The 1,034,952-nt window shown below is 42.1% G+C and overlaps 8 protein-coding genes, 3 long non-coding RNA genes and 1 pseudogene across 32 annotated transcripts; 7 read left to right on the forward strand and 5 right to left on the reverse strand.

Moving 5' to 3' along the window:
- Positions 1-489: 489 nt before the first annotated feature.
- Positions 490-30,634, reverse strand: LOC105260610 (annotated as a pseudogene).
- A 72,560-nt stretch (positions 30,635-103,194) lies between these two features.
- On the forward strand, positions 103,195-554,884 carry FAM189A1 (family with sequence similarity 189 member A1). 2 transcript variants are annotated; one of them, XM_023255006.2, is made up of 11 exons: positions 103,195-103,428; positions 295,093-295,149; positions 425,167-425,277; positions 479,291-479,425; positions 524,021-524,128; positions 533,519-533,679; positions 534,279-534,414; positions 542,819-542,894; positions 548,520-548,726; positions 550,317-550,391; positions 551,512-554,884. In XM_023255006.2, the coding sequence occupies exons 1-11, from the start codon at positions 103,210-103,212 to the stop codon at positions 551,832-551,834; spliced, it is 1,608 nt and encodes a 535-aa protein (XP_023110774.1). In that variant the 5' UTR covers positions 103,195-103,209; the 3' UTR covers positions 551,835-554,884. The 2 variants fall into 2 exon arrangements, with proteins under 2 accessions (XP_023110774.1, XP_044914850.1); XM_045058915.1 differs by lacking the exon at positions 479,291-479,425.
- On the reverse strand, positions 380,463-406,973 carry LOC102901160. 4 transcript variants are annotated; one of them, XR_002742826.2, is made up of 6 exons: positions 406,625-406,973; positions 403,476-403,559; positions 403,328-403,397; positions 401,987-402,118; positions 396,606-396,765; positions 394,644-396,258 (listed from the first exon to the last, which is right to left on the reverse strand). It is a non-coding gene; the product is annotated as an uncharacterized LOC102901160 (long non-coding RNA). The 4 variants fall into 4 exon arrangements; XR_006598955.1 differs by lacking the exons at positions 394,644-396,258; positions 403,328-403,397 and adding an exon at positions 380,463-380,648 and having other exon boundaries at positions 406,625-406,964; XR_006598956.1 differs by lacking the exon at positions 403,328-403,397 and having other exon boundaries at positions 403,476-403,526; positions 406,625-406,960.
- NSMCE3 (NSE3 homolog, SMC5-SMC6 complex component) lies at positions 407,002-408,626 on the forward strand. Its single transcript, XM_006932311.5, has one exon. It carries the CDS (start codon positions 407,115-407,117, stop codon positions 407,973-407,975), a length of 861 nt encoding a protein of 286 aa, XP_006932373.2. The 5' UTR covers positions 407,002-407,114; the 3' UTR covers positions 407,976-408,626.
- On the reverse strand, positions 541,180-824,265 carry APBA2 (amyloid beta precursor protein binding family A member 2). 7 transcript variants are annotated; one of them, XM_045058913.1, is made up of 14 exons: positions 777,014-777,115; positions 681,303-681,356; positions 622,851-623,856; positions 600,479-600,559; positions 599,319-599,355; positions 579,627-579,772; positions 578,611-578,646; positions 575,463-575,549; positions 572,283-572,468; positions 567,981-568,160; positions 566,721-566,933; positions 565,025-565,144; positions 559,602-559,742; positions 541,180-541,227 (listed from the first exon to the last, which is right to left on the reverse strand). In XM_045058913.1, exons 3-14 carry the CDS (start codon positions 623,814-623,816, stop codon positions 541,195-541,197), a joined length of 2,226 nt encoding a protein of 741 aa, XP_044914848.1. In that variant the 5' UTR covers positions 623,817-623,856; positions 681,303-681,356; positions 777,014-777,115; the 3' UTR covers positions 541,180-541,194. The 7 variants fall into 7 exon arrangements, with proteins under 7 accessions (XP_044914848.1, XP_044914849.1, XP_044914846.1 ...); XM_045058914.1 differs by lacking the exons at positions 541,180-541,227; positions 559,602-559,742 and adding exons at positions 556,533-557,207; positions 824,217-824,265 and having other exon boundaries at positions 777,014-777,120; XM_045058911.1 differs by lacking the exons at positions 541,180-541,227; positions 777,014-777,115 and adding exons at positions 556,533-557,207; positions 824,217-824,235.
- LOC109500547 lies at positions 566,819-567,708 on the forward strand. Its single transcript, XR_002158152.2, has 2 exons — positions 566,819-566,957; positions 567,640-567,708. It is a non-coding gene; the product is annotated as an uncharacterized LOC109500547 (long non-coding RNA).
- A 48,939-nt stretch (positions 824,266-873,204) lies between the features above and the next one.
- On the reverse strand, positions 873,205-902,172 carry MCEE (methylmalonyl-CoA epimerase). Its single transcript, XM_003986891.6, has 3 exons — positions 902,037-902,172; positions 892,548-892,885; positions 873,205-873,503 (listed from the first exon to the last, which is right to left on the reverse strand). Exons 1-3 carry the CDS (start codon positions 902,080-902,082, stop codon positions 873,351-873,353), a joined length of 537 nt encoding a protein of 178 aa, XP_003986940.1. The 5' UTR covers positions 902,083-902,172; the 3' UTR covers positions 873,205-873,350.
- Positions 902,173-902,384: 212 nt separating this feature from the next.
- On the forward strand, positions 902,385-922,036 carry MPHOSPH10 (M-phase phosphoprotein 10). 2 transcript variants are annotated; one of them, XM_003986892.6, is made up of 11 exons: positions 902,397-902,620; positions 904,245-904,917; positions 905,935-906,086; positions 906,584-906,755; positions 909,687-909,828; positions 910,685-910,752; positions 911,676-911,813; positions 914,107-914,217; positions 920,070-920,177; positions 921,169-921,399; positions 921,792-922,036. In XM_003986892.6, the coding sequence occupies exons 1-11, from the start codon at positions 902,532-902,534 to the stop codon at positions 921,939-921,941; spliced, it is 2,034 nt and encodes a 677-aa protein (XP_003986941.2). In that variant the 5' UTR covers positions 902,397-902,531; the 3' UTR covers positions 921,942-922,036. The 2 variants fall into 2 exon arrangements, with proteins under 2 accessions (XP_019687518.1, XP_003986941.2); XM_019831959.3 differs by lacking the exon at positions 921,792-922,036 and having other exon boundaries at positions 902,385-902,620; positions 920,070-920,178; positions 921,171-921,279.
- Positions 922,037-923,181: 1,145 nt separating this feature from the next.
- LOC109501142 (40S ribosomal protein S29-like) lies at positions 923,182-924,738 on the forward strand. The gene has a single exon (XM_045060723.1). The coding sequence runs from the start codon at positions 923,508-923,510 to the stop codon at positions 923,682-923,684; it is 177 nt and encodes a 58-aa protein (XP_044916658.1). The 5' UTR covers positions 923,182-923,507; the 3' UTR covers positions 923,685-924,738.
- Positions 924,739-933,454: 8,716 nt separating this feature from the next.
- FAN1 (FANCD2 and FANCI associated nuclease 1) lies at positions 933,455-967,409 on the forward strand. Of its 10 annotated transcripts, none has more exons than XM_019831973.2 (15): positions 933,455-933,644; positions 934,100-935,515; positions 937,456-937,596; positions 939,715-939,916; positions 945,365-945,598; positions 950,717-950,848; positions 953,745-953,853; positions 954,992-955,111; positions 958,118-958,282; positions 958,796-958,946; positions 962,510-962,613; positions 963,188-963,382; positions 964,008-964,136; positions 965,857-965,937; positions 967,151-967,334. In XM_019831973.2, exons 2-14 carry the CDS (start codon positions 934,252-934,254, stop codon positions 965,920-965,922), a joined length of 3,012 nt encoding a protein of 1,003 aa, XP_019687532.1. In that variant the 5' UTR covers positions 933,455-933,644; positions 934,100-934,251; the 3' UTR covers positions 965,923-965,937; positions 967,151-967,334. The 10 variants fall into 10 exon arrangements, 7 of the variants coding, with proteins under 7 accessions (XP_019687532.1, XP_019687533.1, XP_044914852.1 ...); XM_019831974.2 differs by having other exon boundaries at positions 965,857-965,929; XR_006598957.1 differs by lacking the exon at positions 962,510-962,613 and having other exon boundaries at positions 967,151-967,194.
- A 1,333-nt stretch (positions 967,410-968,742) lies between these two features.
- MTMR10 (myotubularin related protein 10) lies at positions 968,743-1,024,420 on the reverse strand. 2 transcript variants are annotated; one of them, XM_006932321.4, is made up of 16 exons: positions 1,024,287-1,024,420; positions 1,023,647-1,023,707; positions 1,003,241-1,003,377; positions 1,001,374-1,001,446; positions 1,000,557-1,000,699; positions 993,403-993,493; positions 987,089-987,260; positions 985,721-985,808; positions 985,551-985,639; positions 983,077-983,207; positions 981,762-981,831; positions 981,039-981,109; positions 978,611-978,780; positions 976,682-976,852; positions 972,507-972,689; positions 968,743-971,904 (listed from the first exon to the last, which is right to left on the reverse strand). In XM_006932321.4, exons 1-16 carry the CDS (start codon positions 1,024,344-1,024,346, stop codon positions 971,311-971,313), a joined length of 2,304 nt encoding a protein of 767 aa, XP_006932383.3. In that variant the 5' UTR covers positions 1,024,347-1,024,420; the 3' UTR covers positions 968,743-971,310. The 2 variants fall into 2 exon arrangements, with proteins under 2 accessions (XP_006932383.3, XP_023110775.1); XM_023255007.1 differs by lacking the exon at positions 1,024,287-1,024,420 and adding an exon at positions 1,003,902-1,003,944.
- Positions 1,014,555-1,025,784, forward strand: LOC111560790. Its single transcript, XR_006598959.1, has 2 exons — positions 1,014,555-1,014,666; positions 1,023,961-1,025,784. It is a non-coding gene; the product is annotated as an uncharacterized LOC111560790 (long non-coding RNA).
- Positions 1,025,785-1,034,952: the final 9,168 nt, after the last annotated feature.

The following is a 1,034,952-nucleotide window of genomic DNA, read 5'->3' on the forward strand; positions in this document are numbered from 1 at the left end:
TGGCCCACAGGGGAGTGAGGTAAGTGGCCATGCATGCTGGTTTTTCCAGATTCCATTAGAGCAAAACAGTCACAACCGAATTCTCTGAATATACACACAGCAACTGGACCTGGGTCCCCATGTCCCAGGAAATGGGACAAACTTGCAGGTCAACCTACCCCCAATTCTGCCTGTGAAAGCATGCACTTAATGATAAGCCTTCACAAAATGGCACCTGTGGGCCACGTGTGGTAACTTCTGATCAACCTCAGTGTTCCAGTGGCTAAAAATCTCCAGTCATCCTGGATAACTGGAATTTCCCAGATTTGATTTGATTTTTAAGAAGGGGAAACAAAAAGAAGCAGCAGTGTTTTTCTTAAATTTTCACCTGGAAACCTTTGAACTTTATGGGGTGGTTAAGGACCCTTTGAAAAGCTTATGACTGAGTTCTTCAGAAGAGCAAGACCTTAAAAGAAACACTTGAGGCCGCACGAATGCTGTGAGGTCTTCTCAGAACCTCACAAAGCCATGGTGGGTGCTGCATCCACTGCCAAAGCTGATGCCACTGTGGGTGGCATTCGAGGAAGATGGGGCTCCTCTGGGACACCAAGTGCTGCCTTTGAAGGGGGCCACAGCCTCATGGCCTCGGAAGCTGGGAGGCTCGTTGGGGTCACCTGTCCAAACAGAGAGCCCACAAGGACCCCAGGGTGCATGAGGGGACTCATATCTGGAGCCAGCTTTTATGTTAAAAGGAGTGTCTTTCTACCTGGTGAAAATTGAAATGTCGGAGCAGCGAATCAAACAAAAGCTGCCTTATTGACAAATGGAGAACAGCTTCCCATCTTAGTCTTCCATGGGTGTGAGGCCTTGGGCTGCTGAGTGTCCTCTGGGCCTGGGGGACAAAAGTCCTTGCCTTGCAGAACCCTTCCCTGGACCCCTGAGGAGGGCCCCAGTAATTTTGTGTCACCATTTTGTATTCTTTCAACTCTATTTATTTTGAGAGAGAGAGAGAGGGAGAGAGAGAATCCCAAGCAGGAGTTATGCTGTCAGTGCAGAGCCCTACGCAAGGCTTGAACCCATGAACTATGAGTACAAGACCTGAGCCCAAACCAAGAATTGAATGCTTAATGGACTGAGCCACCCAGGCGCCCCCTATATTCTTTTTCTTTAAGAGTACTCCCTAGTCTTATAAACTCTGAGCCCCATAAATCTTTTTCAGAGTGTCGTGATTCAGTGTGGCTTTTACTATCACAGAAGTTCCACAGAGCCTTGAATGAGTAAACCCAGTCCAGCAAGTTCGTAAAGTGGTGGTAGTGTGCGTCAGAGTATATGCCACCTCAAAGGGCTGGTCCTTGTCCACAAATACCTAGTCTCCCCAAAGACTTGACTCAGTAGGTCATCCCAAACAAACCGGTGGCTGAGAATGGATGCTGGAACCCCCGTTCTGTGCTCCCAACTAAAGTCTTCACTCGGCCTGCTCGAGGGTCACTGCACTTGTAGCAGAGCAAGTCTGGCCCTGGTGCCCTGTCCAGGGACTCAGCACTTTTTTCCTGTCACCCACATCGCCTCTCCCCTGCCTGCCGATCCCACTGCCATCCTCTCCCCCCAGCCTCAGGCCCCCAGTGTGGCTCTGTCTTGAAGGTGAATTCCACAGGCTGCATTTAGCCCAGATTAAAATTGCTGCAAAATGAGATATTCAAAATCTGCGTGTCGCTCAAGTTCATCACAAATGAGAGATGCAATCAAGTCCTTTATCTTGACAGCAGAGCTGACGTGGCTTTGCAGTCAGTGGCATCTGGAAGCTCTGCCTTGATGTGGCAAGAGCTTTCGGTGAACCCCGGGCTGGGCTGGAGTGACAGGCGCCCCAAGGACTCCGCTCCTTGCCTCTTCCAGGCAGCGATTTCCAGGCTAGCACCTTCTTACTCTTGGCAATGGGGGTGGGGATGAATGATGGGGAGCGCTGAAATCAGCACATCATTCAAAATGGGACGTACATGGGGAAGTGACTAGATCTCTGCTTCCCAAGGCCCTTCTGAGGAAGCTTCTAGAAGACCTGAAACGGGCTGCTCTGGGCCCTGCTTGAGCCGAGCAAGGCAGTGAGCAGCCTTCATCTCCTCCGTGAGGAGCCTGACAGGAACCAGACAGGCCTCTGGGTCAGCCTTGCACGCGATGAGCAAGTTCCTTAAGATCCAAGTTTTCCTGCTGAAGTAGTTCTAGTGAAAAGTGTCTCGAGCCTCAACGCCAGTTTGTTCGCAGGCAACTTAACTCTGCTTTGGGTGCCAGTGAGAAAGCAGCGGGTGCCCTCCTGTGGGGGTGGGACTGGAGGGTGGGGGTCTGAGTGGGGGTGAGGCTGGGGGGTGGGGGTGAGGAGTGGGGGTGAGGCTGGGGGGTGGGGGTGAGGAGTGGGGGTGAGGCTGGGGGGTGGGAGTGAGGAGTGGGGGTGAGGCTGGGGGGGTGGGGGTGAGGAGTGGGGGTGAGGCTGGGGGGTGGGGGTGAGGAGTGGGGGTGGGGGTGGATGAGCATGAGTGATTGCGCAGATGTTTGTATATAAATGTGAATGTGTGAGAATGTGTGTGAAAGTATGAGAGAATGTATGCATGTGTAAGAGAGTGGGTGAGAGGATATGTGCATGAGTGTGAGTGCAAAAGTGTGTTCCTGTGACAGAAAGGATAGGAGTTGTATGTACAAGAGAAAGCGTGCATGTGTGTGTGAGAATGTGTGTGATGGAGTGTATGAGTGTATATGTGTGTGTGTGTGTAAATGTGTGTAAGAATATGAGTGTGTGTGCGTGTGTGTGTGTAAAGCTGTTTCATTAACTGGAGAGCGAGGAGCCTGAGCCCTGGGGCCGGCTCACCCGAGGGAGGGAAGCGCCCGCACACTTGGGCACCAGGGTACCCGGGTGGTGCCTCCACTTCCTGCAGCCCTCCCTCTGCAGCCACCCTGCATACCAGGCTGGCTGGTACCTGGCGTCCTGATTCCAGCAAGTTCATCCTGAAATCCACCCAAGTATACTGGGCAATTTTTTTTGTCTCAAAAAAGCACTTATTTTTCTGACTTCAAAATATGACACTTTGAATAAAAACGTAAACAAAAAAAATTACAGTGTGTGAATCCACTTCCTTCAGATACCATGGTTAATATTTTAGTCTATTTACACTGAGTTTTTAAATGCCCATTTTTATGACATGGGATCATAATGACTATATTGCTTCTTAGCCCACATTTTCCCACTTTGTGACTTCAAGAATTTCCCCTGATACTAAATATGCTTCTATTTTTAAAAATGTTTATTTATTTGAGAGGGAGAGTGACCGAGCAGGGGAGGTGCATAGAGGGAAAGAGACAATCCCAAGCAGGCTCCACACTGTCAGTGCAGAGCCTGATGTGGGGCTCAAACCCATGAACCATGAGATCATGACCTGAGTTGAAACCAAGAGACGCTTAACCGCCTGAGTCCCCCAGGCGCCCCTGATATTAAATATGCTTCTAGACTCCAGTGTTCCTCATAAGATTCATTCATGTGGGCAGGTCATGATTCAACGAATTGAGTACATTTTTTTCTCAGTTTTATGAAAGTGTCTTCTATATATTCCTGAGGTAAATTCCTAGAAATTAAATTACTGGGGCAAATATATAACCATTTAAGATTTTGGTTCCTGGAAATGTAAAGGATGAAATGTGAAATAGGTACTTGACCTACCATATAAACTTTTACTATTACAGAAATTGCTACTTAATCCTTTTTTTTCCTGTACCTCATGTCTACAAATAGGGTCTCATCATAAAACAGTGTACATGAAGCAGGTTTGGAATGACCTCAAAACCGGCACAGCAGCTACATTTGTGTGGGTGGGTTTTTATCTGCCCCAGCTTTTTTTTAATTGATAATTTTTTTCGATGTTTCTTCTTATACATTATTTATTAAGATAAAATTCACATATCATAAAATTCACTTTTAGGGTATTCTCTTCAGTGGGTGTGAGTATATTCAGAGATTTGTGCAACTTTCACCACTATCTGATCCCAAACATTTTCTTCACCCTCAAAATTAACCTACACCCATTAGCACCTGCTACCCATTCCCCTTCTGGCCCAGCCCATGGCCACCACTAATCTACTTTTCGTCTCTGGAGTCGAAACATTTCGTATTAATGGCATCATAATATGTAGTCCTTTGTGACTGGCTTTTCTCACTTAGCATGGGGTTTTCAAGGTCCATCCATGTTCATGAATCAGCATTTCCTTCCTATTTACAGTCTTCTGTGTGTGGATATACCCCATTCTGTTTATCCACTCATCAGTTGATGAGCATCTAAGTTGCTTCCACTTTGGGGGTATTATAAAAATAATATTGCTATGAACATTCATGTACAAGTTTTTGTAGGGACACATTTTCATTTCTCTTGGGTCTATTCCTAGAAGCGGAATTTCTGGGTTACGTGGTAACTCCATGTTTAATTTTTTGAGGAACTGCCAAACTGCTTTCCGAAGTGGCCAAAAGTTTGGGTTCTCATTTTTGCTTTTATTTTTATCATTACTTTGCATGGCTGCTAGGTTCCTTTTTCCTGCACCAGCAATAGCAGATCACGGGGTATGCGCAGTCTACCTGGTTTTGCAGATCAATTGCTCCCTCTTCTGTTGCCAGAGTGAAGGGCACTTTCTTAAATAAATGACACCTTTTTCTTCTACCATATTTTGGGATGGTGCAATCTTGCTTCACGCTTGCGCTTAGTTTTTGCTATTTTCTTCTTCGCCTGCCCCTTAGGTGTGCCATAGACATGAGCGATGGGTGGTTTGGTTTTCTCTCCTTGCTCATTTGTACAATTTTTAGGAACATGGGTGGAGAGAGTCGAATTTCAACAGCTGCCATTGTCCTTTGGGACAGCCAAATGCATTATTTTTAGACAGTGGAAAATGCCATAGGGAAAAAAAAGCAGGCAGAGATGATAGAGCAAATCAGTATTCTACGTAGACAGGATGTAGTTACCAAGTTACCTTGTGTCCCTTAAAAAGATGTGTTGAAATCCTAACCCCTAGTACCTGTGAATCTGACTTTATTTGGAAATAGGGTCTTTGTAGATGTAGCTGAGGTCATACTGATTGGGGGAGGAGGTCCCCTAATCCAACATGACTGGTGTCCTTATAAGAAGAGGAGAAGGTACACCGATGTAAAGGGTAAACTCCAGGTGACAATGGAAGCAGAGATTCGGTGACTCATCTACAAGCCAGTATTCTGTTGGGGACCCCAGAAGCTAAGGGAAAATGTAGAACAGATTCTTGCCTTGAGCCTTGAGAGAGATCTTGGCCTGGTTTGACCCCTTGATTTTGGACTTCCGGCTCCAGAACCTTGAGGGAATCTAGTTCCCTCACAGTCACCCAGCTTTAAACCACCCAGTTTGTGTTTCCTGCAGCCCTAGCCAACTAATACTGACATCAAGCAAGGGCCACTCTACTGGCTTACTTCTCAGGGAAGAGCTTTTCCCTGTGGAGGACACAGCCAGTGCAAAAGTTCTGAGACAGGAGTTTGCCTGGCAGGCTCAAGAAGCAGCAAGGAACATAAGGTGATCACGACCAACCTTAGTGTGGCCACCATTCTCACTGTACACTTGAAACCATCGTGTTTTACACCTTCCATTCACACCATGTTATTATATTAACGATCGTGCAATAAAACTGGGGGGAGGGGAAGCAGCAAGGAGGCTGGGGACAGAGCTCGCAGGGCAGCAGACTGGGGGGAACACCTGGCTACCCGCTAGGCTCGGCACCCAGAGGACTTCAGATCTGATTCCAGAAGGGCTGGAGGGCCGTTTTCAGCAGGGAGAGTGCAGAGTTTCATGATGCAAACCGCCTAGCTTTCCTGTGGCGAGCAGAAGCGACGAGACAAGAGTGGAAACAAGATGGCCACCGGAGGAAAAATGGTGGCTCTTGGGGCCACAGTCGGGGCGGGAGGGGGCAGAACTAGTGCGGGCGGGCGTAGCTGGAAAGTCAAGCCAACAATATCGCGATGGGTGGGATGTTGGGTGAGCGAGAACCAGAGGCCAGTCAGGCTGAATTTTTGGCCTGCACCGCTGACACCCTGGGGTAGATGGAGCCGGCTGGAGAGAAAGGAGAAAGACAATTTCGGGTTCGACGCGTTACGTTCGAAATGCCTTTTAGACATCCAAGTGTATAAACAGCTTCTGTTTTCTCTCTAAAGAGGGTTGAAACACGTTCCCGGCGTTTCTTAAATGCACACGCCTAGGCTTTGCAAAATGCAGATGGGTCATCGCTCGAACATTTAGACGTTCGGAACAGATCCCGTGATACGCTTACCCATCCTGTTAGAGGAACGGAGGGCGCCTGTGCCAGGAATGGCTGCGGGTCGGGCCTGTGCTGCTCAGGGAGACAGACTATGCTCAGCCTGCGCTCCCGCGGCCTGTCAGTGCAGTTCCCCACAGACTCTACGCCTTTAATGGCAGCTTTTTATAGCGCAATCCAGTTTCCTCCCATGAGGAGGGAGTCGGAGGGGTGTAAGTGTTCCCTGGAGGGTCTCCATTACCCCCAGCAGGAAAGCAAGTGGTAGCAACCCATGTTGTGTGCCCCCCACAGAGAATGATCTGTGCCACCGCTTTTAGAGAGAACCTTTTCATCTAGGGGGAGCACAACAGTTAGTTAAGAGAGAGAGAGAAGGAGACCAGGATAGTTGAGCAATATTTGCATTTGGGCTAGATTGAAAGTACTCAGCAGCTGCTCTGTAAGCGGTGTTTGAGGCATTAAGGCCGCTGTGTGTGTGTTTACTATTGAACTAGGCTCTGCTTATAGAGAATTCATCATACCGAGCCCAGAGCACAAAAACAGGCTCTAAGAGAGTGGAAGACGCAGGAGAGAAAGGGCATGAGGTAAGGCAGTGTCCCTGTGGAGGTCAGAGGCTGGGATCCAGTGCCCTGGGAAGGGCTGGGGTGTGACTCACTGGCAGGACAAGGAGAAGATGGAAGGGTGGGCGCAGATGTGGGGTGGGGTGGGGGGGCTCAGAGCAAGTTCCCAAACCAATGGCTGAAACTTTTTCTTTGAAGTAGGAAGGGAGAATGAGAATCAAGGGCTTCAGGAAACCAAAGACTTGAAATAGTCACAGCAGAGGGTGGTAGAGGGAGCTGACTTGGGGGCACCTTAGGTTTGCGGGGCATGCGGCATCCCTGCTGAAGGTGAGATTTCTCTCTGGCAGTGCCCCACAGTGCTGATATATAAAGACAGGTAGATGCTGGTCCATTTAGCTCAGGTTTACCCAGGTAAGTATAAAAGGATAAAGGCACAAGGGAGTCCAAATGTTGGCAAGAAGACCCCAAGATTGGTTGAGCAATTTGTTAGTGTAGCCCAACTGTGATAACCATCAAAATGCCTGCGTTTTAGTGAGTTAACACTACAAACTAGATTTCACAGCCCAGTGTGGGGTCAGGTCAGTGGGACACTGACAGCACCCAGCCTGAGCATGGGGAAGGAACACCAAGTACTGTGGGTCAGACAGAAGTGGAGGCAGCATGGCCTCATCTAGCTGCAAGGGATGCTGGGAAATTGTTGGGAACAGTTGTCTGTGTATGTTGTATGTTGGGAAAAGGGGGAAAGGGGGTTTGCCAACAGCTTCAGTCTCAGCTGTTCTTGATGAGATAGACCATGGAATCCAATGGCACAAAGGAAGTGAGAAAGCCCCATGGGAGTTAGAAGAAAAAGAATCTCTTCCCACTAGAGAAAAGTATGGCAGGTTTGAAAAACAACCTGGAGTGCTGCCCAGACCTGCTGGGACAAAGCAACTGTGGGTTCTCCACTTTGGTGTGGGGAAGTTCAAAGAGACTGAGAAGCCATCAAGCAGGCTTTGGCAGATGAAAAAAGGAGGTAAAGTTTGGCATCACAGCTGCAGCCCCCAAACCAAGGAATACTCCCCACCTTTGAGATGCAGAATGACCACGTGTACATTAACACAGTTGTCCTTAGTTCTAGTCACAGACTGTCACCACAGCTTCAAGAAAATATGGCCCTTAACTTTTATAGTGTAAAAGAATTCACATGTAAGAATTCTTTAGATTTTAAAATACTTTTAAGTCAATAGGCGCTGATTGGCAAAATGTAAGGCTACCCCCTGTATCCAGTGCTGTTACTAAAAATGATTCTTAGAAATGACTCCCTCTCGTTCTCCCCGTATCCCTGTGAAGTACACTGAACATGTGTGTGACAGATGGAGAGGCTGAGGCTCAGAGTATTAGGACTCAGACCCAGTGCCCATGGGGGTTAAGAACTTCACTGAGCTGGGCAGGGGTCGAGGCAATTATGGATCTACGAGAGGGTCAATCTTGTGGATGGAGTGGGCAGCAGGGGCGGACAGAGAGACATGTGCTGCAAGGTCTGGGTGGAGTACCCACCCCCATGAAGGGAAGCAAAACTCCCCCCTTCCAGGCCAGGCAGCAGAGCCTAAGCCAGTAAAAGTGGCCCTGTCACAAGTGTCACAAAGCCCAGGCAATGCCATGAAGAGGATGGCCCATGAATGTCACTATGCTGGGACATGTGTTACCCTATTAAAAAAATTGTTTTTATTTCAGGATACATCCTCACAAATCTGATTTTTATTTAGTTTTTAATTTAGTTTTCCTTTTTATTTTAGGAGGAGGGAGGGGGAGAGAGAGAGGGAGGGGGGGAGGGAGAGAGAGAGAGAGAGAGAGAGAGAGAGAGGGAATCCTAAGTAGGCTCCACACTCAGCACGAAGTCCGATCTGGGGCTTGATCCCACAACCCTGGGATCATGACTTGAGGGAAAATCAAGAGTCCAACACTCAACCGAGCCACCCAGCTGCCTCACAAATTTGACTTTTTAAAAAATACACACAATAAGCAGGAAAACCAAAACTATGACTCAGTTGTCTTTTTGACCTATCTATTGGTTCTTCTCTCTGGAGGCTCCATATTCCCAAGTAACCAGAGTAGGGGATCTTTGTGAGCATTCAATCAGGCATCTATATTTTCTTTAGGTAAATAGTGTTCTGATCTCTTAAGTAGATGTGGACACAGAAAAAACATCCGTGTTTTAAAGGTTAATGAATGTGTCATTGCTCACATTTGTATTCAAATACTTTTTACACTAGTTTAACAATGGTGCTGAGAGTATCCATTAACAGTGAAATGGAGACTGTAAGCCATTAATGGTTTTATGACTTCTGTGTATTACAGCCATGGAGTCTTGTAAATTTGTGTACATGTGTATAGCTCATTAAAAGTTCTACTGAATTGTAATATTCAGCCTAATATTAGGTTGTTTATAGTCAGGTTTTAAAGTAAAATCTCAGAGACAAATTAGGTCAGCTAAATTAAAACACAGGGAGGGTGTCTGAATTCTATTATATAACCTTTCTTCTTCTCAAAGGATATAATTCTCTGCATTCTTCTGAATGGAATTTTAATTTCCTTTTTCAATTAAAACACTAAAGAACACTTTTGGCTTTGTTTGCAATTTACATTAAAAAAAGGAATTCTTTACAAATCAGTGAAAAAAGAAAATGCTGCCTTTACGACCTACCATACTCTCTTTTTTTTAATGTTTATTTGTTTATTTGAGAGAGAGAGATAGCATGTGAGCATAAGTGGGGGTGGGGCAGAAAGAGAGGAAGAGGGAGAGAATCCCAAACAGATTCCTCACTGTCAGTGCAGAGCCCAACACAGGGCTCTGTCTCGTGAACTGTGAGATCATGATCTGAGCCAATATCAAGAGTTGGATGTTTAACTGAGCCACCGAGTCCCCCCACCATGACCACATTCTTAATCCATCTAAATATTATTAATGTTTCAGAATAGGTTTATTTATTTATTTATTTATTTATTTATTTTAATGTTTATTTATTTTTTGAGAGAGACAGAGCATGAGTGGGGAAGGGGCAGAGAGAGGGTGAGATGCAGAATCCAAAGCAGGCTCCAGGCTCCACAGTGTCAGCACAGAGCCCGATGCGGGACTCAAACTCATGGACCTGACTGTCAGGAGATCATGACCTGAGCCGAAGTCAGATGCCTGACTGAGCCACCTACGCACACCCCAGAATAATTTTAATAACTGGATTCTAACTGCAAAAGACAGAAATAAACAAACATTAAAAACTTTTACATGCAAGTGTGTATTTGCACAATTTGTCAACAAGAAATCTGAAGAAATACTGATTGAATTTGTTCATTACTTCAAAATGTAATTTAATTTTAAATTAGGAATACATTCCATACTTCAAAAGGTATATATCTAAAAGGCATATAATAGAATGCTCCTTACAGCTTGGTTTATAATACCTCAAACCAGAAACAACCCAAATGTCCCACAGTAGCACATAGATAATTATAGTGTGATATATTCATGCAGTGGAATATCATATAGCAATACAAAATGAACAACTACTTACGCAGCAACGTGGATTCCTGCAGCCATAATGTGGAAGGAAAGAAACCAGTAATAAAATTATCCATATGATTCAGTATGATTCTATTTCTGTGAAGTTCCAAAAAAGGCAAAACTAATCCATGGTGTTAGACGTATGATAGTTGTTACTTTCAGGGAGGAGAAACAGGACAGTGTTTGGACAAAAGCATCCCTTCTGGGGTGCTAGTTATGTTCTATTTCCTGATTGGGGTAGCGGTTATCCAGCTATGCTATTAAAGAAAGAAAGGCTACTTTGTTATTAAAATGTGAGTGCTGCATTTATGGATTTCACTGACTGGTTCCCCAAGGGGAAAAGTCAAGGATTTTACATGCTAGAAAAGAGAGGTTCATTATGGTTTTGCCAATTATGGATTGCAGCTTGTACTGAGGATTGGCCGGGAGGAGTCCCTATGGATGTATATCTTTGTGTGAAGCCCATCTTGTTCTGTAGCCCAAGAATTAGGTTGGGTGACCCTAACAGAAGTCATTCAGACTCTTGGTTGTTTATCAGCTTTGCTAGTGCACTGCTCAAAGTTTACTTATTAGCTTATTTATCAAAGTCATTTATCAGCTTGGGCTGGTTAGAACAGCATTCAGATTTGATAAATGCCACGCAAATGTTGCAATGATTGTAAAGTTGTTCTTTCACAAGTACTTTCTAGTGGCCCTGCCTTACCCAGGGATAAAAAGTTGAACTCAAAGGATAAGAAAATTATCAAGCTTTCCTATCCATATTAGGTTCAGATCAGTTTTGAGTATTGTATCAAATAGATTTTTTTGTTTTATTTATTTGTTTTATATTTAATGACGTGTGATGTATACACAGGACAATTCTTTCTTATTAGTATACAGTTCTCTGAGATGTGACAATCACACATAGTTGTGTAACCACTGCTACCACCACGCACACAATCAAGATGCACAAAGATCCCCTCACCCATAAAAATTACCCCCTTTCCTAATTCTCAGTCATTGGAAACCCATGATTTATTTTATTTCCCTATAATTTTGCCTATTTTAGCATGTCATATGTCTTTAAAAAATTTTTTTTTAACATTTATTCATTTTTGAGAGACAGAGCATGAGTCGGGGAGGGGAAGAGAGAGAGAGGGAGACACAGAATCTGAAGCAGGCTCCGGGCTCCAACGAGCTGTCAGCACAGAGCCTGATGCGGGGCTCCAACCCACAAACCGTGAGATCATGACCTGAGCCGAAGTCGGCCGCTTAACCGACTGAGCCACCCAGGTGCCACAATGTCATATGTCTTTTGAATCTGACTTCTTGCATACAATATAAGCATCTAAGATTCATCCCTGTTGTTGTGTTTATCAGTAATTCAGTCCTTTTTTTTTTTTTAAAGTAGGTTCCATGCCCAGCACAGAGCCAAATGTGGGGCTTGAGCTCACGACCCTGAGATCAAAACCTGAGCTGAGATCAAGAGTCAGATATTTAACGGACTAAGCCAGCCAGGCACCCCAGTAGTTTGTCCCTTTTTATAGCTGGGTTGTGTTCCATTATACTGATGTACCACAATGTGGTTATGACCTTTCCCCAGTTGACCAGATTTCCAGTGTTTGGTGATTATGAATAAAACGGCTTTAATCACTTGTATACAAATAAAGGTAAGTTTTCATTTCATTTGGGTAATACCTAGGAGTAGAATTATTGGGTCATATAGTAAGTATATGTTTACCTTTATAGGAAACTGACAAGCTCTTTCCCAAAGTGGCTGCCCCGTTTTGCTTTCCCACCAACAATGTGTAAGAGTAAGTTGCACTGAATCCTCACCAGCAATTGTTATTGTCCGATTCTTAGAATTTCAGCCATTCTAATAGGTGTGCGGTGGTATCTCATTGTGGTTTTGTTTTGTTTTCTCTAATGGCAAATAATGTTGGGCATCTTTTCATTTTTTGTATTGATCCAAGTTTCTGTCTGCTATCAGAATTCTTCTACCTTAAAAACTTCCTTTAACATTTCTTATAATGTAGATCCGCTAGTAATGAATTCCCTCAATTTTTGTTTGTCTGAAAAAGCTTATATTTCTCCTTAATTTTGTAAGATATTTTCATTGGGTATATATAGCATTCAGACATGAGAGTTCTGTTCTTTCTGCACTTTAAAAATGTTCCATTGTCTCTTGGCCTGTATAGTTTCTGAGGAGAATCTACTGTAATTATTACCTATTTTCCCTTTATCTTGTGTATTTTTCCCCCTCTGGCCTCTAAGATATTCTCTCTCTCTCTCTCTCTCTTTCTTCTTGTATTTGACTCTTTGAATATGAGGTGTTTAGATGGATGGTTTTGAGGAAAGGCAGTATTTATCTTGCTTAGTATTCAACAAGCTTCTTGCATCTGTGGTTTATTTCTTTCATTATTTCTATAAAAATCTCAGCCATTCTCTCTTCAAATATTTTTTATGTCCCTTTCTCACTCTCGTCTCCTTCTGAGATTCATATTATATAGTGTTAGACTGTTTGATATTGTCTCACAGCTTTTGGATTGTCCTCTTTTTTTTTTTCCTGTTTGTGTTTTGATTTGGGTAATTTCTGTTAACCTCTTTTCCAGTTGATTGATCCTTTCTTCCATGGTGTCAAGTTTTTTTTTTTGAAAGTTTATTTGTTTATTTTGAGAGAGTGAGAAAGAGAGAGAGACAGTGCAAGCAGGGGGAGAGAGAATCCCAAGCAGACTCTGTGCTGATAGCAGACTATTCTGCTGATAACGCAGAGCCTGACATAGGGGTCAGTCTCACTAACTGTGAAATCATGACCTGAGCTGAAATTAAGAATTGGTCACTTAACCAACTAGCCACCCAGATGCCCCTGGTGTCAAGTCTTCATGAGCCTATTCAGGCATTCATCATTTGTTTTAACCATGTTTGCTTTATTCTCAATTCCTATTTGATTCTTCCTTACAGTTTTTACTTCTTTGCTGAAATTCCTCATCTTTTTTGCATATTGTCAACTTTTCCATAAATCTTTAACATATTAATTGTAGTCATTTAAAATTTCCTATCTGATACTTACAACATCCAGTCATATCTAAATCTGCCTTTGTTCATTGTGCTGTCTCTTGAAAAGAGTTTGCTCTTTCTTGACTTTTTGTCTTGTAACTTCTGGTTGAAATCCAGACATGGTGTATTGCTCAGTAAAGGCTGAAGTAAATGGTATTTGCACTGAAATAGGAATGGGGACATCTTCTTCTACTAGGCATTTAGGGTGGGAAGTTTAGTCAATATAAGCAGTAGCTTGGTTTGGTTTATCTTGTTTCTATGGTTACTCTCAGTACACCTCGGGCTTCAAAGTTCTCTGGTTTTACCTTATGCATAGATTGGGGCTGTGATGACAGAGTTTTTCTCTTGTTCCTGTTACATTCTCAGATTTATGTTTTTCCTATGGTCCCATGCTTCAAAGAGGACATATGGAAGAAGCTAAGGACACAGAGAAGCATGAAGAATTGGGGCCATCACACTCTATCATAGGTACCAATCTCTCAGAAGTTGTATTTATTAGAATTGCTTTAGAATCTTTTTGATTCAGGATCATGATGTTTGATGAGATGTAAGTATGCTACAGCATTTTAGAACCTGTTTATATATAATTTGACAACCCTACTGATTACAAACAGAGGTAGAAAATGCATAACTAATATTTACAAAGCACTCTTCCCTTTGCCAAATTCAGGCCATGTGAAAAGATCCTGTGGTACATTTTGTCAGATTTTGGATAACCAGTTGGCTTTTTCTTGAGTTTTATGTAAGGAACTCTCATTTATCCAGTTTTAACAGGAAGTTTAGCCAGCAAGCAAATATTGCCTTATCATCCTAGTGTATAATCTAAAGCATTTCTGTTATCTAGCATCACTTCATCAAGAAAGTTCAGGCTTCAAGTTTCTTGGATTGGCTTCTTCTGCCTTCTGTAATATATATATATATATATATATATATATATATATATATATAAAACTCATACATATAACATATGTTAATATATATTTTATATATGTATATATGTTATATATATATAATATATATATTATATATATATTATATATATAATATATATATAATATATATATAATTTCCCCAAGTGACCAATGTTGACCCAAAGGCAGGGACATCTCTATGCCCCTATTCAGTAGGAAGAAGTTACAGAAAAGAAGACCTTCCACCTTCAGCAACCTTAAAGATTTAAGGGTCAAAATTGTTCACAGGGGAATGATGAGGGAAACAAAGGTAGAAAGAAATGTAGATAAAATGAAATTTCCTTATTGTGCAACCCATTGACAAATACTTGAGGCAGGCAGAGTATGATATTCTTACAGGAACTCCCAGCTGTTTTAATGTTATCATCATGATGATGAGCATAAGATCTTTATGGGAACATGTCTTAAAGAGATTAAAAAGCATAAAATAATTCATAGTATATTAAGTATCAAAAGGTTAACTCACAAAAATAAATCAGTATCTATAAGGATTAGACACAGAAGTGGAAAGCATAAAGAAAAAGAGTTTAAAAAGAAGGAAGGAAGGGGAGAAAAATAGTGGTTTTGGGTATTTAGTCTTGTTATGGTGATCTTGGGTAGAAGCTGTCTACTTCAAGTATTCATCAGCTTGGTTCAAAGTACTTGGGTAGCTACTGTCAGCCATTAAGTAGTTTACTTCATCTGGATGTAAATTTAAGGCTCAGTTTGAGACAATATTCCCAGTTGTCCTCTACTATCAAATCAATTTCTATGACCTCCTTTTGCATAGGAGATAGACACATGGATCCAGAATAAACTGTAGTTTTATGACAGTATCTGTTGTTAAGACGCCTTCATAGGATCCTTTCCAGCATTGTACCAGAGAAGATTTCCAATTGGTGTCTTTTCCAGAATACTTAGTACCTAGGTTGAAGCAATGAAGAGGTTCTAAAGGTAAAATTTTTGAAAATCCAGCTTGCACCCATGGAAGATAAGAGTAACTATTGAATTTCATTTTGACAGCACTTAGCTAGATCTGTATGATGCAAGGTCAAATCAGCGATATGTGCTAAGACTTACAGGTGCATGGTCTTCTAGTTATTGTCCCAGAAGTTTATAGTTTATGAGTTTCAGAATGGGCTGACCTGATGGCCACTAGGGATAAAATTCTCAGCCAGGGATGTTCAAGAGTTTCAGAGAACTTTACCAATTTCAGTTTTTTCCCCTTAATTTAGAGCTTAGATTTGACTTATTTTTTATTTTTATTATTTGTATTACATTATATTTATTTATTACATCCTATTCATATTTTTGCATTGACTTGCATTATAAAATCAAATTTGTTTAAATAGGGGTACCTGAGTGGCTCAGTCAGGTAAGTGTCTGACTTTGGCTCAGGTCATGATCTCACAGTTTGTGGGCTCAAGCCCTGTGTCAGGCTCTGTGCTGACAGCTCAGAGCCTGAAGCCTGCTGTGGATTCTGTGTCTCTTTCCCTGCATCTCCCTGGCTCGTGCTCTCTCTCTCTCTCTCTCTCTCTCTGTCTCAAAAATAAATAAACAGTAAAAAAATTTTTAAATAAAATAAATTAAATCTGTTTAAATAAAATAATGTTCAGCTCTAATAAATCTATAAAAATGCAGTAAATGTTTAAAACAAACCATCAAAATCTTAGAGGAGAGCACAGGCAGCAACCTCTTTAACCTTGGAAGTAGCAACTTCTTACTAGACATGTCTCTGGAGGCAAGGGGAACAAAAGCAAAAATGAACTACTGGGACTTTATCAAGATAAAAATCTGCACAACAAAGGAAACAATCAACAAATTTAAAAGGCAGCCTATATAATGGGAGAAGATATTTGCAAATGACATATCTGATAAAGGGTTAGTATCCAAAATCTGTAAAGAACTTACCAAATTCAACACCCAAAACCAAATAATCCAGTGAAGAAATGGGCAGAAGACATAAAAAGACACTTTTTCCAAAGATGAAATCCAGATGGCCAACAGATACATGAAAAGATGCTCAACATCACTCATCATCAGGGAAATACAAATCAAAACTATGATACCACTTGATACCTGTCAAAATGGCTAAAATGAACAACTCAGGCAACAACAGATATTGGTGAGGACGTGGAGAAAGAGGAACTTTTTGCACTGCTGGTGGGAATGCAAACTGGTGCAGCCACTGTGGAAAATGGAATGGAGATTTCTCAAAAAGTGAAGAATAGAACTACCCTACAACTCAGCAATTGCACTACTAGGTATTTATCCAAAGGATATAAAATACTGATTCGAGGGGGCACATACACCCCAATGTTTATAGCAGCATTATCATCCACAGCCAAATTATGGAAAGAGCACAAATGTCCATCAATTGGTGAATGGATAAAGAAAGATGTGGTATGTATGTATATACAATGGAATATTAATCAGCCATAAAAAAGAATGAAATCTTGCCATTTGCAATGTTTTGATGGAGCTAGAGTGTATTATGTGACACAAAATAAGTCAGTCAAAGATAAATATCATGTGATTTCACTCATATATGGAATTTAAGAAACAAAGAAGATAAAATAGGGGAAAGGAACAAAAAGAGATGCTGGCAAACTATAAGAGATTCTTAACTATAGAGAACAAACTGAGGGTTGATGGAGGGGAGGTGCTGGGGGATGGGCTAGATGGGTGATGGATATTAAGGAGGGCACTTGTGTTGAGTATTGGATGTTACATGTAAGTGATGAATCACTAAATTCTACTCCTGAAACTAATATTACACTATATGTTAAGCAACTAGAATTTAAATAAAAATTTGAAAAAAACATTTAAAAATGATAAATAAGAAAAATCTTATTTTCCAATGACATTTATTTTTTTTTAACTTTTTTTTTAATGTTTATTTACTTTTGACAGAGAGAGAAAGAGAGAGAGAGACAGAGCATGATCAGGGGAGGGGCAGAGAGAGAGGGAGACACAGAATCCGAAGCAGGCTCCAGGCTCTGAGCCATCAGCACAGAGCCCAACGCGGGGCTCGAACCCACAAACTGTGAGATCATGACCTGAGCCGAAGTCGGTTGCTCAACCGACTGAGCCACCCAGGTGCCCCAACATTTAAATATCACACTATTCCCCACAAAAGAGTTCAATGCAAAGTAGGTGTTGCCTGACATTCAGTTTGTGTCTTTATCTTTATTCTCAGACAAATATTTTCTCTTAAGACTAATGCTTTAACTGTTCCTTGTAAAGATATTTAATTTATTCAATAATTCATTCATTATTTACATTATCATCTATGACTGATCATAAGCAATTAGCTATTATCTTTCTAAAATTTTAGGTTAGGAATCATTATTACATTTATTAATAAAAAATACCCTTAATTTTAAAAATGTCATTATTTCTTGTACTGTTTTTAAGTAGCTTGTTTTTCTGAGTGTTTTGTGGATTAAAAATAAATAAATATTTCTATTTCCTAAGTTGATGAGATCTATGCAGCTCTTTATTATACCAGATATTAAAACCTTAAAAGTTAATCCTCATCATCATTGAAAATTTTTATAGGGGTCAATTGTACCACACTTATATTTGTAGGACATTTTGCCCAGGTGCTCAATCCGGAGTAATGCAACTCAAAGAAACCAGACTGTAAATTAGTATCTGTGTCTAACTGATACTGATACTTTTTTTTTTAACCTGTATAATTGGTCTTCCAAGGCATACGGAAAAGGAATACAATATTTAACTTTAGCAGGATTGCTAAAGTATTGGCAACCAACCAATGCCCTGTAAACACTTTTATTTTGGCAATGGTCCACAAGTTAACTTCTTGAGAAGTTACAATGAACTTCCCGATACAATGAAACAACTCAAGACAACTAGACTATATAATTTTGAGAGAAAATATATAAATTAATACTTGTTTATAATTACTTACAAAATGTATGTATACTAAAATTGCTACAGACAATAAGGTACATACCCTTTAGAAAACACAATTGGTCACATATTGTTCTTTTTAGAAATAGTCATATAAAAATGGAAATAGACATTTGTAGCATCAACTCTTTGTTTTAAGTTTATTTATTTATTTTGAGAGAGAGAGAGAGAGCAGAGGAGGGGCAAAGAGAGAGGGAGAGAGAGAGAATCCCAAGCAGGCTCTGCACCATCAGCACAGAGCCTGATGCGGGGCTTGAACTCAAAAACTATGAGATCACAACCTGAGCTGAAGTCAGATGCTTAACTGACTGAGCCACCCAGGCACCCCCATTTTTGTTTTTTAAAGCATCAATAGGTTTGATTAGCAAATATCATCCATGTAGGTATGACTGCCAAATCACGAGCCAAACAAAGTATGCCTTTGATTCTAATCATTATTGTAACTTAATAAACTGTAAATTATATCATGACTTGTAATCCCTATCCACTACCAGAATTTGTAATATATGGCCATTCTAACTCACAACCCTGAGATCAAGAGTCAGATGCTCAACCAAGACAGCCAGGCGCCATATATGGGGATTCCAAACCCCCCCCCCCCCACACACACACACAAAACAAAAAACAAAACAAAACAAAAAACCCCACAACACCATGTGCACACCAGTAGGTTTTCCAAACCTCCCAACAGAGATATTTTTCTTTAAATGTTCAAGTACTTCATCATATCTGTGTGAACAAATCCTGGTGCAACAATACTCACTCTAATTTTCTTTCTTGTTACCTTTAGTAAGAATATGTGAAAATCCAACTAATCCTCCTTTACCAGTGCTATGCACAGACTGGCCAGAGTTGCCTTTTAAACCAAATATGTGCTATATTAACAAGAGGGCTTCTTGGTTGTTGAATCATAGTCTTCATGGCAGCTTTACAAGTCAGCATGGAACCCAAGAGATTAGTATGAGCTGAGATGTCATATCTTCAGGCTTTGTTCTTTCTAAAAGGCTATCCCTGTTCATTCTAGCTGCATTTACCAAGAAATAAACTCGATCTAAGTTTTTCTCCATCTCTTCAAGTGTATTTTGAACCTCATGTTTTTTGGCAGCATCATAGCTAAATACCAAAAGATCTCCACCAAGGTCACCAGGGCCAGTGGCTTTGGCCACTTCCAGATTCCTGGAAATGATGGCCAATCAGTAGCGTTTCTGGGCCATTAATTGGGCCACTGCCCTGCCAATGCTCTGGGAGCCTCCTGTGCATCTTGGGCCTGTCCATCTTGCACGCTGTCCATCTTGGACCTCAGAGTCACAAACTCAGAGGGAAGAGGTCTAGGAGTGGCAGCTCCCTTCCAGATTCCCTCGGTTCTAAAAAAGCCAAAGTGCCACAAAAAGCTACCATTGTACACCTCCTCCTACTGCCACCCCAATATAAAGTTTTTGATAGTTGCATTTTACCTCTACTTTTCTCGGAAACTGTGGTGAGTAGGAGCAATAAGATTTTTGATTAAGCGAGAACACCTTACCAAGTTCCTTTATGACTGTCCCAGTACCTAGGGAGTAGGGATGGTATCCCCCAGGTGGGAACATTACTGTCTAACAATTTGTGTAGTTATTTCAGTGCTTGGAGTAGCTTTTCTGCTAGAGAAGTCTTCACCATCCAGAGAATTTATAAATGATCCCAAGTACATATTCATAATCTTGTGACTTGGGTAACTGGATAAAGCCCATGTTTATGTGTTCGAAAGTCCTCTGGGATATGGCTCAGACCCATATGTATCCCACTTTTTAAGTTTTATTTTTTCCTGGGTTATGATGGTACAGATGAGGCCTAAGCCCTCCACATCTCTAGCTACCAGTGAGAAATTTCTTCACAAACTCTTATTCATGGTGGAAGCAGTATTTTTGCATTTTGGTCAAACTTTACCTCGTTTTTTGGGTGCAACCACATGGCCATCTTAGCTGCATTAGAAACTGTTGAAATGGACAGAACAACTTTATTTTAGCAAACGTTTCTTTTGTTTCTGAATCTGAGGCTGAATATCCTATGTCTGAAACAGACTTTATGCATAAATATATTCATTTTCTTACATTCGTCTCATCATAAATGAGTTCTCTCAGCAAGGCCAAAAGTGCCACTTATTCTGTTTAATGATCTGCCAGTGCATTCCCTTCACCTTCTTTTTTTTAAAAAAAAATGTTTATTTATTTATTTTGAGACAGAGAACAAGCATGAGTCAGGGAGGGGCAGAGGAGAGAGAGTCCCAAGCAGGCTCCATGCTGTCAGCACAGAGATTGACTTGGGGCTCAGTCTCATAAACTGTGAGATCATGACTTGAGCTGAAATCAAGATTTGGATGTGTAACAGACTGAGTCACCCCAGGTACCCCACCCTTTCCCCTTCTTTATAATTGCTCTTACTATGTGCCTTAATGGCTATTAATTCCACCACTTGGGCTGACCCAGCTTTGGTCAGTTTTATACAAACTCTTACACAGTTTTATGTAGTCTCTGTCTAACCTCGATGGTATTGACCTCAATCATTTAAAAAGAGCATTTGTTCTGGTTGCCTGTTTGGCTCAGTTGGTTAAGCATCTAACTTCAGCTCAGGTCATGGTCTCGTGGTTCATGGGTTTGAGCCCCGTGTTGGACTCTGTGCTGACAGCTCAGAGCCAGGAGTTTGCTTTAGATTCTGTGTCTGCCTCTCTCTCTGCCCCTCCCCCACTTGCTTTTTGTCTGTCTCTCAAAAATAAATAAACGTTCAAAAAAAGTTAAAAACAAAACAAAACAAGGAACATTTGTTCCCCATTCCATAGGGTAACATCAACTCAATCTTCCTCTTGGACATTCAATTTTACAGTTGCTGTTATATAGACATGAGGGTCTCCTTCATCAAGTAGTGGAAGCAACATGGCAGGATTAAGATTATAACAGTGACAAATGGTCACACAAGAGACAAACAATAGGGGTCAGTCCTAGTTAATCGGTTGACTGAGAAATGCTGGATGTTGCTTGTTAGTAATCAGGACTGAACAGTGTATAGAACCTATGAAGTTAGTGGTGTGGCAAGGATGTATCCACAGATGCATCTACCAGTTTTGCATCCGTGACCATGGCACGTAACAGGAAGGAAGACACTAGCCATTGAATCTAGAAAAATATGTAAACAGAAAGTGGTTCTTCCCATGTTGTTGAGCCAAAGCCTCTATAATTGATACCTTCCTGCCAACCCTTTTTTTGCTTCAGCACAAGGAAATGTACAGAAAGGACATAAGATGTGCTTTCTTTGTTTTTGTTTGTTTGTTTGTTTTTGTTTTTGTTTTTATTCCAGTAGACCTGGGGTTGCAGGCTCCTGTAATATAGATTTCAAAGTGACAAAGTCAGTTCCAGCTTTTCAACTAAATTCTGGTCACCTATTTTTGGTTAATTTCTTGAAGGAGTCAAGTTAGTCTGGAAAAGTTGGGAATCCATAGCCTAAACTTAATACCTCTTAAGTTTTGCAAATCTTACCAATTTCTATCTGGTTGTTGGGTTTAGATTTTGCTGGACCATCTAATCCAATTTTGGGGTAGAGTGCTCTCATTGGTGGAGAAGTCACCTCCTAACTAATGTACTACCTTGTGGCAAAATTGTAAATTTTCTTTAATGCTTAACCATATTCAGCCACTTGCTCTTTCAAGAGGTAGACTAAATCCTTGTTTTCCAGGAGAGGTAAGTATGAGGTAACGTCTTCAATATTGAATGAAATCTTAACTTTTTAGGAGTGTTACCTTTTTAAAATAATTACTTAAAGAATAAAAAAACAAAAAAACAAAAAAACCATAAAGGTGCCTGTGTGAATCCCCAAGGCATTACTGCCCAAATATATTGTTAGTCTGTTCCAAATAAAGGAAAACCTATCAACTGTCTTTATTTACAGACAAGCTAATGAAGATGAGCCAGGCCACTACTGTGAACTATTTTCCTGTTAAGTGGAACTGAAGAGAGAAGAACATTAGCATTAGGCACTCTGGAAACCTAAGAATGACTCACTGAATGGCTCTTAAGTCTTGCAGAAACTGATATCGCTTTCCACTAGGTTTGTAGGAAGGCCATACTTAGACTTGTACAAAGAATTTTATGTTGTTGCTGTTGTTGTTGTTGTTGTTCTGAGGATCTATGACTGGTTTATTCCTTGAATACCTCCTGATTTCAGAAGACATTAGAATGGCTTAGAAGGATACACCTGTATCTCTATAGGTTCTGTTCTCAGCATTTTCCTTCCATCAATAGAGCTTTTGTTCACAGATTGCAATGTACCAGTTGAAGTAAGGGCTCTAAAGTTCCAAAAGTCATTGTCTAGGACAGTTTAAGAAAGTTAAAGGCACAAACAGCATGCTGTGAAATTGTGTTTCTAGTGATTCTTTATTTTCTAAGAATAATCTTTCCAGTGAGCAGTTAATCTGACAGCTGCATTTATATAAAAGGCTTCTGCCAGGTAGTTGAAAGGTATGGGAGCACAAAGGAGTAATCAGTGTTGTTCTGTTGGTCTTAATATGGTAGCCAAAGGCTCAATATGTGTAGAAAAGGAAGTGGGTTTTAAATACCTACTGTAACACATCAATTTATCTGACTGGTTGTTGTAATGCAGTGGGGCTCAGGATAGAAAGGGTAGCACTTATGTCAACTAGGAATTGGCCTTTTTGTCCCTTTATGTTTACAGAGGTGTAGGCAGGGTTCTAACAATGCCCCCTTGCTCCAGGAGTCCTAGTGCTGGTTATAGAATCAAACATTAATGTAGGTGCTGCCAAGAAGGGATTTCATAGTTGTAATTAAAGTTCCAAGTCAGATGACATTAAGATTCAGAGGTTATCTGCATGTACCTCATCTAATCACAAGTCCTTAAAAACAGAGGACTTTTTCCAGCTGATGGGAGAGGAGTAAGGTAGAAGACGAAGGTAAAAAGGGAAGTCAGAGAAATTCCAAGAATGAGAAGGAATCCAGGTGCTAAGGCTGGTGCAAAGATGGAGAGGCCACATGTGAAGGAGTGTGGAAGGCCAGTCCCTGGTCCCTGACTGACAACCAGAAAGAGAACCAGGACCTCAGTTCCTACCACTGCATAGAACTGAATTCTAACAGCTTCCTGAATAAGCTCTGAAGTAGATTCTTCCTCTGAACCTTCATATAAAAACCCAGCCTGGCCATCACCTTGGTTTCAGCCTTGTGAGACCCTGAACAGAGAGCCCAGCTGAGCCAACTGCGTTCTGACCTACAGAGCTGTGGAATAATAAATGGGTATTGTTTTAAGTTGCTAGGTTTGTGATAATTTGTTAAGCATCAAAAGGAAATGAATACAATAATTTTTCTGAAAGAGGAAAACAGGAAGCATAGCTGAGCACTTTTACGGCCTTTGGAATTAAGTCTCTGGAGCTCTTTTGGTTTCAACTAGCATTTTGTTTTCAAGACAAGCCCGGTATGGAAGCAGAAACCTGATATTTTGCCCCACCTCCACAATGACATGTCATGGTCAGGAAGAATACCACATAATTCACTCTGAGATAAACCAAAAAAAGCAAGGTCTTAACCTTTTATTCTAGCCCCGCCAATAGATAAAATATCAAGCATGTCCCACAAAACTACTGTGATGTTTATGAATATGACAATCAATGAGAAACATGTGAGCAAGTTTCTGGTTTCTCACCAGAAACAGACAGGTGTTGTATATGGGGCGGCCTTGGCAATATTGCAAGAGTTTTGTATGTGTTGGGGGGATTTGTTTTTGTTCTTTTAAACTTTTGTGCTTTATATTTAATGAGTGAATGCTTCTGAAGTCTGACCCCCTTGTTCTTTCCCTATAAACTTGGCCTTTTCTTTCCCCAATACTTTTGCCTCTGAATCTTCCTTTGATACTGGACACATTTTCTTTTTCAAAGTTCCTGCTGTTGGCAGTATCTCCATCTATTTTTTTCACCATTTTAGACTTTATTCTGGATTAACTGAGAACAAGAATTCTCACATGTCTATTGTCCCTGGGGTTCAGGTTTGGTGTTAGCTCCCTAGATTGGAGGGCCACGGATTTCTTTCCTTTTCTATATTCTTCATCTCTAAGTGTTCTCTGATAATGTCCTACTCTCTTTGGCAGTTCCTCTAAGTTTGTGATCCACCCAATTTCTTCTTATTGATGTAGCAACTTGGGGACTCAATTCTATCATGACTTCCTCAGATTTCTGGTTTGCTTCCTTGACTATAGATGACTCATAATAAGTAGTTTTATTGAAATGTAATTCATATACCAGACAACTTATCTATTTAAAGGGCATGATTAAATTTGCATTCATATATTCATGGAGTTGTAGGTCTATCACCACAACCCATTTTAGAACATTTTCATTGTCTCGAAAAGAAACTGCATCCCTTAGCTATTACCCCTCTCCCAGCCCTTAGCAACCACTAACCTACTTTCTATCTATAAAGATTTGACAATTTTGGACATTTCATATAAATAAAATCATACAATGTGTGGTTCTTTGTGACTGGCTTCTTTCAGTTAGCAAACGTTAATCCATATTGTAGCATGTAACAGTGCTTGATTTAATCTGCCAAAAAAATTGCATTGTACAAATGTACCACATTTCATTTATCCACTCAACAACTGGTAGACATTTGTTTCTACTTTTTGGCTACTATAAATAATGCTGCTATGAACATCAGTGTACAAGTATTTGTGTAAATATATGTTTTTATTTCTCTTGGGTATACATGTAGGAGTGGAATTACTGGGTCATACGGTAACTATGTAAGGAACTGCCAGACTGTTCTCCAAAGCGGCTGCACTATTCTACATTCTTACCAGTAGTGTCTTAAGTTATGAAATTGGGAATTGGGAATCCTACAACTCTGTTCTTTTTTCAATATTTTTGGGTTATTTTGGGTCTCTTGAATTTCCTTAAGAATTTCAGAATCAGCTTGTCAGTTTCTGAAAATAAGCTTAGATTTATTATTTTCTGAAATCAGCTGAGATTTTCATAGGGATTACATTATTTCGACAGATCAATCTGGGGAATATTGCCATATTAACAATATTAAGTCTTTTAATCTATAAACATGGGAAGTCTTTCCATTTTTTTTAGGTCTCCTTTAATTATTTTCTTTCTTTTTAAAAAATGTTTATTTTTGAGGTGCCTGGGTGACTCGGTTGAGTGTCCAACTTCGGCTCAGGTCGTGATCTCACAGTTCCTGGGTTTCAGCCCCACTTCGGGCTCTGTGCTGACAGCTCAGAGCCTGGAGCCGGTTCAGATTGTGTCTCCCTTTCTCTCTGCCCCTCCCCCACTCACTCTCTGTCTCTCTCTTTTTTTTAATTAAAAAACTATTTTTTAACGTTTATTTGTTATTGAGAGACAGAGAGAGACAGAACGTGAGCAGGGGAGGGTCAGAGAAAGAGGGAGACACAGAATCCGAAGCAGCTCCAGGCTCTGAGCTGTCAGCACAGAGCCCGACAAGGGGCTCAAACTCACAAACTGCAAGATCATGACCTGAGCTGAAGCCTGTCGCTTAACTGACTGAGCCACTCAGGCGCCCCTGTCTCTCTTTCAAAGATAAGTAAACATTAAAAAAATAAATATTTATTTTTGAGAGAGAGGGAGAGAGAGCGAGAAAATGTGCACAAGAGAGCATGTGAGTGGGGGAGGGGCAGAGAGTGAAGGGGACAGAATATCTGAAGCAGGCTCTGTGCTGACAGCAGAAAGCCTGATGTGGGGCTTGAACACACGAACCACGAGATCATGACCTGAGCCAAAGTAGAATGCTTAACTGACACAGCCATCTAGGCAACCCTTCCTTAATTTCTTTCAGCAATGTTTTGTAGTTTCCAGAGTACAAATTATGTACTATTTGGTTAAATGTATTCCTAAGTATTTGTATTAATTTTGATGCTCTTAATAGATGGAATTATTTTCCTAATTTTATTTTTGGATCATTCACTGATGGTATATAGAAGTACAGGAGCACCTGGGTGGCTCAGTCTGTTAGGCAGAAGACTTTGGCTCAGGTCATGATCTTGTGGTTCACAAGTTCAAGCCCTACATCAGGCTCTGTGCTGACAGTTCAGAGCCTGGAGCCTGCTTCAGATTCTGTGTCTCACTTTCTGTCTGTTCCTCCCCTGTTCATTCTCTGTCTCTGTCTCTGTCTCTCAAAAATAAATAAACATTAAAAAAAATTTTTGAAAAGAAGTACAATTGATTTTTGCATATTGATTCTGTATCTTGAGACTTTGCTGCACTCATTTATTGGTTCTAATATTAATTTTTTTTTCATGAACTCTTTCAGAAATACAAGATCATACCATCTTCAGATAGTGATAGTTTCATTTCTTTCTTTTAATTTTGAAGCCTTTTATTTCATTTTCTTGCCTAGTTGCCTTGGCTAGAACCTCCAGTACAAGGTTGAATAAAAGTGGAAAGAACAAACATCTTACCTCATTCCTGATCTTAGGAGAAAGCATTCAGTCTTTTCCAACTTAGTATTGATATTAGCTATGAGATTTTCATAGATGCCCTTTATCAGGTTTAAGAAGTTCCCCTTTATTCCTAGTTTTTAGAGCATTCTCTTTTTTTAGATAAAGAAATAGTATTGAATTCTGCTGAATGATTTTTCTACATCTATTACAATTATCATTTGTTTCATCTTTTATTCTTTGATGTGGTATATTACAGTAATTGTTAGATTTTTTGAAAATATTTATTTATTTATTTTTGAGAGAGAAAGAGAGAAAGGGTGGGGGTGGGGAAGAGAGAGAGGGAGACAAAGAATCTGAAACAGGCTCTATGCTGTCAGTGCAGAGCCTGATGCAGGGCTTGAACTCACCAACCCTGAGATCATGACCTTAGTGAAAGTCAGATGCTTAACTGACTGAGCCACCCAGGTGCTCCAATAATTGTTGGATATTAAGCCAACATTACATTCCTGGGATAAATCCTGCTTGGTCATGGTGTATAATCCTTTCTATACGTTGCTTGATTCCTTTTACTAGTAATTTGTTCAGGATTTTTGCATGTGTACTCATAAAAGATATTGGTCTCTAGTTTTTGTTTGTTTTTTCCCTTGTAATATCTTTGGCTAATACTGACCTCATAGAATGAGTTGGGAAGTGTATCCTCCTCTTCTATTTTTTGGAAGCTGTATGAAAGATCAGACCCCATTAAATGGTAGAATTCACTAGTGAAACCATCTGATCCTGGTCTCTGTGGGAAGTACTTTTTTTTCCTCAGTTACTAATTCAATCTCTTTTCTTTATATACGTATATTTGGATTATATATATATTTTTTTCTTGAGTCAGTTTTGGTAGTCTGGGTCTTTCTAGGAATTTTTCCACTTCATCTAAGTTATCTAAGTTGTTGGCACACAAGTTTTTCATAGTATTCCCTCACAATTATTTTTTATTTATGTATAGTGGTAGTAATGTCTTCTCTTTTATTTCTGGTTTCAGTAATTCTATTCTCTTTTATTCTGGAGCAATCTAGTTAAAGGTTGGTCTATTGTGTTTGTTGAATGATCTAACTTTTGGTTGTATTGATTTTCTCTGTAGCTTTTCTGTTCTCTATTTTATCAAATTCTTCTCCAATTCTTATTCTTTCCTTCCTTCTTCTTGCTTTGGGTTATTTTGCTCTTCTTTTCCAGTGTCTCCAGATGGGAGGTTATGTTATTGATCTGAGATTTTTTTCTTTTCTAACATAGGTGTTTACAATTTTAAAGTTCCCTCTAAGCACTGATATAGTTGTACCTTATAAGTGTATGCCTGACTTTTTTTTTAAGTTCATGCAGCCTGAATTTTATTGTGTTATTGTAGTAAAATATATATAACATTTATCTTTTTAAAAAATTTATTTATTTAAATTCAATTCGTTAATACACATTATAGTACTGGTTTCAGGAGTAGAATTTAGTGATTCATCACTTACATATAACACCCAGTGCTCATCCAAACAAGTGCCCTCCTTAATGCCCATCACCATTTAGCCCATCCCTCCACCCACTTCCCCTTCAGCAACCCTGTTTGTTGTCTGTATTTGAGTCTCTTTGCCTCCCTCTCTGTTTTTATCTTATTTTTTCCTTCCCTTCCCTTATGTTCATCTGTTGTGTTTCTTAAATTCCACATATGAGTGAAATCATATGATATTTGTCTTTCTCTTCCTGACTTATTTCACTTAGCATAATATACTCTACTTCCATTCATGTTGTTGCAAATGGAAAGATTTCATTCTTTTATTTTTTTTAAGTTTATTTATCTATTTTGAGAGAAATAAAGAATGAGTGGATGAGGGACAGATAAAGAGAGGGACAGAGGATCCAAAGCAGGCTCTGTGCTGACAGCAGACAAACCAAGGCAGGGCTCAAACTCACCAACTGTGAGATCATGACCTGAGCTGAAGTGGGTCATTCAACTGACTGAGTCACCCAGGCTCCCCAAGATTTCATTCTTTTGATTGCTGAGTAATATTCCATTGTATGTATATACCACATCTCCTTTATTCATTCATCAGTTGATGGACATCTGGGCCCTTTCCATAATTTGGCTATTGTTGATAGTGCTGCTATAAGCTTTGGGGTGCATGTGCCACTTCAAATCAGTATTTTTGTATCCTTTGGATAAATACCTAGTAGTGCTATTGCTTGGTCGTAGGGTAGTTCTGTTCTTAATTTTTTAAGGAAACTCCATACTGTTTTCCAGAGTGGCTGCACCAGTTTGCATTCCCACCAGCAGGGAAAAGGTTGAGAAAGAGTTCCCCTTTCTCTATATCCTAACATCTGCTGTTTCCTGAGTTGTTCATTGTAGCCATTCTGACAGGTGTGAGGTGGTATCTCATTGTGGTTTTGATTTGTATTTCTTTGATGATGAGTGATGTTGAGCACCTTTTCATGTGGCTATTAGCCATCTGGATGTCTTCTTTGGAAAAATGTGTAGTCGTGTCTTCTTCTCATTTCTTCATTGCATTATTTGTTTTTTGGGTGTTCAGTTTGGTAAGTTCTTTACAGATTTTGGATACTAATCCTTTATCAGATATGTCATTTGCAAATCTTCTCCCATTCTGTAGGTTACCTTTTAGTTCACCATTCTTTTTGATGGCTGAGTAATATTCTATTGCATATCTATATATCACTTCTTCTTTATCCATTCATCAGTCAATGGACATTTGGGCTCTCTCCATAGTTCGGTTATTGCATGGTTCTATGGGCCCACTGGGCTCAGCTGGGCTCTGATGTGCTTTAAGGGTCTCTTATCTTCTTTTTTTCCTTTCCTTTCCTTTCCTTTCCTTTCCTTTCCTTTCCTTTCCTTTTTAAAATACATACAGAGAGGGAGCATGAGTGGGGGAGAGGGGCATGGGTGAGAGAGAGAGAATCCTAAGCAGGCTTGGGATTTGTGGAGCCCCACTTGAGGGGGATCAGGAACTGAGTTGAAAGCAAGAGTCAGACACTCAATGAACTGAGCTACCCAGGCTCCCCTAGGGTCTCTTATCTTGTGACCAGCAGTGACTGGGACATGTGCTTCTCATGGTGAATGGCCAGAGCCCACGCACTGAGCCAAACTGCACAAGCTCATTCAAAGCCTTTGCATTTGCTCATAATCTGAATAACCACAGATGACAAGATTGCTTTCACATCTGTTAAGAGCTATAGTTTTGGTGAGAGGTGTGGCAGCAGGGTTTGAATGTGTAGTGATTTTCAGCAAAGGGCCTGCCTTAACCCAAAGCAGTTTTTGGTCTTTTCTCTCCTTGAAGTAGGGATGAGCTCCACTTCTATGCCTGCATCTCTGGCCTCCTATATAGTAGGGTCTGGCTCACCATGGGAAGTAGATATTTGGTGTCAAATAGATTTATGTTCTGAGGCATTTTCCTTCCCAAATATCCTTACATCATCAGAATGCAGATGGGACCTGGCCCAAGAACTCCTGGTATCGATGACACCAGCCAATATTTTAGACAAACCTTTTTCTTGCATCAGCAATGGCAGCTTCATCTGACTTTATAGGGAATGAGTGGGGTTTCAATTAATGCCCATAAATCACACTGCCTGGATCAGACTTCTCTTTTTTGATTCCTCAATATATTGTGGACTCATCAAAAGGGCTCAGCTAAGACTTGGTAAGTGAGTCTCATGTGACCAGACTCAAAAGGGGGCAGCTCAGTGTGACCCTGAACACACAGTGACAGGCCCTTGCCCTACAGTGCTCGGCCATGTGGACCCCACCAGGTTGTGCTTTTGGCTTCACCTCCCAGGGTAGCCTCATGTCTTGTTATTCCCCAGTGGCAGCAGACTATGGGGACACAGTACAGCCCTGTGGCACTTCCAAGCTCCTTCATGTTATCCATGTTCTCATCCCATGCACATCCCTCCCTACAGCCTCTACAGCACAGGACTCCTAAACACATTTGGATGAGGCTGGGTGTGCCAGGCTCACAGACCCCTAAGGACATCTTCAAACAAAGGGAGGGCATTGGATGGAAAATGTGGCCAGAGCTGGCTGTGAGTTACAGGTTTAGGCCCCAGCAGCACTAGGCAGAGATCCTAGCCTACTCTGGGAGAAATAAAATGGATTTCTGGCCTTGTCCCAGACACAACAACCAGCCCTGAATTGTGGCAGTTATTACCCTTTAGCTTTCCAGGCAGCTCCCACCTGTCTGGAAAACTGGCCAAGCTTCATCTATGCTGTACCCGGGGGCCTCTCCCTCCCCTATGATAAGCATCTATATCTGTTGCACATGAAGGGGCATCTGGAGGCCACATCCTTGGAGCATCTCTACTCACAGCACCAGAGATTGCTGGGTGTGGCCAGTCTGGGGCGGCCAGGGGCAAGAAGTACCATCCATGCAACTGGGAAGGCCCAGGTTAGACACTGAGCACTGAGACCACAATAGAACTCTTACCCCATTTGACAACATGGCTGCCTTCTGAAATTTCTGCCTGCAAAATTTTGCATAAGCTTATTGAGGTTATGCTTTTCCTTCCCTACCTTTTTATCTTTGTGTCCTGCTTTCCTGGTTTGCCTGTTTTTTTTTAAACACTAATGACCATACCCCCAACCCTACCCCATCATATCAAACACATTAAAATGTTCCCATCTCCAACATCAAATGCAATTTTTATTTCACTATATATCAGTTGAATTACAATCGACTATTTGACATTAAAAATACATGTTATAGATATTTAACTAAAATTAATGTTGATCTTGTTGCTTTCTTTCAGAAGTTGGAATCAATACTCTCCCCTTCCACACCCTCCTCAGGCTGCAGGCCCTTGGAAAGCTGGTACTTGTGCTTAGTCAGCCTTCTGGGCCCTCCAGTGGGACTTGCAATGTGCTGTCATCCAGCCCTGGAGAAGGGCTGATGGTTGGTGGTTCCAGTCTCTGCACTGTCACAGAATCCTGGGCTACCCTGAAGGCAGATTTCCAGAGAACTTACTCCCATGGGAGTTTGCAGTTGCAATGTTCCTCCAACTGCAAGTTTACTTATTCAGCAATCAGAATTCATTCACATTGTGTGCGATCCTAATGCCAATGTCTGTTTTATTCCTGACCCTGTCCCTGAATTGGGAGCCTGGAGTAAAGTAGGCCAGGTATGTCAAGTCTCATCCCCATGTAGATGACCTCCTGACAGCCAGGTGGGCCAAGGGCAGAGTGGCTAGCCTTTCTGTGTCACATCCAGATCACCAGTGTCCCCTATAAGACTGGGATCCCCAGGGAATCTTCCACCTGAGTGCCATGGGTGCCAGGATGCCGATCCTGAAGGACAGGTGGAAAAAGCAGAAACCAGGCAGGAAAGCAGAAGTAGAAGTGACAGACCGAAGCACCACAGGGTGATCCAGACCAGGTGCCCCTGATGGGCTGCAGTGTATGCATTGCAAAGCTTGCTCTTGGGGCCTGCCCATAGCAGCCATGGCTGCAAGCGGCTCTGGACAGAAGTTGCTCACGTAAAAGGTGGTAGGTCCGTGTTCCACCTGCATGGGTAGGTCAGAGGGCTGCAGGTCTTCTGAAAACATAAGTCACATCTCAGGGAGCACATAGCTTTTATGCACAGGATAACCAATGAAATGGTTGGGCTGGACTCTTGGATTATTATTGACAAAGTGGCAAATGCATTGTATTTATGTTGGAGATGATTATGGAAAGACAGTGCATGATTTAAGCTGTGGGATTTTGTGTTTCTCTTGTCCAATTCCTTCCAGCCCCTGTTGTGGCACTGTTCTGGGACCTGTTCCTCTGTCATGGTGGTGCATGGGGAGGTAAACTGCTGCCAAGTGGTCTGTAATAGCAAACACTTGGGGGTGCTCTGCAGCAGTGTCATTTGTCATAGTTAAGGGAGAGTGAGACAGTTCTTGATTTGAGGTTATGGAGCTTACAGAGACACCTGTCCACAGGAGAGCCCAACCTCTCATTTCAATACTGCAGAAAGTTAAGAAACAAACCAAAGAAATCTTTCCTCCAATGACTCTATCATGTAATGCAGAAATGCATGTATTTCTCTGGCACAGAAATTACAATATACTTTCAGCTAAAATAAAATTTTCTCTGTTAATCTAATTCTTGATCACTTTTTTTAGACTCCAATTCATGATTATTTAGGCATAATAAAAGGAAACAAGTAGATGATATTAAAAAAGAGTGTGTAGTTCAAAGTTTGCTTTGTACAAAGTGCTTGTACAAAGTTGCTAAAAGAAAAAAATATATTTTTAAATACACTTTATGTTGACCAATACAAACTGGGTGTTTTTAACAATTTTAACTAAAATGTAGTTGACATACAATATTACATTAGTCTCAAGTTGTACAACATAGTGATTCAACATTTATATACATTATGAAATGCTTGCCATGATAAATATAGTTATCATCTGTTACCATGGAAAGCTATTACAGTATTATTGAATATATTCCTTATGCTGTACTTGATCACATTTTAATAAGCATATTATAAGACATGTATATGTTTGAAAAATACACTGATTTATTCTGATACTAAAAAAACAAATTCCAGGAATTTTAGCTACAAAAGGGGGGAAAACCCCTAGTATAAAAAGAAACAGTTCTAGAAAAGCTTATAGAGACTCACTTCTCTCAGCTCCTTTCTGCTAAGAAGAACTAAAAGCCCTGGATATAATTCTTTACCCATTCAACTATGGATAGACATTTACATGGCTTCCATATCTTGGCTATTGTAAATATGCTGCAGTAAACATAGGGGTGCAATTATCTTTTCAAATTAGTGTTCTCATTTTCTTTAGGGAACTACCCAGTAGTGGCATTACTGGATCGTATGGTATTTTCCTTTTATTTATTTATTTTTTGAGGAACTGCCTTACTGTTTTCCACAGTGCCTGCACCAATTTACATTCCCACCAACAGTGTGCAGTGGTTCCTTTTTCTTGACGTCCTCGCCAACACTTGCCATTTCTTGTCTTCTTGATTCCAGTCACTCTGACAGGTGTGAGGTTATATACCATTGTGTTTTTGATTTTTGCATTTCCCTGATGATCACTGATGTTGAGCATCTTTCCTTGTGTCTGTTGGCCATCTCTATGTCTTCTTGGGAAAATGTCTGAATAGGTTCTCTGCCAATTTTTTAATCAGATTGGTTTTTGGTGTGGAGTTTTATAAATTTGTCATATATTTTGGATATTAACCCCTTATCTGATATATCATATGCAAATATCTTCTCCCATTCAGTAGGTTGCCTTTTTGTTTTGTTGACCGTTTCTTTTGTTATACAGAGGTTTTTTATTTTGGTATAGTCCCAATAGTTTAATTTTGCTTTTGTTTCCCTTGCCTGAGGATATATACCCATAAATACGTAGCTAAGACTGATATACAAGAGATTATTACCTATGTTTTGTTTTAGGAGTTTTATGGTTTCATGTCTCACATTTAGGTCTTTAATCCAGTTTGAGTTTATTTTTGTGTATGGTATAAGAAAGTGGCCCAATTTCATTTTTTTGCATGTAGCTGTCCAGTTTTCCCAGAATCATATATTGAAAACGCTGTCTTCTCTTCATTGTATATTCTTGCTTCCTTTGTGGTAGATTAATTGACCATATAAGGATGGATATATTTCCGGCTCCATATTTTGTTCCATTGATTTATGTGTCTATTTTTGTGCCCCTACCATATTGTTTTGATTATTGTAGCTTTATAGTATATATTTAAATCTGGGATTGTGATACCTCCAGCTTTGTCCTTCTTACTCAAGAATGCTTTGATTATTGGAGATAATGATCTTTGATATAATCAAAGTTGATACAGTTATGGACAAGATTCAACATCATTTTATGAAAGAGCCTCAGCAAACTAGGAATAGAAGGAAACTTCCTAAACTTGATTAAGAGCATCTACAAACAACCTACAGCTAACAGAATACTCAATAGTGAAAGACAAATTTCTTTCCTCCAAGATCTAGCGCAAGATAAGTATGTCTGCTTTCCCCATGCTTACTCAGTATATACTGAAAGTCTTAGCTCCATAAGGCAAGAAAAAAAAACATACAGGACAAAAAAAAAGAAATAAAACTGTCCCTGTATACAGATGATATGATTCTCTATGTAGACAATCCAAACTATCTAGTAAAAAAACCTTAGATCTAATAAGTGAGCATAGTAAGGTTGTGGGATCCAAGACCAACACACAAAAATAAATTGTATTTTTATAAGCAACAACATGAAGAAATAAAAAATTTAGGAATACAATACTATTTGCAATTACTTGAAAAAAAGAGACAAATATTTAGGTATAAATCTAACAAAACATGTTCAGAATCTGTGTGCTGAAACTACAAAATACTGGTGAATGAAATCAAAGAAGATCTAAAGAAATGGAGACATACTGTGTTCATGGATTGGAAGACTCAACACAGTAAATGCATCAGTTCTCTCCCAAGTTATTAATTTCCAGCCTTTTTGACATAGACAAGCCTATTTTAAAGACACATCTTAAGAAAGAAGAATAAAGTGTGGGGAATCACTCTAGCAGATAGTAAGTCTTACTATAGAACAATTGTAATCAAGACAGGGTGAAGGGAGAGACATAGTTCACTGTAACTGAATAGAGAACCCAGAAATTGACTCACACAAATAAGCTCGACTGACAAATGCATAAAAGCAATTCTATGTAGGAAAGATAACCTTTTTGATAAAAGACTTTATAGCAATTGAACACCTTAGGGGGGAAAAAAAGAATCCCAACCTAAACCTCACATCTTATACAAAAATTAACTCAAAATGGATGATAGATTTAAATGTAGAATACAAAACTATAAAACTCTTAGAAGAAAACAGAGGAGGACATCTTTGGGATGTAGAGCTAAGCAGACTTAAGACTTTACCCTCCATACCACAATCCATAAATAAAAAAGCAATACATTGGACTTCATCAAAATGAAAACTTTTAGTTTGTCAAAGACAATGAAAAAACAAGCTATGGATGAGGAGAAGATATTTGTAAAACACATACCCAACAAAGGACTTGTATGTAGAATACATAAAGAACACTCAAAACTCAACACTAAAAGCAATAATGACAGCAACAAAAACAAAATCAAACAAAAAAGACCATTTAGACAAATGGGCAAAATATATGAATAAAAATTTCAACAAAAGGAAATGCAGAGGACATATAAGAACACGAAAATATATTCAACATTATTAGCTATTAGGGAAATGCAAATTTAAGCCACAATGAGATATTACCACACACCTATTAGAATGACTAAAATAAAAATAAGGGTAACACCTAATATTGGCAAGGATGTTTAAAAACTGGAACTCCCAGACCTCGCTGGTGGAAACATAAAAATGATATGGTTACTCCTGAGAATAGTTTGGCTGTTTCTTAAAATACTAAATGTGCACTAACCATATGATCTTATGGTGAAATGAAAAGTTATGTTTACATGAAAGTGTGTACATGAATGTTCATAGCAACTTTATTCATACTAGTCAAAAAATGGAAACGACCCAAATGTTCTTCAGAGGGTGAAAGGTTTAACAGACTCTGGTGCTTCTATAGAATGGAATAATACTCAGCAATAAAAGGAACAAACTATTGATTTATGCAATGGCTTGGATAGAACTTAAGGGCAGGATGCTTAGTGAAAAAAAGCCAATCTAAAATGGTTACATATAATGAATCTATAAGCACCTTCAAAAGACCATAGAGTTGGGACACCTGGGTGGCTCAGTTGGTTAAGCGTCAGACTTTGGATCAGGTCATGATCTCATGATTTGTGAGTTCAAGCCCCACATCAGTCTCCATGCTGACAGCTCAGAGCCTGGAACCTACTTTGGATTCTGTGTCTCCTTCTCTCTCTGCCCTCCCCCGTTCATGCTCTGTGTGTGTCTCTCTCAAACATAAATAATCATTAAAAAAAAAAGCTACAGAGTTGGAGAAAGGTTAGTGGTTGTCAGGAAACCAAGCCAAGAGTTGGGCAGATAGGTGAGATTATAAAGAGATGGTATGAGAAATTTCCTTACCGACGATGATGGAACAGTTCTGTGTCCTGAGGATGGTGTTACATGAATCTGTACACAGAAGAAAACTGCAAAAAACCACACACACACATACGCACACATGCATATGCATACATGCACACACACAAACATAGGTTAAAAAAAAGTGAAACTGAATAAGGTCTGTAGTCTAGTTAATAGCATATGCCAATGTTAATTTCTTGGTTTTTAGATTGTACTATGGCTACCTCTCCATTTGAGGTCTCAAGAAACTCTATTATTTTTACAACTTCTTGTGAGTCTACAATTATTTCCAAATAAACAGTTAAAAAAGAAGTCAGCACTGATGCTTGGGTTTTTTCCCCTTTAATGTAAATTTTCTTAGATTCTATAGTTAGATCTCACTCAGTTCTCCAAAATAACATCACTAAGTTACAGCAAAATCATGTGCTGTTCTGGTTGGAGACAGAATGGCGTTTACATAAATCTAACATTTTGTGGGAACACAACTCTGATCAGGTGGAGACATGTCGCCTTACACATAGCCCAAGGCCAAGAAAATGTATGGTTACACCACCCACACATTTGATTTATGGCCAGAAACTTGAGTTAGAGTGTTTTCTAGATACTACGTTGCCTATATGTGCGTGTGTATGTGCACCCTTTATTGGGGAATAGAAGAGAAGAGATAAATTCTTGCAACTTTTCTGCTATAGCAAAGCTAGAAATGTTTAAAATTGCATTTGATAATAAGAAATGAGAGAATGGGTACCATTGGAATTTTTGGAGAATTGCATGGTGGCATGTGGACGAAGAAGACACTGAAAACCCATCAAAAGGTGAATAACAAGTAAAAGTGCTGATGGGCAAAGGGAGTTCATATCCTGCATAGCTCATGGTTTATAATTGGTACAAAACTAATAATGATAACTACAGATGAAAAAAAGAAGGACAGAAGGACAGAAATATGGAAGGAAGGAAAGGAGGGAGGGAAGGACAGGGAGGGAAGGAAGGAGGGAAAGAGAGAAGAAAGGAAGGAAGGAAGGAAGGAAGGAAGGAAGGAAGGAAGGGGGAAGGAAAGCAAGCATAATTCTCAGGCCACAGGTCAAAAGACAAACAGGAAGAGGGATGAGGTAAGGTGAGGGAGCTAGGGCAGAGACCCTCCCCTACATACACACATACACATACACACATTCCAGCCTGTATTGACTTTCTTTCCTACCATCTGTGTTTTTCAACACCTAGATTTAAAACCCAAAGCAGTCATCTGTTCAGGTACCAAGGCATCTTTGACCTCCTCCTGGAATCTGGATTTCCAGAGTTCTGCACTGTCTTGTTGTGGCTTACACCTCAGTCTACCAAAATCCAGGCTGCATGGTGGAGAAGCCTGTGGGCCCTATGCCCCTTCCCACCTGGGTGCATGCCTCTTGTCTTCCAATCACTGGCTGTGACCCTGGAACAAACTTGATTTTGTGGTCTTGAAGGATTAGTTCTCCAGCTGGAAAATGGAGAGAATTTCAGTCTTGAAGTGTGTAAGGATGAAACTGGATCACAATTTGCTATTGTAACATCCTAAGCTTTGCCCTTAGCTTGAGTACCATGGCTTCAGGACCCTACACTGGAACCGATGAGGGCAACGGGTGCCAGGCCATTCCTTGCTCAGATGTTGGTACTGCAAGGATATGTGTGGTTTGGTGCTGAGTGCACCCTCAGGGTAAGATGGCCTCAGGGCTCCTGAGGAACGGCAGGTGCACCTGTTTTCACTATGTTTCAGAAATGACTCTTCCTTCCTCACCTTCTCTCATAACACTCTGTCCAAAGTTAATTTAACAAAGCATAAAACAGCAATACAGGTACTGAAGAAGATTCATATATTTTTAATAATTTTTAAATTTTTAAAGTTTATTTATTTTATAAGAGAGCACAAATGGGGTAGGGGCAGAGATAAAGGAGAGAGAGAGAGTATCCCAAGTGCTGACAGCACAGAGCCCGATGCAGGGCTTGAACCAATGAGCCGCAAGATCATGACCTGAGCCAAAACCAATAATCAGACATTTAACCAACTGAGCTACTCAGGCACCTCAGAGAGTTTATAAATTTCAACTGCTGCAGCAGAATTGCAAATGTGATCATAAACCCATGGAAAATGCTGTTTGGGGTGAAAGTGTTTATGAACAGTCATCCAGCCCCACAAGGGAAGTGCCTAACTTCAAGGTTCAGGGACATTCCTCATCACTGTGACCAGCTTCAGCCTCACACTGTTCTCTCCCATGCAGAAAGACTCATTTGCCCCCATGGCTACCATGACAGCTCTGGTGTTATCACAGCAGAGCCAATGAAGACAGTGGATGCCTGGTTACACACTTAGAGCAAAAGAAAACGGATGCCTGAGTGGCTCAGATGGTTGAGCATCAGACTCTTGGTTTCAGCTCAGGTCATGATCTCATGTTTGTGGGTTCAAGCCCCACATTGGTCTCTGCAGTGACGGTGTGGAGCCTGCTTGGGATTCTCTCACTCTCTCTCCTTTCTCTGCCCCTCCCCTGCGCACTCTCTCTCTCTCAAAATAAAGAAATAAATTTTAAAAAATAGAAAATACACATTGTGGTGTAAGTAAATTTCCATTTTAGTTTTCCCAGATGTGAACATTGAAGCAAGAAAAGGGAGACTGGAGGTCAGGGTACCCTCTCTCTGCTGCTCCAATTTATCAAAGAGGATAAACATGTTTTAGTTTGGCACATGCACCCCATGCTTATAGCAGTGCTAACAACAATAGCCGAAGTATGGAAAAAGCCTAAATGTCCATCAACTGAAGAATGTATAAAGAAGATGGGTATATGTATACAATGGAAAACTACTCAGCAATCAAAAAGAATAAAATCTTGCCATGTGCAACAGCATGGATGCAACTAGAGTGTATTATGCTAAGCGAAATAAGTCAGGCAAAGAAAGACAAGTATCATATGATTTCGCTCATATGTGGAATTTAAGAAACAAAACAGATGAGCATAAGGGAAAGGAAGGAAAAATAAGATAAAAACAGAGAGGGGCGCCTGGGTGGCTCAGTCGGTTGCGCGTCTGACTCGGGCTCAGGTCGAGATCTCGCAGTCCGTGAGTTCGAGCCCCACGTCGGGATTCCTACCCATGGCTTGGAGCCTGTTTTGGATTCTGTGTCTGCCGCTCTCTCTGACCCTCTCCCGTCTGTTCTCTGTGTCAAAAAAATAAATAAAGGTTAAGAAAATTTTTTTAAAAAAGATAAAAACAGAGAGGGAGGCAAACCATAGAAAACTCTTAAATACAGAGAACAGACTGAGGTTGCTGGAGGGGAGGTTGGTGGGGGATGGGCTAAATGGTGATGGGCATTAAGGAGGGCACTTGTTGGGATGAGCACTGGGTGTTATATGTAAGTGATGAATCACTGAGTTCTACTCTTGAAACCAAACTGCATATTAACTAACTTGAATTTAAATTAAAAAAAATTTTTTTAAATTACAAAAAAACATGTTTTGGTTGATGAAGACACGGAAATTAAATATTTTCAATAAAGACTTCCCTGTTTCAACATTCTTCCTCACATTAAAAAATTGTTGTAAAATATATACAACATAAAAGTTACTGTCTTAATCATTTTTAAGTGTACATTTTAGTAGTGTTAATTATATTCACATGTTGTGCAACCACTACCACCGGTCTTCCCCAGAATTTTCATTTTGCAAAACCAAAACTCAGCATCCATTAAATACTCACTCCCCATTCCTCCCTCCTCCCCATCCCCTGGAAACCCCCATTCTACTTTCTACCTCTATGAATTTGGCTACTGTAATGCCTGAAATAAGTGGAATCATACAGTATTTGTCTTTTTGTGCCTGGCTTATTTTATTTAGCATAATGTCCTCAGGTTTTGTCCATGTTGTAGCAAGTGTCAGAATATCTTTCCTTTTTAAGGTTGAATAATATTTCATTGCTTTTATAGACCGCATTTTGCTTATCCATTCATTTCTCAATGAACACGGGTTATTTCTACCTTTTGGCTGTTGTGAATAATACTGCTATGAACATGGGTGTAAATATCTCTTTGAGTCCTTACTTTCAATTATTTTGGATAAATACACATACATGGAATTTCTAGATCATATTATATTCCCATTTTTAATTTTGTGAGGAACTCTACACTGTTTTCTGCAGTGGTTGCATCAATTCACATTCCCACCAACAGTGCGTGAAGGTTCTTATTTCTCCACATCCTCGCCAGCACTGTCTTTTTCTGTGTTTTTGACAGTAGCCGTCCTAATGGTGGGAGATGCCTTCTTACATTTTAAGCAAGAGTAACTACTGCCATACCATTCCTCAAGTGTAGTAAGGGTGGGTCCTAAGGTAAGACTTGAGGTGGGAGAGCATGATGAGATACTTCCTACATGACCTGGGATCATCTGTTTACTCTTTGTGTTCCTGCTATACTGTCTATCTTCTGAGGGTAAGGCACATCTTTTGCATTTACTTTCAGCTTCTAACAAGAAACATCCAATCAATGGTGAACTGGTTGAATGGAAGGGATTCATTCATCAGTCCTCCCTTCCTTCCCGTCCTTTTCCTAGCCTCTCAGGAAGCCCCTATCTGCCCAAGGGAAGCCTCCATAACAGGCACAGTATCCAAGACAGAGCTGGGCAGGTTCCAAGGACTCCTCCAACCTAGGTCTTTGGGTCTTAGCAGCCACTGTGGACAAGAGCTGAGCAGTCCCCTTGTCAAGATTTCCAAGTAGAAGGGAAGAAGCAGCTGCATCATTTTTATGCTTGGAGCAGGAGCTCTACAGCCCAGGCACACTGTCCCAGATGCTCTATATCACCTCACTGGCACAGGACAGCAGCTGGGCCTGCAGGAGTTAGCTACCACCAGTTCCCCTGCTCCAGCCTGCATGACCATGGGGCCAGGACTTTGCTCATGTCCATAGTGAAGGTTTCTGCAGGTAGAGGTTTGGAGACAGGGAGAAGCCAGGAATGGTTCCAAGATCATCTTTGAGGGTTCCAGCTTGGATTCCTTGTTCTCCCCATTTCATGACCATCCATACTTCCTAATGGCCAGTCCAGGAGCAGACTTCAGCTCCAGCATCAGTCAGAAGCAGCAGCTGTACATTAACCTTTATCCAGTTCCCATAAATGTGTGAGGTTAAATCCCTACAGTAAATCCTACATTCCATATCATTCTTTGTGGTTCTGCTTCGCTGATTGAACCCTGGCTGATACAGACTCACCCACTAGGACTGAGGACACTGGGGAAGTCAAGATCAGTCTTCTAGCTAGAGTCTGAGGGTTTGAGTTTCCTGGGATCTTTGCATTGCAGAAGCAAACTTTGCATGACAGGAGAACAGAGAAAGCCTCAGGAGATGGTCCAAGATCAGAAAAGCCACCTGGAACAGAGACAGGAGGGCCTCCTAGCTCACAGCCAAGAGGAGAAGGACAAGCCTGGCAAGGAGATGAATGTGAAGTGGGAGGACGGCCAACAGGATTATTGGTATCAGGTAATCTTTGGTGTCTGTCCTGTGATGGTCAGTGGAAACTCAGAGAGCACCAATCGATTCTTTCCTGAGCAATCAGATCTCCACTTGACATTATTGCAGTGAGACAGTTGACACTTTGCCCTTTGCAGGCACTGTTCAATGTTGTTTCCTTGTCCCTCAGGGGGCAGTGTGCTTGATGGGGAAGTGAGTGGGTCCTAGAGTTGATAAGTCTAGGTTTGTGTGTGTCCCAGCTGTGCCATGACCAGAAGTGTGATCTTCAGAAGCTATTTAACCCTTGTGCCTCAGTTTCCCCACCTGTAGATAAGGATATCTACATCACGAGTTTGTTGTGAATGTTTAATGCATGTCAAACACTCAGCACATGCCTGACAATGTAGTAAGTGCTCAGAAGATGTGATTTGGCTTTAAAATTCAGATGGGCTCCTGCTTGGTGCCTCACCACTGGGAGTATGGTCCTTCTCCAGCACCAGCCATGAGAATCTTTCCCAATTCTCATCCATTCAGATTCTGTCTCCTATATGTAACTTTCTTTCCTTAGTGCCTACAGGGGCTGTCTTAGCTGATTCCCTGCTTTATCACCAAGAGTACTGTGGTTCTTTCTTGAGGACGGGGTTAAGCTACTCTCTTCTGTGTTTTTCCTAACATTGTGTAGACCCCTGAGCAGGACAAGTCTCTGTTAAGTCCATGGGGACTGCCACCCTGGTATGGGAGTGCCATGTGACCAGACTAGAAGAGAGAGTTCCTTTTTCCGGGGATCCTGCCTGCAGCCACCATCCATTAGGGTAGCCTCTAGGGACCTGAGGTTTTCCTACATTGTGTTTCAGAGAAGAATTGTACTAATTTTCATTAGGAGATAATGTAATTCCTTCTTTTTTTAATGTTTATTTTTGAAATTGAGAGTCAGAGTGTGAGTGGGAGAGTGGCAGAGAGAGAGGGAGACACAGAATCTGGAGCAGACTCCAGGTTCTGAGCTCTCAGCAAAGAGCCCGAAGCGGGGCTCAAACTCACAAACTGCGAGATCATGACCTGAACCGAAGTCGGCCACTCAACCGACTGAGCCACCCAGGTGCCCCAATGTAATCTTTTCTTTTACCTGGATCATGTCTGTAGTTTTTATTCAAAGAATATAGTAGCAAAGCTCTTCTCATGGGTTTCTCTATTTCTCTATTAAAACACAATGGAAAACAGATTTAGGGTTCCTTCATAGATGGTTTCCTGGGTCACCTGTAAAAAAAATAATTAAAAGCAAAAGCATACCACTATGGCCATAGCTACAGATACATGAACTGTTATTTCTAGAATGTGGAGGAAAAGGAACCCTTGTGGACTGTTGGTAGGAATACAAACTGGTATAGCCATTGTGGAAAACAGTATGGAGTTTACTCAAAAATTTAAAAAGTAGAACTACGCTATGATCCAGTAATCTCACTGGGTATTTAGCCAAAGAATGTAAAAACATTAATCTGAAAGGCTATAAGCACCCCTGTGTTTACTGCAGCATTATTTACAACAGCCAAATTATGGAAGCGGCCTAAGTGTTCACTGATAGATGAATGGATAAAAAAGATGTGGTATATAAATATAATGGAATATTATTCAGCCATAAAAAGAATGAAATCTTGCCATTTGCAGTGAAACAGATGGAGCAAGAGTATTATGCTAACAGAAATAAGTGAGAGAAAGATAAATACCATAATGATTTCACTCGTGTAGTTTAAGAAAAAAACAAATGAACAAAGTGATAAAAAGAGAGACAAGCCAAGAAACATATTCTTTTTAAAATTATTTTTAAATGTTTATTTTTGAGAGACAGAGAGAGAGAGGGAGGGCATGAGTGGCGGAGGGGCAGACAGAGAGGGAGACACAGAATCTGAACCAGGCTCCAGGCTCTGAGCTGCCAGCACAGAGCCCAATCGGATGGTGAGATCATGGCTTGAGCTAAAGTCAGACGCTTAACAGACTGAGCCACCCAGAAACAGACTCTTAACTATGAAGAACAAATTGATGATTACCAGAGGGGAGGTAGTTGGGGAGAATGGTGAAATAGGTGATGGGGATCAAAGAGCATCCTTATCATGATGAGCACTGACTAAAATGTAGAATTGTTGAATCACTATATTGTACACCTGAAACTAACATAACAGTGTATGTTATCTATAACTAGAGCTAAAATTAAAAACTTAATAACATTTTTCAAAAATAAAATAAAAATCTAGGAAATAGGGAGGTAGTTCACAAAAAATGGAAAACAGAAACAGGTAGAAGTGGAAAAAGTCCAATCCTAAACTGACAGGAAATAGCCGGTTGGTTAGAGAATGGAGACCCAGATGTGAGACCCCGGGAATTTGTGCAAAGAACTCTGGAAATGAAGATATCAGCTGCAGGTCCTTCATCTCCCACCTGATAGGCTGAACACCCAGATGTGTGTCAGACTGCCCCAGGGCCTCCAGCTTACCTGGCCCCCTCCCCACTGCCATGCAGCTCCCAGCTGACAAGCTGCTGCAGGCTTCTCTGAGGGATGCCACACCACAGTGTTCCCTACTGAGCGCCTACCCCACTGATCTGTATTCCTATGCTTAGTGACTGGGGGCTTGGTGGTTTCAGTATCTTTCCCCCAAAGCCTTTTCAACTAAAATGCACCTGTGTTGATGAATTGTGCTGAGGTGGTTTAACGGATTCAGTCAGAGTTATTAAGGCATTAGCTAAGAGTTGAGTCATAGAAAAGTATTTAGTTGTAAAGGGGAGATGAGATTCAAAATATTTTAGAAGTTTTCTTTCCCTCTTTGTTATAGTTCGCATAGCACAAAGTGAAAAACGAATATTCAGGATTAATGATGCCAGCAAGATGATGAAGTAGGAAGTCCCAGATCCTCCTTATCCCCACAAACACACTGATTCAGCAACAATTCATGGACTGATTTTCTTTGTGAGAAATAAACTAATTGAAAAGCTCCTGCATCCTGGGAGAACATGAAATCAGGTTCGTTGAATATGGCAGTGAGATTTGGGACATTTTGTCCCCAGAGACCCTGTCCTCAGCACAGCGCCAACAATCAAGAAGGGACCCCTTAACTCCCAGGTTCACTCAGTGGAGAGAAGGGTTTGCTTCAAGTGTCTAGTGCCCCAACTTTTGAGGGGAGCTGCCCAAAGAACTTGATTCTGTTTTGCAGGTCTTGGAGCTCTAATGGGTCCAGCACAATCCAGCCACCTGGGGAGAAGAGAGGTAGCTGCTTAGGCTGGTAGATTCCAATGATTCCCCCTCCTGCTTAGCACAGACTGAAGGATGAAAAATCCCAGCTCTTAGCTTCCCCTTGGCTTCCCAGGGAGGGAAAGAGTTGATCTTTGTATTCAGTACCCTAACTTCTCTGGAGCTGCCCCAAAACTATACCTGTCTCACCAGTCCACTTATAGGAATATATCAAAAAAATAATAATCAGAATCCTAAACATATATTAGCACTACAATGTTTATTACAGGATTATTCCCAATAGCTGAAATATGGAAACAACACAAGTATCCAACAGTAGATAAATGGATAAATAAAATGTGGTATATACATACAATAGAATACTATTTAGTCCTTAAAAAGAAACACTCCAATATGCAACAACATGGATGAAAATTGAGAACATTATGCAAAGTGAAACAAACCAATTACAGAAAGGCAGATGCCCCAGGATTCCACTCATATATAGTATCAATAATAGTCAAATTCATAGAATCAAAGAGTAGAACGGTGGTTACCAGGGGCTGGGGACAGGGGTAAATGGGAGCTAGTGATTAATGGGCATAAAGTTGCAGACAAGCAAAATAAATAAACTCCAGAGATATGCTGTACAACATTGTACCTATAACCAGCAATAATATATTGCACACTTAACAATTTCTTAGGAAGATATATCTTATGTTAAGTGTTCTTATTGCAATAAGTTTAGAAAATTAAAAAAGAAAGAAAAGTTCACGAATGAGCACAGTCACAGAGATCTAACTGGTATTATTACATAAATTATGTGGCAACACAAAAATATAGACAAAATGGACAATTATCTTATAAAATGGGTGCCATTTGTTGTTCCTAATGAGTTATACTCAAAGCTTGGTATGCTTTTTAAAAAAATGTTTATTTATTTTTGAGAGAGACAGAGACAGAATGGGAGTGGGTTAGGGGCAGAGAGAGAGGGAGACAGAATCTGAAGCAGGCTCCAGGCTCTGAGCTGTCAGCACAGAGCCTGAAGAGGGGCTCGAACTCATGAGCTTTGAGATCATGACCTGAGCTGAAGTCGGACGCTCAACTAAGTCAGACACTCAACTGACTAAGCCACCCAGGCGCCCCATAAACTTGGTATGCTTTTAGATATTACTATATCAATATACCCATTAGTATGGCATAATTACATTAGCTAAATTGAATCACTTGTGAATCTGAAACAATGCCTTTTGCTATTTCACAAACATACACACATAGGGAAGCAAATGTAAGAATCTACCTCAGGTCTCTCTTCTATATTTTCAAACTAATCCAAAAAATAGAAAAGGAAGGAAAGCTTCCAAATTCATCCTATGAAGCCAGCATTACCCTGATACCAAAACTAGATAAAGACACTACAAAAAAAAAAACAAAAAACAAACAAACAAACAAAAAACCCTAAAGGCCAATATCTCTTATGAACATAGATGCAAAAATGGTCAACAAAATATTAGCGAACTGAATCAAATGGCACATTAAAAAAATCATTCAGCACAATCAAGTGGGATTTATTCCAGGGATGGAAGGGTGGTTCAATATTTGCAAATCAATCGACATAATACATCACATTAACAAGAGAAAGGGTGAAAACCATCTCAATAGATGCAGAAAAAGCATTCCACAAAGTACAACATCCATTCATGTTAAAAACTCTCAACACAGTAGGTTTAGAGGGAACATACCTCAGCACAATAAAAGCTATTTACTAAAAACATATACTAACATCATACTCAATAGTGAAAAATTGAAAGCTTTCCCTCTAAGATCAGGAACAAGACAAGGATGTCCACTCTTAAAACTTTTGTTCAACATAGTACTGGAAATCCTAGCCACAGTAATCAGACAACAAAAGAAATACAAGGCATCCAAATTGGTAAGGGAGGAGTAAAACTTTCACTATTTGCAGGTGACATAATACTATATATATAAAACTCTAAAGACTTAACCAAAAATCTATTAGAACTAATAAATGAATTCAGTAAAGTCACAGGATACAAAATCAATGTACGGAAATCTGTTGCATTTCTATACACCAATAATGAGGTAGCAGAAAGAAAAATTAAGGAGATAATTCTATTTACAATTGCACCAAAAAATAATAAAATATCAAGCAATAAACTTAACCAAGGAGGTGAAAGACCCTTGCTCTGAAAATTATAAAACACTGTTAACAGAAATTGAAGATGACACAAGCAAATGGAAAGACATTCCATGCTCAAGGATTGGAAGAACCAATACTGTTAAGCTTTCCACATTACCTAAAGGAATCTAAAGATTTAATGCAATTCCTACCAAGATACCAACAACATTTTTCATAGAACTAGAAAAAAATGATTATAAAATTAGTATGAAGTAAAAAGACCCCAAATAGATCAATAGAACAGAACAGAAAATCCAGAAATAAACTCATCCTTGTATGGTCAATTAATCTACAACAAAGGAGGCAAGAATGAGGAAACAAATGAGGAAAAGACAGTCTTTTCAATAAATGTCACTAGGAAAACTGGACAGCTACATACAAAAGAATGAAACTGGACCATTTTCTTATGCCATACACAAAAATAAACACAAAATGGATTAAAGACCTAAATATGAGACCTGAAATCATAAAACTCCTAGAAAAATATACAGGCAGTAATTTCTCTGACATTGGCCATAGCGATATTTTTCGAGATATGTCTCCTGAGGCAAGGAAAACAAAACAAAAATTAAATTATTGGGACTACACCAAAATAAAAAAACTTTTGCACAGTGAAGGAAGCCATCAGAAAAACAAAAAAGCTACCTACTGAATGGGAGAAGATATTTGCAAATGATATATCTGAAAGCGTTAATATCCAAAATATAAAGAACTTATACATGTGGCACCAACCCCCCCCCACCATAATCAGATTTAAAATGTGCAGAGAACCTCAACTGAAATTTTTCCAAAGAAGATTATACAGATGGGAACAGACGCATTAAAAGATGCTCAACGTCACTAATCATCAGAAAAATGCAAATCACAACCACAATGAAATATCACCTTACACCTGTCAGAATGGCTAAAATAAAAAACACGAGAAATGACAAGTACTGATGAGGATGCAGAGTGAGAGGAACCCTCATACCCTGTTGGTGGGAATACAAACTGATGTGGCCACTGTGGGAAACAGAATGGAGATTCCTCAAAAAATTAAAATAGAATTATCATATGATCCAGTAATTCCACTGTTGAGTGTCTATACAAAGAAAAAAAACCTCTAATTTGGAAAGGTACTCACTCCATGTCTATTGAAGCACTATTTGCAACAGCCAAGACACGGAAGCAACCTGAGTGTCCATCCACAGATGCGTGGATAAAGAGGTGGTATACACACACACACAATGGAGTATTACCTAGCCACAATAGCCATGATCTTGCCATTTGCAACAACATGGATGGACCTAGATAGTATAATGCTAAGTGAAATAAGTCAGTCAGAGAAAGACAAATATAATTTCACTTATATGTGGGATTCAAGAGACAAAACAAATGAACAAACAAAAAGAGACAAACAGGAAAACAGACTCTTAACTACAGAGAATAAACTGGTGGTTGCTAGAAGGGGAGGCCGGTGGGGGAAATGGTGAAATAGATAAAGGGGATCAAGAGTTCACTCATCTTGATGAGCACCGACAAGGTATAGAATTGTTGAATTATTATATTGTACACCTGAAACTAATTCACACTGTATTAATTATATTTCAATAAAAATTAATTAATTAAAAAATTAAAATAAAAACATCAAAGGGTACAAACTTACAGTTAGAAGATGGATAAATTCTGGAGATCTAATGCACAGCATAGTGATTATAGTCAACTATACTGTATTATACACTTCAAAGTTGCTAAGAAAATAGATCTTAAATAGTCTAACCATAAAATACATGGTAATTATGTGATATGATAAAGGTGTTAGCTAATGCTATGTGGATAAGCCAATTGCAACATAGGAAAGCCTCAAATCAATGCTCTGTTCACCTCAAACTTATACAATACTATATGTCAATTATATCAAAATAAAAATGTAAAAAAAAGAGAATCCATCTTAGGCATGTCAGGAAAAATGAAGTCACGTGTTGTGATGGATTTATACTTTTGAACTTTGGCTCCCCCACCTTTTTTTTTTTAAGTCTTTAAAAAGAGTTAAACAAAAGGATCAGTTATAATTATGGAAATAATATACATTGCGATAAAGTTTAGGGGATCCCTGAAACTTTAGTGCTTTCTAGAGTAGCAGAAACCCTGGTATATTTTCATTATGTTAAAAAATGAATAGTTTCAATTACTTTTTACAGTTTGCCTAGACTACCACATTAACATTTGTTGCATTGCTCTGGACTAACGGCAACTTGGGGTGACAACATGGTCATCTCATGCTACTCAGAAACTCTTACTGAAAGATCTCTGATTCATTCCAAAGAACAAATAATAATGATAAAAATAAAGGCAATTTGAGGTCTAAAATCTTTCAAAATGTGGCATCTGTGAGGAGACTAACAAAAAAGACATATCTAGTGATGGAATATAGGACTCATTTGTTGAGTGGAATCTTAATCTGTGCATATCGTATGAGGAAATGGTGATCTGTGACTGGACCAGCCCTATTTAGCAGATGATACTGATACTTGCTCAAATAAAGTGTAAGTTTTATTCATTAATGATGAGCTTTTAAGCAGGCTAAAGCACATATGTGCTCATCTTTAGCTCATTCGTGAAGAAAAAATTCAAGATTTTATTTTAGTAAAATTTTCATGTTCCCTCGTCCCCAAACTATGGAGTAATACAACTCATAATATGAGTGAATCGGGGTGGTTGTGCTTGAAATATCACAGAAGGGAATTTCTGTCACCATAAAAGGGACCCCTCAAGCATTCTTTAAATAGAAAATTGATTCATGTTTTGGTTGTTCCCAAATGAATTTCTTTATTGAAAGATTAGTTACATTTAATCTATTCTTCCAGAATTTATGCTGTAAACTCTTACAGGCAAGCTCTGTGTCTTTTTTTGTAACATTATAATTTTCTTTGTGCCTGGTAGTTCTATGAGATTTATTTATGATTCCTCAAGTAGCCAATGTTACAAATGAACAGCCTGCATTTTTATCCACCATTTCCCTTTGGCAATGTCCACTCCATTCCACTCAATACAAATGCCCTTCTTTTCAGCCTCTGTACTTGATTTTAGGGATACAAGCATGAATGTCATGGTCTTTGCTCTCAAGAAGTTAATTGAATGTCAAAAAATGAACTATTAATTGTAGAGTTGCCGTAAAAAAAATGGATGTTCTACTTTTGGCTAAAGGGCATTCTCAATGTCCTATACATAATAGCACCATAAACAATGACCAGTGCTTCTACGTATGGCCACTCTGGTCCTAAGATATTTAGTACATTTATTAAACATGAATAACTATGTACCAAGACTTGTGTTGGCTTCTGTATGATATGATATTCCATATGACAGAAATTCTTTGATCACTGTTAGAATAATTCCAGGTGCATTGCAGGCTCTCCAGTAATATTTATTAAATAAACAAATAAAAGCACAAAAAGAGAAAAATTAATAATAATAAAATGCAACCAAATTAACATTTTGTGAAGCAAATGTGAAGCTTTGTAAAAGCTTCCATGACTTTCTTTCTCCTTTCCTTCCTTTCTTTCCCCCTTCCTTCCTTCCTCTCTCTCTTTCTTTTTTTTTTTAATTTTTTCTTTAACATTTGTTTATTATTGAGAGACAGAGCATGAGCATAAGCATGGGGAAGGGCAGAGAGAGAGAGAGGGAGACACAGAATCTGAAGCAGGCTCCAGGCTCTGAGCAGTCAGCAGAGCCCAATGCAGGGCTTGAATTCGCAAACTACGAGATCATGACCTGAGAAAAAGTCAGACACTTAACCAACTGAGCCACCAAGGTGCCCCTCTCTCTTTTTTTTCTTTTTCTTTTTTCTTCTTTTTTTTTTTCTTAACTTGACAGTGTGACTGCCTCACAGAGCAGGGGATTGAGAAAATAATCTTGTGTCTGAGTGCTGAGATGTTGGTCTATCACAGCCTCTTTATCTGGTATCAGAGGCTTCATCTTTTCACACGGCAGGCTAACTTCTGCCACATACTAGTAAAAGAAAGTTTGACCTAGGGGTGGTACTCTCTGTTAGATCGTTCACAGATATTCCTTAAAAAGGAGCTTTTTGGTGAATAACTGAGGGAATGCTCTGCGTTACCAAGGATTTATTCCAAACTGAGGGATAAGCGTTAAAAATGACTTGCCTGCTCTGGAGGTTGAAGAACTACTGTATCTTTCTGTTGTTCAAGGTACATTGTCTAGCAACAAAATATGTGTAACCCTCCAACAGATGCTGCAGTGTGTGTGTGTGTGTGTGTGTGTGTGTGTGTGTGTGTGTGGTGCGGGGGGCGGGGGGTGCGTTCCAAGGAAGCTTGTATGATGGTAGCTGCTCTCTGGGCTCTGGTGGGAGTTACATGTGAAGGGAGTTGCCTTCACATCCCTGTGCTCAGGTGACAGGGCACATGAAGGAGACCAGCTCTCTGGGCACCTGCTCTTCAGGCTTCTGGGCCATTAACAGAGGCAGCATTGACCTCTGCTTCTGTGTGTCATGCCATTAAGATAGGTAAGAAGGACAGTCTTTGCACACGGGAGTGTTTTTCCCCCTCTAGCTTTATTGAGATATAACTGAAAAAAATATTTAAAGTATACAATGTGATGATTTGTTAGAGCTATACTTTGTGATTACCCAAATCAAGTTAATACATGTATCCATCACCTTACACAGTTACCTTCTTTTTGTGTGGTGAAAATGCTAAGATCTACTCTCTTAGCAAATTTCATGTATGCAATACAGTATTACTAACTACAGTCTCCACTCTGTACCTTAGAGACCTAGAACTTATTCATTTTATAACTGAAGTCTTGTACCCCTTGGTCAGCATCTCCTCCACTCCCTAACCCTGGTAACCATCATTCTACTCTGTTTCTATGTATTCAACTATTTTTTGGTTAGATTTCACAATAAGTGAGGTCATAAAGTATTTGTCTTATTTCGCTTAGCATAATATCCTCCAGGTGCATTCATGTTGTTGCAAATGGCAGGATTTCCTTCTTTCTCCAAGCTGAATAATATTTAAGTGTGTGTGTGTGTGTGTGTACATACTAGGCATACATATATAGATGTTATATAGAGAGAGTGATGTTATATATAGAGATGTTTTATATGTCTATATATATATGTTATCTATCTATCTATCTATCTATTCCCATACATTTCCTGAATGCCAGGAAACGTATGGGAGTGCAGGTATCTCTGAGATACTGATTTCATTATACACACATGTACATACATACATACATACATACATACACACATACATACATATATCCATACATACCTAGAAGTGGGATTGCTGGATCATGTGGTAATTCTACTTTTAATTTTTGAGGAAATGCCACAATGTTTTCCATAGTGGCCATACCAATTTACATTCCCACCAACAGTATACTAGGGTTCCCTTTTGTCCACATCTTTGCCAATACTTGTTATCACTTGTCTTTTTGATAAAAGCCATCATAACATGTGTGGGGTAATATTGTGGTTTTGATTTGCATTTCCCTGATAAGTAGTAATGTTGAACACTCTTTTGCTTGTGGATATTCAGTCTTTCCAACACCATATATTGAAGAAACTACCATTTCCCCACTGTGTGTTCTTGGTGCCCTTATCAAAGTTTTGTTGACTGTATAAGCATGGGTTTGTTTCCCTATTCTGCTTCATTGATCTGTATGTCTGCCTTTATGCCAGTACCATGCTGTTTTTATTGCTACAGCTGTCTAATAGTATAGTATTTGTATAGTTTGAAATCAAGAAGTGATCATACTCCAGCTTCATTTTCTTTCTTAAGGTTGCTTTTGCTTCTTGGAGGTGGTTTATATGGAGGTGGTTCCATATGAAGTTTGGGGTTGATTTTTTCTATTTCTGTGAGAAATAACAACAGAATATTGATAGGAATTGCATTGAATCTGTAGATGACTTTGGGTAGCATGGACATTTTAACAATATTAATTCTTCCAGTCCTTGAACACACATTCTTTCCATTTGTTTGTGTCTTCCTCAATTTCTTTCATCAAGGTCTTGTAGTTTTCTGCACACTGGAATGTTGAAACAAGAAATGCAAACTCAGAACCAAACCCATGCTATCTCCTCTCTACCTGATCATAGACCCATCTGAGCAGTTTCTCCCTGGTGGTGAGCTCAAGAAAATGGCTCAGAATTTTATCAGAGCTGATAAACCCACAAAATATTCCTATGGAAGAGCCTCATATTATACAAATTGAGAGTACAAAGTATTATGAGTATGAACTACACATGAAGTGGATGGCAAAAAATGTCAAAAGTCAAGGACCATCATCAATGACATGAAGTAAAAGGCCATGCCAATTGCCTCTTAAGGAGAAGACAAATGACAGATGTGTAGAAAATCTGGCATCTGTTTAAAAATTCCACAGAGCAGCCACATTTGCAAAGTAAGAATGCAATCTTCTCTTTTACACATATTTTGGGAATTTAATTGTCCAAATAAAATTAGAGAACAGAGCTCATGAATACAAGCTTAAAAGGGTGGAGTTATGATGATGGAGACAGAAATGGCAACCTTGATTTAAAAGAAACAAAATAAGCTAAGGAAACCCTTGGTAGTTGCTCAAAGACGTTTCCTGAACAATGAGATTTTCATGCCAGAGAAGGACAAGGAAGGAGATAGTCAACTCTTCACCCATTCAACATTTATGAACAGTGTGAAATCTTGGGAAGGTTTGAAAGCAGCAAAGAATGCCAAGGCACTGGGACCAAGACACTGGAGCTGAACACAGAAGGAAAAACAGGAAATAGACAAGTGGAGAGGGACCAGCATGCTGGGATGTTTGTAACATGCTCAGAGACAGCAGAGTAAGTGGCTGGGAAGGGCAAAATGAAGATCAGAAGGCAGAAAATAAGGTTGAGATGTGGATCGAGGCCACACTTTCAATTGTCTTCTTCCATGCCCAAGGGTGTTGACTCTAGCCATTTGACACTGGGGAATTATGGGCAAATCTATGTCAAGGAGCAGAAAAAAAAACAAAGTGGTGTTCTTTTTTATAACATTTTTTATTTTATGAGCTCTAACCTACCTCCATCTGTCTGATAAAGACAGTCTCACCACTGTTTCTTCTTCCCCAGGTTCCAGGAGGGGTGGGTCATTTCTGTGCTGACTGTGAGCTTTTGTGATGCAAGGTTCAAAGAAAAGGAGGTGTGGAAGAGTCTCAGAGTCCAGAGCTGGGGGCTGGGAGAGTTTAGAAGTGAAAGAGCACAGGAAAAGCTGGAGGAAGTAACAAGAGAGGGGGATAGACAAGTAGGGATTTTGAGAAATGTTTCTGTGGGCACTGTGTCCCCTGTATGGTGTGAGGAAACACAAATAAAGAACCTGAGTGATTTTGAAAAATACAATGTCTGCTGAACTGCATATTTTTAAACATCCCATTGGTCTGAGAGCAGCCCATGTGAATTAGGCTTCAAAGGGGTGACAGGTTGATCTGGAAGCAGAACTTATAGAAGATAATCAGAAAGAGTAGAGAACATATAAAGATGATCATGGAATGGCAGCAATAGAATGGAGTTTGGGGATTGATTTGAATGGTGTGTTTTATGCAGTGTTGCTTGATTGTGAGTCTGAGGGATAGTTATCATTTAACTACCAAAGTTGTCCTGAAACAAGGAATGCATCTCCCTTCTGCACAGTGAGCTCTGCCACGGCAGAGACCTCTGTTATATCTCCACGCCCCATCACAATCAGATGCATATGCCGTCAATACATAATTGCTAACAGCCAGTATGTAATTGCTAACTGGAAGAATAAGTCAATGTCTTTTCTGTTTCCCTCTTCTACTCAAGGGGTCCCAGAATTGTACTTAGTAGAGTCTGTCTTAGTTACATTTCTCACAATAGGAATCTACCTGAGCTATAGACTAAAACAAATTTTTATTACTATTGTAAAATATATTGTGAAATATATTTCAATAAATGTTTTTAATCAAAACATTTTGAACACCTATTGTGGTTGTATCCTTTGACTTTACTGCTCCTCCTCTAGAAATTTATCCTACAGATATGCCTGTAATTGTGCATCAATTGTGTGCAAAAGGTATGTTGATTGTCATAGCCAAATTCACACTTTACGTGTCCATCAATAGGGGACTAGTTAAATAAACATAGTGCCCTGTTATATAGAATGAGGCAAGCAGATCCTATCCAAGGGGCATAATTTTTCATTATTCTCCAATCCCCACACAGACACAGAGAAACCACATAGCAAAACCTAAAACCCACAGACAATATTAACAACAAAACTAGATGACAAATGATTCCCACTAACCCCAACGTGTGTAAGCTACCAATAGCCTCAAGACCTGTATGGTATCCAATTATGAGGGGTTGAAAGAAGTTAGGAAGCAAGGGGTGTGTGTGCCTGATGATCTGAGAACAGAAGAACCCCCAAACAGACTAGGTATTCACTAGAAAGCACTGTGAGCCAATGTGAGAAGCAGAGGTGGCATCAGGACAGTGGACTCTCTAGCATAGGGTGGTATTAAGGGCTCACAGACCAGGCAGCAGCAGTTGGGCCCAAGGAACACTTAAGACTAACCAAGATGAAGCCTCACACTTGGGAAGAAGTGCTGGGAGAGGAGTCAAAATTGAACAGGATGAGAAAAAGGAAGGAAAAAAGAAGTTTCACCATGAATTGGGGGAAGGGAACAACCAGGGAGTCCAGGAAAGCAAGTGACCATATTCTTTGACACAGAAATAGTGCCTTGTGAAATTTGAAAAGCTCTCCTAAGCTTTGCTTCATTCTAAAAGTTCAGGAAAACAGATTTCACATGAACAAACAAGCCACAAAATAGTATCAAGGTCAGTCCTATACAAAGTTATCAAAAAAAAAAAAAAAAAAAAAAAGGAAGAGCAAAGCAACTGCAACTGACAATAAAGTTGCAATAGAGAGATGTAGTCATAAAACATCAAGCTTCAGTTTTGATCTATTTCAGAGGAAAAAAAAATAAGCAAATGATAGACATGAAAGAATAACATCAATCAGAACTAGAAAAATTCAGAAATAAAGTGACAAAACTTGGGAAAAAAATAGAACTAAAAGAAAAGGTCACCAAGGAAGGAAGCCTTAGCCTACAAGGAATATGAGAGCAAATAAACAACAGATATTACCTCAGGAGGAATACAAAGTGAAAAAAGAGAAAAAAAGTAAAAAATGAAATAAAGAGATAAAAAGGATTTAAGAGGAGGGGCGCCTGGCTGGCTCAGTCGGTTAAGCATCCGACTTCGGCTCAGGTCATGATCTCATGGTCTGTAAGTTCGAGCCCCATGTCAGGCTCTGTGCTGACAGCTCAGAGCCTGGAGCCTGTTTCAGATTCTGTGTCTCCCTCTCTCTCTGACCCTCCCCTGTTCATGCTCTGTCTCTGTCTCAAAAATAAATAAACATTAAAAATTAAAAAAAAAAGGATTTAAGAGGAAGTACTGAACACTGAAGTGTATTGAACATAGGATTAAGAGATGTTCCTCAAGAAGAAAACCAAAACAAGAGCCATAATTCAAGAAAACTTCTCTGAAATAAAAGACTTGAAAATATATATTTAATTCGTGCAATGCATAATTGACAATATTGGCCCAGAATGACCAAATCAAGACATAGCCTCATAAAATGACTACAGTTTAAAGAAAAAGAAAAAAAAAAATTAACATCTAGAAAAAGAGAGAATATGACTTATAAGGAAAAGAAAAATAGACTTTGTCCAAGATTTCTTGACAGTAACACTTTATGCCAAAAGAGAATGGATTAACATGTTTAAGATAGTAAAAAAAAAAAAAAAAAAAGGAAGCATAAGCCGAGGGTTTTATACCCCAAAAAAACTGACCTTCGACTATAAAGGACATAGCAAATTTTTACCAACATGAAAGAACTCGTGGACTATTATTCCCATTGGCCCTTCCTGAGGAATCTTCTACACAACAAGCCTCAGAAACCAAAAGGGTCAAAGACGCATTAGTATGAGGACTGGAGGTGAGCATTAAATATATAGAATGAGGCGCCTGGGTGGCTCAGTTGTTAAGCATCTGACTTTGACTCAGGTCACGATCTCACAGTTCGTGAGTTCAAGTCCCACATCAGATGAGCTCATGCCCTGCTTCAGGTGAGCTCATGCCCCACTTCAGGTGAGCATGAGCCCCACATCAGGTGACCATGAGCCCTGCTTTGGGTGAACACAAGCCCCACTTTGGGTGAGCCCCACTTCTCTCTCTGTCTCTGTCTCCCTCTGCCCCTCCTGGGATTCTCTCTCTCTGCCCCTCACTTGTGCTCTCTAGATAGATAGATAGATAGATAGGTAGATAGAACCTGTAGAACTAAGAGTAGATGAAGCCCAAGAGGAAAAGAACAGAAGGTAATAACCATGTGCTCTGACAATGAGGACATAATACAACCATTATAAAATGAAATGACAATGAGGAAAGCATATGAGCAAAATTCTTTAATATTTTCAGTTAATCATAGTATTGGTATTATTCTATTATTCTGAGCATGTTATGTTTGTGATATGAGATAAAACAAATGATTTCAGGATGCTTTAGTTCTACCATCACTTGTGTCCTTGAGAAACAGGGTTTTCTAGATGAAAGGAAAGACATACAGATGTAAGAGAGAGAGTTTTGTGAAAGCTTTGTGGTATCAAATTTAAATTGGAAATACTAATATTGTGACGGTTAATATTAACCATCAACTTGCATGGGTCATGGGATGACCAGATATTTGGTTAAACATTATTCTGGGTATGTCTATGAGGGTGTTCCTGGATAGGATTAACATATGAATTGGCAGACTGAGTAAAGTAGATTGTCCTCCCTAATGTGTGGGGGCCTCATGCAATCAGTTGAAGACCTGAGTAGAACAAACAGGAGCAGTAAGGGAGAATTTGCTCTCTCTGCCTGTCTCTGAGCTGGGACATCAATCTTCCCTGCTTTCAGACCTCAGCTGGAATTTACACCATCAGCTCTCCTGGGTTTCCAGCTTGCTTGCTAACTTCAGAGTTTGGAACTTCTCAGCCTCCATAATAATGTGAACCAATTCCTTATTATCTATCTATCTCTATTTATCTATCTACATACCCACAAATGTTTTATCTACATTCTAGCTATCATCTATCTATCTATCTATCTATCTATCTATCTATCTATCTATCATCTATCCATCTCTCTCTCTCTCTCTCTCTCTCTCTCTCTCTCTTATTGGAGCTATTTCTTTGGAGAACTCTAACTAAAACAAATACAAACTTAGGAGGTATTTTATTTATATATTTTGTGTGTTTGTTTTTCTAGCTTGGTCCACTAAAAAGGCATAGAAACAATGGTACACTCAATGGCACTGAAATATTACTTCTTCACACACACAGAAACAAGGGCTTCAAAATGATTGATTTGAGGCCTGGAGCAGGAAATGTACAAGATGAGCATAGAATATCTTGTCACACCAGATGGCAAAGAAGCTATCAAGGACCACTACAGTCAGATCAAAAGGACCCAAGAGCCAACTCGAAGAGGCTCCCATTGACCCAGATTGAACAATTTGAATTTCATTAGGATAATAACTGAAATGTGTTGAAACCCATCAGATAAGTCAAATCCATGAATTAATAACAACATTAAAACAAAAAAAATTAATCACTATCAGAAGATGTGTGGGCACCAACTTTTTACCTTGGAAACTGGGAAATAAAAGGAAAGATTTCAGAATTTTCATGTCCTTCCTACATGAGCCACATCACTGGGTAACCAGATAGTAGATGATAGAAAGTGAGTCTTTATAAAAAAGCCAAATTATTTGAAATTTTACTTATCAAACAGCCCAGATTCTTCAACAGATAAATTATAAAGAAATGTAAGGGAGAGAGAAGAAAAATATAAATTAAAAGAGATTAAAAGACATATCAAAATATTTTTTAAATACGTAGGGCTGAAGTATAGGGTTTATGGAAGCATATTTGGGTAAAAGATGAAAGGAAGGCATTAGTATAAAAGTCAGATTAACATTTCTTATGGTGGGAAGAAGGAGACAGTGGTCAGTATGGGGTCAGGGCAGGGCTTCTGGGGCAGTGGGCAAGGTTCTATTTCTTGCCCTAGTGTTTGCCTTATAATAATTCAGTAAGACAACATGCTTGATTTGTGTAGTATTCTGTACCTGTATTTGATTTAAAATAGTATGATTTAAAAAATGAGTGACATCTAACATAAAAGCCATGGGGGATTTATCCAATTAAAAAGAATGCTTTGTGAACTAAGTTATTATTCAGTGATGTAATATTTGCTGTCTTTGGCATGTGAAGATTTTTTATGTATTAAAAAAAAACTGAGTGAGATCCAGATATACTGAAATGGACCAATTTCCAAAAAAATATGGTCAAGTGAAATAAGCTAAAATAAAAGAGTGTGCATAATATGATCCATACATTTATGTGTCTGGGCAATATTTGTATGCGCATAGACTATTCCATGGAGGAGACTCAGGAACTGGGGAGCCAGGGACTGAAAAGCAGACTTACTTCCACTATATACCTTTGAAACTTTCACCATGTCCATGCTTATCATTCAAAACAGCACTTAACTATCTTTTTAAAAAGCTATTATTCCCAAAGAGTCTGAACAGCTCTTCCCTCTAATTTTATATCTGTCATCCACATCTTGGTCCCTGGTCATTGAGGAGGGTACACATGCTGACTGGTAGGTGGGCCAGTCAGGCTTTACATAAACTGCAGGGCTTTTCCTCAATTTAAACATTATCTCTTATCTGTATGTTTGTCAGCTGACAGTGTTTGAGTCTCACCTGTATTTGAATACCCTGTAAATACTGTGGTACATATCACCCTGTGTAGGGCACACAGAATAAGGACTGTTCTACCTCCTCTGCAGGACCACCCTCTACACACCCATGGCATCATTTCTTCTCTCTAATCAGCTTCTTTAAATGTTTTATTATTATTATTTATTTTTCAGAGAGAGAGAGAGTGAGTTGGGGAGGGGTAGAGAGAGTCAGACAAAGGATCCAAGGGGGCTCTGGGCTGACAGCAGAGAGCCCCAAGTGGGCTTGAACTCGCAAACCAGGAGATCATGACCTGAGCTGAAGTCCGTTTCTTAACCAACTGAGTCACCCAGAGTCCCCTCTAATCAGCTTCTTTAGAACAGACTGGATCTCACAGGGAATGAAAGCTTTTTTTTTCTTTTTCTTTTTCTTTTTCTTTTTTTTCTTTTTCTTTTTCTTTTTTCCTGGTGAAAGAGCTCTCTGTTGAGATGCTTGGCTGAGAGAAAGGAAAATATTCAGCTTAAATTCCACATGGAAATTCAGAATAAAATATTTGAAATGTTCTGAGTCAGTTATTCCTTTTGAATTTTTTTGTTATTGTTAGATATTATAATTCCTTGGGTGAGATGCATAATGACCTCAGGGATTTATAACATAATTACTCTGAAAGTAAACTGAGAATTACTTGACATAATACATTATGAATAAGAAGGTATCTACATAGAAACTAAACTGTCTTATAGTTTATTTCTTTCAAGAATTACTGTGGTATGTAACTCATGGGATTTTTTTTTCCTGGTTCACAGAGAATGTGCATTTTGAAGTTTTAAAAGATACTATCAAATTATCATAACCAAAGTTTGTACCAATTTATATTCTCACTAATAGTGTACACTGTGATCTATTTGCCCATTTCCTGAAACTCTAATACTGGATGTTACCTATCCTAAAAAATTCTTATGCCTTTTTCACAGGCAAAAAGACCTATCCCGTTGTCATTATCACACTTCTTTGATTACTAATATGACTGATTATCTTTTCATTCATTATTAGCCAGTGTTTCTTTGTTTTGTTTCTTCTTTTTTTCTTTCCACTCACACCTGTTAACCAGTTTCCTATTGAGTTCTTTGCATATTAGGGATACTGACCTTCCCCTCCCCCCTTATAAATGTTAAACATATCTTCTCTTCCTCTGTAGTCATCTTAATTTTGGATTAGAAATCTTACTACATAGAAATATTTAATTTTTAGGTTGCAATATGTGTCCTTCAATCAGAGTTTCAAATTAATTAGAACTTAGGACGGGCTTTTACTGTCTTTTTCCTTAGTGTTTGACAGGGTTTTTTTGTTCTTGTTTTCTTAAATCCAGCCCTGGCAGAGTGATAGCTACCACTGAGGCCCTGGGCAAGAACCTCTTTTACTCATATGCTTCTGTTACAATTTCTTCTCTCTGTTCTATTACCTAGTCCAATAGATTCACACTTAAATGAGAGTCAGAATCTCCCACAGGGCTTCTGAAAACCCCGATTGCTGGGGGCATGCCTCCAGAGTTTCCAGCTTAGCAGGTCTGGGATAGACCTATGAATTTGTATTTCTAACAAGTTCCCAGCTAGTGCTGATGTTGTTCCAGAACCAAACTTGGAGAACCACTACTCTGGAACATTGTTTTGATATGTCGATATCTCTGGAATCTATTCACTTGTCCCTATCTTCATTGGTTCCACCAGGAGCCAAGTCACATCATCTCTTTTCTGGGCATTTGCCAGAGCTTCTTCTCCCATAGCCATTATGACTCTCCTTCTATCCACAGTGCAGCCAGAGCAATTTCAAAATTGGATCATAGTATTCTCTTCCTTACGATTCTTTCCCTGTCGTCTCTGGACCATCTCGTGATACTCTCCACATCTTTCTGCACTTTCTGCTCTTTGGCACATTGGCCTTTGGTAGCTAGATAATACCATGCTCTTTCTTGTTCCAGAGACTTTGCACATGCTGTTATCTCTGCTTGGAATCCTCTTCTCTTACTCTTCACAGTGGCATTTGGTCATTTGGATGACCAAATGGAGATTCCAATTCCATTTTGAATTTATAATTTGAATTATCTTTATAGTTAGGCTGCTCTATAGATCATATCACATAGCTCTTAATGAACCCACATGACTGCCAACATTCATATGCCAAAATGACTTTGTGTTTTTGACTCATTAAGGACTCCTAGGAACACTGCAAGGAGCAATAAATCCTTTTCTCTAAGAAAAAATGGCCTTCAAAAAAGACATTTTCTAACAATGGTGATTAAAGTGTTGAGAATATGAAGTCTAAGAATCCATAGTTAGAATATGGAGTTTTAGATAACCATTTGTAAATTGAATGAGCTTGCCACATGCTTTATGTGTGTGTTGGGGCGGGGGGGAAGCATCATCAGCATTTTTACAACTTTATTTTGTTTTGCCATCAGGTAAATTAATGACTAATATTACTCAGCAGTGATATAGCATAGGGTTTGTTTTATTAGTAGAATATTTTAGTGGCTTTATAAAAATGTAAAAAGTTTCATGCCCACATTTAGAGACTTGCTAAGGGTCTGAAAGAGTCGTTTACAATTTCTAGTTGTAATTTTAACATTTTGGGAGTCAATTTTTTGCATGAGCATCATTTTTGGCACAAAACCAGAGATCTCTAAAGGTTTCAAGCTCTGTGCCTTGTGAACGTCAGAGGTCTAGACTGAACAGAACTCTTTTCCTTCTGTACTAGGGGAAATGGAGTGACATGTGATATAGTTAAAAGTGTGGGGAGCGAGAGACTAGGTGAGTGACACAGAATCAGTGGAGAATGGAAGGGGACCAAGTTATATCTTTTCCAAAGCTCAAGTTCACACTTATGAGCATGCAAAAAAGAAAGGGATTCCACCAGTTACCATGGCATAGTGACTGTTAATTCCTTAAGCACAAACTCTGGTGCCAGCTCTCAAGTCCACAAATTACTGTGTAAATAACATGTGCATCATGACCAGTGACCAATCACGGCGATTGGTCCCTATGCACCTCTTGCTCAGTTCATGCACTGACAGCAAAGTGTGCAGTCGCATTGCCTCCTTGTTTCTTGGTGATAAGGCCATGTGGCATTTTATAAAAATGGATAATCAAAAGGAAGAATTGGCCAATAGAAATGAAAGTGCATCAAAGAAATAAAAAGTGATAAAGATGGAAGTGAAATTTTAATTGGACATAAATGGCCTCATAGAAGAAAGAGCTGATTATGGAAATGTTAACACTGCCACCTTTGGAATGACTGCAGATGTGCAGCCAGATGAATTTACTGAAGGCAAAATTACAGACATAAATGAGGAAATAGTTGTGATAAAAATAAAAAATGAAGGTGTCCCAAAGGAAGTTAACACCAGCAAAAAACCACTTTGTGTTTTAAAAACTCTGAGATGTATTTTACAACATTTGAAAGAATAAGGAGAAAATGTTGGAAGTCACCCAACCTTAGAAAGGAGGAGACAATTCACCAAGGCATAGAAAAGTTAGTTGCTCCATATCATCAGTTCTAAATGAGAAAGAAATTACTGTTCAAAATATTCTTGATCAGTCTTAAAAAAACCCAGCACTTTAATTATCAATGTTTCTAGTGTTTTACATTATAGTGTACTAAGTGCTTAGTTTCACTACTTCTTTTCCTGTGTATTTGCAACTGACAGTAAGAGAATTTTAAATGTTTTGACAAATATTAGTAAATGTCATTGAAAAATCATATTTTTCCACTTATAATTAGAATTACTTTGCACTGTTTCAGGTTGTACAGTCATTTTTACTGTCCTACACTACCATGCAAAGTGAGGACTACGTGTACATGAATAATTAAATTTTAGATTATTCAATAACACCTCATGATACAACAGGAGTCAAAATAACACATGATTGTCATTAATTTTTACAGATGCTAATTTCTCTAAAAGGCCAAGAGAGAGAGAGAGAGAGAGAGAGAGAGAGAGAGAGAGAGATCTCCAGGCTGGGATGATAATGACAATGATGATGATGATGATGACGAAGATGATGGAAGTCCTGGGATGGGCTTTGGAATTTCCACTTTGGAAATTCCAGACAAGTGGAAAAGTGTGCAGAATAACATAGCAACCCATGCAATATTATTGTCATAGGAATAATATCAACAAGGTGAAGTGATTGGCTATGGAATTTGTTCTTCTTCAAGCAGCTTTCCTGACAAATCACTTGATGTCACTGTGTGTATCTGTAAAGACTAAAGGCGCAAAGAACAGAATAAGCAGAATATAGATATTCTAGTGGATAAAGTTGTTTCTTGGGAGTATGGGTTAACTAGTCTGAAGCCACTCTACATGTATACTGGAATTAAACAAGTAACTTAGGTAAATGGCAGAAGTTAGGTTTCTCACTGTAGGAGTAGGAGGTTACAGATAAGCAAGATAAGGAGGCTAGAAGGATCTATGTGGTAATGGATTGGAATTGGAGACCTCAGTATGAACTCATGTTTCTCTTAAATATAGTTATATATAGAAATATCTATAGATAGGAAATGTACTCAGGTTAGTGTACACACATGTATTTCCTTTCCCTGTCAGCTGAGAGGGACTCCCAGCAATGGCTCCCAGTGACAACAAGCACACCCACTCTTTAGATTTTGCTTTCTAATATTCTTCAGTAGAAGGAACCAGAGATCCTGGAGAATGGGTGAATCTAGGTCTCAAATTGGAAATATACCAATGAACCTGGAACATCTTGTAGTGCCATAAAGTAAGGAAGTGCTCAAAAAAAAATTCTCCAGTATAATGGAGATAAGTCAAAGGGACACAAGAGCCAACTGAAAGAATTCCCAAATGGCCAGAGCTGGAATTATTTGAGCAACAAAACCAAGTTATATATAATCCCAAACATAAATACCCACAAGTCCATATTTATATAAATGGTTGAATATATAAGTAAGTAAGTAGTGGAAAAGTTACAAATCTCTTAAGCAGAAGAATTCCAAGTAATTTATGTAGATAACTCTGCCTTTAAGGAAAGGGAGCACAACATTTACTCCCTATGTGTGGGCTGCATATAGTGATTTTCTTCCAAAGAGCATAGAATGGAAAGTGTGGGGAGTAATTTTACAGTATAAAAACATGACAAACATTCCCTGTGCCCAGATGATCAAGGTCAACATCAAGAGTGATAAGTCATGTTGATATAGGTATCCTTGATGTGATGTGCTGAGAATGTGTTTTACCTCTGTGGTCTATATTACCCCAGTCTAATCATGAGAGAAATATTTTTAAAAGTTCCAGTTGAGGAAAACTCTGCAAAATATCTGACCAATAATCTTCAGAATTTTCAAAGTCATTAAAAACAAAGAATGTCTGAGAAACTGTCACAACCAAGAGGAGTCTACAGAGACATGACAACTAATTGTTAATGTTGTGTACTGGAAAGAATCCTAGAACAGAAAAAGACATTAGGGAGAAAAACCAAGGAAATCTGAATGAAATAGTGACTCTAGTTAATGATAATGTATCAATATTGTCTCATTAATTGTGACAAATCTACCATAGTAACATAAGATGTTAATAATAAGGGAAACTGCATGTAGAGCATATCAAAACTCTTTACTACCTTTGTAATTATTCTGTAGTTCTATAGATACTCTAAAATATAAAAAATTCATTTTAACAAAGGTGATTCAGACAGTTTCCTTCTTGTACTTAAAGCTCTTCCAGTCATTTGCTTATTCAAAAAATTCAGACTGAGAGACTCTTAGGTTCCAGCCACTGTGTGTGGTACTGAGGATTTAATCATGAGTAGAAAAAAACATTGATTCCCATAATATGATAGGGAAGATTAGATATGTTTCACCTCTGAAGAAAAGGTTCAAGGTGGCAGGAAAGCCTGTAAAAGGGGGCTCGATGAGGTCTAGGACTCACGGGAGACTGCTCAGAGGTGGATGAGTAGGAGGGCATGTCACAGCGGAAGCCTATTGCATGCTAAGGCATCTGGGAAAGCCAGCATGGCTGGAGGGCAGCGAATGAAGGCGAAGGGTGGTAGGAGGTGAGGTTTTGGGGTTGACAGGGACCATCAGGGAGACTATAAGGCCTTGTTCAGAATTCTGGCTTGTTCTAAGAGTGATAGGAACCATGGTCAACTCCCAACTGCCCTTTCTCAATGATATGAGGTAGGATATATGGTCTGCTTTGCTCATGACTCTGTCTTCAACTTCTAACACAATGCCAGGAATGACAGCTTGATATCTTTTTTTTAAACTTTTTTTGGGTATATAATTATAGATTCACAAGAAGTTCCCCCCAAAAATGTACAAGAAAGTCCAGTGTACTCTTCACTCATTTTTCTTCAACATAACATGTTCCTTAACTATAGTACAATATTAAAATCAAGAAATTAACATTGATACAACCCAGAGAGCTTGTTCAGATATCCAGTTTTATATGTACTCATTTGTGTGTGTCCCCCCAGTTCTGTGCAATTTGATCACATGTGTAGACTCACTTGGCAACTACAATCAAGATACTGTCCCATTACCCCCAGGCTCTCTCAAACTACCCCTATATAGCCACACACTCTAACCCCCTTTCCTAACCTGGCAACCATTATTCTGTTCTCCATCTCTCTATATTTTATTTATGAATTACTTTTAGGAAGAAGGTTGACATGTTCAGAGTGACCTGAATTGTGAAAAGTGTTCCCTGCTGTTGTGTGGACTGGGTTGGAGGGGGGCAAGGACAAATATTAGTCCAGGGGAGAAATGATGGTGGAAGGGTAGTTACAGTTGAGCGATAAATCCAGATGCAGTGAAGCAGAACATGGAGGTGGACCTAAGAGGACCTAAGAAGCCAAGGCTGCTGGGTGGGTTGTCATAGGATACTGAAGTTACTCAGGATGATGGCATTGCTTGAATAGAGAAGCAAGCAGGAATGAACAGCAGGACACACAGAACAGAGATTACAAGGGGAGATTTGTGGCTGACACTAGCTTGTTAACCAGTATAGGGAGTAGGCAGGTGATAAAGGTGTGACAGTGTATTATAACCAAATGGTAGGAGCCTCTATGTTATAGCCAGAAAAACACAAGGAAAAAAATGGAGCAAAGTCTGGAGCAGCTCTAATAATGACAGATTTGGGTAGGAGAGAGGAGAGGGACCTCCCTCCCACAACCTAAATCTTTAGGACTTTTCATGACTCTGATTTGCCTGGTTTTGCCACAGGTGAGAGCTGTATATGAAAGATGAGACTTGGTCAGAACAGAGCTTCACCATCCCTGGGTTCAAGAGGCAGATGGAGGAGGAAGAGAGAGCAAGGGTGGCATACTGGCTTGCTGGGATCACTGAAACAAACTACCACAAACTGGTGGCTGAAAACAGACCTTTATTCTCTCATAGCTCTGGAGGCAAAATGTCCAAAACCAAAGTATCAGCAGGGCCATGCTTTCTCTGAAACTTGCAGGAGAGAATCCTTCCTTACCTCTCCTAGTTTCTGGTGTTTGCTAGGAATCCTTGGCATTGCTTGGCTTGTAGATGCATCTGTGTTTCTTCTCTTCCTATGAGAACATGAGTCATATTGGATTAGGGTCCACTCTAATGACTCCATCTTAACGCGACTACCTATGAAAATGCCCTATTTCAAAATAAGGCCACATTCACAGGTGTTGGGGGTTAGGACTTCAACTCATCTTTTTGGGAGACATGATTCAACCCATAACAGCTGAGATGGGGATCAGTGCTCTCCAAGTAATGTGGTCCAATTATGGATCAAGTAAGTCACTCCTCTTTTATAGGGAGGAGCAAGTGAACTGAACTGTGCATGCCACACTGCCCCTTGTGGGGCATGAAGATGAGGAATAAGTTTCCCTTAACAAAAGTCTTCAAAAATTGACTGAATTGAAAATTGACTTTAAAAGAAGATGGAGGGGTGCCTGGGTGGCGCAGTCGGTTAAGCGTCCGACTTCAGCCAGGTCACGATCTCACGGTCCGGGAGTTCGAGCCCCGCGTCGGGCTCTGGGCTGATGGCTCAGAGCCTGGAGCCTGTTTCCGATTCTGTGTCTCCCTCTCTCTCTGCCCCTCCCCCGTTCATGCTCTGTCTCTCTCTGTCTCAAAAATAAAATAAAACATTGAAAAAAAAATTTAAAAAAAAAAGAAGATGGAAAAACTAATTAGGCACTGATTTCAAGGAGTTAATTCTTTTAGAAGGATTGACTTGCCACAGCATCTTCTAGCAAAGACAGAATTTTCTGAAGTCTTTTGGTATGTTCCAGAATTTGTGAAAGGTTTAAAAAAAAAGGTATGTTTTCAGGAAGAAAGAGATGAGAAATTGTATTTAATAATGACTGAAGGGAGACTGGCAAAAGAGCTGACAGTAAGGTTTGAAGATTGAATTAATGTATAAGATTAATATAGAAAGTATTAATAGCTAATAATTTACAAAGCAGTTTGTTAAGCTTCTGAGGCAAAGCACATTATAGGTCCCCTGGGGCATTATTTGCATATTATCAAGAATTTATGTGAGAGCATTTATAAAGCACAGTCATTCTTACCATGTGTTTATGAATATTTGCATCCATTACAAACCTTTTGGTTGCATCTTTAAACATCCCATTATATCAATCATGCAATTTTTTTCTTCTTTCTTTCTTTCTTTCTTTCTTTCTTTCTTTCTTTCTTTCTTTCTTTCTTTCTTTCTTTCAAATTTATTTTTCCTGAAACTTGAAAGGCTCTGGAATGCTCTGAAAGCTTGTATCCATTCATGTGGAGCTATAGCTGTTCAAGAAATCTTTCCTTAAAAATGCAGGGAGGACCCTTTCACCTCCTAAGGACCCTTGGTCTTTCCCTTCTTCATGAATTATAATTAAACTAGACACTTCTTTCCCAACACAGAAGATTTCTCCCTTATCCAGGCTCATCTAGAAGGGGCATTAAAGATTTTAGGTCACTGGGATACCATTCACTAAGTTCTGTGCAGTAAATTATTCCAACCACCCTGAAACACTAATTTACTAAAGAGTAGCCTACTTTTTACTAAATTACAACTGTAATTTACTAAATTTTACCGAGGAAGTAATTTCCTTAATGGTACCCTAGTGGCCTGGACAAGCAATTACAGTTTCCTGTCTTATCTAACTTACTTTGAGGACACAGACTACTGGAAAAACTGTCAGGCGCCACAATTCTATGGATGTGCTTCATCAAAAACTCACTGGTCTGCACTGTACCCACCAGAGCTGAGATGAGGCTGAATTGGGAGGAGGACCTTGAAAGAGTCAGAGGAAAAAGCAAGAGAGCCTTGGCACACAGAGTTTGTCATACTGGTGGCTAGGGCTAAAGCCAGCCCACAGCATGGTATTTCCAAGTAGAAAATACCAAAAAGAAAAGCCCCAGGTCAGGGTACCTGGCCTTGATGGGGTGTCCTTGTGCAAGGCACAACCATACCCAGTTGCTCAGCTGCTAGTTCCATTTCTTATCCATAGGGCTAAGACAGAGCCTGGGGGCACCACAGAGAGAGATTTGGTGGAAAGGATGGTGGCATAGAATCCAGAAGAACTACATTCCTCATGGTTCTGCCTGTCACTAGTTCAAAGAGCCTTGATGAGAGAGGTTGGAAGACGGTGGTGGAGTAGGAGAACCCCAGGTTCATCTCATCCCACAAATACAACTAGATGACTATTAAATCATTCTATTATCCCAGAAATTGACCTGAAGACTGGCAGAACAAATGCCACAACTAAAGGGAGAGGAAAGACTATATCAAAGAAGATAGGAAGTGTGGAGACACAGTTTGGGAGAGAAATGGATCATAGTCTACACAGTGGGGAAAGAGCTGCGGTTGTGGAGAAGGGCAAGAAACAGAACAGCACACAGGAGAGCTCACAGGGAAAACAAATCTCCATAGCAATCGGCTTGGAAAGTGAGAGGGGCTGAATTTTGTGACTTCTAGTGACCAGAACAGCTTAAAGCCTTGAGTTTAAAGATCACCAGGGGGAATCCCAGCAAGATGGCGGCTTAGGAGGACGCTGGGCTCACCGCGCGTCCTGCTGATCACTTAGATTCCACCTATACCTGCCTAAATAACCCAGAAAACCGCCAGAGGATTAGCAGAACGGAGTCGCCGGAGCCAAACGCAGACGAGAGGCCCACGGAAGAGGGTAGGAAGGGCGGCGAGGCGGTGCGCGCTCCACGGACTGGCGGGAGGGAGCCGGGGCGGAGGGGCGGCTTGCCGGCCAAGCAGAGCCCCCGAGTCTGGCTTGCAAAAGCGGAGGGGCCTGAAGGACTGTGTTCCCACAACAAGCGCGACCTAGCGTCTGGGAGGTCATAAGTTAACAGCTCTGCTCGGAAAGCGGGAAGGCTGGAGGACAAAGGGAGGGAGAGCTGCTGAGCCCCCAGACAACAGAGCTCAGTTTGGTGGGGAAAAAAGGCGCTCGCCAGTGCCATCTCCCCCGCCCATCCCCCAGCCAAAATCCCAAAGAGAACCAGTTCCTGCCAGGGAACTTGCTCGCTCCGCGCAAACATCCAACTCTGTGCTTCTGCGGAGCCAAACCTCCGGCAGCGGATCTGACTCCCTCCCGCTGCCACAGGGCCCCTCCTGAAGTGGATCACCTAAGGAGAAGTGATCTAAGCCTGCCCCTCCTGCCCCCGTGCACCTTGCCTACCCACCCCAGCTAATACGCCAGATCCCCAGCATCACAAGCCTGGCAGTGTGCAAGTAGCCCAGACGGGCCACACCACCCCACAGTGAATCCCGCCCCTAGGAGAGGGGAAGAGAAGGCACACACCAGTCTGACTGTGGCCCCAGCGGTGGGCTGGGGGCAGACATCAGGTCTGACTGCGTCCCCGCCCACCAACTCCAGTTATACACCACAGCACAGGGGAAGTGCCCTGCAGGTCCTCACCACACCAGGGACTATCCAAAATGACCAAGCGGAAGAATTCCCCTCAGAAGAATCTCCAGGAAATAACAACAGCTAATGAGCTGATCAAAAAGGATTTAAATAATATAACAGAAAGTGAATTTAGAATAATAGTCATAAAATTAATCGCTGGGCTTGAAAACAGTATACAGGACAGCAGAGAATCTCTTGCTACAGAGATCAAGGGACTAAGGAACAGTCACGAGGAGCTGAAAAACGCTTTAAACGAAATGCATAACAAAATGGAAACCACCACAGCTCGGCTTGAAGAGGCAGAAGAGAGAATAGGTGAACTAGAAGATAAAGTTATGGAAAAAGAGGAAGCTGAGAAAAAGAGAGATAAAAAAATCCAGGAGTATGAGGGGAAAATGAGAGAACTAAGTGATACACTAAAAAGAAATAATATACGCATAATTGGTATCCCAGAGGAGGAAGAGAGAGGGAAAGGTGCTGAAGGGGTACTTGAAGAAATCATAGCTGAGAACTTCCCTGAACTGGGGAAGGAAAAAGGCATTGAAATCCAAGAGGCACAGAGAACTCCCTTCAGACGTAACTTGAATCGATCTTCTGCACGACATATCATAGTGAAACTGGCAAAATACAAGGATAAAGAGAAAATTCTGAAAGCAGCAAGGGGTAAACGTGCCCTCACATATAAAGGGAGATCTATAAGACTCGTGACTGATCTCTCTTTTGAAACTTGGTAGGCCAGAAAGAATTGGCACGAGATTTTCAGGGTGCTAGACAGAAAAAATATGCAGCCGAGAATCCTTTATCCAGCAAGTCTGTCATTTAGAATAGAAGGAGAGATAAAGGTCTTCCCAAACAAACAAAAACTGAAGGAATTTGTCACCACTAAACCAGCCCTACAAGAGATCCTAAGGGGGACCCTGTGAGACAAAGTCCCAGAGACATCACTACAAGCATAAAACATACAGACATCACAATGACTCTAAACGCGTATCTTTCTATAATAACACTGAATGTAAATGGATTAAATGCGCCAACCAAAAGACATAGGGTATCAGAATGGATAAAAAAACAAGACCCATCTATTTGCTGTCTACAAGAGACTCATTTTAGACCTGAGGACACCTTTAGATTGAGAGTGAGGGGATGGAGAACTATTTATCATGCGACTGGAAACTAAAGATCACCAGGGTTGGCTAGGATAGAGCCCAGAAGACATTGTGCTTCTCTTGCAGAGAAGGCAGGCAAACAACCTGTGCACATACAATGTGGAAATAACAACCTGAAGAGCACCTGGGGGACATAGTGGAGAGGTAATTTAGAGTGTCCCAGAGAAACAGCATTCACAGAAAGACCTCCAAGAACCAAGGAACTGGCTAGTGCCATTTCCCTCCCCTGCCTCTCAGCACAAGCACCAGGCCTCCTGTGGGAACCAATGTAGTGCTGACACTGGTTATCTAACTTGCTTACACCAAGCCCCACCCTACCATGCTCTGGAGGATCTGCCCCTCCCAGTCACACTTGCATCAGTCCCAGCATGGTGGGCCCCTCCTTAAGAAGACTGGCCCAAATCCCCATTCACACTGCATCTCCCTATTCAGAAGTTTTGCAGAACCTCCATTCTGGCAGCAGTGGCAACAGGTCTCATTTCACAAGTAGACCAGAGCATACCTAGTTAAAATGCACCACATTCAGCACAGGGAGGAAACATTGCCCACAACAGGCAAATAGAGCCTCTGAAGATGACTGGTCTGAAGGATAAAACGGCCAGAGCAAAACAGCAGCGAATATGCAGCACACATTGGAGACATTCATGGAAGTGTCAGGCCCTGGGGAACAGGGGACACCAAGTGGCAGGGCATTACAGGATCTATTCTTCATAAGGTCATTACCCTCAAGAACAGAGACAGAGTTGACTTCCCTAACACACAGCAACAGGTACAGAGACTTAGGCAGAATGAGAAGACAGAGAAATTTATCCTAAATGAAAGAAGAGGACAAGGCCACGGCCAGAGATCTAAGCAAAAAAAAAAATATAAGTAACATGCCTGATGGAGTATTTAAAGCAATGATCATAAAGATACTCACTGGACTAAAGAGTGGGAGACATGAGTGAGATCCTTAACACTGAGCTAAGGAATGACATAGCAAAGACAAAGGACTCAATAAAGGAAATGAGAAACATGCTGGATGAAATGAACAGCAGGCTGGAAGAAGCAAAGGAATGAATAAATGACCTAGAAGACAGAAGAATTAAGAGTAATGAAGCTGAACAAAAGAAAAAGAAGTATTATACAACATGAAAATAAAGTTAGGGAACTCAGTGATCCATCAAACATAGTAACATCCATATTATAGAGTCCCAGAAGAAGAAGAGAGAGAAAAGAGGGCAGAAAATTTATTTGAAGAAATAATAGCTGAAAATTTCCCTAATCCGAGGAAGTTAACAGATATCCAGATCCAGAAGGCACAGAGAACCCCCAATAAAATCAACAAAAGCAGATCCACACCAAGATGTATTGTAATTGAATTGGCAAAATACAATGATGAAGAAAAAAATTTTAAAGCAGCAAGACAAAAGAAGACAATAACATATAAAGGAACTCCCATAAGGTTAGCAGGGGATTTTTCAACAGAAACTTTGTAAGCCAGAAGGGAGTGCCATGATATATTCAAAGTGCTGAATGGGAAAAATCTGCAGCCAAGAATACCCTATCCAGGAAGGCTATCATTCATAACAGAAGGAGAGATAAATAGTTTCCCAGACAAACAAAAACTAAAGGAATTAATGACCACTAAACCATCCCTGCAAGAAATATTAAAGAGGACTCTTTGAGTAGAAAGGAGAAACCAAAAGTGACAGTATAAAGGTAGGAAACACTAGAAATGAATATTTCTATAAAAAAATCAGTCCGAGATCTCACAAAATAAAAAAGATGTAAAATATGTCAACATGTACCTAAAGTAAGGAAAAAGAGGAGTAAAGAATGGGTTCAAACTTAAACAACCATCAACTAAATATAGACTCCTATATGCAGAAGATGTTATACCCAAACTTAATGGTAACCAGAATCAAACAACATTAATAAATATGCAAAGAATAAAGAGAAAGAAATCCAAATACATCACTAAAGAAAATCAGCAAACCATGAAAGAGAGAAAAACAAGAAAGGATCAGAGAAAATCTTCAGAAACAACCACAAAATAATTAAACAGCAATAAGTACATATCTTTCAGTAATTACTTTGAATGTAAATGGACTGAATGCTCCAATCAAAAGACATAGGGTGACAGAAGGGGGAAAACACAAGATTCTTCTATATGCTGTCTACAAGAGATCTATTTTTAGACCAAAAACACCTGCAGATTGTAAGTGAGGGGATGGAGAGGTGCCTGGGTGGCTCAGTCGGTTAAGTATCTGACTCTTGGTTTCAGCTCAGGTCATGATCTCCTGGTTCATGAGTTCAAGCCCTGCATCAGTCTCTGCACTGACAGTGCAGAGCCTGCTTGGGATTCTCTCTCTCTCCCTCTCTTTGCCCTTCCCTTGCTCATGGTCTCTCTCTTTCTCTCACAATAAATAAATAAACTTAAAAATAAAAGAAAGTGAGGGGATGGAGAAACATCTGTCATGCAAATGGATGCCAAAAGAAAGTTGAAGTAACAATACTTATATCAGACTTCATTATTTTTTTTCAACATTTATTTATTTTTGGGACAGCGAGAGACAGAGCATGAACGGGGGAGGGGCAGAGAGAGAGGGAGACACAGAATCGGAAACAGGCTCCAGGCTCTGAGCCATCAGCCCAGAGCCTGACGCGGGGCTCGAACTCACGGACCGCGAGATCGTGACCTGGCTGAAGTCCGACGCTTAACCGACTGCGCCACCCAGGCGCCCCATGGACTTTAAAGCAAAGATCATAACAAGAGACAAAGAAGGACACTAGATAATAAAGAGGACAATTCAACAAGAAGATAAAATAATTGTGAATATTTATGCACCTAACACCCAAATACATAAAACATTTAATAACAAACATAAAAGAATTAATTGATAATAATACAATAATAGTCGGGGACTTTAATACATCACTTACATCAATGGACAGATCATCTAAACAGAAAATCAACAAGGAAACCATGGCTTTGAATGACACACTGGACCAGATGGATTTAACAGTTATATTTAGAACATTCCATCCTAAAACAGCAGAATACACATTTTTTTTCAAGTGCACATGGGACATTCTACAGAACAGATCACATCAAAACAAATTCAAGAAGATAGAAGTCATATTATGCATCTCTTCTGATCACAACACTATGAAACTAGATGTCAACCATAAGAAAAAACCTTGAAAGACCACAAATACATGGAGGATAAATAACATTCACCTAAACAATGAGTGGATAAACCAGGAAATAAAAGAAGAATAAAGGGGCGCCTGGGTGGCTCAGTAGGTTAAGCGTCTGACTTTGGCTTAGGTCATGATCTCATGGTTCGTGGGTTCCAGCCCCTCATGGGACTCTGTGCTGACAGCTCAGAGCCTGGAGCCTGCTTCAGATTCTGTGTCTCCCTCTCTCTCTGCCCCTGCCTCATATGCACTCTGTCTCTCTTTCTTTCTCAAAAATAAATAAATGTTAAAAAAAAAAGAATTAAAAAGTACATGGAAACTAATAAAAATGAAAATACCAATTGGATGCAGCAAAAATGGTCATAAGAGGGAAGTATACAGCAAAACTTGGCTGACATTAAGAAGCAAGATAACCTCAAGTAAACAATCTAACCTTACATCTAAAGGAGCTAGGAAAAGAACAACAAGGAAAACCTAAATCCAGCAGAAGGAAAGAAATAATAAAGATTAGAGCAGAAATAAATGATATAAAAACTAAAAATACAATAGAACAGTTCAATGAAACCAAGAGCTGGTTCTCTGACAAATCAATAAAATTGATAAACTTCTAGCCAGATTTATCAAGAAAATAAGAGAAAGGATTCAAAAATAAAACTACAAATGAGAGAGAAGAAATAACCACCAACACCACAGAAATACAATTATAAGAAAACATTATTAAAAACCATATCCCAATAAATTGGACAACTTAGAAGAAAGAGTTAAATTCCTAAAAACATATGTTACTAAAACTGAAACAGGAAGAAATAGAAAATTTGTATACACCAATAACCAGCAAATAAACTGAATCAGTAATAAAAAAAATCTCCCAATAAACAAAAGTCCAGGACCAGATGGCTTCACAGATGAATTCTATCAAACGTTTAAAGAAGAGTTAATAGCTATTCTTCTCAAACTACTCTAAAGAATAGAAGAAGGAAAACTTCCAAATTCATTCTATGAGGCCAGCATTACCCTGATACCAAAACCAGATAAAGACACCACTAAAAAAGAGAACTACAGGCCAATATCTCTGATGAATATAAATATAAAAACCCTCAAAAAATATTAGGAAACCAAATCCAACAATACATGAAAAAAAATCATTCACCATAATCAAGTGGGATTTATTCCTGTGTTGCTAGGGTCATTCAGTATTTATACATCAATCAATATGATGCACCACATGGAACCATATGATCCTTTCAATAGATGTTGAAAAAGCATTTGACAAAGTACAACATCCATTCATGATAAAAGCCCTCAACAAAGTAGGTTTAGAGGGAACATAACTCAATATAATAAAGGCCATATATGAAAAATCCACAGCTAACATCATTCTTAATGGGAAAAAACTGAAAGCTTTTCCTCTAAGGTCAGGAACAAGACAAAGATGTCCACTCTTACCACTTTTATTCAACAAAGTACTGGAAAAGTACTGGAAGTCTTAGCCACAGCAATCAGATAACAACAACAACAACAGCAAATAAAAGGTATCCAAATTGGTAAGGAAGAAGTCAAACTTTCACTATTTTCAGATGACATCATACTATAACCCAAAACTTCACCAAAACACTGCTAGAACTGATAAATGAATTCAGTAAAGTTTCAGGATACAAAATCAATGTACAGAAATGTGTTGCATTTCTATATACCAATAATGAAGCAGCAGAATGAGAAATTAAGAAAACAATTACATTTACATTTGTATCAAAAATAACGAGATACCTAGGAATAAACTTAACCAAAGAGGTAAAAGACCTGTACTCTGAAAACTATAAAACGCTGATGGGACAAATTGAACAAAGTAATGCAAAGACATTCCATGCTCATGGATTGGAAGAACTGTTAAAATGTCTACACTACCCACAGCATTCTATTGATTTGATGCAATCCCTATCAAAATACCACCAGCATTTTCCATTAAAATTTTTTTAATGCTTATTTATTTTTGAGAGAGAGAGAGAGAGAGAGAGAGAGAGAGAGAGAGAGAGAGAGAGGGCATGAATGGGGAGGGGCAGAGAGAGAGAGAGGGAGACACAGAATCTGAAGCAGGCTCTGAGCTGTCAGCACAGAGCTTGACTTGGGGCTCAAACTCATGAACCCTGAGATTATGACCTGAGCCAAACTTGGACGCTTAACTGACTGAGACACCCAGGTGCCCCAACACCAGCATTTTTCACAGAGCTAGAACAAACAATCTTAAAATTTGTATGGAACCACAAAAGGCCCTGAATAGACAAAGCAATCTTGAAAAAGAAAAGCAAAGCTGGAGTCATCACAATTCCAGACTCCAAATTATACTACAAAACTGTAGTAATCAAAACAGTATAGTACTGGCACAATAGACACATAGACACATAGATCAATAGAACAGAATATAAAGTCCAGAAATAATTCCAAAAATATATGGCCAATTTATCTTTGACAAAGCAGGAAGGAATATCCAATGGGGCAAAGACAGTGTGTTCAACAAAAGGTATTGGGAAAACTGGACAGCAACATGCAAAAGAATGAAACTGGACTATTTTCTTAAGAAAATATACAAAAATAAGTTAAAATTGATGAAAGCCCTAAATGTGATACCTGAAACCATAAAAATCCTAGAAGGAAACACAGGAAGTAACTTTTTTTACATCAGCCATAGCAACTTCTTCCAAGATGTCTCCAGAGCAAGGGAAACAAAAGCAAAAATAAACTATCGGGGCTACATCAAAATAAAAAGGCTTCTACACAGCAAAGGAAATAATAATAAAAAACTAAAAGGCAATCTACAGAATGGGAGAAGATGTTAGCAAATGACATATCTGATAAAGGCTTAGTATCCAAAATATATAAATAATTTATAAAACTCAACACCCAGGAAATAAATAATCCAATTAAAAATGGGCAGAAGACATGAACAGACATTTCTCCAAAGAAGACATACAGATGGCCAACAGAAACATGAAAAGATGTTTATTATCACTCACCATCAGGGAAATGCAAATCAAAACTACAATGAGAAATCACCTCATGCCTGTCAGAATGGCTAAAATCAACAACACAAGAAACAACAAGTGTTGTCAAGGATATGGAGAAAAAGGAATACTCGTGCACTTGTTGGGAATGTAAACTGGTGTAGTCACTCTAGAAAACAGTATGGACTTTCCTTAAAAAGTTAAAAATGGAACTATCCTATGATCCAGCAATTGCACATTGGGTATTTACCCAAAGAATACAAAACCACGAATTGACAGTGACACAAGCAACCCTATGTTTATAGCAGTATTATCTACAGTAGCCAAAATATGGAAGCATCCCAAGTGTCCATCAGTTGATGAATGGACTAAGAAGATGTGATATGTGTGTGTGTATATATATATATATATATATATATATATACACACACACATATATATATAAATATATATAATATATATGTATATTATATACATATGTATATTATATATACATGTATATATATGCATTATATACATGTATATATAATACACATATATATATTTTATATATATATATATATATATTCCCCACAACGGAATATTATTCAGCCATAAAAAGAAGGAAATCTTGTCATTTGCAATGATGTGCAATGATGTGCAGCTAGAGAGTATTATGCTAAGTGAAATAACTCAGAGAGAGACAAATATAGGATTTCACCCATATGTGGAACTTAAACAAAACAAATGAGCAAAGGTATCAGAGAGAGAGAGAAATCAATAAACAGTCTTGGGGCACTTGAGTGGCTCAGTCAGTTGAATGTCCGACTCTTTATTTTGCCTCAGGTCATGATCTCATGGTTTGTGAGATTGAGTCCCATGCCTGACTCTGTGCTGATAGCACAAAGGCTGCTTGGGATTCTCTCTCCCTCTCTCTCTGTCCCTCCCATCTCGTGCGTGTGTGTGTGTAGGCTCTTGCTCTCTCTCAATATAAATAAATGAACTTAAAAAAAAAAAAAGAAAGAGACTCTTAACTATAAAGAACAAACTGATGGTTACCAGAGGGGAGGTGGGTGGGGAAATGGGTGAAATAGTTGATGAGGATTAAGCAGAGCACTTGTGATGAGCATTGGGTGTTGTATGGAATTGTTGAATCACTATATTATACACCTGAAACTAATATAACACTATATGTTAACTAACTGGAATTAAAATAAAAACTTAAAAATGAGAATTAGGACAGATACATTTCTGTTGTTGTTTTGTTGTTTTTTTCAAAACCTGTAAGATGAACTCTTACACAGAGCACCAAGAAATAAATTGGATGATGTAGAACTGCTCAGAAGGAAATAGCAATTGGGGTCAGAGTCTTGTGCTTCTCTTCTTCCTGGCCCTGAGGCAGCTGTTGAAGTTGGGCATGGAACCCTGGAGCTCCTTAGAAGGGACACAACATGCCACTCAGGTCAGATGGCTCCAAGACCCCCCCCCCCCCTTGAGGCCTTCATGTTCCAAGACTACCTCTCTAATCCTTGGCTTACTAGTGGCTCTGCCACAAGGCCATCCACAGGGTACTTGAGCTCTTTTGGTCATTACTTTGCATTTGATGGGGCAGAGTCCTGATGCAACCCATTATAGGGTCTAGATGATGACAGAGAGAAAGAAATTCATTGCAAGTGAGCTGTATAGGAGTAATGAAGACACAATAGAGTTGTAGAGTCCACAAGTTGCTTTTCTATTTATCACCTCACCAAAGCCTTATAACACCTTGTGGATAACCCCCGCTTTCCAGATGAGGCAACAGATGCAGAAATATCAAGTGGCCGGCCCCTGATCACATAGCTAGGAAGAGTCGCTGGTTGAGCCAGGTGTTTTTATTCCAAGCCTGCTGTTTTTTCCATTCTCTGCATCACAGCTGCCTGTTTTGAGTAATCTGCTGCAGATTAGGTCTGGGAGGAATAAAGAGTTGTCATCCAAATAGCTATAAATCCACAATGGGGCAGACAGTCTACACTAGCATCTTAAAAGCTGCAGTGGTAGCAGAGAGAAAGCTGAATGAGGTGTTCATTGCCACAGTTTCCTTTCATTATATAAAGGGTTTGCTTGTCAAGCACCATCTGGAAGATGATATGCAGCCACTTACCCAAGATGAATGAAGATGCACAGAGGCATATTCCAGGAGAACAGGACATACATCTTTGTTCTGTGATGTCAGATGCAAAATTGAGTTGTTTAAAAACTTACTCTCAAATACAGGCACAGAAGTCATGGTATAGAAAAGGCATGATGAACTTGGACAAACCAAGAATGTGAGCTTTTCATCTGAAATTGTAAATAAACATGCTTTTGGGGTGAGATTATAAAAATCTTTTCACGGTGTGGTAAAACAGATATAGAAATCCACGCACATCAAGTGCAGAGCTAGATAAATTATTTTAAGGAGAGTCGTCTTGCAACCATTCCTCCAGGTTGAGAAATTAAACTGCCAGCTATCTCAGACTTCCCTCCATATACCCTATACCAGTGACAACCCCTTCCTTCTCCTCCAAGCAACCGTTATCTGGCTTACAGTAATCATTTTCTTTCATTTCTTTATAGTTTTATCACTCAAGTATCTAACCCTAGACACTATAGTTCATTCTTGCCCATTTTAAAAAATGTAATGTGTCTGTCTTTTAATCTTTAGGTTTCCTCTCCATCTTTTTCTTTTCCCTACAATTTATCTATTGACGAACCCAGGCTGTCCGAGAGTCCAGATTTCGCTGAGTGCGTTCTCACGGTGCAGTTCAACCATATTACCCTGTGTTCTGGGTTTCCTGCAAATTGGCAGTTGGATCCAGAGACTGGATTGGAGTCAGGCTCAACCCTTTCTCAGGATATAATTGATGTGTTCTTTCATCAGGAGGCACATTGTGTCTGTTTTTCACTGTTTGCGGGTCAGGAGCTGTTGGTGCTCACTGCCTATATCTAGTCATTATGAGTAGCAAAATGGTGATATTTTAATTCAATATTTCTTTTTCAGCTACTGGTTGTAATATTATTGTAAAATGACACATCTCATCTACTATCTGGTTGCCTAATAGGATACTTCATATAGGAAAGTCAGGACAAATGCTTAATTATTTTCTTGTTATTTTCTAGTTTTTAAGATAATGAGTTGTTTCCCTATCATTGTTAACAACCAATGAGTTATTTTAAAAATACCATTATGAACTTGTGAATTTAAAACATATTGGATAGTTTTAAAAGCATTTCAGTGAGTATCCTTATTGACACTCAAACTTCCCCATATTTAGCAAGTAGGAATATCTAAAATTGACTCCTCAATCCTTTTGACATCACCCTAGTAGTCTTTCATAGCATTTTTGCTATCTGATATGATCTCAAGCCTGGAATCAGCCATTTCTTGCATTGAAAAATGGGATTTCAAGACAATAATTAGGGCCCGAGGGATGTTTATTGTTCGGGGTTGATTGTTGTTTCTAGAATTTTTACTGGACAGAGTTAAGAAATGCACACACACACACACAACTATACAGATAAACAAGATATCTCATGAATTCATACTGCTCTTTCCCATTCAGATTCAGGACTATAGGAGTTTTATGTAACTTAGCCTATATTCTATCTCTGACTTCTTTCCTCTAGGAAAAGACACAAGGGATGGTATAATTAGAATAACTCATAATTCCTCATTTGCTTAATCCAGAATTATGCAGCAAGAAGTCTCATAATAATTATGTGAATACTATCACAACCAATTAATTACTGAGAGAAGTTAAAGTTTTTGCATTTGTTCCCCCCATTCAACCCCAACTTAAAAAAATAGCTGCATTATATCTACATTGTCATGGCATGTCTTAGTTTGTTTAGGTTGCTATAGCAATATCACAGACTAGGTGGCTTATAAACAACAGAAATTTATTTCTTCCAGTTCTGGAAATCCAAGATCAAGACACCAGGAGATTTAATGCCTGGTGAGGGCTTGCTACCTAGTTCATAGATGGCCATCTGCTTGCTGTGTCCTCACATGGCCAAGGGGCAAGGGAGCTCTCTGGGGTCTGTTTTATAGCAGGCCTATGAGGACAGAGGCCTCCCAAAGGCCTCATCTCTAGATATCATCACAGTAGGGATTAGGTTTCAGCAATATGACTTTTGGAGGGACACAAACATTCAGTCTATAACAGAGCACAAAACCAGTACATACTGTACTCTTTTAACACTCATTTGGTCTTTTGAAATATAACAGCTTGTTTGAATATAATTCATATAACCACAAAATTTACCCTGTTAAAGTATGCAATTCAGTAATTTTTAGTGTGTTTACAGAGGTGTGCAACCACCACTACCTAAGTTTAGTACCTTTTCTTCATCTGACAAAGAAATCTGTACCCATTAGCAGAAACTCCCATTTCTCCTTTCCCTAGCCCCTGGCAACCACTAAGCCATTTCCTGTCTGTATAGATTTGCCTCTTCTGGACATTTCATATCAATGGAATGATACAATATATGATAACTTTTATGATTGGCTTGTTTCACATAGCATGTTTTCAAAGTTCATCTCTACTCTATCACTTATCAGCACTATATTCCTTCTTATGCCTGAAAATGATTTCATTGTATGGATATACCATATTTTGCTTGTCCAGTCATCAGTTGGCGATTTTTAGGTTGTTACCATTTTTTGGTTACTGTGAATAACAACACCGTTATCAATGTTCATGTACAAGTTTTTATGTAAAAAATATGTTTTCAGTTTCTCTTGGGTATATACATATGAATGGAATTGCTGAGATATATGGTAACTTCAAGTTGAACATGTTGAACAACTGGCAAGTGTTTTTTCTAGAGTGGCTGTACCATTTAAATTTCCACCTGCATAGATGACATTTCCATTTTCTCCATATCCTTGCCAAGAGTTGTTATTGTCTGCCAGTTTGGTAAAACCTTTTTAGTGGCTATAAACTGGTTTCTCATTGTGGTTTTGATTTGCATTTCTCTAACTACTAATGATATTGAACATCTTTTTATACATTTATTGGCCATTTCTCTATGTTCTTTGGAGATATGTCAGTTCAGATCCTTTGCTCATTTTTTTAATTGGATTGTTTTGTTATTGTTGAGGTGCAGGAGTTTTAAAAACATACATGTGTTCTGGATTCTAGATTCTATCAGATACATGATTTATAAATACATTTCCTCTTTCTGTAGATTGTCTTTTCATTTTCTTGATCTGTCTTTGGAACAATTTGTAATTTTGATAAAGTCCAACATGTCTATTCTTTCTTTGGTGCTTGTGCTTTATTTTTATTTTTTTAACGTTTATTTTTGAGAGACAGGGAGAGACAGATCACCAACAGGGGAGGGGCAGAGAGAGGGAGACACAGAATCTGAAGCAGACTCCAGGTTCTGAGCTGTCAGCACAGGGCCCAATGCCAGGCTCAAACCCATGAACCCTGAGATCATGACTTGAGACGAAGCTGGATGCTCAACTGACTGAGCCACCTATTGCCTCATTCAAGGTCATGTAGATGTATAGCTATGTTTTCTTCAAAGTGTTTCAGTTTTAGTTCTTATATTTAGGCTTTTGATGTATTTTTTTCATAGCTAAAGAACTTTATTTTTCATTTTTACTTTTTAACATAGTGTTATATTAGTTTCAGGTGTACAATATAGTGATTCAACAATTCCATATATTACTTATTACTCAGTGCTCATCAAGATAAGTGCCCTCCTTAATACCCTTCACCTGTTTCACACACACCCCCCACCTCCCCTCTGGTAACCATCTGTTCTGTATAGTTAAGAGTCTGTTTCTTGGTTTGTCTCTTTTAAAAAAAATTTTTTTTAATGTTTTTATTTATTTCTGAGACAGAGGGAGACAGAGCATGAGCGGGGGAGGGGCATAGAGAGAGGGAGACACAGAATCAGAAGTAGGCTCCAGGCTCTGAGCTGTCAGCACAGAGCCCGACACGAGGCTCAAACTCACAGACTGCGAGATCATGACCTGAGCTGAAGTCGGTCACTCAACCAACTGAGCCACCCAGGTGCCCCAGGTTTGTCTCTTTTTTTCTCTTTGTTTTTTGTCTTAAGTCCCGTATAAGAGTGAGTGAAATCATATGGTATTTGTCTTTCTCTGACTGATTTTTCTTAGCATTATACTCTCTAGCTCCATCTGCTGTAAATGGTAAGATTTCATTCCTTTTTATGGCTGAGTAATATTCCATTATATAATATATATATATATATATATATATATATATATATATATATATATATATTATACCACTTCCCCTTTATCCATTTATCTATCGATGGACACTTGGGTTGCTTCCGTAATTTGGCTATTGTAAATAATGAAATAATGCTTCAATAGATATAGGAGTGCAGGTAATACCCATTAGTGTGATGACTGAGCCATAGGGTAGATCTATTTTTCATTTTTTGAGGAACTTCTATACTGTTTTCCACAAGTATTGGCAAAGTGTGGGGAAAAAAGGAACCCTCATGCACTGTTGGTGGGAACGCAAAGTGCCTCTTTAATGCATTTCTGAGTTAAGTTTTATATATGGTATGAGATAACGGTTCTCATTTAGTCTTAGTTCTAAAAGGAACTATGTATTTAATGTGTTCCACCTGTATTTATATTAATGTCTCTCCAGTTATTTTGGTTGTTTGAAGTTCACGAATTAATAAGATTCTTCAGAAGGGGTTCATGGAAATGCTATTCTCCAAGTTCTTGCAGTTCTTAAACTGATGACAGTTTATTTGTTACCTTTATACTTGAATTCAGTTTTACTAGATATGAAATCCTTGGGTGACATTTTCTTTTTTTTTTTGGTCATCTTAAAAATATTTCGGGAAGTGGAGCTGGGTGCCAGGAGTAGCGGGCATGGTGGGACCAGGACCGAGCAGGGCCAGATGGACCCCAGACGGCAACGGAATCACTCTAGATGCCTGGGAATCCTCATTGGATCACTGTGTTTCATATAGAGACCTGTGAGCAGTCTTTCACCTTCATCCAGGAGGAAGTCACCATTGTGTTCTCTCCTCTTGGGCCGCCAGGGTGAGCAAGGAAGGGGAGGGGATTCTCCCTTTGGGTCTGTGGAGATCAGGACAGTAATTTTCTGGGAAGATATTTTGTTGTTTAAAAAGTAAAGTCAGAAGGAGGAGCCAAGATGGCAGAACAGCATGGAAAATTTTTTTGGGTCTTGTGTCCATGAAATATGCCAGATCAACACTAAACTATCTTGCACACCTAGAAAACTAATTTGAGGATTAACACAACAATCTGCACAACCTGAACCACAGAACTCAGCAGGTACACAGCATGGAGAGGTGAACTAGGGGAGAGAGAAGCCACAGAGGGTGGGGAGCTGTTTTTCATGTGCTGAAAGAGGACGGAGATGGGGGAGGAACAATATGGGAAAAGGCCCCCCCCACACACACACACACAAAGCAGCTGGAGAGATAAAGTGGAAAAGTGGAAACAGCTGCAGGGACTGAACTAAAAAGGGAGATAGGAGAAAGGAGAGGGTTTAAATTCCATGAAGACTCTATAAACAGGGGGAGTGCAGAGTCTGAAACTCTGCAGATTGATACCTGGCAGTGCTCTGGTGAGAAGGGCAAATCCCCAGGAGCAGAGTGAAGTCCAGGGCTCTTCGGGTTACACAGGGAGAGGCGGTTCTCCTGCTGGGAGGACATCTGGTAGAGGCTGTGTGGCTCCCCCATCAGCAGAGGTCCCAGTGGCCTCTGGAAGACAACCACCGCTGATGCTGGGACAAGGTCGTGGGGACAAAGCCTGGTGCTGGATGCATGTTGTGATTTGTCATAATCCCTGAAGCGCTGCTGCTACACGATCTTGTGAACTTTTTCTGGGGTGGACTGGCACCCAGCCGCAATTTCTGGGCATTGGCAGCAGCACAGTCCTATGAACGTTCCTGCGTGGGGCTGGCACATGGCCATTGATCAGTGAGACCCTCCCACAGAGGGGCAGAATGGGTCAAAGCTGCAGTCCCTCAGAAATAAGGGGTTGGGAAAAACAGCCGCATCTGAGATAAAACTCAGGAGTGAGGTGCTGTCTGGGGCTTGGTCACAGACCATGTAAAAGCAGGGAGTGGACAGAAACTGAAGATAAAGGACAGGTGCACGATTGCTGATTGGGGAGAAAACAGAATTCCGATACTAAAGATGGGGTAGCTGGGTGACACCATTTTCACTGCTCCCGTGCATGCGCATACACACCTACAAGCGCCACAACAATCCACCCCAGTTAGCTAAGCAGCGCCATCTAGTGGATAAGGAGCAATTACACAAAGCCCTGCCCAATGGGGCCTACCTTCAGGAATGTGAGTCTCACTGACTGCTTAGTTTATAGACTATAAAGCACTTCATAGTGTGACTTTTAGAGGAAAATGAGGTAATTTCAATTGTACTTCAGTCTGTTCACTGGTCCATCTATTCAATTTTCTTTTTTTTTTCCTCTTTCATTTCTTTTCTTTTTCTTGAACACAGAAAGAGAAAAAATATTTTTCAAATTTTATTAAAAAATTTTTATTTAATTTTTTCTACTGTATTTTTTACTTTTGTGTAAACCTTTTCAAATTCTTTTCTACTTCCATCATTTCATTTTATTCTATTTCAGTGTATTCATTTTTTTCAAACTTTCAAACAATTTCCTTTTTATCTTTCCCCTTTTTTCTCTAATCTATCAAGCCCCTTTCAACACCCAGAACAAAACACACCTAGGATCTAGCATAATTTATTTGATTTCGTGTGTGTGTGTTGTTTTTCATTTTTTAATTTAAAATTTTTTAATTTAAAAATTTTTTAATTTTAATTTTTTTTACCTTTTAACTCCTTTTCTCCCTTCAAAAGATGAAATGAAGGAATTCACCCCAAAAGAAAGAGCAGGAAGAAACGACAGCCAGGGACTTAACCAACATATACAGATACATCAGATACAAGCAAGATGTCTGAACCAGAATTTAGAATCACGATAATAAGAATACAAGCTGGAGTTGAAAATAGATTAGAATCCCCTTCTGCAGAGATAGAAGAAGTAAAAGCTAGTCAGGGTGAAATACAAAATGCTATAACTGAGCTGCAATCTCAAATGAATGCCATGACGGCAAGGATGGATGAGGCAGAGCAGAGAATCAGCGATATAGAGGACAAACTTATGGAGAATAATGAAGCCGAAAAAAGAGAGAGACTAAGGCAAAAGAGCATGATTTAAGACTTAGAGAAATCAGTGACTCTTTAAAAAGGAACAACATCAGAATCATAGGGGTCCCAGAAGATGAAGAGAGAGAAAATGGGTAGAAGGGTTATGTGAGCAAATCATAGCAGAAAACTTTCCTAGCCTGGGGAAAGACACAGACATCAAAGTCCAGGAAGCACAGAGGACTCCCATTAGATTCAACAAAAACTGACCATCAACAAGGCATATCATAGTCAAACTCACAAAATACACAGGCAAGGAGAGAATCATGAAAGCAGCAAGGGAAAAAAAGTCCTTAACCTACAAGGGAAGACAGATCAGGTTTGCAGCAGACCTGTCCACAGAAACTTGGCAGGCTAGAAAGGAGTGGCAGGATATATTCAATGTGCTGAATCAGAAAAATATGCAGCCAAGAATTCTTTATCCAGTAAGGCTGTCATTCAAAATAGAAGGAGAGAGTAAAAGTTTCCCAGACAAACAAAAATTAAAGGAGCTTGTGACCAGTAAACCAGCCCTACAAGAAATTTTAAGGGGAACTCTCTGAGGGGAGAAAAGATGAAAATACATACATAATACACACATACATACAAACATACCAAAAGCAACAAAGACTAGAAAGGACCAGAGAACACCACCAGAAACTCCAACTCTACAAGCAACATAATGGCAATAAATTCATATCTTTCAGTACTCACTCCAAGTGTCAGTGGACTAAATGCTATAATCAAAAGACATAGGGTAACAAGAATGGATAAGAAGATAGGATCCATCTATATGCTCTTTACAAGAGACCCATTTTAGACCTAAAGACACCTGCAGATTGCAAGTAAGGGGATGGAGAACCATCTATCATGCTAATGGTCACCAAAAGAAAGCTGGAGTAGCCATAGTTATATCAGACAAACTAGATTTTAAAATAAAGACTGTAACAAGAGATGAAGAAGGGCATTATATCATAATTAAGTGGTCTATCCACCAAGAAGACCTAACAATTGTAAACATATATGCTCCAAATGTGGAGGAACCCAAATATATAAATCAATTAATCACAAACATAAAGAAACTCATTGATAATAATACCCCACTTACAACAATGGACAGATCATCTAATAAGAACTTCAACACCTCACTTATAGAAATGGACAGATCATCTAATCAGAAAATCAGCAAGAAACAATGGCTTGGAATGACACACTGGACCAGATGGACTTAACAGATATATTCAGAACATTTCATCCTAAAGCAGCAGAATATACATTCTTCTCCAGTACACATGGAACATTCTCCATAACAGACCACATACTGGGACACGAATCAGCCTCAACAAGTACAAGAAGAACGAGATCATACTGTGCATATTTTCAGACCACAATAGTATGAAACTCAAAATCAACCACAAGAAAAAATTTGGAAAGGTAACAAATACTTGGAGACTGAAGAACATCCTACTAAGAATGAATGGACTAACCAAGAAGTTAAAGAGAAAATTTAAAAAGTACATGGAAACCAATGAAAATGATAATACCACAACCAAAAACCTCTGTGATGCAGCAAAGGCGGTCATAAGAGGAAAGTATATAGCAATCCAGGCCTTCCTAAAGAAGGAAGAGAGATCTCAGATACACAACCTAACCTTACACCTTAAAGAGCTGGAAAAAGAATGGCAAATAAAACTCAAAACCAGCAGAAGACAGGAAATAATAAAGATTAGAGCAGAAATTAATGTATAGAAACCAAAAAAACAATAGAACAGATCAATGAAACCAGAAGCTGGTTCTTTGAAAGAATTAACAAAATTGATAAACCACTAGCCAGTTTGATCAAAAAGAAAAAGGAAAGGGACCAAATAAATAAAATCAAGAATGAAAGAGGAGAGATCACAACCAACACAGCAGAAATGAAAACAATAATAAGAGAATATTATGAGCAATTATACACCAATAAAATGGACAATGTGAAAGAAATGGACAAATTCCTAGAAACATATATGCTACCAAAACCGACACAGGAAGAAATAGAAAATTTGAACAGACCCATAACCAGTAAAGAAATTGAATTAGTAATCAAAAATCTCCCCCAAAACAAGAGTCCAGGGCCAGATGGCTTTCCAGGGGAATTCTACCATTTAAGGAAGAGTTAACACCTATTCTCTTGAAGCTGTTCCAAAAAAATAGAAATGGAAGGAAAACTTCCAAACTCTTTCTGTGAAGCCAGCATTACCTTTATTCCAAAACCAGACAAAAACCCCACTAAGAAAGAGAACTATAGACCAATTTCCCTGATGAACATGGATGCAAAAATTGTCAACAAGATATTAGCCAACTGGATCCAACAATACATTAAAAAAATTATTCACCATGATCAAGTGGATTTATATCTGGGATGCAGGGCTGGTTCAATATCTGGAAAACTATCAGTGTGATTCATCACATCAATAAAAGAAAGGACAAGAACCATATGATCCTCTCAATAGGTGCAGAGAAACCTTTGACAAAACAGCATCCTTTCTTGATAAAAATCCTCAAGAAAGTAGGGATAGAACAATCATACCCCAAGATCATAAAAGCCATATAGGAAAGACCCAACACTAACATCATCCTCAATGGGGAAAACTGAGAGCTTTCCCCCTAAGGTCAGGAACAAGACAGGGATTCCACTCTCGCCACTGTTATTCAACATAGTATTGGAAGTCTTAGCCTCTGCAATCAGACAACCCAAAGAAATAAAATGCATCCAAATCGGCCAGGAGGAGGTCAAACTTGCACTCTTTGCAGATGACATGATACTCTATATGGAAAACCCAAAATATTCCACCAAAAACTGCTAGAATTGATTCATGAATTCAGAAAGTTGCAGGATATAAAATCAATGCACAGAAATCGGTTGCATCCCTATACACCAGCAATGAAGCGACAGAAAGAGAAATCAAGGAATCAATCCCAATTACAGTTGCACCAACACCCATAAAATACCTAGGAATAAATCTAACCAAAGAGGTGAAAAATCTACAAGCTGAAAACTATAGACGCTCAACCGACCAAGCCACCCAGGCGCCCCACACTTTTGTACTTTTAGTTAGCCTCAATTTATGAAGTCCTTTCTTCTCTCTCTGTTTTACATTTAAGTCCATAATCAATTTTTACTCAGTTATTGCATAAAGTTGAAGTTCATTTTTTGTTGTTGTTGTTGCTTATAGATGTCCAATTGCTCCAATATCATGTATTGGAAAGGCTGTGCTTCCTTCTGCATTGAATTGCTTGTATGTCTTTCTCAAAAACCAGTTGCATATATTTCTGGGTTTTATTCTGAGTTCTCTATTTAGTTCCACTGATCTATGTATATATCTCTCTGCCAAAACTACAATATCTTGATTAGTATAGATGTATAATAAGTTTCAGTATTGAGCAGAGTGATCCCTTCCAGTTCAATCTTCTTTTTCAAGATTGGTTAGCTATTCCAGGGCCTGTGCCTTTTCACATAAATCTAAAAATAAGTTTGTTTATGTCTAAAAAAAGGTTCGCTGGGAGTTTGATAGGAATTTCATTAAAATGATAGAGAAATTTAGGAAGAATTGACATCTTTACTATGTTGAGTCATCCAGTCTGTGAACACAGTATGCCTCTCCATTTTTTCAGGTCTCTTTAAAAAAATTGTTTTTAATGTTTATTTTTGAGAGAGAGAGACAGACAGAGACAGACAGACAGACAGACAGAGCATTAGCAGGGGAGGGGCAGAGACATAGGGAGACACAGAATCCGAAGCAGGCTCCAGGCTCTGAGCTGTCAGCCCAGAGTCCGATGTGGGGCTTGAACCCACAAACCGTGAAATCATGACCCAAGCTGAAGTTGGATGCTCAACCGACTGAGTCACCCAGGCACCCCTGGTCAGGTCTCTTTTGACTTCATCACTGTGATAGTTAATTTGATGTGTCAACTTGGCTGGGTCATGGTGTCCAGATATTTGGTCAAAAAATATTTTGGATGTTTCTTTGAAGGTGTTGTTTTGAATAATATTAACATTTTTAAAACGCTGTACCTTTCATTCCTGTGACTCATTCATTCTATACCTAGAATGAGGTATCTCTCTCTCCCCTTCACTCAGTCTTCCCATCTCCTCACATCTCTTCCCTCTGGCAGCCATCAGTTTGTTCTCTGTATTTATGGGTCTGTTTCTGTTTTTTTTGTTTGCTTGCTTATTTATTTGTTTTGTTTTTTAGGTTCTACATATAAGAGCAATCATACAACATTTGTCTTTCTCTGACTTATTTCACTTAGCATAATACCTTCTAGATCCATCCACGTTGCTGCAGATGGCAAGGTCTCACGCTCTTTTATGGCTAAGTAATAGTCCGTAATGAAGTAGCAGAATGAGAAATTAAGAAAACAATCCCATTTAAAATTGCACCAAAAAGAATAAAAATTATCCAAATTATTAAATTAAATTTAACCAAGGAGGTGAAAGGCATGTACTCTGAAAAGTATAAAACACTGATGAAAGAAATTGAAGATGATACAAACAAGTGGAGAGATATTCCCTGCTCATGGATGGAAGAACTGATATTGTTAAAACATCTATTACCCAAAGCAATCTACAGATTCAATGCAATCCGTATCAAAATACCAACTACATTCTTCACAGAACTAGAACAAATATCCTAAAATGTGTATGGAATCACAAAAGGCCCTGAATAGCCAAAGCAATCTTGAAAAAGAACAAAGCTGGAGTTATCACAATTCTAGATTTCAAGATATACCACAAAGCTATAGTAGTCAAAACAGTATGGTACTGGTGCAAAAACAGACACATAGATCATTGGAATAGAACAGAGAGCCCAGAAATGAATGATATTAACATTTAAAGTAGTGGACTTTGAGTTAATCAGATTACCCTCCATAATGTGGGTGGGCTTCATTCAATCAGTTGAAAGTCTTGCTAGAACAAAGACTGAATTTCCAGAGCAAGAAGGAATTCTGCCAGCTGACAGGCTTTGGATTTGAATTACAATTTTTCCTCAGGTCTCCAGTCTGCTGGCCTATCCTACAGACGTTGGACTTACCAAGCCTCCACAATTGTGTGAGCCAATTTCTTAAAATTCTCTTTCTTGCGCTCTCTCTCTCACCATCTGTGTATACATCTTATTCTGTTTCTCTGGAGAACTCTAATTTATACAATCATCATTTTGTAATTTTCAGCATACAGATTTTTTACCTTTTTTTTAAGTATAATTAATATACAGTGTTGCATTAGTTTTAGATCCTTTACCTTTTTTTGTTAAATGTTTACCTAAGTACATAATTTTCTTTGGAGTGATTGTATATGGTATTGGGCAATCTGTTTTTAATTTCAGTTCCTATGTGTTCATTACTAGTTACAGAAATTCAGTTGAATTTTGTGTGTTGATATTGCATCCTGTGGACTTGCTGAAGTTGCTAAAAATTTTTTTTTAGTAGATTCTTTGGGATTTTCTACATTGGCAATCATTAATATCTGCAAATAGGAACACTTTTATTGATTCCTTTCCAATTTGTCTGTCTTTTATTTCTTTTTCTTGCCATATTGTAGTGGCCAGGACTTTCTTCAAACATGTTAAATAAAGTGAGAATGGATATCCTTGCTTTATAGTCCTGATCTTGGAGGGAAAGCACTCAGCCTTTCACCATTAAGTATGATATAAACCTTTAAGTTTTTTTGTAGATGGTCTTATCAAGTAGAGTTTTCTTTTTATTTCCATCTTTTCTGAGTTCTGTTCCTTCTTTTCTATATTTTGCAATTTTTATTTGTTTTTCTTGCATTGTTTTTAAATGTCTATTACCTTGTTTTCAAACAGTATGTCTATTACCTTGTTTTCAAACAGTATGTTACAATTTTGATCTATTTTGTAGTTACATATGTCTGGTATGTTTTTATTGTCTATAGGGATGTTACTGTGTTCCTTACTCTCTCTTTTTTTAGAATATCCTCCTTAAGAATTTAATTCTTCTTCATCCCTATGAGAAAAGAGTAGGAAAGGGACTTCCACATCCATGCCAGGTAAGAGAATTATGATAATCAAGTGTGGAACCCCCCTAGAAAGTGGTTTTGGACCAACCCTCATCTCCCTTCCTTCCTTCCTTCCTTCCTTCCTTCCTTCCTTCCTTCCTTCCTTCCTTCCTTCCTTCTTTCCTTCCTCCCTCCCTCCCTCCCTCCCTCTCTCTCTCTCTCTCTCTCTCTCTCTCTCTTTCTTTCTTTCTTTCTTTCATGTTTATTTATTTTGAGAAAGAGTGTGTGTGTGAGTGGGGGAAGTGGCACAGAGAGACGGAGAGAGAATCCCAAACAGGCTTTGCTCTGACAGCATGGGGCTCAGTCTCACAAACTGTGAGATCATGACCTGAGCCAAAATCAAGAGTTGGTTACCCAACCAACTGAACTACCCAGCTTCCCCCAAGCCCCATATTTATTTTTTTAATGTTTATTTATTTTTGAAAGAGGGAGCAAGCAGGGGAGGGACAGGGAGATACACACACACAGAATCTGAAGCAGGCTCCAGGCTCTGAGCTGTCAGCATGGAGCCCAACGTGATGTTAGAACTCACAAACCGCGAAGTCATGACCTGAGCCAAAGTCAGACGCTTAAGTCACTAGGTCACCCAGGTGCCCTACCCACAGGCCCCCAGGCCCCATATTTAAATCACTAAATGATTTCTGGTTTCATTTCTTGGCCCTTTTATTAAAAGCCTATTGAAATAATTATATAATTGGAAGACTAGAACTAATAAAGGAATTTCCATAATGCCTGTTGAATTATAGATGGGAATTAATCTATATGAGTTATGATGTCTGGCATAGCATCTTATTGCTCTTTACATGCTTAGGGCAATGCCTTGTACATAGTATCACTCAATAGATATTTACAGAATAGATAGATAAAGTTAGGAACAGAAGAAAAAAATAAAAAAAAATTCTTTAAGAAAGCCATATCAATATCAAACAAAAAATATTTACTATATCTTTTATTCTAAAAAGGCACTATTTTGAGTATTGTAGGAAATCCAAAGAAATATTCATTGTGGAGTCTCTCTTCAAAGTTATGCTACATTTGAGGAAATAGCTTAGTTTGCTTTTTCTTATGGTAGCCTGGAAGATGGTTTCCAGATACCAAGTCACCTTGGCTGGACATCTCTAATCTGCTCTTAGTCTACCAATGGTGTCAAAGTTCACCTGTCCTATTTTTGTTTGGTTTGGTTTGGCATTTGAGACCTAACCTGTCTTTACCCTCTGGTTGCAAAACCTGTGTATTTAACCTGCTTTTTGGTCTTTTCCGACCTGACTTGCTCTGCATGGGCCAGGAGAAGCAGAATCTAACAAGAGTGCCTTCATATAGCTGTGGTGTTAGAATAATAGAAAAATAATGAGCACTTAGCATTTGCTGTATGCTGGTGCTGTTCTAAGTACCCTAGAGAAATTAAATCATTTAATCCTCATGAGGAGCTTATAAGGCAGGGACTATTACTATCCTCAGTAGGAAGTGGTGAACTAGGGTCTGAACCTAGGCAGTATAACATCTGAATTTGCGCCCTACCTACCTGCTGGCCTGCCTCTGAGATGTGAGAAAAGACCTAGAAGAGAGACAAAGTTTGCATAGGTGATGAAGTAGGCTGTTCTCAGCAGGAATGGCTTACCAATGTCCAGAAGCTAAAAAAGGAAAGGCCCATGTCCTAGTGGAGTAGAAGGCTAGAGAAACATGCTGGAGAGGGCAGAGAGAGAAGCTGGGTTTGCTGGATGGTCTGGGCTGTGATGTATACTTACTTGCATATAGCATACAGCTTAGTTGCATGAAAAAGGCTAACGTATCCCTGAAGAATTACATCTTAGCAATGTACTGTTGCTGTGAAAAGTGGGCCCAATCATATAACTGACACTAAAGATTAGTGAGTCTTAATGTTTATTTTTCCAAAGACTTCCCATTTATCCATGAGCCAAGTGTTTCACTTTTGTTTCCTACTTAAAAAAAAAAAAGCTATTCAAGGAGTTCTAGTTGAAGGTGACTCTCATACTTCAAAACCAAATGATAAATTTTACTCCATTATTTTCTGTTTGGTTGATGGATGAGAATTCTTAAGTTTCATGTGGCTTGACTCATAATTTTTATACATTTTCCCTAAAGGTAAAACATTACTTTCATGTATAATTTTGTTTGAGTCAGTGTGTATGAATATGAATAACTGCTTATTCTAATGAAATCATTACAATATATGTTCTAATAACCCGATTTAATAGCGCTAGTTGAGTTAATTTAAGTGGAACTTACTTCTTAGCCTCATTATACTACCTGACTAATCCAGCATCATTCATTTCTCAGAGGCTTCTCACAAAATTCTAGTCAGTAGCTCAGAAGCATTAAAAACTTCAATTTCAACATAGAGTGTAGGATATAGAATTCAATTGAATAAATAGTAATCGAATACCGCTATCTGCTAAGGACTATGCCAGGTGCATTAGGGGATTGCAAGCATGAATGAAACTGTGCTTCTGTCTGTAAGGAACTCATTACTAATGAAATAATGTCACCTAGAATTCATAAAATGCTTTAATGTTTGCAAAATACTTTTATATATTCACGATCTAATTTAAATCTCATCACAGAACCTATGTGGTATCGTAAGTGTTTCAAGTCCTGTCAAAATTAGATCTCTTTCTTTCCTGCACTAAATTGTACTTTAATTAGTTTAAATGTAGAACACTTGGGGTATAGACATCTGAATGTTGTCTTCTTATCCACGAGCACTGCCTTTCCATTTATTTAGGTTTTCTCTGATTTCTTTCAGCAACGTTCTGTGCTGAAATGTTTGTAGAATTTTCAGTGTACCAGTCTTTCACCTCCTTGGTTAAATACTTAGATAGCAATGAGCCAGACATTTTATAACCCAACGAATAGAGACAAGTCAAAGTTTTCATACATGCATTATTCTCTATTAAAGTCCAGTGATGCACACACTGCTTCCATCCCTGCAGTTATAATTATCTAAACAAATATGCTCCAGAGCTGGTGGTGATGACTAGAGGATATGAGGAAACAAGTTCAAGTTACTGATTTTCAATTTTATACCTAGACTTGGAATTACTGGTCATGTGATAATTCTATGTTTACCTTTGAGAAACTGCCAGACTGTTTCCACCTGCACATTTTGCCTTCCCACTAGCAACAAACAAGTGTTCCAATTTCTCTACATCCTTTCCAACACTTGTTATTTGCAGGGGTTTTATTATTATTATAGTCATCCTAGTGGATGTGAAGTGGTATTTTACTGTGTTTTTTTCTTATTGTGGTAAAATACATATAATGTAAAATTTACTATTTTAACTATCTTTAAGTGTGTAATTTGGTGGCATTAAGTACATTCACATTGTTGTGCAACCATTGCCACCATCTGTCTCCAGAAGTTTTTCATCTTCTCTTTTTCATCTTGAAACTCTGTACCCATTAAACACTAATTCCCCATTCCCCTCTCCTCCCTGGTAACCACCATTCTACTTTCTGTCTCTATGAACATGACTACTCCAGGTACCTCATATAAGTGGAATCATACAGTGTTTGTGCTTTTGTGACTGGCTTATTTCACTCAACATAATGTCCCAAAGGATCTTCCATGTTGTAGCATGTGTCAGAATTTCCTTCCTTTTTAAGACTGAATAATATTCCATTGTGTGTGTGTGTGTGTGTGTGTGTATAAATGTGGCATATATATATACGTATATATATACATATATATATATGTATATATATACGTATATATATATTGCTTACCCATTCATTTGTTGATGTACACTTGAGTTATTTCTGCCTTTTGGGTATTGTGAATAATGCTGTTATAATCATTAAAGTGCATATTGCTCTTTAAATCCTTGCTTTCAATCTTTCTGTATACATACTCAGAAGTAGAATTGCTGGATTAAGTGGTAATTCTGTTTAATTTTTTGAGGCACTTCCATACTGTACCATAATGGCTGCACCATTTTACATTCTCACCAGTAGTGCACAAGAGTTCCAATCTCTCCATATTCTCTCCAACACTTGGCTATTTTCTGTTTTTTAATTAATTTTTAATTAATTAATTAATTTTTATAATAGGCATCCCAATGGATGTTAAGTAGTATCACATTGTGGTTTTCATTTGCATTTTCCTAATCAGCAATGTTGAGCATCTTTTCATGTGCTTCTAGGCAATTTATAGATTTTCTTTTATATACATATATATCTTCTTTGGAGAAATATCTACTCAAATCATTCGCTCATTTTAAGCTGGGTTGTTTGCCTCTCTGTTTTTCAGTTGTAGGAGTTCTTTATGTATTCTTGATAGTAAAACTTTATCAGATATATAATTTGCAAATATTTCTTTTCAATTCTATAGCTTGTCTTTTTACTTACATGATAGCATTATTTGATGCACAAAGTTTTTAATTTTGATGAAGTACAAATTGTCTATTCTTTCTTTTGTTGCTCATGGTTTTTGTGTCATATCTAAGACTCCACAGCCAAATCCAAAATCATGAAGATATATACCTATGTTTTTTTTCTAAAAGTTTTATGTTTTTTCCCTTATATTTAGCTCTTTGATCCATTTTGAGTTAATTTTTATACATAGTGTGAGGCTGGGGTCCAAGTTCTTTTTTTTGCATGTGAAAATCCAGTTGTCTCAGCCCTCTCTGTTGAAGAGACTATTCTTTCCCCATTGAACAGACTTGGCAACTTGTGAAAACTCAGTTGGCCTAAGATAGATGTATTTATTTCTGGAACCTCAATACTATTCTAATGGTCTATCTGTATATCTGTACCACACTGTATACTGATTACTATAGCTTTGTAGTAAGTTTTTATATCTGGAAGTATGAATCTTTTCAACGGTTTCCTCTTTTTCAAGACTGTTTGGCTATTTGGGGCCGTTGCAATTCCATATGAATTTGAGGATTGGTTTTCCCATTTCTGCAAAAAAAAAAAAGTCTATTGGAGTTTTGATACGGATTTCTTTGAATCTGTAGAACACTTTGGGTATTGACATCTTAATATAAAGTCTTCTTATAGAAGACCATGAACACAGTGTCTTTCCATTTGTTTAAGTCTTTAATTTCTTTCATTAATTTCTTGTGCTTTTCAGCATCCAAGTCTTTCATGTCCTTAAATTTCCCAGGTGTTTTATTCTCTTAGATGCTATTGTAAATGGAATTGCTTTATTCTCTTTTAGATTGTTCATTGCTGGTCCATAGAAACACAACTGATTTTAGTGTGTTGATCTTATACCCTACAACTTTGTTGAATTACTGCTAGTAGCTTTGTTGGGGATTCTTTGGGATTTTCTATAAATATAGGATCATATCATTCTGCAAACAGAGATGGTTTTAATTCTTCCTGTCCAGTTTGGATACCTTTTATTTCTTTTCTTATCTAATTTCTCTGGCTAGAATTTCTAGTATGATGTTAAGTAGCAATGTTGACTGTAGACATCCTTATCTCATTCCTGATCTTGGGGGAAAGCTTTCAGTCTTTCACCATGGAGTATGGTATTATCTGTGGGTTTTTCATAAATTCCCTTTATCATGTTGAGGGAGTTAAAATGAATTTTTAAGATGCTATTTGTAGAAATAATTTGAGGCCTGGGGTGAGATTGTCATTCTCCAGAGGTGATTTGCTATTGCTTTTGCCAGCTCCTCGTGGCCTAGGCAATGAAGGATTACTTTAAGTCAAATTCAGGTTTGGGATTTCTGGGCATCTGCAAATAGAGCAAAGGGTGGCTTATTCCTTTACTCCCTGGGTGCAGCCATCTAGGGTTCTATCACAAAACAGGGGACTGATGCACTGGGTCCTTATTTTTCAGGATCCTGGACTCAAAATTTGTCTTTCTAACACTGTTTGTCTGCCAAAGCCAGAAGTATAGGTGTCCAGGGCAGAAGATTCCCCGATGGTGCGCACACCTTTCTGGATTCCTTCTCTTTAACCTTTGCCTAGTTTTTCCTCATTGTCTCCATACTTTTTTTTGATACTTTAAAGGAGATATGGTCTCAGTCTGTTAGTCTCATCTGATCTAGTGAGAAAAAAAAGTTGCTATACTTGGTTTCAGGGATCTCCAAGAATCTTCCATAATACTAGGACATGTACTATTGTAGCCTTTTGTAAGAGAAAAACACTGAGGAGCAAAGAAGGCCAGTGAGTTGTTAGGATCAGAGCTAGGGCTAAGCCATCTCCCTCCCTTCCTCCTTCCTTCCATCCATCCTTCCTTTCTGATTCACTTCCATGAAAATGACTCTGTTTATATCTCCAAATTCCAATTGTTTATCAAGAGAACATTGGCTATTGCATTAATTACAACAGAATTTTAAAATTCTCTACAACTCAAAAATCATTTTTAAAATGGTGAAGTTATTTTAACTTCTGGATCAGTCTCTCCCTTTGCCCCCAAATCACATTTCACAGAGAAAGTAAATCCCTCCCCTAACCCACCAACACCAAAATCTTATGCTGTGCCGCCTGGAGCTCTCTTTCCATGTCATTTATAAATAGAAGGTATTGATTTCCATATATTTTGGAAGCACATCTAATACATAAATGGGAATTCACTGGAGGTTTCTAACATTCGGTACTCTCCCCATGATGTGCCAACTGGTACCACACTATATTTAATTCATCACTGATACCTCCCAAGTATCTCAAATCCATCCAGTTCTGGGTATCTCCACCATCCCTACCTTAATCCAAAATACTGTCATTTCCTGACAGCAATAACATATAAACTCTACATTCTCTTGGGCATCCCTCAATCCATTTTCTGTAGAGGTTGCTTTTAGGCAAACAGACTTGAGTAATGGAAAGGTCCCACAGTGACCACCTGGCTGGATACAGACAGGCCCATTAGGCAATTCACCTCAAAATATCCATAGGTCTTAACTGACCAATGGGCTACTTACAACTAGGCACAGTTACCAAGACAGAGAAAATTCCATTTGTAGCCCTACCTCCTTGCCTTCCCTCCTTAAAAGCAGCACCCTCCCACCACCTCTCCTCAGCTGTCCTGTCCACTGCTCCCTTCTATCTCTTTTGTTCTGCCTCAGGTGAGAGGCACCTCCCTTGCCAAGGGCTTCCACCTGACCATCACCCCATATTAGGGGACCCCCAACGGATAGGACAGATACCCTAGTTAGGCACCACATTTTCTATATTGTGGTCAGAAAGCTCTTTCCAAAGCTCCTTATTATCTGGTTTTTGGCACCATGTAGAATTCTCCGTCACACTGAACCCAGCTGCAGTAGGCCTTGGAACAATGATCTGTGTACTGTCAATCTAACCACTAGACTGAACATTCCTTACCTTGGTGGCTTTTGCTAATCCTTACATCCTCAGTGTCTGGCACATAGTGGGTGCTTAACATAATTTTGGAATATTACATAATTCAATAACTCTGTAATTTACTTATTCTGTTTACTGTCTGTTTCTCTCCTACCCAGAAGACATGGATTTTGTCTGTTTTGTTCACTTATGTATTTTAGGAGCCTAAGAGGGCCTGGTGCTAAGAATCCCTTGTAAACTATTGTGGAGAAATGGATGAAGGAGGGAGGTGACTCCAGTGAGAACCTAACATCCTGGCAGTCCAAGGATCTTGCTTTGGTATTGTGCCAAGACCTTAAAAAGTGCTGCCTGAGAATTTCTAGATAGAGAATGTCTCCAGGAAATTTGAATTTGTACTCCAGTGCTCTGACGCCAGCCTGAGGCTCAGCCATGTTATAGATAAAAACTGGAGGAAAAGGCAGAGTTTGGCCACAGTCCAGCTTTTTGAGGTCAGCCACTTTATCTGTGGAATTCCCCACCCCCAGTTCATCCCTTGGCCATCCCTTTAAATTGGAAAATAAATCCCATTCCTGCTAAGGTGTTGGCTGATAAAGGCTTGAGCTATTGCCCCTTCAAGAGGAATTTGCATTTTAATAGAGCCTCGTCAAGCCCCAAAGGAATCAATATCTCTAACGGTGAAATTTCAAGCACCAGCAACTGAGATGTTCCGGGCGAGACTCTCCAGTGTTTCGGGTCCAGCAGGCGACTCCTTCAGTTCCACAGTACAATTGTGAAAAAATGGCCTGGGGAATGACCTCCCATTGCCCTCTATTACTATGAACTTTGCCTTTTTAGCTTGATTCCTTCAGACTTCCTAACACTCCTGGGTCTCTTAATACGTGAACACATCCTTTTCAACACCAGCGGTCTTAAAGTTGTCACACCAACAGGGCCACAAAGCGAATTATGACAATCAGAACTTCCAAGTTTTCTTGGCACCTCAAAGAAGCTGACAATCAGTTTAAAACCTTATACTGGCTAAAGGGAGTAGGAACGATTTAATAGGCCCTTACTGACGTTGTTCATTTAAATTCGTTTTGTGCAAATTGTTTTAAGCCCAAACTTTTCATTTGCATCAGGAGCCCTGCAAACTAAAGGTGGGTAAGAGACGTCCGTTTGTGAACTGGGAATGTTTTAAATGCCGAGTCCTCCCGGGCCCAGTTCTCAGACGATGGCTTGGGAAATTGCGGAACTGCAGAAAAGCGGCATCTTGGATCTTGGAATTCCGCATTTGGTAGGCGCTGCTGCGCGCCACACCTGGGGCAGCGCGCTCGGAATTCACCTCCTCTCCTCTCCCCGACTGGCCGCGCGGTCTCCCCCTGCACCCCCCGCCCCCGCCGCCGCGGAAAGCCCGGGTCCCGGGCTCGGCCCGCGGCTCGGTCCCTGCGGCTCCGGCCGGCCCTCGGGGCCCGGCTCCCGCGGACTTAGGGTTCGGTCGCGGAGGCTGCTGCTCTCGACCTTGACGCGCCTGCGGTCCCCACTCCCGTCCCGCGCGGGAGGTGAGAGCGCCGAGGCCCGGCCGCGGGGACCGCACCTGCGCCCACCCGCTGCCGGCTCGCGCTCCGGCCCCCCGTCCCGGCCAGGCGCGCGGCGGCGGGGCTCGCGCCCGGGGACGGCGGAGGCTCGCCCCCGGCACGCGGCAGCGGCGGCGGCTCGCGCCCGCGCTCGGGCGAGAGAACGCGCGGGGCGGGCGGGAGAGGGCGCAGCGCGGCGCGGCCGGCGGGCGGGCGGCCCTGCGGAGCGGCGGCGGCGGCATGGGCGCGGGCACGGGCAGGGGCAGCGGGCGCCCGGCTCCCCGCCCGGCCCGGCCCGCTCCCGGAGCGCGGCCGCCGCAGCCCCCGCGGCCCGCGGGAAGGCCGTCCCCTCGCCCGGCGCAACTTGCCTCGGACCCTCTGTGAGGAGAGGCGGCGGCGGCGGCGGCGGCGCGCGCCGAGGCCGGGCGGGAGCGGGGCGAGGCGTGCGGGCGCCCGGCGCGATGCCTCGGGCCGGCGGTCCCCGCGCGCCGCGCCCCGCCGCGCTGCCCCGCAGCTTGTCCCGCCTGCGCGAGTGCCCGGGCCGCTCCCGCATCGTGCTGGCGCTCGGGGCCACGCAGATGGCGCTCGGATGCCTCATCGTAGCGGTGAGCTTCGCCGCGCTGGCGCTCACCACCTCGGCCCGCGTCCGCCACTCCTGTCCCTTCTGGGCTGGCTTCTCGGTGAGTGTCTTCGGCCGGGCAGGGGAGGTGTGCTCTGGGCCCCGAGGCTGTGGCCCGCCCGGGACGGCACCGAGGGCGCGAAGTTCGGGGCGCGAACACCCGGGGCCGAGCTGCTGCAGCGCGGGGTGCAGTTCAGAAAACTCCGGGCTGAATAACTCCGGGGACCTTACCGCTCTCGGAGCATCGCTTTCCCTTTCCTGGAGCGCTGATCCCCGAGTTACTTTTCTTGGAGGGAACCGAAGCCGGGCGCCCGCCCTCCTCCGGGTGAGGGTGGGCAGCGCGCGCGCGACCGGCCGCGGGGTCTCCACTGGGCCCTCGGGGACTCTGCGCTCTGGGGACCCGCGACTCGCGACGCGCCCCGGCCGGACTCGGTGCCGGACCCAGCAGCCAAGAGGCCCTGACAGAAGCGGGGAGGCGGGGTCCGAACCGGGTGCGGGGCTGCGACTCTGCGCGCGTCTCGCCTTCGCGGCGGCCGGAGCTGGGGCCTGGGGCGGGGCGGGGCGGGGGGGGGGTGCGGCGCGCTGGGCGCGTCCCGTCCGGTGCTGGTCAGTCCCGGCGCGGAGAACGGCTGGTTCCCCTGCGGCCATTCAGAGACTTGGCCTTGGGGATTTAGTGTTTCCCGCGTGCGTCTAGAACGCAGTGCTCTGGGGGCGGCGGGACTGTGCAGGCGACCCGAAGCCAGCGTCCGGGGGCGTGTTTTCTGAGCTTCAGACCTCCACGGTGCCCGATTTTCAGGCTGTTGACCCCTAAATTAGAGAAGCCAGTGACTAAGAATCCTCCACAGGAGAAAGCCACCAGGAGAGCTCTATTTTAAGGAAGTGATTGTCCGTCCCCAAGAGTTAATTGGGGGGGGGGGCATTTTATAGCCTTTTGATGAAAGTTGTGTTTTCCTTACATTAGTAAAGAATGGACTTACGGAAATGGAAGAAATACACGCAGGGCATTTGTGAAGAGAAGCACTTGTTCTGAGAACTCTTGACATCTGTAACTACATTTGGTTTATGGTGCTGGAGTACATTTTATAGGCTTAAGCTGCAAACTCAGTATGTTTTAATTCCATCTCCAGAAATCCAAACTAAGCCTTTGTAATGAACGTTTGCTGTTTGTTCTCGAATGTTGAAATTTAACAATTCTACCCAGCTTTGCTTTTTTCGTGTTGTTGCTCTTTTGTAATGGCCTCTGTTCTCCCAAGTTCACGCATGGTTTTTAAAATGGGATCTGAGTAAAACTGACTGTGAGATACCCTGATCGATACAGGTGTGGTCCTTCATCCTAATGGGGGTATTAATTTTCAAAGCTTATTTCAGACCACGGTTGAGTCTTGGAGAGCTGATTAGGAACAAAAGTATGTGTGGCCACAGCTCAGAGTGTTTAAATCAGAGAGAGGAGGTTGGAGGCAGGAACCGGGGAGCCATGATTCAAACGGACCACTATATATAGTTTTCACACATCTGTTGCTCAGTTTTTAGCATTATTTAATATGCATTATTTTCATGTCGTCTGTTTTGTGGGCACTGATGTTTATGTCTGCTGCAACCAGCCTACAGGTGGCAGACTGGTAAATTAGCTTCACTTCCTGGCTCCTCCCTGAGCCTCCCTTTCTCCCACTTAGCCTTAGCTATGATTTTGGTACTCCCAAAGGGCAATGAAAAACAGCTGCCTTTTAAGAATAAAGCCAAAAGGGAAAACATTACCTGGACACGGTGGTAAAACTATTCATGTGAAAAATTCATACTCCGGTTTAGTCTAAAGAGGCAAGTAAGTATGTAAAACAATAATTCACTGTGCATTTCCGGTGTTATTCCTTTCAACGACTACAACCTATTCGTTTTAACTTCCCACAATTCAGAGTGGTTCTGCAATTGTGTCTACGTGCAGGCATTTCTCTGGGTTCTGGGGACGACAATGAACACAACAAACTCTGCCTACATTTTTGAGATTTTAAAGTAACCTCCACCCTCCATCTGTCTCCTACCCTACCCCCTCACATCCACTTTCTCATTGCCTTGTTTTCTTTCTTCAAACTTAATCTGCTGCAAGCACCATTGAAATTCTTTTGATACAGTGTATTCCATTTTTCACATATTGCTTCTGTCCTTTGTAGAAGTGGTGGTTGATTCTAGTTATGCTAGGACAGGTTTGCATGTCAGCATGGCTGTGAGTGGTTAACATTGGCCCCTTACCTTATGTATGCCTATCCCCTGAGACCTGGAAACTTCCCTGAAAGGGTATTTTTCATTTAAGAACAGTGACTGGGGTATCTGACTTTATACTGAAATCAGATTGTGGGGTTAGGGCCACACTCTGGTTCCTCTGCATCTTCTGTAATGAAATATGAGGGCTCTAGAAATCTCTAGATTTCTAGGCCTTCTCTATGCTTTGCACGTAATGAAGACTCACTGTAAAAATGAGTTGCCTCTATTTAAGAAAAAGTAATGCATCAGAAAAAGAGCTCACATTTTTTGAGCCCATACTGCATGCCAGACGTTAAAGCTTAGTGTCTTATATGGTGTGATAGCACATTTCGTCTGTGGCCCTCGGTGCTCACGCTCTTGTGCAGTTCCCTCCACTTGAATTTGGACCCGGCTTCTGACTTGCTTAGCCAGTAGAATCCTGATAACAGAGGCAGTCTCAATGCTGGGCCTGAGCCCTAAGAAGTCTTGGCAGCCTCTGCTGAGCACACTGAGATGAAGGGCGATTAAATCACTTGCTGTATTTATTAGTCGAGGTTCTGCAGAGAAAGAACCAATAGCTTGCTCCTTCATTCACTTGAACTGGCTGACATGGAAGCCTAGAAAGCCCGTGATCTTGCCATCAGGAAAGCCGGTGGTATAATTCACTCTGGGTCCAAAGGGCCAACAACCAGAGGTCAGTGGTTTAATTCCTGGTGCAAGTCTGAACATCTGAGAACCAGGAGTGCTGGTATCTAAGGGCAGGAGAAGACAAATGTCCCAGCTGAGTCAGAGAATGTGAAATCACCCATCCTCTGTCTTTTTTGTTCTCTGCAGGCCCTCAAAGAATAGGATGATGCCTGCCCATCTTGGTGAGGGCCATTAGTCAGTCGACTGATGCAAATGCTAATCTCTCCCACACACTCACAGAAACCTTTTACCAGCTATCTGGGCATCCTCTAGCCCAGTCATGTGGACACATAAAATTAACCATCACACCTGCTTAAGGTTATCCAGCTAAGAAGTGGCCACTGTTGGGTTTGAACTTAGTTGCTTTGAAGTTAGAGGCCATACTTCCAACCCTTAGACTTAAACTGCGCACCTCACCACCACCACCACCCCCCCGCCCCAGGCAGAGGCAGAGGGGATGGAATAAAAAAGCACCGTAATAAAGCGTAATAAAGAGTCAAAGGTAAAGGCCTCAAGGAGGTCATACCTGTTTCTTAGGAAAAACACAAAACATGCATGGAAAGGTGAAGATTCAAGAAAAATTTGGCGAGGCATCACATTCGGGATGGATATGTAAGGTTTAGGGAGTACCTTGGCAAAGGTGGAGAAAGGCAGCAGGGCAGTTGGTATATCAGTCACCTGCAGACCACCTTCAAATGGCATTCCTGCCCTGGGTCCTTGCTACCCAGCGGGGAGTTGGGGGGTGGACTGACTCCCTCATAGATGAAGGTCCAGCCCATTTTGAGAGCTGGTGATCTATAAGAAGAGTTTCTAAGACTCACGGAGCTAGGTCTTGAGTAGTTACCCTTTAGCAGGGAAGCTTCATTATGTTTCTTTGAAAATTTCGTAAGGCCCAGGACATCAGAGACAAATTCACAATGTGAATTATCCACATTACCAGTTACATAGTTGATAAAGACATAGTCATTGGGAGCCGACTGTGTAACTGTGTATGTATGTGTGTATGTATATTTCTTTTTTTCTGTAAAAGCAACACTGTTGGATTTTTTCATAGCCCAAAGGCAGTATATACTTGTTGCAGTAACTGAAACAAAGAAAAAATGAGAGCAGTGCCTCCTTCTATCCCAATTCTATACCCAGAGGTAACCTGTATTACCAGTGTTGGGTAATGTTCCATGCTTTTCTTTACAATCACAAAAGTGTGAAAATTTATGTATATGTGTGGAATATGTTTCTTTTCTTTTAAAAAGATTTACAAAAGGATTGTACTGTACACCTTACTCTGTGACTTTTTAAGTCTAGTATATACTAAATATCCCCAGCCATAACACATTATTATCATTATCCCCATTATTTGTAATGACTGTATTAGAGTCCGTAGTATGAATTATCATAATTTATTCCATTCTCCTCCTGTTGGAGATATTCTGGTTGTAGCAGTTCTCCGTCTCTACAAACATTGCTGCTTATCTAACCTTAGGGGCCAATCCTTGTTTTTTTTTTTTTTTTTTTTTTTATTAAATTTTTTTTTCAACGTTTATTTATTTTTGGGACAGAGAGAGACAGAGCATGAACGGGGGAGGGGCAGAGAGAGAGGGAGACACAGAATCGGAAACAGGCTCCAGGCTCTGAGCCATCAGCCCAGAGCCCGACGCGGGGCTCGAACTCCCGGACTGCGAGATCGTGACCTGGCTGAAGTCGGACGCTTAACCGACTGCGCCACCCAGGCGCCCCCCAATCCTTGTTTTTGAATGCAAATTCCCCAAAGTGGATTTGCCACAGGGTATTCAAATTTGGAATTTTGTTGGACGTTGCCAGATTAACTTCCACAGAAGATTGTAGTCATTCCTAACCACAGGAGCATTTTATAAATGTGCCCTTTGCCACCCTCTCCCCAGCACAGGATGTTACAAATACAGGATTTGTATTTACCCTATGGGAGAAAAAAGACATTTCCTGTTTTCATTTGATCTGCATTTCCATGGTTCCTTTATTATATGCAAGTATTTTCTTGCAATATCTTCACTTCTCATTTGGCTTAATTTTTGGCATCTTTTGCCCTATAGAAAATTTAAGGACTTTTTATGTAGTCAGTTTCATTTGTTTTCTCTTTTACAGTTTCAGCGTTCTTTTCTCTGAGTTAAAGGGGTCGTCATTACAGAGGTCACACAGATACTTCTTTTCAACTTCCTTCTGATGTTTTCAGATTTTAACTCATCCAGAATTGCTTTTGCATATGGTATGAAAAAGGCATAACTTTATTTGCTTTCAGACAAATATCCTATGTGGTTCTGTTTTGGGGCTCTATTCAGTTTTACTTTTTAAATTGTCTATTACAAAGTCAATGCAGCATCATTATTTTGATTATAGTAACCACATGTTTCACTCTGGCAAAGCATGAGCCTCCACACTCTTTGCTTTTTCAAAAGTGCCTTAGCTGTTATTCCATATGAACTTTAAAATATCTGTGTCCACTTATTCTTTACTTTAGGATGCCTTTATTTCATCTCTGTTCCTGAAGGGCATTTTCACTAGGTATAGAATTCTGGGTTGGCAATTCTTTCCTTTTAGGGTTTAAAAACATCCTAATTCCAAAAATAATAATAATAAAAATATCCTAATCCCTTAAAAAAATCCCCGTTCCTGCTGTCCTCCATGTTTTCTGATAGAAATCCATGGTGATATAAATTGTCATTGCCAAGAAGGTGACAGACATTTTCTCCTGTCATTTGCATTCTTCCATTAAACTCATCCAGTGAGTTTTTATTTTACTTATTATCTTTTCACTTAAAAAATTTCCCTTTGGTTCTTCTTCATATCTCCTATTTTTTCCCCCTTACTTTTGTGAGTTTTCTTTCATTTCCAAAATAGTGACCCTTACTCATTGGAGCATTTTTATTATTGTTGCTTTAAAGTCTTTTTGTTTGAGAATTCCAAAATCTATCATTGTTTTCCCATGGAAGTTGACATTTTTCCTGAATCTGTGCATGCTGAATAATTTTGGATTGTGTCCCAGACATATTGAACATTATGTTGTGAGTCTCTGGATATTGTTTGAACCCTAAGGAGACTATTGATGGTTTTGTTTTTAGCAGGCTCTCTTTCCTCCTGAGTTTAGACCACAAGTTGTGACCAGCTTACTGTGGGTTGTGGTTCTAACGTCAGTTCATTTTTCAAAATCTCTGCAGTCCTATTCAGATCTGTCCTGCACATGTGCCACTCAGTGGCCAGTCTGGTGATTAGATGGTGATCTGTCCTGTAGATCTGTTCCCAAAGTTTGTGTTTTCCGTTTAAGGTAGTATGTACACATGCATACCTTGCAGATGAGCCCATGAGTTCATAAACAAACTTCAGGGATCTCTTTCTCTGGCTCCTTCCTCTCTGTGATATGGGTGTCTTCTATGTTCCTGGGGCTTTCCTTATCCAGTCCTCCAAGGAAGCTAGGGCTTTACCTCACTTTGCTGCATAATTCCTGTGCCTGCATTTGGCTAGGGGACATACAGTAGGAGGACAGATAGAGAATCAGCAACAAGGCTTTTCCCTGTCTTCTTGGGACCAAGCTCCCACACTCAGAGAGGAAGATTCTTCTGTGCCTTGCCTGTTCATGCTGCTGCTATGGTATTGTGTGGGGGCGGGGGTGTGAGAGTAAGAAGAAAGAGAAATCCAAAAGAGAAGACAATGGCTATTGCCTTACTCTTTTATGGCATCGGGAGGCATATTTCCAAATCCTTGAGCCAGAACTAGAGGGCTTCCAGGCTCTCTGGTTGCATGAGTGTTCAATTTTGGGTTTCAGGCTGTGCTGAGCTTTGGCTAGGGGGTACTGAAGAGGGAAAAATGATAAAGTACTGCCAATTTGGTGGTACTTTGAATTGTATTGTTCTTCCCTAGTCCACCTGGTACTTTATTTTTCAGAGTTTTCAAGCTGTTTATTCTATGCATTCTGTTAGGTCTTACAGGTGTAATCAGTGGGAGACACAGGGTAATGTGTGCTTGCTGACTCACCTGGAATGAGAATCTCAGTGTTTTTAATATACTTACTACTTGAACCAAACATCCTATATTCAGATAAGTGTCCTTTTTAAAAGTCCACAGACACACAGTTTTCCATTTGCAATAACTGGTAATATTGAACCCAGGAGGAGTTTACTAAATAATGAGCTTCAGAAAACGATATGATGATTGTCAACGATTTTCATAAATCATAGGGATGAACGTTGACTATATTTAACTGGAGAACTAAAACATGACAGGGCACCTGGGTGGCTTAGTCGGTTAAGTGTCTGACTCTCGGTTTCTGCTCAGGCCACGATCTCACAGTTTTATGAGTTCTAGCCCTGCTTCTGGCTCTGTGCTGACAGTGAAGAGCCTGCTTGGGATTCTCTCTCTCTCCCCCTCTCTCTGCCCCTCCCCTGCTCACACTGTCTTTGTCTCTCTCAAAAATTAATAAATAAATTTAAATTAAGAAAAACCCCTAAAACATGACAATAGGGGAGCAAATCAATGCTTAAGTGTTACGTGATTTGATTATATAGAATTGTGCAGTTAAAAAAATAAATGGTAGGAGATGAGGGGAAAGTAAAGAGAAAGTAGCATACACTCCTTGTCACATTAGCTAAATTAACTAGGAGTAGAAAATGTCTCTTGAGGCCAACGAAACAAGTAGGAGAAAGTTAAATTTATTTGACTATAAAGATTAGCACCAAATTAATACTAGAGACTCAAGCTGATGGTTTGAGAAGAGTGAGGGAGGAAGAAGCATCTCCTGGCTACTTGCATTATTGCTTGTAGCAGTGAGGTTATAATATCTAAAAGAAGAGGTTACCGAGGGGGTTATACAAAGTACTAATATAAAAGCAGTAACTAGAACCCACATCCTTCTTGCATACCTAAAGAAATGCAGAGAGAGATAGAGAAAGCAAGCAGAAACTGCAAGCCCACATGCCTAAAGACTTTGTGTATGCGTGTAGGTGTTTTAAATGTAAGGTTAAAAAAAATCTGCCAAAGCTGATGCCAAATATATAGACTGTATTAATATATGTAAATGGGCTTAATTAACCTAGTTAAAAAACCTTTTCAGGTGACTAACAAAGCAAGATCCAGAGATAGACCTAAAAAAAAAAAAAAAGCTGGAAAGGCTAAAAATAAAGCAAAAAACTGGAAAAGATACATCAGGCAATTTCAAATAAAGAGAGGGCAAGTGGACAGACAAGGTTCAGTTCATCTATTCTTGCTTGTTCATGATACAAGATAATGCCATTTTCATATTTTTATTCTCCTGATGAACATTTGACAGTACTTATTGCTCCTTTAGAGAGAAATGGTTTATTTCTTTTATTTAGAAATTTTCTTATTTTGTTTATTTTATTTACTTATTTTCTTAAACTCATTGTTTTTAAGTTTATTTATTTGGAGAGAGAGTGTGCACATACGTGTGCATGAGCACAAGTAGGGGAGGGGCAGAGAGGGAGAGGCAGAGAGAGAGAATCCCAAGCAGGGGTGTGAACCCATGAACTATGAGATCATGACTTGAGCTGAAATCAAGAGCTGGATGCTTAACCAACTGAACCCCCCAGATGCCCTTGTTTTTAAAGAGACAGAGCATGAGCAAGGAGAGGGGCAGAGGAAGAGGGAGAGAGAGAGAGAATCCCAAACAGTCTCCGTGCTCACTCAGCAAGGAGCCCAATGTGGGGCTTGATCCCACAACCGTAGAATAGGACCTGAGCTGAAATTAAGAGTTAGATGCTCAAGCAGCTGAGGTAGCCAGGCGCCCTTTACCTATTCTATTAAAAATTTTTTTTAATGTTTATTTTTGAGAGAGACAGAGTGTGAGCAGGAATGGGCAGAGAGAGAGGGAGACACAGAATCCTAGCAGGCTCCAGGCTCTTAGCTGTCAACACAGAACCCGCAGGGCTCAAACTCATGAACTGTGAGATCATGACCTGAGCTGAAGTCAGACTCTTAACCAACTGAGCCACCCAGGTGTCCCATTACTTATTCTATTTTTAAGTAACTTTGGGCTTTCTATACCTACATTCATGTCACCTATAAATAATTTTATTTTTTCATGTCCAGTATTTCTCATATTTCAATATTTGTTTTCTACTGCTTATTTCTTTTAGTTATTGCATTGATCGAAACCTCAATAATTTCAAAGGATAGTTTGAAAGGAAACACCGATGTCTTGTTTTTCATTTTAGCAGGAATGGCTTTCATTTCATTGCTTTAAGCCGATGTTTGATTTTATTTCTTAGTAACTAGGTAAGTTTGAATACTTAAATTTTGCTACAATTTCAAACTTGTGGAGAAGTTCTAAGAAAAGCCCTAAGACTCCTTAATCTAGGGTATGTTAATAATTCACCAATTATTAGCATTTTTTTTGCCTTATTAGCTTTATCATTTGCAGATGCCCAAACGTCTGATTGACCAACGGATCCATCAGTAATGCATCTATCTACATATTTTTTCTAAACCACTTGCAGGTACATTGCAGACCTCATGCCTCCTTTCCCCTAAATACTTCAGTCTTTCCTTGTAAGGGCATAATGTACACATGGGGCACTAATAAAAGTCAGGAAACGAACAGTGACACAACAGTCCATATTCAAGTTTTGCCAATGTCCCCAAAGTGTTCCTTATAAATATTTCTCCTGCCTGCTCTCTAGTTTAGCATTCACACTAGGAATTTAAAATTCATACGTAGGTAGTTAATTTTTCAGGTATTTTCAGTTGTGTATTTATATAATCCCTTGGTTTTTCTCCTTCAGTAATCGATAAACTGAAGTACGTTGATAGATTTCCTAACATTGAATTATCCTTGGACTTCTGAAATAATCCTTATCACTTATTCTCTTAACATAGTATTGGAATTCATGTGCTAATGTATTAAGATGTTTGCTTCTATGATTACATACAAAGGTGGGCTGGAGTTTGTGTGTCCATGTATGTTCACTGGCACACACTATCTTTATTAAGTTTTGTTAAGTTGTGCTGGCTTTGTAAAATAAATTGTTGAGTTTTCCATATTTGTCTGTGGATTAGCATGGGAAAGAGCTGTTCTTTGTAAAGTTAGCTCATCTGTAAAGCCTATTGCCTATTTTAAGTGCTAGATTAATAACCATTAATTGTCTTACATATTGGTCTATTCAAGTTGTCATCTCAGCAAATTTTGGCTTTTGGTTTTATTTATTTTTTTTCTACTTGAAAATTGTCACTTGCTGTCTATTATAATCATTTCTAGTTCATTAAGTTCCACTTTTTATCCTTATTACATTCCTCCTCTATTTTGTTTTATTTTCTTAGTTTTATATATTTTTAAGTTGCATATTTGACATTCATTCTTGTTTAAATAATAAAAGCAATTATTTACCATTTTATTCTGTGTATAGGTATATTTGTAGCACACAGATTTTTTTCATTTTTTTAATGTTTATTTATTTATTTTGAGAGAGACAGCACAAGTCGGGGAGGGGCAGAGAGAGAGACAGAGAGAGAGTGTGTGTGTGTGAGAATCCCAAGCAGGCTCTCCACTGTCAGTGCAGAACCCTGCATGGGGTTTGATCTCACGAACTGTGAGATCATGACCTGAGCCAAAATCAAGAGTCGGATGCTTAACTGACTGAGCCCCTGAGGTGGCTCACAGATTTCAGTAAAGTGTTCTTCCACTTATATTCATTTTTAGAAGTTTATAATTTTAGTCTTGATTTTTATTTTGATTCTGGGGTTCTGTAAAAGAACTTTTCTTAATTAGCAGATAGTCTTTTTTGAGAGGTGGAGGTTGGGTGTCATTGTTGTGTTACTGATTTCTTGTTTTACTTAATGATAGTCAATGCAGCTTGCCAAGTTTCTTTTTGTTATTTAGTAGTTTTTAAAATCATCAGTACATTGTTACTTTTTCAAAGTTAAATATTTTACTTTTTTTTTTTTGTCTGTGTGATTTGTCACATTGTTTGACAGGTATGTCAAAGTCATCCCCTGTTTTATGTTTTGAATTCTTGTATTTCTATGACTTTGCTTTATGTTATTTATTTATTTATTTAAAATGTTTATTTATTTTTGAGAGAGAGCATGTGTGCATGCCCACATGCACATGAGTAGGGGAGTGGAGGGGGGTGGGGAGAGAAAGAGGATCTTCACTGACAGCAGCAAGCCCAGTGTGGGGCTTGAACTCACAAACCACAAGATCATGACCTGAGCTGAAGTCAGATGCTCAACTGACTGAGCCACCCAGATGCCCGCATTGCTTTATTTATTTATTTTTACCTTGATGTTGTTTTGTGTGTATGTGTTTATGACTATGCCTTATTTATTTATTTATTTATTTATTTATTTAATGTTAAATTATTCTCAAATTGGTTTCCATACAACACCCAGTGCTCATCCCAAAAGGTGCCCTCCTCAATACCCATCACCCACCCTCCTCTCCCTCCCACCCCCCATCAACCCTCAGTTTGTTCTCGGTTTTTAAGAGTCTCTTATGCTTTGCCTCTCTCCCTCTCTAACCTTTTTTTTTTCTTCCCCTCCCCCATGGACTTCTGTTAAGTTTCTCAGGATTATGCCTTATTTATTGATGATACCTTCTGTCATAACATAGTATACATCTTTGTTGTGAGCTTTTGGTATTGGATTCCACTTTATCTGATATTAATATCACCACTCCTGCCTTAAAAAAATTACTACAACATTAGAGACTTTTATTGTCCCTGTAATTTTTGTAGTCAACACCTTTTTGTAGTCAACACATATTTTTTATCAGTTTCTTTGGCTTACCATTGCTTCTTATATTCTGTTACTTTCTTGGGGCTTTAATTTATTCTTTAGTCGAAGTCATCTTTAGCAATTCTTTCAGTGACAGTTTGTGAGTGTTAATTTGTCTGAAAAAATTCTCTATTTCACTCTATCTTTTGAAAGATTGTTTATCTGGCTGTAAAATTCTAGGTTGACAGTTATTTTTCCTCAGTATTTTGAGGATGTCTTCTAGCCTCTGGTTTTGTAGAAATTCTGTTCTTATAGTCGGCTTGTAAGAAATCTTCCTTTTCTTGGGTTGCTTTTTAAGTTATCTTCTTGACTTGATGGTCTGCACTTTCAGTGAATGTGGATTTACAGCATGAATCCTGTTCTCAAGTTCAGCCTTTTGAGGATTGATCATGTCTTTCCATATGTATCCTGGACTTCCTTCTACCTTGCTAGTCTGTTTTCCTCTTGTTCAGATTGTCTGACTCTGTCTTTCTGTGCTGCATTCTGAATACCTTCCTCATGTTTCTTCCATTTCATGAGCTCCTTTTAGCTGTTGATTATCAGCTTTTGAACCTGTCCTTTGAGTTTCTGAACTCAATGACTATGTTTTTTATTTCCAAACCTTCTATTTTTCTCTTTTCTAAGTCTGCCTTTTCTTCTGTCTTAGTACTTTGTTCTTAAGGTCCTGATCCTCTCTTTTATGTCTTTAATAAATTTAAGCAAAAATGGTTTTATATGCCTTGTCCTTTGGTATTTCCCTTACCAGAAGTCCTGTGGACTACTCCTGTGTGTTATCTGCTCATGGGCAGGGGATGTGGTTTCTTGTATATTTTGTAATAGGGTTTTGTAGGGGGCAGAGGGGTTGAGCACATCTTCAGTGGCCTTTTGCTGTGGAAACCTCACGTGATCTAAAATGAGCATTCGTTCCTTCAGAGAGGCTTTACAGAACTTCTGTTAGGCTCCAGATATCACCATCCTGGGACCAATTTCTGTTAATTTATTTGCTTGAGAGTTCCTTCCTCATGTGGTTGCCAGAAATGTATTGAGTATTTATTCTTTGAGCTTTATGCTTTGATTTTAGTTCTGGTTTTCCCTACCTCTTGTGGACCAGAGGTCCTGACTTTCCTTCCAGCTCAGGCATTAGCTAAGCCCCTGGCCATCACATCTGTGACTCCCCACCCAGTTGCACTCAGCATGAAATGTTTTGTTGCTTCCTGTTCAGTCCTTCTAGCTCTCAGAGGTGGGAAGGTCTCTGTCTCAATAGAGGCTGCCATCTTGCCTGGATTGGAAGCTGATCTCTTTTTAAAACTTGTTTTCTGTGTGCCTCTTGTGAATAGAACATAGCTGGACTTTGATTTTGAATCTAACCTGTAAATCCTTATGATCTGATAGAGGGAATTCAAGGCATTCCCATTTATTAAGATAAGTGGATTTAGTTTTATTCTTTTTGACTTAATTTATTATTACACATTGTCATTTTCTGTTTTTTTTTTTTTTTCTCTTCCTTTGGCTTGCCTGGGTAAGTTGGTTTTTTTAAAAACATATTTATTTTTTAAAATTGTAAAATGTACATAACAAAATTTAACATATTAGGCATTTTAAAGTGTATTTTTCTGTGGCGTTAAGAACATTCCCATTGTCTACAGTTGTCACCATCATGTCCAGAGCTTCTGCCCAGCTGAAGCTCTACATTCATGAATCACTAACTCCTCATTCTCTTCTCCCCCAGCCTCTGGCAACCACCATTCTGCTTTCTGTCTCTATGAATTTGGCTATTCCATGTGCCTCATGTAAGTGGGATAATATGATATTTGTCTTTTTGCTATTGGCTTATTCTACTCAACATCCACAAAGTTTATCCATGGGGTAGCATGTATCAGAATTTCCTTTCTTTTTAAGGCTGAACAATATTCTCTTGTGTGTACGTACCACATTCTACTTATCCATTCACCCTTCAGTGGACACTTGGGTTGTTTCCGTGTTTTGGCCACTGTGAATAATGCTCTGTGTGGCTGTGTAAATATCTGTTCTCAAGTTGATTTTTATTCCATTTTCCAACACTCCTCACCTCTGCCTCTCCATTCTTTGGGTGGTTCTTATTTTCATCTTGGACAATCTATTTCATTTCCTTTCTTTAAAGTTAAGTTTATTGATTTATTTTGAGAGAGAGAGAGCATGCAAGTGGGGAAGGGGCAGAGAGAGAGAGAGAGGGAGAGAACAGTGCACAGCGCAGAGCCTGATGCGGGGCTCAAACTCGGGAACCATGAGATCATGACTTGAGCCAAAGTCACATGCTTAACTGACTGAGCCACCCAGGCACCCCCTGGACAATCTATTTCAACCTGAATTTTCTTTTTTCTTGTTAAAAAAATTTTTTTTAACGTTTATTTATTTTTGAGATGAGAGAGACAGAGCATGAACAGGGGAGGGTCAGAGAGAGAGGGAGACACAGAATCTGAAACAGGCTCCAGGCTCTGAGCTGTCAGTACAGAGCCCGACGCGGGGCTCGAACTCATGGACCGCGAGATCATGACCTGAGCCGAAGTCGGACGCCCAACTGACTGAGCCACCCAGGCGCCCCTCAATCTGAATTTTCTTTTTTTTTTTTTTTAATTTTTTTTCAATGTTTTTATTTATTTTTGGGACAGAGAGAGACAGAGCATGAATGGGGGAGGGGCAGAGAGAGAGGGAGACACAGAATTGGAAACAGGCTCCAGGCTCCGAGCCATCAGCCCAGAGCCTGACGCGGGGCTCGAACTCACGGACCGCGAGATCGTGACCTGGCTGAAGTCGGACGCTTAACCGACTGCGCCACCCAGGCGCCCCACAATCTGAGTTTTCTAATAGCACACCAAATTAAGTGAGTGATATGATCACTATCCTTTTCATTCAAGCCAAACCGTTTCTTCACCCTTTCCCACCTCCCAGTTCCACCAACTCCTACCCCCTGACCGGCAGCCCCTCAAGAAGAAGTCTCTGGAACCTTTCTCTGTCCCTGATTCAGTTTTAAAGGCTAGTTCAAAAGGAAATGGATTTTGAACATTATACAGTATACATACTTTGAACATGTGAGGGAGAATATTTTTTGCTTCGTATGTCAGGCTTTTACTGGGGAATTTGGAATTTGAATCTTGAAAAGGTCAAAAAGTACCATATCCTATGGTTTTATTGAAGAGTAAAGAAAATGTAATAAAGCCCTTGATGGTTTCCTAGACTACTTGATATTGTTGCCATATTTGCTGATGAATTCAAACCATGTCTGAGGCACTTTGCCCTTCCAGAGCTGGTGTCAGGGTGACAGCAACAGGAGAGATGTTGATAGACACAGCAAAAGCTAGGATAGGGCTTCCTCTCAGCCCCCAGCACCCTACCCGTCTTTGTTCTCCACAGGCACCTGCTGCTGAGAACACTACCCGTTGAAGGGAAGACCTTCACAGTCCTTGGAGAAACCCCATGTGTCTTTCTCACTGGGGTAGTCTGTGTAATGGCTCCTGTTAGCTTTTCTGGAGGCTCTATAGGGGTTCCTACCCATGTGCCCACCTGGGGTAGCCCTGGGGCCTTTCTTTGAGAGACCAGGTGTGATTTCTTTCTTTTTTTTTTTTTTTTTGAATGTTTATTTATCTTTGAGACACACACACACACACACACACACACACACACACACAGTGTGGGTGGGGAAGGGGCAGAGACAGAGGGAGACAGAATCTGAAACAGGCTCCAGGCTCTGAGCTGTCAGCATGGAGTGGGATGCGGGGCTCGAACTCACGAACCATGAGATCACCACTTGAGCCGAAGTAGGACACTTAACCGACTGAGCCACCCAGGCGCCCCAGCCAGGAGTGATTTCTAGTAAAGGTCTGATTTCTAGGTCCACCATCCCTGCCATGCCTAGGTTCAGGGTACCTGAATTCTGTTTCTACATTTAGGCACTTAAACTTACCTGACCTAACATGAATAACATGTTTTGGAATTGTAGTTTCAATTTATTATCATGACCTGCTTTTATCTCCTCTACTGTTGACAAAAACATCATATTTTACTTAATGGGTATAGCATAGTGAAGTGGACGGTGATTTAAGGAGCCTACAGGATTTGGGGATACTGGCATTTTTGGGAGAGAGGGAAGTGTCAAGTCAAGTATTCAGGGCCTGGCAAATGTAAAAAAACGACTTCTTTTGTATCAGCAGCTACCAGAACCTATTACGTACTTATCTACCACATAGGCATGAGGTTGAATTGTTGTAAAATAAGTTCTTAAGATTCAAGCACATTCTTTTATGGAGAAAATGTAGAAAATTTGAAATTGATGAGAAAGTAAATTTTTAGTTGAAAAATGCTAAGGTTATCTAATTATAAGTGAAGTGTTGGCTTGTCATCCATGATGAGAAATTATAGATAATGGCTTTGATAGTGAACATGGATGGTGATTTTGAAATAGATATTTGGAACACTCAGCAAAATTTGAAAGGACTATGATAATGACACCTACTTAACATGTTAATAAGCAACTTAGCCACAATGAGCATATACTAATCAGAATCATCTGATTAAAAAAAAAAAAAACAGAAAGTTCTTTTCAGCTATTCACAAAGGGACACTACCTTTTTAGAAACTAATTTTTGACACAGTCTCTGAAAAAGGCAGGGGCTCCTGGGTGGCTCAGTCGGTTAAGTGTCAGACTTTGGCTCAGGTCATGATCTCGAGGTTAGTGAGTTCTAGCCCTGCCTCGGGCTCTGTGCTGACAGCCCAGAGCCTGGAGCCTGCCTCAGACTCTGTGTCTCCCTCTCTCTGTCTGCCCCTACCCTGCTCACACTCTGTCTGTCTCTCTCTCTCTCAAGAATAAAATAAAATAAACATTCACAATTTTTTTTAATTAAAAAAAGAAAAAGGCCAAGAAAACATGGCATCTTCTTTTCACCTGCCAGTTTATTGATTGAGCATTGGTGTTCTCCATATCCACTCTCCATGTCCTTGGTTGCCTTTTGGTGTCGCTAGAAGGGGGTGAGGCTCAGTACCCACTCTTTTCTCTTAAAAGGAAATAACACCTAAGAAGTGCTAGTGGATTAATAGAGCCTTAAAGGGCACCTGGGTGGCTTAGTTGCTTGGGTGTCTAACTCTTGGTTTCAGCTCGGGTCATGATCTTGGTGGTTTTGTGAGTTCAAGCCCTGCATTGAGCTCTGTGCTGCCAGCACAGAGCCTGCTTGGGATTCTGTCTCTTTTTCCTCTCTCTCTCTCTGCCCCTCCCCCATTCGCACTGTCTCTGTCTCTCTCAAAATAAATAAATAAACTTAAGAAAAAAATCGAGCCTTAAGTCTCTTGTAACTGGTGGTAAATAACTTCTCCCAAGATTGACTTTCTTTTTAAAAAAAGAGGGTGTGGGGACACCTGGGTGGCTCAGTCAGTTAAGTGTCTGACTTTGGCTCAGGTCCTGATCTTGCCCTCTGTGAGTTCAAGCCTTGCATTGGGCTCTGTGCTGACAGCTCAGAGCCTGGATCCCACAGTGGATCCTGTTTCTCTCTCTCTGCCCCTCGCCTGCTCGCTCGCTCTCTCTCTCTCTCTCTCACTCAAAAATAAATAAACATTAAAAAAAAAGAGGATGTGTAATATATATATGTATCATGGTATATATATTCCCTGATACTTTATTTTTTGCTATATAATAAATAACAACAACAACAACAAAAAAAACCACACACATACACACAAAAGAAGACAGAGAGCCAGGAACCCCTTGAGCAAGGCACTGCCCACTGACTTCAAGAGTTATGCCAGTGGCTGTTACCTGTAGTCCAGATGGCACGTCTCAGGTGAGGGGAATAGAATCAGAGTTTAGGAGAAAGAGAGAGAAAATGTTTCTGCATTGGAGAAACAGCCCTGGGAATGCATGTTCTCTAGAAAGCACATATTTGTCTCTGTATAGTTTATGATGGTGATGGTGATTATGATGATGGTGACAAAAAAACATTAGCTATTTAATTTTGTGGAAATTTAAATTGAAATAGTGTGGAATGATACAGACTGAAATGCAAAAGCCATCATCCCTCAGCCTCTGCCTTCCCCATTCCTCAAAAAGTTAAATATTTTCCACCTTTCTGTTGTTATTTCTTTGGTAGCAGGCACCCTGTTGTCTTCCTGTCTCATATGTCACTGAAGAAAGGTCCGATTCCTATCTGGCTCATTTTCTTTTGTTGGCAACCCAGCCAGTTTCTCCTTTGTGGGAGCTTCTAAGGTCTACTCTTTGTTCTTGGTGTTCTGATATTCTGTAGTGTTTAGTGAAGAGACTTAGCCATTCAATGTGCCCCTTCTTTAATGTTGGAAATCTTGTTCTTTGATTATCTCTGCATCTCATTTTTTTTTTTCCTGTTCTTCTTTTATGGAACTCCTGTTCACTGGATGTTTGACCTGGGTTGATCTCCTAGGCTCCTTAGCTTTTTCTTCCCCATTTTACATGCCTTTGTCTTTTGCTTTGTCGTCTGAAAGATTTCTTCAGCTTCGTCTTCTGGATCACCTATTGAAATTTAAAAAAATAATTACAGCCGTGACACAGGGATGGACAATTGAAAGGATTCTGGAGACTGCAGGGTGTACTTGGGTAAGGCTTTAATGAAGGGAGAGAATACAGTGCAGCAACAGAAAGAAACACAAGCAAATATCAGAGAGGTCCAGGCCACCCGGGGCCAACTCCCGGGATCCTTTCTCTGTCACACAGGATATGCTTGGACTAAATTGTGAACTGTCATGATATTTGAGAGCGACAGTCTTATCTGAAAGTGCATCTTTTCTACCCTTCCTGGTCATGTAGCCAAAGCCAGGCTACACAGCCAGGTTCAAAAAATAAAATAAAATAAAATAAATCTAGAGCAACCAAGTGCACACCATCAATCTAAACATTTTCTATAAACGATCTGGTGAGTTGGTGCTGGTTGCCCTGGTCTGTCTGGGACCCTAGCAGAGGTTGATGTTAATTGCTGGTTGGTGCATTTCATTCTGGTTTGGCTAACTGTCTGCCCTGGTGGTTCCAAGTCTCCCTGGAGACTAGCATAGGTTGCAACAGACCGGGTGAGATTAACTCTATACTTACCCAGCAATCATAATTAAAGTTGCAATGATCTCTTTCATATTTTCAGCTGATTTTTCTCAGCATTTGTCTTCCTTTCTGATTGCGTTTCTTTTTCATTTCCTACCTGAGAGTACTAATTAGAAATAAGTTAAATACGTTTTCTTCTTATTCTTGAGTTCTGTTTGCTCTAGGGTCAGTCTTTTTATTTTCCTAAATCTGCCTGTTTTGTGTGTCTGATTTTTCTTATTGGTCTGGAGGTTCTTGGTTGTCCTTTTATAATGTAAGGAATATGAAAGTCGATTAAAAGATGTGCTTGGCATGTTTTCCTCTACATTCCTCTCCTCCCATCAAATGAAGGCCCAACTTCACTCTGTCTGGACATGGGCACCTGTGGGCACTTGGGCTGTGACCCAGCTGGCTGCCTCTTCCCCTTATCTTGGGCTGCTCTGAAGAGTGTCTGCTGTGAGGGATGACTTCTCTCTGTGGAAGCAGACGAGGCAGAAAGCTCATTTCTTTGGTGCAGACAGCATTCTTTTGATTTTTTCCTGCAAACACATACCAGTGTTGTACATGTTGGGGTGAGTGCCTGGGGGCCTGGGTCCTGTGGTCCATCTGTAGTTCTGCAGTCAGCCTTTGGGCACCCGCTTTAGGTCTCATTTCTTCATTTTGCTCCTGTGACCTGTGGTCTGGGAGCTCATTGATACAGATTAGCTTATCTCTCTAAAGCCTTCTCTCCCGGATGCACGTATCTGAGACTCTTCCATCTGATTCCTCTTGTTAACTTGTTTTGCATTCCTTTAAATGGTTTTCTCTTTCTCTTCTTCCACCCAAAATATGTGCATTGGCGGGAGAATGCCAGCAGATCAGCTCACATAGTCTGAGACTGGATAACAGAGCCAATGTCCTGATGGCTCTCCCTTGTGTCCTGCCCCAGTTTCCCAAGCTGTGTTCCATACCCCTCTTTCTACTACTTGGTGCCAACTTTCTGGACCTCACTCTAGTTATTGCAAGAATAATGTTTTTGATAATTTAAATTGACCCATTTTTTTAACTTCCTGTAAATCATGTTACCCTGCAGCTCTTCCACCCATTAACTCAAGGAGTTGCTTTGGGGGAAGCGTAGGTGCTCCCTAGAACAAAGCACTCATTACTCAGCTTTGAGTCACAACACTTTCTTGAGTCTCTAGAGAGACTGTAGTCATGAAAACCATGCTTTGTTTCAAGTAAAAAGGAATCTCTGAATTCTAGGAGACTTCCTTTATACACAGAGAACAAAACTTAAAGGCCTGAAAATTCTTTTACCCTCATGTTCCATGTTGGTAGGACAGAGGATATGATGGGAGGGAAGTTCTCATCCAACAGGAATCAGGGAAGAAGGGGAAGCAGAAAGCCCACTGGGGCTGGAAGGAAGAGTTTTCAGGAGTTGGAGTTCCTGAGGAGAAGCTTCTTGGATCCCTGGGCATAGCATGATGGCACCCCATTACACATGGTAGAAGCCAGATGGGTGAGTAAGAACCTGACCACTTAAACTGGTGGTCACCTTACCCTTCATGCCCTCCAGCCTGGTGCAGGAGCATTAAGGTAGCACTTATGGAGAAGGGGAAGGAAATGTCTAGAGCGGGGGTTGGAAAACCTGTTCTCTACAGGGTAGTATTTTAGCCTTTGTGGACCAGATGGTTCATGTTGGAGCTACTCAACTCTGTCATTATATCATGAAAACAGCCCTAGTGAGTGGGTATAGCCATGTTCTGACAAAAATTTACTGACAGAAACACAGCAGGCCAGATTTGGCCCAAGGGTTATAGTTTTCTGATCTCTGGTGTAAACGATTAGGCTTGAGATTTCCCACAGTTTGTGTGTGGAATAAAGACTTCTGGAAGTTTCTGTGTGGATGTGAGACATGTTAAAGGGAGCCAGAAGAGAAGAGTCAGGTCTCCTCAATGGTGAGGAAAGATACTCCCCTAGATGAGTATCTAGGGTAGACTATCCATAGCTGGGGCCTGTGGAGACCATAGCCCAGTGTCAAGATCTTCAGGACCACCCAAAACTGAGATGAGGTAGGTCGGAGGCAGTGAAAGGCAATGTCATGCTCCAGTGATCCTGTCACGTTGCCCTATGAGCTGCATCTCTGCAGGGGACACACGAAGGGCTGGACTGACTCTACAGAGATGGAAGGGGCAGAATGAGCTACGTTTCACAGTGGGTCATTATGTGACTCAGACTACTCTCTCCCTGCACTAGTGGGCACTTGTGTGACTCACAGAGTTCTTCACACTTGAGACGGTTACCTCCCTCCTCCTCAAACACCCTACTGCCAGCTTCCCATCTGCACTTGGACATGTTACAGATACCTCAATTTCAGGATGTCCCAACCTGAAATTTCTCATCTTCCCCTGCATACACATTTCTTCTCTTCTGTTCTTACCCATTTCTCAAACCAGTTGACCCAGTATCTTGTTGGTCACAAAGTCCTGTTGATTCTTCCTCTAACATATCTACTTCTACCTACCATATGTATCTCTTACCCAGAATATTTCTGTAGCCCCCTAACTGACTTCTCCACTTCTACTTTGGATCCCCCCTCCCCCCACAACAGTCTGTCCTTCACACATTGGCCAGAGTTGTGTTTAAAAATGCAGATATGGGGGGGTGCCTGGGTGGCTCAGCTGGTTCAGCGTCCAACTTCAGCTCAGGTCATGGTCTCATGCTTCATGAGTTCGAGCCACGCATCGGGCTGTGTGCTGACAGCTCAAAGCCTGGAGCCTGCTTCGGATTCTGTGTCTCCCTCCCTCTCTGCCCTGCTCATGCTCTGTCTCTCTCTGTCTCTCAAAAAAGAAATTAAAAAAATGCAAATATGGGGGTGCCTGGGTGGCTCAGTCTGTTAAGCGCCGACTTCAGCTCAGGTCATGATCTCATAGTTTGTGGGTTCAAGCCCTGCATCGGGCTCTGTGCTGACAGCTCAGAGCCTGGAGCCTGCTTTGGATCCTGTGTCTCCCTCTATCTCTGCCCCTCCCTGCTCACACTCTGTCTCTCTCTCTCAAAAATAAAATAAACATTAAAATTTGTTTTAAAAATGCAAATATGTAATGTCATACTGCGTTCCAAAATGGTGGACTAGTCAATTTGGACCAACCCAACTTCTCAGAATGAGAAAAGCTGGATATGTCAAATGTGTTAGGCCAGTGTGGTTGGCTGAAAGATGGTCCCCAAAGATGTCCATGTCTTAATCCCTGGAACCTGTGAATGTGTGCCTTATGTGCTGAAAGGGGCTTTACAGGTGTGATTTAGTTAAGGGCCTTGAGATGAAGACCTTATCCTAGATCATTTGGGTGGGCCTGATGTAATCGCAGGGATCCTTATCAGAGGGAGAAGGAAGTCTGAGTCAGTATGAGGAGATGTGATGGAAGCAAGATATTGAGAGTGATGTGGGAAAGGACCACAAGGTGAGGAATGCTGTTGGCCTCTAGAAGCTGGAAGAGGCAAAGAAATGGATTCTCCTCTAGAGCCTCCAGAAGGAATGAGGCCAGCTGATGCCTTGACCCCCAGCTCAGAGAGGGTAATTTTACACTTCTGATCTCCAGGACTATAAGATAATACACTTGTGTTGGCTCTTAGTCACTCAGTTTCTGGTAGTTTGTGACAACAGCAACAGGAAATGAATACAGTGGAGAAGTCTGGTGGGCGTAGGGGTAGCAGGAGAAACAGAGGGATGAAGATTGTTTACATTCTGATATGGGCCAAGGATGATGAGCCACACATACAGCTGGGCTTTAGCCAGACAGAACACAGGCCTGTCCCAGGTAGAATGGAATGGGTGTTACTTTCCAGTTCCAAGGACCCCTTCTCAGGTGAGTGCCAATAGAATGGGCGTGGCTGCGTGTACGTGATGTTAACTGTAATCAGAACAATCTCAAGAGGTAACGTGTGTTGAGTGCTTGCTTTTTGGCCAGACACTATCCTAAGATTTTACACATTAATGCATTTACACCTGCAGCTCTCCCATGAGCAGGGAGAAGTATTTTTTCCCATTTTGTAGATTGAAAATTGTCTGAGAAGTCCTCCTGGGAGGAAGCATTTGAGAAGGTTGGGAGGGATGTGTGCAGAGGATAGAAAGGAGATGGTGGGAGAGGTTTGTCTTGTACTGTAGTGGAGAGGGCCTATAGTGAGCCAGGGCCCTGGGGACTGGCTCTGGTCCCATGGGCCTGTGTTATCTCCTGTGGCATGGTCATAGTTGGCATGGATTGAGTGTGTTTGGAGACCCATATTGCTTTCCCTGTTTGACCTGGTGGACCTGGATGCCTGGGGGTGTGGGGGAGGAGTATCAGACCCCAGGTGTGGGAAACAGTAGAACCATTCTCCTTGTGGGGTGGCTTCAGCAGGCTGCTGAGCAGTGAGAGCAGTAATCACACAGGTGGCAGCCTGCTGTTCTCTGAGTATCCCCCCCCCTTCTCCTCTGCTCCTCTTGCCGGAAACCTCCCCACCCACCTCCATCTTTCAGGGAATGGGTGAATTTATAAGGGCCCTTCATCACCTGGCACAGGTGGCTGTTCAAGAAAAGTTTGTGCAATGACCAGAAGAATGACTTCTCTGAGACTTACCTTTATCATTTGTGGAAAGTGGGGCTGGAACCTGAGTTCTTTCTCCAAACAAGACTATGCCATGGACAGGCAGAAATATAGAAAGTCGTCATTTTACCCATTCAGACTATCCAAGTATATAATAGTGTAACATTCTAAAATAAACAAAAGCGATTGGCACAGATTTCTAGGCATTGTGGCTGGGCTGTGATTCCTGGGTTCTCAGGTAAGGGGGAAACAGTAGGAACTTGGTTGTTTAGGTTGAGCTTGAGGAGGGAGTGGGCTCCTTTCTCATGGTCCAAGCCATGGAAAAGGTCACTGCAGGTGTACTTACATCACAGATCCTGTAAATGAATTGGTATTTATTCCCTTGTGGCCCCCAGTGCTTGCTATGTACTGCCTGTCGAGGTGAACATTAAGTGTGTATGGTTGAAAATAGTCCTGCCAGCCCCTCCTGTCCTGTGTGTCAGAAGGGGACGCTAGAGCCCAAGGACAGCTTTATTCCACCAGGAGTCTCTTGAATGGACTCCCTTAATTGCCTAGAGCAAGCCTGTGGGTGCCTTTGGGGGGCAGTGGGAGAGGGGCCCGTGATGGGAATTGTTTGTGTCTCAATTGCTGCTCTGTTCCTTGTGACCCTTGACCTCGAAGCTGGTTGCTGGGAATAGAGCAGATCAGTTTGTAACCTTGCTTTGGGCTTTTATTTTTTGTTTTCTAAAAAAAAAAATTTAAATGTTTATTTTTGAGCGACAGAGACAGCATGAGCAGGAGAGGGGCAGAGAGAGAGAGACATAGAATATGAAACCACGAGATCATGACCTGAGCCAAAGTCAGATGGCTAACCGACGGAGCCACCTAAGCACCCCTACCCCTGGCTTTGGGCTTTTAGAGAAAAAACCCAAACCCCAACCCTACCCCCTGAGAGTTAAAGTTAGGGTCACCTAGGGTGGTGTTGATCTAAGTCTGCTGGCCTTAGAGAGCTGTGGGAAGCCCAGTGGGAGCTCACTCTATAGGGAACCTGGGCCAGGGACCCCTCCTTCACAGGAAGACCCAAGGTGAGGGTGGGGGGTAGGCATGTGTGGGGCTGGTGCCTGCCAGGTGTGGTAATGAGGACCTATGACAGATTTCTGACATAATACAAGCCGTGTTGTAGAAAGACTAATCCTTTACATGTGTGTTCTTTATAAGTGAGGTTAGCTCTTGATGTACTGGCCTGCCCATGGTGAGGAACCGGTGGGTTATTTGCAGGGGGACAAACTTATAAGCCCAGAGGAAGGAATACGTTGTGTGCTCCCCACTGTCAGGTGTTCAGGAACAAGTGGCCAGCCCTTTGGCCGTGGGATGGAGGGCTTTGGGGCCTGATCCGGGTGTCCCAGTTTGTACCCTATGATGGCACGGCCTCTCCAGTCAGCCTGGGAGTGGCTGATGAGAGTTAACACTCACAGGCACTCTATGTAGGGAACTGACATCTAGGTGTGGGACTAGGGAGCCACCTGTGTAGGCCTGAAGCCAGGGGACAGAGAACTTCAGAGGACAGAGCCTTGAATGGAAGAAGACATTGTGACAGAGACAGGAACATTGGAAAAGGTAGGGGAGCCGGAAATGTGCAGGAGTCAGCCAGGTGGGTACCCTGAAAGATCTTGCAGGAAAGGCTCAGAGTAGATGTTTATTTTTATTACTCTTGGCAAAAGTATTTCCTGACATTTTCCAGTGATGAAAATACTGAATAAACCAACGACTTAGGAAATTTGCATTTTCTCTGTGCCTTAGGAACATTGATTCTTTCTTTGGGGTAAAGCTATCACATGCGTGCAAGAGATTTGGGGGGACTGTGGTAAGGAGTGTGGGAAGAGGCAATGGTGAAGAACGAATTGTTCTGTTTGTGACCTGGGGTGTGTCTGACTTACTCAGGGCCACCCAGGTCATACTGAGCTCTGGAAGGAGGAAATGTTGGAGAAGTATGCAGGCCTCAAGAGGGCTTAGTGCCCATCTTTTCTTCTCTGGTTCTGGGCTGATTTGGCATGTGCCAGCTTGGCTGGAGGGGGTGATCTGAGAATAGGTGAATAACCAGATGACCAGGGTGGTACCAGATAACCACAGTGGTGTTCCTTGGAATGGCGTGCTAGGTTCACATAAAGCATTACTGATCACGGTGGTGTTTGCAGTGGGATTCTGTAGGTTTCATACACTTACCAATAAATAGAATGTATTTTAAACCAGTTTCATATTTTCTTGTTAGAGCATTTCTTCTTAAAAAGTTTTTTTTAAATTTAAAACTTACCATTGAGTTAGTTTTAGAAAACACAAAGACTACCAAAAGAGAAATCAAACCTTCCTGGCAACCTTGATTCCTTCTTTGGAGAGAAGCTGTCACAGCCCAGAGAACCCCTGTGGGCGTTTATAAGACAAAAGTGAAACTTGTACAGCAGCTTGTTAGAAAAAGTGGTTCGGAGAAGTGCAAGATGAGAAGTCACAGTCTTCCTCCTCTCCCCAGAGGTGTCCCCAAGGAAAGAGGCTTTCTTTCAGACCAGGGGTGAGTCAGAAGGATAGATGCTGTTTGCACTGTTCTGACTCTTCGTATTGTCACTTAACCATGTGTCTTGCAGCTCTTTGCTGATACGGCTCATCTGCTTTTCCTGAAGTCGTCACGGTGCTCTATCGGATGTCTAAAACGTAATTTATTTAATAAGCTTCTATTGATCCCACACTGTGGTGATTTTCATTTCTGTTAAAACATTCTTGAGAGGAAATGCTAGCTTGTGTAAGAATCTTCATAGCGTGTTTCCTAGTCAACAAGTTTCTAGGTCGAGGGGTACCTACATTTTGGATTGAGGTAGATTTTGCAAATTGCCTCCAAAACAGGCTGTACAGTTCACAAACCCAACATCAGTGAGAAAGCTCCAAAGCCTTCAGTGTTCTCTGCTCCATCATTATCTCCTCAGAGAGCCTGTGCTGACCTCACTATTTTAAGAGCAATTACTACTCTGTTATCTTGATTTTTATTTTCCTTCAAAGCACCTAATATGACCTGAAATTAAATTGGCTTATTTGTCTAACTAAAATCTAAACCCCATAAAGGTAAGGGTTTTGTTTATATACCACTGTGTGGTATATATACCACTGTTTTGTTTATATACCACTGTTGAGCCTGGCCTGCAGTAGAGCTGTGGACATTCACTATATATTTGTTAAATGAATTAATGAATGGACTTTGAGTCATTATGTTTTCAAATGTGATAGGGCTCTTTTTTTTCCTTTTTCTTTTTCACGGAATTTCCCAGCAATTCCAGTTACTTTTACTACACAACAAATTATCCCCATAGTTAGCAGCTGAAAACAGGTATTTTATTTTGCTCATGAGTTTTTCAGTGAGGAAGTTGGACTGACTCTGTGGGGGACATTCTTATCTTATGTGATTGTGTCAGATGTCAGCTGGGGCTGGAATCATCTGAAGACTTGACTGGGCTGGATGTGGTTGCTCACATGCTGGCAGTTGTCTCTGGCTGGCTGCTAGAGGGGAACTGAGACATGTGCCTACTTGTGGCTTCTTCAGCCCTGTGGTCTCAGGGTGGTTGGACTTCCCAAATTATGGCTACTCCCTTCAGAGTATATGTCCCAAGAGCACTGGGTGGAAGCAGATGGCTTTTTCTAGCCTAGTCTCAGAAATCTCACCATGTGATTCCTTCTGCACACTCTTGGTTAAAGCAGCCACAAGCCTGCCTGCATTCAAGGGGAGGGACACAGCCCCCGAGTCTTGATGCAAGGTGAGGCCGGGTCACACTACAGAAAAGCATGTGGGATGGGTGATATTGTAGTGCCCATCATTAGAAAACATAAACTGTCACACCTGGTAATTATCACCTGTTTGTTTTTTTAGGTCTGCAATTGATTATCATTTTGTCAAGTTCCAAAACAAGTCCCAAATACTCCTGGTAGTTTGATAGGTTTGCAGTGAATTTATGGATTCATTTAAGGGGAATTAATTAATAACTTTACAGTATTGGATCTTCCTATACAAGGACATTTTTTTAATTTTTAAAAATTAATCAATTAATTAATTTTTTCAACGTTTTTTATTTTATTTTTGGGACAGAGAGAGACAGAGCATGAATGGGGGAGGGGCAGAGAGAGAGGGAGACACAGAATCGGAAACAGGCTCCAGGCTCCGAGCCATCAGCCCAGAGCCTGACGCGGGGCTTGAACTCACGGACTGCGAGATCGTGACCTGGCTGAAGTCAGACGCTTAACCGACTGCGCCACCCAGGCGCCCCATCAATTAATTAATTTTTAAATTTACATCCAATTTAGCATATAGTGCAACAGTGATTTCAGGAGCAGATTCCAGTGACTCATCTCTATACGTCACCTAGTGCTCATCCCAACAAGTGTCTTCCTTAGTGCCCCTTACCCATTTAACCCATCCCCCTGCCACAACCTCTCCAGCTACCCTCTGTTTGTTCTCTATATTTAAGAGCCTCTTATGTTTTGTCCCCCTCCCTGTTTTTATATTATTTTTGCTTCCCTTCCCTTATGTTCATCTGTTTTGTTTCTTAAAGTCCTCATATAAGTGAAATCATATGATACTTGTCTTTCTCTAATTTCGCTTACATTATACCCTCTAGTTCCACTTAGTAGTTGCGAATGGCAAGATTTCATTCTTTTTGATTGTTGAGTAATACTCCATTGTGTATATATGTGTATATATATGTATATGTATATATGTATATATATGTATATATGTATATATATGTATATATGTATATATATATGTGTATATATATATATATATACATATATACACACTACATCTTCTTTATACATTCATCTGTTGATGGACATTTGGGCTCTTTGCATACTTTGGCCATTGTCGATAGCGCTGCTATAAACATTGGGGTGCATGTGCCCCTTCAAAACAGCACACCTGTATCCCTTGGATAAATACCTAGTAGTGCAATTACTGAGTCATAAGGTAGTTCTATTTTTAATTTTTGAGGAACCTCCATATTGTTTTCCAGAGTGGCTGCCCCAGTTTGCATTCCCACCAGCAGTGCAAAAGAGATCCTCTTTCTCCGCATCCTCGCCAACATCTGTTGTTGCTTGAGTTGTTAATTTTAGCCAATCTGACTGATGTGAGGTGGTATCTCATTGTGGTTTTAATTTGTCCTGTACAAGGACATGTTATTCCTTTCCTTTAACTTTCTTTTTTGTGCCCCATGTGAGAGCTGTCTGCTTAAGTTTAGCCTGTATCTGCTTAAGTCAGTTCCCCACTGTTACTGTGAATGAGCTCTTTGCAAGCCTGTGTTTTCTGTTTTTGTTTGTTTATAGGAAGGGAAGATATTTAAAAATTTTGCAAGTTGTCAATTTGCTAAATACTCTGTTTCTAATAGTTCTTAAAGTTGGATTCCATGTGCTTTATGGGTATATCTTGTTATTTGCCAATAATACTAATTTTGTGTTATCTAAACTTGTTGATATCACAGATATATTTGGTCCTAATTTTATTACCCTGGCTGCTGCATAGTTTATCTTTGTAATGCATTTTTCCTTTTTTTGTTTTTAATTTGGGTGTGTCTATGTGGTATTCCTTTCTGGTGCATTGGATTGTTTAGAGTCTGCTTTTAGTTTTTCCAGTGATTACTCATCTAGTCCTATGTATTTGTGTGGGTTTTTTTCATTAAAAACATTTTTTTTTATTAGAAAGAGAGTGTGAACAGGGGAGAGGGGCAGAAAGAGAGAGAATCCTAAGCAGGCTGCACGCCAGGAAGGAGCCCAGAATCAGGGCTTGAATCCCAGCCCAGGACCTTGGGATCATGACATGATCCAAAATCAAGAGTTCAACTCTCAATAGACTGAGCTACCCAAGCACCCTTAAACCTATGTATTTGTTATATATAATGTTCTACTTCTTGATTTAGCAATTCTGTTTTTGGGGGGGAGGGGAGAGAAGAGAGAGAGAGAGAGAGAGAGAGAGAGAGAGAGAGACAGAGAGAGACAGCATGAACGGAGGAGGGACAGAGAGAAGCCAGACTCAGAATCTGAAGTAGGCTCCAGGCTCCAAGCTGTCAGCAGAGAGCCCTACATGGGGCTGGAACTCACGAACTATGAGATTATGACCTGAGCCAAAATCAGACGCTTAACCGACTGAGCCATCCAGGTACCCCTAGCAATTCTTAAATTATATCTACTGTTCACATATTATGAAAAATTAAAAAAAAAACCCACATTTTCCCTTTTATCTCCTGAGTTTTATTTCTTATATTCTTATTTTTAGGTGTTTTTTGTTGTTGTTATATTTCACCTTTACAGACCAACTGGAAATCTCTGTGTCTGGGTTTGCCAATGTGAGGCCCTATTTTAACGACTCCCCTCTAAGACAGATGAGGAAATGAATGCATTTCTACATCTTCCCCTTTCTCACTTCATACCATCCAATTCAGAAGACTGCTGCTTTTACATTGTCATGTTTAAACATTTCCCATCTGTAACCACAGGAAAGAGTTTCTTACTTTCCTCTCTGCAGGAGTCACAGCATTATTTTCATCTCTGGGGTGATGTGAGGTGTTGGGGAAAATTCTGACTAGTCTCTGGAAGTTACTTTCAGCTGCTTCCCTTCTGCTCCCCTTGAAGTTGGTGGCTGTTAGTGAGAACCTTCAGGACTGTTTTGACTTGCTTCTCCCTTGCTTTCTGCTTCCAAGAAGGGTGGGGCTGGGGGCTGCGAGGACCTGGGGTGCAGTGCAGAGGCTTGACAGCAGCTCTGTTCTGTTGTTAGATTTTAGGGGAAAAGATAATTTTATTATTACTTTTCACTGTGCCATCTTCCTAATGTTTTTTTCTGTAAAGAGGCATGTGACAATTCAGTACATATTGCCATAAGTGCAGTAGTCCCATCATTGTCTTTTTACTTATTTATTTGTTTTTATTTTTTAATGTTTACTTATTTTTGAGAGAGAGAGCAAGCAGGGGAAGGGCAGAGACAGAGTGGGACAGAAGATCTGAAGTGGGGTCCACGTTGACAGCAGCGAGCCCCATGTGGGGCTCAAACTAACGAACCATGACATCATCACCTGAACCAAAGTTGGACCCTCAGCCAACTCAGCCACCCATGCGCCCCGCCATCATTGTATTTTTATAGAAAAGAACCATCTAGATTTAAAAAAAAAATTAAGACTTAGATAGATAAGCACTAGTATCCTGTGGTTCATAGTGAAGTTTCACTTGATCTTAGCCAGAAGGCCGAGAAGTGATTCATAGTGAAGTTTCAGGCACAATCTCTCTTTACTTTGAATGTAGCCCCTAGGGACATCTCCTGAGAATGTGGATAATAAAGTTCCTAAGTGGGATATGAGTCAGGATTCTTGTTTGCAGAAACGAGAGTCCATTTTAGCCAGTTTCAGAGAATTCCATGTAGTGAGGACCAGTGCCAAGACCAAAGCACTGGGCTTGGACAAGTGAAGACAACTCTAACCACCACTCAGCAAAGATACCCCAGCTCCCTCAGGACTGAATGCCAGCAGTGCTGTCACTGCTGCCTCCTTCCCTCCTCCACTCCTGCGCACTGTCTCACGCTGCTCACCCATTAGCAAAGCCGAGGCACGAGCCTAAGCGCTCGCTGCCAGGAGGGCTGGATGGGGTCTTTCTTCTACCTTGGGGATGTTCTCCAGACATAGGAAGGGTGTTCAGAAAATGCTGGGTGGAAACAAATTTAACAAAACAACTAGTAGGGTAGTGCTCTCTGCTGGGGGGAGGACCATGTTGGAGGCATGGTGTAGTCCTAGGGAAGGGAGTGTGCCAGGAAGGAGAAGGCATCAGGCTGGAGTTGAGGAAACTTGATCGCTCACATGTTTTCTCATATTGATTAGCTCTGTCGCTATGGGCAGGTCACTTACTCTCTTTGACTTCAAGTTCCTCATCTGTAAAAAAGGGCTTAGGAATGGCACCTGGGTGGCTCATTCGGTTAAGCGTCTGACTCTTGTTTCCTGCTCAGGTTATGATCTCATGGTTTGTGAATTCACGCCCCCCCACCAGGCTCTGCACAACGGTACACCATCAGTGCAGAGTCTGCTTGGGATTCTCTTTCTCGCTCCTCTCCCACTCCTTTTCTATGTCTCTAAAATAAATAAACTTAGAACAAAAAAGGGCTTAGGAAGGGTGGTGTTTCACATCCCTTCCAGCATATGTAAGACACTTAGTAAATGTTTGCTGCATCATGCATGCATGAATCAATTTGTTATCGGATGGCCTTGGAGAAAGATAAATGAGCGCAAAGAGACATCATGGTTAAGTGGGTTAACTTTTGGTTACGAATTTTGTTTTAAATTAGAGTGGTTTTAAAGTTCTGGAAATTCTTCAGATTTTAGCTTTTTTTTAAAGTTAATTTATGGCAAGAACAAGGAAGCAAAAAAGTTATCAAGAAATCTTCAATGAAAATGAATTATTAATGATTATCTTAGCATTTAGAATGTTAGAATTTTTATTTGCTTTGGTAACTGTCAGACTTCAAGATGATAACATCCAGATAAAATAATAGGATAGATCTTTTCCTAAGCAAGTTAAATTATTTATAACACTTGCTTTTGCAGTACATGGAATAAATGGTATTTATCGAGTGAGTACCCAGAGGAACTTCTCAGCTCTTCATCATCTTTGGTAGGGTGTGTTCATTGAGTGTGAACTCTATTTTAATTATATGCCGGATCTTCCTTAATTTTGTTTTTCTTGGTTAAGATTAGGAGAAAGTGAGGGATGATTATTTCTAATTTGTTCTGTCTTCCTCTGATGAGTGTTATAAAAGTTGTCCCATCTCTAATGGACCGTGTGATTTTTACATAAAAGTTGTTAGGTATATATAGCAGGGCAAGGGTCTAGATATGTCCTCGTAGCAAATCTGGATGTGTCTGATGGTTTCATGCAGGTTAGCAGAGAGATAGTGTCTGTGAGGCTGAGAAGTGACTACAGGACTGTGTTCTCTGCTGTAGATGCCTCACAGAATCTGTTTCTCCTTTGTTGCTTCCATTTCCCTTTTCTGTTCTCTACCGCTAACTCCATGAGAGGGTCCTGCTCAGTTTGACCTAATCATTATATCCCACTATACCAGAAGTTAAAGGAATGTGCACCCAATTTCAGTCAGTGTGAAAGAGTGAATTCCAGGACCTGAATGGAAGTTTCTAGAAGAAATGCTCTTGCTTCCTTTAATATGAAGTTAGACTGGAAACTACCACAGACATTTAATCATCATAAGAGGGAAGTCTGAAGGTTTCTATGTGAACCCCCAGGATGAAGCTGATGCCACAGAGGCAGAGCAGAAGGTAGAAAAGAGTTAGGACTCTAGTGACATTGAGTTCCTGGTTCAAGCATGCCCTGAAGACACCACTCATCTTTAAATTTTTCAGTTGTGGGAGCCAGTAGTTTCTTTTTATTTTATGTGTGAATGTGTGATTAAATATTTCAAGTGTGCAGATGAGTGAAGAGGGTATTATAACAAATTCCCATCTTTTATAATGAAAAATCTAACTTTTTTCACTTGTATCAAAGTGCAGTTCTCCCCCCCTCTCCCCCAGAGAACTAAAGCATAACAAACAGTGTTGGAAGTACCTTCTGCTGCTTCTGTACAGACAGCCCCCAACTTATGATGTTTGAATTACCAGGTTTCAGCTTTATGATGGTGGAAAAGTGATCTGCATTTAATAGACAGCTTACTTTGAATTTTCATCTTTTCCTGGGCTAGCCATATGTGGTATGCTTCTCTGAGAGTGGCAGGGGCCACAGCTCCCGGTTAGCTAGGTGATCATGGGGGTACACAGCTGGAGCACTACCACCAATCTGCTCCATACAGCCATTCTGTTCTTCACTTTCAGTACAGTATTCAGTAATTACATGAGATATTTAACAGAAAATAGGCTTTGTGTTAGACAATTTTGCCCCACTGTAGGCTAATGAAAGGGTTCTGAGCACATTTAAAGTAGGCTAGACTATGTTATGATGTTTGGTAAGTTAGCTTTATTAAGTGCATTTTTGACTTAAAATATTTTCAAGTTACGATAAGTTTATTGGGACAAGCACCACTGTAAGTTGAGGGAGATACGTAGTCCTATTTATTATCCTTTCTCCTTTAATGATTTTGCTAGAATATATCTTGGTGTGGCTGCTGTAGTATTCCCCCCCTCCTTTTTTCCAGCAATATAGTGTGCCCTTTCAATATAGTAGTTAATTTAATTTATTTTTTTAAATTGTTGTTAGATACCCATAATATGAAGTTTACCATTTTAACCATTTTTGGTATACAACTCTATACAACTTCCTTCCTTCTTTACCCTCCTCTCAGTCTCTACCAACCACCATTCCATTTTTTGTCTCTGAATTTGACTACTCTAGGTGCCTCATATAAGCAGAATCATACATATTTGGCCTTTTGTGACTGACATATTTCCCTTAGTGTAGTGGCCTCAAAGTTCATCCATGTTGAGCATGTGTCAGAATTTCCTTCGTTTCTAAGCCTGAATAATATTCCATTCTATGGATGTACCACATTGTGTTTATCCATTCATCCATCGATGACACCTGGATTGTTTCCACCTTTTGGCTGTTGAGAATAATGCTGCTGTGAACATGAGTGTACAGGTATGTTTGAGTTCCTGCTTTTACTTCTATTGTATATTTACTCACAAGTGAAATTGCTGGGTCATATGGTAATTCTGTTTTTAATTTTTTGAGTAACAGCCTAGTGTTTTCCACAGTGGCTGCACCATTTTATATCCCCACCAGCAGGACACAGGGTTCCTGAGTCTCCATGTTCTTGCCAACACTTGTTATTGACTGATTGATTGGTGGCAGTCATTCTGAGGGGTATGAGGTGTTACCTCATAGTGGCTTCAGTTTGCATTTCTCTGATAGTTGGGGGTGTTGACCATCTTTTTGTGTGCTTGTTGGCAATTTGTATATCTTCATTGGAGAAATACCTATTCAAGTCCTTTTCTTATTTTAAAAGTGGAATCAATATGTAATTTTAAGTATTTTATTTTTCTTTCTTTCATTTTTAATCTTTGGGAATGTCTGCATGGATTATAATTTTTGGAAGTTTTTCTTTTCTTCCCCTCTACTCAGGACTCTTATTATACACACGTTGGACCCTCTTTGCCTATCTTCTCTGTGGCTTTATTTTCAATGTTCTTGATCTCTTTTTCATTTTCTTTTATTAAGTGTTTTCCTCTTTTCCATTTTCTAATTTTATTATTATCTGTGATTGTAGAAAGGATATGTTTCTAGTTGTAGTTCTGGCATTTTTTGTATTTTCACAAAGTGATGAACACTTTGGCCATGTATTTGGTGAGATTTGCCTCTTCTCCAATATGCAACTTGTATCTGGCCCTTCTCCTTCCTTTGCCCCTATTATTTCTACTTCCAATTTTGTTTCTACTCCCAGTGGTCTTGTATTGTAAATTGGAGCCTGAAGAACCCCTGCAGTGTTATTGTTGTTCTTATACTGACACTAGTACTTCCCAGGTATTATCTGTTGGTGATTTTGGAGTTCTCTGGCTTCCATTGTCCATAGATGTTTTATTGCTTTTCTCACACTGCCTTATACCTTACATTACTTTTATCTTAAGATGGTTCCTTTACTTTTTCAGTGTCATGGGCTAGGGCTTTCCCTTTGGTATTAGAGTTGTTAATTTTGGTACTATTTCAGGCTTTCTAGTTTGAATTTCCAACATCAAATGATCCCAAAGCTTGTCTTATCAGAAATGTCTAAAATTCCATTGTTGGCATAGATAACATGTGTCTGCAGTAAAGGCAGAAGTAACCTCATCAAGTTGTTGATTTTGTTTGTGAAACTTCAAGGTCTGGTGATGATATAGACTTATTACATATACTTTCATTGTTTTCCTAGGTTGAACATATTTTCTTCTTGGATGAGCATAGTCAATGACCCCAATTTTACACATGTTGAACAATGGTTGGGTATACTTAGGATTACCATTGGTAGCTATGTTCAGTTGTTTATTAGTAGGAGGTTTGAATTTACAGTACCCATATACAACTTAAAAAAAAATCTGTATTCTGTCTCCATCAGAAGAATTTGCAATGAGTTTATAGTAAAAAGTGAGAGACAAGGTGGCCTTCAGCAAGTACCTTCATTGTGGAAAAAAATGACTTGGTTCATCATGTAATAAGTTACTGTAGCATAAAACCTGTGCTGTTCCTTCTATTACAAAGACCATTCTTTATTAAACAGTATGTTTTTAGAAAAAAGAAATACTATATTAAATGTAGTTTCCATAAGGTACCTAACCTATGCCATCATACTAACTATGGTTACATAGTTGGTAGTTACATTTATCACAGTGTCATACTGTTTCATCTTCAATATCACAAAGTTTGAGTTTTAAGCTCTTTTCTCATTCATAGTATAATTTTTTCTTATCTCTTTGGCCATTGATGGTTGTATTGGCAACCTTCATCAAAAAGCTTTTCTTTTTCCATGCTCATGTTCTTGACCTGTTGTACCCCTTGGGATTGACAGCATAATGTCAAGACATATTGAAAATTACTGGATGCCTGCATTTCCTCTTTGGTTAAGCTCTGAATTTTTACTTTTTCCATAATTGCCTTATGTATCTGTGGAAATTAAACAGCTGTTCTGGAAAGTCAGCTGGAACTTTGGACAGAGAAATGTCACAGTGCATCAGTCACTCCCACCAACCTGTCCTGACTTTGGGTAGTTGATGACGTACCCAAAAGATTTCGCGGTTGTAGCTTATTTTAATTGTACAGCTTAGCCCTGTGAAAGGCAACCTTCTGCCCACACAATAATGCTTAGTTTTAGTCCTGTATCATTGTATAATCTTTTTGAAGACATTGTTGGGACAGTAGGTATTCAAATTTAAGTTCAAATTCAACCACCTGATACCACCAATGCAGATGTGTCACTAGGAACTGATACCTTTTATGCCTGGTTAAGTTTATACCTGCACAGGCAGTCATGGCTGTTTCTCAGCTTACACTTCTGCTTGGCAGGTAGCAGATTTCTTTTGAGAGGAATTGTGTGAGGCACCTCAACATCAGGACTGTTAACATGTGAAGAAATGTTGGGGTTAGACTTAGGGAAATTCATTGCTGTGCCTCTTCTGCTCCAAAGCAGACATAACACCTTGCTCCAAGAAAGGTTTCTTCTGCTAATTTTCCTGGGTAATTAATAGTAACTATAGTGAAGGTTTTCCTTAATCTGAGCCAACCCTGGAACAGTCTTCTCCTGCTGACCAGTGGCCAGTCCTGGCTAGCATTACTTATTCAAAACAAAATGTATATTTTTTAATTTGAAAAAATTAAAAGCAATTTAAAAATTATGGTAAAATATATATAACATAAAATTTACCATCTTAGCCATTTAAGTGTATAGTTTGTAGTGTTGAGTACATTCACACTGTTGTGAAACCAACCACCAGAACTCTTTTTATCTTGCAAAACTGAAACTCCATACCCATGAAACAACAACCCATTATTCCTCCCTCCCCCAGCCCCTGGCACCCACCATTCACTTACCATGAGTTATTTTGTTCCATGTGTCAATTAATACTTAATGTGCAAATGTCCTTTCTCTAATATCTGTTTATCTGGCTTGGAGAATGTTCTAATTCTTCCTTCTGCAGTATTACTGTATTTTACAAAATTAATAGGTTCCTTAAAGGGCCATGTACCAATTTTTAATATTTAATTGTACTGAACCAAATTATTTAGAATAAAACGTTTTAATAAGGCAAATACAAATTTATATAAAATATATGAAATATAAATATTTAAAAATTTTTTTTTATTTTGAGAGAGAGAGAGAGAGAGAGAGAGAGAGGGAGGGAGAGAGAGAATCCCAAGCAGGCTCCACACTGTTATCATGGAGCCCAACACAGGGCTCAATCCCATGAACTGCAAGACCATGACCTGAACCAAAATCAAGAGTCAGACACTTAACCAACTGAGCCATTCAGACACCCCTAAAAGTTATGTTTAATAGAAGGTGTCTTGTAAATACCTCTAATGAAGTTAACCCCCATTTATACAAAATCTGAGTAGTAATAAAAAATAAAGAACAAAGAGAGGGATGGAAATTTGAGACTATTTTGATACTGGAATCAAGACAGCCTTGTTGGTCACCTTCATTATGAAATTTAGACAGATTGCAGATTTGAAAAAAAAAATGGAGGAGGGAATTTTTGGTCTCTTTTGGTCTCTTTTCTGAGATGTGTAATAGGTTTCTAAAGCTAAATTTTAAATTCTTTGAAAAAGTCAAATGGCATTTTATTTTCTCCACTAGATAACTTGAAAGGAAACGAAAACTATCTCCTCATCAAGTTTCCAAGACCAGGTATGTCATGTATTGGAATCAAGGCCATGACCTATGTCATTAGCAGTGTGAGCCTATGGCAGTGTGCTCTGGGAGCAGGGGTCTACTTCTGGTTCAGAGGCATGGTGGGAGTCCTCTGGTTTATACAGCTTTAACGGACATGGTCATGATTTGCTCCAACTGCACTCAGATTTTATTGTAAAACACATATGACCAAGTGTAGAGAGTATCTTTAAAAGTAAGAATTTACTTTGGTGGGGGATGCCTGGGTGGCTCAGTCAGTTAAGCATCCGACTCCTGATTTTAGCTCGGGTTATGATCTAATGGTTCAAGAGTTTGAGCCCTACGCCAGGCTCCATGTTGACATTGCAGAGCATGCTTGGGATTCTCTCTCTCTCTCTCTCCTCTCTCTCTCTGCCCACCACCCCCCTCAAAATAAATAACCTTAAAAAAAAGAAGATATTTTTGGGTCTATAGCCCAAAGAACTAAAAGCAGGAACTTTAAGAAGAGGCGTTTGTACCTGCTGTTCATAGAAGCATTAGTTACAATAGCCAAAAGGTGGAAACATCCCAGCTGTCCACTGATGGAAGAATGGCTAACAAAATGTGATCTATACACACAATGGAATATTATTCAGTCTTAAAAAGGAAGGAAATCCTGACACCTGCCACAACATGGGTGAACCTGGAGGACATTATGCTGAGTGAAAGAAGCCAGTCACAAAAGGACAAATACTGTTATGATTCCACTTGAGGTTCCTAGAGTTGTCACATTCATAGAGACATCAAGTTGGGGATTGGGGTGTGAGGGGACTGGGGCATTAGTGTATGAGGGGTTCTAAGTTTCAGGTTTTCAAGATGAAAAAGGTTCTGTGCATGGATGGTGGTGATGGATACACAACATTGTCCATGTCTACTTAATGCCACAGAAGTGTACACTTACAATTTTTTTTTTAAATTAAATTTTAAACAATTTGAAGAATTAACCATTAAAAAAAAGCAAGAAGTTAGGAACATTATGTGAATGAAATAAAAATATAGTGCACCCTACCAATTGAAAGCAAAGAATAAAAGATGAATTTTGCTTTCAGTATGTGTGATCATTCTGATTGTGTCTGCCCCAGTCAACAAGGTAACACCTACTTTTCTCAGTTCCTGATGTTCCTGGATAAAGTACTTTCTCTTTAGCTGGTCTCCGAGGCCCCTCTGGTTGGGACCTGTGGCCCACCACTCAGACCATCCTGTGCAGCTCCTGTGTGGTTTCTGTGCCCAGCCACAGTAGCTTCCCAATGACTCCCCCCCTCCCCCAAACCTTGCCTGTTCCCTCCAGTTACAGGACACTTATGCCTCTTCTTTCCTCTGTCTAGAAAACATCCGATTTGTCATTTCTAAGACTGAGGTATGTAATTCTCTGCACCTGGACTCCCAAGTTCTCATAACTCCTCTTTATGCTTCATGTCTCACCTTTTGGTTGCTTTCAGAGAGGGCTCTCCTTGACCTCTGACCCCTCCTCTTGCTATTATAAGAACCCCAGCCCCCAGCCCTGGCCTACCCAGCCCTGTTCTCCTGCATCGTCCTCTCTTCTTGCTTGCTTTATCTTCTGTTTAAACTGTTTTCACTATCTGAAATTCAATTTCACTGATTCTTTGTCTTTCCCCGTGGAGCACAGACAGCCTGAGGCAGGGGTCTAGGTAGGTGTGTCTACCCTGCCTCTAGGACCATACCTGGCTCACAGCAGGTGCTCAGCAGGGATTTACAGAACAAGCCAGTGAACAGATGAAATGAGCCTCGATTCCTGAAGACATACAGCTCTGTGTCCACTGGTTTTCAGAAGTGGGTCTGGTGGGCCTTTGCCAATTTGTGATGCCTTTTATAGTCAATGTAGGTCTGTGAATACCTGGTGGTTTATGATCATCAGGCCAGGAGTCATGTTGATGTCCAAGAACTGCTCTGGCTATGTCATTTTGAGATGCCAGCTGGATTCTTTTTAATGGGCTTTGTTATTAAAAAAAATATTTTCCTTGTATCTTCAGATAGATGCTATGTCTAGTCCAGTGGTCTCTAGAATATCATTTAAGATAACTATTCAAGGTTGTAGGACTAATTTGCTGTCTACCTTTCACTTATTTTTCAAATGTTTTTTAACTTATTTTTTAGAGAGAGTGTGAGTGGGGGAGGGACAGAGAGAGACAGGGAGACACAGAATCTGAAGCAGGCTCCAGGCTCTGAGCTGTCAGCACAGAGCCCGAAACGGAGCTCGAACACTGGCACCGTGAGATCATAACTTGAGCTGAAGTCAGATGCTCAACCAGCTGAGCCACCCAGGCACCCCTACCTTTCATTTATTTTAAAGGTTGCTTTTTTTATGTTTCTGTTTAGAGAAGACTGCTAAAAATTCCAGTGGTATCATCTCTATGAGCCCTGGTTGGCCTTGGCACTTTCTTGATCACACTATTTAGGGGAGATCCCATGTGCAGTTTGTAGGGTTACATCACTTTATAAATGCATCTTAAATGCTTAAGAACAAGATGATGGAAGAGTTGGCAATTACTTTTATGATGTCAAGTAATTATAGGTAGCAAGCAAAGTCTTAGGCCTTTCTCTCCTGACATGTTGTAGGTCTCTTGATATATTATTTTAAGATGGCCATATTACCATAAAAGTAGAAACATATCTACCTATATTGGCTTGGTTCCCCCCTTTGAGCATGATGTTTCCCCTCTCTCTTGGCTGGTGCCTAGAAACAGTTTAATTCAGCCCTGGTGAGTGAAAACAGAGTTGACAGGCTTGCATTTTAATGCTCTCCAGTGGACTCTTTGAGGTCCCTCTCTCTTTTCATCTAAAGACTGTGGGTATGGCTCCCAGAAAAGCTAGGATGTCAGGAAGGGTGGGGTGCAGGTAGCCAATGGGCCATGGGCTTCAGCTGTCAGGTGTGGCTCAAACCAAGGAGTACCCTTGAGGCCCTGGTGTATTTGCCCACACTTGCCTAGACCTTTTCTTGGGAGTCTGTGCCTCAGGGAAAAGTAAGAACAGTGGTGGCGGCAAGCATCTGTGGCATGGTGGGCTTCCCGGGAAGTACTGCTGTGGCGTGAGGGCCTGTGTCCAGCTCTAGGAGTACCATCTATAGTCTGCTGCTCAGAGTCAGCATGGAGCCCCCTCCTGCTCTGGGCAGGACTGTGGGCATTGTTCTTGGTTTTCTAGTCCTCAGGATTTCCTTTTGCCTTCCTAGGGATTTTGTAAGCCATCCAATATTATTTAGGCAAATTACATTTTCCACTTTGCTCAGCCAACCTGTATTCTGTTGCTTGCAGACAAAAGCCCAGAATAATACCAGGTGGGAGTAAGAAGTGGACACGGGGAGTCCACAGTCTGGTCAATGGGGGCAGGGCATCTGCGTCTGGGAATTCACCCAGGTTAGGGCAGAAGCCTGGGAACTTCAGCCAAGACTGAGTGACGGGTTTCTGGCAGTCTGTGGCAGGTGGAGGGGTGGCAGGTATTCAGGTTGTTACTTCTGATCTTCCAAAGCAAGAGGTGAGCCTAAAGGTACTCACTGAAGGCAACCTTGGGGGGATGGAAGAGTAAGAGGTGCCTGAGGAAGTCAAGGACTGGGTCATTTTGGAGAACAAGGAGGGTGATCCCAGAGTCTTCAACTTTCCCTTTTCACCGTAGCCTGAGCATGAAAGATTTCCGATGATTGCACTGAGAGAAAGGGTGTGTGTATGTGCATGCTAAAACAGAGGAGTGGGGAGATTCAGAGTGTGACCCCTCTGGTTGCTGATCACATTAGCAGGTGTGTTCACAGCCTTGCCTGGCTCTTGGTTGTGGAAGACTGTGTTGGCATGTGGAGGAAGATTTGAAAGATGATCCCCACAGTCAATCCCCGCTCAGTTGTCTTCACCAACCCAGGCAGATCTCGGTGGCTCTCACTCAAACACCTCACCTGGGAAGCCAGTTTCCTCATGCCTATATCCCACCTCCCCTTATCATATCCAGACTTGAATCAGACCCCAGAAGGGCAGGTTAGTGTAGCCACTGTTACAGAGTCCACAAGGAGAGAGCTTACATACCAACTGAACTTGGATTTTGCTGATCTACATAGATGCAAGTTTGGCTAATGTATGCATGAGTGGATTCCAAGGGTGCTAAGCCAAGGAGAGACAGACATAATTTTAGATTACACCAAATTTATCAGTGTGGGTGTACTTCCTCCAAAAAGAGCTTAAATCCCACATTGATCTGTAATCCATTGATTCTTTATCTTTCCATGTCCTTTGTTCTCTCATGTCCTCATCTCCTTCCTTAGGCAACCTCATTTCTTCCCACTTGCTTGAAGAGTCAGTCATTATCATACTTCTGTTGTTTGCCTCTTTACCTTCCTTGCTCTTCTATTCATCAAACTCTTTTGGCAAAACCCCAACCATGTTGGGTCCAACTCTTTGCTTACTCCATGTGTGAATCTGCCCAGCCTATGTATGGCTGGTACAAAGCAGGAGACCATGTTTAGTGGTCTACATACCCACATTCATGACCACCTCTTCTTTCCCTCATTCACATATGTGAGAGACCCTCTCCTAGACACTTCTGTGGGATGTAGCAGTGTAGGCAAAAATCCCTGTCCTCATGGAACATACATGTTAGTGGAGGATACAGATAATAAACATGAAAAATAGGTAAAATGCGTAGTGATAAGTGTTAAGAAGAAGAAGAAATAAAGCCAGGAGAGAGGGGCTGAAGGGTCAGTGGGAGGGCCTCCTTGATGAGGTGATTTTTCAGTAGAGACCTGAAGAGGTGAAGGAATGAGCTAGGCAGATACCTGGAGAAGAGCATTTCAGACAGGGACAGAGCAAGTGCAAAGGCTCTGAGGCTAGAACCTCCTTGGTGTGTTCAAAGGACAGTATGACTACAGTGGAGTGAAGAAGAGGAAGAACAGTAGGAAATTATTGGTGGACTAGGAATCCTGGTCATCTGGGGCCCTAAAAGTCATTGAGAGGATTTTGGCTTTTTCTCTTGGAGAAATGGGAGCTACTGGAGGTTTCTGAGAAGAGGAGGAGAATGACCTGACCTAGGTTTTAACAGGATCATACTAGTGGTTCTATTATGAATACTTTGAAGGAGGGGGAGCAGGGAGACCAGTTAGGAGGCTATTGCCTTGACCCAAAGAGAGATGACTGTGTCTTGGGCTTGAGGAAAAGTAATTGGATTTTGTATATGTTTTATATAAGGTGCATTGCTGGTCCTCAGTTTATGAGTTAATCTCTAAATTAGTCTTAAAAGAGGAATCAGGAAGAAACTGAAGGAGAGATAGACATTATTCAAGACCCTGAACTTGGACTAGAGTTTATGTGGTGTGCTTTTGGTTGCAGAAGAATCATGGCATGCTCTGTGAGGCAGTAGTCTGTGTTTGTGTGTGGAAGTGTTACGTTAGGCACAAGGGCACAAGTGTTAGGTTGGGCACAAGGTGCTGATGCTGGGTGGTTGCATGGGTGGGTGTAGAGGACATTTGCTCCTTGTGGATGCTTTCTCTGTTTGGCGGCCCCCTCCTTTTTGGGACCAGTACCAATGCTAAGTACTCTTATTGGTCAAGTTGCTTTCAATTGCACATACAGGCGTCTTCAATTCCAAATGCCCGAAGCAGAAGGAAAATGTTGTTTCAGAGTAAGAAGTCTAGACAGAAGAAGGTCTATTCGTTTCCTGGGGCTGCCCTAACACAGTACCACCAACTGGGTGGCTTAACACAGATTTGTTCTCTCACAGTCCTGGGGGCTAGACGTCTGAAATCAGGGTGTCAGGAGGCCATGCTCTTTCTGAGACTCTGGGTTGAACCCTTCCTTGTGTCGTCTCCACTTCCAGTGGTGCCTGTCCTTAGTATTCCTGGATTTGCAGCTACATTGCTCCAATCTCGGCATCCATCCTCACATGGCCTTCTCCTTGTGTGTCTTCACATCATCTTCCCTTTGTGTGTGTCTGTGTCCAAATTTCCCCCTTTTAGAAGGACACCAGGCATCCTGGATTAGAGCCCAACCTAATTACCTCATTTTAACTTGGTTAAATCTGCTAAGGTTCTCTTTCCAAATGAGGTCACTTTCTGAGGTCCTGGAGGTTAGGACTTCAACATATCTTTTTTTTTTTTTTTTTTGGAGGACACAATCCAACCCATAACAGATTTCCCGTTTGTTAATGTAGTGCCTGAGTGACATCATCAGGGACCCAAGTGCTTCTCATCTTTCTGCTTTGCTGTTAAGAACAGCTTGGCTTGGGGCACCTGGGTGGCTCAGTCGGTTAACTGTCTGACTTCGGCTCAGGTCATGATCTCACGGTTGGTGGGTTCGAGCCCCACGTCGGGCTCTGTGCTGACAGCTTGGAGCCTGGAGCCTGCTTCGGATTCTGTGTCTCCCTCTCTCTCTGCCCCTCCCCAGCTCATGTTCACACTCTGTCTCTGTCAAAAATAAATAAACCTAAAAAAAAAATTTTTAAAAAGGAAAAAGAACAGCTTGGCTTGTCTTCAGGCTGGATGGCTGCTGTAGCTCTAGGTATTGCAATCAGAGATGACAGTGTCCAATAGAAGAGAAAGTGCTCATTTCTGTCTCTCTTCTTAATGGCAAAGAAATCTTTCCCAGGAGCCTTTTATCAGATTTCCCCTCATGTCTCAATGGTCAGACCTGAGTCACATGCTCATCCCTAAACCAATCACAGGCAAGGGGACTGGGCTAATTAGTAACCCTTCCCTGGATCTAGAGGTAGATTTACTTGACCCTGAGTCACATGGGAAAGGGATGGACAGCCCACACAAAGCTGAGGATCTGTCCATGAGGAAGAAGGAAACATGGTTGTTGGGCAGGTTGCCTACCAGGTCTGAAACCCTGTGTTTAGGGGCTGTTTTCTGGCCAGACTCTGTGTCTCTGATTCCAAATCCTCTTAGAAGTGTTATAACCGGTGCTCCAAAGCAGTGACTCCCACACTGTCAAATTTTGTTGTATAGTAAAAGTTCAAGAATATTTTGGTGTCCAACATAAATCTGCTAACTTTGTTTTTTCATAATGAAACTGTGATCTTCTATCATATCATTACATTAAAAAAGTTTATTTTAATAGGAAGTTATAAAGGACACTTAGGTTAAAGGTTAGCTTTATTTTTAAGGATCGTTCTTTACATGTACTAAGTTCATCTCCTGACTTTTGATAAGTAGACAGTGTACTTTCACTCATTCATTTGTTCCATCATTCCATCAGGCTACAGATAGTTACTGGTGCTTCCCCCCCCCCCCCCCCCCGCCACCGGGAATTTCTTTTATTTTTCTCATTTTGTCTGGGCCAGTGAAAACTTTGACTCTGGCCTTGGTGTGGTACCCATGCCTCAGAAAATTTAACTACCATTGAGGTACAGTTAAGGTTCCTTCTCCATGATGCCTTGCAACATGCTTACCATGTTTTTTTTTTTTTTTTTTTTTTTTTTGTATGGGAATCTCTGATGGACTAAGACTGCCAGAGATTTAACTCATCTCCTACTAAAAATAAATAAGCCCTCAGCCCTTAAAAGAATTTGGGGGATTTATTCTTACTGTCTTGGCATTTCATTGCTGAAAGAGATTAAATATCTTCCAAACTTGGACACCTAATCTGGGTCATTTATAGACATTTAAGAAGTATAATTCTTTATCCTTTACTTCTGTTGCTAAAGCATCCCTTTTATTCATGGTGAAATAAAACCCCTTAAATATTTTTAAGAGCAAGAAGGAATATAAATAAAATAGTGGAGTACAAACAAGTAATCATAATATCCTGGAAGCTCAGTTTTCCATTTTAGGTTTTGGAACTCATGAGCCACATTTATAAAGTCTAACATGTTATTGCCATGAAACCCGTTTTAGTCAGGTGAAAATCCATCCTCCTAAAGACTCTGATGCAGAAATCAGTTCCTGATATTTAGGATTATAACAAGAGGATTGGAGCCAGAGTTTAGTTGGCTCAAACATTCTCATGAAAGCACCTTTTTTTTTTTTTTTAACCCAGGGGCACCTGTGCTACTGTGGACTTGGGGTTAATGTACAAAGTTGACGTTTTTGCCGGTCACATATGGTCCAATTTGGGCATAGCATACAGTTCAGCCTAATGCATCTTAAGTGCCTGAGTTATGGAGAGTCCTAGGGTCCTGGCAGAGCACAACTGAGGAGATATAAAACAGGCCCAAATGCTGTCCTGTTTCTCATTGCTTGGGCCCACTGTGATCTGCTGGTGGCTCATTGCTGAGGTAGGAGTGATGTTTTCCTTCTTTTTCCTTTCAAAGAGAACACTGAGCCTCCGTCTGCCCAAGTGAGAGGTTCTCTTTCTGTAGGGGAGAAATGCCAGCCTCTTGTTTTTTTACTGGGTGTCAGACCAGCTCATTTGAGAAGGGTGGGTTCCATGGTGAGGATGACCATAGGTGTGTGAAGATGGAGTTTCTGCCACAGTCCCTTTGGAATGGACCATCTGGACCTGGAATACAAGAGACTCAGTGGTGACCATGATGGACATCTCCCCAGATTTTCTGGCTGCATAAACTGCTTAGGATTTTTGTACTATGTGGCAAAATTGATTTTTTTGCCAGGTGGACGGGGGAGGGTTGTACGTATTTCATTTAGGAAGGAATGAAGAGGTATTTCTTGTCCCTGAGTCTAGTCTGGCTGTGTCCCTGGTCACTTCTCTAGCTACTGCTTCCTTCCCCACTGGTTACCAGTACATCAGCAGTCTAGAGCATCTCTTTAATGGTCCTGATGTCTGATATGTTTAAGGTCACTCCTGCTTACTGCAACCAAAATGCATAATTTTTATGATACAAGAAAAACAGGTTGGTTCAAACATTTTTGGAGAATTGACGTTTGGTGTGCTGTGGATTCGGGAGCTGACAGACATGATACACCCAAAAAGAGTGGAGGCCTCTTTAGACCCGCTTAGCACTTCCTGCCTGCATAGCCTTGGGCGAGTTTCCGAGCCTCCATTTCTGCAACTGTGGAGTGGTGATAAGGAGCCTATCTGTGGGAAATCCACAGGCAGAGAGAATTAACTGAAATAGGCTGTAGGCAGTACATTGAACATGTACTCAGTGCATGTTAATCTCCGCTTGCTCCTACAGATGTCAGAGTAGTATGGAAGGGTCTGCTGTCTTTGGGTGGTAAATGTGTAACCGAGTTTCAATTGTATAGTTGAGAATCTTGGCTGTAATTTTGGTCCTTCTGCTTAATGCCTTTTATTCGTTTATTTTTCCTTTGGTGAAATGCTAGTGGAATTTATGTATTTTATAAGTATTTCAATCTGAGCATTGCTTTTAATTCTTGGGAAGACCTTAGATTCTGTAGGCTTTAAAATCTAGTAGGGTTAAATCCTATGGGCAGGCTCTCCAGTTTTGTTAAAACAACATAAATCCTTATTTGCTATTACAGCATATATGGAAAGCTTTCAAAATCAAAACTCAGGCTTAAGCATTGGTTTGGCTAACTTAATTGGTCAGCCCATTTGTCAAGGTGAGATTTTAGTTTTAGGTTAGAAGGTGATTCTGTTTGGCACATCAGTGACCAACAGGCAGTCCGTGATTGCAGCTTCTCTTAGAAGTTGCTAGAACAGCCGGTGTTGGAGCTACTAAAACAAGTGTGTGGGATGCATCAGTTTTGTGTGTCTGCCAGCAGGAAGGTATGACCATGTTTCCTGCCTACGATCCTGAATGGATGCCTAAATCATCAAGCAAATTTTTTTAGTAGCGTATCTGGGCTGTGAATACCGCAAGTTAGGAACCACTGTCTCTTTCTTGTATAACTACATTTTATCCTCGCAGAATATATTAAAGTGTACTTGAAAGTTTTCGTAAACGCGGATCACTTCTTTAGCTTTTTGTTCCGTGATGATTTCTGAATAAAATATTTTCTCTAGATTCCAGTGTAGTGAAATAAATTTAGGACTCCTCTCTGTAATATAGGATAAACATTAAAAATGGGACATTTCAGACAACCTTTTGATCCCATGGCCCTTCCTACTCCCATGTTTGGCTCTCCTCAGATTGGCCTTGCTTTTTTTCTTTCAAGTTCCAGACCCTTGATCTCCCAGTCTCTCCTCAATGTGGAAGATGCTGTTACCCCACAGTGGCCTACTTTCCATGTAGTAAATGCTTCTAATGTGAAATTCTGAATTTATTTAAGTTCCATGGTTAGTTTCAAAGTTTGGAATGTCTTTGAGGAGTACTGGTGAAAAAAGTAGGCTTTTCAAATATGTTTATTAAATGAATCATTGGTAGCTAAAATTGTTTCATTCCCCCTCTAACTCCCCATCTCAAGAAGAGCCATGCATAAAAAATTTGCAAAGGCAGGAGTGATAAAGAGCCACTGCAGGTAAGAAGAAAACTTACAGGAATGTAAGACACAAACAAACTGGGGCAGAGGATGTGCATAGGGGCATCCACTTCTCCACCTGTGGCTGAAGACACTAAAGGAAGAATAAAGAAATGCACTTGTCTCTTTTCTTCTTTGTTCTTTCTCTAGCATTGATACCAGGCCTGTTGGGGGAGAGCCATTTTGGAGATGGGTCTTCATTTGAACTCTGAAATACTGACAGGATCTAGGGTAGAGCCCAGAGGAAAGGCTGCAGGAGGCATTTGGCCAGAGACAGTTCTGGGCTTGTGGTCCAAATCCATCAGACAACACAGCACTTGATTATAACAATATTTTTATTGTATCCCAAAATGAAAGTCCTAGAAAATCCGACTACTTTCAGTTAGGATTTCAAATAGCTTTATAAAGCCCTAAGTATAGTGTAAAAAATAAATGAAAGTAATTTTCAATAAAATAATATGTATTTTGGTGCTAAGGCATGTCTCCCACTAGGACACATAATGACCAGATACTTGGACCTCTACCTACCATCACCATGGATGTGACAGTTGCCCCTTGAGGCCAGGATGGGATACTGTGTTGGAATGGCCTTGTCATTATGGCATGATTTTCTAAGATGATGACCAGCCCTGGATAAAGGTCTGGACACACTAAAGTTCCCTCAGTTGACCTGGTAACTGCGGTCCTGGGTAACTCAGTTGTATTAGAACAATGGAGAAACATCTTGAGTTTAAGCATGAAAGAGAGTCTTAGACTGAGATTATTATATAAACAGACATTTCACCACATTAACATTTAAAGGTTAGCACCTCTTATGTTGAAGATGGCTGCCATTCCTGGCCTGGCCATCATTCCCCAAATGCCAGGAACAACACAGTCATATGATAGCCCAGAGTGCCCACAGGTGCCTTGAGAATTGCCATAGAGCGAGGTTCAGGGAACTGTAAGGTTGTCTGGTCCTGTTTCTTGGTGTGAGGAGACCTCTCAAGACTGAATCTGAAGCCTTGTTCTGGAGCACCTCCTCCCCACTGAGCTATATTCAGCATATCTGGATGTGGGAGATGTGAGCAGGAAAGACAGCCAGACTGAACTCTTACAACAGAGAGGGACCTAATATACCCTGGGTCCTCATATATCATATGAGCTTTTCTGGTGGGGACTGAAGTCTACAGAGGCTGTGTGGTAAAGAGCTCAGGCAAAGGGCTGGAAGAGAAGGTCTGGCCTACTTTTACTCTGCCTCTATTTAGTCAGGTGACTTAAGGAAAGCTCCTTAGCCTCTCTGAGCTTCCATTTTCCTCAGATTCGGAATGGGCACAGAGCCGCCATGCTTCAGAGTTCCTCTAAGGTCTAAAATGAGGTGATGTATGTAAATGCTGTGTAAACTTTAAGGTAGGATTTCTATTAGCCCACCTGAACGTAGTCAAATCAGTGAATGTCTCTGGATGTCATTCTGTGTGAGACAGGGAATCAGTGTGTATTAATCGTGTCTTTTTATTTTATACATTCTGATGCTTTGACGTTTGGGGACTTGCTGACCCTGGTGGGATGCCCCTCCCAGTGCTAGCTAATTCCTAGAGTTAGCAAATGACTTGCCTGCAAGTGCCTATCAAGTACAAAGTAACCAATCCAGAGTGCAAATCCCCAACCACCCTGTGTATTGGGCTCTCATACTGTGGGCCACTATCTACCTATCCACCTGCTTTGTCTATCTGAGGGTCAGTTACCAGACAGCTAGGGATAGCCCCTTCACTTAGGGCCCACTGAAATCCTTCAAACTAGCTATTCCTGTCTGTTTACTCTGCCTCATCTGATCCTTCCTGTGGAAACCACAACAAAGGCTCATGCCCACACTTCCCTCTCTCCCACTGCCCCCTGCCTGACCCTGGTGCTTCATCATATGGCTCTGTGGTGTGCTCTGCCTTCTGTTTCCAGGCAACTCTGAGTCAAACTTCTTCCTTGACGGTAGGCACTTTGTGTCTGCATGTCTAACCACACCTGATCAAAACAAATCCTGGATGCTCTTAAAACACGGTGCCTGTTCATGCCTGTCCACAGGTTTTCAGTGAGGCATAAAGAGGAGAGTGCACAGGAGAGGGCCTGGAAGTCTGAAGACTAGTGTGATGATGGTCATGTGGCCTTTCTAAAACACGTTAGGAACAGAGCCAGGAGGAAAGGTTGGGAATCAATCTTGAGTTCATCTTGGGATTGTTAGAACAGAGGCACCAGAGACTCCTGAGGTGAACACGTGGGTCTTTCTTGGTATGTTCTCGGTAAAGATGTGGGAATCTTTGCCTCAGTGGTGATGGTTAAGGCTATGGAAGTAGACACAGTTACCCAAGAAATGCATGTATGGTGAGAGTAACTTGTGGCTGAGGACAGAACTCCAGACAACCATGGTGTTCTAAGGAAAACCGGAAGAGAAAACGGGAATAGATGGAGGAGTGGTCCAAGAAGTGGGAAGAGAACAAGAGGAAAGTGTCACAGGAGTCAGTGGAGTGCGTGGGCAGCAGTGTCTTTAGTTGTGCAGAGGTCAGAGCATTTGGGGACCAAAATGTGTCCACTAGGTTTGGCAAGGAAAGGATCAAGGGTAAATTGTCTAGAGCAGTGGGGACAGAAGCTGGATGGTGTGAGGAGGAATTAAGAGGTGGAGATGGGTGGGAAGGTGGAAGACAGGTAGGTGAGAGTGGAGGCTGACTTTAGGGAGAGGCAAGATGGGGTTTAATGGTGTTGAGTGGTTTTGTTCAGATAATTGAGAGAGAGAGAGAGAGAGAGAGAGAGAGAGAGAGAGAGAGATAATGAAACCAGTGGAGAACCAGGATCCAGAATACACATGGAGAGACTCGTCTCCAGCAGAAGGGAGCTCTGCTTTCTCTTCCCCTTGGGACTCTTAAGTTGGGAATGTCATAGTTGTAGGTATGTTTATGGTGATGGGAGAAACCAAATGAAGACCCACCCTGAAACTCTAGGGGGCAGGTTATCACAAGCCTTACAGCTGCCTATTTCAGGAAATAAAACCCCATCAGGGATTGTTTTGAGAAAGAAATGAGTTAATGTTTTTGGAAGACATACTGTCTGGCACCTAGGAAGGACTTTAAAAAAATGTAGTTTCCCAAAAGTAAATTATGGTTTAAATAGGCATTTATGGGTTTGGCTTGGAATCTAACCTCAGCTGTTTATAGCATGGTTTCTTTGGAAAAATATGTTCCTAGTTCCAAATAACTGACTCATAAGCAAAATTATGGAATGCAACTTGGGGTATTGTCAGTGATAAACTGTGGTACCCTTCCTTCAATTTGAAACATATTAAGGAGAAAGAAAAATATCACCAATAATCCTAAAACTTCCTTTGAATTTTATAAACTAGAATCTCCTCTTCCTTTGCCTTCTACCCTATTATAAACTATGTGAGCTATAGCCCTTGTGTGTCTATATTACTAGGTGTGTGCTCGTACGTGCACACACACACACACACACACACACACACACACACACACACACCCTACCTTTATGTGGAGTTTTGCTACTGGAAGCTCTTGGGAGCTCATGTGCTTACAGCCATTTAACTGGACATATGAGAGGCCTTTGCATTGCAGGTTGGAAAATCCTAGGGGAGACTCTAATAGATTTATTGCATGTTATGATTTCTATCCCTGGAAAAATCACAGTGGCTGGGGGTGGGGGAGCATGTAGAAAGAGTATGATTGGAAGTTTGAAGTAGGATCACCTGGGATGAAGGAGAATTTATAAGAAAAATGGAGTTTTAGGCAGATAAAACAACCACATATCACTTGAGTAACATAATATAGTGTTTTTAATGTTTATTTTTGAGAGAGGGAGAGAGACAGAGACAGAGGGAGAGAGAGATGGACAGAGTGTGAGTGGAGGAGGGGCAGAGAGAGAGGGAGACACAGAATGTGGAGCAGGCTCCAGGTTCTGAGCTGTCAGCACAGAGCCTGACCTGGGGCTGAAACTCATGAATTGCAAGTTCATGACCTGAGCTGAAGTTAGACGTTTAACCAACTGAGCCACCCAGGCACCCCATTAATATAATATAGTTTACCCAGTTATTTTTAATGGCTGCATATTACTCTATTTAATGAATATAATATATGTAACCATTTTCCTATTGGTAGAGCTTAGATCCTTAATTTTTTTTTTTTTTTTTTTTTTTTTTTTGCTATTTGAAACACAAAAATGTAATTTGCAAGTGTGGAGGTCTGTACTTAAGTGAATTACAAAACAGCTTTGGCATATAGCCTTTCATCGTGGAACTAATCCTCCTACTATCTAGCATTACAGTTCTTTGTAATGAGACTTTTGGACTTGATTTACCATCAGAGGATGGGTTTTCTGAGGAAGTATAATTTGGCTCATTTTTAGGGGCTCTGTTTTTATATCTTTATTTTTGGGTTTCTTTACCATTTGAAACTGGCTTGTTATCTTTTGAGTGGGCACAAGGCCATCATACCAGATGGCTGTGACTGTAGGCATGCTGGGCAGGAATGTGTGACTCTCACTTGGGTAATAGAGGCTAGATTTCTCCTGGGAGTGGTGAGCCAAGAGGATGAGCATCCCTTCATTCGTTTAGGAGGACATGTGGCTTCTCTTTCAAGTCCTCTTCTTCTTCTTCTTCTTCTTCTTCTTCTTCTTCTTCTTCTTCTTCTTTTGTTTTTTGTTTTTTGTTTTTTGTTTTTTGTTTTTTGTTTTTTGTTTTTTTTTTTTTTTTTTGGTCAGCCCTCACATTGAGACTGTAGCTTCTAGTTTCAAAGGGTGTAGAGGTGTTGTAAAAATCTTGATGTTTGGAATGGAGTCTCGAATGCTATAAAATGATACTGCTGATCACCCAATATCAAGGATATCCCTTCAGTAGGGTATCTACTTCCTGAGGGAAGCGATCATGGAGTTCTGTCTTCTTCAAGCAGAACAGCACTTGGAAGGTAGGACGAGCTCAGGAAATATTTGTCCAGTGAATGGATCTGTGGCTTCTTCAGGGCTGCTCTGTGGGCTGAGAGGTATCAGTTATGATGTGCACTTTTCATTATCATTGGGCCTAATTTGTTGTAATCCTAGTGGTGAATGTGGGAAACCGGAGAGGAAGGAGGTCTCGGTAAGTCAGGAGGACCCCCCAAGAATCCACAGTATGGGGTGTTTTGCTTGAGTCCATGGGCTCGGCAATGAGCTTGAGGGGTTGGACCTTGAAATTTTACACAGAAGCTTGGGTCTTGTGTATGTGTTCATTTTTCTGAGGAGGGGATTCCATTTTTCATCAGTGTCTCCACAGCCTGTGAAAAACTGAGGTTGCAAGACTAGTGAGTCTGCAGACCCTGTCTCTTCTTGCTTCTCTGATTCTGCAGCCTGGTAAGGAAATGAGGCAGGCATTCTTGGGAATTACCTACGAGTAAAGCAGTAAATTCTGTGTTTCATATCATCCAGAACTAAATTTCAGTAAGGGAGGAAGAACAGAAGGTGGTACAAGTCTTGTGAAATAACTGGTGAAAAAAGGGAAAAGAACTAGCTGACTGGCTTATTTTTCCTAAGAATGTTTCAGACATACTTGTTTTTCTGCTTAGAAGTTGAGGAGAGGGTCATGTTTCTCAAGCTGGTCTTCCCACAGAATGTTCTTTTTAATGCAGTGTTAACTCAGATCTCATGAACCAATTAGAACTAAGCGTCCTGAAGCCCAGAAGAGGTTGGGTTGGTGAAACAAGGTGAGCAGGTACGTACATATGGCGTTGGGAGCAGGAAGACTAATGGGCAACAAATGGGGACAGTGTGGAGAAATTAGGGACTTTGCCTGGACCCTGAGGAATTCTATTTAGAAGCCCAGAAGAGCAGGCAGAGCCAGTAAAGGAAACCAACAGCATGTGGCTGGATCAGGGGAAACCAGGAGAATGTAGTTAAGGAGTTTGAGAGTGGAAAATATGATGAGAAGGAACATGTGTCCTACTGGGTTGATGACATCTGAGAAGTTGAGCAAAAGAACAGAAATGCCTCCTTTGGATTCTACCACATGGAGATTGTCAGGGGCCATTGGAGGACAGGTTTTGTGGAAAATAGGTGACGAAGTCAGATGGGGTGATGGAGGAGAGAGTGGAAATGTGGGAGCACATGTGGTTCTCTGGAGGTGTTAGGCTGGCAAGGATAGAAAAATGGGGAGGCACTGGAAGGGTGTGGGTTTCACATGCTAGAACATCCAGGAGAGAGGGGGTACTTGCCAACTGGCTGTTCTCAAGTTTCTGCTCAGGAGTCAGTTAAGAAGTAGCAGACTGGGGGCTTCTGTCTTGAAACCAAAGTTTGTCAGTGGGGATTGGGGAGAATGATACGGAGGGGCTAAGATAGAAACACCATCTTCTAGAAGCTTGAGGGGAGCATTTGGATTTTGAAAAAGGGACACTTTCACTGTGATAGAATGGAATTGTGATCCTATTTTTTCCTCTTTTTATTTTTTCTTTTACCAGGTGATTGAAATGTTTGCAAGCATCTTTCAATTCAATCTACAGGAATGCTTTTTCCCTCCAAGCTTGACATTATATCATAAACATGGAATTTTAATTTTCCTTTCTGCATCCAAGCTTGAACAATTAATTCTTGTACTTCAGTATATAGCATGCACCTCTCTCCCTGACACAGCATATTAAATCTTCCCATTGGAAACATTTGGATTTAATAAATACAGGATTGATTAGCTCAGTTTTGAAATAAGTCTCAGTTAAATTGTTCTTTTTTGAGTTGCAAAAAGTTTTTCTAATCAATTACTAAAATAATGTGCACGTTAGGAGAAGAGGGATTTATTTTTGTTTCTTTACTTTCTGTTTGTGGTAAGGTTTTTGTTTCTGTTTTGTGGGTGTACATTCCTATGAATTTTAACATGTGCGTAGATTCCCGTAACCACCACCAAAATCAGATAGAGAACAGTTCCATTACCTTAAAAAAACTCCCTTATTTCACACTACTCTTTTATAGTCACTCCCCCCCAACCCCTGCCCAACTACTAATCTGTTTTCTATCACTGTAAGAGGTTTTGTTTTTTTTTAGAATGTCATGTAACTGGAATCATACAGTAGGTAACCTTTTGAGACTAGCTTCTTTTACTCAGCACGTTGCCTTTGAGATGAATCCATATTGTTGCATGTGTCTGTTGTTTATGTTTTAATTATTACCTAGTGGCATTCCACTGGGTGTATACACCAAAGTTTGTTATTTATTCACCTGTTAAAGGATATCTTAGTTTTGGACTTTTGTGTCTGGCCTCTTACCCTTAGCAAAAGGTTGTGGCATGTAACAATACTTCATTCCATTTCATAGCTGCATAACATTCCATTGTATAGATATGCCACCTTTGTGTATCCATTCATCACTTGGTGGACATTTGGATTGTTTCTACTTTGTGGCTACTGTGACTAATGTGAACAGTCATGTACAAGTTTTTGAATGAATGTATGTTTTCAGTTCTCTTGAGTATGAACCCAGGAGTGGAATTACTGGGCCATGTGCAATTCTGTTTAATATTTTGAGGAACTGTTAAACTGTTTTCCAAAGCCACTGCATTGTTTTGTATTCCTGCCAGCAGTGTTTTGGGCTCCAGTTTCTCCACATCCTCCTCAACACTCGTATTTTTCAGTTCTTTGTTTTTATTGTTGCTATCCTAGTGGTTGTGAAGTGATATCTCGTTGGGGTTTTGATTTACTTTTCCCTAACAACTAAAAGTTTTGAAAATGTTTTTGTGTGCTTATTGGTTTTGAATATCTTCTTTGGGGAAATGTCTATTCAAATACTTTACTCATTTTTCAGTTGGGTTATTTGTCTTTTTATTACTGAGTTATAAGAATTTGCTTTATATTCTGGATACTAGATCTCCATCAGATACATACTTCACAAATTTTTCTCTAATTCTGCTGTCTTTTCACTTTCTTTTTAAAAAATTTTATTTATTTTTAGAGAGAGAGAGAGCGAGCGAGCATGGGAGGGGTAGACAGAGTGGGGGGGGGAGAGAGAGAGAGAGAGAGAGAGAGAGAGAGAGAGAGAGAGAGAGAGAATCCCAAGCAGGCTCCATGCTGTCAGCGCAGAACCTGATGCGGGGCTTGAACCCATGACCCTCGAATCATTCGTGACCTGAGCCAAAACCGAGTTGGATGCTTAACTGACTGAGCCACCCAGGCGCCCCATCACTTTCTTGATAGTATCCATTGAAGAACAAAAGTTTTTAATTTTGATGAGATTCAATTTATCTGGTTTTTCTTTGCTTGTACTTTTGGTATCACACCTAAGAAACCATTGCTTTTAATCCAAGATCATGAAGATTTCCATCTCTGCTTTATTCTAAGAGTTTTCTATTCCAGCTCTTATATTTAGATCTTGGATCCATTTTGACTTAAGTTTTGCATATGATATCAGAGAGAGGTTCAGTTTTATTCTTTTGCATGTGACTGTCCAGTTGTATCAGCGCTGTTTGTTGAAAAGACTATTTTTCCACATTGAATTTTCTTGGTACTCCTGTTGGAAATCAATTGACCATAAATATATAGGTTTAGTTTTGGACTCTTAGTCGTTTTCCATTGATCTGTATATCTGCCTTTATGCCAGAACTACACTGTTGATTACTGTAGCTTTGTAGTAAGTTTTGAAATCAGAAAATGTAAATCTGCTATTCTGGTGCCTAACATTTCCATAAAGATTGTAGGCTCCATGTTGTCCACTTTTGCAGAAAATCTAGTTGAGATTTTATTGAATTTGTAGATCGGTTTGGGGAATATTGCCCTTTAAACAATATTAATTCCTCTAGTCCAGGAACTTGGGATATCTTTTTGCTTATTTCAGTGTTTCAATGATGTTTTATAGTTTTCAGCATACAAGTCTTATATCTCTTTTGTTAAATTTATTTCTATTTCATTTTTTATGCTGTTGTAAATGGAATTGTTTTTTGAACTTATTTTTGAATTGTTCATGCACATTTACAGAAATATTATCAATTTTTCATATTGATTTTGTATCTTGAAGCCTTGCTGAACTAATTAGCTCTAATAGTATTTTTGTGGATTCCTTAGGATTCTGTATCTAGAAGATCATGTCATCTGCAAGTAGAGTTTTAATTCTTCTTTTTCAATCTGGATGCCTTTTATTTCATTTTCATGCCTCATTTTCCTGGCCAGAACTGCCAATATAATGTTGACTAAAAAGAAGTAAGTGATGAGAGCAGATATCATTGTTTTGTTCTTGATGTTAAGGTGGAAAGCTTTCAGTAAGCTGTATGTTCTTGGTAGATGTTCTTTATCAGGTTGAAGATATTTCTTTTCTTTCTTTTCTTTTATGAGTGGTTTTTCTATCCCTTTCTATTTGAAGTTTGTTTTTTTTCCAGTCATGGAAGGGTATTGGAGTTTAAAGTTTTTTTAAATATTTATTTATTTTTGAGAGAGAGAGAGAGAAGGGGGGGGGGGCAGAGAGAGAGGTAGGCACAGAATCCAAAGCAGGCTCCAGGTTCTGAGCTGTCAGCACAGAGCCTGATGTGGGGCTTGAACTCACAAACCACAAGATCATGACCTGAGCTGAAGTCAGAAGATCAACTGACTGAGCCACCCAGGCACCTCTGGGTGTTGGAGTTTTTAAATGCTTTCACTGTGTCTATTGAGATGATCATATGATTTGCTCCCCCTCTTTTTAATTGATATTTTCTTTTCTAAGTTGTATTTGAGAGAGAGAGCAGGGGAGGGGGGAGAGAGAGAGAGAGAGAGAGAGAGAGAGAGAGAGAGAGAGAAAGAGAGAGAAAGAGAATGAATCTTAAGCAGGCTCCGTGCTCAGTGTGGAGCCTGATGTGGGATTTGATCCCACAATCCTGGGATCATGACCTGAGCTGAAATCAAGAGTTGGACGCTCAACTGACTGAGCCACCCAGGAACCCTTAATTGATATTTTCTATTATATTGGCTGATTTTTGTATGTGGAATCAACTTTTCATTCCTGGGATAAATTCCACTTGCTCATGCAGTGCAATCTTTTTCATATGTTGCTGGATTTGGTGTGCTGATATTTTGTTAAGTGTGTTTTCAGTCTTATTCATAAGGAGTGCTATTCTGTAGTCTTCTTGTGGTATCTTTGTGGATTTTGGTATCAGAGTAATACTACTTTTACAGAGTGAGTTGGAAACTATTCCTTTTCCTTTTTTTGGAGGCTTGTCAAGGATGGATGTTAATTCCTCTTTAATGTTTAGTTGAAGTCCCCAGTGAGACATCTGGTCCTGGGGCCTTTATCTCCCTTCTCTTCCCCTTCCCCTTCCCCTTCCCCTTCCCCTTCCCCTTCCCCTTCCCCTTCCCCTTCCCCTTCCCCTTCCCCTCCCTTCCCTTCCAAAATGTTTTAGTTATTTATTTTGAGAGGGGGAGATGGGCAGACAGAGAGGAAGAGAGAATACCAAGCAAGCTCCGTGCTGTCAGCACAGAGCCCAAAGTGGGGCCTGTGAGATCATGACTTGAGTCAAAACCAAGAGTCCTACGCTTAATCAACTGAGCTACCCAGGCACCCCTCTTCCTTCCCCCCTTCTCCCCTTCCTCCCTCCCTTCCTTCCTCCCTCCCTTCCTTTCTTCCTTCCTTCTTTCCTTCCTCCCGAAGCTTTTTGACTACTAATTCAACCTCTTGTCTATTCAAGGTTTCTATTTTTCTTGATAGGAATTTGTCTATTTCACCTATGTTGTTTAACTTGTTGGCATTCAGTTGTTTGTAGTAGTCCCTTGTAATTCTCTCATTTCTGTAATGTTGGTAGTAATATCCTCACTTTCATTCCTGATATTTGTGATTTGAGTCCTCTCTCTCCTTCCCTTTCTCTTTTTCTGTTTTTCCCTGCTCTTCTTCTCTCCCTCATCCTCTCTGTTAAGTCAGTGTAGCTAAAGGTTTGTCAACTTTAATTTTTTTAAACTTTTATTTATTTTTGAGAGAGAGAGAGACAGAGTGTGAGTGGGGGAGAGGCAGAGAGAGAGGGAGACAGAGAATCTGAAGCAGGCTTCTTGCTCTGAAGTGTCAGCACAGCGCCCGGCGCTGGGCTTGAATCCATGGATTGTGAGATCATGACCTGAGCCAAAGTCGGATGCTTAACTGACTGAGCCACCCAGGCACCCCAAGGGTTTGTCAACTTTAAAACTTGGTCTTTTTAAGGAACCAACTTCTAGTTTTATTGATTTTTTCTATTTTAAAAATTTCTTGATTTTTTTTAATGTTTATTTATTTTTGACAGAGAGAGACAGAGCAGGGGAGGGGCAGAAAGAGAGGGAGATACAGAATCCAAAGCAGGCTCCATGCTCTGAGCTGTCAGCACAGAGCCCGACGTGGGGCTTGAACTCACAAACTGTGAGATCATGACCTGAGCCAAAGTCAGTCTCTTAACCAGCTGAACCACCCAGGCTCGCCTCTATTGTGATTTCTTATGTGACACATTGGTTATTTAGTAGTGGGCTGTTTCATATCCATGTATTTGGAACCTTACAGTTTTCCTTCCATTATTGATTTCTAATTTCTTTTCATTGTGGTCAGAGAACATACTCTATATGGCTTCAGTCGTTTCAGATTTATTGTTTTATGGTCTTGCGTATGATCTACACTGGAGAATGTTCCATGTGCTCTTCAGAATAATACATATTCTGCCGCTGTTGAGTGGAGTGTTGTATAGATGTCTGTTAGGTTCAGTTGGTTTATAGTGTTGTTCAAGTTTTGAATTTCCTTATGGATCTTTTGTCTAGATAGTCCATTTTGGAAGTGGGTTATTGAACTCTGGAACAATTATTGTTGAGTTGCCTATTTCTGCATTAATTTCTTCCTGCTTTTGTTTCAAGTATTTTGGGGTTCTGTCGTTAGGTGTGCATGTATTTATAATTGTTATATTTTCTAATTAGAGTGATATTTTTATCATTATTAAATCTTTGTCTCCAGTAATATTTTTTGTCTCAAAGTCTATTTTGTCTGATATTAGCGTAGCCATCCAGCTCTCTTTTGGTTACTGTCTGTATGGTGTATCTTTTTCCATCCTTTTCCTTTCAATCTGTATGTGTTTGAGGGTAAAGCATTTGCCTTATAGACAGCATGTAGTCAGATCATGTTATTTTTAAAAAATCCATTATGTAAATATCTGCCTTTTAAAATTTGAGTAAACACTAAATGTCAATGTTTAATCCATTGATATTTAATATAATTATCAATGAGGTAGGATTTATGTCTGCCATTTTTCTGTTTGTTTTCTGTATGTTTTAATCTTCCTCTATTCATACATTACTGCCTTCTTTTGTGTTAAATACATATATTCCAGTATACCATTTTATTCCCTTGTCTTTTCTTTTACTACATTTTTGAGTTATTGAATAGTGGTTGCCCTGGAGATTAAAATTAATGTATTAATTTATAAGAAATACTTCAGATTAAAACTTAATTACAACAGTATACAAAAACTTTGTTTATATGTATCTCCATTCCTTACCCATCATACAAATTACATTTTTAAACATTATGTTCTTGATCAACACAGATATTTAATTATTTTTTTTAACATTTATTCATTTTTGAGAGACACAGAGAGACAGAGCATGAGTAGGGTAGGGGCAGAGAGAGAAGGAGACACAAAATCCAAAGCAGGCTCCAGGCTCTGGGCTGTCAGCACAGAGCCTGATGCAGGGCTCAAACTCACAGACTACAAGATCATGACCTGAGCTGAAGTCAGATGCTTACCTGACTGAGTCACCCAGGCACCCCTTATATAAATGTCTTTTAAATCAGATGTTAGAAGAAAAGAATTTCAAACAAAAAAATACATTTATCATCTTTTGTATTTACCTTCCTGGTGCTCTTTTTTCTTTCATGTGGATTTTAGTTATCTAGTGTTCTTTCATTTCAGCCCAATGGGTTCCTTTCAGTGTATCTTGCAGGGTAAGTTGGCTAGTGATGAATTATCTCAGTTTTAGTTTCCCTGGGAGTGTCTTAATTTCTCCTTCCTGAAGGATAATTTTTGTATATGAAATTCTCAGTTTAGAGTCTTTCTTTCAACACTTTGAATATTTCTTCCCACTGCCTTCTTTTCTTTATTTCTTTATTAAAATTTTTTTTAATGTTTATTTATTTTTGAGAGAGAGACAGAGTGTGATTAGGGGAGGGCAAAGAGAGAGGGAAACAGAATCCGCAGCAGGCCCCAGGCTCTGAGCTGTCAGCACAGAGCCTGACTCAGGGCTTGAACCCATGAAGTATGAGATCATGACCTGAACTGAAGTTGGACATTTAACCGACTAAGCCACCCAGGCACCCTCCCACTGCCTTCTGATGACAAATCAATTGTTAGTCTTATAGAGGATCCCTTGTACGTGTTGAGTTGCTTCTCTCTTGCTGCTTTCAAGAATCTTCTTGTCTTTCAATAATTTTTTTATGCTTTGTCTAGGTGTACATGTGTTTGAGTTCATCCTAATTGGGGTTTGTTGAACTTCTTTGATGCTACTTCTCATATTTAATGTTTTTCATGAAAGCTTTCACCATTAGTTATTCAAATATTCTTTCTGTTTCTTTCTGTCTTTTCCTTCTGAGGCTCCCATTATGTGTATCCTGGTATGATTGGTAGGGTCTTACAGATTGCTGAGGCTGAGGCTGTGTTGATTTTTTTTCATTCTCTTCTGTTCCTCACAGTGCATGATCCATTAATCTTTCTGTAAGTTTACTCATTCTTTCTTCTACCTGCTCAGATCTGTAATTGAACCCCTATGTAAGTGTTTTATTTTAGTATTATACTTTTTCTAACTACAGAATTTTCATTTCATTTTAGAAACGTAATTTCTATCTCTTTATTGGGTCCTCTATTTGGTGAGACAACATTCTTGGTCTATTTCAGATACTTTATTTGAAGTCTTTTTCTAGTACGTCCAACATCTAGGCTTCCTCAGGGAGTTTCTGTTAATAGCTTTCTTTCCCCTTTGTATATGGGCCATATTTTCTTGTTTCCTTGGATGTCTCATAATCTTTTGTTGAAAATTGGACACTTTAAATAATATAATGTGGCCACTCTGGAAATTTGATTATTCCCTTTCCAAGGGTTTATTATTATTGCTATTTGTTGTTGCTTATTTAATGACTCATAAACTAATTCTGTAAAGTTTGTATTTTTTGTTATGTGTGGCTACTTAATTCTCTTCACAGTTAGCTTAGAGATCAACTAATGATCAGACAGAAATTTCTTAAATGCCTAGCATCATTTAGACTTTTGGAAGTCTTTACAGAAGGGCTGTGTGTGCATATGGGGACATATGTTCAACACTTAGCCAGTTAGTTTATAATTCCACTTTAGCCTTTGCTTTCTGCTTGCACAGAGTCTCAAGGTCAGTCCAAGATGAGAGCTTAGGACTTTCTCAGGCCTTTACTGAGCATACGCACAATTCTTGGCATGTTCATAGCATTTTGCATGCTCATGGTCTTTTTTGGATATTCAGAAGTATGTTGGAGCTTTTCAAAGACCCTGTGTATATCTCATATTTCATGGCTTTTTCCATTAAGCTTTTTGGTCACCCTGTTTTTTGCCCTTTTGTTATCCATTGCTTCTAGTAGCTGTGATTGTTAATAATTGTTGTCAATTGTTTTCCACAAATATCCCCAGGAAAAAGACTTCATACTGAGCAAACTCTGAGTCACGTCAAGTAAAAAGAAGTCTTCTGAGTGAATTCTTTAAGACAACAACCAGACAGTTCAAATAATGGCAGTTCTCTGGGAATGGGACCTTGAAGGAACTTCAACTGTGTTTTGTCAGGTTGCTGGTATGCATCATGATTGTGGGCTGTTGGTTTTCAAGGCTGTAGCAGAAAATGGGAAGTGGCATGGGACTAGGGCAAACTCAAATGTCATAAGGCTCATTGTTCTTACTCAGATACAGCCATTTTTATTTAATAAACACTCATTAGATTGCTGCAAGCCTTTTGTTTATTTCTAGAGTTCTGAAAAAGTTGATTTTGACATTTTTTGGCCAATTTTCTCATTTCTTTTATGGCAGAGAGAATTTTCATTGGTCCTTAGTCTGCTTTTTTTTTCTTTTGCTGACATCCCTGTTTTTATTAAAGTTTGAGGGTTCTTTTTATATTCTAAGTACAAATCCTGTATGAAATATGTGCTTTCCAAATATCTTATCTCACTATGTTGCTTGTCTTTTCATTCTCTCAGCAATGTTTTAGTGTTTTTAAAAAGAGATGTAAAATTTTATGAATTCCAGTTTTTCAATTTTTTAATTTTATAGATAGAGATCATGCTTTTAGTGTTTTGTCTGAGAAATCTTTGTCAGATCCAAGGTCACAAAGCTTTCTCTCTTTGTTTTTTCCCTGCAAATTTTACAGTTTTCAGTTTTATATTTAGGTCTATGATTCATTTGAAATTAACTCTTGTGTGTAGTTTGAGATCTGGATTAAAAGTTATTTATTTTTGGGTGCTGGGTAGTTCCATCGGTTAAGCCTCCAACTTCAGCTCAGGTCATGATCTTGCAGTGTGTGGGTTCAAGCAGCGTGCCGGGCTCTATGCTAACAGTTCGGAGGAGCCTGCTTCAGATTCTGTCTCCCTCTCTCTCTGCCCCTCCCCCTCTCACACTCTGTCTCTCTGAAAAATAAATAAACATTAAAAAAATTTTTTTAAGTAATAATAATAAAAAAAGATCCATATGAATACCTAGTTTTTCCAGCCCCATTTGTTGAAAGGCTGTCCTTTCTTTGTGGAATTGCCTTTGTACATTTCTCAAAAGTTTTTTTTTTTTTTTTGTCTATATATGTAGGGCTATTTCTGCAATGCTCTGTTGGTCTATTTGTTTATCTTGATGCCAGCACCACACTGCTTGATTAATATGCTAAAAAGAATGTGTGTGTGAGTGTGTCTGTGTGTGTGTCTGTGTGTGTTTTCTGGTAGGAAATGAGGTATCTGTATCAGAGAAGAAACATTTTATTACTCATAGTGCATCAGTTTCCTTAGGAGAAACATAGCGCATGCCAGTTGTTCACCTGTGGGTACAGTGGCATTGCCCGATAGCGGAGGGACTGAATTCAAATAGGGTGGTTGGCATGTTTGCCCTTTTTCTCTTCTACAGAGAGAGAACAGACCCTTACTCTGCAATGTAAACAAATTCTTTCTAATAAAGGGCCATTTCCTAGGTTCATTACACTGGAATATAAGCAAATGGCTGTAGGGGAAGTAAGTCTCTTTATCTCTCCTGAGCAATACATTCTTGCTACCTTTCAAGGCATTCAAATCACTCTTTAACTGTGTATTCCAGTGCTGCTTGTCCAGCAAGTCCAGACTTTGGAGAAATTCATGGAGAATTCTCTCTCAACATACTGTAACTTTTATATTAAACCTTGAAATCAGGTTATGTTAGTTCTCCAACTTTGATCTTATTTTTCAAAGTTGTCATGGCCATTCTATGTCCTTTGAATTTTCATGTGAATGTTAGAATGAGTGTTTCAGTTTTACAATGAAGCATGCTGAGATTTTAATTGGAATTGCATTAAATTTATAGATCAGTATTTCTCAACCTTGACACTAGAACTCTTGACATTTTGGGCTCGATAATCCCATGTTATGGGGGCTATTTTCTGAACTGTAGGATGCTTAGCATCATCCTTGGCCTTTAGCCACTAGATAGCAGAATTATTCCTTGCTCACAAGTTACAACTAATAATGCTTTTAGACATTGCAAATATCACCTGGGGAACAAAGTCGTCCCTGATTAAAATATCACTAATATAGATCAATTTGGAAAGAATTGATGTTGTAACAATATTTAGTTTTATGTTCTGTGAACAAATTATACTTCTCTGTTTATTTAGGTCTTTAATTTTTTCAGCAGTGTTTTTTTAGTTTTTTAGTTTTCAGTGTAGAGGTCTTACACGTCTTTTGTCAGACATACCTTTCTCTATTTCATGTTTTTTTTCATGTTTAATGCTATTGTAAATGGTATTGTTTAAAATTCAAGTTTCTGATTACTTGTTATTAGTATCTAGAAATTCATTTGCATCTTGGGTATCAATCTTGTATTCTGCAACAGTGGTAAATTCTCTTGTTAGTTTTTGTAGGTTGTCACTAAGGCTTTTCAATTTTGTTTTTAATTTCAATGCTATTTCTTAGGTATAAGTTGTATGTGGATTACTCCTTTAGTTTTCCAATTGCTTTTTTTCATAGGAAACATGGGAGGTGTTCTGTATAATTGGTGATTACAACTTAATATAGGGTCAGGTTGCCAAATGTGGAATTCCATTTTTTTTTTTTTTTTGGTGAATGCTGTAGTATTTTTAAAATTGAAGTATAGTTAAAATACATTATTATATTGATTTCAGGAATATAACATAGTGATTTAATATTTATAAACTTTATAAAATAATCACAATAAGTCTAGTTACCATCTGTTACCATAACAAAGTTATTATAATATTAGTTTTTAAAAGTTTTAAAATTAATTGATTATGTAATTTATTTTGGGTGGAGGGGCAGAGAGAGAGGGAGAGAGAGAATCCCAAACAGACTCCATGCTGTCAGCACAGAGCCTGATGCAGGGCTTGATCTTATGACTGTGAGATCATGACCTGAGCCAAAATCAAGAGTTGGATGGATGCTCACCAACTGAACCACCCAGGCACCCTTAAATATTATTGAGTATATCCCTTATTCTGTACTTTATATCCCTGTGACTTACTTATTTTATAACTGGAAGCTTGTATTTCTTAATATTTTTCACCTGTTTTGCCCATACTGTCACCTCCCTCCTTACCCTCTGGCAGCCACCAGTTTGTTCTTTGTATTTATGAGTCTGTTTTTTGTTTCTGTTTTCTTTTGTTTGTTTGTTTTTAGATTCTAAATGTAAATGAAATATTATGGTATTTGTCTTTTTGTGACTTATGGCATTTAGAATAACACCCTCTAGGTCCATCCATGTTGTTGAAAATGGCAAGATTTCATACTTTTTATGGGCAAGTAATATTCCATTGTATGTGTATGTCCGTTCATCTATCAACGGACACTTATGTTATTTTCTTATCTTGCCTATTATAAATAATGCTGTATTATTTGTATTATGTGATAATTTGATATACCTATTCAATTGACTCTTGAACAACATGGGTAACTGTGAAGGTCCACTTCTATGTGGAATTTTTTACGGTACAGTACTGCAAATACCTTTTTTCTTCCTTATGACTTTCTTAACATTTTTTTCCCCTAGCTTACTTTATTGTAAGAATATAGGAAATTATACATATAACATGCAACATGTGCTAATCAACTGTTAGGCTATCTGTAAGGCTTCCTGTCAACAGCAGACTATTAGTAGTTAAGTTTTTGGGGACTCAGAGTTACAATGCGTGTCTTAACTGCATGGGGGTTGGTGTCCCGACTCTTGTATTGTTCAAGTGTCAACTGTATACTGTAAAATGATTATCACAATTAAATTAACACAACCTTTACCTTATGTGGTTACACTTTTTTTTGGTGGTGAGAATGCTCAAGATTTACTCAGCAAATTTCAAGTGTATATACAGTATTATTAACTACAGTTACCATGTTGTACATTAGATCTCCAGAACTTATTTATCTTATAACAGAAAGTTTGTACACTTTGACCAACATCTCATTTCTCCCACATTCTAGCCCCTCATAATTACCATTCTCTGTGTTTCTATGAGCAATTAAAAAAAAAACAACAGATTCCACATAATATGAGTGATAATGGTGCAATTTTCTTTCTCTGTTTGTCTTATTTCACTTAGATTTCACTTAGTATAATGTCCCACAGGTTTATCTATATTGTTGCCATGATAGTATTTTCTTCTTTTTTATGGTTGAATAATATTGCTCTGTGTGTGTGTGTGTGCACGCGCACGCATGTGCACGCACGCACATGCATGCACACACACATATTTTCTTTGTCAGTGGACACACAGGTTGTTTCCATATTATGTCTATTGTGATAATGCTGCAGTTAACATGGGAGGACAGATACCCCTTTTGAGATACTAATTTTGTTTCCTTTGGATAAGTACCCAGCAGTGGGATTTCTGCATTGTATGGTATGAGATGATAGCTCATTGTGGTTTTGGTTTGAATTTCCCTGATGGTTAGTGATATGCAGCATGTACTCCTTGGCCATTTGTATGTCTTCTTTAGGAAAATGTCTATTCAGCCACTTGCTAATTTTTTATTAGATTATTTGTGGTGGTTTTGTTTTGTTTTGTTTTTGTTTGTCTTGCTATTGAGTTAAGTATGAGTTCCTTCTATAGTTTAGACACTAATCCCTTACGTGATGTTTTGCAAATGTTTTCTCCCATTCCATGGTTTGCTTTTTCATTTTATTGTTTCTTTTTTTTTGTTTAGAAGCTTTTTAGTTTGATGTAGTTCCACTTATCTGTTTTTGCTTTTCCAGGGCTTTTAGTGTCATTACTAAAAAGTCATTGCCAAGGCGAGTGTCGAGGAGTTTTTTTTTTCCTATGTTTCCTTCTTGAAATTTTACAGTTTGTCTTATATTTACATCTTTAATCCATTTCAAGTTAATTTGTGTGAGCGTTTTAAGATAAGGTGCCAGTTTCATTATTTTGCTTGTGGATATTCAGTTTTCCTAGCACCATTTATTGAAGTGACTGCCCCTTCTCCCTTGTGTGTTCCTGGCACCTTGTCCAAGGTTAGTTGACCATACATATGGTTTGTTTTTGGGTTCTGAAGTTTGTTCTGTTTGTCTGTGTGTCTGTTTTTCTGCCTGTACCATACTGTTTTGATTACTGTAGCTTTATAACAGTTTGAAATCAGGAAGTGTTATGTCTCCAGCTTTGTTGTTTTTTGTCAGGATTATTTGGCTATTCAGGGTCTTTTGTGATTCTATACAAATTTTAGGATTGTTTTATCTGTTTTTGTGAATAACGCCATTGGGATTTTGATGTGGATTGCACTGAATTTGTAAATCACTTTGGGCAGTATGGACAATTTAACAATATTAATTCTTCTAATCCACAAACATGGGATATCCTTGAATTTATGTGTGCCTTCTTCAGTTGGCTTTCATCAATGTTAGTTTTCATTGTGCAAAATTTTCACCTCCTGGTTAAATTTATACCTAAGTATTATATTGTTTTTGATGCTATTAAAAATATGATTATCGCCTTAATTTCTTTTTCCCATCATTCATTGTTAGGGTATAGAAACACAACTGATTTTTGTATGCTGATTTTGTATTCTGCAACTTTACTGAATTTGGTTATTAGTTCCAACAGCTTGTTTTTGTGGAATCTTCAAAATTTTTATATGTAAGATCATATCATGTCCAAACAGATACTGTTACTTCTTCCTTTCTGATACGGATGCCTTTTTTGTCTTTTCATGCCTGATTGCTCTGGCTAGGACTTTCAGTACTATGTTGAATAAAAGTGGTGAGAGTGGGCACCTTTTTTTGGTTCCTGTATTTGAAGAAGCAGTCACCTCCTGTAGTCTTTACTGACTGACTTTGGACTTTAGTCAGTCCATGTAGTGATTCTGATGCTTTTTCCAACCCTCTATGGGTATGCCTGCTGCATAGTTTTCTGTTTTGCTCATGGAGGGGTAGTTCTTAAGATTGTATGCTTTTTCTCAAGCCCACAAAGCCAGGGCAGGTTCTGAGAGCTGTACAGATCCCCTCATTATTCCAGGTGGAACAAGAAAGAAGTAGGCCTCTTGGGTAGTGTCCTGTCCAGCAGGACACTGTAGCAGCAGGACAGGGAAGCTGGGCAAAGCTCTTCCATGTTTTCACTTTCCCCATGGGAGACATCACAGTTTGAGGGGTCTCTCTTGGCACCGAGCTGTGCTGCCTGTGGGAGGGCTGATGCAGGCAAAGTGAAACTGTTTCCCTTACTGGCTTCATTGTGTCTGTTTTTGGATTTTTTTGCTTCAACACTGTGTTGAAACTTCTCTGCTGGACTCCCACAGAGATACTTTCATCCATGGGTGGTGGTCAAAATTGATATTCTGTGGGAGATGACAGTAGAAAACTGTTTTACCATCTTGCTGGCGTCACTCCACCATTGCTTCTTTTAAAGATATTAATTTTTATTCACGTGACACAATTATATTTATTGATACTCTTCAAGTTATACTTTAGCTGTTTAAGTTACCTTAAAGAGAACTTTCTTATCTAATGAGTGTGAGAGTAGGTGTATGTGAGACAAAGAGACAGATAGACAGAAAGAGGGAAGTGTATATTAGAATACCAAAGAATTTGGTGCTCCAAATAAATATACAGGCTTGGTTCTCTGATATCGTAAGGCAAATTTGTCCCTTTACTATGCACAGCTCAGAAAGCATTTCAGGCAGTATCTGGAGTACTTACTGGTGGAGAGAGATTTTATTTGATAAAATAAATGTCTGCTTTTGTATCACAGTGGTGCACATATTTCTTTGGAACATAGTTAAGCAGTTCATCCCCAAACACCTTTTATCTATATATGTTGTCCTCCTATTCTGTGACCTCTCCTCTTTTTTCTCACTGTACTAGACTTTGTCAAGTGGTGTTCTTTTATGTTTTTGCATTCTGATAGAATTTCTGAAGCTTTCTCCTGTATCACTAGTTTGGTTTTCCAGGGTATAAGTTCTGATCTTTACTTCCTTCAGTATGAACTCTTCTTCTGTGCTTATATTTTTAGTCTCTGTGGCATTCCTTCTTGCTTCAAGCGCATTGCTTTTCATCCTGTCCCTTCCGAGCACAGTCTGCTCTCTCCTGGGCTCCGTGCCCTTGGCTCACGGAGGCTCTGTCTGCCTGCAGTCCACCCAGGATGCAATCTTCAAAAGACGTTTCTGATCCTACACATCATTTTTACAGATATGCTCTCCCTCTTAATGTCTACAGTCTCCCCCTTTTCCCTGTTTCTATGGGAGGCACTTTGATTGGCACTTTTTTACTTATCCTTTTCAAAATATTACATGGACATTTTATTTAGAATAATTTTGTTGTGAAAAATAACAAATACAATACAAACTTTCACACGATACACATTGGTGTAAAAAAAATAAAGGAGAAAGCCACACACAAAATGCCACCTCCAACAAATAGCCCATCAATGTGCCATCTGGCGAACAGCATTTCAGGCATCCCTCTGTTTATGGATATAAATAGAGAATATGTGTATAAAGAGTTTTATATACATTTTACTGTAAGGATGAGCACTGAAATTTAAATTTATTTTTGTTATAATTTAACAAGAAGTTGAATATAAATATGCTTCACAGTCCAGTGGAAAATGTTATGAAAAATTTTAAGTGGTTGGAGTCATTCTTTTCAAGAACTAGAAGTTCCAAGTTTATGGTGTCTCTTGACTGCCTGTTTAAGTGCAGAGGAAATTAGCAGACACATACTTAATTTCACAGAACAGTAGAGGATGGGGGTTAATACTTGGTACTCAGACAGCGTGGGTTCACATCCCAGCTCTGCCACTTGACCTTGGGCAAATCGTGGAGCCTCACTATGATTTAGTTTCCCTTGTTGGTATGATAGAACTAAGAACAGTATCATTCTCACAGGGTTGTCATGAACATTAAGTGAGTTATTATCATAATTTATAATTTATGGCACTTAGGGCACTGTCTGGCACATTAATATCATTATTTCCCCTCTCTGATTTTTCTTTAGTTAGAGTGGTAAGTTCCTAGGGCAGGGTTAGTAGCATTTGTATTCTCTCCTTCCCACGTCCTTCAATATTTCACCTTTGTCCCATACTCAGGTACATTTGGTGCACCCCAGCAGCCCGGCATCTTAGCCTCTATTCCTTCTAAGCTCCTTTCTTTACTGAGGGCAGGCCTCACTTCCTCATTTTGGCCAGCTCATGTGTGGCCAGATTTTGTTGTCCGCTAGTTTTTTTTTTAATGTTTTATTTATTTTTGAGAGAGCACAAACCAAGGAAGGGTAGAGAGAGGGGGACAGAGGAACTGAGGCAGGCTCTGTGCTGACAGCAGTGAGCCCAGTGTAGGGCTTGAACTCATGAACTCTGAGATCATGACCTGAGCCGAAGTTGGAAGTTCAACCAACTGAGCCACCCAGGCGCCCTTGTTTTTTGCTTTTATAGAATGGTTCATAATTACTTTGTCCGTTAAATTCTTTTTTTTTTTTTTTCCTAAAGTGATCTCTGCACCCAACATGGGGCTTGAATTCACAACCCTGAGATCAGGAGTTGCAGGCTGTACCGACTGGGCCAGCCTGGTGCCCCATCCCTTAAATTCTTGAAGATAATTGGTTCTTCACTTGAAGGAAAACCTACCTAGGAATAAGTTTCTTTCACTAAAGACAACATGGTCCAGCCAACCCCCCGAGAGACACCCTCCCTGGTGCTGCCCTCCGTGGGATCTACTTATTCTTCCTAGAGATTCATATGTTGGTCTCTTCTGTTATGATGTAAAAACAAAATTTTTAATGTTTATTTATTTATTTTGAGAGAAGGAGAGAGAGAGAGAGAGAGAGAGAGAGAGAGAGAGAGAGAGAGAGAGAATGAACAGGGGAGGGGCAGAGAGAGGGAGAGAGAGAGAATCCCAAGCAGGCTCTGCACTGTCAGCACAGAGCCCAATGTGGGACTTGATCCCACAAACCGTGAGATCATGACCTGACCCGAAATCAAGAGTTGGGCACTCAACCAACTGAGCCACCCAGATGCCGTTGTTAGGATGAAAAATTTAACGCACCCAGAAAAGTATAGAAAAAACACATATAATGTACACTTGTGTCATAACAGCTATGTATAACAAATAATTACATTTCGCCATAATTGCTTCATCACTTTTTAAATGAAATAAGTTGCTATGTACAATTGAAACTCTTGGTACCCATCCCCTAGCGCCCCACCCCCACGGCATCCTTTTCACTCCCTTTTTGGCAGTTCGCCACCGTCTTGCAGTTGGTGTGTGTTCTTCCCACCCACACTTTTATACTTTCTATTATACACGTGTCTATAATCAACACAGAACACTGTTTGGTGTATTTTAAAATTCACATAAATGGTATTGTGTTGTCACTTGTCAGTGCTGTCTTCTATTAGTCAGTGCTGTGTTTTCTATGCTTACCCATGTTGATATGTGTAGACCTTGGTGTTTACTTTAGTTGCATACGTAATGTTTCATTGCATGAATGGAAACCTCAGGAGTTTTCCACTTTTTAGTATTACAAGCGGGCAATTCAGCTACTATTCGTGTATCTGACTGTGTGTGCTTTTGTGTGACCATTTCCCTGGGAAACTGGGTTTCAAACTTGCCTGCACATTTGGAGTCCTTTGGAGAGTTCAAAAAAAATGCTCGTGTCTAGATCGCACCCCAGGTATTGTGATTTAATTGGTCTGAGAGGTAGCCTGGGCATTAGCATTTAAAAATCTCTCCAGGAAAATTCTCACAATGTAGCAGTGTTTGAGAACCTCTGCTTTAGACACTGCTGTCCAGTATGGGAGCCACAGATCATGTGTGACTATTCCAATTTAAGTTAGTTAAGATGAACTATATTGAAAATGCAGTTTATCACTTGCAGCTTTCAAGTGCCTAATAGCCCCAAGTGGCTAGCGCATTGGACAGCACAGATGTAGGGCATTCCCACTGTTGCACAGAGTTCTGTGGGAGCACTGCTCTAGGGTGCATACCTAGTCAGGCACTTTAAAGCAGACAGCTGCTTTAAAAAGCAGCACATCCAGGGGCGCCTGGGTGGCGCAGTCGGTTGAGCGTCCGACTTCAGCCAGGTCAGGATCTCGCGGTCCGTGAGTTCGAGCCCTGCGTCGGGCTCTGGGCTGATGGCTCGGAGACTGGAGCCTGTTTCAGATTCTGTGTCTCCCTCTCTCTCTGCCCCTCCCCCGTTCATGCTCTGTCTCTCTCTGTCCCAAAAATAAATAAACGTTGAAAAAAAAAATTTAAGTCAGGCACTTGGCGCCAGGGGACACCTGCGTGCTAGCTGTGGATGTGCTGCTTTTTTTTTTTTAAATTTTTTTTTCAACGTTTATTTATTTTTGGGACAGAGAGAGACAGAGCATGAACGGGGGAGGGGCAGAGAGAGAGGGAGACACAGAATCTGAAGAAGGCTCCAGGCTCCGAGCCATCAGCCCAGAGCCCGACGCGGGGCTCGAACTCACGGACCGCGAGATCGTGACCTGGTTGAAGTCGAACGCTCAACCGACTGCGCCACCCAGGCACCCCTGGATGTGCTGCTTTTTAAAGCAGCTGTCTTTGTTTTTTACTGCTGCTACCACACACCACTACATGTTTAGTTCTAGGAAACTGACCTACCTGCGATGTATCGCCTCCCTCTTCTCTGTGCTGTGTGGATACTTCTGTGCTTCCATTCTTTGCTGGTTCTTTTCTTTTGAATGGACCAGTTCCTTGCTGAGTGATCTGGGCCTGTGCTGGGAAGGTGAGAGGCAGAGCGCTGGGGTGGGCATGGCTGCCATTGAGTGTGGTGTCTGGATCTGCCTCGCCATCATGTGATCCCTGAGATCCCTGTCTCTGAGCTCCACTGTCTTGGGTTTTAGTCCTTCTCCACCTCCAACTCTGCACCCCCACCTGGGCCAGAGTCTTGGCTCAGGGCTGGGTTTCAAGTGATGGCTGACACCCTCTGACCTCCTCCTGCTCCCTGCTCTGCTGGACTGAACTGACATCCGGGTCTCTCCCACCCCCAGCCCTGTGCTGCCACCACTCCCCACCCCATCCCCCCAAGGGCCTGATGGCATTTCAAGAAGAGGGGATACGTGTGTCCCAGCATCTCCTCATGTTTGGCAGGGATACTGCCTCACGTGCTTTGGGCCTGATCATAGCTTCGTTTCCTGACCCTGCACTTCTCTGCATTTCACTCTTTTCTTTTGGGTGGAGTTTGGGACTGGGAGTTGGATACAAGTGACCCCACCATTACCATCTTTGTTGCTCGAGTGCTGTCTCTCTCTTTGGGCCAGGAGCAAGCTCAGGCTAGACTAGGGACTTCTCAGTCAGCAGGACTGGAAAGGGCTCACATGGGCCATGGCAGTGCCGTCTCAGCATTGGGTAGTGGAGGGGGGGTGGCTTGGTTTGGTGTGAATTCTCAGCTTCTGACAAGCTCTCTTCCAGAGTCCACACCCCTTGTGTGGTGGCCCAGAGGCCTGACTCTGACGGAGAATGAATACTCCACGGTCACCCCAGGTACTGATCAGGGTCCTGTTCCCACTTGCCCAGTTCACGGGGGAGCTGCACCTCCCAAAAGGTCGTCAGCTGCAGGGCTAGGGTCTCACTGTCTTTGGAGAGGGGCTGTGCTATCTTGGGCATAGGGAAATGGTAGGGGCGGGGAGGAAGGGGACAGTGCTGAGGCTGCTGGGGTCAGCATCTGGCTAGCATTTAGGAAAACCAGAAAAGAGGACACCTCCTTCCTGCCATTTTCCAGAGTTCAGCCTGGCCAGGTACTCATCAGCCAGGGTTTCCTGCCTCCTCAGTTACCTGCTGCCCTGAGTTGGACGCTTGAGTGCGGTGCTCTGGTTCTCCTCTTTGTCTCTGTCTTCTTCGCCGATATTTCAGAGGAATGTAGCTATTATCTTGCCCTGCTTTGTGAAATGGGACTCTTTCTAATTCTTTTTTTTTTTAACTTTCCAGTGGATGCCATGTTCTATAAGGTTTAAGTGATCTCTCCCAAATTCTGTGTCCAGCTCGGGTCCCTCACCTGAGCCTCTAGCCTTCTGCATCTGCCTGCCTCCCTGACCAATGTGATTGGCTGTCTAGTTGACATTTTACTTATTTATTTATTTTAATATAATTTGTTGTCAAATTGGCTTCCAGATAACACCCAGTGCTCATCCCAACAAGTGACCTCCTCAGTGCCCATCACCCATTTTCTCTTCTCCCCCGCCTGCCCTCAGTTTGATATTTTAAACTCAGCATCTGCAGAGTGAACTCCTAGGCTCCCCATACCTGCTCCTCCCAGTGTCCCCCACCCCCCTGAGCTCACCGCAGCCTTGTCCTTCCAGACCTTCACGCCAGAGATCTTGGAGGTATCCTTGACTTCCTTTTATCTCTCTGACCAACCCATTGGCAAATACTGTTGACTCTTTCAGGATGTATCCAGAAAGCAGCTCTTTCTCAACACTTGTCACCATGGTTCCAGCCACCACTGTTTCTTGAGGGGCTATCAGGGCAGCCTCACTGCGGGGCTCCCGCTTCCACCTTTGTCCCCCAACATGCTGCTCTCAGCATGGGATCCCCATCAAAGCATGAATAAGATCACATCCCTCCCTGCTTTGTACCTTCCAGGGGCTCCCCACTTTTCTCTGTGTCTAAGTGCCCCACAGTGGCTTCCGGGCCCTAGATGACCTACCCAGCCACCCCCTGCCCCTCTGCCTCACCTCCTTCTCACCTCCTTGCTTTCTACAGCCACACTGACCCTGGCTCTGTTCACTGGAGCCCACAAGGCACGATCCTGCCTCAGAGCCTTTGCAGGAGCTGCTCCTTCTGCTGGGAATGCTTTTCTCCCAGATATCGGCATTGCTCACTGCCTCCCCTTGTTCAGATCTTTTCTCAAGAGTCACCTTCTCCATGAAGACTACCTTGACCACTCCATTTGAATATCCTTCCCCACCCCTTATCCCCACAGCCTGCTCTGTTTCCCTGCCACTGCCCATCCCTGTCTAGCACACTGGAGTATTGATTTGTTTATTGTCTTTATTCATTGTTTGTTGCCCACCCCTCCTCTACAAAGGCAGGAATTCTTGTCTGCTTGTCTGCAGCACCTAGACCCATGGCTGGCACATGGTAGGTGCTCAGTAAATCGATAGCAAAGAAAGGAAGGCATATGCGAAAGAAGATTTTGTGCTGAAATAAAACCTTATGAGATTTAATCTGACACATTTAATGGGAAACATATTTAGTATTACAGTATAGGCTTATTAATCAAGAATGATCCTTTTTCTCTGATTAATATATCCAGAGTTAAACCAGGTATTTTGTGTTTCTCCTTCTCGATTGCTAGTACAATATATATAAAGATAGCTTGAATGACAGTCAGTAATAATACCGTCTGTAAGGCCAAGGGGTACTGGACCCGATAGCTTGGCACCCTGAGTTTTTTAGCAACTTTCTACCCCTCAACACGCTCACTTACCTGCCCCACCAAAACTCTGTTCTGTGGTCACAGCTGCAGCCCACACGGTGTGTCCCTTCCCTTCACAGGGAGATGGGAGGGGAAGGGAGATGAGGAAAGTCAGACTGTCTTTTGATGAACTCCTTCTTCAAGCAGGTTGCCTTCAAGGTAAACTTTAATATTAGAATCAAATAAAAAATATATAAAACTTTTGAAATGAGAGCCCTTAGGAAAGAGGTCTTCTGGAATTTGAAACCCTCGATGGGTTTATTGATTTCAGCTTTCACCCGGGCACACACGGCCACCTTCACAGATCAGACAGCTAACTCATCCCAATTGCTTCTCTCTGTGGACGCTGTCACGAACCAAATGAGGGGCTGGAGGAGCCACTGGATAGGCGTCAGTGCTAATCAGCGGTGGCATCAGGGTAATTCTTAGCATGCAAGTGTTTTATTTTCATATGCTGCCTAAGAAGCTGGCTTGGGCCTCTCTGCTTCCTATATTTTTCATTCGTAATAGATTTAGTAAGTCACCAGTTGGCAGACAGCCAGGACGGGTTTGCTTTTGGTGGAGTGAGGAACTCACATCGCTCTGTGATGTCTCCCTGTGCTCACCTGTGCACCCTTGTCCCGCAGGGCATGAGTCTTCTGTGAAATTGTGGGGTGTCCTTTCTCGGCTCTGCTGCCCTTCTTGGCACCATGGACACACACATCACATTCCTCATTCACATGACCTGAGCATCAGTCACAGGGATTCAGTTTCTTAGTTGCTGTGTGCTAATTACTCCCCTTGATTGACGTTGTCTCCTATATATTTGCTGATGAGTGTAGTACTGGACACGATTTTTTTTCTTCAATATATTTTTAAATGCTTATTTATTTTATTATTTTTGAGAGAGAGAGGGAGAGACAGAGTGTGAGCAGGGGAGGGGCAGAGAGAGAGGGAGACACAGAATCCAAAGCAGGCTCCAGGCTCTGAGGTGTCAGCACAGAGCCCGACACGGGGCTTGATCTCATGGACTGTGAGATCATGACCTGAACCAAAGTCAGATGTTTAACCAACTGAGCCACCCAGGTGCCCTAGTACTGGACATGATTTTAAATATTCATCATTAAAATTCATTATAAATGTACCCCATAGTGAGTCTTATTGTTTGTATACAGGATCTCTTGTCTACTGCCAGTAGGTGTGGGCTGGTGGTCAGCACTCAGGTATGACCCGTCCTGACCAAGTTCCCTGCACTGTGTGGCTGGCTGTCTTGCCACATGGTCAGGATTTGTAGGGTGGTTGAGTGGGTTGTGTCTGGATTATTCAAGACTTCAGGAAGTCCCTTCTCAATTATGAATTCTTAGGGTTCCTTAAATGTGTCAGAACGTTTCTTTCCAAAATTCTGAAGGAAGGGGCACTTGGGTGGCTCAGTGGTTTAGCGTCTGACTCTTGGTTTCAGCTCAGGTCATGATCTCATGGTTTGTGGGATTGAGCCCCACATCAGGTACTATGCTGACAGTGCAGAGCCTGCTTGGGATTCTCTCTCTCTATTCCTCCCCACTTGTGCTTTCTCTCTCTCTCTCTGTCTCAAAATAAATAAGTAAACTTTAAAAAAATTCTGAAGGAAGCCTTTAAGGTGGGTTTTCCTGCTGATCCTGCAGTTTTACTGGTCTTTCATAGGAAATAAGGACAGTGGGGCCCTGAGGTCATGGGCAACATTGTGCTGTCACTTTAGCCTTGTAGATGCAAATGGCGAGGGAATATCTTTTGGGCAAACTGACAGGTGCCTGTGAAGATGTTGTGCCACGTGCTTGCTTGTATCCATAATTTATTTTTAATTCTCCATTTTTACTCTTTTAATGCACTTTGGCCCAAATGGCCCCATGCTTTGACGAAATCTGTCTTCAGGAAATAGGTGATTGTGAAGTCTGTGTGTGTGTGTGGGGGGGTGGTTCTGACCATGCAGGTATGCATTGTGTAGGTACTGATAAAAGAGTGACAGGAAATAGATTAAAATTGGGGAGTTTCACCTGCATAGAAGATGGACAGAGAGCCACAGAGACCATGCAGAGGAGAGAAGTGTGGCTCCCATGGAGGCAGGAGGGAAGGAGGGTCTGTGAGGTGCATGGCAGTGGGAGAGAGAGAATCCCAAGCAGGCTTCATGCCCAGCGTGGAGCCTATTGTGGGGCTCTATCTCCCAAACCATGAGATCATGACCTGAGCTGAACTCAGGAGTCAGATGCTTAACTGACTGAGCCACCCTGGCACCCCTTGCCTCTTTCTTCCACTGCCAATGCACGCCCAAGCCACTGCCATCCTCTTTTGGTGACTGCAGTGCCTCCTTGTGGCTCCCCACTCAGCAACTTTAATATGGAGATCGGCATGTCACACACCCCCCCCCCCCCGCTCAAGATCCTGCCCCCTTTGTATGATCTGCCCCCTCTGACCTCAGCACTGTCTTCCCTGGCACTCTTGGGCTTGCTCCCCTGCTCAGCAGTCTCTCAGGCCTCTGGTGGTCTTCCTGCTACACGAGGATGCTCCCAGCACAGCACCTTGGCTCTGGCCTGTCCCACTCCTCCTGTCCCCAGATGTTCTCATGGCTCCTTCTCTCTCGCCACCTTCTATTTTCCTCAGATTCCAGCTTCTAATAGAGAACTACCTGGACCACTCTGTTTAAAACAAGGCTTTTCCTGATAGGATCTTGAAGAGATAACTGTACTCCCATGTTAATTGCATTATTCTCAAAAGCCAGGATATGGAAGCAACCTAAGTGTCCACTGACAGACAAAGACATGTGGTATACCCATACAGTGGAATACTATTCAGCCTTAAAGAGGAAGGAAATCTTGTTATATGCTACAATGTGGATGAACCTTGGGGATATTAAGTAAAAGAAACGGCCACAAAGGGACGAATGTTTATGATTACACTTACATTTATATGAGATCCTTAGTACTGAGGAGGGAGTGGGCGGTTGTTTTGTGGGTAGAGTGTCTGTTGCACAACAGTGCATAGAGCTAACACCACTGAACTGTACCCTTAAAAACGGTTAAGATGGTAAATTTTATATTATGTGTTCTTTACCACTGTAAAAAAAAGCAGAAATAAAGAAAAAACTAGGCCTTCTCTGTCACTCCCCATCCCCCCATTTAGTACCTTTTTTTTCCCACACTGGAGTACCTGCCACTCTCTTATGCACTTAACTTACTTACTTAGGATGTCTCCTCTGGAACATAAACCACACAAAGGTGAGATTGTTATTGATTTTATTCACTGATTGTCTAAAACAAAAACAGACACTTCATAAATATGTGTCAAGTACATGAATGTGCCCTAAATGTCAGCACAGCCAGACCTCAGGGACCAGGACATGGACGTGGGGGTGCTCCCAGTGATGAGTTGTGTGCCTGTTAACCTGAGGATTTGTGCAGGTAGGAATGCTCCTTGCAGAATAGGGATAGATGAGGCAGGGTCTTGAGGCGGGGAGGAGCAGAGAGAAGGAGAGAGAGAATCCCAAGTGGACATGGGGATCCATCTCACGACTGTGACATCATCATGACTTGAGCCGAAATCAAGAGTCGAATGTCTAACCAACTGAGCCATTCGGGCGCCCCAGAAGGTATGCTGCATGTTTTTAAGTTGGAGCTAATATTTACCATTTCTAGCATTTACCAATGCTGAAATGAGAATTTCCTGTTCGTCCCGCATGCCTCAAGCTGTGTGTCATGCAGTTTCCTTGTGGTATGGTGGGGTATATGCATCACAGCAGGTATAGGTCTCCCTCCTCTGTGGACAAGGTAGAGGAGACCTGGCTTTTGCAGAGGGAAGAATCCTGCATTCTGTTTGCTTCTCGCTTGATGGTAATGCAGAGCAATGGTTTTCAAACTAGGTTCCAAGGAACCTTAGGGGTTTGTCATTCCTTTTCATTTTTTTTAATTAAAAAAATTTCTTTTAATGTTTTTTTTTTTTTGAGACAGAGAGAGGCAGAATGCAAGTTAGGGAGGGGCAGAGAGAGAGGGACACACAGAATCTGAAACAGGCTCCAGGCTCTGAGGTGTCAGCACAGACCCCAATGTGGAGTTCGAACCCACGAACCACAAGATCATGACCTGAGCCAAAATCCAGTGCTCAACTGACTGAGCCACCCAAGCTCCCCTTGTCATTCCTTTTCAAAGACAGCACTTTAATTTTTAGTGGCTTTACGTGTTGGTGCTCAACCTAATGGCTTATTTGGCAGAGAGTTCTGTTGCATATGGCTTTAAGGTCCTTGGGGCTAGGTATTCTAACTGGGTTTGTCAGTTGGCCCCTCTACTGTTGGGTAGTTCAAAGCAGGTGGCACTGAGATTCTTTCTTTTGCCATTTTCAAAGGGCAGGGAGTGCATATCTAAAAGAAGGCAATGAATGGAAAACAACTTTTCTTTAAGGTTCAGTACTTAAGGCTAAGACATCATACAAAAGGGGATGTTTAAAGAGGGATTTAAAAAGAAAATCTCACTGCAGATGAAAAGAGGCTGACTTTCTAAAGAACCTGACAGATTCCAGAGAAAAGAGAATCCTTGGGTGCATATTTCTGTAGCATGTATAAAATGCTGGAGCTCACCATTTATGAAGGGCAGTGGTGTAAATTGATGAGTTCATCAGTGGGGTGGGTGCATGACCAGGTACGATCATTAGAGGGACAGCAGGTGTATTAGTTTGGATGGCCAAAACAAAATACCACACATTTCTGGAGGCTGAAAGTCCAAGATCAAGGTGCCAGCAGAGTCATTCCCTGGTGACACTTGCTTCCTGGCTTTCAGATGGCCACCATCTTGCTTTGTGCTCACTTGGTAGAGACCACTCTCTCTTCCTCTTCTTATAAAGGCTTGAATCGCATTGTAGGGGCTCTACCCTCATGACCTCATCTACCCTAGTCACCTCCCAAAGGCCCCACCTCCCAATACCATGACATCACAGGCTTAGGGCTTCAACATTTGAATTTTGTGGGCAGAGCAGCAGCATTGATAATTATGAAAAGGAGAGGGAGGATACTGATTTTATCACCTGGGTATGATGGTCTAGGCTTGGTTTTGTCCTCACCTAAGTGGAAAATGTTTCCATAGCTTTTTTAAAGCAGTAAGCACAGACTTATTAGATACTCCGTATGTGTTTATTCTAAAGCAGGTCATAGTCTTATTTATTTTTATTTTTTATTAAAAATATTTTTAATGTTCATTTATTTTGAGAGACAGCGAGAGAGAGAGAGCGAGAGCACTTCACACAAGTGAAGGGGAGAGGGGCAGAAAGAGAGAGACAGAATCCTAAGAAGGCTCTGTGTTGTCAGCACAGAGCCTGATGTGGGGCTCACGAAACCGTGAGATTGTGACCTGAGCCAAGATGAAGAGTTGGATGCTTAACCAACTGAACCACCCAGGTGCCCCAAAGGCAGATCATAGTTTTATGGGGCCTGAAGCATATACAGCTTGGAGGGCTCTTTATCACAAACAGTGCAAAACCCCAAATACAGACAAGCTGGGCCCTCTCCCAGCCTGGAGTGTAAGAGGCCCGGAAGCTTAAGCTTCTTTAGGTTCACAGTAAATCCAATTGTCTCATTTTTTTTCCTTTTAAAATATTGTTTATTTGTCATTTTTGCTAATCTTAGCCGTAATACTGTTCATTGTAGAAAATTTAGAAAATACAGATGGGCCCAAAAACCTGCCCTAATTTCATAACTCTCAAATAATCGCTGCTCATATTTTATTATGCATAAGGTATTTTGATTCCAGGATGTGCATATTTTCACTTTTCAACACTTCCAGAGCCTGGATGGGTCTGCACAAATACACGATGTGTCAGCACGTGCCGGTGCGTGCCTTTTCTCCTGCGGCATGACTGGTTGTTGTTGGCATCTTCGATGATGCTGGCATCACTAACCTCTGTGAGCATCCACCCAGGTTGGACGTGATGGAGGACCAGAATCAGCGGTGTGCATGACTGAGTGGGAACCATGCCCTGCTGCTTACTGTCGTGTGCCTGTGGATGGAGGTAAAGTCCTGTGATGTGGCAATGAGAGGGCTTACCCTCACAGGGTTATTAGGGGATCAAATGAAACTGTCAGGCATTAGACTGTGCTTGTGCTTGGTATTTTGCTTGCACAGGTCAGTTCACAGATCTTTTGGAAGAGGTCTGTGAGGTTCCAGGCTGCAGGCCATGGCTAGGTACTTGGGAGAAGTTTGGAAACTCTTGACGCTCTGGGGAGGCTGCCCTTAGAGTCCCTATGACAAAATAAGCCCATCTCCCCACTTCTTCAGAAAGCCCACCTGACACACCTGAAAAAAAATTGTTTTTAAATGCAAGCTGTAGCGTGTGTTGGTGTTATAGTGGTAAATGCAAGCTCTATGCCCAATGTCAGGCTTGAACTCACAACCCTGAGATCAAGAGTCGCATGCTTTACTGACTGAGCCAGCCAAAGTGCCCCGTGAAAGTGGTTTCTAAATACTGAAATATTCATCTACACATTACTTTGCGTGTCTGCATGCACATCTACCTTAGAGTCATGGTTTATTTAATAAATCCCCATTTACCCAAAGTTGTTGGGCATTTTTGTTGTTTCCTTTTTATCTACAAGGTGACTGGACACTGTACGTCTTTGTATCAAAGTGTTCGCACAACCTCAGGACAATCTAATTAGGATAAATTGCCAGATTAGAACTGCTCCCACCTAAGGAGATCTGTTTTTAAAGGGCAAAATGTGACTGTGCTGCTGTCCCCAAACCTTTGTCAGCCTGGGGTACCGCTGTGGGGGCAGGGTCGGCCAGGGGTGGGGCCAGATGCCAAAGCTTCCAATTCAGTAGCTGAAAGCTGTTAACACATTATTATTAGCATTTCCTGATTTGCTCATGACTGTTTTTACCCCCTTGTTGGCAAGTATTTTTTTTTTAGTATTCAAATATTTCTTCCACTCAGGTTCTTAGCCTCGCCTCAGAGAAGAAAGACCAGAGAGTGGTCCTAACTATAAGCATATATGCACAATGCAGCATTTAGATGCCTAAACTTTGAAATATTTGCATCTGTTCATCACAGTATTCTTAAAGAATGAAAACATTGCAGAGCCAGTTATAATCTTGTTTGTATCCTTCCCCAGCCTGTCTGTCCCTTTCAAAAACCAAAGAGAGCATTGCTTTTTTATTTCATTTTTATCTGCAGAACAAACATGCAGTGCCTATACATGTGCTTAAAAAAATCACACAAGTGGGATTAGCTGCATGCATCATTCTGAAACTTGCGAGCAGCATTTTGTGTTGTTTTCTTTGTCCATCCAGGTTTTCTGGCTTCCTTTACCACCTCTTTAGAATTCCTTTGTGAGAATATGTCCTTGGTCATCTGCATTGTGCTGTAGTGATCATTCAGCTTGTGTCTCGTGTTCTGCCTTTACGATATGGCTATGGAGAATGTCTTCTCCTGTGTCCCCTGTGCTGAGGTACAAACATATTGACAGAGCATATATTTAGAAGTGGAATTTCTGTGTCATGGGGAATGGGCACCTTAATGTTACTGAAATTGTCAAATTTCTCTTCCAGTTTTTCAGATCAATTTGTACTCCTGGTAGAGGCCAAGAAGCGTTACGTTTTCCCACTTCTTCTGTAGATGTTGTGGGACCCGACTTTTATAGTTCTTTTAATGGAAAGAAAATAGGGCACCTGAGCGGCTCAGTCGGTTGAGAAGCAACTCTTGATTTCAGCCCAAGTCATGACCTCACGGTTTGTAGGTTCAAACCCCACATCGGGCTCTGCGCTGACAGTGCACAGCCTGCTTGGGGTTCTCTCTCTCCTTCCTCTGTTCCTCCCCAACTTGCACATTTTTGTCTCTCTCAAAATAAATGAGTAAACATTTAAAAAAAACAGAAAGAAAACAATGTTATAAATACAAATTTAGTCACGAAAGTGGGTATTTACTTAGAATGAGACAATAAATCACAACAAGTTACAAGTTTAAAAAAATGGTTTGAAATGTACCAAATAAATCACACGATCCAGAAAAATAACATTTGAAACAATTTAGGAATTGCATGGCACAGCTCTGTAATAGTTTTCTGTATTATGAGACCACATATTCTTTGATTTGTCTATTCATATGACAGTGATTTTGTAATTTCCTTTTCTCCAGATTCTCAAAAGATATTTAGTTGTTTCTCTCTAGCATCACTGATTAAAATGATTCTGTTATTTTCACGTTTTATTACTGAAATAGTCACGTAACAAAATTCACCATTCTAAAGTGTACAATTTAGTGAGTTTCAGTATATTCCAGTGTTGTGCAGTCATTACCACTAGTTCCTGAACATTGCCATGAACTCCAGAAGAACTTCCATACCTGTTAGCAGTCACCTCCGTTTTTCACTTACTCCCAGCCACTGGTGACGACTAATCTACTTATGTTTCTATGGTTTTTCCTGTTTCTAGACATTTCATATAACAGGATTCATGCAATGTGAATCTTCCGTGTCTGGCTTCTGTTACTTTGCATAATGTTTTTGAGGTCCATTCCTGTTATAGCATGAAATAGAGTTCCTTCCTTACAATGGCAAATTATTTCTGTATATCTAGAAGTAGAATTGCTGAGTTCAATGGTAATTCTGTGTTCAGAATTTTGCAGACTTTTTTTTCAAAGCATCTGCACAATTTTGCATTCCCACCAAGAAGGTATGAGAGTTCCAGGTTCTCCGTAGCCTCACCAACACTTGTTATTTTCCTTTGTTTGCTTTCTGTTTGTGTGAATTGGTATCTTATAGTTTTGATTTGCATTTCTCTAATGATATTGAACATCATTGCATGTGCTTACTGTCCACCTGTCTATCTTCTTTGGAGAAATTTCTAGTCCAGTTATTTGCTCATTTTTAAATTGGGTTATTTATCTTATTGTTGAGTTGTAGCAGCTTTTTATATATTCTGGATATTAAACCCCTATCAGATATATGACTTTTAAATATTATAAATGTCTTTAATTCTGTGTGTTGTCTTTTTACTTTCTTTTTTTAAAGTCATTTTTAAGCAATCTCTACACCCAACATGGGGCTCAGACTTACAGTCCCAAGATCCAGAATCACATGCTCTACTGACTGAGCCAGCCAGGTGCCCCTGTCTTTTAACTTTCTAAATAGTATCCTTTGATGCACAGAACTTTTAAGTTTTGATGAGGTCCAGTTTATTTATTTTTTCTTCGCTTCTCTGTGCTTTTGGTGTCCTAAGAAACGTTGTTTAACTCAAAGTCATACAGATTTATACCTATGTTTTCTTCTAGGAGTTTTATAGTTGTAGCTCTTATATTTATGCTTTTGATCCATTTGGAGTTAATGTTGTGTTTTTTTAAGTTTATTTTTTTTAATAATCTCTACACCCAACTCATGAACCCAAGATCAAGAGTCACATACTCTTCCAACTGAGCCAGTCAGGCACCCCTGGAGTTAATTTTTATGTATGGTGTAAGATAAGGGTCCAACTTCATTCCTTTGCATGTGGATATCTAGTTGGAAAGATTTTATGAGAAGATTTTCCTTTCCCCATTGAATGGTCTTGGCCCCCTTGTTGAAAACCAATTAGCCATAGATCTATGGGTTTATTTCTGGATTCTCAGTTCTATTCCATTGATCTGTTCAGCTGTCCATCTGTCAGTACTACACTCTTTTGATTACTGTAGCATCACAGTAAATTTTGAAATCAGAAAGTGTGAGTCCTTCAAGTTTATAGTTCTTTTTCAGAATTGTTTTAGTTAGTTTGGGTCTCTAGCATTTCCATATCAATTGTAGGATTCATTTGTCAGTTTTTGGAAAATATCTAGCTAGTATTTAGATACAGGTTGCATTGAAGCCATTAGCAAACACAGGCTGTCTTCCCATTTGCTTAAGTCTTCTTTAACTTTATTTAACAATGTGTCATAGTTTTCAGCCTACAGGTCTTGTGAATCACTGGTTAAATTTGTTCTTGTTGCTGCTATTGTAATGGGATTGTTTTATTGATTTCATTTCAAGTTGTTCATTGTTAGTGCATGGAAATACAACTGACTTTTGTATATTGAACTTGTATTCTGTCACCTTGCTGAACTTGTTTACTAGCTTTAATAGGTTTTTTTTTTTGGTGTTTTTGTATATTCTTTAAGGTTCTCTAGATAAGATCATGTTACATGACAATGGAGATAGTTTTACTTCTTTCAAACTGCATACATTTTATATAGTTTTATTGCTTACAACTTCTTTGCCCTGGCTAGAATCCCCAGTATGATGTTGAATAGAAGTGGACATCTCTGTCTTCTTCGTAATTGTAGGGGAAAGGTTTCATTCTTTCCTCATTAAGTGTGATGTTAGTGAAGAGGACCTGAATAGACACTTTTCCAAAGACATATAGATGGTCAACAGACATAAAAAGATGCTCAGCATCACTAATCATCAGGGAAATACAAATTAAAACTGCAATGAGATATCATGTCACACCAGTTACAGTGACTAGTATCAAAAAGACAAGATGTAACAAGTGTTGACGGGGATGTGGAGAAAAGAGAAGCCTTGTGCACTGTTGGTGGGAATGTAAATTGATGTAGCCACTATGGAAAACAATATAGAGGGCCCTCAAAAAATTAAAAATAGAAATACCATACATTCCAGTAATTCCACTACTCAGTATTTATCCAAAGAAGATGAAAAACACTAATTCAAAAAGATACATGCACCACTATGTTTGTTGCAGCATTATTTACAGTAGCTGTGACATAGAAGCAACCTAAGTGCCCATCCATAGATGCATGACTGAAAAAAGATATGGTGTATATATACAATGGAATATTAGTCATAAAAAAAGAATGAAATTTTCTCATTTGTGACAACATGGATGGACCTAGAGGGTATCATGCTAAGTGAAATAAGTCAGACAGAGAAAGACAAATATCACGTGATCTCACTTGCATAGGGAATATAAAAAAGAAAACAAATGAACAAACAAAGAAACAGAAACAGACGTAGACTTATAAATACAGAGAATAAACTGGTGGTTGCTAGAGGGGAGCAGGTAGGGGGATGGACATGACAGGTGAAGGAGATTAATAGGTACAAATTTTCATTTATAAAATCACTAAGTCATGGAGATTAAAAGTATAGCATAGGGAATATAGTCAGTAATATTATAATAACATAGTATGGTGGCAGATGGTAACTATGCTTATGGTGAGCATTGCAGAATGTATAGAATTGTGAATTCAATATGTTGTACACCTGAAACTAATAAAATATAATGTTAATTATACTTCAGTAATGAAAGAGTATGATGTTAGCTGTGAGTTTTTCAAAGATGCCCTTTATCATATTGAGGAAGTCCTTTGTATTTCTAGTTTGTTAAGTGTTTTTATCATGAAACGATGTTGGAATTTAGCACTTTTTCTGCATCTATTGATAATGTAGGCTTTGTGCTTTATTCTGTTAATATGGTATTTTGATATGTTAGACTAACCTTATGTTTCTGGGACAAATCCCACTTGGTTATGGTGAATAACCTTTTCTATTGGATTCAATTTGCTAATATTTTGTTGAGGATTTTTGCATCTATATTCACAAGGGATATTGGTCTGAAGTTTTCTTCTGATGTCTTTGTCTGGCTTAGGTATCAGAGTTTTACTGGTTTCACAGGATGAATTAGGAAGTGTTCACTCTGCTATTTTTAGAAGAGTTTGAGAAAAATTATTGTTAGTACTTCTTTAAAGTTTCTGTAGAAGTTGCTAGTCAAGCCATCTATCTGGTCCTGGGCTTTTCTTGTTGGAAGTTTTTAAATTCCTGACTGTCTTAGTCAGTTTGGGCTGCTATAACAAATACTGTAGACTGGGTGGCTTAAACAATGAACATTTATTTGTCACAGTTCTGGAGGCTAGGAAGTCGAAAATCTAGGTGCTAGCTGATTTGGTTTCTGATAAGAGCTGTCTTGCAGATGGCTGTATTCTTACTATTAATCTCATATGGCTGAGAGAGAGATAATCTCTTTCATGTCCCTTTTAATAAAGGCACTAATGTCATTCATGTGGGCTCCCCTAAGGCCCCACCTCTTCATACCATCACATTGGGATTGGGGCTTCAATATATGAATTTGGAAGAGACACAAACATTCAGTTCATAGCACTGACTCATTCTCTTTATTTGTTACTAGTCTATTCATGGTTTCTATTTTTCTTGAGTCACTTTTGATAGCTTGTGTATTTCTGGGAATTAGTCTATTTCATCTGGGTTATCTGATTTTTATCAATTTTTTATACTTTTTGCTTAGAATCTTACTAATTTTTGTTTGGTATTAATTGTGTTTGCTATTATTCTTTTGGTCAGTCTAGCTGAAGTTTGTCAATTTTGTTGATCTTTTCAAAGAATCAACTTTTGGTTTTGTTGATTTTCTCTTTTGTTTTTTTTTTCCTCTCTTTCATTTTTTTCCATTATTCTCTTTTTCTTCTGTTTGATTTAGGTTTTTTTTTTCTCCCTAGTTTGTTATGGTAGAAGATTAGAAAAAGAAGATTATTGATTTGAGATATTTTTTCTTTTTTAGCATAGGATTTTCTAGGTATAATTTCATTCTGAACATTAATTTCATTTAGAGGGAGGAAACTCTTATGAATGATTAAATTTTGGTATGTTGCATTTATTTTTTTATTTATCTCAAAGTACTTTCTAATTTTCCCTGCAATTTCTTTGACACATTTGTTATGTAGGAGTGTGTTGTTTATTTTCACATATTTTGGATTTTTCCAAATTTCCTTCTATTATTTTTTAACTTATTGTGGTCAGAGAACATACTTTGCATGATTTGAATATTTAAAAATTTGTAGAGACTTGTTTTGTACCTTAACATATGTTCTATCATGGAGAATGTTCTATATGCATTTGAGAAGAATGTATATTCTGCTGTTTTGGGGTTGAATATTCTATAGATGATTGTTAAATCTAGTTGGTTTGTAGTGCTGTTCAAATATTCTCTTTCCTTGCTGATGCTCTGTCTAGTTGTTCTATAACTGAAACTGAGATATTGAAGTCTCTAAGTATTGCTGAGTTGTTTATTTCTTCCTTTTATTCTGTCATTTTTTTATATATCCTAAGATTATGTTGTTAGATATATGTATATTTATAGCTGTTATATTTTCATGATGGATTAACCTTTTTCTTATTATATCATGTTCTTCTTTGTCTCTAGTAGCAGATTTTGTCTTGAAGTCTATTTGGTCTCATACTTTAGCTGTTCTTTGGTTCCTGTTTGTATGGAATATCTACTTCTATCCTTTTGGTTTCAACATATTTCTGTCTTTTAATCCAAAGTGAGTCTTGTAGGCAGCATATAGTTTGATCATGTTTTTAAGTCCGTTCTGCCAATCCCTGCTTTTTGGGGGAGCAGTTAATCCATTTATATAGTGTGTAATTACCAATAAGGAAGAAATTACTTCTACCATTTTGCTGTTTATTTTCTGTACATTTTATGTCTTTTTTGTTTCGCATTTCCTCAGTTATTTTCTTTTGTGTTAAAATATTTTATAGGGTACCATTTTCATTCCTTTGTTGCATATTTTGCTGTATATTTTGACTTATTTACTTAGTGGTTGCTCTGGAGATTACAATTAACATTTTAAGTTGTAACAAAATAGTTATTATTCATACCTACTTAATTTCATTTGTGTACAAAAACTTTGCTCCATTCTCCTCTCTCTTACTGCTGTTATTGTCACAAATTGTATCTTTATACATTGTCCATCAGCATAGACTTATAATCATCACTTCATGCAGATGTGTATTAAGTAAGGTAGAAAGAAGTGAGTTACAAACAGAAATCCATTTATATTGTGTTTTATACTTAGCCATGTAGCACCCTTACTCGTGTTCTATATTTCTTCTCATGGATTCGGGTTACTATTTAGTGTCCCATCACTTCTGCCTGAAGAACTCCTTTTGGCATTTCTTGTAGGGCAGCTATGGACGCTCAGTTTTTGTTTGTCTGGAAATGGCTTAGTGTCTTCTTCATTTTTGAAGGACAGGTTTTGATGGATAGAGAATTACTCCTTGCAGCTGTTCTTGTCTTCTTAATTTCAGCACTCTGAATATGTCATCCCATTGCCTGATGGTCTCCATGGTTCCGATGAGATATTAGCCTTTAGTCCTACTGAGGATAACGTACACATGATGAGTTGCTTCTCATTTGCTGCTTTCAAGATTCTGTCTTTGGTTTTTGCTAGTTTGGTTATGGTATGTTTTTAGGTGAGTGAGTTTATCTACTTGAGTTCCTTGCTGAACTCTTACTAGGTTTGTATAATCTTTGAATGTTGTAAGTAGACAATCATTCTGTTAGTAAATAATAATAACATCTCTCTCTAATCCTTATTACTCTTTCTTATTGTTTCTCTCTCTTTTTTAATTCCTTGTCTTTACTAGGAATACTTCTAAATAATCAGCATTAAGTGTGCTGCTTGCATCAGGATTTGCAAAGTTCTCTTTATCAGTTGAAACAAGTTGTCTGAGAACATGGGAAACACTTGTTGTTGAATTGTTAGTAAGTTCATTAATTTTGACTTCAATTGAATTTGTTGTCATTTAAAATAACTTATTTCTACATAAACTAGAAATACTGTTTTAACAGTGGGTGGTATGCTTGATAACACATAGAAAATTATCATTGCCTTTTCTTTCCCAGCAGGAAGCTATACCCCTATATTAATATTTTCAACACTTGAAGTCATAATGCGGTCAGATTGTAGACTTTTAGCAGCCTTTCTCCGTGCCCCCCATGGCCTTCAAAGTACCTCTCCGTGTCCTTAGAGTTCCATAAAACACTTGGATAACCTGATCTAGAACATACTCCTCTCCTTTCTCATAGAGGGAGATTGGGACTCACCCATAACATATGGAAATTGTAGAGTCATAACTAGAACCAAAGTATGTTAGAACAAGGTGCTTCCCACTAACAGGTGTGAACTGAATACTGCATCTAATTACTAGCAGGTAGTAATCAGTGAATCCTTATCATACTTTTAGTCTTCACAACAACTTTACAGTCTGGGTATTATTTCTCCCATTTTGCAGGTGATTAAATGAAGAGTTTGAGGAATTAAGTAAGTTACATGTGGTGAATGTGGGTTTGGCGTAGGCTCTACTTGAGATTGTTTTCTCCTGCCTGAGAATTTTAGCTGCCCCTGCCCACCCAGAAACCCACAAACTAAACAAAATTCAAACCACCAGTAGAAATAAAAGTATTGTGCCAGATGGTTAGCACACTATAACAGGTTTGGCCTTGCTATTTGATTGTAAAAAAAATATAAGTTTGAAATCCTGAGTTTTTGATTCTTTGGTTAACTAGTGTAAGAAATGAACAGTCAGATAGCTAGTGTGGGAAACATTTTGAGTTTACTTTGTTATTCCTTTAAATCAGAGGCTACATGCATTTAAAGGGCTCTAGAAGAAAAAACCTGGGGAACTTAGGGTTCACAGGATTGGAAATTAAAGTTCCAGGGAGCAAATTAATTGAATTTTTTTCTAGAAAGTGTAGTCAGACTCAGCAGACCCAGACATGTTCACTGACAAGATGGACAGCACTCGACTATACTCATTTTCCTTTGTTAAACTTCTTTGGACTCCGTGGAATCTTTGAATTTTTTAGTACTGTAGAGCTATTTAGAGAAAGTGACATCATAATTTCAAGAGAATTAAAATATTTTGACGAGTATGACATGCGTTAACATTTTTTATGATGCTCTTTAGAGGAAAATCCTCAGGAAGTGTCTAAATCATCAGCTGTCTACTCTTTTGGCATGGTGTAGTTGGAAGAAATATGCCATCACAGGCTCTAATTGTGGAGCTGAGTGATGAGTCCCAGAATCTGCACATGTTTCTGGCTTCGTGGGCTGCATCAGGCAATGGCAGATCCACCTGGAGCGGTGATAGAAGTTCTCTCCCACAGAACTGCAGACACTGATGGAGGGTTACCCTTTAGGCTGCATACAGGATATCCAGACAGATGCAAGGTTCTCTGTGTGAAATACTAATGTTCTCGTTAACTGAATCAGAATTGATACCAATAATTGGCATGGGGGCTGCATTTATAGCATAAAATTGGTTAAACCAGTTTGTAACTGTTTTTTTTTTTTTAATTTCTGTGAAATATCCACACACAAAACCAAAGAAATGGTGAAATGTAGGACAGCCCTTGAATGTGAGATTCTATTGTGTTGCTGGATGCCAGTAAAAGTTGCCCTCTCTGTTGCCTGTTCATGCCCAAGGGTAAGGTCTTACTTGGAATAGCAACTCACTAATTATGCTAGATGGCTCTTAGCTCCATAAAGCATAATGTATATTGTGTTGCTTTTTGGTATTTCTAAAAAAGCTTGATTAGCATATTATCTTAAACCAAGGACTGCCTCTCAGATGCCCCGTGGGGCCAGTCCGGTAACTAAGGAGGAAAGTGAGCAGGGGGCAATCAATGCTGCTTCTGCTGATAATGCTGATTCAGCACTTCTGCCAGTTTGACAGAAGCCAGAATTTTGTGCAATTTTCAATTTTTAGTTTATTGAGGTGTAATTTACATAACATAAAATCAATCATTCTAAAGTGAGCAGTTCACTGGCATTTAGGACATTCACATTGCTGGGCAAGCACCACTTCTATTTAGGCCCAAAACATTGTCATCACTCTGAAAGGAAACTCCATATGTATTAACAGGTGTATCTTCTTTCCCTGTTCCCCAGCCCATGAAAACCACCTGTCTGCTTTCTGTTTCTGCGTACCTACTGTGGATACTTCAGATAATTGGAATCATATACTATGTGGTTCTTAATTTCTCCTTTATTGTTGAATGATAGCTTTATAGGATACACAATTCCTGGTTGACAGCTTTTCTCTCTCTCTGTCTCTCTCTGTCTCTCTCTCTCTCTCTCTCTCTCTCTCTCTCTCTCTCTCTCATAACAATTTGAAAATGTTATCCTGGGGCTCCTGGGTAGCTCAGTCGGTTAAGCATCTGACTCTTGATTTCAGCTGGGGTCGTGATCTCGTGGTTCATGAGTTGGAGCCCCACCTTGGGCTGTGCACTGACAGCACAGAGCCTGCTTTGGCTTTTCTCTCTCCTCCTTTCTCTGCCCCTTCCCTGCTCATGCTGTCTCTCTCAAAATGAATAAATAAACATTAAAAAATTGTTATCCCATTACCTTCTGGACTGCATGGTTTTTGATGATAAATTAGCTATTAATTTTTTTTTTGAGGATCATTAGTATGTAAGGAGTCACTTTTCCCTTGCTCTTTTTAAGATTCTTGCTGTCCTTGGCTTTTGACAGTTTGGTTATAATGTATTTCGGTGTAGATTCCCCTGTGTTTATTTTTTGTGGCGTTCACTGAGCTTCTTGAGTGAATAGATCTATACCCTCTATCAAATTGGGACGTTTTTGGCCATTTATTCCGATGTTCCTTATGCTGCTTTATTCCCTGCCTTTCCTTCTGAGATTCCTGTTACACAATTGATTTGGTCCTCCTGATGGTATCTCGCAGATTTCTTAGGCTCTGTTCATTTTTCTTAATTCTCTTTGCTTCTCAGAGTAGATATTTTCCATTGTCTTATCTTTATATTTACTGATTCTTTCTTCTGCCTACTCAAATTGAAGCCCTCTGGTGAGTTTTAAAAATTTCAGTTAGTGTACTTTTCAGCCTCCATTTACTTGGCTGCTTTTTTAAAATTTCTATTACTGTCTTCTAATTGTTAACACATCTTTCTCCTGGCTTCTTTGGCTCTTTGTCCATATTTTCTTTAAGCCTTTTAGCATATTTAGGACGGTTGATTCAAAGTTTTTATGTGGTAGGTCCAGTGTCTGTTTCCTCAGGGACAGTTTCTGTTAATTTCTGTGAGTGGGCTATGCTTTCTGTTTCTTTATGTGCTTCATAATTCTTTTTTGAAAGCTGGACATTTTGAATATTGCATAGTCGTGATTTGGGAGGTCCGGTGACTCCTTGGGGTTTGGTGCTTCTTGCTCTCAGCTCTGTTAGTTTAGTGAATATTAAAAATTTATTTTGTGAGGCCTGTTGTATATAATCTCTGCAGGTTCTGTTAAATATTTCTTTAGCTAGTGCTGCCACACAGATTTCCTTGAGTTCCAGGAGGAGAGAGGGAGAGAGGGAGAGACAGAGAGAGAACATCTCTCCTAGTCTTTGCAGAATGCTGTGTGTTGGGGCCCTCCTTAACTACCTAGCCAGGCTATTTCAAACTCTTCCCTAGCCTTCGCTTGCTGGGAAGACCATCCAGAGGTGAAAGATCAGTGTCTTCTCACGTCTTTTCTGAGCATGCGACCTGCTGTGAATATACACATGGCTGTCTAACCTTCCCAGTATACAAGGGTGGTTTTGAATGCCCAAATTACCCAAAGAAGCTCCCTCCCCAGCTTCTCCTTTTAGGCTTTTGGATCTCTGTTGTATGCTTCAGTGGTAATCACCTGTCCAGGATTGCTGCCAATAGTTTATTTGCCTTACCGTGTTTTTAAGGAGGGCTTGCGGATCTTCTACCCTCAGAGAGTTAGTTCCATGTTAGATGAGCCCCTTGTGCCAGTTTTTCAGACAACCTCCGGACAGGTTAGAACAGACACAGTTTTTTTGTGAATCATGTCTGCTCTGCTGCTTCTGGAACAAGGGACCCGAGTCCTGCACTGGGAACATGGGCTGTATCTTTAACCGTTTGCACCATTAAGCTGGAGAGGAGGGTGTCAAAATGCACAGAACTTTCCTTCCATTTTTATGTTACCTTTCTCTTGTTTCAGTGTTCCTTTGGTTGCTGTGAACCTTTTACTGCTTTCCAGAATTCTGACAGAGTTGATTCTATTTTTGCTTGAGTTTTCAATGTTTCTGTGGAGGGATGGGACCTTGGAGGTGCCTACTGTGCATTTTTGCTGATATCCCAGGCCGGAAGCCAGAAATATTTAGTTATTGGCAACAAAGCATGTTGTGGCCTTGCAGAGTGAGGTTTAGGATTATAGCTTTAAGGCCTTAAACAGGCTAAGTGCTCAATGAAACCCAACAAGAAATAGAACAATAGAAATTCTGACTCACAGCTTTATGGTTTCTCCCCCTGCTATGACCCTTAGCTTCTCTTGTAACTTTTGGTGTAAGGATGCATTCTTTTAAAAGGATTTTTCTTTCATATTGTAAGCAGTAGATACTTTGTTACATCATTTCATATTTCATTCAGTGAAGAATTTATTCACATGAGCCATATGTGTAAGCTGTGGCAGGCCCCTGGGAAGCAATACATTTATAAATCAATGGGGCAGCATATTAGGGGAGTCTTTCTTTTCTTAATCAATTAAAAAATTATTATTTAAGTATGGTTAAGATACAGTGTTATATTAGTTTCATCAGAGCGATTCAATAATTGTATATATCACTCTGTGCTCACCACAGTGATTCTAGTCATTGTGCAATGTCATTACAATATTATTGACTGTATTCCCTACGCTGGACTTTTCATCTCTCCATGACTTATTTATTCTATAACTGCAAGTTTGTACCTCTTAATCCCCTTTACCTATTTCACCCATCCCCTTAATCCACCTACTCTCTGGAAACCACCAGTTTATTCTCTGTATTTAAAAGTCTGTTTGTTTGTTCTTTTGTAGATTTTACATATAAGTGAAATCATACAGTATTTGTCTTTCTCTAAGTTAGTGGTGTTTCTTTTAGCATGACCACTTACAAACCTAGATTTGTTTGCATGTATGGTAAGCCTTTTTCTTAGCAAAAGATAAGCAAATAAACATTGTGGGTATGTGTGTCTGATAGAAAAATGATTATTTTCTGTTGGCTGTATCTGTATTTGTTACAGTATATGTTTATACTGTTAATAGCTTGTGGTTTGATACTTAAAACGCATAAAATTTTAACCTTCATGCAAGAATGCTCCCGGGCCTCCTGAGCCTGTACTGTTGGTGCTGTGATCAGAGATGTGTTCTGAAGCCAAAATAGACTCCCACAAATATAGTCAGCTAATCTTTGGAGCCCTGGGCTGCCTTCTGAACAATTTTGGTTGCTCACGTGACGATCTTGAAAGGGGTCCCCACCCCCACAGGTAATCCATGTACACAGGTAGATGTTGTGAACAGGGAGGGCCATGGGGTAGCTTTCCATTTTAACTAAACATTTGTATTACTAGGTGTGAACAACTCAAGTTGTTCTAGTTTGTGAAGGAGCATTCTTGCTGTCAGCCTGCACTGTAGCAAATTAATAGATTAAAAAAATCTTGAAAACATTTTACCTGTTTCTTCTGAGCATTGGCATCCTGGGAGAGCCCTGGCTGTTCCCCTCCAGTTTGTGTAGTGTGTGTACCTGTCTATGCCTGCGTGTCCTGCAAGAACTCTAGGACCATCAAGTACCTAATTAGCAGTGAAGTAATCATAGCATGAATGCTTTAAAGGAGGAATCACAGATTTTATAAAAGCTGAAACTTAGGATCTAGCCAGATCTAAAATCTCCAATGAATTCATAAAACCACTTGTTTTATAATTACTTGAAAAGTAGATAATGATCAGCAATCCCAGCACATTGTTTTGTGGATATTGATAAACTTACTCTAAAGCATAGATGGAGAGGCAAAAGACCTGGGGTAGCCAATGTAGTAACAAAGGAGAACAATCAAGTTGGAGGACCGATGCTGCCTGACTTCAGGACGTATATAAAGCCCTAGGAGTCAAGATGTTGCGGTAGAGGCAGAATAATATACAAATATATCGATGGAATAGAATAGAAGTCCAAGAAACAGACTCATGCAAATGTAGTGAGCTGATCTTTGACACTGGAACAAAGCCAGTGGAGAAAGGATAGTGTTTTCAACAAATGGGGCTGGAACAAGTGGATATCCACTTGCAAAAACTCTTTGTGAAAATAAACTAAAAATGGATTATGGACCTAAATGTAATGTAAGATGTAAAATTATAAAATTTGTAGTAGGTCACGTAGGAGAAATCCTAAATGACTTTGGGTTTGGCTATGACCCTAAGCACAACACCAAAGGCGTGATCCGTGAGAGAATTGACTTCATTAAAATAAAAAACTTCTGCTCTGCAGGAGACGCTGTCCAGAATATGAGAAGACAAGGGGCGTCTGGGTGGCTCAATTGGTTAAGTGTCCGACTTTGGCTCAGGTCACGATCTCATCATGGTTGGTGGGTTCGAGCCCTGAGTTGGGCTCTGTGCTGACAGCTCAGAGCCTGGAGCCTGCTTCAGATTCTGTGTCTCCCCTTCTCTCTGCCCCTCCCATGTTCATGCTCTGTCTCTCTCTGTCTCTCAAAAATAAATAAACATAGGGGCGCCAGGGTGGCTTAGTTGGTTAAGCATCCGACTTCAGCTCAGGTCATGATCTCTCAGTCCGTGAGTTGAAGGCCCATGTTGGGCTCTGTGTTGACAGCTCAGAGCCTGAAACCTGCTTCGGATTCTGTGTCTCCCTCTCTCTCTGCCCCTCCCCCACTCACACTCTGTCTCTCTCTGCCTCTCAAAAATAAAGAAATGTGATAAAAAAATTTTTTTAAAGAATATGAGAAGACAAGCCACAGATGGAAAAATATTTGCAAAAGTCATATCTGATAAAGGACTGTTATGCAAAATATTCAAAGAACTCTTAACACTAAGAAAATGAACAACCTGATTAAAAAATGGGCAAACTATCTGCACCGACACCTTGCCAAGGGAGACATACGGATGGCAAGTAAGAACATGAAAAATGTTCCCACATCATATGTTGTTAAGGAATTTTGCATGAAGACAACAGTGATGTGCTATTACACACCTATCAGAATGGCCCAAATCCAAAATACCAACACCATCAGAGGCTGACGAGGATGTGGAGTAGCAGGAACACTCATTCGTTGCTGGTGGGAATGCAAGATAGGAGAGCCTGTCTAGAAGACAGATTGGCAGTATCTTACAAAACCTAATGTTCTCTTACCACATGATCCAGCAGCCATGTGTCTTGGCATTACCCATATGAACCAGAAACTTTTGTCCACACAAAAACCTGTACACGAATGTTCTTGACAGCTTTAGTCATAATTACCAAAACCTGGAAGCAACCAGGATGCCCTCCAGTAGGTGAATGGGTAAACAACTTAGGCACCTCCAGGCAGTGGAATATTTTTCATCAGTAGAAAGAAATAAGCTATCAAGGCAAGAAAAGACTTAGAACTTTAAGTGTAGGGCGCCTGGGTGGCTCAGTCGGTGAAGCATCTGACTTTGGCTCAGGTCATGATCTTGCTGTTTGTGAGTTCGAACCCTGTGTCGGGCTCTGTGCTGACAGCTCAGAACCTGGAGCTTGCTTTGGGTTCTGTGTCTCCCTTCCCTGCTCACTCTCTGTGTCTCTGACTCTCAAAAATAAATGTTAAAAAAATTTTAAAAATAAAGAATTTTAAGTGTGTATTACTAAATGGTAGAAGGCAACCTGAAAAGTCACATACTGTATGATTCCAAAAAAAAGCAAAACTGTAGAGACAATAAAATCATTGGCAGTTGCCAGGGATTTGGAGGGAAGGAGGGATGAATAGGTGCAGTACAGGGGGCTTTTAGCACAGGGAAACTACTCTGTATGATACCATAATGGTGGATACATGTCAGTAATTTGTTGAAACCCATGGAATGTAGAACACCAAGAGAGAACCCAGATGTGGACTGTGGTCTTTGAGTGATCCTGATGTGTTGATGCAGGTTCATGCATTGTAGCAATGTTTTATTCTGGTGGGGGCATCAGTGATGGGGAAACCAAATGTGTGTGTGTCTGTGGGGAATATGTGGGAACTGTACTTTTTGCTTGATTTTTGTTGTGAACCCAAACTGCTGTAAATAACAAGAATCCACTAATGAAATAGAATTTAACTTAAAAAAATTTTTTAAACATTTTTATTTATTTTTGAGAGACAGAGACAGAGTGTGAGTGGAGGATGAGCAGAGAGAGAGAGGGAGACACACAATCTGAAACAGGCTCCAGGCTCTGAGCTATCAGCCCAGAGTCTGACACGGGGCTCCAACCCATCAACCATGAGATCATGACCTGAGCTGAAATCAGATGCTTAACCCACTGAGCCACCCACACGTCCCTGAAATAAAATTTTAAAATGCAACGTTTGGGGTGCCTCGTTGGCTCAGTCAGTTAAGTGACTGACTCTTGATGTTGGCTCAGGTCATGATCTCACGGTTCACAGGATGGAGCCTTGCCCCATGTTGGTCTCTGTGCTACTGGCATAGAGTCTGTTTGGGATTCTCTCTCATTCCTCTCTCTGCTCCTCCCCTGCTCGCTCGCTCTCTCTCTCTCTCTCTCTCTCAAAATAAATAAATAAACTTAAAAAAAATGCAGTGTTCAGCAGTATTTGGGGCCAGAGGTGGAACCTGCCCATTCATCAAGTCAGAGGAGCAGTGGAGCACTCCTAACAAGGAAAGTGTCTGGGCCCAACTCTGTGATTCATAAAGGAAGATTAAGGTGCTGCTTGTTTGTTTACGGGCTTCTCCTTGCCATCAGCCCTGTGTGTGCTGAACCAGGATATGTTAGGCCTGTAATTTAGTATTGTTAATCTTTATGCCCTGTAAGTGTTTACTTCGCAATTTTCATTAGATCCTAAGGAGGTATGGTGGAATTGCAGAATGGGTTCACACTAAGCTCAGATGTGGAGGGGACCTGTCAGTTCCTCATTTCTTTGTATAACTGGTTCTTTGTATAACTGGTCTGTTTTATGTATGAATCTCGCATCTACTTGAAAGTCAGAGTATATTAACCATGTGATTTAATATTTTTAATCTTTATGCCGTATCAGTGTTTTAAAATTAATTTCTGTTTAATTCAAACAGATTCTTTAGGCCCTTCCTTATCACTTGAAGTGTGGCCCATAGCTGGGAGTGTGTGCATTTCGTGGGAACCTGCCAGAAATGCAGGACCTCAGGTCCCACCCCAGATGAATCAGGACTTGCGTTTCAACCATGTCCCCAGGGGATTCCTATGCACTGTTCAGTTTTGAAAAGCACCCCAGAGGCACTGCTGGGCACCTCCCAGTTCTCAGCCTTCTGCCTCCCTACAGGCTCCTTTCTGGGGTGGCAGCAGGCTGTAGGGAGGCTGTGGCTCTATGACCTCCTGGAGGTGAGGAGCAGGGATCTGGGTGCAGAGTTCTTCAGTGCTCTGGGATCCCAAGGCAGCAACCCTTCTCCACCTGCTTGCTGCTGTCCTGCTGTCCATGGCTCAAGTTAGGCTGGAACAGAGTGTCCTCTGGTTCCTGTGACTGGGTATAGTCTGCCCTCCCGCTTCCCCACCTGACTCAGTTCCCCCCTGATTCCTCATGGAACCCCTGAGCATTTGACATGTTCCCATCATACCTTTAGGGTCACTTCATCTTGCCATTTTGGGCCCAGGCTCTTTGCTTCCCTTCTAAGCTCCCCAGCCACCACCTTAGCCACCCCCCCTTCCCTCTACCATGGCTGTGGGATTTTCTGGGTCCTACTTGCCCTTCTTGGGAAGTTAGAGTGGCCTGGGAAATGGAACATTTAGTGCCACCTCCTGCCTTGCAGGTTTGCTCTCACATGTCCAGTCCAGGTTGATGTAGCTCTGCCCTCAAGCCCCTTCCTTCCTGGACACTCATCCCCTCTGCTGGGATATGGGAGACTGGGAACCAATTCTTTTTTCTCTAAGTCTTCCCTAACTCTCTGCACACCCTCCTCCATCCGCCAAATCCCCTTCTGTGCCTCATGTCCTCCTCTGACTGTAAATCATCAAGCCTTGCAGTCTCCCTGCCCCAGCCAAGGAGCTGGCCACTCTGAGAGGAAAGAGCACTGTGAGTAGGGGTCTCAATGTTCCCCTTAGGGCTGGACACCCAGCTACTTCTTGGTGTGTTTATGTGTTTCCCTTTTTATTGTAGTGAATGTTTTTGTGTATACATTGTTGGATACTTGTCTGGTTATCTCCTTGGGATGAGTGCTTAAAAGTGAATTGTAGGTGGTGCAAATTGAGATATGTGCTGTATGTGTAAAACACCCGTCACATTTCACAGACATGGTATACATAAAAGAATGTATGCACAACATTCTCATTAATAATTTTTTATATTTTTAACATGTTGAAATTATAATAATCTTGATGCATTGGTTTGGAGAAATATGTTATTAAATTCCTTTTTATTTTTTTAATGTGGCTATTAGATTTTAAATTCTACCCAAGGCTCGGATTATGTTTCTATTGGGCAGTGCTGCCTGGAGGCAAGTGGAATGTGATCCACAGAGGAGTAATTGTCCAGGGGAGTAGAAGCAATGTTTAAAACAGGTCATACCTTTCAGCCACCTAAGGTCTACATGGTCCTTTCTTCTGGATATGTACCTTAAGAATGCCTGGAAGTAGAATTAGTGGATCATATGGTAATTCCATTTTTTATTTTTTAAGGAGCCTCCATACTGTTTTCCACAAATAAAATGAAAACACTAATTTGAAAGGATATATGCACCTGTATGTTTATTGCAGTGTTATTGGCAATAGCCAAAGTGTGGAAGAAACCCAAGTGTCTATTCATAGATGCATGGATAAAGACACACACACACACACACAGACACACACACACACACACACACACACACACACACAGGAATATTCCTCAGCCATAAAAAGAATGAGATCTTGCCATTTGTAATGGCATGGATAGATTTAGAGGATATGATGCTAAGTGAAGTGAGTCAGTCAGAGAAAGACAAATACCATATGATTTCACTCAGATGTGGAATTTAAGAAACAAATGAACAAAAAAAGAGGCTAACAAAAACAGACTCTTAAACACAGAGAATAACTGATGGTTGGCAGAGGGGAGGTAGGTGAGGGATGGGTGAAACAAAGGAGATTGAGTGCCCTTATCCTGATGCATACTGAGTAATGTACGGGAGTGTTGAATCACTATATTGTACAACTGAAATAAACACTATGTTGATTATGCTTAAATTAAAAAAAGGAAAAAAGGAAAATAAAAGAAAAAATAGAATGCTCTTAAGTGCATTCACCTCCTCCCCAAGAGGTTGGTACCTGGAGGCTTGCCCAGCTCAGGGTCTGGGCATGATTCGCAGGTACCTTGGTCCAGTGAGCCAAGAGATCTCCCTAGACCACTGTTCCCCACTATGTCTGAGATGGGGCTGCAGCTCTTTGACCCCCACATCCTGTGGTCCAGGGGCCAGAAATTGGCAGATGCTGGCCAGGCTTGGTGTTTCTCTGGTGCTAAAATTCTCTGAAGTATGTCATAGGCTTTAGCGTGTATCCATACTGTGAGTTCTAAGGGCTAATAGCCAAAGCCAGAATTCTGGTGTCTTTGTCTCCTAGCAACAGATTCTCTCCCAAGCCCCCCCCCCTTTTTTGAACTTTTTGTTGAAGTCTAACATACATGCAGAGAATTGTACAAATTGTTGAGTGCACAGCTCAATGTGTGTGTAGTGTGGTTTTTTAAATTTAATTTAATTAAAAAAATTATTTTACGAAACGAGCATCTCTGTGTAAGCAGCACCCAGATCAAGATGCAGAACCTCTCCTGTGCCCCAAGAACCCATTGGGCTCCCTTCCAATTGCTCGCCTCCCCAGGGTTACTCTAATTCTGATATTTAGCATTGCATGTCAATATTGCTTATTATTTGAACTTCATATAAGTGCAGTCATACTTTAAGTATTGTTTAGTGTCTGATTGCTGAGTGTAGTTGTGGTTCATTTGTATTCACTGCTGTGGCATGCTCTAGAGGAGGAATATGTCATGTTTATTTATCAGTTTGGCTGTTGATGTGCCTTTGGGTGGTTTCTCATTTGGGCTAGTGGGGTCAGGTCTGCCAGGTGCATTCTTGTACGTGGCCTTTGGTGAACACATGCTCCATTCGGATGGGTGTGGGTAAGCGAAGGGTTGCTGGGCACAGGGCAGGCATATGTTCAACTCTAGTAGTTACTCCAGCTTTCCAGGATGTTGTCCTGGTGCCCACTCCCTCCAGCAGTGTGTGAGACTTCTGCTTGCTCCTTGCTGGCATTTCTTGGCATTTCTTGGCCCTCATTTTGGTGACCCTTGCATGGCTTCTGCCCCAGAGAGGAATGAGACACTCACCCGTCCCTTGCCTCCCCTCCCCTCCCCCACCCCCGCCCCTACCCCCCCCCCCCCACCCCCAGGTGGCATTTCTGTTCCATCTTTGCCATAAATGTCTCCACTCAGGCAGGGGGCCAAGTAACAGGGTTTGCTTGGGAGGGGCTTCAGGCATCCTGTTCCTCCTTGTGGCCCAAACTCTGGGTCCCCTTCACTGCCACGGTTTGTGCTAATTTTAGATTGGTGTGAGAAGTCAGATTATCCACTTTTGGAAATTTAAGATTGCTAGATTCTGAAGCACATTGGATTTCAGGCTACAGGCTGAATGGGCTTTTCTCAGTGAAGCTCTTTTCTCTACTTTCTCTTCATTCTGATGGTGCAGTTTCATCCTGAAATGCTTTGAGGGTCACAGAATATAGCCCATGAAGGCCAGCATACAAAATTTACCCTACACGTGTCCAAATGTTGCAGCCTTCTTAGTTCATGGGTGAGCCCCAGAATAAAACAGGGGACCAAGCAATAGTGGTTGTGCCTCTGACTTCCCAGCTCTGAGGAGAGAGATTCTCTCTGCTCTCCACCCATCCTGACCACCCAGGCTAGAGACACAGGCGTGGAACCCGGACAGGACCCAGGCACTGCTCCACTGTGCAGAAGTGTTGCTGTTGGGATGCATGGATCCCTCCCACTCTTTCCATCCTCACATCACTTTGCTTGAGATTGGAAGTCCAGAGAAAGCCCCTGTGACCAGACTTGGGTCACAGGTCTGTGCCTTGACCATTGAGTGCTGTGGGGGGGATGATATACCAGCCCTCAGGACTACCAGACCCAGTATACACACAGACTGCAGCGAGCAGGGAGAGGTAAACACAGGAAGGGGCAGTAATGTGTTGCAAATGGCAAATCTAGGGAAATAAAAATAATCGAGGTGACAGAAGGAAGACAAATCCATATAGATGTCCCTACAGTTAATAGTTTAAAGTCCTCTATTAAAATAGATGTGGTCAGAGAGTAAAACTCAGCTGTGAGTTTCTAAAATGTCACATGGGTAAACCAAGAAAGGTTAAAAATAGTGGGCAAAGATACACAAGACAGGTACAGATGAAAGGAAGTGATATTAAATCAAAGCAAAAGGCATCAAAAAGAATGAGTAAGGTGGTTTTACAGTCACAAAAGGTAGATTGCACAGTGGAATTGAAATTGTTCTGATCCTTTACAAAAAAATATACCCTCAAAATACATAAAATAAAAATTATTAAAAATGCAGTGAGAAATTGGCAGAATTATAGTCTGTAAGTTGCTGATTTCTTTGACAGATAAGATAAAATGAGTAAAGATATGAAACGATTTAATAATATAAAGGAACAATTTAGTAGCTCTGCCCAATATTCTGTTCTTCTAGAAGAAACTACCCATTTATTTCAAATATTGATGAACCATTTAAAAAGTTGATTATATTCTGGATCTCAAGGAAAAACATCAGCTTATCCAAAACAGGAATTATATATCTATGACCACCAGGTTATAATTTAGAATTTAATAAAGAAGATAGATAAGATAGCTGGTTGTCATTTTTTAAAAGGCAAACAAATAAAAATGAATAGTAAACACAGCCACTAGGCCCATAACCTTTCAATCAAAGGGGAAATCAAAAATGAAATGTCAGACCCTTTTAAAAAAGCCCAAATAGTACACCATTTATATAAAGTTTTAAGATACACAAAACAATATCATTTTAGGGAGGCTTCATTTGCATTGTAAGTATAAAGTGCATAGAAATGACACCAAATACTGAATGAAAATTAAAAATAACAGCAATACTCTCAATCAAACTTCTGTACATGTTCTTACAGGAAAATTTATAGTTTCAGTGCTTTTATTGTTAAACAAGAAAAAAATTTTTAAATTGAACTGAACGCATAGGCACTTGTACCCCAATGTTTATAGCAGCACTTTGAACAATAGCCAAATTATGGGAAGAGCCTAAATGTCCATCAACTGATGAATGGATAAAGAAATTGTGGTTTATATACACAATGGAATACTACGTGGCAATGAGAAAGAATGAAATATGGCCCTTTGTAGCAACATGGATGGAACTGGAGAGTGTTATGCTAAGTGAAATAAGCCATACAGAGAAAGACAGATACTATATGTTTTCACTCTTATGTGGATCCTGAGAAACTTAACAGAAGACCATGGGGGAGGGGAAGGAAAAAAAAGTTAGAGAGGGAGGGAGCCAAACCATAAGAGACTCTTAAAAATTGAGAATAGGGGCGCCTAGGTGGCGCAGTCGGTTAAGCGTCCGACTTCAGCCAGGTCACAATTTCGCGGTCCGTGAGTTCCAGCCCCGCGTCAGGCTCTGGGCTGATGGCTCGGAGCCTGGAGCCTGTTTCCTATTCTGTGTCTCCCTCTCTCTCTGCCCCTCCCCCGTTCATGCTCTGTCTCTCTCTGTCCCCCCAAAAAAAATAAACGTTGAAAAAAAAATTAAAAAAAAATTGAGAATAAACTGAGGGTTGATGGGGGGTGGTTGGAGGGAGGGGAAGGTGGGTGATGGGCATTGAGGAGGGCACCTGTTGGGATGAGCACTGGTGTTGTATGGAAACCAATTTGATGATAAATTTCATATTTAAAAAAATTGAACTGAACACACCACTTGAATAGAGTAGAAAAAAAAACGCACAATAATCCACATCCAAGTAAAAATAGGAGGAGGGAATAAAGATAAAATTGGAGATGAAAAATTGGGAAACAGAAAAATAGTAGAATTGATGGATAAGCCTAAGAGTTCGTTCTTGGAAAAGCCCAATAAGATTTTTTTAAAAAATTGTGTGATAAGAATAATCTTCCAAAAGAAGAAAAACAAAGAAAATATATTGAACAAAATGAGCATGTAATGCAGAGATAAGCATTTAAATGTAATAAGTGTGTGTGTGACTCTGATATACTTGAAAACTTTATTGAAATAAATGTTCTTTGAGGAAAAGATACCATCACATTTTCTCAAGAAGAATCAAAACCCCAAATGGGCTAGTGTCCAAGGAAGAAATAGAAAAACAACATTCAAGGACATTTTTATAAAGAAACAGGAATGAAAGATGTTTCCAGCTAGCTATTAAAACGTTATTACTGGTTCAATAAAATTAAATGCAAACAGAAAGCTCAGAAAAAAGTTTGCCTGTGGTAGGAAATGTATTAAAATATTTGGACTTTATTTTTATTTTTATTTTTTAGAGAGAGAGCATGGGTGGAGAGGGGCAAGGGGGAGAGAGAATCTTAAGCAGGCTCCAACGTGGGGATTGATCCCACGACCCTAGGGCTGACCTGAGCTGAAATCAAGGGTCAGACACTCAACCCACTGAGCCACCCAGGTGCCCCAATTTATTAAAATATTTAACGTGTTGAATCTAACAAATCAATATGAGAAAAAAGTCCAGTAGAAAATCAGTAAAAAAATAATGAATGAAAAGCATATAAATGGCCAGTCAATATAAGATGCATTATTGGAGCCCTGATAAACCTCACTAGTAATTAAATCAGTAAGATTGATGATAACATGGTGCTTTTTGGTTTTGCAGGCATCCTGGACTTTGGAGTTTGGTACTCAGGCTCATGGCCTCCCTGGCAGTCTTTAGCATGTGATTTGGGGCATGATGCTTTAATTTCCCAAGCCTCAGTTTTCTTACCTATAAAGTGGGTATTAAAGAGCGTGTGACTCTTGATCTCGTGGTCCTGAGTTGTAGCCCCATGCATTGAGCGTAGAGATTATTTAAAACAAAAACAAAAAAACAAAAACCACAATAAAGTAGGCATAATAATTCCTGAGTCTTTGGATTGTTTAAAGGTTAATAAATAGGATAATTTATGCAAAACTTTTTACTATTACTATGTCTAGACCGTGATAAGCAGTTAATAAATATTTGTTGTTATTACTGGTATGTTATGTCAATAAATAAAAAAAAAAGATTTAAAGAATGGTAAAACCCATTGTTGGTGAAGATATGAAGAAACGGGCCCTTATACACCGCCCCCTTGCCCTGAACATGCTCTCAGAGATCAGGGCCAATGTCTGGCCTGTTTATTGTCACATCCCCAGCACCTGGCACAGCACCTGGCTTGTCACAGGTAGTGTTTTTTTCTGAATGAGTTGCACTGAATGCTGGCAAGTATTTGAGGGCTGTTGGCAGTATGATCCCAAAGCCTTAAAAACGTGCGTATTTGACTCAGCAGTTCCATTTTTTTTGAAATTTATCTCGAGAGAATGGCCCATCATTAATGCAAAAATATGCATATAACAGCAATATAAATGAGAACATAAATGTCCTCCTCAAGGGGATTAGCTAAGTCAGTGTTCTCACAGAGGATGCTGTTAGCATTTTGGGCAGCTGTGCACACAAGAGCCACACATGCCTGGGCCCATCCCCATCAGTACCAGTAACACTCCCCAGTCCTGTAACAACCCACTGACAACTGAAGGATTCTCTTTACCTATGCTGTGAAATCACATATGGTCATTACATATTATTTTGTAAAAGCATATTTGTTGATGTGAAAAATGTTTGTGACATATCAAAGAAGAATGAACAATTCATAAAAGTTCACAAAAGAGTATGTACAGAATGACCCCCTTTTTGGTTCATGCACATTTATGTAGATGCATGTCTCTAAGAATGTGTGTACATCAAGAAATTAATAGTGCAGTCTGGCACTCATGTGACGATGGATTGTTTTTCTTCCTGGTGTTTTCTGTATTTTCTACAGTGAACATGCCTTAAGGCTTGCTCCACAGCATACAGGAAGGGTACGAAGCGGCAAAGTGCCCCAGAAAGGAGCTGATATCACACAGCACTCTTGGCCTTGAAGACACAGAGGGAGGTGATAGGGCAGCAGGCTGAGATAGCTATGCTGAACCCCAGGTGGCTGGACCTGAGTGGGCTTCTGGGCTGGTTCCTGATAGAATGGGAGCTGCCTGACCTCTGGGGGAGGCTGCGAGCAGCCAAGTTCAGGGTGGGCCTGCAGAAGGACAGGCCTGAGGAAGGGCAAGAGGCAGACCATGTGAGAAGCATGCTCCCCGTGGCTTCTGGTGAAAACATCCAAGGCCTGGAATCTGGCTGGGGAATTGGAGAGTGGACAGGGGCAGAGGTAAGGGAATAGGGACACATGTCCGGCAGACCCGCCTGGATGGCTGTCGTGGCTAAGCCACGAGGACAGACATGTCTTTCCTCTTTGTAGACCCCGTGCTGACTTCCTTGGTGCCTGGGGACAGTAGGCACTCAGCTGTTTAGTGAATGAAGGTTCTAATGTCATTTTCTTCTTGTGTTTTACTTCAGAGAGCCTTCTGAAAATGAGGAAGGGTTATTTAACTGCTCCCCTGCAATTCCTAACAGATGTGAATATAGACTTTTTCCTTTTAGGGGATGTTGGGGTAGCAGGAGGTGAACTTTACAGTGGTTCCTGAAACTGTAAGCATATACTATCATACACAAAATGCTTTTCAAAATATTAACCCCTTATGTAAATAGCCAGTTTCATTTTACTTTTATTTTTTAAAACATGTATTTATTTATTTTGAGGAGAGAGAGACAGCATGAGCAGGGGAGGGGCAGAGAGAGAGGGAGAGAGAATCCCAAGCAGGCTCCATGCTGTCAGTGCAGAACCCGACACAAGGCTCTAACTCACAAACGGTGAGATTGTGACCTGAGCCGAAGTCAGGAGTCAGATGCTCAACCAACTGAGCCACCCAGGCATCCCCAGTTTCATTTTAAAACAACATTATTTTAGGATAAAAAGAATTGCAGATTTTAGCTGTAAAAATTACAGAGCCAGAGTTTTATCTGGAACAGTATAATTTGCTATCTAAAATTTTTATGTAAGTATTATGTCTCTAGATTTCAGACAGTCATCCCTTGACATTTTATAAGTTTGTTTTCATTTACAGGTCTGTCCCATTTTCCCTGAATAGGATTATTTTGTCTGCGAGTATTTCTTAATGGGCTATTATCTCATGGATGGATATTAATGTGAACAGGAGACAGATGCCCACTGTTGGTCAGGGACATCACTGAGAAGTGAAATAGAACACCTGTTACCATGGGTCAGTCCGGCTTTCTGTTGGATCTGGTTTTCCTGGAGCCTGGAAGACATGCCAGTAGAGGTTAAATGGTTGGCTAGGGTGGGTGGAAAGTAGAGGAAGGCATCCAGAGTGCTAATGAGTCTCTCAGGACTCCCATTCTGTTCTGTGATGGCTTCATTCCCCTCCTCTGGGGGACAGTGTGGACCCTTCAAAGAAGCCGCCTTCTCTTCATCTTCTCTCTGTTTGAACATCTAGGGCTGCATCTTGCTTTGGAGTCCCCTCTCTTTGCCCTGGCTGTGCCTTCTGTTGGCCTTAGTGAGAGTCAGCTTCAGACCTCCTTAAAGTTAATCGTGCTCTACAGAGCCTGGAGCGGATGGGCCCTCCACATCCTGGTCTGGGTTTGGGACTGCAGGTGGTTGCCAAGGGAGCCAGGTGGAGTGTGGCACGTTTTCCAGCAGCCCTGTGACCCCAGCCCTGCATGGGAGAGCCATTGTGGGGGGCACTTTACTGCTCAGCTCAGTGGTAATAACAGCAATATATAGAGCTTGCCTGCTGTGAGCCTGGTGCTGGCCTAACATTCTTATCAGTCCCCAGCACAGTCCTTGGAAGCAGCAATTATTATCAGCATCATGCATGTGAGCACTGGAACCACAGGCTGGCCCCCAGACCACACTTGTTGCTTTCACCCCCACCCTGCCTCTCTGTCAAATGCTGCATGTGTGTTGGCATATTTTGGCATGAATCTGTGCTCTTTATGGAGGGTCAGATTCTATTCTGGTTTGTATAATTTAGGACTTACAGGATTCTCTAGGATAATAACAGGGAGATGCTTCTATAATGGGAAAACGGGTTTCCTTCCAAAGTAAAATGAGGAAAAATCAGCATATAATGAATGGGACCAGGTGTCTACAGATATCATCCTCCTGAGAGATGACTTTGAACTCTGTGGTCAAGGAGGTTTAGGGACACCCAAGTCCACATTTGGTACCACGACGTGTAGATTGTCGGAGTGGGAATGGCCAAAAAGATTGGACCTAACTATGAAGCTGAAATGTAACCATTTGTGTTTTGTTTGATAAAAAGTTTGCACTTACTGAAAGACTCATCTCTGTGGACTGTTTCTGCTGCCCTGGCCCAGGAGGGTTGCCCCTGCCGGCTGGACGTAGCCTTTCTGGATGACAGAAGTGATGGCACTTGCCAGGCCAGAGCTGGCAGCATTAGGAAAGCCTGGTTTGTCGTGGTGCTCAGTCCTGTGCTTTCCAGGCAGCCTCCTGGCTACCTTTTAATGTGCCTTTTCCTGTAGGGTTGTGTTGAGTGGCCAGGCTGCTGGGAGGTTCTCCTCGTCTGGTAACCAGCTGGTTGGCTGGCATACTGGCTGATAGATTAGCCCCTTGTGGAATTTTGAAGGAAGACCCAGCAGGAAGTGGTGACTGGATGGGAAGGGACAGCTTGGGGACTAGGTGACATCCCGTCCCTTCCACAAGGGGGATGTCCTGGCTAGTGGGCAGAAGCCAGGTTACAAGGAAGGAGTGGATGAATTACAGGGAGATGGAGAATAATGATGGTGGCCATGGCCTGCTGACCACACTTGGGTGGTCAAGTTTGGTGCTGACTTGTTTTCGAGGGTGGTGCCCACCAAAGGTGGTGGTCTCAGGTGTGGTGGACCTAGACCTGTAGGCTGGGCCATCTGTTTCTGGTCATGGGCAACACTTGCAGTTAGGCATTTTCCCAAAGCCTCTGGCCACTAAGGTCACAACCATCTATGGGCTCCTGAGGGGTGGGAGCCCTGGAGGACAAGGACCATGGCTGGCTTTAGCACTGGTGGCCATGCACAGCCAGCCCTTTCCATCTGAGATATATTTCAGGGATGGGAGTGGGAGCCTCAACCACATACAACCCTGGTTTTGCTGCTTGAGAACTCTGATGACCATGACACAAGGATCCAACATCGAGGGAAACAGTTATAGATGGTTTTTCTTTGCCAGCTTCCTGGAATCTTTGGTAACTTCCTTCTCTACCCACCAGTTCTGAGCTTGTTGATTTGGACTTTCCCTGAAAGTTTCAGTGAAGTGAACACTGGTCTTTATATGATGTGGGCCTTTGCTGCGATTTCTTTAACAGCTGGAGTATGCCCCTAATTAGGGCGGATGGGAGAGAAGTGAGTTTTCATGGACTGCAGCATTTTTCTTTAAGGTCTTAATGATGCCCAGGCTCCAGGTGGGTGTTTAAAGGTTGTCAGTACTGTCCAGACGCCTGGCTGGCTCAGTTGGTTAAGGGTCTGACTCTTGATTTTGGCTCAGGTCATGATCTCATGGTTCACTAATTCAAGCCCCATGTCGAGCCCCACTGACAGTACAGAGCCTGCTTGGGATTCTCTGTCTCCCTATCTCTCTGCCACTCTCCCACTCATGATATCTCTCTCTTTCTCTGTCTCTGTCTCTGTCTCTGTGTGTGTCTCAAAAATAAATAAACATTAAAAAAAAAAGGTTGTCAGTACTGTCAACGAGGAGACCCAGCCTTGACATGTGAACCCTGTGTTTGGTCCTGACCATCCTATGTGCTGGGTGGTCTTGAGCCAGGTGTAGAAGCCCTTGGACCTCAGGTTTCTCATCCATTTGTTAGATGAGGGTGTTGATGAAGGCAGTAACACCCCTCTCGAGGTCTGGGGCCCCTTTCAGAAGCGGATGGAAGCTGTGAGCCCATCACAGATGGGCTCACAGTTCTTAGGGCTTCCGGGAGCCTGTCGGGCCCTCCTGGTCTTGAGATTGTCAGATTGTCATGAATGAATGCTGGAACACCAGCACGCACCCAGGGAGACGAGAGCTGGGGGCTCAGCTGACGCCCTGAGGTCAATCTGCTGTGAGCCTGAGGTGGGTACTTACATTTCCTGCTCTCAACTGAAGCCAACCTGTGCTTCCTTGCTGAATCAGACATAGCATCAATCAGTATAGTAGACTTTCTGACAATTATTATTATTATTTTTAACATGTATTTTCCTGTTCACCCTGAACACAGAAGGATAGCTTTTGGTTCATAAAACCAAACCCGCAGGTGTTCATCTGCCACTCCCAGATGTGTTTTATTAGCTCATGCAGTGTTTAAAAATGTTTAATTACTTCCTAATACTTAGAACTTGGGAGACTTCACAGTAAAATATGGATTTTGAGTTCTTTTGCAAAATTGGAAGATCTGGCCCCACTGGGTGTGAATTCTCTCAGGGCAGCTGCCTTCCCGTGAGGGAAGCTTTCTGGCAGCCACGGGCCCCCTTTGTGGCCTTGTCTTTGGCCTCGTCTTTGTCCCTCCTAGCGAGGGCTTGGGAACCTCGTGTCTGAGAGGGGATGCCTTCTGCAGTGCTGTGTACTTCTTGTCCGTGTGCCCTCTACTTTGTACACACAGCCATTGTTTCAGTGCCCTTCTCTAGCAGGTGGTGGGGAGCACGGAGTAGGACATGCTGAGCAGCACAGGATTACAGCGGCTTTAGCATTTCACCTAAAGGAATGCTTCCCAGTCTGATGATGCTGGCTTTTTTTAAAAAAAAAAATTTAAGTTCATTTATTTATTTTGAGAGAGACAGAACAAGCAGGGGAGGGGCCGAATGAGAGGGAGACAGAATCCTGATGTGGGCCTTGAACTCAGGAACCGTGAGATCATGACCTGAGCCAAAATCAAGAGTTGGATGCTTAACTGACTGAGCCACCCAGGCACCCCAGTGTTGGCTTTCTTAATTTGCTTGAAGTAGTACGGATTTTCCAGGGAAAGAGATGCTGACATTCAGCTGCAGAAGAGTGCAGACCGCCTTCAACAGATATTTGTAATGTGTTTTTAAAAATTTATATATTTTGAGAGAGAGAAAGAGAGCAAGTGGGGGAGGAGCAGAGAGCAAGGGAGACAGAATACCAAGCTGACAGCACAGAGCCTGGCGCGGGGCTTGAACTCATGTACTGTGAGATCATGACCTGAGCTGAAACAAAGAGTTGGACACTTAACTGACTGAGCCACCCAGGTGCCCCTATAATGCATTTTTATTTCCTTTCTAATAATCATGTGTAAGTGCTTGTAAGCTTAACCCTGGAACCTTTAAAAAATATAGAAAAGAGGATTCTTTTTTTTGTTCTGTTTCATTTTATTTTTGAGAGAGAGAGAGAGAGAGACAGAGTGTGAGCGGGGGAGGGGCAGAGAGGGAGACACACAATACGAAGCAGGCTCTAGGCTCAGAGCCATCAGCACAGAGCCCGACGTGGGGCTCGAACCCATAAACTGTGAGATCATGACTTGAGTCGTAGTCGGACACTTAACTGACTGAGCCACCCAGGTGTCCCAAGAAAAAAAGGGGATTCTTATGTGTGTATATGTGTATGAGTGTAGTGTGTACTTGTATGTGGATATATGGATGTATTTGTATATAACGTGTATACGTGTATATATGTGTGCCTGTGTATATGTGTATATACAGGTGTGTATTTATATGTGTATAAATGTATACATGTATATGTGTATATATGTATGTATTTATATATGTATATGTGTACATATGAATGCATGTATATGTGTGTGTATGTATATTTGTGTATATGTATGTATTTGCATGTATATATGGGTGTGTGTATACATATATATGTATGTATGTGTATATGTATATGTGTGTGTTTGGGCATGTGTATGTGTGTGTATATATTTATGCATGCATGTGTGCATGTATGCATGTGTATTTGTGTGTGTATTGGGGCACATATATATGTGTATATCTATGTGTGTGTGTACTCTGAAGCCAGAGATTCCTTGTTGAAAGCGGTCATCATTTGTGACATTTTCAAGGTGGGTTTGGATATTCAACAGCTGCCCTTCAGAGGCTGTTCTCCTCTTACATCCTCTGCTGAATTGTCACCGCTGACCCTGGAAGAATTAGATAACAGAGTATGGCTTTAGCCGTTGAGCTGTCTCCAGAGATGGAGACAAGGTAATGCAGCTGGTGCCATCAGAAGAGCGTTGTTCTATAAAATGTAAATACCAGGGTCACTTATGATCCCTGTTTTGCAGTTCTTGGGGAAAAGATAGAGCACAATTAAAGCGGCTGCTCCACTCGGCTCTGGCTGCTACCCCCCTTCTGAGGTTCTTCTTTTGTTATGGGGTGCTCCTTGGCCCTGTGCTTGCCTGTGCCCCATTTCTCCTGCTCACAGAGCATGCTCACCATCCCCACCCTGCAGGGCTCCCGTCTTGTGCTGCCCTTTGTGCTGTATCGACTCTATTCCTGCTTAGAAGTGGCCTCTCTAGGGCTTCTCAACCTCAGCAATCAATTGCTGGAATTGCCCCCAACCAGACAGAATACTGTGCCCATGGCCTGGGCCCTCTGGTTCCTACCTTGCTGCCTGGAGCAGTGCCTCTGAATCTCTGCATATACAAGTGTGTGTACAGCTGGGTAGTAGCTCTTTTCTCAGAAGAAGGCATTGGGTGGAAACACTGTGTGCAGTCCCTCTGGGACAGCCTGCCGTCTTGCCCTGTTGTATCTTTGCTGACCCTGGGGACCCTTGGCCACTTTTCTGCTATGCAGGTTATGCTGGGTGGGCAACCAGGCACTGACCAGCAGAGGTCTGGTCCTTCCTTTCTTACTAGTAAACCACCAGTCCTTCTAGCTGTTTCTTCGAAGCTCCTGCTTCTGTGCTCCCCGTGTCTCCAGGCTCTGTGCCCCTTGCCTTTCTGTCTGTGTTCCCCAGTGCTCACCCTCTCCCCAGCCTGTGCCTTCACTTCACTGTCTGCCTCTGCTCCCTCTGTCCTTCTTGTTTCCCTTGCAAGGTATATCATTCTGTCACTGCTGTTTTCCAAAGCCACTCTCATTCGTGGTTGGTGGTTTCCCTTCCTTTTGCAGAAGACTGGCTCCTCAGCAGTGCTGTCAAGAAGGCTCTGCCCCCAGAGCCTTTGCCTTCTTTGTTCAGCACAACCTTCTGGTCCCTTCCACTTGTTCCCAGCACGGCTCAGACCCTGGAATCCAAGTAGCACACACTTGATGCTTCTGGCTGCCCCTGTAGCTGCAGAGGCCCCTGGGCTGTCAGGAGAAATGCCTGGTGGAGATTTTCACATCAGTGTGTGCCCTCTGTGTACGATGCTCCACCCAATAGTTGGGAAATAATCTGTTGATGGCAGAGCCTTTTCTTCCCCTGAAAGGCTCAAAATAGTTTGCTTTCGTGAAATGTGAACATGGAGTTGATCTGGATGAGGGTGCGGGCCTGGGCTCATGCCCTCTCCCCTTGGCAACACCCCCACCTGGGAAGACCCTGATCCCCCTTCTAGATCCTTCTGGGCTCTGTGCAGCACCCGTTGAGATCCACTGCACTGGGCTGAGCTCTGCCAGGCGAATTCCGGAAAATGCAGAGTAATTCCACAATCCTCCCCTTGGCTTACTTTCAAGAGGCAGTCACTGGGGGCCAAAGAACAGCAGCCAGTATTTTATAACATTATAAGATCACACCCAACAGTGGTGGCTAATGTAAAACAAGATATGATGTTTGTCAAATAACTGTGTGAGCAAGAATGATTTTTAATGGTGACTTGGTACCAAGAAATGAACACTAACTAGCAATCAAGCAATGAATTAATCTAACAAGAGGGTCAAAGGAAGGGATTTTTCAGCATCAGTAACTTTGTCTGCTAATGCTCATCATTTGATTGTGGCTTCCAGCAGCTTCTGGAAGGATGGAGAAGGATTTTGAGGTGCATCCAGGCTTCCACGTGGCCTGTTAGCAGTGTCAACCATGGCTGAGGGGAGGGGCCTGTTGCCCTGGTAACAAGTATTTGATACCCCTGGATTGACCTGCAGGAGGAAGGAGGGAGTATGTGAGAGGGTGGCAGTGAGTTGACATGAAGTTTGCAAAGTTGCTGGTGGGCAGGTGTCCCGAGATGAAGCCTGAGAACACGCTTATCTGTTCACAGGTGACGTGCACCCTGGGAAAAGGGCATACAGACCCAGATGGGCAGTGCCCACGGTGAATTCAGTGCACCGGAAAGCAGCCAACATGACAATTGTGGTGGTCCCCTGGCAACCCTCAACCCCCACCCACTGGGCCTTGCCCTGTTCTTCCAGAGTTCATGGGCATGTTGTAATTTTCTGTGGTATGTTTGTGGAGGTTCATTTAATTCAGCATCCGTTCTTTGATCTTGTCTTAGGCTCTTTTTAGTGATTTAAAGAAATCCATTCTATGGTTTTTAAAGCTGTGTTGAACATACATAATATTAAATCCCTGCTGCTTGCAGGAAATCTGTGGTTTTAGCTCTTACTTGTGAGTACCTATGAGCATTGATTTTGGAAAAGGAGAGCAAAGTGCATCCATGGTGGTAAAGGGAGGTAGGTGTTGAAGGCAGCCATTGGGGCTGGGAGACCCCTTTTTCAATTTTTAAAACATTTTAATTGTGTGTGTTAAATACACATAACATAAAATTTACATCTTAACCATTTTTAGTATATAGTCCAGTACATTCATGCTGTTGTGCAACCAACCATCTCCACTCTCCATCTCCAGAATTCTTTTCATTTTTCCCAAACTGAAACTCTGTCCCCATTAAACATTAACTCTGCGTTCTCCCCACCCCCAGCCCCTGGCAACCACCATTCTGCTTTCTGTCTCTAAGAATCTGACGACTCTCAGAACCTTCTATAAGTGGAAGCATATAGTATTTGCCACTTTGTGACTGTCTGATTTCACTTAGCATGATGTCCTCAAGGTTTGTGCATGTTGTAGCAGGTGTCGGAATTTCTGGAAGGGAGACAGCTGCAATGGGGTGGGAGGTGGACATCTTGGACGCTCTTCCCTCACCCACCTCAAGGGCCAGCCTCATCCCTGAGAATGAGGGGGAAAACTATCTCCCAGTATTTGGCCATGAAGGATTTCTCAAATGGCCTTTGTGCTGGTTCTATGAAAGGTATTATATTAAACTAGAAGAACTTTAAAAAAAATGGTATTTATACTTTTTCTGCATAGCTTAACAGTTGCTGTAGCCACCCTCCCCCCAAACTAGGGTTATGTAAGAAGCTCTTTACACATTCAAGAGCTTCAAAAACATATTTACTCATCATAAAATTATTTTAAAAATGATGTATTTATGGGCTAATGATTAGGATTGTATTTTAACATAATATTCAGAAGCTTAATAAAAATGAGTCCAGGGGCGCCTGGGTGGCTCAATCGGTTAAGCATCTGACTCTTGAGTTCAGCTCAGATCATGATCTCATGGTTTGTAAGATTGAGCCCGCGTTGGGCTCTGTGCTGACAGCATGGATACTACTTGGGATTCTCTTTCTCCCTCTTTCTCTCTGCCCCTCTCCTGCTCATGCTTTCTCTCTCTTTCAAAATAAATAAATAAACTTTAAAAAATTAAAAAAAAAAGAATCCAAAAAATAATTGAGGAAAAAACTTCAGACATGATTGAGCTTTACTAATTAGTTTAGCCAAATCTTCAGATGTCCATTTGGGTTATTTATCCATGTTCCTTTTTATTAATTACTCACTTTTGAGTATGATTGGTGGTCCAGAACTGCAGATTAGATTAGATCCCACCTCAAGGACCACCTTGTAAAATGAATATTTGCTAGATTGGAATTTCTCAGTTAAGTTCAATATATACTTAGAAATATTTATGACTTCATAACTTTGTAAATCTCCACTAGTTAATCAGTATTGTGTGTATGTATCTGGGGGGCGGGGGAGAGCACAGGTGCTCTCTCTGCTAAGAAGCACTGTTTTGTGTTCTTTGGGGGCAATAAAAGCAATGCAGTGGTGGTCTCTGCTTTCATACAGCTTGCATTCCGTTCAGCACATGCCATCTGTACTCAAGAGAAGGAGCAGTGAATAGTCCGCTCTGATGCGGGATCTCTAGGCGGTGGTTCAGTCAGCATCTGGATGCAGGTGAATGTTTTGGAGGCAGGAACAGTCAGAAGAGGCTTCAGGGAGGAGGAGAGACAGACCTATGGATGGTAGATAGATGGGGTTTGTCTGATGGAGAGTGGAGAAGGGCAGTGGGATGTGGGTGGGCAGAAACAGACTTAGTGTATTTTTTTTAGAGAGAGAGAGTCAGAAATAGAGCAGGATGGAGGAACTGAGGGAGAGAGAGAGAGAGAGAATCCTAAGCAGGCTCCATCCATGGAGCCTGACATGGAGCCTGAGATGGAGCTTGGCATGGAGGAGGACATAGGGCTGGGTCCTATGACTGTGGGATCATGACCCGAGCCAAAATCAAGAAGTCAGATGCTCAACTGACTGAGCCACCCAGGCTCCTAGGCAGAGTGTATTTGAGGGCTGATGAGTCACACTGCAGAATGGGCAGTCTGGAAGTAGAGCAGGGCTGGACAGTTCCTTCTGTGCCCAGCTGTAGGTGGTCATAATCTGGGCTACCGATGTTCAACTTCAAACCTTAAGGGTAACGTGTGTGGTCCTATAAGGAGTGATGTCATGATACCAGGACACTGGTCATTTCACTGTGTTGTTCCCACATTTAATCACTCTGACACAACCTCAGGAAGTGCCTGTAACTGGGACAGACCAACCACAAAGGCATCACAGCCTTCAAAAGCATCCTTGTTAACCTGCATGTCACACTGTGCTCCCATTGAATGCTCAGGTGTTTTTTCTTTTTTCCTTAGCATTTTAGTGGAGGCGCTTCCCTGAAAATGGGATCATATTTTATTCTGGACATTTAGTCTCCATGGTGAGTGATGTTCTGCCTTTGTCCATCGTTGTTTAGTGGGAGATGAACAGACCACAGGTCTGGCAGTTACTGTTTTGGCAACTGCTGGGATTTGAACTTTGGCTGGGACACTGGTTGGGCACATCTCCAAAAAGTGGCTTCTCCACTTGTCTGTCATTCATGTCAGAAGCCTAAGAGGCATTCTTGATTCCTCTTTTTCCTTCATGCTTACTCCTCACCTCTGCTGTAGGACACAACCAAGTTTGCTTCCCTCTCCCCATCCTGGGGCGCCTTCTCTGGGCTGAGCCCATGCTTCTCACCTAGGGGCTCATCTGTGGCTCACTTGTGGGCCCTGCATCTGTGGCTCACCTGGGAGCTCTGCATGTGTGGCTCCCCTGGGGACCACTACATCTTCCTTGCTAGTCCCTTCACTGTCTTCCCTGCCTGTCCACTGACCACTTCTGTCCACCATCCAGAGTAATCACTACAAAAATATAAATCAGGCCTCATCATCCCCCCATATAGATTCTCTCAGTGCTTTCTCTCCCATCCTCACCACCCTTTTTCTTCCACCTGGGTGGATCTGGCCCTCCTATGTCTTTCCCCGATTCATGTTGTTTTTCCTGATCCTCAAACCAGATTTTTCCCTCCCCCAGGAGTCATTGTCCTCTCCACCTACAGCTCCAGAACCTCACATAGCTGGTGGGGTGCCCCCCGGCCCTGCCCTGTTCCTTCTCAAAGCTCCCCTTCCTGCACACTCAGTCTAAAGGAGCCCTCAGCATCTGCTCCCTGTGTTCCATTTGTCTGTTTCCTCCTGTATCCTGTAGTACCTGTTTCTCCTAGTTTCTTGGCGACCACATGGCATCTATCTTGTTTATGGCTGACTCTCCAGCACATAGAACAATGCCTGGCACTTAGTAAATGTATGTTGGATAAATGAATGAACTTAATTCATCAGTATTGGGAGGAGCAAGGCCTGGCCTAACCTAGCTTCAGTGATCCAAGATCCCATGGAACAAACAAAGGAAATGTCTACTTCCAGGGGAACCTACTGCCTCTGAAAATTGTTAGGTAGGTCACTGATGTCTCTAAAAGAAGAAGCTTGGTGGGTATTAATATTAATTAGGTGTCAGTATTAAGCAATTAGTTTCTCATTTAAATTGGTAAAATTTTTCTTTTAAATGTAAAGAATTTTGAAAATCATTTAGATATGACTGTCACCCTAAAGAATTCATGATTTACATCAAATATCTTTGTTTACTTATTTGTTTTGGTTTGCTGATTATAGGTATAATGGACCACAAAGTTCAGGAATCACGGAATTGCAGGGTAAAGATGCATTTACCCAGCATTGCCCAGCTCTGGTGAAAACTTAGTAAATTTCAGATGGTCTTTTCATTGCTGCTATAATTATGATGGCATATGGTATTAGAAGGTGTTTTGGTTCATTTTAAATCACCTCTCTGCAGAAGGCTTCCTTCAGTGGTATTCATGGGTTCTTGGTCTCCTGGAGCCAGAGATGGGGAGCTCACCACATCACACGCTCCATCAATAGGAAGAAACAAATAATTCTGCACACCAATTCTACTTCTCCAGTTCTTCCTGCAGAATTAGGAAACATCCTTATTCCCCTTCCCATAATGATGTCTTCCAAGTGGGAGACTACATCTGCACCCTGTTCCCTACAAAGCTTTTTGTTCTACTCATACATTCAAAGGCTTGTCACCCAGCTTTCATCTGGTGGTTGCTGGGCATTTTGTGCTTCTGGACCAGCTGGGGGGACAGGAGGTGGACCATTTCCACTGCAATCTGGGCAGCTCCTGACCACATAGCCCATTGCCTAAGGTCACAGTGATGGTCACCTAAGACCCCATGCTTTCTTCCTTTTTCCCCTGTGGTCTACTACTCATGGCATTTTATGAAGTGTGGCACCAAAATGCAAAACATTTGTAGCATCTGTTTACTTTGAAAGTTAGCATTCTAGCCTAGGGAGATAATCTGATCTTAGTTTGGTGTCCTACTACTTTTTTTTTAATGTTTATTTATTTATTTTGAGAGACAGAGGGAGACAAACAGTGAGCAGGGGAAGGTCAGAGAGAGACAGGGAGGCAGAGAATCCCAAGCAGACTCAGTGCTGTCAGTGCAGAGCCCAACCTGGGGCTTGAGCTCATGAACTGTGAGATCATGACCTGAGTCAAAATCAGGAGTCATACACTCAACCAACTGATGTCCTGTGTCCTCCTTCTGAAGACACAGGCTCAGTGTTGTAATCCTCGTGATGTTAAACAAGTACCCATCATTCATCCAGGTCTGGCTGGTGCTCTGTGCCCTGGACCCCCGCCTGTGTCTCTCAAGGCCATGCAGAGGGTGGCTGTGCCAGCCCCAGTGTGTTAACATCTTGCTGAAATAAAGGTCCTCATCTGCTTAGCATTCCTCTAATATGCCAATCTCGTAACCTTATTAAAAGAGAAAACGAGATGAATTTGCCAGGCACTTCCTTCCTGAGTACTCACGAGCCTGCTGCTCAGATAATCCACTCCCCCCACCTCCCGCCCGACGATCTGGCCCATGATTGACATTGGGCTTATTGGTGTGCAGCTTCCTCGATTTGCTTTTCTCTTCATCTCCGCTGCTTCCCATTATGTTTTAAAATTAATATTAAAAAATCCACCCAGTGCACAACAGAGTTAAAACCAAATAGTGTTGAGAAGCTGGTAATGAAAACAGCCGCCCCTGCTTCACCCTTGTGCACATGCACCCCCAGCCTCAGCCCCAGGACAGCCACTTCCAAGTGTCTTAGCTAGCCTTGTTTTGATTCTTTCCTTTCTTGGTGAAAAGATGTCATTATTGGGGTACCTGGGTGGCTCAGTCGGTTAAGCATCCAACTTCAGCTCAGGTCATGATCTCATGGTTCATGAGCTCGAGCCTCACATTGGGCTCTCTGCTGTCAGCACAGAGCCAGCTTTTGATCCTCTGTCCCCCCTCTCTCTACCCCTCCCTGGATCGAGCTCTCTCTCTCTCTCAAAAATAAGTAAATATTAAAAAAGGAGAAAAAATGACATTATTTATTAATTTTGTTTTACTTTGGTAAAAATACCCATCAGATAAAATTTACCATCTTAACCATTTCTATGAGTACAGTTCAGTGGTTTTAAGTACCTTCACACCGTTGGGCAGCTATCATCACGACCACTCATTTCCAGGACTTTCTCATCTTGCAGAACTGACACTCTGCACCCACTTAGCACTAACTCCTCATTCTCCCCCTGACCCACCCACAATCCAGCCCCTGGGAACCACCATTCTACTGTCCGTCTCTGTGAATTTTGCAATTATAGGAGCTTCATTTCAGTAGAAGCAGACAGTATTAATCCTTTGGTGACTTGCTCCTTTCACTCGGCATAAGGTCCCCGAGGTTCATCTGTGCTGTAGCAGGTGTCAGAATTTCCTTCCTTCTTAACGTGGAATAATATTCCGTTGTGTGGAGAGCCTACATGTTGGTTATCCATTCATCAGCTGATGGACACATGGGTTGTTCTACATTTCAGCTTTTTTGAACAATGCTGCTGTGACCTTGGGTGTACAAATATCTGTCCGAGTCCCTGCTTTCAATTCTCTTGGGTGTATTACACCCAGAAGTGGAATTGTTGGATCACCTATGGTAATCATTCCTTAAGTTTTATAACTGACTTTATCTTGTGCTCAGACTCATATTCTGCCAGGTCACAGGAGAAAAAAATGGAAAACTTGTCAGTTGATGATATCTTGGTATTTTGGTTACGTCTATCTGTCTGTCTATCTGTCTGTCTATCTATGTATGTTTTCTTGAGGTTTATTTACAAACCATACTATTCACTCATTGTAAGTATACAATTTTATGATTTTTAGTAAATTATATAGTTGTGGAACCAGCACCACAACCCACTTTTAGAACACTCCCATTCCCTAAGCAGCTCCCTCCAGCCTGGTGAAGGTCAGTCCCTGCACCCAGCTCTCCTCGAAGCCCTGGGTCTTTGGACCTTACGTGGGACTAGTCTTCAGGATCCTCCTGGGCTGTGTGTGTGTGTGTGTGTGGTTTTGTGGCTTCATGAGACAAGTGTAGGGATCTAGGGCCTGATGAAACATCCCTATTTTCTACACATGCCCTGGTATCATCCTGGTGCACCTGAAGCCTACCTTCCTGACATCTGGTAGCTTTGACCCCACATAGCCTTCCAAGTTCTGCAGGGGGATCCACCTGTACCTCCTCAGCTCCTCCTCCCTGCATCTGCCAGTTTGGTCACCCTTTTGTGTCCATGTCTAGGTTTCTAAAAATGCATTGGACCCTCTTACCCATGGTCACACCTCCCCATCCCCTTGTCCTTGTGGATCTGTACCTGTGAGCTTTCAAGGGAGAAGAGAGATGGAGAAGGTTATCACTTTTTTTTCACATTTTGAATATTTATTTATTCTGAGAGGGAGGAGGGGGGGAGAGAGAGAGTGAGTGAGAGAGAGAGAGAAAGAAAGAACAAGTTGGGGAGGAGCAGGGAGAGAAGAAGAGAGAATCCCAAGAAGGCTCCATGCTCAGCACAGAGCCTGATGCAGGGCTGGATCTCACAACCATGAGATCATGACCTGAGCCAAAATCAAGAGTTGGGAGCTTAACCCAACTGAGCCACCCAGGCGCACCTCCAGTTATCACTTTTAGCCAGAATTTCCTAGTTTTCATTGTTTTCCAAAACTATCAAGACGATCAGAAACTGTATATTAGAATTCTGTTACTGTTTTATTGTAAAGTGTTGTAGTTAATTGGAATTTCTTTTTTCCCAGGGTAAGCTGCAGGCACTATTTGCCCAAAGCTTGCCTGCAGTGGGGACACCAAGAGGTCATGCTCCAGAGAGAAGGATTGCTTTGCTAAAGAGATAGTGATAGAATTCTTTTCTTTTAAGTTTATTTATTTTGAGAGAGATAGAGACAGACAGACAGACAGACAGATGGGGAGGGACAGACAGAGAGGGAGAGAGAATCCCAAGCAGGCTCTGCACTAGCAGAGCCTGATGATGTGGGGCTCAAACCCACAAACCGTGAGATTTTGACCTGAACTGAAATCACAAGTCAGACACTTAACTGACTGAGCCACCTGGGTGCCCCGATAATGATGGAATTCTTAATGGTTCCAAGAACTTGCTACTGAGTTCACAATCACTTGCCCTCTCGAACTATCTAATTGTATTATTAAAAAACACCAAATGAAAAATGGCATGAGAATTTCTTAAAACATTAAGCAGAATTATCATATGATCTAGTAATTTCAATTCTGAGTATGCATCCACAAGAATTGAAAGCAGAGACTCATAGAGATCTTAATTTGCGTGCCCACATTCACAGCAGCCAAAAGGAAGAAGCAACCCAAGTGCCCATCAACAAATGAATGGATAAGCAAAATGTGGCATATACAAACAATGGAATGTTATTCAGCCTTGAAAAGGAAAGGAATTCTGACATGTTACAACAGGAGAACACTATGCTAACTGAAATCAGCAAAAGGAAAAATGCTATATGGTTCCACTTCTATGAGGTACCTAGGACAGTCAAGTTTATAGATATAGAGAGTAGAATGCTGGTTGCCAGGGTGGGTGCTTATGGAAGGAGGAGAGGGGAGTTGTCTGATGGGTATGGAGTTTCAGTTTTGCAAGATGAAAAAGGTTCTGGAGATTGTACAACAGTATGTATGTGCTTAATGTTATTGAACCATATACTAAAAAATGGTGAAGATGGTAAGTTTTATATTATATGTATTTTATCACAACTTAAAAAGTGTACCAAATGAATGATTAGCTCCTTTGGGGGTAAGATATTGGGATACTTTTGGATCATTAAACAATTTGAGAACTAACTTGTATTTTCTGACTTATTGAAATTGGCATACGCCTTGGTTTAGAACAGTCTTAACTATTATATTTGGCTGACAAACTTCCATGATAGTAGGAGTTAAATAAACTTGGCATTTATAAAATAAGGGGAAATAAAGGATAGTCAGCAGGGTGCTCTGTGACAATACATTTATCACAAAGATCACCGAGAACAAGGCAATAAATTTACAAAATAGGGTAGTGTCAGGCATGTCCAACACCCATGAAAATAGGTAAAAATAGATTTCTTGCAATCAGCCTAGTGTTGTCAGGATAGTTATTGTCTTGAGAAAATCCCATTTGTAGAAAATAAATGCTCTGTAGCGAGGCACATACAAAAGTTGTAACTTGACAAGTTTTCCATTAAATGAAAACTAGAAAGAGATCAGAAAATAACTGAAAAGCTGGCTGGCTTTTTTTTCATGTCAATTTAGAGCTCATAGAAGACTGACTTCTAAGTTTTATTCACCACCAACTGCGTATTAATTGGAAAAGAGGGACGGTGACCTGGATTGGTGGTGTCAGCCAGAATCTTTAGTTTTTCTGTATCTCAATTGTTAGCTTAGAAGAATCCTAATAATCTTTTTGTGATTGCTAAATTTCTCAAATATGTTATGACTTGAGCCTAGTTCAACATGAAATTTAAGAATTGCAACTGACCCATGGATTGTTTCATCTTTTTGGAATTAAACTTTTAGTCTGAAAATGTCTTTAGGTGTTTATACTTAAGATTAGAAAGTAGATCACTTTACAGCCTTTAATGAAGTATAGGCATATTAGCATAGCTGTAGGTAATGGCATTTATACTAACAGAGGGAACTGACTTACCCAGTCAAGTAATGAATTATGACTAATGCTGATGGAAGAGTCACTACATACAGGTCGAATTCCCCAGCACAGAGCATGAGCTGAGGGCTAGTGGGCTTCCTGGTCCAAGGGCTTTGATGCATGGGGGACTCATTGGAGAAAGCTGTCACCATGGAACACCTGGCTTTGCTACCTCCTGGCCTTGCCCAAGTCTGCATTCCAGTCTCTTAGGGGTTAGGAATGATAACTCCTTTCTCTTCATGATATTCCTCACATAACCTAGTGGATGATTTCTAGTTTGATTAAAATAGTGTACATAAAAAAAACTTCAAGATATGAGGCTCTCTTACAGTAACAGTGAAAGATAATCTATAAAGCTCATGGAATTGTCCCAACTCCCTTCACCTGCTAGATCAGAGTACCTGGCCTCAGGGAAAACGATGAGACCCACTGTCCTCCCCCAAAGAATGTCATACTAACAATTGTATAGGGATTCCACCCCACCAGAGCCCATGAACTGGGTTTCCTGTTCCTTTCCACCCCAACTTTCTAGTCTGTTCTGAGACTATATTCTTAGAAAATGACTGGGTTGACCAGAAGGATGAGGGCTGGTACTTTTGGATGGGAAAACATGGAGAGATTGACTGAGTTCCATGGTAGTGCAGGAGGGGAAATCATAGTTTCTTGAGAGCCCCGTTGATTGACAATATCAAAGAGAAAGGGAGTGGGTGTAGAATCATCCCAGCTATGGATGGCAGCTGGTTGGAGAGAACGCTGCCTCATTCTGGGCAGTTCCTGTAGTTTTGGGACTGGCCCCACTAGCTCTGTACCTGAGAAAATGTGAGAATAAGTATCAGACACCTTTGGAAATCCACATAGTTCATCTATTAGCAGACTCAGGGTCTGGATCAGTCTTCTTCATTTGAGGAAGAGCAACCTGAGGAAAAGCACTATTGGGTCTCCAAAAAAGAAAGTATTACTGCTTAAAAGAAAGGGGATGTTTTCCCGAACAATTGGAGGAGAGATATTCCTCTGAAAGTGAACAAGAGTGTGACCCAGAAAAAAAAATTGCATTAAACAGTTTGTTACTCTGAGTAGAGAATTTCCCCTTTTTATGTATAGGTAAAATGTATTTCTAGCTTTGGTTGTTTAAACATAATGGTACTGGGGGCACCTGGGTGGCTTGTCGGTTGAGCGTCCGACTTCGGCTCAGGTCATGATCTCACAGTCTGTAGGTTCGAACCCCGCATCGGGCTCTGTGCTGACAGCTCAGAGCCTGGAGCCTGCTTCTGATTCTGTGTCTCCCTCTCTCTCTGGCCCTCCCCTGCTCATGTTCTGTCTCTCTCTGTCGCAAAAATAAATAAAAACATTAAAAGAATTAAAAAAAAACCATAATGGTACTGGGGGAAGTTGGATAGACTCGGCATCCAGAGGAGGCATGACCATGACTTTGGCTCATCTCAAGTGCGCCACTCCTTGTAAGTGGGACACATATGAGGTTGGGAAGGGGAGATCAGGTGGGCTCCTGATTGCTTTCCTTCTCCACGGTGCCCAAGACTCCCCACTCCTGGCTCAGGCCTGGGCTTTGGGGCTGAGACCCAACACCCTCTTCTGCAGGTTACAGGTGACAGGTTATGACCTGGCTGCAATATCATTACCCAGAGTTTGGGGTTGTATATAGGAGTTTCTGCAGTGAGGCACATGGCAGTCAAACTGGGCCCTGACAGCAGGTGTCAGCACTAGCAGGATGGGTACAAGTCAAGGCTGTGGACTCACTCTGACCTCTGCTGAGCCTCTGCCTTGAGTACCCACTGCTTCCCACTGTGTGATGTCTGCCAGTGACCAGGGAATGGTTTGTGCCCTTGCTGACCTCAGGGCCATGAGCAGGTCCTATAGCTCAGGGCTCTGTTCATTCTTAGATTTTCATTTCTAAACTTTTAGGATTAAAACTGATATTCAGTATAATTTAAAAATAAAGAAATAATTTTCTTAGTGTACTCATGCCTGCTCTCTACCAATTAATGAGGGGGCAGGAACATCTTGATGGATGTGTGAGAGAGCTGGAGTCTGGTTGGCCACCTGGACATCCTCTGCTAGGAATTGTCCTGCTTTTGACATCGCCTTGTCCTTGGGAATCATGCTCCTCCTGCCATTTACTGAGTTCTTGGGATAGGCAGGTCTTGGAGCAGCTCCTGCATGCCAGGGATGTTACAAAACTGTTTCAAGAGCAGAGGGATTCGTCCTTGGTCTGTGGTCTCTTACTCTCCTTACCTAAGAAAATATTGTTTGCTCATTTTCTTTGATGACCTAGCACTGAGGGATTCTTCATCAGATCGATCCTTACTCCTTCATCAAACTTAGTTCTTAGTGTACCTATTTGGCCTTTCTATGTTTACCAAGTAAATCTGCTTACTGTACATGAGTTACTTATTCCTGTTTCCTGCCTTTACACACACCCTCTCTTTGCTAAATCTTATTCCTCAAATTCTGACTTCTTCCAGGAAGTCTTCTGTGATTGCCCACAGGAGCTTCTAAGCTCCTCTTCACCGTTATGTGTTCTGTATATTTTATCAGCTTGTAAACTGATGGATTACTGTGGATCCATACATAACAAATATGTGGATTTGTATATGTGATTTGCAGAGATTTTGTACATGAGATTGTCTCTCCACTGAGGCTGTGAACACTTAGAGAGCTGGCACCGAATAATCTCTGTTTATACTCTGCCCATCCCTTCTCAGTGCCTAGTACTGCACTCAGAAAGAGCTTGTGAAATTCTATCACTGACTGACTTCAAGACTTGGGACAGGTTTAGTTTCAATTACGGAGGAAAATTGGCCTTGGAACCATCCTTTTGGTAACAGTAACTCTCTCTGCCTCTTCTACCTGCTTGTCCTAGATTGCTATTGTCATTCTTCCCTCTTCTCTGGCACCTTTCTGAGAAACCTCACTGCTTCCTCCATGCAGTCAGATTAGTGCATATTTCTCTTGGCATGTCCCAGTAGAAGAACATATAAGGTCCTGGCCCAAATTAAAACAAAACAGCTATGGTCTTGGTTCAAGACTTGCTAATATACTAATAGAAGTGATCAGTGACACACATTAGATTCTAATGTACAAAAACAAGATATTACAGTTTTATGAAGAAGGGGAAATTGGCCATGTGGCAAAATGTTAAGTTAGATCTTCACCTAATATCATATACCAAAATAAGTTTTCAGTAGATTGGTTCAATGTAAAAAGTAAAAACATAAATGCAGTGTTAGGAAATATGTGTGACCATTTAACTGATCCCCAGATAATGATGACAGTAGTAATAAGAATGGCAGCTGTGTCTGTTATCACAGGCTGTGTGACAAAACACCCCAGAACTTCCCAACACCAACTTATTTTGCTGAGGAGTTGTGTTGGAAATTTAGGTTGGGTATGGCCGGTGGTTTTTTTAGCCAGGCTCATTTACGAGTCTGCAGCTGATGGCCTCACACATCCGTAGTGGCCAGCTATTATGCACAGAGTGCAACAAGGAAAGCAGGTACAGCAGGCTCCAGCAGACTGGGCTTCTTCAAATGGTGGCAGCACGGCTCCAAGAGTAAGTAGCAAGTAGGTGCCTTTCAGATTTCTGCATTGGGTTTGCCTCTGCTCTCTTGGTCAGATTAAGTCACACAATCAAGTACAGTCAGGACATGAAAAGGGATTCCATCCTTTCATAGGAAGAGTGGCAACATTTTCGACTATTTTTTGCAATCTGCCATAGGCACTATTTGAAGTACTTTACATAGGGGCGCCTGGGTGGCGCAGTCGGTTAAGCGTCCGACTTCAGCCAGGTCACGATCTCGCGGTCCGTGAGTTCGAGCCCCGCGTCAGGCTCTGGGCTGATGGCTCAGAGCCTGGAGCCTGTTTCCGATTCTGTGTCTCCCTCTCTCTCTGCCCCTCCCCCGTTCATGCTCTGTCTCTCTCTGTCCCAAAAATAAATAAACGTTGAAAAAAAAATTAAAAAAAATGAGGTACTTTACATATATCTTGCATTAGTTATCTCCTGCTGCATAACAAATCACCCTTAAACTTAGCAGCTTAAAATAGCAAAGGCTCTTACTTCACAGTTTCATGAGCTAGGAATCTGGGCATAGCCTGTGTGGGTCCCCTGGTCAGGGTCTTGCAAGGCTGAAGTAAAGGTGTCAGTAGGGGAGGACTGTATTCTAAGCTCACTCCATGGCTGTGGACAGGTCCCTAGTCCTTGCTGGCCCCCTGAGGGGGATACATGTGGACACCAGGAGATGGGGTTATTGGGGGCCAGCTGGGAGGCTGTCTGCCAATTACTAATCTTATGTAGTAAATACACTCAATTATCCTTCATTTTCAAATGAGGAAATCGAGGCAAAGAGAGGATCACCTGGTTAGCAAGTGGGGAAGCTGGGGTTGGATCCCAGGCTGAAGGACCTTGACACTCTATTTGCAGTGGAAGGTATAATAAGGGGAAAGAAAGACTGATACAATTGACCACAAATCCATTAGTGTCCCTTGTGTGTCAAACACCATCACCAGAATTGGCAAGTCAGGACATAACGCTGTCTGCCTGCCAATCCATCCCTATTATACTAAAAGCAGTCATAAATCAATAGGAAAACATTAACATCACATGGAAAAAGTCTGCCACAGACTCTCACTGGCAAGTCACTGAAGAAATATGAAAGGCAAATAAACAGAGTTGCTGAACCTCAGAACTAACCAGAGACATGCAAATTAAAATAATTTTCTCTCTCTCTCTTTTTCTCTCTCTCTCTTTTTTTGGTCCACCAAACTGGTCTTTTAAATATTAATTCTCAGTGTGGGTGATTATATATGAGGATAGTTAGACTCTCTCACTCCCCACTGGAGGAAATGTCAGTGGGTGTAACCTTGCAGAAAACAAATGTTTATGTCCTTTGACTCAATCATCTTATCATGAAGGGTTTATACTAAAATTAGAGATAAATTTATGTGTGAAGATATTCACTAGGGCTTTGCTTATCTCAGTTGGAAATTGGAAGCCTCCTGAATCTCAAGCGATAGCAGGATGGTTACATCATGCCATTCTTAGATTATATGATCATTAAAACCCTATTTTCAAAGAATATTCAGTGCCCTATTGAAATCCTCCTCTCATGTTAAACGCACACAGCAAGATCCTTGCTGTACAGTAGAATTCTAATTCTGTACAATATGTGTGCAGGGTAAAAAATCCCAAATGGAAACAGGTCATAATATGAATAGTGGTTATCACCAGGTGGTCATGTATATTATTTCTTTTATTCTTTTCTGTTTTCTTCACTTCCTTCCTCAGTCTTATATTAACTGTCATAACTGGACACAAAAGCAGCCTGAAGCATCCAGACCAACCTGAAGCATCCATGGGCCAGCAGGCGTGTCCCCCACCCTGTATTCCCTGGGGACAAAGCTGGCCAGTCCTGTCCCTGGGCATCCTCAGCAGTGGGCTGTGACGAGGGGTAGTCCATAGATCTCTACAAAGATTCTGCTCAGCAGTAATGATTTTCTGTATTTCCCTGTATTTTAAAATTAGGGCCAAAAGCCATGGGTAGCATTTCAGTTAGGTAAGTGTGTGTTTTTCATCCCTTCCCCCAAAAGATGAGGTTGGTAAATCAGCTTGTTGAACCATACCTTCTCCTGGCCTATGAGGACATGGTTATGAAATTGTGTTGAGACTCACCAGAATCTCTGCCTTTTGGGGAAGCTGTTCAGTTTTCTCTCCTTGTACCGGTGTGTCCAGTGATGGCTGGTGACTGTGGCTGTCTTCTCAGGGATAGCTTGCTATGTCATTTAAAAGTTGGTATCCTATTGTCATAAAAGGCCATTTGTGGTCAGTATCTCCATGTGAGTTTTAGAAGGGACAGGAAACAGGGAGGCATTTCCTTTTATGTTGTCTCATTATTTGTGTCTTACTCCTCTAGTTTAATTTCCTCTCGGCCCTTCTCTGCTTTTCCATTCATTTCTGCCCACCTTTCCTGCACCTCCTGCTACCCCTCCAGCCTGGCCAGACCTCTGGGTTCATTTCCTTCTCTACCCTTCCACCTGACCCTGCTTCCACTGGGCTATTACTGCCCTTTCCTTTCCATACATCCCCTGCCTCCAGTGCTTTAGGGGTTTGCTTTTGGGTATTGTTAGAGACACCAGTTAAATATATTCCTTTAAATCGAAGTATATAGTCTGTGTCTTAAAGATGTGAGGCAGAAAAATATTGAACAAAGTAAGACATGTGGAGATGGACAGCATTCTTTTGAGAATATCACTGAAGTGTGGAGGGATCCGGTAACACCATTCCCTGAGCAACAGTGGGGTTTCTTTCCTTTCCTCTTGGAAATCTCTCTGGAATCAGAGGCAGGTAGGAGTGCTAGATGGTGCAATGTAAGCATCTCTGATAAGCCCGATACTACCTACAAACATGAAACAGGTGACACGTAATGGCCACCTGTGTTTCGGGGCCATGGTCTCCTTATTAGTATAACAGTTACTTGAGCCCGACTCCTCAGAGTGTAGCAGGTAAACCTCTTTTTGGTATTTCTGAGGCTTCTGGTGGGTAAGGTCCTTGGGTTACCTTCTCTGATGACTTCTTGCTCAAAATCTCTCCTCCCTGGGATTCCCATTATCAGTCCTCTGTACTGCCTGTATGGAGATGGGAGCTGAGCAGGGTGGGTGGGTGTATGGATTCCTGAGCTTCTGATTTTGCTGCGAAAAGCAAACAACCCGGGTTGTGTGTGGGGGTGCCTGGGTGGCTCAGTCTGTTAAGCATCCAACTGGCTTAGGTCATGATCTCACGGTTCATGGGTTCAAGCCCTGTGTCAAGCTCAGGCTCAGAATCTGGAGCCTGCTTCGGATTCTGTATCTCCCTCCCTGGCGTGTGCTTGCGCTCTCTCTCAAAAATAAATAAATAAACTTAAAAAAAAAAAGCCAGCAACCAGGTAAACCACTCATTGTTTATGCCTTGGTGTGAATGAAGCATGCATTATACGTTTCTAGTTTGGGTTTGGGGAATTAATGGAGAGTTGTCCCTATAGGAAAATCTACAAGGTGAAGCTAGAAAATATGCATTTTATTTATTTATTTAAAAAATATTTTTTTAACATTTATTTATTTTTGAGACAGAGAGAGAGCATGAACAGGGGAGGGTCAGAGAAAGAGGGAGACACAGAATCTGAAACAGGCTCCAGGCTCTGAGCTGTCAGCACAGAGCCCGACGCGGGGCTCGAACCCACGGGCCGCGAGATCATGACCTGAGCCGAAGTTGGACGCTTAACCGACTGAGCCACCCAGGCGCCCCTAGAAAATATGCATTTTAAAGGAGCCAAGGTAACAATATAGAAAACAGGAATTTTATATTTGAACTCTTCCTTTCAGGAAGCATTTTTTGAAATTCTTAACGGAAGACTAAACTTCATGATTGTCTTTTTGAGCACTGCCTCTGAGCCATCCTTGCTGGTGAGCAGGACTCCTGGGGAGCAGGGCCTCATCTACACACTGGGATGGGCAGTGGGTGGCCCCTTCAGGGAACCCTGCAGAGTCTGGGTGGGGAGGGTTCTTTGCAAGTCAGCAGTCTCTGTTCTTCACAGATGGTAAGGACCCTCCCACCATGGGCAGGGGGACTGCTGGGTTGTTTCTAAACCTTCCTTTCTATTCATTCATGCTCTGAGTCATCCACAGCTGTCCTGGCCCCTTCTTTGCCTCTTTGTTTGGACATGCCTGGCTTTTTACCAGTCCCCCCCCCCTTCCCTTGGTCCTCTATGATCCCTGCATCAGCTTCCTGTGATTGAGGTCTCCTATTGACCCTCCCTGAGTCTGCGTGCTATGTTTGCAGGAGGCTCAGCTATGAATAAATAGACCCAGCTGCTGGCCTGGTGCTGTAGACTTTTGGAGGAAGGGGCACAAGGGGTCAGGGGGAATGTGGAGAAATCCCATGTCCCTAACAGGGCAAAGAGTTTGGAGGGGTATGGGGGGACCTGCGGCCTCCATATCATGTGCACTTCAGTCCGGCATCTGCGAGACCCTTGGGCTCTTTCCAGGTCCCGTGGAGATTGGGGCAGGGCCACTAGGGGCTCAATGGGAATGGCCTGGGGGAGTGGGCATTTGGGCATGTGCTGACAGTTTCTCTTATTTATTTGGAGCTGTTAATACTCCTTATTAGTACAAATGATTTCACCGTAATTGGAAGTATATTTAAAAGACAAAGAATCATCTTCCTTATTTGTAATACTCTAGAAAATGCATGGCTAATTAAAACCATAAAGTGATCTAGGGTCTTTGAGGATGGCAAAAATAATAAATAAAAGTCTTGAGTCTTAAGTCAGCATATTGTTTTGGTTAGTGGTTTGAAGTGTAACTGTTGATATTATAAGATCCATTTTCTTCTTTATTATTCAAATTTTTATCACCTGGGGCGCCTGGGTGGCGCAGTCGGTTAAGCATCCGACTTCAGCCAGGTCACGATCTCGCGGTCCGTGAGTTCGAGCCCCGCGTCAGGCTCTGGGCTGATGGCTCAGAGCCTGGAGCCTGTTTCCGATTCTGTGTCTCCCTCTCTCTCTGCCCCTCCCCTGTTCATGCTCTGTCTCTCTCTGTCCCAAAAATAAATAAACGTTGAAAAAAAAATTAAAATTTTTATCACCTGTTATCTTAACTGTGCATAGTCTTCTCTGCTTTCGGGTGGTACTTGAGCATGGCTGATGGCAGTGCTGATTTATTCTGCTGAATTTCTTTCCTACAGAAGACATAAAGGGTAATTATTCATATTCGGCACATTATGAATGTAGAGAATGATAGTTATTTGTGTTTACATTTCATCTGCCAAGCTCCTTCCTCTTTCTCTTCTCCCTTGTTCAGTTGGTAATGAAGTCCTTCATCTTCCTGATGAATGTTCCACCTTTCCTGGGCGTCCCCATCACAGCACCACTGCTGGATCCTGACTCTGGCTGCCCACCCCCTACCCCAGCCCTGACTCAGATGTCTGTGAACACTGCCCTCCCTCATTCCATCCCAGACTTCATGTCTTTCTCCTCTTCAGTCTGACCCCTCTGCTTCTCTCAGGTTGGTTTCCTAGATAAAGGGAAAAGCCAAGTTGGCGATTACAGTTTTAATGGCCGGTGCTCTTTTTCTTCTGGTTCATTCTGCAGCTGAACAGTTTCATCCATGAACAGTGTTCCCCTCCCCCCATGAAGGAGAGCTGTATTCTAGTTTCCATCAAGTCTTGTTCAATTTAGTGATTTTTTTTAAAGATTTAAAAAAGTGTTTTTTTGTTTTTGTTTTTTTCAGTGAGAGAGAGAATGAAGGGAAGGGGCAGAGGGAGAGACATCAAATCCAAAGCAGGCTTCAGGCTCTGAACTGTCAGCCTAGAACTAGAACTGTCAGCCTAGAACTCAAAAACCACAAGACCATGACCTGAGCTGAAGCCAGATACTTAACTGACTGAGCCACCCAGGTGCCCCTAATCTAGTAATGTTTAAAATTGAAGAATAACTGGACAAGATTAGGGGGCAGTGCAGGAAGGGGGGCAGCCTGTGTCCTTGCCAGCCTCTCCTTTAGTGGCCAGGATGGAGAATGTGGACTGCTGGGGGCCTTGAGGGCCACTGGGGTGGGGAAGAGCATCAAGAGAACTGTGCTCTTGGAGGTAAGTGTCCCTGGACCATCTTCTCTGGAAAACTCAGCTTGTATTTGTGTATTTTATATTTTCAAAGTTGTTTTCACATTACTTTTTCCAAAGCTGATTTCGAATAAGGCAAGATACCTGGAAAATAGGATGGAAAAAAGCTAGAATAAATTTGATTCACCTGGTTGAGCAGTCTCCTTTTCATCTTTACTGATGTCATGCAGCGTTTATCATGTGGGAGAGTTTACAAAAGATTGCATGTGAACTATTTCATTACTGATTAAAAAAACACTCTGCAATCTTTGTTCATCCTGATTTGTTCTTGAAACGAACATCATCATTGTTGATTGAGTATCACACGTACAATTACATAGGTTGATGTGAACACTCAGTGCCAGGATAATGGAGGATGGAGTCATTAAACGCATTTAGGATACAGTACAGAGTGGATTTTGTGACCTGGGCTAAATTGCACATAGCAGGCAGTCAGACCTGTCCAGCTTGGTGCCCGTGTACCCATCCTGAAGTTCCAGAAGTAGGAAAAATCCATCTTGGGAAGATGTCTACGAGGGCTGAATGATCAACAGGTGCCAGCCATAGGGAATCTTGAACAACCACTGTATGTCTTTGTTTCAATCCACAAAACCCCACTATCCAGAAGGATGTTGTTCCCTCCCTTTGTGCTGTTTCAGAGAGAGCTTATGTCTGGACAGAAAAGCAATCCACCTGCAGGCCAGTGTTTTTGTTTTTGGTTTTGTTTTTGTTTTAAGCACACCTGATAGCTTTAATTAGAAAGGAGAAGGATCTCATTAAGTTTATTACATTAAAAACCTAAGTAACTAGATGTTGCATAGGACTTATTTATTTTTAAGTAAACTAAAAAAAAGTATTTAAGAACCGGCATGCTTTTTGGATGGGATATGAAGCATTATCTCGGATAGACATACAGGGGGTAGGGAGCAAGGGGCCTCAGCTTGGTAAAGACTGTGAAGGGATGTGCTGTGTAAAACTCCCCCTTACTCTGCATTTGGTGAGTTTTAATCCAGGCAGGGAACCTGCTAGGTTACATGGCAGACGGGGTATGGAAGGAATTAAAGTTGCTATATATGCTGACCTGGAAAAGGGAGATTATCCTGGATCATCTGGATGAACCCATGGTCCTTACAAGTAGAAGAGAAATGCAGAAGGAGGAGGGTTAGAAAGAGGCATAGCTGTGGAAGAATGGCACATGAGTGGCCTCCAGAAGCTGGAAAAAGCAAGCAAATAGATTTACCCCTAGAGCCTCCAGAAAGGAACATAGCTCTACTGACACCTTGATTTTAGTCTAGTAAGACCTGTGCTGTACTTCTACAGAACTTTAAGATGACAGATTTGTGTTGTGTCAAGCTGCTAACTATGTGGTAATTTGTTACGACAGCCATAGAGAACAAATACAGAAGCAGAACAACATGAACTCTAAAGAAAAAGCCAATCCTACCCCATTCCCCACCCCATGGTGCTACTGGGGATCCAGGCTCCTTTTCCTCTCTGCTTGCCATCTTCAGCATGTTGACTCTGCCCCATGTTTCTTGTCTCAGGGTTAAAATGGGAATACTGCCTCTCCAGGTAACATGTTTATCTTCCAAGCAAGTATTGGAAACATAAAGTGGTAGCACCTGTCTCAGGAAAGACAAAGTTTTCCAAGAACCCCCAAGGAGACTTCCACATACATCTCATTAGGCAGAATTGCGTCACATGGCCGCTCCTCAGTGAAAGCAGTCTGGGAAAGCAGTGTTAGTTGGGTACATTGGCACCCCTGCAGATGGGTTCTTTTGTGAAGATGGAAGATATTGACATTGATCCACAATTCTGTCTTTAGTAGTCTTTGTCCAAAGTCTGATATATCCATGCTTCAACCTTACTGGTACCTACAATTTCTCCCTCTTCTAGAGTCAGGGTCTCAGAGTGGTCAGTGGACAACCACAACCACATGAGTTCCCATTTTAAAGACTGTTGGCTCTCCAGCTGTATTTACCTAAAGGGTGTGCCCATTATATCTTGTATTCAAGGCTGGTTATCCAGCCTTTATTGCAAGAAACACCCATCAGAATTTTGATCATCACATTATTTTCAACATAATCATTGCCCCAGTCTGTTTTGATGGGCTAACATATGCATAGTTAATCCTGCTACTTGATTATTCCTAACTCACTCATTCCCAAGGCATAGCCTTTTCCCTGGATTTCTGGTGTTTGCTTTTAAAGGGAGAGACGGAGTGGAAAAAAGGAAATTATTGGCAAAGAATCCATTGTTTTAGGCAAGGTGACTCTCCTAAGGCGAATGCAAGGGGGGTCTATCAATCAATTTTCTAGTGCTGACCAGAAAATTCCATGTTGACTGTTAAAACTTACCTTCCAGAGTGGCGGAAGGAGGGATTGAAACTGCAGTCAGGTTAGGTGTTAAATCTGGGTTTGTTGATGTGGAGCCCTTAACATAAGAGACTCTATTTTGGGCTTGTGTGTGTGTGTGTGTGTGTGTGTGTGTTTAAACAAGTCTCTCCTTTTGATTGGACTTTCAATTTAACTGAAAGATGTGATCAGAATTCAAGGCTTCAGTGCCACTTCCAGCTACCACTCTGTGGTCCTCACAGCCATTGTTGGTCCTCATGGTGGCGTTCATAGGTCATGATGTTTTTGCTTAATCTTTGTGATATTCATGGGTTATAACCTTCTGTTCACAGTTTTTATGTTGGCCATTTTCTTTGTTCCTTTTCTGATGTTCGAGTCTTAGGGAGATCATTTGTTTGGTGGTTAGCAGCTAAGAACACACATTCAAAGCTGTTGAGAGAATACAGTGCATCAGGGAGATTATTATGATTTTATAAGCAAGACAATTCCCCATGTTTGGAGTACATTTCAGAGCTATGGTTCCCAAGACCCAAACCAACCATAAAAGAAGTCAGAGAAAGACCCTGCTGAAGGAGTCACCTTTCTAAGCCAAGTGGCCTGCTCAGTGATTTTATATAATTGAGTTTCAACTTCCCCAGGTGCAGCAGCTGGTGTTGGTCACAGCACAGGCAACTCTGCTCAGCTAGAAGATAATCAGGGGTGTCCTATTATCAAGGACAACTTGGCCAGAGGATATAAAGATCTATGTTAGGCAGCTGTTGTCTAAGCAACAGATTCCACAGTATCTACAAGAGTTAAGGAGAGGTTTCTGATCACATTCTTATGTATACTTACTCCTAACTAGGAGAGAATAATCCTTGTCAAAGGAAGTGAATCTTGAGTTGTGAATGCCTCTTGGTAATTCCTTTCTAGCTCACTGACATAAATCCAGGGAGTCAACCAATGAGGTCCGACAGTTAGGGGCACAGCTAGGTAATCTAGGAATCATTTCCTGGTTATACACCAGCCATCTAGGTTTTCATGGGCCCAAGGAGAATAGTAAGAACTGTAGACAAAGATCAATTCTGTCAGGGCACAGGCCACTTTCATTAAGGTGGCACTGTTAACAGATAGGACTTTTTGATGACAAGTCCAGCTATCTGAAAGACAAAGCTTAACCCTAACTTTGCCCCTCACCTCCTGCCTACTGCCCCAGCAGTGGCCTGGGAGATAGGGATGTTGGCATTATTTTCACAGACCAGTGCCAGAGTAAAGGAAAGAAAGGGAAGAAGAGAGGGTCTCATGACAGGTCTTGATCTGGCATCTTGGGAGGAAGCAGTCCACCTCAATGTTGACTACTTCTCTTCCTTGACAATTTGATTTGGACTGCTTCCATCATCTGTATGGGATTAGATGTCAGGTGAAGCCTTCTTTAGTTATGAGATGCATATTCAACGTTCAAGTCCCTGACAGTTGGCTCCCATCTGGGTAGTAAGAAGGACCTGGTATAGTCCCTTCCAAGGAGATTCAAGGGAAGTCTGTTTTTACTGATACCAAATTTGAAGGGTAGGAGGAAACTGGAAATATTAGTTTGGAGGGTCATAGCCAGATTTTTGAGCAAACTAGAAGAATTCAGGATTCAGTCCAATTTATAGGTATATAAAAGAGATATAAAGACAATCAATAGGATTAGAATCTAATATACACAAAGCTCTAAATATAACTTTTTCTCTCTACAGTTATCCCAACTTTATATAGTACAATGCATTAAACTTTGCCTGATTATTTATATAAGTCTAGCAAGAAAAGTGATTGACCATATAAGCTCTTTTAAAGAATGCTTTGCTTTGTAAGCAAGTTACCAAGCCAATTTTTACATCTCTCTCAAACATGACAATCCAGTCAAAGCCTTTGTATTATGGCCTGTATTTCTAATTGTGTCCTGTTACCAGCAGAACAGATTCTCACTGAACTTATGTAAATAACTATTTTTCCATGAAAAGAATACTCAAGAGTTTCTGAATTTTGGAGGGATCAAGTAGGAAGAAAAAGTACACATTTCATCTTTGTTCACAAAGGTATATCGTACCAAATTTTTAATAGCTTAAGAGAAAAGAGAAAAAGATTTCTTAAAATTGAAAAAAAGCAAAACATTAGTGATGTTTTATTATTTTTTTAATTTTTTAATTAAAAAAATTTTTTTAATGTTTATTTTTTTGAGAGTGAGAGACACAGAGTGCAAGCAGAGGAGAGGCAGAATCTGAAACAGGCTCCAGGCTCTGAGCTGTCAGCACAGATCCTGACGTGGGGCTCAAACTCACAAACCGTGAGGTCATGACCTGAGCTGAAGTCAGATGCTTAACTGACTGAGCCACCCAGGCACCCCTAGTGATGTTTTAAATAAGAGTCATAAATATAATCATCCTTGCCAAAGTTCATGTATTACTGTTACTGATTCTTATTATGCTTGAGTCCAATTTTCCTTCTAGTTCCAGAAATTCTTACCCAGTTGAGTTGTATGATCTGAAAGTTATCAGAAACCTACATCCTAGAGTACTTGTCAGATTCTCTTCCATGAATTTCTCTGAAGATGAAACACATTGGCAGGAAGCTTTGTAATAGCATCTGAGTAAAGCAATAACTGTCTGTAAATGACAAGAGACGTGAAATGGCATTGTTAAAGGCCTGATTAGAGTTCATTACAGTGCAATTGACAATGAAATTTGGTTATTTCTGTGACATAACAAATTTTAAGATAATAACTGGAATTTTGACTGATAACATTAAACCAGGACATATTGGATTTCCAGGAATTTCACATAATTTTCTGGAACACTTATATAGCCACACAACATAAAGAAGGCTTAATATTACTTTTTACTTGATAATGCTTCCTATGTAATTTAACATAGCAAATAAGCCTATTAGTTTAGCATCTCCCTTTTTATAAGGAGAGACAACAAATCCTTTGAGATGTCCCAGGGTCCCTCTGAAACACCTCAAAGTCAATTCAAGGTCAAAAGACTGCATTTAGAATTTGATTTGGGGGAAGTTTGTCAAAAATATCAAAAGGTTTGGGGAGGAGCCAAGATGGCAGAACAGCATGAAAGTTTTTTGTGTGTCTCATGTCCATTAAATACAGCCAGACCAACACTAAACCAATCCTGCACACCTAGAAAACTGATCTGAGGATTAACACAACAATCTGCACAACCTGAACCACAGAATTCAGCAGGAATTCACCCCAAGAGAAAGAGCAGGAAGAAACGACAGCGAGGGACTTAACCAACACAGATACAAGCAAGATGTCTGAACCAGAATTTGGAATCACGATAATAAGAATACTAGCTAGAGTCGAAAATAGATTAGAATCCCTTTCTGCAGAGATAAAAGAAGTAAAAGCTAGTCAGGATGAAATAAAAAAAATGCTATAACTGAGCTGCAATCTTGAATGGATGCCGTGACGGCAAGGATGGATGAGGCAGAACAGAGAATCAGCAATATAGAGTACAAATTATGGAGAATAATGAAGCAGAAAAAAAGAGGGAGATTAAGGCAAAAGAGCATGATATAAGAATTAGAGAAATCAGTGACTCTTCAAAAAGGAACAACACCAGAATCATAGGGGTCCCAGAAGAGGAAGAGAGAGAAATATGGGTAGAAGTGTTATGTGAGCAAATCATAGCAGAGAACTTTCCTAACCTGGGGAAAGACACAGACATCAAAATCCAGGGAGCACAGAGGACCCCCATTAGATTTAACGAAAACCAACCACCGATAAGGCGTATCATAGTCAAATTCACGAATTACTTAAGCAAGGGGAGAATCATGAAAGCAGCAAGGGAAAAAAAGTCCTTAACCTACAAGGGAAGACAGATCAGGTTTGCAGCAGACCTGTCCACAGAAACTTGGCAGGCCAGAAAAGAGTGGCAGGATATATTCAATGTGCTGAATCAGAAAAATATGCAGCCAAGACTTCTTTATCCAGCAAGGCTGTCATTCAAAATAGAAGGAGAGGTAAAAAGCTTCCCAGACAAATAAAAATTAAAGGAGTTCGTGACCAGTAAACCAGCCCTACAAGAAATTTTAAGGGGGACTCTTTGAGGGGAGAAAAGATGAAAATACATACATACATACCAAAAGCAACAAAGGCTAGAAAGGACCAGAGAACACCACCAGAAACCAACTCTACAAGCAACATAATGGCAATAAATTCATATCTTTCAGTACTCACTCCAAGTGTCAGTGGACTAAATGCTCCAATCAAAAGACATAGGGTAACAGAATGGATAAGAAAACAAGATCCATCCATATGCTATTTACAAGAGACCCATTTTAGATCTAAAGACACCTGCAGGTTGCAAGGAAGGGGATGGAGACCCATCTATCATGCTAATGGTCGCCAAAAGAAAGCTGGAGTAGCCATAGTTATATCAGACAAACTAGGTTTTAAAATAAAGACTGTAACAAGAGATGAAGAAGGGCATTATATCATAATTAAGGGGTCTATCCACCAAGAAGACCTAACAATTGTAAACATATATGCTCCAAATGTGGAGGAACCCAAATATTTAAATCACTTAATCACAATCATAAAGAAACTCATCGATAATAATACCCCACTTACAACCATGGAAAGATCATCTAATTAGAAAATCAACAAGAAACAATGGCTTGGAATGACACACTGGACCAGATGGACTTAACAGATATATTCAGAACATTTCATCCTAAAGCAGCAGAATATACATTCTTCTCCACTGCACATGGAATGTTCTCCAGAACAGACCACATACTGGGACACAAATCAGCCTCAATAAGTACAAAAAGATCGAGATCATACCGTGCATATTTTCAGACCGCAATGCTATGAAACTTGAAATCAACCACAAGAAAAAAATTGGAAAGGTAACAAATACTTGGAGACTAAAGAACATCCTACTAAGAATGAGTGGGCTAACCTAGAAGTTAAAGAGGAAATTAAAAAGTACGTGGAAGCCAATGAAAATTATAACACCACAAACCAAAACCTCTGTGACACAGCAAAGGTCATCATAAGAGGAAAGCATATAGCAATCCAGGCCTTCCTAAAGAAGGAAGAGAGATCTCAGATACACAACCTAACCTTACTCCTTACAGCTCTGAAAAAGAACAGCAAATAAAACCCAAAAGCAGCAGAAGACTGGAAATAATCAAGACTAGAGCAGAAATGAATGGTATCGAAACCAAAAAAGCAGTAGAACAGATCAATGAAACCAGAAGCTGATTCTTTGAAAGAATTAACAAAATTGATAAACCACTAGCCAGCTTGATCAAAAAGAAAAAGGAAAGGGCCCAAATAAATAAAATCAAGAATGAAAGAGGAGAGATCACAACCAACACAGCAGAAATGAAAACAATAATAAGAGAATATTATGAGCAATTATACACCAATAAAATGGACAATCTGGAAGAAATAGATAAATTCCTAGAAACATATACACTACCAAAACTGAAACAGGAAGAAATAGAAAATTTGAACAGACCCATAACCAGTAAAGAAATTGAATTAGTAATAAAAAATCTCCCAAAAAAACAAGAGTCCAGGGATAGATGGCTTTCCAGGGGAATTCTACCAAACATTTAAGGAAGAGTTAGCACCTATTCTCTTGAAGCTGTTCCAAAAAAATAGAAATGGAAGGAAAACTTCCCAACTCTTTCTATGAGGCCAGAATTACCTTGATTCCAAAACCAGACAGAGACCCCACTAAGAAGGAGAACTATAGAACTATTTCCCTGATGAACATGGATGCGGAAATCCTCAACAAGGTATTAGCCAACTGGATCCAAAATACATTAAAAAAATTATTCACCATGACCAAGTGGGATTTATACCTGGGATGAAGGGCTGGTTCAATATCCACCAAACAGTTAATGTGATTCATCATATCTATAAAAGAAAGGACAAGAACCATATGATCCTCTCAATAGATGGAGAGAAAGTCTTTGACAAAATACAGCATCCTTTCTTGATAAAAATCCTCAAGAAAGTAGGGATAGAAAGATCATACCTCAAGATCATAAAAGCCATATAGGAAAGACCCAACACTAATATCATCCTCAATGGAGAAAAACTGAGTGCTTTCCCTCTAAGGTCAGGAACAAGACAGGGATGTCCACTCTCACCACTGTTACTCAACATAGTATTGGAAGTCTTAGTCTCAGCAATCAGACAACACAAAGAAATAAAAGGCATCCAAATTGGCCAGAAGGAGGTCAAACTTTCACTCTTTGTAGATGACATGATACTCTATATGGAAAACCCAAGATTCCACCAAAAAACTGCAAGAACTGATTCATGAATTCAGCAAAGTTGCGTGATATAAAATCAATGCACAGAAATCTGTTGCATTCCTATACACCAACAATGAAGCAACAGAGGAATCAAGGAATCGATCCCATTTACAACTGCACCAAAACCCATATAATATCTAGGAATAAATCTAACTAAAGAGGTGAAAAATCTATACACTGAAAACTATAGAAAGCTTATGAAAGAAATTGAAGAAGATGCAAAAAATGGAAGAAGATTCCATGCTTCTGGATAGGAAGAACAAATATTGTTAAAATGTTGATACTTCCCAAAGCAATCTACATATTCAATGCAATCCCTATCAAAATAACACCAGCATTCTTCACAGAGCTTGAACAAACTATCCTAAAATTTGTATGGAACCAGAAAAGACCCCGAATAGCCAAAGCAATCTTGAAAAAGAAAATCAAAGCAGCAGGCATCACAATCCCAGACTTCAAGCTATACTACAAAGCTGTAATCATCAAGACAGTATGGTACTGGCACAAGAACAGACACTCAGATTAATGGAATGGAATAGAGAACCCAGAAAATGGACCCACAAACGTATGGCCAGCTAATCTTTGACAAAGCAGGAAAGAATATCCAATGGAATAAAGACAGTCTCTTCAGCAAGTGATGCTGGGAAAACTGGACTGCAACATGCATAAGAATGAACCTGGACCGCTTCTTACATGATACACAAAAATAAACTCAAAATGGATGAAAGACCTAAATGTAAGACAGGAAGCCATCAAAATCCTTGAGGAGAAAGCAGGCAAAAACCTCTTTGATCTTGGCTGCAGCAACTTCTTATTCAACACGTCTCTGGAGGCAAGGGAAACAAAAGCAAAACTGAACTACTGGGTCCTCATGAAAATGAAAAGCTTCTGCACAGCGAAGGAAACAATCAGCAAAACTAAAAGGCAGCTGACAGGATGGGAGAGAAGATATTTGCAAATGACATATCAGATAAAGGGTTAGTATCCAAAATCTATAAAGAACTTATCAAACTCAACACCCAAAAAACAAATTATCCAGTGAAGAAATAGGCAAAAGACATGAACAGACACTTCTCCAAAGAAGACATCCAGATGGCCAACTGACACATGAAAAAATGCTTAACATCACTCATCATCAGGGAAATACAAATCAAAACCACAATGAGATACCACCTTACATCTGTCAGAATGGCTAACATTAACAACTCAGGCAACAACAGATGTTGGAAAGGATGCAGAGAAAGAGGATCTCTTTTGCATTGTTGGTGGGAATGCAAACAAGTGCAGCCACTCTGGAAAACAGGATTGAGGTTCCTCAAAAAATTAAAACTAGAACTACCCTACGACCTGGCAATTGCACTACTAGGTATTTATCCAAGGGATACAGGTGTGCTGTTTTGGAGGGACATATGCACCCCCATGTTTATAGCAGGACTATCAACAATAGCCAAAGTATGGAAAGAGCCCAAATGTCCATCGATGGATGAATGGATAAAGAAGTGGTATGTATATACAATAGAGTATTACTTGGCAATCAAAAAGAATGAAATCTTGCCATTTGCAGCTACATGGATGGAACTAGAGGGTATTATGCTAAGCGAAATTAGAGAAAGACAAATATCATATGGCTTCACTCATATGAGGACTTTAAGAGACAATGATAAAATGATAAAAGGTAAAATGAGAATCTTTGTTTTTCTAAGCGGATTACGTTAAAGTTAAAAACCTTTTGTTTACAATTTGGGTTTTTTTCAATTTTTTTAATGTTTGTTATTTATTTGTGAGAGAGAGAGCGCGTGCAGTGGAGGAGGTCAGAGAGAGGGAAACACAGAATCCAAAGGGAGCTCCAGGCTCTGAGCTGTCAGCACAGAGCCCGATGTGGGCCTCAAACCCACGAACCGTGAGATCATGACCTGAGCAGAAGTCTGACGCTTGAACAATTGAGCGGCCCAGGCACCCCTGTTTACAATTTCTTATTAATAGCAGACCAATAATCTGAAAAACCTTTGTCCTTTTAACAGAGAGAAAAACTAAAGTCTAATTTTATACCAGTGTACTTTTTATATTAAAACTCATTTAAAAAAATTCATTTTAATCTTAGCCAGATTCGTTTTCCACAGACCTTCTATAACTTTCTTTTTTACATTCAGATTTTGGCCTATATTTTTCCTCTTTAAATAACCAGCCTTACTTTAGGACAAAGTTACTTTCTTTTCCCTTAACAAAAATATACTTCCATTCTCCATACCTTCTTTTACCCAAACACACAGTCTCCTTTTTTTTTTTTTTTTTTTTTTTTTTTTTTTGGGGATATGGAGATGTTTCCCTTATTCTAGTTGCTTTAACCATATATATTAGAAATCTTAACCCTTAGGAATCTTAACTAAGAAGTTGACTTAGTTGTGAACTGTCAGTTGGCAAACTTAACATTTTTCTTAAGTGATTTCTTGGAACTTCTCAGTGTGGCATAAAACATGTTTACTGAGAGATCCAAACATCTTTAGTTCCACTGTAATATGAAAACAAAAGTAGGTAAACTTAGACTTAGTTAGCAATGAATGTTTCAGTATTTTATCTTAATTTGGAAATGATGTGGATATTCAGTGATTTTTAAAATTTATTTAACATACTTTGACAAAACTCTAAAGTTTCAGGTTACCAAAAAGATTTTGGAAACTTATTTTTTAGTACACATACCATAAAACATCATTTTTGCAAAAAAGTTCACCTAAAAGCTTATCTCATATCTGTTCTAAGTCATTTGCTCCCAACAATTATGTTTAGATTACCACAAAGACTTCATGAGACATTAGGCAAGATTAGCCATCATTTGTCTTGTTAATGAATTTTGTAAGTGATAAAATGTGAAATGATTTGATTGGCAAACTTAGGGAGAATAAAAAGTATATTTAATATTGATAACTCTAAAGATACATCTGTTTTAATTAAAACAACAATCTTACATTAGCTTTAATACTATCTTTCCAAATCATGTGAACCTGAAAAGCATTTGGGTTCATTTCTATTATATTTCTGAGATTTGGGGATACGTAATTTATAAATGTTCATTTTAAGCCAATTAAATAGAGCTCTTTACAAATTAATTTTAGCAATACCATCTGGCAGTAGGAAATGTCACACATCTTCAACAGACATGCATAAACGTATAAACAGAGACCTTATAGCTATTGTTTTAAATTTTCTAGCCATGAGACAGGTTTGATAACACAAAATTCACTAGTACATAAAAGAACAGTGGGATGCAGATTGTTTTTCTGGCAAATGGAATAAGTTAAAGTTACCTGCTCAGATGGCTAATGTGTTTTCGACTAATACTTGTGGAGAAGACATTTAAGATTTGTCATTAATCTCCCTTTCAAATGACCATTCCCCCTTTTGTCCTACTCCTGGTAAGAATTACCTCTCTGAGGCTGGCATTTTTAGGATTTTCATCTTGAAAGGCACAGGGAAAAGAATGCAAGTTTCTCCAAGAACTTTGGTTTCCTAAGACTGATAACTTACAAACCTTTTGAGATAAATAGGGGAGATTTTAGAATTGTTAAAAATAATAGGTGAACTCTGAATTGGTAAGATAAGGACAGTGGCTTTTAATTTTTCAAAGAATTGGGTCATAGCCTGGATGTTAAAGAACTGACATATGTACCCACCTATGTTGGAATTACATTTTTTTGTTTGTTTTCCCTTGGCTGTTTAAGGGAATTGGGTAGCAGTGTATCAGAAAATACCTCAGAGTCTTGTCAGTTCTGGAGGAGTGCATAGGCCACCCTTCTTTGAAGGTGGATATGGGGGTATCTGTAACGTCATTAACTTGGTGGACTTTGTTGCCGGTCATGTATAGGCAGTTCAGAAAGAGAATAACTAGAATGAGTATTTGAATAAAGGAAGATTAGGGAAACAGTAAGAATTACATCATTCCTACAGTTTTTGTCTTAGGGACCTCTTGTGTCTTTTTGATTTTTTTATCAGATTTTTGTAACAAAACTTTCAGTGAAACTCTTTTTGGAATTTAGAAGCCTTTGTTTTTCAGCGCACTTCTGAAATAGTCTTATCTAATTGGAACATTCCTCATAATGGCTACTGTAATTCCAAGTTGTAATTCCCCTGAGGGCTGGCCACAGTTTGGTAGGATCCTAGCCACAAATGGAGTTTAACCCACATCCAGTGGCTATATCTAGCGGCACATGGGATGCAACTCACATTTCTGTCTGACCTTATTTTGTGGCCCCCAAACTGATAGTTACCAAGCCAGATTCTTCAGGACACAAAAGAAGCTTAGTAAGATTTTGCCATCTTTACTAGCTATCTGCAGCTTCCAGGACTACAATTTTTAGACATAAAACAAGCAGGTGTGCTGGAAGGTGAGGGGCTCAACTCTTTGGATTTAAAGGATTCCATTTCTTTTTCAAGTTATCTTTTTAATCTTTTTAAAGTTTATTTATTTATTTTGAGAGAGAGAGAGAGAGAGAGAGAGAGAGAGAGAGAGAGAGAGGGAGGAAGGGAGAACGAGCTGGGGGAAGGGGCAAAGGGAGAGAGTGATGCACAGAGCCAGATGCGGGGCTCAAGCCCACGAACTTGATCATGACCTGAGCTGAAATCAAGAGTCAGACTTTTAACCGACTGAGCCACCCATGCACCCCTAAAGGATCCCATTTCTTTTAGCTACTAGGCCGTCAGGTTTTCAGAACTGCACTAACATCTAAGAGGGATGTGCCATGGGGTTTGGGAATTGTGGGAGGTTTTACAGTGTACCTTGTTGGCAGAGAAGTTTTCTTGAGGTTGGTGTCAATCTAACCCATTCTGTGACCAACTTATTTTATCAACCGGAGTCTTCAGGTGGTGAGCTCAAATAACATTTAAATGCTTGACCCATGCCCACTAATGTTTATAGCTTTTTTTTTTTTAACTTTTGAGATTCCCATTAGCACTGGCCTTTATCTAAAATAAAGTTTTATTCACTCAAGGCTTTGCACTGGACCCAGTACAGCTTAAATTGGAATAGCCTGATCCCAGACCCAGTCCGATTCTGGACCCAGTCTCATTTTCAAGTCAGACCCAGCCTGACTCTAGCCAGTGCCTACCAAAGTTCCCTATGGGGAATCTGGGGATTCAGGAAAGGATTGGGATTTTCCACTCAAAATAGGGAACTCTGCAAAGCCAATTAGATCTGGAGCTCAATGCAAAGACAGCTGAGCTCAGAATTGAAAGGAACTTACCTACAGCCCATGGAAATGGCAAGAAAATGAAATGAGAGGGTTCATGGGGTGCCACAGCTGTACTTCTCATCTCCAAATGCCACCGGAAGTTCACTTTGAATTCTATCCCTGCCACCAAATCTGTTAAACAACAGAATTCAAGTGAGTAAATTTGAAGATTGAATTGGCTTTCTTAAACAATCCATCTAGCAAACAGAAAGAGCTCCATTGAGTTGCAGAAAAGGAAAGATTTTTAAAGGTAGACAGGAAGTGGAAAAAAGGAAATTATTAGCACAGAAGCCATTGTTTTAGCACAGGTTGCCCTCCCAAGGGGAATGGAAGGGGCCTCTCAGTAAATTTTTTAATGCTGACCAGGAAATTCTATGTTGACTGGTTAAAGGTTACATACCTGGGGGTGATGAGGTGTTGAAACTGTGATTAGGTTAGGTAGTAAGTCTTGGTTTGTTGACATGGAGCCTTAACAGAAGTGACTGCATTTGGGGCCTGTAGTTTTCTTCTTAACACCACCCACCTAGCTTCTCCTTCCTGTCCTCCAAGTCTTTGCTCATCTGCTAGCTTCTTGTGGAGGCTTACCCTGACCACCTGTTAATATTGCCCTCCCCATGCCACAGGTGTTCTGACCCCTCTTACCTTTTTCCCTTTTACCCTTGTTTCCTGTAGCACCTGTTACCTTCTAACATACCTTAGAGTTTATTACATTTTTCACTGCCTCTGCTTGCTCAGACGTAAGCTCTGTATAGGAAGGGATTTTTGTAATTTTCATTCATGTGTTCCAAGTACTTGGAATGCTGCTGGTTGCCTCTCAATAAATATGAATGAATGAATGATCTCACACCAGTGAGATCTTTCCATAGACATGCAAGAAGGCTTTACTCTGGGCAAAACGTGGAGCACCGTATGCCTGGAGGAGCTGAGGATGCTTCCCAGGGCAATGGTGGGCTGGGTCTCTAAGGATGAATGTACATCATTTCTGAGCAGAAGTCCTGATAGCCAGCTCCTGGCTCACCCTGTCTTGCCCTTTGCCTCATGATCCACCATGTTGCAGGAGTGGCTACTCCATCAGCCTGTTCTGGCGGGTGGATAGCGTGACCTGAGCCACAGCAGACCCCCATGGACTAATTAGATGGATGGGAAATAAAATGTTATTGTTATAAAGTGCTAAGATTTTGGGGTCATTTGTGACTGAGTCACAGAAGCAACTGTGAGACAGTAGAGGTTCTAAAACAAGGAACATGGATGTTAGGGTGGATCTGAGAGGATGGGGCTGGTGCAGGCTTTGTTGCATTTGAGAGGCTGTTGGGTGTCCAGATGCAGATGTTGGGTGAGCACATGGTGTCATTGTCAAGCTCAGCAATGAGGCCTGGTCTGGAGGAGACTTGGAGCCATTGATGTGGAACCGGGCAGAGAGTCATCAGAGTGCATGAGCTCACCTGCTCACATGACAAGGAAAGAATCCCAAAGAATCCATCATATGAAAATGCCAGAAGAGAAACCAAGGAGGAATCATTGGAGGTGTTGGTGGAGAGTCAGGAAGCAACTAAGATAATTTGAGGGAATTCTGTGAAATGATATATGTGAATACCTGCATGGTACCTAGTAGTAATAGTAAATCTTCAATAAATAGAACTATACAAACATAGGATTCATGCATATGTGTAAATAAATGCATATCCATCATTATTTTTTTAATGCTTATTTATTTTTGAGAGAGCACAAGATGGGAGGAGTGGAGAGAGAGGGGGACAGAGGATCCAAAACATCTCTATACTGACAGTAGCCAGCCTGATGCGGGGCTCGAACTCATGAACCGTGAGATCATGACCTGAGCTGAAGTGAGACGCTCAACCGACTGAGCCACCTAAGCACCCCATATCCAGCATTATTTACAATGTATAGTTGCACCCATCTGCACATACAACTGTCCCTTGGTGGATAAGGTAAGATCCAGGACAGCAGTGGGCTCATAGCTGTAGAACATGTTGGCAGCATCAAATCCTACAGATTTCTGAGACTGTGTTACCTGACAAAGGACTGGTTGAGATGGGGGTTTGACTGCTTGCCATTCGAAAGCCAATACTCAAGAGACAAACATTGGTGGGAAAGGAAAGGTTGCTTTATTTAGGAAACTGGCAGCCTGGGAAGATGGAATATTAATACCCCAAAGACCATACTCCCCCTTCCAGGCTATGCAGGAGGTTTTCAAAGGAAAAGATGCAGGAAATGTTGAGGGGACTATGTGCCAGAGAAGCTGGTGTTCAGCAGTTAATCATTCATCCTTGCAAGGCTTACAGATTCCTCCGCTAGGCCAATTATCAAGGCTCCCAGGTGTCTCTCAGTAAAGGATACCCCTGCAGCACCACAAGCTGAATCTTGGTAAGGCAGTCCATACTCCTCCCCCTGCAAGAATCAGGGCTCCCATGTGACTCTTAATGAAGACACCATGGTCAGTGGCAGCTCTTCTCAAGTGCAATAAGGACTTATCTTCCAGAAAGTATGGTCCTTTATTCCTCAAGACCAGCAATCTGCAGGATCTCAAAGAAAGTAGGTTAATTCTGCTATAAACTATGGAGTTTAGATCAGCAAGCAAGGAGTGCATAAGCTTGAAACAAGTTAGCCCTTAAAGGAGTGGGTTGGGGGCACCTGGGTGGCTCAGTCAGTTGAGCATCTGGCTTCGGCTCAGGTCATAATCTCATGGTTCTTGTGTTCAGGCCCCGCATCCAGTTACTGCTGTCAGCATGGAGCCCACTTCAGATCCTCAGTCCCCCTCAATTTCCCTGCCCCCACACTGCTTGCACTCTCTCTCTCTCTCCCAAAAATAAATAAACATTAAAAAAAAGGAGTGGGTTGGAGTGCACTGACAAATGGGCTATTGGACTGGGCAACTGGGGGGATGGTTATGAGTCACTTTAATATATAAGATACCACCATCCATCCATGGAACTCTTTCCATCTTCCCAAACTGAAACTGTGTATACATTAAACACTAATTCTTCAGTCCCCCACCCTGCAGCACCTAGCAACTACCATTCTGTCTGTGGCTATGAATTTGACTGCTCTGGGGAATCTCATATAGGTGGAATCCTACAGTATTTGTCTTTTTTATGACCAACTTATTTACTTAGAAAATGACCTCAAGGTTCATCCATGTTGTAGCAGGTGTCAGGATTTCCTTACATTTTAAGGCTGATTCCTCTGTATGTATAGACCACATTTTGTTTTCCATTCATTTGTCCAATGGACACTTGGATCACTTCCACCTTTTGGCTGTTGTGAATAATGCTGCTATGAAGACTGGTGTAATTTAGTTCAAGTCTGTGCTTTCAGTTCTTTTGGGTACATACCTAGGAATGGAATTTCCAGGTCCTAGGGTAATTTTATAGTTATTTTTTTGAGTACCAAAGGGAAGCTTTGTTTTTAGGAAGAGGAGACAAACTGTTTGCTGATGGTGGAAGGACTAGGTGGAGAGACTGAAGGAACAACCTGCAGAGCTGAGCCTGAATGGAGGGGGCATGGGAAGAGAGAAGGGAGAACAGTGATAGTGGTTCTGAGGCAGAGGTAGGTGGAGGGGAGGTGGCAGGGGAGAACTGCTTATCATCCAGGGCTGGCATAACCCCCTAGTGAGAGGCCTGGCAGCAGGTCTGGCTGAACTTTATGGTTGGGAAATGGGGACTCACAAAATGGCAGCTGAGCTAAAGTTGAAAACTAGATACTTAGGGCAACATCAGTGTCACTGTTTTTCTCCAGCAAGACGTGGAAACTTGAGAGTGAACTTTTTCTACATGTTAATGTTGGAAATGAGGGGAGGTTGTTTAATTTTACAAATGTGGTGTTAACTCAAGGTTACTGCTGAAAATTTTTATAATTAATGCATACGGTTCCATTATAGGCAGAATAAAAAATGTTTTCTCTACATATAGTGTTTTATGCAAAATGACATGTGTATTAGCTGGTGCTAGGCATTAAAAAAAGAAAGGGAAATTAGATCACTGCTGTAATAATTATTTGACTCCTTTGCAGGGGGATTTGTTCAGAAATCACTTTTAAAGAACTATAGTGTTTTATGAGTCCATTAACAGGAAGTTCAAAAACAGGTAAAATTCATCAATGGTGATGGAAATTCTAATAGGTTGCCTATAGAGGTGGGGATTCACTGGAAGAGGTACAGGAGAACTTTTTGGGATGGTGGAAATGTCCCATATCTTGACTGGGATGTTAAATAAGGTGTATGCATTTGTTAAAACTCATAGAACTGCACATTACAGCCTATGAATTTCACTGTGTGTACATTTTACCACAAATAAAATAAATGTGGCATAAAATAATCTTTTAGAGTTATGGTACATTCTAGGGATTGACACACATCCACAGAAATGAGAATAATGATGTTTAAAAACTGTATAGTCACAAAACCTAAACTGTCTGCAAGGTAAAAATTGTCTGGAAATCTCCTGACTTTGAGGTTAGTAACCTATGGCATCAAACAGGGCCTTGGAAACTAATTTCTGAGGTGAAATGGGAAAGGGTGTTTTATGTATATATGTAAAAAATCAACGTACTTATGTGGTTATCCCATGTGCAATAATAAAAAGCACACATATATGGCATTAGATGGTATTATGGACTGAATTGTGTGAAAAATGTGGCACTAAATAGACTGTTAAAAGTATATTTGTTTAAAGTATGAGAACTGAAATAAGAGACAGTTGCCTTGTTTGACTTCAGCTGGAAACCTCACCTGGGAACGTGTGTCTCAAATCATTTGCCATCCTGCACATGGGTATGTCTGTGAATGACTGCAAAAGCACCAGGAGCATTCATTCTGGGGTATGCATACGTTTTCATGAGTGGATGAATTTGCAGATGTAGAAGCTGTGAATAACGAGGATGGTCTGTATGTATACAAACCCAGGGAGACACACATGTCTGTATTTCTGTGTTTCTCTCTCCTTCACTCAAGCTAACCCTGAGTTTGTATTGGTATCTCCAGCTCTAACCCAGCACCACTGGGTTCAGTCAAGGGTTCAATCCCCCCGCCCCCACCACCTTGCTTATTGTAACTTCTTTCTCTGGCTTCATTAAATCCTTTTTAATCTAGTAAAATTCCCATTTTATTTATTTATTTATTTATTTATTTATTTATTTATTTATTTATTTATTCTATTTTGAGAGAGAGAGAGACAGAGAGTGGGGGAGAGAGAGAGAGAGAAAGAGGAAGAGAAAGAACCTCAAGCCCGCTCCGCACTCTCAGCACAGAGCCCAAAGTGGTGCTCAATCTAAGGAACCCAGAGATCATGACCTGAGGCAAACCAAGAGTCAGATGCTTAACCGACTGAGCCACTCAGGCACCCCTCACCCATTTTATTTATTTATTTTTATTTTGATGGTAATGACTCATTGAAGAGGTCATTTGTCCTGTAGAATTGTCCCACATTCTGGGTGTGTCCTATGGCTTCCTCACGGTGCTGTCTGACCTGTTTCTCTATCTCCTGGCATGCATTTCAATCCTCTGATTCCACTTTCCCTTACCAGGGAAATTGCCTCTCTGATCCTGGTAAAAGTGGCCATTGGTGGAGACCTTGTGCCAGGGAATATGTGAGGCACTGCTCCTTAATTATATTTGTAATCTCTCCACTGCCGTTGGCAGGGACTGTGGGTTACCATCTTCTTTTAAAGATGAAAACACCAAACTCAGCTTGTGATGTGCAAATCTATGCAGCTGCCCAGGGCTAGAGCCAGGATTTGGATCCAGGTCTGTTGTGTTCAGTCAAGGCTGTGCTGGTCCCAGGACTGGGGAACTTGGCTCTCCAGGACGGGGCTCAGGCAACTGTATTTTTAGTTTGCTGGCTAGGTGATTCTTTGGCTTTTAAAATTTGTATTGAATTCTTTGGACTCTTACTCCTTGTTCCTACTTAAGTAACAACACATTTTCCTACATGTTGAGGCCAGATCTAAGAGGAAGCCTAATGTTGTGGTCACTGGCTTTTAGGATTGATGTTCAGGCCTGGATGGGAGTGTGAGTTCTGCCATTCAGGAAGACACTGCTTTTTTTTTTTCCTACTATAAAGAAACAGCATTTTCTGGGGAACTGTCTTACTTGAAAACATTCTAGGAATTCAATTCTTTGCTGCAAATACCAATGCGATTTGCATTTACTTTGGAAATTCAAGCACATTTTATCCAACCTACAAGCACTAATGAAGAGCTGATGAACCACAGAGACGCTGGTTCAAATAAATGATTACAATTGGCAAGAGAAGTATAAACATGACCCTGATGAATTATAATCAAGAGTGAGTAGAAGGAGTGAGTTTATTAATTATCCAAACTCTAAATCTAGTTTCAGAATTGTGAATAATAATAGAAATTAGAGCTGGAATATTATATAAAGTGTTCAGTCACTTTGAAAACAGGCCACTTGAAACAGAAGACTGTTTTTAGGTTCATCCTGTGGCATTTATTTATTTATTTATTTTTGTACTTAGAACTGGATACTAATCTCCTCTTAGAATCCAAATAATCAGCTTAAGTTAGTAATTAAACATTTACTTAATTTCATATTTTATAGTTAGTTGCAAAAACATGACAATGGAGATGCTGGGAAGTTGCAGGAGAAGCCAGGGATGTCTTCCTGGGCTTCAGTTTTGGATAATTAGTGAAGTAGAATGTAAAAGACAAGTTAAAATTACAGTAAGGTTTTAGTAACATTTTGTTTGTCTGGCCCCAGCTCCTGTCAGTTCGTTTTCTTTGGGCCTTATGAGTCCTTGGAAAGGAGGTTTGTAGTCATCAGGGAAAACAAAGTAAATTGAACTGAAATTTTGTCTAAAGGTACGAGGGCACCTGGGTGGCTCAGTTGGCTAAGCGTCTGTATTCAGCTCAAGTCATGATCTGGCAGTTCATGGGTTTGAGCCCCTCGTTGGGCTCTGTGCTGACAGCTGAGAGCCTGGAGCCTGCTTCAGATTCTGTGTGTGTGTGTGTGTGTGTGTGTGTGTGTGTGTGTGTGTGTGTGTCTTTCTGCCCTTCCCCCACTCATGCTCTGTCTCTCAGTCTCTCAAAAGTAAATAAATGTTAAAAAAATTTTTAAAAAAAGATTAGATACGTACCAAAATAGCATGTTTTAAAATATAACACTGTTGGAAATTCCATAATATTACAGATATATTTGAAAAATATTTTCTACTGAGTAATTAATATTTAAACTGGTGGATAAGCTATGCATTAGTTCATTTTAATGATTGAACACTGAATTCATCCATTCTCTTGAATTTTGCTTGAAGCTTCTGGATTCATTTAATTTAAGAGTCTACTAAAATTGTAAAATCAAACTCATCTGTATTCAAAATTTTCTCTAGACTGGACAACCGAAATTAAATTCAGAAGTAAATCATCTTCATAGGCAGTATCATGACTTTGGGTGCCCTTTATAGTGCCAATTTCCAGCTTTAATGTCCTTTTGGCTGAATCTGTAATAAATATTTTAAATGTGAACTTATAAGATAAATCTCTGATAACAACACCACTTTTGTCTGTTAATTTAGGAATTTTTGGGGGGGGAATAAAAATTCTCTTAAAGTTTAAAAACTATTGACCCTAAGTTCATGTTCCCTGTAGGCTGTATTACGGGCATTTCCTCAGGAATAAAGTCCATGGCTCTTTGCACATGTAGGTGCACTTAGATAAGATCTATGGAATATTGCTGACATATAAAAGATAATTTGAGTATGTTGTAAAAGAATCAAACAAGTACATTTTCTCTCCAGGTGAATGTCAGGTGTTTTACAATGTAATTCCTATGCATGAACAGAAAGTGACAAATGGCAAAATATGTGATGTCTGAATGCCTACTGGACCGAGTGGTGGGAATTTCACATGCTCTCACCCTGTGAGTGACATGGATTGGATCCATGGGCACACGGGTTCTTCCTAGCCCAGATTCCCTATCTAGCTTTGTCGCCATTGGCCTCTCTAGTATATTGGTTGCCTAGTCAAGAGCAAAGGGTTTTATCGTTCTCCCAGTAGGTACATATACTGTATTCTGCTGTAATGTTGGCTATAATTAGGCTGACCAACTAGAACTGAGGAGGTGCCCAGGATGTAGGACTTCCAGTTCTAAAATCCAGGAAGTGCCAGGCAAACTGGGACATGACATTTTTGTAGTGACATTTACATTTTTGTATTTTCTTTTGGCAGCATTATTTTGAAAGAAGCTGAGGGCTCTTATTTTTATGTCTGCTTTTCCTTTTTTCCCACAAGGCAGCTTGACCAGAAGCAAAGGACAGCTTTTAAAATTACACCACAAAGAATGCTTTGAAGACTTGGGTCGTTTTTATCATCCAATAAGAGAGAGATAATATCAATGAATGTTAAAAGTTAAATAAGCAGTAATGAAAACTTTGTCCCAAGCACCATCCAGGATGCATTATCTTGGTAAAATATTTCCTCATTCCTGGAGGGTATCAGGGCATGTACCCAAATCTGGGTCTGGTTCCATCTGCAAGTTGTTGAAGAGCCAGGGGCTTTCCTCCTCTGAAATTGGCATTATTTCTTTCTCTTTGCAGACTGGAAAGTCCATTTCCACCTTGGAACAATTTGAGAAGCTACAGATCTCTGAGCTCACTGTTTTGCAGGCTTATTAACACAAATGCTAATGGGATTATGGCTCCTTGCTTAATTAGATTCCATACACTCTTTTTTAAAAGGTTGTGTTCAGAGATCTTTTCTTCCCTGAAGAAGGAAGAAATCTTTGATTTTTAAGTTACTTTTATTTTTTTAAATTACCGTACAGTAAAATTGCCTTTTTGGCTGTACAGTTCTGTGAATTTTAACACATGTACATCTTATATGCTTCAGAATACAGAATAGTTCTGTCACCCCAGAAAACTCCCTCAAGCTGGCCCTGTATAGACAAACCCACCCCCTACCCCTGACTGCTGGCAACCACTGATCTGCTTTCTATCACTATAATTTCGTCTGTTACATGTAGTCATGTAAATGGAGTCATATAGCAGGTAACCTTTTCAGACTGGATTCTTTTGCTCGGCATAATTAATGCTTTAGACATCTATCCAAATTGTTATTGCATAAATACTTCTTTTCTTTTCATTACTGAGTGGCATTCCATTATATGAATGTACCACTGTTTGTCCACTCATTTATTGAAGGACATTTGGGTTATTTCCAGGCTTTTGGGCAACTATGAATGGAATTGCCATATCCTGTAGTGTATACATTTTTCTGTGAATATGTTCCTATTTATCTAGGCTGCGTACTTAGGAGTGAGATTGCTGATAAGTATATATTGCAACAAACAAATAAACAAGCAAAATGCAAATTCCAAACAAAGGCAAACTCCCCAGAAAGGAAAATGGGGGGAAACACTACAAGGAAACACCTGTTTGTCAAGTAAGGCACAGTAAGTGGGAGAATACTGGAGAGTGTCTGGAAGAGGGAGAAAATGGGGAAGAAAACAACCAAGCCATTCCAGCCCCTTGACACAGGCCACAACAAAATGGCCCCAGGAAACAAGCCTCACTGAAATGAGAGCAGTTTCTCAACCTTGCTCACATCCGAGATTCCCTGGGAGCCACAAGCTCCCATTTGAGAAACGTGGTGTTGGACTTGCATAACGGTTGGCTTATGTCTGCTGTGCTCTCTTGCTGATTCTTTTACCAGAATTCTACTTTGGAATATCCATTGGCACACAAGCCTTTTTCACAGTGTGAGACATCCTTTCTCAGACCTCAGCTCGACAATCATGGGATGAGCTGTAACATTTCCTTCCTGTGGAACTAGGGTCACTTATGCTTTAGGTTGAACCCATCAGAGCAAGACTTTTTTCTCTTTAGCTCTTTGGCAATATATGGATAAATCTTGTGTTCATTTGGGCATTCTGTGATTTGTAGCACACTAGCCTTTCAGGGACACCAGATCTTATATTCCACTGTATAGCTGTGGATTAGCATGAGACACAGGTGAAGGAATGTTGATGAAAGGCAAGAATGTGCTTTTAATCCCACAAGTAATCATAAAACTTTTTACACGAATCTTGTTTTGGAAGACCAAGGAAACAATATACAGTGGGGCCCTCTGCACCAGAGAAACACATCTTTTTGTTGTTATTATTGTTAATGTTTATTTATTTTTGAGAGACAGAGAGACAGAGAGAGACAGAGACAGAGCGAGAGCAGGGGAGCGGCAGAGAGACAAAGGGAGACATAGAATCTGAAGCAGGCTCCAGGCTCCGAGCTGTCAGCTCAGAGCCTGATGTGGGGCTCAAACTCTCGAGCAGTGAGATCATGACCTGAGCCGAAGTCAGACACTTAACTGACAGAGCCACCCAGGTGCCCCAGGGAAACACATCTTTTTTAAAGCCTTCATGAAGGGGTGCCTGGGTGGCTCAGTCAGTTAAGCATCTGACTCTGGATTTCAACTCAGGTCACAATCTTGCAGGTTGTGAGATTAAGCCCCACATTGGACTCTGCCCTGAAAGCATGGAGTCTGCTTGGGATTCTCTCTTTCTCCCTCCATCTCTCTCAAAATAAATAGTCATTAAAAAAAAAAGCCTTCCTGAATACCAGACCTATCACAGATCACCAGTCTCCTCCAAAGCAGAAATAATGAAGTCCATGGACCTTCACTCGTGGATTGCTGAATTCTGTGATCAGGGAAGCCCAAATGTTTGCTTTGAAAGATTGCAGGGAATTCTTGAATGCCTGAAAATCAGGACATATGCTAAAATGGCATGCTAGCTGGAACTACAGCAATCATACAATCATTAGCTCATTCAGCACATTTTGTTGGTCATCTATTTCTAGGTTCAGATGTACAAAGCTTATAGGCTCTAGGAGAGACAGAGTAAACAGACAAACACATAAATCTGCAATGGAAAGCCTGGCCATAGTAAGTCTTATGATGACAAATACAGTAGGATGTGGGGCTAGAGTGGTAGGTTGGTGGCTCTCAATCAATCATTAGGTAAATGGATTGCCTTTGGATTCTTCTTTTTTTTAACATTTTATTTTTTATTTTTGAGACAGAGAGAGACAGAGCATGAATGGGGGAGGGTCAGAGAGAGAGGGAGACACAGAATCTGAAACAGGCCCCGGGCTCTGAGCTGTCAGCACAGAGCCCGACGTGGGGCTTGAACTCACAGACTGTGAGATCGTGACCCGAGCTGAAGTCAGTCGCTCAACCGACTGAGCCACCCAGGCGCCCCTGCCTTTGGATTCTTTATGAAAAGGTGAGGGTGGTACAGTTTAGGTAAGAAGGATATAAAAGGCCTTAGGATCAAAAGGTAGCTATAGCTTCTTCTGTGTCAAGGTCCCCAGATTTGCTTATTAAGAACTTCCTTTGGTGTCTTTGAGGTCTCCCCATGAGAAGCAGACACTGGAAGACAAGGGCTCTGGGGCAGGCTTCCCTCCTGGGAATCTCCACCAGCCACCCATGGACTGTGGGGCCAGCCTTTGAGACCTGTGATTGGGGGATTTCCTCTTGAGTTCATCAAGAGCCAAATTGGGAGAAAAGGAACTTTCTTGGAATTATTTTTATCTTGATTCAAAAGAATGCATTTTTAACTAGCTATGTTATGTGATGGGAAGTAAGATTTATACTATTAGATAAATTGGCCTTTCTTTTGTGGATATGTGAATTAATATCAGCAGCCTTAGGAAAAAAAAATGTAAACAGGGAGCCTGGTTAAGCATCCAACTTTGGCTCAGGTCATGGTCTTATAGTTTGTGGGTTTAAGCCCTGTGTTGGGCTCTGTGCTGACAGCTCAGAGCCTGGAGCCTGCTTCGGATTCTGTGTCTCCCTCTCTCTCATCCCCCTCCCCTGCTTGTGCTCTCTCTCTCTCTCAAAAATGAATTAACATTAGAAAATTAAAAAGGGGCGCCTGGGTGGCTCAGTCGGTTAAGCGTCCGACTTCGGCTCAGGTCATGATCTCGCGGTCAGTGAGTTCGAGCCCTGCGTCAGGCTCTGGGCTGATGGCTCAGAGCCTGGAGCCTGCTTCCGATTCTGTGTCTCCCTCTCTCTCTGCCTCTCCCCCGTTCATGCTCTGTCTCTCTCTCTCTGTCTCAAAAATAAATAAACATTAAAAAAATTAAAAAAAAAAGAAAAAAGAAAAAATGTAGGTAAATTGCCATTGGAAGTTTAGGATTTCTAACAGCCAAGGAGATTTTTGACCATTAGTTCAACAAAGAAAGGTGCATCAGAAAGGGAAAGAAAATCACATTTGTGATTCTTTCAAGGCAGGCACAGCTTTTAATTTTGTGACTAGATTCTGGTTACTCACTGTGATGAAAATGCATCCCAAAGGCTCAGTTCACTGGGGTAGGTTGGAACCTACCCTATTGGGCTAGAAACCCACCCAAATGATGTGAGGGAAGGGTACTGTCCCAGATACTGGAGCTGGGAGTGGTTCTGACAGTTCCAGTGCACAGTGTCAGAACCCTGAGGAGGGAGCATCCCAGAAGGCCCATGTGGGCACCTCAGATTCTGAGAGGACCAGCATGGGGAGCTGTGGGTGTGGCTGAGCTTTGTTTATGCTGGGAATTCAGTCATAAATAGGACATGATCTCCATTCTTATGGAACTTCAGTCAGTGCTGAAGGATAGATGTTCCCACACCATGATAGAGGCCTGCCTGGGAGTACAATGAATGGGTGGAGACCAGGTGAATATACTTGGGTTACCCTGGGAGGGTGGGGGTGGGACAGGGATGATGCAGGAGGCAGGAGGTCAGTGCTGGACCAGCAGTCGAGTTGGCCTGATTTCAGCCCTGCAGGGATAGCAGGGGCTTTTCCCATCAGTGTGGATCCCAGAGTCTGAGGCTGCAGCTTGGGGTAGAGGGAAGGGCTGAAAGCAAGGCCAGGATGGAGCAGGGCCCACCACACCTCTGTAGGTGTGAGCTGCTATGTTGCTTCTAGCCCATCTACAGAGGTGCCATCCTGTGTGTGACCCCCACAGTCTTGGTCATTAGCTGTCCCTGGAGGCCCTCCTGTGTGTACTGAGGACTCAAGAGTCCTGGCTCCAGTGGATTTTACAGTTGGGGCTGGGCTGAGATGGTCAGACTGGAGACACCTCATAAAGGTTTGAGGGAGATAATGTAACATAATGCATATGCAAAGACAATAACACTAGAGCAGTTCTTCGGGGCGGATTGTCTGGAGGAGGTGAGGTTTGAATGGAGACCAGAGCAGTGAAGACCATTCTAGGCAGGACAGATAAACCAAAATGCAAACCAAAAACATACAGGGAGTCCTGAATGATTGGTGTGCTCATAGGACAGAGGACTGGTATGGCGGGGCTAAATGCATGGGGGGAGGGGTGGAGAGAGCCAAAGCCTAGGGCTGGAGGCAGGTTTTATTTTAATTGCAAAGCATTCCAATTGAGGTTATAAACAGGAACATACTGGAGTTACCTTGAGCTTACAGAAGTCTTTAATTTAGAATTAGAGTTGATGCGTTGAGAAAACATGTCACTAATTTCATATTTAACACGATACACTTTGCCTCCTCATTTGAAGGTAAGTGCGTTTTGCAATGATATGGCATATTATGGCCAGAGAGCCATTTTAGAGCAACAAAGGATGAAATCTTCTGCAATTTGTCATGGCTTTTCTAACTATCAAAATAGCCTGTTCACATTGAAAGAAAATGCAAATGTGTTGGCATTCCATTATTTTCAGACTTCCTAATCATAGCGGTCTTGTGTTCATTTCATTAATTTGAAGAATAGAAAATGAGGATTTTTAGACCTGGAGTAAGAGGAAAATGGATTGATCTCGTTTCCACCTCCCACCCCTTGTCCTCATAAAAATGGTATTAAAATTTTTTTTTTGTAGGAAAATAGGCTTATAAGATTTATTTTACTTTTTAATTTATTTACTGATTTTTCCCAGGCTATGCTCTCTATGTTCTGTGTCTAGAGATGCCAGGGATTATAAGATTACAATCAGGCTAATGAGTTTACCACTGCTTGGGTTTAAAAATAACTGTAACAAAAATGGTTATATATATTATATAAATTTGGGGAGAGGCTTCCACAAGATAAATTTTACTTTGTGGGTTCCATTTTTGTTAAAAGCATGCCTGTAAGATGTCTCTGGGGGCAAGTTCTAAAATGATAGTCAGGACTAAAATGATATTGTCAGGAGAGTGATTCCAAGTATTGTCTAGCAGTTGTAAAAGATTCAGAATGACACATAGGTGGGCCCCTCCCCACCCCTGTAGACCTGTTTCATAAACATTTAGATTCATAAAAAAGATAAGTAACGTGGAATTCTTTAAGTATGGACCACTAGTTCCATTACAATAAAACCATACCTGCAGGGGCCTGGAGTGGCACAGCAGGAAGGTAAGTACAACTGACCTTTGAACAATACTTAGGTTGGGGAACCAATCCCCTGTGCAGTTGAAAATCCGTGTATAACTTCTGAAACTTAACTACTTAACAGAAACTGAACTACTTTTAGCCTACTGTTGACTGGAAGCCTTACTGATAACAGAAATAGTTGATGAACACATTCTGTATTGTATATGTATTGTATGCTGCATTGTTACAATAAACTAAGCTGGAGAAAAGAAAATTGTATTGAAAAAATAAGGAAAAGAAAATAGATTTGCAGTACTGTACCGTAGTTATTGAAAAATGTCTGCATGTGCATGGACCCGTGCAGTTCAAACTTGCGCTGTTCAAAGGTCAACTGTATGTGGTGGTCCAGAATACAGGTACTAAAGCTGGATGGCCTAGGTTCACGCCCTAGCTCCTGTTCACGCCCTAGCTCCTCTATTGCCACCAGTGTGGCCTTGCACGAGGTTCCTGGCCACTTGTCCTGTTTTTCTTCTTTAGAATATCAGATCTTAACAGTACCTCCCTCTTCAGATCTTTGTGAGCATTAAACAAGTGGAGTGTGCAAACATAGATGCACATAAAGTGTGAAGAACCGTTTTGGCACATAGAATGCATCAGTAACCCTTAACTATAATTTATGCTTCTGGAATGGAGTGTATTGTGGGCCAGCAGCAGAAGCCAGTTTTGGCTAACAAGCAAAAAGGAGACCAGCAGAAGGTTGTTGGGGAGGCGGGAGCTCACAGAGCAGGGTCAGTCAGTAAGACGAAGAATGGGACCGAACCCTGATGCTATCTAGCTCAGTTTCATCAGATACTGCCCATTTTGTTTTCTTATGCTCTTTTGTCAGTTCATCCAATACTCAGAGTGGGTCCTTGGCCATTTTGAGGGAGGTGGTTGTCTCTAGGAAAATTAAAGCTAGATTAAATCAGGCCTTGTGCAGGGTGATCCTTCTCTCCTTCCTTCCTCCTTCACTGCCTTCCTTCTTCTCTCCCTCTCTTCCTCCCTTTTCCATCAACCCATTCATTCAGCCATCCAGCCATCTACCCACCCATAATAGTCTGAGTTCCTGCTGTGTGCCAGGTCCCATGCTAAGAGATGGAGATATAGTTTGGATAGGACACACAAGGCCTTTGCCTGGTGAGCTTACATTCTGGAGCAGGGGGACAGGCAATAAATAAGTAAATCATTTCATATAGATACATGTGTTGAAAAAGAAATAAAACTGCAATGCAATAGACAGGGTCAGGTCTCTGCTATGGATGGGGAACTCAGGGAAGGCCTTTCTCTAAGCAGGTGACATTTGAACTGACACCTCTGTGATGGATAGAGCCAGTCATGGGAAGAGCCTTCTATCTCAATGCAGAGAGGCAGTCATTATCTCTAACTTACCCTCTGAAAGAGAAAAAACTTCCTGCCTCTTCCTACTTTGTATGTTGCTGAAATCATATGCAAATTTAGTTCCACATTACTATTGGTTTTGCCTCATCATCTCTTGGATCTAGGGACATCAAGGGCCTTGTTGCCTGGCCTTGACCTTTGTCTCCTCCCACCTTAGCCTGGGGTGACACATCCATATCTGTGAATTTCCATGGGCTCCTTGCCAACTCCTGAGCAGGCTTGGGGCTTGGGTAGAGTGGTCAGCAGAAGTTTGCACTTTCTATTTCCCAGTTCTTTCCCTCAGAGTTGATTTCTCCTTAGAGACAGTGTGTCCATGATGGTTGGGGTCTGTAACAACGGCTTCTGGGCATCAGAGAAGGTATAGGTTAAATAGAATTGGAAAGTCTGTCCAGCTTCTCCTGTGCAGGTAAGGGTTCATGGCCTTACATCAGGCATGGATGACTAAAGCAGTCCAGCTGGTTAGGGTGGACTTGTCATTTTGACTTCTTTAATTGGAGCTCCTTCCTTCACCTGTCACCTCCAATCATGGAGGTGTCCTCACTCTAGCTATAGGATTGGGTATTGCTTCATCCAGTTGGCATTCTAAAGCTGATTACCTGGTTACTTCTCTGAGAGTCCTGAGAAATACAGTTTCAGATCATTGCCATCTGTAGGTTTCAACCACAAACTTACTTGTTCCTCCCACCAGATCTTGTCAGAATCAGGACAGAGGTGAGGAAGGACTGAAACCAACAAAGAAGGTGACATTTTTAATGGGTTATATGTGACAGAGTATACACATAAATATAAAATCCCAGCTTTAACATAGGATACCCAAATCCAGCAAAGTAAATATTAACAGTCCTGGCATAAGATAGAGAAGACCTATCATTTTGGCAGTTAATGTGAAAACAGATCTGGGTGTCTCCGTTGAGAGCAAGTTTAGTGTGAGCCAATGTGATAAGCTACCTGACAAATCCTAGAGTCTTTCAATAATCCTGGTACATCTCTGTGCAGTGAAAGTTGTTGCTTGTAATTCTGATGACCCATGACTATATTTAAACCTTTTTATTTGGCAAGCATTAGGGATGACTGATAGCTCTATTTTTGTATTTCACGGTTTCTAAATGTGATGCTGTTTCTTGACATTTTCATTATACTTTTATATCAGCTGGTGAGTGTAAGCTCAGGAAACTCCCACTTTATAAAATCTGTCAATTCTGGATGCTATTTATAATAAAAATAGTGACACATTTGGAAATCTGGGTGGACATGTACTAAGAACATTGGTCATTTTAAATTCTGTTTTCTAATAACGTATTTCAACAATTCAGAAATTTTTATTTTCTTTTGGTAAAATAGCTAAAGAAAAATTGGAAAAATGAAGCTTTAAAAAATGAAAGTATATTTTTTGAGTGTATGAGAGTCTAGCTGTCCAAGAGCTTGGTGTGAAAGAACTGATAAGGAATTTATAAGGCTAGCCACAGGGGCTCTTCTTGATTTAGTTGTGGAAAGCAGACTTCTAGTGATTCCACGAATGTTCCATACCAGGTTTTTGATCTGACTGTTATTTACTCTACTGACTCTTCAACGTGTCTGTTGTCTCATTTGATATCCCATTTAAAAATTAATTCTTGTAATAAGTAGGTTGGCTATAGGTCACAATATTTAATCTTAATAAATAGCCAGGGAGTATTCTGTTTATATTATGATCAATTTCTTTATCTCTGTGTCAGTTTTTCACTTTTAAAGTAAAAAGGACTGGGGCACCTGGGTGGCTCAGTCAGTTAAGCATCCGACTTCAGCTCAGGTCATGATCTCACAGTCAGTGAGTTCGAGCCCCACGTCGGGCTCTGTGCTGACAGCTCAGAGCCTGGAGCCTGTTTCAGATTCTGTGTCTCCCTCTCTCTCTGCCCCTCCCTGGCTCATGCTCTGTCTCTCTATGTCTCAAAATAAGTACAAACATTAAAAAAATTTTTTTAAAGTAAAAAGGACTTAGAGAAGGTCCTAATTCCAATGACTATGTGATGACCTCTAGTTTGGTATTCTCAACACATATTCTGTTAGTTCTGATTAAAAGTGCAGATTCCTGAGTGCGTAGACAGAATAATGCCTCTGCCTCCAAGATGTCCATGTCCTAATCCCCCGAACCTGTAAATGTGTTACTTTATATGGCAAAAAGGACTTTATTGATGTGATTAATTTAAGAATTTTGAAGTGGGAGATTATTCTAGATTATCTGGGAGGGCCCAATGTCATCATAGGGGCCTTCAGAAGGGAAAGAGAGGGACAAGGGGGTCAGAGAAGGAGGTGTGAGGATGGGAGGAGAGCTCAAGAGTGATGCTGGACCACAGGCCAGGGAATTCAGGAAGTCTCCAGAAGCTGGTAGAGATAAGAGAACAGATTCTTCCCCTTGGAACCAGAAGGAATGCAGCTCTACCAATCCATTTTGGACTTCAAACCTCCATAATTGGAAGACAGTACGTTTATGTGTTTTAAGCCACTAAATTTATAGTAATTGGTTACATCAGCCATAGACCTTCCCAAGTTGAATGGTCTGGGATTTGAGACTGAGGTGGTTTGCCCTTCTGTCCTCCCCCCCCCCCATACACACTGCAGGATTCTTATGAATTGTGGATCAGGGGAAGTTATTTACTCATATTAATTTGAAAGTAGCTGCAGGGTAATGATTTAGGCCTTGGAAGCTTTGAAAATAGAACCATCAGAACAACAATATTACACGTAATGTTTATAAAGACACATAGATTACAACAAAAATGTCTAGTTTGCTTTAAATCTAAGCAAATAAATCACCTATAAACATGTAACCTAGGGTTAAAGAACAAAAAGAAAGTACTACTAAGGTATAAGAGTCCACTCTGACATCTTCTTGGAAACCCACATGCCTACATGTTTCTTTGGCCTTCCCTCATCATTTACTCAAATACACAATGATAAGTCAAAGCCTTCATGTTTAATCCTGATGGCACAATTCTCTTCTGCTTCTTTATATAATGCACACATACATATATGTACTGTGTGTGTGTGTTTATATACATATATACATATATATATATATGTATATATGTATATGTATATATATATATGTATATATATATATATATATATATATTCTGGAAATTTTTCTGAATCTCAATGGTTAAACAAATCAACAATAAGCATTAAATAGGAAAAAGTAGGCCTATATTCAAGGGAAAGAGAACCTGACTGATACTAGATTTTAATCCTCAAAAGTAAGTGCTAGAAGATAATGCAGCAGCATTTATGTTTCATAAAGAATAAGGTTGTTAAGTAAGATTTTGTGGGCTTTCTATATGCAAGATTTCTAAGCTCATTCATGTAAATGGGCAAATAATAGTTATCTTCAGAAATACAATGGATTTAGTGTCTGCATCCCATTTCTGAAAGAAAAAAAATTCTTGAAGTGCATAAGCCAAATGAAAGAATTTATGAATAAAGATAAGGCAAGAAATGAGAAGCATTGGTGTAAATGATTCAGCAGTGAGCCATTGAACCCATAAAATATAAAGTAGGAGTAGTTGATCTAATGTGGTTTTTTCAGTAAAATCTGGGAGGTAGAGTGGAGTAGAAAATCTTGCCTTCTTGCATAGAGCTTGTAGGTATATATTCCGTTGATATATAAATGTTAGATATGTAATTTTAAATAGATATTAAAATTTAAATAGAAAAGCTATGTATAAATTCCGAATGACCAGAAAAAGAAAATAGCAAATAGAAAAGTTGACCAAAATAAAAAAAGATGGAAAATTAGAAAAACAAAAGATCAGAAAATACAATAAACAAGCATAAACATAAGAGCAGGAAAAAAAAATCAGATATGTCAGCTATCACAATAAATGTAAGTTGCTTAAATTCCTCTATTAAGAGACAGTGCTTTGGACTGAGACCAAAAGCAACAATCAGATGGATGCTATTGAGCAAAAAATGTGTTGAATGAAAAGACCCAAGGCATATACAAGGAGATACCTGGCAAGGGACAAAAAAAGAAAAGAGAGAGAGAGAGAGTAGGGCTATCAACAATATAAGATCAAATAGAATGTAATACAAAAAATAATTAAACAGTAAAGAGGCTTTAGAACTATTAGTAAAGTGTAATCATCATCAAAGATGTTTGGGAATACATTGTCTGATGGGTTTTGATGACAGAAATAAAATGTACTAAGTCAGTAGAATTGGTAGAACATGACCTTGTTGATAAGAGCAAGATACTGATAGACACAGACATGATAAAGACTTATTTTTGTGGCTACCCGTGAGTGAGGAACTGGGAGGGATGTGGCAGGAATTTTTTCAGAACACTGCTTTCAGAAAGACTTGAGTTATAAGTAAAAGGACATGTATTGAAACTGTGAGCTTGAGAATACCTGGGGGTGGGGGACTGCCTGACATTTAGGCTTCATGGTCATGACCAGAATAAAGAAACTGAGAGTTCACAGAACCACTGTCCTTCTTCTTCTTCCTGCTATCAGTGTTCTCATGTTGGGCTACAAGTGGTGCAGGCAGCCTGTAGCCTCTGTTTCATTCCCTTTACCTGAGAGCATAGAGCCTGTCCAGAAAGGGTAGTAGGGGGCCAACAGTGACATTAATCTCATCTTTTTTCATAACAGACAAATTCTTGAGACAGTCTAAGTGTCTATTATAGGAGGATTGGTGTCCACAGATGTCCACAATACCTTTTTAAATGAAAAACTGTACTGTGAGCCTAGCCTTTATAAAAAAAATCAAATGAACTTAATAGAAAAAAAAGCTAGATATAAATACACTCAAATATTGCCATTGGTTTATCTCTGCATGCAGTAGTGTAGGTAATTTTTACTTTCTTCTCTATAATTTTTCATATTCTCTAAATTTGGCAACTTGAGTATACATTATTTATCTAGTCAGGAAAAGCTATTTCCATCTTGAAAAAAAGGTACTCTACCTTATCTTTCTCCGAATTCCCACTATAATTTCCTATGCCAACATTTCCTCTAAGGGTGCAGTGAAAGATTGCTTATACAAGATGTTAAATATGTATTTTGAATGAAAAAGAGATTCCAAGGTCACATTTGGGGAAGGCCTAGTTATTCAAGGTTGAAATGTTTTCTTTCTGTACTATGTATTAGAACTTGCAGAGTGTTTGTTATTCTGATGTGCACTGTCACTCTTCATGAAAGGGATATACTACTGTATCACGTTTTCAGACCTCATTGACTATGGAACCTTTTTTTGATATGTGTCCCTTGAGAAACTAGTACTCTGTGGGAAACACTCCAAGACACACTCATTTATCCCAAAATTATTCATTTGATCATGTATCTCAGATTCCATGCAGGCACTCCTTGGCCTTCAAGATCTGGCATTATTGACTGGGACCTGCCTGGTTGTTCTGTTCAGGATGTCCCAGGCAGTCCCCATACTTTCTTCTAATTCCCACAGATTATGTGCTCCATTCTCTGGAATCTCCATGCTCAGGGACTACTTCAACACTGCCCTGTCTTATTCAAATTTGACAGTCAAAAAACTTTTGTGAGTTTTGTCAGCTTCCCTCTACCCTGGTCTACCCATACAAAGGCGTTTTTTTCTGAAGCATTAAAAAAAGATTACTGATGATTTTGTAGGGGAGGTGGTAGAGGGTAGCAGATTTCCCTTGCACAGTTGAGTGCCAACAACTTTCAACATGTATAGATATCAAGAATTCTTTGGTCTTAACAGCCAAAAAGGATCTTTCTCTGTTATTCTTCTCTCATTTAATGTACAGATGCTGGCCATTCTCTTCCAAACTCCTGGAGTTTATCTTGTTGTCCCTTTTCAAATCCAAGAATTAAACATTTCTTTTCCTGCTATAATTCAAGGGCTTTTTACTTAGCCCTGGCAGCCTCTCTGAAACTGTCCCAGGGTTGTTAAAACTTACCAAGAGGCAGGAGAGGAGATAATATGTCTGTGGGGCTCCTACGTAGGTGAGAGGTCACTTGCTCAGTGCCATTGAGCTGGCATGTCTTCTTGTGTTTCTCATGTGTGTTTCAGGGCTCCCCCATGCCATCTTCAGCATCTGGAATGATGTTGGCTGCTGTCCAGTACTTAGAGCCCATTGCTCATGAAATAATAATTGAAGAAATTAACTGATCTTAATCCTTTTGGTGCTTTGTGGGCAGAAATGCCAGATTTACTTTTCCCCACAGTACCATGAAAAATAGGGCAATTTGGGAGCTTTGGTACAATTTAGGAGAGTTTCAACTCTTAAACTAAAAAAAAATAAATGTAAAACGATCAGCTGTTTTTTCACAGGTATGATAGATGTTGGCGTTATTCAGGTGGCTTGAGCATTTCAAATTTTATGTTAGTAAAAAGAAACATATTCATGTTTACCTCTTTTTAAAATTAATTTTTATGTCATCTAACAAAATAAGGACATAGTTTAAAAAGTCAAATAGCAAATAGGAATACTTAGTAGTTCTCTGCCCTAACTTGTCCAGAGACAATTACTTTTGATTCTTAGTTTTTTTCTGAGCACTTACAACATTTCTATAGTAAGATCCTGTTTTCTTTGATTAATCAGTTTTAGACACCATTTTTTTAGACTTATTATGGTAACCAGTATTTAGCTTTTTAACCTCACTGTCCCTTCTGCTTTCCTTATCTTACTCCCCATAGTGGGTGTATAAGTTAAGTCAGTATTTGGGTTTAAATTACTGCATATGTAAATATTATTTATTCCAGAGCCATGTAGTGAATTATGAATTATTGACTAACTTACCTTTTTTCCCCTCAAGTTGATACTTGCCTTCCTTTTTCATTTGCTTTATCATTCAGTACCTCCCCTTGCTGTAGCTTCTCATGCAATTTTATACAGTCAGTTCCAGCAAGTAATCTTCCTGTTCCCTTTTTCTTCTTGGATACCTCATTTGCTTATCTTGGGTTGATGGCTTTCCAGGCCTGCTGTACAGCTGTCATCTTGGAATATGCTGTTATTTTTGGAATTCTCTTTACCCATTTTCTGGATCTCAAGTCTTCTTCATTCTGGCCTTGCTTCCTTGTTTTGGTGGAGTACATCCTATATTAATTTCATCTAAAAAGATGCCGCATGGTTTCAACATACCTTCTCTTAGCTCACTCTGCTGTAATGTGAGCTAGTGCTGGTCAGTCCTTACACCACAGGCCTTTTGTTTTTTTCTTTTCAGGGAATAGGCCTGCAGAATTCTGCTAGGAGGAATTTATGGGTCTGTTTTCAATTGGCCTTCCCAATTCTTTTTCCTTGTTTTAGCTCCTCCTTCCCAATTGTTATATAAATGGCAAAGATGTTCTCACTCTCTTTTGTGTATTGGCCCCTAGGTGGTTTATTTCCTCACCACATATTGAAACCTATTAACTTAAAAGCTTGCTGGTGCTTGGGCACCTGGGTGGCTCAGTCAGTTAAGCCTTCGACTCTTGGTTTCAGTTTATATTATAATTTCACGGTTCATGTGATTGAGTCCTATGTTGGGCTCTGCACTGACAGCACAGAGCCTGCTTGGGATTTTCTCCTTCCCTCTCTCTCTGTCCTTCCCCTGCTTGCTCATGCTCTCTGTCTCTCTCAAAATAAATACACTTAAAAAAAAAAAAAAGCTGTTGGTGCCAAACTTGAAGTTTTAACACATCCAATCATGTTAAAGAATAGCATGAGTAAACAGATCTTTAAAAGATTTTTATTTTATTAAAATTTTTTTTTAGCATTTAGAGCCTCCTTGCTTTGCATAATCTGAAAGACCTCCCTCAGCATCTGGTGGCTGTTGATAAGATCCAACCTTGTAGTTAAAGGCCCCATGCTGCTGCTGCCCCTTAAGCTGTCTGACCCAGAGGCTTCTCACTGTGCTGCTGAGTGACATCGCCTAGATGTATGCGCCCCTCTCTGATGTCCCTCTACCTCTACTCTGGAAGTTCCCTTGCCCTCCTTCCCTCTGGATGGTGGCCAGCTGGCCTTAGGCCCCTGGACAGTGTCATGTTATAAGGCATTTCCATTCTTATGAAACCAGGCATCATCTGATAAAGCGCACTGTGGATTACTGCCTTTTTTGGCCTTTTTCCTTGATCAGCTCCTCAAATCTACATTAACTCAGCTCTGGCTCCAGGGATGTCCAGAGAGGCCCATGCCTGAACCTTCTGGGAATTCTGAGAATTCCCAACTTGTTGTACACCTGGTTCTGTTTTCTGCTGCTTTGGAATTCATCTTTCTCAATTCTGCCAAATCAGTGCCATCTGTCTATCTTTTTCCTAGCTTCCAAAGTTTGTTTGCCATCAATATTTGTTTATCCCTTCCATCAGTCTTTATTCCTTCCTGTTTACCTGGGCTTCTCTCTGGGTCAGTGTCCTTTAGCTTTTCTTAGTGCAGCTTTGCTGGTGACAAATCCTGCTCTGATTGTCTGAAAGTCTTTATTTCACATTTGTTTTTTGAAGGTTGTTTTCTTGGTTATAGAATTCTAGGTTTGTAGTTATTTCCTTTCAGGAAATTATAGGTGGTCTCCATGACTTTGCTTAGAAATTGACTTTCAGTTTTTTGTTACTTCTTTAAAGGTAATGTGTGTGTGTCCAATTCACCCCTTTGCTGGAATTATTGAATAATTTGTGGTTTGTTATTTTATTTGTTTTGGAAAATTCTCAGCCATATGTCTTCCACACTCTTCTGGGGGTGTTTTGTTTTTTTGTTTGTTTGTTTTTGTTTTTTTCTCTCTGGGACTCAAATTACACATGTCAGGTCTTTTCATTATGTCTTATATTGCTCTAATATTATTTTTTACTTTTTTCTCTTTATCTTTTAGTTTGGGTACTTGTTTTAATTGACCTGTCTTGTAGTTTACTAGTCCTGCTTTCTTCTGTATCTAATCTGATATTAAACCCATCCACTGAATTATAAATTTTGGGTATTTCTTTTTTTAGTCCTACACTTTTTCTCTTTGATTTTTAAAGCTTTTAATTATCAAGTGAAATTCTTCCTTTCATTTGTTTCGTCCATCTTTTGTTTTCTTGGACATAATGATTCTGAAGGTAACCAGCTAACTTCATTATCTGGATTGTTTGACAGCCATCCCCTTATGGCAGGTGGGGACTGATGTGTCAGAAGTAGTGTGTAGTCCAGGTGAGCTGCAGTCTTGTTTTGGTAAGTCCTGGCCTTGTGGGGTTTTCAAATGGTACTCTTTTGTATTCTTCATAGACCCTCCCTCTGGTGTTTCTGAATTACAATCTTTATCTTCACTCTGCTTTTCAGTGGCTTTTTGTTAAAGATTTATGTGCTTTACCCTCAGAATTTGGAAAATATCCCAGGGGGTAAGCCAAACCTGTGCTTGCATCCCAAGTCTCTGTGTAAAGCCAAGCCAGGGTTCTCTGGCTTCTGCTTCTGCCACAAATTGGCCAATGCCTCTAGGGTAAGGAAGTTGCAGAGGTTAGCTTCACTCTAGGAGGAAAGTTTTCTCCTCAGTGCAATGGCTCTGAATTTCATTGCTCTCAGCTTCTTTCAAAGAGTTAGTTTCCAGATTTTATCTTATTTTTCCAGTTGTTCTTGATGGGAACATTGATGTGCTGTTAACTACTCCAGCCTACTTAGAAGTAGAAGAACTTAATGACTGTGAACTGCCTTTAAGAAGCATAAGTCAAGCTTCCCTTATGCATAAATAATTGCATCCCTCTAACTGCTCTGACTTATTCAGTAGGACCTTTATGTAGGTAAGACATAGCAATATAAATTTTAAGTAATGGTGCCTGGAACACTGTGTCAGGGAGGATTCTGCATGGTGTCCCCTCTGCACTTGGCCAGGAGTGGTGCTGTGATGGAGGAATTTTGTCTCTTTTGGTTGTGGGAGGAGGTTGCCCCCTGTTTGCCTTTCCTGTTGAAGGATTCCACTTCAGTACTTGACAGACATTTGGACAGAGCTCTTAAAGAAAACGAAAGCACATTAAGTTAAATGCTGCTTTTACACTGGAGAGAGCTGGTGAGCAGGAAGTGTTTGATAAAAGCTCAGGTTTTTAGAGTGCTGTTATTAATGTTTTGATAAAATACCATGCTCCCTGTGCATTTTTTGTTTGTGTCGTGCATAACTTAAACTTGGCAGTAGACTTCATGATAGCATGTCTTTAAAATGTGTTTGCTGTAAATTCTGAATAAATGATCCCAATCATTATTCTAAAATGTTCTAAATTGCTTCTATTCTTACAGTTGTTAGTATGCCACATATTATTCCATTCTGATTTTTTGCTGAGCAAAACATAATTGCTTTTGTGGAATATAGCTCTATTGATGGTGTAATCAGATATTAAAAATAGTATTGCAGAGTTTTGCAGAAAATACAATTAAAGAAGCAGTGAATGTGTGTGTCTTTCCACTCCTGTTCATAACTATTCTTTTCAGACTAGAGCCATTAGAGAAAATCAAATCTTGATTTGAGATTATTTATATGGAAAATAGCCATGAATTATATTTGTAATATAATACATATTTTAACCATAGGAAAGTTTCTTTTTGTACTCAGATTATTGCACATGGGACTGGGGACTTAAAACAGTCTTTCCTAAGCATGAAATTTCTTCTGTAGTATGTCTTTGCTGTTCACGAGTGTTGACTCTTTCATGGAATTGGTTAGGCTTCTCAGTGTTGACTTTGCAACTTACTAGATCTGTTTCCTTCAACAGATTATTTCACATCTTGGAGATTTGGTTTCTTTGTCTGTAAGAAGGGAGACAATGAGCCCCTCCTGAGTTGATGCATAATGAGGTACTCCTTGTGATATTCCTTGGTGAGAGTTGTTCCTTGGGTTCTACTCTTTGAAGCTAACCAAATGCTCTCCATCTCTCCACCTTTCCATGTTTCCCTGAACCACCATTTTAGGCATCCAGGCAAAGGTTTAAAAGCTGTAAGGATGCCTGGGTGGCTCAGTCAGTTGAGTGTCCAACTGTTTATTTCACTTCAGGTCATGATCCCAGGATCATGGGATTGAGCCCTATGCCAGGCTCCTTGCTGAGTGTGGAGCCTGCTTAAGGTTCTTTCTTTCTTTCTGTCTCTCTCTCTCTCTCTCTCTCTCCCCCTTCCCTGCTCTCACTCTTTCTCTCTCTCTAAAATACATAAATACATACATGCATATATACATACATATATAAGTGATGATATTTTCATACAGTGGAATATCATTCAGCCATTAAGGTGATGTAAATGAATACTTACAGGATGTGATGTCATGATGATGATACATTATATGGTAATGATTATTGACAAGACTATGAGCCATTTTTTTAAAAATCTAGTTAAGTAGAATACAATAGGGTCCAGTCTATAACAGAAGTTATGGAAGTGGTGAGAAATAAATTGTTTCCTTTTCTTCCTTTAGCTTGTAGGGCTTTCCAGAAAGCCCCATATATTTTTATATGTTGAACTTGCATTACCTTTGTTATAAAATACAGAGTAAAAGTAAGAACACCGCTGCTTAGGCTGTGCTGCCTCATTGTGGCTACAGAAGTGGACAGGTGTGCAAGTGAGGGGGATGGGTAGTCTTGGGAGGCTGAGTGTCTGCACATCAAGAGCCTTCAGGAACATCACTTATGCCCAGGCCCTTTGCTCAGTTTGGGGACTGCCCACATGAAAAAGGTATGTCCTCTGCCCCCAGGACTTGTTGCATGCCAGGAAAATGGGCACATGGATGGGGTGTGGGCCCTGGTGCCCTGGTACCATGGTTCCGTAGCTTTCTCCTGGGGGACTGCACATTCTGGTGCAGGAAGGGGGAGGCCCAAGCAATTCATTGTGGTGGAGGGACCTGGATGAGGCAGCACAGATAGGCAGGAACTCTCTGAGCCTAAAGATTCGAGACTTAACCCAAAGGCAGAAGAAGGGAAGAGTCTCAGAAGAGGAGAGGGCGTGGTCATATCTGAATGGGTGTGTGATTCTGCAGAATGGAGAATAGGTTCGAGATGCAGTCAGAAGTGGGGGCAGGGAGACGTGTTGTAGAGCTGTTACTGTAATTCTGGTGGTGAGGTGACAGCCAGGTAGCCAGTGTGGGTGGAGGGTAGAGGCATGGGCAGAAGAGGTGTATCCAGTATGAGTTGGACAGTGTGATGTACCTGCTTTGGATAGGATGTGAGCATGAGAGGGGTGTCAGGGAGGGAAGCGGCATAACTTCAGATTTCTGAAAGGCCTCAGACCAAGGTAGGAAATGTCCTGGCTGGGGTGGAGGTGTGATGGCATGGTTGCCACTATTGAGTCAGACCTGCTGATAAGGCATCCAGCAGGTTTCCCTAGGCTTGGGGATGTGCACAGGGGCCTGGAAGGCAGAGAGGCTGGGGGAAGAGGTTGGAGACACTCAATGAAGTATGCAGCAGCAGTGAGAATAAGCTGTCCCAAGACAGATCACCTATAGAGGGAAGGAGAAGGGTTGAGGAGATGGGCAGGGGATGTTTCAGGGAGGGGTGGCTGCAGGGACCAGTGGCAAGGAAAGGGGAACAGGACTGGAAAATAGCAGTGGTCCTGACCCCTGCTACCCAGCCCTTGGGGAGGCCACTACATCTATCCAGGGCCATTAGGGGGAGATCCCCTGCATGCTGCCAGCATGACACAGTTGTGCAGGTTCCCCAGCCTCTGTTTGGGGGTCCTAGAAGTATCTAAGCCTGTGGGTAGATATAGACTGTGAGTGAGGGGTGGGGGCCGAGGTGTCCCAGCATGAATCCCTTCAATTGGACGGTCATCAGCAGGCATGGTCCTCACTCCCATGGGATGGTCAGCAGTATAGAAGTGCTCCTATGCCCTCTCATAGAAATCAAGTCCCCCTACCCCCTTCCCCTGTTATCCCAACCCTCTGCCTCCTCTGGGCACCTCACTAAGTTCCAGAAAGAAGACTAGCTCTGCACCCAAGTCTCTGTGTATGGCTTGGACAGCTGAAGAGGACCAGGGTTGGTGCAAGGACATAGGGATGCCAGGGGGGGGGTAGCACCTGTCCCCCTGGACTGCAAAGAAATCCTCCAAGGGGCAACTGTGAATGTACAGGAATTCAGGGGACCCTGCAGGATCCAGTCTATAGGCTCAAGGGATTCTGAGAAGGGAGTGTGACTTGGGACAAGTTTAACTCAGAAGACACAGGGTTTAGGAGCATAGCCTCTGGCCCTGAGAATAGGCTGCCTCTAGGAAAACCCAGGCAAAGGCACCTTTAAGGAAAAGTCCTAGATTTTGGAGTTTGCATGAAGTGTGTGGTTTCTAACATTAGTACAGTGGGCCTTTATTCATAATCATTTGGAGATGAAGGAGCAATTTGTCTACCAGGCAGGTTCACTTCCTGTTGTAATTCCAGTGGATTTAAAAGTTGATGCGGGTCTGTGAATTTGCTTACATAATTATACTCTGATAGCTTTTCATTATACTTGATGTGATTTTAATGGAATTAATGTTCTGTATCAACAAATACATTGTTTTTATTGTGCAAAGAGGAGACTTTTAAAAGGAGAGAACCAAAATGATTTGCACATGGTTTCTATAGTATTCTTTTCCAAACCGGGCAGTATACCTGCCCACTTCATATTTTCTTCCCTGTGTTGGTTGAGGGAAGTAGAAGGGCAGGAGGCTTTTACACACGTTTGGGTACTAGTTGGAATTCATCTTTGAAACTTGCATTTATGTCTTCAGTTCTTACTGTTCTTTTTTTTTTTTTTTTAAGTTTATTTATTTTTGGGACAGAGAGAGACAGAGCATGAATGGGGAAGGGGCAGAGAGAGAGGGAGACACAGAATCGGAAACAAGCTCCAGGCTCTGAGCCATCAGCCCAGAGCCCGACGCGGGGCTCGAACTCACGGACCGCGAGATCGTGACCTGGCTGAAGTCGGACGCTTAACCGACTGCGCCACCCAGGCGCCCCAATTCTTACTGTTCTTAAATTCTTCCTATTCTCCATCAAAGAATAGCAGCCAGATGGAATTGCCTATGGCCACCTGCCTATGGCATCTTACCTGGCAGACCAGGCCTCCCCACACACACCTTGGATCCCTACCACCTTCTGGACCCTCATCACAGTGCTTGTGATTCTGGTTTCTTGTCTTCTTAGTAAGGCCATAAGTCTTCAGAGACCCTCAACATTTGTTCTGAAGTAAGAGGCCCTCAGTACAAGTTGGAATTTGGCCCCATCCACCTCTCCCACCTGTGGAAGGGAGCATTAGAGGGAATTATGTCCCTCTTACCTGGGTATACCCATCCCCTTAGAAGGTAGAATCGGCTGTTGTTAGCTTGTGTTTCAGTAAAGTATTTTTTCTATTATTTATAAAACATGGGAACCTAAAAAGTACAAGGAGGAAGCCAAAGTCCCACTCTACAGAGATGATCATGGCTGTCTTTGGGATCTAGTGCTGATTTCTTTATGTATTTTGTGTGTTTGCATTTGTATTTATTTACTTAATGCAAGGGAAATTATCCTCCCTCCATACCATTTCGTAGCCTGCTCTTTCTTTTCTTCTTTTTCTTTTATGTGGTGTGAACATTTCCACACAGCACTAAATATTCTTCTACAACATGATTTAGTGTCAGCAATTGGAAAAGACCTAATAAATATAAGCAGTTCTCTGTTGCTAAACACCCAGGTCATTTCCCATTTTCAAAATTATAAAGAACACTTTGATTAATACCTGGAATTCTTAGAAGTGGAATTACAGGTTCCAGTTGTATGCATAGTTTAAAATATTCATGATATAATGCGTGCACAGATCAAAGGTTAGTATTTCAGAAAGTTACATATTTAAATTTTTTTTTCAACGTTTTTATTTATTTTTGGGACAGAGAGAGACAGAGCATGAACGGGGGAGGGGCAGAGAGAGAGGGAGACACAGAATCGGAAACAGGCTCCAGGCTCCGAGCCATCAGCCCAGAGCCTGACGCGGGGCTCGAACTCATGGACCACGAGATCGTGACCTGGCTGAAGTCGGACGCTTAACTGACTGCGCCACCCAGGCGCCCCTAAAGTTACACATTTAATAGCAAGTGTTTCTTCCCTTCCTCTCTCTTCCAGTTTCCCATTGTTAAGTTCCTTGTGAATACTTCCAGAGAGAAACGTTTATGTATGTACTAGCATCCATCCATTTCTCTGTTTATACAAATGGGATGATTCTATGCACACTGGGCTATATCTTGTTTGTCAATTATTTATGCTTGAGATTTTCCGCGGTAGCATAAACAGATCTACCTCAAATTTCATAATGCATATATTCATGCTCTATGTAAATATCAAAGTTTATTTAACTAGCCCTTTATTGTTACCCACTTGTTACAGGTTTTTGCTATAAACGTCCTTGTGTAAGTGACTTGCCATACCTCTGGTACTGTATCCATAGGCTGTGTTCCCAGTAGTGAAATCATTCAATATAAGTATATGCATTTCCTATTTTGAGAGATTTATGAAATTGCCATGAAATAAGACTACATCATTTTATACCAACACCAATAATATTAAAGAGGAACTTCTTTTTCCTCTGTTCTTGCCACCACTGGGTTTTATCATACTTCACCAAAAAGTTGGCAGCCTGATAAAAAGTATTTGTCATATTGTTTTGGCTTGCTTTTAAAAAATTAGAGTAGGTTTAAGCATCCCTTTATATGTTTATCCTCCATTAAAAATGTGAACATATTTGGCCATATTTTCTATTGAGTGGTTCCCCTTTTGTAATGTTCATTTATTTAGAGAGAGAGAGAGAGAGCACACATGCATGCATGCCAGCAGGGGAGGGGCAGAGAGAGAGAGAGAGGAAGAGAGAGAATCCCAAGCAGGCTCCATGCTGTCAGCTCAGAGCCCAATTCAGGGCTTGAGAACCATGACCTGAGCTGAAATCAAGAGGCAGTGCTTAACCAACTTAGCCACCCAGGTGTTCCCTTTCTTATTAATTTATATGAACTCTATAAATTAAGACAATCAACCTTTTGTCTGTTGTATGTATTTTAAGTATTTTTCCCATTTGGAACTGGTCTTCCGTTTTATGTTCTTTTTAAACCACAAACATTCATCGGCTCTTACCATGATAAGGCTGCATGAAGAAGCACCCCAAAACTCAGTGGTTGGCAGTATTCAGTCTTTGTTTTCTGCTCTGGTTTGCAGGTCATTGGGGTGGCCCCAATGTGTGCTATATGTCCATTCTGTGGCCCAGGCTGCATTTGATGTTGGGTGGCAGGCAACATGAGATGCCCCGGAAGTCCTGGGAGTGATGGCCACCTCCACCCTGTGTGGCCAAGCAAGTTCCATGGCCAAGCCCAGCATTGGGAGAGGATGAGTACTGTATGCACTCTCTTGGGAGGCTTCCATGTTACCCGTAAGAAGCACGGACTTATGCTTCTAATATGGCGAGGCCCTGGGATTGAGAGCAAAGATCCAGTCTACTATTACATATGGATTCTTTTAATATAAACATTTGAAATTTACTAATCTTTTCTGTGAGAACTCTTGATTCTGTGTCGCCCAAAACACTGAATTCCTTTCAAGATTGTTTTTAAAAATGCTTCCATGTTCTTCTAGGTCTTTCAGGTTTTAATTTATGATTTACTCTTTGATTACTCTGGAATTTATTTTGATATAAAGAGTAAGGTAGAAAATAAGTTTTATTTCTTTCCAAGTGACTAACTCATTGTTCCAATGCTTTTTATTGAATAGATTTCCTTTTTCCCTTTATAGTATTTTAATTAGAATTTCATGGACTTTGTGCAATCTTTGGTCTTTCTGTTTTAAAAAATGATTTTGGGGGGGCGGTGCCTGAGCCTGGGTGGCTCAGTCGGTTAAGCATTTGACTCTTGATTTTGGCTCAGATCATGATCTCAAGGTTCATGAGTTCATGTCCCATGTAGGACTCTGCATTGACAGTGCAGAGCCTGCTTGGGATTCTTTCTTTCCTTCCCTGTCTGCCCCTTCCCCTTCATATTCTGTCTCTCTCTTTCATAATAAATAAACTTTAAAAAAATTTAAAAATGATTTTTTGTATCAAATATGAGGACTTTTATATTCGCAGTAGATATTTAAGATTTTGATATTGTTCTTCCTCATTTCATATTAGTCTTTGTGTTCTAAGTCATTCTGCCTTTTTCCTTGCTGTTATAAATGGAATATTTAATTTCATTCTCTTTTCTAATCAGTCTTTGCATGCATATAGGAAAGCTATTTTTTCTGTAGTTCATGAGCTTATATCCTGACACTGTAATGTGGGCGAATGCTTTAATTTTCTCATCAGTGCAGTGGGGCACAAAAATCACACATGCCTTTTAGGGTTGTCAGGACACAAAGAATTAAAGTATAAAGCCTTAGTAAGTGTATGTCATACAGTCAGTGTTCACTAAATATAAGCAGTGTCATAATTTTTAAATATATTAATTTTCTAGCCATATGATTTACTGAATTCTTCTGATTGGCCTCTTATTCTTTTTGATCAGTTTGCTTCAGTGTTCTAGATGGAGAAGCGTGTCATTTTCAAGTGGTAATAATTATGCCCCCTCTTTCCATATTTATAACTTTTTGTTTGTTTTGTTTTGTTTTATTAGCTGGTTGTATTAGTTTTCTATTGCTATAGAACAAATTACCACAAGCACAGTGGCTTAAAACAGCACAGGTTTAGTGAGTCTGGAGTTTCCATAGGCCCAGAGTCTGGAATATTTGGGTTTCTGTTCAGGGTCTGAAGGCTGAAATCAAAGTAAGACCAGATGCATTTTCATCCAGAGGCTTGATGAGGGAAAGATCTATTTGCACAGTCCTCAGGTTACTGTGTGGCTGTATGACTGAGTTCCTATTTTCTTGCCAAGTGTGAGCTGGAAAAGATCCAGCTGTTAAGAGCTGCTCTCAAGACACAGCAGCTTACTTCTTCAGGCAGCAGCAGAATCTCCCTCGTGTTTCAAATCTTTGATTTCACGAAGGGCCCAGACTCAGAGGGTTTGCCTGATGAGGTCAGGCCCACCCAGGAGAATCTTCCTTTTGATTAACTCAAAACCAAACTTATTTTGGACCTAAGTGTGCAGAAAAATCCTTTCACCTTTGTCAAATACTGTAACCTAATCACAGGACTGAAATTCAACATATTCACAATCCACCCCACACACTCAAAAATAGGGGATTCTATAGGAGGTGTACACCAGAATTTAGGGATCTTGGGGACCGCCTCATAATTCTGCACACCATGCTGGTATTTTCATATTAATTTTAAATATAGGTGGCAATTGTGGGCATTTTTATTTTGTCCTATTAAACTAAGGTGTGTTTTTTTTTTTTCATAAAAAAACAGTGATTGCATTTTATCAAATGCCATTTATACCTCTTTGGAATGATAATTTTCAGTTTTGTCATATTAATATGATTAATTTTACTACTGTGTTTCCTCTTACTGAACTATCTTTTCATTCCTGGCATGAACCCCTCGCCTTGTTCTTTATTCTTCTAACTGTATTGCTGACTTCTGTTTTACAACATTTTATTTAAAAATCGTATACCTCTATTTATAAATAAAATTGGTCTGTTTCTATTCTTGTGATGTTTTACAAGTTTGTAACTATTATGCTGACCTTTGTAAAAAGAATTTGGAAAATTACCTTGTTTTTTCCCTCTGTGCTCAGAAAAAAATTAAATAGTGTTGGAAATCTCTATACTTTAAAGCTTTTGAAGAATTTGCCTGTGGCTGTTTGACCACTTTCCCAATTTCTTGGTGTTTGTAGGTACATTGGTGTTTTGATTTTGGGGGGACTTAATTGTAGTAATTTATATTTTCCTAGAATTGTGATCATCTATGACATCCTAGGTGCTATTGATTGAATGTTTATGTCCCCCTAAAATTCACATGTCAAATCCTTATCCCCAGTGTGATGGTATTTGGAGGTGGAGTCATTGAGAGGTGATTATGTCACAAGAGTGGAATCTTCATGAATGGGATTATTGCCCTTATAAGAGAAACTCCAGAGAGCTCCCTTGTCCCTTCTACCATGTGAGGCCATATGAGAAGATGGCTATCTATAATCCAGAAAGTGAGCCCTCACTAGACGTTGAATCCACTGGCACTCTGACACTGGACAAAGGACACGATCCTGGAGGCATTGCAGGTCTCTGGGGTCCACTACCCCACCCTCAAACAAACAGCACACAATGAATCAAGGCCAGAGGGGCAGGTGGCTGGAGTCTGAGAGGCAGGGAGCAGGGTCAGAGCAGTATGTGGCTGGAGCAGGCATGTGCCCTGAGCATGAATCTGCACTCTAAGGTGAGGTGGAGTGGGGAGGGCTCAGACAGTTTCCATGCTGAGCCATGAGCTGAGCCCCTTGGAGATCAGTGTTTCTAGATGCTGGATGCTTCTCGGTTACTGGCCGAAGCATACCTCTCTTGGGGAAAATTTCTCCATTTTGGGTCCACAGAACATCACTGATTAAGAGCAAGCAATGTGTTGACAACAAAAGACTTCCAAGCCTGCAAGCATCAAAGAAGGCAAACTGCAATAAGTGAGAGTCAACAGAAACAACAAGTGACAGACAGACTTAGATGCCTTCTTTCACTATACATCTTGAACTCTAGACATCTGCATATGAAATATTTAAAGCAGTTATGGGCAGAATCATACAGATAAGCATGCAGCCAGAAACTATCTGAAGCAAATAGTCATATTTGGGGAAAGATAAAAGCAGAACTTGTAAATACATAAAATATAAACGTTAACATTCTCTAAAGAAATGCAAATGTTCAACAGCTGATGAAACGTCCTTCAGGGAAAATTGGTCATCTGGAAGGCAAACTTAAGGAACTTATTCAGAACAAAATACTGAATGACATGGGTATGGAATATGTGAAGGGAGAACTAGGAGATTTGGAGGATGGAATGTGCATGCGGCTGTTGGAGTCCCTGACAGAGAGACTGTAGGAGAGGTAGTATTTGAAGATATATTGGCTATATAGCTTCCATAACTAATGAAAAATATAAAGTCAGTTTCAGGGGCACCTGGGTGGCTCACTTAGTTGAGCGTCTCTTGATTTCAGCTCCGATCATGATCCCAGGGTCATGGGATTGAGTCCCGTGTTGGGTTCTGCGCTAAGCGTGGATCCTGCTTAAAATTCTCTCTCTCCCTGTGTCCCTCCCTGGCTCATGCTCTCTGTCTAAAATAACAATAATAAAAAAAAAACATAGTTTCAGAAGCACAGTACATCCCAAAAAGCATAAATAAAAAGAAATCTGCACCTACACATATGCAAAAATCTCAGAACACTAAAGGCAGAAAGACAGTCTTAAAAATCTTCAAAGAGTAAGGACAGCTTCACATTTCAAGGAACAACAGTTAAAAGGACTGCTAGCTTCCTGATGGCAACAGTGGAGGCTGGGGTCACCTGAGTGGCTTGGTTGGTTAAGCGTCCAACTCTTTATTTCAGCTCAGATCATGATCTCATGGTTTGTGAGTTTGAGCCCTGCATTGGGCTGTGTGTAGACAGTGCAGAGCCTGCTTGGGATTCTTGCTCTCTCCCTCTCTCTCTCTCTCTGTTTCTCTCCTGCTTGTGCACTCTCTCTCTGTCTCTCTCAAAATAAATAAATAAATTTAAAAGAAAAAAACTGTGGAGGCCAGATGACGGTGCAATAGTATCTTCAGACTGTTGAGAGAAGAAACTGTCAACTTAGAACCGTATACCCAAACTACTTTCCAAGCATGAAGGTGAAGTAAGACATTTCCAGATAAACAAAAAACTGGAGTTTACCACCAAAAGGTCTGCACTAAAGGAACTTCTGAGTCAAGGGTTCATACCTTGTGGGATTGCAGTCTAGGGAAGCCTGGGGACCCCATCTCAGATAAAGGTTTTTAAATGTGTACAATGAAATAGGATTACAAAGGAAACCAATTATTTTGAAGTTTTTTAAAATCAAAATATTTTAGGGGGACCTGGGTGGCTCAGTCTGTAAGTGTCTAACTCTTTGATTTCAGCTCAGGTCACGATCTCACAGTTTGTGGTTTGAACCCTGCGTTGAGCTCTGTGCTGACAGCACAGAGCCTGTTTGGACTATTTTAAAAAATGTGTTGTAATAATACATTTGTTACTTTATTAACTCATTAAATAACAAAATCCAGTTGCAGGTGTAGTAACTACCCTAATTTCAGAGTAAAGAGCCCTGGTGAAAGGCTGCATCTCACAAGGCATAGCCAGGACAAATGAGTTTGGTACCAACCAGTATATGAAGTAATTTGCATCAAAGAAACATTCACTGCAGAACAGACTATGTTGCATTTCACTTGGATTTCCTTTTGACTCCTGGGTTATTTAGAATATCTTAAAACATTTAACTTTTTTCTTTTTTTCTTTCATGGGGCTATCTTTCTAATCATTTATAGTTTTGCTACTATACAGTGAGAGAATGGAAGCTATAGAATTCTTTTCTATTATGGAGGAAGTAGGCTGAGAAGGAGAGTGGCTTTCCTTGTTGACATTTTGAGTTTGATGTATTGATGCAGGCTCCAGTGGGAAGTGGCGTGGAGAAAGTCAGAACCACAGGTGAGCGTGATGGTTAGGAGAGAGAATGGTGGGTTGGGAATTGTTCTGAAGGAAGGAGGAAGAAGCCATGGATATGGAGTGGATATGAAGATGTATGTTTCCCAGAAGGGAGTTGAAATGGACATCGAAGGCTGAGGGTTTGCATGCTGGAGTGAGCCATGCCATGTGGCCCTAGGGAGACTCAGACACAAAACCACTCAGAAAAGAAAATGTAAGTAGAATAAAGTAGGAGGTTCAGCCACTCCATGAATCAGAAGACTTTTGCATAGCACAGGTCTGACGTCTGAAAAGCTTTGAGAGACGGGGTCAGTAGACTTTTTTCATTCGGGGCAACTCAGAATATTATTTGCTCCATTTTTTTACAACAACAGTTCTTTTGCTAACGCTGTGAACCCTGGCTTCTTAGTGGTAAATTGATACCACTGTAGCTATTAGGCACACCTGCCATATGTTTCGTGAAAGAATTTAATTGACTTTCAAGTATGCATTCTAGAAGGACTTGCTTCCCTACCTAAAATGTTGCATTACCATTTGCCTTTGAACCAGGAATGAAGCTCCAAAGAAAATTCTTGATTTGGGGCAATGAAAGAGGACAGGATTTAAAGAGCTAATTTATTCCAGGCCTCTGTGTTCAGGCAGCAATACCAATCAAACAGGAAGACCTTTGGCTCTAAAGATGCCATTACTTCCTGGCAGTCTATTATCCCCTTTCATCACCCTCAACAGCAGGAAATTCTGTCTCATTTTTAATATTATCTCTTGCCTCTATGTAGGCTGGGTGGGAAGTGGAGAAAAAAGTGGGTTGGTGTCCTTTTAACAACTTGCAGGTGCTTGAAAAGTTAAGTCCCCCTCTCTCTGAACAGTATCATGCCTTTCCCATTTTTTTTTTTTTTGGTCTTTTCTTTCACAGCCACTTAATCATATGTTACTCTTCTCTGACCCTCTTAAATTTCTTCATATTCTGTGTAAACTGTGGACTTTGAATAACGATATTGGCAAATTAAATGGGACAAAGGTTTCACGAGCTGCAGTAATTTCACGGCTAACTAGCTCCATGACCCCGTTCCTCACCAGAGTGGAAAAAAATAAACCTGAGGAATTACTGAGCTGGCGGAACATGCAACGTAATTCTCACCAGTAGCTGGAATTGAGCAAAAAAATAGTTCAAACTCAGACCTGATCATTTCTGAGCAGAGGTACACTCCATTCTTCTCTGTTGCCAAGTGGACCAGGAGGCATCCTCAGGGAGGAGGCACTGTGGCACCTAGGCTTTGAAGACACTCCTCCAGGGGCGCCTGGGTGGCTCAGTTGGTTAAGCGTCCGACTTCGGCTCAGGTCATGATCTCACGGCTCGTGAGTTCGAGCCCTGCGTCGGGCTCTGTGCTGACAGCTCAGAGCCTGGAGCCTCTTTCAGATTCTGTGTCTCCCTCTCTCTCTCTGACCCTCCCCCGTTCATCCTCTGTCTCTCTCTGTCTCAAAAGTAAATAAACGTTAAAAAAATAAAATGAAGACTCTCCTCCAAGCCATTCTCCATTCTCCTGTGCCTCCCTCCCTTGTTACAGCGGGTACCGATGCTTCTAGGTCAGAGGAGCAGGGAAGTCAGCTTCTGGTGGGGGGAGACACGGGGAAAGAGTGGACATTTGAAAACAAGAGTCCAATATCGCACTCTGGTTGTATTAGTGTATTAATAAGCTTGGGCTGCCATAACAAAGTACCATAGATTGGGCAGATTAACCAACAGTTAAGTTAACCTCACATTCTGGAGGCTAGAAGTCTGAGATCAGGGTTGAGTTCTGGTGAGGACCCCCTTCCTGTCTTGCAGACTGTCAAAACCTCACTGTGGGGGAGCTTGGGTGTCTCAGTCGGTTGGGCACCCGACTCTTGCTTTTGGCCCAGGTCATGATCTCATGGTCTGTGAGTTCAAGCCCTGCCTTGGGCTCTGTGCTGATGGCGTGGAGCCTGTCTGGGATTCTGTCTCCCTGTCTCTCTCTACCCCTCCCCTGCTTGCTTTCTACCTCTCTCTCTCAAAAATAAACATTAAAAAAAAAACTTCACTGTGTCCTCACATGGCCTTTCCATGGTGTGTGCATATGGGGAGAGAGAGAGAGAGGGAGAGAGATCCTTCTCGTCCTGTAAGACCACCATCCCATCATGAGGGCCCTACCCTTACAACCTAATCTAACCCTAATTCCCTGCTAAAAGTCCTTCCTCCAAATACCATCACATTAGGGGTTAGGACTTCATGTGGATTTGGGGAGGACACAAACATTTAGTCCGTAGTAAGTAGTTTTCTATGTTGTGTAGCAAACTTCCACAAACTTTATAGCTTAACACAACACCATTTAGTTTCTTAGGTCAGGAGTCTGGACATGGCTTAGCTGAGTCAACTGGTCAGGGTCTTACAAGGCTGCAGTCAAGGTGTTGCCAAGGTAGCATCATTTTAAGAGGTGCTAGAGAGGATCGCAGGAGTGTAAATTATATTGATAATTACCATAATTTATCATTGATTATCATATTGATAATCAAGGCTATAGGTCATCAGGGATCATCTCAGGATTTCCATGCCCCACTGAGTCTGATGATTTTTTTTCCTTTGTATAGGGGAATTGAATCCACCCTCAATTACAGTTATTAATGATTCTTAGAAATGTAGTTTTCCCCAGTAAAGCAAATTGTCCATATTTGTTGGAAATAAAATTATTTGAGGGAATTCATAGAATGATAACTTTATGATGGAAGTAAGGAAAGTCAAGAATTCATACTGTGGCCTTAGTTAAGTGATATTCACTTCCTTTGTGTTTATAAATGCCTGCTCTTTGGAGGTTTGTGGGTTTCCAATAATATTTCTGTTACGAGTCACTTGGTCACTATAGACATTTGATACTTTTATAAACTTCAGCTTAGGAGAGATCAAAGAGTTCTGTCTGAGCTTATTAAACATGCCTTGAGAGATCTGGTCATAGTTTAGGGATTTAGTGGGACCCCATGTACTCATGAATTCAGAGGCCCTTCCTGAGTAAGGAGGCATTGGGCCATGTCTTAAAGAATAGGTAAAATTTTATATGGTGGAAGTGAGAAGTAGAAGGCAGAGTATAAAAGGACATTTTCTGGGAGGCATGCTTTCCCATCCTCTATCTGGGTTTTGTCTGGATGAGGCTGGTGTTGGTGTGAAGGGAAAACAGAGAACACTCTTTGGAAGTCACATCCTAAGGAGATGGCAGGGTCAGAGCCAGCTGGGCCAAACCACCTCTAGGATTTGGGTTTTAGTGACCAGGAGGAGGGATGCCACAGTGTCAGGAGAGATAACAAGAGGGAGACTGTGTTGGATACAGATGGGAAACAGAGAGGTCATAGGCATTGTGGAAGAAGAACAAGGGACTGGGCTCAACAAGACACAGGAGAACAGTAGTCAAGGGTTTCTGTACAGGTTGCAGCTGGGGGCATCATGAATAGAGATTTGGGAGATGGGAAAATGTTTGTAAATAATATTGTCAATATTGACTTATTTGCAGGATGCATGCATTGAAGAAAATATATATACATGACATGCTTGGGAGCAGAGTGCCCTGTTGAGCTCTCTCTGATTCATTTGTGTGTGTGTGTGTGTGTGTGTGTGTGTGTGTGTGTGTGTGTGTGTGTGTCTGTGAGAATAAGGTTCACAAGTCTTTCCTATGAAAGACCAGATGTGTTCCTATGAAAGACCAGATGTCCAGATGTGTTTGGAAACCCACCTGAGGCTGGTGCAGGGTGTGAGAGAGACTGTTGGGTCTAAGACTTGGCCTCACCCACTGCAGAAGTGTTTGCCAAGGGGACCTTGGGGGTCTATTCAGCCGGATACTCTCCTCTGGGGACTGATTCAGTCCTTTTGGAATTCCAGGGGGAAATGCACCAAAGCCCTCCATCCCAGGGCCCAACTGCCTGGTCCATACCCACAGCAGAAAGTTGGGGTGATTTATCTTTACAAAAGACCTTGTAAGAAAATCCCTTACTTGTAGTGGGGCCTCCCAGCATATTTCCCTGTCAAAGGGGAGCTGCAGCCCTCTCCTCTTTATTGTGTGTGGTTGGATGTTGGCCTGTCTCTGGAATTTGCATCTGAGCGACCAGGAGGAGGGGTGCCATTGTGGGAGTAGAGACGATAAGAGGGAGACTGGGTTGGGGAGGTAGAAATTGCAGGTGCATTTTTGGACATGTTGAAGTGGAGAGTGACACCAGGAGCAGTGCCCGGCAGGCAGTGTGATTCCACAGTCAGGGACAGACCTGCAGGAGGTGTTGGTGGATAGTGTTAGAGGATCCCCAATGACAGATGGCTCAGGCAGAGCCGGAGCCTGAGTAGAGGTCTTGGGAAGTGGGAAGGGGAGGGAGATGTGGAAGGACAGCATGGAGCAGAGGATGGCAGCCAGAGAAGGGAGAAAGGGAGAGTGTCAGGGGAATGACACAGAGCCTAGAGGACAGTGTGCCACCCATAGGTAGATGTGGTCAGCCTCCTGTCTTCAAGCCGAGATCGCTGTACTTGTGGGTTGCACTCAGGGACCCCTTAGGTGACCTTGGGAAGTGTGTCTGCCAGTGGCAAGGGCTGAAGCCACACTGTAGTGGGGAGAGAGCGGCTGTGTCTCTCTGATCTGTCTGCCCTGCCTGGACCCAAGGAGACTGAGAATTTCAGGATCAGTATCCAGTGACTGCCTCAGGGAATGTGGGCTTGGAGCAGCCTGAGGGAAAGGTTGGCCAGGAGCTGAGGGGTGGTTCTCCTGAGAACAAAAGACAGGAGGGTGTTCCTGTGGTTAGGGCTACCCAGAGGGGAGGGGCCAACAGAGGGGAGTGGCTTCCAGAAGATGTTCTGGAGGAGACAGCTCTGTGGGACCTGGGGCAGCAAAGCCTGGGGGGCTGGCCTGGGAAAGAAGCGAGCAGCTCAGAGTCAGCATGTGGAAAGCCGGGACCTCATCTGGTGGCACCCCTTCCTGGTGAGGTGGGAAGCTGGCTGGGGACCAAGCATGTGAAAGGGTAGAGGGGGCCCTGGTAGGTCTGCTGTACCCAGCACCCATGCACAGAAGGCATGCGCTCAGGTGACATGCAAGGGGGGTGGCTCTGCCTTTTCCCAAAGTAGTGTTTTCAGTCCTCTCTATGATTTTTAAGTCACAGGGCTAAATGACTCACAGGACCAGAGGGGAATAAGTGCCCGATGGAGACACTTTCAGAAAGCACATTTGTTCTTGGGCCTGTCCATAAAGAACATAAGTGACCTGTCAGGACCTCCTGGTGGTCTCAGAGGCCCGTGTGCTGCAGGCTCTGAACGTCTGGATGGACCACACGCCTCATGGTCACCCAGCTCATGTATGTGGGCCATATTCTAGAAGTCATCCATCTTTGGGTTGATCAGCTAATACTGTGTTTTGATCATCTGTTAACGGATTCCAAAGAGTCTTACCTTCCTGCACTGTCTGTCCTTCCAGGTGCTGCTGTCAGGACTCATTGGCGTCGTCTCCTGGAAGAGGCCTCTCTCCCTTGTGGTAAGTCCGCACGCAGTCTCCATGGTGACCTTGGAGCAGGGCCCTCCCCGTGGAGATGTGAGTGCTTTAAGGGCAATGGCAAAGAATTCTGGCTCTGTGCAGAAAACAGGATGCAGACCTTCATGAAACTGGCACTTGTCAATGCAGATGGGCACGTAGTTAACAGCCACTGTGCATCTTCCCTCCGTACATCTGAGGGTAGCCCTCAGGTGTCTGTCTGAGATGCTCATGTGCCATCTTCGCGATGGTTCTCTTTGGGTACCCTCCTCCAAGGACATGCCGGGAACAAAGACATTGTAAGAAGTGTAGATGCAAGCGTTTTCTCTAGGTGTGTGAACACGTTCGTGCATATACATATGCATGTGTATGACCACAAAGGCAGCACATATTTTATCAGAGTTCAAGACATGTTGGCTGTTTGTATGTTTTGGAGACTGAAACTTGGGAGTGTAAGAGGAGACATTTATTTGAGTAGAAGAGTGCAGGGGTACCACTTGAACCCTTTCTCTCATTGCTATGTCACTGTGTTGGGGAGGAGGGGCAGGCCTCATGGGGGATGGAAAGGAAATGATGGTTTTTCTCTCTGAAAAGTACCCCAAGCAAATTCATGTCTATTGATTTGTATGCGTGTTTTTCTCAGTGTATGCATTAATATATTTATGCGTCCGTGTCAGGACCAGACGAAGAGGTTTTCTAGGTTTTGATGGATAATGAAAAAACATGGTGTGGCCTCTTTGTCTTTTGTAGTAATCAATTATTTAAAATCCCTTCTTTAAGTGATTAGATTTGGAGATAATGACATGTACTAAATATTAATGGAAATAGAAAAAACCCACAAGTCTGCCTGTTGTAAACACCTCCTCCTCATGAGAGTTACCAGGGCTTCCTGAAGAGGCATGGGGAAGAGAAGGAGTGGCATTAATTCAGTGAGCCTCTTCTCCTATGACCCATCGAGAAATTTTCTTTGCAAAAAAAGGTGTTTTTTTTATGTAAAAAGTTTCAAACATGCATAAAAGTAAGAGAGGCTAGTATAATAAATCCCCATGTAGCCCCCATCTGTCTTCCATAAAGATCAACACTGGCCTGTCTTGTTTCATCCAAGCCCCTTGCTGGAGTATTTAAAAAATTTTTTTTCAACGTTTATTTATTTTTGGGACAGAGAGAGACAGAGCATGAACGGGGGAGGGTCAGAGAGAGAGGGAGACACAGAATCGGAAACAGGCTCCAGGCTCTGAGCCATCAGCCCAGAGCCTGACACGGGGCTCGAACTCCCAGACCTCGAGATCGTGACCTGGCTGAAGTCGGACGCTTAACCGACTGCGCCACCCAGGTGCCCCATTGCTGGAGTATTTTAAAGCTAATGCCAGCTAATGTATCAACAAGCTGACTCTTATGCAGAGGGAAATGGTGGTGGACACACCAGCTGTGGGGCCTGATGTCCTTTGGCTGTGCTTTTGGGTGTCCTTTAGGGACATGGAGGGACAGCTTGCTCCATTCCTCCTCACCTGTCCTCACAGTGCAGGCAGAGGAAGGCCTCTGACACTGGATGCCAAACAAGAAGAAGCCACAAATCCTTTGGGTGGGTGTATGGGCAAAAAGACAAGAGGAATGGCACCCATCACTCAGTCACCCTTCACGCCTGCCCCCACACCTTGCCCCAGGATGGAGATTCTCATGAGGTTGCGCATTTTATTCTGAAGGATGCTGTGCAGTTTATAGCTGACAAGAAGTCAGGACTCCTTATGGATGTGGCTCAGGTGTGTCCTGGGGAAGCCAGAGCAGTAGGGTGGGGTGTTAGGGACTCACCCTAGGAAGCAGGATAAAACACCAGACTGGGATACCACAGCAGAACTTTCAAAATGCCTGTCCACTAATCCCTGTCCGTTGGTGTAGAACCAGCTGCTCTCTGGGCAATGGTCAGCGTTTCCTCCCATTGATTTATTTCTGCCCAAGCCCCAGATAGAAGAGAAAGGGTTCCCCTAGTTTGACTGACCACTTTCCTTACTTAGGTTTGTAAGGGGGTGGCTTAGGATAACACTAGGTGCTATAATAAATCCCAGACTTTCAGTGGCTTAACATGAGACAACTTTGCTTCTCGAGTGGGCATTCCAGGCAGTGGCCATTCCTCATCACGGGTGATCCAGAGACCCTGGTTGCTTTCATCTGGGGCTCTACAATTTCCTAGGCCTGTGGAGTCAGCTGCATTTCAGTGGAAGAGAAAATAGTGGAGGAGGCTCTGAAGATGACCTTCATCACTCAACACAGAGCCTGTCACATGGCCCTGTCTGGCTGGGAAGGAAGCTGGAAAATTAGTTCCTTCCCAGGCAGGCACTTCCCAGAGGCAGCTCCATACTATGAAGAGGAGGGCAGTGATTTTGGTAGACGGTTGGTTGTCTCTACCATAAGAACGTTCTTCTACTTGTGTTTACCAGGACAATCTAGTTTTGATTCATTAGTAAATCTCATTCTCTAGACTCAGCTAGAATGGCTTGAAGTCTTGATTTAAATAATTCTTTTATCCCAAGCTCCTGCTTCTGTCTTGTACCCTAATCATAGTGTTTCCTTCCTTCTGGGGGTATAAAGCTGAAGAAGCTACCATGAGTATTCTGGTTCATTTCCAGGGGATACATCACCCTCTGCCCCCACTAACCTCTCTGAAAGAGGCTGTCTCCCATGGGGTGGTTGGAAGAGGCAGTGCTGGGCCCTACTGCTCCAGGGCCTGCGTAGCCAATGCCTGACACCTTGCAGGGGTTGCTGGGTGAGGACAGCAATGCGTGGGCCATGCTGATGGCGGGATTTTGGTGCTGTCATTGGTTTGCTGGCAATATCTTTTCCTGTGAAGGGCTGGTGCATGTGTGCCCAACCTAATCTCTGCTGCATCTCCTTTCTTTTTCAATACGATCTTACATGACAGAATGGGATGAAGAAGGGTTTACTTCTTGCCCAGAGTGACTGATATGCTGGAGGGAAGCCTCAGTTAGGAAAAGGGAAGGGAGTGAGGCAGCAGGCTGTCTGAGAGCAAGGGGCAGGAGACTGCCCCTTCCAGGCTGGTGAATGTGATGCCAGAGAGAGGAGGATGAAAATTTCTGCCTGGTATTTTATAAGAGCTTTTCATATGCCAAAAACTAGTGATAGCTATCTCAGTAGAGAATATGTATTTTTGCATTACTGTGGTTCTTTTTTCTTTTTTTATTGAAGCATAATTAACATACAGCCTTTTTTTAAAGTTTGTTTATTTTGACAGATAGTAAGAGAGAGCATGTGTGCGTGCAAGCCGGGTGGGGCAGAGAAATAGAGGGAGAGAATCCCAAGCAGGCTCTGCAGTGCCAGCATGGAGGCTGATGTGTGGCTTGAACTCATGAATCTGTGAGATCGTGAGCTGAGCTGACTGAAATCAAGAGTCAGATGCTTAACTGACTGAGCCACCCAGGCACCCCAATTACAGTGTTAATACTAGTTTCAAATGTACAATATAATGATTCAACAATTCTGTATGTTACTCAATGATCATCATGATAAATGTACTCTGAATCCCCTTCACCAATTTCACCTATCCCCCCCTCCAACTTCCCTTCTGCAACCACCCGTTCTCTGTTTTTAAGTCTTGTTTTTTGTCTCTTTTTTTTCTGTGTTCATTTGTTTCTTAAATTCCATGCATGAGTGAAATCATATGATATTTGTCTTTCTCAGTCTGACTCATTTCACTTAGCATTATATGCTTTAAGTCCATCCGTATTATTGCAAATGGCAAGATCTCATCCTTTTTTTATGGCTGAGTAATAGTTCTTTGTGTGTGTGTATACCACTTTTTCTTTCTTTGTTCATCTTTTGATGGACATTTGGGTTGCTTCCATATCTTGGCTATTGTAAATAATACTGCAAAAAACATAGAGATGCATATGTTTTTCTAATTCAGTCTTTTCATTTTCTTTGAGTAAATACCCAGTAGTGGATCATATGTATTTCTATTTTTAATTTTTTAAGGAACATCCATACTGTTTTCCACAGTGGCTGCACCAATTTACATTCCTACCAGCAGTGCACAAGAATTCCTTTTTCTACACATCCTCACCAACACTTGTTTTCACCTTTTTTAGTCTAGTCATTCTGACAGGTGTAGGGTGATATCTCATTGTGGTTTTGATTTGCGTTTCCCTGATGGTTACTGATGTTGAGAATCTTTTAATGTGGCAGTTGGCCATCTATATATCTTCTTTTGAAAAATTCTATTCAGGTCCTTTGCCCATTTATCAATCAGATTTTTTTTTGGCATTGTATATATAAGTTCTTTATATTTTGTTAATATTAACCCCTTACCAGATATACCATTTGTAAATATCTTCTCCCATTCAGTAGGTTGCCTTGTCATTTTGTTGATGATTTCCTTCACTCTGCAAAGGTTTTCATTTTGATGTAGTCCCAATAGTTTAATTTTGCTTTTATTTCTGTTGCCTGAGGACACATATCTAGAAAAATGTTTCTGTGGCTGATGTCAAAGATATTACTACCTAAGATTTCTTTTAGGAGTTTTATGGTTTCAGTTCTCACATTTAGGTCTTTAATCCATTTTGAGTTTATTTTTCTGTATGGGTAAGAAAGTGGTATAGTTTCATTCTTTTGTATGTAGCTGTTCAGTTTTCCTAGCATTATTTGTTGAAGAGACTATCTTTTCCCCATTGTATGTTCTTGCCTCCGTTGTCATAGGTTAATTGACCATATAATCATAGGTTCATTTCTGGGCTCTGTATTCTGTTCTATTGATCTGTGTGTCTGTTTTTATGTCAGTACCATACTTTTACTTTTGATTACTACAGCTTTGTAGTATATCTTGAAATCTGGGATTGTGATACCTCAGCTTTCTTCTTCATTCTCAGGATTGCTTTGGCTAGTAGGGGTCTTTTGTGGTTCTATACCAATTCTAGGATTATTTGTTCTGGTTCTGTGAAATTGTTGTTGGTATTCTGGTAGGGATTGCATTAAATCTATAGATTGCTTTGGGTAATATGGACATTTTGACAATATTGGTTTTTCCAATCCATAAGCAGGGAATATCTTTCCATTCGTTTGTGTCATCTTCAATTTCTTTCATCAGTGTTTTTTAGTTTTCGGAGTACCATTCTTTCACCTCCTTGGTTACATTAATTCCTAGGTATTTTATTTTATTTATTTTTTGGTGCAGTTGTAAATGGGATTGTTTTCTTAATTTCTCTTTCTGCTACTTAGTTATTGGTGTATAGAAATACAACAGATTTCTGTATATTGATTTTGTATTCTGTGACTTTGCTGAATTCAGTTTTTAGTTCTAGTAGTTTTTTGATGGAGTCTTTAGAGTTATCTATATATAGTATCATGTCATCTGCAAATAGTGAGATTTTTACTTCTTCCTTACTAATTTAGATGTCATTTATTTCTTTTTCTTGTCTGATCATTGCAGCTAGGACTTCTAGTACTATGCTGAATGAAAATGGTGACAGTAGACATCCTTGTCTTGTTTCCGATCTTAGAAGGAAAGCTTTCAGTTTTTCACCATTGAGTATGATGTTAGCTATGGGTTTTTCATGTAAGGACTTTATTACGTTGAGGTATGTTCCCTCTAAACCTACTGTATTGAGAGTTTTTAACATGAATTAGTGTTGTACTTTGTCAAGTACTTTTTCTGCATCTATTGAGGTGCCCATATGATTTTTATCCTTTCCCTTACTAATGTGATGTATCGTATCAATTGATTTGTGAATATTGATTTTTGCATTCCTGGAATAAATCTCACTTTATCATGATGAATAATTTTTAAATGTATTGTTGGCTTCAGTTTGCTAATATTTTGTTGAGGATTTTGCATTTTTGTTCATCAGTGGTCTTGGCCTGTAGTTTTCTTTCTTGCTTGCTTTCTTGCTTTCTTGCTTTCTTTTTGTAGTCTCTTTGTCTGGTTTTGGTATCAGGTAATGCTGGCCTTGTAGAATGAATTTGGAGGCTTTTCTTCCTTTTCTATTTTTTATAATAATTTGAGGAGTGTCTCCTATGATTGAGATAATCGTCTTTCTTACATTAAACTATGAAAGGTTCTACATTATGCTAGATTGCAATTAGGAATCAGAATATATAGCTCTGATTTAAGTAATTTTTGAAAGATTCAGTGAAATATCTTGTGATTGCTTATATATCAGTAATGGAACTAGTTTCACACATAATCACAGGCAGTATATATATTTTTTTTAATTTTTGAGTGAAGTAGTACTGAGATGGCCATTAGATTAATTGTGTCAACTAATACTGTTGGGAGAGTAATAAGCATGAGGCTAAAAACATTTTTTAGAATTCATTTTTATAAATAAAAAATTCCATTTATTTTGTTCAGTTTTTTTTAAAGCAAAGTAAATCTATTTTTAAAAGCACTGATTTGTAGGACTATGAGTATCATATGGATCCATTGATGTATTTAGTGCTGTTTGAATTTTGTATTATAGTTTTTGAGGAGTCTAGCTTTTTGATAGTGGTTTACTTTTGTGAAATTTTATCAACCAAGATGGGAATGTGTATCAGTGAAGGTTTAATTAAAGAAATAGAACTTCTAGGAGCCAACACCTAGCATCTCTATGAGTCATACTCTTCTAATCACTTCTTTGGCCCCACTGTCCATTACAGTAACCACACTCACCTGGTCTTTGGTGATAAAGTGCTGCCACTTGGTCCCTGCCACCCTAGAATCCAATAATCCTTATTGCATTTAGGGAACCCAGTTTGATGGTACTGACATTGACACTCGGATTTCTGACTTACAGAGAAGAGTCACCACAAAGTTCTTCAAGGATGCTGGAGTTCCTCTCACAGATTTCTTATAGTTGTGGTGAAAGATGTATTCTCTGGATCTTCCGGGGTGGGTGAGCAAGTCTTATAGGATCAATGCACTCTTATCATTCCAGTCTCCCTAAGCCTTTAGATCTCTTCCTCTTGTGGTATACTATGGAAGTCTGGCTTTTCAGCTTCATTTAGTGTAGCCCACCTTTGGATTCATATGTCAGCTAACCAAACAAACTGAGCTTTTCTTAACTGCTGCAGCTAAACATTGAATGCCAGAATCTCTGCTTAGCTGGTAGCAATAAATCTGGCCTGATTCTACTGTATATTTCTTCTATCTTGATCCTCCACCATTAAGAGTAAGTCCTAACATTGTCCCTAGCTGTGAGACAGTTTCCAGACTGCTGCACAGGTAGGGGAAACTTGGGCAGAACCTGGTACACTTGCTGAGTTAAGGAGAAGAAGGTGAAGGTCTAGGGATCCCAAGATGGCTCGAGTTCACAGAACAAAGTACCACAGAGGAGAGACTTCCATAGACAGAGAGTTTTGTAGGTCTGCAGAGGATCTCCAATGAGTATTTAGCTGACATTCATCAGCTCTTGCATGGGAGGAAACTACCTGAGGCTAGGAATCATCTGAGCAGATTAGAGGGAACGGAGCAGGCATAAAAGCAGGGTTTTCCTACCAGGCAGCCTGGAATACCTCATGATTCACTGGGGCAGTGAGTAGAATACTCAGAAGAATCTTGCCTTGGTATAGGGATTAATTAGCTCCAGAGTACATGTTGCTCCAGTCCTTTCTGACAAATCTTAAAAGCAAGATCCAAAATAATCAAACCATTTCCAAGTAATTTAACTGTGTCCCAGAACAAAGTTCAAGAATGTTCAGTACAAAACATCCAGCACCAACAAGATAATAATCACAATGTCTGGCATCCAATCAAAGATTACTACACATGCCAAGAAACAGGAAAATACAACCTGAAATGAGGAGAAAAATAAACCAATTTAAACTGATAAAAAAAAGTTACCCGCATGTTAAAAATAGCAGACCAGGACATTAAAACAGTTATTGTAACTGTATTCCAGATGTTCAAAAAGTAGAGACAGGAAGGTATAAAAAATACCCATTTGAACTTGGAGTGATCAAAATTACAAGGTAAGAGAGAAAAGATTCCCTGGATGAGATTAATGGCAGATTCAATAAGAGAGAAGAGTTTAGTGAACTCAAGACATTGCAATAGAAATTATATAAATGTAGAACATGGAAAAAAAAGAATTTGTGAAAAATGAAAGGAGCATTAGTGAGCTATATGGGACAATTTTAAGAAGCCTAATATATGTGAAATGGGTGTCCCTAAAGGAGTGGGGATGGACATAAAAAATATTCAAAAATAAGAGAGTAGATCTTAAAAGTTCTTATCATAAGAAAAAATATTTTGTGACAAGGTGTAGTGATGAATGTTAACTAGACTTACTGTGGTGATCATTTCATAACATACATATATCGAATCAGTATGTTGTATGTCTGAAACTAATATAATGTTATGTGTCAGTTGTATCTTACTTTAAAAAAAGAAATAATAGCCATGTTTTTTCCCCAAAATTGGATAAAAACTATAAACTCACAGATCTAAGAAGCTCAATGTACACATAGAACAGGAAATATGAAGAAAAACATATCAGCATATTGTGGGATTTTTAACATATGTAGAAGAAAATTTGTGAAAAAAAGAGTATAAAGGTGAGGAGGGGGTATACAGTGTAAGACTCCTAAAAGATATGTGCAGAAGTATGTCACTTGAAGGCAAACTGCTATAAGCTAAAATGTATACTATAAACTCTAAAGCAACCACTGAAATAAAAAAATAAAGAGTTGGCTAATCCACCAAACATGGAAATAAAATGGAGTCATGCAAAATATCTAATTATCCCAAAGAAACCAGAAAAAAAAAAGAAAAAAGAATAGAGAATAGATGAGACAGAAATAAAACAAATAGTAAGATTTTATTACCCATTTGAATTTCTTTGAATTGCTTGTTCATTTGTTTTTTCTATTGTCTGTAAGACTGTTTGCTTGGTATTCAGAATTTCTTCACACAGTAATTCTTTTCTGCTTTAAGTGGCTAATATTTTATTCTGGCTTGTGGTTTGTCTTTGTCTTTTTAGTTTTAATGAAGTGTCTATTTTAAAAATATAGAATTTTTAGCTTTTTATCTCCCAAACTCTGTTGTTTTTGTTTTCTTATGCGGTGTTTATGCTTGCTTACTTTCAAAGATCTCTCTTGCCCCACAATTCTGAAATTATTTTCCTGTGTATTTCTAAAACACTTATAGTTTCACTTTTTTATGTTTAGGTAATAGATCCCAAACTTACTTTTATATATAGTACGAAGTAAAGCTCTAACTTTATCTTTTCCAAATGGATAATCATCCTCCAGCAGCAATTGTTGAATGTTCAATATTTCTCCTCACATGTGAAGTATCATCGTCCTCCCACTGCTGTGGACATGGGTCGGTTAATGAATCTCTGTTCTGTTTCATGAGTCTGTTGGCTCATTTTTTTTTAAGTTTATTTTGAGGGAGAGAGAGAAAGAGAGAGCAGAGGAGGGACAGAGAGCGAGGGGGAGAGGAGCGAGAGAACGAGAGCGTGCGTGCGCGCGAGGGGGGCGGGGAGAATCCCAACAGGCTACTTGCTGTCAGCGCAGAGCCTGACACTGGGCTTGAGCTCATGAACCATGAGATCATGACCCGAGCCAAAATTAGGAGTCGGATACTTAACCAACTGAGTCACCCAGGCACCCATGTTTAAGCCAATACAATAATGTTTTAATTAGTCTAGCTTTATATTAAGTCACTCTTTTATTTTTTCATAATTTTCTTTGCTACTTCTGTGTGTTTTCTCCAGTAAATTTTTGAATCAGTTTTTCAGGTTTTACACTGATAATGGTTTGATTTTGGTTGTGATTACCTTGATTTTACATATTAGCTTCTGGACAAATAATATCTATATAATTGAGAGATGGGAATAGATTTTATGTGATAATTTCCTAAAGATATTGTGTGTTCATCTTCTGTCTGGCTGTAATACCCCATAGTGAGCTGTTGTTCTGGATCTCATTAGTTGTCTGTTGGATATTTCAAGAGAAATTTTCTCGGGAAATGTCTTCCATTAAGTTTTTGATTATATCTCTTATATTTCTCTGCCTTCTTGAATTTATCCCACTTGGAGTAGGCAGGAGGATATCCTATCTGCTAAATTGATGCCAAATAATTCTTAACATTTTAAATATTTTCCTCTTTTTTCTTACTTTTTGGGATATTTCTTCTGTTTGATTTTCTGGATCACTAATTTGGGCCCCAGCCATCTCTGTTCTACCGTTTGACTCTTCTGCTGAATGTTTCATTTTGATGGTGCAATATTTTCAGAGAACTCTCTTGTTATCTAATTGCTTCTTTTTCATAGCAATATGCTCACAGTTCTTGAAGCATTCATTGTACGGGTGCAGTCTCCTTCAGGGAAATTAATTAGAATTTTATTTATCAGGTTTCCTCGCTCCCCTGTATTCTCACCTCCCCCCATAGGTCAGTTGGTCTCTTTACTCATCTAGGGTTTTAGGAAATTTGTTTTCCTCATATGTCAGCCCTTCCTTGGTTATCTTGCTCCTATTTACAGAAGCAGGACTGTGTTGATGAGGGGAGGTTGTTGGTGTGGTTGGTCGCTTGGGGTCTTGTGTTTTCTTTTCTGGGGCAGCATGTAGCAGGACCTGCCCCGGGATGGGAAGGCTGTCTCTGGGATCTGTGAAAGTAGAGGCCCGCATCGACTGGCAGGATCTACTTTAGGCCTCCTGGGAGAGGCGCCCAGCTCAGGAAGGAGCACTAGAGTTTATTTTCCACCAGGCAGAGCTGCCTTTCCAATCTCCCTCTCCAACCTCAGTGTCCATGGTGAAATTTCAGAGGTTCCTCAAGCCATGCTTGTCTGGGGCTGATGATGATGACGACGATGATGATGACAACGGTAATTACTAATATTTATCAATCATTCTCTGTGTTCCAGACACTCTTCTAAAGACCATTCTATGAAGTGAGTACAACAAAGTTTAGTCATGCCCAGCTCATCAGTGGCAGAGCTCAGGTTTAAACCTGGGTAATATGTTTCAGAGCCCATGCTCTTAACCTCTAGGCCAGCCTTCATCCTGCCTGCACATCAGAACCACCTGAGGCACTTAAAAAGAAAAATACTAGTTTAGACACAGGGCATCATTTCCATTTAGCTTCTTTACTAACAAGCATGGATGTACAACATACTATGTACCAGACCCTTTTCAAGTATTCTTACCACTTGATTCTTACGATACCCTGGTGGGGCACCTCCATTACCATCCCACCCAAAGGAGGAACTGAGACACAGGACAAAAGGAGGGGTCAGTAAACAGTGGGCTGGGTACCAGATCAGGACGATGGGTCCCTGTGGGCTCTGCTCCTAATCATTGCTGCCTTACTTGAGATCTTTAAATTTAGCAACAACAAAAAAAAACCTCTTTCTTTAGCTTACTGAGGCATAAATTCAGCTTCCTTAGCATGTCAGGCTAAGACTTACTGCAGCACAACATCAGACTAAATAAAATGCTTTTATGTCCAATTCATTATTTCATGATTCCCTTTTCATTAGAAGCTGCCAGATAGAGGAAGGTTTTGTTGTTGTTGTTTCTTTCATATTTTCTTTTCTCAAAAAAAGGCAGCTTCCATAGTTTTGCATTCATTCCAGCAGGTGTTTGGATGGTTCTTACACTGCAGGGGGCATTCCAGCCCTGATGAGCCCAAGTGTGTGGCACCAAGAGCTGTGATTAGCTCCCCCACTATGCTGGGCACTGGCCAGAACATCTCCAGCCCTTTGGAGCTTCATTCATTAGAACTGTCCCAGGAGTAGTACCAATAGGTGTTGAATAATCACTCCTAGGTTTAGAGAAACCAGCCCCATATATTTATACCTAAGTATAAATGACTGGTTTTTATAGTGTCAGTTTTATTGGAAACCTATACACAAATGATGAAAAAAGATAACTTTCACCACCCTTCCATCCAGCTTGGATTCTGTTATTTTTGTTTTATCTCAGCTGCCATATTTAATGAAATGTGCAAATGCCAAGGAATTGGAAGTGTATGATGAATGAACTTCAACCTGAATTAGGGTGTTTTTTTCTCTCTTCTCATTGCTATGGCGATCATTTTCTAATATAAAAAATCTTAAAACCTTATGCAGCATCTCATGTGGCATATATATATTCACTTCTTTTTAAAAGTATCTTTGAATTTTTGTACTAACAGAAATGTTTCCTGCTGTGCCTATCAGAAATTCAGTTTTAATTTTACTACAGAGTCACATGTTTGGCCATATTTTGTGGAAAAAAAATATATGAATCACTTTAACCTTTAATATGAGTTATAGAAAGCCTGTAGGGCTTTCTTTCAAGCCCATGAATTGAGCTCAAATATAACTTTAATACGCGATTTAAAAATATAGGTGAGCTAAAAGGTTAATATATTTAATGTAAATGTATTTGGAGTCATTATTTATTCAGAAAATTCGTTATAAATCCACTTTGGGGGTTCCTTACAGTCAAGATCATGACCTCTCTTTGAGAGAATGTATTTTGCTTGATTACATTAAAGATGAAGCCCTCCTTCATTCCTTAAGTGCTGAAGAGGAGAAGGAAGAAAGATGTGCACATATTTGTACAGGTTCTTGAAACAATGCAGACTCTTACTCTGCTAATAAAGCAGCTTAAGTATCTAAAACCCTCTATCTTGTTTATGAAAATAGACTAATACACTTGTCCTTAAATTTACTAACAGTATTAAATTTCATTAGGGAAAGATAGTCTCACTAGAAAACCAAGACAGAAACAGACTAATTAAAGTAGAGCATAAGAAAATCACTCAAGGCCAAGTGAAATTAAAAATGGTCAATGGTAAAATACCCATTTTTATTAAAACATGACAGCTTTATTTTTATATTTGCTTGAATCATTTATTTCTCAATGAAAATTCTTTTATTTTGATCCATCAGGTACATTTTTAATAGAAAATGTAATAAAACTTTTTACAAGAGACAATGAGCTTGGATAAGAAAATTACAAACAAGGTAGACAAAGACATCTATCTAGTAAGGTAGTCATATGCCTAAAAGCATAATGAATTAAATGTATTATTTTGAACTGTACCTGGAAAGAACTATAATAAGCCTTCCCCTGGTTGTTGTTTCTGAATTGCTGTTGAGAATCTTTTTAGAGAGCGGTAATTATTTCCATAGGCCAATCTGGGGAATTTTGCTTTCTCCCACCGAGGGCGGAGAGTGATGAGTGATGAGGTCCATAGGAATAGCACCGAGGACAAGCAGGCAGTGGTCTTTGGGAGCTAAGGAGCCTTATGGAGCATACATACCTCTGTGCTACAGATGTCCAAGTATGTGCCTCTGCATGGAGTCCTGGGCTCTTTCTCTCTCTGTATCTGTCTGTCTATGGGTTGAGTGGTTTGCTTGTAATTCATGTCCATTGGTTAATGTGCTGGGAGATGAATTGCATGTAGCTGAACCTCCAGACCTTGATACGTTTCTTGATTTTGGTAAACCCAGTATGTAGTATCCCCAGTTGTGGGCATCACCAAAATTTACGATGTTTCCAGAAGAGCAGAATTTGCCCCGCTGCTGGTTACTGAGACTTGGTTATATGTTTCCTGGTATGCTTCAGTAGATGACCTTCACATGTATGACCCTGGGTTGACTCTGACTTATAGCCAATTCTTTATTCTGTGTGTTCTGTACATGTAAAGGACATGGTCAACAAGCAGTAATGCTCAGAATTATCATGTAATGAGGCTCAGGGTCTGTGGTACCACAGTAGTCCTCCAGATAACAAAATGCACTGTGCAAGGCACTGATATGCAAGATAAGTTGGAAACCAGCATAAGATATGGTCTTGCCTTCAAAAGTTTGGATTCTAGGTGAGGAAATTATATGATTTGGGAAAATTTAAATAGCAATAAATGTATTAAAACAGTTAATATAAGATAATAGGAAACAGTTGCAAGTTAGAACTTAACAAATCAAGAAATGTACATAATTTTTATTTAGAAAGATGAAAGGAGATGATGCCTTGCTGGTGCTTTTTGTGTATCAGCTCATAACAGCCCTACAAGACAAGTGTTCACTATTACATGTGAAGAACACATTTCTTCCAAAAGCAATATATAACTGGCCAAGGTCACAGGGATGGTAATTGCCAAAGTTTGGATAGAGAAACCTAGGTCCATCTGCTTCTAAAGGGTCTGCTCTTTTCATTAGGCCTTGCTGCTTCCATGAGGGTTGGAGTGGGGAAAGACTGATTCAGACTACATCTTACAGGAAGAATGGGATTCAGTCTATATATTGGATGGCTGGAATTTGGGCAAGTGGATTGCACAGTGCAATCCTTACCAGCCATCAGAACAACATCAACAAAATCCAAGAAGCAAGAAAAGCACAGGGCCAAGGGTCCAGGAGAAATTCAACTGCAGAAACTTTGGGAAGAAAGGGATGACAATGGTTGAGCCACCAGCTGGTTCTTGAATCTTCTTTCTAGCTTTCAAAGCTGTCCTCAGCCTGTGTTTGAACACTTCCGGCAATAAGACATAGGTGACTGCCCTATACCTGCCAATCTGTGGAGTTGTTTCTTAGAAGTGCTTCCTGGTGATACTTTACTAACTGGCTCCTGACCTCACAGGGCCATATGGACTCATTTTACTGCAGCACTGACCGAATCCCCCAGTGCTTATGGTATGGACATAAAGGTATGGTAAAGACAGAGTCAGCTGTCAGGGCAAGAGGAGTTCTGTCTCCTGATCTGAGTGGTTCAAGCAGGGTGTTCTGGTGGGTCATGGCTGACCAGGGAGGAGGTGAGGGGTGATCCCTCAACTGAGTAGCAGTGGCACAGGCAGTGACATACTTAATGTGTGTTTTGCTGTGCTGGCAATTTAATTCACTGTATTAATGATGAGTCTTGCAGATTTCATAGCCTTTGTTTATAGACATTCATCAAAAGTGTCTATAGTTAAAGGAAGTGGGGGATCTCCTGTACAGTCTGTTTTTGACAAGAATTGTCAGATGTCCACCTTAGAAATTCTTGCTGCCTCTAAAATGCCTCTCTTTCCTAATGCACTTCCTTTGCCCTGGGGTCTTCATGGTCTCCTAATAGAAAAAAGTCATTAAGGAAAAAAAGTCTAATATGCTGAGGTAGCTCTAATATAAGAAAAGTAATAAATGAAGTGTCACTAGATTCAAACTGCATATTCTTTCAGAAAGAAGGCAATTACTGTTATAAAGATATAGCATTAGAAAAATTATTGCAGCTGAGAAGTATGTGGTATGTCTATCTGTGGCACAGTTAATTTTAAAAGTATTACCAAGCATACAAATCATAAGACTGAAATGCTGAACCATATTAATTGAAAGTGAATTTAATATGCAATTCGAGGAACTGTCTCTACTTATCCAGCTTTAAAAAAATTGTAACTTATAGGCTATTAGTTATCAGATTTTCTTTCAAATGTCCAACCTCTTTTAATGAAGAATATTACTCACGGACCTTATCTTTGATTCCTGAATAATTTTTTGCTGTACAGTAAGTAATGGTAATATTGGAACATCCATATTTTACCCTGATTTTTATGTGTATTGGGTCAAATTTCTGTAGGTTCCAATTTTTATTAAAATACAAAAATTCTGGGGCGCCTGGGTGGCACAGTCGGTTGGGCATCCGACTTCAGCCAGGTCACGATCTCGCGGTCTGTGGGTTCGAGCCCCGCGTCGGGCTCTGGGCTGATGGCTCAGAGCCTGGAGCCTGTTTCCGATTCTGTGTCTCCCTCTCTCTCTGCCCCTCCCCCGTTCATGCTCTGTCTCTCTCTGTCCCAAAAATAGATAAAAAATGTTGAAAAAAAATTAAAAAAAAATACAAAAATTATGGTTAGGAATGAAAAGGAAACTCCAAGGTTTCAAATTTGATCGTTCTGCTATTCACTTTGCGTGGTTCAGCTATTGATAAAAAAATTGATTGAAATTTATTTAAAATAGCACTATACATATATAGGCAGTGTTATCTAATGACTAGCAGAAGTTTCTAAAATCAGTCACACTGATTATTTGCAGGTTGACTTTAGGAAGAAGAAAGAAATTCTTTCTTATATATGTGGTATTACTAAAAACAGGTCTTGATGCAATTTTCCCCCCACCCTATGTGAGTATTGGATATATATCCTAGAAAACCTGGAAGATGCAGGGACATAACTGAGGAAACACCTGCAGGGTTCTGCCCCCCCTGCCCCCACCCCCACCCACAGCCACTGTTAGCCTCACCTAGTCTTTTCCTCCCGCTATTTGCTCTATGATCCATATTGGTATCTTGCAGCTCTGTTTTTACCAATTTATCACTTCTGTAACTGTTTGCTCTCTTTGGATTTTTTGTTCTTAAGGATATTAGTGTTCATTATTTGTGGATTATGTCATCTGCTAATATAAAGTGGTCTTGCACAATTGAATGTTTTATTGCCTTTGAATTCGGCTTTGTCGAAAATTAGAGCATCACCCTCATTTCTCTTTTGTTCAGATTTGCCTATCTTTGCCTAGCATTTTTATTTTATTTCTCTGTGATATTTTATTTCAGTGTGTCTCTTAATACATATCAATTTGCTTAAACCTATTTATTTTAACTATTTATTGTTAAATCTCCTCTGTATGTGTGAATTATTTCAAGTTGTTCTTTCAGCTTTCTGCTTTTACATGGTTTTCATTGGTACTTGTGATTTGTATTGTTTTTTTTTCTAAAAGCATTCCATTCAGTGTGCTTTACACTATACAAATGTTTATTTTTATTTTATTTTTTTAAATATGAAATTTATTGTCAAATTGGTTTCCATTCAAACATTTAAAAGGTAAGCAGCTAGCTTCTTATTCTGCTGGCAGTTACATTTTAAAATATAGTTCATCTCTTCAGTTTTAAATTGTGAAGTATTTATTAATAAAACAAAATATATGATACATACAATGGAATACATGTAAACTATGAAGCATAACCTTGAAGCAAACAGTGGATACCCCCCACCAGTCAACATAAGAAACGTAAAGTACCCACACTGGGACCTGCATTATGGGCCCCTCCCCATCTCATCTCCTGCTTCTGTGCAGAGCAGGGGTTTGAGGTACATCATTCATTTACCACATGGGTACATCTCCCTAAATAATACAGTATTTTTATTTTTTTTTGAGCTTTATATAAACAGAATGGTTTTCTATTCTTCTATGACTGGCTTTTTTTTTCATTTCATCATAATATTTGTGGATTCATCCATTTTGTGTGTGTAGCTCATCCATTTTATTGCTGGTATAGTATTTCATTATATGAAGATATCACAACATATTTGTCTATTCTCCTTTAGTGGACACATGGGCCATTTATATAACTTTTTTGCCACTATGAACTAAGCTACTATGAATATTTTCATACCCATCTCTTCATATACATGAGAGCTTTTCCAGTATATGCACCTAGATGTGGAATTGCTGGATCATGGGGAAAGCTTATCTTCACTTTCATGGAATAATGTCAAATCGTTTTTCCAAGGCCAACGTAGACAGCTAGCAGTGTCCCACGTTTTTTCTAGAACTTCATAGGGTTTGACTTGAAAAGTTTGCCAATCTGGTACATGCTATGTAGTATTTCATGGCCTCAGTTTGCATTTATTTTATTCCTGATGAAGTTGGCCAACTTTTATGTCTTTATTGGCCAATGTGTTTCCTCTTCTGTATTAGGTGAGTTTGTGCTTTACTCATACTTTACTGGTGAATACAGATGTAAAAATTCTCAACAAAATCTAGCAAACCAAATTCAATAGCACATTAAAAGGATTGTACACTATGAGCAAGTGGGATTTATCCCTGGTATACAAGGTGGTTCAACATAAAAAGATCAATAAATATGATATACCACATTAACAGAATGCAAGATAAATATCATATGATCATCCCAATAGATGCAGAAAAAACATTTGAGAAAATCAATGTCTTTTCATGACAAAACCTCTCAGCCAATTTGGTATATAAGACTGTATCTCAACATAATAAACACCTTATATGACAAGCCCTCAATTAACATCATACTCAATGGTAAAAGGTTGAAAACTTTTCCTCTACAAACAGGAACAAGGCAAGAGTACCCACTCTCACCACTTCTCACCACTTGTGTTAGAGCAATTACATAAGAAAAAGAAATAAAGGGCAATCAAATCAAAAAGGAAGAAGTAAAATTGTATCTGTTTGTAGATGATGTTCATATATAGAAAGTTCAAATGACTCCACCAAAATACTGTTAGAACTAATAAGTGAATCCAGTGAAGTTTCAGGATACAAAATCAACATATAAAAGTCAGTTGTGTTTGTATACACTAATGATGACCTATTTGAAAAAGAAATAAAGACAATCTCATTTATGGTAACAAAAAATAATAACATATTTAGTAGTATATTTAAGGAGGTGAAAGATATGTACACTTTGAACTGTAAGATATTGATGAAAAATTGAAGTGGAAAGATATCCCATGTTCATTAGAAGAATAGATATCGTTAAAATGGCCATACTACCCAAAGCCATCTATAGATTCATTGAAATCCCTATGAAATTCCAATGGCTTGTTTCACAGATAGAAAAAGCAATCCTAAAACTTGTATGGAACCACAAAAGACCCTGAATAACCAAAGTAATCCTGAGAAAGAACAAAGCTGGAGGCCTCATACTTCCTGATTTCAAACTATATTACAAAACTATAGTAATCATAAAAGTATGGTATTATCATAAAAATAGACACATAGACCAATTGAACAGAATTAAGAGCCTGGAAATAACCCATGAATAAATGGGCAACTAATATCTGACAGAAGAACCAAAAATATTCAATAAGGAAAGGACAGTCTCTTTAATAAATGGTTTGGAAGAACTGGATATTTACATGTAGAAGAAATATATTGGACCTTTATCTAATACCTCTCAGAAAATTAACTCAAAATGTCAACACCAAAAAACAAACAATCTGATTTAAAAATGGGCAGAGGACCTGAGCACATATTTCTTCAAGGAAGACATATGAATGGCCAACAGACACTTGGAAACATGCTTAACATCACTAATCATCAGGGAAATGCAAATCAAAACTACAATGAGATATCACTTTACACCTGTCAGAATGGCTAGAATCAAACAGACAAGAGATAATAAGTGTTGGTAAGGATGTGGAGAAAAAGGAAGTCTCATGCATTGCTGGTGGGAATGAAAATTGGTGTGACTACTGTGGAAAACGGTATGGAGGTTTCTCAAAAAATTAAAAATAGGATTACCATATGATCCAATAATTTCACTGTTGTGTATTTACCTAGAGAAAATGAGAAGACTAACTCAAAAAGATATATACATCCTATGTTTATTGAGGCATTATTTATAATAGGCAAGATATGGAAGCAGCAGTGTATACACACACACACACACACACACACACACACACACACACACAAAGGAATATTACTCGCCATAAAAATGAATGATCTTGCCATTTGCAACAACATGGATGGACCTATAGGGTATTATGCTAAGTGAAATAAGTCAGAATGAGAAAGACAGTAACTTATAATTTCACTTGTATGTGGAATTTAAGAAACAAAACAAAGGAACAAATAAAGAAAAAAGGAGACAAACAAAAAACCAGACTCTTAAATACAGATAAAAACTGGTCATTGCCAGAGGGGAGGGGTATGGGTGTATGGGTGAAATAAAGGGTACACTTATCTTTTTTTATAATTTAATTTTTTTAATTTAAAATTTTTAATTTTTTTTTTGAGAGAGAGAGAGTGCAAGTGGAGGAGGGGCAGAGAGAGAGGGAGAGATAGAATCTGAAGCAGGCGCCAGGCTCTGACCTGTCAGCACAGAGCCTGATGTGGGGTTCAAACACATGAACCATGAGATCATGACCCTCATCAGCCAAAGTCGGACTCTTAACCAACTAAGCCACCCTGGCACGCCTAATTTTCTTAATTTAAATTCTAGTTAACATACAGTGTAGTATTGGTTTCAGAAGTTGAACCCAGTAATTTATCACTTCCATATAATGCCCAGTGTTCATCATAACAAGTACCCTCCTTAATGCCTATCACGCATTTAGCCCATTCCCCCCACCCCCTTCAGCAACCTTCAGTTTGTTCTCTATATTTAAGAGTCTCTTATGGTTTTCTTCCTTCTCTGTTTTTATTTATCTTTCCTTCCCTTCCCCTATGTTCATCTGTTTTGTTTCTTAAATTCCACATTTGAGTAAAATCATGATATTTGTCTTTCTCTGATTTATGTCACTTAGCGTAATACACACTAGCTCCATCCACGTTGTTGCAAATGGCAAGATTCTTTATCCATTCATCAGCCAGTGGACATTTGGGCTCTTTCCATAATTCAGCTATTGTTGATGTACTGCTATAAACATTGGGGTACATGTGCCCCCTTCGAATCAGGATTTTTTTATCCTTTGGATAAATACCTAGTAGTACAATTGCTGGGTTGTAGGGTACTTCTATTTTTAATTTTTGAGGAACCTCCATATTGTTCTACAGAGTGGAGGCACCAGTTTGCATTCCTACTAACAGTGCAAAAGTGTTCCCCTTTCTCTGCATCCTCACTAACATCTGTTGTTTCCTGAGTTGTTCATTTTAGCCACTCTGACAGGTGTGAGGTAGTATCTCATTGTGGTTTTGATTTGTATTCTCTGATGATGAGTGATGTTGAGCATCTTTTTATGTGTCTGTTAGCCATCTGGATGTCTTCTTTGGAAAAGTATCTATTCATGTCCTCTGCCCAGTTTTTCTCTGGGTTATTTGCTTTTTGGGTGTTGAGTTTGGTAAGTTCTTTATAGATTTTGGATACTAATCCTTTGCCAGATATGTCAATTGCAAGCATCCTTTCCCATTCCATTGGAAGTTGTGATATATATATATATACATACACACACACACACACACACACACACACACACACACACATAATGGAATATTACCTGGCAATCAAAGAAGAGTACACTTATCTTGATGAGCACTGAGTAATGTATAGAATTGTTGAATCATTATATTGTACACCTGAAACTAATATAACACTGTATGCTAACTATACTTCAAAAAAAAAAGAAAAAAATTAACTCAAAATGGATTAAAGTGTAAATAAGACCTGAAACTTTAAAACTCCTAGAATAGTTAGGAAGAAAGATTATTGGTCTTGGCAATGAGTTTTTGGATATGACACCAAAATCACAAGAAAAAAAAAAGAAACCAGTGACAACATCCAACTAAAAAGCTTATGCACAGTTTTAAAAAAATTAAAAATGAAAAGATAACCTACAGAATGGGGGAAAACATTAGCAAGCCATATATCTTATACAGAGTTAATATTCAAAATATAGAAGCAACCCATATAGCTCAATATCAAAGCCAATAATATAATTAAAAACGGGCAAAGTACCTGAACACATATTTTTCAAAGAAGATACACAAATGGCTAACAGGGACATGAAAATGTTTTCAACATCACTAATCAGGCAAATGCAAACCAAAACCATAATGAGATACCACCTCATACCTGTTAGAATGGCTATTAGCAAAAAGACAAGAGATAAATATTGGTAAGGATGTGGAGAAATGGGGACCATTGTGCACTATCAGTGGGGATGTAAATTGTAGCCACTATAGAAAACAATATGAAAGTTCCTCAAAAAGTTAAAAATGGAACTACCATATGATCCAGCAGTACCACTTCTGGGTATATATCCAAAGGAAATAAAATCACTCTCTTGAAGAGATTTTTCTGTATTCCCAGTTTCATTGCAGCATTATTCACAATAACCAAGACATGGAAACAATCTAAGTGTCTGTGAATGGGTGATAGCATAGAGATAGTGTGTGTGTGTGCATGTGTATGTGTGTGTGTCTGTGTGTGTGTGCGTGTGTGGACATACACACGCACACACACACTGGAACATTATGCAGCCATAAAAAGAAGGAAATCCTGCATTTGTGACAACATGGCTGAATCTTGAGGGCATTGTGGTAAGTGAAATAAGTCATACAGAGAGAGACAAACACTGCATGATCTCACTTATGTGTGGAATCTACAAAAGCCAAACTCACAGAAACAATAGGTTGATAGTTGCCAAGGGCTGGGATGTGGGGTAAATGCAGAGATGTTGGTTAAAGAGTATGAACTTCGCGAACTTCCAGTTATGAGATGAATATGTTTTGGGGAATTCATGTATAGCATTATTACCATAGTCAGCAATATTGTATTGCATATTTGAAAGTTGTTAAGAGAGTGGATCTTAAATGTTCTCAACACACACTACAAAAAAAGTAATTATGTGGGATGATGGATGTGTTAACTAACATTATTGTGGCAATCATTTTGAAGTACATTCATGCATCAAATCATCATGTTGTATACCTTAAACTTCACAGTCTTATGTCAATTATATCTCAAGGTTGGAGGGGAAAAAAAACCTTTTCCTACCTTTAAGGTCGTATAAGTATTCTTTTTTTTTTTTCTTAAAAATCTGAAGTTTTACTTTTCACATGTAAGCATTTATTCCACTTGCAATTGAATGTTGTGTATGCTCTGAGGTAGGAGTTCTCTTTTCTTTGTCTTTTTAATGTGGATAACTGATTGTATCAGCATCATAGCTTATTCTTTACCCAGGGATCTGTAATGCCCATTTTGTCATAAATGTTTCCATATCTGTGTGTCTGTGTGTGTGTGTGTGTGTGTGTGCCTCTGGGAAGTCAATGCTATTCCTTTGGTTCGTTTTGTTTGTTCCTGTGTTATAAGATTCCTTTAAGAAGGAAAGATCCTCTATCTTCTTTTCTCCAGGAGTATATTGACTGTTGTTGGCCCTTGTTCTTCCATGGAGATTTTAGAATCAGCTCATGAAGTTTCCTGAAAATTTTTGTTGGGATATTTATTGGAATTTTATTGTATCTGTGTATTATCTTGGGAGAATTGACATCTTTACATATTGAATGGTCCTGACCATAAAATACTATATCCTTCCATTTGTTTAGGCCTTTTACAAAGTATTTTGAACTGGGTTTTGTGATTTTCTCTGTAGAGGACTTTGATATTTTTTTTTATGTTTATTTTTTGAGAGAGAGAGACAGAGTATGTTGGGAGAGGGGCAGAGAGAGAGAGAGAGAATGAGACACAGAATCCAAAGCAGGCTCCAGGCTTTGAGCTGTCAGTAAGAGCCCAATGCAGGCTTGAACTCATGTACTGTGACCTCATAACCTGAGCTGAAGTCAGATGCTTAACGGAGTGAACCACCCAGGCGCCCCTGATACTTTGATGGACTTATCCTTGATACCTTACTTTAATGTCTATGTAAATGATATCGTTTAAAAAAATGCATTTCACCTTTTAATTTCTGGACTACTTTTTGATTTTGTGAAAGTGTCCTCAATCCTACATTTACCAAATTACCAAAATCAAAGGTACAATCTTCTCCTCCTCACATAGAACAGTTTGCATTTGTTTTAAGTATAAAGTTCATTGCATTTCCAAGAAAAGTAAATACCTGGGTGACCATCACCATTGTGGAACTAGAGAACATTTCATCATAGAGAAATTATACCCGAAAAGAAGTTGTATTTTAAAATCTTCTCCTTTTGGAGAAGTCTCCCCACTTTTTATTTTGTGCATATAAAACACCCTTCACATTTTCATTTTAAATTTAGACCTCAGGTTATAAATCTTTCTCTTTGTGGGACCCCCTTTATTTAACGTAGTGGTTTCACTCCCATGTTAGATTTCCAGTGACTGACTTAAGTACTACTGTATTCTGAATTTTCATTCATCTCTTTGGATTATGTACATGAGGATATATGTTCCCCAGGCCATGTATAAACCAAAGTAGCCATCTGTTATTTTAACACAAGAGCAGTTGGGTTAGATTCAGTATTCTTGAGTAATCATTTTTTCTGGCACTAGTAATTTGAAGGAAAGTTCTGAAACCAATGTAAGTTTCATTCTGTAGTGAGAACATAATTATTTGTTTGGGATTCTTTTCTGGAATTTTATATTATTGGTCATTTTAATTTACTCTAAGTGAGAGATTTTTCTCTCTTTATTTTTATCTCTTTCATTTTTGGCATCCTCATGAGTGCTTCTCAACGTTTTTTTTATCAGCAGTTGTTTTGGAACTACTTTTTAAAAAAGCAGTTAGAATGCTTAAAAACTCAAATTATTGTCTAGAACCAAAATTTATTAAAGAGATAAAGAGGCTGTCTTAGGGGTTGCCTGGAGCTCTGCGTACTCAGTATTCTTTAGGGTCTAGCAGGGAATAGACGACATACTCAGTTTGGTAATGTAGAGTTTAATGAGAGACTATTTACAAAGGCCGGGGAGAGCTAAGGGAAGCCAGCAGGGGATGCTGAGAGCTGTGTAGCTGTGTAGGCCTGAAGGGCAGAGGGAAGAAGTGGCACCAGAGCCTGGAAAGAGCAAATTCATTGGAGAGTACCATCTGGGAAGAGATGTGGCCTTTGGTAGAAGAATGCAGGCTCTTATACAATGGTCCTGCAGAGACGGAACAAATACCCCAATCTTTCTCCCCTTCTCACTATAGTTTCCCCCCATTGCCTCACATATCTGAATTCCTGGGAGAACAGGAGAGCCCAGTTCATGTGGCCCATCAAGGTCAGCCTACAGGTTGCAGTAGAAGGTGCACAGTGGATTTGGAGACAAGTAGAAAATCTAGCAAAATTTGGAAAAACATTTAAATGCTACTTTTGGCAAATATTTTTTTAACAATTTTTATTTTATTGTTATTTTTGCAGTGTCTATAGCCTGCTCTTTACTGTTTCCAATGCAGAGTTTAATTTGGCATTTCTCTTTTTATGTTTTTTTTTTTTTATTGTTTTTGTTGTTCACCTTCTTCTTGTCTTGGTGTATTTCCTTCTGGTCACCAGCTATTCCTATCTCTTCCTTTTTTGTCAGTGCAGCCTGTTCGTGTTTCATAGAAGTAATGCCTTTTTATTGTTGGGAAACTTATAGACAGTTTCTAAGAATTTCTTTGGCTTTATTAAAATATTTATTTAAAAATTAGTCCTTTTGCCCCTGGTGTCTTGGAAAATGCCCTCATTCTTTTCTGATAGGAAGGCCTTATTTAAGTTGTATATTTGTGTGCATATACATATGCGTGTCTGTTATACATTCTCGAAAGGAAGGTGATCTTTTCTTCAAGGGATAGCAGTATTACGTGGTAAAGAGCACAGATTTCATTTCTTAGTCACTGTATGACTTTTCAGCAAGTTTCTGAACCTCTATGTTTCAGTCTCCCCACTGATACTATTGGAATACTAGAATTTTCTGTCTTGGTTGAATGACTCCATCTCCATGCAGGCTCAGCTCACTCAAGTGTACAAATGGGGAAAATGATAGAACCTGCCTCATGGTGAGCTCAGGGCACACAGTAACCAGTACGTATGTGGTGGCCATTGGTATTTAGATTGCAAGGTTTGTGGGAATGACCAGTTAAGTACTGCATTTGGGTGCTGGTTATGGAGGTGGTACTGGTTATGGAGGCTTCCCTGTGGGAAGCACAGCTGGCATTCACTTGCTTACATACATACATACCTACCCCCCCAGATACTTTTATACATATACACAATACACACATTCCCATACGTTCTTATATATACATGCATGTACAGTAGATAGTTACATATACTGTGTGTGTATATATACACACACATGTACATATATATTCATATCTCTATATATGTACATATGTATATATGTATATATGTACACGTATGTATATGAATGAATATATATATATCCATGCATGCATAAATACATACAAACATAAACAGTCTGTCCAGGCAGGACCCTTCAGGAGCTCCTTTCATAATTTTTCAGGTATTTGGAGCTCATGTCCAATGCACCTGTGTTCTTCTCTTTTGTAGACTAGTTCTTTTTCGTAGGCAGTCCTTAGTCCCATCTTTTTTTCTGAAGAATGTACTAACAAATGCACCAATTTGAAGGAGACTAAATAGAGAATCTTTTTCAATTCTCAGGAGAGAACATATTGCCATTTTTATATAATGAGGGGAATAAATTATATATTTTTAATACATTTTTTAAGATGCTGCTGCGTGGTATTCTGTAAAATGCTACTGAAAAATCAGATTTTCCTTCCTATAGAAGCAAAATGGGCATTTTAGTCCAGATTTCAGATGCCATAGTGAATACATGCTAATTTAAATGTCATTCTCATGCAAATTCTAAGTCGTTTTACACAGAGCAAAACCTGTATGCATTTCATCTAATAGAAATAAGAGATAGAATGTAAATGTTTATCTATCTTGACTAATGGAATCTAAAAAGCTGTCAAATGACAAGGGATGGATAATATCATAGGATAATAAGCAAATGAACTGAATGGTTCAGGAAGAAAAAAATCTAGGAAATATTCAAAGTCAAGTTAATATGAAAAAAGGAATAAAATAATCTGACAAATGAGATAATAGCAGTTAGGAGAAAAAGTACTGGCTTGGCTGGCGGACGGTGACAGGCGGTCGGCTTGTCAGAATGAGCGGCAGCCGGGGTGTGGAGGATGAATGCGCCAAAGGACAGGCTCATAAACGGCAAAATGATGAGTGAGTTAGTAAATCTGTCAGATGATGAATGAGCTGACAGTACACATTGGACGGATGACGGAGGAGAGGCCATGTGAAAAAGGCAGTCAGCAGAGACATTAAGAGAAGGAGGAAGGCTGCATTCCTAAAACCAAAAAACTTTCACATTTAATATCATAAGCAGGAAAAAAAGTGGTGCAATTAATCACAGTACCTGATCTGTTTTGATGACTGTTAAAAACATAACAAAACTTCCATTGAAGACACTAAGACTCTATATAATGTGCTCATGGCTATTAATAGTTATTTGCATTATATACCTGTCACTTGCTAGTTGTTACCCTATCCATTCCTGGGGATTTTCATCTGTGAAATGGAATAATAATAATTATAGTACCTTTCATCCTTTCATATGCAGACATTTGAGGGTTCATTTCATATGAAATACTTAGAACAGTACCTTGAACATAATAAATAATGAAGAAACTATTGTTAGTTGCCATTGATATTATTAATCATATTATTATTACTACTATTAATTTTTTATTTTTGTTTTCTTCTTGGAGTGTAAATTTCCATCTTACACATCCTTGGTGCCTAATTTAGCATATGGATCTCCCTAAAGACTCCCACATCAGTCGAATAAATAAAATACTGATGAGTTCCCTTATCTCTTATTAATAAATATTGCAAAATTTTTTTGAGAAGGAGAGGCTTCTAGGTTTTTTTTTCAGAGTTTAGTTTTCAACTCCTGTTTGTAATTAATCGAAGCAAATGCATAAATCCACAAAAAGAATAATTTAAGAAGACTAGAAGGAAAGTGATGAAATTGAAACCCAAGGAATAATAAAGGCAGTCAAAAAAAACCCAAAATTCTTTGAAAAGAGTTATAAGTACACAAATCTCTTATTATAGTTTAAGATAAAAACAGAGAAGAAACATGAATAGAGAACCAAGAAAGGAACATAGCAATGTAAAGAAGGGATTTTAGACTTTATATTATAATTAGAAACATTATGCACATATATTTGAAAATTTTAAACTAAATGGCTGGTCTTCAGAAATAACATCAAGAGCCACAATTAATGTGAGAAGAATAAAAAACCCAAGCAGAGCAATAGCCATTAAAGAACTTGAATGAACTTGTTCAACTGATGGACACCTTGATGGACACCAGGCTTTGATGGTTATAGAGGTGAATTTTAGCAAACTTTTAAGAAACAGTGGTAGAAAAATGAGGGGAAATTACTCAGCTTATTTTATTAATCTGTTTTAAAACAATAGCAAAACTTAGACAAGGAAAGTAGAGGAAAAGAAAATTATAAGCCAGTTTCACTAATGAGCATAAGTAAAAGAGAAAACATTGCAAATCAATTCTAGGAATTTATATTGAAATGCGGTATAACTTAAACAGCTTATTTTAGGGAAGAACGAGTGGATTAACTTTTAAAATCCACCAACTTACATAATTAAAAAATTAAATATGACAACCATATTATTTTTCTCAGTAAAAGTTGCAAAAGTGTTTAATCAAAATCTTAATGTAAAAACAGAAAACTAGGATAGACTCCTTTAATCTAATAAAGCATATATCTACCTATATGCTATATAACTCATAGAATATACCATATTAAATTTTTTAAATGTTTGAAATTAAATTGGGAGCAATACAGGAAGCTTAGTGTCATCACTGTTACTCAGTTTTGTCCTGGGAATTCTAGCCAATGCAATTAGATAAGAAAAGAATAAATCATAAGTATAGGAATAAGAATGGAAAAAACATAATTATCTTTACAGACTGTTTGATTATCTACATAGAAAATCTATAAACTATTAGAACCAATAAGAAGATTGATTCAAATTACAAAAACAAATAGCATTTATATATAATAGCATAAACCAATATGAAAATTGTAATTCAATAATTTAATTAAAAGCCATGATTAAATTTAATGAATGATACAGAAGACTGTTCTTGAGGGACACAGAATTCCTGATTTAAATGAGGAAAGGGCTTATTGTAGACAGGGAAGTTTGGTGTCCTAAAAATGACAGACCTTCTAAAATCAACCCATAAATTAAGTGCAATTCTTATCAAAATCTCAGATTTTTTTGTGTGAAACTAAATAAACTGATCCCATAATTTATACAGAACAGTAAAGGTCCAAAAATAGCCAAGTCAATTTTGAAGTAAATCTAACAAGTGGGACTCACTCTACCAGATATTTTTTTTTATAAAACCATAATAATTAAAATTGTGTGGTACTGGTATAAGGATAATTGAATAGATCAGTGGAACACAATAATAAACCCAGAAACAGACCTGTGAATATTGGAATTTGATTTATCACAGAAATGATGTTATTTAAATTGACTGGACAAGGGTGGACAACTGTTCAATGAAAGCTGTCTGTACCACTGGACATCCACGTGAAAAAAGATGGGGAATGGTAGGAGACCTTGCCTTGTACAAGGTCTGAAAATAAATTCCCTATGGATTAGAGACTTAAATTTGAAAAACAAATCAAGACAAAAGCATAAAGAAAAGATAGACCATGAAGGAAAATATTAAAACTAAAAAGTTGTGTGCATCAGAAAAATACCATAAATGTAAAAGGTGAGCCACTGGTTGGGTGAAGATGCATTCCAAATGTGTGATCAAGCAAGGGTTAGTGTACAGAATGTTATGAAGAGCCACAGAATAGTAAGAGGCAAAGAACTCACTAGGAAAATGGGTGAAGAATCTGGTATAGGGGTGCTAACAGTGAGGTCACTTTCTTCTGCCTCTTTTTTCCCTGCCTCCACTACCTCCATTTCTCAGTGGCTGAAGTTGTTTTTTTTTTTTTTTTAATGAAATTTATTGTCAAATTGGTTTCCATACAACATCTAGTGCTCATCCCAACAGGTGCCCTCCTCAGTACCCCTCACCCACCCTCCCTTCCCTCCCATCCCCCATCAACCCTCAGTTTATTCTGTTTTTAAGAGTCTCTTATGCTTTGGCTCCCTCCCTCTCTAACCATTTTTTTCCTTCCCCTCCCCCATGGTCTTCTGTTAAGTTTCTCAGGTACCACATAGGAGTGAAAACATATGGAATCTGTCCTTCTCTGTATGACTTATTTCACTTAGCATAACACTCTCCAGTTCCATCCATGTTGCTACAAAAGGCCATATTTCATTCTTTCTCATTGCCACGTAGTATTCCATTGTGTATATAAACCACAATTTCTTTATCCATTCGTCAGTTGATGGACATTTAGGCTCTTTCCATAATTTAGCTATTGTTGAGAGTGCAGTTTTAATGATTTGATGTTAATTTTTCTGGTTGTTACATCCATGTCACCAAATAATATGACTGTATTACCATTGCTTGACTTACCTCTTGCTCATTTATCCTTGGCTTTTATTTGCCAGATGATAGACTGTCTTCTAATGTAGCTGTATGCTGTCTTTACTCTCACTGTTGGTGACATCCATAACATGAATACTATCCTTAAATCTCAATTTATTAATCCATCAACCACAGACACTACATGTTCACACCTAATCTTGTAAAATGAGTAAGTTAGCTTGGTGTCTTAATTTGAAAACTTGTGTAAAATAGTAAATAATTTATCGCTTGGTTGGTAGTGTTTGTATCCCCAAACATAAGGAGGTATTAAACAGAGATGTCTCTGGTCAGGAGTAAGATGCTTTTGAGCATCTTCAGAAAATGGAAACAGTTCATAGTAATTTATTCTAGGTTGGTATGCTATTTCCTCTGTGCCTTGCTGTGAATTAATTGTGTCATCACTGTAAGTTTTTCATACTATAGGAAGCTAAAAACATTGCCTTCTTCCTGTATCTGGCAGCTTGGGATGTTTCTAATTTGTGTTATCTTTTGTATTGTTAGTTTACATTCCGGTTTGCCAGCGTGCATGTAAATAAGTCCCATGCACGAAATGTGAAAAGCCAAAATTCATGTATTCATGATTGAAGCCGATTTGTATGCAATATAAGCTTGTATACTTCCCTGATTAAACTGTTCTGTGTATTTCAATGGATGTGTTAATCTGGGTTTCACAGTCCGGCTTGCATTTTGTCTTTGCAATTGTGTGGACATAAAAGTGAGTTGACTTCATTTACTATGGGGATGCATGTTAGGAATTTGGGTTTTGTGTACCCTGTGGGAAGGAGCACACCCTCTGGCATTTCCTGGTGGAAGCAGGTTTTGCAGCGCAGAGGAAGTGACGCTGACCAAATGTGAAAGCCTGATACATGTTCAGGAAGGTCTGGGAAAGCAGACGGTGCGGTCGGGGTAGCAGCCCCAGCCAGTAGGCCTGGCTCCAGGGTGGGGAACATCAGCTGTGCATGTGACAAAATGGGAAGAACTTTGAGCAGCCAGATCTGCTGTGAATTGTCCAATCACATGGGCCCTGCTACTCCAACATAAGCTCTCAAATTATGTCTAAGATGCTGAATGATCTTGTTAGCTAATGTTAAAATATTTGATCAGGGGGTGCCTGGGTGGCTTAGTCGGTTAAACATCCAACTTCAGCTCAGGTCATGATCCCACGGTTTGTGAGTTTGAGCCCCGCATTGGGCTCTATGCTGACAGCTCAGAGCCTGGAGCCTGCTTCAAATTCTGTGTCTTATTCTCTCTCTGCCCCTCCCCCACTTGTACTCTGTCTCTCAAATAAATGAAAAAAAAATTTTAACAAAAAATAAATAAATATCTGATTGGAAATAGATATTAGTTCACAATTATATGGAAAGAAAAAAATTGACTACTTTCATTTACATCATTTAAATTCTAGGAGGCATTTTTTCTAGCTCATCCTTATTTTATTTTATATATGTTTTTAATTTTTTTAATGTTTATTTATTTTTGAGAGAGAAAGGGAGAGAGAGAGTCAGAGCATGGGAGGGGGAGGGGCAGAGAGAGAGGGAGACACAGAATCTGAAGCAGGCTCCAGGCTCTGACCTGCCAGCACAGAGTCTGACACAGGGCTCGAACTTATGAACCATGAGATCACCACCTGAGCTGAAGTTGGATGCTTAACTAACTGAGCCACCCAGGCGCCCCTGCTCTTCCTTAGTTTTATATGTAATTGTATTATTTTCCCTCCCCGGTTGTACTCTGTATCACCAAGAAGTGGGTTTATGTTTCAGGTGAGACAAGATAGGCATGCAGGGGTTTGCCTGTGTTATTCATTCACCCAACCAGTGTTTTCACTTGGAGGCGCCTCTGAGTGAGACTCAGATGTTAAGGACAAATGAGGGCTTGGAGCTAGTGGTCTGCTGGGAGAGTTGGAAAACAAGAACACCAACAGGGAAATAATCCAGGTGTCAAGAGGCCTCTGAGGCAGCCAAGTGGAGCATCATGACTCCAAGAATGCCCAGGGGCAGAGGCAAAAAAGCCCTGAGATGACAACAGCTGGTTGTGTTTTTTAAAAAATTGCAAAAGGTGCCTCTGTGAACTTTGGTGTTTTCTGGCTGCTCTCTGCCCTGAGCTGTTCCAGGTGACAATTAGAATTTTGTGTGACCGCCACCCCCGACCTGTCCTTCCTCCCGGCCTCCAGATCTTGGCTCAGTTCTCTGGTTCTTGTGTTCCTTTGTCAATACTACGTCTTTCTGATGTTCTGGGTTTCAGACCTGGTTTTCTATTACTCTGACTCCCAGTGCTAATTCTCATATTTCTGTTCCTGGCCTGTAACCTAGACTTCATCTACTGATTGGCAGGCAGTTACCTTCTGGCAGATGTGTGTCACTACCCCAGCCCGTAGGTTCCAAGATGAGTTAAGTCCCAGCATCAAGCAGCTTACAGTCTGTGAGGAAGGATCAGACAGACAGACAGACAGACAAGTGTAATTCTACTCAGAAGTCATAAATTGCATCAAAATGGGTTTCCATGCAGAAGAGTATAAAAATAACCCTAGTTTGAAACTTCACCGGGGCCTTTATGGACGTCCTCAACTAACTGTTCTTATAGAGTGCCATGAAAATTTCTTAAATTTTTTTTTTCAACGTTTATTTATTTTTGGGACAGAGAGAGACAGAGCATGAATGGGGGAGGGGCAGAGAGAGAGGGAGACACAGAATCGGAAACAGGCTCCAGGCTCTGAGCCCCAACGCGGGGCTCGAACTCACGGACCGCGAGATCGTGACCTGGCTGAAGTCGGACGCTTAACTGCTTGACTGCGCCACCCAGGCGCCCCTTTTTTTAAAAAAATTTTTTTTTAATGTCTTTATCCACTTCAAAATATCCTCTTAACAGTTGCAGAACTGATGTGTTTCCAGTGATGTCTCTGACTTTGCCATGTGGTTATAAGAACTAGGATGGCTGGGGTGTGAGGTGCTGTTGCTCTTTTGCAACATAAATTTATTAGGTAGGCTTGTCAAAATGTACTCTTTGCTCAGACCTGGGGTGATGGGTTTAGACTGAGGTTCCTACACTTGCAGTTAATAGCTTCCAAAATGTCACTGTGTCATAACTGGGGCCCCTTGTGGCCCAGCCTTAGGGTGGCTCCTGCAGGAACCTTGATGAAAACTATAGAATTAGATCATAACTATGCATCTCCTTAAAGTGGCAGCCACCACATAAAGAGTATCATAAAAATCCAGTTTGGGTCTCTTTCCAAAATTTTATGCTAATTGTAAGCGGCTGACATCGTTTCTTTCATCTGACTTCTACACCTACTAGCTGACCACCTCATGGCTCTTTGTCTCTTTTCCTTATACCTGTCCTCACCCCATGCCACACTCTCCAGGCCAGAGGGCATGGTGTCACCTCATTCTCCCTCCTTCTGAAAGCAGGTCTGGGTCCCCAGGGAGTTATATATTTTCTCTCACTCTGATTGCTTTTTTTCTGTGAAATCCTCAAGGAAAATTTTCTTTTTTCTTCTCTTCTCTTTTCTTTTCTTTTCTCTTCTTTTCTTTTCTCTTCTTTTCTCTTCTCTTCTTTCTTTCTTTCTTTCTTTCTTTCTTTCTTTCTTTCTTTCTTTTCCCCCTCCTTCTGTCTCTCTCTCTCTTTCTCCCTTTCATGAGCAGGGGAAGGGCAGAGAGGGGTGGGGGAGATAGAATCTTAAGCAGGCAGACTCCACACCCAGCATGGAGCCCAACACAGGGCTCAGTCTCACACCCCTGTGGTCATGACCTGAGCCAAAATCAAAGGTCAGATGCGTAACTGACTGAGCCACCCAGGTGCTCTATGGAGAAAAAAATTTCAAATAAAATTTAATATTTGCATCTGAGCTGCAATATTTGGGTCAGGAAGCAGAACCTGAAATCAGATTTAATGTGGAAGGAAAACCATAATGCAAGAGGCTGCTTTTCCCACACTAAAGCTGTATTTGTTTCTCAAGGTGGCCGTAACAAATTACCACAAACTTGGTGACTAAAATAACTGAAATTTATTCTCTCGCAGTTGTGGAGGCCAGAAGTCCAAGAGCAGAACTGGGTCCTTCAGGAGGCTCTGAGTGAGGATCCTTCCTTGCCTCTCCCCCAGCTTCTGGTAGTTGTGTGAATTCTTCTTATGTGGATTCTGCCATTTTCTATTGGGGCTGGATTTTTATCAAGATTGTATAAAGTCACAGGTCATGTTACAGAAGCCTGTTCACTGAGCTACTCTTGTGGCCACAAGGATTCTTTCAAATCCTCTGTCAAGCCTGTCACACCCATATTGGAAACTTTCCAAGGAGTCTCCAATTCCTCAGAATAAAAGCCAGAGCTCCCCATGTCTGTGACCACCTTCCTCTCTCACTCTGGTGCCTGTCTTCTGGACTCCCCTTGCTCATTCAGCTCTGGCCACACCCTTCCTCACTGTTTCCCGAGTCTAGAACATTCTGACCCTAGATAGCTGCAGTGCTTCAGGTATTTGCACAGATGTCAATATTCAATGTGGCCAGTCCCATTCAAAATTGCTGCCCTATTGGGGCGCCTGGGTGGCGCAGTCGGTTAAGCGTCCGACTTCAGCCAGGTCACGATCTTGCGGTCCATGAGTTCGAGCCCCGCGTCGGGCTCTGGGCTGATGGCTCAGAGCCTGGAGCCTGTTTCCGATTCTGTGTCTCCCTCTCTCTCTGCCCCTCGCCCGTCTATGCTCTGTCTCTCTCTGTCCCAAAAATAAATAAATGTTGAAACAAAATTGCTGCCCTACCTTCTTGCCCCCTCCCCTGTTTCAGGTCCCCCCCCTTTACCACCTTTTAGTACCCTATATGATTTATTTAATTCCTTGTCTCCTCCCTCCATGAAGTTTACTGATTAGTTTTATTCACTGTTGTAGCTCCATACTGACAGTAGTGGCTGGCATGGTGAAGACACACCACAGTGCTTTTGAACTGAATCAGTGAAGTCAGAATTCAGAAATTTAAACTTGATCTTTTTGGAACCCAAGTACAAGATAGGCTGTTTATCCCCTGTAAATTTCTTTGCACTCATTTAGAGCCTATGAACCTCCCAGACCCTGATTCAGCAATATAATGATATTCTCCATTTGTCTCCAGTTGAGTTCTCTGTAAATTTGTTAAACCAGACTCCCCATGCCTCCCATTGAACACTGGTGATGGCGAACAGGAAGGTTGGTCCCCAGGTAGAATTCTTTTGTTAAGTCTCTGTACTGCAAGAGAGAATACAAAATGCAGCTGATCTGTGCCACCCACATACACTGTGTCTGCACCACCTTGGTCCAAACAGTGAAGTCTAGGCTGTTCTTATGAACTCCTCATGAGCCCCTCTAGGTGCTGACCAACTTCACGTGAAAGCCTTGTTCTAGTTATCCCTTGCCTTTTTTTTTTCAGTCACCATGATACTTGTCCATCTTCTGGCACTCTCCTTTCTCTATGATTTTTCAGGTGAAGACTACTCTGTTGTAGCAGGGATGTTTTCTGTTTCTGATTCAGTTTAAGATGAAGCCCTTAGTCTATCTGTGTTTCCTTGTATGTGTGTAAAATAAGGTGATGTCCTCACATAGGAAAAAAAATTGATAAAGATCTAAATTTTGAAAAAATATTTATATATTTTTTTGGAGAGCACAAGCGGGGGGTGGTGGGCAGAGAGGGGGGTACAGAAGATTCAAAGCCAACTCTGCGCCAACAGGCTGACATCAGCGAACCCCATGCAGGGTTTGAACTCTCGAGTCGCGAGATCATGACCTGAGCTGAAGTCGGATGCTCAACCAACTGAGCCACCCAGGTGCCCCAGATCTAAATTTCAAAATTAAGAACCCATAAAAAAGATGAGAAATGATTCTCTCTTGAGAATTCTGAGAACAAAGGAAGGTCTGGTCCAGGTCATATTTAAATGGGGCATCTCAAGAGCATTTCAGATGGTTGTGTGTGTGAAGCCATTCTGAGATGCATCCAGACTTTTCTGTGGACTGTAAATAACTAGAGATCAGATTGTAAGCAAATCAGAAGCTATAGTTTTAATTCTTGGCCTATGACTTAAAATTTTGAGTTATGCCCAAATAAGCTGGAAAAGACTAGATTTCATCAGAACTTGCCTTTAAGACGTGACTGGTCCCTTTTGGAGTCTGACCTTAGCTTTCATTTGTGACCAAGAATCCTTAACATGAAAACCACCAAATTGGAACATTCTTATGAAATTTACATCATCTTTTAAGGAAAAACAAACCCTACTAAATAATAATGGCAACATAAATCTCGGTTTACACAGAAGACGATAGGCTTTCACTGAATATAATAGGAAAGTGAAATGGTGAATTTGGAAGTCAGCTGGAAAGGACTGTTTGAAGCTGAAGAAAACTGCCTTTTGTGGAGCTGTTCTGTAAAATAACAAAGACTTTTCTCAATGCAAATATTTGACTTTAATGGGATTAATTCATGGAGAAAATGGAAACCAAAGACCCCACCCACTGACTTCTGTCCCTCTATCTGTCTGCTCTGTGAGGCACCTAGGAGAGAAAGACATCTGGCTTAGGCAGCAGAGCCCAGTCTGGACTTTGGCTCCACGCACCTTCCTAATCCCTCACGGGGCCCAGCAGGTGACGTTCTGAGACCCTCTCACTTGGAGTGTCTCATCAGGAATTGGTGACCATTCTCTGTCTTCTGCCAACTTCTTTCCTGGTCTTTGGACTGGTTTTGTTTTCCGCTTTGGGCTTCTTCCCTCCCTTTGCTGGCTGTTCTTTTCCCTCTCGATTTCTATGTGCCTGGGTCCCCCAAAGCTCTCCTCTTGGTATTCCTCATGTGGGATAGCTTCTGCTAAAGAACACAAACCCTGGAGCTTACCTGTCCAAATTCGATCCTAGGCTTGGCTGCTTATGAGCTGGGTAACCATGGAAACTGAGTTACTTTCTCTGTGCCTCCATTTCCCCATTTGAGAATTAAAATGGTTAATAAGGTGCTTGGATCAATGTCTGGCAAGTAATCAGTGTCAATTATCACTGTTAATTTGCCTTACTAGGGAATGTGTTTTATAGGCCATGGTCTCAACTAAAGGATTTGGACAGGAGGTGGACATACTAACCACGCATGCCTGGGCATAGGTGTGACTGAGGCCTCAAGTCCTTGGTATCTTCTTGGATCGCAAAGAACTCTCCACGCTGGAGTTGTTTTTCGGTTACCCTAAAGCAGAGCCCAAGCAAGGAAGCAGGCCTGAGGAGCTGGGGGAGTGAGTGGATGGGAGGAAGGATCTCTATCAGGATGCAGCAGCAAGGTTGTCACTGTGGGCAGTTGGGACTGGATTGCCCAGGATGACCCCAGAACTGACACCACTGAGTGTTATGCCTGGGAGCGTTGACTCTCCTGTATTTGAGGAGGACACATGTGCTTCCATGGTTGAGGAGGGTCCTGTTGCAGAAAGCAGAGACACACTGTGGTGACCTGAGATGGGCTGCTGTCACTCTGGGCAACCCTGTCTACCCTACCCCAAATTCAGTTCTTTCCCAACCTCATGTTCTTCTCTCAGATTCTAGAATATTATATATTTTTAAATACAATATATAGTATTATGTTAAAAAATCATAACTTGGTGCTTTTAAAAAGTGCCTTCTTCCTCAGGAATACATCTTCTGAATAAAACTGGACAATTCCCTTTTTTGTGTCTTAAATGAATACAAAGCAAATAACATGTATCCCTTCATTTATACGGCATTTGTTTTAGTTTGTATCTAAAAGTTGATTTTGTCCTAAACTTCACTTTCTATTTTGAATAGGTAATATATTTATATAGTTTAGAATTTGTCAACATAACAAAGTCTAAGTTGAGCATTCCTATTTCCATCCTATTCTAGCCACCTTTCTCTTATCTCTCCTATGCCCAGTTATTTCATTCCTTGTGGAAACCTGCCTGTGTTCCTGTATGAGTCAGGGTTCTCTGGAAAAACCATCCAGTGTGTGTGTGTGTGTGTGTGTGTGTGTGTGTGTGTGTGTGTGTGTAGAAAGAGGGAGGGAGAGAGATTTATTTTAAGAAGTTGGCTTATGCAGGAGCGCCTGGGTGGCTCAGTAGGTTGAGCATCCAACTTTGGCTCAGGTCATGATCTCATGGTTCATGGGTTCAAGCCCTGCATCAGGTTCTGTGCTGACAGTTTGGAGCCTGGAGCCTGTTTCAGATTCTGTGTCTCCCTCTTTCTCTGCCCCTCCCCTGCTTACACTCTGTGTCTGTCTTTCTCTCAAAGATGAATAAACATTAAGAAAAAATTAAAAGAAAAAAGAAGTTGGTTTATGCAATTATAGGGGCTGGCAAGTCTGAAATCTGTAAGACAAGCCAGCAGTCTAGAGATTCAGCTAAATGATGATGTTGCAGTCTTGAGACCAAATCAGTTAGGACAACAGGCTGGAAACTGAGTCAGGGTTTCCATGTTACAGTCTTAAGAAGATTTCTTTCTACTTCAACAAACCTCTGTCTTTGTGTGGAAGGCCTTCAACTGATTGGATGGGGCCGAACCACATTAGCTTTACTCAAAGACTGCTGATTTAAGTGTTAACCACATCAGGGCTCCTGGGTGGCTCAGTCTGTTAAGTGTCCAACTTTGGCTCAGGTCATGATCTCGTGGTTAGTGAGTTCGAGCCCCATGTTGGGTTTTGTGCTGACAGCTCCAAGCCTGGAGCCTGTTTCGGATTCTGTGTCTCCCCCACCCGCCCCTTCCCCTGGCTTGTGCTCTGTCTCTGTCTCTCTCTGTCACTCCCTCTCTCTCTCAAAAATGAGCAAACATTAAAAAAATTTTTTAAATGTTAATCAGATCTAAATAATACCTTCACAGCACCAGTTAGACTGGTGTTTGGCCAAACAATGGGGCACCATAGCCTAACCAAGCTGACACATAAAATTAATCATCACAATTCCCTTGATGAAAATATAAGCAAGTAGAAACATAGATTCCCACTTTCTCTTCTTTCTGACACAAAAAGAAGCATACTCTATACTCATTTGCTATTCTCATTTAGCATTACATTTAGATTAACGTTACATTTAGATCTTTCTAAATCTGGGCCAAATAGCTTCCCCATTCCTTTTTTACCAGCTCCAAATAGTGTTCTTTGCAGCTATAAAATTTTGTAAATGTGACTGTTGTAAATTTAAAATGTAAATGTGACTACATAAAAGCACAAAGCTTTTGCATGGCAAAATAATTAATGAGTTAAAAAAGCAATTGGAAAAATGTCTGTTCAGGTCCTCTGCCCTTTTTTAAAACAGATTGTTTGCTTTTTGGTGTTGTATAAATCTTATATATTTTGGATATTAACCAAATATTTTGGATATTAACCTGTTATCAGGTATGTCATTTGCAAATGACTTCTGCCATTGGGTAGGTTGTCCTTTTGTTTTGTTGATGGTTTCCTTTGCTGAGCAGAAACTTTTTTTTTTTTTGATGTAGTCTCAATAGTTTGTTTTTGAGTTTGTTTTTCTTGCCTCAGGAGAAATATCTAGAAAAATGTTCTTATGGCCAACATCAGAGAAGTTACTGACTATGCTCACTTCGATGAATATTTATGGTTTCAAGTCCCCCAGTTAGGTCTGTAATCCATTTTGAGTTTATTTTTGTGTGTGGTGTGAGAAAGCAGTCTGGTTTCATTCTTTTGCATGTAGCTGTCTAGTTTTCCCAACACCATTTGTTTAAAAAACTATGTTTTTCCCATTTGCAAATTTTTGCCTCCTTTGTCAAAGATTCATTGACTATATAATTGTGCATTTATTTCTGGGCTCTCTATTCTCTATTCTCTGTTGATCTGTGTGTCTCTTTTTGTGCCAGCACCATACTGTTTTGATTACTACAGCTTTGCAATATAACTTGAAGTTCAGAATTGTCATACCTCGAGCTCTGTTCTTCTTTCTTAGGAATCCTTTGGCTAGAGGGGTCTTTTGTGGTTCAATACAAATTTTAGGATTATTTGTTCTAGTTCTGTGACAAATGCTGTTGGTATTTTGATAGGGATTGCATAAATCTGTAGATTGCTTTGGGCACTATTGATATTTTTTTTAATATATGAAATTTATTGTCAAATTGGTTTCCATACAACACCCAGTGCTCATCCCAAAAGGTGCCCTCCTCAATACCCATCACCCACCCTCCCCTCCCTCCCACCCCCCATCAACCCTCAGTTTGTTCTCAGTTTTTAACAGTCTCTTATGTTTTGGCTCTCTCCCACTCTAACCTCTTTTTTTTTTCCCTTCCCTTCCCCCATGGGTTTCTGTTAAGTTTCTTAGGATCCACATAAGAGTGAAACCATATGGTATCTGTCTTTCTCTGTGTGGCTTATTTCACTTAGCATCACACTCTCCAGTTCCATCCACGTTGCTACAAAAGGCCATATTTCATTCTTTCTCATTGCCACGTAGTATTCCATTGTGTATATAAACCACAATTTCTTTATCCATTCATCAGTTGATGAACATTTAGACTCTTTCCATAATTTGGCTATTGTTGACAGTGGGCACTATTGATATTTTAACAATATTTGTTATTCCAATCCAAGAACATGGAATAAATTTCCGGTTTTTTTGTTTTTTTTTTTAAATTTTTTTAACGTTTATTTATTTTTGAGACAGAGAGAGACAGAGCATGAACGGGGGAGGGGCAGAGAGAGAGGGAGACACAGAATCGGAAGCAGGCTCCAGGCTCTGAGCCATCAGCCCAGAGCCCGACACGGGGCTCGAACTCACGGACCGCAAGATCGTGACCTGAGCTGAAGTCGGACGTTAAGCTGACTGAGCCACCCAGGTGCCCCTAAATTTCCATTTTTTGTGTCATCTCCCATTTCTTGCAATAATGTTTTATAGTTTTCAGAGTATAGGTCTTTCACTTATTTAATCAAGTTTATTCTTAGATACATAGTTGGCCAACAGACACATGAAAAGATGCTCAACATCACTAACCATCAGGAAAATCCAAATCAAAACCACAATGAATATCACCTCACACCTCTTAGAATGGCTGAAATCAAGTAGACAAGAAATAACAAATGTTGGTGAGGATGTAGAGAAAAAGGAATGCTCATGTACTGTTGGTGGGAATGTAAACTCGTACAGCCACTGTGTAAAACAGTATGGAGATTTCTCAAAAAATTAAAAATATAAATACCACATGATTCAACTGTTTCTCTCTTGGGTATTTACCCAAAGTGAACAAAGCATAATGTATCAACTTGTCAAATCACTAAGTTGTACGCATGAAACTAATATAATATTGCATGTCAACTGTATTAAAAATAAATAAATTAAAATTAAAAAGCAACTACATTCAAAAGCAAAATATCAAGCTGGGAGAAAAATATTTCCAACTTCAATCACAAACAGTTCCCACTTTGTGGAAGTTGATAAGATAAAGACCAAGACATATTCAAGAGAAAAATGGACATGGAGAGAGAGTTCATAGAAAAAGAGAATCAAATGGACTTAACCTTATGAAAATACTGTGACTGTCACTGGTGGTAACAGAAAATCTAATTAAAACAACATGGAGATACATGTTTCACCTTTCAGATTGGACAGAAACTCACAATTTGGATGACAGAATCTTCTGATGAGGCTGTGGGGAAATTGGTCCTCTCCTCCTTTGCCAAGAGGAGTGTACAATGGTACGGCCCCCGGAAGGATTACTTGGCTGTATTAAACCAACTAGAGGTGAATTAACTGTGTCAGGAATCCCAGCAAATCCCAGGGATTTGATCCTGTGGGTAGACTTGCACATCCCTGAAGTGATGCCTCAGGGCAACATTGTCTGTGATGCAAGAGACTGAAAACAACCAGGAGTCCATCCACAGGGGAGCAGGTTGATAAACTATGGCACATGCACAATGAAAAACCTGCAGCGTGAAGCATTTCTACAGAACTGAAAGCTTGCATTGGGGCCTTAAAAATAGTATATAAAAGATACGAGGCATCCTTAACAATCTGTTTCTCTCACTGTCCTACACAAATGCATATTCAGTCCTGCCAGGTTTTCCTTCAAAAGCTATCTGCCATCCATTCTCTAATCTTGGTCTTTATAGCCACCTCTTTTGTTCCAGTTACCATCTCCTGTCACCAGTCCCCTAATTTATGCAGCAGCCAGAATCAAGGAACCTTCTGCTCTGCACAAGGGCCCTGGCCAAGAGGTGAAGGCTGGAATCTGCTACATCATCTAGAGGGAGTGGGGCAGCTTTTTCTACTTAGAAAACACCCCTCTGGGCTCGGGGGTCTGATCAGTATGCTTCTTTAAAGATACACATAGGAACCAGTCAGTGGCTCTTCTAAAACTCTCCAGTGGCCTCTTATCACATGTAGGAAAAAAAAAATCAAACTTTTCCCCTTGGCCTGAAGTGCTCTGCCCAAGCTGCTGACTGTATCCAATGATGCCCTGTGCACCAGCCCCTCTGGCCTCTTGACAGTTTCTAGAACACTCCACCTTTTTCTTTATGTTTGGAGTATTCTTCTCCTGGCTCCTTTCGTGTAGGCTCTGGGCCAACACGTCACCACCTACTCCACAGAAAGCCCCCAGGACTCCCAGCATGTCACCTGCTTAATTTCTTCCCGAACACTCATCACAAGATGCAGTGTCTTTGCTTCCTGCCTCTCTGCCTCCTGACCGTGACTCTAAGAGGGCAGGCGTAGGGTCTGTATAGTGCCTGGTGCATGTCAGCTTGCATTGCATATTGTGGAAGTGAGAACTCCTGCTCATTCTCTGGTTCTTTCGGGGTCACTTCTGAGAAGCCTTCACTGAGCCCTCCAGCCTCATTCAGCCTTCCTTCACCAGCAGATGCACCCATGTTCGACTCAGTGCAGCACCCATAAGCCTGGTATGATTCCTCATACCCCAGTACCTCTCAGCTGGACAGGAGGCCCACATCTTCAGTGCCTGCTCTGTGTATATTTGATGGATGAATAACTGGCTGAATGTTGAAAAGATGAATGGACAAGGGAACAAACGTACAAATGAATGAACAAAGGAATACACAAAAAAATGAATGAGCACGGTGAATGTGGTAGAAAAAGTGCTAGGCTGGAAATGAGGAATTCTAGATTTTAGTTGCAGCCCCACAGCTAGGGAGGTGTGCTTGAGCGAGATATGTCTACCACCTGGGCCTCGAAAGGCACCTTGACCTCTCCTTGGGAGTGTTTCTCACAACTGTACTTGAAAACCAGATGTGCGGGCGCTTGACTGTCTGCTTCACGGGAACGGCAGCCCCAGGTGCGGAAGCTGGTTCTGGCTAGTTCATTGCTGTGTACCTGCACCACACCAGCACGGTGCCTGGCATGTTTGAGTAATGAATAAATGAAGCATTAAATTGGAAAGGAAAAAATAGAGTGGAAACAAAACTCAGGGGCATGTAGAGAAATAGGAGTAGACAGTCCATGGCTCTGACACCGTGGAAATCTTGGAATGGGGCTGATGATTCTTGCAGGGGTTTTAGACTTTTCTATCACCCGATCCCTCACACATGTGATTTCCTCAGCCATACTGCCAGATCGTTCATTGTTACTTTTATATTTCTATTTTTTAAATCAAATTAGCAACATTCTAGTCAACAAACGTGGGGTGGGAAACAGTAGAAGCTTCCCAGGGTAATAACTAGTTTTCTGTTAAAAAGAAGAATTTTAGAACTGTCAGAAATTGTAAAGATGTCTGTGTGTGGTGTTGCCTTCACAGTCCCAGTTATGCTTAGCTTTATTGGAATGACTCTTGTCCCACTTGGTTTTGGGTGAACTGATCTGACTCCGCTTTCCCAGTGAGGATGCAAACACATTTAACCAGAAAACATAGTGTTCTTCTAAGTATCTCTTCCCATCACTGGCCTTCTGACCACCCCTGCCTGGCTCCAGATCCATCCTGTTCACTATCGAAGATCTAGTTATTTGCTACCCTGCTCAGTGGCCTCCTGTGCCCCACTCCACACCCTGTCTGTAGAGGAAAATGCCAAATTTATTAGCAAACAGACACCTGACCAGACACCTGACAGTCTCCTGTGATGTTTTTGTCTCAAGGTTCCATGCATTGTACATGCTAACGTCCTCCTGAAATGCTTTCTTAGAGCCAGCGCAGCTGGAAAACTCCTGTTTATCCCACAGAACCCACCTGAAGCCTCGTTCTCACCCTCCAGGCTGACTTCATGGAGTATTTCTTCATGCTACACAAAATCTGGTGTATGAACTGAATTGGATGCAGCATGAGTCTACCTTAATTTGGGGCAAGGTTGAAGAACTATGGATATTTCACCGTCTTTTTCTGGCCACCATGATTGCATCTGACTGACAGACTTCATAATAATTTCATCTTGCAATAACTTTGAAACAACCCTTAAGAAAAACTGTTAAACACCAGTGCTTAAAGAGAATCTTAAATCTCCTACCCTAATACAAATTCTAATTCAGACCTAGACCAAGCTAGAAAACCAGGATATAATAACATGAAATAAAAAAGAATCTCTTATGGCAAAAATACTCATCGTCTGGCTATATCTAAAGGTAAGGGATGTCCATGGTCAATGACATTGGGGAGCACTGAGCAGACATTGTGCATCACCTTTTCTGTCACATCCCACTTTGGGGGGAATACCAGGACCATGTTTTACATAGCCACTTTATTAAACGGTAACATTTTCGTATGTTAATGAATGACTTTGTAGTGATGAGATTACATGCCTTACAGTGACAGTTCTTTATATTTGAAAATCTTCCTAATTAGGCATCTTTCTCTGCAAGTCAAAAGATGTAATTTATCTTGAAGTTATGCATAAATTGGAGCACTGCTGGGTGCTGCTGCTGTTGTCATTAAAACATTATTTGGTAAATTAAATCTGTATTTAGTTCAGATCTAATGATTGAAATATTATTATGACATATGGTAGAGGAAGGGCCAAGCATGTTACAGTGTGCAAATCCCCTTTATGCCTTCACTTCAGGGATCGCCCCACATCACAAAGCCACAGGCAGACCTGTCCCAGCACAGCACCTATCCTTGGAGGGGCTCCTGTCACTCCCGGTCTGTCCCCATTAAGTCCTGTTTACTTTTTTCATCTCCACTTCCTTAGGCATTAGAAACCATTCTTATTTTTCCTTCTGGTTTTCCCTTTACTTTTCCCCTTTGCCCTCACCAGGCTCAGAATATCAATGGAATAATTCGGAAATGCAGCACTGGTCACAGATTTATGCAGGTGCTGGACTCACGTTAGAGCCGGTGAATCAGGAATTGGCCCAGTCCTGCTGAGATTGGCAGTATTCTTGAGGACACAGAAGGGTGTGTTCCTGCAGTCCCAAATGTGGAGGACAGGGCCAGACACGGGGTCTGAGGCGCAGTGAGAGCTAAAAATTTGAAACTGAGTGGGAGAGCACTGTTTGCTGGGAATCAGTAATTCATTTTATGATGTATGTTTTAAGCATTTATGATGCCTCACACAGTTATTTGGGAAAGGGCATTTAAAAAAAAAACTTATTTGACAATTATAGACAAGGGCATAACATTTTTTCTTAAAAGTAGTTTACTCCTGTTGCTCTGCATAAGTGTTGAACAGATATTAAAGGATGTCATCAGTTGGAGCATTTGGGACAAATGCTCAATAGGGAGCTAGGCTATGAGTCAGCCAGGTCTCATGGATGGCTAATGAGACAGAGGAATATCTTCCTGCCGAAGCTACACAAAGAAACAGTCCCTATTTGTGCTCTTTGTCCTGACTGGGAGCCAGGTGGCCATGTCCCTGGTCAATTTCTGCCAGCCAAGTTTCTTGGCCTTGTTTCTCGTTCTAAGCACCATCCCACCTCATAACCCCCTCCTCTGCACTCTTTAGATCCACAGGGGCTGTGACAGTCAGGCTTCTGTCTCTCTGAACAGTTCCATGCCATTGGCTTTGGTGTCTCTTTGTCACAGCCAGCAGTGCTGGCCCCATCCCTGTGGGATTCAAGCTGCACTGAGGGTAGTAAGGGCCACAAACATGGCAGCAACAGTGTCACCGGTTCTGCAATACCTCCCCTGTTCAAGCACCTGGCAAGATGCTTTACTTTTGTATATATAACACGTTAGTGTGTCCTTCAGAGAGGTGGGTATTAACATCCTCACTTGACAGATAAGGAAAATGACCCTCAAAGGCATTGAATGATTTACTACAAGTCAACACAACCATTAAGTACCACAACATATTATTGGAAGTGCAGGGTGGGCTGCCTGGGTCAGAATCCCAGCTCTACCATTGACTTAGGATCTAAGGACAATTACTCTCTGTGCCTCAGTTTCTCATCTATAACATGGGATAGCATTAGGGTTTACTCATGGGGTGTTTGCGAAAATTGAATGACAACTCACAACAAACAGTTCTGGGAAAACTGCATATCCATATGCAACAGAATGAATTTATACCAAATACAGAACTTAATTTAAAATCGCTGAGGGACCTAAATGTAAGACCTAAAACAATGTAAAACTCTTAGAAGAAAGCATAAGACAAAGGCTTTACCACATTGGATGTGACAATGATTTCTTAGATATAACACATGTAACAAAAGAAAAATAGACAAATTGGACTCCAAGAAAATTTTAAAATTTTGTACATCAAAGATAATACCCACACAGTGAAAAGGCAACAGGATGGAAGAAAATATTTGCAAATAATATATCTGAGAATGGATTAATAGAAAGAATATATAGAGAACTCTTACAACTCAACAACAACAACAAAACAAGCAATCTGATTCAAAAATAGGCAAAATAGTTGAATAGATATTTCTTCAAAGAAGATATGCGAATGGACAATAAGCACATGAAAAGATGCTGAATATCATTAATCATTTGGAAAAGCAAATCAAAACTGCAGTGAGATACTACCTCAGACCCATTAGGATGGCTACTATAAAAAAAAAAAACAAAACACCAGAAAACAGTAAGTGTTCAGGACATGGAGACATTGGAACCCTTGTACACTGTTGGTGGGAATGTAAAATGGTGCAACTCTTATAGAAAACAGTACAGAGGCTCTACAACAAAATTAAACATAGAATTACCACAGGACTTGACAATCTCACTTCTGGGTATATACACAAAAGAATTGAAAGTGGTGTCTGAAAGAGGTATTTATACACCTGTGTTCACAGCAGCATTATTCACAAAAGCTAAAACATGGAAGCAATCCAACCGTCTGTCTATGGATGAATGGGGAAGCAAAATCTGGCCTATACATACAATGGAATACTATTCAGCCCTAAAAAGGAAGGAAATTCTGACACTTGCTACAACATGGATGAACCTGAAGAACATTATGCTGAGTAAAATAAACCGGTCACAAAATGTCAAATACCATATGATTCCACTTATGTAAGGTACCTAGAGTAATCAAAAACATAAAGATAGAAAGCAAAATGATGGTTTCTAGGGACTGGGGGAGGCAAAATGGAGAGTTCGTGTTAACAGGTACAGAATTCAGTTTTAGAAGATTTGAAAAGAGTTATGGGGATGGATGGTAGAGATGGTTGCACAACAATGTGAATTTATTTTCACCACTTAACTGTACACTTAAAAATGGCCAAGGCAGTAAATTTTAGAAGAAAAACACAGAATGGCAGTGCATGTAAAGAGTGCAACCAAGGCCCTCAATGATATAAACTATTACTGGTCTCTGATTTTAAATTACTCTCCCCTTGGGTGGATCTCAAAATCTGCATGTTCAGCCACAGGTAATGTAATGCTATCTGTCCTCTTTAGCTGCATGCTGTACATAGATATTTATTTCTCTTCAATTTCTGCCTTACGCCCCAGAATTACAAGCACAATACAGTCTCATTGTGACCAGCCAAACAGTAGAGGAATGTCTATAGAAGGAGGGAGGCACACCCCCTTGCTCTGACCCACTCTCCCTTGCTAACCTAAGTTGGATGTTTGTGAGTCTCCACCCACACCATTCTGCTCCTTCCTACACACAGATATACACAGAGGGTTTTCTGTTCCTTGATTTTATTTGAATAGGAAATGGACTTCCATGATACACAGTCTCCATCAGCTTTATACTTTTCACTTAGCATTTGCACATTCCTTCAGGTCAATAAATCAGACCTAGCCAATTTGCTTTCACCAACTACTCAATACCCTCTTGGAAGGCTGCAGGAAATTTGTAATCTAAAATTAATTTTGCTTGCCTCACATAATTTAAAACACCTAACAACAGGGTAACTGAAAGCTAATAGCCCTTTAAACAAAAAACCTCAGACCTGAGAATCCTGGCCATTTTGCCCTGGGATCTGCGGAGGAGATCTCTAGGATGCCCAACCAGATGCTGGGGGCGGAGTTGGGATGAGAAATGTTTAGATGTGTGTAGTGCATAGACGGGAGGACCTGAGCATTGCTGGAGGGGGTGGCATTAGGGTGGCGTGACCCAGACCTTTTCCTTGCAGGCTCTGGCATCTGGTAGACCTGGATTTGAATAATGCTCCACTCAGGACTGGCTGTGGAACCTGGGAGAGCTGCATATAACATCTCTGGCACAGGCTTGACCTGTGCTGGCACAGGCTTGACCTGAGGCCCGAGGAGATGGTGTAGCTGTGTCTATGAGAACAGTACTCCTCAAAGTGCAGGCAGATTCTGGTTGCTATTAACATTGGATTGTTTGCTTTTCATTTTATTTTTAATATTTTAATGTTTTTATTATTTATTTTTATTTTAAAGAGAAGGAGAGAGAGAGAGAGCGTGCGCACAAGCATGAGTAGGGGAGGCACAGAGGGCGAGAGAATCCTAAGCAGGTTCTGCACCGACAATGCAGAGCCTGACACAGGACTTGATCTCACGAACCTTGAGATCATGACCTGAGCCAAAATCAAGAGTTGGGTGTTTAACTGACTGAACCACCCAGCTGCCCCTTACTTTTCATTTCAAAACAATGTTTTCGTTGTCCACTTGAAAATCATTTGGTGCAGGTTGTCTATAAAGCAGATACTACACATCCAATTATCATTGGTTGTAAAGTCAAGTTTAGAAAAATGTGGCAATAGGATTTACATTGTACCAGCAAGGAATATTTTTATGAGACCTGAGGAAGTTGTTTTGCCTCTAAAGCCAGGGCCACCAGCAAAGGTTGGGGTTATGTCTCTGAAGAGACACAATGGGGAGACATCTCTCCAGTCATGTGGGGCTATCTGTCTGGAGGTGATGCCTGGGTGCATGACCTCTGGCCAGATGCATGACCTGTGGCCCTGTCGAGTAAGAGGAGCCATGTTTCTATAATCGTCCACCACATTATCTTTGGAATGTCTGATGCCTTCTTGAAATGAGAGCTGTGAAGCCCATAAATGGCCAGTTAAGTTCACTTTTACTGAGTTGAATCACACTTTGCTTCTAAGCATTGTGGTAACACTCTTCTAATATCCTGTCTTGGTCTCCATTTTAGTTGGGCAGCTATTAGAGAGTATAAACCTGTGATATGTATTTTACTGGGTAAGTTCACTGTGTAAGCTATGGTTTGACAAAGACAGTGCACTCCTTTATAATGGGAAGATGTATTTGTCTCGCTAGTTTGTTAAAGAGCATCTTTAATGGAATTTCAATTACGCTGTAGCCTCCAGACAAACCCACCTAACTCAGAACTAGAAAGAAAAAAAATACTTCATAGAAAGGCTGTTCCAGTTATCCATATTGCTGCGTGAGAAACCACCTTGAAACTTAGCAGCATTAAACAACCATCCTTTTATTATGTTCATGATTTGGGGAGTGAGGAATTTAGGCAGGGCACAGTGGAACTGTCTTACCAATGACTAGAACCTTACTGTGGCTGGGATGTCTGTACTGGGGCCATATGTCTGGGGACTAGGTTCTGGCTATCAGCCAGCTTGCCTGGTTCTTTTTCATGTCCTGTCTGCTGGAACTGGAATATCTAAAAGGCTCCTTCACTCACATTAATGTTCGGTGCCTGGGCTGGGATGGCTGGAGCATCAGGGGCTAGCCTGACACCCTGTCTTTTCATGATGTCTCCGTGTGGCTTTTTGGGCTTTTTTAGAGCATGGTGATCTTATGGTAATTGTACTGATTACATGGTGGCTGGCTTTTCCCAGGGTAAGCATTCTAGGAGACTCAGTTGGAAACTGCCAGGCTTCTTATGACTCAGGCTCCTGTGTCCCAGAGTGTTGCTTTTGTCACATTTCTTGATCAAGGAAGTCACCAAGTCTGGCCCATATGCAAGCAGACCAGAATTATACTCTACTTTTCAGTGGAAGAAGAAGCCATCTAAATTTCAACGTTGAAGCACTTTATTATTTTTTAAAATTTTAGTTATTTACTTTTGAGAGACAGAGAGAGAGCATGATCAGGGGAGGAGCAGAGAGAGGAGAGAAAGAAAGAGAGAGAGAGAGAATCCCAAGCAGGCTCCACACTGTCAGCACAGAGCCTGATGCAGGGCTCGAAGTCAAGAACCATGAGACCATGACCTGAGCTGAAATCAGGAGTTGGGTTCTTAACCGACTAAGCCACCCAGGCACCGAAACATTGAAACATTTTAATAAATTAAGTTGAGATTCAACTTAAAGTCCTATTTTAATATCTAATATTTTATTCAAACGCTTAACCATAATAGCAGAAACTATATGATCAGAGGATTCCTCTGATGGTGAAAACATGCCTCTTATAATTGATGTGAGAAAGGAAACTGCTGTAAAATTCTTATCTTCTTGAAAAACTCAGCTATGCATTCAAGATCAAGCATTGTGTCTGCAGTGGGCAGTGCACATCTCTGAGCTTGTTAGTAGGGTCATTAAGCTTCCGGTTGAAGGCCTGAGGGCCTCCCATGAGTCATGTGCAAGCCCCTTGAAGTGTGACAATGACAGCATCTCCCCAGGGCCTTCTTCCCTTGTTTTCTGGGTTATCATATCCCAGAGAAGTTGTGGGAACATCTGTGTAAGCTTTTGTGACAGGCTGTTTTGGTTTGCTGGGTAGGGCTCCTGTAGCAAAGTCCCACAAGGCTTAGCAGAAATTTAGTGTCTCATAGCTCCAGAGGCCAGAAGCCCACATCAGGATGTCAGCAGGGTTGATGTCTTCTGAGGGCCCTGAGGGAAAATGTGTTCCAGGCCTCTCTCCTAACTGCTGGTGGTTTCCTGACCGTCTTTGGCATTCCTCAGTTTGCAGACACATCACCGCGATGTCTGCTTGCGTGTTCACATGACATTGTCCCTGTGTCTCCGTGTTTCCAAATCGCCCCTTTTCATAAGAACAGCATTTCTACTGGGTTAGGGCCCACCCTACTTTAGTGTCCCTCATCTTAGTTCACAACATATGCCAAGACCCTACTTCCAAACAAGGTCACATTCTGAGGGACTGAGGGTTAGGATGTCAACAAGAATTTCAGGGGGATGCAATTCAACCTGTAACATAAGACAACCTCGAAAACTAATAATTTTGATTATATGTCCTTGGGAATAAGAGAAAACAGTTGAAGCTTTGGGGAAAATGTTATCACTAAAAAGTAATAGAAATCAGTAATAGACATCACTGCTAGGAGTGGGGCATATGTGCCTGTTGGCTGCACCTGTGCCTTGGCCCTGCCCCCACCCCCCCAACACTGGTGCCCTGAATGTCCACGTGGTGTCAGCACAGAAAGTGAGGTGTTCTTTCTTTTCTTTCAATTTATTACCGCAGTATAATTGACATACAATGTTAGTTTCGGGTATACAACATACTGATTTGATAATTATATATATTAGTGCTCTGGACCACAGTGAGTGTGGTCACCATATGTCACCATCCAACATTATTACAATATTATTGACTATGTTCCCTGGGCTGTACTTTTCATCTCTACCACTTACTTATTTTATAATTGGAAGGTTGTACCTCTTAGTGCCCTTCACCTATTTCACAAATTCCCCATCCCCCTGTGTTCTGGAAAACATAGATTATTCTCTGTGTCTTGGAGTGTATTTCTGTTTTTCTTTCTTTGTTTGTTTTGAAAATTTTTAATGTTTATTTTTGAGAGAGAGAGAGAGAGAGAGAGAGAGAGAGAGAGAGAGAGAAAGAGTGTGAATGGGGGGAGGCAGAGAAAGAAGGAGGCACAGAATCCAAAGCAGGCTCCAGGCTCTGAGCTGTCAGCACAGAGCCCGACTTGGGGCTCAACCTCACAAACTGTGAGATCATGACCTGAGTCAAAGTCGGACACTTAACCAACTAAGCCACCCAGGTGCCCCTGGTTTTGTTGTTGTTGTTGTTGTTGTTAGATTCCACGTAGGACCTAAAGGGTATTATGCTGAGTGAAATAAGTCAGACAGAGAAAGGCAAACACCATAGGACTTCTCTCATATGTGGAGTGAGATGTCCTTTAAGGAGGCAGTTCACCCTGACAGGCCCCCTGCATATCTCATCAGGCTGACTACGTATTGGGGTCATTTTTGAGAGGGGCATTTTTGGAACTTCTTCCCCATTTCCAGCAGTGAAACCTACCTCCCCATGTGCACTATTAGAATGCATTTTGCGAAGACTCATGCTTAAAATCCAAGTATTAAGTGTTTAGAAAAATGTGGCACACTTAGTTTCCTGAAGATGGAAGTTGAGGGCAGTATTATTGTGTGCATTTCGGCTGCTGGCAGTCTCGCTTCTTGTCACCGCTATTTATTTATCACAACATTCATAGGCGGAAAGGGAACGTGAGAGACCACCTAACACTGTCCTCCCTTAAGGAAAAACTCTCTCAAAGCTCTTCAGCCAAATGAGAATTTATTCCTTGTCTTTTTTTTCTACTTAAAAATATTCAATATTGACTTCCATTAGAAGCTACCCATAAATAACCAGTATAAATAATTGAGTGTCAGTGATCTAGAGGTTACCACAGATTTTGCACTTTAAATTCAGCATTTACATGTAAAATTATGGCTATAGAATTACATCAGAGTCCTGATTTCATGTTTCATCCTCTGAATTTTTATGCCACCTTCCTTTTACCATTTCCTGTTAATTTTCAGTAATTTCTTCAAGGATGGTGTGAGAAATCTGAAAGCTTTCTATGACCTCTTACATTTGCCGGTAGTAGTACAAATTTTATTAGGCACTTTTTTTTTTCAGTCAGAAGTTTTGCCCTCATGAGAAGTGCACTTCATCTCATTGTATATCTAAGTTATTGACATATATGATTGATGCTTTTATGATCAGATATGAATGGTATATATTTATGTTTATAGTAGATAGTTCCAAAATGCAATTTAGGTTTTTATATTAACTTAATCATTACAGAAGAACAGAGATGACAGTGTTGGAGAAGTTCTTCAAGAACATTTGATTGTGGTTTTGAGGGTTGAACAGAGCCTCTAGTCTTAGACTTTCCCCAGGGAAAAGACCTCAGTGGCACAGGTAAATGAATGCCACTGGTGTGATGCCTGGGGAAGCCAGATTCTTGGGTGGGCCCCTACCTATCTCCTGAGGATCCTGAACTGTCAGCCATGGGGGCCTCAAAGTTTTAGTGCTTTTGTTTTCTTTGCTTGTGTAGAGTTGCTTGTGAGGGAGGGTGGAGCTTATAAAGCTTGTCTGGCTTGTCTGGTGGATCAGCTTACATTCTTGCCACATTAGCAGTCATGCAATTGCTCAATGTAGGTACCCCAGGGTTTCTATTAAGTGTGCTTGCTTCATGGGACATCCTGAAATGTCACAAGGGAACCCTCTGACTATGGCAGTTGTATGCAAGGAGATGAGACTGTCCCTTTTTAAAAAAAATTTTTTTTAAGTTTATTTATTTTGAGAGAGAGAGACAGAGAGCACAAGCAGGCTCCACACTGTCAGTGCAGAGTCCAATGTGGGGCTCGAACTCACAAACTGTGAGATCATGACCTGAGCCGAAATCAAGAGTCAGCGGCTTAATTGACAAAGCCACCCAGAAGCCCCGAGACTCTCCCTTGTTAAGCTGCATTTGGAGAATCTGCTTCCAGAAATGTGAATGAAATGGCGTAGAAGACCCTCATCTTGAGCCCTGGCACCAGTGACACCTGTGCTTCCTAGTGACTCTTGACAGGAACCCAGGCAGCTTTCCTGACTCAAATCCCAGGCTCCTGCTACATTGCGCTGTGGCCTTCATGACAAGGCAGCACGAGGGACAATGCCAGCCCATCTGGCTGTCTTCAGACATCTCTCTCCTGTGTATCCATGTGATTTTCTCGGCTCCCGGAGTCCCTGTTTTCTGGCACATAGGGGTGGGCTGCTACCTGCTGCTAATTGAAAAGCCCTTTCTGGCCCTTCTGAAAATCATGCTCTAAGATTGTTTGTGTCTACATCAAACAAGCAAGAGTTAAACGCCCCCTTTCAACAGTCTAAAACAGTCTAAACCACGTGTAAATTAATTTGATTCGGGGATGGACTCCAGGGCCAATAGCTCACTGGCGGGCCCTGTGTGTTGTGAGGACACAGTCCCTGAGCCCAGCCCTTGGGGATTCTGCAGCAACCAGCCTCTGTTTATTTGCAAAAGCAACCTGCAGTGAAGTGGATGTGGCTGACTGAGATCTCAGATCTTTGCGCTGCATGATTGCTGTTTGGATTTTTTAGAATAAACTTCATCTTTTAGAACAGGCTTAGATTTACAGAAAAATTGCAAAGGTTGTATAAAGAATTCCCATAGTTTTCCATTAGTAACATCTGACATTTTAGCACACATTTTTTTATGATTAATGAGCCAATATTACCGTATTATTATGAAAGCCCACAGTTTATTCAGATTTCCTTCCTTTTTATATAATGTCTTTTTTCTTCTCCAGGATCCCATTCAGGACACCATATAACATTGTCATTGTGTCTCCTTAGATGCCTCTTGGCTCTGACAGCTTCTCAGTCTTGCCTGGTTTTTAATGGTCTTGACAGTTTTGAGGTGTACAGGTCAGGTATTTTGTAGGATGACCTTCCATTGGGATTTGTCTGATGTTTTTTCTCATGATTAGACTGGGGTTATGGATTTTGGAGAGGAAGCCCGCAGAGGGAGAATACCATGCTCAGTGCATCCTCTCAAGGGCACATTCTGTCAATGTGACTCATCATTGTTGGTGTTGACCTTGATCACCTGGCTGAGGGAATGATTGTCAGGTTTCTCCACCATAAAGTGATCCATTTTTGTACTGTCTTTTTGGAAGGACATCAGAATGCATAGCCCACATTGGAGGAGGGGGTAGTTTTATTCCTCTTCTTTGAGGGCAGGCTGTCTACATACATTATTTGGAATTCTTCCACAGAGATTTGTCTTTTTTCTCCCATGTATTTATTTATTTGATTTTTTACTTGTAACAGTGTGAACTCAGAGATTTTATTTTATGCTTTGAGATATAGGCCAACGGTAGTTTATTCTGTTCCTAAAACTGTTCCATTGGTACACACACTATATGTATATGTGTGTGTATGTATGTGTACATATTCTGTGTGTATGCATATTCTTACTTCCTGGAACTACAAAAATCCTCCAGGCTTATCTTACATATTTCTTGCCCCAGTCCTAGAATCAGCTATTTCTCCAAGGAGACCTGGTTCCTTTTATTGGAGGATGGTCTTAGAAACCAAAATTAGGGTGTAAAGTGTGCTCACTGCTCCTGAGAGTCTTTGTGTCTAGGTCCTCTCAGCCAACAAAACCCAAAATATACATACATATACTAACACCTGTGTATATTCATACTATAAATATTTCTGTATGTGAAGGAATACTCTTCTGTTTCTCTCCACTCCACTCTCAATACTTCACTTCTGGTCACTAATTGTGTGTGGGGTTTTCCCATACCAACCAATTCTCTGGCAGTCCAGGCACCACTGGGTGTCCTATACTTCAGTTCAATTCTAACATTATCTGAGGTTAGTGCAGACCTTACAGGGTAAGGACTCAGTCCCACAAGACTGCCCCACACAGCTCACCCCACTTAAGATGCCAATTGCAAGTAATGAGTCTTAAGGTTACCTACAACTTATGCCTGATTGGGCTACAAACCAGGGCTTCTGTGACCTCCTCCTCAGGTTTGGTAATTTGCTAGGATGCCCTACAAAACTCTGGAAAATAGTTTTACCTATTATTAGTTTACTAGTTTAATATAAAAAGATATAACTCAGGAACTCTCTTCCATCTGATGCATAGGGCAAGATGATGCATGGGGCAAGGTGATAAGGGCACTCTGTGTCCTCTCCAGGCACACCACCCACGCAGCGCTTCTGTATATCCATCAACCTGGAAGCCCTCTAAACCCTTTTGGTTAAGAATTTTTATGAAGGCTTCATTACTTAAATATGACTGATTAAATCATTGACTATTGGTGATTAATTAGACCTCCAGGCCCCTCTCCATTCCCTAGAGGTCATGGGGTGGGGCTGAAAGTTCCAACCCTTTAATCACAAGGTCTCTTGCCCTGGCAGCCAGCCCCTATACTTAGGGGCTTTCCAAAAATTACCTCATTGACAACAACTCAGGTGTGTTGCAAGAGGATTGGTATGAATAGTAAAAAATGCCACATTCACCCTTATGTTGTACAGCTATTTCAGGAACTGGGGACAGAAACCAAATGTTACATCAAAAGATGCTCCTGTCACTCTAATCACTTAGGAAATTATAAGGGTCCTAGGTGCTCTGTGCCAGGAACTGGATGTAGATATAATATGTATTACTATATTATAATATGTAACCATTGGTGTCTCTATTAAACTAAATGTGAGGGCATAGTGATGTCTCCAACTTGAATCCAGTACCAGTGGATCCTTCTGTTACTGGATAAGTGTCCATCGCCCAGCGTGCAGTGAACTTAACACAGACACAGGCTTTTGCAGAGAACATGGTTTTTGTTGCAGGGTGCCAAGCAAGGAGACAGAAGGGCATTTCTCGTATCCTCCTCCTAGAGGAAATGGGAGCTGAATATTTATGGGACTTTACTGGGAAGGGTGGTTCTTAAGGTGGTTGTAGTGATTGGAAGTTGGAAAAAAGTGAGGTAAGGGGTAAGGGATCACTGCTTCTCTGCAGGCGCCATCCAGTGACATACTTGTACATATGTCATATGTACACAAAAATTGGCAGCATTGGCATGATGAATATGGGGGAGGGAGGTAGATGTTAGGGGTGTCATCACAGAACTTACTTTCTTTCACTTTTGGTCCCTTTTGCACGACTTTGCAAGAATTCTTCCCAGTTTGCTCCTGTCTTAGCTGGTCTTATTGGTGGTTGGTCCACTTTTGCAAAACAGATTTATAAATAAGTCAGGTTAGCAGAGTTTTCTTAGGGTACACCAGTCATACATTTGTTAACTTAATATGATGGTTTCACTTCTAGTCTCCCCTTTGCCCCCACTCCAGCAGTGAGAAGCTTGCCACTCGCTATCTACCATTTATTTACTTATTTGTTTACTTCCACTAAACTTGCCTAGTGGTATCAGAACTGTTAACCAGTACCCCCATGAAAAGCAGTTCTGTCAGCTAGAGTTCAATGCTGACATACAGTTTCTTTTGCCTTTAGTTTTACAGACTCTACTCATTTCCAGAGTTAATTGGGCTAGTCCCCTTCCCCCCACCCCTTTCAGTGAGATTGTTTCATGTTTTTGTAAAACAGATTGTTTTGCTACATTGTGCGTTCCGTCTTTGAATCTTCCAGCTTCCTAAAGACTACTTTTTAAATTGCAAACTTAACTTAAAAAAAAAAAGACGAAGAAGAAAAACTTAAGCCTGACTGGCTCAGTTGATAGAGTGTGCAGCTCTTGATCTCAGGGTTGTGGGTTTGAGCCCCATAGAGGGTGTAGAGATTACTTAAAAAAAATCTAAAATTGCATACATTGTACTGTACGATTCCATGGACTCTGACAAGTGTGTATAATTGTATCTGTAATTATAGTATCATAAGAATAGTTTCACTACCCTAAAAAACTCCCTATGTTTCACGTATTCAAACCTCTCTGCTCCTTCTAACTCCTGACAATTGCTCATTTTTTCACTGTTGCTATAGCTTTGCCTTTTCCAGAATGTCATGTAATTTGAACCATACAGTGTCTTAGTATTTTCAAGCCGCTATAACAAAATATCACAGACCGGGTAGTTTAATTTATTTCTCACAGGCCAGAAGTCTGAGATCTTGGTGTGGGGATAGTCTGGTGGAGGCTCTCTAGGTCACAGACTTCTTATATTCTCACCTGGCCAAAATGCCAAGCATCTGTCTAGAGCCTCTTTCATGAGATACTAATCCCATTCATGAGGGCTCCACTTTCATGATGTAAGCGCCTCCCAGAGGCCCCACCTACCGATTCCATCACTTTTAGGGGTTAGGATTTCAACATAGGAATTTGCAGGGAAACAAACATTCAGACCATAGTGTATAGTAAGTAACTTTTTCACACTGGCTTCTTTCACTTAGCAATATGCATCTAAGATTCATTCATATTCTTTTTTGTGGTTCGAGTGTTCATTTATTTTGTTGCCAAATAATATTCCATTGTGTAGAGGTGCCATAGATTCTTTATCCATTCACCTATTGGAAGATATCTTGGTTGCTGCCAGTTTGGGGCAATTATGAATAAAGCTGCTATCAACATTCATGTGAAGATATTTCCAAATAAGTGGGGTATGTATCTAGGAGTGTGATTGCTGATCATATGGTAAGACTATGTCTAGGCTTGTGAGAAGCTTCAAAACTGCCCTCCCAAGTGGCCATACCATTTTGCATTCCTACCAGTAATGGATGAGATGAAGCTTCTGTTGGTCCACATCTTCAGTAGCAATTCATATTGTCAGTTTTTGGATTTTAACCATTGTTATAGGTGGGTGGTGCTATCTTATTGTTATTTTAATTTGCAATTCCCTAATGACAAATGATGTTAAGCATTATTTCAAATGATTATCTGCTGTCTCTGCATCTTCTTTGGTGATGTATTTGTTCAGATATTTGCCCATTTTAAAACTTGGGGTAGTTTTTTGTTTTCTCATTGTTACATTTTAAATTTCTTTATACATTTTGGACATGAGCCTTTTGTGAGACATGTGTTTTGTAAATATTTTTCTTTCAGTCTGTGGCTTGTCTTTTCCTTCTCTTAACAGTGTCTTTTGCAGAGCAGAATCTTTTAATTTTACTAAAGTTCAACTTAGCATTTTTTTATGAAGATCATGCTTTTGGATGTTCTATCTAAAAACTCATCCTCAAAACCAGGATTTCCTTGATATTGTCCTATGTATTCTTAAAGGAGTCTTGTAGTTTTGCATTTCTCATTTAGGTCTATAATCCATTTTGATTTAATTTTTGTGTAAGGTGTAAATTCTGTGTCTAGGTTCTTTGTTCTGCATATGGATGTCCAGCTTTTCCAACACCATTTGCTAAAAAAAACTGTTCTTTTTCTATTGAATTGATTTTGCTTGTTTTAAAAAATCAGTTGACCATATTTGTGTGGGTCTATTTCTGGGTTCTCAGTTACATTAAATTCATTTATTTGTCTGTTCTCTTGCCAGTGCCAATGCCATGTGACTTGATTATAGTATCTTTACTGTAAGTCTGTAACTTGGGCAATGTGAGTCCTCCAACTTCTTTCTTTTATCCTCCTCAGTATTATGTTGGCTATTCTAGGTCTTTTGCCTCAAAATAAACTTTAGTATCAGTTTGTCAATATCTAAAAAAAAATAGTTTTCTGGGATTTTAATCGAGATTGCATTGAATTTATATATATATATATATATATATATATAGTTGGAAAGAATTGACATCTTAATATTGTCTTCAAGTCTGTGAACACAAAATATCTTTGTAGAGCATCTTTGAACTTCCTTCATCAGAGTTTTCTAGTTTTCTGCTTTTAGTTCATATACATCTTTTGTTAGATTTATACTGAAGTGTTTCATTTTTGGTGCTATGGTAAATGATAGTTTTTAAATTTTCAAATTCTAGTTGTTCACTGTTGGTACATAGGAAAGCAGATGATTTGTATATTAACATTGCATCCTGCAACCTTGCTATATTCACTTATTAGTTCAGGAACTTTTTTGTTAATTCTTTGGGATTTTCTGCAGAGATAATCACATTGTCTATGAATAAAGACCTTCCTTCCTAATCTTTGTTTTGCATTATTGCACTAGCTTGTGTATAATGTTGAATAGGAGTGGTGAAAGAAGACATCCTAGCTGTGTTTATTCTTAGGAGGAGAGTGTCTAGTCTCCTCACTAGACTCATCACTCTCATGATGTTAGCTGTAGATTTTTTATAGATGCTATTTATCAAGTTCAGGAAGTTTATCTCTGTTCCTAGTTTGTACAGAATTTTTTTTAATGAGTAGGTGTTAAATTTTGTCAAATGCATTTTCTGCATCAATTGATATGATGATATGACTTTTCATCATTAGTCTATTGATGTGAAACATTACATTGATGTTCAAATATTGTACCAGCATCCTATACCTGAAATAAATACCCCTAGTTAAAATATAAAATTCTTTTTATACATTGTTGAATTCAATTTGCTAATATTGTGTTGAGAATTTTTGCACTGAGGTTCATAAGAGATGGGAGAGTGACCTTTTTCTTTCTTTACTGTTTATATGATGTTGTCATTAGGATAATGGTGGTCTCTAGAATTCTCAGAGAATCTGAAAGGAAGTGTTTTCTCTGCGTCTGTTTTGTAGAAGTGATTATGGAAAATTGATATAATTTCTTTCTTAAATGTTTGGTGGGATTCACCAGTGCAGTCATCTGAGTCTGGTGCTTTTCTCTCTCTTTTTTTTTTTTTTTTTTTGATAAGATTATTAATTCAATTTCTTTAGTAGATACAGGCCTACTCAGATTGGTGTATATCTTCTTGCGTGAGTTTTGGTAATTTGTGTTTTTAAAGTAATTGGTCAATTTCATCTATGTTGTCAAATTTGTAAGTATACACTTATTCATAGTGTTCCTTTAATTATTGTTTTAATGTTCTTGGGATCAATAATGATGACCCTAATTTTCTGATATTAGTAATTTTTGTCTTCCCTCTTTTTTTCAGTCAGCCTATTTTCTCTATTGTTTTCCTGTTTCAATTTTATTTATTTATACCCTAATTTTTATTATTTCTTTTCTTCTGTGTGCTTTAGGCTTAAATTGCTCTTTTCTACAGTTTCTTTTTTTAATTTTCTTTAACATTTATTTATTATTGAGAGACAGAGAGACACAGAGCATGAGCAGGGGAGGAGCCAAAAGATGGAGAGACACAGAATCTGAAGCAGGCTTCAGGCTCTGAGCCGTCAGCACAGAGCCAACATGGGGCTTGAACTCACAAACCGTGAGATCATGACCTGAGCCGGAGTCAGACACTCAACCAACTAAGCCACCCAGGCACCCCTCTTTTCTCCAGTTTCTTAAGGTGCAAGCTTAGAGTATTGATTTTAGATCTTACTTCTTTTCTGATGTAGTCACTTAATACTATAAATTACCCTTAAACACTGCTTTAACTGCACATGGCAGATCTTGGTATGTTGTATTTTCATTTTTGTTTGTTTCAAAATACACTTTCATTTCAATTGAGACTTTTTATTGTAGATGACATAGAATGTCTTCTTAGTTTCAGGTATACACCATACTGATTCAATAGTTCTGAACATTACAAAATGCTCACCATGGAAAGTGTAGTTACCATCTGTCACCATATAATGTTATTACAATATTATTGACTATGTTCCCTATGCTGTTCATCCCTGTGACTTGTTTATTTTATACCTGGAAGTTTGTAGCTCTTAATCCCCTTCACTTGTTTCACTTATCCCTCCATCCCCCTCTCTTCTGGCAACTACCAGTCTGTTCTTTGTATTTATGAGTCGGTTTCTATTGTTTTATTTGTTCATTTTTTTTTTAGCTTCTACATGTAAGTGAAACCATGTGGTATTTGTCTTTTTCTGTCTAATGTATTTCACTAAGCATAATACCCTCTAGATTCTTCCATGTTGTTACAAATGACAGGATTTGAGACTTCTTTAAACCATATAATATTTAGAATTATGTTTTTAAATATCTGTATATTTGATACATTTTCAGATTTTTATTGTTATTGATTTCTAGTTCAATTCCATTGTGATCTGGGAACAGACTTTATATGATTTCTATACTTAATTAAATTTGTCAAGGTGTGTCCTTTTTTAAAAATTTTTTTTAAAGTTTTTATTTATTTTTGACATGGAGAGAGAGAGAGAGAGAGCTAGCATGAGCTGGGGAGGGGCAGAGAGAGAGGGAGACACAGAATCTGAAGCAGGCTCCAGGCTCCGAGCTGTCAGCACAGAGCCCAATGTGGGGCTCGAACTCACGAATCATGAGATCATGACCTGGGCTGAAGTCGGATGCTTAACACACTGAGCCACCCAGGCGCCTCATCAAGGTGTGTTGTTTAGCCAAGAGTGTGGTTTTCTTGATGAATATTCCATGTGAGCTTAAAAAGAATGTGTATTTTGCTGTCATTGGGTGAAGTAGTCTATAGAGGTCAATTAGATCAATTGATTGTTAGTGCTGTTCAGTTCAACTGTATCCTTACTGATTTTCTGCTGGCTTGATTTATCAATTACTAAAAGAAAGTGTTGACGTCTTCAACTACAGTAGTGGGTTTGTCTATTTTTCCTCTCAGTTCTATTAGTTTTGCCTCATATATTGTGACACTGTGTTGTTAGGTGAAGACACATTAAAGATGGCAAAGTCTTCTTAGAGAATCCACCTTTAGTTCATTATGTAATGCCCCTCCTTTTCCCTGATAATCTTCCTTGTTCCAAAGTCTTTTTTGTTAGAAATTGTTATTGACACTCTAGCTTCCTTTTTAATTACCATAGCATGATATAACTTTCTCCATCCTTTTTCTTTTAACCTATCTTTTAACCTTTCTTGTAACCTAAGTGTTTACATTTAAAGTGAGTTTCTTCTAAGGGTGGATGGGAGGGCGGGGGAGAGGGAAAAAGGGTGATGGGTATTGAGGAGGGCACATGTTGGAATGAGCACTGGGTGTTGTATGTAAGCCAATTTGACAATAAATTATATTAATAAAAAAATAAAGTGAGTTTCTTATAGACAGCATATAGTTGACTCTTTTTTATTCACTCTGATGGTTTTTATCTTTTAATTGGGGCATTTGAGTCATTCACATTTAAAGTGATTACTGATATAATTGGATTAATATAAATACATATCTGACACGAGACATATCTAGCACGTTGGTAGATTTTTCTAATTTTGTTTGCTCTTTGTTTTTTTTTCTTATCTTTTCATGCATTCTCTGGTTTCAGTTGAGTATGTTTTTATGGTTCTATTTTATCTCCTCTTTTAGCACATCGTTTATACTTCTTTTACAGTTTTGTTGTGATGATTGTCCTAGGATTTTCAATATATATTTTTAACTAATCTATACCTACCTCCAAATAACACTGTACTGATTCACATGTAGTACAAGTATCTTGTAAGAGGGTTCCCAATTTCTCCCTCCTGTTCTTTAGGACATTGCTGTCAGCCATTGCATTTATTCATGTACTATAATCACCCAACAGATTGTTACTATTATTTAAGCATTTACCTTTTTGATCAATGAAAAATAAAGAATTTATTTTACCTCCTTTATTCCTTCTTTAGTGTTCGTCTGTTCTTTATGTAAATTTGAGTTTCTGACCTATTTCATTTTCATTCTCCCCAAAGAACTTCTTTAAACGTTTTTTAGGGCAGGTCTGCAGGTTAAATTTTCTCCATTTTTGTTTCTCAGAGAAAGTCTTTATTTCTTCCTCAATTTTGAAGGATAATTTTGTTGGTTGTAGAATTCTAGGATGGTGTTTTGGTTTTGGCTTTTTGGTTTTTTTTTACCACTTAATTCTTTTTAATGTTTGTTTGTTTGTTTTAATGTTTGCGTTATTTTTGGGAGAGAGACAGAATGCGAGTGGGGGAGGGGAAGAGAGAGAGGGAGGCACAGAATCCGAAGCAGGCTGCAGGCTATGAGCTATCAGCACAGAACCTGATGAGGGGCTCGAACTCACGAACTCAACTGATGCTCGACTGAGCCACCCAGGTGCCCCCCCACCCCTTCTTTTTTAAACCACTGTAAATATTCATTCTGTTTATGCTTGATGTCTTGATGGGAAAGCGCTGTAATTCTTATCTTTGTTCCTCATTAAGTATGGTGTTATTTTTTTCTCTGACTTCTTTCAAATTTTTCTCTTAGTTTGTGGTTTTCTGAAGTTTCACTATGATATGCCTAAGTATAGATTTTTTTTTTCATACTTACCCTGATTTAGTGTTCTCTGAGCTTTATTTGTGTTTTGGGGTCTGTCATTAAATTTGAAAGTTCTCAGTCATTATTACTTTAGGCGATTTTGATGTTTCTTTCTCTCTTCTCCTTTTGGTATTCTGCATTTATTATACCCTTTGAAATTGTCCCATGGTTCTTGGATTTTCTGTTTTCTGTTTTGTTGTTGGTGTTTGTTGTTTGGGGTGGGGGGCAGGGGTTGTTTTGTTTTTTCACTTCAGCTTGGGTCATTTCTGTTGACCTGTCTTCAAGCTCACTAATTTTTTCCTCAGCTGGGTCCAGACTACTAACAAGTCCATCAAAGGCCTTCTCCATTCCTGTTGCAGTGTTCTTAGTTTCTAGTACTTTCTTTGATTCCTTCTCAGAGTTTCCATCTCTCTGCTTACATTACCCATCCATTCTTGCATGTTGTCCAATTTTTCCACCAGAGCCCCTTAGTATATTAATCATAGTTATTTTAAATAGCTCATGTAATAATTCCAAAATATCTTCCATTTCTGGGTCTAGTTCTGTTATTTTCTCTGTCTCTTCAGACTGTGTTTTTCCTTACCTTTTAAACATGCTGTGTAATTTTTTGTTGGAAGCTCAGCATATCATATTGGATAATAAAAACTGAAGTGAATTGCCCTTAAGTGTGAAGTTTTATCTTTCTATGGCTGGGACTTGGGCCCTGTTAATGTTTGCTCTTCCTGGAGGTCCCAGAGGCCTCAGATTCACTTATTTTCCTTTGTCTCATCTGCTTTCTTTAGACTTTCCTAAAAGCTGCTCTTCGTGTCTTGCAGCTCTTTTAGCTGTAATCTGCTGCCATTATACTGGGGCCCTGTTCATATGGTGGGAAGTTTTATGTATGAGGAAACCATTCAATAATTGCAGTGTCCTAGGAGGCCAGTGTCCCTATACTGTGTCCTTCCTAAGTGTTTCTTAGACTTTTAATCATTCTTTAGGTGAGAGCTAGAGGGACACAGAGTCAGGAAATGCCCTTTCCACAAGTGGAACAAGACTTGGTAAGGGATTTTTACCCGCAAAAGTAGGCCTTTTTTGTAGAGAAGCTTTTGTTTACATCCCACTACGATTACTCTCCCTCCCCCTGCCACTGCCATCAAGCAATCTTTCTAGGCTCTTTACCATGAGAATCTGGTGGTGTTCTTAAAGGTAAAACACACTAAAATATGAGGGCTCCCAGAGACTGTGGCCCCATGCTCAGGCTAGTTCATACTCAGTTTCCAGCAGTTTGTCATACTTGACATAGTAAGTGTTCCTACCCCTTTGTGGCTCCAGCAGCTTCTCCAGGTGAGCAGACCTCCTCTGTGACTCTCTAGTTCCAACTTTACCTTCAGATTTCTAGGTTGCAGTTTGTTCTGAAAACTTTGTTCCCCAAGGAGCCTGAGAAAAGTTGTTGATCTTCATTTTGTTATGTGTTTTTTTCTGGTTGTGAGGATGGGAGTGATGACTTTCAGGCTTTTTCCATGTCAGAGCTGAAATTGGATATCTCTGTTTAGATAATTAAAAAGAACTTTGTTACTCCTTATGAATTCCTTGTTTGTAGATACACGTGAATTAATGCAGGAATATTCATGTTTGGCTGTCAAATGGATGGCAGTAATTAGTTTGGATAGTTGGGGATTCAGAGAGTTTTTCCATAATTGGCAATCTTAATAGTTCATTCGATCTAAACGTCTTCATGTTACCACAGAGGCTCAGAAACTCAGGCTGTCTGAGCTTCTTGTTCAAAATAACTAGTTAGTCTTTATTTTTTTTTAATTTTTTTTAATGTTTATTTATTTTTGAGACAGAGAGAGACAGAGCATGAACGGGGGAGGGGCAGAGAGAGAGGGAGACACAGAACTGGAAGCAGGCTCCAGGCTCTGAGCTATCAGCCCAGAGCCTGACGCGGGGCTCGAACTCACGGAGTGTGAGATCGTGACCTGAGCTGAAGTCAGACGCTTAACCGACTGAGCCACCCAGGTGCCCCAACTAGTTAGTCTTTAAATTACTGGTCTGGCTCAGGCTTTCTCTGACTCTTTTACTAGTCTGTAATGAAAAAAACCTGCAACTTAATGGAACTTATAAGACCTGTGTAATATAATAAATACATGCATTTGTTCTTTGTTTCTGATTCCTGGCACTAAGTGCCTAAGACCTTTTCAATCTCCTGAGTGACAAGAGTAGCTGTATCCTGCTGGGATGCCTCTTGGCCCAGAGCCTAGTTTCAGGAGTGGAAGGTCTCCAGAAAGACCAACTTTTTATTAGAGGATTGAAACTTTCAGCAACCCCGCCATCCTCCTGGGGCAGCAGGAGGGTTAGGGAGGTTAGGTTTGATCACCAGTGACCAATGATTGAATCAAGTGTGACTTCATTAGAAACCCCTAAATAATGAGGGTGGAAAGCTTCTAGGTTGGTGGACACATTGAAGTTCTGGGAAGGTGGTATGCCTGGAGAAGGCATGGACACTCCCGCTGGCACTCTCCCCAAACTTTGCCGTATGTATTTCTTCCATTTATCTGTTCTGAGTTTCATCCTTTATAATAAAGCGGTAAACATAACTAAAGTGTCTTCCTGGTTCTGTGAGCCATCCTAAAAAATTATTGAATCTGTAGAGGGGATTTGGGGAAGCTCTGATTTGTAGCCAGCTGGCCAGAAGTGCAGGTGGTCCCAGGACTTGTGACTAGCTTCTGAAGTGGGGGCAGTGGTGTGGGACTGAGTCCTTAATCTGTAGGGCCTGTATTGTGGCTAGTGTCAGAATTGACTTGAACACCCTGTTGGTGTCTGAGAATTGCAGAAAACCTCACACCACCTCATGGTTCCATTCATATTGAAATGAAAGAACAGGTAGGCTGCTCTTACTGTATTCAAATGCCTCCGGTATCCATGGAAGCAATGCCATGCTTTCTGGCACCTCCTCGCAGAGCTACCGCTTGGCTTGAGAATATAACACAGATGTGGAAAGGAGGTAGTCTTACTTTCCATAGCTTTTTTTTTTAATTGAATAGGTATGTTAGGTGGCATACAGTTACATTTTAGGATTTAGCTTTATGTGTGGTTTTTAGCAAGTTGGCTTCTCTTTGGTAACAGCTTTATAAAGGAAAAGGCTGTGTGACGGTAGATGTCCCTGGCAAACAAGAGCATTCCACATGCAGACAGTGGTTTCCACCAACTCTTTACCACTTTGCCTCCATTTTACTAAGCCAATTGATAGGAAAACAAGCTTGTGGTTGAGAATTTGCCATCAACGTACAAACAACTGTCTGGAAACAAGGAACACTTATACCTCAAATCAGGAGTTGTTTGTTAACTTTGAGGGCCAAGTTTGGGTGGGCCTTCAGTAAACCCAGCCAGCACTCTTTTTCAAAGGAAGCCAGCTGCGAAGTGAATTCACACAGTTTCAGTATGGCTTTGCACCTACCAGTGAAGAAGCCACACCCAAGGCATCATCATTAGAGTCTGTCTGGTTTGGTCACTGGTTTATTCCTTTGACCTCAGCCCCACTTATTTTCTGTGGATCTGTGCTGAAAATTCTCTCCATCCCACATATGTCTTTTCTGGGCTCCTGTGTAGCTTTTCTGGACTTTCCTTCAGTAACACTTTCTGTCTTTTTTGAGTGGGTTGGCCTCTAAAGCAGTAAGACAAATATTGTCGGAGTCTGTAGCATTTCTCATTGCTTTATGGTCAAACCCCATGTTTTCTGGGTTAGTACAGAGGCATTACTGGAATTACACAATACTGAATTTTCCTCTGGCATATCTAATACGCTTGAGTGTTTTAACAAACCAGCGGTTATGATCATTTTAATGGGAGATTCGTGTTCCATTTTGCATACGTGATGAATTTAAATTTGATTGAGTCTTTGAATGTAAGTCCCTAGAGTACACAGATCTAGTTCCTTAATGCTTTGAGGTCTGTCCCTGCCTATTTTTATTAAAATATTTCCTCATTTTAAATTATTGTATTTACTAGAGTATTTTAAAAGGAGCAGTATTTTGCCTGTGGCTTTATAATTAACCTAATCTGATTACTGTGTGTGTGCGTGTGTGTGTGTGTGTGTGTGTGTGTGTGTGTGTGTGTGTTTGTGTTTTAATAGGACAGTAGGCATACTATGTCAGCGAGGTTTTAGGAACAGTAGGCTTAGCATAGCATCTGTGGTCCCACACATTATATATTATTTATGGCAATAGCCTATGTAGTTTTATGGACTAGTTACTTAGAATAACTTCATTGCACATACCTGGGATTTGAGTTTTGCAATATTGAGCTATACATTCAGGCACCAGTTTGGTTCTATTCTAAAAAACAAGGCTGTTTTTTTTTGCATAATTATCAAACTGAAACAGCTTAATTCTTGATTTGTGTGTTTAACAAATTTGATTTTGTGTTTAACAAAATACTTTATTTTTTTTATTTTTTTTCAATATATGAAATTTATTGTCAAGTTGGTTTCTATTTGGTTCCCAGTGCTCATCCCAAAAGGTGCCCTCCTCAATACCCATCACCCACCCTCCCCTCCCTCCCACCCCCCATCAACCCTCAGTTTGTTCTCAGTTTTTAAGAGTCTCTTATGCTTTGGCTCTCTCCCACTCTAACCTCTTTTTTTTTTTTTTTCAAAATACTTTAAAAATTTGGCAGAGTTATATATTTATTTGTTTTATATTTAGGTAAATATAAAAAAACAACTAGACTTTGTTCAGTTTTGCTACACAACTGACCCTTTGTTATATCATTAATTTGCCTTATGACTTAGGTTTATGTGTCCTCTTTTCAAAATGTAGGAACTGAGGTTTCCCAAACATAGGGAGATTTTAAAATCTGGCTACATGACAAGGAGCTAGGGTCTGAACTGGTATCTTTCCATCTCTCATCTTTATTTTTCTTTTAACTGTGGGTAATTTCAAATATATACAAAGGTAAAGAATGCAGTATATTGGGCTTCAAGCACCTGTCAATCAGCTGTAACACCCTTGGCCATTCTTGTTTCACTGATACCATTTGTCCCACTTAGTTTTTTTTTTAATGTTTGTTTGTTTGTTTGTTTTAATGTTTATATTATTTTTGAGAGAGAGACAGAATTCGAGTGGGGAGGGGCAGAGAGAGAGGGAGACACAGAATCTGAAGCAGGCTCCAGGCTCTGAGCTGTCAGCACAGAGCCCGATGCAGGGCTCAAACCCACGAACCCTGAGATCATGACCTGAGCCAAAGTCGGTCGCTTAACCCACTGAGCCACCCAGGCGCTCCTCCCCTGGATTATTAAAGCAAGTCTGAGACATCTTATCATTTCATTTCAAAATCCTGAGTATGCTATCTGTAAAGGAAAAGGATTCCTTTTACAAAATGATAAAGTCACAAAGCCATTACCACACCTAATGAATACCAGTAAATTTGTTTTATCATAAAATATGTTCAGATTTCTCAAACTATATCTATCTGTGTCTCTTAAGTCTCTTTCTCTTTTGTTTGTTTTGTTTTGTTTTTCCTGGACCTGATGAGGGGCTGCTAGAGCCCACACAGCCCTTGTTACCCTTTGGACATATACCACTAGAGAGATAGAGTGAAATTACTTATTTTAAGGTTACCTTAAAACTACTCTCTGTGGTTGAGCCACCAACCTAGATACTAATATGTCGTTTTGCTTTTGATTTTAGGGATTTATTTTTCAAGTTTTGATTTAATTTTGTGTCATGATCATATAGAACATTTACTGTTACAAAGTCAGATCTATACAAGAAAGGATTTTTGGAGGCTTCTGGTTGTCATCCTGTCCCCTTTATCCTGTTTCTATTTCTGTCTTCCTCCTGTCCCCACCACCTCACCTCCACCCCCATAGCAACCAGTCTTATGGGTTTTTGCTTTATACTTTCATCTAAAAATTATAAATCTATGTGTGTACTCTATACATACTGCATGCACATTTGCATACTAGACACACTGTCTTTGCTCTTGGTTTGTAACTTAATGATCTATCCTGGGGACAAGTCTATAGCATTATATAGAGATGTTTCTCCTGCTTTTTACAGCTGCACATGTGAGGAGTATTAATCCTTGTCTATGATACAAGTCACACACTCTGCCCTAATTTATCATTGCCTTTTTTATTTACTTCCGGTGGGTTTTTTTAATATGTAAAGATTCTAATTTTTACATACATAAGTTTCCTATTCTTTTTCCTTATTGCTTTGGATTTTGAGTAATTGGAAGTATTTCTCAAATTATAGGTTATAGAGGAACTCCCTATTTTCTTCTAATACTTAAATGGAATCTCTCTCCATCTTCTCTCTGTCTTTACTTTTCCACTTACATTTCTGATCAATTTAGAATAATCCTGATATAATTTGCATGAAACAAATCTATCTTTTCCCTTTTCCACATGACTATCTGGTTCTATCAATACCACTTATTAGAAAGTCCATTTTCCCCCCAGTAGTTTTAAACAACACTGTTTTCATATTCTAGAGTCCCATAGACAAATATGTCTATTTCTGGATATTTCAGTTTTTTTTTTATTTATTTTTATTTTTTTAACGTTTTATTTATTTTTGAGACAGAGAGAGACACAGCATGAACGGGGGAGGGGCAGAGAGAGAGGGAGACACAGAATCGGAAGCAGGCTCCAGGCTCTGAGCCATCAGCCCAGAGCCGGACGCGGGGCTCAAACTCGCAGACCGCGAGATCGTGACCTGAGCTGAAGTCGGACGTTTAACCGACTGAGCCACCCAGGCGCCCTTGGATATTTCAGTCCTATTCCACTGGTCAATTGATACACCAATACTATGCTGTTTTGATAATAAAGGCTTTATAATATACTTTAATATCTGGTAGGTTAGCCTTCTTTGTTGTTACTCGTTTCTAAGATTTCTTAGTTATTCTTGCTTCGATTTTCTTCCAAATGAACTGCACAATCAATTTGCCTGGCTTTTAGGAAACAGTGATGGGATGTTTTTATCGTTATGGTATTAAATTTATAGATTACCTTTGGGAAGAATGGTATCTCTAATGTTGACTCATGTCTAAGAACATGGTGCATCATATTTATCTAAACCACTTTTTTCTTTTTTGAGTGTTTTTCAGTTTTCTTTATGTAGGCTTCAGATTTCTTGTCACGTTGAAAGTAATGGTACTTATTTATCTGTTTTATTATTGTAAATGTGGTCTTTTTCTCTATTACGTTTTCTATTTGCTGTGAATGAGCATTGTTTTGTGTATTTATTTTACAATCTGTTTTCTTAACTAAGTTTTCTTTTTGTGTTTGGGTGTACTAGTTTTGCATGTATTCTTTTGTTTTACAAATATATAATCACACGCTCTGCAAATAAAGATATTTTTACATCTTCTTTCACAAACTTTATGGGTCCAATTTATTTTTCTTGTCCAACTGATGGGTGAATCACTTGAACTCTGTGTTTAAAAGTAGTGCATATTGTGGGTACCCTTTTCTTGTTACACACTTTAGCAGAAAAGCCTCTAATTATCTGTTGGCTTTTGCAGTGATATATAAGTTGTATATGTATATATTTTCTATTATGTTGTGTTGTGACTTTATTATCTCCCTTAATTCCTGTTTTTTTAGTGCTTTTCATATGAACGGATGCTGAGTTGTTTACATATCTTTGCTGTATCCTAGAGATGATCATATGATTTTTCTCCTTAGCTCTATTAATATGAGGAATGTATTTCCTAATGTTAAATCACTCTTGCATTTCTGGAATGAAATGCATTTGGATTAATCTTTGTCTTCCTGAATCTGCAGCCTTCCTTGATTGTATCTGCAGCTGGACAAGATCTTAGTCTGGTTTGTATCTTCAATGTCTAAAAATGCTGTGTGTGTGTGTGTGTGTGTGTGTGTGTGTGTTTATCTAAGGAATGTTGAATGGATTTTTTCCTTTTATAATAATGAATATATGTGTGTGTAAATATATACATATATATATATATATATATATATATTTTAGAGAGAGAGAGTGGCATAGAGGGGCAGAGGGAGAGGAAGAGAGAATTTTAAGAATTTTAAGCCTCCACGCTTAGCTTAGCCCTAATGCGGGGCTCAATCCCATGACCCTGGAATCATGACCAAACTCAAGAGTCAGATGCTTAACTGACTAAGTCACCTAGGCACTCCAGTAATGATTATGTTTTTAAAAACAAAAACAATGCATATTTCTACTAAAATAAGCAACATAGAAAAGTAACAACAGCAGAAGCAATAAATTAACGGAATTACACCATCCAGAAATGATCTATTTTTTTATTTTTTTTAATGTTTGTTTATTTTCCTTTTTTTTTTTTTACCGTTTATTTATTTTTGAGACAGAGAGAGACAGAGCATGAATGGGGGAGGGTCAGAGAGAGAGGGAGACACAGAATCCGAAACAGGCTCCAGGCTCTGAGCAGTCAGCACAGAGCCTGACACGGGGCTTGAACTCACGGACCGCGAGATCATGACCTGAGCCGAAGTCGGAAGCTTAACCGACTGAGCCACCCAGGCGCCCCATTGTTTGTTTATTTTCAAGACAGAGAGAGACAGAGTGTGAGCAGGGGAGGGGCAGAGAGAGAGGGAGGCACAGAATCCGAAGCAGGCTCCAGGCTCTGAACTGTCAGCACAGAGCCTGACGTGGGGCTTGCAACTCACAAACCCACGAGATCATGACCTGAGCCAGAGTCAGACACTTAACCAACTGAGCCACTCAGTTGCCCCAATCTATTTTTTCATATAGGTGGCCATAAATTCAGAAGTCTCTAAATGGGTATAATGATAAAAGAAGAGAGTACAAGGGAATAACACTGTGTGTGTTTTAAACAATCATTTTTATTTGAAATTAACAGAAGAAGCACTGAGGTGAAATTAAAGTTAATTCTAAACTTCAGATTGGTGTTCCTTTATGGTAAGGCACATTCGTTTCTAGAGTTAATGGAAAAAAATACCTCCCAGCTGCCATTCAGATCCCCTTCATTGTAATTAATCACGTATCACTTTCCTCCTTCATGAAATTACTGTGGCGATCTCACGCTTTCCCCCATGCCAGTACTGTGATTTTCACTCTTGTCTACTATGTTCTTCACTGTTTTCAAATTATTTATTAGATGTGCAATGGTGAGGGTTTAATTCTCACTTTGTAATTGGTTTCCTGAGTTCTGTCCCTAGTGTCCTGTAAGAGCACTGTCTCCGTTTATCACCTTGAGTGCTTCTGGTGTTGGATTTAAATTCTTATTAGGATCTTAGGTTCCATGAAGCACTTGTGGGGAGCTTCTGTTTCTTGGTTTATGTTTTCTTCCTCGTTGTCAAGCTCTGTTTTCACAGCCCTTCTGCCTCTGTTTGTTTACTTGCTTGCTGTAGCAGTGGATGTTTGTACACGCACCTGCCAACACTCTGCCTCACTCATGTGCAGTGCCACTGGCTCCGTCCTTGTGTTCCTTGGCTCCCATCTGTGTGACTCCTCTCCTATAGCCCTTACCCGGCTGATTATCCCCTGTCAGGGACAGATGTTACCTGTCAGCCTTTTTTTCTAGCCTCCAGGAGAGGATGGGGATAGCCATGCAGGCTGAGCACTGCCCTTGCAAAGGCCCTGGGGTCTTGCTTTTCCTTTGGAAACCCCACAAAATGACCCCTTGGTGGAGCCCTGGTGGGTCTCACTCCTGTGAGTACTGGCTCATCCCTTCAATCTTGGCCCTTTCTTCCTCTGTTGAGCCATGAGATACACTGTATGGGCTTCTATTCCAAAGGGATTTTAAAACAAAATTTCCTAGAGCCAGCTACCCCCAACTCTGCTCACATTGTTACCGGACAGAGAACTGATTCTGAACTCAGGTTCGACCGCTGCCTCTGAGAGACAAGGATGTTGGGGAAGGAAAGGTTGCTTTATTCAGGGAGGCCGGCAACGTGGGAAGATGGTGAATTAACGTCTCAAAGACCATCTTCCTCATATGGGGGAAGCTGCAGGTTTTTAAAGCTGCAGGTTCTCCCATGAAGGCATGGGAGAACAGAGGGTTGGGGAGCTGTAGGCAGGAGAAATAGGTGCCCTGGCAGTTAGTCCTCTGTCGACACAACCCTGAGCAGATTTGCTGGCATCGGTGGCAGCTGTTTTCAAATGTAGTCAGGGCCTTATCTTCTGGAAAGTGTGGTCCTTCGCTCCTCAAGGCCAGTGGTCTGCAAATCTCCAGGAAAGCAACTTAGTTCTGCTACAGATCGAGGGACTTAGGTCAGCCAGAAAGAGTGCATAAGTTTGAAGCAAGTTCAACCTTCAGACCAGCTGGAATGCTGTTACAAGGTCACTTCAGACTGGCAGGTATTACTGGGAACTCTCAGGACTCTATTTACCTTCTGTGCTCACAGTGACTTTCGAAGGGGAGGGTGGGTAAGGAATCATATGCTGTTGGAACCTCCTCTTTCTTCACTTATTTCTGTACCCAGTGTCCCTCTCCAGTTCAGATATTGTGCCTTTCTCTTCCTTTTTCTATTTTTTTTTTTATTGTGCCGGTGAATTTCTTAAAATGTTTGTCCTGTGTTTTTCATGAAGAGCCGGAAGAGGGCCCTGTGGTCTTGCCTCATACGGGTATTTAGGTGAGCTCCCAGGCCCTGTGTTTCCTTCCCACGTTCCGTTACATACTGAGGCCAGTGTGGACACTTTTTGAGGGACACTGAGTGCTGGGAGTTCTGATGGGCTCAGCATGTATCACTGTCTTAATCTTTCCAATTGTGTTTTGGGATAGGCATTACTATTAAACGTGTTTATAGACAAGGAAACTGAAGCACAGAGAAGTCAAGCAACATTGACTTGATTTGAACCCAGAGAACCCTGATGTAGAACCTGAAGTGTTTTGTGCGATGTTGCCTCTGGGTGAAAACACATGAAGGAATCTCGTGGAAGCCAGTTACTGACACAGTGATGGCAGTCCCCCAACGTGCGAGCAGGCGTTGGTATCATAAGAACTGAAAATGTTTTTTAAGGAAACTACCCTGGGAGCTGTCAGTATTACCACTCTCAGATTAATGACTTCTGAGTGTATTTCTTCTGTCATAATTCAGTCATTCTACAAATAGCTTTCTGTTAGGTGCCAGGAACTGCCTAGGGTGCTTTATGAATGTGAATCTTTCACCCTTCCCCCTTCCCACTGACCTGCAGGAGGCTCTTATTTTTGTGTTACTGACGGAGAAGGTGGAGGTCAGAGTGAAATGAGGGGATTCCCCAGGTCACCTGGCTAGTGAGGGGTGTAGTAGCTGGATTCAAGTCCAGGTTCACGTGGTCGCTGAAGTGAAGCTCTTTGAATGATGCTCCCCTGCCGGGGGTTAGGTCATCGAACTTTTGTCAGTGAGTTTTGAAGAGCTCTCTGCTTTGCCTGTGACCAATCTTTACCATCCTTTTTTTTTAAGAGAGTGAGAGAGAGAGCATACACATGCACAAATGGGAGTGGGGGACAGAGGGGAAGAGAGAGAGAATCTCAAGCAGGCTCTGTGCTCAGCATGGAGCCCAATGTGGGGTTCGATCCCACAATCCTGGCATCATGACTTGAGCTGAAATCAATAGTTGGATGCCCAGTGAACTGCGCCACCCAGGGGCCCCTAATTTTTACCATGTTTAACGAAAGTGTCAAAGAGAGTCCTCACCCTTTTAAACAAGCATCAGAAGGGAAATTGTTGGGGCAGCAGTGTATGAAAGAAGTGATCTGTAGGCAGGAATCTTGGGGGAAGATATTGACTTAATTTTCAACTGTCTCCCAGAAAAAAATAATAGAAGTATATGAAAACATTATTACTTATTAGTTAACATTTAATCCAACATATTGTTTTCTCTTCTAAAGTAAAAAAATAGAAGTAAAATCTTCTTCATAGGTATCTTAGCTTGGGCTACCATAACAAAATACCATAGACTGGGTAGCTTAAAACCTGAAATCTATTATCTCTAAGCCCTGATTGGGTTCTGATGAGATTCTGCATCCTGACTTGTAGATGGCTGCCTTCTTGCTGTGTCCCTACATGCCTATTCCTTGGTGTACACATGGGGAAAAAGAGTGATCTGTCTTTTTTCCTATAAAGGCTACCAGTCGTATCAGATTAGAACCCTGCCCTTGTGGCTCATCAAACCTTAATGATCTCCTTAAAAGCCTCCCTCCAGAAGCAGTCACATTAGGGGTTAGAACTTCAGCATATGAATTTTGGGAGGACATGATTCAATCTATAGCAATAGACACAATAGAGAAGATGTTTTCATTTCTCTCTTTTATTTTTTTTTGCTGTATTTATATTTTATCCAATTTTTCAGCTGGATTATAAACACCAGTGGGAAGGATGTGTCTCTAAATGTCTGATTTACAAACCACCCAGCATATTGTTTTTTTTTTAAAATTTTCGTTAAGTTTATTTATATACTTTGAGACAGAGAGAGAGAGAGAGAGAGAGAGCATGTGCACTAGTGGGGGAGGGGCAGAGAGAAGGAGAGACAGAATCCCAAGAGGCTCCATACCATCAGCACAGAGCTGGATGAGGGGCTCGAACTCACAAACCATGAGATCATGACCTGAGCTGAGATCAAGAGTCAGATACTTAACCGACTGCACCACCCAGGCGCCTCTGTTCTTAATTTCTTCCCGTCAGGTGATAATTATCATAGAAGGTAATGAGGGTGATCAGTGTTTGAGTAAAACTTTGAATATTTTATATGGTAGTTGAAAAATAACATTCAATCAACTTTTAAAAGGTGTGTCCATCCAGAAGAGGCTGTAAAGCAACTAAAGTATTTATTTGTGATTACAGTCCCAGAGACACAAAGTCTAGTGACATGGAAAGTTTGCTCCAAATTTACTAGCAGGAAGGGTAGATTTGCAAAGGCAAAACCCAGGTTACATAACTTGTTTTGAAAGAGTTAAGATTGGTGTTGGCAGAGTTTAAACTAACAGGTGGTACATTATCTCTAGTTCTGTCCAAAGTAGAAGGATGTGTTCCAAGAAGTGGTGGAGTTGCAACTGATTCAAGGGAAAAGTTCATGGTGTTCCGGAAACTGAAACAGGAGAGGTGCATGGGGTCTACTTCCCCAATCTCTTTTCAACTCTATTTTGAGTGACTCTCTTCACAATGCTTATTTTATCTTGAAACTCCTTCCACAGGTGGCTGTGCATATTTTCATTCTACCGGATCAGGTAGACATCCTGTATGTTTTATATAAGAGAAAGGATAGGGTGCTCTGTATGGTTTTAGTGGAGAGATACATTTGGAATTTAATGCTCTCATTTAGTCACAGAAAACTAGAGAGAACCGCTGCTTTAAACAGTTGGGTTCTTGGCAGATGAACTTACAAAAGAATATTGCCAGTTTTTTTTTCCCCCTGTGGGTCGTAGGTGCCTTGATATAACTAGCTCTTAGGGGAAAAAAATATATGAGGCAAGTATAAAATGTGGCTCAGTGTGATTAGAAAGGAAAGTCTATCTTTTTAGAAATGTGTTGAACTCTGAAAGTTTTAATTAAAACTCAGACATTGTCACATGATATTCTAAACTTGTACTTAGCTTTTCCCTTGAAAAGAGATACCTCTTTCTTCTCTGTAAATGTAACTATCCTGGTGTCTTAAATCTTCCAGCTATATAGGATCACCATGTCCCTTAAGATTCAAGTGAACCTGTTCACACCCCAGTGTCCTGCATTTGGGAAACCCAGCATGCTCTGTCCCTCTCCTCCTTCCCCAAGGATGGCTATACCTGGCCGTGGAGATTTTCCTGGTCACCCTGACTACAGTTTCCTGCCTCTGCTGAATGTTCAGGCTCCCCTGAGCACTGGGTCTCCCACGACCAGCCTGTACCTATTCCACATGCTTCAGGCTGGGCACTGCTCCCCATCTCAAAGGACCTAACACAGATGACAGGAACCCATGGGGTACCAGCCATACTGCCTGGCAGTTCTGGAACACTTCCTGCATTCGTGTTGTGAATCCAGTGGTCATCTTTGACTCATCTATTTTTCCATGTGCTTTTTAGCAGTAGAGTCTCACCAGTCTCCCCTATATCACAGGCTGCCCTCTCTCAGCCTCTCTGGTGCCTCTTTCTCCTGAAAGGAGAAAAGGGAGCGCCAAGTCCATGCTCTCTTGCTATGGTGGCTTCAGCTAGACCCATGGCTTGAAATACTAGCTCTAGTTCAACTTCTTTCTTGGACTCCCGCAGACTCATGTGTCCCACTGCCCAGTCACCATCTTTATATGGATGTCTGGTAGGCATCCCAAATGGAATACATCCAAAGCAGAAGTCTTCATTTCCCGCTCAAGTCTGTTCCTCTTAGCCCTTTTCCACACAAGTAACTGATACTTCCATTTACCCTGTTGCCCAGACCAAGCATTTAGCAGTCTTCCTTGACTGCTTTCTCTTTCCCTGAAGGTCCATCAGCAAGACCCATTAGCTCTTCCTCCGTGATATACCCAGAATCTGACTCCTTCTCACTACCTCCGCCATGACTTCCCTAGTCGAAGCCAGGGAGTCTTTGAGGTTCAGTTTCCTTACTCAGTCTACCTACTCTTATTAACTTTTCAGACTCTTAAGATCATTGTTTTGTACACTCTGCCCAGGGTTTGTAAACAGTTGGCGAGAGAGGGTGGAATGTGCTTGTCCCATCTTAACTGGAACCAAAAACTCTGACCAAGAAATCTAGTAAGAAATGTATCTTTGTATTTTATAAGTCATTCGTTCATTCATTCATTCATTCATTCATTCATTCTTCATTATTCATTCATTCAACAGCTATTATCACCTTCTAACTACTCGCACTATTCTGAGCATGTAAGATATATCAGTGAACAGATCAGACAGAGAGCTGATATCTTAATGATGGTGTTGAGTAATAAAATTAAAAGAAGAATGTTGTATGTTTGAAAGTGATATGTTCTAGGGAAAAAGGAACAGGTGGAATATAGTACAGATATACTATACTCTCTGAGAGATATACTATACTCTGAGAGAGTATACTCTAAGAGTGATTAGGGGAGAGGTTGCTATTTTAAATGTGGTGGTGACAGCAGGACTCATTGAGCAGGCTATACTTGGACCAAGTGAAGGAATGAGGAAGTAAAAGAATTAGCCATGTGGATATCTGAGACAGAAGGAATAGTCAGTGCAAAGGCCTTGAGTGGGAGTGACGGGTTCTAAAAACATCCAGGAGGCCATTGTGGTGAGAGGCAAGTGAGCGTGGGAGGAAGCAGAAGATGAGGCCATAGGGGAAAGGAGCAGAAAAGAAAATGTAGCTCCTTTTAGGTAACCTGAAGGACTTTGACTTTGTGTAATACAGGGAGCCACTGGAGAATGTTAAGCAGGTAGTGACATGGTCTGATTTAACTTTTCAAAGGATCATCTGACTGCTGAGTAGAGATGAAATGCCATGCAAAGAGGAAAACCAGTGATGAGGCCATAATGGTGTGATGGCTAATTTATGTGTCAACTTGGCTGGGCCAAAGGTATCCAGATGTTAGGTCAAACATTTTTCTGAATGTTTCTGTGAAAGATTTTTGGATGAGAGTAACATTTAAATTGATGGACTTTGACTAAAGCAAATTCCCCTCCATAATGGGTGGGACTCATCCAATCAGTTGATGGCCTTAATAGAACAAAGATTGACCTCCCTTGAGCAGTAAAGAGTTCTGTCAGCAGACTGCCTTTGGACTTGAACTGCAACTCTTTCTCAGGTCTCCAGCCTGCTGGCCTGTCCGGTTTTGGACTTGCCAAGCCTCAATGATCATGTGATCTTGTTCTTCAAGACAGTATCCCCCTGCTCCCCTCCTCTCCCTCTCCCCTCCACCCCCACCCTGTGTGTGTTTGTGTGTGTGTGTGTGTGTACACACAAATGTCTCTCTCTGTGTACACACACACATCCTGTTGGTTCAGTTTCTCTGGATAACTGATTAATACAAATATTAACCCAGATAAGAGATGGTGGTAGCTTGAATCACATGGGGGGTAGCAGTGGGGCTAATAAGAAATGATTTCATTTAGGGTAATCTGCATAACTTCCTGAAAGTTTGGATATGGGATTCAGAAAAAGAGAAAGGTTAAAGATGATTCAGAGGTTTTGTACAATTTCAACAGAATGACAAATGCGAGAATGCTAGAAATCAGGGTGATACTTAATTTAAAAAGCAAACTCCTTTAGGTACCTGGGTGGCTCAGTTGGTTAAGCGTCCAACTTCAGCTCAGGTCATGATCTCACAGTTTGTGGGTTCGAGCCCCACATGGGGGGGTGATCTACCTTAGCTCCCACTATGAGTGCAGAGCCTGCTTGGGATTCTGTCTCTCTCTGCCCCTCTCCTACTTGTGCTCTCCATGTCTCTCTCTCTGTCTCTCTCTCAAAATAAATAAACTTAAAAAAAGAAAACAAAACTCCTTAGAACATATACTGGAAAAGGAGATCCTTTTTTTAAGTTTTATTTATTTATTTTGAGAAAGAGAGAGAGAGAGAGAATGAGCAGAAGAGAGTCATAGAGAGGAAGAGAGAAGAATCCGAAATAGGCTCCACACCATCAGCACGGAACTTGACACAGGGCTCAATCTCATAAACTGTGAGATTATGACTTGAGCTGAAATCAAGAGTCGGAAGCTTAACTGACTGAGCCACCAGGTGCCCTGAAAAGGAGATCCTTTTAAAAAATATTTGCAAAACTGTAAAATACCTAGTCCTAAAATTAACAAGAAATGTTAATAACCTATAGGAAAATAAAAACTCTGGAAATCTACAGAAAATCATAAAACGTATTTTTTAAAACATAAATAATAGATAAATACTCAATGTATTCAATACTATGAAGATGTCAGTGTTCACTGAGATGACATATAGATGTAATGAATCCCATTTAAAGTAACAACTGCATTGGAATAGGTATTGGTTTCCTAGGGCTGCTGTAACAAAGTACCGCAAATTGGGTGGCTTAACACTACAGCATTCATTAGTAGAGAATTGGCCAAATAAGAATTTACCGGCTGGTATGCTTTGGAACACTGATGTCCCATAAATGAACCTGTTATAGGTGTTTTCGGGTGGCTTGGTGGATTCCCATATCTCAGATTCCTTGAAGGGTACCCCAAAAGAAGCTGGTTCTGAAAAGACATGCCATGGTCTCTGCAGGGAACAACATCGAGCACTCCCTCTACCATCACGATACTCTGAAACTGTGCTGCTCATGGAGGGCTCAGGGCCCATGGAGCTGATGAAGGAGTTTGTATTCCAGCTGTCCCAAGGTTGTGGGTGGTTGGGGTTTCAGAAAGGCCAAGTTCCTGGAGGGTGTAGCTATAGTTGGTGGCATCAAAATTCTGTCTTCATCTGTATCAGATACTTCTGGTTGTCTGAGCTAATGTGTCCTTTCAGTGCTGTCTCTACTAACCACAGGGCAAATAATCCCACAGGGCAAGCAGATTCTGCAAATTACAGTACCATGATCCTGTGGAAATATGAATAATTCTGAACAGATTTGAAATCCATTTGCATTATTAAAAGACATTTCACTATTACATTTATCAAGAAAAGCAAAAACAAAAGCAGTTTTCTATTCTGTAAATATAATTTCATTTGTAAAGGTGTGTGGCTGGAAACACTGTTTTTAAAATTTTATCATCTACCTGTATATATCTCACAAATAAGACTATCAAGGGGCACCTGGGTGGCTCAGTTGGTTAAGCGCCCGACTTCGGCTCAGGTCATAATCTCACGGTTTGTGAATTCGAGCCCTGCGTCAGACTCTGTGCTGACAGCTTGGAGCCTGGAGCCTGCTTCCAATTCTGTGTCTCCTTCTCTCTCTGCCCCTCCCCCACTTGTGCTCTGTCTCTCTGTATCAAAAATAAATAAATGTAAAAAAAATTTAATAAAAACAAAAAAATAAGACTATCAAAAATTTAAAGAACTCGTTATTTTAAAAGCCTTCTCAGAGACTTCTGGTGCCCACCATGGTGAGGTAACTGGAATTGAATTCATCCTCCCACTATGAACAGTTATAACACTGGACAAAATAAATGAGGCGATTGTTTTCTGATATTAGATAATAAGTGGTGCAAAACTACAATCCTTCAGAAAGGAGAAATTCATAAGTGAGTTCTATAGTCATCCTAGTTTTCTGCCTTAAGGCACTTTCCATGCTACAATGGAAGGAAATGGAGCCTAAGCAGAGCACAGTTGTCTCACTGAGGTTGGGGGACTGAGACCAGAGTATTGAGCTGCTAAAGTAAAAAGAGTTTGTAGGGAAGCATATTGGCGAGAAGAGAGCTGTACGTAGAAGGAGCTCCCGAAGTCTTCATAAGAGTCCCCAGTTATTTAGCCAAATAATTTAGCTGTACATATGCAGGGTGAGATTCTGCAGGGCCTGACAGAGAAGAACTGCTAGAGGGCAATGAGCCGAACAGATTCCAGAAGTTGAACAATAAGGCAAGGAATTCCAACCATGAGCAGACATCACTGAACAGCCTGAGCACTGAGCTCACAGCCCAGAAAGATCATGGCTTCAGAGTAGATCTACCTTAGCTCTAGAGTAAGGATTACTCTAGACCGTGGTTTGGCAATCTATGGTTCGTGGGCCAAATATAGTATGTTTGCCTGTTGTTCAACCCATGAGCTAAGAATTATTTTTACATTTTTAAAGTGTTATATTTTTTAAAATAATAATGAAAAAAATATTCAACAGAGAAAATGTAAAACATGTAAAATATTTACTGTAGAGGAAAAGTTTGCCAATCCCTGCTCTAGACCCATCATAATAAATCTTAAAAAGACACTCAAAAGGATTGAGCTTATCCACCACTAAATCAACTACTTGCTAGAATTAAATTCACTCTCTGAAGGAAGAAACTAAAATCCAGATTCTAACAGTATCATATCCACAATTTCCAGCATACAATCAAAACTTACTAGATGAATTCATTAGAGAACAAATTTCAAACAACCAAAATGACCTGAGACATTGACAAAAGACAATTGGAAAGCTTTTACTGGCCAAAATTGGGACAATATGTTCATCAAAAGGAATAAAATTGCAGAGGAGTGAAACATATTAAATGTATTTTGATCTATGAGTTCATAATGATCTTTACAAAAAGTGGATTTCTACTCCTAGATGATGCTAGAAAACCAATTTATTCTCTTGAAGACTAAATAAAGAGAAAGATTTAATCACAGTAGATAAATAGTTCCATCTTCATATGAAAGAATTCAGACTAATAAATGAGGAAGAAATAATATAATTAGAGTATCATTACTTTGCAACCTCCAGTATATTAATGAATCTGGGCATTGGCAGCCAAATTTGACAAGATTTCTTGTGATTGAATACAGTATGACCTGTCATCTTACCAAAGAGAAAGAACCTGAGTCCAATCAGGCCTCTAAATCCTGTCGCTTATTTTTTGTTGTTGTTATTGCTTATTTATAAGAAATTCATCTGAGAAATACACATTTTGAACTGCACCAAAAGTAGGCAATCAGTGAATCCATACAGGAGACTACAGATGAAATGCCTGAGGTCCTTCAACAGATAAAGTATAAGGAAGAGGGAAGGACTGAGAGTAAAAGAGACAAAAAGTCATAACAATTTTTAAAATGAACAGATGAAACTTCAGTGTCTTGGGATGCACATTTAGTGTTGAAACAATAAAAGAATGCAGCAGCAGAATGCACATGGTTCCTAGAACATTTATAAAAATTGGCCATATGCAGGGCGATAAAGCAAGCTTCACCAAATGTCAAAGGTTTGAAACAGAAGGGAGTGTGGTCTCTGAGAACAGTATAATTGAGCTAGAACTACATAACCAAAAGCTAACTAGGAAAGCTGTGTATATGGGGCACCTGGGTGACTCAGTTGGGTGTCCGACTTTGGCTTAGGTCATGATCTTGCAGTTTGTGGGTTCGAACCCTGTGTTGGGCTCTGTGCTGACAGCTTGGAGCCTGGAATCTGCTTCAGATTCTGTGTCTCCCTGTCTGTCTGTCCCTCCCCATCATACTCTGTCTCTCTCTTCCTCAAAAATAAATAAACATTAAAAAAAGGAAAGCTGTGTATGCTTGGAAATTAAGTACTATACTTCTAAATAGCCTATGGATCAAAGAAGAAATAATAATCAATATTAGAAAATATTTTGAACTGAATGATCATATCAAAACTAATGAGATACAAGTAATGCTGTGTTTAGAGGGAATTTATAGCCTTGGAAGTATATATGAGAGAAGAAACAAAGCTGAAAATTAATGACCTATTCCTCTCAAGAATTTAGGAAAAGAACTTAAAATTAAATGGAAATTTAATAAGGAAGAAATAATAAAGAGTAAAGATAAGTACAGAAAGTAACCAAATAAAATTTCAACATACAATAAAAAGGATGAATAAAGGCCAAAGAAGGTTTGTTGCTAACTCGTAAAATTGATAAATCCATGGCAAGACTGTTGAAGAAACCAAACCAAAGGGATAAATTACTAATATCAGAAATGAAAAGGATATATCACTTAAGATCCTGCAGACATTACAAAGACAATGAAAGATATTGTCAACAAATTCATGAAAATGCATTTGAAAATTTACATAAGATGAGGAATGCATAGAAAAACACAAGCTACCAAAACTGACACAAGAAGAAATAAAAAATTTCAATTTTTTATTCAAATAATAACGGTTAAAGAAATTGAATTCATAATTAAATTCCTTCCCCATAATTAAATACCTCAGGCCTAGAGGACTTCACTGGCAAATTCTACTAAACACTTAAGGATGAAATTGTGTACATTGTACATGAATTCTTCCAGAGAATAGAAAAAGAGGGATTATTTTCCATTGTTTTTATTTTATTTTATTTTGTTTTATTTTATTTTATTTTATTTTATTTTATTTTATTTTATTTTAGTCTTATTTACTTTTTTTGAGAGAGAAAGAGAGGGGAGGCAAAGGAAGGGGTGGAGAGAGAGGGAGTGAGAGAACACAAGCAGGGTCAGCATGGAGCCCAACATGGGATTCGAACTCACAAACCACGAGATCATGACTTGAGCTGAAATCAAGAGTCTGATGCTTAACCAGCTGAGCCACCCACATGCCCCTCCCATTGCATTTATGACGGCAGCATAACTTTAGTACCAAAGCTAACAAGGGCCTTATGATAAAGGGAAATTATAGGGTCATATCTATCTTGAATATAGATCCAAAATTCCTTTAAAATTTTTAATAAACGTGACTCTAAAATGAAGGGGAAAAATCAAAGGAAATATGTATAGACATAAAATTGGTGGTGTTTTCTGGAAGGAGTCAAAAGATACCAATGGAAGTATCAAGACTGGAATTCAGGTGATACTGGAGATCTTACCTTCTCATTTAGTCTTTCTCTTCAGTTTGAATTTTCTAACCATGCTATTCATATTTTTGCTTCAAAACATCAGAAGGGGTTTTCTTGGTGGCAAAGGAGTTTTTCTTTGCAGTGCTCATTGCTAAAATAATACTTGCTATAAAATAAAAAAAATAAAGGTAATTTCATTTAACAAAATTCATGAAAAGCATTGCTAATCTTTAGGGATTTCCTTGAAGTACGGAGAGGTCTTGATGCATCAAATAAACATTAGTTGGCACTCAGTATTTTCTATTTGCTAAGGCTGAAAACTTTTACTTGTGTCCTTAAGGTATTCTTCAACAAAAATTTCAGGTCATCAGAGTGCTCTGTTCCCTATACTGTCTGCTCTTCTGTAATTTTATTCTAATTCATAGTAGATTGACAGGCTATTAGCATATGGGCAAAGTTTCAAAATTTTTATACTAAGTTTTATGTCTGAGTCTGTGGCTCCGGATGTTGCCCTTGACTCCATGGTTATCAATTAAATTGTAGCTCCCTGGAGTTCTCCAGGAAAGCAGGACTTTTGAAGCCCTGGGATCTTTGTCCAACTTTGTGTAGTTAAGCTATAAACCAATGTCCATTTTCTCTGTGTTTTTTTCACTTTTGATGTTTGCTCAGTTTGTAGCATGTTTTCATTGTTCATCCTCACTACAAATATCTGATGTAATACAGCATTTTCTGGAGGCTCCTTTTCTAGTAAAATCCCATGAGGAGAATGAAAGACAAATATGTTTTTTGGAAAATTAAAGAAAGTCATTTTAAGAAATGTATATGATTACCAAGACCCACAAAAACGATTTCATTTATCATGATTACCTTTTCATCTATCTTTTCATCATAGGATGTGAAATGTAAGGTCCCCATTTACTGACTTTTTTTTTAAGTAGGGTGATTCTGGCTCAGAGAAGTGCAGACTCCAGTGTTTTAACGGGCCTGTGCAGCTCACTTACACTGACGGCAGATAAGAATTAATTCTACTGGAACTTGATAAAGTTTAAGTCCATCAGCAGCCACACTACTTTATATTAGATTTTCAAATGAATGAAAAATTAATGAAGAGCTCTCACAATAGCTTAATAATGGGCATATTTATAACCTTATCCTGCTTGCCAAAAATAATTATATCCCATTTTTTTCCTGCCAACCCACTTTAACGCCTTTCACAGAAAATGGGAAAAGGGAGTTGCTGCAAGTAGGGTGTTTCCTACAAGAAAGAAGAAAGGTTTTGGAATCTTTGAGCAACTTGTAAGTCTTTTCAATTCTGGAACACTCTGTTCTGGAATGTTTCCTATATTTATGTTTATTTGTTTACATATCATTTATCCTTCAAGTCAATTACACATCATTTGTTTCCAAATTCCATAATTATGAAAGTCTGGCACCACGATAGAAGTTGCTTCTTATGGTGCATCAATTGTCTGCTGAGGATCCTGGATGTGTTTTAGGAGCTGAGGCTGAGCTCAGTGACCCCAGCTGACCTGATTCTGGGTTACCCCAGGGAGGAGCACACCAGTCTGACCAGACTTGGTGGGGAGAGAGGGAGAAGGGGGGACTTGCTTCTACTTAGACCCATCTTGTCCCCACTCCACCCTAAGCCTCTGAGGGATTTCCTAACCCACCCAGCCCTCTTCCCAGGGGCTGCACAGTCTTGTCCGCCCCTTGGAATATGAGCCTTTGGCACCTGATATTTCCTTCTCAGTCCTGGGGGGGAAGCCACTGAAAAGGAGACAAAAGGATCCATTTTTTAACATTATATGTTTTAGTATTATCGCTGCACCTTTAGTTCATAGCTGGGTGCATTTATTTCACTTTTTAGATTTGTATTATACACTCTGAACAAGTTATGCTTGTTTCTTTTTTTTGTTTGTTTGTTTTGGTCAGTGCCATCAAATTTACAGAAATGTGTAATGTATGATCAAAACAGTTTTTATTTTGACTCTAGAGTCTTAGAGAGTTTTTTCAGGTGGATCTTGGGCATTCTTAAATTAAGAAAATATGTCTAAGTGAACATAGCTTTAAAATGAGAGTTGAATTAATAAAGTTAGAATTAATTAAAAAAATGAACTACCCTTTTTAGAAAAAAAAATGTTAAGTAATCATAAAAGTAAAAAGTGAGAATAGGCAGAACAGAGGCAGGGATCACTGGACAGAGCACAGAGAAGAGATGAATTTTATGCTTTGTATGTAAATTCCTTTTAAGAAAGTTATGATTTCTTAGCATGGTGATCGAGTCAGGGAAATTAGAGAATATGAATCATGATATCACTTAGAAAAATGATTATATACAACCTGGAACAAACAATATATATCTGCATTTTGTTTTCTAAGTATAATTACATACATTAGGGACACAAATTTTGAAGTATAATTTTAATAAAACCAGATTACTGTTGCAAAAAAAAACCCAGAAGGAGCTCTAGCTTTAGACCCATTCGTTGGCCCATTTGTTGCTATAGAAGAAACAGTGTATCCTTCATATTTGAGAGATATATATTCTTCTCATGATATTTCCTTATTCAAAACCTCTTGCATTGAGTACAGATTACACCATTACAGTCATCAAAGAAATAATGCAGTTGTTAATTAACAAACAACTTCCTCCAATTGTATTGAGATATAATTGACCTATAACATTGTGTTATTCCCAGGTGTACAGCGTGATGATTTGATGTATGTATATTATCACAAGACGATTACCACAGTTTAGTTAACATCCATCACCTCACACCATTAAAAATATTTTTTTCTTATGATGAGAACTTTTAAGATTTACTCTCTTAGCAAATTGCAAATATACATCACTGTATTGTTAACTAGAGTCACCATGCTGTACGTTACATCCCTGGGACTTCTCTTATAATTGGAAGTTTGTACCTTTTGACCACCTTTACCCATTTTGCCCACCTCTGATAACCATCAATATGTTCTCCATATGTATGAATTTGTACTTTTTAGATTCCACATATATTTGTGGGGGTTTTTTTAGATTCTACAAAGAGTTGTCTTTTTCTGACTTACTTAGCATAATACTCTAGGGGTCTGTCCATGTTGTTCCAAATGGCAGAGTTTCCTCCTTTTTTATACCTGAATAATATTCCACTATATATACATATGTATATTACATATACATTCATACATATGCAATTTCTTTATCCATTCATTCCTCAGTGGGCACTTAGGTTCACTTATCTTGGCTATTTAGAATATATAAATATTCTATATTTATTTAGATATTAAGAAAATATATTTAGAAAATATAAATATATAAACTGCAGTGAGTGCAGGAGGGCAGATATCTTTTCAAGATAGTGGCTTTGTTTCCTTTGGATATATGTCTCTTCTTACATTTTTTAAACTCAGGTGATTTCTGGTTCTGTACCTCTTCCTGCACAGTGGACCTCCCCATCAGCCTTTGTTTCTCCCACCTGGAGATGCCGTGGCTGCTAGCTGTTCCACTGCTGCCTGAGTGGCTCTGGGTGGGCTGCAGGGAGCCCCTCTCCTCTCTCAGGGCTATGGCCCTTGGTGGTCCAATTCTTCACCCTTGTACTCAGCACCTTCCAAGGACACCGGGTGAGAGAGGGTGGCAGGCTTCTGCCACTTCAGGGGGACCTCACCCCCCTGACCTCTTCCCAGTCTTGGGGAATGCAGCTCTCCATGGGGCCATGCAACTTTTCCCTGTGCCGTCCCAGCAGCCCTTGCTCCCTATTGTCCTTGTGAGACTCCAGTTCAGCACTCTGAGGATCTGACATTTCAGGCAAGGTAGAGGCTGGACTGTTCTTGGTTTTCCAGTGCTTTGGGAATGAGATCTAAATCTGAGGATCTTCGTGTACTGGCCTTGTCATCTTGTCCCTCTTCTTTCCCTTCTGGTAGTTTGGTTCTCAGTGCCTGGGGGGCCAGTGCACCACCCCCTCCAACGTGGCGGGGATCATGCATTCCTCCACTTTTAGTGGAGGAGCTTCTAGGTTCCAGAGCTGCAGGAAGGCTGGCTGCAGCATTGCTAAGGACTTCCTCTCCCACAGATGAGAAATCATCCCTCAGCCAACTGTGACCTGTGCCCCAAGAACAGGAAGGTCCTGCCACTTTTGTTGTTTTCTGGGTAATTGTAAATAAGACACCTTCAGTCTCCTTGGGGGAAAAAAAGCATGATGTTTTACATCAATCACTTCATTGGAACTCTTCAAAAACTCACATAATTATACATAAAAAGTGTATATATATTATATATTTAAAAGTCACATATAATTATAATTAAAATAAATATATTATTTTAATATAATTTTGTACTTATGGAACTTTTATTACTGAGATCTGGCCCTTATCTTTTATATGTGCTTGTTCAGTTTCCCGGGTAATAAATAACAGTGACTGGATCTGCGTCTAGGAAATGTTCTGTGAAAGTCTCCGTATTTATCAACCAAACCTTTAAGGTACTGCGAACTTGGTCTACATATCAGAAGAGGCACATGTTCTTCTCATTTCCTCACCAAGGGTGCTGAGGGCAGATTCCTTCCCCACCACTGACCTGTACAGCTGCAGCAGGACAGGTGCAGTTACATGCCTGGGCTTCCGTCCCACCCCCCCACCCCCGCCACCTCAGTGTACTTGTAGTTTACTAGCAGGGTGGGGGTGTGGCTGAAGGCAGAGTTGGTTCATTCTTGGCACTAGCCTCTAAATGTTAGGCTCTGCTCCTACATTCCACATGCATTGAACTTCCAGAACCCTGGCGATAACGTGTTTCCAGGATTTGCCAGTCCTGTTTTGCCCTTCCTGATTCCACCTGTTTCTTCCTTCCTGGTCTTCCATCCTCGCGTCCTAGGCTCTGAGCTCTGGTTTCCTTGGGTGGACTGTCCCACCAGAGGGCTCTCATTCTGATGTGATTCAGTATGTCCTCTTTGGCTCTGGGCACCTGGCCTATAGGTTAGAGGCTTTTGCTGCCGGCCTTAGGCTGCAGGACTCCCTGGTGACCACATGAGGGGGGTGAGGAGTGGAGGTCAGGCTACAAGGAACAGTAGGATCATAGGCCCAGCATCTCTTTGCTGTTTTGCAGTTGCTGCAAGGCCCCCTGTGAGGACAAGATGAGTGTATTGATTTGGATATAGCAACTAGCGTACAGTAGGCTAAAGAGTTCTGCTCCTCAGGATATCTGGACTTAAATCAGGGTGTCCCACAGTCAGTGTGTCTCCATTGGCAGAGTTTGAAATGTGCTACTCAGTGCTACCTACCTTTGTGCTCCCTGTGTGTGACAAAAGCCGTGCTCCAGGGAGAGAGCAACGCCAAGGACAGAGAGATGGATTTCTATCGCAAACACAAACCCAAACCTACGTACCTAGTACATATGCCCACCTCCGCGTTCTGTCCTCTGCAATAATGTTTGCCCCCCAGGAGGATTTTAATCCAGACAAGATGTCATGATAAGCAATGGCTGTCATGCTGTGAATCATACAGATCCATCCTGCTGGTGTGTTTCTGTGTCAGCATCATTGACACAGGGTCTGTCAAACAGATTCTGTGTGCATTGCTGCAGAAGAGAGAGGGTCATCACTGTATTTTAATACTAAGTAGTATTGAGAAGCAGGAAGCTTTGCTTTTTATCTTGTTTTCCATGGCAAATTTATTTGACCTGCATCGGCATTTTTTAGAATCACATGTTCTAGAAAATACCTAAGACTAGAAAAGAAGTGAGAAATGAAAGAAGCATTATCCTCCCCTGCTCTGTTCCTTTTTAAACCAAGATATGCAGTGGTGAACCTCTGTATTTCCCAATCCCAAAATATATCTACTCATTATATTATTGTACATTTTTGTGTTTTGTGACCTAATCCTATTAAAATTCATATATGAAATTATGGAACCAAAGCCTGTGATGGTTGGTATTCATATATTGGTGAAATAACTTGTTCAGGTCCTGAAAGTATTGGCAAAAATTACAATCAGGCCTCAGCTAGGTATCCTTTGAGTGATACAGGTGAATTTTATTGAAGGTGGGAAAATGGGATAAAAAATATAGCACTCAAGGCAGTGTCTGGTAGTAGAAAATCAGAAAAACATGAGATGGGAGCTTAGATTGTGTCCCACTGTTTAGGTGGTAGACAGTTTCTAAGCTCTCATGGGGCTTCACTCTGTGTAGTTTTAAAAAGATAGCAATAGCATTTCCTTTTGTTCTTTTAGCTTGACATTTTAAATGGACATTGAACTACTTGGTATTAAGTGAGGGTCTGGAGAAGGGTGAGGCTGCATCTCCATCTGCCATCTCAGCCTCCCTCTTTGCAACTCCCAGAGTGCTGACTGCTGGTCTGAACCATCCTCAGGCTGAAGCACGAGACTTCCCTTACGTAGAAATCCACTGTCCAAGGGGAGAAACAGTCACAGGTTCAGAGAGGTAGGGGACCCCCCAGTGAGGCCCGCACTGGTAGATAAGCTCCTCCTAAGGATAGAGAGCATCAGTCATTTTAGGACCTTTTATGTGGTCACTCTTAAACGGGATTTTATTGAGCACCTTCTGTGTGCCAGGAAATGTTCTGGATGCTGACGATATAGTGATGAAAAAAATAGACAAAATTCCCATTCTCATGAAGCTTTATTTTAGGTAGGGGAGATGGAAAAACATAGATAAATCCTATGTTACATGCAGGTGTTAGAGTGAAAAAGGAAAACCAGGAAGCAGATAGGGAGTGTGAGGACTGGGGAGCTATTTAATAGAGTGATGAGAGGTGCTCTCCTGTTGCTGGAGACCTAAGGAAGTGAGGGGGGGGGGTGTGGGGAGAACTTTCCAGACAGAGGGACTAGCCAGTGTAGAGGCCTCCACATGTGGGCATGCTTGGCACACTCCAGGAACAGCAAGGAGAGGTGTGGCTGGAGGGGAGTGTGTGAAGGGAAAGTTAGAGGCACACCAAGGGCTACCTTGTGTGGAGACTGGTGGATGATTTAAAGGACTTTGCCTTTTTACTCCAAGTAAGGCTAGGACCACTGTAATGGTGAGGAGAGGAGGGGCTTTTAAGAGGGTCCCTCTGGTATCTTTGTCTTGGCAGGGCAGGGCAGAATCCACAAAAGCAATGAAGAAGGAATGAGATTAATTCATGTTGCATTTAGATGTGGTGCCTTAATTCTCCTTGCTGTGTTGTATTCCATTGTGTGTATGTCCCATATTTTATTTATGTATTTTATTGTGGATGGACAGTTGGATTATTTCAATTTGGTGACTATTGCAAATAATGCTGCTATGAACACTGACTTACATATTATTTTGTGCACCACTTAGGAGTGAAATTCTGGGTGCATAGATTCAATTTTAGTAGATAATGCCAAATAATTTCCTAAAGTGGTTGTTCCATTTACATTATCTCCATTATCACCAATACTTGGTATTGCCACTTATTTTCCTTTGAGCCATATGGTGGGTGAGTCATGGTAACTCACTATAGTTTTATTCCGCATCTCCTTGATTATTAATTACCCTGAATGCCTTTTCACATGTTTATTTGACATTTGGATCCCCTCATTTGTGAAGTACCTATAAAAGCTCTTGCCCATTTTCCATTGTGTTGTATGTACTTATTTGTTTTAAAGAGCTCTTTATGTATGCTGGAGATAAGCCCTTTGTTCAGTTATTTGTAATTTGTCAGCTGTGTCTATATACACACATATATAGATTATCTTCTCGCATTCAGGGGCTTGCCTTTTCATCTCACAATGATCTTTTTGGTGTCTTGATTGAAATAAAGATTTCCTACCTCAAGGTTAAAAAGATTTTTGTCTTGTGTTATCTTTAAATAGTTTTATTACTTTTCCTTTTGCATTGGAAACTATAATTTACCGAGAGTTGATTTGATTTTTTTTATAATCAAAAAATATAGTTTCATTTTTCCATATGAATATCCAGTTGATCTAGGTCCATTTATTCAAAAGACAGCCCTTTTCCTCACTGCTATGAAATATCATCTTTGTGATGTGGAAGTGTTCGTATATCCATGGGTCACCTCCTGGATTCTCTGATCTTTTGGTCTATTTGTCCATACCATACCTTGTCTTAAGTAACTGAAACTTTATAAGTAAATCTTGGTATCCAATAAAGTAAGCACTTTTTTTGTTCAGTGTTGTTTGGTTATTCATGTCCTTTGCATTCTTGTATAAATTTTGTAGTCAGCTTGTCAAATTCTACAAAGAAACTCTGCTAGAATTTTTGATGGGTTATAGTGGATCTGTAAATCAATATAAAGACAGTGACATCTTTACCATAGTGTGTTTTCCATCCTATGAGCATTTATTTAGATCATCTTTAATTTCTCTCAATATTTTGTTTCATAATTTTCTGAGTAGAGACATTGCATAGCTTTCAAGAGCTATAAATCCTACCTGTCTTTATTTATTTATTTATTTATTTATTTATTTATTTATTTATTTATTTATTTATTTAATTTTGGCGATGTTGTGCATAGTGTTCAGTTATCTATTGCTATGCCACAAGCCACCTCAAAATATCACGGCTTAGATATCTATAGTTTATTATCCCTGATGGTTCTATGGGTATTACGTCTGCTTGTCTTGCCTGGAGTCCCTCCTGTGATGGTGTTCAAATTATGGCTGGAAGATGCCTGATGGTCCCAATGGCCTCACTTATATGTATTTGGAACTTTGATGCCACTGAAGTTGGGCCTCTCCTGTCATCATTCAGTAATCTAGGTGGGGCATCTGTCCATGACAAAGAGAGCTCTGTGAACGGGAGTGTCCCAAGAGGTCAAAAGCAGAAGATACAGGCCTCTTCAGTCCTGGGCTCCAAAATCCACATGATGTAACTTCTGCCACACTCTGGTGTTCAGGGCAAGCCATGAAGTCAGTCCACACATGAAGGGGTGAAACGATTTTCCCCACCTCTTGATGGGAGAAGCAGCCACTCACATTACAGTACAAAAGCACATGTGGGATCCATCTCTGGGAAAATGTATCACATATGGCATATATTTTTTATTCCATTTTCTGTTTGCCATTGAAAAATGGAAATGAAACTGATTGATGCTTATTGACCTTATACCCAACTACTTTGATAACTTACTAGTTCTAATGGCTGATCTGTACATTCTTTTCAATTTTCTACATATAGAATCATGTCATTGGAAAAAGAAAAGACAATTTTGTTTCTTTCCAATCTTCATAATTAAAAAAAATTTTTTTAGCATTTATTCATTTTTGAAAGGCAGAGAGAGACAGAGAGTGAATGGGGAAGGGGCAGAGAGAGAGGGAGACACAGAAACAGAAGCAGGCTCCAGGCTTCAAGCTGTCAGCACGGAGCTGGACTCAGGGCTTGAACTCACAGACTGCCAGATCATGACCTGAGCCGAAGTTGGCTGCTTAATGAACTGAACCACCCAGGCACCCCAGTCTTCATAATTTTTATTCCTTATCTCAGAGGGAACATTTTCAACATTTTACAATAAAAAGCGATGTTTAGTGCATATTGTTTGTAGTGATCAGTTAAGTTCCCTTCTATTTCAATATTGTTAAGTTTCATATTTTGTTAGTATTAAAAGAAATTTTTTAATGTTTATTTATTTTTGAGACAGAGAAACAGAGCATGAGCAGGGGAGGGTGAGGGGTAAAGAGAGGGAGACACAGAATCTGAAGCAGGCTCTGGGCTCTGAGTTGTCAGGACAGAGCCCCATGCAGGGCTCGAACTCACAAACTATGAGATCATGACCTGAGCTGAAGTCATTCACTTAACCAACTGACCCACCAAGTTACCCCTGTTTTTTTTTTTTTAAGATCATGAGTAGATACTGAATTTTCTCCTATGACTTTTCTTTCTTTTTTGAGATGACCATAGGAAAGTTCTTTATTCTGTAATATAGTGAATCACGAATCACCTTGATTGATTTTTGAATGTTCTCTTTCCTGGATTGAACTCTGCTTTCTCATGCTGAATCTCTTGATTTTGTCAATGTTTTGTTCAGGGCTTTTGATTATGTGTTTGTGAGGGAGACTGGCCTTTTATCCACACTTTTCAAAATGTCCTTGTCAGTGTCTTATATACGTTTTATTTGGTTATATTTTTCTAGGAATTTGCCCATTTCATCTGTTTTCAAATGTATTGGCAAACATTGTAATTAATATTCTGTTATCCTTCTAATATATATAGGGACGTCCCTTGCTGTTGTTCATACCTGTGTGAGAGCACAAGAAAGCTGTTTGTGGGAGTGTTGAAAGAAGTTGGAACCAATTGCTGCTGTCAGGGCAGAGGTATTGCTAGGACCTTACTGGCAGGAAGAACAAGCAAACAGGAAGAAGAAGTCCTACACCTTACCCCACTTTTCAGGCTACTCCATTGCCCCCTGTTAGAAGACTGCAACATGAAACCACCTAACAGAAGAAAAACATAGCTTACAGAGATCCAACCCCAGTATTAGAGAGCAGTGGAGGGGCGCCTGGGTGGCTCAGTTGGTTGAGCGTCCAACTTCAGCTTAGGTCATGATCCCACGGTTCGTGAGTTCTGGCCCCGCATCGGGCTCTGTGCTGACAGCTCAGAGCCTGGAGCCTGCTTCAGATTCTGTGTGTGTGTCTCTCTCTCTGCCCCTCCCCAACATGCGCTCTGTCTCTCTCTGCCTCTCAAAAATAAACAAAACTAATAAAAAATTTAAAAAAAATAGAGAGCAGTGGATTTGGAACTGAGAGATCATAGCTTAATAAACAGCACACTCTCACACTAAAATATTTTCAGTACCCTCCTGACCTCACCCCACCTGGAGAAGACTCTTAGAGTCATTTTTCTTTCTGTTCCATCTCCCCACTCTTCTCCTTTTTCCTGGGGTATTCAGAGATTGTTTGGGTCTGGGTTCTTACCAAAATCTTCCTTCTTCTATTTCAAGAATCCTTATGAGCAACTGTAGTACAATTTACATTCACATTATCATTGTCCATTAAGATTTTAAAATAAGTATTACAAGATTTGTTCTCACTATTGCTTACTAAACTCTGTCTTCACCTCCCATGGGTGCTTGTTTGATTTGGTTCTTTGGCAAGACTATACTGGAGTGTTCTCAGAGAGGACACCTGAGACCACTGCTTCCCACTGTGCACCTCCCATAATCTGCTCCTTGGTACTCACATAATAATATGTTTCCTGGGCTGAGAATTTTTGGATTACAAGTGAAAAATGTGATGTTAAACTGATTGTTTCTAGAAACAACTTACTTGTTTTCTCTGGAAGCTGATAGGATTGTTATTGAAATTTTAGCAGGATGGATCTAAATTCTGCCTTTTCAGAACCCTATCAAATCCAAAGCCTTGAGTTGTTTTTCCTTTGATATAGTTTCTTTGCTCATTCTCTGTCATATGTTTTGTTTTCTCCCCCAACTTCTGTGATTTACGTATTATGCCTTCTCTTTCTGCCCTTCATATCTTGATATTTCACTTATTATTTTTATTTCATTAACTTTTGTCGTGTATCTTTCATTTGGGCCTTCTAAAATAGTAATTTGGCTTTCAGCAGGGACCATTCTCTTTTACAGTACCTCTACTAGAATTTTACATTTAAAAATCAAGAATTACTCTGTTCCAGAAGTATCTTATTGTGCTCTAATAATATCTCCTTGTGTGTCCTCATTATGTTTTTGATAGTCTTATTCTGTTTCTTCTATTGGTTGCGCTCCATAGTAGCCATCTGTTCTGGAATTTGGCTGTCTCCACTGTACTTAGGTGTATGTATGAGTTTACTTTGCCTGATCATTTTGCTTGGAGTTTCCCCAGTGCTGGTTTGGGCTCAGCAGGTGGCCATGACAGGATCCCCTTAAGGCCATGGTAAATAGGAAGAGATGGAAGCAGATAGCGGAAGTATTTTCCCTCTGTGGGGAAGGAGTAACTGGGCCTGGCAAACTACATTGTCTTGCTTTAGATATGGCAGGGGAAGGGGGAGGAAAGGGATAGTGTCTGTTTTCAGAATCAAATAGGGTTAGCTTATCTTCAGGCCCACCTTGCAACCTTTTTTTTTTTTTTTTTTGTAAACATTTATTGTTGAGAGACAGAGAAAGAGTGTGAGCAGGGGAGAGACAGAGAGAGAGGGAGACACAGAATCTGAAGCAGGCTCCAGGCTCTGAGCTGCCAACACAGAGCCTGATGGGGGGCCCAAACCCACGAACAAAGAGATCATGACCTGAGCCAAAGTCATATCCTTAACCCACTGAGCCACCCAGGTACCCTGCAACTTGTCTTTCAATAGGACAGTGGAGTGACACCTCAGGCAGGCCTTACAGGCTCCCTCTCTGCTCAGAAGACCCCCTGGATCATTCCACTGTGGCTTGGAATGGCAGTTTCTCACTCTGAGCTCTTCCAGAAGATGCAGCCTTTCTCCATACTGCCTGACCTTTGGCCTGTAGAGTTTTACTGATTTGGGCTTCCTGTGCTGAGCATGCACCTCTACCATAGGCCAGCCATGGGGTGCAACTGTGAGTCAGCCGGTGGGCACATGCTACGCATCATCAGTAGCCACAGGATATAGGGGAACATGTGGCTAGCTGGCCAGCCTGGGGCTGTCAGAGCTCAACTGTACCCTGGTCATCATATTAAGGAACACTTCTAGGCAGGAAACAGGGCTAGACTTGGGGGTGCTGCATGAGTCACTTGGGGGTGCTGCAAGGACACACTGGAACTCCTGAAAACCTCCAGAGCCTCAGGTTATAACTTCCTGTCTTCTCTTTCCAAGAAAACTGGGGACCAAGTTTGTAGCATAGAGTAAGGTCTTAGGGGTCAGGGACCAGCTATAGGCCAAGTGGCAGTGAACGAAAGACTCAGTCCCCTGCAGGATGGCCTGGAGAAGCTAAAATTCCAAGTCTCCATCAGGTGGATAGAGAAATGATGACTTTGCTGGAAATTAAGAGCTGTGGGGAGTTTGCAGTATCCCCTTGTTCTAGTGTATGGCCGGAGTAAACTCCTCAGTAGGTACTCACAGGGAACCACTGGCTGAGGATGGGAATCACTCAGGCTAGGGTGAAGTTTCTGAAAATGAGGATGTATCTTCAGTACTTCCAAGTAAATTCTGCCTTTCCAACTTACAGACTGTAAATATCTGGGCAAACCATAGATCCTCCCTGTTCCCAGATAACATCTAAATGTCTTTTTGCACAGAGAGGGAGGCCGACAGCCAACTTGTGGGCTTATACCACTACCTTCAGCAGTGCTTCAAGCTGATGTTCAAATGTCTATAGATCTCAGAGCTAGGTGGAGGGGTTGGCACATGGCTAGTGACTGGGAGCCTTGGCTTCACTAGGCGAAATCTGAACAACCAACTGATATATTCCCTTTGTTGGGATTCTTTCATCCACAGAAATCAGTTGGGATGCTTTGGGCTACAAGTGATATAAAGCCCAACTCACAAAAGCTTCAATGCCAAAGGAAGTAAATTATCTCAAATAACAAGTTCAAGCCCAAGCAGAGGTGGGCTGCTCCAGAGTTAGTTGGTTCAGCAGCCTAGAGAAGTCGTCCGGGATTCAGATTCTTTCCAGCTCTTCATTCTGCCAGTTTCAATATTTTGATGTGTTGGCTTAGCTCTACTCATGGTCACAAGATGATTGCCATTGCTTGAGGCATTACACACAGATGTAAAATGTGTAGAAGAGGATTTTTTTTCCTGTGAACCTCTTTTTGAGAGCAAGTAGACATTTCTCAGACTCCCCCCCCACCCCCCACCCCCACCCCACACACACACACTACCAAAATATTCCTCACATCTCACTGGCCAGAACTGGGCCACATGTCAACTCTTAAACCAGTCACTTGTTATTTTGGTTGTATAATTTATTTATAAATTTAAAAAATACTGCCCTTGAATAAGATTAATCAAGTGAACATGTGAATGGATGTTGATATTAAGTGGCAAGAAGTTGGGCTAAATTTCTGTAATTGGCACCTAATAATCACACCTGGACACAAAGGATTAGCCATAAGCATAACAGATATATCCACATTAATCATTGTGTGAAATTTCTCAATATACAGTTTTTAAAGGTCCAAAGTAATAACCACACTGAATTAGGTAATTTGCTTAGAGGTGCATGTGAAAGGAAAAGAAAACATGCATGAGTAGTATGAACCACTTGGATAATTACAAACAACTGAACAGCTCAAGAAAATTTCATAAGCACATTTTTAATGACTGATTGGATCCTAGGAAGCAGTTAATTAGCTAACATTTGCTTTTCCCATGCCACCTCTCTCAAACCTGTGGGATTAATAAAATCTGAATTAAAAAAAAACAAACACCTCTTGTTTCTCGTGAAAGAAAGATGCCCTGCTTTATCCAGCCAGATGAAGGGATGTTGTTGCCAGCTTCAGGAGGCAGGGATCCTTCAGGAAACCGAACTCCTTGGCCTCTTGTGCATTTAGGGCTGGCTTTCCCACGGTGGCTTCCTGGTTGCTGGATGCAGCACTGAGGCCAAGCCAGCTGGGCGGGCACATAAGTAGGCAGCAGGTTCCCCTCTGCGATTTCTTCCTTCCCTGATGCATGTGATTCTCACCCGATGTGCAGGGCTTTCTCTCTTCCTTGAATCACTTTCTCACGCACAGCCCTGGTACGTTTGCTGTCCAACATGTTTGTATTTATAAGGTTGCTACTTTCCCCTGGTGTTACAGGGTGTGTTCTGTTTTACCTATTCTGTTTCTTCCTTCTCCAGGCTTTGTGCCTCCTTTTGTCCAATTGAGGTCAAACTTGTTTATTCCTTGGAATGCCATTCTTTCTTATTTTCTCTGTTCACGGCTTCTGAAAGCTCCACAGAGCTGCCAAAACATCTCATGCACATGCAAGGAAAGCACTTAGAGGATCCGGACTGAAGTTTCCTTTAGTATTGAGCTTCTGAGGGTATCTTCTGAGAGAACTAGGGACGAGTTGGTCAAATTCTCTTCTTAGCAGGGTCGTCACATATGCCCTATATGATTTACAAGTTTTCATGGAATTATAGTAGCAATTGGTCTTTTAATGCTCTAAGACAAGTGGATAGAAGTGAGAGTTCTGGTTGAGCATAGGTTTTACTTATTTGAATGGTTTTCATACTAAGGCAATGATCATCATACCTTTTGTCCAGGTGAGAGAGAGAAAGTCCAGGTAAGAGAAAGCGTTGCCCATGTACAAAGGACAGAGCATCTGACTTTCTTATTCCCTCCAGGGAGAAAGATACTTTACATCAATTCTTAATTTCTGAAAATATTTTTTGGGCGAAGTATCACACTTACTGGACTATATGAACTGAAAAAAACTATTGTTGCTGTTCTTCTCCTTCTTCATCTTTTACAGTTAAGATTTTCTTTTTTCTACCAGATGGGCAGCTTCCAGAAGGTACACATGGAAATCTGGTCAGCCAAATTAGTGAGTGGACTGAACCCCATAGTCAATGAGGTGACATGTCTCACCTGAATCACTCTCACATTTCTAGATTTTTTTTCTCTAAATTTTATTAAGTTTCACAATCCTTGTATAGTTCTTGTATATAATCTCATTGTTCCCGGTTGTTGTATTTAAGAAACTGTAGGAGCTAAATTCAATTCAGTATAGTGTAGTAAAGATATGACATCAGGGTAAGGGAGACTATGTCAAAGTTTGGGCTAGATCAATAAGCAAGTTATGTATGTCTTCCTTATTAATCCATTGCATGTGTCTGAAAGGCTATTTTGGGGGTGGGGGTGGGTGTTGCCTTATTTTTTATTGTAGATCTTGTCTTCAGTGTTGTATATGGAAATGAAAAATGAGCCTGTGAAGCAAGGGAAAAGAACTTAAAATCACATACCATAAAATACTTCTACTTTTGTAGATGTTAACTTATTTTGCATTTTTTTTGTGAATATCCTGCATTGAGTTATACATACTGCACTATGATTAACTCAGAGGCAATTTTCACAGTATAGGTTGATATGTTTTGATATGGTAGATCTCTTTGAGAGAACAGGTACTTGTTCTTGCTCGTGAGTGGGAAGATACAGTTTTGAAACCACTGGATCACAATGCATGCACAATTGACTTTATTACCTATTTTTGATTTTGCCCTTCTCTCAAAAATATTTGAGGGCCAAGGCTATTTATGCAGCCCCTAAAGCCTACCTTTGTCTGATGTCTCTGGTACAGGAAGCCAGGAAGCAGCAGGAACAACCAAAGCCCCCATTTCCTCAAGATATTTTGCTGCTGTTAAAGATTCATTCAACATTAGAGTGGTTTTTAAATGGAGACCTCCACTTGTCCTAGAAGTCACAGAATTGTGTCACTTAAAGAAAAAGAGAGCCAAGTTAGGAAATTTATTGTCTTATAAGCAGATGCTCTGGGAAACTCAGGATGCTCCAGTATATGGACATCTAATAAATGAGGAACCAGGTATTTCTTTACATGTTACTTTCAGGATGGGCTTTCTATTTTCCTTCCAATATGTGTGTATGATTTATGATTTAGAATTCTTTCATATATTAATCATATTTTATAGCTGAAAGTTTGCCTAACTCAGCCCTGCCTTTCTGCAGGTGAAGAGGCTGAGAACTAACCAGTGAGAAGTCTTCCAGGACCCAGAGGAAAGAAATTGGTGGCAGAGAAAGGATGAAATTGTGTTCCATAAACCATATAGCATAAGGATGTTCATTAATCACCTAAAATATAAACAAAAATCCTTGTGACAGTGGAGAAATCATTATGTCAACAGTAGACTCTCCTCCACTTTAGTTTAACTTTTTAATTAAAAAAAATCTTTCTGTTGGGGTGCCTGGGTGGCTCAGTCGGTTAAGTGTCCAACTTTGGCTCAGGACATGATCTCACGGTTTGTGTGTAAGCCCCATGTCAGGCACTGTGCTGACAGCTCAGAGCTTGGAACCTGCTTTGGTTTCTGTGTCTCCCTCTCTCTCTGCCCCTCCCTGCTCACACTCTCTCTCTCTCTCTCTCTCTCTCTCTCTCTCTCTCTCTCTCTCTCTCTCTCTCTCTTTCAAAAATAAACATTAAAAAAAAATTTTTTTAATTCTTTCTGTTGCTATTGATCCAGAAAGTCTGGGTGCCCTAACTGCATCTACTTGATGGTTCTCATTACTGTTTTCTTAGTCTTCTTTTCTGATTTCATCTCATTACACTTCAGAAGGAACATCTTATTAAAGATTCTTCAGCTTGACCTTCTTCAGGTTCTTTTTAAAACAGGTTTATAAAGACATAATTAGCATATCATAAAATTCACTTGTTTAAAGTATACAATGTCTTATTAGCATACTTCAGAGTTATGCAGCCGTCATTATCTAATTTTATCACATTTAGTCACCCCAAAAAGAAATCATATACCCTTTAGCAGTCACTCCCCATACCCCACCTTCCCCACAACAAAACTGTGTTCCACAGAAGCTGTAGCGTGTTGCGGTCCCACCAGCAACATATGAGGTTTCTCTGCATCCTTGCCAAACTTGATATTATCTGCCTTTTTGTTTAAAGCTATTCTGGTGAATGTGAAGTAGTATATATGGTTTTGATTTTGCATTTCCCTAATGACCAATTGTGATGAACATCTTTTCATGTGATTAACCATTCTTACATCCTTGGAGACATGTCTACTTAAATCCCTTGCCCAGTTTTACAATTGGATTTGTGTCTTCTTATTGAGTTGCAAGAGTTGTTTATATGTTCTGTATATATGTCCCTTATCAGATACATGATTATTTGCAAATAATTTCCCCCAGACTGCATAGATTGCCTTTTCACTTTCTTGAGTCTCCTTGAACACACACAAATTTTTAATGTTTATGAAATCCAACTTCTCAACCTTCTTGTTTATCACCTGGGATTTTAGTGTCTTATCTAAGAAATCATTGACAAATGGAAGGTCATGAAAATTTGCTCCAATGTTTCACTCTAAGAGTTTTTGAATTTTAATTCTTACATTTGGGTCTATGATCCACTTTGAGTTAATTTTGTTATGTGGTGTAAGATCAGGGTCCAGTTCATTCGTTTGAATGAGGATATCCATTATCCCAACACCATTTGTTGTTATTCTGCTGAATTATCTTGGTCCCTTTTTTGAAAATCTGTTAACCATAGATGCATGGATTTGCTTTTGCACTCTCACTTCTACTCTACTGCTCTGTATGTGTATCAGTTTACTAGAGTTGCCATAACAAAATACACAGACTGGGAGGCTTAAACAACAGAAATTTCCTCACAATCTGGAGGCTAGAAATCCAAGACCAAAGTATTAGCAATAGTGTAGTTTCCCCTGAGCCTCTCTTCTTGACTTGCAGACAGCTGCCTTTCCACTGTGCCCTCAAATGGCCTTCTTTCTGTGTGCACATATCCCTGGTGTTTCCTCCAAGGATGAAGAAGGATGATGTCCTTATGAGGGCATTAGTCTTATTGGATTAGCAACCCACCCTAATGGCCTCATTTTAACTTAATCCATTTAAAGACCTTATTTCCAAAATCAGTCACATTCTGAGGTAGAAGGAATTGGGACTTAAACTTATGAATTTGAGGAGGAGGAAGACACAATTCAGCCCATAACAATATGTCTTATGTTTGTGCCAGTACCTCACAGCTTTGATTACAATAGTGTTGTTATGACATTATTGTGGAAGTATGAGGAAGTGGGACTCCTTCAACTTTGTAATTTTTAAAGAGTGTTTTGGCTATTCTGGGTCCCTGGAATATCCTTATGAATTTTAGGATCAGCATGTCAATTTCTATTTAAAAAAATGCAGCTGCGATTTTGATAGGTAGTGTCTTCAATCTTTTATATATATATATATATATAAATATATATAATATATATACATATTACATATATAATATGTATTATATATACACATATATATGTGTATATATATATAATATGTATATAATGTGTATATACATGTATATATAATGTGTATATATACATGTGTATATACATGTGTATATAATATGTATATAATGTGTATATTATATATATAATATGTATATATATATATATAATATGTATATATATATATGTATATATATAATATGTATATATATTATATATATATACATATATATATATACATATATATACATATATATATATACATATATATATACATATATATATATATGTATATAATATGTATATATATATATACATATATATATACATATATGTATATAATATGTATATGTATATATATATGTATATATATATACATGTATATGTATATAATATGTATATGTATATATGTATATATATATACATGTATATATATATACATGTATATGTATATATATATATACATATATGTACATATATGTATATAATATGTATATGTATATATATATGTATATATATACATGTATATGTATATAATATGTATATGTATATATGTATATATATATACATGTATATGTATATAATATGTATATGTATATATATATGTGTATATATATATACATATATATATACATATATGTATATAATATGTATATATATATATACATATATATATACATATATATATATATGTATATAATATGTATATATATATATATGTATATATATATGTATGTATATGTATGTATATGTATGTATATGTATGTATATGTATATATATGTATGTATATATATATGTATATATATAATATGTATATATATTATATATATATACATATATATATACATATATATATATTATATATATTATATATATGTATATATATAATATGTATATATATATATATAATATGTATATATATATATATGTATATATATAATATATACATATATATAATATGTATATAATGTGTATATTATATATATATAATATGTATATAATATGTATATAATGTGTATATATATATAATATGTATATATATACACATATATATACATATTATATATATAATACATATTATATATGTATACACATTTGGTTTGCTACTATTTTGATAAGGATTTTTGCATCTGTATTTGTAAGAAATGTTGGTTTGTAGTTTTCTAATAATGTCTTTGGCTGGTTTTGGTATCAAGACAGTACTGGACTCAGAATGAGCTGGGAATCAGTTCTTCATTTTCTGGAAAAGTTTGTAAAGAGTCTTAATTCTTTTGTAAAGAATTTTGGTAGAATTCACCAATGAAACCATCTGGACCTGGATTTTCTTTATGGGAAGTTTTTAAACTAAGTCAATCTTTGTTTCTTTACATTTTCTATTTCTTCTTGAAATGTGTGTTTCTAGGAACTTTTCCATTTCACCAAATTTACCTCATTTGTTGGTATACAGTTGTTTATTGCTCATAGCATCCCCTTATAAACTTTTTTTTTTCCTTTTTAAGGTTGGTAGTGATATACCCCCCTTCATTCCTGATTTTTTTGAATTTTATTTATTTTGAGAGAGAGAGCATGCAAGTGGGGCAGAGAGAGAGAGAGAGAGAGAGAGAGAGAGAATCCCAAGCAGGCTCCGCACTTTCAGCACACAGCCCGACATGGGGCTCAATCTCACAAACTGTGAGTTCATGACCTGAACCAAAATAAAGAGTCAGATGCTTAACCTACTGAGACACCCAGGTACCCACATTCCTCATTTTTTTTAATCAATGTGGGTGTTCTTTCTTGGTCAGTGTAGCTGTCAATTTTATTACTTCTTCAAATTCTTGGATCATCGTTGATGAGTTTTCTTATTTCACCTGTGCCAGGTTTGCACTTATTTCTTTCCTCTGCAGATCATGCTTTTGGGAGTTGCTGGTAAGGTATTAGGCTGGAACAAGTGGTGAGAGGCCCAGAAGTTTCTGGCACAGCTGACTTTGCTTTTATAAGCCATTGTGAATCAAAGAATACACTGTTTACATGTCTCCTGAGGCACCATGAAGCAGCCTCTAGGAGCCCAGGCTTAAAAGGGAGCAAAACTGCTCAAGGCCTCATAGCATTTGACCTGCCTGTAAGGCTTCTACTGTGGGCAATTAGTCAGCAGCCTGGGGCAGGTTTTTGGAGAACTAGCCTCAGAAAGAAGACAGCTGCAGGCTCTCAGAAGGGAGACATGGGTTTCTGACGGCTGAATATCCACAAGTAAATGATCCTGGGTCTTCCCAGGCCTTGGAAAGGGGCAAGCCTTCTCCTTATCAGGTACCTAAGTTCTCATTTTCATCTCAGGGAGGAAGCAGCCCTGTACTAACTCTCTTCTCTGCAGACTTTGAAGAACCCATGGTCTTTGTGTACTCTCCAGCCTTGAAAGCATGCCTGCTTCAGTTAATTTAACTCAAAGGAGGGAACCAGGAAGAAGAGGGAATGAGAAACAGAGGACCTGTGCAAAATTATCATTTCTCCAGGATTCCTACAGCCACCTCTAAAGTACCTCGGAATATTATTTCTGGTTTTCTGTTTATAATTGTTGTCTCCTTCAGGACCACCAGTTATGCATCGGTGGGATCTTTCTTGTCTGCCTTCATTATTTCTGTATTTTGTTCCAATTCCCTTCTTTTATTCTTAACCCATTTCAATTTGCTCAGTTTTCTCAAAACTTACCTGTCTTATCCCTCTCTGGGTATTAGTTTTGTCCATTCTCCTTCTTGGTTCCCTTGCCCTGTGAGTTACCTCTGTTACAGGCTAAAGTGAAATCTAGAAGAATGAGGCTTCTGTCATCTTGAACGGTGTGGCCTGTAGGGAAATGCTTTGGGTTAAATAGAACACAGCTACTCTAGAATAGCAAATGTTTTCAAATATGTTCTAAGTCATCTGAAACTTCTTTCTGCAGAGGTAAATCACCAGATTAGCTCACATGTACATTCTATATGGAAAAACAGTCTTTCCTGATTTTTACTTTGGCCTTATTGCCAGCAATTAAAATCATAAGTGCATTCCTCAACCACAGAATATGCCAAGAAACAATAAAAATATCAAATTATATTCAGATAACATCTGATTACATTCAGTAACCTTACAGGTAATATTAACTTTGTCTAGGCCCCTCCTTTTGAAACAAAGTCTCATTCCCTAATACCCTCTTTTCTCCTGCTTCATTGGGTTTGGATATTGCTTGGCCAGAATTTTTTTCAGTTCCAAGTGAGGAGAACCAACCGGAAGCAGATAAAGCGAAAGGACATCTGACTTGCTTTAGTAAGTAGTTATCCCTAGTTTGACCTTGCACTCAGGATCCAGGAGTTGGCAGCATTAGGACTTCTCCATCTCTTAGATCTCCTTTGAGCTGGCTTCACCATGAAGCAGGTTATGCCCAAGCAAAGGCAAAGGAGGCTAGGCTTCCATCACTGTTTAGCTTGTTAGCTCAGGGAAAGAGAACCTATGTGAGCCTCTGAAAGGATGCTGAATAGACTTCCGAACCAGTCTCTGTGGCTGCCCTGAATCATGTGCACTCAGGAAAAAAAGGTAGAGCCTTACTAAGGTCTCCTAGAGATGGGAAGGAGTTCCTAAAGCGAAAAGATGCAGAACAAGTGGCAAAAACAAGCAAACAAAAAATTTTTGGCCACCACTGAGAGACCTTGTGTATTTGCAATTTTATAACTTAACAGACCTTAATGATTTTCATAAGTAAAAGCCTCCAGGTAACTGGCAGGTTTATATTTCTTGAAAAGAGTCTGAGAAGGTGCTTCTGGGCCAAATGGCTGCAATGCTTGGAAAGAGCTATCTCATCAAACTGCACCTCTCCACCCCCACCCCCCACCCCCGCCTCTTCCACCAGTCAAGGAAAGCTCTCTTGCCACTTAAAAGTATCCTTTCAAGAGAGATAAAGTGTTTTCATGTAGTCCTGCTGTGTGATTTAACCCGTATGGATCTTTGTTATGAATGGACACAAGGGATTTTATTACAACCATTAAAATATCTGGAATCGTTTTCCTCCTGTCTACTCACCAAAATAGTATCTGCCTCCCCCGCTCCAACTCCTTTGCTCACATACTGCATACGGTCCCACTTTCTTTCACTGGAAAAGGCAGTGAAGCTGCTCATATATGATGGCTGCATGCTTTTATCATTGCTTTTCTCCCCCAAAAGCCCTTACCTGCTTTTTGCACTAGGTTGCTGGCAGAAAATTTTAAATCTTTGTCTGTTTCTGCAAGAAATACCAGGGAGTGAAGAGGAGAACCTAGTAAATAAAGATGATTAGAGATTGCTGGCAGTCATTTGCTACCAAGGAGATGAAATAAAGCAATTAATTACTCAGACATCTAAAGAGCAAGTGATAGTAGGCATTTCTTTGTTCAATGCATTTGAAATCTCAGCTAGCTTAATTTTTGCCTCAAAGAATTTTTACTTTTTTGTCTAGTAATAAAAATATTAAGATCATTACCATAAACCATTTGAAAATGTTCTTCTTTTTAAACCACTTGTCTTTATTACTTCACTGGCTGAACAAAAAGTCATAAATGTCGTATTCAAGTCACACTGAATTTGCTGAAAATTTGAATGTGTATAACTGCTACGGCATGGTGTCACCATGAAGTCAAAATCACTCAGAATGTATTTCTCATTTATCTCCCAAGCAACACAATCAACATTAATTTCATTTTTAAAATAATTTTAATAGCACCTTAATATGTTTTTTCCATACTTTTTTCTGATTTTTGTATGTACTTGTGTTTCACTGCAGTAAACATCTTTCTATATACAGCTTTGTAAAGTCCTCAGACACTTTCCTTAACATACACCCTCTGGAAAGAAGCAATCTATTATCAACTACCCTGTCCCACCTTATGCGAGGTACTTGGCAAACCTCTCATCAGTTCCCTAATGCCTGGATTATTATAGTAGTCCCCCCCTTATCTGTGGTTTCACTTCCCACTGTTTCAATTACTCTTGGTCAACTGTGGTCTGCAAGCAGATGATCCTCTTTCTGACATAATCTCAGGTCAATACCCTAATGCTACATCACGATGCCTGCGTTATCCCCCTCACTTCATCTTATCACGTAGGCATTTTATCATCCCATATCAGAAGGGTGACATTTTGAGGGAGACTACATTTACATAACTTTAATTACAGTATATTGTTGTAATTGCGCTATTTTATTATTATTTTCAATCTCCTACTGTGACTAATTTATCAACTTTGTCATAGGTATATATATGTATGTATAGGAGAAAACATAGTATATATAAGATTCAGTACTATCTGCAGTTTTAGGCATCCTTTGAGGGTCTTGGAATGTGTTCCGCGTGGATCAGGGGAGACTACAGTAATCTCATTTCACGGATTTGGAAACAGAAAGGAGTGTCAGTAGCTGCCTTAATACTACACAGGTTCCTAATCTAGGTCCATATGGCTCCATAACTTTGCTTTTTTAAGGACACTATGTTTATGTTCTGTCTGCTTTAACATATGGTTAAGAGGAGTCTCTGAAGGTGCACTGTCTTAATTCAGAACCGCCACTTACTTGCTATAGGACAGTTAATATTTTCTCTGTGCCTGTTTCTTCCTTTGTGAGAAGAGAAACATAATAAACACACAGGCCTCACAGGGTTGTTGTAGTGACTGAAGTAATATATGTACACCACTTAGAATAGTCTGACCCTTTGCAATAATCATTAGCTGTTGTTTGTATGTATTATTATTAGTGTTTGTGTCATTATCGTCACAAGTTTTTCCTCAAACATCCATGGCTTCCATGTCAATCTAAAATGGAGTGTGGGTCTGGGTGACTTCTCCATGTGACGCCTAAACTTCATTCTAGTATTATTATATGTCTGTCTTTTCTCATGTGCATTCTTCTGGACACAGTGTAGGGTGGTGTTTTAACTGAAATCTTTTCTGACTTTGAGTATGACAATCTGCTGAGTACAGATATGCTGAAGGACACTGCAGATTTACAATGAAAATGCAGCCTAATTGTTGACAGTGGCTTTCATCTCATTTTGCATTTCTCTGTTATCTGTTGGTTGCTGATTCTTCCTCCCTTCTTTCTCTCTTTCATCTTTTTTTTTTTTAATTCACGTTACAGCTGATTCTATTGGAGGGGACTTTTGCAGAATTTTTTATTGCAGGAGGTTTAACATGAAGCCCAAATTTGTAAGGAAAATGGAGATGAATTTTCTCATTGTAAAAAAAAAAAAATGAGTGCCTTGATGATGTATTTGTTTTTCTTAGTAGGCTTCTGTCATTAAGACAGATGCTTGAGGATATATTGTTAGATCTTGCGTGGAACAGAGTTATTACTCATAGCTCACTAGATTTTAGCATACTTGCATCACAACATGGAGTATCATTTTACATTTAGTATCGCAGTTCCGATGCCATTATCAGATTGCATTTTCATATTGAGTTACAAACAAAAATTTTATGTTACTAACACTTAATGAAATTTTAATAAGGTTGTGTTTTGATGCTATTATTCAAATAATGTGTTTTGAATTGCTTTCCTTTGAATATATTTGCATTAAAGAGGAACTCAGTTTGATTTGGTTCTTTGAAGAGTTTTCCCACTTTCTGGGCGCTGCTTTCAATAAGATAAAGCAGGAAATTCAGTTTCTTCTCTGCAAGTCAGTAAATAGAAAAGGAACACATTTGCTAAGATCTGTAGAAGTAATGGCAGCAGACTGCAGATGGTTTGAGCTAATGAAATGACTCATGTTGGCTATTAGGGTTGCACATGATACCCCTGGGTTCTCTTTTCTTTGAGCCCTAAGGCTAATATATGAAAAATTAAGAAATTTAAGAGATTCGCATTATTGCAGTTCTTGATCAGTGATGCCCAAAATTAACTGAGAATCTCTTGAGAGAGCACGTTTCTGTTTGTAGCATTCTTACTCATTTCTGCTAAAATTGTGGTTGTGGGCCCAACGCAATTTACGTGAGCAAGTGCTTTCCAAGAGAAATAAGCAAGAACACTTGATTGTAACGTGCTTTATGTGCTGGTTTGTCCTGGTTGTCTAGCAGGGGGAGTTTAATGCATAATTATAAATACTGCAATAGCAAAAACATGGTTAAGAGTCCTGTTTACAAGGCAAGCCTGTCTTTATCAAACATTCGTTTTTAATAAACTCTTCAGGGCACTAGAGAAAAGTAACTGGTGGTAAATGTTTAGGCCGGTTTGAACCTGCACCGAGGGGTGGGGGTGGCAAAGGCAAAGCAAATTAAGAGTCATCTGGGTCTTTTATTTTTTCAACATCGCTGTATGTAGACAGAAATGCTTTTACTTCACTTTCACACTCTTACCTTCCTCCTCCCCTTACTTTTCTCCCACATTCGTTCTTTGAGTTCCCTCCATCTGAAAATACTCGCGATTTTAAAACTCGTAATACTTCCGCAGTATTTGCCGGAGTCCGTGTGGTCCTAAAACGAGCCGCACACTTGCTTAGGACTTTTGGTTCCTGTCCTCTATTTGGGGGGCTTGGTAAGGACAACACTTTTAATTACAACAAAAGCCACTGCTGTGACTCGAGGTGAAGCACAGACACCACCCGCTTCCTTCGGCCGACGCGCAGCGGCAAGGCAAACGCCCCTGACGCAACGCGCAGCCCTTGTGACGCAACACGCAGCCTCCGCCGACGCAAGCGCAGTCTCCGTGATGCAACGCCCCCCCCCCCCCCCCGGCCCCGCCCAAGGTCGCCCAGACGTGCCGTACGCCGACCCACAATTCCCGCTGCGTGCTGCTGTCCCGCCGCCGCCTCTGCCGCCGCCCGTTACGGCTCCCGCCGCTGGGGACATGTTGCAGAAACCGAGGAACCGGGGCCGCCCTAACACTCAGGCCGAGAGGGAGAGGGACTGGGCCCGCGGCGCCGCGGAGGAGGCCCCGAGCACCTCCCGCGGGGCGGGAGGCTCCCAGGAGGCCCGGGGCACGTCGTCGCAGGGCGGCCGCCGGGCCGAGGCCTCCCCCGAGGTGGGGCCCAGGTCCCAGCAGCAGCTGGAGCTGAAGGTGGCCGAGCTAGTGCAGTTCTTGCTGATTAAGGACCAGAAGAAGATCCCGATCAAGCGCACTGACATAGTGAAGCACGTTATCGGGGACTACAAGGACATCTTCCCTGATCTCCTTAAACTGGCTGCCGAGCGCCTCGAGTATGTCTTCGGGTACAAGCTGGTGGAACTGGAACCCAAAAGCAATACGTACATCCTGATCAACACTCTGGAACCGGTGGAGGAGGATGCTGAGGTGAGAGGCGATCAGGGCACGCCCACCACCGGCCTCCTGATGATTGTTTTAGGTCTCATCTTTATGAAGGGCAATACCATCAAGGAAACGGAGGTCTGGGACTTCCTGCGTCGCTTGGGGGTGTACCCCACAAAGAAGCATTTAGTTTTTGGGGACCCAAAGAAACTTATTACCGAAGAATTTGTGCGACAGCGTTACCTGGAGTACCGGCGGATACCCCACACTGATCCTGTAGACTATGAATTCCAGTGGGGTCCCCGAACCAACCTGGAAACCAGCAAGATGAAAGTTCTTAAGTTTGTGGCCAAAGTCCATAATCAAGATCCCAAGGACTGGCCAGCACAGTACTGTGAGGCTTTGGCAGATGAGGAGGCCAGGGCCAGACCTGAGACAGGTGGCCCCACTCCCTCCTCTTGAAGTCTGAGAGAGATTTGAGTTCCAGAGGAGGTGTCAAAGGCACTGGGTGATGGAGTAGGGGGGTGGGAGGGAGCATATTTCTGTAACACTCAAATGTGTGTGGCTTTAGGATGTGTTTGCAAACTTCTGTTCTCTTTTAATATTGTAAGTTATTTGGTTCCAGCTTTTCACTTATAAAAATATTAGGAGAGGATTTTTTGTTTTAACTTGTGTTATTGTCTGTGTATTTTGGCATAAAAATTTTGCTACCTTTATGCAAGTAATTGGAAAACATTGCACCATGATCTGGAACAGGTGTTTAAGAAAGAACACATTGGTCAATTGCTTTGGCGCCAAGAAAGTAAAAGCAAAGTGACTACTATCTGGTGTCTTAACTACCCAGTTTGTAAGTTAAAATAAAAGCCTTTATAAATTAAAAATAAAAATGTAATTGCTTATACTTTTTTTTACCTTAAGACAGCTATTATATATTTATATATTTTCTATGTATATAAGCATTACGCATCATCTAAGCAATGTGCATAATGTATTTTCTCCGAATAACAATTTTTTATATTCATAATTCTTACCTCTGTGGCCAACCATTTAGTTCCATTTAGGGTTTTTTTCCTGCTATAGTTGTAATAAATACAGTATCTTTGAAGCAGTTAAGCACTGTGCATTTTTCAGTCGTGATTCATGAGATTAATTTCTTGACTCAAAACCAGCATCTTAAAAACAGGTTTTTTTCTTGCTACAGATTATTCAGGTAAAAGCGTTTTGTAGAAGTTGCTTTACTTTTGTGTGTGTATGTGCATATTGCATCACAGTCTAAAATACATTTCCTACTGGATATAAAAAAGTTGATAAAACTGTTAGTGATTAACCATACTTGGGAATCTGACTACCTGGGTTTAGATACTGGTTTCACATAACTAGCTATATGAGCATGTTACTTATATACAGATGTTTTCTCACCTGTAAAACAAGCTCACGATGCCCATGTTATGTGTGGTAATGTGGTAATTTGATATTGGAAGTGTATGTCAAGTTCTCGGCACAGTGCCCGGTGTGGAGGATTTTAGTTGTTAACTTTGTTCCTTAATTTTTTAAATTTGTTTTTTGTTGCTTATTTATTTATTTTGAGAGAGAGCAGGGGTGAGGCAGAGAGAGAGAGAGAGAATATCCCAATTAGTCTCTGCACTGTCAGCGCAGAGCCTGACCAGGGCAGGGCTCGAACTCATGAACCTTGAGATCATGACCTCACCTGAAACCAAGAGTCAGAGGCTTAACCTGACTGAGCCACCCAGGCACCCTAATATTTTAATCTTCTTGGTTTGGAGCAGTTAAATTTTTTTTTCAGGTTTTCTTTCATTATCTTCTAAATCATAGAATAGGAGTTACTGGTTCAAAAGTTACGACAATATTCTTCTAGCCTGATTCTATTGTGTGGTTTCATGGGAAAACATAACTCATGGTATATTGTGAGTATAGCCCACATAAAGTAAACAGGACAGTTAGACCTAAGATCTCCCCTGGGCTTGAGAGCTAATTTTTTAGTGGAAAGGATATGGGTTTTGAGGTTGTCTGACAAATGGAATTTGAATTCTGGCTCATACTATGTCAGCATGGTGACTTGGGGTTGATTTTAAGTTTTCTGAATCTCAATTTATCTGTAAGATCAGAAAAACAGTAACTATATTATAGTTTGTTATATGTATTAAATGAATATGAAGAAAAGAGCTCAGTCTCCTCTCTTTCCTCCATAGCTTCTGGCAAAATGTTGTTTATATTCAGAGATTCAACAAATAATTATTCAGTGAGTGAGTAAATTTAATTGTTTGGGGGGAAGGTACTACAAATTAACCCCAAAATGAGATAAGTACTTCAGTTCAAAAAAATGTGGATTTGATCAACGCTGGACTGCCATCTAGAAGCGTCTATGGTGGGTTTGTAGTGGTATGACAGAATGTGATAGGCTAATTGTTTTTTTTTTTTTTCATTCTGTTAAATTGGAATTTGCATTTATTTCATCAGTTAGAATATAATTGGTGCTTGAAGGCATTGCTCCTTGGTTTGCATTTTATTTCAGTGTATAAATTACCTCGCGACTAAGCATCCTGCTTACTGGTCCCTCACCTCACTGACTGCTTTCCCCTCTGGAGTGTTTTAACACTGGCATTTTCCTCCGTATGTGAAAATTATCATTACCCAGCACCCACTGTCGGTTATGTCTGAGGCAGATATCTTCTCCCAACACTTTTCTAGAGAGATGTTAGCCATTTACCTTTAATGAGTTACCGTTTTGTTTCAGATTTTATTTTTTAAAGTTTTTGTTTATTTATTTTAAGCAATCTCTACAGCCAACATGGGGCTCAAACTCTCGATCATGGGATCAAGAGTTGAATGCTTCCAACTGAGTCAGCCAGACACCCCCATTGTAAAATATAAAACATTACAGACCAGATCAAGCCCTTAGAGGTTCTACCCTTCCCGGAGGTGTCTAAAGTTTGTGGGTATCATTCCATTGTATGATTTAACACTTTTACCATGTATGTGTATATACATGAACAATATATAGTAGTATTTTGTAAGCTTTGATGACTTATATATGGGGTATCATACTGTACCCTTTTGCAACTTGGTGTTACAACTTACCCTGTTTTTGACATTTAGCTACAAAGATCTGATTTATTCATTTTAGTTGTTCTTTCATGTGGAAAAAAAGTAACTGTTTACTCATTTCCTAGTGGTTAGACCAGTTCTTTCCAATTTTTTGCTATTTGCCTGCAGTATATAGTGCTTCCTTATACATGTGAGTTTCTCTAGCCAGAAATAAATTGAGCAATCATGGGGCATTGCCAAATTGCTCTTGAACTTGTATTAAGTTACAATCCACTAACATTTTATAGTTCTTTTTCACTGACCCACCCTCCTACTTCATATGAAAATTTGTCCCTTCCAGCTGTATAGTGGGTATGTAGTGATAGTTTATTGTACTATTAACTTGCACCTCTTGTTTACTAGTGACATTAAGTATCTTTTGTTTGGGGTTTTTTTGCCATATTATTTTGTTTTTTTATCTGTTAGACCTGTTTTTTAATGATTTGTAAGATTTCTTTATATGTTCTGCGTATATTACTCCATTGTCATATCGTGCAAATAGCATGTCACGTTTCATTTTTTCTTTTGTCATGCAGATTTCATTTTAATGTGTCGAAATCATCAATGTAGTGCTTTAAAAAAAAGTCTCCCTAATCCTGATAAGTGTTAAAATTAATAAGTTAAAATTAATAAGTGTTAAAATTTTTGACTTACATACACATTTTTTTTTTTAAGTTTATTTACTTTGAGCAAGAGATAGAGTGCACGCACTGAGTCAGGAAGGGGCAGAGAGGAGAGAGAATCGTAAGCAGGCTCTGTGGTGTCAGTGCAGAGCCCTTTGTGGGGCTTGATTTCGTGAACTGTGAGATCCTGACCTGGGCTGAAATCAGGAGTCAGAGGCTCCACAGAGTCACCCAGTCACCTCACATTTATGTTTTTAATCTTTTTTTGTATCATGATTTGAGGTATGGATATAGTTTTCATATTTTTTCCTATACAGATTGCCTAGCATCAATTTCTCATAGTTTATCCTTTCCACACTGATTTATAACATGTTCTCTTATTATAAAGCCATAACTCATATAAATAAATTTATGTCTAGGACCAAATTGATTTATTTATAAGCTATCTCTTTGCCAATGCCATGCTATTATAATTCTATAGCATCATAACAAGGGTTTTTTTCTCCTTTTCCACTTCTTATACCTTTTATTTTAGTGTTTTTTGCACTGGCTGGAACTGCAATATGTTTTTTAAAAAAATTTTTAATGTTTTTATTTTATTTTAGAGAGACAGTGCAAGTCGGGGGAGGGGCAGAGAGAGGGAGACACAGAATCTGAAGCAGGCTCCAGGCTCTGAGCTGTAAGCGCAAAGCCCGAAGCAGGGCTTGAACTTCAGGTCAGTGAGATCAACCTGAGCAGAAGGAAGTTGGATGTTTAACCAATTGAGCCACCCAGATGCCCCATGGAACTGCAATATGTTTTTGAAAAGAAGTGGCAACGTAGACTTTAAGAATGTTCCTGATTCCTTGTTCCTGATTTTAAAGGGAATCATATTTAAAGTTGTACATTAACTAGGTTTGCTTTTAATTTTTTCCCCAACAAATACCTTTAATTGTGTTTTTATATTCCCCCTTTCTAGCTTGCCTAAAGATGTTTAAAAAACTTATGCATAGCTTTTTAAATTTGTATCATGCTCTTTATTAATCTGCTAATGTGATTAAATTTTTATTTTTACTCTCTAAGTTCAGTATACTTTTTGATACAGTTTAGTGTAACAACACTGATAGGTTTTTCTGATATCTGACCATCCTGCAAATCTTCTTGTGAGTGATACATATAAAAGATAGTTTTTTTATTGGCTAAAAATTTCTAAATTTTATGTCTTTGGTCGTAAGGGGAATTAGCCTGTAATTTTCCTATATTTTATTGTCATTATTGGCTTTGAGATTACACTTATTTAATTTTTTAATGCCCATACTTACAGAAAAGTTGCAAGTACAGTGCAAGGAATTCCACCCCCCCCCCCCCAACTATTTGAATGCATTAGTTATCATGTTTCTTTAGTCTCTTTCAATTTGCAAACAGTTCCTTAATCCTTCCTTGACTTCCATGATCTTGACATTTGAGGACTACAGGCCGTTATTTTGTGGAACATCTGCAGTTAGGGTTTGTCTGCTATGCTTTGTGATCAGATTCAAGTTATGTATCTTTGGCAGGGATACCACAGAAGTGATGGCAGTGTTTTCAGATCCTATCAGTGGCACAAAATATTAATTTGTCCTATTATAATCTTGATCACTTTGGTGGAAGAGATTTTGTTTTTTGGGGTTTTTGTTTCTGTTTTGTTTGTTGTGTTTTCATCATTCCTCTCTACTGTGAAATAGTTTTGTTTCTCTCTATAATAAATTGGTAAGTTGTGTGGAGATACTTTGAGACTTTGTAAAATTGTATTCCTCACCAAATTTTCAGTTTATTCGTTGTCTATGTTTATCTGTATCTGTGTAGACTCATGGGTGATAATCTTGTACTATCATTATTTGATACACAAATCATCCCTGATTTGGCCAGTAATAACCTTTTTCAGCTGGCTTATGTGTCTTCAGCCCACCCCCAACATTCTGAGACTTCCTAACTTTCTGGATCTGTCCACTATCTACTGAAAACTGTGGGACTACATTAATAATATCATTTCCACTCTAACACCACAGTGTTTATTCTAGCTTTTCCCCTCTCTGTCTTTGTATTTATCTTCTCCAACAATGAGCAACTTAGATCCTGTTACTCTCATAATGCTTATTTGATCAATCCCCCTATAAATAACAAGTCTCCTGTTGTGGCTGCCATACCCTCCCACATGGGGATGCCCTTTGCCCCCCAGTGCTGAGCTGACATCCTGCAGGAACTACCCTTCTGGGCATGCACCCTCCTCACAATGTTTGAGCTCTGGCTCCCTCCTGGGGCTTTTGCCTTTCTCCTCCCATATATGTATCTTGCTCGGTTACGCTTCATGGCTTTAGCACTGAATTGCCCAGGAAATAGGAAATATTATTCTGTTCTCATAAATGAGTTGGGCTGCTTTTCTTTTGCCATATTATATAAGGATTACATGTTTTTTAAGGTTTTGAAGAAATCCACCTGTAAAATTCTCTGGGCCTGGTGTTTTTGCTGGGTAGATTTTTAACTACTGCTTTTATTTCATTAATAGGATGTTCAAGTTTTCTCTTCAAATTACTTCTGGTCACTTGTATTTTCTAGAAATTGTTTTCATCAGTTTTCTGATGTATTAATATAGAGTTGTTCTTAGTATTTTCCTTTCATTTAAAAATAATTTTATTACATCTTCACTTAATATCCACTTTTGCATTCTCAGAATTATTTTTGCTTTCATTCTTCTTTTCTCCACCCCCCCCCCCGGCCCAAGCCAGTTTTGCCAGAAGTTTTGGTTATCTGGGGTCCATTGAGATTTCATATGAATTCTAGTAAGGGTTTTTATGTTGATTTATTTTTGAGAGAGAGAGAGAGAGAATGGGTGCATGAGCATGAGTGTGGGAGAGGCAGAGAAAGAGGTAGAGAATCCCAAGCAGGCTCCACACTGAGTGCAGAGCCCGACATGGGGGCTTGAACTCACAAACCGTGAGATCATGACCTGAGCCGAAACCAAGGGTCAGATGCTTAACCAACTGAGCCACTCAGGTGCCCCAATTTTAGTGTTTTTGAAAGAACACAAATTCTTGGTTTATGTCAGCACATGGCTTTACTTTTAGCATGTAAATAAAACATTTTCATTTATTCCATAACTATATAGAGAATTGTCAAGTGTTCTAAGGATCCTATTATTATGAATATGTGATGAGAAAACTAGGATTTTTAATTATTTCCTTTCCATTTAGTGAACAGAACATGTATTGAATTGGCCATCTTGTGGCTCCATTGTAGTTTATCCAGCCTCGGGATACTCCAGAGTTCCTGAATGTCAAAATCATGTTCTCTGGTTATAAATTGACAAGTCCTAAGGGTAGTCAGGGGGAATACAGTGGGCTTCCATACACATTTGTTTTCTTTGTTCTGATTTATATGGGAGGAAGCAGATTTGAAAAAGTTTAAGTGTTATACCATATGAAGAAATGACATAGAAACTTCTATAGAGTTACTGTAATGACACAGCTGATATCTAAAGATGATTTGGAAGTGAAATTTAAAGGAAAAAGATGGTCTTTTAGGGTAACAGAACAGCACAGTGACTTCATTGGCAAATCATTTTTCATGGTAGTTACTTCATTTTGTACATTTGTGAGCTTTTCTTGTTTTCTCACTGGGAAATAGCAAGCTTACACAAGTACCCTATAAAACTTAAAAATGCATTTTCCTTATTTGGCAAATTAGATTCTCATTTTAGCCATTTTTTTTAAAGTAACAAATGTGTCATTGTTTCTTGCCCTTATATAGGAGATGTTAAAGTAATCAGCCATGTTATGGGCTTTGTGGAGGTAGCACTAATTCCTCATTACTGGGCTGTAATTCTTAAGAGAAATTACTGAGTTTATGACAACTGTAGTCATCATTTGTTGGATTTTTCCCCATGTGCTGCCCTGCATTTGCATTTAGCCCATTACATACTCAGACCCACTTACCTATCTTGTTTACTAATACGTGATGCATTTTGTTTCATAAGTTATGCTTTAAAGGACTAATTAGCTCTTATAGTTTCAAAAAAATGTTCATTGTTAGATCAGTAATCTGCCTGAATACTCAGATCCCTGTTAACAACTTAATTTTTCTGTCTTGGTCTCAGATATTCAAAATTGTTTTCCTATTCTAGGGCCAAAGTTCATGGAATCAAAATGGAATTTTAAATTATTCTGCCACAAAGTATCCATAGCTCTGTGGTCACGAAAATGTGTGTTCATTGCTTGCTTGAGATTGGACTGAAAGTTTTGAAAATCTAAGTAGAAGAGTTTTATATGGACTAGAATTATATCTTGATATCCATGTTTAAAAACTAATTTGGTTCTGTACTAAAGCTTGGAATTGGGTCTAGGAGAGCCACTGCAGCAGTACTGATCTTTGAACATGTAAAGGTAAAGACAAAGAACCTTTCCCAGGTCAAAGACATTCCCTAAAAAATTCCAGATTGTGGGCAGAGTCTGGGTGATTTAATTGGATCTTGACTAGAGAGGAGAATGTGCATCTATCCATTTTGGCATCCACACCACTTTTTACAGCTTCTGGCCCCTGGTGGAGGCTCAAAATATGCTGAATCAGTTAATGAATGAATGGTCCATTAGTCCTTACTTGCGTAGTCATATTAATAACAGCTGACATTTAGTAATCTTGTTCTCTCCTTGGCATTTACGCAATAAGTGTTTGATGAACTGTCAAGCTGATCCTCAGTGACATTGTTTTCTCCTCCTTACTTCTTGCAGATACTTGTTTTCATTTTGATCATTGTGCAGGAGCTGCTTATGTATTTCCTCACCATAACCTTTCTTGTACTTATTCGGTAAATATTTTTCAACACCTCCTGTGTATCAGTCACTGAGAATGCAGTTGTGGGCAGGATACACACAATCTCTGCTTCTGTAAATCCAGCCTCATCTACAGGGATCAATGAAGGCTTCTCAGAAGAGGTCAATATCATATGATGGCTGAGGGATGAGTAAGAATCAAGTGAAGGAACCAAAAGGGTAAAGCAGCATGTTTTGGGAAAAGAAAATAACATGAACAGAAACTTAAAGAATTCCTGGAATTAAAAGACCCTCACTATGGCTAGATGGTAGAGAATGTGGCAGGGACAGCTGGAGACAGGGTGAGGAAATAGGCAAAGGCCAGGTCAGCCATTTATAAGGTTTGTCAAGTTTTGGAAATCCAAGCCAAGGAGTTTTATTAAGGCAAGGAGATGCTACTGAAGAGTTTTAAGCAGAGGAGTGATGTCATTCATTCATTCATTCATTCATTCACTTATCCAACAAATATATATTAAATGCCTAGCTGGGCTCTTGGGCTAACCAGTAAATAAAAGACATCCCTGCTCTTGATAATCCATTTATATTTTAGTAAGATAATGCCAGTCCCAGACTCAAGGAAGTCAAGACTGGAGGCAGGAAGAACAAAGAAAAGCCATCCATGGAGAAGATGGTGATCATTGAAGTGGCACCAGTAGGGGTGGAGAGAAATTTCTTACGTAGATTTAGTAGGACTTGCTGATTTATTAGATGTGGTCAGAGTAAGGGAGGGTGAGTGGAAAATGTCTCATGGCTCTAATGTGGGAAATTAAGGAGGATGGTGATGCTAGCAGTTGAACAGAATTTCAGGAAGATCTTCCTGGGTTTGATTTTCTATGCTAAGTGAGTATGAGGAGCCTCTGAGGTACACAGGTAGAATGTTGAACAGACAATTATGTATATAATTGTACAATAGGTCTGGGAGAGAGACAAAAATAAGAACCATACATCATGTTCTTAGATAAAGTAACAGGGGATTTACAGTATAAGAACAATATATGGATGTTGTGGTTATTGGGGATGTTCACAAATAAGTTATTTCCTTTCAGGGCATTTGGTAGGACTGTATTTCTTCATCCCATTGGATGTTGAGTGTGGCCATGTGGCTTTTTTGGCCACTGAAATGTGAACAGATCTTGCATGTGACACCTCCAGGCAAGAACTTTAAGTTCTATAGCCGAAATGATTGTAGGAGCATCACTGAACTGAAGCCTTCACTGACTTGAGTGCCTGGGTGAATTTGGGGCAAAACCCACTTGACCTGTTTTGGCCATATAATGCAAGCAAAAAACACACTTCTGTTGTGTTAGGCCACTGAGATTTTAGAGTTATTTTTAACCTATCCTATCCTGATTGATCCAGAAATCGATCCAGAAATCCCACCCTGATACAGAGGAGATTGGAAAATGACCATACACGTTATATAATGGAAAAACATTTGATAAAAGTGACTTTTGTGGCAACTTGAAGAAGCAGGCCATGCACCTAATGAACATATAACTCTAAAATTAAAGAAGAGAACCCTGGAATGAACATATACCTCTAAAATTAGAGAACAGAACCCTGGAAGTGTGAACGTTGGTGCCTGTGACTGCATCTAGAAAAACTGTCAGGAAAGAGATGAAATTGGAAAACACTTGGTTGGTATGTATTCAGTGATAAATAGAATAGAGAGAATCCAGAAGTGTATAGATATGCAAGTGCTTCTGAATCCCCAACCAATAAAAAATAAAAATGAGAGACAACGGCAAATTAAACCACATTCTTGAGGCAAAGATCAAATACATGGTATAGTTGTGCTTCCCATTGTCAAAATATGGGAATGTATTAAAGTGGTTTAGGATAAAGGCTTAACTATGAGTTGGATGTCCAATATTTTAAAATAACAAGATGAGAGAAAATAATTTAAATGTGGTCTGTCCACCAAAAGCATGAAGACCGGAAGTACACAATCAAGTAGAGAGAGAAAGAGGAACATGATGGGAGTGTATATATATACATACACATACATATATATATATATATGTGTGTGTGTGTGTGTGTGTGTGTGTGTGTGTGTATCAAATAATATTTCATATATTTTGATATATATATCAAAAATATATATAGCAATACATTATACACACACACACACACACACACACACACACACACACACATATATGCATGCAAATCTAAAATGTATGCCTAATGCCTAGAAAAGAAGTATACAGGTATGGCTATTGGCACATGGCACCAAATAAAATCAAATTGTATTTAGAGATTTGACCTGTCAAAGAAACCCTAGCCTGAATTTGCAAAAGTTGATGACTGTTTGAGGCTTAAAATAACCCTTAGATCCCCACCTTTTGTGAGCCAACGCCTATAGTCCATGTGGCCCAGAAGGGTACTGGAAAAGATAGAACCCCAGAGTGGAGTCAAGGTATACAGTTTCAAAATAAATGTCATTACTTTATTTACATAAAAATGATTAAAATCTTATTTTTTTCACCATGGCCAAGTGGGATTTATTCCTAAAATGCAAGGATGATTAAACACATGAAAAGCAGTGTAATATGCCACATTAACAGAATTATTTGAAGAAAACCAAAGCTTGGGGACGCCTGGGTAGCTCAGTCAGTTAAGTGTCCAACTTTGGCTCAGGTCATGATCTCGCATTTTGTGAATTTGAATCCTGCGTCGGGCTCTGTGCTGACAGCTCAGAGCCTGGATCCTGCTTCAGATTCTGTGTCTCCCTCTCTCTCTCTGGCCCTCCCTCACTCACACTCTGTCTCTCTCTGTCTCAAAAATAAACATTAAAAAAATGTGAAAAAAGTTAAACAAAAAACAAAAATTGATCATCTTAGTTGATAGAGAAAAAACATTTGAAAATTCAACAACCTTTCACTATAAAAACACTTAAAAAACTAGAAATAGAAGAAAACCTTTTTAGCATAATAAAGCCAGTATAAAAAAAAAAAAACCACCCACAGGTGACCTCACACTTAATGGTGAAACACTGAAAGTTTGCCAAGATCAGTAATAAGACAAGGATAACCACATTCACCACTATGATTGAGCACAGTATTGGAAATTCTAGCCAGTTAGGCAAGAAAATGAAATAAAATATATTCACACTGAGAAGGAATAAGTAAAATCATCTCTGTTACAGACGTAGATGTATCTTATATGTAGAATTGTAAAGGTTCCACTAAAAAACTTTGAATAAATGAATTCAGCACAGTTGCAGGATGCAAAATCAAAGTGCAACAATTGGTTGCAATTTTATACAACAGTTAACAATCTAAAAGGGGAGTTAGAATAACAATTTCATTTACAATAACACACAAAAAAGTACTTTAACCAAGTGCATGGAAGACTGCAGACTAAAGATGATAAATTTATTGTTGAAAGAAATTAAGGGATACATAAATACATGGAAAGACATCCCATGTTCATGGATTAGAAGACTAAATATTTTGAGATGTCAGTGGTGCCAGAAGTAATCTGTGGATCCTATGTCACCCATATCAAAATCCCAACATGTTTTTCAGAAATAGAAAAACTCATCCTAATATTCATATGGAATCTTAAGCAATCCCCCCAATAACCAAAACATCCTTAAAAAGAGCAAAGGTGGAGGATTCACCCTTCTTGATTTCAAAGCTTTTGAAGCAATGTTAATCAAAACTGCATGGTACTGGCATTAATGACAGACATGTAGACCGATGGAATAGAATACAAAGCCAAGAAATAAACCCTCACATATATGGTCAAATGATTTTGGACAAGGGTGCCAACCATTCAATGGGAAAAAGACAGCCTTTGCAACAAATGGTGCCAGAAAACTGTATATCCACATGGAAAAGAATGAAGTTGGATCCTTACCTTACACTGTATATAAAAAATAGCTTACAGTGGATTAGAGACCCAAACATAAGCACTAATAATATATAACTCTTAGAATAAAACATAGAAATCTTTATGACATTGGATTTGGCAATGATTTTTTGGATATGGCAAGCAACAAAGCAAAAATAAATGGGACTTTATCAAAATTTAAAACTTTTGTGCATCAAAGGAAAATCAACAGAGTGAAAAAGCCCTCAGAATGAGAGAAAATTTTTGAAAATCACATATATGATAGAGGATTAATATCTAAAATGTATAAAATTAGTATTCAGAATATATAAAGAACTCTCACAACTCAATAACCCCACATAAATCATCCCAAGTAACCCAGTTGCAACAATGGACAAAGGACCTGAATGTATACCTCCAAAGACTTCCAAAGAAGATATGCAAATGACAAGCACCTGAAAAGATGCTCAATATCACTAATCAATTAGGAAGATGTAAACCAAACCACATAAGGTACCATTTCACATCTATTTGAATGACTTTTATTAAAAAAACAGAAAATACAAGTGTTGATGAGAATGTGGGGGAAAAGCAGAACCTTTGCACATTGTGCATTGGAATGTAAAATGGTTGTAGCCATTCTGGAAAACAGTATGGTGTTCTCTCAAAAAATTAAACATATAATTACCATATATGATCTAGCACTTCCACATCTGGATATATATCCAAAAGAACTGAAAGCAGTCACTTGAACAGATATTTGTACACCTATATTTATAGTAGCATCATTTACAATAGCCAAAAGTGGAAGTAACCCAATTGTCCTATGGCAGATGAAAAGGTAAAGGAAATGTGGTATATGCATAGAATACAATGTTGCTCAGCCTTAAAAATAGAAGGAGGGGTGCCTGGGTGGCTCAGTTGGTTGAGTGACCGATTGCAGCTCATCATGATCTCACCATTTGTGAGCTCAAGCCCTGCACCAGGCTCTCTGCCGTCAGCGTGAAACCTGCTTCAGATCTTGTCTCCCTCTCTCTCTGCCCCTCCCCTACTCATGGACAGGTGCTCTGCTCTCTCTCTTTCAAAAATAAATAAACATTAAAAACAAAAAAGGAAATTCTGACATGTGCTACCATGTGGATGAAACTTGAAGACGTTATGCTAAGTGAAATAAGCAAACACAAAAGGAAAAATTCTGTATGATCCCACTTATATGAGATCCCTAGAGTGGTCACATTCATAAAGATAGAATGCAAAACAATGGTTGCCAGGTTCTGAGAGGAAGAGTGAATGAGGAGTTATTGTTTAACGAGTATGGAGTTTCAGTCTGGGAAGATAAAAAAGATCTGGAGATGGACGGTGGTAATGGCTGCACAACGATATGAACTTAATGCCACTGAACTGTATGCCAAAAAATCATTAAAATGGTACATTTCATGTTACATACACTTAATCACAATAAAATAAATAATTAAAGCATGGTAAATTTTTTTGGTATGTGTTTTACTGCCATTTTTTAAAAGAGTAAACATGAAAAAAATCTGTTTTTTTGTTGTTTTTTTTTTTTACTTCCTAGCATCATCTATATAGTTGAGCACTTCCTGTGTCTCAAAATAGCCTCTTTTATTGGCTTCTGTGTAGATTGCTGTCCCAATGTTTTCAATAATAATTTTTGAGCTCAATTTTGAAACTTTTCAGGCCAGTTTATCTATAAACGATTTGAATGATATTATGGTACTGTTGTGACATCTAATATAGAAAATTAATGCTGACCTATTCCGTGAAGTTAAACCTTCCCAGGGGATGCTGTAAGAATCCATAGCTACTAGAATCATTGCAGAAATATTATTAACATGAACTTGAAATATTTCCTAAATTAACAAAACATCCTCTTTTTTTTCTATCCTGTATGTGTATTTTAAAGGAAAAATAGGGGTGCCTGGATGGCTCAGTTGGTTCGGTGACCGACTTCAGCTCAGGTCATGATCTCATGACTTGTGAGTTCAAGCCCCGTGTCGGGCTCTGTGCTGACAGGTCAGAGCCTGGAGCCTGCTTCAGATTCTGTGTCTTCCTCTATCCTCTCCTCCTCCCACCTTGTGTTCTATCAAAAATAAATAAACATTAAAAAAATTTTTTTAAGGAAAAATAAATTTTGCTACATTTGGTGGAAATACACTACATTTATGGGTAATGAATGGCAATAATGATTTTTTTCTATATTTAATTTAGCCAAAACTTTTTAGGTACTAATAAAATATTAAGACTTTTTCACTTTTATATATTGCTGGTAGGGATGAAAAATGGTACCATTTCTGTGTTGAAGAATTTGGCAGTGTCTAGCAAAATTAAATATTTATCTTTTGATGCAACAATCCTACTTCTAAGAATATATCCCAAAGTCATACTGCAATCATTTAAAAGACGTATGAATATGGCTGTTTATTGCAACACTATAGTAAAAAATAAAAGACCAAAACAACTCAAATGTCCATCAATAGGAACCTGGTTGAATAAACCGTGGTATATCTGAGCAATGAAGTACTGAACAACTATAAGAAGGAATAAGTATTTCTATGTATGCCTATTAAGTGTTCTTCACTGTACTGGGTCAAAAAAAAAGTAGATAGAGAAAATATTTATAGTATGCTATTATTTATTTACCTTTACTAAAAACCAAATAATGGAAGGATTAAATTTAAAAATAAATGGTTACCTATAGAAGAAAGGAGGGGGAACATAATGGAGATGATAGAATAAAAACTAGACTTTTTTGAGACTTCTTTTATGGATATGACTTTGGAATCCTTTTATACAACTCCAAACAAAGCTAAACTTAAAAAAAATCCCTAACAATAAAAAATGAAACCAATGAATCTGGGTTCCCAGTCAGTAGCATAACCACACATAAAGGAACCATGGTGACTCTATCACACCATAATTTGACTATTTTTTCTTGGTACAACCTACTCTAAGGATAGAAAGAAAAATCTTAAACTGTTTTCAATAATCATGTTTTTGGTGCTAGTATTAGCATTGTTATTTTTAGACTGTTGTGTGGATATCACAAGATTAAATCAGATGGATAATTGTAATGAGAAATAAGGTTTTTGTCATGGCTGAAAGGAAATAGAGATATCAGGTTGATATAATTAAGAAAAAACCCCGTAGTTTTGAATTTGAATCAGAGGCATTAGTATGATCTTATAATATATTGTATCTAACAACTTAAAATATTTAAAACTATGACCAAGTGGCAAGGACACTTCTGGCATGAACTTCTGGCATGAAGAGTGTGGTATCTAAATACCATTCTCAATGAAAGGAACCAAGACCTACTGTAGAAATTGCTGATTCCAGGTCTGGGGCAGGGGATGTGTATGATGATTCTGGAACATCTTGTCATAGCTTTCTTGAAAGCAGGAAAACTTTCAAAGTCTACTAGAATTGTGTCAACTTGAATTGACTCTATCTTGTTAATGACTCCAGTGAATGAAATGTATCAAATTTGTTTTGGGCTCATAACAAATCAAACACACACAACCCCTAAACAAACAGTACCTTTGGAGGATGCCAAGGACCGAACTAATTTTTTTTAATAAACATATATCAAAGATTATATTTGACTCGTTATTTAATGAGGGAACCAGTAAAACTAACAACCAGTTCCAAGGAGAATTCAAGCTATGTGCACACATAGGCCATCAGTAATGCTGAAATAAATTTACAAATAGATGTGAAAGTGGTCAGCACCCATGGGATGGCGATCATTGCATTCTACCAGACGAAATTCATTTATATTTATATTATCAAAAATAATTTACATTACTAGTCTTATTCTGTAATTTAGAGTTGTAAAATAGCTTAAAGACAATGAAAGGCACAATTCAAAAGAGTGTACTAGACGGGATATCCAGTATTTTTTTCCCATTTCAAAGTCTTTAACAAGTTTTCGTGACACTCTCTCCCCTCTTGATCATATTAATTAATATTAAAGATTATTCTTGATTACAAGAAAAATTTTGTTTAAAGTTTTGTTTCATTAGAGTTAGCCTGCTTATTTACATAGGTGCAGCAAGAATATTAACTAACCATTATAGGCCCAAGTTTATTTAGTAAATATAGCACCATATCAACTAATTATTTTGAAATCTGGAAAATAAAGAATTGAACATGCATCCTGGTTTTCTTATGTGAACTGTACTCTAGAGTGACAAAACAATTGATGAGGAAAAGTATTCTATATACTGATCCCTGGGAATAAAGAAAGAAGAAATGATGGCATTATAGATAGCGTTTTGGAAACACTAACAATTTAATGATATAAGCAATCATTAAGAATGGCTGCCAACATCATAGAGAGACACATTATTTGCCTTCTATTAGTCTGAATGTTATCAAATCTCTGTGTGTAATCACCAAATTACAAGATATCCAGAGGATATGGAAATTTTAACTAATAGGAGGAGACAATCAGCAAAGTTAGGCTGTAGAAAACTCTATGGGACAAATAAACTGGTTTCTTCAATAACTTTCTTGGAAGAAAAAAATACAATGGAGGGGAAAACCCATAAATTAAAAAAAATATCTTAAGATTTGGAACAATTAGTTTCACTATATGGAACTGCTTTGTATCCTGTGTAAACTGATTCAAAATAAGATAATTAAGGAAACTTGAACTGTGAACATTTGATATTAATGAATGATTAATTTTTCTAGAGGTGATGACATTATTTTGGTTATGTTTTCAAAACCAATCTTATTTTAGAAATATTCGCTGCCATATTTAAGGATGAAATCATACAGTGTCTGATATTTACTGCAAAGTAATCTAGAGTGAAGAGGGTATAAATGAAATGTAACAGACCATTTGGTTAGTTGTTGAGTCTGGGTGATAGGTATGTGGGACTTGATTAAACTGTCTTCTCTGGTTTTGCATCAGTGGGAAGTTTTCCACAAAGAAGTTAAAAGAAATAAATTTAAAGGCCTTCTAATAAACAAACTCCTTCCATTGGTTTTCTTTAGTAATTTCTAACTTGTTATTTTCAAGACTGTATAAAACTATTTTGTAGTTTTATAGTATTTTCAAGTTTAGCCTCTAAGATATTTTACAATGTAATTCAAATTAAAAAATTATACTGCCCTTTAAAAAATATAACTGTTATTCATACAGTTTTTTGATCAACTGAAAGCTTTTTTAAAGCCAAATCACTTTTCCTTCAAACTTCTCCAAGTGAATAATCAATTTTTTGTTTGGTTTGTTTCCAGATAACCTTTTTCATGCTGCTCTCTGCAGTGTGCGTAATGCTGAATTTGGCTGGTTCAATTCTCTCCTGTCAGAATGCTCAGCTAGTCAACTCCCTAGAAGGCTGTCAGTTGGTGAGTAATGAAATGCAAACCTTTTGATAAAGGTCATAGGCTTTGATTTTACCTGAAAGTAATTTTAAAGATAAATTTTGTTATATCCTTGGATTTATTGTGATATTTTATAATTGTGTAAGGAATTTAAGTTGACTCATTTCTAAAAACTACCTTAAATTAAAAGCTGTCCTCCTTGTAAATCAGTTATGAATAGGATATTTTTAAGGATCACAGTGTAATGCTGTTTTAGAACAAGTGTCTTTAGTAATGATTATATTTTGGCATTTGTTGCATTGATTTTTATCTCCACTGAATTTTTAAAAAATCAATTTTACAAGTCAATCTTAAGTGCTAAGATACATGTAAGCTTGATAATGGGTGCTAGTTCACAGTTTTTTCAATTAAAAAAGTGGATTATCTTTTAGTAATAGATCTAGGAAACTTGTAGACAGTGTGCTGTGTACATTGTAGGGGATCAATAGATGGTTTGTTAGCTAGAACCTTCATTCCGTATCATGAGTTAGCTCCTGGTACGGTAATATGTGCTTCTGGGTGGGGCAGAAATCGAAGTGTATCCAGTCACATTCAGTAAGGGTATATAGTCTGACTCCCGATGTGACCATGGCTGCTGGATGCGAACCATTGGTATTTGTTTATTTACCTTGGAGACAACACAGGGCTACCTTTTAGAGCCATTCTCCTCCACAGCTGCCTGTGTACGTGCTGGGCCCATGGTGATTATTTCTGGGAGGTCAGGGGCTATACTGAATTACCTAAAGCTTTTCTGTAGCAAGGTCGTGCTTACTTTTCCTGTGGCCATGCTGTTTGTGTTCGAAGGAACAGCTGTTGCGAAGTGCTGCTCTCTACAGTTCTTAGCAGCAAAGCTAGAAGGACTAGTGTAAGTTGGCACAGTTTCGATACAGAGGCACCTACTGAGTTCCCAAAACTGTGAGAGCTTCATCTTGCTATTTTCTGTTCGGTATGGCCTAGACCACCTTGATCAGATTTCACCCCAATATGATGTACAGAGTATCCCTTGGTATGATGCAGTATTGCTTGTGACTAAGAAATGGTAAAACCTGGAGTGCCTCCACCATCAGAAAGGGTCACTTGCCAGCTTGCATCCATAACTGGGTCAGCCTCTTTATTCCTAAATACAGGGTGCTGTGAATATGATAACATCTGGCAACTGACAAGAGACTGCCCATTTTTCCTCTGATCCCCATTTTTCAATGCAAGGCCTTGTGTTTGGGAGACAGTGTTTGGGGTGATGAGACGTGCATGGAAGTCTATATCAAGCAGAAGGCCCACACCTAGTGTCCCATCTCAAAAGGCTGACTCCTGTGGGTCTTAATCCCAGACCCCATTTTCCTACATCACAAGCAGCATGAAAGGATAGAACAGGTAGATTTGGTTTCCTTTATTCCTTTCTGTCTTCAGTACCCCCCTGAATAAATTTAATGCACATCATGTACACTCATGCACTTTCACATACATCTTGGTTATAGAGCACTGTGGAATCATCAATATTGATCTGACTTTAGAGCTTAATCCTAAGCATCGCTCTGCCCTGGCTCATACATGGCAGGTAATTCCTGAATGAGATCAGTGTACCTGCTTACTGAAATGCAGTGTGTATAGTGGAGAGAGTAGTGGATTTGGAATCAGCAAACCAGGATCAAAGTCATGGCTTCATAACTGACTACTTATATGACTTAGGACAAATCACTTTCCCTGTATCAGCTTTACTTCTCTTTACTGTTATGTGTGGGTATTACCTGCCCTGAGCTTTTCATGAGATATTTAATAAAATAGAATGTATAAAACACATAAAAAGTATACTTCTTATTAAAAATGTATAATTATAATATATAATTACTATATATAAAATATATAATTATAATATATAATTACTATAGAAAATTAATAATAACTATAGAAAACTTAGAAAAACAAAATACACTTGTCACCCTACAATCCAGTCTTTCCAGTCTTTTCTGTGCATATGTGTGTATGTGTATGTATTGTGCATATGTACTTGTATACATATGTGTGTGTATTTAATGTACATTTAAATGTGCTGTACTCTTCATGGAGCTTCGTGATTTGGTTTTTTATTGATTGTGAACATTATTTCATGCTTTAAATTTTTCCTACAACTTTACTTGTAGTGGCTGCTCGGTATGAATGAATATAGCATTATTTATTTAACCAGTCTCTCTCTGCTTTTCTCATGTATGAAGGTTGCCATTATCTTTAAAGCTTTTGTTACATATTGACCTACTGCCTTCTAAAAGAGTTTACCAATTTGTAATCCCAATTTACGAGAATGCTTTTCTTCCCACACCCTTCCCAGCCCTGAAAATTGTTACTTTTTAAAATTTATGCTAATTTGAAATGACATCATTGCTTTAATTTGAATTCCTTTAATAAGATTGACCTTTATTTATAATTGTATATATGTAAGTTTATATATGTACATGCATATATGCAATTATATATGTGTGTATACACGCCATTTATATTTCCTGTTCAGTGAGTCGACTGTGACCTTTACCCATTTTTAGAAGTATTTATATTAGTGATTTGTAAGAACTCTTTATATATGTAATTGTATAATTCATTTATTTTATAACCGTACATACATATATATATGTGTGCATGTACATATATGTAATTTTATTTATTTTTTTTAATTTTTTTTTCCAACGTTTATTTATTTTTGGGACAGAGAGAGACAGAGCATGAACGGGGGAGGGTCAGAGAGAGAGGCAGACACAGAATCAGAAACAGGCTCCAGGCTCTGAGCCATCAGCCCAGAGCCTGACGAGGGGCTCGAACTCCCGGACCGCGAGATCGTGACCTGGCTGAAGTCGGACGCTTAACTGACTGCACCACCCAGGCGCCCCATTTTTATATGTATATAATTTATATTTCCTCTATGAATTGACTGGGGCCTTTACCCATTTTTAGATTTAACTATCTTATTGATTTTTAAGAGAGTCTTACATTTTGAGTCCTACAGCTTGTATTGGTCAAATGTATTTCCTGGATTGTTAGTTGCCTTTTATGTTTAGTGTATTTAAATCTATGAATGTTTTCCTTTGTGATCTTATCTTGGAACCAATAAAAAGACATTCTTCCCAATATCATGTACCACCCCCCCCCCCCCCGCTTTTTAAATATAGTTAACTCTTTTATATTCTGGAATTTGTTTAATGAATTTAGCTTTCCCCAAATGAGTAGCTAACTTTCCTAAAATGATTCCCTGAGTAATCTAATAATTTCCTGATTATTTGAAATGCCACCTAAATTCTAAGAGTCCTTTGGTGGCAAGCTACAAAAACTGACAAAGCCATAGGCTACTTATTGCAAAGACGATAGAGCCTATAACCAAGAGAATTAAAGATTAGGCTTGGGAACTGTCTGGTTCCAGGGAAGCTTCTGTGGATGCAGAAGCCTGTCCCAGACCGGCTACAGATACCCTGAACTCACCGGGGTTTTGTTCTGCACAAGTGACCAATTCCAGTGCTTTATAATCTCTGTCCCATTTACTCTAGAGTCAGAACCCAGAGAGAGAAAGCATTTGATAGGCATTTCTGTCAAGACAGAAATCTATGAAACTGTTCCACTAAACTGAATCCAAGGCAATTTAAGGGGTAATTCCCAAAAATGAATTTAGGTGCTATTAGGAAGGGTAGGGAGTAGGAGGAGGCAAGAAGTGTATGGTAGGTGGTCAAAAAACAGCCAATATCTACTCTACCAGCATTATCATATATATGCACACATACATGTAGATACTAGTGTCTATTTGGTATGATTGAATTTTTCATTCTCATCTCCTCCTATGTCCATTTATTTATATTCCAAACAATATTACTTTAATTACACACACACACACACACACACACACGCACACACACACACACGAACTTGTAGGGCAAGCCCTACCCCCACTGGCCTTCCAGACTTTAACCTGCTTCTTAAAAAATATTCTTACCTATTCTTAAAAGTTTAGTCTTCCAGATGAGTTTAAATTTTTTTTGGTCAAGACTCAAAAGGAATATATTTAAGAGATGAATTGGAATCACATTAAAATCATAGATTGTCTTGGGGTAGAATTGACATGTTAACATACCATGTTTTCCCATTCAGAAACATTGTGTGTGTTTTGGTTTATCCAAATTGTTTTAAAAATCCTCTACTGCAGTTTTTGTTTTCCTTTAGGATATCTAGTATATTTCCATATCTGTATGTATGTTTGTCTTTTTCCTCTGCATAATTAAAAATTAACTCATTTTCTCTGCATATATATAATAAAATAAAATATAAATATAGAATATAAATATATATATTTATATATTCTAAATTTCTTTTCTATTCCAAACTCCCACCTCCTTCCAGAAAGTTTTTGGTAGCCAGACATTTTGTATGCTTAGTTTGTGTATTATCATTTTTACACACATGCAAAGTCTATTCTATAAAGCATTATTCACACTGCTTTTGTCAGCCAGCCATGTAACTTGGCAACACATTGTATAACAGCACTTGGAGATCTTCCCAGCTGTTAAATAGAGAGCAGCAGAGAATTCCACTGGATAGATGGATGCAGGATGACTTATTCAACCGCCACTTAATGAAGGACAGGTTAGGGGTGTTTCTAATGTTTTGCTAAAACAAACATGGCAGAGATCACCCTTTGTGCACATTCCTTACTCAACAAATAGAAAGTGGTTATTATCGCTGCTGTGGGGACCAGACTAGAGTAAAGGGTACCGTGGCCAACCAGATCTATGCATGTAGATCTCGAGAAGAAATTACTAAGAGTGTCCTTTCAGACAAAGTATAAGAACTCACTTTAAATTTAGAATGTTATTTCTACTTTAACCTCCAAAGATGGGACACTGGACTCTTGCCAACAGTATATGACTGTGCCCGATTATCCAGATGTATACAAACTTCTGTGTGTCATCAGAGATTTTTTAGTCTTTGCCAATCTGACAAAAATGTAAGATCTTAATCTGTAATTTGGATCTCTTTAATTAAAAGCAAAGTTGAGCATCTTTTACGTTTGTTTAGGAGTTATTTCTTTAGGGGCACCTGGGTGGCTCAGTTAAGTGTCCACTCTTGATTTTGACTCAGGTCATGATCTCACAGTTGGTGAGATCAAGCCCCATATTGGGCTCTGTGCTGACAGTGTGGAGACTGCTTGGGATTCTCTCCCTCTCTCTCTGCTCCTCTCCTGCTCTCTCTCTCTCAAATAGACTTTTTTTAAAAAGTTATTTATTTGCTAACTGCAGTTCATTCTTATTGTCTATTCTACTGTCATTTGTTGCTGTTCACAATTGATTTGTAAGTGCACTTTCTATATTAAGGGAACTGCCCATTTTTATATGTGTTGCAGGTATATATTTTTCATAGTTTTTTTATTCATTTCTTGACTTTTTTTGGTATTCTTGTGTGGAAATTTCATACACTCAAATTTCTTTTATTCGTTTATATATTTTTACCCTTAATGACTTCTGGTTTATATGTTTTGCCTAGAAAAGCTCCAAAATTATAAAATTATAAACAGTTTTTCCATTTTCCTTCCAGAATTTTAGGGTTTTGTTTTTTAAATATTTATATGTTTCATTAATCTTAGATTTATTTTGCTATAAATATCATTATAAAATATTATTTAAAAATAATATCATTAAAAAAACACTTGTGGACCTTCCATATTTCCTTAAAATTTTAGTGCTAGATATTTTAAATACCTTGTTGCTCTGGTGGGTGCATTTTTAAAATTTATTGTTTCATATTAAAAGAAGACCCTAGTGGTGTGTAAGACTTTCAGTGATTTTTTTTTATTATTTACATTTGATGGTATATGACACTGAATGTACAATTGAGTCTTTGATCCATAGTTTGTCAGAAGAAATAATTATAATATTGTCTCTGCTTTCCAGCGTTTTACTTGTTTTTTTGTCCTGTCTACTTATTTTGTTTAAAATTATCAAAATAACATTAGATATTAATGGTGATTCATCATTTAGTTTTTGTTCCTGAATATAATGATTCACTGTCAAACATGGTACTGAGCTATAGTTTCAGATAGCTTTTTTGTAATGTTAAGGTGATAAAATTCTATTCATATTTTACTGAGAGTCTTTTAAAAATAAAATGGAGGTTAAATTTTATAAAGTTCTTTTGACATCTGTTAAGATTATATATTTTTTATTTTGATCCATTGGCGTGGTAGATTACATTAATACTCTCAAGATTAAGCTACATGGAACATAATTGGAATGAAATCCCCATAGTCTTTTAAAATATTATTGGATTCTGTCTGCTGATATTTTATTTATGATTTTTCATTTGTATTCATAAATGTAATTAATTTGTAGTTTTCATTGGTCTCCTACCCTTCCATATTTTGTTTCCTGATTATAAGTAATTTTTTATAAAAATTAGTTGAATAAATGAAATCTAAGGAATTTTCTGTTCCTTGATGAATATTGATACTCAAATGTATAATTCTCTGGGTCCAGCACTGTTTCATAAAATAATTATTTAAATGTAATTTTCTATTCCACCTTTTTTTCTATTTCTTTCTAAGCTTTTGACAGTGTCTGTATTATTAACATTTTTTCATTATGTTGGCCTTTCCACATTTATTAATATGAAGTAATGCAGCGAATTGTCTCAAAAATATCTCTTGTAACATTATGTTCTTATTCCTTTTATGTGTATTCATTCTGCTTTAAATTTTCTATTTCTCTTCCTTTCATGTTATATTTTTCCAGAAATGTATCTATTTTATTTATTTGATGATTCAAACTACCAAAGAAATGAAATTTTGAAAAATTTCAAAACTACAGAAGTATAAAAAGTCCTCTTTAATACCTCTTTAATGCCCTCCATAAGGGCATGTACCCCCTTATGGAAGTTTCTATATGTAAAATCGAGAAATAGCCTCAGATCCAGTCCTTCTTTTTGACTCCTGCATTAGGTTCAATGGATGCAAGTTGTACCAGGCCCTAACCTACAAGGCACTTAAATGGTCTCTAACTTCTAATGTCATAAATAATCCTGGAGTTCATTGTCTTATAAATAACTCTGTGGACAAGTCTGTATGTATTTATGTAGGACATTTCCTAAAAGTTGGATTGATGGCCCAAAAGGTAAATGTATTAAAATTTTTGACTGGTAATGCCTTCCAGAAAGGGTTACATTCATACACACTTCCATCTGCAGTCTGTGGGAATGAGTGTGCCCTACTCCTGTGCCAAAGTTACATACTACCAATGTTGAAAACGTTTGCCAGTCTGAAGGATGAAGAAAGAAATCTCCTTATTTTAATTTGCATACCCTGGTCATAAGGGAGGTTGAGCTTTTTTTTTTTTTTTTTTTTTTTTCAGAAGCAGAATTGAATGTACATTGGGAAAAATTCTCTCTTGTTTTCAGGTCTTTCATGCCTTGAGGAAAGTCTTACACCTTTGTCAAGTGCTTAAACATTTTGTATTAACTTTATTCCTAGTTTGTTTGCAGTTTTTGATGCTGTCAAGGGTATTTTTCATCATTTTTTAAATAAATGATTATTGCTGTAATATAGGAAAGCTATTGATTTTTTTAAATTAAAACTTTCATTTTGAGATAATAATGGATTTGTGAAAAGTTGCAAGAAATTATGCAGACAAATCTTGTAGATTTTCCCAGTTTCCTGCATTGGTAACATCTTACAGGGTTACTGACATTGATATAGTCAAGATGCAGAACATTTCTACCACTATGAAGTTCCCTCATGTTGCTTTTTTATAGATATACTCACTTCCCTTCTACCCCTTCTCCCTCCTTAACCCTTGGCAGCCACTAGTCCACTAGAATACTCCATTTCTTTCTTTCTTTATTTTAGAGAGAGAGTGCATGAGTGAGGTAGAGGGTGGGGGAGAGAGAGAGAGAGAGAGAGAGAGAGAGAGAGAGAGAGAGAGAGAAAGAAAGAGGGAATCTCAAGTAAGTTCCATTCTCAGCACAGAGCCCAACTTGGGGCTTGATCCCACGACCCTGGGATCATGATCTGAGCCGAAATCAAGAGTCAGTCACTTAACTGACTGAGCCACCCAGGTGCCTCTCTGTCTTTTTTTTTTTAATTTTCAAAACGTTATGTAAGTGGAATCATACAATATTTAACCTTTAGAATTGGGTCTTTTTATTCAGCATAATCCTCTGGAGATTCACTCAGGTTCCTGCACAGCCTAATAGTTTTTTCCTGTTTACTCCATAGAGCAGTATTCCACTACATGGATATGCCATCGTTTGTTTGACCATTTACCTGTGGAAGGACATCTGGACTAATTCCACTGTATTACAAATAAAGCTGCTATGAACATTCATGTAAAGTTTTTTGCGTGAACATAATTTTTCATTTCTCTGAGATAGATACCCAGGAATTGCTGGGTTGTGTATGGCAGGAGCATGCTTCTTCTTCTTCTTCTTTTTTTTTTTTTTTTTTTTTTGAGACACTGCCAAGCTGTTTTCCAGATTGCCAATATCATTTTACATTCCCACCAGCAGCGTACAAGAAGAGATCTAGTTTCTCTGCATCCTTGCTAGCATTGGTGTTGTCATTTTTTTTTAACTTGAGCCATTCTCATGGTATGGAATGATGTCTCATGGTGCTTTTAATTTGTATTTCCCTGATGAATAATGATGATAAACAGCTCTTCCTGTGTTTCACTACCATCTGTATATCCTCTTTGGTGTAGCATCTGGTCATATTTCATACCTTTTCCCCAATTTTTTTAATACTATTGAGTTTTGAGAATTCTTTGTATTCTAGATCTAGTCATTTGTCAAAGATGTGCTTTGTGAGTTGTTTATCCCTATTTCATCCTCTTAATAGGGTCTTTGACAGAGCAAAAGTTTTTGATTTTGATGAAGTCTGATTTATCTATTTTTGCTTTTATGGAGCATGCTTTGGGTGTCAAGTGTAAGAATTCTTGACTTACCCCTAGACCTTACTAATTTTCTCATAAGCAGGGGCAGGAATTGTATTTCCCCAGTAAGCCTCTAATTATACCTTCCTGGCTGGGAAGAGTGGGGGTGCCTCACGACTGCTCCCCAGATGGCTTATACTGACGGGGGGTGGGAGAGGGCCTCATTATTACTGTGGGGTAGAAGCCCAAGCTCTCTGTGTTGTTTCCCTCAACACTGTGGGTGGAGGGGAGCTTAGCCTTCATCTCCAAATATGGGATATATGAGGCAAAAAGAAAACCCAGGAAACTCATCGCTGTTCCCTTCCCTGGGTCCTGAGGTCCCTAACCAGTCTATGCTTTTCAGAGTGTTTTAATATACATTTTATATATAATATAGGGGTTTTGGGTTGTGTTTACAGAAATAAGAAAAGGTGTATCTCTTATTTTCCAGAAGTAGAAATGCTATTGATTTTTCTTTTATAGAACTTTTTTATTCACTCTAATAGTTTTTCCAATATATCTTTTTCATTTCCAGGTGGACTACCATATTTCTGTGAAAATAAGGGAAGGGTGTTGTCTATTTATTATGAATATTTATGTCCATGTATTTTTTCTTGGCTTTTCACATTGATTGACATGGGTTTAAGTTGGCATTCAGTACTCTGCAACATAATATGCTTTTAATCTAACCACTGAGCATCATAGACACAGGGTAGGAGACATGGCAGAAAGAAGGGGGAGAGCATCTTCACACCATTAGGAGGTCCAACAGCTTAACTTGTTCATTAGCTACAAAGCTGTTTACTGCTCTCACAGAAGAGGTTCAAGTATGCACAGGCTACTTGACCCAGAGAAGCCACAGCCTCTTTCCAGCAATTGATTTTTTGTTTGTTTTGTCTAACATTTATTCATTTTTGACAGCCAGAGACAGAGCATAAGAGCAGGAGGGACAGAGAGAGGGAGACACAGAATCCAAAGCAGGCTCCAGGCTCTGAGCTGTCAACGCAGAACCCAATGCGGGACTTGAACCCACAAACCATGAGATCCTGACCTAAGCCAAAGTCAGAAGCTTAACTGACTGAGCCACCCAGGTGCCCCTCCAGCAGTTGTTTTTAATCACACGTTTGTAGTCACAGAGCCCCAAGGCCTGCCTGCCAGAGTTCTCCTGATCAGGTGTCCCCCGAAGGGCAAATGAGGCAGACAGAGCATTTCCACATTGGTCTGTGGTGTCCAAGAAAGCAGTGACACCAGAAGTCAGAACTTTCAGGTAACTTTTCCCCAAGTTATCTGGATCAGCCCAAACCCTATGTCACCTCCTACTCATGATGAGGATTTACAAGGGAAAAAGTTTGACTAAAAGAGACCTTTTTTATACCATGTTTTATTCCTGACTTTCACAGGTTTGAAAGTGAAAAGGGTTGACCTGAGAGGTCACCCTTTAGTGTAATGTTTGCTGTCAGCTTACGAGAAAGGTGCCCTTGATAACTTAACGGCACTTCTGTCTAGCCTGGCTGGCTAAGATTTTTATTTTAATCAAGAATGCATGTAAATTTTATCACCATCTTTCAACATCTGTGAAGCTGATCATACGACTTTCCTCTTTTAGCTTATTAATGTAGTGATTTGAATTAATAGGTTTTCTAATGCTGAACCAGCTTCCCATTATGGAAATAGGCCCTCCTTGGTCCGGGTGCTTTTAAGGCATACATATTATTCTGCATTCAAATTGCTAATATTTTATTTAAGAGCTGTATGCCTAAATTCATACATGGGATGACTTACGGTTTACCTTCGGTCATAGACTTGTCCAGTTTTTGTATTGGAATTAAGTATTGGATTGGAATGCTATACTTGGAGGCATTTGGTTCGATCTGTGTTCTGAAATGGTTTAAATAACCAAGGAATTATTCAAGTTTGTTACATCTTGGGGAGTTGATTTGGCTGCTTTTAAATTTTTTAATAGGGTCATTGTATTATTTACATTTTCTTGGTAATTTTTGTTAAAACATATCTTTCTAAAATTGTGTATTTCATCTGTTTTCTGATGTATTCTTATAAAACTATGGGTAATGTTCTTTTATAATTAAAACAGAACTGTTTAGCAAATCTATAGACATAGAAAGTAGAATGATAGTTGCCTAGGGCTGGGGCCTTAAAGGAAAGTAGGGACTTTGGGCAGAGCTTAAGGTTTATTTTTGGAGAGATAAAAATGTCCTAGAATGGATTGTGGCTGCACAACTCTGTCAAGATATTAAACACCAATGAATTGTAAACTTTTCTTGAATTGTATGTGATTTGTCCCTCAATAAGGCTGTTATTAATTCTAAAAGTCTTTTGGTTGATATGTTTTCTCTGATTTCTTTTTTTTATAATGTTTATTTATTGAGAGAGAGAGAGAGAGAGAGAATGAGCAGGGAAGGAGCAGAGAGAGAGAGATAGATTCCTAAGTAGGCTCCATGTTCAGTGCAGAGCCCAATGTGGGGCTTGATCTCACCACCTTGAGATTATGACCTGAGCCAAAATCAAGAGTCAGACACTTAACTGACTGAGCCACCCAGGGAATCCTATTTTCTCTGATTTCTAATGCCAAATTATATTTCCTCTCCCTTGATTTAAAGGTTTTTTTTAATGCTTATTTATCTATTTTGAGAGCATGCATGTGCACACCCCAGCATGGGACAGAGAGAGAATTCCAAGCAGGCTCCAGTCCACACTTCCAGCACAGAGCCTGAAATGGGGATCAAACCCACAAACTGTAAGATCATGACCTGAGACAAAACCAATAGTCAAAGCTTAACCAACTGAGCCATCCAGTTGCCCCAAGTTTATCTTTTTTTTTTTTTAGTTGTTTTTCCTCAAAGACCCAGCTGCTAGTTTTGTTAATCAAGATGTGTTGTTTTGTTGACTGTGCTTTTTTTTAAGTATTAGCATTTTTTTTTTTTTGAGAGAGAGAGAGAGAGAGAGAGAGAGAGAGAGAGCAAGATGGAGGGAGAAAGAGAATCCCAGGCACACTCCACACTCAGCACAGAGCCTGATGTGGGCTCTATCCCATGATGCTGGGATCATGACATTAGCCAAAATCATGACTTGGACTCTCAGTTGACTGAGCCACCAGGTGCCCCTACCATCTTTATTTTGTTACCCCCCTTCTGCTTTCCCAAGGAATATTATGTTTATTTTCTACCTTTTATACTTAAGTGCCAGGGGTACTACTGACAACCCAGTGCTCTCTCTGAGTTTCACTGAATTACAGTGAAATTGTGATTTCATTTTTGCTTTGCTATTTAAGCATTACCTAAATTTATGTTCTTAAGTTCTAGGTAGCTAGAGTTTCTATCTTTCTTTTTTCTTTTTTTGCTGTTTTTTTCTTTTTACTGTTGATTTCCAATACTATTGCATGAGAACATGTGTTTTCTGAACATATATATGTATGTATGTATTTTCTCAGTGTGTAGGATTCAAAATCCATTCACACATTTTTGTGTGGAGAGCCTCTTAAGATATAAATTCAATCATGTGCTTTCCATCACACATAGGATGCTGTGCAGAGAGCCCTCCTTGTGGCCTGTGAGCTCTTTGATGTGACCCCTCCTGCTTCCTATTCCTTTGGAGCCCTCCTGCCCCACTCCTCCTCCATGGAGCCTCTTGTGATGCCAACCCCCCAGCTACCCACTCTTCCCCTAGGCCTCCCGCATTTCTCCATACTCCTACAGCCTCCTGTGGTGGTCCTTAACATCCCCTCACCCTCCCTTACAGCTTACCCTGATACTACCCCCCCTCACTATATTTCCCCCCAAACTTCCCATGCTGTCCCTGGGCTTCCCCCACTCCTCACCCCAGCTTTCCCAGGGTGCCCTTCGGTCCCCCCACTGCACCCTGGGCCCAGCAGAGGGAGTCCTGGGCTCTTGCTCACCTGGGCTGCTCTTAGTGCTGCACTCTCTGCATGGGCTGTTCTTCCTCCAAAGTGGCCAGTGGGAGGTTCCTTTTCATGCTCTAGATTCCAGAATAAGCAGTATATCCCCTGAAGGGCCTTCCTGGACCACCCTATCCCAGAGGTTCCCACCTGTGTTATTCTTTCCCTAGGGCATTCCGTTTTCCTCTAGAGACTGGCCTTCCCCCCCCCCCCCCCCCATCATTTCCTACTTGGCAAAGCAACAGAGGGGAAACAGCCACAGCTGTGTTGTGCCTTGTCCTACATCCAGGGCCTGGTGCCGTGCCTGGCCCAGAGTGCCTGTGAGTGAGTCAATCAGTGAATGTCTCCCGGCTGCTATTTTCCTAAGAGCCCGGGGGGAAGATAAAAAATCATTTTGGGATTTTAAGTAAACATGCTGTTTTAGGTTAATTACAAGAAAAAGCATTGTTGGTTTCAAAAGCCTTTTAAAATGCCTCATCACGTTTTGTTTCATTGGAGGCTGCTCATACAATGAAATATTACAGATTCAAACATTTGCTTAAAGATCTTTTTCTAGGCCTTTTTTTTTTTTTTTTTGGTTCATTCTGCAAAAGTTTTGGATTTAGTTTCACACTTTTCTTGCTCTTTTTAAAAATGTATTTTTGGGGCCTCTGGGTGGCTCAGTCAGTTAAGCAATCGGCTTAGGCTCAGGTCATGATCTCACAGTTCACGAGTTCAAGCCCCGTGTCTGTCTCAGTGCTGTCAGCTCAGAGCCTGGAGCCTGCTTCACATTCTGTGTCTCCTTCTCTCTCTGCCCCTCCCCCTCTCCCGCTCTGTTTCTCTCTCTCTCTCTCAAAAATAAACATTTAAAAAAATAAATAAAAATGTATTTTTCATTGAAGTATAGTTGACACACAATGTTCCATTAGTTTCAAGTGTAAAACAGTGATTGACAGCCCTGTGTGTTAGTTCTTACATTGCTTTTAAATGAAAGCATAACAGAATGCTCTTCAAATGCAGATCAGTACAACATAATGCATTATGTGTGTTGGTAAGTATTTCGTCTTAAATGAGAAGACACTGTTTGCCTTTTTTAATATGAAATAAAACATTAATAGATTCTTGTTATAAAAGATGCAAGCAATACATAAATTAGAATAAAAATGAAAGTTCCTCCCTCACTCTCTGCCTCCCACTCCCTGCCACACTGGGTAATTACTTTATGAGGCATCTAACTCTCTTTTTGTGCATTCATATTTATGTGCATCTGTGTGTACATGTACGTGCACAAACATACAGTTTTTTTCACATAGTTTTTTTTTTTATTTTTTTTAACGTTTATTTATTTTTGAGACAGAGAGAGACAGAGAGAGACAGAGCATGAACGGGGGAGGGTCAGAGAGAGAGGGAGACACAGAATCTGAAACAGGCTCCAGGCTCTGAGCTGTCAGCACAGAGCCCGATGCGGGGTCGAACTCACGGACCGCGAGATCATGACCTGAGCCGAAGTCGGACGCTTAACCGACTGAGCCACCCAGGTGCCCCAGTTTTTTCACAGAGTTTTTAAAAATAAACTTACATACTTAAATTTTTTTTTAATGTTTATTTATTTTTGAGAGAGGGAGACAGAGTGTGAGCAAGGGAGGGGCAGAGAGAGAGGGAGACACAGAATCCAAAGCAGGCTCAAGGCTCTGAGCTGTCAGCACAGAGCCTGAAAGGGGACTCAAACTCAGGAACCGTGAGATCATGACCTGAGCCAAAGTCGGACACTTAACTGACTGAACCACCTGAGAGCCCCTAAACTTACATACTTTTGCCTCATTTCCCTCCTTGGTAATATTTAGACATTTTCCCTGCTCAATGATATTATTTCAGACATTTGGGTGGAAGTACATAATTGACCCTTGAACATCATGGGTTCATTTATACAAGGGTTTTATTCAATAGATACAGTACAGTACTGTAAATGTACTCTTCCTCTTCCTCATGATTTTCTTAATAACATTTTCTTTTCTCTAGCTTACTTTAGTATAAGAATACAATATATAATTCATATAACATACAAAATATGTGTTAATCAATGGTTTCTATTATTGGTAAGGCTTCTGGTCAACAGCAGGCTACTGGTAAAGTTTTGGCAAACTTAAAAGTTTCATGTGAATTTTGGACCATGAAGGGTGGGTGTTGGCACCCCAAACCCCCTGTTGGTCAAGGGCCAACAGTATAAAGGGAGTTCCTCATTCTTTTAAAGGCAGCTGTGTGCACTTCCCATAATGCACCATATTTACCTGTGCTGAGAGGCAGTTAATTCATGCCCACTGTTTTGCTATCACAGACATGACCAGAGTAAACATGCATTTTTCTCCTTGTTTTTGATAAATTTAAATATAGTCAGGTACTAACTTTATTAAGAAGAAAATAGGAGTGTTAGTTGGCTTAGTCGGTTAAATGTCGGACTTCAGCTCAGCTCATGAATTCAAGCCCTGTGTTGGGCTCTGTGCTGACAGCTCAGAGCCCAGAGCCTACTTCGAATCCTGTATCTCTGGCTTCTCTGCCCCTCCCCTGCTTGTGCTCTGTCTCTCTGTCTCTGTCTCTGTCTCTCTCTCTCTCTCTCTCTCTCAAAAATAAACATTAAAAATTGTTTTAAAAAAGAAAACAAACGTAATCTCCATCACTGTAGTACAGAGTGGATTAAAATATTTTTCCTACTTAGAATTGCCACAGGAACTAGACATTTAAGTGGAAAATTTCATAAAAGATCTATATTTAACTCATTTTAATAGATGTTTAGATATAATCTTAAAATGTGCTCTTTGTTATTTTTATACAAAACGAGTACTGATTGCTATGTGATGATAGCAATGGAGGTGATCACTGAGTTTCTTGAGCACTTGTTATGTTCAAGGCACTGCTCTGAGCACATTATATATGTTTCATTCACTTATTCCTGACAACTAGGAATAGGGGACAGGTACTATTTTATCTCCACTTTACAGGTAGGGATATTGAGACCTTGGGAGTTAGATCATAGAGGTAGCCGGTGCTGGCTTCAGTCATCCTATGCCCATAACCACTGGCAAATCATTACATTTCTGTTTTACATAACGTTTTTGCTTTAGACTGATACTAACAGCTAAAAAAGGAGGAGAGGATGAGAAGCACCAGAAAGTGGAGGCAAAGCTTATGTCTTATTTATTTTTGGTCAAGTAAATCATTGACTACATGGGAAATACTTTCCTATATAGACAAGAATTTCAAGGAACCTAAAGCATAGTTTATATGTCACAAGAAAGAGAAGTGAAAACTGCACAGTTTTATAAGAACTGTGAGCTCTCCTCCAGCCACATCAAGCATGTAACTGGGAGAAGTATCTTTCCCTGTAAGTAAACAGTAACATGAGTTATGTTGTGCTTATCCATGATCACACCACTGTTTTTCTGACCCTAGGTCCTTTTTAATTAGATCCATCACACTGCAGGGACAGTGGGATATATTCTTGTCAGCTGGAAAGCCTGGCTATCCCTGATCCTGCTGTGCGTGTTATCTGCACACTAATTGGACATCTCTCATCTCTGCCCTGTTATGTACCTGTAATGCCAAGAACAAAATAAAAGGTGGCCTCAGGAGATATGACACCTGGGCAAGTGTTTTGATAGGAAGCAGATCTCTACCTTCTTCTTTCTTGTTTGTTTGCGTTTCTGTTTGGAGAGCTTGATTTCAGCCTCTCCCCTGTGAATGCCTCCCAGGTATGATGAATGATTTCTGGTAGGTGAAGCCAGAGTACATCCTCTGTTCCTAAAAGTAATGAGCAAAGAATATTTCCTAGAACCCAGGAGGACAGGTGATAAAAGAAAAAGCATTTGATAATGGAGGAAGAAGTCATGATATACTTGGGAATTATAATTTCCATCTTATCCTTATTTCCAAGTCTACCTAAGAGATGTGGAAGGGATTATGATTTTCTTAAGAGACTGTTTCCTGCATTTGTGTGCAGAAAGGATGTGCTGGAGTAGGCTTGTATTGACTTGGGAGAATGGCTTATTAAATTACCAGATTTTGTGATCTGGTTATAGCCATTATTAAAAATTATATTACATAAATTATAATTAATTGCTTTCTATTAAAAACAAAGATAATATATAGGTATATTCAAAATTCACCATTTTTTTAATAAATAAACTTTTCTGCATTCATGATCTTAAGGTTATTTACATCTATTATATCCTTATGCTAGAAATACTGTAGAATGTATTATATTAATAAGGTTCTCCAGAGAAACAGAACCAGTAGGAGATATGCAGCTGACCCTCAAACAATACAGGTTTGAACTGCTTGGGTCTACTTATATGTAGATTTTTTTTTCATACAGTACTATAAATGTATTTTTTCTTCCTTAAAACTTTCGTAGTAACATTTTCTTTTCTCTGTCTTATTTTACTACAAGAAATAATAAAATTAGCAAGAACTGAGGGGCTCATGGGTGGCTCAGTCAGTTAAGCATCCAACTTCAGCTCAGGTCATGATCTCACAGTTTGTGAGTTTGAGCCCCGCATTGGGCTTTGTGCTGACAGCCCAGAGCCTGGAGCCTGCTTCAGATTCTGTGTCTCCCTCTCTCTCTGCCCCTTGTGCTCTCTCTCTCTCTCTCTCTTTCTCAAAGATAAACATTAAAAAAATTAACAAGAACTTAGACTGATATTCTTTCTGTATCTGATAAACTATAAATAATTATGACTTTAAAACTATAATAGAAAAACTTAAAACACATGGATGTTTAATATTCAAAATAAGAGTTCTAAGAAAGAGAATTCAGTGTCTTGAATATAATACATATGACATACAAAATATGTGTTAATTGACTACTCATGTCATTGGTAAGGCTTTTACTCAACAGTAGGCTATTAGTAGTAAAACTTTTGGGGAGTCAGAAGTTACATGCACATTTCCAACTGTGCAGGGGGCTGGCACCTGTAACCCCTGCATTGTTCAAGGGTCAACACATATATACCTGCATATGTAAACATAGATTCATTCAGTCATATGTGAAATTTATTATATACGAAGAGGTCTGTTATGAAGAATTGGCTCACATGATTGTGGAGGCTGAGAGGTCCCATGATCTGCTCTCTGTAAGCCAGAGACCCAGGAAAGCCAATGACATAATTCAGTCTGAGTCCAAAATCCTGGGAAGCAGGGGAGCCTACAATGTAAATCCCAGGTGAAGGGCCAGAGAAGGTGAAGTGAGATGTACCAGCTCAAAAATGAGGTAGGAAAACAGGGAGTGAATTCCTCCTTATTCCACCTTCTGTTCCATTCAGGACTTCAGTGGATTGGATCATGCCTATACACTTTGGGGAGAGCAGTCTACTGAGTCACCGATTCAAATGCTACTCTTATCCGGAAATACCCTACAGACACACCCAGAAACAATGTTTAATCTGGGCACCTGGAGTTGACATGTGAAATTCATCATCACATGTGGGCTTCTCCTGCTTCTCCTCACAATACTTTCAACGATGTCCTGCTGGTAGCTTAAAACTGGCCATGGTGGGAGTAGATACATTTTTTAATCATGTTGCTTTTACTAAGACATTGGATTCTCTTTCTTAGAACTCTTATTTAGAATGTTAAACATCCGTGTGTTTAAACTTTTTCTATTATAGTTTTAAAGTCATAATTATTTATAGTTTATCAGATACAGAAAGAATATCAGTCTATCTCAGTTCTTGCTAACTTTTTAGCACTTCAGTGTTAATTTGACTAAGATGCATCTTGGAAATCAGCAAAGACTAAAAATCAGGGGTTTATTTATTATCTTGCTCATTGTCCACGTCAGGTATAGATTTTCTTCTCCCCCTCCCCCTCCTCCCCCTCCTCCTCCTTCCTCTCCTTCTTTTTTTGGAAAGGCCAAGTAGTAAATATTTCAGACTTTGCAGGACAGATGGTGTCTACTGCAACTATTCAACTCTAACATTGTAGCACAAAATCAGTCACAGACTATAATTCAATGAATGGGCATGGCTGTGTTTTGATAAAACTTTATTAAACCAGGCAATGGACTGGATTTGGCCCATGGATGACAGTTTGCCAACTCTGGGTATAGATTTAAGAAAGTAGTGGAAAAATGTTAATAATGCAGATTAAACATTTAAGTGTGTTGTGTCTATAGGCATTACACTGAATATAGCACAAAAAGTTGAGGGCATACTCTTCCACTATCCAAAAGTCATAGGATTCAGCAAACAAGTTTCTCATTTCAGGTAAATTTCCAAAAGTCTTTTTTATTTCACTTTTACCATTTTGGTTAACGTATACAAAAAAAAAATTACCCATCAAGCATTTATTCATAAACTGATTTATTTGAATAATAAAAATGGATAATGAATTTTATAAGAAACAGCAAGTCAAAAAGTTGCTACAGATAAGAGGGCCAAATCATAAAGATTAAAATGTCTACACAGCAGGAAGATATGGCAATTGTAAACATATATGTTCCAAATAAGAAAACACTAAAATATATGAAGCAAAAACTGATAGAGTCACCTGGGTGGCTCAGGTGAGTGAGCATCCGACTCTGGAGTTCAGCTCAGGTCATGATCCCGGGGTCATAGGATTGAGCACCGAGCACCGTGTCAGGCTCCGTGCTGAGCATGGAGCCTGCTTGGGATTCTCTCTTTCTCCTTTTCTTTCTCTCTCTCCCTTCCCCGCCTCTCTCCCCTGCTTGTGCTCTGTCTCTAAAACAAACAAACAAACAAATGAAATATCTGACACAATGAAGGGAGAAACAGTTGATTCCACAGTAATAGTTGGAAGCTTCAATACTACCATTTCAGTGATGGATAGGACAACTGGACAGAAGATCAAAAAGAAAGTAGAAGATTTGAACACACTATAGACCTGACAAACATTTATAGCACACTCCACCTAACAACAATGTACTCTATATTCTGTTCATTTGCACATGGAATATTTTCCAGGATAGACCATATGTTAGACCATAGAGTTCACTGACTACAGTGAAATAGTCAAGAAATAGCAAGTCAAATTGAAGTTATGGTTGTATAAATCATAGTTATGTATGTAGAAAATACTTATGTATGGTATGTAGATTTTTGTATTTTTATTATTATAAATTGCTTGTTACAAATCCTTTGTGCTATTAAAATTTATAATTAGTTCATATGTGTATACAGTTTTGTTCAGAAGAACCCATTGTTAAACATTTATTAGCACGTCTCTGTACTGGAGTTTTCTCCTTTGATTAATTTTCTTCTTGCTCCTTTCATTAATATATAATTTCTTCTTTACCTGAACAACTTTTTTTTTCTTTTCCCCACCTTGCTTACTACATTCCATTCCAACCTGGATGTTTTATTTACCCTTTTGTTCATGTTTCCTTTGTTCCAAATTCTGGCACTTTTTGAAAAGAGAAAGAAAAGAAAGAGGAAAGAAGGGAGGGAAGGAGGAAAAAAAATAGTTAATGAATTAATGATGAAAATAAAGCACATCTTGTCTTCCATGTATAAATACCAAAGTGTACTACACCTTACTCAGACATTATGTCTGGAGTCAGGACAAAAGTATTAGGCAAGAGCTTCATCATCCACTATTCCTAGGATGTTATATCATAGACTTGTTTTGTATTTGATGCTACTTGACAATGAGTGTTATCACAGTGGTTCTGCCTTTCTTTGTATATGCATCTGCCTCTATGTTGTTATTGCTCATGTATTTTAGGGCACTTGGTAAAATCATCTAGACCCTTTATTTAAGCTCTTTAGTTATTCTCTCAGCTCTTAACTGTTAGTGGCTAACTTAAGGAAGCAGTGATGTAGTTAATTCAATACAATATGTTAGTCCCAAATTTACTTACTTTGGACAACAAATCAATTTTACAGTTTATAATTGAGTGTGGCATCCACTGTTTTTGTAGGAATTTTTAATTCAAAAAGGATCATGCAGTTATTCATATTTTCATTCCATTCCTGACCCCAATCATCTCATAAGTTGTTACAAAGCAGTTTTTCAGGGATAAGAAAAGAAATAAAATGTTTTGGTTTAAAGTGTGGCTAAATCTGGTTGTTAAGGACTTTAAAATGCATCCAGACATTTAAAGAAGAGTTAGTACCTATTCTTCTCAAACTGTTCCAAAAAAATAGAAATAGAAGGAATGCTTCCCAACTTATTCTGTGAAGCCAGAATTATCTTGATTCTAAAACCAGACAAAGACCACTTTGGTGTTCTACACAACAAAGGAGAGTTACAGGAAAATATCCCTGATGAACCTGGAAGCAAAAATTCTCATCAAGATACTAGCAAGTCGAATCCAACAGGACATGAAAAGAATTATTAACCATGGTCAAGTGGGATTTATTCCTGGGCTGCAGGGCTGGCTCAATATTCACAAATCAGTCAACGGGATACACCACATTAATAAAAGAAAGGGTAAGAACCATATGATCATTTCAATAGATACAGAAAAAGCATTTGACAAAATACAGCATCCTTTCGTGATAAAAATGCTCAAAAAAGTAAGAATAGAAGGAACATACCTGAACATCATAAAGGCCATATATGAAAGGCCCCCAGCTAATATCACCCTCAATGGGGAAAAACTGAGAGCTTTCCTCGTAAGGTCAGCAATACCACAGGGATGTCCACTCTCATCACTGTTATTCAACATAGTACTGGAAGTCCCAGCCTCAGCAATCAGACAGAAAGAAAGAAAGAAAGAAAGAAAGAAAGAAAGAAAGAAAGAAAGAAGAAAGGAAGGAAGGAAGGAAGGAAGGAAGGAAGGAAGGAAGGAAGGAAGGAAGGAAGGAAGAAAGAAAGAAAGAAAGAAAGAAAGAAAGAAAGAAAGAAAGAAAGAAAGAAAGAAAGAAAGAAAGAAAGAAAGAAAAGGCATACAGATTGGCAAAGAAGTCAAACTTTTACTCTTCACAGATGACACGATAACTCTATATTGAAAACCTGAAGATTCCACCAAGAAAAAAAAAACCTGCTAGAACTGATACATGAATTCAGCAAAGTCTCAGGATATAATATCAATGTACAGAAACAGTTATATTTCTATACACCAATAATGAAGCAGCAGAAAGAGAAATCAAGAATTTTATTCCATTTATAATTGCATCAAAAAACATAAGATACCTGGGAATAAACCCAACCAAAAAGGTCAAAGATCTGTACACTGAAAACTACAGAAAGCTTATGAAACAAATTGAAGAAAACATAAATAAGTGGAAAAACATTCCATGCTCATGGATTGGAAGAACAAGTATTGTTAAAATGTGTATACTACCCAAAGCAATCTACATATTCAATACAATCCCTATCAAAATAATACCAGAATTCTTCACAGAGCTAGAACAAACAATCCTAGAATTTTCTTGGAACCAGAAAAGACCCTGAATAACCAAAGTATTGTTGAAAAAGAAAACCAAAGCTGGAGGCCTCACAATCCTGGATTTCAAGATGTATTACAAAGGTGTATTCATCAAGACAGTATGGTACTGGTACAAAAACAGACATATAGATCAATGGAACAGACTAGAGAATCCAGAAATGGACCCACAAGTGTATGGCCAACTAATCTTTGAAAAAGTAGGAAAGAATATCCAATGGAAAAAAGAGTCTCTTCAGCAAATGATGCTGGGAAAACTGGATAGTGACATGCAGAAGAATGAACCTGGACCACTTTCTTACACCATATACAAAAATAAACTCAAAATAGTTGAAAGACCTAAATGTGAGACAGGAAACCAGGAGAAAACAGGCAGCAACCTCTTTGACCTGAGCTGCAGAAACTTCTTACTAGACATGTCTCCAGAGGCAAGGGAAATAAAAACAAAAATGAACTATTGGGATCTCATCAGTATAAAAAGCTTCTGCACAGAGAAGGAAACAATCAGCAAAACTAAAAGGCAACTGATGGAATGGGAAAAGATATTCGCAAATGACATATAAGATAAAGGGTTTGTATCTAAAATCTATAAAGAACTCATCAAACTCAACACCCAAAAAACAAATAATCCAGTGAAGAAATGGGCAAAAGACATGAATAGACACTTCTCCAAAGAAGACATCCAGATGGCCAACTGACACATGAAAAAATGCTCAACATCACTCATCATCAGGGAAATACAAATCAAAACCACAATGAGATACCACCTCACACCTGTCAGAATGGCTAACATTAACAACTCAGGCAACAACAGATGTTGGCAAGGATGTAGAGAAGGAGGATCTCTTTTGCATTGTTGGTGGGAATGCAAACTGATGCAGCCACTCTGGAAAACAGTATGGAGGTTCCTCAAAAACTAAAAACAGAACTACCCTACGACCCAGCAATTGCACTACTAGGCATTTATCCACGGGATACAGGTGTGGTGATTCGAAGGGACACATGCACCCCAATGTTTATAGCAGCACTATCAACAATAGCCAAAGTATGGAAAGAGCCCAATGTCCATCAATGCATGAATGGATAAAGAAGATGTGGCATATATATATATATATATATATATATATATATATATATATATGATACTCGGCGATCAAAAACAATGAAATCTTGCCATTGGCAACAACATAGATGGAACTGGAGAATATTATGCTAAGTAAAACAAGTCAGAGAAAGACAAATGTAATATGATTTCATTCATATGTGGAATTTAAGAAACACAACAGGTGAACATAGGGGAAGGAAAGGAAAAATAAGATAAAAACAGAGGTAAACCGTAAGTGACTCTTAAATACAGAGAACAAACTGAGAGTTGCTGGAGGGGAGGTAGGTGGGGGGATGGGCTAAATCAGTGATGGGCATTAAGGAGGGCACTTGTTGGCATGAGCACTGGGTGTTTTATGCTGGTGATGAATCACTGGGTTCTATTTCTGAAACCAATAGTACACTGTATGTGAACTAACTTAAACTTAAATAAATAAATTTTTAAAAATGCATTCAGACTTAGAGCAAAATGATACATGCTAGTGTGGAGAAAGAAGCAAATTACAAATCAACTTCCTCTTTTTTCTTTTTCTAAATTAATACTTTTCATATAAAGAAGTAAATTGGAAATTGGAGGAGAATGAACACAGATATAGAGCAAGAGTGAAATTTAGAAATTATTTATGGTTAATCCTCTCATGTTAGAAATGAGCAAGGTGAATAGTTCTATCTATATTGATCAGATAACTTATGTAAAATTAGAATAACTATAAATCCCCCTGTTTTTACTCCCTATAGATACTGGATCTGAAAAATCTCAAGAACCCTGTGAAAATAGGTACAAAGACTTGTTTTGTATTTAATGCTACTCTACAATGAGCATCTATAGAATTGTCACCTACAAATGCTTTGTTTCTAGAATGGAAACAGAGGAGGGTTAGGATTGTTAATATATAATTTAAATTTTTTCCATTGAAATTTTTACTAAGAAATTTGTAGATTCACATGAAGTTGTTAAAAATAACAGAGATCAACTGTATTCGTTTTCCAGTTTCCCCCAATGGCAACAATATCACAACCACAGTATTGACATTGATACAGTCAATTCATCTTATTCACATTTCCCCATTTTTGCTTGTATTCATTTTTCTGTCTGTGTGGGTGTTATAGAGTATGTATATGAAGTTTCATGCAATTTGTCACCTGTGGACGTTCATATATCCACACCACGGTCGAGATACTGAACCACATATTTCAATACTACAATACAAGTATTCCTCATACAAGTCTTTTTATAATGATACCCACATCCTTTCCACCTCATCCTAGGAACCACTAATCTGTCCACCATTTTGAAAATAATGTCACTTCCAAAATGTTACATAAATGAAATAATACAGTATGTAACTATGTGGAATTGGCTTTTTTCATTCAGCACAATTCCATGGAGATTCATCTAAGTTGTTGTGTATATCAGTAGTCTGTTTCTTTTAATTGTTGTGTAGTATTCCATAGTACATATATATGACTATTGAACCATTTATCTGTTGAAGGACATCTGGGCCATCTCCAGTTTTTGGCAATTATGAATAGGATGCAATGAACTTTCATGTACTGGTTTTTGTGTTATCATAAGTTTTCATTTCTCGGGCATGAATATCTGAGAATGCAATTGCTGTATCATATAATAATTATCTGTTCAGTTTTATAAGAAACTACCAAACTGTTTTCAGTATGGCTGTATCATTTTACATTTCTATCAAAAATGTATGAGTGATCCAGTTTCTCCATATGTTCATCAGCACTTAGTGTTGTCAATATTTTTTTTTGTTTTTAAGCATGTAGTGATATGATTGTGGTCTTATTTTTCATTTCCTTGGTGACTAATGATGTTGAACATCTTTTTATGTGCTTCACTGACATCTCTGTATATGGTTTAGTGAAATAAATGTTCACATGTCTTGTCCATTTTCTAATTTATTATTTATATTAAAATTTGTATTTTACCATTGAATTTTGAGAGTTCCTCACATAATCTAGAAATGTCTTGTGTCAAATATATGGCTTGCAAATATTTTCTCCAAGTCCATAATTTGACTCTTCAAACTCTTCTGAGAACAAAAGGTTTTGATTTTAATAAGGCCCAATTTGTTAATTTTTTCCTTTCCTAAATGATGATTTTGGTGTCAAGACTAAGAACTAGTCTGACAATTTTTCTCTGATGTCTTTCCTAAAGGATTTTTAGTGTTGCATTTTAAATTTAAGTCCCAATTGAATCAGTTTTTGTGTAGGGTATGATGTTTAGGTCAAGGTTCATTATTTTGCCTGTGATTATCTGATTGCTCCAGACCATTTATTGAAAAGGCTATCCTTCCTCCACCAAATTGCTTTTGCACCAATGTGAAAATACCAGTTGAGAATATTTGTCTGGGTTTCTCTGTTTTCTGTTCTGTTTCATTGATCTATGTGAAACTGGGAGCACTGTCTGCCAATACTACATTGTCTTGGTAGAGTGATTCTTCCTCCTTTATTCTTTTTTTCAAGATTGTTTTAGCTATTGTACAGGCTATGACTTATGTGTAAATTTTAGAATGTGCTATCTCTGTCTTCAGAAAGTATTGCTGAGATTTTAATAGGAATTATATTAATTTTATATAGCAGTTTGGAGAGAATTGACATCTTCCTGTGTTGAATCTTCCAATCCATGAATATGGTATATCTCTCCATTTATTTACATCTTTTTAATTTTTTCAACAGAATTTCATAATTTTTAGCATACAGATCCTCTACATATTTCTTAAATGTATATTTAAATATTTTGTTCTCTTTGGATTGATGGTAAATGACATTTGTTTTTAATTTTAGTTCTCTGTGTTTATTGTTACTATATGGAAATGTGAATGATTTTTATGTGTTGATTTTGTATTCTGTGACCTTGCTGAATTCATTTTTTAGTTCTAGGAATTTTTTTGATAGATTTCCTGGGATTTGCTTCCAATATGTGTGCATTTTATTTTTTCTTTCTTTCCTGTTTGTAATGACTAAATTTCTAGTATTATGTTGTATAAATGTGGTGAGAATGGACATGTTTGCTTTGTTTGTAATCTTAAAGGGAAAGCATCCAACCTTCCACCATTAATGTAATGTTAGCTACAGGATTTTTTTATACACTGTGTGTGTGTGTGTGTGTGTGTGTGTGTGTGTGTGTACGTGTTTCAGAATGAGATCATTTCCTTCTATTCCTAACTTGCTGAGAGATTTTTAAATGAATAAATTTTGTCAAATGTCTTTTGTTATTAATATGATCACATTATTTTTTCTTATTTGTTTTACCAATGTGGTGGATTATATGGATTGATTTCTAATGGTAACAAGTTATATATATCTAGAATAAATATTTCTTGGGCATGGTGTACAATCATTCTCATACATTTTTTGGACTTAGTCTGCTAGGGTTTTGTTGAGGATATTTTGCATCTAAGTTCATGAGAGATGTTGTGTTTTGTTTTGTTTTGTTTTGTTTTGCTTTTTTAATTGTCTTTGTCTGGTTTTGGTATCAGGGTAATAATGGCCTCATAAAATGAATTACAAAGTTTTCCCTTCTCTTTTCTGGAAGAGATTGTGTAGAATTGGTGTTAATTTTTCTTGAAGTGTTTGATACAATTTTTTAATGAGTCCATCTAGACCTAGAGGTTTCTTTTTGGAAGGTTTAAAATTATGAATTTAACTCCCTTAATAGTTATAAAACTATTAAAATTATCTATTTCATATTGGTTGAGTTGTGGTAGTTTGTGTTTTTCAAAGGAGTTGATTCATTTCATTTAAATAGTGAAATTTATATATGTAGAGTTCATATTACTCTATTATCATTGTAATGTCTTCAGAGTATAGCGATATCTCCATTTTCATTTCTGATATTGTCATATGTATGTGCCTTTTATTTTTTTCCTTGTTAGAGATTTTTCAGTTTTCTTGCTCTTGTCAAAGAACTAGTTCATCAAACTAAAAATGGTGGTATTAAAGATAATTATTTGTCAATTTTTGTATTTTTTCATATTTGTGATTAATTTTGGCTTTGAGTCATTTTTTAACTCATGAATATAAAGTTTATAATATTCTTTTATAAATATTTTATAATTTTTTGTATATTTTTATATCTCGTGTTCCTCTGTATGCAAGATTTTATATCATTGCTAATTTCTGCATCTTTCTTTTTTTCTTCTTCATTGTGTTTAAGTGTTAATAATTAAATGGTATATTAATCTGCTTATGAAGGCAAGAGTCTTTTTTCTCCTTTTTTTTTTCATTATGGTAAAATACACATAACATAAAATTTACCATTTTAACCATTTTTAATTATATAATTCAGTGGCATTAAGTGCATTCACATTGCTGTGTAACCATCACCACTAGCCATTTCCAGAACTTTTTCATCCTCCTGAACTGAAACTCTGTGCCCATTAAATAGTAACTGCCTGTTCCCTCCTCCCCGCAGCCTCTGGCAGCCACAATTTTTTCTGTCTCTGTAATTTTGTCTACTCTAGGTACCTCATATTAAATCATACAATATTTCTCTTTTTGTTTCTGGCTTATTTCACTTAGCATAATATTTTCAAGGTTGCTTTTTTTTTCTTTTAACTGGTAAGTTTAGCCTATTTATGAGAGTTTGGGTGTAATTCCTATTGACTTATATGTGATGTGTTTAAATTTTCACAATATGCCTCAGAACTGCAAAAATGCAATCCTCGTTTTCTGTAATGCACCTTGACTTGGCATGTGTCCACTGATTTGGGAAAAATAAATTTGATTCTTATCACTTCCCGGTGATTTAGTCTCTATCAGTTTAAAACAGTCTCTCCTCCAAAATTAACTCTATCTCTTTTCAGAAGGTATTTAGCCCTTCAGCACTTCTTCCCTCTTCATCTTCTTCTTTTCTGTCCCTGGTGTTAATCTGGGTTTGGGAGACGCAGATTTAGCATCACAGCAGTGGGGATGGGCAACATGTCACCTGTTCTGTCTGTCCTCCGAGCCCTTTCTGGCCTGCGCGGATGATGACCTATGGCCCACTCAGCTGGATGGTCTGTCCTGGCATCTTCTAGGGATGTTTGAGGCCCTTAGCACGGTCTCAATGCAAGACCTACCTGCTTGGGATTCTCCTGTCTCTCCTTAGGACCGCCTAGGGCATAAAGGAATTCTGTGACCCCCTCACGTCCTACATGTCCCTTATGAATGTAGATATGAGGGCAACATCTCAGACCCTCTCACCCTAAATATGTGACTTCTTTACTTTTACTTCCTTGCAGCTGTCCCAGGTTAGCTCCAAACAAAGGACACTGACCCACAGATGCACACCAACATGTTTAGGGTTTCTGCAGGCTCATAACCCTTCTCCCTTATTCTCAGCCTGATGTCAGAGGCATGAGCATTCTGGGCCTCTAAGAAGGGACCCTGGGTGAATTCTGACCTTCCAGTTCTTTTCCTGGCTGGTCAAGGCATTGCTGTCTTTCTTTTTGGAAACTCTACCCTTAGGCCACATCCTTGGTCATCTTTCCTCTAGCCAGTCCTCCACACTGCTGCTCCCCGAAACTCCTCCTTCTCTTGGGATCCAGCACAAGGCTGTGACAGGAGCTCAGGAAACATTTGCTGAGTGCTGGTCTGAGCAGGATCTTCACAGGAAACCTCACATCCTGTGTGTGACAATCCAATTCACTTAGCCAAAATAATCAAATTAATAGTTTCTTGATTCAATCTGTTACTGTTTTTAAAAAGTCGTCTATAATTTTTATGAACCAGTTTTTTTCTATCACTGGGGTTTCTCAGGACCCTAGGTTGAGACCCTCAATGGCACATTTTGGAGGAGGCCCTTAATTTTGTGACAATCTCATTCTTTCCAAAGCCTGTTAGAATTTTTTCTTGAGGCTCCTAGCTGCATTTATTACCACCACTCCAATCTCAGAATTGAAAGCATCCAGTAACCAAGCCAACACCAATTATGTAGCCACAGCCCTCAGAAGAGCCCCACAGTAACCAGGGCAACCCTGATTTAGCTTCATCGTGATGAATAATAAATTACGAGAGGACAGGGCCATAGGCTGGGTCTGTTGGAAATGCCTGGCTTTAAAGATGAAGGGAAAGTTGGCAGAAAGTACACAGCGCCTCACAAGGTCTTGTGGGCCTGAGCTCCTTCATAATTTACCCTATTGCCAAGGGGCGTAGCTTTTATTCTACTAATCAGGGGTCAAGAAGAGTCATGGTGTTGTGGCCTCTCTTGGCTTCACAAGAAATTTAGCATTTGACTGCTCTTTGTGGTTTGTCGTGATGACACAGAATCTTTCCCCATGTAGCAATGTAATTCTGTTTTAACTCATCTTCATGTGAGTGTGCCATTATCCTGGCTAAAGCTGTAATTTGAAAGTTGATTCCAAACCCCAAAGTTTTCTAGCAAAGAACACATTCTCGGCAAAATAAAAACTGATATGTTTAAAGTAGGCCAACAGTGCAGTTCCATACAAATATTTATCTGCCCTGTGTACATTCCTTTACTCTTTAATTCATTGGGTCAGTACAGTTTTACAGAGGCAGAGCCGTGTATCTGGACAGACAGGTCCTGGCTCTGTGCCCTCCATGCGTGCAGCTCTCCTTCTAAGATGAGGAGTGAATGACAAAGGAGACCATTTCCAACAACTGGAAGCACTACAAGGAAAGAGGCAGGGAAGAGGCACCTGAGTGGCTCAGTCGGTTAAGCATCAGACTTCGGCTCAGGTCATGATCTCACAGTTTGTGAGTTTGAGCCCTGCATTGGCTCTGTGCTGACAGCTCAGAGCCTGGCACCTGCTTCAGAGTCTGTCTTCCTTTCTCTCTGCCTATCCCCTGTTTGTGCTCTTTCTCTCTCTCTCTCAAAAAGAAATAAACATCAAAAAAAATTTTTTTAAGAGAAAGAGGCAGGGAAGTGTTAGAAGGAAGCCCTGTGCTTCTCTGAGCATGTTACTTGTGACCTGGGGCCCGAGCAACTGAGGAGCATAGAGGAGGATTTCAGGAGTGGGCGCAGCATGGAGGAGGCCTTGAGGCTAACTGGATGAGTTTGAAGAACAGGAAGGAGGCCATGCAACTGGAGCCCTGTAGGTGGAGAGAGGCACAGGGACTGAGGCTCCCAGAACTTACACCTTAGCCCTTGCTCTATGTCCTTCTGTGTGTCCCATGTACTCAGGCCCTAAGACTTCTATCCACTGAGATCACTGGTGGTTTGTGACTTCTTGGCTGGGACACTTTGTGACCTTTTCACTCTGTCTTTCCAGTGTCCTGCCACCTGCTAGGTGATGCTTCCTCATCCCTGTATGGAGATATGTGTAAGCTGTGGGTGGGACTGTTTCATTGCCCTGACTCCTACAGTTCATGGAAATGTGAGAAGAACTTGAAGGTGAACCATTGTCTGTCCCAACAATGTGGACTCCAATAGAACATCTAGCACTCTTTAGGAGACCCCCAAATGTCAACATGTGTAGGTGTTTCCTCTTGGGCATGGCCCCCTCTGGTTCTCTGAGCATACAGTGGGGCTACCTGTGTTTGAGGACAAAGCAGGAAGGGAGCTCGGAATGGGCAGCTTCAGACTTGACTTAATCCTTTTTGGGACTTTTCCAGCCTCCCAGCCCTCTGTCAGCTGTGGCTTCTCTGGAGGAGGGTCTTCATTCTCCTGAGATGTCCAGGGTATGGAGGGATGAGGCCACCTTGCAGGGGCTGGAGATGGAGCTGGAGGTCTGGGTGCTCCAGGACCAGCTTCTCAGGTGACTTTTCTGTCCCCTCCGCCTCCTGGCCCATGGGTCTAGCGTTGTATTTATCAGGCCTTTAATATCTGCTTGAAGCGTGGTCTCTACAGGGAAAAAATAGTAATTAAAACCAGCTCATTCTCAAGGTAGCTGACTCACGGACTGCTGAGGAAGAAGCCAGATACAGACTCAATCCAGCCTGCAGCCTTGCCTTGAGGAAGCAGCTCCCACCAAAGACCTAGTGAGCCTGAAAATGGAAACTTTTCAAGAAAAGCTAGAAATTTTATGTGAAGTTCCTCAGTTTTACTCTCAATATTTTTTATGTGAAGTTCCCCAGTTTTTCTCTCAAACGCTAGGTGAGTTCCCCCAAGAATAAAAGAAAGTTAAAAAAAATCACTGTCCAGTGCCCTGAGGGTGACTAGTCCACAGCCTTGCCTACATTCTTCCTCTCTTGGTTCTTCCACAATACTGTTGGAAGATTTTTTTTTTTTACCTCATCAATACCCAGGATTCCATCTCACTGCTTCAAAGACTGAAGAGGTGGACACAGAATAAAATAAGCAGCAGGCAAAAGTTTATTAGAGTATAAGATCATAAAGGAAGAATAGTTTGAAAAGTCTCTTTACAGAGAGGGGACATTCGAAAATGAATGCCCATGACTATAGGCAAGGAACTTTATTTTATAGGGTTTTGGTTGGCCCCTTCCCTCCCCCGCCTTGTTCCTTCTCAGGTCCTACCCTTATTTTTGTGTAGGTAACTCTAAATGCCTGGTCATGCCTTTTTGATTCCCTCCTTTCCATTGGATAAGGGGTGGTCTATGGCCATACAGTTCCTTGTGGGTCATAAGTTTTATGGTCTAACTATTTTTAGTCAGGTTTTTGTCAATTTCCTAAGGGACACCTGAGGAAGAGTAGGTGGTGTCTGTTACATTTCTTAAGAGGAACTTTATGCCTGAGGGAGTTTGCTAATGGTTGGATGCTCCCAGCATTGTTTTAAAATATGTTTTCCCCACTCAGGGACCTCAGGTCCTAACCTTTCCCTCTCTGCCTATTTTATCCTGTATTTCCCTATCATAATGCCCTCTCCCCTTGCTGGATATGCTCGCACCACTGAAATTGATGAGCAGATCGTCATTTGTTAAGGGCCAATTAGAGGTCTAGTTCTGTAGTAGTAGCAGTTTTGGTTTTACCTAGAAACATACCACAACACTGTGAGCAGTGCATTTTTGTGTATGACTCTAAAAGTTGTGAGAATATCACATCTGGTGAGAGACCAGAAGGAATTTAAAACTAATAAAAATGCTCTTCTTTACTGGTTAATATTTATGTTATGTTCTAGGAATGAACAGATACTAGTTGACAGGCATTTTCCTCCTCTAAATCCTAATTCCAAGTGGGAAGAGCAGGAAGGAGTTGTCAGCCCTGAACTTGCCCCGCTAAAGCAAGGGGTATGGAGGGTAAAGGAGGCCCCCAGCTGCCCCTGAGCATGAGTTGCTGAGATGTGAATGGATGTTCTTTTTTCTTATTTATGTTTAGTTATTTATTTTGAGAGGGAGAGAGCATGCCAGCATGGGGAAAGGCAGAGAGAGACAGAGAGAGAGAATCCCAAGCAGGCTCCATGCTGTTAGTGCAGAGCCCATCCCGAGCCTCTATCCCACCAACCGTGAGATCATGACCTGAGCCGAAATCCAGAGTCAGATGCTTAACCAACTGAGCCACCCAGCCACCCCTGAATGGATGCTCTTTTAAAAAGAACGACCAAGAGGGACTACACGCCCTAGATTAGTAAAACTCTGAGAAGTCATGCATAGAGGGAGCCCCCTTTAATTCTTTAACACACTATCCTGCAAGTTAATTTGACCACAGAACCTCATTTAGCTTCTTTCCAATTTTTCTGTTATTCCAAACACGGCTGCTGCAAATACTTGTTTGGGCCTTTCTGGAAGAAAAGCATTAAATGCTTCTCATTTTCCTGTTAACCAGCACCATTGTTCCAGCCTTTTCTCCCTTTCTGCCAGCCACGTGGAGCTCTGCTTTGATTACAGTGCTAACTAATGAAATTTCAGTCTGGACTGAAAATGCAAGTCTATGTATGTAATTAACCAAAGGCGTCTCAGAAGGAGATGAAGGCATGGCCCCTCCCCTGCGGGTCCAGAAAAGAAATCTCTGTGTTCAACTAGTTCCACGCTTCTCCAGTGATGAGAACATCTCAGGAAGAGCGGTCTCGTTTTTATGTGCATAGGGAGGCTGGTGTGAAATATTCATAGCTTTCCAACTTACGCTGTCCTTGAAAGTATCATTTGAACAAACAGGTCTTGTAAAAATTCCCAAGACTGTGGAAATCATTGCCATGTCCTGTGAAGATAACCTTCAAAGAGGGCTGGGAGTCTGGGTTAGTGTTCTCATTTGACCACTGCTGTCTGGCAGGAATGTTGCAAATGGCACCTTCAAATTTCCACACTCCCAAGATTCTCTCTCTTATCAGGATGGCAAACACATGATGAAAATTTTGAATATGCAGAGTATAACTACACAAAGACAAATAAAAATAAAATAGCTGATGACAAGGAGGTATTTTTTTTCTCCTAAAAGATCAGGGAAAGTTATAAGTCTTAATTCCATGATTTTATATATATATATATATATATATATATATATACACACACACACACACATATAGTTATACATATATATGGCATATATATAGTATATAGTTATATATATATATATATAGTTTTTTAACAAAGAAAGCAGAAACTTTCTTTTTAAATTTTTTTTAATGTTTCTGATTTTGAGAGAGAGAGAGAGACAGAGAAAGAGCACAAGTGGGGGAGGAGCAGAGAGAGAGGGAGATGCAGAATTGGAAGCAGTCTCCAGGCTCTGAGCTGTTTGCACAGAGCCCGACACAGGGTTCAAACTCACAGACCGTGGGCTCATGACCTGAGATGAAGTCCGATGCTTAATCCACTGAGCCACCTGGGCGCCCCTGGTTTATATTGTTAAAAAACAAAGTCTACTGAGTGCATATGAAGATCTAATTGGTGTTATTACATGATTCTTGAATCAGGCCGCACCCCTTCTGGCAAGTAGAGGGAGCCCTGAGGAGTTGTGCAAAACTTGGGAAGTTTTCCAAAGGAAGGAGGGTGAGGCAAAGAGTCAATAGGAAAAGAAGAGAAAGGACTGTTCCAGGTGTGGTCACTTTCTCCTTCTTAGGGGGAACAGCAGGGGGTCCTCTCCTGCAGATGACCTCATCTTCCTTTGGGGGATGGAGAGGGCCCCGTGACAGATGAGCTCCTTGGTACTGACCAGAAAATTGCTGACTGACTGGGTAAAACTACATTTCTTCAACTGCAGTTAGGTTAGATAGTAAGCCCTGGTTTACTGACTTGGGGCTTTAACCTAAGTAATGCCATTTGGGGCTTGTGGTTTTCTTTTTTAACAACATAAGCTGCAATAAAAGTCCTATCTTGTGGAATTAGATAACTTTGTCCTTAATTGTTTTGTATTCACATACACATGTGCACACACATATGGAAACAAGAAAACAAAAACTAGGGGCACCTGGGTGGCTCAGTCAGTTGAGTGACCGACTTTGGCTCAGGTCATGATCTCAGGGTTCATGAGTTCAAGCCCAGCGTCAGGCTCTGTGCTGACAGCTCAGAGCCTGGAGTTTCGGATTCTGTGTCTCCCTCTCTCTCTGCTCCTCCCCCCTCACACTCTGTCTCTCTCAAAAATAAATAAAATGTTAAAAAACAAACCACCCAGATTCTCATCAGCTTTGGGGTTTTAAAAGAATACTTTCTATACTGTCCCTTTGATGCTTGTTCCAAAGCACAATTAAAGAATGTTACAGCTCTTTGCTTTCATCAGCATCATGAGTGCACTTGCTGTACCACCTGTCTGTGTTGTAGTGTACTTTCATTATACGAAAAGTGGAATTTGAAAACAGTGACCTGTGGTAACTGCCAAGCTTCTTTGATGGTGTAAAATGTCATAACGAAAGGTGTAGGGACTAAAAAAACTCTGTCAGTGTAAAGATGGAGATTTAAATTCTAATGAGTTTGGAGAGATAAACCTAATGGAACGTTCATGGTGCTAGATTAACCTGGTCAAGCCCCAGCTATGGGGCTCACCAGCAGGCCCAGGCGCCCTGGGGGTGATCTCTGGGGGTAGTTTAGGGCAGGAGGAATGTCGCCCTGGAGTGTGAGATGTAGATGCTGGGTGGTTGGGGGTGTGCTCCACTGTGGCTGGTTTGCATATGAAAGGCAGATTGGATTCACAGACAAGTTGTTTACTATTTTGGTATTAACTAGCCCTGGGAACAGCAGTCCCTCCAGGATCTACAAGGCCCCAGGATGTCAGAGCATCAGATAGTGCAAAACATAAACAAACATAATTAATACAGAACCTCTTTGAAGCTTCTAAAATCTGACTTCATTAACCCAATCGACACTTTGCATCCATCTTTTTTGTATACTAACTCTTCACGCATGCATTTATGTCAGTCGGTCCTGCCAGACCCCAGCACTGGGGTGGAGAAGGCAGTGCTTATCCTAGTATGATAGAGAAAGGATGGGATCAAATAGGTGGAGAGGGAAAGGCCTAGGACCCGAGGTCCCTAGGTGGGGGAAACACATATTTTGGAACAATGCTGAGAGTGTCTGACCACAGCAAAACCCCCTCAGGTGTAAGGTTCCTCTTAAGATTGTAACAGACACCACCTACTCCCCCTCAGGTTCCCCTCAGGAATTTGACCAAAGACCTGACTAAAAATAAGTAGACCATAAAACAGATGACCCACAAGGAACAGTATGGCCATAGACCACCCCTCATACAACGGAAAGGAGGCAATCAGGAACGGACAACCCAGCACCTAGAGTTATCAAGCCAATAAGGGTAGGAGTTGAGAAGGGACAAGGAGGAAGAGTCTAATAAACTTTTACCTGCTGCTTGTTTTGTGTCCAACTCCTCATTCTTCAAAGCAGCAAGACAATGAACCCCAGGTATTGAGGTTAAAAAATCCTGCAACACTGGGGCAGTTTACACTCTGATGGAGTGTCAGTGGGCAGTGTGCACAGTGCCCTGAGAGACACTCGCACATGGGGTGCAGGGGAACTCGAGCCTTAGGGTACTGGGTCCCACTGGGGCAAGCAGAGGCGGCTTCCAGAGTGGGGGATGCTTTTGCCAAGTCTTAGAAAATACAATCCTGTCTTTGTATTCTTCTCTTTGGATGACGGCAACAGTGTGAGGTGGGAAACAGAATGTGTGGGAGGAACCAGAATCAAAATGCAACTTTCTAACTGGTTCCCATCATCACTTGAAGGTGTCCCCCTGACATATTGCAAGTGTCCAGCTCCGTGACTTTGCATAAACCCATGGAAGCAGCACCAGGTGCAGAGATAGCATGGCCAAAATCCCCAGGAGGCTCCATCTTACCTTCTCCTAGGGGCTCACCCTCCGCAAGAGCAGCCCTATCTTAACCTCTGTCAGCTTTCCTAACTTTCAACGTTTTATAAATAGTATCCTACGTCAGAATATTGTTTCCTGCGTTTTTCATTCTATGTGTCCGTTGAAGTCCATCTCATTGCAAGTAGCTCTGGTTTCTCACTGTGTGGACATACCACAGTTCGTTTTCCCATCCTTCTCTTGATAGACATCAGGGTATTTCCAGAGACGCTGTGGAGGAGGGTGCTGCTGTGAATATTCCAACATGCATCTTATGATGAACATCCCATCCCCATGCCTTTCTGCTGGTCATGCCTACAAGTGCGGTCTCTGGGTCCTGGGGTACACATGTGTTTGACTTTGGCAGATGGTGACGGAACAAGTTTTCCAGAGTGGTTTGCGCTGTCTTCACTTCCACCAGGAGTGTACATGCATCCATTTGCTGAGGAATCTCACGTCTATTGTGTGCTGGTGCCTCCCCCAAACCCGGGCTGTAACTTGGGGCAGAAACACCGGGGGCAGAATCACTTCTCCCAGCTGCCGGGCAGAGAGGCAGGGAGAGCACTTGGGAGCCTCGTTCTGTGCCAACATTCCTTAGCCATTTCAGAGTAGACTATCCATGTTTAAGGAATAGGCTAATTCTCCCTTAGCTGAGCACCAATGTTTTATCCTTATGTACTTCAGTTGGAAACAGGTTTTTATTTTTTGTAGCCACTATCTACTATGGCATGTGGGTTTCACCCATGTGCTAGTTTTCATCATCTGGCACTAAGTGCCAAGAGCAGTGTGTTAAGTAGGAATCTGAGGCTGTGTCTGGGCTCCATGGGGAGCAAGCATGAAAGCTGTTTTTACCACCAGCCAAAGGGGGAAAGGATGGGATGTGTGTCTTGTGTTCACCATCCCTTCTGAGGAGGACGCACCAAGTAAGTCCCAGCTCTCAAGAATTCTAACAACAGTGTTTTAGGAAGAAGAAAAAAAAAAACAGGTAGAGTTAAAAAATCATCATAAAGCAAATTAAAGTGAGTGCTATCATCAAGAAATGAGCTGCCATGGGGTGCCTAGGTGGCTCAGTCGGTTGGGTGTCCGACTTTGGCTCAGGTCATGATCTCATGGTTCATGAGTTCAAGCTCCTCATTGGACTCTGTGCTGACAGCTCAGAGCCTGGAGCCTGCTTCAGGTTCTGTGTCTCCCTCTCTCTCTGCCTGTCCCCTGCTCTCAGTCTGTCTCTCTCTGTCTCAAAAATAAATAAACATTAAAAAAAAAATGAGCTGCCAAATCTGGGAGAAGAGAAGACAAAGGTTTTAGACATACTGTGGAGATCAGGAAAGTTTACACAAAGGAGGGCAGCTGAGCTGGGCCTTGAGGGATGTGTTTCCTGGAGGGAGTTGGTTCAAGGGGGCAGTCCAGGGAAGAAACACTAGTAATAAGGGGCAGAATGAGAATGAAAATGTCTCAGCTATGGGGTGCCTGGGTGGCTCAGTCAGTTAAGTGTCTGACTTGGGCTCAGGTCACGATCTCGCAGTCAGTGAGTTTAAGCCCCATGTCGGGCTCTGTGCTGACAGCTCAGAGCTTAGAGCCTTTTTTGGATTCTGTCTCCCTCTCTCTCTGTCCCTCCCCTGCTCATGCTCTGTTTTGTCTCTCAAAAATTAATAAACGTTAAAAGTTTTTTTAATAATAAAAAAAAAGAAAATGTCTCAGCTTGTCCTGGGAACGTAAGCAATTTGGTGTGTCTGAAACACAGGAAAAGTGGAGAAAGGATGATGTGTACTTAGAGCACAAGTTCTGGATTCAGTCCTCCTCCGTTGCTGACCAGTTCTGTGACCTCAGGCAAGCCACTCTCTGAGCCCCATTTTCCTCATTTGTAAAGATAGTAGAGATACAAAGTTCTTAACACAGTTCCTGGCTCACACAGACTTCAGTAACTGTCACATCATAGACACCAATTATTCATCACAACACAGTGGTTTTGTGTCCACGTATAGTTAAATGTAAATATGCATGTGTATATATCAACATATATGACAGCTGGAAAATTTCACTTCAAAATATTTATGTTTATTTTAGTGCTGAACAAAAGTCATTTTTTTCAATCCTTTTTGTCTTATTTTACCTATGATTATTATTATTATTATTATTATTATTATTATTATTATTTTGGAGACAGAGCACAAGCAGGGGAGGGGGGCAGAGGGAGAGAAAGAGAGAATCTTAAGTAGGCTCCATGCTCAACACAGAGCCCAGTGTGGGGCATGATCCCACAACCCTAGGATCCCCCAACCCTGAGCCAAAATCAAGAAGAGTCAGACACTCAACCAACTAAGCCACCCATGTGCCCCTGTATTCTCCCTTTTGTTTTTTTTTTTCTTTTTATTTCTTTTAAATTTTTTTAATGTCTATTTATCTTTGAGAGAGACAGAGTGCAAGTGAGGGAGGGGCAGAGAGAGAGGGAGACAGAATCTGAAGCAGGCTCCAGGCTCTGAGCTGTCAGCACAGAGCCCAACACAGGGCTCGAACTCACGAACTGCGAGATCATGACCTGAGGTGAAGTTGGACACTTAACTGACTGAGCACCCAGGTGCCCCTATATTTACCCTTTTAAACCCTGTAGGAACATAGGAAATTTCACTTTATATTTCTTAAGAATGTAGAAATTTCTAACTTTGTCATATTTTTAGATTATTTGAAAAATGTATTTGAAAAGGTTTTCTAAGGGTAAATCCATCTTTATAATGTATCACGGTAACTGAGTTGGTTTAAGAATTAACTTTGCAGGGTGCCCAGTGGCTCAGTCAGTTAAGCATCTGACTTCGGCTCAGGTCATGATCTCACGGTTCATGGGTTCAAGCCCTGCATCAGGCTCTCTGCTGACAGCTCGAAGCCTGGAGCCTGCTTCGGATTCTGTGTCTCCCTCTCTCTCTGCTCCTCCCTTGCTCATGCTCTGTCTCTCTCTCAAAAATAAATAAACTTTAAAAAAATCAACTTCGCTAATGAAAAGGGTGTTCCCATTTCAAAGTCTTAAGGTGAGGTAGAATCAGTGTATCCTATATGTATATGCCTATTTACTTGACATTCTTTGCATTTTTCTTTCAAAATATTCAAGATTCAGGCTGTGAGTTTTTTAAAATCCCAAACATTTCCTAAGAAATAAAAAGTGGTAGGAAATCTATAACTAATTATTAATAGTTTTTGTCATTACTTATTGCTCTCTTGGCGAAAATGTTCTAAAATAAATTGCTTGATTACATGGTTACACTTTATTTCTTTTTTTATTAATTTTTTTTTCAACGTTTATTTATTTTTGGGACAGAGAGACAGAGCATGAACGGGGGAGGGGCAGAGAGAGAGGGAGACACAGAATCAGAAACAGGCTCCAGGCTCTGAGCCATCAGCCCAGAGCCTGACGCGGGGCTCGAACTCACGGACCGCCAGATCATGACCTGGCTGAAGTCGGACGCTTAACCGACTGCGCCACCCAGGCGCCCCTACATGGTTACACTTTAAAAGGATCATTTTCTCTTTAAGAAAAAAATATCAGCCAAGGCCCACCTATGTGAAACCCAAATCACAAGAAAGCAGAAGCCATCCACATCTGGAATGTGGTCAGGGGGCTGTAGAGGGGACACAGTTCTATATGCTGTGGCATCTCTTCTAGGCCATTAGATGTTGACTTGGCTTATGGTCTCAGAAAGTTACTTAGTTAGTTATTATGGTCTCAGAGAGTTATTTATTTATTTATTTATTTATTTATTATTTTTTTGTCTGAGACCTTTTAAGCTGATGGGAATTGAAGATACCGGCTTTTTAAACTCCCACACAAGCCATGGTCTGCAGGTTGGACTTGGGTTCCTTCCTGGCTTCTCTGTGTGGGTCAGTTGTGTAGTAACTTTCTCATGAAGCTGTTGTCCTTGCTCCTGCTTGGCTAGCAGGCTGGTTCTGCAGAAGCTATTACATCTCTCTTCCCCAGGGTAGGTGACCAGCGGAGGCAGAGTCATGGATATACCAGGACTACTGCTGAGATGTGGTACACCTTAAATTTACACAAGGTTAGATGTTGGAGGTATTTCAATTTTAAGAAATACAGCTGAGACTTAGGTGTTTCTGTATTTTCTTTTAATGTTTATATTGGGAGGTGGGGGCAGAAAGAGAGGGAGACAGAGAATCCGAAGCAGGCTGTGCTATGACAGTGCTGAGCCCGATGCAGGGCTTGAACCCATGATTGGTGAGATCATGACCTGAGCTGAAGTAGGATGCTTAACTGACTGAGCCACCCCGGTACCCCTATTTCTGTATTTTCAAAGTCAGAGTAACAGGTTACAAGCCATGATTGTAAGGACAGGCTACCCTAACCCATCTCAATCCCATCCCTGCCTAGGAACAACTTACTAAACCCCTGAAGGAGAACCAGGTCAGGAGGGGTAGCATGTGGGGCTCTGTCACTGGCTTGGCAGGGAAGCTGGAGTGATCGTGATGGGCTGGCTGGATCCCCAAGCCTGGCAGGAACCCTCTGCCTCTCACGGGAGCAGACACTCCAGTCCCTACTGCCTCCGGAGCAAGGAAGAGCCTAAAAGGCCAGGAAAGGGTGCCAGCTGCAGGGGCTCCTGTGGCAAATAGATTCAGATGCTTGGGAAGGAAGGGGGTAGTCCTGCTGTCACCAGCCCAGAGAGTCCCGCTAATGCTAAACTCCCAGCAATGTCACATTCGGGAGGGAGACCGTGATGGAGAAGGTAGAGTTCGTTGGTCTTAAACTTTCTATGTTCATGGCACTCTTGTGAATATTAAACATTATGGCAGAACATTGAAGCTAAGTCAGTAATTATCACAATGTGATGGTTATTGTTTCTTTTTTTCAAACACCTTTATTGTGATATAATTCATATATCACACTAGTTACTCATTTAAAGTGTACAATTCAGTAGTTTCTAGTGTATCCACAATATGTGTAACCATTACCACAATTTTAGAACATTTTCATTACCTCGAAAAGAAACCCCATATCCTAAGCATCATCCCCCTATGTCCTTATTCCCACCTCCACCCCCAGCCCCAAACAACCACTAATCTACTTTCTGTCTATTGATTTTACTGTGCTGGACATTTCATATGAATGGAATCCTATACTGTGTGGCCTTTTGTGTCTGACTTCTTTCACTCAGCATAATGTTCTCAGGATTTGTCAGGTTATAACATCATTACTGGAGTTTCTAGGGTCTTGTCAGTGTCATTCAGTGTCCTGAGTGTCCACCAGTATGAGAGTTACCTAGTCCTACATCAATAGGGCCTGTGTTTTAGGAGCCCTCCACTGTCAACAGCAGGGTGGCCACAGGACAACAGAGGGGTCACTCAGAATAAGCAGGACTGGGATTGGCTGAACCGAGTTATTGAGTTTGGCAGATTTGACAGATTAATGAGAATGTCTGCAAAACTGATGTAATGCTAAAAGTATTCAAAAGTAGTGGTGAATTTTTGCAAACCTATTCTCCAATTAAAGTAATAAAATGAAAACACTAACAACTAACAATATTTGCACTTTGCACTTTTACCCCAAGAGCGCAAAGCTCAGAGAACTTCTGTGACTTGTCCTGGGTCATTCTTTAGCAGACAGGACCCTGAATGGATATGACTCTGTCCCTCATGCTTTGCTTTTCTCTGTGGCTCAGCAGGCTCGTCACCCTCAAGGACGGTCTGCCCAGGGAGCGTCCCCAGGGTCCGTGGGCTGCCCCCAAGGTTCAGCCTTCCCCACTGCGTTCCTTTTAGGAGTGTCTGAAGGTCACATATCTGTCTCGTTTGTGCTTCTTAAAAGAATCCAGGGACATCCTTCTCTGTTGTCTAAGCCCTTTGTACTCCCAGACAGGCTGATGGACCATAAATAAGGGGGGGGGGGGGTGGGCAGGCTGGCTGTTAAATGCTCCAAAGAGATTCATGAAAAATTACTGCAGCTTCATTTGCAAAGCTCTGCTGTGTTGTTCCCAGTGACCCGAACACTGTGGGGGCACTCCTGAAATAAATCTGTCAGCCTTCCGCACACCCAAGATGTTGAGGTCAGAGAACTGATCGGGAGGTTTCCAGAATTTTTCTTACAATTAATCACAAACTCAGTGAAACAACTGATGGAAAAGATTTATTTTGATGTCTATTCCCCGGGATCACTGAAGGGTTATTTGACGTGATAATCTCTGCTTCCCAGCCAAGCCAGGCCTCTCCCTTCCTTTTTCCCCCCCGAGGAAGCAGTCTTGCCATTTACATGAGCTCCTTCAGTCTTCGTACCAAGGTAGAGGCATGATCATGTGAAATAATTCCTTGCATGTTTTTGAGATGTGAGAAAGCAGACTATATCAGAACTCTGGACACTTTGTCCAGTTGATCAAAGTGGAAGGACACATCAGAGCCAAAGGCCATGCTCCCAGATCCCAAGGTTGTGAATCCCCAGTGGTGCCTTTTAGCCGGTGGTCATGGCATGATGTGAACTTGCCAGACTGTAATTTGACTCTCGTTGTATTAATATAGTTACATGGGTAGAAGAAAAGGAAAACAAGCATTTGATTCATTTCTTATAGTTTCTTTTTATGAGTTGATTAGACTCTAAACCAGATGCGACTTTCTGGAGGACCATTTGGCCCACTTGCTTTTGGGCAACATGTCTCCCTGTTATGTGCATTTCTGGTGCCCAGCACCTACTCAGCCATGAGGCAGGCCTGTGAACCAAGCTGCTCCAACTGGAGTTCTTCTCCAGAACTTGGGATCTTTAGGAAAGTCACCAATAAGTGAGGGAAATGAGGGACCTTATCCCAGCTGTGCATCCAAAGAAGATGGCACATGTTTTAGGCCACTTAGATGTCCTTAGCTGCCGCCTTGTAAGATTCCTTCTATGGTTCATAGTCTGTTCATGTTTTTGCAAACCTGGCTGTTCCAGTCTGTTTTGTTTTTCACATTGCCAATTTTATCAATTGATGTTTGCATAGAAAATCATCTATTTTTTCTAGATTTTCAAATTTGTTGGCGCAAAGTTATTCCTAGCGTTTTCTTCTCCTTTTTAATCCTCTCTGCATTTGTATTTATGTTCTCTTTCTCATTCCTAAAGCTATTAAGGATATTAAGTCTTTGCTCATCTCCTGAAAACATATCTAGGAGCTCTAGACCCATAACCTAGAAGGTTAGCAGCCTTGGTGGACATTGTGTGTATTGTGATTGCTTTGTACTCCAGGCCTGGCTGGCCAGAGCCTTTGTTCTTATCTTTTATTTTGAGACTTTTCTAGCTTTCTGAGATTCTTGGTTTGCCGTTAAAAGGACTCTGCGCCCCATGTTTGTGCAACCATCCTTTTACATTTTCCTGAGTTTTTATTGTTTTAATTTCGATTCTTAGTCAAATATATTTGATTTTTATGTTTTGAGACAATTATAGATGAATAGCTTACTATGCCAGCACTATTATTAAGCAAACTGTCTTTTTCCTACTGAATTGAAATGCCATGTTTTTCATTTACTAATTTCCTATAGATTATCAGTCTGATTTCTGAAATTTTTCTATCCCATTGAACTCTTTATTTATTTTTAAGCCATGACTTTAGTGTTTTGATTACAACATTAATATCTGTTAAGACATCCACTGCTCTCCCATTATCTCTTTTGGTTTTCAAAAATTTTTTGGATAATTCTTACATGTTTGTTATTTTATAAATCTTTAAAATGATTTTGTCTGGGTGCCTGGGTTAAGCATCTGACTCTTGACTTTGCTTCAGGTCATGATCTCATGGCTGTGAGATGGAGCCCCACTCTGAGCTCCATGCTGAGTGTGGATTTTATAAAGATTTATAAAGATTTTATAAATCTTTAAAATGATTTTGTCTGGGTGCCTTGGTTAAGCGTCTGACTCTTGACTTTGCCTCAGGTCATGATCTCATGGCTGTGAGATGGAGCCCCACTCTGAGCTCCATGCTGAGTGTGGAGCCTGATTGGGATTTTCTCTCCCTCTCTCTCTGCCTCTTCCCCACTCATGCTTGCTCTCTCACTCTCTCTCTCTCTCTCTTTCTCTCTCTTTCTCAAAATAAATGAATAAACATCAAAAAATTATTTTGTCCAGTTGTATCCACTCCATTGGGATTCTGATCGGAATGCCAGCACAAGTGTGCATTCCTTGGGAAGGATCGGCAGTTTGTAGGATATTACATCTTTCCATTTAGGAATAGGCTGTGCACCTTCATTGATTCAGGCAGTAGGTGTCAGTCAGGACACATAATGAAGAAGCCAACTCAAGCTAGTTTTCACCTAGAAGGGACCCAAAGAGTTCACAGAGTCTCCAGGACAGCCAGAAACCAAGTTTGGAGGCTATAAGGCCAGGAAAGGAAAGATGCTTCAAATTATACTCAGGAACTGCTTTGAGGAAGACCCCATCGTCACGGGGCCAGTAGTGTGACCCTGCTGACCCTAGGCTTTGGATACTGTCTCCAGAACCTCACTTCCTGCCTCCTCTGGAAACTGGCTGTGTCTGCTGCCCCCTATTTCAGAATGGAGTCCGTGCAGTACATACCTGTGTCCCAAGCTCCCACCTAAGTCCTGTGCAGGAGTGTCTCATAGTGGAGCCCTCCTTTAAGGGCTTCCTCCCAATTAGGCAGGCCTGGAAAGCATTTCTGGAGAAGGTAGACCGACTCATAAGGTGAGTATTCCCCAAACTGAGGAGGAAGGCTTAATGGCATTGGGCGGCCAGGTAGAATGACCCATATCTGTTATACCTGAGTTATTGCTACATAATAAGATTTTATATATAGCTTCCCATTGGTCATTTTATTTTCATATTTAATTTATTTTATGTTAATGTATTTTTAGGTATTTTGTATTTGTTACTATTAACTGAGTACAATACGTTTGTCATTTTTATTTTTTAATTTTTTTTAAGTTTTCTTTATTTTTTTTTAGTAATCTCTTCACCCAGCATGGGGCTCAAACTCATGACTCCAAGATCAAGAGTCGCATGCTCCTCTGACTGAGCTAGCCAGGCCCCCTGCCATTTTTATTTTTATTTGGTTGTTACTAGTATCATATTTTTAATAATCAGTATAACAAATAATCTTAATTCCAGTTTTTTTAGTATATTCTCTTAGGTTATTTTAGATAATCAATCATAAAATTTGGAAAGAAAGACAATTCTGTCTTTTCCAATATTTACACAACTTACAATATTTTCTTATTGCATTAGCTAAAACATAGGAATTATCTTTCCATTAAAGGTCACAAGCAACTCAGCTTGAAATACCATTTTGGACTTCCCAGTATCTTTTATGGTTATTGGACTTTGGGTTTACTGCATCTTTTGGATTCAGTACAGTAGTTTATATTTTGCTATGAAATTATCCAGGTTCTCTAGATTTTTGGATTTATGGCCTTAGACCTGCCTCCATTCTCTAAATCTCCAACATTCTATATATATAAAGCTCCTTTCTCATTTCTAATCATGTTTGCTTTGGCTTTTGTTTTGTTTTCTTTTGTTTAGTCCTACCTGGGGTTTGTCTATTCAAGAATTATCTTTAGGCTTTATTATCCTAATATCTTTATTCCTATCCTCTATTCCATTACTCTCGCTTTTTATGTTAAATTCTTTTTTGCTATTTTCTGTAAACTTGGTTTTGTTCTTTTCCTGATATAAGTTTTACATTTTATTTTCAAGCAGGCCATTCATTTTTAACCTTTTTCCTTGAGAATATAAAACATATTTAAGAAAGTCTGCAAAACAAAAATATAAAGCTCAGCAGTTTATCATGAGGCAAATATGCATGTGACCTCCACTAAAATCTACAAATAGAGCATCTCCAGAAACCCAAGGCCCTCCTTATGCACTCCCAATTCACTGCATCTCTGTTCCCAGTGAGGATAGTCACTAGGATATTACAATTAGGATATTACATTAGATTGGGTAGAAATCTTTAATGTAAATGGATAATGCCAAACTGTATTCCAAAGTTGTTGTCCCAGTTCACAACCCCATCAGCAATGTATAAGAGTTCCTGTTGCTTCACATCCTTATCTTCACTTGGTATTGTCTATTGTAATTATTTTTCAATTTTAGCCATTCTGGTAAGAGTGTAACCAACATCATATTGTAATTTTGATTTCTATTTTTCAGATTACTGTTGTGGTGGGGCTCCTTATCACGTTTCACATTGGGTTGTCTTTTCTTTAATGTTTAAGTGAGGGGTTTTTTGTTTGTTTTGGATATAAGTTTTCTGTACTTGCATGTAATGCAAAATCTTCTATTTTACTCTCATTTGGGTATTACTTTATGAAAAGTTTTTCATTTCAAATACATTTGTCATTTGTTTATGATTAATACATTTTGAATCATGCTTAAGAAGTGTTTTCCTACTCCAAGGACATGAAGGTATTCTTATCATCCTCTCACAGTTTTATTGCTTTGACTTTCATATGTTCATATAGAGTCCATGATAAAAATGCCTCCATGAGCAATTATGAACATTCCTGAAATAAATGAATTAACAAAAAGTCTCAGTAAAAAAATAGAAGATCTAAAGAGCCAAATGAAAATTTTAGAACTCAAAAATGAATGAAATAAAAAGCTCCATAGCTGGGCTCAATGTCAGAATGAAGGGGAATGAGAAAAGAATCAGTGAACAGAAAAATGGAACAGTAGGTAGAAAGTACCCAAACTGAACACCAGAGAGAAAATTGACTAGAAACAAAAATGAAGAGAGACTCAGTGGTTTATGGTCTAACATTCATGTCACTGGAGTTACTGAAAGAAAGGATTAAAAAAGCAAGGCTGGGGCACCTGGGTGGCTCAGTTAAGTGTGGGCTCTTGATTTCAGGTCAGGTCATGATCTCACAGTTCATGAGTTTGAGTCCTGCATTAGACTTGACGCTGCCAGCTTGAGTCTCTCTCTCCCTCTTTCTCTGCCCCTCCCCCACCCATGCTTGCACTCTCTCTCTCTCTCCCCCCTCTAAAAAATAAATTAATAAACTTTTTTTAAAAAGTAAGGCTGAAAAATACTTGAGGAAATAATGGCTGACAATGCCCCAAATTTGGCAAAAGACATTAACCTAAAAATTCAAGAAGCTGAGCAAATCCAAACAGGATGCTCCCAAAGAAATCTGCACCAAGACACACCATAGTCAAACTTAAGAAAACTAAAGACAAAGAAAAATCTTGAAGTAAGCCATTAAAATAATGATAATTTACCCATAGGGGAAAAAAAAACAATTAGGAAGAAAAGATTCTCTGTTTTCTAAAACTATTATAATAGTAAGTGTCCTGTTTATAGTTTATAATTCCTTATTTCCTCCTTAGAATTCTTTACTTATATAAATGCTTTATTTCCTGTCTCTATTCTTGCCCTAGGGTATTTACATGGTTGCCATAATTTACTGCTTCATCTTACTCATCTTACTCACAGTGTAAGTTTCCTTTGCTATTATGGGGAATATTTCTAAACATGTGGAAATTAAACAGCACACTTCTAAATAATCCATGAATCAAAAAGAAGCCTCAAAGGGAATCCAAATATATTTAGAAAGGAATGAAAATAAAGCATGACATATCAAAATATGTGGGATGCAGCTAAAGTAATACTAGGGAAATTTGTAGCACTAGTTGCTTTCATAAGAAACAAGGAAAGGTCTCAAATCAATAACCTAACTTCCTACCTCAAGATACTAGAGAAGAAAGAAAATCAACCCAGAGCAAGAAGGAAACAAAGAATATAAGAGCACAAATCAGTGAAATCACAAACAAGAAAATAATTGAGAAAACCAATGAAACAAGGAGCTGATACTTTGACAAGATCAACACAATTGACAAAGCTACCCTAAGAAAAAAAAGATAAAGGACACAAATTACCATGTCTGGAATGAATTGGGAAAGTAACTTCAGACTCTGCAGACATCAAAAGATAATAAGGGAATAATATGAACATTTTTACACAAATAAATTTAACAACATAGATTAAATGGATCAATTTCCTAAAGAACACAAAACTACCATAACTCACACAATATGAAACAGTTTCAATTACACTATAACTATTAAGGAAATTAAACTTTTAATTTAAAAACTCCCCAAAACAAAATCTCTAGGCCCACATAGTTTTCACTGGATAAGTCTACCAAATATTTAAAGGAATTAACACCATTTTCACATACTCTTTCCCAGAAAATAGAATAGGAGTGAATACTTCCAAGTTGATTTTATGAATCCAGTATTATGATCTACCACAACCAGAGAGAGAATACAGTAAAAGAACACTAGAGACCAATATCCCTAATTAACATAGATGCAAAGATCCTTAACAAAATATTAGGAAGTAGAATTCAGCATATATAAATAAAATTACATATCATCTCCAAGAGGGGTTTATTCCAGGGATGCAAGGCTGGTTCAATATTCCAAAGTCAATCAATGTAATCTATGATATTAATAGATGAAAGAAGAAAATCACATGGTCAGATCAACTGATACAGAAAAAGCACTAACAAAATTGAATATCCTTCCATGATAAATAAATCCTTAGAAAAATGGACTTAAAGGAGAACTTCCTGAACCTGAAAAAGAGCATCTACAAAAACCCTACAGTGAACACGATACTTAATGGGAAAAGACTGAAAACTTTCCCCCTAAGATCAGAAACAAAGCAAGCATGCCTGTCCTCACCACTATTGTTCAATGTAGTATATATAGTGCTAGAAGTTCTAGTTAATGCAACAAGGTAAGAAAAGCAAATTAAAGCATACGAATCAGAAAGGAAGAAATAAAACTAACCTTATTTGTAGATGACATGAGTGTATACATAGAAAATCCCAAGGAATCTCCAGAAATAATCCCTTAGAACCAATCAGTGAGTTCAGCAAGCTCACAGGATACAAGATAAACATACAGAATTCAATTGTATTTCTCTATATTAGCAATAAGTGCATGGGCACCGAAATTGAGAACACAGTCCTATTTATAATCACTCAGAAAGTGCGCAGGGTAAATCTAACAAAACATGTACAGGACATATACACTGAAAAACTACATAATGATGATGAAGTAAATCAAAGAATTCTAAGTAAGTGGAGAGACATACTGTCCTCGTGAATTGGAAGAATCAGCATAGCAATGTTATAAATTCTCCTCAAATTGATATGCAAACATAATGCAATTCCTATCAAAACCCCAGCAAGTTTTTTTTTTTGTAGACGTAGACAATTTTATACTAAAATGTATACAGAAAGGCAAAGAAACAATTTTGAAAAAGAACGAAAGGGAAGGAATCAATTTTATTTCAAGACTTATAGCCACAGTAGTCAAGGAAGATAGATAAGTAGATAAATGGAACACAACAGAGAACCCAGAAATATGCCCAACTGATTTTTGACAAAGGTCAAAAGCAATGGAGAAAAGATAGCCTTTTCAACAGATGGTGTTGGAACAATTAGATATCTATGGGTAAAAATAACAACTTCATCCTAAGTGCCATAGTAAAAAGTAGACAAGGTCTAACCATTCTTCGAAGTGGCTGTGCCAATTTACACACCCACTAGACCTGCCTGAGGGTCCCCAGTGCTCCACATCCTGGCATATTCTTGGGAGTTTCAGTCTTTGTAATTTTAGACAGGAAAGTACTAAAGGAACTTACTTCCCCCAAAATGAGATCGTAAGCCAAGACACAAGAGAAGAAGGGATCTAACAAAGGAAAGAGAATTCGAGGTGATAAAAGAAAAATGTCCCAGCATGTACATGACTAGTGTAGACAGACCACTTATAGATTGACAAGTCCAGATTAAAGCAGGACAGAGAGGCTCCATGGAACTGTCTCTAAGAAGAAAATAAAGCTGACAGAACATCTGATGAGTAGGATTACACTCAGGGTATATTTTCAGTTCTCTTGGGGAGATTGGGGGTGAATTAGAGACAAGCACATAGAACACTAAACAAGCAATAAAACAAAAACAGTTAAGACTTTAGAATAAAAGACAAAGATCATATATAGTACATGGTTTATTTGACTATGTGGTTTGCACATATTTTCTCACGGTCGATAGTTTGTCTTTCATTCTTGTAACGGGTCATTTGTAGCACAAAAGTCAATTTTTGCTCATTATATTTTTGGTGTTACTCCAAGAACTCTTTGCCTAGCCTTAGATCCTAAGGATTTTCTCCAGTGTTTTTTTTTCTAAAGATCGTATAAGTGGGGTTTTTTTACATTTAAATTAAATTAAAATTAAAATACATTAAAATTAAATTAAACCCCAGCCACAGCACAACAGAGTTGGTCACAGTAAATTGCTGGGATGTGCATTTACTCATGTGGGTGATGATTGGTCTTGGGCATTACCTGAGGCACTAGGTACTTACTGTAGCTTAAATAGATTTTCCCTGATTATAGAATCTTAATTCTTCAGTTGGAAAAAATCGTTGTGTGCTCTGTAGCAAGTACTGGGCTGTGGCTTTGAATTCAGAGCAGGCATACTTTAACAAGTATCTAGCGTGAGACACCATTTCAAATTTATTATGCAGACTTGGCGGTGGGTGCCTTGAGAATCTTGTTTCAGGCCTTTCTGTTCCATTGAAGGAGACTTACCTAGACCTGTCTGCTCCCCGCAAATTATCTCCTCCTTCCTCTTCCAGCGTTAGGTTGTTTTATCCCCACAGAGTGCGATGTGATAAGCTATTTACATGAGTGTAGCTAGTGGACCATTCAGTGTGCTGCCTCTTTCCAGGGATCTGTTCATGCCAAACAGGCTGCACCTCATGTTGTTCAGCCAGGGCGGCAGGCAGCAATGGAGAGATTGGGAGAGAGAGCCGTTCCCAGCCAGCACTGTTGTTAAGTTCTGCGTGCATCTGTGAATAAGACAGACCCAGATCCTTCGGTTACACTCTGATGGGCGGAACAGAAGATAAACAGAATGAGTCCATCTCAGGGCATGTGAGAAGGTGGTAAATGCTATGGTCAGGGGAGAGAGCAGAGGAGAGTGAGGGGGATCCAGGGTGGGGTGGAGGGAGGGAGGGAATAGGGAAAGGCAAAAGTGGGACATCAGGGGGAATAGAGTGGATCTCTGGGGAAAGAGTTTCTACAGTTTAAGTGCTTGACATTAAGCTTTTGATTGTCAAGGTATTCATTTCAAAGACCTCCATCTCAAATAAACACATTGCCCAGAGTTACAAGCCACACAACAAATAAGGAGCCAGGCTGCCCCAGCCATGAAGTTTCCCTCCCCGCTGGGCGACCCAGATAACTGACCTCTTGAGTTATCCTGCTTTTCCCTTCCCATGCCCTAATTCCTGCTCTTAGGGTTTAAACTCACCAATAAAGAACAAACCCGTGAAGCCCTAAACACCCCACCCTGGACCACAGTAAAGGCAGAGCCCCAGGCCCCCTCTACCTTCACCCCCTATCATGACATCACTACATGGCCCTGGGTATGCTGTGTCCCCTCCAGGAACTGCAGCCAATAAGCTTTGTTTTGTCAAAGTTCCCTGACAGTTGTTGCTGAGGAGTGTTTTGCAATCATTTCAAGAACCACGGGGCTGGTCTAGCCACAAGTGTCTGTGGGGAGCTCATCACAGGTAGCATGGGTCCAGGTGAGTGCCTCCAGGCATTCCTGATCAATAGCATCACTATCAGTAGGCTGAGACCACCACAAAACAGTTCCCATTGCAAGAGCAATGACTGACTTCTCAGTCCTTCTTCATTTCATGGCATCTCTAGTTGGAGGAGAACCTGTCTGAGGGGTCTGTTAGGGAACAAAGTCCCCACAGCCTCAGCCCAGCCCTGGCCAGCCAGCAGGAAGGGGCCTTGCCCAAAGCACACATCTGGTGTGTGGGATTGAGGGGCCCAATCCCAGCTGTCCCTGAGTTCTGTGTGTTCTGTGGGTTAGCAGGACAGGCTGCCTCATACAAAGGGGGGACTTGTACTGAACGACCTGGCCCTGCACACCTCCTGTGCACCTCCACTGTGGAATGTTGTTATGGGTGATAGTGTTGTTAGGGCTCCCTCAGCTGGACTCCATGCTCAGGGTGGACTTCAACTCCGGAGACTGGAGGCATCACTAAAAGCATTAAAAGCAAAAGCAACCTTCCCGACCCCCGGCCCATAGGTGAGGTGGCGGAGGCTCTTGGCAGTGGTTGGTGCGGGTATGGCTCTCCTCCTGCTGGCCTCCACCCTCAGTTCTCCTCCTCCAGTCTGTCAGTCATCATTTTAGATCAAATTAAAAGAGCAGAAATTGAAGCATAAAGTAGGTAAAGGATAAATTAACTGGAGGTTTAAAAGATGAAAATTTGGCCCTGGACAATACCCTTGACCTATGGCTGTCCCTTTTTATTTCACTTCCCTGGAAGTCTGTGTTAGTGAGCGGTTGGGTGTGTAGGTGACAGCAGCTAGGCGTGGAGGACTCAGCCAGCAATGGGAACAAGTCAGTGAGGGTGGGTGCCTAGGGCTGTGAGTTGCAGAAGGCAGTGACTTCTCATTTCTGCAGGCTGGCGATGCCCGGTCCACTTCAGGCTGCAGGGGGGTGGGGGGGCAGGCGTGCTCTGAGGGTTTCCTCCTGGGCTCCAAGCTTTCAAAACACTTGAATTGCATTTTTTCCTTCCCTGGTTTTTAATTTTCCAAGACATGTTTATTTACACAGCATTTATTGAAATGCCACACCTTACACATTGTGAATCCTGTGACTGTAACATGTGGTGGTTGCCCTCGGGGAGCACACAGGACATAAATAACTACAGCTAGATAAAATAAGTCTCCAGCAGATCTGGGGGCGGAGTGCGCTGCCCAGAGAAGAAGCAAGCAGCTCCGGAGAGGGAAAACCAGACAAGGCCTCAAGGATGACATGGGAGTTGGGTCTTGACAGATGAGTAGGAGTTTGATAGGCCATGACATTATAGTCAGGAAATTGCTGACCCTGGGAGCAGAACATCCCAAGACACAGAGCTATGATAACATGTCTCCATACATAACTCAATAGGAGTAGCATTCTGTTCATTTCCTTTTGTTTTTAGTGTTTATTTTTAATTTATTTTTGAGAGAGAGAGAGAGCAGGAGAGAGGCAGAGAGAGAAAGAGTGACAGAATCCCAAGCAGGCTCTGCAATGTCAGCACACAGCCCGATGCAGGGCTCGAACTCACAAACCATGAGATCATAACCTGAGCCAAAATCAAGAGGAGTCGGACACTCAACTGACTGAGCCACCCAGGAGCCCTTCTGTTCATTTACTTTAATCTCTTTCTGTGACTCCTCTGTAACTGTCTGTTACTATCGCTTAGGTTTCTTCAAGCTTATTTTTTTCTTTTTCATTAATTGCTTTGAAAATCGGAATTTGAAGTTATTCCTCCTGGTGTGTGTGTGTGTGTGTGTGTGTGTGTGTGTGTGTGTGTGTGTTTCCATGGCTTTTGTCAAGATAAATCATTTGGCTTTATTACTTAAAGAAAACTGAACCAGGGTGCTCTGAACTGAGGCATTTTCACGTGATCTTAATTGTGTAGCTCAAGTGTACCCGCCAGGGCAGAATGCCGTTTTAATTGTGAGATCTGTCTGTGTTCCTCTGTCTAGATTAAGTTTGACAGTGTCGGGGTGTGTGTCTGCTGTGAAATGCAGCACCAGTCATCCGGCTGCAGCAACCTTGGGGAGACGCTGAAGCTGAATCCGCTGCAGGAGGACTGCAACGCCGTGAGGCTGACGTTGAAGGTGATGGCCAAGGGCACTGCTTATTCATGCATTCCATCCCATGCATTTACAGACGTTTTAGGAGGGCTTTACTCATGTATCTATTCCTTCCACTTCTTAATTCATCTCTGTAGCTGAAATGCAAGAGGGAATATCTTTCCGGAGAACATTTTATAGGATTATAGATTTTCACTTTAAAGGTGTTGCTTTCTGGATCTCGTTTTCCATTTTTACCATTTCACTTTCCTGCCTCTGACATATGTGGAGTAGGATATGAATGGTTGAAACAGGTCTTTACAAATGTGGATGTGATGCATTCTACTGCTTTTCTAACATTTTTGCTGGTACACCATCAGGGAACAGATGGGCATTTATTTTGCCTTTTTAAAAGATATTTGGAGAAAGACATTTTACAATTTCCCACAGCAATCTATTCTTGTGTACAGCATCTGATTTTTTTAAATGACATGGAAAATTGTTTATATTATTCCTTTCTTTTTCTTCCTGCAAGTTTTTTTTTCTCCTGAAAACCAAAATTGGCTGCTTAAAAATGCATATGAACAATGAACCCAGTTCTTCTCTTTTCCCTGGGTGAAAATGTGCTAAAACTTTTCTAAAAGGATGCAGCAAGGTCAAAGGAATGCTTTATGGTGATAAAATTGTATTTACAGTATGTAGGGAGCTCTAGAGTATGTCCATAGGGAACACAGTATGTGGGGAACTGGAGACTCGAAGAGTCACCCTGGAATCGGGGGAGAAAGGAGCAAAGTGTTGCCCTCTGGAATTGAGTACCTGGGTGTCATTCCAAATGCTGGCAACAATGACCTGTTGGTCTGGGCGAGCTCCCTATTAGTCCAGGACGCTGTGAAAACATGTGGCAAATGGGCAGTGACATAAGAGAGATAGGAAATGTGCCTAAAGTACAGGGTGGGACTGACTTCCTCTCGCAGAGTGGTTCCAGCAGCCCTCCAGAGTAACAGATCCAGGAGGCTCAGAGGAACACAGACTGCAGCACTCAAGGGCCTGTCCTCTTATGTGCAAGGTGGTTCTTGCCACCTCACGTTGCATATAACCATGGTTTCTCTCACTATGGGCTTGCATAGTGGTGGGTCAGTGTCTGAGACCCACCGTGGCCTTTCACAGCCCTCCTGGAATGGGGACATGGGCAGCTAGTGCTCACTCTGAGATCTCATTCTGACAACTCCTAAGTCACCTCCTGACTTTTTCTTTCTGTATTTAAAAAAAAAAAAAAACAAAAACAGGGGCGCCTGGGTGGCTCAGTCGGTTGAGCATCCGACTCTTGATTTCAGCTCAGATCACGATCTCACAGTTCATGGGATGGAGCCCTGCTTCAGGCTGTGTGCTGACCATGCAGGGCCTCCTTGGGATTCTGTCTCCCTCTCTCTCTCTCTCTCTGCCCTTCCCTGGCTGGCACTCTCTGTCTGTCCCTCAAACTAAATAAACATTTTTTTAACTTAAAAAAAAATTTTTTAATTAAAAGAAATTTTTAAAGGGTATTTCTTGCTGCCTATAATAAGACAATAGGTAATTATAATTAAATTACAGTGCAGTCACTGCCCCCTGGAAGAGTGGACAAATTCCCCAGGGAATCTCGCAGTCTGGAGGCCACATGGGTGTGTGCATGCAGTTAAATAGCTATGTCATGTCCCACTCAGTTGATGGGCTAGAGGTATTTGGTCTGAAGTCCCAAGACCTTGGAGTCCTTTATGACACGTGTACTCAGTGGGACCCTCCCAGGACCTGTCTTCTTGACTCTCTATCCCCTGAGGAGTGGCTGTGGCCTGAAAGATGGTGCTGGAACCACAGTGCTCCCTCTAAGAAGGCCCAGGCTGGGCTGACAAGCCTGCAGTCTCACCCTTTCCCAGTGCCCCTGGCTCTGGTGCCCTGATGAGGAAACCACTTGGGAGGGGATAACTACAATGAAACAAAGTGAAGAGACCTAAACAGTTCAAGTCAGTGCAGGGGAGTCTTCTCAAACGGCTCATCCCCATGGGTGTTCAAATTGCCCAAGACAATGGTGAGAGCTGAAGGCCTGAGAAAGACTACACCAAACTTCTGAATAAATTTGTTTTAAAAAACTTCTCCGGATGTAGGAACTGTCAGAGCTGGTGGCATGAGGCTCAGAATAAGGAGGATTTATGATTGAAAAAGAGGGAGCAGTGAGCAGCCTGCCCCCCAGCTGAGGGCCGGTAATGAGATCAATGGCCTTGAGTGTATAGGGTGGGGAGCTGAGTTTCATCTGGAATCTAGTAGATGAAAGACACTTGGAAGGGAGGGTCTGTTTACTGCTGTCCTCTAGCTTTGTTATTTTCCCAAATCATTTTGGCTATCCTAGTTCCTCTGCATTTCCGTGTAAATTTTGGAATCAGCTTATCAGTTTCTCCAAAAATCCTGCTGGGGTTTTGACTGGGTGGCATTCACTCTGTATCTCAGTTTGGAGAGAATCGACATATTCGTGATATAGCTCTCCATTTACTTAGGTCTTTAAACATTTTTTTTAATGTTTATTTTTTATTTTTTGAGAGACAAAGAGAGACAGAGTGTGAACCAGGGAGAGGCAGAGAGAGAGGGACACACAGAATCCAAAGCAGACTCCAGGCTCTGAGCTGTCAGCACAGATCCCAACATGGGGCTCAAACCCTCAAACCATGAGCTCATGACCTGAGCTGAAGTCGGACGCTTAACCAACTGAGCCACCCAGGCACCCCAGTTCTTTTTATATTCTACTAGTGTTATACAGTGTTTGAGATATTGATCTTAACATATTTTCTTTAGTATTTTTGCTTATGGTATTTCATGTTTGTTAGTGCTCTTTTAATGGTACTTAAAAGATTTTTAACCATCTCTTGTTCATTGCTAGTATATAGAAATTTGATTTTTGTTACTGATCTTGCATCCTGTAATCTTGTTAAACTCACTTAATAGTTCTGGTAGCTCCTTTATAGATTCTTTTGGATCTTCTCTGTAGGCAGTCATGTGAAATGCAATGAGAGGCAATTTTACATCTTCCTTTCCAGTCTGAATACCTCTTCCTTCCTTCCTTCCTTCCTTCCTTCCTTCCTTCCTTCCTTCCTTCCTTCCTTCCTTCCTTCTTCCTTTCTTCTTTCTTTCTTTCTTTCTTTCTTTCTTTCTTTCTTTCTTTCTTTCTTTCTTTCTTTCTTTCTTTCTTTCTTTCTTTCTTTCTTTTCTTTCACCTCACTGCAGTATTGGATAGACATGGTGAGAGCATACATCCTTGCTTTCCTGATTTTAGGAACTAAATATAGTGTTAGCTCTAAGTTTTTCTATAGATGCCCATTATCAGGTTGTAGAAGTTATCCCCAGTTTTCCTAGTTTCCTGAGAGTTCTTTTTATCATGGATGGATGTTGGATTTATCCATCTTTTTCTGCATCGACTTAATGTTCATGTACTTTTTCTTGTTTGGTCTGCTAACATGGTGAATAACACTGATTGACTTTTGACAGTGAACCAGCCTTGCATCCCCAACATAAACCACACTGGGCCATTTTCTCCTCAGCTCTGCTGAGTCTGTTGATGCCTCAGAGACATCCTTCATGTCTGTGATTGTGCCTTTCCATTTGATTCTTCCATATAGCCTCTGTCTCTATGCTGAATTACCTACATGACCCTACACACTGCTCACCTTTTCACTAAAGCATCTGTCCCAAGTGAACACATGCTCATGTTTCTCAACATGGAGATTCCCATGTCCTTAGAATTTGGGTTGGTTGGTTGCCGTGTGACCTCAGCTGTCTGATGGATTCCAATTAAGTTGTGAATTTGCAGAGTGTCCAGCGTTTGGTCATTTAAATGGTAGGGGCAATGCTCTTTTTAGCTTTCTGCATCATTATCCATAATTGAATATTGAATATTGCTACAGAGAAAGACCTTAAAGTCAGCCTAATGCTTTCTCCCTTTTGGTCATGTGGTGGTCATTAATTCTGTTTAAAAATACTTCTAGCTCTCCAGCTTCCCTCAATGTGGTAAGATCGTACTTCCTAGTCTCCTTGTGGTTGTTCAGTGCCATGTGAGCAAAACTTCTATGTATCACTTCCAAGCCTGAGTATCCAGCGCTCTCTTTCCCTCTGGCATGGTAATAGGCAAGTTATAGATGGGGGCTGCACCATTAGTCTAGGTACTACAATGGGTAGAGCCCCCATAACTCACCCACATTTACTCACATTGGACATTTTAGCATGAGTGAGAACTAAACTTGTTGTTTTAACCCACTGAGATTTGGGGGATACTTGTTACCACAGCATAACCTAGCCCATCCTAGCTGATATAAGGCATCATTTTTTGTTTTTTGTTTTTGTCTTTTGTTTTTTCTTGGTTTTCTTTTTCTTTTCTTTTCTTTTTTGGTATAGGTGTCAGTAATACTTTTAAATTATCAAGTCCATTCACTTCACTGTGATACATCTTGATATTGATCAACCTTTCTCAAATTTCTTATGGTACCATGTACCCTTTGCACAGTGAGTTTTCATCTTGCTTTATTTCAGCAAAGTTTTCTTAAAGTATAAATCTGAATTTTTCTCTGTTGTCTTTGTTTTAGGATAGCTGAATCTCTTGGACTGCTTTTATCCATCCTTCCTATCATCCCCCCCCAATTGTTTTCATTCTTCCTTTTCCAACTCGTTTTGCTCAGTTTCTCTTAAGGCTCTCTTCCCACCTTGTTTTCTGCAGTGAATATTATCTTTGTGCTCTGCTTTTGATGCGATCTTGAGCTCTGGGCAGGCCACTTCTCAAGTCTTTGCTTCTCTATCACTTTTTCCTTACTTATTCCGTGAGCACTTGTGTCTTTGCTTTTAGCCCTTGGATTACAGCAACCTTCTCTGTTTGCTCCCAGTTGTCACCACAGATGTCTCTAGCTGGTTAATTACAGTGGAATTTTCAATGTGTTTCATATCTTTCTTAGATCTTTTCTGATGTGTATGGATACTTCAAAGCACAAAAGCCTATTCCTAACCTATATCAAGCATTGTGCTCTATTTAAATAGGCTTTAGCATAATGAAGATTTTATACTTCCTTCTCATAAATATAGGTACTCCTTCCTCTGAGATTCTTCTAGATCTAAGTGCCCCGTTCTCTAGTTTTCTTATAATTGCTGGTGCAGTCATTTTTAATGTGATCATTACTCTTAAAGTCATTCAAGCCACGCTGTGTTGGATGACACCCCTGCAGTAAAAGGCTTTGCAGCAGGCACCTGGTGTTTCTTCTCCGCATTAAAACTCTCAGAACACACAAGGGTGGTAGGAAAGAAAGGCACTCTTGTAACAAGGAACAAATTTCTGTGGGGCCCCTTCCTGTAGCCTACAGATGTTCTTAACCCTTAGCCAAAGGAAATGCAAAAGGGGGATATTATTTTCATTAGTTTCCCTTGCTCGAATTTTTTTGGCCAGCAATTGGAGCAGGTTCACTGGTCTCTTAATAGTTCTAGCTATCTGATTAGTAATACTTCATGCCTAAATTTCCATATTAAATTATGGATTATCCATACTTTGTATCTAATGAATTCAGTTTGTGCTGGGGAAATCTCATGTAATTGGTTTAGGAATCAAAGCACCTTTGATTTTAGTTGTGTTTGAGTTAGCTGATAGGGACTTAATGAGATTGGTCTAACTACTCACTTACCATTATGCCACCCTCCTTCCCCCTCCCCCGCTACTACCCACCAATACCAGAAAGTTGTACAGGCACAATCTGTCATCAGGGAAAATGAACAGAAACCAGTCTTCTTCCTGGCTAATGAAGAATATATTTGGAATCCAGAAAATGACGCAGACACTGCTTCGCTCACCCCTAAGATTGTTTTCTATGGCTTGGAGGCCTGGAAGCCCTCTGTCCCTTGGTCTCTTTCCTGCCCTTCCTGACCACCCCTACTCCTGGATTCTCTTGTTCTTCAGCAGAGAACCCCCGGGGGCACACAAGCCTCTCGGTTAGGGTATTGATTGCCTCTTAACAGGTAATACCTCATGTCCTACCAAAGTTTACTGCTCCACCCTGATAGGAGTGAGGGCAGGGCAAAGGACAGAGGCACAGAGGAGACCTAGAACTCCATTGTGCCATGCAGGGATCCCAGGATTGCAGAACCAGAGTCATGGACCGTCCTGTTGTCCAGCAGCCTATTGTGTGGGTAGAGTGAGGTCAGATGGCTCTGCAGGGGTCCCTGAACAAGTCCAGTGTTGGGCAGCACTCCTCAGAGGGTCTAGTTCTCCAAGACTCAAGTTTCGGCTCCCTGATGACAGGACCTGGCTGTGGACATCACATTATGAATAATCTGTAAAAAGGGCCTGAAATTTAGGATTTCAGAAGCTATTTTTCCAAAGCATTAGACAATGGTGGGCAATTTTACCTAAAGATGAAGTCTACACAGATCCCCTCTCCTGATAAAATAATATCAAGGCTTTTGTAAGATAAGATGATAAAATAAATGATAAAGGATGTTTTAGTAGTGTAATGTTTGCCTTTGCCAAGCCAAACCCAGCACAAGATTGTGACATATTTCCTGATCAGTATTAACAGAATTTTTAAAAGGTTACAAAATTCAGAATTGTTAACTGGTAGAATATGCTTCATCATATGCTGATATGATATCCATCCCAGCTTTAATTCTTTCCTAGATCCCAGAATGTCATTATGGTTTTATTATAATGATATAATTCTAATTCAGAACAGAGTTAAAAATCTATTTCTTGCTTCATCTATCTGGATTTAATTTATTGAGCCATAGGAAACCAAATTACCCAAAGAAACATTATCAATGGACAAGGAGATAAAAGTTTCCCAAGAAATCAGTTATTGAATTTATGTGCTTTCTTGTCTTATCTTACAGATGGTTTATCTTTGTCTCTAAAAACGTAAAAAAAAAATGGGGGGTGGAGAGGGTGACAAGATAATTTCAAAAAAAAAAAACCTAGGGACTTGGAAAATGGACTCATCATTTAGTATCTAATCTTCAGTAAGTTCTTAACCATGCTAAAGAAATAAAAATGATTCTGAGGATAAGTGAATGGTCAACATTTTGTGACAAAAGTCACAGCATGGACTGGCATTGTGCAACACCACACACACACACACACACACACACACACACCTGCTAAATGTGATGTTTCCATTTTGGAACTGGGCAGCTACATAGAGTAAGGCAGATGTATCATATCTCTGTATAGCTTTCTTCTCACCTCTGGACTTTTTTAAAGTTTGTTTACTTATTTATTTTGAGAGCAGAGAGAGAGAGAGAGAGTGTACAAGCTGGGGAGGGACAGAGAAAGGAGACAGAATCCCAAGCAGGCTCCATGCCATCAGGGCAGAGCCCATTGTGGGGCTCAAACTCATGAACCATGAAATCCTGACCTGAGCCAAGATGAAGAGTCAGACGCTTAACTGACTGAGGCACCCAGGTGCTCCTCTCACCTCTGGATTCTTAAGGGAAACACTAATGAGTCCCTCTGGCCAGGTGGGATCCTCTCAGAGATGAGGTACTATCACACTTAAACTAGCAACCATGGGACCCATGCAAGGGAATGTCTAGAAATAGTGAGTTCTCCTGGCCACTGAATACAACTCATGTCATGATGTCCCTGAGTGGCATGTTCTGTCCCCTCCAACACCACTGGAAGCCTGCCTTGCCACCCTCCGATCTGGTGGCATCACTTTCTGTGCACAGCTGTAATACCGAGTCTGGTGGGACATCTGCAGTTACAGATCCATTTAGCATCAGTACAATTAAATGCCCTTTGGAATAATCCTATGGATCAGAGGTTCCACCCAAGAGGGCTGTGACTGATCTGTACCTGCTGAGTTAAAACAAGGTCCAGGATACTCAGCATTTGAGGTAGAAGTATTTTGAGTGATATTCACAGAAGTCCCCTCCCAGGCAGGTGGCCTTGCTGGACTGGTTCCCTCGCAGTGTCTCTTGGCACTTGTAGCCCCACTCAGGACTGGTGGATGGGCTTGCAGGTGCACCCATACCTCCCCATGCAGTCAGTTAAATGAAGGCCCAGGCATGGAGAATGCAGGCCCCAGAGGGGCTCGCTCACTGCTGGGGAGCAAGACACTTTCAGTGGTGCCAGTCCCTTGCCTTTGTCCCTCCCTTCAGTGGTTTTCCCCCAAAGTCTCCTCTTTCTGGGGAAAGTACATGGCATTTCAGGGAGATGCCTCATGCAGAGCCCTGGCATCTCATGCTCTTAACCTCCCTGCTCCAGAACCCACCTTCTGCACAAGCCCAACATCCCTCTCCAAGGTCACTACACAACCTGATATTTTCCCTGAACCCAGCCACCCCTCAGGGAGGCTTGGCAGGGCACCCCAGTTCTCCAGCCCAGGCATTGTCACCTTGGGCTTGCTTGTCCAGCTTCTACTCCCACCAAGCCTGCTGTCTGGCCTCAGTTGGACTCCACTGTGCAACACCACCCTTCTCCCTGTCCTTGAGACATATTCACCATCTCAAGGACACAGGGGCCAGTGCTCAGGCCTCCTGCACTCACTTTTCCTAGCTCCTCTCTGGCTGGTTGGCCCATACTCCCTGGATGGTGTGTGCTCTCTCCCTGACTGCACCCTGACCAGCAAGACCCGCAGACCTTGCCACGAACCCTGTGCCTTATGCCTTAAACTCATGGTCACCAGCCTCATCCAGCAGTCTGTGCTGCTCAGCACTTCTCCCGTCTTCCTACTCTGGCCATCTCATTGCTCAGCTCTGAAATCTCCTCAGTATTAGTCAGGGTTCGCCAAAGTAACAGAACCAGTGAGATGTGTGAAGCAGTACACTCACATGCACGCACGCATGCACACGTATACTATACACACAGACACACGTATACACGCTATATGTATATTTATATATGTATATATAGACACACATATATAAACACAGAGACAGAGAGATACCTTAAGGAATTGGCTCATGTGATTATGGAGGCTGACAAGTCCAAAATTGCAGGGTAAGCCAGCAGCCTGGAGACCCAGGGAAGGGCCATCACTGCAGTTCAGGTCTGTAGGCCATCAGTCTGTGGAATTTCTTCTTGCTCTGGAGAGGTCAGTCTTTCATTCTCTTTATGCCTTCAACCGATTAGATGAGGCCCACCAACATATTGGAAGGCAGTCTGCTCTACTCTGAGTCCGCTGATGTAAATGTTAGTCTCCTCTAAGAACACCCTCGTAAAAAAATCCAGAATGTTTGATCTCGTATCCAAACACTACTCCAACCAAGTTCACACATAAAATTAACTATCACATCCTCCTCCACCCTGGTCCAAGTACATTTTCTGTCCCCTGCATCACACCATCATACATCGATGTTAAAATTGCACAACTGATTGCGTCACCACTTGCTTTTAGGGCAAAGCTCTAAATCTTGAGCGTGTCTTACACAGTCATTATCTCCTCTCTGGCTTCAGTTTTTGTGACATTCTTGCCTCTCTCCTTCCCTGCAGTCACACTAGCTTCCTTTAGCCTCCAGGACACCCCTCAGGGGTCTCTCTGCACCATAGTCTTGGCCACAATGCTCTCTGGTCCAGAACATTCCTCCTCCTCATTTTGGTGAGCTTATTCCTCCCCACCCTTCATCTTTCACCTTCCCCCTCAGACTAGCCCTGGCCATCCTTGTGCTAAATTCTCATAAGTCCTTGTACTTTATTTTCCCATGAAGCTATCACAGATTGTAGCTATGCATTTGTGTAATTTCTTTATTAATACCTGCCCCCTCTCCAGACTATAAGCTCAGTGAAGGCAGAATGGTATCTTTGCCTTACTGTGGCTTCCAGAGAAGGACATGGCATGACCAGCATTCTGTAAATGTTTCTGAAATCAATGAGTTTTTCATTCATTCATTCATTCAGGAAGGTTTGTTTAAATATTTTATTTTTTTTAATGTTTTTTTTTTTGAGAGAGAGGTGGGGGAGGGGCAGAAAGAGAGGGAGACAGAGAATCTGAAGCAGGCTTCAGGCTCCAAGCTGTGAGCACAGAGCCCAACATGGGGCTCGAACTCAGGAACAGCGAGATCATGACCTGAGCCAAAGTCAGACACCCAACCAACTGAGCCACCCAGGTGCCCCAAAGTGGTTTTTTTTTGACGTTTATTTATTTTGGAGGGAGAGGGGAACAGAGGATCCAAAGTGGGCTCTGTGCTGACAGCAGAGAGCCTGATTGATACAGGGCTCAAACCCACGAACTGTGAGATCATGCCCTGAGCTGAACCAATTGCCCTGAGATCATGCCATGGCTTAACCGAGCCACCCAGGCACCCCCTCATTCAGGGAGTTTTTTAAGCATCTTTTTTTTCATGCCTGAGTTGGACATCAGATGTGCAGAAATAAATAAAAGGTAGATTCTTCCCACCAGGTCTAATGGGGAAAAAGTCACAAGCACAATAGCAATTTCAGTGCACTGTCTTATTTCCACTGTGAGAGGAAATAAAAATATTAAATTATAAAAGAATTTTCAATCCTCCACCCTGTCCTAAGGGAGGGCCATTATTTTGCTGAGTGGCCTGATGGATAAAGTGTTAGGTATACACAGGAGATGGAGGTGGGTTAGCTATAAGGACAGAATTGGTGGCACCTGGGAAACTGAGGGAGTAGGAAGATAGGAAAAATATTTTGGATTCTGTCACTGAATGATCCCAAGCACACCCAGCTCTAGGTGCAGTGATAATGTGACCACAGGCCCCACCTAACCCTAACTGAAATAACTGAATGTCTATAAAAATAGATGTATTCGTTCTCCAGAAAGACAGAATCAGCAGGATAGCTACAGTTATAGGTATAGACATAAATACAGATATATGGAGATTTATTATAAGAAATGGAGACCAAGATGTCCCATGGTCTGTCATCTGCCAGCTGAAGTACCAGGAAAGCCCCTGGTAAAATTCAGTCCGAGTCCAACGGCCTAAGAATCGGTGGGGAGGGGGGATGGCGATGGTGTAAGCTGTGGGCTGAGTTTGAAAGCTCAAGAAGCAGGTGCACCAGAATCCAAGAGCAGGAGGAGTGGAGAGAGAGAATTCCTCCTTTCTCCCCATATTTGTTCTATGCGGGCCATCAGTGGATTCGATGATGCCCATCCACATAGGTAAGGATTATCTTCTCTACTGAGTCTACTGATTCAAATGCTTCTGTCTTCTGGAGACACCCTCACAGACACTAGAAATAATGTTTTACCAGCTTTCTGGGCATCCCTTAACCCAGTCAAGTGGGCACATAAAATTAACCATCACGATAGGGAAAAGCCTGCATCACAGTGGACATTAAGGGTATCAACCCATCCTTTTTAGAAAGTTCCAGAATTTTTTGCCAGGTATATTGCGTGCAAGACCAAAACAAAGACAGATAGGGGGGCACAGCTCACAACTGAGCTTACAAACTCACCTCTGTGTGATCTTCCTGGAGGTCACTGGAAGCCATCTTCCACACTTTAGGAATGTGCCCTAATTTTTTTTAATATTTATTTATTTATTTATTTATTTATTTATTTATTTATTTATTTTGAGAGAGAGAGAGAGAGAGAGAGAGAGCAGGGGAGGGGCAGAGAGAGAGAGAGGGAGAGAATCCCAAGCAGGCTTTGCATTTTCAGCATGGAGCCAAATGTGGGGCTCAAACTCACGAACCATGAGATCATAACCTAAGCCAAAACCAAGAGTCAGATGCTTAACCAACTGAACACCCAGGAGCCCCAGAATGTGCCCTAATTTTGAAGAGCCAGGACTGATAGGTGAGGTGGTTGGTGGGACAGATGTGGAAGCAACAGTGGTGACAAGGGGTATTTTAGACCCTCACCATCTCCATAGGCTGCGCTCCCATTGTTTGAAATGGACAACAGACATTTTTAAGGTCTGATGCAATGTGCTTTGTAAACACAGCTTCAGGATCCCACCACCACCCAATTCCACCTAGATTACTGCCCTTGAGCCTCCATCATGTAGATGTTCTGGAATCACCACCAAGGGATGTGCTTGCTGCCTTTGGAGTCCTTTGGCTGTTGTGGTGAAAGCAGGATTACAGGCAGCCTCTTAGGGAGACACCAGGACTGGGGTCCTATGCCACACAGGTGGATACCTCTCCACCCCCCACACTGGGACCCAGAGTCCTTGGCACATTCAGATAAGGAACCACAAAGAGTTATTGGCCCAGTTCCTTCCTCTGTCTGCTACAGGATTGCTTCAGTGCCAGCACAGCCTGGATTTAAAGATCTGAGGGGAGCATTCTGACAAGGGCGAGCAACACACTGTCTGGGACAGTCGCAGCACAAGTAATAATAGACAACCTTTTCACTCGCAAGAGTGTCCCAGTCACTCTGGTGTCCAAACAAAATCAAGGACTACAGGAGGAACACTATTGCTTTGTCTGGGGGCAAACAGACTGGTGGAAATGCTAAGGATTGATATAAATGAACGGGAGGAGACCGCGTGGGGACCACTGTTGGAGATGAGAGGCTATTTCTAACGCCTTTAGTTATTTCCAGGGCTCTAAATTAATATAGGGATGCTCGGAGGAGGAGGGTGTGAAGAGGAAAATAAGCAGTATGGGAAATTTTTCAATATAATTCAATGATGAGGCCATTTGAAGGAATGCACAAAAATGGCAAAAGGGAACATGAATGCACAAAAGTACTTATAACGAAGGAAGGAGCCAGATGCAACTTTTGAGTTCAGGACGTAAGTTCACCGTCTCGATTGTGGTTCTGGCTACACAGGTGTATGTGTGTGTCGAAACTCATCACATTGTCCATTTAAAAATATGTGCACTTTATCGTATGTCAGTTACACCTTAATGCATCTGTTAAATGTCTTTGTGACAGGTTAAGCGAGTAGGGGAAGACGAAAAGGATTAAAGCAAAGACAGGGAAGGTAGAGACGGGATGATGCAGGAATTCAAAGATGAGTTCAGGGCATTTGACTTGATCCAGAAATCAATAAGCAACTGGTTGCCGAAACTTGGGGAAGAAATGACATAATCCTGGCAGGGCTGAACAAAAATGTGTTTGAGCCACAGTGGAAATGGGCGAGTTGACAGGGGTCACAGGACAGAGTGCATTTGACTTAGGAGCAGAGGGGAGGAGAAGGAAACCGCTCAGCAGAGGAATAATGTATAATAGTTTACATTGGGCCCCAGTAGGGCTTTTCTGGGTGGTCATCCTCTGTGAACTAGTTTGCAGTCTGTTTAGATCTACCACACTGTTGTTTTTTTTTTTCTACACATTGTCCCAGCTCCAGTGAGGTCTTAAAAGGCAGACTTTATCATTTACATTTCAGAGACGAGAAAATGGCTCCAGAGTATGCAGGGACTGAGCTGTGGTCTCCTAACTGGTGGTGGATCCAGATTTCTGTCTTTCATGCCCAGTCTGGTGCTTCCTCCCCCACCACCACCATGATCTGGTCAGGAGGAGGCGGACACAGAGCAGCAACAGGCACAGGGTCATTTCTGTTCAAACAGAGATGCCCTAGGCAGACCCTGCACTGTTCTTCTGCAGGCACAGGAACTGACCCCTCTGCCTTGCAAACATTAGGAGCAAGTTCAACATATTGGAACATCTGAGAATAATGTAGCGAATACCATCCAGACAGGCCCAATCTTATTCGATTTACAAAATTTGCTTCTAATATTTCTAAAAATAAGACATATGTTATTATATATTATTACAAACCCAGCTGAGTGACCCCGCCCCAGCTATGGCTCCCCACTCTCTCTGTCTGAAATTAGAAGGTGCCCAGGGTTAGTTTTGCCATTCCCATACACGTTCCCATACTTCACAAACATTGTAGCCGAAATGTGACATAATCAGTACCATAAGCAGTTTTCTGTCTTCACCCACCATCATGATGTTTATCCATGTGGATATATGTAGCTTTAATTCTGTCTCGTCAACTTCTGCATAGGTTTGTAAAACCCTAATATTCTGCAACTCACTTATCCAGTTCATGTTAACGGACATTAATATGTTTTCAGGTTTTCGCTGTCACAACAGTAATAGAATGGAAGTCACGCTCTCATCAACGTGCGCTCATGGGCTAGATTTCCTCTAGCATGCATACTGTAAGGGTGCAGGGATGTGCACCTGCGCTTTTACAGGACATTTCCTATTTCCTTGCAAAGAAATTGCACCTGCCTACTCTTACGTCCGACGGAGGAGATGTCTTTGCTCGGTCCATGTCCTTGCCAAGAATTCTTGACATTCAGACTTTTTATATGATCATTTCCTATTTGTATTTTTCACCAGTGAACTGCCTGTTTTGTCTGTTTGCCTGTTGGGTTATTTGTCTTTTGTTCCAAATGGTACCCTTAGTCATAAAAACCTTGCATGCAGTCTGTGACTTGTCATTTCGTTATGTTTTGGATGGCATTTGTCAGAAGTTTTCAGTTTGAATGCAGTCAAATTCTTTTCTAAATGATGTGTCCTTTTTGTGTTGCATTTAAGAATTATTTTCCCCTCTGGCACAGAAAAACTCTGATTCTCCCAGGATAAAATATAATACAGTTCAGGGATGCCTGGGTGACTGAGTCGGTTGAGCATCTGACTTCGGCTCCAGTCATGATCTTATGGTTCATGAATTTGGGCCCCACATTGGCGTTTGCTTGTCTCACTGCAGAGCCTGCTTTGGATCATCTGTCCCTCTCTCTCTCCATTCCTCCCTGTTTGCACTGAGTCTTTCTCTCAAAACTAAATAAATATTAAAATTCTTTTTAATGTATAGTACAACTGTATTATGTATTGTATATATTGTGTCATTGTAAGTACTTATTTGAATATTTAAAGTATCAGTTTAAAATCAGTGAAATTTGGGGGTGCCTGGGTGGCTCAGTGGGTTAAGCATCTGACTTCGGCTCAGGTCATGATCTCACGGTTTGTGAGTTCAAGCCCTATGTTGCACTCTGTGCTGACAACCTAGAGCCTGCTTCAGATTCTGTGTCTCCCTCCCTCTCTACCCCTCCCTTACTTGTGCTCTCTCTGTCTCTCAAAAACAAATAAACATTATAAATAAATAAATAAATACATAAATAAATAAATAAAATCAATGAAATTTGGGTGCCCTGGTGGCTTAGTTGGCTAAGCATCCAACTCCTTGGCTCAGGTCATGATCTCATGATTAGGGTGTTTGAGCCCTGCTTTAGGCTCCTGTCAGATGGTGCGAAACCTCCTTAGGATTCTCTCTCTCATCCTCTCTCTCTGCCCCTCCCCCATTCGCACTGTCTCTCCTCTTTCTCTCTCTCTCTCAAAATAAATAAACTTGGGGTGCCTGGGTGGCTCAGTTGGTTAAGCGTGCGACTTTGGCTCAGGTCATGATCTCATGGTTTGTGGGTTTGAGGCCTGTGTCGGGCTCTGTATTGATGGCTCAGAGCCTGGGGCCTGCTTCGGATTCTGTCTCATTCTCTCTCTGCCCCCCTCTCCCAACCTTGCTCCCTGTCTCTCTCTGTGTCTCTCAAAAATAAATAAATGCAATAAATAAATAAATAAATAAATAAATAAATAAATAAATAAACAAACTTTTAAAAAATAGAATTATTTTTCCCTCTGGAGGTCATATAAATATCCTATTTTTTTTTCCTGTAAGTTTTGAAACTTGGCTTTTCACATTTATTTAATTCATTAATCCACTGGGGTTTAATGATGCATTTGTTATGAGATATGGATCTAATTTTATTTTTTACATATAATCATCAGTTACTACAGCACCAGCCTGTGCCATTTATTTGTATGGTCATATGTCAAGTTTCTATATTCAAAGACATCTATTTCTGAGGTTTCTTTTCTTTTTCATTGGTGTATGGCTTGCCTCTTTGTCAATACCACATCGTATTAAGTGCTCTTTATTAGTCTTATATCTGGTAGAATAAGCCCCCACTTTGTTCTTCAAAATTGTCTGGGCTATTTTTGGTCCTTTGTCTGCCTTCCCTTTCCTCTCACCACCCCCCGATACAAAAAAAAAAAAAGGTTCATAACTGCATTGCATTTTTAGGTTAATTAGGTCAGAATGGTCATTTTTACATATCTCTCCATTTATTTAGCTTTCTGTTATGTTTTTCAATAAAAATTATATAAATTTCAGTATACAGTCTTGATAATCTATTGTTACATATGTTCCTAGATGTCATATAGTTTTGTTGCTGTTGGAAAAGGAGAAAATTTTTAAATTACATTTTCTGATTTTTGGATTAAAAAATGTAATGCTTATTTATATTTGAGAGAGAGAGAGACATATGCAAGCAGGGGTGGGGCAGAGAGAAACGGAAACAGAATCTGAAACACATCCAGGCTCTGAGCTGTCAGCAAAGAGCCACACTCAAGGCTCCAACTCACCAGCTGCAAGATCATGACCTGAGCCAAAGTCGTTCGCTTAACTGACTGAGCCACCCATGGGCCCCTCTGATTTTTAGATTTTTATATAGAGAAATCCATGTGCTTTTTTGTTCATTGATCTCACATCCAGTTACTTCTCACTCCATTTGCTCCAGAAGTTTGCCTGTTTGGTATTGTTTGGTATTTTCTATTTAGAAGGTTATATTGTTTGGGAATAACTTTGCTTCTTCCTTTCCAATCTTTACATTTATTACTGATTTTTCTTATTTTTTCTTGTCTTCCTGAACTGGCAAGGACTTCTGGTACATTGTTTTAAAGTTTTAATTTTAATCACCTGGTGCTCATCCTGACATGTGCACTCCTTAATCCCCATCCCTTGTTTCACTCATACCTCCTCTGGTAATTATCAGTTTGGTCTCTAGAATTGAGTCTGTTTCTTGGTTTGCCTCTCTCTCTTTTTTCCCCTTTGCTAATTTGTTTTGTTTCTTATATTCCACATGTGGGTGAAATTAAATGGTATTTGTCTTTCTCTCACTGACTTATTTCACTTAGCATTATACGCTGTAACTCCATCCATGTCATTGCAAATGGCAATATTTCATTTTTTATGGCTGAATAATATTCCATTGTATGTATATACTATGTCTTCTGTATCCATTCATCAGCTGATGGACATGTGGGCTGCTTCCATATTTTGGCTATTGTAAATAATGCTTCTGTAAATGAGGTGTATTTATCCCTTTGAATTAGTGTTTTTGTATTCTTTGGGCAAATATTCAGTGGTGCAATTGCTGGTTTATAGGGTAGTTAGTTCTATTTTTCACTTTTTGAGGAACCTCTATACTGTTTTCCAGAGTGGCTGCACCACATGGCATTCCTACCAACAGTGCAAGAGGGTTCCCCTTTGTCCACACCCTCACCAACACCTGTTGTTTCCTGTGTTGTTGATTTTAGCTATTCTGACAGGTGTAAGATGATATATCATTGTAGTTTTAATTCGCATTTCCCTGATGATGAGTGATGTAGAGCATCTTTTCATGTGTCTGTTGGCCATCTGTGTGTCTTCTTTGGAAAAATGTCTATTCATGTCTTCTGCCCATTTCTTAATTGGATTGTTTATTGGGTATTGAGTTTTGTAAGTTCTTTATTTATTTTGGATAATAACCCTTTATCAGCTATGTCATTTGCAAAATTTTTCTCCTATCCTATAGGTTGTCTTTTAGTTTTGTTGATTGTTTCCTTCATTGTGCAGAAGCTTTTTATTTTGATGTAGCCCCAGTAGTTTATATTTGCTTTTGTTTCCCTTGCCTCTGGAAAAATGTCTAGTAAGAAGTTACTATGGCCCATGTCAAATAGGTTGCTGCCTGTGTTCTCCTCTAGGATTTTGATGGTTTTCTGTGTCACATTTAGGTCTTTACTTCATTTTGAATTTATTTTTGTGTATGGTGTAAGCAAGCGGTCCAGTTTCATTCTTTTGCGTGTTGCTGTCCAGTTTTCCCAACACTGTGTGTTGAAGAGACTGTCTCTTTCCAATTGGATATCCTTTCCTGCTTTGTTGAAGATTAATTGACCATTTAATTATGGGTTTATTTCTGGGTTTTCTATTTTATTCTCTTTATCTATGTGTCTATTTTTGCACCAGTACCATACTGTTTTGATTACTACAGCTTTGTAATATAACTTGAAGAAGTCTGAAATTGTGATGCCTCCATCTTTGCTTTTTAAAGATTGCTTTAGCTATTTGCAGTCTTATGCTTCCATACATATTTTATAATTTTGTTCTAGTTCTGTGAAAAATGCTATTGGTATTTTGATAAGGATTCCATTAAATATATAGATTTCTTTGGGTAGTATAGACATTTTAACAATATTTGTTCTTTCAGTCCATGAGCATGGTATGTCTTTCCATTTCTTTATGTCATCTTTAATTTCTTTCATCAGTGTTTTATAGTTTTCAGAGTACACACCTCTTTGATTAGGTTTATTCCTAGGTATCTTATTATTTTTGGTGCAATGGTAAATGGGATTGTTTTCTTAATTTCTTTTTCTGATGCTTCATTATTGGCGTATAGAAATGCAATAGATTTCTGTACAGTGATTTTGTATCCTGTGACTTTACTGAATTTATTTATCAGTTCTAGCAGTTTTTTCGTGGAATCTGTCAGGTTTTCTATTTATAATATCATGTAATCTGCAAATAGTGAAAATTTAACTTCTTCCTTACCAATTTGGATGCCTATTCTTTCTTTTTGTTGTCTGCTTGTTGAGACTAAGACTTCCAGTACTGTGCTGAATAAAAGTGGTAAGAGTGGACATCCTTGCCTTGTTCCTGACCTTAGGGGAAAAGCTCTTAGTTTTTCCCCATTGAGTATGATGTTAGCTGTGAGTTTTTCATACATGGGCTTAATTATGTTGAAGTATGTTCCCTCTTGACCTGCTTTGTTGAGGGCTTTTTATCATGAATGGATGTTGTACTTTGTAAGATGTTTTTTCTGCATCTGTTGAAATGATTGTGTGGTTCTTAAACTTCCTCTTATTAATGTGATGTATTCTTGCATGTTGTTGAGTGGAGATTGAGGCAGCAGGCATCCTTGTCTTCTTGCTTTACAAAGCAAAGCATTAGGGCTCCCAGTATAAGGTGTCTCTAGTTTTGACAGACTCCTGGTGAAGTCAGTGTATCCCTTCCTTGCCAGCTGAGTAACATGTCAGTGAAGTTACCCTGCAGTTCCATTCTCCTGTCATGCAAGGAATAAACTGTCATTTTGGTACACGGGGAAAAAATGATCCTCCACGAAATCAACAGTGACACGCAAGTGATGAATGACTCATGGGGATCTCCTAGGGAGTGAGGACACATCCCAGATCTCAGGGCCAGTGCCTATAACCAAGTCATATCTACAGATGTCTTCATTCAGGAAATCGCAATCTTAACAAGTTCTCATTTGCAGATTTTTCTTGAAGGGTTATGACTGTCTTATTTTTCCATTGAAAATAATGCCTGAAATAAGGTCTGCTACATTTTCTGAATCCTGAATATTTCCCCATTCATCTAAATGAGTGACATTTTCTTCCTTTCTTTTCTTCTTTCTTTCTTTCTTTCTTTCTTTCTTTCTTTCTTTCTCTCTCTCTCTCTTTCTTTCTTTCTTTCTTTTTTTCTTTCTTTCTTTCCTTCCTTCCTTCTTTTCCTTCCTTCCTTCCTTCCTTCCTTCCTTCCTTCCTTCCTTCCTTCTGGCTGTCAAGAGATTAAAATATTTTTTTATAGTTTCTGTATTTATTTTGAGAGAGACAGTGAGCATGAGTGGGGGAGGGGCAGAGAGAGAGAATCCCAAGCAGGCTCCACACTATCAGCATGGAGCCCAACGTGGGGCTTGAATTCAGAAACTGTGAGATCACGACCTGAACTGGTCAGACACTTAACTGACTAAGCCACCCAGGCACCCTGGCTATCAAGAGATTAACTTTAACTATAGAGCTTTCATTTATAAATACTTGTAATCAATTTTTTTGTACTTGCTAAGTAAGAGATTCCAACACATTTTAAAGCAACTAAAAATTTAATTAGCATTAGAAAGTAATGCAAATGTGGGTCATTATTATAAGTGTTAAATACCTGGAAATGCTTCATAATGTTCATAGGTGAGTTCACAGCTACCTAAGAGTTGACCTGTGGAGATGTTGGTCTCTCCAAGGATGTCCCCATGGCGATGAGGCAGAGAGGAGGATGGAGAGAGCAGCAGGACAGGGAAGCAGCATAGATTTTGTTCAGCAGCCTGCAGGCATCCTTTGCAGACTTTAAACTGGTAGGGACAGGAAAAGGTACCCAGGAGGCTCTTGGAGGGACAGGAACAGGTGCCAAGGAGGCTCTCAGAGGGGGCACTGCAGATGGCAGGAGAGGACCCTGGGGAATTGGGAGGCCCCCAGCAGTCTGAGGACAGGATGAAGGCTCTGCTGAGGGACAGGCAGAGGACAGATTCTGGGGACCTTGCTAGACACCATGGAAGATTTGGACGTGGGGGTGCAGGACAAGTGGAATCAAGGATGACTCTAGGATTTTAGCTCCACCAACAGCACAGATAGCATTTTGGTTAAGCGAGAATAAGGGATGTTGTAGAAAGGCAAGGGGGCCTGTGTTCCTCTTATCCTCTCCACTCCCCCTATTCCTTCTCCCCCCACAGACTCTGTGGTGCCTTGGTAATGGGGTGCCTACTTGTTTCCTCTCTCCTCCCCACTGCCCTGCACCTGTTGAGACCTCACTGCCCTTCCCTGAGGATGTGGCCCTCTGTGTACTTACCGTGATGTAGGACCTTATGTGTCCAGAGCCCCTCATCTTCTGACCTCCCTCTTCAGCTGGACCCCCTCCAGATGGCTCCGCAGCCAGTCTCCATGGAATATAACAAGAGAGGCACCAAGTGGATTAATATGGTGCTTACCCAGGTAAATGACTCAATCGGTTACTGTCCTTCATAATCAAAATGAATTCAATAAATAATGATGGAGTAACAATTTACTGCTTTGATCTGATCCCCATAGTCCAGGCCTCATGACTGTGTAGATTTATATGGCCAACTAATTGATTCCAAAAAGATTTCCTTTTAAGCAGGCTCGAATCTAATTGGTCTTCAATTCCTAAGCAAAAGAGGTACATTAAGAGTACTTTCATGAGTTGAAAACACTCCACTGCTCTTGGTCTCCTTGGAGAATTGTTTTGTGGGAGGAGATGAACCACACTAATTGAAGCCAAATAAAGTTAACCAAAATGTGCCCGGCAGCACCGCATGAGGGGCCTTTTGTACACTTGGTCAGCATTGGTTTCTAGACTTTCACAGTCAGGGTTATATGACAAGAGTGGTTCAACACAAGATTCTAAATGGCTTTCCAAGAAGTGCACAATGGAGTGTCTAAAGCTACTACGTTGTTAGTCTTTTTCTGTTCTTTTTTCTTTCTTTTATTTTTTTAAAATTGTTTTAAAAATGTTTTTATTTATTTTTGAAGGAGAGAGAGAGACAGAGCATGAACAGGGAGGAGCAGAGAGAGAGGGAGACACAGAATCCAAGGCAGGCTCCAGGCTCCAAGCTGTCAGCACAGAGCCCAATACTGGGCTCAAACTCACAAACCTGAGATCATGACCTGAGCCGAAGTAGGACGCTTAACCGACTGAGCCACCCAGGCACCCCTCCTGGTTCCTTTTACTAATTCCTTTTATTGGAGAATGGTATTTAGAAACCAAAGTCTGAGTGTTGAGAGGGCTTGTTGCTACCGAGGTGACATTGTTTCTAGCTCCTCTCATTGGACAGAGATAGGAAATCGAGTGTGTATACTAACCTGTGTGCACCCAACATACCTCCCCTTGCTTTTTGAATACATGGCCCCATCTAATAGCCAAGCCCTGGACCCAGTGTCTTTTTCTTTTTTAAAATTTTCCTCCAGGGGCGCCTGAGTGGCTCAGTCATTTGAGCATCTGACTCTTCATTTCAGCTCAGGTCATGATCTCACGGTTTTGTGAGACTGAGCCCCATATTGGGCTGTGCACTGTCAGTGCAGAGCCTGCTTGGGATTCTCTCTCTCCCTCTCTCTCTGCCCCTCCTCCACTCAAAATAAATAAATAAACTTGGGCCACCTGGGTGGCTCGGTTGGTTAAGCGTCCGACTTCAGCTCAGGTCATGATCTCGCCGTTGGTGAGTTCAAGCCCTGCATCACACTCTGAGCCTGGAGCCTGCTTCAGATTCTGTGTCTCTACTCCCCTCCCCTGCTCACACTGTCTCTTTCTCAAAAATAAATAATAAACATTTAAAAAATTAAATAAATAAACTTAAAAAACTTTCACTTGCAAATCACTTTACATGAAAACACCTCATGGGGCATTGTTTCAAGCAATGACTGATTGAGTTGGAGTCCTTGAGACGTTTTGTAAGAACCTAATCACCCCCTCTGAGCTACCCCTCACGCTGCCTCCATAGGCATTGGGTCACATGACTTACAGAGCTCTTTCATGTGACTTGAGTGTTTGGGTGTCCATCACTGCCTCCAGCAGTGCCTTGTGGACTCTCCTTTCTTAAATGACACTGCTTGGGCAGTTTCTCTAACCTCTGGTCACTTTCAGCTTTTGACATTGAGTTTGGTCCCCTTCAAATCTTCACATACAGTTTAGTGCCCCCTTCTCCATGGTCCCTCTCGACTCTCTCCACCCTAGCAGCTGTGGAGTGAGACCGGCTCCGTCCCCTCCTTCTGGGGGTTGGTCTCTCTGGGGTATTGGCAGGTGAAGGGATGAGGGAAGTAGCCTTGTTCTTCTTCTTCTATCAGGGCTGGGCCTGCTCTGCCTGGCCTTGACGAGGCTGATTCCTCAGCTTTTGTGGTCGCCTCTGTGTACATGGTGGGGTTGGTTTCCCATGGCATCAGTGTTACCCTGTCCTCTCCCTTATTTGGAGGGTCATCCATGCTTTCTCTCATCTTGACAGCAGTCCATGCCCCTAAATTCATCGCCCCCCACCCATTGCTCTATGGCTCTGTGGCTCAGGAGCCATAAGGACGCTAAGTTCCAATAGCCAGGATGTGACCCCAGAGTGGCTGTGTCCCTTCCTGGTGAGGAAGAATTTGCCAGCCTCTGGACGCTGGCTTAGCACCCTCATGTTACCAGTGGAATTGTTTTCAGAACTGGACATGGTGTCAGGAAGATGGCAAACTTCTACCACCACCAAATAGATTTGACAGACGCTCATTCTTTGAACTTCAGCTCAGCCTGAAGCCCTGTGTATGAGGAAGGCAGCTTTGCTCTGCATTGGCTTTCTTGTCCCAGCTTCGCCTTGAGTAGCCAGTGACAAACCATCAGTTATCAGTGCTTTTCTTCTCAAAGCATTTGTTGTGAAGTTATTATTGGTGGACAAAACATCTAAAACGGATCATTGCCAATAAAACTTCTCTTGCCTGGAAGGCTGGTTTAAATAATTTGTAATCCATTGGTTTTTCTTTTCCCCGTCAACTATTTTTACATTATCTTGGCATTTATTCAAGAAAACTTATAGCATTAGGACTGACTGAATGTAGTCTCCAGAATGTAGAGAGTTATGACAGTTCTCAAAATTATTCCAAGAGGAATTTTATACAGTAAATTTTAGGGCTTTTCATCAATCTTCCATTGATTTAAAAAAGAACTTCACTGAATGTTTTTCATTGTAAAAGCAATACCTCACCATTGTGAGAGTTTTAAAAACTAGACAGATAGGTGATTGATAGATGATAGATAATACTACAATGGATACATTGTCTTCTAGACTTTATTCTGCACAACACTCATTTATATATGTAAATATTTTAACACATAGCAGGAGCTGTATTAATAGTATATTAGCAACTTGGCTTTTTTCAATTAATATATCACATAAATAGATAACAGATATGCTAGTTACTGATTATTGGTTATTTCTCTTTATCCCAGCCCCTCCATCCATTATCCGCTCTCCCTCAGCCTTGCGTTGGCCCCTCAAGGATGACCCCCTATGTCCTTCAGACTCCATTCCTCTGGCATCTGGTTGGGTTTGCCCAGTGAGAAGCACCAGCAAGATATTGGAAGGTGGGAAGAGAAGTCAGGACATCTATTTCCAGCCTCCCCTGCTCAGAGAGAAACTGTGGGCTTTTACCTGTAGCCCCAGGTCTTGTGCAGGGGCTCCCTCTCTTGGCTACACTTTTGCTGGGTCCAGCTAACATGGCTTCCTTCCTTCGTAGCCTGGGGTACTAACAGCTCCCTATTGTTGCTCATTGCTGGATGATGTGCCTTTCTTCATCAACTTAATCAACCCTGTCCACAGAGATTATTCATTAAATTTTCTCCAGTCAGTCTCAATACTTAGTACTCAAGTATGCCAGCTGTGTACTGCCAGGACCCAGACCGACAGAGATGGATGGATGCCTGCATATATATGTGTGCAGGTGGACCTCATTCTTATAGTGCTGTAGAGGGTTCCACTGTATGGGCTCCTTATTGACATTTTTATTTACTAGGCAATGCTTAAGATACACAGAATGGTTTAGAAAATGATACAGTTAATTCCCATGTGGCAGTCATATGTATTAGAAAAGAAGGGACTCTCAGTTCAGTAAAAGCACCTCTCCACAATTACATCTTGTGTCCCCCATCCTTTTGTTCATCACAGTTTTTCTGCATGTATTTGTGTCCCTAAATGATGGTTTCAGTTTTTGCATGTTTTGAGATTCCCATACATGGTGTTTAATATATCTGTAGTCACCTTTAACTTATGTGGAATATGGTTTGTGGAAGTCATCTATGTCGGTGCGTAGAGCTCTATTTTGCTACTGTTCAGTCTTCTATTGTGTGGATATACCAATACTTATTTACCTTTCCTCTTGTTGAAGGAAATCTGGACTCTTTCAAAGATGTTTTCATTACAGACAGTATTGCTCTACACACCCTTGAACATGTGTCCCTGGGCTCCTGTGTGAGCATTTCTCTAGGAAATGTTTCTAGGGGTGGCATTGCTGGCAGGCATCTTCCACTTTGCTAGGTATTGCTGAGTCATTCTCCAGAGTGGTTGTGCTAACGTGCACTCCCGCCAGTGCTCTTTCAGGATCCCCATTTCTCTATGTCCTTGCCAAGCCTTCTATTTTTGCCATCACGAAGAGGAACAGAGTATCTCATTAAGTATGTCATGTGCATTTTTCTGACCACAGAGAGGTGAAACATTCACATGCTAAGGGCCATTGTGTTGCCTCATATGTGTTCATATCTTTTGTTGTTTTTATATTGGGTTGTCTTTTCATTTTTAAAAGTTTTTTAAATATCCTGAATACTGATCCTTTCTTATTTGTGTGTTTGTAAGTATGCATGTATTCTCATTCTATAGAGATAAGTAAGTAGGTAGGTAGACAGATTTTTTTTAACCTTTTTATGATGTCATTTGTCATAGAGAAGTTTTAACATTTCGATGTAGCTGAATTTATCAATCTTTTCCTTATGGATTGTGCCTTTTATGTCTTGTTTAGCAAATACACTTGATTCTCGCTATTCATAGTGCTGATGTTCTATAAAGTCATTGCAAACACTGAATGAGTGAATACCGAACCTTTGTTCCTAGAGGAAATATGGAGTTCCCATGAGCCTCTGGTCAAGACATTTTGATCAACCCATCAGTACAGATCCTTGTTTTATGTGTGTTTCTGTTTAAAGACATCTTATTTAATACATATTGTGGATTCACTAACATTGAACTCAAGGCTAACAGCACTATAACTCATGCCTGAATAAAGCTCATCCAGCACTCATATTTTCTCCATAAGGCACATCATCACAGCCATCCCGCACTTTAGGAATACCAGACAGCACTTTAGCACCTTGCTTGGGGTACATTTTAAATAGCAAAATCACCAACATGAAGCAGAAACAAAAAATGTGGCACTATTTAGGCCACAAAAAGAATACTTGTTTACAGTGTGAGAACTGAAACAAGAAGATGGAATGTCTCCTTGGTCAACTTCAGCTGAGAAATATGCATGGCAGGCAACTCAAATTTTGTGCATGTCCTCAAATGACCAGAAAAGCCCTGCAGATGATTTTTGGGGTTATAAATAAATTTTAGCAAGTACATGAATTTGTAAATATGCAATTTGCAAATAATGAGAATTGACCGGGGCACCTGGGTGGCTCAGTCAGTTAAGTGTTTGGCTCTTGGTTTTAGCTCAGGTCATGATCTCAAGGTTCATGAGTTCAAGCTCAGAGCCTGCTTGGGATTCTTTCTCCCTCTCTCTCTGCCCCTACTCCACTTTCACACTGTCACTCTCTCTCAAAATAAATAAATAAACTTTAAAAAATGAGTATTGACTACACTTTCCTTTCCCAAAGATATAACAATAATCTCTTACTTTTTCTTCTAATAGTTGTAGAGTTCTGTTTTTAAGATTTAGATTTTTTTAAATTCGCATTTGTGAATGGTTGTGAAATTAATGATGATTCTGTATGGATAAACAAATATCCTAGTACCATTTATCGCTCTATCCTTTTTCTACTGATTTGCCATATGTAAATTTTCTATATACACGTAGTTCTTTTTGTTAACTCTTCTGTTCCCTTAGTTTATTTTTTGGCATTTTATCACTCTGCTTTTATAATAGATCTTGATATCTTATGAGGGCATATCCTTTCACCCTGTTTCCTTTAATTTCCATTTAATATCTTTTAATGCAATAATGGATACAACAATAGAGTATTATGTAGATTATAATGCATAATAATAAACACCTGGGACTCACTAGAATGTCACCAATCCTTGGCATCTACCTGTGTGCTTCTCCAGCAAAGGGAACTACCATCTTGAATTTTGTGCTTTTTATTCCTTTGTTGATTTTTTATAATCACATAGGTACATATGCCTACATATAATACTGTTTATAGTTCTGTGCTTTGCTTTATAAGTGACATAATGTTGTATAAGCATTTACTACTTATTTATCCATGTTGTTGTGTATAGTTGTACTTCATTCATTTTCGTGGCTGTGGAACATTCTGTCTGTGAATGTCCATGTATTCCTCACTTCCCCTGTGGAATGACATTGGGTGAGTCTAGTTGTTTATTCTTAGTAACCATACTTGTCTGAATGAACACCTGTGCATATGTCTCATTTGGATTTCTCAGTTATTACTGAAATAGATAATCTTTTTAGATAGTTATCATTTATGTTTCCTCTTCTAAGAATTGAGTTTCATGTCTATTGACTGTATTTTTATGGTTATTTGTCTCTAATTGATTTGTATGAGATTTGGTTTTTTGTTTCGTTATAGAAACCCATCCCTATTTTGAGGACATAAAGCTATTCTCATATGTATTTTACTTAATTTTCCTTTTCATATTTATGTCCTTCATCCATATGGCAATGATTTTTGAGTATGATGTACGAATAGCCAATTATTTTAGCATTGGCTATTGAATAGTCCATTCTTTTCACAAAAATCTTTGCTTCATCTGTTATGCTTCATTTTAATATTTATTTGCATCTTTTTCTAGGCTTTTTACTCTGTTTCGTTAAACAAATCTTTTATTTTTCCTCTTTTGGTACCACACTGTCTTAGTGGCTATAGTTTCATGATAAGTCTTGATAGGTGGTAAGAATTTAGGCTTATAAACTTACCCCAAAGTGAAGCTGTTGTTTCCTCCCTTGAGTGTTAATATGTAGTCCTTACATTTGATATTTATCACTCCCTCTGCCCTGAGCCTTTCCCTGAATCCCAGGACCACTAGGGCATTATGGCTGGCACCCTGGGGCCACTGGTGTTAGTGCTGGGCTCTGTCTGGTTGGCTGGTGCTCAAGCTGTACCAGAGGTTAAATCTTTGAAATCTTACTTCTGCCCTTAGCCATCAAAACTAAGCAAATCTGTTGAAACTTAAAAAAAATATTTATTTATTTTGAGGAGAGAAAGAGAGGAGTGGGCAGGGGAGGAGTAGAGAGAGAATCCTGAGCAGGCTCCACACTCAGCTTGGAGCCTGACGTGGGGCTCCATCTTACCACCGTGAGATCATGACTTGAGCCGATACCAAAAGCCAGACGATTAACCAACTGAGCCACCCAGGTGACCCTCTGTTGAAACTTTTAAAATAGTTTTTAAATCTACCTGTTCATTTTTTTGTTTTTTCATAATTTATTTAACACAGGTTTGCTTCGTGAATTTCACAAGCCAATAGCATACTGGATAATGACTCTTAATAAATTAATAAAGTATCAGCATACTCCAATCAATGATAGAACTATTATTCCATGCAAGTGGAGATAAAAGAAATAAAGTCCAAATTTATTTCAGTTGTATCTGGATAAGAGTTGGTACTCATGACATCCAGCTGAAAAAAATCTACCTGTCCATTCTAGATCATCTCTATTCATTATTCATCATTGTCCTTCCATTTGTTAATATTTTCTTAAACATTTTATACATAGCTATTCCATGTACTCCATGTCTAATAATCCTGGTATTTGAAGTCCTTTAGAATCTAAATCTGTAATTTATTCTTTCTATTCCTCCCACTGGTAGATGGCTCATACCCTCATATACAGGATGATTTCTGATTAAGAATTTCATCTTTCCTCTCTTGGAGGCCAGGAACTGCTGAGCACTTTAGTTTCTTTTGAATGTCTGAACTTCATTCTGAAGTCTCTATTCAACTGACACTTCTTACTGCTAGCCCAAGGAACCAAATCTCGATGTTGCTGTTAGCAGTTACTCTTAGGACAATCTTGTTTCTACACTTGCTCTCTGCTCACATTTTGTAGCTCCAGGTTTGGTTCACAAGTTGGTCCTTTAATTTGGAAGGAGGAGTGAAAATGAGGAGACCTTTGGAGATCGCCTCTGTTTTCTGCAAGGTCAACAATGTATCAAGAACAATGCGTTGTTCAGAATCTGTTCTGTAGCAGGAGGGACCATCTCAGGAAATCTTCCAGCAGTACTACCTGAAGTGGAAGTCTGCCATGGCGATTCTTGGTCTTATGCTCTGCTATCTAGATTTTAGTGTCATCTTCTTAGTCTGCACACACATACACAGAACTTTGTTGTGATCTTTATTGGGATTCCATTAGATATATAAATTAATTTGCATAGAATTAACATATTACTGAAAGTGAGTCTTTTTTGTTTTGCTTTTTTTGTGATCAGCCAGAATGTTTATTTTTTGTATTAAATATAATTTATTGTCAGATTGGCTTCCTTACAACACCCAGTGCTCATCCCAACAAGTGCACTCCTCAATGCCCATCACCCACTTTCCCTCTCCCCCACAGCACCTCAACTCAAACAGTAGAACAGATCAATGAAACTAAGAGTTGATTTTTTGAAAAAAATAAACAAAATTGATAAGCCTCTAGCCAGGCTTCTCAAAAAGAAAAGAGAGAGGACCCAAATAGATAAAATCATGAATGAAAATGGATTTATTACAACCAATCCCCCAGAAATACAAGCAATTATCAGGGAATACTATGAAAAATTATATGCCAACAAATTGGACAACCTGGAAGAAATGGACAAATTCCTAAACACCCACACATTACCAAAACTCAAATGGGAAGAAATAGAAAATTTGAACAGACCCATAAGTAGTGAAGAAATTGAATCAGTTACCAAAAATCTCCCAACAAATAAGAGTCCTGGACCAGATGACTTCCCTGAAGAATTCTACCAGACATTTAAAGCAGAGTTAATATCTATCCTTCTCAAGCTGTATCTCATTGTTTTTTAGTTATCAATATGCTATTTATCATTTATTCCATTTTTCTATATTCTTGAATATATTTTGTTGCTATTATAAGTCATATATTTTTTAAAAATCATACTTGCTGTTTGTTGCTGGTGTATGAGAATGCAATTAATTTTGCACTTTGCTCTTCTATCCAGCAATATTTCTCAATAGTCTTATTTAATTTAAATATTTGAACATGTTCTTGGGTTTTATATGTAAATAATCATTTGGGAATAATGGAAATTTTTCTTCTTATTGTATAGAGTTTACTTCTTTTTAATGACTTATTCTAATGGTTGAGATCTGCTATATGGTGTTGAATAGAAGTGATAATGCTAGCCATCCCCATCTCCTTCCTGATATTTGCTGTAGGGCTTCTTAACCTAAAGGAGCATTCATCTATTTCTAGTTTATTAGGAGCTTTTAAACTTGTGTTGAAATAAATAAAATAGCAACTGCTATTCTGCATCTGTTGAGATTAAATATGATTTTCTCATTTAATGTGGTAAATTCCATTAATATATTATCTTAAAACATCCTTATAATACAGGAATAGGGTGCCTGGGTGGCTCAGTTGATTGGGCATCCAACTCTTGATTTCAGCTCAGGTCATGATCCCAGGGTCATGGGATCACAACATGGAATCAAGCCCCACTTTGGGCTCCACACTGAGCATGGAGTCAGCTTGAGATTCTCTCTCTCTCTCTCTCTCTCTCTCTCTCTCTCTCTGTCTGTCTTTCTCTCTCTCTCCCCCTCTGCCCCTCTCTCCCACTCATGTGGTCTCTCATTCTCTCTCTCCAAAATAAAAAATAATTTAAAAATACAGGAATATACCAAACTGGGTCATAATGCATTTTTTAATATGCCATTGGATTTAGGTTTCCAGTAATTTGCTTAGCGTTTTTGCCTTTATGTTCACAAGAACGAATTTTCCTCTCTCATCCTTTTCATATCTAGATTTGTATTATTTGTTTTTTTAAATAGCCAATTATTCCAACATGGGTTATATAATGCACCATCATTATTACAAGGATCTGCATCTGTACTCTTCTGTTCCTTATCAGTGTCACATTATTCTGTGATCGTAGATGTATGGTACATTTTGATGTGTGCAAAGACCTTCTTCTTGTCCAAAGATTTCTTGACAACACTTGTTTATTTTTTCTTTAATATAAATATATGGTAATGTTTTGTTTGACATTGTTTTAGAGCTAAAGGCTAATTAGAATCACAGTGAGTTTTTAGAAATTCAGAATTTATAGGAAAAATATATGTTATAAAGGAATATAAAGAAAGTTATATTTTATAAAATATATAGACTGTTAATAACTATATTTTATGTAAGCCTCTTGGTAACCACAAAGAAAATACCTATAAAAGTTAAACAAAAGTAAAAGAGAAAGGATTCAAGACCTATCACTACAAAACCAACAAACAAACTGGAACACAAAAGAAGACAGTGGTGAGAGAGGGAAAAAGGACCAGAGGCCTTCAAGACAAACAGAACACAGTTAACAAAATGGCAATAGTAAATCTTTCCCTATCAATAATTACTAAATAGACTAAATCCCCAGTTAAAAAAAAATACAGAATGGCTGGATGTACAAAAAAAAAAAAAAGCAGTATCTAACTGTAAGCTGCCTACAAGAAACTCACTTTAGATTCAAGAACACACATAGGCTAAAAGTGAAGGGATGCAAAAGATATTCCATGCAAACAGTAACCAAAAGAAAGCAGTGTGGCTATACTTATATCAGACAAAGTAGACTTTAAGTCCAAAACTGTTTATAGACAATGAACGTCATCGGTAAAAAGTCAATTTAACGAAAGATAAAGCAGTTGTAAATATATATGCACTCAACATCAGAGCACCTATGTATATAAATTGATATTGACAGCTTTGAAAGGAGAAATCAGCAAAACAATAATAGCAGACTTCAATATGCTACTTTCAATAATAGAACATCAGACAGAAAATCAATAAAGAAGAAGTGGACTTGAACAAAATAGACCTAACAGATACATACAGAGCTTTTCACCCAACAGTACAAGAATACATGGAACATTCTCCAGGATAGATTACAAGTTAGGTCATAAAACAAGTCTTAAGTCAAAACAAGTCTTAATAAGATTGAAATCATACAAGGTATCTTTTCTGACCACAATAAAATGAAACTAGAAATCAATAACAGCAAGAAAACAGGAAAATTCATTTTATATATGTATATATATATATATATATATAGAGAGAGAGAGAGAGAGAGAGAGAGAGAGAGAGAGACAAAGATACACATATGGTGCATGCAACACACACAAAGAGAGAAATTTATTTTTTACCTGATTATCCTTCCTTAAATTTCAGAAACATGGCAGTTTTCTTGATCTTAAAACTTGATAGAATTATAAGAAAATAATTAGTCTATAAATTACAATTATTTATATAGTTATGTAGGCAATTTACATCCACCAACTAAAAACTAAAAGCTATTGCTTCAGAGGGCAGAGAACAGGTTTTGAATTGCCAAATAAGGTGCAGTTCTGCACCATTGTGGAGAGCGTAAATCTCCTCATGAGTCCTTGCTCAAAGTTAAAAGTGCCATTGAACAAACAGCATATATTGTATGAGAAGCAAACCTCTCCTGGTAGCATTTGTGTTATTGATGGTGCCTGAGAGACTAAAGCAAGGCCAAAATTCACTTAAATTTGTAGGGATCCTAAGTAGAATGTTTGCATCTTGAAATTACAAGTTTTGCAGATTCCTCCATGAATCACTTACCTTCTCCATATGACAGCCTAATTTTAGCTCCTTTTCTAAGACCAGTATTCAAGCCAGCCACGAAAACCTCTGTCTGCAAGAACTGCTTTCTACAGAGACAAATTAAATGGCCTGGGATCTGTTCCAGGATGAAACTCGTCACTTGAGAAATTTTATGGAAAATAGAAGTCACAAATTTTACACACACACACACACACACACACACACACACACACAGATCATACTACCAACAAAAGTGTTTGTACAGATAGAGTCTTGCACATCCATTAATTTATTTTGGTGATGATGAATTTTTCTCTTTGTGTGGTTGGAAATTTGGAAATTAAGCATAACATTTCCTTTCAGTCTGAACTTTAAATTCAGAATAGAATAATGAAATATCCCATACATTATCAAACAAATGTTTACCAGTCATTTGTTTTGAATGAGATATTCTACTATAGAGGACAGCAGAAGACTCGTTCTCTGTTCATGATGCCCTCTCAAAATGAAGATGGAAATATACCGTCAGGAACTGTGCAGAGTCTGAGATTTTACTTGCTTTCAAGCTAACAAAGTAGCCTGTTAGAGTTAACCGTTACTTCTCTGGCAGAAGACATGAGACTCATGGTTCAGAGACAAAGGACTTTCTATTCATGGTGAAAGCAGTAGCCTGAGCTTCATGTTGGTTTGTGTGAGTTCCCTGTGCCCAAGTCTTCAGGGATGATACAAAGGATCCATCATGGATGCCTGCACATACAGTGAGCTACATTAGGCAGAGAAGCACTGAGCCTGGGGAATTTGATGCATTTGTAATAAACCCATCCTTTGTCTAGGGGCAGTGTTACCTCCTTCCTCAAGCTTGCTTGTTGCAAACACAACCCTGGGAAATAGGCAGGGTAAAGAGCTGTCAAGGCTTATCTTCTTGGCATGCCCAGCAGGAACTTGCAGGCATGCTCAGGACCCAGAGCAGACTGGCTCTTCCAACACAGATCACATTACATGTCAGGTAACAGTCTGTGACCAGTGTCTAACATCACAGTGCAATAGAAAATATATGGTGCAGGTTGCCCTGTGGGTTCAAAAGAGGAAAAATTTTCTGTGATATCAGCTGTTGGAGAAGAAGATACTGAAGGAAATGAGATTCAACCTGGCCCTTGAAAACAGAATCACATTTGGATCCAAGAGACAAAGAAACATAAGAAAGAACTGTAATGAGAGAAGCCCTTTAAATACTCCTCCTGGGCAAGGTGGGTCAGAAGAGGAAGAGAGTGGTTGTGAAAATGGGGTAAGTTGTCCAGGGACATAGGTGTTAATGAAGGTCTGAGCTGGATAGGCACTGGATTTGGGAGGGGAGGGACAGATGGGAAGGACCTACGAAGGATACGTAAGTTCAAGCTGGTGACGTGAGAATGGTGTTGAGAGTTTTGAAATCTTCACATATTTGCTTTGTTCTCAGAGCAGAGCAGCCCAGTAATGAGTGTACCTTGTGCTTTAATGCAGGAGGTTCTAAGCTCTGGAAGTCACTGAGCTTGGCCGTCCCCACCTGGAACACAGAATGGGATGGCAACACGTGTAGTTTCTGGTCATACTCTCCATCACTCCCACCCAGCTTTTCTAACATCCTTTTTTTCCCAACATTTGAATCCCTTTCCTTCCATGAAAGACCCGCTGATATAGTTATCCCTGCATCGAGTAATTAGGAAGCTTCAATAGGATAATTCTGATAAAACCCAACTCCCAATTATAACACACTTACAATTACTATTGGCTGTGGTCTCATTGGCTATGGTATAGTTTTTATACCATGAGCCTTTCCTTACCTTTTGTCATTACACTTTGGCTGATAATGGGATCTCTTTCTTTATTCAAATTTTAAAAATGTTGAAAAAAACTGGTCAAGGAGCTAATAGAAATGAATGTAAGATCATTTGACCTCTGGACAATGGTATTTCAAACAACCAAAGGAATCAAACTCCTGGATTTTTAATGTTTTTTAATGCATAATTTATCATGTCTGTCACCTTCCTCTGTTAATCGTGTTATTAATATTCAGAATCTACTTGGATTGGAGAGAATTTTAAAAGAATTCATCACATGTAAGTTTACCTAAGTATTTCCTCTTTGTTTTGTTTTATACATGATTTGTTATATACATGATTTCCTAGTTTTATTAGAGGAAGTATGCACAATGGCTGACAGCAAACTTAGTATCCACAGTGAAAGATGCACCCTGTTTTAACACCTGCCATTTTGAATGACCTTATAAAAATATTTTATAGAGCACAGCTTTTAGTACTTATAGAGGATTCTTGATAAAGCTGTCAAAGAGCAGAAGTAAAGGCATTACTTAAGCCAGAGAGAGAATTCCAAAGAAACACATAAACGTAATTCCAGGTGATGTACAGTTATCTAAAAAAAAAGAAAAAAGAAAAAAAAAGCCAAACATTTTAACAGCTGGAAGAAGAAGAAGAAGAAGAAGAAGAAGAAGAAGACGTCTTTCTGGTGTGTGTTTCAAATGAATATACGCCATGAGACATAAAGTGGCATTTGCCTCCTGATGCATATTCAAAAAAGGTTGTGATTTGTGTTTTTTTCTGTGTGAGTGGTTTTATTTGGTTGCAAATTAGAGTATATACAAAATTAGTGTTCTTTTTTAAAGGGCATTCATTTTAATGACAGTGGAATATGTGGTCACTAAAGTTGAAATTTTTAGATTGAGGACAAAATTCAGGTACTGTTTATATTTTTGGTTATGGTACATTAAGAGATGTCACTATATTGGTTCTAATTTTGAATTGCCCCCTGAGAGATAAAAAATATATAATTAAGATTTATACATACTATCTGAGGTTATTCTCTGGTGTGTCTTTAAGGGGAGGATGGTAATTTCATCCAAGAATGCCCTCTTCTCCAGGGAGTCTGGAGCAACCTAATCCCCTGTGGTCTGGTAGGTCTGGAGATGGGAAAGAGTGAACCCCAGGCCATCAGATACATCAAGGGCACCCACAGGTGAAGGCACATCTTGATTCTGTGGGGATGACACCTAGTCCACAACTTCAATCCTGACCTCCATCATGTGCTCCAGACCCGCCTTTCCAACTGATCACTAACGTCTCTGTGGGCAGGCTCCTGGTAGCTCAGCTTTACATGTCCCAGACCACATTGGTTATTCTCCTTTGAAGATTGCTGCTTTCTCACAACTGCACAACTGCTGGCATCTCATGCTCCCACTCACAATGTATGCCTCAGAATCATCTCCTACCCATTCTTCTCCCACATTCCAGTCTGCCCCCAACCAATGGCCATGCCCTGTTGGTTTTAGCTTCAAAGTCACTCTCAGACTCCCAGTCTCCATGCTTCCTCCATGCACTTTGGTTTCATTCCTCTGCAGCAGTGACAAAATGGTTACCCCCATGTTTCCAGTCTCTCATTTCAACACATATTTACTGAGCACCTGCTACATCCCAGTTTCTATGGTAGTAGGCCCTGCAAAAGGTGTTTCTCTCCATTGTGAAAATAGCTTACATTATCTTTTTCCCAACATCACACATCTTCAGAGGTATCTCATCACTTAGGAAATAAAAAAAAACCTCCTTAGCCTTTTTCCAACCACATCGTTGTGTGCTCTTTTCCACAACTGAGCTCCCGTCCTGCTCCATCCTTAGTGGCTGCAGGAGCAGGGAGGACACTTGAGATGGCCACAGTAATGTTGCACAGAAGACTAAGGCAGATGTCTAAGCCCTGCTACAGCCGCTGAGAAAACTGAAACAAAAAGCCACCAAGAGCTTTTGGCCAAGACAGAATTACAGGAACTGGATTTAGTCTCCCACCTGAAACAATTCCCCACGCCGACTCCCCCCACCACAAAAAAAAAAAAAAAAAAAAAAACAGACAAAATATGAAGACATTGAACATCAGGCAATGAAGGACAGTGATCCCTGCGATATGGTCAGTAAATGTCCTAGCTTACAGCCTCAAAAGACTCCAGGTCACAGATCAGGGAAGGGGGACTCAGGAGGATCCCTACAGACTCCCTGAGTTGGGCACACAAAGCTGAAAGTCCTAGGGAGACTAAAGCCTAGGGACTAGAGTTCCCAGGACATGATAGTGGAGGGGAGAGAACTCTGGAGTCTTTAGAGGTTCTCTCTGGAGTTTTCAGTTGGATAATGATTAGCCCATGCATGTAAAGAAACTATTGGAGTCTAGGGAAAGAACCACAGAAAAGGTTTAGAGAACAGTGTCTATTCTCAGATGTGCTCACACAGGTCTGAGAGTAGCACTTGTTCCCACATTATTCAGAGTAATCAGCACAGCTTTCCCTCAGGAGTGAGGAATAATTAGCCCTAGCCTGAGCCCTGCTCATTTCTGCCTAACAAATCTGAAAAACGAGACTCAGTTCTCTGTCTTCACATTGTCATTGAACAGTTTAACCTTGGGGATTTGTTTAAACATGGTATGTTAACTTTGTCCCATATACTATCATAATCACCCTCCTTTTTGGCTATTTTACAAGTCAGCTTTGAGAACAAATGAGTGGGAAAGGGATTGCAGAAAGACTTTGTGATCATAATGACTTACAGGAGAGTGGGGAACTTTCTTAAAGGATGAGATAGATAACACGTGGGTTCATGTGTAATGGGAATTACATTCTGGGAATGCTCCCAGAATAGAAAGTCATGTGGACACATACCTCATGCATGTATGATGCATGTCAGGAAATGCAATACTTCCCACCTCCTCTTGAGGATTTGTCAATCCCTTGATTAGATCACTGAAACTAACCTCATTAGTGCCATGGTCTTTCAGGTGAAAGATCCAATTTTCCTGATAGCTTTTTGAGTATGTACAGTATTTTGTGCATTTTTGAATGAGTAAAATTGAATTTGAGGCCATATCCTTACAGGTAGACCTTGTTTTATTGTGCTTCATTTTACTGCACTTCTTAGATACTGTATTGAAGGTTTGTTTGCATCAAGCAAGTCTACTGGCAACATTTTTCCCACAGCACTTGTTCACTTCATGTCTCTGTCACCTTTTGGCAATTCTCACAATATTTTGACTTTCATTATTATTATATTTTTTATGGTGAGCTGTGAGCAGCGATCTCTGATGTTTTACTGTTAAGATTGTTTTGGGGCACCATAAACCATGCCCATATATAAAATGGCAGACTGAATTGATAAATGTATGTGTTCTGACTGCTCCACTGACCAGCCATTCTCTGGTGTGTGCTTTCTCTCTCTCTTTCTCTCTCTCTCTCTCTCTCTCTGGGTCTACCTGTTTCTGGAGACATAACAATATTGAAAGTAGGATAATTAATAACCCTACAACAGCCTCTAAGTGTTCAAGTGAAAGGAAGAGTTGAATGTCTCTCCCTTTAAACCAAAGGCTAGAAATGATTAAGCTTAGTGAAAAAGGCATGTTGAAAGCTGAGATAGGCTAAAAGCTAGAGCTCTGGTACCAGTCATCCAATTAGTGAATACAAAGAAAACGTTCTTGAAGGAAATTGGAAGTGCTACTGCAGTGAACACATGAATGTTAAGAAAGAAAAACAGCCTTAATGCTGACGTGGAGAAAGTTTTAGTGGGCTGGATAGATGATCAAACAGCCACACATTCCTTTAAGCAAAAGCCTAATCCAGAGCAAGACCCTCACTCTCTTCAGTTCTACAAGGACTGAGAGAGGTGAGGAAGCCGCGGACAGAAAGTTTGAAGCTAGAAGAGGTTGCTTCATGAGGTTTAGGGAAAGAAGCTGTCTCTATAGCATAAAAGTACAAGGTGAAGCAACAAGTGTGGATGTAGAAGTTGCACTAAGTTATTCAGAAGATCTAGGTAAGATCATTGATGAAGGTGGCTACATTCAATAGTAGATTTTCAATGGAGAAGAAACAGTTGCCTATAGGAAGAAGATGCCATTTAGAACTTTTATAGCTAGAGAGGAAAAGTCAATGCCTGGCCTCAAAGATTCAAAAGACAGATCGACTCTGATGAAGATGCACAATGAAAGTAATGTCGTTTTCATGCCTGCTAATACAACATCTGTGTTGCAGCCTAACGATCAAGGAGTAATTTTCAACTTTCAAGTCTTCTTATGTAAGAAATACATTTCATTCAAGCCAAAACTGAAGTGAGATATCACCTCACACCTGTAAGAATGGCTAAAATCAAAAGCACAAGAAATGACAAGTGTTGGCAAGGATGTGGAGAAAAGGAACCCTCTTGCACTTTTGGTGGGATTGCAACGTGGTGAAGCCACTCTGGAAAACAGTATGGAGGTTCCTCAAAAAATTAAAAGTAGAACTACCCTATGATCCAGTAATCACATTACTGGATATTTACCCCAAAATTACCATAACAGTAATCCAGGGGAGAGTGGTTAAGATGGTGAGGGAGTAAGGTTGCCTCATCCCTCAAACACAGCTAGATAAATATCAAATAATTCTTAACACCCAAGGAATTGATCTGAGGACTGACAAAACAAGGCTGAACATCTACAAGTAGAAAAATGACCACCTCATGGAAGGTAGGAACTGTGGAAGTTGATTTGAAGGAGAAAAGAACTGTGGGTGCTGTGGAGGGGAGGAAACCCTGATCATTGCGAGAAGAGTGAGAGAGAAAGAGTGAAAAAAGAGTGAAAATGCAGAGGGTACTGCACAAGAAAACCCTTCCCAAAAACCATTGATGGGAAAAGGAGAGGTGCTGAATACTTCAAGTCTTTATACGCAACAGACTAAAGTTTTAGAGATCCATGCTGCTGCTGGGGTTGCGCCTGGTTGGCTTAGCAGTGCTCTGGTGGGGAAGGAGGGCAGAAACCCGGGAGCAGGCAGCATGGTTTAAAAATGCACTAACCAAGATGCAAGCCTGAATGATGCCAAGACAAGGAGGATGGACGAATCAGAGGAACAAATCAGTGATATAGAAGATAAAATTATAGAAAATAATGAAGCTGAAAAGAGGAGGAAAATAAAGGTATTATATCATGAATGTAGACTTAGGGAACTCAGTTACTCCTTAAGGCATAATAACATTCATATCATAGGAGTCTCAGAAGATGAAGAGAGAAAAAGAGGGGCAGAAGGTTTATTTCAGCAAATTATAGCTGAAAACTTCCCTAATCTGAGGAGGGAAACAGATGTGAAAATCCAAGAAGCACATGGGAGCAAGAGAACTCCCAATAAATTCAATAAAAGCTGGCCATCACCAAGACATATCATAGTCAAATTCACGAAATACACAGACAAGGAAAGAATCCTCAAAGCAGCAAGGGGAAAAAGTCCTTAAACTACAAGGGAAGACAGATCAGATTCACAGCAGATCTGTCCACAGAAACTTGGCAGGCCAGAAGGGAGTGGCATGATATATTCAATGTGCTGAATGGGAAAATATGAAATATGCAGCCAAGAATGCTTTATCCAGCAAGCCTGTCACTCAGAATAGAAGGAGAGATGAAGAGTTCCCCAGAGAATCAAAAACTAGAGAGTTTGTAACCACTAAGCCAGCCCTGCAAGAAATATTAAAGAGAACTCCTTGGGGAAAAGGGTAACAAAACCAACAAAGACTAGAAAGGAATACAGAACATCACCAGAAACACTTACTTTAGAGGTAACACAATGGCACTAAATTCATATCTATCAATAATCACCCTGAATGTAAATGGGCTAAATGCTCCAATCAAAAGACATAGGGTATCAGAATGTATAAAAATAAAAACAAGACACATTTATATGCTGCCTACAAGAGACTTATTTTATAAAGACCTAATGATACCTGCAGATTGAAAGTGAAGGGATGGAGAACCATCTATCATTCTAATGGATGTAAAAAAAAAAAAAAAGCCAGAGTAGCCATACTTATATCTGGAAAACTGGATTTTAAACCAAAATCTGTAACAAGAGACGAAGAAGAGCATTATACCACAATTAAGGGGTCTGTCCATCAAGAAGATCTAACAATTGTAAATATTTATGCCCCCACCTTGATAGCACCCAAGTATATAAATCAATTAATAACAAACATAAACTCATTGATAATAATAGATAATTAATAATAGATAATAGTAGGAGACCTTAATACCCCACTTACAACAATGGACATATCATCTAAGCAGAAAATCAACAAGGAAACAATGGCTTTGAATGACACACTGGGCCAGTTGGACTTACCAGTTATATTCAGAACATGCCATCCTAAAGCAGCAGAATACACATTCTTTTCAAGTGCACATGGAACATTCTTTGGAGTAGATGACATAATGGGTTATAAATCAGTCCTCAGCAAGTACAAAATGATGGAGACCATGCATATTTGCAGACCACAACACTATGAAACTTGAAATCAACCACAAGAAAAAATTTGGAAATCCCACAAATACATGGAAGGTTAAAAACATCCTACTACAGAATGAATGGGTTAACCTGGAAATTAAAGAAGAAATTAGAAAATATATGGAAGCAAAGGAAAATTAAAACATAAAAGTCCAAGCCCTTTGGATGCAGCAAAGGCAGTCCAAGAGAGAAGTATATTGCAATACAGGCCTGTATCAAGAAGCAAGAATAGTCTCAAATACACAACCTAACTTGACACCTAAAGGAGCTAGAAAAGGAGCAGTATAAAAACCTAAATCTAGCAGAAGGGAACTAATAAAAGCTAGAGCAGAAATAAACGAAAGAGAAACAAACAAAAACAGAACAGATCAATGAAACCAAGAGCTGATTCCTTGAAAAGATTAATAAAATTAATTGATAAACCCCTAGCCAGACTTGTCAGAAAAAAAGAGAAAGAACTCAAATAAATAAAGTCATTAATCAGAGAGGAGAGATCACAACTAACACCACAGAAATACCAAAAATTATAAGAGATTATGAAAAAATATATGCCAATAAACTGCACAAGCTGGAAGAAATAGACAAATTCCTAGAAACATACAAACTACCAAAATTGACACAGGAATAAATAGAAAGTTTGAATAGACCCATAACCAGAAAAGAAATTGAATAAGCAATAAAAAATTTCCCAACAAACAAAAGTCGCCAGATGGCTTCCCAGGGGAATTCTACAAGACATTTAAAGGAGAATTAATACCTGTTCTTCTCACACTGTCCTCCCCCCCCCAAAAAAAAATGGAAGGAAAACTCCCAAATTTCTTCTAGGAGGCCACGATTACATTGACTCCAAAACCAGAAAAAGACCCCACTAAGAAGCAGAATTATAGGCCAGTATCCCAGAACATGGATGCAAAAATTCTCAACAAAGTACCAGCAAATTTAATTCATCAGTATTAAAATAATTAGTCACCACAAGTAGTATTTATTCCTGAGCTTCATTGATGGTTCAATACTCACAAATCAATCAGTGTGATATACCACATTGATAAAAGAAAGGCTAAGAACCACATGATTCTCTCAATAGATGCAGAAAAAGCATTTGACAAAATACAGCATCCTTTCTTAATAAAAATTCTTAAGTAGTGATATATGGAATGAACCCCAACATCATAAAGGCCATATATGAAAGATCCACAACTAATATACCCAATTGGGAAAAAAATGAGAGCTTTTACTCAATGGTCAGGAACAAGACAGGGATGTCCACTCTCACCATTACTATTTAACATAGTACTGGAAGTCTTAGCCTCAGCAATCAGACAACAAAAAGAAATAAAAGACATCCAAACTGGGAAGGAAAAAGTCAAAATTTCACTATTCAAAGGTGACATGATACTATATGAGAAAACCTGAAAGACTCCACCAAAAAATTTGCTAGAACTAATACATGAATTCAGCAAACTCACAGGATATAAAATCAAGGTACAGAAATCTGTTGCATTTCTATACACCAATAATGAAGCATCAGAAAAAGAAATCAAGGAATCAATCCCATTTTACAATTATACCAAAAACCCTAAGATACCTAGGAATAAACCTAACCAAAGAGGTAAAAGATCTATACTCTGAAAACTATAGGACACTTATGAAAGAAAGTGAAGAGGACACAAAGAAATGGAAAAACATTCCATGCTTATAGATTGTAATAACAGATACTGTTAAAATGTCTATACCACCCAAAGCAATCTACACATTCAGTGCAATCTCTATCAAAATGCCACCAGCATTTAAAAAACAATCCTAAATTTTGCATTGAAGGACAAAAGACCCTGAATAGCCAAAGCAATCTTGACAAAGCAAAGCAAAGCTGGGGGCATCACAATTTCAGACTTCAAGCTGTGTTACAAAGCTATAGTCATCAAAACATTATGGTACTGGCACAAAAACATACATATATATATATCAATGGAACAGGATAGAAAACCCAGAAATCTTCACAATCTTGGATTAGACAGAAGTTCTTAAACTTGACACCAAAAGCATGATCCATAAAGTAAAATTGGTAAGCTGGATCTTGTGAACATGAAACTTACAAAACTTGTGTTCAGTGAAAACTTGTGTGAAGAGGATTAAAAGACAAACTATGGACTGGGAAAAAATGTTTGCAAACCACATATCTGACAAAAGAGCAGGATCTTAAATGCAAAAAGAACTCTCAAAACTCAATAAAAATGCATCCAGTGCAGTTGGGGAATGGGCAAAAGGTATGAACAGACACTTTACCTAAGAGGGCATAGATATCCAATGAGCACACATAGGATTGCCTGGGTGGCTCAGCTGGTTAAGCGTCTGACTCGTTTTCACTTAGCTCAGGTCATGATCTCACGGTTCATGAGTTTGTACCCCACATGGGTTCTGAGCTGACAGTGCAGAGCCCATGTGGGATTCTTTCTCCTTCTATCTCTCTGCCCCTCCCATGTTCATTCTCTCTCTCTCTCTCTCTCTCTCTCTCTCTCTCAAAATAAATAAACTTAAAAAACTGAGCACACATGAAGATGTTTAGCAGCATTAGCCATCAAGGAAATACAAATTAAAACCATATTGGTATATCACTACACTCCCCATCAGAATGGCTAAAATAAAAATGGTGATACCAAGTGTGGACAAGGAAACAGAGAAGCTGGATCATTCATACACTGCTGGTAAGAATGTAAAATGGTTCATCCACTGTGGAAAACAATTTGGCAGTTTCTCATAAAACTAAACATTCAATTACCATGTGACTCAACAACTGTGCTCTTGGACATTTTTCCCAGAGAAATAAAAACCTATGGTCACACAAAGACCTGTACGCAAATGTTAATGGCGTATTTGTATAAGCCAACAAACTGAAAACAACCCAGATATTTCTCATCTGGTGCCTGATTGAGCAAACTGGGTACATCCAAGCCATGGAATACTGCTCAACAGTAAAAAGGAATGAACTATGATACGTGCAACAGCGTGGATGAATCTTCAGGGGATTATGCTGAGTGAAAAAAGTAAGGTTACATGCTATATGATTCCACTTGTATATGGTTTTTGAAAGGACAAAATTATAAAAATTGAGACCAGATTAATGGTTGACAAGGGTTGAGCTGGAACAGGGGGAAGGAGGTATGTTGGTCAATGAAAGGGCAACATGGGGCAGGGAGCCTTGTGATGATGGAAATGTTCTTCTTGACTGCATCCACATCAATCCTGGCTATGATATTTCACTATAGTTTTGTAAGATGCTACCATGGGGGAAACTGAGTAAAGAGTATGCAGGATTTCTCTGTATTATTTCTTATATACCTGCATGTGATTCTACCATTACCCCAAGGTAAAAAGCTTAATTTATAAACTTGGCATTTTAGGGGTGCCTGGGTGGCTTCCTCAGTTAAGTGTCTGACTTCGGCTCAGATCATGATCTCATGGTTCATGAGTTCGAGCCCCACGTAGGGTTCTGTGCTGGCAGCTCAGACCCTGGAGCCTGCTTCAGATTCTGTGTCTCTCCCTCTCTGCCCCTCCCCTCTTCGTGCTCTATCTCTCTCTGTCTCTCAAAAATGAATAAACAGTAAAAAGGAAGAAAGAAAGAAAGAAAGCTTGGCATTTTATTAAATACTTAAAAATTTTGAGATACATTTTATAATTAATAAAGATTGCCCACCCGCTTAAATGCTGGTGATTCCAAGATTTTCTTAGACAGTGACTGCCTAATCATGATCAAAATTGTGAAATATATCATTTAGTATCTAATAATTTGATCAGCATTGTAGAAGAATAAACAGATGTGTCTCTATTAAAGTCCAGTTTTGATTATGAAGCAAACAAAAAGCTACAAAACAAAACCTCCATGAAGTGGGTAACAATTGGCCACACTTTTTCTGGACCTTGATGGAAATGCTAAGGATCTGCCTTCTGGGTTGTCAAGATGAGACTGACTTTCTTCTGACTTTTTCTCTCTCACAGGATCTCCTCTTCAGCGTGTGTGCCCTCAATGTCCTCTCCACCATCGTGTGTGCGTTGGCCACAGCCATGTGCTGCATGCAGATGGTCTCTTCTGATGTCCTGCAAATGGTGAGCGGCCCCCTTCCTTCCCAAGCACGCTCAAGATGGCTAGCCTGACCCCCTTCTCCTCCAGCCAGTTTGAAACCAACATAGAGTGGACACTTCTAGCTTCCAACCAGAAACCCCAAGGATGATAGGCCCTGAGGGTCCATGGAGGCCACCTCATGCTGCCCTCTGGAAGACAGAGAACCTGTACATTTGGTGCCACTAACATATTTATTTTAGGCATTGAATGCATGTTAACAGAGCTGCATGTTAACAGAGTCCGGCCACCCTCATGCCCCTCTAGATGGCCTCTACTGTGTCCCCTGAATAATTTTAGCGACAATCCTGTAGCCCTAGACATCCTCTGGGCCCAGCACCTCCAGAGCGAGGTGGCTTCTTCAAGCTTTAATGTTCTCTTTTAATAAAGGGAGGTTTTAGAAGATGAGTTCTTTTCAAATTGAAAAACTGCTCATCTGTGCTTTTTAGACTTCCTAATTAACCCTGAGCTCATAATCTACTGGCAGGTCACTGGCTGGCCCTCATGACCACCCTGGCCAGGGTCTTACAGTCGAAGAATTGCTGCTCCCAAGGGAGAGAGATAAGAACAGGAGCAAGGGTCATACACATATTAATACACGTTTATAAGTACATGCTTAATAAATAATGAAGGCTCTTTATTATTCAGTGTAAATGAAACACAGCCCACTGTTTGCTGTGTCACCACTAAAGTCAGTACGATAAAGAGAAACTAATGGGAAGATATTGTTCTCTAGTGCTCAGGGTAGGAATCATCTGTGTGTGCGTGCATCTGTCTGTCTCTGTGTCTCTGTCTCTTGTGTTGCTTCTGCAAGATCCATCTGCCTCCCCCTCAGTGTTTTATGCATCTCACAAAAAGAAAAGCAAGTTATTCTTGTAGTAGGCTGTTTTATTTGCTCTTTCTTATCCACCCCATGGCAATACATCAGTTCATCAAGATACAGGGCCAGAGAGCATCATTACCAAGATGTTAAAAATTCATTGGTTCTAATCATATGCAACATCCGCCTCTTTGTCCCAGTGTATATCTACACAGCTGTCACAGCCAGGGCTGACCTTTCTGAGAAGTGGCAGTTCTCCGAAAGGTATCTAATTAAGCAGTTATTCAGCAGCGATGAACTTTTGGCCCTGCTCACCGAGGCCTCATGTTGGTGATTTTCTCCGGCATGTTGTGTAAAGGAAAGGTTAAGTACCATGGGGTTCTACTCACCTCTGCATATTTTACTATTGATCTGTAAATATCACACCAATTTGACCAAACTAACAGAACCAAAGGGCTATAAATGTAAACGTTTGCATTTCCTGGTTTGAAGTGTTAGAATGAAACCCACCAACTAAACAAGCATCAGGCCTATGGAAGCTGTGATAGATATACAACTGTAACATCAAGAGCAGGGTCATTCTATCATTCTGCCACAGGGAACCTGAGCGGGCCTGGAATCCTGGGCCTGACGACAGCAAGACTGGGTCGGAGTCCCACCTCTTCTGCATATGAGGCAGGGGACTCTGGACATGTCACTGAACCCGCCAGAGCCTCAATTTCCTCAACTCAAATGAACCTAATGGTATACCTAGTGAACATTCAAGAAACATGACCTAGTCGATCCATAAATGTGGGCAGAATATTAGTTACTGGGCTATCTCAGCCATGACTGTGAATGCCATGGCCCTTGATGTACTTTGCCAACTGTAAAACACCAAAGGGAAATAAGGTGTTTTTACAATTACCACAGCCACCATCACAACCTCTGGTTGTTTCATAGCTGAGTGTTTGCGGGTAAGTTTGCTTCTTACCCCTGGCTTAGAAGTAGAAATCAGTTAAATTCCTGCAGGTGAGTCCTTTTCCCTTTGTGTCTATGGGCTATGGGACCAGACAAGGCTCAAGGGGAACAGGTGGTATATGACCATGGTGCATTGTGGAACCAGTGCGTGATCTTGGGCACATCCCTGCCTATTGGTCCCAGTTTCCTCTGCTCTATGTAAGACTGTTCATGTTCTGCTTCCTCTTGGGTCCGCTGACAGAGGAATCACATAATGCATGTGTGTGGACTTTGAAAAACCCTGGTGGCCATGTGAAGGAGGTGGGCTCTTACCACATGGGTCAGAAGCTGGGTGAAGCTGGCCACACAGGCTGCACCCGTGAGAAAGGAGAAGTGAGAAGCCCAGGGGCTCATGGGTACGCCCTGCAGGATGGAACCTGGTACTATTTATTCATGAAAATGCCTCAGGCTCTTTTTACTTTTTTAGAAAAGTCTTCTCCTTTTTCTCCAGCTCTACTCCATTGCAATTGACTTTAATTTTCTTACTTCATTTCATTAGACTGTTTAATTAAAGAAGTAATGTATGATCACTGAAACAAGTAAAACATAGAGATAGATAAAGGCATAGTTAATAATCTACCTTCTCCCATCTTATTCTCTTGAGGAAACTTTGCATTAAATCCTTCCATTTCTTTATTGACTTCTTAGTGTTTATATTAACATATATATAATCTATTTTCCTTGTTCCTCCTTCCCTTCTTCCCTCCATCCTTCCCTCTCTTCTTCCTTCCATTATTTCTTCCTTTTAGCCAAATAGGATCGTACCATTCATTATCACTCTGCAGTGTGATTTTAATAGCCTGAAACTCTCATGGACATCCCTCTAGGTTAATCTACACAGAAATGTATTCCTGTCTACATTGATCCATAATATGGATGTAACGTCAGTCAGTTGGCTATTTATCTATTCGATCCATGAATGCTTGAGTTCTTTCTTTCTTTTTTTGAGAGAGGGCATGAGTGAGCAAGGGGCAGAGAGAGGGAAAAAGAGAGAGAGGGAGAGAGAGAGAAGCAGGGCTCATGCTCACCCAAAGTGGGGATAGAACTACGAGATCATGAACTGAGCCTAAGTCAGAGGCTTAACTGACTGAGCCACCCAAGCGCCCTTTTCTTTTCAAAAAAAATTTTTTATTAATGTTTATTTATTTTTGAGAGGGAAAAAGAGAGGGACAGAGCACAAGCGGAGGAGGGGCAGAGAGAGGAAGACACAGAATCCGAAGCAGGCTACAGGCTCTGAGCTGTCAGCACAGAGTCCAATGCAGGGCTCAAACTCACGAACTGTGAGATCATGACAGGAGCTGAAGTTGGACACTTAACCGACTGAGCCACCCAGGTGCTCCATGGCACCCCTTTCTTATTTTTGATTTTGGTTTTGTTTATGTCACTGTGATCATATAGTGGTTAGTACTCTGCGTTGTGGTTTTGTTTATGCCTGTGCAGATGATGCTTCAGTAGGCACATATAGTCATAGCTCCCTTAGCCCACCTGTGCTGACCCCACTGGCCGGGTAGCTATGGTCTCCATCCCACCGATGATACACTGCCTGCTCCCCACAACACGTTTGTTCACCAGCAGCCTCTGTGGTTCACCCATGTGCCTTCTCTGCTCCCAGTAGTTTGGTCACAAGCTTTCCAAGGGACAGTTGTATCTGTCCCCAAACCAGTCTATGTCAGTGGTATTTTGATTGTTAAGTGCATGTTCTAGTGCTATATAAGCCGATGAAATATGAGTGCAAAAAAGAGAATTGTTTATTTTACAAAAAAGGATGGAGTTCTTTGGGAAGATTCAGAAAAAAAAAAGGGGTCCCTGGATATACTGCTCTCAATTTTTGGTGTGGGTGAGATAATTATAAGAGGTTGAGATACAGAATTTTAAAAATCTAGGAGGCATCTGCACACACATTGTTTCACAAGTACCTTTAAGCTCCAGCCCTGCTCCAAAAGCACAAAAATTGGAAGTGAGTTAATTCTCATAGGTGTAGTTTACACAACAAAGAAGACCACGGGGCGCTCTAGACAACAGACTGAGACTCACAGCAAGAGCCTTAACCTGGCATGGAAGGAACCCGCAGTTCCTTTCTTATTTCTGGGGATCAGCATTTTGGGATAAATAACCATTTGGGGAACTGATATAATGAATGCATGTATACATGAGATGCCTAGCGTCAGAATTTAGAAAGCTGAAGTGCTCTAATATGTTTGGAACTAGTGGCAAAAGGCGATCTGAGTATAAAATTCAGTTTATAGATATGGTTTTATGGAGAAAGCTTTTACCTCCAAAGTGTCTCTAATCTCACATTTTTAGTTTTATTTCTTGAGCATAATCTCATTTTTCCATTTTTCCATTCAGCTCTTTTCCTCCCCACGTACTTTATTGCCAGCCACTTTAGCCCAAGAGACATCATCTGCTATTGCATGCATCTCCATTAGGAACTTGCCTGTGAACTTCATCTTTTATTATTGTCATTTATGTTCTCAACACTAGTCATGTGCCCTGTAAAGCAGAACACCTCCAGAAAGTGCAGACAGAGCATCATTGCCCACAGAGCTAGCAAGGGGTGTCGCGGCCAGGGACGGTTGGGACACCACCTCCTGGGAGCCCCAGAATCGCTCAAGTTCACCAGTATCTTCACCTCTCTGGCTCACTCCACTGCTGGTTCAGCACCCCACGGAGGCTGGCCCTCTTTGGACCCACAGTGGCCTTCCTTGAGGTTTGGGTTTACCAGAAACGTCTCTAGGTAGTAGGTGCTACTTATGTAGGACTAAGGGACTAGGACCAAAGGGTGTCTGACTAATCTTAAAATCTAGTTACAGCAGACAATCCTAAAAGTGATACATACAAGCTACAAACATTTTATTTTGACTTTAAATATGCAGATGAGCATTTATCCATCAGGGTTTTGATTTGGGGCCAAGATCTTCTGTTCAATAATGGGTCTACACATTGCTGTACTGAGTTGCATTTCTTTTTTTTTTTTTCTTAATATTGATTTATTTTTGAGAGAACGTGAGTGGGGAAGGGGCAGAGAGAGGGGGACAGAGGATCCAAAGCGGGCTCTATGTTGACAGGCTGACAGCAGCAAGCCTGATGTGGGCCTCAAACTCACGAACTGCAAGATCATGACCTGAGCTAAAGTAGGACACTCAACCAAGTGAGCTGCCCAGGTGCCCCCAAGTTGCATATCCTGTATAAACTTCATAAAAATATCACTATCTGTAATTTCCAGATCCTTGAAATTGGCATGAGCCAGGCAAAATGAGATGCACGAACTCCCCTGAATATCTTCTGACTCCTCTCCCTCCCTTACAGCTAGCTGCCTTGCCAGTTCCCATTTTGGCAGTGGTTTCTGCTCAGCTGCTCTCCTTTGTCAAGTCTTTCCAAAGCGTTCAACTTGGTTCTCGTAGAACGAGCGTGTTTTCCTGCCTGCATTCATATTTCATTATGAATTACAGTAGTAACTAAAACTGGCCTTTAGCTGTTCGGGAATGCGCCCTTGTGTCCTGGGTAGGCAGGAAACACACATGGTGCACCTGGCATGGTGGCAGGACTGGAGAGCAGCAAGGTGCCTCGGGCAGGCGTCACTCCAGGGTCTGGAGCATGGAGGGAAACCCCAGCTCATCAGATCGGTTGGCCAGGAGAGGTGGATTAAGAAAACTTCTACCATAGTAATACTAGAGTATTTGTACCAAGTCTCAGGAAGGGTAGAGGAAGAGGCCTATTCCTCTGTATTTCTTAGCCCCTGAGGGAAGTCTCAAAGGTGTGTGTGACCCATTCAGGAGCCAGAATGTGGCAGGGAAACTGGGGAAGTGTGCTGTTCCCAGCCAACTAGAGAGGCAGCTGCTGGTCAGGAGCCTGGGGAGGGTGTAAAAGGAGGCTGGCAGGCTTGTCCTGGGGCCTGGAGGAGACGAGTCTGCTCAGAACTCAGAGGAGTTTGTGGAAATTCCAGCCCCTTGTCTCCAGACCCCTGCAGGCCTGTCCTGCCCTCCATTCCTTACTTCTCCCCCTCCCCCCGTGGCCAGAGATAGAGGCATAGGGACTGAAGAGCTAATATTTGTGATGTGGTCTTGTTTAAACCCCACAACACTGCCATCTGGCTCTGTGGCCTAGAAATGGTGTTTCCCAGTGTGACCCTGTCAGGCCAGGTGGGGTGAGGAAAGGAGACCGAAACTCAAAGGGGCCAGTAATATGCTTATAGTCTTGTGGGCCCTCAGTGGTCAAGCAGGATCACCTGAGGCCTGCCGACCTCTTCACCCTTCATCTCAGACAACAGACTATGCGCTGTTCTCATGGAGCCAAATTTTAGGGTCTCCGCTAAGTGGGCCTCAGGAAGCCCAGCCCTCCACCCTGGTTCCAGGGCACATGTAAGGACAGCACATGCCTAAGTTGGGATTCCCTCTCCAGAGCAGACATATGGGAAGAGACTTCCCTCCAGCAGGGTCTAAAATGCACACTCCTCTTTTGTGGATGATGAAGGCTGGGCAATAATGAAACTCCCATCAGGTGTGTGAACCCCTTGGGCTAGAGGAACACAAGGGTAGGAGTGGGGAAGGAGCAGGATAATGTAGTTCCCTTCTTCCAGACTCCCCCCCCCCAGCACCCCCTGTTGGCAGAACCCAACAGTTAGCCAGCTGGCAAGGGAGTCTGGGAAATATGCTTTGCAGAGGTCTAGCCCCAGCATCTCAGAGCAGAGTCCAGAGCAGGTGACCTTGGCCTTGGAGACAGCCCCTGCCTCATTAAACGGATACTGGTTGGGGCAGGGGGAATATGTCAAGTGTCACTTGCAGCCTCCCCTTGGGGAGGCTGAGAAACCTAGGGGAACAAGCTCAGTTTGCAATGGACTCAGTCTGAGTTGGTTCCATAAAGGTGGAACCAACACACTACTGGAAAGGCAACGTAGAGTTTAGAGCAGAAGTGGTTAAACCTGTTGTTTAACCTTTAAAAAGCCTCGGGTGTATGGCAGCATTTAAACCTCCTAATAGGGTCATCTGGGGTGCCTTGCCTCTCATTGAAAATGCTCCTTGTCCTCTTTCCTAGGGGGATTGTACCTTCAGAAGGAAAGCATTTTGGCTTTTGCATTTCCTGCTTCATTGTTTTATTGATTTTTCTAATTTCTGATACACACCAAATCAGAGTATGTCTCAATTAGACCTCAAGAACATTTGGCCTTATCCTAACTGCTCAGCTTTGTGCTATAAGCATCGGGGCTGACAGCTGTCCAAGGTGGAGGATGACAGACACACATTCGACCTGCTCATAGCCAATGACTCATCTGTATTTCAGACAGTTAAAGCCACGGCTCAGACCCCTTGGAAAGGCAAGGAACGTGCTCTGTGTGTTAAGAAAACCCACACGAGACAATTTCAGTCTGTGATGTTGCATGTGTAGACATGGTCACTATTCTTTCGCTGTTAGTCTGGAGCAGGCTAGTTTCATGGAATTTGACCATATTCAAAATTGTGACCTGACCCACACTTGGGCAAAAATGTCCTATCATCCCAGCCTTTTTTTCAAGTCCAGACCACCCTACCCACGGCTACCAGAAGGCACTTCCTACCACACAGCTTTAATAGCACTGTTCCCTAGCTCTAGCACCATCACTGGCTCCCCAGTGCCCCAAGAATTAAGAATTAATTTCTAGAGCCTTATATAAATTTGCTTTTCTTAAACACATCTTTCACTAGCTCACCTGTTACCTTCTTGCAGGCCCACCTGTTGACATCCTACCAATCTGCAGACCCATTCAAATGTCATCTTCATTAACCCTTTGTAGACTCCAGGTCTCCACACAGTGCTTGGAGAGCACACTGACTAGTAGAACTGTCCTTGCTTGGCCGTGTACACTTGACTGTCTCACGTGTCTCTCACCCCCCATGCAGTGGGAGGTCCCAGAGCCTAGCATTCACATAACACAGAGTCTTGTTGGCCCACAGGAGCTCACAGTGAGGTGTTGACTGGCACTGCAGCAATGGCCCAGGCATCTCCATGCCACAGGTAACCTCTTGGGAGCAGTGACCAGAGGGTGGGAAGTTATTGGCCATTGCTTCCCAGGGGAATAAATGGAAAGCTAGGCAGAGGCAGAGTTCTTTTTGCTTAAGAGATTTTACCTCAGTTTGCTCAAGCAGCATCTCAGTTTTAAGGTTGCCTCACAGAATGTTCTGGAGCTCATCAAGGATTATTTTCCCTCAAAGCAATGTTTTTACAAAGTTTATGAATTCCCTAGGACTGCAAAACACTCATCGATACTCTGTGTCCAAAGGGATCCATAATGAAATATTTGAGAAATGTTCCACTAATGATTTGGGGGTGCCTGTGTGGCTCAGTCAGTTAAGTGTCCAACTCTTGGTTTTGGCTCAGGTCATGATCTCACAGTTTCATGAGTTCAAGCCCCATGTCAGGCTGTGCACTGATGGCACAGAGCATGCTTGGGATTCTCTCTCTCTCCCTCTTTTTCTGGCCCTCCCTGCACTTGCACTGTCTCTGTCTCTCTCAAAATAAATAAATAAACTTTAAAAGTGGGGGGGGGGGAGGGCGCACTGGTGCAGACCTTCTCAGGGCCTTTAACACTGTAATATACATTATAGGGCTCCAAGAAGGGAGTACAATATGTGGCATTTCCCAGTACTTGTTTTTTGTTTTTTGTTTTTTGTTTTTTGTTTTTTGTTTTTTGTTTTTTTTGCTGCAGGAATTTGGGAGGGGGTGGAGAAGAACATCTTGAGAGTTTGGTGTTTTCTCATGAATGAACTTCGGGAAGTACTGTCTTAAATCGTGGACCTTAGGCACCATTTTTGACTACAGGTTTTAGTTAGTATAATCTGAAGAGAAAGAGTTAGTGGTGGGGATAGAATTAAAGACTTCCTAGATTGGAGGTGCCAGGGTGGCTCAGTCAGTTAAGTGTCTGATTCTTAATTTTAGCTCAGGCCATAATCTCAGTGTGTAGGTTTGAGCCCCGTGTCAGTCTCTGCACTGAAAACACAGAGCCTGCTTGGGATTCTCTCTCTTCCTCTCTCTTAAAATAAATAAACAAACATATGTAAGAGAAAAACAAAAAACAAAATAAAACAAAAAGACTTCCCTGGGGGCATCTGGGTGGCTCAGTTGGTTGAGCATCTGACTTCAGCTGAGGTCATAGTCTTGAGGTTCCTGGGTTCCAGCCCTGCATTGGGCTTTGTGCTGACAACTCAGAGCCTAGAGACTGCTTCGGATTCTGTGTCTCCCTCTCTTTCTGCCCCTCCCCTGCTCACATTCTCTTTCTCTCTCTCTCTCTCTCTCTCTCAAAAATAAATAAACGTTAAAAAAAAAAAAAGACTTCCCAGACTGTGTTTTTCCTTAGAACAGAGGCATTCTGCATAGCAGTGTAAGAAACAAAGCCTAATGAAGCTTTGGAGGCGAGGCGTTCCTCACGGAGCCATCATTTTAAAGTGTGTGTTTCGCCGTCACAGCCCGACGGTTTAAATTACATAAGTTCCAAACGGATCATTAAAGCTTATGTGTAATTAGCTTAATTAGACACAAGCCACACAAGATGTCCCAAATAACTGTGAATCTCTCTGTTTTCCAGTTCCTTCCACAAAGGGCGCATTCCTCCAGCCCTGCCTGCGTGACCCCCCATGGCACCGTTCTCCACCAGACCCTGGACTTCGATGAGTTCATCCCCCCTCTCCCACCTCCACCTTATTACCCTCCAGAGTACACCTGTACTCCCACAGCCGAGGCCCACAGGTGGGTCTTTCCGGAGATGGTGGTGGTGACTTGTATTGACACCAGGAAGATAGGAGGCAGTCTGGGAGGTGGGACTGGCAGGAGCCACGCTCATTTTCAGTGGGGCAGTTGAGCCAAGGAGAGCAACCATACGAAAGCATTAGAGGGCAGAGCGCGAGCAGGCAAAGAGCTCGAACCCTGGCTTAGATAGAACATGTCTACTGGGTATCGCTGCCGTGCAACAAAAGAGAACCTAGCCCGACGTGAGCGGCTCTATTATGTTCTCATGAAACGCAAAACTGCTATTGAGTAGTGACCATTAACATAACATGTAAAATGTAATTAAAGATTTAATCGGCTCTGTGATTATTTTCATTTTAATGGACAGGGCCATAGAGTTTATTGAAAATGTCGATATCTTTCCAGAAAAAAAAAAAAAAGAAAGAAAGAAAACACAAGAGTTAAAACTGCCTAGCAAATTAGACTTTTATTTCACAAGCACGATGAGTAATTGACCAGAGGAAACCCTGACAAGTGACGTGCTGATTGCCTTGAGAGAAATGTCAGCCATCCAGGCTCCTTCCCCCAGGAGTGACAGTGCAATGGTTCTGTCTTTTCAGGGGCCTCCACTTGGACTTTGCTCCCTCTCCATTCAGCACTTTGTATGATGTTGCCATCAACAGCCCCGGCCTGCTGTACCCCGCCGAGCTCCCCCCACCCTATGAGGCCGTGGTGGGCCCGACTGCCACCAGCCAGGTGAGGCCCAGGCCCCAGACAAGCCAGTTTCCTGTACTAAGGCCTGCTCCTTGCATTTGGTTTTCTAATGTTCTATTTATTTTTAAGAGGGCACAAGTCGAGGAGGGGCAGAGAGAGGGGGATAGAGGATCTGAAGCGGGTTCTGGCACTGACAGCAGCGGGCCCGATGTGGGGCTCAAACTCATGAACCACAAGCCGAGGTCAGACACTCAACTGACCGAGCCACCCAGGTGCCCCTGCTTCTTGCATTTGTATTTCTCTCTAAGCCTTAGAACAAACCTGTGGTCTTATCAACACTCATGAAGAGCAGGCAGCAGCCTCAGGGACTAGAAACTGCAGAGGCCCCACCCCAAGCCTGGAGATGCCACCCCAATATTTATGTATTCCCCCTGGGCTCTTGTCAGATGCATGCGAGCTAGTGTGTCTGGGGACACAGTGCTGAAGGAGCTGGTACAGATTCAAACGCATGAGCAGGGACAGAGCTCAGGCCGTGAACCGAGAACCCAGGGGACTCTGGCCTGTTCCAGCTGCATGCCTCTGTCACTGTCTCCTGGGAGGTGAGAAAGCAGTGCTGGATCCCTGGTCCTGTCTGAGGCCTGGCAGCTACAGGCCAGGGAAGTGCCAGAGCCGCAGGTAGGAGCAGCTGGCTTTCTCTGAACTGGGCAAGCCAGGTGTTCCCACAACCTCCCGGTGTCTGACCCACAACAGGCACACACTGGGGATGTGTTGGTGGAGCCTCAGTTTCTTCATCTGTAAAATGGGGATCATAACAGTACCAAGCACATGGGGTGGAACGGGATGTTTGTAATGGACCCAGCACAGTGTTTGACATAGAGTGGGCTCTGACTTGCAAAAGCCAGTTGCCCTTTTCAATGGCATCATCCTCATCATGGTTATCATCACATGTGTCGCTCCTGAATATCCAAGGCCCCTAGCCAGGGAGGAGAGATGTGAACACTCAGAAGGTCACACAGCACCCGTGTGTGGGACAGGCTGTGGGGAGGCCGCAGGTTTAGGGGTGCACATGGGGAGCACAGCAGTCCAGCAGAGAACGGGCACATGCAGGGGAGCTGAGAAATCCTGCCAAGAATGGGGGCTGCAGCCTGTTCTGGGCCCCGAGCCCCAGGCAGAGGAGAGTGGGCAAAACCATGACCAGGAGCAACCACAGGGCACCAAGACACAGTCCTGGGCCCGTCCAGATGCACGCACCTTTGGGCTTCTCCCCTGGCATCCCAAGTCACCTGCCAGGAAGTGGTGCCAGCCTCAGACCTGGCCCAGACCTTCTGTGTCCTCACAGCCCCTTTGAGATCTGGAGCCCACATGGTAAGAAGGCCAGGAGGCAGTGCCTGTTCTCTTCTGGGCCACCCCCTGGAGAGCTTCTGGCCCTCAGGGACCTCTGGGGGTGCAAACCTAAAATGGCTGTTCAGACTCAGCCTCCACAAGCTTCCGGAGATAATTGCACCCACAGGGGAGACCACATTCTGCAGGCTGGGTGTTGTGGGACAGAAAGGGAAGGTAAGACCTGTCCACCTCTGTGCCCAGTGGGACCTTGGCTACATGGTTTTTGCAAGAAGGATTCTCCGCGAGGGTCACTTGCGCGGGTCTGCTCAGCCCATCCCCAGCCCACCCTTGCAGAGGTGACAGCCTGGCCAGCTGAGCCTCTGAGTCTCCCGTCTCTGCCTACTCTCGCCCTGAAATGTCCTGGCCCAGCTCACCAGGCTGCAGACAGCAAACAGGGACTCGGCCAAGGACTCTTGGCCTTTTTTCTGTCCACAGATGTGTAGGAACCGCCTGAGGTCCGGGTGCAGAGGCGGAGGGGAGGGGATTCATTAGTGAGAGGGCAAAGTGTGACTGAAATCTCATTTCTAAACTTACAATGATTGAAATCCTCTTGAATTTTTTAAAAATCTGAGTGGAGAATTCTATCTTTCCAAAATGATTTCTTTTCTTCTTGATGATAAAAATAATTCAAATCAATGTTATCAATGGCAACTGTGTCCTGTGAAGAGAGTCAGAAGTACTCTGAGGGGAGCCCCCGTGCACTGCTGGAGGGTGCTGAAAAGGGGCATCCAATCCATTTTGGGGGGACCCGGGGAGCCTCTGTGAGCTGAAGGCTCAGGCTGAGTGGGGTGGCAGGTGGCTAGGCTCACAAGGAGGGACCACGCAGCATGCGTATCCTCAAAACACAAAGCCACTCAGGATGAGTCTGAAATGAGTGCAACATGGGGGAGGGTGACCTCAGCGAGGCTGGTTGGATTCTGGGGCCATCAGGACATCCAAGCAAGTGTATACGAGATGATAGGGTCTATGGCTTGGAGCCTTGGAGAGATCAGAGTTAGCCACAGAGGTGGTCACCAAGTCAGGGAACCAAGTGGGGAGAGCTCTATGGAATAACAATACTTTGGGGTGCTAGAGAAAGAGGCTCCCCCAGCACAGGCTGCAGAGTAGAAAGACGGCCTGGACTCACAGACACATGGTTCAGGAAGGGAGAGAGGGGCCAAGTGCTACCCAGAGGTGGTGAAGGGCTGACCCTGGTCCCCAGCTGGCTCACCATCCAGAGATTACTGGTGACTGTGGCAGGAGCAGCTGCAATGGGGCAGTGGGGCAGGTGCCAGCATTGGCTAGAGGCAGGGATGGGACGTGGGGAGGTGTAGCAGTGGTCTGTCCCTGTGGTTTTTGGATTCCAGTGGGCATCCCAGGCATGTCAATCAAATACAGATGGCTGAGTCCACCCCAGAGTTTCTGAGTCCATAGTTGGGGAAGGGGAACCTGCCAAGAATTTGCATTCCGGGGATTTCTGGGTGGCTCAGTCAGTTAAGCATCTGACTCTTGATTTCAGCTCAGGTCAGGATCTCAGGGTTGTGAGCTCAAGCCCCATGTTGGGCTCTGTGCTGATAACACAGAGCCTGGTTGGGATTCTCTGTCTCTGTCTCTGTCTCTCTGTCTGTCTGTCTCTCTCTGTCTGTCTCTCTCTCTCTCTCTCTCTCTCTCTCTCTCTCTCTCTCTGCTCCTCCCCTGCTCTCACTCTCTCCCTCTCTCAAAATAAATAAATAAACTTAAAAAAAAAAAAGAATCTGCATTCCTACCTAAGTTCCAGCTCCTGCTGCTGTGTTCCTCTAGGGACATGCTTTGGGAACTGGAGTGGATCACTCTTGTGAGATGCTTGGCAAAGAGGAGAGAAGATAGGAGATAGTTAGGGAGACTGTGGGCATAGGGCATGAGGATGTTACCAAAGGGACGTGGAAGGGTCCAGACAGTGGGAGCACCTGAGCCGGGGTTGGGGAGGGAAGTCCCTTGAAGGCGGAAGGGGGATGCTGAGCCAGCCTCAGATGGTCTGCTCTGCCCTGTAACCAGCAGGGGCACCAGGCAGGGCAGCAGATGGGCCTGGAAACCCCAGCAAGCCCACAGGGGTGTGTGATTCTCCATGGCTGCCTTGGGGAGAAGGAGGAACTCTGCCACCACCCCCCAGCTGCTGCCAGTTGCCATCACAGAATTTGAGCTCCATCCTGGGGCCGAACTTCGGCCTGCCCATCTGTCCTCCCATTTGTGAACGGTTACTCCCATTTCTAGAAGAGAAAATGCCACAGAAGGGTGAGTGACTGTGCACACTGCCCTGCAGAGAGCAGCAGGACTTCTCAGAGTCCTTTGCTTCTCAATCCTGATGACAGGGAACACCCACCCCCAACAACACTACTCATGATGAGTGTGGAATGCCCACGTCCAAGCCTGTCAGGGACCCTGGATGCTGGAAAGTGGCTTCTGCATTTGGGTGTGACACTTGATGCACACCATACTGGCATACCAGAAGGCTATTGAGGAGTGTTTTATCGCTGATTTACTCTTTTTTCTGAAGCATATAGAATACAGATCTTCCTTGACTTACAGTGGGATTTTCAATTCAAGAAACCCACGTGCTTTGAAAATATCCTTAATACCCCTAACCTACCGAACATCGTAGCTGAGCCCAGCCCAACTTAAGTGTGCTCACAACACTTCCATTAGCCTGCAGTAGGGCAAAACCATCTAATACAAAGCCTATATTTTAAAAAATATTTATTTATTTATTTATTTATTTATTTATTTAGAGAGAGCAAGGAGGGGGCACAGAGAGAGGGAGAGAGAGAATCCCAGAGAGAGAATCTGCACTGTTAGCACAGAGCCCAACATGGGGCTTGAACCCGTGAACCATGAGATCATGACTTGAGCCAAAACCAAGAGTTGGATGCTTAACTGACTGAGCCAACCAGGCACCCCACGAAGCCTATATTATAATAAAGTGTTGACTATCTCGTGTAATTTTTGGAACACTGTACTGAAAGCAAAGAACAGAATGGTTTTGTGGGTGCAGAATGGTTTTGTGAGGGTGTCCGTTGTTTACCCAGTCGAGTGGCTGCCTGGGAGCTGTGGCCACCCACCTCTGCCCAGCATCATGAGAGAGTACCATACTGCACATCACTATCCTGGGGGAAAAAAAATCCAAAGTCAAAACTCAAAGTACAATTTCTTTCTAACTGAGCGTGTATCACTTCTGTACCATTGTAAAGCCAAAAAATTCTAAGTCAAACCATCATAAGTTGGAGACCATTTGTATGGGGGAGGATAATACTGGTTCTAATATGACACCGTTCTCCAAAACTATTGAGAATTCTCTAAATGGAGATTTCTTTCACATGATTTTGGTGAGAAAATCCTTAAGGGCAAAGGAAGGCCTGTCTCCTATTGCGTTGGCTCAGAACCCACCAGCTTACAAGTGCCTGCACAAACATTATGTGTGCAAGAAGTACGTGTCTGAATGGCCTTTCTCTGCGCTGGCTCTTCGGGGAGGGGGGCAGCATCTGGTGATTACGGGGCCACTGCAATGCTCCCCTCAAGGGGAAGCCTGTGCCTTGCTGGGCCCATTCTCTTTGACCCTGTGGTCTGGCAGCACTTTTCAATTCCACAGACACCTCTAGGAGTCTAGAAGCCAATGAAACTCGTTCCACCACAGAGGAAAGGCTGCGCCAGCCAGCTGCCCCCCTCCCCTGGGGCAGTCCCCCCACCTGAGGACAGCAAGGAGCTGCCCCCCCTTTACGGCACAATCCTTTGTCACAGGGCAAGGCAGAGGTTAATTACTTCCCCTTATGGACAAACAGCACATAAATTGTCTATCAGTACTCGTTTGGATAAAGAGAGGAAGACAGACTGACAGAGGAGCAAAGCAGGCATTGTGTGGGCTCTGGACAGGCGGCAGGAGGCCGCTCCTTTGGGAGAACTTTTTGATGCAGGAAGGAAAAGCTCTCTTGACTGAGCACATTCATTCTGACCCATTCACTCTCCTGGATCGGCCACAGGCACGTTCTGTTCTCTGTTTGCAATGTCCTTCTCTTTCCCATGGCTTAAGACCGTACCTTGAGGGCAAGATCAGAAGGAGTGCACTTCTTTCTATAGCCAGAAAGTTACTGAGAATTTGCCAGTGTGCTATTCCTGTGGATGACAAGCTTACATTTCCAAGGACCATGGAAAACTGTGCTGTATTCTACAGAACACAGAGCCATGAACTGAACAGAATCCCTTCCCTGTGGGGCTCACAGGCTGGCATGGTAACAGGACGGCCCCCAATGAACTTTGCTGGGACTTCAGGGGAAAAAGGTAGAGTGGGATTGGCGTGTGAACAATGGAAAAGGTCTCCAAGGTGCAGTGTAGACAAACACAGTGCTGCGACAGCCTGGGACCCGGCTGGGGAGCTTAGGGTAATGAAAGAGGTTCATTGACATCATTTGGGTACAGATTTCATGACCCTGCATGTCAAACTATAGCAGTGCCTTTGACGAGTTTGACATTTGGAGTTGACACGATCCAGCGGCACCCTGGGAATTTGAATTTGGTGGCAGTCTGGCGAGTAGGAGGGCAGCCTGAGGTACGAGGCTAGAAATGCTGAGGCAATGGACACAGGAGAAGCGCAGCCAACCGCAAGTCCTAAAAGTCAGTATTTATATTTTCAAACAAAATCACTTTTGCATTTAAAAATCTGTAAGCAAAGTAGCTTCAAAGATTGCCTTGGGACACTAGGCTAAAATCTTAATTCACATTTTCTGTGATTGCAGCCAATTGCCCCCAAAGAACAGCTCTTTATAGTTCTGATACTAGCTGGTTGACCTGACCCAGGAGTGGGGAATTTACTACCAGAAATAGGGGAGAGTTTTCACGTGGTGTGTCTTAGCCACAGAGCTTCCCAAAAGAAAGGGAGATGAGGAGATGCGGCTTATTTGCATAAATGCCAACTGACTTTTTAATCACAACTGGTCAATATAACGTGTCTGGGAACAAATAAATGCAGCCTCTGAGTGTCCCATGTGAGGCCATACACACAGCATCTCCTCTCAGTGGCCCTCTCCTGCAAGAGCTGTGTTATAAACTTTTATTGCTAAACTAGAGTTTCACTTTAAATTCTGTGCCACAAGTATGTTTCTTCTCCACCCTTTTCCGCCGCCCTTATATTTAATCGAAAATGCCGTGTGAACCTCACAGCTATTTCCTCCACAGCTTTCGTGTGGCAAGGTGGCGTTGGCCATGAGGGAAGGCCAAATTCAAATTAAACCCTTGACACCCTGCTTACCAGATGTGATAGATACACTGCCAGGAGCTGTCTCCTCTCAAAACCAGATTTGACCGGGAGCCAGAGGGAAGCCAGTGATGCTTCTATGAAATATGAAATGAATCCAATTTCCTCCTGACCTTGTCCCACGGTGCATTTTATTCCTCTTGTTTTATTTATATTTCTTTATTACCAGAAGCTTTTCTTCAGGCATCAGGCCTCCAAGTTGCCACCCATCCCTGAAAAATTAAAAAAAAAAAAATGTTAAGGGTCAGGAGGAGTATGGAAGGAAACACACCTTGAGGATATTGTTCCTTTTTGTGTGATTTCGCAGAATATTCTCAACAGAGATTTCCAACATTGGTTGTAGGCATAGAGTGATTTCAGTGAAAAGGAAGGTGAGTGTTGGTGGCCGTGTGAGTCTCCCTCCCCCGATTCCCTCCCCAGCAGAACTGGATTGTGCTGAGGAAGGAAAATAGTGCATGCAGTATTACACATAGGTGGGATCAAAGGGGACATTTAGGCAGCTCTGGTTCTTCCCCGCAAGTGCGGTTCTTGCCCCCCAAACCCTGTCGCACATTCCCTGCCCCCGGGGGCACGGTTCACCTGTTTTGTGTTCGTGAGAGGCCTGCAGCCTGGTTGAAAGAGCCGAAGGTGATCAGCTGTCTGATTGAAGTAGCAGGAGACAAGGGAGGCAGAGACGTAATTACCTGAGCTGGAATGGGACAAAGCCGCAGGGGACCCCCTGAACTTCCCAGGCCTCCCCCTGAGCTCATTATTTGCAAGCAAGTCCCCAAAGCAATTCTGAAATAATACAAGGATTCAGAAATCATTTTCTGAGATAGCACAGGGGCACATGTATGTGGTATTTGTGACACCCAGACAGTAGGGGTGGAACAGATGTGGTCACAGTGGGAACCGAGTGTGTGAGCAGAAGATGGGCAAGTGAAGACAGGGCAAGAGGGCAGATGTGCCCTACCCTCACCCAGCCAAGGAGGCCTGGTCTTCCCCTGCTTGTCCTCCCGATGGCCTCTCTGGGCTGAATGATCTATTTGAGAAGAAATCTGCAAGAGTGTGATAACTTCCAACATGATGCAAGCTTCACAGCCACTCAACACGACAGGACAGGACAGTATGCCCAGGGCCACGGGGCCTGCGCTCAACCCGGCACATGGCCTGAGTGGATCTGGACCTTGAACCCAAGCTTGGACAGGGAGCAAAGCCTTCTGAGTAACCTCTTGATTCCATCTGCAGAAGGCAGGAGGGAAATGGGGCAAGTACACGCTATGGGGGAGTGTGAGAGCTCACCGAGGCCAAAACTGTCTACTAAATGCCCACCCTGTGCCCAAGCCGTGCTGGCCCAGAGCATTACAGGTCTCTTGACTGTCCCCCTATGGCCTTGTTCTTCCTGGTGTGGAAGCAGGGAAAAAAGTTGTTGGGAGGAAGGGGTTAGAAGTGAGGCCAGGGGCTCTCCTACCTCCTGCAGTGACTCTGGAGGATCCTATGTGGCCTCTTTCAGTCCCAAAGAGTGCTCCCTAGAAGTGGAAGGTGAGTGGGCTGAGGGTGGCTGGTACCTGGCCCTGGTGGGCTCTTGGGGACTACTTGGCACTCTGATTTCAGAAAGAGAAACAGGCTTTGGCCTTGGCAGCAACCCTCTGGCCTTGGCATCCTCACAGCCTGACTGCATAAATTTAGGGGAGAATGGCAGACGTGTAAGTACATGTCACTTAGTACTTCTTTCTAGAAGATGAGCTCTGAAGTCAGCCTTGATTTCTGGAGTCTGTTGTGCTGTGCCCTTCAAACTACCTGATGACCTGTTTCTTGCTGTAGCTTACAAGTGTAGATCAGCCGGCGACTGAGCCCAGCCCCGGGGACCCAGATGCCACTGCTGGCTTCAGCACACAAGGTAATCTTACCCTTTTGATCATTTGAAATAAGTTTATACTTCTCAAAGCATGTTTCCTTCCCTCCTCCTACTTCCTTCTCTCCTCCTTCCTGCGACTGCCTTCCCACCATTTCTTACTCTTTAAGGGGATAGAATTTGCTACAGCTTGTGCTGTTTAGTACCATATTAGTTCTCCACAGTTCCTCCCTTACCGGCAGCGGTAGTAAGTCAGTACACCTGGGGGATCTCATGCTTTCTTTGGCGGGATTTGCCCCCCTCTACTCCAGCGCCTTTCTCCTCGACTTGAGGGATATGGCTTTGAAGGAGCGCTTGACTCAGTCTGGGATGGACCCTTCCCTGAGCAAAAACTGTACCAAGCTCACATCCACTGGGCTCCTCCCTCAGGAAGGGGCCAGGCCTGGGCCCCTGGGCCTCTGGGCCCACTGGCTTTGAGAACACTGGGGAAAGGACACTACCAGTTGTGTCCTGGAAGGCATTGAAGGAAAAATGTGGAAGGTCCGATCTCAGATGTGGGGTGGGAGCCGCAAGGCAAAGCCAGAGGTGAGGAGGTAGTTGAGGTGTCAGGAGAGCAGACAAGCCTGAGTAGCAAAGAGACACATGGATGAGGGTTGGGTGTTTCCATCTTCTTTGGGTCCCCAGGTGGGCTCATGGGGGCAGGTTTGTTCAGAGACAGAACTCAGCTAATTCATGAGAAGACTAAGGGTCTCAGAAAGGAAACCCATTATAGTCCCGGGGCTGTCTGCCCTTGACCCCAACTCTTAGTTAACATCTGAGAAATATGAAGGGGCCATCCTTCTGTGAGGACGCCTCTGGGTTGTAGGAAGCCTGGTCTCTGCAGTTGTGGGATTTGGAAGTGACCTTGCCCTTTACCTGGTGGCTCCAAGCAGTCATCAAAAGCTGTGTCTAAGAGGTGGTGTCCTGTGACCTTCCTAGAGACTACTTCAGGGCACAGTGTGTCTCAGTCCCCCAGTGCATTCTAGACTTTGGGCTGAAGGGGCTCCCCCTTCTCCATTCCAGCCCCATCACTCCTGAAAACACAAGTTCTGGAGGAAAGCATGGTTGGAAAGGCCGAGCAGCCTGGTGGCTCCTGGAGTCCAGGGCAGATAGTGATGGACAGAGGAGTCAGGAATTCATCTGGGCTAGGCCTTCCTCACTGCTCAGGCTCCAGACAGTTAACTGAGCTTGACTGAGAAGCTTGGGGCTGCTTCCAGCACCGACTCCTGGCAGAGGGGCCAGGCCTAGAAGTGGGCAGGAATATATGAAGTACTGACAGAGGCTCATGGGATGGCAGGCCAAGCAGGATTCACTGTAGAAAAGATGCCCTCCCCCCCCCCCCATTGGGTAATTTCTGTATGGGCTGAGGTTGAGGTCAATGTCATGTTTGGGGCTGTGCATATCCAACTGTCCCAGATCATTTATTGCTTTTGTACCTTTGTCAAAACCCAGCTGGATATAATGGCATGGGTCTATTTCTGGGCCCTCTTATCCTGTTCCATTAATCTGTGTGTCTGTCCCTCTGCCACTAGAACCCTCTCCTGATGACTGTTGCTCTGTGGTGAGCCTTAATATCAGGCAAGCCCGACCTCTGCTTTGCTTTTCTTTGTCAAGATTGTTCTAGGTACTCTAGGGTCTATGTATTTCCATGTCAATTTTAGAATCCACTTGTCTGTGTCTATAAAAACTCTAGCTGGGAATTTAATAGGAATTTCATTCAATTTGGGAGGGAGGCGGTATTTATTGTTTGAGAGAGAGACAGACGACAGAGCATGAGCAGGGGAGGGATAGAAAGAGGAGGAAACACAGAATCCAAAGCAGGCTCCAGGCTCCCAGCTGTCACCACAGAGCCCAACAGGTGGCTTGAACTCACCAGTCATGAGATCATGACCTGAGCTGAAGTTGAACGCTCAACAGACTGAGCCACCCAGGTGCCCCAGAATTGCATTCAACCTGTAGAGCAATTTGGGTAGAATTTCTATCCCTGCAAAGCTGAACATTCTTGTGTAGGAACATAGTACATCTGTCTCTCTATCTGGATCTTCTTTGACTTCTTTCATCAGTATTTTATCATTTTCAGAATACAGATCCTGAGCATGTTTTGTTAAGGGCATACTTAGGAATTTCATTTTCTGTGGAGAAGCTGTAAATGGTATTCTGTTTTTACTTTTGGTTTCTGCCTGCTCATTGTTAGTACATGTGCCCAACCATGGGACAGATGTGATTCATTCTTGTGTGATTTCTCTTGCATACTACAACCTTGTTGGACTCACAAATTTAGCTCTAAAATTTTTTGAGGGGGGTGGGAGGGAGATAAATTCTAGTATTATTTTTCACCTATTGAAATAAAATAGTAATGGGGATATGGATGCTGGCAAGGCCTCAGGCAGGTGCTTTACCCAGCCCTGACTGGCAGCTTGGAACTCAACCCTTTTGACAGAGCATCTTGATAAAGAGCCATAAAATGTTTATGCCATTAGATGTGGTGATCACACTTCTAGAACCGCCCAAGGGGAATAATGCAAAAAAAAAAAAAAAAAAAAGAAGAAGAAGAAGAAGAAGAAAAAGAAGAAGAAGAAAACAAAAAAGAAAACCATAAGCATGAAGATAACTTTTGTTTTTCATAAGAATAAAAACTTACAGGGACAATGAAGTCCATTGGTAAGAGTTAAGGAAAATATATTACATATGCTAAATATATCATCATACATTAATTAGGAGAAATTGTGATCTATTTAGGTGAAAAACTGCAAGTCCACTGGGATTATTACTACTGTACAAACAGTCTCACAGCACAAGCCAGTGAGGGTGTACAAGAATGAGTTACCGTCTTGGCCTATGAGCTTTCCCTGTAATGTTACCCTAATCTTATCTTTCCATTACTTATAGATATTCAGAGCTAAGTCACATTTCTCTCTCTGTGACTCTGTTTTCCTGATGAACTCAGCCATTGGATTATCACAGACTTTAAGAAAATTGGGACTGAGGCACCTGGGTGGCTCAGTCAATTGACTGAGTGTCTAACTTTTGATATCGGCTCAGGTCATGATCTCACAGTCATGGGATCAAACCCCGTGTCAGACTCCACGCTGACTAAGGAGCCTGCTTGGGATTCTCTTTCTCCCTCTGCCCCTTTCTCTCTAAACAAACAAACAAACATTATTGAAAAAAAATTGGGACCAAGGGTATATTATTATGTCCAGTCTCATCAAATGGTATATATTAAATACATACAGGTTTTTGTATGTCAATTATACCTCAATAAAGCTGTAAAAAAGCAAGAAAGCTGAGTTCAAGGAGGATCAGCAGGAAATAAATATTCTTCAAAAGAGTTTTAATATACTTCTGCGTAATGTTGATAGAATTAATAATTATGCTTTCTGGTTTGATGTGTTCTAATGATACAGGGAAGTATTTCTTCTCTACATTTATACATTCACCTTTGAGTGTTTGCCCAATCAATTCCTTAGAATAAATTCCTAAAAGTGAAATTGCTGAGGCCAAGGAAATGTGTATTTTAGGTTTTGATGTGTTGGCCACATTGCATTCTGGGAAGGTTTTCTTGCTGGTTTGCACACCCACCAGCAGTGTTTATGACACCCCAAACATCGTCATTCCTGGTGATCTTTGTCACTCTTGCAGGTGACTGTAGTACACACACAAGATTGAGTGTGAACAGCTTTTTACACATTTAGTACCTAAGTGTAGGTCAGTTTAGGGTCCACTTTTTTGCAGTGTTTTGTGGGGTTATTTCTTTCTTTCTTTTTTGGTAGATTTATAAGAAAACTATCACTTAAATAGAGACATTTTCTCACTTTTCCTATTCACTGTAGGGATGCTTTCCCTGTTAATGATGCCTGTTGCTATACACAGTTTTAGAATTTTTCTTGCCAGATTTATCAAACTTTTCCATTCTGGTTTCTGTCATGGTGACAACGTCTTTCTCCACCCTAAGTGTAGACTTATTCTCCTATTTTCTACTACTATTCTTCTAGTATTTTAAAAAAGAAGAGGATTAATCATTCTGAAGAATGTTTATTTGAAGTTTATTTTGAGAGAGAGCATGTGCAGGGGAAGGGCAGAGAGAGGGAGAGCAAGAGAGAATCTCAAGCAGGCCTCACACCATCAGTGCAAAGCCCAATGCAGGGATCAAATCCACGAACCGTGAGATCAACACCTGAGCGGAAATCAAGAGTCGGACTCTTAACTGACTGAGCCACCCAGGCACCCCTGAAGATTTTTTTTTTTTGCATATGATTTGTGAGGTTCGGTTCATCTTTCTGTTTTCCAGAAACAGCATCTATTGAGAGGGCAAGGGTAGACAGTGCAGGGCTGGGGAAGCAAGAGCACTCTAGAAGTGGGCTGCTTCCAACCGGCTCCACCACTTGGCTGCCTCACAACCCTCTTCCCCTGAGGTCGCTTAACCGTGTTTCCAGAGTGGTTAGCTGGTGGGCCATGAGGATTACGTGGGAAGTCACCTGTAAACCTCGTGGCAGTGGGAAGCTCCCAGAAACAGAGCGCACTGGAAACAGAGAGGCCTCCCACAGGACCCACAGAAAGGGATGGATGGGACAGACCCCAAAGCTTCCCACCCTGGAGTTATTCAGGCTCCTGTGAGTCTTACAAAGCATCCTCCAGGTGAGCTGCTCACCTCAAAAATCTACCCCTGTGGAGTGATTTGCCTCACAGCAAGCAGCTGTGACGTTGCCTGGTGATGGGATCAAAGAGCAGAGGGAGCAATGCTTCTCAAGCTTTAAAAAATGTGCACACAGGTCCCCTGAGATTTTAAGACAGATTTTGATCCAGTACCCCCGGGTAAGGAAGGCCCTTGGAGTAGTGAGGGGCTAGAGCCCGATCTGACCAGCATCACAGGGATATAACAGTGGGTCGCACACTTAAGGGGCATCAGAATCCCCTAGGGGCTTGTTTGAACCCCCATGGCTGGGCCCACCCCCGAGTTTCTCACTCATTGGGTCAGAATTCTGCCATATCCCCAGGCAATGCTGATGCTTCTGGCCTAGCCCACACTTTGAGAATCAGGTGGGCATCACCGGGCTGGTTCCCGCACCTGCCTGACCAGTGCACGGCTTGCACTCGAGGCCCCAGGCTGTACCCTTCTGTGTGGGGCAGGCAGGTTCTCAGGCCCATGAGGACCTGGCTAGGATGCCCTGATGTCCCTCTGAGCCCTGCCCTTCTCTACATGGACCCTGTTCATCGAGCACCCTCTGACCTCCACCTTCCTGTACTTCAGATCCCCCGAGGGATACCCTGGATAGGAGATGGGGCTGGTTTCCAACTTTTAGTCTCTTGTGGAGTGTGAAGGGTGTACATGCCCCCACCCTATATCCCTCCTGGAAATGATTCTTGAGAGATCATCTGGTGTCCCCCAAAACCTTTCTAACACCACAGAGCATCTGTAGACCTGTTCGGTGTTCACACGCCCCCAGGATTACAGGTTTGTCTAGATTTGGCATTGAAGGGCAGACTGCTCAGGCCCCCTGTGGGGGAGCTCCAGGAGGCTGAGATTTTCACTCTCAGCTCCATCAGGGGTGTGAGCAGTCACTGTGCCTGTCTCGGGTGGCTCTGTGGTGGCCCATTGCCAGTTCTAACACTAGGTCCCTTGCCTTGCAGAGCCCGCAGATAGCTCGAGCCTCCTGGCATCCGAGGGTGCCACCGCACCAGGCCTAAGCCCTGAGGGCCCTGTGGGTGCCTCGCAGCCCCTGCCACCTGACCTCGAGTCCCCTGAGGGCCCTGACCAGGGCACGCAGGCACTGCCAGGTCCCGGGCGTGTGGCCCGCTCCACCAGCGACCCCACTTCGTGTGCATCCAGTGTGGCAGGTATGACTGGCCCAGCCCCCTTGTGCCCCCAGCGTGTGCCCTACTCTGCCCTGGACACTGCAGGCCTCAGTGAGCTGAGAGTCAAGGCCAGGCCTTGGGACCTTGGCTTAGGGGTCACTTTGGGAATGTGGTCTTAATGCCCTAGGGCTCTAGGGAGGGAGAGACAGTCAGGGGCCCCTGTTGTGTACCCACCAGGCTTTCCACTTTCTGGCTGGGGAGTAAGGAGAGAAAGGATGGAAGGCTTGGGGTGATGAGAGCCCACTCAGGGTCAGCCAGCCCCTGATATTAGCCTGCTGGTTGTACCCCAGCTCTGGGGCCCAGGTGGGCACTCAGGTCAGGCAGATGACCACAGGCTGTATCCATCCATCAGCCAGGACTAGCCTGGGCTCCACCCTTTTGGAAGTGCCAGTGCCTGCTGAGTGGTCTGGTGGGACCCAGGGCCACATAAGGTATGTCTGTGTCTCAGTGATGGCTCTAGGTGGGTGGGGTGCCCTCTAGCTGGAGCTGCCCCCAGCAGAAGGGGTGTGTCTCCAGTAGCATTTCCTGGGCACCCTTGGCAGCACTCCATGTGTGTGGCTTGGAGCTGGGGTCAGAATCACCCACATGACTCTTATGTGTCTTTGCCAGTAGAGACTAGTGGGTATCATGGCTGCAGGGCCATTGGACTGCACACTTCGTCCAGTGAAACTGTAAGAACCCTGAAGAGGCCCCCTGGCTGCCTGGACTCAGTGGTGTTGGGCCAGCTGACCTCCAAATAGACAAGACCCATGCCCCAGGAGAAGTGTATCCCTGGAAGGAACTAGGAACCCACGGAGGTCATTGCCTACCAGGGCCCTGCTGGTGGAGACGTCAGAGTTTGCACCTGGAAGCTCTTTGGCCTGCAGTCCTCTATCTCGCTACCTCCCCTCCCACATTCAGTTACCAGCTCACTAGACAAGATCCCATAAGACTCTTCTCCTGAAGCACCCCCCCACACACACACCTCCTTCCCCTGTGCTGGGCTCCTCTGAACCCAGGCTCAGCCTTCTCTCCTCCCTGCTAGGGCTATTACATGTGCATGTTTAGGGGAGTGTCTACTCTGTGGCCCCCTGATGGCTTCCTTTGGCCTATCCTCCCCTCAGGGAAATTTGGACTCCACAAACCATTACATTTTAGGGGTGAGGATGGAGAGAAGACGAGTCACAGTGCCTTCTCTGCGTCCCCACACCACCCTGTCGGCACAGCCTCTTCGCAGCTCCACAGGACAGTTACTGTTCTACGTGTCAAAAGCATGTGCCTCCCCGGGGTCTCTGGGGACCTTCAGACATGGGATGGGGCGGAGGGGTGGCATTCTGATGAAACACACTGGGTTTGCTTGTGGCATTGCCTGCTGTGCTGTGCCCAGCCGGGGGACACCGCCTGCCCTGTGGCAGATGCCGGCTGTGGGGCTGCTCCTGTGTGATCCATGCACGGGTTTGTGTAAGTTCACGAGTTTTCCTCTGCTTATCCAGCATCTAAAATCTATCTCTTACCCGAGGGAGGGTGATTATAGTGTTACCGGGAATGCCTTTTTCTGTTTCATGTGTTACCGGAGTTCTCTCTCTGATTAAGGCAACACCTCTTCGCATCTGCCCTCCTGCAGCCAGGACCTTGAAGCAGGACTGGCCAGGGCTGCTCTGGGGACCGGTGAGATACTCTTCTAAAACGCTTTGACACCTGCTGCGAGATGGGGGGCTGGGGAGTGACTGGTGGGCTTTGTCTGAGCCCAGCCCTCCCGTTGTCACCCGTGAGCACGGGCTCTGCAGCCCTGTGGGCTTTGAAAGGACGGCCTTCCCTTCCCTTCTCTCTCAAGAGGACATGTTAGAGCCTATAACTGACTTGACATGCATGCAGCCATTTGTTTCACTGTATTTATGAGATGCTATTTTGAGGGGAGATTGGCCTCATGTGTGAGGGGTTTTTTTGTTTTGTTTTGTTTTGTTTTGTTTTGTTTTTTACAGTTTCTCATGCTTAATTATCAGGCTTGCTCCATTGCTATCAAAAATAGGCCAGACCACCCAGAATGTGTTTCCTCTGTGTGACCAGACACATGCTGTGGGCAAGTCAGGCCTTAATCTGGTCCTTGGTGAGTTGGTCACAGGAGACTAGCCAGGGCTGGCTTTCTCTGGAGGCACCATCAGACCAGGGCCTGCTCCTTGGGTTATCCAGAGCAGCCATGGGCCCTGTTGGGAGCTACTTCCAGGTCCCCTGGCCTTGGGCCTGTGGGTACTAGGAGCAGAGCCCTGATGCATCTGAAGTGGCTCCTGTCCACCCTTGACCTGGTGGGGGGTGCGCTCATTGCCCCTCTGGCACCCCCAGCTCTGATCTTGAGGCAGACCTGTCTCTAATGCCATTGGACCCACAGGGGCAAAGGTCTTTGAGGGAGGGAAGGCTGAAAAGGGTCAGTGCCCTGTGAGCTCAGGAATTCTGGCAGAGAGACAAAAGGAAGGGGGATCCCTACCCTGCACCTGTCCTTCTCTCCCCGCCCACTTCCCATTTTGCTGTCCCATCCCCAGTCCTTCAGCTCCAGGGGGGCTGTGGGCCTTCTAGGTTAACAGCAGCTCAACTCAGGGCTGAGAAGGGCCAGGCCACACCAGGGATGAAGGGACACAGGACACTCCCAGGGCGCCAGCCCAGGACCATGGAAATCCCACCAAAAAGCTTGTCTCAAATAGCCTTGTGTTTGCTTTGTAAAAAATTCATTTAACAGCTGCCTTCTGTTTTGTTTTGGTTGTTTTCAGATTTTATCTTTTCCCTTGATTTTTAGTTTCCCTATCTCACTCCTCCACGGCCTCCTGTGCTTGTCGGCACCGGCTCTCACCACCTGGGCAGCTAGATCCCCGGAAAATGGACCACCGGTTAAAGCCAGAGGCCTTACAGACGGTCTTCAAAGAGCAGCCACACTCATTAATGGACGGCAAGGCCCATGCAGACACCAGGGTTTTGGTGGCTAAATTTTTGGAACACTCGAACTGTGCCCTCCCTCCCGAGGTACGGCATGTGGTGGGCACCTTTCGCCCGGCTGTCACGTCCGATGAGCACCACGTGGACGAGGCCATCTTCAGTGCCAATGTTCTGGACCAGGTGTGAACCAGTCACAGGTCTTGACATGGACACAGACAGGCCTGGGCCAGAGTGTCCTTGCTGGAGGCCACTGTGCGTGCAGGGAGGGGCTGAAGCCCAGGAGTATCTCTGGGTGGCTCAGATGGGGAACTGCTGTCCCTCTCTTGCGGAGGATCCAGTCCATTGTTTTCTTGGGGATGACACTTCCTACCTATTCCAGTGATGCAGAAAAATGACTCTCGTGGCCATTGTGAACTCTTTGGGTTTTTATCAGGCATGTAGCACCTGGAACTGGAGACACTAAGCATCTTCAAAATCATGGCCATCAAAAAGCAAAATTCTCCCTCACTTCTGATTTAGTTGAGTGTTTAGTGGATAGAGGAGGACAAGTAATGAGACCATTTTTTTCTATGGTTTGTATCACTCACTAGTCAACCCTTTATCATGTGCTGACTGGAAAGAAAATGGGTAATTCTAGCACGGATGGCAGCCCAGGCCCAGCTCTCTGCCCGCAGGAAGCAGGGCTGTTGTGGGAACAAATCATTATAGGGGGCCTCGGGCCACCTCCAGGCAGCAAGCCGGTAGGACAGGAAGCTTTCCTGGATGCGTTCCCCCCCACCCCCCGCCACCTCTGCCCCACCATCACCTAGTCTCCTGGGCCTCCCCTCTCTACCCTCCCTCCATGGGGTGCCCTCCCCACTTTCTCTCTGGCTCTCTGTCCATGGTCTCCTATTCTGTAGATACTTTTGGGGACCCCCTTTGGGGGTTTTCCCTGTGTCTGCCCTCCCCAGGATGGCCTGGATGGGTGAAGGTCTGGGGAAAGAGGCCTGTGTCCCAGGATCTGTGCACCTCTTGAGAAAGCAAGTCTCTGATGACCCAGAGCAGTCCCTTCCCAGCCAGGCAGTGGCCACATCTGCATTGGAGCTTGCAGGTTGTAAGTCATGTCTTTCTATAAAACACACACTGAGCTGGGGACGTGGGGCAGGCAGGCCCAGCCTCTGCAATGGCAGCTTGGGCATCTCTGACTTTCTTGGTCCCCCTGCCCCTCATGTTCTGGCAACATTACCAGCTGCCACTTCTCAAAAATGGCCCTGGAGCAGCACTGTCTTCAAGAACTTTCTGCGGCAGTGGGAATGCCTGTATCTGTGCCATCTACAACAGTGGCCACTAGCACCTGAGCTGTGGCCTGCATTGAACAAGGCAGCCCAGAGCTGACATGGAGCCCAAGGGCCTGGCATGTGGAGCACGGGGGGAGGACCTGACAACTGCCACTGCTGCTTGGTGTTCAGCAGTCTGGGGTCTGCGTGCTGTCCTCTGCCTTGCACCCCACTGTAGCCAATGTGCGGAGGGCACGTCTTTGTGATTGGAAGCTGGGGAGGGAGGGGCAGGGAGGGTCTACAGCCCAGACGCCTGGAGCCCCCAGGAACTGAGGTTCAGGAAGCCTGCAGGGACAGTCAGCTTCGAACACTCTGCTTCAGTGATGGTCTTGGCCATTGCCTCCCTCACCTCTGGGTGAGGCAAGAGAGCTGAAAAAATACCCATCAAGGCCTTTTGATGCCAACCGGAACGTTTCCATCGGAAAACCCCAGAGATGAATTATGAGCACTTTATCCAGACTATAAAATGGGAAATCCCTTCTCTAATTTTTCTCAGCTGAGGGCTCTTGAAGTCCCTCAAAGCAAATCCCTTCACAGGTACAGTTAATTGATGGTTTTTCCAAATAGTCTCCCCTGAGCCTGCCAGCAAAGCATCCATGGCTGTTGATGCCCTGGCCTCTGAATTCAGGGCATTTTCAGTGTCTCTGGGGTGGGGAGCCAGAGCCTAGCAAGCTGCAGGGGTTTCCACCTCCATGTGGGGGGCCCACACTTGAGCCTGGGGGCCTGCACACAGCAGTGTCCCTGGGCTGAGTCCTAAGCCTGCAGTCTGAGGCCAGCCCCTTTCCTTCCCGCTCCCACCTCTGGGCTGGAGCTGGGGCATCAGTATTATGCAGCCATTGTGAGCGGCCACTGGGAGCCTGCCCTGCTGTTCTGTGGCTTTTGCTTCTCCTCCCTGCGGCGGGACACTTTCTCCGCCATCTGGGTCTCTTGCTGCAGCCTCTGTCTCCATGTGGGTACAAGTGGGCGCTCTGGCCCGAAGTCCAGAGGCCTGGACATTCTCAAGGGCTCTGCCCTTCTCTCATCCTTTCATGCTCAGTTTTGCATTTGCTCTCATAGTAACTCTATCTTGCGATTGAGGAAACTGTACCCAATTTTATACCACTCAGCTAGAACCTTCTGCCCATTCGTTCAGGGCCCCAGCTGGCCCACATGGGCTCTGGCGGGGCCCTGGGTCCTGGCTTCCAGCAAAGGTCCCGGGAAGAGAGGAGTACCAGTTAGAGCCACCAGGTATGAGCCAGGGACCCTACTCGCCAGTTCCAGTACCCAAGACCCTGCTCTGCTCAGCGGCATGTGAGAGCCAAGAGCCCCAGCAGCAAGCGCCCCAAGCCCAGACCACGTGGGTGCATGGCCAGGGGGAAAGCTGTTTCCCTTCCCTCGCTGGTGCACCCTCTCCTACCCCTCTTGTTAAAGCATCAGCAGGCCAGGGAAGAGCTTGACGGGCTGTGCCAGAAAGCTAAGGCATGGGACCCCCACCTGCAAAGGCCTGGGTCCTGGGCACTCTCCCTGCCTTTTCCCCACCACCCAAAGGAGGTCAGCTTGGCGTGGGGCCACAGCCTGTCCAGACACTGCCATTTGCCTGGGGGCCAAAAGAACACCGAGGTGGGGGGAGCTCTAGACCCCATCTCTGTGGCAAACAAGCGGGGCTCATCCTTCACAAGGACTTAGTCTCCTTCAGCTGGTGACAATGCAAATTAAATGCTTGTAACAAACTGTGTAACAGAAAGCTTATTTCAGATGGATGTGTTTCCCCTCCCCCCCTCAGCTGTATTGATTCACAGATGCTGCTATTAGGCAGAATTTATAGGAAATTGTTTTCAAGCCACAGGAGACCTGTTTGTACAACTTGAAGGTTGTATTTATTTAATGTACCTCAAGGTGTTTTCATAATGATCAGTGTTTTAATAAAAACTATTTCTGGCCTCTGTGTCTCTGGATCTAATTGGGACAGAGGCAGAGAGCCCATGTGTGCCTCTGAAGGATCTTGAGGAGGCAGCAGGGAGCGTGAGGCATCCGTGGCCGCCCGTGTCTCCCAATATCCTTCCAGAGAAGGGCAGGGGTGAGGGGGTAGAGGGCAGGGGACTGCACACATGTAGGTACCGCCAGTGCTGGCCCAGAGCTGCCCCTCCGTCTGTGCATGTGACATCCGAGGGTTCCAGGAGGAATGCATGCCACTGGCTCAGAGATCTCTTTCAATCTGAACTTTTTATGTGTATCATTTGGTGGGACCCCCACCCCCCGTGTCATCTGCCCACAGATTTCCTCTCCAGAGTCTGTTCCCCTGCCTTGTCTTGGACAACACAACCACATACCCCTGGCTCTCCTGAGCTGACGCCCTTTCCCTCCAGCTCCAAGGGCATGGGCCATTTCTGGCTAGATGTGAAGAGCCTCATCAGTAGCTCACAGCATGGAGAGCAGATCGCTTGTCAGCAGAGAGAGGTGGGTCCTACCAGGCCAGGTTCCCCAGATTAACAGGGGAACACCCATCACCAGGCCTTCTGACCAAAGCCTATGTTGACCCCTGCCTCCCCATGCCAGGGGACAGGCCACAAAAGACCCTAGAGGTAAGCAGACATCACTGGGATGTGTGGTCCATACACACATGGACTCACAACTCACCTTTTCTGGAGATCACTGAAATTTAAATCAAGAGAAGCAAAAGGTTTCTCTCCCTTATTAAATTAGCAGCCCGTGTCCTCCCTGGGATGGGATGGGCCGGCAGACCTGGTGACCTGTCTCCGTCACTGACCCTGTAGTCACTGCACGGCCAGCCCGGCCTGACACCTGGTGCTTGGAGCACCTACCTCTCCAACCTCACTGGAAAGGGCCCCTGGAGGCCCCGGCCTGGAAGGGGATGCCGTCAGCACATGGCACCATTGTAGAGCCGTGCTGTGAGGTGTTGAGGTTGAGGGAAGCTGGGCATCCATTTCTCAGTTGACAAACCAGCCACGCACACAGCTTTTTTATTATGACTTCAGTTTATTAGTGATATTAGCGAGTCTTCCTAAGGTCGGCTGCATGCAACACACAGGTCACTCCTTGAATACAGTAATCCTAAAGCTTTAGTTACTGCATGGTAAGGCTTCTTAAGTCACAGTGTATTCTTCAAGGCCTGGGCCAAAAAAAGAGACTTCCAGACAAAATGACGTCGGTTAACATTGACCTCGAAGGAACTGAACTAGACTACGTTTCACCGTATTTACACACGCTGTAATACTTCTCGCGGTGACGCCTGGCTCGCCCAGTGATCTGCGCTCACCGCTGGCTGCCCCTGGAATGGCAGAGATTCCCAGGGTGGTTTTGGTTTTGGGGGGTGGGGGAGGGAGCTCGTGTGTGAATGCGTGTGTGTAGACAGAGATTTTTAAATAGAGGGCAGAAGCTGTGCCCCCCGTCCCTGGGAGAAGGAGCCAGTGTGTCCCGGCAGGTGGGGTGTGGGGGGGAAGGGGTGGCCTCGAGGGGAGGACAGGAGCGGCAGGCATGGCGACCGGTCATCTGAAAACCCTGGAGTCTGAAGAATGGCTTGTCAAAGTCAAAACCGTGAGATTATCTAAATAAATATGGAGTTTCTGTGTTGTAGCCATCATCTTTTATTTAACTCAGGAACGTCTCCCTCCTCTTTAAATACAATCACATGTTCCCAGACGTCACTTACAAGTCACACCCCGAGAGCCGGCCGCAGCGGCAGAATCGGCCCATTCGGGGCTGTTCGGGACTGTCAGGGTGCCCTCCCCCGAGGCACCCCGGGCCCCCAGACAGGGGGGGCGGGCAGAAGGGACGGTCACTGGGCCCCCAGAGCTTGCTGTCCTCGCGGGGCCCCTCCAGGGCCGTGTCCGCAAGTGCCCACGTCCGCTTTCCACGGCTTCAGGGAGGAAAGACACACTCCACACCACACAGAGCTACAGACAAACACCCTTGTCCGTCGCAGTGAGGAAACGGGTCAGAATGCAGCAAAACACTTGACTGTTCTACACAGATTGGTTCCTGTGACTCTCCTTGGATGAAAAGATACCCCTTTTTGTCCAAAAAAAAAAAAAAAAAAAAGTGGGTCGTGAGGGCACACCCTTCAGAGAAGCCAGTGTCCTTGGGTTGGCTGTGGGGTCAGGGGTCAAGTCCTGGGTCCAGCCTTCCAGCTCCTTTGAACCCAGGTGGGCTGGGCGGTGCAGGCTGGGTGGGCCTAGATGTACAACGGGGTCTCCTGGCCCGTGAGGAGCCTGAACATGGCCGCAGGCATGGTCTTCATGTGGATCTGTCAATGAGAGACAGGGGCTGAACAGACTCGCTGCTCCCGGCTCTCCCCTCCCCTTGAAGGCCTCTCTCCTCCCCCTGATGCAATCAAGTGAGAACAAACACTCCAGGAACTGGCTGGCTGCAGAAACCCCCTGAGGGTTTTCTGTGCAAAGTACCAGCTTTCAGAGTGCAGGCAAAATGACGTCGTCAATGAAGGTTTAGAAAGCATTTCCTGACACTGTATACTCTTACTGGACCTCCCCATCCGGGTCTTCAGAGGGTTTCACACAAGCTCAAGTGCTAGTTTTTTCTGCAGCTCAAGCTGACAGCAGAGGGGCAAAAAATCAGATTTTTAATTGTGACTATGATTTGCCCACTCAACTGGAGGCAGGCTGGGGGGTTCCCAGGCCTCTGAAGCCCTTCCCATGCAGCCAGGGAAAAGTGAGGGTTCCGGCGTCTGAGAATATATGGAGGAGGGCCAGGGACCTCAGGCCCCTCCATCCTTTGGGGTTCAGTTAGCAAATGAGCCTTTGGGGGCCTGGCCTCCCTCCCTGGATCCAAGGGGACCCGGGGGGCACAAGCAAGGCACAAGATGGCCTCCCAGGGAGACTGCCCTTGTGGGGCACATCCCCCCAAATCCTGTGAGGGCACTGGGAAGAAGAATGAGACCAGTGGATGCACAGAAAAGGTGGTTTCTGCTCCAGCAGGGCCAGCCCAGGGCTGTGCCAGGCTCAGGCCTTGGGGCTCTGGGAGGTGTGGCTGGCACGGGTGGCACTGGCTTCACTCTCCTGGGTGCCCAGCAAGAGGTGACCTAGGGCAGGGGGGGACAGCGCATGGTGTGGCCTTCCCGGGGGCCGCCTTTCCTCAAGCAACCAGGTCTCAGGCCCTTGGGTGACCAACCCAGAGAAGCCAGTTGTGCAGATGGCTTTTACAGTGTCACCTGCCCCCTGCCTGTCCCTGCCCCCAGGATATGTTTGATCAATTTAGATTTTAGTGCATCCACCACGCCCAGCATGGCTTTTTCCACCAGAAGAATATTCTGTGTAATTCCTCAATCTGAAACCCACCCCAAACCTCAAGTCTTGTTATCGAGGAACTAATTTTCCAAATGTGCTCAGGGATGGTGGAAAACACAGGCAGATACTTCAGTCTCCTAGCCACACCCTTGGCCGCTTTTGTGCCTCTCTGAATATCAATTCATCTCAGGTCTGAAGAGCTGAAAACATTTCTCCTTCACTCCACTGGCTTCTTCATAGGTGTTGAGGCTGATCGCCCCAGTGGGGTGGCCATTTCAAACATCAGATTTTCCTTCCTGGGAAGCCCTTTGTAAAAAAGGACACTAATGGTGCCAACCTGGCCCCCTCTCCCTTTTGAGAGCCAGCCATCAGCCACCATCAATCTATGGGAAAATTGGATTCCTCCCCCAGCCCGGTAGTTTCACAAAAAACCGAGTAGACCTCAGGAATTGTGGTCAGAAACCCCCTCAGAAACAGCATCCACCCAGGGACTAAGCTTTACCCCCAGTGGCTACCAAAATGGAAGCCACACTCTTCCCCACATGGCCACAGGGCCTGAGAGGCCCAACAGCCCTCAGAATTAAATGCAAACTCCCACCCAGCACGGGCCCCTTTGCAACAGACCCCTCTTCCGACCCACCAGACACACTCGTGCTGGGTGAGGCCTCCTTCCATTTCACATACTCTGAGCACCTTACTTCTCACCCCCAAATTGCCCTGTTCACCTGTGAACTCCTTGAGGAAAACTGTGCCCCTCTCCTCCTACCCCCGTCCACCTCAGGCTGGCATTGCTCCGATGCCAGAAAGAAGTAGAAGAGGAGGAAGGTTAAAGCCAGAGAAGCAGGAAAGGGTGCATCAGCCACGGCTGGCCTGCTCTGTGGATGGGAAGACGGCAGGAAGCAGGCGGAGCAGTGACCCCACTTCCGGGGTGGCCAGAGCCTCGTGCCCTGGAAGGGCAGGGGTCCTGCAGAAGGAAGAGCTCCCAGACTGAGCATGCACATCCAGTTCTAGAAAAGGCGTCAGCCACCTTTGCCCTCCTGTTGGCTGCACAAACAGAGCCAGAGTGAACAGCCAAATGCAGCCGTTCAGCCTCGTCACAGGTACTCCCTGGGTGAGAGGCCCAGCCCAGCAGCTCAGTGGGTGCCCAGGGCTCCCTAGAGAGGGGGTGGGTCACGCAGGTCAAGGTGGAAGCACATGACTAGCACAGACACGCTCCAAGATTCCAGCAAGGATGGCTCTCCTAAGAAGGCAAGTATTCCTGGGGGGCGGGAACCAGTGGCTTTCCTGAGCACCTCACATACCCCACTTGGGGCACAGATGTCAGTCATGGAAATGTAGGGCCCAGATGGCCTTGGACTCAGGTTCTGACTCCAGCAAAGTGACAGGCATGGCCTTACCTCTCCAACTGAGTTAGAAAGAGCCTGGACTATCTTCTCATGGGCTGTGGCCACCACACTCTGCCCGTTGATCTCAATGATGCGGTGGCCGACTCGGACGCCTCCTCGCTCTGCGATGCCCCCTCTCATGAGGCTGCAGATCTAAGCAGACACGCATCAGGTCAGCATGCAAGTCCTCACCATGCCCACAAGGAGCTCACTGCTGTCCCCAAACACGGAAGCAGGGAAATTAATCACGCAGAAAAAGAAACCCACAGGACAACTGCTTATGTATGCAATCTGCTGACTCACCAACGGGCACATTTATGATTTGGAATAGGCTAAAAACAATAAAGCCAACAGCTTGGCCTGTGGGAGACCCTTGCAGGCCCTCAGATTCCCTACAGTGGCTCTGCCCCCTCAGCCATCCCAGAGCCTCTGTTCCTGGGTCAGAGGAGTGTAGAGTACTGGTAGTGTGTGCAGTTGAAGCACATCCTACAAGATTCTCCAGCAGCCACACTCTGCTCCTCTTTGAACTGAAGAAATCACTGTTCCCACCTCAAGAGGAGGTGATGAATTCACGAGCCAACAAACAGAAAGAGCTGGGGGAAATGATGAGGGCCCTAAGTTTTGTGAAATCCACCCACTTGGGGTTTCCCTAAAGATGGTGGCATCAGAAAGGCGGACGCCCGCCCAGACAACACAGAGAGGGCAGCAGGTCCCAGATGGGAGCTGCTGGCTCAGGGAGAGGAGGGGGGCCAGCTGCACCCTGATGGCTCCACAGGAGCCGTGCCCAAGTCCTGGAGATGCGGAGGCAGGTGGGGGCAGAGAGGACACCAGGTGCCTCTCCACCACACTTTCCAAGGACCCAACGCAGGGGTCCAACAGCAGGGACCCTGGAGCTGAGGCTTTCTGAGAGTCTGCTGGCCACCGGAGGTCTCTCCTGCCTAACCCACCCTGGCACCTGACCACAGGCACTGCAGCTGGCACTGCCTAGACCCCGGCTGCCCCTTTCTCAGCATTATCTCAGAAGCCCTGGAAGGCTGCACCCCACCACCCGTGCTGGAGACTGAGCCAGGCAGCAGAGGCCTAGGCTGCCAGAACCCTGTCCCCAGAGTGCCCAGGGGCCACCCACGTCATCTAAAGGCCTCACGGAATTCACGGTGGCCCTTTATCTTCACGGTCTGCTTTCCTTAATCAGGAAACACTACCAAAACAGCTTTCATCTCATTGAGGATTTTGTGACATTTTTGGGCATCTTTAGACTTGAAAAGGCAGGGAACCCCAAGCCAGAGTCAGGAAGGGTCATTCTGGTCAGCACCCTAAGAGGTCAAGGGCCAACCTGCCAGCAGGAGGCATAACCACAGGTGGTGGAAGATGCAGGGGGACAGCCAAGCCCTTCTTCCTGACTCACTGTTCTTTTCATTCCATAGCAAGGCTCTACATGACCCAAGACTCTCCTCCATGCCTTGTGGTACACACCCCCTGCCCTCATCCCAAGGACCCCTGCCTTTGTTAGGCCAACTCCTCATCCAATCCCTTGCCAGTCCTGCTCATTCAGCTGGGCCCTCTGATTTCCAAGGTTGCTGGGGGGATGACCATCCCCTTAAACAGGACAGTTCTCCCCCACTTGCCTGCCTCCCCTTCCCTCCCTTAGGACCTTGCATGGCAACTTTTTAAGGCCACCATAGGCTTACAAGGCCACTGACCACAGGCTGGCCCTGGTACCACATGCAGGATTCCCATCTGTCATTTGTTTTGTGGATCCTGTCTTGTCACTAATGCCACAGGCCTTTCTAAACCAACTTAAAAAATGGGTCCCTCCCAACCTTCAGGGTCCCTGTCTTTCTGGTAGAGGACATATATACAGACTGATGTCACAGTCCCAGGCCACCACTGCCCAGGCAACTGGACTCCTGCCCAGAGCTGGTCACAGTACTGGAACCTGAGCACTCGGTACAGTCCAGGCTCAACCGGGGGGTAGGCAGAAGGAGAGAAGCAGGGTGAGCCGTCGCCACCCATTTTCCAGAAACGGGGAGCTCCCTGCCTGCCTGACTGCCCAAATTCTCCATACAAGAATTAAGGAGTAACTTCTATTCTTTTCTTCCCCCCTCCCAAATGATTTAAGGGCATTTTGTCCCCACTGTAACTGTTTCTCTGAAGATCCTGAAGAAGGTGCTTCGGGGTGACCTGGTTCACTTCCCAGCCTTACCAAGAAGCACCCAGTTTGCTCCCGGTCACAGCAGAGAAGGAGACACACCAGAGAAGGTGCAATCTTCAATCCCTGGTGGCAGCTTCCCCCATAGTCACGGAGATTCAGGACAGAAGGTGAAGAGGGAGGAGAAAACAGCTCTGCACCCTCAGAGGGAGTTGCCGGGAGGATGGATCCCCACCCTGGCAGGTGACCCCGGCTGGAATCTGGGGGTCAGGCAGATGGAGAGGACAGAAGGGAGCAGGAAGTGTTGAGGAGAAGGCCATGTGCACACACAAGCACACACATGCACACACACACACTGGTCCCAGCCTTCCCAAACGAGGTGCCCACAGGAACCAGGGTGTGGGGCATTCCAACTTCATGGGGTGCACTTCTGTGGGGGAGAAGGCTGGTGTCTCCCAGAGGGAGACATCTTGATTTCTTGAATGGTGGTGTGGAAAGAGAGAGGAAGGATCCGTTTAGAAACAGTGCTAAGTGGGTCATCCGTGGCCTGTCTGCAAACTAATGCACTGTACTCTGGGTGTAATGAAGCTGAAAATGGAAAAAGCACTTGTGCAAGACTAACTCAGATGTCAGCAAACTTTTCCAGAGGATTCAGGGGAACTTGGCTGCGTGGCACACCACTGTCAGCGGGCACAATGGTCCCTGCAGTCCTAGTCAGAGGAGAGACTGGCTGGCCCACCACCGAAGCCCTAATCAAGGCTTCAGGAGCACTTACATTGGTTACTAATGTCCTGGGCCCTAGATACAAACTTATTGGCCCCTGCACTGCTCGTAAATGGTGTCAAATCCATGCACACGCTCCCCCTGACACCCTCCCACTGCATACAAGCATCTGAAGGTGGGGAGTGGGAGTGTGGGTCTGCTCTTCCCAACAGCTGGCCTCAGGCCCAATCCCTGCTCTGCTCCAGCTGGGAGTGTGGAGGGCAAGTTACTTCACCTCCCTGTCCCTTAGTCCTCTGTGAAATGGTGACAGAAAATGCCATTCCCTAACTGGACCAGCCTTGCAGACACCAGCTCCACAGGGATGCCCTGTGGTTGTGGCTCCATTTCCTGGTTCCTAGAACTGACAGACAGATGGACTGACACCCCAGAAAGATGGATCAGGGGGCCTCTGAGTACTGACAACAATGAAACTAGATAGACTGGAAAAATGGAAGTCCTGCACTCCCATGTTTAGAGCAGCATGAGTCACTACAGTCAAAAGGTGGAGGCAACCCAAACCCATCAATGTCCATTGATGGATGAGTGGAAGACCACATGGGGTCTATTCCTACAATGGAGTATCATTCAGTCCTAAAAAGGATTGAAATTCTGACACATGCTACGAGGTGGATGAACCCTGTGGACATTATGGTGGGGGTCAAATAGGCCAGTTGCAAAAGGGCAAGTGCTGTCTGATCCCACTTATTTCCATAAAGCACCTGGAGTATTCAAGTTCACAGAAGCAGAAGATAAAATGGTGGCTGCCAGAAGCCAGGGGCAGGGCGGGTGCGCAGGAATGAGAAGTCAGTGTTTGGTGGGTGCAGAGTTCCACTTTTGCATGATGAAGACTTCTTGAGATTGGCTGCCCAACAGTGTGAATGTACTGAGCACTTGAAAATGGGTAAGATTATAATCGAGGAGCTCCTAGGGGGCTCAGTTGCTTAAGGGTCCAACTCTTGATTTCAGCTCACGTCATGATCCTATGGTTCATGGGATCGAACCCCTCTAGGCTCTGTGCTAACAGGGCAGAGTGTGATTGGGATTCTCTCCTTCCCTCTCTCTTTCTCTCTCAAAATAAATAAACAGTGTTTTAAAAGATGATAATCAATTTTATCACAATTAAAACAAAAAACAGATGTCCTAGGAGACAGCTGGGGCTAAAGAAAAGGGGGTGAGAGAGGCCGATTCTACAACATAATGTAGCTTCTTAGCCACATGGGCCTCTCGTTCTGGAGGAAAGACAGGGTCACTAAGCTCCAGAAGGAGGCCAGAGCCCAGGCTAGCACACCCCCAAACACAGGTGTGCACACACGTACAAGCACACACATATGCACATACACATATGTGCACATGCACACTGACAGCTGTGCAGAGGACCCCTCCCTCTCACCTCTCATGGGACAGCACCGAGATTTACTGAGATGCCCCAGTGCTGGGACATCCTTCAGCTAACTGCTTACCCTGCACATTAACCACTGCCACCTGGTGCAGGAAGTGCTTCTGTAGTGATCAAGGCAGGAAACCACAATGGGTCTGCGCAGGAGCTGACTGATGCCGGTCCCAAGCCAGGCATCCTGCTACCATCCACCCAGCTGTGGTCAGGTGCTGTGGAGGCTGAGGGACTCCCTGGTCACTGCTGGCCTGCTTGGAGGACACCAACCAGCTGCCTTGTGGCTACCCCAGGCCAGCTGGAGCCAGGTCTCCTGGTGGGGCTTGGTGAGGGGAGAAGGGCACATCTGAGAGCTTTACTGGCCCTGGGGACAGGAGGCTGGTGGTCGTGAGAGAGGCGCCACCCAGGGGAGAGCTCCAGTACTGCAAGGCAGCAGGACACTACATGGAGGGAAAAGTTACCAGGCCAGGCCCCTGTGGGGAGGCTGGGTGAAGCCACTCCAACCTGAGCATGCTGTGAGGGGTAAAGGATAGCTCTCCTGTCCTCAGAGGAGGCCGAGGGTGCGGGAACTCTGAATCCAGAGCTTTGGCCTAAGGAACACGCAATGTTTGGGCAGACCAACACTCACTCAAGCCCAGAATCACCTCCTCCTGGAAACCCTCCTGCTTCCTCAGTGCCTGACATGGTGCAGACACCTCACGAATGGCTCTGGGTGGGTGAATGAACGAGCAAATGATTGAATATCTGTTTGTTGAACACAGGGAGTCAGATGTTGCCATTGGCTGTATGTGTCTAGACTGCACTGGGGAAAAAACTCCTGCCTCTCCTCCAAAGCAAGTGTTTGCCGAGAACAGCCATGACAGGGACAAGGATGCTTCACGTAGGGCCTGAGGACCCATTCCTAGGCCACACGTCAGCCCTCCCTCCCGGCTCAGGCCTGCCCTGGGAGCTGCTGAAAACTCCTGCCCTGTATGGCCTGGCTGCTGGCCACTGTGCCCACCAGCCAGGGCCTGTCCCATCAGATGGGAGCGGTCCCAGGGACAGAGTGGGTAGAGAGCGGCCACCCCCCAGCCCCCTGAATCTGGGCCCACATGTGCACAGTGAAGGTGGCCAAGGTAGAGAGGGCAGACTCACGATCCCGTTCTGCACGCTGAAGCCCAGCTGGTACTTGAGGTCAGGCCGCTTGATGAGGACCGTGGTAACTGGCGGACAGCTGACGATGTTGAGTTTCACCTGTGTCTGGTTCTTTAGACCCTGCAGAGCGGGGAAGGGGTCATGAGGGAGCCTTAGATGCCACCTACCAGCACACTCTCACAGGCCTAGACCGAGGAGGAGTCGGCTGGCAGGGGGGTAGCCCTGGATCCGATGGGTCAGTCACCTCTCAGCCTCTACGTCCCTCTGTGCTACCTGTACATGGGGCCACTGGCTTTCCCACGCACGTGGCAACGGGTGCCGTGGCCCACTGTGTTCTGCTGTGCCCTCTGACCCATGTGAAGACAAGCTGCTCCTGGAGCCGGAGGCCAGGCCCTGAGAACCACTGTACACAACCGAAGAGACAGCACCAGGGTCACCCTCCGAGGACTGCGGGAGGGGCCCTCCCCACACTGCATGCAGAGGAGCACTTTCTGTCTGGAAGGACCATGGGGAAGCCTTCCTCCAGACAAAACTGCTGATGGGTCAGGAAGTGACAGGCTCAGTGAAAATCTGTAAGCCAGGGGATCTAGCATCCACACAGAGACTGAGCCAGCTGCAGCCAAGGGTGACCTCAGGCCCCAGAGAGGATGCACCCCAGGCCCCTATTGTGAGGTTAAATGCGGGGGTGAGGTGAGGATGGGGCGGGGGGCAGGCCTCAATGTGGCTGCAGTTTCAGCTTGTTCCTCTGGCCAGTCGTGAGCCTTGGATGCTGCTCAGAGCTGCCTGGATATAGTGGGCATCCTGCTCCCTACACAGCCCCATCAGAGCCTGGGTGACCAGGTACCCCAGGAACTGCAGCCCTCGGAGAGAAGCTCCAGGCAGACAAAACCTCTGGTACTGCAGACTGAAGCCTTTCCTGTGTCTATCATCTGTCTTCCTAGGTGGTCACTCATCAGGCACACACTCTGCTGGGCTGGCTTTGAGAGCCGGCTCATGGGATGCTCGGGCCTTGAGAATGCCCTTTATCTCCCAGGTTGACAAGGGAGGGCAGAGGGGTGTCCTCCAGCACCAAGACCATAGCAGATGAGGAGGGAACAAGCCACAGGGGCTGGGGGCAGACCACAAACAGAAGGCCACAGGATGGCCCCCAAGCAGGCAGAACCGTCTGGAGACCCTGGACAGAGCAAAGGCAATGCTGTGCCAGGCCTCCTGGTCTCTCTGTTCTTTCTGTCCTGGGGCTCTTGGAGACCTGGTTTAGGTATGAAGACCTCCCCACCCCCAGTCCCTGCAGGGGCCAGCAGCTCAGCATCTTCCAAAAGCCCAAGCTCACGGGTCAGACGGTAGGAGCAGCCTCCCGGCTCTCACACCCATGCAGGGTGACCATCCCTCTCAGTATGCCCTGGAAACGGGACTCTTGGAGTTAACCTGAGAAAGTCCCATACAAACCAGGTCACCTTGCATCTGTGGTTCCTCGGCCCTTGCCGGGGGTCCGTGTCCCTCAGAACTGGCATAAGTGAAACCAAACATCCCCTTTTCACCCCCAAGTGCAGCCCAGGTCCTTCTCTGATTTCAGTGATATGGTGTAGTCTTGGGGTCAACATCACTGGGTGGGTCTGTCTGCACCTGTCTCCTCATGTGTCAAGGGGGGATTACAATGCAGTGAGAATAAAACAAGGCAGGGGCCCTGTGTGCGCACCTTGATGATGCCCTGGCAGGTGGCGAGGGGCAGCCCCACCAGACTGGTGCCGTTGATGGACATGATCTGGTCCCCGATGCTCAGCTTCCCTGAGCGGGCAGCTGGGCCGCCATTCATCATGTTCGCCAGGATCACTGTAGGCAGGATGGAGCCCCAGCCTGACTCCACCACCACCACGCCCAGGATCTCCCCCTTGTGCTTCTCCAGCTGCAGCTGCAAGGAAACCAGCAGTGAGAGGTGCCCGTGATGGGGGCCGGGGACCTGCCCGCCTACCCTCCAGCCTCACCCAGCTCTGGCTCCCAAGCCCTCCTGGGGTGCCCCCAACAATCCTGGAAATCAGGAGCAGACAACCTCCCACCCATGCCCAGCATGGACTCCCCCAGGCCCAAGCATGGCTCCAGTGTCCTGCCTCCCATTCTCCTCACCTCCCACATACCCATGGAGGAGGCAAGAAGAATGTTCTCAGACTCCAGGCCTCATATCTGCCCCTGGCTCTTGCTCTTGTCTAGAAAAGTCCTACGTCCCATCCATCCCAAGGGTCACTTTCTCAGAAAGCTGCCCGTCATGCATTCCGCAAGAAGCCAGGATCATGCATTCATTCAATCATTCAATAAGCAGTCTGATTATTCATTCATTCACTCATTCAACAAGCAGCCAGGGTCATTTATTCATTCAACAAACAATAAGGGTCATTCATCCACTCATTTGCAAGCAGTCAGGGTATGGGTCATCCCCAGGGTATTTGCTCTTGTGTCTTAGGATAACTTTCTAAGGCCCTCCCCCCGCCCCCCCCCCACCCCTGCCCCCCAACAGCACACACAGGAACCTGCTGAGGCCTCCACTCCTGGCAGCTTTGAAACTCCCCTGGGCAGAGCACCCAAGTTCCCTGTTTTAAAGATGCTTCTCATATGCTTTTCAGAAACACCTCCTGGGTGCTGAGCTCCAGTAGATGATAATAGCAGCATTAAAAGGCACATTTTCAAGGTCATTAAGACTGATTGTAATCAGCTCCTTCGTTACAACAACACCTCATTTCACACACAAGCGCTCAGCTCTGAAGGCAGGAGCAAGCATTCTGGGCAACACTTCATTCTGCAGTGAGGACAGGGATTTGAGGAGCCCTTCTAGGGCTCCAGTCCTCTGGCAGTGAGCTGGTGTGGGGCAGTGCCGGCTGGCCCCAGCTCTTCAGGGACCCAACATGGGTGGCAGAGGCCAGTGCAGCGTGGTGCCCGGGGCCTGCCGAGGGTGCGTGCGGCTCACCTCCTTGCGGTTCTCTGAGTTCGAGAAGTGGATGAGATCATCGTTGTACATCTCCTGGGTATTGATGATGTCGCTGTACTCTTTCTGGCTCAGGTCTTCTGGGTTGATGCCGTTAGCCCGCAGGAACTCCTGGTAGGCCACGCTAAAGGCCTGGCCGATGGACTGTGCGATCAGCTGGGCCTGTGGGCAGGGAGAAGCCCACTGGAGACACTAGCACAGGCTCCATGCTGCCTGGAGCAGAGTGGCCGCGGCAGGGCTGGGGGCAGAGTGCACACAGAAGCCTACAAAGGACCCCTGTCCAGGTTTAAAGGAACAAGTGGGGGGTGGCACCCGAGCGGCCCCGTGGGTAAGGCATCCGACTCTCAGTTTCAGCTCAAGTCATAATCTTGCTCTTCTGGAGTTAGAGCCCCGCATTGAGCTGTGTTGACAGTGTGAAGCCTGCTTGGGACTCTCTCTCTCAGCCTCTCCCTTGCTTTTTCTCTCAGAATAAATAAATAAACAACAACAACAACAACAAAAAGAGGGGTGCCTCGTGGCTCAGTTGGTTTGGCTCAGGTCATGATCTCATGGTTCGAGGATTTAAGCCCTGCGCTGGGCTCTGTGCTGACAGGTCAGAGCCTGGAGCCTGCTTCAGATTCTGTGTCTCGCCCTCTCTCTCTGCCCTTCCCCGACTTGCACTCTGTCTCTCTCGCAAAACTAAACATTAAAAAGAATTTTTTTTAATTGTAGGCTCTCTTCTGGTGATAGCTGTCTTCCCACTAACGCCCCCTGGTCGGCTGACTATCTGCTGTCAGGGACCAATCCTGACTGCTCCCACCTGAGCTGTTTAAGTCCCAGACCATCCAGAACAAAGCACAATTTCAAAAAGTCAGAGAAAATTATGAATTGTTTGCTAAATATCATATTTTTGTTGCTTCCATTGGTGACTGTCCTATATTTTCTTTCCACCCCTCTTATTTCCAAAATAGACTAGAGGTGTGTTCTTCAGGGAGTGTCACAGAGACTGTCAGTTGTCTCCCCAACATTTATGTCTCCTCAACAACTGAACCCAATGGCAACTGGGGAGGCAGGTGTGTGTTCAGCTGTTCTGGTGGGGGGTGTGGCTGTTCCAGGCTGAGGTCGATAAGAAGCACCAGACCTAGGGGCACCAGCACAGACCCCACAGAGAAAATCACTTCTTTCCACTTCAGGGAACCACTTGTGTGGACATTACTGAATCTCTGACACTGCAGAGCCCTGGACATTGAAAAGTCATTGTCAGGCATTCCCTGTCACCAGCCAGTGTGCAGATGGGGGACAGGTGGGTGGCAAGAGCTAAACCCCGAGCTCCCAGAAGGATGCCAAGCACACTAACAGCTGTGTGGCCCTGGAGAGCAACAGGGCTCCCAGCGGCTTGGCCCACCACAGGGCCTCCTCCCCCAGCCCTGGAGTAAGGGGACCCCACTGCTGGTCTACCCCCTGCCACCACCTGCCTCCCCAACAGCCATCAAGGGGGCCTTCTGCATGGGTGCCCTCAGCAAACCTCAGGACTGGGAAACAAAGGATTTGACCTAAATGCCTAAATCCCTTCCTCCTTCTACACACTGCATGATTTAAGTGCCACAAATGACTATGTGTCTGTAACGAAGTGGGCTGGGCTAGGTAATAATGGCAGAGCGTGGAAGGCTTTCCTGAAATAGGTGCAGATTCTAGATTGAACTGCCCTCCTACACTGGGCCCTCAACAGTTTACAGGAAGGACAAGCCAATGTTCACTGGAGTAAGCCCTGCCCACACCCAAGATCAGTATTTTGGTATTTTGGCAGTGCTGTTTGGGTGGACCAGGCAGAGATGCTGTGTCCTGGGGACCACTAAGTGACACCCCAGCCTGGACATGCGTGGATCAGAGGGTGGGGAGCCCGGGAGAGGCACATCTGAGAACAGCAGAGCAGCAGCCAAGGCCAGAGGGTAGAAGGTGAGGGTAGGGGGGACAGGGAGCCTGGGAACTGTCCTGCCCGCCCCCCCGGGGTCTCAGGACTTGCTGCTGGTTGCCCCGAGGCCTCCAGATCTGTCCCCAGCTGACTGAGGTCCTGACAGGGTGGGAGTCTGAGAGCAACACTCCCTTCACAGCTGTACTTGTAGTCTGGCAGGGCTGCCCAGTGCCCTGGGATCCACCTAGGGTTCTGCCTGGGTGCCCCAGCCCAACCCATAGGAGCTCCTAGGGACAGTGGGTTCCCTGGGGTGCCATCCAGGAGCCCTTGGCATCTCCCTGCCAGCTGCTGGTGGGAGTCTCCTATTTCCCCATCCACCCTGTGTCCTGGTGTCTCTCCCAGCTGGACTGGGGGACATGCTTGGAGCCCTTCAGACAAGGGGCTCCCCTGCCCCCCAGCTCACAGCCTGGGCCTGTGGGTGCTCAATGCTGTGAGGCCAGGAGTCCCACCCAGGAAGGTGGGGAGTGCAGGGGGCCTCAGCCAGGGGCTGGCATTGGCAGGGTGGTGCCCAGAGGTGACCGACCTCCTGCAGGAGGTGAGGAAGGGAAAAGGGAGCTGCCATACCCCCAGCACTCCTTTGTGTGGCTCATCTACACTGGCCTCAGCCCAGGAGCAACTGTTTCTAGAGGGAAACTGAGGCTCACAAAGAGCCCTGGTATCCTTACTGCCACTCCTGTTTTCTGCAGGTGTCCCACACCACTGTCACCAGACCCTCAGAGATCCCTTACTCATCCCCAGCAGCCCCCCTGGACGGAGCCACCATCCAGGTCATACGCTCTGGGCAGCTGCTCAGCGTCCCTGGACACACCCCAGGGGGTGGGTCCTTCCCCTCCCTCCTTCAAGGACCACTTGGGAATCCTATTCATGCCCACCTTTATTGGCCCTCAGCCTTCTCTCCTTGCACTGAAAACACTGGGCCACAGCAGCACCCCCCTACAGCAGTATCCCTTCTCTACCCCTTGGCCCACAGCCATCCACAGGGGCGGCCACCTCCCCTTTGTGCCCCCTGCTCCTCATGACTTCTGTGCCAGCAGACCATTCACCCTCCACTGCCGGCCTGTTCCTTGTCTTACCCTGCCTTTCACTCATAGCCCTTCCCAAGGGCCCATCTTCACCAACCCCCCCCCAAGTCTCTATGACATCCTCAAGCCCTGAGTCACACAGAAGTGCCCAGTTAGGTGTCCACGGATACCTGTATTGTGGCGAAAAGAATATGTGTGTGCACCAGTGGGTGTTTAAATTTCTTCTCCAATCAGTATGCCATTACTGCAAAGCACTTCTAGCTGTCTTCAACTTCTTAATAAAGATGGCTGCCTCCATCCCTACAGTCTCCAAATGTAAAAACTGGGGGGCCGTTCCCCTCTGCTTCAGGTTTCTGACCTGCAAGTCCATATGTGAACAAGAATGATCCTTGCCAAGTGTCCACGGAGAAGAGATTGCTTTTTAAAAATTCTACTTTGGGGGTGCCTGGGTGGTTCCGTTGGTTAAGCGTCTGACTTCGGCTCAGATTATGATCTCGCAGTTCACAAGTTCAAGTCCCGCATCGGGCTCTGTGCTGACCGCTCAGAGCCTGGAACCTACTTCGGATTCTGTGTGTATGTCTCTCTCTGCCCCTCCCCCACTCAAGCCCCCCCCCCCCCCGCCCCCTGTCTCTCATAAATAAACATTAAAAAAAAGTTTAAAAAAAATAAAAATTCTACTTTGGCAACAGCCACAACAAGATCTTCCCGCCAGGGGGCAGCAGAGAGACCCGGGCCCATTCTCTCCTGTTCTTACCTCCTGGCCCTGGGCTCCCTTCTCCCATCCCTATTATCCAATTCCAGGCTCAGAAAGATGCTCTCATCCCATTGAAGGAAAGAGTGAAAGGGTTCATGGTCTCCTAGCGAGCCTGCAGTATTTAAGCTTCAGAATTATTTTTCAACTTATGATGTGAAGTGGTCACGAGTGAAAGCAGAGCTACTCCCCAGATGCCAATGCTGCCTTCCTTGTGTGCAAGCCCCACATGTGAAAATGTGCATCTTAACAACAGAAAAAAGTCAAGGAGTATTTCTCTTTTAGGAGGATAAGGTTTTGTTAAAGGATATCTTCAGATAGCTAGCCACCAATCCCCCCACCCCCAGCCTATTTAACTATGGTTCAATTTATAAACAGCCCTGAAGTGAAGTAGAACTGTGTTCACCATCTCTGCAAACTCTGAGTGTTAGAAAATACATCAATGACAGTGCATGGGATTTCTACCTGAGACTTGGCTTCCAAAAAGCCTGGGATGCCGGAGCCCTGGTGAAGTCTGGGCTGTTGGGAGAGGGGTGTGGCATGCCTGTGCGGTTACTTACATCCTCAGACTCGAACACGTGGCAAATCATCTTGTACTGCTTCTTCCCCTCCTGGGCCCCGGGGGTGGTCTCAATGCAGTCCTGAGAGGCTGACCGGGGCATGCGGCGCCTGGCCATCAGCACCACGATGTTCCCAATGTCTGCGATATAGGAGATGGTGCGCAAGGCATGGTCCATCATGGTTTCCTGTCAGGAGAGAGAGGAAGGGGTCCACGTTAGGAAACGTCAAGGAGAACAAGCCATTAAAAAACACTCAAATGAAACACCTGGGTGGCTCAGTCGGTTAAGTGTCCAACTTTGGCTTAGGTCATGATCTCGCAGTTTGTGAGTTTGAGCCCCATGTCAGGCTCTGTGCTGACAACTTGGAGCCTGAAGCCTGCTTCGGATACTGTCCCTCTCTCTGCCCCTCCCTGACTCATGCTCTGTCTCTCTCTCTCTCTCACTCTCAAAAATGAATAAATGTTAATAATTAATAAATAAATAAATAAATAAATAAATAAATAAAAATAAATAAAAATAAAAATAAAAATAAAAATAAAAATAAAAATAAAAAACATTCAGGTTCAGAACTTCTCAAACTTGACACTGATGATGTTTGGGTGGGTCATTCATTGTGAAGGGCTGTCCCATACACTGTAGGATGTTCAGCAGCATCCCTGGCCTCTACCCACTAGATGCCAGTAGCATCTCCCCCTTCCTAAGCTGTGACAACCAAAGATATTTCCAGCCTTTGCCAAGTATCCCCTGGTTGAGAATACACTGCTCCAGTGAACACAGAATTTCAGGCGAGCGATTCACAGTCAAGGTGAATCTGCCTTCACCTTCAGCCTACAGCACTCTTCCACGCTTCTTGGAGGCACGGTGTTGGGGTGGAGCTCATGGTCCCTGCTGGAGGGAGAGCAGGGAGGCTGCCAGCAGTGAAGCCTGTCCCCACCTGATCACAGGTAGTCTGTGGCTGTGGAGAAGGGTTCCTTCCCTGGAAGACATGTGTTTCTCCCTAGCAGATAAGGAAGGCTCCAAGGCCAACATTTTCCACAGATAAGTTCTTCCCAGAGAGCCCAGGCCCCGGTCAGGGGACACTGAGGCAGCTCCCCTGACTGATGGATGGGTCTCAGTAGCCATTCAATTCCCTGGGCTCCTGGCAGGTCCATTACTCTTGATGGCTTTTGTTGTCTGACAGGACTCTCCACTGAGCGTCTTGCTCGTGACCCCTGCCTAACAGGCTGTGCAAGAAGGCTCGGAGAAACTAATCAGTTGTTCTTTTATGCATTTGTGCTGTTTGCACAAAAGAAAACTGGGTGCTTCGGCAGCCTCTGAAGCCCCTTTTCTTCCTCACGAATCCATTTTTTTTTCAACGTTTATTTATTTTTGGGACAGAGAGAGACAGAGCATGAACGGGGGAGGGGCAGAGAGAGAGGGAGACACAGAATCGGAAACAGGCTCCAGGCTCTGAGCCATCAGCCCAGATCCTGACGCGGGGCTCGAACTCACGAACCGCGAGATCGTGACCTGGCTGAAGTCGGACGCTTAACCGACTGCGCCACCCAGGCGCCCCCCTCACGAATCCATTTTACAGCAGGTATCGCCCCACGTCTGTCTTCTGGGAGCTGAGCTGTTTTCTGGCCAAGGCTAGGTTTAAAACCACGAGGGCCACTTTTCGGAAAGGGGGACTGGAGAGGGGACAGTGGTGGTGGCTCCTCAGCATTTCCTGATTTCTGCCTGCATGTTCAGGGTACGGCCATTGTCCTCCCAGATGGAGGGGCACCTAGGAACTCACAGCCTTCTAAAACACACGTATTGTCTAGCTCTGCTCGTCGCAAGGGCCCAGGAGCAACGACGCGCCCACAATGCTGAGCACGGCCAGCACGCAGGTCTTTGTTGCTGTATGTCATTCCCCACACTAAAAAGAGCTGTGTGTGGCTCCCTGAAGAAATGGCTGATTCCAGGTCTGGGGCAGGGCAAGTGTAAGGGGAGCTCAGAATACCTCACTGTCTCAGAAAGCCACGACATGAGCAAAGACTAGAGGGAAGATGTTAAAACCACACAGGACCCAGTTTAAAGGTCTCTGGCCGGCTGAATTTGGGATCACTGGAGCATCAAAAAGAATAAGGAAGTTAACAGAGGTAACACAAGTTAAAAAATAAACATCAGTCCACAGTGAAGAGAGAGAGAGAGAGAGAAAGAAACAAAAGGTCTTCTGCACAGATAGAGGTCTGATAATACAAGTGGAGAGCGTGACATGATTAGAAAATCACCATTTTGCACTTCCAATGTTCGAACCAACTCAAGCAAGATGATCACTGGATGCTAAAACCTTCAGGCGAAAAAGGGTGTGAGGGAACGGGGTACCCACACATCCAGTGACACCACACAGATTACTCGCTGATGACAAAGAAGCAAAGGGGTCATTACCCCGGCATCTGGCCGTCCTCAAAAAGGCCCAGTAATGGAGATCTGGCCCCCGAGTGAATGGGGCCTCCCTCTCAGCAAACCTCAAGCACACAGCATTGCCTGAGGCCTTCCCGACCCCTCCCTCCATCTACCCCTTGCCCTTGGCCTCCTTCCCTCTTTCTCCTTCTCAGCTCATAGGCGTTTATATCCTGCATGGCTCACTTCCTCCTCATGGATCTGTCTTTTCCACCAACAGCAGTGTAAAGCACAGGAAAAATGAGAAGATGCTGGCCACAACACATGGTTTACAGGTAGAAAATCTTAAGACAGCACCCCCACCCCACCCCCCACACCCCCCCCCCCGACTCTGGCCCCCTGATGGAGGACCACCCATTCAGAGGGCAGAGGGCTGCCACAGGATTTCCACCCTCCAGCTCCATTCGCCGGACCCGGCATACGGAGGTTTCAGGAAGGCCATTCTAGAATCCTGACGGTGAGCACACACAGCTTCCGAATCCCGCTTTCCTTCCCCTTCATTTCGTCTATTTAATTCAGCTGCAGCCAGCACACCTACATCCCCGGCGTCTTTATCTTCCCGGCCTGATGCTCCTCGGTCCCCTGCAGCTTACTCTAGAATCCACAACCCATTCAAGACCCAAGGTCCGGAGGAGCAATGGTCCTTGGGGACAGCCATTCAGCTCATCCCAGAGGGAAAGTTCTCCTGCGATTAGAGGTGGGACGTTAGGGGTTTAATGACAGGATTTTAAACAATGGTCTTTAAAACCTTACCTGTGTGTCCGCATTTAACACCTTGATCCTCTGGGTGGAGATGAAGAGATCCACTTCGGTCAGAGTCTGGGCATCCCCCTCCGAATTCTAAGAAAGGACAGTGGATACTGTTACAAATTAAAAAAAAAAAAAGAAAGAAAGAAAGAAAAAAGAAACAACTAACTTGAACAAAAGCCTGACAATTTTACTAATGACCCTGAGCGCCCCTAGAGGGAAATGCTGCCCCAGCTTGGAGCAGCCATGGGAAATCTAAATTGCACACCGCCTTCCAGCGCAATCTGTAGCGAAGTGAGTTCTAAAGGCAGTTTGCACAGGGCGTGAAGGAGGAGGGAGGAGACAGCTTCCGGAAGCCTGAGCATGGAGGGGGGCTGGACGCCTGGGGTCTTATGTCCCAGCATCCAAAGCGCAGCCCTTCCACTCCCTAAAAAGTAGGCCTGCCTGCCGACCCTTATCAAGCCCGGTGAAGGTACAGGGTCTCTGTACTCAGGCTACATGCGTTTCCTGGATTTGGGATTCCAAATATCCCCAGGAAATGGGGAAGAAATTTTCAAAGAAGTTGGATTAGATTGTCAGCATCTTCTTCTGATTTAAATAATCCTAGTCATGTCAATCGCCCCAGCAGGCTTAATGCTGGTCTTCCAAAAACCCTAAGGGAACTAAGACTCCAGCCGGACTCAGTGCTGCCCTCCCAGCAACATCAGAGAAACCAGAAGAATCTGTCACACAAATGCCCCTGCTTTGTCAGCTCCTGGAATACCTTCATCATATGGTCAATTCTTATGTGTACATGGAATGTTCTAGAAGCTGAGTGAACTATTTATTTAGGGTCTGCCCTCAACCAAGATAGCTTGTCATTGGGTTTTACATCCATGGGAATCCTAACTGCTGCTGCACAGTGGCAATGAAATACAAATTCTTCCGGTGTACCCACTGAGGTAAGTAATTCTTTGTGATCACTAGGAGCCCACAGTGGCATATCTTCCACTTCAAACGAGCAGAAAGTGTGATTTAATTCCTCACTAAAAAATCTGAAATCAGAAATCCCCCTGCTGACGATTCCTCAAGAATTCAGAGTCACAGAGGGGCCCTGTATAATATTGATAAATTCGTATTTTAGCTCTGTTTTCAAGGGAAGCAGTCTTTGGGGCTTTCAGCCCACCACGAGATGACACTGCTTTTAACTGATTTTAAAGAGAACACAGTTCTGGGGCGCCTGGGTGGCTCAGTCGGTTGGGTGTCCGACTTCAGCTCAGGTCATGCTCTCACAGTCTGTGGGTTCGAGCCCCACGACGGGCTCTATGCTGACAGCTCGGGGCCTGGGGCCTGCTTCGGATTCTGTGTCTCCCTCTCTCTCTCTGCCCCTCCCCTGCTCATGCTTGGTCTCTCTCTGTCTCAAAAATAAATAAAAACATTTAAAAAATAATTAAAAAAAAACACAGTTCAAAATAATCCAGGTGAAAATACTTTGCAGGAATGTAGAAGAACTACTTTTTCTCTGATTTGAAAAACCGGGTTACATCCTACATCCACATGCTTCTAAACATTATAGTGTGGGGCTGTTCCTCAAAATCTTTTTGCTAAAAAAAAAACAAAACAAAACAAAACAAAAAAAAACCAAAAACAGGTTGGGCCAGAAGCAAAAAAAAAAAAAAAAAGTTTGCAGGAAGTTTGAGCGCTATGATGTACTTGATCAGAGAACAGGGACACACACATAGAGCTGAATGAGCTCAGACAGGGGCGGGTGGGGGGGGGGGGGGTGAATGGATTAAGCCAAAACCTGATCACTAATGGTGAACAGCAAAGCTCGCCCCATTGTACTCTCTGCTGGAAGAAAGGGGGAGTGCACCGTGCATCCAACAGAGGACCAGCAATCAGGTGGGCACGTCTGTGGATGGGGGCACCATGACCCCACAGTCAGCAGCACGTCAGCTGTGTGGGGATGCTGTTTACTCCTGGTCCTGGGCTCCTATCAGCACTTGCCTGGCTAGATGTGAGCACACCAGAAAAGGAGCCCTCAGCCACGATCCTGAACATCCCCTTGCCTGAAGGGAAAAACAACTCTCCATGGGTATAATCAGGTGAGCCAGCCGCAGAGGCTCTTCTGAGCTGGGTCTGCCTGCTCCCACCCATTCGGGCTCTCTGGACTACAGATCTGAGGACCAGGCACAACAGAGCCCTGTTCCAGCTGCCTGGTATTTGGGCACAGGGGTGTAGGGGTGCACTGGGCAACTGCAGGCAAGGGACACCTCCTCCTTGGTGGGGTGGGGGAGCACACCCCAATTACAGGTCTGCAAAGCCAACCCATCTGCACTGCCTGGAGGCTCCCAGCAGAAAGCCGGCTTGGGCAGAGGGAGATGGCTGAGTTCCTTCCTCTCCTACAGACCAGGGAATCCAAGGAAACACCGAGGGACAAAGAGCAAATGTCACGGGGAGAGAAGTCTCACCGCAGGAGGAAGGGAGCCACCAGACAGGCTCCTCTGGCCACACAGACAGAAAACAGGTGTTCTAGGTGAGGGTGGAGGACTAAATCTCTTGCTGTCAAAGCACCAAGCCTGCACCTGCACCAAATGAGCGTCTTCCGATGCCAAGCATTTGAGATTTCCTGTATCGGGAGGACCCAGCATTTACTAAATGACCAGTTTTACAAACAAATGACCAGGGGGTCGCCTCAATTTTTTTTTAAAGTTTTCTCATGCTCCAGAAACTCTTACCAGTGGAGAACGCAACTCATGGACAAGCTGACCTTCTCATCATCCTGATTTAGTAAATTAAACTTAATGAGTCTTTAAATATCAGAACAATTTAATCAATTTTGTACAGGAGGCCGAAGCACTCAATGCGTCACATGGTCATGTGAAATGCTACATGTGAAAGCCGTTGATGGGAAACAGTAACGTCACAGCATTAACCATGTTCTGGCATGAGAGACTGAACAAAAACGTAACAAGGGCAATGATGAGGTTCTTCTATAAGTGGGTGGTTAAAAAAAAAAGTGTCTGTGGTTTTGTTCAAAAATCTATTTATCTACCAAGGGAAGAGGAGGAAAAAGCTGTTTGCCACATGATTTGTGTTCCTACAAATAGGACCGCCCCCCAAACTGCATAGGACAAAGCCCAGAAACACCAGCAAACCCCTTGGTCCTACACACCGCTTTTTTCTTGATTTTAGCAGCCTTTTGCATCCTCTGAGCAGCATGTAAGAGAAAAGAAAAACAGACAAAGGAAGAAAGAAAGGAAGAGAAGGAAGGGCAGCAAAGTTATTTTAGACTTATGGTTAACACCCTGGGACTCAGACCTTGTGTCAGAGGAAAGGGGCAGGGGCAGGATGGGTGCATAGCCATCACTTTGGGGAGCACACACACTGACCAAGAAAAGCCCACACATGTCCCCCAAGCACTGGAAATTACCAACAGCCACCCAGATCTACGAGGGTAAGACTAAGGACAGAGAGATGCAGAACTGGCAGAAAAGCGTCAGGCTCTAGGCAGGGGAGCAGGACTGGGGTCTGGGCAGGAGGGCCCGGGGCTCTGTGCATCTCCTCCCCTGACCACCATGGGCTCACACCACAGACCCCTTTGCCTCTATAAAAGAGGGGGGGGAGGGGTCTGACACGATTTCTCACCCCATAGAGGCCAGTAGCATCCACAGACCCTGAACTGCCCAGAGGGGCACCTCCTCAAGCCACCACGCCCTTCTCTCCTGACCCCCTTAGTTTTGCTGACTTGGCCTCATCTTTCTCCTGCCCGTCTGCACCCACTGTTCAAAACCAGGCGATTCAATGGGTACCCAGAGCAGCAAATACGTCAGATATTTCTATTTAAACGAAAAATGTGATTCCTTTGTTTCCCCTTCTGCAAGCACTTTGGTGCCAAAGATATACAGACCATGAAAATGGGATTTGAGCCTCCACACAAATGTGTTTTATGAATGGAATGTGGTGGAACCTTTAAAAATTGTGTCTCCAGTGGCCTGGTGGTGGCTCCTCATTAAGGAGCCAGCAGCCTCTGTCCCTAGCCCAGCATTCTTCTAGACAGGCCAAAGTCTCCCTTGGCCTCTCCAGGTGCCTCAGGCATTCCCGCTCTCCCTGCTGAGGGTGGTTGCGTCCCCCTTCCCAACTCCAGTGCCTTCCCACAGTGAACCAGGGCTCTGCTGAGCCCACCAGTACCTTGACCCGGCTGACGGCCTCCTGTGCCTGCATCATTCTGATGTTTTTGGAAGGGTTACGTTCTGAGAGCAGCTGGGTGGACCCCAGGTAGTTGGCAGCAAAGATGATCCCATCAATGAGGTCTTCTGGTTCGCAGGGCCCTGGAACTGAAGAGGGCACAGTTAGCATCTTCCCAGAGGACAAAGGAACAAGGCAGCAGGGACAGGGGACAAAGGAGAAGGGCTGAACCATTGCCCATCTGCAGCCAGCAGAGGGAGGCCAGTCTGCTTCCCTCCTCACTACACAGTGCCTGGTATAAGTAGTTTCACAAAATCAACACCCCGGTCAGAAAACTCTACATGCATGATACAGGAGGACCATTCCAGGTCACTCAAGGCACCTCAGCCTCCATGGTGACAGCCACTTGCTACAATCCCAGAGAAGCCCTGTCCCCAAGTGGGCAGCATTTCCATGCCTGCCCCAGAGCCCTCTGGAACTCAGGACAGTGAGCAGACACTGCCTGCTACCCTACAGTTCTTCTGGGCTTTCTCTTCCACTTCTGCACTGTAGGATTCTGGCCCTGTCACATGCCTGGGTGGGCACCCCCATCCCATACACCTCAGGTCCAGGCTGGGTGACATGGTGCTTGCTCCACCTGCTGCCTCTAGGCCAGCGCTGTCAACAGAATTTCCTGCCATGATATTGAATGTTCTATCTTCGTGCGGTTCAGTACAGGAACTGCCAGCCATGTACGGCTTTGGGGCACTTGAACTGTGGCTACTGCAAGAGGAACTGAATATTTTTTTAAGTTTATTTATTTATTTAGAGACAGAGAGTGTGAGCAGGGGAGAAGCAGAGACAGAGAGGAAGAGAGAGAGAATCCCAAGCATACTCCACACTGCTAGCACAGAGCCTGATGCGGGGCTCGAACCCACAAACTGTGAGATCATGACCTGAGCCAAAACCAAGAGTTGAACGCTTAACCAACTGAGCCACTCAGGAGCCCCAGAGGAACTGAATTTTTTAATTTTATACAATCTAACTAATTTACATAGAAATAGCCACATATGGCTAGTGGCTCCTATCCTGGACAGGCAGCTGGAGGTAAGATCAGCAAACCTTTTCTAAGAGGCTAGATGCAAAGTATCTTGGGCTTTGCGGTCTGTCTGTCCTAGACACCTCTGCACCTGTAGGACAAAAGCAGGCACAGGCAATATGTCTAATGAGCAAGCACAGTCCTGAGTCCGTAGTCTGTAACCATCACTCAGCTTGCCTCTGAGACCCACCCACCTTCCTTTCCAGGTCACACGGCCTTCTTCCCTCTCCCTGCCTGCCTCTGGCCAGATCCCTCCTTGTGAGGGCCCTTGGCTCTGGTTCTCAGGCTCCCCCTCGCTCCAGTGTCCCCAGGGCTGGCTATCCTGTGGCTCCCCAGGCCCCAGGGCCAGCAGTCCCCTCTGCCAGCTGTTTCATGTTCTCACCTCTGACCCACTCTGCTTCTCAAAGTATCCACTCACCTAGCCCAGATGCCACCGTTCACCAGTCCCATAACATCTGCCCACTGCCCTTGAACCTCTGCCCCCGCCCCAAGGACTCAATAGAACTCCAAACACCCATTCTCTGGGAGGCCTGAAGCTGGAAAGAGAGCCGCCCAACAAGGCAAGTTGGTTCCATTACAAATTCATGGACCAAAATGCCCTCAAAACTTGTTGGCAACCCTGAGAGGTTCCTCTGACAAGTGCCTCTTCTCCCACTGTGCAAGCACCATTTCATAGCTTCCCCCATGTTCTGGAACTTCCAGTTGCCCCTCCTCCTTCACTGTACCTGACAGAGTGTCACCTGTGCTCCCTGAGGGACAGGCAATCTAAGCAGTCTTCCTTCCCAGGGTTCTGTGAGGCAGTGGGTCCCCACTGGGGGCTGAGGATCACCTGTGACCCCATCCCTCTCAGAATCAAGTCCTATGAGTTGGGTCTTCTCAGGGCTTTTAAACACCCTCCAGTGTCCCCTGGCGGGTTCCAAAGCCTCCTTCACCCATCCCCGCCTCCAGTGGGCCCCCTCCCTCCTCCCTCTCGAAGGCAAATATCTGGAAAGAACTGCCTCAGCACATCCCAACCTAGCCTCTGTGTCCCTGCTCCAATGTCCCCCACACTAAAGCTGCACACGACCTCAGTGCCCTCACATTCAGTGGGCTTTCTGGTCATCGTGTCACCTGCCTCCTTCTTGAGACATGTCTTCCTCACTTGCCTGTCACTCAGTGTCCTCCTCCGTCTCTGGCTGTTCTTTCTTGGCTCTCTGCAGGTACCCCTTCCTCCACGAGGCCACAGAATGCTGACATCCTGGGGACTTAGTGCCTCGGGCTTCCATGACCACTTGCTTGCTGATGAGGAGTACTGTAGTTCTCCAAACCCCAACCCCATGTACTCAGCAGCCTGCTTGCTGGCTCTCCTGGGATGGCCCCATCTCAACACATCCAAAGCAAAGTCCCAATATCCCACCGCCATCCGGGCACTGAGCCTGGTTCTTCCTCTTGGACACCACCACCCTCCCAGCTGCATGGCCTTCACATCCATATCCAACCCATCCCCTGAGTGCTGTCTACTTTGCCACCACACCTATCCTGAGTCTTTCTCCAGTTGCCCATTTGTGTCCCTTCATTTCCTATGTTGAAGCCCTAAGCCCCAATGTGATGCTATTAGAAATATGACGTCTGGGAGGTGATTAGGTCAGGAGAGTAGAGCCCTCATGAATGGGGTCCGTGCCCTTATAAGAGGGACCCCAGAGAACACCTTGCCCTCTTTCTGCCACAGGAGGACATAGAAAAATACCATCTGCAGCCTGGAAGGGGGCTGCCACCAGAACTCGACCATGCGGGCACCCTGACCTTGGAGTTCCATCCTCCACAACTGTGAGAAATCAATGTCTGTTGTTTATAAACCGCCACAGCCTCTGGTGTTTTGTTACCGTGGCAGGACTAAGACCTGAATCTTCCACACAGACCATGCTGCCGCCAGAGGTCCTTCTAGATGGGAGATCTGATCTTTTATCCTCCCCTGCTATAAACTTCACGGGGCCTCTGATTGCTCTCAGGATACAGACAGAAGTCCCTGAGCCCCCAAAACACAGTGTTCCCATTCAGAGGTACGTGCCCGTGAGGGGACAAGGAGAGTTTCACTGGCCTCATCCCGACGTCAGCAGACCCCAGAGTCTGGGGCCCCGGCTCCAGCCCACACGCCCACCAGGGCGCTCAGGTGCCAGGAGCCCAGTGTGTGGCCTGTAGTGAGCAGGCTTTCACCCTGAGAAGTGATTGTGCAACTTCCCTGAAACCAGGCCCACCGTGGGTTCAGAGCAAGTTTTCTAAATGATTCTGAAACTTTAGTTCTCTTTAATCCACAGGAGAAAAGGGCACACAAAGCTGAGATGCCCCAGGAGGGGGAGTGTACATCACACTTTCACTGGAACAAACCTCAGCTCTGTGGACATGAAATTAAAGCTTCAAAGCGGGTCATAGCATGTGTGCGTTAGTCTACATTGTCTGCCTGAAGATCCATACCCAGGGGCACACACATCAGACTCACACACATGTGGGGAAACCATAGATACAGAACCGCTGACATCTCTTCCACAGCAGTGCCACGGCTCCTGCACTAGAGCCAATTTTATAAGGTGCTTTATTTTTTTTTAACATTTATTTATTTTGAAAGAGAGACAGACAGAGACAGAGAGAGACAGAGCACGCACGAGCGGGGGAGGGGCAGAGAGAGAAGGAGACACAGAATCCGAAGCACGATCCAGGCTCTGAGCTGTCAGCACAGAGCCCAATGCAGAGCTCAAACCCATGAACTGTGAGATCATGACCTGAGCTGAAGTCAGATGCTTAACCGACTGAGCCACCCAGGTGTCCCTTATAAAGTGCTTTAGAACAAGGTGAAGTGTTCTGAAGTTTGAAAGAAACCTATTAGTAATACCAGGCCCTGGCAGGTTCCAACTTAGGAATGCCCCAGGTCATGCCCCATGGAACGGTGGGGGCCCTCGCATCCTGACCCCACTGTCCTGGGGACCCCGCCCCTTCTCTCCACTGACCTTGACAGCCTCCGCAGAGCCCCCAGATGATGTACCCCTTCCTCTTGGGTGCTCAGTGGTTTACTCCAGGGATCTTTGATAACACTTGTGGAAGTCTCTAGCAAACCCTCAGGGAACCAATCCCAAGGCTCCAGCCCTCAGCCCCCCAGCACTATCTGCAGAAGCCACTGATGCCTCAGGACCTCCCTGGCTCTCCCCATAGATGATACTCTGGAAACTTCCACAGGCTGCTGCAACGCCTCTCAGCAAGCCTGAAGCCCCTCACCCGGCCCCAGCTCTGTCGTCCATGTCTGGAGGAAAGAAGCATCGCCTGCTACAGAACCAAGAGAAGGGGTCCCTTCAGGAGACTTGGGCTGGGGGCTGGGTAGGGGGAGACATGACAAAGGGGGTCCCCTTTCCTCCAATGTCCACACTGTGGGTCTGGGCCCTTTGGGATGGCCTCCCCACCACATCCGTGTCTCTGGAAAAGTTCTTCCCGCACAGGTGACATTGCTGGGTCTGGAGGAGGCTGCCTGTGACAGCGAAGGTGGGTAGCCAAAGCATTCAGGGGGTCAGTGAGGGCAGAATGGGAATGGGTGCAGGGGGTCTCTATGGGGTGGGGGGCATGAGGGCCTGGTGGTAGGAGGGACTGGGGTGGAGGTTGGGAGCTGAGGGAAGGTGGGTGGGAGGGTCCGGGGGTTATCCTAGCTTCTGGTAGGTCTATAAGCTCCCTCTTTTAGTGCTTAAAAGACACCGAAGAAAAGCATACCGACCCCTGATGCATGTATAGATCAAACGTTTTTCATGCCACTGTTACCACCACCTTCCCCAAAGGTCAGTGCCAGTGGCAGTCCTCTGTTGTGGGATGGTGACTTCTCCTCCAGCCCAGCTGACCCACATTCCTCCCAGGCCACCCACTCTGGCCTTCAGTCCAGTCGGCACTGGCTCTGGTGGGAGAGAACCAGCCCATCACAGGTACCTGGGTGGTAGGACCTCTGAGGGCTCCTCCCAGACTCTCCTCACCAAAAGTCCAGCACAGATCAACAAGCCCTCACCCCCCCACACACACACACAACACACAGGTATGCACACACCCACCCACGCGCGTACACACACACACACACACACACACACATGAACGCCACACGAGCAGCGCTTGCGGCTCTGACCCCCCAGGGCCACACCTCATAACCGGGCCTGTGCACCCAGTGGGGAGTCGAGATGAAGTGGCCACCACGGCACCTGGGCCCGCAGATACAATGTGGTGCTTTCTGTGGGCAGGCACTTTAAATTATCAAGGTAATAAAGCACCTATATTACCACAAGCCCAAACACAAGAGAAAGAGTTGTCGAGACCCGAGAGGAAGGTAATCCTGGCAGCAAGTGGCCTGGCACCCTGCATCCCCCGGAGCATGGCCCTGCTCCATGACCAGCGTCTTCACTCTTGTGCGGAGAGTGACAGGGGAGACCCATGGCTGAGGCCTCTCAGAGACCTGAAGACCAGAAGGGCCACCCAGGAGAGGGGCCACACCTCTGAACCCACAACTCCCCAGGCCTGTGACCCCAGGACCACTCACCCCAGGGCCCACGCATGGTGCAGTGAGGCAGCGCCAGCCAGGGCTTAGCAACCCACCAGGCACAGAGAAGGGCTCACCAAGTTACGTCACCGTCATGACTGTTTTAATATTGCAACAAGGCCTGGGGGATCTGTGCTGCGTGGGGCAGGGAACTGGCTGGTCCTCCTGATTCGGCAGAGAGGGAAGGCACCTGCCTCTCCCCCTCCTGCCTGTCAGTGTTGAGGGCCAGGCTGTGTCCCCAGGGCTGGGATAGCCATGGCAATGACTGGGACAAGGCTGGGAGGTGCCCACTCTCAGATGGTTGGGTAAACAAAGCAAAGGAAAAAGTAAGGTTTTTTCAGACAGGAAGTAGGAGGCAGGAAGCAAAACCCGGTGTGAGGTGACTGGGACTCACTCTGGATCTGATGAGAAGGGGAAAGGCTGCTCGCAGAAGCTAAGGGGCACAGGACCCGAATGATGGGAAGGGAGATACTTGAAAAGGAGTGTTTTCTGGGGTGTTCTGGGAAACTGACACCCCCCTTTGTGCCCTTTGGACAGTCCTCTTCCTCTCCCTCTCTCCTCTCATTTCCTCTCTTTTTGTTTGCCTCTATTTTCTCACCAGCAAAATGGGCTGAGGGGGAATTCCTGATTTCTATCTCCTTAGGGTTTTCACAAAATTAAGATTAATAGGATAAGCTTCATAAACCCTAAAAGCATATAAAGTACAACACATTAATTGCTGAATTCATAGCTTTTATTTGCACCTAACTCAAAACAGAAGTCATACATGGCACTTAGCTGAGGCAGGGCCTCGAGCACCAGACGAGGGAGGCAGCAGCGATGACAGCAGGCAGTGTTAAAGGCCAGCTAACGCGCTCACATGGCCTTGTGAGCAGGCTGCAGGACAGTGCACCGAGGCTCACAGGACAAAGGGATGCTGTGACCAGGCTGATATTAAGTGACAAAGTGGGGACCAGACCCAAAGGCAGCCACATCCCAAACGGTGGCCTCCACCATCATCAACATGAGGAACCTCCCGGCTGCAGATACAAAGTGGTGCAAACCTTTTCCAAACCCTGTACTGGAGGGGGTAGGGGGATGTGGCAGGTCATTTAAAACACCTGAAGCTGCAGCACATGAGGACAGAAAGAGGGAGAGAAGATCCCAAGCAGTTCCTTCTGTGTCTGGAATCATGCTCAGAGACCAAGGGGCCTGCAGAGTCCCCAGCCCCATCTGAGAAATTCTGCCTCGGTGGACCCGGAGTGGGGCCTGGGAATCTGCACTACACCCCTGCCCCCCAGGTCACACTGAAGAGCAGTCAGTGTGGGGATACCTGATCTCCAGCACACAAGAACTCACCCTCCCCGCCATCTTAGAAGCAAAGCCCTCTGGGAGGCCAGGCCAGTGTCAGCTTTCTCACGCAGCCCCAGGTCCCAAGGGCGAGACTCCCACCTGCTCCTTCCATCTCAGTGCCTTGGTCCTCACTCTGGAGATGACAAATTTTCTCCAGCTGGCCAGGGCTGGGGACACCAAGGGAGGGGAAGAGGGGACAGGAGAGGGGTGGCTGCCGAATGGGGAGGGGCACGGAGGGAGGAACCCCTCCCTGTCCATCCATCAGCAGCCCTGGTGTGCACTGCAGGCACACAGGCACCTGTCACCAGCTAGGGGAAGACAGATGTCACCCCCACAGAGGGCAAGGGGACTGCCAATCACATGGCAGCACCTTCCACCCTGACCGTCAGGGCTTCTGACTGAAGTATGTGTATTTCTACTATCTCACCCCATCTTCCCCTCAGGCCTCATTCTCTCCAGTGAGTGTGGTTCCAAGTGCCCATCATTTGCCCAAGGTCACCCCATAGCTGGGCCCAAGCCACCCGTCCTCCCTGCAATGACCATTACTGACCACTAGATGGTGCCTCTGCGTTCTGTGGGAAAGTCTGGGTGGTCCTTGCAGCCTGGGGTAACCACCCACCCACACCCTCAGCCAGCACTCAGGGAGGGATCTGGGCCTGGGCAAGGGTCTTCATGCCCTATCTGTGGGGTGGGAGTCGAATGGCACTCTGTGGAGCCCATCCCTGGGGCAGGGAGGTAGGCCTTGCCTTTTGAATTGACTCCCACCCTCTGAGGCCACTTTTACCAGTTCCCGGGGTGAACATGGGCAGCTCGCCAGACCTTTCTGAAGCTCGTTTCCTGATTAAATCTATGTCCCTAAATAGATATATTAAAAGCTGGCCCCGTCTCTCCCACCACTCGAATAAGCCCTGCCGGATCAGGGGGCACAGACTCCTGTGTTGTGAGGACACCCCATCCCGGGCAATAGGGTCTACCACCAGCACCTATGGACGCCTGCTCCCTGGGAAGAAGCCAGTGAAAAATTCAGGTCTTTGTTACAACTCCGACAGATGCCCACCTCCGCCGCCTCCCTCTGCGGGAGGCTCTTGTCATTCCTGCCTTGTTCTTTTTTTTTCAAAAAGGAAACAATACAAAACAAAACGGTGCCTCCAGCATCCTGCCTGTCAGACCCACTCCTACCTGCACATTTATTAGGAAGCCGAGAAGAGCGGCCGGTGTGGGGAGGGGGCGTATTTCAGTTCACAGACACTGCTCTCAACTCCAATCATGAAATGCAGAACCAAAAATCAAACAGCTTCATTACAATACTAAAGCAGCTGGCCTTACATGTTTGAGCACAAATTGCTCTAATTTGGCCCAACTCTTGAACTAACCCTATGCCAAGACCACCAGAGGGAGACAGAACAACAAAAGAATAAAGAGAGGTTTAAAGGAGATCCCATCTCCCCAGAGAGTGATTTCTCCTTTTTAATTTTCTTGTTATGACATATATTATACAAACATAAGTGTATGTAGAACGTATCTGCCAAGTTTGGACAAAGAAGAATAGGGGCAGCAGGCTCCTTCCTGCTGGGGGAAGCCTCCATATGAAAACATCTGTTGGAAAATCTAAGCTCTGCCAACCTCTCTAAACAGGGAAGGGGGGGGGGTCCCATAGAGTCAGGCCTTGGAGGCCCCTGTCCCTGACACCTTTGGGGGAAATGATCATGAGGTGGGTGGTGGACAGAGGCTTTGAACCAGCAGCCTGGCCCAGGTGATCACATGAACTCCAAGGCCTGTGCCTTTTTCTGTCTTGGATCCAGGGGGCAGCTGGGTAGAGCCAGAGCACAGCCAAGGATGGGAGTGTGGGTGTGCATCTGAAAGGTCACCGAGTAGAGCCCCCACCCCCTGACACACCGCACCTCTGTGTGTCACAAAGGTATAGATCCATTCGGTGCTCAACAACTCATGAAGCAGATCTCAACGTCCCAATTTTACAAATAAGGACAGTACGCACAGGGTCAAATGGCTTTGCACAAGACCACTGCCATTGATTCAGGTACTAGCATTTTTGAGCGTGAGGATAGAAAACATGGAGCTCACAGGCTGACATCACTCCCACAGTCAGCAAATAAATGCATCAGGATGACCCATGATGAACGCCATAGAGGAAGGACACTGTGCCAGGGAAGAAGCAACAGGGAAGCCTGCCCTCTAGAGGAATTTGGGGCAGCTGCTCTTTGCACTCAGGTCTGAAGGATGCAAAGCAATCAAAAAAGCCAGAGACAGAAAGGAGAAGAGAGCTTTCCAGGCTCAGGCAAGAGCAGTGCAAAGCCCCTGGGGTGGCCAAGTACAGCATCTTACAAGGACTACGAAATGTTCAAACTGCCCAGGTACATGGGGTGGGCCAGCAGTCAAAACAAGTTGAGGCTGCAGAGAGAGTGCCAGCCAGGCCTGAGGGTCCTGGAGCTACACCAAGGACTGTCACTAAAGAGTATTGGTCAGTGGCCTGACCACTGTTTTTAGAAAGCAACTCTGGCTGCACAGAGGCAAACCACAGAAGGGAAGAAGGGAGAGCAGTTGGGAGGCTACTACAGCTGTCCTAGCAAGTGAGTGATGGTGACGGTGATGGTGATGGTGGTGGTGATGATGGTGATGGTGATGATGATGGTGATGTGATGGTGATGATGGTGGTGGTGATGATGGTGATGGTGATGGTGATGGTGATGATGATGGTGATGATGATGGTGATGATGATGGTGATGGTGATAATGATGGTGGTGATGATGGTGATGGTGATGATGGTGGTGGTGATGATGATGGTGATGTGATGGTGATGATGGTGGTGGTGATGATGGTGATGGTGATGATGATGGTGGTAATGATGGTGATGGTGATGATGATGGTGATGATGATGGTGATGGTGATGATGATAGTGGTGATGATGGTGGTGATGATGGTGATGGTGATTATGGTGGTGGTGATGATGATGGTGATGTGATGGTGATGATGGTGGTGGTGATGGTGATGGTGATGGTGATGGTGATGATGGTGGTAATGATGGTGATGGTGATGATGGTGGTGATGATGGTGGTGATGATGGTGGTGATGATGGTGATGGTGATGATGGTGGTGGTAATGATGATGGTGGTGATGATGATGATAGTGGTGATGATGGTGTGGATGAGGGTAATGATGGTGCCAGAGAGACAGTGATAGACTGAGTCCATTCTGGAGGTTCAATTCACAGTCTGGAATATGAGGTGAGGATGAGGAGTTCTGGAAAGCAGGTTGTGTGACTAGATGGACAAAGCTTATCTCACTGAGGAGGGGACCCTGGGAGGGAGCTGGGCTTGGGGACTCTGGGCACGTCTAGATGCAGGAATCTGAGCTTCTTCCAAAGAAGCTCAGGAGACAGCTGGACTCAGGAGTCCCACTGAACTCCTGGTGGCAGGCAAAGCTGCAGACATAGAAGAATCCTTGGGAGAAGGGGTGGGGTGGGTGGGGAAAGGGCCCAGGACCCAGCTCTATCAAGCTCTGGCACTCTGTGCCCAGAGGGGCATCCCCAGCTGTGCCCAAGCTGGCAGGAGGAGAAAGGATCCCTCATGCTTCTTGTGCATAGTGACCAGGAAGCCAGCGGTGACCTTAGAGAGCTGCTTTGGAGAACACCAGGGCAGGGCAGGAGCCAGCCAGGGGGTTGTGGAGTGTAGGAGAGGTGTGCAGAATGAGACAACCATTCCCAAAGTCTGGTGTAGAAGAAGAGGAAGGTGGACTGGTGGCTACAGACACATGCAGGTTGGGACAGATGCACTCAGAAGCCAGCAGAGGGGAGAGTAGAAGACACAGGAGAGAAAACACGTCAGATTCAGTGAGTTTCAACAGCACATACAGGATGTTCAACAGTCTCAGCTGGGGTGAGGGGCCACAGCCCTCTGAGGAGAGGCTAGGAGCAGGCAGAGTGCCAAAGCCACATGCCAGGCAAGCCACGGAGATAAGCACAAGAGCTGGCCCAGGGAAGGTGTCAAGAATAGGAGAGGAGGCAGGAGGGGATGAACCTCAGAGCTGTGAAATTGAACCTCAGGTTAGACCTTCTCCCTGCAGACCTGGGGCATGGTCTCCAGGCTCTGGAAAGGTTCTTCCTGCCCTGAATACCACCCCAGCCCCGCCACCACACCAGCGTGTCCCAGAGCCAGACACCCCTGCACTGCCACGGGCTGAGCTGTGCCTCTATGAAGCCTCTGTTAAAGGTGACCCTGTAAGAAGGCTGATATAAACAAGAAGACGCTGAGAAACCAGAGCCCTGGAACATTCAATGGGGAGACGACGTGCCTGGGGCTGCAGGACAGGTTGGGTCATCACTGAAGGAAAGGATTTGAAAGTTCCACAGTGTGGAACATTGGACACCCAATAAGCGAGATGAAGTCACTGGCTGCCAGGAGGAAGAGAAAGAGTCAAGGAAGGCCAAAGCCAAGCTCAAAATAGTACACAGATCTGCCCAAGGCAGGTCCTAAGCATAAGCTTGTACCTGAGGAGAATTATAGCGCAGAAAAAGGAAAATGAATACAAAAACTGGCAAAAATGGGGAAAGGCATAGCCAAAGCAGCTCTCTGCAGCAGTATTTATAAGAGCAAAGCCCTGGAAACCATCCTAACATTCCCACATAGGGGATATCCATCCACACAGTACAGGTCTACAGAACAGCACAGAATACCTCCACTTACTGGTCTGCACTGTGTGGAACTTTGGCAAAATCTCCAGGGTTTAGTGTTAAGCATAAAGAACAAGATGGAGAAAAGGGTATCTCTAACTCATTACCTTTTACCTAAGAAAGGGGAAGATTTACCTAAGATAAATCTTGGAATGTTAAAACTGGTTATCTCTACTGGAAGGAAAAGATTCGGGGTGTACGATAAAAGGGTAAGAAACTAGACATCTTTGCACACACCCTGTTTTGCATACTTGACTTTAGAACCATGTAATTATTTTATATAATTATAAAACCAAATTCTGTGAAAAAAAAGCAAACTCCTAAGAATTAAAAGAAAAATCCATCTAAATATGTATGCAGTATGCATTTGTGGCATAATAATGGAAAGAAGAACTATTCTGAATGATTTTAAAACACAGTAAATTGATGGCACATCCCTCTTGGGCTATCCTCTAAAGACCAAAGTCAATGCAAATGATCTTGAATTGTATCTATAATCACATGTCCTTGGCAATGTTGGTCTTGTTATTCTGAGACTATTGTATGATTGAAGAAATAAAACATGCAGAATTATGTTGATGTCCTTGAGAACAGAGATTTGGGACATAGGAAAAAAAAGGTGCAAATGTAAAAACACAACAGTCCTGATAATATGAATCATGATGCATTTTTTCTGAAAATCAGTAAGAATCATGATGCACTTTATTTTAAAACATATAGTATATTAGTTATCTATATACATGTAACAAATGATCCCAAAACTTAGCCTGAAAACAACAAATATTTATTATCTTAGTTTCTGAGGGTGGGGAATCGAGGGGCAGCTGAGCACTTCTGACTCAGGGGCTCCCCCAAGACCACAGCTGTTTAGAACAGAGAAGGCTCCACTTCTAAGTTCACTGATGAGGCTGTTGGCCAGAGAGAGACATCAGCAGGATCTAGATTTCCCAACCAGTGTTTCAAAGGGAGGCTTCTGCCATTTCATATACTAATATAAATGTAATACGTGCCAAATAAAAATGCCAATGGGAGTTTTTGTAACTATATAAGCTAATTCTAAAGTTTCTATGGAAAAATAAATATGCAAGAGGATCTAGGGAAGTTCTGAACGGGGATGACAGTGACAGAAGACAGACATCAGCCTTCCAGGTAATAAAATGCATGGTAGGTAAATCCCCAGTCAAATAAAGCAGCCTGGTTCTGGGACCTCAGTGGAGATCCAGAAACAGACCTAGATGTATATGACAATTTATTATATGACAAAGGCAGCATTTCATTTCAGTGAGGAATGAAATTCATGGAATAGTTTCGGCACAAATAGCTGCTTGGAAGAAAATGCTTAAAATGTAACTCCTTCTGGATCCATATACCAAAATAAATTCTGGACAAATCAAATATGTAATTCATTAAAGTCATAAAAGTTCTATAAGGAAAAAAAAATAATGGTAAGAGTGTAAAGGTCATACTAATCCCAAAAACCTAGTAACTTCAAAGGAAAAAGATGCATACAGTTGCCTAATAAAATGTTCAACAAAGTAAAAATATGGAGGTTCCTCAAAAAGTTAAAAATAGAACTACCCTATGATCCAGCAATTGCTCTACTAGGTATTTACCCCCAAAATACAAAAGTACGAATTGAAAGGGGGTACCTGCTGGCACCCAAATGTTTATGGCAGTATTATCTACCATGGCCAAATTATGGAAAGAGCCCAAGTGTCTACTGACTTGATGAACAGATTAAGAAGATGTGGTGTGTGTGTGTGTGTGTGTGTGTGTGTGTGTGTATGTGTGTGTGTAAGGAATATTACTTAGCCATAAAAAGAATGAAATCTTGCCATTTGCAGTGATATAGATGGATAAGCTAGAGGGTATTATGCTAAGTGAAATAAGACAAAGAAAGACAAATACCATATGATTTCACTCATATGTGGAATTTAAGGGAAAAAAAGGAGCAAAGGGAAAAAAAGAGAGAATTAAATCAAGAAAAGACTCTTAACTATAGGGAACAAACTGATGGTTACCAGAGGGGAGGTGGGGAGGATGGGTTAAAAGGTGACGGGGATCAGGAGTACATTTGTGATGAACACTGAGTGTTGTACGCAAGTTCTGAATCACTATATTGTACACCCGAAGCTAACACTGTGTGTTAACTAACTGGAATGTAAATAAAAACTCTACTTTTTAAAAATATTTTTTAATGTTTATTTTTGAAGGAGACAGAGTGTGAGCAGGGGAGGGAGAGAGAGAGAGAGGGAGGGAGACACAGAATCCGAAGCAGGCTTCAGGCTCTGAGCTGTCAGCACAGAGACCAACGCAGGACTCGAACCCACCAACCATGAGATCATGGCCTGAGCCAAAGTCGGATGCTTAACCAACTGAGCCACCCAAGCGCCCCAAATAAAAACTTTAAAAAATGCAAAAAAGCAAAAGATGACAGTAGCTTAATGAAAATTTTACAATATAAATCAAAGGGCAAATATCCTTTATATGTAAAGAACAGTGCAAATCAATAATAAACACCAAAAATCCAACAGAGGAGTGGGCAAAGGAGACAAACAGACATCACGCAGGAAAATCAACACAAACAGCTTGTAAACACATGAAACGGCATTTGGCTTCACTTCCAATGGAAGACGTGCACATTACATCAAGAATATATCACTTTTCATCCATTGGCCTGGCTAAGACCAAACGGTTGGATGGCATGCAGTGTTGGTAAACCAGCATTCTCACACACAACGCTGTCTTCTTCTTGGGCCATTTCTACCCAAATTGGCATGTGGCAGGCTGTAACCCTGCTCTATCTAGGAATGGCTTCTGTAAGAGAACTCATACACGGACACACAGACATATCCATGAAGCTGCTCACTGCTGCACTGACTAAATACAACCAAACAATCCACGGGGGACTCATTGATACCCATCGTATGTCCATGAACCTGAATCCTGGGTAGTCACTTAACAATTAGGTGGTTCTAGAGCTGTTATCTCCAAGATATAGCAAGAAATGAAAAAGCAAAGTACAGACCCATTTGTCCCAGTGTAATATCTATTTTTAAGAAAAGGGTCTATAGTTTTATATATGTCCAAGAAATTTCTGGAAGGATTCACAAGAGACTTAACAGTAACTTCTATTCCAGAAAGGGATCGGGGGTCTGGGATGGGCAGATGGAAAAGGCGGAAAGTACAGGGATGTGCAAATAGAGAAGGGAAATAAGGATTTCCAGGGTAGAATGCATTTTTAATTCTTAGGGATTTTGGCTTGATCTAAGCACTACTCAGAAATATCTTAACAAACCTCCAGTGAATAGAAGTTCCTATTTTAAAATCTGTCTAATCCCTATTCACGACTCCATTTGGAAAACTGGAGACAAGATCAAATAATGTTTGTAAAAAAGGAAAGTCATTTTTTTTAACTTTATTTATTTTGAGAGAGAGAGAGAGAGAGAGGTAAAGAGAAAGGGAGAAAGAGAATTCTAAGAAGGCTCCTCACTGTCCATCTCATGGACTGTGAGATCGTGACCTGAGCTGACATCAAGAGTCAGACACTCAACTGACCAAGCCACCCAAATGCCCCCCAAAAAGGAAAGTTATTTTGGCTTTCACAACTTCCCTTTGGAATGCTCTGGGCCCCTAAAGCCCAGGTTTACCTTACTCCCATCCTCCCACCAACAGCATCCCAGACACATGCCCACCAGTCCCCCAGGCCTGCCCGCTCTGTGATTCAGGAGCCTGGCCCCTCTGACAGGCTGGAGAAGAAGAGATGTGAGCTGTCTTCATTTTAGGAGTCTTAATCTGAACAGGTTCACCGCAAGTGCTCATTTTAAAAGGTCAGATCATAAGTTCCCACTACACGAAAATAACCAAGGGGTGTTATCATGGTGAGGACCCCTAAAAGGTGTGAGGGGCAAGCTCAGCAGGGCCAGGGCCCCCCATGTTCTATGAGTGGCCAGTGCACAAGGGGGAAGTTGACACGGTAGAGACAGGTTGTAAGGGACCCCAGGGCCCTGGCACCTGAGGACAAGCAACATTCTAGCATAAGCCTAGAGCTGTTGGTGGGGTGGGGTGGGGTGTGTCTTAGGACATCTTGCATAAGCTTTGGCTGTTGGATTAGAACAGTGTAAGGAACAGAATACAATCTATCAGCCTCTGTTGTTTTGTCCTGAAGCTGCCACTGTCAGACTCCATTGCTTTGGGGCCAGCACCAACTTTTTGGTTTTATGGAAAAGCCTTTTATGTATACTCATTTAGAGGTGGGCAACCACCTAGTCCACTTGGACTTATGCCACTGCCAGCCTCCATGTCCCTCAGAAGGGGATATCCTGGGGGTCCCGCCATTCCTCGCCACTCCAGGATTCCTCCCAAAGGGAAGGCAGTGGGTCTTCCGTCCAATGGGCCCTTGCACAAGATTCACCCTGCAGCATCAACCTTTCTGGTCTGAGAGGAGCCAAGAGGATCAACAGATCCTGGGGTATTTTCCTGCAGACAGTGGTCATGGGGGCCTCTTCACTCAGGTGCCTCTGATGAGAGAGGGCTGTGACTCTGAGCCTGAGAGGGGCCAATGGCTCTGACCTCTGGAAAGTTCTCCTGTGGACTCCCTGGAGTCTGAACCACGTGTCTTCTCCATTCTTTTTCTATTCTTTTTCCTCACCTGCTGCATGCTAAGGGTTGCTCAAGCAGTACAGTTTGGGGACAATGAGCTCAGACTCCCACCTGGGTTCCAATCCTGCTCTGCCACATACTACCTGGTGATCTTGAGTGAATGACTTACCCCCTCTGAGCCTCAGTTTACTCATCAGGGACAGCACCTACCTCTTAGTGATATCAGGAGGACTGCTGAGTCAGTATATTTAAGAGCTGTGCCTGGCTCAAAGTAATCCCCCAATAAGAATTCCCTGGCCTCAAGAGCACCTGGGTAGCTCAGCTGGTTAAGCATCCAACTCTTGATAGCAGCTCGGGTCATGATTCGTGGTCCGTGATATCAAGTCCCACGTTGGCTCTGCTTTGACAGTATGGAGCCTGCTTGAGATTCCCTCTCTCCCTCTCTCTCTGCCCCTTTCCCACTTGCTCTCTGTCTCAAAATAAATAAATAAACATTAAAAAAAAGAATTCCCCGGCCTCATTATTGATGGTAGTGGTATATGAAGGCATGTCAAGGAGGCAGGAAACCAGCCTGGTGAGGAATTTATGCTGCTAAGTACCCAGATATGGGTCTAATATCAGCAACCAAATGACCTCAAATGAGTTACTTGAACCTCATTTTTCCTACCCTATAGAATGAGGGGAAGCATCTGCCCTTCCTGTGGTGGCTGACCTGAAGCAGGTGCACAGCACACATCCCTGGTACTGGTGCACACTAAGCCCCCAGTCGATGTTAAGATGGTGTCTGTTGTCATTGTATAGTAACTGTTATTATTTTTCATTACTATTAACAATTACTAGGTGTGAAATAAGGTAGGACTGAAGGCCATCCCTCATAAAAACTCCAAGGAGCTTTTCTTCCAGTGTGATTTCTCAGACCCAGAGGAGGTGGGAGATCTGTTTTCCTGTCATAGTTATACTGGGTCCTCTCAGCTAATCAGACTTTCAGCCAGAAGACTGAACAAGCCCTGGAGGTTCCCCCACACTTGAAATGCTTGTTGGCTGGATTGGGTGTAGCACTGGGGTAGGCACTGGGGGCTTGTTACCCCAATACTCATTTCTCGACCTTCTCCCCTGCCCTCCTGGAAAGCCAAATACTTGATCCTCCAGTCAACACTGAAGTTGACCAGGGCACTGGTCATATGGTACAGCTCTGGCCAATGAGAGACAAGAAGGAGTCTGTTGAGTAGGTCTTCAAGGTCTTTTAAGGTTCAACTAAACATACAGATTCACAAGGTCTCCTAAGTACAAGTAGACATGGGGCTTCTTCCTCAAAAAGAATAAGGCAGGAGCCACAGTTTGCCAGTGGCATTCTTCTGTGAGTGTACACACAGCTGTATAGGAGCTAGGCAGGAGCCCAAGGGTGTGAAACACCCATCAAGGAAGATGTGTGGAGCCATCCCAGTTGAATTCAGACCCTCATATTCTCACGGGCCAATATCTCTGACAACCATTGCATGGGCATAGCTAACAGGAAATTCTAAATTAAGGCTATCCACACTGGATTGAGCTGGTCACAAGCAGCTTTAGCCAAACTGAATTGGTTTGGGGCATCCAACATTGTTTTGATTTTATATATAAGCTGGTACATAGAAGTGAGTTTTCTGGAATGCTAGAAGTGAGAGGTACTTCTCAGAGCACCTGGGCATTGATACTGCTTCCTGATCCTTCTCCATCTGCCTCCTCTGTACCTAGGGGGCTGACTCAAGAGCCAGGGGAATCTAACATCCAAATCATTCCCCTAAGCAGTTTGAGGGAGTTCTGCCCAGATGACACCATGATACTTTGAAAAGTGAGCTTCTTGGACCCACAAGAGCCCACCTCACTGAAACACTGTGACTGGTACACCCCGTTGCAGCATTCTGACCACCGAGGAAAGTGTACATCTTTCCTTATTTATGAGATGTCGAGTCCTCTGAATCAGGAACCCAATCAACCCTACAGTGGGGGCATGGAATGGGTGTTGTCTCTTCGTGCCAGTCATCGGGTCCTGAAAAAACCACAACTAGCCAGCTGGACCAGAATTATCATAACCTATTGTGCCCTGAAGAAAACCAGTTTGATCCGGTTTTAACTTGCTAAAACTTACCTAGAACCACATGTAAACAGCTGGGCAAAACCCATTTGAGCTTACCTCAATTGGTCGAAATGGAACCAAGTCTATTTGAACGGTATAACATTGATTCCAACAGTTCAAAACTGTTTTTAATATCCAGTTTGAGCCACACTGAGCCAATACAATGCTGAACCAGTTGAAATTGGGTTGAGCCAATAAATTCATTTTCAACCAGTTTGAATTGTGTTAGCCTGGTTCAAATTAGTCCCTTGAAAGGGAACTGGAGGGGCCTCAGTTTCCCAGGTGTCACTTCTTTACTAAAAAAGAAAACCAGGGTAGGAAAGGTTTTAAAGTTACTTATCTCTGAAGACTGATTTACCTTGCACTTTTAAATTTTCATAAAAATTAATTACCAGCTTATTGAAAGAATTAATAAAATTCTTTATTGTAACACTAGCAAGAGCAGGAAACACCCTCCTGGCTGAAGAAAGATCCTATTTAAAAGGCTCCTTAAAGGGGTGCCAGGGTGGCTCAGTCGGTTGAATGTCTGACTTTGGCTCAGGTCATGATCTTGCGGTCTGTGAGTTCGAGCCCCACGTCGGCCTCTGTGCTGACAGCTCAGAGCCTGGAGCCTCCTTCCGATTCTGTCTCTCTCTCTCTCTCTCTCTCTGCTCCTCCCCCGCTCACACTATCTCTCTCTCCTTCAAAAATAAACATTAAAAAAATTTTTTAAAAATAAAAATAAAAAAATAAAAGACTCCTTATAGTGGTGTTGGAGGACCTTTGAAAGGGAGGGCCCAAGGTTCCCTGAAGCCCTTCAGACAATGCAAAGTTGGTTATGCCAAAAGGCAAGCAGGCATTCTCCCCACACCAACAAGTGGTACAGAACAGATTGGTTCTGGTTTTTTGATCGAATGCCGAAATGCAGTATTAACCCCCTCAAAAAAAAGATAGGAGAGCGGAGGGAAATGAAGAGTCTAAAAAAGGAGTAACAGCCTGAATTTGGATGCAATTATATCCACTGTAATCAAAAGTGTTAGATCATAATTAGCTGCTTATACAGACACATTTCAATCTATTAATTCAATCATCAGTGTCATGTGTGAGGCCATTACTGAGGGTGTAATTAAATGGGATGGTCTACCGTTCCCTAATCAACTGAATCCCCCTCCCTCTATAACAATATGGGCTTACAAAGTGCTCAAACAACAAAATGCCTAAGCACCTTTTCTTATTATAATATTGTTTTCATCTTGAAGGTGTGCTTTTTAAACAAGCTTTGCAGGAGAAAACAAAAGTAAAAATACCATTTGCTTGGAGAAAAAAATGCAACTGTTTCCAAACATTAAATCAAAGTCACTTACCAGCCACAAAACTTGGAAATGATGCCACCTTCTTTGTCTGTTAGGAAATATGAAAAAAAAAAAAAAAAAAAAAAAGAAAAGAAAAACAAAAAAGAAAACAAACACATGACAGTTTTAAATAGATGGCCCATAAGATCTAGGCTGAGTACCATATGTGAAAAGTTAAACCCCACTGAGTAACTGATGTTCCTTAAAACTGATGGTCCTTGCTCCATAAAGCAAACCAATGTCATTTAGGCACCATGGTGTTTAGGCAGGACATATGGAATCAATTCCCATGAAAAAACATGGGGTACAAAGGCCATCATCTAAAACTTAGGGACCCCCAAATTAGCCTGCCACTGCTAAAAGAGAGCCTAGAGACCATACAACCAATGGTTCTCCAACTGGTAGGCATGAGAATTACCAGAGCTTGTCTTTAAAAGTAAGATAAAGGAGATTGGACACCACTCTATGGGGTGGCCAGAGTTATTTCACCAAAGCTGGAAAATCCCATCCAAACTATGTTCTACAGAAAAGGGAAATAAATTATTTATTAAGGCCTCATTTTAATAACCTCCATCAAGGCAGTGTTTGTGTATACAGGATTGTTTTTCAAAATCATGTTGTTGGTTTAGAACAGTGGCTCTCAACTGGGATGATTTTTGTCCCCAAGGGGACATTTGGCAATGTCTGTAGACATTTTTGGTTATCACAGCTTGGGGAGGGGGTCGTGAGCTACTGGCATATAGTGGGTAGAAGCCAGCGATACTTCTAACCATCCTACAGTGAAAAGGACAGCCCTTCACAACAAAGAATGTTCTGGTCCAAATGTCAATGGTGCCACAGTTGAGTAACGCTGGCTTAGAACATAACTGTCTGATAGTGGAGTATAATGAGTTTCTGTCAAACCAGGGAGCACAAATGACCCCCCCCCCACCCCCGGCCAACAAATACACCATTAGCAACACATGAACACACAGTGGTATGAGCCTGAACAGGAAAGAACCTTTCCTTCCTCCTCCTACAGAGACACCCAACTTTGTTTGACTTGAACCCCCCACCTTCCCAGGCACTGGGTGGGATGAGAACATCATGGAGAGGCCGAGAAGACCATGATGGGGTATGCAGGTCCAACATCAGAATCCTAAGCCACAACTCTTATCCTTAGAGAAAATCACCTCTGGGATGTTGTTATTGTCCACGGGTCCATTGAGATCAGAACGCTGCTGCTTCCTTGGCTGCTCCAAGCCATTGCAAACCTGGAAACCGGGAAGCGAAAGATGAGATGGTGCTTTTACACATTAGAGAAATAAACCAAGATACAGTATGATACAATTTTGGGAAATGCGTAGGTAGGCATGTGTGTGTACATGTATGTGTGTGTGCACATATGGACAAAATTTAAACTCTTCCGCAATTAACATGTATTCTTTTATATTTATAAAATGTTTTTGAATCATATTTTCTCTTTTTTTTTACCATCTGTCACCTTTATTACAATATTATTGACTATATTCCTACACTGTACTTTTCATCTCTGTGACTTATTTTATAACTGGATGTTTGTACCCTTTAATCCTCTTAATTTATTTTGCCCATTTCCCCCTCCTCATTACTCTCAAAACCACCAGTTTGTTCCCTGTATTTATAAGCCTATTTCTGTTTTTTGTTTGCTCATTTGTTCTTTTAGATTCCACATATAAGTGAAACCATAGAGTATTTGTCTGTCTGGCTTATTTCACTTAGAATAATACTCTCTAAGTCCACCCATGTTGTTGTAAATGGCAAGATCTCATTCATTTTATGGTTGAGCAATATTTCATTGCATGCATATACCACACCTTCTTTATCCATTTATCTCTTGATGGATAGTTGGGTTACTTCCATATCTTGGCTATTGTAAATACTGCTGTAATAAACATCGTATGTACATATCTTTTCAAATTAGTGTTTTTGTTTTCTTTGGGTAAAGACCCAGCAATGGAATTACTGAATTGTATGGTAGTTCTATTTTTAATTTTTTGAGTTCTATTTTTAATTTCCATATTGTTTTCCACAGTGGTTGCACCAATTTACATTCCCACCAAGAGTGCACAAGAATTCCTTTTTCTCCACATCCTCACCAATGCTTATTTCTTGTTTTTTTGATTCTAGCCATTCTGGCAGGTATAAGGTGCTATCTCATTGTGCTTTTGATTTGCATTTCCTTGATAAGTGATGTTGAACATCTTTTCATGTGTCTGTTGGCCATCTGTATGTCATCTTTGGAAAAATGTCTGTTCATGTCTTCTGCCCATTTTTTAATCTGTTTTTTTTGGTGTTGAGTTGCATAAGTTTTTAATATATTTTGGATATTAACTTCTTATTGGATATATCACTTGCAAATATCTTCTCCCATTACATAAGTTGTCTCTTTGCTTTGTTGGTGTCTTCCTTTGCTGTGCAAAAGCTTTTTAGTTTGGTATAGTCCTAATCATTTATTTTTGCTTTTGTTGCCCTTGCCTCAGGAGACATAGCTAGAAAAAATGTTGCTATGACCAATGTCAGAGAGAAATTACTGCCTGTGTTCTCTTCTAGGATTTTTTTGGTTTCAGATCTCACATTCAGGTCTTTAATTCATTTTGAGTTCATTTTTGTGTGTGGTATAAGAAAGTGGTCCAGTTTTCCCAGCACCATTACTGAAGAGATTTTTTCTCAATCATATATTCTTGGCTTCCATGTCGTAGATTATTTGACCATGTAAGCATGGATTTATTTCTGGACTCTATTGTGTTTCATTGATCACTATGTCTATTTTTGTGCCAGTACCATACTGTTTTGATTACTACTGCTTTGTAGTGTATCTTGAAACCTGGGATTGTGATACCTTCAGCTTTGTTCTTCTTCCTCAAGATTGCTTTGGCTATTTGGGGTCTTTGTGTTTACTTACAAATTTTATGATTATCTGTTCTAGTTCTATGAAAAATGTTATTGGTATTTTGATAGGGATTGCGCTGAATCTGTAGACTGCCTTGTGTAGGATGGGCATTTTAAAAATATGAATTATCGGGGCGGCTGGGTGGCGCAGTCGGTTAAGCGTCCGACTTCAGCCAGGTCACGATCTCGCGGTCCGTGAGTTCGAGCCCCGCGTCAGGCTCTGGGCTGATGGCTCAGAGCCTGGAGCCTGTTTCCGATTCTGTGCCTCCCTCTCTCTCTGCACCTCCCCTGTTCATGCTCTGTCTCTCTCTGTCCCAAAAATAAATAAACGTTGAAAAAAAATATGAATTATCATTCTATGAGCATGATATATCTTTCCACTTGTTTGTGTCATCTTCATGTTTTGAATCCAATTTTCTAATTTTATTATCATTTTTTAATTGTGGTAAAACATACATAAAATTTGCCACTTTTAACTGTGTAGTTCAGAGTCATGAAGTACATTAACATTGTGCAAATATCACCACCATCCATCTCCAGAATTCTTTTCATCTTGCACAACTGAAAATATGTATGCATTAAACATTAATTTCCCATTACTGTCTCACTCCAGTCACTGGTCATCTCTATCAATTTAACTACTCTAGGTACCTCATATAAGTGGAATCTTACAGGATTTGTCTTTTTGTGACTGGCTTATTTCACTCAGCATAATGTCCTCAAGGTTCATCTATGTTGTAACATGTGTCATAATTTCCTGACTTTTTGAGGCTGAATAATATTTCACTGTTTGTATATATTACATTTTATTTATCCATTCATCTGTCAATGGACACTTGGGTTGCTTCCTCCTTTGGGCTACTGTGAATAACACTGCTCTGAACATGGGTACAAATATCTCTTAAAGTTCCTGTTTTCAATTCTTTGGGTATATACCCTTACGTGGAATTGCAGGATTACACTATAATTTTATTTTTAATTTTTGATGAACCACCATACTTTTTTTCCATGGCAACTGTACCATTTTACATTCCCAACAACAGTGTCCAAGAGTTGACACCATATTTCTAAAAAATATAAATTATTAGTTTAATGCAAATTCTAAACTCTAGGATCTAAATTCTTTAGTTAATGCAAATTGGTCAATCTACTACTAGAAAAAACAAAATGCCCCAAGGACAAGTCACAGGTATTCTCTTAAAGAGGACATTAAGGGGCGCCTGGGTGGCGCAGTCAGTTAAGCGTCTGACTTCAGCCAGGTCACGATCTCGCGGTCCGTGAGTTCAAGCCCTGCGTCAGGCTCTGGGCTGATGGCTCGGAGCCTGGAGCCTGTTTCCGATTCTGTGTCTCCCTCTCTCTCTGCCCCTCCCCCGTTCATGCTCTGTCTCTCTCTGTCCCAAAAATAAAAAATAAAAAACGTTGAAGAGGACATCAAACCAAAATTTCTTTTACTTCAATTAACAAAATTTAAAGTTTAGGTATCTCTATTTAGTGCCTTGTACCATCCAGAAGATAAAGGCCAGATCCACAGCACTAAAATCACTGTCCAAATCCCAAAGGAGATGTAAGCCATCATGTGAAGTTTCAGAACTTTCTAGAAATAAAGTATCAAGTAGTAACAATATAAGGACGAGGATGATGATAACAATGACATTAATAAGTTATAAGGAAATAAGTTTATATTTATATTATAAATATACACTACACTTGTGTTTATTTATAAATTTATTTTCACTTTATTTATAAAGTTATTTATAACTGACATTATTCCCTCTCCTTGTTTACAGCTGAGACGACTGAGGCTCCAGGTGTTGGCACTAATGGCTAGTTCCCACAGGTCCAGGTGGCACAGTAAGAGGCTGTTGCCAGTCTTCTCTATCTAGATTGTCACTGCTGTGTTCTTTGATGTCATTCAATCTCTCTGGGAGGGTTAGAGAAAGCTCAAGAGACATGGGCCCACCATCCTGGCACTGATGGCACCAGGCAGACCAAAGATTCCTAGCTGAGCATCTCCTCTGTGACTAAAAACACCACCGCGTTTCAGAGGCATTGGGAGGTGAGGAGGACAGGGATGGTTCAGATGGGAAGTGGAAAAAGTGGGACTGGGCTTTAAGCATGGGGAAGATTGCACACAAAGGGGAAAAGGAAGGTGTTGCCATATTCTGAGAGAAATCAGAACTCAAGCTACAGGAAGAAATGAGGCTTTCCTGGAATAGAGGGGATGCAGAGGTGCAACTGGGGCCAGGAGGGTCAGATGTCTGGTAGGTCCCTGCATCCTTGGCTGGAAGCCCAAAACACTGTCTCTATCCCAAGCCCTGTGAACAATCAGACCATGCACATGGGTGCTGGCCTCCCTCTGCTGCCCTAGTATGTCCCCAAGTTGGGGGGCTCTGGGGCTCAGGCCTGCCTGGGACAACTGGCATGCTCCTCTGCCCTCCTTCTGGGACCTGAACCCATCCTTCCCTAGATGAGAGGGCTGTGATGAGTGGACCCTATGCTGACCAAGCCAAGCTGACAGTGTCCCTTCTTGTAGGGCTGACCCTGGCTTGGGCACTACTGTCACCAGGGTCCTACTGGAGTCAGGCTTGTTTCCCAAACTCCTAGTTTAGGTCTTCCCTCTGCCCTACTGGCTCTACACCACCCACTGTGGCCAAGGTATGCCAGGCAAAATCTCCCAAAGGGGATAATGGGAACTCTCACTGGAAATGCTATTCCCATCCACTTTACGTAAAACTCAAATTTGCGACATCCTCCCAGAAAACCTTCTGTCGTCTTTCATGCGTGGCTATTTTAAGGTCCACTTAGAGCATATCTGTGTTTTCCCTCTTATTTGTAAGGTCTCTAACCTGGTGACTTTCCCTAGGCTGAGTTCACCGACTTCATTTCCTGAAGGCCCGCACTACCTTACTAGGAGCTGAATGGACACTAGTCATCTCCAAAAACCCTAAAGAAACAAACCAACCACTGACAAATGAAAATGGGTCAACCACACCTATTGTAGACTGAATGTCTGTGCCCCCACCAATTTCATATATTGAAACCTAACCCCCAAGGAGATGGGGCCTTTGGGATATAATTAGGATTAGACGAGCTCATAAGGATGCCACCCTCATGAGTAGGATCACTGTCCTTATAAAAGAGACTCCAGAGAGCTCCCTCGCCTCTTCCACCATGTGCAGACACAGTGGGAAGGCGTTGGCTATGAACCAGGAAGTGGCCCCTCACCAGACACCAGATCTGCTGACGCCTTGATCTTGGACTTCCTGCTTCCACAACTGCGAGAAATAAATGTCTGTTGTTTATAAGCCACCCAGTCTATGGTGTTTTTGTGATAGCAGCCCAAACGGACTAAGATAACACCACATCTACAAATGTTACAGCTTGGGGTGGAATCTAAGTTTTCTGCCACAGATGTAGGGCGACAGTCTCTCGTCCCAGTGCCAAATCCATTGTGAAGAAAAGACTGCTGCTTGTCTTGTCTTATACTGGGTGCCTTTGGCAAATGGAAAAGGTGCCCCTCTGGGGGATGCAGCCCCCACGGGGTTACAGCTTGGCCAGGTGGGCATAAGCTGGCTGCCTACACCTGTCCATGGGACACCTGGCACGGAGCCACGGCATGTGGTGACAACAGGCAATACAGGGTCTCAGATCCACTCATAGAGGCAACTTTTCCCCAAAGCTTCTACAGGCTCAACCCTATCCTCCATGTCAACATTCTCTCCACTCATCACCATGACAACCACAGTTCATAATAAACAGCTGGGGTTGTTTTCAGAGAGGTGGGCTTGGGAAAGGCCATCTGGTGCTCTAATTTCCATCTTGAGGGCAAGGCGGGGGCGCGCTTGGCAGCATGGGGAGCAGCATCTGAAATTAACATCATAGAGGCCCAGGTGGATTTGGGGCTCCCAGCATCTTAGATGAAGATGCTGCTTAAATCCTTTTGTGCACTCCCCAAGGTACAGCAGCCAGCCACACCTCAAAAAAAAGATGCCAGCCAGGGTTACCTCAGTTCTTTCCAGCCAACAGGGACATGAGGGCCATGTCCCTCACCAAGTAATTGCCATGGAGTGTTCCCGCTGCCATGGGCTGGAAGCCACATCAACCATCCACTGAGAGAAGACGGTGAGTGAGACAAGTTAAATGAAATCTGGCGTAGGTGGTGGGACACCCTCCCCAGAGTCCTGAGAACAGAACACGGACCTGTGGCACAGACTGGTCCTAACATGTCAGGACCAGAGACTGCTGCTCAGGGCAGAGATGATTTGTCTGCAATAAAAGTATACTAATTTGAATAAATTGCTCTAATAAGTATCTTGGCTCCAGTTGGTGAAACTAAAGCTAGGATTTTTTAAAAGTGTCAATTCTGATTTCGTCTGCTTGATTAAATGGAAAATAAGCAATATAACCCACATTACTTGAGATGAAACAATAGCAAATAAGTGCACACACACTCACGCCATCTGTAATAAAAATCAAATACAAGCATTCTCCTGAGTGACAAGCATGTTAGTGACACGTGGAGGGACACAACATCAGCTCAAAGCCAGGCAAGCCACAACCTTCCCACTGACCTATCTCCCCTTACACATGACTTCTTGTCAGAGAAATTCCAGGCTTGCAAATAACTCAGGGGGTACCTGGGTGGCTCAGTCAATTAAGCTTCTGACTTCAGCTCAGGTTATGATCTCACGGTTCGTGAGTTCAAGCCCTGCATCGGGCTCTATGCTGACAGCTCAGAACCTGGAGCCTGCTTCAGATTCTGTGTCTCCCTCTCTCTCTGCCCCTCCCCCACCCCCTCAAAAATAAATTAGGTGACAGCCTTCTCTGGTGACAGCACTTCATGCTCCCTGTTTCCAAAGGCATCAGTCACCCCTACTGGTCCGATGTTCCTCTGTCCCCACTCAACAGGGGTCAGCCAGAATTTGCTGCATGTTGGGTGCTCCATGGCTGGGCTGAGAGCATAAGCCACCATGGTCCAACTGAAGATCTGACTTAGCACACTAAACATACTTCACAAGCCCCTTTATCTGTCCCCTGACATTCAGGTGGCTCAGAAAAATGACAGTATTGTTCTTCTTCTGCTCCTCTTACAATTCCGATCACTCCCATGGTATTTGTCTGGAAGAGAATGAGAGCTTGGATGAAGTATTTATTCTTATAATGGTCATCCCCATGGGGGTGATCATATCTTTCTAAAGCTAATCTGTGGCTTAAAAGAATCATGACAAGATCCATTAGGGAAACCAGCCAGTAGGTCTATCTTTTAACATCTCCTGGCTGGGCCTGTGAACGGGAGGGGGAAGGAGAGTTCCCTCCTTACACTCCCTCCACCCTGCCCCCATCCATATTTCATGGAACATACCAATACTAAAAAATTATTCACCATTTGTCTGAAGTTCAAGCTTAACTGGGTATCCTCTTGTTATTTACTAAATCTGGCAGCCCTACCTAGGGGTAGGCTGATGAGCTGCCATTTCCACTGAGCCCGACGTTGCACACTCAGGGCCTGGTCATGTTCTCTGTGTCTGGTCTGCTAAAACATCCCCTACCGCTGACCACAGGACCACCTGGCACGTCTTTGACTTTATCATTCACTCTCTTCACTGAAGCTTCATAAAGGGTAAGTGGTGCCTGGGGTACCTCTGCAAGCCAGAGAATGAGAAAACACATGGGCAAACAAGGGCGGTTCCTGCGTGACCAGGCCTGAGGGGCTCAAGAGGTGAGCCCAAGGGCTGAGCCATTAAGGTTTGGGGGCTATTAAATCTCTGCCATTTGAGAGCAGCCAGGAACCCAGGGCATTGCTGGTGGAAACATAAAATGCTCACCATGGTGAAAAACAGTTTGTGAATCCTTAAAAAGTTAAACACCACCCATATGATCCAGGAATTGCACCCCAAAAAAGGAGGGAGAACAGCTATCTGCACAAAGCCTTGTATCCAAATGCTCACGGCAGTATTACGGACAATAGTCAAAAGGCAAAAAACAACCCACATGTCTATCAACTGGTGAGTGGATAAATAAAGTATGGTATATCCCTTGAACGGAATATCACTCAGCCATGAAAAGGAACGAAGTCCCGATGCGTGCCATAACACAGGTGAACCCTGAAAATATTATGCTAAGTGAAAGAAGCTAGACACAAAAGGTCACATACTGTATGATTCCATTCGGATGAAAATGTCCAGAAACAGGCACATCTGTACGCAGAGAAAGCAGACTTCGCATTGGCAGGGGCTGGGGGGAGGGGAGGATGGGGAGTGACTGATTAGTAAGTATGGGCTCTCCTTTTAGGGTGATGAAAATGTTCTGGGGCTAAATAGTGATGGTTGTACAATGCTGTACTAAATGCCACCAAACTGTACATTTTAAGACAGTCAAAATAGTGTATTTTATTTCATGGGTATACCACTACAATTTGAAAACAATGTGGAGGGGTGCCTGGGTGGTTCAGTCGGTTAAGCATCCAACTTCAGCTCAGGTCATGATATCACGGTTCATGAGTTCAAGCCCCACATAGCTGTCAGGCTATGTGCTGACAGCTCGGACCCTGGAGCCTGCTTCTGATTATGTGTCTCCCAATCTCTCTGTCCCTCCCTGACTCACACTCTGTCTCTGTCTCTCAAGAATAAATAAACATTGAAAACATTAAAAAAATAAATAAATAAAAACAAAAATAAAAATAATGTGGAAAGAATAACCTGAAGGTCAACTGCCAGCTTGTGCAGGACTAACCCTCTCCTTGGGCACAAAAGCCAAGAGAAAGGAGGGTGGGCCCAGGGAAGAAGGTGGGCGATCCAGATGGCACAGACGTTCTTCTCTCCCGGTTGCCTGCCTCACGCACCAGGATGTCACCCTTGGATTCATTTGTGGGAAAGGAGGGAAATCTACCTCTTAAAGCAGAGTGTGCTATGGAACTAGGGAGTCTTCCATTTGGTTGTGATCAATTATCAAAGGAGAAAACCTACAACCACCCCTTTCTAAAACTGTGGCTGGCCACCATCATGGCTGCTTCTCCCATAGGGTCTATAAGTTTGCTGCAGACATTGGCACATTTCCCATCCTTCTGCTTTAAAGATGAGAAGCCCTGTGTGAGCAGAGTTTCATGGCAGCAGCCCTCCAAGGCAGAAGAACAGTCTCTTGGATTTCTGGCAGGCTCCTGCATTTGCTCAGGAGACCCGAGGCCTCTCCTACACCCAGCCTAGAGTCCTGCACTCACATTCTGAGAAAGCTAGCTTGACAGCTGAAAAATGAAGAAAACAAAGGTCCATAAATTGAAAGGAAATCAAATGACCAATACTAAGTCAATGTTAGAAACCCATTCCCAGGGCATTTCTTTCTTTTATCTCAGGTTTTTATTTAAATTTTAGTTAGGGGCGCCTGGGTGGCGCAGTCGGTTAAGCGTCCGACTTCAGCCAGGTCAAGATCTCGCGGTCCGTGAGTTCAAGCCCCGCATCAGGCTCTGGGCTGATGGCTCGGAGCCTGGAGCCTGTCTCCGATTCTGTGTCTCCCTCTCTCTCTGCCCCTCCCCCGTTCATGCTCTGTCTCTCTCTGTCCCAAAAATAAATAAACGTTGAAAAAATAAATAAATTAATTAATTAATTAATTAGTTAATTAATTAATTTTAGTTAGTTAACACGTATGGTAAAATTGGCTTCAGGAGTAGAATTTAGTGATTCAGCACTTACATACCAAACCCAGTGCTCACCACAACAAATGCCCTCCTTCATGCCCATCACCCATCGGCCCATCCCCCACCCACCTCCTGCCATCAGCCCTCAGTTTGTTCTTTTTGTTAAGAATTTCTTATGGTTCGCTTCCCTTTCTTTTCTTTCCCTCTTGCCCTATGCTCATCTGTTTTGTTTCTTAAATTCCACACATGAGTGAAATCATATGGTATTTGTCTTTCTCTGACTTATTTTGCTTAGCATAATACACTCTAGCTCCATCCACATTGTTGCAAATAGCAAGATTTCATTCTTTTTGATGGCTGAGTAATAATCCAGTGTGTGTGTGTGTGTGTGTGTGTATGTGTGTGTGTGTGTGTGTGTGTGTGTGTATGTGCCACATCTCCTTTATTCATCAGTCAATGGACATTTGGTCTCTCTCCATAGTTGGCTGTTGTTGATAATGCTGCTATAAACACCCTTTGAATCAGTGTTTTTTGTATCCTTGGTAAATATTCAGTAGTGCAATTATTGGATCATGGGGTAGTTCTATTTTTAACTTTTTGAGGAACCTCCATACTGTTTTCCAGAATGGCTGCACCAGTCTGCATTCCCACCAACAGAGTAAGAGGGCTCCCCTTTCTCCATATCTTCACTAACATCTGCTGTTTCCCGGGGGCATTTTCTAGATTTGACTTCTACACATCTATACAGGCCACTGTTCCCAGCATGGAACTGCTATGACCCGCTTTCTGTTCTCCTAACATAAGGACTTCTCTGTTTCAGTCAATATTATTAGTCCGAAGTAATAAACAACTCAATGGAACTGCCTAAGGCGGCAAACACTAAAACAAAGTGCTATGATTCATAATTTGAAAACTAAGTTTAACCAGCTAATAATACATAATGAAGATACCAGCGACCCAGTTAGCTTTTATTAAATCCACCTGTTCAATTTCTACGATTATACAATGTAGAATATTTGGTTTTCGTAACACTGAGAATAAGGAGAGAGAGTAGAATTAGCTGTTGTTATAATAATACATTTGACAATACATTTTTATTTGAATGATACCAAAAATGTAGGACTTCAACTATTTTACTTAATGATGTGCAGACCCACTGCCTTGTGACCACATGCACCAGTGTCCACAGGCTCAAATGAGTGTGGTCAGCTCACCTCTACTGTGACAACACCAAACAGGTGGTGATTGGCCAAAACGTCTGTCTGTGTTCATCTGATACTGGTTACGCAGGTTCAGATTGGCTCAACTTGGTTTTAGATGATTCAGGTTGGCTCAGGTGAGTAAATGGGCCAAGAGGCTTTTCCTTCTTTCTTTTGTTTCTTTTCTTTCTTCCTTACTTCCTTTCTCTCTTTCTCTCTCACCCTTCTTTCCTTCCTTCCTTCCTTCCTTCCTTCCTTTCCTTCCTTCCTTCCTTCCTCCCTCCCTCCCTCCCTCCCTTCCTTTTACTGTGGTAAATATACATAATATAAAATTTATCATTTTAACCATTTTTAAGTGGACAATTCAGTGGCATGAAATGCATCCACATAGTTGGACAACTGTTACCACCATCCACCCACAGACCTTCTCATCCTCCCCAACAGAAACTCTGTCCCCATTAAATACTAATTCCCCATTCCCCCTTCTCCCAGCCCCTGGCAGTCCCCATTCTACTTTCTGTCTCTATGAATCTTATTACTCTAGGAATCTCACAGAAGTGGAATCATACAGGATTTGTCTTTTTGGCACTGGCTTACTTCACTAACTGTAGTGTCCTCGGGGTGCATGCATATTGTGGCAAGTGTCAGGATTTCCTTCCTTTCACAGGCTTAATAATATTCCACTGCATGCCAACATCTTTTCTTTTGTACTTTATCACTATGACTGTGGCACAGTCCTCCCACAAATACTGAAAAAAGTACCATGCCATGATTTCTGAATATAGGTCAAACTGCCCATGGTTTAGATGACTTGGGATTCTTTGGGTTAATTCATTATGTTTCATTCTTCTTGGCATTTAAAAGAGGGTTGGAGATTAAATATTAATGAAATATTAGGCAAGAAAAACCTGGGACAGCAATTTCACTTCCTAACATCTCCCATAATTAGCAAATTCGATGCAGCAAAAAGAGCCCTGACCTGCCATTGGTCTGGTTTCTGGAGCAGGTTTTGAGGACTGGTGGTGGCTAGATTATCCCTTCTCTCTTGAAGATTAACATTCATATTTCTCAAAGTGACTAATGTGCTATTTTTACATACTTGGGCCCAAATGAGTGAATAAATGAATGAATGGACAAAGCAGAGGATAGATCACAGTGAGGAAGAGCTTCTATTTTCATGACTAGAAACAAAGGAAACAGCAGCAGCAGTGGTCAAAAGAACCCAAAAACCTCTGAGATACCTGGCGTGGGTGTGGTATGGTCCAGGCCTAAGCCTGTTTGAAGAAGACACGTGGACAGGTGAGTCTGCATCACGGTGCATCATGGTCAAAGCCAGCAGACTCAGAGGCAGTGGGAGTGAAAGGAACAGATGTCTCCCAGCTGGCACCAAGAGCTGGTGTGAGGGGAAGCAAGAGACCCAAGGCTGGGTGGGAAGTGTTGGGGTAGTGAGGGGGCTGCATCGGAAATCTGAGTGGGCAAACAGATCTCAGAGGCAGAATCAGAGGCCACCTGCAAATGGTATGGGCCAATGGAGAGGGAGACTGACCAAGGAGGGTGAATGGGAAACTTCCCTAAACAGCAACATCCCTCCAACTTTATGCCATGCCCAAGCTGCTCTCCTGGGCAGCAACCCCACATCCAGAGTCTAGTTCAGGCACCTGACCTATAACACCTGACTGCACCCACAGCAGGACACAATGGCCAACCATGGGGGCAGACCCAGCAGCACAATGGCACTGAAGACAGCATAAGGCCATCTCTGGAAATGCCTCTTAAATGGAGACAGGAACCAGATGCAGGTCTGGACCATGTGCCCCCTGCTAAAACCAGAGGAGCCAAACAAATAGATTCTGTAAGTCCGTTCTATAAATCCTTCAGCTCCAACAATTTGGGCCTTGGCTTGGTCTCAGGTGGAAAGAGACCAGCTTCTCTAGTGTGAAGGCTGGCTGTGAGACCCAGACCTGGCAGGTTCTAGAATGCACCAGCAGCCCTGGGGGCACCATTCTGTCCCATACCTCCTTTCTCAAAGTTCCTGAGATGTGCTTAGTCTTCTCCAGTTGCCCATGGTCTTATTGATACAGAGTTGGGGGGCATTCTTTGTTTGCCTCCTGTGATCATAGTCCCACGACGTTTTTAGTAACTGATTAGCACTGGTCACAATCTGAATGCTTTGGGTTGAAAACCCCGTGCCCTCCATTGCCATGCTGTCACATCTCAGGAGCGGGCACCATGTATTACATTACACATCTCTGAGTCTCATGTTCAGCAATGTGGTCTTTCTTCCTGAACAGCAGATGTTTCTAAAAATTCTTCCATGGAGTCTTGTACTTCCTCGGGGTTGTCACGTGACAGTTTTGTCAGCTGGATGCGTCTCCAGCCCCTGGAACATGTGAAGGACCATGGGAGGTGCTGCAGGGGACTGAGGTCGGGAACTGCATGTGGGCCAACCCCCTGCCTCAGTCCCATGCCCACCCTTCCCATTCCCAAAATCTGCCCTAGACACATCACTGGCAAACTGGTACTACTCAGATCAGTGCAATTCAGTTCAAGCTCCATGTGTACTGGGCACCTCATCAGGCCCCTTGCCTCTCATCCTTATAAACACTCCTTCAGTTCCCACATGTGAACCTCTGCCCTCACGATCCATCCGAGCTGCTCAGGGGCTCCCCAGAAACATCTCCCCGAACTGCCCTGCTGGGGCTGGCCTTCCAGATGTCCCTGCCCCTAAGCTCCCTCCTGGCTTCCCCCTCCCAACCAAGGGCCTTTCTCCCTCTCTCCTCTCCTATTACCATCAGAATCCCAAGTGACCTCTCTCAGGGCTCTCAGCCCCCATCACAATCCCAGCCCCCACGCACCTCCACGTTCAGCCTCACCTGGTTGGCTCACTTCCCGAAGCTGCCCTCAAAGTCCCAGAGCCTCTCAGCTTATCATCCTTGCTGCAGCCAGCCCCTCTCCTGAGCACCCAGCCCCATCTGGACTGGGAAGCATCTGTGGTCTATCTCCCTCTAGAAGGAGGTTCGCAATACAGACTTATGCCATTTTTAATCTTTGCACCTCTGGTGCCTGGTACATCGCATGGGCTGTGCAGAAAGGAACACAGGGGCCAGCAGCCCCAGGAATCTGAGCAGCCTGGCTGGGGCCAGTTGGCTTTGAAGGAGAGTGGGAGTTATGTGCAGAAATTCGAGGTTAAGGAGAGACCCTCGGACGGTGATTTGGAATTAGTGAGAGATCAGTGCGCCAGAGCCCAGCTCATCTGGGTGGGGTTCTTGGTTAATTTCCTATTGGGAACAGAGTGTGAGAAAATCAGGGCAGCCCTTGGAGGTGCATAGGTATCACCTTGTTGCCCAAAATTAGAGACCCCAGTGAAGAAAGGGACTAAGGATGTCCCCAGGAGGGCATGTGAGAACTATCCCTCCTGGAAGTCCCTGCAGGAGCAAGAGCCCACCTGAGGAAGGCCTGCAGAGACAGGAGAGACTGAGGACATGTGGGAGCTGCCCCCACCTCACTTGTCACCTCTGCTCCCTCAGGTTTCAGGCTGCACACACACTTCCTCTGTCTCCAGTGTGTCCCTGGCCAGTTGGTCCTCCTCCCAACCTGCCTTATAGTGGTGGCTTTGTCCCTCCCTTAATGGCACTCCAGAAGGCAGTGATAACAACTTGCTCATTGGTGTCCTCAGCCCTGCACAGTGTGGCCCTGGACCTAAACTGTTTGCAGAGCCTCAGCCAGCTGCCTCCCCCATATCCTGAAAGAGGCTCCTATGGATTTGAAATCATCATTGTCACCATCAGGGCAAGGGCTCCACACCCCTTACATCCACTGCAGACTCGGATCCATATCAACTCTGCTCCCTGCCACCCCAGGAGATAGACAGTTGTTGGCGCAGATAATGTGTCCAGAATGTTCCAGAACTGGGAGCCAGATGGGGTGCAGGCTTCTTGCCACTGCCATTTGCTTTCCTAACCACTGCACCTTGCTCTCTCTTCAAGGGCTAGAGGTGGGGAAGTTTCTTTCTAGATTATTGTTAGTGGAAGGGCTCTCCGTGATTTTCTTGGACAATAAAACAGTGTTTTAGAGACCCTGACTTTAACTAGATTTTAAAAGCACTGAAGCCATCCTAGATTCCTGCTAAATAAGCTGCTCTGTGACAGCAACAGCCACCTCTGGTCACAGGTCTTCAAGAGGCCTCATAAAAATCAAATAAGGCCATTGTGCTGACTTGACAAATAGGCCCAGAGAAATCAAGTTTGGAAGCCTGAACACATCAAGTGAGGGGCTCACAATGCCAAGGCAGTACCCTCCTGGATTTTGTTTCTCAGGGTGGCCCCAGGAATTAGTTATGGCAGGTGCTACAGCTACTCATCACAGCACTGGGAGCAGAGGAGGCTGGGGAAGAGCACAGGACCCCTGGGAACTCTCCTGTGCTACCTCCTCATGTGCACAAAAAAAAAGGCAGGACCTGATGCCAGAAGAGCCGGAGCACCTGCAGAATCAGGGTCAGGGCTGTGGGAAGAAAGAGGCCACCTACACTCGAGAGAGGCATGGGGGTGGGGGGTGAGGACCTTCCTCTTCCCCCGACTGGGCCATGCTCTGTGTCTCCCAGAAACTCCTGTCCTCAGTGCCTACCCATGAGGTCTTTCTCCAGCCCTGCCCTACCTATAGCCAGGTTTGGATAAACCGCTCCCTCCTGGGCACAGTGCAAGCACCAGATACCTTTGCATACTTGCTGCCCAATGACATGCCAATGGAGCTTACCTGAGTGCCAATGATCCCAGGGTACTCCTCTCTCAGCCCCTCGGGGCCTCTTAAGACATGGTACCCTTTACTGTAAAGCAGGTGCCCATATTTACTTCCTATGACACTGAACAGGGCATGTAGGAGAGGCACCAGCCCACAGGAAGCACTCACAATGCCACTGCCCACCCCACCCCCCGGGAAGGCCGAGGTCACCCATACACTTAGCATCGTCCCTCCCCATCTGGTGCCAGCATTCCTATCACAATCTCAAAAGGTCCTTCACAAAGCAAGCCTCGACTGAATGCGAAATCACAGCAAAGCCATCTCCACAAGGAACAAGGATAAACACTTGTATGTTTGATGTGGTCTCAGGGCCCTGTATCATGCCTCCATTTAACTGTTGTATTAAGTTGACTATGATGTATTGACTTTCCTTTTTTTCTATTGTCAGAGGGCCCTTTTTAGAAAGTGCTGGCTGGACCGATGATAAACAGAAATCATGAAAACCCCCAATAATCAAAAAATGCATTTGGTGTGCCATCCTAGCACACAGCACTATTCCATGCAGTTGCCGCATAAATCAAACACCTTGAACTAGATGGCTGTTGAAGTGCTGACGTGCGCCCAGCCCACAGAGTGCATGGAACAGGACAAGGCATGCCTGGCCGCTTGAGAAATCTCCAGAGCCCAAAGGAAAGGAATAAATCTATTAAGGGAGAATTTTAGGCACAGAGAAGATATTTTCAGAGTACTTTTTCTCAAGATATATGTCACAGGCTAACACATGAGAAAGAGGGGGATTCCAAAAGAGTCAGTCCAAACCAAATCCAGTCCTTGCTGAACCCAGATGCACAGAGACTACAAGAACCTGCTATCCCAGGCTGCCACCAGATCTATGGAACTACGATCTTTGGTGCTAAACAAACATGTTCTTACAGGAGCATGGAGAAGCAGCCCCCAGGGGAGCACTGATCAGCAAGTCCCTGCTCCTAGGAGGTGTACTGATGACCCGCCAAGTCCCCAAAGCTTACTCCTGAGCTGTGAGACTAGAGTCCCACTGAGGTCCTCTCTCTACACACACAGCAGAAGTAGGTGCAGAAATGGCAATTCAATCTGGATATTCAATACAAACTAGGCTGGGCGCAACTCACATAGTCTTCAGTCACTATATGTAAACAACAAAACATATCAACAAAGCTCCATAAAAGTAAGGAAAGTGGTGCATGAATGATCTCTACTTGACTACTCTAGGGCCTGAGCCCTCATGAACTCAGGATGTTGGGATGATTTTACAGACTGGAGGTCTTGTGTCCACTGGTCACCCCACTGGTGTCATGACACATGGGCTACGAACAACGGAGCATGTCAAGCCCTCATAATACCAACTAAATAAGGACAAAATAGAAGAGATGGCCACTCTCTAGGAGGAATACTGCCCAATTCACCTACGTGGACTCACTCACCAGCAGGCAGGTTCAAACACATCCTGCCACAGAAGTCAGCTTTACCTCTTCTAGAGGCCCTTCTAGAACTGCACAGTGCAAGGGCACCTGGGTGGCTCCATTGGTTAACTGTCCAACTCTTGATTTTGGCTCAGGTCATGATCTCATGGTTCATGAGTCCGAGCCCCGCATCTGGCTCTGCGCTGGCAGCCCCAAACCTGGTTGGGTTCTCTCTCTCTTCCCTCTCTTTGTGCCCCTACCCTGCTCATGCGTATGCTCTCTCTCTCTCAAAATAAATAAATAAAATTTTTAAAAATTAAAAAAAAAAGAACTGCACAGTGCAGCAAAGGCATGAATTTTGGTGCAACACAGACTGCTTACCCCTTGAGCTGTGTGACCATGGGTGTGGTAGTTATCCAATGTAGGTCTTAACTGCCTCATCTGTAAAACAGGAGCAACCCTAGTCCCTATCTCTTCTAATCATTCTAGGATTCACTTAGATCATACACATGAAGTCCTTCACATAATGTTGGCCATGACCACCAACACCAGGGTCAGTTCCACCATCACCCAGGGACTCCCCACAAACAGCAAAACAAGAAACATTAACTCCTCAGAAGCCAAGGGTCCCAGTGGTGAAACAGGTGACCTCTTGTCCCCCATCAACTTTCTGGGTTGATGTTGAATCATCCTGGGATTGAGCCATGAAGCAGGGAGATCTTGGGAAGTTGTGTGATCCGGCTTTCTATCCCCTAGGATATGCAACTGTGGTCAGTAGCTTCCTGATAGGCCCTGCCTGGGGAGAAAAGGGACTAATAACCAAGATTTTGGGGGAAACACTGTCCAAGCAGGGCCAGGGGTATCTTTGTTGCAGTTAAGTCTGGGACTTCACACAGCACATGTACAACCAAAGGAGTGAATCTCTGAGATGGGAAATCTTTGCCGTAAAGTTTCTCAAGCTCATCTGCCAATCAGATACAGTTAGTTCTCCTTGTTCAGGGCAGTTACATTCTCTAAACCTGCTGTGAACTCTGCATGTATGAATACTAACCCACTTACCTCCTAGAAGAAATACAGGATGAGGTTCCTGCAAAGCCTCTGATCACCATTTTTGTCAACTAATCAATACATAACCTTGTTTTCCATCTGTTTCTTTTCTGTTTTTGCCTTATGTGTGTTTCTCCCTAAAGACACCTTATTTAATGTGTATTCCTCACAGATGATTACATCCTGTATTTTCTTATAATAAAACTAGCTAAGAAGAGTCTAACATTTTCCTGACCCTGGATAAGAAGACCGTAAATTTCTTTGGCTCCCAGCCTCATCACAGTGCCCTCACCATGCTCTTTTTATTAATGGTCACCTCATGAATCCACAAAGTAACCCCCTTTTCCAATGCTTCCTCACACACTATAGATGTTACTTTAGTGCTTTCCAGATCAACCTCATGTACAGATTGGCGAATTTCCTCTTCCTCTTTCTGGCTGTACCATATTGTTGACTCATGGCCAACAGCTCTATCATTCACACCTACATGAAATATCTAACACAAAGTATTTTTCTCCATAAGGCACATCATAGCCTTCTCATACTTAGAAACATCAGACTGCACTCCAGCACTGCAAGTGGGGGTCATTTTATCACCAAACAGAAAGCGCAAAAATGCAAAAAACATGGCGCTAAAAGGCCCATGAAAAGGACACCTGTTTGCAGTATGAGAGCTGAAACAAGAAGGCAGAGTGTCTCCTTGTTCAAACTCAGCTGGGATCATGCACGCTGACTGACTCACGTGCCTCTGCCTCTCTGTGAGTGTCCACAAATGCTTGCAAAAGCACCACGAGTACTGATTTTAAGCTTACACATAAATTTTAGCAAGTAGGCCAATTCACAAATATGGAATACATGAACAATAAGGATCAGTCAGGATTACCTGGGTGGCTCAGTCGGTTAAGCAACTGACTTGATTTCAGCTCAGGTCATGATCTTGGGCTCTACACTGGCAGTGCAGAACCTGCTTGGATCTCTCTCTCTCTCTCTCTCTCTCTCTCTCTCTCTCTCTCTCTCTCCCCCCCCCCCTCAAAATAAATAAATCAACTTAAAAAAAAAAAGAACAAGGATCACCCATGCTGTGTTTACACATCTAACAGGATGCTAGTTTGCCTCTTTGATTTGAAACTCTCAGCAACAGAATTTGGCCATGCCATGTGACAAAATATTTTTTTTGCTTATATTTTCCAAATTTTCCTCAATAAACATGGATTGCTTTGAAATAGCTCTTTCTTCTCTAGAAATACTCATGCACAGATCTCTGTTCCCCCAATCACATGTGTCTAACTGCAATTTGAGTCTATTTCCTTTGGTTTCTCTCACATCCTGCCCTCCCTCCCCCACCCCCATCGCAGACCTCTTGGTCTCATCAGCATTACACAGGAGAGAGGTCTACCTGCAAACTGGAGCCTTTTCAAAAGCAAACACACGGAAGGAAACATCTGTAACAACAAGCAACATCTAGAGCATATAAAGTTCTCCTAGGATATAGAAAAGCACTCAGACTCCACAAGATAAAGAGCACAAATCAAACATTCATAGAAAAAGAGTAGCAAAGGGTGCCTGGGCGGCTCAGTCCGTTAAGCATCTGACTTCAGCTCAGGTCATGGTCTCTCAGTTTGTGGGTTCAAGCCCCACATCAGGCTCTGTGCTGACAGCTCAGAGTCTGGAGCCTGCTTCGGATTCTGTGCCTCCCTCTCTCTCTGCACCTCCCCTGCTCATGCTCTGTTCTCTCTCTCTCTCAAGAATAAACATCAAAAAAAAAAAAAAAGAAAAGAAAAGAAAAAGAGAAGTAGCAAGATAACATGAGGAGATGGTTAAAGTTCATACCCAGTATGGGAATTTATTCTCAGGCAATAAACCAAAAGAAAACTTGTACATAGATGTCTGTGCCAGTCCAATGTGTAAGAAACAATCCCATCTGCAACCTGTATGCTTGGTGGCAGGATATGTGCAGACGAATGAATTAGATGGCACGTGGCCTCAATGGAACATTCAAAGGTCAGTAAAAATGATCATGAAAATTATAAGGCAACACAGAGAAACACTTGTAACATGACAGATTTTAAAATGTGGATAGCAAAATTACATCTGGACTGCAAAGACAACCACATGCATTATTCATATTCAATGCTAGAGTCTGAAAAGTAACACAGAAAAACCAAAAGAACTCATCTGCTAAGGCAGCGGGAACCACAGAGGATACTTTTTCTGTCTTCCCATTTCTAATTCCATTGTAATACTGTTGTCCACACAAGGACGAAATAAAAGGCTATGCAATACTCTTCAAAGTGTCCATGATGTAACTTTTCAAGCTTTAAAATGAGGATCAGAGAGGTGAGGGATGCTATGCAATTCTTCCTCCAGCAGAAGCTTTCCATGGTATTGCCTCTCAAATTTGAATGTGGCCTCTTGTCACATGTGGATTCAGTGGTTCTGCGGTGGGGCCCTCCAGTGAGGCAACACTGCTGGGCCATGGATCACACTTTAGAAAGCAGACTCCAGGTGGCCACCATTGCCCTTTGGCCGTTAGCTATTTTGTTTTGCTTTGTTTTGTTTTACTATAGCCTTAATCCCAGGCTATGACACACTAACCGTAGAAGGCCCAGGGAAAGGCCAGCATGGGACTCAGGCACCCTGTCCACCTATTTGAGGCTACTCTTTTGTTGGCTCCTGCCACACAGTCTAGCTGTCCTGGGGGGAGTAAGGGATTCCTTTTAGGAAGCAGGCTGTGATCTGAAGCAAGGAGTCACCACATTTCCCACTGGACCTCCTTCACACACTCTTGCTTTCAAGATGATTCTATCACAGTGGCTCTTTTTTGGTCCAATTTCAAAAGGGTCCTCATCTGGAGAATGGGTCACCTGTGTCTACAGGATGGGAAGACCCAGGTCACATTCACCCAGGCATGGCAGAGTCCCCCAAAGGAATCCTTAGGCCCCATTTTCATCAGGAACCCTTGTCAGCACTGAGCTTGGCATCATCAGGTACTCTCTTTGATGGAGTTAATTTGTGAATGAATGAGTGAGTAAACCAAAAAAGCTATGAAATAAATAACCCGTTTAAATGAGCTTCTCTAGAGTGTCTCAGATTCGCTTTGAGGAGACACTCTATTTAGGGAGAGAAGTTACCTGCTCTTTCACTCAATGCCATGACTCTGAGGAACAGAGCTCCTACTGGGTCTCCAACAATGGCTCAGGATGTCTCCCACCTCCACCTGCCCTTTGAAACCACCACCACCACCCCCATTCATTCCATCCTATTCATCCATCCCTCAGGCTCTCCAACCCAAAGTCTGCATTTTTGCTCAAATTAGCATCTGGTACAGCATAAAAACAGCAAAACATCAGGTCTTGCCCACTCCCCGTCATACTCTAAAGATAATGTTCTCTTTACGAGAACTTTGTCAGGGAAGTCATTTGTTACAAGGCGCAGTATGCCCTGTGTAGCCCACGTTAGTCCCTGTGGCGCCATAGCCACTGTTTGGCAATGAGTCCAACTCAGCCAAAGTGAAGAAGGCTGGCAGTGTTTGGGCTTAAAGCCCAGACCTTGGGCCCCAAGCCACCTGCCTTTGGGGGAGCTCCCCACATCCACTCGTGTAACAGCAGTTTCTCTACATCCCAGAGCCCTCGGTGCAGGCACAACTGCCGTGAATAACAAGAACACCCCAAAAGTGAAGTCAACCTACATTTAATGGTCTTTAAAAAGAACAAAAGACATCGACATGCAAGTAACAGAAACCAGCAGCAAGTCATATGACTTATATCCCAAACACACGTCCTTAGTGTATAAACTCATGGACTCCTCTGGGGGAAAAAATACTAATTAAGGCTTTAAAAAATATAAAAGCATTTCATTGTCATTTGCCCACAGAATTGGCCAAACAGAAGTTCCTTTACACAAGTGTAATAGTCACATCTTCTTTATATATTCACAGAGGGGTGTTGTTTTTCTTTTGTTTTTGAAAAGCAGCTTTTCAAATGTAGCTATCAAAATATATGCTCACTTTGATACAGTTAAAAGAAAATAAAGTTATGCTTAAATCCATTGGCCTCATTAATATGCATTTCTTCTCCAAGACTTTGTCAAACCTTCAAATAATTATTTTCAAAATAGTTATTTACAGCTAATGGCCCATAATGCCAAGCCCCTGAGCTTTCAGAAAAGTGTCACTGGGATACAATGGTCCCTGTGAAATGCACGCAGGTCACTACCCCTTGTCACTGGGGCATCCAACCACTGCCTGCCACAGTATGCACTCCCCAGCAACCTCACAGCCTTGTCAATGTCCCATCAGCCTGAGGGAAAAAACCTGGTAGGGGGATGGTAGTCACACGGGGCCACCCCCAACCATGAACAAATCCAGCACAAACAGGCTAGAGACTCAATCTCTTTTAGGTGGGAGGGGGGTACCTTCTGGAAGGCACTAGAATGTCCACATACCTGCTACATAACTGAATTAATGCAGAACTAAACATGCCCTTGAACTATGGGCTTTGGCACCTGTGTGGGCAATACCAGAGTATCCTTTGCTCTCTGGGCCCCTCCACCCCCTTCCCTCTGGGGACAGCCAGAGTCCTACCTGCTCTTGGGGCCACTTTGGCCTCTCCTCTGGAGTTCTGGACTTGGTCTTGAAGCCTCTCTGGGGGTCTCCGGAGTGCTTGGCCTCAGGAGGGAGGTTCAGCGATTTGGGCCTTCCCTCATGTCTGCTAGGGCCGTGGCTGGCCTCACTGGGTGGGCAGGCCTCTGTGGAGTCCCCGGGTCCCGGCTCGGGTCCCCGCACCAGCGCGTGTTCAGGGCTGGCCTCACCGGCGCTGGTGATGCTGGTCATGCTCAGACTCATCTTGATCTCAGCCACGATCTGGTCGATGTCCTCCTCCTGGTCCTCCAGGTCCCCATCCCCACGCCTCGGGTGATAGGGGGAGGCAGTGCCCGTGTTCCCATTGGCCTCCGCGGGGTAGTAGTCCTGGTAGCCCTCTTCACTGGGACAGTAGTGGACACCTTCTTCCTGGTCCTGGGCCTCCAGGACGGAGGCCTCATCCTCCGGGATGGGGAGGTGGCCGTCCCGGTAGTCCGGGCTCCCTTCGTCCCCGTGGCCATGCGGATGGGGGCCTGCCGAGTCCGTCCACTCCTCCACGGCCTCCTGGCACTCATCCGTCTCCAGGTGGCGTGTGCCATGGGCCAGGTACCCCTCCCCGTTGCAGTCCATGCCCTCCAGGTAGCTGTCATCCTCGGGGCAGTAGCGGATATAGTAGGTGATGCCCTCCTCCTCCTCGGGGAGGCCCTCATCATAATCCTCTTCCTCAGAGGTGTTGTTCACATAGTCGGAGCTGGAGTCCCCATCGGGGCTGTGGTCGTGGCACCCCTGGTCTGGGGGTGTGGGGCTCTCGGGTTGCAGGGTGGACAGCTCCAGGCCCTTGGGCACGTACTCTGCCAGGGGCAGCTCTGCGTCCTCGCTCTCAGGCTCCTGGCCATGGGGGACGGGGCCAGGCCTCGCCCTGTGGTCCAGCATGCTGCTCGCCGTGCTCTGACGCTTCCGGTTGGCCATGGCGGATGCTCACGCAGCCATCATCACCTGCAGGCAGCCACTGTGGGGAGGAACATTGAAGAGGACAGTCAGAACCCCACAAAACATGGCCGACCCAAGGCTCCCGCCAGGCTGCCAACAGCAGGACCCACAGGAGTGTTCCACCACCATGTTGTCTCAGAGCAAAGTTAATGCACATCTGTTCAAATAATGTGATGTCCCCACTGCAGCTGACTCATTTGTGGAGAGCAACGCATGCCCATGCCACAGAGACGGGGGACATGCAGGGCTGAGGGGAAAGGAGGCAGGGGTGAAGCGAGGCACCTGCTATTCACCAGGATGACTGCCTCTTTCCCAGAACCTCACCGGCTCATTCATGACTTCTTAAGAATGCTCACCCCGTTTGGGTAGCCAAGGTGACAAGACAAGGAGTCATCAGATCAAGTTATTTTGTCTCAAAGAGCAAAAGAGAAGCTTTCATTCAGAAGACATGAGGAGGTCTAATGAGGAGGTAACACTACCTTCCAAGTCTAAATCCACTGCTCCTCAAAGGCCTCAAGTCCCCTCCCCTACCAGCTGTCTCGCCCTCCCCAGTGCATAGAAGCCTCTCCTTCCTCCTTGCTCCAAACCAAGAGGATTCCCCAGGTGACCAGACTTGCCAGGAACTGTCCAGGCTGAGCCCCATACAGAGAAGCTGAACCTGAGCCCTAGCCTCACAGGCTCAGCAGGGTGAGGGTACAGGAGAGGGGGACACCAGGGGGAGGACAGCACTGCCTGGCCATGGAGAGAGGGCAGAGGGTGTGGCCACAGCTTGCAGGATGTGGATCATGGCATCACGGGCACTGCGAAGATCCTGTAAGTCCAAATGGGGGAGGTCCTGGGGCGCCTGGGTAGCTTAGTCTGTTGTTAACCGACCGACTCTTGATTTCAGCTCTGGTCATGATCTCAAGGTTCGTGAGTTCAAGTCCCGCAATGGGCTTCGCGCTGTGTACATCCTGCTTGGGATTCCTCCCCCCCCCACCCCTCTGCCCCTACCCCACTCGCTCTGTCTCTCTCTCTCAAAAGAAATAAATAAACTTTTTAAAAATGGAGAAGGACCTGACCCCACCCCCCAGGACCCTGCATTTTATCCCACAAACCACGCAGAGTCATCAGGCAACTTTCAGCAGGTGCATGACACGAAGGATTCCTGTTTTAGTCTCATCTCTCTGAGCCCAGGGTGGAAGAGATGCTGGAGGACAGAGAGCTGCAGGGAGGGAGACCAGTGAAAAGTCTATTCCAGCTCTAGGGAATGTGAGGGGCCAGCATCAGGGAAAAGCCATAGGGGATATTCAAAGGGATCATTAATGTTTTATCTCTTCAGCTGAGTGGTGACCCAGATGTTTGCTTTATTTTTTAAATGGTACTTTGACATTACTTATGCCTTGTTTTTGTTTGCATCATAGTTCATTTATTTTTAAAAACTTCTTCCAGTGTCCAGAGAAGAAATGAGAGCCTGTACACACGAAAATAGTTACAACGGTAAATTTCATGTTATGTATATTTTACCACAATTAAAAAAAATTATTTTTAAGTAAGTGAGAGCTTAAGGCAGTGGAAATGAGAGAGGATCTGTGGAAGCAATGGGCTCAGCAGGATTAGAGAGGAGAGACAGAGACTCTCATGCCAGTTCCTGCCCAGGCTCTGAGCTTCCCTGGCTATACATCCTCTTTCTTCTACCTTATCTCCACCTGAAAGTCCTAAAGACCCTTTGCATTCTGTATTCCCCAGAGCACCCATATAGCATTTTGCTTATAGTGGTGCCTAAAACACATTTTTCTATGAGACTGGGTTTACCAGATGGCCACAGTCACAGCATTATGAATATTCCCCAAAGAATGGAAGAGATAATTATTTCATCTGTCCAGACACTCAGAGTGCGAGCATCATTACTGATTGAGCCACATGCTTCTGACATGTGAATTCACTCCAAGAAAATTTCCTATTACAAGAGGCTCATGAATGTCTTGGTAGCATCACTAGATGCTGAAAGATTCACAGAGCCTTCTCCAGAGCAGCCCACGGACTAGAAAGATACTCCACCAGGAATATTATCACTGAGATGGACGCTGTAGGGTATGAATGTCCTCACAAGTTACCCCATCCCCAAGCCCCAAAACTGACAGGATAATCCCAGATATTTATTCCCAGGTAGGGATCGAGGTGCTCAGTGTTCATTACAATACAGGTGACCAGAGGATGCATCAAAAGCACTGACCTGCCTCACAGCCATTTATCATTTTACAACAGACCTCTTACCTGCACAAAGGATAGCTAACCACCAGGGACATGCATATGCTGTAGGACTGACGGAAGGAACTTGGCAACCACCTTTTTGTGGACACAATCTCTAGAAACAACCCCCAAAATGGTTCCTAAAGCATGCAGTGAATGCAGTGGCTAAGAGATGGCCAGATTCCTACACTTTGAGAGTCAGGATGGTCAAAGGCAAATGGAGCTGGTGGTCAGTTGCCCCTGAACACTCAGTTCCTATTCCTTGGGAGTAACTCTATCTCTATATCTCCCCAGGTCATACACATCCACATCCTTGTTAACAAACAAACTAAGGTACACCGTACCTCTTAACTTCAGATTCTATCTTAACCTCAAATTCTATGTCATTTGAGGGATAAAATCTGTATGCAAATACAGACGTGTGTATGCCCACATCTACATATGACACCATCTAGGCAAATATAAGACTCAAAGATGAAAGTACATATATTACAGTAATGTGGGACAGTCCCTAATCCCATAAATAATTTACCCAAGCAATCTACAATGTGAGGCTACTCCAGCCAAAATTTCAACAGAATATTGGGGAAACTGTGACCCAATAATTCTTAGGTTCATTTGGAAGAATAAATTCGTGAAAATAGCTCAGAAAGTTCTAAAAATGAGAGTAATTAAGAACTTGCCTTATCAAGTATGTAAATATACTCTGAAGTTTGGGGCCTGAACCCATGACCCTAAGATCAAGACCTGAGTCGAGATCAAGAGTCAGATGCTTAACCAACTGAGCCACGCAGGCACCCCCATTTATTCAAGACTTAAAAGGTCTTTCAACAGCATTACAGGATTCTTCATAGCAAGTTTATTCTTAGATTTTATTATTTTCTGGTGGCTGTAGTGTCTGCCATTATATATTTACCTGGCTATTGTTGGTATATAGAAAAATATCTATATTGATCTTGTAAAAGTCCATGTTCAAATTCTAGTAATTTTTAGTTGGTAATTTTGTTTCTCTCATTTCCAGCATTTTATCACCTTGTCTGGATGCACTGCCCTGGAGTGCTACTACACAGTTAAATGGCGGAGCTACTAAAAGACAGCCTTGACTTATTCTAATTGCAATGAAAATGTCTTTCTTTACTTTACTTCTTACCAGGGCCAGTCCAGGATAAAGCACATATGGCACTCACCTCAGTCATGAAATGTAACAGGGAAGGGGCCCCTGGGTGTCTCAGTCAGTTAAGTGTCCGACTCTTGGTTTCAGCTCAGGTCATGATCTCCCAGTTTGTGAGTTCAAGCCCCATGTCAGGCTCTCTACCCCCCTACCCCACGTTTCTCTTTCTCTCAAATAAATAAATAAACTTTAAAAAAAAGAACAAAATTTAACAGGGCAACAAAAAAGAGACTAGTTTAATACAATACTTTAAAAAAAACTATGCAAAAATAGATGATAAAAAATACCAACATGTTAAATAGACACAAGATCAGTATTATTGATTTTTCTCTTTGCCTCAGGTTCCCATAGGGCTCCGGCTGGACACTGTGAATGATCCAGTTTTTCAGAAGTTTTCACCATGAAATACCATGCTAGTTGTTGGCTTTTCTAGAGTTTGATAGAGTGGACCTTCTGATCCGGTTCTCTTTTCCATGGATACAAATGGAAAGGGACCCACAACAGAATCCTGGACGGCAGCAGCCGCGTCTTTGAAGGTCTGCAGAATTACATTTAACCTACTGGGGCACTTTTGGTATAAGAGAAAGAACCCTCCTATTAAAGATGAAGACAGAAGGTCTGTGTTTAAATTCAGACCTCCATTTGCTGTCAGGCCTTGGGCAAGATATTTAACAGAGCGATGGTCTTCTGCCCTTGGTAAATTGGAAATGATAGCACCTGCCTTCAGGGCTTGAAGTGGGTTAAATAGGAAAATAACCAGCGGAGGCCTCAACCCCTTAACGTTTGTTTTTTCCTACTATATACAGGGAACTGAGGAAAATTTTAAATGAAATGTGAACGGAGAGAATGCCTGACAAGGTGTGTGTCTTGGGTGGGTGATGGGAACTCTGCCGACACAGCTAGCTGGAAATGGCTGTTGTCAAGTGACAGTTACCCTGGCCAAGGACATAATGTGCATGTCTGCAACAGGACATAGGTACCTGAAGGCAGGACTGCAGGAGAGGAGGAGGTGTTGGGGAAAGCCAAGAGCTGCTCCCCAAAGCAGTGGTTCAGTCACTTTGTTGGGTAGAAAGCCCACCTGGGGAGTATGTAGGTTCATGGGCTCAAGATTCTGAGCCGGTGAGCCAAAAGCCAGGCCTAGAGCTGCAGGTGGTTCTGATGTCTGGGGCTCTAGGACTGCACTCCGGGAACTTTCCAGAACGGATTTGACCTCCTTGCCAATAAAATACAAGGCCTTTCCCTAGATGCCCAGGCCATCATGCTCCACGCATTCTCTATTCCTTTTCAAGATCCAACTCCTGGGTCACCTATACTCCCTGCCAGTATGACAAAGGTGGGCGGCCTGGTTCCACAAGGGCTATTCAGAGAATAGCAGACACCTCCCAGACCAGGAAGGTGTGGTAAAGTCAAAGGGATGGGAGAAGGAAAGGTGGGGCGAAAATATCCGTGAAGCAAAGTGGTTCCTGAAAAAAAAGGAGTTCTGAGTTTATAATATCCAGTGTAGTCCAATAAAGGTGTGTTTGAAAGCACAAGGCACTAACACACTGCCTTTGCATGGGAGGGCTTGCAGCTCAATGACAAAGGATTCCAGTTATAACACCTCAGTGACAAGCAGCTTTTTCAGCACCCTTCATGTCTACAGGGAGGTCCCACACAGCTGCCAAACCTCACCTTCCTGGGCCCCAAGATCATAGGCAACATCTCATGGAAAGATCTGCAGTCACTTCAGTGCATTCTCCTTCTGGGGGTGCAACTGTTTCAAGGGGACAGCTGCCCTGTAGGAGGCTATGAGGAGCTTCACTCCCCTTGGGAGAGGGGAGGACACGTGACTAATCTTAGCACATCATTTGTTAAACGAACACGGGCAGATTTTTGTACCCAGAGGTGACAGCTTCTCGGGGTATGATACTTCCCAGAGATAAGGATCACAATTTGTTCTGTGGTGTATTTAAATAGGGAATATAGAGAAGAGATACTCTCTCATGGCTGTTCCATCCACAGACAGCCACCGTTGATTTTGTCCTGTATTGCCTTCCATTCTCTTTTCTATACATCTCTTTTGTGTGGCTGAAGTCTTGCTGTAAACACTGCCATGTTCTCCTCTCCTAACATAATATATAAGCAGTGGGAACTCTCTATAATTATGATTTTAATGGCTACATAGTATTTCCTGGCCGAACAGACAGAATCTAACCATTCTCTATTGATACATGGATGGTGTCCTATTTTTATATGATAAATAATGTCCTGATGGTTCCCCGAGGATATACTCTAGGCCTTTTACCCCCTTTTATCCAGAATCCTTTAAACTTTCCTCCAATCCGAGGTCCAGGTTCTCAGAATAGCTCCACGAGGACTGTGGCCAGGAGAGAGTTAACCACCCCTACCAGGGGCTGGGCGGTTTCACATGGGAACATGTGAACAAACATATTGAGGTCCTCTGCTTCTGATTAATCATATTAAAGATAAATCCTTCACAACAGACCATCTGGAAAGCAATTCAAATGTACAGAAGAAACACGATTACCTGCTATGCATCCAAGAAAATGAAAATGAGGCCCTGTGTCCAGACTCAATTAATTCTAGAACAGCAAGCACATAAATCAGTAGAAAATGCAGACCCTGATTCAGTGCTTACCACTCTCCTCCTGAAACATGCTAATGAGATGTGGGAAATAAAGGCTTATTGTCAACAATGAAGAGCCCCAGTGTCCTTATTCTAAACCACATTTTTCTTGTGCATGGGAAAACAACATTAGCCAGTTCTTAGAAGCACTACTAATACAGCAGACCAAGATGAAAAAGAGTGATTCGGTGGCCACACTACAGACCAGGTAAAAATGTTACCATACAAATGAGATATTTACTCAACCAAATGGCCACTGCCCACGATCTTGTTCCTCAGTTCAGTCTCACAGGTTGTAAAGATAATAGCCTTTTCTTCCCTTTCAAGAATTTAGTTGTTTTGACCACACACAATCTGAGTTTACACAGCCCTAGAGTACACCTGTATAATCAGTTCAAGCCACCCAGGCAAAAGTCATCAATAATGTCCCCAAAACCAGGCTGAGTTCTAACACTGTCACACAAGACACTGCAACCTAGTTCAGCTCACACAGGGATATGCTTCTCTTTGAAAACTGGCAGGAAATAAAGGGCAAAAATGTCGAACCTTCAATAATAGGCTCTTAGTTAAGCCAATGTTAGCACATCCACAAGACAATTATGCAGCGATTAGAGTATTTACAAAGAGTTTATCATATAAAATGCGTTATTATAATTTATTCACAACCAAATAAACATAGAATAAACTGTGAAGAAATACATTCAAACACCAGCAAGGGTTTCCTTTGAGCAATGGTGCAAAAATTGTATTTACTTCCTTTCCTTCTTCGTTTCTGAGTATGGTACTTCTATAGACTAGTAACATATAAAAAGACAAGTACCATGGAGTACAGCCCTCTACAGCCACAGCTGCCAAGTGATACTTCTGCATAGGAAGGGCGTAGGTCTCAGCATCCCTTGAAAGAATCCTGGGATGCGGGTGAGGACTGATTTGTTCCATCTGGGCCTTTCAGTATGCCAGGATATCTGCCCCACTGCGTCCTTCAGCTCAGAATGAGCAAAAGGGGATGATCTAACCCTGAAATACAATTTAAAAATGCTGTCAGCCCTTCACCAATGGCAAGTCCCCAGGAGCTGGTATTTGTATCCCACAATGTAATCTACACCTGAAACCAGCATTCACACCATAATGCATGGCAGTATGGTACCCATGTGTATGTGTGGGCCAGCAGACACTGCTCTTGTTAGTTACCCCTAATTGTAAGAAGTGAACTTGCTCCCACAAGAACTCCCGGAAGTGTTTGGCTTACCCAAGTCAGCACCTGTTCTTAATTTGCATTCAGGAGGAAATCAAGGGTCTGGATAAGAAGGCAATGAAACAACACGAAAATTATTCGCAATATGCTTGAGAATGTTGAGAAAAACACATAATGTCTGCATTTGCCAAGGCCTTGTGCCAGGAAGGACATTCTAAACACATCCTTTACCAAATCCATCCTCAGAGACAAAGGACTCAGTACCCCCAGAGAAAGCAGCCACAAGACCAGAGAGAAAACCAGGGTCGTTTGTGCTGGCTGTCCAGCTATTTTTGTATTTTCCTAATCACTTCCAAACACATGCATCACTCACTGTGCAGATTTAAAATAAGCCATTATGGGCTGAACTGTGTCCCCTCCACCTCCAAATTTATACCTTCATGTCCTAACCCCCAGTGGCTCAGAATGTGGCCTTGTTTGGAAATGGTCATTGCAGATGTAATTAATTAAAAGAAGGTCATTAGGGTGGGTCCGAATCCAATATGACTGATGTCCTTATATAAAGAGGAAATTTGGAGACAGACCTACACAGACCTACATCATGTAAACATCACCAGAAGCTCTGAGAGAAGCAGGGAACAGATTCTCCCTCACAGGAACCAATACCACAAGCACCTCCATCTCAGACTCCTGGCCTCTGAAACTGTGGAATAATAAATTCCTGTTGTTTAATGCCACCCAGTTTGGGCTACTTTGTTACAACAGCCCTAGCAAACCAATATGATCCATAAAGATTATGTGTACATTACTCAAAGGAACTCCTTTGTTTTTTTATCTTCTGGAGAATTCTCCAGCATGTAATCAGGGATGTGTTTCCACCTTGAGTCCGACCATTGTGTCAATTATTCAAGTGTCCTTCCTTGCCTTTCCACCATATGCATTTTAGAATCATCTTATCAATACCTTTAAGTTTATTTATTATTTTAAGAGAGAAAGAGAGAACGTGCATGTGTGCACAAGTCGGGGCAGGGGACGGGCAGAGAGAATCCCAAGCAGGTTCAGCACTCTCAGTGTGTATCCCGATTCAGGGCTCGAACCCATAAACTGTGAGATCATGAGCTGAGCCAAAGTTGGACGTTTAACCAACTGAGCCACCCAGGTGCCTCTAATACCTGTATTTTTACAAATCTTGCTGAGAATTTAATTGGGAGTGCATTAAATCTATAGATCAACTTGGGTACAATTAGTCTCTAAACTATACTGAACTTTCCAATGCATAAATATATCTTTCCGTTATTTAGGTCCTCTTTGATTTCTCTTATCAGTACTTGTAGCTTTTGGCCTACAGTTTTTGTACACGCTTTGTTGGAACTATATATATTTCTTTTGTCTTTTTTTGGTGCATTGTAAATGTTCTTTTTTACTCACAATTGCTTTATTTATATAGTATAGAAATTTAACTGTTATATAGTGAACTTGCTAAATTCATCTATTTATTTTAGCTTTCTGTAGATGCCATTGGACTTTGCAGACAATGATGAAGTCTGCAAGTAAGAATTGGTTTTATGTATTCTTTTGCAATCTACTTCCCTTTTATTTCTTTTCTTTGCCTTACCACACTGGTGAGGACATCTGGTATGATGCTAAATAGGAGAGATGACAGCCACCAGACCTTGCCTTGTCCCTGATCTTGGTGGAAAACATTCGATCTTTCACCACTCGTATGATCTTAGCTGTAAATATTCTGTAGATGTCCTCTTTCAGATTGAAGAGGTCTCCATTCCTGTGTGCTGAGTGTTTTTTAAATCATTAATGAATGTTGAATTTTGTTAAATGCTTTTTTCTACCCCTACTGAGATGCCCTTGTGGTTTTTATTCTCTATTCTGCCTAACACACTGGCTTAGGTTTGACTTTCGAAGCAGTCTTGCATTCCTGAGCTAACCCCACTTGGCCATAATGTATTATTGTTAAGTATTGCTGGATTTACCTTGCTCATATATTATTGAAGCTTTTTCTACCTCTACATTCAGAATTATGTCAAATTACTGTGCATTCAAGCTTTGACCTCCATGCCAATGGTGTTGCTTTTTATTCTGTCCAGAGTTTTTAGTTCTAATGAATGAGAGAGACAGGCTTCAGTGGGCTTAATCTTGGCCAGCACCATATATCCTCCATTGATCTGCTCATAGATTTTGAAAGGTACATTAAGTAAAAACCTACTTATTTTTATTTTGTTCAATTCATCAAACATGTACAACTGCAATCAATGATACTGGCTCAGCCTGCTATCATCAGCACCATCAGCAGCAGAGAAGCCAGGCTGGAGGCAAACAGACAACTTGTACCAGTCCCAGGGTCCTCAGTCCCAGCTGCATGTTAGAATCACCCTGGGGAGCTTTTAAAAACTATCATTCCTGGGGGCGCCTGGGTGGCTCAGTCGGTTAAGCATCTGACTTCTGCTCAGGACATATAATATCTCATCTCATATATCCTCATATAATATCAGGACAATAATGATCTCATGGTTCATGAGTTCAAGCCCACATCGGGCTCTGTGCTGACAGCTTGGAGCCTGGACTCTGCTTCAGATTCTGTGTCCCCCCCCGCCCCCACTTGCACTCTCTCAAGAATAAAAATTAAAAACCATCATTCCTGGACCTGTCCCAGTCCCATGAAGTCAGAATTTTGGGGTGAGGCCCTGATATCAGTATTTTGACTATCCCAGTGACTGAAATATGGCCAAGGCTGAGAGCACTGAATTGGAAATATTGAAAGTATGGTTGATGGCCCTTCCAGGAAGACCCTATAATCCTCAAGGTTCACAGTCTCCAGATAAGAAGCTCTGGGCCAGGAGAATAAGGGGCAACCGTGTAGGGAAAGGGAGCTTCATGTTGCTGAAGGGTTGGCCGTAGCCTCTCCCCTACCACCCACTGCTGCAGGCATCTGAGTCTTTGGGGCCTTTGTCTAATAACACATACAATCTCTAGGGCTCTCCTGACCCTGGTCCTTCATAGCCATCTTCCCCTTGGTCCTCAGGGAAGCAATGCTGCTCTTCAGCACAGGCCCTGACACACACAAAGTGGCTTTCTCTTTTACACCCTGCCATGAAGCTGAAATAAAGTGGTATGTTTAGAGGACATTTTTAAGACTGGGGATCTCCCTGCTTCTCCCTCCTACTTTTGCCAATAAGGTTCAATCAGCTCCAGCTCCTTCTAGAAAATGCACACAGGCAGGAAAGTGGCTAGGAGGGAAGTGTGCATGAGGCCCCTAGGGCCCCCAAAGCAGACAGGTGTCTAGGGCTTCCTTCCCTTAACACAATGCTTTAGCACTGGCCTGGGGGCTCCAATTACAGGACTGAGATGCTGGACTGTCAAATTTTCAAAGTAAACCTTTGCTGATTTGGCTCAGCATTGTATAAACAGGATATGAAACCAACCTCTATCATGGAAAGATGTCAGTTTCCAAAGCTAACCATCCAAGGATAACCAGCGATTTAGATTTCTGTACCTCTGACCTCCTCCCCAGCTGGGGTCCTCTTAGTTCTCAAGTATCCCTCTGAAGCTTTGGTCACTTGGAGCTGGAAAAGGGGGTTCCCCAGGGCTGTTGGAGAGGGGAGTGCCTGGAGAACAGCTCTGTGGGAAGCCACACTTCACTACTACCAAAACCAATGGGGTCTTAGAATTCAGAAAGTACTGGGCAGAGGCTGTCCAAGCACAGGGCCAGCCATCACAGTGCCAGCAGCCCTGGCCAGAGCAGAGTGCCAGCAGCTGGCCCAGAGATGGTAGTTGGAGCACAGATCCAGCGCAAGACGTAGGAGCCCAGGATCCATGGGGAAGGACAGCCATTCCAACAGGGAGAGACAAGAGTCCCACTCACTCTGGCACTGATTTCTCCCCAGTCCTAGCTCATTCAAACAGGAAATAACCAGGCCAGAGAGGTACCATCCCTGCCTGCCTTGGGCCCTCACCCACAAGGGGTGCCTATAGACCCTCCTCTCCTGTGAGGCTCCCACCCCAGTTCCAGAAAACTAGTGAGGCACCAGCTCACTAGTGATGGCCCACCTGTGATCTCATGCAATTTTTCATTCACTTCACCCTTCTGGCAAGCCCCCCCAAGCCACCTGGTTGGCCTTCTGGAACATTCTTTAACTCTCCGCAGATGGTGCCGACACACCCACCTCATTCATAAGTCAATGGAGGCAGGGGCTGGGTCTTGTATTTGGGGGTCCTCCAGTGCCTAGGAAAAGGGGCTCAATGAGAGCGGCTGAAAGGGTGTAAACGAAACTCGATGCGGAGATGAAGCTCCGGAAATGGATATAAATTGTCGGCTACTCAATCACTTTGTCAAATGATTATCTTCTGAATAAAAGATCTCCCACAGGAATTTCTTTAAATAGCCAGCTTCTCCTGGCTCATTTAAAATGACTTAACTTTATTTATGTATAACTCTTTTACAAATGTTTCCACTGTGGGAAGCAGGGAACTTGGGCACTTAGCGGAAGCTAGGGAGGTGTTGCAAAAGAGAAGATGCACAGTCACCTGTGGGCCTGTGGCCACCCCTCCTCAGGGGTGCACCGTGGTCTCCATGCCCCCGAGCCCCCCACACAGGTTGCGGAGCTCGGAGTGAGAAAGCCCCTCATCCTTTGCTGGGGAAAAGCCAGCTCCACCCCATTCCCCAGTTTTGGGGGTCTGCTGACAAGCAGCTCACCAGATTTCTCCAGAGCTGCTCCCAGCCACCTCCTGGGTTGAGCTGTTAATCCACCCTCCTAGCGGACATTTTGATCCTTTCCACAAGATACCCAGGATACCTTTTTCTCCTAAGTAACATTTTCTTCCCCTAGAAAAGTGTGGTAAACAGAGAGATGGTGGGTATTTTCAAATTAGGGCCCTGGCTGTAGCTTTTCAAGACAAAAATAAAAAACAGTATCTGGTGGTCGCGAGTCTGAAGCAAAGCAGCCAAGCGTGGCTGGCAGGTAATGGAGAAGTCTGGGGGCAGAGGCTCACAGCTGTCAGGACTCCTGAGTAAGGGGCAGGATGGCCCCTGGCAATGGCCCCGAACACTTCTCCAGCATCCTAGGGCCCCTGGGGTGTCCCAGATGGTGTAGCCAGGGCAAGCTGGCAGGGGCCCCCAGAAGCTTCTGGGCCTTGGCCTCCAACTGGGGACAAATACCTCAGAGCTGCCCTGGGTTTGGGGGCTCCAGAGCCCTGCCTCCTTTGTCCCCACATGGCATCTCTGGGCTGCTTTGCTTCCTGACAGCCCCTTCACAAAGTGGCCCTCACACTTTAAGTCACTGGGGTTAATGGAGAGATTAGTAAAATCCAGAGTGCCACACCTCACTCTCAGTGCTTCTGATACAGGAGGTCTGGGGTAGGACTGAGAATGTGCATTTTTAGCAGGTGCCAGGTAAGGGTGATGCTGCTGGTCTGGGACCAAATGTGAGGCACCACATTTGGTGAGACGCCAGGCCCCCCTGTCTCGCCTTCAGCACCTGCATCTCTGGAATCTATAATAAAAACCCCAGGAAAAGTAGCATAGCAGGTTCCAGATCTGAGAGGGGCTAAAATGCCATCATCACAGTATGCCCCTGAGGCCTCTCTTCTCAAGGTACGGCCCCCAGTCCCACCACCCTAAGCATGAAAGAGAAAACAAGATTTCAAGGCCACACTCACCCATTTAACAGGCCTGCAGATTCCTGAGCTCACAGGAGCCCCTGCTGGAGATAACAGCCGATTCACCCTTTCCTGCCAAAATCTGAGTAAATACACCTAATTGCTCTCTCAGGCTGTTGATGAACCTATTTTTCAACACCTGATGGCTACTTATTACAATTATTCTAATTATCCCTCAACTGTAATCCATTAAATGTTCATTCACTACTTCGCTGGCAAATCCTCACTGCTCAGCTCCTCTGGCTCATGGGCTCCTAGCAGTGAGGGAAGGTCAGTGTCCCCAGGTGACAAGGCCCAACAACCAACGCGGAGTCAGCCTATGGCCTCATAACAAGTTTCAAGAGCAGAATGGAGGTCGCATGCCCTCCTGGAAGTCGGGCCTCCAGAACCAAGTTTTACTGACACCCCTATCCAGAGCTGAACACTCACTGCAACCCTCAGCTATCTGAGGCTACAGTCTATACAGGAACTTCTACATGAGTCCAGCAATTTCCATGAAAGTCAACCCAGTCATAAGATCCAGTGTCTGAATGCAGCTGGTAGCCGGGCAGAGGCACCACGGCAGGAAGAACCTCCTTGGGAGCCTGTGTGTATAAAGTGATCTCTATTCCAGCCAAGTTTTCCATCCTGTCACTGCAGTTGAAAAACGATGGCCAAGAATCCAAAGTGACAACACAGCAAGAGGATCCACTTTGGTGGTTCTAGAATCGTGGCTCCTGGACCGGCATTGTCAGCATCACCTGGGGAGCTTGTCACAGATGAAAACTCTTGGCCCCAGACAGACTGAAACTCAGGGTGTGGCCCAGCAATCTGTGTTTTCTGATGCACGCTCAGGTCTGAGAACCACTACCCCTCATTACTGTGAATTTGGATTTAGAGCAGCTGTGCCCCAAGAATTTGTAGGGCAGCCGAAGAAAATGTGCACTAGTTCTAATCATGCTTCGCTCTTCAAGGCAAACAAACGACATACATACATCCTTCTTAACACTTTTTTTTCGTATAGCCTTCATCAGAGTGGTTGGAATCTGGCCTGAAACTTAAAGGAACTCCAAGCCATTCTTTGTTAGCTGCTAAACATGATAGCAATCCGTGGGTGTGTAATAAAGAACTTGGCTGGCCCACATCCCTGGTTCCTGGGAAGGAGCCTCCAAACACTTGGGATTCCTGAGTGGTAGGAATGTCTTATCAGGTGAGCTTCCCTTTATCTGATTCCTGTCACACTTCCATGCAGGGAGGAGAACACATCCCTGAGGACTACAGAAGCTTCCTGTTTGGGAACCCTCCCAGTCTTTGTCCTGTGTGTCTCTTGGCTGGTTTGGACTTGTATCCTTCTGCTATAATAAAACTGTCATTGTGAAGTATAGTGCTTCCTGAGTTATATGAGTCATTCTAGCAACTTACCAAACCTAAGAGTGGTCTTGGGAATCCCCCAAAATTGTAGTCAGCTGGTAAGAAGTGAGATAGTCCTGGGGACCTGAGGACAATGGAATGTGGCTAACCTTGGGTGGCTGCTTAAACAGCTCCCTATGTACAGAGCATGTGCAGAAACAAAAACAACCTTTAGGAAAGGCCATGGCCCCCAAGGAGCTTCCAGCCTAGCTGGGGGTAATAGGACATGAGTAGGAGGCAAAACAAACAAAAAAACAAAACAACATCCAAAAATGCTAAACATTTGCAAAATGGTTAAGTAAACAGTTACACCCATACAATGGATCACTTGCAGCCATTTAAGGTGGTAGAAGGTCTCAGACCCATGTGCACATTAGCGTTCTCTGGACAGTGTTTTTAAAATGCCAATGCCCCACAGTCAAAGCATCTGATTTAATTGACAACAAGGAAAAAAAAGGGTGGGAAGGGGGAGGAACACTGTATATGATATCTCTCTCTCTCTCTCTCTTACTATTCTGCCTTCCTCCAAAGAAGTTTCAGATGCTCACTGAGTCTATTCTCTTCTTCGTGTTTTTCTGCATCTTACACATATTTGGCGATAAACACACTGTGATGGTTAATTTTATTTTTATTTTTTTTAATTTTTTTTAACGTTTACTTATTTTTGAGACAGAGAGAGACAGAGCATGAACAGGGGAGGGGCAGAGAGAGAGGGAGACACAGAATCTGAAACAGGCTGCAGGCTCTGAGCGGTCAGCACAGAGCCTGACACAGGGCTGGAACTCACGGACCGTGAGATCATGACCTGAGCCGAAGTTGGACGCTTAACCGACCAAGCCACCCAGGCGCCCCTGTGATGGTTAATTTTATAAGTGTCAACTTGACTGGGCCATGGGACACCCAGATATATGGTTAAGCGTTATCTCTGAGTGTGTCCATGAGGATGTTTCCCGAAGAGATTAGCATCTGAACTGGTGAACTGGTGCCCCAACATGGGTGGGCATCATTCAACTCGTTGACGGTCTGAATAGAACAAAAAAGCAGAGGAAGGATGGACTGGCTTTCTGCCTGAGTGATCTTTTTCTGCCTTCAGTGCTCCTGACCCTCAAGCCTCCACACCTTCAGACTTGGGATAGAATCTCTACCATTGTGTCTCTGGCTCTTAGATCTTTAAGTTACTCTACTTACTGGCTTTCCTGGGTCTTTAGCTTACAGACGGAGGATCACAGAACTTCTCAGCATGTATGTCCTGTTTCTCTGGAGAACCCTGACTCATACTTATGTAATCAGAACAAAATGAATCTCCTAAGGCAGTGATAGAAAGGGTGTCTTGCCAAAATTCAGCACCCTTTCTTAATAAAAACCCTTGAGAAAGTTGGGATAGAAGGAACTTAACTTAAACATCATAAAAGCCATTTATGAAAAGCCCACAGCTAACATCATCCTCAATGGGGAAAAACTGAGAGCTTTTTCCCTGAGATCAGGAACACGACAGGGATGCCCACTCTCACCGCTGTTGTTTAACATAGTGTTGGAAGTTCTAGCATCAGCAATCAGACAACAAAAGGAAATCAAAGGCATCAAAATTGGCAAAGATGAAGTCAATCTTTCGCTTTTTGCAGATGACATGATATTATACATAGAAAATCCGATAGACTCCACCAAAAGTCTGCTAGAACTGATACATGAATTCAGCAAAGTTGCAGGATACAAAATCAATGTACAGAAATCAGTTGCATTCTTATACACTAACAATGAAGCAACAGAAAGACAAATAAAAAAACTGATCCCATTCACAATTGTACCAAGAAGCATTAAATACCTAGGAATAAATCTAACCAAAGATGTAAAAGATCTGTATGCTGAAAACTATAGAAAGCTTATGAAGGTAATTGAAGAAGATATAAAGAAATGGAAAGACATTCCCTACTCATGGATTGGAAGAATAAATATTGTTAAAATGTCAATACTACCCAAAGCTATCTACACATTCAATGCAATCCCAATCAAAATTGCACCAGCATTCTTCTCGAAACTAGAACAAGCAATTCTAAAATTCATATGGAACCACAAAAGGCCCCGAATAGCCAAAGGAATTTTGAAAAAGAAGACCAAAGCAGGAGGCATCACAATCCCAGACTTTAGCCTCTACTACAAAGCTGTCATCATCAAGACAGCATGGTATTGGCACAAAAACAGACACATAGACCAATGGAATAGAATAGAAACCCCAGAACTAGACCCACAAATGTATGGCCAACTAATTTTTGACAAAGCAGGAAAGAACATCCAATGGAAAAAAGACAGTCTCTTTAACAAATGGTGCTGGGAGAACTGGACAGCAACATGCAGAAGGTTGAAACTACACCACTTTATCACACCATTCACAAAAATAAACTCAAAATGGATAAAGGACCTGAATGTGAAACAGGAAACCATCAAAACCCTAGAGGAGACAGCAGGAAAAGACCTCTCTGACCTCAGCCGTAGCAATCTCTTACTCGACACATCCCCAAAGGCAAGGGAATTAAAAGCAAAAATGAACTATTGGGACCTTATGAAGATAAAATGCTTCTGCACAGCAAAGGAAACAACCAACAAAACTAAAAGGCAACCAACGGAATGGGAAAAGGTATTTGCAAATGACATATCGGACAAAGGGCTAGTATCCAAAACCTATAAAGAGCTCACCAAACTCCACACCTGAAAAACAAATAACCCAGTGAAGAAATGGGCAGAAAACATGAATAGACACTTCTCTAAAGAAACATCCGGATGGCCAACAGGCACATGAAAAGATGTTCAGCGTCGCTCCTTATCAGGGAAATACAAATCAAAACCACACTCAGGTATCACCTCACGCCAGTCAGAGTGGCCAAAATGAACAAATCAGGAGACTATAGATGCTGGCTAGGATGTCGAGAAACGGGAACCCTCTTGCACTGTTGATGGGAATGCAAATTGGTGTAGCCACTCTGAAAAGCAGTGTGGAGGTTCCTCAGAAAATTAAAAATAGACCTACCCTATGACCCAGCAATAGCACTGCTAGGAATTTACCCAAGGGATACAGGAGTACTGATGCATAGGGCCACTTGTACCCCAATGTTTATAGCAGTACTCTCAACAATAGCCAAATTATGGAAAGAGCCTAAATGTCCATCAACTGATGAATGGATAAAGAAATTGTGGTTTATATACACAATGGAGTACTACATGGCAATAAGAAAGAACGAAATATGGCCCTTTGTAGCAACGTGGATGGAACTGGAGAGTGTGATGCTAAGTGAAATAAGCCATACAGAGAAAGACAGATACCATATGTTTTCACTCTTATGTGGATCCTGAGAAACTTAACAGGAACCCATGGGGGAGGGGAAGGAAAAAAAAAAAAAAAAGAGGTTAGAGTGGGAGAGAGCCAAAGCAGAAGAGACTCTTAAAAACTGAGAACAAACTGAGGGTTGATGGGGGGTGGGAGGGAGGGGAGGGTGGGTGATGGGTATTGAGGAGGGCACCTTTTGGGATGAGCACTGGGTGTTGTATGGAAACCAATTTGACAATAAATTTCATATATTGAAAAAAAAAAAAAAAAGAAAGGGTGTCTGGAACCATTCATTGATTCTTTTGCTAATTCAGATTTAGCACTTCCTGTACCAGGCACCCAGGTCAACTGCTCTGGGGATGGAGTCCTTGCCCTTCAGAATACCCACTGTGAGGGGTGCGTGGGCAATAAGGGTCTGAAACAAACCCCACTGGCACTGGGGTTCCTAGAAAGGCAGGTGTCCCAGCCACACAGCACTACAGATGTGGGGGCCCTCCCACCAGAAATGGAACTTGAAGGAGAGTGCATAAGACTTTGCAGGGGAGTGCAGACAGCAAGAGGAAAGAAGGCAGGGATGGATCACCAGTGACACCAACAATGGAAAGGGTGGTTCTGCATTGGGGCTAGGCACTAAGATCATATATCCAGTTGGGCTCTATATCACTGGCCCTAAACACTGTGATTCATTAGAAAATTTCAGCATTCCCAATTACCCAAAGCTCATCCAGGTTGAGAACCATGGATTTAGGGGCAGGGAAAGATGTGGTTGGTGAAGAAGACTGTAAGACCATTCCTGCTGCCAGGAGAGAGGTGTTACCACATAAACCAAGGAAAGAGGACATCAAGAGGCAACATCAGGTCAGGAAAGCTATAAAATAGAAGCAGGCCCCAAGCAGCGGATGCAGGTCTTGTCAAGCCCTGGGTCACAGATCACCCTTCTGCAGCCTTTCCAGCACACAGCCTCTCAATGTGTCAAGTGCACCAACTACCTGGGCACCATGCTGCTATGCCAACTCGGAGAGATTGGAGTGGACCCATGGCACAATCTCGGAGGGGCCGGCCCCAAGTAGCACTGCTTGGATAAAGACAGAAGATGCCCCCAATACACAGTGGACAGGAAAGCCAGCCTCCTTGTTGACCCATCGTATCAGAACAGCCCATGGAGTGACACTGCCCACGCTGTGACTGGACATTCAGTGCATTTGTCTTTCTGACTGGTCTGCATGTATTGTCCACCCCCTGTGTGATTCCCATTGCAGGGTGGAGCAGGCTGGAAAGAAAGGTTCCCTGACCTCAGGGCTCGGGATGTGGTGTCAGAGGGAAGATTAACAGAAATGAAAGAGAACACCGCCCAGCACCACATGAGGCCAAGTGTGAAACTCTAGTCTTGTGTGAACTGGGCACAAAGAACAGAACAGGGCTAGTCAGTGCTACTAAACAGAAGGCAGAATTTGGGGATGGGTGATATAGCACTGACACTGGGGATGAAGAGTCTAAGAGACAGATGCTTATCTCTGAATCTAAGGCTGTCCCATGTCAGAAGTTAGTAAGATAGCCAGATGGATCACCTAAAGATTAAAAACAAACAAACAAACAAAAACAAAAAACCTGCTGCATCAGTCAGGGTTCTCCAGAAAGAAAGAACCAATAGGATATATAGAGAGAGGCAGATTTATTTCAAGTAATTGGCTCAGAGAATTCTGGCAAGTCTGAAATTTATAGGGCAGGCCAGCAGACTAGAAATTCTGACAAGAGCTGATGTTGCAGTCCTGGGTCTGAAGGTGATTTGGAGGCAGAATTATATCCTCTTTAGGGGACGTCAGTTTTTTCCCTTAAGGCTTTCCACTGATTGGATGTGGCCCACCCACATTATGGAGAGTAATCTGTTTTCAAAGTCTACTGATTTAAATGTTAATCACAAGCTAAAAAAAAAAAAAAACTTTCACAGCAACATCTAGATTGGCACTTGACTAAGCAACTGGGTACCATAGCCTAGGCAAGATGACACATAAAATTAACCATCACAACTACACAAGTATTATTCTGTTCCTTCAACACACACCAGCCACCGGTACCAGGGAAACAGAGGCAAACAAGACAATGTCTTTTTTCTCATGGAGGTGTCACCTCTTCCTGTTTTGTCAACAGTTGGACATTCTTCCTCTCTATGGCCCTTCCAAGGACAGTCCTCTTTGCCACATACTTATGGTTCCTACCCATGATCTTCTCCTGTCAACACCACTTCTTTTTCTCAGTATCAAGACAGCATCCTGTCCATGGCTTCCTCTCTACCCACAACATCCCCTGGGGTAGCTGTGGACACCCTGGGATTCAGAACTTAGGTATAATGTGGCCTGGCTGGCAGAGTCCTAGGCAGGATGCTGTGGAAATGAGATCTTTACAATTCCAAGCTCAGTTGTCAGGCTCACCTGTTAACTGAGGAACAGGGTCCTTCCTTCAGAGACTTTTTGGAGGTATCAGACCTTCCCTCCACCAAACTAGAGGACTTTATCAGAAATCAATTTTCTCATCCTATATTCAAGTATACTCAGAAATTTTTGCCATCCAGACACTACGACTCATTCACCAGAAACTCCAAAGGACCACCTTCTATGTAATTTCTATGTAGGGTTGGGTCTCATAATTATAAAATGGTAATATGTATCATATATTGACTTTCACACATATCTCAGAGTCTTTTCCACTTATCCCAAGCCCTTTGGAATTCCCCACCTTCTCACAGCAACTAAAGCTACTTTTTCTTAAAATAACTCATTAGTAGACAGAAATGTGTGCCAAAATGTATGCATAACAGAGGGAGTTCTGGGGAAAGTGAACAAGACTCCAAGGTTGCTCTAATACAGCAGATTGAAGGGCAGCAGGGGCCTTGAGCAAACAAGGGTGACTAGGTAGAGTTACTAGAGTAAAGATCAGCAATCCTTACCCCTTACAGGTAGAGGCAATCAACTCTACCCGTGCCAGACCGCCATATAGTATTGGGGTTTTGTCAGCAAGGAAGAAGAAGAGTGAAGAGAATGAATGTTAAGAGACGGACCAACAGCTGTGCTGCACACATTCATGGTGAATTTTCAGGGTGGCAAGGACGAGAACAAATCCTAAAAGCTTAAAAGGCAGCAGTGGGGATTACAAAGAAGCAAAAACCAGAGTATTGGATTGATAGCAGAATTTCATCAGCAACACTGAATGCAAGAAGACAATGGGAACATAGCTCTAAAGGTATGAGTAGGGGCACCTGGGTGGCTCAGTGGGTTCAGCATTTCGACTCTTGATTTCTGTCATGATCTCGTGGTTTCATGGATTGAGCCCTACATCGGGCTCCGCACTGGCAGTATGGAGCCTGTTTGGGATTTTCTCTCTCTCCCTCTCTCTGCCCTTCCCCCATATGTACTGTCTCTGTCTCTCTCAAAATAAATAAATAAACTTAAAAAAAAAAAATAAGAGCAAAAGAAAATTGGTCAGAATTTATATCTGGCCAAACTATCATTCACGTGAGAGGTTAAGATGCAGACGTTTCCAGCCATGCAAACAGAATATGAATTCATAATGACAGTCCTGTCACTAAGAGGAAGCACAAATACAAGAGGAACAACAATGATGGGGAGAGGGAAGGTGAAACATTACTAATCATAAATAACTGATGAGCATGAAATGGTTCGGTAATCTGGCATTCTAAAAGGAAGATCAGAAATTATATCAACACGGAGGAAACGGCAGGGGGAAAGTGGAGGGAAGTAGGAGTATGCCAATATTTTTGTTTTGTAAGAGAGGAGGACATATTCCTTTTCTCTGAATGGCAACACAAGATTGCAAGTTTCTCTTTGATCTCTGGAAGAAAGACTGAATGCAGAATTTCTAAAACAAATGAAAACTCAATCCACTCAACAAAAGGTAGAAGAGAGTCAAAACAGAAACAATAAGAAAGTATCAACAAACTACAGTGTCAAGAATAGTCTGAACATGTCAGCATCATCTGATTAAATTCACTTAATAAAAGAGATTTTCAGATTAGTCTGAAAAAGCAACACAAAATTCAGTTATGTGCTTGGCTGGGCTGAATCATGTGCCCCCCAAATTCCTATATTGAAGTTCTAACCCTTGGCACCTCAGAATATGATTTTATTTGGAGATAATTACCTTTAAAGAGTTAATTAAGTCAGGGCACCTGGGTGGCTCAGTCAGTTAAGCATCTGACCCTTGATTTCAACTCAGGTCATGATCTCACAGTTTGTGAGTTCAAGGCCCTCTCATCAGGCTCTGCACTGACAGCCTGGAGTGTACTTGGGATTCTCTCTCTCCTCTCTCTCTCTCTCTCTGCCCCTCCCCCAGTCTCTCTCTCACAAAATAAATAAACATTTAAAAAAATTTTTTTAAAGTTACCTTAAAAAAAAAAGGAAATTAGGTCAAAATGAGGCCTAATCCAATGTGACTGGTGTTGTCCTCATAAGAAGCAACTACCAGTTTATTCTTTTTATTTATAGGTCTGATTCTGCTTTTTGTTTTATTCATTTGGTGTTCTGTTTTTATAGATTCCACATATTAATGAAACTATCACATGGTATTTGACTTTCTCAGTCTGACTTACTTCACTTAGCATAATACCCTCTAGGTCAATCCATGTTTCAAATGGCATGATCTCATTTTTGCATTTTTTTAAGTAGGCTTCATGCCCACTTAAGATGGATGTGGAGCCTGATATGGGGCTTGAACTCACAACCCTGAGATCAAGACCCGAGTTGAGATCAAGAGTCAGACGCTTAACTGTATATCTCTCTGGACATACAGAGTGACACCAGGGGTGGACAGGCACAGAGGGACAGCCATGTGATGAGGCAGAAGGGAGTAGCCACCTGAAAACCGCAGAAAGAGCTCTCAGAAGAAACCAATGCAGTGGGCCTTTCAGGCTCCAAACTGTGCGAAAATAAATTCCTGTTTTTTAAGCCCCCAAGTCTATGATGTTTTATTATGACAGCCCTAGGAAATTAATACACTGTTCTTTACACTCTCTTTTAGTCTGTCTCTTTGAAAAAGATAGATTTTCAGATTGTTTTAGAAAATCCAACCATGCTGTCTTAGTCCATCCTGCCTGCTATAACATAAATACAATAACCTAGGTGGCTTATAAATGACAAACACTAATTTCTAACAGTTCTGGAGGCTGGAAAGTCAAAGATCAAGACACCTGCAGATCTGGTGTCTGATGAGAACCCTCTACCTGATTCACAGACGGCTGTACCTTCTCACTGTGTCCTCACATGACAGAAGGGGTGAGGGAGCTCTCTGGGGTCTCTTATAAGGGCACTAATCCCACTCATGAGGGCTCCACCCTCAGGACCTAATCACCTGCCAATGCCCCAGCTCCTCACACCATCACATTGGGGGATTTCAACATCTGAATCTGTGGGGAGAACAAACATTCAGACTGTAGCATCGAGTTATTTATGGTCTCTTGCATCATTACACCTAAAACAAAATGATACGAGACTTCTAAAGATAGAAGTGGATAAAAAGATATGCCAGACAAATGTCAACAAGAAGAAAGTAGGTATGGCAATATTAACCAGACAAAATAAATATGAACAGCCAAGTATGGAAAGGGACAAAAAGAAAATTTCTATTAATACGAGGAAATAGGGGCGTCTGGTGGCTCAGTCAGTTAAGCATCCAACTCTTGATTTCAGCTCAGGTCATGATCTCAAGGTTTCATGAGTTCCAGCCTCACATCACGCTCTGTGCTGACAGTGCAGAGCCTGCTCAGGATTCTCTCTCTCCACCCCCCATGCCCCTCCCCCTCTTGCACTGTCTCTGTCTCTCTCAAAATAAATAAATAAATTAAAAAAAAAGGAATACTACACCAAAAACATCATGCTCCTGTATCAGTTTAACAGCATCCCTTCAAAATATAAACAAAGTGAATAATTACAATAAAAGGTAAAATTAGTACTCATGATCATATTGGAAGTCTGTAACAGAAGTAAAAATAACTAGGGGCGCCTGGGTGGTGCAGTCGGTTAAGTGTCCGACTTCAGCCAGGTCACGATCTCACGGTCCGTGAGTTCGAGCCCCGCGTCGGGCTCTGGGCTGATGGCTCAGAGCCTAGAGCCTGTTTCCGATTCTGTGTCTCCCTCTCTCTCTGCCCCTTCCCCGTTCATGCTCTGTCTCTCTCTGTCCCAAAAATAAATAAACGTTGAAAAAAAAATTTTTTTTAAAAAAAAAGAAGTAAAAATAACTAGATGAAATTAAGTATATAAAGATTTAAATCAAAATTAACAAGTATGACAAAGAGATTTACTTACAATTTTGTACCCAACAAAGAAAGCAGAGTTAAATATATATGTGTATACACACACACACACACACACACACACACACACACACACACACCATGTGTGGCTCCTCCCCTGATCTTGGTGTGTGTAAATACAGGTGGCCTGTATTTACTGAACTTGAAATATCAGAGCTTCCCTAGCATGACCTGGAGGAGGTAATCCAAAGCCTCAGAGGGACACGAATGTTGGACTGAATTTATCATGTGTGACCTACATATTCAATGATTCTTCCACTATGCTCCAAGAGAAAGCCCCAAAAATACTCTATTCACCATGGTTTTGATAAATACATTAGTGAAAGGAGCACTTGTACCTCTGAAAAGTAATGTGGTTGCTCACTTTTCTAGGCCAGCGTGACAGTAGGGGATGCCACCACCAAGATGAAATCCATGATGCAAAGGGAAAGATAGGATCCCAGAATATCAAAGGCCAAATGGTGGGCATGTTAGCCATAGAGAAAAGCAGGAGTGTGTCAGTAATCCAAACGCTTTGGCCTTCAAAGATCTTTGGTGGTGGTTGACTGGTCATGGTATCCCTAAGGAATGAAATAGATGGGCAGCCTTCTAGAGTATGGCTTCATCTACATGATAGGAAAATCTCAAAATACATGACTTGAGTTGCCAAAGTAGAAAATCATAATTTCTCATTCAAGTTTCCAGAGTAAGTCAATTCACACACCCAGGGCCCCTTGACTGAAGAAGAGGCTGAACCCTCGTGATGAGGAACTCCATATGCTATAAATCTTCCTTGGTCTGGCCATTCTTTCAATGCAGAACCCAGAACCCCACACAGCCCGCCTGACAACCCCAGCAAGTCCTGGTGCAGGGTGCAGTCTGGTGCATACAACTGCCTGCCTATGTGTGTCCCTCAGCAAGCACCCCTGCAGAGCCTACACACAGCTACGTGTCTGGGCTTGGCTGGCAAGCCCCTGACAGCCTGCATGCAGCAAGGATAGTCACACACCAAGCAGTCATTACTTCTGCATGCCCCCATGTGTCTTCTGCCCTGGCCAGCATCTGAGCTCCCAGAGAGCCCAACCCACCAACTGCTGATCACCTGCCCCTACCTGCAACCTCAGGGTGGCCTACTGTTACAACACAAACTTCCCTGCTCTCAGGTGACTAATCTATACCTTCTCCAAGGAGAGCATGTCCTTCCTTAGATCTCTCCCAGGTTTATCCTTCTTTGGGTACTCTCCATCATTCCTAGGGTACCATAGAGGATTTCCTATATCTTCTAATTATTCTTCTAAAAGATTTAATAATTCTTGCGGTACCTGGGTGGCTCAGTTGGTTAAGCGCCTGACCCCTGGTTTCTGCTTAGGTGATGATCTCACAGTTCATGGGGCTCAAGCCCTGCATCGGGCCCTGTGCTGACAGTGCAGAGCCTCCTTGGGATTCTCTCTCCCTCTTTCTCTGCTCCTCCCTGCCTATCTCTCTCTCTCTCTTAAAATAAATAAACTTGAAAAAAACATTTAATAATTCTTTTTTTTCAAGTTTATTTATTTTGAAAGAGAGAGTGAGCAAGCAGGGGAAGGGCAGAGAGAGAGGGAGAGAGAGAACGACAGACAGGCTCTTTGCTGTCAGCACAAGAGCCCTATGTGGGGCTCAAACACACAGACTGTGAGATCATGACCTGAGCCGAAACTAAGAGTTGGGACACTTAACTGACTGACCCACCCAAGTGCCCCTTATTAATTCTTTAAAGAAAGCTCTCCCCATTTAACCTACTGCATGATTTCTATCACCTGGATGGACTCAAAATGCTACATGGATAGTAAAAAATAACAACTACTACATACCTTAGGTTTAAAAAGTATGCAAAATGTAAATTATAAATTTTTAGAAATGAACAAAATGTTGGATATCACAGCTATGGGATATGGCCAAATTAGCACTCAGTAGGAAATACACACATTTACTAGAGAGTTTTTTTGTGTTTTTTTTTAAGTAGAAAAGATGGTCAAAGGTATAAAACAAGCTTAAAGAAAGGCAAAGTGAATATTTAAGATAAAAAGCAGAAATCAGAAGAATGTTAGGTAAAAAATTTTAAAAGACAAAGTCCATCAAAAGTTGGCTTAATGTGAAAAGAACATACACTAAGGCAAACATGATCAAGAAAAAAAAATGAACAAATATATTTGGAAAAGTGGCTATAATTATAAGTGAACAAAAGTTTTAAAATTATAAGCGTATGCTTTTTAAAACTTTATACTCATAAACTTACAAATCTAACTGAAGAAAAAGAAATATTTTCTTAAAAATAAAAATTACCACAACTTGCTCAATAAGTAGAACACATGAATAACCATAGAAGATATTTTAAAATAAATAACAGGTGTAACTTCATAAAGGCACCAGATCCAGATAAATTTATAAAGTGAGATTCATCAAATTTTCAAGGAACATCATCATGTCAGATCCCAGAAAAAGATGGAAAACTAAAGCAACTTGTTTTATGAAAACAAGACCAATCCAGTCTCCTATGTGGACACAGGTGCAAAAACTCTAAATAAAACTTCAACAAATAGGTTGAATACTCAGTGTAACTATTAAAAGATTAATACACTATGACAAAAAATGGTTATATCATAAACGGGAACATGGTTTGACCTCAGAAAATCTACCATGCCATTAAAATTGGCTATTATACCAATTTCATATTTTGAAAATTAATAATTGAAGGAAAACAGCCAAGCATTTATTCTGTTTTAACAACAGAAATTATATTTCAGGATGGTCCAGTTGATGGGAGAAATCTATTTTTTAATGAAGAATGCCATAAATGCCATAAATGCAAGTGGTATGAGAGAATTATTAAATACAATTTATAACCATTAACAAGTTAATTGGTTCAGGCCAGGATCATCAATGGATAATGCAAGGTTAAATGAAAACCCAATATATATGGTACCAACGAGTCTCAAGAGGAATAAACAACTTTACAACAGATGACCAAGCTGTCATCATCTTAAGCCAGTGGTTAATCATAACCAGTCAGATCAATTAGTAAAAGTGAGACAACCATACACCATGTGTGAGTTGTGATATGTTACAATATGAAACACACAGCATCACTTATAAAATATTCTTGCCAAGAAATTTTCATCTGAATCCAAACACGATTTAGTAGATTAGATTTATCACTGAATACATACCCCTTCTTCCATGGGAGAAGGATCCCAACCCCCCATCCCCACCCACTCCATTGATATTGAGCTTGGCAATGTGACTTGCCAATGGAATGTGGACAAAGTGACAATATGCAAGTTCCAAGATTATGCCGTGGGGGGCCATCTCGTATTTCCACTCACTGCTCTCGTTTTCCTAGGATCCGCCATGAGCCGTGCATGCCCTAGGCAGTCCCTGGGGCTGAGTCTCAGAATAACCAGGCTGTCTCAGACCAGCCTGGGTCTCAGATTAAACATGTGTAAGGCAGGGCCACTTCAGCACATCTGCAATCTGAACAAACCTGCAGTAACTGCCCCATAGACTGTGAATATAAAGAAAAATCCTCATTGTTACATGTCAGTTAGATTCTGTTGTTGTGATGCAGCAAAAACTAACACACATGTGTATGGATCTAAATTCCAGTTTACAAGAACCACAAGAGATGAAGAGAAAGTTAAACGATACCACAAGAAAACAATCAAAGATGGGACTTGATACACAACAATTGGTCTGGTTCAGTCTTTACAATCAGTAAATATAATGGAAAAGAAAGCAGGGGTCAGGGGTGGTGCGCCTACATGGCTCAGTTGGTTGAGTGTCCGACTATTGATTTCTGCTCAGGTTATGATCTGGTGGTTCATGGGATGGAGCCCACATCAGGATTCATTCTCTCCCTCTCTCTCTCCCCTCCCTCACTTGCACTCACTCTTGCTCTCTCTAAAAATAAGTAAACTTAAAAACTTAAAAAAAAAAAAAAACTGGAAGAGCCAAGATGGCAGAACAGCATGGAAATTTTTTGTGTGTCACACATCCATGAAATACAGCCAGATGAACACTAAACCATCCTGCACACCTAGAAACCTGATTGGAGGATTAACACAACAATCTGCACAACCTGAACCACAGAATTCAGCAGTAATTCAACCCAAAAGAAAGAGTAGGAAGAAACGACAGCCAGGGACTTAACCAACACAGAAATAAGCAAGATGTCTGAACCAGAATTTAGAATCACGATAGTAAGAATACTACCTGGAGTCAAAAATAGATTACAATCCCTTTCTGTGGAGATAAAAGAAGTAAAAACTAGTCAGGATGGAATAAAAAATGCTACAACGGAGCTGCAATCACGGATGGATGCAGCGGCAGCAAGGATGGATGAGGCAGAACAGAGAATCAGTGATATAGAGGACAAACTTATGGAGAATGAAGCAGAAAAAAAGAGGGAGATTAAGGCAAAAGAGCATGATTTAAGAATTAGAGAAATCAGTGACTCATTAAAAAGAAACAACATCAGAATCATAGGGGTCCCAGAAGAGAAAGAGAGATAGGGGTAGAAGGGTTATGTGAGCAAATCATAGTGGAAAACTTTCCTAACCTGGGGAAAGACACAAACATCAAATTCCAGGAAGCACAGAAGACCCCCATTAGATTCAACAAAAAACAACCATCAACAAGGCATATCATAGTCAAATTCACAAAATACTCAGGCAAGGAGAGAATCATGAAAGCAGCAAGGGAAAAAGAGTCCTTAACCTACAAGGGAAGACAGATCTGGTTTGCAGCAGACCTACCACAGAAACTTGGCAGGTCAGAAAGGAGTGGCAGGATATATTCAATGTGCTGAATCAGAAAAATATGCAGCCAAGAATTCTTTATCTTGCAAGGCTGTCATTCAAAATAGAAGGAGAGATTAAAAGTTTCCCAGACGAACAAAAATTAAGGGAGTTTGTGACCACTAAACCAGCCCTTCAAGAAATTTTAAGGGGGACTCTCTGAGGGGAGAAAAGATGAAAATATAAATAAATAAATACATACATACATAAATACATACATGCATACAAAACAAAAGCAACAAATATTAGAAAGGACCAGAGAACACCACCAGAAACTCCAACTCTACAAGCATCATAATGGCAATAAATTCATATCTTTCAGTACTCACTCTAAACGTCAATGGACTCAATGCTCCAAACAAAAAACATACGGTAACATAATGGATAAGAAAACAAGATCCATCTATATGCTGTTTACAAGAGACACACATTAGCCCTAAAGACACCTTCAGATTGAAAATATGGGGATGGAGAACCATCTATCATGCTAATGGTCAACAAAAGAAAGCCAGAGTAGCCATACTTATATCAGACAATCTAGACTTTAAAATAAAGACTGTAACAAGAGATGAAGAAGGGCATTATATCATAATCAAGGGGTCTGTCCACCAAGAAGACCTAACAATTGTAAACATTTATGTGCCAAATGTGCAGGCACCCAAATATATAAATCAATTAATCACAAGCATAAAGAAACTAACTCATCAATAGTAATACCATAATAGTAGGAGACTTCAACACCACACTCACACCAATGGACAGATCATCTAATCAAAAAATCAACAAGGAAACAATGGCTTTGAATGACACACTGGACCAGATGGACTTAACAGATATATTCAGAACATTTCATCCAAAAGCAGCAGAATATACATTCTTCTCCAGTACACACGGAACGTTCTCCAGAAAAGGCCATGTACTAGGACACAAATCAAATCTAAGCAAGTACAAAGAGATCAAGATCATACTGTGCATATTTTCAGACCACAATGCTATGAAACTCAAAATCAACCACAAGAAAAAATTTGGAAAGGTAACAAATACTTGGAGACTGAAGAACATCCTACTAAACAATGAATGGGCTAACCAAGAACTTAAAGAGGAAATTAAAAAGTATATGGAAGCCAATGAAAATGATAACACCACAACCCAAACCTCTGGGATGCAGCAAAGGCAGTCAGAAGAAGAAGTATATAGCAATCCAGGCCTTCCTAAAGAAGGAAGAAAGCTCTCAGATACATAGCCTAACTTTACGCCTTAAAGAGCTGGAAAAATAACAGCAAATGAAACCCCAAACCAGCAGGAGACAGGAAATAATAAAGATTAGAGCAGAAATTAATGCTATTGAAACCAAAAAACAAACAAACAAACAAACAAAACCAAAAAACAGTATAACAGATCAGTGAAACCAGAAGCTGGTTCTTTGAAATAATTAACAAAAGTGATACACCACTAGCCAGTTTGATCAAAAAGAAAAAGGAAAGGGCCCAAATAAGTAAAATCAAGAATGAAAGAGGAGAGATCACAACCAACACAGCAGAAATAAAAACAATAATAAGAGAATATTATCAGCAATTATACACCAATAAAATGGGCAATATGGAAGAAATGGACAAATTCCTAAAACATATACACTACCAAAACTGAAACAGGAAGAAATAGAAAATATGAACAGACCCATAACCAGTAAGGAAATCAAAGTAGTAATCAAAAATCTCCCAAAAAACAAGAGTCCAGGGCCAGATGGCTTTCCAGGGGAATTCTACCAAACATTTAAGCAAGAGTTAACACCTATTCTCTTGAAGCTGTTCCAAAAAACAGAAATGAAAGGAAAACTTCCAAACTCTTTCTATGAAGCTAGCATTACCTTGATTCCAAAACCAGACACAGACCCCACTAAAAAGGAGAACTATAGACCAATTTCCCTCATGAACACAGATGCAAAAATCCTCAACAAGATATTAGCCAACCGGATCCAACAATACATTAAAAAAATTATTCACCACGACCAAGTGGGATTTATAGCTGGGATGCAGGGCTGGTTTAATATCTGCAAAACAATTAACGTGGTTCATCACATCAATAAAAGAAAGGACAAGAACCATATGATCCTCTCAATAGATTCAGAGAAAGCATTTCACAAAATACAGCATCATTTCTTGATAAAAACCTCAAGAAAGTAGGGATAGAAGGAGCATACCTCGAGATCATAAAAGCCATATATGAACGACCCAACACTAATATCATCCTCAATGGGAAAAAAACTGAGAGCTTTCCCACTAAGGTTAGGAACAAGACAGGGATGTCCACTCTCACCACTGTTATTCAACATAGCATTGGAAGTCTTAGATTCTGCAATCAGACAACACAAAGAAATAAAAAGCATCCAAATCAGCCAGGATGCTTGCACTCTTCACAGATGACATGATACTCTATATGTAAAACCCAAAATATTCCACCAAAAAACTGCTAGAATTGATTCGTGAATTCAGCAAAATTGCAGGATATAAAATCAACGCACAGAAATCGGTTGCATTCCTATACACCAACAATGAAGCGACAGAAAGAGAAATCAAGAAATCAATCCCATTTACAGTTACACAAAAAACCATAAAATACCTAGGAATAAATTTAACCAAGGAGGTGAAAAATCTACACACTGAAAACTAAAGAAAGCTTATGAAAGAAATTGAAGAAGACACACACACACACACACACACACACACACACACACACACACACACAATGGAAAAAGATTCCATGCTCCTGGATAGGAAGAACAAATATTGTTAAAATGTTGATACTACCCAAAGCAATCTACATATTCAATGCAATCCCTATCAAAATAACACCAGCATTCTTCATAGAGCTAGAACAAACAATCCTAAAATTTGTATGGAACCACAAAAGACCCTGAACAGCCAAAGAAATCTTGAAAAAGAAAACCAAAGCAGAAGGCATCACAACCCTGGACTTCAAGCTATACTACAAAGCTGTTATCATCAAGACATTATGGTGCTGGCACAAGAACAGACACTCAGATCAATGCAACATAATAGAGAACCCAGACATGGACCCACAAACGTATGGCCAACTAATCTTTGACAAAGCAGGAAACAATATTCAATGGAATAAAGGCAGTCTCTTCTGCAAGTGGTGCTGGGAAAACTGGACAGCAACATGCAGAAGAATGAACCTGGGCCACTTTCTTACACCATACAGAAAAATAAACTCAAAATGGATGAAAGACCTAAATGTAAGATGGGAAGCCATCAAAATCCTTGAGGAGAAAGCAGACTTTGATCTTGGCTGCAGCAACTTCTTACTCAACACATCTCCGGAGGCAAGGGAAACAAAAGTAAAAATGAACTACTGGGACCTCATCAAAATAAAAAGGTTCTACACAGAGAAGGGAATAATCAGCAAAACTAAAAGGCAACCAAAGAATGGGAGAATATATTTGCAAATGACATATCAGATAAAGGGTTAGTATCCAAAATCTATAAAGAACTTATCAAACTCAACACCCAAAAAACAAATAATCCAGTAAAGAAATGGGCAAAAGACATGAATAGACACTTCTCCAAAGAAGACATCCAGATGGCCAACTGACACATGAAAAAATGCTCCACATCACTCATCATCAGGGAAATACAAATCAAAACCACAATGAGATACCACCTGACACCTGTCAGAATGGCTAACATTAACAAATCAGGCAACAACAGATGTTGGCAAGGATGCTGAGAAAGAGGATCTCTTTTGCACTGCTGGTGGAATGCAAACTGGTGCAGCCACTCTGGGAAACAGTATGGAGGTTCCTCAAAAAACTAAAATAGAACTACCCTACGACCCAGCAATTGCACTACTAGGTATTTATCCAAGGGATACAGGTGTGCTGTTTCGAAGGGACACACGCACCCCAATGTTTATAGCAGCACTATCAACATTAGTCAAAGTATGGAAAGAGCCCAAATGTCCATCGATGAATGTACACACACACACACACAAAATGGAGTATTACTCTGCAATCAAAAACAATGAAATCTTGCCATTTACAACTACGTGGATGGAACTGGAGGGTATTATGCTAAGTGAAATTAGTCAGAGAAAGACAAATATCATATGACTTCACTCATATGAGGACTTTAAGAGACAAAACAGATGAATATAAGGGAAGGGAAACAAAAATAATATAAAAACATGGAGGGGGCAAAACATAAGAGACTCATAAATACGGAGAACAAACTGAGGGTTACTGGAGGGGTTGTGGGGGGGATGGGCTAAATGAGTAAGGGGCACTAAGGAATCTACTCTTGAAATCATTGTTGCACTATATGCTAACTAACTTGGGTGTAAATTTTAAAAAATGAAAATTAAAGGGGCGCCTGGGTGGCTCAGTCAGTTGAGGATCCAGCTTCGGCTCAGGTCATGATCTCATGGTTTGTGAGTTCGAGCCCCACATCGGGCTCTGTTCTGACACCTCATAGACTGGAACCTGTTTCAGATTCTGCCTTTCCCTCTCTCTCTGCTCCTCCCCTGCTTGTGCTCTGTCTCTCTCTTTCTCTCTCTCTCAAAAATAAACATTAAAAAAAAATTTTAATGAAAATGAAAAAAAAAAACTTAAAAAGCAGGGAAGCATCCTAGTTAAAAGAGAAGACTTAAGAGACTTTACAACCCAAAGGGCTATCTGGTCCTTGACTGGGTCCTGGTAAAGAGATCAGCTATAGAAGACATTCTGGGGATGACTGAATATTTAATACAGACAGGGTATTAAGTCATATTAAGGAATTAATGTTGACTTTGTTAGTATGATAATGGTATCAGATAAGTTAGGAAGATGTGCTTCTTTTTAAAGTGCATACTGACTTTTCATGGGCAAACAATGACAGCTTTAATTTACTTTAAAAACTTCAGCAGAAAAGGCAGAGGGAACAAATGTGAGAAATAATCAGCAACAAAAACCAAGTGAATATGGCAATGGATATGCCTGTGTATTATGGCTTTCTCTCTTTTCCTATAAATTAGAAAATCTTTAGTTCAGTGAAAAAAAAGTATTATGACAGTTAAAACTTATCACCACTACCATCACCTCCTCCCCAAAGCTATCAATGCCAGACAATGCCATTTGATCATGACAAAAAAAATAAAAAGGAGCTTAATGACATCCATGAATCATTCTTGATTGAAAATCAACCTTAAGAAGTAGATCAAGAAGCAAATTTCTTAACTTGGTAAAAGATATCTAGCAGCAAAATGCAGCAAATATTTTATGACAGAACAACAAGAGTCCTCCCTTTCACCTGAGGAACAAGGTTAGGATGTCTGCTATGGCTAGCATGATTCGATTGTGTGCTGGTAACCCCAGACAGGGCTGCAAACACAAGGAAAAGTCTTGAGAGGGGGGAAGCTGAGAAGGGGCATTTTTGCCAACAGTATTGGCTATCTTTGGAGAAAAGCAAGAGAATCAACTGACCAATTACTAGAACTAAGAAGGTTAGTGAGGTGACTGTGCGCAAGTTCAACATCTAAAACTCAACGGCTTTCCTAAACATTAGCAATAACCACTGAGAAAATGTAATAAGAAAAAGATTTCAGATACAACATCAACAAAACTATGAAGCATCTAGGAAAAGAGCATAACAAAAATGTACAAAGCTTTTATGAAAAACATAAATCATATTCCTGGATGGAGACAACAGATAATATTGTAAATGTAATAATAAGATAACAATATATATTTATATATATATGTCATATAAATGTATAAATATACATATGTATATGCACAATATATATTATAATATAGTTATTATATAATTATTATACCAATGTTACAAATATTTTGATTTGGTCCAAATCAATTTATAAAATCTACACAATTCCAACAGAACATGAGTACAAATAATAAAACACAGAAGGCAGAGAAATCAACTGTGGAGACACTGCAGAACAATGAAAGATATAAAAATTTAAAAATAGCAAATTTTTACCAGAATAGGAATACACAAATGAACCAGTAGGAGTGATGAGTGTCCAGAACACTTAAAACACAATGAAGGCAGGATGCTTGGGTGGCTCAGTCAGTTGAACATCCAACTTCGGCTCAGGTCATGATTTCATAGCTCGTGAGTTCGAGCCCTGTGTTGGGGTCTGGGCTGAAATCTCAGAGGCTGAACCCTGCTTCAGATTCTGTGTCTCCCTCTCTCTCTGTCCACCCCCAACTCCCATTCTGTCTTTCTCTCTCAAAATATAACATTAAAACACACACACACACACACATACACACACACACACACACACACACACACACAATGAAGGTAACATCGCAAATCACTGGGTTGGGGTGGGGGATGGGTACAATCATTGCAACCCACTGAGGAAAAAAGATATGCCTGCTTCATACTACTCATGAAAGTAAATTCTAGATGGACTGGTGATCTCAGTATAAAAGAGATGACTCTTCAATATTAAAGAGTCCAGGTAGGGAAGAAGGCCTTCTTAAATAAGACGTAATGAAAAATCATTAAGACTTATAAATTTCCCACATTAAAATTTTAAACCTGCATGAGAGAAGAAAAAATCCACCTAAAACAAAAAAGACAAATTTACAGACCGGAAGAAAATAATGGGAGTATATGAAATAAAGGGTTCATATATAGGATGTGTTACATTGTTTGCCTATGCACCACAGACCCAAACATTCACACCAACACCAAAACACGTCCTATATATTGATAGGAAAAAGACAAATTTTCCAGTGGGAAACAAAGAGCAAAAATAACAAAGGGGAACTGACCCAAGAGAAAACACAGATGTTCTTAACCTCACAAATAATCAGGGAAAATGACAAAGTAATACCGTAATCTTCCTTCCATTATATCAGCAAAATTATAATATCCAGAACTGATTACACTGTAGGGACAAAACCACTCTGTAGCCACTCAGGAAAGAACAGTAGAATATACTATTACTATAGTAATCCCACTCCTTTCAATGCACTCTAGAGAAACATGAGCCCACAAACATCATTGTTTATACACCAAACGTCAGGAACGACCCAAAAGTTCATCACAGGAGAGTGTTCATACAATACATAGTACACGCAGTCACTGGAAGCCTACGTAGCAGTTAAAACAGAGGTGGTAGCTCTCCTAGGCAGTAAGTACTGTATGTAAGTTCTCCGAAATGTGCCATGAGACACTCAAGGGGCAGAACGATGCACAGACTCTGAGATACGCTCCATTTGTGTAGAAAAAAAGTGTAGCCACATGCTTGTACAAATACATATACACTTGTGTAAGTGTGTGATAACAGATCCAGAGGGACACATTCTAAACCCCTTAGCATAGTTCTCTCCGGGGAGAAGAAGAATACTCTAGGTGGTCAAGGGAGCATCTAGCTTTATCTGTGATCTCTCAGTTTTGTTAAAGAACGCACATCTGTGGGGCACCTGGGTGGCTCAGTCGGTTGTGCGTCCGACTTCGGCTCAGGTCATGATCTCTTTTGAGCCCCGCATCAGGCTCTGTGCTGACACCTCAGAGCCTGGAGCCTGCTCTGGATTCTGTGTTTCCCTCTCTCTCTGCCACTCCCCTGCTCGCAGTCTCTCTCTCTCTCTCTCTCTCAAAAATAAATGAACATTAAAAAAAATTTAAGTAATAAAAAAAAGAATGTACATCTGTGTTGCACAGATCGTCAAATGTTTTACAAAGAAAATACAATTTTGGCCTTTCTAAAATATCCTTAATCAAAAATAAATTGTCCCAAGCCAACAGAGAATGCAGAAGGCCACCTTCCTCCTTGGAAGACACAGCCCCACCCCAGGGGAACAGGACGGGTAAAAGGAAGACATGAGGCTAAGGAACGGGGTTCCCTGGGGCCCTCCCACCCAGAGGCCAGCACCTCTCTGCCCAATGCACTGCAAGTAAGAGGACAGCCTAGGGAGTGTCCTGGTCTTCTGCTTATTCCTTCTCCCCTCCATCTTCATGCCTTATCCATGGAGTCTAAAAGTTCAAGAGCAAACTTGATCTCTGCTGCATGGGAGAAGGTTATACCATAAACACCAAACTGGCCTCTTGTGCTGCAGCCTCCGTAGCCCATCCCCCAACACACACCAGCACATTTACTCTCTTGCTAGGCAGGGACCATCATGATCCTTCCTTCCTTCCCAGTGGGACAAGCCAAGGCTCCAAGAGGAGGTATGGCTAAGGTGAGGTCACAAGGCAATGAGGGATCGTGGCCCAGGCCTGACCACCTGTCTCAACACTCCTGTGCTGTCCAGTCCTTCCCATGCTGCGTCTTCACTCTCAAACCACAGCTTCTTTTTATTATTTTGTAAAGTTTATTTTTATTTATTTTCAGAGAGAGAGAGAGAGAGAGAGAATATGAGAGAGAGAGAGAGAGAGAGAGAGAGAGAGAGAGAGAGAGAGAGAGAGAGAGAGAATGAATCCCAAGCAGGCTCCACACTGTCAGTGCAGAGCCCAACATGGGGCTCAATCCCGCGAACCATGACATCATGACCTGAGCCAAAATCAAGAGTCAGAAGCTCAACTAAATGAGCCACCCAGGCACCTAGCTTCTTGTTATTACTGATGTAGATGTATTGACACTGATATGCCATAACCTGCCACACCTGGCCTCTACTGTTCTCCCAGTGGTAAGGAGAGGGAGGACTGACCTCACCAGAGCCCAAGGGCCAAACTCTCTGGACTCAGTTGAAGCTTCCCTCACAGGTCCCGTCCCATCCCCCAGCTAGGGCTGCTCCCTGGCCACATCTGCCTCAGATTGGCCCCTCCTGGATCCCACTCTTCACAGCTGAGCTGATCTGCTTTCTTCCCACATTTCTTATTGTAGCTGCATAGACGCCTTTGGCAGATATGAGCTTATCCTTCCTGCCCATGGGTTCCTGAAACTTAAGGCACTGAAAAGTCCCACTCTGCAATCTGCCAAAGGTGCAGAAAGACAGAATATCATGTGGAGGTAATCAGAGTCTCCTAGGTACCCAGTGCATTAAAAGGCCCTAAAGTGGTTTCAACACGTGGTTATTATGCCAACTCTAGAAAGAACCAGCATTGTCACCCAGATGGCATCCGGCTAAGGAGTGGATCCTGGCTCTGGCTGAACAATAGAATTACTGGTGAATTTAAATCTATGTCTCCATCTCTATATCTCTATCTATCAATCTGGTCAATACCCAGACCACACTCTGAAAGATCTTGGTCCAACTGGCCTGGAACTGACCCCCAGGACTGATACTTTTTAACACTCCCCAGGTGACGAATGGGCAGTCACAGTTGCAAACACAGACTCCAATCCACTTTTGGGGCTTTCCTCCTAAATGTGACTAAACAATCAAGGATCATAGACTGGGGAGGAAAGCCTCACACAGGAAAAGGAAAATCCAGATTAAATGAGTGCAAGGAAACCAAAGGAGACAGGAGACACTGTCAAAAACAAAAAAAGTAGTAATTAATACCTTCAACAAATGTAAGAAGTTACTGCTCCCCAAACAGGAAAGCAGAGCTACCAAAAAAAAAAAAAAAAAGATGACAGACTAAAAAGAGCTCTTGGAAATTAAAAGTAGAAGAAAGTATAAACATTTATTATGGGAATTCAAAGATAAAGTCAGAAATATCCTAAAAAGCACAATAGAAAGGAATTGGAAAATACAAAAATACACAAGACAAGAGAAGCATATAGGATGAAATCCAGAGGTCCAATGTCAGATAAGTGGGAATCCCAGAAAAAGAAAAAAGAAGGAAATTATCAGTGAGAAAATAAAAGGAAGTTTCTCAGAGCAGAACAGAGTGCTGGGTGAATCTGCTCTGGGTTCTGATTCTCTCTCCAGCACAACCACTGAGATGCACCAGCTTGGGGAGCAAAAGCATCAAACTCAGAAGTTTCTCATTTGTACACAGCAAGGCACCATGCTGCGCAAACACATCACTGAAACAGTTTGCCCCAGGACCCAGCCCTCCTTCCTCAAAAACTCTGTATACAGCTCCTGGCACATAAATGCTTCTGGTCGTCACAATAACTCTGTGCAAGTAGAAGGGGCAAGGGAGGAAATCAAGACTCTGCAAATAACCTGCCCTAAAGTCACACCGCTGGTGTCCCTGTCTCCCAGCCCACAGCTCCTCCTTCCATTATTGCTACACCCTTGTCCCCTCACATACCTGACTCACGATCTGCTCCTTGGGTGCAGACATAACAGAGCAAGCAAGTATTCCAAACAGTGGGTGGATCTTCCTAAGCTTGCCTGATGACTCCTTTTTTTAAAAAAAAAAATGTATTCTCTCAACTAAGAAAGGATTTTCTTCTTCCTGACATGACAATAAACTCCACCGCTAACAATGCTGTCCAGGACCTGGGTCCTGAGAGATTTCCATCTGCCCCTCTCCTCCTTACCATCCACCAGCAAACCAAACTGGTGGGTGTAGATCCTGGGGTGGCAGCCAGGCACAGGACAGAGGTGCCACCCACTAGCAGTTGACACTGTCACCCCAGGACAGCTGGGGGCATCTTCTATCTTTTAAAAAACAGGAAAATTTCTTCTGGGGCCCCTCGATGTTCAGTTGGTTAAGCGTTCAACTTCAGCTTAGGTCACGATCTCACAGTTCATGAGTTCAAGCCCCGCATCAGGCTCTGTGCTGTCAGCACAGAGACCACTCTGGATCCTCTGTCCCCCTCTCCCTGCCCCTCTCCAGCTCATGCTCGTGCTCTCTCTCTCTCTCTCTCAAAAATAAATAAACATTTAAACAAAACAGGAAAATTTCTTCTATTAAAGATGCTGTACCAGGCATAAATGAGGGACCCCAGACACTCATTTTACAGGGTCCACATGCACCATAATTGCCCTCGATGGCATCTACTGAAGGAATAAGACAACCTGGCTGATTCTCCGAGTGCATGCCTCTATTCTCTCTCTGATTAGAAACAGACATTCTGGACAAGCAATACAGATCACATTCTTTTCCCTTAGCAACCATAGGCAGTCACATGAACACCAGCAAGATGGACGGTGCTCTTCCTCAGGTACAAATCCTCAGTAGCAGATGTGACTTAGTTTCATTTCTTATGCAACCTCCTTGAAAGCCAAAAAGGTAGTCCCTATCCCAGATCCTCCTTATAGACTGAGCTGGGCAACAGAGGAATGGAGTTCCTTTTGATGCTGATTTTGGAGGAAATGTGGGAAAAAAGACAAGTGAGAAAGATTGACTACAGGAAAACACCATGTCATTGTGTAAGAGTCAAACGATGACAGGGCAATCTGCAGACCAGTGGGCTCAAATCTGATTCTAGAATCAAGATTTTAGGACAGCTGTTCAATAAAACTTTCTGCAATGTTAGAAGTGTTTTATCTGCCCTGCCCAAGACAGTAGGCTTAGAGCACTTGAAATATGGCTAGTTTGGCTGAGAAGCTGAAGTTTTAACTTGCTTAATTTTAATTAATTTAAATTAAATATAAATCGCCATGTGTGGCTAGTGGTGGCCATACTGGACAGCGAAGTTCTAAAATGCACTTTTTAATGGGTTGGGTTATGATCACCTTTAAGAAAAGTAGCCACTGCAAGAGCTAACCATGAGTTTGCAAAATTACTCCCATTCTCTCTCTCTGATAGAGTATGTACAGAGGTACACGAAAGAGATCCTGAAATAAGAATGCACCTGGATTTCAACAAGATACATGCCAGGTCCTTCCCAACATTCTTGGGAATTATGTTGAAATGGATGTGACACAATGAGATGGATTTGTGCCTAATTGAATGATCATACTAAAATGGCATCAATTTGTGGATAACTCAACCTGTGGGGACTTTCCCAATGATTTGGCTGTGTTCCACCATGGGTGATGAACAAGGAAGACAGCTGCTCTTCAGAACTGCAGAATACACAAAACTGGAGAGGTAGGGAAATACAAATGTATTTTCCCCAAGTGTAGGGATGGCAAAGGCAAGCTTAGCCAGAGCATGCTTGGAAGACCTGTTATATACCCTGTTCAATCTAGTTAAAGGGACGCTTTCACTGCCAGACACCCTAATGTGAGTCACAGACTTCACCTCTGAGTGATGTTCGTACACAAATCCATCCTTAACCATATAGAGAGACTTAATTTCTTTAAGGTCTAACCAAAAAATTGCATCAGTAATTGCACTGTTCCTAGGTCCCCAAGATCAAAGAGCCTATTCCACAGAGCCCTCTCCATCTGTTCCTTTCATCAGAAGCTTTATGATGAAGGCTATCTTCTTCCAAGATCATTATTTTTTCCCTTACCTTGAAAAGAAGTCAGCAGAGAATCCTTTTTCATAGCCCTTGTGACTAAGGGTATAGATAAGCATATGTAAAGAATGATTCATTCTCCTACATAACATATAAAATATGTATTACTGAGGATACTGGATGACTGGGAGCAAAGTATTAGGTCTTCAAATAATATGAGGCACCATTAGCCATGACATAGTGGATGGAGAAAACAAACAATGTTATTATGCCCGATGAATCTTACTTCAGGCTATGACACACCAGCTTGTGCCAGACTAAGCCCTCCACCAAGAACAACCAGCAGCTCTTGATGACTTTTTAAAAAATCTCTATGGGAGCATCAGAGATCTGCCAAGGCAACTAGGACTTGAGGGGCTGAGATCCTGACAACCAAGAAACTATAACTGAAATAAGCCAAGCATTTTGTGTGGCTTCTCTAAGGCATTAGTGGATCCATAACTGGTAGGAGCCAAGAGGTTTAAAAACCAAGCATAAAATAAAAGTTAAAAAAAATTTAAAAAAAAAAAAAAAAAAGAGGGGCGCCTGGGTGGCTCAGTCCGTTAAGGGTCCGACTTTGGCTCAGGTCGTGATCTCGCGGTCCGTGAGTTCGAGCCCCGTGTCGGGCTCTGTGCTGACAGCTCAGAGCCTGGAGCCTGTTTCAGATTCTGTGTCTCCCTCTCTCTGACCCTCTCCCGTTCATGCTCTATCTCTCTCTGTCTCAAAAATAAATAAACGTTTAAAAAAAATTAAAAAAAAAAAACAAGCAGAAAGTGGTGGTCAAGAGACAACAGTGCTAAGCAGAACTCTTGGAAGTTTTATGAGGGATATAAGAAATTATAGTTTCAAGCTCCTAACGCAGTGAGAACCTGAGAAGCCAAACTCCTGGAGAGAAGAGGGAACAGAAAAGTGAGGTTGATATTCAGATATGTTAAGAAACAGTGAAAGGTGAAACAATTTGAATGACAGCATAAATAACACAGTACTGAGTTACAGCCCAAAGTACAAAAAAAGATCCACAAATCCACATGGACATAAATAAATGAATGAGTGTATCAATAAATGAAAGAGAAGGGACAAATCTGTGGGTTAAGAATTCCATATAATCTGTTAGCTACCGCCCCCTCATGGAGATGAAAGATAATTTACAGGTGATGTAGGTGAGTATCAAGGGGTGTGTTATGTACCCTTGATTTGATATGATGGGAATGGTGCTCTTCCCTATGCAGTCTTTTGACCCAGAGCCTGTAACTCCTGTATAACCATCAGAAAAAAATCAGACAAACCTAAACTGTAGCATAGTCTATAAAACACCTGAGCAATATTCCTCAAAGCTGTCAAGGTCATCAGAAACAAGGAAAGCCTAAGAAGCTATCACAATCTAAAAGTGTCTAAAGAGACATGAAGGTTGAATGTAATGTGGATGCCTGGAACAGAAAAAGGATGTGAAGTAAAAAATAAAAAATAAAAAAAAAATGAAGGATGCACTGTAGTTAATTATGAAGTATTCAGACTAGTTTATTACATGCAAGAAATGTACCATGCTAATGTAAGATGTTAATAGGGAAAAATGGGTGTAGGATACATGAGAACTCTTCTACTATCTATTTGACTTCCCTGTAAATCTAAACAGTAAAAAATATTTTAAAGAAAGTTGTTGGTGTAGTTACATTGATAGTCAGACAAAGTACACTTTAGGAAAAGAGGCATTTCTAAAAGAGAAAAAGAAATAATTCATAATAAAACATAGGGCAATCTGCTAGGAATAAAGTCTAAATTTAAATTCCAAATTTAAAGTCTAAATTTAAATTCTAAATTTATATGTATTTAGTTATATGCTCTCAGAATGTATAAAGGGGAAAACTGACAGAACTATAAAAAGACAAATCTAACATCACAGTGGAATATTTTAACATACTTCTCCCAGTAAATGATATAACAAGCAGAAAAGAATCAGAATGGAAATAGACATGAACACCATAATTACCAAAATTTTCCTCATTGATATATGTAAATTACTGTACCAAGAAACCACATACAAATGCACACAGAAAATTTATCAAAATTAATCATATGGTAGGCAAATCTAAAATGAGTCTAAAAAATTTTGAAATGTTAAAAACCATAAAGGATGTATTTCTGACTATAGTATAATTAAGCAAGAAATAAACAACAAAAATATGATTAGAAAATATGCAGACATTTGGAAATTGACCACCTTGAAATAACTCGCATATCAAAGAAGAAAATAATCATAAAATTTAAAAACATTTGAAGAGATTAATAATGAAACTACAACATATCAAAAAATAGTGGAGTGCCCTGGGTGAGTCAGTCAGTTAAGTGTCTGACTCTTGATTTCGGCTCAGGTCATGATCTCACAGTCGTGAGATGGAGCGCCACATCCAGCTCCAAGGGAGGCATGGAACCTGCTGAAGATTTCCCTGCCCCTCCCCCACTCTCATGCATGTGTACTCTTTCAAAAAAATAAAAAATAAAAAATGAATAAATAAAAATAAAAATACTTTTTAAAAACAGTGTTGCATACTCATATTCATAGCTACACTATTCACAACAGCCCAAAGGTGAAAGCAACCCAAATGCCCATCAATGGATGAATGGATAAAGAAAACATGATATAAACATACAATGGAATATTATAGAAGTGGAAGGAAATTCAAACATATGCTACAGCATGGATGAAACTTGAAGACAATATACTAACCTAAAAAAGCCAGTTGTAAAGACAAATACTGTATGATTCCATTTATATAAGGCACCTAGAGTAGTCACATTCATGGAGACAGAAAAGAACGGCAGTTACCAGGGGCTGGGGGTAGGGGAAAAAGAGAAGTTACTGTTTAATGGGTACTGAGTTTCACATTTGCAGGATGAAAAGGTCCTGGGGATAAGTTTCACAACAATGTGAATATAGTTAACACCACTGAGCTCTACACTTAAAAAGGGCATATTTTATGTGTTTCTAACCATAATAATTAAAAGTAGTAGATTACAGCTAAAGCAGGCTTACAGGGAAATTTCTAACTTTAAATTTCTTTATTAGAAAATTTAAAAAGGCTACAAAAATAACCTAGATATCTATTTATTTTCAATTATTTTGAAAATAACAGCAAATTAAACCCCAAATAAAGTTGAAGGAAATAATCAATATGGGGGCAGGAAAAAATTGAAAGAGAAAACAAATGTATAATAGGGGAAAAGCAATAAACCCAATGTTGGTTCTTAGGAAGAATATTAAATTTGTAAATCCCTAGCATGATAAAAGTGGGAGTAGGAGGTAGGAAGGGGGAGCATGCACAAATTACAATATCAGAAATGAACAGGTAGATATCATTTGTAAAAGATAATAATAGACATAATAAATGACTTAACACAAATAACTGTCACAGTTTTTATGAAATGCACAGCTTCCTGAAACACAACTTAGTGAAACTGACACCAGAAGAAAAAACATCCAATGGTCCTGTATCCATTAAAGACACTGAATCTGTAATTAAACTTCTCAAATAATTTCCAACCTCAGTGGCTTCCCAACTCTTCCAAACATGAAGGAAGGAAGGAAGGAAGGAAGGAAGGAAGGAAGGAAGGAAGGAAGGAAGGAAGGAAGGGAGGGAGGGAGGGAGGGAAGAAAGGGAGGGAGGGAGGGAGGGAGTAAGGAGAGAGGAAGAGAGGGAAAGGGAAACACCAATATTGCCCAAAATCTTCCAGGGAACATAAAAAGAGGTACACTTTATAAAATCGTCACTACTTTGGGGGCGCCTGGGTGGCGCAGTCGGTTAAGCGTCCGACTTCAGCCAGGTCACGATCTCGCGGTCTGGGAGTTCAAGCCCCGCGTCGGGCTCTGGGCTGATGGCTCGGAGCCTGGAGCCTGTTTCCTATTCTGTGTCTCCCTCTCTCTCTGCCCCTCCCCCGTTCATGCTCTGTCTCTCTCTGTCCCAAAAATAAATAAACGTTGAAAAAAAAAATTAAAAAAAAAAAATCGTCACTACTTTGATGCCAAAACCTGACCTTGACATTATATGAAAATAAAAGTATAGGCAAATCACTGTTAAAGACAGCTGCAAAAAGAGCTATTAAAAATTATTAAATCAACATAAAAACTATATCATATCTCAAATCAGTTGTAGTCCAGAAATGCAAGGTTGGTTTAATATTCGGAAATCAATCATATAATTCACATTAATTAAAGGGAAAATAGTCTTTGATTAATTAGAGGCAGAAAAAGTATTTGATAAAATTCAACCCCCACTCATGATAAAGTTGTAGCTAACTAGAATAAAAGGAAATTTTTTGTTCTTATAAATAGTATGCACACACACACAAAAATGAGAGCAACCAGCTTAATTCAAAGTGAAATACTGAAAGATTTTCCCCCAAGAGGGAAATTATTGAACTGGGGTTTGCAATCAGCACAAAAAGGAAAAAAACAACTCTCATTATTCATAGACAGCATGATTATGCATGTAGAAAATCTAAAAGATCTTACAAATAAACTACCACAACTAATATATGAATTTAACAAGGTTGCTAAATATAAGGGAAACATTTAAGAAACAATCACATTATAAATACCCATGAAAAGGAATTATAATATAGAATTAAAGAAAAACACTTATGATAGCAATAATAATAGAAAACAAAGCAATACCCAAATACCTTGGAAGAAATCTAACAGAAGATGTTATACATACAAAACTATAAAATATATCAAGAAAACTTGCATTAAGTCCAAAGAGAAAGAAATTACATGTTCATGGGTTAGAAGACAGTAGCATAAAGTCTCCCTCTTAATGGAGCTATAATTTGAAGGACTCTCATCAAAACCTCAGTAGTATTTCACAAGCGTTTATACAGAAATTGACAGAATTATTCTAAATTTTATATGAAAATGCAAAAGGCCAAATATAGCAAGATAATATTGAAGAGAAAAACTGAAGGACTTAAAACTAGCAGAAGTAAATACTTACTATAAAATCACACTAATTAAGATATTGCGGTATTGATGGCATTCTTGGGTTCTAGCGATGCTTTATTTCTTCATCTGGGTAATAGTTTACATGGATGTGCTCACTTTGAGAAAATTCACGGCAATAATTTGCACAAGCAGAAAAGTACACCTCAATTTAAAAAGCTTATTTGGGGGCACCTGGGTAGCTCAGAGGGGTTGAGTGTCCAACTTTTGATTTCATCTCAGGTCATAATGCCAGGGTCATGGGATCGAGCCCTGCATCAGGCTCTGCACTTGGCGTGGAGCCTGCTTAAGATTCTCTCTCCTTCTCCCTCTCCTCCCCACCCCCTGCTCACGCTCTCCCTTTCTCCCTCTCAAAAAAAAAAAAAAAAAAACAATTTAAGGGTTTCCTGGGTGACTCAGTTGGTTAAGCATCTGACTTCAGCTCAGGTCATGATCTCAGGGTCCGTGGGATCGAGCCTCGGGTCAGACTCTGTGCTAATAGCTCAGAGCCTGAAGCCTGCTTCAGATTCAGTGTCTCCCTCCCTCTCTGCCCCTCTCCAGCTTGTGCTCTGTCTCTCTCTCTCAAAAATAAACAAACATTAAAAAATTTTTTAATTTAAAAGAATCAAAAAATAAAAAGCTTATTTGAAAAAAACGTAGTATGGCCTATATTGCTGATCTTGCACACTATGCAATTAACAACAGAGGCCTTGAAAAGGTGAGTCTCCAGAGCCTCCTTCTGCTTTCTATCACTTTGTAAGTCCAAGTGGTTGTTATGCGGTGTGGACTGTGACAGGGAAGGAAGGAGAACACAACTCAGATGAGACTAGAGAAGCCACTCTATTATGGGCAAAGGCTCACTTTTTAAAGTTTTCTTTCAGATTTTATTCTGAGCCAGGGGCTCCGCCTGCTGTCATGGCACTGTAAACACTGCCCTCATTTCTGTGAGTCAGGCTTCCTGGAGCCTCCTCTATGATGCCCTGGTGCGCTACGGGGTTAAGGGCACCTGGGGACGATCCCCAGGCTAGGCTCTCTTTAACTAGTCCAGCATCTAAAAGGAGGATCCAGCCTGCTTCCCCTACACATACACCCACACCCCCCCACACACTCAGAGACTCACTCACATCACTCTCACCCACAGACACACAGACTGATACAGACACACTCACATAGACTGAGACACTCACACTCACAGATTCACACACTCCTCAAACACAAAGACTCACACACACACACACACACACACACAGACATAGACACAGACTTATACATACACACAGATTCGCACATCTCAAACACATAGACACATACACACACACTCATACACACTCACAGACACTCACACATAGACTCATATCCACTCACTCACACTCTCTCACACACATTCACACGCTTTGTCCTGACAAAACCACCGTAGAGAACAGCTTCCCATCTGAGCCAGACTAGAAGAAGGACAGAGACGTGATCACGATGACATTTGGAGCAGAGTAACAGGAGAGAGGAGAGACTGGAAACCAAGTCCCTGAATGATGGGAAGGCACAAACTCAGGGGTGTGAAGAATAATTGTAGATAGAATCTATACATGCTAAGTGTCTCGGTGATGGGCCCTGTGCTTTTAATAACAACATTCAAGAATATGGTGCTGTGTTCCTTCTGTTTTTTACAATGTGCTAAAATATAGAGTAGCTCAGTTGGTTAAGCGTCTGACCTCAGCTCAGGTGATGATCTCATACTTGGCGGGTTCAAGCCCCGCATCAGGCTCTGTGCTGACAGCTCAGAGCCTGGAGCCTGCTTCAGATTCTGTGTCTCCCTCTCTCTCTGCCCCTCCCCCCCCCCTCAAAAATAAACATAAAAAAATTAAAATGTGCTAAAATAAACATAACAAAATTTACCATCTAGACCATTTTTAGGTGTACAATTCAGTGGCATTAAGCACATTCACACTGCTGTATGCCCATCCATCCCCAGAACTCTTTTCTTTGACAAAACCGAACTCTCTACCCATTAAACTCCCCATTCCTCCTCCCCAAGTCCTTTGTTGGATGAGAAAACAAAGAGGCATCAGGTCACAAAGCAACTTTCCCCTCAGAGCAGGGCTGGGCTCAGGGCCACTGGGGGTCCTCCCCCTGCCCAGAGGCAGTAACTGCAGGAGGTAAGCAGGCGCCTCTAAGTCTGCAGGGGAGGTGGGGACAGGTGTGCTACATGCTTCATTCACCATGTTGTGCCCCACAGCACCCAGCTCAGTTGTATACTGTCTGGCCATGCCTAAGATATCCTGTTTTAAACCTATCTTCTCTGTAAAACAGAAATCATGACATCCACTTACAGAGTTTAAGGAGCTCTGATTAAGCCTGATTCTACCTTTGTCTGGTGCACAACTGTGCTCAATAAAAGAATGCTACTGTTTCATACCTCTGGATCTGAGGCGTAGGGAAAAGGAGTGCACTGGTAGAAGTGAAATCATCTGCAAGGTGCCTTCCATCCAGGGACTGCCCCTGCACAAATATAGGACCTCACCAAGAAACGGAGGCAACCAGGGCCTCTCAGAGCCTAAAGGAATCCTTGGCTTCATGACTTGGTGACTAAAAGAAGTCACCCAGGGAGCAATGAATGTGGGCGCAGCTAGGGTGCTGTGAACTCTGGCTTGCACCCGACCCCATCCCCCCAGAGCCCTGAGAAAGGAGAGGAAGTTATGATTTATCTCAAAGCTAATTGCTCCCCAAAGCTGATGGGATTTTCTGATAAGAAGTCTCAAGTTATCACACACAGGAGCTAATTTTCTTTGGCAACTGACAGGTCTCTCAGTCTGGAACAATACCCTTGCTCTCCTGTCTTTGCTGCAAGACCGTAAACAGGACTGTCAAAACTGCGTATAGACAAAAAGCCAAAGACTCCAATGAGTGTCATTTTCCTCAGGACCTGGGGAGACCACACAGATACTCCAGTGTTCTCATGGCTAAAAATAACAGTGGAGGCCGGTTGTCTTTGGGAATGACTTTCAAAATCAGGATGAGTCAAATCCACCCTCCCAAAGTACACTTGCCACTACTGGAGATATTTGCTCAAAAGATTAACGCAGGTGCTGAATGTATTTCCATCCTGGTGACTCCTTTCTGCTCTTCACAGAAGAGCCTTGACTCCCACCTCCCAGAGAGAACAGAGGTCACAGCTAGAAAGGCCCAGAGTCTTCCCCTCCAACACTCCCTCCAGGAAACAAGAAGCTCTCTTCACTGGCACCCAGGCCCCACTCCATCCTCCCTCCTCGCTGCATGTGTTACACGCACCGCTTCTTTCCTCATCCGTAAACTACACTGAACAATCAATTTTCCACCTCCACAGAAAAATACCTTGTTCCCTTCTGTTCCCACCCCCTTCTCTTCTCCCCTTCTTAGTCTGTGCTCATGAAAAAGAAAAATCCCACAGCCACATTCTCCGCCTTTTAAAACTCCTATTTGGTCTTCCAGCAACCCCCACCCAGCCGATGAAAATCCTCAGCCCCCTTCCTTCCTGGTTTCCACCCACTTTCTGGCCATTCTCCTCAGGCTCCTTCACTCCCCGTGGAGGTCACCCCCACCCACAGCCTCAGCCAGCCTGGCTAAGAGACTGACTCCCCAGCCCCACCCCCACGCCCTCAAAAGCTCCTTGGCCCTTCATGAAGTAGGAATTCAATAATTCTATTTCCACCTCAAATATGGTCTTCTCTCCGAGTTCCCAACTCCTGCTCCCTCCACATGGCTCTGCTACCTCTTCCTCCTTGGTGTCTGTCACCTCAGTCCTTGTCTCCACACTCTACCAGCCTTTACTCAGGACACAGCATCTTTCCCCAGGAACCATATGAAGAGCCTCCAGCACCTGGGCCTTCACCCCCTCTGCCTGCCTTCCACAGTCACCTATGGCATCAGCCCTGTTACGCTTCTCTGTGGCCATGTGAACAGGACAGTCTGGTCCCTCCTACTGCACCTTCTGTCTACTCTGTCAAGCCAACTGTGGCTGGCCATTGAACAACATGGGTTTGAACTGCTAGGGTCCACTGAGGTGTAGATTACTTCAGCAAATGCAGTGCAATACTATAAATGTACTTCTTCCTTATGCTTTTCTTAATAACAGTTTCTTTTCTCTAGCTTACTTTACTGTAAGAGTGCCGTATATAATACATATAACATACAGAATGTGTTCATCAGCTGTGTATGTTATTAGTAAGGCTTCCAGTCAACAGTAGGCTATTTATTAGTAGTTAAGTTTTTGGTGAGTCAAAAGCTATACACAGATTTTTGACTGCATGGTGTGGGGGGAGTGGGGGGTCAGTGCCCCTAACCCCCACGTTGTTCAAGGTCAACTACATCCCCTAGGGCCTGTCATGCCACTTCATGTCTCCATGCTTGAATCATACACATATTTCTGTTTGCCTGGAATGCTCCACCTTTCTCTGTCTGTCTGTGTGTCTGTCTGTCTCTCCCCCCCGCCCCGAGAAATGTATACTCCCCCCTCAAGATGAAAGGTTAAACCTCACTCCTCCTGCATAACCTACAGGACTGATGAGTCACCTCTCCCCAAAATCATCTCCTCTAACACTCTACATTCTACATCACAACATTCTACACTTCCCTGAAGTGGCTGGGAAACAAAATGGAGGGCAGTTGTCCCCTTTCAAACCTCCGACAAAGACCTTGCCAGGAGGTGAGTGGTTCTCTCTCTCTGACCCCTGAGGCCAGGACATGCTCAGTAACATGGCCTCCTTTGTAAATGAGGGTCTCTGCCAAAACTGGTAACCACTACAGGAGCCCTTCACAGGCCAGGAGTGAAGGAGGCCACTTCTAAGTACTCTCACCTTGACAGCCACCCTGAAGGGCCAGCAAGTCACCACCATTTTCCCCTGCAGATTGACCAAAGGAGATTAAGTGATACACCCATGAAAAGAGATTAATCTGTACCAGCCCTGGACTCTGAAAGAAAAACTCTTGGCAGTATGGTCTGCCACAATACATACCCCAGCAGTGCTACCCTGGAAGACTTAAGGAATGTCCTCATCAACATATATGTTGCTTATCAACCAGTCCGAGCACAAGCTATGGCATAAGAACTGTTCTGACTTCAGTTAGCATTTTCTTATATATCTAGAAGCACCTGTGGTCAAAATCAGTTTGGAAAATGAGGAGTTAAATAGAATTAAATAAGCAGCTTTCTTGCAGGACTTCAAACGGTCTTTAATATAGTGCTCTGGGACTCTCCAAGAGGGGGCAGTACAGACAGCGTGTCCCAGCCTGATCTGAATGCGGATTACTATTTTCAGGAACATCTCCTGGGACTCCACAGAACACAGTCTGAGAATGCCAGCTTACACACTCATGTAATTAATTAGAACTTGGTATAATTAATTAGATCTGAATATCATGAATAAAAAGTTACATACAGTAATGGCTAACTTCCTTCAATTTAATCACACTAATTATGTGGAGCTCAACCTAGTAGCAGCTCATACTGCTATTTTCTTAACACGTTTTTCATCCTTTAAAAAAGGTGTTGATGAAATGTTTTCTCTCTTAACACGTTGCAACTTTAAGAAAAAGAAAGTTAGGTGTCAGAGCAGATATTTTCAAGTATCTGAAAACACACATACCAAGCCTGAAAGCAAATCATAATGGCCAGCCTCAGATCCTCTCCTTGCTTCCTCCAGGGAAGGACACCAATAATATTGGGCAGCAATTACATGCCATGCACTCTCCATCCACGATGTGGTTCATTCTCACAAGTAGCCCCGAAAACCATAAGTCCCCACTTACAGATGAGGTCAATGAGCTTCTGGAAGTTTAAGAAACTAGAGTTACACAGTGAGCACAGCCTTCTGGAGCATCTACTATCCATGAGGTAACTGGGATGGACATTTGAAGGATGCAGAAGAAGCAGGCATGCAAGTCCATGGAGAGATCGGCAGTGAGGCAGGAGAGCACAGAACAGGCTCACCTGGGGCTTAAGTGTCCAATGAAGACCCCAGAAAGGGTGGCCCTTGAGCCTTATCTATCAAGATGGGGAGAAGCCCATGGAAGAGGGATCAGCCACACAGAGAAAAACAAAAAAACAAAAACAAAAAACCTATGGGGACATTGCTGTTGAAACAACAGGGCAGATCAGTGTGCAAAGCCTGGCTCATTCAGCCAAGACATAGAAACAAACCAAATGTTCATCAACAGATGAACAGGTAAAGAAAGTGAGGTATATACGTACAGTGGAATATTATCCAGGTTTTAAAACAAAGGAAATCCTGCCATTTGCAACAACACAGGTGGACCTAGAGGACATTATGCTAAGTGAAATAAGGCAGTCACGGAAGAACAAATATTGCGTGATTCCTCTTACATGTAAAGTCTTCAAAGGTATAGAAGTAGACACTAGAAGGGTGGTTGGCAGGGGCAGAGGGGAAGGAGAAATGGGAAGTTATTCAATGGGTAGAAAGTTTCAGTTACGCAAGACGAGTAAGTTCTAGAGAACTGCCATGAAACATAATGCCTATAGTTAAGCGAGGTATTATGTACTCAAAAAAAATTTTTTTAAAGAAAGAAAGAAAGAAAGAAAGAAAGAAAGAAAGAAAGAAAGAAAGAAACCCTAGGCATTTCAATGACAAGACGGATGCAGAACTACCCATAAGAAGGGGAGCCTAAGAAGTCAGCAGTTCCAGTCGAGTCAGAGGATTAGCTAGTACATAGGAGCAAGATTGCCCTGCCAGACAGACACAAGAGCAGAGAGGTTTGTGTGGGTCTACAGTGAGTTGTGCACTAGAACCTACTCTTTTATCAACTTTCTCAAATACACAAAAGTGAGTGGACAGAGTAACGTGACAAACATCCATGAACACACCATTTAGGCATCCCCAACGTTATCATCCCGCCTCCTTCTTCTTCATATCAGTTGCTCATTTTTTTCAATTACATTGTCTTTTTCTAATTGATTTGGAAGAGTTTCTTATTATACAGACAGAATGCTAATCCCTTACAGTAAATACATCTCAGATATTTATTCCAGGTGATAGTTTGTTTTAAGCCTTAAAAAAAAATGTAATGTTTTTTATTCTTGAGAGAGACAGACAGACAGACAAAGAGCAGGGGAGGGGCAGAGAGAGAGGGAGAAACAGAATCCAAAGCAGGCTTCAGGCTCCGAGCTGTCAGCACAGAGCTCGATACAGGGCTCAAACCCACAAACCACAAGATCATGACCTGAGCCAAAGTCAGACACTCAACTGACTGAGCCACCCAGGCCCCCCTAAACCTTTATATGGTGTCCCTGCTCTTAAAGAAGCTGCTAACATTGCTGTTTAATTAACTGATCTTTTCTGTGCCTGTGTGTATGTCTTACCTGTTCCTACCTCAGGGACATATAAAAAAACTCTCTTGTATACAATTTAACATCTTGTCCTTTATAGTCATTAATTCTACTGGCATTTATTTGTGTGTATGCTGTGAGGTAGGGATACCATTTTAGCTTCTCCCATGTGGACAACCAGTTGTCCTGCATCACTTCCCACCTTGTCAATAATATATCTCTGCCACCTCCTGTGTTCCTGTACATGTGAGAGTTTGTTATTAGGCTCACCATCCGGTCCCACTCATCCCACAAATATCACACAATCTTAATTGCAACCTTCTATCAGGAACCTCACTGCCTCACCTTTATGCCAGCTTCCCCTTAACATTCCAGTTTTGTGTTTTCTTTTAATGTCTAGTAGCTGGGAATTTCACTGCCTTTCTTTGGATCTTATAATTTTTTTTAATGTGTGTTTATTTATTTAAGAGAAAGACACAGCAAGCAAGCAAGCACAAGCAGGAGAGGGGCAGAGAGAGAGAGAGAGAGGGAGAGAATCCCAAGTAGGCTCTGCACTGTCAGTGCAGTGCCTGATGCAGGGCTCGAACCCACAAACAATAAGATCATGATATGAGCCAAGATCAAGAGTCAGATGCTTAATCGATTGAGCCATCCAGGCTCCCCCCTGGATCTTGTATTTTAAAATAATTCTTGGTCAGCTTTTACACAGCATTTTATGTGTTTACACTTGGGCAAGAGCATGCTGACATTACCAAAAATCGTAAAAATGTTTGCGAATGCAACATCTTCTAACTTAACATATTTTCTGAGACTGCCCATGATTTAAACACACCTTATTAATCTTTCCACCATTCCTTCAGGAAATCACTAAATTTATATACAATTGGTCCTTGAACAACATGAGTTTGAACTGCACAGTTCTACTTTTAGGCAGATTATTTTTTTCATAAATACGACAGTACTGTAAGTGTACTTTCTCTCATGATTTTCTTAACATTTTCTTTTATCTAGCTTATTATAAGAATACAGTATATAATACATACAACATAAAAAAATTTTACATACGTGTTAATTGAATGTTTAAGTTACCAGTAAGACTTTCAATCAACAATAGGTGATTAGTGGTTGTTTCTGGGGAGTCAAGAGTTATATGCAGATTTTCAACTATATGAGGGTCAGCATCCCTAACCCATGTTGTTCAAGGGTCAACTGTAATTACAATCCAAACACTATAGAGATCAACAGCCCGTAGGATTGATATCCTAGAATACTGAGGCCTAGGATTTAATCCCCCCCCAGGGGAAAAAAAATGGAACAGAGCCCCCAACTTTTACCATAAGCGGAAGCATATTCACCAAATTATTTTAGAAGGAGATGTCAGGCATAGACTCTGGGTATTAGTATTCTGATGCTACAGAGTGGTTCATTTGCAGTAGAAAAATAAATAAACCCCAGTCTCTTCTCTCTGCAGCTCTCCTCACAGAGATTCATTCCAGCAATAATTGACATTTAAAAATATCCATCTCATTGCCACTTTTCTCTCACAGAAGAAATACGCTTTTCTGCAGGGAAGCTGCAGAGAATCATGACGAGTGTATTCACTTAAATGGCAGTCCCATTACACTGCAGATGAGCGAGCACAATCGGAAAGAGAGCGAGACGTCTTGTCTATTGCAGCTGACTTTGATACTCTAATAGTCTTTCAGGATACGTAAAAATCCCACTAGGTCTTTTTTGGGCTCAAAAGAAAAAAATACCTTATACCTTAGAGGCACAAACAGAATTGCCCTGCGGTTCCATCAAAAAGCAACGACAGCCCCAGTTTCATTTAGATAAAACTTCAAGAGGCCAATTTCACGCTGGACAGTTCTGAGAGGCTGGATGGACTGCACTGGCTGGTTGACCCTGGGCTCCCAGAAGATCGGAATGTCACCACAATTTGTGAGACCCATTCCCCATAAGAACATCTCTCTTCACAAGCTACCTTTGCTGCCAATTGCAAAAAAATCTCCTCCCTTCCCAGTATCCCCTAAAATTCTTCAGTATTTTCATAGCTAAGGGTAGCTGAGAAATCTACTATATGGGATGGCTCAGTCAGTTAAGCATCTGACTCTTGATTTGGGCTGACTCTTGATTTGGGCTCAGGTCATGATCTGACGGTTTGTAGGTTTGAGCCCTGCATCTGGCTCTGTGCTGGCAGTGTGGAGCCTGCTTGGGATTCTCTCCTCTCTCTGTCCCTCCCCTGCTCGTTCTCTCTTCCCTTCCCTCTCTCTCAAAAATAAATAAATAACCAAAAAAATGAGTCTAAACAGAAAATCAAACAGGGGGTGCCTGGGTGGCTTAGTCAGTTAAGCATCTGACTCTTGATTTTGGATCAGGTCATGATCTTGTGGTTCATTTGTTTGAGCCCTTCATCAGACTCTATGCTACTGGCAGGGCCTGCTTAGGATTTCCTCTCTCTCCCTCCCTCTCTCTACCCCTCCCCTGATCACATTCTCTCTCTTTCTCTCTCTCTCCCTCCCTCCCTCCCTCTCTCAAAATAAAACAAACATTTTTAAAAAAAGCAAACGAGATCGAAAAGGCCTCGTTGAGAGCATAGAAGTAAATTCATAAACATTAAAGACTGACAATTAAGGAAAAGTTAGAAAAATACTCATTTATTCTTATACCCAAATGCGTTACAAGTCATGCAGTTCCTGCAACATTTCCCCCTCTACTTCCTTGGAGAGGGGCTGATTATTCTAACTCTTAAATGCCTTATGAATGTGCCACCCTCCCTACCCCCAAAGTGACCACACAATCCAGCCAGGACATGCGTGACAAGAAAAATCCCCAATAAAATGTGAGGTGAATTCCTGCCCATGAACAGCACAGTGCTTATGGGGAGTTACCTAATGTAGGATAGAGGCTGGATTAGCAAGTAAAATAAAGGCAGCTGCCTTGACTTACAAAAGAAGACTCTTTCGGTAGCTCCAAACAGCAGGCCTTGTGTCTTCCTACTGCCCCAGAGGCAAAACGGTGGTTTGGGACCCGGTCTTGAGGCTCTGGTATCCCAACTCTGCCCCCTCTGATCTTCGTCTTTATCCTCAGATTGGCACAGAACTTCCCCACTGGGAAATCCCAAATTACTTCTCTTCATTTGGAAGTTCCCAAGCCACTACTTCCCTCCATATGACACTCTGGACTGCTGACCAGTGCTGCCCTATCCAAGCCCATGGATGCATAAGAACCCACGGAATCCATCAGAACCTCAGACCTGCTCTGGCATCAAGACACAGAGACAATTCCTGGTCCCCAGCTGCCTAACCTCCAACAACAGTCTCCTTTCCACTCTGCTCTCCAAACATACCCCAACCCATACACCAGCTTCTCCACAACCCAGCCACTAGGGTACCTTTGGTCCAGGAAAAAGAACACCTACTCATCTTTAGTCAGAACAAATCTCCTACAAGTGTCCCCTCTACCAGGCAGCCAGCTGGCATTGGGGCTACAAAGACCTATGCAAATCTGCTGCTACAGGTCCTATGGGGCAAGATCAAGCCAAGGGCTGACCGTGGGTCAGGGGGATCAGGGCCGCAGAATAGCTTCACCCACAGGGCAATAGCAACACGGAGCCATCCCTCATCCCTGAGAAGATTAGGAGGGCTCTTTCGGATCAAAGTTAGAGTCTTCCTCTCGGCGTCCTGATATTTCACAGTGGTGCACTTCTAATTAGACACAATGTCGCCCAAGTTTGATAGTGAAAGGTTGCAAATGGAGTTTATTGTTGGTGATATACATTGATTTTTGATATAAATAGGAATCTAGATAAGAGTTTCACAAATAAATGACTGAAGCTGGTTTGGACTACAGTTTTCAGAAGCACTAGTATAGTGAGGAGGGGAAGGGGGGGGGTTGTGATACTGCTGTCTCAGGGGTGACAGGGAAAGACGTCCATTCTAGGCAATATAAGCACTCTGCAGTGAGCCCCGTGCTCACGGGCTCCTTGGCTGTGAATCAAGCCCCAGCCTCAGACTCCCTGTGTGGAGGCTCGCACTGAATTACACATCCCAGCATCCCAGGAAATAAAGAACCGTGGCAGATGCCCAGATCCACCTGAAGTGTGGCATCCCTCGAGGAAAATAATTCCATTTCACACATGTCAGAAGCAAAACCGCACTCCATGCAAGGCGACCTCATATTTCTTACCGAAAACAAGTGGGTTGGTAATGTCCCCCAAAACCTCCTGGTGATGAAATCTTTCTGGAATGAAACAGAAGGAAATAGAGGAAATTACTTGGGTTTCAGAAAAGATACGGGTGATCACATAACGCTCCTGCAAGTATAGACATCTGAACAAGTGAGAGGTTTTGAATTACCTGTAAAAGTGAACCGGTTCTCATTCTAATGAGACCATCACAAATGACCAGAAACAAATAATTAAAATGTTTCTTTAGCCATTCCTCACATAATTATTGCCTTAAGAACATCATGTTGGGCAAATAAAGCAATGGCTTGTGTATCGCTCTGGAAGAAGAGGCCTCTGCATTTTAATGAAGCTCCTCAAAGCCCTCATGAATATGCATTTCCCCACAACAAAGCTTGACCCCACTAGTGTGCAGAACCGGTATTCTGGGACACTTTCAGAGGGAGGTAGGTGTGCCTGTGGGGGCTGGGGAGATGAAGACAGATTAAAAGAAAGAGAAAGGAAAGCGGGCCACTGCTCATTTCCTCTGCCCAGATTCACAGCCCACCCCTCCTCATGGGCAACGGGGTGTCAAAAAGAGAACAGAAAACAGGCCATCAGGTTTCACACTCCTCTTGGACAGAGAGACAGCTTTGCAAATGAAAGCTGAAGAGAAAGTCTAATAGGTTCAAGGGCTCAAGGCAAGGCCCTGGGTTAGATCAGGAATTCAAGGTAGGGGCAGCAGACAACCCAGAGAAGCTGGAAGCCCAGGATGGTGCAAGAGGAGGGGGATTTATTGGTTTTATATATCCAATCAAAATTCCTCTTTTCCCAATACTGTATGTTAATCATACTGGAATTAATTTTTTTTTTTTTAATTCCTCTTCTCCCTCCAATTTGGCTAAAGACAGAATGCGTTATAAAGGAACGTCTTTGTTCCTTTCAAAACCACAGCAATGGCAGCCTCTTCCCCAGGTCCTTGTCTGCTGGGAACAGAAGGTCTGAGAGCATAGCATTTCATGAATAGCTGTGCTGGCTGGACAGTTCACCTTCAGTCTGGTCCTGAAGTCACAGGGGATGACATCATTCCTAGGGGGGAAGGTAATATGGTCTTGCTATTGGCACAGGCAGACACTGGCTTCTACTTTATCACCAAGGTCTAACCTGGAACCAGGGTTGACACTTTTTTAATGAAAACTGACAGTCATTCTCATTTCCCTAGACAGACATTTCTAGGAGTGGGTTTTAATTAGGGAATTTGGGGAAGTTCCCTACCACCCCAAACTGGCCCACTGCAGATGCCTCTAGTTCAGACATTTTTAAAAATGACTAGCTATCCCTTAGAAGGCCACAGGTACCTCCCTTTTGGCCAAGCCATTTGTATTCACACAGTTGTTCAAATTCTTCCAAAGGGTATGGTGCTTTCTGCTGCCTTTTTTTTTTTTAAGTTTATTTATTTCTTTTGACAGAGAGAGAGCATGAGTGAAAGTAGGGAAGGGACAGAGAGAAAGGCAGAGAGAATCCCAAGCAGGCTCTGCGCTGACAGCATGGCTGCATCCCAAGAAATGTGAGACCATGACCTGAGCAGAAACCAAGAGTCAGATGCTCAACTGACGGAGCCACCCAGGCGCCCCTTCGGTCGCCTTTCAAATCCCCTTACGTTGTCGGCCTCAGCTTCATCATGTGCAAAAGTAGACAGTAAGTTCGATCTTAAACGTGGCTGGGAAAGCGCAACAAAGCCCCCAAAACACTGCCTGGGAACACATTACCATCAAACGGTATTTCCTTTTTTACCCCCAAATCCCACCATCCCAGGACTTCCAAAAAGAGGTGATTTCAGGGTCAGAGCACATACTAAATGCTATGTCCAGAGGCAAGAACACTTCACTGGTGGTCGTAAGACAGGGCCTCCATTCTGCACTCTGCTACAAGTTGGCTCTGTGAACTCAAGCAGGTCAGTGAGAAAGACCTTGGTCCTCTCCCAGAATCCCCCACTCTAGCAGTTTTGATCAAGAAGGCTGCATGGAAGAGCCTAGAAGCCTTGGTCTACTAGCACAGGCTGGAATTCTCCCCACATGTCCACGGTGTCCTCCCCTCCCCTCTCAGAGGTCTACAGCTACCTGCATTGTCCAGAGCCACTGTGGGCCTATGGAAGTGTCCTTCTGCCCACAAGTCCAGCTTCTGCCAGCTTCTGGGAAGCTGTCCAGCTTCCCAGCCCAGAAGCAGCTCAGGGAAACTCGGAGCCTGCCTTCAGGCTCAGCTGGGCTTCCCTGCTCCACCTGGAGGAAGGAGCCCCAGCTCACTCGCTCGCTCTTTTTCTCTCTCTCTGCCTGCCCTCAGTCTGCAAGTCTCCCAAGAGGACAGAGTCTCATTCATAGGTAGCCCAAGCATCCCCCACATGCTCCACACAGATTCCCAACAGAGGCACAGAATCGCCAAACTGCCTTGGAAAAAAGGCAGAGCTCTGCACTTTACATAATGCTTTTCCATAGGAGGAAACAGGCCCACATCTTAATTCAATTTTGAATCGGTTTTTAAATGTCTATTTATAGGCATCACACAAGTACCCCTTGTGGACGGTGGAGGAATCAGGGCTCCGGGCTCTGGTCCACCACTATTCATTAGCATTCTTTTCATGTCTGTCTTCTCTAATTTCCCCAGCAGCTTTTTAACTCAATAGCAAGGTCACCTACCACTTGGACCCAGCACCACTTTCCATTTTCTCCAAAGAAAAATATGAATTTTCTCTTCCGTGCAGCAGTGCCCTCTCCCTGTCCTCTCAGGGCCCCTTGCCTGCATTGGCTGAAGCAGGGTTGTGTTATTTTGGTGAACTGTGTCTCTGGACAGACAGTTTACCTTAAAAAAAACCAACAAAGTCACGAGCACCGAGACCTGGGAAGGTCCTTGGGGGTCAGCTGGTCCCTGCAGGCTCTGAGTCCCTCACCTGGCCAGGCACATCCAGGGAGGGCCTGCTCCATTCCAGCAGCTGGAATGAACACAAAGGGTCACCTACAAGTTCGGAACAGCCACGCTTTTCTTCTCAGCCATGTTTGGCCAAACACACATCCCATCCTCTTTTCTAGCCTCTCTGGAGGCATTGAGGGCCAGGTTACTTCCCCTGTTCATCTTGGCCGTTTGTGATTAGACAGAAATCTGAGAGTCTGCTCTTCTTCAGGCAATGCACAATCATTTTTGGAATCATCTCCTACTTCTTAGCAAGCCTCAGGGTGGAAATGAAGTACACAGGTCTCCCTGTAAGATTTAAACACTCCACTTTCCAAGTTGTTGGCCCACCCACAAGTTATTTCGGGTGGGTGGGGGGAGTAGAAGAGGGGGAGGTTATCATGTATTCCAGCTTCCCAGGGGAGATGTAAAATACAAAGCCACAGGAGCCTGGGAGATGCCATGAGGGCTCGTTCTGTCTGCATGCTGACAACTGGATTCTCCAGGGTCCAGAGACCCCAGACCTTGGAACCAAGTACAGAAGGAAAGGCAGGCCCTGGCCTGAGGCACTGAATCCACAGCAGAATTCAGGCACAGAGAATACTTCCAATAAAGAGCCCTCCAGCAGCCTGACTTCAAATACCACAAGGCTCGGCTCTCTTATGACTGCTGTTGCTGAGGCAGTTGGTATTTGGTTTCAGGATTAATTAACTTTCTCCCAGGATGCCCACTGCAACCTGCCATTGTGGGTTCTCTATTATGTGGCATGCACATTCCTGGCAATCAATTGGATCTCTGATCAAACAGAGCCTTTGAAATGCCACGTTTTCAGACACTCAGGAGTAAACAGAAATCCTAAATATTGCCTAGAGTGGACGGTTCATAAATTTGATGATTGCCTTTGATATTATGTCAGGGGAGGCGATGGGAGGCCCCAAATCCACAAACCATCCTCAGGGCTCCTTAGTGACTCAGGTGGTTGGGGAGGAGGCCCGAGACAGGAAGCTACTTAAGAGAACCTCGATGAGCCTGGATAGAGCAGCACGTACTAGCCTCCACCCAAAGCAGGAGATGCGAGCCCTGGAACACACAGGCCGATGCTGTGCTGGGGGAAGCAGGTGTCACAACCAATCTGTATAAGCACTTTCTTGGCAAAGTTAAGGCAACACTCACAGTTTCGTGGACTCTCAGACTTGGAAGGTGTCCTGGGAGGATGCCTGGCTCAGAGGCGGACAGAGGTGGATGTGTCCAGCACAGAGGCAGGAAGGCTGATCTTAGAGCCTTACAAACTGGCCGGGGACCTGCACAGCAGTATCACCACCCCACTGTCATAGTAGCATTTCTTCCTCCAGCAGACCTGGGAGCTACACCTACAGTTCCTTGAACCAAAGAGGCAACCCAGCACTTTGCAAGAGGCTGGGCCCTGGGTATGCGGGTTTGGGGATCTTATGGTATGTTGGGGTTGGGTTGTAGAACAAGTAGAATTTGATGAGCAATAATAACCCAGATTCAACGAAATACATGCTGATGGAAGACTGTGGTCACAGTGAGCAGAGGACCTGGGAGAGGGCTGGGAAGGGTCTGCACAGAGCACAGTGGCCAGAATAATAGGGGAAGGGTCAGGGTGTATCACAGGCAGAGTGCACCAGCTGCACACTGTAGCCAGCTTGAGTGTAGCTCTTTCTAGTACCAGCCCAGTGGCTGCAAAGCCAGGTATTCTATAGGACTGTCAACACCTCTGCATAACAGAGAGCACGTGGCCTTCATGGGCCAGCCCAGGTGACCATGGGGCTCATCTGCACTGGGCTGTCTCACAGAGCGGAACAGGCAGCTGGCAGAGGTCAGCATCTGGCAGATAAGCTGCTGAGTGAGGAGGCCTCCTGGGACCTGGGACTGTAGCTCCCCCAAGCTGCCCTGAGGGGGATGCGGCATGAGACAGCCCAGCATTCCCACAGGTATGGCTGGAACCACAGGACAGGACTTTGTGGGGGTGAGGATGCTCCCCAGGTTTAACGTGAGGCTGGGGCAAAGGGGGTCTGCCACTTCCTGAAGAGAAGGACACACAGGGACAGTGCTCAGTTGGGCACAGCAGAGTCCTTCCAAGAGAAAGTAAGAGGTCCCTAAGGAACCATTTCAAGTACTGGCCCCAGACCAATTACAGTGAGAAAACAGGAGCTGGGCTCAGAGAGGGGCTCCAGGTCCTCAGAGCCAGATAACAAAAGGATGTAGCCCAGGTTATGGTGGGAAGGGGGCTGGGGAAGGGGAGGGGGGTGGGCAGTGATGGTAAGGTTGGAGGATTTTCCAGCTTGAGTGGACATGAATAGACTGTTTACAAATAAAAAATCTCAAAATTCTGAATAACTGAGCCCCCTACCAGCTGCAAGGTAAAGTCTTCAAATGCGACTAACTCCATTTATAAACACCAGCATGTATTATTTTTCTCCTGGGCAGGAAGCTGCACCTTTAGAATAAAGAGCTCAAACCTTGAGATTCTCGTTTGAGCAAATGTTTTGGGAACAAACTGGATTTAAAACTCTGTCTTCAAAGGTCTTGAAGTTTTAAACAACAATGGTTTCATCTGAGAAGGTGGCTTCTAAAAATGCTATTAAAAAGAATTAATTATTAGGAGTCACCTACAAATTGCTGCCAACGAAATGACCAAAACTCTCCATTCATATAAGCTTATCTTTCAGTATGGAGGTGACAGGCCACGGAGAATGAGCCACATTCTACCACCGGATTCCTTGGTTTGGGAAGATCCTCATTCCCTGCTCGATTCCAACACAGAGACTCTCTATACGTGATTAGTTTCCACAATAGGGACTGTTCTTTCAAGGTGATTATTTGTTTCCTCTTCGTGGGGCCCGTGAGGCCACCCCAACGGCAGAGTTGGGGGTACAGACATGGATTATTTCGATCCATTTCAAAACTAGAAATTTGCTCTAAACTAAAACTGGCTCTAACATCCAATATCGCTAACTTAATTTTCCCACATTTGCTTTTATGTAAAATCCTCTGAGGCTCTACCAAATAAACCTGAGAGTTCCTTACATCAGTATTGATCTAATTTATTCATGTTGGGGTTGAGACTAAAGGTGACCAGATCCAACCGTGTTTTAATCTCAATAGATCTGCCCTTGAGCAGCTGACAGCATTCCGTGGACAGACACATCGCTCCCAGGGCTCCCAGATTTACCCTGTAACATCTGACCTGTTTCTCTGATGATTCTTGGTATTAAACAGAGTCCTGTGTTTGGAGTTCTTGTCTGGCTTTGTGGAATGAGAGAAAAGTGCAACACTGAGGTATGAAAACCAGAATGCAGTGCCAAGGCTGTCCATGTGACAGCCAAAAGTGGTGCCGTAAGAGACAAGGGTGAAGGGCAAAGGGAGGGCTGGCAGGGAGGGTTCAGGCAGGTCTGCACAGACCCAAGAGATGCAGGGGAGGGTTCAGAGGCGCCTTCCAAGCCTGCATCTGCCGGGCTCTCCTCATTATTATTCTCTCCTAGGCAAATGAGGCTTCTATTTTTGCTGCAAGGAGTCTGCTGCCTTCCAATTCCCCCACGTCCCCTGGAGGGAGGCTGGGATTTCGTGTTCTATTCAAGCAGCTCAGGGATGCTGAAGGGAGGGTCATCCAGACGGCTGAGAGCCAGAGAGAAGCACTGCCTGCCAATCTTATCAAATGAGGACACACTGCTTGAGAAAGCTCTGGGCAAGGTGATGATGCATGTACGTGGTCTGGCATGACCATGCAAGGGCACATCCGGGTTTATTTGGCCCATACATGCTTACTGAAACAGGCACTAACTGTTTCACAGATGTGAATCTTTTAATCACCCCCATTTTACAGATGAGGAAACTCATCTGTACACATAAGGCACACAAAAGTTATTAAGTGGTGTGCCTAAGGCCACACAAGAAATTCTGCAGCTGGGACTTCATCCTGGCAGCGTGGCCCAAGAACCCATGCTCTTAGCTCCCACATTTTGTTGGTAGGAAGAAATGGGAAGAGATGTTTACAATACATAAATCAGATGAAGGATGAAATGATGGATAAGAAAATTCAAAAAAGGGACAAAAGGTATGAACTAGTAATTCACAGAATAAAAAATACATGAAATAAATATACATCAATATAAGAAAATAAATCCATGAAAAGAGGTGCAACCTCACTGATAGGCAGAGAAATGCAAATTAAGACCCCCTGCAGAGGCCACTTTCACCCATCAGACTGACAAAAATTTAAAAAACATCTGATAATACCAAGAGGTATCAAGGACGAGGGGAAGGGGAGCCCACACACCACTGGTGGGAACATTCATTGGTAGGCCCACTTGGGAAAACAACGTGGCCACTTCCAGAAAATGTAAAGATTCATACGTTCTATCCTGTGGCAATTCCAATCCTTGCTACATATCCTAGACAAATCCAGCTCATGGCCACATAGAGACACACACATGAGTATTCCTAGCAGCCTTGTTTGCAGCAGCAAGAAACTGGAAACCATCTGAACATCCACCAATGGAGAAAGAATAGAGTGTATTATGTTCCTACAATGAAATGCCACACAGCAGTGAAAAGGGATAAGGTCCAGCTACATTTTCACATGGATGAAACTCACAGATATAATGTGAGGCAAAAAAAAAAAAAAAAAAAGGGCAAGCTACAAACACACACACACACACACACACACACACACAATTTGATATGATTTACACAATGCTTAAAAACATGCAAAAATAATTTGCATAGTGACACTGACTAATGCAGTAAGATAAAACATGCACCAAAACTCTAATAACTCTAATACCTCTGCATGGGAGACAAAGAAATGCAATCAGGAAGGGGCTCCAGGTATACTGGTAATTATGACAGTTTAAAGTATGTCCACTAACTCTTTTTCACTCCCTTCAAAAGGTAGAGCTTAATTCCCCTCTCTTTGAGTGTGGACCAGGCTTAATAACTTGGGTCTAGAGAACAGAACAAGGCAGAGATGATGATGTGTGGCTAAGGAGTCTAGGTCATAAAGGCACTGCAGGGTTCTCGAGACTCTTGGATCACTCGCTCTGAGGCAAGCTGCCTGCCGTGTTGCGAGACAGCACTGTGGAGAGACCCCATGGAAAAGAACAGAAGCCTCCCACCCACAGCCATGTGAAGTAATCTCAAAAGTGGATCCTCCACGAGCACCTGGGTGGCTCAGTCAGTTAAGCGTCCGACTTCAGCTCAGGTTGTGATCTTGTGGTTTGTAAGTTCGGGCCCCGCATCGGGCTCTGTGCCGACAGCTCAGGGCCTGGAGCCTGCTTTGGATTCTGTGTCTCCCTCTCTCTCTCTGTCCCTCACCCCTCAAAAATAAATAAACATTAAAAAATTTTTTTTAAATAAAATAAAAAAACTCATCTCATACCTCAAGATGACTATGGCCCTGACCCACACCTTGACCCTGAGACAGAATCATCCAGCCACGCTGCTCCCAGATGGACTCTATGTGTGAAGTATCAAATGCTCACTGTTTTACGCGGTAAGTTTTGGCATAATTGGTTACACAGAAGTACAACCAATATAGCAACATTCTTTACTTTAACTGGGTTGTGGATACACAGGTGTTCAGGTACATAATTCTTTTTACCTTTCTGTATGTCAAATATTTTATAATGAAAATTTAATCCAAAAGAGCTGAGTTAGGTCAACACTGGCTAACAGGCAGAAACAGTGGATGGTAAAAGACAGGGAAGATGATATGAAGGCACATCACCCTCCTGGGTGACCAAGGAATAGCTTCTCTCCTCAGGAGCATAAGGAACGTAGAAAAGTGCCATCTAAGGTGGAAAGTCATGGGACGTTGTCAGAGGTGGGGAGAGGAGGCAGGATTTGCTCTATTCACATTAAAATAGGGAGTCTTGTTAGGCTAAGGGAGAATATGCCCTGGGGCCCTTGGGTGGCTCAGGCCTGGGTTAGGCACCCAACTTTAGCTCAGGTCATGATCTCACGGTTTGTGGGTTCAAGCCCTGTGTCAGGCTCTGTGCTGACAGCTCAGAGCCTGGAGCCGGCTAAAGATTCTGTGTCTCCCTCTCTCTGGTCTCTCTCTCTCTCTCTCTCTCTCTCTCTCTCTCTCTCTCTCTCTCTTTCTCTCTCTATCTCTCTCTCTCTCAGAAATGAATGAACATTAAAAAGAAAAATTTTTTAAATAATTTTTAAAAATATGCCTGAGCCTGAGAGGCAGGCCAGCAGGGATAAGGGGGATGTGGGAGCAACACCCAGGGTGGTCCACCTCCTCAACTGCTCCTCCCAGGTCTTGATGCCACCAGATAAGGGCAGGATTGCCCAGAAGCCAGGATCTGGGCCCCATCACGTCTCTCTGTATCTGTCTTCCTCTCTCTGACTTCAGCTTCCATAAAAAACAAACGTGCATTCCTTACAAGCAGTTGGGCTGGTCAGAGTCAACTGATCCAGTAAAAGCAGTCAGAACCAGTTACATCTGGCAGAACCAAAGCATATCAATCCCCAGGAACCACTATAAGTACTTCAGACCACTTATTTTCAATCCTCTTTAAGAGCCTAAATCCCCCATCTCACAACCTGTGCTGTTTTCTGCAATTTACCCATTCAAAGAAGTCTGTCCAAAATCCATTTTAATTGAAACAACCACTTTTCTTGCTATGAAGTGACAGCTGAAGCAACAATAATGCTTAATATATATTCCATGCTTGCTTTCCTTCTTAAAAAAAGCAACAACAACAACAAAAACCACTGTCAAGATGACAGAAGGGCGTAGCGCTCTCCTTTCGACCTTGACTTGTTGGGAAAATGGCCACTGGGAATCTGGGTCTGCTGCGCTTGTGCTCAATACTCACCACTCTCTGCCTGGCCCTTGTGGACAAAGGGAGGGAGACGACGTGGTGAGAACTGGAAGGAGCGAGGGAAACGTGTGTGGTGTTGGAGGCGCCGGTGAAACCATCAGAGATGGTGCAGGACAGGCAGACGCCCCCGTGTGTCAGCTGTCACCTTGCAGGGCGGGCAGACTGGACAGGCCAGGCTCGGCCACTCAGGACCAGGACACCCCAGGGCCTCCCTCTTTCCCCAGCCAGTTAAGGCCTGACTCAGACAGGAGCCCACATGGCATGATACCCCCCAGGTTTCCCTGCCACGGCCACCTCAAGCTCGGCCCTGAACCCCACTAAAGAGGTATCAGAGCACTGAGCTACACAGCATCCCCGGCCGTTCTCCCACGCCCCAGAGATGGCAGGGGACAGTGAGACGGCCAGCCTTCTGAGTCTGAGGCCCAACTTCAGATCCTGCCTCTGCTTACGAGCTGTGACCACAGTGTGTCCCCCCCCCCCCCCCCCCACTGCTCTGAGCCTCAGAGGCCACATGAGAAACAGAGAAGGCCTCACAGGATCCTATAGCTCCCTCAGTCCCTCCTCAGCCTTCAGGACAGAAAGCAGCCCTCCCTGGGAGGAAATCAAGACAGAGGCCAACTCGGGGCCTGGGGGTGCGTGCTGGAGCAGGACTCAGTAGCTCTGTAATCTTAAGCCTCAGTGTCCTCGGCCATGAAATGGGGATAATAAGAATTGCTTGTAAACCTGCATGGTGGGATTGCTGTGTGGCTTACAGGAGGTGCCAGCAGGTACTCAGTGAGAAATTCATGCTGGCTCTTGTTATAAAGCCATTGGAGCCCCTGCTGCCCTGGAGCCAGCCCCACTCCCTCTCTCATCCATCCCCCAGTGCCCCCAGAAGGAATGTATCAGGTACGTGTTTACCACCCACTGTGAGCCCCTCAGAGGGAGGACCCCAGACCCAGGTCTGCCTTCATGGCACCCAGCACAGCACCTGGTATGTAGGAAAGGTTCCAGAACCCCCACCCATGCCTCCTCTGCAGCCCTTGGCGGCCCTTCTCTAATGAGCTGGCAGCAACCTCACAGCAGAGCACGAAAGTCGGGGTGCTCTCCCAGGATGTGGCATTTTTCAGAGAGAAAGCTCAGTAACTCAGAGAGAGACAAGTTCCTGGGGCAGGTCAGGGGGCTCCCAGGACCCCTTATACCTCAGCAGGACCCTGGCCCAGGGGTAGAGGCTGCAGAGTGGCCTGGGTGCTCTGGGTCACAGAGTCCCACATTACTACTCTGAAACCCCCTTGTGCACATCCCTCCCCAGTCATGGGTTTCCCAAAAGACAGGATTCTGTTGTGGTGGCACTGGAGAGAGGTCCTCCACCTCATGGGTGAAGGAGCTCAGCTGCCTCAGAGCTGTCCCCAGACCAGGCCCCTCCAACCCACCCTGGGTTGCTCCCTCACATGCTACTGGTGAGGACTGAGTCCTCATGGAGGTCACCTGTTCTCTGTACCACATACCCCGGGGGCTTCTGCACCCCACAGCAGCCTCTATGAGAAAAGTTAAAGTCGAGTCTGGGTTTTTAAGTATGCTAGAAGAGATTCTAGAAAATAATATATCAGCAGAAGCTGAAAGGAAACAAACCTGGCCCCCAAACTGCACATCAGAACAGGATCCTTAGCAATGTCAACACTAAAACCAATGACTCACCACACATACACCACCAACAACCAGCCTCTCATCTAGAAAACAAATGCAAAGAAATGAATTTCAATTTCAAAATAGGGCTCTACTCAAGCAAGGATCATCCTGCTTTCCCTCCCCACACAACAGCTGAGCAAAACACACAGGGAGATGGGGGCTGGGCTGGAGCTGTCTGCAGACATGTTCTACCAAACCTCAGACTTCTGGCAGGTAATCCAAGCCCACCAAAAGATGGGTACAGTGTGGTCACTACAGGGTCTGTACAAGGGAATCCCACAACCAGCTTGCAGAGTGAGGACACGAGTAGGCAATGGGCAATGACTTCAGTTTCATGAACTTCTCCCCGATCCTGATAAACCCATGCCCTTTAGGTGCCAGGACTTTAACCCACATGCAAGGCTGCCTTTGGTTTAATGATGTCTTTCATTATCATTTTCATTCTTACCTAAAGAACACTACAACCTGGACTCATCATCAAGGCTGATCGATTACTGAGGTCTCTAATTGTGCTTCTATGGAGCAGACTGGATGCTGGCCCTACAGGTGGGCATGCAATGTTCCCAGGCAGCCTGGTGAGAAAGCTTGCTCTCAATACATCAGCAAAGTGTCCTTCAGATGGTGGTGCTTGTCAAACACCTCTTGATATTCTCACTTTATCATAGTAATTTGCTGTTTTGTTTTGGTCCCACCTTATCAATTTATTTTCCAAAGGCTAGTCTGTAAATAAGACAGGAGTACTACGGGAACCTAATATAAGTCCTCTATTGTCAAAGCAGAAATAGACACAATCAGAATATTCTTACTACACCAGCCTTGGGATGAAGCTGATGTAAAAGAAGAGAGGGCTGAGAGAAGGAAACTGGACCCATGATACCAAGGTCAAGCTGCTAGATCAAGCCTTGCCTAAAACCATGTGTCCAGACTTTCCAATTACACAACAAAAGTTTATGTTACCATGAGATGGGTTTTCTGTTACATCAAGTGTCTTAACGGATAAGGAAACTGAGGCCCAGGGGGGTAACATGACTTTGCCCAGCCCACAGAGCAACAGAATGAAAACTCAGGTATGTTGCAGTAAGTCTTGCCTTGTGTCAAAATCCTAGGCTGTGTTCATTGTGGTTTACACAAAATCCTTAATTCTTTACAAGTGTGAAGACAGGTCAGCTAGTCAAGCCTTACATAATCCAAATCTAGCAGAAACTACACTTAACTCAACCAGATCTTTTTTACTTTTCCAAAACCAACAGGGCAGGCCTAAATGGTCAGTGGGATTCTACCAAGCATGCAAGATAAATAGCATAATTTACATCTAACATTTCTGTACCACCTCCCTCTCTCAGACAGCTCTGACCCTGGCTCACACTTCTGTGCTTACAGAAAACCTCAAGGCAGCTCTCAGACAGAAGTGTTCTCTTAATTGACCTCATTAATACGCACTGCTCTGGTGATCGGCTGGCTATGGTTGTGTTGGCTTGCCTTTTCTTTCTCTTTCCTGTCTTCCCTTTCTTCTTTCCCTCTCTCTCCACCTCCTCCTCCTCCATCTTCTTTTCTGTCTCTCTCTTTTTTCTTTTTCTGATGCAAAGGCCCAAGGAACTATTAGCAAAACCATGTCTTAACACCCCTGTCTGCTTAGACCTGACAATCCAGAGGTAGGTGACTTTCTCAGAGTCACAGCCTGAGCCAAGCCTACAAGGTCAGAGAACCCTGGTTCATTTCACCCTACACTGAGCCTCCCTCCCAAGAAACCGTGCCACAGAGAACACCATCTGCTCATCCAAGCCTGGTGACCAGACGCAAGTCTGGCCTCTGCCCAGGACCCGGGTGACGTCAGGGAAGCAGGAGCTCCCAGTTGCCCATGGCCCCTCCAGGTCTCCACAAAGTAGTCATCCACACTGAGAGGAGCCCACCACACTTGGGACACATGCAGGGGAGGAGGAAGGTTCCAGAAGAGTTTTCTGCTTCACAATGGCCCCACAGGAAAAGTCCACAAGCAGCAATGATGAAGGTTCTGGAAACCCACAAGGAGTCATAAGCAACCTTGGGCAGCTGTGCCCTGAAGTCTCTTGAGTCTGCCTGTCCTCCATCACTGAGTGTCCGTCCTGCTGTCTCCCCCATCCAGTTACCCCTTGTACCTCACTAGCCTTTCCACGGGCTCAAACTGGCTGGTTGGAGTCTGGCCCACTCCTGGCCACATCCCTGCCCACCCTGCCACCTTAGCCTCACCTCTACTGAGCCACCCAGGACTGTCACCCACTCCTCCCACAGCTCTGTAGCATATGCTAGAGCTGTGTGTAGTCCCCCCAAACCCTGGGGTGGGTAACACAAGGAGACGGTATGTCTCCCCCTTCCGTGTCCCAGCTCTTCCCTGATGAGGCCTTGGGGAGATGCTCGTCCTGTTTCTGATACAAACAGGTAACTCACTTTCCATCCTTCTTAGCTGCATTGGAAAGTGATGCTGAAGGTGGTCTCCCCAAAATGAAGAGCAAACATCTCACCCCCGAGGAGAGAAGGTGGGCCCTGCCAAGACATCCCCCACTTTGTGCCAGCACCTGAGCCCAGCCCAGGCCTCCCACACACTGACACTATTAGCAGCCACTTTTGTTCAAGTGTGACCCTCAGGTGGCACAGCTGTGGGGGCTAGGCAGCAGGTACTGAGGGTGGGGTCGGCCCTCCTGACACAGACAGCATATGCCCACCCACTAGAGTTTGATGGACAAATGGATAGACCAACCAACACAAGACTTGCTCCAGGAACTGACATCCGGGGAGGGCTCGCATGGTAAGGCAGGAGTGAGCCCAAGACTGCCAAGTGAGGACCCACACTGGACCCACACAGCCATCTGCCCACGGAGATGGGACGGGGTATCAGGAGGATTTGACAAGAAGAAACACAGGGCTCCCCCTCAGGAGAAGAGTTCCCCCCAACTTCCCCACCCTGCACTCCCAGAGAAGCCATGCTACCCTGACAACGGCCGGTGGTCCTGTAAAGCTGAAGGGCCCTGTAACCCCTGCCACGGGCAGGTGTCAAAAACACTTGGCGGGGGGCGCCTGGGTGGCGCAGTCGGTTAAGCGTCCGACTTCAGCCAGGTCACGATCTCGCGGTCCATGAGTTCGAGCCCCACGTCAGGCTCTGGGCTGATGGCTCAGAGCCTGGAGCCTGTTTCCGATTCTGTGTCTCCCTCTCTCTCTGCCCCTCCCCCGTTCATGCTCTGTCTCTCTCTGTCCCAAAAATAAATAAACGTTGAAAAAAAAATTAAAAAAAAAAACAAACACTTGGCGGGCAAATCAAATGATATACGCCTGGCCAGGTAGGGGCTGTCTGACTCAAAACAGACAAAGGCCCAAAGGAAATTCCATTAGACGTTCTCAACATTGAGAGAAATGGACCAGGGTTCAGGAGGGCCATTTGATGCTGAGGGACAGGGGGTGGGGGGCAGAGCAGAATGGCCAATGACAGAAGAGGGCTAGTGAAAGGAAAACTGGGGCACAGGCAGGACCCACAAAAGAAGAGCTAAGGAGAGATCAGGAGAGGAGAGGGGATGGGTTAGAGGAGTAAGAGGCCAGAAGTCCCAGGGCCAGGCAGGAAGTATGGATAGGGAGATATGGGCAGTGCACCCTGGCAGGCACTCAGAGCTCTCCTCTCGAATTTCTGGAAAGTTGAGCAGACTGCAGCTCTTGCTCAACCCCAGGCACAGTGAAGCCACAGTGGCTGGAGGGGGTCAGGGCCACAGGATTTTAAGATCTTAACATCCCCTGATTTGGCAAGTGAGGAGCCTTTGCCCTGATCAAATGCTTTGCACCATTAAGCAGTTCAAGTGTTTGGGAAGATGTATCCCAAACTCCCAGTGGGAGCAGAAACCTCTCAACCGCCTGCTACATTTCAGGTTGTAGAAGAGGACACCACATGCTGCTCCATTCCACAGGACAGACCTGCTGGTTATCACAAAGGGACACGAACCTCACATCCAGACCACAAAGATCCTCACAGTTGATGCTGTTACATCTCACAAGCTGCCAAAGTAGCTTTCATGATTTAAAGGAAGGTGGGAAGAAAGAATCTTAGAATGTTACAGAACATTAGCAGTCATGGCTCACTGTGTGGGCTCAGAATGGGCTTCATGGCCCAACAGCTGGACTTGAGGGTCCCATCATTAAAATACTCCAAGCACCCTTCCAGGGTGTACCATGTGCCCAGAGGGTGTAGGAAGCCCTGTAGCTGTCCCTGGCCCCATGAACTTTGGGTGGCATCCCCTTCCCAACAGTTCACAACACTCAGCTGTGTTTCAGAAAACTCCAGAGCTCAGAATGGTAGGCCACCCTGAATAAAGGTGGCCACATGTATCTTCTTGCTCTCTGTGATGGTGAGGGTGAATGATGCTTACAACTCCCACTCTGCAGCAAGGCAAAGCTAAGCTGGGTAAGCGACATGACCAAGCTGGTGGCATACCTGAACCTTTCCTTGGCAAACACTCAAGAGGGACAAGGCTCTCACCTTTGAGTGAGATGGAAAGGGGGCCAAAGAAGGGAGAAAGATGCTAACCCACCAAGCCAGGGCACAGCAGCCCTTCACAAAAGTCTCCACAGCTTGGCCTCACCAGACCCTTTGAGACAGATCTATTTTGTTTCATTTTCCTAGTTTGTCAGCTTTAGATGATGTGGCTCAGAGCAGTCACATAGCCCCTAAGTGTCAGAGCTGGTAACTGAACTGAGGTCTGCCTGAGACCACAGCCCAAGCTATGGATGTGGCAGACTGAGGATGGGGCAGACTGGTAAGCGGGTCCAACCACCCCAACTTTCCACTGTTTAAGAGATACATGGCAGCCAGTCAGTAACATTCTCCTTTCTGCGTGCTTCTCAGCATTTCTGTGCTAGGCATCAAGGCATTTTCTAGAAAGGGTATGTGCCTGACATGCACAAGAACAGAAAGGAAGGCAAAACATGCCCATGTCTGGAAGATAGCTCACTGTCCCCAATTCCAGAATGTTCCAGGGACTTGATGTGCTGGACAGAACCTGGAGGTAGCCCCCAGCATCCTGGAAGCTAAGCATGCCCTATGCTTGTTTTCTTAATGAACCAGTGTCTCTCACACACGGCATTCACCACCTTCACAGTCTAGTGGAAAGGCTGAATCCCAGGGGACGGAATCATGCTCCCACTTTGAGCATCCAACACAGGGAGCAAGGCCAGAGGGCTATTTATTATTTATTCACTTAGGAGAATCCTGGGGTGGAGCTCACACAGTCACAAATAAGAAAAATGGGAGTATTGAAGGAAACCCACCAGTGAGGCAAGGTTTATTTCTACATTCTGAATAGACTTTATTAAAGTCAGAAACTGCCCACAAAGTAACCCACCAGGGCTCCAAGGTGTTACAGGTGAGCTTTAATGAGACCATCAAGGAACAGATCATCTGTCTCATGTGTCCAAAAAACTGAATATTACAGGTCCAAAATAACCTCTTTACTAAAGCCAAAAAAATAAAAATAAAAAATAAGAACGAGAATGGTAAATTTTGGCCAAACTCACTTATAAACATAGACGCAAAAATCCTAACTGAAACAGTAGCTGAGTGCACCCAGTAATTTCCAAGCAAACACCTCATGATGAAATACTGATTCATCCCAACAATGTCAAATTGGTGTACTATTAGAAAAGCTGTTAATGCTATCACATAAGTCACCACATGAAAAGATCATCTCAATTGTGCAGAAAAAACATTTCAGAAAATTCAGTACTCATTCATAATTAAAGAGGGGGGGAAACTCTAAGGAAATGAGCAGAAAAGGTATTCGTGAACAGAAGAGTGTGTCCACAGAAAGTATCATAATGTTGGATCATTAGATATGGCCCCACAGGAAGGAACAAGACAAGAATTCACAGCCTCACTGCTTCTGCCTAACACCGTCCTGTCACTCCTAACCAAAGAAATAAGAAAACACAACAAATCAAAGAGTGAGGCTTGAACTGGATGAGATCCACCTGGAATTATTTACAGGGGACATGCTGTCCATGGGGAAAATCTAAGAGTCTATAAACGACTCAGGAAGGTTGCTGAACAGCAATACACCAACTCAACAACTATCACAAAAGGTCATTTCCAAAGAAATGCCACTTGGACAGTCACCAAAAATAGATACCTAGGAATCAACCTAATGTAAAAATACAAGACCTTTATAGAAAAAGACCTATTAACTATTTAAAAAAAATTTTTTAACGTTTTATTTATTTTTGAGACAGGGAGAGACAGAGCATGAACAGGGGAAGGTCAGAGAGAGGGAGACACAGAATCTGAAACAGGCTCCAGGCTCTGAGCTGTCAGCACAGAGCCCGATGCGGGGCTCAAACTCACTGGCCTCGAGATCATGACCTGAGCCGAAGTCGGACGCTTAACTGACTGAGCCACCCAGGCGCCCTTGAAAAAGACCTATTAACTTATTGAAGGATATAAAAGAAAACCTATTAAAATCAGGTCTCTATATGCTATGAAAAAAAAAAATGTGTGTGTGTGTGTGTGTGTGTGTGTGTGTGTGTGTGTGTGTGTGTGTGTGTTTAGGTGCTGTCTTCCAAGTAAATTCAGGGAAGTAGACGGCCGGGGCAGGGTCAAGGCAGATCCACTGGGGGCCAGGCTGTCCATCCCCTCAGGGGCTTGGAGCATGTTGTTGTTCTCCACAATCTCACTAACAAAGAGTGCTGTCAACCTTGGATTTATGCCATTCTTGGCAGTGAGAAATGGTATCTCAGGCTAGTTTTAATTTACATTTCTTTTACATCTTTTCACACACTTAAAAGACCATTTGCATGTATTTCTCTGTAAACCCTCTGTTCACATCTTTTACCTATTTTCTTTTTAGATTTTGTGCCTACTATTCCTTTCAATTTTTATTAATTCCTTATATTTTAGGAAAAGTAAGCTTTGTTCATGATCTAAGTTGCAATTACTTTTTCCTGGCTAATTATTTGGTTTTTCCCTTTGCTTATGGTGTTCCCCACCCCTCATCTAAAAGGGATTTTTTTTCCTAATGCACTTGAATTTATCAATCTTTTTCAATGATGTTTTTGGATTGTGAATTATAATTTCCCTTACCTGCATGTATAAAAGAATTCATGTGCGTTTTCTTCCAGTACTTGTGGTAACTAGCACCTAGAGCCATTTGAAATACATGCCTGTAGATAAATTTTATCTTTATCTAAATAGCTATTCTGAGATAATGAAACTATATGTTAGTCTCTGCCCAGATTCCTGGCACAGGGCTCCAAAACCCCTTATAATTTCTTAAATGATAGGAGCACTAACTAGGGACCTCTTTTGCTAATTTGATCTCTGACCTCTATTCCTGACACAGGGCTCCTGAAAACCTTGGAATTCCCTGAGTGATTGGAGTGTCTTTGTTCTGAGGGTGCCTGAGTGGCTCAGGTAGTTAAGGATCTGGCTTTGTCTCAGGTCATGATCTCATGGTTCGCAGGTTTGAGCCCCGCATCAGGCTCTGTGCTGACAGCTCAGAACCTGAAGCCTGCTTCAGATTCTGTGTCTCCTCTCTCTTCCCCTCCCTGGCTCTCATGCTCTCTCTCTCTCAAAAATAAATAAACATCAAAAAAAAGAGTGTCTTTGTTCTAATGGGGGAACTCGTGGTGGGCTCCCAGATGGCTGTTGGATGGGAGGCTGGTCATCAAAAAGTACAAAGCGTAATCCTCATTCTCTTGAGAAGGGAGAGGGGCTAGAAATAGAATTCATGATTCATCATGGCCACATGAGGAAGCCTTAAAATCCCAAAAGTATGGGGTTCAAAGAGCACCCAAGTTAGTAAACACATCTATACTGGTAGGGTGGCGTGCCCCAACTCCACAAGGACAGAGGTTCCTGCGATTGGGACCCTGGCAGACCTCGTCCTATGTATTTCTTCATCTGGCTATTCATCTGTATTCTTTATCAAACTTTGTAATAAACTGATAAACATAAGTGACTATTTTCCTGAGTTCTGTGAGCTGCTCTAGCAAATTAATTGATTGATTAATTCTAGGAGGAGATCAGGGAAACCTCAGATTTATAGCCAATCTGTCAGAAGGACAGGTGACAACCTGGACTTGCTGTGGGATGTGACGCTACCTCCAGGAAGACAGTGTCAGAACTGAGTTAAAGTGCAGGATACACAGCTGGCGTGCTAAAGAACTGCTTGGTGTAGGAAAAACCTCACACATCCGTTGTCAGAAGTGCTGTGAATGTGGTAGCAGTGTGTGTAAAGGAGAAACACAGGGAGGAGGGCAGGGATGCGGGCTGGGTGTTTTCCTACTCAGGAGGAAAGATTGCGTTTCTCCCATTCGGTGATCCAGTCGTCCCAAAACCAATTTTTAAAAGGTTCTCTCTGCTGACATTTTATTTAGGAATTTTACATCAATATTCCTAAATGAGATTGGTGTGGAAGCTTCTTTTATCAAATAATCTTGAGGTTTCCTTTTTTTTTCTAGGCAGAATAAGTAGCATCGAGATTATCCATTATTTGAAGATTTGCAGAATTCTCCTGTGAGAAGCTATATAGGTCTGGAGATTTTTCTGTTTTTTTTTCCAGTGGAAATTGGGTTGTTTAAACGTTATGTGTCTACTGGGGTCCATTTGGGTAGTTCCATTTTCCTAGAGAAGTACGCTTTTTATCCAGGTCTTCACATTTATTCGCACAGCATAGTAAAAAGTAACTTCTAATGATTTTTTTAACATGCTGCATTTTGTTGATTATTTTCCTATTATAATTTCTTATTATGTGTATTTGTACCCTATCTCTCTCATAATTAGGTTAGATAGTGGTTTATTCATTTGAATTTTTTTCCTAAGAGTCAGCATTTTGTTATTACTTCTTTGTTTTTCTCTGTTCTAATTCATTGGTTTCCAACTTACTCTTATTTGCCATTCTGCTCACTCAGTTTATTTGGTTGTTTTATCTAAGATTTTCAGTTGCATGTTTAATTCATTTTTTTGAGACACAGTTTTATGTGCATCCCATAGATTGATGTATTTATAGAGTTTAATCTTGTGATTTTCCAAGTTGAAAGGCCTTTTTGTTTTTTATCTTATGATTAACTTCTAGTTTTATTGCATTGTGATGACATAACATTGTTTATATCATTTCTATGTTGCAAGAACTTATTGAAGTTTTCTTTGTAACCTAATAGATGTCAACTTTCATAAATGTTCCATGTATTCTGGAAACAAAGTTGTATTCTTTATTATCATGGTACAAAGTCTGGTATGTCGGGGCATACTTCTTTGTCTACTTCACATGTCTTGGATACACAGTGGCTATCATGGTCTCCAGAATTAGTACACTTCTTTCCACATCTCCTGCCTCACATGTGGTCTCTGCTTGATGGAGGTTCTATCAATGTTCAGTGTAGCATTCATAACCACAATTATCATACTTCCTCTGCAAATTGCAGCCTTTTGTGTTATACAGTATCCCTTTTTGTTTCATTGCATGTTTTTGGTCTGAATTCTACCTTGGGGATGTTGACCTTAAAAACAAAAACCAAAAAAAGAGGCAGCCATTTTACCTGCAAAATGAGATTATTCGGGAACAGCAGAGGAATTACAGTGCAGAAGAAGCAAACCAGGGCAAACCATAGGCAAGCCCAGAGACTAGCAGAGCGGGGCTTGCATTTAGGAGGAAAGGAGGAAGGTGGGAGGGGCTGTTTCATAAAGTCAGGGTGGTAACTGGTTTCTCATTGGCTACATGTGGCAGTTTCTCATTGACAGGGCTGTTGCTGGGCAAGGGAGAAATTCTTCATTCTTCTGTGTGGAAAGTAAGCCTCCTCCTGCAGGGATATGGACAGCAGTATTTGAGAGTTCCTCTTCAGGACTTCCTGACTTTGTTTTTAATGAGGTTTCCTTTATTTTCACAGTTGAAATCAGGATTAAAACCCCTAATTTCTTTCTCTTCCCACTGGCTTCATTTCTATACACCCTCCCCTCCTTTCCAGCTTTTCTAATTACTTTGTTTTAGGTATGACTGTCTTAAACAGTAGAGCTGGGTGCCATTGCATGAACCAATCTGAAAGTCTTTTAATCAGTGGATTAAATCCATGTACACAGAGAAGGAAAAAATCAGCAAAACTGAAAAGCAAGCAATGGAATGGGAAAAGATATTTGCAAATGACATATCTGATAAAGAGTTTGTATCCAAAATAAATAAAGAACTTATAAAACTCAACAACCAAAAAAAACAATCCAGTGAAGAAATGGGCAGAAGACATGAATAGACATTTTTTTCCAAAGAAGACATCCAGATGGCCAACAGATACATGAAAAGATACTCAACATCACTCACCATCAGAGAAACACAAATCAAAACAACAATGAACTATCACTTCACACCAATCAGAAAGGTTAAAATTAACAACACAGGAAACAACAGGTGTTGGTGAGGATGTGAAGAAAGGGGAATCCTCCTGCACTGTTGGTGGGAATGCAACATGGTGCAGCCACTATGGGAACAGTATGGAGGTTCCTCAAAAAGTTAAAAATAGAACTACCCTATGATCCAGCAATTGCACTACTAGGTATTTATCCAAGGATGCAAAAATACTAATTCAAAGGGATATATGCACCCTGGTGTTTATAGCAGTATTATTAACAATAGCCAAATTATGAAAAGGGCCCAAATGTCTATCAACTCATGAATGGATAAATAAGAGGTGGTATATATGTATATATACACACACATACATACACACACAATGGAATATTACTCAAACATAAAAAGGAATAAAATCTTACCATTTGCAATGATGTGGATGGAGCTAGAGAGTATTATGCTAAGCAAAATAAGTCAGAGAAAGACAAATACTATATGACTTCACTCATAGGTGGAATTTAAGTAACAAAAGAGATGAACATAGGGGAAGGGGGAGAAAAAAAACACAGAGAGGGAAGCAAACCATAAGAGACTCTTAACAATAGAGAACAAGCCGATGGTTACCAGAGGAGAGGTGGGTGGGACAGTGAGTTAAACAGATGATGGGAGTTAAAGAGTGCACTTGTGATGAGCATCAGGTGTAGTATGGTAGTGTTTTACACCTGAAACTAATACTAGACTGTACGTTAACTGTAATTTAAGTTAGATATAAAAAATAAAAAAGATGTATTAATCAACTCATAAGTAAAAGGAAAAATAAATACATATTCTTTAAATAGAATTTAAAAATAAAGAGAATTAAAAAAAATAAATCCACTTAAATTTTATTAGTGTTGGCTGGTGTGTTTGATTTCAGCTGTCACATTATTTTGTGTTGTAGCTACTGTATTTCACGCTGTAGTCTATTTTCTTTTTTTAAATATAATTTATTAGCTAACATATAGTGTATACAGTGTGCTCTTGGCTTCGGGAGTAGATTCCCATGATTCATCACTTACACACCACACCCAGTGCTCATCCCAACAAGTGCCCTCCTCAATGTCCATCACCCATTTTCCCCTCCTCCCACACCCCACATCAACCCGAAGTTTGTTCTCTGTATTTAAGAGTCGCTTATGGTTTGTCTCCCTCTCTGTTTGTAACTATTTTTCCCCTTCCCTTCCCCAATGATCTTTTAAGTTTCTCAAACCACATATGAGTGAAAACATATGATATCTGTCTTTCTCTTACTTATTTCACTTAGCATTAATACCCTCCAGTTTGATCCACATTGTTGCAAATGACAAAATTTCATTCTCTTTCATTGCCAAGTAGTATTCCATTGAATATATATACCACATTTGGGGGGGGGGCAGGGAATGGAATTCTATTTATTTATTTATTTTTTCAATATATGAAGTTTATTGTCAAATTGGTTTCCATATAACACCCAGTGTTCATCCCAAAAGGTGCCCTCCTCAATACCCATCACCCACCCTCCCCTCCCTCCCACCCCCCATCAACCCTCAGTTTGTTCTCAGTTTTTAAGAGTCTCTTCTGCTTTGGCTCTCTTCCACTCTAACCTCTTTTTTCCTTCCCCTCCCGCATGGGTTTCTGTTAAGTTTCTCAGGATCCACATAAGAGTGAAACCATATGGTATCTGTCTTTCTCTGTATGGCTTATTTCACTTAGCATAACACTCTCCAGTTCCATCCATGCTGCTACAAAGGGCCATATTTCATTCTTTCTCTTTAGTTTCTCTTTCTCTTTAGTTTTTTTCCCCCCTTTGAGTATTTAGGAAGGTCATTATTTGTTTTGGGCATTATTTTTTCTACCAACACTTCTTACTATTCCATCTGTCAGCTTTCAGTGTTATCCTTCACCTCACTTTCCTACCTGCAGGACAATCAATGAGCTTTTTCTACTTTCCTCTTTCTTTCTCCTTATACCACCTATTATTGTTATTGATTATTTCCATTTTTTTCAGTTTACATACATTTATATCTATTCTCCCACATCTACCCCTACCTTTATTTTAGTTCCTACATATATAATTAATACTCACTACCAGTCCCTTTCCCAACGTTTCCCCAACTATCTTTTAACTGAATGAAATCTGTCCTCTACCACATGGCATATATATATATATATATATATATATATATATATATATATATATATATATATTCAACACCCATAGTGGATCATTTTAATACCTCCACCATCTATATGACAAAAATATTTTCACTAGTCATCATAATAATAACCAGTAATTGTCATTATTTCCTTAACATGATCTGTAACTTAAAAAACAATTTAAAAGAAGAATCTCTGGGGTACCCAGGTAGCTCAGTTGGTTAAGCATCCAACTCTTGGTTTTGGCTCAGGTCATGATCTCACGGTTCACGGGTTCGAACCCCACATTGGATTCTGCACTGACAGTGTGGAGCCTGCCTGGGATTCTCTAACTCTCTCTCCCTTTCTCTGCCCCTCCCCTACTCGTGCTCTCTCTCAAAATAAATAAATATTTTTAAAAATGACATTTACATTTTTGGGGCACCTGGGTGGCTTACTCAGTTAAGCATCCAACTCTTGATTTCAGCTCAGGTCATGATCTCACAGTTGTGAGATCAAGCCCCACATCAGGCTCTGCACTGGGTATAGAGTCTGCTTAAGATTCTCTCCCTCTCTCTCTCTCTCTCTCCCTGCCCCCAATTTTGCCCCTCCCCGCTCGTGCTCTTTCTAAAAAAGATACACACACACACACACACACACACACACACACACACACACACAAAGAAATTTCCATTTTAAAGATACAATTCCAATTCAACACAGTATTTCCTATGTTGATTATTTTGTTATCAAACAAAAATACTACACTTTATAGTTTACGCTGTTCTACTGTTTCAATTTTAAACACAAATGAAACTGCCAAGCAGTCACACAAAATGATGGAATTAAAGAAATGAAAATTCTGTTTCTTTGTTTTCACAATTACTGTGCTAGCATTATTTATTTCTAAGTCTACTATTTAAGTGCAGAAATGTGTAGTCCCACAGAAGAAGCCTCTACATGAAGGGAGCTTGGGTGATTCTGAACAGTTATGAACTTAACTCTCAAAATAATCCATGTGTACCTGAGCCTATGTATGTCAGAGGATGACTAATGGGGAATTCTTCAAATTAAGTGCCATGCAGAATGCAATGTTTATTTACAGTTGTGCTAATTTGAAGCTGATGCATGGTACTAAAAGGAAAAATTGCTTAGAAAGTAGACCAAAAAGAGGTTTTTTTTCCCAGGAGATTTTCATTTTCACAACTGATACTCTTTAACAGTGCTGGAGCACAGTGATAATATAAAGCAACTTTTTAGTAATTTTTACTATTGTTTTTAAATTATCTGCAGATGAAGCAACTTCTAATTGCCTGCATCCAGGGCAGACCACTTCTGCCACCCCAGCCTACAACAGATTCTGGTAGATTCTTAAAATAGGACTGGTGGGTACAATATTCTTTCACTTCTTGCATTTTTTTTTACTATTTTACTAAAACCTTGATACTGAAAGGCCAGTTGGCTGAATACAAAATCCTTAGTTTACATTTTCTTTTCTTGAGTTTCTTGAAAATGTTGTGCCACTGCTACCTTTCTTTGGATGTCATGGTCACAAAGTCTGATCGTTACTTGGCTTTCTTTCCTTTGTAAATAACTTGGTCATTTTGCCTGGAGGCTCAGCTGATGGTACATTTACCTTTAATGTCCAATAGCTGTAAAGCAGAAGTTTGAGTTGATCATTCCCAGAATGACAGTGGATTACAGTTGGCCCTTGAACAATGTGAAGATTAGGGGGGCCCATCCCCACACAGTTGAAAATCCACATCTAACTTCTGACTCCCCCAAAATTAAACTACCAATAGCCTGCTGCTGACCAGAAGCCTTACTGATAACATAAACAGTTTCAATTAACACATATTCTGTATATCAATTATATACTGTATTCTTACAGTAAAGCAAGCTAGAGAAAAGAAAATCTTATTAAGAAAATCCTATGAAAGAAAAAACATAGTTATATGGTACTGTATTATTCTTTTAAAAATCCACACAGAAGTGGACCCATTCAGTTCAAACCCACATTGTTCAGGGCCAACAGTATTTCCATGTAGATTCAGATATTTTGTTTCAGGAATTTGCTCTTGAATTCTTTTTAAATTTTAGTTCTGTTCATTGCTTCTCTTTTCTACATCAAGGTCTCCAGCTATAGGTATGTTGGATCTTCTTCTATCAGTATGTTTGGGGCCTTTCTATCTCTTTATTTCTGTTTCATTTTCTTGCAGCTGTCCACTTCTAACCTTACTGTATTTTTGTTTTGAGAAAGAGAAGAGCACACATGACTGGGGGAGAGGGGCAGAGGAAGAGAGAAGGGGGAGAGGGGCAGAGGAAGAGAGAAGGGGGAGAGAGAAAGAGAGAGGGGGGAGAGAGGGAGAGGGAGAGGGAGAGGGAGAGGGAGAGGGAGAGGTAGAGGGAGAGGGAGGGAGGGAGGGAGGGAGGGAGAGAGGATGAATGCCAAGGAGGCTCTAGGCTCAGTGCAGAGCCCAACATGGGGCTCAATCGCAGAACCCTGGGATCATGATCTGAGCCAAAATCCAGAGTCAGACGCTTAACTGGCTGTACTTTGAGTTGCAATTACTGTCCCCCTGGACACCTTATAATATTCTAGTAATTTCAGAAATACTTTTCTTTTTCAGAGATACTTCAATTCCTTCCCTTAGTTTAATAAACTGCCATTTTGGAAGCCATCTTGGACCCAGCTTGTCCCCGTCTAGTGATCAGAGCGCTGGGTCAGGCTCTGTGCAGTGGGTTGGGAAGCACAAAGAAGTTAAGTAATTTGCCCAGGTTGACACCAAGATTATAAGCCAGGTAGTCTTACTTCAGAGCCTATGTGCTCAGCAAGATCCAATGCTAGCCTCATCTTCATTTGTTTGGAGGAGTTAAGATGGTGGAGATTTAGGGGGACCCTAGGCTTCCCACATCCCTCAAACACAGCTGTATTGAGGTCAGATTCCTTGGAACACTCAGGAAATCAATGTGCAGAGAGGCAGAAAGATCCCCACAGCTGGAAGGAGACAGGTTAGCAGGTGCAAGGTACATGGATGTGAGTTGGGGGAGAGAAAAATGGTGGAGCCATGAAGGGGAGATAACCCCTTCTGTGGAGAGACAAAAGAGAGAAATAGAGAGGGGCTGAGATAGTGCGGCATCGAGTTAGCACAAGAGGAAAACCTCTCTGGACCATGAACTGGGGAGTGAGAAGCAATGAGTGCACCAGTTCTTTTTTGCAATCAGCGTGTAGAGCTCAAACCCTGAAGTTTTGGAAATGTGCAACTTTCTCCTGAGTGGAGTTGCAGCATGTGCTCCTGGGAAGGAGGGAGCTGTCCCCAGAGTGCATAGCATGGTGTAGCAATCACCAGGGTACACTGGAAGAGAACAGTCCCCTTACTGGAGTACTTTTGGAAGAAGGTTTATTAGCTCTCCAAGGACAAAAGACCCTGCAGGTGCCACCCAAAGGCTTTTCATCAGAGGTTGGAGAGGCTCTACCACAGAGGAGGGGAGTAGATCTGCACCATGCCAGTTCCTTTAAGATTTTGGGGTTTTTTTTTAATGTTTATTTTTAAGAGAGAGAGAGAGAGAGAGAGAGAGAGAGAGAGAGAGAGAGAGAGAGAGGAAGGGGCAGAGAGAGAAGGAGACACAGAATCTGAAGCAGGCTCCAGGCTCTGAGCTGTCAGCACAGAGCCCAGCGTGGGGCTTAAACCCACGAACTGCGAGATCACGGCCTGAGCCGAAGTTGGATACTTAACCAACTGAGCCACCCAAATGCCCCAAGACTTTGGGTTTTGAATCCTAGCCACAAGCCAAGGAGAAGTCGCAGGATAGTTGTGGCACAGGGCCACCTGACTGCCCTCGCTTTTCTTTGAGGGCTGCCTGAACAGCAGGGGCTGAGATCCTTAATACAGGGATGAGAGATTGGGGTAGCAACATTTTTTCTCCCAACACCACTCAGGGTGGTACTTCAGAGAGCAGCAGAGTGACCCCCAGTGGAGGCAAGACACACTTACACCAAACCCCGCCCCTCCGTGCCCTGCAACTGCTTATTTACTGGGGCACAAAGGACTCTGAGCCAATGCAGCCAGCCTCTGTTCCACACCAGCATAGACACCACCCCCCAGGCACCAAAGGACAACTGGTTTTTTTTTTTCTTCCTCTTTCTTTTCTTTTGTAATCAGGCTCATAGTTTCTGACTGGCTTGGGGGTTTTTGTAATTTTATCTTTTTTTCCCCTTGGATCAGGCTTTCTTTTTATTCATTTCTTTTCCTTCTTTTCTCTTTTCTTCTGATTTTTCTTTTTTTCTTCCTTTATCCTTAGAATCAGCCTTATGGTTTTTTGATTTCTCTGTTTTGTTTTTTGTGTGCTCCCTTTCCTTTTCTCTTTTTATGGGATCAGCCACTCCCCCCATTTTTTCCAGGATTACATCAACAGACAAATCAAAGCACACCCAGTTAAAGGTTCAAACACTCCACCACTGCAAGGAAGGGGGAGCCCTGCAGAGGACTGACCTTAGGCTAAGGGCAGCTAAAATGCAACAGCAGAGTGCACACAGCATACACCAGAAACACGTCCTGAAGTACCAGCCCATAGACAGTGTATGACCATTTTTAATAAAGTAGTACTCTCAGGGCAGAACACATAATAAGCTTTTAAAACATGCAAAAGATATGGGGCTCCTGGGTGGCTCGGTTGGTTAAGTGTCCGACTTCATCTCAGGTCACGATCTCGCAGTCTGTGAATTCGAGCTCCACATTGGGCTCTGTGCTGACAGCTCAAAGCCTTGAGCCTGCTACAGATTCTGTCTCTCTCTCTCTCTCTCTCTCTCTCTCTCTCTCTCTCTCTCTCTTTCTCTCTCTCAATCTCTGCCCCTTCCCTGCTCACACTCTGTCTCTCTCTCTCTCAAAAAAAAGTAAACATTAAAAAAAATGTGTTTTAACACACAGAAGACAGAAACTTAACTAAAATGACAAGATGGAGAAATTCTCCCTAAAACAAAGGTCAGGAAGAAATCACAGCCAGGGACTTGCTCAAAACAATAGAACAATATATCTGAACAAGAATCGTAAGACTACTAGCTGGGCTTGAAAAAAGCATAGAAGACACCAGAGAAACCCTTGCTGCAGAAATCACAGACCTAAGAACTAGTCAGGATGAATTTAAAAATGTTATAAGAGAGATGCAAAATAAACTAGATACAGTAACAGCAAAGATTAAAGAAGTAGAGGAGAGAATAGGTGAAATATAAGATAAAGTTATGGAAAATAATGAAGCTGAAAAAAAGAGGGAAAGGAAGTTACTAGTTCATGAGGGCAGACTCAGAGAACTAAGTGATTCTATGAAGCAAAACAAGATCGGTATCATAGGAGTCCCAGAAGAAGAATGAAAAAAAGGAGCTGAAGGTTTATTTGAACAAATTATAGCTGAGAACTACTCTAGTCTGGAGAAGGAAACAGGCACCCAAGACGAAGAGGCACAGGTGACTCCCTTCAAAATCAACAAAAACAGATCAACACCATGACATATAGTGAAACTTCCAAAATACAAGGTTAAAGAGAGAATTCTGAAAGCAGCTAGGGACAAAAGGTCCTCAACCTACAAGGGTAGACACATAAGGTTAGTGACAGACCTATCCGCTGAAATTTGGCAGGCCAGAACGGAGTGGCAGGAAATATTCATTTTGCTGAACAGGAAAAATATGCAGCCAAGGATCCTTTATCCAGCAAGGCTGCATTCAGAATAGAAGGGGAGATAAAGGCTTTCCCAGACAAACAAAAACTAAAAGAGTTCATGATCACTAAAACAGCCCTGCAAGAAATTTTAAGGGGGGACTGAGTGGAGGGAAAAAAAAAACCAGCATAGACTACAAAGGATCAGAGAACATCAGAAGAAAAATCAAATCTACAGACGACACAATGGCACTAAATTCATATCTTTCCATAACCACTCTGAACATAAATGGACTAAATGCTCCAATCAAAAGACACAGGGCATCAGAATGGATAAAAGAACAAGATCCATCTATACACTACCTACAAGAGACTCATTTTAGACCTAAGGACACCTGCAGATTGAAAGTCGGGGATGAAGAACCATCTATCATGCTAATGGAGGTCAGAAGAAAGCCAGAGTACCCATACTTGTATCAGACTATATTTTAAAATAAAGACTGTAACATGAGATGAAGAATGGCATCATATCATAATCAAGGGGTCTATCCATCAAGAAGATCTAACAATTGTAAATATTTATACCCCGAACTTGGAATAGCCAAATATATAAATCAATTAATCACAAACATAAGGAAACTTATTGATAATAATACCATAATAATAGAGACTTTAATACCCCACTTACAACAACGGATAGATCATCTAAGCAGAAAATCAATAAGGAAACAATGGCTTTGAAGGACACACTGGACTGGATAGACTTAACATATATTCAGAATATTTCATCCTTTATAAAGCAGCAGAATACACATTCTTCTTGAGCACACTTGCAACACTCTCCAGAAGAGATCACATACTGGGTCACAGATCAGCCCTCAACAGGTACAAAAAAATTGAGATCATACCATGCATATTTTCAGATCACATTATAAAACTTGAAATCAACCACAAGAAAAAATTTGGAAAGTCCTCAAATACATGGAGGTTAAAGAACATCCTACTAAAGAATGAATGGATTAACCAGAAAATTAAAGAAATGAAAAAATACATGGAAGGCAATGAAAATGAAAACACGACCATCCAAACCTTTTGGGATGCAGCAAAGGCAGACCTAGGAGGAAATTACGTTGCAATTCACACCTATCTCAAGAAGGAAAAAAGGTCCCAAATACACTACGTAACCTTACACCTAAAGGAGCTAGAAAAGGAGCAGCAAACAAAGGCAAAAGCCAGCAGAAGAAGGGAAATAATAAAGATTAGAGCAAAAATAAATGATATAGAAACAAACAAACAAAAAACAGTAGAAAAGATCAATAAAACTAAAAGCTGTTTTTTTTAAAGAATAAACAAAATTGATAAATGCCTAGCCAGACTTCTCAAAAAGGAAAGAGAAAGGACCCAACTAGATAAAATCACAAAAGAAAGAGGAGAGATCACAACCAACACCACGGAAATACAAACAAATTATAAGAGAATACTATGAAAAATGATATGCCAACAAACAGGACAATCTGGAAGAAATAGACAAAATCCTAGACACCCACACGCTACCAAAACTTAAACAGAAAGAAATAGAAAATTTGAATAGGCCCATAACCAGCAAAGAAACTGAATCAGTTACCAAAAACCTCCCATCAAATAAGAGTCGTAAGCCAGACAGCTTCCCAGAGGAATTCTACCAATTTTAAACAAGAATGAATACCTATTCTTCTCAAACTGTTCCAAATAGAAATGGAAGGATGGGGCGCCTGGGTGGCTCAATCGGTTGAGCGTCTGACTTCAGCTCAGGTCATGATCTCATGGCTTGCAGGTTCAAGCCCCATGTCAGGCTCTGTGCTGACAGCTCAGAGCCTGGAACCTGCTTCAGATTCTGTCTCTGTCTCTCTCTCCCTCTGCCTCTCCCCTGATCATCCTCTGTCTGTCTGTCTGTCTGTCTGTCTCTCTCTCTCTCTCACTCACTCAAATATAAACAAACATTTAAAAAAATTTTTAATAGAAATGGAAGGAAAGCTTCCAAACTCATTCTATGAAGCCAGCATTACCTTCATTCAAAAACCAGACAAAGACCCCACTAAAAAGAAGAATTATAGGCCAATTTCCCTGATGAACATGGATGCAAAAATTCTCAACAAGATACTAGCAAACCAAATTAAACAGTACACTAAAAGAATTATTCACTATGGTCAAGTGGGATTTATGCCTGGGCTGCAGGGCTGGTTCAATATTCACAAATCAATCAATTTGATGCACCACATTAATAAAAGAAAGGATAAGAACCATATGATCTTTTCAATAGATGTGGAAAAAGCATTTGATGAAATACAGCATTTTTTTCTTAATAAAAACTCTCAAGTATAGGGATAACAGGAACATTCCTCAACATCATCAAAGCCATATATGAAAGGCCCACAGCTGGTATCATCCTCAATGGGGAAAAACTGAGAGCTTTCCTGCTAAGGTCAGGAACACAACAAGAATGTCCATTCTCACCACTGTTATTAACATAATACTGGAAATCCTAGCATCAGCAATCTGACAACAAAAAGAAATAAATGACATACAAATTGGCAAAGAAGAAGTCAAACTTTCATTCTTCACAGGTGACATGATACTCTATATGGAAAACTCGAAAGACTCCACCAAAACACTACTGGAATAGATACATGAATTCAACAAAGTCACAGGATAGAATATCAACATACAGAAATCAGTTGCATTTCTATACACCAATAATGAAGCAGCAGAAAGAGAAATTAAGGAATCAATCCCATTTACAACTGAAGCAAAAACCATAAAATACCTAGGAATAAACCTAACTAAAGAGGTAAAAGATCTGTATGCTGAAAACTATAGAAAACTTATGAAAGAAATTAAAGAAAACACACAAAAAAAATGAAAAAATATTCCATGATCATGGATTGGAAGAACAAATATTGTTAACATAGTGATACTACCCAAAGCAACCTACACATTCAATGCAATCTCTATCAGAATAACAACAGCATTTTTCACAGAGCTAGAACAAACAATCCTAAAATTTGTATGGAACTACAAAAGACCCTGAATAGTCAGAGTAATGTTGAAAAAGTAAACCAAAGCTGGAGTCAAAGCTATAATCATCAAGACAGTATGGTACAAAAAAAAACAGAACAGAACAATAGAACAGAATAGAGAACCCAGAAATGGACCCACAAATATATAGCCAAGTAATCTTCGACAGAGTATCCAATGGAATAAAGACAGTATCTTTAGCAAATGGTGCTGGGAAAACTGCACAGTGACATGCAGAAGAAGGAAACTGGACCACTTTCTTATACCATACACAAAAATAAATTCGAATTGGATGAAAGACCTAAATGAAACAGGAAACCATCAAAATCATACAGGAGAAAACAAGCAGCAACCTCTGTGACCTCGACCACAGCAACTTCTTATTTGACATGTCTCCAGAGGCAAGGGAAATTAAAGCAAAAATGAACTATCAGAACTTCATCAAGATAAATAGCTTCTGCACAGAGGAAACAATCAACAAAAACAAAAGGCAACCGATGGAATGGGAAAAGATATTTGCCAATGACATATTGGATACAGGGTTAGTATCCAAAATCTATAAAGAACTTATTGGGGCACCCAGGTGGCTCAGTTGGCTAAGCATCTGACTCTTGACTTCAGCTCAGGTCATGATCTCACAGTTTGTGAGTTTGAGCCCCATATCATGCTCTATGCTGACAATGCGGAGCCTGCTTGGGATTCTCTCTCTCTCCCTTCCTCTCTTTGCCCCTCCTGCACTCATGCTCTCTCTGTCTCAAAATAAATAAACTTTAAAAAACTCTGTATATATTTTTTTAAAAAAGAATTTATCAAACTCAACACTCAAAAAACAAATAATCAAGTGAAGAAATGAGCAAAAGGCATGAATAGACACTTTTCCAAAGAAGACATCCATATGGCCAACAGACACACGAAAAGTCGCTCAATATCACTCACCATCAGGGAAATGCATGTAAAAACCACAATGAGATACAACCTCACACCTGTTAGAATGGCTAAAATAAACAACTCAGAAAACAACAGATGTTGGTGAGGATGCAGAGAACTTGGAACACTTTTGCACTACTGGTGGGAAAGCAAACTAGTGCAGCCACTCTGGAAAACAGTATGGAGTTTCCTCCAAATGTTACAGATAGAACTACCCTACGACCCAGCAACTGCAATACTGTACGGGTATTTATCCCAAGGATACAAAAATGCTGATCCAAAGGGACACAAGCACCCCAATGTTTATAGCAGTGCTATCAACAATAGCCAAATTATGGAAAGAGCCCAAATGTCCACCGACTGATGATGGACAAAGAAGAAGTGGGATATACATACAATGTAATACTACCCTGCAATCAAAAAGAATGAAATCTTGCCATTTGGAACAACATGGATAGAACTAGATTGTATTATGCTAAGCAAAATAAGTCAGGCAAGGAAAGACAAATATATGATTTCACTCATATGTGGAATTTAAGAAACACAACAGACGAACATAGGGGAAGAGAAGCAAAATCAAGATAAAAACAGAGAGGGAGGCAAACCATAAGAGACTATTAAATACAGAGAATAAACTGAGGGTCTCTGGAGGGGAGGTCAGTGGGGGATGGGCTAAGTGGCGATGGGCATTAAGGAGGACACTTATTGGGATGAGCACTGGGTGTTATATATGTAAGTGATGAATCACTGGGTTCTACTCCTGAAACCCAAACCAAACCAACCCGTATGTTGACTAACTTGAATTTAAATAGATAAATTAAAACAATAAAAAAACTAATAAACTCCCATTTTGTATCCCCTGGTGTTTATCCATTTTCAGTCTAATTTTTTTAATTTCTACACTCATCATGTTTTTTTCCATTTGCAATTGCTTGTTAATTATACATGTCTCTTTACTTCTTGACTCTTCATATGCTTATTTTGTGACTCAGTTCTTTTTTTTTTTCTTACAGTAACATTGTATGGACTCTATGTTTGTTTAAATTTATATTTATTTTAGGGGCGCCTGGGCGGCGCAGTCGGTTAAGCGTCCGACTTCAGCCAGGTCACGATCTCGCGGTCCGTGAGTTCGAGCCCCGCGTCGGGCTCTGGGCTGATGGCTCGGAGCCTGGCGCCTGTTTCCGATTCTGTGTCTCCCTCTCTCTCTGCCCCTCCCCCATTCATGCTCTGTCTCTCTCTGTCCCAAAAATAAATAAACGTTGAAAAAAAATTTTTTTTAATTTATATTTATTTTAGCTAGACTCTCCAGTTTGCCTGGACCAGCAATAGCAGGAGATGGGGGTGGGGGGAGGAGTTGGGGGGAAGGTCCAGTAAGAGAGATCTGTGTGGCTTGCTTAGGCACTTGGCTCAGTTATAGCCTCCTTTCTTACAACTCTCAAGTATAGTTTCTTTAATAAATAATAGGATTTTCCTTCTCTCCCCCCTCCCCTTCTTCCTCCTTCTTCTCCTCCTCCCCTCCCCCTCCTCTCTTTCCCCTCCTCCCTCTCACCCTCCTCCCCCTTACCCTTTTCCTCCTCCTCCTCCCCCTCCCTGGATCCTCTCCCCCTCCACTTCCTCCTCCTTCCCCCACTTTTTGGTTTTTCTCATTCTCATTCCTTGATGCTTTGTTGTTTCACTAAATTCCTTACCTCCAGCTGATTCCTTCCTTCTTTTACACCTTGCCTCCAGGATGCACTCTGCTTCCCAAGCTGCATCCCTCTCCCAGAAGCAGAACCTCTGATTCCATGCACTTTCCAAGCCCCTCTTTTTCACTCCCTCAACAGTTATCACATCTCAGACCTACTCTTGGCATTTCCCCACTGATGAGAGGCATTCTCTCTCTCCCTCATACTATAGGAAGTTTTCTGAAAGTAGGCTTCCTGATGACTTAGAATTACAAGACATTAGGATGGATTTTACAGGACACTTTAAATATGACAAGCGGTAGGCCTGGACTTTGCTACACCGAGACAGTGAAGTACATGTCCAAAATGTTCCTTTAAAAATAGTAAGTAGTACTGATGCTAATAGAGATCAGAAAATACATGTCTCTGTGTATTACTTTCAAAACCAGTGGCATGTATGTTTGTGGTTGCTGCATACTAGGCTGTGTTGTGTACACTGTATGATTTTGGTTCTGCAGAATAATGAGAAGGGTTTAATATTCCTCTGCTGCATAAAGGAAAACATGAGAAGAGAAAAGATGCAAAGTCACCCAGCCTCAAAAATCACATTTCAACTTGAACAAGCAGTGAAAAGCTCTAGCGCGTTTCTGAGACACATAAATTTACAAAGCCAGGCAGGCCTTTAGGACGTTCCTCAACTCTTGCCTCACTTGAGAGATGCTGGTGTTTCCTTGGCAGACGCAACACCTCAGACAGGCTTCGTGAGGAAGTGCTGTACTCTCTCCAGGTCTGGCTTAGATACCTAAGTGGGAACATTCCAGGAACTACAAAATGATTCAGACAAGTTTGTCACCATCCCCATCTGGAATTTTGTAAGCTTTGGCCCCTTCATTCCTCTCCATTTTTAGCCTTTTCATTTCCATCACATGGGAAATCTACACACTGGATGATGTCACCTTCCTTCTCTGGACTTCTCCCCCCTCCCCAAACCCTCTCCTGGACAACCCAGGGGTCAGAAAACTAATGACTGGTACTTTACTTGCCAGAATGCAGGTTGATTTGGGAGGTAAATGTTTTCAAACCATCCTCTCTGTTTCCTTCTATCTCTACACTCAGGGCCGAGACAGAATATTCAGTTGTTTCGTTTTTATTTATTTTAATAAAGTCAAGGGGCACCTGGGTGACTCAAACAGTTAAAATCCAACTTCAGGTCATGATCCTGTGGTCCATGAGTTCAAGCCCCATGTTGACCTCTGTGCTGACAGTTCAGAGCCTGGAGCCTGCTTCGAATTCTGTGTCTCCCTCTCTCTCTTCCCTTCCTCCTATCCTCTCTCTCTCAAAATAAAAAATAACAATAATAATAATAAACTTTTAATAAAATAAAATACACGAAGTCAAAATTGCTTTATTACCTAAAAATCTGCTTCAGTTCTGTCTGGTCCAGTTTGCTAGTCAGAACTGACTTGGTAAAATCAGAACCATCTAAGGGAGCATCACGTGTCTATCTATACAGTCAGACCTTGTCATAACTAATCAGAACATAAGTAGATTCAATATGAATACCACAGCTCTCCAGATACTGTCCTAAAATCAATCTTTCCATGCTAGGCCCACCTACACAAACCTTCCAACTTTTCTCATTCCCTACAAGGACAGAACCCAAACTTAAATGACCTTACTTCTTTTGCCTCTCGTCATTACACATGTGTGTGAATACATGTGTCCACATGCACGCGCACACACACACACACACTCATCCTTGGTCACTGCCATACTAGGCCATCAGTGTTTCATGGCCAACATGGAGTCACCAACAGCGTGGCTCAGACCCACACAGGTGACAGCTGCCCATGTCCTCTACCAGCAGACACTCCTTGGTCCCACTGATGACTCTCCATTCATGCTTCAGATCCAGTCTAATTTGTGACTCATGACAGACTGTAATTACCCCCTAGGTCTATGAGGAACTGTCAGGATTTCACCCCACAGCAGCCATGTTGACAAAACTCCTTCCCATGCAGACCTTCTGCATATCCTATGCTCCATTCCTGTGTGAAGTTCTTAGACTTCCAGCCTCCAGAACTGTGCAACAAGACATTTCTGTTGTTTGAGCCCCCAGTCTATTACAGCAGCCCTGGCAGACTAACATGGTGCCATTCTGCAGCTCTCTGTGTTTGTCTCATATGTGAAAGTCTGTTGGAGAAAAAGACCTAATGAAAAGGCCAACCAGACAGTAACAGTCCTTAGGATGGCCGCCACCAGAAGAGTGGGTAAGGTCTTAGGTGGGTCATTCTAACCAACCTGCTGAAGAAGACACTCAGCCCAAAGCCACATGGCACTGCCTGGTGACAGGGGAATCCATACCACCACTCACCAAGTCATGGAATTGGCTAGAACAACGGTAGACCAAATTCCCAGGGTCTGTGCACCCCAGCAGCCCATCACAGCCTCTCCTTTGCTATGGTGTCTAAACCTACCACTTGGCATCTGTAGAGTACATTCCACGTAGACGTAAATGTTGCTTACTTTGTTCTTTTTGCCTAAATCATATTTCTCTGTGATACAAATAAGGGAAAGTTGCAGGATCTTGCCCTCCACAAGGCGTTCTCCCACCAGCAATGCACAGAGGCATCTCTTCCCTTCCAAATCTACCTTCTAGTGCCATCTGGATATGAACTAGTGACTTCGCAGAACCACAAAAAAGAACAGATGTGCTCCAATGCTGATATTCAGCAGTATCATATTGACAGCAGAGGCAATAAGCAAAACCTAGAGGCAGGGTGTGGGGAGATGTCAGTGTTGTTAGTGGCATGGTTTTGAAATCTCCTGAAATGCCCACATAAAACAAATATAGCAACTGTAGATTCAAACCCAAAACCACAGACAACATTTATAACAAAACTAGGTGTCAGTGTTTTCCCACAAACCCAAAAATACAAGCAGGTGGGAAGAGACTTCCAACAGCCTCAAGACCTGTGTGGTCTTGACATCTGCAGAAGAAACTGGGAAAGCAGCAGGGTGTCTAAGAAACCTGACAACGGGGAAGCCCCAGAATAGCCAGTAGACATTAACAGAAAAACCCAACAGATAATCTGGGAAGAATGCTGTCCACAACAGTAGTGGGATAAAGAGTCCATAGTAGATAACAAGGTGTTCTGAGTGCTCCAAAAGGAAACCAGAGCTCCCTTTCAACTCAGGGCCCACACGGAGGACACCCACTGGGAGTGGCATCAAAGTTAAACAGGACTGGGGCACCTGAGTGGCTCAGTCAGTTAAGCATCCAACTTTGGCTCAGGTCATGATCTCATGGTTTGTGGGTTCGGGCCCTACATCAGACTCTGTGCTGACAGCTCAGGGCCTGGAGCCTGCTTCAGATTCTGCGTCTCCCACTCTCTCTACCCATCCCCTGCTCCAAGTCTGTCTCTCTCTCTCAAAAATAAACATTGAAAAAAAAAGTTAAACAGGACGGAGACTACAGAGATGAAGGAATGAGAAGGTCCAGGTACAAGTGGGGAAGAGAAATATTGACTCTCATTATGTAACACTGCATATAAATAACAGAAGAAATAACAAAACTGTATGCGCACAGAGAAGCTCTGCTAAACCATGTACCCTCCAAAAATTCAGGAAAACTAATTTCACATTAAAAAAGAATAACAACAGGGGCGCCTGGGTGGCGCAGTCGGTTAAGCGTCCGACTTCAGCCAGGTCACGATCTCGCGGTCCGTGAGTTCGAGCCCCGCGTCAGGCTCTGGGCTGATGGCTCGGAGCCTGGAACCTGTTTCCGATTCTGTGTCTCCCTCTCTCTCTGCCCCTCCCCTGTTCATGCTCTGTCTCTCTCTGTCCCAAAAATAAATAAAAAACGTTGAAAAAAAAATTTTTTTTAATAAAAAAAAAAAAGAATAACAACAAAAAAATCAAGATCAAATGCCATGACATGAGACCATGAAAAGGAAAAAAAAACGAGGGGGGTCAGAGAATAAGGAGCAAAATAACACCCTTCCAGAAAATAAAAGCATGCCAACAATATATGCCCACACAGATCAACAACATCAACTTTGTTCCAAATTGAGCTAAAAGAAATCTTTAAAAAACATGAAACAACATGAATCAAATTTAGAAATACTCAGGGGCACCTGGGTGGCTCAGTTGGTTAAGCGTCTGACTCCTGATTTCAGCTCAGGTCATGACCTCACAGTTCACAAGACTGAGCCCTGCGTCAGGCTCTGGGCAGACAGTGCAGAGCCTGCTTGGGATTCTCTCTTTCCCTCTCTCTGCCCCTCCCCTCCTCCCACTCTCTCTCTCTCCCTCAAAATAAATAAGCAGACATTTTTTTTAAAATACTTAGAAATCAGATGACAGGACTCAGGAGAGAATTAGAAGTGTTTTCATTAAAAGAAAATAATTATTTCAGAAATTAAGGCTAAACTAGAAAGAATGCAAGAGCAAATAAACAGAATAGAAAATTCCATTAAAAAATACAAGATGAGGGGCGCCTGGGTGGCTCAGTCGGTTAAGCGTCCAACTTCGGCTCAGGTCACGATCACGCAGTCTGGGAGTTCGAGCCCCGTGTCAGGTTCTGTGCTGACTGCTCAGAGCCTGGAGCCTGTTTCAGATTCTGTGTCTCCCCCTCTCTCTGACCCTCCCCCATTCATGCTCTGTCTCTCTCTGTCTCAAAAATAAATAAACGTTAAAAAAAAATAGAAGATGAAGAGGAGGAAAGTGTTAAAAGCCAAAAGAAAGGTAAAAATGAATCCTAGAGGAGCACCTGAGTGGCTCAATCAGTTAAGCATCCAACTCTTGATTTCAGCTCAGGTCATGATCTCACAGTCTTGAGATCAAGCCCCAAGCTGGGGTCTTCTCTGACAGCACAGATACAGAGCCTGCTTGGGATTCTCTCTTGCTCTCTTTCTCAAAATAAATAAATAAGATTTAAAAATGAATTCAAGAGAAAGTGACAGCTACTGAGGATGGGCCAAGAAGATGCAGCACATCCGTAACCAGAGTTCATAAAGAGAAAAACCAAAGTAAGGGAAAAAAACAAATACTGAAAACTTCAAGAAATTTTCTTAAAATTTAAAACATAAAAGTGTCATTACATATTGAAAAAGAAAAGGGTCACCATATACATGAGAATGCTGACCCAACATGACCAACATCAAGACATACTCCAGTAAAATTACTACACACGTGTGCACACACACATGGAAACAATATCCACTAAGCGTATAAAATAAAAGAGGACACCATCACACATAACAGAAAGAAAATTAGATAATCATCAGACTCTTTGATAACTATGATTACCTACAGAATAAAATAGAGTAGCATATTTAAGACACTCAAGGATCTACTATCCAGAAAAACTGATTTTCAAGTATGAAGGGCATAAGCAGACTGATACCAAAATGCAAGGACATGAGGATTTCCATCCCATGAGGTCTTCCTGACCTATTGGGAGGCAAGCATCAGAAAACCGAAATGACCAGCAAGCCACCAACGTAAGAACTAGTGACCATATGAGTTTGCTAGAGCTGCCATAACAAAGTTCCAAAAACTAGGTGGCTTAAACAACAGAAATGTATTGTCTCACAGTTCTGGAGGCTAAAAGTCTGAGATCAAGGTGCTGGCAGCTCTGGTTCCTTCTGAAGGCCATGAGGGAAGGATCTAGCCCAGGCCTCTCTCCTTGGCTTGAAGACGACCATCCTCATCTTCATATGGCATTCTTGTTTACATCATCTTCCTTCTACATATGTCTGTATCCATATTTCGTCTTCTCCTAAGGACACGGTTGTATTGGATTTGGGCCCACCCTACTGACCTCATTTTACCTTGATTACCTCTGTAAAGACTGCCTATCCAAGTAAGGCAACATTCTAAGAGACCGGGGCCTAGGACTTCAAAATATGGACTTGAGGAGGACATAAATCAACCTATAGCAGTGGTGCTGAGCACTAACAGTTACTACACTCACAGAGATGATGTGCTTCCTCTAAACTTGTCAAAAATCTGGAGCACCTGGGTGGCTCAGTCAGTTGAGCATCTGACTTCAGCTCACAGTCGGTGAGTTTGAGTCCCTCGTCAGGTTCCGTGCTGTCGGTGCAGAGCCTGCTTGGGATTCTCGCTCTGTCCTCTCTCTCTGACCCTCCCCCACTTGCACTTTCCCTCTCTCTCAAAGTAAATAAGTAAACTTTAAGAAAAGAGAGAGAGATAAAATCTAAGTCTGACAAAGGTACTGGATCCAGCTGCCAATGTGCACAAGACAGAAGATGAAGGCACATAGTGAATTGCCTTATAGGTATAACCATCCAAAATAAGACTGTAGGACATTCTACAGGTCAAATATCCCAGAATCTTCAATAGATATTTTCTAAGGAAAAGAAGAGGATAGATAGCATGGCAATTCCTCAAAATGTTAAAAATAGAATTACCACATGATCCAGCAAGCTCACTTCTGAGTACATATCTAAAAGAACTGAAAGCAGAGAGTCTCAAAGAGATATTTGTCCATAGCATGTTCATAGCAGCATTATGGGCAATAGCCAGAAGATGGAAATAACCACATGTCCATTAACAAAGCCATTAATGGCAGTGATGTATCCATATGATGAAATATTATTCAGCTTTAAAAAGGAAGGAAATTCTGACACATGCTGTAACATTATAAAGACATTAAGCTAAGTAAAATAAGCCAGTTACAAAAGAACAAATAGTGTAATGATTCTACTTATATGAGGTACCTGGAGTAGTCAAATTCACAGTCATAAAGTAGAATAGTGGTTGCCAAAGACTGTGGAGGCAGGGAATGCAGAGTTGCTAATAGGTAGAGAGTTTCGTCTTGCAGGAGAAAAGAGTTCTGGAAATTGGTTGCATAACAGTGTAAGTGTACTTGGCACTACTCAACTGTACACTTAATGGTTAAGATAATAACATCTAAGTTATAAATATTTTATAACAATTTTTCAATTTTTAATTAAAGAAAAAATAAAAAGATGAAGAACCTCTTTTTACAAAAGATGTGAAAAGATACATTAACTTCTGGCTCAGAAACAAGATCACATAGGGACAACTGGGTGGCTCAGTTGGTTGAGCGTCCAACTCTTAATTTCCACTCAGGATATGATCACGTGGTTAGTAAGATCGAGCCCCATGTCAGCACAAAGCCTGCTTGGGGTTCTCTCTCCCTCCCTCTCTACCTCTCTCTCTCTCTCTCTCTCTCTCTCTCTCTCTCAAAATAAATAAAAGAAACATTTAAAAAAAAAAAGGGGGGTGCCTAGGTGGCTCAGTCGGTTAAGCGTCCAACTTCAGCTCAGGTCATGATCTCATGGCTCATGAGTTCGAGCTCTGTGCTGACAGCTCAGAGCCTGAAGCCTGCTTCAGATTCTGTGTCTCCCTCTCTCTCTGCCCCTCCCCCACTCACGTTCTGTCTCATTTTCTCTCTCTCTCAAAAATAAACAAGCATTAAAAAAATTTTTTTAAAGAGAGAAACAAGATCATGTAAATTACTTTCCTTCGCCTCCTTTCCATGATATGCAAAAATTCAAACTTAAAAATTTATTACATGTTCTAAAATTAGATTGTGGTGATGGATCACAATTCTGTGAATATACTGAAAACCACTGAGTTGTACATTTTAAAAGGATGAATTGCATGGTATGTGATTTATATCTCCATAAAGCCATTACCCGAGGAAAGGAAGGGGAAAAAACAGACATACTCAAAAAAATTAAAACGATGAGAATTTGTTATTAGCAGACCTACCTTTAGAGAATGGTTAAAGGAAACTCTCCAAATAGAAAGAAAATAATAACAGAAGAAGACTAAAAATATCCTAAGCCCTCATGAGTTACTTTAATCTTATTTTCAATTTTTTTTTAACGTTTATTCATTTTTGAGAGACAGAGACAGTGTGAGTGAGGGAGGGGCACAGAGAGAAAGAGACAGAATCCAAAGCAGGCTCCAAGCTCTAAGCTCTCAGCATGGAGACCAACACAGGGCTTGAACTCGCTGACCATGAGATCATGACCTGAGCCGAAGTCAGACGCTTCACCGTCTGACCACACAGATGCCCCACTTTAATCTTATTTTAAAGCTGAAGCAAAAGTCACAGCTTCATCTGGTATGATACACAGTGAATGTGGAGGAAATACTTAAGACAGTTATATTAGAAAATGGTGAGGGTAAAGGGACTACTGTGCTCAAAATGGTAAAACTCTGATACCAGAATTCTGTGACAATATCTACAGTAGTCACAAAGAAAACCATACATAGTGGTATGCTCAGACATGTCATAAATATGGAAAATGGGATGCTAAAATATGTTTAAGTAACCCACAGGAATGTAAGGAAAATTAAACAGTAATAAAAAGAGGGAACAAAAAAAAAAACAAATTATAAAATGCAGACATAAGCTGTAACATATCAATAGTTACTTCCAATATAAGAAAGTCATTGGCAGGGTCACTTAAAAAAATATAACCCACTTATACGCTATCAATAAGAAATTCACTTCAAACATATGACATTGATAGATTGAAAGTAAAGAGATGGAAAAAAGTTTTGCCACGCAAACATTAATCATGAGAAAGCAAAAATGGGGCACCTGGGTGGCTCAGTCATTTAAACATCAGATTCTTGACTTTGGCTCAGGTTATGATCTCATGGTTCATGAACTCAAACCCTGCATTGGGCTCTGTGCTGAAAGTGCGGATTCTGCTTGGGATTCTCTCTCCCCGCCCCCTCTGCCCGTCCCCCTGCTTGCACTTGCACTCTCTCTCTCTCAAAAAATAAAAATAAAAAAGAGGAAGCAAAGTGGCTACAGTAATATCAGATAAAATAGACTTCAGAGTAAAGAAAATTAATAAAGACAAAACAGTATATTACATAATTATAAAATTATCAACCTATCAAGAACATAAAGCAATCCTAAATGTATACTTACCAAACAGCAGAGTATCAAAATACATTAAGAAAAAACTGATCTAGCCAAAAGGGAAAAAAGACAAACTCACAATAATATTTGGGAACTTCAGTATCCTAGCTCTCAGAAACTGAAGGAACTACTAGACAGAAAATCAAGAATGCTGAAGAACTGAACAACACCATCAACCATTACAATTAATTGACACATATAGAGCACTCCCCCCAACAACAGCATGGTACATATTCTTTTCAAGAATCATGAGACATGCAGTAAGACACATTCTTTTCAAGAATCATGAAACATGCAGTAAGACAGATCATATCCTAGTCACAAAATAAACCTTAATCAATTCAAAAGAATTGAAATTAAGCAGAATAACTTCTCTGACCAAAATGGAATCAAATTAGAAATCGGTAGCAGGAAGACTACAGAAAAATCTCCAAATACATGAAAACTAAATGACACAGTTCTAAATAATCCATGGGCCAAACTGGACTTCTCAAAGGAAAAATTTAAATACACAGGAATGGATTTTTAAAAACCACAACAGGGACGCCTGGGTGGCTCAGTAGGCTAAGTGGCCGACTCTTGATTTAGGCTCAGGTCATGGTCTCATGGTCCGTGAGTTTGAGCACCACATTGGGCTCTGAAGATTCTGCCTCTCCCTCTCTCTGCCCTTCCCTTTCTCTCTCTCTCTCTCTCTCTCTCTCTCTCTCTCTCTCTCTCTCTCTCTCTCCCTCCCTCCCTCCCTCCCTCCCTCCCTCTCAAAACAAATAAACTTTAAAAAATTAAAAGTAATAAAAGTAAATAAAAAATCAAAAACCACAACCTACCAAATTTGTGGCATAGTGCTTAGAGGAAAATATATAGTTCAGAACAAGGCTTCAAGATATAAGATCAATACACAAAAATCAATTGTATTTCTTTTTTTCTTTTTTAAATGTTTATTTATTTATTTTGAGAGAGAGAGAGACAGAGAATATGAGCTGGGGCTGGGGAGGGGTAGGGGGTGGGGGTGGGGTGCAGTGGAGAGAATCCTAAGCAGCCTCCATGCCTCGGTGCTGTCAGCATGGACCTGGAATGCAGGGCTCAATTTCACAAACCATGAGATCATAACCTGAGCCATTCTCAACGAACTGAGCCACCAGATGCCCTCAACTGCATTTCTATATAATGACAATAATAGAAATCATGATTTTAAAAAGAAATACCATTTACAATTGCTTCAAAGATAATGAGGTATCTATGAATATTTTTAAATGTACAGGATATGTATGATGAAAGTTATAAAGTGCTGGTGAAATAAATCAAGGAAGATCTAAATACGTGGAGAGATATACTATGTTCATGAATTGGAAAACTCAACATAAAAAAATGTCAACTCTGCCCTAAAGAGATCTACAGGTTTAACAAAAGTCCTATCAAAATCTCAGCATGTTTTTTTTGTTGATACAGATAAACTTATTCTACACCTTATTTAGAAAAAAAAGAGCCCTTGAATAGCTAAATATTTTTGAAAAAGAAGAATAAAGTGAGAGAAATCACTCTACTCAATATTAAGGCTTATGGTAGAGCTATAGCAATCAAGACTGTTTGGTATTGGCAGAGGGATAGACAGATCAGTGGAACTAAATACAGAACCCAGAAAAAAATGATCTACTCAAATATGCCCATTTAATTTTTGAAAAAAAGAGCAAAAGCAATTCAATAGATGAGAGATAGCCTTTTCAATAGATGGCACTGGAACATTTGGACATATATAGGCCAAAAAAATTGTTTTTGTCCTATATCTCATAGATTGTACAAAAATCAACTCAAAGTATGTCATGGACTTAAATGTAAAACAAAAAAACATAAAACCTCTAGAAAGAATACCATAGGAGACAACTGTGAGACCTAGGATTTGGCAGAGTTCTTAGATTTGACACTGAAGACAGTATCCATAAAAGGAAAGTTGAACAATTGGGCCTCATCAAAATTTAAAACTTTTCCCTGCCAAAGGTCATGTTAAGTGAATGAAAAGACAAATTACAGACTGGGAGAAAATATATGCAAATCATCTATCCAACAAAGGACTTGAATCTAGAATATATAAAGAACCCTCAGAACTCAACAGAAAAAAGTATAATTAGAAAATGGGCAAATGACACAAAAGACATTTCACCTAAGAAGATACACAGGTGTCAAAAGAATCACATCAAAAACTGTCCAATATTATTAGCCATTAGAAAAATGTAAAGTAAAACACAATGAGATATCACTACACACCTATCCGAATGGCTAAACTAAAAAACAGTAACAACACCTGGCAAGGACGCTGAGAAACTGGACCACTCATACATTGCTGTTAGAAATACAAAGTGATGCAATCACTCTGGGAAATAGGTTGGCCACTCCTCTAAAAATAAAAGTAGATTTACCATATGACTTAGAAACTGCAGATACTTGGGCATCTGTTTCAGAAAGAAAACTTATTTTCACATAGAAACTTGTACATGAATGCTCACAGCTGCCTTATTCATAATAGCCCGACACTAGAAACTACCCAAATGTCCTTTGATGGATGATAGGTTAAAATAGGGTACATGCGCACCACAGAATACTATTCAGCAATAAAAAGGAATGAACTATTGACACATCCAACAACATGGATAAACCTCAAAGAAATTATGCTGAGGGCTAAAACCAAATCTCAAAAAGTTACATATCTTAAGACTCCTTTTACACGACCTTGATGAAATAATACAGATATGAAGGACAAAACAGATTAGTGGTTGCAAGAGGTTAGGAATGATGCAAGAGGGGTATACGTGTGTGTGTGTGTGTGTGTGTGTGTGTGTGTGTGTGTGTGTGGCTACAAAGGAGTAGCAGGATTAAGTTTTTGTATGATGACACAATTAAATATCCTGATTGTGGTGTTGAACCCAGAAGCTAGCTACACATGTGATCGCATCAAACTCCACACGTACGCACACATTCACACATACATTTGTACATGTATAACTGGTGAAATCTGAATAAGTTCTATTGTTTACAACAATGTCAATTTCCTGGCTTTGCTATTATTGTGCTATAGTTATGCAAGATGCTAACACTGTGGAAGATTAGGTGAAGGGTATATGGGATCTCCCTGAACATTTCTTTACACCTTCCTGTAAATCTAAAGTTATTTCAAAATAAAAAAGTAAATTGAAAAGAGTATATCAATTCACCCCAAAAATATGATAACAGTTAAGACAATGCTTCCTTCTAATTTATATTCTAAATCAATTAGAAGCCCAGTTTAATAAATAAACTTAAAAGGGGGGGGCACTGGTTGGCTCAGTTCGTTAAGCATCCGACTCTTGATTTCAGCTTGGGACATGATCTCACAGTTGGTGGGTTTGAGCCCAGCATCAGGCTCTGTGCTGACAGCCCAAAGCCTGCTTGAGATTCTCTCTCTCCCTCTCTCTCTCTGTCCCTGCCCCACTCACAATCTGTCTCTCTCTCTCCGTCCCTCCCTCTCTCTCTCTCTCAAAATAAATAAATAAGCTTTAAAAAAATAAAATAACAAAATAAAACAAGCCTATTTGGTCAGAATATGTTGTCAATGAGAACTGATCTCAGCCAGACCCTTTCTTTTGGCTGGAAACAGAAGTCAGACAGACTTAAGTTCAAATCCCAACTCTACTACCTGCCAGCTGTGTGGCTTTGAGAATGTGTCCAGAAGGCTCTCATGAAGCCTCCACTTTCTCATCTCTCAGATACTTGAAGAACTAACTCACCACGCAGGTAAGACCCTCAATAAAAGGTCAGATGCAGGGGAAGGCCTCCCACCTAGGGAAAAGTTGGTGCTTATGAGCATTCAAACTCTCATGCTGAGATTCTTAAATGAATCCCCCTGCCAGCCCTGGGTTGTATAATTTTCATTTCAATTCCTATAGCACCTGAATGACAGGAGTATCTCTGACAAAAGGGCATTCCTCTTTCCCAACCCTTAAAGGATCTATACACTGAAAATGCCACATCATTATATCAGGTCACACCAAACAAACAAAACAAAAAAAAAAATTCTTAATATATGAACTTGATAACCAACTAAGAAATTCACACTGGTCCTTATTCACTGAAGACTTTTGGTAAACCCCACCCATTCAACCCTGGATGCCACAAAACTCTCCGGCACAACTCTCAAAAAAATACTCATGTAAATTCTTTGTATTGACCAGGAAGTGATTTAAAGAAGACTCAATAATCACTAGAGTTTAGAAGTAAGGCTGCAAGTCATAATGTCTAGGATAACCACTAAAAGAATGATAAAGGAATGTGTAACTAAGAAGCTGGTGGAAAGGGATGGAAAAATAAAATTACTTCATTTAAAAAAAAAGGCAAGGAAGCTATCAAAGAGAACTAGGATTATATCAAAAGGTCTCAAGGGCCAAGTTGAAGACACTCCGTTGGCCAAAGGTAGAACAATTTAAATTTCAATAAGGTTTAATGAGAGCAATGGTTTGAAACCTACAAATATGTTCAAGTCCATGAGTTCATAATGATAGTTTAAAAAAACTAACTGATCAACTTTGGAAGATTATAGGAAACACAATCATCATTTTTGAAACTGGTGAATGAAGTGAAAGAATCATGTGTGCACCCTGCCTTGTCTCCATGAATTGTCCCCCTGGGTAAACACAGAGGTGGGAGAAAGGTATCTACAGAATCATTCTGGCTGATATGTGAAAAAGAAATATAATTAGAATATTATTTCATTCAAAAAAATGTTTTTAACACTAACATCTGAAAAAAAAAGACAAAAACAAAAAACCAATGTCTAAGATCTATCCCAGACCAATGAAATCCAAATCCCCAGGAAGAGGGCCCAGGCATCTGTGCTTTCCAGGTGGCTGGAATGTGGCTGGAATGTGCAACCAGGGTTGAGATTTCAGAGTATCCCTTCAATTCCCTGATGCTCTCACCTGCGACAAGCTTCTTCCTTTCACCTCAATCATCTACCCATAATCTCCCCTAGGATGGTGTTCCTCCATCTGGAATCCCCTCTAGCCATCCTTCCTTACCCAAAGACACTCAGTCCTTCACATCCAGCCTACTTCCTCCTTGGAGGAAGGGAGCCTACTTCCTCCAAGAAGACTCCCTTGATTTTCCATGGAGCTGAACTGTTTTTTTACAGCTTCATGGAGGTATAATTTATATACCATACAATCCACCTATTATAAGTGGTGACAATTTTAGTGAATGTATTCAGTTGCTCAACAATTACCACAATGCAGTTTTAGAATGTTCCCATCACCTCCATGTCTGATTGCAGCCAATCCCCACCTACATCCCCAGGCTTAAGCAACCACTAATCTTCTTTCTCTACCTATAATTAGGCCTCTTCTAGAGGCATCATATAAATGGAACCATGCAATACGTAGACTTTTGTGTCTGGCATCTTTCACTCAGCATAATGTTTTTGAGTGAACTTGGGTATTTTTAAATGTAACATGGGACTTTGGTATTTAAAGGAATGCTGGATGAATCCATCTGTAAGCAAATGAATCACTTCTCAGTGTGACTCCTCATCCCCATCTTTATTGTATAAGAATGGTGTTTGCATCCTGGCTCCTCTTGAGGTCAGCTAGCTCCCAGAGGTAGCCTGAGTCCCCATCCACATGACAGGTTTGGCTTGACAGAGGCAAAGCTGCTTGGGCCATACTTACTCCATTTTCATCCAATTTACACCATAAACCTATCTAATATCTGAAGCCTTGGTCCCTAAACATTGATGCCAGGAGAGCGTTAAGTGTTGAAGGGCTCTGAGAATTCATCTGTATCCCCAGCACTGCTGGAAGACAGACTGCATTCTGTGTTTTGGCAATGGTTTCTGAGGTATACAGATGTTGTGGAATTACAAAAATTCTAAGTGCTATTAATTACAACTTTGCCTCATGAAGTTTTCCAGTTCCTATAGATGGCAAGCTTCACAAGAGCAGGTGCTATCTCTCTCTGCTGTATGCCCCATGCTCCTGGCACATCAGAGGCAGCCCATGAAAATTATTTAAATATTGAAAATGCAGAAGCTGGAGGATATTATATAGGGAACTTATGAATCTGCTAAGGCTGGCATAACAAAGTAAAAGTCTGGATGGTTTAGACAACAGCAATTTATTTTCTCACAATTCTGGAGGCTAGAACTCCAAGACCAAGGTGTCAGCAAGTCTTGTCTCTTCTGAGGCCTTTCTCCTTAGCTTGTGGATGGTCACCTTCTCTCTGTGTCCTGACATCATCTTCCCTCTGTGTGTGTCTATGTCCTTATCTCCTCTTCTGATAAAGACATCAGTCAAATTGGATTGGGACCCATTATAATAAACTCATATTAACTAACTTACCTCTTTAAAGACCCTATCTCCAGGGGTACCTGGGGGGCTCGGTTGGTTGAGCATCCATGACTCTTGATTTTGGATCACGATTATGATCTCACAGTTCTTGGGATTGAGCCCCACATCAGGCTCTGCACTGACAGCACGGAGTCTGCTTGGGATTCTCTCTCTCTCTCTCTCTCTCTCTCTGCCCTTCCCTCTCTCACTCGTTCTCTCTTTCTCAAAATAAATACATCAACTTAAAAAAAATAAATAAAAGGGATGATTGGGCAGCTCAGTCAGTTCAGCATCCAACTTTAGCTCAGGTCATGATCTCACAGTTCATGAGTTCAAGCCCCACATCAGGCTTGCTGCTGTCAGTACAGAGCCTGCTTCAGAGGCTCGGTCTCTCTCTCTCTCTCTCTCTCTCTCTCTCTCTCTCTCTCTCTGCCCCTCTCCTGCTCATACTCTCTCTCTCAAAAATGAATAAACATTTTTAATAAATAAATAAATAAATAAATAAATAAATAAATAAAATACCCGGTCTCCAAATATAGTCACATTCTGAGGTCCTGGGACTTCAGCATATGAATTTGGAGGTGGGGTGGGATGATGGAGTGGGAAGACACAATTCATCCCATAACAGGAACTGATGATGTAATTCTCCCTGCTTTTGTGGGTATATGGAAAATTCTATCATGGAAAGTTAAACTTTACAAGATTTGTTCAATGAATAGTTACTGAATGACCAAAACAGCATTAAAAATGTGACTACAGTCAAGTAAGGAAGGTATGGGAAATGTTTTGATGTTAAAAAGGCATTTCCACTTTCAAAACCAGCTGGCAATAATTACTAAAAAGAATGACCCTCCTGCTTTGGAAGTATAAGGAGGTCCACAGAGTTTGGGGTTGTCTCCCAAAAATCTAAATTGGCTCTGGATTTGCTAAGCCCCAGAAAACACAGAAGTCATTAAACGCAGGTGGAGCTGCTCCCGTGTGAGCTCCCATCAGCTCCCAGCCCCACCTGGGGCAGGTTGCGGGCCACGGCAAGCCAGGGCTGTGTGCTGCTGGCAAAATCAAACCATTAACATCCGATAATTAATGCTTTAGCCAGAGACTTACCTACAGGAAACCACAGCCCACTAGATGTTCTGCTACATCTAGGGGTTCATTACCTCCAGGTATGCAGAAAGATATGGAGTTACCCCCAATGCTACATCTTCATCTTAACCTACCCCTCTGTATGTAAAACACTTTGCAGGTTCCTCCTAGATCAGTCAGGATAGGCTAGGTTGTGCTGCAGTAAGAAACAACTCCTAAATCACAGTGCCATAGCTTAGTAATCGTTTCTGTCTTGCTCACTCAACGTCTACTGTGGGTCTGGTTTACTCTCGAGGGCAGACACCAGCCACTTGGATATTATGGCAAAAACTTACTATATGCTTCTAGGATTGATGTGACTGAGGAAGACAGAGCATGGAAAGGCTCTTAAAGCTCCTACCTGCCCACCACTTCTGCTCCAATTTCATTGGCCAAAACAAGTCACATAGCCATCTCTAACTCTGAGGAAATGGAGAAGCAAAATCCTCCCATGTACCCAGGATGAGGAACAGTGAAAATACCAGATGGCAGCACTAATGCCCACCACTCCCACAAAGGCACCCACAGCAACAGCCATGGCCTTCAAATGCTCTCCCAACTGTCTCAGCTCCTCTGCCAGTAATAGCAGGAACAGAGTCTTGGAGCAATCGTAGTGGGTTGAGTGCAGACAGGCCACCTGTCAAAATAAACAATGCTCCTTCCTGGTTTGGGGACAGTATCCTGGACACACCATGTTCCCACAGAAGCCACCAAAGCAGCATGTAGGAGGCTTGATCTGCAGGTGCAAGGAAGCAGTATCACCTCCACTCTACACCCCCCACCACAGAACTGCTCAAAGTTCCCACGGTGCTGCCACATGAGGGAAGACACTCCACACCACTGACCATCAGGGAAATGGGATCAAAGCCACAATGAAATACCATTTCACTCCCATTAGAATGGATACTATCAAAAAACAATCAACAGAAAACAACAAGTGTTGGAAAGGACGTGGAGAAACTGGAACCCTTATGCATTTTGGAAATGTAAAAGTACAACCAATGGAAAACAGTATGAAAATTCCTCAAAAAATTAAAACTAGAATTAGCATATGATCCAACAAGTCCACTTCTAGGTATTCGCCCAAAGGAATTAAAAGCAAGAACTTGGGGTGCCTGGGTGGCTCAGTCGGTTAAACCTCTGACTTTGGCTCAGGTCATGATCTCACAGGTCATGAGTTTGAGCCCTGCATCGGGATCTGTGCTGGCAGCTCAGACCTGGAGCCTGCTTCAGATTCTGTGATCCCCTCTCTCTCTGACCCTCCCCCACTCACACTCTGATTCTCTCTCTCAAAAAAAAAAAAAAAAAAAAAAAACAATAATAAACATTAAAAAAATTTTTTTAAAGCAGGAATTTGGATATTTGTTCACTCACATTCGCAGTAGGATTTTTCACAATAGCCAAAAGGTGGAAATAACCCAAGTTTCCACTGACAGTTGAACAGATAAACAAAATGTGGTGTATTCATATTATTCAGCCTTAAAAAGGAGGAAAAATCTGACACCTGCTACAACATGGATGAACTTTGAGGACATCATATCAAATAAAGTCACAAAACATAGTTATGTGATTCCACTTAAATGAAATACCTAAAATAGTGAAATTCATAGAGACAAGGGGCACAATAGTGGCTGCCACTGGGGGAGGAGGGGAATGGGGAGTTATTTTGTAATGGGTACAGAGTTTCAGTTTTGCAAGAGGAAAAGAATTCTGGAGATGGATGGTGGGGATGATAGCACAACAACGTGACCATGCTTAATGCTGCTGAACTAATGATATGCTTGAAAGTGATTAAAACGGTAAATTTTATGTTTTGTATAGTTTACTATATGATATGGTCTGAAGGTTTGTGTCCCGCAAACTTTATAAGTTGAAAATCTAATCTTCAATGGGATAGTAACAGGAAGTAGGGAACTTTTGAGAGGCGATTAGGTCATGAGTGTAGAGCTCTCATGAATAGGATTTGAGTCCTGATAAAAGAGACCCCAGGGAGCTCCCTCACCCATTCCATGATATGAGGACACAGGGAGAAGGCGCTATGAACCAGGAAGCCTTCACTAAACTCCAAATCTTCTGGTACCATGATCCTAATTCCTCATTTCTCATCCTGATTTCCAACCTCCACAAGCATAAGAAATAAATGTTTGTTTTTCCTAAGTCACTCAATCAGTAATAACGTTATTTTGTTACAGCAGCCCAAATGACTAAGATACACCATAATTTTTAAAAATTTGAATTTTTTTTTAAATTAAAAAAAATTTTGGGGCACCTGGGTGGCGCAGTCGGTTAAGCGTCCGACTTCAGCCAGGTCACGATCTCGCGGTCCGTGAGTTCGAGCCCCGCGTCAGGCTCTGGGCTGATGGCTCAGAGCCTGGAGCCTGTTTCCGATTCTGTGTCTCCCTCTCTCTCTGCCCCTCCCCCGTTCATGCTCTGTCTCTCTCTGTCCCAAAAATAAACGTTGGAAAAAAAAATTAATTAATTAATTAAAAAAATTTTTTACAGTGGCTCCCATGACCTACTGGATAAAGTCCAAATATCTTGAATTAAGATTTAAAGAACATGTGGTGTATATATATATATATATATGTATATATACATACATACATACATACACACACACACACACACACACACACAATGGAATGCTACTTGGCAATGAAAAAGAATGAAATCTTGCCATTTGCAACAACATGGACAGAACTAGAGTGTATTACAGTAAGCAAAATAAGTCAGAGAAAGACAAATATCTTATGACTTCACTTATATGTGGAATTTGAGAAACACAACAGATGAACACAGGGGAAAGGAAGGAAAAATAACAGTTAGGGAGGCAAACCATAAGACTCTTAAATACAAACAAAAATCTGAGAGTTGCTGGAGGAGAGGTACATGGGAGGATGGGCTAAATGGGTGATGGGCATTGAGGAAGGCACTTGTTGGAATGAGCACTGGGTGTCATATGTAAGAGATGAATCACAGGGTTCTACTCCTGAAGCCAAGACTACACTGTATGTTAACTAACTTGAATTTAAATTAAAAAAATAAACATATTGGGGCGCCTGGGTGGCGCAGTCGGTTAAGCGTCCGACTTCAGCCAGGTCACGATCTCGTGGTCTGTGAGTTCGAGCCCCGCATCGGGCTCTGGGCTGATGGCTCAGAGCCTGGAGCCTGTTTCCGATTCTGTGTCTCCCTCTCTCTCTGCCCTTCCCCCATTCATGCTCTGTCTCTCTCTGTCCCAAAAATAAATAAACATTGAAAAAAAAATTTTTTTTTTAAATAAAAAAAAATAAACATATTATAGCAGTTCTTTCAACAATAGCCAAATTATGGAAAGAGCCCAAATGTCCATCAACTGATGAATGGATAAAGAAGATGTGGTTTATATATACAATGGAATATTACTTAGCAATGAGAAAGAATGAAATTCTGCCATTTGCGACAACGTGGATGGAACTGGAAGGTAATGTCCTAAGTGAAATAAATCAAAGAAAGACTGATATATGTTTTCACTTGAGAAGCTTAACAGAAGACCATGGGGGAAGGGAAGGGGAAAATATAGTTTCAAACAGAGGGGGCGGCAAACCATAAGAGACTCTTAAATACAAACAAACTGAGGGTTGATGGGAGGGCAGGGGAGGGAGGAAATGGGTGATGGGTACTGAGGAAGGCACTTGTTGGGATGAGCACTGAGTGTTGTATATAACTGATGAATCACGGGAATCTACCCCCAAAACCAAGAGCACACTGTATACACTGCATGTTAGCCAACTTGACAATCAGTTAATTATATAAATATAAATACACACACACACACACACACACACACACACACACACACACACACAAAATAAAACAAAAGAGAGGAAAAAATAAATAAATAAACATAAACATAGATTTAAAGCCTTCCAAAATCTAGCTATCCACTGCACCCGGAGCAGTCCTGCCTCCCTATCATTCTTCATGCAGCTCCCCCTGCTGGGGACACCCTCCCCTCCTGTTCTCCCTCATGCATCCACATCCTGCCTGCCTCTGGGCGCCCACAGCACTCCTGCTTTCTAAAACACCATGATTTATGATTGTGTAGCTCGCCCTTCATTCCCACTAAACAGCAATGCAGGGAGAGCTCTGCCATAACTCTTTCTTTTTTTTTTAAATGTTTATTTTTGAGAGAGCACAAGTGGGGGAGGGGCAGGGAAAGTGGGATAGAGGATCCCAAGCAGGCTTTGCACTGACAGCAGCAAGCCTGATGTGGGGCTCAAACTCATGAACCACGAGATCGTGACCTAAGCCAAAGTCTAACAGTCAACCAATTGAGTCACCCAGGTGCCCCTGCCATAACTCCTTCTTATCCTAGCACCTAGCATGGTGTCCCAAACAGGTAGCCAAACCCTAATAACTCTGAGTTTTGGAGGCACCTGGGAGGCTCAGTCGGTTGAACGTCTGGCTTCAGCATAGGTGGGTTCAAGCCCTGCATCAGACTCTGTGCTGACAGCTCAGAGCCTGGAGCCTGCTTTGGATTCTGTGTCTCCCTCTCTCTCTGCCCCTCCCCTGCTCATGCTCTGTCTCTCTCTCAAAAATACACATTAAAATTTTTTAAATAAATAAATAATAATAATAATAATGCTGATTTTTTGAGGATGACCAATTAGATGACTAAAATCTACAAACCAAAAACCCAAATCCTCAGATTTGCTCCAACCATGATGTGCATATAAATCCTGGGCCTTGTTAACATGGAGACTCTGAGTCAGCAAAGCTGGAGTGGGGCCTAAGATTGCATTTCTCGTAGCTCCTGGCTGGGTCCAACAGCCAAAAACAGCCAGAAGTCAAAAGTAACACCTACACCCAGGGCCCAGTTTTTGTCCCAAGGACACCTAGCAATATGGGGCTGTGATCCCTACCCACAGCCCTGCACCTGGGGCACTATGTGGGAGCTGGTCCAGAGTCCTACAAGGGCTGGCATACCTCCCAAAGTGAACACCTTTCTAATTCAAATCACTCATATGTTGCTATAGATGAAACCAACTTTCTTACTTAACTTCATTGTTGTCTACAGTTAAATCAATGACTATAAAACCAGCTTCTTAAACTCTCTTAATTACCAAGAAGAAATCCCACAATAGATGCCATTTCCCTGAATAGAGCAGGTGGGCAGCTACAATAAAATTTCTTTAATAGAGCTGATGTTCCTCCTGGAGTAATTTAAATAAGCCACAATGGCACAATCATTAAAATTAATTATAAGGGCCTAAAAAAGCCACAGGTTGGGAATCTAAGGATGGGGTTCTAGTCTTGGTTCTTTGGCAAATTAACTGATGTGACCTTAGCTAGACTCATAGCTCTTTAGGGCTCAGAAGTCTCATCTATAAGATGATAAGCTTGGTGGAAAGAGCCATGGCTTATAGACTGCTGGGAACCCACAGGCAGATCATAAAGTCCATTTACTGGGAAGCAACCACAATTTTCAAAACAAAGAACACTACATAGAATGCGTCACCTCTCATGAGTGCAAAAAATTGTTTCCTGAAATTTCTGTTTGAGATCTATAATGTATGGATGTCCTACACGGTGAAATAAGGTGTTTTTTATTGTGATTTAAAATAAAAATGTCTGAAAAAGACCTACAATCCTAGCTCTGTTCAATGCAACAAATACTCACAGAGAAGTATTGTTGGGAAGGCCCAGGGACTGAGTCACCCTGTGGGTGACAGGCATGAAGGGTGGGGTGGTTGTGCCTCTGGCCCAGCCCTCTCTGGAGGAAACCAAGCCCAGCAGTCAGTGTCTACTTGTATGCCACCATGGTGCCCAGGGTGAGGGACCCCTCCCCCCAGATGGACACCCACAGAGGCCAAGCCACCAAGAAAGGTTGGTTCTGGGGTTCTGAGGACATTGAGGGCAGACTGGGGCAAGAAGTTACCTGACTTTGCTCCAAGTAGGATCAGGACTAGGGTGAGCCAAGTGAGGGGCCCAGACTACAAAATTTAAGGAGGCCCTTGCTGCTGAGTGAAGACTGTCACCATACCGGCCTGCCAGCAAGTGCCTCCTTATGTCATGTGTCAGGCCCTGGGGACCCAGGGCTGAATGAAGCCAGCCAAGCCCCTGAGCTTCTAGGCTTCCACTCTGGAGGGGGTGCAGGCAATAATCAATATGTTACAGAGTTGACATGGAAGGTGCTCATGCCTGGTGAGGGGGATACCAGGATTAAATAGGGTGGTCTGCAGAGGCCTCATGGAGAAGAAAATGTTGACCCAGCATGTAAAGAAGGCGATAAACTTAACCAGCTAGATTTTTGCAGGGAAGAGTTTTAGTAAATAAGTCAGAGAGAAAACAGTTGAGGGGAGCCACCAGCAATCACTGTGAGTGAGGGTTTTGGATTGAGGAGTGCCATGATCTGATTTCAGATGTAAAGCCAATAACCCTGATTTAGGTCTTAAAGCTGCAGCAGAGACAGACCTGGCTAGGCAGATATGTGGCCAGGGTAGAAATAGGAAACTGGAGACTAGTACAATAATCTGGCAGGGAGATAACTGGGGCAGTGCAGGTGGCGACCAGGGATGGAATTCTGGAACAGCTTAGATGTAGGACTTGAGAGAAAGATGAGAGTCAAGGCTGACTCAGAGTCTATGGTCCAGGCATCTGGAAGGATGGAAGTGCCATCTACTGCAATGCAAAACTCGTGTTGGGAGGGACAATGGGGGACAGATGGCACCTGTTTCTGCAGGATGTCCGCTAGACCTCCAGGGGGAAGCATTGTGTGGGCTTGGGTACACGAGTCTGGTGCTCAGGAGAAAAGTCTGAGCTAAGATATAAATTCGAAGTTCTTCAGCATATGGATGGACTTAGTGTGACAAAACTGGATGAGACTAACCAGGGTGTGAGTATGGATCAAGCAGGGAAGAGGTACACGGGTTGATCCCGAGGACACTCCAACACCCAGAGGTCAGTAAGGGCACTGAGAGAAGTGAGAAGAAAATCTCAGGCATATGGCTGCCTGAAAGGCAAGGCAAGAAGCATCTCCTGGGGAAGGGAGAGGATAAATGCCACGACAGGTCAAGTAAGAAGAGGACAGAGAAGTGACCGCTGGATGTGGAGTCTTGGAGGTGCTTAGTGAGCTTGATGGGCACAGTGTGGGCAGGGTTGGTACATGTGTCAGCAGAAGGGGCAAACAGCTGACCAGCGCGGGTTTAACAGAGAATGGGAGGGGAGGAACTGCAGAAAGCCAGTAGAGACAACTCTTTCCAGAAGTTCTATAGCAAAACAAAGCAGAAAAATAGGACAGTAGCAGGAGGAGGAGGTGGAAGCAAGAGACTTTTTTCTCCTTTCTCAGATGGGAGAGAAAAGCAGCATGTGTGAATGTGCAGAAAAGGATCCAACAGAGACAAGGGAATGGCACTGGGGGGGGGGGGGGCAGAGAGAAGTTCCAGGCGCGGCATCTGGCGCTAACATAAAGAGGGGGTGGCTTCGAGCCGGATACATTATTTCCAGTCTCAGGAGGAGTGCAAAGGATATGGGCACAGATGCTGGCAGGGAAGGATGTGATGAGGGGGTGGGGGTCTGAACCAACCATACAAGTCCTTTTTTCACCAAAACTTCTGGAGCCTGCAAAACCCCAAGGGAGGCTGGGATTCCAGGTGAAGGGAGATGTTAGGTCCTCAAGGCCACAGGGCGCAACCAGGTCATGAAGGGACCATGGAGACTAGTTTCATCTTCCCTTCCCTGATGAACTTCAACATGTATATAGTACAATGAGCACAGACTTGGTTTCTGAAGATACACATTTGAGCCCATTTTTATTAGCCGCTAGAGGTTGGCAAAAAATCGTATCATTACTGGAAGTTCTGCTTCTCTGTCAGAACCATGGAGACAGTTACTCTCATGTTTCTCAGGATTGCTGAGAAGATAAATACAAGAAGATAAATAAAAGTTCTCAGTTAATGAAAATTCAAGTTGCAGGAACACAATAAAATATCATTATAGTTTTATGACCTACATAATAAGAGATATCATTTATGTATACGCACAGAGTAAAAAAATTAAAATGTGCCCCCAAAATACTAAACAGTAGCTTCGTTTTAGTAGGCTTCAAAAGGGTGATTGTGGAGAGGCATTCACAGCAGCTTGAACTGCACATACTTTATTTCTTAAACTGCGTAGTAAGTACCCAGATGTTCACCTTATCATTCTCTATATTTTTTTTTGTACCTTGAAAATGATCTTTTGTTTTTTCCTGCTGTATTCAGCCACCTGTCTAACATTTCCTTTCCACTCTGGGATGTGTCAGCATGGCACCCATCAGTGATCAGGACACTGGGTCCAGGGCTTGGCTATTAGATGGGGCCATGCATTCAAAAAGCAAGGGGAGGTATGTTGGATGTACGCAGGTCAGTATACACACTCAATTTCCTATCTCTGTCCAATGAGAGGAGCTAGAAACAATGTCACCTCAGTAGCAACAAGCCCTCTCAACACTCAGACCTTGGTCCCTAAATACCATTCTCCAATAAAAGGAATTAATAAAAGGAACCAGGGACCCTTAGAGAAACAGCTGATTCTAGGGCTGGGGTATGGAAAATGCAAGACAAGCCTGGAGCATCTTTCTGGGACAGTAAGGAAGTACTTAAAAAATAAAATTTTAAAAAAATAGGGGCATGTCAAAGAGACAGGTGCCAACCTGAAAAAGCTTCCATTGGTCAAAGCTGGAATAATCTGAACAAAAAAAATAGTGTAGGACTATATTATAAATACCCATGAGTCCATATTGATATAAAGAAAGGTTTAAATAAATGGGAAAGAATAGACAAGTCTCTGATACAGAAAAATTGCAAATAATTTATGTAGATACTCTCCCATCAAGGAAGTGGAACATAACTCCCCACTCCATAAATGTGAACTATGCATTGTGACTTCCTTCCAAAGTGGAATACAGAAAGGGGGTTAGGGTAACTTTACAGTGGAGAAACCCAGCAAAGACCACCTCAGCTGGGTGAACAAGGTCAACCAATGGCGATGGCGATAAATCATGTTGACAGATGCACATCTGAGATGATATGTTGAGAATGGCACCTGACCTCTGTGGTCCTCCTCCCAAAGACCTATAACATAGTCTAACCATGAGAAAAATGATCAGATAAACACAAATTGAGACATTCTACAAGACACCAGACCAGTATATCTCAAAACTGTCCAAAAACTGCCACAGACCAGAAAAGGCTAAGGAAACATGATAACTAAATATAGTGTGGTATCCTGCACGGGCTCCTGGAATAAAAAGAGGACACTGGATAAGAACTCAGGAAATCAGAAAACACTGTGGAGTTTAGTTAGTAGTGATGTACCAAATGTATCATGTTGATGCAAGATGTTAAAAAGAAGGGAAGCTGTGGGGTGCCTGGTTGGTTCAGTCACTAGAGCGTGTGACTGTTGATCTCAGGTGGTGAGTTTAAGCCCCAGTTGGACATGGAGCCCACGAAAGAAAGAAAAGAGAAAAGAAAAGAAAAGAAAAGAAAAGAAAAGAAAAGAAAAGAAAAGAAAAGAAAAGAAAAGAAAAAAAGAAAGAAAAAAAAAAGAAAGAAAGAAAGAAATTTTTTTAAAAAGAAAACTGGGCAAGGGGTACTTTGGTACTCTCTATACTATCTGCACAACTTTTCTATAAAACTAAAACTGAAAACAGTTCTAAAACTGAAAGCTTGTTAACAACAACAACAGGGGCGCCTGGGTGGCTCAGTCAGTTAAGCGTTTGACTCTTTGTTTCAGCTCAGGTCATGATCTCACAGTTTGTGAGTCTGAGCCCCGCATTGGGCTCCGTACTGACAATGCAGAGCCTGCTTGGGATTCTCTCTCTTCCTCTCTTTCTGCCCCTCCCCTGCTCATGCACTCTCTCTCTCTCTCTCTCTCTCTCTCTCCCTCTCCCTCTCCCTCTCCCTCTCCCTCTCCCTCTCCCTCTCCCTCTCCCTCTCCCTCTCCCTCTCTCTCAAAATAAATAAATAAACTTGGGGCACCTGGGTGGCTCAGTTGATTAAGAGTCTGACTTCAGCTCAGGTCATGATCTCACAGTTTGTAAGTTCGAGCCCTGCATCAGGCTCTATGCTGTAGGCACAGAGCCTGGAGTCTACTTTGAGTTCTGTGTCTCCCTCTCTCTGCCCCTCCCCCACCCACACTCTGTCTCTCTCAAAAATAAACATTAAATTCTTTAAAAATAAATAAATAAAACAAACTAAAACAACAACCACCACAAAAAGCCAACAGGAAAGGCATCCCTCCTCAATGAGGGCAGGCACCTCTCCTGAACAATCCAGAGAGACTTCTGGTTTACACACCTTTCCACAAACCGTGCAAAGCCCCCAAGACTTCTGCAGAAACTCAGGTGGCTTCCATTCCTGAAGCTGCCGCGACTTGCTGCCTCCACCAAATCCTGGTCTTCTAAAAGTTCTACTCCTTGTAAGCATTCCTTCCTCTCTTCTCTGCCTGATGTACACACTTGCACGCGCACACACACACACACACACACACACACACACACACGCTATTCTGTGGGTGTGGCAGCCTTACTGAGGGTTCCAGGGCACAGCAGTCTGTACACAGACATTCAAAGACAGCAGCTTTACCAGTACTGCATGCTGCTGAGCCTCCAATCCCTCTCCTCCCTTCTCCCTCCCTTCTCCGCACTTGAACAAGAAACCAAACAGGTAAGACAGACAACAGCCAAATCAGTGCTGTTTCTCAGGCAGAGCCTTTGGGCAACCGTATTAAAAAGTGGACTTGCTGACTACCCCCAGGTGACGCTTGCTCTCTGCCGCCTGGAACCTTATCACCCCCCTGCCCATGCCAACCTCACAGACCACCCAGCCTCTCCTCCAGCAGTATTCACTAAGCACCTACTGTGTGCCTGGCACTGCACAACACATAAGGGACTCGAGATTTTCCCCATAATTTGGGTCATTCCCCTATAGTTCCATCCTCTGCCAGTTTGAAGTGAGCATCACCAAACGTGCCGTGAGCCCCCTTAAGAACGAAGATCACACGCCACAGTTTGTGTCCATGTTTACAACGTCCCACCTCTAACAAGAGAACAGGTGCAGTAAGCCCACAAAACAGGGACACAGGACAAAGACAAGAACAGAAACATCCTTATTAACTTTCACTGGGCACAGGTGTAGGCAGGCACCACTGCTGGTAAACAGAATTAAGCAGGGCTGCTGACCATTATGAGGCTGGAAGGAGAAAACTGGGGCCGCCCTTGCCCTCAGACACACAGCTTCCCCCCTCACCTGCCCAATTCTGAAGGTACACAGGGCAGGAAGCTCAAAAGTCAAACCAAAACAATCAATCAATCAATCAATCAATAGCAGACTTTTCTTCAATCTCAGGGTCCAAAAATTTTCATGCTTTTTTCCAAAACTAATCAGAGTCCCCTCGGGTCAAAGGGAACAAGAATATTGGGGAGAAAGAGGAAGGATAAATAGCCATGATGGCAAAGAAACAAAACGTACACCCTGGAAGAGCCGGCAACACAGAACGGGCACCAGCCTCAGCACAAATGCCAGCACCCCCTTTTAGGAGTAGGGTCCCCCGGCAAAACCCTGAACTCTTTTGAGTCTTGGGGTCCTCCTCTGTACAAATTAATCCCCACTGGGCTGTTCTGAAAAGCAAATGAATCCACATATGCAAATGTCCCATTTTCCCAATGGTGTAAGGACCCAGATTTCCATGCCCCCACATGGAGAAATGGGCTCTCCAGAACCCTGGGGTGTCTCTGCATCTCATCGTACTAATTATTGTTGAAATTTGCGGTGTTCCTTGAAAAGCTATGTTATTTATAAATAAGTTGCCTGAAAGCAAATCTTGAACCAGAAGCATTAATCAGCATCGAACGTTTCCACTTCAAACATCAGCAATTTAGAGGAAAAACCCATAAACAGACTAGAGTATAATCCGAGTACTGAATAATAAATCCATCATTAGCTCTGAGCACTATTTACGATTGAGCTTTCTTAATCTCGGGAGGCGCATTTTTGAGGCTAAAGCAGCTCTGATTTTAAGGCTCATTTTATGATGACACAGGACGGGGAGGTCTGGTCCCACAGCAGCTACACAAACAAGCTTTTCTATCCTTCATGGCAGGGGCCAGGCTGCCAGGCTCCGAGCTCCCAGCCGCAGTTGTGGAGTTGGTCAGAAGAAATGAAGAAGCCTACAAAGCCCAGGCTGAGGGCAGCCATCTCATCCCCAAGACTGACAGGCAGGCAGCTCAAGGGACCCAGTGCTGGTAGCAGGACAGGACAGAACCGTGAGGACCACTTCCTGACAGCTCTGGCTCTGGAATAAGCAGGGAGAAGGCACTGTCCCTCAAGAACATCTCAGTTCTTGGGGCATGTAGGTGGCTCAGTCAGTTGAGCATCCGACTGTGGCTCAGGTCATGATCTCAAGGTTCATGGGTTCAAGCCCCATGTCTGCCTCTGTGCTGACAACTTAAGAGTCTGGAGCCTGTTTCGGATTCTGTGTCTCCCTCTCTCTCTCTCTGCCCCTCCCCCATTCACACTCTGTCTCTCTCTCAAAAATAAAATAAACGTTAAAAAAAATAACTTGGTTCTCTTCGTCCACCTGCACACACACCTGGCCATGCCACGAGGATGGACAGTTGGTGCAGTTGGCAGGCAGCCAACACATAAGCCTAAAATACCCAGAGGGGAGCACAGCTCAGGTGCTAGCTCTCAGGGACACCCTGCAGGTCTCTGTTCATCATCCCCCCACCCCAGGGAGCTGACTTTCATTTCACCAGATGTTTCCCACTAATGGCCCAGCGTATATCATTCCAGAAGAGCAGCAGGCAGAACATCCACCTCCCAAAAGGCACAAGTATATCCAGGCAGGGCAAAGAAGATTTGGTGCCCAAAATAAGCTCCCATTACTTACAAAAGGCAGGCCAGTGCTGCAAGGAGTTAGCAAAATGACCAGGACAACTGGTCAACCTTGCCACCCCCTTCAAAACTCAGCCCGGGGGGCGCCTGGATGGCGCAGTCGGTTAAGCGTCTGACTTCAGCCAGGTCACGATCTCACAGTCCGTGAGTTCGAGCCTCGCATCGGGCTCTGGGCTGATGGCTCAGAGCCTGGAGCCTGTTTCCGATTCTGTGTCTCCCTCTCTCTCTGCCCCTCCCCCGTTCATGCTCTGTCTCTCTCTGTCCCAAAAATAAAAAATAAACGTTGAAAAAAAAAAAAAACTCAGCCCGGGTGTCTTAGTTTCCTATGGCTCTTGTAACAAAGTATCACAAAGTTAGTGACTGAAAGTAACACAAATCTACTGCCTCACATGGGTCTCACCAGGTGAAAGCCCAGTTGTTGACTGAGCTGGTTCCTTCTAAAAGCTCTAGGGGAGAATCTGTTTCCTTGACTTTTCCAGCTACTAGAAGCCATCCACTTTCCTTGGCTTGTGGCCCCTTCCTCCATCTCCACAGCACATCACCGCAACCTCTCTTCTCATAATCCCATCATCCCACCACCTCTCCTCTGACTCTTCCAGCCTCTCTTATAAGGACCCGATGATTTCATGGTTATCCCTAGATAACCCAGGATATCTCTCCGTCTTCTTCGTTCCATTCACTCAGTCACATCTGCAAAGTAACAGACAGGATCCAGGGACTAGGGTGTAGACATCTCTGGGGGACCATCTCCTTAAACTGGAATCCTATCGGGCCACCCGGGCGGCTCAGTCAATTAAGTGTCTGACTTGATTTCGGCTCAGGTCATGATCTCACAGTTTGTGAGTTCGAGCCCCATGTCTGGCTCTACACCGACAGTGCAGAGATTCCCTGGGATTCTCTGTCTCCCTCTTTCTCTACCCCTCTTTCTCTACCCCTTCCTCTCTCTCTCTCAAAATATATAAACTTTAAAATAAATAAATGAATGAGTGAACGAATAAATAAGTAAATAAATAGGAATCCTATCTACAACAAAACCAAGATCATAAGTGGCTTTTTTTAAACAAGCAAGGCTCATGAGGCAGAAACACATGACAAGGGTGTGCTCGGCTTCTCCTCATCTGCATAACAGTAATAAGCTCATTACCCATCTACTTCACAGCAGGTGTGGCCAAAACAGCCAAACAGCCTTGTTCAGTGAAAACTTTTTATACTGCAGGCCCAGAATCCCTCTCTATCGTGACTCTATTCAAGATGGCCTGTAAATAAAGTGCCACCCTCTTGACCACACTTTCTGCCTCCAACCGTCTTCTTGGGAAAGCAACACAACAAAAATCAATGAGTATGGATCATTACTTTAAGACAGCTACCACTGGCAACACTAAACACACACTGAAAATCTCACTTCCCCCTTTATTTTGCAATGTGAAATTTTCATTATCAAACCCCCAAATCCTCAATGCTGACAAAACAACCCTAACAGCACCACCCGGCGTGGCTGTTTCAGGCACCTTGGGAAGATGCCAGAATCGACACGCTCATAAACATTAACGGTCAGCGGCCAAAACCACCCCAAGATCACCTTCTGCATTATTACTTATGTTGCTTCCCACATTAACTTTTTAATTATTGACATAAGTACTTATGCTCTGCTAGTCTCCTTGCCTCAGGCCCTCCCCACCCCAAACAAAACTTCATTTTTTATATATGTTTATTTATTTTTGAGAGAGACACACACACAGAGCGTGAGCAGGGGAGGAGCAGAGAAAGAGGGAGACACAGAACCTGAAGCCGGCTCCAGGCTCTGAGCTATCAGCATAGAGCTTGATGACGGGCTTGAACTCCTGAGCTGCAAGATCATGACCTGAGCCAAAGCTGGACGCCTAACCGACTGAGACCCCTAGGAGCCCGAAAACTTCATTTTTCATGAAGTCCCGACAACCATACCATAGCAAGACAACAAGGTACCACATGGGCCCGTACGTTCCCTGCCTGCATGGCTGTGGTGTGCTTGGAAAACATGATGCTCCCCAAGATGCCTCTAAGAACAAGGCTGTATCCTTCAGGGCAAAGTGTGAAAGAAAGATGAAGCCCACTGCTTCCCTACAAGAGGTGGGAGGGGTTCTCCGCCCCAGCCCAGGGGCCTCACACTCCAACCTTCCTGCCGGCCTCCGGGCTGCTCTTCCAGAGTCCACAAAACTCCAGAACCTCCACAAGGCAAGTAGCCTTGCAGGACGGCAGCCTCTGTCTACTTTTCTCCATGGCACCATCCCAAAGCAGGAAGGGGCTCCTCATGACCACCTCTCACATTCTTCCCCGTATTCACAACTGAGGCATGAAGCAGTGGCTCTTTCCTGCCCCATCTCTGCACATGTCTACATACCTTAGAGCTTTGGCATTCATTCCTCAAATATCCACTAAGCTCCTTCTACATGCTAAGTACTATATTAGGTTACAAAAGGCACAGGTCATTCCTACCAGGAGCTTTCACCCCCCGGGGACATCAAATCCAGGGAACAGACAGGCTGGAAGGTGTGTGACCAGTAGTGTGAACAGTGGTACACAGGGTGGTCCCTCACCCAGCCTGGGAAGGCCTCCTGGGAAGAAGAGTAGCTGCCACATGCAGAAGAGAAAGACCACTTGGAAGAGGAGGACATGGGGAGGCTTCCAAGGCCAAAGGCATAGGCCACGGTGCCTGGGCGGTTCAGTTGGTTAAGCATCCAACTTTGGCTCAAGTCATGATCTCTCATGGTTCATGAGTTCAAGCCCCATGTTGGTAGTTGGTAGAATGGTCGTTGCCAGGGGCTGGGGGAGGGGGAATTGGGGTATTGCTATGAATGTGGTATATAACTATATATCTACAGGCATACAGTTTTAATTATGCAAGATGAACAGGTTCTAGATATCTGCTATGCAATACTGTGCCTACAGTTAAGAATACAGTCAACAATACCGAATTATGTGCTTAAAAATGTGTTGGGGGGGCACCTGGGCGGCTCAGTCAGTTAAGGGTCCAATTCTTGATTTTGGTTCAGGTCATGATCTCAAGGTTCATGGGCTCAAGCCCTGCTTCGGGCTCTGTGCTGACAGCATGGAGCCTGCTTGGGATTCATTCTCTCTCTCTCTCTCTCTCTCTCTCTCTCTCTCTCTCTCTCTCCCTCTCTCTCTCTCTCTCTCTTTTAAAATAAATAAATAAAATTGTTGGAGAGCTAGAGCTCATGTTAAGTGTTCTTACCACAATAAAAAATAGAGGAAACTAAATGGAAAAAAAAAAAGGATAGGAGGCTGGTCTGGACATCCGGGAGAAGTAGTGGGGGTTAGGAGGAGGGGGAGCCCTGGCTGCAGATGGAGGCAGCTGAGGGAGTGTGCACTGGGGCCAGCAGAGCACCATGAGGGACCACCCCAGCCTCCCCAAGCAGGCATGTGAGGCCGGCAGAAGGGGGCTCTCTGGGATCCATAAAGAACCTATGGGTGTTTGGGTCTAGAATGAGAAGTGAGGGGTGGCTGGAGCTCAGGTGCAGCTACCACCCAAGGTGGGGATGAAGGAGGCAAGGCAGTAAATGAGAGCCCTGCAGAGCAGGAGCCCTTGACTCAGACTCAGGTCGGAGAAGGTCTCACACGAGTGCCAAGGGACAAGTTTACCTCCGTCCAGATGGACATTCTTGGGATGTCTGCAGCTCTGAGCTCTTACCTCCCAAAGGTAGCACCGAAAGCACGCCCACCTCTGAGCCTCGGTTTCCCAGCCCATCAAATTAGACCACCTGGGCCAAGAAGGCCTTGTTGCGAGGGCCCACATGACCAGTGCTCTCTGGAAGCCTGAAGGTGTTGTGCACACACCGGGGCTGGCACGGACAGCTGCTGCTCATCAAATAGGCTGTGCGTCCCCCACAGGTGTTTCCCAACCTCCTGGGGTTGGGCCAGTTCTGGCCCATGAGGATAAGCAGAGGGGGCCTGTGTCACTCCCAGACTGAGGCAAGTAAGCTCCAGAAGCTTCCATGGGTCCACCTAGGAGACGGAAGGGCTGCCTGGCCCAGAACCTAGGCACAGGGGCAGGAAACAGGTGTTCAGTGCAAGGCCCCAAGAGTTCACCCACACAACCAGGCAGACATCAGCAAGGCCCCAGACACATCCGAGGCCTTGGTTAGAGGACCATCTCATTCTGAACCGGATTTTCCCCAAACTCAAGGAACCACATGAGGAAAAGGAAATCTATAAATTCTCAATTCCATATTAGCTTGGCTCTATAATCTTGGGTGAGTCACGGTATTTACAAATTAGACAGTTGAAACCATCACAGAGATGCTCCAACAGAAGCCCCACTTGGCAGTGAGCACACTCACGGACTGCCCCACAGCTCCACGGCCGTGCGACGGGGAAGGCTGGGCTGAGGAGGACCCTAGCCTGACATTCACTCTCTCCTCAGAGGGAAATCCTAGGAGGAAGACGAAGCAGCCGCCCATGTGAATGTGTCCTTCTGGTCTGCACACGTGGGTCTGTTCAACAGCAGGTCACTCTGGTCCTGGGGGTGAGGGCACCTCACAGGTCACCTATTGGAGGGGGAGCCACCCATATGTCAGGGTGCTGGTGGGAAAGAGACAAAGACAGCGGGGAAATCCTGGACTGGTGCCAGTGTGTCCAACTTCAAGGCTGGGTTTGCTGGCAAAACACTGCACCAAGGAACCCCCAAGAAATACCAAAAGTAACAGCAAAAGCTTACACGTGCTCCTCCCACAAATCCTCATAAGGAAGGCCAAGAGGCACTGTAACCAAATCATCAGATGAATGTCTCCTGAGCTCCCCAGGAAGCTAGCTGGCTGGGCCCAGCTCTGGAACTCACATCGCTGCAGCTCTGTGCAATCAGTCATGCATTCCTCCTGTCCTGTGGGGCAGCTCCCAGCACCACCTCTATTCCACAGATAAGGAAACTGAGGCACCGCACAGCCACATAACTTGGCCGGGGTCATACACCAGTAGGGGGCACCGCCAGCATTTGAACCCTGGCCATGTGGCTTCAAAGCCCTGCTCCTAACCACCGCAACACACTGCCATCCACAGGGAATTCTTGTAAAGTCCCGAGGTAAAGCCAAATGGCAATCTGCCAGAATCAGGGTTTCAGTGATTCACTCGGTCACCTTGAGATGCCACACAGCAGTGTCTGCACAGGCCCCACATCCCAGGGACTGAGCACAGAGGGGACACTAATGCAGACCCCTCCCTAGGAAACACAGGACTCCCCTATCAGCACTTCTGGTCCATATAGGTATCTGTGCCTTCCTTGGACTGATGCCTGGAAGCTTCCACCCACCCACCTCTCCTTCATGTCTGATGGCTCCCCCTGCCCACCCTCAGGCAATTCTCCCAATAAAACCCATACATATCTAATCCTGCCTTGGTGTCCGTTTCACAGAGGGCCGGCCCCTAACACAGCTCCTTACAAGAAAGAAAATGGAATAAAAATCACAGAAACAACATCCAAAACACCCTTTGTAAAGCACAGAACCAAAGACAACAAACAAGGACGCCTGGGTGGCTCAGTCGGTTAAGTGTCCAACTGCAGCTCAGGTCATGATCTCACACTCTGTGAGTTCGAGCTCCACATCGGGCTCTGTGCTGACAGCTTGGACCCTGGAGCCTGCTTCAGATTCTGTGTCTCCCTCTCTCTGCTCCTCCCCCACTCATGCTCTCTCTCTCTCTCTCTCTCTGCCAAAAATAAATAATTTTTTTAAAAGTTTAAAAAAAAAAAGACAACAAACAGATTTAACGGTAAGTTTACAATAAAAGATCCGAGATACAAAATACTAGAAATGACAGCAGTCAGCTGCCTGTGCTGTAGGAAGGGGCAAAAGGGATTCAATGATGGGATATTTCACACTGCCAGGACAAAGCAGGGTCAGAGAGTAAGCAGCCCATAGGAGGCCGTTTCTCCCCCAGCCTCTGACCCCCAGCCCTGCCCTCTCAGAGCAGCCACGCTCCATCTGACCCCGCCAACTGTGGTCATGGCCACACACCAAACACATTCAGTGATGTGTGAATTCAGCCATGGCAAAAAATCGCCAGGAGGGGCTTCTCTCCCATGGAGGAGAGCATGACCTTCCCACCTAAGAATGACCTTCTCAACATATCCCTGGTCATGGCCAAGCCCGCACAGATGGGGAAGGAGACAAGATGGGAAATGCCCTGCCTCCCAGCCCAGCCCCGCACACCTTCACTGCAACAATGCCTCTGCTGGGCCTGCTGGCCATACTCTGCCTCTATGGGCAAGGCAGGCGTGCATCTTCTGCAACAACAGGGGTAACTCTCGTGGAGGTAGAGCCAGGAAGACCTGAAGAGTGCTTTGCTATCTGTCAACTGCTTTCTCTTCCTGCATAAACAGATTTCCGTTACGCTCATTTCAGAGACTGGAAGGAGGAGAGACTCAAAGAGTCTCAAAGAGGCCTGGGGCTCCCACTGGGCACCCCAGTCAGCGAGAGGATGAGTCAGGGCCCGTTTCTGCCTCTGGTCCCATTGTCCTCTCTCTGCTCTCTTGGGGACTCTTGTCTCCCCACCCCACCTGCTTTCACCCATCTTTGCCAAATCCCCCAATGTGCACCCTGTCCAGGCCCTTCTGCTTTCCTTGGGGTCCATCTGCCCGTCCTTGGGTGGCACAGTCTGCTGGGAGAGCCCAGGACCTCCATTTGATGGGCTGGCAATGGCCAGGTGAACTCTGGCCATTGCCAGCCCACTCTCTGAGCCCCCTCTCTCCTCTGTGGGGGAGCTCAGCCACAGAAAGGAACACATAGACATCAGGCACCCAAGTTCTCATCTCATGCATGGGTATCATCTTTCAGCTGGAGCCATCAGTGACTCCTGGGGGGTGAGCTGGCCACTCACCATGTCCACACATGCTCTGCCAGGACGCTCCACTCCCAGCTCTCCAAGGATGCTTTTCCTGCCAACGGCTTTGCATCCTGGGGGGCAAGGGGCCCACAACTCCCAGCATAGAGCTGGTCTGGAAGGTCACAGGGCAGCAGATGGGAGACTGACAGCCCACAGCTTCCACCAAAACATCTTCCTCAAAAACGAAAACGTACAAGAGGGCTGGCAGAAAGGGAGCCACGTCTCAAAGCTGGAGGAGCAAATGCAAAACCACCAAACATCACACACGCGGGAGGCTCCCAACACCTCCAACAGACCCACTGCTGCAGTTATTGGAGATGCCAGGATCACTGCAGAACCAAATTCTGTATCTACTTTCAACTAGATTGAAATACCTCTGGGGGGTGGGAGGGTGGGGGAGGGGGAGGGGAGAGAAATTCCAGCAAGCCAAAAGCCTTCATTCCTCCACAGGCAATCGAATCAACAGGCAACAAGACAAAATGAGGGTCTCAAAACCTCATCCAAATGCACATTCTCCATTTCACATTCCAGTTTGGGAACAGCAGCTCTGCCTGGTCATGTATCCTGGTTCATAGCGATGTGTCTTGCCTCTATAACTGATGGTTAAGGAATGGGACACAGCATGACACTAAGCTAAAGATAAATTAACTGTTTTCTTCTCTTGGATAAGTAGGGGTCACGCTAACCAGGGACATGCTCGCTGGCTGCTGCCTCCACTCCATCCTCATGCTCTACACCATCCTCACACCAGAGCAGGAAGCTAAAGGAAGGCGTGTCAGATGGCAAGGGGTCCTGAGGGCTCAGGCCACTGTGCAGGGCTCTTGCTCTGTTCTGGGAGACCTGTGATTTAGGGAAGTTTCAACCAACATAAAAATTCAAAGAAATATGGTATAGGAGAACTGCCTCTCCCACTCCCAGTTCCCTGCAGGGGAAACAAATGGAAAATCCCTGCTTTTATCTTTTATAATAACAATAATGGCTATACCAAGTGTACCGGGACCTATGTGGGGCACAGTTTACTGTTATCCACTCAATGCTCACCATGCCCTGGGAGGACCAAGAAACCCTCACTTTATGAGCACACGGCTAGTCAGTTCTACAGAGTGGATTACAGTCTAGATCTTCAGACTCTGTCCAGTTCAGCAGCCTGCCTCCCCTGCCACCCGTTTGTCTTTTAAGGACACGTTGCAGAACCAACCACAGCAGTATCCAAGCAGCAGAGCGGGCAACAGCTGAGCCTGTGAGGTCCATGACTCCTCTTCATCTTATTCATCTTTGACCACCAGTGCCTAGCACATGGTGAGCACCAGCAAATGCTTGGGAAAGAGGTGGCAGAGAAAGGAGAGGCAGAAAGAAGGCAGGCGAATAGGCTGGCTTGCTTTGGAGCAGAACAATGCCATTGGGCAGATGTTTCCGGGAGGGCTGGTACTCTGGAAAATAAAACTCATACTTTAATCTGAACTGTACAGCCTCCCCCATTTAGCTAATCGGGGCCATGTAACTAGCTTCTGGCCGAAAAGACTTTTTAAAAAATGCAACAGGGACTCCCAGGAAAGATCCTTAAAGGCAGCTTACTCAGCACAGAGGCAGGCCCCATTTGCCTACCTTTCCTCCTTCTGCTGCTTGGAATGCAAACCTGATGGCTGGAGCTCCAGCAACCACGTAGGACCATAAGATGCTGTGCAATGCAAGCCATGTGTTAAGACAGTGGAGCAAAAAGGCCTAAGGGTCCTTGTCTCTGATGATCCCATGGAGCTGCCTACATCTAGACTTCTTTCAAGTGAAAAAAACATTAACCTCTTTCTTGTTAAAGATACTGTTACTTTGCCATTTCTGCTTTATGTAGCCAAACTTAGTCCTAGCTGACATTACAGGATGAAGCTACTACTTCATAGAGCAGGTCCTTTGCTTAAACATTGTTTTTCCTTTTCCTGACCTCACTCTCTGACAGTAAAGCTACGACCCAACAGCCCTGGTTAGCCAAGCTACCAGGAGCAGCATGGGGAATCTTTCTTTCTAGGACTATGAAAATCCTCTCTGGCTCTGGGGATGCCCCTGAGGATAAAGCACTGAGGCTGACAAGCGACAGCCCAGAGCCACCACCAGCCCCAAAAACCCACAGCCAAGGCAGAGCCCACACAGGCGCCCCAGAAACCACGCCTGCCCGGGCCCCGGGGATCTCACTGGCTGCTGCATGACCTGCACTCTGCCTCCAATGTGTTTCCCTCTTTGTTATCTCACAAAGACAAGCATTTTAGCTGCCAGGTCTCAACAAGGTCTACACAGCAGACAAGGATGACTGAACCCCAAGCAGACAGGCACCTGCTTTTGCACAATTGGGGCCAATTACTGATCCCTGGTCCTCCCCTGTGGAAAGGTGTGCACAGCCATTAGAGGCATCTGCCATCCCCCACATTCAGAATCACAAACAGCAAGTTCTGTCCGGTCTCCCCCAACCCCTGCTCAAAACCTACAAAGGTCCCACTGCCCCAGGACATAGTCCAAGCTCTTTAACTTTGTTCTCGAGGCTGCAGGGGTCTGGCCACCCGCCTGTTCAACTCACCTCTGCTCCAGTCTCTTCTACCCAGAACTTCCTTTCCTTCAATTTATAGGCCAGTAGTAAATAGCCCTGCACTCCCCACCTTGTCCCCACACACGGGCAACTCTCTCTGCCTGGAAGCCACCCCCATCTCCCTTTCTCCTGGGCTGATCTTCTCCTACCAACCTCAGCTAGTAATCACATCTTCCTGGAAACTTCCCCAGTGCCCTTTGCTCCAGCTCACCATGGGCTGACCCTCCTTGAGCTGCAGCATCATACCCCAGACCATGGGCTCCTTGGGGCAGGAAGTGTGTCTGTCACGCTTCCCCCTTCCACAGAGAGCCAAACTGGCACACAGCACAGAGGACAGGATGCACCTGAGAAAATGTCTCCACAGGCTGACTGTGTAGCCTGTCAGCACCCGCAATGGCCCCTCACTTCAGGCCAGCAAGCTGTGGGCTCACAGACTCTGCTTCCAACTCAAAGGTAAGATCTTAACACCTGAGGTTGCATTCAGGGCTTGCACTTGGCTTTAGTGACTGCTAACCAGCAGACAGGGCCTCACCTGGCATTCCCCACGTCTCTTTCAAGGAGCAGGATGTAGTACGCTTGTCTGAAGGGCCTTGATGTTCATTCCCACTGCAGGTTGAGACAGAGCTGGCTTTAATCTGCCCAGTGCTGAAATTCATACGCTGGCCATTGAGGTTGTGGTCCCTTCTGCTGGCGAGACAGGACTAACCTGCTTGGGGGGGGGGGGGGGGCATTCACCGACCATTAGAAAGCGATAGTCATCCGGCTAACGGCCCCTGCAAGAAGCTGAGGCATTTCTTTTACTGTCCAGGGGGATAATGAGACTGTGGTAAAACTCACGTGCACCTTCGTGGCCACGAAGGCAGGTGAACTGCAGAGAGCACACGCTGGCCCAAAGACCCTCAACATTGCGTGTGGGCACGCTTCCCTCATGGTTGCACGGTCCACCCACTGGTCTCACCTCACAGACTGGCTCTCTGCTGTTCAAGAGGTTTCCTGCTCTTAAAACTGCCTGAGGCAGGGAGGCAGGGTCTCTCCACGCCCATCACTGCACAAAGTGTGGCCTCCTGCCCAGATGCTGTCACTGCTCATCCGCACATGCTGGTAGGCTCACTGGGCTCCAGAGTCTGGACAACACCTCTGTGCCAGGGCCTAGCCCAGCCTAACCTGGGGCCTAGAAATTCCTGAGGGGCTGGAGAAACTTGTGTGCCCTGAATGGAGTGCTCTGAATGGGACCTCAGGGGTAAGGTGTATTAAGGTGCTGAGTAAAATCCTCTGTGCCAGGAAGTGCCACAAACAAGCATTTGCAAGTGTCACTGTGAGTCATGCCCAGAGCTCTCATACAAGATGCCTCTGGGGCATGGAAGACATGGTGGAAGTACCCAGCAGGTCCTGCCTGGAGAGCATGGTGAGGGGCTCTCTTGTCCCTCATCTACCCCTGCCCAGCTGCTCTGTAGGACAGCAGGAAGGAAGGGGACATTCAGGGACGGTCCCAGGACCGACACTTAGAAGTCAACAAAGACAAAGGGAAGAGGACCACTGGGTGGCTGCCTAGGCCTCCTGGGACACTCCCCCTAGGTCAGCAGCCCCCAGCGCTCTGGTCACAGGAGCAGCTCCCTCTCATGACTGCCCAATGGCCAGCAAGCACCCACATCCTATACACGAGAGCAGGGGAGAGACCCTCGGAACTCCTCGGGGACGTCCTGTGGGGTGAGCTGTCCTCAGATTTTAAACCCCTCTATGCTGGGTCAGCTATTCACCATGCCCATGACTCCTGGGCACAGGAGCCAGTAACCCCACACAGTGCAGGGTGCAGGCCCACCTGGGGACTCCAGAAACGAAGTCCTGGTGAACCTGAAGCCCCTCTACCAGCACCACCTCTGACGCCCTCATATACTATCTCAGAGTTTTAAGGGTATACCTCACACTTTTACCCCTCTGCTCTCCCCACCTTGGTTTCTCCCCTCCCTTCTCACACATGCCTCACCAGAAGCAGAGACATCGACTGACCCAAGTTCAGGCCGTGCCACAGTGACAATGCAGCCTCTGTTTCCTGGCACCTGACAGCAGCCAAAAGGAGGGCTGGATCCAGCCAATGCTGTGTTTAAAGGGGCTTCACCTGCAGCCTTGCCCAGAGGCAGACCAAGGCGGAGGTGGAAGTCACCTGTTTCCCTGCCGCGGAAGCCGTCTTGCACACCCTCTCCCCACCAGGGCTGAGGCTCACCCACAGGGACCTTTCTTTCCTCGAACATCTGTGCATTTTAATATAACTTCCCAAAATATTACTCTGCAATTATTTTCAGGGACTTAAATGGGATCCCCAAATACATACAATTAAGACTAAAATTGTAATTTTAAATTAACTGCTAATTTGAATAAACATAAAGCTTTCCCATCTCCAAACCAAATGCAGACAACAACATCCCAATTAACCCTTAGACACCACCAAACTCCCGAAAACAACCACTCTGGAACCCTCCCAGGGAGAAACCGCTCCTAAACCATGTGGGCCCCCATCCCTACAAACCCTGGAAATAGTCATTTTTTTCAGCTTTGCAAAATGAGAGTGTGTCTCCAGCCAGCAACTACAGGAGAAGCACTGCCCTGTTGAAAAGGTGGCAACAACTTGATCTCAGGTCTCCAGCACCAGGTCTCTGCAGGCAGGGGACAAGGACGCAAGAGTACTCCTCGCCAATCCTCATTTACTGGGTGGAGGCACAGAACTCCCTCTGAATCACAGTGCCCTTTAGCTCTCTGTCCTCACTGTAACTTAAAATTTGGGGGCCCCCTTGAAAGTCCAGGAGCTCCAGAGTGACTGACTCCGGGCTGTCTCTCTTGGGAGGCTACCAGCTGTGGGACAACACACTGTGAGAGCAGTCCAGCTGCCCCTGGGCACCGGCAGAGGTGGCAATCATGCCCATGTCCTGCATTGACAGAGGCCCCCTGACCACATCCCCAAGCCAGTTTTCCCAGTGTTCTGGCCCACAGGAGACCAGGAGAAAGGCAGAGGCCCAACCCTGGCCAGCAGGGACAGAGGTGAGAGAAGAGAGCAGGGGACACACACAGCCCTCTCTCCACCACCCCTTCCAAAACAAGTCAGGCTCCAACCACCTGGAAGAAGCTCCAGAGATTCTATGATTACTCATTTGGTTACTGAAATGAGATTCCTAGGACTGAAAGTAACCAGAGGAACATTTTATTGCCTTAGACCAACGGAAAGTTCCAAGACTTCCCTGAATGTTCAGTTGGGCAGGCTTGAAGTGACAGCAGTGGTAGAAAGAAAAAAAGAAAAAGAAAAAGCTATCTTTCACTCATTTCTTCCACACCCCAAGTCATTCAACGTAGTGGATATAGCGGCATCAGGCTCTGATGTCTCGGTGGACAGCAGCATTACCACACGTTGGGTATGAGACTAGACACACTTCTCCAATAACATTCTCCTGGTGTCCTCCAGCTGCAAAACTCCACATGTGCTGTATGTATGTACATTTTGTTCCAAGTGTTTGGCCCAAACCTGATTCAGAACCACAGAATATGTTGCCCACATCCACATGTGGGGTTATGATAGGGAAAGACAGGCTTCTGTAGACAGAAAGGGAGAGGCTGGGGTTTGAAGGTCCCTCCCTGGGGGGGGGGGGGAACACATATTTTAAAACATTTCTTCTGGGGAAGATGGTGGCGTAGGAGGATGCTGGGCTCACCGCGTGTCCGGCTGATCACTTAGATTCCACCTACACCTGCCTAAATAACCCAGAAAACCGCCAGAAGACTAGCAGAATGGAGTCTCCGGAGCCAAGCGCAGATGAGAGGCCCATGGAAGAGGGTAGGAAGGGCGGAGAGGCAGTGCGTGCTCCACGGACTGACGGGAGGGAGCCGGGGCAGAGGGGCGGCCCGACGGCCAAGCAGAGCCCTCGAGTCTGGCTGGCAAAAGCGGAGGGGCTGGACGGAGTGGGTTCCAACAGCAAGCGGGACTTGACATCTGGAAGGTTATAAGCTAACAGCTCTGCTCGGAGAATGGGAGGGCTGGAGGACAACGGGAGAGAGAGTTGTTGAGCCCCGGACGACAGAGCTCAGCTTGGCGGGGAACAAAGGCACTCACCAGCGCCATCTCCCTCGCCCATCCCCCAGCCAAAATCCCAAAGGGAACCGGTTCCTGCCAGGGAACTTGCTGGCACCGCACAAATACCCAACGCTGTGCTTCTGCGGATCCATCCCTCGGGCGGGTCTGACTCCCTCCCGGTGCCGCAGGGCCCCTCCCGAAGCGGATATCTGAAGGAAAAGCAAGCTGAGCCTGCCCCTCCCACCCTGTTCACCTTCCCGATCCACCCCAGGTAATACCCCAGATCCCCAGCACCACAAGCCTGTCAGTGTGCAAGTAGCCCAGAAGGGCCACGCCACCCCACAGTGAATCCTGCCCCTAGGAGAGGGGAAAGAAGGCACACACCAGTCTGACTGTGGCCCCAGCGGTGGGCTGGGGGCAGACATCAGGTCTGACTGTGGCCCCGCCCACCAACGCAAGTTATTCAAGACAGCACAGGAGAAGTGCCCTGCAGTCCCACACCACTCCAGGGACTATCCAAAATGACAAAACGGAAGAATTCCCCTCAGAAAAACATCCAGGAAATAGCAACAGCTAATCAACTGATCAAAAATGATTTAAACAATATAACAGAAAGTGAATTTAGAGTAATAGTCATAAAATTAATCGCTGGGCTTGAAAACAGTATAAAGGACAGCAAAGAATCTCTTCCTACAGAGATCAAGGGACTAAGGAACAGCCAGGAGGAGCTAAAAAAATGCTATCAACAAGTTGCAAAATAAAATGGAGACAACTACGGCTCGGATTAAAGAGGCAGAGAAGAGAATAGGTGAACTAGAAGATAAAATTATGGAAAAAGAAGAAGCTGAGAAAAAGAGAGATAAAAAAAATCCAGGAGTATGAGGGGAAAATTAGAGAACTAAGTGACGCACTAAAGAGAAATAATCTACGCATAATTGGTATTCCAGAGGAGGAAGAGAGAGGGAAAGATGCTGAAGGGGTACTTGAAGAAATAACAGCTGAGAACTTCCCTGATCTGGGGAAGGAAAAAGGCATTGAAATCCAAGAGGCACAGAAAACTCCCTTCAGACAGAACTTGAATCGATCTTCTGCACGACATACCATAGTGAAACTGGCAAAATACAAGCATAAAGAGAAAATTCTGAAAGCAGCTAGGGATAAACGTGCTCTAACATATAAAGGGAAACCTATAAGACTCGTGACCGATCTCTCTACTGAAACTTGGCAGGCCAGAAAGGAATGGCAGGAGATCTTCAATGTGATGAACAGAAAAAATATGCAGCCAAGAATCCTTTATCCAGCAAGTCTGTCATTTAGAATAGAAGGAGAGATAAATGTCTTCCCAAACAAAAAAAAACTGAAGGAATTCGTCACCACTAAACTAGCCCTACAAGAGATCCTAAGGGGGATCCTGTGAGACAAAGTACCAGAGACATCGCTACAAGCATGAAACCTACAGACATCACAATGGCTCTAAACCCATATCTTTCTATAATAACACTGAATGTAAATGGACTAAATGCACCAACCAAAAGACATAGGGTATCAGAATGGATAAAAAAAACAAGACCCATCTATTTGCTGTCTACAAGAGACTCATTTTAGACCTGAGGACACCTTCAGATTGAGAGTGAGGGGATGGAGAACCATTTATCATGCTACTGGAAGCCAAAAGAAAGCTGGAGTAGCCATACTTATATCAGACAAACTAGACTTTAAATTAAAGGCTGTAACAAGAGATGAAGAAGGACATTATATAATAATCACAGGGTCTATCCATCAGGAAGAGCTAACAATTATAAATGTCTATGTACCGAATACGGGAGCCCCCAAATATATAAAACAATTACTCATAAACATAAGCAACCTTATTGATAAGAATGTGGTAATTGCAGGGGACTTTAACACTCCACTTACAGAAATGGATAGATCATCTAGACACATGGTCAATAAAGAAACAAGGGCCCTGAATGATACATTGGATCAGATGGACTTGACAGATATATTTAGAACTCTGCATCCCAAAGCAACAGAATATACTTTCTTCTCGAGTGCACATGGAACATTCTCCAAGATAGATCATATACTGGGTCACAAAACAGCCCTTCATAAGTATACAAGAATTGAAATTATACCATGCATACTTTCAGACCACAATGCTATGAAGCTTGAAATCAACCACAGAAAAAAGTCTGGAAAACCTCCAAAAGCATGGAGGTTAAAGAACACCTTACTAAAGAATGAGTGGGTCAACCAGGCAATTAGAGAAGAAATTAAAAAATATAAGGAAACAAACGAAAATAAAAATACAACAATCCAAACGCTTTGGGATGCAGCGAAGGCAGTCCTGAGAGGAAAATACACTGCAATCCAGGCCTATCTCAAGAAACAAGAAAAATCCCAACTACAAAATCTAACAGCACACCTAAAGGAAATAGAAGCAGAACAGCAAAGACAGCCTAAATCCAGCAGAAGAAGAGAAATAATAAATATCAGAGCAGAAATAAACAATATAGAATCTAAAAAAACTGTAGAGCAGATCAACAAAACCAAGAGTTGATTTTTTGAAAAAATAAACAAAATTGATAAACCTCTAGCCAGGCTTCTCAAAAAGAAAAGGGAGAGGGGCGCCTGGGGGGTGCAGTCGGTTAAGCGTCCGACTTCAGCCAGGTCACGATCTCGCAGTCCCTGAGTTCGAGCCCCGCATCGGGCTCTGGGCTGATGGCTCAGAGCCTGGAGCCTGTTTCCGATTCTGTGTCTCCCTCTCTCTCTGCCCCTCCCCCATTCATGCTCTGTCTCTCTCTGTCCCAAAAATAAATAAAAAACGTTGAAAAAAAATTAAAAAAAAAAAAAAAGGGAGATGACCCAAATAGATAAAATCATGAATGAAAATGGAATTATTACAACCAATCCCTCAGAGATACAAGCAATTATCAGGTAATACTATGAAAAATTATATGCCAACAAACTGGACAACCTGGAAGAAATGGACAAATTCCTAAACACCCACACTCTTCCAAAACTCAATCAGGAGGAAATAGAAAGCTTGAACAGACCCATAACCAGCGAAGAAATTGAATCAGTCATCAAAAATCTCCCAACAAATAAGAGTCCAGGACCAGATGGCTTCCCAGGGGAGTTCTACCAGACATTTAAAGCAGAGATAATACCTATCCTTCTCAAGCTATTCCAAAAAATAGAAAGGGAAGGAAAACTCCCAGACTCATTTTATGAAGCCAGTATTACTTTGATTCCTAAACCAGACAGAGACCCAGTAAAAAAAGAGAACTACAGGCCAATATCCCTGATGAATATGGATGCAAAAATTCTCAATAAGATACTAGCAAATCAAATTCAACAGCATATAAAAAGAGTTATTCACCATGGGATTCATTCCTGGGATGCTGGGCTGGTTCAACATTCGCAAATCAATCAATGTGATATATCACATTAGTAAAAGAAAAGATAAGAACCATATGATCCTGTCAATCGATGCAGAAAAGGCATCTGACAAAATTCAGCAACCTTTCTTAATAAAAACCCTCGAGAAAGTCAGGATAGGAGGAACATACTTAAACATCATAAAAGCCATTTATGCAAAGCCCACAGTTAACATCATCCTCAATGGGGAAAAACTGTAGGAACACGACAGGGATGTCCACTCTCACCGCTGTTGTTTAACATAGTGTTGAAAGTGCTAGCATCAGCAATCAGACAACAAAAGGAAATCAAAGGCATCAAAATTGGCAAAGATGAAATTAAGCTTTCACTTTTTGCAGATGACATGATATTATACATGGAAAATCTGATAGACTCCACCAGAAGTCTGCTAGAACTGATACATGAATTTAGCAAAGTTGCAGGATACAAAATCAATGTACAGAAATCAGTTGCATTCTTATACACTAATAATGAAGCAACAGAAAGACAAATAAAGAAACTGATCCCATTCACAATTGCACCAAGAAGCATAAAATACCTAGGAATAAATCTAACCAAAGATGTAAAAGATCTGTATGCTGAAAACTATAGAAAGCTTATGAAGGAAATTGAAGAAGATATAAAGAAATGGAAAAACATTCCATGCTCATGGATTGGAAGAATAAATATTGTCAAAATGTCAATACTACCCAAAGCTATCTACACATTCAATGCAATCCCAATCAAAATTGCACCAGCATTCTTCTCAAAACTAGAACAAGCAATCCTAAAATTCATATGGAACCACAAAAGGCCCCAAATAGCCAAAGTAATTTTGAAGAAGACCAAAGCAAGAGGCATCACAATCCCAGACTTTAGCCTCTACTACAAAGCTGTAATCATCAAGACAGCATGGTATTGGCACAAAAACAGACACATAGACCAATGGAATAGAATAGAAACCCCAGAACTAGATACAAAGCTGTAATCATCAAGACAGCATGGTATTGGCACAAAAACAGACACATAGACCAATGGAATAGAATAGAAACCCCAGAACTAGACCCACAAACGCATGGCCAACTAATCTTTGACAAAGCAGGAAAGAATATCCAATGGAAAAAAGACAGTCTCTTTAACAAATGGTGCTGGGAGAACTGGACAGCAACATGCAGAAGATTGAAACTAGACCACTTTCTCACACCATTCACAAAAATAAACTCAAAATGGATAAAGGACCTGAATGTGAAACAGGAAACCATCAAAACCCTAGAGGAGACAGCAGGAAAAGACCTCTCTGACCTCAGCCGTAGCAATTTCTTACTTGACACATCCCCAAAGGCAAGGGAATTAAAAGCAAAAATGAACTACTGGGACCTTATGAAGATTAAAAGCTTCTGCACAGCAAAGGAAACAACCAACAAAACTAAAAGGCAACCAACGGAATGGGAAAAGATATTCGCAAATGACATATCGGACAAAGGGCTAGTATCCAAAATCTATAAAGAGCTCACCAAACTCCACACCCAAAAAACAAATAACCCAGTGAAGAAATGGGCAGAAAACATGAATAGACACTTCTCTAAAGAAGACATCCGGATGGCCAACAGGCACATGAAAAGATCCTCAACGTCGCTCCTCATCAGGGAAATACAAATCAAAACCACACTCAGATATCACCTCACGCCAGTCAGAGTGGCCAAAATGAACAAATCAGGAGACTATAGATGCTGGAGAGGATGTGGAGAAATGGTAACCCTCTTGCACTGTTGGTGGGAATGCAAATTGGTACAGCCACTCTGGAAAACAGTGTGGAGTTTCCTCAAAAAATTAAAAATAGACCTACCCTATGACCCAGCAATAGCACTTCTAGGAATTTACCCAAGGGATGCAGGAGTACTAATGCATAGGGGCACTTGTACCCCAATGTTTATAGCAGCACTCTCAACAATAGCCAAATTATGGAAAGAGCCTAAATGTCCATCAACTGATGAATGGATAAAGAAATTGTGGTTTATATACACAATGGAGTACTACGTGGCAATGAGAAAGAATGAAATATGGCCCTTTGTAGCAACATGGATGGAACTGGAGAGTGTTATGCTAAGTGAAATAAGCCATACAGAGAAAGACAGACACCATATGGTTTCACTCTTATGTGGATCCTGAGAAACTTAACAGAAACCCATGGGGGAGGGGAAGGAAAAAAAAAAAAGAGGTTAGAGTGGAAGAGAGCAAAGCAGAAGAGACTCTTAAAAACTGAGAACAAACTGAGGGTTGATGGGGGGTGGAAGGGAGGGGAGGGTGGGTGATGGGTATTGAGAAGGGCACCTTTTGGGATGAGCACTGGGTGTTGTATGGAAACCAATTTGACAATAAACTTCATATATTGAAAAAAAAATAAAATAAAACATTTCTTCTGGGAATGTCTGACCTTGAGCAAACTCCCTCAGATGGAAAGTTCCTCCTGAGAATGTGACAGACACTACCTACTCTCCCTCAGGCTTCCCCCAGGAATTTCACAAAAGACCTGACTAAAAACAAGTAGACCATAAAACGTATGACCCACAAGGAACAGTATGGCCATAGAACACCCCTCATACAACAGAAACAAGCCAATCAAAAAGGCACGACTAGGCATTTAGAGTTCCCTAGACAATAAGGGTAGGACCTGAGAAGGAACCTGTAAATCAAAGTCCCTTGCCTACAGTTGCGGGCATTCACTTTCAAATGCCCCCTATCTGTAAAGAGAGCTTTCAAACTATTCTTACTTTCTGGTCTCACACTCTACTAAACTTTTGCCTGCTGCCCATTTTGCTTTGTATCTACCTCTTCAGTCTGCGAAGCCACAAGACAACGAACCCTGGGTATTGAGGTAAAAAGTCCTGCAACAGAATGGGAGGCACAGGTCTGCCACTGACACAGGGGCTCCCCACCCAGTGTCACAGCTTGGTGGTTAGCACTACCAGCTGGGCACGGGCCTGGCACAAACTCACAAGAGCTTCTGAGGGCAGAAAACAGCCCCCAAACTTGGCCTGCTTCTGGAAACATCCCCAGCAGCAGCTGGCGCCATGTATCACTGCCAGCCCATTCTCACCCTGTATCCTAGAGGGCTGAGGCCTCAGAGAAGTGAAGAGACATGGTCTTTGGGCCTTTGCATTGTTAAAAAGAAAACCCCAGGCCCAAAATGGCGTCACTTAGGCAAAGTCACCAAACAGGGGCTTAATATCTAACCCAATTACAGTTTCAGCCTCCCCCAGAAATGTAGTCTTGCTCAGTTGGTGTAGAATTTTCTGATCAGCATCAGTGAGGTCATCTGTCACAGGGCTCTCTCCATTCCCCAAAAGAAAATTATATAATCTACATGATATGGGCCACCTAACTCTTACCCCAAAGGGAAAGTGACCCTGCCTGAGACAATCCTTTCTTTTCTTTTGCTAACAACTTCCTTGCTTCACCCTCCTTCCTATAAAAACCATCCATTTTGTACAACTCCTCAGAGCTCCCCTCTACTTGCTAGATGGGGTGCTGCCTGATTCAAGAATCATTTAATGACGCCAATAAGATTTTCAAATATCCTCAGTTGGATTTTTGTTCTTTAACGGCATCAACTTGGCTACTTCTACCTTTCTCCAAAAGTTCGTTTTATACAGAAGTAAGTGGGCCAATATTGTCCTTTCAGTAAAATAACTGTTGTGAATGCCTCAATTTGGGGCAGAGGCAACCTTATCTTTAGTGAGTGGGTGCCAGATCCACACTTCCTCCACGAGAACTGTGGTCTTTAAGAATACATATCCCTCCCCCTTCCCCATTCCCCTGATGAAATCGGGATAACAATATTTCTTACACTCGTAATTAAGAGCAGAACAGATGGCAATGGTTGAAAAATCTGTTCATGAGAAGTGATGCTGGCAGCAGGATCATCAGCAAGATGGGGAGCACGGGGGCGATTTTGTTTTTCTTGATGTGCAGAAGGCCTACCACTGTAATCCCAAAAACAAGGTCCTGGGAATGGAGGGGAAAGGGTGGGATGCAAGATTCATCCACAATAAGAGGGCAAAACAGCTGGGCCATTTAGAAGCAACCACAGAAAAGTCACCTGCTTCTGCACTGGCTGGGCCGACCCTGCTTCCCAGGGAGCTCAGCTTCCAGAGCCACCATGATAGACCATCAGCACCTGTAAGAGGCAAACAATAGCCTCCTGGGCTTTTTCCTCTGCCTGGTGAGGACACCTGGACATCTCCTCTACGTAGTCACATTCATCTCTGCTTCAAATCTACCAAAACCACAATGCACAGGAGAAAATGTACAAATTAGCAGCCACCCATGCCCAGGTGGCCTGGCAACATACTTTATCACTTTTATTCATTCAGAATGTGCCAGGCACTCTTTTGGGTGTGGGGATGGCAGGGAATAGACGGACGATGTTCCAGTCTTCCGGGTTTTATGTTCTAAGGAGGAAGCCAGGCAAAAAATGACTGAACCATCAAATAAAGTACAGTAAAACCCTGGATTGCAAGTAACTTGTTCTGTGAATGCTCCACAAGACAAGCAAACATTTCTAATAAATTTTAATTTTAACTTGATAAAGGAGTGATGTCTTGCAATACAAGTAGTACATGACACCAAATGTCACATGATCACAACTGAGCCAAAAGTTCTTGAAATTCGCTTTGATATACAAGTGTTTTGGATTACAAGCATGTTTCCAGAATGAATTATGCTCGCAAACCAAGGTTTTACTGTATGTAATTCTAGGTGGTGGCAAGAGTCATGAGGAAAACTGAAGCCCGGGGAAGGACTCTGTTTCAGCTCAAACACGAAAAGAGCTTGGAAGTTGCCACTTGAGCCCTTACAATAAGAAAGAGCTGGGGGCGCCTGGGTGGCGCAGTCGGTTAAGCGTCCGACTTCAGCCAGGTCATGATCTCACAGTCCGTGAGTTCAAGCCCCGCGTCCGGCTCTGGGCTGATGGCTCAGAGCCTGGAGCCTGTTTCCGATTCTGTGTCTCCCTCTCTCTCTGCCCCTCCCCCATTCATGCTCTGTCTCTCTCTGTCCCAAAAATAAATAAATGTTGAATAAAAAAAATTAAAAAAAAAAAAAGAAAGAAAGAGCTGGACAAAGCGAACATCAGTGACTTTTCTTGGACCCATCAATGAACTAAGTTTGCAGACGGCCCCCTGAAATCTGAAGGACCAAGAAACATCTCTTGATTCTGGCAGAGGGAGGAGGAAATAACCATTGTGAAACACCCAGAAACTTCTCCGTAACAAAGGTCTGCTGTCCAGGGGGAAAGACTTAGCCAGAATCTTGTCTCAAAGCCACCAGGGAAGGGTGGGGAGGGCATTTTGCTCACTGAAGCCACTCTAGCCTCTCTCTCTAGAGTGTGCCAGGCACTCTAAGGGGGCTGCAAGAGCCATGTGAGAAGAAACTCTGGCAAAAGTCACAGGCTGGGAGCACAGGCCCACCTAAAGATGGAGATTTCATCATAAGATTACAGAATACTTCTGCTCCCCCACAGCTTCCACCACACCACAGGGCTCCAGTATGACACCAATGGATTAAGCTAAAAGAGCTACCCCAGATTCTCTAACCAGGAGCGCCAAGGGAAGGCCACAGTCGAGGTGGGACAGACAAAACCAAGGAAGACATGACATATAGCCCAATCCCTAATGAGATTTACAAACACTCACACTAAAGGTTTCCAACATAATATGCCTGGCTTTTAACAAAATATAAGGCATATCAAAGGCAAAATAAGTAAGTAAGTAAATAAATAAATAAATAAATAAATAAATAAATAAATAAATAAATAAATTTTTAAACCCATGTTTAAAAGAAGTAAAGCAAGCATTATAACCAGATTCATATGATAGTTTTTGGAATTATCATACTGGGAAATTAAAGTAACTATGACTAATGTGCTAAGGGTTCTAATGGGAAAAGTAGACAACACAGAAGAACAGATTGGTAATATAAACACAAGGATGGAAAGTCTGAGAATCAAAAAGAAATGCTAGAAAATTTTTTTAAAAAAATTATCTATAATAGAAATGAAGACTACCTTTGAAAATGAAGAATACCCATCAGTAGATTTGAGATGGTTGAGGAACAAATCAGTGAGCTTAAAGACAAGTCAACAGAAATTTCCCCAACTGAAACACAAACAGAAAAAAGAATGGGTGCAGCGTGGGCCAAACGAGTATCCAAGAATGGTGGGACAATATCAAGAGATGTAACATACATGTAATTGGAACATCAAAAGGAAACAAAAGAAATAATGGAGAAGGAAAAATATTTGCGGTAACAATGGCCAAAAATTTTCCACACGAGGCTCAAAAAACACCAAACAGAATAAATATTTAAAAAAAAGAAAACGAACAAAAACAAAAACAAAAATACCTACTCAAACTGCAGAAAACCAAACAGAGAAAATCATGAAAGAAGCCAGAAGGAGGTGTGGAAACATTTTATCTAGAGAAGAACAAAGAAAAGAGTTAACAGCAGATTTCTCCTCAGAAACCATGTCAGCAAGAAAAGAGTAAAGGAAAATCTTTAAAAGTTTTAAAAGATAAAACCACCAACCTACAAGTCTATGTCCAAGCACAGTTATCTTTCAAAAGTGAAGAAGAAATAAATATTATCTCAGACAAACAAAAACCAAGGGAATTTGTCACCAGCAGCCAGATCGAGAGAAATGTTCAAAAACTCTTCACACAGAAGGAAAAATATATAGTTGGAAACTTGAATCTACATAAAGAAAGAAGAATATCTGAGAAGAAATGAATGAAGGTAAAATAAAATCTCTTATTTTTGTTACTGTTATTTGATCTAAAAAAATATTTTTTTATTTAAAGCAATAATAGTTACAACATGTTGTGTAATTATATCTTATGGGTAAGTGGAATGAATAATAGCAATGTCATGAGGAATGGGAATTACTAATACTCTGTTTTTACTCTGTTACTTGCACTAATATGAAAAAGTATTCTTAGTATTATTTGAAGATACTTCAATTATTTTAGAATGTATATCGTAAACTCTGAGGTCAGAACTAAAAAATTTTAAAAAGAAATATAAACGATAAACTAAGAGAACATTATGGAATCATATAAAATGGTCCATGAAAACCAGAGAAGAAAAAAGAGCCTGTTGCAAAAATAAAAGCTATTAAAAAGTTCGATATTAATCTAAATACTCCAACAATAACTTTAAATGTGAACGGTATAAAAATACATCAAGTAAAAGACAGAGGTTATCAGAGTAAATAAAAACACAAGATCCAACCATATGCTGTCTATAAGAAACCCATTTTTTTCTTTTCAAATTTTTATTTAAATTCCAGTTAGTTAACATACAGTGCAATATTGGTTTCAGGAGTAGAATTCAGAAATTCATCCCCTACATACAACACCCAGTGCTCATCACAAGTGCCCTCCTTAATACCCATCACCCATCCCATCCCCCACCCACCTCTCTCCTTCAACCCTCAGTTTGTTCTCTTTCTTTAAGAGTCTCTTATGGTTTGTTTCCCTGTCTTTTTTTCTTTTTTTTCCACCTCCCATATGTTCATCTGTTTTGTTTCTTAAATTCCACATGAGTGAAATCATACTGTATTTGTCTTTCTCTGACTTATTTCCCTTAGCATAATTCACTCTAGCTCCATCCACATTGTTGCAAATGGCAAAATTTCATTCTTTTCGATGGCTGAGTAATATTCCATTGTGTGTATATATGTGTGTGCATATATATGATATATATATCATATACATCATATACATATATGTATATATGTATACATGTGTGTATATATCACGTATACATATATCACATACACAAACATACACACACACACACACACACACATTGATATATATATATATCACATCTTCTTTATCCATTCATCAGTCAATAGACATCTGGGCTCTTTCCATAGTTTGGCTACAAGAAATCCATTTTAACTATAAAGATTCTGGGGTACCTGGGTAGTTCAGTCAGTTAAACATCCAACTTTGGCTCAGGTCATGATCTCACAGTTCTTGAGTTTGAGCCCCACATCGGGTCTCTACTGTCAGCATGGAGCCTACTTCAAATTATCTGTCTCCCTCTCTCTGCCCCTCCCCTGCTCATGCTCTCTCTCCCCAAAATAAATAAACATTTAAAAAAGGAATAAAAAAATAAATATAAAGCCTCTGACAGGTTAAAAGGAATGGAGAAAGATAAACGATGCTAACTTTAATCAAAAGAAAATTAGAGTACCAATATTAATTTCAGACACAGCACACTTTAGAACAAGGAAAATCATCATGGATAAAGAGGGAGCATTACATAATGATATGTAATTCTATTCAATTATTCAAGAAGATATTACAGTCCTAAACAGCTATGCACCTAACATCAGAGTATTAAAATATATGAGGCAAAAATTGATAGAATTGAAAAGAGAGACAAATTCATTATTATAATTGGAGGCTTCACCATCCTCTGTCAGTAACCGATATAACAAGCAGGCAGAAAATCAACAAACATAGTTCACTCAAACAGCCCTATCAACCAACTGCTTCTAAATGACATTTATAGAATATTCTATCCAACAACAGCAAAACACACATTCTTCTCAAGCTTGCATGGAACATTCACCTAAGTGTCTTAGCCCACTGGACTGCTATAACAAAATACAACGGACTGGGTGGCTTATAGACAACAAACATTTATTTCTCATAGTTCTAGGGACTAGAAGTCCGAGATCAGGATGCCAGCATGGTCAGGTGTGGGTCCCCTTCTGGGTCTCAGACTTCTCACTGTGTCCTCATACGGCAGAAGGGGATAGGGAGCTCTGTGGAGCCTTCTTCATAAGAATAGTAACCCCATCCCAAGGGCGCTGCCTAATCACCTGATCACCTCCCAAAGATGCCATCTTCTAATACAATCACTTTGGGGGGGTATGACTTCAACATAAGAACTTGTAGGGGCTGGGGAGATACCAATATTATGATCATAGGACAAAAAACGACCACATTTGGGACCATAAGACACACCTTAACAAGTTTTTTACAAAACAGGTATCATACAAAGTATTTTCTTAGACTAGAATGGAATTAAACCAAAAAGCAATTAACAGGAAGACAGGTGAAATCTCCAAATACCTGACAATTTAACAACACAATTCTAAATAACACATGGGTCAATGAGGAATTACTGACAAATTTTAAAAAAAAAATTTAACTAAACGAAAATGAAAATACCAGTTGTCAGAATTTGCAGAAGGCAGCAAAAGCAGTATTTAGAGAAAAATTTATAGCACTAAATGTATACATTAGAAAAGAAGAAAGATCTAAAATCAATAACCTAAGCTTCTACCTCAGGAAATAAGGTAACAACTTTTTTAATGTTTATTTATTTTGAGAAAGAGAGCATGCATGCACATGTGCAGGGAAGGGGCAGAGAGAGAGGGAGAAAGAGAATCCCAAGCAGGCTCCATGCTTAGTGCAGAGCCCAACACAGAGCTCGATCTCATGACAGCGAGATCATGACCTGAGCCAAACTCAAGAGTTGGACACTTTACCAACTCAGTCACCCATGCACCCCGAGATAAAGAACAATTTTAAGTCTAAATCAAGCAAAAGAAATATAGTGAAAGAGTATAAATCAATGAAATCAGGAATATGATAGGAAAAAAATCAACACACTAAAAGTCTGGTTTTTTGACCAAGCTAACCAAGAAAAAGGAGAGAAGACACAAATTACTAACATCAGAAATGAAAGAAATACTGATCCCACAGACATTAAAGGCATAATAAAAGAATACTACAAAGAACTCTATACCCCCAAATTTGATAATTTAGATAAAATGGGCCAATTTCTTAAATCATACACACTACCAGACTCATATAAGGAGAAAGACAAACCAGCTATCTGTGTTAAGGAAATTGAATCAATAATTAATAATCTTCCCCCCCAAAATCACGAGGCCCAGATGACTCCTCTTAGGAATTCTACCAAATGTTTAAGTTAGATAGGATACCAATTCTCTACAATCTACTTCAGAAATTAGAAAAGGAAGGAACCCTTCCTGACTTATATCATAAATCCAGTATGACCCTAATATCAAAAACAGATAATTACAAGATAATTACAAGAAAGAAAACTAGAGACCAGTATCTCTCATGAATACACATCTAAAAATCTTCAACAAAGTATTAGCAAATAGAATCCAGCAATATCTGAGAAGAATTATGTATCACAACCAAGTGAGATGTATTCCAGGGATGCAATGTTGGATCAACATGAGAAAATAAACTGATATAAGCCATCACCACACAGACAAAAGAAGAAAAAATATATGATCATATTAATTGATGCAGAAAAAGCATTAGACAAAAGACAACACCAATTCCTGATTTAAAAAAAAAAATTCACCAAATTAGTCATTGAGGAGACCATCCTTAGCTTGACAAGAGGAAATACAAATCAAAACCACAATAAGATACCACTTTACACCCAGATGGTTGGCCATCACTTTAAAAAAAAAAAAAGAAAGAAAACAATAAGAGTAGGTAAGGTTGAGGAAAACAGGAACCCTCACATCCCGCTGGTGAGAATATAATAAAGCAGTAGTGGAAAACACATTGGTGGTTCCTCAAAAATTACCATGTGATCCAGCAATTCCACTCCTAGGTATATACACAAAAGAACTGAAAACATGTATTCAAATACCTGTACACACACATTCATAATAGCATTATTCATAACAGGCAAAAGATTGAAACCACCCAAATGTCCATCAACAGATGAACGGATAAACAGGACGTGGTATATAAATATACAATGGAACAGTACTCAGTCGCAAAAGGAATGAAGTTCTGATACCTGCTACAACTTGGATGAACCGCATAAACATTATGCCAAATCAAAGTCCATTTGGGCTGCTGTAACAAAGTACCAGAGATTATGTGGCTTGTAACAATAATTCTCACAGTTCTAGAGGCTGTGACACAAAAGGTCACATACTGTATTATTTCTAACTGTATAGGAAACACCCATTATAGGTAAATCCACAGAGACTGAAAGCTGAGTGATGAGGTTGGGAGGGTGGGGGAGAGGGAATGGAAACAGAACACTTAACAAACATGAGCATTTCCTTCTGAGATGATGAAAATGTCTTGGAACACAATCGAAGGGATGGATCCCCCATGACACAGGAGAGGCATTAAATGTTACTAAACTACACACGTTAAGCTGGTTACTGGTTAATTTCTGTTATGTGAATTTTATCTCAGTTTTTTAACAATGTAGATAACATCATATTTAATGGTGAGAAACTAGAGACTTTCCCCCTAAGATGGAGACCAAGGCAGAAAGAGAGGAAACAACAACAACAACAACATCCATACACTGCAGGGCACTCAGGATGTTGACAGAAAATCATGTGTTGGATTTGTCAACACTGGGTGTTGGTGACCTGGATGAGAATTCTCAGTGGGATGAGAGAGCAGGAAGCCAACCAGGGTAAGCTAAAGAACAATTGGACTGACTTCTGGTGTTTAGGAAACAGGGTTAGAAACCTTTCTTCATCTTCTCTTGAAACTGCTCAAAAACAAAAGGAGAGCCAGAAACATAAATAAACACCATACCTGCTAATCAGAAACTGAATTTTTTCAGATCTAGGGGATGTGTTTTAACTGTCTCCTGATTTAGTCTATCCTGACTGATACATGTTTTATAGGGATTTAACCCAAAATTATGAAATAACTATACTGGTTAAATAGAGCGTCCCTACGAAATGAAAACTGTGAGTTAAAATCATTTTCACCACCATAGGGAGTTCAGAAATAAGAGTGCATGCATAATCTTTACAAATGTGTGATAAATCGCAGAAGAAACAGCTGAAAGCTGGAAGTGGTGGTCCACAGGGAGCAGGATAGGGCAGGGGTCGCGTGGGGATAGTAGGAGCGATAGCCAAGAATCTGCTGTTTTTTCACAAACCTTACAGAACTCCTGACTTCTTAAAACATGTATATGTATAGGATATCGATAAAATAAAAATAATATTTGAAAAAGCGAACCCAGGGCTGTCAGGGGGGCTAAGGGCAGGTGGGGCATGTCATGTCACAGCCTGAAAGGACCTGGCCAAGAATGCTGTGTAAGCACACCTGTGCACAGGGCTGGGTCCTAGCTGCCTCAGTTTCCACAGCACCCAGAACAGGACCCAGCATAGTGTTGGAGGTGTGGCTGAGGCTTTGGAACTGCAGCCGTGATTTTAAATCCCAGCTCTGGCACTTTCCAGGTCTGTGCATGTGAGCAAGAACCTCACTTTCCTCCCTGGCCTTCAGCGAGCATTCAGGGAGTCACTCTGTGTGGCTCCCCCAGCACAGTGCCTGGCCCACTATGTACAGAACAAATAGTGCTCTTACTGCTTTTAAGTTCTCAACGTATACTTGAAGGAGCTGCCGTGCTGCCAGGTTGAGAGGCAGGAGGGAGACATAATGGGGTGGGTCAGGATGTTTCCCGAAAGACGGTGTAAAGTGGGGTTGGCACTGAGCGGGGTCTGGATTAGGGACCAGATGGTGGAGAGTGAAGCACAGCAAGGCTTTGGGGGGAGGGCCGAATGGGAGCCAACGAAGGTGCTGTATAAAAACAGGGAGCCGGAAGGCCAGGCTGACTGGCCACTGAAGGACGTGACGTGGGCTGGAAGCTGTGGCTGGCTGTATGCTGCACTTGGGGACCCTGCTAGGAAAAGGTCTCATGTGGGATGATTACACAGCTGTTGATGTCCCCTCCCCTTTGCAGGACAAGCTGGGCCGCTCCACTGACCAGACCCCACAGTCACCTGGAAGATGGTCCCTGTCCTGGGAGGGGACTTGCTATGGGTTGAATTATGGCCCCCGAGGCAATATTCAAGTCCTAACCCTCAGTAGCTGTGCATGAAACCCTAATTGGAAACAAGGTCTCTGCAGGTGATCATGAAGATGAGGTCATTGGAGTGGGCCCTAATCCATTTTGAGTGGTGTCCTTTTAAAAGGGGGAAATTGGGGGGCACCTAGGTGCTCGGTGGGTTAAGTGTCTGACTTGTGGTCTCAGCTCAGGTCATGATCTCACAGTTCGTGAGTTCGAGTCCTGCGTCAGGCTCTGCACTGACAGTGTGGAGCCTGCTTGGTATTCTCTCCCTCCGTCTCCCTCTCTCTCTCTCTCTTCCCTTCCCCCACTTGCTCACTCTCTCTCAAAATAAATAAATAAACTTTAAAAAAAAAATAAAAAGGGGAATTTTGGACACAGAGATAACGACGCAAGGAGAAAGCTATGTGGGGGTTACAATTATAGCAGCACAAGTCAAGGAAGGCCAGAGACTGTCAGCAAACTACGAGAGCTGGAGAGAGGCCTGCAACAGACTCCCCCTCGCAGTCCCCAGAAGGAGCCATCCCTGCCAACACCTTGATTTTGGACTCCAGAACCGTGAGAAAATAAGCTTCTGTTGTTTAAGCCACCCAGTCTGTGGTACTTTGTCACAGCAGCCCTAGATAGCTAACACAGGCTTGCGGCTCTCACTGCCAACAGGTTGACACCCTCAGACACAGCCTTATCACAGGCTGTGTATCACAGACACACTCAGTCACAGCCTGAGTGCCCGGCTCCATCCACTTGGGGAGACTTTCCACAGTGGCCCCCAGTCCCCAAGCTGCCCTGCCCCCACCTGGTGACCCTGGAGAGAGCCCCTAATGGCAGGACCTCAGGTCAACCACCTGGGTCGATGAGTAGCCTGGAGTTGGGCAGGGTTGGGCGGGGAGACCCTGCCCACATCCTGCTGGCCCTGTTGCACTCCCAGGGAGAGCCACTCACTTGGATGTCCCTGGCCCATGTGCACCTAACTGGAAGGGGGGCTGCCTGGGGAGGCAACACAGTGCCACGCAGAACACAGTGCAGCAGAAAGCACCCTGGTGAGTCTGATAGGGGACACAGGCAGGGTCATAGGAAACAGTCTACTGTGTGGCCATTGGTCCTCTAGGGACACCCTGGACTCCTTCTTGCCTTTTTCTGCAAAATAAAGGTAAATTTGTAAAAACAGAAAGCAATGAAAAATTTTAGTGTAGATGCATTTAAGCTTTTCTTAAAGAGAGGTGGGGGCCACAGGACACAACGCTGTTCTCTCAGCTCCCATTCAGCACGGGAGCCGAGGTGTATACGAAACGGCAGGCGGGGCCCAGCACAGTGGTGACTATCACCCAGTGAGTGGTGAGGTCCTACTCACTCGCAGTCGCCAGGCCCAAGAGGACTCTCAGCCATCCGCAGGACAGTCCTGGCCTCAGAGGCTGGTTTGCCCACACGGGATTCAGCAAAGCTTAAATCTTCCAGAGACTGAAACAAGAGAACACAAATAGGGTATCAATGGGCTGCAAGCAAGCTGCTTATGTATGAACACATGGCAGCTCTCTTATCTGAGCGACGGACCACACGTTTAAAAAAAAGAGGCTAACAGCTCCCTGCACCGAAACGTCAAAGGCGGCTCGGAACTGTGGGATCAGAACTCCAAGGTTCTGCAGAACAGCTGAACATTTTGAAAATCAAAGAGCTGCAAATAGATTGTGAGTCTCTCCAAGTTTTCAAGTGAGCCCTCCTGCTCATTCCCAAAGGTCAGCATGCACAGACAGCTAACGATTTTGAGGCCACCAGCGGCCGGGCCTCGGTAGAAAAGAGTGGGGAATGTGTTTCTCTAACCCTTTTGGAAGAAGACACGGGAAACCCTATAGCATTAATATTTCAGGTTTCACTTGCTCTAACAGGAAATGAAGCACATTCTTCAAAGTTCTGTTTCCAATTTGTTTTCCAAAGAAAACAAATGTGTAGCGTTTTGCTACACAGAACAGAGCTTTGTGTCACCTGCATTATCTTAAAATCGTATGTGACATACATGGCTGGGAGTTCTACAAAATACACTGAACAAAGCCTTTTCAAAGACAGAGTGATTATATATGCACATGTGGGGGCACAGTGCAAGTCATCCCCTGTGCAAGTGACATCATTTCCTCCCTGACACACGGGGGCGCAGCGTCCAGCCTGCAGCCTACAGACCAGGGCCACCCTGGCATGGGCCATTGCCTGGATCTGTGCAAGGAGCTGGACGACGGAGGCACCTTGGTTGACATCCTAACTCTGCCTCTTACAGCCTGGGAGGACTAAGGAACCTACCCATGCCTCAGTTTCCCTACTTCAGAGGAGGATGGGAGCTCTAAGATATTGGGGATCAGGCCTCACCTCCAGCACCAAGACCTTGGTCTCCCTATCATGTCAAATGAAGGCACCGACCCCCATGACTTACAAGCTTTTTTTTTTTTTATTTATTTTTTTTTTTAGTTTATCCATTGTTTGAGAGAGAGAAAGAGAGAGCAGGAAAGGGGCAGAAAGAGAGGGAGAGAGCATCCTAATTAGGCTCTGCACTGTCAGCACAGAGCCAGATGCAGGGCTCAAACTCACGAACCGTGAGATCATGACCTGAGCTGAAATCAAGAGTTGGACACTCAACCAACTCAGGCACCCTAGGTTCCTTGATCTTCAATGTCGATGGCTGGTGCCATGTTCCCTGTCCACAAAACAGGGCATCCAGCTGAAGGCCTCCTAAATCCAAACATGGAGCCCACCCCCAACCATGGGCCCACTCCAATACCGATGGACGAGGGCATCACTGTCCATGCAGGTAACAACCAGGCCAAACCACACCTGTGCCTGCCCCAACCACAGCCAGGGACACTAATGGGGTGCATGGAGGCATGATACTACATGACATGGTCATTGACTTGACCACAGCATGCAAAGCAGCCAGCTCCCAGGCCTCAGCCTTGACCACTGCTTCAGTCTCCCCTCATCATTCCCCAAGGCCCCATGCCACTGGGGCTTCACCCCTTTCCTGCCAGTGTTCGAGTCATTCCTTTTTTTGTTCCTCCAGAATCTTATTGACAAACTTCTATTCACTCTTCAAAACCCAACTGGGAAAGGTATCCCTGAACTTCAGTAGTAAGCACACTCTTCTCAGTCTGTCCGGTTTCTGCAGTTTTCATTCTCAACCATATCCTCTGCTACCTCTAGGAGCCTACCTGGCCTCATGAAGGCAGCACTCCAGACTACAGAGGCCACAGCAGCCAGCAAACCAAGGACACGGGCCTCAAACACAGCCTTCAAGAAAGGGGAGGGTCAATGCAAGGAGCTACAAAGACCGGGAAAGGGCTCTGAACGGGAGCACTGGGTTGGGGTCACAGACACCAGCCACAGCAGAAGCGGTGAAACATGCCACTGAAACCATACTGAGCACTCAACACCAAGCTCTGAGGCCACCAGAAGTTTCTGACTGTGGAGGGGGGTTATCAGGTCAGTTTGGTGCAGGATGACCTGGGAAGAGAAGGGCTCATCCACGAGTCCCCGGAAGAAATGCAGAGGTCCCTGTAAGGGTCAGACTTGCAAAGTCCCTTGGAGAGAAGTCCCCCAAAGGGTATGTTTATGGAGCCATTCAGAAGAGGCTGCACAGAAAAGCTCCTTCATGACTTCCCCCTGCTCTCCATGACTCCAGGCCCTGCACTCTGTATGGAAAGCCTCATGCCAGCCCCCAGAGCTGCATAATTACCACACTGCACAAAACTGCCTTTCACCAACCTGCTAACCGCCATGAGCCATAGGCTGCCATGTGCAGCATGTCCCTGAGGCTAAAAATACAACGACCTTCTCAGGGACACTCCTCCTCCAGAGGCCATCCACAGAGGTGGAGGTGAGGCTGCCTGGGAACCAAAGAGTCTTTCTTGGTTGCTTATCTCCCTCCATTCAAAAGCCAACTGTGGAGCCAACCTACTATGTGCTCAGGTTGGGTCCTCAGCTCTCTGCCTTCTGCAATGTCTGGCAGACGACCCTCCCTGGTAAGAAGCAGGTGACACTGTGCCCCTCCCCACTCCCCCCTGCCCTACACTCAGCGGCTCACAAGGCTCACCCAGAAAGAAGGTTCACAAGGAAATAGAAAACACTCCAGAAACTCATATATCCCCCCAGTCACGAACTGACTGGGAGTAAAGTTCAACGGTGCCCTCCATGACTCCTCTTCAACCCCAGAAAGAATACGGGAAGACACGGGGGTAGACAGGCATGCCAGGCCAATGCTAGTGCTCTGCTCCTGACAACCAGCCAGCTTGGTCCACCTTACAACGAATGGTGACTGGTGGGATGAAGTGACCCTGCTGTGAACAGACAAGCTAGGGCTGGGCCAGCACAGGGAAGCTGCCTGGCCTGTTGGGAGGGACACGATGCTGGCAATGTCACACCCAGCTCCACCAGGTCCACCCTGACACTGGGCCCCTGGACAGCAGAAAAATGACCAAACGCAGGAAGGCAGAGCTCACAGGGTCAGGCCTGTCCCCAGGGTCAAGGGCAGCCCTAACCTTTGTAGCCTGCTAGAGTCACTTCTTGCCTCTGGCCCTCTATGTGCAGTGGCTGGACTGCCCATTCCTGCCCCGCCCCTGCTCACACTTCAACAGACCACTGTGCACAGAGCATATTGTCTTCTCTCAGTCAGAGGAAGGTCCCACCATGTCCCCTCCCCCAGGCCAACAGCGCAAGTGAGCTTGGTGAGGCCTTTCTCCACCCAGTCCCTAAAGAATCTGAGACAGAAAATACCCAGATGACCAACAGGTACATGAAATGCTTCACATTGCTGATCATCAGAGAAATGTAACTCGAAACCAGAATGAGATATCACCTGACACCTGTCAAAATGGCTAGTATCAAAAAGACAGGAAATAACAAGAGTTGATGAAAATGTGGAGAAAAGAGAACCCTTGTGCACTGTTGGTGGGAAGTATGTTGGTGGAGCCACTGTGAAAAACAGTGTGAAAGTTCTTCAAAAAATTAAAAATAAAACTCCCATTTGACCCAGCAATTCCACCAGCGGGTATTTATCTGATGAAAATGAAAGACTAACCCCAAGAGATATCTGCACTCTTATGTTCATTGCAACATTATTTACAATAGCCAAGATATGGAAGCAACCTAAGTGCCCACTGACAGATGAATGGATAAAGAAAACATAGTAAAAAAAGTGTATATATATACACACAGTAGAATATTATTGAGCCATTAAAAAGGGGGTGCCTGGGTGGCTCAGATGGTTGAGCATCCGACTCTTGATTTTGGCTCAGGTCATGATCTCACTGTTGTGAGATTGAGTCCCATGTTGGGTTCCACGCTGCGCATGGAGCCTGCTTAAGATTCTCTCCCTCCCCCCCGCTGCCCCTCGCTCCCCTCTGTCTCAAAAAAATTAAAATTAAAATTAAATTAAATTAAGCATTTAAAAACAGGAAATCCTGACATTTGCAACAATATGGATGGACCTTACCAGCATTATGCTAAGTGAAATAAGTCAGAGAAAAACAAACACCATATGATCTCGCTTATATGTGGAATCTAAAAAAAACAGAAACTAACAAACAAAAACCCTGAATTCATAGATGCAGAGAACAGATTGGCAGAGAACAGAATGCCAGAAGCGAGGGATGGGGGTTGGTGAAATGCGTGAAGTGGGTCAAAAGATACAAACCCCCAGCTATAAAATAAGTCCTGGGAATATGATAGAGACCATGATGACCGTAGTTAATAATATTGTATTGCATATTTGAAAGTTGCTTAGAGAGTAAATCTTAAAAGCTCTCATCACAAGGAAAATAATTTTGTAATCATGTGTGGTGATGGCTGTTAACTAGACTTAATGTGCTGATCATTCCACAATATATACAAACATCAAATCATTGCTCTGTATACCTGAAACTAATATAATGTTGTATGTTAATTATACCTCAACTTCAAAAAAAAAAATCTGAGAAGGAAAAAAGATCAAACCTAGGTCTGAGAAGACAGAAATGAGAATGTACAGACCAGGGACAGGGACCCAGATATGCAAGCCAGAAGGTTCTGCCCTGAGGCTCTGCCCTGCACAGACACAGCCCAGCCTCCAGGTGGCAAACAGCAGCTGGGGCAGCCATATCCTCCTCACAGCCCTCAAGCAAATGGCACACAGCCCTGGCAGGTATCCTGACACAGCCCAGTCAGTGTCCAAGAAGCCCTTCATATTTCCTCTACCTCCAAGAACCAGAAAATCAGGGGCTGCTGTAGGTGTCTGTCTGGGAAGCCAAACATGGGTCCGCTGATGGACAGAACATGGAGAACTTGTTCTCAACATCTCCCAAAGCCTTCCCATCTCAGCTGATGGCTACTTCCTTCTAATTGCTTAGGCTGAAGCCTCAGAGCCATCCTGGGCCCTTTACCTTCCCTCGCCCTCACACTAATCAGGGAAATCATGCTGGCTCTACCTCTGAAGTCAACACAGACTCCCAGCACTGCTCCCCCATGACCACTAATGCCTGGGCTGAGCCCCCATGCCCTGTATGGCTGTATGGCACCTAAAATCTCATTGCCTCTATGCTGGCCCCTGCAAATCTAGCCCTGGTGCACCAGACCAAATGATCATCCCCAGTGGTAAGTCCTCACCACAGTCTCTGAGACCTTACACAATCTGGCATGCATCCCTTCCACCACCCCTCGTGACCTCTCCCTCTATACCTGTGCCCTTGCTCATTCAGCACCAGCCACCTGGCCTCCTTGGTCTTCCCTTGAAGATAACAGACAGATGGTACCCCAGGGCCTTTACAGGGGCCATGCCCCTGGCTATCCACATGGCTCCCTCCATGCTGCTGCTCATACCTTACTCTCCCTAACCACCCTACTTAAAGCCACAATACCATCCACCAGCCTTCCCCGGCCTCCTCCCCTGCTTTATGTTTCTCCATTGCTATTGCCACCATCTAATACCTGATATGTGTCTTTTATTTATCTTGGTTATTGCCTGCCTGCCCTCCCTGGAAAGCCAGCTCTATGAAAGCAGATTTTTTCAACCAACATTCAATAAAAACACATGGAATGAATGAATGAGTACATCCTCCACCTAGGAAGAAAGCAGGACATGCATATGCCACAGCCAGCACCAAGTGGCCCAGAGAGCTGATGGGGACACAGCACTGCTGCCCACTTCAGTGACAATGACATGACTCCAGCACCACCAAGCGGCCCAAAAGGAAGAAGAGGAAGCCCTTCTTGGGTCCAGATAAGCCCCAAAAGGATGCTACCTAGAGCCTAGAGCTGGAAGCACCAGCTCCGCCCTTTCCTTTTGCAGGTGAGGAGCCGAGGCTCAGAGGCCAACACAGGCCCTCCGCGCCCCATCCCAAGCTTTGCTGTAGTCTGCGCCTTGACCCCGGTAGCAGTGAGCACAGGGACCAGACCCAAGGCTGGCCACAAGCACCCCCAGAGGCAGTTGCAGGGTGGTGAAGAGCCCATCTGGAGCCAGACTCCCTGGGCTTGCTTCCTGAGAATCCCAGCAAACTATTTAACTCCCCTAGCCCCTCCTGTCCCATCTAGAACATGGAGGACCTCAGACATCTCAGAAAGAACATTAACATGCACCAAACTGCCCAGAGCAAGATCAGCCAGGGATAAGTAAGCACTGTGACACTCTAAAGCAACACCTTCAATACGAGGCTGCCCTGGGGCATGGGAAAATGAGAAACGAGAAAAGCACCCTGAAAAGATGGAGAGGAACTAGAACTTTAAGCAAAATAATGAGAGGAAATAGAATTAAATGGTCCACATATCTAATGGCTCTGTCCTCAATACCCTCCCAGAATTCTCCTTACTGATCTAACGTGAGCATGCTCCACAAGGTCTTCTAGAGAACACTTTGCAGACGGGAAACACCAAGATTCACCATAATTTTCCTGAAAAAAAAAAAAGTTCTTCCTATGATGGTGTGGAGTAGGGGGTCTGGAACAGTAGTCCTGGCTCGAGTCCATGGCTGGATGACAAGAGCCTACTCCCTGTTGCTGGGCTCCCAGACACAACCCACAACAGATAAACCCAGACAAAGACAGGCACCTCCATGTCCTGCTTTCCCAGGAAGGGCAAGCTGGGTAGAGAAATGACACCACCCTGTGCCCTCATGCTCCAATCCTCTGCAGAGCCCTGGTCTCCCAGAGCACAGATAAGTAAACGGGACTTGAGTCCACCCCAGCCAACAGCTGGCAGGCAGAGGGGTGCTCCCTAACTTTGGGGGACCATGCTGGGCACTGGCTTCAGGGAAAGTCTAGGGTGGCCACTTCTGCAAGACTAGCCATGGGGGCGTAGGGCTGTGCTCTCAGGTGGAGTCCAGGCCCAGGACAAAGGTAAAGGGGGTCCACTCCCCGTCACAAAATTTCAAACCCACAGGTACACCCCACCTCAATGGTGCCACAGTAGGAGTCAAGGTGTGTTCTAAAAACATCTGTGCCTGGAAAGGTACTCTGCTCTGTTACATGTGACAATGGCCATATAAGGCCATATAGGTCTGCCATATGCAGACTTCTAAGGCAGCAGGGCCACCCAGTCAAGTGAGTGGGATCAAAAAAAAAAAAAAAATCAGGATCGACTGTGAAAGACCCAAAATGGTGACTTTGTTTTTGTTTTTAATGTTTATTTATTTTGAGAGAGAGAGAGAGAGAGAGAGAGAGAGAGAGAGAGATAAAGCATGAGCAGTAGAGGGACAGAAAGAGAGGGAGACAATCCAAAGCAGGCTCCAGGCTCCGAGCTGTCAGCACAGAGTTCGACGCGGGGCTCGAACCCACAAACCATGAGATCAAGACCTGAGCCCAAGTCAGACGCTTAACCGACTGAGCCACCCAGGTGCCCCTAAAATGGTGACTTTGCAAAGCAGTGACCACAGGCTCCATGTATCTCACAGAGTGGTGCCGGGGGTGAGAGGGATAGCAAGACACAGGCCCCAGCAGAGAGAGCAGAGGGGCACACAGTGGTTTAGGGCAGAAGGATCAACACAAATCCAACCCACTGGCCCAGAGTGGAGGGTCCTGGTCCTTGTCAGGGAGACCCTTGTCCTGCAAAATACACCAGGGAAGGCCCGCCTTCCAGGAAAGACTCCAGGTCCATCTGCCCAGCAGGAAGAAAGCCAGTGAGTCTGGAGCTTCACCCCCAGGGAGTCAGCACAATAGCCCTGAGGGAATTCTATTCTTATCCTGCAGACCAGGCCAGCAGAAGCTAAGGAAGGGCAACTAAGTCACTTGCTCCGGGTGGTAAGGCTAAGTTCCAGGAGAAGTCGGGGCGCACTGACTTCTCGGGGCCCAACCCTGGGGTGACCACATTCTGAAACCCTCTCTTTTCTTATGACCACTGTGCTGCCTTCCATCTGGGCATCAGACACATAGCATCCAATGCAAGATATGATGATGTGGCCGCGCTGAAGCACTTGTAGGTATACTGTTGTACTTTGCCAACTTTTGAGAGTGTTATCATTTTGTTTTATGCCAAAAGGACACTTCTCTTTGACTGTCACAAAAATCTCAATATGATCAAACAGGGTAAGTGAGATGATGGAAATCCCACTAATTGTGTAAAAATTCTCCAAATGGACTAAATTTTTTGCCTACTATATGAGGTATTCTTAATTTGATGGATCTGAATTGGGAGGAAATTTGAGGAGAATCTGGCACCTGACTGGATCCCCAGATAAGTAAAAACTAGAAATAGGTGCTAAGCCCCCAAACAGCTCCCTCAACTTCTGGTTGGGTCACCACACCTGCCACAGGAAGCTGATGCCCCTGAACTGCACCCCAGGCCTGCCATGACTTCAATAGTCTACAGCTGTGGCTGGGTGGGCTGTCCTTTGATGGATGTGCAGACACCAAGTACAGGACCATGGACTGAGACCCATCTAAGCTGAGCACTCCCTCGTGTGTAACTCCAGCTGAGTTCTCTGGAAGTCCACACCGGCCATCCACCTCTCAGGACCTCCAATGCGTGTCTAACAGCCATCTTGACCTCAGCATGTCCAAGGTGGGCCAAACTTTCCCTGCAAAAGATCCAGCTCCACCCACAGCCTCCCCCACTCCCAGGTGATTACAACTCATTGCCCAGTTGGGGACACCCTTGACTCCTCTCTCACAAGTGCCCAGTACTGGCTTGAGCTTCAGGTGCCTCCAGAGCTCTACCTCCTCTGGTCCTCCCCACCACCCTCCCCAGCCATGGCCTCCATGATCTTGTGCCTCCTAACAGGGCTGCCTGCTGCAACCCTCACTCTATATAGCACCCTACCTTAGCGGCCAGGGTGGTCCTGAAACACAACACAGAGGAACTACATAGTGTCTCAGTTAAGCTTGGGCTACTAAAACAAAGTACTACGGACTGGGTGGCTTAGCCACACAAATTTATTTCTCACAGTTTTGGAGGCTGGAAGCCTGAGATCAAGGTGCCAGCACGGTCAGGGTCTAGTGAGAGTCCCCTTCTGGGCTGTAGGGCACCAACTTTTTGCTATGTCCTCACGTAGTGGATATCCTCACAGAGCTGTCTGGCCTCTTCTTATAAGGGCACCAGTCCCATCATGAGGACCCCACCCTCATGACCGAATCACCCACAAAGGCCTCCCTCCTGATATGGGGACTGGGTATTTATTTCCATGATGAATTTGGGGGGACACAAACATTCAATCCAGGATGTGTGCGCATGCCCTTATGGTGGGTACACCTCAATAAAATGTTCACTTAAAGAAATCAAAAAAAGGGGGGGTAGAGGGGTGCCTGGGTAGCTCAGTCAGTTAAGCGTCCAACTTTGGCTCAGGTCACGATCTCACAGTTTGTGAGTTTGAGTCCCTCATCGGGCTCTGTGTTGACAGCTCAGAGCCTGGAGCCTGCTTCAGATTCTATGTCTCCCTCTCTCTCTGCCCTTCCACCACTCACACTCTGTCTTTGTCTCTCTCTGTCTCTCTCAAAAATAAACATTAAAAAAATGTTTTTAAATAAAAATTAAAACAAAAAGAAATCAAAGGCATTGTAATAGGGAAGGGGAAATGGGGGGTGCCTACTGAAGGGTATGGGTGATGGGAATGTTCCAGGATTACAGGGTGGTGGTGGTTGCATAACGCTGTGAGCATATTAAAAAACTCTGCACTGTATACTTTAAAGGAGTGAATTTTACAGTATGGGAATTATATCTCAATAAAGCTGTTATAAAGCTTTTTAAATCATAAGTCAGATCACATGTTCCTCTTCTCAACCTCTTTCTTCCTCCAACAGCCCACTGCCACTCAGAGTAAAAGCTCTCACGATGGCGGAGAAAACTTCCTCTCCCGCATCCACACCCTCTGGCTTTCCACCCAGTCACTTGCTCTGCCCCTGCCTCACAGGCTCTCTGCTGTTCCTCAGACACATCCGGCCTGACCTCCATGGTGTCCCACTCACTCCGAGGCTGCATCCCTTGTCCTGTCCTGCACCCATCCTGATCCACCTCATCTGCTGGGGTGGACACCCCTCAATTCCCACCTGCTGTAGTCTATGAAATACTCCCCTACCTACAGCACCTACAGAAGTGCTCAATGGCAGCCCCTTGGATGTTGATTCAATGACAGGACTGTCCCCAGGACACACACAGACTGATGCTCAGGGAGACCCATGGCCAGGTGGGCAGAGTGGCCACTTCAACCAGGGTCTGAGGACTTCAGCTATAGCTTGCCTACCAGCCCCACACCATGTTTGGGACCAGCTCACTCATCAATACCTCCTATGTGCCAGGCACAGGCTGGGGGTGAGCAAAGGCCCCAGAGGTAGGACCTGGAAACACAGCTCCCATCTGTGACTTGAGGGGAAACTGCCTTCCCCACTCAAGCCTCCAGCTACAAGGGCTTGTGAGGCCTATAGAGCCAGGCCTGCTGGGGAGGAGGGCCACATCCCCACCAAGCACACAGAGGGGGACACAGGCTCTGCCTTATGAATGGTCACAGTTGGAAGGATGCCGTTAGGGAAACCTCCCCTGTAGGACTGTGGGAAAACAGCCTGTTCCAATTGAGACACCCACATCCAGGCTATTTCCTGTTCTAACAAAGAAAGGTATCGGTACTCATATGGAAGAGACCTCAAATCCCATCCCACCTTCATCTATATTCACATCCTCCCCATGAGCCAGCAGGGACAGGAACACAGACTTCCTTGGGCACACGTGAGGCCACAGCAGCAGAACAGGGGCCTGTGTGTCTCCTGGCTGTACCATGGCATCAGCCCCCACAGTACACCACACTGCTGCCCACTCTCCACCCACTATAGGGACAACAAGGCCGGGCAGCGGCCACCCTGATTCCTGCCTCCAAAGACTGGCTCCTGCACAGGCCCCGCATCCCCACCCCCCACGCACACCCATCCCCACCCCGATATTCCTTTAAAATCCTACATCTTGCCAGAACATTACAAGACAAACAACACAGAATCCAAGAGGGAATAAGGAACAAAAACTGATGAAGAGGAGCATGGGGGGGGGGAGGGGCGGAAGGAGTGCTTCCTTGCAAGGCCACCTTGCCTCACCTTGCTGCCAGTTCAGAATCTCACAGAGGCTCCCAGTGATTATTATTATTGTTATTTAGGCTGAGTAGTTGGGGACCAATTAGGGCAGCCAAGTCGCCAGCCCCTCTTTGCCCCACAATGGTCCATAAGCGGTGGGCAGCTGTGCTGGGACAGGTGGACGCAAGTGGACATGGGATAAGAATTGAGGAGTCGGGGGACCAGGCCACCACAGGAGCACCAGTCCTCAGACACAAGCCAGCACCGCAGCACCCCGGCCCTCCCCCACGCCACAGAAAGCAAATACTCAATGGGTTATCACAAGGGGCGCCTGGTTGGCTCAGTCAGGTAAGCTTCTGACTCTTGATTTCAGCTCAGGTCATGAACTGACAGTTCATGAGTTCAAGCCCTACTTCAGGCTCCATGCTGACAACACAGAACCTGCTTAAGATTCTCTCTCTGCCCTTCCCCCAACTCATACACATTCTCTCAGTCTCTTTCTCAAAATTAACAAACTTAAAAAAGAAAAAAAAAAGGCTATCACAAAAGGCTAGTCCCAAAACAAGTACACAACTAGTTGAGTCAAAACATTTGTCAAAACCCATGAATGCACAACACAAAGAGTGAGCCTTCCCCTAATTTATAGTAACAATAATATATCAGTATTGGCTCATCGATCGTTAACTAATATGCCATATTAAGACTGTATGTGAATAATAGGGGAAAGCAGGCATTTGAGAGTGAGGAGGCAAAAGGAAACTCTGAACTTTCTGCTCAGTTTTTTCTGTAAAGCCTAAAACTGCTGAAAAGCATTAATCCTGCTAACTTTTTTAAATATAATGGCTGATTGAGAGCTAAATGTAAGAATAGATACCACTGAGGAGCTAATGGGTAAACTGGAAGATGAGGTTTAGGGATTCTCCCAGAATGCAGTGCAAACAGACCCTAGGAAGCAGCCCTACAGGAGGCCAGGTTTCCCCTGACTTTGCTGAGAGCCATTAGGCTCCAGGAACATCCTCCCCAAAGCCAGCCACCACAGCCTCCTGCTCCCCAAATTGAGGAATGTTAGTAAGTTCTCAGGGTTTCAGTTATTCACCTTCTTCCCCACCCCCAGACTGGTTTTTGTAGGGTGGGGGGAGGGGTGGTGGGCAGCAAGTGTGGAGACAGCAAAGGAGCCTTAGAAAACACGAAAAACCTTAGCCTGCGTCCTTGGCCTCTCCCAAGCTGCTGCATTTCCGAGTTCATGGCCTGAGGGAGTATTCTCTCTTTATTTGGCTGTTGGGGGTGAATGACCTTTTTTGCCGGCTTTCTCTTTTTAAAAAAAAAAAATTATTTCTTTAGGAGTCCCAATGAAGCCTTTCAGAAAAGCATTTCAGCACTCTCTTTTCAGAAACTTAAATATGCACATCCTTTCATGCAACAACGCCATTTCCAGGAGGACTCACACAGATCTGAAATGATGTCTGTATGAGGGTTTTTCATTGCAGCCATCTTTTTAAAAAACTTAGGAAACAACCTAAGTACCCATAAATAGGAGAGCAGTTAAATAAATTATGGCAGAGTCCACACACTGGAATACTCTGAGGCATTTTTTCTACAAGAGTACAGACCAGTACATACTGACAGGGAGAAATCTTAAGGTCTACTGTTGAGTGAAAAGCGGAAAGATAGCTGGAGGCTGAGCGTCTGTGTACAGATCCCAGTTAGAGATCCATCAAACCAGCCAGAAAAAGTACACGTATCTGCAAGTTCATGTATGGGTGCAAAGGCGTCCAGAACAGACCAGAAAGGGCAGAACGCTTGTCAGCAGTTTCCTCTGGGGAAGGGAGTAGAAGTACGGGAGGGAGGCTAAGGGGGTGTTCACTTTTAATTTATTAAGTATGTGTGTACTTGTTGGGTCTTTTGCCCAAATACATTTATTATTCCCCAGCACTGTAATGACACCCACAGCCCACGCCTTCCAGGATTTCATATTATAGTCGGGGAGCTGTCTGCAGTAAGAAAAATGACCAAGGGGAAGGGGAAGGATCGACGGGAAGAGAGCAAGTGGAGCTTCCCACGCAGAAGCCACTGCTCCTGAACATCAGGAAAGGGTGGAGGGGAGTCGGAGTCTCTTCAGAAAGGCAACCCCTGGCACAGAGATGCAACCCTCCCAATTGATCAGAACATCCACACACATCACAGGGTGAGCCCAGAGATGACAAAAACACACGAGGAGGCCGTGGCCCAAGAGAGAAATAAAACAAGGGCTGGGGGACCCTGGGGACTAAGATGCTCTAGGCCAGAACAGTGGGTGATGCTGTAGTATTAATCTGGGCGGGGGAAGGTAAGGAATTCAGTTCCATTCACTGAGCAGTTTAGGCACAAGTGTGTCAGGGGTGTGTGGATGTGTGTGGTGGGTGGTGCATGTGCGTATGAGGGGGGTGGACATGGGAGTGTGCACGAGCATGGGTGGTGTGTGTGTGTGTGTGTGTGTGTGTGTGTGTAGGAATGTGTACGTTGTGTGTGCCGGGTGTGTGTGCAATGTGTATGTGTGGTGTCTGTGGTGTGCACGGATGGTGTGGGCTTATACATATGTGCTGGGTGGTGCGGCTGCTGTGTGTGGAGGACTGGGGAAGACAGGCAGGCCGGCAGCCTGGGACACACCACAGTGACCTGCTGTGCCTGGGCAGGGTTCAGGGCCAGGGGGTGCAGAGCGGCAGCCCCTCCCCTACCCCACACCATGACAACCCCAACAGCTCGGGCATCAGGCTGTGGTGCTGAGCCTCTAGGTGGAGAGAACGAGAAGCATCTCCTTCTCCCAAAACAGCACTCACGAAGGGCAGACCCCAAGTGCTCTGGATGCTTCTTTTCTTTAACCTTCTCTAGGGAGGGGGAGGTCGGGGATAAGCTCAAAGGGAGAGCCCCGTGAGGGGGACTGGGCCACAAGGAGGAGCAGGTGGCAGACATGCAGAGTCCCTGAAAGTGCCCCGGGGAACACGAGCAGCTTGTCAAAACAGCCACCCTTCTGAAATCTGGGCAGCGTATCTGCTCCCACGGTGCAGCGCGGGCCTCGCGGGCGTCCACGGCACAACAAAAGCATCCAAAAAAGAGACTTTGCTGCAACATGGCCCCAAAACCCCAACCTGCTTCAAACTTCTGCTGCAATGTCGAATCCTTCCTAGGCTCAAAAGCAAACATACGTATCTTCCTGTGTACAGATCTTCCCTTTTAAAGCCACCTAATAAAAATTAAATTCTCAGGGTGCCTGGGTGGCTCAGTCGGTTGAGCGTCCGACTTCGGCTCAGGGCATGATCTTGCGGTCTGTGAGTTCGAGCCCCGCGTCAGGCTCTGTGCTCACCGCTCAGAGCCTGGAGCCTGTTTCAGATTCTGTGTCTCCCTCTCTCTGACCCTCCCCCGTTCATGCTCTGTCTCTCTCTGTCTCAAAAATAAATAAACTTTAAAAAAAAATTTTTTTTAATTAAATTCTCATACAGACCATGCGTGGAAGAGAGCCAATTTCCCAGGGTGCGGAGGCCCTGGATGCTGTGGGCAGACTGCCAGATTCACCCCGTCTCATCTGCACCATCCCAGGCACTGACACCCAGAAGGGCAGCAAGGAGACTCTCTTCCAACCCCGCTGTTAGGAGGTACTCTCACATCATTAAAAAGCCAAGAAGTAATTCTCAGACCAGACACAATGGAAACCTAGAATATTTTCTAAAAACCAAGTTTCTTCTAAAGTGTTTCTCTCCTCAGGGCACCTGGGTGGCTCAGTCAGTGAAGTATCTGACTCTGGATTTTGGTTCAGGTCATGATCTCACGGTTCATGGGATGGAGCCCCGCATCGGGCTCCACTCAGACAGAATGGAGCCTGCTTGGGCTTCTCTCTCTCTGCCCCTCCCCCCTGCTCTTGCTCTCTATCTCTCTCTCTCTCTCCCTCTGTCTCTCTCTCTCAAAATAAATAAATAAACTTTAAAAATAAATAAAGTTTCTCTCCTCAAGGACTTCCACAAGGAGAAAGGAATACCACGTGGCTAGCACAGTTATCCAAGACATCCAAGACAAAGTGATTTTATGCCACAACTAATGGAACTTCTTCCAAACTTTTGATAACTGCTAAAGTTGTAAAGACTGCGAGCCACACGTGGTGGGAGATGCCCTCTCCCATCTGCTTCCGTAACTCCGTCACCTGACCCAGCGCGCACTGGGCAAGGGCCACTGCTGAGACCCCAGCCTCAACCTGCTCTCCTGCCAACCCCGTGGGCTACTGTGAAGACAAAGCAACTAACAGATGTGAAGGTGTTGGTGTCACACACAAATGGCAGGGATGGCATTTAGGAGGGGCATATTAGGGCATATTAGGAGGGGTGGGTCCACCTGTTTTAAAGTCAGTCACTGAGCAGGCTGCCCCAAGCCCGCCTCCAACTGTCCAGAAGTTCTTGCACTCAGGCCTTGTATGTTAACACACGCACGCTGTGGTGCGGAGGTGTTCTGCTTTATATGTGAAAAAACTCAAAAGTCCTTGCCCCAGACAGTGCTGATGTGGGAAATATTAGAATGCAAGGCTCCATGCAACAAGGAAGCCCTCGGCTGGCCCACCGCGGTGCTTGGCAGTAGATGTTCAATAAGTATTTGCCGAATGATGAATGAGTGGATAAATGGATGGATGTGATGTGTCTTTGAAATCTTTTCCTTGCAAGTTTTTAAAGGTGTATTTTTAAAGTAAACACACACACAAGATATCTTCAAGTAAAAGGCCCAGGGAACAAAGGATAAAAATCAGGAAGCATTAGGGCCAGGGGCCTGCCCTCCGACATCCTTGCAGCTTGAAAGGATTTCCCGATAACTGCATAAGAGTGCCTAGAAGAAATGAGGCCAGCTCTTCTTTTGTTTCCAGAGAATCTGAAGAGTAAAGAGGGACAGCCCCGGGAGGGTGCCGAGTTTTAGCCTCCCACCAACCAGCCATCCAGCCTCCTCACTCCGCTCCTGCCCAGTTAAGTGACCAGCAGCCTGGAATTCGGGGCTTTGCATTCGGGGCATGCATCATCTTAACAGCCTGTCTAGAGCTCCATGTGGCTCCTGGAAAAAAAAAAAAAAAAAAAAAAGCCAGTCCTGAATGAAGGCAAAAGCCTAATCACAGATTCTAAATCTCCATGTCCCTGAGGCCCCAGTTTCTCCATTTCAGACTTCAAAGCATAAGAGGGCAAATCTTTGAATAACCCATGCTTCCTAGTCCAGAGTATATCCTCAGAAATAAAAAGTCTCTCTTCTGGCCTTTCCTTGAAATAGCCTGGCTCTTACATGTGACAAAATGATGCAAAGTGGCATCTCCATGACCCAAATACGAATGCTAGAAATACCCCCATGTCTTCCGAGTGGCAAAAAAAGTATTTAACATAATTTAATAACAAGCCCATTTAACAGAATTCAAAATAGCTTCAGCAAATACACTATTAGAACGGATATGGAATGACAAATTCCAACAGATACAGCTATGTAAAGTAGGATTGAAAAAAGAAAAAAAAATCACTTCATAGCTATATAGGATTTCCAAAGATGACGCTCTTGAAATCTCTTTTAAAACAGTATGTTCCAACTTCCTACTAATCCAAATTACTCTAGTGACGTCTGGCTTCAGCGCTAGCTGCAAATATGCAGCTTCATTATTGTACTTGGAATGGCAATAACAAGGAAGCATCTATTTCCATCCTGCCATCACTAAAGCTAACATGCATCTATAATCTGCACTGTTACAGCTCCCTTTCTACGGAGAATCAGAAACACTTTCAGCTGGGCTGGGAACAGTCCAGGGGACTGTCCACAGGGCTATGGTGTGGGGGTGGGTGAGGGGGTCACCACGACAGCTACCTTTTGTTTGTTTTTTAATGTGAAACGTTTCTGGATAGCTTAAGCACAATGTATTTTGATTTAAAAGCTCTACTAAATTGAAGAGAGAGAACCCATACACAGCCCCTGACAGAATGAGTGAATATCATCAGCCCCAAAACTGTAAATGAAATGCAGGGAAGTGCACTGAATGAAACCCCCTCCCTGACCCCAGCATAGGTCCAGGCATCTTATCTCCACCAAGCAGGCCAGCAGACAAGCCACAGCCACACAGTCCTGTGCAAACCCCAAACGCCAGCATAACACTATCTTATTTGTTCAGGGGAAGCAAAATGGTCCAGCGCTGGTGGCTGTGTTCTTTTTTCCCGACAAGGCCTAATTGCTATTGTCCTTCTCTGGGATCCAGTCTCCCTAGATAAAGAGCAGGAAAGCAGCCAGCAGAATTCAAACCATTCACTCACAGGCTCTTCCCTCGTAACCAGACCTCAGCGCACCATAGTTTCCAAATCAAAAATGCAGAACCCATGAACAGAGAACCTTCTGTTCCAGAAGGTATTTATATGAAGTCAAAATCAAAATCACATCTTCCTATGGTTGTTTTTTCTTTTAACACAATTAATCAACGTTTCTTACTGCAAAGCCTAGAAGAAATTTAACATTTATAACCAGAAGCATTGCTCTTATTGGAAAATCAGAAAATGTAAGTTATTCATATAGTGATCCTTGTTTTTGGAAAAGAATCACATTTAAGAAATTGGGACATGCCCCAAAAATCACGACTTTATGATCCTAGAAATTCAAAATATCCTAGTTTTTAAATAATTTCATATCAAGCCCAAGGAATAGAACACAAACTATCTCTAAAGCAGATATACTACTAAACAGAACTGATACAAAACTAAAATTTCAAATAGATACAGCTACATAACAAAAATTAAAAGATAAAAACCGGTTCATTGCTATGTAGGATTTCCAAAGATGATGTTATTGAAACCAGTCATGGTTTTGATGTTCTTGAAACCAGCCATGGTTTTGACATCTATAAAAGCAAATCACTGCAGTGCGATGGGACAAGTGTTCTAAGAGAAAATGGTGGGCACACACATTATTAAAAAGAACAAAGTTGGAGGGCTGATATTTCCAGACTTCATGACTTACTATAAAGCTACAGTAATCAAGGCAGTATAGTATTGGTGAAAAGAATAGACAAAAAGATCAATAGAATAGACTAGGAAGACCAGAAGTAGGTCTACATAATAATTATCAATTGATTTTCGACAAAAAAGTCAAAGGCAAATACAAGAGTCATTTCTACAAATGGCACTAGAACTGGACATCCACTTGCAAAAATATGAATCCTAACACAGACTTCAGATCTTTCATAAAAATTAATTCAAAATGGGTCACAGCCCTAAATGACAAACACAAAACTACAAGACTCTAAGAAGAGAACATAGGAGAAAATCTAGATCTAGATGACCTTGTGTTTGGCAATGACTTCTTTTATATACAACACCAAAGGCAAAAGCCATAAAAGAAAGAATTAATAAGCTGAACTCCATTCAAATTGAATGGACACTGTCAAAAGAATGAAAGACCAGCCAAAGACTGAGAAAAAATATTTACAAAAGACATATCTGATAAAAGCCTGTTATCCAAAATATAAAAGAACACTTAAAATTAAACAATAAGAAAACAAACACTCCAACTATAAAATGGGCCAAACGTGTGAACAGACACCTCACCAAAGGAGATATAAAGATGGTCAATATGCATATTAAAAAATCCTCCACATCATATGTCATCAGAGAAATATATTAAAACAACAGTGAGGGGCACCTGGGGGGCTCAGTCGGTTAGGCGTCTGACTTTGGCTCAGGTCATCATCTCATGGCTCATGAGTTCAAGTCCCGTGTTGGGCTCTGTGCTGACAGCTTAGAGCCTGGAGCCTGCTTTGGATTCTGTGTCTCCCTCTCTCTCTGCTCCTCTCCCGCTCATGCTCTGTCTCTCTTTCTCTCTCAAAAATAAATCAACATTAAAAACAAAAAACAAAAAAACAGTGAGATACCACTATACAACTATTAGAATAGCCAAAATGTGGAACACTGACAACACCAAATGCTGGCAAGAATGGAACTCTCATTCATTGCTGGTGGGACCACAAAATGGGACCGCAAAATGGGACAGCCAATTTGGAAGACAGTTTGACAGTTTCTCTTTTTGTGTGTGTGACAGTTTCTTAACAAAAATAAGCATACTACTCTTACCATACGGTCCAGCAATTGCAATCTTTGGTATTTTAACCCAAAAGAGTTGAAAATGCATGACCACACAAAAACCTGCACATGAATATTTATAGAAGTTTTCTTCATAACTGCTAAATTTGGAAGCAACATGATGTCCTTTGGTACATGAACAGAGAAACTGTGGTACACCCAGGCTATGGAATATTATTCAGCACTAAAAAGAAATGAGTGATCAAGCCATGCACAGACATGGAGGAACTTTAAATGCATACTACAAAGTGAAAGAAGCCAAGCTGAAAAGGCTACTTACTGGATGATTCCAATTACATGACATTGCGTAAAAGGCAAAACTATAGAGACAGTAGAAAGATCAGGGTCGCCATGAGTCTCTGGGGTATGAGGATGTATGAATAAGAACATAGGAGACTTTTAGGGTGATAAAACTAAGTCTGTTGGGCTGTACGATACTCTAATGGCAGACACACATCATTATACATTTATCCAAACCCACAGAATATACAACCAAGTGACTCCTAATGTGATCTATGGGCTGTGGGTGATAATGATGTGACAGTGTAGGTTCACCAATTATAACTAATGTACCACTTTGGTGGGGATGTTGATAATGGGGAAGCTGTGCATATGTGGGGACAGAAGGGATATGGGAAATCTCTTTACTTTGCCCTCAATTTTGCTGTGAACTTACAACTTCTCTAAAAATAGTCTACTAAAAAAAGAAGACAGTAGAAACTTTCTTTCCCAACTAACCCTGTTGGGCATGACATGGAGGCTTTAAGCACAGTCTAGGTGCCACAGATTGAAAACTCCTTCACCAACCCCCTTCATGGACTAGAAATGCTCCAATCCTCGTTCCTCTGACACAGGACAATAAAGGTTGCTGTCAAGATGCAAGTAACATCCAGCTAGGGCAGGACGTTAATTTATTGCTCACCATTAACTTCATCAGGAATTACTGTGCCAGATACTATTACCCCACCAATCACTGAGCACTTCTCATTTCCTGCCTTCTGCTGTTGGGCACGTTATGCTGTGGCCGCCGTCCCCGCCCTACCCACCTGCAGACAGACACCTCTGTCTCAGCCTTACCAGGTAAGCAGGCAGATCGGTCAGTCTCAGGCTGCTGCAAGGCTCTAAAGAAATGACATGATTCTTTCACTCAGACTAAACAATCAAATGAGGAAAGGGCTTATAAAGAAAAGCCACATTCCCTGACCCAGACTTCCCCACTCCATGGCCAATCTTCTTCATCATTTCTGATTCTAATTCTCCTGGTAGCTGTTTCCACCCCTCCAGATAATGGTTTTAAACTCTGTTTTAAAATAGACACAAGAGGCACGTGGGTGGCTTAATAGGTTGAGCATCTGACTCTTGATTTTGGCTCAGGTCACAATCTCACAGTTTGTGGGATTGAGCCCCACATTTGGCTCTGTGCTGAACATGGAGCCTGCTTAAGATTCTCTCTCTCTCTCTCTCTCTCTCTCTCTCTCTCTCTCTCTCTCTCTCTCTCTCTCTTCCAGTGCCCTTCCCTCTCAAAAACTAAATAAATAAACATTAAAAAAATAAAACAGACACAATAAGGGGCACCTGGGTGGTTCAGCTGGTCGAGCATCCAACTCCTGATTTCAGCTCAGGTCATGATCTCACAGGCTCTGCACTGACAGTGTGGAACCTGCTTGGGATTCTCTGTCTCCCTCTCTCTCTGCCCTTCCCCTACTCACTCTCTATCTCTCTCACAAAATAAATACTTTTTAAAAATGAAATAAAATAGATACAATAATATATATTCTGAATATATTATTGACTTTAGATAAGATGTACTGACATCTTTATATGAGAGCTGACATTTGAAGGACCTCCCACACTCTGGTGCAACTGACCATGATCATAGTACCTACTATAGAACACACAATGGGAGTTCCCATCTGTGGTGGGAGCTCTGGGAGAAACACATCCTTCCAAGAAACTCCCACCCAATTCTGGGAACAGATAAGCATCCTGCAGCCTTCAGGATGAATACAGGCTCTTTTCAAAAACCAAAACAAACAAACAAACAAACAAAAAACCCCAAAACCTTTAAAAGCCCTAGATAGGAGCTGGCATTAACTTGGTATGTCCCTGCTGATCACTGTGAACAGGAACGGACTCCTATCACATGTGCATTGCCTGCACTCAGAACCAGGCTCAGATGCCTACAGGGATACCGTGTTTGTCTGCTAGGGGGCAGGAGTGAGCAAATACCACTTCAGCCAAGCCAGTGCCTCCTGACTCTTTGACAGCAGAGGGTGTGAGTAGCTGAGACCAATTACCTAGTCCTCGCTTGTTGCTTCATTCTTTCTACTATGTGAGATACCGTTGATGTCTGATGGAAAAATGGATAAACAAAATGCGATGTATACTTACAAAGGAACATCACTCAGCCTTAAAAAGGAATGAAATCCTAAGCATATAAGGAACTCACACAACTCAGCAAAAAAAAATAATAAACTGATTTAAAAATGGGCAGAGGACCTGAACAGACATTTTTCCAATGAAGACCTACAGATGACCAACAGACACAAGAAAAGGTGCTCAACATCACTTATCATCAGGGAAATGCAAATCAAAACTACAGTGTGATATTACCCTGCACCTGTCAGAATGGCTAGTGCCAAAAAAATGAGAGGTAAGTGTTGGCAATGGTATGGAGAAAAGAGAACTCGTGTGCACTATTGGTGGGGATGTAAATTGGTGCAATTTACTATGGAAAACTGTATAGAAGTTCCTAAAGTATTTAAAATAGGACTACCATATGATCCAACAGTCCCACTTCTGGGCAAATATCCAAAGGAAATGAAATCAGTAACTCAAGGAGATATCTGCACTCACATGTCCATTACAGCACTATTCACAGTAACTAAGGTATAGAAACAACCTACATGTCCATCAATGGATGACTGAACACACAGAGACATATACACACACACACACATATAAATGAAATATTCAGCCATACAAAAAAAGGAAATCCTGCCATTTGCAACAACCTCGACGAATCTTGAGGACACTACCCTAAATGAAACAAGCCACACAGATAAAGACAAATACTATGTGATCTCACACACAGAATCTTAAAAAAGTTAAAACAGAACCAGAGAACAGAATGGTGGTTACTGGGGTGGGCGGTGAGGAAATGGGAAGATGGTGGTCAAATGATACAGACTTTTAGTTACAAGATGAATAAATTCTGGGGACCTCATAGTGACTATAGTTAATAACACTGTATTAAATACTTGAAATTTGCTAAGAAAGTAGATCTTAAGAAGGCTACTATATAAGGTGATACAAGTGCTATTTTGACTGAGGCGATCGTTTCACAGTGCATACCTACACACTATCATCATGTTGTACACTTCATGAAAACACATCACATTGTACAACCCAAATATAGAGAATTTTTATATATTAATATTATTTTGATAAACCTGGGAAAAAAAGGCAAGGAAATCCTGACACTTGCTACAGCATGGATGAACCTTGAAGACATTATGCAGAGTGAAAAAACCGGTCCCGAAAGGACAAACACTGTATGATTCCACTTCTATGAGGTTCCTAGTGCTGTCAAATTCATAGAGACAGAAAGTAGAATGGGGGTTGCCAGGGACTGGGAGGAGGAGAAAACAGAGTCTGATGGGGGTCGAGTTTCATTGTAGGAGGTTGAAAATATTCTAGAGGTGGATGGTGGTGATGGGTGCACAGCAATGTGGATGTATTTAATGGCAATGAAGTCTACAATTAAAAATGGTTAAAACGGTATATTAGGTTACATATATTTTGCCACAATTTAGAAAACTAAAAAAAATAATTATAATATCCTGGATATTGGAAGACAGAAGAGGGGTGATGCTCCCAGAGCATTTCCTCTGCCCACAGAGTAGCCCCAGGTCTGAGGTCACCCAAAGGGATGCCTCAGTCTAAGAAACAATAAAAGCCTTGGTGGAGTGGCTCTGGGCAGGAAGCACACAGCAGCAAGACAGCACAGGAGGGGAGGCAGGGGCTACAGAAGATACTCTACTCCCATGAGGAACTCAGAGGACCTTCTCAAAATCAGGGAGAAGTGCCTTTTCTACAGTACAAGCAGTTCACAGCAAGTCACCAGACCAGTGAAAATATGGAAAATCCAGGGGGTCTGGCCACGCACGGGCACCATCATGTGCTCAGGGGGGACCAGAGAGAGGCCGGAGGTGTAATTTGCAAACTACATAAGAGGTTTTTTTTTTTTTTTTTTACCGAAGGTAAAGTTAATTTTTGTTAAGAACCCTAAGAGTTTTTAACAGACTTTCGAAATGAAAGGGCTCCCCTCTGCATGTGTCAAGAATGACATTTTCTTTCTGACACTTCAGCGGGCCTTGTCAGGGTCGGTTCAAAGTGAAAACACACCTTCAGCATCTGGGATAAGGCAGACTTTGTGGCCCAAAGACACTCACTCCCTCCAGAACATGTCAAGGGACAGCTACAGGGAGAGGTAGTAAGCAGTCATGTGAATGACAGGGCAGGGGGACTTAGAGCATGACCCGATGTCTACAACAGCAAACAGTTTTGGTGCAGAGAATGGCCAGGCCCTGCCAAGCTCCTAGGGACCTGAGCTTCCATCCCACCTGGGTGCATGCCCGCCTCCTCATCGGGCCACTGTCTCTGGTCTTCACGCAAGCCCATGTACTACTGCTCTGCCTTGCTCCTGCTGAGGGCTGACAGCAGCACAACTCTGCCCTGAATACAAATGTTTCTAGGCAAAACACAGTGAAATAAAAGCCACATGGGTCCCTGAGTTGGATCTGGGGCCCCTCTTCCGCTGCCCTCCCCTCCCCTTCTGGCTGTGGCTGGCCTGTGTGACCACACACGCAGGTGGCCTCAGAGATGAGCTGGGATCTGCCCAGGCCACTGTGGGGAACAGAACTGTGAAGCAGGATTTGGCTACACATTTCCCATTAAAAGAAAGAAAAATGGGCTATTGTGAGCAGGCATATGAATGCAGTGAAATTCTGTCACAGTCCACTCATTTGAAATAAAACCCACCCGATTGGGAACACCGTAATTACAGCCCATTTCCACATTCCGCTCTATGAGGCCGACTGTCGGAAGATCAGGTTTAAAACTGCATATCAAAGAGCTATTCCTCAGTGGTTCCCAGGAAATGAGGTGCACATGAGCAGATATTAAACCCGTCCCCACACACAGCAGCCCCTGACCAAGGTTCCTAAAAGTTACCTTACAGATTTCCAACTTTCAAGCAAGACATAATTAGGTATGTAAGTCCTTACTAATGGTGCACAAGCTGAGTTACTGGATTTTAACAACACCACCTCTCCGGTTCAGGAGCACCTGACAAAGCTAATCCCACTATCATGAAAGGCTGCCTGTGCCTTTTTCATCACTTAGAATTCCAGAACCCATCCCAAACTGCAGGGAAGGACTCAAACAAAAGAGAAACCGTGTCTAGCTAACCAGGGAATAAATAAGTCCTTCTCAAATAATGGAGACCCACTGACCCAAGACCCTCAGATTTGCCATCTACCTTCCTGTCTCCATATCCCACGTCCTGGGGGCTACCTGCTCTCCACAGGGGACTTCCTGTCCTTACTCCCGGCCATTCCTCTCACCAGAGTTTCTTGAGCCACAGGCAGAGTGGATTTTCTTGCTAGTTTCTCTTCCAGTGGGTTGTGACATGGCTGGCCTAGTTTTGCCTCCATCAGCTCTGAAGACAGCATGGAAAACCATGCAGCCTCCTCCCACTGTGCACCCTCCTGTGAGCAGAGGAAATGAGCCTGAATGAGGCTGGAAATGGGGTGTCAAGGGGCCTGAAGGAGAAATGACTTCCTGCCTGATGGGATGCTAAAAAACAAAAACACCAGGTCTCGAGGCCACACTTCCAGGCAGGCTGCCTGTCTTCTCCATCAGACTTCCACCCTCCTGGGCCTGGATCTCCCATCCGGGAAGTCTCAGACCCCCCCACCCCGGCCTGCCACCAAAGGAAGGCGTGGGTCATGCCACGGCACAGCTCAGTCCCCTCTGGAGGCTTAACCTGCACAGTCAGTGCCCATCATACCCCAAAGTGCCAAGCATCAGCACCACCTCCTAAAGGCACTAGGTGGCTGGTTAACCTCATAAAAGGAGGAAATAGTGTCCATTATCCCAAACATGTTATTAACAAGTATTGATAGCTATAATATGCCCAACAAACATTCTACATGAAACTGGTGAAAAATAATGCAAAAATTCCATGGCGTGCAAAATAAATTAGGAAACCTAACTTGCAAGAGCAGTTCTCTGCCATTTGTCAGAAAGAAGCACCAAGAACTGGACAATGTGATGCACCAGGGCCAAGGCTACAGCATAAACAAGAGGAATCAATGTTTTTGTTAATGGTTTGAACAAAGGGATTCGAGCAAGGGGATCCCATATTCAACTCATCTCCTCTTCCCCCTCCAACCCCGACCCCTCCCCCCGGCCACTGCTGCCTGGACTCACTTCCTAAGGGTGACCCTGAGTGACTATCACCACAGATTCTAGGGCCTGCCCCAAGGATCCAGGTAGGAGTTTTGTAACCTTAGCAACACACTCTTGGCAAAGTTGTGACGGGGCATTCTTTGGGCAGTCTTGGCCAAGGCCCACACTCCCCTGCTGGGAGCCACCTCACTGGGCTCCCCCAGCCTCTGACTTCCATATGCTGGCCCACCATCTGAAAAGGGGAGCTTCAAGAACCAGGGCTATATCCCACACTCTTCACCCCACCTCACCCCCAACTTGTGCACCCACAGGGCCACCACTATTGACCGGGAGGGCCTTACCAATTCAGGGGAGGAGCGGATGCCAGGCTGGCATGGGAGCCCACAACATCGCCCATTAGCCTGCCCCTACTTCAGGACCAAGCATGTGGCCTGAGGGGCTGTGAACCCACTCGGGTCCCACGAAAGGGCCAGCCCCAGTGATGTGAAGCAGACAGGCACCCTGAAGGGGCCATGACAGCCCAGGTGCTCACAGAGCTGAGTAATCAACACTGCCTACAACAATGAGCCAGTAACAAAAAGGCACAGATCAGGAAGGAAAGGTCAACATTGGCAAATGATCCCCCAATTAGAAATCCAAGAGGAACAACTAACCAACCAGGTAAGCCAAAGGAGAGATTTAAGCCAGGTGGGCAAAGAGGCCAGCTCTTCAGAAGTCAACAGCTTTCCTGTATGCCAGCCACAATCAGTTAGGAAAGGAGGCTGGAGGAGGGGATGGCCCCACAGACAGCAGCAACAGAAGCCACAAAATGCCTATGAATAAATGCAACAGGAAATGCTTCAAATGTACACCAACGAAGAAATGAAACACTAGCAACAGATATAAAAGGCCTTCTGAATAAGTCAAAATATCCAGATTAGAAAATATACAGATGTCTCTTCTCCCTCAAATAAACCTCTAATGCAATCTCAACTGAAATCCCAATCAGATTTTGGGATGAATTCAGTTTATTCTAAAGTTTGTCTGGTCAAGGAAATGTACGAGAAAGGTTAGAAAAACACGGGAAAAGGAAAATAATGAAGAGGCAGTGGCCCTTTAAGGTCACAGAGTATAACAAAAGCCACAGTAACTTAAACAGGAGATGTTGGCAGAAAAATACAGCAGGAGCACCTGGGTGGCTCAGTCGGTTAAGCATCCGCCTTCAGCCTAGTTCATGATCTCATCATTCCCAAGTTCAAGCCCCGTGTCAGGCTCTGGGCTGACAGCTCAGAGCCTGGAGCCTGTTTCAGATTCTGTGTCTCCCTCTCTCTCAGCTCTATCTCACTCTATCCCACTCATGCTCTATCTCTTTCAAAAATAAATATACATTAAAAAAAAATTTTTTTAAACGGACAGTCCAGACACACAGGACAGTCCCACAGCCCGGGACACAACAACAACTTCACACATGACAAACACGCATCACAAAACAGAGACAGAGATGGGCTATTAATAAATAATGCAAGAAAACTGTGTGAAAAACCTCCATCTCCAGCTTACACCATACCTAAAACTAAATTCCAGATGAATAAAAGATGTAAATGTCAAAAAATCTGAACTGTCAATATTAAAAGAAAATACACCTATACGGAAGATACTTATATAGACTTAGGGCAGAGAATTCCTTTCTCTAAGTAAAATACAAAATTCAGGAGCTCTAACTTAGCTTGATAGATCTGACAACATAAAACTTCCACATTTTTCAACCATCAAAGATGCCTTTAAAATGAAGTTGAAGAATAGAAGACAATGGGGAAAAATAATCTACAATGTATATAGCAAAGGAGAAATAATGCTCATTATTCAGGTATGAAGAACGCCTTTTAACCAACAAGGAAAAGATAAACAGGTCAACAGAAAAACAGGCAAGGATGTGAAGCAATTTAGATTCCTATTAAGCACCTGAAGGGAAGCTTGTTGTTAAAATTCATAATTTTAAATAAGTGATAACTTTATACCCATACAACTGAGTGAAACTACAAAGATCGTCATCATCTGTTGGGGAGGACATGGAGAAACAGCTGTCCTACACAACCAACATACTTTAAAATGGTCAGAACTTTGGTGAGATCTATTCACGCTGGAAATGCTCAAACCATTCGGCCCCACAAGTTTGCCCCCGTAACCCTTGCTACAAAGACGTCCCAAGGCGTGTGCAAGGATATACGTGTGAGACGCCACATTTCAGCATGACCAATGTGTGGACAATGGGAATGACCCAAAAGTCCATCAGTAGGGAAACAGTCAAGTATCGTGCAATGTTTTAGGAAGGATAACATTACTATGCACAGCTGACAAGGAACGTCTAAGACACATTGCTAGGGGGTGGGGGGATGTCTAGATACAAATCACATGATAATCTAATCTCAGTTCTTTGAAAAATATTAAAAATAATAAACAAATATGTATTTGTGTAAAATCTAAATAAAACATTTCTATAAACAGACAAACAAACAAAAAGGAGGAATCTGTACCAAACCTCAACAATGGTTGTCTTTACGGGGCTTTCATTTTCTACATTATGGATCCCTGTAAAGTTTGAATCTTTATAATGAATGGATATTAGCTTTATAACCAGAAATAAAATTAAGTAAAAAAAAAATATATATATATATACACACACATATATATATACCTATATAATATATATTACATGTATGTACCTATAGGTACATGTACCTATATAGGTACACACATACATATATAGGTATATACATACAAGTATATACATACCTATATACACATATATATACACCTGTTTCTGCAAAACCAAGACCAAAAGAATCCCAGATCTACAGTATGTCAGACATCTTCCTCGTCAATAAGGCCAGGGTCCTTCTCAATTTCAAACTCTGCTGCCAGAAAAATGGCTCTTCTGTCCTCTAGAGGTACAAGATACTTGTTAAAAGGCACTGTTTTTTTTGTTTTTTTTTTAAGTTTTTTTTTTCAACGTTTATTTATTTTTGGGACAGAGAGAGACAGAGCATGAACGGGCGAGGGGCAGAGAGAGAGGGAGACACAGAATAGGAAACAGGCTCCAGGCTCCGAGCCATCAGCCCAGAGCCCGATGCGGGGCTCGAACTCACGGACCGCGAGATCGTGACCTGGCTGAAGTCGGACGCCCAACCGACTGCGCCACCCAGGCGCCCCAGAAGGCACTGTTTTAAAAACAGAGATGTATCTATTCATTTTAATTATTAGCTCTTTCACCATTAGCTAATGACACTGCATGCAATCTGTGAGTATCACCAGGCAGTATATACCCAAAACAAGTTCAGGGTCACTCCAGTGTTGCATCTCACCCTTCTGACTTCTTCCAAGATCTTTAGGAGGGGGTGGAAGGAATATTTACCCCTGGTTACAAACAATGCTGCCGACCTGGGGAGAGGGGAACTGGGGCAGAGGAAGGTAGGTTTCCCCAGCTGTCCCCTACTCAGGGTGGGGGAGTACTGCCTTGCAGGCCTTGATGGGGCAGCTTCTGGTTTTCAAGACTCCCAGTATTTGAGAATGGGACTAACAGACAAGCACTTTAAAATTCATTACCAGAAGGCTCCCACCAAATGTGCTTCCACACATAGAAAACAGTTCACTTTTCCAATAACGTGCTTAAAAGTCCAATTTTGGGGAATTGTCCCATATGAGGTTCTTCAACCAGAGGAAATTTCAAAATTCTTCCTTCCAGCTCAGCAGAGAGAATCCATGAGTCTATTGCTTCTGCAAAAGGAGGACAAAGATCCTCCTGGGGCCGCAGAATTCGGCAGATTTTCCTTGGATTCTCAGGGCAGCCAATGGCTCCAGGACAGGACACCAGGCCAAGTGTCCCACAATGGCAACCAGCCACCTGACTCACATGCAGTCTGAGCAGTCTCAGGCAGTTCAGGAGGAGAAGGCTTGGCATCACTCCACTTGCCAAATTACCAGAAAAATAAGATTTTTTTTTAAATAATAATGGCTCGTGAGCTCAGGGTTTGGGTCTAGCCCACGAGGCCAACACCCAGTGCCCCCCACATGGTGGGGGGTGGGGGCAATCAGGAAAGGAATGTCTCCCTGAAAGAAATGGTACCACACCTGAGTCATCAGCCCCACGCTGACTGGCCACCTGTGTGTCATTGGGAAGTCTCTGCAACTCTCCAGAGGCCCCCCACAAGTTATTGGTTTCCTCTTGAAGCACCACAAGGAAATCCTGGAAGACGGGCCACAGGGAGCCAGTGTGCCATGAGGCAGCAGGGGGTGGCTGGAGTGCTATCCACTGGACTGCTGTTCAATGGGGTCCCATCCAATGTGGAGGAGGGGGAAGGAGAGATGGGGGAGAAGGGGAAGGAGGAGAAGGGAGAGAGAGGGAGGGAAGGCAGCCCCCTCCCTCTCACACCATCAGAGAGCAAAGAACCTTTCTTGAGATCAGTCTGAAGCTTTCACATTTGGTCCAGAAATTGTACTAGAAATTTATCACCAGGAAAGAAACAGAGTTATCTGCAAAAAAAAAAAAAAAAAAAAAAAAAAAGGAACTGCACGAATATTTATAAACAGCATCATTCATAGAAGAAGAACATTCAAAATAGCTCCAACGTCCAAGCCTGGGGGCCTGGGTCAATGAATGATGTGCAACAGCTATCACAGCCAGGTGTAGAAAGAAACACGATAGCCAGGGATCCTGACACACAGGGAGAATCAAGTCAGCAGCCGGGCAAGTGCCCAACTCCACGGGAGGAACCCAGTGTGAACAACAGTCCCCTGGCAGGGAGACCTGGGTGTTACAAAGTTTCTTCTGCTTGCTTACCTCTATTTTCTTTAAGTTTATGTATTTATTTTGGCAGAGGGAGGGACAGAGAGAGAGATAGAGAGAATCCCAAGCAGGCTCCAGGCTCCTAGGACAAAGCCCCACACAGGGGCTCGATCCCACAAACTGCAAGATCATGACCTGAGCCGAAATCCAGAGCCAGACGCTTAGCCAACTGAGCCACCAGGCACCCCAACTTATCTCTACTTTCTAACACAATGAATTTGCAGGTATGGAATAACTAAAAATAAACATTTTAAGATAAAAAGTATTATCTCTTGCCAAAAACTGCTTTAACACTAAACTATTCAATTGAACCATAGGAAATTGTTTATATTTGACCACTTCTGACTTAACAAAAACAGCAGGTTCACACAGTTCAACTTGATGTTGTCATAAAATCCAGGTGAGTTGTAAGACTCACTTGGGAATCATTTCCTCTGGCTCCGGGACACGTGAGGGGACCTGACTTGCACAAGGTCCTCAGAGGTGTAGGTAGCCTTTCCACAAGCCACAGCACACAGCCTCACCCGCCCCACCCCAAGCACCTCCCGTGTGCCAGATCCCACAGTGACGTGCTGCACACATCATCTCTCTCGTGACTCGTGCCATCTTGCAACGCAGGTGTCACCTCTGGCTACAAGTGGAGGAGCTGGAAGATGCACCCACCACTGCCCAGATGGGCTTCAGGGAGCAGACTAAGCCCCAGGGAGGCCCTTACAATTCTCCATAAACCACAGCCATCCTGGCTGGCTGTGCCCATTTACAGGACAGCAGGGATCCTAACCAGGCTTTTCCCTCCCCCTGGGGACTCCTCCTTTCCCTGTCTCCTATGCCTCCTCCAAACATATAGGAAGTGATGCTTAAGTACATTAGAGAAGATGAAATTACCCAAAACCAGGGGATCGGCTGCAAGGCAGACCTGTTCTCCAGCATCCCTGCCAGCCAGCCCTTCCTATGGGAAAAAAGCCATTCCTACCACCTACTTGGTGTTGGCCATGAATCCTCAGCACCAGCCCAGCCCAGAGACACCCGGCTCCTTTTGCCTCCTCACTGGACCATCAACCACACACACATCAGCTTTGGTCCACATTGCCTTCTGTGACCAATGTTACCCCTGAAAACTGGCCTCTGGTCACTAACTGTAGGTGACCCAGGGACAGATCAGGGGAGGGCGGCAGCTCAGGAAATTTACACTTGGAATGCTTTCTTTTTCCAGCACACATAAGAAGGAACCAGAAGGAAACTCTGCTGTCCAGTCGTCGGACCGAGGGAAGCTGGCCCACGTGCTCGTGAGTTTCCTGGCTGGGCTTGGCTCACATGGGGGAGGTCCCCAGCACCCAGGCAGACCACATCTGAGACACTGTTATTTTCAAGCACCCAGAAATGCAGGGGCATACAAAAATACATATTCCAAGTTCTACACTGAACTTTCCCCCCAGTTTTCCTGCAGAAAGTAAAGAAAGAGGACCAGCAAGGACGACAAAGCCAAGAGGGTCTGAGCTGGATAAGGAGCAACAGCGAGGCTCAGACTTTACTTTTTAGAACAGTGTGAGGCCTCCAGGAAAACTGAGCGGGGAGCAGAGTTTCCAGATACCCCAACATCCCATTTCCCATTAATGTAAGATCACTAACATCCTACATTAATGTTCTACATTTGTTACAGTTAAGGAACCAGTATCAATGCATTACTGTTAACTGAAGTTCACACTTTATTGATATTTCCTTAGTTTTTACCCATTGTCCTTGTTCTGTTCCAGGTTCCTAACGAGGACACATCACAGTTCATCATCATGCTTCCTTAGGCTCCTCCTGGCTGTGACGGAGTCTCCGTTTTTGATTCATCAGTGTTAAGGAGTCCCAGGCAGGTATTTTACAGACTGCTCCTCTGTTGAAATTCAACTGCCATTTTCCTTACAATCAGATGAAAGTTATGGGTTTGGGGGAGACAGACCACAGAGGTAAAGTGCCATTTCCATCGCATCCTATCAAGGGTGCATACAGTCAACATGACTCATCGCCACTGGTGTTGACCTCAACCACCTAGCCAAGGCAGTGATGGTCAGGTTTCTCCACTGCCAAGTTACTGTTTCCCTTTCCATCTGTGCTCTCTGGAAGGATATAACCCAGTACAGTCTCGTCTTGGTATATACACCCCCTTATCACCTTCTGATTTTTATTAGCCACCATCAGAATGACCACCTCATTCAAGTATGCATCTTCCTCCCTGATGCCTCCTTGCAGGACCCGTTTTGACCCTTTATTCTTTTAATGTTTATTTATTTTTGAGAGAGAGGGAGAGCACAAGCGAGGGGAAGGGCAGAGAGAAGGAGACAGAGGATCCTAAGTGGCCTCCACATTGTCAACAGCAAGCCCAATGTGGGTTCAAATTCACAAACCATGAGATCATGACCTTAGCCAAAGTCGGATGCTCAAATGACTGAGCCACCCAGGCGCCCCTGACCCTTTATTCTTATATCCATTGATGATGACATCCCCCCCTCAACAACAAACTCACCAAATCAAAAGCCCCAAGGGCAACATCCAGTCCTCACCACACTGTTTCCTGTGTGTATCAGAACCCAGCATGATGCTTTGCATACCACACACATGGAAATACTCGCCCCTGAGCTGTGCCAATGTCCCCAGGGTGGCCAGGCCACCAGGAGTAGTCCTTGGGCCAACACAGGCAGGGCATGCTTCTGGCAAGAGTCCAGCTCCATAGCTAATCGTCCAGGGCCAAAACTGCTACCGGCCCAGGCCCGCCCCCAACTCCTCCCACCCTCCCCCCACAATGGAGCACCCCCATCCTCAGCGGGCTCTCCATGCAGTAGGATGAGAAACTCATAGTATGATGCCAGGTGAATGGTAAGTGCCAAGAGGGAAAACAACATCAAGTAAGAGGAGGGAAGGGGAAATGCATTTCAGACAGGGATACCAGGGACGTGTCTTCACTGGGAACAGGTCTCAGAAGCAGCACCGAGAGAAAGGAGGGAAGAGTTAGGAAGCTATGTCTGGTCCAGGAGAAAAGGGACAGGGGGCATGAGGAGGTGAGGGAGGTGAGGAGGAGCTGGGTTCTGGGCCACCCAACTCTCTCCCCAGCCTCATAAACAAAGCTTCCACACACACGCTGGGATGGAGATATAGCTAGAGAGCACCCATCAGGGACTCGGAGAATCCACGCTTCTAGATGTCTGATGTACACCACCATACACACTAAACACGTTCCTAAAATCACAGTGACGCCCCCCACAACAAGCAGAAGTGCTCCCCACATCACAAATACCAGCCAGAACCAGGGCCGCAGGGCCCCACTGCACCAGGCTGGCTCCTGATGGGCCCAGGCCCCACAGATCCCCCAGCCTCTGCCTGCCTGGGAACACCCCTCAGGCATCCCTTCCAGCCCTCTGGCCATGTGGAAGAAGCCACCATGATGTCCCTGTGCCAAGTCAAGGCTGACAGTTCACCAGAGTGAAGCCAGGGACACACAAGGAACCCCCAAGCCTGCACAGTGACTGTCACATGTCACCACTCTGCCTCCTCCTTTGCCATCTCTGGAGAGAAACCGTGGAAAAGACCACTGGAGCAGGCTGGTTATGTAATGCAGTCTCAGGGACAGAGCCTCCCAGCACAGCAGGGGTACCACCCATACAAGGCCGAGAGGGATGAGAAGGAATTCACAGGCAGAAGGGGTAGGAAAAACAGACCAGGGAGAGACACAGGCAAAGACAGCAGGGACCTCTGGGGACCTCTGTGTGATGGGCAAGATGGCCTGAAGGGTGCATGGGGTGCATGATGGGAACCTCTACCTGGATTTCTGGGCTGACCCAGAGCTCATACACACCATTTCCCTCTACTCTGTCTTAACACTCTTGGATTTCCTTCATGCCCACCTGAAAGCACACAGCATCTGATGCTCACAAACCTGGGTTGTTTATTTGCTTGTTTCTTAAAATTCATTTATTTTGAGAGAGAGCCTGTGCGCAAGCAGGAGAGGGGCAGAGAGAGGGAGAAAGAGAATCCCAAATTGACAGCATGTAGCCCAACACAGGGCTCAATCCCATAAACCGTGGGATTGTGACCTGTGCTGAAACCAAGAGTCAGACGCATAACCGACTGAGCCACCCAGACGCCCCAATAGCTGGATTGTTTGTGTCTGGTTTTAAGAGCACAGCTGCCTTCACATGCAGGGATTAAAACTCATTCCATCTAGATAACTTACCCATGATAATTACATGCATATAGATCTTAACATCTTACTTGGGTTTTTCTCTGATTTCATTTAGAAAGTACAGTTGGAATCTAAATATTAATAAGCACTTGTTGGAATAGCAAAACTTCATTATCTCACATTAAATGTAATCTTGATTTTGATATTATTGTTCCAGCAGTAAAATAAGCCATGAGTCAGTCAATTGAAAGTTCTTCTTGAAAATCTCAAGATGATGCACTGCTCTTTTTTTTTTTTCCAGCTTTTATTGAAGAATATGTACTGAAAAGTTTTGTATCATAAATTGGAACTCACCCATGCAAACCACCACATGGCATGTTTCCAGTACCTCCAGAAGCTCTGCCTGGCCTCACCATGCCTTCTCTGATCACCATCTCCCAAGGGCAACCTGACTTCCAGCCCCACAGATGAGAGTTGTCTGTTGACCTGCCTATCAATGGAAACATGCAGTAAGGGACTCTGAGCTATGGGTTTTTTTCACTCAACAGTAGGTGGTAAGACTCATCCATACTGTTGCACACACTTATAGAATATGCACTCTCAGCTTGCTTGATGGCGTTCCACCTGTGAGTAAACCTCGGTGTGTTGGGTGAGTCTTGGTGTGCTGGGTGAGTCTGCTGCCAATGGCATCTGGATTGTGTGCAGTTTGGCAATGACAGCCATGCTGCAGTGAACACTCTTGCGCATGCCTCTTGATGGCCGCCATAACAAATCACCACAAAACTGAGTGGCTTAGAACAACACACATGTATTCTCTCACAGCTGTAGAAACTAGAAGGCTGAAAGCAGTTCCACTGGGCAAAAACCAAGGCCTCAGCAGGGCCATGCTCCCTCCAGGGGCTCAAGGGGAGAACTCATTCCTCTCTTCTTCCACTTTCTGAGGGCCATCAGCATTCTTTGACGTGTGGCCACATCACTCCAATCCCTGCCTCTGTGGTTACATAGGCTCCTTCTCTCCTCAAATTTCCCCCTGCCTCTCTCTTAGAAGGACCCCTATGTCTGCACTTAGGGCCCACCAAGAAGATCCAAGATTATCTCATCTCAAAATCCTTAACACATCTCCAAAAGCTTTACCATATAAGTTAATGTTTATGGGCTCCTGGGATTAGAACCTGATTCTCTTTAGGGGCCAGCAAACAGCCCAGGGGCCATAAGCATATTTCATACAGCTTCATTCAGAGGGGGGTTGCTGATCAGAGAGATTATGTATTTTTAACTTTAGTAGGTACTATAAAACAGCGTCCCAAACTAGTTGTACAAATATATACCCCAGTCAACAGCGAGAGTTCCAGTTGCTGCCCAACACCTATTTTCTTTTAACTTTAGCTACTCTGGTAGGTATATAATGATATCACATTGTGATGGTTAATTTGATGCATCAAATTGACTAGGCCACAGGGTGCCCAGATTGATCAGTGTAGTGTCTCTGGGAGTGTCTGTGAGGGTGTTGCTGGATGAGATCAGCATCTGAATCAGTGGACTCAAATAGTAGATGGTCCTCCCCAATGTGGGTGGGCACCATCCAAGCCACTGAGGAACTGAACAAAAACAAAAGGTAGAGGGAGGTAGAATTCACCCCTTTGTCCTGCCTCCTGGTAGAGCTCATTTCTTCTCCTGCCCTTGGATTGGGGTTTATACCCCTGGCTCTCCGGGTTCTCAGGCTTTCAGACTCAGACTAAACTACACTACCAGCTTTGCTGGGGCTCCAGCTTCCAGATCATGGGGCTTCTCTGCCTCCACAATCACATGAACCCATTCCTTATAATAAACACACACACACACACACACACACACACACACACACACGTATCCTATTGATTCTGTTTCTTTGGAGAACCCTGACTAATGCACATGTTTATAATTTATTTTGCATCTCCCTGATGACTAATGGAGTCAAGTATCTTGCCATATGCTTACTGGGATCTTTTTCAGGTGAAGTGTCTTTTATCCCCTTTTTCTACTCAGTTGTCTGCCTTTTTCTTATTAATTATGTAGTGCATTACTTTAAGGTGAGTAATTTGTTAGACTACATTCCACAAAGCACATGTGTCTGAAGGGAAAAAAACGTTATTGGTGTCAGGGCCTGAGATGTGAAGTCCACCTGTGTCCACATGATTAGCTGACATGAATTCTGGACAAACGAACACCGATCATGGACTCCAGGCCTCTGTGAGCTTGCAGTTTCTAGAAGGAATATGCAGGAGAGCCTGGGAACTGGGGTGGGTGAGTTAAAAATAATCAGCCCCGAATTCATGACTTCTCTATTTACCTCCTGAAACCAAAGCTAATTTCACTGCAAGGATGGTCATTAAGAAAGTAAACTCTAGGGTACCTGGGTGGCTCAGTTGGTTAAGCTTCCAACTCTTGATTTCGGCTCAGGTCATGATCTTGCAGTTCATAAGTTCAGGCCCCACATCGGGTTCAGCACTGTTGGTGTGGAGCCTGCTTGGGATTCTTCCCCTGCCCCCCCCCTTCTGCCCCCCCTTCTCTTGCTCTCTCAAAATAAATAAATATACTTTATTAAAAAAAAAAAAGAAAGTAAACTCTATTTGTACTTCTACAAATATGTGTGGATTTTACAGGACTCTTCTGGCTCAGGAGACAGTGATGGCCAGTCCCTCAACAAAGACATTCATTGGTTCCCTGCTGTGGATGTCATGCATGAGCATGGACAGGCTGCCATGCCACCAACATAATTATTTGATTTCTGCTGTGTAACATCATACATTAAATATGCCATGGCTTGGTTTCTCTACCACAGTAAAGGAAGAAAGCAGCTTTGGGAATCAAAGTGAACTGCAGTGTGGTATCAGGTGCTTGATAAAATCGTCAGGAGAGTGAGCCCTGAGACCCCCTCTCCAGCACGATGCTCAGTGCTGTACCGCACTCTTCCTTGCCTAGCGCAACCTCGTGGCCCATGGGCAGGATAAAGGTCAACACACAGGTACCACCACCCCATCAAACAAAGCTTTCTCTCAACAAATCACGATTTCTAAATAGCCCAACAATCAGCAAGCCATTTCCAGACACTGTGTTTGACAGTAAGTAAAGGAGAAGACGTCAGCTAGCGCCCAAGCCTGGTCCGGCAGGCAGTGACAAGGGCCATGCTACAGGCCTCAGCAGGGAGAATGGCGCTCACCCCCATGCTGTGCCAAAGCAGAAAACAGGATGACCACTCTCCAAAGAGGAAAGCAACTGTAACAGATGTTTTTGGAGCCATCACAACCCAGAGGAAGAAGAGCCACTGCAGCCTATTAGAGCCTGAAAAGGGAAGCAAGGGCACGGGGTGTGGGTGCCCTGGGGAGTCAGGACCACTGACAGGAGGCGTCTGGAAGCCAGCCCCCTGTGTGCCTCAGCACATCTGTCCAGCAACTGCACCTCCTCCTTCCTTCCCCATTCCCTCTGCCCTCTGCAACAGGGGTCAGTCCCCCTCCCTACAGAAGGCCAGAAAGCCACCAGGAGCCCTTGCAATGACCACCAGGCTGCCCAGACAGGGCAAAGATGGCCATGTGGCGGGCAGGCCGGCCACTGCGACCAGGCTGAGGCAGCACCTGCCACTGTGACCTGTGTCCCTCTGGTCTTTCAGTGCTCACTGACAACTGGAAACTAGGCTCCTCTGTTTTCACGATCGTCCTTCCAGTAAGTCAGCAGAGCTGCAGAGGTTAACTCTATGTGAGCAAATTAATAATGTGATTTATGGTTTGTCATGGATTTTGTCGTTTTTGTAGAAGAACAGTGGCAATTTAATCTAGAAAGCCTGTAAATCTCTAAAGGGTAAAATTAAACATCCGCGCCAGCAAGGCTGGGACTTGGCAGCAGCAGCGGCCTCCTCCTACATAAGACGGTAGGGAGTGAAGGCCCTGGAGCCACATGGCTCTGAGAGGTGCCAGGATGCGGCCTCGGCCTTCTTCAGCCACGCATGGGCTCCCACACTCTCCGCACATGCCTCCCCACGCACCCCTCCCAGCATCCTCTTGGCGCCCCTCCTGAAACCCCTGCATGGGCCCTCCACATGCTCTCAATGAGCCCCTCTCCCATGTTCCAACTAGCTGTGAAGTCTGCTGATAGAAAACACTGTCCTAAAGACCTCTCGGCAAAGTGCATGTCATTTTTATCCCACCTCCTCTGCCCCCAACCCACAGCAAGGACACCCCAGGGCCTCAAAGGGCAGCTCAAGGCCCTGGTGGTCAGGACATCCCTTCCCCCATCTCCAGCTCTGATTGGCACAAACCACAAATGCCTGGTGCCAACTACACAGTCCGTTCCTCCCCCCATCCCGCCCGCCGTATGCCCCACTCCAGGCTGCCCCCTTCTGTCTGGAGGGTTCTTCTGGCCTGAACTCTGGAGAGGCAATCCCACACAGTCTTCCAGGATGGGGTACATGACCACTCCCACCCATACTGGGGCTCTCACCGTCCAATCTGTGCTTTGGACCCAGAGCCAGAATTGAGGCCTCTGATGCCATCCCACATTCTCCAGCAACCCCTCTTTGCTCCTTGTCTCCTGACTTCACCTAGCTCTAGACAGGGCTTGGGAAAGACAGGACAGAGCAGTTGTTCAGAAAATACCTGTTGAGCGGATTGATGGATGGATGGATGGATGGATGGATGGATGGATGGATGGAGCTCCCAGCAAAGAGTTCAGAGGTATCTAACATGGAGGCACCTGTCCCCAATGCCTGCACTGCAGAGGCCCCACTTATCAAAGGGGGGTGAAAGACAGGTGAATGGCAGGGCAGGGTGAGGGGCTGCCATTTAAGTGCCCAGCACCCCACTGTTTCCATCAGTAGTAAGCCATGGATACAGGCTGGATAAAAAGAATGGATAAAAAGAATAACACATACAGAGAGTTAAGACAGGGTTCCCATAGCTAGCAGGGGGAGAACACTGCCACATCCAGGGGTCCCCCCAAGGCAGGCACCGACACGAAGCCGATGCAAGTCAGAGGTGCCTCTGCAGGCATCACATCAAGTCTAGAGGCACCAGCTCATCGCTGATTAAGCACAGACCAGCCTGTGATCAAGAAGAAAACCATTACTTAATGAAATGCAATTAACTTAGAAGCCGAAATCTGTTAAAGCCCAAAGGACAGACACAGTCAGGAGTTCTGGGTCTGGAGGGGCTTCTGCTCTCAGAGTTTCCGACCCAAGAAACACCTCAGAGACGTCCCCGCAAGAACCAAAAGCAGATGGCACATCCATGCTGCCATACGTTGGCACGCTCCTCTCCAGCACCCAAAGGGCAGAGAAAGGCCACAAGCAGAATCTTCACAGTACATACACAAAGAAAGGCGCAGCTGGTAGGGGCTGTGGGTCAGGCTTAGCCCACCACCGCTCCCTGGAGAAACAGCCATCCACACGAGCAGGCTGCGTCAGGGGTGCTAACAGTCAGGCCAGGTGGGCAGCATCAATTACCCATCCACTGGTCAGCTGCCCGCTTTCACTGTTACCAGCCAGCACCAGTTAGGGACCCAAGGAGTTCCTGGTGTCTGAGGCCCATCGGGCAGGCTGGGGAGAAACACACACTCTCTCTCTCTCTCTCTCTCTCTCTCTCTCTCTCTCTCTCTAACCCTGGTGACTGGCACTGATCAAGCAAGCACTTTACTGTAACAAAACGCTCGCCCACATCTTACCTCACTTCATCTGCATAACTCAGTGTAACTCAGCGGCTGGTGCGGAAGGAAGCGCAGACCTACGTGTGCCCTTTTAAGAAGGATTTAAGTCTGAGCAGCGGCGATCGCTGGCTGTTTGGAGGCAGACCAGGGCTTTCTAGAGCTTCCGATTCCTAACACAGGCCCCGCTCCTACTCTACCCCACCCATGACAGCTGTCACCAGCTCTGGATAATACGGACAGATGTTAGAGCACATGGCTCACTTATTGCACGAAAAGACCGAGAAACGTAAAGTGTGTTTTATTTGAACAATGCACACACTTGCTGCCGGAGGACCTGAGAAATCCATCATCACTAAATGCATGCACTCACTCAGTTAATGGGGCTCCTGTTATTGAAACAATGGATTTTTCCAAGACAAGTGATAATCAAGCCAACAGGGAAAAACAATACATTATATATTTTTTATTAAATTAACGACGCATACAACAATTCAGAGAAATTCATATTTAGGGCTGCCTTGCGGGGGGAATCAATTCCAGGAATATAAATTTTAAATCAAGTTTAAAATAGATACAATGTATACATACATATATATATATAAACGTGTATTATATACAGATATATCCCAACCAAGAATTCTAAATGCAAATATTGTTCTCCTCACTATTTACCTATTAGAATTTTCAGAACAAGGGCCTGAGCATTTCAGAGCCAAGTGACTCTCTGCACAGTTAATTCTTGGGGCAGAAAGTGCAAAGAATCCATGTTAGCTCCAAGTGCAAAAAGGAAAACACCTTACAGACCCACCAACAATGTTAGCTATTTTGCTGGGTGGCAAGCTCCCAACCCTCTCTCTGTCCCCATGAAGGGCCCCCGGGCATCTGTGACATGTCCATGACTCTCCAAACACCAACCAGCACTCACGTCCCACTGGTCACAAGCTATCAGAGTCTCTAAGCACATGTTGAAAATTAACCCTTGTATGTATCACATGAGTGGTCATAAACCCTACTCACACCCACCCAGTTTAAAAACTTAGTATGATAAGAACTAAGCTGCAGTGGGATGGGAAGTTTGGGGGAGAACACGGGCCTTGTGCTCTCTCCAACTGAGGCCAGAATCCCAGCTCTAACTGCCCTGAAGGTGCTCTCGAGCCAGTCACAGTCGCCTGGTCTTCAGCGTTCTTGCTGCCAAGATGAGACAACAGATCTGCCTCTCAGGCAGATTTGGGATTAAATGGGAAATTATTAAAAATAGCAAACACCGAGGAACAGAACTCAACACACAGAAGTGCCCACCAACTGGGTGTTTAATTGGGTTGGTTTCTCCATCAAAAACCATCTTCAGATGGAGTGCTTCAGTTTTCAGAACCCCACCAAACGAAAACATTTTCTCAGTCGGTAGATGCAGGAAACTCAACCGCATGTTTTTTTCCTTCTTCATTTTGATCTTTCAGACACAAAACAATAGATGTAGCACTTAACCTGAGAACAGCACTTTGTAGTTTACAAAACACCTACGCTACATTCTCTTACAAGGCTGGAGTTGAAACTACCAAAACCTGACCCTTCAAAGTCCCCAGTAAAATAGGAGAAACCACAACAGGCCTGCAGGCCACAAGGGACTCCACGAAGCCCTAGCCGTGGTAAAGATACCTCGCATCAGTTCAATCCTGGGGCTCACCTATGCCCCCAAAACAACCACAGGCAAGAGCTATAATGTAAGTATGACGGATGCGGAGAAAGACTCCCAAGGCCAGTGACCTGTCCAAGGCCCCAAGGGTTAGTGGCAGAGGCAGGTTCTCTGAATCCAGTTCTCAGTACTCCAAACCCCATCCTCTTTCCCAATCTCATGCTGCCTTCCTCCTTGTAAAACCAACGCACCTTCCCAGGCAAGGCCACGGCACAGGCACAGAGAATCAGGTTGGGGGAGGCTTCTGGAATGGAAGGCTGGCAAACAGGGGCAGGCAGGGCTGCTGGGAGCCCTGAGATGTCGGGTCTGACGTAAGGTACAAGACAAGCTTAGAAATATCCAGATGGAGGAAGAAGGGAACCTGGGCAAGAGGATGCCTCATTCCCAGCGCCTCTATCTCCCAGGTGACTGTAGGGATAACGCAGGGCTGGCTCTGGCAGTAGGAACAGCCCTAGTGCACACCAAACAACCAAGAATCCAAAAAGGAGTTTCTGTGAAGAATCGGAACACCCACTCCTTGGGCCGGCTTGCCTTTCCAACCGTGTTGTCTCCTGGCCTATGTGAAAACACGCCTGCACTGTATAATTCCCCAGCTCTTTCCTGTCTGCCCACTGAGCACAAGGTTCTGTGCAGAGCTCTAGGAAGGATCCACCAACCGTGAATACAAATGTGACTAATGTGACTACAGCTCAGTTCCAGCCCTGGGTCTTAGAAAAAGGATGAGCAGGGAGCCAGGCTGAAGGGAAGAAGACCCCACTCCTGGGGGTCTCACTCATTCATTCATCCACCACATAGCACTGAGGGTCTACGAGGTGCCTGGTACTGTTCTAGCTGCCAGGAATACAGAGGAGAACAAGGTCTTTACATTGGAGTGGTAAGAAGCAATTAAAAAAAAAAGCAGCAGCAAGGGGTGCCTGGGTGGTGCAGCCAGTTAAGTGTCTGACTTCAGCTCAGGTCATTGTGAGTTCGAGCCCCACATCAGGCTCCATGCTGACAGCGGGGAGCCTGCTTGGGATTCTCTCTCCCTGTCTGCCCCTCCCCCACTCATGCTCGCTCGCTCTCTCTCTCTCTCGCTCCCAAAAATAAATAAATAAACTTTAAAAAAAACAGTATGGAAATAACAAATCAAAGGTTAAGTACTAAGATGAAACACAAAGCAAGAAGAAAGGGGGAGGTGATGGAGGGAACTGGCACAGAGACAGAGATCTGTGAGGGAGAAAGCAAGGTGGACACCTGGAGGCCATGCCAAGGAGAGGGAAAAGCAGGTGCAAATGTCCTGAGGCAAGTATGATCTTGGCAAATTTGAGAACCAGGGGATAAGAGGAAAGCAGTCCACATTTAGCTGGGATCATCAAGGATGGACACAAGGGCCCCAGGCCAAGGCAGCAGGCAAGGACAGGGTGGGAACAACCCAGGACAAGCCTGGGCAGTGATCCTGTCTGCCTAGAGGAACCAGACCAAGAGACGTGCATGTGGAGTAGGCACTGGGAAGCCACTGAGGACTTGAGCAAGAAACACCAGACCTGGCCTAGGCCCCATCTGCTGAGAGGCAACCCTGCAGCCCAACTTAAAAACCCCAGAGCCAGCCAAGAAATCCTAATTCACAGAGCAATGGCACCCCACCAATATGTAGGGCTCCCAAACAGACTGGGGAACCGTAAGCCCCATGGAGAGAGCCTGGCTTTGTGACCTTGAGGTTACTGTCCTCCCTGGGCTCCCTCGTGTGTCCGAGAGAGGACAGGGAGAGAATGAACTGACTTCAGGAAAGGCGAGGGAAGACAGCCCACGCCAGCTGACTCAGCCTATGCCAGCAGGCTCCTCAGAGACACAAACTGGACCCAACCCAGGTGGTGGGCGGGGGACACAGAGAGGGGGATGGAGCCACAGAATCCTCCCTGTGGGCACATGGTCCAACCACCAACAGGCACCTGGGCTGCCTTTTGGTGAGCAATCATCAGATGGGACTTACATTAGGGACTGAGCTGCATGACAGTCCATGCCTACACCTGCCCATTCGTCACGGCCACCTGGCAAGGTCAGAAGTATTGGCACCTGGGCTCTCCCTCTCTCCATTTCTCTAAGGCCGAGTTGCAAGGCAGGCATGCTCGTTTCTTCCACTTGTTCCAGAAAGCCCTTAAGGTCAGCAGCTGATGTGTTCAGGGCCTCTGTGCCCACCTGCCCTCCCCTGACAACAAAGGTTTCTCCAAGAGTTCCAACTGTGGTGTCACCAGAGGCCCTCACCTGTTGAGTCACCAGGTCCAGCAAGCCGAGCCAGGATAGGGAGAAGCCGAGGCCTAGGGGGTCCCCCGTGTATCTCTCCCCCGAGACAAGCCACACAGTCACCCAATCCAAACAAAGTCCAGCCCGATGCCAACCACCCCATCCGATGTGTCTTTCCTCTGAATTCCTCAGTTGTGTCTAGGAAACATCAAGGTGTTTTAGCGCTCCCTCTCAGCTTCCAGGGGTGCGACTGGTGTCTTTTACAATTATCTTTTATTTTTATCCAGCATTTCTTAGCTCGGTTGGCAAATTGAATTATTTATGCACCTCCATTTCACAATCCATCCCCACCAATTATTCCTGTGAAACTAATATTTTATATTTAAAAAGGCGGCAGGGAGGGAGACAACTACTCAGAGGATGATCATTCAAACAAGTTAACAAGACACACTCGGCCTTGGGTGTCCGAGGAAGCACATACCAGGGAAGAGAGTAAGAAGTTGACCACCACAAGCTTCACTCTCCTGACAGGCCTACCCCACCTCTCTCTCTCTCTCACACACACACACACACACACACATACACACACACCCCATCTGGTTCAGCCTGCACATCTCCCAGGTGCAGAAGCCCAGTACTGGCTGGAGGTGGAAAGGCAGGCAGTGGGGGTAGGGACACCACAGTGCCCCCTAACAAACGACAAGAGGTCTGGAGAGAGAGCCGCCCACAGAAGACCCTGGCAGTGCCCCATCACTACTGCCATCACCAGACGCAAGCCCCGCTCTGGACACCACTCCAAGGGTCTCCTGGCCAGTGCTGGGGGCACCCCCTGGAGAGGCTGCCAGCTCAGGGAGCTGACCTCCAGCAAGCTCCAACTGGTCCACTAACTCCCTGGACACTGCCCAGAGTCCCAGCAACTCCCAAGCCGATGTGGTCCTTCATCCAGGAGACCCACTCCAGCCCAGGCTGTAGACGCAAGCAGTGGAGATCGCCACCCTGGAGTGAGGACACAGGGCAGGACATCCTGGCAGCTCTGGACTAAGAAACAGGACCGTGTGCCTTGCATGGTGGCGGCTGCCCACAGGAGGAGAAGCCCCCACTATCACCTCAGCAGGAGGAGGTCTAACCCGGAGGCCGGGTACCCACGGAGCACCTCATATGTGTACTTCAGGAAAAGTTGTCCCGCTTCTTCTCCGGAAGCTTGAGGGTCATCATTTCTAAAACCACTGTTGTTTCTTAAACCGACATTGGGTGGGGGGCGGAGTCCCAGAAAAGAGGGCAGAGGCTGAAGAGGCCAGGGACCACCCCACCCACAGGAAGAAGTGCTGGGATGGAATTCCTGATTGGGGGTACTTCACCGTCTGCATGGCCATTTGTGAGTTTGTTTGAACCGCAGATTTGAGTCTGGTCCCTGTCAGGCAGTGAACGAACTGATCTGAAAGAATTAAGTCCTCCTCCTGCAAGTAAATACGAAGTTAAGACCAGCAGGCTCAATCTCAGCCTCCGAGCACCGGGAGGCTCAGATAGGGCGGGCCCCTCGCGGGCGCCCTCCGGACCTTTCCTCGGCGCCCGACCCCGGGCAAGTTCGCCGCCAGCCTCGGCACACCAAGGCCCGCCGCCCGGCCCGACCCGCGCCGCGCAAAGCCCGGCTTGGGGGCCGGGGGCTCGATGTCCGCCCGGATCGTCGGTGGCCCGATGCCCCAACAGCAACCTGGCCAGGCTGTGCCCTCCGTGAGGCAGGGGCCGACGCGAGTGGCGGGTTGCGCCGCACCCCCAGCCCCGTGCCGGTGGCCCAGGGGAACCAAGGGGTGGAATTTTTAATTGAGGAGTTTTTCCCTCTGGGCCTCATTATAAAGGGAAATTGGGGGGGGGGGGGCGCGAAGATCGGGGCTGGCCTTCCCGGGAGGCAGGGAACCCATAAGCGACCCCAAACTCAGGACTTGCTCTGCACGGGGACTTGGTGCCAGCGCCAAGCGGGGCCGCGGTACGCACCAGCGGCCCGGCCAGCCCGGCGGGACCGGAACGGGCAGCCACCGCCGGCCAGCGCCCCTTGTCCGCGCAGGGTCGCCCCTCGCCGCGGCGCCCCCCGCCGGGCATGCGCTAGCCTCCGGCTCGGCCTCGCCGCGCCCGCCCGCCGGTCGGAAGGGGCGCCGGTCCGCACCCCCAGACTCCAGCGGCGCCCGGCGGCGCCGCAGTGCCGCCGGGTCCGGGGGGCAGCGCTCGGGCCGCGGCATCCGCGCCCCGCCCCGTGTCCCGGGTCCCCCCACCCCCGCGCCGCGCCGGCCCGCGAGCCCCCAGGCTGCGGCCGCGGCCCCCAGCTTACCTGGGCCGGGCGCCGGGCTGCGCGGGTCCACGGCAGCCCCCGCCCCGCCGCCTCCGGCTCCGTCCGCGAGGCCGAGCGCCCGGCCGCCGCCGCAGCTCTTTGTGAGCCCGCGCCGAGCCGCACACCGAGACTGCTAATGAGCCCGGGAAGCTGAATAGCGGCGGGCGCGCCCCGGACGCGGCGTACGGCACGCAGGGCCGCCTCTGCCGGGCGCACGCGGCGCGGACGCCCGGCGCTCCCCGCACCGGCCTGCGGCGGCCGCCAGGCGCCCGCACCACCGCCCCGCCCGGCCTCGCCCGCCGCCCCCCACCCACAGCGCCGGCAAGCCGCGCGGGTCGGAAAACGCCCGCGGGCGAGACCGTGCGGCGGGAAGAAAGGGAGGACAAAGATGCGTTGATGCCCAGCCCCCTCCCCGAGCCCGGCGCCGGGACAGTCGGCGGGGCGGGCGGGCGCACCTGGGGCCCCGGGCTTTTCGGGGCTGAGCTCGAGGACCGGGACCGGAGCCCGGGCTCTGGAAGCCGCGGAGCCCCGACACCCCCCCCCCACGGGACCCTGGGGAGCACACAGATTCCCGGGAGCGCCCCGGACCTGCCGGATCGGGAGCCGTAGTGGTCTAGTCCTCTGGCAGGTCGAACAGGTGACGGCGAGCTCCACCGCGCCCGCACTCTGCCCCCGGCGCCGCGCTGCCCCCTGGCGGGCTCGGGAGCTCGTGCCGCGTGGTGGGGCCGAGGCGACCGCGCCCTGCTCGGCCCCGCGCGGCCGCGTGCGGAGGCCCCAGGCGAGAAGCCCTCGGGGATCACAGCCTCTAGGGAAAGCCCCATCTGGGAGGGGAGGCTCCCCCACCAAAGACCCCCCAGTCGTGGGCTGCAATCCAGGTCTCCAGTCTCTTGTAACCACCCATCACCCTTGTTTCTAATGCCCAGTGCGACCTGAGCCCTCCACTGCTGACCTCCCCTACCTGGGGCCTCGCCCGAGCCTCCTCTCTCCTCGCTGTCCTGAATGCAAAGGGCCCTAACCTTGTCCATTTCCAGATACACACACACATCCCAAACAGCGTCGGTGATGCCCCCCCCTCCCCCCCCCCCTCCCGCCCAGAATGTGAATAATCCCCCCTGAAGTCCTTGAAGGTTGTGCTGGAGACGCTAGTGTCACCTTTGACCCCTCTGGCCTTTTCATTCAGTCCTGGGGCAGATGTAAGCTGTGGGCTATACCTGGATGCCTTGTGCACAGGGTGCCTTGTATGCTCAGGGCAGAGGCTCAGGTACCTCCTCCCCCATATCCTGCTTATTTGCCTTCTGTTTTCTTTTCTCCTTTGGCTTGATTAGGGTGAAAACGAGGAGGGCCGCAAAAGGAAGAGGAGGCCTGGGTGGGGGGAGGGGCTCCTGCAGCTCTGAGGGGCAGACCTGAGACCCTGAGGAGAAAGAGCTGGGTAAAGCTAAATCCTGAGCCTGACTGGCACTAACAGCAGACTTGGTGTGGACTTCCTGTAGCCTTGGGCAACCTTCCACTCCCCAAACCTCTCTCCCAGCCCAATAAACACTCACAATGACCCAGAGGGCCAGAGCCTCCCCTTAGAGGAGAAGCTGGTCCTGGCAGGGCAGCTTTGTAGCCCAAGTGCCAAACAAAAGCAGAAACGGCAGAGCCCAAAAGCAGGCCAGGGGCAGATTCCTGACCTACCGCCCCTTGCCGCTTGAGGTGGGCTTGTCTCCACTGTTTGTGTTCCACCTACTTAAATATGCTGTTCATCTAGCCAACAAAAAGTTCAGCTTCATCTAGCCTTCTAGGGGCCCAGCTTCCCACCCCACCCCCCACCCTGAATGTCAATCACTGGATAGCAACAATTGGGAGGAAATGATTCCATAGCCTTAAATGTCAAGTATGGAATACAAATGCTTTCATCTTCTTGCCTTTCTCCCATGTGGTCAAATCCTGTAGGAAACCAGACACCTATGCCTAGAGATGATCTGCACAGCCTTGTGCATCTGTGGATAGGGGTGGGTGGCTAATTCTGACCTGTTCCCTTCAACAACTCTCCTGAAACTCTTCCCATGGGCAGCCTCTGGGCTAACCCTGGTGTTGGACCCCATCCCTTCACGCAGGAGTAGTGGCTGATGTCCACATTCCACAGGGTCAAAGGCACAGGCCTGCCTCCACCTAACTCAGGACTCCTAAATCTGGTGAGCCGTAGCCAACCATCACTATTGAGAGAATTTTGAAAGAATTTTGGAGCAGAAAAGACCTCTGTGTCTTCCACAAAACTAAAAAGCCATAACATAAAAGATGCTAAATTTGACTTCAGAAGACTTCCTACATAGCAATCATCACCATAAGCAAAGTCAACACAAATAAGGAACAAAATACTGTATTTGCAACTCAGATCACTAACAGTTCATTTCCCTAATATATACATAGCATCAAAAACAGATAAGAAAAAAGAACAATTCAATAGAAAAGAAACAAAGATATGGAGCAAACAGTTCACAGGAAAAGAAATACAAATGACTTTTAAACATCTGAAAAGGTATCCTTCTTATTCATAATTAGAAATGTGAGTTTAAAAATACACCTAGGGGCACCTGGGTGGCTCAGTGGGTTGAGCATCAGAGTTGGCTCAGGTCATGACCTCAAGGCTTGTGAGTTCAAGCCCTGCGTCGGGCTCTGTGGTAACAGCTCAGAGCCTGGAGTCTGCTTCAGATTCTGTGTCTCCCCCCCTTCTCTCTCTCTCTTAAAAATAAACATTAAACACACACACACACACACACACACACACACACACACACCTAAACACCATAATTTTTACCTATCAGAGACCCAGGAGTGCATCAACACAATATATCCTGAGGGCGAGGGGAAATTTTGGAAGCCTGCACTGCTCCTGGGAGTAAAAATTGGTACAACTTCAATAGAGGAAAATTAGATCACTTCTATTGAAATTACAAGTGCACAAGCCCTTTGACCTAAAAATTTGGTTCCTAGGAATTTTTATACACATATACTATACACATGGAAGATAGCCATGAGCAGAGTTGTGTTGTTTGTGTGGTAAATGCCTGCAAATAGCCTTGATACCCATGAATGGGGGACTCTTCAAAACGTGAGGGCACATCTACTCAAATTATATGGAGCCATAAAAGGAGGGAACAAGGAAATATGATGAATTAACATGGAACATTCAAGATATATTGTTTGAGAAAAAAAGAACAAAGAGAAGAAGGTGTATGTGACATGCCTGTGTGTGTATAACAGACAAGAAAAAAGAGCATATGCATGTGTGTAAGCAATCATAAAGCCTCTGTTGAAGGATCATAAGAAACTAATAAATGTTGGTCATCTATGGAAAGGAAACTGGTGGCTAGAGCAGAAATGACAGAATGACCTTTTACTGATTATATTTTTTGAAGTATATAATATTATTTATCTTAAAACAAAAATTTAAATTATCTCTCATAACCATGATTCTTAACCCTTTGTTTTTTTAATGCTTTATTTTCGAAAGAGAGGGGGAGAGACAGAGCATGAGCTGGGGAGGGCAGAGAGAGAGGAAGACACAGAATCCGAAGCAGCCTCCAGGTTCTGAGCTGTCAGCACAGAGCCCCTTGCAGGGCTGGAGATCATGACCTGAGCTGAAGTCTGACACTCAACCAGCTAAGCCCCCCAGGTGCCCTGATTCTTAACCCTTTAAAGGGTAACAGATTTTTGAAATCTCTGGTCCTTTCCCAAAGGGGAAAAAAAAAAATAAGACACTCTGATCCAGAAACTAAAGTACATACACTGCCATGACTCCAAGATTGGACCACAGGGCCATGCCACCTACCGCCACTTGGTGGCACCATTCATGAATTGCAAGCTTGGTGCCAATACCATTCAGACCAGAGGATCTCCTCGCCAGGACAGATTTCCTACAGGGCATTTATAAAGTGGAGCCAAAAACTTGTCAATTCCTCAGCACTCACCATAACTTAGTTGTAAAAAACAACACACGCCTTCCTTATATAGGGCAGAAGATTAATGCTCTGCCTTGTTGGCTGGGGAGGAGCTTCCCTTATAAAACTCCTGCATGACAGAATATTAATTTTTCTTCCTAAGCTGAGTGTATAAATGGGTTTGACTGATAAAGACATGTCCTCTGTCTGTGGGGAGGGTAGAACAATTCATCTCCCATAAAGTTACCACTAGGCCATGTTGGGTCTCCCCTCTCCTGTAATTCTGCACACTTGAGCTTTTCTTCCTTACCCCTTCAACTCTTCATCCTTGTGTGGTCAAAATACCTTGCACTGGCAGCCAAGGGTCCTCAGTTCTGACACCAGCTAAGGCACCAGCCAGGACAAGGCCTCAGGTAGATCGCCTGGAGCCTCAGTGGTATAGTTTCCTCCTCTGTTCAGGTGAGGAAGTTGGCCCCCCAAATCCCCAAGGTTCCTGATGTATCAGAAGAAATGTCATCTAAACTACCCCTGGAGAATGTCTTCATTCTTTTTTTATCAGGATTTAAGTCAGTGGGAAAATTCACCAACCACAACACACTCTGGTTCTTCCAAGACCCAGTGCTTTACTTTAGAAAACACAGAGATAGAGTTGCCTGGGTGGCTCAGTCAGTTAAGCGTCGGCTTCAGCTCAGGTCAAGATCTCACCATTGGTGAGCTCAAGCCCCTCATCAGACTCTGTGCTGACAGCTCGGAGCCTGGAGCCTATTTCAGATTCTGTGTCTGCCCCTCCCCCACTTGCACTCTGTCTCTTTCTCTCTCAAAAATAAATAAACATTAAACAAAAATTTAGAAGACACAGAGACACATAGCATGAAAATGCCTTGACAACCGTGGAAGCAAAATATCTTCCTAAAAAGGAAATACCATTGATTTTTTTTTTTTTTTTTACCGATTTCAGGACACAGATTCTGCACCAAATTCCAGACTTTTATAGCAATAAATGGATTATTATAAACAATGAAACCTCTGCCTCCTGACCATCCAGATCCTGGCCTTGGGAGCTACAGAGAAAAGGATCCGGGAACGTTGGAGCACAGCGCTTACCCTTGCATTGGACCTTTGAAGAGGGACCCATCGTATGGGTGCTGGCATGAGTCTGGGAAAAACAGAGGTCTGTTGTTTCTATGAGAGAAGATGCCCATTGCGTTTTGATAACAGCACAGGGCAAGAAATCATCACAGTGCAGACCTTCTTTATCGTACAGACTCTCTAGTGTAGATAATGGAGGGGAGATAGTAGAGACCGTGAGGTATGAATGTGGGTAGTATGTTGGTGCAGATGGGAGGTAGATCGTGCAGCAGAGAGAGCAGAGTGGACCAAGTGTGATACAGTGTGGACAGTCACTTGAGCATGCCTGCTTACAAGGCATGGGACATGTCACCACCAACAATCTCAGTGGGGTACAGAGGATGGGCCAGATCATGACAGGCACGAGGCTTCTCTGAAACCCTTTATTACGTGATCTTGATCAAGGGGGAAGGGCGTTGGAGGTAGGTCAGTCTTCCCAAGGAGGTGGGGCCTCTTGGTTGGAAAGGACTGTGACTCCAACTGCTGTTCTCTGAGATGCAACAGGAAGGAAGTCTCAGGGGGACAGGATGACCCAGATTGAAACCTGGAGGGGCATCTGCGACAGGACTCCAAGACCCACCCTGACAGTTCTAGAGAGGTCTGCTTTGGGCGTGTCCAGAGGGCATGTGTTTGGGGATCAGTGGCCAGGCATGGCCATAGACTGGGGGCAGAGCCCACTGTGCAACTTCATCAGAGGGGGGACCAAGCGGGGCCAAGAGGACTGGCAGGAGCCATCTTGAGGGCTCTTGTTGGTATCGAGAAGCTTCTGCCTTCAAGGTCTGACTGCACCTGTTCTGGATCTGCTGAGCATTTGGAAGGGATCTGCACCCCTTCAGCAAGAACAGTTTCAAACAAGATGCTGATCACAGACTGAGCCTTAACAATTAACAAGAAAAGGTAAAGGAGCAGTAGCCTCGATTTGTAACTGATATTTGTGAGGCGGGTGGTATGATAGGGTAACACATCCTTGGCTCTGGGCTATGGGGTTCATCTTTTTGCTTTTCCCTAAGCACCAAGACCATCAGATAGTTTGTGTAGCAATGAGTTGCCCTTCTTCTGGTAATGGCCACACAGATGTTCCTCTGAGGAACTGCACTTCCCTTATCCTCAGTCCCTGTAGCTTAGGAGAAGGGGCCCCTCCGGCGCACTCACCCCTCCCATGGAATGGGTACCTGGAACGGGCACATGAATTGGGTCAACCCAAATCTGTATGTTCTTTCCCCCTGACTTTGGAGCTTTGCTCAGGGGTAGGTATACGACCCAAGTAAGTCCCTTAAGATTTAGTCCTGGGGCACCTGGGTGGCTCAGTCAGTTAAGAGTCCAACTCTTGTTTTGGCTCAGGTCATGATCTCTCGGTTTCGTGAGTTTCAGCCCCACATCAGGCTCTGTACAGTGTGGAGCCTGCCTAGGATTCTCCCTCTCTCTTTCTCTCTCTCTTTCCCTCTCTCTCTACCCCTTCCCCCACTCATGCTGTCTCTGTCTCTTTCAAAGTAAATAAATAAACTTAAAAAAATTTTTTTAAATAAAAAACAGAAAGATTTAGTCCGAGGACTTTTGCTGAAAGTACTGTGAAAGAGACACACTTTCCACTGAGATTGTACACAGTAAGGATAATGCAAGCCTAGAGCTGTCAGGGCCCCCACGTGAATGGGGCCTGCTAGAGACTAAAGCTAAGACAGAGGAAAGCAGGGCTGAAGGGAGGAGTAGGCCATGGTGACCTTATTTGAAGCTCAGGATCCAGCCATGCCTGATCTCCCTGTTGCTAGACTTTTCAGTTATGTAAGTCAGTTTAAGCTGAGTTTCTGTCTCCTGTGACTTTAATCGTCTTGTCTGATACAATGAGAATCATGAGGGTTATTCATGGTAGCTTCCACCAAGTACTAGGAAGAAAGAGAACCAAGAGATTCCAGAAAAAGCAGCAGCATTTACTGTCACAGGGCCTATTTCAGTTCCAAAAACAGTCTCACTTGAGCACCCGGAGAACCTTGGAACCATGTCTTAAAAGGAACTTTGAAAACTGGGTACATAAAGCTTGCAGAAGGAGAGCTTCGGGGAGGTCTTCAGAGAACCACTTCTGTAGCTGGACCAGTTATCGTACGGGGAAGCACAGACCCATGCTGGATCACAATGGGGTCCACGGTGGGGGTGTTGCTGTACAGAGCAGCTTTGCAGTCACTGGTGCTGGGCTCTGCAGGGACCTTCAACATTTGCATGGGCTCACGTGGTGCTCAGATGAGGGCTCCAAGCACAGCTGTACAATGTGGCTTTTCCAGGGGCAGGACCCCCAGCTGAATGACTTTACTCCAGGTTCAGAGTCTACCTTGTCTCCAAACCTGCTGTCCTTGGTTTACACAAGATGAACCACATTTCCCAGTCACACATCAGAACTTGGAGCCTAACCCTGGCAGTGTCTGGAGACATTCTGAGTTGTCACAGATGGGGCCAAAGTTACTGGCATCCAGTGGCTAGAGGCCAGGAGTGCAGCTAAACAGCAACAATGCTCAGGACAGCTCCTCACACAAAAAGCAATTTGGTCCAAGCCCAGATGTCAGTAGTTCTGAGACTGAGAAACCCTGCCATATTATCTTCTAATGTGCCCATTTATCTACATGAAGAAAATCTTATGAATACCTAAAAGTTAATCACATGCAGGGAATGACTTAAAATAACAAAAAGCCATTACTATATTTCCATGACATGGGAAGATGCGGAACCAGACAGTGGCAGGGCTGTGGCCCCAGACTTAAGTCCTTGTCTGAAAGAAGCCTGACCCATGGTTAGGGCAGGGTCCTCTTCATAGCCTGTTGAGTCGTCGTGACTGGCCGCTCCAGACCTGAACAGTGGCCCTTGTGAAGAGCTGCCCCCACACCCAGACAGAGGGCTAGAGCCCACCATCCCACATCTAGGTACAAATGAATACATGGGGCGCCTCGATGGCTCAGTCAATTGAGCATCTGACTCTTGGCATCAGCTCAGGTCATGATCTCACAGTTTATGGGTTTGAGCTTCACATCGGGCTTTGCACTGACAGCACAGAGCCTGCTTGGGATTCTCTCTTTCTCTCCCTCTCTCTCTCTGCTCCTCCCTCACCTCTCAAAATAAATAAACATTTTTTTTAAAAAATGTAGGCCCAGCACCAGAGGAAAGGACTGGTTCCTGGCATGTTCATTGGCTCCTCTTCCACAAGCAGGATTGAGCTCCTGCTCTGCTGGTGGAGGTCCCAGGGCCTCGGTCTGGCAAGGCCTGATGACAACCTTGACCCCTACATTAGGGGCAAGGTAACAGATAGATGGTTCCCTGGTGAGGAGAAGAGCTGTGGGGAGGGCTTCCTGGAAGGAGTGCATCAAGCCCACAAGGGGCTGCCTTGTACCTTGGTTCCCTCCCTGCCACAGCCCTCTAATTCCCCATTTCCCCACAGGTACCCTGCCCCAATCACTGGGCTGGATCCCCTTTGTTTCTTTGGGTCAGTCTTAGAACCCTTTACACAGAATGCAGTGACCCCAAGAAGCCTCCTCATAACTTCCAGAAAGGACTTTGAGATATTGTTCCTTTGCAGCAGGGTTCCTTTCTCTCTGGAGTGGGCTCTTTGATGCTTTCTCAGAGAAGCTCTTGTTAAAGACACCCCAGGCAGAAAGCCCAGGCTTCCTGGCAGTGCAGGGCTCCAGCGGACTGGCAGCTTCCCCCACACCCCTGCCTGACAACTGTTCCATTTTCTCAGCTGCCTTCTCTCCCCACAGGGGCCTTGGCAATGTGGGTGCCCCCCTTGAGGGCTCTTCTTACAGGGCCCCTTCGCTCTCCAGAAGAGTCTGCTCTCACCATTTCTTTGTATGATCGCTGATACTGGAGGCTGTACGTGCTATTGATGCAATGAAGCCGCTCAGATCAGCTTTTGCACTTGAATTGTTGCCATCTCTATCTAATGGATAATCATGGGGCTCTATCCTATTTGGGAGTATTTCGTGGGTTTAGGAGGCCACGTCTTGGCCAGTAAGGCAGATAAAGATACATGCCCACAGCTATCCAGCTCAAGAGAGCCCAGAGCATGCCACATTGCATCAACTTTAGCATTTCATATTTTAGCATCCGTGATGGGCTGAATTGTGATCCCCAACAATGTTAAGGTCTTAACCTTTAGTACCTATTGATGAAGTTTTGGAGTGATGGTGGGGTTCATGGGGTCTGGAGCCGATGGCCAAGAAAGAATTCTTGAAGATGTCTTTGGAGCAAAAAGGTGATTTTACTAAAGCATGGGATGGGACCTGTGGACAGGAAGAGCTGCACTGGGGTTGTGAAGAGTGGCTCCTTCTTTACTATGAAGTTGGGGAAGTACAGTCAAAAGGGAGACCACCAGAAGGACTTTGATATGCTAAAGAGGAGTCCTAACACACCTAAGGCCTTGCTATTGTCAAGCTAAGGCTGTTTTCCCTCTATTAAAGCATTAGGATGGTAGGGGGTTCCTGGAGAAATGTTATAGTCTGTATTTACCTCAAGTATTTGTCAATGGGCTGTAGGTTGTAAGGAAATTTAATTTTACCTGCAATTTCCTTCTTGCCTTTGTTCCTCACATCACTATGGAGGGGTGATATTAGGGGCTCCAGGAAACTGAGGCTTTAGGTTTTTGGAGATTAGGCTATTGATAAGGTTGCCTTTTTCTTGTAATTTACCAAGACATTTGCAAACTGATGGAGATTCATGTCCTGTATGACTGTGATCTCTATTAGTTAACCATTTGTTTTCTTTCCTTTCCTTTGTCCTTGGGCAGCCAGGAGTGCCTGGGGAATATCACACATATCCCACTTGGGGGGGGGGGATGGGGGAGGGTGGCTAGTTTGCACTTTGTCCTCAGCATGCCCCATACTCCCTCATCACCTGTGAATGTGACTTATCTGGAAATAAGGTCTTGGCAGATGACCAAGTTAAGATGAGATCATTAGGGTGGACCCTAATCCAATATGACTGATGTCAATATAGAAAGAGTGTATTTGGGGGTGCCTGGTTGGCTCAGCCAGCAAAGCATGTGACTCTTGATCTCCAGGTTGCGAGTTTGAGCCCCACATTGGTGTAGAGATTACTTAATAAAATCTTGGGGCGTCTGGGTGGCTCAGTTGGCTAAGTGTCTGACTTCAGTTCAGGTCATGATGTCACAGTTCAGGCCCCTCATTGGGCTCTGCACTGAAAGTACAGAGCCTGCTTGGGATTCTCTTTCTCTCTCTCTCTCTCTCTCTCTCTGCCCCTCCTCTGCTCATGCTCTCTCTCTTTCTCTCTCAAATAAATAAACTTTAAATAAATAAAATCTTTAAGAAAGGGGGGGAGGTATTTGGGGGTGCCTGGCTGGCTCAGCCCACAGAGCATGTGACTCCTGATTTCAGGGTTGTGAGTTTCAGCCCCACATTGGGTGTAGAAATTACTTTAAAAAATAAAATCTTTACCAAAAAAAGAACGGGGATATTTGGACAGAGACAGACATGGACAGAGGGAAGATAATGTGAAGACACAGAGAGAAGACCATCTATAAACCAAGGAATGCCTGAGGCCACCAGTAGCAAGAACAGGGGCCTGGAAAAGATTCTCCCTCATGGCCCTCAAAGGGAACCAGCCCTACCAACACCTTCATTTCAGACTTCTAGCCTGGAGATAATACATTTTGGGTATGTAAGCCATCCAGGTCGTGGTACTTTGTTACAGCAGCCCCAGGGAACTAATACATCTTTGAAATTAGGATGCTTCAGCGACACATTGCAACTGACACCAACTGTGCCCACCTGATCCCATGAGCACCCTTCCGCCAGCTTTGATGGGCTTTCCATCTAGGCTGGTCCCTCCTCTGCTGTCCTTGGAGAACCACCTTCACACCACTGGAGGGCTGGAACTTTCTGGGAGTAAACATCCCCCAGGACAGCAAGTGGTACAGAAGATGGAAGTTCTCTGACCATGGAGTGGGACAAACCCAGAGGGGTATATTGACCCTTCCCAGCCCCACATGGGGTGGACCTGATCTGGGAATTCACCTGAAAATTCACCCTTCCTCAGCTTCTTCCAGGGCCTTGTCCTGCTTCTCCCAACCCCCTTGCCGGGCTCTCCTGGGAGCGGTTTCCTAGAAGCCACCTCCACAGGCACATCCATCTCAGGCCCCCAGACCTAAGAACAAGGGTGCAGAGTAGCCCTAGGGTGCCGCCCCTGGGGCTGGGACTCTGGAGACAGATGCCTTACCAGGCAGAGGTGAGTGGAATGCCAAGAAGCCCACAGGCTCCCCTTCTAGAGCACTGCAGTTCTAAGACTCTCACCTGTGTTGAATAAGACTAGAAACCAAGAGGAAGGGGATGCACTGATTGTGTGGTTCCTGGTGACCCAAGTAAGTGGGAAATGACAAGAAACCATCAGCTCAGGTTGATCAATTACCATTTCAAGGCACATGGCAGCATTTGAGCAAACCCTCCTCTCCTGCATCAGAGAAGAATTGGTCAGGTCACCTTAGGGGAGATGGCTGCATTCAGGGCCTCAGCAATTCTCCTGGAGCAGAGGCAAGGCCTTATTAGCAAAGGAGTGAAGCCCCACTCAAGGAGGTCCCTGAAAGACAGTGCTGAGGGGGAATCCTCCCATAGTCAGACTTCAGGCAGTGTACCTGGTCAGCCACTCTGAATGGTGAGAGAAAAGACCCATATTTACATAAACTGAACATACTTATGAGTAGTAGTAAATGTCTTGGCTGGTTGGTCAGTACCTAAGGAGCAAGACTGGAAGCTCTGTGTCATGGTGACCACATGTGGATGGACCTATGGGAGTAAGCACCCCGTGGAGGGATCTTGGCATTGCACATTAATGCCCACCTGACAACACCCAGTGCAAAGGAAGTATGACATAACCAGGTAAACAAAGGGACTCATCTGAGAGAAGTCCACCAATGTCTGTCCTCAGCCAGCCCAGGGTTTGCACGAGGGGCCTGTGAAAAGTAACCATGGTGGCAGAGAAGGCTATGCATGTCCCAACAGCATGGACTTCCTCTCAGCGAGACTGATCTCTAGCTACAGCCACTGCTGAATGTCCCACCTGTCAGCAACAGAGACCATGCTGACCCCCCCAGATATGCCACCACCCCTAACAGAGACCAAACAGCCACTTGGTGGCCAATGAATTACCCCTTCTGTTCTGCAAATTCCAACAATTCATCCTGATTGGGAATGTTGCATATTCCAGGGACGGATTAGCATTTCCTGTCAGAACCACTATTTGAGTACTTATATTGTCTGATACGAGGTCCTGCACATTACCTTGGACCAAGAGACTTACTTTATGGAAAAGGAGGCATAGGTAGCAATGAGCACATGGTCCTAAGATCCAGGTTCCTACAAGATTCTATACCAGCCAGAAGGTTTTGGCCTAGTGGGGCATGGGAACAGCCTCTTAAAGTTTAGCCTCCTAAAGTTGCAGCTAAGTTGCCAACATAGAGATACATCCTGCAAGGTTGGGCACTGCTCTTCAGGCTGGCACATGCCTTCAACTAGAGGTTTACTATGACTGGATGCACAAACCGAGGAACAAGCAGGGGTCCCTTGTGGGAATCATCCTGCTCATTATCGTTCCAAGCAACCCACACAGGGAACTGGTGCTTCCCACCACCACAATTGTAAGTTCTGTGGGTCCACTGAGGGTCTAGGTGTCCTCGTTGCCAGAGGGGGAGGGATCTTCCACTGGAGACCCAGTAGGAGTCACACTGGACTTACATGTACAGTTACTACCTGGTAATTCAGGGTTCCCTGTGCCAGGAGACAAGTGGGTCAAGAAAAGAGTTGCCATCCTGTAAGGGGATAGCCCTATTCATCATGTAGAGAGAGGAACAGGAGAACTGTCCTCGAATCAGGGCTCCGTTGTGGCATCTCTGGATGCTCTCAAGTCCAGTTTTAACCCTGACCAGACAGCACTGCAGCCATGACCTGGTAAGTGCATGGTAACCAGGGGCTCAGATCCCCAGAGATGGAGGTGATCCTGCTGGGCATACCACCCAGACAGTAGTGCTGGCCAAGCATGAGAGGAGTTTAGGACAGATGGTAGCAGTGTGTATTAGTTTCCTGGGGAGCTCATAGCAAACTATCATAGACACGGACATAAACAACAGAAATGCCTCACAGCCCTGGAGGCCAAAATCCCAAAATCAAGGTGTCAGTAGGGCCGTGAAGGAGAATCCGTGCCAGGCCTCTCCCTCCTTGGCTCGTACGTAGCCATCTTCTCCCTGTGTCCTCACATTGTCTTCCACATGTTCACATCTGTCTCTCTGTCCAAGTTGCCCCTTTTTTACAAGGACACCACCCCTAGTGGATTAGGGCCACCCTAACAGCCTCATTTTAACTCAATCAGCTCTGTAAAGACCTTCTCTCCAAACAGCCACATTCAGAGATATTGAGGGCTATGATATAATATATGAATTTGAAGTGGGGGATGAGGGGGAATTTGGTGGGGGACACAATACAGCCCATAACACAGAGGAAGATACTGAATATCATTTATGGCCTCAGGACCAACTGCAGCTGTGGGTCTGAAGCTCATCCTCTGACTCTCCCTGGCAAGATCTCCCTCAGATAATATGACCAAGCAGGATCCCCAAGAAGCCAGGACAGGATTAGTAAATTTACTAGGAGAAGGAAGCAGCGCCACAGAGGTATAAGGGCTGGGCTTAGCAGACACTGTGGGAGTTCCTGTCGGATCACTAGTATTCTTTTCATCATTGTGTGCTCCTGGCTATAGCTTGCAACACACTTCTCTCTAGAGACCTGACATTGGGTGACTGAAGTTGCTGTGGGTGGAGAGCTGGACATGTCTGTCACTTTGTAGACCCTCAGAGAAGCCTGAAGACAATGACTATTGTGTATAATGGTAGAAAAATGATAATTGCAACAGTAATCATTGGTAAGGATGGGTGTCTTCTCTGCTTAATCACTGGACATCTATGTATGTCACTGAACGTCTGAGCTAATTTGGCAAAATGAGCCATTTCTAGAGAAAGGCTGCTCAAAGGCTCATACCCAGTGTGCTGTTTCTGGGTATGAGGCAGATTCCTATCCAGCAGTTGAAGCAAGGAGCCATCTACTTGGCTTCAGGGGAGGGTGCATGTATTAGTTGGTATTGCTGCCATAACAAATCACCACAAAAGTAGTGGCTTAAAACAACACGTTGATTTTTTTTAACCTTTATTTATTTTTGAGAGAGAGAGAGAGAGAGTAAGTAGGGGAGGAACAGAGAGAGAGGGAGACACAGAATCCGGAGCAGGCTCTGGGCTCTGAGCTGTCAGCACAGAGCCTGACACAGGGCTTGAACTCAAGAACTTCGAGTTCATGACCTGAGCTGAAGTCGGACGCTTAACCGACTGAGCCACCCAGGCGCCCCCACAGTTGTTAATTTTAACATATCTGTAGGTTAGAAGTCCTACAGTGATCTCACTAGGCTAACATTCAAGGTGTTCACAGGGCTGGTTCCTCCTGGAGGTTCCAGAGGAAAATCTATGCCTTGCTTCTTGCAGCTTCTAGAGACGACTCACACACCTTGACTCATCACATCCTTCCTCCATCTTCACAGCCAAGAAAATTGTATTTCTCTGGCCTTGCTTCTGTCTTTGCATGTCTCTCTCTGACCACAGGTGGGAGAGGTTCTCTGTCTTCAAGGACTGAAGTGATTAGATTCTGCCCACCCAGATAATCTCCCCATCTCAGGGTCCTTAACAACATCTGCAAACTCTCTTTTTCCTGGAGGGTAATTATTCACAGGTTTCAGAGATTAGGATGTGGGCATCTTTGGGGGGCTATTGTTCTGCCTACCACGGCAAACAGCTGCTTAGAAATGTCTGTTCAAAGGAAGCAGTGTGCATCATGATGAAGCAACCAGACAGTCAAGCCAAAATTCTGGGCTATGACCCCAGGTAAGTGGTCCTCCTCTACACAGCCTCAGTTTTCTCAGCTGTAGAATGGGGGGAATATCATTACCTGCCTTAGAGGTTTGTTGTAAGAGTTGAATTAGGTGGCACATGTCTCTTAACCCAGAGCCGAGCATATAAAAAGAGTCAATTCAGGTTGGTCAATTATTTTAATCATCATTGCTGTAAAATGCACATGTCCATCTATGATGGCTTGTTGCCTTCTTGACATTTTTTTAACCTCCACCTGAAACTTCAGGTCCATGGGGTTCCAGGTAGGGCTGGGATTCCTCAAATGCAAAATGGGATCGTCGTTTCTTTAGAAAGTAGTTGTAAGAATTTATTTCATCCTTAATCGTATGTGTTAAAAATACTCCTGTGGGGCACCTGGGTGGCTCAATTGGTTAAGCGTCCGACTTTGGCTCAGGTCATGATCTTACAGTTCATGGGTTCAAGCCCTGCATCGGGCTCTGTGCCAACAGCTTGGAGCCTGGAGCCTTGCTTCAGATTCTGTCTCCCTCTCTCTCTCTCTCTCTCTCTCTCTCTCTCTGTACTTCCCCTGCTCACTCCCTGTCTCTCTCTCTCTCAAAAATAAAATAAAACATTAAAAAAAATACTCCTGTGCCACACACTGACCTGGAATGTGACCTGAGGCCTGGAATGTAGCAATAGCAAACTGGCTTGAGCCCTGTCACTGGCACACTGATAATAAAGGCCTGACTGGGAGCAGACAGCAGGGTGGCCTCCTTGGGCATGGATGCTCAGACTGAGAAAGATGGACCAGGAGGTTTGGCCATGCAGGATGTGCTGGCATTGATGCACTCATCCGAGATTTGGCAATAGTAGCTTCAAGTGACATAATAGTCAGCTGAGTTGGCTGAGTCCTCCAATACCTGTTTAAGCAATTCTATATGTTAAAATCTCTCTTTTAAAATAGCCAGAGTGGGTTTTGTTTCCAAGCCTAGACCCTGACAAACACAGTGGCAACACTTGTCATGTTCCCTAGAAACAGACCCTCTAAGACAGATTCTGGAATTGGTCTGGTCATGTCCCAAGGCTTGAGCACAGTGGGAAGGAGCACAGCTCCTTGACAGTGGGAAACATGGTGCTGGTAATCCATGCCATGCTGGGCATTACAATTCGTCAAATTATTGCCCGTGGTTGCTTTGGGTGAAGTCCTTACTAAAGCCAGAGCCCTGGGGGACTAAGTAACTGCCACCCTTACATACAGTAATGGTGACTTCAAGGGCTATGGAACTGGCTGGGTTTTCTAACTATACCAGAGATCCTACAGAAAGAAAATGACAAATTTGGAGTTTAAACTTAGAGCTCAAATCACAGTCAGGAAACCAGAGAACTTCTGTCATCCTCTGTGTTATAGCCATAGGGTTAACTTTGCCTAACTTTGTGAATATTGCAGAATTACAATGTCGGTTGAATTCAAAGACTTGACAGATATCTAAGCGAACATGGAAAGGAACATGGCCTTGAGGTTTGGAATGCAACATGTTAGGAGACTCAGATGAGGGTGAGAATCTTGAACCATGAGTCTGTCTGAATCTGAGTCTGTGTCCAACTAGTGGAAATGGCCTGCTCTACTGTGTCTAAGGACACTAGCCTTCTCTGGCTTAAAGACTCTGGGCTTGGTCTCCTGTAGACCAGGTCTGATGGTGGGAAATGTCACTACTGTTCTCCTTTGTGTTGGTGGGACTGCACAACAGCCGAAACCAAGTGGCACGTGCTTAACAACCAAAGACAAGGGAGTATATTTGTTGTAATGGGCAGTAAGACAGAAGTCAGCAGAATGCTTCGACCCACATGAACTTTGGCAATGGCTAATGGACCCTTGAGAATGAAATTAATAGCACCCACATTTTCAGACTGAAGCCAGTTCCCAGACCCAGAGTCCTTTGATTAAAGGGGAGACCTAGCATCCTGAGAAAAGACCCTGCAATTGCCACAAATATGGGCTGTAAATCTTCCTCCAATTCTTCCCTGTTGGGACTTATGGTCATGTATAGGGTGGAAAATTGGAAATGGCCAAGACCTTTTGGAGATTTCTGGACATTGGCTCCAAAGTGACATTAATTCTTAGGTACTGCTATGAAAGTTTTTCAGAAATCAGAATGCCACACACTCTACCAGTCAAAATGGGGGCTTGTGGGGGCTTGAGTAAATGGAGCTTGGGCCCAAATCTGACTCATAATGAGCCTAACAGCCTGCAGACCTACTTTTCCCACTTCCAGAATCTATCATTAGAAGAGACATTGCAGAGTCCCCAGATCGGCTCCCCTGACCCATGGGATGAGGGCCATTGTAGGAAGAAATGGTAAGGAACTGCTCTGGCCTCCTGGGATAGCAAACCAGAAGCAGCACTGCATCCTGGGAAGCTGAAAATATCACAGTCATAATCAGAGACTGGAAGGGGTGGGGGGGGGCAGATGTCTCTCACAGCCCCATTTGATTTGCCTCTTTGGTCTGTGTAGATGGCATATGGATCTTGGAAAATGACAATGGATTGTCATAAAACTTAATCTGGCAATGACTCCAACCACTGCTGCTATTCTAGATGGGGTTTGGAAATATTCCAGATGTACATCTAGACTGGAGCAAAACAGAGTGCCTGGCACCTGGTATGCTTTAAGTTAACTGGCTGTTTCTTTTCCCCTCCCCTGCTCCCACTTCCCCAAATGAACAAACTGGTTAACGTTTTAGGTTCCAACTGAGAATTTGCCTGAGCTGACATGATCCTACAATAATATTGTGGCCAATGAGACATCTTCATCCAGGCAAAGAACAGGAGGGTAAAACAGAGGGCTGCAAGGGATATCTCCTTGCCTGCCCCTCCAGACTCACTCTGTACCCTTCCTGCCCTGCTCTGTGCCTAGGAAGCTGACCTCTGTAAACTGTGTCCATGGGGTCCCTGGCCCTCTAGCTTCCAGTTGGGCTTACCTCTGATGGGAGATACTGGCAGGAAATTGGAGGGAGTAAAAAGGGTGATGTTGGTGGATTTCCCCCAGCTCTCTTCCTTCCAGAGCACCATGAACTGGCCATGTTCTTCTCGCAAAGACTACAGCTCCTACCTCACAGCCCTTTCCCACAACTGCATGTCTCACTAGATTGCCATAATTGCTCTCTCAACTTGCTCCTGGGGTACTAACGGCTCCCCAGTGTTGCCAGCCCCAGAGTACTAGATTGTTGATTTCTCTTAACCCTGCCCCACCTTTGAGACAGTTCTTTCCCTAAACTCTCCTCATTTATTTCTTATGAAGATACCGTCTATTTCCTACTAAGACCCTGACCAATTCAAGGAAAAGACTTAATTCATTTACCTAATATTTATTGAGTAGTTACCATGTAATTTAGGGGTAGGCCTTGGGGAAACTATTGAAACAAAACCAGACACACTCTCTGCCCTTCCAGAGCTTTCTGAGAGAGACAGGCATTAATCCAACAGACACAAAGGGGAAGGTAAATTAAACAGAGGAAAGGATGGGCACATGGTCCTACAAAAGCTCATAGTGGGAGAGGGTAGTGTTTTCCCCTTATATTTGAGTCAACATCTCAGGTAGTGAAAACAGCACATGCGAAGGCCTCAGGACTGGCAGGAGCACAGCATGTTTGAGGAATTTAAGAAAGGTTTATGTATAGGAGACTGAAGGGGTTTGGGGGCAGGGGGGCGGCATGCAGATGGCAGGCCAGGCTTACTAGGCCTTATCAAAGTCTTTGTCTTAATCAAGAACAAGTAAAACCATCGGAACATGTGATATGTGGCCTTTTACACAGGCTCAGTGATCCACACCTCCTCAGATTCATGCCCTTAAGATTCCTCTCCCTTTGAGTGTGGGCTTGACTCATTGGCTTGTTTCTAATGAACAGAACACAGAAGTGATGGGAGATCACTTCTGGGACTAAATTATAAAAAGACTGGGGCTTCTATTTTGGATGCTTTCTCTTTTTCTCTCTCTCTTGGCTTACCAGCTGCCATGTTGTGAGGACACTCAGGCAGCTTATGGGTGACCCATGTGGTGTGGTCATTGTCAACATACACATACATGAGCCTGCAAGCAGGTTCCCCAGCTCCGGCTGAGCCTTCAGGTAACTGTAGCTCAACCATAGCTTCACAAGAGACGGCGACCAGGGTCACCCAGCTAAGCCATGCCCAGATTCCTGACTTACAGAAACCAGGGAATAATAAATGTTGGTTGTTTTATGCCAGCAAGTTTTGGGGTAATTTGTTACATAGCAAAAGATCATTGATACAGAGCATATTCCTTAAGGGGCTGGCATATTTCCATCATTTAGCAAATACTGGGGAGCTACCATGTGCCAGGCCTGTTTTAAGCACTGACATGATACATTTTATAAATTTCTATGCACTTTTTGGAGTGGGTAACAACATTGTTAACACAGTTTAAAATTCCAAAGTAATGATAGGGGACAGAAGGAAAAATCTCTCCCTACAGGCACTCATCTCCTTTGCCATGGCTTACTTAATGTTATCCATTTCTGGATACTTCTAAAACTCTTCTAGAATACTGGTACTCTTCTAGAATACTAGTATCTTCTGGATACTTCTAGTGTACTCTTCTAGAAAGATTTTATGCACATACAAACAAATATACAGTTAACTCTTGTACAACATGGGTTTGAATTGAGTGTATCCACTTATTTTTTTTAAATTTTTTTAATGTTTATTTATTTTTGAGACAATGCCAGAGACAGAGTGCAAGCAGTGGAGGGACAGACAGAGGGAGACACAGAATCTGAAGAGGGCTCCAGGCTCTGAGCTGTCAGCCCAGAGACCTATGCGGGACTCGAACTCACGAACTGTGAGATCATGACCTGAGCTGAAGTCGGATGCTTAACCGACTGAGCCACCCAGGCGCCCCAAGCGTATCCACTTATGTGTGGATTTTTCTAGTATGGTACTGTAAATGTATTTTCTCTTATGATTTTCTCAATAACATTTTCTTTTCTCTAGCTTACTCTATTGTCAGAATACAGTATATAATACATACAACATACAAAATATGTGTTAATCAACTATTTGCATTATTGGTGAGGCTTCTGGTCAACAGTAGGCTACTAGCAATTAAGTTTTTGGGGAGTCAAAAGTTAGACACAGGGGCATTTGGGTGGTTCAGTTGGTTAAGCATCAGACTCTTGATTTGGGCTCAGGTTGCCATCTCATGGTTCATGGGATTGAGCCCAGGCTCTGCACTGACAGTTTAGAGCCTTCTTGTGATTCTCTGTCTCTTTCTGTCCCTCCCCCACCTGCACACACAACACACACTCTCTCTTTCTCTGTCTCAAGGTAAATAAACTTAAAAAATTAAAAGGAACATTCTATGACTATACATGGGGAGTTGCCTCATTGTTTTTCATAGCCATATAGAATTCCATTATATGAATGTAACCCCTTAGCCTGTCCCCTATTGATAAACCCTTTGCTAGTTTCCAATCATTTGCTATTACAAACAATGGTGCAACAAATAATCATCACCATACAACATTTTTCCCTATAGGATAAATTTGTAAAAATGTATCCAAAACTATGCAAAAGCATAACTTTGATAAATATTGCCAAAGTACCATGGCAGTGGTACAGGTGGATAGAAGCTTCCTAATGTACGTCCTAATGTACGTCCTAATGTACGTCCATCAGCAACAGTAAGAGTTTCTGTTTCCCCACGATTGTCGACAGTGTTATCAAACGTTTTCATCTTTGCCCATCTGATCAGTAGGAAATGGTATCTTAGTGAGGCCTGAAGTTATCCTTTCTGTATTATGTGTGAAGTTGACCTCTTTGACATGTTTAATAGCTGCTGCATGATTACGGATGTTTTGTAAATAATAGTAACAATAAATATCATTAATGATAATAATAGAATCAAACAAAACACACTCTTGCTGCCAGAGTGTAGAAAGACTATGGGGACCAGAGCTGATGCAAGGAGCCCAGACAAAGGAGGAGGGACTGCAGCAGATGGACCCTGGGGTCTTTCAAAGACTAAATAAAGAGGACATTGTGAGCGCTGTGTGTGTGCAGGCGCGCATGCGCACTTTGGGAGCCATTGGTTGGGGAGAGGCTGTGCCAGGATTTATTTTCAGTCTCCGGCTTGTGCAACTTGAACAAAGATGGTACCCTTCCCTGAGACAGGCAATGCTGAAGGAGGGCCAGGTTTGTTGGGGAAGATCGAATATGTTTTCCACTGTTGCTATGAGAACCACTAACTTCTTGCCTTTACTGAATGCTGCGCATTACTCCTACACCTTAGTGGAGTTTTAAACAGCAACACGTATCTTGGATTTAAAATACCAAGCTAGTAAATCACATGTGCAAAGAGGTATGTCAGTCCATCTATAAAATGTTAATTCTTTCCCTGGCCTTCTGCAATGTGCTGGGGAATCGGGTGCGGGAGAAAGTGGCAGAGGCTGGGAGTCGCCTGGAGCTGTGTTCAGAGCAGGATGTGGCGGCTCAAATATAAACTCAAGCAAATGATGCAGGTGAACAGGCTTCCCTGAAATTGGTTTTCTCCCGCCTGTGGCCTGTGAAGCCACTTGAGGCATCTGAAGCTCTTCAACTTTTCACTTCCCAGGAGCCTTCTGATTCAGAGTGCATAACATGAATGTTCTCCCGGTGGCTGTGCTAGATCCCATTCAGTTCCTAGAGTCTGTCATTCCAGGTGGAGGAGGAAGTAACTACCAAAAAAAAAAAAAAAAAAAGAAAGTATTGTTTACAGTGACATATGTATATATCTTCTTGGAGGGAAAAAAAAAGACTATCACCTTAAAATACCAACTAAACTGGACAGATGATACTATGATAATCCATGTTATTTTTTTACCACCCTTCTCCTAACCTTCCAGCTCAGGCTCCTACCTGTAAATATTGTCCCCAAGCCACCAAAATCAGAGACTATGTCAGTCAAATTCCTGGCTCTTCTACTTCTGAAGCTAAGGTCTGGGGATAAGAAAGAAAGGACAGTTCCTGCTCCTCTGTCCAGGACAGTGATTTTCAAATTGTGGTCTCTTAACCAGAAGGATTAGCATCATCTGGCACCTAGTTAGAAATGAAAATTCTCAGGTTTCGCCCCAGACCTACAAAATCAGAAGCTCTCATGTGTAGGGCCCAGAAATCTATATTTTTAACACCCTTGGGGTGATTCTGATGCACAGTGAAGTTTGGGGACCACAAGCTGAGAGAGTTACCAGGTCCCAATGTGGAACAGTAAAAACAGTTGAAGTGCTACCTGAACAGTGGGAACTGAAGCATCAGCCTCACAGAACTCCCTGGAGAACAGCCAAATGCTTCGCCATGAGGCCTGGAGGCTTGTTGGATGTAGATGGTCCACACCCCACTTGGTGCCCTGACCCATGACAAATTGAGCTGAGATGTGGAATCTGACCAGAAATCCCCAGCCCAAAAGGGAATCACAGACACTTCAGCCAACACCAGCAGGAGTGCTGAGTAGGCACAAGAGAAGACCATACACCATTGCCAGCAGGAGACAGAGGACCCCTGATGAGGCCCAGATATTGCTCTGCCACTCCAGTCTGGTGCCAGATTTGGCTAGATATAAACATCTACTATCAAGACAGGCTTGACCACATGCTAAAATTTCTTCCTTCTACATAACATCTTTAGATGTGGTAGAAAATACATGTACAAGCAGAATAATAAATTCATAGCTAAGACTGAAGTCAAGAAAGGGAACTTCCTTGGATTTGAAATGGTAAAGCTTTTCTTTAAAAAAAAAAAGAGAGAGAGAGAGAGCAAAATGCATATGGGAAATAAGAGAGGCTGTAGCCATCTGTATGTAGCCTGGAGGCCAAGACTGATACTGGCTGTGCAGAGATGCCTCCAGCTGGCTGCCTACAAGGAGCAGTTCACAACTCAGAACACACTGGGGAGAGTTTTCTCCTAGAAGATAAGTGCAGAACCAAATATTAACAAATACCCAAGGAAGTTTTATACTATAAATGCAAAACAATACAATTGATGGAAGAACCAAGGGTATAGTGATAGTACAGCATCTGAAAAAAAAATCTTTAAAATACATATACCTTAGAGAAATAAAGGAAGAACTCATACTAGAACCAATTTTGATCTTTCAAAATTAAAAAAAAAAGCAATTATTAAAATTAAAAATTCAATACAGGGGCTGGGCAGGCAAGGTGCTGAACAGAACTTGCAAAGAATCATGTGAATGTGTGGCCACGTGCATGCACACACACACACACACACACACACGCACACACACAGACACACACCATGAAACTTCAACACATCAAGGATAATGAAAAAAGAGATAAGCTTCTAGAGAGAAAAAAATAGATTATAAGCTAGTTACAGAGAAATAAAAATTGGACTAGTCAGATTTCTTATTAGCAAACTTTGAAGCACAAAGATGATGAATAAGAGTTTCAAAATGCTGAGGGAAAATACTGGCATAACTTGGAGCCCAGAGTACCATACCTAGGAAAATTATCTTTCAAGAGTGAGAATGAAACAAACTTTCAGGCACATTTAGAAAAATTTCCACCCAGGTATCTTTGCACAAAGAACTACTAAAGGATAATGCATGAAGTGAACCCAGGAGGAAGTAACAAAATTCCAGAAACACTAATGAGCATATAAGTCAGTAAAACACTTTAGTAAATTTAAGTGAATTTTGATTTGGTGGAATTGGGAGAGTGCTTTTGAACAGCAGGCTGGGAGTAAAATGCATTGGGCGGGAACAAAAGAAACTCTCTTGGCTACTTGAAGTAGAAAAGGAACCTATTAAATGAAATTAGATAAATTAATGAATCTGCAGGTGGGCCAGAGACTCTTGGCAGGAGCTAGATGGTAGAAATGGTGCTCAGATTACACTGCAGGACACTACAGGTGAATTCCTGCTGTTCCTATTGACACCTCTACGAGTCACAGGTAAGTTGTCTCTCCATAGTTCATGCTACTACCACTGCAGCCCTGGGAAGCTAGATGTCTACCACTACTGAGGCCAGAATGGATTCTGCATAATACTTCCTATTCTTTCTCTCTTGAATAAAATCTTATGGAGCCTCACTAATGGCATGTTTGCACCCTGGATGCTATGGAGGCTGAGATGTCAGTTTCTGGTTCCTGCCTTGGGGAGACATAAGCTCAAAAGATAAGAAATTCCTCCAAACTTAGAAATTTATGAAGAGGTTGAGTAGCCCCCAAAAGCATGACAATTTTCTGCTATGAGCAAGAAAAGAGAATTTTAAAAAAGAGAAACATAGATAAAGCATAATAAATAAAAAACACAAAATAAGATATCAGAAAAGAGTCCAAATATTTCTTTAATCACAATAAATATAAGTGAGTTAAATTCACCTATTACAAGACACAGACTCCCATACTGAATGTTTTCAAAAATAATTTAACAATAGAATTCATTTATATAATTATTATATATTTGACAGGAGCTTGATGACCCACTCAAACTGGGTAATTTGAAAAGAGTTTATTAATACTAGTTACTTTAAAGAAACAATAAAACAAAACCTTTCACACGTGTGATAAGAAAAATCAACATTAGGGCCAAAAAGAGATGAGAGATCATGGCTGCAGTTACTTTTCAAAATCATAATACATAAAAGGCATATTGCTGGTTTTAAGAGGACAGAGTTAAGATTTATGTGCCTCCTTCTCCTATTATAAATCACCCTGAAAAGTTAAAACATTATGAAACGATGTATGAAATCTATTTCAACTAAAGTAGACATCTCTAATCTTCAGTCACAGTATAGGAATATATATGAATAAATATATCACATATCATATATAAATGATAATTTAATAATAAATGTGATATATATCTGAATATATATATTTAATGTTCCAAATTAAAAAATTATTGTCAGATTGGACTTCAAGAAAAAAAAAGCAAATTTAGTTATTTCTTGCCTATGAAAGACATGTATTAAAAAAATGCAGATATTGGGGCACCTGGGTGACTCAGTCAGTTAAGCATCCAACTCTTGATTTCAGCTCAGTCATGATTTCATGGTTCATGAGATCAAGCCCCACATTGAGCTCTGTGCTGACAGTGCAGAGCTTGCTTAGGATTCCCTCTTTCTTCTCTCTCTGCCCCTCCTCTGTGTGTGCTCTCTCTCTCTCTAAAAAATAAATAAATAAACTTTAAAAAAAAAACAAAGCCTATTTTAAAATGCAGATACAGAAAAACTGGACTGACCAAGCAAAGACTAACTAATGAAAACAGGTGTAGCTAAATTATCAAAATAGTCATTAATGAAAGAGCAATATTTGAGATAAAGAGGGTATTTCATAATGATAAAACAGAAGCCACTAGTAAGAAACAGGAATTCTAAATTTGTTTATACTTAATTACATGGCCTTAAAACACAGAGAGCAAACATTCACAAACCTAAAAGAAATAAATTAACAATCATTGCAGGGAATTTTAATATATCTCTCTCAGTACTTGATAAAACTGACAAAAATATCAGTAATAGAATCTTTGAGCAACACACTTAGCAAACTTGATCTAATTAAAATCTGTGGTACACATTGAACATGCAAAGCATGCAGAAATAAATTTTGATATATGTATACAGTGAAAGCAATGAAGCCATGAAAAGAAACAAACTATAGCTTCATACAATATAGGTAAAACCTAAGAATATATTTATGACCAAAAGAAGCCAGACCCAAACTAATACATCTCGTATAATTTTAGTCATATAATGTTCAAAATTAGGAAGTCTATCCATATCAGAAACTAAGGTATTGGTTACCTCTACCATGGAGAAAGAGGAAAAGGATTGGGAGAGAATATGGGAAGGGGATGCCGGGGTGGTTCAGTCGAGCGTCTGACTCTTGATTTCAGCTTTGGTCATGTATTTGTGGTTTGTGAGTTCAAGCCCTGCATCAGGCTTCATGCTGACAGTGCAGACACTGCTTGGGATTCTCTTTCTCTCTCTGCTCTGCCCCCACTTGAGCTCTCTCTCTCTCTCTCTCTCTCTCTCTCTCTCAAAATAAATAAACTTTAAAAAAATTTTAAAGAGAATATGAGAGGGACTGCTGGGTGTTTATATAAAGTTCTTTTTTGAAATTTGGATAATGGTTTCAAGGCAAGTTCACTTTGTCAAGTTCCTCAAAGTGTAAACTTATGATTTATGCATGTTTCTTTCATTTTATTTCAATAAAATGTTTATTAAAAGTAAAACTACTATAAGAAATTTTATTCCATATATTTAAGGATAATCTAAAATTATAGTAAAAGATGAAAACAACATGAGCTATTCAGTTGATGCCCCTCTTAAATAATATCAAGTAAGATTTCACATAAGAATGTGTTAATCCAATAAGAATAAGTGAAATTTATAACCTGGTGAGGACAACATGAAAGATACTACTTGTTGCTTACTTGTTATCCCCTTCTTATTAATGGAAGAGGTGGCAACATGCCCAGTTATAAATACTTACTGCTTGCAGTTGAGGATTGTGACATAGCCTAGTTGCAGCCAAAAAAGATGAAAATGGAAGTCTAATCCTTAAACTTTGGAAAAATCTATGTTTTTCAGATAAAAGGAGATAGACTTGGCCTTTTACTCTACCCACTCCTTCTACCTGGAAGCAACCCAAGCCTGGAGGAATAGCAGCCGTATTGTGACTATAAGAACAAAAACCACGCAGTAAAGATGATATCAGGAAGTTGGAAAGAGACCTGGCCTGCCTTCCTCTGCATATTTTAGGTGACAAAAATGAAACCTATATTTCTTTAAGTCATTGAATCAGGTTTCTTTTTTATGCAGCTAAATGCAGTCCTAACTGATATATCTACCAAAAATCTACAGCAAGCACCATGCTTAATAAACAAATAATAAAAGCATTAAATTTAAAAATAATACAATGATGCCTCTTTTCACTACTGCTAAGTAACATTGTATAACTATTCTCTCTGATAAGATCAGACAAGAAAAATACCTAATATATAAATATTAGAAAGGCAGTTGAATAACAATTATTATTTGCAGACCGTATGATTGCCTCCCTGGCAATCCTAGGAAAACCAACTAATAAACTATTAACCTATTAAAATAATTCAGCAAGGTGATGAGATACAATACCAAACATATAAAATTCAAAAGTTCTCATATACTTAATCTATAATTAATCAAAAAATTAAAAAAGAAAGATGGTGATATAAATAATAGAACGTAAAATTTAATTGAAGGACATAAAAGAAAGACTGAATAGACAAAGCAATCCTGAGAAATAAGAACAAAGCTGGAGGTATCACAATACTAGACTTCAATATATACTACAAATTTGTAGTAATGAAAACTGTATGGTACTGGCACAAAAAATAGACACATAGAGCTATAGAACAGAACAGAGACCCCAGAAATAAACCACATTTACATGGTCAATTAAATTATGACAAAGGAGGCAAGAATATATAATGGAGAAAAGACTTCAATAAATGGTGCTGGGAAAACTGCACAGCTCCATGTAAAAGAAAGAATGTAGACAACTGTCTAATACCATACACAAAAATAAACTCAAATTGAATGAAAGACCTAAATGTGACACATGAAACCATAAAATTCCTAGAGTAGAGTACAGGCTGTAATTTCTCTGACATTGGCCATAGAAACGTTTTTCTAGATATGTCTACTAAGACAAAGAAAACAAAAGCAAAAATAAACTATTGGGACTACATCAAAATAAAAGGCACTTGTACAGTAAAGGAAACTACCAACAAAACAAAAATAAAACCTACTGAATGGGAAAAGTTATTTGCCAATGATATAGCTGATAAGGGGTTAATATCCAAAGTACATAAAGAACTTCTACAACTAAGAAGAAGAAGAAGAAGAAGAAGAAGAAGAAGAAGAAGAAGAAAGAAAAGAAGAAAGAAAGAAAAGAAGAAAGAAAGAAAGAAAGAAAGAAAGAAAGAAAGAAAGAAAGACCTAAACAACCAATTAAAAAAGGGACAGAAAACCTGGACCTGAATAGACATTTTTCCAAAGAAGACATACAGATGGCCAATAGACACACGAAAAAAATGTTCAACATTACTAGTCATCAGAGAAATGCAAATCAAAACTACAATGAGATATCACCTTACAGCAGTTAGAATATCTGAATTCAAAATGGCAAGAAATAACAAGTCATGGCAAGGACTTGGAGAAAAAGAAACTCTCATGCACTTTTGGTGGGAATGTAAATGGTACAGCTACAGTATGGAGGTTCCTCAAAAAATTAAAAATAAAAATACCATATGATCCAATAATTCCACTATTGGGTATTTATCCAAAGAAAAGGAAAACACTAATTTGAAATGATTTGTTCACCCTTATGTTTATTGCAGCATTATTTATAATAGCCAAGACATGGAAGCAACCTAAGTATCCATCAAAAGACAAATGGATAAGAAGAATGTGGTATAAGGGTGCCTGGGTGTTTCAGTCAGTTGAGTGCCTGACTCTTGACTTTGGCTCAGGTCATGATCTCACAGTCATGGGATTGAGCCCCACATGGGACTCCCTGCTGAGTGTGGAGCCTTCTTGGGATTCCCTCTCTCCCCCTCTCTCTGCCTCTCTCTCTTTCTCTCTCTCTCAAAATAAATAAACTTTAAAGAAGAAAAAGAAAAAATATATATTTACTATGCAGCCATAAAAAAGAATGAGATTGTGCCATTTGAGACAACATGGATGGATCTAGAGGGCATTATGCTAAGTGAAATAAGTCAGACCAAGCAAGACAAGTACCACTTATGAATAGAATCTAAAAAACAAACAAACAAAAAGCAGAATCAGACCTATAAATACAGAGAACAACTGATGATCGCCAGAGAGGATGAAGGTGTGGGAATGGACAAAATGGGTGAAGAGGAGTGGGAGATACAGGCTTCCCGTCATGGGAGGAGTAAGTCACAAGAATAAAAGGCACAGCATAGGGAATATAGTCAACAATATTGTAATAGCATTGTATGGTGATAGATGGTAGGTACACTTGTAGTGAGCATAGTATAATGCATACAGTAGTTGAATCAGTATCTTGTACACCTAAAAATAATGTAACATTGTGTGTCAATTATACTCAATTAAAAAAAAATTAGGTGTGCCTGGCTGGCTAGTCAGTTAAGCATCCAACTCTTGATTTCAGCTCTGGTCATGATCTCAGGATTTGTGGGGTAAAGCCCCCATCAGGCTGCGGGCTGATAGTGCAGAGCCTGCTTGGGTTTCTTTCCCTTTCTCTCTCTGCCCCTCGCCCACTCTATCACACACACTCCCTCTCTCTCTCAAAATAAATAAACTTTTATTTATTTATTTTGAGAGGGAAAGAGAGCACAAGGGGAGGGGCAGAGAGAGGGAGGGAGAGAGAGAATCCCAAATAGGATCCACACTTTCTGTGCAGAGCCCAATGTGGGGCTTGAACTCATGAACCATGAGTTCATGACCTGAGCTGAAGTCAGACACTTAACCAACTGAGCCACTCAGGCGCCCCGCCCTCCCCACCAAAATGTTTTTAATGTGAAATACTATGACCAACAATTCCTCTCTAAGTGTCTAGAAAAGACACATGTCGCTAAGGAGATTTGTAAATGTTTTCTGCAGCATTATATGTAATAGTGAAACACTGGCAATCACATAACTGCTTAGTAGGGAAACTCCTAAGACATGGTGGGTCAGTAAGCATAGTGTGCCAAGTGCTTTTGTTTATGAGGTAAGCTGTGAGCACATTGGAAGGAGAAATGAATTCTAACTATGAGTAGTCAGGAGAGGCTTCATGAAGAGACACAATTTGAGCAAATACTTGAAGACAGTTGGAGATGCCTATGGGCAGGAAAATGGGATGAAGGGTATTCTAGGAAGAGAAAACAAGTGTGTAAGACATAAAGGTTTAGAACAACGTTCAGGAAATACATAACACTATGAGTCGCCATAATAGAGACTGAATAGCTGAATTCACCCTTTCCAAGACTTTCTTCCTTCTAGGGGGACACATGGGATGCAGATGTGGTCAATGAGACAAAAGAGGAGGTCTGTTCCAGGGGGTGTGCAGCTGCTTTCCTGATAAACAGAAAGACATTGCTTATGTGTCCTCTTTTTGTGTCTTCCTGTTCTAAATGCAGATATAATGGCTACACAGACATCTTCTAATCATGAAGGATAGGTTGAAAGAATCAGAGATGGTTGACCCTGACAATATGGAGCCTGCAAATGCCTACCTCAAATTACATAAGAAAAATTAACTCTATTTGTTTAAGCCACTGTAGTTAGGTTTTCTTTTACTTGCAGCTCAAATAATTTCCAATTGATTTACATTTTTTTAATTAAAAAAAATTTTTATTGTAGGCTCCACACTCAATGTGGGGCTTGAACTCAAGACCCTGAGATTACAAGTCATATGCTCTACCAACTGAGCCAGGCAGGTACCCCTGATTTAGCATATTTTTCAAGTATGACTATCACAAAAGATAGCCAAAAGAAGCCCTGAAAATGATGATGAAAATCTCATAGTAAAGCTGTTGACTGTTGACCTCCCAAACTACCACCAGAAGCTCCTTTTGATTAAACATACCTAAATCTATTAGGCCAACTGCAGTAGGGAAGAAAACCATGTCAACAGATCTTAGTAATGTCTCAACAGTGGGGAATCAGTGAAAGATATTTATCAGGTTTTAGGGTCCAAGCTGGTGATTTTCAGGAGGGTCTCACAAGATGGGAAAGTGGTTGGATGGATAATGTTTATGACCTGATGGTTTTGGATCATTGGGCACAATGAAGCAGGGTTCTTGGAGAGCCTTGATGAGTATGTTTTGAGTCCTGATAAGTAAAGTATTTTAGTTGATTCACTCCTTAGAGCAAGTGTTTCCTGAAGTAAGTAATAAGTTATTTTGCCATGTCCCAGTAATGTTTAGTACTGGGATAAGAAAGAATTTTGGCTGAGTTCTTCCAGCTGAGTGCAGAGGACAACTCAACCTTACTGGAGCAGGTCAAAGAGTTTTAGGAAAGACCTATTAAATAAGATGAAAATTACATCACCCTTTAAGAAACATTTTAAAGCTGTTTCAACATGTTGATATAGGAGAAGGCAATTGAAGGGTTTGGGTCATTTATAACTGATCAGGCAAAGAGACAAAATTCAATCATTTACTCAAGAAAAAAGGAAAGCATTCTGCAAGGAAGGAAATTCCAGACACTACATAACTCTGCCATAATCATACATGACCATAATAATGAAGTGTAATAATATAATTACCTAATACTAATCTAACCAAAATTATTATGTTTGCATCATGGGAAGAGAATGGGGTATGTATGTGTGAAAGCACACTAGGTGCCAAGGGAGATATTTAAGAGATTAATTTTTAATCTTCCATAAAAAATGTTAACAAAAATTACAAAATAGTAATGAAAGTATGTTATTTAGTGATATGAAGGTAAGCATTAAAAGAATCAGCTAAAATATTTTCAAGGGATTGTGTCTGGAGAGAGAGAAATGGTATAATGGTGTGTTAATATTGGAGGACTTATGGTTTTCATTAAAACTCTTGAGAAGTGTTTGATTTAAACTATGTGCTTAAAAATGTTTAACAATTTTTTTTAATTTTAAAACTTGTAAGACAGAAAACTGTCATTCATAGTCTGAGACTGAGTTGCATCCAGACTGGAGTTTGTGGTCTAATTATTTTTTATTCAGTTTTACCACATCTTCTGCCACAAACTTTCTTAGAGAAATTGATCTTGAGCACATGTCAATGTTCATCAACTTGCTAACAAGGGAATCAGTCAGGGGGTGAAAGAGACCCTGGTGCCAGGCCCAAGAGGTTATGGACAGAATGCATACATAAACAGCTAGTTTTAAAAAATAAACATCTAATTAAGTGGGGCATCGGGCTGGCTCAGTCAGTTAAGCATCTGACTCTTGATTTCAGCTCAGGTCATGATCTCACAGATTGTGAGCTCAAGCCCTGCATCAGGATCTGCACTATTAGTGCAGAGCCTGCTTGGGATTCTCTTTCTCTCTCCCTCTTTCTCTGCTCTCTCTCACTATCTCTCAAAAGAAATAAATAAATTTTTAAAAACCAACTCCTTAAGTAAATAGTGCAGTTTTATGTCACATGGTCATAGAAACACCATGTTTGTATCAGTTCTGAGAAACAAAATCAGGAACAGAAAGCCTAACAAAAAAAGAACAGATGATAAGGGAACATCTGTGGTCATTAAGTGAATAAGAAAGGTTTGCCTCCCAGATGGCCCATTTAACAGAGAAGCATTTAAGTTTATAATATTTATTTTACATAAACGTTTCACTGTGTCCCATCTGTATGAAACAGATCGTGGAGGAGAGCTGACTTTGCACAGTGAATGCACATGCTACTAATAAAGTTGGAGGGTCAAACTGACCATTTCTAATTTGGGGACACATATTTTTGACAATTCGCACTAAAGTAAGATCAGGGAACCAGTAACGATAAAGAGAATTTGGGTTTCTGTTTTCTAGAATGATAAAATCATAAAACAAAAGAATTTCAGTCCTCAATGATCACACTAGAGTTTTAACAACTCTGTCTCACAGTATGATTTGGGGGACAGAGCACCTGGTTTTTCTTTGATATATTCCTGAATTTTATGTGTTAATCTTGTATTTAGAATTCATGCATTTATAGTTTTCCTTTGTCAGTGTTCTTAGGTTTTGAATTAAAGTTATAGGATATTGTACAATGAGCTAGGAGAGCCTTACATCATTTTCTTTCTCCTGGACTTTTCCAGCTAATTAGCTGTTCTTTAAAGTTTACATAAAATGCAGTTATAAACCCATCTGTTCCTAGTGACTTTTCAATGGTAGAATTTTAATCACAATTTAAATCTCTTGTATTTGAAATTGGTCTATTAATGTTTTCCACTTCTTCTTAGTTATGGTAATTCATACTTTGCTAGGCCAAAAAAAAATTCTCCCTGGATTTTTATCATGTTCTCTCTCTCATCCATTTAAAAATTTTTTTTCAACGTTTTATTTATTTTTGGGACAGAGAGAGACAGAGCATGAACGGGGGAGGGGCAGAGAGAGAGGGAGACACAGAATCGGAAACAGGCTCCAGGCTCCGAGCCATCAGCCCAGAGCCTGACGCGGGGCTCAAACTCCCGGACCGCGAGATCGTGACCTGGCTGAAGTCGGACGCTTAACCAACTGCGCCACCCAGGCGCCCCAAATATTCACTCTTTACAGATGACAAGATACTCTGTGAAAAACCCAAGACTCCACCAAAAAACTGCAGAACTGATACATGAATTAAGCAAAGTCACAGGATATAAAATAGATGTGCAGAAATTGGTTGTATTTCCATACACCAATAATGAAGCAGCAGAAAGACAAATCAAGGACTCAATCCCATTTACAATCTCATTTACACCAAAAATCATAAAATACCTTGGAAAAAACCTAACCAAAGGTTAAGTACACTGAAAATTATAGAAAGCTTATGAAAGAAATTGAAGAAGACACAAAGAAATGAAAAAATCATGGAAAAAACATTCATGCTCAATATTGTAAAAATGTCTACACTACCCAAAGCAATCTATACAATGCAATCTCTATGAAAATAACACCAGGATTCTTCACAGAGCTAGAAAAAATAATTCTACAATTTGTATAGAATCAGAAAATACCCTGAATAGCCAAAGTAATTTTGAAAACAAACAAAACAAAACAAAAAGCTGGAGGCATCACAATTCTGGATTTCAAGCTGCATTGCAAAGGTGTAATCATCAAGACAGTATGGTACTGACACAAAAACAAACACATAGATCATCAGAACAGAATAGAGAACCCCGAAATGAACACACAAATGTGTGGCCAACTAATCTTCGACAAAGCAGGAATAAATATCCAAGGGAAAGGACAGTCTCTTCAATAAATGCTACTGGAAACACTGGACACCAACATGCAGAAGACTGAATGTGGACAACTTTATTACACCATACACAAAAATAAACTAAAAATGGATGAAAGACCTAGATGTAAGACAGGAAACCATAAAAATTGTAGAGGAGAAAACAGGAAACAACCTCTTTGACCTTGGCTGCAGCAACTGCTTACTAGACATGTCTCCGGAGGCAAGGGAAACAAAAGCAAAAATGGACTATTGGGACCTCATCACAATAAAAACCTTCTGCACAATGAAGGAAACAATCAACAAAGTTCAAAAGCAACCGGCGTAATGGGAGTAGATATTTGCAAATGACATATTGGATAAGAAGCTAGTATCCAAAATCTATAAAGAACTTATCAAACTCAACACCAAAAAAAAAAAAAAAAAGAAAGAAAGAAAGAAAGAAAGAAAGAAAGAAAGAAAAGAGAAAACAAATAATCCAGTGAAGAAATGGGCAAAACATATGAACAGACACTTTTCCAAAGACATCCAGATGGCTAACAGACACATGAAAAAATGCTCAGCATCACTAATCATCAGGGAAATACAAATTAAAACCACAATGAAATAACACCTCACACATGTCAGAATAGCTAAAATGAACAACTCAGGAAACAACAGATGTTGGCGAGGATGTATACAAAGAGGAACCTATTTGCACTGTTGGGAATGCAAATTGGTGCAGCCACTCCGGAAAACAGTATGGAAGTTCCTCAAAAAATTAAAAATAGAGCTATCCTGTGACCAAGGAACTGCACTATTCGGTATCTATCTAAACGATACAAAAATGTTGATTCAAAGGGGCATGTGCACCCCAATGTTTATAGTAGCGCTATTAGCAATAGCCAAATTATGGAAAGACCCCAAATGTCCATCAATTGATGAATGAATAAAGAAAATGTGGTATATATATATATATATATTCCATTGAGTAATATTCCATTATATATATTGTATATATTATACAATGGAATATGTATATAATGTATTATATATAATATATATACTTTATTATTATATTATTATACAATTTATTATTATATAATAATATATATTATAATATATATAATATATTTTATATAATGGAATATTACTTAATGACCAAAAATAATGAAACCTTGCCATTTGCAACAAAATGGATGGAAGTAGAGTTAATATGCTAAACTAAATAAGTCAGGCAGAGAAAGACAAATATCATATGTTTTTACTTATGTGTAGAATTTAAGAAACACAACAGATGAACATAGGGGAAGGGAAAGAAAAATAAGATAAAAACAGAGAAGGAGGCAAACCATAAGGAGACTCTTAAATACAGAGAACAAACTGAAGTTTGCTGGAGGGGTGTTGGGTGGGGGGATGGGCTAAATGGGTGATTGGCATTAACCTTCATAGAGAGACCCTATGGGAAATAACTGTTCGAAATTTTCTCCTTATTTATCACAGGGATGTGATGGAACATTTTCCATAAGCTCAAAGTGTCTTCTCTATGAGAAAAAATTCTCTCAGGTCAGGTGTCACTACTAGAAAATCCTGATTGTTTTAGGTTATGGGCAAAGTTTTATCTTCTGGAACCTCTGCAATTTACAACCAATTGTTTTCTTATGTTGTTTGACTATTAAGAAGATCAGAGACAAATGTGTGGTTGACCTCTGGAAATTGCACAGGAGTGCAATTACTTCACTATTTCACTAATCATATCTAATTCCAATTACTGTGACTTTTAAAATCTATTTAATTCTGTTGTATTATATATACCTTTGTAACATGTATATATATATATATATATATATATATACATTGCCCTCACATGAGGCAATATTGCATAAAACGAATTCAAAGCCAAAAACAAGTAAAATGTTGACTTTTCCATTGTCTTTTGCTGCAGTTTATATCAGGCTATCTTGCAACAATGGATACTAATTTCAAAAAACCCAGCTCTTTCCCAAGAGGCCTAGAAGTGACATTTACTTTGGTCTATCTCCCAGCCTGCCCAAATCAAAAGATTGATTTGGGCATAACCCAAGTGAGCCTGTCTTATAGGGGCAGACATGCATTAACCAAACCAACAGAGACTGATATACAAAGCAGAATTTCATATTATTAATTTTGGATGAAAAATAAATTCATCATGTAGTCCTTGGATGTTGCATTGACATGTTTGATGAACTTGGAATGCCAGCCAAGAGAGTTAATTTTATGCCCCAAAATAATAATAAACAAACCCGAACATCTAGCATCAGCGGGGATGGTGTGCTCTGGGATGGTGATTAGAAAGTTTCTGCTAATCTTCAGCTCATTGGCCATCCCTTTTCCCTGTTCTCAATCTTCCTTGCTATGTCCATAGTCTTGTTGCAAAAAATTAATATTTTAGTTAGTAAATTATGTTTGCATTCCTGTTTCCCACTCTGAACTTAAATTTTTATTCTGATCACCTTGATAGGAGTTTTGGGGATAACTGCTTAGTTGTGCATTTGAAAACAATATCTTAGTTTGTTTTCTGGAAAAAATTGCTAATCATATCCACTACTTGTGGATTTTACTTGTGTGCCTGGCGAAGGGCAACCCCTTTTTTCTCATCTCTGCATTCTCAGGAGGAGTTACTTGACACTTCTCTTAGTAAAAACATGGCAGCCTTCTTCACTTACAAAAAAACAATTCTTTTGATTTATAAAAACAAAGACTTTATTTTTTCTTTTAAACAACTAAGATTTGGATGCAAACAGAGGTAGCTTTCTATATACAATTAGCATTCAAAAATAAATTACTTGTCCTACTGGTGAAAGGAACAGAAATAACACCTACTATTGCTTTAAACTCAGCAGGGTCACACCATCCACACCCACACCCTGTGGATGCTGGGGAACTCTTTGTAAGTCACCCTGAGATATAGGATCCTGTTTTTGTAGCTGCAAGCTGAACATGGTTGTCTGACCAAAAGGTACATACAAGCCCACAATACTCTCAGTCCATTCAACAGCTCTGAGAAAAGTCAATTAAAATATTTTGGTTGAGAGATACAGAAAAAAAAGTTTACTCTCCTACCCCAGACTCCAAGAATAATTTTCAAGACTAGATCTTCTCATTCACTAGATCATCACTCTGGTCCTGTTCTTTTCTAGAAGCGTGCTTGTTGCATGAGTACCCACATCCACTCTGTGCCCATTGTCAGTGTAAAGAGAGCAAGGAACAATGGATTTAGATGGAATATCTAGAGATATGCAGGTCCATATTCAGGCCTCCAAACATGTATATATTCCCCTAAGACATTTAGTTGTTTATTTCTTAGAGACAGAAATACTGGAAGTAGCATGATTTAGAGACATCAGGCAGAAGTGGGTTTTTACCCCCAGCTCTTTTCTCATTTGTAAAAGGGGGTTAATATTAGAGCCCAATCTGATAAAACTGTTGTGAATTTAAAGCATTTAGCATAAGTTGAGGGATGGTGATTGTGCCCATGTAAAAATTATCTTTAAGCTGAGGTGAGAATTATCTACCTAGGGAGGTGACTCAGAGAGAAGGTAGGTGGGACAAACCCTTGGGACACAGGAGGGATAAAATTCCCCCCCAAACTCCCACAGACTGAAGGTTCTAACAGCTGGGACTGACACCTGTAATAATGCCTATACTAAATAGAGTAGAGAACACTCAGCAAGCCACTGCAAGGTGGAGCAGATTTCAGGACGGTGTTCTCCTCAGAGTTCAGTAAGAAAAACCTCCATTTGTTGGCTTAACTGCCCAGTGGCATGAAGCTTCCTGGATCTCTACGATCCTAGTGGTCTCCTTCCTTTGCCAATACTAAGGAGGCCAATGGTAAGTGGGCCAACTGCAAGCAACCCCTGTTCCTTCACCTTTCCCTTTTGTCCTCAACAGACACAGAGAGGAGCAAGTATAATGGTCTTTAGACTTTCCTAATGACATTTTCAGTAAAAACATATTGTGTATGTCTCCCTATATAGGTGTACTTAATTATTATAAATATATATAAATATTATTATGTACATTATGGAACATAAAAGCAAAATTTGCAATGACATGAAAGAGTAATGGAAATGGAAATTTTAGTATTTTCTTTCTGTATTCCAATAGGTTGTCTCATGCACAATTTAAAACCATGGGGATTCCCTATCCCCTGCCCGACTAACTACAGATTAAGAAAAAGTCACAGTAATGGGAACTTTAAGAAAACCTGAATTGGGCTTTGAAACTCAAGTCTAGTCTTTCCACCAAAGAGCCATTCTACATGTTTTTAAAATGCTTCTCCGGGGGTGCCTGGCTGGCTCAGTTGGTGGAGTGAGCACAGAATTGCTTGATCTCAGAATTGTAGGTTCAAGACCCAGGTTGGGTGCAGAGATTACTTAAAAAATAAAATCTTCAGGGAAAAAATGTTTCTCCAGCTTCACCACAGATTCTTTAGATGTTGGTGATCAAATTTTTGTATAATTAGAAAGCTCCAATATATGAGTATCTAGATTTGGTAAAAACCAATAGGTATTGGTTTATATCCATTGTGAAAGCAATGTGAAGGCATTCCCCACCTTGTGTTTCTTCACATGCCACTATTCCTGAGCCATTTTAGTTAATTAATTTGTCCTTAATTTTGGTTTTTAGAATCTTTAATTCAGCTGACTTTCTCTGAAGTCTCAACATAGAAAGACAAGAAACACAAGGTAATAGTTTTAGTAATTCTGGAAGAAGATATTTTGAAACTGCTTTGAAAAAAACCAGTATTAATAAGCTGATGCCTTTATGTATTCCCTAGAGAGTGAAGTGTCTGCTAGCCATCAAGCAAGTGTCAAATGGAATGGCTTACAAGTATTGTCTTTTCTGGGGACCTTATTTGATCTAAATTCAGCAACCCTAACACCCTGAGATTAGTGTCATCAACCTCATTTACAGCAATAAGGTGTGCACCTGCAACACGCTAATTCAAAGCTCGAACAGGTCAAAGATATGGTTTAGTTGCCCCTATTTGCTGTAAGGAAACTTATCAGGATTAAGAATCCACAATTTTACATTTTATTAAACTGATTTCTTAAAAGGTTAAACCAACAAAAGTAATGTATTCAACAATTACTGAGCATTGACTAAATGCAAAGTGTTGTATGAGCACTGGAATATAGCAGTGAACAAAACAGCTTACACCCTAAGTCATTCTCACATGTCAACTACAACCATTACTAACTTGATAAAATAGTTAAACAATTTAAAATGTAATATTTTAAAATCTATTTGAAAAAAAAAACTACAAGTGGCCATTAGCTTTTTTCTCAATGATATACTATTGAGTTATTCTTGACATGAATTATGAACACTTCATTATTTTTTTTTCTGTACTTGAAACTAATTAGAACTTTTCCATGTAGTTGTGGGGATTTTTGTTTGTTTCATTTTTGTGGTTAATTGTACTTTACTAGGATGCTTTCAGCTACATAGAGATAGCAAAAAACTCTAATCAAAGTGGCTTAAAAACTAAGGATATTAATTAGCTCATATAAAAGGCAGTTCAGAGGGAGAGTGATTTCAGAACTGAACAATCCAGCAATTAAAAATATCATTGAAAACTGTAGACTTCCAGTTTCTGATCTGGAATATAAGGATGTTGGACCTCATCATTCCATCCTAACAACAAGTGAAAAGCTAAGCAAACTAAAAAAATTAATAACTCATTTTATAGCCATCAGAGAAGTGAGGTCACAAAGCAAACTGCAGCCCCCAAAATTGGAGACACAGAAAGGCAGATACAGAGAACCACACCTTACCAGAGCAGAACTCACAGGCAGAAACCACTGTGGGGACCAGTGCCATAGTGGAAAATGTATATTATAAGTGATGAATTTCTGGAGATTCATTGTGGACATGTCTATGAGTTAAAAATTCCAGTGGGGACCCCACGCTTTTGTGAGTTTTACCCCCAGAAATTTTACCATGTTCCCTCAGTGAATATAAGAAAAAGAAAATTACCCCTGGGTAGGGTGAAAGCACCCATTTTGAAATGTGCCAGAGCATTTTATTCTTTTTAACAAGAAAAACAATTTTGTCAGATCCTAACTTATTGGTATTTTATTAAAGTCTAACCAACATGGGGGAAAGAAAATATCCAACTCCAGCCATTCTGTCTCACTTAAGGGGGAAAAGGGAGGAATTCAGAGGCACTAGTGAAATTCACAGCCCAGGGTACAGGTTCACTAAAAGACATAATCATAGGACTACTGAATGTTTCCCCTCCTTCCAGACATTACCACCACATTAATACAAGTCCTGTTTATTGGAATTTCTTTTACCCACTGCATCATAAATGGCTTTCAACAACCACAAAAACAAATTACAAGGCATACTAAAAGTTAAAGCACAGTTTGAAGAAACTGAGAGTATGAGAACCAGACTCAGGTACAACAGGGATATGGGATTATCAGACTGAGAATTTAAAACAACTGCGATTGATATGCTAAGAGCTCTAATGGATAAAGTAGACAGCATGAAAGAACAGATGGGCAATGTAAGAAGAGAGATGGAAATTGTAAGAATCAGAAAGAAATGTTTGATATAAAAAAGAGACACTGTAACAGAAATAAAGAATGCCTTTGATGGGCTCACTAGTAGACTGCACATGGCAGAGGAAATAATCTCTGAGGATGTGTCAGTATAAACTTTTAAAACTGAAAAGCAAAGGAAAAGGCTGAAAAAAAAATAACAGAATATGTATGTAATTGGAATAACAGAGAAAGAAAGATAGAAAGGAATAGAAGCAATACTGGAAGTGATAATGATAAGAATTTCCCTAAATTAATGTCAGACACCAAACCACAGATCCAAGAAACTTAGAGAACAACAGGTAAAATAAATTAAAAACAACAACAAAAAACTACACCAAGGCATATCATTTTCAAACTACAGAAAATTAAAAATTAAAAAAAAAATCTTGAAAGAAGCCAGAGGGAAAAACAGCTATAGAGGACCAAAGACAAAAATTACATCTTACTTCTCCCCAGAAACCATGCAAGCAAGAAGAGAGTGAAATAAAATATTTACTGTTGAGAGGAAATAAAAACTACCAATCTAGAATCCTGTAACTTGCAAAATTATCCTGTAAAAGTGAAGGAGAAATAAAGACTTCCTCAGACAAACAAAAATTGAGGGAACTGGTAGCCAGTAGACCTGCTTTGCAAGAAACATTAAAACAAGTTCTTTAGAGAGAAGGAAAATGGTATAGGTCGAAACTCAGACCTACATAAAGAAAGAAAGAGTATTCCAGAAGGAATAAAAAAACTAAGAATAAAAGCATTTATTTTTCTTATTATCAATTGATCTAACAAGACAACAGTTTATTCAAAATACTAACAATGACATATTTGATGATTATAGCTTATACATAAGTGAAACAAATGGCAGCAATGTTACAAGGGATGGGAGGAAGGAATTAGAAATATTTTGTGACTATAAGATAACCGCACTACCTGCTAAATGGAATACTGTTATTTGAAAGTGGACTTGGATTGGTTGTAAATGTATATTGTAAACTCTAAAGCAATCACTAAGAAAAAGTTTTAAAAAATGGAAGTATAACTTATGTGCTAAGAAAGGAGAGAAAATGGAATTATATAAAATGCTTAATGAAAACTAAAAGTGGCAGAAAATTATAGAAGAGAAAAATAGGGAGAAAAAAAGGCAATAAATAGAAAAAAGTAACTGACATGGTAGATATTAACTTAACCGTATAAATAATAACTTTAAATGTTAATGGTCTAAATATACCAAGACAGATTTAAAAATTTAAGACAGATTTTAAAAGTCACAATGAATAAAAAAGAAAACAAGACCTAAGTATATGTTGTCTACAGGAAATCTGCTTTAAATATAAGGACATATATAGATGAAAAGTAAAGTGATAGATGTACCATGCAAACTCAGTCAAAAGAAAGCTGGAGTTGCTATATTAATTTCAGACAGGGTAGACTTCAGAGCAAGGAAAATTACAGGGATAAGTAGGACTATTACATACTGATAAAGAGGTCAATACTCCAAGAAGATATAGCAATCCATAATGTGTGTATGCCTAACAAAAGACGGTCAAAATACACAAGGCAAAAACTGATAGAACTGTAAGGAGAAATAGATGAATCCATTACTATAGTTGGAGACTTCAACATCCCCCTATCAGATATGGACAAAAAAATTTGTGAGGACATAGCTGAGCTTAACAGCACCACCAATCAACGAGGTATCATCGAAATATATAGGCAACTTTATCCAACAGCAGCAGAAAACATCCGTCATAAACTCACAAAGAACATACACCAAGAAAAATCACATTCTGAGCTATAAAACGCATCTTAACAAATTTAAAAAATAAAAATAATACAGTGCATTCATTCTGACCACAATGGAATTAAAATAGAAACCATATAGAGATTAAACAATGCACTTTTTAAACATGGGTTAAAGAAGAAACCTCAGTATAAATGTAAAAATATTCTGAACTAAATGAAAATGAAAATATAACTTATCAAAATTTGTGGGATGTAGCAAAATCAGTGATTAAAAGGAAATTTATAGCAAGGAATTAATACATTAGAAAATATCTAAAATCAATAATCTAAGCTTCAACCTTAGGAAACTAGAAAAAGTGCAATTAAATAAAAAAATAACACAAGAAAAGAAATAATAAAAATTAGAGCAGAAATCAATGCAACTGAAAATAGTAAATCAACAGAGAAAATAAAACCAAAATGTGTTTTTTAAAAAAGATCAGTAGAATTGATAAGCCACTAGCCAGGCTAACTAAGAAAAATTACTAATTTAGAAATTACTAATATTAGAAATCAAAGAGGAGACATCACTACAGATCACATGGACATTAAAAGCATAGTAAAGGAATGCTATGAACAAATGTATGCCCACAAAATTGATACCCTAGATGTAATGGGCCAACTTCTTGAAAACACAATCTACCAAAACTCATAAAAGAAATAAGTCAATCTGAAAAAGCCTATATCTATTAAATGAATTGAATCAATAATTAATAACTTTACAAAATAGAATGTACCATGGGGCGCTTGGGTGGCTCAGTCGGTTGAGTGTCTGACATCAGCTCAGGTCATGATCTCACGGTTCCTGTGTTCAAGCCTGCATTGGGCTCTGTGCTGATAGCTCAGAGCCTGCAGCCTGCTTTGGATTCTGTGTCTCCCTCTCTCTCTCTGCTCTTCCTTTGCTAGTTCTCTGTCTCTCTCTCTGTCACTCAAAAATAAATAAACATTAAAAAAAAAAACAGAATGTACCAGATCTAGATGGGTTCACTGGTAAATTCTACCAAACATTTAAGGAAAAACTTATACCAATTCTCTACAATCTTTCAGAAGATAAAGCAGAGAGAATACCTCCTAACTCATGCTATGAGGGCAGGATTACCTTAATCCCAAAACCAAAGGCATTACAAGAAAACTACAGACTGATATAGTTCATGAACATATATGCAAAAAACATTAATATATTAGCAAATCTACTCTAACAACACATAAAAACAATTATACACTAAGGCCAAGTGGGATTTATCCCAAGTATTCAAGGCTGATTCAACCTTCAAACATCAATTAATGTATTTCATCACACCAACACGCAAAAGAAGAAAAATCAGATGATCCTATCATTAGATGTAGAAAAAACCATTTGACAAAATCCAACACCCATTATGATGGTTAGTTTTATGTGTCAATTTGAATGGACTAAGGGCCGCTGAGATAGCTGGTAAACATTATTTCTGGGTGTGTCTGTGAGGGTGTTTTTGAAAGAGATTAGCATTTGTGTTGGTTGGTAAACTGAATAAAGCAGATGGATGGCTCTCCCCAATGTAAGTGGACATTATTCAATCCTCTGAGGACCCAAATAGAACAAAAAAGTGTAGGAAGAACAAATTCACTCTCTGCTTCAGATGAGGCATCCATCTTCTCATACCCTCAGACATTGGCTCTCTTGAGTTTCAGACTTTTAGATTCAGATTGGAATTTACACCATTAACTTCCTGATTCTCAGGCCTTGGACTTGGACTGAACTACACCAGTCTTTCCAGGTTCTCCACCATGCAGGTAGCATATCTTGGTACTTGTTGGCTTCTATAACCATGTGAATTAATTCCTGCAATAAATTGTATCTATCTATCTATCTATCTATCTATCTATCTATCTATCTATCTATCATCTATCATCTATCTGCCTATCTATCTAAATGTATATATATTCTATTAGTTCTGTTTCTCTGCATAACCCTAATACACCTATCCATGATAGAAAAACAATCTCAGTAAACTAGGAATAGAGCAGAATTGATTGATTTTTAAAAATTTACAAAAACCCTACTACTAACATCATACTTAGTGGTTAGAAACTTGAAGCTTTCCTGCTAAGATCAGGCACATGGCAAAAATGTCCTCTCTCACCACTCCTTTTCAATATCGTATTGGAAATTCTAGCTAATGCAATTAGACAAGAAAAAGAAATGTATACAGATTGAGAAGGAAGAAATAAAACTCTTTGTTCACAGATGATGTCATCATCCAAGTAGAAAATCCAAAGAATCCCTCCAGGAAATACTAAGTAATTACAGCAAGGTTGCAAGATACAAGGTTAATATGCAAAAATCAATTGCCTTACTATATAGCAACAATGAAAAAGTGGAATTTGAAATTAAAAACACACTATCATTTCCATTAGCACTTCACAAAAAATGAAATACTTTGGTAAAAATCTAGCAAAATGTACAAGATCTATATGAAGGAACCATAAAGCTCTGATGAAAGAAATTAAAGATTACTTAAATAAATGGAGAGATAGGCCATATTCATGGTTGGGAAACTCAGTATTGTCACGATGTCAATTCTTCCCAACTTGATCTACAGATTAAATACAATGCCAATCAAAATTCAAGCAGGTTATTTTGTAGAAGTCAACAAAGATATTCTAAAGTTTATATGACAAGACAAAAGAGTAAGTACAGAAAACTCAATATTAAAGAACAAAATCAGAGACTGATATTACCTGATTTTAATCTGTACTGTAAACCTGTAGTACTCAAGCAGTGTGGTATTTGTAAAAGAATAAACAAATTAATGAAACAGAATAGATAATAGAAATTAAAGAAAATGTGAATAAATGGAAAGATAGGGATGCCTGGGTGCCTCAGTTGGTTGACTATCCAACTTCATCTCAGGTCATGATCTGGCAGTTCATGGGTTTGAGTGCCACATCAGGCTCTGTGCTGATGGCTCAGAACCTGGAGCCTGCTTCAGATTCTGTGTCGCCTTCTTTCTCTCTGTCCCTCCCCTGCTTGTGCTCTCTCTCTTTCACTCAAAAGTATATAAATAAACATTAAAAATAAAAGAATATCTAAATGAGAAATAAGCATATGAAAAGGTACTCCACATTATATGTTCTCAGGGCAATGGAAATTAAAACAACAAGATGTCAGGACATATCTATTAGAATAGCCAAAATCCAGAACATTGGCAACAACAAACACTGGCAAGGATAGGAACTCTCCTTCATTCCTGATGGGAATTTAGAATGGTACAGCTACTTTAGAAGACATTTTGGTGTTTCTTAAAAGTAAACATCCTCTTTTTTGGTGGGGAGCAGAAAGAGAGGGAGAATTTTAAGCAGGCTCCATGACCAGTGTGGAGCCTGATGTGGGGCTCAATCTCACAACTGTGAGATCATGACCTGATCTGAAATCGAGTCATATGCTTAACTGAGACACCCAGGCAACTCAAGTAAGTGTACTCTTACTGTAAGATCCTGTATTTATGTTTGTTGTATTTACTCAAATAAGCTGAAAAACACGTCCACACCAAAACATAGATGTTTATTGCAGCTTTATTCTTAACTGCCAAAATGTGGAAGCACCCAAGATGTCCTTCACTAGATTAATGGATAAATACACTGTATTATATCCAGATGATGGAATATTATTCAGCACTGAAAAGAAATGAGCTGTCAAATAAAAAAGACAATAAAAAAAGACTGAGTACTGTATGATTCCAATTATATGACATTCTGAAAAATGCAAAACTAGGTAGATGCTAAAAATATCCGGTGGTTGCCAAGGAAAAGACGGGAGGGTGGGATGAATAGAGAGCAGAGGTGTTTTAGGACAGTGAAACTAATCTGTATAATACCATAATGGTGGATACATGTTGTTATACATTTATCAAAACCCATATAAGGTTTAACACCAAGAGTGAAGCCCAAGGTAATCTATGAGCTTTGAGTGATAATTAATGTGTTAATCTAGGTTAATTTTAACAAATGTACCATTCTTATGTAGAAGTTGATACTGGGGGAGGCTGTGCATTTATGGGGAAGGGGTTATATGAGTACTCTGTGCTTTCTGTTCAATACTGCTGTGAACCTAAAACTGCTCTAAAAAATTAAGCTTATTTAAAAGAAAAAAACATATATGTTCCACACAGAATAATTGGACATATCAATAATTTCCAATATATAAATTCTCAATTATAATTTTGATGAAAATATAAGCATTTTGTATTTTAAAATATTATCATAACAGAAAAATTTTTTTGAAAAAATGTAATGAGGTATTACAGATACATATGACTAAGGCATTTATTAAAGTATATGAGTAACAAGAATAACTATTTTGCTTGTTTTTTGATGTTCATAAAGCCACATCAAGCTTTTAAAATAATTATGTAGATGTACTAGATAATTATTTTTATTTTTTAGAAATAATTTTTCAGTGAAAATAGTTTTCTTTTAATTAAAAAAAACCACTGATAAAATGAACTCAACTTGTTATTCAATAATGAACACTTTTAAAATACCATTGAAAATAGAAATATAGATTACATGTTATGAACGCATCATTGGCAAGGTAGATGGAATTTAAGGCCAAATGTGAGACTCTACCTGAGGTTTATGTGTGTGTGTTGTGGGGGGGGGGGGGGGAAGGTAGGGAGGGAGCATGAATAAGCATCGATACCTAACAAAGTCAGAATTTTATTAGGGAGAAAATGAATGGATGCTAAAAGGCTATCAACACTATAACACATACTATTGTGTATACATTGCTACCAAATTTTATTCTGCTTATGAAAACAGAATTGTATTATTAATTGATGAATTAAATTCACAAAGTTAATTTTATTTAAAAGATTATGGATTTTCATTTAGTTTAAGTGTTTTTTATTTCCCTGAGATTTCTTTCGTCTTTGACACATTATTTAGAAGTTTGCTGTGTAATTTACAAGATTCTGGAGACTTTTCCTATTATTTGTGGTTTCTAGTTTAATTCAGTTATGAATTTTATGGCTTTGCCTTTTAAAAATATGTTAAGGCTTGCGTTGTGACCTAAGATATGGTCTATCTTGGTGAAGGTCCCCATACATTTTGGAAAAAATGTGTATCCTGTATTAGTTAATGGTACTGTTCAGTTCTTCTGTATAGTTGTTGACTTTTGTTTAGTAGTTCTATACAATGCCAAAAGAGGTGTTAAAGTCCCCAATTTTAACTGAATTGACCTATTTTTCTTTCAGTTCTGTCAATTCTCACTTTGTACTATTTTGTAGCTTTGTTGTTTGGTGAACGTACATATATTGTTATGTTTTTTCATGACCTGGTACTTTTATCATATGCAATGTACCTCTTTGTTCCTGGCAATTTTCTTTAGTTCTAAAGCCTACAACCACCCTAGTTTTCTTTAGTGTTTGCAAAGTATATATATTTTTCATTCTTTTATCTACTAATACCATTATATTTGAAGTGAATTTATTTTTTACTTTTATTTTTAGAGTGGGAGAGAGAGCAAATGAATGGGAGATAGGGAGAGAGAGAATCTTAAGCAGTCTCCATGTTCAGTGTGGAATCTGATGCAGGGCTCAATTGCACACCCTGGATCATGACCTGAGCCAAAATCAACAGTTAAATGCTCAACAAATTGAGCCATCCAGGAGAACCCGAAGTGAATTTCTTGTACATAGCATGTGGCTGGGGCTTGTTTTTTATCCATTCACTGAATATCTCTAAATTGTTGTGTTTGGACCATTTACATTTAATGTAATCATTGATGCATTAGGATGTAGGTCATTTTATTGTTTTCTGGTTTTTTTCCGTTTCCCCTTATCTGTCTTCAAGTGGGCTTGAAGAGAAATTCAAATGAATTTTTTATATTAAATATTTTTATATTATATATACTTGTATGTTTTTATATTTTACATATAAAATATTTATAATATTTTAAAACATTATCTACTATTCCATTTTTATTTGTCTACATATTTTAGTGTTAACTCTGTATAGTATTTTCAGTGGTTACTCTAGGGATTATAATATACATACACAGTTTATCACAGTCTACTAGTATCAAGTTACCTCTTCAAGTGGAATGTAGATACTTAATCACCATTTAGGTTCCATTATCCTTCCCCCTCCCTTATGTTACAGTTGTCTTGAGTATTACCTCTACATACATTGAGAACCACATCAGATGCTATTTTTGCTTTTAACTTTTAAGTGACAAGTATAACTAGATGTGTACTTGTCTTTTATAACAAGTTCAGTGTGTACCCCACTACTCATTTACTCAACATCCAATCATCCATGAATCTGAGACATTAACCACTTTCCCATACATTATGCATTTTATCCATCCATCCAAGATTCTTGAAATTCATCTTGATACTTCTACTATATTATAATCTGATATACCCCTAAGTTCATCCTCTGAGATTGATATTCCTTTCCCTTTCCTTTTCTTTTCAACTCCTTCATATTGCTTTGTGCGTATTTACATTTACTTCATGGAGTAGTTTTCCCAACTGGACCATAAGTTTCTTGGCAATGGGTTTCTATTTATTTTATATTTTTCTCTAGGACGTGGGGTATTCCATCACCTGAAGTGATAGATAACCCTACAAATTCACTGCCCTCTGCAGGCCTACTGATTAGGAAAAAAAAAAAAAAAAATCAGCTACCTATGCACTCACTAGATCATGCATGAAGTTTTCTGCAAAACTTATTCATATACCTATCACTAGCACCCAAAATACCTGCCCATATGGAACCTGTGAACATGAATTATTCCAGAGGAGCACAAATTTTGTCAAAATTCCGTAAGTTTAAGTTTGCTCTAAAAAACTTTCCCTGGGGCGCCTGGGTGGCTCAGTTAGTTAAGCATCCAACCTTGGCTCAGGTCATGATCTTGTGGTCTGTGAGTTCAAGCCCTGCATCCGGCTCTGTGCTGACAGCTGGGAGCCTGGAGCCTGCTTCGGATTCTGTCTCCCTCTCTCTCTGCCCCTCCTCCTCTGATGCTCTTCTTTCTCTCTCAAAAATAAATCATTAAACAAATTAAAAAAAATTAAATTAAATTAAAAAAACTCTCCATAACATCCTCAGAAAGCACTTTGTCCCAAATATGTAGCTATGCAACTGTCAGGCATCATTTCATAACTCCATCCCACCTCACACACATGTGCATGTGCATGCACGCACACACGCGTGCACACACACACACTGTCACACAGTAACATATTGTAATCAGTTACCCCATTTTGGACAGGAAAAATTTATTTCTATGAATATGATTTTAATAATATTCCCTAAGTATTTAATAACCAAGGATTCCTCCAAATCAGAAAAAACCCAAATTAATAAATATGTCAAATATATATTATGTGTATATATAATTTAAAAAATCTCTTTAATTTGGCTTTTAATTTTGAACTTTTCATTGATAGAAGGAGTGAAGAATTCAATGCTGGAGTATAATTTGATGGGGTTTTTCAGTATATGTTGATGGGAATTTTTAATTTTCTTGCAAACATAAATCAAGCTTGCTCCAATTCCACAAGAACACCACCACAGTCTTTAGGATGGAGAAAAATCACTGGTTTTCCATGTGCTCCTATTTTGGGATCTTCACTTAGAATACGAATCTTCTTCTCTTTCAAATCCATCACAGCTGCATTTATATCATCCACCTTGAGAAAAGGAAATAAATAAGAACACATTTGAGATCACAAAAATACCAAATTATAGCATCTTAAGTATCTCAAGACTTTGAAGAAGAAAATATCTCCTCCAGTAGCTTTAGGCAGAATCATCCTTAAACTTTCAAAAAATTTCAGCTTAATGCTTCCAGAAAAGTAAAAGAAGTTGCTAGATTTCATAGGTGAGCAACCACAATGCTTAAGAATTTTCACCATTATTAACCATTTCTCCTTGTAACCTAAAAAATGTATAATTTATAATATTTTCTTCTAGAAGTACTCTTGGTGATACTGCACATATTGTTTTTTCTTAAGAGCCCTGGGTTCTTAATAGAGAGAAGAGGCCTACCATATAAATGGGCAAGAGATTAAAATGGTAACAGATAAGAGTTTATGACACAGATTGTGGTAGGTACTCAAAAGGTAGGAATGCTTCCCTGGATCCCCAAACCTCCCACCTGAAAAACCACCAGGTTATGACTTTTGAGATTAAAACGTGGGGTGCCTGGGTGGCTCAGTCGGTTAAATGTCTGACTTCGGCCCAGGTCATGATCTCATGGCTTATGGGTTCTAGCCCCACGTCTGGCTTTGTGCTAACAGCTCAGAGCCTGGAGCCCACTTCGGATTCTGTGTCTCCCTCTCTCTCTCTCTGCCCCTCTCCTGCACACACACTCTCTCTCTCTTAAAAATAAACATTAAATAAATAAAAATAAAACTTCATACATATGAAAATGACTATTAAATTGCCACCAAAATGTTTTTCCCCATTCTGAAAAATCCAAACATTTATAGTTGTATAACTCTCTTCTCAATCATTTCTATTTTCTTCATATATACTGGCAGGCTAAGAAAGGAGTAAATGTGTTTCTATATACTTCATGAAAGAATGATTCTCCTCTATTTTGGAAAGTCATCCTCCTTAGACTGGCTCAGTTGGTTAAGTGTCCAACTCTTGATTTCAGCTCAGGTCATGATCTCACCGTTTGTGAGTTTGAGCCCCGCATCTGGCTCTGGGCTGAGTGTGTGGAGCCTGCTTGGGATCCTCTCTCTCTACCCCTCCCCCACTCACACTCTTGTCTCTTTCAAAATATAGATTTTTTTTAAAACTTTTAAAGTTTATTTATTTATTTTGAGAGACAGAGTGAGCAGAGGCAGAGAGAGAGAGAGAGAGAGAGAGAGAGAGAGAGAGAGACAGGATCTGAAGCAAGCTCTGCACTGACAGCAGAAAGCCTGATGCAGGACTTGAACTAACGAACTGTGAGATCATGACCTGAGCTGAAGTCAAATGCTTAACCAACTGAGCCATCCAGGCGCCCCAATGGGAATAAATAAACTTAAAAAAAAATAACTACTTTATAAAAATAAAAAGGTTACCTAATCATTCCCCTACTAATAAACATTTAGGCTAGAAGGGAAACCTAGACCCTTTTCAATGGTTATATGCTAAATTGCCAATAGAACACAAGAGAGCTTGGTGATTAAGTTTATGGGCAAGATTCCATTGACATTTGAAGATATAAGCACATGGCAGGAACTGGTGGAGATATTTAAGAAAAATTAAAACAAAATTAAGAGAACAGATTGACATATTCTACCAAAACTGAGCTAAATCAAAAAAGAGAAAGGGTGCTTAGGTGGCTCAGTTGGTTAAGCATCTGACTTCGGCTCAGGCCATGATCTCACAGTCCATGAGTTCAAGCCCCATGTCCGGCTCTGTGCTGACAGCTCAGAGCCTGGAACCTGCTTTGGATTCTGTGTCTCCCTCTGTCTCTGCTCCTCTCCCACTCATGCTCAGTCTCTCTGTCAAATAAATAAATATTAAAAAAATTTAAATAAATAAACATTAAAATAAACATTAAATAAATAAACATTAAAAAATTTTTTTTACATAAAATAGCAGAAGGAATGTAAAAAAGAAAAAAAGCTAGTCAATCCAAAGATTGGCAGAAGGGAAAAATAACAAAAACCAAAAAAAGGTAAAAAGAAAATACTATATGATACAGTAGAAAATAAGTTCCAATATGGAAAACAGATTAAATGAATTATAAAATTAAATGAATTATGAGATTGTCAGAATGAATATAAAATTTAAAAAATATATGTTTACTGAAAGAGATATATGCACCCAACAATAAAAAAACTGCAATTATACGCTCTCTAGAAGAGACTTACCTACACAAAACTATAAAAGATGAGTAAAAGGATGGAAAAAAGATATACCAGGCAAATATGAACCAAAAGAAAGTTGATACAATATTAGTATCAGCTAAAACAAAATTTAAAGTGAAATACACTAAATAAAGACAGATAAAACTTATAAATAAAATGAACAATCCACCAAGATGACAAAACAATATCAACTCTGCATGTACCTAATGATACTACCTTGAAAAATAAAAAGTAAATATCCACAGCTCTCAGTATCTGATATATCTATCAAACAGACAAAAGATTAAGGATAAAGACAAGTCATAAGTTCTTTGAATATACGTCTGGATATAAGTCCCTTATCAGATATGTGATTTGCAAATTTTCTCTCCCATTCTGTGAATTGTCTTTACACAAAACGTTTTAATTTTGATGAAGCCAATGTTATTGGTTATGTTTTTGGTGTTTTGTATCTAAGAAACCATTGCCGAGCTAAGGTCATGAAAACTTATGCCTATTTTTTTTTTCTGAGACCTTTATAGTTTTAGCTTTTACATTTAGGTCTTTGACCCATTTGGAGTTAAGTTGTATATATGGTGTAATACAGCTTTAAGCTTTTTTGAAATGCTGTCTTGACCCAGTTCTGAGACCCTGGCTAGAGGCTGGTCAGTTCTTGAGCAACTGATAAAAGGCCACCTCTCAACCATCTCCCTTATCAGGCTCTCACACTCTAGGGCCATTATGTGGCCACTTTAATTGCTGCAGAGACAGTACCAAACAACCAGGTACAGTCCATATGCCCCAGAGCCCACAGAATTATTCAAATTAACCAAGCTGAAGGGAGCCTATGAAAGCTAACCCCAACACATTTGCTTCATTAAGCTGCCCCCTACAACTGCAGCTTGCTGTTACTCTGTCCCAGGTGCAATCCCATGTGGCCTACATGGCAGCGTTGTCATTTGGAGCTCTAAAGAACAGTTTTGCCTTTCATCTACCAGAGTGTCAATGATTGTGTCCACATCAAAAGAATCTTATAAATCTTTAAATCTTATCAAACATATGGTGTCACCATGTGGCTATCCAGCTGTCCTAAATGCCATCTGTTGAAAAGACTGGTCTTTCCCCATTGGATGGTCTTTGTACCTTTGTTGAAAACTTACTGTAAATATGAGGATTTCTGTCTGACTCTCAGTTCTATTCTATTGATCTGTATGTCTATCCTTATCCTTGTACCACACCATTTTGATTACTATAGCATTGTATAAAGTTTTGAAATCAGCAAGTGTGAATCCTCCAACTTTGTTCTTCCCTTTCAAGATTGCTTTGGCTATTTGAGATCCCTTGCATTTCCATGTGAATTTTAAGATTAGTTTGTTCGTTTCTGCAAAAATGCCAGCCAGAATCTGATAGGGCTTACATTAACTCCATGTATCAATTTAGAGAATGTTGCCTCCCTAACAATAGTCATCTGATGCATGACAAATTTTCTTTAAGATTTAAAAAAAATGTTAATGTTTATTTATTTTTGAAGAAGAAAGAGACAGAGAGTGAGTGGGGGAGGGGTAGAGAGAGAGGCAGACACAGAATCTGAAACAGGCTCCAGTACAATTTCTGCAGTTCCCTTGTTCAATTGATTCCTAAGTATTTTCCTCTTTTGATGCTATTATAAATGGAACGGTTTTCTTAATTTCATCTGCAGATGTATAGATTTTTTTAAATGTATGGGGTTTTTAAAAATCCAGATATATAAACTTTGCATTTTAATTAATGTTTAATCCATTTACATTTAATTAACATTCATACAGTTGAATTTGTTTACCATCTTATTTTTTTGTCTCATTAATACTTCTTTCTTTCTTGACTTCTATTGGTTGAACATGCATTTTGGGGGGGGGGAGGAAAACCAAGAAACAGACTCTTACAAAAATTTTTTTAATGTTTATTTATTTTTTGACAGAGAGAGCATGAGTGGGGGAAGTGCAAAGAGAGAGGGGGGCAGAGGATCTGAAGCGGGCTCTTCATTGACAGCAGACAGCCCAGCGCGGGGCTAGAAATCATGAACCGTGTGAGATCATGACCTGAGCCAAAGTCAGACGCTCAATCAACTGAGCCATCCAAGTGCCATCCCCCCAATTTTTTAAAAATTTTTATTTGAGACAGAGAGAGAGAGAGAGAGAGAGAGAGCGAGCGAGCGCATGTGGGGGAGAGGGGCAGAGGGAGAAAGAATCTTAAACAGGTGCCACACTCAGTACGGAGCCAGACGCCGGGCTCAATCCCACAACCCTGGGATCATGACCTAAGCAGAAATCAAGAGTCAGTCACTCAATGGAATGAGCCACCCAGGCGACCCCAAGAAACAAATTCATAACTACAGAAAACAAACTGATGGCTACCAGAGGGGAGGGGGAGGGGGATGGGTTAAATAGGTGATGGGGATTAGGAGGGCCCTTGTGATGAGCACTGGGTGTTCTAAGTGCTACATCACTAAATTCTACACCTGAAAGTAAGATTACACTGTATGTTAACTGTAATTTAAATAAAACTTGGAAAAAAAACATGTATTTTTGTACTTTTTATTTTATGTTATATTTTAGTTTTCCCTTGTTTAATTTTCTTAATGATTGTTCTAGAGTTTACAATTCATATTTTCATCTTATTAGTCCACCAATGCACATATAAGAAACTTACAACAGGATACTTCCATTTGCCCAATTCCCATCCTTTACACTTATTTATTCTGTTATAAACTCTACATTTAAAAAACTTCAAGTCAATTGTCTCTTAGATAATTTAAGGTAAGAAAAAAGTTGTTATTTTAACCTACAAATTTACCATGTCTAGTACTCTTCGATCCTTGTAAAGATCTGAATTTTCATCTGGTATTATTTCCCTTCATCCTGAAGGGATGAATACTAAATATACATCCTGAATACTTCCTTAGTATTTCTTATAGCGCAGGTCTACTGGACAGGAATCCTCTCATTTTCGTTTAAGATGTTTCCATTTCACTTTCATTGTTGAAGGATATTTTCATCAAGTTCAGAATTCTAGAATGACAGCGTTTTTGTTTTGTCTTAAACTATCTTTTTAAAAGCAGTTTTACGTTCACAAAAGTGAGCAAAGGTACAGAGATTTCCTATTCATACAACCCCTGACCACATGCATGCATAGCTCCCATCATTATCAACACACCCCACCAGAGTGGTACATTTGTTACAACTGATGAACCTATACTGACAGCATTATCACCCAAAGTGCAGTTCACCATAGGGTCACTTTTGGTATTGTACATTCTACAGGTTTGGACAAATGTATGACATGTACTCATCATTGCGGTATCACACAAGGTACTTTCACTGCCCTAAAAATCCTCTGTGCTCTGCTTATTCATCCTTTCTCTCCTCTCCCCCCAACCCGCGCTTTGAACCGCTGATCTTTTTACTGTCTCCAGTTTTGCCTTTTCCAGAATGTCACACACAGTACGTAGCCTTCTCAGACTGGTTTCTTTCACTAGTAATATGTACTTAAGATTCCTCCATGACTTTTCATGGCTTGATAGCTTACTTTTTTTCAGTGTTGAAAATAATCCACTGTTTGGATGTACCAACTTATTTACCCATTCACTTACTGAAGGACCAGAGCAGCCTTGAATCTAGGACTGATTTTCCTCACTGATAAGGCAAAACCCTTCTAAATACTCTACCCAATACCCCGTAAATTACAAGAACTTCCACTACGGTGGGTAAGAACACAAACTGGCCCAACTGGCATAAGGATTATTCTGATGCTTTCAAAGGGTTCTACTCCCAGGCTCAGGTAGCTTCCTCACATGTATCATGCACTGTTCAATACTCAGATGAAGACTTGAGAAGTACTGCAGATCTCTGGAAAACTCTCTCTGGAGCTCTCTCTTCCTGTACTTTATACTGCAAACTCAATCCCCATGGCCTCCCCAGACTTCAACTTCTATCTCCTCAACTCAGGAGATAACCTTCACTTGGATTCCCCCTTCCTATACTGCAGCCTGGAAACTCTCTCCAGCCAGTAAGCTGGAAAACTGCAGGGCTCATCTTGTTTCCCTTCTTTCATGAATCAATGAGTTGTGCTATCTAATGTCAGATTTTTTGTTTGTTTGAGGCAAAGGGATAAACCTGGCCTCTGTTAACTCAGCTACAATTAGAATTCTACATTGGCAGGGGGTTTTGTATGCTAAAAAAATGTCATTACATATTATGTTATTTCATCATTTCTGTTGTCTTTTTTCCCCCCTCTGATTGCTTTTAAGATTTTTCTCTTCATTTTGGCTTTCAGCTTGATCATAGTGTGCTCAAGTACTGTTTTTTGAATTTGCCCTACTTGGGGTTGCTGAGCTTCCTGAATTTGTGGGTTGATGTCTTACTTCAGATTGGTAATGTACTTGTAGACTATTTCTTCAATTATTACTTATGTTTTCTTCTCCTCTTTTTCCGGGATTCCAACTATACTCTGATAAAACCTGTGACCATGTTCTACATCTCTCTCTTATGATCTACACTGTTTTGTTCTTTTTCTTCTTCCATATTTCTTCCTATTGATTTTGGACTCTAGGCTCTAGAACTTTCTAAGAAGATAAATTTCTGCGGTTTTAAGCCACCAAGTTTATGGTGATTTATTATAGCATCCCTAGGAAACAAATATAGCCATTATATATCCATACTGAAATTGAACAATTAAATAAATGGATAGCAGATGGTGGGAGCCAAGTTTCTCACTGTTGCAATGGGCAGTTATGAACAAAGAAGGCTACAGTGATCCATGTAGTAATGGGTTAGAGTTGGAAACATCAGTATAAACTCATGAGTTCATGAGTATGCTATATATAAATCTTGTAAGTTCTATCTGGTTATATAGAGAAATATCTATAGATATATGTATATATACAAATATATACCCTTGCTGTTAGCTCAAAAGGCCAAGAAACAGTGACACTCTAGTAGTAACAAGCACATACAGAGCTCAGATCTTGGTTTCTAATACCATTCTCTAGTAAAATGAACCAGGGCTCCTTGGAGAAATGTCTGGTTCTAGGCTAGGGCAGGGAATACAGCTGATGAGTCTGGAACATCTTATAGTACCAGAAAGTAAGCAGGTGTGGGAGGAAAACAAACAAAAAAGATGGGGTATATCAGAGACACAGGAGCCAACCCAAAGTGCCCCTCTGATAAACTGGAACAATTTGAGCAACAAAACAAAGTAGTTTTGGATTATAATCCGAAGTATAAATACCTATACATCCTCACTGATGCAAATAAATGTCTGAATCACTAAGTAAATTGCTGAATAATGAATAATTGAGTAAATAAATGGGGAAGAACAGACAAATCTTCCATTCACAAAAATTTCAAGTAATTTATGGAATTATCAAAAAGATGGAGCATAATTCTCCATGCCTTCAGCACTGGCCTCACATAGTAACTTCCTCCCAAAGTTTATATTATGGAGAATGGGGGGTGGGGGGAGTAACTTTACAGTAGAGAAACATGATGACATTGCCTCAGGTAGGGGATGAAGGGCAGTATCAACAGTAGTAAGTCATGTTGATAATATATACCCTTGATGTGATGTGATGAGAATGACACTTTACCTCTGTGTTCTTCCTCCCAAAAATCAATAACCCAGGTCTATCTAATCATGAGAAAAAAATCTCATGAGAGTTGAGGGACTCTACAAAGTAACTGGTAATCCTCAAAAATATCAAGGTCATCAAAAACAAGGAAACTCTGAGAAACTGTCACGGGCAAGAGGAGCATGAGGAGACATGATAATTAAATGTACTGTGAGATCCTGGATGGGATCCCAGAACAGAAAAAGGACACTGGGTAAAAACTAAGAAAATTTAAGCATAGATTTTAGGTAATAATAATGTTATCAATTTGGTTCATTAATCATGACAAATGTACTATACTAGTAAGATGTTAATAATTTTTTTTAAAAAAGGACCTAAAGTGATTAACAATCATTTGTAATAAATGGACACTGTTTAAGTCTTGATTAGAACAAGTCAACTCTAGAGACATTTGTGAATTAATCTGATAAATCTGATTTATGGACTATTATTTATGATGGTGACAAAAGATTTATTTTTAATTTTGATCAATATGATAATGTCATCATGGTTAATTTTTTAGAGACACAAACTACATAAAGGTGAAATGACATGTTGTGAAGGACTTTTAGTTTAAGGAAAAAAATAATAAAGCAAATGTCCCAAGATATTGAAAACTGTTGAATCTGGGTGATGGGAATATGGGAGTGCATTACATTTTTTTTCTACTTCTTGTATGTTTGAAATATTTCATAACAGAATCATGACTTTTTTCAGTGTCCTTTTGATAACTTCTACGCTAAATATGATCATGGATATTTTCATTAAAGAACATTCTACCCAAGTACAAATATCTACAATTCTGATATTGCATCTCAGTTTTTAGTATACTGCTTCTTCAATATCCCTTAATCCAATAAATACGTCTAAGATTTAATAAGTTAATGTCCATCAACCTTTTTTTATTTTTTAAATAAAAAAGATGTGGTTTACATATATAATGGAATACTACTTGGCAATGAGAAAGAATGAAATCTGGCCATTTGTAGCAACATGGATGGAACTGGAGAGTATTTTGCTAAGTGAAGTAAGTCAGGCAGAGAAAGACAGATACTGTATGTTTTCACTCCTATGTGGATCCTAAGAAACTTAACAGAAGACCAGGGGGGAGGGGTAGGGGGGAAAAAAGTTACAGAGAGGGAAGGAGGCAAACCATAAGAGACTCTCAAATACTGGGAACAAATTGAGGGTTGATGGGGGGTGGGGGAGAGGGGAAAGTGGGTGATGGGCATTGAGGAGGGCACCTGTTGGGATGAGCACTGGGTGTTGTATGGAAACCAAATTGACAGTATATATATATATATATATATATATATATATATATATATATATATATATATATAAAAGATTTAATAAGTTAGATTTAGGTTTTGAAAAAATGCCGAATTAACATTGCACTAGCATCAATTTCTATTTCTGTTACTGTTTCTATTACTGATTTTGATTTTAAAGACCTCTACCACATTTATCCTTCTGCTACAGTGTTGCTATAAACTTTACAATTCTTTAGAAGTACTCCTAATGTTTTGCTTGGCAGTTATAAAAAGAATGAAATGAAAATGTTTTAATTTTCTGAATTGAAAGTAGATGCATTATCTACTTTAAGGTTATAATAAATGCAAAGCAACTTGAATTGGGAAATTAAGTCTTTCCCCCTAAGTAATAAAAATGACAGTCAATAATAAGCCATCTACAAATTTTTCCTTTTACAGTCCTTTGTACAATTATAGTTGTGCATCTTATAATTCCATAAGACCTTAAATACCACTGGTGAAAATCTGGGCTATTGATTTCAACTTACTGGCTTTTTTCTTTTCTTTCTTTCTTCTTGCTTTCCTTTTCTTTCCTTCTTCCTTCCTTCCTTCCTCCCTTCCCTCTTTCCTTTCCTTTCCTTTTCTTTCCTTTCCTTTCCTTTCCTTTCCTTTCCTTTCCTTTCCTTTCCTTTCCTTTCCTTTCCTTTCCTTTCCTTTCCTTTCCTTTCCTTTTAGTGGTAGTGGTCATGGGATTGTACCTGGTATCTGGAAATTTATTTTGATTTTCTCCTGTCATTTGTAAATTAAGAGTGACAATACTCCAAATAAAAGATGTTCAGACTGTCACAATTAGAATTCAGAATCTCTACGTAAATCTTATACTCTGGTCCTTAACTGCCTCATCTGAAAATGTCAATGCAATCTTACTTGCTTGAAGGCAAGGAGTTGAACTAAATAATATCTTTTTTTTAAATCTTAAGATATGGGGGGGTCCCTGACTGGCTCAGTTGGTAGAGCATGCAACCCTTGATCTCAGGGGTGGGAGTTCAAGTCTCACGTTGGGCATGGGCCTACTTAAAAAAAGACAAAAAGAAATTTAAAAAAAATCTTAAGGTCTATAATTCTCAGTGACCAAATTTTATGAACAATAATGTGCTGCTTAAAAAAAAGTTTTTATTGAAGTATAATTAACATACAATGTCACATTAAAGTCAGGTACACAACAATACTAATTCAGTAATTCTACTTTGAGTAATGCACGGAGTAATGTGCTACTTTCAAGGATGCATGTTTTGACTAATTTCAAAAATATAGGCTTTTTATTTTATATAAAATTATGATGCTAAATGATATCAACAATGAATGAAATTTAATCTTCAAATTGATATAAATCCATGACAGTTAAAATTAAAAGCCTGGATAAAATATTTGTTTCAACTGTCTTTTCCCCCCAAATTAAAAACTAACTAACTAAATTATGCAAACTTCACAATGTTCTCACTTCGCATGGAGTTCAGAGGGTTCCTGTGTATTCTTGAGAATTATTTCAGAAGTGCATATGTCACCTCAGCTTTCACATTTGTTTAATTGATAGGACTCTCTTATTTCAAGAGGATCTCTCCTTTTCCCTCTTTATTTTTTCTTGGTAATACATTGCTCTTAGTTTTACAAAATGATTTTAGCTGTAGTTGGAAGTTAAAATTTTTTCCTTACTTAATAACACAGAAAGTTTAAAACCTCGTCACACCGCCCCCTTTTTTTGTTTGGTCTCTGGAAATGTTATCTTCAAATGAAACTCCCACATCTGGGAACTGGCGACATACAATTCACTGGCAGAGCTTAGCTATTCCCTAGGGCTTATCATAAAGCCAAAAAGAGAATGGAAATTTTTAAAAAACAGAATTTTCTGCCTTCTTGGTTGAAGAACAGACACTCCTCAGCATGCAAAAAATAAGTTGTCTTACTAGCCTTACAATTTTTCTTTCATAAATAATACATGCTCAATGGCAAAAGATCTATAAAAACAAACAAATAAAAAAATAAGTCATCCATTATGGGACCACTCAGAAAATAAAACTGCTACATTTCTTTACGCTGTATCTTTTTTTTATTATTTTTTTAAATGTTTATTTATTTTTGAGAGAGAGAGACAGAGCACAAGCAGGGGTGGGGCAGAGAGAGAGCGGGAGACACAGAATCTGAAACAGGCTCCAGGCTCTGAGCTGTCAGCATAGAGCTTGACATGGGTCTGGAACTCAGGAACGGCGAGATCATGACCTGAGCCAAATTCAGAGACTTAACCAACTGAGTCAACCAGGCACCCCTGTATCTTATTTTTTTTTTAATGTTTGTTGAGAGAGAGAGAGAGAGAGAGAGAGAGAAAGCCCACAGGAGACGAACAGAGAGAGAGGGAGAGAATCACAAGCAGGCCCTGAAAGGTCAGTGCTCGATCTCACAAACCATGAGGATCATGACCTGAGCTGAAATTAAGAGCCAGACACTGGGGCTCCTGGGTGGCTCAGTTGGTTAAGTGACTGACTTCAGCTCAGGTCATGATCTTGTGGTTTGTGAGTTCAAGCCCCATGTCAGGCTCTGTGCTGACAGCTCAAGGCCTGGAGCCTGCTTTAGATTCTGTGACTCCCTCTCTCTCTACCCCTCCCCTGCTCCTGCTCTGTCTCTCTCTCTCTCAAAAATAAATAAACATTAAAAAAAATGAAAAAATAAAAAGAGTCAGACACTTAACTGACTAAGCCACCCAGGTGCCCCTGTCTTATTTAAAAAATTAAAAAAAAAATTTTTTAATGTTTATTAAACATTAAACTGTAAAATCATAACCTGAGCCGAAGTCAGGCACTTAACCAACTGAGCCACCTAGGCACCACGCCCCCCAAATTTTTTAATGTTTATTTATTTTAAGAGAAAGACAGAGCATGAGCAGGGGAGGGGTACAGAGAGAGGGAGACACAGAATCTAAAGCAGACTCCAGGCTCTGAGCTGCCAGCACAGTGCCTGATGTGGGGCTCGAACTCATGAACCGTGAAAGCATGACTTGAACTGAAGTTGGATGCTTAACCAACTGAGCCACTCAGGCACCCTAATCCTGTCTTATTTTTTAAGTAACATTTTTATCATGTGCTTTTCCCCATCAGTCTGGTGCAGTGAGGATTATCTCCAGATGAAATCCAATATCCTTTCTGTGCTTGTAATGCCATTTCTTGACTGGGAAACCTGACTCCCATGATTTTCACTGTACTTACTTATTTCATTAAACCCTCTAAGAAATCAGCCCCTATCCCTGCTGCTGTACCTCCCTCAGCAATGCACTCTTCACGGCAGGTGTGTCCCCTGACTCCTCACCTGGCTGCACCTCCCACTCCCCCTGAGCTCCCAGTCACCACACCATGTTACCAGGCCCCATGTGGAAGCCTCCTGACCCACTTGGGTTTGGGCACTCCTACTTTAAGCCCTCCTCACCATGTCTGGGCCCCAACTTTCTGCACAGAACTGTCCCGATGTATGCATACCCTTCACTCCTTGTTTGAGCTCTGACTCCCTATATCTGCTGCCACCCCATGTGGATGTCTACCTCACCCTGGTCAGGCCCTTGCTCCCCATATCAGGCCACCCCATGTGACAACATGCACTATCCCACTTGGCTTCAGCTCCCCACACTGAGTCACCATTTCCCCCTGTACTGATGCACTCTTCACAGGAGCCAGGCCCTGATTCCCCATGCTGGGTACCCCCTACACGCAGGGGTGCGCGCGCACACACACACACGCACACACACACACACACACGGTGTTAATGCCTCCTTCACCCTATTCAGGCTCTTACACTTCATGATGCTCCCCCCACCCCCATGAATGTCACCCTTCACAGGCCTACACTAGGTTAGCCTTCCATACTGATGACCTTCTCACTCTGACACCTGAAGCTGAGCTGCCTCCCTGCAGGTATGACCCCCACCCCACTCTGCTCAAATACTGCACCCTGAGCTGGACCTCCCCAGGCATGGGCATCCTACTTGGTCTCTGGCTTTCCCATGGCAGGCATCTCCCACCTAAAGATGCTCTATTTACCCTACTCTGGCCACAACACACCCTGATTTGGGCTACTTCGGCTCTCCCCCCAAACAAGGGAGTGCCCTACCTAACGTTTTCAAGATTGAATTGTACAGGAAGGGAAGGAAGGGAGAAGGAGCCATAATTATTTTGAATACTGTTCATTTTCTCATTTGTTTTGGCCACTACAAAGCATTATTTGGCAAAGCAAATAGGTGCACTAATCTTACCTTTAGTTTTATCTTGCCTTACATTTCCTTTTTGTTCTAACTTGCACTATTACTACTGTCCTTGTTTTATTTCTTATAAGCTGCATTTTGGTCAGTCACCACTAATCCTCTGTGGAAAATGCAGGGCATGTTGTGAACACATGAAGCAAGTGGGCCACTCAGCTACGCGTCCCCAGCAGCTAATACAGTGAAGATCAGAGTGAAACTGAAAATACTCGACAACCAGCAATATAATATAGACAAAGACACCAACCAAATAGAATGGGGGGACCTCACTGAGGATTGGAGTCCTGGAAGACCCCTGCTGAACGTGTTAACCCTTTAGGAGATGAATTGTGCGTGTGTGTCTGTGTGTGTGTGTGTGTGTGTGTGTGTGTGTGTGTGTGTGTGGAGTGTAGGGGTCTCAGGGAAGGGTCCTTCTGGAAGAGGGATGTTACTCAGGAGGTTTAGAGCAGGAGCTGTTTAACCAACTAGCATGGAAGCATTAAAAAACATTTTGAAACCTTAATACAAATTTGCTGAACAAGAAAGGCTTGCACCGTGATACATCTTGCTGTCTGGGCAAGTTCTTTAGTGAAGTTCTTTAGTGAAAGCACAGCCTATTCTCCTCAATACCAGAACCATCTCCTCAGGGAGGGGCCTGCAGAAGGCAGGAAGTGCACATGGGCACCATCAATACAAGTTGTGCCAGGAAACAGCTGGCTACCTGGTCCACACATAAGCAAGAGAAGACTTCCAAACGTCCTCTAGTGAAAGACAAACCACACAAGTGTAAGAAATGTGGGCAAACCTTACAAGAAAAAATGGAAACCAAAAGCCAACTTTGCCAGAAAAATGTTGGTAGTGGGTGAGATACTAATCTACGTACGAGAAAAAGTACATTTTTGTCTAAAATCTGTTAAGTCTCACAGGAATCTACCCCCAAAATCAAGAGCACACTGTATACACTCTATGTTAGCCATCTTGACAATAAATTATATTTAAAAAATAAAAATGAAAAAACAAAGTCTCTGTTAAGTCAACTAAGAGCTATGATGCACACCCAAAAGAGACAACCTGCTAAACCAGAGGTTTTATGTGAGTTCTCAGTGAAAAAAGAACTTAAAGCATCCCTGTGATAATTACAAAGAAAGTCACTTCTCTGAAGGGGTAGATTTAACATTTTAAAAGAAGTTAAGAAATAAATGGCTATGGGCCATAAAATAGAAGATTACGAGCATTTTCAGAAGACACATTTCTGAATGCTGTCTATTCCCAAAACAGGAAAAGCTGAAGTCTCTGGTTTTTGTTTATGTGGTATTTATCATCTTCTACCTTATCAAGCACCAAGCTCAAGTCTCTTTACATTTACAAAGGCTAAATAGGTCACTTCCTCATGCATATGAGAATGTTGTTGGTTCCCACCTCTGGCTAGTTGAAAATAAAATCATTCTACAGCATTTAAAAGTTTTCCACATTGTCCTTTTGTTTAGAGCACATTAGTATATTGATGGCTATACACTTTTAAAACTTGTCCACGGACTCTTTGCTGCTCCTCCCATCAAGAGGTAGGGTCTTTGTCCTCTTCCCACATAGTTGATCTGCCTGAAAAGTTTGTTTATGACCAAGACTGCTGTGGGCCTTTTGAGACTAGGACAGAAATGGCCATATGGTCCTGCCTGGCTCTCCTGGGACACTCACTCTGGGGGAAACCAACTGTGAGGTAAGAAGTCCAACGATCCCAGGGTGCCTGGGTGGCTCAGTTGGTTAAGCATCCTATCTGGACTCAGGTAATAATCACACGGTAAGTGAGTTTGAGTCCTGCATCAGGCTCTCTGCTGTCAGCACAGAGCGTGCTTTAGATCCTGTCTCCCTCTCTCTCTGCCCCTCCTGCACTCATGCTCTCCCTCTCTCAAAAATAAATAAACCTTAAACAAAAAGAAGTCCGACTATCCTTAAACTACTGTCAGCAGGTGAAGATGAATAGGTTACACGCAGGTGCTCCTACCGGAAAGCTGGGCTGAGCAACCAGCTGCTGGCTGGAATCAACCGCCACCTCAAGTGAGGCATGTGGGATGCCCAGCCCAGTTGAGCCTTCATATGACTGCAGCCCCAGCCAGTATTTGACTGCAAGCACGTGAGACAGCCCAAGTTAGAACTGCCAGGCAGAGCCTTCCCCCAAACTCCTAACCCACAAAATCCTAACCAAAATCAAATAGTTGCTGTTTGCCACCCCAAAGTTGTGGGATAATGCGTATCAATGGCAACAGTAACTCTAATGACCAAGGAAGTATTTTCTGACCAATTCTATCCCTTTTTGTACTTTCAGTAGAAGGCAATTTCAGACCCAAGTTGTACTAGCCAGAATAGACTAGGTTACACTGTGCTAAAATAATTTACCCTGAAATCTCAGTGGCTTTATTCAGCAAAAATGTGTCCTGTTCAAGTACAGGCAGGGAATTTTGTTCCATTTGGTGAGTCAGGGAATCAAACCCTTGCATGTGATGACAACTTGATCTCACATACTGCTGCAGCAAGTAACACTAACTCTCTAATGTTAACATCCTATAGTATATCTTCATTCGGAAAAAGGGTCATGCTATCTCGGCAATACCATTTTTTAAAAATTATCAAGTGCAGCATAGATTGGTGGTCTCCATCATGCATTCTCCTCTTGCTCCTTTTTTAAAAATTTTTTAAATGTTTATTTATTTTTGAGAGAGAGACACACACACAGAGTGAGAATAGGGGAGGGGCAGAGAGAGAGGGAGACACAGAATTTGAAGCGGGCTCTAGGCTCTGAGCTGTCAATATAGAGCTTGACATGGGGCTCGAGCTCACAAACAGTGAGATCAGACCTGAGCCGAAGTCCGATGCTTAACTGACTGAGCCACCCAGGTGCCCCACCTTTTCCTCCTTTTAATTATAGCAACAGCCCAAGTTTTAGCAGGGCACATAACTGCTTGGCTCAGACTGCACTTGCAGCCAACCATACCATGTGACTAAGCTTGGGCCAACAGGACATGAATAGGAGTGATATGTATAATTTCCAGATCCTTTCCTTACAGGATTCGCCTCTAGGACACTTAGCTTTTAGACTGAGAACAGAAAAAATAAAATCATTCTATCTACTTACCTACCTATCTACCTATTTCCTATCTATCTATTGATCGATCGATCGATCTAGTTAAGCCACTTTAATTTTTACAAAGAACAGAGAGCAATGGCAGGGGGAGGGGTGTCATGCTAACGTAGCAACAACTAACTTTTCACACCTTCTCCTATTACACACCTTCATTTTATACTGCTATACATTTTTATTTCCCCCTTTTAATCTGTACTTTTGAATTTGCCGTTACATTACTGAACTTCCACTATTCTTACTTAAACTGAACTAACTCACATAGCAGCTTCCTTTGAAGACATGGGCTCTCTGATGTAGGACACAGACACTGTAGTGTGGGAGAGGGAAGAGTGAATTCAAAGGTTTATGATCCTGCCTCTCATCCTGGAGAGGTCTTTTTCTTTTAATTTTTTTCATGCTTTATTTATTTTTGAGAAAGAGTGAGAGAGAGAGAGAGCACGCATGAGTGGGGGAGGAGCAGAGAGAGAGAGACAGAGAATCCGAAGCAGGCTCCAGGCTCTGAGCTGTCAGCACAGAGCCCGACGTGGGGCTCAAACTCACTGACTGTGTGATCATGACCTGAGCCGAAGTCGGACACTTAACCGACTGAGCCACCCAGGTGCCCCTCATCCTGGAGAGGTCTTAAACAAACCCTCAAGTCTACTAAAATAAAGACCGGCAGCCAAAATTAAACTCCTAAAAAAGGGGGTAAAGGTTAAATATTAACAATAAATAATACCATCTTATGGCTCCCTTACCTCAAATTTTAAACTCAACCAATACAATGAAGGCAATCTGGCACCATGGCCAACAGTGCAGATCCTGGAATCAGAACAAATCTGGGTTTGAACCTCAGCCTTGCCACTTACTACTAACTTGTCTATGGTAAGTTAACTGCTCAGGGGTGCCTGGGTGGCTCAGTCAGTTAAGTGTCTGACTTCAGCTCAGGTCATGATCTCATGGTTGGTGGGTTCGAGCCCCGCGCTGGGCTCCGTGCTGACAGCTCAGAGCTTGGAGCCTGATTCAGATTCTGTGTTTCCCTCTCTCTCTGCCCCTCCCCCCACTTGTGCTCGCTTGCTCTCTCTCTCAAAAATAAACATTTAAAAAATGTTTTCATTTAAAAAAATAAAAAAGTTAACTGCTCAAGTCTGTTTCCTCACCTGAGGAAGGTGAGTAGAGTAGCTCATAGAATAGCGATGAAAATTAAAGAAAATAATACACATCGAGTACTTCGTACACAGCCAAAGGACTCAATGCCAGTTGTTACGGTAACTCTATTCCTTTCCATATGCTATTCCCTCTGCCTGGAATACTTCCTCCTCTTGTGGACCTGGGGAATTCCTTCACATTCATTATAACTCATGCCCTGTGGTATGTTCTCACCTCTTCCACCTGCCAGGGGCAATCAACCTTTCCCTCATTTGTGTTACCGAGAAGACATGTATGTTAATTCTCCTTATCAAAGGATACTGTAATTGCTTGTTTAAACAGCTGCCCCTCCTCACTGTGAGCACAGTCCATTTCTTCTTTGCTAAATCCCACTCTCAGTACAGTACACATTGTAGGTTCTCAAATATGTTTGTAATATGAACTGAATAAACCTTTGAGTTCACTCTACAGTCAACCCCTTTGTTTTCTACATTAGGAATGAGGCCTACTTATTAATTATGCCATTCTTTTTTATCAAAAGAATTGTCCTATCAAAATAATTTAAACCAAAGCATAATTAGTATTGATGATATTACAAAAGGCAGTTATCTGAACATGAATATCTACAGATACAGGCTCTCTAATGAGAATATTCTTTTTTTTTTTTAATTTTTTTTTCAACGTTTTTTATTTATTTTTGGGACAGAGCGAGAAAGAGCATGAACGGGGGAGGGGCAGAGAGAGAGGGACACACAGAATCAGAAACAGGCTCCAGGCTCTGAGCCATCAGCCCAGAGTCCGACGCGGGGCTCGAACCCACGGACCGTGAGATCGTGACCTGGCTGAAGTCGGACGCTTAACCGACTGCGCCACCCAGGCGCCCCTCTAATGAGAATATTCTTATCTAACATTTCAAGTTTTTCTTGGGAATTGTAAGCAGATGAGATTGAAAGGTCTTAAAAATCACGGTCAGTAATGGAAAATGTACTGCTTTTGTAATAAGGAACAAGGTATTAGAATGTTAAGGATAGAAAATAATCATAAGAATACTTAGCATATATACGGAAATTATTACTGTATAAAGTCTTTTCACCTGCTTCTTCTAATCACCTTGTGATAGTGAAAGCAGCTGTATTCCTATTATATGGAAGGTCATGTATAATCAATAAACACTACAGCAAAGATGTAAATCTGTTTTGGCAGCTTTGGTGGCCTTTATTGTGGCCATTAAATCCAGACTTCAATAAAAGATGTTATTATTATTTATAATTTTCTATAGGGCAAGAGAATATACTGATAGATCTACCTTTGAGTAAGACCAGAATTACCATTCCCTTTAAATAACTTACTACCAGTTTCTGATGACAGTGACAATACATGGTCTTAAAAAGTAAAAGACACTCTGTAAGAGAAATTGGAAACACCAAACATTAAAATAAAATACCTCAATGCAGACATGATGCATTCCTCCAGCCTTGTTTCTCTGCAGAAAACCTGCAATTGGGCTGTCATTTCCCAGTGGATGAAGCAGTTCCATCTTGGTATTTCCCAGGTTGACAAAAACAACAGATACACCATGCTCAGGAACAGGGACCACCTCACTTACCTGGGCCCCCAGAACATTCTCATAAAATGCCTTGGCTTTTTCTAAGTCTGGCACTGCAATTGCTACATGATTGAGTCGACCCAGGTTCCACACAGGACCTGCCACTTGATGCGAGGACTGTGATGTGGAAAGAGCTTTTACTTTCGGAGGTGAAGTCTGAAGTCTGGAAAAAAGCCCTGAAAAATTGAACAGCCATTGATAGCCTTCTTGAGAATTGATGGATTTATTAAATTAATAAAAAAAAAAAAAAACTAAATGACTAATACATATAAACATTATTTATATACATATTCTGGTTTTAATTACTGAAATTAAATTGGGGAGTTTAATGGGAAAATGACGTCAAAATTACTCACTCTGCCATGAAACAACTGTCTGGAATTAAAAAACTAATTGTGAGCTTTTTAGATTTAAAACAAAGATGGCATTTTTCATAACAATTTCTATTTATTGATAATACTTCAAGGACAGCTACACAGCATTAAGAATGACTTGCAGGGCACCTGGGTGGCTCCATGGGTTAAGTGTGTGACTTCAACTCAGGTCATGATCTCGCGTTCGTGAGTTTGAGCCCCTTGTTGGGCTGTGCTGACAGCTCAGAGCCTGGAGCCTGCTTTGGATTCTGTGTCTCCCTCTCTCTCTGCCCCTCCCCCACTCACGTTCGTTTTCTCTCTCTTTCTCTCTCCCTCTCTCTCTCTCTCTCTCTCTCTCAAAAATAAGCATTAAAAAATTTAAAAAAAAGAATAACTTGCTATTCTCTGTATTTCACAAGGGGTAAGTTTGAAGCTGACAGGGACACAATACTCATTTAATAATGAGAACAAGCAATTTTCTCCTCTACCTATAACCAATTTTTTGTCTTATATTCTGCAATATGTATTAAAGCCATGCCCATTACAGTGCTCTTTAATAAGATTTTATTTTAATGATTACTAAAGAAAAGAAAGACAAGCAAACATTAAGAGGATCCTTAAACTTATGAGAATTCCCTCTGAGACCAGTTTTTTCTTATTGTTTCTTTTTATAATTTTGAAGACGAGAAGAATTGCTTCTGAATGTGAAGAAACTTCTTTCATTAAGAAACTGAAGAGACCTATAATGTGTCCTCCCTGTGGATTACTGTTTCCCCAGTTCCCAAAACACTGGACTTTAAGAGCCGGATTCTCCCCAAGATGAAAACTGTATACATATATGAGGTCTAAGAATAATCTTGTAAAACTACATCACTTAATTAAAAAAAAGTACAAAATAGCATATTGAAGAACACATATTCTAAACAATTAGGTTTAGCTCTTCATGGAAAATACTTTAAATAGTACTTAGTATCACAGAGCTAAAAAATAGTTAATTCCTTTTTACTGAAATTTTTGATAACAAGGAAATTAAAGTAACACTACTATAGACCATAGACCTTGTGGGGAAAGGCAGTCTCATATGTTAACCCCCACTTAACCACAGAAGGATGAAAAGTTCCTTGGCAAGAGATAAAGAGCCCACACAGCCTGTGTATCACACTGTGCTGGGAATATCTTTCCCTCTTCCAGACTCAGTGAGTGCTCTTTTGTCTCAGTTTAACGTGTGTGCATCATACGGCAAACCTGTTATAGCGGTCCTCTGCAGAGAGGGAACAGGGTTCTTTGTACTGTGACACAAGAGGGGCGTGCGCAAACTGTCCTGCACTGACCACTGGGAGAGACCCATTGGTGATGGTGGACCAAACCCACCATTAAAGATAATCTTGCCCTATCTCATTTCTATGTAAGCAAAGCATTGTTCCATCTCTGATGGACTCTGATACCAAGATGCAATGGGCAGAAGTGTTTAGATTCCTCCTCTGGGACTGGTAACCAGTGCGTGGTACTCTGCTTGACAAATGTGATGCATCATAGGTCAGCAGAAGGCAAAATTCCACCTAAGATAGTCTTCTGGTATGCTCAAGCCTGTATTATTGGTTACTGAAATATCCAAAGGTTGTCATTATCAATAGGTTGACACAGCCCAGTTCTACGGACTCATTTTATTATGAAATTCAAGCATATGCCAACTTAGTAAGCACATACATAAATGTACAATTGAAAGTAAATTTCATGAAAGGCATACCTAATCCTCAATAGGTGTGATGTGCTCTGATATTTTCTACTCTGTTGTATTTTATTTCAGTTTTTAAAAAATTCTGGTACTACCTACCAAACATCTACCTTGTTAAGTTTGTTGTATAGATATTTGATGTAAAAAATATAATACAGTGCCAGACATATATAACAGGTGCACAACAAATTCAGCCATTCTTATTGTTACTGACATACAATAATTGTTTGCTGAGTGGCATGCAGAAACTATCTCAAGGGCACAGTGGTAGTGAATTTTTAAAATGTTAACAACCGGGACACCTGGGTGATTCAGTCAGTTGAGTGGCTCACTCTTGATTTTGGCTCAGGTCATGATCCCAGGGTCGTGGACTTGAGCCTCACACTAGGCACTGCATTGGGCATGGAGCCTGCTTGGGATTCTCTCTCTCTCTGCCTCTGCCCCTCTACCCTGCTTGTGTTCTATATAAAATTAAAATTTTAAAAATGAGAACTAAAAAATCATTGGTCAAACTGCTCTTTCCTTCTTTCTTTGCATCTCTACTATCTGTGCATTTTACAACGAAAGTTCGATACAGAAGTATTTGTATTATAAAAAAAAAACACGATAGGTAGGGCCAATGAGCTTTAGAATAAAATGGATAAGTCCTTTGCTCTGTGAAATTTTAAGAGTATGTCAAATACGGAGTCTAGGTATTTCTGAATTGTCCTTACCAGTATTATCTCTACAAGAGATGGGGCAACTGGTATTTCCTTGGCAGGCATCCTATTACTTAGCAATGGGACATAAAGAAATATCAAAGGAACAAACAAAATGTCCAAGCAAAGGTAAAGTTTTACATACTGTACCAGTTTTTTGGGAGACATTTCTAAACCTCTGGCACTGAAAAGGAAGTCCAAGCAAGCCATGTTATTAGAAGCCTCAGTATAGCCTGTCTTTCTCCATAACCACCTTACCATTTGGAAATGGGAGAAAAGGAAAAAGTTTATTGGAATGACTGGTTCTGTTTCTTTTTAATAGAACATAAAATGAATCTTCACTCTATGTTAGGAAAAATAGATAATAACATCTTTATGTAATGTAAAAGTCAAGACTTTGTGGCTCTACAGGCTTATCTTATCTCTAGAAATGTAAACTAGTTTGAAAAAAGAAACATCACTATATTGGTTTTATTTGAGCCTTAGGAATAGAGTAAAAATAAACACAGGGATGCTGGTAAGAATTCAATAATTCTATGCCACATTGGCATAGAGATTACTTAAATAAATTTTTTAAAAATGAAGGGTTAAAAACATAAAAATAGCCAAAAAGCACATAAGATCCTCAATATCATAGCCATTAGGGAAAAGCAAATCAAAAACACAACAGGATACCATTTCATACCCATAACAAAACCTGTTGATGAGGATATGGAGAAATTGGAATCTGCTTTTTACATTGCTGGTAAGAATGTAAAATGATAGAGCTGCCATGGAACAGTTTGGAAAACTCAAAAAAGTTAAATATACAATTAGGATATGACTCAGAAATTCCACTCCTAGGTACCTAAAATAATTGAAAACATGACTTAAACAGAAACTTGGACACAAATGTTCACAACAGCACTATTCCCCAATAGCCAAGCTATGGGAGATGATTCATAGCCATACAATGGAATATTATCCATACAATGAAAATGAAGCAATGATACAACATAGATGAACCCTGAAAACATTATGTGAAGTGACAGAGTCAGACATAAAAGGTCATATACTGTATGACTCCATTTATATAAAATATCCAGAATGGGGAAGTCCACAGAGACAAGAAGCAGGATAGTGGTTGTCAAGGGCTAGAGGGAGAAGGGAATGGGGATTGACTGAATTGGCATGAGATTTCCTTTTGGGGTGGGGAAAATGTCTTGGAATAAATAAAGGTGAAGGTTGCACAACATGATAAACGTAATAAATGCTACTAAATTGTACATTCAAGAATTTTGTGTTATGTGAATTACCTTAAAACAACAACAATGGGATGATGCAATGGGCAAAATGTGAAATTCTGTAGACCAAGCAAACTGGAGCAGGAAACCTGGAATAAAGGGGTACCGTGATATAGATCCTTGTAGACAATAAAAAATGATTTCTGAAAAGTCTGTGAACCTTTAAAAAGTTATACTTTCTCCTTTGCCTTTGGCAACTTTTATTTTATTTTAAAAGGTTTCCTTTTAAAAAATATTTATTGTTTATTTTTGAGAGAGACAGAGAACGAGCAGGGGAGGGACAGAGAGAGACAGAGACAGAGAGAGAGAGAGAGAGAGAGAGAGAGAGAGAGACTCTGAAGCAGGCTCCAGGCTCCGAGCTGTCAGCACAGAGCCTGACACAGGGCTCGAACTCATGAACTACAAGATTAAGACTTGAGCTGAAGTTGGACACTTAACTGATTAAGCCATCCAGGAGCCCCAAGTCCTTGGCAACTTTTAAAAGGTATTTTTATTTAAGGTTGACCTCTGACTGGTTGGAATTTATAAGTGTAGCTTTACGTTTCTCTGTCTTCCATCTCAGAAAGGTACAACTGCATTACTTTGAACTCTATAATGTGTAATTTGTGACTATTCCACATAGTTTCACAATAAACTACAATGTACAAATATATGAATAAATATATCAGATATTTAAAAACAGGAGCGTTAAAATCCAATAGGATTGCAAAGATGAGTATCTACAGATTTATAAAACAAATGATGTCCACATATCAGGAAATCTGATATGCAAGAAATAGATATGTTACCAAATCTGGTGTGTGTGTTAACTCTGACTCCTATCTGTCCCTCAATATGGCTCTTGCTAAATACTGTTAATGCCGTGACTTAAAAATAACATTGCATTTCCTTCCATCCATTTATTTCAGACACCAGGCTTTCCAAACATTGGCTCCAAATAAGTAAAGGTTTAGTTGGAAGGGTCTATACTCAAATGCATTAATGGTTCTTACTGTTTAAAGACACTGTATGTTAAATTTGTACATAAAGTTTCACAGAATTGTGACAATCACTTGTAATAAGGTCTTGCTAACATCTTATTGAGATATAATTTATACACTGTAAGGATCACCCATTTGAAGTGTACAATTCAATGTCTTCTTACATATTTTCAAAGTTGTACAAACTTTACATAATCTAATTTAGAACATGTAATAAGTTGTTAAGTCTGAACGTTTGCATATCTTGTTCGAGGAAATGTAACACATTTAGAAAGCCAATCATCAGAAGTGCCTTCAAGATGGTTGGTAAGAAGACCACATATTTTGAGCATTCAACAAGTGGATTTCACAGCATCATATAATATTTTCGACCTATTTAAAACTATGGTCAGGAATAACTTTTTATTCATCACAGTCAGCAAACAGACCATGTTTCTGTTACCCCACTTACACATGACTCCATAATAAAAGTAAATGTCTCCTCATAGTCCTATAACTTGGCCACTGTTGTCTCCTAATTGGTTCAACTTCCATTTTTAAAACTAACCTTTTCATGAAGCCAATCCTTTGCAAGCCAAACTGGAATTTACTGTGTGTGCTTGACAGCATTCGTTTTTCTGAGCTTCTCCTATTTTTCTGTGAAGTATTATGTTCCTTAAAGATGGAGTCATAACATAAAATTACCACATGATCCAGCAATCCCACTACTGAAAACCGGCTTTTGAAGAGATATTTATATATCCATGTTCATACATGTATTATTCACAATGGCCAGAATGTGGAAATAACCCATGTCCACTGACAGATGAAAATTATAAAATGTGGTGTACACTTACAATGGAATATTTGTCAACCTTAAAAAGGAATGAAGTTTTGACACATAAGTGTCATGCTTTAAAAACGCTCTAAGTGAAATAAGCCAGTCACAAAAGGATGAATATTGTATAATTCAAAAATATTATACGATGCTGTGAAATCCACTTGTTGAATGCTCAAAATATATGGTCTTCTTACCAACCATCTTGAAGCCACTTCTGATGACTGGCTTTCTAAATGTGTTACGTTTCCTCAAACAAGATATGCAAAGGTATAATATTGTATATACAGCATCTGGAGTAGTCAAATTCATAGAGAGAAAGTTTTACAGTGGTTGCCAGGGCTAGGGGAAGAGGATAATGGGGGAGTTATTGTTGAATGGGTATAGAGGTTCAGTTTGGGATGATGAAAAAGTTCTGGAGATGGATAGTGGTGATGGTTGCACAATACGGAAATACAGTTGACTCTTGAACAAAATGGGGGTGTTAAGAGTGCCAACCCCCAACACAGTTGAAAATCCACATGTAACTTTCGACTACCCCAAAACATAACTGTTGACTGGAAGTCTTACTGATAACATAAACAGTTGATTAACACATGTTTTGTACATTGTATGTAATGTATATACTATATATTCTTATAAAGTAAGCTAGAAAAAAAGAAAATGTTATTAAGAAAACCAAGGGAGAGAAAATATACTTACAGTACTATATTGTAAAATTGTGAGTGTAATTGGACCATGCAGTTCAAACCTGTGTTGTTCAAGGGTCAACTGTATTTAATGTCACTGAACTGTACACCTAAATATGGTTAAAATGGCAAATTTTGTTATGTATATTTAATTATGATAAATGAAAAAGTGGGATTATTTACGGTTGAAGCATCTGAAATAGGAGGATAAATCAAAGCCAGCCTTTGCAGAACACTGTTTTCATTTTACTTTTCTCTATGACAAGATGTCTACATAATTTTTTTAAAAAAAATGTATATTAGTACTCAGTTCTTGCAATAAATGTATGACTTGTTGGAAGTTACATTCCCTTCCTCTTTTTAAAAAAAAAATTTTTAATGTTTCTTTACTTTTGAGAGAAAGAGAGATGGAGTATGAGTAGGGGAGGCGCAGAGAGAGGAAAACACAGAATCTAAAGCAGGCTCCAGGCTCTGAGCTGTCAGCACAGGGCCTAATGCGGGGCTCGAACTCACAAACCATATCATGACCTGAGCAGAAGTCGGACACTTAATTGACTGAGCCACCTAGGCGCCCCATCAGTTTGTCATTTTCTGCCTGTAAGCACTCAAGTGCACTCAGAAGGATCCAGGCCACATCACAGGCCTTACAGTTGTAACTACTGCTGTAAGAGTCAAGCATGGCAGCTACTTGGGTTCACAAATTACATGCTTCTGTTGCCACTTCATCTGTCAACCACAGTTCATACCTTGATTAATTGTGATGCAACTGTATTCCATGGGTTACTGGCATCCTACCACCCACCTTTGGCAAGTTCAGCACTGCACTCAAGGTTAAGAGCATGACCAAACCAATCCCCAAATCCGGTCTTTAGGGGTCTACCTCCTAGGACCACTCCCAAGACCAATTCTGTCATAGTCTAGGTCTAATCAAGAGGTAGAAATGACACATTGTTAAACAAGGAAAATCTGGTAAAGGATGATTAACTATGATAAAATAGCAACTGTGAGATATAAGGAAACTCTGTGTGATACCTTAGAGATGAGCAAGAATACTTGAGGGACAATCTTGGAAGGGGTTCAGACTTTATGGGAGAAGGTATGATTCAGCCAGCAAATAGCAGAGAAGTTGGTGGGTTTAGGCAGGCCAGAGCTGGTTGAGGGTTGTTACCCTCCAGAGTGCAGGCAGGGAGCAGGCGATTGGCAGTTGATGGTGTGCAGTGGGAATTCAGGCACTGGCAGGGGCAGAAAGCCTTGAGAGTGTGCAGGGCGTGCAGAGGGGATGACAGTGCAGTACACAACCCTCCAGACAATGACAGAGTCCAGGGTGTGGGAGCTGGATCTCACAAGCCTGGATCATGACCTCAGCTGAAATCAAGACTATGACGCCCAACCAACTGATCCAGCCACCCAGGTGCCCCCAGATGGCTTTCTCAGAGATAATGAGAGATGACTCTTTGTCTTATGAGTTTTTTTTTTTTTTTTTTTTTTGCAAAGGGTTACTTGCAATTGTGTGTGAGCTAAGATACTGTTTGTATTTTACCAAGGAGAGGAAGGACAGGCTAGGAAGGAGTGTTATTGTAAGAACCTGAGAATCACCTATTAGATTCATTTCAACAAGGTGGGCTCAGCCTGTTACAATATTTTTTCATGTATACACATCACCTCTTTAAACTGCTAAGTGCTGAGACAATTAAAACTATTAAGGTGCACTTCTTTGTATGTGGCTCGTCACTTAGCCCTGGTGACTTGCCATGATAAATGCAAATGAAACATTGTGACTGGTAAGAAAGACTACAGTGATCGATAAAGAACTCCTTCAGTTTGAGACAGGACTTCAAAGGAAGACTAGAACTGTAAGTTTGGACACAGAGAGCTCTATCTAGCAGAGAGGCCTAACATTATTAAAGATTCGTCCCCTTGAACACGTTTTGAAGGTTGCTAAGCTGAAGGCTTCAAGACAAATGTCCAGGAGTAACTCTGAAACATTACCACTTGGCACTCTTCCTAACAGGGAATTTCAGATTAAGGGAAATAGTGGCCCTCTGATGAAGGAGAAAAAAGAAAAAGAGAGAAAGAGAAGAAAGTGGGTGGCCTGGGAGTCAGAAAACTTGAGTATCTGTCATTACTGATTCTATCCAGCTTTTTTTTTTTTTTAATGGAGGTGTAGAGGACTCAAGCAACCTTCCAGATCCGTCTGCCTTTATCTTTCCTGTTTACATACAAGATAGTAAATATATTACTTCACGAAAGGAAAAACACTCCTTTGGTATTTACACAACTGACCTCCAAGTGTTCCCAGCAGGACACTGGAAGTACTTGGGAGTTCAGTTTACGTTTTTTTAAACTACTTACCCTTCTTTCTAGTTTCTCCCCAATCTCTTATGGTGCACTGTAAAGCTAAAACTCACTGTCCCTATGGCATTTACTTCATCTACTTCTGTCCCGGCCTTGCTGTCAGTCCCCTTGAGCAGGTTCCCTCGCCTCTTTGGGAGCCACCTATAAAGAGGGGCAACGTCAACTGCACACACTTTCCAAGGTGGCGGTGAGAATCAAATACTATATGGAAACCCCACGCTAACCGGAGACGTTCCTTGGATATACCTCCTGCCCACAGGTGCAGACAGAGACCACGGAACGCGCCTCCTGGGAGGGTCGGGGAGACAGAGTGCAGAGGATGTGGCTGCTCTGGCCACCCACCGCCTCCTCCAGCCCCCGGCCTCGCGTCCCGCGCGCCCCACCCCCCGGCGAACCCCGGCCGCACGAGGTATTCACCTACTGCGCCCGAAGCAGCCGCCACCGCCTTCAGTAAGCTCGCCATTTTGGGAAGCGACCCACTCTTTCCCGAGGTGCGTCAGAGTGGGAGAGGAGCTCAGGCGAGAGGCAGGGCAACCCGACCGGGGGCGGGGCATACGATGATGGGGGGGGGGGGGGCGCGTGACGAGCGTCGCTGTGTTCTTGTGGTGCGGCGGACGAGCTCCCCAGTGCACCTAAAGAGGAAACTTAAACGGAGGAGGCGTCACCCCTATGAGCCCCTCAGGACTACGAAACAGAAAGTTTGGAGAAAGTTCAAAAGCGCTAGAACTGATCAATGGCCCAGTGAAAGTTCTTGCACTGCCATTGACTCTGGCAGGGGGTGGGTCCGGAACTTCTGAGCGACGGAACCTTCGCCTCCAGGGTCTAGGCTGCGCGAGGCGCGTCTTTGTGGCGCGGTTTCCGGGCAGCGCTTTTCCTTTACATGCGGCGCTGTGGAGAGAGTTGCAGACAGTAATGGCTCCGCGGGTCTGGCGTCGACGAGCCCTGGAGCGGTGTCTGAAGGAGGTTGGTAAAGCCACCGGCCGGCCAGAGTGCTTCCTCACGTAAGTGAGCAGAGCCGGACTCTGGGTGAAGCCCGGGTCTCAGCGTGGGTGCGGACTCATGGCCCCCAGCGAATTCTGGAGTAGGGGGAAGATAAAGGGAAGTGTACACCTCTTTTTCCCAGATTTCATTTACTTGACGCACCCTTAGCCTACCAAAAATTTTAAAGTTGTTGAAAGCTGTACAGTGCAGATTTCCGAGTCGTGTGCTAACCAAACTAAGCTCAGTTATTAATGCCCAGAGGCTTCCATTGAGTCTTAACGCACCCCCCGACTCTTTACACACAGGCGCGTGCCACCCTAGGTTGGTTGCTCTTTTCTCCAATATGCTCTCAATCCACCCAGTGCTTACTTATCCATATCCTTCATTGGAAGTATTAAGTTTGTCGCTTGGCTGTCCACCTCCACGATGAGCTTCTTGAGAATTAGGACTGCCTTTCATATCTCTTGCCAGCATAAGCTCTTTGTATTGTGTTGAAGGACTTAAAATGCGTTGTATGAAAGTATGGCTCTCAGATTTGTATTTCAAACCCGACCTTTCCCTCAGCTTCAGGCTCACAGCAACTACAGCCACATATTCTTTCAGCATCTCAAATTTAATATGTGCAAAATGAGCTGTTGTTTCTATTTAATTTCCTGTACAGTGCCCTCCGTGATACTTTTTCCCCATGCTCCACCCCTGCCTCCCCTATCTCAGCAAACGGCAGCTCTATTTTTTCTGTTGTTCAGACATATAACTAAGCTACTTCTTTGATATCTTCCTTTTTTCTCATTTCTACATATAATTCATCAACCAATTCTGTCGGTGCTGTCTCCAGACTGTATTCTGAATTCGACTGCTTCTCACAGAATCTGTTCCCCTAACCCGTGCACAGTTCTTCATCAACCTAATCGCTGTACTTTTGTAACGTTTCCTCTACTGGCCATCTTTCCAGAGTGTAAATTCTATCATTTTGCTTAAAATCTTCTGATGGCTTGTCTTTATACTTAAAATGGCAAACTCTTACCTCTGAGCCCTGAACGATTCACCTCCGATTCACCTCCCATCTACCTCCCTAACCTTCTGCCTCCTTTATCACACTCCAGCTATGCTGGCATTTTTGTTCCTCAGGCTCACCACACTCATTTCCATCTTAGGAAATTTATTCTCACTTTTTCCTCTCCTTAGAAGATAATGTTTCCAGAGCTTTGAAAGACTATCTCCTTATGTACAGGTGTCATCTCAGACGTCACATCTTCAGACAGGTAGTCTCTGACACTCTTGCCAAAGCAAGTTTTGGCCATTGGCTGACTGAATGATGGAGTGGCATATAACATAGCAGAGTTGAGCTTTTTAAGACTAAGATTCACTATATATCTTGAGGCAAAGAGGTGTGTAGTAGTTTCCCTGTCTAAAATCCATACAGCAGATTCACAGACACTTAGCTGACTCTTTTTTATATATTAATGTGGCTCATCTGCAAGATAATATACTCTTGGGAGCCAGGATCTATACTTAAAATTGATATTTCATTCAAGTTTGGTTTTGCACAAGAGTTGGGCTTTTTTTGTCTAATTCACAGTGCTGTGAAATTATTATCTATAATTATAAATCTCTTTAAACTTCCTCCCCATGCCCCCTTAATAGGATTCAAGATGAATTGGCATCAAAGTTCACTTCATTAACAAAAGTACTTTATGATTTTAACAAAACACTAGAGAATGGCAGAATCCACGGAAGTCCTTTAAAAAAACTGGTGATAGAGAATTTTGATGATGAGCAGATTTGGCAACAACTAGAATTGCAAAATGAACCAATTTTACAATACTTCCAGGATGCAGTTAGTAAAACCATTAAAGACGAAGACATCAGTCTTTTTCCAGAGAATGAAGAGCAGGAGTGTGAAGAGGATGGCTCAGAGGTGGAGGCTGATGGCCAGGAGGCCCTCGAACAAGATTTGGAGGAGGAGGAAGTGGCCGACCTGAGTGGTGATGATCCTACAGGGGATGAGAAAACGAAAAACTCAAGCACAATTGATCTGAGGAAAAGTCCAGTTTTCAGTGATGAAGATTCTGATCTTGATTTTGATATCAGCAAATTGGAGGAGCAAAGCAAGGTGCAAGACAAAGTGCCTAGGAAACCAAGAGAGAAGTCCATAGTAGATGATAAATTTTTCAAACTATCTGAAATGGAGACCTTTTTAGAAAACATGGAAAAAGAAGAGGAACAAAAAGGTGATGAGGAGGAAGATATTGATTTTTTTGAAGACGTCAATTCTGATGAAGATGAAGGAGAACTGCTTGGAAGTCAAAAACCTAAGGTAAAGTCTTGGGAGAGGAGAGAAAGAGGACTTTCTACCTCATATGAGATTTTGTTCTGTTTCTTGAGAAGAGGTTTCAAATACCTCAAAACTCATCAGGGCACGAGTGAAGTATTTAGATCTGTTGAAAACTGGACTGGAAAAATTAAACCAAAGCTTATCACAAAATATTTCTTTTGTAGCTTAACAACCATAACCACACATGTTAGAGGTATTCAGAATTTCCCTTAAACATATTTTCACCAAACACTAAAAATGATATTAAGTGAAAGGAAGGCATCTGTTTACTTTAAGCTGAGATATCTTGGAAACAATTATAGTTAGAAGATTTAGAGATAGGAATATTGTGCGCTGTCTTCAGTTACAATGAATCAATACTTCCTTCCAGTTTGTTACGGTCTAGTAGTTCTTACAGTTTTATAGTAGTGTTGTAGTTGCCAGTTTTCCTTATAAAACATGCATGCACAGGGGCCCTTGGGTAGCTCAGTCGGTTAAGCATCCGACTTCGACTCAGGTCACGATCTCACGGTTTGTGAGTCTGAGCCCCGTGTCAGGCTCTGTGCTGACAGCTCAGAGCCTGGAGTCTGCTTTGGATTCTGTGTTTCCCCCCACCCCCCTTCTCTCTCCCTCTCCCTCTCCCTCTCCCTCTCCCTCTCCCTCTCCCTCTCCCTCTCCCTCTCCCTCTCCCTCTCCCTCTCCCTCTCCCTCTCCCTCTCCCTCTCCTTCTCCCTCTCCCTCTCCTTCTCCCTCTCCCTCTCCTTTTCCCTCTCCTTCTCCCTCTCCTTCTCCCTCTCCTTCTCCCTCTCCTTCTCCCTCTCCTTCTCCCTCTCCTTCTCCCTCTCCTTCTCCCTCTCCCTCTCCCTCTCTCTCTCTCTCCCTCCCTCTCCCTCCCCCCCACTCTCGAAAATAAACGTTAAAAAAAAAAAGTCTTTAAAAAAAATATGCATGCACATATATGCATGATTTAATGTGTTTTTCTCTTCTTAGTCAGAAGTTTGAAAAGTCTTTTCATTTTAGTCAGGTAAAAGTTCCAGAAACCTGAAATACAAAGACTTCTTTGATCCAGTTGAAAGTGATGAAGATCTAGCAAGTGTTCATGATGATGAACTGGATCCAAAGGAAGAAGATGAAGAAATCGCTGAAGAAGAAGAAGAAAGCATTTCTGAAACGTGAGTAGTTTGAGTCCCTTACATTGTAAGCTAGAACTGTCCAATTATATGTGTATACTCATAATTGTCAAATATGTTTATCCTAAGAAGCTATATCCTCTAAACAAATATGTTTATCCTAAGAAGCTAGTCTCAGGGTAGCCAGAAGAAAGTCTCTGAATTTAAAGAGTCATTAGAGATCATCTAATGAAGATAAATATCACCAGCAATCAGATCTTTATTTATTTGCTTTTTGTGCCAATAAAAATACCTTATTGTTATTTTTGTGAGATAAGTTTGTATTATAGATTGAGGAATATTTTCTATATATTGTACACTTTTTGTTCTATTTCACTGAAATAATACCTTCTGGTCCTTAATAACTGAATGACTTTGGAATTCTGAATATTTATTTGCATTAGGTATACAAAAGAATTTAAATTACTAGAAAATAAATTTTGTTTTCCTAATGAAAAGTGGTGTATTATTGTTTTTCATAAGTGTTTTGGTATTTATAGGGATGAAGATGATGACTTTGAAGAAAGTGAAGACAGTAAACAACATAAAGAAACCTCAAAAAGAGTGACCTTTGCTTTGCCAGATGATGAGGAAAATGAGGATACAAATATCTTAAATATACAGAAGGATTCTGATGAAGTTAAATCCTCTTTTGAGAAAAGACAGGAAAAGGTAATGATTAAGAATTGAAGGAATTTTGTATATACTTACCAGGACTATGGGACTCCCAGATAACTAATGTACACTGTTTTTCTTGGCTGAATGCTTAATTATCTTTTAAAAACAAAACAAAAATCTTGCTGCTATTCCCTACAGCACACCATATCCAGATGCCCACGTGGAAGGTAGCTAATTTGTAAAAATCAGTGCTGCATTTCCCAGCCTTTGACTTTCAGTTTGTGTTAAAAGCTGTTTTTTTTTCCCTTTGTCCCTGGTTTCTTTATACCTAGTGGCATGTTTTTCCTAATTAGCTGTCTTGTGAACCTCTCTTTGTAGCTCTTTCAGCTGCTCTTAAGGATACTGCTTCTTTCAGATGCTCTGTGGATGGCTCCACATACCTGAATTTTAATTAATGCCATTTCAAATACGTTTTCTAAAGTTGATAAAAATTATCTCTTTGTGACATGATTTCAGGCAAATGAAGTGTCATTTGCAAATAATAGATAACAGCCTGGCTCCAGTTATTTGTGTCATTTAACCACCTTAAAATTATATCACTCAATTAGAAATGAGAATAGGCAAATAAATATACCAAGGATATCAAAAGAATTATTAGCAAAAGAGAATCTGAGTTAAATCTGTGATTATCAGATTGTCCCCAAAGAGATAGATTTAAAGGAGGGGGTGGGGGGCCGGTACCTCGTGGCTCAGTTGGTTGAGCGTCTGACTTTAGCTCAGATCGTGATCATGATCTCACTGTTCATGGGTTCACACCCCACGTTGGGCTTGCTGCTGTCAGCTTGTCAGCGTAGAGCCTGCTTTGGATCCTCTGTCCCCCTCTCTCTGCCCCTCCCCCACTTACACTCTCCCAAAAATAAATAAATTTTTTTTTAAAAAAAGGAGGAGGTGGGGAAGCACTAGGAAACAAAATAAGAAATTTCATTGAGTTAGTGTCTTTCCCTCCCTATATCCTCCCTAAGATAAAGACAAGCAGGTTTAGTTTTATTGGGGAATTATATCAAACTTTCAAGAAGTAGAAGTAATGTTGTTTAATCAATTTCCACGTACAAAAAGTAAAGCTTCCAGACTTTTTTTCTTGTGAAGCTACTAATAACGTGATACCCAAACCTGACATTAAAACACATGCACACACATAGTTTCATTTATGAATAGTGATGTGAATATTCCAAATAGCATAATGAAAGACTGACAACACCACAGCCAAATGGGCCTCATTCTTGATTTGGGAATAAGAAATCTATTAACGTAATTCTTGGTTGTAACAGGATAAGGAGAAAACTGTATGGTTCTCTCCATATATGTCAAGAAGACATTTGATGTGGGCACCTGGCTGGCTCAGTCAGTTAAGCATCTGACTTGATTTCAGCTCAGGTCATGATCTCCAGGTTCGTGGGATTGAGCCCCATGTCCAGTTCTACACTGTCATTGGTCATTGTGGAGCCTGCTTGGGATTCTCTCTCTCCCCCTCCCCCACATACATGTGCTCTTTCTCTGTCTCTCAAAAATACATAAACTTAAAAAAAGACATTTGATGAAATTTAGTATCCATCCTTAATTTTTTTTCACCTGCAGTGAAATACAAATGCATTTAACCAAAAGGTGCCATCATGCTCAGTGGTAAAATTCTAGAAGTAGCCCTTTAAAATGAAGAGTAAGACAAAATGTCCACTATTACCTTTACCACTGTTATTTAACATCCTTGTGGAAGTGTTAGTGCAACTACAGTAGAAAGAGATACAAGGTAAGGAAAACTGAAATGAGCATTAATATTTGCAAAGGATACTAGAAAAACCTAAGTAGATGAACTGAAAGCTATTAGAAAAACAAGGGAATTCAGTAAGGTAGCTTTCAGGCTGGCATTTTCTACACTGTAAAGTCATTATAGGGCTGCCTGGGTGGCTTAGTCAGTTGAGCATTTGGCTCAGGTAATGATCTCATGGTTTGTGAGATCGTTCCCTGTGTTGGGCTCTGCCCTGACAGCATGGAGCCTGCTTGGGATTCGCTCCCTCCCTCTCTCTGCCCCTCCCCCCATTCGTGCTTGCACATGCTCTTCTTTCTCAAATAAACTTAAAAAAAAAAAATAGGGGCGCCTGGGTGGCTCAGTCAGTTGAGTGTCTGACTTCAGCTCAGGTCATGATCTCATGGTTCGTGAGTTCAAGCCCCGCCATTGGTCTCTGTTCTGGCGGCTTAGAGCCTGGAGCCTGCTTCAGATTCTGTCTCTCTCTCTACCCTTCCCCTACTGTCTCTCTGTCTCTCTCTCTCTCATAAAAAGTTATAAATGTCTTCTAAAAGTTAGAAATAATTTGGATTGGGGGTGTGAAGTCTAATGTTCAAATAAAAATTAATTTTGGAATGCTCTAATAGTTAAAATTGATAGTGGCTTGGGAATGGATAGATCATTTGACTAGAACAGAGCCCAGAAATCTGTCCAGAATCTTCTGGGGGAATTTAGTATGTTATAAACATGGCATTTCAAATCAATGAGGGAAAGAAGTCATCTGCAGTGCCTCACCCCACCTCAGGTGTTAAGAATAGGAAGTTACTGTTGGCTTAATAATAAAATGGTGGCAAGAAAAAACAAAAATGTATTGAGAAATAATACATTTCTTGCTTTTGTGCTTTTTTTTTTTTTTTATAACTATTTATTTTTGAGACAGGAGAGACAGCATGAATGGGGGAGGGTCAGAGAGAGAGGGAGACACAGAATCCGAAACAGGCTCTAGGCTCTAAGCTGTCAGCACAGAGCCCGAGGCGGGGCTTGAACTCATGGACCATGAGATCATGACCTGAGCCGAAGTTGGATGCTTAACCGACTGAGCCACCCAGGTGCCCTGCTTTTGTGCTTTTAAAGTAGTTGCTTTTTTTCAGCTATAAGCCTGATTTATTTCCTAAATGTGTAATAACTTTTTGTTTCTTTCTTAGATGAATGAAAAAATTGCATCTTTAGAAAAAGAGCTGTTGGAAAAAAAACCTTGGCAGCTTCAAGGGGAAGTGACAGCTCAAAAGCGACCAGAGAACAGCCTTCTAGAAGAGACTCTGCACTTTGACCATGCAGTCCGCATGGGTACGTGAGCCCATGGGGCTCCTGCAGATGTTCCTTTGCATATGTTTTCTATGACTTTATTTCATAGGAAGATTTGAAATGATATTTCTTTTCCCCCAACTTTTTATTTTAAAAAGTTGCAAACATACAGAAAAGTTGACAAAATAGTACAACAAACACATATATGCTATTCAGCTGGATTCACCAATCGTTAACATTTTGCCATATTTGTTTTCCTTCCCCTATGTATATATGTGATTATCTGTGTGTACTTTTTTCCCCTGAATCATCTAAAAGTAATTTACCAATATTATGACACTTCATGCCTAAGTACGTTTACATGTATCTTCTAATAGGACATTCTCTTAATACAGTCACAGTACTATTAATTTACCCAGGAATTACTGTTCTGCTAATTCATGCCTAAATCCATAATCATTTCTGCTAGTGACCTGTATACAATGCCTGGTATCATTTTCTACTGACGAAATTGTGAACTCTAGCCAGGAACCCTGGTCATCTCATCAAACTCTTTCTTGTACCTGTGAAATCAAAATGAAATTTCCATTTTATTCAGTTCTAGAGAGATTGGAAAAGAGGGTGAGTACCCAGGTGCATGGACTAAAAGTGTTAGCACTGATTACTGGATATACTCTACTTTTGTGGTTCTCAAACTAGAGGGAGCATGAGAGGGCTAGTTAAACACAGATAGGTGGCCCTTTTCCCCCACCTTCTGATTCAGGTGTGGAGTAGAGCCTAAGAATTTACATTTCTAACAAGTTCCCAGGTGTTGATGCTGCTGGTTCAAGGACTACCCTTTGAGAACCTCTGGTCTAGTGTATACCTACCTCGTGATGACATGTTCTGTTTCCTTTAGCTCCTGTGATTACAGAGGAAACCACCCTTCAACTGGAAGATATCATTAAGCAGAGGATAAGAGATCAGGTCAGTAAGAATGAAATTTAACTGAACTTAAAATTCACTGGAATTTTTAGAAATAATATATGCGTATTTTGGGAGCAGGACCAACACTCTTCATTGTTTTCGTAGAAATTTTGTTTATATCAGTTCTTCATTTAAAGCTTAAATCTACACTGAAGGCTACTACTGCTTAAGTCTGCACTATCTTTCTTTTGTTGTATGAGGCACTGCCTTTCACTAGAGCTCTGGAAAGCCTTGTGCTTGAGGAGAAGGGGGAGCCAGAGCCACTGCCAGTCTTTCCTGTGCCTTGCTCATCTGCCTGGTGGCTCCCGGTGAAACTGGTAGAGGATGACAGGCATGGTGACTGATTCTGACTTGATAGGGTCATACTTGGGACCTTTCATCTGGCACACAGTGTCTGGGCACAGTGTGACAAAGCGTTTATTTTTTTCAAATGTTAAAAACCTAGCAAAGTTTTTGTTTAAGAATTGATTTTATTTTGTAAACTTAGAATAAAATTGGGTATATGACACGTACGATAAGAGATGGCTTTAAAATGTGTATAGTGTTTGCTCAAAATACGAAGAGTTTGAAGGGTGGGTACTGTATGCAGAGTATCCTTAAATTTGAAATGAAATGAGAAACTCAAGTATTGACTTGTAAACAAACCTTGATGGGGAAATGTGGAATTAAAGGTGGTAACGAGGAGAAAGATGCATTTAAGACAAGAACAAAAAAGAATACTTAAGTAATGCCCTCTTTATTTTTCATAATACCTATGTTTGGTGACTTGAATAGTCATTTTACAGGTTGAAATTAATTACTTTTTGCTACAATTTGCTTACTCTGGAATGATAATAAATATTCCAGAGGAAGAGTCTTAAGTGAGCTTAGAAAGAAATGATAGATTTTGTTAATTTATGGTCCTTGTGCCTTTCATATTTCAGGCTTGGGATGATGTAGTACGTAAAGAAAAACCTAAGGAGGATGCCTATGAATATAAAAAACGTTTAACGTTAGACCATGAGAAGAGCAAATTGAGTCTTGCTGAAATTTATGAACAGGAATACATCAAACTCAACCAGGTGAGGACTCCCCGAAGGCAAAGGCATTGTTATTAAAGTAAGAGAAGCAGACAGCTGGCTCTTCTGGTTCTACTGTGATGGCTGAAAGTCAGGAAACAAATCTTATGCTCTTGGTTCACCTCATTGAAGTGTGAGACAGTGTGTTAGAAATAGAGAGGTTACGATATTGCCCCTGAATGTGAGGGGGTAGGGGAACTTGTTTTGCAGTTAGTCATTATTCACCCGATTGTTCCAAAGGTAATTATTAACTTTCTAGAAATTATTACAGTAGTCCCACAATTTTAAAATCACTTCTCTTTCATTCTTTAGAAGTTACCAGTATAACATTATCTGTAAATTCATTCACGTGTTTAGGTCTGGTAGGTTATGTGGTTTTGGTTTTGTTTTCACTTAGATTCTTAAAAAAACTATCTGGTTAAGTAGGACACAGTAATTTCAAGTAATATTATATTACCAGTTAGTGATTGGATTATTTTTCCACATTCGATTTATTCAGAATGTGGTCAGTATGTAGTTGGGGGTAAAATGGCATTTTTTATTTGCAAAAGCCATTTGATTAATTAATGCCACTTTCACAGCAATAGCAAACCATGACCTTGATGCTGCTGTTAAGTTGAAGATCTAGAAAGATTTGAATTCAAATTCTTTCTGGCTGCTTTGCAACCCAAAGTGGTAGTTGAAGGAACATATTATTAAACATTGCCCGGCTACTTTGAGAGGATTCAGTAAATACAGAAAGTATTTTGTAACCATGAGAGTTAAAAATTAAATATGTAATGGGACAGCTGTACCAGCTCTGTAAATACCAGTTTTATTGAGGTCTCAGAAGTCAGTAGTCAATCATAAGTTTTTGAGTATGGATTTAATTTAGGCTAATTCTAGACCCATTCAATTAAGAGTTAGTCTGGGGATGATGATAAATATTTCCTGAAGTTTGGTATCTGTCCTAGAGGTAATAGGCAAGGTGATAATAAATAGCACATGAATGAACTTCTAGTTGTATATAGATGATTTCACAGCTAGCCCCACGTCGGGCTCTGTGCTGACCGCTCAGAGCCTGGAGCCTGCTTCAGATTCTGTGTCTCCCCCTCTCTGCCCCTCCCATGCTCGTGCTGTCTCTCTCTGGGTCTCAATAATGAATAAATGTTTAAAAAAAAATTTTTTTTAAAGATGATTTCACAGCCATTATTATCTGGGATAAGGCAAATGACACGTGGAGGATAAAAAATGAGTTAAGTTAAACTAAAGCAGTGACAAATGCCTGGATGTGGCTGGAAAGTGGGCTCTGGTGACAGAATTAGAAACAGACCTGGATGCATCTCTGGTATCAAGGTGGTGCAGGCAAAGAGCCAGTGGCTTCCCTGTTCTGGTGTGTGTGGTTTTGTTTTGTTCTGTTATGCCTTGATAAAAAAAATAAAGAGTCTTAGCCTTTTAGAGTGAGCATTATGGGCAGAAGGAAAAGGGGATTGTGAGCATTTGGGCTGTTTCTACCTTTTGGCTGTTGGGAATAGTGCTGCTCTGACCATATGGCTACATGTATTTGTTTGAGAACGTCTTTTTTTTTTATTATTATTCCTTTTTTTTTTTAATGTTTATTTATTTTTGAGAGAGAGAGAGTCAGAGTACAAGCAGAGGAGGGGCAGAAAGAGAGAGGGAGACACAGAATCTAAAGCAGGCTCCAGGCTCCCAGCTGTCAGCACAGAGCCCGACATGGGGCTTGAACTCACAAACTATGAGATCATGACCTGAGCTGAAGTCAGACGCTTAACGGACTGAGCCACCCAGGCGCCCCTGAGAACCTCTTTTTTAATTCTCTGGGGTATTTACTTAAGTGGGGAGTTGCTAGGTCATACGGTAATTCTCTGTTTAACTTGAGGAACTGCCTGATTCATTTCCATTGTGATGGCACCATTTTACATTGTCACCAGCCACACACAAGGGTTCCAGTTCCTTGACATCCTCACCACCACTTGTTATCTGCTCCTCCCTTTTCCTAATGATAGCCATCCTAGTGGGAATGGCTTAGTTCTTGACAAATAAATACCAAGGGAATTAAATTGTAAGTTCTGAATCTTAGAGGTAGTGATTGCTGCAGCTCCTGAAGTGCAGAGCACATTCTTTTTTGGCTAGTGCTGGCACCGTCATGGTATTGAGAACTTGAATTCTGCCTTGTAATGTTTTTTTTGGAGCCTTGATGATGAGAAATGGGGAGCACCCTTATTGACCTTCAGGGTTTTGCCCTGTGATGTGTATTAGGCTGCTTAATCTGATGTTGTTGAATTCATTTCCTAAGCAAAAAACAGCAGAAGAAGAAAATCCAGAGCACAAAGAAATTCAGAAGATGATGGATTCCCTCTTCTTAAAATTGGATGCCCTCTCGAACTTTCACTTCATCCCTAAACCGGTAAGTGTGTTAACATTTCAGTGTGCAGTCAGAACAGATGTGCCTTTAATTCCTCTTTGAGCTTTTGTGAGGCTAGCACTTTATTTGGTTTTGGATACAAACCTATAGGCATTCCCTGTAAATTACAGGCAGGGCCTGTCTTGAGGAAGGCTTACATCTAGTCCTGGACAGTTCTGGCTTCCTCTGCTGATCCAGCCTCATCACCAGATGGGCCTTTGCCAGACCTAAAATCTTAGCCACAGGATCTCTTCATTACTCACTCTTGTTGTTCAGTCTTGGGTTGTATTTTCATCCTGTGGTGTGTCTGGAGACCTGTGATGTCTGTACCTGCTGAGTATTTTCTGAATACCTGCTATGTACCATATTAGGTTCTTTATGTATGTGAACCCATTTTCCCCAATTTTATTAAGATAAAATAGACATAGTGGTACCTGGGTGGCTCAGTCGGTTGAACGTCCAACTCTTGATCTCAGCCCAGGTCCTAATTTCATGGTTCATGAGCCCCCATGTCGGGCTCTGCAGTGACATCGAGAAGCCTGCTTGGGATTCTATCTCCCCCTCTCTCTGACCCTACCCTGCTTGCACTGTCACTCTCAAAAAAAAAAAAAAAAAAAAAAAAAAGATGAACTTAAAAGATAAAGTAACAGTGTATACATTTAAGATGTACAACAGTGGTTTGATATAGAGGTTCCCCCATCATCAGAAAGTAGAATGTTCCTATGAAATGTTTCGTAAGCCTAAATGGATAAACCAAAGAAGCAATTACCATTAACTAAATGGAAAAGTTTTTGAGCTTTTCAGACCCCAAAAAAGAACCTCTCCTAGGCTTTTCTGTTACTTCAGAACCAGTCTTGTAACGGATGCACAAACACGTGGAGATACACACAAATGCTCACAGACACGGTTTAAAGCTCTGGTGGCCTGATGCTGAGATGCCGAGTGTGGTTCCTGCAGAAGGAGCTGGGCAGGGAGCTCACTGCAAAACAGATGCTGAACACTACTTTTGCTTTCACGAAAGTAAAAATTCTTTTCAGATTTCTTTCAGTTAGCAAAAACAGGTACTAATCTAGGTCTTTTGTAAAAGCAAAGTGGCCTAACATGAACTTTGGAAGGGCACAGGATACCCACATTGTGTATTGTGAAATGATTGCCGTGGTAAGTTTAGTTATCCATCACCCAGTGTAGTGGCAGTTTTATTTCTTACAATGAGAGCTTTTATAATGTACTTTCTTAGCAACTTTCAAATATACAATACTGTTAACTCTGTCTAGAACTTCTCTTATAACTGGAAGTTTGTACCTTTTGACTACCTACACCCATTTCCCCCACCACCTGGTGGCCACTAATCTGTTCTCTATCAGTTGGGGGATTTTTTTTAGAGAAATCTAAGTGAGATTGTTACCCAAAGTTAAATGGGAAAGGAAAGAAGAAGCCTCAGTTCTCTTGGCTGCCATGGTAAATAATTACAGTGAAACAAAAGTAAAGCATAGAAAAATTGTATTCAAGTATACTCCACAGGAGGAGCCTGCCAGTCAAGAGAGACACAGGGCCCAGAAACTCTTGAGTGTGGACTTTGATCTTTTTTTTCTTTTGGGTGGGCCCTAGGGTCACAACATTTGAATGACAGACCGGGATTATATAATAATTACCCAAATTCTCATGTCTTTTCCCAAGATGTATTTGAAATGCCTGCAAGGGTAGGAAGCCACAACATTATTTCTATTCTGGAGACATAGGTCAAATAAGGACAAGGGGCTGCTCTGTGCACAAGTGCCACATGCACAACACACTTAACTCTTCCTCTGCCAGGACCTTGTAACCACAGACCCACTGCTAGAGGGGTGGGTTGTGGTGGTCCCTGGGTGGTCTCCAGTAGAGCTCTCCATCTGGATGTCGAAGGTCCATCCTCCTGCTGCTCATGCCTAGTTTCCTGCCTAACAAGATCATACAGTATTTGTCTTTTCTCCATTTGACTTATCTCACTTGGCATAATGCCCTCAGGGTCCGTCAGTGTTGTCACAAATGGCAGTATTTCCTTCTCTTTATGTCTAAATAGTATTCGAGTGTGTGTGTATACCATGTTGTCTTTATTCATTCATCTGTTGATGAACGTTTCTGTTGTTTTCATGGCCTGCTATTGTAAATAATGCTGCAGTGAACACGGGGGTGCAGATACTTCTTGAGCCAGACAGGGGCACCAGCTTGGCTCTACAAATGGTCAAGGCCGCTGGCTGGGATCTCTACTTGGACACTGCTGCAAGCAGGAACCTGGTCTGCCAAGATCCAAGCACTAATTGCTATAAGCCCTGCCCTTGTTCTGCATCCTAGTCTGATCCCCAGTGGTCAATCCCCACAGACTTTGGTGATCCCTATGACACCGACATGATTGGGCCTGTCTAGAAGTGTCCTACGATGCTGGGGAGTTACAGGTCTACTTAGGCTCTCTTCCCACTGGAGAAACCCTAGGTCCAGGTGGTCTCTCACAATGGGGTGCTGTGCCGGCTGGGGGGAGGGATATGGTCAGAGTGTAGCCTGTCCTACCTTTCTAATGCAGTCCTTCTCAGTCTCTGTGGTCCAGGGGGTTGCTTCAGCCTCACCCTTGGGTTCTGGGATTTTCACAATGCTATCTCATCCATGGATAGTTGCTAGTTGGTCTTGTGAGGACAACTAAGGTTGGGATCAACTTGTGTTGCCATCTTGATGATGTCAGTGTCCCTGCACATTAACTCAATCCACAAAACATTAAGGTAGATGCTATTCTTTCTGTTTTGCAGATCAGGAAACCAAGGCTTAAGAGGTTGGGGGGGTGGGGTGGTGCCTGGGGGCTCAGTCGGTTAAGCATCTGATTTCACTTCAGGTCATGATATTATGGTTAGTGGGTTCAAGCCCTGTATCCACCTCTGTGCCAACAGCTCAGAGCCTGGAGCCAGCTTTGGATTCTGTGTCTCCCTCTCTCTGCTCCTCGCCCATTCTCTCTCTCTCTCTGTTTCAAAAGTAAACAAACATTAAAAAAAAAAAAAAAAAAAAGGTTGGAAGGGTTGGATCTAACTCTGGGTCCATGCTGTCCCCATTGCCTCATGCCCCCCTGTGCCAGGCCCAGACATCCAGCGACCTCTGTCTGTCTGATTCTCACCACACTTGACTCAGTGCCTCTTTACTCTTTGGAGCTGCCTCTCCCACTCACTACACTCTGTGAACCCATAAAATGTTCTATGCCTTCCTTTTAGTACTTGCCAACCTATTGCCCCTTTGTGTTGCCTAGAAATGAGATGTCATGAATCTCAGAGACTAGTCTAGAAGTCAGAAACCTGAGTCTGAATCTGCCCCTGACTAGCCTTGTAAATTAGACAAATTGCTTCACCTTTCCTCTGTATAGAAGAGGTAATCGCTAAAATCCTTCGGATTCTTTGATGGTTAGGAGATTTTTCCTGTGTGAGTATCTTGTCTTCTAAGACAGTCTGCTTTTATCACCTGGCTTTTTGTTTTGGGTTAATCAAGGTATAATTTGTATGACAGTAAGTTTGTGGTGGCAGGAGCCATTTTTAGATACCAAAGTGCCAAGTATAGCTGTGGAATAAATGAAGAGAGGAATTTTCATCCCCTCTTGGCCAGCAGGTCTTACTGTGAAAAAGTTACTAATATGAAAAACGTGATCCCTTCCTGTGCCTTACAAGACCCTACGTGATCTGGCTCCCTCTCACCCCTCTAGTCTCCATAGCTTGCTATCCCCCAGCCACACTGGTCTTCCAGTGCCTTCAGTGAGCAGAGTGCCTCCTTCCTCACATCTTCCTGCTGGACTTTCCTCCGCCTGTTAGGTTGTGCCTCTTTCTTTCCATGGTTGGCTCCTTCCTGTCTCTGGGGTCTCAGGCTGAGTGCCATCTCCTTCCCGCATTCGTCACTGCTCTGCGCATTTCCCTCATAGCACCATCACCGTCGTTGCTTGATGGCTAATTGTTCTCGTTTCCAAGCCAGCACAAATGTGTTTTGTTCACTGCTGTTTCCCTGCTGTGTTCATCACACTAACACAGAGCCTGATATGGGGAATTAGACATTCCGTGGAATCTTGGGAATTGAAGGAGAAAATGTATTTGGGGCTACGTGCCCCAATATAGAAGCCTTTCTTTTTTCCTCTTCAGAAATGTAGAATTTTTGGTACAGGTTCCTTTTAATAAGAACTTTTTTTCATACTCAGTTTGGTATTTCACAATCTCCATAAACCCTATGGACCAGTCATCATTTTTTTTTTCTTTTCTGGGCTGTCTCCGTTTTCTCTGTTTCTCTTTAAATTACAGAATGGAACACAACGTTACTAATAAGTAAGTGAACAGTCAGTAGTCCAGTGGAAGAAATTTTTTCTTTAACACTCTGACATTGTGTGAAGTGTCCTTTTTATTCTTTCTGAAATTTCCCGGGACACACATCTGTCCAGTTAACTGGGGTAGGGACAGGACTGTGGTAAGAAAAAGGAGTGTGCAAAGGGATCAGTGACATACTCTGCAGTAGAGCCCCCTTTCTTCTGAGTCTCAGTGCCATGTTCTCTCCAGGGCACCTGCTGTGCCCCACACTTCATCTCTTACTCTCTTCTAGCCAACAGAGTCCCTGTCCCTGTGCCCTGGTGCCCCTCAGAGATGTGCAAGAATTAGATATAAAGAGCATTAGTGTAAGCATTAGGTAAATAATCAGTAGTGTTCTGATCAGTATGAAACCTGTTGTAATTTCTGAATTTCCTGGGAAGTTCTTTCAAAAAAAAAAAAAAGGCACCTGGGTTCCTCAGTTGGTTAAACTCAGGTCATGATCTCACGGTTTGTGGGTCCAAGCCCTGCGTCGGGCTCGGTGCTGACAGCTCAGAGCCTGAAGCCTGCTTCGGATTCTGTGTCTCCCTCTCTCTGCCCCTCCCTTGCTAGTGTGCGCGTGTGCTCACTCTCGCTCGCTCTCTCTCTGAAAAATAAACATTAAAAAAAAAAGACTAGTGAACATTGCATTCATTTCTCCTTTTTATAATTAATAGGTTTGATTTATTTTGATACTGTTTTAGTTTTCCAAAGGAGTTCTGTATAATTTCATATTTCTGTTTATAAAGTTATGTTTTCAGTAGCTGGAAGATGACAAAATTTGTTTATCAGGTAGTCTATTTTGACTCATTCCTATAAGCATTTTTCCTTGCATCTTTTTGTATATATTTCTTATTGCTGGCCTTTTTTCCATAACTGAAGACAAGGTAATATTCACAAATATCAATAGATTTATTTAACACTAGATAGGAATGTTTGAAAATGTCCACATCTGTTACTGATGGGAATAATTTAGTAAAATTCGGTGAAAGAACTGGTGTTGAATATGGCAGAAATGTTCCGCAAAAGTGTAGAAATAAGGGTTCTTGGTGTAGTAATGAGAAAGAATAGTTCCTAAAATATGCAGATTATTAATTCCTCAGGTAGCCCATGTTGCCCACTGACACTGCCATCATTCCAGTTATCTTAAGATTTTTGCTGTCAACACATCTCATATTTTTTTTTTTTTCAACGTTTATTTATTTTTGGGACAGAGAGAGACAGAGCATGAACGGGGGAGGGGCAGAGAGAGAGGGAGACACAGAATCGGAAACAGGCTCCAGGCTCTGAGCCATCAGCCCAGAGCCCGACGCGGGGCTCGAACTCACGGACCGCGAGATCGTGACCTGGCTGAAGTCGGACGCTTAACCGACTGTGCCACCCAGGCGCCCCAACACATCTCATATTTTAAATAATCTCCATAGAGTATTTTGTATTGTATGCTTTAATAGGTTCACGATACAAATATTTTGTGTTAGGACCATTTCTGACTTCCTATTAAATGTGTTGTCTCTTTTCTAGCCTGTTCCAGAGATTAAGGTTGTGTCAAATCTGCCGGCCATAACCATGGAGGAGGTAGCCCCAGTGAGCGTTAGTGACGCAGCTCTCCTGGCCCCAGAGGAAGTCAAGGTAAAAAGCCAGTGTGGAAACATTAAGGTTTTTTTTATAAGTTGGTATATAGCTAGATCTCTACTCAATGTCATTTTCCTGGAGTTTTAAGTATAATCAAATAATAGTGTTCAGTTTTCTGTAATCAGATATTATGAGGTACAGATAGAATTATTAGAAAAGCTGTTTGTAAATATTCCATATCTATATCTTGTTATAATCCAATTTGAGTACTATCAGTGATACTAGGTTTAAAATAAATTGTTTATGTTGCTCATATACTAGTAGTCCTTTAATATCAGCATTTCCCCCATTATTTTGTCCATTTAATGCTTATCAATAATAGAATCAGTTTCTAGAAAAGAACATTTGAGTTATTAGAAGACGTGGGACATACCAAGTGTAGGCAGTCCCTGCCTCATGAACACTGAAGCTCATGCAGTAAAAAGAAATGATGGTTTCTAACAGGTCTCATCTTCCCAGCTGGCCTGGCACATGGCTCTTTGTCCCTCCTCACTTTGCTGCACCCACACCCATCCCTTTTAGCACCTTTGCCACCTGTACAGTTGACAGCCCTGGCAGGATAGGCTGGCAGCTGGGGAGAAAAGAGAGGAAATCGATCGTCAGTATATAGATACGTCCCTTCCATTTTGGGGAACCCCTCCTGCCGCCAGTGGCTGTCATCAGCAGCTTGGCGCTGAGGTTGTCCCTGGAGTCTTAAGTGCTGTAAGGGGGCTTGCTTCTGGGACTGTCAGCTTGCTAACCTAGCTCTCCAGGCTGCCTTTGTGATGTGCTGATGTAGCCGAACTGTCACTGTGAGAGTCTGCTTCATCAAACAATGAGTTCCAGGCCTAAAGAACTGAGCTACCAAAGCTCTTTGGGGTGCAGATAGGTACTGCGTACTCACTCTTGGCTGTAGATACACAGCCTATTGGCCACGTTCTGTGGACTTGCTTCCCTTCTAATTTCCTGAGTTGTGTTAAGTTAGATCAACTGGTGATTATTTTAATAGGAAAAAAATAAAGCTGGAGATGTAAAAACAGCTGCTGAGAAAACAGCTACAGACAAGAAACGAGAACGGAGGAAAAAGAAGTATCAGAAGCGTATGAAACTAAAGGAGAAGGAAAAGCGGAGAAAACTGCTTGAAAAGAACAACCCAGGTCAAGCCGGGAAATACACGAAGGCAGCAGCTTCAGAGAAATTAAAACAGCTGACCAAAGCAGGCAAAGCTTCGCTATTAAAGGTAAGGATGCAGGAAGGAAAACCGCAGAACGGGGCCTGTGTGGGGAAACTGGTGGCAAGTGGCAGGTGACATCGATCCACGGAGGGTCAGACCTGCCTAGTGAGAGGCCGTGGGTGCCTGGCTGGAATAACAGCCCAAAGCACATGGCCCTCCCAGACGTGGGGCCTGGCAGGAGTTTTTCTTCCTACTCACTCCTCCTTTAAGTCACAAGAATATCCAGCAGCATAAAATGTATATAAAACCTCTGTGCAAACTGATGTGAGTTTTCATAATTCCTTGTCCATTTATGGATATTTATATTTCCATATACATTGTTGTAGTTATTTGGCGCTTTTTTTTTTAACTTACAAGCGCATTTTATAGTGTGAGTGTGTTACTGTCTTTAATTGCAGGATGAAGGTAAAGACAAAGCCTTGAAGTCATCTCAAGCATTCTTTTCTAAATTACAAGATCAAGTAAAAATGCAAATCAGTGATGCAAAGAAAACAGAAAAGAAAAAGAAGAAAAAGAAGGATATTTCTGTTCATAAATTAAAGCTGTAATATATTTTGAATATAATGTAAATATTAATGTGTAAGCTTATATTCTGTCATTGTTCTGTTTTATAATAAAATTTGAGAACTTTTCTTTTCATGAATGGCAGATATTTGAGAATTCTGCAGTTTGAAAAGACAAACTCCCAACTGTCATTGGAAAACCCTGAATTGCTTCTTCTGGGTGTGAAGCTGGATGTAGCTGCCAAGCCCCTTTGCACACTGTGTCCTTGCTGTGGCCCAGGTGAAGGCCAGAAAGGGCCCACCAGCTGGTGAGCAGGAGCTGGTCTGCAGGCTGACAAGGGCACAGGAGCCAGCCACCCCTGTCACAGGCAGCTGTCTACAGCAGGGGTCCTCACTCTTTGGGGTCCTGACTTTCTTCTCCCACTGCTTGGTCATCCTTCTACAACACAGTGACATTGCCATGCTCGTGTCTTAACATCTTTCCCTTTGGGAGGTGATCTCACGTCACACGGACAAAGACTTCATGTAGCCTATAGAGTAGTGTCCACAGTCAGATGCAGAGAGGGCAGATGCAACCTAGATGTGATAGAAGGTGAACACACAAGGAAGGTAGACTGGCAGGTGTGGTGAATCTTCCGTGACCACCAGGCGCTCACCTCCCCATCCAGGGAAAACTGCCTTTTGTCCGACAGGACCTCATATTATGCTTTGATGGAAATGCTGTAAGCTTTACCTCCGATGGGAAGAAAATGAGAGCAGCTTTTCCCGAAGCTGTTTCGGTTTTTCATCCACAGGGAACAATGAGTGGGCAGGAAGAGCCTGTGGAGAGTTGTGTCTTTAGGTCTCCAGGTCTCAGTCCAGCCTTAGTGAAAGTGTCATTTGGTTTTAGTGGTAATTGGAGTATTCTATGGCTCTAAGAGTTCCTGCTTTCTTTTTAAATTCAGTTTGCCAGTCCCCATTCAACTGCTGGCTTAGTTCTCTTTCCCTTGAGTCTTTCTTTCATAATGATTAGTCAAGATAAGAATGTTTGCTCCCAAAATGATTCACCTTACCTGTCCAAGGGCAGTTTGATGTTTTGCATAGTTAGAATCATTTTTATCTTCATTTCTCACCCTGCCTCTAGGTGAGGCACATCTGTTCATTTGCTTTTTTCCTTCAACGTTTTTTTTTTTTTTTATTATTTATTTTTGGGACAGAGAGAGACAGAGCATGAACGGGGGAGGGGCAGAGAGAGGGAGACACAGAATCGGAAACAGGCTCCAGGCTCTGAGCCATCAGCCCAGAGCCTGACGCGGGGCTCAAACTCACAGACCGCGAGATCGTGACCTGGCTGAAGTCAGACACTTAACCGACTGCGCCACCCAGGCGCCCCTGTTCATTTGCTTTTTTATGCAATATTTGACACATTCTAAAGATTATGTTCATTTTATATACCTACTTTTGCCAGGCAATATCCTAGGTACCAGCGAGATAACCGAACAAAAGGATTCTTACACCTATGAAGTGTACATTCTGGTGGAATATTTACATACTTTTTCTATATAAATTAGAAACATAATATAACGTAAACTTTTTTTTTTTTTTTTGCCTTGTTGCATCTGAGAAAGCAAGATGGGTCACCAACAGCTCTACCAGAGCCATCTGAGGAAAGAGGAAATTTGGCCAGGGTTCTCACCTTGCCGCATCTGCTCACACCAGTACTGTGTGATCTGGCAATATGGCCTCAGTATGTGCCGCCAGTGTTTCCATCAGTTCTCAAAGGATATAGGCTACATTAAGTTGGACTAAGTGAATCTCCTTGAATGGGCCATCCAAGATACCTACCTACCTTAATGCCAACTCGTACATAAAATAAAAATACTTCAATTATGAAAAACAACACATTGGAGAAACCACTCTTTCTCTAAAAACACAAAACGGGGGCACTGGCTGGCTCAGAGCCTAGGACTCTTGATCTCAAGGTTGTAAATTTGAGCCCCATATTGGGTGTAGATTACTTTAAAAAAATAAATTCTTTAAAAACACAAAACGGTACTCAGTGGTGCTCTTCATCTACTTCACATATGTTAAAGAAGTGAGAAAACCAGGGTGCCTGGTGGCTCAGTCCATTGAGCATCCAACTTGATTTCGGCTCAGGACATGATCCCAGGGTCATGGAATTGAACCCTGTGTTGGGCTCTGTGCTGAGTGTGGAGCCTGCTGAAGATTCTCTTTCCCTTCTACTCTCTCTAAAATAAAAGTTAAACCACGGTTCTGAGTTGTGTTCATCGTTCCTTTACATTCGTATGTTTGACCATATATATCTCTTCATGCATTGTTTACTTCACTAGTACTTGAATTTTATGAAAATAAGACACTCATCTGTGGCTTGCTTTTTCACTGTTGATTTCCCTCATTCATCCATTCATTTACAGCGCTGCACAGTATATGCATCTACCACAATTTTATTTACCCAGTCACATGAAGACATTGTTTCATTTTATGCTATTAGGAACAATGCTGTTTTGAACCTTCTGTTTCCACACAGTGTTCCTCTTATGCTCTAGCCTCTAGTGTCTTTTAGAATAGAATCGCAGGGTAGAAAGTGCAAAAGACTTGCTTTTGAAAGTTGCTTTTGAAAGTAGTTGTACAAACTTGGACTTACTTGTATCTTTGTCAGAGGTTGTATTGGCAGAGTTTAAAAAATATTTTGCCTTTCTGCTGTGTACACCTCCGTGGTCTTCATTTATGTTTTCCTGCTAATGAGACGGAGCATTTTTGTTGTTCTCTGTATCATTTTTAACTTGTTTATTTTTATGTTTTAAAGTTACAGCAAAATTCTAGTAAATTTAGTTTGCTTTACTATTTTGTTTTTTTCTGAACAGTTTGAGAGGAAGTTAGAGACATCATGGCCCTTTCACCTAAATGCCTCAGTATGCATTTCCTAAGAATATTCAATAACCGGGGTGCCTGGCTGGGTCAGTCGGTAGAACTCGTGACTCAATCTCATGGTCATGAGATCAAGGCCAACAATGGGCACAGAGCATACTTAAAGATCATAATTTAGGGGATCGTGGGTGGCTCAGTCAGTTGAACATCCGACTTTGTCTCAGGTCATGATCTCACAGTATGTGAGTTAGAGCCCTGCACTGGGCTCGCTGCATCAGCGTGGAGTCTGCTTAGGATCCTCTGTCCCCTTTCTCTCTGACCGTCTCTAGCTCATGCACGTGCACATGTGCTCTCTCTCAAAAATAAACATTTTAAATAATAATTAAAAAGAATATTCACTAATGTATAACCACACTATAATTATCAAAGTCAGGAAATTTAACATCAATACACTGCTAGTAATCCACAGTCCATATTCAGATTTTATCACTTGTCCCAATAATGTACGTTCTAACTCTCCCCCCGGTCCAGGATCAGGTAACCAAGATTCCTCACTGCATGTAGCTGTCATGTCTGTTTAGTTTCCAGTTCCTGAGCTTTCTTTGCCTTTCTTGAATGACGTTTTTGAGGTATACAAGCCAGTTATATAGACTGTCCCTCAAAATTGAATTTGTCTGTTTTCTCAGGATTAGATTTCAGGTTATGCACTTTTGGCAGAAAGGCCATAGCAGAGGTGTGTCTTTAGTACCTCATATACAGAGGTTCGAGATAATCGGTTTGTCGCTTTGAAGCTGGAGATGAAAACATTTTGAGTTTGTTACAGTGAGGGCCACCAGGTTCTGAGTTCTGATAGGTTCCCATTATTCTCTGAGCACTTCCTCATTTTCTGGTGCTACTGAATGTTCCAGGCATATCCTGTCTTTTCCCTGGAATTGGTCATTTTCCCACAGAACGCTGGTTCCTTTTAGTGGAGACTGGTATTTTAAAACAAAGATGAGCAAAATAAGCGTGCTCATTGCTACTATTGCTACTAGGCCCACTCACCAGAGCTAGGAAATTATGGTTGTGTGTGTGTGTGGATTCCGCACATGAATGCATGCCCAAACCTCTCATTCTAATCGAATGCCCCTGCAGATTATATTCTAGTATTCACTCTTTCCACATCTGTAATGCCTTTTCCAACCGTGAGAAATCTTGCTCCCATTGTCTTCAATATATGTATTCATTTACTCAAGGCTAGAATATGCAAGTGGTTTCAGAATTAGTGAATTTATACCACCGAGAAGAGGAAAAAACATGTGTTCTACAGTTGTTAACTATAGTGTTCTGTATTTCAATTAGTCCAAAGCTTTAATATTTTTGTTTAGTTATCCTTACTGATTTTTTTTGTCTAGTTATAAAATTAGAGAAACATTTTTAAAAAGCATATAAAATCTCTATGATTGTGGATTTTCTATTTCTTCCTTTAATTGTGTCATTTTTTGCTTCATGTATTTTGAAGCCCTACCATCAGGTACATACTCATTTATGATTTTTATGTCTTTCTCATGAGTGTTGACCTTTTTTTTTAAAGCATCTTTTCTTTTTTTATTAACAAAAATTTTGTTTTTAATGTTTATTTATTTTTGAGAGAAAGAGACAGAGTACAAGCAGGGGAGGGGCAGAGCGAGAGAGAGACAAAGAATCCGAAGCAGGCTCCAGGCTCTGAGCTGTCAGCACAGAGCCCGAAGCAGGGCTTGAACCCACAAACCACGAGATCATGACCTGAGCTGAAGTCGGCTGCTTTACTGACTGAGCCACCCAGGTGCCCCATCTTTTTTTTTTTTTTTTAAGTTTACTTATTTTTGAAAGAGAGAGAGAGTATAAGTGGGGGAGGAGCAGAGAGAGAGAGAGTGAGACACAGAATCCAAAGCAGGCTTCAGGTTCCGAGCTGTCAGTACAGAGCCCATTGTTGGGTTCAAACTCACAAACCATGGGATCATGACCTCAGCTGAGGCACCCCATGAGTTGACCCTTTTGACTATAAAATGACCTCTTTTTTTCTGGTAATACTCGTGTGTGTGTGTGTGTGTGTGTGTGTGTGTGTGTGTGTGTGTGTGTGTTTTAAGGTTTTTTTTTAACTTTTTTTTTAATGTTTATTTATTTTTGAGAGAGGGAGAAAGAGAGCATGAGCGGGGGGGGGGGGGGGGGGGCAGAGAGAGGGAGACACAGAATCCGAAGTAGGCTCCAGGCTCTGAGTTGTCAGCACAGAACCTGAAACGGGGCTTAAACTCAGGAACCACAAGATCGTGACCTGAGCCAAAGTTGGACACTTAACTGAGTCACCCAGCAACCCCTAGTAATACTCTCTATCTTGAAGTCTACTTTCAGTATAATACTATGGCCCTTTTGATTATTGTTTGAATAATATATCCTTTTCTATTCTCTTACTTTCCAATTACCTGGGTCTCTTATATGTCATATAGTTAGGAATTGCTTTTTGAGTCTAATCTGACAAGTCTTATCTTTAAATTGGAGCTTTTAGTCCATGCACATTTAATGTAATTATTGGTTTGGTTTTATTTGGTTTTACCATTTTGCTATTTATTTTCTTTTTGTCTCTTTTTTTTTTTTTAACATTTATTCATTTTTGAGAGACAGAGTGTGAGTGGGGGAGGGGCAGAGAGAGAGGGAGACACAGAATCTGAAGCAGGCTCCAGCCTCTGAGCTGTCAGCACAGAACCTGAAACGGGGCTTGAACTCAGGAACCACAAGATCGTGACCTGAGCCAAAGTTGGACTTTTCACCGGCTGAACCACCTAGGTACCCCTCTCTTTGTCTCTTCTAATTTTATTGTCTCTTCCTCTTTTTCTACTTTTTAAATCAAATATGTTAATATTCTATTTGAATTTCTCCCTTAATGTATTAACTCTACATTGCATTAATTTCAGTTGTTTAGGAATTACAGTATGCATCCTTGACTTAAAACAGTCTACTTAGAGGGGCCCCTGGGTGGCTCAATTGATTGGGGAGCCAACTTTGGCTCAGGTTATAATCTCACAGCTAGTAAGTTCGAGCCCTGAGTCAAACTCTGTGCTGACAGCTCGGAGCCTGGAGCCTGCTTCAGATTCTGTGTCTCCCTCTCTCTCTCTGCCCCTCCCCTACTTGCACTCCGTCTCTCTCTGTCTCTCAAAAATAAATAAAAATTTAAAAAAGTTTAAAAACAGTCTACTTAGAGTTAATATTTTACCACTTCATATAAAATGTAAGACTATTGCAGCAATATAGTTACATTTGCACTCTCATCCTTTTTGCTATTGTTGTAATCTATAATTCATCTAGGTATGTCAAAATCCTACAATGGATTGTTATTGTTTTTGCTACTGGCCCTCCAATTTCAGACTACTTTTGATCATTCTCCAATGACCAAATAGGCTTTGGTGTTTTACACTTTGCAGTTGCTTATAATTTGTTTAAAATTGTCACCAAACATTTGTTTCTGTAATTTTTATATTGTTTATAATTTTTACATTGTTCATACTTGTGATATGCAGTATTTTAGCCCAGTAAAATATAAGCTACACAGCCATTGCTAGAAATAGAAATGGCCATTATTAGAAAGTTCTTAATTTAACTATAGCCATATTTATCAATCTCTTACTTTACAGTAGCAGTTTTTCTCTTATTTAAGGAATCCTATAATACCTTCAAGATAATAAAATGATCTCCTTTTCAGGCATATCTCATGTTAACTGCCCTTCACTTTATTGTACTTCGCAGATACTGTGCTTTTTACAAGTTCAAGGTTTGTGGCGGACTTGTGTCGAGCAAGTCTATAGCATTTGCTCATTTCACATCTCTGGATCACATTTTGGTAACTTTCACAATATTTCAAACTTTTTCATTATTGTATTTGTTATGGTGATCTCTGATCAGTGATTATGACTCCCTGAAAGATCAGATGATGGTTAGCGTTTTTTAAAAATAAAGTATTTTTTAATGTTTATTTATTTTGAGAGAGAGAGAGAGAGAGAGCAAGTGAGGAAGAGGCAGAGAGAGGGACAGAGAGAATCTGAACAGGCTCCACACTGTCAACACAAAGCTTGACACAGGGCTCAATCTCATGAACCGTGAGATCATGACCTGAACCCGAAATGAAGAATCAGATGCTTAACCGACTGAGCCACCCATGCCCCAGCAGTAAAGTATTTTTAAATTAAGGTATTATATGTTTTTTTTAAATACATAATGTTCTTTCACACTTAATGGACTGCAGTGTAGTGTAAACATAATTTTTGTATGCATCAAGGAACCAAAAAATTCATTTCATTTGCTTTATTGTGATATTCACTTTATTTTGGTGGTCTGGAACCCAACCCATATCTCTGAAAAATGCCTGTATTCCAAAAGTTTTGAAGCTTTGCTTTTCACAATTGTTACTTTAATCTATTTAGCCTTAAGCTGTGTATTTATTTGGTGTGAGGTAGGGATCCAGGTAGGTAACCTACCTGGATTTTTCCACGTAGGTAACCTGTTCTCAAAAACCATTTATTGACTAGTCAGATTTTCCTCAGTACCCTACAACATTTACTGTGTTGAGTACTGGATTTATTGCATTCCCATAAATACTTTAGGATTTTGTTGTGCTGTGCTATTTCATTACTTGGCCAACCCCTTCACTTGCAGCCTGTATCCTATCCCCTCACTTACCTAAGAATATTCCTCCAGCAAGTCTTCTCTCTCCTGCTTCATATTTTACTCTACCTGAGTATTCCTATCAGCATATAAGCACATTGTTATTTTTCCATATTAAATAAACAAAACTCAACCCCACTTCCCCCCTTAGCTTTGGCTATACCTCACTGCTCTCCTTCAGTACGAAACCTCTACATTTACTGTTGTTGGAGAGGAAAAACGTTTCCTCTGCCCTCTTAAGTTTATTGTCTGGGGGCCTGTGAATTCACCTGACAGAAGAAGATTGGAAAGAAAAATTATGGGAGCTTACAAAAGAAGTAGCTTGATAAATGGTTAAAGTTAGTAGGGGAAAAAAGGGGGGGTAGAAAAAGCCTTTGGGGGAAGAGCACCTGGGTTTCTAGAAGAACAAATGGGAGATAAGAAAGTTTGTGATAATGCTTGTTCATGCAGGTGTGAGGTTTTTTCCATCTCCATGGCCATAAGATTCCCCTGGAGAGAGAATTTATGGTAGATATATTTTAGGTCTCCTTCCTGGTAATGAAAGTCCACCCTCATCTACCCCTCAAAGAGGGAATTTATGGCAGCCTTACTTCCTAGAAGTCTCTTGTAGTCAGATAAGGGAAGCTCCAAGAAGGCTTCTTTCTGTATCCGCTGATGCCTTCAGCTTAAAATAATCTTCATACCAGCTCTGGGGTTCTGAATGGGTTCCTGCATTGTCTCCAATTCCTGTCTCCCCTTTCTTTCCTGAATCCTATTCAATCATTTCACTGTTCCACAATAGCTTTTGTCAAAGTTACCAAATGACTTCCACATTGCTAGATGTAATGGTTGTTCTCAACATTCATCTTACTTCCACTCTAGGTGCATCTGATATCCCCCAATCCTCAACACACATGATTCACTTGGTTTTCTGGATGCCAAGTGTTTTCCTTCTTCCTCACTGGTAACTTCTCAGACTCCTTTGCTGGCACTCTCATCTCCCCTCTTTTTATTGTAGTGTTAGGTCTTCCTGAACTTTTATAGATTTTTTTAAAAAGTTTATTTATTTATTTTGTGAGAGAGAGGGAGGGGGAGAGAGAGAGAGAGAGAGAGAGAGGGAGAGAGAGACTCCCAAGCAGGCTCTGTGCTATCATTGAGGAGCCCAATGCAGGGCTCCAACTCACGAACTGTAAGATCATGACCTGAGCAGAAACAAAGAGTCAACAGTTTAACCAACTGCATCATCCAGGCGCCCCAAGTCTTCCTGACCTTTTAATTCTCTATTTGTAGTCACTCCTTGGTGCCATATATTAATACTGTATAAATCCTGATGACTCCCAAATTTTTATTTCCTGATCTTATTTCATTAATAAATTCATGTGTCTTTTCATCCACAACAATGTCTAACTGGCATTTCAAACTTACATGTTGCCATGGTCTGAACATTTGGGTCTGCCCTTCCTCTTTTTTTTTTTTTTTTTATGTTTATTTTTGAGAGAGACAGAGAACGTGAGTGGGGGAGGGGCAAAGAGAGAGACAGACACAGAATCCGAAGCAGGCTCCAGGCTCTGAGCTGTCAGCACAGAGCTGGATGTGGGGCTCAAACCCACGAACCATGAGATCACGACCCGAGCCGAAGTCAGACCCTTAACTGACTGAGCCACCCAGGCACTCCTGCCTGGGGTGAAGAGGAAGCCTCTTCTACCCCAAATTCATGTTGAAATGCCAAACCCCAGTGTAATGGTATTAGGATATGGGGCCTTTGGGAAGTGATTGTGTCATGAGAGTAGAAACCTCATGTATGGGATTAGTGATCTTATAAACAGGCTCTACAGGGCTCCCTAGCCCCTTACACCATGTGAGGATAAAACAAGAAGCCTGGGATCCAGAAGAAGCACTTGATTGTGTTGGCACCGTGATCTTGGACTTCTAGCCAATAGAAATGTGAATAATAAATTTCTATTATTTATAAGCCATCCAGTCTGTAAGTGGCCTGAATGGACTAAGACACATGTCCGAATCTAAACTCTTGATTTATTCCCTTCCATCCTTCTAGTTGATAGAACAGTTTCTTCCTTCCCTCATACCTTAACATCCTGTACCATGAACAAATTGTTCATTGGTTATACCTACTAAATGTATCCAGAATCTTGCTATTTCTTGTCAACTGCAACACTAGCACTCTGACCCAAGCCACTATCATCTCTCCTGGGATTACGTCATTAGCTTTCTGTGTTCCCTGCTTCCACTCCTGCTTTCAGTCCCTGCTCCCCAACATCTTTGCTTAACACAACATGCAGAATGGTTCCTCTATATTACTCAAAGTAAATGCTAATATCCATATGTCCAGCAAGCCCTTTTATTAAAGGTCAGCAGACTATAGCCAGAGGCCAAATTTGGTCAGCTACTTATAAATAAAGTTTTATTGGAACACAGCCACACACTCTTATGTTACGTATTGTCTATGCCTGCTTTCACACTACAACAGCAGTGTGACCAGAGATCCTATGGCCAACAAACCCTAAAATATTTACTACCTGGCCCTTTACAGAAAATGTTTGTTACCCTACATGATCTGCCCTCTCTCTGCTACCTATCTCACTTCACTTCTGCTCCAGTGAGTTGTCTTGGCCTTCTTGGTGTTTTTGTTAGGCAAGCTTCTACCTCAGGGAGAGGCTGTTGCTGTTTCATCTGCCTACAATTCTCTTCTCTCAAGTATTCACTGCCTTACTTCCTTCAAGTCTGCTCAAAGATTACCTTTTCTGTGGAGCCTTTCCTTACCACTCTGAGAATTACACTGTAATTCTCATCTCCGTCCTCACCCTGATGTTCCCAGTTTTTTCTTCGAAGTTCTCCTCCTTAATTCTCTACATTATTTATTGTTTTGTCTTTCTTCACCAGAATATATTCTCCATGAAGGCAGGGGATTCCCCCCACCCCCTATTCCTCATTTCTGTTCGCTGCCATATTTTGAGCATCAAGAACATGAGGTAGGCACTTAATACATATTTGTGGGTGAATTCCCTATTCATGTTCCTTTTCTCTTTGACTTGTTCATTTATCCATATTCATTCGATATGTATTTACAGAGTAATTACACAGTGCTGACCACTGTGGAGAGCACTGGTAAAGGACCACACTGGTAAAGTGGCCCCTGTACTCAGAAATTTCTGCTTACATTCTGGGTCATTCATGGGGATGCTGGAACCAGCTGGTAACCGTGCTGAAGAGCTGAGTGATACACTTTATCTTTCAGTTACCAATTTCTGTTGTTAAATATCTATTTTTTTTTCAAAAAAATTTAACATTTATTTATTATTAAGAGATAGAGACAGAGCATGAGCATGGGAGGGGCAAAGAGAGGGGGAGACACAGAATCCGAAGCAGGCTCCAGGCTCAGAGCTGTCAGCACAGAGTCCAACACGGGGCTCAAACCCACGAGCCTCGAGATCATGGCCTGAGCCGAAGTCGGATGCTTAACCGACTGAGCCACTCAGGCGCCCCGTTAAATATCTGTTATTATACATTTAACTGCATGGCTTCACAATTAAGCCATATGAAAAACGGAAGTAATGAACACCCCCAATTCACTGCTCCCTAACGACTTGACTTCGTTTTATTGTTCCTTTGCTCTGGAGGTTATTCACATCTAGCAAGGCGGCGAGCAGCTCATCTTTGGGAATGCCCAGCTACTGAGCCCACAGCGCGAACTCGCGGGCGCCCGGTCGGTGGAGCCCCCGTGTACATCTGCTCCCAGCAAGCCCCTTCTGACGATGAGCGCGGCCCCCACGGGCAACCTTCCCAACGACTGAGGCCAGGGGCTCCCTCCAAGTGCACGTGCAGGGGTCTCCAGGCGTGGAGAGTGGAGGTTCCCGGACCTCCCTGCACCGCTCGGCTAGACTCGGTCACTCTGGATGGAAGGAGCCTTTAACCTGGAAGGAAAGAGGGATCGATCACTCGGGCCTCCACTTGCCGAGCCTATGGCGAGCCGAGATGCGGGGATCGGCTGGGAATGCCTGGGCGCGCGGAGCCCGGTGGGAGGAGTGGGGTGGCCGGCCGGGGTCGCCGGCAGGCCGGCGCGCGGGAGGGGAGACCGCGGGCGGCTAAGGGCGGCAGGGAGGGAGGGTGGAAGAGGGCGACAGGGCGGGCATCTTGGCGGAGCCCAGGTGCGCGTCCCACGTGCGCGCACGCGGCCCCAGTGGGATCGTCCTCCCCCGAGCCTCAGAGGTGCGGTGGCCATAGCTGCACGGGGGACCCATGCGTGTTGACAGATGTCTGTGACTTGGAGTGGGGTGGGGGGGCGGTGGAGTTTCTCCGTGCAGGGCAGTGAGGCCGGAATGACTCCGGGGATCGGGCAGACAGGCATTCTCTGGCCCGGAAAAAGCCACTGATGCAGTAGTTTTCAAAGGGGGATCTGGAATAGTCAAATTTTCCCTTTTAAAAAATGGGTAATTTTAGATCTTAAGTGTGAGAAAATATCCCTGCGGAGCCTACTGCCGTCATTTTATGGGTAAGGGTCACACGGAGATTGCGTGTAGAGCTGGGAGTAGTCTTGGGTCTTCTGTCCCAAGCCCAGGATTTTCCTTATCTCAAGGGATACTGCCATTGCACGTTTTACTGTTTTCCACTCTGTTGTTGAATTCATTAAAGTGTTTTTAATCCACATGTGTTTTATTTTGTAGGAAGAAGAAATTGACTAAATGAAAAACATGAAGCCAAATAGAATCCCCCTTTGTATTGTTTCAAGACAGGGAAGTAAAAGTAAACCATTGTTGTTTTTTTCCAGTGATATCCTGGGTTTTATTACTGGACACACCCAGTTTTTCTAATACTCATGATGTCAGAAGGGAAAGCTCCTGCAAAGAAAAGACCTCGTAGAAGTTTATCAGCCAGTAAAACTAAAACGAAAGAATGTAACTCTATTATTTCATTTTTTAACAATGCACCACCTGCTAAGCTTGCCTGCCCTGTTTGTAGTAAAATGGTGCAGAGATATGACTTAAACCGGCATCTTGATGAAAAGTGTGCTGACAGTGATGACATTACTCCAGTTGATCAGAGGCATGTTGACTTAACAAATTCACATGTGCCTACAGTAGATTTAACCAATATTGTCTTAGAAGATGTAACGCCAGGAAAGTTGTCACCATCAAAGATAAGTTTAACCCCTGACCAAAGTGATTCGGCAAAAATGGGCGTAAAACAGCAGACCAGCCCCTACTTTAAAAATAATGATGATTTGGGGTGCAAAAATCAAGATAAGCTGAGACATCATAATGTGAAAGTCATTACTTTGGGAAGCCTGTCATCTAAATTGTCCAGAAGATACACAGAGGCTAAAAGAGCAATAGATAAGAATGAGGAATTTGCCAATAAGAGTCCACAGAGTTCCTCATCCACAGTGGTTAGGACCCTGGTTGATAACTGTTCAGAGACTGAGGACAAGGATCAAATTTTGGAGAACAGTTCTCAAAAGGAAAATGTGTTTGCCTGTGATTCTCTTAAGGAGCAGAGTACACCTGAACATACTGTAGAAGGCACAAAAATAATGGAAGCTGAAAGCCAAAAGGCTACCCAGGAATATGAGAGATCACCCCTTGGCCCTGCCTTCTCAGATAATGCTGCTATGTTATTTTCACCAGATTTAACTCTTGGGAATACATTGAAGTCTACTTCAGAGCACAGTCTTGCAAAGTGGGAGAGCATCAAAGGAGTAGATAATCAAGATGTTGAAAAATGTGAGGCAGGTAGTTGTGAAGAAGTGAAAGTGACTGTTGCTTCAGAAACTAAAACACAGTTGTCAAATTGGGAGGCAAAGTCTGATAGTTCTACACATGATGATTCTAAAGGGCATAACATCCAGGACCTTTCTCCGGAAGGTGACAGTGACTTAAAGAATGAAATCACTTGCGGAATTCCTTTGGAGCAGGGGTCAAGCTGTGATGTTCCTGGTAAAACAATTACAGTACCACCAAGTCATCCTTACTACCTTCGGAGTTTCCTCGTGGTGCTGAGAGCTGTATTTGAGAATGAAGAAGATAGGATGCTCTTTGATGAACATGAGAGGGGAATTGTAACTAAATTTTATCAATTATCAGGTATCTCAAGCTCGTGTGCTTTCAAGTTTTTGTTTTCCATTTGCTGGCCTGATTTGGGCAGTAACCTAATGACCACAAGGAGTCAGTGTGGTTCTGTGAGTCCTCTGGGAATGCTCCTGGGAATCAGCCAGCCACAAGGTTTGAGAAGAACATGCATGAAAAAGAGATTTTGTGTCCAGTGATGTCTGCTTCTGCAGTATCATCCTTACAAGCTGTAATTTGGTTATAATGGAAGCATCTGTTTTTCCTTTATATGTATATTTGATGGTAATAAAACAGCCTTTTCCAGGTTAAAAAAAATACCTTTGTGACTTAGAAGAGTATACTTTGCTTTTGAGCATGTAATCAAGCTTAATTTAGGTTGTTTTATTGTTTTTACACACCATTTTCTCAAAACTGAAGTAAAATACAGGAAAGAACAAACCAAAGTATATTAAGGCTTATTTTTTCCTTCAATTTTAGGTTTTTTGACTCTGCCTTTTAAGGTCAGGGTGTGGAGGAATTGGAAACTTTCAGGCTAAATTGGTGCATTTAAAAATAATGGTCTATGCCTCAGTTCCTTGGCAGCCAGTGGTGGCTCTGAGCCGATAGTGCACATTTGGAGCAAAAGCCACCCTTGTTGCATTGCTAATCCAAAGGGCCATGATGGCTTTATGGAACTGAGTCCCTTCTGAGGTAGGAAACGCTTACTTGGGAGCTACACTGACCTCCCATAATTTGTAGTCAGGTTTGACTCTTCAGTAGAGTTAAAAAAAAATCTTAAACATTGCCAGGAATGTTCAACAGAAGGGTTTTTGTTTTAAATGCACACAATGGAATTACGGTATTCTTAGTATTGCTTTGACATGCGAGTAATACTTCTCTAGGCACAGTTGCATTAATTATCCTCACAGCCTCCGTCTCTACTTATGCTGTCCTCACTAGAACATGGACATAAATGACACCACATTGACTCTTTGTCCATGGAAGTTACAGATCTTTAGTTGGGTGCTGGTTGTATTCATGTGAGCATTTGAGTAGTCCATGGCTCTGTGCTTCTGTATAATTGAGAAGAATGAATAGTTCCCTGAATGGAATTTCTGCAGATTCTTGTGTATGGCTCCCCACAGAGAATAATCTTCAGTGTCTCTGTGTGAAAATAAGTACTGCTAATTGAATTTTCCTCTTTAAGGAAAAAAAGGGGGTGGGGAGTTGAAGATTTAAGAAACACAGTTACACCATTTTAGAATTGGCAGAAATTTGAAGATAATCCAGATAATAGGACAACTGACCAGGTTAATTAAATAACTTGGCCAAGATCACCAAGTTAGAGATGGCTGCCCTACCAATGCTAGACGAATTTTGAAAATCTTTTCAGATTATTTTTACCAACGATAGAATCGTTCATATTAAGCTGAAAGGGAGAATAAAATAACTGGAATTCTGGGTAGGGCTTCTCTGATGGAGTAAAAATGTTGGTGGCTAGACAGTGGGAAACCTGGTACTTAGAAGTTTTAAAATGGCCAATAACCATGACCAACTTTGGAGATTTTTTTGTTGTTTATACACCAATCACCGAATGCCTCATCTTGTTTAATCTTTTCAGCAACATTGGGAAGATGGTGTTATTGCCCCATCCCACCCCCACTTTTTTAACAGAAGAGAAAATGGAGTCTCAGTAAGGTTCATAGATTTGTATAATTCAGAAGTGGCAGAGCTGGTCCCATCCTGGATATTCTTATTGTCCTATGGTGGCAGGCACACAGGACAAGGAGACATCTCCATGGGGACTTACATATGAAATAAATTGTATCTTCCAAAGGAAGAAAAAGATGTTCTTGGGTGATCAGTTGAGTAAGCATAAGTGTATTTCTAATAGAATATGTTGTATTCAGTTTTAAAAAGTGAATGTTTGTATGTTGTTTTGAGAAGAGAGATAATTTTCACGACTTTTCTTGCAGCTAGTGGTCAGAAGTTATATGTAAGACTTTTTCAACGTAAATTTGGCTGGATTAAGATGAATAAATTGGAATATGAAGAGATTGCTCCTGACTTAACACCTGTGATTGGAGAACTGCAGCAAGCAGGCTTTCTGCAGACAGGTATGATTAGTCAAAGGAAATGTAAAATGAAAATATGACACGAATAACTAAGTTTCTGCAGAATGATGGTGATACCAGGATGGTGTCATCTCCTGGTTGGTGCCTGGTAAATAGTAATTTTTTTTTTAATTGAATTTTTAACCTTAGGACAACAGAGTATTCATGTTAAAGCCATTCTCAGCCTGTGTGAAGACCACTGTTGTTTTCTTGGCTGTTTCGTATTTAGGACGATAAAGTCCTCTCTGGATAGATAGGTGGCCGTGGGCCGCTGAAGAAACTCATCCCTTCTCAGCTCTCACCTTCCAGCAAGAATCTGACTCATTCAGATGCCTTATCTTTGTGATAGAATAAAGCTGGTTTGCTTGAAGTTAATATCGCCTCTAAAAGTTTCATCTACCCCTACACGCACGCATATACAGCTCTTATAGTTTATAAGTTGATTGCCTCAGTAGTTCATTGACTTAGGCCTATGAGACTATTAGATAACTATGGTTGTCTTGTCAGTAGATTCATTAAGCACCTACCTGTACTGAATGCAGTGTTGTACTGGAAACGTAGGTAGAGGAAGAATGTGAGTCTTCAGTAGTTGCTGACAGTGTAGACTGAAATAAGCAAATCAAGCCAAAGCCAGGTGGTTTCTGTGTGGTGGTTTGTAGTGGAGAGCAGTTAGTAAAGTGAGGTTAGGTGATGTGGCGGGCCTGGGGGAAGGCATAGATGCTCAGTGAAGAGGCTTGAACGTGAAGGATTAGGTAGTGGGACTCGGACCCCTGCTTGGAGCACTGCTTCCCACGCGTCAGTGCCATAGTGTCACCTGGGAGCTCCTGTCCCCACCTGGAGGATTTGATGCAGATTCATAAATCCACAAGTTTAACAGGCATGCCAGGTGACCGATGCAGGTGAGCCTTGACTTACCTTTAAACGACCTTTAGGCAACAAAACCAGAACCCTCGTGGCTCACTGTTGCACTCAGTCAAGTCCGAGTTTTGCCCTCGATCTGCACAACCCTGTGGAACCTGGCTCTGACTGCCCCTCCTGCTCTGTCATGGCCACAGAGCGCTCCTCGGTGTTCTTCAGCATGCTGAGTGCACTCCTCTTTCAGAGCCTTGTACTTGCTGCCACACGGCTCATTTCATCCAGCTGTGCTCTGTGTCACGTCATCAGACATTTGCCTGACCACTTGCTCCCTGCCATGTTTGCTTTGCCATAGCCAGTTTTATTTTCGTTATAACCGTTATCCCCACCTGACATGCATACTTGCTTATTATGCTAGGAGCTGAGCTCCTTGTGGACCAGGACTTGTTTTGGTCATTGTAGTGTGCCCTGGGCCATAGAAGATTACTTGGCATGCAGTGTGCACCCACTAAGTACTTGCTGAGTGGAGGAAAAAGGCACTGCCCTAAGCTGTAAATGCCTAGAAGGCAGATACCAGCCAAGTCTGATTCAGCTGCATCCTGGGTCTAGGGTGATGTCTGGGGCCTATAATAGCAGACATATCCATGTATGTTGAGTGAGTGAATCCATGAAGAGGCCTGTGGGGAGGGAGGAGAGCTGATGGTCAGCTTTGGGAGAGGTCCATTTGAAGGGTTTGTAATCCGAGAGCAAATATACCAGTGAGTTTTTAAGGAGAATGTGCAAGCTATAATGGCTATCCATATGTGTCTTTATTTTATTTTCCTTTGTTTTTTTAGTGAGAAATGCTGTTAATTTATAACTGTTATGAGGTATCTATTTTCCATATTCTTTTTTTCTGTGTGTGTTTATTTATTTTGAGAGAGAGCATGTGTGCATACATGCAAGGGGTGGCAGGAGGAGGGGCTGAGAGGTAGGGAGAGAGAATCCCAAGCAGGCTCCAGGCTGTCAGCACAGAACCTCACAAACCATGAGATCATGACCTGAGCTGAAATCAAGAGCCAGACGCTTAACCAACTGAGCCACCCAAGTGCCCCTCTATATTCTTTAATAATTGCTTTGGCAAACTAATTACAATTTCTGCAGTAGAATTCCATTATATTTGCATATAACTAAGCTTCATTCTTCTTAAAGTAAATAGAGCTAGAAAATAGTAAAATTCCTTAAAACTATGTTTAACTTTTTTTCTTTTTTTTAAATCCATTTCAGAGTCTGAGTTGCAAGAACTCTCTGAAGTGCTTGAACTGCTTTCTGCTCCTGAACTAAAAACCCTGGCCAAGACCTTCCACTTGGTGAATCCCAATGGACAGAAACAGCAGCTCGTGGACGCCTTTCTCAAATTGGCCAAACAGCCTTCAGTCTGCACTTGGGGAAAAAATCAGTCTGGAATTGGTGCCGTGATTTTAAAAAGGTTTTGTTGACCGTCATAACAATAAAAGCATTTAAAATGTTGATAGCACATATTAACTTATTATAACAGTACATTTCTTCAAAATATAATTATTTGTTTCAGTTGCAGTTAGATTAAGAAGTCAAAAGAGTATTACAAGGCTTATTACAATAGCCTGGATTCTTTCTTGGTTTATTATTTATAATTCTTGTAGTACTATATTTGGAGCAAGAAATTTCTAGGACCACGAAAAATTAGGAGGCAATAGGCCTTTAATAAATTCTAGTATTTTATTATTCAAGAAAAATGCAGTTTTGGCTGCTGTTCCTACAGGATTTAAGGGTAAACTATTCAGTCAAATATTTATTTTAGTCAACTTTTTATTGAAATGTAATCTGTCAGTCTTAATATGCAACTATTTTTGAGTTTAGACATAAAATTTACTAAAAACTGTGGTTTGTTTCTTTTGCTTTTTAATTTTTTTATTTTTTTTATTTTGAGAGAGAGAGAGAGAGAAGGAGAGCATGGGTGGGCATGAGTTGGGGAGGGGCAGAGACAGAGAGAGAGGGAGAGAGAATCCCAAGCAGGCTCCATACTACCAGCACAGAACCCAACGTGAGGCTTGATGTCATGAACTATGAGTCTATGACCTGAGCTGAAATCAAGGGTTTGATGCTTAACTGACTGAGCCACCCAGACACCCCTCTTTAGCTTTTGTGACAACCTTGAACTGTTTCAGTTTGGGAAAAATGTGAAAACTTTAAGAATTTATTTCTTCTGCTCACATGATGTATAAAATACAACTATAATAACTTTAGTCTGGGAGTCCACTGTCCTGGAATTGTTGAGAATGAAGTGAGTGATGCTTTTGAAAATACTTTAAAACAGTGTCAGTGTTATTTATTTTGTATAATATATATGTTGTGTGTATCTGAATACACACAAAGATATACATGTGCTTGTGCACAGGTAACTTTCAGCTGTTACTTGCCAAGAGCCCATCTTTGTTGGGAAGATATTATAAATACTACTCTTTTATAAAACATAGGTATAAAAAATTATTAAGAAAATTGTCACTACTAACACTTCAAAAAGTTTATACTGTATCTTTTTAAAAAAATATTTTAATTATGTATTTAGAGTTAATTGGCTTTAAGATCCACATGGTTGTAGTATGTTAAATCTCTTCAAAGTCCTTTCTTTTTAAGTTGTTTTTAAAGTTTTTATTTTACTTCCAGTTAACACAGTATTATATGTTTCAGGTGTACAGTAGAGTGATTCAGTACTTCTATACAACACCCTCTGGTGCTCATCACAAGTGCCCTGTTTAATCCCCATCACATATTTAACCTATCCCCACACTTCCCTTCTCTCTGGTAACCATCAGTTTGTTCTCTGTAATTAAGAGTCTGTTTCTTGATTTCTCCTCCCTCTTATTTTTTTCCCTTTGCTCGCTGTTAGTTTTATTTCTTAAATTTCATGTATGTGTGAAATGACATGGTATTTGTCTTTTATGGCTGAATTATTTCACTTATCATTATACTCTCTGGCTGTATCCACATTGTTGCAAATGGCACAATTTCATTCTTTTTTATGGCTGAATAATATTCCATTGTATACATATACCACATCTTTATTCATTCATTAGTTGATGAACACTTGGACTGCTTCCATAAGTTGGCTGTTGTAAATGATGCTTCAATAATCACCGGGGCACATACGTCCCTTCAAATTAGTGTTTTTGTATTCTTTGGGTAGATACCTAGTAGTGCAGTTGCTGGATCTTCCTCTAGTTCTATTTTTAACTTTTTGAGAAACTTCCATACTCTGTTCCAGAGTGGCTGCACTACTTTGCATTCCCACCAGCAGGGCAGGAGAGTTCACATTTCTCCACATCCTTGCCAACACCTGTTGTTTCTCGTGTTGTTGATTTCAGCTGTTCTGACAGGTGTGAGGTGATAGCTCATTGTAGTTTTCTTTTTTTTTAAGTTTATTTACTTATTTTGAGAGAGCAGAGAGCAAGTAGGAAAGGGGCAGAGAGAGGGAGAGAGAAAGAATACCAAGCAGGCTCCGCACTGCCCACGCAGAGCCGGATGTAGGGCTTGAACTCACAAAACCGTGGTATCATGACCTGAGCTGAAACCAAGAGTCAGACGCTTAACTGACTAAGCCACCCCAGTGCCCTCTCCTTGTAGTTTTGATTTGCATTTCCCTGATGGTAAGTGATGATGAGCATCTTTTCATGTGTCTGTTGGCCATCTGAATGTTTTCTTTGGAAAAATGTCTGTTCATATCTTCTGTTCATTTTTAAATTGGATTATTTATTTTTTGGGTATTGAGTTTTGTATGTTATTTATGGATTTTGGATACTATTTGATATGACATTTGCAAATATCTTCTCCCATCCCATAGATTGTCTTTTAGTTTTGTTGATTATTTCTTTTGCTGTGCAGAAGTTTTTTATTTTGATGTAGTCCCAAGAGTTTATTTTTGCTTTTGTTTCCCTTGCCTCAGGAGACATAACTAGTAAGAAGTTGCTACAGCCAATGTCAAAGGGGTTACTGCCTGTCTCCTCTAAGGTTTTTATGATTTCCTGACTCACATTTAGGTCTTTAATCCATTTTGAATTTATTTTCATGTATGGTGTAAGGAAGTGGTTTCATTTTTTATTCTTCTGCGTGTTGCTGTCCAGTTTTCCCAACACCATTTGTTGAAGAGACTGTTTTCCATTGGATATTCTTTCCTGCTTTGTCAAGATTAATTGACCATATCATTGTAGGTTTATTTCTGGATTTTCTGTTCTATTGATCTATGTGTCTATTTTGTGCCAGTACCATACTGTTTGGATTACTACGGCTTTGTTGGTGCCTGGCTGGCTCAGTTGGTAGAGCATGGGACTCTTGATCTCGGGGGTGTGAGTTCAAGCCCCACATTGGGTGTAAGGATTATGGATTACTACAGCTTTGTAGTATAACTCGAGCTCTGCACTTGTGATGCCTCAAGCTTTGCTTTTCTTTTTCAAGATTGCTTTGGCTATTTGGGTTTTCTGTGGTTCCATACAAATTTTAAGCTTGTTTGTTCTAGTTCTGTGAAAAATGCTGTTGGTACTTTGACAGGAATGGCATTAAATGTGTAGATTGCTTTGGGTACTACAGACTTTTAACAATATTTGTTCTTCCAATCCATGGGCATGGAATGTCTCTTCAGTTTCTTTTATCAGTGTTTTATAGTTTTCAGAGTACAGGTCTTTCACCTCTTTGGTTAGGTTTATTCCTAGGTGCCTTATTATTTTTGGTGCCATTGTAAATGAGGTTGTTTTCTTAATTTCTTTCTGTTGCTTCATAATTGTTATATAGAAATGCAGCAGATTTCTGTACATTGATTTTGTATCCTGCATTCTAAATCCTTTCTATAATTGCATTCATTACATATTTTTTGTTAACCTTATATAACATTTTATAAGTAAGTGAACATTAAAATTAGCAAGCAACACTCTCTCAGTATAAGCACTAGGCATATGAACAGAAATAAAAGAAATAAGGTTAACTTTTTTTTTTATTCCTAACTTTGGACTTGTAGGAGCATAAGATTCTCAAGGCTATTTTAGTTGTACTAAAATCACTGTCCTTCAAGACTGTACTTTATTTCTTCGTTTTGTTTTAGAGCCTTGCACTGGGATCTGTCTCTGACAGCCCCATGTGAGGGCAGTGTCTTGTTATCTTACTCTGCTGTTATCACGAAGAAACAGAAAAAGGCGCATCATTTACACTTTCTTCATCCCAGTAGATAATCACTGTTCATTTTACCATGTTTTATGGTTCCTTCTGAACTCGGAGACTTAGCCGACTGCATTGCTGGGGCTCTGAATGAAGATGGAGGAATTGGACTCTTTTTATCAGTCTCTGTGGATGAGTGGTTCTCAATTAAATGGTGGTGTGATAAGAATCTCACCCCTGTCCCCTCATGCCTCTGGTGGTGGCATTGATTCCTACAACACCCCTAGGGATGCAGCACTTCTTTTAGGTTAATAGCTTCTGGGGGTGACTTTGCTCTCCAGGGAACATCTGGAGGTATTTTTGATTGTCGTGATGAAGAGGGAAGTGGGTGCTGCTAGCATTTAGTGAGGCCAGTGATGCTGCTGAGTATCCTGTAATGAATACCCTCCTCCTGTAACAGCGCCCTCCTCCCCAGCAAAGAATTGCTGTGCCCAGATCTCGATAGTGCCAAGTTTGAGAAACGTTGATCTATTTTTTTTAATGTTTATTTATTTATTTTGAGAGAGAGCGTGAGTGTGCATGTGGGAGGGGCAGAGAGAAAGGAGAGAGAGAATCCCAAGCAGGTTCAGTACTATCAGCACAGAGCCTGATGTAAGGCTCTATTCCATGAACCATGAGATCATGATCTGAGCTGAAATCAAAAGTCAGATGCTCAACCAACTGAGCCAACTGAGCCACCCAGGTGCCCTGAGAAACACTGTTCTAGATGGTATCCAAGTTGTGAGAGCTAGAGGGTCCATGTGGCCCTGAATTTGATTCAGACCTCCAAACCTACCTTGAAGGCATCCAGAATCAAACCAGGATTTACAGAGGTTACCCTGGAGTGGAGATGCCTCTGGACCACTTTGCACACACAGAACAGCACCAAATCTTGGTACCACTTCTTGGTGCATGAAAATATGCTGCCTAACCAATAGCCTTTGATAATGACATTTTGTTTTATTTTTTCAAATTTTTAAAAAAGTAATCTCTGTGTCTAACATGGGGCTCAAGCTCACAACCCCAAAATCAAGAGTTGCATGCTCTACTAACTAAGCTAGCCACGCACTCCAATAATGACATTTAAAAAAAAATAACTATTATTTAGTCTGAATTGTCACTTGTCAAGAAGTGAAAATTGCTCATGTCAGATAGGTAATACTTTTATGAGTTTTCCTGGTATTTCACACATTGATGACCAGTGTAAACCCTGTCTTGCCCTTTTATTGAGCCAAACCATGTGTGAAACTATTTGGAGATAACATTTCATTTAATCTTCACCATGTCCCTAGGTAGGCTCTGAGCCAAGAGAGGTTAAGTTATGCTTCAAAGTCACACAGCTGGAAGTGGTAGATTTGTTTTAGCTTAGAATAATGAATGCAACTTATCTTTATTTTATCTAAAAGTAATTTGTAGGGGCGCCTTGGTGGCTCAATTGGTTAGGCATCCGACTCTGGATTTCAGTTCAGGTCATGATCTCAATGTTCATGAGTTTGAGCCATGTGTCAGGCTCCATACTGTCAGTGTGGATCCTCTCTCTGTGATTCTCTCTCTCTGCCCGTCCCACACATGCGTGCTCCCTCTCTCACAAAATAAATAAACAAAAAAAATGTATAAAAAATGAATGTTAATAGATGAGAATAATTTGTAAAATCTAACATCCAAATGCTTTTAAAAATACCAGAAATTTATTTCTATGTTGTACATTTTTCAGAGCTAAAGATTTGGCAGGAGAGTCACTGAGAGTCTGTAAAGGCCCTCGGGCTGTGTTTTCCCGGGTCTTGCTGCTATTTTCATTGACGGACTCCATGGAAGACGAGGAAGCTGCCTGTGGTGGTCAGGGACAGCTTTCTACTGTGCTTTTGGTCAATCTTGGCCGAATGGAGTTTCCTAGGTACACCATCAATCGGAAAACACAAATCTTCCAAGATAGAGATGATCTCATCAGGTAAGATGATATTAACTCATTATAATAGCTATGTGACTGAATGTATGTAAAAGGTTTTATTATTATTATTTACCAGTTACAATAGAAACAGAAGTCAATAGCCAAAACAGTTTTTGAAGTTTTTTGTTTTTTGCTATCCTTCTGTCCCACTTGTATACGTTTCTAAGACTATAAGGAGAATGTAGAAACATACCTAGATTAAGGTTGCCAAAACCAATGAGCTTTGAGTTAGAAACTTTTCCCTGGCTTATATTCCCAAATAGCTTTGGCAGACACATTTTGTAAATACAGATATTTGAACAAACCTGCCTTGTGAATATCTTGGTTCGAACAAGGCTGAAGATGAATGTTTTCGTGTAATAATGACTTAGATAAAGTGAATACTAACTTGTGTGCTGTATACTTGAATCACACACATGATAGTTTAGAAATTGTCACTGATGTATTTTGGTACATGGACTCAGTGAATGTTTGGATTGACTGGCCATAGAAGGTTTTGGTAAAGAGTGGTATAGGTCTTAGAGGAAAAAAAATACTTAGATTTCCTTAAAAAAAAAAACCCATCACTTAACAAAAAAAATTAATTCGAATTCCTAAAATGGCACTTTTGATTCTTAAGATTTATGACTCAGATGTAACTGAAATAGATTCTGATCTCTGATTGCAGGAGAGTTGGTTATATGTTGTCTAATGTGTGCTTTAAAAAATAACTTATTGAGGGGGCAGCTGGGTGGTTCAGTTGGTTTAGCATCTGACTCTTGATTTCTGCTCAGGTCATGATCTCAAGGTCTGCGCAGACAATGTGAAGCCTACTTGGTACTCTTTCTGCCTCTTTCTCTGCCCCTCCCCTGCTTGTGCTTTCTCTCTCTCAAATAAACATATAAAAATATTAAAAAAATAATTTACTGAAATTATTGAATCAAAGCAGCATCAATGTTAAACTTATTCCAGCCCAGTTTGCTTAGCTCTCAGGAAGCTCACTGTCTTGTTGGTGTTTGATTGGAATAAAATCTTCTAATAAGAGTATTTCCTTACTCTGGTTTGAGTTGCCCCATGTCTTTTACCTTTTCGTTTTTAGTGACTTGCTGCTGTTCTCTTTCGTGAGACTGTGTATGCTGAAACTAAGTTCCAGTCTCTCTGTACTAATGACCTATAAGACCATTCTTTGCCTCAGTTTCTTCATCTGTGAACAGGGAGGATAATAGTGTATTCCTCCAGATCTGTGTTAATACATGTAAAGTGCTTAGTCCTTGGTCCCTGGGGATTGCTTAGTATGTCCTAGTATTATCATTGTCCTTATTACTGTTATATCTAAGGGAGTTTACTTTTTAGTTCTATGATTGACATAACCATGGTTGACAAGTTCAAAAGTGGGGGAGCTAGGGTGAAAAACCATCCTAGATTCTTGTGAGAAAGTAGGTATCCTGTAAATAAAAAAAATAATTAAAACTTCTTTTGTTATGCAAAGGACATTAGCATGTTAATGAAATTGGATTTAACTGACTTCAGGAATGGTAATTATATAATACCTGGTGATATGATACCTAGTCTGAGAAATCTTTTTGGCCACCTTGGTACTTAAAATAATTTATCCTGTCTTTTCTTTTTTCTCATTTATTCAACATATATGAGTTGATTGTTGAGTACCTATTATGAGCCTCGGTGGTGGGGTTACAACATGATCAGATGGGGTTTTGCCTCCATGGGGTTATGTTTTCCTAGGGGAGATAGAAAATAAGAATAATTGTAGCATGTGAAAAGTGCTTTGATGATTGAGGGGTTGGCCGGGGAAGTTCTGCTTTGCAGAGAAAGTGCCCCTGGAGAGGTAACATTTGGATTGAGACTCAAGATTGAGGGGGAGCCAGCCATGCAGGGAGCATGTGCGACAGGCCCTGAGGCAGGAGCCAACTTGCTGAGTCAGAGTAACTCAGAAGACCTCTGTGGCCACAGCCCCAGGGGCAGTAGTGCAAGCCCCAGAGGTCAGACAGGAATGCAGAGCTGGGGATGCTCAGCCTCAGAAGCCCTATGGACAGACTCAGTCATGCTCTCTGAGCAGTGGGCAGCCATTGAAGAGGTTATGGCAGGGGAGTGATCTGTTTCATATTTTCTGAAAGCATCCTGTGGAGTAGTGGGTGGAAGGAAGCCAGGGAAGCTACGAGAAGGCTGACTAACTTGGTGGCCTAGGCGAAGGTCTTGCCTGGTGGCAGCAGCAGTGAGGTGAATGGGTGAGATATTTTGGAAGGATAAGAGACAGCCTTGATTATAGTTATGACTAGATACAGTGGGAGAATCACGGAGGGCTCTAGTGTTCTGACTCGGCTGGTGGTACCCTCGATGAGCTGGGGATTGGGAGAGAGGCGGTGGGAAGGATGGCAGTGCTGGGAGGGGAGCGCTGTTTGGGATGCCCGCTAGCCGTTCAGGTGAGGCTGTGAGCATTTGGAGTCACCGCATATGGACGGTATTGGAAGCCATGGAGCTGGATAGACCCCTCAGGGGGAAGAGAAGGAAGGGGCCGTGGCAGCCAGCGTTTGTCAGGTGGAGTGGAGGAGTGTCCAGGAAAGTGGGGGGAAGATTAGGAGCACGTGTGGCATGGAAGCCTAGAGAAGAGTGTGTCAAGGAGGGGCAGTCTTGTGTCTGCAGTCACTAGGGGACTGAGTAGATGTGGAGCCGGAGGTAGAACTGTCGGATTTGGTGAGATGTGCGTAGTTGGTGGCCCGCGCAAGAGCCGCTTTAGCGGAATGTGTGGAGGGTGATGGGGATGCCAGCAGCCATTCTGGGAAGAAGGGGAGGCAGAGGATGGCTCTGAAACAGCCACTGATGCAGTGGGGTATGAGGGCAAGCAGTTTTGTTCTGCTGTTTTAAGGGTGGCAGATACAAGGGTGCCTGTGCACTCAAGCACTGATAACTGATGGAAAAGGAGAGGCTGCCCAGAAGGAAAAAGGGGATAGCCAGAGGGCAGAAAGCTGTGGGGAGATGGGACGGTCTGGGGTCCAGAGGGCCGGAGGGAGGGTAGATGTGTGGGCAGGGGTGAGGCTGCAGTGATGAGAACCCAAGAGGGCCCCTCGAGTGGCCTCTGTCCCTGCTGGAGAGGTCTGATGGGGAAGCTTGCATGGCGAATGTGGCTGGGAAGGCAAAGGTAGGAAGGAGCAGTCCTGCAGGGCAGGCAGGGGCCAATGAGCCTGGCTCTGTGGTTTTCTTCAGCACCATTCAGGGACCTGGGCACAGGCTCACAGTGGTCAGCCTGGACACTGTGATGAGGGTGGGCCTGATGAACAATGTGAATTCACCAGCGAGTGGTGGCTGGTTGACTCCAGGTGGGGCATGGAGGCCTGCAGGACAGGACACCGTTATGGCTGGGGAAGGGGTCATGGTGGGTCTTGGCAAAGCTGGGGAATTGTTGCCATCATAAGAGAGCTGGAAGGATTGGAGGTGGAGGTCAGTGAATGAAATGCTCAAAATGAAGATATTGAGGGTGATGCAGTGCATCAGAGACAGAGGTTCAGAACAGCTGTGGTGTGGGTAGCAGAAGGGAGGTGAGTAAAGGGTTATTGGCCAGGAGGTCTTGAAACTGAGCGTGCTGTGTATCCTCACAGACATTGAAGTCACATGCCATTGTGGCTGGAGACCTGAGGCAGAGCAAGACAGAAGACAGGAGGCCAGCAGGTGCCCTCGAGAAGCACGGGCTTCCAAGGAATGGGGGCTTTCAAGGAGGGGAGAGTGATTGGGAAGCAGCTGGGAAGAAAGGTGGACTCCTCCATTTGTCTCTGGGCGGGGAGGGCTGAGAGAAGAGCCCTCCCCTGCTGGAGAGGGCTGCAGGGGGAGCTGGGAAGGAGCCTTGTTCTCCTGAGGTGGCAGGAGACACCTGGGTGGGGGGGAGGGGTTGAGATGGGAGAGGTGCTGCCAGTGGGCGGTTCTGGCAGCACCAGGGAGGTGTGGATGAGAGGAGGGCTGATGACCCTTTCCAGTGACAATGAGGGGAGATGAGGCACGAGGGGGTTGGTTGGCCTCTGTGGCCTCTCAAATGTGGGGCTTGTTGAGGCCACGAGGCTGGGAGTATGGGGCCTGCTCCTGACACTCCTGGCCATGGAGGTGTTCCTGCCAGGCTGGGCCAGCCTCCAGGCAGTTCTCTCTGTGGTGTTCTCCTTTCTTATAGACCTCGGGAATGTCCCATAGCATTTTATAAGAGAATTAGATCTACAAATTTGTGAGCAAGTTTTTCCATTTAGAGGCAGTTTGTTTTTATTTTTATGTGAGTGCATTTGTACACAATGATAGTGCGTGCTTTTCTTTTAGGTGTGAGCCCCAAGACCATGTATGCACAGTGTCACTTGGGCAAATGTCTCTGTTTTGGGTGTATCTAAAGATGCAATGAGAACTTGTCTTTCTTCAGCTAAGTGGTTTCATAACCTGTCAGCATTGCTGTCTCCCAAAGAATGCATCTTTGGGTGGTATCACCCAAAGTCTGGCTACATCTGCCTAAATGATTAGGTTACCAGATCCATGCTTTAATGTGACTTTGAAGTCACTTACTGTTTACGTGGTTGGTGCCAGATTGCTGAATGAGTGAGTACCAAGAATCAGAAATGATGAGCTGATGAATATTACATTTATCTATGGAACATGTTAACGTATAATACAGTGTGACTGTTTTTCTCCTCCTAGCTGGGTATCCTGTGTTCTTTTAGGTTACTTTAGGGCAGTAATATGCTGTTATTAGAATAGAATTTATTTATTTATTTATTTATTTATTTATTTATTTATTTATTTAAATTAATCTTTATTTATTTTTGAGAGAGAGAGAGACAGAGTGTGAGCAGGGGAGGAACAGAGAGAGAGGAAGACACAGAATCCGAAGCAGGTTCCAGGCTCTGAGCTGTCAGCACAGAGCCCGACGCGGGGCTCAAACCCACGAACTGCGAGATCATGACCTGAGCCAAAGTCAGACGCTCAACTGACTGAGCCACCCAGGTGCCCCTAGAATCAAATTTAAATAACCCCTATATTTTCAGAAACACACTCTTACCCTTCAGAATTAGATCCTGGGGATAGGATGTGGTATTTTTTATGTAAATGTTCATTCACATTTGAAACTTGGATGGTGTGGGGCTTTTCCCCCAGATACGCAGCGGCCGCGCACATGCTGAGTGACATTTCTACTGCAATGGCCAATGGGAACTGGAAAGAAGCTAAAGAGCTCTCTCAATGTGCAAAAAGTGATTGGAACAAACTGAAAAACCACCCTTCCCTGAGGTGAGATCTTTTCTAGGTGCCTGTCAAAATTTACTTAGAATCAAGTTGTTTCAACCACCTTGAGGTAATTCTCTTCAGGAAGAACTTACTCCTTTTGTTCTGTGGTCAAAGCAGCTGTGCAGTTGAATTCCCCACTTGCTTTGCATACCCACAGTGTTGTGTGAAATAGAAGGAAATGTCTGAAAGTCTGAAGTGAATTTTAGATAACTCAGATCGCTTGCACCAGGCATTGGAGTGAACAAACAGCTTTCCATTTGCCATCTTTTTTTTAAATTGAGATATAATTGACATATAACATAGTATTTGTTTCAGGTGTACAGTATGATGATTTAATATTTATATAAATATTGCAAAATGATCATCACAGTAAGTCTAGTTAACATCCATCACCATAGTTTCAAGTTTTTTTCTACTCTCTTAACAACTTTGAATTATGTAGTACAGTCTCATTAACTATAGTCCCCATGCTGTACATTACATCCCAATGGCTTACTTACTTTATAACTGAAAGTTCGTACCTTTTAATTACCTTCACCCTTTTTGTGCACTCTCCCACCCCCTTAACTTAACCATCTTTTGGCATGTTGGCTTCTCTGAGTATTGGTCAGCTGAACTGAGATGTGGGGGAAACCCAGCATCAGGACAGAGGTGGAGTGAGCCATGCTAGATGTGTTCTTCCAATAGAAATTCAAGTAGATGTTAATCTGAAAAGGAAAACTGAATTGTGTATTTTCTTCAAAAGTTCAAGTATACAGCACATGATTATTTTTTTCCCTTGATAACTGTTAAGCATACTCTGTATTTGTTAAGAAATTTTATTCCTTTGGGGCACCTGGGTGGCTCAGTCACTTAACCGACTTCAGCTCAGGTCAGGTTTGTGAGTTCGGGCCCCACATTAGGCTTTCTGCTGTCAGCACAGAGCCTGCTTCAGATCCTCTGTCCCCCTCTGGCTGCCCCTCCCCCACATGCGTGCGCGCGCTCTCTCTCTCTCTCTCTCTCTCTCTCTCTCTCTCTCTCTCATTTTTTTTTTATTTTTTTTTTTATTTTTGAGACAGAGAGAGACACAGCATGAATGGGGGAGGGGCAGAGAGAGAGGGAGACACAGAATTGGAAGCAGGCTCCAGGCTCTGAGACATCAGCCCAGAGCCCGACATGGGGCTCGAACTTGCGGACCGCGAGATCGTGACCTGAGCTGAAGTCGGACGCTTAACCGACTGAGCCACCCAGGCGCCCCTCAAACATTTTTTTAAAAAAGGAGATTTTATTCCTTTATTTTTACATAGGGGTGAGACAAATTTATATTATTAAATACCTCCTTCAAAAAAACATCTAGGACATAAACTGTGGGGAATAAGCTTAGGAATTCCCTGAGCCTGCACTGATGAGTTAACAAGGCATAAAGAATTACAAAGCCAGAGGATGCTCACACCCAAGTCTGGGTAAACAAGATTAGGTAAGTGGTATAGAGGGGGCGGGGCAAAGGCCCCAGTATAGAACAAAGATCTATGAGATAAACAAGATTAGGTATTCAGGGCTGAAATGCCCCCCAATTTAGTACTATAGCAGAAGGCTGCTTTCACAGGAAGGAAGGACCAAATTAGGTTGATAGGTAAATAGGGCTATAAAGTTGCCCAGAGAGGTGCTAACAAAAGACTCAGAGGTTACAAGCTCTGTCTTTCTTGTCCCCTAGACCAGTTTAGGTAAACAGAGGTGGTGCCTCACATCTGCTGTAAACAACCTTCCACTGGGCACCAGGATTTTGTTTTATATTAACCCAAACGCCTAACCCCATATATCTTGAAAACCCCCTTTCCCTCACGTCCATGAGTTAATGTTCACAGTTTCATTGTCCCTTTGTGCACATCCATCACCATGTTTGTAAGCCTTCTGATCCTAATAAAAACGGAGCAAGGACCCTAATGGCTTCCCATTAGCTATCTCTCACATTTTAATCCTGTGTCCCGCTTTCTTGCTCGACAAGAGAGAACTCTAGACCCAGAGTCTACGACAGTAAACTTCATACAGAAATGCTAATGACTTAAAAACCATTGCCAGGAAAATGGCCTTTAAAGCTGAAAAAAAGAACTGAATATTTTGCCCATATTTCATTTGGAAGTATTCTGTACTTCAGACACAAAGTTGAGCCATTCACTTATTGGCCTTTCTAGTTTCTAGAAATGAGGTAACCAATGTAGAGTTGTTACTCCTGTGATGTGCATATACATTGGAAGATTTTCTTAGGACAAGTTAGGTAAATTTGGTAACATTTCTCACACCAAACAGCAAGACAAACCATTAAAACAAATTAGTATATTATTTTCTTCATTAAAAAAAGAAAAATCATAGCCAAGGTGTTAGATTACTGTAGAGCAGAGGTTGGTGGATGACTCTTGTGAAGGGTCGGCTGGTTGGTGTTTAGGGCTCTGCAGGCCGGGCGGCGGCTGCTACTGCTGCTGACCTCTGCTGCTGCAGCACTGAAGCGGCCACGGGCGGGCTGTGAATGAATGAGCAGGGCGGTGTGCCAACACTATTTAGGGACTGAGATTTGAGTTTCATATAATTTTCACATGCCACAGACTATTATTGTCCTTTTGATTTATTTTACTCATTTAAAAATGCGAAAACCATTCTAAGTTTGCAGGACGTACAAAATCAGCTAGCGGGCGCAGGATTTGGCCTTAGTTTGCTGACCTCCAGCTTAGGATATTTCCGCTTGTTCTCATTTTACTCCGCTGAGTGACCAAGGAGATGGTGGCTGGCTATCAGAATGTAGGTTTGTGGTGTAGAACTTTGTGTACAGCTGCCAGTGTTTAGAATCTGTGTTTGTCACTTCTCATGACTATCTTGCAACAAATAAGTCAGATGGCTGAACTGTTGGTGTCCGTCTTCATTTTAGATACCATGAGAATTTACCACTCTTTCTGCGCTGCTTTACTGTCGGGTGGATTTACACAAGGATTCTGTCCCGCACTGTTGAAATATTGCAGCGACTTCACTTGTATGAGGTTAGAGCGCAAGCCCCGACCCCTGGCTTTTACTGCTGTGCCAGCGATGAGCTGTGCGGGGGAGCCTGCTTAGTCCGCACACAGTAATGTCATGAAAGCAGACGTGATGTGGCCAGCCTGCTGTCTTCAGGGTTAATAGGAAGAGGGCCGAGGAGGACCAATCGCTTCATCTGCTTGTGACTGGCTGCGTGTGCACCAGGACGGCCTGGGGATCATGGACGGAGCTGTGCAGGAAGCCTCAGCCTGAGTCTCTGTCACAATTCCATGTGTGACTTGCGAGGTCTCCAGAAATCTCTGAGGTGGAAACCTCCTATCTGCTTGCCCTGATGACCAGCACGGACCACAGGGAAATAATTTAAAATCACAAATCGGAAAATCAGTCATATCCTTCCCTGTACGAAACTGAACGAAATGTCTAGAGTTAACTATTGTTATGTTAACATTTCTGTATGGAAAATGCTATTTTACAAAGAGGATACACAGAACCCAGGCCTCTTGTCACGGGTTCATGAAACCCAAGAGGATCATGGGATTGGCCGTGGGAAGTTTGTGAACCCCACAAGTGAGTTATCTGGGGGTTTGTGCGTACTTTTCTGAAGGGAATTATTAGATGTTTCCAAGAGATCCATGAACCACAAAAACTGAACAGTGTGTGTATAGATCTAGACCAGAAAGTTTCCCTATTGAGGTGGGGTGGGGTGTTTGGGGTGTTTGGATGAAGACTCTGCTCATTCCTGTCCTGCCCCCCATTCATTCCTCACACCCTTGGTCCTGTGACCTACTGTATTCCCAGAAGCATGCGGCCGTGTAGCCCCTGACCAGTGCTCGGCCGCTGGAACTTGACTGTGTGCAGCCCTGCACCAGTTGACTTGGTTTGTAGAGAATATCAAGCAGTGTTGACAGAACTCCGTTTGCTCACTCACCAGTTGGCAGGAGACCTGGGTGAAAAGTGGGGATGCCTCAGGGGCTCGGGCCTGCTTCAGAGGGGACGTCTCAGTCTTCTCATTCCGGGGTCCTCGGCCTTTTAGAGTGGAACACGTGTGTTATAAATATACTTTGCCAGTCTTCTTGGCCACTAACTGTAGTTACTTTCTCGGGTATGTATGAGCCTAATGAACTTCCTTTGTTGTTGCAACAGGAAGCAGTCAAGGAACTTGAAAACCTCTTGTCACAGAAAGTGTATTGTCCTGACAGCAGAGGCCGGTGGTGGGATAGATTGGCTCTCAACTTACACCAGCACTTGAAACGCCTTGAACCGGTATTCAGTAACTAGATACACCCTGAGCCTTTTTAAACTTTTGCATAAATTAAAATACATAGCAAACTGTTAATACCTTAGAATTCTAAGTGTAATTAGAATATGTATTTTTTTTAACATTTCTTCTTTTGTCTGTGTTCTTCCAACCCCCTGCCCCCAAAACTAACAGGGATGCTAACAGAAGTGTTACAATGAAGACAGGACACTTTTCTTGTTGTCTTCACTGATTTGGAACGTGGGTTGGTAGTGGGGCTGTGTGTTGGGATTTAGGAATTCGAGATCTAGGAATTAAGGGAGCAGGAGACTTAGAGGTCCCCGTCCTCATTTTGGAAATGGTGATGTCACTCATTTGTTGCATGGGGCCTCCAGGTAGAAAGTCTGACGAAAGAGGTTTCTTTCCATGGGGAAATGTATTGTCTGACCAATGCAGCAGGCCACCTTCTCTTCTGGGTGCTGGTATTCTCTGTGGCAGGGACCTTGGGACTCCAGGATCCCGGTTACTGCCAGGGCTGAGCAGGGTGGAGCTTCCACAGGCAGCTTCTGCTGAGCCCAGTGGCGACAGTGGCTCTTTGTGTGGCCGCCTGAGGTTCCTGCCTGGCAGCCCTGCATTTGTGTTGAATGGAGGGGACTGTGCCTTGGGAAGCTTTTGTTTTTTTCCAGCAGCAACTTTAAGTGAATCAGGGTGATGTGGGGGTGGAAAAGTTGACCAAGGGTGTGGAAGTAGGACATACTATTTTTACTGCCTTAAACTGAAAAAGCGCCTTGTTACCTAAAGTGCTTCAAGCCCGTGAAGCCTGTTTTCTTCTTCGGAGGCGGGTGTGCTTCCTTACCTCTCGCTGTTTGCTCAGGCTGAAATAGCAAGAGACTGTATCCGTTAGCCCACAGCCAAAGGCAGAGAAAGGCTGTTTCTGTTGCCTCTTTCTTTCGCTGAAAGGGCTTGGATCTCCCCCCTGTTCACAGCTCTACCAAGAGGAGCATTCACTTAGGGGCACAGAGGGAGACGAGTTGAGCTTATTTTTGAGACCTCTAGAAAATCCTAGTTCCTTTTAGCCCTTTCTCAGAGATCGTACTGGCCACACTCACAGTCTTCATCATTTTGTTACCACCCTGCTCATTTCTTTACCTCAGTCTCCAGCGAAGGAATTCATCAGCAGAGTTGTTATTCTTGCAAAGTGCTCAGCAGCTGGGCCGGGCCGAGGCGGGTAGCTGGCCATCCCCTCCCTGTGGTGGAGCCGAGTCAGTGTCTCCTTCACTCTTCTTGATTCCTTTGACTGCTCCACTCCTGATGGCCTGATCTTTCACTAATGTTCAGAGTGGCTGTTTTTGTTGTTGTAGTATTTTTTTTACTTTTTATTTTTTTTAAGCGATAAGACATTTATTCTTTTCTATTTAATTTTTTTAATGTTTAATTATTTTTGAGAGACAGAAAAAGAGACAGAGCATGAGCAGGGGGAGGGGTGGAGAGAGAGGAAGACACAGAATCTGAAGCAGGATCCAGGCTCTGAGCTGTCAGCACAGAGCCCGACATGGGGCTCGAACTCATGGGCCACGAGATCATGACCTGAGCCAAAGTCGGACGGATGCTCAACCGACTGAGCCATCCAGGCACCCCTGTTTTTACTTTTTATTCTTATTGTACTAAATAATATAACACATAAAACTTGCCATTTGAATACTCTTTGGGGTACATTAGTGGCATTAATTGGGGTACATTCAGCTGCATTAATTATAATCATAGTGTTTGTGCAAACATCACCACTATTTCCAAAACTTGTCATCACTCCAAATAGAAACTGTGTGGCCAGTGAGTAGTGGCTCCTTGTTCCCTCTTCCCCCACAGCCCCCACTGATCTCCAGTCTTCTGTCTGTTTCTATGAATTTGCCTCTTCTAGATATTTCATGGAAGTGAAATAGTACAATATTTGATCTTTTGTGGCTCAGCTTATTTCACTGGGCAGCCTGTCCTCCAGGTTCATCCATGTTGTAGCAGGTGTCAGAATTTCCTTCCTTTTTAAGGCTGGATAATACTGCATTGTACATGGAGACCACATTGTGTTCATTTATTCTTCTGTTGATGGACATTGGGGTTGTTTCCACCTTTTGGTTGTTAAGAATAACACTGCTGTGATTACGGGTGTATAAATACCTGTTCAAAACTCTGCTTTCAGTTCTTTTGGCTAAAACCCAGCAGTGGAATTGCTGGGTCATGTGGTAATTCTGTGTTTAGCTTTTTGAGGAACTGCTTCCCGATTTTCAGTATTGAGTCATTTTTACGTTCCTGCCAGCAATGCATGCGGGTTCTAGTTTCTCCCACATCCTTGTCAACACTTACTATTTTCCTTTTTTATGATTTAGTCATCCTGTTAGGTGTGAAGTGGTATCCTGTTGTGGTTTTCAGTATTTTTGTTTATTTGTGCAACTCTGAATAACCTTAGGAAATGCATTTAAGTCCTCCAAACCCAAGATTCTTCTCCCTGTAAATGAGGGGTCTAGACCAGCTCTGTGGTTCCTGAGTGCACATGAAACTTAACTGGCAGCTCTGAAGTGGTCAGATGCCTGTCCCCCACTCCCACTCCTGCTCAGAGATGCCCATTTATGCAGATCAGAGGTGGAGAACACATGTATGTTTTCAGAGCTCCCCGGGTGGTGCTCTGAGAACCACTGAGTCAAGTCTTTCTGTCAGTCTTCTCCAGCCCGTTACCCACGGGCATTTCTAACTTTCTCAGTCTCCCTGAGGGTGTGGTAGCTGAGATTTGCCCTGTCTGCAGATATAACTGGGAAATAGTGTCAGACATTTATAGTCAGGGATTATGATTCATCTGTGCATTAAAAGCAGATGAGATCTAAGGAAATAATAACCTTTTTCTCTGGAACTATTGCTTTGGCCACTTGCTAATTAGCAAAATTGAATAATTAATTAACAGTGGGGTTTCCTGTCACGTTGAATTAGCAGATGCTGCCATGAGGTCTTTCAGGATCCTAATGTGGGACCGTGTTCTTTGTTAGGCTATTAAGTGCATCGCAGAAGGGCTGGCAGATCCAGAAGTAAGAACAGGACATCGTCTTTCACTGTATCAGAGAGCCGTGCGCCTGAGAGAGTCTCCGAGCTGTCAGAAGTACAGGCACCTCTTCCATCGGCTACCAGAAATAACTGTGGAAGATGTTAAACATGTAAGTAAATATCCTTTGGGTGCTTTGGACTTAAAAGCATGTACTGGGTTTTTTCCTGAATGGAAACACCCTAAGGACTGGTTTCAATGTGCATTTTCTTTTAGACTTAGAAAATTCTAATGCTCGTTTTAGACAGTGACTCCTTGTTTTCATACCCGTGCCTCCTACATTGGAAGGCTCAGCCCAGCCTGGTGGGTTGGTTTGCTCATGCCCGGGGTTGAGTGACTTTCTGTAAAACCCCTGAGTCAGAAGCTCACAGCCTTTTCCAGTGTCTCCTGCTTGGTCAGGGTGCCTGGAGAGTAGCTTTGGGGTCCATGACTTCCCCGAGGCTGGGGCGGTGACCTGTCTACACCCTCACAGGCACCAGAGTGTGGGTCACATGGCCTCATACTCTGCTGAGAATCCGTGGCTTGAGGGGAGTATAGGAAGGTGCGTCCTTAGGACACGGAAGTCAGGTTTGTGGGGACTGGAGCTCAAGTGAGGCTAATGGGTGTTCTCCTGCTGCTGTCTCAGGTGACCATCACGGGCCGGCTGTGCCCGCAGCGTGGGATGGGCAAGTCTGTGTTCGTGATGGAGGCTGGGGGGCCCACCGCCCCTGCCACGGTCCTGTGCTCTGTGGAGGAGGTGGCATTGGCCTATTATAGACGCAGTGGCTTCGACCAGGGTAATGCACGGCCCTTCTCCCGGCCTGCCCTGTTGCTGGGTGATGGTTTGTCAGCAGTGGGTGGCTACCGTCTCTCTGTCCTGTCCCCGGTGGAAGATGCTGCTGACCAGGGAGGATGTGGAAAAGAATTTTACTAACTATAGTTGTTAAAAGCCATCTTCCACATAACCAGCATCCACCACCCAAAGCCTGTGAGGAATAGCACTTTCTGGTAGGACATTAGAAGCAAGCGGGGCCCGTTTTGCTCTCAGAGAGCTTGTGTTGGGCAGCAGAGGATAAGAAAGGGCAGAGGACTACCAGGAGTGCTGCGTGGTAACAGAGCCCTTTAGAGGATGTAGGAGCTGTGGAGCTGGGCCAGAAAAAAGCGAGCTTCTGGAAAGAGTGAGCAGGCCTCATAGTCAGCTAATGACTTTAAGGGGATTGAAGGACCAAGTCCTGGAATGGCATAGCACCCGGGAAACCAGAGAAGTTGCTGAAAGAGCAGTGCTTTGAATTTCTTGTAGAATGAGCTCTCTTGATCACATGAGGGAGGAGAATAAAAGTCTGTAAGTCAGAGTACGATACACACACACAGGCTCCTGAGGTCTGGCTTCTCCTCCGTAGAAGGGCACCTGTACCTGCTGACAGCTCATCACCGTGCTGTGTGTGACCAAATGGGGCTCAAGAAGAAATGCACAGTGAAAGTGGGAAGTCCCTGTTTGAGAGTTGGGACTGGTCCGAGCAAGAAAAGACGGAGTAAAACACAGAGGTGAGCCTCCAGTATCTTGGTGGCACAGTTTGTCATGGGGCCTTTGTGCCCAGTCAGGAGCCATCTTTGACTGGAGGTGTTAGCACGCTTCTTGGGTGCTTCCTACACACAGAACGGTGGAGAGTGAGCCCCTCCCTCTCTGGGAGGGTCCGTTAGTCTTTGGGGTGCCCCCCCAGTCTGTATCCAATGTGCCATGGGGCGACCCTGCACTTGTTAGTGGGAGCTGCTCTGGGTGTCTCTGGTCACCCTGTGGTGAGCCTTGTTACATAGCAGCAGCCAAGTGTTTTGTTTTGTTTTTAACTAATTTACTTATCTCTTGTGTTTTCTGGAATTGCTTGTGTTTGTGTATTTATCCACATCAGCCCCTCTTCCCTCTTATTCTCTTTTTTGATTCTGGTCTCAGAGAATTAGTGCTTTATCTGAGGCCTGTGTAAGAGGAGACACTGAGAATTTGCCTTCTGATTGGTACAGTGCGCTTGTCACTCTGTCCTTAGTGAAAGGTAATAGTGACTAGAATACGTCAAGTCAAACTGTGAGACAGGATTGCAGAGAAAGCATCCATCTGCCCCACCAGAGACAAGGGGGCGGCAGCACAGCTCTCCTGGAGAGGTCTGCTCCCGTCTTGTTTTCTTTTTTAAACTTTTTATTATGGAAGATGTTGAACATGCCTTTGTACAAAAGTGGAGTGGTGCAGTGAGCCCCAGGTACTGCCAGCTTCTTCCAGTCTTCTGTCCATGCCCCCGCCCTCGGATGGTGGAGGCTGACCCCAGACACTCCCGGGGTACCCACCAAGTCCTTCCTCTGTCCAGACAGGACTCCCCTGTGCCCATGCATGAGGCTTAAAAATACTGATACCTTCAAATACGTGAAAATCGGGACATTATTTCTCTTGAGTATTATGTAAGCATTTACATAATAAGGATGAGGATTCATGGATTAATGAGGATCATGAAGCGACACTGAGTGTTGGAAGTTAAGAATATCTGTGTGGCATCTTTATTGCTTACAGGGAAGAGAGACGCTATAGAGAAGAAGTGTGAACCCCAGTGAAGACAGATAAACAGACCTGAAAGGTTAGAAATGAAAGAATAGAATGAGCAGCTGTCCCCACATGAACTGTAGGAGATGCATGAACTGGGCAGTTGGGGGAGGAGGGCATGGATATCAGGGCCTGTGGTGGGTGGGCTGTGAGCCAGACCCAGTGAAATGCTTTCCGTTTAGCCACGAGCCTGAAAAACGGACGGATGATTCCAATTCCAGAATATAAAATATTTTCTTCATTTATTAAAATTGATGCAGTGAAAATGAGCAAACCCTTGCTGTCAGTCTGTTCGAGAGAAGATTAGAGGGTAAGGGCAATGTCAGGCTCTCTTCAGGGAAATTTATTTCTGACTTAACTCAGAAGGAGCTCACCAAAAATGATTTAACTTACAATACAAATGCATGGCGTAGACGGCTTAGGAGTTCAGGGATCCTGACCTCCAGTATTCCTGCCTGGCCGGCGGATGGTGCATACTCCCAGACAGAAAGCAGGCTGGAAATCAAGTTTCACACAGTTTCACTCTCGGCCGGGCAGGAGCCCAGGATCCCAGCGCGCAGCTTGCTGAAGAAAAGGGCTCAGCTCCAGCCCAGAGGCCTGAGACACTTCATGTTGTTCCTGTGGCTGTCCTTTCGCGTCTCCGAGACAGGCTGCATGGCCGAGGGGCTAGAACTGAGAGAGGGACAGAAGGCACAGCGCAGCCTCAGCAAGGCGGGACAGAGGGGGCCCAGCCATGCCACTTCCCCAGAAGTTCTGGTCTCTGCACTTCCACACAGGACACACATGCAGGCATGGCCTGGTCTCTGCTCTCTGTGTCTTGTGCTGCACCGTGACCTGGCACATGACAGAGCAGGGCCTGCCAGCCAGAAGTGCCCTTCTGCCTGCATATTGGGACAAGGTTGGTTGGCGGGGGGCGGGGGGGGGCGGGCAGCACCCCCTTTTGGTCAAGGCTGTAATGTGGGGGGAGAGAGGGGCCCGCCCAGCCACTGTCCCTGGTCAGGTGTGGCAAAGTGCAGAGGACTCGCCCTGGGAGACAGGTCTGCGTGCTGTGCCAAGGCTGAGCCCCTGGTCCCCCTGACTTTGCTATGACACGTACATGGCCTAGGCACATGGTAGATCGTCTGAGGTCGTCACCCAATCAGTATAGTTTGTATGTGGTGTGAGGAAGGGGTCTGAGCTAGGTGGTCTCTGAGGTAGAAAGTTTCCATAAGAGCTCTGAGTCTCAGAAACACTGGGCATGCTTGTCCAGGCCAGAGGAGTGGAACGGTAGGTCCAGTGAGGTGAATGGAGATGGCACCTGCTAGGTCAGAGGGCACAGACTCCTGCCTCCTCGTCTTTCTCCAGTCTCTTTTGGGGGGCCTTTTTGCAAGTGTGGCCAAGGGTCCCTACACCAGAGCCCTGTGTGGGGTTCTCGGCCCACCCACACTTACCATATTGAATCCCTGCAGCCTGCAGCAGAAATTTGTTTTTATTTAGCTTTAAGAACTTTCCCTGGGTTTCTCATTAAAGTTTGAGAACTGCCAGCTACTTTATGGCTCTGAAATGTGTATTTGAATTTTTCCATAATTTCTCAGATTTTTGCTCTCCTATGAGCCTTCTGTAGAAAAGCAATGTGATGTAAACAAATGAGCTAGGAATGGCAAGAAAACAGCATTTGATTTTGAACCTAAAATCTATTATTTCCTTCACATTGAGTAAGCAGTAGGTTAAGGTGGTAGTTTTTAAAAAACAGAAAAAACTGACCTTCCTCTGTGTGTGTGTATGACTTTGTCTTAGGGATTCACGGGGAAGGGTCCACCTTTAGCACCTTGTATGGCCTCCTCCTGTGGGATGTAATCTTCATGGACGGGATACCAGACGTCTTCAGAAATGCCTACCAGGTACTCAGGTTAGGCAGCGCCAGGCGCATGTGCTTTGTAGGCTAGCAGACGATACTGCCCCTTGTGGTTCCTGCCCACCCGTGTGCCATGTGCCTGCTGCCATCAGAAATCTGTCACGTACAATCTTCTGGATGGTGCTGATTCTCTGTAAGAGTTTTTATTTTAAAGTCAGGCTCCTAGAATTTAAAATGTTAAGTCTGTTAAGTTTTAAACTTTAACCTGCTTTATTTACCTTCTTCATTCCCCTTGAGACCATTCCTGTGTTTCTTCGGCTTCGGCCCTCACTGGGCTCCTGTCCGGGCCTGCACCATCACGTGCTCCATTACACGCACCTGCTAAGAGTGCCACCAACGTCAACTAAAAGCTCTTTTCACAGATTGTTGCGCTAGCAAACCAGTACAATAAGTTGCTTTTATGTTAGATTACTTAGATTGTTTTTTGCCTATCTTTTAAAAAAAAGAATGTGTCCATTTAATCAGATTGGCCAGCTTCCAAATTTTACAGGTACTGAATGTTCTGATGAATCAGGGTCTCTCCAGGCACAGCATGAGAGCTTCTTTTCTCTGCGACATAGGCATGCCCACTGGACTTGTGTACAGACAGCTTCTTCACGAGCAGGGGGCCGGCCATCGAGGCCAGGCTTCAGCTGATTCACAGCGCCCCCGCAGAGAGCCTGCGGGCCTGGGTGGCAGCCGCGTGGCAGGCCCAGGAAGGCCGAGTGGCTTCCATTGTCAGCTGGGATCGCTTTGCTTCTCTTCAGCAAGCTCAGGTGAGAATCTGCAGCCGGATTTGGTCAGAAATCCTGTATATACATGTACCTGTGTGTATACGTGTGTGTACACATGTATATGCATACGTGTGCGCGTGTATGTATGTTTATATGCACGTGTGTGTGTGTGTGTGTGTGTGTGTGTGTGTGTGTATGTGACTGTGCCCGTGCATACATTTATGTATATGATAATACCCTAGTCCAGATGCCACTGTTCTTGATGGGAACGTGGCAGGGCACAAAATAAGCCCCGTTATGCCTTCTTCCCCTTAGTTGACAGCCTCCCGTGACCCTCAGCAGGGAGGGCACCGTTCCTGTCCCTGCAACTGCTGGCCTTTGCAAGCTATCACTGTCCTATTCCCGAGTATTTACACCACATTCCCTCTTCCTCACCTGTTCCCCAGGGTTTTCCCGGCTGGACAGAAGTGTAACTGACTCCCCAGACTGTGCCAGTGGGCATTTTAGCCAGTGGCTCTGGAGCCCTGGCACAAGCAGAACACCACCTGAAGGCCTTGGAATTCACTTGTGTCGGATTACACAGTTTTCTCCTATCTTGTGATCAGTGAAAGTATTTCAGGATCCCTGTCACAGGGAACGGCTAACCGTCCACATATTTTGTGTGCAGGATCTTGTTTCCTGCTTGGGCGGCCCTGTCCTCAGTGGTGTGTGCAGGCGGCTGGCTGTGGACTTCCGGCACTGCCGAGGGGGCCTCCCCGACCTGGTGGTGTGGGACTCCCAGAGTCATCGCTTTAAGGTCAGTTGGGCCAGAATGGAAAGTCCTATTTCTGTGATAATTTTATTAGCAACTTAAAGAGAGGCTACAATGTAGGCATTCCTTGCATGGTTGTTGGCAAGATTGAATCCCTCAAAAGCTCTTGGACTGAGGGCCATGATACCTCAGTGGCGGTCGGCCAGGGCCTCCTCAGCCCCTCACGTGTGGGCCTCCCCTGTCCACCATGCAGTGCTCACCTTGGCAGCTCTTGTCATCAGAGCAGGCGAGCAGGAAGAGCCAGTGTGGGCAAGATGGAAGTCTGTCTCTTGTAACCTGATGGTGCAAGGGACAATCCCTCCCTTGTGCTGTATTCTTCCTTTAGAAGCAAGTCCTAGGGTCCAGCCCATGCTCAAAGGGAGGGGGTTCCACAGGGTGTGAACTCCATGAGGCTGAGATGACTGGGAACTGTCTTCTACGTGAGCTTAGGGCGAGCGCCTCATCACGTGTTGTAGGCTCATTTCCCCCCCGCCCCCCCTTGCCTCACCTTGGTCTTATCCTGCTGCCTATCCCAGGTTGTTTTTCTTATTATTGAGTTTTGAGATTTAAAATTCTGGAATCAAGTCCTTTATCAGCTATAGTTCATCCCAGTCTGTGCCTTATCTTTTCATTCTTGTAATAGTGTCATTTGAAGAGCAGAAACTTTACATTTTGGCCAAGTCCCACTTCTCTGTTCTTTAACGGATTGTGCTTTTGGGGTCCTAGGACACCTCTGACTGGAACTGAGGATTTGTGTGTCTCTCCTTGCAGTTCTGTCCAGTTTGCTTCATATATCCTCAAGCTCTGTGATCAGATGCACAAACTTGAAGGACTCTCATGTCCTCTAGGTGAACTGATCCCTTCATCATTGTGAAATGACCCTCCTGTATTCCTGGTCACGTTTTTCACTCAGAAATTGACTATTAATATACAGCCACTCCAGCTTTCTTTGGATTAGTATTAACGTATCTTTTTCTAGTCTTTTATTTTTAACTTATTTTGTCTTTATAGTTAATAAATTTCTTATAGGCGGATTTCCTTTGCCTTTTAATTGGGTGTTTGGACAATTTACATTTGATGTGATTATTGACATTTGGCTTTAAAGCTGCCATTTTGATATTTGTTTTTTGTCTCAGCTCTCTTGTTCTCCTTTCCTCTCCTTTTTCTACCTCCCCCCCCCTTTTTTTTTTACAGATTGCATTTTAACCCTTTATTGGCTTGTTAACTGTAACTTTGTTGTACATATAAGTCGTTGCTCCAGTGTTAACAGTGTACATCTTAAACTTATTATCTACTTTCAAGTGATCTTATCATCCCATATATAGTATAGAGAAACTTACAAGAGTGTATTTTTGTATCTCCTCTCCCAGCCTTTGTGATGTTCATACATTATATTTCTACATGTTATAAACTCTGCATTTTTTTTGCTTTCTGCAGTTGATTGTTAAGAACCTTTAGGGGTGCCTGGGTGGCTCAGTCAGTTAAGCGTCTGACTTTGGCTTAGGTCATGATTTTGCGGTTCATGGGTTCAAGTCCTGCATCAGGCTCTGGGCTGATAGCTCAGGGCCTGGAGTCTGCTTCGGATTCTGTGTCTCCCATTCTCTCTGTCCCTCCCTCACTTCCGCTCTGTCTCTCTCTCAAAAATAAACATTAAAAAAAAAAAAAAAGAATCTTTATATTTATTCACATAGATACAATTTCTTAATGCTTGTTATTCCCTTTATAGAGATCCAGACTTCCATGTGCTATCATCCCACCTCACCTCTGCTTAAAGAACTTTAACCCTTCTTGAACTGGAGGTCAGCTGGTAATGGATGTTTTAGGTTTTATATGTCTTAAGTCTTTATTTCATCTTTGTTTTTGAAAGATATTTTTTCTGAGGCAAGAATTCTATGTTAATAGTTTTTTTTTTCCTTCCAGTACTTTAAAATATTGGTCCACTCCACTGTCCTATATAATGATCAATCTGTAATCCTTTCCTTTAGGCTTCAAAAAATTCTAGCTGCTTTTAAAATATTCCCTTTATCACTGATTATGCAACTTAATTATGTTTCTGTATGTAGTATTCTTAATGTTTCTCTACTTGGGGCTCATTGAGCTGCTTGGATCTTTGAGTTTATTATTTCCATCAAATTTGAAAAATCTGGATAGTTTTTATCGCTGTTTTGAAGTTGAGTGAATAAAACTGACACAGTTCCTGGCTTCATGGAGTGGATATATAATGAACAGTTTTATCTTCTGATAAATGCCATGAAAGAAGTGCATAGGAAGGACCCTGCATAGAGATGTACTGACCTCTTTGAGATGAATTAGGCTGAGCATTGAAGGGTAGCATGTCAGACATGTGAAAAACCAGAAGAAATGTCCTAGGCAGCAGAACAGCAAGCGTATGGAAGGGCCCTTCAGTTGGTAAGAGGCTGGTCTTTTCTTGGAAACTGAAGCGCCCTTGGAGTGGTTGGCGGGGGCCAGCTCATACGGTTTTGTGGGTCATGGCAAAAGTGGACTTAATTGCAGACATAACAAGAAGTAATTGAAGGGTTTTAAGCAGGGGAGCAACAGTCTAGTACATGCTTTAAAAATTGTTTTTGGGGGCGCCTGGGTGGCTCAGTGGGTTAAGCATACAACTTTGGCTCAGGTCATGAGCTCACGTTTCAGTTTGGGCCCCATGTCGGGCTTTGTGCTGACAGCTGAGAGCCTGGAGTCTGCTTCAGACCATGTCTCCCTCTCTCTCTGCCCTTCCCCCGCTCATATTCTCTCTCTCTCTCTCTCTGTCTCAAAAATAAACATTAAAAATTTTCAACTATGTATTCAGAATCAACTTACTAATTCTCTATCGGGAACTGCCTACTTTGTACTGAATAATTCTCAATGAAATTCACATATGTATATTTGTTTTATATATGTAAGTACAGTAATATAGTAGAAGCCATTGAAGTAGTTGTTAGTGAAAACTATTATAGCTTACTTGGCTCTTCCGTTTCAGTAAGATACTAATAATTTTTTTAAATCTTATCTTCCAGCTGGTGGAAGTTAAAGGCCCCAATGATCGTCTTTCACATAAGCAAATGGTCTGGTTGCACGAACTGCAGAAGTTGGGGGCCGAAGTAGAAGTCTGCCACGTGGTTGCAGTTGGAGCTAAGAGCAAAGGCCTGAACTAAGAGCTATGGAATTGGGAATATCTGGTTATACCTGGATTGAAGATTTTCAAAAGCGTAAAGCATTCTTACATTTTATTTAACTTTGATTTTGTCAATAATAAACCTGAGAGTTTAAGACTCATCATTGTACAGTATCTGTGTATTTGGTCTTGGCCTGAATGTACTCACTGATTACACATAGCAGGTAATGAACTTTCTAAAAGGTCAGAACCAGCATGCCTGGTGGCTCAGTTGATTGAGCATCCGACTCTTGATTCCATTTCAGGTCATGATCCCAGGGTCGTGGGATTTTAGCCTTCCCTCAGGCTCCACAGGGCTCTTTCTCTCACTCCTTCTACCCCTCCCCTCTCAAAATAGAAAATAAATGATAAAAAAATAAAAAATAAAATAAAAAAATAGGAAAAATACAGAACCTTCGTGGTGGCCATTTCAGGAAATAGATGCATTTATGTTATTACACTAGACTTGCAAAAATGCTGGAAAAGATTCAAACAATGAGATGTTTCACAGCTTCTGGTCTTTTATAAAAGTAGCCTATAGTGTTCCTAGTAAGTATGTGGGCGAACTGAATTTAAGGTTTCCTATAATGCCCAGATACACTCAGCTATTTAACATTCTTGTTTTAGGATTATCTAAAAAGGGTACAAACAACTGAAATTCTGATTTCTCTGGGAATTAAAAAAAAAATTCTCATTAAATTCCTTAACTTAAAACATCTGTCAAGGCCTACTCTTACTAATTGGGCCTAGATCACCAAAGGTATTAACAGTCTATCAAAGACAGTTGTCCTTTTTCATCTTTCTCCTTGGGAACATCCCTAATGACTAGGTGAGGGGCAATTTTCTATATACGGTATCATTGGAACAGGGCTGTTTATCACTGTTGGGAGAGCCTTAGGCGGAGGAAAGTGTATGGTAGGAAGGCAGCTTACCAGAACAGTAAGACCAGGAGTCAGGGACGGAGATCCCAGTCTCCCCACAGACTAATCTTGAGATCTTCTTAGGGAAATGTTACCTCCTCGAGTTTGGCAATTTTTTAAAACTTTTATTTATTTTGAGAGAGAGGCAGCGCAAGCAGGGGAGGGGCAGGGAGAGAGGGGGAGAGAATCTCAAGCAGGCTCCCCACGGTCAGCACAGAGCTTGACACAGGGCTGTAACTCATGAACCTGAGATCATGACCTGAGCCAAGATTAAGAGACACTTAGGCTGAGCCACCCAGATGCCCCGAGCTTGGTAATTTATTGAGCGGAAGGACAAGTTAGGGCATAGCCCATTAATACCCAGATGGCCTTAACCACAGCCAGTTCTAATCAATGCTGAAAATGTTAACTGATCACAACCTTGCTTGAGAGCAAAGAGGTCGGATGACACCCGCACAAGTGTGGCTGGAAGAAAATGCCTTCGCTTCTTCAATCACTATGTTCTTGTAGAGTTCACATCGATAACTACAACAAGCAATTTCTGTGGAAATTTTATTTAGCAGTCAAAATTTCCTTCACATTCATCACTGTTGAATAAGAGCTCTCATCTTCCTGCTCATCCTACCTTAACTCAGGTCGTAATTTTAGGCACAAAGGTTTTAGTTTTCTCTCAAAATCACGTTCTACTTGAGGTTACTGCTATAGCAAGCAGATTTTGTTGAAGGTATGTTGACTAGTCTTCACCCTCTGTTAGCACACATTAATATACTTTTCTTAAATAAAGTTAAGACATTTTTGGTTTTAAAACTGGTTTCCATCATAAAATAACAGTAAGACATTGTACATCTTTAAGTTCAGTACTAGAAAGTCCCAAGCTGTCTGGAGCCCGTGCGGTGCTCCATCGGCACAGACTTCGCTCGCGGGGCTGTGGGGCTGGAGAGTGTGAAGCGCTCTTTGGTGCAGCGTCCGTAACCACACGGAGGACTTCGGTCACCACCACATCCTTTTTGCTAGCAGAGGTGCCAGGCAGCTTTAGAATGGCCAGGACTTAAAGCTGTTATAGTTGTTTTTCATATTATGCATAAGTTGTGGCACAATAATCATGATAGAACAACCATCCAGCAAAAATAAAACTAAAAACCATATTTTACTACATTTGATTATCATACAAAAATATGCACATTTTCTATTTTAAGACAGTATGTTAATAGTACCTAATCTTTTTTAAACTTGTAAATTTAAAAAAAATCACTAAAGGAGTTGAAATAAATGTGTGAGGGAAGAGAATTAGAAATAAATGCTCAACAACCACTCCCAGACCCCACCCCCCCCCCGCCAATTTAGAATTATTTGTAATAATAAAAAGGCAGTTTAATCAAAAAGGGAGAATTATCACACTTTCAATGGCAGGATATGCTGTGGGACTTTAAGGGGATTGAGACTGGTTTCCAATCAAGTAGTATAAAATGTTTAATGGCAATAGTGCTATTTATTTATATAAGGTGAAAAAAGCCCTTATTTTCTAGGCAACAAGCTGAAAAAACTGGGTTGATCCAGAAGACAAATTTCCTAAGACACTGTGTAAGAACTTCTGTCCCTTTAGGTCCAGAGACATCAACTTTAAAAAGGAAAATAATTCAGACATTTTGAAAGCTATTCATTACACATAAAGGTAAAACACACTTTGAAAAAACTTGTTTTAGAAGCTAGCCACTTCACTATAAAACTTTCCTAAAGCTTAAGATGGCAGTTTAAGAAACTAACAGCCCAATTTGAAAACATCCATCCTGTAAACAGGGAACAGGGTGGGCAGAGGAGTGGGGGGGGGGTGGGGAGGAGGGGGATGGTGCTGACCGCCAGTCCCCCTAACAAGCTTCAGCTCCGACCCCACAGCTTTGGCTGGGTTCCCGCCACAGTCTGACACAGAACACACCTTTGCGTGCTTCTCCACTGTCAGAGGTCGGGGGTTGGGGGTCTTCCCTCAATATTAAAATGGCAGTATTTTGAGAGAAGTACACTTTATTTCTCCTGTTGGCTAAACCTAACCACTAAGAACTGTGTGGGCGGGAGGAGGGACCTCTGTGCAGGTGACCTGACTCATTAGTTATTTCCAAGGTAAAGTGCCAACAACAGTTTACCAGACTGGAAATACGGGCAGCAAACGCCCAAATCCCTCTCAACAGCCCTCTGTTTTGGAGCGTGGGCTTCGGTGCCGACAGCACTGGCTCCTGCCGCTGTCATACCCACACCGACCACCCCACAGGCCCGCTGTGTCCTCGCTGACTTTCAGAGGGAAGGAAATGTGGTTTGGGGGACTCCTGGCTATTGGTATGAAGCTCAGCGGTGACAAGCCCATTTCCAATATGTAGGTTAACACCCTGATTTTAAAAACTGAAAACTGTGTTTTACTTTGTGTTATGCATACCTCAATGTCAAAGGCACTTCTAAGTTTATATTATCTACAGCAAATGCTTTTAAAGTCAGCAGTGCATATCATTTTAAAGTTAGTCCTGGGAAGTTAACAGCAAACTCATGATTTTAAAACACAGTGATCTACGGTCCCAAACAAGGTGATCTAAAATAAATAATAGCCTTGGAACACTGAACCCTCAGGTGAGTTCAATTAGAATAGAAAGTGACCAGAAAAATACATTGATACCTATTAGAGCTGACCGGATGCTCTTGAAAATAGACTAAACGTTAATTTCTTAACTTTCCTGACCTCTGTTTCTTTGGGGTGCCAGGCTGAGGATCAGGTAACCTTTAGTGGCTGGTGGGAGAAAGTGGATGCAGACAAAATAAACGTCACAGACAAAACCTGATTTGTTTGCTCACAGTAGTAAAAATAGGAGAATGTCTGCCTACAGATCACCCGAAACTGGGCCAGACTGAAAATGACACAAAGAGGACATAAAAAAGAAAAGGTCTTTTAAAAAAGAATTGTGAGGAAGTGTTAACTCGACTTGTTTTTAAATATTAGTGCAAATTTCAACTATTATTCCGACACGTAAAATTTTTAGAGCCTCTGATGCCTAGGTTAGCAATTCTGATTCAGAGGAAGCCGGTTTATGGCTCCCCTCAAAACGTTCAGAAAACGGGCGTGTTAGTCTTCGTTTGCTAGCGTCTCGGTAGATAACCAGATTTTGGCCCCACTCAAGAACTTGCTCAGCGGCGTTCCCGAAATGCTCCGCCGGCAAAGGTTGCCCACGGGAGAGAAGGGGAACGATGAAGACAGGAACTCCGGCGTCCCCGCCGCCTGTGGGCTGCCCACCCGGAAGTACATCCGGCTCTGGTCAGGCTCCGGGCAGCGGGCCTCCGGAGGGCCGGCCCGGTGCTGCCGCAGCGTCCTGCGGAGCACGTCCACCTCGTCGGCCAGCAAGGACAGCCTGTGGAAGGCGGTGATGAAGCCCCCGAGGCTGATCTGGGCTTCGGGGACCCAGCGGAAGTAGCACAGCTTCCAGAGTTTGACGTGCGTCCCGGAGACGTGCGGCAGAAGGGCGCCGTGCAGGTCCACCGGCCGGGAGAACCACTCTCGGAGATACTGCTCCGCGCCGCGGGCCTGGCCGCCGGGCTGCGGAAGCGGCTCCGGCTTTCCTTTCAGGATCAGGGAGTTTCGCCTCGGGACCAGGTCCTGGTCGGTGACGATCCCGTTCTTCAAGGAAGCTGGCATTCCCCTCAGTGTGGAGCTGTAGCCTTTCTGGAAGGAGAGCGACCTCAGCATTACCTCCCTGGAGCCTCCCCCTTTGCATAGACAGGAAAGGCCCAGTGGCAAATATTTACTGGGTGTGGGGACAAAATGGGGGAATGGCGCTCATAACATTCCGTCCCTTCCCTTGCAACCCTCCTCCTGATCCTCTTCCACCTGAGTCCCATTAGCTAGCAATGGGCTCTGCCTAGGGCATTAGCGCTGGCCTGCGACCTGGCGGGGAGGGGACACCTCCTGTTCATCATTCTGCTAAAGCGCAAATTTCTAAGACCTCTGGGTTAGGGAGAAATCTAGGATCTGGCTGATTCCAGAAAGAAAGGCAAGTGGATGGGCTTCAGGAATGGGGCCTCTCAGGCTCAGAGCTGCTATCCGCTGAATCCTACATGCTAAGCAAGCTCTGTGGGCCTCAGTCACCAAGAAGAAAAGTCAGGGCATGGTCATTTCAGTTACAAAGCAAATGATTCCTCAAAATCTGCATTGGCAGTGTCAAGGGAAGTGACCTGGATCTTAATACTCTGTGTTCTGAAAATATGACCTTTGTTAGGTGTAAGCAAACACTGTGTTTTTATTGTTGGTGCGTTTTTGTAATTTACCTTTGTCCGTTTGAAAGCCTTCACAGAACCGTTCTGTACACAGGGTGTGCTCTTTCCGATGTACAAGGGGTTATGGAATAGGGTACGATCCTTTGCTGTAAACTGAAGAGACCAGTCCCAAACTGAGGGGAATTTTAAACCCTTTTCGTCACCCAGCTGGATATTTTTGCTTATAGCAAATTCCTGCAAGATAAATATTTGAACATTTATGAGAAGATGCCAAATGATTTTCTCATATATTTTTTTTGATGAGCCAAAATCATTCCCTCACTATGGGGAATTTTCTGGACTAGAGCAACTCTAGCTCCCCGGGAGCAGCATGTTTTGCTCTGAGAGAAGAGACATTCTTGGCACCTTGGATCGGAGGGACACCTCACACCCTATATGAGCAAGGAGAGCACCTTTTCTTCTGGAAGCCATCAAGGAAGCTGGACCCTCTGAGCAAGGAATATATTATTACAACAAGTAAAATTTCAGGAAAGCCATACTTCAAGGTGTCCCAGTTACTTTTGTAATTGTAGCACTTTACTTTCTGAGTACGTGATACATTTACGCAACTACCGGCTGGGCACAGAACTTACTTGGTGAGTGGAGGTGTAAGACAGTCTGTGCATGGTGATCCCTGCCATCTATTTTATCCCATTTTCTAAGTCCACGCTCACACGTCACTTATCCAGTGACCTTCAGTATCTGAACCACACCCCAGGAGCAGGGAGGAGGGAATCCAGACCCTGTGCACACAGTCCCAGCATCTGGCCATGACCACGAAGACCACGCACTGAGGCCGGGCCTCTTGCTCCCAGGAGCCTACCTCCAGCCCACTGTAGGCTCACGCGGCCTACTGATGCAGGGCACAATGCTGCAGGGAGACAGCCCACTGCCTCTGTGTGGAGAAGGTGAGGAGCATCAAACCATGCAGCTGCACTTAGTGGCATGGAGAAAGGGGCCGTCATCCTGGCTGAGAGCCAAAGCAGGCTGGCACATCGGTTTATGTAGGTTAGTTCTCTGGAGGAAATTTCTCAAGATACCAAGTCCCTGGATGGTGGGAGAGGACTGATTCTTATTTTCTGCTCCGTACTTTTCAGTATTCTCCAAACAACCAAGAACTTGTTTGGAAATTAGGAAAAAGGCAAAAACTCATTGTTATTACTAAAGAAGCACTGTGGTCAGGACACCAGCTCCACACCACAGGTATGACCAGGTGTGACCCATGTCGTAGTGTTGACTCAGGGCCAGCAGGAAACAGATAAGCTATCTAACAGTATAGGGCATTTTACAAAATGTCCTATTGCAAACGAGTAAAACTTAACTCATTAAGCACCAAATATATTAAAAAAAAACCTTTTTAGTTACTTGAAATTTCAAAATATATATGCATGTAGAAACAACCCATTTCCTTTAAAAAGATAGTATTAAGAGCTGTTTTAATGGCCCTTCTAGAAAAATAAACAGAAAACAGTCATCTTTTTTTATGTGAAAACTAAAAATGTTTATCTCCAAAGATCAGATTTTCCACAAAGAGTACCTGACCATGAGCATCTAAAGTGGCCTCAGAAAAGAAGGAAATGTCTTTATGGAAGAGACTAAGCTGAGAACATCGGTTGTGCTAATCAGGACCTTACATCAAAAGCCATTTTCCCAGGGAGGGCAGAGGTGGCACTGACGGCCTTCAATCTGGCTGTTACATCAAATCATCAGTATGAAGTGCTGAGACAAGGAGGGATCCATGCTAGTACTTGCCAGGAAAAGCTTTTGAAAAAGCCCAGGCTAAAAAAACAATACAGTATTAGAGCATGGACCAGGGAAAGTAGATGATCTACTTTTTTTTAAGTTTATTTATTTATTTTGAGAGAGCGAGCAAGAAAGACAGTGTAGATGGGAGGGGCAAGGTGCAGAGAGGGAGAAAAAGAACCACAAGCAGGCTCCTCGATGATGCGGGGCTTGAACTCATGAACCATGAGAACATGACCTGAGCCAAATCAAGAGTCAGCTGCTTAACTGACTGAGCCACCCAGGCACCCTCAGATGATATACTTTTAAAAAATATTTATTTCCACATCGAAAGCTATTTGTAAACTTATCTGGGCACATCCAGAATCCAGCCTAGTAGCAGGGTGAGGAGTGAGTGTCTCTGGGGTCCAACCTGAGCTCTGCAGAGTCCTCTGCTCAGTGCCTGCTGGAGGCACTGCAGTCACTGGGACCTTAGGGCCGATGTACTGGCATTTTACATCGAATGTTCTACGTCTAACAAGGCTGATTTCCTAGCTTTGTGTACATTTTGAAGGCCCACGAGGTGTGTGTGTGTGCATGCATGCATGTACTAGGGGCGTGCATGGGCGTGTACATGGGGCAGTGAAGGGAGAGGAGTATGATGGGCAGGCAACACCACCAGATGCACAGCCCACAGCGAAGCTCAAGGGGGCACAAACTGGATGATGCCCAGTGAACGAGGAATGAAAAGGAGCGCATCGGAGACCATTTAGTTTAGGAACAAATAGTCTCCCCCACCTCAGGGCCCCAGCCTACCACCGGTCTGAGCGCAGTACTGGGAGAGGTTACATTCTATTAGGGAAGCACAGAATATATTTTATAAAAACTTCCTTCACAAACTCCCCGATCTAAAATAAATACCCTATGGCAGTGCTAAGTTTCTCTGACCCTGAGCCCCCGGACAACAGCCCCACTGAGACACGGCTCCCCTACTCTGAGGTAAGACCAGCTCCCCCTCCCTCCCATCTCCCTCCTCTTGTAACAAGCCCCAGGCCCTTCCTTTTCTTTGGGATGTTCCTCATTAATAAAGGTCTCTCTATTACAGTAGCCTGAATAAAAATCATCTCCTTAAACGTCTAGTGCACTTTGTCTTTCACATCTGCAATCTAGACTAATTCATTTCTTTAGCAAATAGTGAAGCATTATGCTTCACAGTTTACAGATGAGGAACCTGGGCTCACCATTCTCCCAGACCAGGGCCAGGATTCAGGTTTTCTGACCCTAGGAGGGACTCACATTATACCAGGCCACATCACCTGGACCAGGGCCTTGGTGCTGAGGCTGAGGACCACAAGAACTCTCCTTTCTGTTTCTCTCAATGGTTACTGCAACATTTATCAGCTATTCCCAATGTCAGTTCCAATGTGGGTGAGTCAGAACCCAGGGTTCTGGAAGGTTCTACCAGCGGCAATCAGAAGTTAGTTTCAAGTTTGGCTTGAGACCCTCCTTAGTCATGATTCTTCCTCTAGGTCAATGAACTGTGACTAGAAACTGAACATCCTACCCAACAGGACTGCTGTGTGGCATGTGGGACTGGTTCTGAGGCTACTTGGTCAGCCAGCGCCTGCCAAGAATTTGAGTCTAGCACCATGCCTATGCTTCATCTCTGAAATTCCTTCTCCACAGAACTCCTGAAGAAAATGATCTTGCTTTGTACATCTTTTATTCTAGGAAACAAAAGTCCTCAAAGAGGACCTTTTAAATTACTCATCTCGAGAGACTGAATGTCAAAATATAAATATAAAAGCACAACATTTAAGGTGGGTGTAATAATTTACATCTTTGAAATCTGTTTTTTTTTAATTGTTACATATCACATTAAAATTTTTTTTTTAATTTATTTGAGAGAAAGAGGGAGAGAGAGAGAGAGAGAGAGAGAGAGAGAGAGAAACCAACCAGGGGAAGGGTGGAGAGAGAGGGAGACAGAACCTGAAGCAGGTTCCAGGCTCTGAGCTGTCAGCACAGAGCCTGATGCGGGGCTCGAACTCATGAACTGTGAGATTATGACCTGAGCCAAAGTCAGATGCTTCACCGACTGAGCCACCTAGGTGCCCCTCTTTTCTTTTAAGTAGGCTCCATGACCAAAGTGGGGCTTGAACTCACAACCTTGAGATTAAGAGTCGCATGCTCTACCAAGTAAGCCATCCAGGAGCCCTAAAAACTGCTTTATTATGAACAATGTACATCAGAGAAAAATACCTAAAATGCTCAGTCATAAAAATGAAACAGTTTCCTAGATTTTTGTAGGCTTTTATAGAATTCATTCAGAAATTACAGCTTAAAATGGTAGCTTAAGACTGTTTTAATTTACATATTTAAATATGCGGCTAACTGTACTTCAATTCTATATCAATAAAGTTGTAAAAGCATAAAAGAGAAGTAGCTATCGCCACAGTATCTCTTACCGTGCTTTGTTTCACCCGCTGGTGAGGAGAGTTGAACAAGAAGGTGCCAAACAGGGAGATGTGGGTGCTGTCGTACAGTATAGCCAAGTAGGTCTCTGAGAACTCGAAGGCCGCTGGGTATTGTTCTAACAGCTGCCACGTGGCATCCAAGAACAGCAAAAATAAGGGAGACTGGCATATACAAACAGAAAATGGGATGATTTAATGTTGTCCTTCAGTTGTTCACATTTATTTCCAAACTTACTGCTTACAGTAAGGAAGAGATTAATAAGAGAACAGCTAAGCCTAAAACACTTGGCTCCAAAGCTAAGCCAAGGATATGCAAATAGGTGAAACCAGCTTATGTCAAGCCTAAGAAGTAAGTTCAACTGTGATAAACATCACAGCCCTTACTTGTGTAGTATCATTGAAATGGCAAAGTAAACAGGCAAGTGTCACTGTATGAATGGGGGATACTAAAATATGTGATTAAGCTTATCTGGAAATAATTCTTTAGAATGCTGAAAAATAAAAACAAAAAACCAACAACTCCAAACCAAAAAACAACTTCTGTAATTAGCTTTTGGTGCACCGTGCAGGCTCAGCATCCGGAAAACTTCCCAGAGTTTCAGAAAACAGTTGGCATTAGCCTCTAGGTCACATGGTGGAGCCCCAAGTATAACAGCTGATGACAGCTATTGTATCCTGGAGTCCCAGCATCTTATTTTTTTAAGTTTATTTATTTATGAGAAAGAAAGAGTGTGTGAGAGCAGGCAGGGGAGGGGCAGAGAGATAGAGAATCCCAAGTAGGCTCCGTCCTGGCAGTACAGAGCCCACTGTGGGGCCCAAACTCACCAACCACTGAGATCATGACCTGAGCAGAAATCAAGAGTCGGACGTCACCCAGGCGCCCCTAGCATCTTTTTTTTTTTTATGTTTATTCATTTTTGAAAGACAGAGAGAGACAGAGCACAAGCAGGGGTGGGGTGGAGGGAGAGTGGGGCACAGAATCCTAAGCAGGCTCCAGGCTCTGAGCTGTCAGCACAGACCCCAATGTGGGGCTCTAACTCAAGAACCGTGAGATCATGACCGGAGCCGAAGTCAGACACTCAACCGACTGAGCCACCCAGGTGTCCCACGCCCCCAGCATCTTTTAAGTGAAGTATTCGCTGTCGAGATTTCCTCAGATGGTAGTTTGTACTGCTCAGTCAGCCTATGCTTCTGAAACCACCATTCTGTGAGATGCCTGCAGGGCCTTTCACAGGCTCTCCTACCTCTGCACCCACGGCAGCCCCTGTGCCCAGAGCTGTTACAAAGATGTCCCTCTCAAACATCCCATTCTTTTTTTTTTTTTTTTAATTTCTTTTTTCAACGTTTATTTTTTTGGGACAGAGAGAGACAGAGCATGAACGGGGGAGGGGAAGAGAGAGAGGGAGACACAGAATCGGAAACAGGCTCCAGGCTCTGAGCCATCAGCCCAGAGCCTGACGTGGGGCTCGAACTCACGGACCACGAGATCGTGACCTGGCTGAAGTCGGACGCTTAACCGACTGCGCCACCCAGGCGCCCCTTCAAACATCCCATTCTTAACACACGTGCCCCATTTTAAGAAAATGTGATACTCCAAAATTGATTTTTCAAAATACCTGATGTGCTCATTATTTGCTTTTCAGAGAGAGAATACAGCATTTTATCAAGTAGTTCTCAACGTGAAGAAATTTAACAATTTTTTTTGGAATTTTACCTATATAATTACAATAATCTTTGTAAGTACATCAATTTGGATGCTAATCCATTGGTAGTCTTAGACTAAGGAAGCAAAGAGGTGCTAAATGCAATATTTAAAAAGCCTCCTGGTCTCTTTACAGACAGAATAGCTCTTCACATGACAACGTGAATTTTGCCTTGTGTACACTTACAGACTCACAACAAGCACCGAGATTCTGTTACCTCTTTCTCCGATCGCTTTAAGTGGTTGCACCTGTCCAGGAACTGATACCCGGCCATGACCCACTCCTTCTGGATGAGACTCTGAAATCCAGTAATTGTCCTAAAATGAGGATCCAGCATCACTTGAACAAGAGAAGCTACCATACAGCTCAAGTCTCTTCCCTCCTCCTCTGTTAAGAAAAATGGAAAAGAAAATAACTACTACATAGAAAAATGCTGGGCGAGAAAGGGAAGGTCAAGTGGATACTACATTATTCTCTGCCCGAGCTACCTTCAAAATAATCCATGTTAGGAGGGTTCAATGGATTCCAGCAACTCTAAAATATTATAGACTTTAGCTCAATCAGTATTTAATGGGAAATAATCTTTTATATATGAATATTTTCCAAATAACAGAGCATATTCCTCACACTTTTTACGTTTCAGTAGTTTGGGGTGGAAATCTTTCAAGAGTCCATTCTGCTTCCTAAGAACATTAATTTTACTACTGGCAATTCCACATGGTGACTCAGAAGTGAACAAGGGGAATGGGATTGTCCACCACCATGTGAAAAGGTGGCAAACATTTTCCTCCTATCTTTTATAGCTGGTGTCTTTTTCAGTAATGCCAGTAATACCTGATATGAAAGCCAGCCAAAGAAATCAGACAAAAACTATACCAAGCATCCCTTATGATTAGATTGTAGAAGTAATCAACAAAATACAAGCAAATCATATTATCTCATGAATTCAAGAATTTATTCCAGGAAAACAAGGTTGGCTTAACATCTGACAAAAAGTAACACTTCATAGACATAAGTGATAAAAATAACATAATCATCTCATTAGATGCATAAAAAGCATCTATGTGATAAAAATCCAAAGTTCATTCTGGATAAACTCTCAGCAAACTAGGAACAGAAGGGTACTTCAACCTGATAAGAGTCCATGAAAACCTGTCACCAACATCAATTTTTAACGATAGCAACTCCTATAACTGAGCAATTCCTCACTTCTAAGTACCTACCCACAAGAAATAAAAAAAAATATGTCCCCATGGTGACTTTTATATAAACGTTCACAGCAGCATATTCATAATAGCCATAAAATGGAAACAACTCAATGTCTGCCAGTGGGCAAATGTATAAATAAAATGTGGTATTTACAAAGGAATACTATTCAGAAATAAAAAGGAACAAACTGCTAATACATGCTACGTGAATGAACCTCAAAAACATGTATGTAAAATAAAAAAAGCAAGAGGCAACAGATCACATTTTGTATGATTTCGTTTACACAGGATATCTCAGAAAGAGCAAATGTGGAGAAACAGAAAGCACATTAGTGGTTGTCTGGGGCTGGGACACAAGTAATCTTTTTGGTGAGATAAATAATTTCTAAAACTGGACTCTGAACTCTACACTCTGTATGTGTACTAAAAATACACATTCAGAATGGGTGTATTTTATAATATGCAAATTATACCTCAATAAACGATTTCAAAACCACGTTCTAAAAAAAAGTGTTACTAAGATGTAGGCTCAGTATCTCTTCTAACCTTTTTGTATTATACAAATCCATCAAGACATGTGCTAAGTAGGATTTTTGCAATAGGATTAGAATACCCACTGGTTGAGAGGAGAGATTACTGGATTGTGACAGTCTGCATTTATGTGTGAATTAAATAACTGTGATGGCATCACAGTTAGGGATTACTTGAAATAGTGCATTACTATTCTTTTTTCCCCTTTAAAGGTTTTAAATATCTTTACTTTGCTAAAGTCTGTTAAATTTGACAGTTGGTAAAAAAACTTTTGTAAGCTTCAGTAGTGTAGCATATTCACAAACTATGTAATGTGAAATATATTATAGGATAAGGTAGGAAGTTCATGGTTTATTAAACTACATCAGTATGCTTAGAAATTCTGTTAGCTGTTAAATTTACCTAACATACAATCATCCTTCACTTAACTGAAACATTATTATATTGTACTTTACTCCTACTAAACATTAGACAAAATTCAGAATATTGGCTATTCTTTTTTTTTTTTAATTTTTAAACTTTATTTAAATCCAAGTTAGTTAACACATAGTGTCAATTCAGTCAATTTCTTGATACCCATCTATTTCTGTAGAGTCCAATCTAGTGTGATCCAGAGGCATTTAAGTTGAAATTTTTATGAATTCGAAACGTAGCAAGATTAGACAGAAAGGATGCTCTGCCAAGACTAACACTCTGTCTGACTCTGTCAGGAGCTGCAACCCAACCCTTCCCATAATATGGGAAGAAGGTTTAACACAGGGCAGAAAACCGGACTCCTTTCTACCTGCGGTCTTTGTGGCAGAATCTGTAGTGTCCCTGATGGGTTAGCAGTAGTGTCATCTACTTGAATGCAGGCAGTCACCACGCTGGCTGGCATGGTGACCATTGTTTTCAGTAATGAATTACCTTGCAGGACTACAGAGAGACGCTTGCTTTCTAGCACATACACGAGTTCTGCTGCATGTTTAAGGAATGCCCTGAAAAGAGAAAGGGAAAAATACTGTTAAGAAAATAAAATTTCCACTATAAATATTTCTTTAAAAGTACTTGAAATCAAGCACATCTAATCTCGCACTGTACTGTGTTCTCAATAACCTTTGCAAATTTCATCAGCATTTAAGTGACTCTTCAACAGAGTATGTTTTGATTTTTCTATCAGGGAAATTCATTAATCCTTTTATAAAAAGGGGGCTGATGTACAGGACATTCTTGAAATCTCAAAACACAGAGACGGAGAAGAGAGGAGTGGTTGCTAGGGCACAGCGATGGGGACGCAACTCTGCAGGGGCAGTATGAAGGGCCTTGCAGTGATGGAGCAGTTCTGTATAGTGACTGTGGTGGGGGCTGCACGGATCCACACATGCAATAAAAATGCACATAATACCACACACATGCACATGCGCACACACACATGAAAACACACATAAATTGGTGAAATCTGAATAAGGCTTATATATTATACCACTGTCAGTTTCTTGGTTTTGATACCACATTCTAGTTATGGAAGATGTAACCACCGGGGGAAGCTAGGTGAGGAGTATGTGGAGCGCTGGACTGTTTGCATCTCCTATGAGTCTATAATTATTTCAAAATAAGTTAAAGAAGAAAAAGGAAAGTGGTTGTACAAACCTTAAATATTCTAACCACCGAGTATTTTCCAGTGAAGACAACCATTTCTCTTCAGTTTCTTCAAAAGGCTCTGCAATAAATATGGTAATATTTATCTAAAAAACATATATATGTAATATATAGGATGCATATATTTTGTATATATATATATAAAATGTATGCACACACCTTTTTGGGCTTTTTAAACTTAATTTTACATGATCAATATCAGAGTTAAGTGATATGTCACAGTTTTTAATATTTAGTTGGCTTTAAGGAAGTATGCATTTTCACTTAATAATATAGTCATTTAAGAAGACATGTTACAATTCTATAAAAAACAAAAAAAGCACTCCCCTGGAGGCTTTCAGGGAAGTCCTGGAGAGTCTAACCACCTCTGCCTAAGAGCCAGTGGTTCCCACCTTCCTGGTCAGCCCACCCCTGGATTCTGATGCCCCCTACTCACAGCTTCCTGACTGCAAACCTCACCCTCCTTGCTTCTCTCCCCTGCTCCTGCTGCCAGCGCTGCCTCTCAGTGCACGGTTTCTGTGACAGCAGGAATGAGGGCATCTTCCTGGCAGGGCTTGCACTGTCCTGACTCAGTCCTGCGTGGCCTGTCTCAAGACGTTGCTCACCTCACAAACTCCAGGCTTTAGTAATGTTCCAATTACCAGATGGTTGATAAGAATTCATGTCACTGTGCTTTTTTTAACACACCATGTCCCTCCCCAGTTCTCCTTCCAGGCAAGCACCCGCTCATCCCTGCAGAACTGCCACAATGGCTGCCTCTCCTGGCTCCCAGGTAAGTAGGACTCTGTGTATACTTCAAGGAGGCCACACTTATGCCAGAGATGCTTTCACGGGAGTCATCCCCCTGGGGCACAATGAAAGTGCCTGAGAAGCACTTGTTCTAATACATGTATTAGAAATCGGAGGCCACGCAGATTACAACATGGCTCTGTTTGAAATTCATGTCAAGTCCCTTATCTTAAAACATAACTGTGTGCATTAAAATCTTAGGAAGTTTGTATGGGTAGCTCACTGTTCTCCTTGGCACTTTACAGAAGTATCCTACCACACCATTTATTATTTATTTCAAAGTGGTGTAATTGTTTTTTTTTTCCCTCCAAAACAAAAAAGCAGTTTAAACTCCATTTTCTAAGAGCTTCTGATACTGTCATGCAAAAGTATTTCAATGTGCCTCTACTTAAATGTATCTATTTCTATATTTTCAAGGGCTATCATTTTTTCTGACATGCCTCATGCAATGGTGTTATCACCCATTCACTGTATACATATATATATATATATACATATATAATAAAAATGAAATTACCATCAACGCATAGGTGTTTAAGTTTTACAAAAGCCGCCTGTATTTCTTGGATATTGGGCAAGGTCTTATCCAAGTCTGATTTGTAAACATCACTTCTCTGTGGATGACTTTTAGTTATTGCATTACAAATCCTAATAAAGACAAAATCCTTGAGTCATTCATTCATGCCACACATATTTTTTGAAGACCTATTATGAGCCAAGGCACTATTCTCAGAGCTAGAGATAGATAAACAAGACAGGCTGGGTCTCTACTCTCACAGGGCTTCCATTTCTGGTGGTGGTTGGGTAAATGATAAAGTAATAGGCTGTGGTGAATGCCGTGGGTGGCATAATCGAGTGAATGCAGGCTAGTTCAAGTCATGTGGTCAGAAAGGCTCTTCTGTGAAGGTAATACTGAAGCTAAAACCCAAATAACTAGAAGCCATGAAAGATCTGAGAGATCTGAGAGAAAGTGTTCTAGGCAGAGGGAAGGTAAGGGCAAAGGTCCTGTGGTGGACACAAGCTTGGCTGTGGAGAAACACAGAGAGGGCCTGAGATGGTATGTCTAAGGAGAAAGGGGCAGAGAGAGATTTGACAACAAAGAGAGCCTGTCCTACTTATGAAGAACAGAATAGCTGAAAAAATAGAAAGAATCAAAACAATTCTCAGCTTAATAAAATTAAAACATTACAAGTGCCACTGGCTGTGAGGGTTCAGGACGAACTCCCACCCAGCAGTGCTGCTGGCTTCCCTCTAATAGCAGCCTCCCCCCAGCCCCCACCCTTCCTGTGCATCTAACCAGCAGACATGGCAGTGAATACTGGGCTTGGACTGTGACATGACAGGTCATTTCAAATGTGACCAAGGTAAAAAACACCCATCAGGGATTATTTGAATAATACTCCTTTTCCTTTCCTGAAGGATCATTTGAGGGTCACTTGTCAGTTATTTGCTTCAGCAAAGGTGCCTTTCTTCGGTATGGCCCTGGGGAAAAAAAACTAAGATCTGGCTGTAACAGTCACAGACTGTGATATACAATTTGAGGCTCTCTGAGCCGGTTTTCTAAGATCTGTTCCTTTGTTCCTCATTTATTTAACAAGTATTGAATAAATATTCAACATCACAGGTGTTTCCTGGGTGCTGAATGTACAATGGTATGCAAAACATAGTCCCTTCAGCTCAAGAAGCTTATAGCCTAGTAGCAAATATAGGCAGTAATCAAACTGTAACACATACATGCAATTAAAGACTGAAGTAAGTGTTATGAAGAAAATTTAGAGAGCCATAGAGAATGTATAACTTGAGGCCTGATCTAATTTAGGAGGTGAGGGAAAGCTTATCTTCAGGAAGTGAGATTTGCCATGAGAGATAAAGAACGAGGGAGTACCGAGTGGGTGGGGTGGAGAGTGCTGGAGGATGAGCATGAAGAAAGACAGCCCAGAAGGGAACAGCACTGGTGAATATCGGGAGATGGGAAAGCACAGGCAAAGGCAAAGTCCATGGTGGCCAGGGCCAGGAGCCACGGGTGTGATAGTGGATGAGACGTGGAGGGAAGAAATGAGGGCACTCATGGTAGGGGTGTAGCTGGGGTGGACACAGTTTGTAAGGTTTCTAAAAAGTGAAGTGACAGATTTGATGATGGGCTCAATGTGGGGGAAGGAAGTGAAAGAAAACGCATCCAGGATGACTCCTGGATTTCTGAGGGCAGGCTGGGAGAGTGCGCGGTGCTTGTATGCTGGAGGCTGGTTTTGGACCATATTGAGTTTAAAGGGCCTCTGAGACTTGCATGTGGAAGATGTCCCATTAGAGATAAAATCTGATGGTCACTAAAGCCACAGCCATAGGTAAACTTGTTTAGGAAAAGAAATGCAGAATGGGAAGAAGCAGTGGCCTGAAACAGATTCTAGGTAATGTCTGCAGAGGGCAGAGTACTGGTGAGGAAGAGGGGCTTCAGGAGAGTGGAAACAAGCAGGACTCAGAGGGCTTTAGGGAGAGACTAAACAATAGTGATGCCCACTGACTGAGAAATGCCTTCTGCTTTAATGACATGGAGATTACTGGTGACTTTATAGCAGATGATGCCAAACTTGTTTGTGGTAGCTAATTAAAACCACCATTTAAGCTACTGTGACTCTGTAGACCTAAGACACACCAAACTACAAGAAAGGTCTGATTTACCCTAAAGTATCTCAGCTGGAAATCACCACACGTTGCAAATACGTTAAAGGCTACACTGTTATACCAAGACGTCAGCAATGTAAGATTCCCCAGTGTCTTATAAGCCAAAGAATTAAATTCTATTTAGTATAACTTAAATGTTAATTTTAATATATTCACATTTTTTCCAAAATGGTGATTCTTGTATAGACTATATGTTGCTAACTAATTAATAAAACTATGCCACTTTCTAACTATTTTCAAGTAGTCAGGAGTTTAATATATTATTTCTGACAACTAAAAATGTCTACAGCAACAATGACCATTTCTTGATACCTCTGGTCGATTTTCCTCTGCTGCAGCACATCTTTTATGAGGGCCATTCGCACGAGGGCACTGCCATTTGAGTGGCTCCAGCACCAGAACTAGGAGAGAAGCAGAGCCTTTATGTAACTGGGTAGAGAAAAAGACATCGGTATGAATGAAATCCAACAGACAGCACTTACGGGCATCCTTCTTCCAACAAAAGAATGGGAAAAGATCTTTAGATCTTGGTCGGCTAAAGAACTTGGCACTACAAAGTATTCTGGAAGGCTGGAGAGGAAAAAGCAAACCATAACATAAGAATCCTGTGCTCTAGGCAGGTAAGTGTGCTCTGAAGACTCCATATATAATTAAACACATTTATCCCCATTTAATGTGCACCCTACTTGGTGGCCACATGGTAGGTACCATGGAAGACAAGGCTGACCCTAGACATCTCTTGTCTAAAACACGTGTGACGTTGTCAATTATCACAAAACTTATATTTATTTATTTATTTATTTATTTATTTATTTATTTATTTATTTTCAACTTTTTTATTTATTTTTGGGACAGAGAGAGACAGAGCATGAACGGGGAGGGGCAGAGAGAGAGGGAGACACAGAATCGGAAACAGGCTCCAGGCTCTGAGCCATCAGCCCAGAGCCTGACGCGGGGCTCGAACTCACAGACCGCGAGATCGTGACCTGGCTGAAGTCGGACGCTTAACCAACTGCGCCACCCAGGCGCCCCGCAAAACTTATATTTAAAGCAGGGGGAAACATCCAAAGGAGATGTCTAAAATATTCTCCAAAATGATTATTAATCAAACATGTATTCGGTTTCTGAAAAACATGCCCACCTTTGTTCTCTATGGGTAAGAACCCAAGGCACATAACACAAGACCACACCAAACCCACAAATCTACCAAGAAGCTTTAGCTTCTGGAGTGCCTGGGTGGCTCAGTCAGTTAAGCATCTGACTCTTGGTTTCAGCTCAGGTCATGATCTCATGGTTCATGAAATCAAGCCCCATGTTCAGCTCTGAACTGACAGTGCAGAGGGATTGGGATTCTCTTGGGATTCTCTCTCCCTCTCTCTCTGCCTCTCCTCTACTCACACTCTTTCTCTCTAAAAATAAATAAACTTAAAAAAAAAAAAAAAAAAAAGCTTCAGCTCCTTATCTCCCCCTTCTAACCTTTCCTGTTTCCAAAGACACGCAGACTCACTGACTGGGCAGCAATTACTAGTGCTCACTGCACCGTAAGACATCCTCCTTTCTCTCTTTTTGCATTTTTAAGATAAAATATCCATGAAAGCAGTTTTTTTTTTCGTTTTTTTTTAAAGCTTATTTATTTATTTTTGAAAGAGAGAGATTAGAGAGCAAGTAGGGGAGCCAAAATCAAGAGTTGGACGATTAACTAACTGAGCCACCCAGGTGCCCCTCATGAAAGCATTATTAAAAACAAATATTCCATTCACCATAACTTGTAAGTTATCAGAGAGCAGAGTGATTATTATTCAGAAGAAGTCACCTCCAGCTATAAATAAGGCTGTAAAAATGGGACTTACCAAGTGGATATCATGTAACCCTCATTAATAGAACAAACTCTCCATGCAGAAGCCCCTGTCCTCTTGATTTCTCGGTCCCAGTCTGAGTACGTCTCGAAGAGTGGAGTCTTTTGGCTGCTGCCACCACCGGCCCCGCTGCCACCTCCTGAGGGTATTCCATTAATATTATTGGCTACAAGAAAAAGCAATACTATTAATTTTGTTTCAATGGTCACATTTTGTCCCACATTCCCTCTCCCCTCTGGGCGCCTCCTATCAGAAACACGCACGGACGGGGCACCTCTCCTAGATGTTCCTACTGCTCCCAGCAGTCCTGAGAAAGAGGCAGCCCTCCTCTTGTCAAAAGAACTCATTTTCCTTATCCAGCTCCCTCCTGACTCCTTTAGCACCGCTGGTTTTTCTGTCCTTCTACTGGCTCCATCCCTTTTGCCTTCAAACACAAGTAAGTCACCTTGACTTTGAAAAGACTTTCATCTGACCACACTGCACCACTCCAGCTGCCTAGGCTATACATTTTCCCTCCTCCCTGTTACTGACCACCTTCCCAAATGATGAACAATGCCTGCTGCGCAGATTTCCTCCCCATTTATTTTCTCCTTTTCAATGGTCTTCCATCCCTACCGTTCCACAGAAACCACTCATGAGCTTCCCTCAGTCCCCTGCCCTCAACTGCTCATTTTCTCTACATTTTGCCTGGAACAATGAATGCATCCAATCATCTTTGTTCTGGTCCAGATCTTTCATCCTTCTGATACTGATGTCTCAATCCTTTCTATGGCTCACTATAAAATTTTTGGGTCTTCTAGATCTACTCTGTTTTCCTTTGATAAGCTCACAAGTGCTCCTTGTTCTCCACCAGAGGGCCACTCCCATCTGGGGATCTCAGCAGAGCGCAAGTGTACTTGAACTTCCTTAGCAAGGAGCCCTCTGTCATCAAGGAGAGCTGCTACCCTCTGGGAGAAGCCCACAGCCTCAGAAGCCTGCAGAATGACCAGAGAGAAAGAGGACATCTCAGCAATCAGCCTCATCTACCCTGGCGATCCAGGGTGACAGACGGCATGATCTTTACTGGTCCTGTGTCTCACCCCTGAAGGCTGCTGACATCCCTGGCACGTGCTGCACTCAAACTGGCCTGCAGCCTGCCACGAGACACATTCCCCCCAAAAACATGCTTTCATGATGCTATACTCTTGCCTCAACTTTCCCTCATGCTCATTTTCCAACTTCCTTAAGCAAACCTACATGGTTTTGCTTAAAAGGCCCTTAATTGACCTGATCTTTATGTCTCATTACTGCCTAACCCCATTCTCTCTTGTAGCCAAAGAAACCCTTCCATCATCCCATGAACACGCCATGCCCATTCCTGTTGACTATTTAACACCTGGTGTGAGACAGGTATTTTCTGAGAACCTACCATGTACTAAGGCCCGAAAATTTAAAAGTAAGGTTGTCTCTCTGTCTTGAAAGCGCTAACGAGACAGAGGAGGGTGAGCTCAGCACTAGTCACAGTGAGGCAAATGTATGAGTGCAGTGACAGCACAGAGGAAAATGACCCTAGAGCTCGCTGGAGACAAAGGCTGGGACAGGAGAGGCCTCAGGACTTGACCACAACTGAACAGAGTCCTAAGGAATGAGCCAAACATTACCAGGTGGCTAGTGAGAAGGAGGCAGGCATGCTGGGCAGAGCAGAACACAAAACACATGGTGTAATTGTAAAACATCAAGTAATGAAATACAGCTAGAGCTTTAGGGATGCAAAGGATGGGGGAAGAGAGGCTGGAAAATTAGATGGCGCCAAGACTCTCGGTCTGTGCTGCCCCAAACAGTAGCCACTAGCCACTAGCCACATGTGCTATTTAAATTGAAACAAAATTAAATTAAAAATGCAGTTCCTCGGTTGTACCAGCCACATTTCTAGTGCTCAAGAGCCACATGTGGCTAGTGGCTCCTATACTGGTCAATGCAGAGGAGAGAATATTTCCATCCCTGGACAGTGCTACTCTAGATTAGAAAGGATCCTGTGTGATTACCCAGTGATTCTGATTTTAGCAGGGCTTGTTTAAAATCCAAATGCTAAAGCTAAGCGCACAGCCTGGAGCCACCCCATCTAGAGCCTTCTCTGGGGTAGGTACAAGAATGTATGCGGAAGAACTTGGGAGTTGTAACCTCTGCAGGACACAGAACCTTCGTGGAATTTCCAGGCAATTCTCACTTTACACAGTGTTCCAGAACACTAATAACCACAGAAAGCTATACAATATTAGAAAATCTAAGTAATTCCTCATATGATCAAATTAAAGGGGAAAAAAACCCCATATGATCAGTTCAAAGTGCAGGAGAATATTTGATAGAGTTCAACACCTACTCATAATTTAAAAAAACAAAAACAAACTTTGGCAAATTGGGAATAAAAAGGAATTTCCTTACTTGATAAAGGGTAATTACCAGCAAACACACAGTAAACATCATCTTCATCAAAACCAGAACAGAAATGATGCCCGCTATCATGATTATCATTCAACACTGTACCAGAGGTCCTCGCCACACAATGAGATAACCACCACGGAAAAAGAAGTATAAAGAACACACTCACAATTTTCAAAGAGTGACATAAATAGTTTGGCAGGATACCCTCACCTAGGAGTCTAGGACCAAATACTTTGGAGTGTTTTGAAGTTACAGACTTTAGTAAGCCAGGCTAAGAAACATAATGAGATTGTTTCTCTGGCAAGATTTAGTCTCAAGATCTAACTAAGACCAATTTTCTGAACATCAAATGACAGAAACTGTAAGACAATGCATTGTTTACTATTTTATAGGCTTGAGTTGCTGAAAACCTGCCTGTTTCTTAACAACCAGCACTAGGCTGTATGCTCTGCATCTTCTTCAAGGAGAGCTTATTAGAGAATGTGTAGCAGATACTCAATCTGGCATTAAAGAGTCAGGAAATTCGAATGCTTTCCAGAAATTCCAAAGGCCTGATGCCTGCAGCCTGCTCTACCAGTGGATTACTAATAGGGGTGCAGCAACAGACTGGCAAAAATCAGTCATCTTAGGGAGATCCAGCTCCCCTGAGAGTTACCTGAGTGATGTTTGAGGATAGCTCATTAGCCAACTAAAAGTGAAACTATACAGTGGGCATTCCTGACCTTGGCTATCTTCTGTGAAACTCAGAATTCTAATCCCAGGCTGTGTTGAAATTATCGACAACAGTCTCCACTAAATTAGCCTCATCCATATTTAGAATGGTCTCAAGCAACAGCAAAGACAATAAAAGTGGTCACCATATGAGAAGAAAGACTATCACTCTGATGATACTGCAGGAATTAGAAGCCATAGGGTGAAAAGGGTAAAAACAGAGCTGTGATGTTAAGTTCAACAGAGTGAGTCAATGAAGTGGGTAGCGAGATTTGGACTTTGGGCCTGGGGTGTGGCCAGGATGGCTGCATCTCTAAAAGATGTAGGAGGCTGGCCCGGAACCACTAGTAATCAAGAGACAGGAAGATCAGTCACAGCCCTGTATAGCTACACTAAGAATCTTAAAAGAACTGACAAGCAACAAACTTTAAAAATTCCTACACTGTTTCAAACGGACTACGTACTCTGTAAGTGGTTTTCAAATAAGCATGTAATGGAAAATCTAACACTAAGACCTAAGTTCATAAAAAGGACAAAATTACAAAATAAAATCAACCTCACTGAAAACGTTTACTTTCTGCCATGAGTCTAATCACAGCTTGAGGTTACATCCCAGCATTTGCAAGCTCTGCCACGGAGTAGAGCTGCCAACACTGAGGCTACAGATAACTTCATGAGGTTTGCACTTCTTCAGACCAGAAGCATAATCTGACATCTTATCAATTTTATCACAAAGATGAATCTGTACTTTGAGGACATTATTTGCCCAATAATAATCTGACTGATGAAAGCAGGGTCCTTTCAAGTTAAAAAAGAAAAAAATAGAGCCACTGTTTTTGTTTGTGCCAGCGCGTCCTGTGGCGTCATCGTGCAGGAATGTTCCAGGCCTGTGGGTGCTATGCATCATCCCTTTGGGATCCTCTCAGAAGTACTTGGGTGACTGCTAAGCTTTTCAGAGATGTGTTTTTTTTTTTTTTTTATGCAAGTGATGCCCAATGTGAAAGAAAACCTCAGAGTGCCTAAGTTCCTCCACAAGATTCTGTCCTTAGGTAACTGCAGGGGACATCCTCTAACTTCAGATCTTATTTGTGGAAACAGCTTTGTCACCTACCTGCCTGCAAAAAGGACTTCTTTATTCTTTAATCCAGCCAATGAATCAAGGTGGCATCCAGAAGTTCAAGAGTGGATTAGTGGGCATCTTTCACTCACAAATTAATGAATTCTGACTGCAGTGTGTGGAAATTTCAGGCTTCTTTTGATCTTAAAGATGCAGTTTATGCTTCTGCAACAGCACGGAAGGATATTAAAGGATGTTACCCTATGAGGAATCTTAACAAAACTCTGGTCAAGTGTTATGTTTATGAAGTACCTGTCAAAGGAGGAGGTGACTGAAGGATGTAATATGAAAAGTGGTCCTGAATATTTTAAGTATGAATTATCAAATTTTATCAACAGACTATATGTAAGAAGACCTATAGATCTGATTGATGTAAATAAGAAAACCCAGTAGAAGAAGAGCTAGGGGTTGAGTAACTATTTAAAGTATAATTAACCCAGAGATGCCCACAAGGAATGGATGAAGAAAACTGAAAAGTAACTGAAGCAGGCATCAGGTTCCCAAACGCATAATGAAGTTCACTGTATTTGCTGAGCTCGAGTCATTACATTTTACTGCAGAAGTCATGCATCTAAACCCTGGACTGAATCATTTCTACTAGAAAAAAAATAGCATCAAGAATTGATCTGTATCATAAACAAATTTAAGTGGGAATCAAAGGCTCTCTCCTACAATTCTTGGACTTCTTGAAACCTGCATTTCAGTTACTCTCTTGCAACTTTGGGTGAGGATCTTATTGAAAATAACCTTGATGGTGATGGTCTGTAGCTTGATGATGATCCAAAGAAACAGTCGCCTAACAAGTAGTGCAGGGTCTACGACACTTTAGCTTTAGGTTGTAAGTGAATTTTATAGTTTATGTTAAGAGATACACTTAAAAAGTCAATTGTACTGCTAAAACCTAAGTTATGATTAGTTACATTTTGATAAGAAAAATTAAGCAACAGTTTTTCATCCAATTTCTATAAATATAGCACCATATGGTAAAAGCTACCATTTCTATGGTGCTTACAAGTATCTTTTAGAAGAGTGAAAATACAGTTATACCGTATGCATCTGCAGATACTGTGTACTGTTCCTACATCTTAACGTATTTACAGTCTAGTGATACTTGAATATGCTTTTATTATATAGATTTAAATTACTACAATGTTTTGAGGTAACAAAATGAAAGACCAGTACAACTACTAATTTGTAAGATCCCTCTCCAGACCATGCTGGGGCGAATTGATCTTTCATTACAAATATGTAACTGATTTCTTTTTCTTCCTTAATGGTAGGAGAGCATGTGCCTCAGCAGGTCACTAACCCACAAAGGGCTGATATGAGATGTGACCTCTTTGTTCTTCCTCTATCCTTTTATGAGATTTTTAAAAAATGGTTGATTAAAATTATCTTTGCATATTAAAAATGTACAGAATTACATGGTCAACTGGAATTCTCCCTGGCAATGCCATCACACTGAGTGATGTAATTACAAGTTCAGCATATGAAGAGTACTATTTTACTTGTACAGAAACTGCCTAGAATAGACTTGTCCTTTGGACAGATGCTCCTCTTCCTTTCATCAATCTTACTCAGAAATACAAAGTCAGTATTTTGATGATCTTAATGAAGTCCACTGAAAAGTCTAACCACTCTAGCTTTTGCATGAAACCACACCATGCCAGAAAAGATCATGCATTTCAAATATCTTTTACTTTTCTGCCAGTTTTCTTAAACGATAAGATTACTTTAACTCAAGCTACCAATTAAAAGTGGGGAGGAGGGAGATCTTTCTTCACCATAAAATATAAGCCAGGGACTGTAGATAAAATACCTGACATGATTTTTATAAGCCTATGTTTATAGCTGCTTGCAGATTCTCCCTGCTCACTTTTTAAGAAATAATCTAACAAATATTGTCTCTTTTAGTATATAGTGCTCACTTCTCTAACAGTTAGGAAGTTCATAATTCTACAGTCATTAAAGCCCATGTACTTGGAAGCCTCTGACAAACATAAGAATAAAACTTACACAAAGTAAAGTTAGTCACAATATTTAATATTTTCATATTTACCTGAATTGTGGTATTTTTTCCCAACATATTCAAATGCAAAGAGTAGCTGGAGGTCTGTTGGCTGGGAATAATGAGCTATTGCAAGGCATACCTAGGAAAAATTCTACATTTAGAATTTGATTTTAACACACTTATTTAAATGAAAATGTACAATAAGGCCTTGATTACTGGGAGCATCATCTTGGATGGGGCAGTGATTACAGATATTTATTTACATGTTTTTTTCTGTTGACCTAGAATGTGAAAGAGCTCCTTAAGGCCAGGTATCTCATTCACTGTTGTGCCCCCAGGACACTGTTTATAATCTTTAGTGAGTACATGGTTAAGTATTCAGTAAGTGTTTACGGAGTTGAATTTTAACAGGAAAGTAATTTTATTCAAATAAATGAAACTCAAAACCTAGAGAAGCATTCTCTAAAAAGGCAGTGACATATATATACAGTCCTAAGGAAAGGATTGAAATAGTTTCATTTTTGGTGGACTACAATGACTTAAGACCAGCAATCTGGAAGGTTTAATGTAAGGTATGAAATTTTAATGTTCATACCCCATGGATTAAAAAAAAACCCTAAACTTAACAGAAAAGCTACAATGACAAAAAAATAAAAATTAGCAAGAAACCCTAACGTACAGGATGGCTCAAAGAGGTACATCAAAAAAAAAAAAACAAAAACAAAAACAAAAACAAAAACGTGTGTTTAAGGAAATGGTTTGAGACTATGCCTATGGTGGAGAAAGTGTGGGCTTTGGAATCAAACAGATCGGGGCTTACATCGTAGGTCTACCAAACACCTGCCATGTAAGTGATGCAAAATCAGTTCACCTCTCTGAGCTTCGGTTTGTGCATCTGTGAAATGAAGACAATACCTATGGCTGAAATAAGGATTAACAATTTTAATACATGCCTGACTTCTGGAGAAGCTCCATACATGGAAATATGGTTGGTATTATTCCCAACTGCTCTGGATAGAAGGAAAGACAGAGAGTGCTCTATGTTTGCAAGGCCCTAGACTAATTTGTAGAAGAAAACACTCTTAAATGAACAGAGCGGAAAGAAGAACTATAAGACATATGCAAGGAGAGAAGAGGAGATCTTACTTGAAAAGATTACATATCATTTAGAAGGAAAAGCGTTAAGCCACATGACATATGTCCAACTGTGAGCAAGCAGGAAAAGTTCAGTTGTTAGTCCATGTCCATTAGCAGTGTTTGGGATGTGTTGATGCAGGTTCTAACTGTAACCAGTTCTAGTTTAAAATACATTTTAAAAGTCTTCTATAGAATAAATGTTTCCTGTCTTACTAAATTAGAATATATATACAAATAAGAGGACAGAGTTTATCATTAGTTTTAGTTCTGACTAAAAACAATTACCAAAGGTTCCTGAAACCTTTATATAATAGCTCGATTTTCTCAATGGCTACAAGGAGAGCTTTCTATGACAGTCCCATTTAATGCAATTAGAGAGAGTAAGCTACATTTCCATCCCTGATCTGTACAACAGTCTTCCTGAAAGAGCCTCTTCTAGCAGCAAGACTACTGCAATCCGTACCTCGAATCACCACTTCCTATTCCTCCGGGCACCATATTGACTTTATGAGTTTCATAGCACTTTTTTCAAGATTATCTTTCATTTTTGTTCCATTTCTCTGCACGATCACAGCCATGTTCTTAAGCCATACTCACCTTTCGGCATGTCTGTGGGCTTCCCCACATTCTGAAAAAAATCCACAATGCCTAAGATTTCTCTTCTGAAGATAAAATTCTGACCAACAACTCTGCTCCCGGGATAACCTGCCACAGTGCCCAGATACCTGCCTAATAAATGCAATCTTCTCATTCTTGACTCTTCCCCAAACTGGTTCTCCTCCACCAGACATCCCTTCCCATTCCAATATTCCTTCAGTGGTCTCCTGTCGGAGAATGATGTGCCTGCACAATACTGTGTCTGCCTCACTCACAGTCACCTCCTCTGCCACACGCTGCTCGGGAAATCCTTCTCCACAGCTCAGCCAACCACACTGTCTCTGAAACTACCATCTCTGTTCAACTCGAATCTCTTCACAGGCTTTCCCATGACAGAGCTGATTTCCCAGTATTAACTGCAGAAACGCTTCTGTTCTCTCTGAATAACAGCCACTGTGATATAAAGTGTCTCTTCAGTTAGCTATGCTTTCGTATAAAGTATTCATGAAATAGTTTTAAGTATAGATAAAATACAAAGTATTCATGAAATAGTTTTACTTAAGTAAAGATAAAAAAGGGTACAGGCGTTCTTTGTTTTAAATTCCATTCCTCAAGGGTAGATGCTGCGTCTCTCATTCATTCAACAGATACTTCCTGCACATCTACCATGTCCAAAGCCCTGGGGCAGCAGCAGCGAACAACAGAGACACAGATCCCTGGCCTCACTAAGCTTACATTCTAGGGAGGAAAACAGACACGAAATAAGATAAGCAAAAACTATAGTAAGTGAGATAATTTTAAGTGCTAAAGGAAAAAAAAAAAGTCCAGCAGGGAAGGGATATGAAATGTTATGGTGAGGCGAGAAGGAAATAGGTTAATAATTTAGAGGAGACCAGGAAAGACCTCTCTGCACAGAGCTGAGCGAAGACCTAAAGACTTCTAAGCATTTTTGTTCTCTTTAGTAGCTTTCTGAGGTTGCTTTGAGCATAACAGCAGCTGCACTAAAAATACCAGTGGACAAAATTACTTACAACATAGTAAGGAAAAGTGCTCTAAGCCAATGAAACGATCATATCATGTTCTCTAAGACATTTAGAAAGCAGCCACAGGCCTTGTTTACACAAAAGAAATTCACAGATCACTGATTATGGAATACGTTGTTTATGGCCACAAAGCAAAAACAAACAAAGCCTATCTGCTAGGCAAAACCCAACATAGCCCAATTCTAAAAAGCCCTTAAGAATAACACAACATCACATTTTTAAGGTTAGGAAAGCAAATGGGTGTGTGTAATAGCATCTTCACTTAAAGAAGACTATGAACAATCTTGTGAAACTGATATTGTTTAATCACCGGCACAATGCCGGATTTTGGCAGGGAGGGGGCACAACGTGAACTAAAGCTTGTGTTCAGCAGTGTCATTAAAAGATGCAAAATGTATTTCTATGTAACCTAAGTGAGGGTCATCTTTGAGAACCCAGATATAGGCACATACCACCTGCGTTATCTGGGTTACATTCATGCTGTTATGTAGGACACTTTGAGAAGAGAAATAAAGCCAACATTCCTCTCCCTCAAGCGTTTTCATACACGCTCTTTAAAAAGCTTATGTCCACATTCCTAGCTTCTGTCACTGAGAGTTTCAAAGACTTAAAAAAGTAGGTCTCATTTTCATGTAAAATTATTCTAATTTTGTAATGTACTCCATAAGCATTAAAAATTTTTAGAAAATCTCTACATCTTTAAAAACTGCTCCTGAAAATAGTTCATTTGCACTGGTTATTATAAAGAATGAGAGTATCTTGGTATTAAAGACAGTGAATTATGGTAAATATTTTATTGGAGGAAAAAAGTAAACTACTTCTAAAGTGATTTTTGGACACAAGACTGATTCTTGTGGACCCACAGCTGGCTTCTCCTCTAAGACCAGCCAGGGGTGCAGCCCTAGGGAAGCTCAAACCTTATCAAGTTCTAGCACACTGGCACACAAAACTGGTTTCCTATATTTTTGTGGTCTAAAAGCCACCAAGGAGTTAAGTCTCATATTCACAGCAAAAAAAAAAAAAAAAAAAAAAAAAAAAAAAGTTCAGGAAAGGCCAACTTATTGTTTAAATCTATAGATGGGTTGAATTTTCACTTCTAGAAAGTATGCCTGAACAAGTAGTTCACCACCAAGTATTCTGAGAATAAAGTGGAGACAAAGGACAAATATTTCACTTGCCATCTTTATATATATATATATATATATATATATATATATATATATATATATATATATATATTTATAAGTGATAAATATATATATAATATATAAATAAATATATATAATATATTATTATATAATTATATAATTATTATATATAATTATTACTATATAATTATATAATATTATATAATTATATAATATTATTATTATAATATATATAATATATAAATATATTGTATAGGTGATAAATCATTGAAAAAGATATATATTTTTTGTCCCTCAGTTTTGAGCAGAGGTTCTACAAAAGGAAATGGTGATTTCAAGTTGCTTTGAGGCTAGGTGTCCAAATTCTGCATTATCAAATTCCTTTTTTCTTTATACAGATCTGTCCCAAATATCCTTATTTACCTGTGACAGACCAAGGATAATGAAGAATGCTAATGGATGCAGTAGCACAATGTCATCTAATTTTGTCATAACATAATTTAGGCAACAGTAACTAGACTACCAGAAGGCTACAGAGCAACATTTAACAAAATGTGAACCAATTTAGCATTCTGAGATCTTGTATTTCAAACAGAAATATAAATGCTTTTAGTATTTCAAAGCTAATCAGTGGTTTACCCACCAAAGAACTCTGAACATGCATCTTGAAACAGTGCATTTTAAAACATGCATCCTAAAACAACTTAAAAAATCAGAGCATTTCCAGAGAAAATTTAGCAAAGTTTCTGGGAGATATAGTCAAGCTGTAACTTTCCAACTGTTACCTAATTTTAGATGAAAACTTGTTCACTTCAAATAAAAGAATTATGCTAGAATTCTCATTTTTAACTCATGAAGCCAGTAAGCTTTAACAGCACACGCCTTAACCTCTCTGTGTTTGAAAATGTGTAAATTAGGGAAAAAATTCTTTATTTATATTCATTCCTACTGCCTCTAATTTTTTTCCTATGCCTCCCTACCCCCCAACATGACTGTACAAAAGACAAAAAGAGCATTTCCTTCAGGCCTGAGGTTACATCCTTTTAATATTTTAAGATAGTGGGGAAAAGGATTTTTGCCAGAAACTTGGTCTTGGGAAAAGGCATAAACAGTTGGACTAGGCTGTTTTTGTAGACCGTTCAATGTGGCCCCCTCCATCACTTACCAGCAGCACAAGGGATATCCTGAATTTCCAGAACACTCATCTGTTTCATTCATTTGGCAACTACTCACTTATGTGGAAACATCTTTTATGTCACTAGTTTGTACCACTATTTAATTTTCAGCTGTTCACACTCTATCTTCTCAACTAAGCACTCTGCCTCACACATCAAAAATGACCAGCAAGTATATACTAAAAGGCTCAAGAATAAAGCCAAATAATTATGATTTCCAATTAGTGAAATAGAGTCAACTGAAAAATACAGTTGAGAGTGGGAGAAAAGGAAACTTTCTGAAAGAATATTGGGCCACTGTATCAATTTCTTAAAAAAAAAAATCCTGTCCTAACTAAATCTCCTAAGTTCTATGGTGTCCCTATTTTTGAAATGCTATATATCCTGAAGTTAAGGTTTCCACAAGCAGATTCTTGATGCTTTGATTAAATTACACATATATATTTAAGCTCAAGAAAGTAACTCAGCTAAAATGTTTTATATACAGTCTATTGCCTAATTACGCCTGAAGTCTTTCTATATATGAGTGGGCATCTCAAATTAGTAAAATGCCAAAATCACAACCTGCAGAAATGAACAGCTGAAAGGGGTTTTAAAAGCTATCTAGGGGCTGGGGAACCTGGGTGGCTCAGTCAGTTGAGCGACTGACTTCGGCTCAGGTCATGATCTCACGGTTTGTGAGTTCGAGCCCCTCGTTGGGCTCTGTGCTGACAGCTCAGAGCCTGCTTCTGTTTCTGTGTCTCCCTCTTTCTCTGCCCCTCCCCCATCCATGATCTGTCTCTGTCTCAGAAATAAACATTAAAAAAATTAAAAAAAAAAAAAAAGGCTATCTAGGGGCACCTGGGTGGCTCAGTCAGTTGTGCATCCGACCCTTGATTTCGGCACAGGTCATGATCTCATGGTTTGTGGGATTGGGCCTTGCGTTAGGCTCTGCGCAGTCAGCACAGAGCCTGCTTAGGATTCTCTCTCTCCGTCTTGCTGCCCTTCCCCTGCTCACGCTCTCTCAAAAATAAAACAAACATTTAAAAAAAAAAAAAGGCAATCTAGTTGACTTTTCAAAAATGCAGCATGCTGGAAAATGGTTTCACACACTCCCTCTGAAAACTTTTAGCCACAGAGTCCACCATCACCCTGCTCGATTATCTAGTCCCAGTGGTCCAGCACTTTCAGACATTTATCTTATTATGCTTGCCTTCCTGTGAAGAAACCACCGAAGTGTATGAAGACAGCTGCCTTGAGAATTTTTGACAGCCTCATTTTGAAATCATCAGAAAATTCACTGCGGTAAGTCTACTAACCATGGAAAACAAATGCACCCATTTTTTGGTGGTGTAAAAGCTGTCTCATTTCTGCAAGAAGGTTCCACTTCACTAAGAAAACTGTTCCTTTATTCCCAATGTGTAGGAGCAGGCTTCTCCTGAAAATTCTGTTATTATTCTCTGCATTTGCTGTACCATATAGATGGGCTGGTAGGGCATTAGGTCCACCAGCTTCACTTGTTGGCCAAAGCCAAATGTGGGATGAAGGAAGTAGGAATTTCTGTCATGAACCTTATTCCATGAGTAGGCAATAAACATTCCCCAGAAGGCAAGAGAAAAACAAAGCCAATGAAAAAGTCCCTAGTTTTTAGCTGTTCCTGTGAATAGCACTCAAATTAATTCACTATGATTTCTTTAAAGCACTAATAATTATTAGGTCTCTCCCATAACTATATATTTACTTAACCCTTAGGTAACTTAAGTCTAGCCTTTAGTTCATTGATAAAGTTCTGAGGTATTTTCTAAAGTTCTAACCAAGAAAGAAACCAGCTGGTACTGGTCTTAATGCAAAAGATACGCTAATTTTCACATCATAGTTTTTGGTATATTAGGAGCTGATGACAAAAAAACCCCACAACTATACAGAATACTTTAAAACAGTCATAAATTAGTCCAAGGAAATAGTTCTATTAACATTCTTGGTTTTGACTTTACTTAAGGAGATATCTGATAACTTCCCCTAAAAACAAGTCTGAGCAACTGAGAAAAGAGAATTTCCATACAGAACTGATATTGGTAAATACAGTGTGAAACACAGAACTTGATAAAGCTTAATAATATTACCTTTTTGGCACTTTCAGGACCCGATTCATCAAAGCGAAATCTGACAATTCTGAAATCTTTACAGTAAATAATTAACTCTGTTGGATTAAATTTCAGTTTCTGGTTGGGACCTAGGACTTTCTGCTTCCTCTTATGGTCATTTACTAAAAATGAAAAAATAAAGAAAAAATGTGTAAAAATTCTTTCTTGTTACCCAGTCTTTCATACACTTGAACAAATTATTACTGAAAATAATTAAGTTACCCACCATTTGAGCACGGCTTCTCTGGAATCTGTCATATCTGTCTACAACTTCTAGAGCTTTGGGAGATTGGTGTTAACTTTGTTTTTGACTAGATTTTAAATGATCTTTGCACAAACCACTTAAGACACATTTAATGCTTAAAATTTTAATTAAAGAGAGGACAAATATTCAGAAAACATAAAAAGCTATATATGCTATATTTCCACTTAAAAATATGGGGTGCCTGGGTGGCTCAGTGGGTTAAGTGTCTGACCTTGGCTCAGGTCATGATCTCATGGTTCGTGAGTGTGTCAGCTGTGCTGACAGCTCAGAGAGTGGAGCCTGCTTCAGATACTGTGTCTCCCTCTCTCTCTCTGCCCCTCCCCTGCTAGCTCTCTCTCAAAAATAAATAAATGTTAAAAAATATATAATAATTTATTGACTTCTCTCTCTTTCACTAATGTTCTTAGGACTGAAGAAAAAGGGGAGGGGGAAGTAAACCTATAGAAATAAATTCCAACCCAAGTATCTGATTCTTTAAGCAATACTTCCTAAGAAGAATCAGTTTTCATGGACTGAGTAAAGACTACATACCTGTGACAATTTGCTCAATACATGTTAAAGGGACATCATGCTCACCAAGAAGAAGATTTCTGTAATGGAATTTCTGAAATAAAAAATTATGTTCGTGTTAAGTCTTTTCCCAATAACCTCAAATAGTAATAAGAGCCTTACTTTCAAATGTGATGAGAAACTGTGATGTCTATCCCTAAAAAGAATAAAAAGCTTTTGCTTGCAGCACTATGACAATTCTAATTATCGATAGAGTATCTTAGAACACACTTCAGTCATAAAAAGAAAGAAACGCATGCTGTGTTCATGTTCTCTCCACCTTTCTCTTCAAACTTTTATATATGAGGTTAAACTGTACACTACAATACAATATCATTATAATACCTCAGATATATAATATTGTCAATCACTTCATAGGCAACCATTTACATGTCTAGTTCTGGTTAAACTGTCATTAAATATTAAAGAAAAAGGGACTCTTAAGTCATCAGATTTTGATTTTACAAAGGAGATTTCAGAAAATCACTCTTTAGAAAGTAACTCTTTTTGGGGTGCCTGGATGGCTCAATCAGCTAAGTGTCCAACTTCAGCTCAGGTCATGATCTCATGGTTTGTGAGTTCAAGCCCCGCATTGGGCTCTGTGCTGACTGCTCTCCCTCTCTCTCTCTGCCCCTCCCCTGCTCGCTCGCTCTCTCTCTCTCTCTCTCTCTCTCTCAAAAATAATAAACATTAAAAAAAAAAAAGAATAACTCTTTTGAGAGCAGTAATTCTACTGGAAATAATCTTTAGGCAAATTATAGCTTTTTTTTTTAAAACCTGTGAACAAATGTTTTATACTCATTTTAAAATTCTGAACATAGTTGACACTATTAACCTGCTGACAGTAGAGCACTGGCTTATTTGGCTATTAGTGGTATCAGATGTATGCTATTTCAAGTATATGCATCTCATTTACAGTGAAGTCTGGGCCAGAGATAAAAATGAAGCTAAAAACAAAGGGGAAAACCTAGTCTACAGCCAAATAAGCAAGTGTATCTACATACTAGGTATCTGTAAATGCCTTTAGTCTAAATATACCTACAAAATCTTGCAATAAACACACAAATATATAGTAAATATTTTGATAAATTAATGAATGACTGTATGAAATATACTTACCTCGAGTAAGACTTTAGTCAAAAGTTTATAATTAATAATCCAAATATTTGAGTAGAGAATAATTACTATTATAAATAAAAATCCAGGGGTTAAAAGTATTTAACACTTTACACATCAAAATAGAAAAGCTGAGGAAAAGTCCAGAATTTTAAAGTTAATCAAATGAACATCTGAACTTTTAAAAACCGAAATTATATGGAACTACTGTTTTCCAGTGAGACCATAAAATGGCAAGAGGGTGATTAAGGAAAAAATTTACTCATATTTTTCTTCATTCTAACTGTACTAGAAATTTTGAAATTTCAAACTAGAATTTGATGTTTCAGAAAAGGAATTAGTTAAAAATACTATGAAATCTATAAAATGTGTTGCACTTACACAATTTTTTGCTAAATAAACTTTTTTCTTTATGACTAGTAAAAAATGGACATCTGATTTTTAAAAGCAGTTTAAGATGTGGAAGAAAGAAAATAAGAACTCCCTTATTGAAAGGGATCCATAAGCAATAATCACAGGGGATAAAAACCAAGGTGACTCACATCTCACTAATTCTGTTCCTCAAGTCCCAACATTCTTCTTAAACTTTATTTTGATTTTTAATATAATAAATTCTCAACACTGTTAATCCCTTAATGATTTTATTATAGTTTTCCACACCTGTGTTTCATGGAATTATATGTACTCCTTAGAGTCAAATCCTTGATACAATTAACACACAAATGAAACACACCTGTAATGGCATTGGGTCATCCGTAATAAAGGAAATTTTGAAGTTACTGCAGATCAGCTTTCCCCACAGATCGTACTGACTTGTGTCTGTTGCAATACATTTTCTCACAAAGTTGACTTCATTTACGACAATTTCTCCTTTAAAAAAAAAAATATATTGTGTGAGCTACAACTATACCATAAAATGTCTAGTCACTGTGTGGCCTACAAGGACTACTTCCAGATGATGACAGTAAGAAGGGACGCTTACAGGTGCCAGGTACCATGGGTGTTTCCATCCTCACAACAGTACCAGTAACAGCAAGAGACTGCCCCCCATTTATAAGTACAGAAATTAAGGCACAAAGAGCTTAGGGGTCTGAGATGGTTCAACCAGAAAAGCTGAAACTGAGCCTGCATTCTTTAATACTATGTGATACTGCCTTCCACTATCATTTACTGAAAGGCATTCTGGAGAAGAAATAAACTATACTCCTTCAGAGTATTACTGGATGGAATATCTGTGTTTTATTAACATGTGATTTTACATCCCAAACCAATGTCTTTGACTCCTTTCCTAAGGGATGAGAAACAGACTTTGGGTTTAACCCAAAAATTAATAATGTAATCTATTATTGGTAAATAGGGTTCAGGATGGCAAGGTAGGAAGATCCTGAACTCACCTCCTCTCACGAACAGAGTTTATAGCTACATGTAGATAATTTCCTGTTAAAAACAAAAAAACAAAAAAGTAAAGGCAGGGCACCTGGGTGGTTCAGGTGGTTAAACGTCCAACTTTGGCTCAGGTCACCATCTCATGGTTCATGAGTTCAAGCCCACAATGGGTTCTCTGCTGTCAGTGCAGAGCCTTCTTGGTATCCTCTGTCTTCCTGTCTCTCTGCCCTACCCCTGCTCACATGCACACACTCTCAAAAATTAATAAACATTTTAAAATATTTTTTAAAAACCCAACAACACCTGAAGGCTGAGTGATGGCTATACATTGGGCAAATGAGAACGAAACCATATCGAAGCAGGTAAGAGAGGGTGGGGCATCCCTGCATGGTGACCCATGATGAGGATGGAACTCAAAACCCAGAGGCTCTCCCTGAAGAGTAAAGAGTTCAAATGTTACACATCAGGCATCCCAAGTTTTAAGGCAATCCTTAAAGAGACAAGACCCCAAAACAAGAAACTCTGAAAACCAATGAGGCTTGTGTCCCAATAAGACCCATAAGACCATAGAGATCTGAGAAACTGCCCTTAAAAGGCTCAGACACTTAAGACTCACCCACCCGAGGGCCCAGGTCAGAGGCAGCCAATGGTACCCAGACTTAAAGTAAAGGAGGATCACCTGCTTATATTAAAGCATTGGCCCGAAGGGCAGGCATCTACTCTAACATGCTTATCTAGGAGCCTGCTGGAACATTCTCCCAAAACAGAGACTGGTGGGCACCATTTTTGCACACTCCCTTTGCTGTGCTCCACATCACCAGTATCTCCCAGAAGGGAGCTTTTACATGCATCTGGTGCCGCAATTTTTGTGGCTGCCAACTAGGGAATGCCTCTTGACTGCCTGGCTCTGGAGGCCAGGGGAGCTTGCATTCTTGGTCCCACAGGACTATAATGATCAATGTTACCCAGAAAGGAGCACATGCCCCTGCCTGGAGCCCTGATTTTTGTGACTGCTGCCAGTGGACATGTCTCCATCATGTGGCTCTGGCAGCCAGTGGGATTTGCACTTTTGGGTCTTTTACAGTCACAGGACTGTAACCAAGAGAAAGAGTTCTTGAACAGCTGCCACCCTCAGAGCATAGCAAGAGGCAACAGACCCAGAAGCACAGTCTTTCTGTGAAGGAGGACCGTTAGCTAATCATCACAACTACGGCCTGAGAGGCAGGTTTCTAATTACAGACACATCCAGGGTCTGACTGTAATTCTTTCCAGCGACTGCGGAGGGTGGGCGCTGTCTTTGTGGTCATCCTCTGCAGCACTCCACAGCATCAGTGTCTCCTAGTGGGGAGCTTTACATGTCTCTGGTGCCCTGGTTTTTATGTCTGGAGCCCCAGGTTTTGCAGCTGCTGCCCGAGGACATCCCTTGATCACCTGGCTCTGGTGGCCAGGGAGGGCTTACATTCCTGGGTCCCATGAAACTGTGGCAATTGGAGATGGCTTTTGGCAGGCTACCAGCCCTAGGACGCTGTGCAGCAAGGAGACAGGCACAAACCCTCAGTCTTTCTATGAAGGAGACCTCTTTGCTTGTGCTAGAGCCTTGGCCTGAGGGGCAGGTTTCAGGTTGGCATACAGTTAGTGGTCTACAGAACTGCCCTCGAAGAAAGCAGCCTTGTGGGGGCCATCTTGATGTTCTCCCTCTGCCTTTCTTCAGCCTGCCAGTGTCATCCAGAAAAGTGTTTATTCACTTGTCTAGAGCCCTGATTTTTGTGACTGCTACTCAGGGAACATCTGCAGGTCTTCCGACTCTGGTGGCCAGCAGGGCTTACACTTGTGGTCCCACAAGACTACATACATTTGCATATCTCAAAAAGTTGATGCCAGAGGGTTGGCTTCCAGTCAGCCGGAATCTAGGTGCTGAGAACCCCCCTTTGGAACACTGACAGGTTTGGCACATCCTAAACTACTGGAAGCTATTAAAAATATAATAGGCCGTTTGGACAAGCATGACAGTTTGAGAGACAACAAAGAACTGGGGTAGGGGAGAACAATAAGGTTCACCTCCTCTACAAGGACCCTCCTTCAAGACTGGGAGACGTAGTTGTTTCATCTACTGTATAGAAACCAACACAGAGAGTCGAGGAAAAATGAAGAAACGGGGGAATATTCCAAATGAAAGAACGAGATAAAATCTCAGAGAAAAAACTTAGTTAAATAGAGGTAAGCAATTTACCTGATAAAGAGTTCAAAGTAATGGTCATAAAGATGCTCACCAAACTGGGGAGAAGAACACACGAACACAATGAGAACTTCAACAAAAAGATGGAAGTTATAAGTACCAAATAGAAGTCACAGAACTGTTGAACACAATAACTGAACCAAAAATACCCCCGGGGGTTCAATAAGAGACTAGATAAAAAAGAACAAATCAGTCAACTCAAAGGCAAGGCAGTAGAACCCACCCAAATCAGAATAGCAAAAAGAAAAAAGAATGGAAAAAGTGAGGACAGCTTAAAGGACTTACTGGATAACATCAAATAGCTAGCATTTACATCACAGGGCTCCTAGAAGAAGAGAAAGGGGGCAGAAATTTTATTGGAAGAAATAATGGCTGAAAATTTCCCTAACTCGGAAAAGAAAATAAACATCCACATCCAGGAAGCTCAGCAAGTTCCCAATAAGAGGAACCCAAATAATTAAAAGCAAAAATGAACTACTGGGACCTCATCAAGATAAAAATCTTCTGCACTGCAAAGGAAACAATCAACAAAACCAAAAGGCAACCGGCATAATGGGAAAAGATATTTGCAAATGACATTTCAGATAAAGGGTTAGTATCCAAAATCTATAAGGAACTTACCAAACTTAATACCTGAAAAACAGACAATCCAGTGAAGAAACCGGCAGAAGACATGAATAGACACTTTTCCAAAGAAGACATCCAGATGGCCAACAGACACATGAAAAGATGCTCAATGTCACTTATCGTCAGGGAAACAGAAATCAAAACCATACTGAGATACCACCTCACACTGTCAGAGTGGCTAATATCAACAACTCAGGAAACAAAAGATGCTGAAGAGGATGTGGAGAAATGGGAACCCTTGTGCACTGTTGGTGGGAATGCAAACTGGTGCAGCCACTCTGGAAAACAGTGTGGAGGTTCCTCAAAAAATTAAAAATAAAACTATCCTACAACCCAGCAATTACACCAGTAATTTATCCAAGGAATACAGGAGTGCTGATTCATAGGGGCACATGTACCCCAATGTTTATAGCAGTGCTTTCAACAATAGCCAAATTATGGAAAGAGCTTAGCTAAATGCCCATGAACTGATGAATGGATAAAGAAGATGTGGTTTATAAGGTGCCTGAGTGGCTCTTAGGCTCAGGTCATGCTCTTACAGTTCAGGAGTTCAAGCCGGGCAAAGGGCTCTGTGCTGAAAGATGTGGTTTATATATATATAATGGAATACTACTTGGCAATGAGAAAGAATGAAATCATGCCATTTGCAGTAATGTGGATGGAACTGAAAGGCATTATGCTGAGTGAAATAAGTCAGTCAGAGGAGGAGAGATATCATATGTTTTCACTCATATGCAGATCTTGAGAAACTTAACAGAAGACCATGGGGGAAGGGAAGGGGAAAAAATAGTTACAAACAGAGAGAGAGGGAGGGAGGAAAACCATAAGAGATTCTTAAATACAGAGAACAAACTGAGGGTGGATGGGGGGTGGGGAGAGGGGCAAATGGGTGATGGGCATCGAGGAGGGCACTTGTTGGGATGAGCACTGGGTGTTGTATGTAAGCAATGAACCACGGAAATCTACCCCCAACACCAAGAGCACACTTTACACACTGTATGTTAGCCAATTTGACAATAAATCATATTTAAAAAAAAAAAAGAGAGAAACCCAAAGAGACCCATGCCAAGACACATTACAATTACAATGTCAAAAGATAAAAACAAGTATAGAATATTAAAAGCAACAAGGGAAGGGGTGGCTCAGTTGGTTGAGCATCTGACTTTGGCTCAGGTCATGATCTCACAGTTCCTGAGTTCAAGCCCTGCATCAGGCTCTAAGCTGTCAGCACGGAGCCTGCTTTGCATCCTCTGTCTCCCTGTCTGTCTCTGACTCTCTCTCTCTGACAAGAGAAAACAATTTGCTATTACAAGGGAAACCCCATAAGGCCATCAGACCTTTCAGCAGAAACTGCACAGGCCAGAAGAGAGGACACCATATATTCAAAGTGCTGAAAATTCTTTTGACTTAGAATACTCTACACAGCAAAGTTACTGTTTAGAAGTGGATAAAAAATTTTCCAGACAAACAAAAGCTAAAGAAGTTTATCATCACTAAACTGGCTTTACAAGAAATGTTAAAGGGACTTCTTTAAGCTGAAAGGGGCACTAATTAATAACAAGAACACATATGAAAGAATACATCTCACTGAAAAAATAAACACATAGTAAAGGTAGGGGATTAGTTACTTCTTTTTTGGTAGTGGATTAATTACTTCTAAAGCTACTAAGAAGGTTAAAAGACAAAAGTAATAAAAGGAACTAAAACTGCAATATTTAGTTATGGGGTACAGAAGATAAAGAAATGTAAAACGTGACTTCGAAAACAAAATGTGGGTGGGAACAGTAATAATGTTGAGCTCTACAATGGGATCAGACTTAAGTTGTTATCAACTTAAAACAGACTGTTTATAGACAGAAGTTATTATATGCAAGCCTCATGGTAACCACTAATCAAAAACCTATAGTAAATACACAAAAGATACAGAGAAAGGAATATAAGCTTACCATTAAAGAAAGTCATCAAACCACAAAGGAAAAGAGCAAGAGAAGAAAGGAACAGAGAGGAACTTATAAAAACTGCCAGAAAACAATTTAACAAAATGGCAATAAACATATACCTCTCTGTAATTACTTTAAATGTAAATGGGCTAAATGCTCCAATCAAAAGATATAGAGTGGATGAATGGATAAAAAAAACAAGAACCATCTATACACTAACTATCATAGACTCACAGACTGAAAAAGAAGGATGGAACAAGGGATTTTCCATACAAATGTAAACCAAAGGTGGGGTAGCTCTACTTATCTCAGGCAAAACAGACTTTAACAGACTGTGATAACCGACAAATAGAGTTTTACACAATGATAAAAAGGTCAACCAGAAGATATAATATTTATAAATACTTATGCATCCAACATAGGAGTACCGAAACATATAAAGAAAACATTAACAGACCTATAGGGGAAAAATAAGACAGCAATATAGTAATAGCTGGGGACTCTATTACTGCCAATAAATTGGATCAATTACCAAAATGAGACGAGAATGCCACAAGAAAAGAAAATTATAGGTCAATATCCCTGATGAGCACATATGTAAAAATCCTCAACAAAATACGTGCAAACTGAAAAATTCAACAATAATACATTAAAAGAACCATATACCATGATCAAGTGGGATTTATTCTAGAGATCCAAGGATGGTTCAACACCTGCAAATCCGTCAATGTGATACACATTAACAAACCGAAGGATAAAAATCGTGTAATTATCTCAATAGATGCAGGAAAAGAATCTGACAAAGTTCAACATCCATTTACAATAAAAACTCTCAACAAAGCAGATACAGAGGCAAACATACCTTTACATAATAAAGGCCATATACGACAAGCCCACAGCTAACATACTCAACAGTGAAAAACTGAAAGCTTTTCCTCTAAAATCAGTAACAAAACAAGGATGCACACTCTTGCCATTTTTATTCAATGTAGTACTGGAACTCCAAGCCACAGAAACTAGGTAAGAAAAAAAAAAGTCATCTAAACTGAAAATGAGGTAAAAGTGTCACTATTTGCAGATGACATGATATATATACATATATACAGAAGAACACCTTAAAGATTTCATCAGAAAACTGCTAACTGTAATAAATGAATTCAGTAAGGTTGTGGGATCCAAAATCAATACACAAAAACCTGTTATATTTCCATATATTAATAATGAACTATCAGAGAAATTAAGGAAACAATCTTATTTACAATTACATCATAAAGAATAAAATACCCAGGAATAAATGTAACCAAAGAAGTAAAAAATGTGTATATTGAAGACTATAAGATATTAATGAAAAAAAACTGAAAATGACACAAATAAATGGAAAGATATCTCATGTCCACGATTGGAAGAATTAATATTTTTAAAAGGTCCAGTCTACCCAAAGAAATATACAAATTCAATGCAATCTCTATCAAAATTCCAGTGGCATTTATCATGGAAACAGAACAAGCAATCTTAAAATCTGTATGGAGCCATTAAAGACCCCAAAAAGCCAAAGCAATCCTGTAAAAGCACAAAGCTGAAGGTGTGATGCTCCCTGATGTCAACCTATATTACAAAGCTATAGTAATTAAAGTAATACGGCACTGGTAAACAGACACATAAATCAGTGGAACAGAATAGCCAACCCAGAAATAAACCCACGCATACGTGGTCAATTAATTTATAACAAAGGAGCCAAGAATATATACTGGGGAAAGCACAGTCTCTTTCGTAAATGGTGTTTAGAAAATTAGATAGCCAGGTCACCTGGATGGCTCAGTCAGTTGAGCGTCTGACTCTTGATTTTGGCTCAGGTCACAATCCCAGGGTCGTGGGATCGAGCCCCACATCGGGCTCCACACTCCCTCTGCCCCTCTTCCACACTCACCTGTTCTAAAACAAAAAAATTTTAAAAAGAAAGAAAATTAGGGGTGCCTGGGTGGCTCAGTTGGTTAAGGGTCCGACTTTGGCTCAGGTCATGATCTCACAGTTCGTGAGTTCGAGCCCCATGTTGGGCTCTGTGCTCACAGCTCAGAGCCTGGAGCCTGCTTCATGTTCTATGTCTCCTTCTCTCTCTGCCCCTCCCCCACTCATGCTGTCTCTGTCTCTCAAAAATAAATAAACATTAAAAATTAAAAAAAAAAAATTAGATAGTGACATACAAGGGAATGAAACTGAACCGCTATCTTACATCATACACAAAAATTAACCTAAAATGGATTAAAGACTTGACAGAGAAAGACAGATACCATATGTTTTCACTCATATGTGGATCTTGAGAAAGTTAACAGAAAACCATGGGGGAAGGGAAGGGGAATAAAAAGTTACACAGAGGGAGGGAGGGAGGCAAACTCTAAGAGACTCTTAAATACAGAGAACAAACTGAGGGTTGATGGGAGGTGGGGGAGAGGGAAAAGTGGGTGATGGGCATTGAGGAGGGCACTTGTTGGGATGAGCACTGGATGTTGTATGGAAGCCAATTTGACAATAAATTAAAAAAAAAAAAAAAGACTTAAAAATAAGACCTGAAACCATAAAACTCCTAGAAGAAAACATAGGCTGTAATCTCTTTAACATAGGCCTTCGTGATAATTTTTTAAATCTGACACCAAAAGGGCAACAAAAAGCAAAAACAAACAAGTAGGACTACATCAAACTAAAAAGCTTCTGCACAGCAAAAGAAACTATCAACAGAATAAAAGGCAGCCTAATGAATGAAAGAAAATACCTTCAAATTATATATATGAGGCTAACACCCAAAATATATAAAGAACTCATATAATTCAACAGCAAAACAAAACCAAACCTGATTTAAAAAATGGGCAGAAGATCTGAATAAATATTTCTCCAAAGACATACAGATAGCCAACAGGAAAATGAAAAGATGCTCTACATCATTAATCATCAGGGAAGTGCAAATCAAAAGAACAATGAGGTATCACCTCGCACCTGTTGAAATGGCTATTATCAAAGAGATTAGAAATAGCAAGTGTTGGCGAGGATGTAGAGAAAAGGTAATCCTTGTACACTACTGGTGAGAACGTAAACTGGTGCAGATACTGTGGAAAACAGTATAAAGGTTCCTCAAAAATTAAAAATAGAACTACCCTATGATCCAGCAGTTCCACCTTTGTGTATTCATCCAGAGAAAATGAAAACATAACTTGAAAAGATATTTGCACCCACATGTAGCTGCAGCATTATTTACAATAGCCAAAATATGGAAACAATGTAAGTGTCCATCAATGGACAAATGGATACAGAAGATGTGATACACACACACACAGACACATACACACACAGGATTATTATTCAGTCAAAAAAGAAAATGAAATCTTGCCATTTGCAACAACATGCTTGCACCTTGGGGGCATTATGCTAAGAGAAATAAGTCAAAGACGAATATTGCATAATCTGTCTTATATATGGAATCTAAAAAACAAACAAACAAACAAACAAGAACAATCCAAGGTCTTAGGTACAGAGAAGAATTAGTTTGCCAGAGGTGGAGGATGGGAGAAATGGGTGAGAACAGTTTTTCGTTTTTTAAATAAATTGAATTAAAAAAATTTTTTTTAAATAAGGTATATTCCACAAAGCTAAAGTGAGTTTCTCTCTGCACCCAAATTTGAACTTACCCGGCAATAAAACTTTAAAATACAGTTTTAGAGTTAAAAGCGAAGATTAAAGAAAGAAACATAAGAGGTCAAAACAAAATTTATAATGTGCTTTGACAGGAATTTAAAGTGTGGTCATCATTAAAATAAACCTTAATTTCAAGATCTAATAAATAGACCCAAGGACACCTTTAAGCAATTCACCTCCAGAGTCAATGGTAGACAAGTGAGGGTACTGATCTACTTCATCTACACTATCATTATGAAAACCTTAACAGTGGTGGTAGAACCTGTTTGCGGACAGGCCCCAAACACTTACCAATTCAAGAATGCAACTATAGTCTCAAAACGATCTTTCTCTCAACAAAACTAATGTTATAGTAAATTTGAATTGCAATAACTTTTATACTTAAAAATGCACAGTATAAGCCTATTATAAGAACAGCAACCTAACATTCACTTGAGGATTTAATTGAAATTTACTCATGTCAAGTTCTCAGCTTATACCATTTGAGTAGTTGTCCATCCTGAAACCAAGCCTCCTTCACATAGCCTGTGAGGCCCTGTGCCTCTCGCCCTCTACCACTGTCCTCCTCACTATCATGCGACAGTGCCCTTTTAATCCTTCTAGGGATCCTACTTCTTCCATCACATGGAGTCTTTGCACATCTTGTTCCCATTTCCTGGAATATTCTTTTCTTCTCCTTTAGCCTAATCACTTTCTCAGGAATGCCCCCCCCCCCCACGCCTTGTTTTAATCTCCCTGACTAGATTAAATCCTTCTATCCTAGCATCATACACTTGTAATTCCTAGCATTTACACAGCCACTGTTTATATATATGTGTGTGTATATATGTATGTGTATATATATATATATATATATATATATATATATATATATTAAAATCACTGCCTGTCCCACCCTCAGGATCATATACTTCATGAGAGTAGAAGATGGACTGATTTTTCTTCAATGCTGAAATTTCAGTTCCTAGACAAATGCCTAGGACAAGGCATGATCTCAGTCATGAGATCCAGCCCTGTGTTGGGCTCTGCATTGAGCATGGAGCCTGCTTAAGATATTCTCATTCTCATTCTCTCTCTCTCTCTCTCTCTCTCTCTCTCTCTCTCTCTCTCTCTCTCTCTCTCTCCCTGTGTGTGCGTGTGTGTCCCTCTCGCTGCTCACTTGTGCTCTCTCTAAAAAAAAAGTTTTTTCTAAACTAGTAAGAAGAAAATTTTCAGTACTTATTTCTCTATGCTTACATAAAATGAAACGTACTGTATCTAAATACAGGAAGCATAAAAACAGAACTAAAGATTCAAAGTACTACTCTTAACTGGATTCTAATGAGAAAAAAAATTTGAAAAGACAAAAATATACACTGAAACTCATTAAATAGTTCAAATACATAAAATTTAAATCTTCCATAGCTCCTTGAACCCAATGCTTTCCAATAACAGAATGTGAACTAGTGAATACTCAACCTTTCTTCCCACCAAGAAATCTTTGTTACCAATTATAGAGAACCCTTAACTTGAAAAACAAAACAAAACAAAAAACAACCCTGCACTAATTATTCACAGTTCTCAGTTCTCAGAGTTAGATGTTACTCCTGTAACACTGACTTCTTCAAAGTAAGACTAGTGGCTCACAAAGTATAACCTACATCAATCACTTCATGCTGTGCCACTCTTCTTTCTTTATTTAATGTTTATTTATTTTTGAAAGAGACAGAGAGAGTGGGAGAGGGGTAGTGAGAGAGGGAGACACAGAATCGGAAGCAGGCTCCAGGCTCTGAGCTGTCAGCACAGAGCCCGACACGGGGCTTGAACTCACGAACTGCAAGGTCATGACTTGAGCCGAAGTCAGACACTCAACCAACTGAGCCACCCAGGCACCCCTGTGCCACTCTTCTTAACTAGCCAACTCACTTGCCTAAAGACTTCAAACAGTGCTACAAAAATTCATTCATTTGTAACGCTAAAGATTCATATATATTTCTTATGAATGTTATATTCAAAAGTTTACTTAAAAAATAGCTATGCCACAAGATTTTAGGTTTCTGAGAAGGGCAGAGAATGTAATATTGGACAGAAAGAGATGGGAGGTCTTGTTGGACAGGACATGGCAACTCCATTAGTACCATCAGTCAATTGTATTTATGATGCACACGTTCTAGAACAGCGCTTCTTCTCTAGCAACATGATTCTCTTACTGATGGCACAAATGTAAAATGTCAAGTCCATGAATGCAGTTGAGAATGAGACAAAGGTAAAAAGAGAATACATTTAATGTGTCCAGACCTGGTTTTTGTAAGTAACACTTTACTGAAACATATCCATGCTTATTTGTTTGTGTATTATCTATGACTCCTTTCATTGGACAAAGGCAGCGCTGGGTGCTTGCAAAAGAGAATTTATGGCCTGCAAAGTTGAAAACATTTATTGTCTGATACTTTACAGAAAGTCTGCCTTCCCCTGTGCTAGACATGGTTACTTAAGTGAGAACTTTCACATATACACAGATGGATGCAGACATAAAGAGATGGGTATATACTTGGGTTACTAGTACACTTGCATATTTTCTACTCTGTCCCCTCCAGGCCTAAAAGCACATTCAGCACACCGACCTTGGTATTTAAGACCATTCTCCAACAGAAGGAACTAGAGCTCCTTGCAAAAACAGCTAATTCCAGGGCCAGGGCAGAGAAAACAAAAAGAGGAGTTGGGAGTCTTTGGTAGTTCCAGAATGCCAGAAAGTAAGGAAGGAGAATAGGGGGTGAGGGAAGACATTTCAAAACGATACACCAACACAAAAGAATTCATCAAACTATCAGTAAAAATGGAGAAACTGTCAGACTAAAGACACTAAGGAGACTTAGTCACTAAGTCTAAGTTTAGACACTAAGTTTAGACACTAAGTGACTAAATGCAATACAGTATCCCAGACGTCATCTTGGAACAAGTAACAGACATCAGTGGAAAGACTATGGAAATGTGAATAAAACTTGCGATTTAGTTAATAACAATACTAATTTTTTTAATTTAGCTCAATTTAACAAGGTTATGTAAGACGTTAACATTAGGAAAAGTTAGGTGAACAGTATATGTTAACTATCTGCACTCCTTTACAACTCTTTTATAAATCCCAGTTTATTTAAAAGTAAAACTGAGAAAAAACCGGACAAGAAATAGAAAAGTAACAACAACAAAAGTGGAACAGGGGGACTCTATGCTATGGTCTTTTAAGGAAACTTAAGTGTCACACAGCTCTGAGAGCAGAAAATGGGAATAAGCCCTTGGGAGAGAAAGAGCAGTAGGGCGGGATGGGGCAGGGGAAGAAAAGGAGGGCACTTCTGGGGAGATGCTCTATTTGGGTCTTATTATTATAAACGTATAATTAAGTGTCAAGTTAACCTGGCTTGAGTTTTACTTGATGACACTAAATTATGTTCATTCACATGGAATCAGTCTTTAAAATGGTTGGGTCATGTAACTTGGCTGTCTGCTCTCACAATAATTTTCTGCTTATACTTAGTAAGAAAGAAGAAACACTGGGTAGGAGTTGTTAAAGCTACTATGTACTGCAGTCCTGTGGGCCACAACACTAGCTTACAAACAAGAAAGAAAAAGACACAAAATGGCCTTTTCCTAGAGAGCACAGATACATAAATAGAAGAGTCCTGGACTGTCCTTGGTGTGTCTTGAATTAGTGACCCATGAGGAAAAAAAAACACCTAACAAAAGCTTCAAAACTCCAGGAGACCATGAAGTTTTCCCAGAGACCACACTCCTGCGCTTCTCAGGCGGCAGAGCAGTGCTGTGCTGGAAAGCTTGCACTGGCTCATGAGAACCATCGAGTTCCTCCTCCCCCACACCCTCCACCCCCAGCTCTGTGCTCCCAAGTTGACAGCCTGCAATCAGCCCTGGTGGGAGGGTGTTCACCACCAAGCACTTTCCAGCACACCACTGAAGGGAAGCCACAGGGAGGCCTCATAGAAGACAAAGTAGGAAACTGGCTTCACTGTGGGGTAAGCAGAAGGCACCACAGAAAAAGCTATCTAAATCAGAAGATGATAGGTCAAGAGTTTCTACTACCACCTGGGAAGGAATCAAGAAATCATCAAAAAATTTGCTTTCTTAAGACCCTTCCATGTGTAAAAATAAATAAGAAAGGAAATAAAATTAATAAATCTCCAAAAATGGTATAGCTAAGTTTTTAACTTCTGGAGAACCAAAGAATTTCATATTATCTTTCATGATACCTTACACATTTAGAAAATCAATCCATTTTTGATGAATAAAATTTAATTTTCTCATACATTTTATCTTGGAAAATAGTTTAAGACAAAACTTTACTGTGTAGAGTGGCTAATTAACCTATAGAATGTATTTAGGCCAAAGCAGAATTCAATATATGGCTTTACGTATGGTGACTGGCTGTCTGGAACTGAGGGGAGGCTCGGCATACGGCACTTTCAGCACTAATACAGGACAGTCATGAGCAAAGTGGGACCAGTTGTTAACTTTAGCTATAGATAAATTCAGGAATTTAAGTGGCCTCAAAATTACTAATGGAGGTTGAAACTATACAGAAGACAAACACATTGTTACTTATATGTAACAACATGTGCAACTCTGATGCCCTCGTGGATACTAAAGAGTCCAATTTTGCAGGTCACACAATACAAAAAAGCATGTAATCAAGCAGCACCTCCAGCAGGTGCCACCCACAATGTGGGCTGAAGGACGGTTAGAAGTGCAGACTCTGGGAAGAAACCAGAAGGAAATCTTGCAGGCAGAAGAGGACTGAGACAGAGAGAACATGTGATAAAATAGTAACAAAGGCCTACACAAACAGGCATTTGGAAGGGAGAAAGGAAGCAGCCTGACTGAAGCAAGTATCAACACTGGGAAACGGTGCAGAGGTCAGCAAGGTGGAGTGTTAGCAAATTATAGAGGTTACAGAATTTGGATTTTTATCCTGGGTAAGCAGGATTTTACCTGTGCAGGTTCACGAAGAGTTTCTGAGCAGGAGCTAAGGTACAAAGAGACTGGTGGTCAGAAGTGAGGAAGCGAGTAACAAAATGCTGGCTTAAGGTACCGCAGCAGCAGCCTAAGGACAACAGCCCTGAAGGCTCTATAGGTGAGGGACAAACACAATGGTTACACGGTACACTGCACCAAATGGAGTTGTAAGTCCTTCCGGGCTTTCAAAAGTAACGTAGGTATGAATTAAAATACTACAGAAAATCAGCCTACAATCATCTCTAAAGCCTATCTACAAAAGGGTATTAAAAAACAACACAAAGGGGCACCTGGGTGGCTCAGCTGGATAAGCATCTGACTCTTGATACCGGCTCAAGTCATGATCTTAGTTTGTGGGACTGACCTCTAAGTCGGGCTCTGCGTTGGCAGTGTGGGATTCTCTCTTTCTCTCTCTCTACCCCTCCCCAGCTCGTGCTAGCTCATACACATGCGCTCTCTCTCTCTCTCTCTCTCTCTCAAAATAAACAAACTAAAAAATAAAAATAAAAAACAACACAAAACATAAAACACTTGAAAGAGAAAGGGGACCATTAAGGGATTTACAATGCAAGTGAAGACATAAGAACTACAGTGAGGCAGAAAACAAAAACAGTAGATAAAACAGGTCTAAACAGTGAATGTGTAAAAAAAATATATAAACAAGACATCTACTCAACAAAGGCTATTTTCATTTTCCAGATGGCCCATGGTCGTATGCTTTTCTGATCCGATTACAAAAGACTCAGACAATGAGTGCATTCATTATCGATCTAACAGTTAATCTCAATGCTGAAAAGCCCTGTTGGCATTATAGATGGGAAGGGGAAAGAGCTGAGCAGACATAGCCTTAGCACAGTGGCTGAGGCTTAGCAGGCACTCAAGATGCAGAGTAGAAGTCATTTCCTGACACCCTCCCCCCAAAAATCTCACTTAGGTGACCCTCCTCTGAGCTCTCTTAACCTCTGCTCTCCTGAAGCATTTCCCCCAATAAACAGAAACTGTCTCACGACAGGACCCCAACTTTTTTAGTTTTTTTACTCCTCTGCCAAACAGTGTGGAACATGCATCCAATACCTGAACAATTAACTCATTACTCTTAGCCATAGTGTTCCAAGCCTCAAATCCTCCCTCCCACATCACAGATCCTTAAAAAGATCCTGTTGCAGAATTCGAAGAGACAAAAGGCCATTAAGCCTACTTATTACAAATCTCACAACTTCATGACAAAGCCGCTGGCATTCCACCAGCCTCTGCTTTGGCACAGCCAGCGACAGGAAGTCCACTGCCTCCCAAGACGGTCCATTTTCTGGCAGCTGAGTCGCAAAGTTGCTCAACTTAGGTCAAAATCTGTCACTGTTGTGGAAAGGGCACAGCCAAGGACAGAGCTCTTTTCACCTTACTAGAGAACTTCTAGGTGGACATCCAATCCACCCTCCCTCCAGTTCCAAAGCATAAATCTACCCTAATGTCACCAGGGAGGTCAGGCAGGCCCTGCTGCGTAGTGGTTAAAGGCTCACGCTGGGAGTTGGGCTCAGAATTCTGGCTCTGCCCTTGCTAGCTGTGCAATACTGGGCAAGTTACTTATATGTAACAACATGTGCAACTATAGTTTTCTCATCTGTCACATAAAGATGATAAACTGGTGCTTCCTGGATAACAGCCTTTATGAGGAATAACCTGGAAACTATATATTAGTTAAGGATCTTAGCTGAAGTGTCAGAAATGTGCCTGGAGCTAGCTAAGGAAAAAGAATTCTGTGGCTTTTGTGTTAGCTGGACTTCAAGGAAAACGAAGCTGAGGAGCTTTAACACCTTTGGAAGTCTCACCCGGTGGTGTGACTCTGCCTCTCTCCAACATGTGATTTCACTCTTTGGGGCAGGTTTTCTGAACTACGATCACTGGAAGAATTACCAAACAGTATCTCTTTGCTTAGTAGCAATCTGAAAATACCCAGAGGCAGAACTGTGCCCCATTCTTGCAGTCTGGGATGGGTTGTTATTCTTGCTGGGGACACTAGAACCCAAGGCTGTGTGGGGATTTGGAAGACCAATGTGTCAAAAGAGAGAGGGTGAAGTTTTCAGAAGACAGTGAAAAGACTCCCAGGCAGACAAGATTAATGATGATCTCTGTGTAAGTGCTCATTAATTTGCACCTATGATATTATGAAAACCTCATCAAATTCAGATTCCACAAACTAGGTATACTACGAAAACAATTCAGGCAACCAACACAGAATTCCTAACCTTCTTTATTTTGTTAATTTAAAAACTCCTTTAAAAACACAGCTATTGTCACCATCCTTTAACAGAATATATCTACACCAGAAGCTGGAAGGACAAAATCCCAGAACATAGGACAATCCTTTACATCAATTTAGCTCAGCGGCGCTTGGGTGGCTCAGTAGGTTAAGTGACTAACTCTTGACTGGCTCAGGTCATGATCTCACGGTTGGTGAGTTTGAGTCCAGCTTTGGGTTCTGCAGTGGCAGTGCAGAGCCTGCTTGGGATTCTCTGTCTCCTCTCTCTCTGCCCCTCTCCCACTTGTGTTCTCTCTCTCTCAAAAATAAACTTAAAAAAATCAATTTAGTTCTATGGAAGAAAGCTGCATTTTTTTAATTTGACCAAGGGCTGGTAAAAACTTCATCCAGGTCTGATGCCAGCCAGACCTTGGAAGACAGTGATATAGGTCACAATCTTCCACCTTGTCCACAGGTCTTGCTGTGATCCAGGCGCACTACTCCCAGCACTTTCCCCATCTAGCACTGAGCTACACTCAGATGCTCAGTGAACTGCCTCACCAGTCCAGCAGCTATCCAAAGATATGAGCACAGTCTGACAGTACTTGGTCTTAACAAATATATGCAGGAACACAGATACACACACATTCATTTAAAAATTCAAACTCTCCCTATTTTCAAAAGGATTGCGGTGATTTTATACATATACAATCATTAAAAGACCAAGATTCCCATAATGCTTGGAAGATGAAGAGAAAGCCTAGACAAAGCCAGCTGCTTTGATAAGGGACTGTATTTCAATTCCAGGCTTAGATAATAATTCTCTTAAGAAGTGTGGCTCTGGGAGACAGCAGAGACACATGACATAAAATAAGTCTTCCTCTGACTGCTGAAATCTGAGAGTTGGTCTGTCTGCGGGTGTGCATGTCTATGGTAACCATTCAAGATGGTGTTCTAAGGGGTTCTTTTTTTCTTTTCTAAAGTTTACTCATTTTGAGAGAGAAAGAGTGGCATGTGAGCAGCAGAGGGGCAGAGAGAGAGGGAGAGAGACAGAATCCCAACCAGGCTCCTCATTGTCAGCACAGAGCCCCATGCAGGGCTTGATCTCAGGAACCGTGAGATCATAACCCTAGCTGAATTCAAGAGTCACAGGCTGAACCAACTGAGCCAGCCAGGTGCCCCTGAGGGGTTCTTTCATTTAGTCATTCACTCAATCAACATCTCAATGCACTACAATAGACAACACAGCCACAAAGTTGAATTAAGTACAACCTCCATCTCAAGAAGTTCATGAACCAGGCAAACTGAAAATTACTAACATAAAGCATAAAGCACAATCTAAAATTAAGTGACCAGTGTCTTCTCTTTTCTTCATTTAACAAAAGATGAAGATCGTTTTAAATTTAGCCTTAAGTTCCAACAGAGCACACAGTAACTGCACACAAACAGCTGATTTTGTGTCTAATTTTCATCTGCTTATAAAAGTTCAAACTTCACTGGGGCGCCTGGGTGGCGCAGTCGGTTAAGCGTCCGACTTCAGCCAGGTCACGATCTCACGGTCCGTGAGTTCGAGCCCCGCGTCAGGCTCCGGGCTGATGGCTCGGAGCCTGGAGCCTGTTTCCGATTCTGCGTCTCCCTCTCTCTCTGCCCATCCCCCGTTCATGCTCTGTCTCTCTCTGTCCCAAAAATAAATAAAAACGTTGAAAAAAAAAATTTTAAAAGTTCAAACTTCAGGCATCTAAAGTAGGATATCCTTGAATCCAAGGCACTATGCCCAAGCATAACATGCAATACTGTATCTGAACAATTCCTTCTTGTTCTGTGTGCCTATGTAAAGCCACAGGTGACGTGGCCAAGTTTTCTCTTGGTTGCTGACTGTAATGAAGGCAAGAACTATATTATTAAGCCCTTATAGTAAAAGCCTTAACCTAGCCCATGTCTTTAGATCACCAATGCCTCAGTTACTTTTCAACTGCCTTCCCAGATTTCACAGGTGGAGTAGTAGGATGCAGGCCAAAGAAGGAGCAACAGAGGTTCTAGTGGTGGTCAGACATGTCACTCAAGAGGAAAAGCAAGAAAGAGAGACCACAACAGGGTGGTCAGATAGAAACTGGAAGTGTGTGGGAAGGCCAAGAGGAGAAAGTAGGAACAGAAGGGGTGAGGAAGGCAGGCAAAAGGCGCACTAATCTAGGATTGGCTAAATGTTTTGTAAGAAACAAGTTAACTGCAAACAGAACCCAGGGTACCAGAGCCATCACATATGTGTACCCAGAGCCAATGCAAGAAAATGTAACACGAATCAGACTATCCAGATTTAACTGCCCTTTCTGGGACAAGTAAACCACTTACAGTCAGGAAATAAGTTTGTGTCTTCCCCAGAAAACTGTGACTTTTTAGTAGAGAGGTAAGGTTTTAGCTAATTCTACAGAACCATAATCCTTCAGTGTGAAGTCCTTCAAGCTCATTGATACTTAGTAACACTTTCATAAGCATTATTTTAAATACAAAACTCAATCTTAAAAAAATCAAGCACTATCATTTGTATGCAAGATGTGTTGTTTATTAGAGTCAAATCATAATGTCGGAAGAGGGACATCAAGGCCGAAGAACAGGGCCTATTCAGACAAAGTAAAGGAAGCCAAAGTTCAATAGCTCACAGGCACTCATTCAAGATGAGTACTGTTTCCCACAGCTGACTTTGAAATGCCTGGAGTGACTAAGGCCAAAACAGAGCACGCACAGGGAGCAAAGGTTACTTATTAATTCTATTGTTAATACTAAGGAAAAGTACAAAGGATTATTTAGTACGCCCTGGTAGGATAAAAAGCATTAACAAAATAAAGGCAAAATATTTATAACTAACTCCCATAATAAAGTTAAAAACAGTTTTTAAGAGTTTGCATCTATAATTTTTAAGAGGTTGACGTTTTTAATGTGTTTGTTCCTAACACTTAAAATTTTAAAGCACAAAATTTAAAGTTTCCATATTTGCTCAATTACTACCCATAAAGTTCCAATCATTTTATTAGATTTAGCATTAAGTAACGAGTAAGATTCTTAAATGCTGACGGTAGCCACACAAATTGGTATGTGATTAGATTTCAGGCTTAAAACAGGCTTCCCTAAGTATCTGGGTACTTCCCTCAATAGTCACATTAAACAACTGACTTTCCTAATTATTGTACCTTGTTATACAACTCAAAATACCAATTAAATATTTTATATGTTTTAAAACTAAGCTCCTATCTACCACAATTCCTACCTCTAGCTCTTAGGGTCTTCTAAGGTAAATTTTGCTTTAAACCAGTGCTTCTTCACTGGGAGGAAATTTTGCTCCCAGAGGCAAAAAACAAACAAACAAAAAAAATAAGTTTTGGCAACGTCTGGAGACGTTCTGGTTGTTGTAACTAGGAGGTGGAGGAGCGGGGGTGCTGCTGGCATCTGGTGGGCAAAGGCCAGGGATGCTGTTATACACACCCTACAATGCACAGGGCAGCCCCTATAACAAAGAATACTCAGGACCAAAATGTCAACAGTGCCTCTGTTGGGAAACCCCATTCTAAACTGAAACAAGTAAATTTGCAAACACAGCTGACACCTTCAAAAAAACAATTGCCAAGTAAGTAATTCAAAGTTCACTAAGCTTTGTTATTGGTATAGAGATCCAGACATAATAAAAGTTGCTTTTCATACCATTAAAATGATGATCTATTAATCATTAATGCATGAAGTTGCAGGCAAGAAGGGCAAAGAGTACTTTCCCTACCTAAGCAATTAATGATTGCTTAAAAAATGACCATTTCAGGAGACAAAGGAAGAAAGAAGACAGTGATATTCTTGACAGTTTCCTAGGGTGCTTATATTTTCGAAGACAAACATCAAGTTTTTCTGCCCTCCGTCGTTAGATTTTTAACCGGACAAAGTTTAAAATGAAATAGAAGAAACAAGTTAACCACATGGTACTAGTTGGTAGAATAATCCTGGACCAAAACACATTACTAAAGTGTCCGCTGAAACTCCGATGTTTACCTGGCAAAAGGACCGGTTCCAGTTTTTTAATCTTCGGTTCCGAATTAATCTTATCGTCAGTCTGAAATACATTAGCAAAATAAATCAAGATCAAAACTTTTCCTCCCCCGTGAGATACCAAAGCAAATTTTGTTTTCTAAGTGATGACACATGCAACAGACACATATTGCTCCCGCCCCCTTAAAATCTTTCACATGTTCTACCAGATCTTTTCAAGATCTGTTCAGTATCGATTGGGGAGCCTGACAAAAATATGAAAACGGCCGATGCCGTTTCCAGGTGTTCACATTTATGACAGGTAACCTCTTCACCAGGTGCCCACAAACGATGCACTCATGCTGGCGGCCACCGCGCGGACAATCGCCAGGCGAAGAGCTAAATAAGTCCGACTCCAAACACTCCCCACACACGGCAAAACTACGGATCACAGGTCTCCGGGCAGAGAAAGGCTGTGGCGAAGTTTTACAAGTTTCCACCGATCCAGTGGGGGCTCCGGAGAAGGTGCGTTTCCCCGCGCCGGGGCTCTGGCAATCGCACGGCTGGGGATAGGGAGACCCGGGGAGCCTCCCGGGGGGGTCGGCCCCGGCGGCTCCCCGGAAGCGCCAAGGAGAGGAGCGCTCTCGAGGAGGGGGTTGTTTACCTGGGGCGGCGGCAGGAGGTAGGACCTGAAGGTGGGTCTGGGCGGCTTGAGGGAGAACATGGTGCCGCCGCCTTTTCGCCCCCGCCGGGTCGCAACCCGGGACCCGCCGCGGGCCAGCGGTAGCGCCGACGCCTCCCGACGCCCGCGGGCTCAGAGCTCCCCGTGCGGCCGCCCAGGCCCCGTCTGCGGCCAGCCGGCCCGGGCGGACTGACGGGCGGGGACACGGCGGAGCGCCCGCCCGAGCGGGGAGGAGCCGGGGCAGAGCTGGGTCGACTCGGGCGCCTGGGCCCATCCCCGGAAGGGGCCCGGCGCCCCGCCCCGAGAGACGGTGCGCGCGGGGTCGGCGGCCGGCCGCTCCCGGCCTCTAGGCCGCGCTGGTCCCGGAACGCAAGACTCGCGCCGCCCGCCTGCTGCCGGGACCTTCAGGGAGCGCGCCGGGGGGAGCGAGGCTCGGCAGCCATCTTGAGAGGACAGCTGGGGAGGGCGCTCCTACGGCGGCCCGCAGGGCTCACTGGGGCCCACAGGGACCTACGGCGGCCCGCGGGGGTCATGGCTGTAGCCGGAGGGGCCAGCGACCTTGGCTCAGAGCTGTCTCGTTTCCTGGCACAGCTCCCTTGACGGCGGCTCATTAGACACCCAGCTCGCGCGAGCATTGTGGTTTTAAGTCGTCGGGAGGAGCCCAGGCATGGGGAAAGGGATTCTGGTGCCCCGGACTCAGCCAGTCACACTGTGCGTCCAGCATGTGAAGGAACCGCACTGGAAAAGTGGACCAGTGCTGCCAGCAGCGACCAGGATTAAACGTCTAGCGCAGTCTGGATAAAGCTCCCTTAAAGGTCCTACAGTTTGGGAAGATTGTCTTCCATCATCCCGTCTGTTGTCTTTGCGCAAAGCTTTGAGACTGGGATATCCTACCAAGCTGAGCTGACTGCTGATTTCCATGGGATGTTGAGACCAGCGTGGGCCTAGGGACTGACATGACATTGGCAGGCAACTCAGACCCCTCAACTTAGTTTATTAACTTTGACCCTCCTTATTAAAATTTAATGTGGATAAAAGATATTAAACAAGTTAACGTCCTTTCTTTTCTCACCCATCCTCACAGGTAAAGATACCTAGTGAGCAGATAAATGATCAAAAACCCAGCAAGAGTGAGGCACTAGCAGTGTGGGGCCTTCATTAGGCAAAGGAACAAAAAATCCGCCTGTTAATTTTGCAGTTAACAATTAGCAGATGAATTTAAGCACATCGAGCACAGGGCATTTCCTAACTCAAAACATATTTCCGAACTGAAGCAGCCTTTGGTGAAGGGGGCTAGTGATGTATCACTTTGGTGAATCTGTTAGTTGAGAGTTGATCCTTCTTTTGCTCTGAAGAATAAACCCCTAATCCAGCATTTTATAACTAATGTCACAAGGAAACTCCAGTATGACCATATGAATCATAATCATACTGACAAGTGTTGCTAATTGAAACATTAAAAAAAATTTGAGATTCAAAAGTTTGCTTTTTCTCTGAAAATAATTTATCCTGGATTTAGAACACTACTGATTTTTCCTGTTAGTTTGTTTGGGTAACACATGATTTCATTTGCTCAGGAACCACAATTGTACTTTAAAATGTTAAGTTCTTTGGGTTATTATGGATGTTAACACTGTGCATACACATTTAAAAATTTTTGTGAATAGTCTGATTTTTCTACCGTAAATGGATTAAAAAAAAAAAAACTCATGCAATAAAGATCAGATTTGGGGTTACCAGAGGCAAGGGATAGGGGAGGGGAATTGAAAGGTGGTCAAAAGGTGCACACTTACAGTTACAAGATAAATAAGTACTAAGGATGTAATGTATAGCATGATGCCTATAGTTAATACAACTGTATGATATATAAGAAAGCTGTTAAGACAGTAAATTCTATGAGTTCTCATCACAAGAAAAAAAATTTTTCTTTGCTTTCTCTTTACTGTGTCTGTATGAGATGATGAAATGCTCCTAAACTTAATGCAGTAATCACTTCACAATATATGTAAGTCAAACATTATGCTATATGCTTTAAACTCGTAGGTCAGTTGTATCTCAAAACCAGAGCAAACTGGTACAGCCATTCTGGAAAACAGTATGGAGGTTCCTCAAAAAGTTGAAAATATCACTGCCCTGTGACCCAGCAATTGTACTACTAGGCATTCATCCAAAAGATACAAGATTACTGATTCAAAGGGGGCACATTCACCTCAATTTTATAGCAGCACTATCAACAATAACCAAATTATGAAAATACGGAATATTACTCAGCCATCAAAAGAATGAAATCTTGCTATTTGCCATGATGTGGATGGAACTAAAGTGTATTATGCTAAGCGAAATAAATCAGTAAGAGAAAGACAAATATCATATGATTTCACTCATGTGGAATTTAAGAAACAAATGATGAACTTATGGGAAGGAAAGGGAAAACAAGATAAAAGCAGAGAGGGAGGCAAACCATAAGAGACTCTTAAATATAGAGTACAAACAGGGTTGCTGGAGGGGAGGTGGGTAGAGAAATGAGCTAAATAATTGATGGGTATTAAGGAGAGCACTTGTGATAAGCACCAGGTGTTATATGTAAGTGATGAATCACTAAATTCTGCCCCTGAAACCAATACTATGCCATATGTTAACTAACTTAAATTTAAAAAAATCTTGGAAGGAAAAAAAGGGGGGGGAGTGGATTTTTTTTTCCAATGAATATTCTCCAAGTAATATGTGAGTTTTTCTTTAAAGTTCAGTGACTTACTCTGTGATTTGGGTTTTGCCATATTGGTTTTCTTAGAAACTACAACTCTAGTATGTGACCCTACAATAGAAAAATAGAAAAACTTTTGGTTTCCAGATTTTTTTATTGACCTAACCCTAAATTTTATGACATTTTCAGATACCTAATTATATTTTTCTGCTTGCGCCACCATAATAAAATATTACAGACTGTATGCTGAAACAACAGAAATTTATTTCTCACGGTTCTAGAGGGTGGAAAGTCCATGATCAAGGCATAGACAAGATAGGTTTCTCCTAAGAGTTCTTTGACTTGTTTGCCAACAGTGGTTGTGTTTTCATATGCCCAAGGTGGGGAAAAGAAAGAAAGAGAGAGAGGATGTGCACTCTGGTGTCTCTTCTTTTAAGGGCACTAATCCTGTTGGATCAGAATTCCACCCTTTATGATCTCATTAAGCTTAATTACTTCCTACAGGCCCTATCTCCAAATGTAGTCACATTTAGGGATCAGGGCTTCAACATATGAATTTGGGGAGGATACAGTGCAGTCCATAGCACTAGTCTTAAGGCTTCTATTCAGCCGTGACCTCCTTGATACTTTGACTACAACCTTCTTTTGACTCTAATGCCATTCTTTTGTCCTATTTTTATGACTCTGTTTCCATGATTGGTCCTATCATGGGGGATAGTGGTATTCCCTACAGATCATTTCCTCTCCCCTATGAAGAGAAAAAAAAAAAAAAAGCTAACATTTCTTGAATACCTATTAGGTGCTAGGAATTTTATATATTTATTCAGTTAACAAATTTGTATGAATGCTACCTTTGTGCTAAAACAAAACAAAATAACTATTCAGGTCACCAAGAAGACAAAGTTCCTACTTTCATGGCATTATGAGTAGAAAGATATATACAAAAATGGATATATAGTATGTTTGGTGGTAATAAGAGCCATAAAACATGGGAAGAGGATGAGAATTCTAGTTTGTGATGGTAGGTGAGGTGTGGTCATGGGCAAGATGACACTTGAGCAGAGAGTGACCAAAGAAGTGAAGGAGTAAGCCAGGTAGAAATCAGGAGGAAGAGCTTGGGGACAGAGGGGAGAGCAGCGCAAATGTCCTGAGGTGAGAGGGTGCCTGGTATGTTTGAGGCCAGTGCAGCTGATGCAGCCCTACTCCACTGGGAGAGGAAAGTCAGAGAGAAAGAATAGGCCAGATCTCATAGGGCCTGAAAGCTGAGAAAACCTTTTGCAATATTTTAAGCTAAGAATGACATAATTCTGGCTGACATTTTAAAAATAATCACTCCCATTGCTGTGGGAGTACAGCATGGTAGAAACTGAGAGACTAGTTGGCAACTATTAGAATAGTTCAGATAAAAGAAGGTGATGGTGGTAGCAGTGGAAAAAGGGAAGACATGGTTATGCATAATGTCTACAAAACTCTCCCATTGCCTGGGTACGTGGGCCTTTAAGATGACTATTAAGTGGTTTAAACAATCTGTTTCTTGAGGGGAGATTCTGGGGGAAATGATAGCGGCATTATTGCTTGGTCTCCACATAAAAAAAGACAAAGAAACTCTAAAACAAAAACAAACCCATGGATGACATCTACAACCAATCTAAATGAAACCATATTCTCATGATCTCCAGTATGCAGGTAAGTGAGAACAAAGCAATAGCAGTCACAAGATCTTTATGGTATCAGCAAAGGGAATCAGTGAGGCATCTGGAGAATTCCAAAATAGCTAAAAGGTATTCACTGGAAGGCCCAGCCAGTCAAGTTGAGAATGAAGGGGTGTTTGTTCTCTCCAACATCATGAGAGTGCAGGGGTCTCATGGTAAGGTCTGAAGAGATTGGGACAATATAGCTGTAGGAACTCTTGAAACTGACCTACCAGCACTTCCTTAGGAAAGGACCCACACTGAGGACAAACTGCTGGGCATGGAAACAAAAGTGAACCAGATAGAGACAAAGAGAAGAGAAGGTCTGAAAAAAATGGAGGACCAGAAAGTCTCCAAAAGTAAGCTGACTTGAAAAATTTTAAGACCACACTGTGAAAACAGAAAAGATTCTCTGTGAAGCAAGACAAGCTATCCTGGAAACTGCTTTGTTCAAAAAGTTCAAGAAAACCCATTTCATGTAAAAATAAGCAATAGGAAAGTAAGGAAGTCAAATCCTATAGAAGACTACTGTAGTGAAAAAGAGAATAAGAACAGAATAGCACTTCTATACACAATAAAAGCAGACCAGAAAGATATACCCACAGGAAAGATCAACTTTTAAGCACCCCCCTTAAAAGATGCTAAGAAAATGATATGAGACATGAACGAACCATATAAATTGGAGTTAGAAACAATCAAAATGAAATGAACAAACTCAGAATGAATTAGAAATAAAAAAATTACTTTGGAAATGAAGACTAAAATACACTCAAGAGTTAGTAAGTACAAACAGAACAAACAGGGTTGATGGGAGGTGGGAGGGAGGGGAGGGTGGGTGATGGGTATTGAGGAGGGCACCTTTTGGGATGAGCACTGGGTGTTGTATGGAAACCAATTTGACAATAAATTTCATATATTAAAAAAAAATTAAAAAAAATAAAAAGTACATATGATTACAGTAAGTACATTAAGAGAAGTGGAAGATGAAATGGAGGAACATTTTATTTTATTTTTTAAGTGTTTATTTTGAGAGAAAGAGACAATGATAGCATGTATGCATGTGAGCAGGGGAGGGGCAGAGAGAGTGGGAGAGAGAGAATCCCAAGCAGGCTCTGCACTGTCAGCACAGAGCCCCATGTGGTGGCCTGATCTCATGAACTGTGAGATCATGACCTGAGCCAAAATCAAGAGTTGGACGCTTAACCGACTGAGCCACCCAGGCGCCCCAGGAGGAAGATTTTAAAAATCAATGAAGATGGAATTTAAAAAGATCAGAGGTAAGGTGGCAAACATTGAAGATAAGCAAAGGAGATCCAGCATACAGGTAATAGGAGTACCTGGGGGTGGGGGGGTGGGGGGGAAAGGAGGCAGGGATTAGGAAACAGAACAAATACTACAAACTAGGCTTTAAGAAAACCTCCTTGAAATTAAAAAAAATATATATGTATTTGAAACTATGCACTGAGAGAACACACTGCACCTGAGAAAATTGACTTAGAATTATCAAAACTAAGACACGTTCTTGTAAAACTAGTGGACTTTAAAGGAAAAACAATGCAAATTTCCTTGGGTATCTGGACAAAAAGAGCAAGTGATTTTTAAATGAAAAAGAATTAGATAATCCTTAGACTTCTTGGCAGCAATGCTTTATTCCAGAAGAAAATGGAGCAACGTATTTAATGTACTCAAGGAAAGAAAATGTGAGAATATGATAATTGCAAGGGATTGAAACACACAGATATGTTAAAATCCATGAGGTAATGATGTGGTTATGCACACACACATATATATACACATATTTCAATCTACTGGTCACCATTAGAGGATGATAGGGAATCAATTCAATATCCTAATAACTGACAAATAAATGGGAAAAATCAATCATTGTCCTTGCTGTATGGTATGGACCATACTACCGTGAAACCAAATAGCAGGTGAAAGGAATCATTTCTTCATGAAGTATTCTAACTAATAAAAGAAAAAGATATAGGGTAGATTATTATGATTTTCAGCTTGCTATGAATTAGGGATCTAGGCAGCATCAACAGCCACAGACATCTCCAAAAGAGAGGCAAATAGACATATGTGCCTCATGAGGAAGGAAGTGACACCACCCAAATAGCCTTGCTAAAAGAATTGAATCTGAGCCTGAGTAAGCTCTGAATTCTGCCAACTTGCAGAAGCAATGAAGCGTGTCAAACTGCATATGAATATTCAACCAGTAAAATTCAGATTGCAGGAAACTTTGCAAGACAAATGGCCCATGTTCTTCAACAGGTAGATTGTAAAGAAGAGAAAGGGATGGGGGAGATTTGGAAAGTGAAAAAAAAAAAGAGAGCAAGACTCAACTATAGCACTAAAGGACATTCAGGTGATGAAGCTATAATGAAATGCAAGTGTGGTGATTTTAAAGCATGCCTACAAAATTTTAAACACTCCTCCCATTTGGGAGCCCTCCCTTTGAATCTGGACTGGCCTTAGTGACTCACCTGTAACCAAAAAAAAAAAAAAAAAAAAGGCAATGGAAGTGACTCTGCATGACTTCTGAGGCTAGGTTATAAAAAACAATGACATTTCCTCCTTGCTCATGGGGACACTCACTTTGGGAGCCCTGAACTACTTTGTAAGAAACATGATTTTTATGAGGCTGCCATGCTGTGAGAAAACCCAGGCCACATGGAGAGGCCATACATAGGTCCTCCGGTGGACAGTTCAAGCTGAGCTTCAGATCCCAGCTGACAAACAGGACCCACCCCCAGACACATGAGGGAAGATGCTTCTAGATGACGTCAGCCTTAAGAGGTTGAATCACCTCCAGGCACTGAGTCTTCCCAGCACAAACACTGTGAAATAGAAACTGGAATGCTGTAGCCCGTTTGCACTAGTTTGCAGAGCCAACTGTTAGTGTCTTTTCCCAACTCCACATTCAGTGATGTCACATGGGTAGCTTGAAATTAGTCATGGTAGGAATATTTGCCCCACAGAAGTGAGCAAATACTACAAATCGGGGCATTCATCTGTGCCTTATCTGAATTTCTGACCTACAACATCTGTGAGCATAATAAAACAGGTGTTTTAAGCCACCTAGTTTCAGAATCATCTTTTTTTTTTCTTTTGTTTTTTACAAGGAAGTGGCTACTATAAATAGAGAGTGGTCACTTTTGTGGGGAAGAAGGTGGTTGAGATTGCAACTTGTGAAACTTTGGAGCAGGTGGAAATTCTATTAATATGGGTGGTGATTATAAAAATGCTCATCTTGGGGCGCCTAGGTGGCTCAGTTGGTTAAGCATCCGACTTCGGCTCAGGTCATGATCTTGCAGCTCATGAGTTCAAGACCTGCGTCAGGCTCTGTGCTGGCAGCTTGGAGCCTGGATCCTGCTTCAGATTCTGTGTTTCCCTCTCTCTCTCTGCCCCACCCCACTCACACTCTGTATCTCTCAAAAATAAATAAACATTAAAAATTAAAAAAATAAAGATGCTCATCTTAAAATAATTAAGTCATATATTTGTTATGTGATTTCCTGTTGTCTTTTATTTTATAATAAACATTTCTATAAAATAGTCCTTTTTATGTTGGAGATAGTAGGGTGATGACTTCATTTGTCTTTATTTCCAATATATATTCAGCAAAATGCATTTTTCTAGCTCTGTGTGTGTGTGTGTGTGTGTGTGTGTGTGTGTGTAAGCTCTATGCCCGACATGGGGCTTGAATTCATGATCCTGGGGTCAAGAGTTACATGCTCTACTGACTGAGCCAGCCAGGCAACCCCAAAATGCATTTTTGATATGGAATAACTCTAAGACAATGCTAAGAGTTAAATTTAAAAATTTTGAAATCTAAATTGTGTAAACCTATAGGAGCCTCCTGGTAATAAATGTATATATTCAGAAAATAAGCAATTGTACAGTCTCAAAGGAGAGAACCCCTTATATGAGTTCAATTCTTTACTCCTCTTGATCAAAGTAAAAAATGAGCTTACTTTAAGCTTATACAAATATAACTTTTATGCGTGTGCCAGAATTTATAGGATATAGAAATAAAGCCTTCTTAGTACGTTTCTTACTGTGTTTTACATAGAGCAGAAATATACTCCTAATTTATTTACTAATACAGTTTTATACTAAATGTTTTGAACATACACATATTCCTATTTTAATTGCCTTAGATATTGCTAGATTTTTTATTAAATATAATTTATTGTCAAATTGGTTTCCATACAACACCCAGTGCTCATCCCAACAGGTACCGTCCTCAATGCCCATCACCCACAGATATTGCTAGATTTGATCAGATTGGAAATTAGTTCCTAACATTCAGTTCCCTGTATTTAGCAAAATTAGAATGACTGTGTAATAATAATATAATAAATAGGCTTGCACGGTGCCCTACATAAGGGGCCCTCAATATTTGAGCTGTACTAAGTTGGTAGAACATGTAAATAGCAATATGGTTTGATTTCAGGTGTTTGAGAAAGGTGCCTGCCACAGGTAGTGAGTTTTCACCATTAAAATGTACTTCCTTGGGGGCACCTCGGTGGCTCAGTCGATTAAGCAACCGAGTTCAGCTTGGGTCACGATCTCACGGTTCGTGGGTTTGAGCCCTATATCGGGCTCTGTGCTGACAGCCCAGAGCCTGGAGCCTGCTTCTGATTCTGCACGTCCCCTGCTCGTGCTCTGTCCTTCTCTGTCTCTCAAAAAATAAATAAATGTTAATAATAAAAAAAGAAGAATGTACTTCCTTGTGTCTGTAAGACAAATATTTAAAGACAAATATCACATCCCTTTCAGCCAACACCTCTACAGGAGTCAGAGTCACAAATCTCATGAGATTTATGGGCCTGGACTTGGCCCCATACCTGAGGCAAGGTAGGAGAGACCTCAGAAAAGGCAGGGGTGGGGGATTTGTAACGAATGGAGAGGTGGAGAATCCCAAACATAAGCTTTGCCTTCTTCAGACCCACTCTGTTGAGCTGTCATAGGTTCTCCAGCTTACTGTGAGAAGACTTTTTTTTTTCTAGAATGTGGCAAAGGGCTGAAAGTTTTCTTGGCATAGACACACACACACACACACACACACACATACACACATACACACACACACACACGGTTAAGGAATGAAGTAAATTGTAATGGGTTAAGCACTAGGTTAAGTAACACATGCAGTAGGATGGATTAAATAGTCTTGATGTAGCAGTGGCTTTATTTATTAAATAATTGTTATCATTTCTTAGATTTCAAAGCCCCATCACCCATGCAATGGTATACCAGTACTTTTTTGACAAATTCAGCCCAGTTCAGGGATTCTGATCTGATGATTACAATTTCAGTCTCATTTAGGTGTTAATTATCTCTGATCCCTACCTTTGCATAACTACAGTGAATCTCTCTCTCTTTCTCTCTTCCCTTGCTGGTTTATGACCATGTGACAGTCTGAGTCTCATATGAGAATGGATATATTGGTAATTTTGTGATTATCCCCATTTCTGTCTGATCCGCCTACTCCCATGAGGCACTTCCACTAAAGTAACAGTAGTCATGTAACTCCAGGGATGAGGCTGGCCTGATCTGTGTGCTCCAGAGACTCCCTGAGACCTCCCAAGAGATGCCATTGCAAGATGGTGAGGGCCCAGGATCCAACTCTTAACTTCTGTGAATGTTACTGGCCTCTGCACTAGCCAGAGAAGATCCTTTTCTGTTTCTCTCTGCCCCTGTTTGTTTAATCAAGAGTGGTGGTGATAGACAATAGCCAAAGTATGGAAAGAGCCCAAATGTCCATTGATGGATGAGTGGATAAAGAAAATGTGGTATATATATATACAATGGAGTATTACTCAGCAATCAAAAAGAATGAAATCTTGCCATTTGCAACTACATGGATGGAACTGGAGGGTATTATGCTAAGTGAAATTAGTCGGTCAGAGAAAGACAAAAATCATACGACTTCACTCATATGAGGACTTTAACAGACAAAACAGTTGAACATAAGGGAAGGGAAACAAAAATAATATAAAAACAGGGAGGGGGACAAAACAAAGGAGACTCATAAATATGGAGAACAAACTGAGGGTTGCTGGAGGGGTTGTGGGAGGGGGGATGGGCTAAATGTGTAAGGGCTACTGAATGTGTAAATGGCTACTGAATGGCTAAATGTGTAAATCTACTGAAATCATTGCTTCACTAGATACTAACTAATTTGCATGTAAATTTTAAAAAATAAAAAATAAAGTTAAATCAAAAATAAAATAAAAGAAAC

The sequence above is a fragment of the Felis catus genome, chromosome B3, assembly GCF_018350175.1.
Source record: "Felis catus isolate Fca126 chromosome B3, F.catus_Fca126_mat1.0, whole genome shotgun sequence".
NCBI classification, from domain to species: domain Eukaryota; kingdom Metazoa; phylum Chordata; class Mammalia; order Carnivora; family Felidae; genus Felis; species Felis catus.

Coding starts and splice junctions, on each gene's coding strand:
- FAM189A1 (XM_023255006.2), top strand. CDS start 103,210: ATGCCTCGGGCCGGCGGTCCCCGCGCGCCGCGCCCCGCCGCGCTGCCC. Junction 479,426..524,020: donor CCGTGAGGCTGACGTTGAAG/GTGATGGCCAAG, acceptor TCTCTCTCACAG/GATCTCCTCTTCAGCGTGTG. Junction 548,727..550,316: donor GTGTGCATCCAGTGTGGCAG/GTATGACTGGCC, acceptor TCTCTGATTAAG/GCAACACCTCTTCGCATCTG.
- NSMCE3 (XM_006932311.5), top strand. CDS start 407,115: ATGTTGCAGAAACCGAGGAACCGGGGCCGCCCTAACACTCAGGCCGAG.
- APBA2 (XM_045058911.1), bottom strand. CDS start 623,816: ATGGCCAACCGGAAGCGTCAGAGCACGGCGAGCAGCATGCTGGACCAC. Junction 578,647..579,626: donor AGGCCGTCAGCCGGGTCAAG/GTACTGGTGGGC, acceptor CATGCTGCTCAG/AGGATGCAAAAGGCTGCTAA. Junction 572,469..575,462: donor TGTTAAATGCGGACACACAG/GTAAGGTTTTAA, acceptor CTCTCCTGACAG/GAAACCATGATGGACCATGC.
- MCEE (XM_003986891.6), bottom strand. CDS start 902,082: ATGGCGAGCTTACTGAAGGCGGTGGCGGCTGCTTCGGGCGCAGTAG. Junction 892,886..902,036: donor GGCTGCTTCGGGCGCAGTAG/GTGAATACCTCG, acceptor TCAATTTTTCAG/GGCTTTTTTCCAGACTTCAG. Junction 873,504..892,547: donor TGCATCATGTCTGCATTGAG/GTATTTTATTTT, acceptor CCTTTTCTCAAG/GTGGATGATATAAATGCAGC.
- MPHOSPH10 (XM_003986892.6), top strand. CDS start 902,532: ATGGCTCCGCGGGTCTGGCGTCGACGAGCCCTGGAGCGGTGTCTGAAG. Junction 902,621..904,244: donor CGGCCAGAGTGCTTCCTCAC/GTAAGTGAGCAG, acceptor CCCCCTTAATAG/GATTCAAGATGAATTGGCAT. Junction 921,400..921,791: donor GCAAAGCTTCGCTATTAAAG/GTAAGGATGCAG, acceptor CTTTAATTGCAG/GATGAAGGTAAAGACAAAGC.
- LOC109501142 (XM_045060723.1), top strand. CDS start 923,508: ATGGGTCACCAACAGCTCTACCAGAGCCATCTGAGGAAAGAGGAAATT.
- FAN1 (XM_006932318.4), top strand. CDS start 934,252: ATGATGTCAGAAGGGAAAGCTCCTGCAAAGAAAAGACCTCGTAGAAGT. Junction 939,917..945,364: donor GGTGCCGTGATTTTAAAAAG/GTTTTGTTGACC, acceptor TACATTTTTCAG/AGCTAAAGATTTGGCAGGAG. Junction 958,283..958,795: donor CTGTGGAAGATGTTAAACAT/GTAAGTAAATAT, acceptor CTGCTGTCTCAG/GTGACCATCACGGGCCGGCT.
- MTMR10 (XM_006932321.4), bottom strand. CDS start 1,024,346: ATGTTCTCCCTCAAGCCGCCCAGACCCACCTTCAGGTCCTACCTCCTG. Junction 993,494..1,000,556: donor GTCCTGAAAGTGCCAAAAAG/GTAATATTATTA, acceptor AATTTTTCCTAG/GTATGCCTTGCAATAGCTCA. Junction 976,853..978,610: donor TAAAGCGATCGGAGAAAGAG/GTAACAGAATCT, acceptor TGTATATGCCAG/TCTCCCTTATTTTTGCTGTT.